Source organism: Scyliorhinus torazame, chromosome 7, assembly GCF_047496885.1.
Source record: "Scyliorhinus torazame isolate Kashiwa2021f chromosome 7, sScyTor2.1, whole genome shotgun sequence".
In the NCBI taxonomy this organism is placed as follows: Eukaryota; Metazoa; Chordata; class Chondrichthyes; order Carcharhiniformes; family Scyliorhinidae; genus Scyliorhinus; species Scyliorhinus torazame.
This window is the reverse complement of record NC_092713.1, coordinates 153,797,393-154,950,825: the sequence shown is the minus strand read 5'-3', so window position 1 is coordinate 154,950,825 and position 1,153,433 is coordinate 153,797,393. Positions and strand designations below refer to the sequence as shown.

The following is a 1,153,433-nucleotide window of genomic DNA, read 5'->3' as shown; positions in this document are numbered from 1 at the left end:
TGGAACTGACCCACCAGGTCAGGGAAATGAATGGCCTTTCGTTTGGGTTCTGAGCCTGTGGGATTCGAAGTTAGTACAGATTGGTAGCTAGGAGCGCCTATCTCGTAGCGAGCGTTGAAGTAAGACTTACAGTTTCAATCAGCTGCTGAAGAGTGAAGAGCTGGAGAAGCGGTGGAGAAGAGCTGGAGAAGAGCTGGAGAAGAGAGCGATTTGAACTTGGGGCTCAATTCTTATAGTCCCCAGGGGCTTCCCGCAATTCGGGGCAGACCCTGTACCTGGTCCCAAGTGATTGGACTTTGTCCCAATCGCTTGGTTCGATATTCTCCAATGCTGGAGCGGTTCCCTGATCGATGGGCGGTCTTGAGGTGGTCGTTCACCTCCCATTGTGTAGGCTTCTGCTGGCGCCGAAGTGTCTGGTTTTGCTTTGTGTGTTTAAATGTTGCTTATTGCTCCCGGGGATTGCTCATTAGTATGCAGATGGCTGTTGTTTTGTTATGCTGATGGATGCTGGTATCGATAGTGTCTGGCCTTTCCAGGGGTAAATACACAGCCAACCTGCAGCTGCTGGTTTTTGTCTTGTTGGCTGATTTTCCCATCAGCCTTTGCCGTTCGCCATTTTGAATCGGGAGTTGGCCATTTTAAGTGGCTACAGCCCCCCCTACGGCCCGCCACATGAACCGGCAACCTTAGAACCACCCCCCCCCCCCTGCGAGGCCATGGGTCAACCGCAAGGAGGGGGCGAGGAAGAGGGCAAGGATACAGAAGACATAATTCATGCTTCAATTGTGGTCAAATGGATCACTGGCATCAGGAATGCCCATTTAGAAGACAGGCAGTAGAAGGAGGACACCCGCCTGCAAGGAGGGGGTATCCACCATGGGGAGGGCAGATTAGGTACACTAACGTCTCCCAGGCAAATCCCATCCCATCCCAAGATTGACTAGCCAATGTTGTTATACGTACCCTCCAATCGGACAGAAAACTCATTATATCTCTGCAGATAGGGGATCTACATTATCCATTCATGGTCGACACCGGGGCAGCCATGTCTTCGGTGCAATCAGTACTCCAACTACCAGTATCTGACCACACCCACCATTTGTCAGGGTTTCAAGGCCAAGTGTGTCAATATCCCCTTTCTGAACCAGTGAAGGTTGTCATGATATTCAAACATACATCATAGCACATACATAATGATAGACAGACCAACAGACCAATTAGCACACATAACACGACAGCCAATCACAGACAAGAGCAGACACAGTATAAGACAAGAAACACGACACTTCCTGGCCAGTCCATCTGGAGACAGCACAGGGCCAGGACCTCATTAGCAAGACACTCACACATTCACCACATGCTGAGTACCAAGTCAGATGTGTAAATAGTTAGTTGGAATAAAACTGCGTTGTACCAATCGCAACCGTGTTGGTTTGTCTGTACCTCAGAGCACCCAACACCTCAAAGGTGACTTATGAGAATGAGTCGACGGACCATCAATTTGTGATTACCACTGGATTGGACTGTAACTTGCTGGCCCGAGATCTACTGTGTATATTCCAGCTGCGGCTCGAATGCTGGGATGAAGGGGTAACGGTTCAATCATGGAAGCCGGCAAGACAATGTTATGTTTCCACGACACCTCAGTGGTGGACGTTAGACATAGAACGTTCATTGCACCATGTTACCCTCGCTTACGACAGAACCGGACGGGACCGGAAACTAGAGGAAAAGTATCAGTTGTTAATCGGGACCGAATGGCCAATTACAATCACGGCAACTGTCATGGGACAGGAAGGCATAGCTGACCTTGTAGCAATGCCACCACATTTGTGGCAACAATCAGCCTCCGTGGCTCCACATATTACACGTGAAGTCCACAACCCACACCATGCTAAGGATCTGGGCCTTGTGGTAAAAAGGGCAGTGGACCAATCGAATCCGACAGAATATACACCCCAAGTACTGCCAGATGGCACTTCTATACAGTACTCAGAGAATCCCGAGACGGTTAACACCCGACTCCGACATCATCTGGGGCTTGATGTTTTGGCGTATGTTTATCCTCAGGTGTGGGCGGATCATCCATCACAGGTGGGACTAGCGAAGGTTGTACCCATTAAGGTAGCGATTAAAGATGTTACCAGTGGTCCTTTTGAAACGCTCCAGATGGATTACATTGAGTTGGAAAGATGTCAATGTTATAAATATGTTTTGGTCATTGTGGATGTGTTCAGCAAATGGATTGAGGATACCCGACTACTGATAATAAGGCTGCTACTGTGGTTAAGGGTCTAATGCGAGAGATCATTCCCCGATACGGAACACCCGCTCAGTTAAGTTCCGACAACGGCCCCCATTTTATTGGACAGATTAATAAGGAGTTCTGCTCCCAGCGGGGCATACGGCAGCAGTTACACTGTGCATACCGGCCACAGGCTGCCGGGGTGGTTGAGAGACACAATCAGACCCTCAAATCCAAGTTAGCTAAACTTCGAGCAGAAACGGGGTTGACATGGCTTAAGTTGCTCCCCGTCGCCCTCTTCCAGCTGCGAATTACACCTGCAGGATCGGCCCGGCTCTCTCCTGCAGAGATCCTTTATGGCAGACCCCTCCGAGCCCCCTGGAACCAACATATCCCCAAACTGGTCCAGTTTCACCATATGACTGAAGAAATGACGACTTATGTCCTATCCCTCACTAAAGTTCTCAAGGAACTCCATGGTCAGGTTAAAATGGCCCACCTGACACCGGCCCCGTTACCTAGCTCGCCTCCGGTGCTGCCTGGCAGTTATGTCCTGGTAAAAAATTGGACTTGCAAAGGTTTGGATCCTCAGTGGGAGGGGCCCTTCCAAGTTCTCCTCACTACCCCTACTGCAGCTAAAGTAGAGGGGAGGAGCGCTTGGGTCCACCTCCATCACTGTAAAAAGGTTGATCACTAACTTGCCTCCTTTCCCCAGAGCTGTCTTACAGGTTTGGAATATGTCGGTTTGGATGCGGGCCGCCTGGGCTGTCCTCGGCCTCGCCACGATTGGGGCATTTATCAAGGAAGGGATGGATAGGAGGAGCGACATCTTTACCTGTCATCGCGACCAACCCATAAGGACATTTCACCTATGTAGAGGTGACGTTCTCCGCTGCCCCCATGTACGAGGGCAGGATATCGGATCATGGCAGGTCATCAGGTTAACGGACAGTGAAGGATTAATGAGGCAATTACATCGATCCCGACGATGGGAAGGAAAAGTTGCATGGACATTGCCCTGTTTTTGGACTCAATGTAAATTTGATTTTTGATGTAACAAGACTGGTGCCATAAAGGTAAAATCGTGCCGAGCGGGAGGGGTAGGTGAAAGTTGCACGAGAGACAGGAAGAATAGCAGTAGGAAGGAAAGGGTGAAGCGGGGGGCACGACGGGCACGCGGATTATCAGAAAGCATACTTACTTCCCTGGGGACCCGGAAGGAGGGGAACCTGGGAACCATGAATCTTTTCCACCAAACTTATCACCGCATGTATGGCTAAGGAAGGGTTGTCTGCTATCCGGACCCCGCATCCGTGGCGAGGTTATTTTTGGTTTCACCGCTTTGGGGAACTCCCCAAACGGTGGTTCACTGTCAGCGTTCTGAGCTGCCGCCCAAGCAGGCCACTCTCCCTTATGACTCAGATTCTGCCCCACTGGCAATTTGCCTTCCCCTTCCCCGGGATAATTCCCACTCACAATATGACAACCTTCAAAGGTGGAGGGCGTATATACCCAGCCACTTTACTCCCAACAGAGACCCCCGGTCGTATGAACGTTGTTTTAGCGGGACAGGGTACGGCTGTCTGCTGGTGGAGGTGGAGGCGAATATAACATGTTTGTTCTCCACCTGTACTGACCGACAGTGTCACGTAACCCTGACGTCAGGCCAATGCGTCTGTCACAACACCACCCGTGTTCCGCTGAAGGCAGGCCTCCAGCTCCTTTGCGGCCGGTCGAATGTCTCTCACATCACTGTCGGAGATAGGGCTTTCCGCATTGCCGGGAAGGCCGAATGGGCCTTCAGAAGCTGGATGAACTGGGCTACTGGGGGAATCCCTGCTTAACCGATATACTGACTGTGATGCTAGCCCGTATACTGACCAAGGATATTACTTTTTTTAAAATAGCACAGCGACCAATGTTTTGTCCCCTCCATTTCCACGCCAAATCGCTATCGGAACTTTAGTCCCCATCACAGTCCCCTGCCCCTCTGAGTGGACCCAGTACAATCATTTGGTCCGCCGGGCTGTCTCGGCGGAATTCTACGAGAACTGGAAGAAAACCCAGGTCCTAGCGCCCAACCGAGGCCATTCAGTTGGATGGGGAATCCTAAGCGTTGCGACACTGGGTGGTATGGGGGGTTCCTTGGCGGCCAGTAATCAGAACTACTTCATCTGTGGCCTCACCATTCTAGGAAACAAAACCTTGGGGGCTCTCGGGGCAATAACGCAGGAATTGTCCCAACTGCGATTGTTTGCCATGCAGGATCGATATGCCCTTGATTGTCTGCTGGCCTGTGAAGATGGGGTATGCGCCACAGTGAAGGGAAAGTGTATCATGGGGGGTTCAGGACCTAACCACTAACATCACTACATTTATGGACCGCATACGGGATCATTTAGACGTTATGAACGACCCCGGCTCTTGGGGAAGCTGGGGATTCAGAGGGTAGAAGGACTGGTTGATAAACATGGCCATGTATTTAGCTGTGGCACTCGGCTGCATCTTTGTAGGTCTAGCCATCCTTAAATGCGTGATGGGCAAAATGCAGGTCGCACTAGAACAGATAAATACCCCTAGAATCCTGGTGGTTAAGACCCATGAGGGTGTGGCGGACGACGAGGGACTGCAGCAGGAGTTGGAGTTGCAGCGAAGGATCCTCCTGGATGGGGATGAGGGGGCGCATCAGTACGGGGCACAATTCCGGGGGCGTACTGATAGTTGTCATGAAATGATAAGAGGAGGGAATGAGGAATTGAACTAAAGAAAAAGCATTAGACTGGGATGACCAGTTAGGATAGTGTAGAAGTATACCCTAATATATGAAAGCAGAGAAATAGGATAGGGCATTATAGACATTAATTTGGGTTGCAGGGAATGAACAAAGAGATGGGCAAAGCATGGTGAGAGGGGGATGGGTAGCTATTAGAACCGGTTCTTTGCACAAAGGATGCTGCAAAGGATGCTGGGAGAAAAGTGCCCAAGGGCAGGAATGTGTAATGGCCTATCAGGATCAGTGGCAGTGAAGGTTAGATTATATGGCCAGGTCAAGGAATGTGGGAAAAGGGCCTATAAGAATCTTGTATTCGTGTATGTGGAACTTGATACTGCATGAATGTATATGAGAACACATGTTTTGCCTCCCTTTGTCTCACTCGCTCTGGAAGTTTCAAGAGACATGTTGTCTCCTGCCTTTTTATCAGAGTGAGTGGAGCTTGCAAGCCAGGTGAACTAAACTAAAATAATATCTATAATCCGAACTCAGCCTTTTGATTGAGACCAGACTGTGGACAGAAAGAACCCAACTTCATCAAAGACAATGGATTGGGAACACGAAGTTCAAAAATGGAGGGCACAGAAACGCAGTGCCAGTTCAGATAGTACATAGGATAGTGAACAGGTCCGTAGGAAAAGGTCGAGAACTTTTGAAAGGACATCCCACAGCAGAAGGGAAAGCTCAAGCAGTAGCAGTAAAGATCGAGATACCAGGCAGGAGAGGGGACGTAGTTTATCAAGGTCTCGGAACATGAGTAAGACTACGAATACTAATAGGAATAGAAGCCCACATGCACGTGAGATTTTGGTGGCTTCCAATAAATTAGATGAAAAAGTTATCAAAGATGCCAAACAGCAAGAACTGCATAGTTGGAGTGAATTTGGGGTATACACGGAAGTACTGGATAGGGGACAAAGAGCTCTGTCCCACGGATGGATTTGCATGGAAAAGTTTCTTCCGGATGGAACTTATAAGGCAAAGGCCAGGCTTGTGGCAAGGGGATTTGAAGAAAACTTAGAAGATCAGGATTTAAGGGTAGATTCACCTACGGCAGAAAAAGTTATTTTAAAGATCTTTCTTGGCTCTATTAGCCACAAAGGCGTGAGAATGCAAATCTATAGATATAAAAGCTGCCTTTTTGCAGGGGCATCAGCTCCAGAGCGACATTTTTCTCCATCCTCCTAAAGAGGTAGGTAACACAGAAGGGGTACTCTGGAAGTTGAACAAATGTGTATATGGATTAAATGATGCTTCTAGAATCTGGTATTTTTTGATAAGGTCAGTTTTGTTAAAGTTAGGCTGTTGCCAGTTGAAAGCAGATCCGGCAATGTTTTACTGGCACCATAAGGGAAATCTTTCTGGCATCTTTATGATGCATGTTGATGAATTTTTGTGGGGTGGAACTAGTGATTTTGAAGCTATTGTAATCTCTGGTTTGAGGAAAGAATTCAGGGTTGGAAGTTAGGCTTCCGGTGCATTTAAATATATTGGACTGGAAATCGAACAGACTAAGTTAGGGGCAACTTTACATCAGCAATCTTATTTGGAAAGCATTAGTCCAATAGCAATTAGTCTTGGCCGGGTTTCACAAAAAGACGCAATGGTTTCAAAGATGGAAAAAGAGCAACTGCGAAGTTTAATTGGGCAACTGAATTGGTTAGGTAGACAGACTAGACCGGACATGAGTTTTGATGTCTTAGAATTGAGTACAAAAATGAATGATTCCAAAGTGGAAGACATAATAAGAGCAAATAAAGCATTGGTCAAACTAAAAGTGCAGGAGTGCGTTTTGAGATTCCCGGTTTTAGGTGACCTTAAGCACTTAAAACTCATAGTTTATAGTGATGCGTCCTATGCAAATTTATATGATGGGGTTTCAAGCGCAGGAGGTTTTATAATTTTCCTTTTGGGGAACAATGTTGCCCTCTTGTGTGGGAAACAAAGAAAATAAGGAGAGTGGTCAAAAGCACTTTGGCTGTGAGACATTAAGCCTTGTAGAGGTGGTGGATATAGCCTTTTATATATCTTAGATATTGACAGAAATTTTGGGATTAGGGAATTTGGGTAATGTACCTATTGAATATCATATTGACAATAAATCCCTGTGGGAAAATGTGCACTCTATAAAAAGTGTCAATGAAAAAAGGTTACGGATAGACATCGCAAGTTTGAAGCAGATGTAGGACAGAGGGGAAATAGCAAAAATGAAATGGGTCGACAGTAGCTATCAATTGTCAGACTGTTTTACAAAAAGAGGGACTAGTTCACAGAAACATCTGGATATTGTTAATGAAGGGTGCCTGTTTCTGTGACTGTTTTTTTTCTTCCCAAAAATGAAAAAAAAAAGAAGAGGGAAAATTGCGTGTGTGTTTTTGAGTTTCTTGTACTTTTGTTTTCATCGAATTTGTTTTTTTCTCCAAGGAAGGGGAGATTGTTAAGTAATGGGTTAAGAGACATTCAAATTAGTTGTCTCATTTATGTTAAGTATCCAATAATTGACACTGATATGTAAAGAGGCTTCAAGTGGCATTTGTGTCAGGTGATGTGATGATAGAGTTTTGTGCAGAGTCTCAAAGTAAAATAAAGGTGTTTGTGCAAAGGAGCAGAACCTTTGACTCTTTATATAACAGCAGCTAAACGTCTAACACTGGGATCCAGGAGACATCCGGCTGCTGTCTTGCCTGGATGCTCCTCCTCCACCTGATGTGCATCGGCAACTGTGTGGTGCTCACCAGAATGTGCCCGAGAAGGATGTCCACTACTGCTGCCCACCGAGTTGTGTCTGCGCTGGTGGAGGGTGTAGATGACAGCTGTGCTGCAAATAAGGTGGTCCACTCAGAGATCCACTCTGAGGTGTTCTCATGGGAGGCAGCGGGGTAGACTACCCCGGATGAGCCAACACCATCAGATGAGGATCCTGCAGAGCGACTGCTTGTTCCGGATGTGGAAGGGGAGGGAAGAATTGGAGATATATACAAGTGGCTGGGGGAGCAGGGAGACGAGCGGGTGGTGAAGATCAAGGAGAAATGGGAAGCGGAGTTGGAAGGGAAGGTCAATTGGGGAGTATGGAGTGAGGCACTGCGTAGGGTAAACAGGATCTCCTCTTGTGCAAGGATGAGCCTGATACAGTTTAAGGTGGTGCACAGGGTGCATATGACTCCGGCGAGAATGAGTGGCTTCTTTCAGGAGATAGCAGATGAGTGGTGTTGGTGGGGGCCAGCGAATCGCGTGCACATGCTTTGGGGTTGCGAAAAATTGGGAAGATTCTGGGCGGGAGTGTTCGCGGTCTTAGCCAGGATAGTGGAGGAGGAGGTGGATCCGGACCCCTTGGTGGCAATATTTGGGATCTCAGAGAAGCCGGAACTCATGGAGAGGAGGAATGCCGATGTCTTGGCCTTCGCCTCTCTGATTGCACGGCGACGTATTTTGCTGGAGTGGCGGTCGGCATCGCCATCGGCATGTTTGGGTGATCTGTACGACTTCCTGCGATTAGAGAAGATAAAGTAAGGTTTAAGGGGCTCTTCAGGGGGAGTTGAGGATATGAGGGGGATGTTTGTGACCGTGTTTGAGGGACTGTTCGTCGCGGGGGGGGGGGGGGGGGGGGGGGGGGGGGGATGAAAAAAGGGGAAAAGTCTGGACAGACTGTATAGTTGATTGTTGGGAAGTATGTGTCCTGGGGTGTTTATTTGCTGTAACTTCTTTTGATACATGTTTGTAATAAAATACATTAAAAAATAGATGAGGATCCTGCGGGAGAGTGGACATGTGGTCAGTGGGAGGGATAGGTTTGTCTGTATGGCATTAACAACTCATGTGTGACAGGTATGTGGGTGGGGGCCAGTGGAACTCACCTCTGCGCGTACTGCAACCTCTACGCCGGTGACAAATCTGTCCACGGCCACCCCTGCGACCCCCAGGGCCCATTCCTCATAGGGGGTGGGGACTCTGATGTCTGGCACCCCGCCGCATGTCTGGGCCCTCTCCTGTCTGTTGTGGGCCAACTTCTCCTGCAGGGACACAACGGGGGCAACTTGAGCTGCACACGTCGTACATCGCGGTGCTGGGGGTGGTTACAGTTGGGGGGGACGATGGGGTATATGGGGGGAATGGGTAGTATGGGAGGGGATGGGAGCATGGGAAGGGATGGGGAGAATGGGAGGGGATGGGGAATAAAGGAGGGATTGAGGAGTATGGGAGGGGATGGGGAGAATGGGAGGGGATGGAGAGATAGGGGGAATGGGGAGAATGGGGGGGAAGAGTATGGGGAATCAGCCGACATGGGGAGCACTGCTGCACATAGGTGGGCTCGGAATGGTGCTGGGCAGGGGTGGTGCGAGGCGCATGCTCGTTGGAGGGGGTGGGTGTCGGGGGCGGTGGCTGGGGGCAGGTGTGTGGCCAGGGCCAACCCACCCATGCAGCCCCATGGAGGTCATTGACCTTCTTATGGCACTGGGTGCCAGTCCTCCTGGTGGCTGCTACCTCTTCCTCCCAGGCAGCACTGGCTGCCCTGTAGCTGACCCTCCAAGACCCTCAGAGGAACAGGGCACCGCGTCCAACCGTCTGGCTAGGCCAGCATCCCCGAACCGTGGGGCTGGTCTCCTCAGTGGCATGGCAGCGGGCTGTGTGGGGTTTGCTCTGCGGGATCGGTTTAAGTGCTGCTCTCCCTTGTTAGCAGGGAGCTGGCGAGCGGGTTTTCCCGGAGAATCAGCCGGGGGGGCAGTCATATGCAGAGTGGACCAATTAATATTTTATAGCTGTGACGGCCTCACCGGGCTGAGCGTCGGGAAGCACGCGGCAGTTTCCACTCGCTACCACACTTCACAACTTTTCCTTTAAATCGTGCCCAGAATCATTGCCATCACTCAGAGATGAACCAGCTGGCCAGACCAGCTCCTCAGAGATCGGGCCACCATTTTGAAAGAGTGCCCTGATCTCCAAGTGGGCTTGTGGGATCCCCACACCCCCCATCCTTGGACAATGCCACCCGCTCCCCACACTTGAGCATTACCCCACACCCCCCAAGTGATGACACCCCGTTATTGGGTCACTGAGGGCTCCTCTTTTTAGGCCTTCCCAAGCCCCCTTTCGGACCCTCCCTTCCAGGGCCCCCACCCTTCACTCCCCCCAACCTTCTGGAGGCCCCTTTCATACCCACCCTGCATCCCCCCACCCTTCATACCCCCTTTCACCCTCCTTTCATAGGCATGGCCCCCCTCAGGTCCTGACCCTTAGCAGCGCCACCCTGGCATCCAGGCACCCTGGTACTGCCACCCTGGCAGTGCTCATGCCGGCTTTCCCTTGTCATCCGGACACCATGGCAGTGTCAACGTGCCAGCTTGGCAGTGCCAAGGTGCCCACATTCAAGGGGGAGAGGCAGGGGCCCACCCTTCCTTGTTTCTGACCACGCATGCGCCTCCGATCGCCCAGGAGACCCACGGGTGCCGTTTCGCCTGGTCCACATTTGTGTGGGCAAGTACTGAAAGACGCCTGGCTGGGTTACCCTAGAGAGGCCAACAGATGGCAGAAGCCCGTAAGATCCCGGATCAGCACGCCTATCGGGTTTTAAACCTACTTCGGCATGCAAGGCTTGGTCCCACCCATTGTGAACGGGATCCTGATCTCAAACCTCGCGAGATGTGGGTAGGTCTCGCGAGGCATACTGGCTGTCGGGAAGCACAGGAGAGGCCTCTCCCAGCATCTATTGGCACGTTGCTTCCCTGTTCGGGCACAAAGTGGCTGGTAGATCACGCCCAATATGTGAGAGATATAATGGCAGAGAACGGAGGTGTTAATTCCATTAGTTCAAATGTTTCTTGAAGCAATATGAAAGAGCTGCTGCTGGTGATGACATTTCCACATATAGAAAGGTCAATCCCTGTGCCTCAGGATGGTTCCTCAGGAATCACATTGGTGAATACAGAAGTTTCAGAACTGGAAAACCATTGTATCAACTGCCGAATAATCAGAACCCCATTTAGAAGTTAATAATAATAATAAAGTTGCATTTCAGAACACCGTTCCTCTAGCTGTAAGTAGAAAAAGGCTCATGGGATGATACAACAGAAGAAAACGTGTTCTCCCCTGGTCAGATTTAAATTGGTTCGTGATACCAAACCAATCTCCTCCCCCAGGCACAAATCAATATTTTTTCTGTCTATGATGTTCCATGATGAAGTCAAATTCTGAAGTGGATAATTTTATAATTTCCATGCGCACACAATTTTAGATAAGAGCCCACGATAGTAACACAGGCCAAGAAAAAATGTATTCCCACAGTGAAAAGACAAAGGGGCGAGGGTTAGTGTGTGGAGGGAACCAGTTGAGTTGGTCTCGCAGAGAGTTGGCATTGTGGTGAACCACTGTAATAGGAGATGTAAGGTGGGACCTGCACTACAGGTTTGCCGGTAGCTCCTGCTGGCTGGCTCCGCCCATGGAGAACTGTATAAATATGCATGACCTCCAGTGCCCTGCCATTTCGCCAGCTGCAGCAGGAGACCACGCACCTGACTGTAATAAAGCCACAGTGGTACACAACTTTAGTCTATGTGCAATTGATCGTGCATCAATTTATTACAGTCAGATTTTCCACAGAATGGATATCAGAATTACGCCCGATCGCCTGCAGCTGGACGCCAGGAAAGACTTTACTCACTGGCTAGCATGTTTTGAGGCTTACATCAACGCGACAGACCTCGCGCCAATGGAGGCTCAGAAGATAAACGTCCTGTACTGCAGACTGAGCTCCAGCGTGTTCCCGTTGATCCAAGACGCCACGACTTACACAAAAGCGACGGAACTCCTCAAAGAACACTACACACAGAAGGCGAACACGCTCTTCGCCAGGCATGTACTTGCCACCTGCTCGCAACTACCTGGTGAGTCCATCGAAGACTTTTGGCGGGCCCTAATTCCACTTGTCCAGGACTGTGACTGTCAGGCCGTCACGGCCGCTGAACACGTAAATCTCCGCATGCGCGATGCCTTCGTGATGGGGATTGCGTCGGACCACATCCAAGAACGATTGCTGGAAGGGGCCACGCTCGAACTGGCGGAGACAAAAACCTTGGCGCTCTCCATGACGGTAGCATCCCGTAACGTACAATCGTACCTCTCCCGCCGCGCTGCCCACTCTTCTACCCCTTCCTACCTCTCCTGGACCTCGCCGACGACCTCCTAAGCCAGGGCCCTGCCTTCGCAATCTGCCTGCGGCGCAGGCTGATCCGCGCACCCCGGGGGTCCCCGCTGCTACTTCTGCGGTCAGCAGAAGCACCCCCACCAACACTGCCCGGCCCACACTGCAGTTTGTAAAGCCTGCAGTAAAAAGGGCCACTTTGCGGCTGTGTGCCAGGCCCGCGCAGTCGCTGCGATCGCGCCCGCTATCGCTCCCTCCCCCATGCCAGATGCACAATGGGAGCCGCCGTCTTCTCCTCCTGGGTCCATGTGCGACCAATGGGCGCCGCCATCTTGTCCCGACCCCACAATGTGCGCACCATGGGCGCCGCCATCTTGTCCCGACCCCACAATATGCGCACCATGGGCGCCGCCATCTTGTCCCGACCCCACAATGTGCGCACCATGGGCGCCGCCATCTTGTTCTCCACAGGGTCCCCGGACATCTCGACATCGGAATTGCACCCGCTCACCACCCATAGCATCCGATGGCTACCCGCAGCTCGCTTCGATGATGCTGGACCAACCTCGCCCGTACAACCTGACCACCTGACGACGGTTAAAATCAACGGTCACACGACCTCGTGCCTGCTGGACTCCGGGAGCACCGAAAGCTTTGTTCACCCAGATACGGTAAGGCGCTGCTCCCTCGCGGTCCACCCGGCCAATCAAAGGATCTCCTTAGCCTCCAGATCCCACTCCGTCCCGATCCGAGGCTTTTGTACAGTCACCCTCACGGTCCAGGGCGTAGAATTTAGTAACTTCCTCCTCTATATCCTTCCTAATCTCTGCGCTGCACTCCTGTTGGGCCTGGACTTCCAGTGCAACCTCCAGAGCCTCACCCTCAAATTCGGCGGGCCCTTAACCCCCCCTTACCGTTTGCAGCCTCGCGACCCTCAAGGTCGATCCCCCCTCCCTTTTGCAAATCTAACTGCGGATTGCAAGCCCGTTGCCACTAGGAGCAGACGGTACAACACCCAGGACAAGACCTTCATCAGGTCCTAAGTCCAGCGGCTGCTTAAGGAGGGTATTATCGAGGCCAGCAACAGCCGCTGGAGAGCCCAAGTGGTAGTGGTTAAAACTGGGGAGAAACACAGGATGGTCGTGGACTACAGCCAAACCATCAATCGGTACACGCAGCTCGACGCGTACCCCCTCCCACGCATATCTGATATGGTCAATCAGATTGCGCAGTACCGGGTCTTCTCAACAATTGACCTGAAATCCGCCTACCACCAGCTCCCCATCCGGAAGTCAGACCGGCCATACACTGCCTTCGAGGCGGACGGTCGCCTCTACCACTTCCTTAGGCTCCATTTCGGTGTCACGAATGGGGCCTCGGTCTTCCAAAGAGAGATGGACCGAATGGTCGACCAGTACGGTTTGCAGGCCACATTTCCGTACTTAGATAATGTCACCATCTGCGGCCATGACCAGCAGGACTACGATGCCAACCTCGATAAATTCCTCCGCACTGCCATTCTTCTCAACCTGACCTACAACAAAGAGAAGTGTGTTCAGCACGACCCGGTTAGCCATTCTCGGCTATGTAGTCCAAAATGGTCTTCTCCGGGCCGACCCCGAGCGCATGCGCCCCCTCATGGAACTTCCCCTCCCCCACTGCCCCAAGGCCCTCAAACGCTGGCTGGGGTTCTTTTCCTACTACGCTCAGTGGGTCCCAAACTATGCGGACAAGGCCCGCCCACTCATTCAGTCACCCAATTCCCCCTTGCGGCCGAGGCACAACATGCTTTCGCCCGCATCAGAGCAGACATCGCAAAGGCTGGGATGCGCGCAGTGGACGAGTCACTGCCTTTCCAAGTAGAAAGCAACACTTCAGACGTCGCTCTTGCCGCCACCCTAAACCAGGCAGGCAGACCCGTCGCATTCTTTTCCCACACCCTTCATGCCTCTGAAATTCGACACTCATCCGTCGAGAAGGAGGCTCAAGCTATCGTTGAAGCTGTGCGGCATTGGAGGCATTACCTGGCCGGTAAGAGATTCACTCTCCTTATGGACCAACGGTCGGTAGCCTTCATGTTCAATAACACATAGCGGGGCAAGATCAAAAATGATAAAATCTTGCGGTGGAGAATCGAGCTCTCCACCTATGATTACGAGATCTTGTATCGCCCTGGTAAACTCAACGAGCCCCCAGACGCCCTCTCCCGAGCTACATGTGCCAGCGCAAAGTGGACCAACTCCGGGCCCTACACAGCAGCCTTTGTCACCTGGGGGTCACACGATTGTACCATCTGGTCAAAGCTCGCAATCTGCCCTACTCCGTCGAGGAAGTAAGGACAGTCACCAGGGACTGCCAGGTCTGTGCGGAGTGCAAGCCACACATCTACTGGCCAGACCGTGCTCGCCCGGTGAAGGCTTCTTGCCCCTTTGAACGCCTCAGCGTGGATTTCAAAGGGCCCCTCCCCTCCACCGACTGTAACACGTATATTCTCTGTGTGGTCGATGAGTACTCCAGATTCCCCTTCGCCATCCCATGCCCCGATATGATGTCTGCCACCGTCATCAAGGCACCTCAGCACCATCTTCGCTTTGTTCGGTTTCCATGCCTACAGCCACAGTGACAGGGGATCCTCATTCATGAGCGATGAGCTGCGTGAGTTCCTGCTCAGCAGGGGTATAGCCTCCAACAGGACGACCAGCTACAACCCCCGGGGAAATGGGCAAGTGGAACGGGAGAATAGGTCGGTTTGGAGGGCCGTCCAGCTGGCCCTACGGTCCAGGAACCTCCCAGCCTCTCGCTGGCAGGAGGTCCTCTCTGACGCTCTGCACTCCATCCGGTCACTGTTGTGCACTGCCACTAATAACACACCCCATGAACGTGTTTTTACCTTCCCCAGGACGTCCACATCCGGTGTGTCGCTCCCGACTTGGCTCGCTGCTCCAGGACCAGTCCTTCTCCGTAGGCACGTCCGACTCCACAAGGCGGACCCCTTGGTGGACAGGGTTCACCTGTTCCACGCCAACCCTCAATATGCCTACGTTGAGTTCCCCGACGGCAGCCAAGATACTGTCTCACTCAGGGACCTGGCACCGTCAGGTTCCACCCCAACACCCCCCCCCCCCACCAATGCACCCCCCACCCCACCTCCCACCGCGCTGCCAATATTGACCCCACCAGACCACCGCCCCCCCTCCCCTTTTCCGCACATGAGGACGAAGAGGACTTCTGCATGCTCCCGGAGTTCCTCGATGACTGGCCAGCATCAGCACCGCCACCGGCGCCACCTCGACCACCGCCACCGTTACGCCGATCCCAACGAAGCACCAAAGCACCGGACCGGCTGAACCTTTGACGGACTCCAGACCGTCAACATGGACTTTTCTTTCCCTACCACTGTACATAATTCCACTAATGTATATAGTTTCACGTCACCCCCGCCGGACTGATTTTTAACAGGGGGTTAATGTGGTGAACCACTGTAATAGGTGATGTAAGGTGGGACCAGCACTACAGGTTCGCCGGTAGCTCCTGCCGGCTGGCTCTGCCCAGGGAGAACTGTATAAATATGCATGACCTCCAGTGCCCTGCCATTTCGCCAGCTGCAGCAGGAGGCCTCGCATCTGACTGTAATAAAGCCACAGTTGTACCCAACTTTAGTCTTTGTGCAATTGATCGTGCATCAGGCATGAACATGGTGGACCAAATGGTTTCCTTCTGTGTTGGCTATGATTCTAAGAGGTAGAGCATAGATTATAATCCACTCCACTGAATTAGCCAGGACAGCAGTACCAGAGCTAAGCTTGTTAATTCATTTTCCTACTCTTGATTCCTATGCAGCCTACTGGAAAAGGACCACAATAATAAGATGGGGCCCAGAAGTGCTGCTACCTCCCCTCCCCATCATCACCACCAAATACACACACATCCATGGAAAACTTGCCTTCTTTTGAGGAGTTGATAGTGTTACCGCTTTGTTCTCCAGTACAATAGATTAGCCATTCTTTTTCAACCATTGTTTAAAACATTGTGGTGAACGTATTGCTACCGCAATTCACCACTGTGTTGTACTGTATTATGTTGATGCCCCTGTGGGCTCCGCCTGTGGCTCCGCTCCCTCGGGGGTGGTATATAAACCTGCAGCCTGTAGGCGGCACTCAGTACAGAGCAGTCGCAGGCAGGCACAGATCTAGCTTATTAAAACCACTGGTCACTTCTGCTAATCGTCTCCTGTGAATTGATGGTCGCATCAATTTAATAAGCTAAGATATCGCAATGGAAGCCGCTCTCAAACATGATCGACTGGAACTCGACCCACAGGCAGCTGAAGCCAAAGAAATCTTCTCACATTGGCTCCGTTGCTTTGAGGCCTACCTCGCCTCCTCCTCCTCGCCTGCCGTCACCGAGGCACACAAGCTGAGTCTCCTCAACACCCGGGTGAGCCACAGAATCTTTTTACTAATTGAGGTTGCGACCACATACGCAGACGCGGTCGCGATCCTGAAAAGACATGGTGAATGACATGCTCGCGCGGCATCTCCTCACCACAGGTCGTCAATGCCCCGGGGAATCGCTGGAGGAATATCTACACGACTTGAGGGTACTCGCTCGGAACTGTAACTACAAGGACGTCACGGCCTCGCAGCACATGGAACTCGCCATCTGGGACACCAATGTGGCTGAAGTCCGGTCCAGCTATGTCAGACAGGGCCTGCTCGAAAAGGGCACCCTCGACCTAGAAGAGACAGTAAAACTATCCACCTCGTTAGAGGTAGCCTTCCAGAACCTAAATGCTTTCCCCTCCGGCCACGCAATTTCCTCATGGGCACCGGAGGCGCGGCCATCACCCAACCTGAGAGCATGCCAGGCCTGTGCGGCAAGAAAAGACATTTTGCCAAAGTCTGCTTGGCCCGACCCAAAGTTCCAAAATCGCAGGCCCGACTCACAGACTCACAGGCCCGCAAACCCCGCGGCGTGGCTGGGTGCCTGCCGGTGCCGCCCCCTTCTGACGCGTCATCCGCCTCGTGCTATCCGTGGGGGCCATCATCTTTAATTCAGCCCGACACGTGCGACTCATGGGGGGCTGCCATCTTGGCCGCCATCTTGAACCCAGCCCACCATGTACGACTCATGGGGGCCGCCACCTTGGTCGCCACCTTCAATGCCACCCGATACGTGCGACCGACGGGGGCCGCCATCTTGGCCGCCATCTTGGGACCACCTCGCTACCACCGACCACACCGGCTACCCACAGCTCGGCATGGTCACTCTCGACCAATCACGGCCCAAGCACCTCAAGAACTCCATGATGGCCGTCCGGGTCAATTGGCACGAAACGCCCTGTCTGTTTGACTCCGGCAGCATGGAGAGCTTCATCCATCTGTACATGGTAAGGCGCTGCTCTCTCCAGATTTCCCCCACGTTCCAAACAATCTCCCTTGCTTCCGGATCACATTCCGTGCAGATCCGGGGGTACTGTGTCGCGAACCTCGCGATACAGGACGCCAAGTACGCCAATTTTAAACTCTATGTCCTTCCCCATCTCTGCGCTCCTCTCTTGTTAGGACTGGATTTCCAGTGCAACCTCAGAAGCCTGACCCTGAAGTTCGGCGGACCCCTACCCCTCTCACCTTATGTAGCCTCGCGACCCTGAAGGTCGCCCCTCCCTCACTCTTCGCGAACCTCACCTCCGACTGTAAACCCGTCGCCACCAGGAGCAGGCGGTACAGTGCCCAGGACAGGAGGTCCAGCGGCTCTTGAGGGAGGGGATCATCGAGGCTCAGTAATATCCCCTGGAGAGCCCAAGTGGTGGTCGTCAGGACCGGGGAAAAGAACCGGATGGTTGTAGACTACACCCAGACCATAAATCGGTACACGCAACTCGATGCGTACCCCCTTCCCCGTATAGCGGACATGGTGAATCAGATTGCACACTACCGGGTTTCTCCACGGTAGATCTGAAGTCCGCATACCACCAGCTGCCTTTGAGGCAGACAGCCGACTCTTCCACTTCCTCAGGGTCCCCTTCGGCGTGACCAATGGGGTCTCGGCCTTTCAAAGAACGATGGACTGAATGGTTGACCAGCACGGGCTGCAGGCCACGTTCCCGTACTAAGACAATGTCACCATCTGCGGCCATGATCAGCAGGACCACGACGCTAACCTTCAGAAGTTCCTCCAAACCGCCCAAGCCCTCAATCTCACCTACAACAAGGAGAAATGCGTTTTCCGCACAACCCGACTAGCCATCCTCGGTTATGTCGTGGAAAACAGAGCCCTAGGGCCCGACCCCGATTGCATGCACCCCCTCCTGCAACTCCCCCTTCTCCACTGCCCCAAGGCCCTGAAAAGATGCCTGGGGTTATTCTCCTATTAAGCCCAGTGGGTCCCCAACTATGCGGACAAAGCCCACCCACTTATCAAAGCTACCATCTTTCCCCTGACGACTGAGGCCCGCCTGGCCTTCAGCCACATCAAGGCAGACATTACCAAGGCCGTGATGCACGCAGTGGATGAATCCATCCCCTTCCAGGTAGAGAGCAATGCGTCAGACGTCGCCCTGGCCGCGACCCTTAACCAGGCAGGCAGGCCCGTGGCCTTCTTTTCCCGTACCCTCCGAGATTCGACACTCCTCTGTCACAAAGGAAGCTCAAGCCATTGTGGAAGCTGTACGACATTGGAGGCACTACATGGCCGGTAGGAGGTTCACCCTCGTCACCGACCAACGGCTTTATGTTCAACAACACACAACGGGGCAAGATCAAGAATGATAAGATCTTGAGGTGGAGAATTGTACTCTCCACCTATAACTACGATATCGTGTACTGTCCTGGGAAGCTCAATGAGCCCCCAGATGCCCTGTCCCGCGGCACATGCGCCAACGCGCAAGATGATCGACTTCGGGCCATACACAATGACCTCTGTCACCCGGGGGTCACCTGGCTTCTCCACTTCATCAAGGCCCGCAACCTGCCTTACTCCACCGAGGAGGTCAGGGCCATGACCAGGGACTGCCAAGTCTGCGCGGAGTGCAAGCCGCACTTCTATTGGCCAGACAAGGCACACCTGGTGAAGGCCTCCCGCCCCTTTGAGTGCCTCAGCATCAATCTCAAAGGGCCCCTTCCCTCCACTGACCGCAACGTGTACTTTCCCGTTTCCACTTCGTCGTTCCATGTCCCGACATGACCGCGGCCACTGTCATAAAGGCCCTGCACAGCATCTTCACCCTGTTTGGATTCCCCACTTACATCCACAGTGACCGGGACTCCTCTTTTATGAGCGATGAGCTGCATCAGTACCTGCTCGGTAAGGGCATTGCCTCGAGCAGGACTACCAGCCTGTGGTAGTCTGTGTTAGGAGGATTATGGTACCTATTAATGCCGGAATACCATTGGTGGAGAATGTACTTGTTCCCATTGGATAAGCTTGTATGTTAGCTCCGCCCTGCAAGGTGGGGTATAAGAGCCCGTGCCGCCCCAGCAGCTTTCTTCTGTACCTGCGCTGCTGGGGGAAACATCTAGCGTATTAAAGCCTTCAATTGTCTCCAATCTCGTTTCTGAGGTTATTGATTGTGCATCAATTTAATACGCTAGATTAAAAAGAATGGAGCTCCGATTCAAGCCGGAGTGTCTGCAACTCAGCCCCCACGTGGCAAACTCAGCGGCAACCTTCAAGCACTGGCTGGTGTGTTTCAACGGATATCACGGAACGGCCGAAAACACACCCTCGGGAGAACAGAAACTTCAAGTCCTGCACTCGAGGGTGAACCCAGAAATCTACACCCTCATCGAGGACACGGACGATTTTGATGGAGCAATGGAGCTGCTGAAAGGACATTATATTTGCCCTGTAAACCAGGTCTACGCCCGACATCTGCTAGTGACGAGGTGACAAATCCCTGGTGAATCGCTGGAAGAATTCTACCGTGCGCTCCTGGTATTGGGGAGAAACTGCAGCTGCCCGCAAGTTTCGGCGAGCGACCACACAGAACTTTTGATCCGGGACGCTTTCGTTGCAGGTATGTTGTCCTCCCAAACCGCCAGCGATTGCTGGAGAAAGAGACACTAGGCCTCAAGAAGGCACGGGCCCTTGCCGGCTCCCTGGATGTGGCCTCCCGAAATGCCCGCGCTTACGTCCCTGACCGCGCGGCAGCCCCCTGGGCAGCGTAGAGCCCACCCGCGGCCAACCCCGTGGCATCTCCCATCCCCCCACAAGCTTGTGCTACAAGACGGCCTGGCAACCCCGGGGGGCCCCCGCTGCTATTTTTGCAGTCAAGCCAAGCACTCCCGACAGCGCTGTCCGGCCCGTGCACCCACCTGCAAGGGATGCGGCAAAAAGGGCCACATCGTGGCGGTATGCCAGGCCCGGGCGGTCGCTGCGGTCTCCGACGGCGAATACGGACCACCACCACAATCCTCTCCACGGTCCCCGTGCGACCAACGGGCGCTGCCATATTCCTCCTCCAGGGCCACCTGCGGCCTCTGGGCGCTGCCATCTTGTTCCGCGAACGCCACGTGCGATGGATGGGCGCCGACATTTTGTGCATCCCCAGCCATGTGCGACCAATGGACGCCGCCATCTTGGATGGACTCCCAGGACCCCAGCTCGGCTGACCACACACCGCCCGAAGAAAACATTTAACTGCTGCCACGAGTAGCCTCGGTGACCCTGGACCAGTCTCGGCCGCGAACACTATCGACTGCTACGACGACGGTGCTTATCAATGGGCATGAAACGTCCTGCCTAATCAACTCTGGGAGCACGGAGAGCTTCATACACCCTGACACGGTAAGATGCTGTTCTCGACCCGTCCACCCCATTAATCAAAAAATCTCCCTGGCCTCCGGATCTCACTCAGTAGAGATCAAGGGGTTTTGTGTAGCTAACCTCACAGTCCAAGGAAGGGAGTTCAAAAACTACCGACTCTATGTCCTTCCCCACCTCTGCGCGGCCACACTCCTCGGGTTGGATTTTCAGCGCAACCTCCGAAGTCTAACTTTCAATTTTGACGGCCCAATACCCCCCCTCACTGTCTGCACCCTCGCGACCCTCAAGGTCGATCCGCCTTCCCTGTTTGCGAACCTTACTCCGGATTGCAAACCTGTCGCCACAAGGAGCAGACGGTATAGTGCCCAGGACCGGATCTTTATTAGGTCAGAGGTCCAACAGTTACTGAAGGAAGGTGTCATTGAGGCATGCAACAGCGCCTGGGGAGCTCAAGTCGTGGTTGTAAAGACCGGGGAGAAGCATAGGATGGTCATCGACTACAGTCAGACCATCAACAGTTTACGCAGCTCGACCCTCTCCCCCGCATATCCGACCTGGTCAACAGGATCGCACATTACAAGGTCTTCTCCACGGTGGATCTTAAGCCCGCCTACCACCAGCTCCCCATCCGCATATACACTGCCTTCGAAGCAGATGGACGGCTCTACCTCTTCTTAAGGGTTCCCTTCGGTGTCACTAACGGGGTCTCGGCCTTCCAACGAGAGATGGACCGAATGGTTGACCAGTACGGTTTACGGGCCACATTCCCGTACCTCGATAATGTCACCATCTGCGGCCACGACCAGCAGGACTACAACATCAACCTCCGAAAATTCCTCCAAACCGCAAAAGTCCTTAACCTAACGTATAACAAGGATAAATGCGTGTTCAGCACCGACCGCCTAGCCATCCTCAGCTACGTAGTGCGTAATGGAGTGATAGGCCCCGACCCTGAACGCATGCGCCCCCTTATGGAGTTCCCCCTCCCACACTGCTCCAAGGCCCTGAAGCGCTGCCGAGGTTTCTTTTCCTACTATGCCCAGTGGGTCCCCAACTTTGCGGACAAGGCCCGTCCACTGATCCAATCCACAGTTTTTCCCCTGTCGATAGAGGCCCACCAGGCCTTCAACCGCATCAAAGCAGACATTGCAAAGGCCACGATGCACACCATCGACGAGTCCCTCCCCTTCCAGGTTGAGAGCGACGCGTCCGACGTAGCTCTGGTGGCCACCGTCAACCAAGCGGGCAGACCCGTGATCTTCTTCTCACGCAGCCTCCACGCCTCCGAAATCCGCCATTCCTCATTCGAAAAGGAGGCCCAGGCCATAGGAGAAGCTGTGCGACATTGGAGGCATTACCTGGCCGGCAGGAGATTCATTCTCCTCACTGACAAAGGGTTGGTTGCTTTCATGTTCGATAATGCACAGCAGGGCAAGATAAAAAACAACAAGATCTTACGGTGGAGGATCGAACTCTCCACATACAACTACGAGATCGTGTAGCGTCCCGGGAAGCTAAATGAGCCTCCTGATGCCCTATACCGCGGCACATGTGCCAACGCACAAGTTGTCCGTCTCCGAGCCCTCCACGAGGACCTCTGCCACCTGGGAGTCACTCGATTTTTCCACTTCATCAAGACCCGCACCTGCCCTACTCCATCGAGGAGGTCAGGACAGCCACCAGGAATTGCCAAATCTGCACGGAGTGCAAGCCGCACTTCTACAGGCCAGAGAAAGCGCACCAGATAAAGGCTTCCCGTCCCTTTGAACACCCCAGTATGGATTTCAAAGGCCCCCTCCACTTCACCGACCGCAACACGTACTTCCTGAACGTGATTGACGAGTACTCCCGGTTCCCATCGCCATCCCCTGCCCCGACATGACCACAACCACTGTCATAAAAGCCCTCCATAGTAACTTTACTCTGTTCGGTTTCCCCGCTTACATACACAGTGATATGAGCGACGAACTGCGTCAATTCCTGCTCAGCAAGGACATCGCCTCGAGCAGGACGACCAGTTACAACCCCCGGGGTAACGGACAAGTAGAGAGGGAGGACGGAATGGTCTGGAAGACCGTCCTACTGGCCCTGCTGTCCAGGATTCTCCCAGTCTCCCGCTGGCAGGAAGTCCTCCCGGATGCCCTCCACTCCATCCGGTCACTGCTCCGTACCACGACCAACCAAACACCTCACGAATGTCTCCTTGTCTTCCCCAGGAAGTCCTTCTCTGGGACCTCGCTCCCGACCTGGCTGGCAGCTCCCGGACCCGTCCTGCTCCGAAAACAGGTGCGGGCGCACAAATCAGAGCCATTGGTCGAGAGGGTCCATCTCCTCCACGCTAACCTTCAGTACGCCTACATGGCGAACCCCGACGGCCGACAGGATACAGTCTCCCTACGGGACCTGGCGCCCGCTGGATCCCCACATACACTCCCGCCACCAGTCCCACCCTCCCTCCCTCCGGCGCACCCCTCAGCTGCCCCCTTCCCCGGTCAGTCGGCCCTTCCACCGGCCACGTCTAGGGGTGATGAAGCTGCCACAGAAGCCAAAACCACGCTCCCGAAGTCACAGACGCCCGAACTTCCACCGGCATCACCACCAAAGCTACGACGATCGCAGAGGACGACCAGGGCCCCCGATTGACTAATTGCTTCCTTTTGAAATGTACATTACTGTTGTAAATAGTTAAGAGTTGTAATGAGGCAAAATGCCTCCAAAGCGGAGGCATTACGGTACCTTCATAACTGTAACTTCTACCACTTTTACCACGTTGTAATACGAAGCCACCACCCCCGCCGGACTCTTTTTTAACAGGGGGTGAATGTGGTAGTCTGTGTTAGGAGGATTACGGTACCTAGTAATGCCGGAATACCATTGGTGGAGAATGTACTTGTTCCCATTGGATAAGCTTGTATGTTAGCTCCACCCTGCAAGGTGGGGTATAAGAACCCGTGCCGCCCCAGCAGCTTTCTTCTGCACCTGCGCTGCTGGGGGAAACATCTAGCGTATTAAAGCCTTCAATTGTCTCCAATCTCGTTTCTGAGGTTATTGATTGTGCATCACAGCCACAACCCCCGGGTAAACGGACAGGTGGAGAGGGAGAATGCGACGGTATGGAAGGCCGTCCTTCTGGCCCTACGGTCTAGAAGTCTCCCGGTTTCCCGCTGGCAGGAGGTCCTCCCCGACGCACTCCACTCCATTCGGTCGCTCCTCTGCACAGCCATGAACGTGACCCCTCACGACCGTCTATTTTTTCTCCCCAGTAAGTCCATCTCCGGGGTCTCGCTTCTGCCCTGGCTGACAGCACCGGGGCCTGTCCTCCTCCAGAAACACGTGAGAAGCCATAAGTCCGACACCCTGGTCGAGAGGGTCCAGCTCCTTCACGCCAACACTCAGTATGCCTACGTGGCTCACCGCGACAAACGACAGGATACAGTCTCCCTCTGGGATCTGGCACCCGCCGGTTCCCCAGCGACCATCACCAACGCGCCCCCCCCCCTTCACCGCCTCCCACCACCAACCGAATCCCTCATGGCGGGCTACCAGCTTCCCCCTGGGGATCCTGAACACTGCCCCCGCCCCGACGCGGCCTACACCCCCCCCCTTCCCCCATCGCGAACACACCGTGATGAAGTTCCAGACAACACGTTCCTGGAGTCAACGAGTCCAATACCCGTGCCCGCAGCGAAGCCGGAGCTGAGGCGCTCACAGAGAATGATTAAGGCTCCGGACAGACTCGATATGTGAGCCCACTTCACCCCCGCTGGACGTCAATTTTTAACAGGGGGTGAATGTGGTGAACATATTGCTACTGCAATTCACCACTGTATTTTATTGTATCATGTTGATGCCCCTGTGGGCTCTGCCTGTGGCTCCGCCCCTCGGGGGTGGTATATAAACCTGCAGCTGTAGGCAGCACTCAATACAGAGCAGTCGCAGGCAGGCACAGATCTAGCTTATTAAAACCACTGTTCACTTCTGCTAATATTCTCATGTGAATTGATGGTCACATCAAACACTTCCGATTATCAAAGTACAATGTGGGAATGGCCAGATTGTGATCTCTTTCAAAGGGGAAATGAAAATATTGTTGCATTCAATGCTTTAAAATGATGCAATTTCTTAATACTTCTACATTTTTGACCAATGATTACCATGCATGCCTGAATTCATAATAATAATAATCTTTATTGTCACAATTAGGCTTACATTTCAATGAAGTTACTGTGAAAAGCCCCGAGTCGCCACGTTCCGGCTCCTGTTCGGGGACACAGAGGGAGAATTCAGAATGTTCAAATTACCTAACAGCACAGCGTTCAGGACTAATGAGAGGAAACCGGAGCACCCGGAGGAAACCCACGCAGACACGGGGAGAATGTGCAGACTCTGCACAGACAGTGACCAGCCGGGAATTAAACTTGGGACCCTGACGCTGTGAAGCCACTGTGCTAACCACTGTGCTACCTTGCTCGAGGCGGACTTGATTCCGCAACCTTCTGACTGAGTGGTGCGAGTGCAACCCACTGTGCAAAGTTATCACGTTTAAGCTTCTTCTGGGTAAAATTCCCTTGGGTAAGCTGCTTTCTTTTTTCAATCAAAACAAGTATTTTCCCCTCAGTGACTCTAAATAACCCCGATATTAGACCTGCCCACCTGGCATGAATGATATTGGGGTCAGAAGAGTAAAATAGCAGCAAGGCACTGCATTCCTACAGGGGGCGCATGCGGTCGGGGTCGGGCCCGAGAAGTCCGTTTTGGACTACATAGCCGAGAATGGCTAACCGGGTCGTGCTGAACACACACTTCTCTTTGTTATAGGTCAGGTTGAGAAGAGTGGCAGTGCGGAGGAATTTATCGAGGTTGGCATCGTGGTCCTGCTGGTCATGGCCGCAGATGATGACATTATCTAAGTACGGAAAGGTGGCCTGCAAACCGTACTGGTCGACCATTTGGTCCATTCCCTTTGGAAGAGCGAGACCCCGTTTGTGACGCCGAAAGGGACCCTAAGGAAGTGGTAGAGGCAACAGTCTGCCTCGAAGGCAGTGTATGGCTGGTCCGACTTCCGGATGGGGAGTTGGTGGTAGGCGGATTTCAGGTCAATTGTTGAGAAGACCCGGTACTGCGCAATCTGATTGACCATATCAGATATGCGTGGGAGGGGGTACGTGTCGAGCTGCGTGTACCGATTGATGGTCTGGCTGTAGTCCACGACCATCCTGTGTTTCTCCCCAGTTTTAACCACTACCACTTGGGCTCTCCAGGGGCTGTTGCTGGCCTCGATAATACCCTCCTTAAGCAGCCGCTGGACTTCGGACCTGATGAAGGTCTTGTCCTGGGTGCTGTACCGTCTGCTCCTGGTGGCAACGGGCTTGCAATCCGCAGTTTGATTGGCAAAGATGCAAGGTCGACCTTGAGGGTCGCGAGGCCACAAATGGTAAGGGGAGGTAGGGGCCTGCTGAATTTGAGGGTGAGGCTCTGGAGGTTGCACTGGAAGTCCAGGCCCAACAAGAGTGCAGCGCAGAGATTAGGAAGGACATAGAGGCAGAGGTTACTAAATTCTACGCCCTGGACAGTGAGGGTGACTGTCCAGAAACCTCGGATCGGGATGGAGTGGGATTTGGAGGCTAGGGAGATCGTTTGATTGGCAGGATGGACCGCGAGGGAGCAGCGCCTTACCGTATCTGGGTGTACGAAGCTTTCGGGAGTCCAGCAGGTATGAGGTCACGTGGCCGTTGATTTTCACCGTCGTCGACGGGGTGGCCAGGTTGTGTGGGCGAGATTGGTCCAGTCATCGAAGCGAGCTGCGGGTAGTTGTCGGATGCTTCGGATGGCGAACGTGTGCGGTTCCAATCTCGGGATGTCCGGAGACCCTGTGGGGAACAAAATGGCGCCACCCATGGTGCGCACATTGCGGGGTGGGATCAAGATGGTGGCATCCATGGGGCGCATGTGGCCGAAGGGGGACAAGATGCGGTGCCCATTGGTCGCACATGGCCCCGGGAGGAGAAGATGGCGGCTCCCATTGTGCGTTTGGCGTGGGGGAAGGGGCGATAGCGGCCATGATCGCAGCAACTATGTGGGCCTGGCACACAGTCGCGAAGTGGCCCTTCTTACTGCAGGATTTACAAACGGCAGTGCGGGCCGGGCAGTGTTGGCGGGGGTACTTCTGCTGACCGCAGAAGTAGCAGCGGGAACCCCCGGGGTGCGCAGATCGGCGTGCGGCGCAGGCGTATTGGGAAGGCAGGGTCCCAGCTGAGGAGGTCGTCGGTGGGGTCCAGGAGGGGTAGGAAGGGGTAGACGGGTGGGCAGTGCGGTGGGAGGGGTAAGACTGTACATTACGGGATGCGACCGTCATGGAGAGCGCCTAGGTTTTCGTCTCCTCTAGTTTAAGCTTGGCCCCTTCCAGTAATCGTTCTCAGATGCGGTCCGATGCAATCCCCGTCACGAAAGCATCGCGCATGAGGAGAATAGCGTGTTCAGTGGTCGTAATGGCCTGACAGTCACAGTCCCAGACGAGTGGAATTAGGGCCCGCCAGAAGTCTTCGATGGACTCACCAGGTAGTTGCGAGCGGGTGGCGAGTACATGCCTGGCGAAGAGCATGTTCATCTTCTGAGGATAGTGTTCTTTAAGGAGTGCCATAGCTTTCACATAATTCGAGGCGTCTTGGATCAACGGGAACATGCTGGAGCTCAGTCTGGAGTACAGGACGTTAATCTTCTGAGCCTCCATTGGCGCGGGGTTCGCAGCGTTGATGTAGGCGTCAAAACATGCTAGCCAGTGATTAAAGTCTTTTCTGGTGTTGGGCGCGTGCGGATCCAGCTGCAGGCGATCTGGTTTGACTCTGATATCCATTCTGTGGAAAAAATCTGACTGCAATAAATTGATGCGCAATCAATTGCACAAAGACGCAGATTGGGTACAACTGTGGCTTTATTGCAGTCAGGTGCGTGGCCTCCTGCCGCAGCTGGTGAAATGGCAGGGCACTGGAGGTCACGCATATTTATACAGATCATAGTGGGCGGAACAAGCCGGCAGGGGCTACCGGCGAACCTGTAGTGCAGGTCCTACCTTACATCCCATAATACAGTGGTTCACCACAGTCTGCAGAAAGAGTAGCATCAGGTAAGAAATGGTCCAGGAGACTTGTTCCTTTGGAACCCACTTCTATCTATTAAACATGACATCACTCCCCGGTTTGGGGCTGAACACAGTAAGTGACCGATTTTGAAAAAAGTGCTGGAGTTAAAATGGCGCACGCCTTTGATCAAGGAGTTCATGGGAGTTTTCATCACTGAGTTAAGTCAGAGTTAAAATCGTAGGTTTAGGTCTGTAAAACCCAGTTCTATCCAAGAGTTAAGTACTGTTTACACCTCTGGGGTCACACTTCCAATTGCTGGACTGGATGCAATAAAAGTTTTTTATATATTTGTTCCTTCTTCTCTTACCTAAGACCCGACAATGTACATAGTTATCGGTGCGACCTCTGACCAGCAGGTGGCGATAGAGGTCCACCATGTAACTGGAGAGATCTGGCAGTCGGTAGTGAGTCGTGCTCGAGGACAGTCGCATTAGAAGTAGCTCCAGGAGAATTCAATTATCAGTTACCATTTGTATTATAGTTTCTCAGTTATTTTTCCACGTGTTGATCTTGTTAATTAATTATTTTACTAGTCAAAGAACTTCTGTATGCATCTGTACTACGGCTATAACATGGCATTAAGATTGTTGTCACTTTGTCAGCGTTATAAGCACTAAAGATGAAACCAAAAAGGTTCATTGCTCAGTACTACAGAAAAACTATAATGGTCACCAGAATACTATGTTAGGAGCCCAGGCGATTCTCCCAACCGGCGTGGGAGTGGAGAATCGCGCCCAGAATGTGTATGATTACATTTTCCATAGTGGAGACAGAGCATGAATCATAGGCGTGGAAGCACTTGGGCTCATTAAGAGGGTTTACAATGCAGAAAGCATGGCACCCTGCCAGCATGCATCCATAGAAACTATTGTAAAGGACTTTGCGTAGATATTTCAAGACTTTGGTACTCTGCCGTTCATGTACCACATCTAGTTGAAGGAGAAGGCAAAGCCAGTTGTACACACACCGAGACATGTACTTGCCCCACTGAAAGACAAATTGAAGGCCGAGTTGGACAGAATGACAACTCTAGGAGTTATCAGATGCATGGAGGAGCCTACCGACTGGGTTAACTCCATGGTGTGCGTCAAAAAGCGTAAAAATGACCCACGGATATGCATGGACCCCAAAGACCTGAACCTTAACATCAAGAGAGAGCACTACCCGATTCCGAAGAGGGAAGAAATAACCTGCGAGATGGCTGGAGCGACATGTTTCAGCAAGCTGGACTTGTCACAAAGCTTCTGGCAGCTCAAGCTGGACAAAGCAAGCATGAAGCTGTGCATGTTTAACACACCCTTTGGGCGTTATTGTTTCCTGAGGATGCCATTCGGCATAATCTCTGCGTCGGCGATCGTGCCATGGAGCACATAGTCAAAGGCTTACCAGGCGTACCGGTCTATGTCGATGACATTATAATCTGGGGGTCTACACGCGACGAGCATGACAGAAGGCTTCTCAGGGTCTTACAAAGGATAAAGAAAAATGGCTTGAAGCTTAATAAAACAAAATGTCAAATTGGGGTTGACAGCAACACCTCTTCGGGGATAGGCTCTCTGCTCAGGGTGTGTGCAACAGGATAATGAGAAGATAAAGGCTATTTTGACAATGCCATATCCCACAGATAAGAAAGGCATCCTACGGCTACTGGGGATGATCATCTTTGTTGGCAAGTTTATTCCCAACCTGGCATCTAAAACCTTCCACCTCCAAAATATGATAAAAAAGGATGTAGTGTTTCAATGGACTGTCAATCATGAGCTGGATTGGCAAGCATTGTGCATCTCGTTGACTACAGCGCCAGTGCTAGCGTTTTTTGACTCTGCCAAAAAGACCAAAATTTCAACTGATGCATCTAAGGATGGCCTGGGGGTGGTGTACCGCAGCAGGGTGCAGCCGACAGCTGGCTGCCTGTGGCATACGCATCCCAAGCAATGTCGGAGACGGAGCGCAGGTAAGTGCTGATTGAAAAAGAATGCCTTGGGTTAGTCAATGGTTTGGACAAATTCCATGATTATGTGTATGGTCTTCCGACGTTTCTTGTGGAGACTGACCACAGGCTACTCGTCTCCATTGAACATAAGAACCTGTGTGAAATGTCCCTGAGGATCCAGCGGATGATAATGAAACTCCGATGCTACGATTTTGACTTAATCTATGTACCAGGCAAGCTCCTCACTGTCTCTGACACGCTTTCCCGAACCACGGGCATTAAAGAGGTACACCTGGTTGATGAGGACGTGCATGTCCATGTCGATCACGCCGCTTCGTCTCTTCCAGTCTCTGATGCGAAGTTGCGCCTAATAAAGTAAGAAACAGGCAAGGGCATAGTCCTACAGAAATTAAACAAGCATCTCCACGAGGGATAGCCGAAGGGTTCCTGCTTGGGTTACTACAGTGTGAGTGCAGAGTTGAGGGAGGCGGATGGATTTCTGCTGCGACAGCACTGGATTGTGATTCCGCATTCCTTGAAGCCGCTCATGCTCAAGAAGCTCAATGAAGGGCACCTAGGCATTGAGAAATGCAAGCGCAGGGACAGAGACACAATTTATTAGCCAGGCATCACCCAAGACATTGGAAGGTTGAAAAAGGCGTACATTTTGTCAAACAGCTGCTAAAGAAAGACATTGACAGCCAGGAAGACACTTTTGAGCTATCATTCGATGCCGCTTGTCAATGGGCTGTCACCAGCACAGCTGTTAATGAATAGACAGCTACGAACTACCCTGCTATCCATTGCAACTCACCCTGTGGATTGAGGACTTGAACGGAAACTGCTTCTTCGAAAAAGGAGGCAGAAAGGGTTTTATGATAGATCTGCAAGGAAGCTCCAGCCACTGCATCCAGGTGACATTGTTAGATTGGAGGATACCAATGGAATTGGATGGGTGAGGCTGGCAAAGGTACTGCAACAGGCAGGCCCGCATTAATTTTGTATTGTCACTGAGGATAGCTTAGTGTTGGGAAGAAACTGAAGAGCGCTGTTGAAAGTTCAACGTCCCTTCGTTTTGAGATCAACAAAAGAGTTGGTATGTAATCCCCAAACACTTGAAGAGGACACAGACCACACATCAGTGCCAGTGCTCAGAGGAACATCCACAGCAATAAATACAGAACAAGCAGAAACACCAACAGGAAATGAAGGAGGAACATGACCACCTACTCAGCCAGTGCTCAGGAGATTATGTCATAAACCTGACAGACTGGACTTGTAGTGAACTGTGTACAGTATATGTCTAAAGTTACCATGCGTATCATATTTTGTAAAGTACAGTTATATTTGTGAATGATAACACTTCCAAAGAAAGGGGGATGTGGTGATATGCATGTGCACATCAATGTACATAGCGATCTGTCAATGTATATAGTTTTCGGTATGACCACTGACCAGTAGGTGGCAATAGAGATCCACATGTGACTGGAGAGATTCGGTAGTAAGTCGTGCTAGAGGACAGTCGCATTAGAAGTAGCTCCAGGAGAATTCAATTATCAGTTACCATTTGTATTATAGTTCGTCAGTTATCCTTCCACATGTTGATCTTGTTAATAAATTATTTTACTGGTCAAAGAACTAGATGTTCTGTGTGCATCTGTACTACAGCCATAACCCAGAACATAACACTACCTAGGCCCATTCCCCCACCCGATCCCCTGCACAGCTTTGGACACTAAGGGACAATTTAGCATGGGTAATCCACCTAACCTGCACATCTTTAAACTGTGGGAGGAAACCAGAGTACCCAGAGGAAACCCACGCAGACACGGGGAGAACATGCAAACTCCACACAGGCAGTCACCCAAGGCCAGAACATAACCTAGGCCCCTGGTGCTGTGAGGCAGCAGTGCTAACCACTGTGCCACCATGCTGCCTCCTGCCAATGGGAATCATTTTTTCCTATTTACTTTGTCCTTTGACCCCCTATCAAACCTCTCAATAGTCACTTCTCTAAAGAGAACAGCCCTGGGTTTGCTAATCCATCCTCCTAAATAAAGACCCTTATAACTGGAACCATTCTTGAAAATATTTTCTACACCCTTTCCAATGTCTTCACATCCTTCTTAAAGTGTAGCACCCAGAATTGGACACAATGGGCGTTATTCTCCGACCCCCCGCCGGGTTGGAGAATGGCCGTAGGCCGCCGTGAATCCCGCCCCCGCCCCCGCCGAAGTCTCCGGTACCGGAGATTGGGCGGGGGCAGGAATCGGGCCGCGCCAGTTGGCGGGACCCCCCGCTGGATTCTCCGGCCCAGATGGGCCGAAGTCCCGCCCAGAAATTGCCTGTCCCACCGGCGTACATCAAACCTGGTATTTACCGGCGGGACCAGGCGGCGTGGGCGGGCTCCGGGGTCCTGGGGGGGGGGGCGCGGGGTGATCTGACCCCGGGGGGTGCCCCCACGGTGGCCTGGCCCGCAATCGGGGCCCACCGATCCGCGGGCGGGCCTGTGCCGTGGGGGCACTTTTTCCCTTCCGCCTCCGCTACGGCCTCCACCATGGCGGAGGCGGAAGAGACTCTCCCCACTGCGCATGCGCGGGAAACTGACAGGGCCGCTGACGCTCCCGCGCATGCGCCGGGAAACTGTCAGCGGCCGCTGACGCTCCCGCGCATGCGCCGCATTTCCGCGCCAGCTGGCGGGGCAACAAACGCCATTTCCGCCAGCTGGCGGGGCGGAAATCCCTCCGGCATCGGCCTAGCCCCTCAATGTTGGGGCTAGGCCACCAAAGATGCAGAGCATTCCGCACCTTTGGGCCGGCGCGATGCCCGTCTGATTGGCGCCCTGTTTGGCGCCAGTCGGCGGACATCGCGCCGTTGGGGGAGAATTTCGCCCAATATTCCAGTTGGAGCCAAATGAGTGCTTTATAAAGGCTCAACACACATTCCTTGCTTTTGTAATCTATGCTTCTATTTATGAATTTCAGCTTCCCGTGTACCTCACCAATCTATGATAATAAACCACTGAACAATATATCTAAGCCCCACTTAACAGTCAGTACTACAAGAACTTGCATTTATATATTGTATGAAACAGAGTAAAATGCTCTAAGGAACTCAACGAGAGTTACATCGCTGAAAGCATTTTTGACATTGAGCCACAGAAAGAGAACCAAACATTTGATCCAAGAGGTAGTTTTTAGAAAACATCTTAAACGAGGAGAAAGAGGTAGAGTGATTTATAGAGGCAGTTCCAAATGAACTTAGGACAAAAGGAAGTTGAAGGCATGGCTGCCATTGGAGGAGCAATTTACATTGGAGATGCGCAAAAGGTTAGAAATGGAGGAATACAAGAGATCTCAAAGGTTTATACACCTGGAGGAGTTGGACAGAGGTAGGGAAGGGGAAGGCCACTGAGGTATTTGAACAAGAATAAGGATTTTAAAATTGAGGTATTGTCAGACAAGGAGCTAGCGAAGGTCAGCAAGCAATGGGAATCAGTGACGGATGAATGAAATTTGGAGGGAGTTAAGATACAGGCAGCAGAGTTCTGGATGACCACAAATTTGCATAGCATGGAAGGTGGGAGACTGCCCAAGAGAGCATTGGAATGGTCTTGAGGCAACAAAGGCACAAGTGAGGGTTTCAGGAACAGATGAATTGAGACGGGGTTGGAGTTGAACAATGTTACAGAAGGGGAAGTAGGCGGTCTTGGTGATTTATGGCCACAAGCTCACCTTAGGGTCAAACCTAACATCAAAGTTGAAAATAGTCTTTCCCAACTTAAGACAGTTGTCAGGATTGGAAATGGTGGAAAGGCAATGTAATTTCGTGGTGGGACCCAAAGCTAATTACCTAAATGTTCCCAATAGTTAGTTAAAGGAAATCTCTGTTCATTCAATGTTGGATGTAAACTAATCAGTGTAACTTATCATAGTGATAGTCACATTTTTGATTTAACAAGGGCCATTTCAATATTGTAACTGAATGAAACCTTTTAATTTAGCAGCCCAAGTAGCTTCATTATCTCATCTATAGTGGAAACTGGGTCTGTATTATAAAGACACAGATCATCTTCGAACAAGGACACCCTATGCTCCCACCTCACCGATTTATCCCCTTCCACTGACCAGAAGATCTTAATGCTCTGGCCAGCGGTTCAATTGCTAAAGTAAATAGAAGCGGAGACATGGACAACCCTGCCTCGTACCCCTAAGCAGCAGAAAATAACCCGAGTTCAAGGCATTTGTGTGAACATGAGCAGTGGGGGCCCTATACAATAAACAAATCCAAGATATGGGGCGAGATTCTCCATCTTTTGGGAGACTATCGGTGGAATTCCCCATTCTTGAGACATTAGGCAGAAATCGAGAACTGTGGTTGGGCGGAGAATAGTTCCCAACGCCAAATCTCGGGAGGTAGGTGCCGGTTTGGCGTCGGGTCACAATGCCATACCCCCTCCAAATTGGCGTCATTGCGACGCGCGTAGTTATGACTGCGTTCGAATCTCAATATCGGGCCCACCCACGATGCTCCACCTCCGATGGGCCGAGTTCCTGACGGCATGGGCCACTTGTGGTCTCAACAGTCGTGAGCCTGGCATGGTGGCTGCGGAGAGAGAGAGAGTGTGTACTGCCTTACGTCACCGACAGTCGTGCCGCTGGCCGTGGGGCTTCCACCAGGGCTGGGGGGTGGCCGGGAGGTGGGCAGTGGGGTCGGGGCGGATGGGTACGTGGTCCAGCACAACCAGCGCCATCTTTTTGAGCGCGATCGTTGCGCGTGTGGGGGGTGAAAGTACACGTGTGGCTGCATTTGTCAGCCCTGCGCGTGTCCTGCACGGACTCAGCGATTCTCCCACTGTTTTCCGCATGTTCCGCTGTTGTCTCACGTGGCACCGGTGCGGAATCGGTGTGGATGTGGCACTGATTTTTCTGTTGTGGAACTCCTCAGATCCTCCGTTGGCGTCAGCACTTCGATGCAAGAACGGAGAATCCAACCCGAAGTGTTGACGCCAGGACAGGATTCGCGGACTTCCACGACTGCAAAACTGGTGCCACACCTGGACCGATTCAGCGATAGTTGAGGAGCTGGCACCAGCGCCACGTGGAACACAATCGATTCCAATGAGAAACGATGCAGGATTTACCGGGTTCGCGATTGACACTCAGGAGGCTGCCAAGCTGCAGTCACGTATACCCACTGAACTCCCACGCACACCATCCCAACCAACAAGATGGCAGCAAGGAGCGCGGCACCAAAGTTCATGGACGCCGAGTTTGAGATGCTACTGGGTGCCATGGAGGGGAGGCACGCCACCCTGTATCCTGGTCCGGGAAGGAGGCTTCCATCCACCACAATTTGCCGTGCCTGGGCGCAGGTGGCAAAAGCCGCCAGTGCCATGAGCGACACTGCCCAGACCGGCCAGCAATGCCGGAGAAAAATGCACAATCTGCTCAGGGCGGCCAGGTTGAGTAGGCAGCACTGTACCCCTGGAACCAACGTCCATCCCACTCACTCATAACTCTACACCCCCTAGAGGGTGTCCGAACCTCCACATTCTGGCACCCATACTGGCCGTCTTGTCCGCATGCCCTGAAGCCACCAGCTACCCCTCCCGGTTGCGTGCGTTGTTGGACTGTCTAACACTGTGCATTTTCTGTCTCCTCTCCCCACCCAAGAGATGGTTGCCCATAACTGCCGGGAACGGGAGAAGACTGGATGGGGACCGTCGGACCTGCGGCCCCTCACCGTGGCAGAGCAGTAGGCCCTGGACATGGTTGGCGGGGGGATGGGAGGAGGCACTGAGGAGGGTGAATGCATTCTCTTTGTGTGCTAGGCTTAGCCTTATTCAATTTAAAGTACTCCAAAGGGCGCATATGATGGTGTCCAGAATGAGGAGGTTTTTGAGGGGGTGGAGGATAGGTGTGTATGGTGCGTGGAGGGGCCATATCCATATGTTCCGGGCCTGTCCGAAACTGGAGGAATTCTGGCGGGGGTTCGCGGACATGATGTCTGAGGTGCTGAAGGTGAAGGCTGTCCCGAATCCGGAAGTGGCGATTTTTGGAGTGTCAGAAGACCTGGGAGTCCAGGTGGCGAGAGAGGCCGATGTTTTGGCCTGTACCTCCCTGGAAGCCCGGAGACAGGTCTTGCTGGAATGGAGGGACTCGGGGTTGCCGAAGCCGGTGTGTATGTGTGGGTGTGTGTGGGGGGGGGGGGTTCTGGGGTTAGAAAATGGAGGCAGGGTGGGTGGAGGGGAACGGCAGGGAAGATGGGGCGGCGGGGTGGTTTTTATTTATTTGTTAGGCGATTTAACTTAAATGCTTGAGTAGAAAGCTACAGAGTCTAGCAAGGAACCTCCATCCCAATTAAGGGGCGAACTGTATATTTTTTTGAAATTCATTTTATGGGATGTCGATGTCACTGGCTAGACCATTCTTATTGTCCATCCCTATTGTCCTTGAGAAAGTGGTGGTGAGCTTTCTTCTTGAACTGCTGTACCTAGACCATGTGGTGCAGCTACACTCACAGTGCTGCTATGGAGAAAATTCTAGGATTTTGATCCTGTGACAGTGAAGGAACGGCGATATATTTCCAAGTCAGGGTGGTGAGTGACTTGGAGGGGAACCTCCAGGTGGTGGTGTTCTAGATGGTAGTGCTCGTGGGTTTGGAAGGTGCTACTTAAGGAACCTTGGTGAGATCCTAGTGCAACTTGTAGATTGTACACACAGCTGCCACTGTTCATCGGTGGTGAAGGGATTAAATGTCTGTGGAAGGGGTAACAATCAATGGCTGCTTTGTCTTGGGTGGTGTCGAGCTTCTTGAGTGTTGTTGGAGCTGCACTCATCCAGGCAAGTGGTGAATATTCTATTACATCCTGATTTGTGCCTTGGACAGGCTTTGGGGAGTCAGTAAGTGAGTTACTCGCCGTAGGATTATTTGCGAAAGAACAAAGAGCAAAGAAAAGTACAGCACAGGAACAAGCCCTTCGGCCCTCCAAGCCTGCGCCGACCATGCTGCCCATCTAAATTAAAATCTTCTACACTTCCTGGGCCCGTAACCCTCTATTCCCATCTTATTCATGTATTTGTCAAGATGCCCCTTAAGATGCCACTATCATCCCTGCCTCCACCACCTCCTCCGGCAGCGGGTTCCAGGCACCCACTACCCTCTGTGTAAAAAGCTTGCCTCGTACATCTCCTCTAAGCCTTTCCTTTTGCACCTTAAGCCTATGCCTCCTAGTAATTGACCCCTCTACCCTGGGAAAAAGTCTCTGACTCTGCACCCTGTCTATGCCCCTCATAATTTTGTAGACCTCTATCAGGTCGCCCCTCAACCTCTGTTGTTCCAGTGAGAACAAACCGAGTTTATTCCACCTCTCCTCATAGCTAATGCCCTCCATACCAGGCAACATTCTGGTAAATCTCTTCTGCACCCTCTCTAAAGCCTCCATATACTTCTGGTAGTGTGGCGACCAGAATTGAACACTATACTCCAAGTGTGGCCCAACTAAGGTTCTATACAGCTGCAACATGACTTGCCAATTCTTATACTCAATGCGCCGGTCAATGAAGGCAAGCATGCCGTATGCGTTCTTGACTACCTTCTCCACCTCTGTTGGCCCTTTCAGTGACCTGTGGACCTGTACACCTAGATCTCTCTGACTGTCAATACTCTTGAAGGTTCCACCATTCACTGTATATTCCCTACCTGTATTAGATCTTCCAAAATGCATTACCTCACATTTGTCCGGATTAAACTCCATCTGCCATCTCTCCGCGCAAGTCTCCAAGTGATCTAAATCCTGCTGTATCCTCTGACAGTCCTCATCGCTATCCGCAATTCCACCAACCTTTGTGTCGTCGCAAACTTACTAATAAGACCAGTTACATTTTCCTCCAAATCTTTATATATACTATGAACAGCAAAGGTCCCAGCACTGATCCCTGTGGAACACCACTAGTCATAGCCCTCCAATCAGAAAAGCACCCTTCCATTACCACTCTCTGCTTTCTATGACCTAGCCAGTTCTGTATCCATCTTGCCAGCTCACCTCTGATCCCATGTGGCTTCACCTTTTGTACCAGTCTGCCATGGGGGACCTTGTCAAAGGCCTTACTGAAGTCCATATAGACAACATCCACTGCGCTACCTGCATCAATCATTTTTGTGACCTCCTCGAAAAACTCTCTCAAGTTAGTGAGACACGACCTCCCCCTCACAAAACCGTGCTCCCTCTTGCTAATATGTCCACTTGCTTCCAAATCTGAGTAGATCCTGTCTCGAAGAATTCTCTCCAGTAATTTCCCTACCACCGGCCTGTAGTTCCCTGGATTATCCTTGCGACCCTTCTAAAACAAAGGAACAACATTGGCTATTCTCCAGTCTTCCGGGACATCACCTGAAGACAGTGAGGATCCAAAGATTTCTGTCAAGGCCTCAGCAATTTCCTCTCTTGCCTCCTTCAGTATTCTGGGGTAGATCCCATCAGGCCATGGGAACTTATCTACCTTAATATTTTTCAAGTCGCACAACACCTCGTCTTTTTGGATCTCAATGTGACCCAGGCTATCTACACACCCTTCTCCAGACTCAACATCCACCAATTCCTTCTCTTTGGTGAATACTGATGCAAAGTATTCATTTAGTACCTCGCCCATTTCCTCTGGCTCCACACATAGATTCCCTCCCCTGTCCTCCAGTGGGCCAATTCTTTCCCTGGCTACCCTCTTGCCTTTGATCTACTCTGGTAACCACAGTATTTATATGGCTAGTCCAGTTCAGTTTCTGGTCAATGGTAACCCCCCTCAGGATGTTGATAGTGAAGAGGGATTAACCTAGATTATCTACTCTAGGTTACACTTAGATGCTCAGATGCCATTATTTTCAAATGTAACAGAGATCTCTGGCCTCTGAGCCTCTGCTTTTCTGCAATACTTTTACTTTTGAAGGTTTTACTGAATGAACCAAGATCTCTTAAAAGGTGGAATGTCGCATACTAGAGATATTGGAAAAATGTTTTAAAATCTCAATATTTAAAATGATTTATTTTACCCTTTTATTTTTTAGGTAACTAAGAGCCATGATCGTTTCCTGTTCAGGCATTGGACGGGTGAGTTGTTCCCCAACCTTTGCCAATGGTAGTGTAAACTGTTTGTAGCAAATTGGCCACACTTTTAATCTCTCGCTTTTTATATAAGATATGTTGGAGGAAGAATTCATGCCCATCACTAGCTTATCTTTTGGAAAACACTCATAATTCCTAAAGGATGTGTCAACTCTCATGGTGATTTTTAAATTTGTAGTGAAGGTGAAGGGGAGGGGGCAGCCCCAATATTGCGCATTGGTCCCCATCACCCCTCCCCACCTGGAGAGCTGATTGTGTCAGATGTAAATTGGTTCTGATCATATGGTCACTCAGGTAGGAGGCAATGGTGAACACATCACCACTGGGTGGCGACATCAATGGGGGAGTCACCCAAGGCCTCTCTAACGTGTCTCCGAGGCAGCACCAGGTCAGTCCCCCCATGGCTGATCTGCTGCATGATGCAGGGAGATTCAAAAAAGAGAATCTGAAGAAAATACATTTCTTTAAAAAAAAGTCACGATCTTCATTGGCTACAGTTTAACTGCGTCCATCTTGGCAAGTAGTGCTTGGGAGTAGAATTTCAGCCAACTGATTGGCTGAGGAAGGTGCTGAAAACCAAAGAAAGCTCCAGGGGAGCAGAAAAGTCAACTAATAAACAATTTGCATTTTGCATAGAATCTTTAGAATAGCAAAAACATCTCAAAAACCCTTAAATATCAATGCAAAGTGGATTGTACATAAGATAAAATTTAAACACCTTGCAAAATTAATGTCTGCACACACATTTAACATTTAGTACTGCTGGCCATTTGATTCGGCCTGGCAGAGAGGACCCTCCTTTCAAACCACAAAACTTTTCTAACTATAACTGAAAGACATGGGGCGGGATTCTCCGGTTCCCCGGCTGCGTGCTTCTCGGCGGCATGCCGTTCGCTGGCGGCGGGAGTTTATCCTCCCCCTGCTTGTCAATGGGATTTCCTGTTGAAACAATCCCACACCGCCTGGAAGCCTGCTGGTGGGGTTCCTGCTAGCGGGAAAAGTGATTCCCACGACCGGAGAATTCCTGCCATCACCATTGGATTGCGTTCTGGACATTAAAGGAATTGGACAGTTTAGGCAGCCATCTAGTGGCCTTCGGTTGAAAGTACAAACAAGTATTTTTAAAATCAGTCACACTAATTAAATCTCATTATAACCTTAATGTTGTTCTGAAGTCTTTTGGCTTCATATCAAGGAACAATGCCAATAATGAATATCCATGGAAGACACTTTGGCACACACTACCTCAATCACCTGATATTAAGCAGCTTGCAAAGAGACAGCAAGTAGCAATCCGCACATAATCAATACAACTCATGACAAGTTCTTTTTAGCATTTAATCAGCCATATTTTCCTTTTATAAATGCTGGGCAGCAGCCAATTTTCCATTGCCAAAGAAAAGTTGGGAGGAGTACAAAACAGGCTGTCGATTTGTTATTGCCGAAGACAAATTTTTACCTCATTAATTCCTGCATGAAAAAAGTTCCTCAGATGCCAGGTGGCCTCTGGTACCCCACCCAAACAACCATTATTCATATAAGAAGGCCCACATTGAAAGTTGGCAGGCTATTTGATGGGAGGGTCATAACTGAGCCTGAGCTGATCCTGTTCTGACCCAACATTCATATAGGTGTACAATTTCCACAAGGGGTCACTAGATTGTGATGAGGTGCGGATTCCCTGGCTTGTGTTTCTGCTTGCTAACACGGTAAGGCAAATGTCATACACTCTTAACACAGCTGAGCACCTGTACCCAGGACATCCCGGTCTGTTAAACACATTCCAGCACTAAATGGCACACTTAACTACTAAAGAAACTCAATTTTAAAAAATTTGATCAATTAATCCAATACGATTCCCACAACCTGTTACTTTTCTTTCACATTGATGATAAAATATTATACACTGGTGAAGGAAATATTCAGTCCCAGTTCTCACTGATTCTGTGCTCATTATGTAGCGTATCTTCCCTGTTTAGTGTACAGAATGACTTACAGACCTTAGAAAATCCATCACTCCATACAAAAAACAAACTTGCTATTTCATTGCTGTGATTAAACTCTCAGCTTTGATGCACATATAATTAATTGATCAAATTTCCCATGGATAGCAGGTATATGCAGCAGGTAATTTATTCGCAAAGACCAGGTAAGATGCCACATCTGGTAGCCAACTTGCCCTGAGGTAGTTAAGGCACAATTGTGTCCATAAAATATATTTTTTCCTCACGTTTCCAAACCCAACTATCAGTGTTATTTCCCAGATTTTCAGCAACTGCCGATTTTTGCTTTTTGTTCACTATTATTTGGTCTGTACTTTGTTGCAAAGGTAACAAAGGGCAGGATTATTAATTTGCGAGTTAGACAGCAACTTTCAGCAATTGCACAAACACGGTTAGACATGTAAATCCAGAGGTTGCGGTCAAGAAGCACTGCTTACCCAGAAACTTTGTGAAAATGGCACCACACTGTCGGGTATGACGAATGGATTCTAAATATTGGGACAATTTAAGGGTTAAAAGCTGAGGGTTGTAGTGTGTTTGAATGCAGTGGACATGTTTTTAAAAAGGATTTTGGTTTGTAAAGGCCTGGGAGCTTCTAGGAGCCAAAAGGTGAAATTGACCAAAAGATGAAATTGACCATTAGTCGGGGCTAATGCACTGTGGTTTGACTGGGGAAAGTCCCTGGAGAGTTCAGCGGCTGGATTCTCCGTTTCAGAGACAAAGAGCTGACACCGAGACTGAACTTGGATTGGATTGGATTTGTTTACTGTCACGTGTACCGAGGTACAGTGTAAAGTATTTTTCTGCGAGCAGCTCAACAGATCATTAAGTACATGGGAAGAAAGGGGAATAAAAGAAAATACATAATAGGGCAACACAAGGTATACAATGTAACTACATAAGAATCGGCATCGGATGAAGCATACAGGGTGTAGTGTTAATGAGGTCAGTCCATAAGAGGATCATTAAGGAGTCTGGTAACAGCGGTGAAGAAGCTGTTTTTGAGTCTGTTCGTGCATGTTCACAGACTTCTGTATCTCCAGCCCGATGGAAGAAGTTGGAAGAGTGAGTAAGCCGGGTGGGAGGGGTCTTTGATTATGCTGCCCGCTTTCCCCGGGCAGCGGGAGGTGCAGTTGGAGTCACTGGATGGGAGGCAGGTTTGTGTGATTGACTGGGTGGTGTTCACGACTCTCTGAAGCTTCTTGCGGTCCTGGGCCGCGCAGTTGCCATACCAGGCTGTGATGCAGCCAGATAGGATGCTTTCTGTGGTGCATCTGTAAAAGTTGGTACGGGTGAACAAAGAAAAGTACAGCACAGGAACAGGCCCTTCGGCTCTCCAAGTTTGTGCTGACCATGCTGCCCGTCTAAACAATACTCTTCTACACTTCCTTGGTCCGTATCCCTCTATTCCCATCCTATTCCTGTGTTTATCAAGATGCTCCTTAAATGTCACTATCGTCTCTGCTTCCGCCACCTCCTCCGGCAGCGAGTTCAAGGCACCCACTATCCTCTGTGTAAAACCTTGCCTCGTACATCTTCTCTAAACCTATGCCCCCGAGTAATTGAACCCTCTACCCTGGGAAAAAGCCTCTGACTCTCCACTCTGTCTATGCCCCTCATAATTTTGTAGACCTCTATCAGGTTGCCCCTCAACCTCCGTCGTTCCAGTGAGAACAAACCGAGTTTATTCAACCTCTCCTCATAGCTAATGCCCTCCGTACTAATCGGACAACAGCCTGGTAAATCTCTTCTGCACCCTCTCTAAAGCCTCCACATCCTTCTGGTAGTGTGGCGACCAGAATTGAACACTATACTCCAAGTGTGGCCTAACTAAGGTTCTAAGCAGCTGCAACATGACTTGCCAATTCTTATACTCAATGCCCCGGCCAATGAAGGCAAGCATGCCGTATGCCTTCTTGACTACCTTCTCCACCTGTGTTGCCCCTTTCAGTGACCTGTGGACCTGTTGATGCTGACAGGGGTGGGTACAGTACTTTGCTTCCTGAAGTCAATGACCAGCTCTTTAGTTTTGCTGACATTGAGGGAGAGATTGTTGTCGCTGCACCACTCCACTAGGTTCTCTATCTCTCTTCTGTATTCTGACTCGTCGTTATTCGAGATTGAACTGATGACGCTCTATGACCATGGAATCGGCGAAGGTCCCGGAGCAATTCAGGATCCACTAATGGGCTAGCACCGCCACCAAGTGGAACTAGAGCAATATCCAATGAAAAACGGTGACCAATTTTCTGGTGTCGGGATTGACACTCGAGAGGCTGACAAACTGCAACCGCATATAAGCACTCCACTCCCCACAATCACACATTTCAGCCAACCAGATGGCAACCCGAACCCCAGTTCACAGATGCAAAGCTCAAGACCCTGCTGAATGCAGTGGAAGAGAGGTGGGGTATCCTGTTCCCCTGGGTGGGAAGAGGGCTGCCACTACGCTGCCGTACACCATGCCTGGGTGCAGGTGGTAGAGGCCGTGAGTGCCATGGGCCCCACCACCAGGACCGGCCAACAGTGCCGTAAAAAGCTGCACGACCTCCTCCGGGTGGCAATGGTGAGGAACCAGCACCATGCCCTTGGCACAAACCCCCATTTCACACACCCCGTAACCCCAATCCCACCCAGAGGGCGACCAAACCCCACCACGTGCCAGCACCCATACAGGCTGCCATGGCCGGGTGCCCTGTCCACAAAGGCTACCAGCTGCCCACCCCCTGCGCTGCCTGCATCTGACTGCCTAATACTGTGCATTTTCTTTTTTCTTAAATTTCGAGTACCCAATTACTTTTTTTTCCAATTAGGGGGCTATTTAGCGTGGCCAATCCACCTAACTTGCACATCTTTGGGTTGTGGGGGTGAATGTGCAAACTCCACACGGACAGTGACCCAGTGCCGGGATTCGAACCCGGGTCCTCAGATCCGCAGGCCCAGTGCCAACCACTGCGCCACATGCCGCCCTCACTGTGCATTTTCTGTCTCTACCCCCTCTCCCCACAGGAGAAGGTGGTGTACAACCGCAGGGAGAGAGAGAAACTGGAGGGTGCCCGCCGGTGTCATCAGCCATGACTGCAGCAGATAACCCTTGTCGCCCATGTGCCAACCCCTCACCCGAAGGAGCGCCTCAAAGGTGTCGGGAACCATTGAGTGTACCAGGATGAAGACGTCGTGCACGCTGCCCACGTATCGGCACGGACGTGTATGATGTGCATCTTGTGGTTTCATACCAGCTGCACGTTCATCGAGTGGAACCCCTTTCGGTTTGTGAAGACCTGCGATGCTCCTAGGGGACACGTGTTCCATCAATCACCCCCTCAACATGGGGCATCCCAGCAATGGCGATGAACCCCGCTGTCTGGGCATCCTGGCGGGCTTGATCCACATTGAACCTGATATATTGTGCTGAGCGGGCAGACAGGGCCTCTGTGCACCGAGGTCTGCGAGATTCCAGACAGGTCCCAACTCGGTGCCTGGAAGGACCCAGTGACGAAAATGTTCAGGGTGACCGTTACCTTGATGGCCAACGCGAGTGGATGTTCTCCCCCATACCTCCATGGTTTCAGGTGCGCCATAATTCAGAAAATAAGCCGTATGGTCCCCCTGCTCAGCCGAGTCTTTGACGACATGCCCAGTCCGACAGGTCCTCGAATAACAGGCGCTACCGGTAGACACAGGGCCGAATGAGGTGCCTCCTTCCCACCTCCTCCTCGGCCTGTTGGGCGGCTGACTCTCCATCCTCACCGGTTGGCTCCTGTTCCGCTGGGGCAGACTCCACTGCTGCAGGGTTCTTCTCCAGCAGCTCCTACTCGTACAGCCTCAATGCATCCCCAGGGCTGCGGCGACTAGCAGGAAGGCCACCATTCCTGGTTGGATTCCGAAATCCATTGTCTGCAGGGGGTGAAAGGCAGACATGTTAGCATGGTGTGTGCCCCCTGTGCCCGACCAAGTCCAACGGGCCACATGATGGGCCAGGCCTGCACTACAGCCCCTGCCCCCACATGTCCACCTCCCCCCTCCTTCTACTCCCACCCACACATCCACCTCCGGCTGCTCCCCCTGGCACTCTACCCTCCGCACTGCACCCCTGGTCCTGGCACCCAACCCTGCCGCCGCTACCCATGCCAGTGGTATGCCCTGTCCGGCACCCTCCTGTAGGGGCTACCATGGACATTGCCCTTGGGTGGGCCGCATGATGCCCTGTCAGCGCAGCGTCCGGTTGTTAGGGAAAGGGATTGGTGGAGTGGAAGTGGGGTGGAGGGGCGTTGGTCGGGTGAAGGGAGGGGTGGAGGAGGGGTTGGGTTGGGGGGTTGGGTGCACCCATTCGGCTGGTGTCGTTCCCCGCAACTACAGATCATGGTGGGCAGTCAGTGCGGTGCGCAGCAAGGTGACTACCTTGCAGACCGCAGCAATGGTGGCCCATGCCTGGATACCCCAGTCCCGGGGTCACCCTGACAACACGGTCCATCACCCGCTACCCTCCCTGGCTAGGCAGCAACCCCCCCCCGCAGCCAGCAGCTATGCCAGCAGCCCGCAGTCACCACTCGGGGAATGTGACCTACCTCCGCTCTCTCCCTCAGCAGCCACTGCGCCTGTTTCCCAACTTTTTAAACGAGAAGTGAACCTTGCCGCTGGTAATTCCTCCTGGTAGAGGCGGAGCAGAGAATGCTGGGAAGGACCCATTAATGATATGCCAATGGTGTTTGCTGCACGTGCTGAGTAGAATGCATTCACACTACTGTCAAAGCACTGGAGCATGGCGCCGGTCTCGTTTTTCATCACGATTCTCCGCCCAATCGTGTTTTCTGATACCGGTGTCGGCCAATGGAGAATCCCGCTAAAGTTGTTTTGCAGCTTGGGGAGATGATGTCATTGCTGGGTGCAGCTAAGGAATGCAGGCAGACATTTTGAAAAAGCTATAGAGGGACTCTTGGAGAAAGCTTTGGAAAAAGATGAAATTTGATCTCCACAGTAGGATAGTTATAAAAGAGTAATAATGTTTATAGCAGAGCCGCCTTGTCTGGGGACAAGGAAGACGCTGAAACCAAGTGAACCAGCTTTTGAAGATATTCAGCCAGAGTCTGAAGGGGTTCTAACAAGAGCCAAATCTGTTCTGTAAAGTAAGTATTACTCTATACCATGCCGATTTTAAGATGGATTGAGAGTTTTCTTGTTGTTTAATGGGCAATTGTGTAGTAGTGTTAAGGTGTAATTGTAAGGTGTTCTTTTCGGGTGTGAAGTTAAAAGTTTAATATATTCAGAATAAAGTTTTGTTTTAAAAGACTAAATCCCTATTTCTTCACGCAATCACTCCTGGGGCGAATCATTCTTTCCACACAGTCTTACAAATAAACTAAGATATTGGGGTTTCGGTCCAGTATCCTTGCAACTGTTGGGGTCTGGTCTGGTCTGAGAACGTAATACTGGCTTCAAATGTATTGAGCAACATGAGGTTCCTGTACTTAGCTCATAGGTAACTACTAAACTCACCAGAAAAAGTTAGCACTTGTTTATTCCCGTGTGAGTACCTTTTAATGACAAGTTGTAATTAGTGCCAAGCAGCCTCACTGGCACGGAAACTTAACTTTTACAAGCATGGAGTCCATTTCTTCAGCGATTAATCATTGTTGGAGACTTCTTTTAAATTCTAATTTTTAAAAATTGTTCTTTCTCTGTGATCTTCCACTTAGCTTTATTGCCCTGCTTTTATTTTGGTTTCTGTACCAAATTTAACATTGAATTCAATGTTCTAATTCAATGTTCTAATTCACAGGGCGGGATTCTCCGACCCTGCGCCGGGTCGGAGAATCGCCGGGGGGCCGCGCGAATCGCAGAGCGGAGATGCAGCGCCATTGGGGCCGGCGTGGTCAGCGCGGCGCCGGAGCGGTGCCCCGTGATTCTCCAGCCCGAATGGGCCGAGCGGCTGTAAAAAAAGACCCGAGTTCCGCCAGCGCCGTTCTAACATGCTCTGAGCCGGCGGGACCTCGCGTTGAAGGGTCCGGGGGCGGCCTGTGGGGGGGGGGGGGGAGCGGGGGTCCGATGTGGCCTGGCCCACGATCGGGACCCACAGATCGGCGGGCCGGCCTCTCTGTCTCCCGGCGCATGTACTCCTGCGCCATGTTGGGTCGGGACAGGCGCGGACAAAGGAGACACCGTGCATGCGCGGAAATTGCGCCGGTGCGACTGCGCATGCGCGGGTTCGTGCTGGACCCACTGCGCATGCGCGCATCCCCCCGGCGCCCATTCCACGGCCGGATCAGCAGCTCCAGCGCCCTGCTGGCCCTCAATCGGGGCTAGAATTTTTTAATTTAAAAAAAATATTTTTATTCTCCTCCTTTTTCACATTTTCTCCCAAATTTACACCCACCAACAATAAACAATAATCAGCAACAAATATGTCAATCCCCATAACAATAACAACGATCCCATCCTACCACCAAACGCCAAACATTAGCCCGCATGTTTACAGAAACAAATGACAAAAAGGAATCAGGGATCACCCCTAGTCACCCTTAATAGACAGTAGGGGCCAGAATTGCTAATCCTGGGGCCGTGTTGATGCCGTCGAGAAATGCGATGGCGTTTCCGACGGCATCAACACTTAGCCTCAGGATCAGAGAATCCCGCCCACAGATCCTGGTTCAGACTGAGTTGTTTATGAAAATGTTTTCAACCTATTTGGTTAAGGAGATACACTGTTACATGCTCTGTTCACACACGCCCAGATTCCGTGAACGAGGTGCAGCACTTTCTGAATGGTTGTCTGAAATATACATGCTGTGCAGAAACCCTCAGCAAGTCTATAGACAATGACAGCCCTCAATTTGTTTACTGCTTAGAGCAAAATCGGGTCCAATATTGTTGGTTAATAGCCCATGATATGTCAGCATTTCCCTGACCAGAGGGTGGCGTGTGCACCAAGGAGGGAACCAGCGCCTGGTTCAGGTAACGTTACACGCGGTTGTCTGAGGTACAGGATCCGAGGTCCGGTGATCAGAGTGATGCTCCTCAGTGATTGGGACATGCTCTGCAGTGCCCCAGCATTGCCCACCTGCAACCGAAACATGCTCTGCAGCACCTTGGCTCTACCACCTGAGACTGGGACATGCTCCGCAGCGCCTGATCAAGGTCCACCTGGTACTGGGTGATGTCCCCTTGTGACTGCTGTTGAGATGCTCAGCCATGGCCGTCCCTGACTGAGCCACGCATTAGAACCTCCACTAATGCTGCCCATGTCGTGTACCAGGCTCTCCACTGCAGTCGCCACCCTAGCAGTATTGGCCTCGGTGCCACGCATTGCTGGCACTATCTCCTGCGCCCGTAGCCATTGAGACTCCTTCAATTGGCTATGGACAGCATCTGATTGGGACCCAGCTGGGTCCTGGGAACCAGCAGACCCCCGACTGCTGTCTCGCCTGGGCGTTCCTGCTCCACCTGATGTGCATCAGCAACTGTGTGGTACACACCACAATATGCCCCGGAAGCCGATCCATTACATTCGCTCACCAAGGTGTGTGCCTCTGCACTGACGGAGGGTGCTAGCTGTGCCACCTTCTCCAAGGTGTTCTCTTGGTAGGCGGGGCACCCCTGATGGGCCGTCAGCTGTAGGTCCCGTGGGAGAATGGACATGTGGTCAGTGGGAGGGATGGGTCAGTCTGTACAGCATTAACAGCTCACGTTTGACAGGTCACCTGGGTGGGGGCCGGTGGATCCTCACCTCCGCGGCATTCGCCAACTATACGGTTACTGCTTGGTTCTCAGCGATCCCTGAACCTTCAGGGCCGTTCTTCATAGGGGGTGAGAACTTTGATGTCTGGCACACCGCTGCCTGTCTGGGCCCTCTCTCATCGGTTGTGGGCCAACTTCTACTGCGAGGACACTGAGGGTACATTGTTAGCCGCATGCGTGGTTATTCGGAGGGGGGGGGGGATTGGAGGAGTGGGCTTGGGATATGGACTGTATGTGGGGGTTGGGGTGTATTGGGGGGGCGGAGGGGAGTGTCGGGGGGGGGGTGAGGAGTATGGGGGGAGAGTATGTGGGTGGGGGGGTGTCGAGGGTCCGGTGAAAACTTACCCAAGTGTCTTGGTGGAGGTCATTGATCTTCTTACGGCACTGGGTACTGGTCTTCCTGGTCGCGCTCCCTGAGCTGACTGCCACTTCCCCCCCAGGCGGCACTGGCTGCCCGCTGACCCTCCGTGACCCTCGGGGGAGCCGAGGATCCCGTCTGGCCTCTATCGCTTCCAGTAGTCTGCCCAGGTCGGCATCCCCGTATCGTGGGGCTGATCGTCTTGGGGACATGGCTGTGAGCTGAATGGGGTTGGCTGTGCAGGATCGGAATAAGTGCTGCTCTCCCTTGTTGGCAGGGGGCTGGCCAGGGTGATCCCGGTGAATCAGCCAGCGGTACCATGATTTGCGGTGAGAAGCCCGTGGGGCCTCGTTAAGTGGACCAATTAACATTTAACACGGCGACAGCCTCGCTGGGCCGAGCGTCGGGAAGCTTGCGCAGTTCCCGCTCACTACCACACTTAGAAACCTTTTGGTTAAATCGCGCCCTTAATTTAAGAGAAGAACCCAAACTTGCCAAATCTCTTGTTTTATCAGTCAGGGTTCCGGGCTTTGTAGTTTTCAAAGAAAATAAATACAGGTGTCTGTTCTTTTTGGTTTTGTTGAGGAGTGGAGATGGAATCACATGTTTAAAACCAGACTGCAAGACATCAAGTAGAAGAAAACAGTTAAATGCTTGAGGAATGAGATAATGCACCACACGTTTTTTTCCAGGTTACCTGCCAGTGTGTTTTAGTGACTTCCAGATGGAGTCCAATTTAATTATATTGTATTCTTTGATGAGTTTTAACATAAGAGGAAAACCGGTCAGGTTAGGTTTCAAATTTATTTTAAATAAACATTTTGTCAGGCATAATAAAGAAAATAATAGTTCAAACTACAACAGGTTTGAGAGAGGAACTTGGCAGGTTGAGTGCCTTTAATCAAACTGATTATTTTCTCCAGTTGGAAAATAGTGGTAAGGTAGCTGGAATGCAGGGCTGTAACACAGAGGTCAAGGCTGCTGTCTTTGCACATTAATATCTTGCCTATTGCTACGGTTCTGGTGGTGGGGGTTTGAATGTGAATGACTAAGATCAGTCTTTTGTCTCCCCAGTCTGCCCAGCATTTGTGTTTTGTTTTTGTACTGTTTCTTGGCTCGCTTTCACTTTCTGGATTCTGACACCTTTGGATTTTGCTGGTGACTCAATACCACAAGTTGGGTTGCCAAACCTTCAGGGTTGTTTCGGAGTCTCCAGGGATTGTAGCTAAATCTCCTGGAGACTGCAGTGAATGATCCTGGAGAAAAATCATAGGGGCATTAAAAAATTGTAGTTTCTTTCTCTTTGAACATTTTAGTTATTAATTATAAAAGCATTGGTGATGGGGAACGAAGGCTGGCTGATTGGCAGTAAAAATCAGTCAGTTGGATAACAAAGTCTTGCTTGCAATTGAATTGGCAAGAGAAGGTGGGGCACTGCAAAGGTGTGTGCCTGAACAACTATTGGTGGGTTGGCTGAAGGCCATGTGGCAAAATATCCTGGAATACATCAACCACAGTTGCCAACCCTCGTTACAAGGTAGAACCGCATTTTTACTGAAACACCACTTTCAAACATCAACAGATATTGAATGCCAGGATATGGATTGAACTACTGAAGAAAAGAAAATTATCCCAGAGGTTGAGATGATGATTGGTGAACAGATATTTTCAATCGCATAAAATAGTCCAAACAACTTACGACTAAAACAACATTTACAGCATGGTTTGTGCTGTGTCGGAATGAGCCATTTACTCTGGCCAGAGAATGGTGTGTGGTCAGCGGTATACCTCAGCTCTGTGACATTCTCACCAGGTATTGGTCTCAAAATGTTGGTGAGAGCTATGTTCACTGACACATTAGCTTCTAGTCCCATGTGGATGATTGGGAATGCAGGTGTGAATAATGATTTCCTGGTTAGTAGATAATAAATTATTAATAAATTTGGGTTAGGGTTAGGACCTTAATGAATGTGGATGTGCACTTCAGCCATTTTGTGCATTTGTTGGTAAAATGTTAAGATAGAAAGCAGAGTGTAAGAGTATTTACTTCTTTGACTGAATGCTAGTATGTTTGTTAAATAAATATACACGTGAAGTGCATTTTCCTGTGTAAGACATTTTCCACTACAATTAATGCACACAGCTTCAATTGCCTTAGTCACAGCCGTGGCAAGTCAACAATTTCAATTATATATCACTGGGTTACAAGTGTATCAATGCCCTTAAATGACAGAACCAACATGATTTCTATCCAACATGAGTTTATTTGTGCATAAGCAAACAGTACAGCCAGGAGTGACGAGACTCAGAACAGGTAAAGGAATCGCGTTTGTGCGATTATACAGCTCTTTGTTAATATGAAGATTCAAATTTTGCAACCTGTTGGTTTGAAAAAGGGAATTCTCCAACAATGCAAGGTGGCAATTTCTTGCTGAAGGTAATCCTGTAAAGTATAATAGGACCCAAGCTCCCCCAATAAATCAAACAGGTGAGAACATTTATTTTAACCCTTATCCCACCAGCTGATGAAACCGTCATCAGAAATGATTACGGATCAGCAAGTCAGTGTAATGTTCTTGTTGGATGGCCTGATTTATATCACAAGAACACGTGTAGCTAAAGCTATAAAAAATGTATTAACATTAACTGTGGGTCAAATATATACAAAACAGATGAATAACTGTATGAACGTACACAAATAACCTCTCTCTCAGCTCCCTAGTCAGTCTGAGGTCATCTGACTCTAACATGCACTTATATACTAATGAGACTCCTATTGGTCAGTCGGTGAATTATAACACAACCATGATATCACTAATGAAAGAGAAAATGCTAGAAAATCTCAGCAGGTCTGGCAGCATCTGTAGGGAGAGAAAAGAGCTAACGTTTTGAGTCCGATGACTCTTTGTCAAAGCTAACAGACAGAGAAAGTGGGAAATATTTATACTGTGGAGTGAAACTGAAAGATGAGTCAGAGTCGCAGAAACCCAGGGAAATCGGGTGCTAATGGCCACACAAACCAAGGGGAAAGAGTGCTAATGGCAGTCCCCAGAGAGAACAAAAGATGTGAAAGGTCCAACAGCAGGGAAACTAACATCAGAGGATGAACTGTAGATGTGGGGGGAGGGGAAGGGGGAAGCAAAGAGGAGAAAGGTTAAGGAAAGGTGGATAAGATTGGGGGGTGGTTAAATATATCTTAAGAAAGAAAGAAATTGACTTCCGGGTGCGGCGATGACCAGCTGAGTCGCACGTTTCGGCAGCTCCCTGTGAAACGGACTTTTGGGCTCTTGATAGGAGCCCCAACGGCAATTTTAACGGCTAAAAACACCGTGCGGTAAACCAGGAGGGTGTTCCCCCTGGACACGGATGGAAAAAGGAGAGGAAAGTGGCCGGATTGCAGCGGATCCTTTGGAACAACGGCAAGGAAGGCAAGCAAAAACCAAGATGGCGTCGGAAGGTGGCAGTTTCATATGGGGCCCTGAACAACAAGAGTTCTTGAAATGCTGCGTGGAGGAGATAAAAAAGGAAATGAAGAAAGAGTTGTTGGCCCCGATACTACAGGCGATCGAAGGGCTAAAGGAGGAACAAAAGACCCAGGAGCAGGAGCTTCGGGTCGTGAAGGCGAAAGCAGCCGAGAATGAGAACGATATACAGGGCCTGGTGGTGAAGTCGGAGATACAGGAGGCACACCAGAAACGATGTGTGGAGAGGTTGGAGGCACTGGAAAACAACGCAAGGAGGAACAGCCTGAGGATTCTTGGCCTTCCTGAAGGTGTGGAGGGGGCGGACGTCGGGGCATATGTGAGCACGATGCTGCATTCGTTAATGGGAGCGGAGGCCCCGACGGGTCCGTTGGAGGTGGAGGGAGCATACCGAGTTATGGTGCGAGGATCGAGAGCAGGAGAAACTCCCGGAGCCATAGTGGTGAGATTCCTCCGTTTTAAGGATAGAGAAATGGTACTTAGATGGGCGAAGAAAACTCGGTGCAGTAAATGAGAGAACGTGGTGATCCGCGTTTATCAAGACTGGAGTGCGGAGGTGGCGAGAAGGAGGGCGAGCTTTAATCGGGCCAAGGCGGTACTTCACAAAAGGAAGATAAAATTTGGAATGCTGCAACCGGCAAGACTGTGGGTCACATATCAAGGGAGGCACCACTACTTTGAGACGGCGGATGAAGCGTGGACTTTTATTGTAGAAGAAAAACTGGAATGAGTGGATTATGAAAAAGAACGTTTGGACAAAGTGGTCGGGCGAATGGGGGGGGCGAAGAGGGGTTTTATGTTCTAATCCTGCGGTATGGTAACTTTTCTTTCTCCCACAGGTGGTGATGGGGGGAGGTGGGGAGGGAGAGGAGATGGGGCGTTGGCCATGGGAGGCGGGGCCGAGGGAGAGGCGCGGGCTTGGTTCCCGCGCTATGATAATTATGGCGGGAATAGAGAAGCAGGAAGGAGGGGGCGTCGCACGGTGCGAGCCGTGGTCACGGGGGGAAGCCGAGGTCAGCCAGAGTTTGCTGACTTCTGGGAGCAACATGGGGGGAGTAATTACGCTAGCGGGGGGTCTAGCGGGGGGGGTGGGAGGGGGGAATTACTGGGTTGCTGCTGCTGGGGAAAGGGGGGAGTGGGTACGGGAGAGGATGGGCGGGGGGGCACCACCTGGGGGAGATACAGCTGCGTGGGAACTGGGTGAGAAGCTGGAAAAAGATGATGGCTAACCGGCAAGGGGGGGGGGGGGGTGGGAAGCCCCCCAACTCGGCTGATCACGTGGAACGTGAGAGGGCTCAACGGGCCGATAAAGAGGGCACGAGTACTCGCACACCTTAAGAAACTTAAAGCAGATGTGGTTATGTTACAGGAAACGCACCTGAAACTGATAGACCAGGTTAGGCTGCGTAAAGGATGGGTGGGGCAGGTGTTCCATTCGGGGCTGGATGCGAAAAACAGGGGGGTGGCTATATTAGTGGGGAAGCGGGTAATGTTCGAGGCAAAGACTATAGTGGTGGATAACGGGGGCAGATACGTGATGGTGAGTGGCAAATTACAGGGAGAGATGGTGGTTTTGGTAAACGTGTATGCCCCGAACTGGGATGATGCCAACTTTATGAGGCGAATGCTAGGACGCATCCCGGACCTAGAGACGGGAAAGCTGATAATGGGGGGAGACTTTAACACGGTGTTGGAACCAAGGCTGGATAGGTCGAAGTCCAGGACTGGTAGGAGGCCGGCAGCAGCCAAGGTGCTTAAGGATTTTATGGAGCAGATGGGAGGTGTGGACCCGTGGAGATTCAGTAGACCTAGGAGTAAGGAGTTCTCGTTTTTCTCCTATGTCCATAAAGTCTATTCGCGCATAGACTTTTTTGTGTTGGGTAGGGCATTGATCCCGAAGGTGAGGGGAACGGAATATACGGCTATAGCCATTTCGGATCATGCCCCACACTGGGTAGACTTGGAGATAGGGGAGGAAACAGGAGGGCGCCCACCCTGGAGAATGGACATGGGACTAATGGCGGATGAGGGGGTGTGCCTAAGGGTGAGGGGATGTATTGAAAAGTACTTGGAACTCAATGACAATGGGGAGGTTCAGGTGGGAGTGGTCTGGGAGGCGTTGAAGGCGGTGGTTAGGGGGGAGCTGATATCAATAAGGGCACATAAAGGGAAGCAGGAGAGTAAGGAACGGGAGCGGTTGCTGCAAGAACTTTTGAGGGTGGACAGACAATATGCGGAAGCACCGGAGGAGGGACTGTACAGGGAAAGGCAAAGGCTGCATGTGGAATTTGACTTGCTGACTACAGGCACTGCAGAGGCACAATGGAGGAAGGCGCAGGGTGTACAGTATGAATATGGGGAGAAGGCGAGCAGATTGCTGGCACACCAATTGAGGAAAAGGGGAGCAGCGAGGGAAATAGGGGGAGTGAGGGATGAGGAAGGAGAGATGGAGCGGGGGGCGGAGAGAGTGAATGAAGTGTTCAAGACATTTTATAAAAAATTGTATGAAGCTCAACCCCTGGATGGGAGGGAGAGAATGATGGATTTTTTGGATCGGCTGGAAATTCCCAAGGTGGAAGAGCAGGAAAGGGTGGGACTGGGAGCACAGATCACGGTAGAAGAAGTGGTGAAAGGAATTAGGAACATGCAGACGGGAAAGGCCCCGGGACCGGACGGATTCCCAGTTGAATTTTACAGAAAGTATTTGGACTTGCTCGCCCCGGTACTGACGAGGACCTTTAACGAGGCAAAGGAAAGGGGACAACTGCCCCCGACTATGTCTGAAGCAACGATATCGTTTCTCTTAAAGAAGGAAAAGGATCCGTTACAATGCGGGTCCTACAGACCAATTTCCCTCCTAAATGTGGATGCCAAGGTCCTGGCCAAGGTAATGGCAATGAGAATAGAGGAATGTGTCTCGGGGGTGGTTCACGAGGACCAAACTGGGTTTGTGAAGGGGAGACAGCTGAACACGAATATACGGAGGCTGTTAGGGGTAATGATGATGGCCCCACCAGAGGGTGAAACGGAGATAGTAGTGGCGATGGATGCCGAGAAAGCATTTGATAGAGTGGAATGGGATTATCTGTGGGAGGTGTTGAGGACATTTGGTTTTGGAGAGGGGTATGTTAGATGGGTGCAGCTGTTGTATAGGGCCCCAGTGGCGAGTGTGGTCACGAATGGACGGGGATCGGCATATTTTCGGCTCCATAGAGGGACAAGGCAGGGATGTCCTCTGTCCCCATTACTGTTTGCACTGGCGATTGAGCCCCTGGCGATAGCGCTGAGAGGTTCCAAGAGATGGAGGGGAATACTTAGGGGAGGAGAAGAACACCGGGTATCTTTATATGCGGATGATCTGCTACTATATGTGGCGGATCCGGCGGAGGGGATGCCAGAAATAATGCGGATACTTGGGGAGTTTGGGGATTTTTCAGGGTATAAATTGAACATGGGGAAGAGTGAGCTGTTTGTGGTGCATCCAGGGGAGCAGAGTAGATAAATAGAAGACCTACCGTTGAGGAAGGTAACAAGAGACTTTCGTTACCTGGGGATCCAGATAGCTAAGAATTGGGGCACATTGCACAGGCTAAATTTAACGCGGTTGGTGGAACAGATGGAGGAAGATTTCAAGAGATGGGATATGGTAGCACTGTCAATGGCAGGGAGGGTGCAGGCGGTTAAGATGGTGGTCCTCCCGAGATTCCTCTTTGTGTTTCAGTGCCTCCCGGTGGTGATCACGAAGGCTTTTTTTAAAAGGATAGAAAAGAGCATCATGGGTTTTGTTTGGGCCGGGAAGACTCCGAGAGTGAGGAAGGGATTCTTACAGCGTAGTAGGGATAGGGGGGGGCTGGCATTACCGAGCCTAAGTGAGTATTATTGGGCCGCTAATATTTCAATGGTGAGTAAGTGGATGGGAGAGGAGGAGGGAGCGGCGTGGAAGAGATTAGAGAGGGCGTCCTGTAGGGGGACCAGCCTGCAGGCTATGGTGACAGCCCCATTGCCGTTCTCACCGAGGAACTACACCACGAGCCCGGTGGTGGTAGCTACACTGAAGATTTGGGGCAGTGGAGACGACATAGGGGAAAGACCGGAGCATTGGGGGGGTCCCCGATAAGAAACAACCATAGGTTTGCCCCGGGGGGAATGGATGGGGGATATGGAATGTGGCAAAGAGCAGGAATAACGCAACTGAAAGATCTATTTGTGGACGGGAAGTTCGCAAGTCCGGGAGCGCTGACCGAGAAATATGGGTTGCCCCAAGGGAATGCATTCAGGTACATGCAATTGAGGGCTTTTGCGAGGCAACAGGTGAGGGAATTCCCGCAGCTCCCGACACAAGAGGTGCAGGACAGAGTCATCTCAAAGAAATGGGTGGGGGATGGTAAGGTGTCGGATATATATAGGGAAATGAGGGACGAAGGGGAGACTATGGTGGACGAACTAAAAGGGAAATGGGAAGAAGAGCTAAGGGAGGAGATCGAGGAGGGGCTGTGGGCAGATGCCCTAAACAGGGTAAACTCGTCGTCCTCGTGCACCAGGCTAAGCCTGATTCAGTTTAAGGTATTACACAGGGCACATATGACTGGAACATGGCTCAGTAAATTTTTTGGGGTGGAGGATAGGTGTGCGAGGTGCTCGAGAAGCCCAGCGAATCATACCCATATGTTTTGGTCATGCCCGGCACTACAGGGGTTTTGGGTGGGGGTGACAAAGGCGCTTTCAAAAGTAGTAGGAGTCCGGGTCGAACCAAGCTGGGGGTTGGCTATATTTGGGGTTGCACAAGAGCCGGGAGTGCAGGAGGCGAGAGAGGCCGATGTTTTGGCCTTTGCGTCCCTAGTAGCCCGGCGCAGGATATTGCTAATGAGGAAAGAAGCCAAGCCCCCGGGGGTGGAGACCTGGATAAATGATATGGCGGGGTTCATAAAGCTAGAGCGGATTAAGTTCGTCCTAAGGGGGTCGGCTCAAGGGTTCACCAGGCGGTGGCAACCGTTCGTCGAATATCTTGCGGAAAGATAGATGGGGGAAAAAAGAAGGCAGCAGCAGCAGCCCAGGACTTGGGGGGGGGGGGGGGGAGGGATGGGGGGTGGGGGTGGGGGGGGTATAGCCTGTGACAAGGCAGTTGCCAATTAGGGCTAGTTTTAATTTTTGTTATTTAATATTTATTTATTTGTTGTTTTTTGTTTATATAAAAAAGGTCATTATTATCTGTATTGTTATAATGTTGTGTAAAGGATGCACAATGTACTGTGTTGGTTGACCAAAAATTTTCAATAAAATATTTATTAAAAAAAAAGAAAGAAAGAAATTATAAAAGACAGTTAAAATGAAATGGGATGAAAATAAATGGGTCTAGGTGGGGTAGAGCTGATCATCTGAAGTTGTTGAATTCGATGTTGAGACCGGAAGATGAGATGTTGTTCCTCCAGTTTGCGTTGAGCTTCACTGGAACATTGCAGCAGGCCAAGAACATGGCAAGGAGGCCATGATATCACTACATCCCCTTTCCTTTGAAGGAATAAATTAATACATTATCATCAGTATATTTAAATGTGATATCATTAACCTGTGAGTTTAACAGTATTAATTTTATTTCTTTCAAATTTTTAAAACTGGTTTAACAAAAATATATATATATATTAGCATATATATACAAAAACAGCAAGCTTAGTATGTACAAATAGTCCAAATCTACAAATTGAGTGGATCAGGTTTATTCTGACTCTGGTTTGTTATCTCAAAGTTTGACCTTGCTGCTCAGAGCTTGTAGATTCAGTGTTCATAGAATTTCATAGAATTTACAGTGCAGAAGGAGGCCATTCAGCCCATCGAGTCTGCACCGGCTCTTAGAAAGAGCACCCAAGGTCAACACCTCCACCCTATCCCCATAACCCAGCAACCCCACCCAACCCTAAGGGCAATTTTGGACACTAAGGGCAATTTATCATGGCCAATCCACCTAACCTGCACATCTTTGGACTGTGGGAGGAAACCGGAGCACCCGGAGGAAACCCACGCACACACGGGGAGGATGTGCAGACTCCGCACAGACAGTGACCCAAGCCAGAATCGAACCTGGGACCCTGGAGCTGTGAAGCATTTGTGCTATCCACAATGCTACCGTGCTGCCATGACATTCTCATGCTCAAGAACTGCTGAACTATTTGACACTGCAGCTGACGTTGATTCTGATGTAGATTCATCATCCATCACATTGTTGTGAAAATCTTCTCTGGGTTTCAAGCGTGCGCGACGATTTCTTCTTAAAACCAATCCGTCCTCTGTCTGAACATTGCAGGAACGAGGTGCTACTCCTTCAAGTACAATGGCTTTTCTCAACCAATTGCCCGAATCTTCTATTCTCACTACGTCATCAGTACTCAGAGGTGGTAAAGTTCTGGACACTCTATCATAGAACTGCTTTTGTTTTGCTTTAATGTTTTGCATTTCCTGCAATACCACTGCATTCTCCTCCTTCTTTTCCAAGTCTGGAAGTGTGATACGCAACCTTCTATTCATGAGTAACTCTGCTGGCGATCTATCATGTGACAATGGGAACGCTTTTTAACGTGATTTCATGAAATATGGATCAGATTGGGTAGCACAGTGTGTAGCACTGTTGCTTCACAACTCCAGGGGCTGGTTTAGCACACTGGGCTAAATCACTGGCTTTTAAAGCAGACCAAGGCAGGCCAGCAGCACGGTTCGATTCCCGTACCAGCCTCCCCGAACAGGCGCCGGAATGTGACGACTAGGGGCTTTTCACAGTAACTTCATTTGAACCCTACTTGTGACAATAAGTGATTTTCATTTCATTTCAGGGTCCCAGGTTCAATTTCTGGCTTGGGTCACTGACTGTGCGGAGTCTGCATGTTCCCCCTGTGTCTACGTGGGTTTCCTCCGGGTGCTCTGGTTTCCTCCCATAAGTCCTGAGACGTCCTGTTAGGTAATTTGGACATTCTGAATTCTTCCTCTATGTACCTGAACAGGCGCTGGAATACAGCGACTAGGGGCTTTTCACAGTAACTTCATTGCAGTGTTAATGTAAGCCTACTTGTGACAATAAAGATTATTATTATTAGATTGGCTGTCCATTGCTTTCTGTAATGATTATTTCACAATATATACACCTTTTTCGTTAAGATCTTTGAGATCCATGCCTATACGAGCATCACCATTTTTTTGTTTCACACATACCATGGAATTTATCCCATTGGTAGGTTCTTCTTGATAACTTGTGGTTTCGTATCTGATACGGGTGGTAATGTAGAAATGAGATTGACATGCAGATTTATGTCTCCACGCCGGGTGGGAGATTTGCCGGGGCGCCGCGCGTGTCTCGCCATGCCGCCCCGACGCCCGCACGCGATTCTCCCACCCCCCCAAAACCGGCGCGGCGGGAATCACGGCTGGCCGCTGGGAGAATCGCTGCTCGCTGTTTGTAACGGGCGAGCGGCGATTCTCCAGCCCGGATGGGCCGAGCGGCCTGACCAACATGACGGGTTCCAGCTGGCGCCGTCCACACCTGGTCGCTGCCGGCGGGAACAACGCGGGAACGCTGTGGGGGCGGCCTGTGGGTGGGGGAGTGGGGATCCTGCACCGGGGGGGGCCTCAAATGGGGTCTGGCCCGCGATCGGTGCCCACCAATCGGCGGGCCGGTCTCTCTGAAGGAGGACCTCCTTTCCTCCGCCACCCCGCAAGATCCATCCGACATCTTCTTGAGGGGCGGCCTCGGGGAGGACGGCAACCGCGCATTCGCAGGTTGGCGCCGGCCAACCCGTGCATGCGTGGGTGACGTCATTTGCACGGCGCCGGCCGCATCATTTACGCAGCGCCACTTTTACGCGGTGCCGAGGCCCGGCGCGCGTAAATGACGCGACGCCGCTCCTAGCCCCCCGGGGGCGGGAGAATAGGGGGCTGGGAGCAGGCTCCAACACCGGAGTGAAACACTTCGGGTTTCACTCCAGCGTCAGCACTTAGACTCCCAGTCTGAGAATTGTGCCCATAGGTTTCGGGGAAAACGAAACACCAAATGCGCAAAGTGGCCTGAAAATTACCACGGATGTTGCTGATCCATGGGAAAAGGAAATTAAAGATGGGAGAAGACATCAACATTCCTGACCTTCTTCAACTACTGACTGTCCAGGCTGGGAAAATCCATTAATTTAAGCAATTGAATAAAAAAGGGCAGTTGGGAAATGGAACCAGCTGAGAATCCAGCATTTCGATTGAATCCAACCAGGAGCCATCTTCAGGTTATAAGTACTGCACCAAAGAGCTTCTAAGTGTTCAGACGGGATCCTTTTTAATGTTTAGGTAGTGTATCTTATAATTTCTAGATCTCATGTAAAGATTGGATTGAATTGGATTTGTTTATTGTCACGTCTACCGAGGCACATTGAAATGTATTGTTCTGCGTATATTTCAGACACATCGGGTGTCATTCTCCGCCGGCGGGGGTCTCCGTTTTGCCGGCGCCCGGGGGTTTCCCGACGGCGTGGGGCTGCCCCACAATGGGAAACCCCATTGACCGGCCGGTGTTACGGAGACTCCCGCCGGCCGGTCGGCGCAGAAATGTGGCGGGGCGGGTAGGAGAATTTCGCCCATCATTCCACACATGAAAAGAAAATATATAGGCCAAACATAAAATACAGAATGCAAAAACATAGTCACAGGCATCGGGTGAAGCATACAGGAGTATAGTACTAATCAGTAGAGAATTTGTGTGAAGAGATCAAATCAGTCCACAAGAGGGTCGTTTAGGAGTCTGGTAACAGCGGGGAAGAAACTGCTTTTGAATTGACAATGGCAAGTCACAAAAGCAGCAGTGTGTATTTTAATGGATACATTTTTCACAGAATGTATTTTGGAGGAAAGCATGTCGTGCAGGGGTTGAAAGCTAGTTAAAGTACCAATAAGCTATTTTTGGAATTGTATGCCCAAAAACTGTAAACAAAAAGCAAGTTGTCAGCCTGTCACAGGAATAATAAAAATCTCACACTAACTGTTTTGGAAGACCTCTGTGCCTGCACACTCAGCAAGGGTCAGCTCAAAGGCCTTGCCCTCAGGTTAATGCAAAGTTTACCTCCCATGGATTGGATTTTGATTATTGTCACGTGTACCAAGGTACAGTAAAATGTATTTTTCTGCGAGCAACTCAACAGATCATTAAGTACATGAAAAGAAAAGGAAATAAAAGAAAATACATAATAGGACAACACAAGGTACACAATGTAACTACATAAATACCGGCATCGGGTGAAGCATACAGGGTGTAGTGTTAATGAGGTCAGTCCATGAGAGGGTTGGTTAGGAGTCTGGCAACAGTGGGGAAGAAGCTGTTTTTGAGTCTGACCGTGCGTGTTCTCAGACTTTTGTATCTCCTGCCCGATGGAAGAAGTTGGAAGAGTGAGTAAGCCGGGTGGGAGGGGTCTTTGATTATGCTGCCCGCTTTCCCCAAGCAGCGGAAGGTGTAGATGGAGTCAATGGATGGGAGGCAGGTTCGTGTGATAGACTGGGCGGTGTTCACGACTCTCTGAAGTTTCTTGTGTCTTGGGCCAAGCAGTTGCCACACCAGGCTGTGATGCAGCCAGATGGGATGTTTTCTTTTTAAAAAAAAATATATTTTATTGAAATGTTTTTTCCGAGCAACATTTTTCCCGCTTACAAAACAAGCGAAACGATAACAGTAACAAAACAGAAATTTTAAAACTTTTTAACAATAAGAATAATAATATACAAGTAATAAAACCTCGTACTCTATTGACCTATACTCAACTGAGCCTCCTCCCCGCCCCCCCCCCCTCCCCCCTGGGTTGCTGCTGCTGGTCATCCGTCTTCCCTCTAACGTTCCCCTAGGTAGTCGAGAAATGGCTGCCACCGCCTGGTGAACCCTTGAGCCGATCCTCTCAGGGCAAACTTTATCTGCTCCAGTTTAATAAACCCCGCCATATCATTTACCCAGGCCTCCAGTCCGTGGGGTTTCGCCTCCTTCCACATGAGTAGGATCCTGCGTCGGGCTACTAGGGACGCAAAGGCCACAACGTCGGCCTCTTTCGCCTCCTGCACTCCCGGCTCTTCCGCAACTCCAAATAGAGCTAACCCCCAGCCTGGTTTGACCTGGGCCTTCACCACCTGCGAAATCACTCCCGTCACTCCCTTCCAATACCCTTCCAGTGCCGGGCACGCCCAAAACATATGTGCGTGGTTTGCCGGGCTCCCGCCACACCTCCCACATTTGTCCTCCACTCCAAAGAACCTGCTCAATCTTGCCCCCGTTATGTGTGCTCTATGTAGCACCTTAAATTGAATCAGGCTAAGCCTGGCGCATGAGGAAGAGGAATTTACCCTGCTTAGGGCATCAGCCCACATACCCTCCTCTATCTCCTCCCCTAATTCTTCTTCCCACTTTCTTTTTAGTACGCCCACCGACTCCTCCCCCTCTTCCCTCATCTCTCGGTAAATCTCTGACACCTTGCCCTCTCCGACCCACACCCCTGAAAGCACCCTGTCCTGTATCCCCTGTGTCGGGAGCCGCGGAAATTCCCTCACCTGTTGTCTAGTAAACGCCCTTACCTGCATATATCTCAAGAAATCCCCCCGGGGTAACTTATACTTTTCCTCCAGTGCTCCCAAGCTCGCAAAAGTCCCATCTATGAATAAATCTCCCACCTTCCTAATTCCCAACTGGTACCAGCTTTGAAATCCTCCATCCATTCTTCCTGGGGCAAACCTATGGTTATTCCTGATAGGGGACCCCACCAGGGCTCCCCGCACCCCTCTCTGTCGCCTCCACTGTCCCCATATGTTCAGTGTTGCCGCCACCACCGGGTTCGTGGTGTACTTTTTCGGTGAGAACGGTAGCGGCGCCGTCACCAGCGCCTCTAGACTCGTCCCTTTACAGGACCTTCTCTCCAGCCTTTTCCACGCCGCTCCCTCACCCTCCATCATCCATCTACGTATCATTGCCACATTGGCGGCCCAATAATAATCTCCCAAGTTCGGTAGTGCCAGTCCTCCTCTGTCCCTACTGCGCTGAAGGAACCCCCTCCTTACTCTCGGAACTTTCCCTGCCCACACAAAGCTCGTAATGCTCCTATCTATTTTATTAAAAAAGGTCCTGGTGATTAAAATAGGGAGACATTGAAATACAAATAAGAACCTCGGGAGGACCATCATCTTAATTGCTTGCACCCTGCCCTCCAGCGATAAAGGCTGCATGTCCCACCTCTTAAAGTCCTCCTCCATTTGTTCTACCAGCCGTGTCAGATTAAGTCTGTGCAAGGTTCCCCAGCTCCTAGCGATCTGAATCCCCAAGTATCGGAAGTTTCTTTCCACTTTCCTTAGCGGTAAGCCTTCTATCTCTCTACTCTGGTCCCCTGGATGTATCACATATAATTCACTCTTCCCCATGTTTAATCTATACCCCGAAAATTCCCCGAACCTCCTCAAGATTCGCATAACCTCTGTCATCCCCCCCGCTGGGTCCGACACGTATAGCAATAGGTCATCCACGTATAACGAGACTCGGTGTTCTTCTCCCCCTCTAGTCACCCCTCTCCATTTCCTGGAGTCTCTCAGCGCCATGGCCAGAGGTTCAATTGCCAGCGCAAACAACAATGGAGACAGCGGGCATCCCTGTCTTGTTCCCCTATATAATCGGAAATACTCCGATCTATGTTGACCTGTAACTACGCTTGCCGTCGGTGCCCCATAAAGTAGTCGAACCCAGCGAATAAATCCGTTCCCAAACCCAAACCTCCTTAACACTTCCCATAAATATTCCCACTCCACCCTATCAAATGCCTTCTCTGCGTCCATTGCCGCCACTATCTCTGCCTCCCCCTCCACTGAGGGCATCATTATCACCCCTAATAGCCGTCGCACGTTAACATTCAATTGTCTCCCTTTTACGAACCCTGTCTGGTCTTCGTGCACCACCCCTGGGACACAGTCCTCTATCCTCGATGCCAGCACCTTTGCTAGCAGTTTGGCGTCCACGTTCAATTGTGAAATAGGTCTATAGGACCCACACTGCATTGGATCTTTGTCCCTCTTCAAAATTAGCGATATCGTCGCCTCCGACATTGTCGGGGGTAGTGTCCCCCCTTCCCCGGCCTCATTGAACGTCCTCGCCAACAACGGGGCCAACAAGTCCACATATTTTCTGTAGAATTCCACCAGGAACCCGTCCGGCCCCGGGGCCTTCCCTGCTTGCATGCTTCCCAGTCCCTTAATCACCTCGTTCACCTCAATCGGTGCCCCCAGGCCTACCACCCCCCGCTCCTCCACTTTCGGGAACCTCAACTGGTCCAGGAACTGCCGCATCCCCTCCTCTCCCTCTGGGGGCTGAGACCTATACAGTTCTTCATAAAAGGTCTTAAACACCTCATTTATCTTTCCTGCCCTTCGCACAGTGTCTCCCCTTTCATCCCTAATTCCTCCTATCTCCATCGCTGCTGCCCTCTTTCGCAGTTGGTGCGCCAACAGGCGACTAGCCTTTTCCCCATATTCATACCTCCTCCCCTGTGCCTTCCTCCACAGTACCTCCGCCTTTCTGGTGGTCAGGTCAAACTCGGTCTGGAGTCGTCTCCTCTCCCTGTACAGCTCCTCCTCCGGGGTCTCTGCAAATTCCCTGTCCACCCTTAAAATCTCCCCCAGTAATCTATCCCTTTCCTTGGCCTCTGTTTTCCTTTTGTGGGCCCCAATAGAAATCAGCTCTTCTCTGACCACCGCTTCTAGTGCTTCCCAGACCACTCCCACAGGGACCTCGCTGTCGTCATTGACCTCCAGGTATCTCTCGATACACCCCCTCACTCTTGCACACACTCCCTCATCCGCCATCAGTCCCACATCTAATCGCCAGAGTGTTCTCTGCTCCCTGTCCTCTCCTACTTCCAGGTCCACCCAATGTGGGGCATGATCCGTGTGGTAGTATGTATTGGGGGTCATGTGGGACTGGAAGCCCTCATGTCATTGGCTGATAGATCCCGGGTCCTGGTTGGCCGTTGACCTCAAGCTCCACCCTGAAGGCGGAGTATAAGAAGCCGGAGTCTTCCCCCGCAGGCCAGTTTACTATCGAGCTGCGGGGGAACAGACACGCTTAATAAAGCCTCATCGACTTCACTCTATTCGTCTCATGGAGTCTTTGTGCGCTACAATTTATTAAGCGTGCCTAAAAAGGACTATGGAGCTCAGGATCATTCCAGAATGCCTGAGGATCAGCCCCCGCGCAGTGAACGCGGCAGCAGCCTTCAAACACTGGCAGACTTGCTTCGAGACCTACATCAGGACGACCACCGGCCGAGTCTCAGACGAACAAAAACTGCAGGTCCTGCACTCGAGGGTGAGCACGGAGATTTTCACCCTCATTGAAGACACCGACGATTTCCAGACGGCGTTCGCAGCACTGAAAAGTCTCTATGTCCGCCCAGTTAACCAAATCTACGCTCGCTACCAGCTCGCGACGAGACGGCAAGCTCCCGGAGAATCGATGGACGAGTTCTACGCCGCGCTGCTGATTTTGGGACGAGCCTGCAGCTGCCCGTCGGTGAAGGCAAACGAACACACGGACATGTTAATGCGCGATGCTTTTGTGGCAGGTATGCAATCCTCCCAAATCCGCCAAAGACTTCTAGAAAAAGAGTCGCTAGGACTCTCAGAGGCACGGGCCCTAGCAGCCTCCCTAGACGTGGCCGCGCGTAATACCCGTGCCTATGGCCCCGACCTCGCGGCAGGCCACTGGGCCCCGTACGTACCCGTCACGGCAAACCCCCCCCCCCCCCGGACACCCCACAGGCTTGCGCAGTCCAAGCGCCGAGACGCACCGGGGGCGCCCGCTGTTATTTTTGCGGCCAGGCGAAACACCCCCGACAGCGCTGTCCGGCCCGCGCAGCCATCTGCAAAAGCTGCGGGAAAAAGGGCCATTATGCGGTTGTGTGCCGGTCCCGCGAGGTCGCCGCCGTCCCGGGAGCACAGGGAGCCCTACAAGCAGTCTATGCGCCCCAACCCCCCCAGCACGCCATGTACGACCCGCAGGCGCAGCCTCTCTGGGTCCCGACCACCGCGGTCCCGGGAGAACTGGGAGCCCTGCACGCCGCCTACGCTCCCCAACCCCCCTCCCCGCAGCCCATGTATGACCCGCCGCCGGCGCTACCGCTTTGGGTCCCGGCCAACACTCTCCACGGAGGTTTTTCGCGTCCCTAACGCCACCCTAACCCCCGTCCCGCGCCCCACGCCTGACCCGCCGGCGCCACCTACTTGGACCCCGACCACCGCTGTCCCCGGTGAGGGAGCTCCTCGCGGTCCTTGCGCTCGCAGCCCCACGCCTGACCCGCCGGCGCTGCCGACTTGGGCCCCGACCACCGCTGTCCCCGGTGAGGGAGCTCCGCGCGGTCCTAGCGCTCGCGGTCCTAGCGCTCGCGGTGAGGGAGCTCCGCGCGGTCCTAGCGCTCGCGGTCCTAGCGCTGCCCAGCCCCCCAGCACACCATGTGCGATCCGCAGACGCCGCCATTTTGGGTCCCGACCACCACGAGGGGAGGAGGGGCGCCGATGTGCGACCCGCAGACGCCGCCATTTTGGGTCCCGACCACCACGAGGGGAGGAGGGGCGCCGCCATCTTGGACCGCCCCAGACCTGTACGACGCATGGGGGCGGCCATTTTGTCCACCCCCGCCGCCATCTTGTGAACCCCCAGCCACGTGCGATGTATGGGGGCGGCCATTTTGTCCATCCCCGACGCCATCTTGGACGGCAACAACGGACCCCACTCCACTACTACAACCACGGCTCGCTTCGATTACGTTCGATCAGGCTCGGCCCCGGACACTCCAGACGACGACGACAACGGTCCTAATTAATGGCCACGAGACGCCATGCCTAGTCGACTCCAGGAGCACGGAAAGCTTTATACACCCCGACACGGTAAGACGCTGTTCCTTGACCACCTATCCCAGCGCACAAAAGATTTGCCTAGCTGCGGGATCCCACTCCGTACAGATCCAGGGATTCTGCATAGTTACCCTTACGGTGCAGGGGAGGGAGTTCAAAAACTACAAACTTAACGTCCTTCCCCAACTCTGTGCCCCCACCTTGCTGGGATTAGATTTCCAATGTAATCTACAGAGCCTTACGTTCAAATTCGGCGGCTCCATACCCCCACTCACTATCTGCGGCCTCGCAACCCTCAAAGTGCAACCCCCGTCCTTGTTTGCGAACCTCACCCCGGATTGCAAACCCGTCGCCACTAGGAGCAGACGGTACAGCGCCCAGGACCGGACCTTCATTCGGTCCGAAGTCCAGCGGCTACTAAAGGAGGGCATAATCCAGGCCAGCAATAGTCCCTGGAGAGCGCAGGTGGTAGTAGTGAAGACAGGGGAGAAACAAAGGATGGTCATTGACTATAGCCAGACCATCAACAGGTGCACACAACTAGACGCGTACCCTCTACCCCGCATATCCGACATGGTCAATCGGATTGCCCAATATAAAGTCTTCTCCACCGTGGACCTCAAGTCCGCCTACCATCAGCTCCCCATCCGCCCAAGTGACCGCAAGTACACAGCCTTCGAGGCAGACGGGCGATTATACCAATTCCTACGGGTCCCTTTTGGCGTCACAAACGGGGTCTCGGTCTTCCAACGGGAGATGGACCGAATGGTTGATCAACATGGGTTGCGGACCACGTTCCCGTATCTCGACAATGTAACCATCTGCGGCCACGATCAGCAGGACCACGACGCCAACCTCCAAAAATTCCTCCAGACCACCAAAGCCTTGAACCTCACGTACAACGAGGACAAGTGCGTTTTCAGCACCGACCGGCTAGCCATTCTGGGCTACATAGTACGCAATGGGATAATAGGTCCCGACCCCGAACGTATGCGCGCACTCATGGAATTTCCCCTCCCGCACTGCCCAAAAGCCCTGAAACGCTGCTTGGGGTTCTTTTCGTACTACGCCCAGTGGGTCCCCCAGTACGCAGACAAGGCCCGCCCCCTAATACAGACCACGACCTTCCCTCTGTCGACAGAGGCTTGCCAGGCCTTCAGCCGCATCAAAGCGGATATCGCAAAGGCCACGATGCGCGCCATCGACGAGTCCCTCCCCTTCCAGGTCGAGAGCGACGCCTCCGACGTAGCTCTAGCGGCCACCCTTAACCAAGCGGGCAGACCCGTGGCCTTTTTCTCCCGAACCCTCCACGCCTCAGAAATCCGCCACTCCTCAGTGGAAAAGGAAGCCCAAGTCATAGTGGAAGCTGTGCGACATTGGAGGCATTACCTGGCCGGCAGGAGATTCACTCTCCTCACTGAACAACGGTCGGTAGCTTTCATGTTCGATAATGCACAGCGGGGCAAAATTAAAAATGACAAGATCTTAAGGTGGAGGATCGAGCTCTCCACCTTCAACTACGAGATCTTGTATCGTCCCGGAAAGCTGAACGAGCCGTCCGATGCCCTATCCCGCGGCACATGTGCCAACGCACAAATTAACCGCCTCCAAACCCTCCACGAGGACCTCTGCCACCCGGGGGTCACTCGGTTTTACCACCTCATCAAGTCCCACAATCTCCCATACTCTTTAGAGGAGGTCCGTACAGTCACAAGGGACTGTCACATCTGCGCGAAATGCAAGCCGCATTTTTTCAGGCCAGATGGAGCGCACCTGATTAAGGCTTCCCGCCCCTTTGAACGCCTCAGTCTCGATTTCAAAGGGCCCCTCCCCTCCACCGACCGCAACGCATATTTTCTTAATGTAGTGGACGAATACTCCCGCTTCCCTTTTGCCATTCCCTGCTCTGACATGACCGCGGCCACAGTCATTAAAGCCCTGAACAGCATCTTCACACTGTTCGGTTACCCCGCATACGTCCACAGCGACAGGGAGTCCTCTTTCAAGAATGACGAGCTGCGCCAGTTCCTGCTCAGCAATGGCATAGCCTCAAGCAGGACGACCAGCTACAACCCCCGGGGGAACGGGCAAGTAGAAAGGGAGAACGGCACGGTCTGGAAGGCCGTCCTACTGGCCCTACGGTCCAGGGATCTCCCAGTTTCACGGTGGCAGGAGGTCCTCCCGGACGCTCTCCATTCCATCCGGTCGTTATTATGTACGAGCACTAATCAAACGCCTCATGAGCGTCTCCTTGTCTTCCCTAGGAGGTCCTCCTCTGGAACGTCGCTGCCGACCTGGCTGGCGGCCCCAGGACCCATCCTGCTCCGAAAGCATGTGCGGGCACATAAGGTTGACCCGTTGGTCGAAAGGGTTCACCTCCTCCACGCAAACCCCCAGTACGCCTACGTGGAGTACCCCGACGGCCGACAGGACACGGTCTCCCTGCGGGACCTGGCGCCCGCCGGCAACACGCACACCCCCCCCCGACACCATCAACCCAACCACCCCCCCTTCCTGCCACCGCCGCACCCCGCGACCGCCCCCTTCCCAGGAGGATCGGTCCCCCTCCCCTTTGCACCGACAGCTGAAACCGTACGGCTCCTGGAGGCGACAACACTGGTACAAGCACCACCACCACCGCCGGGGCCGAGGCGATTGACACGGACGACCAGACCGCCCGACCGACTCGTGGCGTCGATGTAAAACAAAGATGGACTGTTCAAAGAACATTTTGCTTTTCTTTTTCCTATACCCTCTGTAAATAGTTGCAACAGGACGAAATTGTCCAATACTGTATTGCCATGTGAATGTTTTATCCTCCCAGGACCAGCCCTGTAAACCCTTACCACCATACGAAGCATCACCCCGCTGGGTTCATTTTTGACAAGGGGTGAATGTGGTAGTATGTATTGGGGGTCATGTGGGACTGGAAGCCCTAATGTCATTGGCTGACAGATCCCGGGTCCTGGTTGGCCGTTGACCTCAAGCTCCGCCCTGAAGGCGGAGTATAAGAAGCCGGAGTCTTCCCCCGCAGGCCAGTTTACTATCGAGCTGCGGGGGAACAGACACGCTTAATAAAGCCTCATCGACTTCACTCTATTCGTCTCATGGAGTCTTTGTGCGCTACAATCCGAAACCGCTATGGCTGAGTATTCAGCTTCTTCCACCCTAGAGATCAACGACCTGCCTAAAACAAAAAAATCTATCCGGGAGTACACTTTATGGACGTGGGAGAAGAAGGAATACTCCCTAGCCCTGGGTCTAAGAAATCGCCATGGATCCACTCCCCCCATTTGGTCCATAAACCCCTTAAGTACCTTGGCCGCTGCCGGCCTTCTTCCAGTCCTTGAGCTGGATCTATCTACCCCCGGGTCCAGCACCGTATTGAAGTCCCCTCCTAAAATCAAATTTCCTGCCTCCAGGTCCGGAATACGCCCCAACATCCGTCTCATGTACCCCGCATCGTCCCAATTTGGGGCATACACATTAACCAACACGACCTCCATTCCCTCCAGCCTATCACTCACCATTACATATCTACCTCCACTATCTGCTACGATGTTCTTTGCTTCAAATGCTACCCGTTTCCCCACCAAAATGGCCACCCCTCTGTTCTTCGCGTCCAGTCCTGAGTGGAACACCTGTCCCACCCATCCTTTCCTTAGCCTAACTTGGTCCGCCACCTTTAGGTGCGTCTCTTGGAGCATAACCACGTCTGCCCTTAGTCCTTTCAAATGCGCGAGCGCTCGGGCCCTTTTTATCGGTCCATTCAGGCCTCTCACGTTCCACGTGATCAGCCTCACTGGGGGGCTACCTGCCCCCCTCCCGTGTCGACTAGCCATTACCTTCTCTAGGCCAGTCCCATATCCCACCTCCGCGCTCCCGCTCGCTCCCCCAGCGTCGCATTCCGCCCCCGACCACCCTCTCTTTAACCATTTCCTTTTGGATTTCCGCAGCAGCAACCCAGTTGTCCCCCCCCCCCCCCCCCCCCCCCCCCGCTAGATCCCTATCTAGCTTGATTGCTCCCCCCATATCAGATGGGATGTTTTCTATGGTGCATCTGTAAAAGTTGGTAAGAGTTAATGCGGACATGCCGAATTTCCTTAGTTTCCTGAGGAAGTATAGGCGTGGGTGGACCAGGATGATTTTTGGAGATGTGTACCCCGAGGAATTTGAAATTGCTAACCATCTCCACCTCGGCCCCGTTGATGCTGACAGGAGTGTGTACAGTACTTTGTTTACTGAAGTCAATGACCAACTCTTTAGTTTTGCTGGCATTGAGGGATAGATTGTTGTCGCTGCACCACTCCACTAAGTTCTCAATCTCCCTCCTGTATTCTGACTCGTCGTTATTCGAGATTCAGCCCACTATGGTCGTATTGTCAGCAAACTTGTCGATAGAGTTGGAACCAAATTTTGCCACGTGTGTGTACAGGGAATATAGTAGGGGGCTAGGTATGCAGCCTTGTGGGGCCCCGGTGTGGAGGACTATCATGGAGGAGGTGTTGTTGTTTATTCTTACTGATTGTGGTCTGTGGGTTAGAAAGTCGAGGATCCAGTTGCAGAATGAGGAGCCAAGTCCTAGGTTTTGGAGCTTTGATATGAGCTTGGCTGGGATTATGGTTGAAGGCAGAGCTGTAGTCAATAAATAGGAGTCTGATGTAGGAGTCCTTGTTGTCGAGATGCTCCAGGGATGAGTGTAGGGCCAGGGAGATGGCGTCTGCTGTGGACCGGTTGCGGTGGTATGCGAATTGCAGTGGATCAAGGCGTTCTGGGAGTATGGAGGTGATGCGCTTCAGACCAATCTCTCGAAGCACTTCATTACGACTGAAGTCAGGGCCACTGGATGGTAGTCAATGAGGCACGTTGTCTGGTTTTCCTTTGGCATCGGTATGATGGTGGTCTCATTGAAGCAGGTGGGGACCTCGGAGCGGAGTAGGGACAGGTTAAAGATGTCCGCGAACACACCTGCCAGCTGCTCTGCGCAGGCTCTTAGTGCACGACAGCGGAAATGCTTAAGGGATATCCTCAAAGCATTTCTGAAGAGGTCAAATATACCTGTCATCTCATTGGAGACCCTGACTTGTGACTGACCAAAATGGAGAAGGCCCAGTCAGGAAGACACCACTCACATTGAAAGATTTTGTCAGGAATGTGCAGGGGCGAAGTCAAGGCATAGGCGGGAGTGCACAAACCTCCGAACAACCTACCTCCTCAATCTATCACGTTCCACAAGCTCCACATGTGACAGGGCCGGCAGATCAAATATTGGACTTGTCAGCCATCTTCAGCAGGGTAACATAACTGTCCCGGTTTTTCTGGGACTTGTATTGTCCTGCGTCCTGCACACGGGCTTCCCAGGATGCCATTTGTCCCGGATTTCTCTGGGCAGTGACGGAGAAGATTGCTTAGAGTCTCTTCTTGCTGATGATCATACATCTTTGGTGTCTGCGCATGCACACTGTGCTGCTACACACGTGTGCATTACAGAGCCCATACTTAGCCGTAGGGGTGAGGAGTATTGGCCGGCACTCTGCTCTGAGGAGCGTGGTGAGAGTTGTCCGGTCTCAGGAGGTGGGAGTTTGGTGTTGGGTGGAGGGGTAGAGGGAGAGAGAGAGGGGCGGTGGAGGGAGGGGGAGGGAGGGGGATAGAGGGAGGGGGAGAGAGGGGATGGAGGGAGGGGGAGAGAGGAGGGGTGGAGAGAGGTGGTGGGGGGAGGGGGGCGCGGTCTGGTGGCGGCTACACTCTCAGATCCATGTTCCGGTGCGGGGTCCGGTCCATTGGTGGTAATCTAAAACCGAATCTTGGGGTGCTGCATAGGCCCGAGGGGAGGGGGTTCCAGACAGGCCCGAGGTGGTGGTGGTGGTGGGGGGGGGGGGGGGGGGGGTGATCCAGGTAGGCTCTTGAGGAAGAGGCTCCACAGACATGAGTGGGGGTGGGTGATTGTCAATCGCTCCTCCATCCATGTTATTATGTTATGCCCTAGTTTGTGAGCCCTTAGCTTGCATATTAATGTTTTATGTGACACCTTATTGAATGCCTTTTGGAAATCTAAGCGCAGAGTTTTACGGTCCCCTGCTGCTGAGCTATCAGGCAGGGATGCCTATAACATTTTTTGGATGGAGTCCTGTTTCCAGCCAATCAACGCTCACTGCAGGGCAGCCAGTGTCAGCAGAGATGTGGGAACCCCCCATCTGAAAAACCTTGCCCAAGTGTAATACATCCACTGGCTCGCTTTTAACAACTCAACAGATTGCATTCTCAAAAATACCCCCAAAACATTGTCAAACATGGTCGCCCTTTCACAAAACCATGCTGACATTGTCTGAGCATGCTATGCTTTTCTAAGTTCGTAGTTAAGACTTCCTCAATAGTATTAGCAAATTAGAAGCTGGGTCATAATATAACTGAGGAGGTTCACAAGAATGATACCTGGAATGAAGAGTTTGTCGTATGAGGAACGGTTGAGGACTCTGGGTCTGTACTCATTGGAGTTTAGAAGGATGAGAGGGGATCTTATTGAAACTTACAGGATACTGCGAGGCCTGGATAGAGTGGACGTGGAGAGGATGTTTACACTTGTAGGAAAAACTAGAACTGGAGGACACAATCTCAGACTATTTAAAAAAAGAAAATCATTTTTATTAAAGTTTTCACAAAATATCAACAACAGAATGAAAAAGGAACCCAATAGAATTAAATACAAAACAAAACAAAACTCCTCCTCCATTTGCTCCACCAGCCTCGTGAAATTAAGTCTATGCAGGGCCCCCCAGCTCCTGACCACCTGGACCCTCAAATACCTGAAGCTCCTCTCCGCCCTTTTTAATGGGAGCTTGCCAATTCCCCTCTCCTGGTCCCCTGGGTGAACTACGAACAACTTGCTCTTCCCCATGTTGAGCTTGTACCCTGAGAAATCCCCAAACTCCCTGAGGATCCTCATTACCTCCCCCCCCCCCCCCCAGCCCCTCCAGTTCCTCAACTCCCTCAGTGCCATAGCCAGGGGTTCAATGGCCAGTGCGAAGAGCAGTGGGGAGAGGGGACAGCCCTGCCTCGTCCCTCGATGCAACCGAAAGTACTCAGACCTCCTCTTGTTCGTGGCCACACTCGCCATCGGGACCTCGTACAACAGCCTAACCCACCTGATGAACCCCTCCCCAAACCCGAACCTCTTCAGCACCTCCCACAAGTACCCCCACTCTACCCTATCGAAGGCCTTCTCAGCGTCCACCGCCACCACTATCTCCACCTCCCCCTCCCTCGCCGGCATCAAAATAACGTTCAGGAGCCTCCGCACATTCGCGTTCAACTGCCTCCCCTTCACGAACCCCATCTGGTCTTCATGGATAACCTGTGGCACCCAATCCTCAATTCTCATGGCTAAGACCTACGCCAGCACCTTGGCATCTACATTTAACAACAAAATCGGCCTGTAAGACCCACACTGCAGGGGATCCTTGTCCCGGTTCAGGATCAAGGAGATCAGTGTCCGGGACCCGGCCCTCTTCTTCGCCACCTCCGCGTTCTCCCACCTGCTGCTCCTCTCTTTCTTGGCCCACCTGAGTACGCACTCCCGATCAGCAAACCAATGAAACCGCAACAGCACCGCCCGCGGCGACTCGTTAGCCTTGGGCCTCCTCGCCAGCACTCTATGGGCCCCTTCCAGCTCCAGGGGCCCCTGGAAGGACCCCACTCCCATCAGCGAGTTTAACATGGTGACCACATAGGCCCCCACGTCCGACCCCTCCAGCCCCTCTGGGAGGCCCAGGATCCCCAGATTCTTCCGCCTCGACCGATTCTCCATCTCCTCAAACCGTTCCTGCCATTTCTTGTGGAGCGCCTCGTGCGCCTTCACCTTTACCGCTAGGCCCAAGATCTCGTCCTCATTGTCAGAGATCTTTTGTCGGACCTCGTGGATCGCCACCCCCTGGGCCATCTGTGTCTCCAGCAGCTTATCAATAGAAGCCTTCATCGGCTCCAGCAGATCCGCTTTGAGCTCCCTGAAGCAGCGCTGGATAGACTCCTGCTGCTCCTGCGCCCACTGCATCCACGCTGCCTGGTCCCCGCCCGCCGCCATCTTGCTCTTCTTCCCTCGCACTTTCTTTGGGTTCACCACCACTTTTTTAGTCGCCCCGCTCCTGGTCCAAGCCATACACTGTCGGGGGAATGTTGCAGTCTTCTTCCCACACCGGGAAATGCCGGAAAAATGCCGTTGGGGGCCCTGAAAAGAGCCCAAAAGTCCGTTCCAAGCGGGAGCTGCCGAACGCGCGACTTAGCTCTGCATAGCCACAACCGGAAGCCCACAATCTCAGACTAAAGGAACGATGCTTCAAAACAGAGATGAGGAGGAATTTCTTCAGCCAGAGGGGAGTAAATCTGTGGAATTCTTTGGAGGCCAAATCACTGAGTGTCTTTAGGACAGAGATAGATAGATTCTTGATTAATAAGGGGAACAGGGTTATGGGGAGAAGGCAGGGGGATGAGAAAAATATCAGCCATGATTGAACGGCAGAGCAGACTCAATTCTGTCCTATGTCTTATGGTCTTATGAAATCAAGGGTCCGTGACAGTGATGAACTAAAACCTTCCTGCAGCGTGAAGGGTGCAAAAACTATTCCTTCGTGGCAAATGAGGATCTGGGCTGGAGTAAAGAAAGTGCAACTCAACAAAATCTACATTGAATCCCATCCATTTCAGTGCAAGCTCATTTCAGAAACTTACAATCCACTCAGTGAATCAAGTGGTAACACATGTCGCACTGACCTTTGTCTACATTAGAGATTCCAGAGCCAATTAGATGGTATCAGGACTTTGTCCATAGCCTCCATTCATAAATGAATTTGAAGCACTGCTTTAGCACATCTGCCCTTTCCTCATCTCCATATGTCTAGCTAAATAACACACTGTCTACTTTTTAAAATTATCAACTAAAAGTGCGTCTTTGGATCTCTTTGCTGTTGACTGTAAGCCAATTTCTTATTTCCCTCTGGCCCCTTCGTGTAATTATATTTTTTACTTGCCACCCTTTTCTATATGGCTTCCAATCCTTTTTACTTTTTGCTTCAATAATTTTTCCTGATTAAATTTGACCACCTCACTTCAGCTCTACTGTCTATCCTCCAGTCAAGTTAAATCGCAGTTTCCTGCTTTACAAACCAAAATCTTACTCCTGATGATTTTTTTAAGAAGTAAGGAAAAAGGGCGTCATGGTGGCACAGTGATTAGCACAGCTGCCTCACGGCACTGAGGACCTGGGTTCGATCCTGGCCCCGGGTTGTAGTGATCTGCATATCTGTATATACACAAGGGGTCAATGCAAATGCAATACAACTAAGCAATCACTAGAGGGAGCATGGGAGATGTGTAAATACAGACAGACAGGAAGTCAGGGACTCTTCACAGGAACGGCAGCTGGTGAGCAAGACAGGCAGCTCAGATGTAACATAGTATAAGCGCTGGAGAGAGAACAAACTCACAATAAAGCATCTACTTAAACTGTAAGACTGGGAGCTTTATTCAGACACAAGGAATAACACATGGGTCACTGTCCATTTTGGAGTTTGCACATTCTCCCCGTGTGGGTCTCACCCCCAGAACCCAAAGATGTGCAGGGTAGGTGGATTGGCCTTGCAAAATTTCCCCTTAATTGAAAAAAAAAAATTGGGTACTGTAAATTTATTTTAAAATAGTAAGAAGGGCAACACGTTGGCGCAGTGGTTCGCACTGCTGCCTCACGGCGCCGAGGTCCCAGGTTCGATCCTGGCTCTGGGTCACTGTCCGTGTGGAGTTTGCATATTCTCCCCGTGTCTGTGTGGGTTTTGCCCCCACAACCCAAAGATGTGCAGGGTAGGTAGATTGACCATCCTAAATTGCCCCTTAATTGGAAAAAATGAACTGGGTACTCTAAAAAAAAAATTTAAATTAAGAAAACTAAATTTATTATCCATAATAACCTTTAGACCCCCTGACTCAATCAAACTTGATTTAAATGTGTTTGAAAACTATTTCTCAGCTTCACCAAACATTCCATGTGCAATACCTCCTCCAGAAAGATTCAAACAGTAATGGCATAGAGAACAAGATTAATTTGATTCAAAGAAATTATTGAATCCAACAAAAGCCATGAGCAGCTTTCCAGAAAGGGTACATTAACTTCTTGTGGATCCTTTCCAGTTCCCTGACGCAAGTATTATGCTATTTCATATTTTGGCTGCATTATTCTTGCTTCTGTGATTAGTTTTAAATATGACAGAAAGTGACCAGTAATTTGGTTTGTACAAAGTGTTCTAGCATTGTGATTTTCTTCCAACTTAATTGACAGCAGATATATTGAGTCTCCTATGTAGAGTCCAATAAGCGTTCAAATATAATCAGGGATAATTTCACTAAATAGAGGTAAAATCTCTGAGTTTCTCTTTCTCCCTCTAAAGTTGTCCACCCAATTAACAGCATCTTAAATGTGTCTTGATAGAGTTGGACAAATGAAATATATAGGCACATTAACACTCTGAGCCAGAGTGATGGTATTCATTGCATGGCATACTGCTGAACTGAAGTATACCCTTGAGGGTCCTCAGGATTTACTGCGAGTATACAGCAAACATTATTCATAGTTGGATGTAGACCAGTACTCAACTCAGATGGAATAAAACCTCAGATGGCTTGTTAGGCTCATGTATCTAAATACTTTTTTTGTGTCAGCAGTAGCGAAATTGGTGTCATTCTCACCTCTAAGTCTCCAGATTCAAGTCCCACTCCAGGACTTGAGCATAAAAATGAAGGCTGTGCTCCAGTGTACTGCAGAGTGCTGCACTGTTGGAAGGGTCAGATAAGACATTGGCTGGGATTCTCCCAGCCTGTGCCAGGTCAGAGAATCGGTGGTCACACCGGAAATTCCCGCCATGCCGCTCCGACGGTGGGACGCGATTCTCCGGCAACTGGAAAATCGGCCCCTGCGGCGATTCTGCGCAGTCGACCGGCCGAAGTCCTGCCGAGTTCCGCCAGCGTGGTTCCAAGCTGTTACCACCCGGCGGGAGCTCGGACCCGCAGCCGCGGTGGCCATCCTGGTGGGCGACGGAGGGAACCAGACTCCGGGGGGGCCTGCACGATGGCCAGGCCCGCGATTGGGGGCTACCGATCGGTGGGCACGTGTGATCTGGAGGGGGCCTACCTTCTTCCGCGCTGGCCACCACGTGCATGCGCCGGCTCGGAAACAACCACCACGCGCATAAATAAACCCGCGACGGCAGAACAGAGCTGCGTATTGGCGCCGGAGCAGCGCGCAGCACTCAGCCGCTGTGCTGGCCCCCTGTGTTGCCGTGAGGCAGCAGTGCTACTCACTGCTCCACCGTGTGTTGCCCTTCTTACTATTTTAAAATAAATTTACAGTACCCAATTCTTTTTTTTCCAATTAAGGGGAAATTTAGCATGGCCAATCCACCTACCCTGCACATCTTTGGGTTCTGGGGGTGAGACCCACTGAATTGCTGGGCCAAGAGGCCCGTTGACGCTGGCGTGAACACTCCAGTGTTTACGCTGGCATCAACACTTGGCCGGGATTTTAGAGAATCCCAACCGTTAAATATAAGCTTTCTCTGCCTTCAGGTGAACATAAAACATCCAATGACATTATTTTCAAGAAGAACAGTGGAGTTATCTCTAATGGCCTGGCCAATATCTAACTCCTAATCAACATTACAAAAACAGATGATCTGGTCATAATGACACTGCTGTTTGTGGGAGCTTGCCATGTGCAAATTGGCTGCACGTTTCTGACATTACCACAGGGACTACACTGCTTTCGGACATCCAGTGGTATGAGAGGTGCTACATAAATGCACGTCTTTCTTTCTTTCAGAGGGTTTGTTTCCAAAGTAGCTAAAGTTGGAATGGATATGCTCCATCTGTGAGAATCAGGAAGAGTTGTTTACTTAGAATGAAGGATTAATTTTGATGGGAGGAGCGTGATTAACATATTAACAGCTTTGGAACACTTAATGCACTTATTCATTGAATCTGTTTGCATCAGTACATGGCAGCAAAGGGAGGAAAGGGATATTGCCTGGCCCACCAAGGTGTAAGGACGATTAACATTGTGTCTGCTTGGCAGTCTTGCATAAAGGTCTGAGTGATACACCGCGGGTGGGATTCTCCGGCCTCCCAGCTGCATGTTTCTTGGCCGCGGGAGTTAGCATGTCATTTGCTGGCAGCAGGATTCTCTGCTCCCACCGCGGTCAATGGGAGCCCACCCAGCTGCCTGGAAACCCGTGCGGGGGGGGGGGGGGGGGGTGCACTGCCTGCGGGACCAGAGAATCCCGCCGCTGGCCAACGACCAGAATATTCCGGCCCTCAGGTCTTGCTGCCAGTAGTTAAGTCAAACATAGATGAGCATTTAAATTCTAGAGCTTGTTGTGGTATTGGGCTGGTTTAGCTCAGTGGGCTAGACAGCTGGTTTATGATGTAGAACAAGGGCAGCAGTGCGGGTTCAATTCCCGTACCAGCTTACCCGAACTGGTGCCGGAATGTGGCGACTAGGGGCTTTTCACAGTAACTTCATACTTGTGACAATAAAAGGTTATTATTATTATTATTCCATGAGTAAGCAAAGAAGTCTCATACGATTCAATAAATATTGAATTCAAGAAATATGGGGAGGTGGTGGCAGAGTGGTAATGTCACTGGACCAATAACCCAGGGGCTAAGGTTAATGCTCCAAGGACATGGGTTCAATTCCCACCATGGCAGCTGGTGGAATGGGTGGTGAGGGAACCACGAGGGAATAACCTACTTGACCTCATCACCACCAATCTACCAGTCACAGATGCATCTGTTCATGAAAGTATTAACAGGAGTGACCACTGTACAGTTCTTTCCAAGATGAAATCCTGCCTTCATATTAAGGATACCCTCCATTTTGTTGTGTGGCACTACCAATGTGCTCAATGGGATCTGGAAAGACTTAATTACCTGCAAAGGCTTGCATTCAAAGTATTGTCTTGCATCTTTGACTTTGTCTCTATATATTGTTATGGGTCTGGGTTTACAGAACCCCAAAGTGTTTCATGGAGTTCAACCGACCCACAACTTTTTAATAGATTGTGGTGTGGGCGACACACGGCGTACTCTCCAGGTGTGATACAGCAATTATGGACAAATGTTTTTTAAAACAAAACAATGTTTATTCTATGAACTCAATTTAACCTTTTAAAAACAAACATTGAATATCTTAACACCCATTACTTCAAATATAACCCCAAAAGACTACAACACTAAATAATCCTTCAAACTGTTCCTTTAAACATCCAAAAGACTTCAAACTTTCAAAAACAGACATGAGGTTACATTCAATATATTTATAGTCTTTGGATTTGCAGACATCAACAGACCAGCTCTGTTTCTTCCTGCAGTTCTCAGCAAAACACACACACTCCCAGCGTTCTCCTCAAACTGAAACCAAAAGCAGAAGTGAGCTCAGCTTCCCTCACCCTCTGACATCACTTCAGTAATATGATCAGCTCCATTTCTTAAAGGTACATTGCTTAAACATCCACTTCTTTAAGGTACTCTCACATGACAATATGTTTCTGGGACCTACCTCTTCATTCACCTGAGGAAGGAGCAGTGCTCCGAAAGCTAGTGATTTGAAACAAACCTGTTGGACTTTAACCTGGTGTAAGACTTCTTACTGTGCTCACCTCAGTCCAACGCCGGCATCTCCACATCAATGGGGTAGTTTGCAAAAAAAAACCCCTCAAAACTGGGCATCCATGAGGCACTGTGGGTCATCAGTAGTAGAGTTCTGTGCAACCTGTAATCTCCTGGCCTGTACCCCATTCTTTTTTAAAAAAAAAATTTTATTCAAATTTTCACAAAATATCAACAACAAAATACAGAAAGAAAAGAACAACGCCCTCCCCCCCCATATACATAAATAATAAATGAACAGCCTTCATCAACACAAAGGCAAAAATACCCGCCCACTCAAGAAAAACGACCCCCCCCCACCCCGGGTTGCTGCCGCTGCTGACCATCTTCTAAGGTTCTGCCAGGAAGTCTAGGAACGGTTGCCACCGCCTGAAGAACCCTTGTACCGATCCCCTTAAGGCAAATTTCACCCTCTCCAATTTAATAAACCGCGCCATATCGCTGATCCAGGATTCTACGCTTGGGGGCCTCGCATCCTTCCACTGAAGAAGAATCCTTCGCCGGGCTACCAGGGATGCAAAGGCCAGAATACCAGCCTCTTTCGCCTCCTGCACTCCCGGCTCCTCTGCCACCTCAATTATTGCGAGCCCCCAGCCCGGTTTGACCCTGGTACCTACCACCATCGACACCGTCCTCGCTACACCCTTCCAAAAGTTCTCCAGCACTGGGCAAGCCCAGAACATGTGGGTGTGATTTGCTGGGCTCCCTGAGCACCTAACACACCAAAGAACTGGCTTATCCTTGCCCCGGTCATGTGAGCCCTATGCAGCACCGTAAATTGTATGAGGCTGAGCCTCGCGCAAGAGGAGGAAGATTTCACCCTCCCCGGGGCATCTGCCCACATCCCATCGTCAATCTCCTCACCCAACTCCTCCTCCCACTTACCCTTTAGCTCCTCCACCGAGGCCTCCTCCTCCTCCTGCATCACCTGATACGTTGCCGAGATCCTCCCCTCTCCAACCCACCCCCGCGACAGCACCCTGTCCTGGACCCCGCTTGGCGGCAACAGTGGGAACTCCATCACCTGCTGCCAAACAAACGCCCTTACCTGCGCATTTCTGAAGGTGTTCCCCGGGGGGAGCCCAAACCTCTCCTCCAGCTCACCCAGGCTCGCAAACTTCCCGTCCACAAACAGGTCCCCCAACCTTCTAATACCTACCCTGTGCCAGCTCAGAAACCCTCGGTCCATCCTCCCCCGGACAAACCGGTGGTTGCCCCGTATCGGGGACCACACCGAGGCCTCCACCTCCCCCCTGTGACGTCTCCATTGCCCCCAAATTTTGAAGGTAGCCGCCACCACCGGGCTCGTGGTATACCTCGTTGGAGGAAGCGGCAGCAGCGCCGTCACCAGCGCCTCCAGGCTCGTGCCCACACAGGACGCCATCTCTAGCCTCTTCCATGCTGCCTCATCCCCCTCCATCACCCACTCATGCACAATCGCTATGTTGGCGGCCCAATAATACCAACAGAGGTTAGGCAGCGTCAACACCCCCCATCCCTGCACCGCTCCAGGAACACCCTTCTCACCCTCGGGGTCGTCTGTGCCCACACAAACCCCATAACGCTCCTATTAACCCGCCTGAAGAAGGCCCTAGGGATCAAGACGGGGAGGCATTGGAACAGGAACAAAAACCACGGGAGCACCGTCATTTTGACTGACTGCACCCTACCCGCCAAGGAGAGTGGCAGCACGTCCCATCTCTTAAACGCCTCCTCCATCTGCTCCACCAGCCTCGTGAAGTTAAACTTATGTAGGGCCCCCCAGCTCCTAGCCACCTGGACCCCCAAATACCTGAAGCTCCTCTCCGCCCTTTTTAGCGTGAGCTCACCAATCCCCCTCTCCTGGTCCCTCACTCTTCCCCATATTAAGCTTGTACCCGGAGAAATCTCCAAACTCCCTAAGGATCCTCATCACCTCCGGCATTCCCCCCCACCGGCCCGCCACATATAACAGCAAATCATCCGCATAGAGCGACACCCGATGCTCCTCCCCAACCCGCACCAGCCCCCTCCAGTTCCTCGACTCCCTCAATGCCATGGTCAGGGGTTCAATCGCCAGTGCAAAGAGCAGGGGGGACAGGGGACACCCCTGCCTCGTCCCCCGGTGTAGCCGGAAATACTCTAACCTCCTTCTGTTCGTGGCTACACTCGCCATCAGGGCCTCATACAGCAGCCTCACCCACCTGACGAACCCCTCCCCAAACCTGAACCTTTTCAGCGCCTCCCACAGGTAAACCCACTCCATCCTATCAAAGGCCTTCTCCCCATCCATCGCCGCCACTATCTCCGCCTCCCCTTCCATCGCCGGCATCATTATAACATTCAAGAGCCTCCGTACATTAGTAATCAACTGCCTCCCTTTCACGAACCCCGTCTGATCCTCGTGTATGACCTGCGGCACACAGTCCTCTATCCTCATGGCCAAAATCTTTGCCAGCAACTTTGCATCTACATTTAAGAGTGAGATCAGCCTATATGACCCACACTGTAGGGGATCCTTGTCCCGCTTCAGGATCAGGGAAATCAGCGCTCTAGACATCGTCGGGGGCAGAACCCTTGCCTCGTTGAAAGTCCTTACCAACAGAGGGCCCAGCAGGTCCGCATACTTTTTGTAAAATTCAACCGGGAACTATCCGGCCCCGGTGCCTTCCCCGCCTGCATGTTTCCTATCCCTTTGACCAACTCCTCCAACCCAACTGGCGCCCCCAACCTCGCCACCTGCCCGTCCTCCACCCTCGGAAACCTCAGCCGGTCCAAGAAGCGACCCATCCCTCCCTCTTCCAGTAGGGGCTCAGACCGGTACAGTTCCTCGTAGAAATCCCTGAAGACCCCATTGATACCCACCGCACTTCGCACCGTGCTCCCTCCTCCATCCCTAACTCCCCCGATCTCTCTCGCTGCCTCTCGCTTCCGAAGCTGGTGCGCCAGCATCCGGCTCGCCTTTTCTCCGTATTCATGTACCGCCCCCTGCGCCTTCCTCCACTGCGCCTCTGCCTTCCTGGTGGTCAACAAATCGAACTCAGCCTGGAGGCTACGCCGCTCCCTAAGCAATCCCTCCTCCGTGGCCTCTGCGTACCTCCTATCCATCCTCACCAACTCCCCCACCAACCTCTCCCTCTCTCTCCTCCCCCCCTCCCCTTGTGTGCCCTAATGGAGATCAGCTTTCCTCTGACCACCGCCTTCAGCGCCTCCCAGACCACCCCTACTTGCACCTCCCCATTGTCATTAGCCTCCAGGTACCTCTCTATACACTTCTGGACCCGCCCGCTCACCTCCTCGTCCGCCAGCAACCCCACCTTTAGGCGCCACAGTGGGCACTGGTCCCTCTCCACCCCCAACTTGGGGTCCACCCAGTGCGAAGCATGATCAGAAATGGCTATCGCCGAGTACTCCGTATCCTCCACCCTCGGAATCAGCGCCCTGCTCATGACGAAAAAGTCAATTCGGGAGTAGGCCTTGAGGACATGGGGGAAGAATGAAAATTCCCTGGCCCCCAGCCTCACAAACCTCCATGGATCCACCCCTCCCATCTGGTCCATGAACCCACTCAGCACCTTGGCCGCCGCCAGCCTCCTGCCCGTCCTAGACCTAGAGCGATCCAGTGCCGGGTCCAGCACCGTGTTGAAATCTCCCCACATTTTCAGGCCCCCTGTCTCCAGGTCCGGAATCTGGCCCAGCATACGCCGCATGAACCCTGCATCGTCCCATTTCAGGGCATATACATTGACCAACACCACCCGCTCCCCCTGCAGCTTGCCACTTACCATCACATACCTACCGCCATTGTCTGCCACAATGCCCGACGCCTCGAACGACACTCTCTTCCCCACCAAGATCGCCACCCCCGATTTTTTGCATCCAAACCCGAATGAAACATCTGGCCTACCCACCCCTTTCTCAACCTTACCTGATCCGCCACCCTCAGGTGCGTCTCCTGAAGCATGACCACATCCGCCTTCAGCCCCTTCAGTTGCGCGAACACCCGGGCCCGCTTGACCGGCCCATCAGTCCCCTTGCATTCCAGGTTATCAGCCGGATCAGGGGGCTACTCACCCCCCTCCCCCGCCGACTAGCCATAGCCCTTCCTAGACCAGCCACGTGCCCACGCCCCCCGCACGGCCCGTTCCCCACAGCGGCAGACCCCCGCCCCGAACTCCTCTACCAACTCCAGCTCCCCCTTGGCCATTGCAGCAGCAACCCCCCCCCCCAGCTAGGTCCCCCCTAGCTGCATTGCTCCCCCCCATTGCACTCCCATAAGTCAGCTGACTCCTGCTGACCCCGGCCACTCCCGCTGCTCTATCGACCCCCCCCCCTGTGTGGAACTTACCCTCCCCTCCCTTGTCCACCAGCAGGATCTCATCCATTCCCCTCCCAGCGTGGGAGAAAAAGCACGTGCTTCCCAGCTCCGGCCCCGCCCCTTCAGCCCTTAACGTGGGAAAAAGCCCGCGCTTTCCACTCTCCCGGCCCTGCCTCCTCTGGTGCAGCTCCCTTTCCAGGCCCGGTCCCACTACCCCCAACTCAGGCCTCTCCCCCCCCCCCCCTCCCCCCCCCCCCCCCCCCGCAGGGCCCCATCTCCCCTACCGACCATCAACCCCCCAAGCAGTTTACCATCTTGGCCATAGCCTCCGCGATGGCCGACGCGGAGGTGCCCCCCCCCCCCGTGCATGCGCGGGGATGACGTCAGCAGCCGCTGACGCTCCCGTGCATGCGCGGACATCCGCCGGCCGGCGGAGCCCCTTCGTCCCGGCTGGCGTGGCGCCAAAGGCCTTCCACGCCAGCCGGCGGGACGGCAACCACTCCGGCGCGGGCCTAGCCCCTAAAGATGAGGGCTTGTCCCCAAAAAGTGCAGAGAAATCCGCACCTTTGGGGCGGCCCGTTGCCGGAGCGGTTCATGCCACTCCATCCTGCCGGGACCCCCCCGCCCCGCCGGGTAGGGGAGAATCCCGCCCAATGTGTAATTCTGATCTCTCTCTGTATGAAAAGAATGACTTCAGATCACTTGCTAATTTAACAGTGATAACTGATCTCAGTAGAGAATTTAAACCTGTTATCTTTCTGTAAAAAGGGTCTTTTGTCTTATGGATGTTGTAAGGAAAGATTACGGGTTACTTATAAAGTACTGTATTCTTTGGGGGGAGTATTTTGAGTTGACAGTTGCTAAAATCTTTACTGTGTGTGTTTAAAAATGTTAACTGGATTCATAGAATAAACATTGCTTTTGTTTAAACGTACTTTAGCTCCCTATTGCACCACACCTGTAAAGTGGGCCCTTGTGCACCCCGTAACCAAAATCTATTCAAAGTTATGGGTCAGGTGAACTCCATGATACCCTTTGGGGTTCTTTAAACCCTGGCCCGTAATATTGGCTTCCTCCTGAGGTACCCAGCATTACAGATACAAGTCTTCAGCCAATTCAGTTCACTCCACGTAATATCAACAAACTTCCCTCCATCATAAAGTCATAAGTGGGGATGCTTGCTGATGATTGTACGGTGTTCAACACCATTCGTGACTCCTCAGATACTGAAGCAGTCCGTACCCATATGAAGCAAACCGGACAATATTCACACTTAGGATGGTAAGCGGTAAGTAAAATTTGTCCCACACAAGTTCCAGGCAACGGTATCGTCAACAAGAAAGAATCCAACTATCTCCCCTTGACATTTAATGGCATTACCATTGCAGAATCCCCACTCTCAACAATCTAGGAGTTACCATTGACCAGAAACTGACCTGGACTAACCATTTATATACTGTGGCTACAAGAGCAGGGCCGAGGCTGGGAATTCTGAGTGAGTAATTCATCTCCTGACTTCCCAAAGCCTTGCTACCATTTACAAGGCACAAGTCAGGAGTGTAATCGAATACTGTCCACTTGCCTGGACAGGCGTTGCTTCATCAAGATACTCGATACCATCCAGGACAAAGCAGCCCGCTTGATTGTACATCCACCGCCTCCAACATACACTCCCTCCACCACCAATGCACAGTGTGTACTACCTACAAGATTCATTGCAGTAATTCACCAAGGCTCCTTCGACAGCACTTTCCTAACCATGACCTCTGCGACCTAGAAGGACATGGAACACCACCATCTCCTGCAAGTTCTCCTCCAAGTCATTCACCATCCTGGTTTGCAACTATATTGCTGTTCCTTCACTATTGCTGGGTCGAAATCCTGGAACTCTCTCCCAAAGAACACTGTGGATGTACCTACACCAAATGGCCTGCAGCCGTTCAAGAAGACACCTCACCATCACCTTCTCAAGGGCAATTAGGGGTGGGCAAAAGAAATGCTGGATTAGCCAGCGACACCCCACCCTGCGCAAGAATTTTAAAAAGCAACATTGTGCACTGTTTCAGTTCTCATATGCAAAGTATTATTTAATATCTTGGCCACGTTATTTTTTTCTGTGAAGCCTTACAATTATTCAATTCTGGAAAGGAATAATTTGATTAGAGATAGTCAACACGGTTTTGTGAAGGGTAGGTCATGCCTCACAAACCTTATTGAGTTCTTTGAGAAGGTGACCAAACAGGTGGATGAGGGTAAAGCAGTTGATGTGGTGTATACTGGGTACTGGGCTAATGGTAAGATGCTTGGCAGTGTGGATGAGCAGAGAGATCTCGGTGTCCATGTACATAGATCCCTGAAAGTTGCCACCCAGGTTGAGAGGGTTGTTAAGAAGGCGTACGGTGTGTTAGCTTTTGTTGGTAGAGGGATTGAGTTTCAGAGCCATGAGGTCCTGTTGCAGCTGTACAAAACTCTGGTGCGGCCGCATTTGAAGTATTGCGTGCAATTCTGGTCGCCGCATTATAGGAAGGATGTGGAAGCATTGGAAAGGGTGCAGAGGAAATTTACCAGAATGTTGCCTGGTATGGAGGGAAGATCTTATGAGGAAAGGCTGAGGGACTTGAGGCTGTTTTTGTTAGCGAGAAGAAGGTTAAGAGGTGACTTAATTGGGGCATACAAGATGATCAGAGGATTGGATAGGGTGGACAGTGAGAGTCTTTTTCCTCGGATGGTGATGTCTAGCACGAGGGGACATAGCTTTAAATTGAGGGGAGATAGATATCGGACAGATGTCAGAGGTAGGTTCTTTACTCAGAGAGTAGTAAGGGCGTGGAATGCCCTGCCTGCAACAGTAGTGGACTCGCCAACACTAAGGGCATTCAAATGGTCATTGGATAGACATATGGATGATAAGGGAATAGTGTAGATGGGCTTTAGAGTGGTTTCACAGGTCGGCGCAACATCGAGGGCCGAAGGGCCTGTACTGCGCTGTAATGTTCTATGTTCTATATTAATGAGACTGATTGTTTAATGGCCTATACAGCGTGTTCTGCTGTTGTCATTTTCTTCTACTTCTTAATTGGCAAGTTATTGTGAGCCTGCAATGTGGGTTCCAATGACCTTTCTACCATAATCAGCAATAGGTGTCACATACATGCAGACCAGCGGCTGGATTCTCTGATTTTGAGACTATGTGCTGACTCCACCGTGGAAACTGTGGTGTTTTATGACGGTGAAAGCGGCGCAACAACTGATTCAGCAACTCTAAACGGGCCAGCACCATCGCAACGTGGAACACAACCGGTTCCATGCAAAATGGCGCCGGATTCGCCGGCTCCTTGATAGCCGCACATGAGGCTCATACGCTGCAGCCGCACTTAATGACCCTCCTTCCCCCCCCCCCCCCCCCACTCAGGCTGTTCCTGTCAACAAGATGGCTGGAAGGAGAGCAGTGCCAGGGTTGAGGGACGCTGGGCTGGACACCCTCCTGGATGCCGTGGAGGAGAGGCGGATGATCCTGTACCCCGGCCCGGGAGGAAGGCTGCCAGGCGGCGCTGTTCGCCGTGCCTGGCCGCAGGTGGCAGATGCAGTCAGCGCCTTGGGCAACATCGTCCCGACTGGCATCCAGTTCAGGAAGAAACTGCACGACCTCCTCAGGGCGGCCAGGGTGAATAGGCATCGCAGTGCCACTGACGCTAACCCCGCTCCCCCACACAAACGTAACCCGGACCCTTCCCTGCTAGGAGACGGCCGAACCCTCACCCTGCCACATGCCAGCACCCATGCCCTGGCCACTGATGCCATCATCGACCCAACCCCTGGGCTGCATGCGTTGGAACGTCGAACAGTGTCGTTGATTGTGTTTGCCACCCCCCCCACACCAGGTGAAGGCCGCGCACAACTGCCGAGAGCGGGAGAAGACCGGAAGGGGATCACCAGACCTGAGGCCCCTCGCCATGTCTGAGCAGAGGGCATTGGACGTGGTCGGCGGCCAGGAGGAAAGGGAGGTCGGTGACGTGGAGGTCGGCGGCGGGCGAGCAAGTGAGACCCCGCTTAGTTGCGGATCCTCATGACACGTGTGTGGACCCCCCCACACACCCCCCTCACCCCCCACATCCCCCTCACCACACTCACACCCACTCATCCCTTCACCCTCTTCACCCTTACCCCCTCCACCCCCACCCCCCCATGCCCCTTGGCCCGCTGTCTAACCATACATGCTGTCTTCTGTCTGACAGGACCTGCCGGAGATTTGACCAGTCCATCCGGAGACCCCCGCCCCAACCAGTGCCAGAGCCGGTGCCCCCCAGATGGCCAAGTACTGACAGGGCGAGCAGGGGCAGGGCACAGACTGTATATATTCATCCACAATAAACACCTGTTAACACCGTTGAAATCTGTCTCGGTGCTCTGTCTGATGGGTGTGGGTGTGGGCCGGTCAGTGCTGGCCAGGGGGAGTGGGGTACCAGTGGAGGCCCCGTGGGTGAGCCGTGCACCTCTCCCTCCCTCCCCCCCCTGCCCCAACCGTCCCATCACCCCCACCGCAGAGATTCGACGGGACCGTGTGATGGACTGGCCAGCTCTCATGCAGGGTTCACCCAGGCGGAAGGTACTGCATGGGCATGAGTCAGACATTGTCTAACGATGTGGAGCACTGGAGCTCATTGCAGAGCGGGTTGTCATCATCCTCCATCCCATGGACCAGACCCGCTGTCACTGCCAACCCAGTGCCCCCAGCTCGTTGCGCCGCAGGTATGTGTCATGGATGGGGTGTGCATCCGGGCGGTTTGGTGATGTGGGAGGTGAGGGGTTGTGGGTCTGGGATGGTGGTGTCCATGCCCCTGGCCAGCAACCCTCCTCCCCCACTAGTCAGTGAAATGTGTCGCGATGTGGGCGTCCTGTGCGCGCTGGCCCTGGCGTTGTGAAACTTCCCGTGCCTGCCCAGCCCCATGTCCCGCTCATTGTCGCCCTCCTACCTCCTCTCTCTCGCTCAGCAGCCAGGTTTCCAGGTTCATAACCACAATTGAATGACGCCGTCGGGAAGTCTGCCCATCGGAGGCGGTGGATCGTGGAGGCCCCTGAGTGGTGAGGCACTCAGCACATGGTGAATGTCTGAGTGGCAGGCTCTGAGCTTGGTGCTCTGAGCTGGCTGCTGCTGGAATGAGCGGGAACTGTAGTGTCCCCTGTTTTTATAGTGCATGTGCTCTCACTGGTGATTGGCTGCGATGTTGTGTGTATGTTGGTTGGTCCTACTGCATGTCCATCAGTGTGTGTTTGATTGCATCATGATATGCTGATCTAAATATCATGACATCCCCCCTTTTCGCAAAGAATATGCGCCTACATGATAATAAATAAAGTGTGGTGAGTGCATCTAATCATGTGTGTGCAATATTTACAACAATATGTACATGTGGCTATTCTATATACACAGGAAGGTGCGAGGTGCAGAAACTAACTATGTTACACCAAGAACGAAATCAATGTCATTAACAAACAATAACAAAATCTTAAACAGTATGGCAGAAAGTCTGAAACAGTATGTCAGAACAAGTCAGTGAGTCCAATATGAAAAGGTTCATAAATTAAGTCTCTCAGGTGGGCGACAAATTCGGGTTGACCGCCAGGGTGGCACACCGCTCGTCGTCCGGATCAATGCTGTGCACTGACAGCGGCTGGTGCATTCGGCTCGGGGACAGCTTGTTCTTGTTAATGACAGCAACGCGGAAGGGCTCCCTGTCCTCGGTGTCATTGGACTGTGTGACGTCGGGATCGGACTCGGTGAACGTGGGTTGAATTGCCCGAACGTTTCTACGAGGCTGGTTAAACGGGTATGAGTTGGCAGGGTGAGCTGCTCGACAGCAGGCAGCATAGTGGCCCAACCAGCCATAGCGTAGGCATTGTCGCGCTTTGGCAGGACATTGCCACCTTTAAATGGGCGGAGCCACAGTTGCCGCACATCGTGATGTCAGTGCGTTCGTTGCGCCACCGCGCATGCGCGGTGCGGTCTTGCGTAGTGCGCGCCTGCGCATCGCGTGCCTCTGCGTCAGCGTCCCCTCTTTTGGCGGGTACAAGCGCAGGAGTCCTTGGAAAGTGCGCAAAATGGCCGGCCTCCTCCAGGCTGCGGCCCGGGAGGTACTCGATCATCCGGACCCTCTCCGCCTCGTGGGGCCCGTGCCGTGCCGTTTCGGCCGCCTGGATGTGTGAGTACCAGCTGATGGCGTTCTCATGGAAGACGCAGGTCTCGACGGCAGTCGCCAGGGTGAGTTGCTTGACCCGAAGGAGCTGCTGGCGCAGGGTGTCCGACATGACTCCGAAAACTATCTGGTCACATATCATGGAGTCAGAGGTGGTCCCATAGCTGCAGGACTGAGCGAGGATGCGGAGGTGTGTAAAGTAAGACTGGAAAGGTTTGTCCTTACCTTGCAGGCGCTGCTGGAACAGGTACCTTTCGAAGCTTTCGTTTACTTCAACGCTGACGTGTTCGTCGAACTTCAGGAGCACCGTCTTGTATTTGGTTTTGTCCTCGCCGTCCATAATTGTAAGGGAGTTGAAGATGTGGATGGCTTGTTGCCCCGCCGTGGTGAGAAGAAGGGCAATCTTCCTGGTGTCCGATGCATTCTCCCTGTCTGTGGCCTCGAGGAAGAGTTGGAAGCGCTGTTTGAACAGTTTCCAATTGACCCCGAGATTGCCAGCGATTTGGAGCGGTGGCGGCGGGCTGATGTTCTCCATGGTGCAGGACGGCGGATTGTTGAAGCGTTGCAGGTAGGTCTCACAGGCGCTGGCTTGCGTCTACTTCTGGTATCATGTCGTGTTGGGTGTTCTGGTGTACAAACGATCCAACACGGCTGGAGATGGTGTAACTCAATTTTATTTACTACTTAACTATAACAGCACACTGCTAACTTGGGTACGTGCATTACCAGCTAATCAGTGGACCCTGTCCTATTACTATCTGGGTGAGACAGGGTGAATGTCTGAGTGGCAGGCTCTGAGCTCGGTGCTCTGAGCTGGCTGCTGCTGGAATGAGCGGGAACTGTAGTGTCCCCTGCTTTTATAGTGCGTGTGCTCTCACTGGTGATTGGCTGCGATGTTGTGTGTGTGTTGGTTGGTCCTACTGCATGTCCATCAGTGTGTGTTTGATTGCATCATGATATGCTGATCTAAATATCATGACAGCCCTGGAGCATCGGGTGTCAGGCCCGCTAATGATATGCCTACTGTGCTTCCAGCCTGCGCGGCGTGCGGCGCATTGACAACATTTTCAGGGTGCCAGAGCATCCCGATTTGGCGTCAAACCGGCGCCTCCTGTGATTTCGGCGTCGGAAGCTATTCTCCGCTCAATCCCGTTTTCCGATTTTGGATTCAGCAGACGAAGAATCCAGCCAATTATTCAAGGGACCGAATTTTCATCGGGGCTCGGGAAAACACTTTTGCGCTTGAAGAATGTACGCCCGCCCCGTGTGTGAACTGAGGGATTTTCTTCTTTTCACACAGGGGTTGGATTCGAAGTGTATTTTGCAAGCTGTGATGGGGTGCATGGCGAGTGTGGGAGTTGAGGCAATGGATCAGCTCACACACTGTTAAATGGCCCTAAACCTCACTCCCGCACCCCACATCCATTCCCATGGTACCTCACATTGCCCATGCCCCCCATACTTTCTCTACCACTCATCCAGTGCGCGCAATGTAAAGTTCTCAGGAGCCATGCAATAATATTAAGAATTATTTAAAAATAATTGGAAAGTCATTAAACCTCTGTTCGGATACCTGACCAGATCCCAACTTTTGTTCGGATACCGGATGAGAACCCCAAACAATTTTTCCATTTGTAAAACTGTGAGGGAAAGGGATTCTTCACCCCAGCAATGATGACTCTGACCAATAGGTATCTTTTATGTTAAAACAAACTTCAATTTAAAGACAGAATTAACCACATTAATATCGAAGAAATTGCTTTACAATTATCAGTTAAATAGTTCTTAAATAAAATAAAAAACTTTAACTTACTATCTGCACCTATTACTATTTCCGATGAAGCAACCCAATACAGTTCAAATGCCGTTTATAAATAAAGTTAACAAAACAGGTTACTTGCTTCGCTGGGCGGACCTTTGGAGAGAATTCCTTTCAAGAGCAGATCCAGTGCACTTCTGCTTAACCTTCGAGCATTTGACAAAACTGCTGTTCAAGTTAAAATCCAAAACCGACTGCAAAACTACTGACAGACCTGGCTCCTCATGTTATTTACATCATCTGTATCCTACTAAGTTCCTCATTAATAATCTACACTCTAGGGAATCTTCAGCAAGCATAACAATCTCCCATGAGCCCTTTATTAGTAACCAAGCAAGTTGTTGGAATTAATGATTACCTCACCTTTTATGACTCTTTATTTACAGCTTTAATAGACACACTGTATGTATTTTAAACCCGGGGTTTTAATAACATTACTGCAACAGAATATAAAATGTAATGTATAACAATTTCTACATTGATCACACTTCTAACAATTTAAGAAAATCCTGAATTCAAATTCATTATCATGAATACTGCACGAAGACCTCCTGTGGCGGCCATGGTGTGAGTGGTCTCACATTTTGTGGCTCCTGCTCGTGGTGGAATTTTTGGACATTTTTCCAGGCCAACGAGTGGATTTGTTGATTTAAAAAGGTGCAGGAGGGGTGGTAGGAGACAGTGTCCCACTGGTAGATGGATTCGTGAACCAGAAGTGGTCTAAAAAGTAACAGTTGGAGATAGCTGGAGTTGTTCCTGCAACACAGGTGAAGATGGCGTTGGGTCAGGGATCGGCCCTGCCCACTCAACGGTCGATGGAGCAGCTGGTGGGCTTCCTTAATGAGAAGTTCACCCAGCAGAGGTAGGAGAATTTGGAGGACGTGGCGAAGGTGGACCCAATAAAAGCGGGGTTCGATCGCCTGTAGACGAGGTTGGATGCCCAGAGCCAGACGATCCAGAAGGTGGAGGAGACGGTGGGGGAGCATGAGGAGCAGCTTGCCTTGATGGCAGCGGAGACGGGGGTGATGGATGCAGGACCATAAGAGGTGGCTGCAGGAGAAGTTGGAAGAGCTGGAAAATCGGTCTCGCAGGCAAAACTTGAGGATCGCAGGACCGCCGGAGGGCAGCAAGAGAACGGACGCCAGCGGGTATGTGGCTCAGATGTTCAAGAAGCTGCTGGGCAAGGGGTCATTTGAACGACCCTTGGAAGTGGACGAGATGCACAGGGCGCAAATGAGGAAGCTACAGGGGAACGAGCCGCCGAGGGTGATGGTGATGCCCGTTCCTGGACATGGAGTGGATCCTGATGTGGGCCAGGCAGATGAGGCGCTGTACTTGGGAGGGTAATGACCTGCTTGTATATCAGGACCTGGGTGCAGAGTTGGCCAAGAGGAGAGCGGATTTAACAAGGTGAAGGTGGTCTTCTTCAAGAAGAGGGTGGAATTTACCCGGCGGGCCTATGGGTGACCTGTGAGGGTCGGGAGCTGTACTTCAGGACGCCTGAGGAGGTGATGGAATTTGTCAGGGACAATGAACTGGCAGGACATTGAACTTTAGAGGGGAAACTGCTGACAGGGGAGGGGTTTCTAGAACGTGGTATGGGAAGGGTTGATGACGATGGGATGACGAGGGCGGGCCTGAGGAGGTGCGGGACGAGGGCTATGGCTGGCCCAGGAGGGGCTATGGTTGGCCTGCCAGGGGTGGGGGTGTGGGTGTGGGAGTGGGGTGGGGGGGTGCCCCCTGACCAGATGGAACGTGCAAGGGGGTTGAATGGGCCGGTCAAGAGGGCCCGTGTGTTCGCACATTTAAAGAGTCTAAAGGCGGTTGTGGCTCTGTTACAGGAGACACAGTGAAGGTTGTGGATCAGTCTAGGCTGAGGAAAGGGTGGGTAGGGCAGGTTCCATTCGGGATTAGATTCTAAAACAAGTGTGGTGGCAACTTTGATTAACAAATGAGTGATGTTCGAAGTGGGGAGCATAGTGGCGGACCCTGGGGGAGGTATGTGATGGTAAATGGGAAATTGGAGCTGCTGGTGAATATTTATGCTCCGAACTTCGACGATATGGAGTTTATGAGACGGATGTTGGGGAAGATCCCTGATCTGGACTCACATCAGTGGATAATGGGGGGGGGCGATTTTATTACAGTTTTACACCCAAGATTGGAGCGGTCGAGTTCGAGGTTGGGGAGGGTATCCGCAGTAGCGAAGAAGCTGAGGGGTTTATAGAGCACATGGGGAGGTAGATCCATGGAGGTTTGGGAGGCTGAGGGCAAAGAAATATTCATTCTTCTCGCATGTGCAAAGGGCGTTGATGCGACCATCAATTCACACAAAACAAGGAGTAGAAGTAAACTGTGGCTTTAATCGACTAGAACAGTGCCTGCCTGCCACTGCTCTGCTACTGGGAGCCACCTACAGGGCTACTGCTCTATATACCTCCCCTTAAGGGGAGGAGCCAGGGGCGGAGCCCACAAAGGCACCAACATGATACATCATAGGTAATACCTTACAATGGTCCATAGGTGGAGCCCTCATGGGCAACAGCGTAATACAGTTACATACATGGTGAATGGTTAATGCAATACATTCACCACAGGCGTACTCCCGAATTTCAGTCCTAGATAGGATGCTGTTGGCGGGGGGGTCGACATGGAGTATTCAGCGATTGTTGTGCCGGATCCTGCTCCGCATTGAGTGGACTTGCGGGTGAATAAGGATGGGGGCCAGCATCTGCAATGGAGGCTAGATGTAGGGCTTTTGTTGGATGAGAAGGTATGTAAGTGGGTGAGGGAGGCCATTCGGGGGTATTTGGAGCTAAACGACACAGGGGAGGATTTGGCGGCCACGTTGTGGGAAGCATTGAAGGCAGTGGTGGGAGGGGAGTTTACCTCGATTTGGGCATACAGGGAGAAGGCGGAGCGTGTGGAGATGGAAAGACTAGTGGAGGAGATTCTGCAGGTAGACAGGAGATACTCGGAGGCCGCGGAGGCGGGGCTGTGGAAGGAGCTGCAGGTGGAGTTCGGGTTGTTATCCACTGGGAAGGCAGTTTGGCAGCTGAGGAGAGCGAGACAGGTGGTGTATGAATATGGTGAGAAGGCGAGCAGGATGCTGGCACACCAATTGAGGAAACAGGAGACATCAAGGAAGATCGGGACAGTGAAGGACGGGGTTTTGGACTTGGTGGGGGTGAATGGGGTGTTTAGGGATTTTTATAGCAGGCTGTATGAGTCGGATCCCCTGGCTGGGGTGGAGGGGATGTGGCGGTTTGTGGTGGGGTTGCAGTTCCTGAGGGTGGAGGAAGACCTGGTGGAGGGTCTGGGTGCCCCCATTGGGCTGGTAGAAGTGGTGGAGGGGCTGGGGGCGGTGCAGTCGGGCAAGGCCCCGGGTCCGGACGGGTACCCAGTGGAGATCTATAAAAGGTTTTTGGGGCCCTTGTTGGTGAAGGTGTTTAGCGAGGCAAGGGAGCAGGGGTGCTCCCCCCGATGCTATCGCAGGCCCCGCCTCGATCTCCTTGATTTTGAAGCGGGATAAGAATCTGGAGCATTGTGGGTCGTGTAGGCCAATCTCACTGTTAATCTGGTTGCCAATTTATTGGCCAAGATCTTGGCTTCGAGAATTTAGGACTGTGTGCCAGGGGTGATAGGGGAGGACCAGACGGGGTTCATGAAGGGGAGGCATCTGGCAGCTAATATCAGGAGGTTATGTGATAATGATGCTCCCCGAGGGACGAGTGGTGTAGGTGGTGGTCGCCATGGACGTGGAAAAGGCTTTTGATCGGGTGGAGTGGGACCATCTGTGGGAGGTTTGGGGCGGTTTGGGTTTGGGCAGGATTTTGTGAATTGGGTCCGGCTGCTATACCAGGCATCGGTGGTGAGTGTGCGGATGACCTGCGTGAGGTCGGTCTATTTTAGGCTGCACCGGGGGAACAAGGAAAGGCAGCCTACTCTCCCCACTGCTTTTTGTCCTGGCTATAGAGCTGTTGTTAATGACACTGAGACTGTTGAGAGACTGGCAGGGGATAGTACGGGGTGGGGGGGCACACAGGGTCTCGCTCTACTCGGACGATTTGTTACTGTATATTTTGACCCGTTGGGTGGTATTGGGGGGATTATGGGGATCTTAGAGGAATTTGACTGTTTTCAGGGTATGAATTGAACATGGGGAAGATTGAGGTCTTTCCAACCCAGGCGAGGGGATAGGAGAAGAGACTGGGGGAGATGCCGTTTAATGTGGTGGGAGAAATGTTCGATATTTGGGTATTCAGGTGACACTGGGGTGGTAGCAGCTGCCTAAGTTAAATTTGGCTAGGTTGATGGAGCAGATGAAGTGGGACTTTAGGAGGTGGGATGTGCTCCCGTTGTCATTGGCGGGGAGGGTTCAGACAGCAAAGGTGATGGTGCTCCTGAGGTCCTTGTTTGCATTTCAGAGCCTCCCAATCTCCATTCCCAAGACATTTTTCATGAAAGTGAATGTGGCGATCTCAGGGTTTGTGTGGGCGGGTAAAGCTCCGCAGGTGAAGAAAGTGCTGCTGGAGCGGGGGTCGGGGGCAGGGGAGGGAGCTGGCTCTCCCGAAATTAATAAATATCACTGGGCGGCGAATATAGCAATGGTCAGGAAATTGGTAGTGGGGGGGGGGGGGGCAGTGTGGGAGCGGATGGAGGCAGCCTCATGTAGGGACACAAGTTTGGGGGCACTGTTAACGGCACCTCTGCCGAGCTCTGGGGTGGCTGGATGGGGGGTTTTGGGGGTGGCAGCGGGCGGGGATCGAGCGGTTTGGGGATTTGTATATAGACGGGGGCTTTCCGTGCTTGGTAGAGTTGGAGGAGGAGTTTGAGCTGCACGGTGGGAATGGGTTCCATTACTTGCAGGCGAGGGACTTTATGCCTATGCAGGTATCGACCTTCCTGCACCTGTCACCCCAGGAGTGGGGGAGGGGAAGGTATCAGAAATCTATAAGGAGCTGATGGACTGGGAGGGAACCCCGATAAGGGAAAGTAAGTGGAAGAAGGAGGAAGAGCTGGGTTGGGAGTTGGAGGCTGGGTTAAGGGAGGACACCCTGAGGCGAGTCAATGCGTCCTCATCGTGTGCCAGTATACAATTTAAGGTGGTCCACAGGGCACATATGACTGTGACCTGGATGAGCAGGTTTTTTGAAGGAGTGGAGGATAGGTGTGGGCGGTGCGCGGGTGGGCCTGCGAACCATGTCCAAATGTTTTGGGCCTGTCCGAAGCTTGGGGGATTCTTGCAGGGATTTGCCGATTCTTGGTGTGTCAGAAGACCCGGGAGTTCAGGGGGCGAGAGAGGCTGATGTCTTGGTCTTTGCCTCCCTGGTAACAGATCTTGCTAGCGTGGAAGTGGAAGGACCCGGAACCCTCAGGGTTGGGTTATGGGTCAGTGACATGGCTGGGTTTCTCAGGCTTGAGAAGATTAGGTTCGCCCTGAGGGGCTCGATGCTAGAGTTTGTCCGGAGGTGGCAGCCGTTTATCGACTTCTTTGGAAAGGACTAAGCTGTCAGCAGGGGGGAATGTTAAAAAGGGGGGGCAGACGGAGTTGGGTAAGATGGGGGTAGGTTGGTGGGGAATTGTTCTGGGGGTGTTGTTAATGTAAGCCAGGTTGGCTGGGTTTTGCTTTTCTTGGTGTGTGGTTGCTTACTCTGTTAAAATTTATAATATAAATGCCTCAATAAAATATTTTTCAATAAAAAAGAATACTGCACGAAAAAAACCCAAGGAAAAATGTTGCAATTCTTTTTAAAAAAAAAAAATCTTTTTATTGGCTTTTCTCATATTTATAAACAGTTGTTGCGTATATACATTACATTTTTCTTGCCCGCACTAATTTGCTTTATTTTACAGAGAGGTTTGTTTTGTCCTTCATTTGACTAACTGTATGTATATTTTGCTGCCCTCTGGGTCGGTCTATGATATCCCCCCTTCCACCTCCTCCCTCCCCCCCGATTGGTTTCAGCACCCTTCCTCTTGTGGTTTCCCCATTTTTCTCCCCCTCCCCCAAGGTTACACAGTCTTTTGATTCCTCATCTTTTTTTTTCCTAGCTTACTCCTCGTTGCTGGCCTCGAACAGGTTTTGGAACAGGCCGACGAACTGTCCATAAGTATCCAGGAAGCCTTCCTCTGACCCTCGGGTGGAATACTTAATCTTCTCCAGGTGGAGAAATTCCGAGACGTCAGCGAGCCAGTCTGCAGGATTCTCCGTCGTGCGATTAGGGAAGCGAAAGCAAGGGCGTCGACCCCCTTCCCCATGTGTAACTCAGGCTGCTCCGATACCCCGAAGATTGTCACTATTGGGCATGGCTTTACCCTCACACCCACAACCTTGGACATTGCCTCGGAGAAGGCTGTCCAAAACCCAGCAAGCTTGGGGCAAGCCCAAAACATGTGGGTGTGGTTGGCCGGGCCCCTCTGGCACCGCTCACATTTGTCCTCCACCTCCGGGAAGAACCTGCTCATTCGGGTTCTGGTCAGGTGCGCTCTGTGCACCACTTTGAGCTGCATTAGGCTTAGCCTTGCACAGGAGGAGGTGGAGCTCACCCTGCTCAGTGCTTCGCTCCAGAGTCCCCATCCCACCTCTGTCCCCAGTTCGTCCTCCCATTTTTAGCTGGTCCCATCCAGTGGTGTTCGGGCTTTGTCCAGTAGCTGTCCGTATATTTCCCCACATAGCCCCCCCTTCTCGCTGCTTGTGCCGAGCAGGTCCTCGAGTAGTGTGCTTTCTGCGGCCTCAGGGTACCCTACTGTCTCTTTGCGGAGGAAGTGCCTTATTTGGAGGTGTCTCAATTCCTGTCCTCTTGATAGTTTCCACTTCCTTGTCAGTTCGTCCAGTGTCGCCAGTCTGCGCCCTACATGTAAGTCCCCGACCGTCAGTGTGCCCCCGTCCCGCCTCCATCCTTTGAAGGTGGTATCTAGCATGGCGGGGGGAATCTGTGATTGCTGCAAATGGGGGCCATATGGGACATTTTGCTTATTCCGAAGTGCTGTCTCAACTGGTCCACGTTCTCAGCATGGCCGCTACCACTGGGCTCGTTGTGTACCTAGTTGAGGAGGATGGGAGTGCTGCTGTGGCTAGGGTCCGGAGGGTTGTTCCTTTACAGGATGCCTCCTCCATTTGTACCCAACCTGTGTCGGGTTCTTGTACCCATCTCCTCACTTTTTCTGCCGTAGCTGCCCAGTGGTAGTATTGTAGGATCGGTAGAGCCAGGCCCCCTCTGACTTTTCCTCGTTGCAGTGTGTAGCACCATCGATCACACACGAGGCGAGACGTAAAGAACTTCAATCGAGGCTTTATTGAGCAGACTTGTTCAGACTTGTTCCCCAGCAGCTCAGTCACAGAATGCAGCTGCGGGGATTAAACCCGGGTTCTTATACCCCGCTTATCTGGGTGGAGCCCAGTAGGCGGCGGATCCAATCGGGATCCAGCATCTGTCCTCCAATGGCTCCTCGGCATTCATGGTGTACCTTATTACCCCTAATACATACCACCACATTCTCCCCTTGTTAAAAAAGAACCCGGTGGGGTGGTGGGTGGTATGGTGGTAGGGGTTTACCGGGTCGGTGCCTTAACCATTGAACTATATACAATCATGCCGGTTTTATTGGGCCACCGAATTATTCACATTTTATCCGATTTGCAGCGTTAACTATTTACAACAATGCCGCTTTACTGGGCCACTATCTACATCTTAAGTCGATTCGATGAGTCGAGATGGTGCTCTACTCGCCCTTTCCGATCGTCTCAGCCCGGGTGGTGGTGGTGGTGCTGGCTCGGGTCCGGTCGACTCTGGGAGCATCGCGCTGTCCCCCTCTGTTTCCTTACTCCTGGATGGGCCTGGGAGGAGAACCGATCCCCCCTGGGAAGGGGGTGGCTGTGGGGTGCACCGGCGGGAGTGAGGGGGAGGTGATTTGTGTTGGGGGGGGTGGGAGCTCCGGCGGGTGCCAGGTCCCGCAGAGAGACCGTGTCCTGTCGGCCGTCTGGGTACGCCACTGCGGGTTTGCGTGGAGTAGGTGTACCTTCTCCACCAGTGGGTCTGATTTGTGCGCCCGCACATATTTCCGGAGCAGGATGGGTCCCGGGGCTGCCAGCCAGGTCGGAAGTGACGTTCCAGAAGCGGACCTCCTAGAGAAGACACGGAGGCGCTCGTGAGGTGTTTGGTTAGTGGTGGTACAGAGCAGGGACCGGATAGAATGAAGGGCATCCGGGAGTACTTCCTGCCAGCGGGAAGTTGGGAGACTCCAAGACCGTAGGGCCAGTAGGACGGTCTTCCAGACTGTTCCGTTCTCCCTCTCTACCTGCCCGTTCCCCCGAGGGTTGTAGCTGGTCGTCCTGCTCGAGGCTATGCCCTTACTGAGCAGGAATTGACGCAGCTCGTCACTCACCCCCTGTCGCCATGGATGTAGGCGGGGAAACTGAACAGGGTAAAGATGGTGCCGAGGGCTTTAATGACCGTGGCCGCGGTCATGTCGGGGCAGGGGATGGCGAAGGGGAAGCGGGAGTATTCGTCGACGACGTTAAGAAAGTACGTGTTGCGATCGGTGGAGGAGAGGGGGCCTTTGAAGTCCAAACTGAGGCGTTCAAAGGGACGGGAAGCCTTTATCAGGTGCGCTCTATCTGGCCTGAAAAAATGCGGTTTGCATTCTGCGCAGATTTGGCAGTTCCTGGTGACTGTTCGGACGTCCTCGACGGAGTAAGGGAGGTTGCGGGCCTTTATGAAGTGGTAGAAATGAGTGACCCCCGGGTGGCAGAGGTCCTCGTGGAGGGCTTGGAGACGGTCCACTTGTGCGTTGGCACAAGTGCCGCGAGATAGGGCATCGGCCGGCTCGTTCAGCTTTCCGGGACGGTACAAGATCTCATAATCTCCACCGCAGGATCTTGTCGTTTTTTATCTTGCCCCGCTGTGCACTATCGAACATGAAGGCTACTGACCGTTGGTCAGTGAGGAGAGTGAATCTCCTACCGGCCAGGTAATGCCTCCAATGTCGCACAGCTTCCACTATGGCTTGGGCCTCCTTTTCTACTGAGGAGTGGCGAATTTCAGAAGCGTGTAGGGTCCGGGAGAAAAAAGCCATGGGTCTGCCTGCTTGGTTGAGCGAGACCGCCAGGGCTACGTCGGACACGTCGCTCTCGACTTGGAAGGGGAGGGACTCGTCAATGGCGTGCATCGTGGCCTTTGCGATATCCGCTTTGGTGCGGCTGACGGCCTGGCGGGCCTCTGTCGACAGGGTATCAGCAGTGGACTGGATTAGTGGGTGGGCCTTGTCTGTGTACTGGGGAACCCACTGGGCATAATAAGAAAAGAAGCCCAGGCAGCGTTTCAGGGCTTTGGTACAGTGGGGGAGAGGGAACTCCATGAGGCGGCGCATGCGTTCGGGGTCGGGGCCTATCACTCCATTACGCACTACGTAGCCAAGGAAAGCTAGACGGTCGGTGCTAAACACGCATTTTTCCTCGTTGTAAGTGAGGTTGAGGGCGTTAGCGGTCTGGAGGAATTTTTGGAGGTTGGCGTCGTGGTCCTGCTGGTCGTGGCCGCAGATGGTGACATTGTCGAGGTACGGGAACGTGGCCCGTAAACCGTGCTGGTCGACCATTCGGTCCATCTCCCGTTGGAAGACCGAGACTCCGTTCGTGACGCCGAATGGAACCCTTAAGAAGTGGTATAGCCGCCCGTCTGCTTCAAAGGCAGTGTACTTGCGGTCACCGGGGCGAATGGGGAGCTGGTGGTAGGCGGACTTAAGGTCCACGGTGGAGAAGACCTTGTACTGTGCAATCCGATTGACCATGTCGGATATGCGGGGAAGAGGGTACGCATCTAGCTGCGTGTACCTGTTGATGGTCTGACTGTAGTCTACGACCATCCTTTGCTTCTCCCCTGTCTTCACTACTACCACCTGGGCTCTCCAGGGACTATTGCTGGCCTGGATTATGCCTTCCTTCAGCAGCCGCTGGACTTCGGACCTGATAAATGTCCGGTCCTGGGTGCTGTACCGTCTGCTCCTAGTGGCGACGGGTTTGCAATCGGGGTGAGGTTCGCAAACAGGGACGGCGGTTCGACCTTGAGTGTCACGAGGCCGCAGATAGTCAGTGGGGGTATAGGGCCGCCAAATTTGAATGTTAAGCTCTGGAGGTTGCATTGGAAGTCCAACCCCAGGAGGGTGGGAGAGCAGAGGTGGGGAAGGATTTTGAACTATCTCCCCTGCACCGTTAGGTTTGCGATGCAAAACCCTTTGATTTCAACGGAATGGGACCCCGGCGCCAGGAAAATCTTTTGGGTGCTTGGCTGAATTACAAGGGAACAGCGTCTTACCGTGTCCGGGTGAATAAAACTCTCCGTGCTCCCCGAGTCGATCAGACACGGCGTCTCGTGCCCGTTCACCAGCACCTTTGTCGTCGTCTGGAGCGTCCGGGGCCGCGACTGGTCGAGGGTCACCGATGCCAAACGTGATTGGTGTATCAGATCGTTGTCTTCAGGCAGTGTGGAGCCGTCCACGCATGGGTTCCTTGCCTGTCAGCCAAGATGGCGGCGTCCATGGATCGCACGTGGTCGGGGCTGGACAAAATGGCCGGTCCCATGGATCGCACGCGGCCCGTGGGTAGGAAGATGGCAGCGCCCGTCCCCCCCTCGTGTTGTCCGGGGTCCAAAATGGCGGCGCCCCCTTGGCCACCCGTGGGTCGCTGGGGGGGTTGAGCCCATGGTCCCATTTGTTCCCCGGAGATAGCGGCGACCCCACGGAACTGGCACACCGCTGCGTAGTGCCCCTTTTTACCGCAGCTTTTGCAGGTGGCTGAGCGGGCCGTGCAGCGCTGGCGGGGGTGTTTTGGCTGCCCGCAAAAATAGCAGCGGGGCCCCCCCAGGTGGTCTGGGATTCTGGCTGCGCACGCTTGCGGAGGGGTGGGGCTTGCCGGGGGGTCGGTCGCGGCGGGGGTCCACGGAGCCCAAGGGGCTGCAGCGCGGTTGGGGGCATAGGCGCGGGTGTTTTGGGAGGCCACGTCGAGGGAGGCTGCAAGGGCCCGTACCTCTGTGAGTCCGAGAGAGTCTTTCTCTAAAAGTCTCTGGTGAATTTGCGACGATGCCAAACCTGCTACGTAAGCGTCTCTGATCAGGAGGTCCGTATGTTCATTCGCCGTAACCGCTGGGCAGTTGCAGTTTCGTCCCAGGATCGTTAGAGCACTGAAGAAATCGTCTAGCGATTCCCCGGGGATTTGTCGTCTCGTCGCGAGCTGGTAGCGTGCGTAGACCTGGTTGACGGGCTTAATGTAGATCTCCTTCAGCAAGTTGAGCGCCGCTGGGAATTCTTCCGCGTCCTCGATGAGTGAGTAGATTTCGGGACTCACCCTGGAATGCAGGACCTGCATCTTCTGGTCTTCTGTTGGTCTTCCGGGGGCTGTTCGGAGGTATCCCTCAAAGCACGCCAGCCAGTGCTTCAACGCCGATGTTCCGTTAGCTGCTTGGGGGCCCATTCGCAGGCACTCCGGGGCGATCCGGAGCTCCATATTCCTTTTTAAGTCTGCTCAATAAATTGTAGCACCATCGATCACACACGAGGCGAGACGTGAAGAACTTCAATCGACTTGTTCAGACTCGTTCCCCAGCAGCTCAGTCACAGAATGCAGCTGCGCGGATTAAACCAGGTTCTTATATCCCGCCTATCTGGGTGGAGCACAGTAGGCGGCGGATCCAATCGGGATCCAGCATCTGTTCTCCAATGGCTCCTCGGCATTCATGGTGTACCTTATTACCCTTAATACATACCACCACACAGTGTCGGTTTGGGAATTCTCGGGTTCTTTCCCCCACACACAAACACCATGATTAGCCTGTCTATGTTTTGGAAAAGGCCTTGGGGGTGAAGATCGGGATGGATCTAAACAGGAAGCGGAACCTTGGCAGTACGTTCATCTTGATCGTCTGCACTCTTCCCACCAGGAGAGTGGGAGTGAGCCCCACCGTTGAAGGTCTTTTCTTACTTCCTCCACCAGGCTGGTCAGGTTCCACTTGTGGATCTGTGTCCAGTCTCTGGCTATCTGGATCTCCAGGTAACGGAATCTGTTCTGGGCCGTTTTGAACGGGAGCCCCTTTAGCTCTGTCCCTCCCCCTTTTGGGTTCACCGGGAATGCCTCGTTTTTGCCCAGGTTAGGTTTGTAGCCCAAGAAGATTGCAAACTCTTTCAGTATTTGCAGTATTGCCTTCAGTCCCTCCTGTGGCTTTGAGACATAGAGGAGCAGGTCATCTGCATAGAGTGAGACTCTGTGCTCTCTGCCTCCTCTCCGGATTCCCTTCCAGCTTTTTGCGTCCACAGGGCTATCGCCAGGGGTTCGATCACTAGCGCAAACAAGAGTGGGGACAGGGGCAGCCCTGTCTTGTTCCTCTCTGTAGCTGGGAGTATTCAGAGCTGGTGGTGTTAGTTCGGACACTCGCTTTGAGAACGTTGTACAGGAGCCTCACCCAGGCGGTGAATCCCGCTCCTAGCCCAAACCATTCCAGTACCTCGAGGAGGTAGCTCCATTCGACTCTGTCAAAGGCCTCTTCTGCATCCAGGGAGACGATCACCTCTGGTGTTCTCTCCCCGGGGGGGCGTCATCACATTCAGCAGCTGCCTGATGTTCGCTGTGAGCTGCCTATCCTTGGCAAAGCCGGTTTGGTCCTCTGCGACCACCTCTGGTACGCAGCCCTCCAGCCTTTTGGCCAGGACCTTTGCGAGTATTTTCGCATCCACGTTCAGCAGTGAAATGGGTCTGTATGATTCGCATTCCGTCAGGTCTTTATCTTTTTTGAGTATTAGTGAGATTGTGGCCTGTGCCAGCACTGGGGGCAGGGTGCCCCCTGCCAGTGAGTCCGTGAACATGCCCCTTAGGTATGGGGCCAGGACTGGTGTGAATTTTTTGTAGAAGTCCGCCGGGAACCCGTCGGGTCCCGGTGCCTTCCCCGCCTGCATGGAGCTGATGCTCTCCATGATTTCTCCCCCCCGTCTGTCTTCCCGTCTGTCTTCCCCCACAACTGGTAGTTACAGTCTGTCTAGGAACTGTTTCATTCCTGCATCCCCGTCGGGAGGCTCGGAGGTGTACAGTCTCCGGTAGAAGATCTCGAATGCCCGATTGACCTTCTTTGGCTCTGTTATCAGTCTGCCTTTGCTGTACTTAACCTGCGCTATTTTCCTCGGGGCTGCCTGCTTTCTTAGCTGGTGAGCCAATAGGCGCCCCGCCTTGTCTCCGTGTTCGTAGAAGATCCCCCGTGTATGTCATAATATCCATGCATGTATATAATGAAGTGCAGACAGGCAGTGATTGACACACAGGATGACCAGTAAGCACACAACACAGTGCAGCCAATCACCAGACAGGACACCACCACTATAAAGCCAGAGGGCACTAGGTTTCCCGCTCTCTCTGGACCCAGCCACTGAGACAGTCAGAGCCCACGAGCTAGCACAGTGCAAACACCATGCAGTAGCTAGTACGTCTGGTCAGGCTAGTACAAGGTCTCCAGTCAGTTCAGTATAGTGTCGACCCACAGTTAAATATGTATGTTAGTTCTATCATTCAATAAAACCGTGTTGGATCTTCTGCAGTGTTAGAGGCCTGTTACTCACATCGCTGCATCAAGTACAGTCCACACCGAACCAAACCGCCTAACACATCATGGTACTACGGAGTGATACTGAAAATTGACGGACCTACCTCGAGTGAATCAGCATTGACCAGCAAACAGCCATCCGGTGACATGGAAAACATCCAGCCTCCTCCGCAGCTCCGCATCTCCGGCAACCTCGGCGCAAATTGGAAGCTCTTCAAACAAAAGTTCCTCTGGTACATTGAGGCCTCCGACCTCGAAGCAGCATCGGATGCCAGGAAGATCGCGCTATTTCTCTCCACCGCGGGGGACCACGCCATCCACATCTACAACTCCATCACGTTCGCTGACGGCGAAGACAAAACGAAATTCAAAACAGTCCTGCTGAAGTTCGACAGCCACTGCGACATTGAGGTGAATGAGAGCTTTGAACGGTACGCTTTCCAGCAGAAGCTTCAGGGTAAGGATGAACCTTTTCAGTCCTTCTTGACCCATCTCCGCATCCTAGTGCAGTCATGTAACTATGACTCGATGGCTGATTCCATGATCTGGGATCAGATCATTTTCGGGGTCCACTACGATTCCCTTCGGCAGCAGCTCCTGAAAGTCAAACAGTTGACCTTCTCTGTCGCTATCGAGGCGTGCGTTGTCCATGAACATGCTAAGAATCGTTACTCCCATATCAGGGCGGCAGAAACTGCGAAGCTGGCCTCCCACGAGGCGGAACGGGTGCAGGCCATTGCACAAATAAAGGGCCTGAGCATCGAGGGGAGTGGCTGTTTCACGCGCTTTTCCCGGGTCCCTGCGCATGCACGCCACGACCGAGTGGACGACGAGCCCGACAACCCGACTGCGCAGGTGCGTACGTCGACCAACCGCACTGCGCCTGCGCGATGCGCACAGAACGCGCTGACATCGGCGTCATGACGTGTCCGAATTGTGGCTCCGCCCATTTAAAGCAGCAATGTCCGGCAAAGGGTGGCAAGCTTGGCCACTACGCAGCCCTTTGCAGATCTGCTCCACCGCTCAGCAGCCAGCGATCCCAGCTGCAGCGTAGAAGTGTCCGCTCAATACAACAAGGCATGCCAGATTACGATCCCGATAGCCCAACGGACCCTGATGCTGAGTGCCTCAAGTCCCCATACCGGGTGGGCATCATAACTACACATGCGCTGCCTTCCATCACACCTGCGCAACACCTCTCAATCCTCAGTGTGGATCCCGACGACGAGTGGTCTGCTGTCCTCACAGTGAACAAGGCCCGCATCCGGTTCAAACTGGACACCGGCGCATCGGCGAGCCTCATCTCGAAATCCAACCTCGACACCATCCATGCCAAACCAAGCATTTTTCCACCGGCCTGCCAGCTCCTTGACTACAATGGCAATGCCATAGCTGCCAGTGGCTCGTGTCAACTGGGGGTATTCAATAAGGCGATCAAGGCGATGCTGCGGTTTGAAATCGTCGGGCCTGACAGAGCATCTCTGCTCGGTGCTCGTGCCTGCAAACTCCTGAACCTTGTTCAACGTGTCCACACCATGTCATCATCACCGGCGACGGCCTCGCCCGATGGAAACTTGCAAGCCGACATAGATAACATCATCACGCAGTACCACAGCGTATTCGACGGAATGGGCACGCTCCCATACCGATATAAAATCCTGCTCAAGCCGAATGCCACCCCTGTAATTCATGCACCTCGCCGGGTGCCGGCACCCCTCAAGGATCGTCTGAAGAAGCAATTACAGGACCTCCAGGTCCAGGGCATCATATCAAAGGTTACAGAGCCCATAGACTGGGTCAGCTCCATAGTCTGCGTAGAGAAGCCGTCAGGGAAGCTTCGCATTTGCATTGACCCTAAGGATCTAAACCGCAACATCATGCGGGAGCATTACCCAATACCCAAACGTGAAGAGTTGATCAGTGAGATGGCGCATGCCAAATTCTTTACTAAGCTCGACGCTGCCAAGGGTTTTTGGCAAATATAGCTGGACGCGTCCAGTCACAAGCTGTGCACATTCAACACCCCGTTTGGTCGTTACTGCTACAACCGGATGCCTTTTGGCATCATATCTGCCTCCGAAGTATTTCATCGCATCATGGAACAGATGATGGAGGGCATCGAGGGGGTGCGAGTGTACGTTGACGATGTCATTATCTTGTCCACAACACCCCAGGAACACATCGCTCGCCTCAAGGAGGTATTCCAAAGAATCCATGAACATGGTCTTCAGCTCAACAGGGCCAAGTGCGCATTTGGTCAATCGGAGATCAAATTCCTGGGTGACCACATCTCGCAGCAAGGCGCACGGCCAGACGCCGACAAGGTCTCGGTGATCAACGCCATGAAGACCCCGGAGAACAAAAAGACGGTCCTCTGCTTTCTCGGAATGGTCAACTTCCTCAGGAAATTCATTCCCAATATGGCATCCCACACCACGGCCCTCCGCCATCTCATCAAAAAGTCGACGGAATTCCAGTGGCTGCCCACACATAAAGAGAAATGCCGCGAGCTGCAAGCCAAACTCACGACAGCCCCAGTCCTAGCGTTCTTCGACCCAACCAAGGAAACCAAGATATCAACTGATGCAAGCCAGGACGGCATTGGGGCGGTGCTCCTTCAGCGGGATGACTCCGCGTCCTGGGCTCCAGTGGCGTATGCCTCCAGGGCCATGATGCCCACTGAGCAATGATATGCTCAGATTGAGAAGGAGTGTCTGGGCCTCCTAACAGGGATAGTCAAGTTCCACGACTATGTGTATGGCCTGCCGAAATTCACGGTAGAGACAGACCACAGGCCTCTAGTCCACATAATCCAGAAGGATTTAAACGACATGACACCTCGGTTACAGCGTATTCTTCTAAAGCTACGCCGCTACGACTTCGAACTGGTCTACACGCCAGGTAAAGAGCTGATCGCTGCAGATGCCCTGTCCAGGTCCATTACCACACCGTGTGAACAAAGTGACTTCATCTGCCACATAGAAGCCCAAGTGCAGTTGTGTGCCTCGAACCTTCCGGCCTCCGACGAACGGGTGGTCCAAATTTGTGAGGAGACGGCCAAGGATGCAGCACCCCAGCAATGGCTGGCAGAAGGGACAATGTCCCCAGTTCTATAATGTAAAAGACGACCTGACGGTGGTGGAGGGAATCCTTCTGAAACTCGACAGGATCGTAATTCCTCAGAGTATGCGGGCTATGGTGCTGGGCCAACTCCATGAGGGTCACCTTGGGGTCGAGAAATGCTGACGCAGAGCTCGGGAGGCGGTCTATTGGCCGGGCATCAGCCAGGACATTGCCGACACAGTCCTCAATTGCCCTACCTGTCAGAAGTTTCAACCAGCTCAACCCAAAAAAACGTTGCAGCAGCACGAGATTGTGACCTCTCCATGGTCCAAAGTAGGTGTAGACCTTTTCCACGTCAAGGGGTCGTGACTACGAACTCCTGGTCGACTACTTCTCCAGTTACCCAGAAGTGGTGAAACTGTCCGACCTCACGTCGAAGGCGGTAATCAAAGTCTGCCAAGAAACGTTCGCCAGGCATGGGATACCGCTCACGGTAATGAGCGACAACGGTCCTTGCTTTTACAGCCAGGAATGGTCTGACTTCGCACAGTCCTACAACTTCCGTCACGTTACCTCCAGTCCCCACTACCCACAGTCAAACGGGAAGGCCGAAAAAGGGGTCCACATTGTAAAGCGGCTGCTGTGCAAAGCTGCAGATTCAGGCTCCGATTTTAACCTGGCGATGCTGGCATTCTGGGCAACCCCACTGTCCACTGGATTGTCTCCAGCCCAGATGCTCATGAATCGCACTCTGAGGACCACAGTTCCAGCCATCCACGTTCCCGGCCTTGACCACCTCACGGTCCTACAGAAAGTGCAGCAGTCACGGGCCCAGCAGAAAGCCACGTACGATGCCCATGCCACGGATCTGCCTGAGCTGGCCCCAACTGATCCTGTTTGTGTCCAGTTGCCTGAGGGCGGCTTGTCAGCCATAGCTGTTGTGCTCAAACAAGTGGCCCCAAGATCATTCCTTGTCCGCATGGCTGATGGCTCCCTGCTACGGTGCAACAGGCGGGCAATGCAAAGAGTTCCACGCCCGCTACCTGACCGGCGTGCCCCACCGCCTACGATGCCTCCTCCGGACGTACCCGACCACAAGGCCACCGATCTACCAGCAATCCTGCGGTCCACGCGCCCACCGCGATGCCAGCGATTCCGCGTCTCCAAGCTCCTGCGGCTCCTAATCCGCCTCTGCGGCAATCAACAAGAATTCGTCGCCCACCACAAAGACTAAATCTATAGACTGAGCTTTTGTACATTTTTGTGATTTCACCAATTGGACCTCTGTAAATATTGTTTTGTTTGCCATGTATCTGCACTATCGCAACCTTCCTATGTATATACGTTCGTTTAGACATCTTTCTGTATCTCGTCAGGTACATATATATATATATATTTATAAGCATCCACACCTTAGTATTTATTTTAAACCAAAAAAAAAGAAGGGGGGAGATGTCATAATATCCACGCATGTATATAATGAAGTGCAGACAGGCAGTGATTGACACACAGAATGACCAGTAAGCACACAGCACAGTGCAGCCAATCACCAGACAGGACACCACCACTATAAAGCCAGAGGGCACTAGGTTTCCCGCTCTCTCTGGACCCAGCCACTGAGACAGTCAGAGTCCACGAGCTAGCATCGTGCAAACACCATGCGGTAGCTAGTAAGTCTGGTCAGGCTAGTACAAGGTCTCCAGTCAGTTCAGTATAGTGTCGACCCACAGTTAAATATGTATGTCAGTTCTATCGTTCAATAAAACCGTGTTGGATCTTCTACAGTGTTAGAGGTCTGTTTCTAGCATCGCTGCATCAAATGCAGTCCACACCGAACCAACCTGCCTAACACATCAGTGTCTGGCTGAGTTGGTACACTGTTTTCCCAGTGGATAGCAGGTTAAAGTCCATTTGCAGCTTTTTCCTCTCCGCCAGCAGCTCTACGGTCGGGGCCTCGGAATACTTTCTATCGACTTCCAGAATGGAGTCCACCAGCTGTTGCCTGGCCACCCTCTTATCCCTATCTCTACTTGCCTTGTAGGCTATGATCTCTCCTCTGATCACAGTCTTCAGTGCCTCCCAGAACATGGAGGGTGAGACCTCCCCATTTTGGTTGTTACTAATGTAATTGTCTATGGCCTGCGATATGTTTTGGTAGAAAGCCTTGTCGGCCAGGAGGTCCGTGTCCAGCCTCCATGTGGGGTGCTGGGCCCGGCCTGTCTCCAACCTCACATCCATATAATATGGAGGGTAGTCGGAGATAACGATCACGGAGGAGTCCATTCCCGTGATCCCTGGAAGCACCGATTTCCCCACTGCAAAGAAGTCGATACAGGTGTATACCTTGTGCACCTGCGAAAAGAACGAGAACTCCTTTTCTCCCGGGTGCAGGAACCTCCATGGGTCCACCGCCCCCATCTGTTCCATGAAGGCCCCTAGCTCCCTAGCCATGCCAGACTTTTTCCCCGTTCTGGGGTTTGATCGGTCGGTCAGTGGGTCCAGCACACAGTTAAAAATTCGCCCCCCCATAATTAGTCGGTGTGTGTCAAGGTCGGGGATTTCTGCCATGGTCTTCTTTATGAATTCTGAGTCGTCCCAGTTGGGAGATTACACATTTACCAGGACGACAGGTGCCCCTTCTAGGACACCGCTGACCATGACGTACTTTCCGCTGGGTGCGTAACTGTCTTGCTTCCCGTAAACCTTGTCCTTTTGCTAATTAATATTGCTACGCCCCCTAGCCCTCGTCCCGTAGCATGAGTGGTACGTCTGTCCCACCCAGCCCTTCCTTACCAGCAGTCGGTCCTTCTCCCTCAGGTGTGTCTCTTGTAGGTAGATTATGTCTGCTTTTAGGCTTCTTAGGTGGGCGAACACTCTGGATCTTTTCACTGGCCATTGAGTCCCCTTACATTCCAGGTAACAATCCTGATGGGGGGTTTCTGACCCCCCGGTCCTGTGGGATCACCCATACTTACCTGGTGGACGCTCCCCTGCACTCCGGGCTTTTCCTTTTGTGATGAATGGTTACTGTACCCTTAACACCATGTAGATGATGCTCCTTTAAGACCGGGTTTGGAACCCTGGGGGACTCCGCCTCCAACTCCAGGGAGTCATATATAAGGTGACGCCCTGTAGGCGGCACTCAGTAAGCACACGTCTCTGTAGCTGGCTAGTTCTCTGCTTATTAAAGCCTTCATTTACCTTTCCACACTCTCGTGTCGTTATTGAGGGTACTACACCTTTGCTAGGGGGCTGCCCAAAATGGCCAGGGTCACCGCTCTCACCATGGGGTCATGCCCCAGCGCTCACGGGTTTCCCATTGCCCAGGAGGCACCCAATGTGGCCACCAGCTGTGTGTACGCCACACGGGTGCGCCCCTGCGCTCCGGGGTCTCCCTCCGCCCTGATGCCCTCTCGAATGGCTGTTTGCGGCGCGCTCTTGGTTCCTCGCCCTCCTCCATGCCCGGCGTGACCTATGTCTGTACTGTTTCACTATCTCACCCTTCTGTTTACTTCTCTTTTGTTCTGCATTCTCCCCCAGACTCCTCTCCCTCCCCTAGCCCCTGTCCCTTTATCACCCCCCCTGCATTCTCCCTCCCTCTTCTGCCAGACACTCCCCCTCCCCTGAGAGGGGCGCCGCGGCCCTCCTCCTTCCTGCCCTCCCGTGCTGGCCCTCCTCGCTAGCACGGTGGCCTCCTCCCAGTATTCGCCCAGTTCTGGCCCTGTTTAACCTTTCTCCTACTGGCTCTTGTCTTGCACTCCTGTTTGCTTTCCTCATCCTCATTTCCCTCGCTCCAGTCCCCCCCCCCCATTGAAATGAAATGAAATGAAAATCGCTTATTGTCTCAAGTAGGCTTCAATGAAGTTACTGTGAAAAGCCCCTAGTCGCCACAAACATTATGTCCAATCTCCTTTATGCTGGTCGCTGCGTCCTGCTCACGCTTCGCTGCTTGGTCCGCCATCGTGTTCCCTTTCAGGCATGCCTGTACCTCCAACTTGTCTTGTGGGGCCGCCTGCCTGCGCGTCTGCCGCTCATGCGCCTCACCCTCGCTGCTGCTGCTTGCGACTCACTGTCTCTTCACCTTGGTGTATTTCTTTCCTCCAGCCATCTGTCTGTCTCTCTTTCTTTCCCCGCTGCTGTTCCTTACCCTGAGGTTGCGGGGGGTCCCGCCAGGCCTATTAAATCAGAGCAAAACACAGTAGAGGAATTATTTTTATATTTTAAAAATACATTACAGCATTTGCCCCATTGGAAAAGCAGTGTAATGCATGTGAACAATTACCCAATGCTGGCTAATATTAGGGTCAACTTACCTTTAAAGGAAAGATCCCTATGATGAGTCACTGCATTAAAACACATCTATATTCCAATACATACATTACAATATAGGATCCAATAGTAATATTTGAAGTTGTCACTTAACTTTCAGAATGTTCCAGACTCCTCAGCAGGATTAAAATTTTCTTCATTAACTCTCAAACCCCCTGGCATGTTTTTCATTGACTTACAAAACCCTGTGAGCCATTGGACACAAATGGTATGCAGGAGGGAATCCAATTTTCAGCACCCATTTAAAATAGGACCTAACTTCAGAAGTGTGGTGTGGGGTGGGGTGGGCGGAGGGGTTTTGTTTTGCACACCAGGCATTCATGACCCACATAAAAGCAGGAGAAAAATGAGCTTGGGTTAGTAATGCAGAGAAAAATTGGATTTCCTCCAAATAAATCCAAATTTGGCTACTCACGCACCAAAAATGGCTCCATACTCAGACAAGAATACAGCCCGCGAATCAGATAATTTATCTGCTAACCCTCCAGCAATCGAAAAGCATAAAACAGTAAATATCCAGTGGAGTTAACATGTGATACTCCCTAAATTCTGTAAGCTAGCCAAGGAACAGGTGAAATGATAAACTTAGCTTGAAGGCAGTTTTGTTGCTTAAACTGGAGGATAAGGAAATCTAGTAGTACAGCTTAGTAACGTGTCATTCAATCAGGAAACTATCTGCTTCATCCTGAGCAATGGACAAGGTAACTTGGAAAGAAAGTCAGACACAGATGTGTTTTATTTATTATCACTGAAAAGAGAGACATGTTTTTGAAGCTTTTCATTTTGGACTCATCAAGACAAATGCGAGAATGCCAAATTTCAAAAATTCAGAACAATTTATATTTCTGAAAAAAGGGGTGCTTATTGGTTGGCAAGGTGTCACTGATTGTTTGAAGCATCGCCAGGGAGAATTCAACAGGAAAGGGACAGAGGAAAAGCTTTGGCAACATGCCTCTCTTTACAGCAATTTTCAAGTTTTGTAAGACCAAGCATCTGCTATTACTGCTACTTATTTCAAAGCAATAAGGTTCAAAAGAACAAAGAATAAGGAACAATACAACAGAGGAACAGGCCCTTCGGCCCTCCAAGCCGATCATGTGTCCGACCTAGACCAACCGCCTGTATCCTTCTATACCCCATCTGTTCATGTGCCTATCCAGATTTGTCTTAAAGGTCGCTAACGTATCTGCCTCAACCACCTCCCTTGGCAGTGCATTCCAGGCCACCACCACCCTCTGTAAAAATTTTGCCCCGCAAATCTCCGTTGAACCTTTCCCCCCTCACCTTGAACTTGTGCCCCTTGTAATTGTCATTTCCACCCTGGGATAAAGCCTCCAACTGTTCACCCTATCTATACCCCTAATGATTTTATAAACTTCTATCAGGTCGCCCCTCAGCCTCCATCTCTCTAGGGAGAACAATCCCAGTTTATTCAATCTCTCTTCATAGCTAATACCCTCCATACCAGGCAACACCTGGTAAACTTTTTCTGTACTCTCTCCAAAGCCTCCATATCCTTCTGATAGTGTGGTAACCAGAATTGGACACAGTATTCCAAATGTGGCCTAAACAACTTTCTATATAACGGTTACATAATGTTTGAGATTTTATACTCGATGCCCCGTCCTATGAAGGCAAGCTTGGCATATGCTTTCTTTACCACCATTTCCACCTGTGCTGCCATTTTTAAGGATCTGTGGACCTGCACGCCCTGATCTTTCTGGGTCTCTATGCTCCTGATGGTTCTGTCATTTATTTTATAGGTCCCACCTGAATTGGATCTACCAAAATGCTTCACCGTGCATTTGTCCAGATTAAATTCCATCTGCCATTTCTCTGCCCAATTTTGCAGCCTATCTATATCCTGTTGGATTCTCTGACAATCTTCATCGCTATCCGCAACTCCTGCAATCTTAGTATCATCTGCAAACTTGCTAATCAGACTGCTACATTTTCTTCCAAGTCATTTATATATATTGTAATGAGCAGAAGTCCCAGCACTGATCCCTGCGGAACACCATTAGTTACAGACCTCCATTTGGAAAAACACCCTTCCACTGCTAATCTCTGTCTTCTATGGCCTTCTATGACCAAGCCAGTTCTGAATCCAAGCCAATTCTGAATCCATCCAGCTAGTTCACCCCATGTAATTTAATATTTTGCACCAGCTTGCCATCAGGGACTTTATCAAATGTTTTACTAAAGTCCATGCAGACAACTTCCACAGCCCTTCCCTTGTCAATCATTTTTGTCGCCTCCTCAAAAAATTAAATTAAATTACTGAGACATGACCTCCTTTGTACAAAACCATGCTGCCTGTCGCTAATGAGACCATTCACTTCCAAATCCTATCTCTGAGAACCTTTTCCAACAAATTTACTATCACTGACGTCAAGCTCACTGGCCTATAATTACCCGGATTATCCTCCTTGCAACCCTTCTTAAATAACGGGACATCATTGGCTATACTCCAATTCTCTGGGATCTCACCTGTGGCCAATGAGGACACAAAGATTTCTGCAGAGGCCCAGCGATTTCATCTCTTGTCTCCCTCAGTAATATGGGATAGATGCCATCTGGCCCTGGTGATTTGTCTATCTTAATGCTTTTTAACACACCTAACACTTCCTCCCTCATATTAGTGATTTGTTCTAAAGTGTTTACACATCCCTCTGAGACACCACAAATCAGGTGTCCCTCCCCTTTGTGAATACCAATGCAAAATACTCATTAAGGACCTCACCTACTTCCTCTGGTTCTCCACATAATTTCCCTCCTTTGGCTTTGAGTGGGCCAACTCTTTCTCTAGCTATCCTCTTGTTCCTAATATACATATAAAATGCCTTTGGATTCTCCTTAATCCTCTCTGCCAAGGACATTTCATGATCCCTTTTTGCTCAACCTAACTCCCTGCTTGAGCTCTTTTCTACTTTCCTTGTATCCCTCAAGTGCTTCATCTGTTTTTATTGCCTGTACCTCACGTATGCATCTTTTTTCATTTTGACAAGATTCTCAATTTCCCTGGTCATCCATGGTTCCCAAATCCTGCCTTTCCTGTCCTTCCTTTTTACCGGCACATGCTGTCCTGCACTCCCATCAACTGCTCCTTAAAAGACTTCCATATGCCAAATGTGGATTTACCCATGGCGTTTGATAAGGTTCCCCACGGTAGGCTACCGCAGAAAATATGGAGGCATGGGATTCAGGGTGATTTAGCAGTTTGGATCAGAAATTGGCTAGCTGGAAGAAGACAAAGGGTGGTGGTTGATGGGAAATGTTCAGACTGGAGTCCAGTTACTAGTGGTGTACCACAAGCATCTGTTTTGGGGCCACTGCTGTTTGTCATTTTTATAAATGACCTGGAGGAGGGTGTAGAAGGATGGGTGAGTAGATTTGCAGATGACACCAAAGTCGGTGGAGTTGTGGACAGTGCGGAAGGATGTTACAAGTTACAGAGGGACATAGATAAGCTGCAGCGCTGGGCTGAGAGGTGGCAAATGGGGTTTAATGCAGATCAGAGGATTGGATAGGGTGGACAGTGGGAGCCTTTTTCCTCGGTTGGTGATGTCCAGCACGAGGGGACATAGCTTTAAATTGAGGGGAGATAGATATAAGACAGATGTCAGCGGTAGGTTCTTTACTCAGAGAGTAGTAAGGGCGTGGAATGCCCTGCCTGCAACAGTTGCGGACTCGCCAACACTAAGGGCATTCAAATGGTCATTGGTTAGACATATGGACGATAAAGGAATAGTGTGGATGGGCTTTAGAGTGGTTTCACAGGTCGGTGCAACATCGAGGGCCGAAGGGCCTGTATTGCGCTGTAACGTATGTTCTAATTTAGCACCTTAACCCTCGGACAACACTCGTCCTTTTCCATGAGGTATCCGAAAGCTTACGGAATTGTGGTCACTGTTCGCCATATGTTCTCCCACTGCAACTTTGATGACCTGGTCAGGCTCGTTCCCTAGTACGAGGTTCAATATAGCCTTCTGTAGTCAGAGTGTCCACATATTGCTCCAAAAAACCTTCTTGGACACACTTAACAATTTCCTAACCATCCAGACCCTTAGCCCTAATGGATTTCCAGTCAATATGAGGAAAATTAAAGTCTCCCACTACAACAACCCTATTATTTCTACATCTATCCAGAATCTGTTTACATATATGTTTTTCAACTTCCATGGGGCTGTTGGGAGGCCTGTAGTACACCTCCATCATAGTGACTGCCTCCTTTCTGTTGTTATGGGCCAGGGTTTGGAGAACCCCAAAGTATATCATGGAGTTCATCTGACCCACAACTTTTAATAGATTGTGGTATGGGGAGCACACGGCTCACTCTACAGGTGTGGTACAGCAGAAATGGAAAAGTATTTTTAAAAACAAAACAATGTTTAATCTATGAACTCAAGTTAACCTTTCTAAAACAAACAATGAACATCTTAGCAACCATTAATTCAAAGATAACCCCCAAAGAATACAACACTAAATAATCCTTTAAGCTGTCCTTTAAACATCCAAAAGATTTAACAACCTTTAAACAGAAGCACATCAGGGTTGACATTCAATACTGAAAACATTTATAATTCTGAATTCACCAAATGATCAAGAGATAGTCCTTCATGGCAGAGAGAACAGCAATACAGCTACTTTGGCTGACTTCAGCTGCAACGCACTGCAAAATGAAACCAAAAAGGCAGACACACCCAAGCTTTTCTCAAAGTGAAACTAAAAAGCAGAACCAGAGCTCAGCTCCACCCACACTCTGACATCACTGCAGTAACATGAGCAGCCAAACATTTCTTAAAGCGACATTCTCATGACACTGTTTCTGAGTTCTACCCACAGTGCCTCGTTCTTTGATTCTTCCATGCTGTCCTCCCTCTGTACAGCTGTAACATGTTCTCTAACCAGTATTGCAACTCCCCCACCTCTTTTACCTTTCTCCCTGTCTCGCCCAGAACATCTATATCCTGGAATATTTAGCTGCCAGGCCTGTCCATTTTTTAGCCAAGTCTCCGTTACAGTAACCACATCCAAGTTCCGCGTGTGAATCAAGGCTTTAAGTTCATCTGTCTTACCTGTTATACTCCGTGCATTGAAGCAGATACACTCCAGACCTCCAAGCCCACTGAGTTTGACCTCCCGCAGCCTACCCTTCCTCTTAGCCAGCCTGACCCTGGTACCATGCTCATCCCCAGTCTCTACACTTGCTGGCTTACTGTCCTGATTCCTTAACTTTTAGTACCAAAACCTTGAATATGTTGAAACTATGTTTACTTCCTACGGCCTATTTTAAAAAGCAGTTAAGAGTTTACAGTCCTCAATTGATAGCAGGAATGGCAACAGTGGATTCAGAATCCAGAGGCTTGGCTAATGATCCAGAATCATGAGTTCAACTACAGCAGCTGTGGAATTTAAATTAAAATAATTAAATAAATCTGGAATACAAAGCTAGTATCAACCATGCGATCATGAAACTATCAGGTTGTCATAAAAACCCATCTGGTTCACTAATGTGCTTCAGAGAATGAAATTTGTGGTCCATGTCTGGACTGGCCGACATGTGTCTCCTCACGAAAGAGAAAATGCTAGAAAATCTCTGGCAGCATCTGTAGGGACAGGAAAGAGCTAACGTTTCGAGTCCAGGTGACATTTTGTCAAAACTAAAAGACTTACAAAGTGGGAACTATTTAAACTGTGGCATGAGAGAATGAAAGATGAATCAAAGCCACAGAAACCAAGGGAACAGAGTGCTAAGAGCCACAGAAACCAAGGGGAAAGAGCAGTCCCCAGAGAGAACAAAAGGTGTGAAAGGACAGACAGCAGAGAAACTAACATCAGAGGTTAAACTGTGACAGATGTAGATGTGGGGGGAGGGGAAGGGGAAGCAAAGGGGAGAAAAGTTAAGGAAAGGGGGCTAAGATGGGGGGTACTTTGGATGGGGGCTTCAATGTCCATCACCAAGAGTAGCTCCATAACACCATTACCGACCAATCTGGCCAAGTCTATAAGGCACATAGGGCAAATGATGATTGAACAAATCGGGGAAAACTTACTTGGCCTTGTCAATGTCAATCTATCTGTCACTAAGCAACTAACCATGACAGTACTGGTAGAAGTGACCGCTGCAGAACTCTTGTGGAAATGCCAACCCTTCTTCACATTGAGCATCCTCCATCATGTTGTGTGGCACTACCATCCCGCTAAATGGGATGCACTCAGAACAGCTCAAAAATGGGCACCCATGAGGTGCTGTGGACCTTCAGCAGCAGCAGAAATGTATTCAACCACAATCTATAACCTCATGGCCTGGCATTTCCTTAATTCCACCAATACCAACAAGCCCTGGTTCAGTGAGGGGTGCAGCATGGCATACTAGGAGCATCACCACACAGACCTAAAATAAGACCCAAACTGATGACGCTACCACACAGGACTACAAGCATGCTAAACAGCAGATATTGTGTGCAATAGACAGAGCTAAGCGATCCCATAACCAGCGGCACACATACTCTGTCTCTTTCCACAGGTGACACTCAGAGAGAGATAGGAGCAGATCAGAAGCATCACACCCACCACGTGGCTTAGAGCAGACTGGTTAGTTAGACTGAGTTACTATAGGAAGATTAGCAGGAGAGTAAAACTAATGGAGAATTGTGCGAATGGTTCAATAAATCACATTGAACTTACTTCAACGTCTGGAGCATCTTTTGGTTAAAGCTGCATCGAGTTGCAGCCAGCACCCAGGCAAGATGATCGAGATTCCGGTTCCTCAGCAGCTCAGGTACCACAGCAATCTCAGTTCCAACTGGCATGTATTCAAGCAGAGATTTGAGATTTACATGGTAGCATCCGACCTAGATGGCGTGGCCGATGCTGAGAAGATAGATCTTCTACTCACCATTGCGGGTGAAAGTGTAACAGAAATCTTGAACTCCTTCAAGCATTCCAACGGGCAGCACAAGAGAGACTCCCAGACAGTCCTGGACAAGTTTGAAAACTACTGCGAGGTGAACACACCAGAAATCGGTAAAACTGGCACCTATACTCACCACGAGGCAAAGGTAGGCTTGCAGCAGAAGCAAACTGCACTTTAAAAAAAAAAAATATTTTATTGAAAATTTTTGGCCAACCATCACAGTACATTGTGTATCCTTTACACAGTAATATCACAATATAAATAACAATGGCCAGTTTTATAAACAAGAAATAAATAATATATAAACAAAAACAAAAACAAAACTAAATGGCAACTGCCTTGTCCCAGATAAATATTCTCCAAAAATATGTTTTAACCGTCCAATATACAATTATCTATAACAACAACCTATACATATTATACTTATATACTTATATATTAACATCCCTGAGAATCCCTTTGGTTCCTCCCCCCCCCCCTCCCCCCCCCCCTCCCCCCCCCCCCCTCTGGGTTGCTGCTGCTGTCTTCTTCTTTTCCATTCCCTCTATCTTTCTGTGAGGTATTCGACGAACGGTTGCCACCGCCTGGTGAACCCTTGAGCCGATCCCCTTAGGACGAACTTAATCCGTTCCAACTTTATAAACCCTGCCATGTCATTTATCCAGGTCTCCACACCCGGGGGCTTGGCTTCCTTCCACATTAACAATATCCTGCGCCGGGCTACTAGGGACACAAAGACCAAAACATCAGCCTCTTTCGCCTCCTGCACTCCCGGCTATTCTGCAACCCCGAATATAGCCAACCCCCAGCTTGGTTTGACCTGGAGCCCCACCACCTTCGAAAGCACCTTTGTCACCGCCACCCAAAACCCCTGTAGTGCCGGACATGACCAGAACATGTGGGTGTGATTCGCTGGGCTTCTCGAGCATCTCGCACACCTATCCTCTACTCCAAAAAATTTACTGAGCCGTGCTCCAGTCATATGCGCCCTGTGTAACACCTTAAATTGTATCAGGCTTAGCCTGGCACACGAGGACGATGAGTTTACCCTACGTAGGGCATCAGCCCACAGCCCCTCCTCAATCTCCTCCCCCAGCTCTTCTTCCCATTTCCCTTTCAGCTCATCTACCATAATCTCCCCCTCGTCCCTCATTTCCCTATATATGTCTGATACCTTACCGTCCCCCACCCATGTCTTTGAGATCACTCTGTCCTGCACCTCCTGCGTCGGGAGCTGCGGGAATTCCCTCACCTGTTGCCTCGCAAAAGCCCTCAGTTGCATATACCGGAATGCATTCCCTTGGGGCAACCCATATTTTTCGGCCAGCGCTCCCAGACTTGCAAACGTCCCACTACAAACAGATCTCTCAATTGTGTTACTCCTGCTCTTTGCCATGTTCCAAATCCCCCATCCATTCTCCCCGGAGCAAACCTATGATTATTTCTTATCGGGGACCACACCGAGGCTCCCGTCTTTCCCCTATGCCGTCTCCATTGCCCCCAAATTTTCAGAGTAGCCACCACCACCGGGCTTGTGGTGTATTTCTTCGGTGAGAACGGCAACGGCGCCGTCACCATGGCTTGTAGGCAAGTCCCCCTACAGGACGCCTTCTCCAATCTCTTCCACGCCGCTCCCTCCTCTTCTCCCATCCACTTACATACCATTGAGATGTTGGCGGCCCAGTAGTACTCACTCAGGCTCGGTAGCGCCAGTCCCCCCTATCCCTACTACGCTGCAAAAATCCCTTCCTCACTCTCGGGGTCTTCCCGGCCCACACAAAACTCATGATACTCTTCTCAATCCTTTTGAAAAAAGCCTTTGTGATCACCACCGGGAGGCACTGAAACACAAAGAGGAATCTCGGGAGGACCACCATTTTAACCGCTTGTACCCTCCCTGCCAGTAACAGGGATACCATGTCCCATCTCTTGAAGTCCTCCTCCATCTGTTCCACCAACCGCGTTAAGTTTAACCTATGCAATGTACCCCAATTCTTGGCTATCTGGATCCCCAAGTAGGATCCCCTTGTTACCTTCCTCAGTGGTAAGTCCTCTATTTCTCTGCTCTGCTCCCCTGGATGCACCACAAACAGCTCACTTTTCCCCATGTTCAGCTTATATCCTGAAAATTCTCCAAACTCCCCAAGTATCCGCATTATCTCTGGCATCCCCTCCGCCGGGTCCGCCACATACACCAATAAATCGTCCGCGTAAAGAGATACTCGGTGTTCCTCTCCTCCCCTGAGTACTCCCCTCCACTTCCTGGAACCCCTCAATGCTATCGTCAGGGGCTCAATCGCCAGTGCAAACAATAATGGGGACAGAGGACATCCCTGCCTCGTCCCTCTATGGAGCCGAAAATACGCAGACCCCCGTCCATTCGTGACCACGCTCGCCATCGGGGCCCTATACAGCAGCTGTACCCATCTAATATACTCATCTCCAAAGCCAAATCTCCTCAACACCTCCCACAAATAATCCCACTCCACTCTATCAAATGCTTTCTCGGCATCCATCGCCACCACTATCTCCGCTTCCCCCTCTGGTGGGGGCATCATCATTACCCCTAGCAGCTTCCTTATATTCGTATTCAGCTGTCTCCCCTTCACAAACCCAGTTTGGTCCTCATGGACTACCCCCGGGACACAATCCTCTATCCTCATTGCCATTACCTTGGCCAGAATCTTAGCGTCTACATTTAGGAGGGAAATAGGTCTATAGGACCCGCATTGCAGCGGGTCCTTTTCCTTCTTTAGGAGAAGCGATATTGTTGCCTCCCACATAGTCGGGGGCAGCTGTCCCCTTTCCTTCGCCTCATTAAAGGTTATCATCAGTATCGGGGCAAGCAAGTCCACATATTTCCGATAAAAGTCGACTGGAAATCCATCCGGTCCCGGAGCCTTCCCCGCCTGCATACTCTTAATTCCTTTCACTACTTCCTCTGTCTCGATCTGTGCTCCCAGACCCACCCTCTCCTGCTCCTCCACCTTAGGAAATTCCAGCCGGTCCAGGAAGCACATCATTCTCTCCTTCCCATCCGGGGGCCGAGCTTCGTATAATCTTTTATAGAATGCCTTGAACACTCCATTCACTCTCTCCGCTCCCCGCTCCATCTCTCCCTCCTCATCCCTCACTCCCCCTATTTCCCTCGCTGCTCCCCTTTTCCTCAATTGATGGGCCAGCAACCTGCTCGCCTTCTCCCCATACTCATACTGTACACCCTGTGCCTTCCTCCACTGTGCTTCTGCAGTACCCGTTGTCAGCAAGTCAAATTCTACGTGTAACCGTTGCCTTTCCCTGTACAGTCCCTCCTCCGGTGCCTCCGCATATTGCCTGTCCACCCTCAGACGTTCTTGCAGCAACCGCTCCCGTTCCCTACTCTCCTGCTTTCCTTTATGTGCCCTTATTGATATCAGCTCCCCTCTAACCACTGCCTTCAGCGCCTCCCAGACCACTCCCACCTGGACCTCCCCGTTATCATTGAGTTCCAAGTATTTTTCAATGCACCCCCTCACCCTTAGACACACCCCTTCATCTGCCATTAGTCCCATGTCCATTCTCCAGGGTGGACGCCCTTCAGTTTCCTCCCCTATCTCCAAGTCTACCCAATGTGGAGCGTGATCCGAAATGGCTATAGCTGTATACTCCGTCCCCCTCATCTTCGGGATCAACGCCCTTCCCAAGACAAAAAAGTCTATTCGCGAATAAACTTTGTGGACATAGGAGAAAAACGAAAACTCCTTACTCCTAGGTCTGCTAAATCTCCACGGGTCTACTCCTCCCATCTGCTCCATAAAATCTTTAAGCACCTTGGCTACAGCCGGCCTCCTTCCAGTCCTGGATCTCGACCTGTCCAGCCCTGGCTCCAGCACCGTATTAAAATCTCCCCCCATTACCAACTTTCCCACCTCTAGGTCCGGGATGCGTCCTAGCATGCACCTCAGAAAATTGGCATCATCCCAGTTCGGGGCATATACGTTTACCAAGACCACCGCCTCCCCCTGTAATTTGCCACTCACCATCACGTATCTGCCCCCGCTATCCGCCACTATGGTCTTTGCCTCAAACATAACCCGCTTCCCCACTAGTATTGCCACCCCCCTGTTTTTCGCATCTAGCCCCGAATGAAACGCCTGCCCCACCCATCCTTTGCGTAGTCTAACCTGGTCTATAAGTTTCAAGTGCGTCTCTTGTAACATAACCACGTCTGCCTTAAGTTTCTTAAGGTGTGCGAGTACTCGTGCCCTCTTTATCGGCCCGTTCAGCCCTCTCACATTCCACGTGATCAATCGGGTTGGGGGGCTTTTTACCCCCCCCCCTTGTCGATTAGCCATCCCCTTTTTCCAGCTCCTCACCCGGTTCCCACGCAGCTGTGTCCCCCCCAGGCGGCGCCCCCCCACCCACCCCACCCCATTCCGGCTCCCCCCTCTCCCCAGCAGCAGCAACTCACCCCCCCCCCCCCCCGCTAGATCCCCCACTAGCGTAGTTACACCCCCCATGTTGCTCCCAGAAGTCAGCAAACTCTGTCCCCCCGTGACCTCGGCTCGCACCGTGCGACGCCCCCTCCTTCCTGCTTCCCTATTCCCGCCATGATTATCATAGCGCGGGAACAAAGCCCACGCTTCCCTTTTGGCCCCGCCCCCCATGGCCAACGCCCCATCTCCTCCACCTCCCTTCCTCCCTCCACCACCACCTGTGGAAGAGAGAAAAGTTACCGCATCGCAGGATAAATAACATAAAACTCATCTTTCCCCCCCTTTTTCCCCCCTCTTCGCCCCCCATACTCGCCCCACCACTTTGTTTCAAACGTTCTTTTTCAGTAACCCGCTTATTCCAGTTTTTCTTCCACAATAAAAGTCCACGCCTCATCCGCCGTCTCAAAGTAGTGGTGCCTCCCTTGATATGTGACCCACAGTCTTGCCGGTTGTAGCATTCCAAATTTTATCTTCTTTTTGTGAAGCACCGCCTTGGCCCGATTAAAGCTCGCCCTCCTTCTCGCCACCTCCGCACTCCAGTCTTGATATACGCGGATCACCGCGTTCTCCCTCCTACTGCTCCGAGTTTTCTTTGCCCATCTAAGGACCATCTCTTTGTCCTTAAAATGGAGGAATCTCACCACTATGGCTCTGGGAATTTCTCCTGCTCTCGGCCTTCGCGCCATAACTCGGTACGCTCCCTCCACCTCCAGCGGACCCGCCGGGGCCTCCGCTCCCATTAACGAGTGCAGCATCGTGCTCACATATGCCCCGACGTCTGCTCCTTCTGCACCCTCAGGAAGACCAAGAATCCTTAAATTATTCCTCCTCGCGTTATTCTCCAGCACCTCCAATCTTTCCACACATCGTTTATGGTGTGCTTCGTGCATCTCCGTCTTCACCACCAGGCCCTGTATATCATCCTCGTTCTCAGCAGCCTTTGCCTTCATGACCCGAAGCTCCCGCTCCTGGGTCTTTTGCTCATCCTTTAGCCCTTCGATCGCCTGTAATATCGGGGCCAACAGCTCCTTCTTCATCTCCTTTTTAAGCTCTTCCACACAGCGTTTCAAAAACTCGTGTTGTTCAGGGCCCCATGTTAAACTGCCACCTTCCGACGCCATCTTGGTTTTTGCTTGCCTTCCTTGCCGCTGCTCTAAAGGATCCACCGCAATCCGGCCACTTTCCTCTCCTTTTTCCATCCGTATCCAGGGGGGGATTCCCTTCTGGTTTACCGCACAGTGCTTTTAGCCGTTAAAATTGCCGTTGGGGCTCTTATTAAGAGCCCAAAAGTCCGTTCCACCGGGAGCTGCCGAAACGTGTGACTTAGCTGGACATCGCCGCACCCGGAAGTCGCAAACTGCACTTTTGATTGGCAGCCATCTTGCACAAGGAGCCGCACACGCGCAGTTCCCGAGAAGACGCGAACCGGCGAAACAGTGTTTTAAACATGCGCGAGAAGCCGTGCATGCGTAGTTGCAAAAAGAGCGCACAGTGAAGGAAAAGCGATCGCACGTGTGCAATCCATTCCTACGCTCTACATCACAAGCGTCATGACGTCAGAGGCCCCGGACCACACCCACTTAAAGGGGAAATGTCCGAAAATAGTGAAAAAATATTTTAAAGCCAGAAAACACAATTCTTTCACCTGGAATGACAGCACAATGCCTGAACTTCGACCAGTAGCGGAAAGTAACCTCCGCAGAACCCTGCAACAAGCAGTAAGCACCGCCCGAAGAGATGATTTAATCCTTGAAGACTACGACTCAGATAATGATTTCATCATTGGACGTAGTGACCTCAGTACCAAATGCGAACCGCAATGAGATGTGTTGTACATTGAAGCATCCGACGCAGTCATGGACGAGTTCTTCGGATTTGAGGATCCTCAGCCCAGCATAGACGACATCCCGACCCATGAGTACAGGATTCTGCTGCGGCCTGACGCCAAGGGACAGAGAGTGGTACAGGCCCACAGAGAGCGGCCTGACGGCAAGAGAGTGGTCCACGTACCCCGAAGAGTCCCCGACTCCTCACAGAAAACGATGACTGACCCCACAGCGAGACCATTGCACGTCTCCACACATCGAACACAGTAAGACTCCACTGCGAGACCACTGCACAACTCCGTTGAGAGCGCACAGATCGACCCCACGGCGTGACCACTGCATCACTCCGCACAGGGAACAATGCCAGACTCCACAGAGAGTGCGATACAAGCCTCCACAGCGAGCTTGTTGACAGACTCCATGATGGAAGCAATGCAAGACTCCAGAGCACAGTCCTTCCATGAACAAGACCATGAAGGTCTAGCAACCTTATCTGAGCAACCAGCAGCAGACGATGAAAGTCTGCCACGCTCAAGTGCACAGCAAGACGACTATGACAGTCTACCACGCTCATGTGAACAACAAAAAGACTATGACAGTCTACCCAGATTATTTGAGCCACCAGCAGAAGACTCTGACAGTCTACCCAGCTCATCTAACCGACAAGAAGACACTGAAGGTCTATCCACTGTATGTGCGACAAGTGACAAAGGCTTCAAAATTCCCATACAAAATGTGCGACATCTCAGCGAGACTGACAGATCTCAGCTAGTATATACAGAGGCACTCGACAATCAAAGTGAGGCTACTAGTGACTCCAGTGACACCACGTTAATTCAAACCTCATCTACTCGAGCCTCTCCACAAGAACCTGAAATGACTCCAGACGGGGAGCATCAAGAAACCAAAGGTGATTCAGGTAAACCAGAAAGGGCGCCAGACGGGGAGCATCGACAGGCCAAAGATGATTCAAGTGAACCGGGCATGACGCCAGATGGGGAGCGCCGAGGAATCAGAGACGGCACGCTCAATGAAACAGCAGGTGCCACAAAGGACACTGACACAAGTAACTTTGTGAAGGACTCGAATTCTCCACTCGGTGTGGTCATTGGGCGCAACAAACACAACAAAACCAAAAAAACACCAAAGACAACAACAAGAAGCATACCAGAGGCAACAAACACAAGAACAAGCATGTCAATACCAACGACAACAACAATAGAACAACAACTGGTACGACATGGTACAACTCTGCCCATGAAGGACAATGTTACTGCTCAGCCCAGAACAATGGCGAGTGCAAACATACCATGGCATGTCAACGCATCTAGCAGCCTCCCCAGGTCAGCGTCCGCAAATCTTGGGGCTGATCTCCTTGGCGCTCAACCTTGCAAATCAGCTGGCGAGCCTTCATTTGCGCCGAGAAGCCCTTGGGGCCTCATTAACATTGAATAGTGTTGCTGGCCACGCGGCAATTCTCGCTCGCTATAACACTTAGAAATCTTTCTGGAGAATCGCCCCCGTGGTATTTGGAGGGAATCATCTAATCTTAAATCTTGCTCAAACCGGGTTATTTTCAAACTTGGGAGTTCAGCTTGCTTACAGATCTATCATTTGGAACAGTCCATACTCTAAAGTGCGAGGCACACTTTAATCACTGCACACCATTCTGAATCTATTGAGAGGTTTGTTCAGCTGGTAAAACAATCTGCAAAGTCCAAATTACTGAAAAAATTCCCTTGCAACTTTGGTCTGAAATTTCCTGTTCATTTCTTACAACAATTCACATTCTTTCATGAATCTGAACTGACAATTCTGAACAGAGTTCAACATTCAGAACTCTGACTTTCATAAGATTATAACCAACGTGAGCATCAGATCAAATCCAGACATGAGGATTTATGATTTTCTACTCAGTCCTGGTACAATTACAGCAGGAGATGTTTAAGTAAATTGATTATGTCACAGAAATGGTTAATTGAAAATGTAAAGGGTGATAGTGGATCTGATACTAGCATCTGGTTTATGCACTGATTTTCGGGGTGAAGGCAGAGGTAACAGACTCACGGGAACAGATGAGGGTGATTTCTACATGGGTACTGTTTTGCATTTGTGAAACAGATTTGCACCTGTGAGAGTTTGTTCCGAGGAACCTACTTTGTTAAAATATTAATGACACTGTTTGAGGGTAAATTATTGTTTATCCAGTTCACAGAATGGAGCACATATTTTGGGAACAATGTGCACTTTTAATCAATATGGTATCCTTATCGAAGCTTTTTGATGGCATAGATTTGATTGAAAGAACTGCATTTTCTTAGTTTGCTAATTTAGTGAAAAGTCGATATAAGGCAGGGAACATTTTCTAAAAGCGCACTTCTAATATTTTTTAACCAAAATTACAGAATGGAAAAAATGTATCATAAGAAGGCACTGTCAACATTTATTAGGCCAGCAGTAGGGAGCAAGCAATCAGGGTAGACAGCCAGCCAAAAGTCGGAGCAGATCAATGCAGAGAATAATTAATAACAGAATGCGATGTACTATTACATCTTTTCTGGAAAAACCACAAATTGAATTTACTTGTTTGTCAGGTTATTTTGCTCAAAAATATTTTGTACAAAAATACCCATTGGAAAGATTGTGCACTGAAAGAAGAACAGCATCAAATTTGGTAAATGTTCAGTGGAACAATTCTTGGCTTTTGTGCATGGATTATTATTATTTGATATTATGGATATTCCCTTAGGTTCACGCTTTATGGTCACTGACTAAAACAACCCTAATCATTCCTTATAACAAAAATTCTCCAGCCCAGGCATCACCCACATAAATCTCCTCTGTGCCCCCGATGATACAATGACATGGGTTTGAATCATGCATTGGCCTGAGGATTGGAGGCTAGCAAATGTTGTGCCCTCGTTTAAGAAGGGCTGTAGGGATAAGCCTGGGAATTACAGACCAGTGAGCCTTACTTCTGTAGTGGGTAAGTTATTAGAAGGCATTCTGAGGGACAGGATCTACAGGCATTTAGACAGGAAAGGGCTTCTTAGGGAAAGTCAGCATGGCTTTTTAAGAGGAAAGTTATGTCTCACGAATTTGATTGAGTTTTTTGAAGGAGTAACCAAGAAGGTAGATGAGGGCAGTGCGATTGACGTTGTCTACACTGACTTTAGCAAGGCCTTTGACAAGGTACCGCATGGTAGGTTGTTGCAAAAGGTTAAATCTCGACTTCCGGTAGCGGCCATGACCTGCTAGGTCACGCGAACGGCAGCTCCCGCCGGGATCGGTGTTTCAGGCCGCTAAAAGGAGCGGCGGCGGCAGTTAAGAGGAGGGACCGGCGTGGGAACAGACGTGGGAGAGCCCCCCCCCCCCACCTCCCCCCGCCGGTGGATGGGGAGGATCAGGAGCGGAGCCGGCAGACGCGCGACCCCGGGGAAGAAGGTCGAGAAGGTCCGGGAGGCCAAAATGGCGGCCGGAGAGGATCGGGAGATGCAGGCCCAGTGGGCCAGAGAACAGCAGGAGCTCCTGAAAAACTGCTTCATGGAGCTGAAAACGGAGATGCTGGCCTCCATGGAGAGAATTGTGGTGACCCAGAAGGCGCAGGAGAAGGAGATCAAGGAGGCGAGGAGGAAGGTGGCGGTGAACGAGGACGAGGTCCTGGGCCTGGCGGTGAAAGTGGAGGTGCATGAGGCGCTCCATAAGAGATGGCAGGAGAGGATGGATGACCTTGAGTGCAGGTCTTGGAGCCACAATCTGAGGATCCTGGGCCTTCCTGAAGGAGCATAGGGGGCGGACGCGAGCACATACGTGGCCACAATGTTGGGGACGCTGATGGGCGCGGGGGCCTTCCCGTGGCCCATGGAGCTGGATGGGGCGCACAGGGTTCTCGCCAGAAAGCCGAGGGTAAACGAGCCACCGAGGGCGATGGTGATACGGTTTTAGCGCTTGGCAGACCGGGAGCGAGTCCTGCGGTGGGCGAAGAAAAAGCAGAGCAGTAAGTTGGAGACTGGCAAGATCCGAATTTACCAAGACCTGGGAGCTGAGCTGGCGAGGAGGCGTGCAGGTTTTAACCGGGCAAAGGCGGCCCTCCACGGTAAAGGGGTGAAGTTTGGGCTCCTGCACCCGGCGAGACTGTGGGTAACATACCAGGACAGGCAGCACTATTTTGATACCCCAGACGAGGCGTGGTCGTTCATCAGGCAGGAGGAGCTGGACCTGAACTAAGGGACTGTTGTATGGGGGTGAAATGTGCGGGTGGGGAGGGATCGAGGGGAGGACGGCGGGTAAAGCATAGGTTAATGGGCATGTCTGCCCTAGTTTGGTTGGGGGTTTTGTTGTTTGTTTTGCTTGTTTTCCAGGTGTTTTGTTTTCCAGGTGTTCGGTGCTAGGGGGCGGGAAACGCCCGGGACGGGCTGTCCGGCGCATGGGGAGGTCCCAGATGGCGCTTGCCCCTCTATCCTGCGGGGGAGGGGGATAGGGCAGCCCGAAGGAGGCAACAAGTTAAGGGTTGGTATATAGAGGCGGGAGCGGCCGGGGTCAGCATGGGTGAGCTGACTCATGGAAGCACAATGGGGGGGGAAACCAGAACTAAGCGGATGCTTGGCAGGGGAGGGGGGGGGGGGCTTTTGGGGGTGGAAGGGGTGCTGCTTTGCGGACTGAAGGGGAGCCAGGTGAGGGGTATGGATGGAGAGTCAGGTGAGGGGGCCGCCGGGGGGAGTGCTGGAGGGGGCACGCGGTTGGCCGAAAAGGGAGATGGCTAGTCGGCGGGTTTGGGGGGTGGTTACCCCCCCCCCCCCCCCCCAACACCAGGCTGATCACATGGAACGTGAGGGGCCTGAATGGGCCGGTCAAGCAGTGCCGTGTGTTTTCGCATTTAAAGGAGTTGAAGGCGGACGTGGCCATGTTGCAAGAGAAGCACTTAAAGCTCGCGGACCAGACGAGGCTAAGGAAAAGATGGGTGGGACAGGTGTTTCACTCGGGGTAAGACTCAAAGATCAGAGGAGTGGCTATTTTGGTCAGTAAACAAGTGACATTTGAGTCAGGGAGCATCGTGGCGGATAAGGGGAGCAGGTATATAATGGTGAGTGGCAAGCTGCAGGGGGCCCGGGTGGTGTTAGTAAATGTATATGCCCCGAACTGGGACGATGCGGACTTTATGAGGCGCGTGTTGGGTAGGATCCCGGACTTGGAGATAAGTCACCTGATTATGGGAGGGGACTGTAATACGGTCTTGGATCCGAGCTTGGATCGTTCCAAGTCCAGAACGGGAAAGAGGCCGGCGGTGGCCAGGGTCTTGTGGGAGTTCATGGGCCAGATGGGGGAGTGGACCCCTGGAGGTTTATGCGGCCAAGGTCAAAGGAGTTTTCCTTTTCCTCCCATGTCCATAGAGTCTATTCGCGAATAGATTTCTTTGTGTTCAGTAGGGCATTAATCCTGAGGGTGGAGGGGGTAGAATACTCGGCCATTGCAGTCTGGCAACTGGATGTGGGGCTGCTGGCGGACGAAGAGGTGTGCGGGCGGATAAGGAGGAATATTGAGAATTATGTGGGAGTGAATGATACAGGAGAGGTGACGGTGGCAGTGGTTTGGGATGCTCTGAAGGCGGTCATTAGGGGAGAGTTAATTTCCATTAGGTCCCATAGAGAGAAGAAGGAGAGGGCGGAGAGGGAGAGACTGGTGGGAGAGATACTCAGGGTAGATAGAAGGTACGCGGAGGCCCCAGAGGGGGGGCTGTTGAACGAGCACCGGAAATTACAGGCGGAGTTTGACCTGCTGTCCACGGGGAAGGCGGAGGCGCAGCTGAGGAAAGCGAAGGGGGCAGTTTATGAGTATGGGGAGAAGGCGAGCAGAATGCTGGTGCACCAGCTGCGCAGGAGGGAGGCGGCCAGAGAGATTGGAGGAGTGCGGGATAGGGAAGGCAACATAGTGCTGAGCCCAGTGAGGGTCAATGAAGTCTTCAGGGAGTTCTATGGAAGGTTATACAAGTCGGAACCCCCCGGGGAGGGGGAAGGGATGAGGCGGTTCATGGACCGATTGAGGTTCCCAAGGGTGGAGGCAGAGCGGGTGCAGGGACTGGGGGCCGCGATTGGGTTGGAGGAGGTAGTCAGGGGGCTGGCAGGCATGCAGACGGGCAAGGCCCTGGACCCGGACGGCTTCCCCGTAGAGTTTTATAAGAAGTTCTCGGAGCTGTTGAGCCCGCTCCTGATGAGAACCTTCAATGAGGCAAAGGAGAAAGGGATCCTCCCTCCGACAATGTCGCGGGCATTGATCTCGCTTATCCTGAAGAAGGAGAAGGATCCGCTTCAGTGTGGGTCCTACAGGTCGATATCGTTCCTGAACGTGGATGCTAAGCTGTTGGCACAAATTCTGGCCACCAGAATAGACGACTGTGTCCCGGGAGTGATTGGGGAGGACCAGACGGGTTTTGTTAAGGGCAGGCAGCTGAACGCGAATGTGAGGAGGCTCCTGAATATTATCATGATGCCCTCGGAGGGAAGGGGGGGGGGTGGGTGGGTGGAGGTGGTGGCTGCGATGGACGCGGAGAAGGCCTTTGACAGGGTGGAGTGGGAGTATCTGTGGGAGGCGCTAGGCAGGTTTGGATTTGGGGAGGGATTTATAGGGTGGGTCAAGCTGCTGTATCAGGCCCCTGTAGCGAGTGTGTCCACAAACCGGCTACGGTCAGAATATTTCAGGCTGCACCGGGGAACGAGACAGGGGTGTCCCCTGTCCCCGTTGCTATTTGCCCTGGCAATTAAGCCATTGGCCATTGCGCTCAGGACTTCGGGGGATTGGAGGGGGTTGGTGCGCGGAGGGGAGGAACACTGGGTCTCCCTCTACGTGGATGACCTGCTGTTGTATATTTCGGACCCGTTAGAGGGGATGGGGGAGGTCATGCGGATCCTGGGGGACTTCGGGAGGTTCTCGGGGTATAAGTTGAATGTGGGGAAGAGTGAGCTGTTCGTGGTCCATGGTAGGGGCCAGGAGGAGAGACTGAGGGAGCTCCCGCTCAGGATAGTGGCGAGGAGGTTTCGGTACTTGGGGATACAAGTGGCCAGGAACTGGGATGCCCTGCGCAGGCTCAACTTAACCCGGCTAGTGGAGCAGATGGACGGAGAGTTTAAAAGGTGGGATATGCTCTCGCTTTCCTTAGCAGGACGGGTGCATGCTGTGAAGATGACGGTTCTCCCCAGGTTCCTCTTCGTGTTTCAGTGCCTCCCCAAGTCCTTTTTCAAGCGGGTGAATAGGATTGTTACGGGATTTGTGTGGGCGAATAAAACCCTGCGAGTAAAAAGGGTATTCTTGGAGCGTAGCTGGGGGGGGGGGGGGGGGGGGGTGAACTGGCTCTGCTGAACTTCTGCGGTTATTACTGGGCGCCCAATGTGGCCATGATCAGGAAATGGATTATGGAGGAGGGGGCGGCGTGGGGGCGGTTGGAGGCGGCGGCGTGTAGAGGCACCAGTCTAGGGGCACTTGTTACGGCTCCACTGCCGTTCTCGCCGGTGCAATACGCCACTAGCCCGGTGGTGACGGCAGCACTGAGGATCTGGGGGCAGTGGAGGAGACACAGGGGAGAGGAGGGGGCCTCGGTGTGGACCCCGATATGGAATAACCACAGAATATGCTCCGGGTAGGTTGGATGGGGGATACCAAGGCTGGTATAGGGCAGGTATTAGGAGGTTGGGGGACCTGTTTATGGATGGGACTTTCCCTAGCATGCAGGTGCTGGAGGAGAGGTTCGGCCTACCCCCGGGGAATGCATTCAGGTACCTCCAGGTTCGGGACTTTCTTAGAAAACGGGTGGGGACATTTCCGCTGCTGCCCCCGCGTAGGATCCAGGACAGGGTGGTGTCTGGCATCTGGGTAGGGGAGGGGAAGGTGTCGGACATATATCAGGAGCTGCAGGAGGTGGAGGAAGCCTCAGTGGAGGAGTTGAAGGGCAAGTGGGAGGAGGAGCTGGGTGAGGAGCTGGATGAGGGCCTGTGGGCCGACGCCCTGGGCAGGGTGAACTCCTCCTCATCATGTGCCAGGCTTGGATTAATCCAGTTTAAGGTGGTGCATCGGGCGCATATAACGGCGGCAAGAATAAGTACGTTTTTTGGGGTGGAGGAAAGGTGCCCGAGATGTGCAGGTAGTCCGGCGAACCATGCCCATATGTTTTGGGCATGCCCGGCGCTTAAAGAATTCTGGCAGGGGTTTGCGAGGGTGATGTCTAGGATTTTGGACACTCGGGTGAAGGCGAGTCTAACAGTAGCGATATTTGGGGTGTCGGCCTTTGCCTCCCTGGTAGCCCGGAGACGGATCTTGCTAATGTGGAGGGACTCAAAACCCCCAGGTGTGGAGACCTGGGTTAGTGATATGGTGGGATTCCTCAGCCTGGAGCGAATAAAGTTCACCTTGAGAGGGTCCGTGATGGGGTTCTCCCAGCGGTGGCAAACCTTTCTTGTCTTTCTAGGGGAGCAGTAGTTGTCAGCAGCAGCAGCATCCTGGGGGGAGGGGGGGGGGTTCAGGTGGGGGTACTGTTGATATAATGTGAGTTGGGCATGGAGACAGAACCCACCTTGTTCTGTTTAAAAAAAGGGGGAAACGTTTCTGTTGTGTAAGTAGTTTCACTGTAAGCTTTGGGATATGTTGATTGTTATTTTTTATTATCTGTATTTCTATTTTTGATATGTAAAAAAGCTCTTTGGAAAAAACTTTAATAAAACATTTATTTTTTAAAAAAAGGTTAAATCCCATGGAATCCAGGGTGAGGTAGCCAATTGGATACAAAATTAGCTTGGAACCAAAGCCAAAGGGTGGTTGTGGGGGGTTGTTTTACAAACTGGAGGCCTGTGACCAGCAGTGTGCCTCAGGGATCGGTGATGAGTCCACTGGTTATTTGTTATGTATATTAATGATTTGGATGAGAATGTTGGAGGCATGGTTAGTAAGTTTGCAGATGACACCAAGATTGGTGGCATTGTGGATAGTGAAGAAGGTTATATAAGATTGCACCAGGATCTTGACCAATTGGGCCAGTGGACCGATGAATGGCAGATGGAGTTTAATTTGGATAAATGTGAGGTAGATCATTTTGGTAGATCAAATCAGGACAGGAACTATTCAGTTAATGGCAGGGAATTGGGGAGAGTTACAAAACAAAGAGATCTCGGAGTACAGGTGGAGTCACAGGCAGACAGGGTGGTGAGGAAGGCATTCAGCATGCTAGGTTTTATTGATCAGAATGTTGGGACATCTTATTGAAGTTGTACAAGACATTGGTAAGACCACACATGGAATACTGTGTTCAGGTCTGGTCACCCTTTAAAAGGAAGGATATTGTTAAACTAGAAAGAGTGCAGAAGAGATTTACGAAGATGCTACCAGGATTGATGGTCTGAGTTATAAGGAGAGGCTGGATATGCTGGGACCAGTGTAGGAGGCTTAGGGGTGATCTTATAGAGGTCTACAAAATAATGAGGAGCATAGATAAAGTAGATAGTCAACATCTTTTCCCAAAGGTAGAGGAGTACAGGACTGGAGGGCATAGGTTTAAGGTTCAAGGTTTAAGGTGAGAGATTAAAAAAAGACCAGAGGGGAAATGTCTTCACACAGAGGGTGGTGAGCTTCTGGAAAGGGCTGCCAGAGGCAGTGGTAGAGGCAGGTATGATTTTGTCTTTTAAAAAGCAGTTAGACAGTTGCATGGGCAGGGTGGGTATAGAGGGAAATGGGCCAAATGCGGGCAAGTGGGACTAGCTTAGTGATAGAAATTGGGCAGAATGGACAAGCTGGGCCAAAGGGCCTGTTTCCATGCTGTAAACATCTATGACTCTATGACTACTCAAGAAAGTGGCCTTGTCCTCTGTGCTCAGCCCACTCTAATCATCTGGAGTACACTCTTTACTGCCCAAATCTATTTGAACAATAGTATGATGCAGAAATTTTAACGTAGAACCTTCATTCTGCACATCAGCTAATGGAAATATATATTAAATCCTGCCACATAAATTTTCTTCTCTTCAAGAAAGGTGTACTGAATAAGCACTCTAACGGGACAAGGAACAAGCTTGGATGCTACGTTTTAATTACAGACAGCCTTTGGCATGCTGGTTGGAAAAATCCACACATACTTTGAGAAATTTTGTCCCATTAAGGCTTTAAAATAGCATCTAAGCCCAAAATGCTGACAATCCCAGGCAGCTAACTAATCAAGAACCAACCCTTTTCAACTGCACAAATAGAGCAAAGTCGCTATCTCAACAGGGACTTGCCAATCTAACTGTGGATAAACAATATACTTCCCACAATTTACTTAAACCAGATAGATCTTGATCAACAGTGAATTGAAACAATCTTTATTGATAGCCAAAGATGCTTTTGTCGGTGAATCTGACCACTCCACATACTTGGCGCTGGGGATTTCTATTGCTTCTAGCTCCAGCAGCCTGCCTGTGCAATCAATGGCAACATTACAACATTAGTAATTATATAGTTGCACGCCCGCAAAACGTTGTTTTGAGTGATACCAGTTTAAATCCTTATATTGTTATGAGAGGGACATAGGAAATTGGGTCCGGGAATGGGATCGAAGATGTAGTAGGCAATTTAGGGGTTAACAAACTGAGGGAAAAACTGCAGGCAAGGAATCAGAGGGATACACTCACACTGGGCCTGAGTTACATTGCCTCATTCATACTTAAACTCGTTAATGGGAATGCACAGGATGCCCCTGTTCAGCCAAGGTGATCCACTCTAGATCCATTGTCCTTCGGGACACTCTTGTTTGACCAGCCCATTACAGAGTCTGATGGCCTCATTTGTCCAGAAATGGGAGGTTAGTTGCATATCAATAGCTTGGCTCTGTTCTTTTGTGTAAGCTGGAGTGGAAAATCAGACAGCCAGGTTAAAGATAATGGGTTCAAGTCTGGACACCCCAGGAGAGAACCTTTGTTTGAGGGGCTGGACAGGACTCAGAGAGAGAGAGAAATAATCCTGTTTGAACAGGTCGAAGAGATGGATTTTAAAAGCTACAGGGAGAGGTCATGGAAGGTTGTTCCAGAGACAAACATTCAAAAAGGATTTTGAAGGAACTTAATTGACAGAAGAAAAATCTCTTCACAAATGTACCATCTGTGTAAGTAGAATAATTCCTTTGAAGTGCTGTTTAATAGGATTTCATGCGTTAGGGTTAAGAAACTACATCTAATTGTGAGGGTTGAAGTTTAAAAGTTTAAATATTGTTTTTCTTTTGTTTCAATAAAGTTTGTTTATATAATAGCCAAGCCCTATTTCTTATGTTATCACTCCTGGAATGAATTGATCTTTCCGCACTGCATTAAAACTCTGATCCAGTATCTTAGCCACTGCTGAGAGCTAACTAGGCATCCATAACACAAATAATATAAGTTTAAAGTGTTGATTTTCCTGAGCTTTGTCCTGTAAATGCTTTTTGTGGTGTTCTCCTGGACAACTTTGGAAGGGAGAGGGGACAGCACGACTAGGGGAGCTTGTCTGCATTTACAATATGTGCAACCCAATCACTACCATGCTGATCAGGCAGCAGCAAGTATTTTTCAGCCTCCAGTCTCATTTTCTGGGATTAATGCTTCTTATTGTAGTTGGAAATGTCCCACCATTGTAGGGTGTTGGATATCATTCCGTTGGACTTAATGAAGTCTTCATCAGCTTAAATAGGCTAATTGTATGTATTTATTAACTACAAGAAATACACATATATACAGTAAATATTTCAAGCTAGGAGCTGTCTCCAAGCTTGTATTTGCATTGTTATTAGTACCCCTTCTCCACATTTCAATCTCTGAGTTCAGAGGCAGTCTGGAGGCCTTGTAATTCATTTGCATGACTGTTGGAGGAGTGGCAAGTTCTGCTGTTTTAATAAAGTTTGTTTATAAAACAACTAATGTTATTTCTTATAACATTATAATTTCTTATGTTATCACTCCTGGAATGAATTGATATTTCCATTAAAACTCTGGTCCAGTATCTTAGTCACTGCTGAGAGCTGACCAGGTGTCTGTAACAATATGTTGATGGCTGGAGCACATAAATAATATAAATTTAAAGCGTTGATTTTCCTCAGCTTTAACCCTGGAAATGCAGGTAAATTCTGTTGATTCGGAGGTTGTTCTGGCTTCTGGGTATCTTTTGATCCTCTTTTCCATTCCTTGGTATTGAACTGCTCTTTGTCGATTCAGCAGTTGTGGTGATAGGTGGTTACTGTTACATCCGGTTTCTTGATGGGTGGAGAAACCGTGTGCTCATCTGTGTTAGGTTCTAGCACTGTGACAATGATTGAGTCAGTGTACCAAAGAACATCTAGGCTGACCGGCGCCAAAAACGGCGCAAATCAGTCGGGCATCGCGCCGCCCCAAAGGTGTAGAATCCTCCGCATCTTGGGGGGCCGAGCCCCAACATTGAGGGGCTAGGCCCGCGCCGGACTAATATCCGCCCCGCCAGCTGGCGGAAAAGGCCTTTGGTGCCCCGCCAGCCGGCGCGGAAATGACTTCTCTGGGCGGCGCATGCGCGGGAGCGTTAGCGGCCGCTCACGGCATCCCCGCGCATGCGCTGTGGAGGGAGTCTCTTCCGCCTCCGCCATGGTGGAGACCGTGGCGAAGGCGGAAGGAAAAGAGTGCCCCCATGGCACAGGCCCGCCCGCGGATCGGTGGGCCCCGATCGTGGGCCTGGCCACGGTGGGGCACCCCCCGGGGCCAGATCGCCCCGCGCCCCCCCAGGACCCCGGAGCCCGCCCGCGCCGCCTTGTCCCGCTGGTAAGAGAGGTAGTTCAATCCACGCCGGCGGGACAGACATCCTAGCAGCGGGACTTCGGGCCGGAGAATCGTGGGGGGGGGGGGGGGGCGCCAACCGGCGCGGCACGATTCCCGCCCCCGCCGAATCTCCGGTGCATGAGAATTCGGCAACCGGCGGGGGCGAGATTCACGCCAGCCCCCCGCGATTCTCCGACCCGGCGGGGGGGGTCGGAGAATCTCGCCCCAAGTTCGAGATTAGTCGAGTTTATTATTGTACAACAAACTGTGCGTTGGAAACTAATGCTAACAAACTGGAACAATCACAAACACAACTAACCACGATGACTTCTCCTACAGACTCCCCTAGGTTACAGTGTCACATGGTATAATTTGTCTGCCACCTGGTGGTCAGAGGTCAAACATATTCACATGTACAATTGTTTATGCATATCACTACATCCCCTTTCCTTCATATTTTGAACAAAACATATATACATCATTTCAGTAAATATTAGATATGATATGAATAGCACAATCATTTATTGTCTAATTACAGATTCAATCTTTCAGGTTTCTTTGTATGTCTTGTTGATCTTCCTAACTTTGATAGATCTGATGAATCTGCTTGACAGTCTTGCATTTCTGTAGGGATGACCACATCACTGTCTGGAACTTCAGACTGTACAAGGATATTCGATTTGTCCTCTGGTTGTGTTGGTTTTGAAGATATAAGTTTTCATAGACATCGCCCGCTTGCAGTTGAGCCACAGGTTGTTTACCTTTTAGGAGTGCCCGTTTGTTTCTCCTTAGTGCCTGTGCTTGCTCCATGATTACAGTGTGAGATCTTGGACCTATATTCTGTAATACTGTTGCACATTTTGACAAGTCATCAGGACCCTCCACATCATTCGGATTTAAAGGTTTCAGAGTCCTGGTTAACTCATCATAGTACCTCTTCTGCTTCTTCTTTTGAGATTGCAACTGATCCCTATCTTGTCATTTACTTGCTCTTTGACAGAATTGTTCGCATGGTCACATGGTATAACCTACCTGCCACCTAGTGGTCGGAGGTCAAACATATTTACATGTACAATTGCTTATGCATTACACTACAATCTGCATGTTGTTTTTTCCTCTTTCTTTCATCATGTGGGTTGTCACGATGTCCTCTGTGATGCCAGGTGGCTTTTCCACTTATGAGGATGTGATTTTTTTAGTAAGCTCACCTTACATAGCCTTTGGCTATGTATTGTACCGTCAACAATTGCCGACTGCTACTTGGTTCCAGCATTGTCTGTGGCACTGTCATGATGGCTGGGAGCTGCAGCATTTGCTCTGTGGTTGCTGTGATCATGGAGGACCAGCCAGGCTTCGTCAAGGGTTGGCAATAGTCTGCCGTTAAATATTGTCCTTTCCCTCTCCCCTGTGCACAAACCGAAAAAGTATTTGATAGGGTGGAGTAGGGATATCACTTTGAGATTCTTGGGAGGTTTAGTTTTGGGCAAAAGTTCATATCCTGGAATTGGCTATTGTGCAGGGTCCCCACTACTAGCGTTCGCAGTAATGCCTTAAGCTCCGGTTATTTTCCACTAAATAAGGGTATAGGGCAAGGATGTCCATTGTCTCCGCTTCTATTTGTTTTAGCAATTGAATCGTTGGCCATAGTGTTAAGATCTTCCAGTAAGTGGAAGGGGATAAGTCGGGGAGGGAGGAAGCATTGGTTTTCCTTGTACCCAGATGATCTGCTTCTTTACATTACAGACCCAATTTACACTATGGATCAGATACTGAAGCTACGTAGGAGTTTTGGCTCCTTCTCTGGGCATAAATTGAATTTGGACAAGAGTGACTACTTTCTGGTTAATCCCTGGGGAGGGGAGCCTATCTGGGGATGTTGCCTCTTCATCTTGCCAGATGTACCTTTCGTTATCTAGGAATCCGGATGGCCCACGATTGGGCCTCGCTTCATAAATGAAATTATTCTTGTAAATGGGGTAAAATCTGACTTGCAGAACTTCCCCCTAACCTTGGCGGCCAGGGTTCAGACTATTAAAATGAAAGTCCACCAGGCGTTTTTATTTCTTTTTCAGTGTCTCCCTACGTTTCTCCCTAAATCCTTTTTTGCCAGAGTTAACAAATTAGTGTTCTCTTTTATATGGGCAGGCAAGACCCCAAGGACTCCATAGGGCGTTTCTCCAGAGGGATAGACATTCAGGTGCTTTAGCTTTGCCCAACTTGTTATTTTATTATTGGACAGACAATGTTGAGTAAGTGCTGGGGTGGCTTAGTGATCCGAGTTCCATACGGGGACAAATGGAGGCATGTTCTTGGAGGGTCTCCAGTTTGGGTGCCTTAGTAACTGCCTCGCTTCTGTTCTCTCCTGTCAGATTTTCTTCGAATCCAGTGGTGGTGTCTGTGGTGTTGGGTGTTCTGACACACAGATGAGCCAACACGGTTGCATATGGTACAACGCTACTTTATTTAAACTTACTATTTACAGTTTGGTCTTTGCACTCTGCACGTGGGGGTTCCCTGCTTGTGATGTTTTAACAGCTCTTTCTTGTTCCCTTCTCCCCAGACCTACTGACTACCAGGTGTCGTGCTCGTGCTTTTTATGTGGTTGGTGTTCTTGTCTGTGATTGGTTGTGGTGTTGTGTACTCTGATTTGCCTGTTAGTGTGTCCATCATGATGTGTGTGTTTGAATATCACGACATCCCCCCTTTTTACAAAGATATGTGCCTACGTGGTAATAAATATGATCGTGTCGTGAGTGCATCTAAGAGTGTGTCGTGTGCAGCATGTGCATATGACGGAACTATGTACATGGGGCGATGTCGGGTGCGTCACATGAACCAAGTTGTACCATAACATAACATAAATGCGAACGAGAGAAGAAGAAAAAAAAACTTGAACAGTTGTCCAGTCAGACGACATCTGGAACGATAAACAACAACAGGTTATCATGTAAAATTGTGCAACTTGTTAAACATATGAACGGTATTATAAGTCCAGTCTGATGGGCTTGCGACGAGTTCGGGTTGACCGCCTTAAGGGTGGATCAAGAACCACCGGCTGCTGTGCAGGCATGGCCATGGGTGGCGATGGAAAGGGCGTGATGTGCGGCAGCTCCACAAAGTCATCCTCGGAAGCCTGTTGAGGATCTGGCGTGTGCGTACTGTGTGGCTGTGAGCGTGGAAGTCGGCGAAGGGCGCGCCGATTGCGGCGACGCACGGAACCATCCGGCATGCGAACCAGGAACGAGCGGGGAGCCACTTGTCGGAGGACTTCGGCCGGTGCTGACCAGCCACCATACGGTTGATGGACGCGTACTTTGTCTCCGGAGGACAGGGGGGGCAGGTCCGTCGCTCGTGTGTCGTACCGACTTTTCTGGCGATCACGCTGCAGTTGCATGTTCCGAAGAACCGCCTCATGGTCTGTTGTTGGTGCCAGGATGGAAGGTACCGTCGTCCTGAGGGAGCGACCCATTAGTAGCTGCGCTGGCGAGAGACCCGTGGATAGCGGGGCCGATCGATAGGCCAGCAAGGCAAGGTTAAAGTCCGATCCGGCAGCAGCCGCCTTGCACAGGAGCCGCTTGGCGATGTGGACACCCTTTTCAGCCTTCCCGTTCGATTGTGGATGCAGAGGGCTGGATGTCACATGAGTGAAACCATATGCTGCGGCAAAGGACGACCATTCACGGCTGGCGAAACAAGGTCCATTGTCTGACATGACAGTCCTTGGAATGCCATAGCGAGCAAATGTTTCCTTGCAGGCCCCAATGACTGCGGACGACGTCAGATCATGGAGAGGCATGACTTCCGGGTAGTTTGAGAAGTAGTCTATAATAACAATGTAATCTCTGCCGAGCGCGTGAAATAGGTCAACACCCACCTTCGCCCAGGGGGACGTCACCATCTCGTGTGGTAGAAGTGTTTCCGGAGGTTGCGCCGGCTGAAACCTCTGACAGGTTGTGCAGTTGAGCACCATGTTGGCTATGTCTTCATTAATACCCGGCCAATATACCGCCTCCCGGGCCCTTCGTCTGCATTTTTCGACGCCCAAGTGGCCTTCGTGTAGTTGATGAAGAATCATCTGGCGCACGCTGTGCGGAATAACGATCCTGTGTGATTTCATAAGGACCCCGTCTATGTTGGTGAGATCATCTCGCACATTATAAAACTGGGGGCACTGCCCTTTTAGCCACCCTTCCGTCATGTGGCGCATCACTCGCTGCAGAAGGGGGTCAGTCGCCGTCTCTGCGCGTATGTGGGCCAGACTAGGATCATCAGCTGGCAGATTTGCTGCTGTCAGAGTTACGTGTGCCTCAATTTGACGCACGAACCCCTCCGCATCTGGTGGTGTGCTCACTGCTCGGGAAAGAGTGTCCGCCACGATGAGCTCCTTCCCCGGAGTGTAGATCAGTTCAAAATCGTACCTCCTGAGTTTAAGTAAGATGCGCTGGAGGCGAGGAGTCATGTCGTTCAGGTCTTTGTTAATGATGTTGACCAGGGGGCGGTGGTCAGTTTCGACCGTAAATCGTGGCAGGCCATACACATAGTCGTGGAACTTGTCCAGTCCAGTTAACAAGCCCAGGCATTCTTTTTCGATTTGCGCGTAGCGCTGTTCGGTAGGGGTCATGGCTCGTGAGGCATATGCAACCGGGGCCCATGACGACGTGCTGTCTTTTTGCAGGAGTACCGCTCCAATACCAGATTGGCTGGCGTCTGTTGAGATCTTTGTAGGGCGAGTTGTGTCAAAGAAGGCCAGCACTGGTGCCGTGACCAGTTTGTGCTTGAGCTCCTCCCATTCCCGCTGATGCGATTGGTGCCAGTTGAATTCTGTCGATTTTTTTACGAGATGGCGCACATTTGTTGTATGAGAAGCCAGGTTGGGAATGAACTTCCCAAGGAAGTTGACCATGCCCAGGAATCTTAAGACAGCCTTCTTGTCAGCCGGTCGTGGCATGGCTGTGATGGCGCTAACCTTGTCTGCATCGGGACGGACCCCTGACCTTGAGATGTGGTCCCCGAGGAATTTCAGCTCCGTCTGGCCGAAGGCACACTTCGCACGGTTGAGACGCAGGCCATTTTGTCGTATGCGGGTAAAGACACGTCGTAGACGATGCATGTGTTCCTGCGGAGTGGTGGACCAAATGATGATATCGTCCACATATACACGTACCCCTTCGATGCCTTCCATCATCTGCTCCATAATGCGGTGGAAAACTTCAGATGCCGAAATGATGCCGAATGGCATCCGGTTGTAGCAGAATCTGCCAAAAGGGGTGTTGAATGTGCATAGTCTTCGGCTGGCCGGGTCCAGTTGGATCTGCCAGAATCCTTTGGACGCATCCAATTTAGTGAATATTTTGGCTCGCGCCATCTCGCTGGTGAGGTCTTCTCGTTTCGGGATGGGATAGTGTTCCCGCATGATGTTGGTATTCAGATCTTTAGGATCTATACATATACGGAGCTCGCCAGAGGGCTTCTTTACACAGACCATGGAGCTGACCCATGGCGTGGGGTCCGTGACCCTGGATAGGACCCCTTGGTCCTGAAGAATCTGCAGTTGTGCCTTGAGGCGGTCTTTGAGTGGCGCAGGAACCCTGCGAGGTGCGTGAACGACAGGGATGGCGTCCGGTCTGAGTCGAATCTTGTACGTGTATGGCAATGTCCCCATGCCTTCAAAAACCTCCTGGTTGTGAGCAAGGAGGGAATGGAGATTTGCGTGGAACTCAGCATCCGGGAAGTCGGATATCTCATCTGGAGAGAGAGACATAATGCGCTGTACCAGGTGAAGGACCTTACACGCCTGTGCGCCCAGTAACGAGTCCTTTGATGAGCCGACAACTTCGAAGGGGAGTGTGGCCGTGTACATCTTGTGAGTCACCTGTAGCTGGCAAGATCCTATGGACGGGATGACGTTCCCGTTATAGTCAACCATCTTGAGCCGGGATGGCGTGATGGGTGGTTTGACCTTCATGGCCTGGACTGCAGAGTAAGCAATCAGGTTGGCGGATGCGCCGGTGTCCAGACGGAAGGCGACGCGCGATCGGTTGACCGTCAGGGTGGCACACCACTCATCGGCTGGATTGATGGCATTGACCTTGTTGACATCAATGACGGAAACGCGGAAGGCATCCTGGTCATCTGCATCACTTAACTGGAAGTCTTGATGCGTGGGCTGGACGGTCCTGACTTGTCTGCGAGATTGTCGAGGATGCGCCGGATCCATGGGTTGAGCCGAACGACAGTGGGCTGCGTAGTGGCCCATCTTGCCACATCTGTGGCACTGTCGGTTTTTTGCAGGACATTGCCCTTTTAAATGTAGAGCTCCACAATTGCCGCACGTCATGACGTCACGGCGTTCGTTGCGCCACTGCGCATGCGCAGTGCGATCTTGCGGTGGGCGCGCCTGCGCAGTGCGTCCCTCGTTGTGGCCGTTATTTTTGGCGCGCACCTGCGCGGGAGACCGCGAAAAGCGCGGGAAGCGGCCGCTGTCGTCCGGGCCGTGGGTCGGGAAGTAACCGACGGCCTAGATGCGTTCGACGTCGTGGGCGGCCTGGCTTGCCGATTCGACGGCTGGGGACCCCCTCCGTGCCAACTCGGACGCCTGAAATCGGGCAAAACGGCAGGTAGCATTTTTGTGGAGGACACAGGCTTCCACAGCAGACGCTAAGGTGAGGCTTTTCATTTTAAGAAGCTGCTGGCGTAGGCCACTAGAGGCAACGCCAAAAACAATCTGGTCCCTGATCATGGACTCTGTGATGGTGCCGTAACCGCAGGACTGCGCTAGAATCCGGAGGTGCGTCAAAAAGGGTTGAAAAAGCTCCTCCTTACCTTGCAGGCGTTGCTGAAAGAGGTATCTTTCAAAACTTTCATTTACTTCAACTTGAAAGTGCTGGTCCAGTTTGAGGATGACCGTGTCATATTTGGCTTGGTTTTCGCCTTCTTCGAACACCAGTGAGCTGAAGACGTCGGTGGCGTGCGGACCTGCGTAGAAGAGGAGCATTGCAATCTTCGTGTCATCCGAGACATTCTGTTTTTCGGTGGCACGGATGTACAGGTCAAACCGCTGCCTGTAGAGCTTCCAATTGGTGCCTAGGTTCCCCGCGACTTGCATCGGCTGCGGTCCGTCGGTGTGGTCCATGTCCAGAATGGCAGGTTAGTAGGCAGGTATCGATCCACTCCTGTACCATGTGGTGTTGGGTGTTCTGACACACAGATGAGCCAACACGGTTGCATATGGTACAACGCTACTTTATTTAAACTTACTATTTACAGTTTGGTCTTTGCACTCTGCACGTGGGGGTTCCCTGCTTGTGATGTTTTAACAGCTCTTTCTTGTTCCCTTCTCCCCAGACCTACTGACTACCAGGTGTCGTGCTCGTGCTTTTTATGTGGTTGGTGTTCTTGTCTGTGATTGGTTGTGGTGTTGTGTACTCTGATTTGCCTGTTAGTGTGTCCATCATGATGTGTGTGTTTGAATATCATGACAGTGTCAACCTTGAGAATCGAGAAGCACTTCAGACAGCATTTTAAATTTAGTTCCACGTCGTTGGCCCCTATCTGTAATAATTATCTCTTTGTGTTGGCGGGCTTAGACACGATGTTTAGGTCATGGGAGAAGAAGGGTCTGGAGAGGTTTGGGGATTTGTTCATGGAGGGAAGGTTTGCCAGCTTTGTGGAGGAGTGAGAAACATTTCTGCTCCCTGGAGCCAATTTGTTTAGATATTTCCAGACTGATAATTTTCAGCGGAAGGCTTATCCTTCACTTCCCGTGGCAGCGCCATCCTCCTTGTTCAAAAGGATTTTGAGCTGGATTCTCCGTTCCTGAGAGTATTGACCCCAGCGCAGGACTCGTGGAGTTCCACGACAGTAAAACTGGCGCCGCACCTGTACTGATTCAACGACTGCTAAGGGGGCTAGCACCGGTGCCACACAGTGCCCCTGGCACTAACCCTCGTCCCACACACCAGTAACCCAACCCCTCCCCCAACTTGGAGGGCAGCCGAACCCTGCACCACATGCCGGCACCCATACCGGCCGCCAGGGCCGGGTGCCCTGGCCACTGAAGGCACCAGCTACCCAGCCCCCGGGCTACATACGTCGGACTGTCCAACATTGTCATTTTCTCTTCCACCTCCCCCTCCCTCCAGGAGAAGGCTGCCCATAACCGCCGGGAGCGTGAGAAAACTGGAGGGGTCCCGCCGGGCCTGCAGCCCCTCAGCGTGGCAGAGGAGAGAGCCCTGGATGTGGTCGGCGATATGGAGGAAAGGGAGGTCGCCGGGGTGGAGTGCAGGACTTGCTGGTGATGGGGGGGGGGCCTATCCAGTGTCCCCCCTCCCCCAGCCAGTGCCACAACTGGATCCCCCCCGTGAGTTGAGCAGTGATGAGGAGAGCAGTTCCGACGGCAGCCCTCTACCCACCCTGGAGACCCCGGAGCTCGAGACTGAGGATGACACTGACTTCTCGTCATAGCTGTCTCCAACACCCTCCACCATCCCAGAGACACTCACCTCAGTTGGGCATTTTAGTGAAGAGGCTCCTGTGATACTATCTGGTGCACACCACACAGTCCGATACAGCAGGTGGAGGGAAGAACACCCGAGGGGGCAGATGGTCGGAGGGAGCACCGACCCCAGGAACTAGCTACCTTCCAGACGAATTCCGGGCTTCTGGCACGGACAGTCCCATTGATCATGGCGATGCAGGCACAGAGCCGGGGACTACATGAGTGATGTTGGCTACATGAGGGTGCAGTTGGAGTAGTCCAACCGCTTGCACAACAGGACCTGGGTGACAATGCGTGCCACTCAGGCCAACATGGGTGGCGCCCGCGGTGGAGGCATTGGGGGCGAGGGTTGTGGATCAGCATGTCCGAGGCCTGGGGCATTCTGTGCAGGTGCTGGCCGATGCCCAGGAGAGGGTTGCCGTTTCACAGGCAGACATATCCCAGAGCCACCTGGACATCGCAATGGCGCTTCTGAGCATGGCCCAGTCACAGCGGACCATGGCTGAGAACATTGGCGACATTGACCGCCCACTGGCCGAAGTGGCGCAGACATGGAGGGAGGTTTCCCAGTCCCATAGGGAGATGGCGCAGTCACTGGCTGATGTGACACAGACCCCAGAAGGTGGTGAAATGGTCACAGCGGGATGTGGCGCTGTCCCAGACGGAGATAGTCCACTCCCTGTGCTCCATGGCGGCGAGCATGAAGACCCTGGTCGAGACCAGAGTGAGCCTCCAGTACTGGAAGCACTAGGTGCGGGGGAGCCTCAGGAGTCCCATGGAGTAGCCCAGGGACCATCGGGCACCCCAAGGGAGGTGGAGGTGATGGGGTTCGTACCGGTGACTCCTGCAGGGGAGGTGCCGGAACATTGCAGCACATCGGCCTCCACCCTCCATGTCTCTGGTTCATCTGGTGGGCAATGGGCAGTATGGGTGGCACCATGCCACCTAGGACACCTGATCAGCAGCCGGGCCAGTCCAGGCCCAGTCACCCCAGAAGACGGCTGCCAATGGGAACCCAGGTCACAGGGCGGGAATCACAGCAGCCGCCTCCACTCTTGATGTACCGTCTGGGGATCCACCTAGACATAGCGTTGGGATCCGAAAGGTTTGAAAGTTAAGCACTAGTTAAGTTGGCACGGGTGCAGGTCACAGTTCAGTTCCAGGGGCTAGGGCACGGCTCTGTATCAATTGTTGGCACATTAAACACCTGTTCACAATGTTACAACCTGCCTCGGTGCTCTGTGGGTGTGGGGGGTGGGCTGGTCTGGGCTGGCCACAGCGGGGGGTGTGTGTGGGGGGGGGGCGGAATGGGCAGACCTTGTGGGTGGCTTGGGTTCTCCAACCTCCCCCCACCTCTCTCGACCATCCAGACCACCACCATCCCAGTGGTCCGATGGCACCGTGTGATGGAATGGCCAGCTCGCTGGCAGGGAACACCCAAGTGGAAGGTGGGAAGTCCTACTATGGCCGGAGTCAGACATTGTCATACGATGTGGAGCACCAGAGCTCATCGCAAAGCAGGTTGTCATCACCCTCCATCCCATGGGCCAGACCCAGTGTTACTGCCAACCCAGCAGTGCAGTGGGTATGTATCATGGTGGGGGTTGCAGGTGGGCGGGGGGGGGGGAGGTTGGAGATGCAGTGTCCGTGCCCCTGGCTAGTTCGCACTCCTCTCCCAGTCGGTGAACCTGGAGGTGATCAGGGCGTGCCCTGGCGCACATGTCGTGTGGTCCCTGCGTGCCTGCTGAGCCCCATGTCTTGCCCATCCTCGTCCTCCCATACATCCTCTTCGTTGGAGGAGGCCTGGGCTTTGTCCTCCTCCCCCAGCATGTTTCCCCTCTGCTGTGCGATGTTGAGGAGGATGCAGCAGGCCGCCACGATGCTGGCGATCCTCTCAGCATTATACTGGAGGACTCCTCTGGAGCGGTCCAGTCACCTGAATCGCATCTTCAGGAGGCTGAAGCACCGCTCGATCACACCCCTGGTTGCTGCACGGGTGTCGTTGTAGTGGCTCTCGGCATTAGTTTGTGGCCTCTGGATAGGCATCATCAGCCACGACCGCAGCGGATAACCTCCGTCACCCAGGAGCCAACCCTCCCAGTTGGGGGGTGAGCCATCTCGATCATGTCAGGGCTGCCAGGATGAAGATGTTGTGCCCACTGCCCGGATAGCAGGTGCAGAAGTGCACGATGCACCTGCTCATGGTCACATGTCAGCTGCACGTTCATCGACTGGAGCCCTTTTGGTTTGTGAAGACGGCCTGTCATCTGCATGTGCTCATAGGGGTACATGCATCCCGTCGCCCACTCCCTGGACCCGAGGCATGTCAGCGATGTCAGCGAACCCCACTGCCCGGGCATCCTGCTGGGCTCGGTCTACATCAAAGTAACTGTATTGATCCGCCTGGGCATATAGGGCCTCGGTGATGGCACGGATACACCTGTGCATCAAGGTCTGAGAGATACCGGACAGGTCCCCATTTGGCGCCTGGAAGGACCCCAAGGCATAAAAGCTCAGGGCGACCGTCACCTTGCATGTTAGCATAGTGTTGCTTCACAGTGCCAGGGTCCCAGTTCGATTCCCGACTTGGGTGACTGTCTGTGCAGAGTCTGCATGTTTTCCCCGTGTCTGCATGGCTTTCCTTCGGGTGCTGGGAGTTCCTCCCACAAGTCCCGAAAAACGTGCTTGTTCGGTGAATTTGATATTCTGAATTCCCCCTCAGTGTGCCCGAACAGGTGCCGGAGTGTGGCGACGAGGGATTTTTCACAGTAACTTGACCTTCTCCAATTGGGAGAATTCAGAATGTCCAATTCACCTAACAAGTATGTCTTTTGGGACTTGTGGGAGGAAACCGGAGCATCCTGAGGAAACCCACGCAGACACGGGGAGAACGTGCAGACTGCGCACAGACAAGCCGGGAATCGAACCCGGGTCCCTGGAGCTGTGAAGCAACAGTGCTAACCACCATGTTACCGGGCTGCCCATGTAAAACTTTTATTGCAAGGTGAAAGCCGAAAAAGGATACATTAAACACAAAAGCAAAAAGACAGCTGAGTGCCAGACCTGACAGGGACCCGAGATGGGCCCCACAAGATTGTGTGGGGCCGATGGCTGACTCTGTTCCCCTGGGAGGGGCTATTATATGGTTATGGGGAGCCCCTGTTTGGGAGCCCCAGTGGTCGACCGTTCCTGCAGTGCAGCCTTGTTCCCCATCCCCCTCCGCCTTGGAAGTTTCCTGGCACTGAGCCATGCTGGGGGGGGGCGGGGTGTGGGTGTATGGGTGTATGTCTGTTGGGTGGAAACCGGAGGATTCAGAATATCACTGTGGTTGCCCTTTGTCCCTCTTGATTCTCTCCTTGTCTTGCGTTTCCCGTGGTGTCTTTCCTCCTTGCCCCTTCTGCCTTCCCTATCCCTCTCCCCCTACCTGCCTCCCCCCTCTTTTCCCACTTTCCTACGCCCGCCTCCCTGTCCTCTCTTTGTATTGTGGTCTGTTCTGATGTCCCCCCCTCCCTAAATCTTTGGTTGCTGGTTCCAAACAGGTTTTGGAACTTGTTGGTGAACAGCCTCCCCATGCTGTGGAAGCCTTCCTTTGGTCCTCTAATAGCAAACTCGCTCTCTCAGGCCTAATATGTAGTTGCTGGTAAGGATGTGGCTGCACTCAATTTTCTACCTTCTCCAATGAAGCTCAGTCTTTTGAGGGGGAGAGCCTCCACCGGGGCTGCATCTGGGACAGGACAATCTACCCCAAAAGAAAACTCAACACACATCCAAAATTGGAAACTTTTGCGATTGCTACACACAAAAGCAGACCTTTCTGGAGCTTGGTTAATTTTCACTTGGTGCCTATAATAATGGATTATTGTTCTACAAGCAGCAACCATCGAGAAACTAACCTAATTGATATTAAACTTCTGAAACTCTCACTTGGTAGCCAGGGCACTTCTCCCAAATCATCATTGGTGGAATCTCAATTTACACATATATTGGAGTTTCTGCTGATCTTCCTCCAGAGTTACGGCAGTAAATAGGGATAATCCCTTGAGCAAATTTCCATATATTTAATAAATTGGTTATTTCACCAAAGTTAAATTCCACTAAACCCACAAAATTATGTAGTTGGTTCAACACTTTTTCATCCTTGTTTTGACACCGCTGACGTTAATTTACAGTTCTGACTTGCAAACTGATCACGGATGAAGGACGGCACGGTAGCACAGTTGCTTCACAGCTCCAGGGTCCCAGGTTCGATTCCCGGCTTGGGTCACTGTATGTGCGGTGTCTGCACATTCTCTCCGTGTCTGCGTGGATTTACCCCGGGTGCTCCGGTTTCCTCCCACAGTCTAAAGATGTGCAGGTTAGGTAGATTGGTCATGCTAAATTGCCCTTAGTGTCCAGAAAAAGGTTAGGAGGGGTTTCTGGGTTACGGGGATAGAGTGGAGGTGTGGGCTTGGGTAGGGTGCTCTTTCTAAGGGCTGGTGCAGACTTGATGGGCCAAATGGCCTCCTTCTGCACTGTAAATTCTATGATTCTATGATATTCTCAACATGGCAACATTAATTGTCATTATTCAGTCAATTACTATTCCAGAATCCTTTGATTCAAAAGCAGTAAAGCTAGTCAACAACATGGCTGCCCCCAGTGAATAGCACTGCTGCCTCAGGGCGCCGAGGTCCCAGGTTCGATCCCGGCTCTGGGTCACTGTCCATGTGGAGTTTGCACATTCGCCCTGTGTTTGCGTGGGTTTTGCCCCCACAACCCAAAGATATGCAGGGTAGGCGAATTGGACCTTAATTGGAAAAATGAATTGGGTACTCTAAATTTATATTAAAAAAAACAGCATGGCTGCCAATCTCCAGAATACATTATGTATTCGCCGTGGTCAATTTTGAAATGCTCCTGTATCAAAAATAATATTTTCATAAAAGAAAATATTCCAGATGTTCACCTGAAAAAATACCAACCAGATTGGACCTAACAGGGCAGCACGGTAGCATGGTGGTTAGCACAATTGCTTCACAGCTCCAGGGTCCCAGGTTCGATTCCCGGCTTGGGTCACTGTCTGCGCGGAGTCTGCACGTTCTCCCCGTGTGTGCGTGGGTTTCCTCTGGGTGCTCCGGTTTCCTCCCACAGTCCAAAGATGTGCAGGTTAGGTGGATTGGCCATGATAAATTGCCCTTAGTGTCCAAAATTACCTTTAGTGTTGGGTGGGGTTACTGGGTTATGGGGATAGGGTGGAGGTGTGGGCTTGGGTTGGGTGCTCTTTCAAAGAGCCGGTGCATACTCGATGGGCTGAATGGCCCCCTTCTGCACTGTAAATTCTATGAAAAAATACAGAAAAAAAACAAGAGTAGCATATTTGAAAACCCCGACGGCTGAATATTTTCTTTAGCGCCATTTGAGAAGTCATATGATCTCTTGATGCGAATGTGTGGAAATCAAAATATAATGATACAACTGTCATGTTATCACGGTCCTGATGTTTGAAGCAGATGGATGAGCTCGCGGCAATTAATGACTAATCAAGAGTAAATCCGAGGGTCAGAATATTTTGATGTGAGAATGATCCCAGTAGTTTGCATTTTACCGTACAGATTCAACAGGAACCAGCCTGATTTCTTTCCCCATGCTGCTACTTCCCCAACTGATGTCAACTAAATGTGAAGAAATGAGAATGATCCATCTCTCAGTGTCTAAGTAACAAATTTCAGGACCAAGCTAAGCCTTTAAATATAGCACCAAGGTCAGGCCGGCACGGTGGTGCAGTGGTTAGCACTCCTGCCTACGGCACTGAGGACCCGGGTTTGATCCCGACCCCAGGTCACTGTCCATGTGGTGTTTGCACATTCTCCCTGTGTCTGCATGGATCTCAACCCCCACAACCCAAAAATGTGCAGGTTAGGATTGACCACATTAAATTGCCCCTTAATTGGAAAAAAAAAAATTGGGTACTCCAAATTTATTTTTAAAATATATAGCACCAAGATGCTTTGTTAACAGAAGGGAGCTAGAATTTTCCTACACTGTTGCATTCTTTGCTTTTCCCCATCGTCTGCCCCCTTTTGTGCCCTCTTCAGTACTAGTGGTTGAAATAGCCGTGGTGGAACCGTAATCTCAGACACAATCCACGTGTTTGCAGACTTCAAGTATATGAAGAAAAGAATAAGGGATTCAAATTATGTTTTTTAAAAAATGCTGTTGTTCATCACATACTCAGAAATAGAAAAGATGTAAAAAAAAATTCACGTTTTCAGTCCTTTCTCACGCAAAGAGCCGATGAGCAAATTTCAGAAAGATAAGGGCGTGATTTCTCCGGAAAGATTTCTAAGTGTGGTAGCGAGTGGAAACTGCCGCGAGCTTCCTGGCGCTCAACCCAGTGAGCCAGCAACGTTATTCAGCGTTAGTTGGTCCACTTAACGAGGCCTCACGGGCTTCTCGCTCCAAATGAAGGCTCACTAGCTGATTCGCCGGGACCACTCTCATCAGACCCCCCATTAACAAGGTTGAGCAGCACTTAAGCTGCACTTGCTCAGCCAACCCCAGCCAACTAGCAATAATAGCACCCAAGATACTGGCCCCAAGATTCGGGGACGCAGACCTGGGGAGGCTGTGAGATGCTGTGAAGGCCAGGAGGGATGTCCTGTTCCCCTGAGGATCAAGGAGGGTCAGCCACAGGGCAGCCAGTGCAGCCTGAGGTGATGGCGGCTATGAGTACCAGGAGTGTGACCAGGAGGACTGGCGTCCAGTGCAGGAAAAAGATCAATAACCTACACCGAGCAGCACGAGTGAGGAGACACAACGCCTCCCCCTCCCTCTTCCCCCACGAGACCTTTCCGCCAAGCAGCAGTGTTAACCAATGAAACCTTCTTTTGCTTTTTCACTTAAGAATCAGGACAAGAGAGACAGATGATTCCCCAGTTCCGGATACCAGGGAAGGGATGGGGACCGGGGCCGAGCTAAAGTGTTGGATTTAACTAGCACAAACCTTGTGTTCGCCTCTGGCAGCACACAATCCCAGCTGCCCTCGGCTTAATTCATGTGAAAGTGGGAGTCAGAAGCACATTGCCTTTCAATCTGGGTTTTCCTCCTCCTCCTCACCCGCCTACTTTATCAATAGGTTTTTAGGGAAGGAGGAAGAAGAGAGGAAGTGCGTGTCTGGCTCACTTCCAGTCTCAGTGTTTTTGCTCTCACATCACACACGCTCACTCAGTCATACAGACTCACTCACTCCCTGCCTGTGCTAAGAGGTTTGGATATTTTACCGCTGAGATTGAATTCAGAACAGCTGTGAAGGTGTGACGGTGCCAAAATGTGCTTCCTAACTCCAGCTGCCCCAGTGGCTGAGTGGACGCTGTTCCTTGTGGAACATTATTCATTGCTGGCAATTACCCTACTCTCCACATCATGCTCCCTCCAATCATTGCCATGCCCGGTGACTCCGCCCTTGATCCCACCCACTTGGCATTGCCAGGGTTCTAGGGACAGTGTCCCATGTCCCTGATCGCCCGGGAACTACACTGGCCTCCGCGACCCCAGTGTGGTCATCTCAACTGCTGCAGAGCCGTAGTGATTCCAGTAGTGCCACACCAGCGGGGAGGAACATACTGCGAACCCAGAGGTTAAGGCGTTATGCTGTTTACCATCAATTGAAATAGATTTAAATATACCTTATCAGTTTCACCCCCCCCTCTGGATGTGAACCTGATTACATCACTGGTGAGGATCTCAGGGAAGATCTCATTCTGAGTGTTTTTGGAACTGCCCTCATCCAGGCAAGTGGTAAGGCGTGCTATTAGGTGAATCGGACATTCTGAATTCTCCCTCTGTGACCCGAACAGGCGCAGGAATGTGGCGACAAGGGGCTTTTCACAGTAACTTCATTGCAGTGTTAATGTAAGTCTACTTGTGACAATAAAGATTATTATAAAAACGATTATATTCTATCACGCTCTTGACTTGTGCCTCGTAGATGGTGGACAGTCTTTGGGAAGTCAGGAGGTGAGTTACTTGCTGCAGGATTCCCACCCTCTGATCTGCTCTTGTAGCCACAGCATTACTTGGCTGGTCAAGTTCAGTTTCTGGTCAATGATAGCCCCCAGGATGTTGATAGTGGGGGAATCAGTGATGGTAATGCCATTGAATGTCAAGGGGAGATGGTTAGATTCTCTCTTGTTGGAGATTGCCATTGCCTGGCACTGCTGTGGTGCGAATTTTACTTGCTACTTATCAGACCTAGCCTGAATAATATTGTCCAGGTCTTGCTGCATTTGGACATGGGCTGCTTCAGTATGTGAGGAGTCATGAATGGTGTTGAACATTGTGCAATCATCTGCGAAAATCCCCACTTCTGACCTTATGATGGAGGGAATGTTCTTGATGAAGCAGCTGAAGTGGGCTGGGCCTACCCTGAGGAAGTCCTGCAAGCGAGGTCCTGGATTTTCTGGACAAGGTCAAATTCAGTATGGATCATCACGATGATTCAATCATGAAAGGTTCACACTTATCCTGTTGCCACATCAGCAACAACTTAGCAGCCAGACTCAATTAATTGACACTTCCTACCATCTCAAGAGGAGAAAAAGGAACAAGAGGTAGGCTCATCTCCTGTTTTGCTAACTTGAATTTCTATCACTTCTTTATCATAGTACAATATCCCAAAACACTTCAAAGGAATGTTATCAGACTCTGAGCCGTATAAGGAGATATTAGGACAGATGGGTTTGATCACAGAGGTAGATTGTAAAGAGTGTCTGAAAGAGGGGTGGCAGAAAGATTTAGAGAGGGAGTTTGAGAGCTTAGGCTTTAAGCAGTTGAAGGCAAGGTTGCCAATGGAATTGATGCAAATCAGTGGTGGACAATTGACCAGAGGCGGAGGAATGCAGAGATCTCTTATGGCTATAGGGGTGGAGGAGGTTACAGAACTTGAAATGTGTCCTAAGTGGAGAAAAGTTTTTTTTTAGAAGGATGTAGAGATGATTTGCTAGAATTGTACCAGGGATGAGGCAATTGAAATGAAATGAAATGAAAATTGCTTATTGTCACAAGTAGGCTTCAAACGAAGTTACTGTGAAAAGCCCCTAGTCGCCACATTCTGGTACCTGTTCGGGGAGGCTGGTACGGGAATTGAACCCAAGCTGCTGGCCTTGTTCTGCTTTACAAGCCAGCTGTTTAGCCCACTGTGCTAAACCAGCCCAAATTCACTACCAGAATAGAGAAACTAGGATTGTTCACAGAGCAAAGAAGGTTAAAGCGAGATTTAGAGGTGTTCAAAATTATGAGTGGTTTTGATAATGTAGCTGGGGACAAAGGGCAAGGCTGATAACTGTTGTGTTCAGTGTTCATTCTCTAGCAAGGAATCTACAGAACTGCTGGTGGCTTGTTCAACCAGGATTTTTATTAACGCACACGGGGTAAGGTAACGATCAGATACAGAGCGAGTTATCATGGAGTTTCTCTAGATTTCCCTGGAACTACCCCTATGCACGACTGTCCTCATGTACGTCCTACAACCGTCTGAGGATCACTGGATCTGACCCACTTATATCTGATACCACCTGCTGGTGAGAGCTCACACTGTTGCATACATGGCCACCTGTTGGCGGGAGGTCACACTACTTCATACATGGAATATTATCTACAGGCATATCACCACAATAACCAGAGTACACACATGGCCACTAGTGCATTACCAGCTTCTTTTTTTGTTGTTTCTTGCCACAACGCTGTTTGCTGCTTTGCTGAGTGTTTTCTGTCTCTTCTGACTTTGGCTTGTCAATCATGACCTCACCTCCTTTTACTTTTGTTAGTGTGAAGAGCTAGCTTGCCCAGTCTTCTCCTCTTCCTCCTTCTTGTTCGAACAATTAGTTTGCGAATTCTTTTCCTTTTATGTTTGGGCTTGGCAGCCCCTAGTTCGGTGCTGGTCTACACCCTGTGCTCAGAGGTATATGGATGCTCATGTGGAACCTAAGGCACCGATATGTCATCACGGGGTTGTGTGACCGTGCCCAATTCTGCGCCCTCAACTGGACGTTGGAGCGCCTCGCTTTCTGGTGCCTGGGTGGAGGTTAGATCGACGACAACAGGTGCTGCCCCTTCTTGGATCTCTGGAACAGCGCTCAATGGCTCCTCATCACTGGAAGTGATGATGCAAACACTCGCTGGGTCTGATGATCCAGACGTTGGGTCATCCTGGTCTTGCTCGAGAATATATGTGTGATCCGTTGAGCTGCATAGTGAGATAGTCATCAGCTCCTCCGCTGTTTCACTTTCGGAGTTGTCATTCTCTTCAACCTCAGAGTTAATATCATCGTCCTCATCATCAATATCTTCCCACTCATCCTCAATATCCTCGAGGACCAGGGGGTTTACTACTGGAACCATTTCAGAGGCCTGAAACGATTCACTAAGTGTCTCAGGAGCTAGCTTCTCTAAGATTGGTACAATGTCATCTATTTCTAGTTTGTTCAGCAGTTGGTTCCCCGAGGTATCAGCCACTGTTTTTATTTTGGAGTGCCCAATCTCAGGGCTCCCACCCTTCTCAGTGTCCAGCGGCGTCTGGGCATCCCCTGTGACCACCTCGTCACTCCCACCAAACCGCTGGAACAGCACATCTTGGGTTTCCTCACCAAGTCCATCATTGTCCCTGCAGAATAGATGTGCAAATATTTTATACCTGTCTTCATCTGGCTCACATTCGACGCCTTCGTGTCTGCCTCATCTTCGAGGTCAACATACATGTCTTTGTAGAATTCATCATCAGACTCAGCATTATCGGCAATGATTTCTCCTGTAAAATACAACATTGCATACGGAATTATGTGTTCATGCAGGTGGCAGCCAATTTCAAGGTCAGCCTCAAGTTTGGCTGCCGTGTTGTTATTTAGCATTCCATGCTGTGAAACTTCAGGAGGACTGAAGAAATTAAAGAATGGTTCATTTGGTACAGTATTCGTTACTGTTCTGTGAGTGCCTTGACCTTTATGTTTCAGCTTACTTTTAATTGTTTTCAACGTGACATTTTTGCCCTCCCTCCAGGCGATCTTACAGCCCATGCACCCCATGATTTCTAATTCATCAATGAATGAAGATTCAAGCTTGCCCGGTCGTGAATCCATCTGGTATATTTTCATAATCACCTCATTTTAAGTACTCATTGAGCTCGAACTTAAACTCCAGAGTGAAGATCCTCGGCTTCGCATGCTCGAAACATTTAACATTCACCTCTTGTAGATGCTTTAATACAGGCTGGTCATGCTCCTGTATTATGTTACTGAGCACAGCACCTTCTTGAAGACTGTTAACCAGAATTGCGGAATGCTTACTGGTTCTTCCATCTCTTTGTCTGATTTGTCGTCCTCCGCCTGGATTTCTTCTGAATCTTCAACAAATGTGCGCATATGATATCTTGTAGGGATCTGTAGTATGCAGCTGGCCACTCAGCTGTTGGGGCATACAGCCGCTCAACTAAGTTCAGGGATTCACATGCATCCGCTCCTATGATGGACTCAATTTTCATGTCCACAATATAAAACAGTAACATGTACGTCGTGTCGTCCACGGGGAGCTCAAGTTCACATTCACTGAATGTCTCCATCTTTTTTGGACCGTATACCGGCAGTCCTGGCTGATCAGCGACTCTCAGCTGTGTGTTCAGCTTGTGCAAAGCAGATCGACTGAGGAGGTTGGCCCTCATTTTAATATCAAAGTCGAATCGTAATAATGATTCACTTAGGAACACCATCGTTTTCCATCTGGTTTAGATGGTTTGCGGCGAGTTCTTACTTGCTTTGTTCTTTTTTAAAATTGCGTCTTCATCCTTTTTGGTGGGACTCTTCTGGTCCTTGGTTGCAATGAGATCGATGAAGAACTATTCGTCCGGAGGTCTCTCATCAAACACATTTACTGATCTTATATGGTCCATCGTAGGACGCGCAAAATACTGTTTTGCAAAGTGCCCAACATGGCTGCACCTGGAACAAATTTTTCCAAAGGCCGGACATTGCCGTGGGCCATGTCGATTGCCAAACTTTGGGTATAAGATGGTGGCTCCTGTTGGCCGCTTAAAATGATCGTCTGCACTGAGACCACGTTTCTTCATAACGTGCGTCACAGCACTAATGGCGTTGCTGTCTTCATCTGTGTTGGCGCCAAAGTTTTCCGAGCAGAGTGTGCTGATTTGCTGTGCAGCTACCTCGCTTGCCTGGCAAATCTTTATTGCTTGTTACAATACCAAATCTTCTCCCCAGCAACCTCTCATGTAGCTTATCATTTGATACACCAAAGACAATTTGGTCATGGATCAGAGAAGATTTCAGGCTGCTGAAGTTGCATGACTCGGCTTTCAGCCTCAAGTCAGTCACAAAACTGTCCAACGATTCACCAGGTTTCTGGGTACACGTATGGAACATATATCTCTCAAATGTCTCATTCTTTTTGGAGGAGCAATGGCGATCACAGTACCCAATTACTTCATCGTATCTCGCGCTATCCTCCTCATTGTTATCTCCTCATTGTCAAAAGCAAAAGTATTATATATTTCGATTGCTTGTGGACCTGCCACCATAAGCAGCCTACATTACCCGATACTTGAAGCTGGTGGGTGCTTTCAGTCCTTCCATCTCGAGCTTCAGTGTCTTTTACTGCATTGAGTTGCCAATGGTTTTAGTTCACCAGGTCGCTCCTCCCGCTGAATTTTAACTTTGTCACTGCTGTCGTTACCTTCAAATCTTCGCACTCTGGTACCATGTTGTGTTTGGTGTTCGTTGTCTAGCAAGGAATCTACAGAACTGCTGGTAACTTGTCCAAACCAGGATTTTTATTAACGCGCACGGGGTAAGGTAACGATCAGCTGCAGGGCAAGTTATCTTAGAGTTTCTTTAGACTCCCCTGGAACTATCCCTATGCACAACTGTCTTCATGCATGTCTTAAACCTTCTGAGGATCACTGGATCTGCCCTGACTTATGTCTGATGCCACCTGCTGGTGGGAGATCACACTGCTGCATACATGGCCACCTGCTGGTGGGAGGTCACACTACTTCATACATGGGATATTATCATACAGATTTATGAAAATTGGCAAAACAAAGCCACGGGAGAGATGAAAATGCGAGTTATTATATGGCCTGAAAGCAGATTCAATAGAAACCTTCAACGGAAAATTATATATATATATCCTTGAAAAGGAGACATTTCAGGGTTATGGGGAAAAAGGCAGGAGAGTGGACCTCTTTCAGAGAACTGACATAGATACGATGTGCTTCCCATCTATGCTGTAAGATTCCTGGAACTTGCAGCAAAAAACAGGATGGTTTACATTTGTAAATTTGTTGACCAGCAGCTTTTAATATAAATTAACAGTTGCAGTGTAAATGGAATAGCACAGAGCTGGAAAGGAGTGAGTGCGTTGGCCACGTGGAAGGTGCGAGGATGTGAATGAAGTTGAGGATAAAGGAGGAAGTAAAGAAAACTCAAAGCTCTGGATGTCCGTCTGTTACGTCCATGCTTTCTTAAAATGCAAACGTTTTCTTGTCTTGACCTGAGCCAAAAGTAACACATATTGCAGGAAAGTTTTACAAATTATTTACTGCAGTAACGGCAGATAAATATTTGGCTTCAGGAGAAAAAAAACTAGAAAAAATAAGATACTTCGAATGAATAGAACTTTTTATTGCTCTGTCCGTGATGTAATACGACATAAGTGACAAGTGGAAATTCCTTTCTCATTAGCTACAGCACTTTTAGTTGATTCTGCAGTCGGCGACAGACCTGAAATGTAAAAATAGCTCAAAGGTCTTATGATACGCAACGGTAGCTCAGCGGGTAAATGCACAACATGCTTTGCAAGTGAGTCATACAGGCCAGAAAAGTCCCCGCTTTAAATCCAAGTCTTGTGCTTTAACTACCTCATCTTAGTTGGAAAGACTTGCATTTACATAGCGTCTTCCATGATCTAGGGGAGGCAGTGCTGCAGCGGTATTGTCACTGGAATGGTGATCTAGAGACCCAGGGTAATGCTCTGGGGTCCCAGGTTCGAATTATGTATGAGAATTCCCGTACCAGCCTCTCTGAACAGGAATGTGGCGACTAGGGTCTTTTCACTGTAACTTTATTTGAAGCCTACTTGTGACAATAAGCGATTTTCATTTTTCATTTTTTTATTTCATTTCAATCCCACCACGGCAGATGAATCCAATAAATATCTAGAATTACAAGTCTAATGATGACCATAAAACCATTGTTGATTGTCGTAAAAAAGCCCATCTGGTTCACAAATGAGCTTAAGGGAAGGAAATCTGCAGTCCTCACTTGGTCAGGCTTACACATGTCATCTGAATTGGCCTAGCAAGCCACTCAGTTGTATCAAAAACTGCTACAAAGCCGAAAAGGAAAGAAACCAGACCGACCACGCCAGCATCAACCTCGGCACTGGAACTGGTAAATCCAGCTCTGTCGACCCTAGAAGGTCCCCAGAAGGTCCTCCTTGCAAACACCTGGAGGCTTGTACCAAAGTTGAGAGCTGTCGCATAGACTAGTCAAGCAACAACCTAACATACTCATACTCACAGAATCATGCCTTACAGATAACATCCCAGACACCACAATCTACCATTAGTACCAAGCCAGGGGATCAACCCCGGTTCAATGAGGAGTGCAGAGCATGCCAGGAGCAACACCAGGCATACCGAAAATGAGATGTCAACCTGGTGAAGCTACAATACAGGACTAGAAACATAGAAATATAGAAAATAGGTGCAGGAATAGGCCATTCAGCCCTTCGAGCCTGCATTCAATATGATCTTGGCTGATCATGCAAATTCAGTATCCCACTCCCGCTTTCTCTCCATACCCCTTGATCCCTTTATCTGCAAGAGCCACGTCCGGCTCCCTCTTGAATATATCCAATGAACTGTCCCCAACAGCTTTCTGTGGTAGAGAATTCCACAAGTACACAACTCTCTGAGAGAAGAAGTTCTTCCTCATCTTAGTCCTGAATGGCTTACCCCTTATTCTTAGGCTTTGACCCCTCGTTCTCGACATCCCAACATTGGGAACATTCTTCCCGCATCTAGCCTGTCCAGTCCAATCAGGGTTTTATATGTTCCTGTGAGATACCCTCTCATTCTTCTAAACTCCAGTGAGTACAAGCCCCGTTGATCCAGTATTTCTTCATGTCAGTTCTGCCATCCCGAGAATTAGTCTGGTGAACCTTTGTTGGACACCCTCAATAGCAAGAATTTCATTCCTCAAACTAGGAGACCAAAACTGCACACAATACTCAAGGTGTGGCCTCACCAAGGCCCTGTATAACTGCAGCAAGACATCCCATCTCCTATACTCAAATCCTCATGCTATGAAGGCCAGCATGCCATTAACTTTCCTCACCGCCTGCTGTATCTGTATGTAAACCTTCAGCAACTGTTCCACCATGACATCCAGGTCACGTTGCATTTCCCCTTTTCCTAAACTGCCATTATTCAGATAATAAGTTGCCTTCCTGTTTTTGCCAAAGTGGATAACCTCTCATTTACCCACATTATATTACATTTGCCAAGTATTTGCCCACTCAGCCAGCCTGTCCAAGTCACCCTGCAGCCTCTTTGCATTCTCCTCACAGCACACACAGCCACCCAGCTTAGTGTCATCTGCAAATTTGGAGATATTGCATGCAATTTCTTCATCCAAATCATTAATGAATATTGGGGTCCCAGCACTGAACCCTGCAGTACCCCACTAGTCACTGCCTACCACTTTGAAAAGGACCCATTTATTCCCACTCTCTGCTTCCTGTCTGCCAACCAGTTCTCTATACACGTCAATACATTACCCCCAATACCATGAGCTTTAATTTTGCTCACTAATCTCTTGTGTGGGACCTTGCCAAAAGCCTTTTCAAAGACAGATACACAACATCCAGTGGTTCACCCTTGTCCACGCCAGTGGTCACATCCTCAAAAAACTCCAGAAGATTTGTTAAACATGATTTCCCTTTCGTGAATCCATTCTGACTTCGATCAATCCTGTCCCTACTTTCCAGATGCTCAGTTAATTCATCCTTAATAATTGACTCCAGCATTTTCCCCACTACCGATGTCAGGCTAACCGGTCTATAATTCCCCGTTTTATCTCTCCATCCTTTTTTAAAAAGTAGGGTTACATTAGCTACCTTCCAATCCATTGGAACTCTTCCAGAGACTATAGAATGCTGAAAAATGATCATCAATGCATCCATTATTTCTAGGGTCAGTTCCTTAGCTACTCTGGAATGCAGAGAATCGGGCCCTGGAGACTTATCGGGTTATAATCCCATCAATTTCCCCAATTCAATTTCCTGACTAATGAGGATTTCCTGCAGATCCTCCTTCATGCTAGACCCTCTGTCCCCTAATATTTCCGGAAGGTTATTCGTGTCCTCCTTAGTGAAGACAGATCCAAAGTATTTATTCAACTGGTCTGCCATCTCTTGTTGCCCATTATGAACTCCCCTGATTCTAACTGCAAGGGGCCTACATTTGTCTTCACCAGTATTTTTCTCTTTACATTTATATAGAAGCTTTTGCAGTCAGCCTACATGTTTTTTGCAAGCTTACTCTCGTATTCTGTTTTCCTCTTCCAAATTAAACCCTTTGTCCTCCTCTGCTGAATTTTTAATTTCTTCAGCAGGTTTGCTGCTTTTTCTGGCCAATTTATATGCCTCCTCTTTGGCTTTAACACTAATCTGATCTCCCTTATTTTTTTTTAACGCATTTTATTCAAACTTATTTCAAAATAGGTTACAGCAAATAAACACCCCGGGAAACATTCTTTCCAACAATCAACTATACAATTTGTACAGAGGTTCCTCCTTTTTAACCCCCCTCCCCATCACCCCCCTCCCCCACGACGAACAGCTCCTCAAACACGGTCACAAATATCCCCCACCTTTTCTCGATCTCCCCTGCTGAGCCCCTTATGTTGCTCGTTGTGTCTTTACTTAATTTGCTCTGTTTTATAACCTTTGCTCTAGAGTCGCCAGGTATCTTTATGATACCACCACGAGGTTCAAGTTCAAGTGCTGATCAAAAACTCAATACACCAGTTAGTAAGTTTCAAATCAAAGCACATTTATTATACACAGTCAATCACTACTCATGGATAAAACTCTACTTACTAGACTATCTCTAACACTAAGAGGCCTATACTTAGCTTTGGAACTGGCCCACCAGGTCAGGGGAACAAATGGCCTTTTGTTCGATTCTGAGTCTGCAGGCTTCAAGCGGGTATAGAATAGCTAGGAGCGCCTATCTCGTAGCGTGCGTTGACTGGAGACTTACTTGGTTGGTGCAGCTGCTAGGCAGGTCACGGTCAAGGGTTGTTTCGAGCTGCTGAGAGGCCCTGCCAAGAAGGACAAATTGAACTTGGATACTCTATTTTATAGTCCCCAGGGGCTTCGTGCCCTTTTGGGCGGACTCCGTACCTGGTTCCAAGTGATTGGACTAAGTTCTGATCACTTGGATCGATTTCTCCAATACTGGAGCTGTTCCCTGATCACTGGGCGGTTCCTAAGTGTCCGTTGGCCTTCCTTTGTCTTGGCTCCTGCTGGCGCCGAGGAGTCTGGCTTGGCCTTGTTTATCTTAACTGTTTCCAACTGTTCCCGGGGATCGCTCATCAATATGTAGATGGTTGTTAGTTTCAGTGCTGTCTGGGTTCCTGCAAGTTCTGATTACAGGAAACTTTGCACCTGCTTGTTTTTCCTGCGTTTGACTGAATTTCCCTGCATTCTTAGCGGATCTCCATTTTAAAGTCGGGAAGTGGCCAACCCAGGTGGCTACACTTAACTCATACTTTATCTTCTCTAACCGCAGGAAGTCGTACAGGTCACCCAACCATGCTGCTAGCCCCGGTGGCGATGCCGACCGCCACTCCAGCGAAACGCGTCGCCGTGCAATCAGAGAGTCGAAGGCCATGACATCGGCCGTCCTCCTCTCTATGAGCTCCAGCTTCTCTGAAACCCCAAATATCGCCTCCAAAGGGTCCGGGTCCACTCCCTCCTCCACTATCCTGGCTAAGACCGCGAAGACTCCCGCCCAGAATCTTCCCAATTTTTCACAACCCCAAAACATGTGTGCATAATTCACTGGCCCCCACCCACACCTCTCACACTCATCTGCTACCCCCTGAAAGAAGCCACTCAATCTCACCAGAGTCATATGCACCCTGTGCACTACCTTAAACTGCATCAGGCTCATCCTTGCACAAGAGGAGGTCCTGTTTACCCTTTGCAGTGCCTCACTCCATACTCCCTAATTGATCTCCATTCCCAACTTCGCTTCCCATTTCTCCTTGATCTTCACCACCTGCTCTCCTCCCTGCTCCCCCAGCCACTTATATATATCCCCAATTCTTCCCTCCCCTTCCACATCCGTAAGCAGCAGGTGCTCCAGCAGGGTGTATCCCGGCAATCTAGGAAACCCCTTCCAGACCTTTCGTGCAAAGTCCCTAACCTGTAGATACATGAACTCACTACCCCTCGGCAGCTCTACTCTCTCCCTTAGCTCCTCCAGACTGGCGAACCCTTCCTCCAAATACAAATCCCTCACACTTCCCTCCACCTCCTATATACACTATCCATCCCCCCTGTCTCAAACCCATGATTCTCGCACAGCGGTGTTAGCACCGACATCCCTTCCACCCTAAAATGCCTCCTCAGCTGATTCCATATCTTCACCGTAGACTGCACCACTGGGCTCCCTGAATACCTACTCGGAGCCATTGGCAATGCTGCCATCACCATAGCCCTCAAACTAGACTCCTTACAAGATCTGATCTCCCTTGTTAGCCACGTTTGAGCCACCTTCTCTGTCTTACTCTTGCACCTGGCAGGGATATACAATTGTTGAAGTTCATCCATGTTTTCTTTAATTGTTTGCCATTGCCTATCCACCATCAACCCCTTAAGTATCCTTTGCCAGCTTATCCTAGCCAATGCATGTCTCAGACCATCAAAGTTAGCTTTCTTTAAGTTCAGTACCCTAGTCTCAGATTTAACTGTGTCACTCTCCATCTTAATAAAAAATTCAACCATATTATGTTCACTCTTCCCTAAAGGATCTCACACCACAAAGTTGCTAATTAATCCTCTCTCATTGCACAATACCCAGTTTAGGATGGCCTACTCTCTAGTTGGTTCCTCGACATATTGTTTGAGCAAACCATCCCTTATACACTCCAGGAAATCCTTCTCCATTGCATTGCTACCAGTTTGATTAGCCCAATCAATATGCAGATTGAAGTCACCCATAATAACTGGGCAGCACGGTAGCTTAGTGGTTAGCACAATTGCTTCACAGCTCCAGGGTCCCAGGTTCGATTCCCGGCTTGGGTCACTGTCTGTGCGGAGTCTGCACGTTCTCCCCGTGTGTGCGTGGGTTTCCTCCGGGTGCTCCGGTTTCCTCCCATAGTCCAAAGATGTGCAGGTTAGGTGGATTGGCCATGCTAAATTGCCCTTAGTGTCCAAAATTGCCCTTAGTGTTGGGTAGGCTTACTGGGTTATGGGATAGGGTGGAAGTGTGAGTTTGGGTAGGGTGCTCTTTCCAAGAGCCGGTGCAGACTTGATGGGCCGAATGGCCTCCTTCTGCACTGTAAATTCTATGAAATCTATGTATCCTTACTGCATGCATCTCTAATTTCCTGTTTGATGCCATCCCCAATCTCACAACTACTGTTTGGTGGTCTGTACACAACTCCCACTAACGCTTTTTGCCCTTTGGTGTTCTGTAGCTCCACCCATATAGATTCCACGTTGTCCAGGCTAATGTCCTTCCTTACTATTGTGTTAATCTCCTCTTTAACCAGCAGTGCTATCCTACCTTCCTTTCCTTTCCTTCAGTCAATTATTAAGGATTAAAATTCATCCATTCCCGAATATTGAATGCCCCTGGATGTTGAGTTTCCATCCTTGGCTACTCTAGAACCAGATCTCTATGATCCCAATTACATAATATTCATTAATGATTGTCAGTGCAGTTAATTCATTTACCTTATTACAAATGCTTCTTACATTGAGACACAGAGACTTCAGGCTGTTTGTTTGACATTTATTGCCCTTTTAGAATTATAATGTAAAGTGGCCCTTTTGATTTTTGTCTATTTGCATGCCAAATAACATAAGCAGTAAGTGACAGACAGAGCTAAGCGATCCCACAACCAACGGATCAGATCTAAGCTTTGCAATCCTGCCACATCCAGTCATGAGTGGTAGTGGACTATTAACTCACTGGTGGAGGGGATTCCACAAGTAACCCCATCCTCAATAATGGAGAAGCCCAGCACATCTGTGCAAAAGACAAGGCTGAAGCTTTTGCAATAATTCAGCCAGAAGTGCCGAGTGGATGATCCATCTCAGACTCCTCTCGAGGTCTGCACCATCACAGATGCCAGTCTGCAACCAAATTGATTCACTCCACGTGATGTCAAAAAAACAGCTGAAGGCACTGGAGACTATAAAGGCGAAGGGCCCTGACAATATTCTGGCATAGTACTGAAGACTTGTGCTCCAGAACTTGCCACGGCCCTAGCCAAACTGTTCCTGTACAGCTAAAATATTGGCATCTCCCTGGCATTGTGGAAAATTGCCCAAGTATGACCTACACACAAAAAGCAGGACAAAGCAACCAGGCCAATTACTGCCCTATCAGTCTACTCTCAATCATCGGTAAAGTGATGGAACAATCATCAACAGTGCTTTCAAGCGGCACTTACTTAGAAATAACCTGCTAACTGATTCTCAAATTGGGTTCTGCCAGAGTCATTCAGCTCATGACCTAATTATAGCCTTGGTTCCAAGATGGACAAAGAGTTCAACTCCTTGGGGGCGATTCTCCGACCCCCCCACCGGGTCGGAGAATCGCCGGGGGCCGGCGTGAATCCCGCCCCCGCCGTGTCGTGAATTCTCCGCCACCGGTGATTCGGCGGGGGCGGGAATCGCGCCGCGCCGGTCGGCGGGAATCCCCTGGCGATTCTCCGGTCCGCGATGGGCCGAAGTCCGGCCGCTGTCAACCCACGCCAGCCGGCATGCATTGAACCACCTTTGGGACGGCGGCGCGGGCGGGCTCTGGGGTCCTGGTGGGGGCGCGGGGCGATCTGGCCCCAGGGCATGCCCCCACGGTGGCCTGGCCCGCGATCGGGGCCCACCGATCCGCGGGCGGGCCTGTGCCATGGGGGCACTCTTTTCCTTCCGCCTTCGCCATGGTCTCTACTATGGCGGAGGCGGAAGAGACCCCCTCCACTGCGCATGCGTGGGGATGCCGTGAGTGGCCGCTGACGTTCCCGTGCATACGCCGCCCGGCAAAGTCTTTTCCGCGCCGGCTGACAGGGCACCAAAGGCCTTTCCTGCCAGCTGGTGGGGCGGAAATCAGTCCGGCGCGGGCCTAGCCCCTCAAGGTAAGGGCTCGGCCCCTCAAGATGTGGAGAATTACGCACCTTTGGGGCGGCGCGATGCCGGACTGATTCGCGCCGTTTTTGGAGCCGGTCGGCGGACATCGCACCGATTACGGAGAATCCCGCCCCAGAAGTGAGGTGAGGGTGGCTACCCTTGACATCAAGACAATATTTGATCAAGTATGGCATCAAGGAGCCCTAGCAAAACTGGAGTCAATGGGAATCAGGGAAAATTCTCCACTGGTTGGAGTCACATCTATATTGTTTTATGAATTTAGAGTATCCAATTCTTTTTTCCAATTAATGGGCAATTTAGCATGGCCAATCCACCTACCCTGCACATCTTTGGATTGTGGGGGGTGAGACCCAAGCAGACATGGGGAGAATGTGCAAACTCCACACGGACGGTGACCCGGGTCCGGGATCGAATCCGGGTCCTCAGCGCCGTGAGGCAGCAGTGCTAACCACTGCTCCACCGTGCTGCCCAGTTGGAGTCATATCTAGAACAAAGGAAGATGGTTGTGGTTGTCATCTAAGTCCTGGGACATCACTGCAGAAATTCCTCAGGGTAATGCCCTTGTCCTAACCATTTCAGCTGCTTCATCAATGACATTCCTTCCAACATAAGGTCAGATGTTGGGATGTTTGCTGTTGATTGCACGATGTTCAGCACCATTCACACCTCCTCAGACACTGAAGCAGTCCACATGCAAATACAGCAAGACCTGGACAATACCAATGTTTGGGTTGACAAGTGGTCAGTAACATTCGGGCCACACAAGTGCAAAGCAATGACCATCTTCAATAAGAGAGAATCAAACCATTGCCCCTTGAAAAGGCATTACCATCCCTGAATCTCCCATGATCAATATCCTCGGGATTACCATTGACCACAAACTGAACTGGACTAGCCATATAAATAGTGTGCCTACAAGAGCAGGTCAGAGGCTAGGAATCCTGCGCTGAGTAATTCACCTCCTGACTCCCCAAAGTCTGTCCACAGCCTAAAAGGCACAAGTCCGGAGTGTAATGGAATACTCTCCACTTGCCTGGATGAGTACAGCTCCAACAGCATTCAATAAGCTTGACAACATCCAGGACAAAACAACCTCATTGATTGACACCCCACCCAGAAACATTCACTCCCTCCCCCGCCAATGCACAGTAGCAACAGTGTGTACCATGTACAAGATGCACTGCAGAAACTCACCAAGACTCCTTAGGCAGCACCTTTCAAACCCATGACCACTATCATCCAGAAGGACAAGGGCAGCAGATACCTTGGAACACCACCAGCTGAAAGTTCCCCTCCAAGTCACTCACCACCATATCTTGGAAATGTATCGCCACCCCTTCACTGTCGCTGGGTCAAAATCTTGGAACTCCCTCCCTGCTTCACTATGGGCGTACCTACACCACAGGGACTGCAGCGGTTCAAGAAGGCAGTTCACCACCACCAAGGCAATTGGGGATGGGCAACAAATGTTGTCCTAGCCAGCAAAGCCCACATCACATAAAAATGAATAAAAATAAATAAATCTTGGACATTCCAAAATGCTTTACAACGACTTAAGTACGTAGTCATATTTGCAATGTCGGAAATTTGGCAGCCAATTTGCATGCACCAAGGCCCTTCAAACATAAATGTGGTAATAATGATCTGACTGTTTTAATAATATAGGTTGAGAGATAAATATTGGCCATGATGATGGTAAGAACGTTCCTGTTCCTTTTTGAACTAGTGTCATGGAATTATGTACATCAGCCTGAGATGGCAGATGGGGCCTTGGGTAATGTTTCATCCAATTGTCAGTAGGATTGGAATGGTTCTGATTGGCTTTGCTTTGAAAGCAAGTTGTGTGTATGATTGTGTGGCCAAAGGGGAAACTAGAAGAAAAAAGAGGGGGTGGGAAAGAAACAGGATTGAACCTTCAGAAAATCAATTGCCCATTTTCCTTTTACATTTTTCAGCGAAGTCTTGCTGTAAGTGCCTACCTAGTCCAACAGTCAACACAGAAGGAGGTGCATTCCTTCGATTTCTTTCTCTCCTCTAGGCATTGTTTGATGGTTGCGTGTGGTGAGCATGTGGGACATCTGCAAGGGAGGCAGCTGGCATCAGAAAATTCAGAAGCGAGATAATAATTTTCAGGGTATAACATACATTGTGGTAATTCTGAACTTTGGAGTCCCAGATGCTCTGCAATAGTCCAATATTCCCTCGGGTTGGGTTTAATTCCATGGCGTACAAGCCATCTTTCAACATCTTCATTTCAACTGAGACACCGAGTGTCAACACTCCAATCCATTTCCAGTGTATCACATTGAAAATCTACCCTGAACTTAGCTGACATCTGAAGACGTGGACTTCTCACCAAGGGCCCCTGGTTTGCAGTCAGGAGTGTGAACATGGACAGATTTGGCTTTTACCCCATAACTCAGGGACACTGACGCTAACCAAAGCTCCCAACACAGCTCCAGTTGGGAGCAGGTCACACAGTATAAGGAAAAAAGTAATTCTTCCTTCAGAAACCTGAACACTTCATTCGTGTTGACACTCACGCAGCACTGAGGAAGTGTGACACGATCAGACAGGCCATCTTTCAGATTAAATGTTAAACCAAGATCCTCTTTTTCTGTTCAAGTAAATGTTAAAGTTCCAATAGCACAATCTCAAAACAAAAAGAGTGTGGGAGTTCTCCTGGTGTCTTGGCCAACATTCATCCCTCGACCAACACTGTGCGTAAACTGGTTACTGCACTCCTACATTTTAAAGTGGTTCCACTTCAAAAGTACTTTATTTGCTGTAAAGTCCTGAAATTGTGGAAAGCGCTGTGTAAATTTTTTGTTTGGCTAGTCAGTATGATTCCCACTGCAGATTGGGCGTTACATTAAAAAAACATACAAAAATGCCCTGCATAGTCATTATTGTGGTTTATAACATTCCCCTCTTACCAGCTGCCTCCTAATCCCCGAGGGAAAACAAAACGATACAAACCCAAAACCAGTTTAGAGAGAAACAGTCAGGAAAATACTTTGTCAACTCCTCCAAGAAAATGAAACTAGTCTCCTGGACCGACACTGATCATGATTCTTATTCATTTGTTCCTGACCTGCCTTTCGAATGCTACAATTTCTGCCATAGCCAGGAATCACCAGGTTGGTGTGTACAGTGGTGTTCTTTGTGACTTTTTTTATCAGGACAGATATTGCAGTGTTCACAAAGACCACAGAAGCTAAGTTCATTAACAAAGCTACCATTTATTTACATTACTTATTAAAGCTCGACCACTTACTCCTAGTAATCTACAATCTACACTCTACTAACACTAGTCTGTACACTCTATCTGTAATTGTACTCCATTCATCGCGCGACAATCACCAGGCAGGAATGTTCCCTTCCAGTCGGGAACACTTCAGCAGTCAAGGGCATTCAGCCTGATCTTCGGGTAAGCGTTCTCCAAGGCAGCCTTCAGGACGCGCGACAGCACAGAATTGACGATAAGAGATGTATAGCCAAGTTCCGCACACATGAGTACGGCCTCAACCGGGACCTTGGATTCATGTCGCATTACATTCACCCACCACCATTTGGCCTGGGCTTGCGAAACCCTACCAACTGACCTGGCTTTAGTCAATTCACACCTCTTTAACCTGTGATTATCCCTCTCTCCAGTTGCTCCATCTGGACCTGTAGACTTAATTACCTGCAAAGACTTGCATTCATAGTATCGTATTGCATCTTTGACTCTGTCTATATATATGTTTCTGGAACCCATCTCTTCGCGGAGGCAGACTGAAAAATTAGACCCCCCAGATCGGCTGCGTGCCCGAGGTTCTGACAGCGCGGATCTGTCCCCCGGCTGCCTATAAGGCCCCCCCCCACCCCCCCCCCCCCGGTGTCCGATCCCCCATCCCCCACCCCCCACCAGGGTGGCCGCGGACTGAATCCGCAGCCGCCACGCGAGCTTCCTGACCGGCAATAGCAGGTTAGTTCCACGCCGTCGGGAACTCGGCCGGTGGGGAGCGGAGGATCACTGGGCTGGCCTCTGTCAATGGGCCCCCAGCCGCGCCGAGTACCCTGCGATCACGCTGATTCTTGGTTCCCGGAGAATCACCGGTCCGGAGGCGGGCCCGATTTCGGCGTGAAATTGGATTCTCCGCCCCCGCGGCGAACGCGATTTCGCCACGGGGCTGCAGAGAATCCAGCCCACCGTAATTGGAAAATTGCACCCTGACTAGATTCAATAACTTCAATAAAGATGAAGAGAAGAAAATCGAAAAATTTTAAAAAAGAATGTACTCACCATCTGGTTATGAATCTAAAATATCTACACACAAACCAAGAAAATAGGTTCTACGGGGCAATGTAGTTAACGGATGTTCGTTTGTGGAAGTTTATTTGTGGGTTTGCAATGCCAAAATTACTTTTTTATGCTACAGCAAAAACAGAAGAGACATGATTAAAAAGGACATTTTTTAGAAACATGTCTCTTTATTTCTGGTGTACAGTTTTAAACATCTCTGGGCAGGACTAAAGGTATAAATGTTATCGTTGCAGGTATTCCCAACCCAATGCTACACATTGTAAGGGTCTGTCTGCGTGTGCATGTGTGGCAAAGACAGATATTTGACAGAAAAACACATCAGTATGAGAGCAAAGTACTGAAAGGCAGTTTGTGAGGGCAGAAGCAGCATTCTCTCGATCAGTACAGACTGAAGGCACCCTCGGATATCAAAGGCGACTCTGTGACTGGGTGGATGCTGAAATGTGGGCCACAGTATGCAATCATGTTCACATCCCAGCACAAGGGCTTGCCTTGTTGCATCAACTTTATTTTTCACCGTGTTTCACTTCCACCTTCCTTCAGATTTGGACCCTCCAAAAGGATAACAAGGACTGACCACTTTATATAAGAGGGAAATTCACAAAGATTTTTAAACCAAATGAAAGTGGACTTGAGACAAAACTAAATAGGTTTTCATGTTTCTGGATGCCAGAAATTAAGTAAACACGCACCATCATTTTCGCACATTCACCCTCGGCCTCAAAAACTACTTGGATAATGAACTGCGAGCAAGTCACCAAAATATAAGCAATAAATACAGAAAATGTAAGAAATACGTAGTAGATTTGGCAGCATTAGTGTGCAGAGGAAAGAGTTATGTTTCAAGGTTTTTAGGGCTGCACGGTGGCACAGTGGTTAGCACTGCTGCCTCAGAGTCCCAGAGACCTGGGTTCGATTCTGGCCTTGGGTGACTGTGTGTGTGTGGAGCCTGCATGTTCTCCCCGTGTGTGCGTGGGTTTCCTCCGGGTGCTCCGGTTTCCTCCCACAGTCCAAAGATGTGCAGGTTAGGTGGCTTGGCCATGATAAATTGCCCCTTGGTGGCCAAAGATGCGCAGGTTAGGTGGGTTGCAGGGATAAAGCGGGGGAGTGGGCCTAGGTAGAGTGCTCTTTCAGAGCGTTGGTGCAGACTCGATGGACCGAATGGCCTCCTTCTGCACTATAGGATTCTATTTTTCTCTGTTGTGATCTTTCATCAGAACTAGGAATAATTGGAAATATAATAAATTTTGGGCATTGAAAGGGGTGGATGGGAAGAAGAACACAAGGGAAGGGGCATGATTTAATAGAAATGTTTCTAAGTGCGGTAGCGAGCGGGAACTGCCTCGAGCTTCCCGATGCGAGGCCATCACCGCTATAAAACGTTAATTGGTCTACTTTACGAGGCGCCACGACTTCACGCTGCAAATGATGATCCTGCCGGTTGATTCGCCGAGACCTTGCTCGAGAGTCCCCCGCTGATAAGGGAGAGCATCACCTAAACCGCTCCTGCACAGGCAACCCCACACAGCTCACAGCCAACCCCACACAGCCCACAGCCAACCCCACACAGCCCACAGCCAACCCCACACAGCTCACAGCCAACCCCGCACAGCTCACAGCCAACTCCACACAGCCCACAGCCAACCCCACACAGCTCACAGCCAACCCCACACAGCTCACAGCCAACCCCACACAGCTCACAGCCCACCCCACACAGCTCACAGCCAACCCCGCACAGCTCACAGCCAACCCCGCTCAGCTCACAGCCAACCCCGCTCAGCTCACAGCCCACTCCACACAGCTCACAGCCAACCCCACACAGCTCACAGCCAACCCCACACAGCTCACAGCCAACCCCGCACAGCTCACAGCCAACCCCACACAGCTCACAGCCAACCCCACACAGCCCACAGCCAACCCCACACAGCTCACAGCCAACCCCACACAGCTCACAGCCAACCCCACACAGCTCACAGCCAACCCCACACAGCTCACAGCCAACCCCACACAGCTCACAGCCAACCCCACACAGATCACAGCCAACCCCACACAGCTCACAGCCAACCCCACACAGCTCACAGCCAACCCCACACAGCCCACAGCCAACCCCACACAGCTCACAGCCCACCCCACACAGCTCACAGCCCACCCCACACAGCTCACAGCCCACCCCACACAGCTCACAGCCCACCCCACACAGCTCACAGCCCACCCCACACAGCTCACAGCCCACCCCGCACAACTCACAGCCAACCCCACACAGCTCACAGCCAACCCCACACAGCTCACAGCCAACCCCACACAGCTCACAGCCAACCCCACACAGCTCACAGCCAACCCCGCACAGCTCACAGCCAACCCCGCTCAGCTCACAGCCAACCCCACACAGCTCACAGCCAACCCCACACAGCTCACAGCCAACCCCACACAGCTCACAGCCAACCCCGCACAGCTCACAGCCAACCCCACACAGCTCACAGCCAACCCCACACAGCTCACAGCCAACCCCACACAGCTCACAACCAACCCCACACAGCTCACAGCCAACCCCACACAGCTCACAGCCAACCCCACACAGCTCACAGCCAACCCCACACAGCTCACAGCCAACCCCGCACAGCTCACAGCCAACCCCGCACAGCTCACAGCCAACCCCACACAGCTCACAGCCAACCCCGCACAGCTCACAGCCAACCCCGCACAGCTCACAGCCCACCCCACACAGCTCACAGCCAACCCCGCACAGCTCACAGCCAACCCCGCACAGCTCACAGCCAACCCCACACAGCTCACAGCCAACCCCACACAGCTCACAGCGAACCCCACACAGCTCACAGCCAACCCCACACAGCTCACAGCCAACCCCACACAGCTCACAGCCCACCCCACACAGCTCACAGCCAACCCCGCACAGCTCACAGCCAACCCCGCACAGCTCACAGCCAACCCCACACAGCTCACAGCCCACCCCACACAGCTCACAGCCAACCCCACACAGCTCACAGCCAACCCCACACAGCTCGCAGCCAACCCCGCTCAGCTCACAGCCAACCCCACACAGCTCACAGCCAACCCCGCACAGCTCACAGCCAACCCCGCTCAGCTCACAGCGAACCCCACACAGCTCACAGCCAACCCCGCACAGCTCACAGCCAACCCCGCACAGCTCACAGCCAACCCCACACAGCTCACAGCCAACCCCACACAGCTCACAGCCAACCCCGCTCAGCTCACAGCCAACCCCACACAGCTCACAGCCAACCCCACACAGCTCACAGCCAACCCCACACAGCTCACAGCCAACCCCGCACAGCTCACAGCCAACCCCACACAGCTCACAGCCAACCCCACACAGCTCACAGCCAACCCCACACAGCTCACAGCCAACCCCACACAGCTCACAGCCAACCCCACACAGCTCACAGCCCACCCCGCACAGCTCACAGCCCACCCCACACAGCTCACAGCCAACCCCGCACAGCTCACAGCCAACACCGCACAGCTCACAGCCAACCCCACACAGCTCACAGCCAACCCCACACAGCTCACAGCGAACCCCACACAGCTCACAGCCAACCCCACACAGCTCACAGCCAACCCCACACAGCTCACAGCCCACCCCACACAGCTCACAGCCAACCCCGCACAGCTCACAGCCAACCCCGCACAGCTCACAGCCAACCCCACACAGCTCACAGCCCACCCCACACAGCTCACAGCCCACCCCCCACAGCTCACAGCCAACCCCACACAGCTCACAGCCAACCCCGCTCAGCTCACAGCCAACCCCACACAGCTCACAGCCAACCCCGCACAGCTCACAGCCAACCCCGCTCAGCTCACAGCGAACCCCACACAGCTCACAGCCAACCCCGCACAGCTCACAGCCAACCCCGCACAGCTCACAGCCAACCCCACACAGCTCACAGCCAACCCCACACAGCTCACAGCCAACCCCGCTCAGCTCACAGCCAACCCCACACAGCTCACAGCCAACCCCACACAGCTCACAGCCAACCCCACACAGCTCACAGCCAACCCCGCACAGCTCACAGCCAACCCCACACAGCTCACAGCCAACCCCACACAGCTCACAGCCAACCCCACACAGCTCACAGCCAACCCCACACAGCTCACAGCCAACCCCACACAGCTCACAGCCCACCCCGCACAGCTCACAGCCAACCCCGCTCAGCTCACAGCCAACCCCACACAGCTCACAGCCAACCCCACACAGCTCACAGCCAACCCCGCACAGCTCACAGCCAACCTCACACAGCTCACAGCCCACCCCACACAGCTCACAGCCAACCCCACACAGCTCACAGCCCACCCCACACAGCTCACAGCCAACCCCACACAGCTCACAGCCAACCCCGCACAGCTCACAGCCAACCCCACACAGCTCACAGCCAATCCAACACAGCTCACAGCGAACCCCACACAGCTCACAGCCCACCCCACACAGCTCACAGCCAACCTCACACAGCTCACAGCCCACCCCACACAGCTCACAGCCAACCCCACACAGCTCACAGCCAACCCCGCACAGCTCACAGCCAACCCCACACAGCTCACAGCCCACCCCACACAGCTCACAGCCCACCCCACACAGCTCACAGCCAACCCCGCTCAGCTCACAGCCAACCCCACACAGCTCACAGCGAACCCCACACAGCTCACAGCCAACCCCACACAGCTCACAGCCAACCCCACACAGCTCACAGCCCACCCCACACAGCTCACAGCCAACCCCGCTCAGCTCACAGCCAACCCCACACAGCTCACAGCCAACCCCACACAGCTCACAGCCAACCCCACACAGCTCACAGCCAACCCCGCTCAGCTCACAGCCAACCCCACACAGCTCACAGCCAACCCCACACAGCTCACAGCCAACCCCACACAGCTCACAGCCAACCCCACACAGCTCACAGCCAACCCCGCTCAGCTCACAGCCAACCCCGCACAGCTCACAGCCAACCCCACTCAGCTCACAGCCAACCCCGCACAGCTCACAGCCAACCCCACACAGCTCACAGCCAACCCCGCACAGCTCACAGCCAACCCCACACAGCTCACAGCCCACCCCACACAGCTCACAGCCAACCCCACACAGCTCACAGCCAACCCCGCTCAGCTCACAGCCAACCCCACACAGCTCACAGCCAACCCCACACAGCTCACAGACAACCCCGCACAGCTCACAGCCAACCCCGCTCAGCTCACAGCCAACCCCACACAGCTCACAGCCCACCCCACACAGCTCACAGCCCACCCCACACAGCACACAGCCAACCCCGCTCAGCTCACAGCCAACCCCACACAGCTCACAGCCAACCCCACACAGCTCACAGCCAACCCCACACAGCTCACAGCCAACCCCACACAGCTCACAGCCAACCCCACACAGCTCACAGCCAACCCCACACAGCTCACAGCCAACCCCACACAGCTCACAGCCAACCCCGCACAGCTCACAGCCAACCCCTCACAGCTCACAGCCAACCCCACACAGCTCACAGCCAACCCCACACAGCTCACAGCCAACCCCACACAGCTCACAGCCAACCCCACACAGCTCACAGCCAACCCCGCACAGCTCACAGCCAACCCCACACAGCTCACAGCCAACCCCGCACAGCTCACAGCCAACCCCGCACAGCTCACAGCCAACCCCACACAGCCCACAGCCAACCCCACACAGCTCACAGCCAACCCATCACAGCTCACAGCCAACCCCACACAGCTCACAGCCAACCCCGCACAGCTCACAGCCAACCCCACACAGCTCACAGCCAACCCCACACAGCTCACAGCCAACCCCGCTCAGCTCACAGCCAACCCCGCTCAGCTCACAGCCAACCCCACACAGCTCACAGCCAACCCCGCACAGCTCACAGCCAACCCCACACAGCTCACAGCCAACCCCGCACAGCTCACAGCCAACCCCACACAGCTCACAGCCAACCCCGCTCAGCTCACAGCCAACCCCACACAGCTCACAGCCAACCCCGCACAGCTCACAGCCAACCCCGCACAGCTCACAGCCAACCCCACACAGCTCACAGCCAACCCCGCACAGCTCACAGCCAACCCCACACAGCTCACAGCCAACCCCACACAGCTCACAGCCAACCCCACACAGCTCACAGCCAACCCCACACAGCTCACAGCCAACCCCGCACAGCTCACAGCCAACCCCGCTCAGCTCACATCCAACCCCACACAGCTCACAGCCAACCCCGCACAGCTCACAGCCAACCCCGCTCAGCCCACAGCCAACCCCACACAGCTCACAGCCAACCCCACACAGCCCACAGCCAACCCCACACAGCTCACATCCAACCCCGCACAGCTCACAGCCAACCCCACACAGCCCACAGCCAACCCCGCACAGCTCACAGCCAACCCCACACAGCTCACAGCCAACCCCACACAGCTCACAGCCAACCCCACACAGCTCACAGCCAACCCCACACAGCTCACAGCCAACCCCACACAGCTCACAGCCAACACCGCACAGCTCACAGCCAACCCCACACAGCTCACAGCCAACCCCACACAGCTCACAGCCAACCCCGCTCAGCTCACAGCCAACCCCACACAGCTCACAGCGAACCCCACACAGCTCACAGCCCACCCCACACAACTCACAGGCAACCCCGCTCAGCTCACAGCCAACCCCGCACAGCTCACAGCCCACCCCTGCTCAGCTCACAGCCAACCCCACACAGCTCACAGCCCACCCCACACAGCTCACAGCCAACCCCACACAGCTCACAGCCCACCCCACAGAGCTCACAGCCAACCCCGCTCAGCTCACAGCCAACCCCACACAGCTCACAGCCCACCCCACACAGCTCACAGCCAACCCCACACAGCTCACAGCCAACCCCACACAGCTCACAGCCAACCCCACTCAGCTCACAGCCAACCCCGCTCAGCTCACAGCCAACCCCGCACAGCTCACAGCCAACCCCGCTCAGCTCACAGCCAACCCCGCACAGCTCACAGCCAACTCCACACAGCTCACAGCCCACCCCACACAGCTCACAGCCAACCCCACACAGCTCACAGCCAACCCCGCTCAGCTCACAGCCCACCCACACAGCTCACAGCCAACCCCACACAGCTCACAGCCAACCCCGCACAGCTCACAGCCAACCCCGCACAGCTCACAGCCAACCCCGCACAGCTCACAGCCAACCCCGCACAGCTCACAGCCAACCCCACACAGCTCACAGCCCACCCCACACAGCTCACAGCCAACCCCGCACAGCTCACAGCCAACCCCACACAGCTCACAGCCCACCCCACACAGCTCACAGCCAACCCCGCACAGCTCACAGCCAACCCCACACAGCTCACAGCCAACCCCGCACAGCTCACAGCCCACCCCCGCTCAGCTCACAGCCAACCCCGCTCAGCTCACAGCCAACCCCACACAGCTCACAGCCCACCCCACACAGCTCACAGCCAACCCCACACAGCTCACAGCCAACCCCGCACAGCTCACAACCAACCCCGCACAGCTCACAGCCAACCCCGCACAGCTCACAGCCAACCCCGCACTGCTCACAGCCAACCCCACACAGCTCACAGCCAACCCCACACAGCTCACAGCCAACCCCACACAGCTCACAGCCAACCCCGCACAGCTCACAGCCAACCCCGCTCAGCTCACAGCCAACCCCCCACAGCTCACAGCCAACCCCACACAGCTCACAGGCAACCCCACACAGCTCACAGCCCACCCCACACAGCTCACAGCCAACCCCACACAGCTCACAGCCCACCCCACACAGCTCACAGCCAACCCCACACAGCTCACAGTCTACCCCACACAGCCCACAGCCAACCCCACACAGCTCACAGCCAACCCCGCACAGCTCACAGCCAACCCCGCACAGCTCACAGCCAACCCCGCACAGCTCACAGCGAACTTCACACAGCTCACAGCCAACCCCGCACAGCTCACAGCCCACCCCACACAGCTCACAGCCAACCCCACACAGCTCACAGCCAACCCCGCACAGCTCACAGCCAACCCCACACAGCTCACAGCCAACCCCGCTCAGCTCACAGCCAACCCCGCACAGCTCACAGCCAACCCCACTCAGCTCACAGCCAACCCCGCACAGCTCACAGCCAACCCCGCACAGCTCACAGCCAACCCCACACAGCTCACAGCCAACCCCACACAGCTCACAGCCAACCCCACACAGCTCACAGCCAACCCCGCTCAGCTCACAGCCCACCCCACACAGCTCACAGCCAACCCCACACATCTCACAGCCAACCCCACACAGCTCACAGCCAACCCCGCTCAGCTCACAGCCCACCCCACACAGCTCACAGCCAACCCCACACAGCTCACAGCCAACCCCACACAGCTCACAGCCAACCCCACACAGCTCACAGCCAACCCCGCACAGCTCACAGCCAACCCCACACAGCTCACAGCCAACCCCGCTCAGCTCACAGCCAACCCCGCACAGCTCACAGCCAACCCCGCACAGCTCACAGCCAACCCCACACAGCTCACAGCCAACCCCGCACAGCTCACAGCCAACCCCACACAGCTCACAGCCAACCCCGCACAGCTCACAGCCAACCCCGCACAGCTCACAGCCAACCCCACACAGCTCACAGCCAACCCCACACAGCTCACAGCCAACCCCGCACAGCTCACAGCCAACCCCGCACAGCTCACAGCCAACCCCACACAGCTCACAGCCAACCCCACACAGCTCACAGCCAACCCCGCACAGCTCACAGCCAACCCCGCACAGCTCACAGCCAACCCCACACAGCTCACAGCCAACCCCGCACAGCTCACAGCCAACCCCACACAGCCCACAGCCAACCCCACACAGCTCACAGCCCACCCCACACAGCTCACAGCCAACCCCACACAGCTCACAGCCAACCCCACACAGCTCACAGCCAACCCCACACAGCTCACAGCCAACCCCACACAGCTCACAGCCAACCCCACACAGCTCACAGCCAACCCCACACAGCCCACAGCCAACCCCGCTCAGCTCACAGCCAACCCCACACAGCTCACAGCCAACCCCACACAGCTCACAGCCAACCCCACACAGCTCACAGCCAAACCTCCCAGAAGACCAGCCCCACGATTTGGGGATGCCGACCTGGGCAGGTTATTGGATGCGGTCGATCCCAGATGGGATGTCCTGTTCCCCCGAGGGGCTTGGAGGGTCAGCCACAGGGCAGTCAGTGCCGCCTGGGAGGAAGTGACAGCGACCGTCAGTTCAGGGAGCGTCACCAGGGGGACCGGCACCCAATGCCGTAAGAAGATCAATGACCTCCACCGGGCCGCACAGTGGGGTTGGCATCGAACCCCAACTCCCCCCCATGAGAATGCACATGGCATCGCTCCCACCCAGCCCACTGTTCCATGCCCCGACCCACCCAAGTCCATCAATGCCGCCAACTTAGTCCCCCATTCCCCACTACTCCCTATTCCCCTCCCGGCTTCCCATGGGGACATCCCGAAGGAGAGCTCCAAGAATGCCACCGTCAATGCTTCACAGCTGTAATCTCCACTCTCCACCAGTGCAGAGACACACACATTGGTGGTCAACGGTAGCGGACAGGCATCTGGGCAAATTCTGGTGAGCATCACTCAGTCGCTGATGCACATCAGGTGAACGCCCAGGCGAGACAGCAGTCGGAGGCAGCAGTGAGATTCAGAGGGGGACGTCAGCGACACTCCAGCAGGTCCATAGCCGATTGAAAGAGTCCCAAAGACCACAGGCAAGGGAGATGGTGCCGGCAAGGGAGAGCACCTTAACAGCATGTCCAGTTGCTGGGGGACATGACCCAGTACCAGGCGGACCTTGATGCGGTGCTGTGGGGCATGGCCTAGTCTCAGGTGGACATTGCTGAGGCTCGACAGAGCATGTCCCGGTCGCTAGGGAAGGCCTTCCAGTCCCATGTGGGTCTAGCTGAGGCAGTGCGGGACATGTCCCAGTCTCAGGGGGCATACGAGGACATGGAACAGGTACCACACTATCCCTTTATTGAGGCGGAGCCTACCTCTGCACACGCTGTTCGACATTCATTCAAAAGACCAGCGACGCCTGTACTCATTGGGCTGTCTATGGCCTCCGCCTCTGATTCCCTCCCTGGCCTGTTGGGTGACTGGTTTATAGGGTGTGGAGCGGGGCCCTGCACATGCCACCTCAAGCCTCTGACGATGCAGTTGCCGCCGCCTTCTCCACCATCTAGCTGCCTGGCCTGCCAGCAGCACCATGAGGGCAGCTTCCGCAGGGCCCAAGATATTGTCCATACCGTTTAATATTTATAATAAATTGGGAGAGGGTGTGAGACTGACAACCAGCGGTGTCTTCCACCCCGGGACCCTCCACCCTTCAGTCGCCCCATTGCTCCCCCACCTCAACCCGCACACCATGCCTGCACATCTCCGGCTGCAGCGGGAACCCCTGCTCACCAGACCCCAGGCCCTGAACCCGACACCCGCACGTAACGTTACCTGGATCGGGTGCTGGTCCCCTCCCTGGTGCTCTCACCCACCTTCTAGTCACGGAAATGTCCCCGGTGCTGGGCTCCAGCCCCTGGATGTTCGGATGTTGGCTGCTGCATCTGTGGTGTTACCTCCCGCAGTCTTCAGGCACAGAGTCCAGGCATCACGGTCTTATTGGGATGCTAGGCAATAACCCCCACGTGCCACCTGACACGTCCATTCTTGGGGATCCACTTGGAATGTGTGAAGTGCTCACTTAACTACGATTGCCAATCCCGTATTTCACGGCAGCGTGGGGTGGTTACAATGGGATAGTCCATTGACAATTGGTGAGAAGATCGAATCCCACCGCCAGCGAACACCGCTCGGCCAAAATACACAACTGGCAGACTGGAGAATCCCGCCCCTCAAAAAGAATTGAAAGGCATGATCGAGAAAAAAACAGGAGAATGAGAATTCCACTGGGAACACAGGGAACCTGACAGTTACTAAGCATCACAGAAGCAGGGAAGTAGATACCATTATTGTAACATATCCTTTGACGGTGTGCTGGGAAGCAGATGAGTTCAAGTATATAGACATCTCGACAACACAAGGTACAATCTGCTGGTGTAACTGGAAGGTGTGTTGCAAAATCTCATGGTTAAAATTAATTAGGAATAGTTTCACAATATGAGGCTTGGGGTTTCTGTACTCAAGAGTATGGCAATGAGAGAAGCAAATGTATCCGGAATACAGAAGTGGCTCTAAGTGGAAGCAGGCAGGAACAGTGAAACTCATCCATTCCTGTGTCTGGGAGTTTTAGGCAGTTTTCCGATGGGATTTAGCAATCAAGATTAACATAGGTCCCACAGTTGAACGACAGTACTTGGCATGATTCAGAACGTTTCAGAGGCACATTTAACAGAGAGGTGTTTCTGTGAAGAAGCTTCTGCTATTAATTTAATCCTGATGTATAGCTAAATTTAACAGCAAGTTCCAAGCCATTCATTTTGCCACTTACAATTTGCCAATTAATGTGAATAAAAGCTCACTGTTGCAGGAGCGGGTAGATTAGTTAACGGTTGAGCACACTTTATTAAAAAAAGTATTTTTGTTGGTTTTACATGTATAATATAATAACATTACAAGGAACATCACACAGTCATAACAAGATATTTACAGAGTCGGGAAATGAGGCAGAAAGAAAAGAAAAAAATTAGGAATATAAACAGGTATGTATACAAAGATAACCTGTGTACAGATGTGGGGGCCTTCACTTTGGGCTCCCAGTGAATGGTTGCCACAACAGTGCCATGTTAACATGTTGCCTCCTGGTATTAAAACATATCAGGGGCGTGTTTGGTGCTACCTGGGCGCACCTTGTTGCTATTGTTGTGGTAGCACCCATGTGTCTCCTCGGCCTTCGTCCCCCGCCCGGCCCTCTGCCTTGCCTGCCCTGTACCCTGGTTGGTGTCCCCCCACTCCCTTTCTCCAGCGCACCTCTCTCCCCCCCCCCCCCTACCCTCTCCTCCCCCCTCTATTCGTTCTCTGGGCCTCGTAGTCTGTAGGGTTCCTGCCCTCAGTACCCTCCGGTAGGCCCCCGATGCCGAGGTTTTGGCGGCATGAGAGGTTTTCTTGGTCCTCAACCTTCCCCCTTAGTGTTCCTTGCATCGCCATCAACTTTGCCATTTATGTCTCCAGTGTCGGTAGCGGCCTTCTCCAGTCTCTGATCATCGCCTCCTGTGTCTCTAGACGCCTCTCCGTCTTTTCCAACGTTGCTTGCAGAGTGACCAGCTCTTCCGTCATCATCAGTTCAAGTTTGATGGCATCCTTGAGGTCTTGGAGTTCCTGTGGTAGGAATTTCCTGCATTCATTCATCGGGAGGTATGCCAGCATATGTTGTGGCAGTTCATCTCGTTCGGGTGTGGCTGGGACCTTGCTCCGTGTGTTCGTCATCGCCTCAGTCTTTCTCTCCTGGCTTTTACTGCCTCTGCCGTCTCTTCAGCTCCTCAGGCCTGGCATGTTTTGCTCATTGTGGTGGTGTTGGAGGAAAGGCTTTTTTTCCAGGGTTTAGTGGGCTATTTTGGATTAAAAGTGCCTAATTTCGAGTTTCCAGGAGGAGAGCCACTGTTTGTGCATCCGCTCAACACATTCCCGTAACCAGAATCCCGAGAAATGTGAACCGAGTAGACTGCCATGGCCGGCATCACGTCAAAAACAAGGTGAGGGTTATCCGGCAAGCCCCGTGCCAGGCAGCCAATGGAACTCCATTGTTTCTTTGGGCTAGTCAACTATTACAAGAAGTTCATCCCGAACTTGGCCACCATGCTGGCCCCCTCCAATGGGTGTTGAAAAAGGGCCAGAAATGGGAGTGCACCCGGTCCCAGGAGGCTGTTTTTTCAGAAGTAGGATGGTGGTTATAGTCCTCCCAACTGTTGACTTATTTTGACTCCAATCCACTCCTATTGACCTGCGATGTTTTGCCTAACGGGGTCGGGGACGTCCTCGTCCACCAAATGGCCGACGGGTTGGAGCAACAGATAGCTGTTGCATCCAGGATCCTGGTGGATGCCGAGGGAAACTATGCACAGAAAGCGAAGCAGGATCTGGCCATCGTACCCGGTGTGAACAAATATGTCTACGGGCATCCATTTACGGTGCTAACGGACCATAAACAATTGCTGGGATTATTCAAGGAGGATTGGGTGGTTCCCTCCGTTGTGTCCGCTTGCATCCAGCATTGGCTTCTGTTGCTGGTCACGTATGAATATATGTTGGAACATCCGGCGGGGTAGAAAATCTTCCACGCAGACACATTGAGCCGCCTCCTCCTGCCAACCAGACCACCAACGCCAGCGTCAGCAGATGAGGTCATCGCTGCCCTCCATTTTATGAATTTTTTCCCGATCACAGAATCGCTCATCCGCAACTGGACCCAGACGGACCCGCAGCTAACCCGTGTCCACCACATTATCCAGTTTCGGGCCCAGCACCAGGCTTTGGCAGGGAATTTTAAGGCATTTATGGCACAGATCGAGGAGTTGAGCATAGAAGATGCCGTCATCCTTTTGGAGACTGGGGTGGTTGTCCCACTTTTGCAGAACCTCCACAACAGACACCCTGGGGTGCCAAAAATGAAGGTGCTGGCCCGCAGCTACATCTGGTGGCCATAACTTAAGTTTCTCATGCCTGGAACCTTTATTGCAAACCTCTTCTGCTCCTCTTCAATGCATTCACATTCTTCCTGCTGTGCGACATGCAGAACTGTATGCAATATTCCAGCTGAGGTATAACTAGTGTCTAGCCTCCTTGCACTTGTACTCTAAGCCCTTATTAATAACGCTCAGGACACTATTAGTTTTATTAACATTAATGAAAAATTCAGAGAAACCCTTACTATTGCTTCCTGAGATACCCTTAAAAGATATGAATGAATTCAAGATCAAGATCAGACCTAGAACTTAACAAAAGTAAAGGCTTAGAAATGATGCAGGAACAGCATTCAGAAAGCTGGATAATCTTGTACATATTGTAATTTATATATATAAATCACTGACACAGATTCAGTACCTCAGACACATAAAAATAATTGAGTTCAAAAGCTTATTTGTAAAACATACTGAGGGAAATGAAGTGATGGGCACCAAACCTAAAAGGCAGGCCATGAAGGTAATACATAAAAATGTTACGGGCAGCAATATAAACGCAGGAAGTGACATGTGAATTAGGTCAACTGGTAAACAGCAGGGCAGCATTGTAACACGTATGGTAACATTGGGTATGTTGGTTGGCAGGTTCATGTGAAGAGTATTAACGCAAATCCAGCTGCAGACGATTAATACAAATCAGATCAGATCATTATCCAAGGGTGGCGGGTGTTTATACAGGCAATTCTCATCAGACATTATTGTTATAATGTACCCAATACTGTGCCAACACTCATGTTGAATCAGACCTATATATATATTTTTTTAAATTTCCAAATAAGGACAATTTAGTTTGACCAAACCACCTGCCCTGCATATCTTTGGGCTGTGGGGGTGAGACCCCACACAGACACGGGGAGAATGTGAAAGCTCCACACGGACAGTGGCCCGGGGCTGGGATCGAACCGGGTCCTCGATGCCGCAAGGCAGCAGTGCTAACCAGTGCGCCACCCTGCATCGGACCCTTATCTGATATTGATCAGTAATATAGTAATTAATTTAGAAAAGTCGATCATTTTGAATCATCCCCAATACCAACATCTGCGAACCTGCTTTATGAAACACTCAGGCAGTAACAAGCATTAGATTTATTTGGACTGATTCCAGAGGGAGCCTTATGCAAGGACATCATATTTATCTGACATTTTTAAAAAACACTCTCAATAAACATCTGTACTAAAGAGTTCAGTGCAATTTAAAATTAATTTTTTCATTTTTGATGTGCAGAGACTTGTGGGCAAATCAAAGTTTTTTTTGTTCTTGGGAAGGGATGAGCATCATCTTATTTTCAGATTAATCTTACCATAAGAACTAAGACATATTCTGGCCAAGCCTCTTAAGGATTTCATATTTTTCAATGAGATCACTTACCATGCTTCCAAATTCCAGGGAAAATAGATCCAGTTTACTCAATTTCTCCCCATAGGACAATCCACTCATCTCAGGAATCAGTCTTGTTAACCTTTGTTGTACTCCATCCAAGGCTAGAATATCCTTCCTTTGGTAAGAAGACCCAAACTGTAAATGTTCTAAGTGTACAGGTAATAATCAACTAGTTCCTTCTTGGCTACAATATCATGATCTAACCTGCAAAAACAATAAAGGGTTTGGTTTACAGCCCAGTTAAATTAGTAAATTAGGAGTTTTGAGCAGTATTAAGAAAGTGGCTTTTTCCTGTAAGCTCGTGCTTGCTATCCCTGATGCCATCTTGTGTCTCTGTAGTCCCCCTCTAGTTGTTTTTGTGTAACTCATTTGAGAGTCTATTTGCTTCTGATTACTTACTTTATTTTTGGTTATTATGCCTCAGTAATTGAGGGCCTCGGACAGGCTCTCCCCCTCTTCCATCTGAATCGACAGTATTGTCCGAAAAAAGGGAATCACAACACAGCAGCACCTCATTAACTGGGTCACGCATGTCAATGCATTAACCACACACAACATGCAGACTGATGTTTCGATTTGAGGGTTTACACCCAAAACATCAATTTATCTTTATCTTTTTACAGATGTTGAAAGACCTACTGCCAATCCTAACTCACACTAAGACCTGTGTACCCATCCAGCTGACCTTGCTGACTTATAAGATAAATTCATGTTTTGGATTGGTGTGAGCTCAGTGAACAGGAATGAGGCTAATTCTGACGTAAATATTGAGAGGTTTGAATAACAGGCTAAAACTGATGATTTAACCTGGATTGTGACCTCAGAATATGTTGCAAGCCTATGCAAAATTAATAAGCCTCAAGTGCGATAAGCATTGTTATTTCTGCACAGATTTATGGATATGTAGAATAATCTTCTGCTTAAACCAGTTAATGCTTCGTAAGTGTTTTGAAATGAGCCATGTGAATGTTTAGATTGGGATAAAGAATCCATCGATAAGTGTAAACTGGACTGATAAAGTAATCAGTGGTGGATTGCAGATTCCCATTTTGATAGAACATTGAAAGATAATTTGACTTGTGAATTGCATATTGTAACGTCAGATTGAGATTCTGGAATCATTCTGGCTCAGCTTCCATGGAGCAAGGAGAAACTTCACAGAGATTTATGCTGTCCAAAGTTTTATTTGGTAGGCTTTTTCAGATAATTTGATGCATTATTTTGTTAATCCCAGAGATGCATTTACTTGGCTTCCTCATCATCAATGTGTTTCCCATGCAGCACAATCTGGAGACAAGTCTGTCCAGTATACCCTGTTATAACTGCCTCCTCTTTCCATTCCAAGGTTTTTTGTTCAACTTCCCAGTTGCCTGATACCACAGCTTAGATAAATTTCCTTTCCTGAAATACCGACAAAACTGAAACCTTTTTTCAGATCTAATTCAGCCCTTCCCTTAACTCCACCAGATTATCTGTTGGTTTCGAATTTTGGTATACTGATTAATCCCAAACTGACATTCTTCTTCACATCTGTTACATCATGAAGATTACCTCCTTCCATCCTTTTAAGAATCACCTTCCTATATCCCCCCTGCTTCCGAGGCTCTTGCTTAGTCCATGCTTCACTCAACCTTATTGAGGCTCTCCTAATCCAACCTCCATTATCTGCAATTCATTCACAAAGTCCCTGTCCCAATTCTTAGCTATCCAAAGCCCTGCACTTCTATTGACCCAGTTCTCACCAACTTATATTGATTGCCTATATTCGTCTGGATACATTTCATAATAATTATCCAAACCTTCAAATGCCTCAAGAGCTTGGGGGAACGTAACACAGCGGCCTCCTTTAGTCCTATGGTTGCTTACCAAACATCCACAGTAGCTACCACAAGATGACTTGATTCCATGGCCTTGTTTCGCTCAAACAAGAACGCAACGGGGGAGGGGGGGTCCGTTGGGTGGGAGGTAGCTGATGGGGGCGGGGGGGGGGGGTCAGCCGTGCGCGGTCCTCCATGCCAACCTCTGGATTGTATATTTCCATTCCGGCTTCAACCCTAGTCCCAGCCTGTCTACCCCACCGTTCATCCAGAACTCCCAATGACCGCGGAGGACAGCCTCTGGCTGTGCGGCTGAAGGCTATTGCTAATAGGGAATTGGCGGCAATAGTGGTTAAGTGAGCACTTCACATATCCCAAGTTGATCCCCGTGGATGGGCAGGCCATGTAGAATGTGGGGCTCATTGCCTAGCATCCCAATCACACCTTGATCCATTGACACTGTGCTTGAACACTGCATGAAGCAGCAACTCAGATGCAGCGGCCAACCTTCAATCACCCAGGAGGTGTGCCCCGGAGTGTGCGTGGGCAGGGTAGGGGGCAGGGTGCCAGGGGGGAAGGGGGTGGGGCTAATATCTGGGCATATGGGGCATGGGATTGGTGGTCGTCCCACATCACGGAACAAAGAGCCAGAGGTGTCATACTGGTTGTGGTGAGGCTACTTTAATGTTTCCCATACATGTATACACCACGACCCCACCTGTCACACCCCTGTGCCCTCTTAGTGATCCTCAACGTGCTTGGCCTTCCCTGCTCTACCACTACATCTAGGTGTATCCCCAGGATGCACATCAGAGGTGGAGGCAGCTAGCTGCTTACCACATCCCGTGGCCTTCGATGCCCCTGGTGGGCATCCGCTGGGGCTCTGGGGCCGGTGGGCCCTGGCGCACTTGACGACGGCACACTCACAGGCCTACCGCCCTGTTCCGGATGCTGGTTTCACCGGGATGTGGCCTCATCAGAGGGGTGGAACTTGGGGGAACTGGTGGCCACCATCGGCAGTCCACAGGATGGGTCCGGGTTGCCACACCTCGGTGCTCATAGGGCCCTGGGGTTTACCTCGGCAGCTGGATTGAGCCCCAGATGCCCCTGCCTCATCTGGCTCTGTCAGCCCTACTGGCTCCCCATTGTCAGCACCATGGTGTCGACGCCCTCGGCGATGCCCCTCAGTGATTGGGCCATGCTCTGCAGTGCCTCGGCAATGCCCACCTGCAACTCGGATGATCTCCACAGCGCCTTGGCCATTCCCATCTGAGACACGTCCCTCAGCGTCCCATCAAGGTCAGCCTGGTACTGGGTCACGTCCCACAGCTAGTCGGACATTCTGTCGAGACCCTCAGCCATGGCCGTCACTGACTGCGCCTTGCCTTGGACACCTCCACTCATGCTGCTGGCATCATGCACCAGGCTCTCTGCTGTGGCCACCACCCTAGCAGTGTTGGCCTCGGTGTCATGCATTGTCGGCGACATCTCCTGGACCTGGAGCCTCTGGGACTCCTCCAATCAGCTATGGACCTGCTGGAGTGTCTCTGACATTACCCTCTGAATGTCGCAGCTGCACCCTAATGGCTCCATCAGCTCCGGGATAACATGTTCCATAGACTCAGCATCTGGCTGGCACCTAGCTGGGTCCTGGGATCGTGTGACCTACGACTGCTGTCTTTCCTGGGCTTAACTGCCTTCACCTGAAGTGCATCAGAGACTGTGTGGTGCTCACCAGAATGTGACCCAGAAGCCTGTCCACTAACATTTCCCACCGAGGTGCGTATCTCTGCGCTAGTGAAGGGTGGGGATAACAGCTGTGATGCATCGATAGTGGCATTCTTGGAGCTCTCCTCCAAGTTGGTCTGATGGGAGGCAGGGGAGGAGGCCACCCCGGATGGGCTGGTGCAATCAGCTGGAGGACCTGCGAGAGAATTGACATGTGGTCAGTGGGAGTGATGGGTCAGTCTGTATAGCAATAACAACTCATGTTTGACAGGTCCTCCGAGTGGGGCGCGGTGGAGCCGACCTCTGCATTGGTGACCACTCTGTCCTCGGCCACCCCCTAACCTCCAGGGCCTGTTCCTCAAATGTCGTGAGGATTCTTACGTCCAGCACCCCTGCGCCAGTCTGGGCCCTTTCCCGACGAGTGCGGTCCCAGTGAATCGGCTAGCGAGCTTTCATTTGCGGCATGAACCCAGGGGGCCTCGTTAAGTGGACCTAGTAACGTTATATCGGCCTCGACGGGTCAAGCACTGGAAAGCTCACAGCAGTTTCCACTTGCTGCCACACTTAGAATTCTTTCCGGAGAATCGTGCGAACAGTATGGCCACTTCAAAGGTTAATTCTAACATTCTCACCTCTGTTGTGGCCGGAATAAACCAAAACTGCAATTGCCAGATTTTGGACCCAGACCTTTCCTGGTCTGTGAGGTTCACTCTTGCACCATAAGCCTGTGTGCTTAATATTTTCGTGGACAGAATCATTAAAAACGAACCTACTTTTGACAAGTGACATGAGGAGCACAACAGATGAATGAGTCTCGGTAAGGTTTAACCACTCACATCCTGTTATTTGAGCATTACTGTTGTAATAATTTCTCAGTGTTTCAAATGTGTGTGGGAACCTGGCAGACTCTTGCTAATGTAGTTCCAATGCAGCTGTAAATGATTATTGCCACTAAACTAAACGCACCAGTGATCTTCAATCTGCCCTCACCCCCTGGCATGCCCAGACTGATGGAAAACCTGGGACTGAGTCCCTTCTTGTGATGCCTCCCGAGGAAGGTTCCAAAACAGGCATTTTTCACTCTTCATTTCTTTATAGCTTTGTTCTGTTAATAAGGTTTCATCGCTGCATGGAGTAAATGAACAACTCTGATTTGTCCAATTTCTTAACTTTGGCTAAAAGCCATCTTCATTTATTTTCGTATCATTGAACTTGGATTTTGTTTTTGTTTAAATTTTTCTGAACAGTATGAAACTTTACGGTCAATTTATATACCTTTAAGTGAATTCTCCAATGAACCTTTGAAATGCCAATATTTTAAATTGCTTTTCTCAGAAGCACAGCTCCCTATGTCTTGCTGATTTGGACTGCAAACCTTTTCAAGATTTAGGTTAAAGCTTGTAAGGATCAAGTAATGGAATTTACAGATGTTTTTTTCACTTCAGCAGGTATCCTGTTTTGCACAGACGGTTCACACAATTTAATTTTTATCCCTTCATGGGATGTGGGCATCGCTGGCTGGGTCAGCATTGATTGTCCATCCCTGAGGGCATTTAAGAGTCAGCCACATTGCTGTGGATCTGCAGTCACATGTAGGCCAGACCAGGTAAGGGCGACAGATTTCTTTCCCAAAAGAACATTAGTGAACCAGTTGGGTTTCATGACAAGCGACAATGGTTTCATGGTCAACATTAGACTTTTAATTCCAGATATTTTAGCGAATGCAAATTTCACCATCTGCCATGGCAGGATTCGAACCCAGCCCCCAGAGCATTACCCTGGGGCTTTGGATTAGTAGCCCAATGACAATGATGCGAGTTAGGAGAATTGCTGATTCAGATTGATGTGAAATAGAAGATACTGACATTCTGAAGAATCAACAATCTGGGTGTCTTATCAGCTGTCTATGGTTCGAGCCGCAGTATGCCATTGGGAGAGTGCCATAGAATATGACCACTGATTCACTGGAAAGGTTCCACACTTTGGGACTCAAAGGCATTGAATGCTTATAGATTCCAATCTGACAAGTTTTTAAAAAATTAATGGTTATTGAGCTGTTTCAGGATGATAAGTTTGCCCATTTTAAATTAGTGGTGCTTTGCTTAGAATAGAGGGAGGCAGTAGCGTAGTGGTTGACTCTTAAATGCCCTCCCTCTATTCTATGCAAAGCACCACTAATTTAAAAATGGGCAATCTTATCATCCTGAAACAGTTCAATAACCATTAATTTTAAAAAAGCTTGTCAGACTGGAATTTGTAAGCATTCAATGCCTTCGAGTCCCAAAGTGTGGAACCTTTCCAGTGAATCAGTGGTCATATTCTATGGCACTCTCCCAATGACATACTGCGGCTCGAACCATAGACAGCTGATAAGACACCCAGATAGTTGATTCTTCAGAATGTCAGTATCTTCTATTTCACATTTTTCTATTAGTTACATGGGTAAGATGGGTATAGAGAGTTATGGGCCAAGTGCGGGCAACTGGGACTAGCTTAATGGTAAAAACTGGGCGGCATGGACTGGTTGGGCCGAAGGGCCTGTTTCCATGCTGTAAACTTCTATGATTCTATGATTCTATGACATCAATCTGAATCAGCAATTCTCCGAACTAGCATCATTTGATGATGTTACAATTAATAACCATCCTGCACTAACAGGATTATGGGTAGCACGGTGGCACAATGGTTCGCACTGCTGCCTCACAGCTCCAGGGAGCCGGGTTCAATACCGACCTCAGGTGACTGTCTGTGTGGGGTTTGCACTTTACCCCGTGTCTGCGTGGGTTTCCTCTGGGTGCTCCGGTTTTCTCCCACATCCAAAGATGTGCAGGTTAGGTGGATTCGCTGGGCTAAATTGCTCCATAGTATCCAAAAAGGTGAGGTGGGGTTACGGGAATAGGATGGAGGTGAAAAAGTAGGCTTAAGTAGGGTGCTCTTTCCAAGGGCCGGTGCAGACTCAATGGGCTGAATGACGTCCTTCTGCACTGTAGGAATCCTATCGATTCTAAGTAGAAGAGAGAGAAAAACTCACATTTATTCACCTTTCACGTCCTCAAGATATCCCAAGGTTTGTCCTGGAGTTGACAGAAATTAAAGATCAAGTCTGCAAAGCAAAGGACTTAAAACAAAGGATTATTGAAATAAAATAATACTTGTAATTAAAAAAATCCTTATAACAAGGGTTCAACGAAATATAAAAAAAATAAACATTAGAGAAAGCACCAACCATGATCCAAATATCAGTTATTTCATAGTAGACATCAATTACTTTATGATTTGGCCATTTAGGACCTCTCTGACTTAGAGTTTTTACTCCACTGCTAAGAACAATGAAAAGAATACAGTGCCTGTTGTGAGGAGGTCCGTGAATCCTGAAACTGAAACAAGTCTGTTGCAAAAGATGGATGAAGTTTTGATTTTTATTTTAAGTAGGTTATTATCAGCATGATAAAGTGAAAAAGAAAACTTTGCAACAAATATGCAGATTTAATTATTTTGCACCATTCTCAATCAAAGATTTTTATTGTCTAAAAGAGACGTGATATAATATTTATTTTACGCTAACTTAGTTCACTAAAAGGATTGGCTTTACATGTTCCCAATATTTTACTTAAGTATTGACAATGGGTTTATTCACCCAGGCAAGTTTGGGTGCTACAATGACAAGAATATAGGAGACATGGGTTTGACTGCCAACATTGACTGGCATTTTCTCTTGGATTTTCCCAGAAAACAAAATTTAATATGGCCTCAGCCCACTTGTCTGGAGCAGAAGTGAAAACTGTCTGTGGGTCACTTCCCCACAAGGCTGAAGAGACGACTCTCGCCAAGTTGAACAAAGAGCATCATTGACTGTTGCTGTTATATTTGATAGAAGAGATGGATAAGTATCATTCCAACTTACTGAGCAAAAGGATAGCAATGTGCATGAGAGCAACCTGGAATGAGGAAGAAACAGACAGAAAGAAAAAAATACAATTCACCAAAAGTACCCATCAACATAAGGGTTTAGTCATGAAATGGACTTAAAAAAATAAAAACAGAAAAGTTGTTTGACTGAATGTCCAGACTCTCCAAAGCAACTTTCAACATCATTCATTAGCACAGATACTAGATGGGAAAGGCCACTGACTGACAAAGAGCTTGATTGTGGTCTGGCATGAATGGCATTACTTGATTCAACAGGCTCTTTCTATTCATCCTGTCAGAGCTTCATTCTACAGAGGCAAGACCAACCTGACCATCTAGTCTAAACTTCCCAATCAAATAAAGTAACTGTGCGATTCTGTCAAGAGTGCCACAGAACTTAATGACACCTCTGTAGGCTGAAATCACTTTCCAGCATGAAAAAACAAGTGTGGTTAGAGAGCAGAATAATTTAATACAGATGTTCTAATCAGCAGCATTTCCAGGAAACCCTGTGGAATTCTCAATGCCACTGGCAGACAGTCGCCTCTGTGTAAAGTAAAATGTTAGGGCAACATCTATTCTGTCTGGAATGTACATGTCAGAAAATTTCAGATTATTATTTAAAGCACACATATTAAATATACCTGTGTGCATACTTCACTTAACTGTTGCTTTTTCCTGTCTGGAATTAATATAGAATTTGGGTGGCCTGAATAAGAGAGACATTTCTCGCCATAGTTACCTTCAGTCTCATTCACAAAAATGTACCATACACTTTGATATCTTTGCTGTTTGAGAAAAACAAGTTCCTGTAAACTGATCTGAAACTTTAACAAAAAAAAACGGTCCTGTGGTGGGCCGGTGTGAGGGAAACCACGACAGGCGACTTGTTCATCATTCAGGTCACAGGGTCAATCCCCTTCCACCTGGCCAACAATACAGTCAAGATGTCATGAAATTCAACATTGACAAAGAGGATATATAGTTGGCAGCTTTGTCATTTAAACAAATGACTTAAAATAATACATTTTGAAACCTGAATAGTTACTAACAAAAAGGTACATATTTCAAAAGCACGTAAAATCTGAAATTTGCCACAAGTTAAGTGGTTAAGCTGATATTGTCAACTAAGCAGAGAGGGCAAAAGTGATCACAAAATGTTCTCCTTATGGAGACACTTTTAAGATCCTCTACCTATTGTCAGATGTTTCTGGTGATCTCAGTTGATGAATTAGCAGAAAATAACTTCAAAGATTTTAAGCTGTATCTATCCGACCAATAATTTTCTTTACATTAATGTAATACATTTCTCTCTCTCATCTCCACTGGATATAATAGCATTGAGAGCAGGATCCAGGTCAAGCATAAGAACATAAGAACTAGGAACAGGAGTAGGCCATCTGGCCCCTCGAGCCTGCTCCGCCATTTAATGAGATCATTGCTGATCTTTGTGGACTCAGCTCCACTCTCCGGCCCTTACACCATATCCCCGAATCCCTTTATTCTTTAGAAAACTTTTTCTTAAAAACGTTTAAAGAAGGAGCCTCAACTGCTTCACTGGGCAAGGAATTCCAGAGATTCACAACCCTTTGGGTGAAGAGGTTCATCCTACACTCTGTCCTAAATCTACCTCCCCTTATTTTGAGGCTATGCCCCCTAGTTCTGCTTTCCCCGACCAGTGGAAACAACCTGCCCACATCTATCCTATCTACTCCCTTCATAATTTTATATGTCTCAATAAGATCCCCCCGCATCCTTCTAAACTCCAATGAGTACAGTCCCAGTCTACTCAACCTCTTGTCATAATCTAATCCCCACAACTCTGGGATCAACCTAGTGAATCTCCTCTGCACTCCCTCCAGTGCCAATATGTCCTTTCTCAGGGAAGGAGACCAAAACTGAACACAATACTCCAGATGCGGCCTCACCAACACCCTATACAATTGCAGCAGAACCTCATGAGTCTTGAACTCCATCCCTCTAGCAATGAAAGACAAAACTCGATTAGCCCTCTTAATCACCTGTTGCACCTGCACACCAACTTTTTGCGACTCGTGCACCAGCACACTCAGGTCCATCTGCACAGCAGCATGTTTTAACATCTTACCGTTTAAATAATAATCCGTTCTGCTGTTATTCCTCCCAAAATGGATAGCCTCACACTTGGCAACATTGAATTCCATCTGCCAGACCCTAGCCCATTCACCTAACCTATCCAAATCCTTCTGCAGACTTCCGGTATCCTCTGCCCTTTTTGCTTTACCACTCATCTTAGTGTCGTCTGCAAACTTTGACACATTGCACTTGGTCCCCAACTCCAAATCGTCTATGTAAATTGTGAACAACTGCGGGCCCAACACTGATCCTTGAGGGACCCCATTAGTTACAGGTTGCCAACCAGAGAAACACCCATTTATCCCCACTCTCTGCTTTCTGTTAGTTAACCAATCCTCTACCCATGCTACCACTTTACCCTCAATGCCATGCATCTTTAGTTTATGCAGCAACCTTTTGTGTGGCACCTTGTCAAAAGCTTTCTGGAAATCCAGATATACCACATCCATTGGCTCCCCGTTATCTACTGCAATGGTAACGTCCTCAAAAAATTCTACCAAATTAGTCAGACACGACCTACCCTTTGTGAACCCATGCTGCGTCTGCCCAATGGGACAATTTCCCTCCAGGTGCCCCGCTATTTCCTCCTTAATGATAGATTCCAGCATTTTCCCTACAACCGAAGTTAGGTTAGAAGTTACTAGTATGGCAGGGGGGTGGGCACGGGAGCAATAGGTCAGAAGGTGAGAGCGTTGAGGGAGAACTAGGGAATATGGACAGTGTGGCTCTGAGGCAGAGCAGACGGGGAGAAGTTGCTGAACACAGCGGGTCTGGTGGCCTGAAGTGCATATGTTTTAATGCAAGGAGCATTACGGGTAAGGCAGATGAACTTAGAGCTTGGATTACTACTTGGAACTATGATGTTGTTGCCATTACAGAGACCTGGTTGAGGGAAGGGCAGGATTGGCAGCTAAACGTTCCAGGTTTTAGATGTTTCAGGCGGGATAGAGGGGGATGTAAAAGGGGAGGCGGAGTTGCGCTACTTGTTCAGGAGAGTATCACAGCTATACAGCGAGAGGACACCTCAGAGGGCAGTGAGGCTATATGGGTAGAGATCAGGAATAAGAAGGGTGCAGTCACAATGTTGGGGGTATACTACAGGCCTCCCAACAGCCAGCGGGAGAGAGAGGAGCAGATAGGTAGACAGATTTTGGAAAAGAGTAAAAACAACAGGGTTGTGGTGATGGGAGACTTCAACTTCCCCAATATTGACTGGGACTCACTTAGTGCCAGGGGCTTAGACGGGGCAGAGTTTGTAAGGAGCATCCAGGAGGGCTTCTTAAAACAATATGTAAACAGTCCAACTAGGGAAGAGGCGGTACTGGACCTGGTATTGGGGAATGAGCCCGGCCAGGTGGTAGATGTTTCAGTAGGGGAGCATTTCGGTAACAGTGACCACAATTCAGTAAGTTTTAAAGTACTGGTGGACAAGGATAAGAGTGGTCCGAGGATGAATGTGCTAAATTGGGGGAAGGCTAATTATAACAATATTAGGCGGGAACTGAAGAGCATAGATTGGGGGCGGATGTTTGAGGGCAAATCAACATCTGACATGTGGGAGGCTTTCAAGTGTCAGTTGATAGGAATACAGGACAGGCATGTTCCTGTGAGGAAGAAAGACAAATACGGCAATTTTCGGGAACCTTGGATGACGAATGATATTGTAGGCCTCGTCAAAAAGAAAAAGGAGGCATTTGTCAGGGCTAAAAGGCTGGGAACAGACGAAGCCTGTGTGGCATATAAGGAAAGTAGGAAGGAACTTAAGCAGGGAGTCAGGAGGGCTAGAAGGGGTCATGAAAAGTCATTGGCAAATAGGGTTAAGGAAAATCCCAAGGCTTTTTACACTTACATAAAAAGCAAGAGGGTAGCCAGGGAAAGGGTTGGCCCACTGAAGGATAGGCAAGGGAATCTATGTGTGGAGCCAGAGGAAATGGGCGAGGTACTAAATGAATACTTTGCATCAGTATTCACCAAAGAGAAGGAATTGGTAGATGTTGAGTCTGGAGAAGGGGGTGTAGATAGCCTGGGTCACATTGTGATCCAAAAAGACGAGGTGTTGGGTGTCTTAAAAAATATTAAGGTAGATAAGTCCCCAGGGCCGGATGGGATCTACCCCAGAATACTGAAGGAGGCTGGAGAGGAAATTGCTGAGGCCTTGACAGAAATCTTTGGATCCTCGCTGTCTTCAGGGGATGTCCCGGAGGACTGGAGAATAGCCAATGTTGTTCCTCTGTTTAAGAAGGGTGGCAGGGATAATCCCGGGAACTACAGGCCGGTGAGCCTTACTTCAGTGGTAGGGAAATTACTGGAGAGAATTCTTCGAGACAGGATCTACTCCCATTTGGAAGCAAATGGACGTATTAGTGAGAGGCAGCACGGTTTTGTGAAGGGGAGGTCGTGTCTCACGAACTTGATCGAGTTTTTCGAGGAGGTCACTAAGATGATTGATGCAGGTAGGGCAGTAGATGTTGTCTATATGGACTTCAGTAAGGCCTTTGACAAGGTCCCTCATGGTAGACTAGTACAAAAGGTGAAGTCACACGGGATCAGGGGTGAACTGGCAAGGTGGATACAGAACTGGCTAGGCCATAGAAGGCAGAGGGTAGCAATGGAGGGATGCTTTTCTAATTGGAGGGCTGTGACCAGTGGTGTTCCACAGGGATCAGTGCTGGGACCTTTGCTCTTTGTAGTATATATAAATGATTTGGAGGAAAATGTAACTGGTCTGATTAGTAAGTTTGCAGACGACACAAAGGTTGGTGGAATTGCGGATAGCGATGAGGACTGTCTGAGGATACAGCAGGATTTAGATTGTCTGGAGACTTGGGCGGAGAGATGGCAGATGGAGTTTAACCTGGACAAATGTGAGGTAATGCATTTTGGAAGGGCTAATGCAGGTAGGGAATATACAGTGAATGGTAGAACCCTCAAGAGTATTGAAAGTCAAAGAGATCTAGGAGTACAGGTCCACAGATCACTGAAAGGGGCTACACAGGTGGAGAAGGTAGTCAAGAAGGCATACGGCATGCTTGCCTTCATTGGCCGGGGCATTGAGTATAAGAATTGGCAAGTCATGTTGCAGCTGTATAGAACCTTAGTTAGGCCACACTTGGAGTATAGTGTTCAATTCTGGTCGCCACACTACCAGAAGGATGTGGAGGCTTTAGAGAGGGTGCAGAAGAGATTTACCAGAATGTTGCCTGGTATGGAGGGCATAAGCTATGAGGAGCGATTGAATAAACTCGGTTTGTTCTCACTGGAACGAAGGAGGTTGAGGGGCGACCTGATAGAGGTATACAAAATTATGAGGGGCATAGACAGAGTGGATAGTCAGAGGCTTTTCCCCAGGGTAGAGGGGTCAATTACTAGGGGGCATAGGTTTAAGGTGAGAGGGGCAAAGTTTAGAGTAGATGTACGAGGCAAGTTTTTTACGCAGAGGGTAGTGGGTGCCTGGAACTCACTACCGGAGGAGGTAGTGGAGGCAGGGACGATAGGGACATTTAAGGGGCATCTTGACAAATATATGAATAGGATGGGAATAGAAGGATACGGACCCAGGAAGTGTAGAAGATTGTAGTTTAGTCGGGCAGTATGGTCGGCACGGGCTTGGAGGGCCGAAGGGCCTGTTCCTGTGCTGTACATTTCTTTGTTCTTTGTTTGTTCTTAAGCTTACCGGCCTATAATTACCCGCTTTCTGCCGACCTCCTTTTTTAAACAGTGGTGTCACGTTTGCTACTTTCCAATCCTCTGGGACCACCCTAGAGTCCAGTGGATTTTGATAAATTATCACTAGTGCGTTTACAATTTCCCTAGCCATCTCTTTTAACACTCTGGGATGCATCCCATCAGGGCCAGGAGACTTGTCTACCTTTAGCCCCATTAGCTTGCCCAATATTGCCTCCTTAGTGATTACAATCATCTCAAGGTCCTCACCTATCATATCCTTATTTCCATCAGTCACTACATGTTATTTGTGTCCTCCACTCTGAAGACTGACCCAAAAGACCTGTTCAGCTCCTCAGCCATTTCCCCATCTCCTATTATTAAATCTCCTTTCTCATCTTCCAAAGGACCAATATTTACCTTAGCCATTCTTTTTTGTCTTATATATTGTAGAAGCTTTTACTATCTGCTTTTATGTTCTGAGCCAGTTTACTTTCATAGTCAAAGCAAGCCAATGGTTGAGACTTTAAACCTCTCTGTGTCAAATTCATGGAATCATAGAATCCCTACATTGCAGAAGGAGGACATTTGACCCATCAAGTTTGCACCCGCCCTGCTTAGGCTCACAGCTCTCCCCATCCCTGTCACCCCGCCTAACCTTTTGGACACTAAGGGACAATTTTAGCATGGCTAATCCACTTAAACCTGTACCTCTTGGGACTGTGGGAGGAAATCGGAGCTTCAGAGGAAACCCACTCAGATATGAGGAAATTGGGCAAACTCCACACAGTCACCTAAGGTCAGAATTGAACCCGGGTCGCTGGGGCCGAGGCAGCTGTGCTAACCACTGTGACACCTTGTACAATAAAATTTATTTTTATTTGTTCAAAACCCATGGAATCTTGTGGTTTTATTCAATTAGTAAGTGTCTTGAACATCAAACTTTGTCAAATTTAAACAGAAGGTTATTGGTCCCGAACCGGATCTCACCAACTACTTAGAGATCCGGCCAAGGATCATAACAAGCTATTCAATTGAGAAATTTAGTTGAACAAACTTATAACTTGTGGGCTGGTCACAAAAGAATGATGCTGAAAGTTGCTGAAATGTTGCAAAAAATGTAACTACTTAGCTCATGTCATTGAAGGGAGGGAATGTTCTACTATGACCTAGTCTGGTCCACACATGGCTCCAGTCTGACATTACTGTGTTCATGACTTCTGAAGTGCACAACCAAGCCAGTCAATTTATCAGGGCAAAATGTGGGGGGGGGGGGGGGGGGGGGGGGGGGGGGGGGGGGGGGGGGGGGGGGGGGGGGGGGGGGGGGAGGGGCAATAATGGAAGTCTTAAGCTGTGTCGCCCACAACTGAGAACAAATATTTTGTTTTAAAAGTCACTCTGGACAAGAGGGCAGTCAGATGGATAATCTGCAATTTAGCCTCTGCCAATGCTGGTCTTAGAACATAGAACATACAGTGCAGAAGGAGGCCATTCGGCCCATTGAGTCTACATCGACCCACTTAAGCCCTCACTTCCACCCTATCCCCATAACCCAATAACCCCTTTTTTGGTCACTAAGGGCAATTTATGGTGGCCAATCCACCTAACCTGCACATCTTTGGACTGTGGGAGGAAACTGGAGCACCTGGAGGAAACCCACGCAGACACAGGGAGAACGTGCAGACTCCACACAGGCAGTGACCCAGCAGGGAATCGAACCTGGGACCCTGGTGTGGTGAAGCCATAGTGCTATCCACTTGTGCTACCGTGTCGTGCTGTCTTATGTGACAGCTCATGAATGTGTGATAGTGCCCAGTGGTGATGTTTATCTTTCCATGGAATTTGATTTCTGCTCAGTGTTTCTGAAAAAGTAACAAAACTAAAATTAAGAAATCAAAGGTATGGAAGATAATGGGCATAAGCCCACCCAGAGTGGCACAGATGTTTTAAGGTGATGTAGGTGTAAGAAAATGCTATTCATACTCATATCTTGTCACTACATTTTTGATTTTGTCACTGTTTTGTTCTGTTGCTAACTTTGCCTTAGTTTAATTGCTCTGTTTTATCACCTTTGCTCTTGAGTCGCCAGGTATCTTTATGATACCGCCACGTGGTTCAAGTCCGAGTAATGATCAATAATCCGATACACCGATTAGCAAGATTTAAATCAAAGCACATTTATTATACACAGTAATCACTACTCATGCATAAATTCTACGTCTAAGCTACTTCTACAACTAACAGGCCTATACTTAACTTGGAACTGGCCCACCAGGTCAGGGAAATAAATGGCCTTTTGTTCGAGTTCTGAGCCTGCGGGATTCGAAGTTGGTACAGATTGATAGCTAGGAGCGCCTATCTCGTAGCGAGCGTTGAAGTAAGACTTACAGTTTTCGACCAGCTGCTGAAGAGTGAGGAGCTGGCGAAGCGGTGGTGAAGAGCTGAAGAGCTGGGGAAGAGCTGAGGAAGAGAGCAATTTGAACTTGGGGCTCAATTCTTACAGTCCCCAGGGGCTTCCCGCCTTTTGGGGCGGACCCTGTACCTGGTTCCAAGTGATTGGACTTTGTCCCAATCACTTGGTTCGATTTGCTCCAATGCTGGAGCGGTTCCCTGATCGATGGGCGGTCTTGAGGTGGTCGTTCACCTCCCTTTGTGTAGGCGTCTGCTGGCGCCACAGAGTCTGGTTTTGCTTTGTGTGTCTAAATGTTGCTTATTGTTCCTGGGGATTTCTCATTAGTATGCAGATGGCTGTTGTTTTGTTATGCTGATGGTTGCTGGTATCGATCTTGTCTGGCCTTTCCAGAGGTAAATACACAGTCAACCTGCAGCTGCTCGTTTTTGTCCTGTTGGCTGACTTTCCCATCAGCCTTTGTAAAAAAAAATATATTTATTAAAGTTTTTTAACACAATTTTTCACCCTTACAAACAATAACCCCCCCCCCACCGTAACAAAATAACAAGAAATCGCACAGAGCAAGATATATACATGGTAAAATGATATGTTACATAGCTTTGTACACTGGCTCTCTCCCGCACGTGCCAGTTTCCCCAATCCTTCATGTTATCTCTTGCTCATCCACCCTCCCAGGCAAGCCCCCATTCCCCCCCCGCCCCGCTCCCCCCCCTCCCCGGACCTGTGTCCCCCCACCCCCCCACCCCCCCCAGGTTGCTGCTGCTGCTGACCGACATTCCTCTAACGCTCCACGAGATAGTCCAGGAACGGTTGCCACCGCCTGTAAAACCCCTGCGCAGACCCTCTCAAGGCAAACTTAATCCTCTCCAGCTTTATGAACCCAGCCATGTCGTTTATCCAGGCCTCCACGCTGGGGGGGGGGGCTTCGCCTCCTTCCACATTAGCAAGATCCGTCGCCGGGCTACTAGAGATGCAAAGGCCAGAATGCCGGCCTCTTTCGCCTCCTGCACTCCCGGCTCGTCCACTACTCCAATTATTGCTAGCCCCCAGCTTGGCTTGACCCGGACTTTCACCACCTGAGATATTGCTCCCGCCACTCCTCTCCAGAACCCCTCCAGTGCCGGGCAAGACCAAAACATATGGACATGGTTCGCTTGGCTCCCTGAGCACCTTCCACATCTGTCCTCTACCCCAAAGAACCTACTCAACCTCACCCCCATCAAGTGCGCTCTGTGGACCACCTTAAATTGTATCAGGCTGAGCCTGGCACACGAGGAGGAGGAATTAACCCTACCTGAGGGGTTATCAGCCCATAACCCCTCCTCAATCTCCTCCCCCAGCTCCTCCTCCAATTTACCCTTCAGCTCCTTTACCAATGCTTCCCCCTCTTCTTTCATCTCCTGGTATATTGCCGACACCTTGCCCTCCCCGACCCATACACCCGAGATCACCCTATCTTGAACTTCTTGTGCCGGGAGCAACGGGAATTCCCTCACCTGTCGCCTCACAAACGCCCTCACCTGCATATATCTAAAAGCATTCCCCGGGGGTAACTCAAACTTCTCCTCCAGTGCCCCTAGGCTCGCAAACATCCCGTCAATGACAGGTCCCCCATTCTTCTAATCCCCGCCCGATGCCAGCTCTGAAACCCCCCGTCCATCCTCCCCGGGACAAACCGATGATTACCCCTGATCGGGGACCACACCGAGACTCCCATTGCACCCCTGTGCCGTCTCCACTGGCCCCAGATCCTTAGTGTCGCTGCCACCACTGGGCTCGTGGTGTACCTTTTCGGCGAGAGCGGCAGCGGTGCCGTCACCAACGCCCCCAGGCTCGTTCCTTTGCAGGACGCCATCTCCATCCTCTTCCATGCCGCCCCCTCTCCCTCTATCACCCACTTGCGGATCATCGCCACATTTGCTGCCCAGTAGTAGCTCCCTAGGTTTGGCAGCGCCAACTCTCCTCGGTCCCTACTGTGTTCCAGGAGCCCCCTCCTTACCCTCTGGGTCCTATTCGCCCACACAAACCCCATAATACTCCTACCTACTCTCTTAAAAAAGGCCTTGGTGATCACGATGGAAAGGCACTGAAACACAAACAGAAAGCTCGGAAGGACCACCATTTTGACCGACTGCACTCTACCCGCTAGCGAGAGCGGTAACATGTCCCATCTTTTGAAATCCTCCTCCATTTGATCCACCAACCTCGTCAGATTCAGTTTATGTAGGGTCCCCCAACTCCTGGATATCTGGATCCCCAGGTACCGAAAGCTCCCCTCCGCCCTCCTCAGTGGTAGATCGCCTATCCCCCTTTCTTGGTCCCCTGCCTGTAGTACAAAAAGCTCACTCTTCCCTACATTGAGCTTACAGCCCAAAAACTTCCCAAACTCCCTTAAAGTCTGCATAACCTCCACCATCCCCTCCATTGGATCCGCCACATGCAGCAACAGGTCATCCGCATAAAGCGCCACCCGATGCTCTTCTCCCCCTCGGACCACCCCCCTCCATTTCCTAGACTCCCTCAATGACATGGCCAAGGGTTCGATCGCCAATGCAAACAACAGGAGGGACAGGGGGCAGGCACCCCTGCCTCGTCCCTTGGTACAGCCGAAAGTACTCCGACCTCCGCCGGTTCGTCACTGCACTCGCCACTGGGGCTCTGTAAAGGAGCTTAACCCAATTGATAAACCCGCCCCCGAACCCAAACCTACGCAGCACCTCCCAGAGGTACTCCCACTCTACTCGGTCAAAGGCCTTCTCCGCGTCCATAGCTGCCACTATCTCCACCTCTCCCTCCTCCGATGGCATCATTATCACGTTTAAGAGCCGCCGCACATTGGTGTTTAGTTGCCTGCCCTTTACAAATCCCGTCTGGTCCTCGTGGATCACTCCCGGGACACAGTCCTCGATCCCCGTAGCCAGCACTTTTGCCAGCAACTTTGCATCCACATTGAGGAGCGAGATCGGCCTGTACGATCCACATTGCAGTGGGTCCTTGTCCCGCTTTAGGATCAAAGAAATCGTCGCTTCCGACATTGTCGGGGGCAGGGTCCCCTCCTCTCTTGCCTCATTAAATGTCCTCACTAGTAGCGGGGCCAACAGGTCTACGTACTTCCTGTAGAACTCCACCGGGAACCCGTCCAGTCCCGGGGCCTTCCCCGCCTGCATGCTCCCCAAACCCTTGCTCAGCTCCTCCAACCCAATTGGTGCCCCCAAACCAGCCATCTCTTGCTCCTCCACCCTCGGGAATCTTGGTTGGTCTAGGAATCGTCTCATCCCCTCTTCCCCCGCTGGGGGCTGGGATCTGTACAGCTCTTCATAGAAGGCCTTGAATACCTCGTTTATTTTCGTCGCACTCCGCACCGTGGCTCCCCTTCCATCCTTGAACCCCCCTATTTCCTTCGCTGCCATCCTCTTACGGAGCTTGTGTGCCAGCATCCGACGAGCCTTCTCCCCATACTCGTAGGTCGCCCCCTGCGCCTTCCTCCACTGTGCCTCTGCTTTCCCTGTGGTCAACAGATCAAACTCCGTCTGGAGCCGTCGTCTTTCCCCAAGTAACCTCTCCTCAGGGGCCTCTGCGTATTTCCTGTCCACTCTTAAAATCTCCCCCACTAACCTCTCCCTTTCCATTCCCTCTGTCTTCTCCCTATGCGCCCTGATGGAGATCAGCTCTCCCCTGATCACCGCCTTCAACGCCTCCCCATACCACCCCCACCCGCACCTCCCCGTTGTCGTTGGCCTCCAAGTACCTTTCGATGCACCCCCTCACCTTCCCACACACCACCTCATCTGCCAGCAGTCCCACATCCAACCGCCACAGCGGGCGTTGGTCCCTCTCCTCTCCCAGCTCCAGTTCCACCCAGTGCGGGGCGTGATCCGAAACGGCTATGACCGAATACTCCGACCCCTCCACCCTCGGGATGAGCGCCCTGCCCAGAACAAAGAAATCTATCCGGGAGTACGCTTTGTGCATGTGGGAGAAAAAAGAAAATTCCCTGGCCTGCGGCCTAGGCAACCTCCATGGGTCCAATCCCCCAATCTGATCCATAAACCCCCTAAGCACCTTGGCCGCCGCCGGCCTCTTTCCAGTCCTTGATTTGGAGCGGTCTAGTGCTGGATCCAACACTGTATTGAAGTCCCCTCCCATTATCAGGCCTCCTACCTCCAGGTCCGGAATGCGCCCCCAACATGCGCTTCATGAATCCAGCATCACCCCAGTTCGGGGCGTATACATTTACCAACACCACCCACGCCCCCCTGCAACCTACCGCTCACCATCACATATCGCCTTCCATTATCCACTACGATAGTCTTGGCCTCAAATGACACCCGCTTCCCCACCAATATTGCCACTCCTCTATTCTTCGCGTCCATACCCGAATGGAATACCTGTCCTACCCATCCCTTTCTTAACCTGACCTGGTCCGCCACCTTCAGATGTGTCTCTTGGAGCATGACCACGTCTGCCTTCAGTCCCTTTAAGTGCGCGAACACTCGGGCCCTCTTCACCGGCCTGTTCAGGCCCCTCACGTTCCACGTTATCAGCCGGATTGGGGGGGTTCTCACCACCCCCCCCCCCCCCCCCCCCCCCCCCCCCCCGCCGACTAGCCATCTCCTTTTCTAGGCCAGTCCCGTGTCCGCGCCACCCTCGCCCTCCAGTCCCCAGCCGGGGGACCCCCGCCCCAACCACCTCTTCTGTGTCCCATTCCCTTTCGGCCAGTGCAGCAGCAACCCTTTCCCCCCCCCCACCCCCCTTCCCCCCTCCCCCGACCCCCGCTAGACCCCTGTCTAGCTTTTTTGCTCCCCATATCACTCCCCTAAGTCAGCTGACGCCAGCTGACCCCAGCTTCCCCCGCTGTCCCATTGACCTCCCTGTGTGGGAGTGTCCCAATCAATATGCGTTCCTCCATTCCCCTTCCCGCCTTTCTTCCCTAGCGCAGGAAAAACCCCGTGCTTTCCAAAGCCCGCTCCGCCCCCTCTGGCGCAGCTCCTGTCGCGGCCTTGTCTCTCTCCCCCAGCCCATGTAACATTTCCTGCACGTGATTGACCCCCTATATACAACAACAATCACACATCAAACCTCAAACATCCCCCCCACCCTCACAAACCCTCAGTTTGAGTCCAACTTTCGGTTTGTATGAAGGTCCACGCCTCTTCAGGCGTTTCAAAATAATAGTGTTGATCCTTGTGTGTGACCCACAGTCGCGCTGGCTGCAGCATTCCGAATCTCACTCCATTCCGGTGCAGCACCACCTTGGCCTGTTTGAAACCCGCTCTCCGCTTTGCAACCTCCGTGCTCCAGTCCGGGTATATTCGGATCTCTGCATTGTCCCACTTGCTGATCCGCTCCTTCTTGGCCCATTTCAGGACCCTCTCTCTGTCCGTGAACCGGTGAAATCTCACCACCATCGCCCTTGGCGGCTCATTTGCCTTGGGCCTCCTCGCCAGCACCCGATGTGCCCCGTCCAACTCCAGCGACCTCGAAGGGGCCTCCGCACCCATCATCGCCCCGAGCATCGTGCTCGCGTATGCCCCGGCATCGGCCCCCTCCACTCCTTCTGGGAAACCCAGGATCCGCAGGTTCTTTCTCCTCGACCTGTTCGCCAGGTCTTCGAGTCTTCCCGCCCACCTCTTGTGCAGCGGCTCGTGCTCCTCCACTCTCACCGCCAGGCCCAAGGTCTCATCCTCATTCTCACTGACTCTTTTCTGTACCTCCTGGATCTTTACCTCGTGGGCCTTCTGGGTCATCCCTAGTCCTTCAATTGCCGACAACATAGGCGCCAGCATCTCCTTGCGCAGCTCCTCGAAGCAGCGCTTGATGAACTCCTGCAGCTCTGGCCCGCATTCCGCTTTGTCCCCGGCCGCCACCATTTTGCTTTTCCTCCCTCGCTTCTCCGATGCTCCAATGCCGCTTTTTTGGCTGTTTCACTTCTGGTCCGGTCCATAAAAGTTGAAGGGGGACCTCTCTCTTCCCTTCCCCACGGGTTGTCTTCGAAAAAAATTCCGTTGGGGCTCCTCTAATGAGCCCAAAAGTCTGTGATAGCGGGAGCTGCCGAATTGTGCGGCTTAGCTCCGCATAGCCGCAACCGGAAGTCCTTTCCCATCAGCCTTTGCCGTTCGCCATTTTAAATCGGGAGTTGGCCATTTTAAGTGGCTACAGTTCTGTAGACTGACCAAAGTGAATGATGAACTACAAAACATGTTGTTTAAAATAATTTATTATCGAACAAACTGCGTGGTAAGATAACTAGGATAAATTAACTAACAAACAACAAACACTAAACAATTCTCGTGGAGCTACGAATGGTAGACTGGTACAAAAAGTGAAGTCACACGTGATCAGGGTGTGAGCTGGCAAGGTGGATACAGAACTGACTAGGTCATAGAAGGCAGAGAGTAACAATGGAAGGATGCTTTTCTAATTGGAGGGCTGTGACTAGTGGTGATCCGCAGGAATCAGTGCTGGGACCTTTACTGTTTGTAGTAGATATAAATGATTTTGAGGAAAATATAACTGGTCTGATTAGTAAGTTTGCAGACGACACAAAGATTGGTGGAATTGCGGATAGCGATGAGCACTGTCAGAGGATACAGCAGGATTTAGATTGTTTGGAGTCTTGGGCGGAGAGATGGCAGATGGAGTTTAATCCAGACAAATGTGAGGTAATGCATTTTGGAAGGTCTAATGCAGGTCGGGAATATACAGTGAATGGTAGAACCCTCAAGAGTATTGAAAGTCAGAGAGATCTAGGTGTACAGATCCACAGGTCACTGAAAGGGACAACACAGATGGAGAAGGTAGTCAAGAAGGCATACGGCATGCTTGCCTTCATTGGCCGTGGCATTGAGTATAAGAATTGGCAAGTCATGTTGCAGCTGTATAGAACCGTAGTTAGGCCACACTTGGAGTATAGTGTTCAATTCTGGTTGCCACACTTCCAGAAGGATGTGGAGGCTTTAGAGAGGGTGCAGAAGAGATTTACCAGGATGTTGCCTGGTATGGAGGGCATTAGCTATGAGGAGCGGTTGAATAAACTCGGTTTGTTCTCACTGAACGACGGAGGTTGAGAGGGGTGACCTGATAGAGATCTACAAAATTATGAGGGTCATAGACAGAGTGGATAGTCAGAGGCCTTTCCCCAGAGTAGAGGGGTCAATTACTAGGGGGCATAGGCTAAAGGTGCCAGGGGCAAAGTTTAGAGTAGATGTACGAGGCAAGTTTTTTACACAGAGGGTAGTGGGTGCCTGGAACTCGCTGCCGGAGGAGGTGGTGGAAGCAGGGACGATGGTGACATTTAAGGGGAATCTTGACAAATACATGAATAGGATGGGAATAGAGGGATACGGATCCAGGAAGTGTAGAAGATTGTAGTTTAGTCGGGCAGTATGGTCCGGCACGGGCTGGGAGGGCCGAAGGGCCTGTTCCTGTGCTGTACATTTCTTTGTTCTTTGTACTGCAAATCCGTCTATCACCCAGCACGACCAACTCCAGTTCCCAGATCACATGGTGACGTGATGGGTTCACAATGGTCGGAGGTCATGCATAACATTATGTACACACTTACATCATGCATATCATCACAGTCATCAATATTTACAACCTCTGGCTGGAAAGATATCTGACCAGTAAATAACATTTTGACAACAGGAGCCCAGAGGGACTTTCCCTCCAATTTTACCTTTCTGCTTGTGCCTCATTAAGTACTTTCCTTCCAAGAAACAGCAGGGATACCTGAAAGAAAATTTTAGCGGGAACAAAAAAACAAAAATACAAGAAAAAAAAGCAGTGCTAAAATTTAATAAGGGAAAAGGCAATGGAGCTCGGTAGCGGAATAAATTGAAATTATAATATATTTGACCTCACCCTCTGATGTAAGTGCTTCAGTTTTATTTCAAAAGAACTTCATCCTGATTTACATCTCACATTTTCCCTCTTCCTGCACCGTTCCCCTTAATTGTGAGTTTTTCAAAAACTCAACCAGTTTTCAATTTCTACCAAGTATAAAACCTCATATTGTGGTTTGGTTTTAAAAATCCTACTCCAGCTGAAAATTATGCTGATTGGCATAGGGGATGTTTGTGCTGGGAAATGGAACACATTACTACCTCAGGCATTGAACACCCTGAAATCATCCGTAACTAAGTCAGACATCTCATAAGATGGCTATTGAGACTTTAAATGGTTCTGGCCCATCAAAGGAAATACCCAGAGTCGTCGTGTCAGCTATTCTAGTCACCCTCTTTTGGCGTATGCTCTTTGATGCCACAATTTAAATCCTACACACGAAGGACAGAGTTCCAAGCAATGATGACGTTTAGGAAACAGCTCAATAGCTGTGAGAAGCTACATTTAAAGCTTCAGTACTGATACTTCAGACCAGCCTGTTTGGATCTCTTACAGGATATTGTGCAGCACAGCTGCTCTCGCCTTCTTTGCACAATCACAGTAGATTAATTTAAACACCAGCAATGCTTGCGATGTTTTCCTGGCCATCATCGTACGGCCTGCTACAGCCTATCTTTGTGATGCCGGATTGCCTCTAGAAGGAAGTGGGCCAACTTCATTCAATCCAAAAACATTAGACTAAACTGGGGGAGCTGGATTCCCAGTGAAAAGTACTTGCCATCTTTCTCTGATACAGGCACAGTACTGACCTCATTTTTTTGTACTACAGTCTTTGTCCAGTTCCTTCTGTAACTATCCGCTTTCATTCACTGTTTGGTTTTAGCTGGAGAGTTGCAGCACAATAAATATCAATTAGCTGGCATTCACCAAGTCATTAATAAAGAAGGTTTAATGTTGTCATTCTTCCTCTTCCCTCACCCTGAAGCAATGCTCCCAATTCCTCCATTTCCTTAAAGCACCTCTCCCAGAACTGCCCCCCTTCCCTTGATCACCATCTATTCCCATCTTCCGTCTATTGCTAGTCATTGACCTGTCCGACCCTTTCCTTCATTGTCAACTGTTCCAGCCATCCAGTTGCCCCACCACTCCGATGACCATTACAAAGAATAAGTTGTTCTCTTCTCCATTTGTCACTCCCAGCATCACAAAAATGGGGAGGCACCCATATGACCCATGCTGCCAAGTTCCTAGTGAGCAGTCAGCAGCGTGTGCAGTCGGATGGCTGCCTTGAAGGCTGCAGAAATGGTGATCTGTGCCCATCTTCCTGGCCACCCCCCACTTCTCCGCCAGCTCTGGCAGAAGCCTCCCAACCAACGGCACACTGTCCGCACATTATAGCGATGATGGCCACTTTTCATACCACCCTCTCTCCCTCTGCAGCCACATCGCTCGTTTCCCAATTTTAAATACCACAAGTGAACCTCGTCATCGGCAATTCCTTCCTAGTGGAGGTGGAGCATCGCGGGGGCCCATAAATTGCTGGGTCGGGCCCATTAATGATATGCCAATAGTGTTTGCTGTACAATTTGCATGACCATGCTGACGTGCGGTCACGAAGACATTCACATCGCTTTCGAGGCACCGGAACATGGCATTCCGTTGGGAGCACGGCACCCGCCTCGATTTCCTGCTGACGCACGACTCTCTGCGCGATCGTGTTTCCTGATTCCAGCATTGCTGGACGCCGAATCCACCACATACTTTTACAACTTGGGAGCCTGAAGTGTAGATTTGAAATCTGCGTGGAATTGATTTCCCTGTTTTAATCAGATGCATAATTTTGCAAGGTTCCCAACTGAAATTGCTGGCGAGGTCGAATTAGAAACAAAAATGTTAAATTAGATTTAAAGCCACAGAGTTTAAAAGTTGTCCAAGGGATTAAATCATTGCAAATATGATAGATTAGAACAAATACTTTTACTAATTTGAAAACATGGTTATGGTTAGGCAGCCCAGGTAGTATACTATGTCATACAATAGTGCCTAGTAGTTTGCTAGACAGACAATTTACAGAAAGTACTTTTCTCACAATACAAAATGGGCAGCTCCATGGATTAAATTTTAAAGCTCCTCTAGCAGCGGGTTTGAAGGTGGTAGGAGCATGTAAAATCCAGCAGGTGGCTTGCCACCACCTACTCATCTGCCCCAGTACTCATTGCAAATTTACCACCATTGGGTGTGGCGTTAGGTGGCCTAGCCACCAGTGGGCCTATTGAGGCCCTTAAGTGTGCAATTAATGTCCTTATCCTGCCGGCATCAGGAGAGGTCCAGACTAAGCGGCCAGCCTGGCAGGTTTCCCGGTGTAGGCTGGTGGTGGGCAGGGAGTCCATTCTTTACGGTCCTGACCCGCACCTACCTCACTGGGCTCTGGTGAGACCCTCAAACACTTACAACGCAATCCAGCACTGAATGCCTTCTCAAACCTCGAGTGGAATACTGACAGCTCAATGAGGCGGGACCTTCTGTCCATGATGAATGGATGTCCGCCTCCAGCCTATTAATGGTCATACAACTTGGGTGGGCTCTCTCCCGCAACTTATTGAGGAGGTTCCACTCTCCCGCAACTTATTGAAGAGGATTGGAGATACAGAGACCATAGTGCCCTGTAATATCCAGCCCAATTAATTTAACAGCAGCATTTTATCTCTGTGACCATGGTGTCTGTACCAGCTGTCTAATTTAGTCCCATTTCCCAGTTTCCTTCGATAACTTTGCAAATCAGTCCAGTTCAAATTCATGTCCAGCTGCTGTTCGAAAATTCCTAAAGAATCTGATTCCTTTTAGATTGTGCATTGCATTTCAGATTTTAACAAACCTCTGTGTGATAGAGCATCTCCTTATTTTACTTGAATTTCCCTGTATTTAGTTTGGCAATTATTTTAACTCTATGACCTCTGTTTACTGACCCCTTGCTCCCAACATAATTTTGAATACTTCTATTGAATCTCCTCTTATTAACTCACTGCTCTGAGGAGAACAATCCCAGTTCTCCAGCATATCCCTCACCCCTAGTCTCATCCTGGTAAAGCTCATCTGTTCTCTCTCATAGGCTTTGACATTGTGTATAAAGTGTGGTACCCAGGATCATACACAGCACTCCAGCTTTGGCCTAACCAGTGATCTGTGAAGGTATAGCATGATTTCTTTGTTTTTGAATACAGCACTGATTTACAAAGCCAATTATCCCAGATGTTTTCTCAATCACCTTATCAATTTTCCCTACCACCTTCAAAGATTTGTGAATATGTCCTTCAGGGTCCCTCACCCCTTGCATGATCGTCAAAATAACCATTTAGGTTAATGCAAAGGTGAAATACTGCAGATGCTGGATATCTGATGAATTGCTATCAATCTAAAATGTTAACTCTGTTTCTCTCGGCTATTCAGTCCAGTCCATTGTGTTACTCTGAAATTGGATCACTTTACACTTACTGGCCTTAAACTGCATCTGCCATTTACCTGCCCATCTTTTTGGTCTGGCTATGCCCTTCTGAAGTCTGTTGCTTTTCTGCGAAATATTTAAATGTAATGTTTTATGATGCCTGAAAACTTCAGAATTCTGGTTCTTTTACCCAAGTCATTTATATTTAACAAGAAAAGCAAGTGCCTTAGTAGCAAAGGAGACTTTACCAATCACTTCTCTCCAGTCAGCAAAATATTCATTCACAACCACTGTGCCCTCAGTCAATTGCATACCCAAGTTACCACTGACTCTTCAATATATGTACTTCTATTTTCTGAATAAATATTTTATATGGTACCTCAAATGCTTTCTGAAAGTCCAGATATTTAGCATCTAATACATTGCCTTTCTGTCCTGAAAGAACTTAATCAGATTAGCCAGACCTATTTTGCCTTTAAGAAATCTATGCTGTTTGTCCTTTAGTCAACCATGCTTCCCCAAATGAGAATACTTTTGTCCTTGGCAACTGACTCTCTTTTTTCCACCACTGATGTCAGATTCATTGGCATGTACTTACTAAGTTTTTTCCTCTTTCCTATTTTGAACATATATGTGTAAGGGGTCTCTTTTAAATCCTTGCCTGATCCTTTTGTCCCTTTTAATTCCTGTCTTGCTGGCTGCTGCAACATTGCAGATTTTGGGTTTAAACTGCAAACTTCTGAACCCCCCCCCCCACTGCAAGTTAAACTGGCCCTGGTCCTGAGATGTCATTTTGATGGACTTGGCCGGCAGTCAATCGGCTCTTCAGGAATTCCAAACCTGAGGGGAATCTTCTCTGTGAGAGTGGAGGTGAAGGTAACTTCCCAGAGGAAACCTTACAGCCTGGGAGTTTTGAATTGAAGACGAACATTAGGAGATCCAAACCAACCGATGATTTTAACACTTTGCATCCTTGGAAGATTAACCACTACAAAGACTGCCACCTCAGCAGCAAAGATTCACTTCTCTCGCCCTATTAATTCCTGTTATTTTTGAACCTTTCCTACCCACCCACTGTGTGTCTGTCTTGCATTTGTCTGGGTGGAGGATGGGACGGGGTTCGGGGACAAGTTAGATTAGTAGGCCATTGTTTTACTTTTCCATTAAATGTTTATCTCTTCTCTTGTTATAAATAAACAATTTTTAAAAATGTGTTAGTTACAAATCTGGGGTCGGTAAGTCATTGGAGCAGTTGATAGTCAAAGATCTCAGGAAAAGATATGAATTATTGGTTAATTCACTTATGTTGGGACTCTGGGGTGTGTGGAGCTGGAATTGACCGTGCACTAGTTGAGGGTGTTGTAACATATGTAACATTTGCAAACTCCAGTCCCCTGACAGCACTCACATAAAGAACAGCGAAGAAAGGTACAGCACAGGTACAGGCCCTTCAGCCCTCCAAGCCTGTGCCGACCATGCTTACTGTCTAAACTAAAATCTTCTACATTTCCAGGGTCCGTATCCCTCTCATTTCCAAGAAGTACTGAAAGATTGTGGTCAGAGCTACATTTATCTCCACCCAAGCATCCCATGGCAACTTATGAGGTATCTCCATCTGAACTGGGTGACTTTGAGAGATGCAGTCCTCTACAGCACATCCATTTTATTTTTATCCTAACTAATGGGGTTACTGGGATAGGGTGGAGGTGTTGACCTTGGGTAGGGTGCTCTTTCCAAGAGCCGGTGCAACCTTCTGCACTGTAAATTCTATGATGATAATATCCCTACTATGGCACTAACTACATGCTCTCCTTTTGCAATGGTAGATGCAAGGTGACCTGATAGAGGTCTACAAGATTATGAGGGGCGACAGACTTCCGGGTGCGGCGATGACCAGCTAAGTCGCACGTTTCGGCACCTCCCGTTTTAACGGACCTTTGGGCTCTTATCGAGAGCCCCAACGGCAATTTTCGAAGGCTAAACCCACTGTGAGGCGACATAGAAGGGAGTCCCCCCGGATGTGAATGGTGGTCAGATTGCGGAGGATCCTCTGGAACAGCGGCAAAGAAGGGAAGTGAGAAGCAAGATGGCGGTGGAGGGAGGCCAGTTGGTATGGGGCCTGGAACAGCAGGAGTGCCTCCGGCGATGTGTGGAGGAGCTCAAGAAGGAGGTACTGGCGCCGATGCTGCAGGCGATTGAGGGGTTAAAGGAGGCGCAGAAGACCCGAGAGATGGAGCTCCGTGGAGTGAAGGCAAAAGCTGCCGAAAATGAGGACGAGATACAGGGCTTGGTGGTGAAGACGGAGACGCACGAGGCACTGCATAAGAGGTGTATGGAGAGACTGGAAGCCCTGGAAAATAGCTTGAGGAGGAAGAACTTAAGAATCTCGGGTCTTCCCGAAGGGGCAGAGGGAGCGGTCGTTGGGGCGTATGTGAGCACGATGCTTCATACCTTAATGGGAGCTGAGGCCCCGGCGGGCCTCCTGGAAGTGGAGGGAGCGTATCGAGTCCTCGTGAGAAGACCAAAGGCAGGAGAAATACCTCGAGCAATAGTGGTGAGGTTCCACCGCTACAAGGACAGGGAGATGGTCCTGAGATGGGCAAAAAAGACACGGAGCAGCAGGTGGGAGAACGCGGTGATCCGCGTGTATCAGGATTGGAGTGCGGAGGTGGCGAGAAGGAGGGCGAGTTTCAATCGGACCAAGGCGGTGCTCCACAAGAGGAAAGTGAAGTTCGGAATGTTGCAGCCGGCAAGACTGTGGGTTACACGCCAGGGTAAACACCACTACTTCGAGACGGCAGAAGAGGCGTGGACATTTATTGAAGAGGAGAAGTTGGACTAGATTGGAGAAAGAGTGTTTGAAATGAAGTAGTGAGGTGGTGGTAAGGGACTGTGAATCAGATGGGGGAAAATTTTCTTTCCCCTCGAAGGGGGGGACACACGAAGAAATGTGGGCACCGGTGGGGAAGGGGAGGGAGAAGGAGAGAGGGAGCTGCGCCATCAAGGGCGGGGCCGAGAGGGAAGCGCGGGCTTTGTTCCCGCCCTATGGAAATTGTGGCGGGAAAAGGAGGGGGGCTCACATAATGGGAGGCTAAGGATAAATGGGGGAAGCCGAGGTCAGCCAGAGTTTGCTGACTTCCGGAAGCAATATGGAGGGAGCAACTAAGCTAGAGAGGGATCTAGCGGGGGGGGGGGGGGTTAACTGGGTTGCTGCTGCTAAGGGGAAGGGGGAGCTGTTACGGGATGGGATGGGAGGGATGGGAGGGCGCCGTCGGGGGGATAAGCGGGTGCGTGGGAACCGGGTGAGGAGCTGGTCTAAAAAAGGGGGTGGCTAGTCGACGAGGGGGGGGGGTGGTAAAGAGCCCCCCAACCCGGTTGATCACATGAGAGGGTTGAATGGGCCAATTAAGAGGGCAAGGGTACTTGCGCACCTAAAGGAGCTAAAGGCAGACGTGGTCATGCTTCAGGAGACGCACCTGAAACTGGCGGATCAGGTCAGATTAAGAAAAGGATGGGTGGGACAGGTATTCCACTCGGGCTTGGATGCGAAAAATAGAGGGGTGGCAATACTGGTGGGGAAAAGGGTATTGTTTGAGGTGAAGACAATAGTGGCGGACAGTGGGGGTAGATACGTGATGGTGAGTGGCAGATTGCAAGGTGAGGCGGTGGTGCTGGTGAATGTATATGCCCCGAACTGGGATGACGCGAACTTTAAGAAGCGTATGTTGGGGCGCATCCTGGACCTGGCGATGGGAAAGTTGGTAAGGGGGGGGGACTTCAACACGGTGCTGGGCCCAGGGCTGGGCTGGTCCAGATCTAGGACCGGGAGGAGGCCGGCAGCGGCCAAGGTGCTTAAGGGCTTTATGGAGCAGATGGGAGGAGTGGATCCCTGGAGATTTACTAGGCCAAGGAGTAAAGAGTTTTCCTTCTTCTCCCATGTCCACAAAGTGTACTCCCGGATAGACTTCTTTGTCCTGGGAAGGGCGCTGATCCCGAAGGTGGCAGGAACGGAGTATTCGGCTCTAGCCATTTCAGATCATGCCCCACATTGGGTAGATCTGGAAGTAGGAGAGGAAAAGGAACAGCGCCCACTCTGGAGATTAGATAGGGGACTATTGGCGGACGAGGGGGTATGTGTAAGGGTGAGGGGATGTATTGAAAGGTACCTAGAGATTAATGATGACGGAGAGGTCCAGGTGGGAGTGGTCTGGGAGGCGCTGAAGGCGGTGGTTAGAGGGGAGCTGATCTCCATAAGGGCCCATAAGGGGAAACAAGAGGGTAAAGAAAGGGAGAGATTGTTGAGGGAGATTTTGAGGGTGGATAGGCAATATGCGGAGGCTCCAGATGAAGGGCTATACAGGGAAAGACGGAGATTGCACATGGACTTTGACTTGTTGACCACGGGTAAGGCGGAGGCACAATGGAGGAAGGCACAGGGAGTGCAGTATGAATATGGAGAGAAGGCGAGCCGGCTGCTGGCCCAACAACTTAGGAAGAGGGGGGCGGCAAGAGAGATCGGAGGGGTTAGAGACGAGGAGGGAAAGATGGAACGGGGAGCGGAGAGGGTGAACGGGGTGTTTAAGGTATTTTACGAGAGGCTATATAAGGCTCAACCCCCGGAAGGGAAAGAGGGAATGATGCATTTCCTAGACCAGCTGGAGTTCCCGAAGGTTGAGGAACAGGAGATGACAGGACTGGGAGCGCAAATTGAGGTGGAGGAGGTGGTAAAAGGAATTGGGAACATGCAGGCAGGGAAGGCCCCGGGACCGGATGTGTTCCCGGTGGAGTTCTATAGGAAATACGTGGACCTGCTGGCTCCACTTCTGACGAGAACCTTTAATGAGGCTAGGGAAAGGGGGACACTACCCCCGACGATGTCGGAGGCGACGATATCGCTGATCCTGAAAAGAGACAAAGACCCGCTGCAGTAGATGCCAAGCTTTTGGCCAAGGTGATGGCGACGAGGATAGAGGACTGTGTCCCTGGGGTGGTGCATGATGATCAAACGGGGTTTGTTAAAGGGAGGCAATTGAATGCTAATATACGGAGGCTGCTGGGGGTGATGATGATGCCCCCACCGGAGGGGGAGGCGGAGATAGTGGTGGCGATGGATGCAGAGAAAGCATTTGATAGAGTGTAGTGGTACTACTTGTGGGAAGTACTGAGGAGATTTGGATTTGGAGAGGGGTTCATTAGATGGGTTCAGCTCCTGTACAGGGCCCCGGTGGGAAGTGTGATTACAAATAGGCAACGATCTGACCACTTCCGACTATATAGGGGTACAAGACAGGGATGTCCCCTGTCCCCGTTACTGTTTGCGTTGGCAATTGAGCCACTGGCCATAGCGCTGAGGGGCTCTAGGAAGTGGAGGGGGGTACTTAGAGGAGAAGAGCATCGGGTGTCATTATACGCGGATGATTTGTTGTTGTATGTCACGGACCCAGTGGAAGGGATGCCTGAGATAATGCAGACACTCAGGGAGTTTGGAGAATTTTCAGGATACAAATTGAATATGGGGAAGAGTGAACTGTTTGTGATGCACCCCGGGGAACAGGGCAGGGGAATAGACGATTTACCGTTGAGGAGGGTAACAAGGGATTTCTGGTATTTAGGGATCCAGGTGGCCAGGAACTGGGGAACCTTGCATAAGCTTAACTTGGCACGACTGGTAGAGCAGATGGAAGAGGACTTTAGGAGGTGGGACATGGCGCCCCTGTCATTGGTGGGCAGGGTGCAGGCGGTTAAAATGGTGGTCCTTCCGAGGTTTCTTTTTGTGTTCCAGTGCCTCCCTGTACTGATTACAAAGGCCTTTTTTAAGAAGGTGGACAAGAGTATTATGAGCTTTGTGTAGGCTGGAAAGACCCCAAGGGTAAAGAGGGGGTTCCTGCAGCGCAGTAGGGACAGAGGGGGACTGGCACTGCCGAGTCTAAATGATTGTTATTGGGCCGCCAACGTGTCAATGATATGTAAGTGGATGAGGGAAGGGGAAGGAGCGGCGTGGAAAAGACTGGAGATGACGTCCTGTAGGGGAACTAGCCTAAAAGCACTGGCGACGGCGCCGTTATCGTTCTCCCCGAAAAAATACACCACAAACCCAGTGGTGGTGGCAACTCTGAAAATTTGGGGGCAGTGGAGACGACATAAGGGAGTGACGGGTGCCTCAGTGTGGTCCCCGATAAGGAACAACCATAGGTTCGTCCCGGGAAGGATAGATGGGGGATTTAAATCTTGGCAGCGAGCAGGAATTGCGAAATTGAAGGACTTATTCTTAGACGGGACGTTCGCGAGTCTGGGAGCACTGACAGAAAAATATGGGTTGCCACCTGGGAATGCATTTCGCTATATGCAAGTGAGGGCATTTGTGAGGCAACAGGCGAGGGAATTTCCGCAGCTCCCGGCGCAAGAGATCCAGGACAGAGTGATTTTGGGGGCATGGGTGGGTGATGGTAGGGTGTCAGATATATATAGGGAAATGAGAGACGAGGGGGAGACGATGGTAGAGGAACTGAAGGGAAAATGGGAGGAGGAGCTGGGGGAAGAGATTGAGGAGGGACTGTGGGCAGATGCCCCAAGTAGGGTAAACTCTTCGTCCTCGTGTGCCAGGCTCAGCCCGATACAATTCAAGGTTCTACACAGGGCGCATATGACTGGAGCAAGGCTGAGTAGATTTTTTGGAGTGGAGGATAGGTGCGGGAGATGCGCGGGAAGCCCGGCGAACCACACCCACATGTTTTGGTCCTGTCCGGTATTGCATGGGTTCTGGGTGGGTGTGGCAAAAGTGATTTCAAAGGTGGTGGGGGCCCGGGTCGAACCAGGCTGGGGGTTGGCTATATTTGGGGTTGCAGATGAGCCGGGAGTGCAGGAGGCGAGAGAGGCCGATGTTTTGGCCTTTGCGACCCTAGTAGCCCGGCGAAGGATTCTACTTGTGTGGAAAGAAGCTAAGCCCCCGGGTGTGGAGGCCTGGATCAATGACATGGCAGGGTTCATAAAATTGGAGCGGATAAAGTACGCACTAAGAGGTTCGGCTCAAGGGTTCACCAGGCGGTGGCAACCGTTCCTCGACTATCTCGCAGAGCGATAAGGGAAAATAGGAAAGGTAGCAGCAGCAACCCAGGGGGGGGGGGGGGAGGGCTCATTTGGGTCCTCAGGGGTTTTATGTGTGTGTTTATACATTAGTTATTTATATTAGCTGTTACGAAGTTACTATTTTAGTTACTATTTCTGTTGTTTCTTATTTTGATGTTGGCAGTTGCCGTTAGTTAGCATATTATTTATTTTAAAAAACGATCAATGTATATATTATTACAAAGTTGTAAAATGGGAAATTTTTGTTTGATCGAAAAACTTTAATAAAATATATTTATTTAAAAAAAAGATTATGAGGGGCATGGATAGAATGGATGGGCAGGCACTCTTTCCCAGGGTGGAGGGGTCAGTCACCAGGGGGCATAGGTTTAAGGTCCGTGGGGCATTGTTTAGAGGAGATGTGCGAGGCAGGTTTTTTACAGAGAGGGTGGCGAGTGCCTGGAACGCGATGCCAGGAGAGGTTGTGGAAGCAGATACATTAACGGTGTTCAAAAGGCATCTTGACAAACACATGGATAGGATGGGTGTAGAGGGATACGGCACAAGGAAGTGCTGAGGGTTTTGGCAAAAATTGTTATCATGACCGGTACAGGCTTGGAGGGCCGAACGGCCTGTTCCTGTGCTGTATTGTTTAAAAAAAAATACTCATTTGGTCCTGGTCTCTGTCACCATTGGAGGATTCCCTTTTTGCCCCTGGAAATACTGAGTAGGTCAGGCAGCATCCCTGGACAGAAACAAAAAGAGTTATCGTTTCTGATCAGAGACCCTTCATCGGAACTAAGGAAGGGTCACAGCCCTGAAGCGTTAACTGTGTTTTCTCTCCACAGATGTTGCTGCCTGAGCTGCTGTGTATTTCCAGAATTCTCCAATATTATTGATGGTTTCCAGTATCTGCAGTATTTTGCTTTAGTGACTATCAAGAAGGTAAAGCTCATGTCCACTATTACCCTTGTCTCCACAATGACTTCTGAAATCCATCTGGTTGAGGTACTAGACATAGAATTTACAGTGTAGAAGGAGACCATTCGGCCCATCAAGCCCGCACCGGCCCTTGGAAAGAGCATCCCACTCAAGCCCACACCTCCGCCCCATGCCCAGAATCCAGCAACCCCACCCAACTCCTTTGGACACTAAGGGTAATGTACCATGGCCAGTCAACCTAACCTGCACGTCTTTGGACTGCGGGAGGAAACTGGAGCTCCTGGAGGAAACCCACGCAGACACGAGGAGAACGTGCAGACTCCGCACAGACAGCGACCCAAGTCGGTAATCGAACCTGGGACCCTGGAGCTGTGAAACGATAGTGGTAACCATTGCGCTACCATGCCGTCCATGGTATGCCAAGTCCAAGCACTTCTGCATACAGGAAGGAGGAGGAAACACGAGAGTTAACTCACTCAACTGTCAGCCGTCGTCAGTTATGGAGTATTACGGAGGACTTCCGGTGACGGCGGGCGGGAGGCGGCCGCACAATGGAGGTCTCCCGGTCGGCAACGGCATTTTCGGGCCTTTAAGCCCGGTCCCAGGGTCCGCGGAGGCGGCAGAAGAAGGGAGAAGGCACGGAGGAGGCACAGTGGGGACACAGGAGGAAAAAAGGAACAAAGAAAAATGTCAAGGGTGAGCAAGAAAAAGGCCGAAAAAAAAACAGCTGGAGGTCCGTCGGGGAGTGGAAAGGTCACCGTGGGGTCACCAGGAAAAATGGAGGCTGGAGCACCAGGGAAGGCCGCACTGCTTACGGCTGAAGAAATAACTAAGGTGATGGCTGCGGAATTTGAAAAGCAGTTGGCGCAGATTGCGAAATGCATGGAGACGGTGAGGAAGGAGATGAGGGAGGTTTTGAGTGTGCTGGTGGAGGAGACGGTTTCCCCGGTGAGGACGGAGGTGGCGAGCGCAGCGGCGGAGGTGCGAGAGCAAGGGGAGGTGCTGAAGGAAGTGGAGGAGACGTTATTGCAGCACGGTGATCAACTTGCCTCGATGGGGAAAGAGATGCAGAAGGTGATGGATACTAACAAGGATCTGCGAGGAAAAATGGAAGACCTGGAAAACAGATCCACGCGACTGAATTTGAGGATTGTGGGGCTGCCCGAAGGAGTTGAAGGACCGAAGCCAACTGAGTACTTTGCCGCGATGCTGGCAAAATTATTGGGGGAGGGGGAGGATCCCTCCCGATATGAACTGGATCGGGCTCATCGGTCGTGGAGGCCTATACCAAAGGCGAGTGAGCCGTCAAGGGCAGTGACTCTGTGCTTCCGTAGGTACAGGGTGAAGGAGAAGGTCCTGAGCTGGGCCAAGCAGAAGCGGGTGGTGCAGTGGGCTGGAGCTGGTATACGTGTATACCAGGACTTTACGGTGGAGCTGGCAAGGAGGCGGGCTGCCTTCAACCGGGTGAAGAGGGCACTGTACATTAGCAAGGTGCAGTGTGGCATTGTATATCCAGCGAAGCTGAGGGTGACTTACAAGCTCGGGGACGTTTATTTTGGAACGGCGGAAGCAGCGGAGGAGTTTGCGAAAGCAGAAGGACTGTGGCAGAACTGACAAATTGAGAAATGGCCATGTGCCGATGTAACCTCATGACTGTATTTTCTTCTTTTTTGTATCACTGCGCGCGGGTGTAGAGATTAAAGGAGCCAATGTGGTATATATTTGGACAAGGGAAGGGACGGGACTTTCACTCAAAATTAGAGTTCTTTGGGGTGTAGGTGGATATGCGGGGTTTGTGTGCTAAAAGGGGATCTTTGGGCTTTCCTAGGGCCGGGCAAGTGGGAAAGGGACCCGTGTAGGGGCCTCCACGCTGGCCGGTTTAAGCCGGCCAGTGAATGGGAGTGAGGTGGGGGGAGGGCCTGCGGCCATCGGAGCCTGGCAGAACAGGGTCCGAGTGGTCTAGCCGGGGTGGAAAGTTGGGGGGAAGGAACCGAGGTTGTGAGTTTTCAAGAAAACTCGACTTGGAATCGAGTTTTACAAGAGGCAGTGGACAGGAGGAGCTGGAGACCTGCGGTGGGGTTGGGGGGTGGCGGGGGGGGGGGGGGGGGGGGGGGAGCTGTGTAAGATTAAGGGTGACTACGGGTAATCCCTGATCCCTTTTTGCCATTTGTTGATGTAAACATGCGGGTTGAGGTTTGGGGGTTGGTGGGCGGATGGGATCGTTGTTATTATGGGGATTGACATATCTTACTGATTATTGTTTATTGTTGATGGATGTAAATGTGGGAGAAAATGTGAAAAAGGAGGCGAATAAACATTTTTTAAAAAATGGAGTATTACGGAAACATTCCTGGTCGGAAGCAACTCGTCCTATTTTTGTTGGCCATGGGCTGTGGCACACAAGAAAAGGGCAATAAAATGGAAGAGAAAGATTCTTTTAAAAGTTCACTTGAAAGTTTAGGTTCTCTTGATGCTGTGTGGGTGTCTCATTCATACTGGTCAAAGTTCTATGTCCAGCGTACCAGTTTTACAATGGACTGACCAGGCAAATCAACTTCTTTCCCATTTATACTGGAGCTTGCAATGTAAAAGTTGTTCATGGAGCTAAACGAGCTTAGCACGGTGTCTGAGGAATATCATGTGTGGCTTCACTATGACATTGCTCCCTCGTCAGAAAGGAAAGGTCACCTGGCAGCTAACACAGCATGCATTACAGCTGAGTTTAACATGTAATGACTCTGTCTTCTTGTCATCAATAATAACTGCTGGTGTTATTTTTCATAACAGCGTCAGTTCAGAGCATGCTGTTTGGCAAGATTCACATTGTCAACTTAGTGCCAAATGGTCATTAATGCTCAGTTTATTTCAACCCTGACTTGGCCATATGAGCGGGATTTAAGTAGCAATGGTAAGCTATTTCTTTTCACAGAAAATGAACAAAGTGTGGTTGCATATTGCTTTTTTATAACATTCTCTAGTGATTATGAAGGAATATTTAAATAGATTTTTCAACCAAAGGTTTGTTTCCTCTCCCCAACATGGATTTTACCCATGTCAGGAGTTACAGAGCTTGAAGTGGCACTGTCTTTTTCAGTACAGTTTGGCACATCTTTTGTTTGTGGTAAAAGAGTCTGAAGAGTGACTCTAATGATTGATTCAAATAAAACTCCAACTAGACTTTTCATGAGGTTCCAACAGAATAAAGGAAGATAATAAATAAAAGGGAGCACGACTGGGAAATTTGCAGACGACACAAAAATTGGCCCAAGTGGTGGACAGTGTAGAGGATAGCTATAATGTCCAAAATTATATAGATGGATTGGTGCAGTGGGCGGTAAGTGGAAGATGGAATTTAACACAGAGAAGTGTGAGGTCATGCATTTAGGGAGGTCAAATAGTTATAGGGAGCAAACAATAAATGGGAATATACTAAGAGGGGAGATGAAATGAGAGATCTTGGCGTAGAGGTACACAGGTCCATAAGGGCAGCAGTTCAAATAGACAAGGTTGTAAAGAAAGCATATGGAATGCTCTCCTTCATTGGCAGAGGTGTAGAATAAAGTGAGGATATAATGTTGGAATTGCAAAAAATACTGGTGAGGTCACAACTGGAGTATTGTCTGCAGTTCTGGTCACCTCATTACAGGAAAGATGTAATTGCTCTGGGGAGAGTGCAGAGGAGGTTAACAAGAATGTTGCCAGGGCTAAAAAAAGTACAGCCACGAGGAGCGATTAGATAGCTTGGGGTTATTTTCCTTGAAAAAGAAGGCTGAGGGGTGACTTAATTGACGGGAAGAGATAAAGTGGACACGATAAAATTGTTTTCCTTTGGGGAGAATTCTAGAACCAGGGGACATAGATTCAAGATAAGGACATAAGGTGGAGAGGGAACATGAGGAAGAACCTTTTTACACAGAGGGTAGTGGGAGTCTGGAATTTGCTGCCCGAGTTGGATGTGGAGGCTGAGACCCTAAACACTTTTAAAAAGTACCGGGATCTGCACCTTAAGTGCTGTAAGATACAGGGCTATGGACAAGGTTCAGGAAGGTGGGATTAGAAATGGTGCCTGGGTGTCCACGGGCTGGCATGGACAAGATGGGCCGAATGGCCTCCTTCTGTGCTGTGACTTTTATATGATTCTAACAGAACAAAGAAAGAAAGTCTTGCACTTATATTGCACGTTTCATGAACTCAGGAAGTCCCAAAGTATGTTACTGCCAATGAAGAATAACTTTTAAAGTGCAGTTACTGCTGTGATGCAGAAAATGCTTCAACCAATTTGCACATAGGGTGATCCCAGAAATAGCAATGTGATAATGATCAGATAAACTGTTTTTAGTGATAATGGTTGAGATATAAATATCGGACAGGACTTTGTGTTCTTTTTTGAAATAGTGGTGTAGGACCATTTATATTCACCTGAGAGGTGAACAAAGTACTAATTGGCCTTGGTTTTAGATTTCATCCATAAACGGCACCTCTGACAGTGCAGAACCCACTCCAAGCTGCATTGAAGTGTCAGCCTCAATTTTGACCAAGGTCTTTGGGATGGGTTTTGCCCCATGACCTTCTGACTCAGGTAGAAATGCTAATACTGAGCCACAGCCAACATCTGTCACAGAATCAAGATGTAGAGGAGGGAGGAAACACAACATTGGTTTGTACTGTCTGAAGTAATTTGTCAGAATTAAGGTAAAAATTAAAAAGTTATCCACCAAAAATAACACAGCTATTGCAGTGGGAGGAGCAGCATAAAGATGTGCATAAACTAACCTCACCATAAATCTTCATTAATATACTTGGCTTCAGGCATTCTCTTGCCTTTTTCCTTTGAAACTGAAGCTCCTGGTATTTAACCTTTGTCATGGAGTGTCCCTTTAAGAAATGTTTTGACTTCTCAAATGGCTGCAGTGATGTCATTGTGTGGGTGGCGCTGGGCTGTGGCTCTGGTTTTTACTTTCATTTTGAGCTGGGAGCTGGCTGTGGCTCTGAGTTGTACTTTTGGTTTACACTGTTGGAAGCTGGATTCAGGCAAAGAAGGTTTCTTTGGTCTCTCTCTCTCTCTCTCTCTCTGCATGTTAAAAAGTGCCCAGATCACTTGATAATTTAAAAGTGATATCTGTTTTCCGTAAAGAATTCAAACCTACTGTTTTGGTAAAAAGGGTTTTTCTGGTTTTATTGGATGTTGTTATCAAATTGAAACAGTTGAAAGGGAGGTTAATAAGGATTATATATATAGAGTGCTGTAACTGTGTGGGGTATTTATGTTTGTAGTTGAAAAAAATGCTTACTTTGTGTGTTTATAGAAATGTTAACTGAATTCGTAGAATAAACTTTGTTTTTGATTGAAAGTGCTTAAGGCCTCTGTTGAATAACACCTGAAAGGCAGGCCCTTGTACTCCCCGTAATCAAAATCTATAAACAGTTGTGGGTCAGGTGAACTCCATGATATACTTTGGAATTTTCTAAACCCTGGTCCATAACACCCTTTCTTCAATTTCTCTATGTCGTGTATCACCACATGGCTAAGAGAATGGTAAAGCTTTCTATTAGAACTTGGTGCCAACCTCTATCAATCAAACTACTCACAATGCGGTAGTGGGAGTTTGGGGCAAATCTTACATCAGTATCCCCCCCCCCCCCACTTCATGCAGGCACCAGCTGGTTTCAGATTCAGGGGTGAAATTCTCTGGTATCGGCGCGATGTCCGCCGACCGGCGCCAAAAACGGCGCAAATCTGTTGGGCATCGCGCCGCCCCAAAGGTGCGGAATCCTCCGCATCTTGGGGGGCCGAGCCCTAACCCTGGGGGGCTAGGCCCGCGCCGGACTGATTTCCGCCCCGCCAGCTGGCGGAAAAGGCCTTTGGTGCCCCGCCAGCTGGCGCGGAAATGACATTGCTGGGCGGCGCATGCGCGAGAGCATTAGCGGCCGCTCACGGCATCCCCGCGCATGCGCTGTAGAGGGAGTCTCTTCCGCCTCCGCCATGGTGGAGACCGTGGCGAAGGCGGAAGGAAAAGAGTGCCCCCACGGCACAGGCCTGCCCGCGGATCGGTGGGCCCCAATCGCAGGCCAGGCCACCGTGGGGGCACCCCCCGGGGCCAGATCGGCCCGCGCCCCTGTTTTAACATCTAATTTGATGAGCTAGTTTTATGTTTTTCTTCATAAGCTATAACTCGTGCAGTGCAACTGTGCTCCCCCCCACCCACCACCATTGAGGGGTGCCCCATTCCACTCCCCCAGATTGCAGCAGTTCTCTTCCTCTCTCCCCCTACTCTCCCTCTCTTCCTCCCACCCCCTTTCCCTTCCCACTCCTCCCCTTCTTCACCCTCCTCTCCCTCCACCGTTACCTCCCTATGCCCTCTTCTTCCTCAGGAAATCTCAGCTTACAGGGCCATCCGGAATTGGAAGTGACTGAGTGTTGAAGCCGGCATGGGAATGGTGAGGGCCTCGGCAATAAGGTGAGTATTGGGAAAGTATGGCAGAGCAAGAGAGTTCAGCGGGGCCTGAAGTTCAGCAATGACATTGGGGCTTGGAATTCAGTGGTGATGGCAGGGCCTGGTGTCCAGTGGCAATGGTGGGGCCTGGGAAACAGGAATATTGATGCCTTAGGTCTGGAGACTGGTGGGAGAGCTGGGGAGAGTTTAGACTCTGAGATGGGGAAATTGGTTGGTGGAAGGGTGGTCCGGGATCGAGTTTAGATCCTGAAACTTGGGAGGTGAGTGGAGAGAAAGTATAGACGTTGAGACTAAAATGAATTAAGAACAGCTGGGTCTCTGGTGGTCTTTTCTAGCATGTAATGAATATTGGAGCAACTTTTTGGACTAAATGAAAACTGAACAAATTCAGATGTTATTTAAGCAATTAACATTCTTTTATTTTTCAATGAACATTGCTGAGTATATCGGATAGCTTTGACACATTGGATAGTTTTGAGCATATTCAATAGCTTTAAAGCACGGGATAGCTTTTAGTGCATTGGTTTACTTTGAGTGCATGGGATAGTGTTGAGCAGATTGGATAGCTTTAGCACATGGGATGGCTTTCAATGCATGGAATAACGTTAAATGCAAGGGATAGCGCTGAGCTCACTGGAGTCCTGGCGAATCGCATAACTAGTTAGGGCTTTAAACAAAATAGTGGGGAGGCCAGCAGCACGGTTTCCACCCGACTGTGGAGGCGCTGGACACTGTCCGCCATGCCAGGCTCCCGACTGCTGAGACCACACGTCAACCGCGCGGTCGGGAATCACTGGAGTCAGGGAGGGTCCCAGAGGACTGGAAAATGACCCCGTTTAAGAAGGGAGGGAGGCAGAAGACGGGAAGTTACAAGCCGGTTAGCCTGATTTTGGTCATTGGTAAGATTTTAGCGTCCATTATTTAGGATGAGATTGCAGAGTACTTGGAAGTGCATGGTAAAATAGTGGAGCGTCCCTTGAGGCGTCAGTACAGCTTCATCAAGGGGAGGACCTACCTGACCAATATGTTAGACTTCTTTCAGGAGGCAATGAGGAAGTTAGACAAAGGAGAGCTAGTGGACATGATCTATTTGGATTTCCAGAAGGCGTTTTGATAAGGTGTCATAGCGGAGGCTGCAAAATAAGACAAGAGCCCATGACGGTAGGGGCAAAGTACTGGCATGGATAGTGGATTGGCTGACTGGCAGAAGGCAGAGAGTGGGGGTAAAGGAGTCTTTTTCAGGATGGCAGCTGGTGACTAGTGTTGTTCTGCAGGGGTCTGTGTTGGGACCACAACTGTTCATGGTATACATTAACAATCTGGAAGAAGGAACTGAAGGCACTGTTGGTAAGTTTGCAGGTAATATAAAGATATGTCGAGGGACGGGTAGTATTGAGGAAGCAGAAGGATTGGACAGTCTAGGAGAGTGGGCAAAGAAGTGGCAGATGGAATACAATGTGGAAAAGTGTGAGGTTATGCAAGAATGGAGATATAGACTATTTTTTAAATGGGGAAAGGCTTCGGAAATCTGAAGCACAAAGGGACTTGGGAGTCTTACTTAAGGATTCTCTTAATGCAGGTTCAGTCGGCAGTTAGGAAGGCAAATGCAATGTTACCATTCATGTCGAGAGGGCTGGAATACAAGAGCAGGGATGTACTGCTGAGACTGTATATGGCCCTGGTCAGACCCTATTTGGAATATTGTGAATAAAGGAAGGGGTGCTGGCCTTGGAAAGGGTCCAGAGGAGGTTCACAAGAATGATCCTGGGAGAACATCTGGTGGCAGCCATGAGCTGATCGGTCGTACACAAGGTGGCTCCTACTTGGAGGCTCAGGTTTTGGCCCGTTCTACCTGGTTAATGGCCGCTTTGTTGGGAAAAAGTGCAGAATAATTGGAGATTGTTGGTTTCTCCTCCATAGGGGTTACAACACTTAAGCTTCAACTCAAGAGGTGGAGGACCTTTTTGGCGCAGCAACAGGAAGTATGGTGGAGTTGGGTGCGTCGGCGTCCTCTACCTTACTGCCTATGGAGTAGTTGATGGTGTTCACCACAGGGGAATTTAAGCAACACCGGAAAGAGTTGCAGGAGGAGCAGTCCTAGGCCATTGAGGGAGCGGTAACCCCTCTTCGTGGGACTCTGAAACTGTGGGAGCAGCGGCTGGAGTCACAGGGTGAACGATGGAGAGCATCCACTCCATGCAGTTAGGGAAGGCACCGGGTCCAGATGGATTCCCGATGGACTTCTGTAAAAGATTTGTGGCAGCACTGGCTCCTCACCTGCGGGAGATGTTCAATGACTTGCTGTGAAGGTGGACTCTACCGCCCACACTGGCGCAGGCCTCAATATCGCTGATCTCTAAAAAAGACATTGACCTGACGGAGTGTGGATCATACAGGCCCATCTCACTCCTATAAACTGACAGCAATGTCCTGACGAGGTGATTGGAGATTGCGTGCTGGAGGTCATCGCGGAGGATCAGACTGGCTTTGTCAAAGGCAAAAAGCAGACACCTGCTGAACGTGATTATGACCCCACCCGGGGAGCAGACACCAGAAGTGATCATCTCCCTCCATGCAGAGAAGACCTTCAACAGAGTCAAATGGAGGTACTGGAACAGTTTGGGTTTGGGCTAGGGTTCACCTCGTGGGGTGAAATTCATGTATTAGCGTCCCCATGGCGAGTGTACGGACAAACACCACCAGCTCTGAATACTTTCAACTGCACAGAAGCACGAGGCAGGATGCCCATTGTCCCTGCTGTTATTTGCCCTGGCAATTAAGCCACTGGAGATCACCCTTAGAGCAGCGAAGGGGGTGGAGGGGCATCCAGAGGAGAGACAAGAAGCATAAAATCTCATTCTACGTGGATGTCCTGCTCCTCTACTTCTCGAACCCCTTAGCCAGCATAGGAGGAATAATGGAGCTCCTAAGGTAGTTTGGAGCCTTCTCGGGGTACAAGCTTAACCTGAGCAAGAGCAAATTCTTCCCTGTGAACCGGCAAGGGTGGTGGTGGTGGTGGTGGGGGGGGGGGGGGATCAGAGCTGGGAGAGCTGCCGTTCAAGCTGGCCCAAACCAAATTCTGATTCTTGGGAATTAAGAGAGACCTGCAGAGGTGGCTTTGCTCCAACTCCCACTGCGGGTGAAGTGCAGGCAATCAAAATGAACGTGCTGCCAAGATTCTTCTTTCTGTTCAGACCCCTAGGATACCTAGGAGTGTCCTGTAAAGAAGGAGGTACATGAGGTACTTGGCCCTCCTGAACCACCTATTCTACCACTAGCCGGTTAACACAGAAAGGGGATGGGTGTGGATCAAAGAGTTAGACGCGGAATGGGTGAGAATGGAGCAGACCACCTGCACAGGGACATCCCTCCGAGCACTGACCACGGTCCCACACCCACGTCCCACAGCCAAGTACATAAGGAGCCCGGTGGTGGTGGCCACACTGAGGATGTGGAATCAACTCAGGCACCATTTCCATCCGGATGCAACGTCCCCTATGCACCCCATCTGCAAAAGCCATAAGTTCACCCCTGCAACAATAGGTGGCACGGTAGCACAGTGGTTAGCACTTTTGTTTCACAGTGCCAGGGATCCAGGTTCAATTCCTGACTTGTGTCACTGTCTGTGCGGAGTTCGCACATTCTCCCCGTGTCTGCGTGGGTTTCCTCCGGGTGCTCCGGTTTCCTCCTACAAGTCCCGAAAAACGAGCTGTTAGGTGAAGTGGACATTCTGAATTCTCCCTCTGTGTGTCCGAACAGGCGCCGGAGTGTGGCGACTGGGGGATTTTCACAGTAACTTCATTGCAGCGTAAGGTAAGCCTACTTGTAACACTGATAAAGATTATTATTATTATAAGCTGCCTCCTTTAAAAGGTGGAGACAGGATGAAAAGGTATTGACGATCGGGGACCTACACGTAGACATCAGAGTAGCGATCCTGGGGGAACTAACGCGCAAACTCCAAAAGGGAACCAGGTCGGTACATGCAACTAAGGAACTTCCTCCACAAGGAGACTGCAACTTTCTCCCAGCGACCCGGACACATCTTACTGGACAGACTTCTAGCACCAGATGGACTAGGGGTCAGTAACTGCGCTGACGTGTGCAGACGACTGCTAGAGGAGATAAGGGCACTGCTGGACGAGATACGAGGAAAGTGGGAGGAAGAGCTAGGAACGGAGATAGGGGGATGGCATGGATCGAAGGCCTGGATCGGGCGAACTCCGCCTCCTGATATGCCTAATGCAGCTAAAGATAGTGCACAGGGTGCACTTGACCAGAACAGATATGAGCGGGTTCTTCCTGGGGGTGAATGGTGGCAGGAAGGTCCGGCCAACGACACCCACATGTTCTGGCCCAGTCCCAGACCTATCGGGTATTGGACCGCCTTCTTCTAGACCTAGCCCAAGATGTGGCAGTGAGGTGGAGTCATGGTCACTGGCGGCGGGCGGTCTTCGGGGTATTGGAACAGCCACAGCTGTTTACGGTGAGAGGGGCAGACACCCTAGCCTTTGCCTTCCTGATCGCCCGCTGGAAACTCCTGCTCGACTGGAGATCAGCAGCACCACTCAAGGCCGCAGACTGGCTGTCCGACTTAGCGGAATTTCTCAAATGGAAAAAGATAAAATTCACCATCAGTGGATTGGAAGAAGGCTTCCGCAGTACATGAAGCAATTCACCAACCTGTACGAGGTCCTATTCATGACCAGCAACCAATAAGGGAGGGGTGGGAGCAGGAGATGGGCTCTGAAACAGACAAAAGAAGAAGAGAAGGGAGCAGGGTATAAGGGGAAGCAGGGCATTGGAACCAAAGGGTACCAAAGGAAAGATACTCAAAGGGTGCGGCAGCAGCAAGGCAACAACAATGGGGTACGCCTTGGTGTCCGCAAACATGCCCTTGCTATGTTTAATATCATATAGCCACATGTAAATAGTTAAACAGTGTGGGTTGTGGTAACCAATTACTGGGAACTCAATGTTAATATGTCTGTAAGCTGTATTATGTCTCCTATGTATTCATACCTGATTACTTTGTTTACTGTTTTTTGTTTTATTTTTGTTTGTATTTTCCTATTTTTATTTTTTCCTTTCTTGTTCCCTGCAATGTTATCTTAGAATCATAGAATTTACAGTGCAGAAGGAGGCCATTTGCCCCATTGAGTCTGCACCGGCCCTTGGAAAGATCATCCTACCTAAACTCACACCTCCGCCCTACCCCCGTAACCCAGTAACCCCACTCAACCTTTTATTTTGGACACTAAGGGCAATTTAGCATGGCCAATCCACCTAACTTGCAGGTCTTTGGACTGTGGGAGGAAACCGGAGCACCTGGAGGAAACCCACGCAGACACGGGGAGAACATGCAGACTCCGCACAGACAGTGACCCAAGCCGGAATCGAACCTGGGACCCTGGAGCTGTGAAGCAATTGTGCTATCCACAATGCTACCGTGCTGCCCCTAATCAAATGCAAAAGCCAAGAAAAATATATTTAAAAAAATAAAAGTCGTATCTGGAATTTGAGGGGAAGGGTCGGGGAATATCCAATGGACTGTAAAACCTTATTGAAATATGTAAAAAGAAAACTATTATTGAAGAACAAAAAGGTGCCTTACAGTCTGAAATTGGAGAATTTATAATCGAGAACAAGAAAATGCCAGAGCAATTAAACAACTATGTTAGTTCTGACTTCATGGAGAAAGACGTAAATAATCTCCCAGAAATGTGAGTGAACAGAGGGTCTAGTAAGAAGGAAGAATTGAAAGAAATTAGTATTCCAAAATAAAATGGAGAAATTAATGGGACAAAAATCCCATAGAGACAGAGAAACTAGGAGCAGGAGTAGGCCATTCGGCCCTTTGAATCTGCTCCACCATTCAAAACGATCATGGCTGATCCTCAACGCCATAGTCCCACTTTCGCCCAATATCGCTTGATGCCATTAAAATCTAAAAATTATCTATCTCTTTCTGGAAAACACTCAGTGACTTGGCCTCCACGACCTTCTGTGGTCAAGAATTCCATACGTTCACGACCCTTTGAGTGAAGAAATCTTTCCTCATCTCAGTCCTAAATGATTTACTTTGTATCCTGAAACCGTGTCGCTTGGTTCCAGATTCCCCAATCAGGGAAAAAATCACTTCTGCATCAGGTTTATCCAGCCCTGTTGGAATGTCTACGTTTCAATCAGATCACTTCTCATCCATCTAAACTCTGGTGAATGCAGGCCCATTGAACCAATCTTTCCTCATCTGACAGCCCTGCCAAACTCATATCAGCTTTGTGAACCTCTGCTGCACTCAACCCTATGGCTATGGAAAGTATATCCTTTCTTCGGTTGGGAGACCAGAACTGTACCCCAAACTTTGGTCGGGAGACCTTGGCCAGGATTCTCCCCTACCCGGCGGGGCGGGGGGATCCCGGCGGGATGGAGTGGTGTGAACCACTCTGGCGTCGTGCCGCCCCAAAGGTGCGGATTTCTCCGCATCTTTAGGGGCCAAGCCCTCACCTTGAGGGGCAAGGCCCGCGCCGGAGTGGTTGCCGCACCTCCGGCCGGTGGGAAAGGCCTTTGGCACCACGCGAGCCGGGGACGAAGGGACTCCGCTGGCCGGCGGAAGTCCGCGCATGCGCGGGAGCGTCAGCGGCTTCTGACGTCATCCCCGTGCATGCGCAGGGGGGGTCACTTCCGCATCGGCCATCGTGGAGGCTATGGCTGAAGCAAAAGGAAAAGAGTGCCCCCACGGCACAGGCCCGCCCACGGATCGGTGGGCCCCGATCGCGGGCCAGGCCACCGTGGGGGCACCCCCAGGACAAGATCGCCCGCGCCCCCCCCCCCCCCCCAGGACTCCGGAGCCCGCCCGCGCCGCCAGTCCCACCGGTAAGGTAGATGGTTTGATTCATGCCGGCGGGACTGGCATGACAGCAGCGGGACTTTGGCCCATCGCAGGCCGGAGAATCGTCGGTGGGGGGGGCCCCGCTGACCGGCGCAGCGCGATTCCTGCCCCTGCCAAATTTTCGGTGCCGGAGAATTCAGCGGCCGGCGGGTACGGGATTCACGCCGCCCCCCGCCGATTCCCCGACTTGGTGGGGCGGTCGGAGAATCCCGCCCCAGAACTGTACCCCAGGTGTTGACTCACCAAAGCCATAGTAAGGCATCCCTACTCTACTCAAATCTCTTTCCAATGAGGGCAACCAGGCTGGTTTAGCACAGGGCTAAAGAGCTGGCTTTTAAAGCAGACAAGGCAGGCCAGCAGCACGGTTCAATTCCCGTACCAGCATCCCCGAACAGGGACCGGAATGTGGTGACTAGAGGTTTTCCACAGTACCTTCATTTGAAGCCTACTTGTGACAATAAGCGATATTCATTTCATTTTCATTTGCCTTCCTAATTGCTTGCTGCACCTGCCTCTCCAATTCCATTGACTGGTGTATAAGGAGCCCCAGATCACTTTGTATATCCATACTTCCCAAAATATTGCTGTTTAAATAATACTCTTCCTTTCTGTTTTTCACACCAAAGGATATAACTTCACATTCAGCCACATTATACTGCATCTGTCGTATGTTTGCCCACTCACTCAACTTATCTAAAGCACCTTGAAGCCTCCTTGCATCCACCTCACAACTCACAATTCCACCCAGTTTTGTGTTCTCAACAAAGTTGGAAATATTACATTTGGTTCCCTCATCCAGGTCATTTCTACATATCGTGAACAGCCAGGGTCCAAGCACTGACTCCTGCAGGACCCCAATGGTCACTGCCTGCCACTCGGAAAACGACCCATTTATTCCCACTCCCTGTTTCCTGTCTGCCAACCAATTCTCAATCCATGCCAAACATTACCCCCATCCCATGTGCTTTAATTTTGCCCACTAACCTCGAATGAGGGAGTTTATCAAAAGCCTTCTGAAAGTCCAAATACACCACATCCACTGGTTCTCCTTTATCTACACTTTTAGTTACATCCTCAAAGAACTGTGGATTGGGTCCGGTTGTTATATAAGGCGCCAATCACAAGCTTGCGGAAGAACCAAGTGAGTTCAAGGTACTGCGGGCTGCATCGTGGGATGAGGCAGGGGTGCCTCTCTTCCCCGTTGCTTTTCACCTTGGTGATAGAGCCGCTGGCAATGGCGCTCCCTCTGCACCTGAATTGATATGAACTCCCTCCTGACTACCACCTTGAGTGCTTCCCTCAGCGTGGTGACTGTGACCTCCCCCATGTCGTTCAGCTCTATGTAGCCCCGAATGGCCGCCTGCACCCATTTACACACCTCCTCATGCGCCAGCAACTCTACATCCAGCCTCCATGGCAGGCGCTGCCCCTCCCCACCCCCACCCCATGCGCTCCATAAACCCCTTAAGCTCCTTCGTCACTGCCAACGCCCTCGGCGACTTGGGAGTTGACCTGTTCAAGCTTGGATCTATGACTGTTAATATATCCCATCCCCCCATAATCAGCCGATGTGAGTCCAAGTCAGGAATCTTCCACAACACCTGCCTCATAAATTCTACATCATCCCAATTTGGGGCATAGACGTTTACCAGAACCACTGGCATCCCCTCCAACTTTCCACTCACCATCATGTACCTCACCCCCGGATTGGCTATAATACTCCCCAACTCGAATCAAACACCGCCACCCCCCTCGTCTTCATATCCAGCCCCGAATGAAATAGCTGCCCCACCCATTCCTTTCTCAACCTCGTCTGGTCCCCCAGTTTCAGGTGCCTTTCCTGCAAATAAGCCATGTCTGCCTTCAAATTCCTCAGATGCATGAACACACGTGACCGTTAACCGGCCCATTCAGCCCCTCACGTTCCACAGGACCAGCCTGGTTGGGGGGTCTCCCTGCCCCTTCCCCTGACGATCAGCCCTGTATCACACGACTCTCCTACACCTTCCTCTTGGCAACCCCCCACTTCACTCCTGCTAACTAGCCCACCCGGCTATCATGATGGGCCCTGCCCAAGGCCTCCAACCACCCTTCCTACATACAGTTTCCCACCCTCCTGACCAACCCAACCCTCGACCCCTAAAGAGTAACAAAAGGCACTCTCGTTGATCCCCCGTAAGAACCTGCCCCAGAAAGCTCACAACCAAACACTTTAAAAAGCACACAAAACTCCTCTAAAGTTCAATGTCCTCTTATTCCTCCCAGTCCATTGTCCCTCATGAATTCCCTCGCTCTAGCGTGTCGCAAGAAAGCTCTCGCTTCTGGAAAGTGACCCACAGGCGGGCCGGGTACAATACCCCAAACTTCACCTCTTTTTAAAAGAGGGCAGCCTTAATCATATTGAACCCGGCCCTACTCTGCGGCAGCTCCGCACCCAGGTCCTGGTACACCCGCACCTCACTCCCTTCCCAGGTACATTTCCTGGTCTTTCTCGCCCATCAAAAGATCTTCTCCGTGTCCAGAAAGCGGTGCAACCGCACCACCATCGCCCTTGGCGGCCTCCACAGCACCCTACGCACTCAGTCCACCTCCAGGGACCGATCAAAGGCCCCTCTGCCATCAATTTCTCCAGCATCCCTGCCACATACACGATGGCCTCCGCACCTTCAATGCCTTCAGGCATTCCAACAATCCTTACGTTTTGTCTCCTGGAACGATTCTCCAGATCCTGCACCTTGTCCCTCAGCCTCTTCTGGCTCTCCCACACCACTCCCACCTCCACCATCAATGGGGTCACCTGCTCCTCATGCTCTCCCCCTACCTGCCTCCTCCACTTTCTGGATCAGCAGGCCCTGGGACTCCAGCTCTGCTCCACTCGCTTCATCCCAGATCTCAGCGGCTCCGCCACCTTGGCCAGGTCTTTCCTCTGTTGCCAAAATTTATTATTCAGGAACTCTACCAACTGCTCCATCGACCACTGGGCAGGCAGAGCGCCCCCTTGTCATCCGCCATCTTTTCCTGTGGCGCACCACGAAGACTCTTCTGCTCCTCTTTCTTTCACCACTCCTTGTCCGTAATCCATCCATCAGCCACATCAGAGGAGTATTACCTTCCCCAGTGTAATTGAAAATATGGAAAGATGTGTCATTTGAAACATGGAAGTCTGGCAATATCTGGTCTGAGAGAAACATGAGAGAATACAGGGAAAGATCCCACAAAGGGTTAACAGCAGCTGCCAGGGAAGGATTGTAAAATGCAGATATCCTTGGTCAAGCAGGCTTAGCAAACAAGACAAACAGGATTTTGAATGAAGCCAAAAACAATGGCTCACACCTTCATTGAAAGTAACTATCTTAGTAAGCATCTGGAAATGAATGGATGAGGTTCAGTTGAATTTGGTGATAATTCTACGTGTGAAAATTTGCTAAACCAGGTAAATTAAAGAAAACTGGAGACTATCAGTCTATGAGAAACATAATTCAAAGCCAAAATCAAAATCAAAATTATGCGCTGAGGACACAATTAGAAAATAAAACTATAGAAATGACAGGAACCAAACCAAAATTCACACCTCTTGAAGTCAAAGCATTTTGAACATCACAAAGGAAACAATGTAATCAGATCTATCATAGAATTTACAGTGCAGAAGGAGGCCATTCGGCCCATCGAGTCTGCACCGGCTCTAGGAAAGAGCACCCTACCCAAAGTCAACACCTCCACCCTATCCCCATAACCCAGTAACCCCACCCAACACTTTGGGCAATTTTGGACACTAAGGGCAATTTATCATGGCCAATCCACCTAACCTGCACATCTTTGGACTGTGGGAGGAAACCGGAGCACCCGGAGGAAACCCACGCACACACGGGGAGGACGTGCAGACTCCGCACAGACAGTGACCCAAGCCGGAATCGAACCTGGGACCCTGGAGCTGTGAAGCAATTGTGCTATCCACAAGGCTACCGTGCTGCCCACATGAGATGAAGTCATGTCAAAATGAATACTTAGTTGGATTAGAAGGTTTAGATCAAAGATACATTTTACAATCAAAGTGAAAAAATGTTACTTTACAATAAAGTCATAAAAACTAGATAACTGTTAGAAAAATATATAAACCCGAAGAAAGGGAACCAGAACCAGAATTCAGAGAGAATCAGAGAAGGAACAAGAGAAGCATCTCAGAGTCAGATTACAGTCGGCTCGGCCATGGGAAAGGGACAGGGCAAAGCAGCCAAGCTAAAATAGCTAATACATCTAAGGAAGACTAGAATTTAAAGAGTTGCCAGAGTCAGCTCAGAGTCAGCTCAGAGATAGCCAGCAGAGCCAGCTCTCACAGCTTGGTACATGGGAAAGATAGGACACAGCAACCGAGCTAACCAGCGAATACATCTAAAGAAGACCAGACTTTAAAGAAGATTGATTGTCAAGTTGGGCCTGAAGGTCCCTTCAACCAACCAGAAGGATCCAGAAGCAAGATCGTTTTCCTTTCTGTAAAGAACGTATTTGCAGCTTTTAAAAGAAAAGGTATAATACTTGGGGGGGATAAGATGGAGAAGTAGGCTGCAAGTGTTGGGCACACTGGATAAGTGGGGCTTGTTCAAGGATCAGCTATTGCGTGTTCTTGATAAGTATGTACCGGTCAGACAGGGAGGAAGGCGTCGAGCGAGGGAACCGTGGTTTACCAAGGAAGTGGAATCTCTTGTTAAGAGGAAGAAGGAGGCCTATGTGAAGATGAAGTGTGAAGTTTCGGTTGGGGCGATGGATAGTTACAAGGTAGCGAGGAAGGATCTAAAGAGAGAGCTAAGACGAGCAAGGAGGGGACATGAGAAGTATTTGGCAGGAAGGATCAAGGAAAGCCCAAAAGCTTTCTATAGGTATGTCAGGAATAAGCGAATGACTAGGGAAAGAGTAGGACCAGTCAAGGACAGGGATGGGAAATTGTGTGTGGAGTCTGAAGAGATAGGCGAGATACTAAATGAATATTTTTCGTCAGTATTCACTCAGGAAAAAGATAATGTTGTGGAGGAGAATGCTGAGCCCCAGGCTAATAGAATAGATGGCATTGAGGTATGTAGGGAAGAGGTGTTGGCAATTCTGGACAGGCTGAAAATAGATAAGTCCCCGGGACCTGATGGGATTTATCCTAGGATTCTCTGGGAGGCCAGGGAAGAGATTGCTGGACCTTTGGCTTTGATTTTTATGTCATCATTGGCTACAGGAATAGTGCCAGAGGACTGGAGGACAGCAAATGTGGTCCCTTTGTTCAAAAAGGGGAGCAGAGACAACCCCGGCAACTATAGACCGGTGAGCCTCACGTCTGTAGTGGGTAAAGTCTTGGAGGGGATTATAAGAGACAAGATTTATAATCATCTAGATAGGAATAATATGATCAGGGATAGTCAGCATGGCTTTGTGAAGGGTAGGTCATGCCTCACAAACCTTATTGAGTTCTTTGAGAAGGTGACTGAACAGGTAGACGAGGGTAGAGCAGTTGATGTGGTGTATATGGATTTCAGCAAAGCGTTTGATAAGGTTCCCCACGGTAGGCTATTGCAAAAAATACGGAGGCTGGGGATTGAGGGTGATTTAGAGATGTGGATCAGAAATTGGCTAGCTGAAAGAAGACAGAGGGTGGTGGTTGATGGGAAATGTTCAGAATGGAGTACAGTCACAAGTGGAGTACCACAAGGATCTGTTCTGGGGCAGTTGCTGTTTGTCATTTTTATCAATGACTTAGAGGAAGGCGCAGAAGGGTGGGTGAGTAAATTTGCAGATGATACTAAAGTCAGTGGTGTTGTCGATAGTGTGGAAGGATGTAGCAGGTTACAGAGGGATATAGATAAGCTGCAGAGCTGGGCTGAGAGGTGGCAAATGGAGTTTAATGTAGAGAAGTGTGAGGTGATTCACTTTGGAAGGAATAACAGGAATGCGGAATATTTGGCTAATGGTAAAGTTCTTGAAAGTGTGGATGAGCAGAGGGATCTAGGTGTCCATGTACATAGATCCCTGAAAGTTGCCACCCAGGTTGATAGGGTTGTGAAGAAGGCCTATGGACTGTTGGCCTTTATTGGTAGAGGGATTGAGTTCCGGAGTCGGGAGGTCATGTTGCAGCTGTACAGAACTCTGGTACGGCCGCATTTGGAGTATTGCGTACAGTTCTGGTCACCGCATTATAGGAAGGACGTGGAGGCTTTGGAGCGGGTGCAGAGGAAATTTACCAGGATGTTGCCTGGTATGGAGGGAAAATCTTATGAGGAAAGGCTGATGGACTTGAGGTTGTTTTCGTTGGAGAGAAGAAGGTTAAGAGGAGACTTAATAGAGGCATACAAAATGATCAGGGGGTTGGATAGGGTGGACAGTGAGAGCCTTCTCCCGCGGATGGATATGGCTGGCACGAGAGGACATAACTTTAAACTGAGGGGTAATAGATATAGGACAGAGGTCAGAGGTAGGTTCTTTACGCAAAGAGTAGTGAGGCCGTGGAATGCCCTACCTGCTACAGTAGTGAACTCGCCAACATTGAGGGCATTTAAAAGTTTATTGGATAAACATATGGATGATAATGGCATAGTGTAGGTTAGATGGCTTTTGTTTCGGTGCAACATCGTGGGCCGAAGGGCCTGTACTGCGCTGTATTGTTCTATGTTCTATGTTCTATGTTCTAATAATAACATAACTTAATTTAACCTGAAATAGTGGTTATTCCAAAGTCTACTTTACTTACTTAGCAATGCGGGACCCAGGATCGATGCTACTAAGTGATAAGTAGATGAAATCTTTGGTGAAGGTATGGGTTATACCAGGGGATAACTTGAAAACATAGTTTGACCTGAATAGCACCCACTGAAGCCTGTATCGGAGTCGGGGAGTGAGAATCCCTGATCACCATTTAGAATGTCAGCCCTTTTTGGTATAGGGGGACTTCTAAGAATAGTGGTGAGTTTTCAAAAACACCAGGCACTCCTGTACCTTTTGTCCTCAAATACTTTGCCCTTCAAGCGAGGAAAAGACCAAAATAATCCACCTTGAGCGGGAGCTTCATTCCATGGCCGCCACCAGATGTCTCCTATTGAGTCTGCACTGACAAAACTACACTAAATGTACACAATAATCCCACTTTCCAGCACTTGGCCCATACCCTTGAATATTGCGACACTCCAAGTGCTCATCCACATACTTTTTAAAGGCTGTCAGGCTTCCTGGCTCTACTACCTTCTCCGGCAGTGCATTGCAGACTCCCACCACTCTCTGGGTTTCCCCCCTCAAATTCCCTTAAACCTCCTGCCCCTCACCTAAAAATCATGCCCCCTCGTTATTGACCCTTCAACTAAGGAGAATAGCTGCTTCTGGTATCTTGGTTCAAATTTGAGAATTTCCTCATCACGTACTCAAAAACTGAATTGTCCAGTCCAGAACCAGACACGTGGTAAACCTATGGTCCATGTTTTAACCACACAATAAAGTTTCACAGTTCATACCTTAAGCACATTAATTTAGTTCACAGCCCATATTATAACCACACTGTATAGTTTTATAGTTTTCACAGTCCATACTTTAACCACTAAGTATAGTTTTATGGCATATATTTTGGCAGTGGTCTAATTACCCTGACTCACATTGCTACAAATAATGATCCATTCATTATTCAGCTAAATGTGTCTATTTAATGCCGCATTACTCAATAACTACAAGTTTGTCACCAATGCACATGTCTGACCTCTATTGAGTTGACCTTTATAAAAATAAATTATAATATCCATGATCAATAAGGGATTGCCTCCAAATGTCCTTCCTATGGGCTATGGTACTTTTATGTCAAAGTAGATAAGCAATATTAGCATAATTCATGGAATACTTTTCCAATTCAAGCACCCTCCATAAAATGCCAATCACCTTTCCCTTACCCCTACCCTCTATCCCTGCTCAGGCCAGGTACAATAAACCTGGCAGTAAACTCCCTCTATTTGAATTCCAACCTCAAAACAGCATATTCAACCCCAAGCTCGAAAGAAAACCTTCTGCTGTTGCAGCCATGTGATAACGTTCCACTTGCTACATCAATCATCTTCATTATTCCAGCTGAATTTCAAATGGATTTTTTTCCACGAGGTGATGGTTCTGAAACAATGAAGGAAGATTTTTTTTGTAAACTTAATCAGAAAGTTCATTTCTACTTTAAAGTTTCTAACTAAAAGAAGCCTTATCTTAAATCTAAAGCGTTCAGCAACTGTTTCTCCCAGGTTGCTTACAAACAGCATAATAATGGAAATAAGTATGCATTTGTGGACACTGTCATCATGTCAAAAGTAACAAGCAACTTTTGGTCTCTCCTTCTCTGAAAAATAAAATAATAAATCATTGTATTTTAAATGGAGAGAATATGGGTAATTTTCAAATCTGTTGGCAGGGCAGTAATCTGGAGCAATAGACTGGTCCCACGAATGGTCCTGTATTTCCCTTCAGTAAAGCATACCTGACACCCCTAACCTTTGTGACCTACTTGTGCTACTGCGTGTGATTTGGACTTTTTAAAAAAGATATTTTATTTCAAACACATTCAACAAAATAACACAAGCTTACCATCCTATCAAAGTATATAGTTTGTACATTTTTCCTCCTTTAGTCCTCATTTCCGCCCAGCGACCAACAGCTCCTCAAATGCAGCCATGAATGGCCTTCACCGTACCTCAAAGTCCTCATCTGACACCCCTTAAAGCAAATTTGATTTTCTCCAACCTGAGAATTTCAACAGACCCTCCAGCCAGGCCATGAACACCCGGTGGCATAGCCGAACCTCCAATTCAAAAGTATCCGTCGATGGGAAGAGAGGCGGAGGCCATGACATCGACCCCCTTCCCCTCCAGCAACTCTGGCATCTCCGCACCCCAAAGATTACGACCATAGCGTCCGGCTTCACCTCAATCCCTCCAATCCTTGATAGGGTCTTGAACACCGCCTCCCAAAAGTGCTCCAACCCCTCACACCCCCAGAACATATGGGCATGATTTGCTCGCCCCCTCCCACATTTCTCACACCCGTCCACTACCCCTGATAAAAAAACACTCATCTGAGCCCGAGTCATGTAGACCCTGTGCACAAACTTACATGTTTGTAAACAAACTTTATTCAAGGCATTTTCAAATATATTCACAAAATATCAGAAGAACAACAAAACAACTCAATAAACAACCACAACCCGCCTGCCGCCTGACACCATTTTAACCCCCTTACCACCCCCCTCCCCCCCTCTTTGCTGACCCTTCAATCCCCCTTAAAGAAATCAATAAACTGCTTCCACCTCCGGGTGAATCCCTCTGCCGACGCCTTCACAGCGAACTTGACCTTCTCCAGCCTCAAGAATTCTGTCAGGTCACTCACCCACACTCTCGCTTTCGGCGGCTCCGAGTCCCGCACCCTAGCAAAATCCGTCTCCGGGCTATCAGAGAGGCAAAAGCCAAAGCATTGGTCTGTATCACCCCCTGGACTCCCGGGTCTTCCAACACCCCAAATATCGACACCTCTGAACTCGGGACCACCTCCACCCCCAGAACATCAGACATCACGTCCGCGAACACCTGCCAGAACCCCCTTAGTCTTTGACACATCCAGTACATGGGGACATGATTCATGTCCCCCGCCTCACACACTGCCCATACCTATCTTCTAACCCCACAAAGAACCTACTCTTCTTCGCCATCATGATGTGCCACCTTAAACTGGATGAGGCTTAACCTCGCATGCAATGAGGACTCATTCATCTTCCGCAAGGCTTCCGCCCATGTCTCGGCCCCCACCTCCCCTCCCAGCTCCTCCTTCCATTTACGCTTAATATCCCCCACCAGGGCTCCCTCCCACTCCATCAATTCCTTACAGATATCCAACACCGTCCCCTCCACTATTTCATTCTTTGACAGCACCTTGTGCTGCAACCCCAGGGATGGCAGCCTAGGAAAGGACGGCACCTCTTTCCTCACAAAATCACGAACCTGCAGGTACCTAAAGCTATTCCCCTGTGCAACTCATACACTTCCTCCAAGTCCTCCAGCCCTGCAAATTTTCCCCGTATAAAATCCCAAAAGCGTTCAATCCCTGCCTGCCGCAATCCCCGAAACCTCGCATCCATCCCCGCTGGCGCAAATCTATGGTTGTCACAAATCGGTGCCGACTCCGAGGCATCCTCCAGCCCCAAATACAGCCTCCACTCCCCCCACATCCTTAGGGCCAACAACGCCACTGGGCTCACAGAGTACCTGGCCAGCGAGAACGGTAAAGGCGCCAACAACAAAGCCCTCAAACTCATTCCCCTACACAACGCCGTCTCCACCCCCACCCCCAGACCGATCCCTCCCCTACGCCCCATTTCTCCACCATTGCAATACTCGCCACCCAGCAACGCTAGCCCTCCTCACCCCCCTGTCCCTCCTGGCCCCGTTCCAAAAATGCCCGCCGCACTTGAGGGGCCTTCCCTGGCCACACAAACCTGGAATTCAGCCCATTGATCTTCCTAAAGAATGAGGTGGGGGCAAAGATAGAGAGGTTCTGAAACACAAACAGGAACCTTGGCAGCACCGTCATTTTTACTGCCTGCACCCGCCTTGCCAGCGACAGCGGCAGCACATCCCATCTTCATCTGCTCACCCAGCCAAACCAAGTTCAATTCATGCAACTACATCAGCTCCACGCCACCTGGATACCCAAATACCATAAACCCACCTCCAGTGCACCACCTTAATTTGTATTAAACTCATTCTTGTGCATGAGGAAGTTGAGTTCACTCACCACATTACCTTTTCACTGCTGTCTTACCCTGCTCTCCCCACCACCCATAGATATCCTCAATCCTGCCCCCCCCCCCCCATCCACCCCCTCATCTGGCAGCAGCAGTTTCTCCAGAAGTGTATACGCCAGAACCTGAGGGAACGAAGGCAACTCCTTACACACAAAGTCCCGCACCTGCCAATACCTAAACTCACTCCCACTTGGTAACTCAAACCTCTCCCGCAGCCCTTCTAGCCCACCTCCCCTCCCCTCCGAAAACATGTCCCTGACCCTGCCCCAACCCCATCTCCCTCCACCTCCTACACATCCCATCCACACACCCTCCTATGAACCTATGATTCCCACACAGAAGAACATAAGAACATAAGAACTAGGAACAGGAGTAGGCCATCTGGCCCCTCGAGCCTGCTCCGCCATTGAATGAGATCATGGCTGATCTTTTGTGGACTCAGCTCCACTTTCCGGCCCGAACACCATAACCCTTAATCCCTTTATTCTTCAAAAAACTATCTATCTTTATCTCAAAAACATTTAATGAAGGGGCCTCTACTGCTTCACTGGGCAAGGAATTCCATAGATTCACAACCCTTTGGGTGAAAAAGTTCCTCCTAAACGCAGTCCTAAATCTACTTCCCCTTATTTTGAGGCTATGCCCCCTAGTTCTGCTTTCACCCGCCAGTGGAAACAACCCTGCCCGCATCTATCCTATCTATTCCCTTCATGATTTTATATAATATCCCCCTTCATCCTTCTAAATTCCAACGAGGACAGTCCCAGTCTACTCAACCTCTCCTCGTAATCCAACCCCTTCAGCTCTGGGATTAACCTAGTGAATCTCCTCTGCACACCCTCCAGTGCCAGTACGTCCTTTCTCAAGTAAGGAGGCCAAACTGAACACAATACTCCAGGTGTGGTCTCACTAACACCTTATACAATTGCAGCATAACCTCCCTAGTCTTAAACTCCATCCCTCCAGCAATGAAGGACAAAATTCCATTCGCCTTCTTAATCACCTGTTGCACCTGTGAACCAACTTTTTGCGACTCATGCACTAGCACACCCAGGTCTCTCTGCACAGCAGCATGTTTTAATATTTTATCATTTAAATAATAATCCCTTTTGCTGTTATTCCTACCAAAATGGATAACCTCACATTTGTCAACATTGTATTCCATCTGCCAGACCCTAGCCCATTCACTTAGCCTATCCAAATCCCTCTGCAGACTTCCAGTATCCTCTGCACTTTTTGCTTTACCACTCATCTTAGTGTCGTCTGCAAACTTGGACACATTGCCCTTGGTCCCCAATCCAAACCATCTATGTAAATTGTGAACAATTGTGGGCCCAACACTGATCCTTGAGGGACACCACTAGCTATTGATTGCCAACCAGAGAAACACCCATTAATCCCCACTCTTTGCTTTCTATTACTTAACCAATCCTCTATCCATGCTACTACTTTCCCCTTAATGCCATGCATTTTATCTTATGCAGCAACCTTTTGTGTGGCATCTTGTCAAAGGCTTTCTGGAAATCCAGATATACCACATCCATTGGCTCCCCGTTATCTACCGCACTGGTAATGTCCTCAAAAAATTCCACTAAATTCCACTAAGTTAGGCACCACCTGCCCTTTATGAACCCATGCTGCCTTGCTATTTCTTCCTTGATGATAGTTTCCAGCATCTTCCCTACTACCGAAGTTATGCTCACTGGCCTATAATTACCCGCTTTCTGCCTACCTCCTTTTTTAAACAGTGGTGTCACGTTTTCTAACTTCCAATCTGCTGGGACTACCCCAGAGTCTAGTGAATTTTGGTAAATTATCACTAGTGCATTTGCAATTTCCCTAACCATCTCTTTTAGCACTCTGTGGTGCATTCCATCAGGGCCAGGAGACTTGTCTACCTTTAGCCCCATTAGCTTGCCCATCACTACCTCCTTAGTGATAACAATCCTCTCAAGGTCCTCACCTGTCTTAGCCTCATTTCCATCAGTCACTGGCATGTTATTTGTGTCTTCCACTGTGAAGACCGATCCAAAAAACCTGTTCATTTCCTCAACCATTTCCTCATCTCCCATTATTAAATCGCCCTTCTCATCCTCTAAAGGACCAATATTTACCTTAGCCACTCTTTTTTGTTTTATATATTTGTAGAAACTTTTACTATCTGTTTTTATATTCTGAGCAAGTTTACTCTCGTAATCTATCTTACTCTTCTTTATAGCTTTTTTAGTAGCTTTCTGTTGCCCCCTAAAGATTTCCCAATCCTCTAGTCTCCCACTAATCTTTGCTACTTTGTATGCTTTTTCCTTCAATTTGATACTCTCCCTGATTTCCTTAGATTTCCACGGTCGATTTTCCCTCTTTCTACCGTCCTTCCTTTTTGTTGGTATAAACCTTTGCTGAGCACTGTGAAAAATCGCTTGGAAGGTTCTCCACTGTTCCTCACCTGTTTCACCATAAAGTCTTTGCTGGCAGTCTACCTTAGCTAGTTCTTCTCTCATCCCATTGTAATCTCCTTTGTTTAAGCACAAAACACTAGTGTTTGATTTTACCTTCTCACCCTCGAACTGTATTTTAAATTCCACCATATTGTGATTGCTCCTTCCGAGAGGATCCCTAACTATGAGATCCTGAATCAATCCTGTCTCATTACACAGGACCAGATCTAGGACTGCTTATTCCCTCATAGGTTCCATTACATACTGTTCTAGGAAACTATCGCGGATACATTCTATAAACTCCTCCTCAAGGCTGCCTTGACCGACCTGGTTAAACCAATCGACATGTAGATTAACACAGTGGCATCAACACTGGCATATGACCCAGTTTAAAGTGTCTCCTCAGCTGGTTCCACATTTTTATCGACAACTCCAACACCGGACCCCCCATATACTTCCTAGGAGTGAGCGGCAAAGTGGCCGTCACCAGAGCCCTCAGGCTTGTACTCTTTCTAGAATTCTCCTCCAACCTGACCCAATCCACCCTCTCTCCCTCCCACCATCGTCTCACCTTCTCCACATTCGCTGCCCAATATTAATGCGACACGTTCGGGGAGCACCAGCCTCCCTTCCCACCTCTGCCTTTGCAACAAAGCTCTCTTCACCCTTGGCACCTTCCCCGCCCACACACATTCCAAAATTAGCGCAGCCACCCTGCTCAAAAAGGCCTTGGGGAGAAAAATCGGGAAGGACTGAAATACATACAGGAATCTTGGCAGCACGTTGATCGTCACTATCTGCACCCATCCCTGCCAATGTCTGGTCCTCCACTAACCCCGTCAGGTTCCACCTCTGCATTGTGGCCCACTCATGTGTTACCTGGATCCCCAGGTCCCGAAACCGCTCCCTTGCCACCTCAAATGGAAGAGCCCCAGGTTTGCCCTCCGCCCCACAGCATTCACCAGAAACACCTCACTTTTCCCTACATTCAATTTATAACCTGAAAAAACTCCAAACCTCTCCAGTAAACCCATGATTCTGTCCTTACTTTCCAACGGATCCAGCACGAACAATAACAAGTCTTCGGTGTAAAATGACACCTGGTGCTCTCTGCCCCCCACCCCACAATCCCCTGCCACTCAACCGAGGCCCGAAGTGCCATCGCCAAGGCCTCAATCGCCAATGCAAGTAACAGTGGCGACAGCGCGTACCCCTGCCTCGTCCCCCTGTACAACCCAAAACACCCCGGGTTTCAGGGACCTATGGGCCTGAACCACCTGCGGGGCCTAGTCCAGCACCTTCTCTTCCACCGACCTGGTCAGCGTCCTCGCATCATAGCCCGTTGCGCTCGTTCACTTCACTCCCTCCGGAAGGCAGACAATCTACAGATTTTGCCGTCTGGACCTATTTTCCTGGTCTTCCACCTCTGCTCCACCTGTCCCCCAGGATCGCCATCTCCACCTCCAATGATACAATCCGATCACCCTCTTCAGACACCATCAGCTGGGTCGTCGTCCCCTACACCTCGAGAATCTTCTCCACCTGTTCCAAGGTCCAGCAAGGAGGTGCCACTGTCCCCCCAATTGCCTTATGCTAGCCGTCCTGCATTTCCTTACGCTGCTGCCAAGATTCATCCTTAATGAAGGTCATCAGCTGCTCCATTGATTAAAATGAACGTGTTGCCGCGATTTCTGTTTATTTTTCAATGCCTGCCGATTTTCCTGCCAAAGGCTTTTTTCAGAAACATTGAGGGAAGGATTACTTCGTTCATATGGGGAGGGAAGGTGGCCAGAGTTAGAAAGGTGCTGCTACAGAGGGGAAGGCAGGCAGGGGGTTTGGGCCTTCCGAACCTGATGTATTACTACTGTGCAGCAAATGTGGAGAAGGTGCGGAGCTGGGTCAGAGGGATTGATTCCCAGTGGGTCAGAATGGAGGAGAGTTTGTGCAGGGGGTCGGGATTGAAAGCACTAGCAACAGCGCCGCTCCCGATGGCCCCGGGGAAATACTCAGGGAGTCCGGTAATAAAAGCCTAATTGAGAATTTGGAGGCAGTTTCGCCAACACTTCGGGTTGGGGGCAGGGTCAAGGGAAATGCCGATACCACAGATTTCAGCCAGGGAAGTGGGATGGAAATTTTCGGAAATGGGAGGAGAAGGGGATTAAGACACCAAAAGATTTGTTTCTTAGGGGTCGGTTTGCAGGTTTGAAGGAGCTGGAAGCGAAGTATGGGCTGGAGCAGGGGGAAATGTTTAGATACATGCAGGTTCGAGATTTTGCCGGAAAGGAGATATAGAGCTCCCCGGTGGAGCCGGCCTCCACATTGCTGGAGGAGGTGCTGACGACAGGGGGACTGGAGAAGGGGCTAGTGTAAGCGGTTTACGGAGCTATTTTGGAAGAGGAGAAGGCACCACTGGAAGGGATCAAAGCAAAGTGGGAGGAAGAGTTGGGAGAGGATATGGAGGAGGGGTTCTGGTGTGAGGTGCTCCGGAGAGTGAATGCCTCCACCGCGTGCGCGAGGTTGGGGCTGGTACAGCTGAAGGTGGTATACAGAGCGAGGGTGAGGATGAGCTGCTTCTTTGAAGGAGTAGAAGATGTGTGTGAGCATTGCAGGGGGCGGGGGGCGCAAACCATGTTCATGTGTTTTGGTCCTTTCCAAAGCTAGAGGATTACTGGAAGGAGGTTTTTAGGGTAATTTCTAAAGTGGTGCACATGAAATTGTACCCGGGCCCCCAGGAGGCCATATTCGGGGTGTCGGACCAGCCAGGGTTGGAAACGGGTACGGAGGCAGATGTTGTAGCCTTCGCCTCATTGATCGCCCGAAGGCGGATCCTGATAGGTTGGAGAGCAGCCTCTCCACCCTGTGGAGAAGGTGGAAGTTCGGGGAAGCTCGGAGGGGTTCTACGAGTCATTGGCTTTATTCATTATGCACTTTCAAGAACTGAATAACATTGAACATTAGTTGGGGCGTGTGGGTGGGAGGGTTGGGGGGAGGGGGGCTGTGAGTGTTAATGGCGACTATGGTGATTCCTGATTCCTTTTTGTCATTTGTTTGTGTGAACATGCGGGCTAATGTTTGGGGTTTGGTGGGAGGATGGGATCGTTGTTATTGATATGGGGATTGACATATTTGTTACTGATTATTGTTTATTGGGTGTAAATTTTGGAGAAAATGTGAAAAAGGAGAATAAAAACATTTTTTTAAAAAAAACTGCTCCATTAGCAGCTGTCCAGTCAACCCGACCCTTCGCCTTCCGCCATTTTTATAATTGATGCTGCGCACAAGTCTCCTCCAACTCCTTCTCCTCTTTAGCCATGGTTCTCACTGTCTTCTGTCGAGTTTGGTAAACCGCAGGCATGCACATCTGGGGGAGAACCTATCCCCCTCCACTCTCTGCACAACCTTTCTGTTGAAATTCCCCAAAGTTTGGGTAAAAGGGGCCAAAGCCAATGCTTTCAAGCAGGAGCTGCCCTGTGTGCGGCCACTCACTCAATGGCTGCCATCGGAAGTCGTGATTTGGACTTTTAATGCTTTTTGAAATGGCAGCTAGCCATTCAATTATGACTTTAGAAGGTGATCCAATGACACCACAATTGCAAATAACTAGGGATGGGCAATAAAAGATGCAACCGTTCCAGCGTTTCCCACATCCTGAGAACAAGTGAAAGAAAAATGGTTGAAAATACAGATAAAAGTATCCACAAATGTTTCTGCCAGAATCAAAACCAAATGAAATAGAGTTAAATATTGTTCATTATGGATTTGTGCAGGAGCCTACATTAGCACTGGAGTGTTTCACTGCATATTGAATCTAACAGTACAATTATTAATCCCTATAATAAAGTCATAACTTACACCACAATATTCATTCTGATCTCCATTTAATGATTGTGAGAATTTCTCTGTGATTATTATTACTCTGACTGACTAAATCTGTGCTCCCTTAGTTAGACTATTTAAATTACCATTCATTTTTTAAATTTCACATATTATAGATCACCCAAATCTCTTTCCGTATTCAATTAGTGTATCCAATGTCATAGAGGGCAGGTTGGACTGGGAATGATAAATGATAGAGTTCATAATTTACTCAATATTTCCAAACAGGAAAGCAATGCTATGGCAACCATAAATGATTCAATCAACCAAGTACTTTGGTTAGAGTGTGAAGAAACCTCAGAAACATTTAGACCATGTTATTGGAAAGGAAGTATAGTAGTTTCATAAAATTATTGGCTCCTTACAGAGGTCTAAATGCCTTGAAAGAATGACAAAAATGTCCCTTGTCAGTGGGACCTAAATTAACCTTCAAGTTCAATGTTTCATGCTCTGGCATTGCAGCGATCAGGTCAGAAGGTATAATGCTTAAAAAATATATTTAGTTACAACAATAAACTGCCAATACTAGATTTGTTCTTAATTACCTTATGTTAGCTGGATCAGGATTTCCACTCCGATTGACACCAGCAGATCCCTGCTGGATCCCTGCTGGGATGATATGGTCAGTGTGAGAATATGATGATTTTAGCATTAATGCTCCAGGGTTTAAGAATTACCACCAAATTGTATCACAGGGCTCCTAACATGTCTGGAATCATTACCCCAACAGCAACCTGTGCCTTTGTGAGAACCAGGGAGAAAATTGGAGAGAAATAAGTCAGTTTGTGATCGGACTATCCAGTCACAAACCTATTTGATCACCTACCAAACCTATCCTATTATAAACCTTTTGCTGAGGATTTAAATCTTAGCCAAATAACTCTGTGGGGTAGGATGGAAGCAACAGAGTTAACAATCACAGTTTCTTGATTATTCACAGATATAGAATTTTGTATTAATCTGGCTAATTAAATTCTATCTGATTTATTCAGATATGCTAATACATTACTACAGCTCCTTGAATCTTTGTATTTTTCTAAAGTTGAGAGAAAAGTCGAGTGAAACGAGGCCGGTGAATAGCGGGAGAGGCCGAAAACAAGAAACACACTAGGTGCAAAACAGTTTGCGATACAACTGCCCCACTCCCGAAGGCGAAATCGGGATCTCGCTGCAGCATGGCGAGAAACCAATTATCACCACTTAAGCCCTATTTTCATACAATTAACAGGGGCGCGGAATGGCCGGCTGCCCTAGGATGTTGCTCCCTGAGAAGCGTGTACACACCGCAGAGGTGAGGAACCACTGGGCTCCACCAACCTCTGCGTGGGTGACCGCCCTGTCCTCAGCCACCCCAGTCACCTCCATGGCCCACTCCTCGAAGGAGGTGAGGATTACTAAGTCTGGCACCCCACCACCAGTGTGGGCCCTCTCCCGGCGATTGTAGGAGAGATTTTCCGGAGGAGACACAGAGAGGCATCATTAACCACATGCGCGGTTTACAGTGGTGGGAGGGGGGTGTGAAGGAAGGGTTGGGGGGTTTGAAAAGAGAGGGAGGTTGAAGGGATGATTGGGGGTCGCATGGAGAGTTGGGAGGGTGGATGCTCGCGTGGGGACGGAAAGATCTAGGGCGGGCGTGGGTGTCTACTCACTCGTGCTGCCTGGTGTAGGTCGTTGACCTTCTTACAGTACTGGAGGCCAGTCCTCCTGGTCACACCCCCAGAGCTTACAGCCGCTGCCACCTCGCCCCAGGCAGCATTAGCTGCCCTGTGGTTGATCCTCGGAGACCCTCGGGGGAACAGGACATCTCTCCTGGCCTTGACTGCATCTAGCAGCCATTCCCGAATCTTGGGGCCAGTCTCCTGGGCGCCATTGTTGCGAGCTGGCTGGGGTTGGCTGAGCAAATGCTGCTTAAGTGCTGCTCGACTTTATTACTGGAGGGCTTGCGAGCACGGTGCTGACCATTGTTATTGTTGTTAAGATGAACAATTGCAAAAATCTGGATAGGTCAAAAAGTGTATAGGCCATTCAATTTAAATTTACTTACTGCGTATTAGTTTCCCCAAACAATTGTTTTTATTTTCAGTGATCTTCAACCGACATCCATCCAAGTACTTAGCATTTTCCAACAAATATCATCGAGGAGCAAATTAATTCAAGTTAGGGTTCAGCTGCAATAATCACAGATCAAAAAGCAAAAACACCACAAATGCGAGTTGTCTGAGAGAAAAACAGAAATATCCTGAAAAACACAGCAGGTAAATCTGCATTGATGAAGTGAACAACAATTTCAATATTCCACGAGGGACCCATCTTCAAAACTGAAAAGTAAGAAAGATACGAGCATTATAACTTTTAAAAAATGACATGAGGGGGCAAAGAAACAATGTAAATACAAAGTGAATGCACTGGTAGAATGATGACTGGAAACTTAGTAAATCCACAACCACAGAGCGAAGCATTGAAACAATAAGGTAATTAAAAATACAAGAATGTGCGAATAGTTGAGGCTGTCATAGCCTCAGGGAGATGAAAGGAAATGGGAAAGATAGAAAGCATGGAAAACCTGCAGATGAGATGTGAAATTACAACAGGTATGGAATTTAAACTGTGTCCACCAGCTGTAAATCAGGTTAACAGGTCAGCGATGTGTTCTGACAAAGTTTCATCTTTTCTCAGGCCACCATCAAATTACTGCTTGTGACGGCAGACAGTCATTTATTGACTGGATTAAATCAAATTCAGCCTTTTCAAAAAAAAACAAGGGGACTTCACATTAATTTTATTGCTATTCTGGGGATTTACAGCTTGTGGTTTTGTTCCTTTTCCATGTAAACCACAGTTGTGCCCTTGTTTACAAGAGACACAGCAGGCAGTAACCCCAAGATGATCAGACAAATACTTAAGAGAGTAATGAAGATTTGGTTCACAGAGACAGAGGTAGTTTTCATCACCACGACGTCATCATAAGATCTGTGATTTTCTGAACAAAGAACAATACAGCACAGGAACAGGCCATTCGGCCCTCCAAGCCTGTACTGGTCATGATACTAACCTTTGCCAAAATCCTCAGCACTTCCTTGTGCCGTATCCCTCTATACCCATCTATCCATATATTTGTCAAGATGCCTTTTGAACACTGTTAATATATCTGCTTCAACAATCTCCCCTGGCAACGCGTTCCAGGCACTCACCACCCTCTGCATAAAAAACCTGCCTCGCACATCTCCTCTAAACTTTGCTCCACGGACCTTAAGCCTATGCCCCGTGGTGACTGACACCTCCACCCTGGGAAAGAGTGCCTGCCCATCCACTCTATCCATGCCCCTCATAATCTTGTAGACCACTATCAGGTCACCCCTCAACCTCTGTCTTTCTAATGAAAACAGTCCGAGTCTATTCAGCCTCTCCACATAGCTAACACTCTCCAGACCAGGCAACATCCTGGTAAATCCCCTCTGCACCCTCTCCAAAGCCTCCACATCCTTCCGGTAGTGAGGAGACCAGAATTGTGCGTAATATTCCAAGTGCGGCCTTACCAAGGTTCTATACAACTGTAGCAATACTTGCCAGTTTTTATATTCGATGCTGCGTCCAATGAAGGCATGCATTCCGTATGCTTTCTTGACTACCTTGTTCACTTGTGTGGCCACCTTCAAAAATCTGTGGACCTGCATGCCCAGATCTCTCTGAATTTCTATATTCCTAAGAGTTTTGTCATTTACGGTAAGTTCAACAAGTTCAACTTCCTTAATGTTTCCATGCAGCTAACAAAATCCTCAAGACCAAATTATCCCCTCTCTATCCTAAATTGTGCACTTTTGGTCAGACCAAAAAGTACCCCAGATGAATATTACTAAATGCTTTTCACACTGTAACAAATGATCAATTTGCTCCTGTTTGGAATTTAAAATTTAGCTTTTCTTTCTGCTATGTGTGAGATTCAACTAATTGGGAACAAAGTTCCATAGCAAGCACGTTAAGCCAAGTGTTTCCCGGAGACTCGTGTCGTATAAGGTGCCTGAACAGGGAACGCACGGCCGAGGCTGCACATAGCCCCATTCTGTACATTGGGGAGCTCGGAGTTCTGCTAGCCGGAACTCCCCATATAACGAGATCCTAGCAGTGCCCAAGCCAGCAGGCAGTGCCACCTGAGCACCTTAGCAGTGCCAGGCTGGCACCCAGATGGCAACACCAGGGTTCCCAGGTGGCACCAGCAGTGCCAAGGCACCACCCTGCCTAAAGGGCATGCAACTGGGGGCCTCTGGTCCCCTGGGAAACCCCCACGAGTACCCATTTGTGGAGACCAGTGCTCACCAAGGTCTCCAAGGCAAAGAGGATAGATCCCGAAGCCTTAGGTACCTCGGGAATCTGCACATTACAATGAGACTAGCTGCCTCACTTTAATATAATAATAATAATCGCTTATTGTCACAAGTAGGCTTCAATGAAGTTACTGTGAAAAGCCCCTAGTTGCCACATTCCGGCGCCTGTTCGGGGGGGGGGGCGGTATGGGAATTGAACCCGTGCTGCTGGCCTTGCTCTGCATTACAAGCCAGCTGTTTAGCCCACTGTGCTAAACCAGCCCCTGCAGATTGCTCCGGGAAGGCTGGAGTGGGGGGGTATCGGGGGTGCAATGGGTGGGGATTGAGCAGTTTGAGGACACATTTGTTGTGGGCAGCTTTCCAAGCTTGGAGGGGTTGGTGGAGGAATTTGAGTTGCCGGTTAGGAATGGGTCCCGGTACTTGCAAGTGATGGATTTTGTCTGGAAGCAGGTATCGTCCATTCCTCAGTTGTCGCCCCAGGAGCTACTGGACAAGGTGGTGTCAAAAACAGGGGTAGGTGAGGGTAAAGTGTCAGAAGTTTATAAGGAGTTGATGGCTTGGGAGGGAGCCCCAATAGGGGTAAGTGGGAGGAAGAGTTGGGGAGGGAGGTAAAGACTGGGGTGTGGAAGGAAGCTTTGAGGAGGGTGAACATGTCCTCACCGTCTGCTCAGCTTAGCCTTATTCAGTTTAAGGTGGTCCACAGGGCACATATGACTGTGGCCAGAACGAGCAGGTTTTTTGAAGGGGTGGAGGATAGGTGTGTGTGGGCTGGCCCATGAATCATGAATTTGGGCCAATCTGAAGCTTGGGGGATTCTGGCAGGGGTTTGCTGACATTATGTCGGAGGTTTTGTAGGTAAAGGTGGTCCTGAGTCCGGAACTGGCGATATTTGGAGTGTCACTTCCTCATTTCCTGCGCCCACCACAGAATCATCACCCTCGGCGGCTCCCCCGCTTTCGGCCTCCTGTATATGCTGTGTTTGTGAACCTGCCTCCACTTCACCTGATGAAGGAGCTGCGCTGCTCCGAAAGCTTGTGATTTCAAATAAACCTGTTGGACTTTAACCAGGTGTTGTGAGACTTCTTGTATCACCCTTTTGGGCCGTGCATTCCAGACCATGGCAGCTTCTTGCATGAAAATATCCTCCTCATCTCACTTCTGGCTCGGTTTCCAATTTGATAAATCTGTGGCCACTGGACAAAGTTTCTCCATAGTTACTCTATTTGAAACCTTCTATTATTTTAATCACCTCTATCAAATCTAACGTAACACGATCTCCTTCAAGGAAAACAACTGCAATTGCTCCAGTATTTCTATGAAACTGAAGTCACACAGTAACTGAAGTATCCATCGAACCCCTACTGTGCAGAAGGAGGCCATTCAGACCACCGAGTCTGCACCAACCTTCTGGAAGGGCACCCTACCTAGGCCCCCACCCTATCCCCGTAATCTGACCTAACCTACATATCTTTGGACACTCAGGGGCAATATAGCATGGCCAATCCACCTGGTCCCTGGAACTGTGAGGCAGCAATGCTAACCACATGCCACCATTATGGTAAATCACCGTTGTATTTTCATATAATCCCTACAGTACAGAAATAGGCCATTCGGCCCATCGAGTCTGCACCGACCCCACGAAAAACCACCCTACCCAAACCGTATTCCCCACCCTGCAACCTCACCCTAAAGGGCAATTTAGCATGTCCAATCCACCTAACCTGCACATTTTTGGACTGTGGGAGGAAACGGGAGCACCCGGAGGAAACCCATACAGATACAGGGAGAAAGTGCAAACTCCACATTGACAGTTACCCAAGGTAGGAATCGATCCCGGGTCCCTGCCGCTGTGTGGCAGCAGTGCTAACCACTGTGCCACTGTGCCGCTCAACACCTGTCTAAGGCCTTTCTCCAAGACCTTGACATCTTTCCTAAGGTGTAGTGTCTGAATAATGAAGGGTGCTCTAACTGAGGCCGAAACACATGGTTTACAAATTTTAGCATAAATTCCTTGATTTTGTGCACTATGCCTGTTCATAAAGCCAAGGGTATTGTGTACATTTTTAAAATAGCACTGTCAATTTGTCCTGCTGCATTCAAAAAATTGGATACATACATGTTCAGATCGCTCTGTTGCAGTACCCCCTTTAAAATTGTACCATTTTGTTCATATTATCTCTCCTAATAAGAGGTAAAGTGTGAGAAGAATTATCTATCAGTCTGAGGAAGGTGCCAATAAAGCCGCACCAAATATGAGTAATTAAACTTTGAATGAATCATGGTTTTATACTGACTTCAGTGCTTTTGTGTGGAAGAAAATTGATTGATACAAGACAGTTTCTTGAGGTCAGTATTAGTAGTGGAGGCACTGTGGGACATCCAATTGAAATCATAAGCCAAGAATGCCATTTGATGAAGTGGGGAAAAGGGTAGAAGCAGCAGAAAATGTGAGGCTGTAGCTGTTGATTTGACTTGGGAGAGGAACAAAGGTCTATTTTTGAAGGGAATGTTTTAAAAGTAAGCACAACTGAGGAAAAACCACAATACGTTTGTGACTGCTGCTGATCCGAACGCTACTTTTACATAACTGCTTGATTGGATCTGATCCCACAAAACCCACAGCCTGTGAACTAGCTTTGGGCATTTATAATCACAAAATCTGGTCTTTCATAAACTTGGTTCCTCTATGCAATAAACGAGCTGGATTCTCCCAGAGCTCAGATCAATCTGATGAAATGTCACGATAAGAAATGACAAAAGGTCCTTCAAACATAACAGAGGTGTAATGATATGTATATGTGTTTATAACTAAAGGGTTAACTATAACATTTCGCTGTAACACTACCACTGGAGGGAACCACTAGATCCCAGTATAAGTATGAGCTCCTTGAGGATATTGATCTCTTTTAACCCAGGACTGTTTGGTAAGCAGTAGTGTATGATAGGTAGCTCTCAGTATTGTCATGGGAGTGTACCTTTATGAAATGGGTGTTTATCAAATAGCTGCAGTGATGTCATTGTGTGGGTGGAGCTGGGTTATGTCTCTGGCTTTTACCTTTGTTTTGAGCTGGAAGCTGTTTGTGGCTTTGTGTTTTACTTTTGTTTTTAGGCAGTTGAAAGCTGAATTCAGACACGGAAAGTTCATTTTGTCTCTCTCTGTATGTTAAAAGGTGTCCAGATCACTTGATCATTTATAAGTGATAACTGCCTTGTGTAAAGAATTTATACCTACTGCTTTGTTAAAAAGGGTGTGTGGCTATGGATGTTGTTAGGAAAGTTATTACGGGTTCCATATCGAGTACTGTATCTGTGGGGGAGTATTTATGTTGGTAGTTGATAAAATATTTACTGTGTGTTTATAAAATGTTAACTGACTTCATAGAATAAACATTGTTTTGTTTAAAAATACTTAGGTCTCTGTTGCATAACACCTGGAAAGAATGGCCTTGTGCTCCCCATAACCAAAATCTATTAAAGGTTGTGGGTCAGGTGAATGCCATTATATACTTTGGTGTTCTCTAAGCCCCGGCCAATAATACCATGAAACATGACAGTCAGTTAAAATTGGCGGATGTAAAGAAAAACGTATGGTCTGAGGAGAGTGTTGAGGATAATGAGCATGAGTGCCATAGTCGAAGGCTTGGTGGAGATCTATTTAAATATGTTCAAGCATTGCCAAGGTTTGATGAGAAGGAGGTAGAAGCCTTTTCATTTCATTTGAGAAGGCAGCTAAACAAATGAAATTCCACAGGACATGTAGGTATTACTGATTCAAACAAAGTTGGTAGGTAGAGCTAGTGAAGTGTTTGCATCACTATCAGAGGAGGTTTCTGGGATGTATGAGGAGGTAAAAATAATCCATCTTAGGTGCATATGAACTAATGTCTGAAGTTTACAGACAAAAGTTTATAAATTTAAGGAAAGAACCTGGTCAAACATACATGGAGTTTGAAAAGATCAAACAGAATAATTTTGATAGATGGATAAGGGTTTTTAAAAATAGACCAAACATATGAAGCTCTCAGAGAAATTATGCTTTTGGAGGAGTTTAAAAATTCAATTCCTGATATAGTGAGAACTCGTGTGGAAGAGCAGAGGGTTAACACTGCGAGATTCGCAGCAGAAATGGCAGATGATTATGAATTAGTTCATAAATCAAAGTTTGGTTTACGACATCAGTTTCAGCCTGTGAGGGATAGAACCTGGGGAAAAGAGAAATACTCAAGTGGTAAAGGTAAAGAGGATCTGATGGGAGATAATAAGGAGAGTGTACCTCAATTTAAAAAAGAAATCCAGGAGGGTGGAAGAGAAATGGAAAGTTTCAAAAGCTTTCACTGTAATACACGAGGCCATGTAAAGTCACAGTATTGGTGGTTGAAAAAAAGCACTGGAAGGCTGATGTGGTAAAACAGGAAAAGCCAGTGCGGTTTGTTCAAATGCAAAAGGAAAGCCCAAGTGAAGCGAAGGAGGTGCAAAAGATTGTACAGCCTGATCAAGATGTGATTGATAAGAAGGTGCCAGATCTCTTTAAAGAATTTACTTGTGAGGGTAAAGTTTACTCATCTGTACCAGGAGGAGTAGGTAAAGAAGTCACAATTTTTAGAGATACGGAAGCTAGTCAACCTTTGATGGTAAGAGATGAGGAGTTATGTAGGTTGGGAGGAATATTGCCAGAAAAGGTAGTAATATGTGGAATTCAGGGTGAGAAGAGTAGTGTTCCATTATATAAGGTAAGGTTGAAAGTCCAGTGAAGAGTGGTGAAGTGGTAGTAGGAGTAATAGATAAACGATCTTGTCCAGGAATACAGTTTATCTTGGGTAATGATGTCGCTGGATTGCAGGTGGGAGTGATGCCTACTGTGGTTGATAAGCCAGTGGAAAATCAGACAACTGAAGGGTCGAAGAACGAATATCCTGGGACTTTTCTGGATTGTGTAGTAACAAGGTCGCAAAGTCACAGGTTAAGACAAGAGGGTAAATCAAAGAGTGAAGATAAAGTTGAAGTTCAATTATCAGAAACAATTTTTGATCGGATGGTTGGAAAAGAACAAGAACAGGTGGAGGATGAGGCGAATATTTTTAGTTCAGGAAAATTGGCGGAGTTACAACAGAAAGATATAGAAATAAAATGGATGTATCAGAAAGCATAGACGGAAGAGGAATCTGAATGTATACCAGAATGTTATTACCATAAAAGTGATGTCTTGATGAGAAAATGGGGACCTTTACATCTGCAGGCGGATGAAAACTGGGCAGAGATTCATCAAGTGGTATTACCGGTAGGGTATAGAAAAGAGGTGTTGCAAGTAGCACATTAGATACCAGTGGGAGGTCATTTGGGAGTAAGGAAAACACAAGCAAAAATACAAAAACATTTTTATTGGCCTGGACTGCATAAGGATGTTGTTAACTTTTGTCAATCACGTCACACATGTCAACTGATAAAGAAACAGCAAGCAGTGATAAAACCAGCGCCCTTAATACCCATTCCAGCATTTGAGGAACCTTTTACTAGGGTCTTAATTGATGGCATGGGACTGCTTCCTAAAACGAAAAATGAGAATTAATATCTTTTGACTATAATGAATGTGTTTACTAGGTTTCCAGAGGCTATTCCAGTATGCAATATTACAGCTAAAAGGATTGTGGAGGAGTTACTGAAATTCTTTAATAGATATGGACTACTCAACAGAAATACAATTGGACCAAGGATCAAATTTTACCCCAAGGTTATTCAAAGAAGATATGGATAGCTTTGGAATAAAACATTTTAAACCAACTGTGTACAATTCAGAATCGCAGGGAGCGTTAGAAAGATGACATCAGACGTTAAAGACAATGTTGAGGGCTTATTGTCAAGATTATCCAGAGGATTGGGATAAAGGAATTCCATTCATACTGCTTGCAATTAGAGTTACACCTAATGAGTCAACCAAATTCAGTCCTTTTGAACTAATTTTTGGTCATGAGGCAAGAGGACCACTTAAATTGATTCAGGAAAAATTGCTCCTGTGTTGGCCACCCCAAATTACACAAAACCATTCAAAGTGGCTGATGATGGGAGTGATGTGCACGTAGATGCGGTGCTCTTACAAGAAGACAATGAAGGAATAGAGCAGCCTATTGGATTTTTTTCAAAGAAATTGAATAAGCACCAGAAGAAGTATTCAAAGATTGAGAAGGAGACTTTGAGCTTGGTGTTGGTTTTGCAACATTTTTACACTTATGTGACGAGCAATTTGTCTGAAACAATTATATATATTGATCATAATCCATTGACGTTTTTGGAGCGATTCCGGAATAACAACGCCAGGCTGTTTCGCTGGAGTTTATTGTTACAGCCATTTCATATCAAATAATACATGTGGCAGGACGAGAAAATGTGATAGCCGATGCTTTGTCACGAATGTGATGAAGAGAAGCAGATTCGATGGAGGAAGAAGAACTAAAATGAACTATGTTATTATAAATGTTCGCGTGTTTGGTTTTATTTTTAAAAAAGTATATTTACTGGATCGAGCGGCGTGTAACGAGACAGAGAACGGCGCTTCCGTGATGAACGGCGTAACGGTTGTACATCCACGGCCCGTGGGCCTGAGGATTCCCCCTCTGAGGCATCCTGTGTCTCCATCTCGGAGTCGGAGTCCGCTGATTCCATCATCTCAGCGTCTCTATCTCCACACGGTTCTGTAACGACCTGCGCAGGCTTTGAGTGCGGCACCAGAGGAAGATTGTGAGGAATACTTTCCACTGTGTCTGGTCTCTGTGGCTGTAGAAATGAGCCTCAAGGGCGGGGAATCTTTGGAAGGGATGGTCTTCTGGACCGAACGTGGTCTACATGCTTGCACTGGAGACGACCCTGGGCTTGCAGCTGGTAAGAGATAGGGCCCGTTTTGCGAAAGATTATGCCAGGGACCCACTGGGCATCACCAGCAAAATTCCGAACGAACACTGGGTCACCGGGCGCAAACTGCCGAATTGGCCAGTGCCGAGAAACAACATGTCCCTGCCGTTCTTGTGTGCGGCGTACTTTTGCGCCAATGTCCGGGAAAACCATGCTAAGGTGGGTGCGAAGTCTCCAGCCCATTAGGAGTTCCGCGGGAGTTACCCCAGTCACCGCATGTGGGATGGTCCTATATGAAAACAAAAAACGAGCCAGTCTCGTGTCCATCGACTCGGAAGACTGCTTCTTTAGGCCTCGTTTGAAGCCGGGTGGTATGGGGCGGTGCGGATATGGCCTATGCCGTTCATCTTCATGAATCTCGCAAATTCCTCACTTGTGAACGGAGTGCTGTTGTCCGTGACCAGCACCTCGGGGAGGCCATGCGTACTGAAAGACAAACGTATCTTCTCGATTGTTGCGCAGGACGTTGTGCCTACCATCTTATGCACCTCTAACCATTTAGACTGGGCATCGATTAATAGAAGGAACATGGATCCTTGAAAAGGGCCGGCAAAATCCACATGCAAGCGTGCCCAAGGCTGCCCTGGCCATTCCCAGTGATGTCGGGGCGCGGCCGGCAGAAGCTTCTGATGCTCCTGGCAAATGGAGCAGTTTTGGGCCACCTTCTCAATGTCGGTGTCGAGGCCTGGCCACCAGACATAACACCGGGCCAACATTTTCATTTTGGTCACACCCGGATGCCCATTGTGCAAGTCTCTTAGTATCAACTCATGTTCTTTTTCCGGGACAATCACATGCATCCCCCACAAGAGGATACCGTCTTCCACGCTAAATTCTGACAGCTTGGAGGAAAATGGCCGCAACTCGCCTGGGAGCTGTCTATGCTGCCCACCATACAGGACTATGTGCCGAACCTTTGATGGGAATGGCTCCGCCTGGGTCCACTCACAGATCTGTGATGCCGTGACAGGCAAGGTGTCACCATAGTCACAGTACTCCGCAATCCTGCGTAGCCTGGATAGAAAGTCGGCAAGGGATTCTCCTGGTCCTCTCAGCAGTATTAAACCGGTAACGCTGGACTATCGTGGACGGGGTTGGGTTAAAATGTTGCCCCACTAAGTTCACAAGTTCATCAAACATTTTGGTGTCCGGCGCAGCTGGGTACGTAAGGCTCCTCATCACCCCAAACGTATGCGGGCCGCAGGCGGTGAGCAATATGACCACCTGCCGCTCGTTTTCGGTGACGTTGTTTGCCTGGAAATAGTAACACATCCGTTGTGCTTACTGGTTCCAGCTTTCCAGCCGTGCCAAAAACATCCAAACGTCCATACAGAGGCATGGTGTAATAGAAAACAACTCCCAACCTGTATCCAACAAAAATCCAGGGAGGTGGCTTCAGCAATGTAGACAGCTATTCACTTTAACCCTCGTCACCAGTTTTGTGAGGACCACGAAGAATCCAGCACGAGTTGAAGGATAGAAAGAAATAACATTTATTTACAATAACGTATATATACAACAGCAGCAGCAACTCCTTGCTACTCACTCTCCTCTAGCCGGTTCCAAACTGGCCAGCTTTATTTATGCAGGGAATCTGTTAATGATTTCTCCACCGCCCCTCATTGGGGAAGCTCATACTCCCAAAGGATTGTGGGATTACCATTAGTCCCCAGCCAGTGGTAAGCAGGCAGGTTATAACAATGTTGTTAGGAAAGTTATTAAGGGTTACATATAGAGTACTGTATCTGTGGGGGGTATTTGTGTTGGTAGTTGGTGAAATGTTTACTGTGTGATTTAAAATGTTAACTGAATTCATAGAATAAACATTGTTTTGTTTAAAAATACTTAAGGTCTCAGTTGCATAACACCTGTAAAGTAGGCCCTTGTGCTCCCCATAATCAAAATCTATTAAAAGTTGTAGGTCAGGTAAAATCCATGATGTACTTTGGAGTTTTCAAAAACCCTGACCCATAACACTATAGTTAGTATTTATAGTTGTGAATCAGTTAATTCAATCATATTTGATTACTTGATTTCTAGAGATAGTTCTGTAGAGTGTCAAACTCAGATATAATCAATCATTACTTTAATAAATTAGTTTGCCTGAAGTTGAAGACTCATAGTTTCTTCAGGATCACACCATCAGACCATCGGCATCAATAGTAACTAATAAGGATACATATTACTAGACCCAGTGATATAACAAGAGGCAGGACACAACTGAAAAGGGGAATACAGCAGAAACAATCCCAAAACAGGTTACAGCTCTGTGGTGGTACAAGCTCCAGACTATAGACCAAGGTGAGCACTATATGGCCTCCATTTTATTCTTACATACATTCCAGCAGTATCATAGGAGGCATCCATTAATTATAGCCATCTATTTTCCTGTATGGGATAGGATCCTGACACTCTCAGCATTAGTTACTTGACCTAAACCTCTCCACTTTTCTTGCGTGCTCTCTTTGTTCAAGTCGCTCCTTAAACCTACCTCTTTAACCAGGTTTTTAGCCACCTGTCCTAATATCTTTTCACATGGTTTCGCGTTGAAAAGCACCATGGGAGGTTTTATAGTGCAATGGTTGTTCCCCTTCTCCTCCCACACTCTCCACCCCTCTCTCTCACGACAGAAAGGATGATAAATTTGTCAAAGGGGTTTCATTCCAATTCTAAATTTACCGATTATAAACATAGATGGAATTTGAGCATTAATGTTCCGAGTTACGTATATTTGTATATACAACCACTGAATAAGAAGTCAGTTGCAAGAAACATGAATCAATAGCATTCCACACTATGAGTAAACAGGCTGACATCAAACTAGTCTCTTTAAAGTATACTCAAAACTTTGTGTTGCTGCATGCATGCTTTGTTTATTTAAATTCGCTCCCCAGAAACAAGTCAGTTGATGTCTATGGTGTGCTTATACCCCACACGAGCCTCCTCGCAACCCACATAGGTCACTCTCTCAGCACAATAATGTTTACCCTTAAATTAATCTATGCTCTGAACCTCAAATGCTCTATGTGGTAGCAAATATTACATCGGAGGCATGGGATTCAGGGTGATTTAGCAGTTTGGATCAGAAATTGGCTAGCTGGAAGAAGACAAAGGGTGGTGGTTGGTGGGAAATGTTCAGACTGGAGTCCAGTTACTAGTGGTGTACCACAAGGATCTGTTTTGGGGCCACTGCTGTTTGTCATTTTTATAAATGACCTGGAGGCGGGCGTAGAAGGATGAGTGAGTAAATTTGCAGGTGACACTAAAGTCGGTGGAGTTGTGGACAGTCCGGAAGGATGTTACAAGTTACAGAGGGACATAGATATGCTGCAGCGCTGGGCTGAGAGGTGACAAATGGAGTTTAATGCAGAAAAGTGTGAGGTGATTCATTTTGGAAGGAATAACAGGAAGACAGAGTACTGGGCTAATGGTAAGATTTTTGGCAGTGTGGATGAGCAGAGAGATCTCGGTGTCCATGTACATAGATCCCTGAAAGTTGCCACCCAGGTTGAGAGGGTTGTTAAGAAGGCGTATGGTGCACTTTTGGAGTATTGCGTGCAATTCTGGTCGCCGCATTATAGGAAGGATGTGGAAGCATTGGAAAGGGTGCAGAGGAGATTTACCAGAATGTTGCCTGGTATGGAGGGAAGATCTTATGAGGAAAGGCTGAGGGACTTGAGGCTGTTTTTGTTAGAGAGAAGAAGGTAAAGAGGTGACTTAATTGAGGCATACAAGATGATCAGAGGATTGGATAGGGTGGACAGTGAGAGCCTTTTTCTTCAGATGGTGATGTCTAGCACGAGGGGACATAGCTTTAAATTGAGGGGAGATAGATATAGGACAGATGTCAGAGGTAGGTTCTTTACTCAGAGAATAGTAAGGACGTGGAACGCCCTGCCTGCAACAGTAGTGGACTCGCCAACACTAAGGGCATTCAAATGGTCATTGGATAGACATATGGATGATAAGGGAATAGTGTAGATGGTCTTTAGAGTGGTTTCACAGTTCGGTGCAACATCGAGGGCCGAAGGACCTGTACTGCGCTGTAATGTTCTATGTTCTATGTTTGGTCAACCATTCACCAACTTCATCACGTCATCTAATCCTGAAGCAAGTCTAATAATGGCACCGGGCAACACCAGTTAGGTCATTTCTCAGCATCCAAGTAAAGGCAAAAAGTCAAAGCTTGCTGTTTGCAGCACATGATCCACCTTGCTCACACACATATCATGTTGTCTAACTCACAGAGAATGTTAACCCCCTGTGTCTAATTGTGGCTTACAATTCCCTGGCAGGATCTTTGCTCCCCCCAGTGAAAAGATGAAGTGGAATATTAGTTCCACGTGTTTGCTTTTACCCATTCTGGAGCGTTTCCACTACCGTTGTCTCATTCTGGTGTAAAATGGCAAACAGCTGTGTCCCTGCAGAGTGTTAAAGTTAAATTAGTTACAGTTAAAGGAAGGAATGTTGAACCCATGCAACAGGAAAGGGTTTTCTCATCTTTCAAACACCAAACTTCAGATTCAGTGCTGGGGCTCCTAATTTTCCATAAATCCATTGTATAACTAGACTTGGGATGGGTTCAGTCAGACTGAAAGTTCTGTTTTCAGATACCAGAAAGCACATGAGCAATGAATCCTCTAAAGCTCTGCCCAATCTTGTCATCTTTATTTCAATACATATGGAAACAACCATTCCCATGATTTTATAAAATGTTTCCATGCACATCACTTCCACATGTTTCGAAAGAACTGCTGGTGATTGAATATGTTCCCTCTCCACTGAGAACAATTAGTTCCTGCTTAATTCATTGCTATTTATTTGCAAATTTAAAGATGTACCGAAAAGCAAGTTTGGATTTCCGCAGCCAACGGAATTCCTGCACATAACAGCTGAAGCTTTTAAAAATTGAAATTCTTTTTTCTGTTAAAACTGTCATGGTAATTCCTTGAATATTGAATCAATTATCACGAGTGTTAGACTTGAGAGAAGACAACTAATAGGGAAACCTGTGGGAAGAATTGGAGACATATAAAAGTGCCTGGGGTGCGAGGAAGTGAGCGGGTTGTGAAGATCATGGAGAAATGGAAAGGGGAGTTGGGAGGGGAGATCAATTGGGGAGTATGGAGTGAGGCACTGCATAGGATAAACAGGATCTCCTGCTGTGCAAGGAGGAGCCTGATGCAGTTTAAGGTGGTGCACAGGGTCCATATGACTCGGGCGAAAATGAGTGGGTTCTTCCTCGGGCAGCAGATGAGTGTGAGAGGTGTGGGCGGGGCCAGCGAATTACGCGCACATGTTTTGACGTTGCGAAAAATTGGAAAGATTCTGGGTGGGAGTTTTTGCGGTCTTAGCCAGGATGGTGGAAGAGGTGGTGGACCCGGACCCTTTGGTGGCGATATGTGGGGTTTCCGGGACGCCGGAGCTTATGGAAAGGAGTAAGGCCGATGTCGTGGCCTTCGCCTCTCTGATTGCACGGCGGTGCATTTTACAGGAGTGGCGGTCGGCATCGTTACCGGGGGTAGCGGCTTGGTTGGGTGACCTGTACGACTTCCTGCGGTTGGAAAAGATAAAATATGAGTTAAGGGGCTCTGCAGAGGGATTTGAGAAAAGGTGGGTGATGTTTGTGACCGTGTTTGAGGAGCTGTTCATCACAGGGGGGGGGGGGGGGGAATGGGAGAAAATTGGACAGACTGTATAGTTGATTGCTGGGAAGTATGTTTCCAAGGGTGTTTATGTGATGTAACCTGTTTTGATGCATGTCTGTAATAAAATACATTAACAAAAAACTAATAGAGGAACCTAAGATTTTAAACAATACAGAAAAGGCAACATCATTTGAAACTATGCTAGTTGGGCAATGGGCAAAGGCTCGAAACAGGATTTATGCCATTAAAAATTGCTTCAAATGGAATGTGATGAGTGAATAAGCTTCTGGACAGCATTGGGTAATCCAGTAGCTACTCAGATGCAGGGATGAGAGAATCTATTGGACTGAAGAACTACATGGATTAAACTGCCTCTTTGTCTATATTTTGCATTTATTATGGACAAATTCTGCATCCAATTATTTCAGCACAGTAACCTGTAATACAAACAGAGAACAATATCTAAAGCACATTTTGTGAAAAAACTCTCAGAATTAAATCCTGATCACTAGGCACCTGTATGGCAAGTATTTCAGAATGTTCATGGTACATTGGCTTTCGTAGGACCTGGTGGATAAATGCAACACAAAGGTGAATCTGCCTACTGTGGTTGGATGCGGTGAGATGGTGGAAATGAGGAAGAGAGATCTGGGAGATAAATAAAACAACAGAAGTTTATTTGAATGGCATGTTCTTCTAACATGTGACTGGGTGACAATGCATTTGTAGAATGAAGCCCAGTTTCCAGACCCTCAAGTCTTTGGCTGGAGAGAAAGCAGAAGTGGAAGGTTTTTGGGTTGAGAGGAGAACAAAAAAAAAGTGTATTTTGAGTTAATTGAGAAATACTCGATTCAAGACTTTAGGGCTCTGATTCAATTTGGCATGTGTCATCTATTAAAGGAAACTTAATAGATTAATTTGCCACATTGAGGAAGACACAAGCAAATAGATGTCCCCATTGTACCTGGCTGGCACTCCCTATCCTTCTGGGTGCCTGATGGTCTCTCCCTGACTCCTTGAGAAAGGACACCTGGAGGAAGGTTGAGGTGTGCGTCACCGTTTCGTCTTGCCAATGTTGGATCCCACCCATGGCTAGAGTGACGGAGTGCAGATCCGGGAGTAAATCAGGAAGAAACTGCTGAATCTGGATCTCCAAGGCACATTCCAGCCTTCAATGAACTTGCATGAGACTTTAATGCACTCGCATGTCGGAGCTATTACATCAGAGAGAATCCATCCTTCTTTTTGTACATTCAAGGGATGTGGGCTTCACTGGTTGTGCCAGCATTTATTGTCCATCCTTAATCCCCTTGAGAAGTTGGTGGTGAGCTGTCCTCTTGAACCGTTGGTGGGTAATGGTATTGTCATTGGACTAGTAATCCAGAGACCAAGGGTAATGCTCTGGGGACCCAGGTTCGAATCCCACCATGGCAGATGGCGAATCTTTAATTCAATAAAAATCTGGAATGAAAAGTCGAATGTTGACCATGAAACCATTGTCAATTGTCATAAAAACCCATCTGGTTCACTAATGTCCTTTAGGAAAGGGAATCTGCCGTCCTTATCTGGTTTGGCCTACATGTGACTCCAGACCCATAGCAATGTGGTTTACTCCTAGCTGCCCCTTCAAAGGCAATTAAGAATGGGAAATAAATGCTAAGCCAGTCAGCAACGCCACACCCCATGAAAGAATTTCTTAAAAGTCCAAGTGGTGTAGGTATGTCCAAAGTGCTATGAAGGAGGAAGTTTCGGGATTTGCCGCTGCAACGGTAAAGGATTAGTGATATACTTCCAATATATGGCTTGCAGGTAGGGGAACTTCCAAGCGGTACTGGTCCCATGCATCTATTGCCCTTGTACTTCTGGATGGTAGTGGTGGTAAGTTTGGATGGTTCTATACATGGACCATCGGTGAGCTCCTGTAGTGACTCTTGTGGATGGCACACACTGCTGCCACTGTGCGTCAATGGTGGAGGGAGGGAATGTTTGTGGTTGGGGTGTCAACCAAATGGGATGTTTTGTCTTGGATGGTGTTGAGTTTCTTTTGTGTTGCTGAAGCTTCACTCATCCAGGCAAGGAGAGAGTATTGTCATGTGAGAGTACCTTTAAGAAATAGGTGTTTAAAAATGGGTATGTATATAAATATCTGTAGTGAGAGTACAATTAAGTAATGGGTGTTTACTACTGCAGTGATGTCAGAGTGGGTGGAACTGTCAGCTCTTTACTTTCATCTTTGAGCAGGCTGCAGGGTGTGTTTTAGTTTCATTTTCAGTGTTGGAGCTGAAGCCAGACCAAGCAGGTGCACTGCTGTTCTCTCTGCCATCAAAAGACTATGTCTTGATCATTTGGTGAATCCAGAATTATGAATGTTTTTAGTCATGAATGTAAACCTAATGTGCTTCTGTTGAAAGGTGTTTCTTCTGTCTTCTGGATGTTGTTTGGGAAGCTTTAAGAATTACTTAGTGTTGTAGTATTTGGGGGTTGTATTTGAATTAATGGTTGCTAAGATGTTCACTGTATGTTTTAAAAAGGTTAACTTGAGTTCATAGAATAAACATTGTTGTACTTTCAAAAATACTTTTCCATTTCTGCTGTACCACATCTATAGAGTGGGCCGTGTGCTCCCCATACCACAATCTACTAAAAGTTGTGGGTCAGGTGAACTCCATGATACACTTTGGGGTTCTCTAAACCCTGGCCCATAACAAATTGGGGGCTCAAGGGGGCTAAAAGTCTAGCTATTGGATTGGCTTAGTGAACTTAAAGACAGTGAGGGGTGAGCATATTGTGGTTGTTTTTCAGGTGTGGTATTCTAGTTTAAGTGGGGAGTGTGTTGTGGACAATGGCTCTTTCAGAGGCTCAGAAGTTTTTGGGGGTGGAGACAGTCACACGCAGTACCTTACGGACAGAGACTAAAAGCAGACTGTTAGATTTGGCAAAAACATTGCAGTTAACATTACCTGACAAAATACGAAAAGATGAGGTAATTATGGCGATGGCTAAGCATTTAAAGTTGCCTGAGATACAGTTTGACTCATTGGAAATGGCAAAAATTCAGTTACAACTTAAACAAATGGAACATGAGAAAGTATTAAAGCAGTTTGAATACGAAAGAGAGAGAGAGAGGAAAAAGAAAGAGAAAGAGAGAGAGAGAGGAAAAAGAAAGAGAGAGAGAGAGGAAAAAGAAAAGGAGAGAGCAGAAAGGAGAAAAGAAAGAATAGCCCTAGCAGAACAAAAAGAAAGAGAAAGGGAGATACAGATCAGGAAAAAAGATAAAGAGAGAGAGTTTGAACTTCAGAAAATGGCCATGAAACATGACAGTCAGTTAAAATTGGCAGACGTAAAGGGAAATGTACAGTTGGAGGGTAGTGATGAGGATAGTGAGAAAGAGCGTCAAAGTCGAAGGCTTGGTGGGAATCTATTTAAATATGTCCAAGCATTGCCAAGGTTTGATGAGAAGGAGTTGGAAGCCTTTTTCATTTCATCTGAGATGGTAGCTAAACAAATGAAATGGCCACAGGACATGTGGGTATTACTGATTCAAATAAAGCTGGTAGGTAGGGCTAGTGAAGTGTTTGCATCACTACTGGAGGGGGTATCTGGGACGTATGAGGAGGTGAAAAAATCCCTCTTATGTGCATATGAGCTAGTGCCTGAAGCCTACAGACTAAGGTTCAGAAATTTAAGGAAAGAATTTGGTCAAACATACATGGAGTTTGTAAGGTTCAAACAGAGTAATGTTGATAGGTGGATAAGGACTTTTAAAATAGACCAAACATATGAAGCTCTCAGAGAAATTATATTTTTGGAGGAGTTCAAAAATTCAATTCCTGATGTAGTGAGAACTCATGTGGATGGGCAGAGGGTTAAAACTGCGAGATTAGCAGCAGAAATGGCAGATGATTATGAATTAGTTCATAAATCAAAACTTGGTTTCCGACATCAGTTTCAGCATGTGAGGGATAGAAATTGGGGACATGAGAAATACTCAAGTGGTAAAGGTAAAGGTGATCTGATGGGCGATAATAAGGAGGGTGTACCTCAATTTAAAAAAGAAATCCAGGAGGGTGGAAAAGAAATGAAAAGTTTCAAATGTTTTCACTGTAATAAACTAGGCCATGCAAAGTCACAGTGTTGGTGGTTGAAGAAAAGCATTGGGAAGGCTGATGTGGTAAAACAGGATAAGGCAGTGGGGTTTGTTAAAGTGGTAAAGGAAAGCCCAAGTGAAGCGACGGAGGTGCAAAAGATTGTACAGCCTGATCAAGAGGTGGTTGATAAGAAGGTGCCAGATCTATTTAAAGAATTTACTTGTGTGGGTAAAGTTTACTCATGTGTATCAGGAGGAGTAGGTAAAGAAGTCACAATTTTAAGAGATATGAGAGCTAGTCAATCTTTAATGGTAAGAGATGAGGAGTTATGTAGTCTGGGAAGAATGTTGCCAGAAAAGGTGGTAATATGTGGAATTCAGGATGAGAGGAGTAGTGTTCAATTATATAAGGTAGGATTGGAAAGTCCAGTGAAGAGTGGTGAAGTGGCAGTAGGAGTAATAGAGAAACTATCTTGTCCAGGAATACAGTTTATCTTGGGTAATGGTACAGCTGGATCGCAGGTGGGAGTGATGCCTACTGTGGTTGATGAGCCAGTGGAAAATCAGACAACTGAAGGGTTGAAGGACGAATATCCTGGGATTTTTCCGGATTGTGTGGTGACAAGGTCGCAAAGTCACAGGTTAAGACAAGAGGAGACATCAAAGAGTGAAGATGAAGTTGAAGTGCAATTATCAGAAATGATTTTTGATCAGATGGTTGAAAAAGAACAAGAACAGGTGGAGGATGAGGCGGATATTTTTAGTTCAGGAAATTTGCTGGAGTTACAACTGAAAGATGTAGAAAAAAACAGATGTATCAGAAAGCATACACGGAAGAGGAATCTGAGTGTATACCAGAGTGTTTTTATCGTAAAAGTAATGTCTTGTTGAGAAAATGGAGACCTTTACATAGGCAGGCGGATGAAAAGTGTATTGCCGGTAGGGTGTAGAAAGGAGGTGTTGCGAGTTGCACATGAGGTACCAGTGGGAAGTCATTTATGAATAAGGAAAACTCAAGCTAAAATCCAGAAACATTTTTATTGGCCTGGACTACATAAAGATGTCGTTAAATTTTGTCAATCATGTCACAAATGTCAAGTGATAGGGAAACCTCAAGCAGTGATAAACCCAGCGCCCTTAATACCCATTCCAGCATTTGAGGAAGCTTTTACAAGGGTCCTAATTGATTGCATAGGACCGCTTCCTAAAACAAAAAAGTGGGAATCAATATCTTTTGACTATAATGGATGTGTCTACTAGGTTTCCAGAGGCCATTCCAGTACGTAATATTACAGCTAAAAAGATTGTGGAGGAGTTACTTAAATTCTTTACTAGATATGGACTACCCACAGAAATACAATCAAATTTTACATCAAGGTTATTCAAAGAAGTTATGGATAGCTTAGGAATAAAACAATTTAAATCAACTGCGTACCATCCAGAATCGCAGGGAGCGTTAGAAAGGTGGCATCAGATATTAATGTTGAGGGCTTATTCTCAAGATTATCCAGAGGATTGGGATAAAGGAATTCCATTCGTACTGTTTGCAATTAGGGATACACCCAATGAGTCAACCAAATTTAGTCCTTTTGAACTAATTTTTGGTCATGAGGTAAGAGGACCACTTAAATTGATTAAGGAAATATTAGTGAGTGAGACATCGGAAATTACCTTATTGGATTATGTGTCAAATTTTAGGGAATGATTAAATAGAGCAGGTGAATTGGCTAAACAACATTTAAAAGTTGCACAAAATGTGATGAAACGGGTAGCGGACAAGAAATCCAAAGTTCATAGTTTTGCCAGTGGAGATAAAGTTTTACTATTGTTACCAGCGGCAGGTGAACCTTTAAAAGCAAGGTTTTGTGGACCTTATCAGATTGAAAGGAAATTAAGTGAGGTGAATTATGTGGTAAAAACGCCGGATAGAAGGAAATTTCACCAAGTGTGTCATGTGAATATGTTTAAAAGGTACTTTGAAAGGGAAGGAGAGAAAAAGAGGCGGTTTTAATGATTCAAACTCAAAGTGATGAGCCAAATCCAGATGACTGTGAATTTGACATACCTCAAATTAAATTGGAAAACGAGGATGTACAAAATTGGGCTAAATTGTTGAGTTACCTTCCAGAGGAAAAACAGACTGACCTGAAAGAGTTATTGATATCACGTGGGCAAGTTTATGGAGATAAATTGGGAAGTATTAAAATGGCTATACATTATGTAGATGTGGGAAATGCTGTTCCAATCAAACAACATCCATATAGACTTAACCGGTTAAAATTGGCACAGGTTAACAAAGAGATTGAGAGCATACTTAAAAATGACATAATTGAAGTGGGTTGCAGCCAATGGAGCTCACCCATAGTGATGGTACCAAAAACAGACGGTACCCAACGGTTGTGTGTGGACCATAGAAAGGTTAATGCAGTTACAAGAACGGACTCTTATCCTATCCCACGTTTGGAGGATTGCATTGAGAAAGTGGGACAATCAGCTTTTATTTCCAAATTGGATTTACTTAAAGGTTACTGGCAGGTACCTTTATCTGAAAGGGCAAAGGAGATTTCAGCTTTTGTGACTCCAGATGGCATATACCAATTCAAAGTTATGCCATTTGGCATGAAAAAAGCACCAACCACATTTCTTTTTTTTTTAAACAATATATTTATTAAAGTTTTTGAACACAATTTTTCTCCCTTACAAACAATAACCCCCCCCCCCCCCCCCCCGCCCCCCGTAACAAAAAAAAATGAGAAATCGCGCAGAGCAAGATATATACATGGCAAAATGATATATTTACACAGCTTTGTACACTGGCCCTCACCCGTACGTGCCAGTTTTCCCAACCCTTCATGTTATCTCTTGCTCGTCCACCCTCCCAGGCAGTCCCCCCTCTCCCCCCCTTCCCAGGACGTCCCCCCCCCACGCAAGGTTGCTGCTGCTGCTGACCGACCTTCCTCTAACACTCCGCGAGATAGTCTAGGAACGGTTGCCACCGCCTGTAAAACCCCTGCGCAGACCCTCTCAAGGCGAACTTAATCCTCTCCAACTTTATGAACCCAGCCATATCATTTATCCAGGCCCCCAGGCTGGGGGGCTTCGCCTCCTTCCACATTAGCAAGATCCTTCGCCGGGCTACCAGGGATGCAAAGGCCACAATGCCGGCCTCTTTCGCCTCCTGCACTCCCGGCTCGTCCACTACTCCAAATATTGCTAGCCCCCAGCTTGGCTTGACCCGGACTTTCACCACCTGAGATATTGCTCCCGCCACTCCTCTCCAGAACCCCTCCAGTGCCGGGCATGACCAAAACATATGGACATGGTTCGCCGGGCTCCCTGAGCACCTTCCACATCTGTCCTTTACCCCAAAGAACCTACTCAACCTCGCCCCCTTCAAGTGCGCTCTGTGGACCACCTTAAATTGTATCAGGCTGAGCCTGGCACACGAGGCTCCCATTTACCCTTCAACTCTTCTACCAGCGCTTCCCCCTCTTCTTTCAACTCCTGGTGTATTTCCGGCACCTTGCTCTCCCCGACCCATACACCCGAGATCACCCTATCTTGAACTTCATGTGCCGGGAGCAACGGGAATTCCCTCACCTGTCGCCTCACAAAAGCCCTCACCTGCATATATCTAAAGGCATTTCCCGGGGGTAACTCAAACTTCTCCTCCAGTGCCCCTAGGCTCGCAAACGTTCCATCGATGAACAGGTCTCCCATTCTTCCAATCCCCGCCCGATGCCAGCTCTGGAACCCCCCGTCCATCTTCCCCGGGACAAACCGGTGGTTACCCCTGATCGGGGACCACACCGATGCTCCCATTGCACCCCGGTGCCGTCTCCACTGGCCCCAGATCCTTAGCGTTGCGGCCACCACTGGGCTCGTGGTATACTTTGTCGGCGAGAGCGGCAGCAGTGCCGTCACCAACGCCCCCAGGCTCGATCCTTTACAGGACGCCATCTCCATCCTCTTCCATGCCACCCCCTCTCCCTCCATAACCCACTTGTGGATTATTGCCACATTTGCTGCCCAGTAGTAGCTCCCCAGGTTTGGCAGCGCCAACTCTCCTCGGTCCCTACTGCATTCCAGGAACCCTCTCCTTACTCTTGGGGTCTTATTCGCCCACACAAACCCCATAATACTCCTGCCTACTCTCTTAAAAAAGGCATTAGTGATCACGATGGGAAGGCACTGAAACACAAACAGAAACCTCGGAAGGACCACCATTTTGACCGACTGCACTCTACCCGCCAGCGAGAGCGGTAACATGTCCCATCTTTTGAAATCCTCCTCCATTTGCTCCACCAACCTCGTCAGATTCAGTTTATGTAGGGTCCCCCAACTCCTGGCTATCTGGATCCCCAGATACCGAAAGCTCCCCTCCGCCCTCCTTGGGGTCTTATTCACCCACACAAACCCCATAATACTCCTGCCTACTCTCTTAAAAAAGGCATTAGTGATCACGATGGGAAGGCACTGAAACACAAACTGAAACCTCGGAAGGACCACCATTTTGACCGACTGCACTCTACCCGCCAGCGAGAGCGGTAACATGTCCCATCTTTTGAAATCCTCCTCCATTTGCTCCACCAACCTCGTCAGATTCAGTTTATGTAGGGTCCCCCAACTCCTGGCTATCTGGATCCCCAGATACCGAAAGCTCCCCTCCGCCCTCCTCAGCAGTAGGTCCCCTATCCCTCTTTCTTGGTCCCCCGCCTGTAATACAAAGAGCTCACTCTTCCCTACATTGAGCTTATAGCCCAAAAACTCCCCAAACTCCCTTAGAGTCTGCATGACCTCCACCATCCCCTCCATTGGATCCGCCACGTACAGCAACAGCACCAGCCACATTTCAACGGTTAACTAATACAGTTGTTTCAGGATTACCCAATTGTGCGGTATACATCGACGATCTGGTAATTTTCAGCCAGACACGGACAGAACATTTGAAACATCTGATGGAGTTATTCGATCGACTTCAGGAGGCGGGTTTGGTGATAAACCGAGCCAAAAGTGAATTTGGAAAAGCCCAAGTCACTTTCCTTGGCCATAGAATTGGACAGGGTCAAATGGTCACATGGGATGTGAAACCAACAGCTATTGAGGAGTTTCCGATACCCTCAAGACGAAGGGAAATAATGCGATGTCTTGGCATGAGTGGATTTGATCGAACATTTGTGCAAAGGTTTTGTAGCGTGATTGCGTCACTGATAGACTTGCTGAAGAAACGTCAACAATTTCAATGGACAGCGGAGTTTCAACAGGCATTTGACTGCCTGAAAGCTGTGATAACCAATGCTCCTGTGTTGGAGAATTACAAGGGACTCTGTGATCAGATTGAACTAAATCATCTGACTTTAAAGAGAAATATCGAGGCGTAGAGAAATGGACGGATCGTGCAGAGACCTTCTTGTTCAAAGAGACTGTCAATCGAGAAGGATTCCAGTTGGAGGAAGAAAAACGTTTAAAAAATGGACTATATTATTAAACCTGTTTGCATGTGTTTTTTTTTAAACAAAAAAGTATATTTACTGTGTGCATTTCTTAACGGAGAGTGAAAACGTGAAAAATGAAACCATCTTGAAGTTGGTGGGGTTTTTTTTTCTTGGAGGGAGGTGTCCTGTGAGATTACCTTTAAGAAATGGATGTTTATAAATGGGTGTGTATATAAATATCTGTAGTGAGAGTACCATTAAGAAATGGGTGTTTACTACTGCAGTGATGTCAGAGAGTGGGTGGAGCTGGGCTGTCTGTCAGCTTTTTACTTTCGTTTTTGAGCAGGCTGCAGGGTGTGTTTTAGTTTTGTTTTCAGTGTTTGAGCTGAAGCCAGACCAAGCAGGTGTACTGCTGTTCTCTCTGCCATCAAAAGACTATCTCTTGATCATTTGGTGAATTCAGAATTTTAAATGTTTTCTGTAGTGAATGTAAACCTAATGTGCTTCTGTTGAAAGGTGTTTCTTCTGGATGTTGTTTAGGAAGCTTTAAGAATTACTTAGTGTTGTATTTGAATTAATGGTTGCTAAGATGGTTGTTTTAAAAAGGTTAACTTGAGTTCATTGAATAAACAATGTTTTGCTTTAAAAGATACTTTTCCATTTCTGCTGTACCACACCTATTGAGTGGGCCGTGTGTTTCCCATACCACAATCTATTAAAAGTTGTGTGTCAGGTGAACTCCATGATACACTTTGGGGTTCTCTAAACTCTGGCCATCAACAGTATTCATTCCATGCCTGCCTTGTGCCTTGTAGATTTTGGACAGGCTTTGGCAAGTCAGGAGAGGAGTTACTCGTCACAGAATTCCCACCCTTTGACCTGTTCTCCTAACCACAAAGTTGGAGGCATGGCCTTAAGTAGAGAGTTCTTTCCAGGGGCTGGTGCATATGATCATAGATGCAGAAAAAGGCCATTCAGCCCATTGTATCTGCGCCAGCAAAAAAACAGAAACTAGCCATTCATTTTAATACTGTTTCCCTGCACCTGGCCGATAGCCCTGCAGGTTACAGCACCACAGATCCCTTTTGAATGAGTTGAGCATTTTAGCCTCAACCACCAACGTAGCCAGTGAATTCCAGATACCTACAACTCTCTGGATGCTGATGTTTTTCTCATGTCCCCTCTAATTCTTCTACAAATCACCTTAAATCTATGCACCTTGGTAATTGACCCCCCAACTAGAGGAAACAAGTCTTTCCTATCTATCCTGTCTTGGTCCCTCATAATTTTGTACACCTCAATTAGGTTTCCATCTGGCCTCGCCAATCCCACCCCATCCAATCTCTATCTATCCAATTTTCCAAGCTATGGCAACATTCTATTTTTTAAAATATTTTTATTCAAGGCATTTTCATATTTTCATAACTATAAACAGAATCAGAAAAACAACCGAACAACTCAATAAACAACCAACACCCACTCCCCTCCTGCCCTCTTGACGCCACTCCCTCCTTACATCCCACCTTCCCAATTTTATCTCTCTTAAACCCCCCCTCTTAAAGAAATCAATAAACAGCTTCCACCTCCAGGTGAGCCCAGCCGCCGACCCCCTTAAGGCACACTTAACCCCTGCCCCGCCCCCGCTTTCGGCAGCTCCGCGTCCTGCCACCCGAGCAAGATCGTCTCCGGGCTATCAGGGAGGCAAAGGCCAAAACATCAGCCTCTCTCACCCTCTGGACTCCCGGCCTTCCGACACCAGAAATATCACCACTTCTGGACTCGGGAGCACCTCCACACCCAGCACCTCGCACATCACGTCCAGGAACTCCTGCCAGAACTTCCTTAATCTTGGCAATGCCAAGAAAATGTCGATGTGATTCACGGGCTCCCCGCGCACCGCCCACACCTATCCTCTACCCCTCAAAGACCCTACTCATCCTCGTCACCATCATATGCACCCTATGTACCACTTTGAACTGATTGAGGCTTAGCTTCGCACACGACGAAGACGTGTTCAACTTCCGCAAAGCCTCTGTCCACGTCTCGGCCCCCACTTCCCCTCCCAGCTCCTTCCCCCACTTGCACTTTATGTCCCCCATCAGGGCTCCCTCCCATTCATCAACTCCTTATAAACATCTGACCCCTTCCCCCCCATTTCGTCCCTCGACAGCACCTTGTCCTGCATCCCCAGGGGCGGCAGTCCAGGAAAGGACGGCACCTCTCTCCTTACAAAGTCTTTGTATATATGGGTATTACGGTAAGGTCCCTGTACTACAGGTACGGGGGTAGATATCTGCCTGCTGGCTCCGCCCAGTAGGCGGAGTATAAATGTGTGTGCTCTCCTAACAGCAGTCATTTCGTCAGCTGCTGCAGGAGGCCACGCATCTCTGTGTAATAAAGCCTCGATTACATTCTACTCTCGTCTCGTCATAATTGATAGTGCATCAGAGATTTTTCAGAGATGGATCTCCGCATCAAGCCGGATCGCCTGCAGCTGCATCCTCAAGCAGACAACACCAAAAAGGACTTCCAACATTGGCTAGCTTGCTTTGAAGCATACACCGGGTTTGCGCCAGACCCAATCTCAGAAGCACAGAAGCTCCAGATTCTGTACACGCGGCTGAGCTCCAACGTTTTTCCCCTCGTCCAGGACGCGCCTACCTATGCAGAGGCCATGGCGCTACTGAAGGAGAATTACGCTCAGCAGACCAACAAGATCTACACCAGGCACCTCCTATCCACGTGGCACCAACTTCCCGGTGAGACTGTGGAAGATTTCTGGCGTGCCCTGCTCGCCCTGGTGAGAGACTGTGACTGCCAGGCCGTTTTGGCCACTGAACATTCGAACCTGCTAATGAGAGACGCGTTCGTTTCGGGCATCGGGTCTGACTACATCCGCCAGCGCCTCTTAGAAGGGGCCATGCTTGACCTCGCGGCGACCAGGAAACTAGCGCTCTTGCGCACGGTCGCCTCACGCAACGTACAGGTTTATGCCCCCGACTGCACGGCCCACCCCCCCAGTGCATCGTGGACCCCACCAGTGGTCACACCATCGTGGACCCCATCAGCGTCTGCCCTCAGCCAACCCCACGCCTGCGCTGCACGGCAGCCAACCAATCCCAGGGACCCAAGTGCTACTTCTGCGGACAGCCAAAACACCCCCGGCAGCGCTGCCCGGCACGGAGCGCGCTCTGCAAGGCGTGTGGCAGTGTGCCAGGCCCACTCAATCGCCACTATTGTCCCGGCAACCCCCATGTGCGGCCAGTGGGCGCCGCCATCTTCCTCTCCTCAGACCACGGCGGCCCGTGGGTGCCGCCATCTTGCTCCACTCACAACACGTGCGGCCCATGGGCGCCGCCATCTTGCTTGCCTCAGAACAAATGGGCACCGCCATCTTGCCTGCTCCAGGACACTTGCGGCCTGAGGGCGCCGCCATCTTACCCACCTCAGGACCCCTGGCCATGGGGCACCTCATTGGGCCGCTCATCGCCTGCAACCGCCGACGAACAGCCGCGTCTCGCCTCGGTCACGATTGACCAGTCTCGGCCGCACAACCTCGCGACCACATCGACAAAGGTGAAGGTCGACGGGCCTTCTGGACTCCGGGAGCACTGAGAACTTCATCCACCCCGATACAGTAAGGCGCTACTCCCTCGCTGTACACCGCGCTCACCAAAGAATCTCCCTGGCCTCCGGATCCCACTCCGTGACGATCCAGGGGTACTGCATCACCACCCTCACCGTCCAGGGCGTAGAGTTCAGCGGCTTCCGCCTCTGTGTCCTCCCCAACCTCTGCGCTGCCTTGCTACTCGGCCTGGACTTCCAGTGCAACCTCCAGAGCTTAACCCTTAAATATGGCGGGCCCCTACCACCCCTTACTGTTTGCGGCCTCGCGACCCTTACAGTAGACCCACCTTCCCTGTTTGCAAATCTCACCCCGGATTGCAAACCCGTCGCCACCAGGAGTAGGCGGTACAGCGCCCAGGACAGGACCTTCATCAGGTCTGAGGTCCAGCGGCTGCTGCGGGAATGTATCATCGAGGCCAGCAACAGCCCCTGGAGAGCCCAAGTGGTAGTGGTGAAAACGGGGGAGAAAAACAGGATGGTCGTTGATTACAGTCAGACCATCAATCGGTACACGCAGCTCGACGCGTACACCCTCCCATGCATATCTGATATGATCAATCAGATTACACAGTACCGGGTCTTCTCGACAGTGGACCTGAAATCTGCCTACCAGCAGCTCCCCATCCGTAAGCTAAAACTCTTCCCCAGCAACTTCAATCCAGAAAGTGAAGGCTGCTGGGATGGCATCGGTTCTTATACTCCGCCTCTCAGGGCGGAGCTATGTACATCAGCCAATGGTAGACTCCTGGGTCTAACCAATGGTCATCCACCTCTCAGGTACCGCAATACCTGGTATTACCACATTCACCCCCTGTTAAAAAGAGCCCGGCGGGGTGATGGCCAGCGTTAATAGTCGCCTTTCGCATGGTATGACCAGGTATGGGGGTGCCGTGATGTCGAGGGTAATAACAAAGTGTTCATAGTGCAGCAATCAGTCGATCGGGTGGCCTGGTCGTCCTTCTGGAGCGTCTGGGCTTCGGCGGTGATTCTGATCGGGGTCCCGGCGGTTGGGACTCCGGGAACGTGATGTCAACCTCCCAGGCAGCTTCGTCACCCCTAGGCGGCGCTGTTGGGGCAAAAGGTGGACAGGGGGGGAAGGCGCCTGTAGGGGGCGTCGGTGTGTGTTCGGGCCTAGGCAGGAGCGGCGGGAGTACTGACCCTCCAGTTAGGTGCTGTGGGCAGGGTGGGGGCAATGGTGCGGGTGCGCGTGGGGCTACAGCGGGCGGCAGGTCCCGAAGGGAGACCGTGTCTTGGCGGCCGTCACGGAACGCTACGTAGGCGTACTGGGGGTTGGTATGCAGCAGGTGGATCCTCTCGACCAACGGGTCCGACTTGTGCGCCCTCACATGTTTCCGAAGCAGGATGGGTCCGGGTGTCGCTAGCCAGGTTGGGAGCCAGGTCCCGGAGGAGGACTTCCTGGGATAAACAAGGAGACGTTCATGAGGTGTCTGATTCGTGGTTGTACAGAGCAGTGACCGGATGGAGTGGAGGCCCACGGGAGGACTTCCTGCCAGCGGGAGACTGGGAGATTCCTGGACCGTAGGGCCAGCAGGACGGTCTTCCATATCGTTCCGTTCTCCCTCTCTACCTGACCGTTTCCCCGGGGGTTGTAACTTGTCATCCTGCTCGAGGCGATGCCCTTGCTGAGCAGGAATTGACGCAGTTCGTCACTCATAAAGGAGGACCCCCTATCACTGTGAATGTAAGCGGGGAAACCGAACAGTGTAAAGATACCCTGGAGGGCATTGATGACGGTGGTTGTGGTCATGTCTAGGCAGGGGATGGTGAATGGGAACCGGGAGTACATAGAACATAGAACATAGAACAATACAGCGCAGTACAGGCCCTTCGGCCCACGATGTTGCACCGAAACAAAAAGCCATCTAACCTACACTATACCATTATCATCCATATGTTTATCCAATAAACTTTTAAATGCCCTCAATGTTGGCGAGTTCACTACTGTAGCAGCTCGTCAATCACGTTAAGGAAGTACGTGTTGCGGTCGGTGGAGGGGAGGGGGCCTTTGAAGTCCATGCTGAGGCGTTCAAAGGGACGGGAAGCCTTTATCAGGTGCGCCCTCTCTGGCCGGTAGAAGTGCGGTTTGCACTCCGCGCAGATTTGGCAGTCCCTGGTGACGGTCCTGACCTCCTCGATGGAGTAGGGCAGGTTGCGGGGCTTGATAAAATGAAAAAAACGAGTGACCCCCGGGTGGCAGAGGTCCTCGTGGAGGGATCGGAGGCAGTCCACTTGTGCGGTGGCACAAGTGCCGCGGGACAGGGCATCAGGAGGCTCGTTCAGCTTCCCCGGACGTACAAGATCTCATAATTGTAGGTGGAGAGTTCTATCCTCCACCGCAAGATCTTGTCGTTCTTAATCTTGCCCCGCTGTGCATTATCGAACATGAAGGCAACCGACCGTTGGTCCGTGAGGAGTGTCATGATATTTAAACACACACATCATGATAGACACACCAACAGACAAATCAGCACACACAACACGACAACCAATCACAGACAAGGACAGAGACAGTATAAGAGAAGAAACACGACACCTGGTGGCCAGTAGATCTGGAGACCAGGACAAGGACAGGACCTGATTAACATGACACACAGGGAGTCACCACGTGCAGAGTATCAAGACAGAACTGTAAATAACAAGTTGAAATAAAACAGCGTTGTACCAAATACAACCGTGTTGGTTCATCTGTACATCAGAACACCCAACACTACATGGTACAGGAGTGGATCGATACCTGCCGGCAAACCTGCCATCCTGAGATATGGACATCACCAACAAACCGCAGCCGTTGCAAGTCGCTGGGAACCTTGGCACCAATTGGAAGCTTTTCAAGCAGCGATTTGAACTGTACATGCGAGCCAACGAGAAACACAGTGCCTCGGACGAAACAAACATTGCGATGCTCCTCACCACCGCAGGTCAGCACACCATCGATGTATTCAACTCACTGGTGTTCGCGGAAGGCGAGAACCAATCCAAGTATGACACGGTCCTCCTCAAGCTAGACCAGCACTTTAACGTTGAAGTGAATGCAAGTTTTGAAAGGTATATCTTTCAGCAACGCCTGCAAGGTAAGGATGAGCTCTTTCAACCCTTTCTGACGCACCTCCGCATACTCGCGCAGTCCTGCGGTTATGGCAACACCTCAGAGTCCATGATCCGGGACCAGATTGTTTTTGGCGTTGCCTCCAGTGGCCTACGCCAGCAGCTTCTTAAAATTAAAGGCCTGACCTTAGCGTCTGCGGTGGAAGCTTGTGTCCTCCATGAAAATGCGACCAGCCGTTTTGGCCAATTTCAGGCGACCGAATTGGCACGGAGGGGGTCCCTAGCCGTCGAATCGGCAAGCCAGGCCGCCCACGAGGCCGAACGCATCCAGGCAATTGACTATCTCCTGGCTCGCGGCCCGGACGAGGGCGGCCGTTTCCCGCGCTTTTCGCGGTCTCCCTTGCTTGTGCGCGCCAAAACCAACGGCAACATCGAGGGCGCGCCCGATGCAAGACCGAACTGCGCATGCGCAGTGGCGTAACGAACGCCGTGACGTCATGACGTGTGGCAACTGTGGAGCTGTACATTTAAAAGGGCAATGTCCTGCTAAAAACCGACAATGCCTACGATATGGCAAGATGGGCCACTACGCTGCCTACTGTCGTGCGGTTCAACCGATGGATCCTACACATCTCCGACAACCTCGCAGACACGTCAGGACCGTCCAGCCCGTACATCAGGACATCCAGCCAAATGACACAGATGACCAAGATGCCTTCCGGGTTTCAGTCATTGATGTGACCAGGGTCAACACCATCAATCCGGCCGATGAATGGAGTGCCACCCTGACGGTCAACCCGAATTCGTCGCACACCTACTAGACTGGACTTATGAGACTGTTCACACGTTAAAAGTTGAAACACTATTGTATTGTAGTATGTTACTGTTTTATCATTCCAGATATCGTTTGACCGGACCACACTTCAAAGTTTTTCGTCTTCCTGTTTTGTTATGGTACAACCTCGTTAGCATGTCACACCTGACATCGCCCCATGTATATAGTTATGCCACATGCACCTGCTGTAAATATCACGCACACACACTTTTAGATGCACTCACGACACATTCATATTTATAACCACGTAGGCACATAATTTTGTAAAAATGGAGGGATGTCATGATATTCAAACACACACATCATGATAGACACACCAACAGACAAATCAGCACACACAACACGACAACCAATCACAGACAAGGACAGAGACAGTATAAGAGGAGAAACACGACACCTGGTGGCCAGTAGATCTGGAGACCAGGACAAGGACAGGACCTGATTAACATCACACACAGGGAGTCACCACGTGCAGAGTATCAAGACAGAACTGTAAATAACAAGTTGGAATAAAACAGCGTTGTACCAAATACAACCGTGTTGGTTCATCTGTACATCAGAACACCCAACACTATAAGGAGAGTGAATCTCCTGCCGGCCAGGTAATGCCTCCAGTGTCGCACAGCTTCTACTATGGCCTGGGCCTCCTTTTCGACCGAGGAGTGGCGAATTTCGGAAGCATGGAGGGTACGGGAGAAGAAAGCCACAGGCCTGCCCGTTTGATTGAGGGTGGCCGCCAGAGCTACGTCGGACGCATCGCTCTCGACCTGGAAGGGGAGGGACTCGTCGATGACATGCATCGTGTCTTTTGCAATGTCTGCTTTGATGCGGCTGAAGGCCTGGCGGGCCTCCATCGACAGGGGGAAGGTTGTGGACTGGATCAGGGGTCGAGCCTTGTCTGCGTAATTGGGGACCCACTGTGCATAATAGCTGAAGAACCCGAGGCAGCGCTTTAGGGCCTTGGGGCAGTGAGGGAGGGGGGACTCCATAAGGGGGCGCATGCACTCGGGGTCGGGGCCTATGACTCCACTTCGCACTACGTAGCCTAGAATGGCTAGGCGGTCGGTGCTAAATACGCATTTATCCTTCTTGTATGTCAGATTAAGGATTTTCGCGGTCTGGAGAAATTTGCGGAGGTTGGTGTCATGGTCCTGCTGGTCATGGCCGCAGATGGTGATGTTATCCAGATACGGGAACGTTGCGCGTAAGGCGTACCGGTCAACCATTCGGTCCATCTCTCGCTGGAAGACCGAGACCCCGTTCGTGACACCAAAGGGAACCCTTAAAAAGTGATAGAGCCGCCCATCTGCTTCGAAGGCAGTGTACTGGCGGTCACCATTACGGAGGGGCAGCTGGTGGTAGGCAGACTTGAGATCCACCGTGGAGAAAACCTTGTATTGCGCGAACCTGCTCACCAGGTCGGCTATACAGGGGAGAGGGTACGTGTCCAGCTGCGTAAACCTGTTGATGGTCTGACTGTAGTCAATGACCATCCTATGTTTCTCCCCGGTCTTTACCACCACTGCTTGAGCTCTCCAGGGACTGTTGCTCCCTTCGATGACCCCTTCCCTCAGCAGCCTCTGGACCTCCGACCTGATAAAGGTCCGGTCCTGGGCACTGTACCGCCTGCTCCTGGTGGCGACGGGTTTGCAATCCGGGGTGAGGTTCGCAAACAGGGAAGGCGGGTCGACCTTAAGGGTCGCGAGGCCGCAGACAGTAAGGGGGGGTATAGGGCCGCCAAATTTAAAAGTCAGGCTTTGCAGATGGCACTGGAAATCCAGCCCAAGGAGGGTGGCTGCGCAGAGGTGCGGCAGGACGTACAGGCGAAAATTGGGGAATTCCCTTCCTTGGACAGTGAGGTTCGCTAGGCAGAACCCCTTTATCTCCACCCCGTGTGATCCGGAGGCCAGGGAGATCCTTTGATTTACGGGATGGATGACAAGAGAACCGGGCCTTACCGTGTCAGGGTGAACAAAGCTTTCCGTGCTCCCAGAATCAATCAGGCACGATGTCTCATGGCCGTTGATGGAGATCGTCGTCGTAGCTTTCGCAAGCGTCATGGGGCTGACTCTGGTTCAGAGTCACCGAGGTCAGCTGAAGTAATGGAGAGTTCTGGTCGGGCAGCATGTAGCTGTGCTGGGGGCCTGGGGCCCCATCCAAGATGGCGTCACCCATGGGTCGCACATGGTATCCGGGGATGAAGGAGATGGCGGCGGCGAGGGACAAAATGGCGGCGCCCACCCGTCCAGCGTGGTGTCCGGGGGGCAAAATGGCCACGCCCGCGGGTTGCACGTGGCCTTAGGATAGGGGGGTGGCGGTGAGCACTGGGCGGTCGGGGCCTGAAAGGGGGGTTGCCGATAGTTGCTGGAGACCGCGGCCACTGCGCGGGTCTGGCAGACCCCACATAGTGGCCCTTCTTGCCGCACCCTTTGCAGGTGGCGGTGTGGGCCGGGCAGCGCGAGCGGGGATTATTTGCCTACCCGCAGAAGAAAAGCGGTGTCCGACGGCGTTAGCGGGCCGTCTCGCCGCGCAGGCTTGAGGGGTCAGGGGAAAGGTCTGAGGGGCTGCCGCTACGGGGTGCCACGCAGCCCAGGGGGCCGCCATGCGATCGGGAGCAAAGGACAGCGCGTTTTTATATGCAACGTCCATGGACCCCGCCAGGGCCCGTGCCTCTGCAAGTCCCAGAGTGTCCTTTTCTAGGGGCCTTCGACGGATATCGGGGGAGGTCATACCTGCCACGAAAGCAACCCTGATCAAAGGTTCCGTGTGCTCGTTCCCCGAAACTGGCGGGCAGCCACAGTTTCGGCCCAGCACCAGCAGCGCCCGGTAGAAGTCTTCCAACGTTTCCTTGGGGCTTTGCCTCCTAGTCGCCAGCAGGTGACGAGCGTAGACCTGGTTCACAGGGTGGATATAATGTCCTTCTAGCAGCTCGATCGCGGCAGCATAATTCGCAGCCTCCTCGATAAGAGGGTAGATCCCAAGGCTGACCCGTGAGCGTAGGAGATGCATCTTTTGTCCTTTCGTGGGGGTGTCGGCGGCCATGTCGAGGTAGCCCTTAAAGCACGCCAGCCAATATTTGAAAATAGCAGCAGAGTTGTCCGCGTGGGGGCTGAGCTGAAGGCACTCCGGTTTGATACGGAGATCCATCCTTTCAACTGAAGTTGTAGCAGATTAAATTGATGCACAATCAATTACTCTCAAGACAAGGTGAGGCATAACTAATAGGCTTTAATCTGCTAGAACTCTTCCCCAGCAGCTTCGATACAGAAAGCGAAGGCTGCTGGGACGGCATCAATTCTTATACTCCGCCTCTCAGGGCGGAGCTATGTACAACAGCCAATGGTAGACTCCTGGGTCTAACCAATGGTCATCCACCTCTCAGGTACCGCAATACCTGGTATTACCACACCATCCTCGGCCTTGTGGTTCAGAACGGAGTTCTAGGGCCCGACCCCGATCGCATGCGCCCCCTCATGGAACTCCCCCTCCTCCACTGCCCCAAGGCCCTCAAGCGATGCCTGGGGTTCTTTTCGTATTACGCCCAGTGGGTCCCTAACTATGCGGACAAGGCCCGCCCACTCATTCAATCCACCGTTTTCCCACTGACGGCCGAGGCTCACCAGGCCTTCAACCGTATCAAGGCCGACATCGCCAAGGCCGCGATGCACGCGGTCGACGAGACGCTGCCCTTCCAATTCGAGAACGATGCATCAGACGTCGCTCCGGCCGCCACCCTCAACCAGGCAGACAGGCCCGTGGCATTCTTTTTTCGCACCCTCCATGCCTCGGAAATTCAGCACTCCTCCGTCGAAAAGGAGGCCCAAGCAATCGTTGAAGCTGTGCGGCACTGGAGGCATTACCTGGCCTGCGGGAGATTCACTCTCCTCACTGACCAACGGTCGGTTGCCTTCATGTTTACCAACACACAGCGGGGTAAGATCAAAAATGATAAAATCTTGAGGTGGAGGATCAAGCTCTCCACCTACAATTACGAGATTTTGTATCGCCCCGGTAAGCTCAACAAGCCCCCAATGCCTTGTCCCGAGGTACATGTGCCAGCGCACAAGTGGACCGACTCCGGACCCTGCACGACGATCTCCGTCACTCGGGAGTCACCCGCTTTTATCACTTCATTAAGGCCCGCAATCTGCCCTATTCCATCGAGGAAGTCAGGGCTGTCACCAGAGACTGCCAGGTCTGCGCGGAGAGTAAACCGCACTTCTACCGTGCGCACCTGGTGAAGGCCTCCCGCCCCTTTGAACGCCTCAGCGTGGACTTCAAAGGGCCCTTCCCCTCCACCAACCGCAACATAATGTGGTCGACGAGTAGTCCCAATTCCCCTTCGCCGTCCCATGCCCCGATATGATGTCTGCCACCGTTATCAAAGTCCGCAACACCATCTTCGCTCTGTTCGGTTTCCCCGCCTACTTCCACAGCGACCGGGGATCCTCATTTATGAGCAAGGAGCTGCGCCAGTACCTGCTCAACAGGGGCATTGCCTCGAGCAGGACGACCAGCTACAACCCCAGAGGAAACGGGCAGGTGGAGCTGGAGAATGGGACGGTCTGGAGAGCTGTCCAGCTGGCCCTACGGTCCAGAAATCTCCCAGCCTCCCGCTGGCAGGAGGTCCTCCCCGACGCACTTGACTCCATTCGGTCGCTCCTGTGCACGGCAACTAACGAAACCCCCCATGAACGTCTCTTTGCCTTCCCCAGGAAGTCCACCTCCGGGGTTTCGCTCGCAACGTGGCTGGCAGCTCCAGGACCTGTTATCCTCCGCAAGCATGTGCGGCTCCACAAGGCGGACCCGTTGGTTAAGACAGTACAGCTACTCCACGCAAACCTGCAGTACGCCTACGTAGCATACCCCGACAGCCGCCAAGACACAGTCTCCCTCAGGGATCTGGCACCAGCTGGTCCCCACACTCCCCCCCCCTCTGCCCCGGCACCGCCCTCCCCTCCCCGGCTCACCCCACCGCAGTCCCCGCTCCAGGACAATCCGTCCTCCCCTTGCTCCCACCCAGGGATGAAGAGGATTTCGACACGCTCCCGGAGTCACCGAAGACCAAGCCCATGACTGAGCCGCCACCAGCACTGCGGCGCTCTCAACGACAGATCAAGGCGCCCTATCATCTAAATTTGTAACCTCTGTAATTTTAAAACCAATCCGTATGTATATAATTTTCCACCACCCCCGCTGGACTCATTTTTAACAGGGGGTGAATGTGGTAGTCATCACTGTTGTATTATATTGTATATATGGGTATTACGGTAAGGCCCCTGTACTACAGGTACGGGGGTAGATCCCTGCCTGCTGGCTCCGCCCAGTAAGTGGAGTATAAATGTGTGAGCTCTCCGAAAAGCAGCCATTTCGTAAGCTGCTGAAGGAGGCCACACATCTCTGTGTAATAAAGCCTCGATTACATTCTATTCTCGTCTCGTCGTGATTAATAGTGCATCAGTCCTGAACCTGCAGGTACCTAAAACCATGCCCTTGGGCAGTTCATACTCTTCCTCCAGGTCCTTCACCTTTGAAAATCTGCCTCCTATAAACAGATCGCCAAAGCGCACAATCCCTGGCTGCCGCCACCCCCGAAACCTCGTTCCCAGCCCCGTCGATGCAAACCTTGGTTATTACAAATCAGCGCCCACACCGAGGCACCCTCCAGCCCCAAATGCTGCCTCCTCTGTCCCCACACCCTTAGGGTCAACACCAACACTGTCATAATATACACCAGTATATCATGGTGCAGATACACACACACTGATGGACATACAGTGGGACCAATCAACACACACAACACTGCAGCCAATCACCAGTTAGAGCACACTCACTATAAAGACAGGGGGCATCAGAGTTCCCGCTCATTCGGGATACAGCCTCCTAGGAGGACAGAGCTTATAGCTTACAGCACAGATCTTTTTTTATCATAGAATTTACAGTGCAGAAGGAGGCCATTTGGCCCATCGGGTCTACACCGGCTCTTGGAAAGGGCATCCTACCCAAGGTCAACACCTCCACCCTATCCCCACAACCCAGTAACCCCACCCAACACTAAGGGCAATTTTGGACATTAAGGGCAATTTATCATGGCCAATCCGCCTAACCCGCACATCTTTGGACTGTGGGAGGAAACCGGAGCACCCGGAGGAAACCCACGCACACACGGGGAGGATGTGCAGACTCCGCACAGACAGTGACCCAAGCCGGAATCGAACCTGGGACCCTGGAGCTGTGAAGCAATTGTGCTATCCACAGTGCTACCGTTCTGCCCCATTTTTTATTTTTTCATAAATGTGCTGAGCGCATAGACTGGTTAGGACAGGCATAGGTCTTTAGTTTAATCTAACATTGTGTTTTTTTTTTTAAATAATATTTTATTGAAAATTTTTGGTCAACCAACACAGTGCATTGTGCATCCTTTACACAACATTGTAACAATACAGATAATAATGACCTTTTTAAATTTAAACAAAAACAACAACAAATAAATAAATATTAAATAACAAAAAATAAAAACTAGCCCTAATTGGCAACTGCCTTGTCTCAGGCCACCCCCCCCCCCCCCCCCCCCCCCCCCCCCCCCCCCCCCCCCCAGTCCTGGGCCGCTGCTGCTGCCTTCTTTGTTCTCCCCTATCTATCTTTCCGCAAGATATTCGACGAACGGTTGCCACCGCCTAGTAAACCCTTGAGCCGACCCCCTTAGGACGAACTTAATCTGCTCTAACTTTATGAACCCCGCCATATCATTTATCCAGGTCTCCACCCCCGGGGGCTTGGCTTCTTTCCACATTAGCAATATTCTGCGCCGGGCTACTAGGGACGCAAAGGCCAAAACATCGGCCTCTTTCGCCTCCTGCACTCCCGGCTCTTGTGCAACCCCAAATATAGCCAACCCCCAGCTTGGTTCGACCCGGACTCCTACTACTTTCGAAAGCACCTTTGTCACCCCCATCCAAAACCCCTGTAGTGCCGGGCATGACCAAAACATATGGGTATGATTCGCTGGGCTTCTCGAGCACCTCGCACACCTATCCTCCACCCCAAAAAATTTACTGAGCCGTGTTCCAGTCATATGTGCCCTATGTAATACCTTAAACTGAATCAGGCTTAGCCTGGCGCACGAGGACGACGAGTTTACCCTGTTTAGGGCATCTGCCCACATCCCCTCCTCAATCTCCTCCCCTAGCTCTTCTTCCCATTTCCCTTTTAGTTCGTCCATCATAGTCTCCCCTTCGTCTCTCATTTCCCTATATATATCCGACACCTTACCGTCCCCCACCCATTTCTTTGAGATGACTCTGTCCTGCACCTCTTGTGTCGGGAGCTGCGGGAATTCCCTCACCTGTTGCCTCGCAAAAGCCCTCAATTGCATGTACCTGAATGCATTCCCTTGGGGCAACCCATATTTCTCGGTCAGCGCTCCCAGACTCGCAAACTTCCCATCCACAAATAGATCTTTCAATTGCGTTATACCTGCTCTTTGCCACATTCCATATCCCCCATCCATTCCCCCCGGGGCAAACCTATGGTTGTTTCTTATCGGGGACCCCCCCAGTGCTCCGGTCTTTCCCCTATGTCGTCTCCACTGTCCCCAAATCTTCAGTGTAGCTACCACCACCGGACTCGTGGTATAGTTCCTTGGTGAGAACGGCAATGGGGCTGTCACCATAGCCTGCAGGCTGGTCCCCCTACAGGACGCCCTCTCTAATCTCTTCCACGCCGCTCCTTCCTCCTCTCCCATCCACTTACTCACCATTGAAATATTAGCGGCCCAATAATACTCACTTAGGCTCGGTAGTGCCAGCCCCCCCCTATCCCTACTACGCTGCAAGAATCCCTTCCTCACTCTCGGAGTCTTCCCGGCCCAAACAAAACCCATGATACTCTTTTCTATCCTTTTGAAAAAAGCCTTCGTGATCACCACCGGGAGACACTGAAACACAAAAAGGAATCTCGGGAGGACCACCATCTTAACCGCCTGCACCCTCCCTGCCATTGACAATGCTACCATATCCCATCTCTTGAAATCTTCCTCCATCTGTTCCACCAACCGCGTCAAATTTAGCCTGTGCAATGTGCCCCAATTCTTAGCTATCTGGATCCCCAGGTAACGAAAGTCTCTTGTTACCTTCCTCAAAGGTAGGTCTTCTATTTCTCTACTCTGCTCCCCTGGATGGACCACAAACAGCTCACTCTTCCCCATGTTCAATTTATACCCTGAAAAATCCCCAAACTCCCCAAGTATCCGCATTATTTCTGGCATCCCCTCCGCTGGATCCGCCACATATAGTAGCAGATCATCCGCATATAAAGATACCCGGTGTTCTTCTCCTCCCCTAAGTATTCCCCTCCATCGCTTGGAACCTCTCAGCGCTATCGCCAGGGGCTCAATCGCCAGTGCAAACAGTAATGGGGACAGAGGACATCCCTGCCTTGTCCCTCTATGGAGCCGAAAATATGCCGATCCCCGTCCATTCGTGACCACACTCGCCACTGGGGCCCTATACAACAGCTGCACCCATCTAACATACCCCTCTCCGAACCCAAATCTCCTCAACACCTCCCACAGATAATCCCACTCCACTCTATCAAATGCTTTCTCGGCATCCATCGCCACTACTATCTCCGTTTCACCCTCTGGTGGGGCCATCATCATTACCCCTAACAACCTCCGTATGTTCGTGTTCAGCTATCTCCCCTTCACAAACCCAGTTTGGTCCTCATGAACCACCCCCGGGACACATTCCTCTATTCTCATTGCCATTACCTTGGCCAAGACCTTGGCATCTACATTGAGGAGGGAGATTGGTCTGTAGGACCCGCATTGTAGCGGATCCTTTTCCTTCTTTAAAAGAAGCGATATCGTTGCTTCTGACATAGTCGGGGGCAGTTGTCCCCTTTCCTTTGCCTCGTTGAAGGTCCTCGTCAGTAGCGGGGCGAGCAAGTCCAAATATTTTCTGTAAAATTCAACTGGAAATCCGTCCGGTCCCGGGGCCTTTCCCGTCTGCATGTTCCTAATTCCTTTCACCACTTCTTCTACCGTGATCTGTGCTCCCAATCCCATCCTTTCCTGCTCTTCCACCTTGGGAATTTCCAGCCGATCCAAAAACTCCATCATTCTCTCCCTCCCATCCGGGGGTTGAGCTTCATACAATTTTTTATAAAATGTCTTAAACACTTCATTCACTCTCTCCGCTCCCCGCTCCGTCTCTCCATCTTCGTCTCTCACCCCCCCTATTTCCCTCGCTGCTCCCCTTTTCCTCAATTGGTGTGCCAGCAATCTGCTCGCCTTCTCTCCATATTCATACTGTACACCCTGCGCCTTCCTCCATTGTGCCTCTGCAGTGCCTGTGGTCAGCAAGTCAAATTCCACATGCAGCCTTTGCCTTTCCCTATACAGTCCCTCCTCCGGTGCTTCCGCATACTGTCTGTCCACCCTCAAAGGTTCTTGCAACAACCGCTCCCGTTCCTTACTCTCCTGCTTCCCTTTATGTGTCCTTATTGATATCAGCTCCCCCCTAACCACCGCCTTCAACGCCTCCCAGACCACTCCCACCTGAACCTCCCCATTGTCATTGAGTTCCAAGTACTTTTCAATGCATCCCCTCACCCTTAAGCACACCCCCTCATCCGCCATTAGTCCCATGTCCATTCTCCAGGGTGGACGCCCTCTTGTTTCCTCCCCTATCTCCAAGTCTACCCAGTGTGGGGCATGATCCGAAATGGCTATAGCCGTATATTCCGTTCCCCTCACCCTCGGGATCAATGCCCTACCCAACACAAAAAAGTCTATGCGTGAATAGACTTTATGGACATAGGAGAAAAACGAGAACTCCTTACTCCTAGGTCTACTGAATCTCCACGGGTCCACCCCTCCCATCTGCTCCATAAAATCCTTAAGCACCTTGGCTGCTGCCGGCCTCCTACCAGTCCTGGACTTCGACCTATCCAGCCTAGGTTCCAACACCGTGTTAAAGTCTCCCCCCATTATCAGCTTTCCGGTCTCTAGGTCTGGGATGCGTCCTAGCATTCGCCTCATAAAATTGGCATCGTCCCAATTCGGGGCATACACGTTTACCAACACCACCATCTCTCCCTGTAATTTGCCACTCACCATCACGTATCTGCCCCCGTTATCCGCCACTATAGTCTTTGCCTCGAACATTACCCGCTTCCCCACTAATATAGCCACCCCCCTGTTTTTCGCATCCAGCCCCGAATGGAACACCTGCCCTACCCATCCTTTGCGCAACCTAACCTGATCTATCAGTTTCAGGTGCGTTTCCTGTAACATGACCACATCTGCTTTAAGTTTCTTAAGGTGTGCGAGTACTCGTGCCCTCTTTATCGGCCCGTTAAGCCCCCTCACGTTCCACGTGATCAGCCGAGTTGAGGGGCTTCCCACCCCCCCCCCTTGCCGGTTAGCCATCATCTTTTTCCAGCTTCTCGCCCAGTTCCCACGCGGCTGTATTTCTCCCAGACGGTGCCCCCCCGCCCATCCTTTCCCGTACCCACTCCCCCCTTTCCCCAGCAGCAGCAACCCAGTAATTCCCCCCCCCCCCCCGCTAGACCCCCCGCTAGCGTAATTACTCCCCCCATGTTGCTCCCAGAAGTCAGCAAACTCTGGCTGACCTCGGCTTCCCCCCGTGATCACGGCTCGCCCCGTGCGGCGCCCCCTCCTTCCTGCTTCTCTATTCCCGCCATAATTATCATAGCGCGGGAACCAAGCCCGCGCCTCTCCCTCGGCCCCGCCTCCCATGGCCAACGCCCCATCTCCTCTCCCTCCCCACCTCCCCCCATCACCACCTGTGGGAGAAAGAAAAGTTACCATACCGCAGGATTAATCATACAATCCCTCTTCGCCCCCCCCCCCCACTCGTCCCACCACTTTGTCCAAACGTTCATTTTCGTAGTCCAATCATTCCAATTTTTCTTCTACAATAAAAGTCCACGCTTCATCCGCCGTCTCAAAATAGTGGTGCCTCCCTTGATATGTGACCCACAGTCTTGCCGGTTGCAGCATTCCAAACTTTATCTTTTTTTTGTGAAGTACCGCTTTGGCCCGATTAAAGCTCGCCCTCCTTCTCGCCACCTCTGCACTCCAATCTTGATAGACGCGGATCACCGCGTTCTCCCATTTACTACACCGAGTTTTCTTCGCCCATCTAAGGACCATTTCTCTATCCTTAAAACGGAGAAATCTCACCACTATGGCTCTGGGAGTTTCTCCTGCTCTCGGTCCTCGCACCATAACTCGGTACGCTCCCTCCACCTCTAACGGACCCGTCGGGGCCTCCACTCCCATTAACGAGTGCAGCATCGTGCTCACATATGCCCCGACGTCCGCCCCCTCCACACCTTCAGGAAGGCCAAGAATCCTCAACTTGTTCCTCCTTGCGTTATTTTCCAGTGCCTCCAACCTCTCCACAGATCGTTTCTGGTGTGCCTCCTGTATCTCCGACTTCACCACCAGGCCCTGTATGTCGTTTTCATTCTCTGCTGCTTTCGCCTTCACGACCCGAAGCTCCTGCTCCTGGGTCTTTTGTTCCTCTTTCAGCCCTTCAATCGCCTGTAATATCGGGGCCAACAACTCTTTCTTCATTTCCTTTTTTATCTCCTCCACGCAGCATTTCAAGAACTCTTGTTGTTCAGGGCCCCATATGAAACTGCCACCTTCCGACGCCATCTTGGTTTCTGCTTGCCTTCCTTGCCGTTGTTCCAAAGGATCCGCTGCAATCCGGCCACTTTCCTCTCCTTTTTCCATCCGTGTCCAGGGGGAACACCCTTCTGGTTTACCGCACGGTGTTTTCAGCCGTTAAAATTGCCGTTGGGGCTCCTATCAAGAGCCCAAAAGTCCGTTTCACAGGGAGCTGCCGAAACGTGCGACTCAGCTGGTCATCGCCGCACCCGGAAGTCAATCTAACATTGTGTTAACCCACAGTGAAAGTATGTTCAACAATTTCTAACTTAATAAAATAGTGTTGCACTATTTTAAATGTTGGTGGCCTGTATGTGTTCCACGGATCCAGAGCACCCAACACATCAACCACCATTGGGTTCACGGAGTACCTTGCGGGTGAGAACAGTAGAGGCGCCAACATCAAAGCCCTTAAACATGTTCTCCGACACAATGCCGCCTCCATCCGTCCCCACTCCTCCCCCCCCCCACAGCCCACTTCCTAATCATAGCGATATTCGCCACCCAGTAGTAATACATCATATTTGGCAGATCCAGCACCATCTACCCCCCCCCCTCCCCCCCGCACCAAGAAACCTTCCTAACCTGCGGGGTCTTCCCCACCCACACACATTCCGAGATCAGCGCATTGACCTTCTTAAAAAATTACTTTGGGATGAAGACTGGGAAGCTCTGAAACACAAACAGAGGCCTTGGCAGCACCATCATTTTCACTGCCTGCACCCGCCCCGCCAGCGACAGCACATCCCACCTCTTAAAATCGCCCTTCAGCTGCTCCACCAACCGTGCCCGGTTCCGCTTGTGCAGCTGCGCCCATCCCCGAGTCACCTGCATGCCCAAGTGTCTAAAACTCACCCCCAGCACCCTAAATGGCAGCTCCCGCTTTCCTGCTCTCTAGTCTAAATTCGGAGCACCTCGCTTTTCTCCATATTCAACTTTCATCCTCTGAACCGGTCAAACCTCCGCAGGATCCCCATGATGCCTCCAATACTACCCACCGGGTCCAAACTATACAGCAACAGGTCGTCCGCATCCAATGAGACGCTGTGCTCGATGCCCCCCCACTCAATCCCTCTTCAGCCCCTCGATGCCCTAAATGCCATTGGCAGCAGCTCTATCGCCACAGCGAAGAACAACAGGGAGAGCGGGTACCCCTGCCTCATTCCACGATGCAGCTCGAAGTACCCCGAACTCATTTGGTTTGTCCGCGCTCTCGCAAATGGTGCCTCATACAGCAGCCGAACCCAGTCCACACACCCCTGCCCGAACCAACCGTCCCAGCACCTCCAGCAAATACACCCTCTCCACCCGATCAAATGCCTCCCCCACGTCCATCGCCACCTTACCTCCACCTCCCACCCCTCTGGAGGCATCACCATTACATTGAGCAGCCTCCTCACATTTGCCGACAGCTGCCTCCCCTTCACAAAACCCGTTTGATCTTCGCCTATCAACCCCGGGCGAAGTCCTCGATTCGCGAGGTCAACACCTTCGGCAACAGCTTGGCGGGTATGTTCAGTAGTGATATCGGCCGGTACGACCCACACTGGATCCTTATCCTTCTTTAATATCAAGGAGATGGAAGCCTGCGATAATATAATGGAGAGATCTCCCCTCTCCCTTGCTTCATTATGCACCCCCACCGGAAGTGGCCCCACGTCCGCCCCAAACCTTTTATAGATATACCGGGAACACGTCCAGCCCAGAGCCTTCCCTGCCTACATTACCCCCATACTATCCATCGCCTCCCACAGCCCAATTGGAGCCCCCAGTCTCTGAACCAGCCCCTCTTCTACTTTGGGAAACTCCAGCCCGCCAGAAACTGCTGCATCCACCCCCCTCCCACCCGGCCGGGGCTTCGACTTGTATTACCTTCTATAAAACGCTTCAAACACATCACTCACCCCCTCCGAGGCCATCACCACCTTGCCCTTATCGTCCCTCACTCTGCCAGTCTCCATCTTGCTTTCTCAACTGATGGGCCATCATCCTATTCACCTTCTCCCCATACTCATACACTGCCCCTCTGGCCCTCCCTAACTGCCCCACCATCTTCCCTGTGGAAACCAGCCCAAAGTCCATCTGGAGTCTCTGCCTCTCCTTCTCCAGCCCTGCCCCCGGTGCCTCCAAGTTCTCCTGTCCACCCTCACCCTCTGGGCCCAAATTGATATAAACTCCCCCCTAACTACCGCCTTGAGTGCCTCGCACAGCATGGCAGCTGTGGCCTCCTCTGTATAATTTTGCTCCATGTATCCCCGAATGGCAGCCCGCACCCGTTCACACACCTCCTCATCCGCCAAAAAACCCACATCCAGCCTCCACTGCGGGTGCTGCTCTATCACCTGCCTCATAAAATCCACATTCGGGGCATAGACATTTACCAGAACCACTGGCATCCTCTCCAACTTTCCATTAACCATTAAATACTTCCGCCCCGGATCGGCCACAATATTCCCCACCTCGAAGGCAACCCACTTATTAACCAACACCGCCGCCGCCCCAAGCCTTCATATCCAGCCCTGAATGAAACACCTGTCCCACCCATCCCTTCCTTAGCCTTGTCTGGTCTCCTATCTTCAGGTGCGCCTCCTGCAAAAAGGCCACGTCCGCCTTCAAACTCCTCAGATGCATGAACACACGGACCGTTTAACCGTCCCATTCAGCCCCCTCATGTTCCACGTGACCAGCCTGGTCGGGGGGGGGCACCCCACCCCCATCTCCTCTGATCAGCCATATCCCTTTTTCAGCCAGCTCCCTGCCCGCGTCATGCACCCTGCAGACCTGGATGTCCACTGCCATCGATCCCTCCCAACTGCACCACACCAACCACACCCATCTCAGCAACCCTCCCCCACTCCCTCAAACAAAAAAGGAACTCCCTTCCCTCCCTCACACCTTCTTCTTGGCAACCCCCTGCTTCACTCCCATTAACTTACCTGCCCAGCTAGCATGGTGGCCCCCACCCAAGGCCACCAACTATCCTATCTCCCTCCAATTCCCCTCTCCACCACCCAACCAACCTAACCCTCTATCCTTCAAGAGTAACAAAAGGCACACTCACTATTGTTTCTCCTCCGTCAAAACCTGCCCTCAAAAAACTCACCAAACACTTTTAAAAACACCCAACACCCTTCCAAGGTTCAATGTCCTCCCAGTCCTTCCAGTTCATTGCCTCTCATAAATTCCATTAGCTCCTCTGGCGTGTTGAAATAATACTCTCGGATTACCCACAGGCGGGTGGGTCAGTACCCCAAACGTCACTCCCTTTTTAAAGAGGGCAGCCTTAATCCGGTTAAACCCGGCCCTCCTCTTCGCCTGCTGCTCACCCAGGCCCTGGTACACTCGCAGCTCACTCCCTTACCTGGTACATTTCCTGCCTCGATCATCGAACAATCTTCTCCTTGTCCAGAAAGTGGTGCAACCACACCACCATCGCCCTTAGCGGCTCGCCCTCCTGCGGCCTCCTCCTCAGTGCTCTGTGCGCTCGATCCACCTCCAGGGGCCAATCAAAGCACCCCTCCCCCATCAATCTCTCGAACATATTTTTTTTTAATTTAAAGTATCTATTTTATTTTTTCCCAATTAAGGGGCGTTTTAGCGTGGCCAATCCACCTACCCTGCACATCTTTGGGTTGTAGGGGCGAAACCCACGCAAACACGGGGAGAATGTGCAAACCCCACACGGACAGTGACCCAGAACAGGGATCGAAACTGGGGCCTCAGCGCCGTGAGGCAGCAGTGCTAACCACTGCGCCACCGTGCTGCCCTCTCTCTAACATCTTTGCCACATACACCGCCCACTAGGGCGCACTGAGGTGCATGTAGCTGCGCAGGTGGGAGTGCAAGCGAATGCGGTGTACAGGTGCGGGACTCTCTTCTTCCTCCTCCGAGGTAGCCTCGGGCGTCCTCTTGTTGCGGACGATGTCCTTCCCCTCGTCTTGCTGGTACTTGTACTTGGAGAAGGGTGAATTAGTGAGTGATTAGGCAGGCTCAAACATTACACATCAGTGACTGCCTGCATGTTGTCACTGTATAATGGATGCTTCCTCACTGGGTTGTTGGGGGAGGCCTATCTCGCTCTCTGTACAATATCTTGTTTTCTAATAAGAGACGGGTCCAGTAATATTTTGAGATTGAGTTTATTGTAAAAACTTGTTCAGCACACTTTCATATACAGTGTGCTGATGAGCTATCTGCTGATCGTGTGTGACATCTCTATGGACCCCAAACCCTTAGACTGCCTGATGCTGTTATGAGAGCTCAGTGAGTAAAAGTTTGATTTGCTCTGGCAGAGTGGATGAGATCATTCATCCATTTCCTGCATTGCAGAACAGTCCTTCTTTGGATCCCATACATGCTCACCTCTCTGGCAACCTCGCCCCAACAGGGCCCCCAGCTCCCATCCCTCAGAAGGAGGACCTCCCACCTTTCCATGACCACCTGGAGAATCTCCAGGGAGGCATCCCTGAACCATGGGGCCAAATCATTGTTGCTGACATCTGGACATTTCTTTGTTTACATGATCTAGAGGTCCTGACCTGCAGTCAGTGAATGGCTGTCTGGGTGCTGATTAAATATGCCTGTGAGCCTATGAGGTCAGAGTGGGGCGAGCGAATCACTGACCGCCCAACTATGAGATTCAACATGCTCGTGGGTGCATAATTAATGAGCTGAAAGGCAGCGGATTGGACACAAAAATCTGCCTTGCCACCCAGTGAGAATCATGTTTAATTTCCTGCACACCAGTGCACTTATCTACAAAACAGAAAATTTCGATCAACGTTTCAGCTCAATGACCCTTCATCAGAACAGGAAGGAGTTAGAGGTCCAACAGTTTATCATAGAACTTACAGTGCAGAAGGAGGCCATTCGGCCCATCGAGTCTGCACCGGCTCTTGGAAAGAGCACCCTACCCAAGTTAAGCACCTCCACCCTATCCCCATAACCCAGTAACCCCACCCAACACTAAGGGCAATTTTGGACACTAAGGGCAATTTATCATGACCAATCCACCTAACCTGCACATCTTTGGACTGTGGGAGGAAACCGGAGCACCCGGAGGAAATCCACGCACACACGGGGAGGATGTGGAGACTCCGCACAGACAGTGACCCAAGCCGGAATCGAACCTGGGACCCTGGAGCTGTGAAGCAATTGTGCTATCCACAATGCTACCGTGCTGCCCGTTCTTTTTTATTTTTAAATTTTTTTTTAAAGAGTACCCAATTTAGGGGCAATTTAGCGTGGCCAATCCACTTACCCTGCACATCTTTGGATTGTGGGGGTGAAACCCACGCAAACACGGGTAGAATGTGCAAACTCCACACGGACAATGACCCTGAGCCGGAATCGAACCTGTGACCTCAGCACTGTGAGGCAGTAGTGCTAACCACTGCGGCACCGCGCTGCCTGAGGTTCAACAGTTCTGAAGCAAATCCAAAGACAGGGGAAAAGTTGGAATGGGGGAATGGCAAACAGGAAAGTGTGTGAAAGAATCGAGGGCAGGGCTGATTAAATGGCAAAAGGTGGTTGATAATGGGATAAGAAACAAAAGATGGATCCAGAGTTGTAAATGGTTACGGAAGAACATTTTCATTACTTGCTGTCCAGGAAAATGTGGTTGTGATCTAAAGTTATGGAACTGAATTTTAAGGCTGAGGGTTGTAAAATCTTGTGTGAAGCATTTCCTGAGTTTGCGTGAGCTTTATTGGAACAGATGAGGAGACCAAGGACAGAAAGGTCAGAGTGGGAGTAGGATGTTTGTTTTTGGGAAGCATATAAAAAGCAGAGAGCATGTTGTAGACAGGGTGTTCACATGGTTTTGCAATAACAGAGAAAGTGATAAACCTTGGAAATTCAGAGTATACTACAGATGAAATGTTGAATTTTCTTGAAACCTGCAGTTAAAATCCTGACACATCACCAAGTATACCACTGAGTCCAATGTCACAAATGCAAGGCACCCAAGCCATACATCATAAATTGGGAACAGCTCTTAGTTTCCTCTTGGCTTTCATCCCGGAAAGGTAGCAGATAATCTGCAGATGAAAAATATTGGGCTTCATTGCATGGCAAGAACTAAAAGGAAATAACTTAACAAAAAATTCACTTTAAATTAAGGGACCTTATTAGAGGTGTCATCAGTGATTCAATCTTAAATAACAAGCAACAGTTTCCCTCTTCTCAAACCCAATTGGACAACTGCTGTGAAATTAACTTAAGGTTTATCCAGTATCCTCTCCATATCAATTCACATTTGATTTAGTTCATGGATTTACATTCTTCTCTGAATGCATTAATTTTTTTTTAATGCTGATTTTGCTGTGGTTGAATTTCCCAACAATAGAAAAAGGTTATTTGTGTATTCATTAAAAATTAGGACAATGCTTGGCTCCTGAAAATGAAACTTTCAAAATCATAGACAATGCACAAGAAAGGGAAAATCGTGAAATCCTATTGACCTGGCGTTCGAACAGACTTTTTAAACAAAACCTTTTTCTTGGAGAAATGTTTTAAAAATCTCTGTATAAATAAGGCATCTGTTATTCAAGAATGTTTCTTGATCCTTGCCAAATAAAATCCCAAAGGTCACATCATTTAGTTTCAGAAAGAAAAGGATGGGAAGGAAAAGCAAAAGAAAATGATGAATGATGTGAATATAAACGACATTTTTTTAAAAATCCTCTGAGATACTTTACAGAAAAAAGTCATGATTTTCAGAAGATTTATCGTCAGGTTTCAATGGCTGCATAACCTGTTCCATCTGGATATATCCATCTGCTTGTCCTTCTTGTACTTCACAGTGTAAAACTCCATGGACAAGACTCGACAGAGGGCCAAAGTAAAAAAAAAAAAGTTTTGGTATGATTAGGAGTGGGTAGCTTTATAGCTTTAAAATAGATTACTTACACCTGTGGATTTCAAACATTTCTACATGAGAGACCTATGAAAAATATTGACACAGATGTGGGGACTCCTGACTTAGGCTCTGAAAGATAGCATCAGCTGCCCTAAGGAATTGGTGCTCTCATTGCAGAATTTTTTTTAAAGTTAGCAGAGATAACTTGTCAACTAATGTTTAAGACGTCATGATGACATTGGCAACCCAATGTGGAGCCCCTGAGGTAGCAGGCCAGATTGACAGTTGTGATGCATAACCAAGCAAAAGACACTTCACACAATCCAAAAGTTGAGTTTGCAGTTGCAGCCAAATGTATTAAGAGATGTTTTGGACTCATTCACAAAACATGAAGTGGATTCATAGGGCTGGATTTTCATCTTAGAGGTGGGGAAATTCACTGGTTTGGTGCGTCCACCTTGGGAGAAAGTGCCTTGAACAGCCCGATTGGTGTCCCAGTGTGCGGGTTGTGGAGGCAGCCTGGAGTAGGGCCTGCCATCCCTGGATGAAGATGAGGTGGTCACAGGGGCTTCTGGGATGGATTGGTTAAGAGGTCTTCTTTAGCTCTGTTTTTATTTCAGATATCCATCATCTGCAATATTTTGCTCATGTACATTAAAATGCATATGTTATGTGTATATAAATCACTTACAAATAATCTGTACAGAGTAAATGTTTGTATTTAGATATCAGAAAATAAAAATATTTTGTTATATATTTGTGTAATGCAGACTGGGAAAATGGAGGTTCTATGAGGCAGCAAGTTAGGACATAAATGTTCCCGGAAAAACTTATTTGGGAAGAGGTTGATTGGAATTATGTTGGAGATTCTGTAAATGTAAAGGTGGATGTGGGTATCTTGGTAAATATGGGTTGGTTGACAGGCAGGTTTAAAGCATTAGGAGGGAAAGGAGCAAAAACAGAAAATACTGGACAATCTCAGCAGGTCTGACAGCATCTGTGGAGAGAGAAGGGAGCCAATGTTTTGAATCTGGATAACTCTTTGTCAGAGAGAGAAAGGACTATCAGTTGTGAAACTGCAAAGACATTGGTGATAATGGATCAGAGTATGAAAAGGAGAAGGACAAAGGTGATGTGAGATATAGGATTTAGGACATTGGATATATCGCATAGGAATAGGCCATTTGGCCGAACCAATTAATGCCGATGTTTTGCTTCTCTCAATCCTCCTCCCACCTTTTTGTAAGTAAATCTACCACTGTAAATATCTATTCCATTGTCCCTCATATGCTTGTCTAGTTTCCCGTTAAGTGTAAGTATGACATTAGTGCCACCTACTTCCTGTGGTCGCGGGTTCCACATTCCACACTGTTTGCATTAAGAAATCTCTTCTAAATTCCTTACAGGATTTCTTGGTGACTATCTTATATTGATGGCCTCTAATTATGCTCTTCAACCACAGGAAACATTCTTTCTTTGCCCACTCTATCAAAACCTTCCATGACTTTGAAGATCTTTGTGAGGTCATCCCTCAGCCTTCTTCAAGAGCCAGTCAATTCTTTCCTAATATGTATACCCATGTATTTTTGGCACCAGTGTTGTAAATCTTCTCTGAACCCTCTCCACAAACCTCTTCACAAATAAGTTTTTCCGGGAACATTTATGTCCTAACTTGCTGCCTCATAGAACCTCCATTTTCCCAGTCTGCATTACACAAATATATAACAAAATATTTTTATTTTCTGATATCTAAATACAAACATTTACTCTGTACAGATTATTTGTAAGTGATTTCTATATATTTCTTTTTTAAAATTGCGAACTGAATCACATGCAGTACTCTAAGGGCAGAATTTTCCATTCTGCGCACCATGAGGGCGTGAAAAATGGTGTTTTCCCACCTGTCGCAATGGAGAGGTTTCATGTTGTATTAAATATGTAAATTAAATATTTATAAATGATAAAAGCTAATTAAATATGCATGCATGAATTGCTCACCAGCAGGCGGCCTTGCATTTGTTCACCACACCATGACCTCACCGCTACCTCATCCCGGCCACCATTTTTAAAGCCGCACCTATATCATTCCTGGCAGCCCAGGACTGCTGCACAGCAACGAGGTGGACCTAAAGCCAAGACTGCTGCCCCCAAGTTCAGCAACAGCTTCCTGGACCGCAGGTTGGTTGCATTTGAGGCCTGTTACAATGTCCTGTACCTCCACTCCGGCTGCATACCGGTTCTGGGGCTGGTTTAGCACACTGGGCTAAATAGCTGGCTTTTAAAGCAGACCAAGGCAGGCCAGCAGCACAGTTCAATTCCCGTACCAGCCTCCCCGAACAGGCGCCGAATGTGGTGACTAGGAGCTTTTCACAGTAACTTCATTTGAAGCCGACTGGTGACAATAAGCGATTTTCATTTTCATCACTCCGCTGTGGGAGGCAATGGCAACAGTGGTCAGAGCCAACTTGGCACACAAGAGGTCCACCACCCAGTGCAGGAAGAGGACAAATGATCTAATCTGTGCCACCAGGCTAAGTCCATCATTTCATTCCTCTGAACTCACGAGCCCATCATACATTCACATCACAACACTGCCAACTCAAGGGACATGAGCATTCAGTCCCACACACGCCTTCACATCTCCATCAAGATCATATCCTCTTGAGTTCACATCCTCATCCCATCCATGGCTTCACTCACCACACACAAATGCCAGGCATCCTTATCATCTGCCTTGGCTTGTGTCCTGCTCATACTCTCTCCATCTGTTTTCCTGCAGCAAATGCTCACATGCAACAGGGAGGGGCAACACCATGAGTATATTATCCTTTCAAGTCCTCTGCCATGCATTAATATTTTCTACTCTCTTTCATTGGTGCCTCTGGAAAACATCCGAGGAGCCCACAAGTCAGGTCCTCAACTCCAGTTCAGAGGACACCTTGTATGAGGAACCCGAGGATAGCACCTTTGAAGGCCTGTCACACTTCACCCACACCTTCCACCAGTGCAGATACAGACACCTCGGTGGGACCTAAATCTAGAGCAGGTTCAGGTTCCCAATCTGGTGAGCACAGCGTACGAGATGGTCCACAATACGTGAAGGTTGGGACATCAGAGGTCGCTGGCACTTGGAGGACTGCTGCAAGACATGATTCTGCTGCAGGGATGATTCTGCTGCAAGTCATGATTCTGCTGTGTGGTCATATACTCACTGTAAGTACACAAAGGGTTAATGTACATACACTACACCTACCTAGAAACTAGAGGGAGCACCCAGAGACATGACACACAGACAGTCAACCAATAGATCAGGAAGATAGGACACGACCAATGGGCATTCAAGATACACACAGAGGTGACACTACCACAGGAGGGCATTACACCAATCCATATATAAAAGGACACAGCACACATGATCTTCCTCTTTCCAGTGGAGACACTCAGTGAGTACAGACACAGGGTTGATTGAGCATCACTCCCACCACGTGGATTGCAGCAGACTAGTTCGTCAGTCTGAGTAGCTATAGCAGGATTAACAGTAGCATCGAATCCAAGTCGGAGAATTGTTAATAGTTTAATAAACGTGTTAAAGCTATTTCCAGTCTGAACCTTCCTTTGTCAGAGTGCACATCAAGGAAGCAGCTTATGCTACGTCAAGAGCATAACAAAACATGGTACCCAGAAGTGGCTGTTAAATCCATATAGTTGCAACTCAGCAAACAGTGACAGCCAGCAATAGCAGCCAGGCAAGATGATGTTCGAGATTCCGGTTCCACAGCAGCTCAGGTACCAAGGCAATCTCAGTGAAAACTGGCGTTGGTTCCGGCAGAGATTCGAGATCTACCTGGTCGCGTCCGACCTAGATGGCGTGGCGGATGCAGAGAAAATAAAGCTTCTACTTACCATCACGGGTCCAGAAGCAGCTGAAATCTTCCAGACCTTCAAATACTCAAAGGGGCAAAACAAGAGCGACTTCCAGGCAGTCCTGGACAAATTCCAAGAATTCTGCGAGGGACATACAAGAAGAAAAGATAAAAGAGGCGCCAAAACTCACCACGAGGTAGGCTTGCAGCAACAAACGGCAGTTTCGAATTGCAGCCATCTTGGAAAAGGTGCTGCACATGCGCAGTTGCGCGAAGAGCGCACAGAACTGGAAGGTCCATTTGCGCATGCGCGAGAAGCCGCGCATGCGCAGTTGCGAAAAAGGCCCCGAGTAAAGGAACAGTGATCTGCGCATGCGCAATCGCTTCCTACGCACTACGTCACAAGCTTTGTGACGTCAGAGACTCCGGACCACGGCCACTTATAGGGGAAATGTCCCAAAACACGGGAAAAAAATGTAATGCCGTAAAACCCGATTCTTTCACCTGGAACGACAGCACAATGCCTGAAATTCGACCAGTAGCTGAAAGTAACCTCCGCAGAACCCTGCAACAAGCAGTTAGCACCGCCCAAAGAGATGATACAGTCCTTGAAGACTATGACTCAGACCTTGAATTCTTCTTTGGACATCGCGAGCCCAATGCCAGCTCCGACACAAAACATGATGATATGGTCTTAGAAGACAATGACTCAGACAAAGCTTTCACCTTGGGAGGCTACCCAAGTACCAAATTCGAACCGCAACTAGACGTGTTGCACATTGACGACCCCGACGACGAGTTCTTCGGAATGGGGAATCTGCAGCCCAGCATATACGACATCCCGGCTCATGAGTGCAGGATTATGCTGCTGCCTGACGACAAGAAACAGAGAGTGGTCCACGCACCACGAAGGGTCCCAGCCTCCACACAAGAAGATGATTTGGTCATTAAACATGAAGAGAACGATCACAACTCCAAAACAGAAAGCGATGATTTGTCCAGCGAACAATACACACAATACTGCTCAGACATGGCTGAGTTATTCGGAGATCCTGATCACAGCATCAACAACACGGTTGAAAAGCTCATACGACTCTTCTCATGGTAGATGAATCCAATACCATGGTGCCATGTTGGATCCTCGGTACATTGGATGACAGCAAAAACCAAGACGAAGACGACACCACACAGAGAGCACAGAATGACTCAGTTGAGAGAGCACAGATCGACTCTACAGCGAGAACACTGCACGACTCCACAAAGAGAGCGATGACAGACACCACAGAGAGAGCGATGACAGACTCCACAGAGAGATCGATGAAGCACTCCATAGAGAGAGCGATGAAGGACTCCACAGAGCAAGCGATGAAAGACTCCACAAAGAGAGCGACACAAGCCTCCACAAAGAGAGCGACGCAAGCCTCCACAAAGAGAGCGACGCAAGCCTCCACAGACAGCTCAGTGACAGACTCAAAAATGGGATCAAGCAAACACTCCATAGCGAACGCCATGCATGAACAAGACCATGAAGATCTATCAAGCTTATTTGGGCCACCAGAAGAAGACTATGAAAGTCTACCCAGCTCATTTAACCAACAAGAAGACACTGAATGTCTACCCACTGTATGTGAGACAAGTGATGAAGAAATCACAACTCCCATACAGGATGTGCAGGATCACAGCGAGACTGACATATTTCAGCTTGTCTGCACAGAAGCACTCAACAATCAGAGGACGGCTACCCAAGAGTCCAGATGAAACGTCAAATGAAATCGTGAAGATTTTGACTCCAGAAGAGGAGCACCAAGAGTCCAGAGAGACCACGTCAATAGAAATCTTGAAGATTTTGACTCCAGAAGAGGAGCACCAAGAAACAAAAGGTGATTCAAATGAAGCAGAAATAACTCCACAAGAGGAGCACAAAGAGATCACAGATGATTCAAGTGAACCAGAAATGACTCTAGAAGAGGAATACCAAGGAAGCAAAGCAGAGGAATCAAATCCACCACAAATGACTGATGTCACCAACATCAATGCATCAGATCATTCTCACAATTCTCAAGAAGAAACGCTCAATGTAACAGATACCATCATCAAGAACATGGCAGAAGACGAACAAGCCAGATAAATGACAATGAAAGCAATTAATGAACGTGTGTTGCAGGAGTTGGATGCTCGACAGCAAGAGCTGGATACATCAAACACAAAGAAGGAAACCCTGGGGGCTGAGATAGCACATTCCCAGGTGAAGCAAGAAGCTGTGGTGCTGTATGAAACGCTGCATGAGCTGGAAACTCACCGCAGTCAGGTGGTTGCAGAGGATAAGAGGAGGGGATCGCCACAGGAGGAGAGGGAGCGGCTCCTAAAACTGGTTAAAGACAATCACAGTGAGACTACTGGTGACTCCGGTGACACCACGTTAATTCACACCTCATCCGCTCGAGCCTCTCCACAAGCAAATTCAGTCCTGAATGAAATGACTCCAGACGGGAAGAATCGACAAGCCAAAGCTGATTCAAGTAAGCCAGACATGACTCCAGACGGGGAGCGCCGCAAACTCAGTGACGGCACGCTCAAGGAAACAGCAGATACCACAAAGCACGCTGACACCAATAACTGTGACAATGACTCCATCATCCAAACGGAACACTCATTGAGCACAACAGCAACAACATGCAGCGCAACAAGAACAACAGCGAAAACAACAAAAATGGAAACAAGCATGACAAAAACAACAACAAGAATGACAACAATAAGAACGACAACGAAACGACCAAGACAGAAATGACAACAATGAAACAACGACCTGTACAACATGGTACAACTCTGCAAATAAGGGACACTGTTACTGCTCAGCTCAGTACAATGACATACCATGGCAGGACGATGCACCTTACCAATTCACGTTTGCTGCACTACCAACAGGCAACATGGCTTTCAGGACAGATGCCATCAAGAATTGCTACCATAAGCATCGGAAAAAAAAAGACACAGACTCCAAATCAGTCAATGAAGTGATTTGAACACTTGAACAGCTCCTGATGACAAAACACCAGGACACTGAGGCGTTCAGAAGGGAATGACAACGTCACCATTGACACTTCTATACCAGACCATATAAATTCATGCACTTTGGATTCATAACTTTTATTTTGTATTGTCTTGTCCTCAAAGTCACTGCAATTATGATTTGGTCTTGTAAACTATTGTACAGTCATCACAGTCATCATAACTTGTACATAGCATCACTCATCTACCTAGTTTGTTCAATTTTCTTTAACACTGTACAGGAAATATGCAACACGTAAAAAGAGGGGATGTGGTGATATACATCACTGTAAATACACAAAGGGTTAATGAACATACACTACACCTAGCTAGACACTAGAGGGAGCACCAGAGACATGACACACAGACAGTCAACCACTTACATACACAGTGATAGGGGGTCCTCCTTTATGAGCGACGAACTGCGTCAATTCCTGCTCAGCAAGTGCATCGCCTCAAGCAGGACGACCAGTTACAACCCCTGGGGTAACGGACAAATAGAGAGGGAGAAAGGAACGGTCTGGAAGACCGTCCTACTGGCCCTACGGTCCAGGAATCTCCCAGTCTCCCGCTGGCAGGAAGTCTTCCCGGATGCCCTCCACTCCATCCGGTCACTGCTTTGTACCACAACCAACCAAACACCTCACGAACGTCTCCTTGTCTTCCCCAGGAAGTCCTCCTCTGGGACCTCGCTCCCGACCTGGCTGGCAGCACCCGGACCCATCCTGCTCCAAAACACGTGCGGGCGCACAAGTCGGACCCGTTGGTCGAGAGGGTCCACCTTCTCCACGCTAACCCCCAGTAAGCCTACGTGGCATACCCCGACGGCCGACAAGATACGGTCTCCCTACGAGACCTGGCGCCCGCCGGAGCCCCACACACACCCCAGCCACCAGTCCCACCCTCCCTCCCACCAGTGCACCTCACAGGAGGATCGGTCCTTCCGCCGGCCCCGTCTAGGCCCCCCCACCCACCGACTCACCCCGCAGACGCTCCCTTCCCAGATCAACCGTTTTCCCACCAGCGCCGTCGCGGGGTGTCGAAGCTGCCACAGAGATCGAGGCCACGGTCCCGGAGTCACAGACGCCCGAGCCTCCACCGGAGTCACCACCGAAGCTTCGACGATCACAGAGGACGACCAGGGCCCCCGATCGACTGATTGCTTCATTTTAAAGTGTATAGTTAATTATGAATCATAAATTGCAAATAGTAAATAGAATTGTAAGTAGTTACAAAACACTGTATGGAGGTATTACGATACCTCCATAACTATAATTTCTACCATGTTACCATGTTGTAGTATCAGGCCACCACCCCCGCCGGACTCTTTTTTAACAGTGAGTGAATCTGATAGTCTGTGTAGAGGTATTACCATATCTGGTAATGCTGGAACTCCATTGGTAGATATTGTATGTTTCTTATTGGTCAAGTTGTATGGTAGCTCCGCCCTGCAAGGCGGGGTATAAGAGCCCGTGACGTCCCAGCAGCCTTCATTCTGTACCTGAGCTGCTGGGGGAAACATCTGGCTTATTAAAGCCTTCAGTTGGACTACAGCCTCGCTTTAGTGGTCATTGATCGTGCATCAAAGGGGAAATGAGAGGAAGAGTTGGATTTGGCTTTGGGGGGCTGTGGAGGGGGGTTTTGCAGAGGGTCAATTCTACCTAATGTGCAAGGCTGAATTTGATTCAGTTTAAACTGGTACATAGGGCGCACATGATCATGGCACGTATGAGTGGGTTCTTTCCGGGTGTAGAGGATAGATGTGAGCATTGTTCAAGGGGGCCGGTGCACCACTCGCATCTGTTTTGGTCTTGCCCTAAGTTGGTTAAGTTATGGGCTTCCTTCTTCGAAACAATGTCAGAAATTCTGGGTAAATACGGGATAGGTGGGGCTAGGTTGTGGAGATATGTTTATACAATTGTATAAACTTGTTTGACCATTTTGTATGTTATAATTGAAAATGTTGGTTTCCGGGTTGCGGCGATGCGGAGCTAAGCCGCGCGATTCGGCAGCTCCCGCGAAAACGGAATTTTGGGCCCGCTAACGGAGCCCCAACGGCATTTTTTTAAAAAACCAACCCATGGGGAAGGAAGGAGAAAGTCCCCTACAGACCTGCATGGATCGGACCCGCAGCGAAATGGTGAAAAAAGCGGCCCTGGAGCAGCGGGAGAAGAAAGAAGATAAAGAAGGAAAAAACAAAATGGCGGCGCCCATGGACCGAGAGGAGATGAAAGAGTTCATCGAGTGCTGCTTCGAGGAGCTGCGTAAGGAGATGGTGGCGCCTATACTGGCAATGGTTGAAAGACTTGGAGCAACCCAGAAAGCCCAAGAGGTGAAGATCCAGGAGATCCAGGAAAACGTGAGTGAGAACGACGACGAGCTCGTGGGCCTGGCGGAGAGAGTGGAGCGGCACGAGGTGCTGCACAAGACGTGGGCGGGAAGACTCGAAGACCTGGAGAACATATCAAGGAGAAACAACTTGAGGATCCTGGGTCTCCCAGAAGGAGTGGAGGGGGCCGATGCCGCGGCATATGTGGGCACAATGATCGGGACGCTGATGAGTGTGGAGGCCCTCCCGGGATTGCTGGAGCAAGGCAAAAGAGCCGCCAAGGGCGATGGTGGTGAGATTTCACCTGTTTACGGACAGAGAGAGGGTCCTGAAATGGGCCAAGAAGGAACGGAGCAGTAAGTGGGACAATGCGGAGATCAGAATATACCCGGACTGGAGCGCGGAGGTCGCTTAGCGGAGAGCGGGTTTCAACCGGGCCAAAGCGTGCTCCATCGGAAAGGAGTGAAATTTGGAATGTTGCAGCCAGCGCGACTGTGGGTTACACATAATAGCCAACACCACTACTTCGAAATGCCCAAAGAGGTGTGGATCTTTATACTAGCTGAAAAATTGGACTCCAATTGAGGGTTTGTGTGGGAGGGGGGTGTTTGAGGGTTGAAGTATGATGGTTGTTGTACATAGGGGGTCAACCACACGCAGGAAAGGATATATGGGCTGGGGGAGAGGGACAAGGCCACGACAGGAGCTGCGCCATGGGGGGCGGGGCAGGCTATGGAAAGCGCGGGCTTGTCTTTCCCGCGTGCGGCAAAAAAGGTGGGAAGGGGAACAAAGGAATGTACATTGATTGGGAGATTCCCACACGGGGGGGTTAAAGGGATGGTGGGGGAAGCCGGGGTCAGCAGACTTACGGGAGGGATATGGGGGGAGCAAAAAAGCTAGACAGGGATCTAGTGGGGGGGGGGGGGGGGGGGGAGAGAAGGGAGGGGGGGAAGGGGGGGGGGGGGGAAGGGTTGCTGCTGCACTGGCCGAAAGAGAATGGGACACAGAAGAGGTGGCTGGGACGGGGGTCCCCCGGCTGGGGGACTGGAGAGTGAGGGCGACGCGGACAAGGGACTGGCCCAGAAAAGGAGATGGCTAGTCGGCAGGGCGGGGGGGGGGACAATTCTGGTGGAAAAGCATGTGTCATTTGAGGCCAAGACTATCGTAGCGGATAATGGAGGGAGATATGTGATGGTGAGTGGTAGGTTGCAAGGGACGTGGGTGGTGTTGGTAAATGTATACGCCCCGAATTGGGATGATGTGGGATTTATGAAGCGCATGTTGGGGCGCATTCCGGACCTGGAGGTAGGAGGACTGATAATGGGAGGGGACTTCAATACGGTGCTGGACCCAGCACTGGACCGCTCCAGATCAAGGACGGGAAGGAGGCCGGCGGCGGCCAAGGTACTTAGGGGGTTTATGGATCAGATGGGGGGAGTGGACCCATGGAGGTTTGCAAGACCGCAGGCCAGGGAATTTTCTTTTTTCTCCCACGTGCATAAGGCTTACTCCCGGATAGATTTCTTTGTTCTGGGCAGATCACTCATCCCTAGAGTGGAGGGGACGGAGTATTCGGCCATAGCCGTTTCGGACCATGCCCCGCACTGGGTGGAAGTGGGGCTGGGAGAGGAGCGGGACTGTTGGCAGATGAGGTGGTGTGTGGTAAGGTAAGGGGGTGTATTGAAAGCTACTTGGAGGCCAACGACAACGGGGAGGTGCGAGTTGGGGTGGTATGGGAGACGTTGAAGGCGGTGATCAGGGGAGAGCTGATCTCCATCAGGGCTCATAGGGAGAAGATAGAGGGAATGGAAAGGGAGAGGTTAGTGGGGGAGATCTTGCGAGTGGACAGGAGATACGCAGAGGCCCCGGAGGAAAGATTACTTGGGGAAAGGCGACGTCTCCAGGCGGAGTTTGACCTGCTGACCACAGGCAAGGCGGAGGCACAGTGGAGGAAGGCGCAAGGGGCGACTTACGAGTATGGGGAAAAGGCTAGTCGGATGCTGGCGCACCAGCTCCGTAAGAGGATGGCAGCGAGGGAAATAGGGGGAATCAAAGATGGAAGGGGAGCCACGGTTCGAAGTGCAACGAAAATAAATAAGGTATTCAAGGACTTCTATGAAGAGCTGTACAGATCCCAGCCCCCAGGGGGGGAAGGGGGGATGAGGCGATTCCTGGACCAGCTGGGGTTCCCGAGGGTGGAGGAGCAGGAGGCGGTTGGTTTGGGGGCACCAATTGGGTTGGAGGAGTTGAGTAAGGATTTGGGGAGCATGCAGGCGGGGAAGGCCCCGGGGCCGGATGGGTTCCCGGTGGAATTCTATAGAAAATATGTGGACCTGCTGGCCCCGCTACTAGTGAGGACCTTCAACGAGGCAAGAGAGGAGGGAGCCCTGCCCCAGACAATGTCGGAGGCGACAATCTCCTTGATTCTAAAGCGAGACAAGGATCCACTGCAATGTGGATCGTACAGGCCGATTTCGCTCCTCAATGTGGATGCTAAGCTATTGGCGAAGGTACTGGCCACTAGGATTGAGGACTGTGTCCCGGGGGTGATTCACGAGGACCAAACGGAATTTGTAAAGGGCAGGCAATTAAATACCAATGTGCGGCGGCTCTTAAACGTGATAACGATGACATCAGAGGAGGGAGAGGCGGAGATAGTGGCAGCTATGGACGCGGAAAAAGCCTTTGACCGAGTAGAGTGGGAGTACCTCTGGGAGGTATTGCGCAGGTTTGGGTTCGGGGGAGGGTTTATTAGATGGGTTAAGCTCCTTTACAGCGTCCCGGTGGCGAGCGTAGTGACGAACCGGCGGAGGTCGGAGTACTTTCGGCTGTACCGAGGGACGAGACAGGGGTGCCCCCTGTCCCCCCTGTTGTTTGCATTGGCGATCGAACCCTTGGCCATATCACTTCGGGAGTCTCAGAAATGGAGGGGGATAGTCCGCGGGGGAGAGGAGCATCGGGTATCGCTATATGCGGATGACCTGCTGCTATACGTGGTGGACCCAATGGAGGGGATGGTGGAGTTCATGCAGACTCTGAAGGAGTTTGGAGAGTTCTCGGGCTACACGCTTAATGTAGAGAAGAGTGAGCTTTTTGTATTACAGGCAGGGGACCAAGAAAGAGGGATAGGGGACCTACCGCTGAGGAGGACGGAGAGGAGTTTTCGGTATCTGGGGATCCAGATAGCCAGAAGTTGGGGGGCCCTACATAAACTGAATTTGACGAGGGTGGTGGAGCAAATGGAGGAGGATTTTAAAAGATGGGACATGCTCCCGCTCTCGTTGGCGGGTAGGGTGCAGTCGGTCAAAATGGTGGTCCTTCCGGGTTTTTGTTCGTGTTTCAGTGCCTCCCCATCGTGATCACCAAGGGCTTTTTCAAGAGAGTAGGTAGGAGTATTATGGGGTATGTGTAGGCAAATAAGACCCCGAGGGTTAGGAGAGGGTTCTTGGAATGCAACAGGGACCGAGGAGGGTTGGCTTTGCCAAACCTAGAGAGTTACTACTGGGCAGCAAACATGGCGATGATCCGCAAGTGGGTCATGGAGGGAGAGAGGGCGGCATGGAAGAGGATGGAGATGGCGTCCTGTAAAGGAATGAGCCTGGGGGCGTTGGTAATGGCACCGCTGCCGCTCTCGCCGACAAAATACACCACAAGCCCGGTGGTGGCGGCAACACTAAGGATCAGGGGCCAGTGGAGACGGCACAGGGGTGCAATGGGAGCATCGGTGTGGTCCCCGATCAGGGGTAACCACCGGTTTGTCCCGGGGAAGATGGACGGGGGTTCCAAGGCTGGCATCGGGCGGGGATTGGAAGAATGGGGGACCTGTTCATTGACGGGACGTTTGCGAGCCTAGGGGCACTGGAGGAGAAGTTCGAGTTACCCCCGGGAAATGCCTTTAGATATATGCAGGTGAGGGCATTTGTGAGGCGACAGGTGAGGGAATTTCCGTTGCTCCCGGCACAAGAAGTTCAAGATAGGGTGATCTCGGGGGAATGGGTCGGCGAGGGCAAGGTGTCGGAAATATACCAAGAGATGAAAGAAGAGGGGGAAGCGCTAGTAGATGAATTGAAAGGTAAATGGGAGGAGGAGCTGGGGTAGGAGATCGAGGAAGGTCTGTGGGCTGATGCCCTAGGTAGGGTTAATTCCTCCTCCTCATGTGCCAGCTCAGTCTGATACAATTTAAGGTGGTTCACAGAGCGCATTTGACGAGGGCGAGGCTGAGTGGGTTCTTTGGGGTAGAGGATAGATGTGAAAGATGTTCAGGGAGCCCGGCAAACCATGTCCATATGTTTTGGTCATGCCCGGCATTGGAGGGGTTCTGGAGAGGTGTGGTGGGAGTAATATCCCAGGTGGTGAAAGTCCGGGTCAAGCCAAGCTGGGGACTAGCAATATTTGGAGTGGTGGATGAGCCGGGAGTGCAGGAGGCGAAAGAGGCCGGAATTGCGTCCCTAGTAGCCCGGCGAAGGGTCTTGCTATTGTGGAAGGAGGCTGTAGCGCACAAAGACTCCGTGAGACGAATAGAGTGAAGTCGATGAGGCTTTATTAAGCGTGTCTGTTCCCCCGCAGCTCGATAGTAGAATGGCCTGCGGGGGAGGACTCCGGCTTCTTATACTCCGTCTTCAGGGCGGAGCTAGAGGTCAACGGCCAACCAGGACCCGGGATCTGTCAGCCAATGACATTAGGGCTTCCAGTCCCACATGACCCCTAATACATACGACCACATTCACCCCTTGTCAAAAATGAACCCGGCGGGGTGATGCTTCGTATGGTGGTAAGGGTTTACAGGGCTGGTCCTGGGAGGAAAACATTCACATGGCAATACAGTATTGTACAATTTTGTCCTGTTTCAACTATTTACAGAAGGTATCGGGAGAAAAGCAAAATGTTTTTGTGAAAAGTCCATATATTGATTTAGATCGACGCCACGAGTCGGTCGGGCGGTCTGGTCGTCCGTGTCGATCGCCTCGGCCCCGGTGGTGGTGGTGGTGCTTGTACCGGTGTTGTCGTCTCCGGGAGCCTTACGGTTTCAGCTTGGGCTTTATTCTTGGTCGGGCCTGAGGGGAGGGGAACCGATCCTCCTGGGAAGGGGTCGGTCGCGGGGTGCGGCGGTGGCAGGAAGGGGGGGTTGGGTGAATGGTGTCGGGGGGGTGTGTGTGTTGCCGGCGGGCGCCAGATCCCGCAGGGAGACCGTGTCCTGTCGGCCGTTGGGATACTCCACGTAAGCGTACTGCGGGTTCGCGTGGAGGAGGTGAACCCTTTCGACCAACGGGTCCACCTTATGTACCCGCACATGCTTTCGGAGCAAGATGGGTCCTGGGGCCGCCAGCCAGGTCAGCAGCGACGTTCCAGAGGAGGACCTCCTAGGGAAGACAAGGAGACGCTCATGAGGCGTTTGATTAGTGCTCGTACATAATAGCGACCGGATGGAGTGGAGAGCGTCCGGGAGGACCTCCTGCCACCGTGAAACTGGGAGGTCCCTGGACCGTAGGGCCAGTAGGACGGTCTTCCAGACAGTGCCGTTCTCCCTCTCTACTTGCCCGTTCCCCCGGGGGTTGTAGCTGGTCGTCCTGCTTGAGGCTATGCCCTTGCTGAGCAGGAACTGGCGCAGCTCGTCACTCATGAAAGAGGACCCCCTGTCGCTGTGGACGTATGCGGGGCAACCGAACAGTGTGAAGATGGTGGCTTTAATGACTGTGGCCGCGGTCATGTCAGAGCAGGGAATGGCGAATGGGAAGCGGGAGTATTCGTCCACCACATTAAGAAAGTATGTGTTGCGGTCGGTGGAGGGGAGGGGCCCTTTGAAATCGAGACTAAGGCGTTCAAAGGGGCGGGAAGCCTTAATCAGGTGTGCACCATCCGGCCTGAAAAAATGCGGTTTGCATTCCACGCAGATGTGGCAGTCCCTTGTGACTGTACGGACCTCCTCTAAAGAGTATGGGAGATTGCGGGACTTGATAAAGTGGAAAAACCGAGTGACCCCCGGGTGGCAGAGGTCCTCGTGGAGGGTTTGGAGGCGGTTAATTTGTGCGTTGGCACATGTGCCGTGGGATAGGGCATCGGACGGATCGTTCAGCTTTCCGGGACGATACAAAATCTCGTAGTTGAAGGTGGAGAGCTCGATCCTCCACCTTAAGATCTTGTCGTTTTTGATTTTGCCCCGCAGTGCATTATCAAACATGAAGGCTACCGACCGTTGGTCAGTGAGGAGAGTGAATCTCCTGACGGCCAGGTAATGCCTCCAATGTCGCACAGCTTCCACTATGGCTTGGGCTTCCTTTTCCACTGAGGAGTGGCGGATTTCTGAGGCGTGGAGGGTTCGGGAGAAAAAGGCCACGGGCCTGCCCGCTTGGTTAAGGGTGGCCGCTAGAGCTACATCGGAGGCGTCGCTCTCGACCTGGAAGGGGAGGGACTCGTCGATGGCACGCATCGTGGCCTTTGCGATATCCGCTTTGATGCGGCTGAAGGCCTGGCAAGCCTCTGTCGACAGAGGGAAGGTCGTGGTCTGTATTAGGGGGCGGGCCTTGTCTGCGTACTGGGGGACCCACTGGGCGTAGTATGAAAAAAACCCCAGGCAGCGTTTCAGGGCTTTTGGGCAGTGCGGGAGGGGGAATTCCATGAGGGCGCGCATACGTTCGAGGTCGGGGCCTATTATCCCATTGCGCACTACGTAGCCCAGAATGGCTAGCCGATTGGTGCTAAAAACGCACTTGTCCTCGTTGTACGTGAGGTTCAAGGCTTTGGCGGTCTGGAGGAATTTTTGGAGGTTGGCGTCGTGGTCCTGCTGGTCATGGCCGCAGATGGTTACATTGTCGAGATACGGGAACGTGGCCCGCAACCCATGTTGATCAACCATTCGGTCCATCTGCCGTTGGAAGACCGAGACCCCGTTCGTGACGCCAAATGGGACCCTTAGGATATGGTATAATCGCCCGTCTGCCTCGAAGGCTGTGTACTTGCGGTCACTTGGGCGGATGGGGAGCTGATGGTAGGCGAACTTGAGGTCCACGGTGGAGAAGACTTTATATTGGGCAATCCGATTGACCATGTCGGATATGCGGGGGAGAGGGTACGCATCTAGTTGTGTGTACCTGTTGATGGTCTGGCTATAGTCTATGACCATCCTTTGTTTCTCCCCTGTCTTCACTACTACCACCTGTGCTCTCCAGGGACTATTGCTGGCCTGGATTATGCCTTCCTTTAGTAGCCGCTGGACTTCGGACCGAATGAAGGTCCGGTCCTGGGCGCTGTACCGTCTGCTCCTAGTGGCGACGGGTTTGCAATCCGGGGTGAGGTTCGCAAACAAGGACGGGGGTTGCACCTTGAGGGTTGCGAGGCCGCAGATAGTGAGTGGGGGTATTGGGCCGCCGAATTTGAACGTAAGGCTCTGTAGATTGCATTGGAAATCTAATCCCAGTAAGGTGTTGTTGGGGAAGGACGTTTAGTTTGTAGTTTTTGAACTCCCTCCCCTGCACCGTTAGGGTAACTATGCAGAATCCTTGGATCTGTATGGAGTGGGATCCTGCAGCTAGGGAAATCTTTTGTGCGCTGGGATAGGTGGTCAAGGAACAGCGTCTTACCGTGTCAGGGTGGATAAAGCTCTCCGTGCTCCCGGAGTCGACTAGGCATGGTGTCTCGTGGCCGTTTATTAGCACCATTGTCGTCGTCGTCTGGAGTGTCCGGGGCCGAGCTTGATCAAGCGTAATTGAAGCGAGACGTGGTTGTAGTAGTGGAGTGGGGTCCGTTGTTGCCGTCCAAGATGGCGTCGGGGATGAACAAAATGGCTGCCCCCATACATCGCACATGGCTGGGGGGTCACAAGATGGCGGCGGGGGTGGACAAAATGGCCGCCCCACGCGTCGTACAGGTCTGGGGTGGTCCAAGATGGCGGCGCCCTTCCTCCCCTCGTGGTGGCCGGGACCCAAAATGGCGGCGTCTGCGGGTCGCACATGGGGCGCTGGGGGGGTTGGGGAGCGTTGGGACCGCGAGGGGCTCCCTCATCTCTGGGGACAGCGGTGGTCGGGACCCAAGTTGGTAGCGCCGGCGGGTCAGACGTGGGGCGCGGGGGGGGGGGTTTGGGGGGCGTTAGAGACGCGCAGAACTCCCTCTTCTCCGGGGAGAGTGGTGGTCGGGACCCAAAGTGGAAGCGCCGGCGGGTCATACGTGGGGACGGGGGGGGGGGGGGGTTGGGGAGCGTAAGCGGCGTGCAGGGCTCCCTGTTCTCCCGGGACAGCGGCAACCTCGCGGGACCGGCACACAACCGCGAAATGGCCCTTTTTCCCGCAGCTCTTGCAGATTGCTGCGCGGGCCGAGCAGCGCTGCCGGGGGTGTTTCGCCTGACCGCAGAAATAGCAGCGGGCGCCCCCGGTGCGACTTGGCGTTTGGACCGCGCAAGCCTGTGGGGTGTCCGGGGGGGGTGGGTTTGTCGCGACGGGTACGTACGGAGCCCAATGGGCTGCCGCGTGGTCGGGGCCGTAGGCGCGGGTATTACGCGCGGCCACGTCTAGGGAGGCTGCTAGGGCCCGGGCCTCTGAGAGTCCTAGCGACTCTCTTTCTAGAAGTCTTTGGCGGATTTGGGAGGAATTCATACCTGCCACAAAAGCATCGCGCATTAACATGTCCGTGTGTTCATTTGCGTTCACCGAAGGGCAGCTGCAGGCTCGTCCCAAAATCAGCAGCGCGGCGTAGAATTCGTCCATTGATTCTCCGGGACCTTGCCGTCTCGTCGCGAGCTGGTAGCGAGCGTAGATTTGGTTAACTGGGCGGACGTAGAGACTTTTCAGTGCTGCGAACGCCGTCTGGAAATCCTCCGCGTCTTCGATGAGGGAGAAAATCTCCGTGCTCACCCTCGAGTTCAGGACCTGTAGTTTTTGGCCTTCTGTGACCCGGCCGGTGGCCGTTCTGAGGTAGGCCTCGAAACAAGTCTGCCAGTGCTTGAAGGCTGCTGCCGCGTTCACTGCGTGGGGGCTGATCCTCAGGCATTCCGGAATGATCCTGAGATCCATAGTCCTTTTTAGGCACGCTTAATAAATTGTAGCGCACAAAGACTCCGTGAGACGAATAGAGTGAAGTCGATGAGGCTTTATTAAGCGTGTTTGTTCCCCCGCAGCTCGATAGTAGACTGGCCTGCGGGGGAGGACTCCGGCTTCTTATACTCCGCCTTCAAGGCGGAGCTAGAGGTCAACGGCCAACCAGGACCCGGGATCTGTCAGCCAATGACATTAGGGCTTCCAGTCCCACATGACCCCTAATACATACTACCACAGAGGCGAAGCCCCCTAGCCTGGAGGCCTGGATTAACGACATGGCGGGGTTCATAAAATTGGAGAGAATTAAGTTTGCTTTGAGAGGGTCTGCACAGGGGTTTTACAGGCGGTGGCAGCCGTTCCTAGAATATCTCGCGGAGCGTTAGAAGAAGGTCGATCAGTAGCAGCAGCAACCCTGGGGGGGGGGGGGGGGGAGAACGAGAGATTGTTTGAGGGGATGGACGAGCGGTTGTGTTGTTAAAAAACCTTAATAAAAAAATTTTTTTTTTTTAAATTGAAAATGTTTTGAATAAAACTATATATTTTTTAAAGTTATCAGTCTCCATGGGGATTTTAACAGGAGGAGGAGGTAAACAAAAGGAAAAAGAGGAGGATAAGGCTGAATGACTGTTAGCAGACAAGAATAATTATATGGGTTATGAAAATGTTAATGATGAACTCTGGGTTTCCTAAATGACAACAGGAACTACACCCACATGAAGCATATTAGGATGTTCTGAAATTGCGAAACTTGTTAAATAAATGCTCATCTTTCATTTTTTGGTGACTTTGCTTCAATTGAGTCCACCTGCTAATCCATGCCATCTCCTGCACAAAGCCCCCACGGCCTTAAATAACAACACAATCCTGAAGCATTTGAAATCAGCACAGTTCTCAACTTTCATACCCGCGACACCTTTCCAAGCTGCAACTGGGCAACTCTGCAATATCATGTAGAGCTAGGGTGGCAGTGGCATAGTGGTATTGTCGCCAGATAGTAATCCAGAGAACCAGGATAACAATGCTCTGGGAACCAGGGTTCAAATCCCACCATGGCAGATGGTTAAATTTGATAAAAATCTGGAATAAAAAGTCTAATGATTACCGTGAAACCATTGTTGATTGTCATAAAAACCATCAGGTTCACTAATGTTGTTTAGGGAAGGACATATGTTGCCCTTACCTGGTCTGGCCTACATGTGACTCCACAGCAATGTGGTTGACTCTTAAATGCCCTCAGGGATGTGCAATAAATGTTGGCCCAGTGATGCCCATATTCCATGAACAAATATTTTTCAAAATCTGCTACTGACTGATTAGCGACTCGTTTGCAGTCAACATGTGTGAAACCCATTAAGATTGTGTCAAGGTGATTGTCAGAACCTATCAATAACTCCAGGTACAATGTTCATGAAATGAAAATGAAAATCGCTTATTGTCACAAGTTGGCTTCAAATGAAGTTACTGTGAAAAGCTCCTAGTCGCCACATTCAGGCACCTGTTCAGGGAGGCTGTTATGGGAATCGAACCGTGCTGCTGGCCTGCCTTGGTCTGCTTTCAAAGCCAGCAACTTAGCCCTGTGTTAAACAGCCCTTTGTTTAGCATAATGAGCATAATGACTGGGATTTTGCACTCCCGCTTGCTGCAGGCATAAATGACGACGGGACCACAAACTATTGTGAGAACTGAAAAACAGGATTTGCGTTGGCGCGTTTTCCCGGGCTAACTGTCCCCCATCCCCTATCAGTGACATAACATTGCATGGCGGGAACCCCATTTGCACACAGAAGCATTTTGGACCTCCGGGCAACAATTCTCTAACAACATTGAAATGTCCGCCCCCAGCGACATGGGGTCACGTCAGCGTGCTGTGCTTCATGACGGATTTTTAACAATGGAAAACTGGCAACCTTATTTCTAAGGGGAGATTGGAGGTGAACATGCAGTTCGCCATGGGCCACCAATCGGTTCAAGGGGAGAGATACCACCGAAGAGTTCAGGGGGAACCTGCTATGGGGCTCACGTTTCGAGGGTGGTTTAAGGGGGCATGGGGGTAGAATGCGGGTAAGGCACCATAGCTTCACAAGGAGCTAGAGGCACTGTGGATTCGCAGGGAGGAGGCACTGTGGCTGTACAGGGGGAGGGGCACAGTGGTTATACTGAGGGGGAGGGATGAGCACCATGGCTATTCAGAGGAGGATGGACACCAGGGCTGGGTGGGAGGTGTGGAGACAGCATGGCTGTCCTGGGTGGGGGAGGGTTGGGAGAAAGTGCATCAGTGGGGGTGGGGGACATTGTTTCTGTACAGGGAGGAGGGAAGGAGGCACTGTGGCTGAATGGAGTTGCAGGGATAGTGCATCAGCTGGGGGTACGGTGGGGGTGCAGGGAGAGGGTCGCTACGTGTTGGGAGGGATGTCTGAGCGGCTGCAGCCTATTCCGGAGGAAGGGGAATGGTCTGGTCCATCCATGAAGGGTGTGGGTGGACTCAACAACAAAAGTGGTTGGAAGCCACTTTTGATGCCCACCTAATCCGGAGGCTGAAATTTTCTGCTGATGGGCCTTTGCCTTCTTGAAGGGCCGTGGCATTGGGAAGAGACGCCTGGGCTGATGGGTTGGGTGGGTGGCCAGTAGACAAGGCCTGAAGAATTCACCATCACGGGTGCGGGCAATGTGCTTGTAAGTTCATGATTGAGCATGTTAACTCTAATAGAGAGGATTGACATCTATGAGCATATCTTTGCCAGGCAAATTATTCTTATTTTTGAAGCCTACCAGATTATTTATTTCTATTGACCCACTATTCCATTAACATTCCTGGACTTTGACTTCCAGTGGTGGCCATGGAGTGAGTGGCCGCACATTTGGTGGCTCCTTCTGGAGGCGGATTTTCTTGGGTCTTTTTCCTGCCCGAAGGCCATTGTATTTGAGGGCAATAGGTACAGGAGTGCCTGAGGAAGGTAACACTCCTCTGGTGTGGTTGGTCGATGGATCCGCAGACAAGGAATGGTGTAAGAAAGAAAGAGGAATGGGAGCACCAGAGTCTTTGTGATACACCACAGGAAAAGATGGCGGAGGGCAAGGAGGACGCACTGTCCATTCAGTGGTCGATTGAGCTGTTGGTAATGTTCCTGAACAAAAATTCCTGCAACAGAGGAAGATCCTGCCAAAGTGGTGGAACCGCTGAGATCTGGGCTCGAGCGAGTTGAGCAGAGGCTGGGGTCCCAGAGCCTGGCGATCCAGAAAATGGAGGAGGCGGTGGGGGAGCACAAGGAGCAGTTGGCCTCATTGGCAGCAGAGGTGGGAGTGATGTTGGAGAGCCAGAAGAGGCTTAGGGAGAAGGTGGAGGATCTGGAAAATTGCTCCAGGAGACAAAACTTAAGTATTGGTGGGATGCCCAAAGGCATTGAAGCTGCCACTGGATGTGTGGCAAGCATGCTGGAGAAATTGATGGGGGAGGGGGGCCTTCAATCAGCCCCTGGAGGTGGACCGAGCACATAGGGCATTGAGGAGGCTGCAGGTGGGCGAGCCGCCGAGGGGTTGGTGGTGCGGTTACATCGCTTTCTGGACAAGGAGGAGATCCTTCGGTGGGCGAGGCAGACCAGGAAATGTACCTGGGAATGAAGTGAGCTGTGGGTGTACCAGGACCTGGGTGTGGAATTAGGGATGAGGAGGGCCGGGTTTAATTCGATTAAGGATGGCCTCTTTAAAAAGGAGATGAAGTTTAGGTTATTGCACCCAGACCACCTGTGGGTGACTTTCCAGAAGCGAGAGCTTTATTTCAACAAGCCTGAAGAGGCAATGGAATTTATGAGGGACAATGGACTGGGAGGAGTGTGAGGACATTCTACCTTGGAGGAGCTTTGTGTGCTTTTTAAAGTGTTTGTGGGTGGATTTTCCAGGGCAGGTTCTCACGGTGAAGCAATGATGGTGAGTGTGCCTTTTGTTAATCTTTACGGTTTGACGGTTGGATTGGTGGGTGGGGGAAGGGAACTGGAGGGAGGAAGGGTAGTTGGCGATTTTGGGCGAACCACCATACTAGCTGGGCGGGCTAGTTAACGGGAGTGAAGTGGGGGTTGCCAAGAGGAAGGCGTGGGGGAGGGGGATGGTGTTGGTTCTTTGTTTGAGGATGGGGAGGAGTTGGTGTGGCACAGTTGAAAAGGATCGATGATGGTGGACATCCGAGGGTGGACATGGAGGGGCACGTGACGCGGGCTGAGGGCTGGCCCAAAAAGGGATATGATTGATCAGCAGGGGAAGGGGCCGGGGTGCAGCACCCCCCCCCCCCCCCTCCGATCAGGCAGGCCACATGGAATGTGAGGGGGCTGAATGGGCCGATTAAACGGTCGCGTGTCTTCATACATCTGAGGAGTTTGAAGGTGGACGTGGCTTTTTTGTAAGAGACGCACCTGAATCTGGGGGACCAGACAAGGTTGAGAAAGATTTGGGTGGGGAAAGTGTTTCATTCAGGCTGGATATGAAGACAAGGGGGATGGCGGTGTTGGTTAATAAGCGGGTCGCATTCAAGGTGGGGAATACTGTGGCCGATCTAGGGGGGGAGATATGTGATGGTGAGTGGGAGATTGGAGGGGATGCCAGTGGTTTTGTTGAACGTTTATGCCCCAAGTTGGGACAACGTGGATTTTATGAGGCGGTGTTAGGGAAGATTCCAGACTTGGACTTGCATCAGTTGATTATGGGGGGGAGCGGGATTTTATGGTTATAGATCCGAGCTTGGATCGGTCGACTCCCAAATCTTCGAAGGTTTCAGCAGTGGCAAAGGAGCTGCGGGGATTATGGAGTGCGGGGGTGGGGTGGGGGGGGTGGGGGTGGGGGGGGTGGGGGGGGAGGCCGAGGACGAAGGCGTTCTCATACTTCTCCCATGTGCACTGGGTGTACACTCAGATTGATTTATTTCGTTGGATAAAACATTGTTGGTAGGGGTGGCCAACTCGGAGTGTTCGGCGATGGCGCACTGGGTGGATTTGCCGGTGGCCCGACAAGAAGGGGGGGAGGTGCGCCGTGCCCGCGGTGTTGGCTGGATGTGGGGTTGTTGCCGGATGAGGGGCAGCATATGAGTACGGGGAAAAGGTGAGCATGATGTTGGCCCATCAGTTGAGAAAGCAAGAGGTGGCGAGGGAGATTAATAGAGTTAGTGATGATAAGGGCAAGGTGGTGATGGACCCAGAGGGGATGAATGGGGTGTTCGAGGCGATTTATAGGAGGCTCTACGAGTTGGTGCCCCTAACCGGGGAGGAGTGGATGCGGCAGTTCCTGGATTGGTTCAAGTTTCCCACAGTTGAAGAGAGGCTGGTTCAGGGACTGGGGCCCCAATTGGGCTGTGGGTGATGGAGGGTAAGGGGACGATGTAGGCAGGGAAGGCTCTGGGGCCGGACGGGTTCCCAGTGGAGTTTTATAAAAAGTTTGGGGCGGACCTGGGGCCACTGCTGGCGAGGGAGTATCATGAAGCAAGAGAGAGGGGGAGTTCCCTCCTAAATTGTCGCGGGCTTACATTTCTCTGATTTTAAAGAAGGAAAAGGATCTGGAGAAGTGTGGGTCGTACCGCCCGAAATCACCGTTGAAAGTGGATGCCAAGTTATTGGTGAAGGTGTTGGCATCGTGATTTGAGGACTGTGTCTCGGGGTTGATAGGCGAGGATCAGACAGGTTTTGTAAGGGGGGGGCAGTTGTCGGCAAATATGAGGAGGCAGTGTAATTATGATACCTTCGGAGGGGCGGGAGGTGGAGGTAAGGTGGCGATGGACGCGGAGAAGGTGTTTGATCGGGTGGAGTGGGCATATTTGCTGGAGGTGCTGGGGTGGTTTATGTTCAGGCAGGTCTGTGGGTTGGGTCCGGTTGCTGTATAAGGTGCCGGTCGCGAGAGTGCAGACAAATTGAGTGACTTTGGGGTAATTCGAACTGCATCGTGGAACGAGGCAGGAGTACCCGCTGTCCCTGTTGCTTTTCGCCTGGGTGATAGAGCCGCTGGCAATGGCACTGAGGCCATCGAGGGATTGGAGAGGAATTGAGCGGGGTGGGGAGTGGGGGTGGGGGTGGGGGGGGAGGGGGGTGTCATCGAGCACAGGGTCTCAATGTCTGCGGACGACCTGTTATTATATATTTCTGACCCGGTGGACAGCATCGCAGGCATCATGGAGATCCTGGGGGAGTTTGGCTGGTTTTCGGAATACAAATTGAATATGGGAAAGAGCGAGGTGTTCCCGATTGAACCAGAGGACAGGAAAGGAGATTAGTGGAGTTGCCGTTTAGGGCGGTGGGGGCGAGTTTCAGGTATTTGGGTATACAGGCGGTGCAGAGTTGGACGCAGTTCCATAAACTGAACTTGGCTCGGTTGATGGAGCAGATGAAGGGGGATTTAAAGAGGTGGGATGTGCTGCCGTTTTCACTGGCAGGGCGGGTGCAGACAGTGAAAATGATGGTGCTGCCTAGGTTTCTGTTTGCATTTCAGAACCTCCCCACCTTTGTTCCCAAGCCATTTTTTAGGAAGGTCAATGGGTTGATCTCTGGTTTTGTGTGGGCTGGGAAGACCCCGCGGGTGCAGCGGACTTTCTTGGAGCGGGGGTGAGGGTGGGGGGGCAGTTGGTGACTGCCGTTGCTGATCATGATGAACTATTATTGGGCGGCGAACATTTCTATGGTAAGGAAATGGGCTGTGGTGGAGGGGTCGGTGTGGGGGGCGGGTAGAGGCGGCATTGTGCAGGGCTGCATGTTTGAGGGCTTTATTGTTGGCACCTTTACCGTTTTCGGAGGTCAGGTACTCCGCGAGCCCAGTGGTGATGTCGGCCCTCAGGGTGTGGGGGCAGTGGAGGCTGGAACCTGAAGGAAGTGCATTAACTGCCCGGGGGAATGGTTTTAGGTAACTGCAGGTTTGGGATATTGTAAAGACTTTATCCTTTCCACGGCTGCCGCCCCTGGGGATGGAGCATAAGGTACTGTTGAATGATAAAAAAGGGGAGGGGAAGGTGTTGGGTGTTCGTAAGGAGTTGATGGAGTGGGAAGGAGCCCTGGTGGGCAATATTAAGAGGAAATGGGAGGACCTGGGAGAGGAGTTGGGGGCCGAGACATGGACGGAGGCCTTGTGGAAAGTGAACCCGTCCTCGTCATGAGCGAGGTTAAGCCTCATCCAGTTTAAGGTAGTGCATAGAGCTCATATGGTGGTGGCGAGGATGAGTAGGTCCTTTGCGGGGGTGGAGGATAGGTGTGGGCTGTGAGGTGGGGGGCCGCAAATCACGGACACGCCCAGAACATGTGGACGAGACTGAAGGGGTTCTGCCAGGGATTCTCGGACGTGTTGTCCGAGGTGGTTTCGAGTCCAGATGTGGCGATATTTGGGATGTCGGAAGACCCGGGAGTCCAGGGGCTGAGAGAGGCCTACGTTTTGGCCTTTAGCTCCTTGATAGCCCATAGACGGATTTTGCTAGGGATGTAGCCTTCCCTGCCTACATCGTCCCCATACCCTCCATCATCCACAGCCCAATTGGGTCCCCGGTCCCTGAACCAGCCTCTCTTCCACTTTGGGAAACTCGAACCAATCCAGGATTTCAGCGAAGCCGCTGAAAGCGGGAGTGTGGGTGAGTGACCTGGCAGAATTCCTGATGCTGAAGAAGGTCAAGTTCGCTCTGCGAGGGTCGGCAGAGGGGTTCACCCGGAGGTGGAAGCCGTTTATTGATTTCTTTAAGGATTGAGAGATCAGCAAGTGGGGGCGGGGGGGGGGGGGGGGTAAGGGGGTTAAAACGGGGAAGGCGGGATGTGTGGTGGGGTTTGCATCAGGGGAGCAGGTGGAGTGTGGTTGTTTGTTGTTTACTGAGTTGTTTTGTTGTTGTTCTGACTCTTTTTATATCTGAAAGTGCCTTGAATAAAAATATTTTTAAAAATATTCTTGGATTTTGATTACCGGTCAGCAATTAACCCTTTGAGCACTGACCTCCCCATTCTGCAAGTGCCATGGTTTCTCTGGCGGTGAGCTGACCTTTGGATTGCTGTGAATTTGTCCTATTCTCAAGGGTGCACGAGAGTTGTCAAAATTTGTCATGTAAAGTTTTTGAAAGATCATAGGTTCACGGCTGAACTTCCTCTGCCAACCTTCAGTGTACTCTCAAAATGTATAACTGAAACCTTTTTGTACATCAACCATCTTCTGAAGCCAGATCCATGCTACCAATCCCTAGCTAATGGAGTAGAGAAACACCGAGCCTGTTGCTTCCTTTGCCATGGATGCCACCTCCATACTGTAATAGTGATCAGTGCTCTGTCATCTCAAATTCTTAGAATTTACAGTGCAGAAGGAGGCCATTCGATCCATCAAGCGTGCACTGGCCCTTACCCAAGCCCACACCTGCACCCTATCCCCGTAACCCAGTTACCCCACCCAACCCTTTTGGACACTAAGGGCAATTTATCAGGGCGAATCCACCTAACTTGCACATCTTTGGACTGTGGGAGGAAACCGGTGCACCCGGAGAAAACCCACACAGACACGGGGAGAACGTGCAGACGCCGCACAGACAGTGACCCAAGCCAGGAATCGAACCTGGGACCCTGGAGCTGTGAAGCATCTGTGCTAACCACTGTGCTACCGTGCTGCCCTTATCACTGTGTAAAAGACTGAATTGCAGACCTCCAGTTCCAGCATGAGCTGATCAGTCACACACAAGGTAGTTCCCGCTTGGACACTTGGTTTTTGGCACTGTTTTCCCCAGCAAACGAGTGTTTTGGTGGGAAGTAGAATAAAGCAAGTGAAGTTGGTTGGTTTCTCCTCAGAAATAGGCCTATAAAACCCACTGGGAAGCCATCCGGTGCCTTCCACGATTGCATGGAACAGATACATTCTATTATCTCCTCTAGCCCCAAAGGCACCTCCAAGTCCTGTCCACCCCTCCTCTCCACCACTGGGAAGTCCACCCATATAAAAATTGTTCCATCTCGGAGTCCTCCGCCGGGGGCTTAGATCTAAACAGCCCATGATAAAATGTCTCAAATGTGCCATTAATTTTGCCCTGAGCCGTCACCACCCCTCCCCCCTCAGCCTTAACCTGAGTTATCTCTTGTGCGGCTGCCTGTCATGTCAGCTGGTGAGCGAATAGACAGCTGGCCTTCTCATAGAATGCTCCACGTCAGCGACGTAGTTGGTTCACCACCTTTCCACTCAACACCAGATCGAATTCCACCTGCAACCTCTTATTCTCCTTCTCTATTGTCGGAGCCATGGAGTACTGCCGACCTACTTCCAGAACTGAATCGACCAACCTCTGCCTGTCCACCCTCCCAACCTTGTTCCTGTGGGCCTTATGAAATTACCTCCCCCCTGATCACCGCCTTCAACGTTTCCCAAAACGTGGAGGGCGAGAATTCCCCATTCTGGTTCAACACTACGTAGTTCTCCAAGGCCGAGGCTACCTTCTCACAGAATTCCCTTTTCTGCCAGGAGCGCCAGTCTAACCTCCACAGGGGCTGCTGGGCCCGACCTACCTCTAGCCTCACATCCACATAATGTGGTGCATGGTCCAATGTCACTATCACAGTGTACTCAGCTCCCACAATCCCTGGGAGTACCAATTTCCCCATCACAAAGAAGTCCATTTGGGAGTATACCCGTTGCACATGGGAGAAGAAGGAAAACTCCCTCTCTCTCAGGGGACTAAACCTCCACTCATCCACCCCCCTCCCCATTTTCTCCATAAACACTGCCAACTCTTTTGCCATAACCAAAATTACTAAGGACTTGAGCTCGACCTGCCCATACTTGGGTCCAACATGCAGATGAAATCACCCCCCATGATCAGCTGATGAAATGCGAGGTCGGGGCTGGCCACCACCACCTTCCTAATAAAATCCATGTTCGGAGCGTAAATGTTGACTAAGAGTACTGTCGCCCCTGCCATGACACCACTCACCATCACAAATCATCCCGAAAGATCCAGCACATACTGGCTGCTGTAAAGGCTACCCTCGTTAAACAAGATGGCTACCTCTCTTGACTTCAAATCAAAATTTAAATACAACGCCTGCCCCACCTATTCTTTCCTTAGCCTCTTCTGATCCCTAACACTCAGATGCGTCTCCTGCAAGAAGATTACATTGGCTTTCAAGCTCTTCAAATGCACAAACACCCGGGATCGTTTGACCAGACTATTTAACCCTTTCACGTTCCATGTAATCATCCTGACAGGGTGTCTCTGAACCTCGCCTCTATTAGGATCTGCCATTATACACTTTGGGAGGTAATCCAGTGCATTCCAGGTCCACCTCGGTTTCGGGCCCATCCAAAATGGCCACCATCACCGCCCTCTCCCAAACCTAACCACAAAGAAACCTGCGTCACCAGCACTCTACCCTTCCCCCTCCCCACCCCTCTGCGCCCCCTCGGTCCCCTAACCAACAATAACACCAGAAATGTACATCATCGCCATTAATTCTCCCGCAAACCATTCTTTCTCACAAAGTCATTCGCCTCAACATCTTTATGTTCCTCTGGCGTATTAAAATAGTATTCTCTGTTCTTGAACGTGACCCATACTTTTACCGGGTACAGCATCCCATATCGGACATTGCCCCTAAATTTGTCCAGGCAGATTGGCTGGCAGTTCTCCAGTCCTTGCAGGGGGGAGTAGGAGACGTGGCATGAGGGATCGGTGGGGGTCATGGAGAGAGAGGCCGCGAGAGGGGGGTCCAGAGGCTACCAAACCTTAAAGATCTGTACATAATGATGGGGATACTTACCTTACCTCCACCACCCTCCCCTCTTTTCTGATACACCTACAGGGTTAATTTGCTACCAAATCAAAAGGGGATGGGGTGCCCGACTTCAGAAGGGTGCTTCTGATGGAGGCGTCACCCGCATCACCCGAGATTAAACTTTGTTGTGTTTCAGGCTTCCCAAAGGAGGTTCAATCTTCCTACCAGAAAATAAATGGAAGCTGGACGAGAAATGGCCCTCAAGTGGCCATTTAAGGACTTCAACTGGGGCAAAAGCTTTGTATCTGAGGCCTTGCCCATTCCAGTGTAAAATCGCTGTGTGGCCAGTGTATTGGGAACCCAGAGGGAATCCTGTCTCTTCAAATTTACACCCGCCCCACCTAAAAACCAGTTGTTGGGGAAGAGTAAAATCTGGCCCATGTTTTGAATGGGACCTCAGTAAGGGTGTTCAAACTTAATCATGTATTTTGTACCATGAGTCAAATGTACCATTAAGAATTCTGTTTATACTGATGGGGATACTTACCTTACCTCCCCTCTTTTCTGATACACCTACAGGGTTACTTTGCCACCAAATCCAAAGGCCCAGGATAATGCAATTACTTGACAGACAACTCAATTTATGTAACTTCTGTTTCTGGACGAGAACCTCCTTCCTTCTCAATAGAGGGTTATCCTCCTTTCCTGTACCTCTTGCAAAAAAAGCTTTGTTAGTAAATTATGAACTTTGTCCCATTCTTTGTGTAGCATTCACCAAGTGAATCGACATCATCACCACAAGTTGTTTTGCAATAGACTAACTTGGAGTCAATAAATCTTCACTGCTTTCAGGGAGAGCAGCAGCTCTTTAAGTGCTATTGCCTCAACAGATTTCCCGAACTCCCACCCACACACCAGTCAGCTGCAAGGTGACTAAGCTCCCTGCATTTATTTTTCATCAGGAGGGAGCTGATTCAATTTTGGCTGGCTTTACAAAGCCCTACATATCCAATTCTCTCTATTGCTATGAACAATAATGGCCCCAAGTTTGCATTGCTCCCTAAAATTGAGGCTCACACGCCTTTATGAGTTATTGTGGACCAGATAAGGAGAAAAAATGAATAATAAGTAAGGATTGTACTCTATGAGATTTTGAAATTTTATGCATTATCATTGTTACCTTCCTTGACATAACAAATCAGTTGCAAAGCATGTAGAATGTAGAACTGTTGACTCCAGTACTTTAAATTTCTGCTCCTAACCATAGCTCACAGCTTTGCTAGTGTGTGCCAAACCCAGAAACACAAGATGTCTTGAGGTTGCACTGCTCAAGATTTTAGCAAATGTTGCCCGGAATATTATCACTTGCTACTGCAGTGGTGTCCAATTCCTCCACATTGTTGTATCTGTCCAATTCAGATACATCAACCAGCTCCTTAATCAAAGTTTACCCAGGTGTCTTTATTTATGAGGAGAACAAAGTATGGACACAGATATAATGCAACACACTTTATTAAATGTAGTTAACCCGTAAATTATATACAAGAAACACCCAGGATTCGACTATACTACCTGCAAAGGTGATTTGGTATGCTGTAGATCCGATCCCCGAGTCCCTCTGGTTCCTCTTTGCAAAGGTGATTCTCACTGGCTCTTTCTTCCTTGCTTGCTTGCTTGCTTCCTGCTGGTCTGGTCAAGGTCACCTCACACACCGAGTCTTTGGTGCTGGTGTCTCTGAGATGCCTACCTTTATCCCCTTCTCCCCCCGCCTTTCCAGAAACTTCTCTGGCTTCCAGCCAATGAGGTCTTGGGAGGGGATCCTGGCAGTCAATGATCCGGTTTATGACCATTTGACAGGCCACCTGAGCCCGCTCCAGGTGTCCCATCCCTGGTGGTGTGGGCTGCACATGACCTGTTCCCATATAAGGTAACAGTAGATACTGTGGGTGACGGAGAGTCTGGCTCGATCTGGGCTATGGACAATAGACCTGTGCATTTCAATGGGGTACAATGATCTCCTGCTGGGTCCCAGTAGAGTGCGATGATCTTTGATGGGTGATGAATGGGACAGGCCCAGACATGTTCTGGCAGCTTGTCTGTTGGTTGTGTTTTTCGGATATTCGGATTCTGCGGGCTTCTTGCTGGAGCGGACTGTGGCTTTAATTTAAAGTGCCCAATTCTTTAATTTAGGATATCCAATTCAATAGGCCTTAAAACTAGATTCTGATTATATTACCACATTCACTCCTCTTGATACAGAGAGCGTCAGCGAACCGGATCACACAATCCTTACCAAACTATCTCAACGAGCATGTACCCCAAATCCGAGTTTTACAGTATCATCCCGAACCCACAATAATAATAAATTTAAATGAAGTAAAATAATTTTTTTAAAACAATGAAGAAACAATACATCAAGGTTTACAGTACAAAACAATAAACAGTACAAAATGACAAGTGACACTATACATATTGCAATATATACGGGGAAGTATCAAGGTTCTTGATTGTCAAGTCTTTCCCGCCGTCGGATGTTCCTTGCCGAGTCCAAGTGTTGTAGGAATTCTTCTTCCAGCGGGTGAATTTAAACAGGTGGACGGTGGAATACACTGTCATAAGTATCATAGAATTTACAGTGCAGAAGGAGGCCATTCGGCCCATCGAGTCTGCACCGGCTCTTGGAAAGAGCACCCTACCAAGGCCCACACCACCCTATCCCCATAACCCAGTAACCCCACTCAACCAACCCTAAGGCCAATTTTGGACACTAAGGGCAATTTAGCATGACCAATCCACCTACCCTGCACGTCTTTGGACTGTGGGAGGAAACCGGAGCACCCGGAGGAAACACACGCACACACGGGGAGAACGTGCAGACTCCGCACAGACAGTGACCCAAGCCGGGAATCGAACCTGGAGCTATGAAGCAATTATGCTAACCACTATGCTACCGTGCTGCCAGTAGGAGTCCTGTTACTGCCAGGTGTGACAGAATGCGGTTCTGGGGAGATCAAGGTAGCACCTGTTAATTCCTATTAACATCTGATTCTCTTTTCCCTTTTCTTTACTAGAGTGTCGTATGACTATTTTGTTTTTTTAAAAAAACCAAAGAAATAAGTAAATGAATAATAAAGGCCCAATAGTGTCATACGAAGGGTTGGTCGGTAATCAATAACATTACATTCTTCATCCCACAACCAAACTGTGGTGTGTTGGGAGATCATGGTAACAATACAATGTGGGCGGATAAAAGCCCTTTTCAATTGGGTGATGCGTGGAGTGGACGAATAAAGCTATTTACAATTTGGACTGTGATGTTCTCATTCCTCTTCAGTGGTGGAAACCTACGTGGGCAGGCTTTGGCTGCCGGGTACCTACTGCGTTACCATGTCTGGTAGTGAAGGCCGGGTCAGGAAGTTCTGAGGGTCTCTGTACCAGGGACGCCATAGCGGGTGATCTTCTATGGTTCCCTGGAGTCCTTTTGATCGAGGTCCCCTCAGATGAGGCCTTTCTCCTGCCGTTCAGTGAATTGGAGCTGGGACCGGGCAGGCCGGAATCGATTCCGGAGGTCTAGGGTGGAGGTTCGGGGTCTGGAGTACAGAGTGTGGGTTCAGCGTGTCTGGTGTGACGTGGTGTTGGTGAAAGTTCTGCTGTGAGCCAAATGCCTTCATTTGGTTGATATGATACCAATCGGCTTTCTAGGGGCCCACCAATACCTTGTATACAGAGGAGCTGGCCTTATCTGTCATGGATATGGTCTGGCACATTTGGGGGATAAGAAGGTGCCTGGTTGGAAAACACGGAGATTACCTTTTGCCCGACCACGTAAACGATGGGATTTACTTTCCCGTCGAAGTAGGCCTTGCTCTGCTGTTTCGGTTTGGCCACCTTAAATGCAGCGGCCTGTTTGCTAAGTTTTGTATTATCCCTTTGAAGGTATTCTCGTGGATGAGGGCTATGACTTCGGGCCCTGATAAAGCCAACCCCAATAGCTGTTCAATTCCCCGCATTGGTCACCCGGTCATTAATATGTGGGGAGTGAAACAGGTGGAACTAGACACCGTGTTTCTCACTATCATGAGTACAAAGGGCAGGACTTTATTCCAGGAATGGTAGTTCTGCTGAACGGTCTTGCAGATCATGTCTTTCAGGGTGCTGTTCATTCTCTCAGTGATGCCACTGGATTGGGGGTGGTATGCTATGTGGAATCGTTGTTTTACTCCAAATAGTCCCATCACCCGCTGCATTACCTGGGCTGTGAAGTGAGTGTCCTGGTCGGAGACAATGCTGCGGGGCAGACCCCACCTAGTAAATATGTGTTGCACTAGGACGTCAGCCGTGACCTTGGCAGTGTCGGTGTGGGTTAGAAAAACCTCCACCCACTTGCTGAAGGTATCCACGACGACCAGGATGTACTTATACCCCCCTGCACCGGGTGGTAGAGGACCGATGTAGTTAATCTGGAGGTTTGTCCAGGGCCCCTCTACTGGGCAGGTGTGCCTGAGTTCTGCCTTTTGGGCATATTTATCAGAGTTGTTTTGGGCGTAGATTATACAATTGTCGACATAACATCGCACATCCTGTTCTAGTGCCGGCCACCAGCACAATCCTAGGATTCGGTTGCTTGTGGGCCCCGCTCCCTGATGGCCCTGGACATCGTGATTTTGGAAAATAATTTGATTTTGGACTCTGGTCGGAACCACGTATCTGCCATCCTTGAGGACTAGCCTGTCCTGGACGGTGATAGTGCTCCTCCATTTATTAAAGGGGCGGATATACCCCTTCCTGAATCCGTTTCAGGTCCTGGTCGCTGCTCTGGGCCTGTTTCAGGTCTTCAGCCTTGGTCTGACTGACAGTAACAGCTTCAATGTGTTCAGTGACAGGGGTTGCCAAAATTCTCCCTCCCGGGCACCTTGTTTGGCTAATCCATCTGTTCTTACATTCCCAAGGGGAGATGTGCGGTGGTGGACCTTGACTTTTATTATTCCATACTCTGCCTTGGGTGGTCAGGAAAATGAATCTCAATAGTGGGGCTGATGGGCGAGGTTTTCGACCCGCGGGGATAAATCCCCTTGCTGCCCAGAGGGACATAAAATCCGTTAAACTGTGGCAGATATACATATTATCTGAATGTATGTCTGCTGGTGTGGGAAACAGGCCAGGGCGGCTGACTATGTAAGCTATTGCTTCTAGCTCTGCAGCCTGGGCACTCATGTGTGCAGGTATTTTAAGGGATATCTCCCTCAGGGGCTTGCCTTCGTGGTCTTCCACATAGATTCCACATCCCGTATTCCTGTTTTCATCCTCCACCATTGAAGATCCATCAACATAAATCTTTAAGCTGTACTGAATCTGTCTGGCTCCCCTGCTTTCTCCCCCCCCCCCCCATTTGTTTTGGAAGAAATGGCCCCTAGGGGTAATTTACTGCAGGAATCAGGCATTTGTGAAGCTCCCCCCTATTCGCTATGTTGTCTGCCAGGAAGATGAGGGTGCGGGTATGTTTCACTGCAATGTCCCGCCCTTGGAGCATAAGTGTCCACCTTGCTATCCTGTTCTGGCTGACTGCCCCATCCTTTACCCGCCCACTCAGCAGCAATCCTATCAGGGTATGTTCGGTGAGGATGGTGAAGGGATTTAGGCCGACTATATAATTAAAACACTGTACTGCCCAAAAGACCAATAGTAGATGTTTCTCACATATTGCGAAGCTGTTTCCACAGGTATTGTCACGGGAGTGTCCCTTTAAGAAATGTTTTTGTCTTATCACATGGCTTCAGTGATGTCATTGTGTGGGTGGATTTGGGTTACGGCTCTGAGAGTTTTTACTTTCGCTTTGTGTTTTGGACTGGTTTGAACTGCACAGGTTGAAAGAAGTTTTTCTCGATCTTCATTTTAAAAGCTATTTCCAGACTACTTGATAACTTAAAAGAGATAATTGCTTTCTATAAGGAATTCAAACCTGTTGTTTGAAAAGGGGAACAGAGTATCAATCGCAGTCTTGTACCAGTAAGAATGCCGTAGAAAAGGGTTTTTTGGTGTTACTTGGATTTTGTTATTGAATTGGAACAGTGAAGGGGGGATTCATTAAGGGTCATACATAGATTACTCTAGCTGTGTGGGGTCTTTATGTTTGTAGTTGATAAAAATTCTTATTGTTTGTGTTTATACAAATGTTAACTAAATTTGTAGAATAAAGCTTGTTTTTTAATGAAAAGCACCGAAGAAATCTGTTGAATAACACCTGTAGGACAGGCTCTTGTGCTCATCCTAGCCAAATTCAATCAACAGTTGTAGATCAGATGAACTCCATGATATACTTTGGAGTTTTCTAAACCCTGGCCCATAAAAAATTGAGGGCTCGCGGGATAAAAGGCTATCTTTTGTGAGAGGTGAGCATATTTGTGTTTGCTTTTCAGGTGTTGTATTCAAGCTTCAATAGGGAGTGTGTTGTGGACAATGGCTCTTTCAGAGGCTCAGATGTTTTCGGGAGTGGAGAAGGTCACACGCAGTACCTTACAAACGGAGACTAAAAAAAGGCTTTTAAATTTGGCAACAACCATTAGTTAACATTGCCTGACAAAATACAAAGAGAGGAGGAAATTGCGGCAATAGCTGAGCATTTAAAATTGCCTTAGACACAGTCAGAATCATTGGAAATGGCAAAAATTCAATTACAGATCAAGCAGCTTGAACATGAAAAAGAATTAAAGCAGCTTGAATTCGAAATGAGGGAAAAACAAAGAGAAAAGGAGGTACAGATCAGGGAAAAAGAAAAGCAGAGCGAAGAAAGGGAAAAAGAATGAATAGCCCGAGCAGAACAAAAAGCAAGAGAAAGGGAGGGACAGATCAGGGAAAAAGAAAAAGCGATAGAAGAAAAAGCAAAAGAGAGAGACTTTGAACTTCAGAAACTGGCCATGAAACGTGAAAGTCAGTTAAAATTGGTAGAGGTAAAGAGAAACGTACAGTCTGAGGATAATGATGAGGAGTGAGCAAGATCGTCATAGTCGAAGATTTGGTGGGGATCTATTTAAATATGTCCAAGCATTGACAAGGTTTGATGAGAAGGATGTAGAAGTCTTTTTAATTTAATTTAAGAAGGTAGCTAAACAAATGAAATGGCCAGAGGCTATGTGGGTATTACTGATTCAAACAAAGCTGGTAGGTAGAGCTAGTGAAGTGTTTGCATCACTACCGGAGGAGGTATCTGGGACGTGTGAGGAGGTGAGAAAATCCATCTTTGGTGCATACGAACTAGTGTCTGAAGCCTATAGACAAAGGTTTAGAAATTTAAGTAAAGAACCTGGTCAAACATACATAGAGTTTGAAAGGATCAAACAGAGTAATTTTGATAGGCGGATAAGGGCTTTGAAAATAGACCGAAGCTCTTAGAGAAATTATAATTTTGGAGGAATTAAAAAATTCAATTCCTGATGTAGTGAGAACTCATGTGGAAGAGCAGAGGGTTAAAACTGCGAGATTAGCAGCAGAAATGGCAGATGTTTATGAATTAGTTCATAAATCAAAGTTTGGTTTCCGACATCAGTTTCATCTTGCGAGGGATAGAAACTGGGGAAAGGAGAAATACTCAAGTAGATGGGAAGTAATAAGGATAGTGTACCTCAGATTAAAAAAGAAATCCAGGAGGGTGGAAGAGAAATGAAAAGTTTCAGATGTTTTTACTGCAAGAAACTAGGCCATGTAAAGTCACAGTGTTGGGGGTTGAAGAAAAGCACTGGGAAGGCTGATGTGGTAAAACAGGATAAGCCAGTGGGGTTTGTTAAAGTGGTAGAGGAAAGCCCAATTGAAGTGAAAGAGGTGCAAATGAATGTACAGCCTGATCAAGAGGTGATTGATAAGAAGCTGCCAGATCTCTTTGAAGAATTTACTTATGTGGGTAAAGTTTACTCATGTGTACCAGGAGGAGTCGGTAAAGAAGTCATAATTTTAAGAGATACGGGAGCGAGTCAATCTTTGATGGTAAGAGATGAGGAGTTATGTAGTATGGGAGGAATATTGCCTGAAAAGGTGGTAATATGTGGAATTCAGGGTGAGAAGAGTAGTGCTCCATTATATAAGGTGAGGTTGGAAGGTCCAGTGAAAAGTGGTGAAGTGGTAGTAGAAGTAATAGAGAAACTATCTTGTCCAGGAATAGAGTTTATCTTGGGTAATGATATAGCTGGATCACAGGTGGGAGTGATGCCTGCTGTGGTTAATAAGCCAGAGGAAAATCAAACAACTGAATTGTTGAAGGATGAATATCCTGGGATTTTTCCTGATTGTGTAGTAACAAGGTCGCAAAGTCACAGGTTAAGACAAGAGGATAAATCAAAGAGTGAAGATAAAGTTGAGGTTGAATTATCAGAAACGACTTTTGATCTGATGGTTGGAAAAGAACAAAAACAGGTGCAGGTGGATATTTTTAGTTCAGGAAAATTGGCAGAGTTACAACAGAAAGATATAGAAATAAAACGGATGTATCAGAAACCATACACGGAAGAGGAATCTGAGCGTATACCAGAATGTTATTACCTTAAAAATTATGTCTTAATGAGAAAATGGAGACTTTTACATCTACAGGCGGGTGAAAAGTGGCCAGAAGTTCATCAAGTGGTATTGCCGGTAAGGTATAGAAAGGAGCTGTTGCGAGTAGCACATGAGGTACCAGTAGGAGGTCATTTGGGAGTAAGGAAAACTCAAGCTAAAATCTAAAAACATTTTTATTGGCCTGGACTACATAAAGATGTAGTTAAATTTTGGCGATCATGTCACACATGTCAAGTGATAGGGAAACCCCAAGCAGTGATAAAACCAGTGCCCTTAATACCCATTCCAGCAAGGGTCTTAATTGATTGTGTAGGACCACTTCCTAAAATGAAAAGTTGAATCAATATCTTTTGACTATAATGAATGTGTCTACTAGGTTTCCACAGGCCATTCTAGTATGTAATATTACAGCTAAAAAGATTGTGGAGGAATTACTTAATTTTTTTACTAGATATGGACTACCCACAGAAATACAATCGGATCAAGGTTCAAATTTTACCTCAAGGTTATTCAAAGAGGTAATGGCTAGCTTCAGAGTAAAACAATTTAAATCATCTGCGTACTAACCAGAATCGCAGGGAGCATTAGAACGGTGGCTTCAGACATTAAAGACAATGTTGAGCACTTATTGTCAAGGTTATCCACAGGATTGGGATAAAGGAATTCCATTCGTACAGTTTGCAATTAGGGATGCACCTAATGAGTCAACTAAATTCAGTCCTTTTGAACTATTTTTTGGTCATGATGTAAGAGCAGTCTGAAATTACATTGTTGGATTACGTGTCAAATTTTAGGGAACGATTAAATAGAGCAGGTAAATTGGCTAGATAACATTTAAAAGTTGCACAGCATGTGATGAAACAGGTAGCAGACAAGAAAGCAAAAGTTCGTAGTTTGGCCAGTGGAGCTAAAGTTTCAGTCGCCAGTGGTAGGTGAACCTTTAAAAGCAAAGTTTTGTGGAACTTATCAGATTGAAAGGAAATTGAGTGAGTTGAATTATTTTGTAAGAACGCCAGATAGAAGGAAAACTCACCGAGTGTGTCATGTGAATATGCTTACAAGGTATTTTGAAAGGGAAGGAGAGCAAAAGGAGGAGGTTTTAGCGACTCCAACTCATAGTGAAGAACCAACTCCAGATGACTCTGAATTTGACATTAAATTAAATTGGATAACGAGGATGTTCTTAAAAATTGGGATAAATTATTGAGTTACCTTCCAGAGGAAAAACAAACTGACCTGAAAGAGTTCACATGGTCAAATTTGTGGAGATAAGTTGGGAAGTACTAAAATGGCTATACATGATGTAGATGTGGGAAATTGTGTTCCAATTAAACAACATCCATATAAACTTAACCCTCTAAAATTGGCACGGGTTCAAAAAGAAATTGAAAGTATGCTTAAAAATGGCATAATTGAAGTGAGTCGCAGCCAATGGAGTTCACCCATAGTGATGGTACCGAAACCGGATGGTACCCAATGATTGTGTGTGGACTATAGAAAGGTTAATGCAGTTAAAAGAACAGATTCTTATCCTATCCCACGCATGGAGGACTACATTGAGAAGGTGGGGCAATCAGCTTTTCTCTCCAAACTGGATTTACTTAAAGGCTACTGGCACGCATCTTTATCTGAAAGGGCGGAGGAGATTTCAGCTTTTGTGACTCCAAATGGTATATACCAATTCAAAGTTATGCAATTTTGCATGAAAAAAGCCCCAGCCACATTTCAATGGTTAACTAACAAAGTCATTTCAGGATTACCCAATTGTGCGGTAGACGATCTGGTGATTTTTAGTCAGTCATGGAAGGAACATTTGAAGCATCTGATGGAGTTATTCAATCGACTTCAGGAGGCGGATCTGGTGGTAAACCTAGCTAAAAGTGAGTTTGGAAAAGCCCAAGTCACGTTCCTTGGCCATACAATTGGACATGGACAAATGGTCCCACGGGATGTGAAAACAAGTGTTATTGGGGAGTTTCCAATACCCTCGACACAAAGGGAAATAATGCGATTTTTTGGCATGAGTGGATTTTACCCGAAAATTGTGCCGCATTTTAGCAGTGTGGTTTCTCCATTGATGGACTTGCTGAAGAAGCGTAGCAAATTTCAGTGGACGGTGGAGTGCCAATAGGCATTTGGCAGCCTGAAGGCTGCGTTAACCACTGCTCCTGTGTTGGCCACCCCAAATTATACGAAACCATTCAAGATGGCTATCGATGTGAGTCATGTGGGTATAGGTGCTGTGCTCTTGCAAGAAGATGATGAAGGAATAGTGTGGCCTATTGGATATTTTTACAAGAAATTAAATGATTACCAGAGGAAGTATTCAACAATTGAAAAGGAGACTTTGAGTTTGGTGCTGGCTTTGCAACATTTTAACATTTATGTTACCAGCAATTCATCTGAAACAATTATATATACTGAACATAATCCATTGACTTTTTTGGAGCGATTCATGAATAAAAATGGCAGACTGTTTCGATGGAGTTTATTATTACAGCCATTTCATTTAAAAATGCTACATGTGGCAGGACGAAAAAATGTGATAGCCGATGCTTTGTCATGACTGTGAGGAAGAGAAGCAGGTTCAATGGCGGAAGAAGGACTAAAATGGACTGTATTATTATCAATGTTCGCCTGCTTTGTTTTTGTTTAAAAAATGTATGTTTATTGTCCATTGCTATTAATGGGCAAGTGAAAAGGTGAAAAATGAAACCATCTTTGAAGTTGATGGTTTATTTTTTTTCTTGGGGGGAGGTGTCATGGGAGTGTCCCTGTCTTTGTCTTATCACATGGCTTCAGTGATGTCATTGTGTGGGTGGAGCTGGGTGGTGGCTCTTAGAGGTTTTACTTTCGCTTTGAGTTTTGGACTGGTGTGAACTGCACAGGTTGAAAGAAGTGTTTCTCTATCTTCATTTTAAAAGCTGTTTCCAGACTACTTGATAACTTAAAAGAGACAATTGCTTTCTGGAAGGAATTCAAATCTGCTGTTTGAAAAGGGGAACAGAGTATCAATGACAACCGGCTTATACCAGTCAGAATGCCCTGTGCTGGGCCACACCTTTGAAAAGGGGTTTCTGATTTTACTTGGATTTTGTTATTGAATTGGAACAGTTAAGGGGGAATTCATTAAGGGTTATACATAGATTACTGTAGCTGTGTGGGGTCTTTATGTTTGTAGTTGATAAAAATTCTTACTGTGTGTGTTTATACAAATCTTAACTAAATTTGTAGAATAAAGCTTGTTTTTTGATTACAAACGTCGAAGAACAATGTTGAATAACACCTTAAGGGAGGCTCTTCTGCTCATTGTAACCAAAATCAATAAACAGTTACAGGTCAGGTGAACGCGATAATATACTTTGGAGTTTTAAACCCATAACATGTTAACATTCGGGAAGTGTAAGCTACTAGGCCGAGTTGTCTGTGCCGTTCCTGGAGGAGCACGGTGGCTAGTGTGCTGTCAGTGGCGGCTTCTTCAAGGGCAAAGGGGAGTTCAGGGTTGGGTACCTGTAAGGCAGTGGCTTGTGCAAGGGTTTGTTTGAGGTCTGAGACTGCTTGTGTGTGTCGTGCAGTCCAGACTCATGGGGTGTTTTTTCATAAGAGTTCAGACAGGGGAGCTGCTTTAGTGGCAAAGTTGTCGATGTGGTTCCAGCAGTACCCTACCAAGCCTAGAAAAGAGTGCAGTGAGCTCACATCCTTTGGCAAGGGAAGGAGTGTTACAGACTCCATCCGCTTCCTTTCTACCGCGTGCATTCCCTCAGTTACTACTGTACCCCAAGTAAGAGACCTGTGGTCTCATGATCTGGGCTCTCATGAGATTTTCCTTTAACTCTAATGTAGTGAGGAGGTTCAGCAGTTCGCCCAATAATTTGAGATGTTCCCCTCTTGTTTCAGTTTGCAAGAGGAGATCATCTACGTATTCTACCCAGCATTCCAATTTGTAGAATCCCTTCAAACCCTTTGCTAAGCACTAGTGTAATATAGAGGTAAAGTTATGAAAACCTTGTGGTAAATAGGTCTAGGTGTACTGTTGTCTCTGGAATGTGAAGGCAAATTTGTATTGACACTGGCGATCTGAGGGAATTGACCAGAAGCCATTGCTGATGTCCAACACTGTGAAAAATTGTGTGTGTGGGGCTTGTTTTATCATGACTTCTGGGCTAGTCGCCATTGTGGGGGCTGTGATGGGGGTGGTCTGATTTAGGGATCTATAATCAATGGTGAGCCTCTAGGAACCGTCCGCTTTCCTTAGCGGCCATAAGGGGGCAATGTTAGTGAAAGCAATGGGGACTCCAGGAACCGTTCGGTTTCCTTACCGGCCATATGGGGGAGCTGTTCGTGGAAGCAGGACTCCTTGTGTTAATAAACTGCTAATCACATGAGTAGGGATTAGGGGCATTGTTTGTGTAAGCTATGTTGGCTGGGGTTTGTGCCTGGGGATTTGTTGGTTATATTGTTGTTTTTGTTGAAATTTGATGTTTAAAAATTATAAATGCCTCAATAAAATATTTTCTGAAAAAAAATTTAAAAGATAAACTGCTAATCACCTTGGCCACTTCCCCTTCGGCTTGCTTAGGGAAGCCGTCCTGTCTTTGGGGTTTAGGGGCAGGACCTTCTATTACTTCCCCTGTTATTTGGCCGCAGTCATGTTTGTGACTGGCGAACGCCTGTGTGTATTCGGCTAATATACCCTGTGCTTCAGGGTCCTTCGTCATTGCTGTGGGGCTGATCCATAATTCTCAAAAAGTGAAGATTTGGTCCATGTATCTGCCGGTGGCCACCTCGACTGGGGATTCGCAGGGAGCCGGAATGCGGCAATTACAAGAATTTACCGGGTCGAATGTTAAGGTGCATTTTCTCATCAGATCAGATCCCAGTATATGTTCAGCTTCGGGGTGGAGTTTCACTAAGATGGCAGTGTGTTGACAAACCAGGTTTCCTATCTGAATTCTAGCAGGTCGGTTTCCGCACCCTCCAGTAGGTGACCTGTAAAACTGCTTAATATGATCGTTTTCGGGTACGCCACGTGCAGCCGAGGTCTCGGGATGCGTTTAGAGTAGTGCGGGATCCTAGTGTCCCAAAGGAACTCAGCGAGGCTTCCTCCAACATCTCCTTGTACTAGAGGTCTCCCTACACTATCCAATTTGGTGTTACATCCCCAAGTCGGTGAGGTCGGGCACTGCCATGCTTCGGGTCCGTATTCTAATTGAGGATAGAAGTTAAAGTGGGTTTCGGAGTTTTCTAGCGGGGTTATGGTAGCTTGTCGGGTCGGTCCTTCGAGGAGCATGGGTTGGGGTCCATCGTTGGGGAACTGCTGAGATGGTCGTGTGGGCTAGTTGGTTGGTGCCCTACAGTCCCGGGCAAAATGGTTGGGTTGCCCTCAATTGTAACACTGTGCTTGTGGGCCTCTGGGCTCGGCTCTGTACGGTTTGGGCATATGTCTGTATGGGCTTGTGGTTCCCTGCGTCAGTGATCAGCAGCGGTGTATGGCGGTGGGTGGTTGGGGTTTGCTGGTCCCCTGATTCTACCTCCCCCCTTCGTTTCACCACACCGGGCCGGGATTTGAGTTGGGGCAGATGGGATTCATTTTTAATTTAGGCATGTTCATCTGTTTGACGTCCCGCTCCAAGCGCGAATCCTTTTCCGGATAGCCCAGGTCTCATTCTGTGTATCGTCTTCAGGGTCGTAATTCTCACACACTTTGCTACTGGTGTGCATGGCATGGGCTATCAGGGTGTGTATCCATGTGGATCAATGATGTGTGTCTAATTGGGCTCTGTTTAGCGGCCGTAAACTCCAATAAACTGTTTCCAGAGTTGACCTGCGAATGTTGTCGGATGTTCCCCTTGCTTGTGCTGACAATTGTTGAGGCCGTTCACCGGGTCATCTCTATTGTATCTTATGGCAGTCAGAACAGCCGCCTTCATTTGGGGCAAGGTTCCCCCTGCTACATTTTGGGGGTTGGGTAGGGCAGAGCGGATTACAGGACTTATCATCATAGAATTTACAGTGCAGAAGGAGGCCATTCGGCCCATCGAGTATGCATCGGCTCTTGGAAAGAGCACCCTACCCAAGGTCAACACCTCCACCCTATCCCCATAACCCAGTAACCCCACCCAACACTAAGGGCAATTTTGGACACTAAAGACAATTTATCATGGCCAATCCACCTAACCTGCACATCTTTGGACTGTGGGAGGAAACCGGAGCACCCGGAGGAAACCCACGCACACGCAGGGAGGATGTGCAGACTCTGCACAGACAGTGACCCAAGCCGGAATCGAACCTGGGACCCTGGAGCTGTGAAGCAATTGTGCTATCCACAATGCTACCTTGCTGCCCCTACTTTGGCGTAGGAGGATGAGCTTGACCTCCTCTGCCTCGTCTAGCCCATTTAGGATACGGTACTGGGTGATGTTCTCGAAAGGAGCGTTTGGGTCCCTGGTGGGTTCGAACACCCTGATCGCTTTTGCGATGTCAGTGAGCTGGGTCACAGTGTAGGACATTATGTAGGTGACATTGGGATTCTATCTGTCCTGTCTGTGGGTGGTGACTAGATTCATAGGGATAGGGTTCAGTTCCGGGGCCTGTTCAGGAGGTGCGATTGGTTCTACCTCTGGACCGAGGAAGGGGCCCCCCAGTCGGCAGTAGGGCTTGCCGTCGCATAGTCAGAGGCATCCTCTTCTAGTTCCTGCCATTCTACCCCTGGGTCACTATCCGCAGAATTTGTGGTGAAGGTGCATATTACTCCTCTTTTCACTGCCAATTGGGACTGTTATCTGCCTATCTCAGGCAGGCATTTGGTATGGTCCGTAGCGCGGGTCCTGTTTTCTTTCCCTGTTAGGTGTAAGACTTTTTTCGCAGCCTACAGATCGCTACATTTTCATTTCAGTTCCTCCAATTGGATAACAGTGGGTTTTGCCCCACTAAACCCACTTGGGCCATTTGCTGTTTTTATATGCGTGGAGGACATCCTCCCACCCGACACGTGGCCATCATTATTCTGCTAGGATTTGGTGTGGGTGGAGTGAGAAAACAATTGGGATAGGGGTCTGGTTTACACAAAATTCCCTCCCGCAGAGTTCTTACTGGTCCCGCAACTATCCTAGATCTTTTTAAAGTTTGTACTCCTCATGTTCCAGACACCTTTCCGGGATTCTCCGAAACGGCGGCTAAATGTTGACGCCGGGGTAAACACCGGAGCGTTTCACGCCGGCATCAATGGGCCGTCCTGGAGGAACCCCCTCGGTGGCGGATCACCTCATCCTCCCCACCAGGGCGGCCGCGGCAGCTGCCACTCCGAGTGCCCGCCGGGTGGAACCATGTTAGAACCACACCGGCGGGAACTCGACCAGCTGCCAGCGGAGAATCGTCGCGGGGGCCTCTTCCAATGGCCCCCGAACGGCGCTGCGTTGACCGTGCTTGCGTTACTGCCGGCGGAGAATCGCAGGTAAGGCGTCGGACCCGATCGTGGGTCTGACGCCCCATTCTCCACCCCTGTGCCGAGCACGATTTCGGCGCGGAGAATCCCGGCCCTGGTTTATGGCCCAATCAGCTGGTCAAATCAGTATTAGTCCTTCACTCACTTAAGACTGGCCGTTATGTGGGGCAATCTGCCCTCTTAATTCAGGCTCAAATGGAGTGTTGGAGAATACTGGGTTGAAGGTTCAACTTCGGATCAACATATCACTTCTTATCGAAGGACCATCTGAGGTGTCAAAATGTTGTATCTGTCCAATTCAGATACTTCAACCAGCTCCTTAATCAAAGTTTACCCAGGTGTCTTTATTTATGAGAACAAAGTACGCACACAGATATAATGCAACACACTTTATTAAATATAGTTAACCCGTAAGTTACCCACTATAAATACAAGAAACACCCAGGATTTGACTATACTACCTGCGAAGGTGGTTTGGTATGCTGTAGATCTGATCCCCGAGTCCCTCTGGTTCCTCTTTGCAAAGGTGATTCTCACTGGCTCTTTCTTCCTTGCTTGCTTGCTTCCTGCTGGTCTGGTCAAGGTCACCTCACACACCGAGTCTTTGGTGCTGGTGTCTCTGAGATGCCTACCTTTATCCCCCTCTCCCCGCCTTTCCAGAAACGTCTCTGGCTTCTAGCCAATGAGGTCTTGGGAGGGGATCCCGGCAGCCAATGATCCAGTTGATGACCATTTGACAGGCCACCGGAGCCCGCTCCAGGTGTCCCATCCCTGGTGGTGTGGGCTGCACATGACCTGTTCCCATATAAGGTAACAGTAGATACTCTGGGTGACTGGCTCGAGCTTGTCTGTTAGTTGTGTATTTCGGATATTCGGATTCTGCAGGTTTCTTGCTGGAGCGGACTGTGGCTTTAATTTAAAGTGCCCAATTCTTTAATTTAGGATATCCAATTCAATAGGCCTTAAAACTAGGACCTGATTATATTACCACAACATGTGTGAGAAAAACATGATTTCCCACTGTGCTCTATGGTCTCCCAAGGTCATCTAATTTCTGTCAGCATCTCACATGTTGAACTTTTCTGTACTTAGTGCTATTTCTGGTGCTCACTTCATACGGTATAAGGTTTGTTAAACACTCGGATGGTTTGTTTACTTGAAAATAAATAGCAGTAACATTCAATAAGTTGCACTGCATAAATCAAAGTTTGAGCTTCTAAAGCTTAGTTCTGGCAACGGTATCCTAACTTGGTGGGGAACTGGAATTTGCATCATCCATATGCAAAGCTCTTCTTGAAGTCTACCAAGGGACTATTCATCCAGAAGTCTCGTTGCTTGGTAATAAATACCGTAACATCTTGTGCACAGCTTCTAATATACAGCGCTGCTTTAACGATCTTGTATGCCTTGGCAGCATCTGTGCACTATTTAATCTATAAATATATCTGACCTAGCAGTCTTAACATTTATGCATTGGTCGGACATGCTAAATTCTGCCATTGAAAGTGATTGGCAAAAGCAGTGCACACCCAATAATCCCCAGTGTACAGTATACCATGATTAGTGGTTAACTGGCGAACAAGTTCAGCACACAAAATAGTACATTTTAAACAATCTGACCAACAATCAATCATTTGCTTATTGGATAGTAACAACTGTTCTTGTCCTCTTCCATACATTTTAACAAGTATGGGGTTCGATCCCATGAGGTTTTCTCCTTACAGGAAGAAACTCAACTCTACAGGTGGAAAATATTCAACCTCTATAAAGAGAAAGTAGGTTAGAGTTTGGAATTCACACAAGTTTAAGAAATGAAATGCTTTCAATCATACAATGCAGCAATAGTTGGAGTAAAATAACTTTCTTTTTCAAAACTGTGAGACAGGATACTTACCTTAAGCTTGCACATAAATTTAATATGCAGCATACATTCCATGTGAAAATCATTTTTTCCCAAATAGCACCTAATCAGCACTAGATTCAAAGGTATAACTGTGTAGAGTGCAGGAGCAATTTGTTTCTGAAATAGAGCCAGATAACACTGTCAGGTAAAAACATAGGTGCAATCTTCTGGCAGATATATTCCCCAGTGAAAACTTTTCTAATTTTCAATAGCGGTCTGTTTAGAGTTGTTTACTGATTATTTTAAAAAAGTACTGCTGGTTGCCAGCATTAAACCACCCACATTCAGAGGTGGATTCAGCTGGATAAATCAGGAAATTTAACTCTCGCTTTAAAAGAATTTTTATCCTGCATTGCATGATTATTTCTGTGGCTTTTATGGAGTGCTCCCACATAGCTAATTCCCTGTCCTTTCTGAGGTAAGTCAGCTTTAAAGTTAATGAGTTTTCGGCAGGACCTGAATTAAATTCTCAACGAAAAGAGGTGTGTCAGTGAGAGACAGAAGAGCCAGGATTTTTCATTATTTACATTTCTGTTTGCATTTCACAATGAAAAATGAGTTTTGGTCTTGGATTGCATTAAGCTTGAATTAAAACCGCTTCCCTTTAGAACATAGTTAAAGTTTCTATGACTTAGTTTCAAACATAATCCTCTGTGCAACATCTGAATCTGCGTTTGAATGCTACATCCCTATATAACACTGCTGCCCTTCATCCACTCTGCAGTCTAGTCATGGCTCCCTATGGTCCAAGTTTTGTTGCATAATTTTGGCTCAAGAAAATTAAGTAATAAAATACAATCAATGCATACTAAATTAAAGGGACTTTTGGTAGATTTTCTCCTTTGGGTATTCAATGCATTCCATTGCAAATGCATGTTCCTTTGCCAAAGCCATTTGGCTCCTCTTGCTGTCTAGGCAATCATAAGGTCAGTAACTGGACAGTTGACATAGCATTGTGAAATCACACGTTAATATATATTGTCTTCTCGAGAAGAAAAATGGATAAATAATGGAAAAATGTGCAAAATAAATTTGTTATCCGTCATTGAAATCCTTGCTTTTCTTTTTTGAACCTATTAGTTTATTTTTGAGTTTTATTTAGCGAATGCAAAGTCCCTAAGCCAAGCAGTTTCTTCTGGTCCTGCTGTGCTAAATGCAGATAGGCCTCCGCTGAGCCTCTGGATTGGACATTTGTGGTAGTATGCATTAGGGGTCATGTGGGACTGTGAAGCCGTGATGTCATTGGCTGACAGATCCCGGGTCCTGGTTGGCTGTTGACCTCTAGCTCCGCCCTGAAGGCGGAGTATAAGAACCAGGAGTTCTCCCCCGCAGGCCAGTCTGTTACTGAACTGCGGGGAACAAGTCACGCTTAATAAAGCCTCATCGACTTCATCTCTATTCGTCTCTCGTGAGTCTTTGTGCGCTACAATTTATTAAGCGTGCTTAAAGGACTATGGAGCTCAGGATAATCCTGGAATGCCTGAGGATCAGCCCCCACGCAGTGAACTCAGCAGCAGTTTTTAAACACTGGCAGACTTGTTTCGAAGCATACCTCCGAACGGCCCCCGGCCGGGTCACAGCAGACCAGAAACTACAGGTCCTGCACTCGAGGGTAAGCCCGGAAATTTTCCCCCTCATCGAAGACGCAGAGGATTTCCAGACGGCGTTCGCAGCACTAAAGAGCATCTATGTTCGCCCAGTGAACCAGATCTATGCACGCTACCAACTCGCAATGAGACGGCAAATTCCCGGAGAATCGCTAGACGAATTCTACGCCGCGCTGCTAATTTTGGGACGGGCCTGCAGCTGCCCGCCGGTAAACGCGATTGAACACACGGACATGTTAATTCGCGATGCTTTTGTGGCAGGTATGAACTCTCCCCAAATCCGCCAAAGACTTTTAGAAAAAGAGTCGCTAGGACTCTCAGAGGCACAGGCCCTTGCAGCCTCCCTAGATGTGGCCGCGTGAAACGCCCGCACGTACGGCCCCGACCGTGCGGCAGCCCCTTGGGCTCCGTGGACCCCCGTCGCGACAAACCCCCCCACCCCACAGGCTTGCGCGGTTCAGACGCCAAGTCGTCCCGGGGGGGCCCGCTGCTATTTCTGCGGCCAGGCGAAACACCCCCGGCAGCGCTGCCCGGCCCGCGCAGCGATTTGCAAGAGCTGCGGGAAAAAGGTCCATTTCGCGGCTGTGTGCCGGTCCCGGGAGGTCGCCGCTGTCCCAGGAGAAGAAGGAGTCCTGCGCGTTTCTAACGCTCCCCAACCCCCCCAGCGCCCCATGTACGACCCGCAGGCGCAGCCTTTTTGGGTCCCGGCCACCGCTGTCCCCGGAGAACAAGGAGTCCTGCGCGTTTCAAACGCTCCCCAACCCCCCCAGCGCCCCATGTGCAACCTGCAGGCGCCGCCATTTTGGGTCCCGGCCACCATGAGGGGAGGAGGGGTGCCGCCATCTTGGGACCCCCCAGCCCTGTGCGACGCATGGGGGTGGCCATTTTGTCCACCCCCGCCGCCATCTTGTGACCCCCCAGCCATGTGCGATGCATGGGGGCGGCCATTTTGTTCACCCCCGCCGCCATCTTGGACGGCAACAATGGACCCCAGCATCAACGGCTCAACGGGGTTCGAGGAAGACGCTGAAGCACTACGACCACGTCTGGCCTCAATGACGCTGGACCAAGCACGGCCCCGGACGCACCAGACGACGACAACAACGGTGCTGATCAACGGGCACGAGACACCATGCCTGGTCGACTCCAGGAGCACAGAAAGCTTCATCCACCCCGACACGGTAAGACGCTGTTTTTTGACCATCCGTCCCAGTGCGCAAAAGATTTCCCTAGCTGCAGGATCCCACTCCGTACAGATCAAAGGCTTCTGCATAGTGACCCTAACTTGGGGCACGGTAGCCTTGTGGATAGCACAATTGCTTCACAGCTCCAGGGTCCCAGGTTCGATTCTGGCTTGGGTCACTGTCTGTGCGGAGTCTGCACATCCTCCCCGTGTGTGCGTGGGTTTCCTCCGGGTGCTCCGGTTTCCTCCCACAGTCCAAAGGTGTGCAGGTTAGGTGGATTGGCCATGCTAAATTGCCCTTAGTGTTGGGTGGGGTTACTGGGTTATGGGGATAGGGTGGCGGTGTTGACCTTGGGTAGGGTGCTCTTTCCAAGAGCCGGTGCAGACTCGATGGGCTGAGTGGCCTCCTTCTGCACTGTAAAATTCTATGATAATCTATGATAACGGTGCAAGGGAGGGAGTTTAAAAACTACAGGCTCTACGTCCTTCCCCAACTCTGCGCGCCCACATTACTGGGATTAGACTTCCAGTGCAACCTGCAGAGCCTAACTTTCAAATTCGGCGGCCCAATACCCCCACTCACTATCTGCGGCCTCGCAACCCTCAAGGTTGAGCCCCCATCCTTGTTTGCAAACCTCACCCCGGATTGCAAACCCATCGCCACTAGGAGCAGACGGTACAGCGCCCAGGACCGGACATTCATTCGGTCCGAAGTCCAGCGGCTACTGAAGGAAGGCATAATCCAGGCCAGCAATAGTCCCTGGAGAGCACAGGTGGTAGTAGTAAAGACAGGGGAGAAGCAAAGGATGGTCATAGACTATAGCCAGACCATCAACAGGTACACACAGCTAGATGCGTACCCTCTCCCCCGCATATCCGACATGGTCAATCGGATTGCCCAATATAAGGTCTTCTCCACCGTGGACCTCAAGTCCGCCTACCATCAGCTCCCCATCCGCCCAAGTGACCGCAAGTACACAGCCTTCGAGGCAGACGGGCGATTATACCACTTCCTAAGGGTCCCATTTGGCGTCACAAACGGGGTCTCGGTCTTCCAACGAGAGATGGACCGAATGGTTGATCAACACGGGTTGCAGGCCACGTTCCCGTATCTCGACAATGTAACCATCTGCGGCCACGACCAGCAGGACCACGACGCCAACCTCCAAAAATTCCTCCAGACCGCTAAAGCCTTGAACCTCACATACAACGAGGACAAGTGCGTTTTTAGCACAAACCGGCTAGCCATCTTGGGATATGTAGTGTGCAATGGGATAATAGGCCCCGACCCCAAACGTATGCGCCCCCTCATGGAATTTCCACTCCCTCACTGCTCAAAAGCCCTAAAACGCTGCCTGGGGTTCTTTTCATATTACGCCCAGTGGGTCCCCCAGTACGCAGACAAGGCCCCCTAATACAGGCCACGACCTTCCCTCTGTCGACAGAGGCTTGCCAGGCCTTCAGCCGCATCAAAGCGGATATCGCAAAGGCCTCGATGCGCGCCATCGACGAGTCCCTCCCCTTCCAGGTCGTGAGCGACGCCTCCGATGTAGCTCTAGCGGCCACCCTTAACCAAGCGGGCAGACCCGTGGCCTTTTTCTCCCGAACCCTCCACGCCTCAGAAATCCGCCACTCCTCAGTGGAAAAGGAAGCCCAAGCCATAGTGGAAGCTGTGCGACATTGGAGGCATTACCTGGCCGGCAGGAGATTCACTCTCCTCACTGACCAACGGTCAGTAGCTTTCATGTTCGATAATGCACAGCGGGGCAAAATTAAAAATGACAAGATCTTAAGGTGGAGGATCGAACTCTCCACCTTCAACTATGAGATCTTGTACCGTCCTGGAAAGCTGAACGAGCCGTCCGATGCCCTATCCCGCGGCACATGTGCCAACGCACAAATTAACCGCCTCCAAACCCTCCACGAGGACCTCTGCCACCCGGGGGTCACTCGGTTCTACCATTTTATAAAGTCCCGCAACCTCCCCTACTCCGTGGAGGAGGTCCGTACAGTCACAAGGAACTGCCACATCTGCGCAGAGTGCAAACCGCATTTTTTCAGGCCGGATAGTACGCACCTGATCAAGGCTTCCCGTCCCTTTGAACGCCTCAGTCTGGATTTCAAAGGGCCCCTCCCCTCCACCGACCGCAACACGTACTTCCTGAACGTGGTGGACGAGTACTCCCGTTTCCCCTTCGCCATCCCCTGCCCTGACATGACAGCGGCCACAGTCATTAAAGCCCTTAACACCATATTCACACTGTTCGGTTGCCCCGCATACGTCCATAGCGACAGGGGGTCCTCCTTCATGAGTGACGAGCTGCGCCAGTTCCTGCTCAGCAAGGGTATAGCCTCGAGCAGGACGACCAGCTACAACCCCCGGGGGAACGGGCAAGTAGAGAGGGAGAACGGCACGGTCTGGAAGACCGTCCTACTGGCCCTACGGTCCAGGGATCTCCCAGTTTCACGGTGGCAGGAGGTCCTCCCGGACGCCCTCCACTCCATCCGGTCGCTACTGTGTACCACTACTAACCAAACGCCTCATGAGCGCCTCCTTGTCTTCCCCAGGAAGTCCTCCTCTGGAACGTCACTGCCGACCTGGCTGGCGGCCCCAGGACCCATCCTGCTCCGGAAACATGTGCGGGCGCACAAGTCGGACCCGTTGGTCGAGAGGGTTCACCTCCTCCATGCGAACCCGCAGTACGCCTACGTGGAGTACCCCGACGGCCGACAGGACACGGTCTCCCTGCGAGATCTGGCGCCCGCTGGCAACACGCACACACCCCCGACACCAATCACCCCCTCCCTGCCACCGGCGCACCCCGCGACAGCCCCCTTCCCGGGAGGATCGGTCCTCCTCCCAGGTCCGACCAGAAGTGAAGCTGAAGCAGAAACCGTAAAGCTCCCGGAGGCGACAACACTGGAACAAGCACCACCACCACCAGGGCTCAGGCGATCGACAAGGACGACCAGACCGCCCGACCGACTTGTGGCATCGGTGTAACACTAAAATGTTGTGGACTTTAACGAGAATTTTTTTTCTTTTCCCCTTTCTCCCTCTTACGACTACTGTAAATAGTTCAAAACAAAAAAAAAAAACCCTGTACATACTGTGATGACATGCAAAAGTTTTTCCTCCCAGGACCAGCCTTGTAAACCTCTACCACCATGCGAAGCACCACCCCGCCGGGTTCATTTTTAACAAGGGGTGAATGTGGTAGTATGCATTAGGGGTCATGTGGGACTGTGAAGCCGTGATGTCATTGGCTGACAGATCCCGGGTCCTGGTTGGCTGTTGACCTCTAGCTCCGCCCTGAAGGCGGAGTATTAGAACCAGGAGTTCTCCCCCGCAGGCCAGTCTGTTACTGAACTGCGGGGAACAAGTCACGCTTAATAAAGCCTCATCGACTTCATCTCTATTCGTCTCTCGTGAGTCTTTGTGCGCTACAATATTCTTCTATGATGTGGTGCAAAGTTTTCTCTATCTCACGGGCACATAGGAGGCTGGCATTAATGCCCCACCTGTGAAGGTTGGCCACTGAGCCAGTGGCCGGTCCTGAGCCTGTTAGGGGTGGGCCAGTCTTTCCTTGGAAGATTGGAACCAGCAGCTGTTGAATTGGGTTTGAGACCAGGTACTTGTTTGCCATGTCCAATGATTCCCATTCGTTTGTCCAGGTGGAATTTGCATTAAAGTTCTGTGTGGGAGGGGTTTCCAGATCGGCCTTCTTGATGGGAGTCGTACCTTGGATGGGCTAAATAGGTCAGATTGAAGTGGCAGGTGGGGGCATTGTGAACTTTGTCTATCATTTTGTGGTTTGTTGGTGGATATGTCGAGAGGTGATACTTGCCAGGACAGGGAGCCAAGGAGTGGTGCTGAGTGTAGTGTCCCAGTAATGATATACATGATGGCATTCAGCTGGGTGTCAACTGTGTGTGTGTGTTCGTGTGTATGGCATGATCTTGATCAAACTGGAACACAGTATTCTGCTGCTGAGTATGAGAATGCAAGTGTTGAGGTTTGGAGGGTGGTGGTAGCTTCATCCCACATTGAGCCAACTAGTTTGGCAATCAAAGTTGTTTCTGGACTTGGCCTTGGTTGCAGTTGTTTTTAGATATTCCCAGAAGGTCAGTGACGTATCCAAGGTCACTTTGAGGTATTTTGGAGTTGGGACGTGCTTAACTTCTAGCATTTAACTTGGGTGTTGAACTCTTTGTTGGCTTTAGCATTGTAAAGATGGAATACTCTGGATACTGTTTTTACAGGGCTTGGTTTGAGTCACCATGTGTTGCAGTTTTGTTCAAGTTTTGACAAGTCCTGGTTTAGTATCGGGTCAAAGGTTGGGATTTAAGTTGTGAGGCAGATGACAATCGGCATAAATTAATTTTTGGTAAATAGCTTTTGGAAGATAATTTGTGTACAAGTTGAACAGGGGTGGAGCCCGCATTGAGCCTTGGGAGAGTCCATTGCTTGTCTTTTCCATGTAAGTTTTGCCCGTTGAAGGTGATCTCTGAACCTTCAATTGTTCAACAATTTTCTGATGCTTTCAGTCACACAGGTGGGGAGCCTTGATAGCTTCAGGCGGAGGCCAGTGCGCCAGTGTTGTGGGCAGCCATGGGGTCGAGGAGCACAGCACCTGCCTTCAGGTTTTCCTGAAAACCGTTTTCAATGTAGGAGGTAAGGGCCAGTACCTGTTCCCCTATGCTGCGGTTCTTGCTGAAACTAGCTTGGAAGGTGCTGAGGACTTCTACGATTGGGGATTTGGGCTGAAGTTCAGGCATTCAAGGATTTCATATGGAACCTGAGAGAGGGATTGGACAGCAGTTAGCGAGAAGTATGGAGTCTTTTCTGGGTTTTGTTATGGCAATGACGTTTGCTGTCCGCCATTTCTTTGGACTGGTTGGAATTTATGACCATCGTGCAAAATGGGGTCAGCCAGGCAAGTGCTCGGGGCCCGCGGTGTTTCATAAATTGTGGCGCGCTATTGTCATATCCTGCAGCTTTGCCACGTTTCAAGCCCTGTAGGACCTTCTTTAGTTCTGCAACCCCAAAGGGGGCAGGGCTGATGGCTTCTCAATGTTGCTGATAGTGTTGTCTTAGTTCACCCTGGATGTTTCTTTTTGTGTTTTTGGCCAGCAGGTGGCTGGAAACATGGTTGCAAGTAACTGAGGGGCAGTTTTGAGTGGGTGGCTTTTGGCTGCTCCAAGGCGACGGATTAGGCTCCAGCACTTCCAGCTGGAGATTGTAAAGTTTAGCTCTGCTACAGTTTCCTCCCACTTGGTGTGGCGCGTGGCATTGAAGGACTCGATCAGATAGTTTCCTACCTCTGGGTCCCAGATGCTTCATTTGCCTTTGGGGGGGGGCAGCACTCTCTTCATCCAAGCATGGGATGTAGATGGGTTGGTAGCTTCAGGGAATTACTATGTCGGCTGTTTTGTAGATGGCACCAGAGACTGTTGTATGCTTCATGAACAGTGATGTTTTGTAGTGGGATTGTTGGGTTGCTGTGTTCCAAGGCTTCACTGTATCTTGTCCAGTTAGTTTTCTGGAATGAGAAGACAAAGACTAAACTGTACATACATTAATATCCATTTTTCTGGAGCTGTTGATTACTGGAATACGTATGCCTATATGAACGAATAGAGGATGGTGTTGGCTGTGCAGGAAGTCCTCTAAGACAAGGCTCTGTGTAGAGTGGGGTAGTCCTATTAAGAGAACTGACCCAGCACAAGTCGGGAGAGTAATTAGATAGATAGAGCATTACAGCGCAGTACAGGCCCTTCGGCCCGCGATGTTGCGCCATCTGGCTGAATGGAATATTCCTCACTGTTACGGGTTGTGTATAAGTGTCAGATCATTTTGAACTGGCCCATATTGTAATAGAATTAGACAAAAAAAAACCCTCTCTCTTTTGGCAAGATTTCCTATTAAAGGAAGAACTCAGAAGCTCCTGAGACAATGTAACTGTAACCGGATTCTTAAATATAAAAAGTGTAGACAGTGAGAAAAGGATGGTTGTACCAAACCAAATTCCCACAAGTGGCTGAACAGAGCTGATGCACAGTGCTTGTTGATATTTCAAAAACATTAGTACATTCCCAGATTTTGAACAAGAGAGCCTTTCTGTTTTCAGGTGCTTTTTTGCCATTAAGGAGCTTTGCAAATATATCAGTCTCAACATAGGTGGCTGTCACTACTGCATTTGAGAGACTGAGTTGTAATAATCCCTCAAGTATTGGTAGATTGAAGAAATTCCTGGCTCAATCCTTTCTTTTTCCTTTGATTTGGTGAACCCGAGTTGAGAAAGAGTGCCTTTGCTGTGGTGTTGGATTTGCAAATGTTGTTGCCTAATGTCTGAACACAGAAGTGACCATTAATGCCAAAAACGATTATCCAAGGGTACAATGTTTTTGGCAGACACTCTAACTTAATGTCGAAAGCTTTGCATTTGTTTTCTTATCCTTAATATAGCGAAAATGAATAACAATGGGAGAACTTTGTAAAACTTCATGGTGATGGAGAAGTTGAGGAATTCCTAGTTTCTGGAAACTTGGGCCTCTTTTGAAGAATTATGGTTGAATAATACCCAGTTGGGCACCAGTAGTTAAGGCCATATTTTACATAAAGGATATTTATGAACATTCTTTTAGTTGTTAACTAAGTAATGCATCACTTGTTATGGCACTGAGCCACTAGTCCAGGGATCATGGCTTGACCTGAAGTACTCATCGCATCGTAGATGAGCTGGGGAGACTGCGGTAGTAATCCAGTTCTACATAGATCAGTAAAAATAAAACCCATTAATGTTTGAAATGAGAAGACAAAGACTAAACTATACATACATTAATATCCATCTGTACCAACATTGGGTGATGAAGATGAGGAAGCCTGGATGTACACAGCCTCCTGCTGAATAGTGTATTGACTGTGTAGGCACTGGTGAACGTTGACTACCTGGGGAAGGTACAAGACAACAGCCTTTGAATGGTGAGGATTTTGGCAAAGATCTGAAACTGATAGCAAGTTATCAAATAAAATGTTTGTCTGCAATTGACAGGAATATGAATCCAGAAATTGTCATTCATCTAGTTTCCGATCACTCAAATAATTTTTGAAGATCAAAACTTAATGTTGTATTAAGAGAATGAATGACTGTTCCCTTCCTCAAATTAGAAGGAAAAAAAGTGAAAATAATCAAGTTAGATGCTATTAAAAATATAGCGTCCATGAACCATTTTACAGCATAAGATGAACTCAAAGATACTGCTTATTTTCATAATTTTTCCATTGCATTCCCTGTGATATTGCCTGGAAGAAAACTAATGAGCAAGCAATTCGAAGGCACGTATTGCAGCTACCTATCACCTGACCACTGTGGCCAGAGAAAAACATTCACAAAGAGATACCTAGTTCGCTAATATTTTTTAAAACTGACATCTAACTCTAGGGCTTTTAACTTTGAGTAGCAGTAAATAAACTGCACTGGCATTTATAAGAACTTCCAATATTTTTAATGGGAACAAGCTATTTGGGTTGGCTTGATCAGAGAGGGAGGAGAAAAGTCAAAGATGGTAGATCCAGAGAACGAAACACTTCTATGCTTCAAACCCAGCGATATTGCCAACTACTAAATGCAAAGTGCAGATATTAGCTAAATCCTTCTATTCCCCCCTCCCCAGCATGCAATGTAATTAGCAAAGCCAAGATTGCAGCAATATTTGTGGGTGCTGTAACAATTTTTCACAGAATTTGAGGATCTTTGGAAGAGCTAAGATTCTTCTCCCTTTTTCTTGGGATATATGGCATAAATGAATCTGCTGTTGAGTGTCGTGTTATTCACCCTGGGGTAACACGAACTGCAACAGGATGCAGATGAACTGTAAAGCATACACCAAACGTAGGCGTTAGTTCAATATGATTTATTGAACTCCAGTAACAATGCACACAGCTGGCTGTGGGTTGACATTCTACTACTCTAGGTGTACTAACTCGCTTACTAGACCAGGCTAGCTCTGATCCACATGTAGAGGTGCTGACTGATATATACACCCTGACTGTCACTACAGTTGTCACCAGTGGAAATAGGCGGAGTGCTGATGCCTCGTGCGTTTTATAGTTGGAAGCCCCCCTCTGGTGTGCTGTCTGGTGATTGGTTGTGTTCTGTCCTGTATGTTGATTGGCTAACCTGGGTGTCTGTCACTGCCTGTTTTTACCTCATGATGTGCATGGGTGCATATTATAACCCCCCTTTTTTAAAAAAAAATTGTCGGTTGCTTAGAGCATATACGACATATTTACAGATATAACTGTTTACAGCAAATGGCGAGTGAATGCATATATGCATGTAAGGTGTCTAGCGTGCAGATGAGGAATTGAACAAACAAATGTGATATAAAATAGTTAGTTCAAATATTAGTTACAATAATGTAGATGTGAGCCAGTCTGATAGTAGTGAGTTCACAAACAAAGGACAAAGGGATCCAGAAAGCATGGCAAGGATGGGGAAAAGGATGCTGGGTAACAAGAGGCCCAGGGTTAAGGAATGCAAAGTGAGCCAATCAGGATATATGGCCAGGTCAGGAGGTGTATAGGATGACCTATGAGAATCTTGTATGTGAAACCTGATGCCATTTGAATGAGGTTTGCAGAGATTTCTTTGTCTCCGATCTCACTCGGTTCTGGAGCTCCACGAGACCGCTTGTGTGTTCTGAATCTCCGTGGAGCGAGTCAGCCTTGCAAGTTGGTTAAAAATAAATAATACTATACCTACAAATCCATCTCAAGTTTTATTGAAGCCAGACTGACGGACAAAGAATTCAATATTGTAATTTGGTGCCGAAACCCGGGATTTCTCCAGACGGTCACCGGCCAGCTGCAAAATCAGAATTAGACTGATGTTGGACAAGGAAAGTGGAAATGGGCCCACAATGTGTGTAGCTGGAAAATGACCACATTGATTTTCCCCTCTATTCATGGTCTGATTGGTCTGGTCACTCGCGGTTGGTACGGAAAGATCCGTCTCGACGAAATCAAAGGTCAGTCTGGGGATTAGAAAATTTAAAATTCAGTCGACGTAGGTGCGACTGAGGGTTAAAAAACAAACCTGATGGGATATCATAAGATTGATAGTTCAGTTTTGAGTTGATTTTGGAATTGATGGGATGTCGGAAAGACGGTTTAATTCCACGTGTGTCTGTTTTGGAATTGATGGGACGTCGGAAAGACGGTTTAATTCCACGTGTGAGTGTTTTGGAATTGATGGGACGTCAGAAAGACGGTTTAATTCCACATGTGTGTGTTTTAGAATTGATGGGATGTCGGAAAGACGGTTTAATTCCATGAGTGTTTTGGAAACTATAGTTGATTAAGCTAAAATTGTATCCTTGGACTGTAATGGCGAACAATGCAGTCTTGAGGACTAGTTCGAGATTATGGGGAATTGCTTGGATAACGCGAGTGATCCAGGAAGTTCATTGCAAATATTATGTGATATTTATCCAGATAAAGCGAGGGATTTTAGAAAAATGTCAGCAACTTTAAGGAAGAAATTGGGTGACGAATGGCCACTAGGGGGCACTAAAGATCTGGACATCATTAAGAAAATTAATGGTGAAATCTGGAAAAAGAGCCAAAGTATGAAAGCAAAAGAGTTAATTGGATTATGGAGACAATATTGTCAAGAGGAGAGGGATAAGATCATGTTATCAAGTTGGCAAGAAAATGCCCTTAAAATGGGGATTCCAATTAGTGAAGGGGGGAACCAGAAAACTCTGGAGATCTTGTAAAAAGAGGTGCATTCAAAAAACGCGAAAGTAAAGAGAGGGAGACACCTAGCGGGGCAGACTCGAGTAACAAAAAAAGGGCTGCGTAGTTCAATGGCTGGCCTTGCATTGACAGAGGCAGATGATGACCTAGAGAATTGGACCATGTCGGGTACATAAGAACTAGGAGCAGGAGTAGGCCATCTGGCCCCTCGAGCCTGCTCCACCATTCAATGAGATCATGGCTGATCTTTTGTGGACTCAGCTCCACTTTCCGGCCTGAACACCATAACCCTTAATCCCTTTATTCTTCAAAAAACTATCTATCTTTATCTTAAAAACATTTAATGAAGGAGCCTCTACTGCTTCACTGGGCAAGGAATTCCATAGATTCACAACCCTTTGGGTGAAGAAGTTTCTCCTAAACTCAGTCCTAAATCTACTTCCCCTTATTTTGAGGCTATGCCCCCTAGTTCTGCTTTCACCCGCCAGTGGAAACAACCTGCCCGCATCTATCCTGTCTATTCCCTTCATAATCTTATATGTTCTATAAGATCCCCCCTCATCCTTCTAAATTCCAACGAGTACAGTCCCAGTCTACTCAACCTTTCCTCGTAATCCAACCCCTTCAGCTCTGGGATTAACCTAGTGAATCTCCTCTGCACACCCTCCAGTGCCAGTACGTCCTTTCTCAAGTAAGGAGACCAAAACTGAACACACTACTCCAGGTGTGGCCTCACTAACACCTTATACAATTGCAGCAGAACCTCCCTAGTCTTAAACTCCATCCCTCTAGCAATGAAGGACAAAATTCCATTAGCCTTCTTAAGGTAGAGTCCCGACTGCACCAGTAGCATTGTCTGCACTAATTCCAGAACCACCAGGGTATCATAATTTATATCCAGTCACTGCTCCCCAGATTCAAATCATGCCAGCCTCTCCAGTCCCTTCGCTTGATAGTTTGGGTCCTATTTCTGCACCTTCACCGTCTGTTAGAGAAGGGGAGCTCTCTTCCACAAGCCCAGTTAGCTCTAGGACCCGATCTCAGACAATGAGAGAGGGGCCTGATCCTATCCAGAAACAATTACGCATACCACCTAGATCCCTTAAGATCGATATGGTAGGACAGAAAAGTATGAGAACAAAGAAAGAGGACGGGAATAGTTCTGAGGAGCCGGAGCTCCTCCTATCGGAAGGGAAGGACGTCGAAGTCTTTGAAGAGCCAGAGGAATCCGCTAAAGCCCCCCCTAGTGAGACTCTGAGACAGCTGCTGATTAGGAAAATACCCAACCCTGATGCTGCAACAGCAGCAGCCCAGCCCACGATAGACGTTTATCTCCCATGGAGACCCAGTGAGATGATGGCTATTCTGGCTGCAATCCCAGACTGGAAGAAATCTCCTGCTGCTTTTGTGGACTATCTGAGAACTACCATCTCAGTTTATCAAGCTGATTCAAGGGACCTCTGGGCCCTAGTCCAGCAAGTTTTAACCCCAGCAGAGTACCGCAGTCACCTCAACCACTTGAATTATGCTAACCACGCCACACTTCAGCAAGCCCATGCCTTGGACGATGATAGACGGGCACAAATCCTGAATGCATTGAATGCCACATTTCAAAAGCCCATAAACATCTCTGCTATCTTAGACCTCAAACTTAAAAATACTGAGGAGCCAGAGGAATATCTGGAATGTTTTAATGAAATCTACCGTGGGCAGTCAGGCGACTTGCTGTACCAAAATGGTCATAATTCCCCGCAATATTGTGCTATGTTAATGCATTGCCTACCACCTTCCGTGGCTACTACCGTGAAATGTAATAACATGAATTGGACAGAGAACGACCCTTCCCAGATGGCCCGGGCAGTCAGATTTTATTGGAAGGAGGGTGTATGCCAGGAAGGAGGTTCAGTTACAAAGATTAAGACTGAGTATGTAATGAAAAAGGATGATCTGAGACCCCAACCAGCGGCAGATACAGTGGCGTACCAGCTGGAACCCCCAATATTGTGACCTTGGGTGGGTGGATCAACACGGGGGAGGATATCAAACCCACCCAAATGGACCCTCAGCCCCTCTTTATGGCCCACTGTATGCACCAACAGCTTTACAACTGCCGCCTCCTCTGGGGGGCCATTGGTCTACTGGGAAAAGAGGATGGGGCAGATATAGAGGGAACAATGCATGTTTTAATTGTGGCCGTACAGATCACTGGCATCAGGAATGCCCCTTTAAAAGACAGACAGCAGAAGGAGACTACCCGACCCAAAGTAGGGGGTACCCACCAAGGGAGGACAGACGAGGTACACCGACTTCTCCCAGGCAAACCCTTTCCCAACACAAGGTTGACTAGCTAATTTAGTCATAAGGACTCTCCAATTGGACAGGGAACCTATTATCTCTCTGCAGATAGGAGATCAACATTACCCATTTGTAATCGACACTGAAGCAGCCATGACTTCGGTGCAATCAGAACTTCGACTACCACTATCCGACCACACCCAGCATTTGTCGGGGTTCCAAGGACAGGTGTGTGAGTATCCTATTTCTGAACCTGTGACAGTCACTTATGAGAATAAGTCTACAGATCATCAGTTTGTGGTGACTACTGGATTGGACTGTAACTTGTTGGACCGAGATTTACTGTGTATCTTCCAGCTACAGCTAGAGTGCGGAGGCGAAGGGGTAACGGTTCAATCATGGAGGATGAGACAACAGTGCTATATTTCTATCACACCCCAGTGGTGGACGTTAGACATTGAACATTCACTGCACCACGTTACCCTGGCCTATGACAGAACCAGACAGAACAGGGAGTTGGAGGACAAATACCGGCCGTTAATTGGGACCGAATGGCCAGTCAAGATTACAGCCACAGTCACGGGAAAAGGAGGTACAGTCGATTTTGTAACAATACCACCACATTTATGGCAACAGTCAGCTTCTGTAGGCCCTCATATTACACGTCAGGTCCACGACCAGTACCATGCCAAGGATCTGGGGCCTATGGTAAGGAGGGCAGTGGATCATTCAGACCCAACAGAGTACGCACTTCAGATCGCCGGGTAAATATTTATACTGACTCACGATACACCTTCGGGGTAGTTCAAGACTTCGGACAGTTCTGGAAGAATAGGGGATTCCTTACCTAGGCTGGCACGGAAATATCCCACCGGGGTTTAGTTAATGACCTACTACAGGCTCTCCTTATGCCCGCGCAGATTTCCGTCATTAAATGCGCTGCCCATACAAACGGTAAGACCCCAGTTGACGTTGGTAATGAACGAGCAGATTGTGCAGCACGGACAACCGGGCAAATTCAGCAAGTGATGGTGCCTAAAATGTTAAGTCAGACTAAACGTTCTGCAATAAATAGGTCTGCCTCTGACAAGCCCATGCCAACCATACAAGACGTCATAAGGTTACAGGAGGACGCTCCTGAGAGTGATAAACAAATGTGGAAACGGTTAGGTTGTACATATGATTCTGTTTCCTCTTGATGGACCACGCCAGCACATCAGACTTGTATGTCTGATGTACTGGCTTTATGGGTTATCGAATGTGTACACTTTGCAACTCATTGTGGGGCTCGGGGGACTAGTGATTTGTTGCTGGACACTTGGTGGCACCCTAAAATGCAGGGGCTGGCCCAGAGTATCAGTAATCGGTGTTTGATTTGTCAACAATATAACACCGTCAAAGGTATCCCTTGTGGTCTGGGGCAAACCCCGTTGCCCAGTGGTCCCTTTGAGAGGCTCCAAATGGATTACATTGAGTTGGAAAGGTGTCAATGTTGTCAATGTTATAAATATGTTTTGGTCATTGTGGATGTGTTCAGCAGATGGGTCGAGGCGTATCCGACTACCGATAATAAAGCTGCTGCTGTGGTTAAAGTTCTGATGCGGGAAATCATTCCCCGGTACGGCATACCAGCTCAGTTAAGTTCTGATAACGGGCCTAATTTTATTGGACAGATTAACAAGGAGTTCTGCTCCCAGTTGGGCATACGCCAGCATTACACTGTGCGTACAGACCGCAGGCGGCCGGGTTGGTTGAGAGACACAATCAGACCCTCAAAACTAAATTGGCTAAATTAAGAGCAGACACGGGACTGACATGGCTTAAGTTGCTCCCCGTTGCCCTCTTCCAGCTGCGGGTTACACCTGCGGGACCAGCCCGGCTCTCTCCTGCAGAGATCCTTTATGGCAGGCCCCTTAGAACTCCCTGGAACCTGCATGTTCCCAGACTGGTTCAGTTTCACCATATGACTGAAGAAATGACTACCTATGTTCTAGCCCTCACTAAGGTCCTCAAGGAGCTCCATGGCCAGGTCCGTGCGGCTCACCCGTCACCATCCCCATTACATAGCTCACTTTCAGTGCAGCCTGGTAGTTACGTCATGGTCAAAAATTGGACTCAGAAAGGGTCAGAGCCATGATGGGAGGGGCCTTTCCAAGTTCTCCTTACCACCCCCACTGCAGTTAAAGTGGAGGGGTGGAGTGCTTGGGTCCACCTCCATCACTGTAAAAAGGTCGGTCACTAACCTGCCTCCCTTCCCCAGCGCTGTTTTACAGGTGTGGAGCATGATGGGGTGGCTATGCACCGCCTGTGTAATCTTCGGCCTCGCCTGGAGTGACATCGGCGACGGAAATGGAAAAGGGAAATATCACCTACATCTGTAACCCCAACCAAACTACAAAGACATTTCACTTATGCAGAGGTGACGTTCTTCGCTGCCCCCATATAAGAGGACATGATATCGACTCATGGAAGGTCATCAGGTTAACGGACAATGCAGGACTCGTGAAGAAATTGCACCGGTCCCGGCGATGAGAAGGGAACAATATGTACAAAGGAAATATTTATAAGTCCAATCTCTGGGGCTGGCGTCGGATCCTTGTCAACCACCTAAGAGGTGGAGGTGGGGACGACGGCGCCTTGACAGGCGGGATTGCAGCCAGATTGGTGGCCTCGTAGAGTGAAGTGTCCGGAAAAGGCATAACGACAGCTGGAAATGTGAGAGTAGCTTGCGTAGTGCCCTTCTGTTGCGCCTGACAATGGATCCATCAGCCATGCGAACCACGAACGACCTGGGAGCAGCCTGTCGAGCAACAACAGCTGGTGCTGACCAGCCTCCACCAGGCAACTTGATGCAAACAGCATCTTCCGGAGAGAGCACAGGCAAATCAGTAGCATGAGCATCGTATGTCATTTTGCCGGTTTCTGAGTTGCTGCACCTTTTGCAGCTTGGGGAGGTGATCCTGGTCAGGTAAATGAGTGGCCGGAAAGTCGTCCGCAGGTCATGATTCATAAGGAGTTGTGCCAGAGACATACCGGTGGACAGAGGGGTTGCCCTGTACGCCAGGAGCGCAAGGTTAAAGTCAGAAGCTGAGTCCGCAGCCTTGCAGAGCAGTTGCTTCACAATATGGACCCCTTTTTCGACCTTCCTGTTAGATTGTGGGTAATGCGGGCTCGAGATAATGTGCTTGAACTGGTATAGCTTTGCGAAGTTGGACCACTCTTGGCTGTAGAAGCAGGGACCATTGTCGCTCATGACCGTGAGCGGAATACCATGCCTGGCAAATGTCTCCTTGCAGGCCTTGATGACAGTCCTTGATGTGAGGTCGGACAGTTTCACCACTTCGGGGTAACTCGAGAAGTAGTCAATTATAAGCACGCAGTCACCCCCATTGGCGTGAACAAGGTCGATTCCCACCTTAGACTACAGCGAGGTCACGATCTCGTGTTGCTGGAGTGTTTCTTTGGGCTGAGCAGGCTGGAAACGCTGGCAAGTCGCACAATTGAGGACCATGTTGGATATGTCCTCGTTGATGCCAGGCCAATAGACAGCTTGCCAGGCCCTGCGCCTGCATTTCTTGATACCGAGGTGTCCCTCGTGGATCTGTTTGAGCACTAAGCTCTGGAAGCTGCGAGGAATAACGATATGATCCAGATTGAGGAGGCTCTCCTCGCCAACTGTTAGGCCATCCTTGACATTAAAGAACTGGGGGCATTGCCCTTTCTGCCAACCATTTGCAAAGTGATGTATGACCCGCTGCAGAAGAGGGTCCTTGGCAGTTTCTTCTCGAATGTTGACGACTCGTTCGTCTGAGGCCGGAGGTTGCTGGCACACAGTTGCACCTGTGCCTCAATTTGGCGGATGAAGTTGACCTGTTCACAGGGCGAGGTGATGGCGCGAGACAAGGCATCCGCAATGATTAGCTCCTTGCCCGGTGTGTAAACCAATTCGAAATCATACCTGCGGAGTCGAAGGAGAATGCGCTGAAGCTCGACTCCGCAGGCGTCATGTCATTCAAGTCCTTGTGAATGATATGGACTAGGGGTCTGTGGTCAGTCTCTACTGTGAAGGTTGGTAGACCGTAAGCGTAATCATGGAACTTTACAATACCGGTGAGGAGGCCCAGGCCCTCTTTCTCTATCTGAGCATACCTCTGCTCAGTGGGAGTCATGACCCTGGACGCATAGGCCACTGGAGCCCAGGACGAGGAGTCATCCTTCTGGAGGAGCACCGCACCAATGCCGTCTTGGCTGGCATCCGTGGAGATTTTTGTCTCCCGCTCTGGGTCGAAAAACGCTAGTACCGGAGCAGTGGTGGGCTTTGCCTTTAACTCGAGCCACTCTGCTTGATGTGTGGGTAGCCACTGAAAGGCAGTGTGTATAGATACCAAGGATATTCACCAGATGCCTGAGAGCCGTGGTGTGTGATGCGAGGTTGGGAATGAACTTTCCCAAGAAGTTAACCATGCCCAGGAAGCGGAGTACCGCCTTTTTGTCTTCCGGGGTCTTCATGGTGTTGATGGTCTTGACTTTGTCCGAGTCCGGTTGCACGCCCTGCTGGGATATTTGATCACCCAAAAACTTGATTGATGACATGCCAAAGGAGCATTTGGCCTTGTTCAACTTGAGGCCGTTGGCATGTATGCGTCTAAAGAGATAGGTGTTCCTCTGGGGTTGTGCACCATATAATGACGTCATCAACATAAACCCGCACACCCTAAATGCCCTCCAGCATCTGTTCCATGATCCTGTGAAAGATTTCAGAGGCTGAAACAATACCGAACGGCATGCAGTTGTAACAGTACCTTCCGAAAGATGTATTAAACATGCAGAGCTTCCTGCTGGACTCGTCCAGTTGTATCTGCCAGAAGCCACGCGATGCATCCAGCTTTGTGAAGAACTTGGCATGTGCCATCTTACTGGTTAGCTCCTCCCGCTTCGGGATCGGGTAATGTTCCCGCGTTATGTTTTGGTTAATATCCTTGGTATCTATACATATGCACAGTTCTCCAGAGGGCTTCTTCACATAGACCATCGAGCTGACCCAGTCAGTCGTTTCCGTCACTTCAGAGATTATACCCTGGTCTTGGAGCTCCTGCAGCTGCGCCTTTAAACGGTCCTTCAGAGGAGCCGGCACCCGGCGTGGTGCATGGATCACAGGCGTGCCATCAGGCCTGAGTAAGATTATGTAGCGGTACGGCAGCGTGCCCATCCCACTGAACACATCCGGGTATTGTGACAGGATTTCGTCAATATCAGCCTGAAGATTCATATTGGCAGAGGACATGGCATGTACGCGCTGGACGAGATTGAGTAGCTTGCATGCATGGGCACCAAGCAGGGAAGCCTTGTCAGGCTTGACGATTTCGAATCGCAGTGTGACTTTGATGGCCTTGTTGGAGACATGCAGGTGACAAGACCCAAACGCAATAATGGCATTGCCATTATAATCAAGCAGCTGGCAAGCCAGCGGAAGAATTTTGTGGCTGCCTTTGGATGCGAGCAAGAACTGCTTGAGATATGAGGTTGGCTGAAGCACCAGTGTCCAGCTTGAACCGGATGCTGCATTGGTTGACTTGTACGACAGCACGCCATTCGTCCGCAGAATCCACGTTGAGGATGGGAGGCGTGTTGCTGAATTTGAGGATGGCTTGTCATACGTGGTAATGATGCCCACACGATATGGGGACTCCAGACAGTCGTCCTCTGGATCCGTGGTGTTACCAGGTTCCGAATCCAGCAACCCTTGCTGCACACTTCGAATGCGTTTGCGTTGGAACTGGGATCGCTGGCCCACGATCGGAGGTGCAGACCTGCACAAGGCTGCATAATGGACAGGCTTCCCACAATTTAAACATCGCCTGCCTCTTGCAGGGCATTGCCACTTGAAGTGGGCGGTGCCGCAGTTCAGGCACGTCACGACGTTGACGTCGTAACGCTCGGTGCATCGTCGCACATGCGCAGTGCGGTCTTCGGCCGCTTCGTTCTCCTGTCAGTGGTGCGCATGCGTGGGACCCCGGGAAAAGCGCGCGAAATGGCCGCCTTCATCGATGCTAAGGCGCTGCATTCGGGCGATGGCCTGTACACACTCTGCCTCGTGGGAGGCAAGTTGGTTCATGTTCTGCCGATCTAAGGCGGGAGTAGCGGCTTTTCGCCTGTTCATGTACTTTACACGTCTCGATGGCTACTGGCAGGGTCATTTTATTTTTAGGAGCTGCTCCCGCAGGGATCTCTGATGAGGGAATCAGCAGTGTCACCGTAGTTGCAGGATTCACTAATATGCGGAGATGAGTTAGAAAGGATTGGAAAGGCTCATCCTTACCCTGAAGGCATTGCTGGAAGACATAGCGCTCAAAGCTCTTGTTCGTTTCGACTTCACAGTGACTGTCGAATTTGGCTAACACTGCCTGGAACTTGGTCTTGTCGTTGCCGTCGGCAAAAGTGAGCGAATTTGAAGATTTGGATGGCCTGGTCCCCCGCAGTCGATAGGAGCAGTGCAATCTTTCTGGCATCGGACGCATCCTCGAGGCCCGAGGCCTCAATGTTTAGACTGAATTTCTGATTGAAGACCCGCCAGTAGGCGCCGAGATTTCCGGAGATCTGGAGCTGTGGAGGGGCCTGGATCTTCTCCATGCCGCTGGAAGACACTTGCTGGTCGTCACTGAATTATTCAAGGTAAATTACTTAGATGAAGTAGACTCCTGGTATCATGTCGTGTTATTCACGATTTATTGTACTTCTGTAACAATGCACACAGCTGGCTGTGGGTTTGCACTCTACTACTCTAAAGTGTACTAACTCTAGCTTACTAGACCAGGCTAGCTCTGATTCACGTGTAGAAGGTGCTGACTGATATATACACCCTGACTGTCACTACAGTTGTCACCAGTGGAAAGAGGCGGAGTGCTGATGCCTCCTGTGTTTTGTAGTTGGAAGCCCCCCTCTGGTGTTCTGTCTGGTGATTGGTTGTGTTTGGTCCTGTATGTTGATTGGCTAACCTGGGTGTCTGTCACTGCCTGTTTTTATCTCATGATGTGCATGGGTGCATATTATGAGCATATTCCCGTACCAGCTTCCCCGAACAGGCGCCGGAATGTGGCGACTAGGGGCTTTTCACAGTAACTTCATTTGAAGCCTACTTGTGACAATAAGCGATCTTCATTTCATTCATGACTTTGAGGACCAAGTTGAATTCAATGTTGCAATTTATAGGCGATAGCATTGCAGAGCTACTTTTTGCATACATCAAGTGAAGCTTTCACTGACTTTTTTACATCTTACCACGGATTGATTTACACTTGGACACAAGCTAAAAACTACAGTAGAATCATCAGAAGAATAAAAAGAGAACAACATTTATGAGTGGCACATAGTAAAGTGGTCATCTTTGTGACAGAGGCTGGAGCTAGTCCATGATGTCTGATTTATGCCAAGATTTACAATGTTGATCTAATTTGTAGCAAACAACATTCATATGTACTGGACAATAATATACATTCTATTAAGGTGTGGGATGGGGATCCTGTCCCTTGGGTGGCATAAAAAGATACAGGCAATGACAATTGCAACAAGGACAGGTGTCATTCATAAAATAAGTCAAATTGATTATTGGAACGGAAACAGCTGTAGAAATTGCACTGGTGCCTTGATTGCTAAGTCAACCTAAAATAAAATCAGAAACTGCTGATTAAATTCAAACATATGCACAGGATAGAACCCTGATGATGGCTTACATTATATGTTGGATTGTGACAAATTCAGGACCTAACCCTAACCTAACAAAATAGAGCTTTTTTGTGCTTTATAAATAAGGGGATAGAGGCTCCATGGAAGTTGTGGACAGTAAAAATTATTAAAAGTATTTTTATTCAACAAATTTTCAACATTTTCATAACACCCAAAAAGCCCCAAGAAACCCCCAAAACAAACAATCAAACAAGATGTCCCCACAACAATCAACGGTGACCAATTCCTGAAAATGCATAATAAACAAACCCCAGCAATTGTAGAGCCCCTCCTTTGTTCCCCTCAGTTCGAACGTTACCTTCACAAGGGTTACGAACTCCAGTAAATTCTCCACCATGCGAAGGCGCAGGGTGGAGCACCGGGAAAACCTGCCTTTGAGCGATCAACGAGGTGAAGGCTAAGACATCCTCCCCGCGCCCCCCCCTGCAGTTCGAGTTGGTCCGAAATTGGCTTCTGGGGGTGGGTTTCACATCCATATGCAGGACCACCAAACCTGTCCTGAATACCGACATCCAAATATTTTCTAGTTTCAGACAGGACCAAAACATGTGAACATGATTTGTGGGGCCCCTCCCACATTGCTCACAAGTATCCTCTAACCCCACAAACAGCCTGTTCATTCTTGATTTAGTGAGGTGAGCCCTATACACTACCTTCAGCTGTATCAGACCCAGCCTCGCACAAGAAGTCGAGACATTCACCGTCCATGGCATCTCAGACCACGGTCCCTCTTTAAGCACCATCCCCAGTTCCTCTTCCCATTTCATCTTAACCCCTCCATGGATACCTTGTCCTCCTCAAGGATCATCCTGTAAATCGCCGAGACAACTCCCTTCTCTTGTCCCCCCGCTGACAACACTTCCTCCAACAACGAAGGAGTCGGTGCTACCGGGAAGGTCGGGAACACTTTCCTTGCAAAGTCCCGTACCTGCATGTACCGAAACCCCTCTCTTTGGTTCAATTCATTTTTCGCTCCCAACTCTTCTAGTCTCGCAAATCGATCCCCAAGAAACAAATCCTTTATTACACTGATATCCTTCACTTCCCAACCTCCTAACCTCACATCCATCCTTCCTGGCCCGAACACATGATTCCCCCTAATTGGCATCCCCACTGCCCCTGACCCCAACAAGAGCCTGCCTCCATCCTTATTGTGTTCAGTTTTGGTTTAGTATGTTCAGTTTTGGTCTCCTTACTTGAGAAAAGACGTACTGGCACTGGAGGGTGTGCAGAGGAGATTCACTCGGTTAATCCCAGAGCTGAAGGTGTTGGATTACGAGGCGAGGTTGAGTAGACTGGGACTGTACTCGTTGGAATTTAGAAGGATGAGGGGGGATCTTATAGAACATATAAGATTATGAAGGGAATAGACAGGATAGATGCGGGCAGGTTGTTTCCACTGGCGGGTGAAAGCAGAACTAGGGGGCATAGCCTCAAAATAAGGGGAAGTAGATTTAGGACTGAGTTTAGGAGGAACTTCTTCACCCAAAGGGTTGTGAATCTATGGAATTCCTTGCCCAGTGAAGCAGTAGAGGCTCCTTCATTAAATGTTTTTAAGATAAAGATAGATAGTTTTTTGAAGAATAAAGGGCTTAAGGGTTATGGTGTTCGGGCCGGAAAGTGGAGCTGAGTCCACAAAAGATCAGCCATGATCTCATTGAATGGTGGAGCTGGCTCGAGGGGCCAGATGGCCTACTCCTGCTCCTAGTTCTTATGTTCTTACCCACATAAATTTTCCCTCCTTACACCATCCTCTCACCTTCTCAGCATTTGCTGCCCAATAATAGTGAAATAAGTTCGAGAGGCCTAGTCCTCCATTTCCCTCTGTAATATTACCTTTCTAATCCTGGGGGCCTTCCCCCACAAATGATTGAGGAGATCAACTTATCCACCCCCTGGAAGAATGATTTAAGAAGAAAGACCTGGCAAACATGGGAATAGAAACAGGAACCGGGGCAAAACATTCATTTAGTCAGCCTGTACCCGGCCTGCCAATGACAAAGGGAGATTATTCTACCTTGCCAAATCAGCCTTCACCCTCCCCACCAAACTGGTAAAGTTAACGTTATGGAGCCCTGCCCAGTCCCAAACCATCTGCACCCCAGATACTTAAAGTGAGACATCGCCAAGCGGAATGGAAACCCTTCCACCCCGTTCCCACTCCCAGTGGGGAGATCAGAAAAACCTCACTATACCTTATGTTTAACCTGTGCCAGGGGAACTTCCCAAACCTCTGGAGCAGCTCCATTATACCCCCATCGGTAACTTTGGCTCTGAATCGTATAGGAGCAGATCATCTGCGTACAGGGACACCCTATGTTCGACCCCACCTCTCACTATCAACTTCCACAACCCTGAGCTCCTTAAAGTAACGGCCAAGGGTTCTATAGCCAATGCAAACAAAAAGGGGGAAGCAATGCGAAATATCCCGAATTCAAGCACCCATGCCCCAAACTTTGGCCTGATCCCAAAACTCTTCAATACTGCCATCAGTATTGCCATCCCATTCACCTGGTCAAATGCCTTCTCCGCATCCAGAGCCACCACCACTTCCATCTGCCTTCCCTGCTGGAGAGATGACCACATTCAGCAACCTCCTCACGTTTGAAAACAACTGATTTCCCTTTACGAACCCCGTCTGATACTCCCCAATCACCTTTGGGAGACACCCCTCCAGCCTTAACGCTAACACCTTTGCCAAAATTTTGACATCCACATTCAGCAGTGAAATGGGTCTATACGACCCACATTCCACTGGGTCCTTATCTTTCTTTAGCAGTAACGAGATGGAGACCTGCCCCATTGATTGTGGACCCTTGTCCATCGCGTCCTCGAACATGCCCACCATCAGTCGAGCCAACTTGTCTTTAAATTTTTTTAAATTTACCATGTCAGAGTGTTCAGGCAACGTCACAGTCTATTTTTACAGTTACAGTGTTGGATCGATTTTTTTCAGTGCTGACAATGAACATGGTATTTGTCCATCCACTGTGCAATTCTGCACGTAGCTGCTGATATTCATTTCAAGGTAACAACACTGCAGGGTTCAAATGAAAATGACAATTGGCAAGATATATCCATGTTGTATGAACCCAAAAGTGGTTCTTGTCTTGAAACACAACCCTTCTTTGTCTTGTTCCCAACTATAAATATTATGTTGAATTATTTTCTTATCATATTTGGTGTCGATAAATATCTAGCTTGGATAACAGTGAGAAATGCTGCAGCAATCAACTACAAGATTGACATTTTTGAGTTGGGATTTGCTGGAGTGGGGTATGTAGCAGTGTGCCTTGTTAGTTAGATGCACCCTTGAGCTGAAACTTTGCCTTCCAAGTTCCTGGAAGTGCAAGATGATAAGGACATGTTAAAAAAAAAGGCTCCTTTGGGATTTTGCTGAATAACAGAACAGACAAGATATCTCCTTGGACTTAAAAGACTGAGAAATGAACAGAGGCAGGGACTGGGAAGTAGGGTGAATTCAATGTCAAATCAGGTACAAAATGAGAGGAAGAGTAAAGGAAAAATTGGATAAAGAGCGAGAGAAAAGAGAAAGGAAAAGAAAAAAAAGCAACTTCTGATATATTTAATATCGCCAGCAATTCATAACCTGAAAGAATGAGGTTCCATGGGTTAAATTTAGGCCAGAGATTAACAGTCATGAATAATGATCAAGTTGTTTAAAGGGTACTTCTGGTCTTATAAGTTGATATAACCTTTAATGACAAGCTTAATGGGCATTTAATCTGCAAATACAGCAACTTTATGAAACTTAGAGGAAGGTTATCACAAGGTTAACTGTGGTGTGGCACAAATCGTCCAGCAATATGTGGCGATCCACAAGTGACAGTGCATCTCTAAATCATCACGGGCCATTGGTAATTTATATGTGTGCACTCCCCATTTGGTAGAAAATTCTGGGTTAATAAAAACATCTGAAACAGAAAAGAAGCTGTATAAAAGAGCATCGTGATAACTTTTTTGTCTGTGGGAAGTTCATGCTTTTCAGCATTTGAAATTTAATACGAGAAGGAAGCTAATGCATTAACAGCCTTCTATAACCGACTTCCGGTGGCGCGTGTGAGCGGAGCGGTCACGCTGGAGAGGGGCTCCCGCCAGTTGGCGGCATTTCAGTGTTTTCCTGGGGTTTCCCCGTGGTTTAGTCGGTCGGGATTTCTTCAGCCATTGGGGCCTGAGGGACGGGCGCCAGATCGGGCCAGTTTGGAGCCAGTGGGACCCCCGTGATCAGAGGAGTAGGGGCATCGAGCCCGGAACAAGCAGCGAGGGAGGAGCGTGGCCTGAGGCGAGGCCTGAATCCAGCGCGAATGTAGAGGGGGAGCAGCGCACACCGGGTGGCCCCCCGCTGAAAATGCATGTTTGGGAAGTTTGAAGTCCGGTCCCAGGAGAGATGTTTTGAACTTTCATTTTTGGAATTAAATTTTTTATTTTATTTTATTAAAAAAATGTTTTTTTATTTATTAAAAAAAAAATGTTAAATGTAATTTTTCAATTTTAATTTTTAATTAAAAACATTTTATTTTATTATCTATCTCGAGATTGACGAAAGAAGAAAAGAAAAATATTATTTTATTATTTATCTCGAGATTGAAGAAAGAAGAAGAAAAATATGAAGTGGTTAAGGGATGCCAAAAACAGCTGTGATGGGAGGAAACGCAGGCTCGCCACCAAAGGAGAGGACCAGTAAAAGCGCTGACAAGATGGCGGATGCTGGACGACATGGTGGGGCTGCACTACTTACAGTGGAAAGGATGACCAGGGTGATGGCTGTGGAGCTGGAAAAGCAGTTTGCAAGGCACATGGAGGCGTTGAGGAAGGAGATGGCGGTCGCACTGAGATCATTGGTGGAGGAGGCAATAACCCGGTGAGGGTAGCTGTGGGAGAAACATCGGCGGAGGTGAGAGAACAGGGTGAAAAAATGAAGGAAGTGGAGGAGGCCATGTCGCAGCACAGGGACCAGCTCACCTCGATGGGAGACGAACTACAGAGGGTGGTGGAGGTCAACAGAGGACTCAGAGCAAAGCTCGAGGACTTGGAGAACCGCTCGAGGCGGCAAAATCTGAGAATTGTGGGCTTACTGGAAGGGGCAGAGGGTTCAAGGCCAACTGAGTACTTTGCTAAGAGGCTGGCGGAATTGATGGGGGAGGGTGAAGAACCCTCCCGGTATGAACTGGACCGAGCTCATCGGTCGTCAAGGCCAAGACCCAAAGTAAACGAGCCGCCAAGAGCAGTAATTATCTGCTGCCATAAATACCACATGAAGGAGGTGATGAACTGGGCGAAGCAACAACGGGAGATGCAGTGGGATGGTGCTAGAGTTCGGTTTACCAGGACTTGACGGCGGAGTTGGCAAAGAGATGAGCAATTTGGTATGTTATACCCGGCAAAGCTGAGGGTGACGTACAACGCCAAACGCAGTGGAGGCGGCTGAGATGTTCATGAAGGCAGAAGGCTTGGGACAGAAGTGAGGAGTGGAGCTGGAAGAGAGATCGTGGACTGTGATTGGGGAGCTGGACAATGTATAAATGTTATAACTTTCTTTTCACTGACCTGTATTGTAACTTACTTGACTTCACATTGTTATAGAGTTTAAGTTTTTGTTTGGTTTGATTGGCAATTTTGCTCCTTTTTTTTTTTGTTGCAACGGTTATATGTTATTTCATTGAATTGCATGGGTTGGGTTGTTTTTCTTCTTCTTCTGGGGCTGGGTGGGAGGGGACAGTGTCCTTTTTGGGGGGATAGGGGGACGACCCGCACTAGCTAACTAAAGTCGGCTAGTGAACGGAGGTGAGGAGGAGGGCTGCGGATATTGGAACATGGTTATCAGGTTTTGATGGGCCTACGAGGCAAGCAGGTGAGGGGGAGGGGGATGATACTGGGGGAGATTTTCTCGAGGGGAAGTGCAGGGGGGGATTCGGGGAGGGGGTTCGACGTTAATAATGGAAAGGGACGGGTCAGGCTCATGGGGCAGGGCCCGGTGGTATGATGATGGTGGATAAGTAGGGGAGTGAGAGACCCCCAGTTAGGATAGTCACGTGGAACGTGAGGGGTCTGGGAGGCCCAGTCAAGAGGTCAAGGGTGCTTGCGCATCTTAAAAGTTTGAAGGCAGATGTTGCAATGCTGCAGGAGACTCACCTGAGGGTGAAGGATCAAGTGAGACTTAAAAAGGGCTGGGTTAGTTAGGTGTTTCATTCTGGATTTGACAGAAGGACTCGAGGGGTAGCGGTAATGGTCAGCAAAAGGGTACGGTTCCAGATGGAGAAGGTGGTTGCAGATCAGGGGGGTAGGTATGTGATTGCGACAGGGGCGCTGGAGGGGAGGCTAGTGGCGCTGGTAAGTGTATATGGTCCCAATTGGGATGATGTGGGATTCGCGAAGGGATGTGTGGGGCCATCCCTGACTTGGACACACACAAACTGATAGTTGGGGGGGGACTGGAATTTGGTGCAGGAGCCAAAATTGGACAGGTCACGGCCGCGCTCGCTGGCCCCATCAGGGGGGACGAAGACGCTGGCCGGGCTAATGGTGGAAATGGGAGGGGTGGACCCTTGGAGGTTTCTACACCCGAGGGAGCAGTAGTACTCATTTTTCTCAGCTGTGCATAAGGTGTACTCACGGATTGACTTTCTCATGGTGGGGAAGGCGCTGCTGGCTGGAGTAAACGGGTCAGAGTATTCGGCAATTGCAATATCAGATCATGCTCCGCATTGGGTGGATATGGTACTGGAGAAGGGGATGGTATAGAGACCAGGGTGGAAGTTAGAAGCGGACTGTTGGGGGATCGAAGGTTTTGTGACAAAATTGAAAAAGTAATCGAGGAATATGTACGTTTTAACTGCACGGGTGAGGTGTCAAAGGCGGTTGTCTGGGAGGCTTTAAAGGCGGTGGTGAGGGGTGAGGTGATCTCGTTCAAGGCTAGGCTAGACAAAGAGGAGAGGTTGGAACGTTAGAGGGTAATAGATGAGATGCTGGAGGCAGTCAGAAGATAGGGACCCAACGCAGTTGGAAAAGAGGAAGGAACTCCAGGCGAGCTTTGACCGACTATCTATCAGGAAAGCGGTACGCCAATTGAGGCGAGCAAGGGGGGGCAGTTTACAAGCATGGAGAGAAGGCGGTTGGAGAGAAAGTATGTTGGCGGGTCAGCTCCGTTCAGAGGCTACGGCAAGGGAAATCGTCCAGGTGCGGGACAGGGCAGGGAAGTTGGTGGTAGCTCCAGATCAGATTAACAAGGTCTTTAAGGAATTCTATGAGAGATTGTACAGGTCAGAGCCACCTGGGGGAGGCCAGGAGATGCAGGAATTTCTAGATGGGCTGGAGTACCCGAGGTTAGGGGAGGGGGACAGGGCTACATTAGAGGGGGCGATAATGGAGCAGAAGAGAAAAAATGCGATTGGGAGGATGCAGTCGGGGAAGGTGGCAGGGCCGGATGGGTTTCTGGTGGAATATTATAAAAAATTCAAAAATAAGCTGGTATCGCTGATGGTAGGGATGTTTGAGGAAGCGATAGGGAAGAGGGAGCTACCACAAACCTTGGGGCAGGCATCGATTTCCCTGTTACTTAAGAAAGATAAGGATCCGATGGAGTGTGGGTCGTATAGGCCCATATCACTTTTAAACGTGGACGCAAAGATATTAGCAAAGGTACTGGCAAGTAGGCTAGAGGAGTGCCTCCCGAAGGTGATAGGTGAAGATCAGACGGCGTTTATGAGAGGGAGGCAGCTCTTTTTGAACATTAGGAGGGATTGAACGTGGTTATAGTACCGGCGGAGGGGAAGGAAACAGAGGTGGTTGTGGCATTGGACGCCGAGAAAGCATTTGACCGGGTAGAATGGGGGTACTTGATGGCAGTGCTAACACCGGGGAGTTGATGCCGCGTGGACAGGAGGTGCCTGGTGTAGAGCTTGTTGGTCTGCTGAGTGTAGTTCTCCTTCAGTAGCGCCATGGCCTCAGCGTAGGTAGGCACGTCCCGGATGAGGGGAAAGATATCGGAGCTCAGCCGCGTATACAGGATCTGGAGCTTCTGTGTCTCTGAGGGTGGTTCTGTCGCAGATCCGATGTAGGCTTCAAAGCAAGCTAGCCAATGTGCGAAGGCCGACTTGCCATTGTCTGCTTGAGGGTGCAGCTGCATGCGATCCGGCTTGATGCGGAGGTCAATCGTTGTAAAATCTCTGCTTAATAAATTGATGCACTATCAATTACGACGAGACGAGAGTAGAGTGTAATCGAGGCTTTAATTAAGCAGAGATGTGTAGCCGCCTGCAGCTGCTGCTGAAATGGCTGCAGCTCGGTGAGCACACACATTTATACTCCGCCTACTGGGTGGAGCCAGCAGGCAGGGATCTACCCCCGTACCTGTAGTACAGGAGCCTTACTGTATTACATCTCGTATGTGATATATACAACAGTGGTGACTACCACAAGCGGTTTGGAATTGGACCCAGATTTGTGGACTGGGTAAAGCTATTACATAAGGAGCTGAGGGCCAGCATCTGCACAAATAACATCAGCTCAGAATACTTTCCTCTCCACCGTGGGACTAGGCAGGGATGTCCTATGTCCCCCCCTGCTGTTTGCACTCGCGATTGAGCCATTGGCCATCACATTAAGAAGTTCGGGGGTATGGAAAGGGACAGTGCGGGGGTTAGAGCATAGGGTGACCTTATATGCCGATGACTTGTTATTATATGTGTCGGAACCAAGTGTGTCAATAGGGAGAATACTGGAGCTGCTTCGGGTGTTTGGGTCTTTCTCAGGATACAAATTAAATCTAGACAAGTGAATATTTTGTGGTGTCTTGGCCAGGGGTGGGGGCGCTGCCATTCCGTAAGGCAGGGACTCACTTTAGGTACCTGAGGGTGCAGGTTGCCCGAGATTGGGGGGGCTCCGTAGGTACAACATTTCTAAGTTTGGTGGGGAGTGTGAAAGCTGATCTGGCAAGGTGGGATGGTCTCCCTCTGTCATTGGCGGGTCGGGCACAGGCGGTTAAAATGAATGTGCTGTCGTGATTCCTGTTTACTTTTCAATGCCTGCCGATTTTCCTGCCAAAGACATTTTTTAGAGAGAATGAAGGGATATTACCTCGTTCATATGGGGAGGTAAGGTGGCCAGAATTAAAAAGGTGCTACTACAGAGAGGAAGGCAGGCAGGGGGTTTGGTTCTTCCGAACCTGATGTATTATTACTGGGCAGCGAATGTGGAGAAGGTACGGAGCTGGGTCAGAGGGGTTGACTCACAATGGGTCAGAATGGGGGAGATTTTGTGTAGGGGGTCGGGATTTAAGGCGCTAGCGACAGCATTTGTTTCACATCCCTAATTGCCTTTAAGAAGGTGCTGGTGAGCCACCTTCTTGAACCATTGCAGTCCACCTGGTGTTTGTGCACCCACAGTGGTGTTTTTAAAAAATTTGTTCATGGGACATGGGCATTGCAGGCTGTGCCAGCATTTATTGTCCATCCCTGCCCTTGAGGGGGCAGTTAAGAATCAACCACAATGCTGTGGATCTGGAGTCACATGCAGGCCAGACCAGGTAAGGATGACAGATTTCCCTCCCTAAAGGACATTAGTGAACCAGACAATCGATAATGGTTTATGGTCAACATTACACTATTAATTCCAGTGAGGAAGGGAGTTCCATATTCTTGACCCAAAGATAGTGAAGGAAATGGCAATATTGCTTCAAATTAGGGTGGTATGTGACTTGGAGGGGAGCTTGCAGGTTGTGGTGCCCCCATGCACCCGCTGCTCTTGATCAGGGTAGAGGTTGCAGGTTTGGAAGGTGCTGATAAGAATAGTTGGTGAGTTGTTGCAGTGCATTTTGTGGATGTTACACACTGCTGTCAATGTACTGGTGGTGGAGGGAAAGAATGTTTAAGATGGTGAATGGGATGCCAATCAAGCAGGCTGTATTGTCCTGGAAATTTGATGGAGCTCTACTCATCCAGGCAAATGGAAAATATTCCACCACCCTCCTAGTAAATGAAAAGCAACTTTGGGCTGTCAGGAGGTGAGTTACTCTGCAGAATTTCTATTCTCTGCCTGATTTTGCAGCCACATCACTTATCTGGCTGGAGATAACTATAGGTTAGCACTGCTGCTTCACAGCGCCAGGGACCCAGGTTCAATTCCGGCCATGGGTCACCGTCTGTGTGGAGTTTACACTTTCTCTCATGTCTGCTTGGGTTTCCTCCGGGTGCTCCAGTTTCCTCCCACAGTCCAAAGATGTGCAGGTGAGGTGGATTGGCCATTGCAAAATTGGCCCTCAAGTGTCCGAAGATTAGGTGGGGCTATGGGAATAGTGGGCCTACCTAGGTAGGGTGCTCTTTCAGATGGTCGGTTCAGACTCGATGGGTTGAATGGTCTCCTTCTGCACTGTACGGATTATATGATGATTCCCCATTATTGAACATTGTAAGAGACAAAGTTTCTGTCTATACTGTTTCAGTCCTGAGAAACCTTTTGCTGTAAGCAAATCCTCAACAGTCATATTTCAGGAGACTTGGGCCAGTTTTCACAGAGTTACATTCTCTACCTTGCTTCATTGCAAGAATGCTGCCCACATTACTTCAAAGATGCTTACTGATCATGCCATTTTGTGAGGGAACTCATGCTTTATATTTTAATAAAATACATTTGATATTCTCATGGCTATGTCTAAATTTTTAAAAACTGAACCAAGACCTTTAAAAAATGGTTGAATCTAAAGTTAAAGTTTGGCATGTGAGTGCATGGCAGTCACAACACATCATGAAATGGTGCGGTATGATGTCAGGACGGCTTCCCAATGTCATAGTGTTGCCTCGTGATAGTTTGGTCGGCAGGTGCACATGAATCTCAGGAGCACACCTGCTGGCAATTAAAAGTCCAATACACTGCGTTTTAAAAATAAATTTAGAGTACCCAATTCATTTTTTCCAATTATGGGGCAATTTAGCGTGGCCAATCCACCTACCCTGCACATCTTTGGGTTTTGGGGATCAAACCCATGCAAACACGGGGAGATTACCCTGCACATCTTTGGGTTTTGGGGATCAAACCCACGCAAACACGGGGAGACACACGGACAGTGATCCAGAGCCGGGATCGAACCTGGGACCTCAGCGCCGTGAAGCAGCAATGCTAACCACTGCGCCACCTTGCTACCCATACACTGCGGTTTTGAGTGTTCCGTATGCTTTTACAATTGGTGAACAGGCCACCCTGGCATGCGGCCTTCATGTTTTAATCATTCTGGACTCAGGGCGGGATAAAAGGCCCATAAGAATTCGGAGAGGTGAGTAGTATTGAAGTGAGTTGCAAGTGTGCGATGTAGGAATAACTTAGATCATTTGGATAATTCTAGATCATTTGGATAATTCTAGGAGGATTTAAGCTTTGCAGAGGATTTTTGCACAGGTCCTTTCATTGTTCAAACCTGTACAAGCATAAGCTCTGGCATGGGCATTGTGTACTTGGCTGGATTGAGCTTCTCAGAAGAGGAGGAGGGCAGAGAGGGCAACAAGGGAGAGGAGGCCAGTTGCTTGCAGACACCATACTAGAGTCTGCCCTCAAGACTGAGAGGCAGCGAGTGTTGCAAGGGAGAAGGGCCAGGGGAAGGCACAAATACCCAGTTGATAGAGTATACTGGCTGTGATCCAGTTACCTGGGTACGGCAGAGGTATGGTGACAAAGAAGGCTCCACCTCACCAGAGGAACAGTCACCTTTGCAGCATGATTAGCCCCGCCTGCATAGATGTCCACCTAATACCAGTGGCTCTGAAGGTGATAACAGTAGGCCTAAACATTTGGGTTTGTCCAGGTATCTGTGGGAGCTCTTTGTCAAGTTTCAACATCCACCGCACACAGTTACATCAAGTTGGTGACAGATGCACTGCTGGGTGAAGGGTAAACACCTTCATTTCATACATGAGAGATGAGGCCACCCAGGCAGAGTAAGCCAGAGATTTCACTGCAGCAGCAGGATTTCCAAGAATTCATGAAGCCAATGACTGCCCACATGTACCCTTCAAGGCACCAGATGCCTTTGTGAATAAAAATTGGTTCTACTCTCTGAACTTTCAGATTGCATGTGAACACAAGCATCAGATTGTGCCAGGTAACCTGGAAGCTGGAATGATACGTACATCTTGTATCGCTCCTGGGAGACAAGACTTTTCATAGCCCCAGCATGGTTGGATGGCTGGCTGTTGGGAGAAATGGGCTCTTTGCTCAATATGTGGCTGATGACATTGGTCAGAAACCCAAGGATGCCTGTTGCGGAGTACTACAACTGCAGTCACGACTCCACATCGGCAATCATTGAGAACAAAGTAGGTCGATTCGAAATGAGAATTTGCTGCCTGGACCATTCAGGGTGATTGTTGCAATATCCTCTGGAAGGGGTTTCCCTTATTATATCTTCTACTATGCCCAACACAATCTGGCTCTCTCAAAGTTTAGCTTATGAAGGATGGGCAGCACGGTAGCATTGTGGATAGCACAATTGCTTCACAGCTCCAGGGTCCCAGGTTCGATTCCGGCTTGGGTCACTGTCTGTGCGGAGTCTGCACATCCTCCCCGTGTGTGCGTGGGTTTCCTCCGGGTGCTCCGGTTTCCTCCCACAGTCCAAAGATGTGCAGGTTAGGTGGATTGGCCATGATAAATTGCCCTTAGTGTCCATAATTGCCATTAGGGGTGGAGTTACTGGGTTATGGGGATAGGGTGGAGGTGTTGACCTTGGGTAGGGTGCTCTTTCCAAGAGCCGGTGCAGACTCGATGGGCTGAATGGCCTCCTTCTGCACTGTAAATTCTATGATATTCTATGATGAAGACAGCAATGTTGTTTCAGAAAGCCGCAGATGATGAATTCAGTGCTGAATCTGAGTGGCAACCTGATCCACCCAGGGTGATGAACAAGATCCAGCAATGAGGATACTTATGGGCGCCAGAAAGTGTTCAATTCTGGTTGCCACACTACCAGAAGGATGTGGAGGCTTTAGAGAGGGTGCAGAAGAGATTTACCAGAATGTTGCCTGGTATGGAGGGCATTAGCTATGAGGAGCGGTTGAATAAATTCGGTTTGTTCTCACTGGAACGACGGAGGTTGAGGGGCGACCTGATAGAGGTCTACAAAATTATGAGGGGCATAGACAGAGTGGATAGTCAGAGGCTTTTCTCCAGGGTAGAGGTGTCAATTACTAGGGGGCATTGGTTTAAGGTGAGAGGGGCAAGGTTTAGAGTTGATGTACGAGGCAAGTTTTTTTACACAGAGGGTAGTGGGTGCCTGGAACTCGCTACCGGAGGTGGTGGAAGCAGGGACGATAGGGACATTTAAGGGGCATCTTGACAAATACATGAATAGGATTGGAATAGAGGGATATGGACCCATGAAGTGTAGAAGATTGTAGTTTAGTCGGGCAGCATGGTTGGCACAGGCTTGGAGGGCTGAAGGGCCTGTTCCTGTGCTGTACATTTCTTTGTTCTTTGACCCTGATTCAGAGGACTTTCCAGTCAGACTCAAAAACCTAGATCACAAACAGATGCCACCTTAGTGCTTGGGATTGATGAAGCCCTCCTTGCACCATTGTCTCCTGTTATTCTCTCTGAAATAACCTTTGCAGCCCTGCTGATGTGATACACACGAGTTCGTCTCCTCTCTAACCATTACATAAGGCTCAATAAGGCCATTTGACATATCATACTTTAATAGTGAATGGTGACTTATACATACACCACTCCACAAGTGTCAATGAGAAATGAATCACCCCTCAATGACTTACATTTCTACTAAGAGTGCTATGTCTTGGTGCTTCGCCTTCGCCGACAGCTGCATTGGAGGCAGGCTGCTTACTCTGACACCCCATTGGCCTTCATGACTTTGGCAGTTGTCTTTTGGTCGCTGAGGCAGGAAGTCCAGCACCACGACTAGGTACTCCTCAGTCATTGTGGTCTCCTCAGGTGTGATGCTCACTGCAAACAGGCCAAATTTGGATCCATGGCTTAGGTGTAAAGAAACTATACAAAACTGTGTGGTTAATGTATTTTTACACTGCGTAGCCAGGCCCTGTACTGTTACATTCGTAAGTAGCTGCCATTATCAGGAGCACCCTGAGAGGATTCCCAGAAGCATGGAGATGCATGTAATCCACCAACATGAGGTTTGTTTGAACCTCCCTGCTCGTCAGAGATGGACGGGATGCCAGCGGAGTTACCAAGTGTCTCATCCATCTCTCACGTCGGCAGTACACAACCCAGATTGAGCTTCTGGAGCTGCTGCTTCATCAGAGCCCTCACTCGCTCCGTGGAGGATGCTGTACGCTAAGAGCTCTAGGCCAAAATAGTGCTCAGGAATCTCTGCCAGGTCTTCATGGCATCCCGCATTTGCTGCGTAATAGACGACTTCAGAGGTTCATCATCTGCCTCATGCTCAGCATTGTCTTGGGCCAGGTTTCTCCGAAATCCCGGGCAAGTGTTGACACAGGCGTAAACACTGGAGTGGTGTACACCGACGTCAACTCTGGATTTCAGGGGGCTACAACGGCGGCGTGGTGCCGTGCGGGTCCGCGTATGCGCACGACAGACGGCGCGTGTCCGTGCACGCCGGCCCCCGCGCAACATGGGGGAGCCCTGCAGGGGCCCGGCATGGAGGAACATAGCCCGCCCCGCCGCCCCCCCCCCCCCCGAATGAGCGCGCCCGCCGAGCGGTAGCCCCCGATCGCGGGCCTGGCTACCGTGGATCCCCCCGCCCCCCACCAGGACGGCCCCCGCAGCCGAGGTCCCGCCGGGTGGGACCATACGTGAACCATGCCGGCGGGACTCAGCCCGTTGAGCGCGGAGAATCATCGCGGGAGCCGCTTTCAATGGCCCCCGACCGGTGCTGCGGCGAACGCACAGGCGACAATTCTCCGGTTGCCGGAGAATTGGTGGCCCGGCGTCGGGGTGGCGTGGCGGGATTCTCGCTTCCCCCGCCCCCCCCCCCCCCCACCCCCCCGCGCGATTATACAACCCGGAGCGGGCTCGGAGAATCCCGGCCGTGGTCTCCATTAATCCTCCGATTGTCTGCGTCCTGAGCTCTGTCTCCATCACCTTCTAATGGAAGTGAGATGTGCTTCCCCAGCGTGTCCTTTCATCTGCTCTAGAACACTCATGCCCACGACATGCCTGTATCCGTGCTGGTGCATGATGCAGAGAGAGGATGTGATGTGGGTGCATCTGGTTTTAGTTTATCCTCTGATATCAATGGAGGATCCTCGGGGCCCTTTCGTGATCTGGAGAATGTTTCATCTGAAGGAGGAAAAGCAAATGTGAGTCTCAAGCAGAATTAACGATTCAGCTTGCATGCATTTTGACAGCTTCTCAGAATGAACATCTGACTGAGCAAAGGCTTCTGAATGGACGGGCACAGGGGATTAGTGGATTTCACATGTCAGTCTAATAACCGCTGCCCTCCATCTCTCACAACTTGCCCGAATCTCTTCCTTGTCTCACTTTCCTCTGAAACCCGTCTCTCCGCAACCAGCGGACCTGGCTCCACATTGACTAGCCATTTCCAGGATTTGTTCATTTGCCTCATTAGGCAACAGATTGGGGCAAACCACTTGTTTGTCCTCATTCCTGTGCATTGTGACTCCTTTGCTCCTGTAACAACAATAATGCTTTCATTAGTCCAGCAAGTTCCTTTCTTCCCCCACCAAAAGTTACAGAGATTTTATATGCCCATGACATTGCAGCACTTCACCCTTACATACATGTCAGCCATACTGTCTACTCACATGCAGTCTTTCAGGGCACACATGACTTCACACCCAGGAGCCCCAACAAGTGCTGTCAAACAAATATCACTCCACAATTATATGTTGACTTGATAGTCTCCCTGGCAGAGTGGAGGAAGTCACTGAACATCTTCCTGCACTGTATCTAGGACCTTCTTCCTCTGTCATGACCATTGACCAGTTACCATCTCTGCCCATGCCTTCTCAGTTAAGTGTCGAGTCCTGAAATATCTCCCGATATGCACTCATAGCCTCCAGAAGAATCTGCGGGCAGTCACCTGAACATCAGGGGGGGGGGGGGGGGGGGGGCAACAACTTGCTCCAGCCATTTTCAACATGCCTGGCTTGGGTTCTGGGTCCACAGGTATGACCTCTGTCCAAAGTCCCACATTGCAAATATTCCGGCCACATTACCCTGCACAGTATATCAACACAGTTGTCTGCCCTTTTAAAGAAGCAGATTCTCAATGCATATTAGTCTTCAGGGAATTGCTTTTAAATCCCCCCGCCCGTAGCTACATTCTTTCCTCCTCTCACATCCCCAGCAGCACTGAGCCTCTCTGAGGGCACCATTTCATGCTGGTTTGGCAGCTAATTGGCCAGTCAGCACGTAGTTGCTCCGGGAACCAATCGCTGGCGGGAGTGCATTTCACATCTGGTCCTGCTGATTGCGCTCGACTGACAACCCTAAAATTCAGGCCAATGTCTGCCTGTGATCCCGGAACTAAAGGAGATATCGAAGATGCCAGCATTGAAGATGTTTGCACCTTATTATCTCTGAAGAGAATATTCAAGGATATTCGACGTATAGAAAGGACAGACAATAAGAGAAAGGAGGTGGAGTTGCATTGGGAAAAAGGGATGGGATCAGTGCAGTAGTAAGCGAGAATCACAGATCGGAAGAACAATGTGCTAAGAATCAGCAAAGGGCAGCAGACATTGGTTGGAGTTGTTTATAGGCCACCTGTTAGTAATGGTAATGTGGAACATGATATTAATCAGGAGATGATTAGCATGGGCAACACAATAATCATGGGTAACTCCCATCTGCATATAGACTGATTAAACTAAGTGAGAACTATTGCTGTGGAAGACGAGTTTCTGGAGCATGTTTGGGATGGGTTTATAGAGCAATATGTTGAAGAGCCAACTAGAGGACAGACTAATCTAGATATAGTATCATGTAACGAAAAAGAGCTCATTAATAATCTTGTTGTAAAATAACCTTTAGGGACGAATGTGGTAAACTACTGTTACACCTTTATTAGGTGATGTAAGGTAGGACCTGTACTACAGGTTCGCCTGTAGTCCCTGCCTGCTGGCACCGCCCAATAGGCGGAGCATAAATATGCGTGTCCTCCATTCAGCAGCCATTTCGCCAGCTGCTGTGGGAGGCCACACATCTTAGAACAATAAAGCCTCAGTTGTATCCAACTCTAGTCTTTGTTCAATTGATCGTGCATGAACGAGTGGCCACAGTATGATAGAATTTACACTATGCTTGAAAGTGAGGAAGTTAAATCTGAAGTTGGGGGTTTAAAGTTGAATAAAGGAAATTATGAAGGTATGAGGGACAAATTGGCTGAGATAGATTGGGAAAATGCGTTCAAAGATATGACTGTGCATTCACAATGGATAGTCTTTAAAGAACTATGCATTCTTTCAAAATGCAAACTCCCTCCAAAAAAGTCAATCATGGCTGACAAAAGAAGTTAAGATTGGGCTTATAAAGTTGCCACACATGGTAGCAATCCTGATGGTTGGAAGGTTCTTAGAATAGCAAAGGCCGAAACTGATAAAGAAAAAGAGAATAGAATATGAATGCAATCTAGCAAAACAACATAAAAATGGGCTGTAAAAGTTTCTACAGGTATGTGAAAAGGAAATGTTTGCCTAAGACAAATGTGGGTCTATTACAGGCAGAGTCAGGAGAATTCATAATAGGGAATAGAGAAATGACAGAAAAACTAAATGATTACTTTGTATCTTTCACTCAGAAAGATACAGGAAATCTCCCAGATAGAGAAATCCAAGGGTCGAGGGAGAATGTGAAATTGATGGCAATTAATGGGACTGAAAGTTGATGAGTCCCCAGAATCTGATATTATGTATCCCAGAGTATTGAAAGAGGTCGCTATAGAGAGATAATGGATGCATTGGTGATCATCTTCCAAAATTCTATAGATTCTGGAATGGTTCCTGAAGATTGGAAGGTAGTAAATGCCACCCCACTATTTATGAAGAGAGGGAGCGAGAAAACAGGGAATTACAGATCTATTAGCCTTACGTCATAGAACATTACAGCGCAGTACAGGCCCTTCGGCCCTCGATGTTGCGCCGACCTGTGAAACCACTCTAAAGCCCATCTACACTATTCCCTTATCGTCCATATGTCTATCCAATGACCATTTGAATGCCCTTAGTGTTGGCGAGTCCACTACTGTTGCAGACAGGGCATTCCATGCCCTTACTACTCTCGGAGTAAAGAACCTACCTCTGACATCTGTCCTATATCTATCTCCCCTCAATTTAAAGCTATGTCCCCTCGTGCTAGACATCACCATCCGAAGAAAAAGGCTCTCACTGTCCACCCTATCCAATCCTCTGATCATCTTGTATGCCTCAATTAAGTCACCTCTTAACCTTCTTCTCTCTAACGAAAACAGCTTTAAGTCCCTCAGCCTTTCCTCATAAGATCTTCCCTCCATACCAGGCAACATTCTGGTAAATCTCCTCTGCACCCTTTCCAATGCATCCACATCCTATAATGTGGCGACCAGAATTGCACATAATACTCCAAATGCGGCCGCACCAGAGTTTTGTACAGCTGCAACATGACCTCATGGCTCCGAAACTCAATCCCTCTACCAATAAAGGCTAACACACCGTACACCTTCTTAACAACCCTCTCAACATGGGTGGCAAGTTTCAGGGATCTATGTACATGGACACCGAGATCTCTCTGCTCATTCACACTGCCAAGAATCTTGCCATTAGCCCAGTACTCTGTCTTCCTGTTTTTCCTTTCAAAATGAATCACCTCACACTTTTCTGCATTAAATTCTATTTGCCACCTCTCAGCCCAGCGCTGCAGCTTATCTATGTCCTTCTGTAACTTGTAACATCTTTCCGCACTGTCCGCAACTCCACCGACTTTAGTGTCATCTGCAAATTTACTCACCCATCCTTCAACGCCCTCCTCCAGCTCATTTATAAAAATGACAAACAGCAGTGGCCCCAAAACAGATCCTTGTGGTACACCACTAGTAACTGGACTCCAGTCTGAACATTTCCCATCAACCACCACCCTTTGTCTTCTTCCAGCTAGCCAATTTCTGATCCAAATTGCTAAATCACCCTGAATCCCATGCCTCCGTATTTTCTGCAGTAGCCTACCATGGGGAACCTTATCAAACGCTTACTGAAATCCATATACACCACATCAACTGCTTTACCCTCGTCCACCTGTTTGGTCACCTTCTCAAAGAACTCAATAAGGTTTGTGAGGCACGACCTACCTTTCACAAAACCATGTTGACTATCGCTAATCAAATTATTCCTTTCCACATGATTATACATCCTATCTCTTATAAACCTTTCCAGGATTTTGCCCACAACAGAAGTAAGGCTCACTGGTCTATAGTTACCTGGGTTGTCTCTACTCCCCTTCTTGAACAAGGGGACAACATTTGCTATCCTCCAGTCTTCTGGCACTATTCCTGTAGACAAAGATGACTTAAAGATCAAAGCCAAAGGCTCAGCAATCTCCTCCCTAGCTTCCCAGAGAATCCTAGGATAAATGCCATCCGGCCCAGGGGACTTATGTATTTTCACACTTTCCAGAATTGCTAACTCCTCCTCCTTATGAACCTCAAGCCCTTCTAGTCTAGTAGCCTGAATCTCAGTATTCTCCTCGACAACATTGTCTTTTTCCTGTGTGAATACGGACAAAAAATATTCATTTAGCACCTCTCCTATCTCCTCGGACCCAAGCACAACTTCCCACTACTGTCCTTGACTGGCCCTACTCTTACCCTAGTCATACGTTTATTCCTGACATATCTATAGAAAGCTTTAGGGTTATCCTTGATCCTACCTGGCAAATACTTCTCATGTCCCCTCCTGGCTCCCCTTAGCTCTCTCTTTAGGTCCTTCCTAGCTAACTTGTAACTCTCGAGCCATCAATAGCAGGAAAAATGCTAGAATCTGTTATAAAGGAAGTAATAAAATGGACACTTGGATAATCACGTGATCAGGCATAGTCAGCATTGACTTATGAGAAGGAAATCATGTTTGATGAACTTGTTGGAGTTTTTTGAGGATGTTACTAACAAAATTGATAAAGTCTAATCAATGAACCTCATATATTTGGATTTTCAGAAGACTTTTCAAAGTCCCCCACAAGAGGTTGATGAGCAAAGTAAAAGCACAATGGATAAGAGGCAATATACGGCATAGATTAAGGATTATCTAACAGGCGGAAAACAGAGAGTAGGAATAAACGGGTCATTCTCACGTTGGCAGGCTGTGGTTAGTGGGTACTGCAAGGATCAGTAGTTGGGCCCCAGCCGAAATTGGACCAAATGTAGTAAGTTCGCGGATGATACAAAGCTCGGCGGGAATGTGTGTTGTGAGGAAGATGTAAAGCAGCTACGCAGGATTTGGACAGAGCTAGTGAGTGGACAAGAACATGGCAGATGGAATATAATGTGGAAACATTTGAGGTAATCCACTTTGCCAGAAGGAACAGATGTGCAGAGCATTTTGAAATGGTAAGTAGTTAGAAAATGTTGATCTACAAAGTGTCCTTGTCCATACGTCACTGAAGGCTAACATACAGGTGAAGCAAGCTATTAGGGAGGCTAATGGAATGTTAGCCTTTATTGCAAGAGGATTTGAGTACAGGAGTGGTGAAGTTTTGTTTCAATTGTATACAAACTTGGTTAGACCATACCTGGAGTACTGTGTGCAGTTTTGGTCCCCTTACCTCATAAAGGATGTGGCAGCATGGTGGCAGCACTGCTGCCTCACTGCATCGAGGATCTGGGTTCGATCCCGGCCCCGAGTCACTGTCCTTGTGGAATTTGCACATTCTCCCCGTGTCTGCGTGGGTCTCACCTCCACAATCCAAAGATGTGCAGGGTAGGAGGATTGTCCATGATAAATTGCCCCTTAATTGGAAAAAAACAAATTGGGTTTATAAAATTTTTTTTTAAAAAAACCTCAGAAAGGATGCTATTGCCAGAGAGGGAGTACTTGGTCCAGGATGTCTTATGAAGAGAGATTGGAAAAACTGGGCCTTTATTCTCTAGTGTTTCAAAGATTGAGTGGTGATCTCATTGACATTTGCACAATTCTTAAAGGAATGGACAAGGTAGATATTGGTAAGATGTTTCCCTTGGTTGGGGAGTGTCAAGTGAGAGTACATTTAAGAAATGGGTGTTTATATAAATATGTGTAGTGAGAGTACCTTTAAGAAATGGGTGTTTACTACTGCAGGGATGTCAGAGAGTGGGTGGAGCTGGGCTGTCTGTCAGCTTTTTACTTTTGTTTTTGAGCAGGCTGCAGGGTGTGTTTTAGTTTTGTTTTCAGTGTTGGAGCTGAAGCCAGACCAAGCAGGTGTACTGCTGTTCTCTCTGCCATCAAAAGACTACTTTCTTGATCATTTGGTGAATTCAGAATTATAAATGTTTTCAATAGTGACTTTAACCTGATGTGCTTCTGATAAAGGTTTTGTTTTTAAGTTGTATGGATGTTAAAAAGGAAAGCTTAAAGGTTTACTTAGTGTTGTATTCTTTGGGGGTTGTATTTGAATTAATGGTTGCTAACATGTTCACTGTGTTTTAAAAAGGTTAACTTGAGTTCATAGAATAAACATTGTTTTGTTTTAAAAAATACTTTTCCATTTCTGCTCTACCACATCTGTAGAGTGGGCCGTGTGCTCCCCATACCACAATCTAGTAAAAGTTGTGGGTCAGGTGAACTCCATGATATACTTTGGGGTTCTCTAAACCCTGGCCCATAACAGGAATCCCGAACCAGGGGGCACAATTTCAAAATAATAGCGCAGCCATTTAGGACCGAGGTTGGAAAAATTTATTTAAGAACAAAGAACAATACAGCACAGGAACAGGCCCTTCAGCCCTCCAAGCCTGTACCGGTCATGATATCAACTTTGGCCAAAACCCTCAGCACTTCCTTGTGCCATATCCCTCTTCCCATCCTATCCATGTATTTGTCAAGATTCCTTTTGTATGCCGTTAATGTATCTGCTTCCACAACCTTCCCTGGCAATGCGTTCCAGGCACTCAGGAGTTGTGAATATTTGGAATTCTCTACCCAAAAGGGTCGTGGAAGCTCAGTCATTGATTATGCTTCAGGTAGAGATTGATAGATTTCTGATTAATAATAACTTAAAGGGTTATGGCGATAGCATAGGTAAAAGTGATTTAAGTGTTTTATCAGCCATGATCGTATTGAATTGTGGAACAGGCCCGACAGGCTGAATAGCCTATTCCTGTTCCTTTGATGCATGCCCTTAGTGGTGGGTGGGGTTACTGGGTTATGGGGATAGGGTGGAGATGTGGACCTTGGGTAGGGTGCTCTTTCCAAGAGCCGGTGCAGACTCGATGGGCCGAATGGCCTCCTTCTGCACTGTAAATTCTATGATAATCTATGATGTGGGCTGCACAGACCAAATTCAAAGAGAGTTATACAAAGGCCATCTGCATTTCATAATCCATGTTGGCCAACTGGAATCTAATTGTTTGCTCGGGCAAATTGCCCCACCATCTTCCTTTTATTAATAATGGTCAAGGCATTTAATCATCTCAGGGATCCAGATGAGGAATAGATATCCTTTGTCAAAAAAACTGTTAAGAGGTGGAAATCATGTGGCATGGACATTTAGCTTGCGTAGCCAGTACTATTGCCTTGCTGTACTGCAAAATTTACCATCTACAAGCAGTCTCACAGAAAAGGGCTTGGCTTAGATTGAATACTTAGCCCCAACTACACGGGTTCTGCTGGAACTTCTGCACCATCACCTGCAAGGCTGATTCATGTCTGCATGCCTCTCTCATTGTATGAAGTCAACTCCACCAGAAGAATGGCTTTTCACAGTAACTTCATTGCAGTGTTAATGTAAGCCTACTTGTGACAATAAAGACTATTATAAAAAATATTATTATAAAAAATGAATTATACAGCACCAATTTTTAGCATGCTGACCTCCATGAAGGAATACCTCATTGGACTTTGATTCTGGACTCTGGACCCCATGTGCAAAAATGATTATTTTCTCTGTGGTCTTTGCTCTGTAAGCCTTCCTTTCCTTCTTTCACTGAGTGCACAGGAGGCAACATGCCGACCCTCCTCCTACAGTTTGACGGTGTGCAAATAAGCTAAAGCCTTGTATTATCCTATCTTGAGTTTACCATGGGGTTATGAATAGAAAATTGGATCATACCAAAGCTGGGAAATACACCACCACTTATAAAGGGGGAAGCAAATGAAAATACCTTTCTCTTTTCGTATTGGGTGGGGAGAATAGAAAATGGGGCTGTTTGAATTAACCCCCATATTAGCACTACTAATATGTATAATTTACCAAGTTCAACACTTTTCACTTCAAGCACTGGAATGCAGCCTAGACCATTGGAATATGAAGATCTCACCCTAAGAGCCACAGCAGATTATATCTAGAAGAAATTTAGGTGGTCTTCATCAATGTGTAGCAGGCACTGGTCTACAGAACTAGAATGCTTCGAGTGACAAACTTCATACAGAGAAGATATGAACGACAGCTGATGACTATCAATTTCATTAAATTACTGCAGTCGTTTAAGTATTTTACAAATACCCTAACAAGCCAAACATTCCTGGCAGATCACTTTGCCCACCAAGAAAAATCACTAAACAGAACATTACCACCTTGTGTCAAACAACCAACTTGTTGTCATTTACTCAGTGAATCAATGTCTGCATTCCTTCACACCAAATATCACATGCCCTTTGCCATACCGGAGTATGAAATAGCTGAGCAACTAAGAACTGGAAATGAGATAACTTTCATAAAAATCCCCTATGAATACGACTGAGCAAAGTTTTAAAACAGTCAGAATATAGTTGGAAAATGTCAAGACAGAAGCAAATATAGACACCCAAAATATTGTAAAAGGGAATTTGATTTTTAGTGTGTACTTTAGTACTTACTGAAAATGTGAAATAAATTCTGTCATAGCATTAAACACAATTTTGATATGTGAACTAAGTGCTGCATTGAAGTTTAAAGTACATGGAAAATGAGAAGTTTCCATTTTAGTTTGAAAAACAACTCCAGTATCAGATCCTTTAGTAAGTCTTAACCTTGGAGTTGTAACAAGGAAGTATGACTGAGGGGAAGTTTCATAGTGTGGGTGAAGATAGTTGACCGTTTCGAAGAGTGAAGGGACTATGAAAGTAGGGTTGGAAGAGGATGCAGGGGCAGGAAGAAGTTGCAGAAGCAGGAAGAGGAGAATCCATGAGACAGTTTGAAGATAAAGATAAGGTTCTTAAAGTAACTATGTCTTGGGATATACAGCCAATGGATGTCTGCACAAATTGTTTTGATAGGCGAGTGGGATGTTATGGGGATAGAACTTGAGTGAGATTTTGGTTCAATTAGAGCAATTATTAAATGGAGCTCTAGATCAAGGGCTGTATTCTTCCACCCCACCTGCCGCAAGAACGCCAATGGCGGGACGCGGACAATGGAGATGTCCATTGACCTCAGGCGGGATTCTCCGGTCGCCAGGTGGGCGTGGCCAGAGAATCCCGCCCCATGTTTCTGCTGTGTGGCACACGGGACAAACCTGTTGCAAAACAAGGAAGGAAAATTCAATGAATGAGGAAGAATGATGAAAGCAGAATATTAAAAATATGAGTGGCAAACCAAACACATTTTAACAAGCAATCATATCAAATTTGACCAAGATTGCTTTAGACTAGTATGTATCTTGGATCATTTTAACATGCAAGGTTATTTTACTAATGACCCTGGTGCATCATCTTAAAACAATTTTGATAAACCAAGCTTGATAAACTCTCACCTTACAAAACATCTAACAATACCAGTAAAAAAAAATTATTTGGAGGCTCACTGATTGACACGGATATCAGATTAAACACATTGATTATTGTCAGACAATTTCTACAGCTTAGAAATATCTACTTCCAGATGTTTTATCCTTTGAAATTAAAGTGCTAGGAAGTTTGCCTGTGTGTGTTACTGTGGCTAAGCAATTGAAATTGACGAAAAATATACTGGAAGATCAGGTATGGATAATAGAAAAAAAATGTTAGAAAGATTCAATGGGAAAATAAATGACACCTTCCTGCTGTTAATGTATTAGAACCTAGAACATACAGTGCAGGAGGCCATTTGGCCCATCGAGTCTGCACCAACCCACTTATGCCCTCACTTCCACCCTCTCCCCGTAACCCAATAACCTCTCCTAACCTTTTTGGTCAGTAAGGGAAATTTATCATGGCCAATCCACCTAACCTGCAGGTCTTTGGACAGTGGGAGGAAACCGGAGCACCCGGAGGCAACTCACACAGACACGAGGAGAACGTGCAGACTCCGCACAGACAGTGATCCAGTGGGGAATCGAACCTGGGGCCCTGGCGCTGTGAAGCCACAGTGCTATCCACTTGTGCTACCGTGCTATTGTTAGGTGCTTGGTTTTGAAATCCAAGAGGCATTTTTCTGTAGTGAACAATCCAACAAGTTATCTGCTGGCACAAGAGTAAAACTAAGTAAAGACCGAGGGCGTGATCTTCCGGCCTCATTACGCTTGAGCGAGGCCGGTGAATAGCGGGAACCCCGGCAGGCGCCAAACAATTTGCGATGCAACTGGCCCGCTACCATAGGCGAATTTGGAATCCCGTCGTAGTGTGGAGAGAAACCAATTGTCACCACTTAAGGCCCATTTCCATGCAATTAACAAGAGCCACCCGTCATCCAATGGCCTCCTGTCATTCACCGGCCTCCCCAGCAAGTGCTCACGCTGGCGCCGATTGGTACTCCTTTTTAAAAACGTGAACCTTACAGAAGGGCTTCTGTGGCGAGCCGAGGAGGGAAGTAGCAATCTTTGCGCACAGGCAAAGACACCGGGGGTGCTGGCCTTGTCACCCCAGTGCCCGGCGGGGGGGTGGGGGACGCTCGGCTGAGGTGGTCCGCCATGGGAGCAGGGAGGGGGGCAGGAGGCTCTGGGGGGAAGGGGCAAATGCTCGCGGCACCACCATGCTCGAGTTGGCACCCAACGCCCCGGTCAATGCCCATAGGGCCCTGGGGTTCACCTTGGGACAGAGGAGCAGCTGGTTCGAGCCCCGGCTGCCCCTGCATCTTCTGGCTCTGCCAGCCCTGCTGGTTCCCCATAGTCCGCACCATCGTGTCGATGCCTTCGGCGATGCCCCTCAGTGACTGGGACGCATCCCCCAGTGACCGGGCCATGCTCTGCAATGCCTCAGCCATGCCCACCTGCGACTGAGACAAGCTCCGCAGCGCCTCGTCCATTCCCATCTAAGAGCAGGACATGTCCTGCAGAACCCCATCAAGGTCGGCCTGGTACTGGGTGCCATCCCCCAGCGAGGCAGTCATTCTGCCGAGACCCTCAGCCATGGTCATCACTGACTGAGCAATGCCTTGGACACCTTCACTCATGGTGGCGACGTTGTGCACAAGGATCTCCACTATGGTCACCACCCTGGCAGTGTTGGCCTCGGTGCCACTCATTGCCGGCGCCATCTCCTGTGCCCGTAGCTTGTGGGACACCTCCAATTGGCTATGGAACTGCTAGATCAACGCTGGCATCTCCCTCTGAATGTCCCGGCCGCTCCCTAAGATCTCCAAAAGCTCCGGGAAACTCTGTGCCAAGGGCGCAGCATCAGGCTGGGGCCCAGCTGGGTCCCTGGATTCAGCAGACCTCCAACTGCTGTCTCGCCTGGGGGGTTCCTGCCTCCACCAGATGTACATCAGCAGCAGTGCGGTACTCACCAGAATGTGCCCCAGAAGCCAGACCACTAACATGTCCCACAAAGGTGTGTGTATCTGTGCTGGTTGAGGGTGGGGATAACAGCTGTGCCGCGACAATGGTGGCATCTTTGGGGCTCTCCTCCAAGGTATTCTCCCCGGAGGAGGCCGCCCAGGAAGGGCCGGTCCTGTCGACTGGAGGACCTGCGGGAGATTGGACATGTGGTCAGTGGGGTGATGGGTCAGTCAGTAAGGCAATCACTACTCACGTGTGACAGGTCTCAAGCAGCAGCTGCAGGACCTCCAGAACCAAGGAGTGATTTCCAAAGTCACGGAACTGACCGACTGGGTCAGTTCCACGGTATGTGTAAAAAAGCCTTCCAGCGAATTGAGAATTTGCATTGATTCCAAGGATCCCAATCACAATATTATGAGAGAGCACTATCCAATTCCCAAGCGCGAAGAGCTCACATGTGAGATGGCTCGCGTCAAGCTCCTCACCAAACTCGACGCCTCAAAAGGATTCTGCCAAATCCAGCTCGATGAATCCAGCAGGAAACTCTGCACGTTTAATACCCACTTTGGCAAATATTGCTACAACAGGATGCCTTTTGGGATCATCTCTGCATCAGAAGTGTTCCATAGGATTATGGAACAAATGATGGAAGGTATTGAAGGTGTTTGCGTCTATGTCGATGACATAATCATTTGGTCCACCACCCCGCAGGAGCATGTTAGTCGCCTCCAGCATGTGTTCACCCGTATACATGAGCATGGCCTCCGCCTCAACAGGGCCAAATGCTCTTTTGGTCAGACAGAAATTAAGTTCCTCAGAGACCACATCTCCCAATTCGATATGCAGCCGGATGCGGACAAGGTAGCTGCCATCACAGCTATGAAAACACCAGACGACAAGAAGGCGGTCCTCCGATTTCTGAGCATGGTCAATTTTTTAGGGACATTCATCCCTAACCTCGCCTCTCATACCACGGCTCTCAGGAACCTGGTTTGGAAGACGACAAACTTCCAATGGCTCCCTGCCCACGAGCGCGAATGGAGGGAACTCAAGGCAAAACTGACCACGGCCCCGGTCTTAGCCTTCTTTGATCCAGCAAAAGAGACCAAAATTTTGACCGATGCCAGTCAATCTGGCATTGGGGCAGTGCTCCTTCAACGTGATGAGGCCTCATCATGGGCCCCCGTTGCATATGCGTCGCGTGTGATGTCCCCCACGGAGCAGCGCTACGCGCAGATAGAAAAAGAGTGCCTGGCCTTCTGACCGGTGTTGTTAAATTTCACGATTATGTCTACGGACTTCCTCAATTCACCGCCGAGACCGATCATCGCCCGCTGGTCAATATAATACAGAAAGACTTGAACGACATGACGCCTCGCCTCCAGCGTATTCTTCTCAAGCTCCGGCGATACGACTTCCAGCTGGTATACACCCCAGGCAAGGACCTCATCATTGCTGACGCTCTCTCCAGGTCAGTCAACACTCCATGTGACCCAGCGGGATTTGTCTGCCAGGTTGACGCCCATGTGGCATTCGCGGCCTCCAATCTACCTGCCTCGGATGAACGCCTCGTCCAAATTCGCCGCGAGACGGCGGCTGACCCCTTGCTACAGCGTGTCACGCGCCACCTAACGGACGGGTGGCTCAAGGGCCAATGCCCTCAATTCTATAATGTCAGAGATGATCTGGTGGTAGTAGACGGGGTTCTTCTAAAACTGGACCGCATTGTCAACCCGCATAGCATGCGCCAGTTTGTCCTGGAACAACTACACGAGGGCCACCTTGGCGTGGAAAAGTGCCTCCGACGGGTCCTAGAGGCAGTGTACTGGCCCGGCATTAATGAGGACATAGCCAACACAGTGTTCAACTGCCCCACTTGTCTGCACTTCCAGCCGGCCCAGCCACGTGAGACCCTGCAGCCCCATGAGTTGGTCACGTCACCATGGACCAAGGTGGGCATCAACCTGTTCCATGCGCTGGGTAGAGGCTATGTCCTGATCGTGGACTACTTTTTGAATTACCCGGAGGTGATACGGTTGCACGACCTCACCTCGTCTGCAGTCATTCGTGCATGTAATGAAACCTTTGCTCGACACGGCATTCCGCTCACGGTTATGTCGGACAATGGCCCCTGCTTCGCCAGCCAAGAATGGTCCAACTTTGCCAGGCAGTACAATTTTGCCCATGTGACGTCCAATCCCCTGTAACCCCAATCGGCAAAGCAGAGAAGGGAGTACATATCGTCAAACGGCTCCTATGCAAGGCTGCCGATACTGGCTCTGATTTCTACCTTGCTTGCTGGCCTATCGCTCCACCCCACTGTCCACTGGCCTGTCGCCAGCCCAATTACTCATGAATCGCACCCTGAGGACGATGGTGCCGTCCATCCATGTCCCAGACCTCGACCACATTCCGGTCCTTCGCCGGAAGCAGCTGGCTCGTGCACAGCACAAGGCGGCCCATGACTCCCGTGCAGCTGATCTCCCTGCTCTGGTTCCAGATGACAACGTCCGTGTCCATCTTCCGGATGGTGGCTGGTCTGCAGCCGCTGTTGTCCTTCAGCAGGTGGCCCCCCGCTCCTTCCTGGTTCGTCTACGTGCCCAATCGACGTGCCCTTTGTCTCGTTCCACGCTCGCCACGTGATCCTCCAGTGTCGCCTCGCCCTCCTGCTGACCCTGCCACGGACTATGCAGAGCTGCCTGTCACTCTGCCTCCCCCTGATTTTGACGCAGTCCAGCCCGTTCCAGAACTGGCGGCTCTCGACCCACCCTTGAGGCGGTCAACCAGAATTCGTCGCCCAAATCAGAGACTAAATTTATGAACTTTCCGAATTTATGGACTCTCTGAATTGTTTCATTGCTTTGTTTGATCGTTTCCCTGGTTTGTATATAATGTTGATCTCGTTACTCTTGTTGCATACTGCTTCTCTGCACCAGGCACCTTCCCATGTAAATAGCTTAGTTCTCATGTACATAGTCCTGTAAATATGTCTTCGCACCCCACACGTAGTTAGGAACATTATCACCACACATTATTTATTACCACAAACATACATTTTTTTATAAAATGGGGGATGTCATAATATACACCAGTATATCATGGTGCAGACACACAGACTGATGGACACACAGCAAGACCAATCAACACACACAACACCGCAGCCAATCACCAGTTAGAGCACACTCACTATAAAGACAGAGGGCATCAGTTTTCCCACTCATTCGGGATGCAGCCTCTCGGAAGGATAGAGCTTACAGCTTACAGCACAGATCTTCACCATGTGCTGAGTGCATAGACTGGTTTGAACAGGCATAGGTCTTTAGTTTAATCTAACATCGTGTTAAACCACAGTGAAAGTATGTTCAACAGTCTCTAGCTTAATAAAATAGTGTTGTGCTATTTTAAGTGTTGGTAGCTTGTATGTGTTCCACGGTTCCAGAGCACCCAAGACATCACAGCCGACTACTTCAACCAGTTCTAAAGACTCATTAATAAAATGTAGGAGAACATTGTTTTGTTATTTTTCTATTGCCTCATTCATTCACAAAACTGTAGTCTTGGACATTTTCAATTATTTTATAAACAGTACTTCCTTTACAACTGGAAGTAATTGATTGCCAGCCACCCAACTAATCAGAATCAATAAAGCAATAAGAAGGGGATTGAAAAAGTCTCCAATAGATTACTGGGGAAATTAAATGAGGCAAGGAATGGAAAATGGGTTTTAATGTGGCTAAGTCGAATTGGAAACAAAACATTCACAAAGAATGGGGATATTTTGAGAAGGAATAGCTAAAAATGATTGAATAGCTCACAAAACACATTCGTGCTCTTGCTGTGACCACAGAAACAATCGGTGAAATACAATAATCAAGGAATGAATAATATACATTGCAATACTCAATTGTCATTCTGGAATTTTGCTCCCGGCAGTCATCTTTTCCGTCTGCCATCTGCTTTGCGTACTTTTGTTGGCCACTCTTCCAGCCAATACATCCTCACATTCATGAAATAACTTCCAAAGTAATTTCACCGTACCTTGCTCTCTTCTTCAATCTTGCTGAATAAACAATAGTTTCTCCTGCTCTTTTGGCCCTATCCTCTAGTTCCTCTATCGTCATCCAGTTAGTATACATTTTTCGCCACTCTGCTGAAGTACTTTGAGAAGCCTTAAGGATACTATAGGAATGCAAGTTGTTGTTTTATTCATAAAGTGCAAGGTATTTTGTCTTCTTGAAATTTTTACTCAGTGATATTTCCTTCAGACGACCAAATAAATCAGGCATGGCCCATGATGTGATTTTGGTGTAAGAAATCTATTTCAAGAACTAAATTCTCATTTTGTCTCAGATTCCCTTCAGTTCTAATGTGTTATTTTGAAATCAAGTTCTGAGTCAATAGCAGACCTTCCGTTTTATATAAGAAAAATCAGATAAGATTCTGTAAAAAAAAATTCTTAGAAGTAAATGAGGACTAAGTGAACATTTCAGTTATATTTTGCATTCTACCTTGAATTTGATTCCTTGTCAGTGGAAACCAGAAGTCTGTTTCTTGCATCATGGACCTTTAGGGTACACAGACTAATCTCCTCTCTTATGCTGGGAACAATGATCTATCCTCGTTACATTTGGATACAGGTAGCATTAATGCAGACACATTACAACATTTTCCATTCTCTGCAGAGTTCTGGCTGAGACGAGAAAAGCGGCATGCAATTCACAGGCTGCACAGCTGGGTTTTTTCTCCAGATAACCCAGCACTCTGCAGAAAAAATCTGGAGGCATGGCCCACGTCGTGACACTAGTAGGGTAGGGTTGGAAAAAGCCGGCAGCTGGGAATCCAGAGATTGGGGCAACTTTTTTTAAAGGGCGTTCCCATCTCCAATTTAAAACACAAAAACCACACCTCCCCACCTGAAAAAGGGAATCCCCCAATGGAGCTCCATAGAGGGCCCCAGGGTGCCATGCCAGGGTAATGCCCAGGCATGTTCAAATTCCATCATGGTCTATATTTACCTGTACGTCCCGGGCGGGGGGGGAGGTTCCCTTCGGTGGGGGGGGGGGGGGGGGTCCCTTCGCCTGGTTTTTATTTTTGAAAAACAGTTGTAAATGTCACCGAAAGAGGCAAACCCAAATGTGGGGGGGGGGGCAGAGATGGGCAACAAGGCACGGAAGCCTGCTAATTATATTAAAAATTAATTGTAATGAGGTTCCTGACCGAAATGGGTGGGAACTGTGCTAACCTCACCAATGGAGGAGGGAGCACGGTGCTGTGGGGAGAATCGGAAACCGAGATCACATTGGCAAGATTCATGTTTTTCCATTCTCGTGAAATTTTGCGTCCACATCAGCGCCTACACTGGCAGTACTCGCAGGCGCAAAATCACTGCAATTGCTTCCACCCAACGTCCACCAAGCCCCAAACAGACCAATTCATCTGCACGCGTAATTCAAACATCAGGGCCGGGATTCTCCATTGCACGACGCCAATATCGTAATCGGTGATCAGGCGGAGAATCCACTCCGCCGCCCAAATCGGGCAGGCGCTGGTTTGACACCGGTCAGCCATGCTCCGCCCCCTCGGAGGTGCCATAATCACGTTGCGCACCGCACGCCGTTGCAACGGTATAGGTGTGTCATCGGCAGGCCCTCCAGCGATGCTCTGCCCCCAATGGGCTGAGTTCCCGACCACCTGGGGGACGTGTGGTCTCAGCGGTTGGGTACCCGGCGTGGCGGCCGGTGTCTAGCGCTGTCACACTCGGCCGGGATCCGTGCAGCTGGCCGGGCGGGCTTCCGCGAGGGCTGGGGGGACTGATGGGAGGTGGCCAGGGGGTGGCCTATGGGTACGCGGATTGGGCCCGTGCACAGCCGGCACTATGTTGTACGACACGACCGCTGCAGGTCGTCGCCGTGCGTATGTGCGGCCATGGACCCAGCCATTCTCCAGCTGTTTTTGGCGCGGGAGCTGGGAGTTTTACCTGGCGCCGCTGCTAACCCTTCATTGGTCCCAGAATCTGTAAGGGTTCGGCACCAATTTTCAGATCGTAAAACGCTGAAACGGAGAATCCAGCCCCAGATGTTCGTCTCTCACTCATTAGACTGTATTGTCAAGCAATACAGATATGACCAGCTCACCAAGATCGCCACAGGAGTATAGAAATACAACAGCCTCAGACCATCAGAAAACATGGATGGAAACGCGCACACAGGGCTCAGTCACATGGGTCAGTAGTGGTGTTACTAGGCCACACTTTGTGATCCCTAATCAGAGCACATTCTATTCCCTTGCTTTCTATCACGTAGTGCTTCTTCCAAATGGATTGCAAAATGGAGGAGCACTGATTCATTAATGGAGGGAGGGCACTAGGTGGTGATTAGGAGGTGGTTCCCTGTCTCGTGTTTGACATGATATGGTCTGGAGTCAATGTTGAGGAGTAACAGGGTCACTCCCTGCCAGTTCGTATACCACTGTGCTGCCACCTCTGGTGGCTATGTCCTGCTGAGGAACAGGACATACCCAGGGATGTCATGGAGCAGTTTGGGATATTGGCTCTAGGAAATATTTTTGTAAATAATGACTATGTCAGACTTTGTTTAGTGTTTGGAGCAGCTCTCCCAATTTTTGCACACTCTGCTACTGTTATGGACTTTTCAGGGTTGATTGAGTAAGGTGTGCACTTTGTAGTTTCTGGTACCTCGATGGTCCGTCCATTTTATTGTTATTTGACTTTTCTTGATAGAAGAGGTCATCGACAGTGCTATCAAGTTGCACTTGCTCAGTAATAACCTGCTCACTGGCGTTCAATTTGTATTTCCATTCAGCTCCTGAGCTCATTACAGTTTTGCTTCAAACATGAATGAAAGAGCTGCTCTCCAGAAATTAGCTGAGAGTGACTGCCCTTGATATCAAGGCAGCATTTGACCGAATGGGGGATCAGGTGCCTGAGCAAATCTCGAGTCAGTGAGTATCAGGAGGAAAACTCTCCACTGCTTGAAGTTATATCTGGCACGAAGGAAGATGATTGACTTCCAGTGGTGGTCATGGAGTGAGTAGTCACACACAGGGCAGCTCAAGCTCAAAGGCGTTGATTTGAGCACATTTTACCTGAAAATGGGATAATTTTGACAGGAAAGTGTCGCTAAAGGTATGGAGGAGAAGTTCCCCCCCAGGAGTTGCATGTCTGCTGGTTATCAGACCTGGAAGAAAAAGGTTAAGGACCTGGCTAAGGAATTGGGAGGTGGCGCAGCACAAATTGGAAAGGTGGCGGAGGGAGAATGGTTGTGCATGCTGGAAAACCCCAGATGGAGCAGCTGATGGCGTTTATCAGAGAGGTGTTCTGCCAACAACGTAAGGAGATGCAGGAAGATCAATCAAAGGCCATGGAAGGAGTGGTAGCACCCTTGAAAGGCTCGATGGAGAGTCGAGGAGTGCTTGGAGGCACAGGGGTCATAGATCCGGGAGATGGAGAGGGTGATGTCTGACCACAGCGATCAGGTGGTGGCATTGTAGGCAGAGGTGGGGCTCCTGGGGGACATTTGCAAGTCGTTAAGGTCAAAGGTAGAGGAACAGGAGAATAGATCTAGAAAGCAGGACTTGCGTATCGTTGGCCTGCCTGAAGGTGTGGGAGGCACCAGAGGAGGATAGAGCACACAGGTCCCTAAGGCAGAAGCTGAGAGCGGGGAAGCCGCCATGGGTGGTGATTGTGAGGCTCCGTAAGTTTGTGAAGAAGATCCTGCAGTGAACCAGGGAGAAGTGGAACTGTGAATTGTAGGGGAACAGAGTCCGAATCTACCAGGACATTGGAGCGGAGCTGGCGAAAAGGCGTGTCGGATTCAACAGGGCCAAAGCTGCTCTTTACCGAAGGCAGATCAAGTTTGGGGTGCTGTACCCGATGAAACTGTGGGTGACTTTTGAAGGCTGGGAGTACTATTTTGAAACCCCAAATGAGGCTAATGACTTTATTAGAGACCATAAACTGGGGGAGAACTGAACATCGATGGGAGATGGAGGAGTTGGAACAACGGGGTTCAGAAGATGCGGGTAGTGTGGGGGCCAGAGGGTGGGTTTATTTTTTCTTCTCGGGGTGGGGGGGGGGGGGGATTTTGTTATTGTGATTGTTCGCTAAGGGGTGGTAAGTTTGTAAGGGGGAAACTGCCTCTACCCCCAATGCCTGTGGTGGTTTTTAATTTTCAGAGGAGGTGAGCTGTGGCTTTGGATGTGTCTTTGTTTGGGTGGGGGAGAGGGAGGTCCACATGGAGCCATTTGCACAGACTAGAGAGGGAAGGGTGGGGTAGATAGGAGGAGTCTTCGGGCAAGAGCTGACACACTGGCAGGTAATGCTGGTTAACGGAAGTGAGGTGGCTGCAGACGTTGGCCAAAGGGGAGGGGGGGGGGGGGCGGTGATGCGACATGGCAGTGCTGGAGTATGGAGCGGAGTCATGGATGGAGAAGAGGGCCATCTTGGATGGGCCCGGTTTAGGATGAAATTAAAGGTGACAGATTGAAAGGGGAGGATGCTGGCCAGTAGAGGGGAATGGAGGTCCAGTCCATCACACGAACCTGCCTCCCATCTATTGACTCCATCTTCACCTCCCGCTGCCTGGGGCAGCATAATCAAAGACCCCTCCCACCCGGCTTACTCACTCTTCCAACTTCTTACATCGGGAAGGAGGTACAAAAGTCTGAAAACACGCACGAACAGACTCAAAAGCAGCTTCTTCCCCGCTGTTACCAGACTCCTAAACGACCTTCTTATGGGCTGACCTCATTAATACTACACCCCTGTATGCTTCACCCGATGCCGGTGTTTATATAGTTACATTGTGTACCTTGTGTTGCTCTATTATGTATTTTCTTTTCTTTTCATGTACTTCATGATCTGTTGAGCTGCTCGCAGAAAAATACTTTTCACTGTACCTCGGTACACGGACAATAAACAAATCCAATCCACTCCAATCGAAGCCTCCGGTAAGGTTCTTAACATGGAACGTATGGGAGCTGAATGGGCTGGTGAAGAGATCTCAGGTCGTTGCGTAGTTGAGGAGCTTGAAGGTGGGGGTGGTCTTTCTGCAGGAGAAGCACCTCTGGGTGAAGGATCAGATTAGGTTGAGAAAGGAATGGGTAGGTCAGGTATTTCACTCGGGTTTAGATTCAAAGTCGCGGGGGGGAGCCATCCTGTTAAGCAAAAATATGGGGTTTCCAGGTGCCAAGGAAGTGCGGGATCCAGGGGGAGATACGTGATATTGAGCGGGGTGTTGGAGAGGACACAAGTGATGCTAGTGAATGTTTATGCACCGAATTGGGATGGCGTGGGGTTTGTGATGGGGTTGCTGGGAGCCTTTCCAGACCAGGCCTGTATCAGTTGATCATGGGAGGGGATATTAATTACGTATTGGAGTCGAGGGTGGATAGGTCGAGCCCCAAGTCAATGGGGAGGTCGAGGCTGGCGAAGGATTGGGAGGGTTTTTGGAAAGGATGGGAATGGTGAAACTGTGGAGGTTTAGGAACCCGGGGAGAGGGAGTACTCCTTCTTCTCAAACGTGTACAAGGTATACTCCAGAAATGAATTTTTTGTGGTGAACAGAGAGATGTTCGTGGGGGCGGTGGGGACGGAGTATGCGGGAACCGTGATTTCTAACCATGCACCGCATTGGTTGGAGGTTACACGTAACTCGAGGTAGGAGCAGAGGCCGGGATGGAGGTCAGATTCGGGCTCTTAGCAGATGTCGTGTTAGGTACACTGGCTGCAACTTAGATCAGAAAGATGCTCCAGACCTTGAAGTTAGTTCAATCAGGTTTATTGAACTAATATGAATGAAAAATGAAAATCGCTTATTGTCACAAGTAGGCTTCAAATGAAGTTATAATGAAAATCCCCTAGTCGCCACATTCCGGCGCCTGTTCGGGGAGGCTGGTACGGGAATTGAACTCTGCTGCTGGCCTGCCTTGGTCTGCTTTCAAAGCCAGCGATTTAGTCCTGTGCTAAACCTAGCACAGTTCTCTGAGAGTTCGACTCTCTGCTAACTTAAGTGTGGTTACTCTGTCTGACTGAACCAGACTAGCTCTTAGCCACATGGTGGAGGTGTGAGATTGTAACAACACCCTTGACTGACTCTAGATGTTCATCAGTGGAAAGAGGCGGAGTGTGAGTCCCTCGTGTCTTTTATAGTCAGATCCCACCCCGGAGTGTCCTGCCTGCTTATTGGTCATGTCCTGTTCTTTGTGTCCATTAGCTGCTTGTCTGTATAACATTGTGTGTGTGTCTGCATATCATGACAGCAGACAAGGGGTTCTGTGATAAGGTCGTTGATTAAGGACTATGTGGAGCTGAACCAGAATGGGAAGGCATTGAAGACGGTGGTTCAGGGGGAGATTATCTCGTTCAAGGTGCATAGAGATAGGGGAGGGAGGAGTATGGATGGTTAATGGATGAGATAGTCGAGGTGGACAGGGAATATTCAAGGGCCCACACCAAGGAGGGATTGGCGGAGAGGAAGCAGTTACAGGGGCAGTTAAATAGGTTTTAGACGGGAAAGGCTGTTGGGCAGCTACAGAGGGCAAGGGGGCTGCAGTACGAATATGGAGAGAAAGTGAGCCGCATGCTAGCCCATCAGCTACGGAGGCATCTAGAGAAATCCTAAGAGTGCAGACAGGGAAGGGGGAGGTAGTGTCTGAACCAGGAAAGATAAATGAGGCGTTCAGGGAGTAAATTGAGAAATTGTATGGGGCCGATCCGCGGGGTGAGGAAGGGAACATGGGGCAGTTCCTGGACAGGCTGGACGAGGAAAGGAGTCAACCCTATGGTGGCAATTTTTGGGTTATCAGAAACGCCGGAGCTGATAGAGGGAAGGAAGGCCGATGTTGTGGACTTCACCTCTCTAGTTGCCTGGCGAAGGATTTTGCTGGAACGGCAGTCGACAATGCTGCCAGGGCTAACGGCCTGGCTAGGGGACCTGTAAACTTTCTCTGCTTGAAGAAAATTAAGTTTGAATTGAGGGGATCAGCAGAGTGCTTTGAGACACGGTGGGGACTGTTCATGACCATGTTTGAGGAATTGTTTGTCACGGGGGGTGAAAAGGGAGAAAAACCTGTACAAACTGTAAATGGTGAGATGTGGAGAATGTTCTCAGATTTATTGATGTTTTTGTATTTTTGAATACGTTTGGAATAAAATACATTATTAAAAAAAATGAAGGAAGATGGTTATGGTTGTTGGAGGCCAATAATTTCAGTCCCAGGACATCACAGCAGAAGTTCCTCAGGGAAGTATCCTGAGCACAACAATCTTCAGCAACTTCATCAATGACTTTCCCTCCATCATAAAGTCAGAAGTGGGGAGGTTTGCCGATGATTTTACAATGTTCAGCACCAGTTGTGACACCTCAGACATTGAAGCACTCCATGTCCATGTGCAGCAAGATCTAGACAACATTCAGGCTTGAGCTGTTAAGTGGCAAGTAACATTCGCACCACACAAGTGCGGCACTGACTATCTCCAGGATAGAGGATTCAACCACCTGCCCTTGACATCCGATGGCATTAAGACTTCTGAATCTCCCACTATCAACATCTTGGTCTTATTTCTCGAGGAATTAAGGGCTATGGAGAGAGAGCGGGTAAATGGAGTTGAAATCAGCCATGATTGAATGGTGGAGTGGACTCGATGGGCCGAATGGCCTTACTTCCACTCCTATGTCTTATGGTCTTATCTTGTATAAATGCTGTGGCTACAAGACCAGATCAGAGGCTGGAAATTCTGCAGGAACTTCCCAAAGCATATCATTCATCATCTACAAGGCACAAGTCAGGAGTGTGATGGAATACTCTACAATTGCCTGGTTGAGAGCAGTTTCAACAACACTTCAGAAGCTCAACACCATTCAGCACAAAGCAACTTACATGGTTGGCATCCCATCCATTACCTTCAACATTCACTTCTTTCACCACTGACGTACAGTTGCAGCAGTGTGTACCATCATTAAAATGTGCAGTAGTAATTCATCCAAATTCTTCATAACGCCTTCCACAGCATCTTCTAAACCTGTGACCTCTATCACCTAGGGACGAGGGCAGCAGAGGTATGGTAACACTTTCACCTGCAAGCTCCCCTCCAAGCCACACAGCATCCTGACATGCAACTATTGTCCTTTCATTTCATTATTCTGGATCTCCCTTCGAAACAGTGCTGTGGGTGTACCTACACTACATGATGTGCACCTCTTTAAGACGGCAGCTCATCACTATGTTCTCAAGGGCAATTAAGTTGGGAAACAAATACTGTACTAGCCAGCAATGTCTACATCCCATGAAAAAATATTAAAAATCAGATTAGGAGCTGAGTGGCCCTGATGGATTGCAAACTTAGCGCCAGTGAACAGGTTATTGTAGTATATGTGCTGCTTCATAGCACTGTTGATTAAATGTTCCATCACTTTGCTGATGATTGAGAGTAGACTGATAGGGTAGAAATTAGCCAGGTTGGATTTGTTCTTCTTTTGGTGGACATCACATTTGCCACATTGTCGGCTAGATGCCAGTGTTATAGCTGAACTGGAACAGCCTGGATAGGTATGAAAATACAGGACAAATTGCTTTAATTGAAAACATATTGATCTTCCGGTCAGTTGCAGAGTGGGAGCACACGCCACTTGATTGAAAAATATTAAACAATAAGCAAACAATACGTGACAAGGCAGAGAAAAAGTACTTGCACGACGAGAGAGGAGAAAAAACTCACAGGGCAAGTGAGCCTTAAGCTCAATGGAAGCACTTTGGACCAGAAATTGTGGTTTCAAAATCTTCTCCAAAGTTCTTTACACAAGCTGCCATCAACAAACCCCCAAATGTTATTTTAGAATAATAATCTTTATTATTGTCACAATTAGGCTTACATTAACACTGCAATGAAGTTACTGTGAAAATCCCCTAGTCGCTACACTCCGGCGCCTGTCCGGGTACATGAGGGAGAATTCAGAATGTCCAATTCACCTAACAAGCACGTCTTTCTGACCTTTGTGGGAGGAAACTGGAGCACCCGGAGGAAACCAACGCAGATACAGGGAGAACGTGCAGACTCTGCGCAGACAATGACCCAAGCCAGGAATCGAACTTGGGTCCCTGGTGCTGTGAAGCAACAGTGCTAACCACTGTGCTACCGTGCCGCCCATGCAAACAATCACTCTATCTCCAACCGACCTATTTCAACCAAATCCTTGGAAGTATTCACATCCCAAATCCATGTCCATCTCTCCTGCAATTATTATATTCATCTCTTCAATCATGTTTCAAATCTAAAATGGTCCTAAGCAAAGCCCCTCCTCAACCTCTCTGTTGCCTTTGACATTATTGAAATACCATCCCTGACGAATGGCTCTCCTCTATTCTTCAGCTTGCTGCCACTGCTCTTGCTTGATTCTACTCTTGCCTACCTGACTGTGGTTAGAGCACCTCCAACAAAGGGTTACAGTTTTAATTCCCAAATTTCCTTCCTTGGATGCCTCCTCCTCCTCCTTTGCAGGTTGTTGAATTTGGATACAGGTAGCGCACACTGTCAGAAGAAACTGGAGAAGAAACAATGGTGTTAATGTTGCCATAGAAACCAAGCAACAGGGAATAATATTGGGCAGGGATAGGGTGGGCCAATCACAGCATTTACAGCGCAGAAGGAGGCCATTCAGCCCATCGAGTCTCACCGGCCTTTGGAAAGCGCACCCTACCTAAGCCCACACCTCTACCCTATTCCCGTAACCCCACACAAACTTTTTGGACGCTAAGGGCAATTTAGCATGCCCAATCCAACTAAACTGCACATTGTTGGACTGTGGGTGGAAACCGGAGCACCTGGAGTAAACCCATGCATACACGGGGAGAACGTGCAGGCTCTGTACAGACAGTGACCCAAGTCGAGAATCGAACCTGGGACCCTGGTGCTGTGAAGCAACTGTGCTAACCACTGTGCTACTGTGGAGGCAGCAGGGTTGCAGGAAAGGGATGAGAGAAAAGTGAAGCAAGTAGACAATTCAGTTAGGAGGGAAATTGAAAATAATTAGAAACTGAAAGCAGAGGCTGGTGATTAACTCACATTTTTATAGATTTTACACATGTTCCGACAAATTTACTTATTTTAAGTCGAGGCTTAGTCGATTTCTGAAACAGAGTTTTCAGCTTGAGTAGGTAAGAGATTAAAGATCTGAGAAAGTTGCCAGAGGCAAGGTGGCAAATATTCAAATCTAAACAGAAGATTTTCCCATTATAATTTTTTGAAGAAATTTTGGACTGTGTTTAAAACTGTTAGATAAGAGACATTTCAGCTGCTAAAAAAACGATTTTGTTTGTTGAAAAAGCATTTTGTGTGATTTATATGGAAAAGATAATATATCGCAATATGGTTGTTCTAGAGAGCCATCATAGACCAGTGTTCAAATTAACAATGGAAATCCAGTTGAAATATCCACTTAAGTGTTACACAGGGTTCGTGTGGATAATTTCAGATCAGAATTCTCAGCAGAAAATGCTTATGTAATAGTAACCATTTAATTAGGTGGGGATTTTTATTGAAACATTGTTAAAGCAATTTTCAAGCACTTCAGTGAAGGAAAAATGTCTTGCCAACTTACCACAATTAACATGACACATACTGCAATGGTGGTACCATGTTTTTAAAAGCATTCTCATTCTCTCAAATATTTTGACTCCAGTCGATTGAAAATGCAATCAGGATCTTACAAGACTTCCTGAACTCAATAACTATCTTAGTACCAGGTGAATTAATTTCTTACCTATGCCATGTCATCCATAGTTTTGGGATACCAACATTTGGGTTTCAATGAAGAAATTTGGAAATATTTTATTTTGCATCCAGCTTTTTCTTACTGGGGTCTGTACTTAGCATTCTACTTCAGTAGATCCAGTGGAATATTTTCAATCAATCAAAACTCTATCTCTTGTTTTCCCATTGTAACTGTAGTTATTGAGCAGCCAGAATGAAATTTCACTCAAACCACAACTAACTTCAATGTCAATGCTCCGAATTAATGGCTTATCTCAGAACAATCATAACATTACATATAACTGTCAAACTTTGGTGTAGCAGTCCTTTATGTACAAAAACAATAATAAAATAAAATAAGAATTAAATCAAAGCTGATTTCTTTTTGTTCTACTTACTTGAGCATGGTTCTCGGTGTCTATCATTTACTGACACATTTTGAGGAAGAAAAATGGCAATTTTTGACCATTGCCTTTAATTCTCCTTGTTAACAGAATATTTGCTTTCCCTTGCTTTCTCCCTTGGAGAAATGTAGGTGTAATTTTCATACCTCATGTAGAGGACAATGTTAGTTCTTCAGCTATAAGGGTGAGATTAAGCACTCTGCAAGCTGAGACGGAAATATATTTCTGCTGTCATTCTATACAAATTGTTCCCACTGCGCGACATAAATATAGCGGGGTGAAATTTCCATTGCCTGACTCCGCGATTGGGAATCCCAATCAGGCAGAGAATGGAACGCTCCCAAAAAACGGGTTTGGTACTTTTGCTATGATTGACAACGCCTCACCACATCAAAATCAGCCAAGTGAAACCATTGAGCTCCTTTTGATGTGATGATGAGCTGTCAATCATAGCAGCAGTGTTTATAAACATTGTGGTTAGCATCAAAGTAGGGTATCAGAAATGCTTTCAAGTGTGAAGGGAAAGATAGATAAACAATCCACCAAGCATCTGTCACTGGAATTATAAAACTGTTGATCGCTGGCTAGCGCAATGTATTGCTGTGTGAAATTCAATGAGAGTTTTGCATTTCAAAGGCTGTCAGGGGATTTGAAGCCCTTTCAAGTGTACTTGGCTCTGGAGGAAGCCTCTGATACTTGTAACTGCTGCCGTTTTAAACACTTTTGTCTGAAGCAGATGTTAGGGAAGGGTAAATAAAAATGCAGTGATCTTTCACGATATTCCCTGTACTGCTCTTCATAGGCAGGGGTGACTCATGAGGATTCTGATGGGGGGGGGGGGGTCTGTGATGGGAGTGACTGATGGGGGTCTCTAATGGAGGGGGGGGGGGTTACTGATGGGGGTGACTCATGGGGAGATGTCTGTTTGGGGGGGTCTGATCCATAGAATCCCTACAATGCAGAAGGAAGCCATTCAGCTCATCGAGTCTGTACTGACCCTCTGAAAGAGTACCCTACTTGGCCCACTTCCGCGCCCTATCCCTGTAACTCCATCTAACCGTTGGATACTGACGGGCAATTTACCATGACCAATCCACCTAACCTGCACATCTTTAATCTCGGACTTTGTATGGGCGGGGAAGGAGCCGAGGGTGGGGAGGACTTGCTACAGAGGCAGAGGCAGCAGGGGGGGTTGACGTTGCCAAACTTGCTTCATTATTATTGGGCGGCGAATGTGGACAAAGTGCAGCAGTGGTGGGAAGGAGAAGGGATAGAGTGGCTTAGGATGGAGGAGGAATCTTGTAAGGGGTCTAGTTTGAGGGCTATGGTGACAGCAGCATTGCCAATGGCTCCGAGTAGATATTCAGGGAGCCCAGTGGTGCAGTCCACAGCGAAGATATAGAATCAGCTGAGGAGGCATTTTAGGATGGAAGGGATGTCGGTGCTAACGCCGCTGTGTGAGAATCATGGGTTTGAGCTGGGGGGATGGATAGTGTATATAGGAGGTGGAGGGAAGTGGGGCTGGTCAAAATGAGGGATTTGTATTTGGCGGAAGGGTTAGTCATTCTGGAGGAGCTAAAGGAGAGGGTAGCGCTGCCAAGGGGTAGTGAGTTCAGGTACCTGCAGGTTAGGGACTTTGCACGAAAGGTCTGGAGGAGGTTCCCTAGGTTGCCGGGATACACCCTGCTGGAGTGACTGCTGCCACCGGATGTGGAAGGGGAGGGAAAAAAACTTGCACATCTTTGGACTGTGGGAGGAAACCGGAGCACGTGGAGGAAACTCACTCATTCAAAGGACAACGTGCAAACTCCACACTGTCACCCAAGGTCGGAATTAAACCTGGGTCCCTGGCACTGTGGGGGTGCAGTGCCAACAACTGTGCCATTGTGACGTCTGCATGATGGGGGGAAGGGGGTGCCCATTGGGGGTTTCCTGATGGGGGGTGGTGATTGATGGGATGGGGGGGTGGTCAAGTCACCCTCATGCGTGCATGCAGGGGGGTGGTGTCATTCATTGTTCCTCTAGTGGGGGAGAAGGATTCCTCTCCTTGTTCGTTGTGGTGTGGGCGGGGAGCAGGAATAACCTTGTGTGGGGGTGCTGCCAGACCTCAGGATTGGGCTGTTCACTCAAAATGGCAGCCCAATACCGGGATTCCAATGGAATCCGGAGTGCTCTCCCCCATACATACAATTGCATGGTTAAGGAAAGAGACTCTCACCTGGGCACCACTCCCATAACCAGCAGAGACCAGTCCCGATTGTTCGCTGGCGGGAGCACTTAGTCTCTAGAATGGAGAATCCAGACCAATGCCTAACTTGAAAGCCAGATATTTGTTGCACCCCATAGTAATTGCCAAAATGGTTATCTTAGCGAGCAGTATTGTGAAGTATTGTTTTTAGAGTGCAAACCCCCAGGGTTAGATATCTGGGTCACACCGCCATAAACATGGCTTCAATTACTACTTTTAATCTGCATTCAAATGCTACAAATTTAATTTAAAATAATGTGCAACAGCACAAACTTGCAATTCAGACTTCAGTAGGATCTATGTGCTGACAGAAGATTCGGGTCCCACTATTACACATGCTGTGTCAGATTTTTCTACCAACCTATTTGGAATGATTGTGGGGGCGATTCTCTGATATGGAGGCCAAGTGTTCGCGCCGTCGTGAATGCCGTCGCGTTTCACGACGGTGCAGAAAGGGCCCGGGCACGACCTATTCTGGCCCCCACAGGGATCACGTCGCTCCAGCGTCCTTACGCGGTGCCAAATGGGCGCCGCGCCAAACGGCGCATGCGCAGTTGGGCCGCGCCATCCTGCGCATGCGCGGGGAATGTCTTACGCATGCCGGCCCCTCACCAACATGGGGCCGCGTGCGGAAGGAGGGGGGGGGGAAGAGGCCGGCCCGCCGATCAGTGGGCCCCGATCACGGGCCATACCCCATCGGAGGCCACCCTGGTGAAGGAGCCCCCCTCCCTCCCCCACAGGCCGCCCCCCCCCCCAGCATTCCCGCAGAGTTCCCGCCGGCAGCGACCAGGGGTGGACGGCACTGGCGGGAACCTGTCGTATCGCAGCGGCCGCTCGGCCCATCCGGCTGGAGAATCGCCGCTCGCCGGTTCTCCGAGCGGCCCGGTGCGAATCGCGCGCCGCTGGTTTCCAGGGGGTGGGAGAATCGCGTGCGGGGGTTGGGGCGGCGTGGCGCGATTCGCGCGGTGCCCCGGCGATTCTCCCACCCGGCGTGGAGGTGAGAATAGCGCCCTGTGTTTTTTGGTTTGGATGGAGGAAAAATAATTGGGAAATAAGCAGAAGCTAACTAAAATAACAAGCAGTTTTCATGCAGGACCACCACAGGTCTCGAGGCATTTGATGATTCTTAGCTCAACCTGTTTCGCAATTTTGGGATGCCTCCGTGAAAATTATTTTAAACCGTTTTTTCAAAAATACTCATTTGGTGGAAACAGCATATAATGTTGCATCAGCTGTTTGCACTTCTAAGACATGTTTTGAATAGGAAAACTTTCTTTAATATGTACCTAAAGGATTTTAAAACTTGCTTGTGCAAACACACATACACACACTACATCCAGAGTTGTGGAAAACACATCAGTCACACAAAATGCATTAAAATGTTACCGTCAGGTTCAGTAGTACTTCAAGGGTTACTTGATGGAATACAGACTGTGCGTTAGCAGGATGTGAGAGATTCAAAGTAAGCTGTATACATTAGTGTAAGAGATTGAGAAAAATATACAATAATCAAATGGCATGTTAAATGTTCATAGTACAAAGTTACCACAGGTAGTTTCTTTCATTCAAGATTGCAGCAGATAAAGTTCACAGGAAATATGTTCACATTGTAAAAATTAAAAAAAAAGCAAAATACGCTGGGTACAAAACAGTTCAGTTAAAAAACACTTTTTCAAACAAAATAAAATATTTTAGGTATTAAAAACCTATGGATGTGCAATTATTCTACACAATAATACTGATGACTACATAGATAGCTCATTCTGTTTTCACACCCAACATGGGTTAACTAGACTAGAGCATTTTAGCCGAATGAATGCTGAATGAAAACAAAACACAAAAATAAAAGCTAAGAAAGCTCTCCCAAAACTGTTAACTACAATAACTGTAATCTAGCTGGATTTTCTGTATCAAAAGCCCAGCGTTATTGGATATAACATGTACACTATTTGGTGTAACAAATCTCTTGCTTAAGGCAGTGGTTCCACAGGGCAGTCAGTGCAATTGGGAGTGCACAGTCCACGGAAGTTCAGATCAATCATCCAATGCTTCTCAGCCATTCCAGGTATTGTTCCCATTTAGTCCTGGTGATTAGTACTGCGTAGTCAGTGCTTGAATACGAAGACATTAAGCACATCCTTGGATTCAATTCTGGCACAGAAAGAACAAAATGCTGGAATTCTTCCACAAGGTCCTTAGCGAACTGCACATATTTATCAAGCCTGCATCCAAGTCAATTTTTGAATAATATCAAGAGCTTCAGTCACTCAAAAGACATTAGGTTTGCAGGAACCTGTGGAGATAACATTGCAAATTATTAGATAAAACAATTACCTGACCTAAGGATCTAAAACCGTCATTTCCCACAGCACCAGGGCTATAAATCTGTTACTTCAGTAATGTTCAAGGACATGAACATGTTCCTTTCTCCCACAAAATAACCAATATTCTAACTACCACTTAGAATGCTCTAATAATTTAGATTGGCAAAAACTTTTCAAATCTTAACATTCATATATATATATTACACTAATTCATGCTATTATGGGCACATTTTCCTATTTTCTTTTCTTATTGGTGCCCTTGGAAAAACACATACCATGGTTGTTGATCTCCATTTTTGATTTCAAATAAGCTGGTGTTTTGACAATTAACAGCAAGATGTCTAGTCACATTTCTGTGAATAGTGTGTGACAGTTAACTACTCCAACCATAAGAATTACAATGAAAATGTGGTAACTGTGCCTCAAGTTTGAATTCTATTAAATGGTAATTGAAAATTTTCTGAGATATTTCAGATGTACAAGAGATACATTACAAAGAGATACATTACAAAACTAAAGACAACACCTGAGCTTTGCTACTGTGAATTCCATATTGATGCTTCACTTATAAAAGAATGTGTAAAAATAAAACTTCCACCTGATAGTGTACTCAGAATAACAGAAAAAAAGCCTTTTTATTAATAACTTCAGCTACTAGATCTATTCTGTAATTTTAAAAGGAATTTTATTTTGTTTTCATTAAGTAGCAGAGCATGCAATCTAAAGTTTGGCTTTTTCATTTTTGCATATATGAAAAATGCTGTCAATAATAATATTTCTTTAAAAAAAATGACGTTGAGTACAAGATCAGCCATTTTTGGAGGGCTAGAAGGGTGAGTCCAGCGGGAGTCCCAAAACGGCTTTTACACAAGTAGGATTTCCCGTTGAGATTCTCTCTGACCATGTAGGGAATTACCCACCCCTTCCATTTTCTTTTCTAAGTGTTTGAAAATACAAAAGGAAAACCCAAGAAGGCAGCTGATAGGCTGTCCTCCACCTTTCCCGCCAGAGACAACACTTCGAAAAAAGTCAAAAACATTCTGCCCATTGCTTTTGAATTTTAACTAATTTATTGAAGATAATGTATTGAAAGCAGGCATCTGTCTATCTTGGGAGATGAGGGACTGCACTTGGTTGTGCCACTTCTGGATTGAACATAACCTGTTGTGACTGATGAGTGGCATAGCGACAAAAAATAACGCTGAGACCCGTTGGCCAAAGTTTGGCTTTTTCATTTTTGCATATATGAAAAATGCTGTCAATAATAATATTTCTTTAAAAAATATGACGTTGAGTACAAGATCAGCCATGATCTTTTGAATAGCAGAACAAGCTCAAGTGGCCAAATGGCTGCTCCTATTTCTTAAATTTCTTGCATGCCCTCTTTGACCGCTTATCTCCAGGCACTCCAGTCAGCAGCAAGGACATCCCATACATCAACTATGATCCCAGTCAACTTGCGGTTTTGCTTGCAGAACATTCTTGTATCACAGACTTTGGCAACCTGTTGGACCCGTGCAGATAGCAAGCTTGCCACGTCTTTTGGAAGGTGCTGATATTCATTTGGAGCACATGACTCAGCCAACGGAGTTGCAGAGGGTAAACAATCTGGGGATCTCTGGTTTACTGGCATGCTGGTTTACTTCCATATTTGGCACTTTGTCAGGAAATGCCCAGTATTCATCTGAGGCAGCGGAGATACAAGTTGTTCAGTCCCTTTTATTAGTTGGCCTAACTTGGCCATGCTTCACTACCAAAAAACAGAAAAAAAAACAACATTCACCTCCACACCCCTCCTCCACAGTTCAATGTCTTCCTTCACCTGCTAGTCCATTGTCACTCAAAAACTCCATTGCCTCCTCTGGCGATCCAAAGTAGTGCTCTCTGTTGTTGAAGGTCACCCAGAGGCGAGCCGTGTACAACGACCCGAACTTCACCCCCTTTTTAAAGAGGGCATCCTTCACCCAGTTTAACCTGGCCCTCCTCTTCGCTAGATCCGGCCCAGGTCCTGATACACTCACAGCTCACTCCCCTCCCAGGTGCATCTCCTCGTCTGCCTCGCCCACCTCAGAATCTTTTTCTTTCCAGGAACCGGTAAAGACGCACCACCCTTGCCCTCGGCGGCTCGTTCGCCTGTGGCCTCCTCATCAGCACCCTGTGCGCTCGGTCGACCTCCAGGGGCCGGAAAAGGCCCCCTTTACCATCAACTTTTCCAGCATTCTGGCCACATAAGTGGCAGCATCCGCTCCCTCAATGCCTTCAGGCATCCCTACAATTCTCAAGTTCTGTCTCCGGGAGCAAATCTCAAGGTCCTCCACCTTACCCTGCAGCCGTTTCTGAGTCTCCCACATTACTCCTAATTTGGTCGCCAATGAAGCCAACTGCTCCTCGTGCTCCCTCACTGCCTCCTCCACTTTCTGGATAGCTTGGTCCTGGGACTCCAGCCTCTGCTCCACTCGATCGATTCCCGACTTCAGCAGCCCTACAGCCTTGGCTAGGTCCCCATGGGCCTCTCTCCTCTGCAGGCTGAACTTCTCGTTTAAGAAGTCCACCAGTTGACCCATCGACCATTGGGTAGGCAGTGCAGGCCCTTTACCCTCCGCCATTTTAAGCTGTGGCGCACAAAGATTCTCCTGCTCCAACTGCTCCCTTCTTCTCGACCCACTTCTGGTTCATGGAACCATCCACCAGTCCCACCAGTGGAGTCAAATTTCCCTCTGGCCAGCCCTACACCTTCTTCAGCCACACATCCACCCTCCGAATGGGGAAAAGGTCCGAAAAAACCAGCCTCGAGTGGGAGCTGCCAAATGTGCGACCGCTCACATCATGGCCGCCCCCGGAAATGCAACAATATTGTTATACATTTACAGTGCATATCATGCCAACTCCTCAAATGGAAAATATAATGTCACAATCTAAGAGTTAAAATTTTGTTGATAACCTTTACATCGGCTTTATTTTCTTAATGTTCTGAGGGACTAGTAAGCCTAACCTATCTTTCTTTAAGATCCCAAGTGACATGACTCTAAGGTAACAATTTCATCAAATACTCCTGAATACATACTGTGATTTCCTGGTTAAGTGGCAGTTTGATTACAAATATAGATGTTTAGATCGCATAATATGTGTTTGCTTGGGTCTAGCTTAGCTTTTCCTGCCAGTTTATTAAATCTGTACTGTGGTCCTTTCAAGGACAATATACCTTTCCAGAGATCCTCAAAATTGAATGGTATACTCCAGGTGGGATCTCACCAAGGCAAGAGCCAACTGGAGCATAACCTGCTCACTTGAATGTCAACCCACTTGTGATAAACAACAACTTGCACTTATATAGCACCTTTAATGTAGTATAACATCCCAAGGTAATTTACAAGAGTGGAAGAAAATAAAGTTTGACATAAACCATATGAGGATATATTAAATCAGGCGGCCAACATCAGGTGATTAGAAAGGCAGTTTTAAGGAATGTTTTAAAAGAAAACCGAGGTAGAGATGTAGTTCAGAGGTTCAGGGGGGGAATTCCAAAACTTGAGCCTAGGAAACTGAATACATTAGCCTTTTGATCACTGGGTTCAAAGAACTCGCCATCAAGTTAAAACATGGCAGAAGTACAGGATTTCTGTCACAGGAACTTTATATCAACAATATTTTTCAAAGTTTCATGTTTAAATGGTATCTGGCTGCTACTTATTTCCTTGATTTTTCTCCTGGTTGAGTAACTTAGGAACTAAGAGTGACAGCCTCAGAATTGGGGCTGAATCTTTGGATTTTCAACCCCTGAGATTTGTGGATGCTCAATTGTTGAGAACATTCAGGGAAGGGATTGATAGATTTTTGGATACCAAGGAAATCAAAGGTTCTTGGGATAGTGTGGAAAAGTGGAATGGAGGTAAAAGCTCAGCTTTGATCTTACTGAATAGTGCAGCAAGTCTGAAGGGCCGAATGGCTTAAGCCTGTTCATTTTTCTAAAGAATCTTGATAGCACAAAAAAACAGACCAAAAGTAGAGATTTTGCTCAAAACGAGAGCTAGGAACATTCAATAAGGTTGACAAACTTGAAATTTAAAAAAAAAGCTTTGTTGGTAAATAAATATTTTGTATGGAAGGAGGATAGGAAACTTGCCATTAACATAGCTCAAAGAATATATTTGCCAGTGAGTCACATACTTCCTTTGCCATTTTCCCCCTTGTATCATTAAGGGGCAAAAGTTCCAATCCACACAAAAAACAAATACAGCTCTGCCAAATCAAAGCAAAGTTGTTTAATTAATTCTGTGTAGTAGGTTTGGCAGAAATTGGTCTGCTCAGGGGCTCTTGTTTTTGGAGAACAGTTGTTTTTTTTATATCAGGGGATTGCTTGGTGCCCATTAAAGGCTATAGCCTACCAAAAAGAAGCCACCCAATGCACGGTGGCAGATTTATGTATAACAACATTTGTCATTTAGAAATGTAATGGATTTCTCAATCGTCTTTATTCTCTCTGTGCCAAGTTGCATCCACATAATATTCTATCCACATAATAGAATCTTAATTTTTTGATACCTACTTGGATCAGAGAAAAGGGAATAGTGCCTTCTTGAACTAGATGTACTAAAGCAAGTTCAGCAGTGTTCCAACCTTAAACCTAATGACATAGGGTATTAAAGGACAAAGTCAGCCAATGAACTCACATACTAGCCCTGAGGTGTCCAATCTCTGACAGGAATGGGAGTTTTCCATTGAAGGAACATATATGAAATAAAAGCACCACTGAGAAGATACTTAGTTTGTGGAAGGTTGCATAAGATTGACTAATTTAAGGATTTGATCATTAGTACTATCTTTCATATGTCTTCTTTTAAACCTTGGTATTCTGTGTGCTCCCAAAATGAATCACAATTAAATTACAAATACTTTCCCTTAACTGTTTCAAAGATTCTGAGACATGGGTTCTGGAAACGTTAATGCCAAATAAACTATGGCAATAAATCCTGCTGTTTCTTTCAGACACTAGGAAACACTTCCTTATATTGGAGCAGATGCCAATTATACCAAAACCACAGATGGCTTCAAAAGGCAGACAGAACCATGTTTTCTTGGTCAATATGAAACAAGAATGCAGTTTTCATTTCCCTTACTTTTGCCAATTTCCAGAAGGAAAGAAAAATTGCACATACAAATCTCAAGACTTTCTATCTTTATTTTGGAGGGAAATAGATCTCTTTTGGCTGTTCTTTTCGACAGCAAGAAGATCGATAGACATCCCGTCTTGGAGCCCCAAGTTTGCCATTTCCTGATGAAAAGTCGATTTCAAACCTATATATAATATCCAGCTAAAGAGGTTTTCATATTAGGATCATAATGATAACAAAGTGACAGAGACAACAACTAATGTTCCCCCAGATTAATCCTGGTATTAGTTTAAATTATTAGAATTACACAAGTTGCAAGTATCCCAAAAGGGAAACAATTTCTAGAAGTACAATCTCCAGGAACCCCAGTTCAATAGATGATCCATTTTCAAATGGGAGGCAAAATGGGAAAATTATACCGTGGGTGGGTGGTCAGCTTCAGGAGAATTCCATTCAGATAGTGAAGGTTAAAATGAATGACTGTATGTTTAAAGTGCTGCATCCAGAGGTGTTCTATGCAATGAGATTATCTAACAAATATTTTCCAAAGTATGAAAGTTTGTTCCTGTCTTTCTTACATTGATGCTGAGTGCCTTTCCCCTTTTTTTAATATTCTAATTATAAACACAAAGGTCTACTCCAAGTCTAAATAGCTCCTATGGTGTTCTCAATTGAGCTCAGAAATTGGGACTTGTTTGGGACTTTATTTTTCCGTAGCATGCCGAGCTGAGCTGCAACATTCTAACATAGATGGATTCAAACTTTTGGGAAAACTGGAGCTACTGATTTAGAAAACTACTATGAAGATTCTGACACTTCCATCAACACGTCTGCATTCTTATGAGTAGCCAATTGCGATTAAAATGTAATCAGCTGAAAGAACTGGGCTGTGATTCTCCACCATACGGCCCCCCCTCCCGCTGGCAGCGGAATTCACCGTCCCGCCAGCAGGCCAATGGGGTTTCCCAATTTGGGCTGCCCCATGCTGTCGGGAAATCCCTGGGCGTGGGTGCACTGCTGGCGCAAAGGAGAATCCCGCCAGTGGAGAATCCAGCCCATGAACGTCCAGCACTTCAGAATGCACCATGATTATAACCCACTGTAAATAAAGCTTCTGGGGCACTCTCCCACCTCTTCTTGATAGTATTCCACATGTAGAAAATCTTAAATTGTTAAAGCAAATCTAGGCACAACCTGATTCTGCAAATCAATTGATAATAGTCAACATTAGAGTGATGAATCATTTTCTCTTCCCAAGCTTGCAGATGGAGAGAAACAAACTCATTTATATGGCCCCTTACACAATCTCAACAATCACAAAGTGCTTTACAATCAATGAAGTGGAATAACTGCTGTAATGGAGGAAATGTGGCAGCCAATTTATTCACAGCAAGGCCCCACAAACCAACAATGTGATAACAAACAAATAATCTGGTTCAATGAAATTTGTTAAAGGATACATATTGGCAAAGACATTGGGAAGATCTCTCCTGCTCTTCTTTGAAATAATGCCACAGAATTTTTATATGTATGTTCAATATCTGGCCGTGAAAGAGACTCCAGGATGATATGTTGCCTCCCTGGTGCCAGGGTCCAGGATGTCTCAGGACGGGTAGCGGGCATCCTGAAGGGGGAGGGCAAACAGGCAGAGGTCGTTATACATATTGGTACTAACGACATAGGCAGGAAGGGGCATAAGGAAGGTCCTGCAGCAGGAGTTCAGGGAGCTAGGCAGAAAGTTAAAAGAAAGGCCTCTCGGGTTGTAATCTCGGGATTACTCCCTGTGCTACCAGCCAGTGAGGCTAGAAATAGGAAGATAGAGCAGCTAAGCATGTGGCTAAACAGCTGGTGTAGGAGGGAGGGTTTCCGTTATCTGGACCACTGGGAGCTCTTCCGGGGGAGGTGTGACCTGTATAAGAAGGACGGGTTGCATCTAAACTGGAGAGGCATAAATTTCCCGGCTGCGAGGTTTGCTAGTGTTTAAACTAGTATGGCAGGGGGGTGGGTACCAGAGCAATAGGTCAGAAGGTGAAAGCATTGAGGGAGAACTAGGGAATAGGGCCAGTATGGCTCTGAGGAAGAGCAGACAGGGAGATGTTGCTGAAAACAGCGGGTCTGGTGGCCTGAAGTGCATATGTTTTAATGCAAGAAGTATTACGGGTAAGGCAGATGAACTTAGAGCTTGGATTAGTACTTGGAACTATGATGTTGTTGCCATTACATAGACCTGGTTGAGGGAAGGACAGGATTGGCAGCTAAAGGTTCCAGGATTTAGATGTTTCAGGCGGGATAGAGGGGGATGTAAAAGGGGTGGCGGAGTTGTGCTACTGGTTAGGGAGAATATCACAGCTGTACTACGGGAGGACACCTCAGAGGGCAGCGAGGCTATATGGGTAGAGATCAGGAATAAGAAGGGTGCAGTCACAATGTTGGGGGTTTACTACAGGCCTCCCAACAGCCAGCGGGAGATAAAGGAGAAGATAGGTAGACAGATTTTGGAAACAAGTAAAAACAACAGGGTTAATGTGATGGGAGACTTCAACTTCCCCAATATTGACTGGGACTCACTTAGTGCTAGGGGCTTAGACGGGGCAGAGTTTGTAAGGAGCATCCAGGAGAGCTTCTTAAAACAATATGTAGATAGTCCAACTAGGGAAGGGGCTGTACTGAACCTGGTATTAGGGAATGAGCCTGGCCAGGTGGTAGAAGTTTCAGTAGGGGAGCATTTTGGGAACAGTGACCACAATTCAGTAAGTTTTAAAGTGCTGGTGGACAAGGATAAGAGTGGTCCTAGGGTGAATGTACTAAGTTTTAAAGTGCTGGTGGACAATGATAAGAGTGGTCCTAGGTTGAATGTACTAAATTGGGGGAAGGCTAATTATAACAATATTAGGCAGGAACTGAAGAACCTAGATTGGGGGCGGATGTTTGAGGGTAAATCAACATCTGACACGTGGGAGGCTTTCAAATGTCAGTTGAAAGGAATTCAGGACCGGCATGTTCCTGTGCGGAAGAAGGATAAATACGGCAAATTTCAGGAACCTTGGATAACGAGAGATATTGTAGGCCTCGTCAAAAAGAAAAAGGAGGCATTTGTCAGGGCTAGAAGGCTGGGAGCAGATGAAGCCTGTGTGGAATATAAGGAAAGTAGGAAGGAACTTAAGCAAGGAGTCAGGAGGGCTAGAAGGGGTCACGAAAAGTCATTGGCAAATAGGGTTAGGAAAATCCCAAGGCTTTCTACACGTACATAAAAAGCAAGAGGGTAGCCAGAGAAAGGGTTGGCCCACTGAAGGATAGGCAAGGGAATCTATGTTTGGAGCCAGAGGAAATGGGTGAGGTACTAAATGAATACTTTGCATCAGTATTCACCAAAGAGAAAGAATTGGTGGATGTTGAGTCTGGAGAAGGGTGTGTAGATAGCCTGGGTCACATTGAGATCCAAAAAGACGAGGTGTTGGACATCTTGAAAAATATTAAGGTAGATAAGTCCCCAGGGCCTAATGGGATCTACCCCAGAATACTGAAGGAGGCTAGAGAGGAAATTGCTGAGGCCTTGACAGAAATCTCTGGATCCTCACTGTCTTCAGGTGATGTCCTGGAGGACTGGAGAATAGCCAATGTTGTTCCTCTGTTTAAGAAGGGTAGCAAGGATAATCCAGGGAACTACAGGCCGGTGAGCCTTACGTCAGTGGTAGGGAAATTACTGGAGAAAATTCTTCGAGACAGGATCTACTCCCATTTGGAAGCAAATGGACGTATTAGTGAGAGGTCGCATGGTTTTGTGAAGGGGAGGTCGTGTCTCGCTAACTTGATAAAGAGTTTTTCGAAGAGGTCACAAAGATGATTGATGCAGGTAGGGCAGTGGATGTTGTCTATATGGACTTCAGTAAGGCCTTTGACAAGGTCCCTCATGGTAGACTGGTACAAAAGGTGAAATCACACGGGATCAGGGGTGAGATGGCAAGATGGATACAGAACTGGTTAGGTCATAGAAGGCAGAGAGTAGCAATGGAAGGGTGCTTTTCTAATTGGAGGGCTGTGACTAGTGGTGTTCCGCAGGGATCAGTGCTGGGACCTTTGCTGTTCGTAGTATATATAAATGATTCGGAGGAAAATGTAACTGGTCTGATCAGTAAGTTTGTCGACGACACAAAGGTTGGTGGAATTGCGGATAGCGATGAGGACTGTCAGAGGATACAGCAGGATTTAGATTGTTTGGAGACTTGGGCGGAGAGATGGCAGATGGAGTTTAATCCGGACAAATGTGAGGTAATGCATTTTGGAAGGTCTAATGCAGGTAGGGAATATACAGTGAATGGTAGAACCCTCAAGAGTATTGAAAGTCAGAGAGATCTAGGTGTACAAGTCCACAGGTCACTGAAAGGGGCAACACAGGTGGAGAAGGTAGTCAAGAAGACATACGGCATGCTTGCCTTCATTGGCTGGGGCATTGAGTATAAGAATTGGCAAGTCATGTTGCAGCTGTATAGAACCTTAGTTAGGCCACACTTGGAGTATAGTGTTCAATTCTGGTCGCCACACTGCCAGAAGGGTGTGGAGGCTTTAGAGAGGGTGCAGAAGAGATTTACCAGGATGTTGCCTGGTATGGAGTGCATTAGCTATGAGGAGCGGTTGAATAAACTTGGTTTGTTCTCACTGGAACAACGGAGGTTGAGGGGCGACCTGATAGAGGTCTACAAAATCATGAGGGGCACAGACAGAGTGGATAGTCAGAGGCTTTTTCCCAGGATAGAGGGGTCAATTACTAGGGGTCTTAGGTTCAAGGTGTGAGGGGCAAGGTTTAGAGGAGATGTACGAGGCTGTACTTTTCTTTGTTCTATCTCATCTTTAAGATGGCTCCTTTGACAGTGAAGCACTCCCTCAGTATTGCACCAGACTGCCAGCCTAAAGTTTGTGGTATGAAGTGAGATTTGCACTTAAAATGTCTGGCTGAGGGAAGACCGCTCTCACTGGGTCATAGCTGACATCTGCCTAACAATATTACAGCAACTGAGAATGTGCCAGCTTCTAAACATACTGGGCGCAATCTACCAGCTGTTCACAAGGGCCAAAATTCTCCGGCCATTCGCTGGCGGGGGGATTCTGTGGTCCCACCGGCAGCGTACCCCCACCCGCAGGTTTTCCGGTGGCATGATGCCACCACTAAACAAGTCTTCCACTCACACCACCCAGTCAGCATTCTGCAGAGACAACCCTCTTCCTTGATACCCTGGTTGACTCCTCCATCATCCCCAAGCCTTCATCTTCTTCCCACAAACACCTTCCCCTGCAATTGCAGAAGGTGCAATACCTGCCCCTTTACCTCTTCTGTCCAATGGCCCAAACACTCCTTTCAGGTGATGCAGCATTTCGCTTGCAGCTCCTTCAACCTAGTCTACTGTATTCACTGCTCCCAATGCTGTCTCCCCGACATTGGGGAGATTAAACGTAAACTGGGTGACGGCTTCACAGAATACCTTCACTCGATCTGCAAGCAAACCCCAACCTTCCGGTCACTTGCCATTTCAACTCAGCACCTTGTTCTCATGTCCATGTGTCTATCCTGGGCCTGTTGCAGTGCTCCCATGATGCCCGACGTAAACTAGAAGAACAACACTCCATCTTCCGATTATGCACATTACAGCCTTCTGGACTCAACATAGAGTTCAATAGCTTTAACCTGTGAACTTTCCCTTCCATCTTGTGCCCCCCGCCTTTTTTGTTTTTTGGTTCCTTTGGCTTGCGATAACACACCCACCTCTCCCCCACATGGCCACATGTCCCTTGTTGTTGAGTTTTGCTCCCACTGAGCACAACCCTTTGTTCTCCTAGAAACACATTATGCTACTCTTAGCACTCTTCAGTCCTTGAGGGCACCATCGACATACCTCTTTGTCCATGATACCTCTGTCAATCTCTTCTTTGCTCCGACATATCCCTATCCTTCTATTCTGCCTCATCCTCTCCACCTGCCTCTGCCACTATGTAATTCATTACACATCTACCCTTCTTCAGTTCTGAAGGGTCAAATGGACTCAAACAGTTAACTGTATTTCTCACTCCAAAGATGCCGCCAGACCTATTGGGTTTATCCAGCATTTCCTGTTTTTATTTCAGTTTCCAGCATCTGCAGTGTTTTGTTTTTATTTGAGTCAAAAGTTTCAAGTCTCACTCCAGGCCGACACCTATGCAGTACTGAGAGACTGCCGCACTATCAGACTGTCTGAGGTGGTGTCTGATGGGACGTTAAATTGAGACCCCGTCAGCTCCCTCAGTGGAAGCAAAAGATCCATTGGCACTATACTGAAAAATAAAGCAAGGAAGTTCCCCCACCCCAAGTCCTGGCTGAAGAAAAGCATGAAGCTCCCCCAGCCCTGTCCAGGCAAATAATCTATTCCTTGATCAACATCACAAAAGCGGACCATCTGGTCATTATCCCATTTGTGGTTGTAGGAGCTTTCTATGCACAAACTGTCACGTTTCCTACATTGGAACAGTGACAAGATATCAGAAGTATGTAGTTGGCTTTAAGCTCTTTGAGGCATCTGGTAGTTATGAAAGGCAAGTCATTAATTTTTCCACAGGCAGTGTAACACGTTCTCATTTGCTTCCACAAACTTTGGCTAATGGAGATAAGAATGACACTGCCTGGTCAACTGATGCCAAGTAAACAAGTGAAAATTCCTATGGACTGGGTGCCAAATAGGGCAGTCTCCTTTTTTGCACTTCTTGCTCACGCATTTGATTCGATTTATTATTGTCACATGTATTAGTATACAGTGAAAAGTATTGTTTCTTGCGTGCTGTACAAACAATGCATACCGTACATAGGGAAGGAAGGAAAGACTGGAGAATATAATGTTACAGTTATAGCAAGGTGTAGAGTAAAGATCAACTTAATACGAGGTAGGTCCATTCAAAAGTCTGATGGCAGTAGGGAAGAAGCTGTTCTTGAGTCGGTTGGTACATGACCACAAACTTTGGTATCTTTTTTCTGACGGAAGAAGCTGGAAGAGAGTATGTCCGGGGTGCATACTCTGAGGCAGCGGGAATTATAGATAGAGTCAATGGATGGGAGGCTGGTTTGCGTGATGGACTGGGCTACATTCACAACCTTATGTAGTTTCCTGCGGTCTTGGGCAGAGCAGGCTCCATACCAAACTGTGATACAACCAGAAAGAATGCTTTCTATGGTGCATCTGTAGAAGTTGGTGAGGGTCGTAGCTGACATGCCAAATTTCCTTAGTCTTCTGAGAAAGTAGAGTCGTTGGTGGGCTTTCTTAACTATAGTGTCAGCATGGGGGGACCAGGATAGGCTGTTGGTGATCTGTACACCTAACAACTTGAAGCTCTCGACCCTTTCTACTTTGTTCCCATTGATGTAGGCAGGGTCATGTTCTCCACTACGCTTCCTGAAGTCGATGACAATCTCCTTCGTTTTGTTGACATTTAGGGAGAGAGTATCGTCATCGCACCAGTTCACCAGATTCTCTATCTCATTCCTGTACTCTGTCTCGTCATTGTTTGAAATCCGACCCACTAGTCATAGGTGTATAAGGAGTATAGTAGGGGGCTGAGGACACAGCCTTGTGGGGCACCAAATTAGGGTTAGGAGACATCCTGCATCCTTGAACTGCTTGTGATTATCTCCCAGCAAGCTATAAAGGAACTATTTTAAATAGCAGCTATAACTGTATGCTATTTCTACTTCAAGTTGTTGGCAAATGTTTGTCAGCAGCTCCAGTCCAGACTGGCACTTTTTGTGCATTATCACCATGAGGCCAAGTTTATAAAATCCTGAGAGTTTGGACCACAACAACTTCAGGAAGCACAGAGTTTGCTGCATGTCAATTCTACTGTTTCAACATCCAAAAGGTGATAGTTATCTCTGTAATTTGTGTAAAATCATGAAAAGGAAGGAGAGATTTATGAAACATTCAAACTTTAAAAAGATGTCCATATGAAATACAAAAGACAAACCTGAATTCATTTTGTATATGCCTTTCTTCCTATAAATAATTACAGAGTTAAATATGCTGAAGGCAAATTACAACTCAGCAATTTGACTGAGTAGCAGATTCTTGCAACTACAAGAATTTGAAGTTGGCTGTCTCAAGCTCTTTGCAATTTTTTGTTGTTCGTTGTAATGAAGGCTGAATCTTATTTTGTGCCAGTTTAATGATCATCTTGTGGGAGCTGTAAATTTTCTTTGGAAATTTGGCTACGGAAAAACTCAAAATATTTTGGAGGTGAATGTCAAAAAAGTCTGTGTCCTAAGTCCATCATGGCAGTATTACCAATAGAAAAACAGAAATGGTACAATGCTACATATTTATCTTGGGATGATCCAGGATCATTCAACAACAACTTGAATTATTACAGCACTTTCAACCTAGTAAAACACAAAGATGCTTCACAGAACATGATCAAAATTTTGACGCTGAGCCACAGAAGAGAAATTAGGGCTGATGAGCATAAGACCTAGGAGCAGGAATAGGCCATCTAGCCCCTCGAGCCTGCTCTTCATTCAATAAGATCATGGCTGACTTTTTGTGGACACAGCTCCACTTATCCGCCAGCTCACCATAATCCTTAATTCCTTTACTGTCAAAAATCTATCCATCTTTGCCTTAAAAACATTCAACGAGGTAGCCTGAACTGTTTCACTGGGCAGGGAATTCCAAAGATTTACAACCTTTTGGGTGAAGAAGTTCCTCCTCAACTCAGTCCTACATCTGCTCTCCCTTAATTTGAGGCTATACTCCTTAGTTCTAGTTTCACCCACAAGTGGAAACAACCTCCCTGCTTCTGGCTTAAATATTCCCTTCATAATTTTATGTTTCTAAAAGATCCTCCCTCAGTCTTCTAATTCCAATGAGTATAGTCCCAGTCTACTCAGTCTCTCCTCATAAGCCAATCCTCTCAACCACGGAATCATAGATCATGGAATTTTACTGCCATTCGGCCCATCGAGCCTGCACTGGCCCCTGAAAGAGCACCCTACCTGAGCCCACGCCTCCACCCTATCATCCTAACCCAGCAACTCCACCTATCATTTGGACACTACGGGGCAATTTAGCATGACCAATCCACCTAACCCGCACATCGTTTGATTGTGAGAGGAAACCTGAGCACCTGGAGGAAACCTACGCAGACACGGGGAGAACGTGCAGACTCCGCACAGACGGTGACTCAAGCCGGGAATCGAACCTGGGACCCTTGCGTTGTGAAGCAACAGTGCTAACCACTGTGCTACCGTGCCTCCTCATATTTATTAGTGTCACAAGTAGGCTTACATTAACACTGCAATGAAGTTACTGTGAAAATCCCCCAGTCACCACATTCCGGCGCCTGTTCGGGTACTCTGAGGGATAATTCAGAATGTTCAATTCACTTAACAAGCGTGTCTTTCGGGACTTGTGGGAGGAATCCAGAGCACCCGGAGGAAACCCACACAGACACTGGGAGAAAGTGCAGACAGTGACCCAAGCCGGGAATCGAACCCGACGCCCTGGAGCTGTGAGGCAGCAGTGCTAACCACTGTGCAGGAAAACCAAATGGGTTTTTACTACAATTGATGATAGCTTGTCATGGTCAACATTGCAGATTTTTTTTATTAATTGAATTTAAAATCCACTGGCTGCCATGGTGGAACCTAGTGAATCTAGTACATCCTTTCTTTCTGAAAAATATTTTATTGAGTCATATATATTATAAATTTAAACAGAATAAACAACCACAAACCAAGAAAAACAAAACCCAGCCAACCTTGCTTACATTAACAACACCCCCAGAACAATTTCCCACCAACCTACTCCCATCTTACCCAACTCCGTCTGCCCCCCCTTTTTAACATTCCCCCCGCCCTGCTGACAGCTTAGTCCTTTCCAAAGAAGTCAATAAACGGCTGCCACCTCTGGGCAAACCCTAGCATCGAGCCCCTCAGGGCGAACTTAATCTTCTCAAGCCTGAGAAACCCAGCCATGTCACTGACCCATACCCCCGACCTCGAGGGTTCTGAGTCCCTTCATGCTAACACGATCCGTCTCTGGGCTACCAGGGAGGCAAAGGGCAAAACATCGGCCTATCTCGCCCCTCCCTGGACTCCCGGGTCTTTTGACACACCAAAAATCGCCACCACTGGACTTGGGACCACCCTTACTTTCAGTACCTCCGACATGCAAGTAACGGAACCCATTCCCACCGGGCAGCTCAAACTCCTCCTCCAACTCTTCCAAGCACGGAAATCCCCCGTCTACAAACAAATCCCCAAACCGCTCGATCCCCACCGCTGCCACCCCCGAAGCCCCCCATCCAGCCTCCCCGGAGCAAACCGGTGGTTGTCACATATCGATGCTCACACCGACATCCCCTCCAGCCCAAGCCCCTTCCAGCCCCATGTGCTGATGCCACTGTCCCCACACCTCAGGGCCGCCACTACTACCGTGCTTGTGGAGTGCCTGGCCGGCGAGAACGGCAGAGGCACCGTTAACAGTGCCCTCAAACCCGTGTCCTTACATGAGCTGCCTCCATCCGCTCCCACACTGACCCCTCCCCAACTACCCATTTCCTGACCATCGCTATATTCGTCGCCCAGTAATAATTTATAAAATTCGGGGGAGCCAGCCTACCCCCCCGCCCCCCGATCATGCTCCAGCAACACCTTTTTCACCTGCAGGCTTTACCCGTCCACACAAACCCTGAGATCACCGCATTCACTTTCCGAAAAAAAGGTCTTCGTAATGAAGATGGGAGACTCTGAAATACAAACAAGAACCTCGGGAGGACCATCATCTTTATCATCTGAACCCTCCCCGCCAATGACAACTAGAGCGCACCCCACCTCCTAAAGTCCCCCTTCATCTGCTCCACCAACCGAGCCAGATTTAACTTATGCAGCTGCTCCCACCCCTGCACTGGCCCAAATATCGGAGACCCCCCCCCCACCACCTTGAATGCCATCTCCCCAGTCTCTTCTCCTGCCCCCTCACCTGGATCGGAAAGACCTCACTCTTCCCTATGTTCAATTTGTACCCCGAAAACCGGACAAACCCTCTAAGATCCCCATAATCCCCCCAATACCACCCAACGCGTCTGCAATATACAGTAACAAATCGTCCGAGTAGAGCAAGACCCCTGTGTTCCACCCCCCCCACCCCTTTTTTACTATCCCCTGCCCAGTCCCTCGACGTTCTCAGCGGCATCGCCAACGTCTCTATAGCCAAGGCAAAGAGCAGCGGGGAGAGTGGACATCCCTGCCGTGTCCCCCCGGTGCAGCCTAAAATAGTCCGAGCTCACCCAGTTCGTCCACATACTCTCCACCAGTGCCTGGACAGCAACCAAACCCAATCCACAAAACCCTGCCTAAATTCAAACCACCCCAAAACTTCCCACAAATAGTCTCACTCCACCCGATCAAAGGCCTTTTCCACGTCCATGGCGACCACCACCTCTACCTCTCGTCTCTCGGAGGGCATCATTATCACATTTAATAATCTCCTGATATTAGCCGCCAGATGCCTCCCCTTCATGAACTCCGTCTGGTCCTCCCCAATCACCCCCGGCACAGTCCTCAATTCTCAAGGCCAAAATCTTGGTCAATAACTTGGCATCCACATTCAACAGTGAAATAGGCTTATACATACACACTGCTCTGGATCCTTATCCCGCTTCAAAATCAAGGCCTGCAATAGTGTCGGGGGGGAGCACCTCCCACTCCCTCGCCTCGTTGAATGCCCTCGCCAACAAGGGCCCCACTTTTTATAGAACTCCACTGGGCATCCGTCCGGGCTCGGGGCCTTGCCCGACTGCATCGTCTCCAGCCCCTATAACACTTCTACCAGCCCAATGGAGGCACCCAGCCCTCCATCAAATCCTCATCCACCTTTGGGAACTCCAACTCCTCCAAAAACCGCTTCATCCCCTCCACCCCCATCCGGTGTTCCGACTCATACAGCCTGCTGTAAAAATCCCTAAACAACCCATTCCCCCCCATCGAATCCAAAACCACGTTTCCCCCCCGTCCCGATTTCCCTCGCTGCCTCCTGCTTCCTCAATTGGTGCACCAACATCCTGCTCGCCTTCTCCCCATATTCATAAACCATCCCTCTCACCCTCCTCAGCTGCCCAACCGCTTTCAGACCTGCCATCGCAGGCACCAATGGAAGATCCCACTGTAAATTCATGACTGCGTGAAACCGATTGGTCACCCGCCATATTCTCCCCCCAGACCTGCCATGGAACAAACCAGTGGGGTCTTGGGGGAATTCTGCCTGAGATCATTCAAACTCTGGCCTCCTTGCAATAAAGGTCAGCATACAATTCACCTTCCTGATTGCACTCTGTACCTGCATGTTATCATTCTGTATTTTCAGTACAAGGCACCCAAATCATTAATATATTCCATCCTTGAAAAAAAAAGCTTTTCTTTTGCCCTGTTAAGAGCCACCTAAAGTTTGTAACCAAGACTTTGTTCCAGTGTACCTTTCAGGTCTGGTACTTTTCCAGAGGTAAAGAGTTTCAAAGGATACCATCATGTAATGTGAAGAAAAATTACTTATTTTAAGAGACCAAAATCAGGCTATTCAACTGATAAATTTCATTTTTAAAATCCTCTTCAGAAAGTACTGTTACATATCAATCTTAAGATCTGTCTTGATACTCGTGTACTGCTGCAGATGGAAAGTGAAATATGACAATAATTGTACCTGTTGTCTGTTGCTTTGGCAGGCAGAACTCAAATGTTTAAACCAGAGCATTGCATTCCCTCTATTACCAGCCTGGAATTTGTAAGAATTTCCTGAAAATGAATGAGACAAAAATATTGTATTGAATAGTTGCAGTATTAAATTCAACTTTGGAAAGTTTTCTACTGTGGTTAAGAAAATCAATTCTATCATTAAGAATCAGAAATTGAGACTTCCGGGTGCGGCTATGCAGAGCTAGGTCGCATATTCGGTAGCTCCCGCTTGGAACGGACTTTTGGGCTCTTTTACAGGGCCCCCACGGCATTTGTTTGACATTTCCCGGTGTGGCAAGAAGACTGCAGCATTCCCCTGACAGTGTCCCCCAGGAATGTTATGTCTTTTGGCTACTAGACCCGGCAGAAACAGTAAAAGATTTGGCTTTGGCTGCAGGTTTAGACAAAAGTATCTTCCAGCATGCAGGCGGGGGAAGGGCAGCTTAAAGCTGCAATCTGACTTGACTCTATCAAAGGTGAATTCTAGCAGCAGAGGGAACAACTGTGAAAAGATCTACCAAGGCCATTGAAGAAGCAGGGACGAGGCTTCCGGTGGCGGCCATTGAGGAGTAGGTTGCGCACTCGGCAGCTCCCGCCTGGAACTGACTCTCAGACCTTTTTCAGGAGTTTCCATAGACTTTTTAAACGGACCAGAAGTGTAACGGCCAAAGGAGCGGCACTGGAGCAACGGGAGAAGCGAGGGAAAGATAACAAAATGGCGGCGGCCAGGGACAAAGGGGAGCTGCAGGAGTTCATCAAGCGCTGCTTCGAGGAGCAGCGTGAGGAGATGCGCAAGATGTTGGCGCCTATGCTTTCGGCAATTGAAAGACTCGGGATCACCCAGAAGGTCCACGAAGCTAAGATCCAGGAGGTACAGAAAAGAGTCAGTCAGAACGAGGACGAGCTCGTGGGCCTGGCGGTGAGAGTGGAGCAGAACGAGGTGCTACACAAGAGGTGGGCGGGAAGACTCGAAGACCTGGAGAACAGGTCGAGGAGAAAGAATCTGCGAATTCTGGGTCTCCCTGAGGGAGTGGAGGGGGCTGATGACGGGGCATATGCGAGCACGATGCTAGAGGCGATGATGGGCACGAAGGCCCCTTCGAGGCCGCTGGAGTTCGACGGGGCACATCGGGTGCTGGCGAAGAAGCCCCAGGCAAATGAGCCGCCAAGGGCGATGGTGGTGAGGTTCCACCGGTTCACGGACAGAGAGTGGGTCCTGAGATGGGCCAAGAAGGAGCGGAGCAGTAAGTGGGACAATGCAGAGATCCGAATATACCCGGACTGGAGCACGGAGGTTGCAAAGCGGAGAGCGGGTTTCAACCGGGCCAAAGCGGCATTGTACCGGAAAGAAGTGAAATTCGGAATGCTGCAGCCAGCGCGACTGTGGGTCACATACAAGGGCAAACACTATTACTTCGAAACGCCTGAAGAGGCGTGGACCTTTGTACAAGCCGAAAAGTTGGGACTCTAACTGAGGGTTTGTGAGGGTAGGGGGGATGTTTGAGGTTTGATGTGTGATGGTTGTTGTATATAGGGGGTCAATCACGTGCAAGAAATGTTACATGGGCTGAGGGACATAGACAAGGCTGCGACAGGAGCTGCGCCAGAGGGGGCGGAGCGGGCTTTGGAAAGCGCGGGGTGCTTTCCCGCGCGCGGGAAGAAAGGATGGGAAGGGAAAGAAGGAATGCATATGGATTGGGAGACTCCCACGCTGGGAGGTCAATGGGACAGCGGGGGAAGCCGGGGTCAGCAGGCGTCAGCTGACTTACGGGAGTGACATGGGGGGAGCAAAAAAGCTAGACAGGGGTCTAGCGGGGGGGGGGGGGGAGGGGAGGGGGGGGTAAAAGGGTTGCTGCTGCACTGGCCGAAAGGGAATGGGACACAGAAGAGGTGGTCGGGACGGGTATCCCCCCCTCTGGGGGACTGGAGGGTAAGGGAGGCGTGGACACGGGACTGGCCCAGAAAAGGAGATGGCTAGTCGGCGGGGCTTGGGGGGGGGGGGGGGGGGGTGAGAGAGCCCCTCCAATCCGGCTGATAGCGTGGAATGTGAGGGGCCTGAATGGGCCGGTGAAGAGGGCTTGAGTGTTCGCGCACATAAAGGGACTGAAGGCGGACGTGGCCATGCTCCAAGAGACACATCTGAAGGTGGCGGACCAGGTCAGGCTAAGAAAGGGATGGGTAGGACAGGTAGTCCACTTGGGACTGGACGCAAAAAATAGAGGGGTGGCAATATTGGTGGGAAAGCGGGTGTCATTTGAGGCCAAGACTATTGTAGCGGACAATGGAGGGCGATATGTAATGGTGAGTGGTAGGCTGCAAGGGATGTGGGTGGTGTTGGTAAACGTATACGCCCCGAACTGGGATGATGCAGGATTCATGAAGCGCATGTTGGGGCGCATTCCGAACCTGGAGATAGGAGGCCTAATAATGGGAGGGGACTTCAATACAGTGTTGGATCCAGCACTAGACCGTTCCAAATCAAGGACTGGAAAGAGGCCGGCGGCGGTCAAGGTACTTAGGGGGTTTATGGATCAGGTGGGGGGAGTGGACCCATGGTGGTTTGCAAGGCCGCAGGCCAGGGAATTTTCTTTCTTCTCCCATGTACACAAAGCCTACTCCCGGATAGATTTCTTTGTTCTGGGTAGGGCGCTCATCCCGAGGGTGGAGGGGACGGAGTATTCGGCTATAGCCGTTTCGGACCATGCCCCACACTGGGTGGAACTGGAGCTGGGAGAGGAGAGGTACCAGCGCACGTTGTGGCGGCTGGATGTGGGACTGCTGGCGGACGAGGTGGTGTGTGGGAAGGTGAGGGGGTGTATCGAAAGGTACTTGGAGGCCAACGACAATGGGGAGGTGGGGGTGGGGGTGGTATGGGAGGCGTTGAAGGCGGTGATCAGGGGAGAGCTAATTTCCATTGGGGCTCATAGGGGGAAGACAGAGGGTATGGAAAGGGAGAGGTTAGTGGGGGAGATTTTGAGAGTGGACAGGAGATACGCAGAGGCCCCGGAGGAAAGATTACTTGGGGAAAGACGACGGCTCCAGACGGAGTTTGACCTGTTGACCACACGGAAGGCGGAGGCACAGTGGAGGAAAGCGCAGGGGGCGTCCTACGAGTATGGGGAAAAGGCTAGTCGGATGCTGGCACACCAGCTCCGTAAGAGGATGGCAGCGAGGGAAATAGGGGGAGTCAAAGATGGAAGGGGAGCCACTGTTCGGAGTGCGACGAAAATAAACGAGGTATTCAAGGCCTTTTATGAAGAGCTGTACAGATCCCAGCCCCCAGCGGGGGAAGAGGGGATGAGACGATTCCTAGATCAGCTGAGATTCCCGAGGGTGGAGGAGCAAGAGGTGGCTGGTTTGGGGGCACCAATTGGGTTGGAGGAGCTGAGCAAGGGTTTGGGGAGCATGCAGGCGGGGAAGGCCCCGGGACCGGATGGATTCCCGGTGGAGTTCTACAGGAAGTACACAGACCTGTTGGATCCGCTACTGGTGAGAACCTTTAATGAGGCAAGAAGGGAGGGGACCCTGCCCCCGACAATGTCGGAAGCGACAATTTCTTTGATCCTAAAGCAGGACAAGGACCCACTGCAATGTGGATCGCCCAGGCCGATCTCGCTCCTCAATGTGGATGCAAAGTAGCTGGCAAAAGTGCTGGCCACGAGGATCGAGGACTGTGTCCCGGGAGTGATCCACGAGGACCAGACGGGATTTGTAAAGGGCAGGCAACTAAACACCAATGTGCGGCGGCTCTTAAACGTGATAATGATGCCATCGGAGGAGGGAGAGGTGGAGATAGTGGCAGCTATGGACGCGGAGAAGGCCTTTGACCGAGTAGAGTGGGAGTACCTCTGGGAGGTGCTGCATAGGTTTGGGTTCGGGGGCGGGTTTATCAATTGGGTTAAGCTCCTTTACAGAGCCCCGATGGCAAGTGTAGTGACGAACTGGCGGAGTTCGGAGTACTTTCAACTGTACTGAGGGACGAGACAGGGGTGCCCCCTGTCCCCCCTGTTGTTCTCATTGGCGATCGAACCATTGGCCATGTCATTGAGGGAGTCTAATAAATGGAAGGGGGTGGTCCGAGGGGGAGAAGAGCATCGGGGGTCGCTATATGCGGATGACCTGTTGCTGTACGTGGCGGATCCAATGGAGGGGATGGTGGAGGTCATGCAGACTCTAAGGGAGTTTGGCGGGTTTTCGGGCTATAAGCTCAATGTAGGGAAGAGTGAGCTCTTTGTATTACAGGCGGGGGACCAAGAAAGAGGGATAGGGGACCTACCGCTGAGGTGGGCGGAGGGGAGCTTTCGGTATCTGGGGATCCAGATCGCCAGGAGTTGGGGGACCCTACATAAACTGAATCTGACGAGGTTGGTGGAGCAAATGGAGGAGGATTTCAAAAGATGGGACATGTTACCGCTCTCGCTGGCGGGTAGAGTGCAGTTGGTCAAAATGGTGGTCCTTCCGAGGTTTCTGTTTGTGTTTCAGTGCCTTCCCATCGTGATCACCAAGGCCTTTTTTAAGAGAGTAGGCAGGAGTATTATGGGGTTTGTGTGGGCGAATAAGACCCCGAGACTAAGGAGAGGGTTCCTGGAACGCAGTAGGGACCGGGAGGGTTGGCGCTGCCAAACCTGGGGAGCTACTACTGGGCAGCAAATGTGGCGATGATCCATAAGTGGGTTATGGAGGGAGAGGGGGCGGCATGGAAGAGGATGGAGATGGCGTCCTGTAAAGGAACGAGCCTGGGGGCGTTGGTGACGGCACCACTGCCGCTCTCGCCGACAAAGTATACCACGAGCACGGTGGTGGCCGCAACGCTAAGGATCTGGGGCCAGTGGAGACGGCACCGGGGTGCAATTGGAGCATCGGTGTGGTCCCCGATCAGGGGTAACCACCGGTTTGTCCCGGGGAAGATGGACGGGGGGTTCCAGAGCTGGCATTGGGCGGGGATTGGAAGAATGAGGGACCTGTTCATCGACGGGACGTTTGCGAGCCTAGGGGCACTGGAGGAGAAGTTCGAGTTACCCCCGGGAAATGCCTTTAGATATATGCAGGTGAGGGCTTTTGTGAGGCGACAGGTGAGGGAATTCCCGTTGCTCCCGGCACAAGAAGTTCAAGATAGGGTGATCTCGGGTGTATGGGTCGGGGAGGGCAAGGTGTCGGAAATACACCAGGAGTTGAAAGAAGAGGGGAAAGCGCTGGTGGAAGAGTTGAAGGGTAAATGGGAGGAGGAGCTGGGGGAGGAGATCGAGGAAGGTCTGTGGGCTGATGCCCTAGGTAGGGTTAATTCCTCCTCCTCGTGTGCCAGACTCAGCCTGATACAATTTAAGGTGATCCATAGAGCGCACTTGATGGGGGCGAGGTTGAGTAGGTTCTTTGGGGTAGAGGACAGATGTGGAAGGTGCTGAGGGAGCCCGGCGAACCACGTCCATATGTTTTGGTCATGCCCGGCACTGGAGGGGTTCTGGAGAGGAGTGGCGGGAGCAATATCTCAGGTGGTGAAAGTCCGGGTCAAGCCAAGCTGGGGGCTAGCAATATTTGGAGTAGTGGACGAACCGGGAGTGCAGGAGGCGAAAGAGTCCGGCATTCTGGCCTTTGCGTCCCTAGTAGCCCGGCGAAGGATCTTGCTAATGTGGAAGGAGGCGAAGCCCCCCAGCCTGGATAAATGATATGGCTGGGTTCATAAAGTTGGAGAGGATTAAGTTCGCCTTGAGAGGGTCTGCGCAGGGGTTTTACAGGCGGTGGCAACCGTTCCTAGACTATCTCGCGGAGCGTTAGAGGAAGGTCGGTCAGCAGCAGCAGCAACCTTGGGGGGGGGGGGGGACTGCCTGGGAGGGTGGATGAGCAAGAGATAACATGAAGGGTTGGGGAAACTGGCACGTACGGATGAGGACCAGTGTACAAAGCTGTGTAAATATATCATTTTGCCATGTATACATCTTGCTCTGCGCGATTTCTCGTTTTTTTTTGTTACGGGGTGGGGGGGGGGGGGGGGGGGGCTATTGTTTGTAAGGGAGAAAAACTGTGTTGAAATACTTTAATAAATATATTTTTAAAAAAAGAATCAGAAATTACTTGTATCATTAGAAACTTTAAAAATACAATATATTTGCCAGTCTTTGGTTCACTTAGCCACATGAAGAGATTGAAACTGATACAAAGTGAGAGGGAATTAGAGCCTTTTCCATTCATTACTCACCACGTTCCGAGTCTGTAAGCTGAAAAACATCTGGATGCTCTGGATCATCAGCCATCATCACCATCCAACCCACAACAGACACGCTCTTACTCAAACTTGATTTGAACTGCAAAACAGAAAACTTTGACATCAGTAAGACTTTGGATTATTGGACTTCTTCAGATTCGGTCAAGTAAAGGGGCTGTATTGCTGTACGAAACAGCACATTACTAAAACTCAAAGGAACATAAAAAAAGACTAACTTTTGGCTCATTGAGCTGTATTAATGGTTTCTTGCTGCACCAATAGAGCACAGCTCTTAACAATTTGCTTTTATATATTGCTTTAAATGTAAAAGAATAGACAAACTCACTTATAAAAGTGGAATGGGTGCTGTCACTATGAGAGAATTGACTGAGGGTTTGGTTCAAAAGATGAGTATTTAAGGGGGTTTTTAAAAGTACATGATGGAAGATTGTAAAAAAGGTTCAATAATGCTGCAATTTAATTTGAATGAAAATGGCATTCCACTTGCACTGTTCCTAATTCGGAACTTGAGCAATATAATATGAAGTGATACATTTCAATCGCAGATTTTCAAACTATGGTCCCTAGCTCCGAGGAAATCTCTAAGATGACTCAAATTTCATCAATCTATCATATCTTTCATCTACTTATTAGCATGTTATTTCTGTTGCTGAGTAACAACAAAAATGTTTTCCAGCATTTTATTTTTGTGGCTGACATTGTTTTTTTCTAAGTTTGGACAAGGATCCCTAGGAATGTGGTGATTTTTCAAGTGTAGGGATCTGCATCAATGCACCAATTTTTATATTAATGTGGTGAAACAGTGGCCGAATTTCCCAGCCACTCACGCTGGCGGGATCTTCAGGTCCCGCTCGCTGATGGCGCACCCCCACTATGGGTTTCCCGGTGGCGAGGAGGGCATTCAATGGGAAACTCCATTGACAATAGCGGGATCAGAAAATCCCGCCGCTGGCCAATGGTGGGCCTCCTCCATGAAACACGTGGCCGTTGCATGGAAAATTGCGGCCAATATGTCAATACCTGTAGATGGATCCTCTGAGAGCACATATAAATACATACAGATGGTCTCATCAGTAATTCACATGGTAAAGCAGATATCACTTAGATGAAAGTGTCCATCATGCCCAACTATTCTTTGCACGCCATGCATATCAGCTGAAGCCATTAATGAAGGAGGAACCCTAAAGAGGCAATCTTTAAAAAATATATTTAATATTAATAACATTATTAAGATAACCCCCATCTCATATTGAATAATTAATTCCTCTGGGAGTATAAATCAGTTATTTTCTAGGCCTGCAAAATTAGAGTAATCATAACAAGAGAGTCACGCACAACAAATTTCATGAGAAAGCAAAAGAGGTTAGATGGGAGAGGGGTGAAATCAGGTCATGTAGAGCATGAAATCACTTAAAGAACATATCCTTACAGGTGAGACTTTTAAAACCTCATTTCAGTATTGTTCAGACAAGTCTGCCAGATAGAGTCAAGAGAACATAGAACATAGAACATAGAAAATACAGCACAGAACAGAAACAGGTGTTCCCCTCATTTCAAATGAAAGACCTACAGTCTTAGCAGACCTGTCAAATTCTAGCAAAGACTGGAAACTTCAAATGTCGCAGATGTTCACGGAAATAGCTGGGCCTCAAACGTAAATTAAGCAAGAATTGGAGATACTTAAGAGCTAATTGTAACTCTGCCCAGCTGGTGAAAATGGGGTTGTAACAATCTGAAAAAGCTGCTGCATTTACTGCTTGGATCAGATCTTACCCACTGCCATATTTCTGGGGCCATTTGCTCAGTTTCCAGACACCTACCTGAATCAAGCCTCTTAATGAATGAAAATCAGGGTCTTATTACATTACACAATTTTCACAGCCTGCTGGCTGCGTGTGTAAAACATGGCGTGTGAGAAATCAAATGATCTGAAACCAGTGAAGGTGGAGACTGTATGTGCCATAATCATTTGGAGGAAATCAAAGAATCAGAGAAAGCAGAAGGGAGAGAGGAATCTATGCTTCCTATAGATTCAACGTCAAAGCACCAAAGTCAACCTTTTTCCTTTTAGTTGCTCACAGATCTTTTGCCAATTATCTCAAGCTTCAAATTTAAACCAAATCATCTAAAAAATAACTCTCTTTGTATGGGAAGAGTGGACTATGGTTTTAGAGATAGCTGCTGCATTGCCCACTCTGGTCAGCTGATGAGTTTAGGGTAAATAGTTGAAGAAATATAAATTGAAAGGAAATAGTCCCATTGCACTGCTCTTCCCCAAGTGTCTTCAAAAGATTTGGAGCAGTCTTGGTGGATTGCATAGTCTTTTTCTGTGCTGTATTATTCTGAATCTAAATGCCAATTTTCCCAGACAGCAAAATCCCTAGTGGGACCCTCTCCATTCTTTCAGGCATCTGGCAAATAGTGGTGTTTTCTGCACAAAAACACAGGCAGTAACAGGTTGACAGAGGTGAACCAGTAGATGTGATACATTTAGGATTTCCAAAAGGCATTGACAAGATGCCACCAAAAAGGTTACCACACAGGTTAAGAGCTCATGGTGTTGGGGGTGATATATTAGTATGGAAAGATGATTGGCGAACTAACAGGAAGCAGACAGTCAAGCTAAATGGGACACTTTCACATTGGTAAACTGTAACTACTCGAGTGCGATCAGTCCTGGGGCCTCAATTATTTCTGATCTATATTCATGACTTGGATGAACAGGCTGACTGTTTTGTAGCCAGATTTCTGACAATACAAAGATAGGTAGGAAAACAAGTTGTGAGGAGGATGCAAAGAGTCTGCAAAGCGATATAGATAGGTTACATGATAGGGCAAACATTTTGCAGATGGCATGTAAACTGGGAAATGTGAGGTTGTTGACTTTGGCAGGAAAAACTGAAAAGCAGAATAGTATTTAAACGGAGCGAGACTGCAGAGTGCTACAGCGCAAAGGGATCTGGGTTTCCTTGTATATAATTCACAAAACGATACCATGCAGGTAACAGCAATTGGAAAGGCAAATGGCCTGTTGGCCTTTATTGCAAAAGGAATAGGGTATAAAAGTAGGGATTTCTTGCTGAAACTGTGCAGAGCATTAGTGAGATCACATCTGGAGTATTGTGCACAGTTTTGGTCTCCTTTCTGAAGGAGAAATATATTTGCATTGGAAGCAGTTCAGAGCAGGTAGACTCAGCTGATTCCTGGGATGAAAGGATTGTTTTATGAGAAAGATGAAGCAGATTGGGCGTATGCTTATTGGAAACATATTACTGGAACATATTAGATTCTGAGGGGCTTCACAGAGTAGATGCTGAGAAGATGATTCTACTTGTAGGGGAATCTAGAACTCAGTGGAACAATTGAAAAATAAAGGGCGTCTCATTTAAGACGGAGATGAGGAGACATTTCTCCTCAAAACATTATTAGTCATTGGAATTCCCTTCTGCAGAGCATTGTAGGCTGGGTAATTGAACATATTCAAGGGAGTCAAGGGTTATGAGGGCCTGGCAGAAAAGTGGAGTTACAGCCACAGTCAGATTAGCCATGATTTTATTGAATGGTGGGATTAGGTTTGAGGGGCTGAATGGCTTACTCATACTCCAATTTCTTATCATAGACATCTGGGGCGGGATTCTCCGACCCCCTGCCGGGTCGGAGAATCCCCAGGGGGCGACGTTAATCCCGCCCTGCCGCCGGCTGCTGTATTCTCCGGCGCCGGTTTTCGGGCAGGGGTGGGGTTTACGTTACGCCGGTCGGGGATCGTTTGCAGCGCCCCCCCCCGGCAATTCTCCGGGCCCCGATGGGCCGAGCAGCCGTCAGTTCCTGGCCAGTTCCGCTGGCGTGAAATGGACATGGTCCCACACGGCCGGACCTGGCTCGTAGGTTGTCTGGTGGAGTCCTCAGGGGTGCGCGGAGGATCCGGCCCCGGGGGGACACAGTGGCCTGGCCCGCGCTCGGGGCCCACTGATCTGTGGGCAGGCCTGTGCCGTGGCGGCACTCCTTCCTTCCGCGCCGGCCTCTGTAGGGCTCCGCCATGGCCGGCGAGGAGAAGAACCCTCCTGCGCATTCGCAGGAAACACGTTGGCCGGTCTGCGTAGAACCACGCCAGCGGTTCTGCGCATGCCTCAACGTGCGCCGGCCCTTCGGCACCGGTTGGCGCGGTGCCAACCCCTCCAGCGCCGGCTTAGCCCCCGGAAGTGCTGAGGATTCCGCAACTTCCTGTTGGCCCGACGCAGGAGTGGTTCGCGCCGTTCCTGGCGCCAGCATTGGGCCAACGCGCCAAATGCGGGAGAATCCTGCCCCTTTTGATGGATAGTCATATGAGCCATCATTCCCTATCATGCCATCTCTCCTGCCTTTCACCCCATCACAGACCTTCCTTTTATCCTCATTCCATTTGTCCTTGCTCAAAATCAATTTCATTTCCAACATTCCCAGTTCTAATGAAAGGTAACAGACCGGAAACATTATCTCTGTCTCTCCACAGATACTTCCTGACCTGCTGAGAATTTTAATCTGTTTTTATTTCGGATTTCCAGAAAAGACAGTATTCTGTCTTTTGATGAGAAATATAAAATCTGTTACTCTGTGCATATGTAATAGTAGAAACCCTCCTGAGAAGTGAGAAGGAAGGGGAAAAAAAAGAGAAGGGGGAAAAATAAAAGTAAATAAATAAAGAAAGAAAGAAACAAGGAATGAGAGAAAGGAAGGGAACCAAACACAGCACCCCCCCCCCCCCCCCTCCCCCGTAAACAAAAAAAAAGGGAAGCCCGAGACAGACCCAGCGAGAGCAGAGGAGCGGGGGAAGTGAGAGCAACCTCAGGGCAAGGAACAGCAGCGGAGAAAGAAAGAGAGACAGACAGATTGCTGGAGGAAAGAAATACACCAAGGTGAAGGGACAGGGAGTCGCAAGCAGCAGCAGCAGCGAGGGTGAGGCGCATGAGCGGCAGACGCGCAGGCAGGCGGCCCCCACAAGACGAGATGGAGGTACAGGCATGCCTGAAAGGGAACACGATGGCGGACCAAGCAGCGGAGCGTGAGCAGGACGCAGCGACCAGCATAAAGGAGGCGCTCTGGTCGGAGCTCCAAGCAATGATGAAAGAGACGACGCACAAAATGCAGCAGACCATCGAAGGCCTGGAAAGGGAAGTGAAGACGCAGAAAAAAAAAGATTCTGGAGTTGGAGAGGGCTGCCTTGGACCAGAGTGACAGGGTGATAACCCTAGAAGCCGAGGTCAAAAGGTTAGTAACGGCCCATGGGAGCCTAAGAGGGAAAGTGGAGGACAAGGAAAATAGGTCCAGAAGGCAGAACATTAAAATAGTGGGTCTGCCAGAGGGGATAGAGGGCAGAGACCCAACAGGCTACATCACCCAAATGATGGGCAAGCTAGTGGGAAAGGAGGTATTCCCAAACCCACCGGAAATACACAGGGCACACAGGTCGCTCCGACCCAAGCCAAAAGCCGGGGACCAGCCCAGAGCAATTATTGCGAAGCTGCCCGGTTCCAAGACCAGGAGAGAATCCTAAAATGGGCCTTGCAAACGAAATAGAGCATGTGGGAAGGGAAGACCATAAGGGTGTGTCAGGACATTGGGGCGGACCTGTCCAAAAAGAGGGCTGAATTCAACAAGGCGAAATCAGCACTGCACAAAAGCATGGTAAAATTTGGGATGTTATTCCCGGCCAAACTCTGGGTAACATTCGAGGGGAAGAGTTGTATTTTAACACCCCAGCGGCGCTGATGAGTTTGTTAGAGCAAACAAGCTGAGGGAGGAGCAGACGCAACCGCAATGAAAGACATGGGGACGGAAAATGTAGGGAAAACCTGAACAAAGAGCGGAGGACAGACCGCAAACAAGGACAATGGACTCATGAACTTGCACATGTGTGTTATGCCTTGTGTGGGACTGTGCTGTCTGGTCTCAGAGCTTGTCTCCTCCGTCAATGCAATGGGGGGGGGGGGGGGGGAAGGGGGGGGGCGCCGCAAACAGCCACTCGAGAGGGTATCAGGGCGGTGGGAGACCCCGGAGCGCAGGGGTGCACCCGTGTGGCGTACACAAGCTGGTGGCCACATTGGGTGCCCCTTGGGCAAAGGGAAACCCCTGAGCGCTGGGGCCCGACCTCATGGTGAGAGCGGTGACCCTGGCCATTTTGGATGGCCCCCTAGCAAAGGGAAACCTCGGAGTGCAGGGGCGCGTATGGTAACCAGGTAAGTATGGGTGATCCCACAGGACCGGGGATGAGAAACCCCCCACCAGGATTGTTACCTGGAATGTAAGGGGACTCAATGGCCAGTAAAAAGATCCAGAGTGTTCGCCCACCTAAGAAGCCTAAAAGCAGACATAATCTACCTACAAGAGACACACCTGAGGGAGAAGGACCGACTGCTGGTAAGGAAGGGCTGGGTGGGACAGACGTACCACTCATGCTACGGGACGAGGGCTCGCAATATTAATTAGCAAAAGGACAAGGTTTACGGGAACCAAGACAGTTACGGACCCAGGGGGGAGGTACGTCATGGTCAGCGGTGTCCTGGAAGGGGCACCTGTCTTCTTGGTAAATGTGTACGCTCCCAACTGGGACGACTCAGAATTCATAAAGAAGACCATGGCAGTAATCCCCGACCTTGACACACACCGACTGATTATGGGGGGGCGACTTTAACTGTGTGCTGGACCCACTGACCGACCGCTCAAACCCCAGAACGGGGAAAACGCCTGGCATGGCTAGGGAGCTAGGGGCCTTCATGGAACAGATGGGGGCGGTGGACCCATGGAGGTTTCCGCACCCGGGAGAAAAGGAGTTCTCGTTTTCGCAGGTGCACAAGGTATACACCCGTATCGACTTCTTTGCATTGGGGAAATCGGTGCTTTCAGGGATCACGGGAATGGACTCCTCCACGATCGTTATCTCCGACTAAGCTCCATATTATATGGATGTGAGGTTGGAGACAGGCCGGCCTAGCACCCCACGTGGAGGCTGGACACGGACCTCCTGGCCGGCAAGGCTTTCTACCAAAACATATCGCAGGCCATAGGCGATTACATTAGTAACAACCAAAACGGGGAGGTCTCACCCTCCACGTTCTGGGAGGCACTGAAGACCGTGATCAGAGGAGAGATCATAGCCTACAAGGCAAGTAGAGATAGGGATAAGAGGGTGGCCAGGCAACAGCTAGTGGACTCCATTCTGGAAGTCGATAGAAAGTACTCCGAGGCCCCGACCGTAGAGCTGCTGGTGGAGAGGAAGAAGCTGCAAATGGACTTTAACCTGCTATCCACTGGGAAAGCAGTGTCCCAACTCCACCAGACATGGGGGACCTTCTACGAACACGGAGACAAGGCTGGCCGCCTATTGGCTACCAGCTGAGAAAGCAGGCAGCCACGAGGGAAATAGCGCTGGTTAAGGATAGCAAAGGCAGACTGGTAAAAGAGCCAAAGAAGGTCAATCGGGCATTTGAGACCTTCTACCGGAGACTGTACACCTCCGAGCCCCCCGACGGGGATGCGGGAATAAAACAGTTCCTAGACAGACTGGAACTGCCAGTGGTGGGGGAAGACAGACGGGGGGAGCTGGAAGCACCAATAGACCTGGGAGAAATCATGGAGAGCATCAGCTCCATGCAGGCAGGGAAGGCACCGGGACCCGACGGACTTCTACAGAAAATTTGCACCAGTCCTGGCCCCACACCTAAGGGGCATGTTCCCGGACTCACTGGCCGGGGGCACCCTGCCCACAACGCTAGCGCAGGCCACAATCTCACTCATACCCCAAAAAGATAAAGACCTGACAGAATGTGGATCATACACACCCATTTCACTGTTGAACGTGGATGCGAACATACTCGCAAATGTCCTGGCCAAAAGGCTGGAGGGCTGCGTACCAGAGGTGGTCGCAGAGGACCAAACGGGCTTTGTCAAGGGTAGGCAGCTCACAACGAACATCAGGCGGCGGCTGAATGTGATAATGACCCCCCCCCCCCCCCCGGAGAGAGAACACCAGAGGTGATCGTCTCCCTGGACGCAGAAAAGGCCTTTGACAGAGTTGAATGGAGCTACCTCCTCGAGGTACTGGAGCGGTTTGGGCTAGGAGCGGGATTCACCGCCTGGGTGAGGCTCCTGCACAACGCTCCCAAAGCGAGTGTCCAAACTGACACCACCAGCTATGAACACTTCCAGCTACAGAGAGGAAGACAGGGCTGCCCCCTGTCCCCACTCTTGTTCACGCTAGCGATCGAACCCCTGGCGATAGCCCTGTGGGGCGCAAAAAGCTGGAAGGGAATCCGGAGAGGAGGCAGAGAGCACAGAGTCTCACTCTATGCAGATGACCTGCTCCTCTATGTCTCGAAGCCACAGGAGGGACTGAAGGCAATACTGCAAATACTGAAAGAGTTTGGAATCTTCTTGGGCTACAAACTTAACCTGGGCAAAAGCGAGACATTCCCAGTGAACCCAAAAGGGGGAGGGACAGAGCTAAAGGGCTCCCATTCAAAACGGCCCAGTACAGGTTCCGTTACCTGGGGATCCAAATAGCCAGAAACTAGACACAGATCCACAAGTGGAACCTGACCAGCCTGGTGGAGGAAGTAAGAAAAGACCTTCAACGGTGGGGCTCACTCTCACTCTCCCTGGCGGGAAGAGTGCAGAAGATCAAGATGAACGTACTGCCAAGGTTCCTCTTCCTGTTTAGATCCATCCCGATCTTCATCCCCAAGGCCTTTTTCCAAATGGCTAATCATGGCGTTTGTGTGGGGGGGAAAGAACCCGAGAATTTCCAAACCGACACTGCAAAGAGGGAAAGTCAGAGGGGACTTGGCTCTACCGAACCTACAATACTACCACTGGGCAGCAACAGCAGAAAAAGTGAGGAGATGGGTACAAGAACCCAACACAGATTGGGTACAAATGGAGGAGGCATCCTGTAAAGGAACAACCCACCGGGCCCTGGCCACAGCAGCACTCCCATCCTCCTCAACAAGGTACACAACGAGCTAGTGGTAGCGGCCATGCTGAGAACGTAGACCCAGTTGAGACAGCACTTCGGGATAAACAAAATGTCCCTTATGGCCCCCACCTGCGGAAATCACAGATTCTCCCCAGCCATGCTCGGTACCACCTTCAAAAGATGGAGGTGGGACGGGGGCACACTGACGGTCGGGGACTTCTACGTAGGGCGCAGACTGGCGACACTGGATGAACTGACGAGGAAGTGGAAACTAGCAAGAGGATAGGAATTGAGACACCTCCAAATAAAGCACTTCCTCTGCAAAGAGACAGTAGGGTACCCTGGGGCCCCAGAAAGCACATTACTAGAGGACCTGATAGGCACAAGCAGCGAGAAGGGGGGGCTATGTGGGAAAATATACGGACAGCTACTGGACAGAGCCCGAACACCACTGGACAGGACCAGACACAAATGGGAGGACGAACTGGGGACAGAGGTGGGATGGGGACTCTGGAGCGAAGCACTGAGCAGGGTGAGCTCCACCTCCTCCTGCGCAAGGCTAAGCCTAATGCAGCTCAAAGTGGTGCACAGAGCGCACCTGACCAGAACCCGAATGAGCAGGTTCTTCCCGAAGGTGGAGGACAAATGTGAATGGTGCCAGAGGGGCCCGGCCAACCACACCCACATGTTTTGGGCTTGGTGGGGGGGGGAGAGAGAGAGAGAGAGAAGAAAAATGGGGAAACCACAAGGGGAGGAGGAAGGGGGAGGTATCATAGACCGATCCAGAGGGCAGCAAAATGTACATACAGTTAGTCAGATGAAGGATAAAACAAGCCTCTCTGTAAAATAAAGCAAATTAGCGCGGGCAAGAAAAATGTAATGTATATAAATAACAACTGTTTATAAATATGAGAAAAGCCAATAAAAGGATTTTCAGAAAAAAAAATGTAATAGTAAATGTAGATGTTTTCCCTTAAGAGCCATAACATAAAACTTTCCAATGGGAGTGTCTACTGTCATGGCCTAAGACAGATTATGTTTAATATAGCAGATTGCTTTCATTGGATTCTAGCTAGTCTGAGAACAACCGGGTTTTGGGAAAACTTGTACTTACATGCTTTCTTTCTGTTGGTTTTAAAGACTTGGCTGAGTAGTAATAGAGTTTTGCTCCACAGAGTGCCACCCAGTACTTGGTCCATGATGCAACCTACAGAAAAAGACCACAACTAGTAACAGATCTGATACTGTACCCCAATCTGGAGGAAGAAAATCATGGAGTGGTTGTTTTGGTGGGTCAACCAACTTTGTTTTCAATGTGAACACCATAGAGGATGTGCTCTATGAGCTACAGGATTTACATCTGTGAAATCTGGAGAGCTCTCGTTACTCATTTGCTTGTGCAGTTCCCAGCAATAATATATGCATGGGCTATTATCTTTCCTCTTGGATTTCCAGCACAAAGGTCAAGCTTCTAAAATTCCTCTATAGTCCATCCAAGATCATATATTGGTATCTTTCATTGCACTGAGGTTGTTTGAAATTACATTCTGTTTGCCTCGGGGTGATTAATATTTGCAGATATAAGGATAGGTTGGCAGTTGTGTGATATGAACACTAGTAAAAGCATATACAAATGAAAAATAAATTCAACAATTTTAGAAGATTGTTCTGAAAAAAAGGTACATATTGACGAAGAGTCTTACTGGTATTTTTCTTAAACCTGTTTTTGTTCAGTGACATCAGATGGAAGACATTTTCTTTGTTCTTTCTTCACATGGGAATGCCTCCACTTTGCATTACCTATACCTTAGCTAATCTTCGCGGCACAGCAAAATTGAACAATATCCTCATACCATGGCATGAAAGGTGTTTTAAATATTGCAGATGGCAATAACAGTCCAACAACAGGGTTGATGTATTTAATAACAACGATGGCACCTTGGTGTCAGGGTAGCTACTTGCCACCTAAGCCAGATAATTAATTGACATATTTTATGCAAATAAGAAAATGTGAAACCAAATAAAAAATAAATCGAGACAAACTGGAAGGCTTCTTTCTTTTGCAAAAATGTACAGTAGATAACCTTAAACAGGTGATCACTCATGGGGTGGCTTGGCTCATGGTAAATAGGGGCAAAATTCTCTTGTAGCAACAGAATCATTGTACTAAACAACACAATCTATTATGCTGCTACCAAGTTGTCCATGCAAGATCACAAGATTTAATGGTTTCAAACGGAAATATCCCAAGTGTTTTAAAGACCAAGTTGCCTTGAATGGAATAAGGGATGAAATCTCAGGGACGTTAAAAATGGAGCTGAAGCTCAAAGTTAACAATATTACTAAATAATGGTGCAGGCACAATTGGCCGTATGGGCTTTTCCTGATCCTATCTCTGATGTTCTTGTAGAATCCACAGAATCCCCACAGTGCAGAAGGAGACCATTCGGCCCAACGGGTCTGCACCGAACCTCCGAAAGAGCCCGCTGCCTAGGCCTACTCCCCGCCCTATCGCTGTAACCTAACCTCCACATCTTTGGACCGTGGGAGGAAACCAGAGGAAACCCACGAAGTCACGGGGAGAGTGTGCAAACTCCACACAGTGACCAAGTGAGGCAGCTGTGCAAACCTCTGTGCCACCATTCATAGGTTGTGGAAGGAGTGAACATTTAAGGTGTTGGTTGGGGTGTTGATCAAACAGGCTACTTTATCCTGGATTGTGATGAGCTTTCCAAGTGTCATGAGAATGTCACTTTAAGAAATGGTTAGCTGCTCATGTTACTGCAGTGATGTCAGAGTGTGGGTGGAGCTGAGCTCTGGTTCTGCTTTTTAGTTTCAATTTGAGAAAAGCTTGGGTGTGTCTCTGTCTTTTTAGTTTCGTTTTTCAGTGTGTTGCAGCTGAAGTCAGCCAAAGCAGCTGTATTGTTGAGCTCTCTGCCATGAAGGACTATCTCTTAATCATTTGGTGAATTCAGAATTATAAATGTTTTCAGTATTGAATGTATACGCTGATGTGCTTCTTTTTAAAGGTTTGTTAAGTCTTCTGGCTGAAAAGGACAGCATACAGATTACTTAGTGTTGTATTCTTTGGGGGGTGTATTTGATTTACTGGTTGCTAAGATGTTCACTGTTTTAGAAAGGTTAACTTGAGTTCATAGAATAAACATTGTTTTGTTTTAAGTCTAGGAAAGAGGACCTGTTTAGAGCACTGTCTGTAGAGCACTGTGCTGTCACCTCTGCTGTATCTGTCCTGCCAGTGAGATAGGACACAACCAGAGATGGTGATTGCAATGTCTAGGGCATTGGCTGTAAGGTATGATTCTGTGAGTATGACTACATTTGGTTATTGCTTAACTAGTCCATGAGACAGCTCTCCGAATTTTGGCAATGCACCCAGATGCTAGTAAGAAGGATTTTGCAAGGTTAAATGGCCAGCATGCTGCTGTTGTTTCTGGTGCTGGATAGTCTGTCCGGTTTTATTCTTTTTTGACTTTTCTGCAACAACTTGGCACAACTGATTGCTTCTGCGGCCATTTCAGAGTTAAGAGTCAAGCAACGGTCAGGATTTTGGCCAAACTATGGAAGGATGGCAGATTTCCTTTGTTATACGATGGTAGTCATTCATATGGATTTTTGTAACAATCGGCAGTTACATAGCCACCTTTACTGAGATTTAGCAGTTTGGTACAACTGAGTGGCCTGTTAGGCCAAGCTAAGGATTTCTATGAACTGTGTGGCTGAGAAATAGGCTTATTGATCCAGATTTTGCAGTTCCTTCAAAACTGATAGAAATCCAGAAGCTCTGGAGTATATGTTGTTCATGTTCCTGCAGATTGAAATCAGTTATCAGATCTTTGTTCCACTTTCTTCAAAGTCAGCAATGAGCACCACTATTTTGCCACATCTGCAAAGTTCAGCTAATTTTCTTTTTGGAATAAACTTTGGATAACAAACAAAGGTTTTTTGTGATGGTTCTGCTCTGCACCAACTGCAACTCTGTGAGTTTCCTCTAACAAATCATTCAAGGATTCTTCCAAAGGCTCTCAATGAATGCAGTGCACTCATGCGTGTTCTACATACCAGGAAGGTAGTAAAGCTCAATCACAATGCAAAATAGAAAGGGAGTGCAATAATTGGATTCAATATACCTGTTGGGGTGAGAAAGGAGATGAATTATGCACTATTCCTGCACCTTTTATTTTAATGCCCATGAATATCTGTTGTCAAAGGTTTGTGTGCGGATGTTGGATGAGAAAAGAACTGGGTTCAGCTATGATGCCAATGCATTGAGTGTTGGCAGGCCATTTTGAGTCAACATGCCAAGATTGACCTTGGGCTAAGTGTTGTTGCAGCACTGCCTTCAGACAAAGACAAAGGGAAGAAAATTGAACAAAAAAAGTCAAGCTTAGTTTTGCTAAACAAATTATAAATAAAAAATGAAGAAATATACAGCAGTGCCACAAGTACTGCAAAATACCATCAAAATCAACTTACAACGGCCATTTGAAGGATGCAATTTTGATCTAGAGCACATCTGTTTTTGTTCCCTACAGACGCGGAATTCTGTTCTTTTTTCCACTGGAGTCGGAAAAAAAATCAGAACAAAGGACAGAAGCCAGCATAATTGTGTGCACTTTTCCTCAACTTCAAAAACTGCAAAATAGTTTCAGATAATGTCAATATATTTCAGTTAAGATGTGCTCAAATGTTCCCATCATCATTTCCAAATGATCTTTGCTGAACTTTTGCAGTGGAATTCGAGCTACAAACTATTTTGGGCACACTATAAATCATTAATGCATCACTTGAGAATACAGCATGAGATCTACTCTGGTTTGAGTTGTGAATCAGAATGAATGCACATCACCTTTGCAACCATTAACCTTTTCCTCTCACAACAACAAATCAGGATCCCGCCGTGGAGAAGCCAATAATCATCACTTAAGGCTAATCTCCATACAATGAACGGGAATGACCCCCTACCTAACAGCCTCCTGTAATCGAGCCGCCTCCTCAGCAAGTGGTCACGCGGGCACCAATCAGAACACCTTATTTAAAAGTGTGAAGCTGCCGCAATGGCTGCTGTGGGGATCCGAAGAGGTGAGTAGCCATCTTCACTCCCGGGCAATGAGGCTGGGGGCAGTGGGGTTGCTGCCCCAGTGCTCCAGAGAGTGGGGGGGCTTGGTGTCTCACAGCCCGCGGGTCTGCCGTGGCACCCCATGATCGTATGTACCCATTACATGGGAAACCCAGCCCCTGCCTGCCTGTCCCGCCGACCACCCATAACTGCCACTGGCTGTGGAGGCCTCTGGCCACGTGGCTGAAGGAGAATAGGGAACTGGCACTGGTAGTTAAGTAAGTACTTCACATCTCTCGTTCTTTTCGCTGGTCCACAAGGCATACTCGAGAATGGACTTCTTTGCAGTGGAGAAAGTGGTGCTTCCAGGAATAGTAAGAGCGGAATATTGCGCGATAGTTATCTCCGATCACGCTCCACATTACATGGATGTGAGGTTGGAGACGGGCCGTGCCCAGCACCCCACGTGGAGTTTGGACATGGACCTACTGACCGAAAAGTTCTTCAGACACAAAATATCACAAGCCATAGCTGAGTACGTTACAAATAACCAGAATGGGGAAGTCTCACCTTCCACGTTCTGGGATGCACTGAAAGGGGTGATTAGAGGAGAGGTTATAGCTTACAAGGCACAAACAGATAGGGAAGAGAGGGTGGCCAGGCGACAACTGATCGACTCCATCCTGGAGGTTGACAGAAGGTACTCCGAGGCCCCGACCGTAGAGCTTCTGGCGGAGAGGAAAAAGCTACAAATAGGACTTTAACCTGCTATCCGCCAGGATAGCAGTGCACCAACTCCGCCAGACACAAGGGATCTTCTACAAGCACGAGAAAAGGCTGGCCACCTACTGGCTTATCAGCTAAGAAAGCAGGCAGCCGCGAGGGAGATAGCGCAGGTTGAGGATAAAGACTGATAATCGAGCAAAAAGAGATCAACCGAATGTTTGAGACCATCTAGAGAACCCTCCGACGGGGATGCGGAGATGAAACTTCTTCGATGGACTGGACATGCCAATCGTGGGGAAGGAAAGGTGGGGCGAGCTGGAAGCACCATGGGTTCCCGGTGGACTTCTATAAGAAACTCGCACCAGCCCTGGCTCCGCATCTACGTGAGGGGCACCCTGCCTCATATGTTAACACAGGCCACGATATTGCTGATACCCTGATACCCAAAAGAAACATGGGCCCGATGGAATGTTGGTCATATAGACCCATTTCACTGTTGAATGTAGACGCAAAGATACTCACAAAAGTCCTGGGCAAGAGACTGGAGAACAGAGTACCAGAGGTGGTCGCAGAGGATCAGACTGGCTTTGTCAAGGGGAGGCAGCTAACTCCGATCATCAGTCGGCTGCTGAATGTAATAATAACCCCTTCTGGGGAGAGAACACCAGAGGTGATCGTCTCCCCGGATGCGGAAAAGGTCTTCGACTGAGTTGAATGGAAGTACCTCATTGAGGTGCTGGAGCGGTTTGGGCTAGGGACAGGATTCATCTCATGGGTGAAACAACTCCCCCGAGGCGAGCATTCGGACCAACACCACCAGCTCTGAATACTTCCAGCTACACAGAGACACAAGGCAGGGATGCCCACTGTCCCTGTTCTTGTTCGCCCTGGCAATTGAATCACCGGCAATCGCTCTACGAGACTTGAAAAAGGGTATACAAAGAGACGCAGAAAGCACAGAGATGACCTGTTCCTCTACGTCTCAGACTCACAGAATGGCCTGAAAGCAATCATGCAGCTTTTGAGAGAGTTCGGAGGCTTCTCAGGCTACAAACACAACCTGGGCAAGAGCGAGGCATTCCCGGTGAACTTGAACATGGGAGGAACAGACCTGGAGGGCTACCATTCAAACTAACCCAAAACAAATTCCGCTACATGCCGATCCAGATAGCCCATGACTGGACACAGATCCACATGTGGAACCTGACCAGTCTGGCGGAGGAAGTAAAAAAGAATCTAGAGATGGGATGCACTCCCGCTTTCCCTGGCGGGGAGAGTGCAGATGATCAAAATGAATGTACTGCCGAGGTTCTTCCTGTTGAGATCCATACCGATCTTCATCCCCAAGGCCTATTTCCACAAAGTGGACAAAATGGTTACGGCGTTTGTATGGTGGGTAAGAACCAGAGGATCCTCCTGCAAAGGAGGAAAAACATGGGCGGTCCAGCCTTGCCAAACATACAATACTCCCACTGGGCGGCCACAGCCAAGAGGGCGAGGAGATGGATACGAGAGCCAAACACGGAATAGGTGAGGCTGGAGGAGTCCTCCTGCAAGGGAACGACCCTCCGAGCCCTCGCCATGGCAGCGCTCCCATCCCCCCTCATCAAGGGGGGAAAAAATATCAAGTGTCAGATATTTTTTGGGGGGGTACCCTAAAGATGCACTAAGGGATCCCTCTGGGGAGTTCCCAGTTGAAGGTTTACGCGGCAATTGTCCAGAAGCATCAACTTCCCCTGAACAACTGTGCTGCGCTGGAAAGCATCCACAAAGTGATTTAAATCGCGAACTTCAGATGGTTCTACCAGTTTTTCGCCCAATAGTCCTCTGAAAGAGCTGGAAGAAATAAAACCACTTTAAGTTTAGTGTAACTAGTTTCATGATATTCAGGTAAACATCATGATGCAAACAGACATACATACTGATGGACAGATCAACGGAACACGACACTTCCCGCTCATTGCAGCAGGAGACAGCTCAGGGCACGGAGCTCACAGCAAGCCACTCAGACATCCACCATGTGCTGAGTACCACTCCAAGATAGTAATAGGAATAGGTCCACAGATTCAAGGGTTATGATCGAACCTCAGTAACCAGTTTACCACTGTAAATATATGTTAGTAATAAAACTGAGTTGTACCATTCGCAACCGTGTTGGTTCGTCTGTGTAGCAGAGCACCCAATACATCATAGTACCAGGATTGGAACCCGGTAACTGTGGGACCTACCTTCGAATCCTCAGGAATCTGCCATCCTGCACCATGGACACCATCAGCACGCCGCAGCCGCTACAAGTCGCTGGAAATCTAGGCGTCAATTGGAAGCTGTTCAAACAGCACTTCCAACTCTTCCTGGAAGCCAACGAAAAGGAGAGCGCTTCGGACACCAGAAAGATCGCCATCTTCCTCTCCATAGCAGGTCAACACGCCATCCATGTCTACAACTCCCTGGTGTTCGCGGAAGGTGAGGACAAGACCAAGTACAAGGCGGTCCTTCTCAAACACGACCAACACTTCAACGTCGAGGTCAACGAGAGTTTTGAGAGGTGTCTCTTCCAGCAGCGCCTGCAGGGTAAGGATGAGCCCTTTCAATCCTTCCTCACACACCTCCGTATCCTCGCGCAGTCCTGCGGTTACGACACCACCTCCGATTCAATGATTCGGGACCAGATTGTTTTTGGGGTCACCTCGGGCACCCTACGCCAGCAGCTCCTAAAAATTAAAGGCATCACCCTAGCCTCCGCAATTGAAGCCTGTGTCCTGCATGAAAATGCGACAAACCGCTACTCCCAATTTCAAGCGGCCGAATCGGCGCGGCAGGGGTCCTACGCAGCCGGATCGGCGAGGCAGGCGTCTAGTTTCTCCCGGCCCGCGGCCCGGACGAGGGCGGCCATTTCGCACGCTTTCCGAGGCCTCCCGCGTTTGTGCGCGCCGAAAAAGACGTCGACACAGAGGGACATGATGCACAGGCGCACTCGACGCAAGACCCAACTGCGCATGCGCGGTAGTGCAACGAACGCCATGACGTCACAACATGCGGCAACTGTGGAGCCACACATTTAAAGCGGCAATGTCCGGCAAGAAACCGACAATGCCTCCGCTGTGGCAAGATGGGCCACTACGCTGCCTGCTGTCGAGCAGCTCAACTTGCCAATGTTCCCCAATTATGACAACCTCGCAGGGACGTGCGGGCCATTGAGCCTTCTTACTACGAGTCGTGCCCAGACGATATCCAGACCAGTGACACAGACGACCGGGACCCCTTCCGTGTTGCGGTCATTGATGGGAGTCGGATGTCTCCAGCTAGGACCCACCAGCCGTTGCAAGTGAACACTGTCAATCCGGGTGATGAATGGTGTGCCACCCTAACGGTCAACCGGTCACCGATAACATTCCGTCTGGACACTGGCGCCTCCGCCAACCTCATAGCATGGTCAGCCTTCAGCCTTCATATGGTCTAACCTATGAAGGTCAGACCACCAATTCGGCCATCCCGTTGCAAGATGGTCGACTACAATGGAAACGTTATCCCGGCTATGGGATCCTGCCAGCTCCAGCTGACACACAACACACACACGGCTTCACTCTCATTTGAAATAGTCGGATCATCAAAGGACTCCCTGCTAGGCGCACAGGCATGCAAGGTTCTCCACCTCGTGCAACGGGTCCACGCTCTGTCTCCAGAAGGCACATCTGACTTCCCGGATGCAGAATTCAGGGCACAGCTCCAATCGCTCCTCGCCCACAACCAGGAGGCATTCGAGGGCATGGAACACTGCCCTACACCTACAGAATACGGCTCAAACCGGACGCCACCCCGGTCATTCACACACCCCGCAGGGTCCCAGCGCCACTCAAAGACCGCCTCAAGCAGCAGCTGCAGGATCTCCAGGACCAAGGGGTGCTATCCCGGGTCACAGAGCCCACGCCATGGGTCAGCTCCATGGTGTGTGTTAAGAAGCCCTCCGACGAGCTCTGGATCTGCATTGATCCAAAGACCTCAACAACAACATAATGAGGGAACACTACCCCATACCCAAATGGGAAGAGATCACGAGCGAAATGGCCCGGGCTAAAATCTTCACAAACTGGATGCCTCGAAGGGTTTTTGGCAGATCCAACTGGATCAGTCCAGCCGAAAGCTGTGCACCTTCAACACCACTTTCGGCAGGTTCTGCTATAACAGAATGCCATTTGGCATCATCTCGGCATCCGAGGTCTTTCACAGGATCATGGAACAGATGATGGAAGGCATCGAAAGGGTGCGCGTCTACGTGGACGACGTCATCATCTGGTCCACCACACCACAGGAGCACATCAATCGTCTCCAGCGCGTCTTTGCGCGCATACGGGAAAACGGCCTGCGCCTCAACCGAGCCAAGTGTTCTTTCGGCCAAACCGAGCTGAGGTTTCTGGGGGACCACATATCCCGGTCAGGAGTCCGTCCGGATGCAGACAAGGTGAGCGCCATTGCGGCCATGCCGCAGCCGGCAGACAAGAAAGCAGTGCTACGCTTCCTAGGCATGGTCAACTTCCTGGGGAAGTTCATTCCCAACCTTGCCTCCCACACGACGGCTCTGCGCCACCTAGTCAAGAAGTCCACGGAGTTCCAGTGGCTGCCCACACACCAGAAGGAATGGGAGGAGCTCAAAATTAAGCTCACCACAGCCCCGGTATTGGAGTTTTTCGACACATCTCGTGACACTAAAATTTTGACTGATGCCAGCCAGTCCGGCATTGGGGTGGTACTCCTACAGCGGGATGACACTGCGTCATTGGCCCCGGTCGCCTATGCCTCGCGGGCCATGACCCCCACAGAACAGCGCTACGCGCAGATCGAAAAGGAGTGCCTGGGTTTGCTAACCGGAATAGACAAGTTCCATGACTACGTGTATGGTCTCCCCCAGTTTACCGTTGAGACTGACCATCGCCCCCTGGTCAGCATCATACATAAGGACCTGAACGAGATGACCCCTCGTCTCCAGCGCATCCTACTTAAACTCAGGAGGTATGACTTCCAACTGGTCAACACCCCGGGAAAGGACCTTATCATTGCGGGTGCCCTGTCTAGAGCAGTGAGCACACTGCCCGATTCGGAGGGGTTCGTCTGTCAGGTCGAAGCGCAGGTGGCCTTCACATCGGCAAATCTGCCAGCTGACGACTCCAGTCTGGCCCGTATTCGCCGGGAGACTGCGGCTGACCCCCTTCTACAACGGGTGATGCGCCACATGACGGGAGGGTGGCTCAAAGGACAGTGCCCGCAGTTCTACAATGTCCGAGACGACTTGGCCGTCATTGATGGTGTCCTCCTAAAGCTGGACCGGATTGTAATTCCGCACAGCATGCACAAGCTGGTCCTCGACCAACTACACGAAGGCCATCTGGGGTCGAGAAGTGCAGACGGAGGGCCCGAGAGGCGGTATACTGGCCGGGCATCAGTGATGACATTGCCAACATGGTGCTCAACTGCCCCACCTGCCAAAGGTTTCAACCGGCGCAACCTCCTGAGACACTTCAGCCCCATGAGCTGGTGACGTCCCCCTGGGCGAACGTGGGTGTGGACCTTTTTCACACGCTCGGCAGGGACTATGTAATCGTCATTGATTACTTTTCAAACTATCCAGAGGTCATACGCCTGCACGATTTGACATAGTCCGCTGTCATAAGGGCCTGCAAAGACACCTTCGCTCGCCACGGCATTCCGATTACTGTCATGTCGGACAATGGGCCCTGTTTTGCCAGCCAGGAATGGTCGTCCTTTGCTGCTTTGTATGGCTTCACACACGTGACATCCAGCCCTCTGCATCCCCAGTCCAATGGAAAGGCGGAGAAGGGCGTTCACATGGTCAAGCGGCTCCTCTGCAAGGCTGCTGCTGCCGGATCGGATTTCTGCCTAGCCCTGCTGGCCTATCGCTCGGCCCCACTAGCCACTGGCCTCTCACCAGCCCAGCTGTTGATGGGTCGCGCCCTCAGGACCACTGTGCCATCCATTCTGGTACCCACAACCAACCATGCTCCGGTACTACACAGAATGCAACAGCAGCGTGTTCGCCAGAAGATGGCATATGACACACGGGCAACTGATCTTCCCGCCCTGGCGCCTGGAGACGACGTCCGCATCCAGCTACCAGAAGGTGGCTGGTCAGCACCTGCCGAAGTTCTCCGATGCGTGGCTCCCCGCTCGTTCCTGGTTCGCATGCCTGATGGATCCATTCGCAGGCGCAATCGCCGGGCTCTTCGCCTACTTCCACGCTCGCTACAGGAACTTACACCGGTACCACGCTCTCCTGTTGTTCCTGATGTCGACTTTGTGGAGCTTCCTGCTACCATGCCCCTTCCGTCGTCGCCCGTGGCCAGGCCCATTCCTCAGCCGGTGGATCCTGACCCACCCTTGAGGCTGTCAACCCAAATTCGTCGCCCACCTCCTAGACTGGACTTATGAGCCTGTTTGTACATTGAACTCATAATACCACTGTGTTAATATGTTTCTGTTCTTCCTTGTCGTTACAGGAGTTTGTTTTGTCATTCAACATTTCCCCGTCCTTTGTTTATGGTACAACCTCGTTGCTATGTCGCACCCGACATCGCCCCTTGTATATAGTTTAGCCCCATATACATGCTGTAGATATTGCACACACACACAGTCAGCTGCACTCAGTACACATCTCTATTTATAACCATATAGGCACATGTTCTGGTAAAAAAAGGGAGGGATGTCATGATATTCAGGTAAACATCATGGTGCAAACAGACATACATACTGATGGACAGATCAACGGACTAATCAACACACACACACCACAGCCAATCACAGGCAAGAGCATACACACTACAAAACAGGGAACACGACACTTCCCGCTCATTGCAGCAGGAGACAGCTCAGGGCACGGAGCTCACAGCAAGCCACTCAGACATCCACCATGTGCTGAGTACCACTCCAAGGTAGTAATAGGAATAGGTCCACAGATTTAAGGGTTATGATCGAACCTCAGTAACCAGTTTACCACTGTAAATATATGTTAGTAATAAAACTGAGTTGTACCATTCGCAACCGTGTTGGTTCGTCTGTGTAGCAGAGCACCCAACACATCAACTAGTTTAAACACCCAGACCAAACACCACACAGGAAACCCCACCTACCAGCACCCCACACTCCGGACTCTCCACTGGGCCCTTTTAACCTATCTGCGTCTCATCAGCCAGAGAGTAAAAAAGGGGTTTAGCCTCGCTGAGTTCACTGGAGTTCCACCGCACTGCGGCCTTCAGCGATTCTTTTACTGCAGGCACCAAGCAGCTCCAGCCAGCAAAGGTTTCAACACATTTCTAGAGCACGTAATTGCACTTTAAACTGCTGTAATTCTGGAGGGCCATGACATTATGCCGCTGGGCTGATGTTATAGCCCAATATTGGCACAAGACCACTGTGGGATTGAAAGATACAATTAATGGGCAAAATGCAACAGTGGTCCAAAGTGATTCTTTTTTTGATAAATTCGCTTTTTGTTACATTTTCTTTTCCTAGTCTGCCCTTAATACCATAACAAAGGTAACAAAGAGATAACCTGTAGTTATCTGCACATATATTTGCCTATTTGGATTGGTCAGACAGAATTGACAACTATTCTTTCATTTCACTATCCTCCTGCTTTCACATTCTGCGTTGTCATTTGGAACTGGAATGTCAGCCAATTTGAGGATTCAGAGACAGGTTTCTAATAGTATGCCACAGTTGATTGATGTATTGTGCAGCTGGATTCCATAAAAACTGCTTTCTAACAGTTCATATTTGCAAGGGCTGAAACGTTTCATATTGTCAACCAATTTGGTACAATTTAATTAATCTTCTCCTGTTAAGAAAACTTAAACCACAAAACAGCCATCTCATCATTCTCGAGAGAGGATGCAGACTGAATTCCTGCAGTCTCACAACTTCATTTTCTGATGTTTAAAACCAGTTGCCAAATGGATTCAACTTGGACTACAAGGAGCAGCTTTGTTGTTAATTATTATAATCAAATATCTGGACTGTTTTCATTTCCTCACTATTGGCAGAATCTGTAGATCATGATTAAAACGCACGGGAATTTAAAAAATCACTAAATTGGAATTGTTAGACAAAATTGCATCACAAATGACTTTTAAAAAAGATTAACTGGACAAATTAGTCTGAGAATTCAGGTCTCTGCTCACAGAAATGATACTGCCGACCATTTCACTAATTCCAATAGGCAGCAGTATCTGAGGAAGGCCATATAGTTGGCTGTTCTGAGATGTAAAATATTTCACATCATACTCTTTCAAGGTCTATGGCACAGGTACTTTTCAAAAGACTAATATTCTACATGCATAGGAAGAGTTTGGGCCATTTGATACAAACAGTAAGTGGCAGGGTAGGAAAACATTCCATTCCTGAGCAGTGATCAACAACCCCACTTTGTTCAGTGCAATATATGTAACTTCTAATGTTTCTGTGCAAGTGGAAATCTTTTTGATCATTAACTTCTCAAACTCATAAAATAAAAAAGTGACTTATCCTTTAGTTGCTGCTGAATCCCTGTCACTTGTCTAAGGGTGGTAAAGCCTGATTTTCAGCTGATGGACATAGATATCTTGAAGCCTTCAACTTCCACTCTTTCCAAAATGGGGCAAAGCACGGTCGCACAGTGGATAGTACTGCTGCTTCACAGCTCCAGGGTCCCAGGTTCGATTCCCGGCTTGGGTCACTGTCTGTGTGGAGTCTGCACGTTCTCCCCGTGTTTGCCTGGGTTTCCTCCAGGTGCTCCGGTTTCCTCCCACAAGACCTGAAAGACGTGCTGGTAGGTGAATTGGATAGTCTAAATTCTTCCTCTGTGTACACGAACAGGCGCCTGAATGTGGCAACTAGGGGTTTTCCACAGTAACTTCATTGAAGTGTTAGTGTAAGCCTACTTGTGACAATAGATTATAAAAAGATTATATATAAAAATCAAGGGAGGGTGGGGAGCACGACTTTTGACATGAAGATAATTATGACTGAACAACTTGCAGTACACTCTGCAGTCCCCCAAAAAGCTATGTGAATATCTGAAGAGTAATGTTAAAAAAAAACTGAAGGGTGTCAAAAAAGTTTCCATTTGTGAATACCATAATACAGTACTTAAGTACTGTCATGTGAGAGTGCCTTTAAGAAATGGGTGTTTATAAATGGGTATGTATATAAATATCTGTAGTGAGAGTACCTTTAAGAAATGGGTGTTTACCACTGCAGTGATGTCAGAGAATGGATGGAGCTGGGCTGTCTGGTCAGCTTTTCACTTTCGTTTTAGGCTGTTTGCTGCAGGGTGTGTTTTAGTTTTGTTTTCAGTGTTGGAGCTGAAGCCAGACAGAGCAGATGTACTGTTGATCTCTATGCCATGAAAAGACTATCTCTTGATCATTTGGTGAATTCAGAATTATAAATGTTCTCAGTAGTGAATGTAAACCTAATGTGCTTCTGTTAAAAGGTGTTTCTTTTGTCTTCTGGATGTTGTTTGGGAAGTTATTAAGGATTACTTAGTGTTGTATTCTTTGGGGATTGTATTTGAATTGATGGTTGCTAAGATGTTCACTGTATGTTTTAAAAAGGTTAACTTGAGTTCATAGAATAAACATTGTTTTAACTTAAAAGTACTGTAAAGCTCTGTTTGCATCATACCTGCAGAGTGGACCGTGACCTTCCATAACCACAATCTATTAAAAGTTGTGGGTTAGGTTCCGGTGGCAGCTATGGAGGAGTAAGTCGCACATTTGGTGGCTCTCGATCCGGTCGGACTTTTGGACCTTTTCCCCTGACTTTTTTGTACTTTTGAGTGCTGGATCGCAAGGCATAGGCACTCAGGCACTGACTCCAGACATAGGTGTATGGAATTAAGCAGAAAGAATCGCAAATAGCTGAAGAAGTGGGCAAACAAGGGCAGTGTAGAAGCTGCTGCTGAGGACAATATGGGCGATGTCTGGACACCGGTGCAGACAGCCCAGCCAACGACGGAGCATCTGTTGAAGGTCATCCAAGAGGGCTTTACAGCGTTGAAGCGGGACAGTTTAGACCCGATTCAGAAATCTATCGAGTGCCTGGAGCATAGGCTAGATGCCCAGGATCGGATGATCCAGAAGCTGCAAAAGGCGCTGGAGGAGCAGGAGGATCACCAAACGGTGGTGGAGGCGAAGATGGAGATGCTGAAGAATCAACAAAAAAGGCTCCTGGAAAAGCTGGAGGACTTGGAAAATAGGTCTCGTCGGCAGAATTTGAGAATCGTTGGCCTCCCGGAGGGGGCTGAGGGAGAGGATGCCGCAGCGTATGTGGCGGGCATGTTCCAGAAGCTGTTGGGAGATTATGTCTTCCCTCGCCCGGTGGAGGTGGATAGGGCGCACAGGGCGCTGGCAAGGCAGCCGCAAGCGGGCGGACCCCCCGAGCGATGGTGGTCCGGTTTCACAGGTTCCTGGACACGAAGCGGGTGCTACAGTGGGCCAAGCGCACGCGGAGCTGCCATTGGAATAACAGTGTCTTGTGCATTTACCAAGACCTGCGCATGGAGGTGGCCAGAAGAAGGGCAGGCGACAGACAAGTCAAAGAGATTCTGTTTAAGAAGCAGGTGAAGTTTGGGCTGCCTGCGGGTCACACACGAGGGATGTCACCATTACTTTGAGAAGCCCAAGGATGCGATGGACTTCGCCGAGAGGCGCTGGTGCCGAACTGAGGACATTTTGGACTTGTGTTAAAAAGACACTGAGCGATGTTTACACATTTATCTGGTGCTATGTTCTTTTTTTCTTCCTGGTTTTTCTTTTTCTCTCTTGTACTTGAGTTTTTGTTGGAAAAAGAGGGTAGTTAAGGTATATGGTGCTGGGGTCTTTTTGTGTTCGGATCGGGTGGTTGGAAGTGCCTATTACTTATTCTGTTTTATTCGGTTTGCACTAGCGTTGGGGTTTTCGTTGTTTCTTGTTTTGTTTGTTTCTTTTCAGAGCAATTGCTCGAGGATGGCTGGTTTGAAGAAGTGGTGTTAATAGGCGGGGGGGGATGGGTCAGAGGGAACAATAGGTGGGAGACTTGTTGGTGCTGGAGTCGAGAGTCACCAGGTTAGCTGGGTGAGCTGGTCTACAGAAGCCAGGTTGGGGGGGGGGTGTATTTAGTTAGTTTATGGCAGGGGTTAGATTACAGGGTGTTGTTGCTAAGGGGGGGGGGGTAGTTATTCTGCAGACGAGGGAGGGACTTAGGTGCGGGATCATGGAGGAGGTCAGAGGTGGGGGCTGCCAGAAGGCGGGCCGGGGGAAGCGCGACACAGGGGCTGGGGGCGGCCCCAAGAAAGTAGATGGCTGATCGGCGGGGGGGGGGGGCATGGTGCCCCTCAACCAGGCTGATTACCTGGAACGTCAGAGGGTTAAACGGGCTGGTAAAGAGGGCACGTGTGTTCGCGCATCTGAGGGCGCTGAAGGCGGACGTAATAATGCTTCAGGAGACCCATCTGAAAGTGGCGGACCAGGTCAGATTAAGGAAGGGCTGGATTTGCCAGATCTTCCACTCGGGGCTGGACACTAAAACCAGGGGGTTGCGATTTTGGTCAACAAACGGGTGCAATTTGAGGCGGGCAGCACAACCTTGGATGGGAGCGGCAAGATTGAGGGGATGAGGGTAGTCTTGGTCAATGTATATGTCCCAAATTGGGATGATGTGGAGTTTATTAAGAGACTGCTGGGGAAGATACCGGACCTCGACTCGCACAGGCTAATGGGAGGGGATTTTAACACAGTCCTTGACCCCAGCCTAGACCGGTCGTGTTCAAGAACGGGAAGGTGCAGGCAATGTCAAAAGAGCTGAGGGGGTTTATGAAGCAAATGGGGGGGGCTGATCCATGGAGGGCTAGTCGGCTGACGGGGAGGGAGTTTTTGTTCTACTCACATGTCCATAAGGTGTATTCCTGAATTGATTTTTTCATCATGAGCAGGGATTTGCTAGCAGGGGTGACAAGACGTAGACTATTCGCGATCGCTATTTCGGACCATGCCCCGCACTGGGTGGATCTGCAAGGAAAATTTTCAGCGCCCTCAATGGAGGCTGAAAGTCGGTTTGTTGGCGGACGAGGTGGTGTGTGAGAGGGTGAGGAAATGTATGCAAAACTACCTGCAGGCCAATGACACAGGGGAAGTCTCAGCTGCGGTGCTTTGGGAGGAACTGAAGGCAGTGGTGAGAGGGGAGCTGATTTTGATTAGAGCACATAGGGACAGGAGGGCAGAAATAGACCGACTGGTAAGGGAGATCTTACATACAGACAGGAGATATGCGGAGACCCCGAGGGCAGAGCTATTAAGGGAACGACGAAGGCTACAGACTGAGTTTGGGGTGTTGTCCACAGTTAAGGCTGTGGAGCAGCTTAGGAGGGCGAGGGGTGCGATTTACGAGCACGGGGAGAAAGCCAGTAGAATGCTGGCACAGCAACTGAAGAAGAGGGAGGCGGCCAGGGAAATAGGGAAGGTAATTGACGGGGGGGTGGGGGAAACTTGGTAGGAGATCTGGCAGGGCTGAACAAGGTGTTTAGGGACTTCTATAGTAAGCTTTACATCTCGGAACCTCCACCCCCCACCCCCGCCCCCGGGGCTGGGGCGCTTTCTGGATGGACTGACCTTCCCAAAAGTGGGCAGGGGATTGGTAGACGGGTTGGGGGCCCCGATCAGGACCGAAGAAATATTGAGGGGCTAGAGGGCCATGCAATTGGGTAAAGCCCCGGGGCCATATGAGTATCCGGTGGAGTTTTACAAAAAGTTCTCCGAGATAGTGGGGCCGGTGCTGGTTAGGTTTTTAATGAGGCAAGAGACAGAGGGGTTTTACCCCCGACGATGTCACAGGCCACCATCTCTCTGATATTGAAACGGGACAAAGATCCAGAGGCATGTGGGTCCTATAGGCCGATCTCTCTGCTCAACGTAGATGCTAAAATATGGGCCAAGCTCTTGGCGGCTAGGATTGAGGACTGTGTGCCAGACGTCATTATGGAAGATCAAACCGGGTTCGGCAAGGGCAGGCAGCTGGTGGCCAACCTAAGAAGGCCGCTGAATGTGATCATGATGCCCTCGGAGAGTAGGGAGGTAGAGGTAGTTGTGGCAATGGATGCCGAGAAGGCTTTCGACCGGGTCGAGTGGGACTGTCTATGGGAGATGCTGGGACGATTTGGGTTCGGGGAGGGCTTTATCGACTGGGTCAGACTATTGTACCAGGCTCCAGAGGCGAGTGTGAGGATGAATAGGACGACATCTGACTATTTTAGACTGTACCGTGGGACAAGGCAGGGGTGTCCCCTCTCCCCACTGCTGTTTGCGCAGCAATAGAGCCGCTGGCAATTGCCCTGAGAGCTTCTAGGGGATGGTAGGGGCTGGTACGGGGTGGGGGGGGGGGGGGGGAAGAGGGAGAGAGTGGAACACAGAGTTTCATTGTACGCTGACGACCTGCTCTTATACATCACTGATCCAGTGGCTGGGATGGATGAAATCATGGGGATCCTGAAGGAATTTGGCCGGTTCTCGGGTACAAACTGAACATGGCAAAGAGTGAGTTGTTTGTAGTCCAGACGAGGAGCCAGGAGGGTAGGCTGAGGGGGCTGCCGTTCAGGCTAGCAGGGGACAGCTTTAGATACTTAGGGATACAGGTGGCGCGGGACTGGGGCCGTCTGCACAAGTTGAACTTATCTCGGTTGGAGGAGCAAATGAGGGCTGAGTTCCGGAGGTGGGATGCGCTCCCACTGACACTAGCGGGGAGAGTGCAGACGGTTAAAACGACAATCTTGCCGTGATTCCTGTTCGTCTTTCAGTGTCTCCCCATTTTCATTCTGAGGTCCTTTTTCAAGAAGGTCAATAAAATGATTATGGGATTCGTGTGGGCGGGGAAGTCACCGCGGGTGCGGAGATTGATGCTTGAGAGGAACCGAAGGGAAGGGGGGCTGGCGCTGTTAAACTTTAGTCACTACTACGGGACGGCCAACATAGCTATGATAAGGAAGTGGATGGGGGATGCGGGGTCGGTTTGGGGGCAAATGGAGGCCGCTTCGTGCAGGGGCACCAGTTTGGCAGCCCTGGTCACGGCACCCCTGCCGCTCCCGCCAGCACGGTACTCCACCAGCCCTATAGTGGTGGTGACTTTGCGGATCTGGGGCCAATGGAGAAGGCACGTGGGAGGAGTGGGAGCATCGGTTTGGTACCCAATTTGTGACCATCACCGGTTTCCCCAGGGGAATATGGATGGTGGGTTCCGAGCATGGCGGAGGGCTGGGATTGAGAGGATGGGGGATTTGTTCTTGGAAGGGAGCTTCCCGAGCACGAGGGCGTTAGAGGAGAAATTTGGGCTGGCGAGAGGGAATGAGTTCAGGTACTTGGAGGTGTGGGACTTTCTACGCAGACAGATTCCATCCTTCCCACGCCTGCCACTTAGGGGAATCCAGAACAAGATAGTGTCCAGTGGATGGATAGGGGAGGGGAGAGTCTCGGATATATATAAGGAATTTATGGGAGCAGAGGAGACACAGATCGAGGAGCTGAAGCTTAAGTGGGAAGAGGAGCTCGGGGGTGAGATGGAAAAGGGCTTATGGGCGGAGGCGTTGAGTAGGGTAAACGCGACCGCAACATGCGCCAGGCTCAGCCTGATTCAATTCAAAGTCGTCCACCGGGCCCACATGACAGTGGCCCGGATGAGCAACTTTTTTTCGGATTGGAGGACAGGTGCGCCAGATGTTTGGGAGGGCTGGTGAACCATGTCCACATGTTTTGGGCATGCCCAAAACTCAGCGGGTACTGGCAGGGGTTCGCGGATGTTATATCCCGGGTACTGAAAACAGGGGTGGTGATGAGTCCAGAGGTGGCTATTTTGGGGGTTTCGGAGGACCTGGGAGTCCAGGAGGAGAGAGAGGCTGACATTTTGGCCTTTGGTAGCCTGGCGACGAATTCTGTTGGCATGGAGGGACTCAAAACCTCCGAAGTCGGAGGCCTGGCTATCGGATATGGCAAGCTTTCTAGGTCTGGAGAAAATTAAGTTTGCTTTGAGAGGGTCACTGTCAGGGCTCGTCCGGAGGTGGCAACCATTTATCAACTTCTTCACGGAAAATTAATCGTCAGCGGGAGGGGGGGTTAGGGTAACGTAGATTAGGGGGGTAGTTCGGCTGGTCCTTGTAGGAGGGGAGCTGGTTGTCTTGCACTATAATGATTGTTTTTTTGCACACTGTTTTATATTGTTGTTTATTGTGCCAAAATGTCTTAATAAAATTGTTTATCAAAAAAAAAAGTTGTGGGTCAGGTGAACTCCATGATACACTTTGGGGTTCTCTAAACCGTGGCCCATAACAAATTGGGGGCTCGAGGAGGATAAAAGTCTATCTATTGGATTGGCTTAGTGAACTTAAAGACAGTGAGGGGTGAGCGTATTGTGGTTGCTTTTCAGGTGTGGTATTTCAGTTAAGTCCCCCTGTGGGGGACAGAATCAGTCGTCCCCGTGCCCGTTTCGCGCCCTCGTGAAACACGATGGCGTTCACGGCGGCGCAAACACTTTGTCTCCATTTTGGAGTATCACCCCCAAAGAGAGAGAGTTTGAACTTGAGAAAATGGCCATGAAACGTGACAGTCAGTTAAAATTGGCAGACGAAAATGGAAACGTACAGTTGGATGATAATGACGAGGATAGTGAGAAAGAGCGTCAAAGTCGAAGGCTTGGTGGGAATCTATTTAAATATGTCCAAGCATTGCCAAGGTTTGACGAGAAGGAGGTAGAAACCTTTTTCATTTCATTTGAGAAGTTGGCTAAACCAATGAAATGGCCACAGGACATGTGGGTATGACTGATTCAAACAAAGCTGGTAGGTAGGGCTAGTGAAGTGTTTGCATCACGACCGGAGGAGGTACCTGGGACGAATGAGGTGGTGAAAAAATCCATCTTGGGTGCATATGCACTAGTGCCTGAAGCCTACAGACAAAGGTTTAGAAATTTAAGGAAAGAATTTGGTCAAACATACATGGAGTTTGAAAGGATCAAACAGAGTAATTTTGATAGGTGGATAAGGGCTTTTAAAATAGACCAAACGTATGAAGCTCTCAGAGAAATTATACTTTTGTAGGAGGTCAAAAATTCAATTCTTGATGTAGTGAGAACTCATGTGGAAGAATAGAGGGTTAAAACTGCGAGGTTAGCAGCAAAAATCGCAGATGATTATGAATTAGTTCATAAATCAAAGCTTGGTTTCCGACATCAGTTTCAGCCTGTGAGGGATAGAAACTGGGGACATGAGAAATACTCAAGTGGTAAAGGTAAAGGTGATCTGATGGGAGATAATAAGGAGAGTGTACCTCAGATTTTTTTTAAAATACAGGAGGGTGGAAAAGAAATGAAAAGTTTCAAATGTTTTCACTGGAATGAACTAGGCCATGTAAAGTCACAGAGTTGGTGACTGAAGAAAATCACTGGGAAGGCTGATGTGGTAAAACAGGATAAGGCAGTGGGGTTTGTTAAAGTGGTAAAGGAAAGCCCAAGTGAAGCGAAGGAGGTGCAAAATATTGTACAGTCTGATCAAGAGGTGATTGATCAGAAGCTGCCAGATCGTTTTAAAGAATTTACTTGTGTGGGTAAAGTTTACTCATGTGTATCGGGAGGAGCAAGTAAAGAAGTCACAATTTTAAAAGATACGGGAGCTAGTCAATCTTTAATGGTAAGAGATGAGGAGTTATGTAGTCTGGGAAGAATGTTGCCAGAAAAGGAGGTAATATGTGGAATTCAGGGTGAGAGGAGTAGTGTTCCATTATATAAGGTAAGGTTGGAAAGTCCAGTTAAGAGTGGTGAAGTGGTAGTAGGAGTAAGAGAGAAACTATCTTGTCCAGGAATACAGTTTATCTTAGGGAATGATATAGCTGGATCGCAGGTGGGAGTGATGCCTACTGTGGTGGATAAGCCAGTGGAAAATCAGACAACTGAAGCATTGAAGGACGAATATCCTGGGATTGTTCCGGATTGTGTAGTGACAAGGTCACAAAGTCACAAGTTAAGACAAGAGGAGAAATCAAAGAGTGAAGTTGAAGTGAAATTAGCAGAAACAATTTTTGATCCAATTGGTTGAAAAAGAACAAGAACAGGTGGAGGATGAGGCGGATATTTTCAGTTCAGGAAAAGTGGCAGTGTTACTACAGAAAGATGTAGGAATAAAATGGATGTGTCAGAAAGCATACACGGAAGAGGAATCTGCGTGTATACCAGAGTGTTATTACCGTAAAAGTAATGTCTTGATGAGAAAATGGAGACCTTTACATATGCAGGCGGATGAAAAGTGGGCAGACGTTCATCAAGTAGTATTGCCGGTAGGGTATAGAAAGGAGGTGTTGCGAGTTGCACATGAGGTACCAGTGGGAGGTCATTTGGGAATAAGGAAAACTCAAGCTAAAATCCAGAAACATTTTTATTGGCCTGGACTACATAAAGATGGAGTTAAATTTTGTCAATCATGTCACACATGTCAAGTGATAGGGAAACCTCAAGCAGTGATAAAACCAGTGCCCTTAATACCCATTCCAGCATTTCAGGAACCTTTTACAAGGGTCCGAATTGATTGCGTAGGACCGCTTCCGAAACGAAAAGTAGGAATCAATATCGTTTGACGATAATGATTGTATCTACAAGGTTTCCAGAGGCCATTCCAGTACGTAATATTACAGCTAAAAAGATTGTGGAGGAGTTATTTAAATTATTTACTAGATATGGACTACCCACAGAAATACAATCGGATCAAGGTTCAAATTTTACCTCAAGGTTATTCAAAGAAGTTATGGATAGCTTAGGAATAAAACAATTTAAGTCAACTGCGTGCCATCCAGAATCGCAGGGAGCGTTAGACAGGAGGCATCAGACATTAAAGACAGTGTTGAGGGCTTATTGTCAAGATTAGCCAGAGGATTGGGATAAAGGAATTCCATTCGTACTGTTTGCAATTAGGGATGCACCTAATGAGTCAACCAAATTTAGTCCTTTTGAACTAATTTTTGGTCATGAGGTAAGAGGACCACTTAAATTGATTAAGGAAAGATTGGTGAGTGAGAAATCGGAAATTACATTATTGGATTACGTGTCAAATTTGAGGGAACGATTAAATAGAGCAGGTGAATTGGCTAGACAACATTTAAAAGTTGCACAAAATGTGATGAAACGGGTAGCGGACAAAAAATCCAAAGTTCGTAGTTTTGCCTGTGGAGATAAAGTTTTAGTGTTGTTACCAGTGGTAGGTGAACCTTTAAAAGCTAGGTTTTGTGGACCTTATCAGATTGAAAGGAAATTAAGTGAGGTGAAATATGTGGTAAGAATGCCAGATAGAAGGAAAACTCACCGGGGGTGTCATGTGAATATGCTTAAAAGGTACTTTGAAACGGAAGGAAAGAAAAAGGAGGAGGTTTTAATGATTCTAACTCAAAGTGACGAACCAAATCCAGGTGACTTGGAATTTGACATACCTCAAATTAAATTGGAAAACGAGGATGTTCTTAAAAATTGGGAAAAATTGTTGAATTACCTTCCAGAGGAAAAACGAACTGTCCTGAAAGAGTTATTGATATCACGTGGACAAGTTTGTAGAGATAAATTGGGAAGTACTAAAATGGCTATACGTGATGTAGATGTGGGAAATGCTGTTCCAATCAAACAACACCCATATAGACTTAACCCTTTAAAATTGGCACAGGTTAACAAAGAGATTGAGAGTATGCTTAAAAATGGCATAATTGAGGTGGGTTGCAGCCAATGGAGCTCACCCATAGTGATGGTACCAAAACCGGACGGTACCCAACTATTGTGTGTGGACTATAGAAAGGTTAATGCAGTTACAAGAACGGACTCTTATCCTATCCCACGTTTGGAGGGTTGCATTGAGAAAGTGGGACAATCAGCTTTTATTTCCAAACTGGATTTACTTAAAGGTTACTGGCAGGTACCTTTATCCGAAAGGGCGAAGGAGATTTCAGCTTTTGTGACTCCAGATGGTATATACCAATTCAAAGTTATGCCATTTGGCATGAAAAAACGCCCCAGCCACATTTCAACGGTTACCTAACAAAGTTGTTTCAGGATTACCCAATTGTGCGGTATACATCGACGATCTGGTAACTTTCAGCCAGACATGGAAAGAACATTTAAAACATGTGATAGCGTTATTTGATCGACTTCAGGAGGCTGGTTTGGTGATAAACCTAGCCAAAAGTGAATTTGGAAAAGCCCAAGTCACTTTCCTTGGCCATACAATCGGACAGGGTCGAATGGTCACACAGGATGTGAAACCAACAGTTATTGAGGAGTTTTCAATACCCTCAAGACGAAGGGAAATAATGCGATTTCATGGCATGAGTGGATTTGATCGAACATTTGTGCAAAAGTTTTGTAGCATGATTGCTCCACTGACGGACTTGCTGAAAAAACGTCGAAAATTTCCACGGACAGCGGAGTTTTAACAGGCATTTGACTGCCTGAAAGCTGTGATAACCAATGCTCACGTGTTGGAGAATTACAAGGGACTCTGTGATCAGATTGAACTAAAGTATCTGACTTTAAAGAGAAATATCGAGGCGTAGAGAAGTGGATGGATCGTGCAGAGACCTTCTTGTTCAAAGAGACTGTCAATCGAGAAGGATTCCAGTTGCAGGAAGAATGAAAAAAAAAATGGACTATATTATTATACCTGTTTGCGTGTGTTGTTGTTTTTTAAACAAAAAGTATATTTACTGTGTGTATTTCTTAAAGGATAGTGAAAAGGTGAAAAATGAAACCATCTTGAAGTTGATGGTTTATTTTTTGTTCTTGGGGGGAGGTGTCATGTGAGAGTGTCTTTAAGAAATGGGTGTTTATAAATGGGTAGTCATATAAAAATCTGTAGTGAGAGTACCTTTAAGAAATGGGTGTTTACCACTGCAGTGATGTCAGAGAGTGGGTGGAGCTGGGCTGTCTGTTAGCTTTTTACATTCGTTTTAGGCTGTTTGCTGCAGGGTGTGTTTTAGTTTTGTTTTCAGTGTTGGAGCTGAAGCTAGGCAGAGCAGGTGTACTGTTGATCTCTCTGCCATGAAAAGACTATCTCTTGACCATTTGGTGAATTCAGAATTATAAATGTTCTCAGTAGTGAATGTAAACCTAATGTGCTTCTGTTAAAAGGTGTTTCTTTTGTCTTCTAGATGTTTTTTGGGAAGTTATTAAGGATTACTTAGTGTTGTATTCTTTGGGGGTTGTATTTGAATTGATGGTTGCTAAGATGTTCACTGTATGTTTTAAAAAGGTTAACTTGAGTTCATAGAATAAACATTGTTTTAATTTAAAAGTACTGTAAAGCTCTGTTTGCACCATACCTGTAGAGTGGACAGTGTGCTCCCCATACCCACAATCTATTAAAAGTTGTGGGTCAGGTGAAATCCATGATACACTTTGGGGTTCTCTAAACCCTGGCCCATAACAGTACCCAATAACATTCTTGGAGCAATTATTCTCCAATCAATAGGAAAAATTAAATTTGAGTTTGAAGTATTTAACTGTGTGCCATATGCTTTTAAAATTGCTGAAAACTGCATATGAAGTGCATATGGAAATGTTCACCCTGGTTTGTGTGCCATTTTTAGAGGATTTTCTCTGAACGAACAGGTAAAAGACACTGAAGTGTTGTGAAACAATGAGATGCTCTCAGGTCATTAACAGAATCTTGTGATGTATAATTAGTATTCCCAAGTTTTACATTTTAGAACAAACACAAAATATCCCAAACAGGTGAGTGAATGAATAAATGACATAGAATTTTTAATAAAAGGGAATAATCAAATATCTATGATGAAGTGAGTGGACGAGGCGGACAGTGGTTAACAAGAGAAAAGACAAAATGAATTCAGTGTCAGAAGCTGATCACAATTACCAACATTGCCAATTATCTGCAAACATTGTCTCATGAGTTGGGAGACCAGTTGGGATTCAGAGTTTTAGTCCAAATCTGCAGAGTTTGGGTCTGGAGAAAAGAGTTGTGGCTGGCAGCACTCGGGTAACTCACCATTTTATTAATGGTCATCAACTGTGTGATTAAAAGTGCCCGCGTATATCCTTGACCAGCTGAAATGGTCTCTCCCATTAAACAATTATTGCCAATCTTTTACTACCCGTTATGAAATGAGAGTTATGCAGAAAAGATGACGGCCTTTTAAACTAAAAATAACAGGCGATATAAATAAATAAATAAATATTCTTTATTGTCACAGGTTGGCTTACATTAACACTGCAATGAAGTTACTGTGAAAAGCCCCTAGTTGTCACATTCCAGCGCCTGTTCGGGTACACAGAGGAAGAATTCAGAATTCTCAGCTGGTACAGGAATTGAACCCACGCTGCTGGCCTTGTTCTGCATCACAAACCAGCTGACTAGCCCACTGAGCATATATGTTGAAGGTAGGAAATATTAAATCAGTTCTGAGGTTAGTCCGAACGTTCATCTCATCGTTCTCCCTTCCCGTTTCACTCATAAGGTATGAAAAGATTTGCCTGCCATTTTAATTCTCCTGTCCACACTAACCAACAGCCTCCTATACTGTTCCAATGAAGTTCAACAAACAGCACCTCAGCTTTTAATAAGACTTGCATAGCTTTCCGATTTCAACATTAAGTTCAAGAATTTCACCCCCATTTTTTTGGACAGCAGCCGTTGGTAATAAGTCTATTACTACTTATACCTCCTCTAGGTCTCTCATTTTGTTTCTTGTCCCATCATCAACCTTTGTCTTATAATGTCCCCTGCTCTCCACACTACCATCGTCTTTTTGCTCTCTTTCCCCCCTATCTTTGCTTTGTACTTGCTTAAAACTTGTTACATATCTAACTTTCTTCAGCTCTCAATGACCTTTCATGGTTGGTGACACAGTGGTGAGCACTGCTGACTCACAGCTCCAGAGACCGGGTTCAATTCCAGCCTCGGGTGACTGTGTGGAGTTTGCACTTTCTCCCTGTGTCTATGTGGATTCCCTCCAGGTGCTCCAGTTTCCTGCCACAGTCCAAAAGTGTGCAGGTTAGGTGGATTGGCCATGATAAATTGTACCTTAGTGTCCAAAAGATTTGGTGGGGTTACTGGGTTACGGGGATAGGGTGGAGGCGTGGGCTTAATTAGGGTGCTCTTTCAGTGGGTCGGTGCAGACTCGATGGGCTGAACAGCCTCCTTTGGCGCTGCAAATTCTGTGAAACATTAAGGTTGTTTCCCTTTCTCTCAATGGTGCATGATTTGCTGGGCATTTTCTGCCTCATTTCAAATTTTCACCATTTGCACTATTTTTCTGAAAAAAAAACAGGTTTCCCAGTGGATAAGGAAGTGGACCAAATTTATCAAGGATAAACAATTATACCATGTGACACAGCTCATAAATTAAAAACTGTTTAGTATCCAGGACTCAAATATCCAGTTGCAATTTCTTTTGTTAACCATAATCAACAACTTTTCGACAAACCCCTCCTACCCACCCAACAGCAGGCAGTGGATGACTGGAGAATTGGAGCTGCCACATTTTCTGGCCTTCCAGATCAACCAGTTAGTCTGATCTCAAACATGGCCCATAGATTTCTCCTGTCAGCCCATTTCCTAATAGACACTCACAGCATGCATTAGATAACCCCCCAATCCTGCACTTTAACCTCAATTCCTTTTTACACAAAATTTGCCTTTTTATTTTCCTTCTGTCCTCTAGGGTGGCGGCCATCTAGACATGCACTTGCAATAAGAAAGTCAGAAGGTTTTATACATTATGAAACAATCTCCATATCCAGAAGATAACAGACATTAAGCAAGAAAAATAATGGCTGAAATTCTTCAGTCATCACGATTCACTTTTCCCGCTGACAGCACACCCCTGCCAGTGGGTTTCGAGGTGGCTTGGATGGTTTCAGTTGGAAATCCCATTGACAAGTGATGGGAAGATGGAATCCCACCACCAGCGAATGGCGCGCGGCCGAGAAACACGCGGCTGGAGTACCAAAGAATCCCACCCAATGCCTTTCATACAAAGTACTCTCCTACCTCTAAGTAAAATTTGTTCCTTTTTTAAAAAGTCACACGTTCCAGGAAAAACTGAAAATTTATTTTCCTTAGCAATGTCTGCCAATCAACCCAGGAGGTTGCTGATGTCAACTTCAACAACTATTACCAATCAACTCCACCGAGGGCAACACTACTCCGCATTCTTTCCACTTTCCGTTGTCAATTTGGAATTTCCCTCAAAGTCTCTTGAAAAAGTCTCAAAATAAATTGTTACATAATAACTGAAAGCTCGACTCAATGTTAAACACTTCATTCCATCACTCTGATTCACAAAAATCACAAGACAGATCATCGTAGCTCACCCATCCAGCAGATCAAACCAGTACCCTAACTTACATTCACATTGCTTCTCAAACAATTACCGCATATATGCTGAAGGCACTCTACCCCTACCTTTCTACCACTCCTCTCAGCTCCAGGCAACTGCCCAAGTTGTGGCTAAATCAAAATTTCCTCCAAATGCACTAAGGTATTTGGCACCTGCCACAAACTTTCCCCATCAATTACTCCACCTTGCCTTCTCAATTCTCATTCAAGATGAACCAGACTACAAAATATTTTTTAAAATTCTTCTTCTTATTTTCCAAAAGAGGAAAGGAGCAGGTAAACAAAGTACAATACAGTATCATTATGCAACCCCCCTCCAATAGACAGACAAAAACTGTACAAAAAATGTAAAATTAACAGTCAACTGTAAATAACTCTCCAAAGAGAGAAATGGTTGCCCTCTACAAAAACAACTCTCAGTAGATTCTTTTATGGCATACTTAATCTTCTCCAAATATACAAAAGACATTAAGTATTTCAACGAGGATGAAGCATTGGGTGGCTTGGGGGACTGGCAGGTTAATAAATTCCACTGCGGGTTATTAATGAAGCAAATGCAATGACGTCTGCCTCAATCTTCGTGAAACTGACCAGTGCAGATGAGACTCCAAATACGGCTATCAAAGGACAAGGCTGCGGGCCAATATCTTGAACTTTGGAAAGAGTGTTATGGACGGATGGCCAAAAACTGGCTAACTTCGGGCATAACCAGAACATGTGGGTATGGTCTGCAGGGGCAAGCCAAAATCTGTCGCATTTGTTGCTTGTGTAGTAGACAAGTTTACTAATTCTGGCCTTGTTAAAGTGAATCCTGTGCAGAATGTTAAACTGAATTAAGCTTAACTGAGCACAGAAGGATGTGGAGTTGACCCTAAAAAAGGGCCTCCTCCCACCAATTGACCATAAGCTCCGCTTCCCAAACATTTCTAACCTTATAGAGATGGGAGGGTCGAGAGGATATAACGAGACCATACAACCTTGAAATAGAACTTCTGCTGGTTTGAGGCAATGACAAAATCCCTTTCAACAATGTACTTGAAGGTAGTTGAGGAAAGGATGGACAGTGCGAGCGAACAAAACCACCAGCTTGAAAATAGCGGTAAAGATTAGATTCAGCTAAATTAAATTTGGTTGCAAGCTCGCTAAAGCCGGCAAAGTTCCCATCCGCAAACAGGTCGGTAAAACGTTTGAGTCTCAGCTTCCTCCAAAAGGCAAATGTCGAGTTGAGCATGGTGGACAAGAATAAGTGGTTATTACAAATAGGACCTAATAAGGAAGGAGTGGAAATTTCAAAATGCTGAAGAAATTGTTACCATATTTTTAAAGTAAAAATCACAACAGGTTTGACTTGTATTTAGAGGGGGCAAAGGGTGGCGGAGCACAAATTAAAACAGGAAGAGAGGATGAGCAGCAGGAGCTCGCTTCCATAAGACACCAGTTTAAACTTGGATCATGACACCGTGCTAAGATCTTTTGAATATTGACTGCCTAATATTAGTACAGAAGATTAGGAAGAGCTACCCCACCAACCAGTCTCCCTCTTTGAAGTATCGCTCTACAGACTCTCGGAGTACAGACTGCCCAGATAAATCAGCTTGTTAACGATAACAAAAAATGGTTTTGGTAGAAAAATAGGGAGATATTGAAAAGAAAAACAAGAATCTGGGCAGAATGTTCATTTTTATGGATTGAACTTTGCTAGCTAAGGAAAGAGGCAAATTGTCCAGCACTACAAATCCACTTTAAATTTGGTGACTAAGCTTGTAAGATTTGTTCTATGAAGAGTCGCAAGGCAGTGCATGATGTTCGCACCCAAGTAGCGAATACCAGCACCAGATATATGAAGCGGCAAAGCTCTTGGGGGTATAAATTGGAAAACTCACTTTTATTGATATTCAATTTAAAGCCAGAGAATGAACCAAAGACACGGAAAATATTCATTATGCCATCAACACAGGCAATAGGGTCAGTAATATATAATTGGAGGTCATGAGCATATAAGGACACGTGGTGCTCCACACCAGCTCGAAGGATACCCTTTAACAGTGAGGATTACTTTAAGACTATTGACAGGGGTTCTACTGCCAGGGCAAAGAACAACGGTGACAGAGGACACACTTGACGGGTTTCCTTGGATAAGGGAAATATTCTGAGTGCAGAGCGCGTGATGAATGTAGGAATTTCAGATATATTGTATTATATGTAGTTGGTGCAGTGAGGGTTAAACGCCTGGATTAGTATGTCACTGCTGCAATTATGTTTTTTGGACACATTAAAGCATCGTAAAAGTTGGGCTAATGGAATTTTGTTTATGTAAAGAGGGCTTCCTGGGGAGTAGATAATGAGAGTCATTGGGCACGATCTAACCAAATTCGTTCTAAGTGTGGTAGCGAGAGAGAATCGTTGGGTGATTCTCACCGCCAACCCGGCGAGGCCGTCACTGGTATTTAATGTTAATTAAGGCACTTAATGATGCCACACGAGCTGCATGCCGCAAATGATTGTCCTAACAGCTGATTCTTCGGGACCATGCCCAGAGGCTCCCCGCTAATGAGGGGGAGGAGCACTTAAACCGATCCCGCAGAGAAAACCCCAGACAGCACACAACCACGCCACCGCACAGACCAGCTCCATGATTCAGGGATGCCGACCTGGCCAGACTGATACCCTGTTCCCCCGAGGGTGGAGGGTCAACCATAGGTCAGCTAGTGCCGCCTGGGAGGCAGTGGCAGCTGCCATCAGCTTGGGTAGTGTCAACAGCAGGACTGCCACCCAGTGCCGCAAGAAGCACACGACCAGCCCTTCTGCGGTGGCCCCCCCTTGCTGTTCAAGAGAATGCCTCGGAGGAGAGCTCCGAGGATGTGGCCACTGATGGGTCATGGCCCAATCTCCACCAGTGCAGATATGCACACCTCGGTGTGGACATTGGGGAGCCATCAGGGCTGGCTGAGCCAGATAGTACAGGGTTATTCAGAGCTCAATCCACTGCCCTTCTATCCCGAGGTGACCCCCAGGGCCCTACGGCATTGATTGGAGGAGGGAGTGAAGGGGGCCGACCTGGAGCCTTCCCATGGGGTGACAACAGCATCACCAGCTCTCCCGAGTTCACCCCCCCCCCCCCCCGACAACAGCGCATTCACAGGAACAGGGTGGCACGGCTAGGCATGTGCCACCGCCAAGTCAGAAGGCCAAAGTTGTGGTCTTCCCTTCTTTGATTGCCCGGCGACAAATTTTAATGGAGTGGCGGTCAGCAACGCCACCGGAGGTAGCGGCCTGGCTGTGTGATTTGTATGACTTTCTTCGGCTGGAAAAGATTAAGTATGAGTTAAGGGGTTCAGCAGAGGGTTTCAAGGCAAGTTGGGGGATGTTCGTGACCGTGTTTGAGGAGTTGTTCGGCGCGTGTGTTTCCTGAACTGTTTCAGTATTGTAACTTTTCATAAACATTTGGAATAAAATACATTAAAAAAAAATAAATGAATAAAATGAAATATTGCGGTTTCTGTCCGATATCCTAACAACGGTTGGGGTCTGGTCCGGGATCGTAATAAGAGTTGTGCACACCAGCGGTAGAGGTATACAGAGGCAAATCCATGAATTAAATTTTGCACCAAATCAAAATTTATTCAAAATTGCAAACAGATAATCTCACTCCACCCGATCAAAAGCCTTCTCGAGAGACAGAAACTTCAGGGATGGTCAAGGCAGTTGGGGGAAATATGTCAAGAATACAACGTATATTTGAGGATGATTGTCATCCCTTTACATTGCCAGTTTTCTCATCAGATATATCAGGAAGACATGGCTCAGTACCTGAGCTAACATCTTTACATCTGTGTTTAAAAGAGAGATAGCCCGATATGAGCCACATTCTTCAGGGTCCCTGTTCTTTATGAGTATGAGCAAAATGCCGGTGCAGACTCGATGGGCCGAATGGCCTCTTCTGCACTGTAAATTCTATGAAAAATGGAAGCGTGAGGCAATGTAGGGGGGCAGAGAACCATGAGAAAATAAGTCATTAAACATATCTATCAATAAGGGCGCAAATTGAGTGGAGAACCTTTTCTCAAAATCAACAGGGAAGCCGTCTGTCCCTGGAGCCTTACCACTTTGTATCAACTTAATGCAATTTGGTATCTCATCCAAGCACAAAAGATCGTCTAAGTCTATGCTCCTGTCGACATCTACCGATGGGATGTCCAAATTATTTTGGAAGTCAATCATTGCCATGCTATCCAACGGGAGATCAGATTTATAGAGGTTACAATAAAAGGAAGCTGAAGGTCAAATTAATACCAGAAGGGTCAGTAGTAAGATTATGGAAGAAGTCATAGATCTGGGAGGTAAACCAAGAAGCAGATTGGCGCCTGAGGTGGTGGGCTAGTAGGCAGCCAGCTTTGTCCCCGTATTCATAAAAAGTCCCACTTGAACATTGTAACATGTGCATAACTTTATTTCTGGCAAGTAAATCAAATTGGATTGGATTGGATTGGTTTATTGTCAAGTGTACCAAGGTAAAGTGTTGTTCTGCGTACAGCTCAGACAGATCATTCTGTACATTAAAAGAAAATACATAATAGAGCAAACATAAAATACACAATGTAAGTACACAGACACAGGCACGGGTGAAGCATACAGGAGTGTAGTACTACTCAGCAGAGAAGATGTGTGAAGAGATCAGATCAGTCCATAAGAGAGTTGTTTAGGAATCTGGTAACAGCGGGGAAGTTGGAAGAGTGAGTATCCTGGGTGGGAGGGGTCTTTGATTATGCTACCCGCTTTCCCAAGGTATGGGAGGTGTAGACAGAGTCAATGGGTGGGGGCAGGTTTGTGTGATGGACTGGCCAGTGTTCATGACTCGGGCTTTAGTTTGTTTTAATAAAAACATCTATAGATATACAAAAATCCTTGTCAGAGAGTAGGGTTGTATCAAATCTCCATTGTGCTGACTATTAGCTTTCGACATAAGAGCTAGTCCGAGGGAGTGGGGTGCGTGGCCTGATATAACAACGGCAGAATACTCCGCAGTTTTAATTGAGAGAAGAGCTCTCTCCAAAAACGTTGATGCGAGAGGAAGCATGGTGATATAAGTAGCAAAAGTTATGCGGCCGGGTGGAGGAAACGCCAAGGGTCCACGCAATCCATTTGAGTAATAAAGGTGGAAAGAGCTGGAGGCAGCACGGCGGCGCATTGATTAGCACTGCAGCCTCACGGCACCGAGGACCCGGGTTCAATCCTGGCCCCGGGTCAGTCCGTGTGAAGTTTGCACATTCTACCCGTGTCTGCGTGGGTCTCACCCGCACAACCCAAAGATGTCCAGGATAGGTGGATTAGCCGTGCTACATTGCCCCTTAATTGGAAAAAAATAATTGGGTACTCGAAATTTAAAGAAAAGGTGGAAAAAGCATCGGAAATGCTGGAGAGGGCAAAAGTCTTTGGACTTGAGTGATCCAGCTTCAGATCTATAACAATTTAGTTCCCCGCTGAAAGTAAGATGGTGGGTCTCTGGATTAGGAAGGAAAGATAGAAGCAAAGTGATAAATTTTGTGTCAACCCAGTTAGGGAAAAGGTGTGCCACTAACTATTGTATAACGTTCACCAGAATTTGAGATTACATCTAAGGGGGAGAACTGTATTCTTTTGTGAATCAAAACTGCCACCCCCCTAGCTTGGCTGTCAAAGCTGGAGTGAAACACTTGGCCAACCCGTGCTTTACGCAATCTGATGTAACCTCTTGCACAAAGATGCATTCAAGGAATGCAATATCAGTGTTAAAGCCCTCGAGATGTGAAAACACTTTGGAATGTTTTACTGGGCCATTTAACCGCCTAACATCACATGTGACTGATCTGATCGAGAGTCTACTACCACCCTGACCGCCTGAGCTCGTCATACCTATAGGAAGACTTTACAAAAGGGTCAGTAAATTGAATGGAAAAGAAAACAAAACCAAGAGGATCCATTACGTAATGAAAATGGCCAAATACAAAAAGGACTTTGATTACTGTCCATGCAGGAAATCCCTCCCACCCACTTCACCCCCAGAACAATTATCACACCCCCAAACCACAGGAACAAAAACCCAAAACTGTGATAATAAACGTTTAACTAAATAAAACCATGAATCAAATCCTAAGCTTGCCATTATAAACAAGATGAGCAGTGGATATTCCGCTTGATATAACATCCAGTAATGAACCAATCTAGTTCATAGGCATACCCCCAACACATGAGCTACATTATTTATAATTCACCATTGGAAAGTTGCTTGTTCTACCCGCGTAGAAAGAGTTCTAATGTAAACAGACAGTTAGACATGCCCTTAATTTTAGCATTTTAAATGATAGAATCCCTACAGTGCAGAAGGAGGCCATTTGGCCCATCAGGTCTGCACCAACCGTCTGAAAGCCCACCCTACCTAGACCCAATTCCTGCAACCCCACCCAGAGGGGCAATTTAGCATGGCCAATCCACCTAACCTGCATGTCTTTGGACTGCGGGAGGAAACTGGAGGACCCGGAGGAAAGCCCACGTAGATGGTCACCTGAGATTGGAATCGAACCCGGATCCCTGGTGCTGTGAGGCAGCAGTGCTAACCACTGTGCCACCATGCCGCATTATGGCCTACACAGGTATTCAAAATAAGACACCAAAAAACAAAACCACAAACTTAATAAGCCCATCAAGTATGTGCCATTGAAGGAAAATGTCTGCCTCATCTGGTGCATCAAATAAATTATTTTCTCTGTAAAATGTGATGTGGAGATGGACAGGGTGAATCAGCCCAAAGCTAATTCCTTTCTTGTACAGTATGGACTTGATGTTGTTGAATGCTGCATGCCGCACTGTCAGGTCCACACTCATGTCTCAGTAGATCCTGATTGAGTGGCCCTGGTAAGTAACATCGTAGTGCTCCTCGGCCCACTGAAAAACAAGCCCCTTATCTTTGTAGCGATGAAACTGGACTACAATGGCTCACAGGGTGTCACCAGGGCAAGGTTTCGGCCCAAGGGTAGGATGGGCTTGGTTTAGTTCTGGGAGTTGGGGGATATATCTCTGCCCACCACCTTTTTGAATAATTCTCACATAAACTGTGTTGGGGCTCAGCATTGAGTCCTTTCTGGCATACCAACATAGCGGGGGGGGGGGGGGCTTCCGGTGATGGTGATGTGCTGAGCAGACACAGATCAGGTGGCTCTGCTCCAGAACATAGCCAAATATGCACTCTTAGGTGAAATTAGCCCGAAAATTCAGTAGCATCTCACTCTCAATTGAGAAAGACAAGGAACACACCCAGCATTCCAGTAAAGAGGTTGAAGAGACGGCGGGAGCAGAGGAAAAGGCTACGAATAACAGGCGGGCGAGTCGGCAGACCCACGAGGTGAGGGGGCTCCAACTACCCCAGTGAGAGGGTGACCGACGACCCGAGCAACAGCCTCCTTGCGCATCACCCCCCCCCCCCCCCCCCCCCACACCCAACCTGGAGATGGATGGAAGACATTCCTAATGAAGGAACTGGCCGAGAAGAGGGGAGCAATAAAGGTGGAAATCCAGGTGGTGGTCAGGGTGGCAGCAAGGGAGGTGTTGGTCGCCATGCAAACGATGATCGATGGACTGGGGAAGAAGGTGGAGAGGCAGGGGAAAATGATCCTTGAGCTGGAGAAGACGTCGGTGGACCAGAGCGACAGGATTGTCGCATTGGAGGCCGTAAGAGAAAGGTTGGTGGTGACCTAGGGGAGCTTGAAGGGGAAAGTTGAAGCCCCGACGCCAGAACATTCGGATTGTGTGCCTGCCGGAGGAGATCAAGGGCAGGGCCCCGAAAGGCTATGCGGCCCAAATGCTGGGAAACCTAGTCAGGAAGGGCAGCTTCTCCGCACAAAGCGCTCCGGCCGAAGCTAACGGCGGGGGTACAACCAAAGGTGATAATTGTGAAACTGCATCAGTATTAGGATCATGAGAGAATGCTGAGGTGAGCGAGATAGATGAAGGCAAGCAGCTGGGGAGGACATAGAATCCAAGTCCATCAAGATATTGTAGTGGACTTGGCAAGACATAGAGCTGAATTCAAACAGGGAAAAATCGGCCCTGTACAGGATTAGAGTAAAATATGGAATGCTGTTCCCAGTCAGGCGCTGGGTCACATTCCAAAATAAGGAATTATGGTAGCAAGGCGGGCTGCGGCGCACCTCCCGGCAAGGAGGGAGCGCCTGGCTTGGGCGGGGGGTGAAACCCGCGAAGACATGGGGTGCAAACTCCACACAGACATTGACCCAGGGCCGGGATTCAAACCCGGGTCCTCAGCGCCACAGTCCCAGTGCTAACCACTGCACCACATGCCGCACTCATGTGTACAGGACCCATTGACTGACCGATCCAATCCCAAAACGGGGAAAAAGACAAGGATGGCCAGGAAACTGGAAATGTTCATGGAGCAGATGTGGGCAGTGAACCCAAGCCGGTTCCTACACCCTGGTGAGAAGCAATTCTCGTTCTTCTCACCTCAAGGTATACACCTGTATCGACTTCTTTACAGTGGGGAAATCGATGCTCCCAGAAATAGTCAGAGCGGAATACTCTCCGACCACGCTCCACATTACATGGATGTGAGGTTGGAGACTGGTCGTGCCCAACACCCAACGTGGAGGCTGGACACGGACCTCTTGGCTGACAAGGTCTTCAGCCAGAAAACATCACAGGCCATAGGCGAGTGCATCACTAACAACCAGAATGGGAAGTCTCACCTTCCATGTTCTGTGAGGCACTGAAGGCAGTGATTAGGGGAGAGATTATAGCCTACAAGGCATGCAGAGACAGGGAAGAGAGGGCAGCCAGGCAGCAACTGATCGGCTCCATCCTGGAGGTCGACAGAAAATACTCCGAGGCCCCGACCGTAGATAATAATAATAATTATCTTTATTATTGTCACAAGTAGGCTTACATTAACAGTGCAATGAAGTTACTGTGAAAATCCCCTCGTCGCCACAATCCGGCGCTTGTTCGGGTACATGGAGGGAGAATTCAGAATGTCCAATTCATCTAACAGCACGTCTTTCCGGACCTTTGGGAGGAAACCGGAGCACCTGGAGGAATCCACGCAGACACGAGGAGAACATGCAGACTCCGCGCAGACAGTGACCCAAGCCGGGAATCGAACCTGGGTCCCTGGCGCTGTGAAATAACAGTGCTAACCACTGTGCTACTTTCTGACGGAGAGGAAAAAGCTACAAATGGCCTTTAACCTGCTATCCACCAGGAAAGCAGTGCACCAACTCCGAGAGACCCAGGAGACCTTTTATGAACACGGAGAGAAGGCGAGCCGCCTGTTGGCTCACCAGCTGAGAAAACAGGCAGCAACGAGGGAGATAGCACAGGTGAAGGATAGTAGAGGTAGCCAAACTAAAAAAAGGTCAACCAAGCATTTGATGCCTTCTATTGGGGACTGTACACCTCAGAGACCCCAATGGGGCTCGGGAATGAAACGGTTCCTCGACAGACTGGACATGCCAGTCGTGGGGGACGGCAGACGGAGGGAGCAGGAAGCACAATAGGACTGGGAGAGATCATGGAGAGCATTAGCTCCACGCAGGCGGGAAGCCATCGGTTCCTGGAGGACTTCCATAAAGACTTCTGATCAACCATGGCCCCGCACCTACGGGAAATGTTCACAGATTCCCCAGCGAGGGGGACCCTGCCTCCAAAGTTAACACAGGCCACAATATCGCTGATATCGAAGAAAGACAAAGACCCGATGGATTGTGAATCGTACAGACCCATTTGCTGCTCAACGTTGACCCAAAAATACTTGCAAAAATCCTGGCTATAGAACTGCGTACCAAAAGTGGTTGCAGAGGACCAGGCGGGCTTTGTCATGTGTAGACAACTAACTATGAACATCAGGCAGCTGCTAAATGTGATAATGACTCCATCTGGAGAGGTGATCGTCTCCTTGGACACAGAAAGGCCTTCAGCAGAGTCGAATGGAAGTAGCTCATAGAGGTACTGGGGCGGTTTGGGTTAGGGACGGGGTTCACCTCATGAGTGAAACCCCTGTACAACACCCCCAAGGCAAGCATACGGACCAACACCATCAGCTCGCAGTACTTCCAGCTGCATAGAGCCACAAGGCAGGGATGCCCACTGCCCCACTCCTGTTCGCAATCGAACCGTTGCCGATTGTTCTGCGAGATGCAAAAGGCTAGAAGGGCATCCAAAGAGGAGGCAGAGAGCACAGAGTCTCACTCTATGCGGATAAGCGGCTCCTCTACATCTCGGACCCGCAGAACAGCCTGAAAGTAATCATGGAGCTCCTGGATGAGTTTGGGGTCTTCTCGGACTATAAACTCAACCTGGGCAAGAGCAAGGCATTCCCGGTAAACCCGAACAGGGGAGCAACAGAGCGAGGGGTCTACCATTCAAACTAGCTCAAAGCAAATTCCACTACCTGGGGATCCAGATAGCCCATGACTGGACACGGATCCACAAGTGGAATCTGACCAGTCTGGTGGAGGAAGTTAAAAAGGACCTACAGAGATAGGATGCACTCCCGCTTTACCTGGCAGGAGGGTGCAGATGATCAAGATGAAAATATCATAGAATCATAGAACATAGTGACAAGGTTCCTCTTCCTGTTCAGATCCATGCCTATCTTCATCCCCAAGGCCTTTTCCCAAGAGATAAACAGAATTATCATGCCGTTTGTGTGTGGGGGGGTGAGGGAAGGGAAATTCCAAGATTACACTGCAGAGGCGAAGAAACATGGGCGGCCTGGCCCTTCCAAACATGCAATACTACCACTGGGCAGCCACAGCCGAGAGGGTGAGGGGATGGGTAAGAGAAACAAATACAGAAAGGGTGATGCTGGAGGAGTCCTCCTGCAAGGGAACGACCCTCCAAGCCCTCGCCACGGTAGTGCTCCCATTCCCCCCTTGCAAAATACACATCCAGCCCAGTGGTGGTAGCCACGTTGAGAACATGGAGCCGAATAAGATAACATTTAAAAAAAAAAAATTTTGCGTACCCAATTCATTTCCTTTTCCAATTAAGTGGCAATTTAGCGTGGCCAATCCACCTAACCTGCACATCTTTGAGCTGTGGGGGCAAAACCCACGCAAACACGGGGAGAATGTGCAAACTCCACATGGACAGTGACCCAGAGTCGGGATCGAACCTGGGACCTCGGTGCCGTGAGGTAGCAGGGCTAACCCACTGCGCTACCGTGCTGCCCTCTGAGATAACATTTTGGTTTAATCGAGATGCCCTCCATGGCCATCTTCAGTCACCACAAATTCCCGACAGCCATGCTAGACGCCACTTTTAAGACGTGGAGACAGGTTGGGGGGCACTAGCGGTTAGGGACATTTACATGGGGGACAGACTCGCAACTCTGGACGAACTAACAGAAGTACTAGAGCTACCGAACAGACAGGAGCTCCAGCACTTAATCAAAAGAATTCTCCACGACGAGGTATCGTAGGGCCCCGAGAGACACATTGGTGGAGGAACTGCTGGACGCGGACAGTAGGGAGAAGAGGAACTGTGGGGACATGTATGGATGACTTTTGGAAAGGGCAAGAACACCGTTCGATGGGGCAAGACAGAAATGGGAGGATGAACTTGGGATGGAAGTAGGGTGCGGACTCTGGAGCGAAGCACTAAGTAGGGTCAACTCCACCTCCTCCTGCACAACTCCTCATGCAGTTTAAAGTGGTGCACAGAGCACATCTAACCAGAACCCGAATGAACAGGTTCTTCCCGTTGGTGGAGGATAAATGTGAACGGTGCCAGGGAGCCCTGGCCAACCACTCTCACATGTTCAGGGCCTGCCCCAGACATGTTGGGTTCTGGACAGCCTTCTTCGAGGTGATGTCTAAGGTTGTGGGGATGAGGGTGAGCCGTATCTTTCTCCCTTAATATTTTCCGTCCTGTCTGTTTTACATTTTTGGGCATGTTTTTTAAAAACTTGTTCCTGGAGTGTTTGAATTAATTTTTGTAGTGGCAAATAACAATATAGCAGCGCCTTAAGAAATAACTTGAAAAAAGAATCGTCAGGAGAAATACCACATGCACTTCCCCAAATCGCGCAACCGGAAGTCCTTCACTGTGGAAAATCTTAAGTGTCTTATCTAACAGCTAAATTTCAAATCCCACATCTGATCTACCACCAAGATTACCTATTTCCATCTTGATATTACCTGCATCAGCCCCACTGCCACCAAAATCCATATTGTTTCATGTGGTGTGGTGTGTGCAATGGGTCCTGCTCTAAAGCCTTTTTTAAAAAAAATCATCATAGAATTTACAGTGCAGAAGGAGGCCATTCGGCCCATCGAATCAGCACCAGCCCCTGGAAAGAGTACCCCACTCAAGCCCATGGCTCCACCTTATCCCCGTAACCCCAGCTAAACTTTTGGACATTAAGGGGCAATTCAGCATGTCCAATCCACCTACCCTGCACACTTTGGACTGTGGGAGGATACCGGAGCACCCGGATGAAACCCACGCAGACGCGGGGAGAATGTGCAAGCGCCACACAGTCACGGGAGGCAGCAGTGCCAACCACTGTGCCCGATGACATCATGACATCAAATTCATTATCATGGCATCAGTGGTCTCATGATTATGGCAAGCAACAATGTACAAAGGGATTTGAACATCCCATTTTTCATAAAATAATTACACATACTATTGTTTACAACTTACTCTAAATACATAGTCCACAATCAAGATTATCAAGTGTAAACCAAAACGGTTTGTTCTTTCTCGTCTGTTTCAAATTTGACTGTCCCTACAAATGCATTGCACATAACCTTTAAAGGGTCATGTCTTTTTATGATTCATGTGAGAATTGTTGGCATCAGGGATCTGCTGGTTTCTGAGGTGACATTGCTTCTCTGGAGAATGTTCTTGCAACGGCAAGTGTTGCTGCTGAGATAATTGATGCTGCTGATCCATTGCAATTTGTTGGAGATGGTTGACCTTTGGGACAGATGGTTGTTCAGTTCCTTGCTTAGTTGGCGGAGGGGGGTGGTGTGGAGATGGGCAGGTGGGAACACCCATACGGCTGGTGTCACTCTGCTGAACCAGGTGGCTGGTCAGTGGGTGTGCAGCGAGGTGCCACGGTAATGGCAGTCCGTGCCTGGGCACCGCCTCAGTCCTATGGGGGGGGGGGGGGGGGGGATCACCCCAGTCACTCAGTCTGTTCCCCATCAGCCCCCATCCCCCACGGCCCTCGCAGTGCCCCGCCAGCCCAACCAATGTCCGGCCCAGCAGCCTGCAGTTGCTCCGCTCTGTGTCCTCCCTCCTCTCTGTGGTGGAACAATGCTCACCCATGAGGAGAAACTAAACTGAGGTCCAATTGAATGGGAAAAAAGATCTTCAGAATGTGGGCACAAAGCCAATCACCTCACCTCGGCAAAAATAAATCAAATGCTTGGATTGGTAATCCTCCATGTACCAGAAAAGATATGCGCAGGATTCTCCGTTTCTGAGACAGTGTTGACACCAATACAACATCCATGGACTTTCATGACAGCAAAACAGGTGCCACATCTGAACTGATTCTGCTACTGTTAATGGGCTAGCACTGGCGCCACGTAGAACACAATAAATTCTCATGAAAAATGGTGCCGGATTCGCCGGTTTCGCGATTGACACTCAGGAGGCTGACAAGCTGCAGCTGCATATAGACACTTCACTCCCACACACACCATCAGAGCCAACAAGATGGCAGCAAGACGCGCAGCCCCACGTTTCGCAGACACCAAACTGGAGACCCTCCTGGATGCCGTGGAGGAGAGGAGGGTGACCCTGTATCCCGGCCCAGGAAGGAGGCTGCCAGCTTCCTGCCAGCCTTGGGCAGCATGGTAGCATGGTGGTTAGCACAATTGCTTCACAGCTCCAGGGTCCCAGGTCCGATTCCCGGCTTGGGTCACTGTCTGTGCGGAGTCTGCACGTTCTCTCCGTGTGTGCGTGGGTTTCCTCTGGGTGCTCCGGTTTCCTACCACAGTCCAAAGATGTGCAGGTTAGGTGGATTGGCTATGCTAAATTGCCCATAGTGTCTAAAATTGCCCTTAGTGTTGGGTGGGGTTACTGGGTTATGGGGTTAGGGTGGAGGTGTGGGCTTGGGTAGGGTGCTCTTTCAAAGAGCCAGTGCAGAATCGATGGGCCGAATGGCCTCCTTCTGCACTGTAAATTCTATGATTCTATGAACATCGTGCTTGAGCGCAGGTATCAGCGCCGTGATCAACGTAGTCCGGACCGGCCAGAGTGCAGAAAAAACGGCACGACCTCCTCCGGGTGGACAGGGTGAGTAGGCAACTCTGTGCCCCTGGTATCAACCCCCGTCGCACACCCATAACCCTACCCTCCCCCCAACCTGGAAGGCGGCTGAACCCCACCCTGCACCACATGCCGGCACCCATATCAGCGCCCTCTTGTACAGCCGCAGGGCACCCCGAAGGCTGCGGCGACTAATAGGAAGGCTACCATTGCTGGTTGAATTCCAATATCCATTGTATGCAAGGGTTGAAAGGCCGACATGTTAGCATGGTGCATATCCCTCCATGCTAAACCAGATCCAACGGCTACATAGTAGCCATGGTTGACACCGCAGGCTCTGCCCCCCCATGTCCCCTGTCCCCCCCCCCATCCCCGCACCACTGGCCCCGTCCGTGGCCGGCACCATGGTGTTCTCTGGCCCTGGCACTCATCTCTGATGCCAGGGGTACTGTCGGCTGACACTGTCTTGCCAGGGGTATGCACCCAGGCCCCCATAGGGGCTACTGTGGGTGTTGCCCTGGGTGGGCTGCCGGTGGGTGGGGGGAGGGGGGCATGCTTCCTCTTACTTCTATTGGTGTCCTCTACAGATTTTCGATCCACTCTTCTGGTCCTGATCTTTCTGCTGGTCTCTCCAAGTTGTCCTTCCTTTACATCATTGACTTTTGCTTGAAAGACTATGCAGTTAAAGGACTCAATGTTTTTCCCATCAATGACTTCAAGTGATGATTAGCCACCGCAGAGCTTCTGCACATGTCAATAGCTATCGTGAGAATAAGCTTCTCTTCTTTAAGTGGACATGATCATATGGCAAGATTTCTTCTCCCTAAGAAAGTCCTGTGTCTGATGAGAATATCGTTCAGTTGCCGAAACTCATAAGATTTAGCGAGACATCAGTACAGTGACTTACTGATCAATATTCTCCCTCTCTTCCTGAGCTCTAGTGTTAAACACATTGTGTTCATAAACTACATTAGTATAGGATTCAAAGTGAGTCTTAAAGCCTCCAGAATTGAACAAGTCTGGCTTTTCTATTCCTCAGTGAGACCTAGGGCGTATTGCCTTCCCCATCGCTGCTAACAATATTGCTGCTTCTATTTGTTCAGGTTTCATGCTCAACCTGTATAGCCATTTCATAATTCTGCCACTGAGTCTGGAAGGATTGCCAATTTCTTTCCAAATCTCCCTTCATGTACAAAGGAGCAAGTACTGGAAAACTCAACGCCATAATGTTTCACACAGCCGTTATGTCCCATTCAACGTTGCAGACTAAAGGTTTAAATATTCCCTGCTGTGTTTTCACATCTGTTGGCTTTCTTACAGCTAACAAAATCTACTCAAACCCAGCTGCACATTTCTGACACCATGTTCCATGTGGTGTATACAATGGCCACAACCCAAAAGCCTTTATTTACATATGCCATCAAAGGTCACATGAATATGGACAAAGGTAGTTATCTAAACATATATCCCCCTTATTTCATTCATCTTTAGTCTCCTGGCTGGCCTACAATTGTCCCCATGAACTCAAATTGATCTAAACCTCAGCCAGAATTGTTATTCTGGCAGCATGACACATCATCCCCACAAGGCAACTTGCCATTCTGGATGCAGAAAATCAGCTTGGATTGTGAAGAACCCTAAAGCAGCACCTTAAAAGGGAGGGTTGTAGAGAACAAAAAACAGAACTTAAAAACAGTGGGCAACAGCAGCAATTACTTTATATTTGAAAACCCGTAAAGTGCAAAACACAGATAAAATGTTTCCCAAAGTCCCAACAGCTCTTCCTGACTCCAGAATATTATCACTGGAAGTGTTTACCTCTTGATGTGTATCACCTGGAAGACAAGACAGCAACTGGTGACTGTTGGAGGAGTAAAACAAAAAAATGCTCTGAGGCTTTAGCCATTTGATCTCAGATTGCATTCATATCTGAGCTTTAACCTGTTTCCAACATTGGAGCAGAAATTGCTGTATTACTGCAATGATGCATTAACATTGTTCATCATTATTAATTAGGAAAAGAATCTAGCACTTTGTGGAACAAAAGAGTTGCCAGGAGTTCTGATTAACCACAAATTGCTGGCTGATTTGTAATGTACTGCTCCGCTATTAGCCTTATCAAAACCGATAAAAGTTCATTCTCACTCTGAAACTCCTCATTAAATAATCTTACCGACTGACAATTGTGAAATTGTTGAATTTATGACATTATCACAAATGTGTCCTGCTGCAGTTATTTCGAACTAGTGAGTAAATTTGTAGAGAACTCTGGTACTGATCTGCTTTATGGTCCTGGCAATGAAGGCACTCAAAGAAATTCACAAAGCGAGTAGCAAGTTGCTCTTAAGAGTTTTTAAATTCTTACTATTGGCCTTGACAAAGTTTTTGTGGCAGTCTTGCCATTCACATGCCCGCTAATATCGGAAAGCAATACGTTTTAGGAAACAAAGCTATTACAACATTCAAACACAGGTAAGAAAGATTTATTTCAGAAAATAAAATTTTGGGTACAGTATACATGAGCTTTTTGAGATGTGGCATGCTGTAGCATGTTGGGAAGGAAAAAGTCACCTTTTTTCCCCAAAGGACTCCACCTTTTGCAGCTCTAGCAGATGCCCAGACTTCGCAAAATGAAGCTGGGAGTCAAAGCTTTGACAGTGACCAGAAAGCGGTTTCCAGAGTGCTTTTCTTTCAGTCAGCAGGGGATGGGTGGAATATCCTGTCACAGATATTCAACTTGCCTTAGGATAGAAAGCTGAACAGATTTGGCTGAAGACCATAGATGTCCAACAACCTGGTTACGAGGAGTGGATCGAGGGTGCACAGCTGTCCACGGCATCTGGGGCCTCAATGAGAGGGAGCAGGCAGTGTTCATGACAGAACATCTGTGTTGGAAAGCTCACTGGGAAATACTGGAGAGAAGTGCAAACTTTCAAAGAAATCCATGGAATATCTTTGAAGTCCTGCCAGGTTTTGGGGACAGCAGTAACTTTTCATAAATGCAGCAGAGGTTTTATGAGTACAAGCAAGCCAAAGGAGAGAACTGAGTCTCCATATCTCTGGAGCTGGTGAACTTGTTCGACTACATTATCCTCCTGGATCCCTCCTTTGGATCAACCAGGGACATGTAGCTGAAATATTGCCTCACTGAAGATGTGAGGGATGAAGATGTCCAGAGGGAGTGACTAAACAGTAACAAATCCCGACTGTTCTTCTTTGATGCACGAGTTAACATCATCTGGATCATGGGGGAAGACTTGACTCCTAAGACCAGGAAAGAGGCTACCACCAGGGAGGTGACTGTCAGCACAGAAGGTGATGTAGACCAAAGCCGAAGAGGCAGGTGAATGGCTGCAGGGCAAGCACAAATCAGATCCAAGCTGTCCTACCTTTCCAGTAAGCCTCACGACTGAGGGGCACTCCGAAGGAGTGCTGGAACTGTAACAGGGTTGGGCATTTCCAAACAGACTGCCCTCAATAGCCACACACATCAGAGATGTCAAGCATGGATATCCCATTCAGTGCAACTTGTCCCTCAGCAGAGAAGTTACTGGTTTGGCAAAATAAATGGAAAAGCCTCAGCCAGAAGATTGAACATGGAAGGCAACCCACTTTCCACGTTCAGAGATAATTACGGCTGATGCCATGCCCTCAGGCAAATGGCAGCATCCATAACCTAATCTGCTGCAGAATCCAGGCAGTCGTCAAAGTATCACCGATGTGCTTATGCGGGAGATCTAAACCTGATCCGGGGGGGGTAGAGCCGTGTACATTTTCACGTTTGCCATCCATCGCGAAAGAGGACCTCAGGCTGCTTCAACTAGTAAATGAAACCATTGGTAGATTTCACTTTTACTCGAAGACCAAGATTAACCGTACAAAGGTTGATGGTGTTTTACAGCAGTTTACCTCTAACCTGAGGTGCACTGCTGCAAATGCCCAAACTTTTCCCAGCCAATGTTGCCTGAATCGTAATATCTCTGTGTATGTTTTTGAAATTGGCGTTAAATGTAAATACCTCAAAGCATTAATGAGGAGAAATAGATGCTGCTGCAGTAAAAGGGTTCGCCAGCTGTGCGCTATGAGCTTGCACTATCCATGGTCCTGAAGAACAGCTTGGTTTACAAGAATCCCGCCAATTTCTGAGGTTAAGTCACCCGGCCAAATGTTATCATATATGCACAGAAAAGTGTTCTAGACTATCAAGAGGTGACAGGTTTCAGATCTGGTAAAAATAGTCTGCCTGTGGGAGAAATGGAAGCCAATAATTCCCTCAAAATGCACAGCATCAGCCTAGGGGGCATTGTGCGGCAGCAACCCAGGACAGGGGCGCACGGAGTTGGCTAGCCTTCAGTCAGCAGCAGCGATCCTCTAAGAGCAGCAGCAAACCTCAGGGACCCTCCGATTCATCATCGGGATGAAGAGGCTGAAAGTGCCTACAAGATTCAGAAGGCGGTGATCATCAAGAGGTCTGGAGTGACAATCCTGCTGATTGATTAATGTCCTTAACCCAAATATTCGGGGACCACTTCTAGTGTTCCCATTAACACTAGCTGAGGTCACCTATTTCAGAACAGACCAAGTGTCAAGTCTTGGAACTGCCTGGTTTGTAAAGCTTAGAAATCTGCTGGACAATCCACTTAGCCATTTGACAACCAGTAAATAATGTTAATTTGAAACGCATTCATTTTGGCGGCTCCCTTGTCGTTGGGGAGCCTGTGTCTCAGCGTGGTGTATTTCATTGTAAATCTGCCTGCTGGAACTTGAATAAATATGTTTCAAAATTTAAGCACTGTAGGTTTTTCAGAGTCCACATGTTTCCAAATTATAAACGACGTTGGACCTTACTCTTCAGATTTCATATTGGCTGATATTTACCAGTTATTTGCATATGGATATTTCCATTACTTTACCTAATATGGAAATTAAAGTGATGACTCTGTTATGTCATGCTCTTTGAAAATGTTAGCTTCTTCAACAGAAAAAGAAGGCCCTTACAAATGCAAATTCAACATATAATAAACACCGTTAATAATCACATCTGCAATCAACCTCTTCCAAAGAGATATAATAAAACTGACTTTCTTTTACTGCCTGAATTTCCATGTCTAGAAAAAATTCATCCATGTCTTACAACTATCCTATGACAGGTCATACACTGATTACGGCTTTCCTTTAGGGATAAATGCAATTGAACATGGAATTTCTAGTCAGTGATGTACTTACACCTTTGGCTTCAACAATCTCTAAGCAGAGAGAAAGTAAGTCAGATATAATGCAGCTCCTGTATTAGATCATGTATTTTGTTGCACAAATCTGCATCAGTTTTACACTTTTGTTGTCACCAAACAACTTTATTGAAATCATTCCCTACCGTAGGCTTTTTGCCTTCTTTCAATAGTGTCTTTCTTCTCAGAACTCCTTGAATTGTAACAGTGCCTGGGAAGAGGTTCACTGCCAACTCCTCAGATTCCACAGAACTAAAAATAAAGACAAAGGTAAGGTGGTAAACAGTGGGGCATTGCAGCAAACCGTGATTTTAAAGATATTCAACATGTTTCAGCCTGGAAGGTGCTTTGCACACCTTAATTAACATTTGTAAAAACTTGAAAGTTTCAGTTTGCCGAGTTGCTTTTCTACACAGTTCACAGCACAAGCCACAGAATAATTTGTGTTTGAATTTAACCATTGACATTTTATATCACCTGCCCCACTAAATCAGGTGACATTGTAGTTCACTCGTTCAAGATTACCTACCAATTTAAAAGTCATATATTCACTCTTCACTTTACGCTGTGTTTTAACAAGACTTTGGACAGCACTGCAAAAGCTTAACACCTTTTCCTCTTGTCATGTGAGTGTCCCTTTAATAAAGGTTTTTGTCTCATCATATGGCTTCAGTGATGTCATTTTGTGGGTGGAGCTGGGCTGTGGCTGTGAGGAGTTTTGGTTTCAGTTTCAGTTTTGACTCAGAAAAAGAAAAGAAGTGTTTTGCCTGTTTCTCTCTATTTGTTAGTTAAAAAAACCATTGGTTGTGGATACCTGTCTTGGTACCTTAAAAGATATAGTTTGCTTTCCGGAAGGAGTTTGAATCTGCTGGTTGAGACTGGATCAGAATTTTAAGGAAAGGGCCAGCCCCATTCAAGTGAGAATGCAGTGTGCTGGCCCATGCCCTTGAATAGGAGTTTGGTTTATTGGATTTTGTTATTGAATTGGAACAGTTAAGGGGGGATTCATTAAGTGTTATATGTAGATTACTGTAGCTGTGTGGTGTCTTTATGTTTTTGTAATTGATAAAACTGTTTACTGTATTTATAGATATATATATGTTAACTATATTCTTAGAATAAACCTTGTTTTGATTAAAGTGTCTAGGGAGTCTGATGAATCACACCTGAGGCGAAGGCTTTTGTGCTCATCCTAGCCAAATTCAACATAAAGGTTGTAGGCCAGGTGAACTCCATAATACACTTTGGAGTTTCTAAGTCCTGGCCCATAACACTCTGAAAGTAAATCTACCAGAACTGACCATGAATTAGTCACCACTAATGAGAGTCAATTAATCCTTCAATGAAGTAAACAGTGTGGTGTTGGTATATGTGATATAGATATTTTAAAATTTACCTCGACTCTTTCTGGAAACATTTTACTTCAATAATAGCCCGTACCAAACACAATTATTTGACTGTTTGATTGTTTGGAAGTTAGAATAATTTCTTTATTAACAAAGTAGAATTGATTCTAGAACAAGTCATTTGTTTCCCTTTCCAATTCAGTCTCATCCTTTCTTGAAAGCACAGACCCCGGCTGGGATACCGTTTTGTGGGCATCAGAGCCCTTATGTGGCTTGCCCAAGTGACCCAGCCTGGTGGGTGTCAACATGTTATTCGACTTTAGGATCACTTCATCAAGCCCATATTCCTGTCACTTGAATCCACATGCATGCTTTTTCCAGTTGGGATCACCGGAACGTGTTTAGGAGAAGGAACCCTAGCTTGGAGTGCAGAAGGGATCTGCAGCACCTCCCTGCTAAGATCAGGTACCTCAATATAATCGAGGAACTGAAGCTGGGGTCTTCTCAGTCTGACTGACTCAATTGAGCTCATTGGCATGGATTTTCTGTCCCCGCCAATGGTGGGCATCATTGTGAGCGGGACAGGAAAATTTGGAGAGCAGCAATGATGGTCGCTGCTGGCAGAGCCAGAAAATCCTTTAAATGAATGAAGTACTGAAGTAAGTTTGGTGAATCAGTTTCTGTTCTTTATCCAGTGACCTCTTCTGGAAAATGTGTGTAGAAGTGGGGTAACAAGGAGGTTATCTCTGGTGTCTCTTGGTGAGGCAAATCAAGTACAATCAAAACCTTGGGATCGGATGTACACCAAATAAAGATTTTATCAATGCAGTGCCATTGCAAAATCTGACAAAGCAGGAGCATTTAAATGGAAACTTTTTATACATTTCATATGAAAAAGTGCTTCATCATCGTAGAATCTACAATAACAGTTTCCCTGAATTGAATGTCTCTGAGTTATTATATTTCTAAATCAATTGCTTGTACTCTTAACAGTAACATATTATTTTCGGCACAAGAAACAAATCAGAATGTGAGGCAAATCAAAAAGAATCAAAACCTTGGGATCAGATGTACATCAAATTAAAGTGAAAGAAGGCACCACAAATTTTAAGAACCATCTCCACATTAGTAAACTGATTTGAGAGAGAAAACAATCAATGATCTGGGTTAGTGTTGTTTCCTTCACCTGATTTTACACCCTGGAAAGAGAAGTGATATCTGACTCCTTTATAAAATAAATTGCTACCTGTTCGCCTTCAAGTGACTTCGATAGCCATTCCTTCCAACCCGTGGCACTGGGCAGAGAGTATAATAAAGCCGGTTCCTGCAGAATTTTATTATCAGTTTGAAAAAAATGGCAATGCTCAAAATATTCTCTTGGTTTTCAACATTTGAGTTGCAAGAAACCACTCCAATATTTGAGGCAGTATACAGATTCTTATTGTGAGGCTCTTCTCCACTTAATTCCGATAAGTTGGGGTGTGGAGGGGGAGGGGGGTGGGGGGCTGTGGAGGGCAGAGAGCTTTGAGGCTTCTGTAAGTGACACTTTGAATCAACTGTATTCGCTGTTCCCAATGTATTCTCCTCTACATCGGGGAGAGTAAACATAGACTGACCACTTTGCAGAACATCTTTTTCCCGTTCCCAAGCATTTTTATAAAAAATATATTTATTAGTTTTTTTAAACACAATTTTTCTCCCTTACAAACAATAAACCCCCCACCTCGTAACAAAAAAAAAACGAGAAATCGCGCAGAGCAAGATATATACATGGCAAAATGATATAATTACACAGCTTTGTACACTGGCCCTCACCCGTACGTGCCAGTTTCCCCAACCCTTCATGTTATCTCTTGCTCATCCAGCCTCCCAGGCAGCCCCCCCTTCCCAGGACGCCCCCCCCCCCCCAAGGTTGCTGCTGCTGCTGACCGACCTTCCTCTAACGCTCCACAAGATAGTCTAGGAACGGTTGCCACCGCCTGTAGAACCCCTGCGCAGACCCTCTCAAGGCGAACTTAATCCTCTCCAACTTTATGAACCCAGCCATATCATTTATCCAGGCCTCCAGGCTGGGGGGCTTCGCCTCCTTCCACATTAGCAAGATCCTTCGCCGGGCTACTAGGGACGCAAAGGCCAGAATGCCGGACTCTTTCGCCTCCTGCACTCCCGGTTCGTCCATTACTCCAAATATTGCTAGCCCCCAGCTTGGCTTGACCCGGACTTTCACCACCTGAGATATTGCTCCCGCCACTCCTCTCCAGAACCCCTCCAGTGCCGGGCATGACCAAAACATATGGACATGGTTCGCCGGGCTCCCTGAGCACCTTCCACATCTGTCCTCCACCCCAAAGAACCTACTCAACCTCGCCCCCATCAAGTGCGCTCTGTGCACCACCTTAAATTGTATCAGGCTGAGCCTGGCACACGAGGAGGAATTAACCCGATCTAGGGCATCAGCCCACAGACCTTCCTCGATCTCCTCCCCCAGCTCCTCCTCCCATTTACCCGTCAACTCTTCTACCAGCGCTTCCCCCTCTTCTTTCAACTCCTGGTGTATTTCCGACACCTTGCCCTCCCCAACCCATACACCCGAGATCACCCTATCTTGAACTTCTTGTGCCGGGAGCAATGGGAATTCCCTCACCTGTCGCCTCACAAAAGCCCTCACCTGCATATATCTAAAGGCATTTCCCGGGGGTAACTCAAACTTCTCCTCCAGTGCCCCTAGGCTCGCAAACGTCCCGTCGATGAACAGGTCCCCCATTCTTCCCTGTTCCCAAGCATGACCACACCTTCCAGTCCTTTGCCATTTCAACTCAACACCTTGCTCCCATGACCACATATTTGTCCTCGACCTGGTGCAATGCTCCAGCGAACACAATTCAAACTGGAATAACAATGCTTCATCTTCAGATTAGGCACGTTACGGTCCTCTAGACTCAAAATGGACTTCAACACTTTTAAGCTGTGAAGTTACCCATCCATCTAACTCCACCTCCCCCCCTTTGATTTTCTGTATTGTTTCCCTTGCTTGTCCAATATTACTCACCCCTCCCCCACATGGACACTATCTCTTGTTCAATTTTGCCCTCACTGAGCACTGACCTCTGCTTTCCTAGTAACACATTCTGTTATCCTACCTGTGCCACTATTAACACTCTTTGGTCCCTAATAGCACCATTAACAGCCCTATGTCTCATGTACATTACATTTCTGCCAATCATTCCTTGGACAGCAAGGTAGCACAGTGGTTAGCACTGTTGCTTCACAGCACCAGGTTTCCAGGTTTGATTCCCGGCTTGGGTCACAGTCCATGCGGCGTCTGCACGTTCTCCCTGTGTCTTCGTGGGTTTCCTCTGGGAGCTCCGGTTTCCTCCCACAAGTCCGAAAAACATGCTGTTAGGTGAATTGGACATTAGGAATTCTCCCTCTGTGTACCCGAACAGGCGCCGGAATGTGTCGACAGTAACTTCATTGTAATGTAAGTCTACTTGTGACAATAAAGATAATTTTAAAAAAATAAAGCTCCAACCTATCACTGACTTTACAATCTGCCCCACCTCCCTCTATCCGTATATAATTCATCACATTTCTATCCCTTTTAGTTCCGTAGACGGGTCAATGGACTCAAAATGTTAACTGTGTTTCTCTCTCCACAAATGCTGCCAGGCCTGTTGAGTTAATCCAGCATTTTGTGTTTGTATTTTAGATTTCCAGCATCCACAATATTTTGCTTTTATTTCTGAATCAACCAAGTGGCTCTGTAGAAACAAATTTTCCCTCACGATAGTCCTGCAATATGCGTTCAGCATTTTCTACCAGACATGACTGGGTAACCTTGGGATTGTTTTCATATTCTACTACTTTATGGTACAATTGCATACACGTGCAACTTTCCAAGAGTTATCACAAAATGCTGCTCATTAGTGTTCACATATACTGCCACTGAGAGCTCTTAAAAAAGGCCATTCTAAAAGCAGGAAACATCAGTAGAATAATAGTGGAAATAACATCGTGAGCATTGAAAAAAACACAAGAACGTGCTGTTAGGTGAATTGGACATTAGGAATTCTCCCTCTGTGTACCTGAACAGGCGCTGGAGTGTGGCGACTAGGGGATTTTCACAGTAACTTCATTGCGGTGTTAGTGTAAGTTTATTTGTGACACTAATAAAGATTATTATTATTAATCATTCTTTGGAGTCATCAGACAAAAATCTATGATTTTGAAACTAATCCATTATAGACACACTTGCCTCGATTTTGTGATAAATACAACATAAGGAGCACGATTGGCCTAGTGGTTGGGTCAACACTGTCCTTTCACCTTGGTCAAATGTAACCTAGGCACATGGGCTAAAACTACTGGCACATTCTGCTGGCTACAAATGTTCAATCTGAATTGCAATTTACAGTATCTCCCTAATTCCTGGTTCAGAGCAACAAACAGAAAAAGACTGTGAAATCAAAAGCATTCACAGGATATAACCATTCACACGTATTGGCATGGCAAGCCATTCGTAATTGGCCTTGAGAAGGTGATGGTTGGCTGCTTTCTTGAACTGCTTTTGTTCATGTGATTCAGGTATTTCAACAGCGTTAAGGGATGATGCAGGAGGAAGGGTTTCAGATTTCTGGATAATTGGGGCTCATTCTGGGGTCGGTGGGCCCTCTACAAATGGGATGGTCTACACCTGGACCAGAGGGGTACCAATATCGTGGGGGGGAAATTTGCTAATGCTCTTTGGGAGGGTTTAAACTAGTTCAGCAGGGGTTTAGGAACCTGAATTGTAGCTCCAGTATACAGGAGGTTGAGAGTAAGTGAGGTCGTGAGTATGGTTTCAAAGTTGCAGGAGTGTACCGGCAGGCAGGAAGGTGGTTTAATGTGTGTCTTCTTCAATGCCAGGAGCATCCGGAATAAGGTGGGTGAACTTGCGGCATGGGTTGGTACCTGGGACTTTGATGTTGTGGCCATTTCGGAGACATGGATAGAGCAGGGACAGGAATGGTTGTTGCAGGTGCCGGGGTGTAGATATTTCAGTAAGCTCAGGGAAGGTGGTAAAAGAGGGGGAGGGGTGGCATTGTTAGTCAAGGACAGTATTACGGTGGCAGAAAGGACGTTTGATGAGGACTCGTCGATTGAGGTAGTATGGGCTGAGGTTAGAAACAGGAAAGGAGAGGTCACCCTGTTAGGGGTTTTCTATAGGCCTCCGAAAAGTTCCAGAGATGTAGAGGAAAGAATTGCAAAGATGATTCTGGATAGGAGCGAAAGCAACAGGGTAGTTGTTATGGGGGACTTTAACTTTTCAAATATTGACTGGAAACGCTATAGTTCGAGTACTTTAGATGGGTCCGTTTTTGTCCAATGTGTGCAGGAGGGTTTCCTGACACAGTATGTAGATAGGCCAACGAGAGGCGAGGCCATATTGGATTTAGAACTGGGTAATGAACCAGGACAGGTGTTAGATTTGGAGGTAGGTGAGCACTTTGGTGATAGTGACCACAATTCGATTAAGTTTACTTTAGTGATGGAAAGGGATAGGCATATACCACAGGGCAAGAGTTATATCTGGGGGAAAGGCAATTATGATGCGATTAGGCAAGACTTAGGATGCATCGGATGGAGAGGAAAACTGCAAGGGATGGGCACAATGGAAATGTGGAGCTTGTTCAAGGAACAGCTACTGCGTGTCCATGATAAGTATGTACCTGTCAGGCAGGGAGGAAGTGGTCGAGCAAGGGAACCGTGGTTTACTAATGCAGTCGAAACACTTGTCAAGAGGAAGAAGGAGGCTTATGTAAAGATGAGACATGAAGGTTCAGTAAGGGCGCTCGAGAGTTACAAGTTAGCTAGGAAGGAGCTAAAGAGAGAGCTAAGAAGGGCCAGGAGAGGACATGAGAAGTCTTTGGTAGGTAGGATCAAGGATAACCCTAAAGCTTTCTATAGATAGGTCAGGAACAAAAGAATGACGAGGGTAAGAGTAGGGCCAGTCAAGGACAGTAGTGGGAAGTTGTGCTTGGAGTCCGAGGAGATAGGTGTTAAATGAATATTTTTCGTCACTATTCACACAGGAAAAAGACAATGTTGTCGAGGAGAATACTGAGATTCAGGCTACTAGCCTAGAAGGGCTTGAGGTTCATAGGGAGGAGGTGTTAACAATTCTGGAAAGGGTGAAAATAGATAGGTCCCCTGGGCCGGATGGGATTTATCCTAGGATTCTCTGGGAAGCTAGGGAGGTGATTGCTGAGCCTTTGGCTTTGATCTTTAAGTCATCTTTGTCTACAGGAATAGAGCCAGAAGACTGGAGGATAGCAAATGTTGTCCCCTTGTTCAAGAAGGGGAGTAGAGACAACCCCGGTAACTATAGACCAGTGAGCCTTACTTCTGTTGTGGGCAAAATCTTGGAAAGGTTTATAAGAGACAGGGTGTATAATCATCTGGAAAGGAATAATTTGATTAGACATAGTCAACACGGTTTCGTGAAGGGTAGGTCGTGCCTCACAAACCTTATTGAGTTCTTTGAGAAGGTGACCAAACAGGTGGATGAGGGTATAGCAGTTGATGTGGTGCATATGGATTTCAGTAAGCGTTTGATAAGGTTCCCCACGGTAGGCTACTGCAGAAAATACAGAGGCATGGGATTCAGGGTGATTTAGCAGTTTGGATCAGAAATTAGCTAGTTGGAAGAAGACAAAGGGTGGTGGTTGATGGGAAGTGTTCAGACTGGAGTCCAGTTACTAGTGGTGTACCACAACCATCTGTTTTGGGGCCACTGCTGTTTGTCTTTTTTATAAATGACCTGGAGGAGGGCGTAGAAGGATGGGTGAGTAAATTTGCAGATGACATTAAAGTCGGTGGAGTTGTGGACAGTGCGGAAGGATGTTACAAGTTACAGAGGGACATAGATAAGCTGCAGCGCTGGGCTGAGAGGTGGCAAATGGAGTTTAATGCAGAAAAGTGTGAGGTGATTCATTTTGGAAGGAATAACAGGAAGACAGAGTACTGGGCTAATGGTAAGATTCTTGGCAGTGTGGATGAGCAGAGAGATCTCGGTGACCATGTACATAGATCCCTGAAAGTTGCCACCCAGGTTGAGAGGGTTGTTAAGAAGGCGTAAGGTGTGTCAGCTTTTATTGGTAGAGGGATTGAGTTTCGGAGCCATGAGGTCATGTTGCAGCTGTACAAAACTCTGGTGCGGCTGCATTTGGAGTATTGTGTGCAATTCTGGTCGCCGCATTATAGGAAGGATGTGGAAGCATTGGAAAGGGTGCAGAGGAGATTTACCAGAATGTTGTCTGGTCTGGAGGGAAGATCTTATGAGGAAAGGCTGAGGGACTTGAGGCTGTTTTCATTAGAGAGAAGAAGGTTAAGAGGTGACTTAATTGAGGCATACAAGATGATCAGAGGATTGGATAGGGTGGACAGTGAGAGCCTTTTTCCTCGGATGGCGATGTCTAGAACCTTAGTTAGGCCACACTTGGAGTATAGTGTTCAATTCTGGTCGCCACACTACCAGAAGGATGTGGAGGCTTTAGAGAGGGTGCAGAAGAGATTTACCAGAATGTTGCCTGGTATGGAGGGCATAAGCTATGAGGAGCGGTTGAATAAACTCGGTTTGTTCTCACTGGAACGAAGGAGGTTGAGGGGCGACCTGATAGAGGTATACAAAATTATGAGGGGCATAGACAGAGTGGATAGTCAGAGGCTTTTCCCCAGGGTAGAGGGGTCAATTACTAGGGGGCATAGGTTTAAGGTGAGAGGGGCAAGGTTTAGAGTAGATGTACGAGGCAAGTTTTTTACGCAGAGGGTAGTGGGTACCTGGAACTCGCTACCGGAGGAGGTAGTGGAAGCAGGGACGATAGGGACATTTAAGGGGCATCTTGACAAATATATGAATAGGATGGGAATAGAAGGATACGGACCCAGGAAGTGTAGAAGATTGTAGTTTAGTCGGGCAGTATGGTCGGCACGGGCTTGGAGGGCCGAAGGGCCTGTTCCTGTGCTGTACATTTCTTTGTTCTTTGTTTGTTTGTTGTCTAGCATGAGGGGACATAGCTTTAAATTGAGGGGAGATAGATATGAGACAGATGTCAGAGGTCGGTTCTTTACTCAGAGAGTAGTAAGGGTGTGGAATGCCCTCCATGCAACAGTAGTGGACTCGCCAGAACTAAGGGTATTCAAATGGTCATTGGATAGACATATTGACGATAAGGGAATAGTGTAGATGGGCTTTAGAGTGGTTTCACAGGTCGGTGCAACATCGAGGGCCGAAGGGCCTGTACTGCGCTGTAATGTTCTATGTTCTAAGGGGAGACTATCCCATCTCACCAAGTTCTCCTTCACCCTCCCCACCAGGCTTGTGAAATTAAGTTTGCGGAGTCGTGCCCAGTCCCACGCCATCTGCACCCCCAATACCTAAAATGAGTTGTCGCTACCTGGAATGGCAACCCTTCCATTCCCACCCCTGCACCTCCGCTCCCACCTCCCTTAATTCCCTAGGGTGCAGGCCATCAGGTCTCAGGGATTTATCTGCCTTTAATCCCATCTGTTTATTCAATAACGACTCCATAGTGATGGTTATTGTACCAAGTTCCTCTGTATTAACTGTAGTTTTTGACATTTTTTATTATTTTCTACCATGAAGACAGAGGCAAAATATTGGTTCAGGGCCTCTGCCATCTCTGTGTTCCCTATTATTTCCTCACCAGTGTCATCCTCTAAAGGGCCAATATTTACTTTTGCTATTCTCTTCCTCTTTATGAACAAATAGCAGCTTTTGGTATCAGTGTTTATATTTCCTGCTAGTTTCCTTCAATAGTTTATCTTTCCTCTTTTGTTTGATTTTTAGTGCCCTTTTGCTGAATCTTTAGTTGAAAGGGAGAGAAAAAGTAGAAAACTATAGACCGGTTACCTGAATCTTCTCCCAAACCTCCAGCTTACCACTAGATTTCCTCAGCCTCATCTGGTCCTTTACTCTCAGATGGGTCTCCTGTAACAGCTCTACGAAGCTTTCAGACCTTTTAAGTGCGAGAAAACTCGCACTCTCTTCACTGGTCCCCCCAACCCTCACACACTCCACATCCCCCCCGGCCATGACCATCATCCCAGGCCCCGCCGAGCAGGCGAGACCCAGCCCAAGACCTAGTCACCATCACCACCGCCCCCCCCCTCCTCTTGAAAAGACCTCACCCAGTATCGTCCCCCATCCCCCACCATTTACACCTCGCAGGCCCATCGAAACCTGCCCATACAGGTTCCAATGACAGTGGCTCCTCCCCACACCTCACTCCCATTCACTAGCCAACAATACGTTTGCTAACACAGAGGCGCCTGCCAGAGCCCCTTCCCCACACCGAAAAACACACCCACTCCAAAGTCCCCCATACCCACCTCTTCGAAACTTCCAACACCTTACGCCCAAACAAACCATAAAACCCAAACATCCGTAAATCCCAACGGCCAAACCACCCCAGCCCAAACATATATTTCACAAAACAGTTACCCATAACATTCACAACGGGAAAGATCAGCATAAAGGAAAAACCCAGTCAAAAACCATCAAAGTCCAAATTCAGTCCAGTCGCAGGACTTCTGCCTTCACGAACGCCTCTGCCTCAAAGTAGTAGTTGTGCTTAACCCTCAGCTTCGCTGGTTAGACCACACAAAAAAAATCACGCATGCTGCGTTTATACAACACCACCTTAGCTCGACCAAAGGCCCGTCTCCTTGTTAGCTCCTTTGTTAAGTCCTGGTATATCCGTACACCATTTCTGTCCGACTCCACCTCCCACTTCTGCTTGACCACCTCAGCACCATCTCCTGCACTTGAAAATTGTAAAAACAGGCAATCACAGCTCTTGGCCGTCCATTCGTCCTTGATTTGTACTTGAGCAAGACTCCCTAGGTGTTCAAGTGAAGGCAAGCATCCAGCAGAGGGCAGTAGAGCGGAACTGCTGATTGGCTGTTGCGGGGAAAATCTGCATCAGTGCATTGCGTTCACCGTATCTTGAAGGTGGTTTGTGGAGGAGCTGTTATCAAGTGACAGTTAAACCCGAAACACTTCTTCAGTGTTTCCCTCCCTACCTCCTCCTCTAACCAAAAAAAAAAGACAATCACTGTAAGGATCCCAGCCGAGTAAAGATCAAGAGGGAGACTCGAGGGCAGGTAGAAGTAGAAAGATGTTGAACCGTGACGTCACAGCCTGCAGTTAAGTGATTGGCTGGTGACTGGTAAGTAGTTTTTCTTTTCCCTGAGGTGTTATCGTGCGGGGCGCAGTGGTTGCTGAGTGAGTCCTTGCTGAGAAGTGGAGTAAATTTTCAAAAAAACTTACTGTTGGGAGTTTCCAGCCGAATCCGGTCGGAGTGAGGACAGAGTGACTGCTGGGTAAGTAGTAAAGATTTAAATTGTTTGCGCAGGTCCATAACAGCTGATTGCTGTTCTCGTGTGGGGCGCAGTGGTTGCTGGTTAAGTGTTTTATTTTTACCTATATTTAAGTTGGGCAGTTTCTAAACCCTAGACACTATACTTGTAGTGTCCCCCACCCTTCCACCTCCTTTAACCTAAGGGGTAGAGTGAATAACAGGTAAGCTCTTTCTTTCTTTTTCTTCTTTTATCTAGAGGGGATGGCAGGGAAAGTAGTGCAATGTTCCTCCTGCAGAATGTTTGAGGTGAGGAGTGTCCCTGCTGATTTCACCTGTGAGAAGTGCACCCATCTCCAGCTCCTCAGAAACTGAGTTAGGGAACTGGAGCTGGATCTGGATGAATTTTGGATCATTCGGGAGGCAGAGGTGGTCATAGATAGTAGCTTCAGGGATGTAGTTACTCCGAAGAATCAAGGTAGATGGGTGACGGTGAGAGAGGCTGGGAGGAAGCAGTCAGTGCAGGGATACTCTGTGGTCGTTCCCCTCAGTAACAAGTATACCGTTTTGGATACTGTTGAGGGGGACGACCTACCAGGGGTAAGCAACGGTGAACGGATCACCAGTGCTGAGTCCGTCCCTGTGGCTCAGAAGGGACGGAGGGAGAGCACGAGAGCAATAGTTATGGGGACTCGATAGTTAGAGGGACAGATAGACGGTTCTGTGGCAGCGAAAGAGACTCACGGATGGTATGTTGCCTCCCGGGTGCCAGGGTCCGTGACGTCTCGGACCATGTGTTCAGAATCCTTAAAGGGGAGGGGGAGCAGTCACAAGTCGTGGTGCACATCGGTACCAACGACATAGGTAAGAGAAGGGACGGGGATTTAAAATAGGAATTTCGGGAGCTAGGGTGGAAGCTGAGAGCCAGGACAAACCATGTTGTCACCTCTGGTCTGTTGCCAGTGCCACGTGCTAGTGAGGTGAGGAACAGGGAGAGAGTGCAGATAAACATGTGGCTGCAGGGATGGTGTAGGAGGGAGGGTTTCAGGTACGTGGGTAATTGGAGCACATTCTGGGGAAAGTGGGTCCTGTACAGACAGGACGGTTTGCACCTGAAACAGAGGGGCACCAATACTGGGAGGGAAATTTGCTACGGCTCTTCGGGGGGGTTTAAACTAATATGTCAGGGGGCTAGGAAAAAGAGCTATGTTCCAGAAGCCAGTGTCGAGAGTAGTGAGGTACTGAGGAGGGTATCAAGGTCGCAGGAGTGTACCGGCAGACAGAAAGGTGGGTTGAAGTGTGTCTACTTCAATGCAAGGAGCGTCCGGAATAAGGTAGGTGAACTTGGAGCGTGGATTGGTACTTGGGACTACGATGTTGTGGCCATTACGGAGACATGGTTGGAACAGGGACAGGAATGGTTGTTGGAAGTTCCGGGGTATAGATGTTTCAGTAAGAGTAGGGAAGGTGGTAAAAGAGGTGGAGGAATAGCATTGTTAATCAAGGATAGTTTGACGGCTGCAGAAAGGCAGTTTGAAGGGGATCTACCTACTGAGGTAATATGGGGTGAAGTTAGAAATAGGAAAGGAGCGGTCACATTGTTAGGAGATTTCTATAGGCCCCCAAATAATAATAGAGATGTGGAGGAAGAAATTGCAAAACAGATTATGGATAGGTGTGGAGGTCTCAGGGTAGTTGTCATGGGTGACTTTAACTATCCAAATATTGATTGGAACCTCTTTCGGTCAAACAGTTTGGATGGGGCAGTTTTTGTACAGTGTGTGCAGGAGGGTTTCCTGACACAATATGTGGATAGGCCAACAAGAGGGGGGGCCACATTGGATTTGGTACTGGGTAATGAACCGGGCCAACTGTTAGATTTGTTTGTGGGAGAGCACTTTGGAGATAGTGACCACAATTTGGTGTCTTTCACTATTGCAATGGAGAGGGATAGGGCCATACGGCAGGGCAAGGTTTATAATTGGGGGAGGGGTAATTATGATGTGATTAGACAAGAATTAGGGAGCATAGGATGGAAACAGAAACTATCAGGGAAAGGCACAAATGAAAAGTGGAGCTTGTTCAAGGAACAAATACTGCGTGTCCTTGGTAGGCATGTCCCTGTCAGGCAGGGAGGAAATGGCCATGTGAGGGAACCATGGTTCACAAAAGAGGTTGAATGTCTTGTCAAGAGGAAAAAGGAAGAGCATGTAAGGATGAGAAAACAAGGTTCAGTAGGGTCGCTTGAGGGTTACAAGGTAGCAAGGAATGAGCTGAAAAAAGGGCTTAGGAGAGCTAGGAGGGGGCATGAGAAGTCCTTGGCGGGTCGGATCAAGGAAAACCCCAAGGCTTTTTACTCTTATGTGAGAAATAAAAGAATGACCAGGGTGAGGGTAGGGCCAGTCAAGGACAGTAGTGGGAACTTGTGCACGGAGTCAGAAGAAATAGGAGAGGCGTTGAATGAATACTTTTCTTCAGTGTTCACAAAGGAGGGGGCCATGTTTTTGAGGATGAGAGTGTGATTCAGGCAGGTAGGCTGAAGGAAGTAGATGTTCTGAGGAAGGAAGTATTAGCAATTTTGAAAAACCTGAGGGTCGACAAGTCCCCTGGGCCAGATGCGATATACCCAAGGATTCTTTGGGAGGCAAGGGATGAGATTGCAGAGCCTTTGGCTTTGATCTTTGGGTCCTCGCTGTCCACGGGGATAGTGCCAGAGGACTGGAGAGTGGCGAATGTTGTACCTCTGTTCAAGAAAGGGAATAGGAATGACTCAGATAATTATAGGCCAGTTAGTCTTACTTCGGTGGTCGGGAAGATAATGGAAAAGGTCCTGAAGGATAGGATTTATGACCATGTGGAAAGATGCAGCTTAATCCGGGATAGTCAACACGGATTCGTGAAGGGTAGGTCTTGCCTCACAAATTTGATTGAATTCTTTGAGGAGGTAACTAAGTGTGTAGATGAAGGTAGAGCAGTTGATGTCGTTTCCATGGATTTTAGTAAGGCGTTTGATAAGGTTCCCCATGGTCGGCTCATGAAGAAAGTAAGGAGGTGTGGGATAGAGGGAAATTTGGCCAATTGGATAAGTAACTGGTTATCACATAGAAGACAGAGGGTGGTGGTGGATGGAAAATTTTCAGACGGGAGACCAGTTACCAGCGGTGTACCACAGGGATCAGTGCTGGGTCCTCTGCTATTTGTGATTTTTATCAATGACTTGGAGGAGGGGGTTGAAGGGTGGGTCAGTAAATTTGCTGATGACACCAAGATTGGTGGAGTAGTGGATGAGGTGGAGGGATGTTGTAGGCTGCAAAGAGACATTGATAGGATGCAGAGCTGGGCCGAAAAATGGCAGATGGCGTTTAACCCTGATAAGTGCGAGGTGATTCATTTTGGTAGAAAAAATTTGAATGCGGATTACAGGGTCAACGGCAGGGTTCTGAGGAATGTGGAGGAACAGAGAGATCTTGGGGTTCATGTCCACAGATCTCTGAAGGTTGCCACTCGAAGTGGATAGAGCTGTGAAGAAGGCTTATAGTGTGTTAGCATTTATTAACAGGGGACTTGAGTTTAAGAGCCGCGGGGTTATGCTGCAACTATACATAACCCTGGTGAGACCACATTTGGAGTATTGTGTGCAGTTCTGGTCACCTCATTATAGGAAGGATGTGGAAGCATTGGGAAGGGTGCAAAGGAGATTTACCAGGAAGTTGCCTAGTTTGCAGGATAGGTCTTATGAAGAAAAGTTGATGGAGCTTGGGCTTTTCTCTTTGGAGCGGAGGAGGGTGAGAGGCGACTTGATAGAGGTTTATAAGATAATGAGGGGGATAGATAGAGTGGACATTCAGAGACTATTTCCTCGGGTGGATGTAGCTGTTACAAGGGGGCATAACTATAAGATTCAGGGTGGGAGATATAGGAGGGATATCCGAGATAGGTTCTTTACTCAAGAGAGGGGTTAGGGTGTGGAATGGACTGCCTGCTGTGATAGTGGAGTCGGACACTTGAGGAACTTTCAAGCAGTTATTGGAAGGGCACATGGAGCACACCAGAATGACAGGGAGTGGGATAGCTTGACCTTGGTTTCGGACAGTGCTCGGCACAACATTGAGGGCCGAAGGGCCTGTTCTGTGCTGTACTGTTCTATGTTGATTTTGGCCAGAGCGATGGGTGGGCCCTGTCCCAATTCGTACTGGGATGGATACTCCCAGTCCCCAACTTGGCCAGCATGTCAGGGAAGTGCTCTGTAGGCCTCCAGTCCTCCACCCCCTCAAGTACATCTACGATCCTCAGACTTTGCCTTCGTGAATATTCTCCAGGTTTTCTACTTTGGCCCTCAGACCTCTGTTGATCTCTGCCACCTTCCACAGCTCCTCGCCCATTGAGGTAGGGAATGAATGTTTAAGGTGGTGGATGGGAAGCCGTGCCACCTGGGCACTTTGGCAGTGCCAGGATGGCAGTGCCAGCTCACGTTCCAGGGGAAGGGTCCGGGGGGGGGGGGGGGGGGGGGTGCCATGCACTGATCCTGACCACCCAGGTGTCTCCAATAGCCCGGGAAACACCCCGGGTGCGGTTCCACCTGGTCCACGTTTGTGTGGACCAGTGCTGAACGGTGCCCGGCTGCGGCCTCGCTGGGGAGGCTGGTACATCCCAGGAGGCTGGTAGATCCCGGGTAAGTTCGGCAAAGTCGGTTTAAAACTGACTTCACGGCATGCCTTTTGGTCCTGCCCCTTTTGGGCGGGATTCTGACTCTGACGCCTTGCAGGAATTGGGTAGATTCCACGAGGCGTGAAGGCTGCTTGGGAACCCACGGGAGACCTCTCCGGCATTTACCGGCTGCACCGCACTTGAGCGCAATGCGTCCAGACGGTCACGCACATAGGATCACACATTACAGAAGCAGCCCTTTGGCCAATTGAACAAAACTACAATCCGACTTCCCAACATTTGGCCTACAGTCTTGAATGTTATGACACTTCAAGTGCTCATCAACGTACTTTTAAAAGTTGTGAGGTTTCCTGCCTCTACTACCCTCCCAGGTAGTGCATTCCAGACTCCCACGACCTTCTGGATGAAAAGACTTTTCCTCAAATCCTCTCTAAACCTCCTGCTCCTCATCTTAAAATTATGCCCTCTCGTTATTGACCCTTCGATTAAGGGGACCAGCTGCTCCCTATCCACCCTTTCCTTACCCCTCATAATCGTATGCACCACAGATTCCTCCTCAGCCTTCTCGACTCTAAAGAACACAACCCAAGCCTATCCAGCCTATCTTCATGACTCAAATGCTCCATCCCTGGCAGCATCCTGAAGAATCTCCTCTGCACCCTCTCCAGTGCAATAACATTCTTCCTATACTGTGGCGACTAGGGCTACACACAGTACTCCAGCTGTGGCATAACCAAAGTTTTGGACAGCTCCAGCATAATCTCGTACTTATAACCTATGCCACGATTGATAAAGGGAAGTGTCCTCCACTCCTTCTTAACTACTCTGTTAACCTGTCCTGCCACCTTCAGGGATCTGTGGACAAACATCCAAAGATCCCTCTGTTCCTCTGAGGTTCCATGTGTCCTGCCATTCTTTGAGTACTCCCTTATCTTGATACTCTTTCCAAAGAAAACAAAAATGCACTTTTCAGGATTAAATTACATCTGTCACTGATCTGCCCATCTGACCAACCTGTCTATATCTTTCTGCGACCCAAGATCTTCTTCCTCACTATCAACCACCCTGCCAATCTTTTTGTCATGATGTGGAGATGCCGGCGTTGGACTGGGGTGAGCACAGTAAGAAGTCTTACTACACCAGGTTAAAGTCCAACAGGTTTGGTTCGAATCACTAGCTTTCGGGACACTGCTCCTTCCTCAGGTGAATCTTTTTGTCATCCATAAACCTAGTTATCACCGAATCGTCACAATGGTGCAGTGGTTGGCACTGTTGCCTCACGACGCCGAGGGCCTGGGTTCGATCCCGCCCCCAGATCACTTTCCGTGTGGAGTTTGCACCTTCTCCCTGTGTCTGCGAGGGTCTCACCTCCACAACCCAAAGATGTGCAGGGTAGGTGGATTGCCATGTTAAACTGCCCCATAATCAGAATTTCTTTAAAAAAAACTTACTTATCATCCCTCCGCCCCCCCCCCCCACCCCCCACCCCCACCCTGCCGCGTTCTCATCTATATTGTTTCTAAATATCACAAACAATAAAGGACCAAGCAATGATCCCTGTGGTATGGCTCTGGACACTGGCCTCCAGTCATACAAACAGCCTTCTACCACCACTCTCTGTCTCCTACCACTAAGCCAGCTTTGGAATCAACTTGCCAAGTTACCCTGGATCCCATGCTGCTTTTACTTTCTTTGTCAGTATCTCACGTGGGACCTTCTCAAAGGTTTTGCTGCAATCCATATAAACTACCTCCTGCATTACTCTCATCTACACACCCGATCGCCACCTCGAAAAATTCAATTGAATTTGTTAGGCATGACCTCCTTCTGAAAAAGCCATGCTGACTATCCCTGATTAAACCTTGCCTATCCAAGTGGGGATTAATTCTCTCCTTGAGAAATTTCATCCAATAGTTTCCCTACCACTGATGTGAGACTCACTGGTCTGTAATTCCCTGGTTTAGATCTACCACCCTTCTTTCTTTAAAAATAAATTTAGAGTACACAATTCATTTTTTCCAATTAAGGGGCAATTTAGCATGGCCAATCCACCTACCCTGCACATCTTTGGGTTGTGGGAGTGAAACCCAACCAGGCACGGGGAGAATGTGCAAACTCCACACGAACAGTGACCCAGAGCTGGGATCGAACCAGGGATCTCGGCGCCGGGAGTCAGTAGTGCTAACCACTGTGCCGCCGTGCCGCTGAGCTCTCCCACCCTTCTTGAAAAATGGAACAACATTAGCTTTCCTCCAATCCTCTGGAACCCCCCTGTGGCCAGACAGGAATTGAAAATTTGCATCCCTACCTCCCATAGGAGCCTGGGATATAATTCATCCGGACCTTGGGATTTATCCACTTTTAAGCCCACTAAAACTTCCAATACCTCTGTGGTGTTTTTTGTGTTGCTTATTTCAGGATGGTTGGTGTAGTGTTCACAAAGACCACAGAATAACTTTCAATTTAAACAAAGCAATGCTTTTATTTACACCACTAAACAGGGATACGATACTTAGTCCTTAAGAATACACAACTGATCAATAACATCTAACTCCACTCATATACTACTAATCTCATTACTGGCGTACACTATAATCTAACCTCACTCACACTATCTGCTCTTCTGACCTTCACAAGCTATCTCCTGCATACACGCCTCCCCTAAGGTCTAGCATCACTGCCTTATATAGTTGTATCTACAGCTCCCGCTAGTGCTACTGTCATGGGAATGTCACTTTAAAAAATGTTTGTCTGCTCAAGTGGCTGCAGTGATGTCAGAGTGTGGGTGGAGCTGAGCTCTGGCTCTGCTTTTTAGTTTCGTTTTGAGAAAAAGTTTGGGTGTGTCTGTGTTTTTTGGTTTCGTTTTAGTGTTGGAGATGAAGCCAGCCAAAGAAGGTGTAATTTCGATCTCTCTGCCATCTAAAGACTATCTCTAGATCATTTGGTGAATTCAGAGTGATAACTGCTCTCAGTAGAGAATTTAAACCTGATGTGCTTCTGTAAAAAGGATTTTTGTCTTATGAATGTTAAAAGGAAAGTTTAAGGATTACTTAAAATATTGTATTCTTTGGGGGGTGCATTTCAATTGATGGTTGCTAAGATTTTCACTGCATGTTTTAAAAAGGTTAACTGAGTTCATAGAATAAACATTGTTTTGCTTTAAAAATTACTTTTAAATTTCCACTACACCACACCTGTAGAGTGGGCCGTGTGGTCCCCATACCACAACCTAGTAAAAGTCGTGGGTCAGGTGAACTCCATGATACACTTTGGGGTTCTCTAAACCCTGGCCCATAACAAATTGGGGGTTCGAGGGGGATAAAAGTCTATCTATTGGATTGGCTTAGTGAACTTAAAGACAGTGAGGGGTGAGCATATTGTGGTTGCTTTTCAGGGGTGGTATTTCAGTTTAAATAGGGAGTGTGTTGTGGACAATGGCTCTTTCAGAGGCTTTGAAGTTTTTTGGGGTGGAGACGGTCACACGCAGTACCCTATGGACAGAGACTAAAAACAGGCTTTAAGAGTTGGCAAAAACATTGCAGTTAACATTACCTGACAAAATGCGAAAAGATGGGGTAATTATGGCGGTGGCTAAACATTTTAAATTGCCTGAGGCACAGTTTGACTCATTGGAAATAGCAAAAATTCAGTTACAAATTAAACAAAGGGAACATGAGAAAGAATTAAAGCAGCTTGAATATGAAAGAGAGAGAGGAAAAAGATATAGAGAGGAAAAAGAAAAAGAGAGAGAAGAAAGGAAAACAGAAAGAATAGCTCTAGCAGAACAAAAATAAAGAGAAAGGGAGATACAGATCAGGGAAAAAGATAAAGAGAGAGAGTTAAACAAAGGTTCTACTTCTAGGTACTTGCAGCTGGAGCTTGCTAATTAGTTAATTGGATTAGGTCAGTTTTCAGAGGCTAGATTCACAGTCTAAAAGTGATCCACTACAGTGCAGACTTTGTTTGCACTGAGAGCTGAATTTGGTGCATTTGAGTGCTATAGTGAGAGTTTGGTGACTGAGGGAGTGCTGAATTTGGGTGCATTTGAGTGCTATAGTGCACGTTTGGTGACTGAGGGAAGGCTGAATTTGGTGCATTTGAGTGCTATAGTGAGAGTTTGGTGACTGAGGGAGTTAGGTGAGGAGGGAGTAAGGTGCTCCGTTTATTTCATTTCCTACATTTCCTCAAAGAGCGAGAAGGGAGCCAGGAGTTTACAGAGAGTGCAGCTGACTGGGAGCAGAGTCGAAGGGCGGAGGTCCAGTTGGTCCACAGGGCAGTTATATTCTGTAAGGTAAGAGGGGGTGGAGGCTAGGCCAGTTGCATGCTCCTCCTGTAGGATGTGGGTGGTGAAGGATACCACCAGTGTCCCCGCTGACTATACCTGCGGGAAGTGCACCAACTCCAGCTCCTCAAGAGACCGTGTTAGGGAACTGGAGCTGGATGAACTTCGGATCATCCGGGAGGCAGAGGGGGTGATAGAGAGGAGTTACATGGAGGTAACCACACCCACGTCACAGGACAAGAGTAGCTGGGTTACAGTTAGGGGAAAGAAAACAAACAGGCAGACAGTGCAGGGATCCCTCGTGGCCGTTCCCCTTCAAAACAAGTATACCATTTTGGATGCTGTTTGGGGGGGGGGGGGGTGACCTACCGGGGGAAGGCCCTAGCGGCCAGGTCTCTGGCACTGAGTCTGGCTCTGGGGCTCAGAAGGGAAGGGGGGAGAATAGAAAAGCAATAGTAGTAGGAGATTCAATGGTTAGGGGAATAGATAGGAGGTTCTGTGGTCGTGAGCGAGACTCCCGGAAGGTATGTTGCCTCCTGGGTGCCAGGGCCAGGGATGTCTCGGATCGTGTCTTCAGGATCCTTAAGGGGGAGGGGGAGCAGCCAGAAGTCATAGTGCACATTGGTACCAACGACGTAGGTAGGAAAAGGGGTGTGGAGGTAATAAACGAGTTTAGGGAGTTAGGCTGGAAGTTAAAAGCCAGGACAGACAGAGTTGTCATCTCTGGTTTGTTGCCGCTGCCACGTGATAGCGAGGCTAGGAATAGGGAGAGAGTGCAGTTGAACACGTGGCTGCAGGAATGGTGTAGGAGGGAGGGCTTCAGGTATTTGGATAATTGGAGCGCATTCTGGGGAAGGTGGGACCAGTACAAGCAGGACGGGTTGCATCTGAACCAGAGGGGCACCAATATCCTGGGAGGGAGGTTTTCTAGTACTCTTCGGGAGGGTTTAAACCAATTTGGCAGGGGAATGGGAACTGGATTTGTAGTCCAGCAACTAAGGTAGCCGATATTCAGGACCCCAAAGCGTGTAGTGAGGCAGTGGGGAAGGGAACACTGACAAAGGAGAGTACTTGCAGGCACGGAGATGGGTTGAATGTGTACACATCAACGCAAGGAGCATCAGGAATAAGGTGGGTGAACTTAATTCATGGATCGGTACTTGGGACTACGATGTGGTGGCCATCACGGAAACCTGGATAGAAGAGGGGCAGAAATGGTTATTGGAGGTCCCTGGTTATAGATGTTTCAATAAGATTAGGGAGGGTGGTAAAAGAGGTGGGGGGGGGGGGCGTGGCATTGTTAATTAGAGATAGTATAACAGCTGCAGAAAGGCAGTTCGAGGAGTATCTGCCTACTGAGGTAGTATGGGTTGAAATCAGAAATAGGAGATGTGGAGGAACAGATTGTGAAACAGATTTTGGAAAGGTGCAGAAGTCACAGGGTAGTAGTCATGGGTGACTTCAACTTCCCAAATATTGAGTGGAAACTCTTTAGATCAAATAGTTTGGATGGGGTGGTGTTTGTGCAGTGTGTCCAGGAAGCTTTTCTAACACAGTATGTAGATTGTCCGACCAGAGGGGAGGCCATATTGGATTTGGTTCTTGGTAATGAACCAGGGCAAGTGATAGATTTGTTAGTGGAGGAGCATTTTGGAGATAGTGACCACAATTCTGTGACTTTCACTTTAGTAATGGAGAGGGATAGGTGCGTGCAACAGGGCAAGGTTTACAATTGGGGGAAGGGTAAATACGATGTTGTCAGACAAGAATTGAAGTGCATAAGTTGGGAACATAGGCTGTCAGGGAAGGACACAAGAGAAATGTGAAACTTGTTCAAGGAACAGGTACTACGTGTCCTTGATATGTATGTCCCTGTCAGGCAGGGAAGAGATGGTCGAGTGAGGGAACCATGGTTGACAAGAGAGGTTGAATGTCTTGTTAAGAGGAAGAAGGAGACTTATGTTAGGCTGAGGACACAAGGTTCAGACAGGGCGCTGGAGGGATACAAGATAGCCAGGAGGGAACTGAAGAAAGGGATTAGGAGAGCTAAGAGAGGGCATGAACAATCTTTGGCGGGTAGGATCAAGGAAAACCCCAAGGCCTAATTTACACATACGTGACAAATATGAGAATGACTAGAGCGAGGGTAGGTCCGATCAAGGACAGTAGCAGGAGATTGTGTATTGAGTCTGAAGAGGTAGGAGAGGTCTTGAACGTGTACTTTTCTTCTGTATTTACAAATGAGAGGGGCCATATTGTTGGAGAGGACAGTGTGAAACAGACTGGTAAGCTCGAGGAAATACTTGTTAGGAAGGAAGATGTGTTGAGCATTTTGAAAAACTTGAGGATAGACAAGTCCCCCGGGCCTGACAGGATATATCCAAGGGTTCTATGGGAAGCAAGAGATGAAATTGCAGAGCCGTTGGCAATGATCTTTTCGTCCTCACTGTCAACAGGGGTTGTACCAGGGGATTGGAGAGTGGCGAATGTCGTGCCCCTGTTCAAAAAAGGGACTAGGGATAACCCTGGGAATTACGGGCCAGCTAGTCTTACTTCGGTGGTAGGCAAAGTATTGGAAAGGGTACTGAAGGATAGGATTTCTGAGCATCTGGAAAGACACTTCTTGATTAGGGATATTCAGCACGGATTTGTGAGGGGTAGGTCTTGCCTTACAAGTCTTATTGAATTCTTTGAGGAGGTGACCAAGCATGTGGATGAAGGTAAAGCAGTGGATGTAGTGTACATGGATTTTAGTAAGGCATTTGATAAGGTTCCCCATGGTAGGCTTATGCAGAAAGTAAGGAGGCTTTGGATAGTGGGACATTTGGCCAGTTGGTTAACGAACTGGCTAACCGATAGAAGTCAGAGAGTGGTGGTGGATGGCAAGTATTCAGCCAGGAGCCCAGTTACCAGTGGCGTACCGCAGGGATCAGTTCTGGGTCCTCTGCTGTTTATGATTTTCATTAATGACTTGGATGAGTGAGTTGAAGGGTGGGTCAGTAAATTTGCAGATGATACGAAGATTGGTGGAGTTGTGGATAGTGAGGAGGGCTGTTGTCGGCTGCAAAGAGACACAGATAGGATGCAGAGCTCGGCTGAGAAGTGGCAGATGGAGTTTAACCCTGAAAAGTATGAGGTTGTCCATTTTGGAAGGACAAATATGAATGCGGAATATAGGGTTAACGGTAGAGTTCTTGCCAATGTGGAGGAGCAGAGAGATCTTGGGGTCTATGTTCATACATCTTTGAAAGTTGCCACTCAAGTGGATAGAGCTGTGAAGAAGGCCTATGGTGTGCTAGCGTTCAATAACAGAGGGACTGAATTTAAGAGCCGTGAGGTGATGGTGCAGCTGTACAAAACTTTGGTAAGGCCACATTTGGAGTACTGTGTACAGTTCTGGTCGCCTCATTTTAGGAAGGATGTGGAAGCTTTGGAAAAGGTGCAAAGGAGATTTACCAGGATGTTGCCTGGAATGGAGAGTAGGTCTTACGAGGAAACGTTGAGGGTGCTAGGCCTTTTCTCATTAGAACGGAGAAGGATGAGGGGCGACTTGATAGAGGTTTATAAGGTGATCAGGGGAATAGATAGAGTAGACAGTCAGAGACATTTTCCCCGGGTGGAACAAACCATTACAAGGGGACATAAATTTAAGGTGAATGGTGGAAGATATAGGGGGGATGTCAGAGGTAGGTTCTTTACCCAGAGAGTAGTGGGGGCATGGAATGCACCTGCCTGTGGAAGTAGTTGAGTCGGAAACATTAGGGACCTTCAAGCAGCTTTTGAATAGGTACATGGATTACAGTAGAATGATATAGTGTAGATTAATTTGTTCTTAAGGGCAGCACGGTTGCATTGTGGATAGCACATTGCTTCACAGCTCCAGGGTCCCAGGTTCGATTCCAACTTGGGTCACTGTCTGGGCGGAGTCTGCACGTCCTCCCCGTGTGTGCGTGGGTTTCCCCCGGGTGCTCCGGTTTCCTCCCACAGTCCAAAAATGTGCAGGTTAGGTGGATTGGCCGTGATAAATTGCACTTAAGTGTCCAAAATTGCCCTTCGTGTTGGGTGGGGTTGCTGGGTTGTGGGGATAGGGTGGAGGTGTTGACCTTGGGTAGGGTGCTCTTTCCAGGAGCCGGTGCAGACTCGATGGGCCGGGTGGCCTCCTTCTGCACTGTAAATTCTATGAAAATCTATGATTAATTTAGGACAAAGGTTCGGCACAACATCGTGGGCCGAAGGGCCTGTTCTGTGCTGTATTTTTCAATGTTCTATGTTCTAAAATAAAAAAATTGGCGGACGTAAAGGGAAACGTACAGTTGGAGGATAGTGATGAGGATAGTGAGAAAGAGCATCATAGTCGAAGGCTTGATGGGGATCTATTTAAAAGGTCCAAGCAGTGCCAAGGTTTGATGAGAAGGAGGTAATGAAATGAAAATCACTTGTCAGAAGTAGGCTTCAAATGAAGTTACTGTGAATAGTCCCTAGTCGCAACATCCTTGGGTAGGGTGCTCTTCTCCAAGAGCCGGTGCAGACTCGATGGGCCGAATGGCCTCCTTCTGCACTGTAAATTCTACGATTCTATGATTCTGGCGCCTGTTCGGGGAGGCTGGTACGGGAATTGGACCGTGCTGCTGGCCTGCCTTGGTCTGCTTTCAAAGCTAGTGATTTAGCCCTGTGCTAGACCAGATGGAAGCCTTTTTCATTTCATTTGAGAAGGTAGCTAAACAAATGAAATGGGCACAAGACATGTGGGTATTACTGATTCAGACAAAGCTGGTAGGTAGGGCTAGTGAAGTGTTTGCATCACTTTTGGAGGAGGTATCTGGGACATATGAGGAGGTGAAAAAATCCATCTTAGGTGCATATGAACTAGTGCCTGAAGCCTACAGACAAAGGTTTAGAAATTTAAGGAAAGAATTTGGTCAAACATACATGGAGTTTGAAAGGATCAAACAGAGTAATTTTGATAGGTGGATAAGAGCTTTGAAAATAGACCAAACTTATGAAAGCTCTCAGAGAAATTATACTTTTGTGGAGTTTACAAATTCAACAATTCCTGATGTAGTGAGAACTCGTGTGGAAGAGCAGAGGGTTAAAACTGCGAGGATAGCAGCAGAGATGGAAGACGATGATGAATTCGTTCATAAATCAAAGCTTGGTTTCCGACATCAGTTTCAGCCTGTGAGGGATAGAAACTGGGACATTCAAGTGGTAGAGGCAAAGGTGATCTGATGGGAGATAATAAGGAGTGTACCTCAGATTAAAAAGGAAATCCAGGAGGGTGGAAGGACATGAAAAGTTTCAAATGTTTTCATTGGAATAAACTAGGCCATGTAAAGTCACAGTGTTGGGGTTGGAAGAAAACACTGGGAAGGCTGATATGGGTAAAACAGGGTAAGACAGTGGGGTTTGTTAAAGTGTAAAATAAAGCCCAAGTGAAGCAAAGGAGGTGCAAAAGATTGTACAGCCTGATAAAGAGGTGATTGATAAGGTGCCAGGTCTCTTTAAAGAATTTACTTGTGTGGGTAAAGTTTACTCATGTGTATCAGGAGGAGCAGGTAAAGCAGTCACAATTTTAAGAGATACGGGAGCTAGTCAATCTTTAATGGTAAGGGATGAGGAGCTATGCAGTTTGGGAGGAATATGGCCAGAAAAGGTGGTAATATGTGGAATTCAGGGTGAGAAGAGTAGTGTTCCATTATATAAGGTAAGGTTGGAAAGTCCAGTGAAGAGTGGTGAAGTGGTAGTAGGAGTAATAGAGAAATTATCTTGTCCAGGAATACAGTTTATCTTGGGTAATGATATAGCTGGATCGCAGGTGGGAGTGATGCCTACTGTGGTTGATAAGCCAGTGGAAAATCAGACAACTGAAGTGTTGAAGGACGAGTATCCTGGGATTTCTCCGGATTGTGTAGTAACAAGTTCACAAAGTCACAGGTTGAGACAAGAGGAGAAATCAAAGAGTGAAGATAAAGTTGAAGTGCAATTATCAGAAATGATTTTTGATCAGATGGTTGAAAAAGAACAAGAACAGGTGGAGGATGAGGTGGATATTTTTAGTTCAGGAAAATTGGCGGAGTTACAACAGAAAGATGTAGAAATAAACCTGATGTATCAGAAGGCATACATGGAAGAGGAATCGGAGTGTGTACCAGGGTGTTATTACCGTAAAAGTGATGTATTGGTGAGAAAATGGAGACTTTTACATATGTTAGCCGTTTTAGTTGCTGTGATATGAAGAGTCTAAAGTTCTTGTTCCTTTTCACCAAACGCCATTTATTTCACTTCCACAGCCTCTGCACAGAACTCTTAACACACCACCTGACAGAGGCCACCTGAAGCCCCTTTACATATCAGTGTCAATTAATGGATACTTAACATAAATGAGACAACGAATTGCAATATCTCTTCACCCATTACTTAACAGTCTCCCCTTCCTTGGAGAAAAAAAAAAATTAGGTGAAAACAAAATTGAGAAACTCAAAAACACACATGGCTCCCTCCCTTTTTTTTTGTTTGGACGAGAAAGAAAAAAAACAGTCACAGAAACAATCGCCCTTCATTAACAATATCCAAACGTTTCTGTGAACTTGCCCCTCTTTTCGTAAAACAGTCTGACAGTTGATAGCTCCTGTCGACCCATTTAATTTTTGTTATTTCCCCTCTGTCCAACATCTGCTTCAAACTTGCGATGTCTATCCGTAATCTCTTTTCATTGACACTTTTTGTAGAGTGCACATCTTCCCACAGGGATTTGTCAATGTGACAGTCAATAGGGATTTTACCCAAATCCCCTAATCCCAAAATTTCTGTCAATATCGTACTTATATAAAAGGCCATATCCACCGCCTCTACAAGGCGTAACATCTCAGCAGCCAAAGTGCTTTTGACCACTCTCCTTATTTTCTTTGTTTCTCACACAAGCGGGCAACATTTACCATTGTTCCCCAAAAGGAAAATTATAAAACCTCCTGCGCTTGAAACCCCATCACATAAATTTGCGTAGGACGCATCACTATAAACTATGAGTTTCAAGTGCTGAAGGTCACCTAAAACCGGGAACTTCAAAACACACTCCTGCATTTTTAGTTTGGCCAACGCTTTATTTGCTCTTATTATGTCTTCCACTTTGGGATCATTCATTTTTGTACTCAACACTAAGACATCAAAACTCACGTCCGGTCTAGTCTGTCTACCTAACCAGTTCAGTTGCCCAATTAAACTTCGCAGTTGCTCTTTTTCTATCTTTGAAACCATTGCGTCTTTTTGTGAAACTCGGCCACGACTAATTGCTATTGGGCTGATGCTTTCCAAATAAGATTGCTGACATAAAGTTGCCCCTAACTTAGTCTGTCCAATTTCCAGTCTAATATATTTAAATGCACCGGAAGCTTGACTTCCAACCCTGAATTCTTTCCTCAAACCAGAGATTACAATAGCTTCAAAATCACTAGTCCCACCCCACAAAAAATCATCGACATGCATCATAAAAATGCCAGAAAGATTTCCTTTATAGTGCCAGTAAAACATTACAGATCTGCTTTCAACTGGCAACAGCCTAACTTTAACAAAACTGACCTTACCGAAAAATACCAGACGTTAGATGCATCATTTAATCCATATACACATTTGTTCAACTTCCAGAGTACCCCTTCTGTGTTAGCTGCTTCTTTAGGAGGACGGAGAAAAATGTCTCTCTGGAGCTGATGCCCCTGCAAAAAGGCAGCTTTTATATCTATAGATTTGCATTCCCATGCCTTTGTGGCTAATAGAGCCAAGAAGATCTTGAAAATAACCTTTCCTGCTGTAGGTGAATCTACCCTTATATCCTGATCTTCTGAGTTTTCTTCAAATCTCCTTGCCACAAGCCTGGCCTTTGCCTTATAAGTTCCATCCGGAAGAACCTTTTCCGTGCAAATCCATCTGTGGGATAGAGCTCTTTGTCCCCTATCTGGTACTTCCGTGTATACCCCAAATTCACTCCAACTATGCAATCCTTGCTGTTTAGCTTCTTTAATAACTTTTTCATCAAATTTATTTGAAGCCACCAAAATCTCACGTTCATATGGGCTTCTACTCCTATTAGTATTCGTCGTCTTACTCATGTTCCGAGATCTTGACAAACTACGTCCCCTCTCCCGCCTGATATCGCGTTCTGTACTGCTACTGCTTGATCTTTCCCTTCTGCTGTGGGATGTCCTTTCAATAGTTCTCAACCTTTTCCTGCGGACCTGTTCACTATCCGATGTACTATCTGAACTAGCACTGCGTTTCTGTGCCCACCATTTTTGAACTTCGCTTTCCCAATCCATTGTCTTGACTCCTTCCCCTGAATGCTGTACATTCAACCAATGTTTATACTTTCCAGTGGCCTTCCCTGCTCTACTAATAACAGTTGCATCCTTCCATTGACTAGACCCTTCAGTCAAGTATGTCACTTTTGTACCAACTTTTGGCAGTTGCCCTTTCGGAAAAATGGCCTGTTCTAATTCACCAGAAGTGTTGTGTTCCTCCACAGAAACCCTGTCTATATCAGTTAATTGGTCTTCATAGTTCTGTAACACATGTGTACCAGATGACTCTGGTTCCTTGTCATGTCTGTCTGCTCTGTCTAAATTTGAAAATTTGTAATCTGTACCCATTATCCTTGATGAATGTACCCTAACAGTTTGATTACCATGTTGCAAAATAATTGTTTTGCCATCTATGCCTATGATCTTCCCTGGACCTTTCCATTCATTAGAATTGTCTCTCTTATAGTATACCATGCCTCCTTGCTGAAACGCGGCATCTGATGGCCGTACGTTATATCTTAAAGCTCCTGCGAATTCTTTCAGAGACTTCTGCTTCCAAAAAAGCTTTTCTACTGCTATGTAATGCATTTAAATGTTCAGCAAAACCAGAGCTAATTGTAGTCCCCTCCCAAGCTGGAGGCTGGTCATCCAAAATGGACGGAATGTTAGGATTTGTACCAAACACTAATTGATAAGGACTGTAGCCCCCAACCATCTGCAATGAATTCTTTGCATGTACTGCCCATGCTAAAGCTGAATTTAGCCGGCAATTTGGTCGATCTGCCAAAATTTTCCGAAGCATGTCATTGATGACAGCATGATTTCTTTCACAGACCCCATTACTAAATGGGCTTTCTGCAGCCGTATTCATAACTCTGATATTCATGTTTTCACACATATCCCTAAATCATCATTAGCAAATTCTCCCCCATTGTCCGTAAGGAATTTTGCCGGTGGACCCATTCCTGTCCCTATCCATTTTTCCACGATTTGATCCAGAATTACTCTCTTTTCTTTACTTCATACAATCGTTGATTGACTAAATCTGGTTGCTAAATCTACAAAATGCAAAATAAATATATTATGTGCTTTATCCCAGATCTTAAGGTCCATGGCCACAATGTCGTGAAAATCCCTGGCCGAAGGTAGGGTTACTATCGGTCATGCTGGTGTCCTTCTGTACTTCCTACAAACTTCACAGCGGTCACTAACCTGTTCTATCAGTTTAGTATAGTCGTCATCCCGTACCCCTGCATCCTTTAATAAATTTTTCAGCCTCCGAGGAGACGGATGTGCAAATTGCCTATGCAGTTTTAATACCACAAGCTTTTATCAGCTAAAGTCGCATTTTCAACTGCCATTAACACATCCTTAACCACTCTACTTGAAAAATTATTTGTCAGTAATGGAATACAATAGTGTCCCGACTGTGTAAATTGTAAGTCCACCGTCTTTCCAAAAACTGTTGCCTTATCCTGTTCCATATCCAGTTTCATGTGTGCTTTTTTCATTAACGGTCTGCTCACAAGCAAAGGTATCTCACTTGATACAACATCCGTGCTAATGAAATGATTCACTCCGGCAATATTGCAAGGGATCACCACTCTTTTCAGCGACTTCAGAGTATTATCATCCCCAAACCTGAAACTTGTGGAACTTTCAAATTCCTTAACCTTGTTACGATTTTCAGCATTCAAAGAGTCCAGGTAACATTTTAACCAGTCAATTCCACACACAGTAGGTGTGCACAGCCACTGTCCAATACAGCACAGTTGAAGGATTCTGCAACCAACACCCTCATTACCGGCGTAAAACTGCTTGTCAATAGGACAATGCCTTCTTTCTGGTTATTATCTTTTTCCTCTTCTGACTCTTCCGTGTCATGTGTCGCTTCAAACATTCTATCATAACGAGTTGGACAGTTGAAAGCATAATGGTATTGAGAGTCACATCGAAAACATCGATTTATCACGCCCCGTGCATTTCTGGGGTTCATCTTCCTATTGTAGGTTCTAACTGGGTTTCTGTCTTCATAATTTCCTTGTCTCGGTCTCCGTCTATAGTCTTGAGCCCTGTTCGTAGCCATACGATTTCGCCATCCTGTTACTAGTGGATCTTCCATATTCTGCCTTATTGCAGGCTGACCTATTTGGGTCATCAGAGCCATCGGAATCAAATGTTTCCCCAGAAACTTTTGTAAAGCTTTTGTCATCTGTTCGAATAAGGTATCCTTATCAGTAAACTGAACTCCTGTCAAAACAAGGAGCCTATCCATGTTGCTCACTTTAGCACAGTCAAGTAATTTAAAGGCCAACACAGACTGTGGAAATTCCAGATTGTGTTTCTGCAGCCTTTTATATAGTCTGCCAAATTCCATTATATAGTCTTCCATGGAGATATCCTCCATTTTCCGTAACTTATCAAAATCCGACCATGCTTCATACACACTTAACAAGTCATCTTTCTTATAAATCTTATCCATACAATGTAATACAGTCTCCAGACCTTCTTCTGAGTCTAACACTTCCAATTCCAGCTCAGAAAGCACTTTGTTTCGGATTTTACTGCCATATGGTAGAGAAAGAGCCAATGCCATACCTTGTTTTCTCTTTCCCAAAGCAGTTACCTTAGTCCACATAACTACTGCACTTCTCCATTGGTCGTACAATTCCCTTTCAGAAAATAAGGGAGGATAGTCATATCCAGCCGTCTTTATCCTCGGTTCAGCCATATATCTCTTTTTTTTTTCTTTTCTCACTCACTCCTTGGTTTGATCTGGAAAAGTTGTATCTTCAACCCTTCACATTTACACAGCAATCATCCTCTGCTACCAATTGTTAGCCGTTTTAGTTGCTGTGATATGAAGAGTCTAAAGTTCTTGTTCCTTTTCACCAAACACCATTTATTTCAGTTCCACAGCCTCTGCACAAAACTCTTAACACACCACCTGACAGAGGCCACCTAAAGCCCCTTTACATATCGGTGTCAATTAATGGATACTTAACATAAACGATGTGGAGATGCCGGTGTTGGACTGGGGTGAGCACAGTAAGAAGTCTTTCAACACCAGGTTAAAGTCCAACAGGTTTGTTTCGATGTCACTAGCTTTCGGAGCGCTGCTCCTTCCTCAGGTGAATCACCCGAGGAAGGAGCAGCGCTCCGAAAGCTAGTGACATCGAAACAAACCTGTTGGACTTTAACCTGGTGTTGTAAGACTTCTTACTGTAACATAAATGAGACAACTAATTGCAATGTCTCTTAACCCATTACTTAACAACATACGCAGGCGGATGAAAAGTGGGCAGAAGTTCATCAAATAGTATTTCCAGTAGGGTATAGAAAGGAGGTGTTGCGAGTTGCACATAAAGTGCCAGTGGGAGGTCATTTGGGAGTAAAGAAAACTCAAGCTAATATCCAAAAACATTTTTATTGGCCTGGACTACATACATAGAACATAGAACATTACAGCGCAGTACAGGCCCTTCGGCTCTCGATTTTGCGCCGACCTGTGAAACCATTCTAAAGCCCATCTACACTATGCCCTTATCGTCCAAATGTCTATCCAATGACCATTTGAATGCCCTTAGTGTTGGCGAGTCCACTACTATTGCAGGCAGGGCATTCCATGCCCTTACTACTCTCTGAGTAAAGAACCTACCTCTGACATCTGTCTTATATCTATCTCTCCTCAATTTAAAGCTATGTCCCCTCGTGCTAGACATCACCATCCGAGGAAAAAGGCTCTCACTGTCCATCCTATGCAATCCTCTGATCATCTTGTATGCCTCAATTAAGTCACCTCTTAACCTTCTTCTCTCTAAGAAAAACAGCCTCAAGTCCCTCAGCCTTTCCTCAAAAGATCTTCCCTCCATACCAGGCAACATTCTGGTAAATCTCCTCTGCACCCTTTCCAATGCTTCACATCCTATAATGCGGCGACCAGAATTGCACGCAATACTCCAAATGCGGCTGCACCAGAGTTTTGTACAGCTGCAACATGACCTCATGGCTCCGAAAGTCAATCCGTCTACCAATAAAAGCTGACACACCTTACGCCTTCTTAACAACCCTCTCAACCTGGGTGGCAACTTTCAGGGATCTATGTAAATGGACACCGTGATCTCTCTGCTCATCCACACTGTCAAGAATCTTACCATTGACTTCCGGGTGCGGCGATGACCAGCTGAGTCGCACGTTTCGGCAGCTCCCGGTGAAACGGACTTTTGGGCTCTTGATAGGAGCCCCAACGGCAATTTTGACGGCTTAAAACACTGTGCGGTAAACCAGAAGGGAATCCCCCCTGGATACGGATGGAAAAAGGAGGAGAAAGTGGCCGGATTGCAGTGGATCCTTTAGAACAGCGGCAAGGAAGGCAAGCAAAAACCAAGATGGCGTCGGAAGGTGGCAGTTTAACATGGGGCCCTGAACAACAAGAGTTCTTGAAATGCTGTGTGGAAGAGATCAAAAAGGAAATGAAGAGAGAGCTGTTGGCCCCGATACTACAGGCGATCGAAGGGCTAAAGGAGGAACAAAAGACCCAGGAGCGGGAGCTTCGGGTCGTGAAGGCAAAGGCAGCCGAGAATGAGGACGACATACAGGGCCTGGTGGTGAAGACGGAGACGCAGGAGGCACATCAGAAACGATGTGTGGAAAGGTTGGAGACACTGGAAAACAACGCAAGGAGGAACAACCTGAGGATTCTTGGTCTTCCTGAAGGTGTGGAGGGAGCGGACGTCGGGGCATATGTGAGCACGATGCTGCACTCGTTAATGGGAGCGGAGACCCCGGCGGGTCCGTTGGAGGTGGAGTGAGCATACCGAGTGACGGCGCGAGGACCGAGAGCAGGAGAAATTCCCAGAGCCATAGTGGTGAGATTCCTCCGTTTTAAGGATAGAGAAATGGTCCTTAGATGGGCAAAGAAAACTCGGAGCAGTAAATGGGAGAACGCGGTGATCCGCGTTTATCAAGACTGGAGTGCAGAGGTGGCGAGAAGGAGGGCGAGCTTTAATCGGGCCAAGGCGGTGCCTCATAAAAAGATAAAATTTGGAATGCTGCAACCGGCAAGACTGTGGGTCACATATCGAGGGAGGCACCACTACTTTGAGACGGCGGATGAAGCGTGGACTTTTATTGTGGAAGAAAAACTGGAATGAGCGGGTTATTAAAAAGAACGTTTGAACAAAGTGGTGGGGCGAAAGTGGGGGGCAAAGAGGGAGGTTAAAAAGGGGGGAAAGGGTTTTATGTACTAATCCTGCGATGTGGTAACTTTTCTCTCTCCCACAGGTGGTGATGGGGGGAGGAGGGGAGGTGGAGGAGATGGGGCGTTGGCCATTGGGGGCGGGGCCAAGGGAGAAGCGCGGGCTTGGTTCCCGCGCTATGATAATCATGGCGGGAATAGAGAAGCAGGAAGGAGGGGGCGTCGCACGGTGCGAGCCGAGGTCACGGGGGGAAGCCGAGGTCGGCCAGAGTTTGCTGACTTCTGGGAGCAACATGGGGGGAGTAATTACGCTAGCGGGGGATCTAGCGGGGGGGGGGGGGGGGTGGGAGGGGGGAATTACTGGGTTGCTGCTGCTGGGGAGAGGGGGGAGCTGGTATGGGAGAGGATGGGCGGGGGGGCACCGCCTGGGGGAGATACAGCTGCGTGGGAACCGGGTGAGGAGCTGGAAAAAGGTGATGGCTAATCGACAAGGGGGGGGTGGGGGGGGGTAGGAAGCCCCCCAACTCGGCTGATCACGTGGAACGTGAGAGGGCTGAACGGGCCGATAAAGAGGGCACGGGTACTCGCACACCTTAAGAAACTTAAGGCAGATGTGGTTATGTTACAGGAAACGCACCTGAAACTGATAGACCAGGTTAGGCTACGCAAAGGATGGGTGGGGCAGGTGTTCCATTCGGGGCTAGATGCGAAAAACAGGGGGGTGGTTATATTAGTGGGGAAGCGGGTAATGTTCGAGGCAAAGACTATAGTGGCGGATAACGGGGGCAGATACGTGATGGTGAGTGGCAAACTACAGGGGGAGACGGTGGTTTTGGTAAACGTATATGCCCCGAACTGGGATGATGCCAATTTTATGAGGCGGATGCTAGGACGCATTCCGGACCTAGAGATGGGAAAGCTGATAATGGGGGGAGATTTTAATACGGTGTTGGAACCAGGGCTGGATAGGTCGAAGTCCAGGACTGGAAGGAGGCCGGCAGCAGCCAAGGTACTTAAAGATTTTATGGAGCAGATGGGAGGTGTAGACCCGTGGAGATTTAGCAGACCTAGGAGTAAGGAGTTCTCGTTTTTCTCCTATGTCCATAAAGTCTACTCGCGAATAGACTTTTTTGTGCTGGGAAGGGCGTTGATCCCGAAGGTGAGGGGAACGGAGTATACGGCTATAGCCATTTCGGATCACGCTCCACACTGGGTGGACTTGGAGATAGGGGAGGAAACAGGAGGGCGCCCACCCTGGACAATGGACATGGGACTAATGGCAGATGAGGGGGTGTGTCTAAGGGTGAGGGGGTGCATTGAAAAGTTCTTGGAACTCAATGATAATGGGGAGGTCCAGGTGGGAGTGGTCTGGGAGGCGTTGAAGGCGGTGGTTAGAGGGGAGCTGATATCAATAAGGGCACATAAAGGGAAGCAGGAGAGTAAGGAACGGGAGCGGTTGCTGCAAGAACTTTTGAGGGTGGACAGACAATATGCGGAAGCACCGGAGGAGGGACTGTACAGGGAAAGGCAAAGGTTACATGTAGAATTTGACTTGCTGACTACGGGCACTGCAGAGGCACAATGGAGGAAGGCACAGGGTGTACAGTACGAATATGGGGAGAAGGCGAGCAGGTTGCTGGCACACCAATTGAAGAAAAGGGGAGCAGCGAGGGAAATAGGGGGAGTGAGGGATGAGGAAGGAGAGATGGAGCGGGGAGCAGAGAGAGTGAATGGAGTGTTCAAGACATTTTATAAAAAATTATATGAAGCTCAACCCCCGGATGGGAGGGAGAGAATGATGGGCTTCTTGGATCGGCTGGAATTTCCCAAGGTGGAAGAGCAGGAAAGGGTGGGACTGGGAGCACAGATCGAGGTAGAAGAAGTGGTGAAAGGAATTAGGAGCATGCAGGCGGGAAAGGCCCCGGGACCGGATGGATTCCCAGTCGAATTCTATAGAAAATATGTGGACTTTCTCGCCCCGGTACTGACGAGGACCTTTAATGAGGCAAAGGAAAGGGGACAACTGCCCCCGACTATGTCTGAAGCAACGATATCGCTTCTCTTAAAGAAGGAAAAGGACCCGCTACAATGCGGGTCCTATAGACCTATTTCCCTCCTAAATGTAGATGCCAAGATCCTGGCCAAGGTAATGGCAATGAGAATAGAGGAATGTGTCCCGGGGGTGGTCCACGAGGACCAAACTGGGTTTGTGAAGGGGAGACAGCTGAACACGAATATACGGAGGTTGTTAGGGGTAATGATGATGGCCCCACCAGAGGGAGAAACGGAGATAGTAGTGGCGATGGATGCCGAGAAAGCATTTGATAGAGTGGAGTGGGATTATTTGTGGGAGGTGTTGAGGAGATTTGGTTTTGGAGAGGGGTATGTTAGATGGGTGCAGTTGTTGTATAGGGCCCCAGTGGCGAGCGTGGTCACGAATGGACGGGGATCTGCATATTTTTGGCTCCATAGAGGGACAAGGCAGGGATGCCCTCTGTCCCCATTATTGTTTGCACTGGCGATTGAGCCCCTGGCGATAGCGTTGAGGGGTTCCAAGAAGTGGAGGGGAGTACTTAGGGGAGGAGAAGAACACCGGGTATCTTTGTATGCGGACGATTTGCTACTATACGTGGCGGACCCGGCGGAGGGGATGCCAGAAATAATGCAGATACTTGGGGAGTTTGGGGATTTTTCAGGGTATAAATTGAACATGGGGAAAAGTGAGTTGTTTGTGGTGCATCCAGGGGAGCAGAGTAGAGAAATAGAGGACCTACCGTTGAGGAAGGTAACAAGGGACTTTCGTTACCTGGGGATCCAGTTAGCTAAGAATTGGGGCACATTGCATAGGTTAAATTTAACGCGGTTGGTGGAACAGATGGAGGAGGATTTGAAGAGATGGGATATGGTATCCCTGTCACTGGCAGGGAGGGTGCAGGCGGTTAAGATGGTGGTCCTCCCGAGATTCCTCTTTGTGTTTCAGTGCCTCCCGGTGGTGATCATGAAGGCTTTTTTTAAAAGGATTGAAAAGAGCATCATGGGTTTTGTGTGGGCCGGGAAGACCCCGAGAGTGAGGAAGGGATTCTTACAGCGTAGCAGGGATAGGGGGGGGCTGGCACTACCGAGCCTGAGTATTATTGGGCCGCTAATATTTCAATGGTGAGTAAGTGGATGGGAGAGGAGGAGGGAGCGGCGTGGAAGAGATTAGAGAGGGCGTCCTGTAGGGGGACTAGCCTACAGGCTATGGTGACAGCCCCATTGCCGTTCTCACCGAGGAACTACACCACAAGCCCGGTGGTGGTGGCTACACTGAAGATTTGGGGACAGTGGAGACGGCATAGGGGAAAGACTGGAGCCTTGGGGGGGTCCCCGATAAGAAACAATCATAGGTTTGCCCCGGGGGGAATGGATGGGGGATATGGAATGTGGCAAAGAGCAGGAATAACGCAACTGAAAGATCTGTTTGTGGATGGGAAGTTCGCGAGTCTGGGAGCGCTGACCGAGAAATATGGGTTGCCCCAAGGGAATGCATTCAGGTATATGCAACTGAGGGCTTTTGCGAGGCAACAGGTGAGGGAATTCCCGCAGCTCCCGACACAAGAGGTGCAGGACAGAGTGATCTCAAAGACATGGGTGGGGGATGGTAAGGTGTCAGATATATATAGGGAAATGAGGGACGAAGGGGAGACTATGGTAGATGAACTAAAAGGGAAATGGGAAGAAGAGCTGGGGGAGGAGATCGAGGAGGGGCTGTGGGCAGATGCCCTAAGCAGGGTAAACTCGTCGTCCTCATGTGCCAGGCTAAGCCTGATTCAGTTTAAGGTATTACACAGGGCGCATATGACTGGAGCACGGCTCAGTAAATTTTTTGGGGTGGAGGATAGGTGTGCGAGGTGCTCGAGAAGCCCAGCGAATCATACTCATATGTTTTGGTCATGCCCGACACTACAGGGGTTTTGGATGGGGGTGACAAAGGTGCTTTCAAAAGTAGTAGGAGTCCGGGTCGAACCAAGCTGGGGGTTGGCTATATTTGGGGTTGCACAAGAGCCGGGAGTGCAGGAGGCGAGAGAGGCCGATGTTTTGGCCTTTGCGTCCCTAGTAGCCCGGCGCAGGATATTGCTAATGTGGAAAGAAGCCAAGCCCCCGGGGGTGGAGACCTGGATAAATGACATGGCGGGGTTTATAAAGCTAGAGCGGATTAAGTTCGTCCTAAGGGGGTCGGCTCAAGGGTTCACCAGGCGGTGGCAACCGTTCGTCGAATACCTCGCAGAAAGATAGACGGAATGGGAAAAAGAAGGCAGCAGCAGCAGCCCAGGATCGGGGGGGGGGGGGGGGGGAGGAGGAGGAGGAACCAGAAGGACTCTCAGGGTTGTTAATATATACTGTATAATATGTATAGGTCGTTGCTACAGATAATTATATATTGGACTGTTAAATTATATTTTTGGAGAGTGTTACTTGTGACAAGGCAGTTGCCAATTAGGGCTAGTTTTCATTTTTGTTATTTATTATTTATTCATTTTTTGTTTATAAAATAGGTCATTGTTATTTGTGTTGTTATAATATTGTGTAAAGGATGCACAATGTACTGTGTTGGTTGACCAAAAATTTTCAATAATATATTTATTTAAAAAAAAAAGAATCTTACCATTAGCTGAGTATTCTGTCTTCCTGTTATTCCTTCCAAAATGAATCACCTCACACTTTTCTGCATTAAACTCCATTTGCCACCTCTCAGCCCAGCGCTGCAGCTTATCTATGTCCCTCTGTAACTTGTAACATACTTCCACAGTGTCCACAACTCCACCGACTTTAGTGTCATCTGCAAATTTACTCGCCCATCCTTCTACGTCCTCCTCCAGGTCATTTATAAAAATGACAAACAGCAGTGGCCCCAAAACAGATCCTTGTGGTACACCACTAGTAACTGGACTCCAGTCTGAACATTTCCCATCAACCACCGCCCTTTGTCTTCTTCCAGCTAGCCAATTTCTGATCCAAACTGCTAAATCACCCTGAATTCCATGCCTCCGTATTTTCTGCAGTAGCCTACCGTGGGGAACCTTATCAAACAGATGTAGTTAAATTTTGTTGATCGTGTCACATGTCAAGTGATAGGGAAACCTCAAGCAGTGATAAAACCAGCACCCTTAATACCCATTCCAGCATTTGAGGAACCTTTTACAAGGGTCCTAATTGATTGCGTAGGACCGCTTCCTAAAACAAAAAGTGGGAATCAATATCCTTTGACTATAATGGATGTGTCTACTAGGTTTCCAGAGGCTCTTCCAGTACGTAATATTACAGCTAAAAAGATTATGGAAGAGTTACTTAAATTCTTTACTAGATAGGGACTACCCACAGAAATACAATCGAATCAAGGATCAAATTTTACCTCAAGGTCATTCAAAGAAGTTACGGATAGTTTAGGAATAAAACAATTTAAATCAACTGCATACCATCCAGAATCGCAGGGAGCATTAGAAAGGTGGCATCAGACATTAAAGACAGTGTTGAGGGCTTATTGTCAAGATTAGCCAGAGGATTGGGATAAAGGAATTCCATTCGTACTGTTTGCAATTAGGGATGCACCTAATGAGTCAACCAAATTCAGTCCATTTGAACTAATTTTTGGTCATGAGGTAAGAGGACCACTTAAATTGATTCAGCAAAAATTGGTGAGTGAGAAATCAGAACTTACATTATTGGATTACATGTCAAATTTCAGGGAATGATTAAACAGAGCAGGGGAATTGGCGAGACAACATTTAACAGTTGCACAACCTGTGATGAAACGGGTAGCGGACAAGAAATCCAAAGCTCGTAGTTTTGCCTGTGGAGATAAAGTTTTAGTATTGTTACCAGTGGTAGGTGAACCTGTAAAAGCAAGGTTTTGAGGACCGTATCAGATTGAAAGGAAATTAAGTGATGTGAATTCTGTGGTAAGAACGCCAGATCGAAGGCAAACTCACCGAGTGTGTCATGTGAATATGCTTAAAAGGTACTTTGAAAGGGAAGGAGAAAAAGGAGGAGGTTTTAATGATTCTAACTCAAAGTGACGAACCAAATCCAGATGACTGTGAATTTGACATACCTCAAATTGAATTGGAAAACGAGGATGTTCTTAAAAATTGGGATACATTGTTGACTTACCTTCCGGAGAAAAAAACGGACTGACCTGAAAGAGTTATTGATATCACATAGGCAAGTTTGTGGACATAAATTGGGAAGTACTAAAATCGCTATACATGATGTAGATGTGGGAAATGCTGTTCCAATTAGACAATATCCATATAGACTTAACCCTTTAAAATTGGTACAGGTTAACAAGAAGATTGAAAGTATGCTTAAAAATGGCATAACTGAAGTGGGTTGCAGCCAATAGAGCTCACCCATAGTGATGGTATCACAACCGGACGATACCCAATGGTTGTGTGTGGACTACAGAAAGGTTAATGCAGTTACAAGAACGGACTCTTATCCTATCCCACGCTTGGAGGATTGCATTGAGAAGGTGGGACAATCCGCTTTTATTTCTAAATTGGATTTACTTAAAGGTTACTGGCAGGCACCTTTATCCAAAAGGGCGAAGGAGATTTCAGCTTTTGTGACTCCAGATGGTATATACCAATTCAAAGTTATGCCATTTTGCATGAAAAAGCCCCAGCCACATTTCAACGGTTAACTTACAAAGTTGTTTCAGGATTACCCAATTGTGCGGTATACATCGAGGATCTGATTCTTTTTAGCTAGACATGGACAGAACATTTGAAGCATTTGATGGAGTTCTTCGATCGACTTCAAGAGGCGGGTTTGATGATAAACCTAGCCAAAAGTGAATTTGGAAAAGCCCAAGTCACTTTCCTTGGCCATACAATTGGACAGGGTCGAATGGTCCCACGGGATGTGAAAACAAAAGTTATTGGGGAGTTTCTAATTCCCTCGACATGACGGGAAATACTACGATTTCTTGGCATGAGTGGCTTTAATCGAACATTTGGGCCAAATTTCTGCAGCATGGTTGCTCCACTGATGGACTTGCTCATGAAGCGTAACAAATTCCAGTGGACAGCGGAGTTTTGAACAGGCATTTGACTGCCTGAAAGCTGTGATAACCAATTCTGCTGTGTTGGAGAATTACAAGGGACTCTGTGATCAGATTGAACGAAAGTATCTGACTTTGAAGAGAAATGCCGAGGCGTAGAGAAATGGATGGATCGTGCAAAGACCTTCTTGTTCAAAGAGACTGTCAATCGAGAAGGATTCCAGTTGGAGGAAGAACTACTAAAATGGACTATGTTATGATGCCTGTTTGCGTGTGTTGTTTTTTTAAACGATAAAGTATATTTACTGTCTTCATTTCTTCAAGGAAAGCGGAAAGGTGAAAAATGAAACCATCTTGAACTTGATGGTTTATTTTTTCTTCTTGGGGGGAGGTGTCATAGGAATGTCACTTTAAGAAATGTTTGTCTGCTCAAGTGGCTGCAGTGATGTCAGAGTGTGGGTGGAGCTGAGCTCTGGCTCTGCTTTTTAGTTTCGCTTTGAGAAAAAGCTTGGGTGTGTCTGTGTTTTATGGTTTCGTTTTAGTGTTGGAGATGAAGCCAGCCAAAGGTGTAATTTCGATCTCGCTGCCATCTAAAGACTATCTCTTTCTCATTTGGTGAATTCAGAGTGATAACTGCTCTCAGTAGATAATTTAAACCTGATGTGCTTCTGTAAAAAGGATTTCTGTCTTATGGATGTTAAAAGGAAAGTTTAATGATTACTTAGAATGTTGTATTCTTTGGGGGGTGTATTTGAATTGATGGTTTCTAAGATGTTCACTGTATGTTTTAAAAAGGTTAACTGAGTTCATAGAATAAACATTGTTTTGCTTTAAAAATTACTTTTAAATTTCCGCTACACCACACCTGTAGATTGTGCTCCCCAGACCACAATCGAGTAAAAGTTGTGGGTCAGGTGAACTCCATGATGCACTTCAGGTTCTCTAAAGCCTGGCCCATAACACTACTCTCGACACTACATTAACCTTTGTAATGCTGATAGTTATGATAGTACCACAACCTCCTCACTCCCTATGTCAAACCGTTCAAGAAACTCACAGTCCGTCTCCTCAAATTCTGTACCTATATCCTCCTTCTCCCATGTTAACACAGATGTGAAGTATTTGCTTAATATCCGACCAATGTCATCCAGCTCCCCGCTTGTCTCTAATGGGCCTTCCTCTTCCCCTGGTTAGCCTCTTCCCCTTAATATACTGATAGGATATCTTGGGATTATCCCTAATTCTACCCTCCAATGCTTTTTCATAGTCTCTCTTTGCTCTCCTTAAGATCCCCTCTGCACTTTCTATACCCGACTAAGGCCTCCATTGATTTGCTAAATGCCCCTCTTTTATTTCTTATCCAGTCCTGAATATTCTGAGTCATCCACAGTTCTCTGGGCTTGTTGTTCCTAAATTTCACCCGAAAGAGAACATGTTGTGCCTGTACTCTCCCCATTTCCTTTTTGAATGCTGCCCCCCCCACCCCCGCCCTCCGTCTGCTCTGCTGCAGATTTTCCCCACAAGCTGTTCCCAGTGCACTTTGGCCAGATCCTGCCATATTCTAATAAAATCTGCCTTCACCCAATCAAAAACTGGTTTTTGGAGACCATCTTTCTCCTTTTCCATAACAAAGTTAAATTGTACTATGTTGTGGTCGCAATCACTAAAATGTTCCCAATGCCACCCCAAACACCTGCGTTGTCCCTTGTTGGCCCTTCTACACATTACACAAAAAGCTCTCCTGAATACATTTCAAGAAATCCACTCCCTCTAAATCTTTTAAACTATCCCAATTCATATTGGGGAAGTTGAATCCCTCAGATAACTACCCAATTATTATTATTTTTGCACATCTTAGTGAATTGTCTACATATCTGTTCTTCTATTGCCTGCTGACTGTTTAGGGGCAATGTTACTGCTCCCTTTTTATTCCTAAGCTTTACCCACAAAGCTTATTTGAAGACCCTTCCAAGATATCGTTCCTCCTTACTGCAGTAACTGACTCCTTAATTAATAATACAACATCACCTCCTCTTTTACACCCTCCCCTGAAGATCCTATACTCCGAATGTTGAGTTGCTAGTCCTACCCCTCACTCAACCACATCTCTGGGATGGTAACAATATCACAATTCAATGTGTCAATTCATGCACTTAACTCATCAGTCTTAGTATAATACACCTAGCATTAAAGTAGCCATCTAGTCTGGCTTTACTCCCTTGGAACTCAACATGGCTGAACTCCCCCTGTCTTGGTTCTTTTACTGTTGTATGACGTGTCCCTATTGTACTGATGCTCTGTGTATCCTTTCCCCTGCCGAACTAGTTCAAACTCCTCCCAATAGCACGAGTCAAGCATTCATCTGCTCTGGATAAAAGCAAATTACTGCGGATGCTGGAATCTGAAACTAAAGATAAAATGCTGGAAAATCTCAGCAGGTTTGGCAGCATCTGTAGGGAGAGAAAAGCGCTAACGTTTTGAGTCCAGATGACCCACTCGAAACATTAGCTCTTTTCTCTCCCTACAGATGCTGCCAGACCTGCTGAGATTTTCCAGCATTTTCTCTTTGGATTCATCTGCTCTATTCTCCTATTCCTGTATTCGCCAACACATGGCACCAGCAGTAAGACAGAGATTAGAACCTCTAGAGATCCTGCTTTTTAATCTGCTGCCTAACTCCCTGAATTCTTGATACAAGAACTCATCCTTCATTCTCCCTATATCGTTGGTATCATCTTTCCCCATTAGGATGCTCTGAAGCTGTTCACTGAAATCCATCACCCTGATCTCAGGGAGGCAATACACCATCCTGCAGTCACATCTGCGGCTGCAGAAACGCCTGTCTGTTCCCCTACCTAATGAATCCCCTATCACTATTGCTCTTCATGCCTTCTTCCTTCCCTCCTATACAGGCAGGCTGGTTGTGGAGCCAGAATCTTGGTGCTGACTGCACCTTGAGGAATCATCACCCTCATCAGCTTCCAAAATGGAATGATGTGGAGATGCCGGCGTTGGACTTCACTCACCTGATGAAGGAGCAACGCTCTGAAAGCAAGTGATTCAAAAGAAACGTGTTGGGCTTTAGCCTGGTGTTGTATGACTTCTTACTGTGACCAAAATGGAAAACCGAATTGAGAGCGGGACCCCAGGGGACCCTGCTGTCCTGTTTCTCTTGGACTCATGGTTGTTACCCGTCTTTCCTCCAGTCCCTTGAGCTGCGGGCTGATCACCTCTCTAAATGTCTTATCCACGTAACTCTCAGCCTCATGGATACACCACAGTGTCTCCAGCCGTTGCCTGAGCTCCGAAACACAAAATACAAGTTTCTGCAGTTGGGAGCACTTTCTGCACGTGGTCATCAAGGATGACTTCCCACATATGACCGGTCACACATTCCACCAGCTGACCTCACCTGCCATGTCTTAAATTTAAACATACTTTGTCTTACTTGCTAACTTTCCAAATTATTTAGTTTTAAAAGATTCACCTCTTACCTTAACTTAGCCTCTTTGTCTAATTCTATTTTGGCTGATCAATCCTTGTATTATTTATCACAATGACTCATCACTTTACTTTATTATGCTGGCTCTGACTTTTACTTATCCCTGGTACCTCTCGGTTAATTTTTTTCAACTAGAACTAACTGCAGGGCACCGTTCAAACTGCTTCACTGCATGCTGCCTGCAGGACACCGTTCCCAGACCATTGGTCACAGGATAGTTTGCAGCTGGTTCTGCAGTGCCTCAATTTGGAGTGCTCAACGGCGGGAACATTCCCCCGTGATAATATCCATTCCCTTGATAGACACACATATTCATGAGAAACATATCACAGTAATACTAATTGTATGTGTCCCCATGGTGTTAAGGGTAAGATCCTGGCATGGATAGAGGAGTGGCTGACTGGCAGAAGCCAGAGAGTGGGGAAAAAGAGGTCTTTTTCAGGATGGCAGCCGGTGACTGGTGATGTGCCTTGGGGGTCGGTGTTGGAACCACAACTTTTCACAATATACATTAATGATCTGGAAGAAGGAACTGAAGACAATGTTGCTAAGTTTGCAGATGAAACAAAGATCTGTAGAGGGACAGGTAGTATTAAGGAAGCAGAGGGGCTGCAGAAGGACTTGGACAGGCTAGGAGAGTGGACAAAGAACTGGCAGATGGAGTAAAATGTGGAAAAGTGAGGCTATGCACTTTGGAAGGAGGAATGGAGGCATAGACTATTTCCTAAATGGGGAAATGTTTAGGAAATCAGAAGCACAAAGGGACTTAGGAGTCCTTGTTCAAGATTCTCTTAAGGTTCAGTTGGCAGTTAGGAATGCAAATGCAATGTTAGCATTCATGTCGAGAAGGCTAGAATACAAAATCACGGATATACTTCTGAGGCTGTATAAGGCTCTGGTCAGACCCCATTTGGAGTATTGTGAGCAGTTTTGGGCTCCATATCTAAGGAAGGATGTGCTGGCCTTGGAAAGGGTCCAGAGGAGGTTCACAAGAATGATCCCTCAAATGAAGAGCTTGTCATATGAGGAACGGTTGAGGACTCTGGGTCTGTACTCGTTGGAGATTAAAAGGATGAGGGGGGATCTTATTGAAACTTACAGGATACTGCGAGGCTTGGAGAGAGTGGTCGTGGATAGGATGTTTCCACTTGTAGCAACAACTAGAAGCAGAGGACACAATCTCAAACTAAAGGGACGATCCTTCAAAACAGAGATGAGGAGGAATTCCTTAAGCCAACTCTGCTGCAGAAGGCTGTGGAGGCCAAATCACTGAGTGTCTTTAAGACAGAGATAGATAGGTTCTTGATTAATAAGGGGATCAGGGGTTATGGGGAGAAGGCAGGAGAATGGGGATGAGAAAAATATCAGCCATGATTGAATGGCGGAGCAGACTCGATGGGCTGAGTGGCCTAATTCTGCTCCTATGTCTTATGGTCTTATGTCGACAACAAGTAATTAAACTAAAGTTAGTAGAAATTGAAATGATGCTACATTTTTGTGGTCATTAATAAAATACTCATGCATTAACTTCAAATGCATTATTATATTCTGAGGACTCTTAACTTTTTTAGAATTACTACTTAGTTAGCAATTAGATTTGTTTCACTGTTTTTATTCATTAACTGCATCTGAGGTATGACAATGTTTGAATATGTGGCATTGTGTATTCATAGTATAGTATTAATTACAGTTTTGCATCGTTTTGACACGGGACAATGTTAAGTGTTAAAACAATCTATATTTACATATTGCCTTTAATGTAACATAATATAATAATCTTATAATAATCTTGTCAAGTCGGCTTACATTAACACTGCAAAGAGGTTACTGTGAAAAGCCCCGAGATGCCACATTCCGGCACCTGTTCATACACAAGGGAGAATTCAGAATGTCCAAATTATCTAACAGTAAGTCTTTCGGGACTTGTGGGAGGAAACCGGAGCACCCGGAGGAAACCCACGCAGACACAGGTAGAACGTGTAGAGTCTGCACAGACAGTGACCCAAGCCGGGAATCGAACCTGGGACCCTGGCGCTGTGAAGCAACAATGCTAACCACCCACCCTAATAGAATGTCACAAGGCACTGCAGACAAGCATTATAGAACTAAATATGACACCAAGCCACATCAGAAGATATCAGGTTCGATGACTCAAAAAGGAGAAAAGTGGTAGGGAGGCTTTGACAACAGAAGGCATGGTCATCAATAGTGGAGAATTAACATCAAGGATGCACAGGGGGTCAGAATTAATGCTATCAGAATTTACTTTGCTTGTAGAAAACCCATCAAACAGCTTTCAAATTTATTTACTCAAAAGCCTGACAGTGCAGATCAGTCTTGGGTCAATCTGAAGCTGTAGCCACTGCCAATTTTGAGGAGATCGTTCCAAAATACATGTTATGTGGCTCCATTATGTCACTGGACATGTGGAGTGTAATCTGACTTTAGGGTTTCAACATTGACGTTTTACTAAATTAAAAGCTTTCCCCATTAAAATGGCTACATACTTTGAACAAAGACGCACTCTTTCCATCACCAGACATTTTTCCAGCTAAATAAAAGCGGAATCATGTTACTGCACCAAAGATGTTTAATTTAGGTAATGGAAATTGGTGTCTTAAAACTTTTTAAATTTCTTAAACTGGGAATGGTTATCAATGCATTACATTGATTTTTTTTTTTAAGAACAGGGGAAGACATTACCTATCCATTTAAATGCTCATCTCACTGAACATCTACTTTCCAGCATCATTATATTTGTACTTCAATGCCATTCAGTTATGTAAAAAAACAAACAAGACTTGATAACAGTGGCAATTCATTGCCACTAATGTTGCAAAAGTAACACATATTACTTTCACAAGCACATTTGCACTGGGATGCCCAGAAAAGCACAACATTTTTAAAAAGCATATGACTGAAGAAAAATAATATTCTTGAGAAGTTTTGTCACTGCCAGTAAATCTTTGAATGATCCAGGTCACAAACCATCCTGTACAGAAGAAAGATTGATCCATCCATCTTGAGGGAAATACCTGGAACTGATGGGTCTTTGGAACCATTGGGCAGAACCTTTTGGTTCCACCTTCCCCAGGAGCAGAAATTCTCGTCCAAAGTCAACGGATCTTTAGCTTATCTGTCATATTTACCATCACACTGACAACTGTTCCCACAGTGGGCGGAATTGGAAGGTTTAGGCCACTATATCTCCATAAGACAAGCCACAGTTAGGTGCTCATTGTTCTTTCGATGGAGCAGAAGGCATTCTCCATCTCCATCTGCTTTCTTAAAGTCTCTTACCTTTCAAATGCGGGCCATGACACCTCTTCACTGAGTTCTGAACCCTCACTGCTACCTGAAAAAAAAAATGTCGAGGACTATCACATTGTAACTTGTTCTTCTGACAATTTAAAGTTAAGTATCTTTTACAAAGTTGGTGTATCAACCAATTAATATTTCTCTTTACCTACTCCAAAGCAGGAAAATAATAATAATAATCTTTATTATTGTCACAAGTAGGCTTACATTAACATTACAATGAAGTTACTGTGAAAAGCCCCTAGTCACCACATTCCGGCGCCAATTCGGATGCACTGAGGGAGAATTCAGAATGTCCAAATCACCAAATAGCACGTCTTTCAGGACTTGTGGGAGGAAACCGGAGCACCCGGAGGAAACCCATGTAGACATGGAGAACATGCAGACTCTGCACAGACAGTGATCCAAGCTGGGAATCGAACCTGGGACCCTGGTGCTGTGAAGCAACAGTGTTAACCACTGTGCTACTGTGCTGCCAAGTACACAATCATTTGTCAGGGAAGTGCAATAACATACAAAGAAGAAAACTAACAACATTTTCAATGCTATCTTTTAATTCCTGTCCTTTGCACCTAGTTTGCACACTGTCCTTTTAACTCCAGGATCAAGGCTTCAAAACAATATAAGATGAACATCTCATCTTTCAGTTAATTTTAAGGGCCTGAATTAAAAATTGGTGTTTTCAGTCAATTCCCACTGGTCATGAGTATATCTATTAAATATTATGGACAGTGTGTCATCTCAAGACTTCAAAGGTACAGTGTCCATTGGTACCCTGTAAATGTTGTGGGACTGATTGCATATAACATTACATGATGAATCTGATTCAAATTTTTTCTCCCTTGTCTGATGCAATAGTTAATTCAATATGAACCTAAAACTCTTTTGTCGACCATGTAATGAAATCCAACATTGTTATCATATCCATTCTAAATTTCATCCCAAGCTCTCTTGATGTAAAAAATCAGAATCTATTCACACACCTATTGATATTCCACTGGAAATGGTGGAACTTTCTGCCTGAACTCTCGAAGGGGTATAGTTTTCCATTACACTGTCATCTAGTAGGTGACGAGGTCTTCCATTGGGAAATGTAGCACTCTTAAACTCTACTGTGTTCATCTTGTGTATAAAGCTGTGGAAAAAGACATTAACTTGAGTTCTTCTCATTTCGGCAATATAGTTTAAGTGTTCATGTGTGATTTGAGAATTTGTCACTTTTTGCCCCCAAAACATGTCACTTTATATTATAGGAATGCGTATTACGAGTTGATTAAAAAAGTGTACATAAGCAAATTGATTTCCAGTCCTAAAGTGGAATTTATAATTAATCACCATCATGATGTATACAATATCAATGTTTACACTGTAACCCAATTCACACAAATGATCTGCAATATAACAAGGCTTTGTACCCATGGACTAGAACTTATACTGAAATTTCTGAAAATAACATGAATGCTTGAAAGCTACTCCTTCAAATTAACATTATTCAGAAAAAGAATCACAATGCAAGTTTTGGTATTTGTGTGTGTCCATTTATTTATGCTTTGACTGGAAGTAAATGAGCTGAATTAACAGATTTTAACCCATGTTTTTACTGTTTAAGTGCCATGTGGTAGCACTGTCAAAAACACCTTCCATCACTTTGATGATGATTAAGAGTAGATTGATGGTGGAACAGATGGGGGGGTCGACCCATGGGGTTTAGGCAGCCGACGGGGAAGGAGTTTTCTTTTTATTCGCATGTTTATAAGGTTTATTCCCGGATTGACTTTTTCATGTTGAGCAGGGATTTGCTGGCGGGGGTGGTGGACACGGGGTATTCGACTATCACTATTTCGGACCATGCCCCACACTGGGTGGAACTGCAGGTTGGTGAGGAGAACATCCAGCGCCGGCAATGGAGGTTGGACGTGGGCGTGTTGGCGAACAAGGCGGTGTGCGAGAAGCTGAGGAAGTACATGCAGAACTACCTGCAGGTTAATGACATGGGGGAAGTTTCAGCAGCGGTGGTCTGGGGGGCGCTGAATGCAGTGGTGAGAGGGGTGCTGATTTCGATCCGGGCTTATAGGGACAGGACAGATAGGGCAGAGACGGACCGACTGGTTAAGGAGATTCTACAGATAGATAGGAGGTATGCGGCGACCCCGAGGGTGGAGCTTTTAAGGGAACGCCGGAGACTGCAGGCAGAGTTCGGGGTGCTGTCACAGTTAAGGCAGTGGAGCAGCTTAGGAAGGCGAGGGGTGCGTTCTACGAACACGGGGAGAAGGCCAGCAGAATGCTGGCACAGTAGCTTAGGAAGAGGGAGGCGGCCAGGGAAATAGAGAGGGTGGTTGACGGGGATGGGAACTTGGTAGGGGATTCAGCAGGGCTAAACAGGGCGTTCAGGGACTTTTACAGTAGGCTCTATTGCTCAGAACCCCCCACGGGGCCTGAGGGGATGAGACGCTTTCTGGACGGACTGACCATCCCAAGGGTGGGCAGGGAGCTGGCGGATGGGCTGGAGGCCCCGATTAGGGCCGAAGAAATAGTTGAGGGCTTGAAGGCAATGCAGTCGGGTAAAGCCCCAGGGCCGGACGGCTATCTGGTGGAATTCTACAAGAAATTTTCGGGGATTTTAGGGCCGTTGCTGGTCAAGGTTTTTAATGAGGCAAGGGATAGAGGAGTGCTGTCACCGACAATGTCGCAGGCCATTATTTCATTAATTTTGAAGCGGGACAAGAACCCTGAGCTATGTGGGTCATATAGGCCGATCTCACTGCTTAATGTGGACGCCAAGTTGCTGGCCAAAGTTTTGGCCTCCAGGATTGAAGATTGTGTGCCGGATGTGATTATGGAGGATCAAACCGGGTTTGTCAAGGGCAGGCAGTTGGTGGCCAATATAAGAAGGCTGCTTAATGTTGCCCCCGGAGAGTAGAGAGGTTGAGGTAGTTGTGGCAATGGATGCGGAGAAGGCGTTCGACCGGGTGGAGTTGGGACTATTTATGGGAGGTGCTGGGACGATTTGGGCTCGGTAGGGGCTTTATCGACTGGGTTAAGCTGTTGTACCAGGCCCCGGAGGCTAGTGTAAGGACGAATAAGTCGACCTCGTACTATTTTAGACTGCACCGGGGGACAAGACAGGGGTGCCCCCTCTCCCCACTGCTGTTTGCGTTAGCTATAGAGCCGCTGGCAATTGCTCTGAGAGTTTCAAGGGGCTGGAAGGGGCTGGTTCGGGGGGGGTGAGGGTGGGGGTGGGGGGGTGGAGGAGCATAGAGTCTCGCTGTACGTGGACGACCTGCTCTTATACGTATCGGATCCAGAGGCAGGGATGGGTAATATTATGCCGATTTGGGGGGAATTTGGCCGGTTTTCAGGCTATAAATTGAATATGACAATGGGCGAGATGTTTGTAGTCCAGGCGAGGGGTCAGGAGGGTCGGCTGGGGGAGCTGCTGTTTAGGTTAGTGGGGGATAGTTTCAAGTACCAAGGGATACAAGTGGCGCACGACTGGGGCCGGTTACACAAGTTGAACTTGTCCCGGTTGGTTGAGCAGATGAGGAGCGAGTTTCGGAGATGGGATGCGCTGCCTCTGACGCTGGCTGGGAGGGTGCAGATGGTTAAAATGACGGTCCTACCGAGATTTTTATTTGTATTTCAATGTCTCCCAATTTTTATCCCGCGGTCCTTTTTTAAGAGGGTTAACAAAATTATCCTGGGCTTTGTGTGGGCGGGTAAGTCCCCGTGAGTGAAGAAGGTGATGCTCGAGAGGAATAGGGGGGCGGGGGGGGTTGCCCTGCCAAATTTCAGTAATTACTATTGGGTGGCTAACATTGCCATGATAAGGAAGTGGGTGGTGGGGGCAGGGTCGGTTTGGGAGTGGATGGAGGCAGCTTCATGTAGGGGCACCAGCTTGGGATAGTAGATAACGGCACCTCTGCCATTCCCGCCGGCGAGGTACTCCACCAGCCTTGTGGTGGTGGCGGCCTGGAGGATCTGGGGTCAGTGGAGGAGGTACGTTGGAGCAGTGGGAGCATCAGTCTGGTTCCCAATATGTGACAACCACCGGTTTGCCCCGGGGTGCTTGGATGGGGGGTTTCGAGTATGGCAAAGGGCGGGAATTGTGAAGATGGGGGACCTGTTCTTAGAGGGGAGCTTCCCTAGTTTGAGGGCGCTGGAGGAGAAGTTTGGGTTGGCAAGGGGGAATAAATTTAGATATTTACAGGTGTGGGACTTTCTGCGCAGGCAGGTATCATCCTTCCCACTCCTGCCACTAAGGGGGATCCAGGATAGGGTAGCGTCTAGGGGATGGGTGGGAGAGGGGAGCGTCTCGGACATCTACAAAGAACTTATGGGGGCGGAGGAGACGCAGACCGAGGAGCTGAAGCGTAAGTGGGAGGAGGAGCTTGGTGGTGAGATGGAGGATGGCTTATGGGTGGACGCGTTGAGCAGAGTCAACGCGACCGCAACATGCACTAGGCTCAGCTTGATCCAATTCAAGGTGGTCCACCGGGCCCATTTGACAGTGGCCCGAATGAGTAGATTCTTTGGGGTGGAGGACAGGGGTGTAAAATGTGCGGGAGGACCAGCGAACCATGTCCACATGTTCTGGGCGTATCCAAAACTTAGGGGGTTTGCGGACATCATGTCCAGAGTATTGAAAACAAGGGTGGCGCTGAGTCCAGAGGTGGTGATTTTCGGGGTGTTGGAAGACCCGGGAATCCAGGAGGAGAAAGAGGCAGATGTTCTGGCCTTTGCTTCCCTGGTAGCCCGGAGGCGAATACTGCTAGCTTGGAGGGACTCAAAGCCCCCGAAGTCGGAGACCTGGTTAACTGACATGGCGAGCTTTCTCGGCTTAGAGAAAATCAAGTTCGCCTTGAGAGGGTCACTGCTAAGGTTCGCCCGGTGGTGGCAACCATTCATTGTCTTCTTCGTGGAGAATTAATCGTCAGCAGGGTGGGGGTTGCGTGAGAGGGGGGGGGGGGTTAGGGTAGCGTAGAATAGGGGATCAAATAGGTGGGTCTTGGAGGGATGGGAGTCGGTGATTGTACTATGTTTGTTGCTCTTTGTACATTGTCTTTATACCTTTATGCTGTTGCTGTTTGTAATGACAAAAATACCTCATTAAAATTGTTTGTTAAAAAAAAAAGAGTAGATTGATGGGACAGCAATTTGCCCAATTAGATTTGTCCTCCTTTTTGTGGACAGTGCATTTGTGGACAATTTTTCACATTGCTGCGTAGATGCCATTCTTGGAAGCAGTACTGGAACAACTTGGCTAGGGGTGTGGCTATTTCTGGAGTACAAGTCTTTAGTACTACTGTTTGGATGTTGTTCGGTCCCACAACCTTTGCTGCATCCAGTGTCTTCAAACATTTCTTGATATCATGTGGAGAAAATAAAATTGACTGAAGACCAATGATGCTGAGGACCACAGGAGGAAGCCAAGGTGAACCATTCACGTGGCACATTTTGCTGAATATTTAGCAAATGCTTGAAACTTGTCTTTTGCACTGATGTGCTTGGCTCCCCATCATTGAGGATGAGCATATTTGTGGAGCCTCCTCCTCTGGTTAGTTAATCAATCGTTCACTGCCATTCACGATTGGTTGTGGCAAGACTGCAGGATTTCAATCTGATCTATTGCCTGTGGGATTATTTAGCTTTATTGCAGACTTCCTGGTTTCATATGCCTCAGCAGCATACCAGTGGGAGCATTTATCCATGAACCTTTGAGAGTACTGTGGAGTGCACAATTCAGCTAATTGTCCCCGTAATCTTGATTCATTTATCCTAATTGCTCCAATATTGTATTTTAAGTTTTCTTTTTAATACTTTTTTTCTTCAGGCTTTTCGTCTTTGTGTTTTTTAAATACCCATGACTTTTTCTTTGATTTCTATTTGCGGCCTTTATTTATTTGCTTCACTCAACACAACTTTCAATTTACCTATGCTGGTGATTAGCACTTTTCATGTTGCTGGCTCCTGATGTGCAGACTTATGAAGCTGACAAGAACCCCAATGTACAGTTGGCCAAATGGGAGAGCCAGTAGCACAAAACCAATTAAAAAGGTGTTACATGCACTTGTGGTCAAGAGGTATACTTTATCTGGTTCAGCTGTAAACATGGCAAGTCATCTTCTTGACATTCTGGAGCTTTCAGAGAAACACCCATCAAAGAAAAGAAAACATGACTCATGGCACAATTTATTTTCCAGACGAGGAAGCAGATCATCACTTAATTACAATGACTGAAGAAGATTTGACTTCATAAATAGTATTGTTTTTAATGTACCTTAAAGAACTGAAAGTGCCCCAAAGCTGGGAAAATAATCAAAAACCAAGTGAAATAAATGACAGAAAATGGCCTGCTAAAATATATAATTTCCCAATGGCTCGAAATTGCATTTCTCACAGATGTGATTGTGTTTTTTAAGCTTACAGACTGAAAAATCAATATGTGATGATGAACTAATAACAGATAAACAAACAGATAACTGACTTGTATCCTAGGCTGTGGGACTTCCTATGTCCATGTGTCAGCAGGTGCCTGGAAGAAGGTGGAGTTGGTGGTACATTCATTAGGGCTGCCTCTGCTGCCATATATCGCCTGCTACTTTGTGGGGACGGCGCTGCATCAGGTCCTGAGATATAAAAAACACACACAAATTACTCAATGACATCTCTATATTTTTTGTAATTAGAGCTAATAACTGATAGGTAACTAGCATCAGGAATAAGGGAGATGAACTTAAAGCATGGATCAGTATTTGGAACTACGATGTTGTGGCCATTACGGAGACATGGATTTCACAGGGGCAGGAATGGTTGTTAGATGTTCCGGGGTTTAAAGAAGAATAGGGAGAGAGGTAAAAGAGGAGGGGGAGTGGCACTGTTAATTAGCGAGTGCACCACAGCTGCAGAAAAGGAGGTAGTTGAGGAGGGTTTGTCTACTGAGTCAGTATGGGTGGAAGTCAGAAAAAAGAAAGGAGCAGTCACTTTATTGGGAGTTTTCTATAGAACCCCCAATAGCAGCAGAGAGATAGAGGAACAGATTGGGTGGCAGATCTTGGAAAAGTGCAGAAGTAACAGAGTTGTTGTCATGGGTGACTTCAACTTTCCTAATATTGACTGGAACCTCCTTAGTGCAAATGGTTTGGATGGAGCAGATTTTGTCAGGTGTGTACAGGAAGGATTCCTGACTCGGGGGGAGGCCATATTGGACTTGGTGCTCGGCAACGAACCAGGCCAGGTGTCAGATGTCTCGGTGGGAGAGCATTCCGGTGACAGTGACCACAACTCCTTGACCTTTACCATAGTCATGGAGAGGGATAGGAACACACAGTATGGGAAGGTATTCAACTGGGGGAGGGGAAATTATACTGCTATTAGACAGGAGCTGAGGAGCATAAAGTGGGAACAATTGTTCTTGGGGAAATGCACAACAGTAATGTGGGGATTGTTTAAGGAGCACTTGCTGCGAGTGCTGAATAGTTTTGTCCCACTGAGACGAGAAAGGAATGGTAAGGTGAAGGAGCCTTGGATGACAAGCGAAGTGGAGCTTCTAGTCAAGAGGAAGAAGGAAGCTTACGTAAGGTTGAGGAAGCATGGATCTGACTCGGCTCCAGAGGGTTACAAAGTAGCCAGGAAGGAACTCAAAAATGGACTGAGGAGAGCAAGCAGGGGGCATGATAAAGCCCCGGCGGGAAGGCTTAGGGAAAACCCCAATGCTCTCTACACTTATGTGAGAAATAAGAGGATGATCAGAATGAGAGTAAGACCGATCAGGGATAGTGGAGGGAACTTGTGCCTAGAGTCTGAAGAGATGGGGGAGGCCCTAAATGAATACTTTGCTTCAGTATTCACTAGAGGGAGGGACCTCGTTGCCATGAGAACCGTGTGAACCAGGTTAATAGACTCAAACAGGTTGATATTAAGTAGGAGGATGTGCTGGAAATTTTGAAAAGCATCAGGATAGATAAGTCCCCTGGGCCTGACGGGATATACCCAAGGTTACTACAGGAAGCGAGGGAGGAAATTGCTGCGCCGTTGGCAATGATCATTGCGTCCTCACTCTCCACTGGAGTAGTACCGGATGATTGGAGGAAGGCAAATGTTGTTCCCCTATTCAAGGAAGGGAATAGGGAAATCCCTGGGAATTACAGATCCATCAGTCTTACGTCTATGGTGAGCAAAATATTGGAAAGGATTCTGAGAGATAGGATTTATGATTATTTGGAAAAACACAGTTTGATTAAAGATGGTTAGCATGGCTTTGTGAGGGGCAGGTCATGCCTCACAAGCCTCATTGAATTCTTTGAGGATGTGACGAGACACACTGATGAAGGTCGGGCAGTGGATGTGGTGTATATGGATTTCAGTCAGGCATTTGATAAGGTTCCCCATGGTAGGCTCATTCAGAAAGTTAGGGGGCATGGGATACAGGGAAATTTGTCTGTCTGGATACAGAATTGGCTGGCCGAAAGAAGACAGCGAGTAGTAGTGGATGGAAAGTATATCTCCTGGAGGTCGGTGACCAATGGTGTCCCGCAAGGACCTGTTCTGGGACGTCTGCTCTTTGTGGTTTAAATGATTTGGATGAGGAAGTGGAAGGGTGGGTTAGTAAGTTTGCCGATGACACAAAGGTTGGTGGAGTTGTAGATAGTGTTGAGGGTTGTTTCAGTTACAACAGGACATTGACAGGATGCAGAGCTGGGCTGAGAAGTGGCAGATGGAGTTCAACCTTGATAAATGTGAAGTGATTCATTTTGGAAAGTCGAATTTGAATGTTGAACACAGGGTTAAAGGCAGGATTCTTGGAAGTGTGGAGGAACAGAGGGATCTTGGGGACCACGTACATAGATCCCTCAAAGTTGCCACCCAGGTTGATAGGGTTGTTAAGAAGGCGTATGGTGTGTTGGCTTTCATTAACAGGGGGATTGAGTTTAAGAGCGGCGAAATTTTGCTGCAGCTTTTTAAAACTCTAGTTAGACCACACTTGGAATATTGTGTCCAGTTCTGGTCGCCTCATTATAGGAAGAATATGGATGCTTTGGTGAGGGTACAGAGGAGATTTACTGGGATGCTGCCTGGACTGGAGAGCATGTCTTATGAAGCAAGGTTGAGGGAGCTAGGGCTTTTCTCACTGGAGCGAAGAAGCCAGAGAGGTGACTTGATAGAGGTGTACAAGGTGATGAAAGCCATGGATAGAGTGGATAGCCAGAGACTTTTCCCGAAGGTGGAAATGGCTGTCACGAGGGGACATAATTTTAAGGTGATTGGAGGAAGGTATAGGGGCGATGTCAGAGGTAGGTTCTTTACACAGAGAGTGGTGGGTGTGTGGAATGCACTGCCAGCAGAGGTGGTGGAGTCAGAGACATTAGGGACATGTAAGCAACTCTTAGACAGGCACATGGACCGCAGTAAATTGAAGGGGTGTAGGTTAGGTTGATCTTAGATTAGGATAAATGGTCGACACAACATCATGGGCTGAAGGGCCTGTACAGTACTGTACTGTTTATGTTATAACTCCTCACAAAGGGCTTCAGTAGCCATTTTACAGATATATTTAAAATATTATTCAAGAGATTAAAGAGATCCACAAGTACCACCGTAAACAAAAGCACAGATCATCAATTTATAGTACCAGCATAACTGGGAGGGTGGGCGGGCGGGAGAGGGGGCAGGGTGGGCGGGCGGGAGAGGGTGGACGGGCAGGAGAGGGTGGGTGGGCGGGAGAGGGTGGCCGGGCGGGAGAGGGTGGCTGGGCGGGAGAGGGGAAGGGTGGCTGGGCGGGAGAGGGGGAAGGGTGGCTGGGCGGGAGAGGGGGGAGGGTGGGCGGGCGGGAGAGGGGGAGGGTGGGCGGGCGGGAGAGGGGGAGGGTGGGCGGGCGGGAGAGGGGGGAGGGCGGGAGGGAGAGGGGGAGGGTGGGTGGGCGGGAGAGGGTAGGGTGGGCGGGCGGGAGAGGGGAGGGTGGGCGGGCATGAGAGGGGGAGGGTGGGCAGGCGGGAGAGGGGGAGGGCGGGAGAGCGGGAGGGCGAGATAGGGGGGATGGGCGGGAGAGGGGAGGGTGGGCAGGGGAGGGTGGGCGGGGGGAGAGAGGGTGGGCAGTGGGGAGAGGGGGAGGTTTGAGGGGAGAAGGGGCATGGTGGGCAGGGATGTGGGGGAAGGGGTGGCGGGCAGAGGGTGGGCGGTGCGGTGGGAGAGGGGGCGGGTGGAGAGGGCGGGCGGGTGAGGGGGAGAGGACGGGCGGGAGGGTGAGAAGAAAGCGGCGGGAAGGGGTAGAGCAGCTGGGGGGGGGTGAAGAGGGTGGGTGGGAGGGAGAGAGGGGAAAGGGGGGTGGGGGAGAGAGGGTAGGCATGGGAGTGGGGAGGGCGAGGGCGGAGGGAGGGGGAAGAGGAGCGACGGTGGGCAAGTGCGGGGGAGGGTGGGGATTGACGGGAAGGGAGAGAGAGGGGGGGGGGGGTGGGAGGGGAAAGTCCAAGAAAGGAAAACAGTGGGGAAGAGGGGAAACGGGACAAGTGGGATCGAGTGAAAAGAGTGAGGGAGAGAAAAGAGGGAAGGAGAGAAAAGAGGGACGGGGAGAAAAGACGGAGGGACTGGAAAGAGGGAGGGACTGAAAAGAAGGAGGGACTAAAAAGAGGGGGAGAAAAGAGGGAGGGGAAGGAAAGAAGGAGGGAGAGAAAAGAGAGGGAGGGAGATAAGACGGAGGGTGTGAAAGGAAGGTGGGAGTGTGAAGAGGAAGTGGATAAATGAAGGAGTGAGATAAAGAGGGAGGAAAAGAAAAGAGGGAGGAAGAGAAAAGAGGATGGGAGAAAAAAGAGGGTGGGAGAAAAAAAGAGGGAGAGAAAAAGGCGTAATTTGAAAGAGGGAGTTGAAAAAGAGGGAAGATAGGGCATAGGGACTGAGGGCAACAAGGGAGGGAGGGGAACGAGGGAGGCAGGGGAACGAGGGAGGCAGGGGAACGAGGGAGGGAGGGAAACGAGGGAGGCAGGGGAATGAGGGAGGGAGGGAACGAGGCAGGGAGGGAATGAGGGAGGCTGGAATATGAGGATGGGAGGGGTATGGGAGTGGGAGGGGTACGGGAGTGGGAGGGATACGGGAGTGGGGGGGGGACGCGAGTGGGAGGGGTACGCGAGTGGGAGGGGTACGCGAGTGGGAGGGGTACGCGAGTGGGAGGGGTACGCGAGTGGGTGGGGTACGTGAGTGGGAGGGGTACGCGAATGGGAGGGGTACACGAGTGGGATGGGTACACGAGTGGGAGGGGTGGAGGGAGGGAGGGGAACGAGGGAGGGAGGGGAACAAGGGAGGGAGGGGAATGAGGAGGGGGAAGTGGGTGAGGGGAGGACTGAGAGAGGCGGAGGGAGAACATGAGATGGAGGGCATAAGAGGCAGAGGGTGAAGGAAAGATGGACAATAAGAGTGCAGGGGAAGAGAGCGAGGATGGGAGGCAGAGGAATTGGGAAGGAAGGAGGGTGGAACAAGGGAGGGAGGGGAACGAGGAGGGGGAAGTGGGTGAGGGGAGGACTGAGAGAGGCGGAGGGAGAACATGAGATGGGAGCATAAGAGGCAGAGGGTGAAGGAAAGATGGACAATAAGAGTGCAGGGGAAGAGAGCGAGGATGGAAGGCAGAGGAATTGGGAAGGAAGGAGGGTGGAAAGTTGAAGGAGGATCATTGAGAAATTGAAGAGAAAAGCAGTGAATGCAGAGAGTAGGGAGAGAAGGGGAGGAAGAGGACATTGATCCATTAATCCATTTTCAATTCAACTTGAACACCTGGAAATGAAAGGCAAGTGCTCTGACGCATTTTACTAATAGTCTATATCCCTCACTATGGGGGCATTACATTGTTATTCTTCTGATTAATCCTGAACCATTAGCACATGTTTGAAGTTTATGAAAAAATTGTTGCTATTCCAAAATCCAAATCTGGAGTTGGGAGCTAGGATGTCAGGATTACATTACATGATCTTTTTGAAAAACATTTAGTCATCAGTAGCTGAAAAATGTTTAAAATATTTCACCACATTTTTAAGAAGCATTGAAGGACAGTGAATAATGAAATGCCACTGGAATTTTGCACACAAGAGGGTGGATTTGACTCTTTGGTTGACTTTGCATTTACAAGCTAGCAACACGAAAGGCATATTTTGAATTTGTCAGTGCTCTGTAACATTGGATCTGACCCACATTACAGCTTAAAGACTGATTAGCATGCAATTGGCCTGAAATTTTCTTTTAGAATAATAGTGAGGATACTAGTACTCATCCATGTTATGGAATAAATCAGACATCAACTTCTGGCCTTCACACATGAGGAGTTAATCAGAGAAACCTATAGATTGCCATTCAAGTGATCCTACTCATCCACGGGTTTTGCCATACTGATACCTTGCGATTAGACTTGGTGGTGAAATTCATTTGATGATGTGGTGCTAGATGCAATTTTACAAATATGGAGTTTTTGTTTAGATTTTAATTATTGTTAGATCTTTAAAAAAAAAAATCTTGTTTTAATCTATCTCTCTTAATCACACTTTTCATTTCATCCCTATTTTCATCTTCAGTACTTGATTTTACAATTAATAAAATCTAATTTATTACTTCCTGGTTTAGACACCCTGCGTGTCTCAGCAAGGATTCTACAGTTGGATTGTGTGAAGAGTCACCGGGTTGTTTCCCTTGCTCACATACACCACAGACCCCCTGCAGAGGGCATCATGCTGGAAATAATCTCCAAATACATCGAGATGGCACTCAAAACATGTGCCATTCATTCCTTAGCTGCTGAGAGCAAAATCCAGTCAATCAGTTTTCAAAATTTTTTTTGTGAGTATTCCCTCTAAGTATTGCCATGAACCCTAGGACGCCTTTGAAATATTACTGCAGTCTCAGTAACTTGTATGTCCTAACTTCTAAAAACATCGCCAGGTGTCCACAAGGTTTTTCCTGCAGCAAATATTTTTTTAAATTAACAGCCTGCATTTCGGAATTGCTTCACACTTTAGTATGCATTGTCATATATAGATGAACCAAGGAAAGTACAGCACAGGAACAGGCCCTACTGCCCTCCAAGCCTGCGCTGCCCATGCTGCCCATCTAACCTAAAACCACCTACTCTTCTGGAGTCCGAATCCCTCTATTCCCATCCTATTCGTGTATTTGTCAAGACGGCCCTTAAACGTCTCTATCGTATCTGCTTCCACAACCTCCTCCGGCAGCAAGTTCCAGGCACCCACTACCATCCGTGTAAAAAAAAAAAATCCCTCGCACATTTCCTCTAAACTTTGCCCTTCGCACCTTAAACCTATGTCCCCTAGTACTTGACTCTTCCTCTCTGGGAAAAAGCTTCTGACTATCCACTCTGTTCATGCCGTTCATCATTTTGTATACTTCTATCAGGTCAACCGCAACCTCCGTCGTTCCAGTGAGAACAACCTGAGTTTATCCAAACTCTCCTCGTAGCTAATGCCCTCCATATTAGGCAACATCCTGATAAATCTCTTCTGTACCCTCTCCAAAGCCTCCATATCCTTCTGGTAGTGTGGCAACTAGAATTGAACACTATACTCCAAGTGTGGCCTAACTAAGGTTCTATACTGCTGCAGCATGACTTGCCAATTTTTAAACTCCATGCCCGGCTGATGAAGGCAAGCATGCCGTATGCCTTCTTGACTACCTTTTCCACCAGCGTTGACGCATTTAGTGACCTGTGGACCTGTATTCCCAGATCCCTCTGCCTGTCAACACTCTTAACGGTTCTACCATTTACTGTATATTTCCCACCTGTATTAGGCCTTCCAAAATGCATCTATCTGCCATCTATCTGCACAAGTTTCCATCTGATCTATATCCTGTTGTATCCGCTGACAGTCCTCATCATTATTCTCAATTCCACCAACCTTTGTGTCGTCCACAAACATACTAATCAGACCAGTTGCATTTTCCTTCAAATCATTTATATATACTACAAACAACAAAGGTTCCAGCATTGATCCCTTCGGAACACCACTAGTCACAGCCTCTATTCAGAAAAGCACCCTTCCACTGCTACCCTTGTCTTCTATGGCCGAGCCAGTTCTGTATTCATCTTGTCAGCTCACATCTGATCCTGTGTGACTTCACCTTCTGTACCAGTTTGCCATGAAGGACCTTGTCAAAGGCCTTACTGAAGTCCATGTAGACAACATCCACTGCCCTACCTTCATCAACCATCTTCATCACTTCCTCAAAAAACTCGATCAAGTTAGTGAGACACGACCTCCCATTCACAAAACCATGCTGCCTATCGCTAATAGGCCCATTTGCTTCCAAATGGGAGTAAATCCTGTCTCAAAGAATCATCTCGAATAATTTTCCTGCCATTGATGTAAGGCTCACTGGCCTGTAATTTCCTGGATATTCCTTGCTACCCTTCTTAAACAAAGGAACATTCTCCAGTCTTCTGGGACCTCACCTGTCATCAGTGAGGATACAAAGATTTCTGTCAAATACCCAGCAATTTCTTCCCTTGCCTCCCTCAGTATACTGGGGTAGATCCCATCAGTCCCTGGGGACTTATCTACCTTAATGTTTTTCAAGACGCCCAACACCTCCTACTTTTTGACCTCAATGTGACCCAGACTATCTACTCACCCTTCCCCAGGCTCATCATCCACCAAGTCCTTCTCTTTGGTGAATACTGATGCAAAGTACTCATTCAGTATCTCGCCCATTTCCTCTGGTTCCACGCATAAATTTCCTCCCCTATCCTTGAGTGGGCCAACCCTTTCCCTGGCTACCCTCTTGCTCTTTATATACGTGTAAAAAGTTTTGGTTTTCCCTTAATCCTATTTGCCACTGGTTTTTCGTGACTACCTTTAGTCCTCCTAACTCCTTGCTTAAGTTCCTTCCTACTTTCCTTATATTCCTCACAGGGATAGTCTGTTCCCAGCCTTCTAGCCCTCATCGATGCTTCCTTTTTCTTTTGGCCTAGGCTCACAATATCGCTCATTATCCAAGGTTCCCGAAATGTGCCATACTTATCCTTCTTCATCACAGGAATATGCCGGTCCTGAATTCCTACCAACTGACATTCGAAAGCCTCCCACATGCCAGATGCTGATTCACCCTCAAAAATCTACCTCCAATCTAGATTTTTAATTTCCTGCCAAATATTGTTATAATCAGCCTTTCCCCAATTTAGCACCTTCACCCGAGGACTATTCTTATCTTTATCCAACAGTACCTTAAAATCTACTGAATTATGGACACAAACCTCACAGCCATTTCTCGCATCTGAATATTTATCAAACTACATTGAATAAATGATTAAATGCTTTTGTGATGTTTTTTCAAAGACGACTGTTGATCAAGACACTGGAGTAAATCCTTGTTCTTCTTTAGGCATTAATCTGGAAACTTTCAAATTCAGAATTCACAAAAGCTAAGGCACCAGAATAGATTGACAGAATCTTGCTTTACTCTCTCACTGATCAGCTCTGACAATGCAGAACTCCTTCAGTACGGCACTTAAAAGTGAGCCGGGCTCTTCTCCTGAATCCCCAAGGTGGAGATTCAACTCATAACTTTCTTACTCCAAGATTTACTCACAAGAAATAATATGGCTTTAAGGCAACAAATCAAAATATTCAGAAATGTTCTGACAGGTGAACAGAAGTCTTAATGAGTGGTGATTTCCCACCAACTCTCCTGGAGACAAAGTCCTGAGTCGGAAAACTTACGTAATATCTACAAAACGAAGTACATGTGTTATAATCTTCATGTTACCTCCAGAGTTGGAGCAATCAGTCTCCCTGTGAGTCTCGCTGAGTACGAAATCCCCCACTAAGGGGGCGGGGAGCCTGAGGACGTTCAGAATTGAGTTCTATTTAATGTTGGCCAGGTATGGAAACGACATGGCAGACCTGGCTGGGATCTGACATATATTGTAAATAATTGTTTTGCAATAAACCTAGTTTTCTTTTTACCAACTCGGTTCGACTCGTTTGTGGCCTATAAAGCATGTGAATTACTTGAATGATTAATTGGCAAATGCTTAAACTACACAATTGACCTTGAAGTCATTATGAACATCCACACCAAGTTACAATTTTGCTTGACAGACTGATGATAATAGCCGTTTATAGGAATAGAAAGAAAAACAAATGACTGATCTCTTACTAATTGAAAGCAAGAACCTACCACGTACTATACAAAAAATAAGTTATACATTTTTGGTGTGGTCTACTTTTTCATGGACTGCACTATGTTTATACTATGTGGGAATGATTGAAAGTAAGGAACCTCGATCTTGAACTCCATCTTGAACCTTCAGTATTTGTATTGCTTGGAAATATTTGATTCCAGATACATTACAAAACTGCAATTGAAGTCCTTACAAGTTTGCACAGAAATAAGCCATTTGTCCACATCAACATTTATGCAAGCAAATAGTTCTGATCCATATTTGCCTGTTTTCATAATCCTTTCCTTTATTCTCTTATCCAATCTAATCTTCACCTTGTTAATGCCTCAAATAGGAATTTTGGAAGATTACCAAGAATATATCCACCTCTGCCTTAAAAATATTCGAAGACTCTGTTTCCACAATCTTTTCAGGAAGAGAGTTCCAAAAACACACAACCCTCAAAGAAAAGGTTTCGCCTCATCTCTGTTCTAAATGGCTGGCCCCTTATGGTACAAAGGGAGCAAAGTGTAATTAGCTGAAATTAGTGGGAGATGTTGTCCTCTTACGCATAAACAGTTATCAATGGAAATAAAAACCTTTCACCAAACAAATACCCCCCTCTACAAATGTCACGGACAACTGTTCAACTCCATCTGTGAAAATAAGAGAAAATTAACCTCCATTGTAAAGACATTTTTAAAATGGGTTGAATAGCTGACTGCTTTCAGTGGATTACTTCAGTTACCATGGGCGTCATTCTCCGACCCCCCGCCGGGTCGGAGAATGGCCGTTGGCCGCCGTGAATCCCGCCCGCGCCCCCGCCGAAGTCTCCGAAGGGAGAAAAGTCGGCGGGGCGTTAATGGCGCCGCTGCCACGGAGAATGTCACGGGTCTGCGCAGGGCAGCCGATTTTCGGCCTGCCGATATTCTCCCTTCCGGATGGGCCGAAGTCCCGTCGACGTGATGACCGTTCACGTCGACGTGAATCAAACCTCCTTTTCATCGGCGTGACCCGGTGCTCCAGGCTCACGCCGACCAGCGAGGAGGTGAGTGACGGCCTGGGGGGTTGGCTCTGGGTAGAAAATGGCGTGGCCGCAGACTGATTGCGTGAGGAGAGGTGTGTCTCGGCTTGTGTGTGTGTGTGTGCGGCGGGGGGGGGGGGTTAGAGTAGGCTGGGCTCCGGGGGAGTGCCGGGAGGGGGTCCGTGCTGGGGTGGAGGTTGGGGGGGGGGTCCGTGCCGGGGTGGAGGTTGGGGGTTGGGTCCGTGCTGGGGTGGAGGTTGGGGAGGAGGTCCGTGCTGGGGTGGAGGTTGGGGGGGGGTCCGTGCCGGGGTGGAGGTTGGGGGTTGGGTCCGTGCTGGGGTGGAGGTTGGGGAGGGGGTCCGTGCTGGGGTGGAGGTTGGGGGTTGGGGGGGTGGTCCGTGCCGGGGTGGAGGTTGGGGGGGGGGTCCGTGCTGGGGTGGAGGTTGGGGGTTGGGGGGGGGTCCGTGCTGTGGTGGAGGTTGGGGAGGGGGTCCGTGCTGGGGTGGAGGTTGGGGGTTGGGGAGGGGGTCCGTGCCGGGGTGGAGGGGGGGGGTCCGTGCTGGGGTGGAGGTTGGGGGTTGGGGGGGGGTCCGTGTTGGGGTGGAGGTTGGGGAGGGGGTCCATGCTGGGGTGGAGGTTGGGGGTTGGGGAGGGGGTCCGTGCCGGGGTGGAGGTTGGGGGGGTCCGTGCTGGGGTGGAGGTTGGGGGTTGGGGAGGGGGTCCGTGCTGGGGTGGAGGTTGGGGAGGGGGTCCGTGCTGGGGTGGAGGTTGGGGAGGGGGTCCGTGCTGGGGTGGAGGTTGGGGAGGGGGTCCGTGCTGGGGTGGAGGTTGGGAGTTGGGGAGGGGGTCCGTGCCGGGGTGGAGGTTGGGGGTGGGGTCCGTGCTGGGGTGGAGGTTGGGGGGGGTCCGTGCTGGGGTGGAGGTTGGGGAGGGGGTCCGTGCTGGGGTGGAGGTTGGGGGTTGGGGAGGGGGTCCGTGCCGGGGTGGAGGTTGGGGGGGGGGGGTCCGTGCTGGGGTGGAGGTTGGGGGTTGGGGGGGGTCCGTGCTGGGGTGGAGGTTGGGGAGGGGGTCCGTGCTGGGGTGGAGGTTGGGGGGGGGGGTCCGTGCCGGGGTGGAGGTTGGGAGGGGTCCGTGCTGGGGTGGAGGTTGGGGAGGGGGTCCGTGCCGGGGTGGAGGTTGGGGGGGGGGTCCGTGCCGGGGTGGAGGTTGGGGGGGGGTCCGTGCTGGGGTGGAGGTTGGGGAGGGGGTCCGTGCCGGGGTGGGTGATGGGAGGGCAAATGAGTTGGTCCACCTGGCCAGGTGCCAGCCTCCAACAGTTGGACCCATGCGGTCCATGCCACCTGGCTGGGGGGAGGAGGGGATATGGGCAATGATGACATGTCGTCGTTCCCCCTCCCCCCCACCAGGCCGTCATGTTTTCAGACCATCCAGCGATGTTGGCCGCCGTGGTGGCAGCCGCTCATGTCTATGTTGCCCTGGATGAGGAGGAGGAGGAGGAGGAGGAGCGTGCCAGAGAGGCAGCGCAGGCTGCCGCAGAGGGGCAGGCGGCAGCCGCCCATGCTGGAGGGACACCTGACCGACAGGACGAGGAGGGGGAGGAGGACGTCGCGGCCCCATGGCAACGGAGGCACCCGAGGGCGCCCCGTGTGTACCGGCCCCGGCAGTCATACCAGGACCTCACGGACCGGGAATGCAGGAGGAGACTCCGGATGAGCCGGGAAACCGTGGCACACATCTGCCACCTGCTGGCACACCTGTCACCGCGTGGCACTGGCGGGGGACACCCTCTCCCCGTGTCCGTCAAGGTTACGGTGGCCCTGAACTTTTATGCAACGGGGTCATTCCAGGCACCGAGTGGGGACCTGTCCGGCATATCGCAGACATCGGTGCATCGGTGCATCCGGGCAGTGACAGATGCCCTTTATGCCATGGCGCACCGCTACATCCGCTTCCCCGTGGACCGGGCCAGCCAAGATGCCCGGGCCGTGGGCTTCTCTGCCGTTGCCGGGTTCCCCATGGTCCAGGGCGCGATCGATGGGATGCACGTCGCCGTGCGGCCACCTGCAGAGAACAGGGCCGTGTTCACTAATAGGAAGGGGACCTATTCAATGAACGTACAGGTGGTCTGCGACCACCGCATGATGATCCTGCACGTCTGCGCCCGTCACCCAGGCAGTGTACACGACTCATTCGTGTTGTCGCGGTCATCCATCCCCGGCATGTACGAGGGACGCCATCCCCGGCTGAGGGGCTGGTTGCTGGGCGACAGGGGCTACCCATTGCGATCGTGGCTGATGACGCCTATACGGAGGCCACGCAATGAGGCGGAGAACCGCTACAATGATGCCCATGTAGCGACAAGGGGAGTGATCGAGAGGTGCTTTGGCGTGCTGAAGATGCGTTTCAGGTGCCTGGACCTCTCTGGGGGCGCCCTCCAGTATCGGTCAGATAGTGTCGGCCGCATCATTGTGGTGTGCTGCGTCCTGCACAACATAGCCCAGCAGAGGGGCGATGTGCCGCAGGCAGAGGAGGGCGGAGTGGAGGAGCAGCAGGAAGAGGCCCAGTCCTCCCCAGATGAGGGGGATGGGGGCAATGGTCAGGGCAGACGGGGTAGACACAGGCGGGTGGCTGTCCACCGTTACCAGCTGGCCCAGCGGGCACGGGACAGACTGATAGATGCCCGCTTCACTGACTAGATGGGCGTGGGAATCGGGTAGTATGGCCACAGACCGCACACCATGACAACAGCCGACCACCCCCACCCCCCACCCATCCACCCACCCAGCACCCTCACCCCCCTCCCCAACCCCACACACCCCACCCGCATGCACACCACCCCCCCCCCCCCCAATTGCCGATCCACCGGCGGCACAACGGGCCGGGCTCACCCAGTTGCGGGTGGACGCGTGTCTATTGCAGGCCATGGAGGATGATGACAACCCGCCTCCGATGAGCTCCTGGCTCTACATCGTTGGACTATGTCTGACCCATGGCCACAGTACCACCATCCACCCGGACCATCCCTGCATGCGGCTGTGACACTGCAGCGCACGGTCCCGTCCTCTGCCCGGGGGATGTTGATGGCGGCCCAGGGGGAAGGGGGCAGACTCACCTGGGGCTGAGGTAAGACCACCCGTCACACACACACTTGCGCTCAACGTACATGACACGCCCGCACACTTTGGACAGAGCACAAAGGCAGCTTCGGTAGGTGTAACATTGACTTTAATAACCAAAGGAGTTCATGCACGTGCCCTAGCCCCTAAACCTCATCTGTGCCCTGCACCCGTGCCAACTTACTCAGTGTCTAATTGTTTGGCCTTACGGGCCCTTTGACTACGTCTACGTGGTTCCCCAGACGGTACAGCAGAACTGGAGGTGGACTCCTGTGATTCCTGCCCTCTGACACTGGATCCCTTTGGCGGCCGTTTCCTGGGGCGTCCTGGCCTAGATGGGCCAGGCTGCGGCCCGGGCGACTGGGATGGCGAGCTGCCAGCCTGTCCTGCCCGTTGCCCACCCGATGCACCTGGGACGGAAGGGGGGGAGTCCGAGGTGTCGCGGTGTACCGGGACCTCCCCTACAGAGGGAGCCGGGACGGACCACACCACCTCCTCCTCCCTCGGGGTGCCCGATGGCCCCCAGGCCTCTACATGGGTGGGGGATGCGAACGGACTGGCCATCCGACGCGCCCCCGACATCTGGCGCTGCCAGTCCTGGAGGCCCGTGCTGGTATCGACAGGGGTCTGCAGGTTTGCAGCCATGGAGCCCAGGGGGTTGTCGAACCCTGTCTGTGACAGTGCGACGCCGGCTCGCACATGGCCACTGGCGCCGATGCCCTCAGCGATGGCCTTCTGAGACTGGGCCATGGCCTGCAGAGACTGGGCCATGGCCTGCAGAGACTGGGCCATGGCCTGCAGAGACTGGGCTATGGCCTGCTGAGACTGGGCCATGGCCTGCTGAGACTGGGCTATGGCGTTGAGCGCCTCTGCCATCTGGCGCTGGCACTGGCTCATGGCCTCCTGTGAGAGGGCAGCCATTTCCTGGGCCACAGACGTCGCCTGCACGGAAGGCCCCAGGCCTCGCAAACCGTTCCCCATGTCTGACACCGTCGCACCCATTGCCTCCACCGCGGACGCCACCCGTGCGGTGTCAGCCTGGGTGGCACGCATGACCGGGACCACTCCCAGCTCCTGGACGCGGGTGGACTCCTCCACCTGCGACCGCAGCCGCCGCAAGCCACCCGTCACCCTATTCGCTCGTCTCCGTGTCGGTGGTTGCATCGGATCTATGTGTGGGTGTGGTAACTGCAGGAACCCGGGATCCATCTGGGCGGCAGATGTTCGCTTGGCCTGGGCTGCCCTCCGACCGCCCGGTCCCTCTGCTGCTCCTACCTCCACCTGCTGTACCGGGACGGCTGTGTTGTGCGCACCAGTGAGTGTACCAGACGCCTCATCACTAAAGTGCCCAACCGTGGTGAGTGTTTCTGCGATGGTGGAGGGTGTTGGTGACAGCAGTGGCGTTGTGTCGTGCTCTTCGTCCCACTCTGAGTCCATGGCACTTTGGGGTGGGGGTTCGTCTCCACCCATCCACTCTGAGTCACTGTCCGGTATTTCGTCTTCCCGGGTAGGGGTGTCCTGGGTAGTGCTGTCCCGGGTAGTGCTGTCCCGGGTAGGGCTGTCCCGGGTAGTGCTGTCCTGGGTAGTGCTGTCCCGGGTAGTGCTGTCCCGGGTAGGGCTGTCCCGGGTAGTGCTGTCCTGGGTAGTGCTGTCCCGGGTAGTGCTGTCCCGGGTAGTGCTGTCCCGGGTAGTGCTGTCCTGGGTAGTGCTGTCCCGGGTAGTGCTGTCCCGGGTAGGGGTGTCCTGGGTAGTGGTGTCCCGGGTAGGGGTGTCCTGGGTAGTGGTGTCCCGGGTAGGGGTGTCCTGGATAGTGGTGTCCTGGGTAGTGGTGTCCTGGCTCGGATGTGACGGGGGCCTGTGGCTGCCCCCCTCATCGCTGGGTGGTCGCTCCCGCACGTGACGGGGGTGTCGTCTCCCTGTTGCTCCAGGTCTCTCCGTCTCCCGTGGTCTCCGAGGGGCATCCTGCGGGCGTCGCATGCTGGAGGGTCCGGGTCTCTCCGTCTCCCGTGGTGTGCGAGGGGCATCCTGCGGGCGTCGCATGCTGGAGGGTCCGGGTCCCTCCGTCTCCCGTGGTCTCCGAGGGGCATCCTGCGGGCGGTGTGCATCTGCGGGGATGGGTGCCTGGACGTTTGGTCCTGCGATACACAATGAAGCATGCATGGTTAGACATCAGGCAGTGATCAGGTGATACGGGGGAGGGGGATATAGGGGAGGGGGGATATGGGGACGGGCTGTTGATGGCTCACTTGCTCGTGGGGCCCCGACCTCTGCATCAGCAACCTCCCGGTCCTCAGGTCCGCCAGCCAGTTCCAGGGCCCTTTCCTCGTGTACGGTCAGTGGCCTCTCATCAGCGGGCCCTCCTCCAGTCCTCACATGCTCCCTATTGTTGTGTGCGCGCTTCTCCTGTGGGGGGGGGGGGGGGGGGGGGGTGTGGTGGCAGGGGTAAAAGGCAACAGTGTTAGGCAGGTATATGAATGCACGCCATCGGTTCCGCGTGCATTGCAGAGGTTAAGGTTAGGGCTGGATTCACTTGGGGATATGGGGGAGGGGGGATATGGGGGAGGGGGATATGGGGAGGGGGGATATGGGGGAGGGGGGATATGGGGGAGGGGGGATATGGGGGAGGGGGGATATGGGGGAGGGGGGGATATGGGGGAGGGGGGATATGGGGGAGGGGGGATATGGGGGAGGGGGGATATGGGGGAGGGGGGGATATGGGGGAGGGGGGATATGGGGAGGGGGGATATGGGGGAGGGGGGATATGGGGGAGGGGGGATATGGGGGAGGGGGGATATGGGGGAGGGGGGATATGGGGGAGGGGGGATATGGGGGAGGGGGGATATGGGGGAGGGGGGATATGGGGGAGGGGGGATATGGGGGAGGGGGGATATGGGGGAGTGGGGATATGGGGGAGTGGGGATATGGGGGAGTGGGATATGGGGGAGGGGGGATATGGGGGAGGGGGGATATGGGGGAGGGGGGTATGGGGGAGGGGGGATATGGGGGAGGGGGGGATATGGGGGAGGGGGGGATATGGGGGAGGGGGGATATGGGGGAGGGGGAGATATGGGGGATATGGGGGAGGGGGGATATGGGGGAGGGGGGATATGGGGGATATGGGGGAGGGGGGATATGGGGAGGGGGGGATATGGGGGATATGGGGGAGGCTCACCCTGCCTGCTCTGACGAGGTCGTTCACCTTCTTGTGGCACTGGGTGCCTGTCCGTGGTGTTAGGGCCACAGCGGTGACGGCCTCTGCCACTTCCCTCCACAGACGCGGCTGTGGCGTGGGGCAACTCTGCGGCCGTGCCCGGGATACAGGGCGTCCCTCCTCTGCTCCACCGCGTCCAGGAGCGCCTCCACATCGCGTGACTCGAACCTCGGGGTTGAGCGACGGCCAGCCATCCAGTCGGGTGTTGCGGTCGGGTGTTCCGGTCGGGTGGGGGGGGGGAGCTGCGCGGCCTTATGAGCCGTCACGCCGTGCAGCGCGTATGATGCTGCACGGCGTGAACCACTGCGCAAGCGCGGATCCCGTCACGTCGCTGCTAGCCCATTTCGGGCCGGAGACTATCGGCCCACTTTTATGACGTGGCGCAAGTGGGATTTGCGCCGTTTTTTGCGCCGATCGGCGGACTTTCCGCCGATAACGGAGAATTTCGCCCAAAGTGTGGCATTAGTTGCCCAATTTGCTGATTCACAAAATTATAAAGTCCTACCTGTAAAACAAACTTGTCTTTCAAGAGGCATTGAAGAACTAACCCAATAATAGGCTCTGCAACAGACTTCTGTTTCAAGCATTTGAATGTCAAAATACATTCTGACAACTGATCATTCAAGTGAGAAAATAAAATTAAAGATCCTCACCATGCGGTAGCTTACTGTTTTGTAGAGGTTGGTAACTTAGGTTTGCTTCCCAAGGTTAGATGCTGACACAGAATACTGGGAGTGACAAAATGTTAACATTACCTTGAATGGCCTCAGCAAATCCAAATTGCAGATCCATGCAGAACCCAACACCTCATAGTGAGTTTTCATAAATAATTATTATATTGTATCTGCATATGTTTTACACCGACACGATGAAGGATAAGGTTTAATCTTGTGCAGCCTTGGAAACTGAAATTCATGATCTATTAGTTTTTAATACACTCGATGAAATATGCTTAAAAGGCCAAATTATCTGATGGTCACTTACCTGCGAGATCCTCCCTTGAGGCAGTGGACTGAGGTGTGCTGGTACCAGGCTCAATTCTTAATGAGAGTCTGTAGGAAAAAGATGGATAAGATATAGGGGAAGAGAATGGAGATAAGTCTCTAAAAATCTAGCTTATCCCTGTTATTTTGATGACTATTACTTTTAGATGTCATGGGCAGTCTCATCATTCAACTGATTTGCATTATGTTCAGTATATCTTCACAATTATTATGGACAATGGCACAAAACAACATGAAGTGTTTCCCACTGTGGAGGCTGACCCAACCTCATTAGTTATGCACCCAGATATTTTACGTTGTCTTCAGTGGCGGGGCAGGCCTTGAGGGGCATAGTCCGCCATCGTGTCCAAGTGCCATATTGAAACAGTGCCCAACATCACTGATGCACTATTGAAGAAAGAAAGTGGACCACCGGAAAATGAGGATAGATCTTCTGGAATACTCTGAAACCGGAAGATGGACCACCCAAGAACCAAGATGGACATCGAAGAACACTCTAAGGACATGGAATCTGGAAGGTCCACCTGCAGGTGCATACCCAAACCACTGTTGTGGTGTTCCAGAGTCCAGGGTTGCAGGCTGCTTCCATCCAAAATTCCATAAGCATCTAGATTCAGATGAGTCCTGACATCTGCATGCCACGTACCGGTGTGTTTCCCCGCTAGCACTGCAGAGAAACTGGCTGCCTTGGTCGGTTCGGACGGGACGGTGGCGGGGGGGGGGGGGGGGGGGGGGGGAGAGAGAGAGAGAATTGGGCCTTCCTCTCCATCACACCGAGATGCAAATGAGGTTCACCCTGGCATCTGACGGGTTTTCCAACATGGCGGGCACCAGCTGCAAATCCCGCTGCAAATTCTCGCCGGTATGGAACCGCTTTCTGGACTTCCCGACATATTACATATTCTCCCCCCACACTCACCATCAAACCTGCCAATGGATGCTTGCGAGAATTCCATCTAAGTTAATTGCAAAATAAGAAGTTTTGTTTGTCTAGTATGGATTACATATTCCCCACTTATAGAGAAATGTCCTCCTTCGCTGTGCAGAGAATATAGGTACAGGTTTGTGCAGCAAGGCCTCAATTGGACACTGGTTTTGGCTGAAAGTGAAATGTTAAAATCAAGAAGCCTACCAGTACAAACCATTTGGGAGATTCCTGCAGCTTGATGATCCTTATTTCCTAGGGCACTTGGTTTACAATATTATCTGAAGCTAAGTGGGTTATCCAGAGACAGATCTGCCAATATTCCAGAGTACTCAAACCTGAATGGTATAGATATTGAACTACTAAGTCATGTACCCGTATAAGGAAGGTACGATTTCTTGCACACAATTTCCCAAGGTGGATATTCAAACAGCATGCTTTGGCAAGTGTTGATAAGGGGAAGCTTATTTTAAAAATCAAAAATCTGTTGGGCTGTTTAAAAGGAGCATAACCAGATGGTACTATCAAGAAGCAACAATAGACATTGGGCAAAGTCTTCTGTTTTATGGTCAAAGTATTGTCTCTGGCGGGTAAAGCGGTATGCAGACTGCCGGCTGCGCTGCTGGCTTTTTCCAACAAATTTTTAAATGCTTTGAAAATGAAAATTCTGGAGGCGAGTCCCATGATGTTATGTTGGCAGTTACCTTTTAAAAAATAACTGAAAGAATCCCCCCAAAGGACATGGAATCCCACCCCCCCCCCCCACTGCCAGAACCCCCTCCAACCCCAAATCTCCCAACGGAAGCAGCCAGATGGCAGTGCCCAGTTACTGCCTAGGCAGGATTCTCTCCTTCCTGGGGCTGTACGTTTCGGTGCACCGCAGTTTGTCAGGTTCCCATTTTACAAAGCTGTTGTAAACCTCACCGATCATCCTAATGTAATGATCAGGGATGCCTGCAAATAATATTAAAACATATGGCAATGGGATTCCCGTCACTGTCTAGCAGGAACCCCATTATGTCATTGGCACGGGGCGGAGACAAACCAGCATGAAAGCCATTTGGGATTTGCCGCTGGATTTTCCACTTTCGCTGCCATCCTCGCCCACCGAAAACAGAGGTGGAAAACGCAGGTCATTGTGTAGTTAAAAGAGATACCTATTTAAATAAGACCTTGATGAGGATATGTCGAATTCAATGGACTTCATCAATAAACAATCTTTACCAGAAATTATGGCAGTTCGACAGTTGAGATTTGGTTTGTCCAACCAATCAATTCTTAACATAGTCATCGCATGATGAAATTTACTATCAGGAAGTCTAAGAGGGATAGTCCCATGCGGCTTTAATTATAAGTTTTAAACAAAAATGTGATCTATCATTGGTTATCATGATCCAACGCTAACGATAGGTCAATGAGGCCATTGAGATGTAACAATGTCCAGCATTGAAAGCAGAAAGATATAAAAGGAGCTGAAAAGGTAACTTTGCCACTGCAGGCAAGAATCACAGTGAGAACTGTGGTCAAGGAGCCAGAACAAAAACTGCAGTCAACTAGGAGACATTACGACTGCTAATAGAAGGAGAGTTTCAGCCAAGGGAACCGATTATCGGAAGGAAAATGGCATTCACAGAGGAAACAAAACTCAACCTGCAGAAAAATATCTGTCCATGCTCAGAACTAGACATTCAAAGGGATCCCAACCATCATCAGAAGAATAGTTAAGGAAGGCCAATTTATCTTCAAAAGAGTATTTAAGGTGACCCGACACATCTTCAAAAGAATATTTAAGGGATCCTTCCCCTTGTCAGAAGGAAATTGGTAGGTGTTTGTGCATAAGTGTTAAACTACTGTGGCTTTTCTTTGAATCTGCTCAGAACATTTATTGTAGGTACTACAGAGTGCATAGCAGAATAGGATTTTGATTTGTATGTCTGATCTAATAATATTTAATTCATACATGTGGGTGTGATCTTATTATTTCTCCTAATTCTCATGTCAGAACCACATATATTATTTGAGCCACTTGGATCGCAAAGGGATGCCTCTTAATCCTAACCCAAAAATTTTCAGAGGCAGGAACCACATGCAAGGCAACAAATCCTTGATCCACACAACGACCAGAGTGAAGAACCTCATTGGACACAACTATACCCTTAACACCGCATACTCTCACAGTCTCCTTGGCTTAAAAAGCCGTAACTCCAGGAAGCGTGGGAAATGTGCAGGCCTGCAGGTGAGAGTGAAACAACGCGGCCCCAAAGCCCCTCTGCCTAGCTTATTCCTTGCTAATGTCCAATCTCTAGAAAACAAACTAGACGAACTTAAAGCCAGACTCACTTTTCAAAGAGAACTGAAGGACGGCTGTGCGCTCTGTTTCACGGAGACATGGCTCATTCCTTCTTCACCTGACTGTGCCCTACAACCAGAGGGCTTCTCAATCCACCAAACGGACTGTACGGCGGCCTCAGGCAAGGTTAGGGGAGGTGGGGTCTGCCTCCTAATCAACACCTCCTGGTGCCTAGATGTCGCAACACTGGCGAGTTTTTGCTCCCAGACCAGAATACCTGACACTAAAATGCCGCCCCTTTTTCCTGACGGAAGAAGGTGGAAGAGAGTATGTCCGGGGTGCATGCGGTCCTTAATTATGCTGGCTGCCTTTCCGAGGTAGCGGGAATTCCGCGGGAGTTCAGCTCCGTTATCCTGTCGGCAGTTTACATCCCACCTATGCGAACGTGAAAATCGCACTGGACAAAATATTCACCACCACAAATAACCTTGAAACGAAACATCTCAAGGCCTTGTTCATTGTAGCTGGTGACTTCAATCAGGCCAAGCTCAAGAGCGTACTACCAAATTACCACCAACACGTCAACTGTTCCACCAGAGGCCCAAACATCCTGGACCACTGCTACACAAATATCAAACATGCCTACCTCTCTATCGCCCGCCCACACTTTGGCAAATCTGACCACAAGGCTGTGCTCCTGCTCCCGGCCTAGTAGCAAAAACTGAAGCGGGAGAATCCGTCAAACAAAGTTGTGCATTGTTGATCTGAGGAATCGCATGATCTCCTATGGGGCTGCTTAGAGCAGTGGACTGGTCAGTATTTAAAAACACTGTGACAAGCCTGAACGAGTACGCTACAGTAACTGACTTCATCAGTAAGTGTGTAGAAGACTGTGTGCCAAAGAAACAAATCCGCGTGTTTCCCAACCGGAAACCCTGGATGAACAGGGATATCCACTGCTTGCTGAAGTCTAGGTCTCAGGCATTCAAGTCAGGCGACTCTGACCTATACAAGAAAGCCAGATATGATCTAAGGAGATTCATCAAAGATGCCAAAAGACAGTACCGGAACAAGCTCGAGTCCCAGGCTAGCCACACGGACACCCGCCGACTATGGCAAGGTCTGCAAGACATAACGGGCTACAAGATGAAGGCATGTAAAATCACCGGCTCCAATGCACCCCTCCCTGATGAGAACACATTCTCTGCACGCTTTGAACACAAGGTCAGCGAGAGTAAGCCCTCCACCCCAGAAGCCTCGGATGAACTTGTATCTGAGATCACCATTGCAGATGTCAGAGCAGCCTTCTCGAAGGTCAACCCTCGGAAAGTCACTGGCCCGGTTGGGGTACACGGACGGGCACTCAGGTCTTGCGCGGATCCGCTGGCGGGGATATTCGCAGACATCTTCGACCTCTCTTTACAACAATCTTAGGTCCCTATCTGCTTCAAGAAGACGACCAACATCCCTGTACCAAAAAAAAGCCAAGCAGCGTGCCTTAATGACTATCGTCCAGTGGTTCTGACATCCATCATCATGAAGTGCTTTGAAAGGTTAGTCATGGCACGAATCAACCCCAGCCTCATGGATTGCCTTGATCCACTACAGTTCGCCTACCGCTGCAAAAGGTCCACAGCAGACGCCATCTCCTTGGCCCTGCACTCTACCCTGGAACACATAGATACAAAGACACCTATGTCAGACTCCTATAGCTCAGCATTCAACACTATCATACGAAACTCATCTCCAAACTCCTTGGCCTTGGCCTTGGCTCCTCCCTCTGCGACTGGATCCTGAACTTTCTAACCCACAGGCCACAATCAGTAAGGATAGGCAACAACACCTCCTCCACGATCATCCTCAACACTGGTGCCCCACAAGGCTGTGTCCTCAGCCCCCTACTCCTTGTACACCTATGACTGTGTGGCCAAATTCCCCTCCAACTCGATTTTCAAATTTGCTGATGACACCACAGTAGTGGGTCGGATTTCAAACAATGACGAGACAGAGTACAGGAATGAGCTAGGGAATCTGGTGAACTGGTGCAACAACAATAATCTCTCCCTCAATGTCAACAAAATGAAGGATATTGTCATCGACTTCAGGAAGCGTAGTGGAGAACATGCCCCTGTCTACATCAATGGGAACGAAGTAGAAAGGGTCGAAAGCTTCAGGTTTTTAGGTGTCCAGATCACCAACAACCTATCCTGGTCCCCCCATGCTGACACTATAGTTACGAAAGCCCACCACCGACTACTTTCTCAGAAGACTAAGGAAATTTGGCATGTCACCTACGACTCTCACCAACTTCTACAGATGCACCATAGAAAGCATTCTTTCTGGTTGTATCACAGCTTGGTATGGAGCCTGCTCTGCCCAAGACTGCAGGAAATTACAAAAGGTTGTGAATGTAGCCCAATCCATCACACAAACCAGCCTCTCATCCATCGACTCTGTCTACAATTCTCGCTACTTCGGAAAGGCAGCCAGCATAATTAAGGACCCCACGCACCCCGGACATACTCTCTTCCACCTTCTTCCATCAGGAAAAAGATACCAAAGTTTGAGGTCACGTACCAACCGACTCAAGAACAGATTCTTCCCTACTGCCATCACTTTTGAATGGACCTACCTTGTACGAAATTGATCTTTTCTCTACACCTTGCTATAACTGTAACATTACATTCTGCAGTCTCTCCTTCCTTCCCTATGTACGGTATGCATTGTCTGTATAGCATGCAAGAAACAATACTTTTCACTGTATGCCAATACATGTGACAATAATAAATCAAATCAAATCAAAAGTTGTTCATTAGTAAACCTCTCAGCAGGTTAATTTATGATACCAGCTGGTCCTCATGAGCACAAAATGCGAGAGTTTTGTCTTCCTGTATTTTTATCCTCCTGACTGCAGCACTGACACTCAGGGCAGAATTGACCGACCACCCCGCCACGTGTTTTTCAGTGGCGGAGGCGGATCTACCGATCCGGTCATTGTCAACATTCCTATTGACAGCACCCCTCGTCACCGGGAAACCCGTGCGTCAGCGTGGGACCAGAAATTCCCGCCAGTGTGAACAGCCAGTAAATCTCTCCCTCAATATTCACAATTCATTGGAGCAGAGTTTCAGAATGGCACCGGCACCTGGTCAACCAAAGCAGGAAGCTTGAAATAAGAATGTCTGTTTTCACATCTGGCCTTGAAGCAAAGCTTTCTGGTAGCTACTGTCCAAAGTCCCAGTCATATCCATTATGCCAGTAATTTGACATTCTACATATTCAAATCCATTATCATGTAGAAGATGTGCATATAACAACTGGTTAATCTAGGTCTTCATGTGAAGAGATGTGTACTTAGGTGGTAGGCATCTACTCCACTGATAGACTAGCACAGATTGGAACCTTCCAACCCTGCAGCCCTTTATTCAATCATTTCACAATTTAGGTCTGTCACTCAGATAGTCCAAAGGAATCTGTCACCTCCACAGGAAAGTTAAGAAACAGATCTGCTGAAAATATATCTTCACAATTTTCTAACTTGCCGCCATCACCCCATAGATAAAAATTTGGAGTAGTGTACTCTTACAAATTCTTAAACAGCAATTCATTATCCACATTTAACTGAATATATGGGAAAGAAAAAGGACAAAAACACCAGCCGCATTGTTCCTTCAACAATTTTGCAGCAGGCTAGGGTCACCGCATTAAATTATTTCCCCCCAAGTCCCAAGTATAAAGTGCTTAATTCTGAACCATTTTTTCTGAACCACACTTTTGCTTGATAAAGGTTGATACTGAATAACAGTAAGAAATCGGAACACAACCTTTACATTTCACTGAGTCAAAAAAAGAACACGAGGATGGTAGTCAAAAAACCTTTGCTCAAGCAAAGATAATTTATATAAAAAGCAGCCAATGTAACATTCTTTCTATACGTGAGACGGAGGCAGCTGAATGAATGCTCTCAAATTTAGCGACAAAGGATTCCTTGAGTTTTTACTGTTTGGAGACGATGTGGAAAGGAAAATGGAGAGAGTGCTGATTAATGAGACATTAAACATTGCACTCTCTGGTGGACGTAAAAGATCCTAAGGCACTATTTCAAAGAGCAGCAGGAGTTATCATAGCATTACAATGGCACAAAAGGAGGCCAATCAGCCCTTTGAGATCGTGCCAGCTCTCTGTACAACAATTTTGTCAGTTCCAGTCCCTTAGTCTATTCATGCAACCCGTCATGTTTCTTTCCTTCAAGTGTCGTTCAATTTCCATGTGCTTCTCAGCAGTGTGCCGTTTGCTGGCGGCAGGATTCTCTCTTCCCGCCGCCTGTCAATGGGATTTCCAGGGGTGCACTGCCAGTGGGAAAAGAGAATCCTAACGGCCGGAGAATTTCGGCCATAGTCTCTGCTTCCATCACCTTTATAGGCAGTGTGTTCCAGGTCATTACCCAATTGCTGCTAAAAAATGTTCTTCCTCGCATATTGTATATTTAGCTCAAAACCTTAAATCCTTGTTCCCTGGCCCTTGTACGATTAAGTTAATAGAAGCAACTTTGTTTACTTTATCCAAAGTTGTCATAATCTTGTACATCCAGTCCATAACAGTATCGGTAGAAGTGACCACCGCACAGTCCTTGTGGAGATAAAAGTCCTGTCTTCACATTGAGGATACCCTCTATCACATTGTGTGGCACTATTACCGTGCTAAATGGGATAGAAAAACCAACCCGGCTTCTCCAGCCCAACCTTGTGACTAAATTCCATAAATCTCCTCCATACTTTTGAAACAACCTCCACATCCCTCCTGGAATAAATGACTAAAACTGGATGCAATACTCGATTTGGCCTGACCAGAGCTTTATAAAGATTCAGCATATGCTCCTTGCTTTTATGCTCAACAACTCTTATTTATTAAGCCCAAGATCCCATCTGATTTATTAACTACTGTCCTAGATGTCCCATCACCTCCAAAGATCTGTGCACACGAACCCACAGGGTGGTTTGTCCCTGCACAATATTTTTAAATATGCCATTAAGTCTATATTGCCTCTCCCTCTTACTTCTGCCAAAATACATCACCTTCTCTGTATTAAGTTCCATCTTGTCTGCCCATTCTGTTAACCGATTTATGTCCTGTCAATTGGCATCACCTCACTTATTGGCATTCCTACAAGTTTTGTACAATCGGCAAATTTTAAAATTTTAGTCAGTATTCCATCATTCAAGTAAATTATAAATCAAAAAAGCAGTGGTCCTAACACTGAACCTCAGGAAACATTGCCCCAAGAGGGAGTTCAACAAGGTGGCTTACCAGCACCTACTCAAAGGCAATTAAGGTTTGGGCAACAAATGTTAGCCTTGCCAGGGATGCCATCATCCCTTGAAAGAATGCAAAAGCTCTACAGTATTAAAAAATATATATATTTACCACGACTCACTGTTTTCTGTCCTTCAGGCAACTTTGTATCCAAGCTGACACTGACCTTTCTATTCCACGAGCTTCAGTTTTGTTTACCAGCCTTTTACGTGATAGTCTGTCAAATGCTTTCATGTCCTAGCCAATCAGCCCCCGATTAAAATGAGCCAAATAGGGGATTTCCGGTGGTGGAGTGAGTGGTCGCACTTTAGGTGGCTCCTGCCCGAGGTTTGATTTTTCGGTCCTTTTTGCCCGTTTTGCGGGGTGTTATGCAGGTTGAAAATGAAGGAACAGTGAGAACTAGTGAGTCTCCTTCGGCAGGCAATGTCTAAGCCCAACCAAACGAGGAGTGCAAAGAGTAAAGGGCAACAGTCAAACCAGGAGGACTCTCAAGGTGCGACAGAGAAAAGGATGGGGAGAGCTCTGTGGCGTTGTTGCCCACACAATGGACACCAGAGCAACGGGTGGAGTTTCTGACTGCTAAATTCCAGCAAAAGAGGAAGGTGGCCTCAGAAGACTTGGCTAAGGTGGCAGAGCCGATCTGGGCTACCCTAGAGTGAATAGAGCAAGGCTAGAGGCATAGAATGCGTCGCTCCTGAAAGTGGAGGAATCAATGGCTGACCACGAGGACTATTTGGCCTCACTAGAGACTGAAATGCTGATGATGGCGGAGGGCCAGAAGAAGTTGTGGGAGAAGGTGGACGACTTGGAGAATCGCTCCAGGAAGCAGAATATCAGGATTGTAGGGCTGCCTGGAGGGATCTAAGGGATGCAGGCCACGAAATACGTAGCTCCGATGTTCAATGAGCTGGTGATCTTTGACTGACCTCCTGAAGTGGACAGGTTGCTGAGGAGAAAACCAAACTCTGGAAATCTGCCGAGGGCAATCATTGTGCTGCTAGACCTTTTTGTGTCTACCAGGACTTGGGCGCAGAGCTGGCCAAGCGGCAGGCCATGTTCAATAGGGTCAAGGCAGCCATATTCATGAATAAAGTGTGGTCCGGGGTACTGTATCCTGCTCTTTTGTGGGTCACATTTGAGGGACAGGGACATTATTTTGGCACGCCGGAAGAGGCGAACAAGTTCCGTAGGGACCATGGATTGGAAGACTTATGAGAACATTGGGAATTGGGTGGATACACCTGTGAAGCAGATTGAAGGTGCTGTACTCAGGGAGGGAGGGGAACTGTTTATGTTTGTGTTGGGTTATTATGTTTGGCTTTGTTTATAATACCCACTGGGTTTAGTTAGTTATCTATGTTAAGGTAGAACTGTGAATTATTGTAACTTCTTATCCTCCCAGCGTTGGAAGCAATGTTTGATGTATATTAACATGTGGGGTTTTGGTGGGCAACATTTTGGAGGTGGGGGGGGGGAAAGAGAGACACACGAGGTTTTGGTGGGGAAGAAGCGGTCGCCGAGGGGGTCACCCTGCTAGCAGGTAGGATAGTTAATGGAAGCAAAGTGCGGGGTAGAGTGGTGGATAGAAGTGGAAGAGGGCCGGGATGCTTGGGAGGGGATGGTTTTCTTTGTTTGTCATGATATGGAGATGCCGGCGTTGGACTGGGGTGAGCACAGTAAAAAGACGTCTTACAACACCAGGTTAAAGTCCAACAGGTTTGTTTCAAACACTAGCTTTTGGACAACTGCTCCTTCCTCTTCATTCACCTGAGGAAGGAGCAGTGCTCCGAAAGCTAGTGATTTGAAACAAACCTGTTGGACTTTAACCTGGTGTTGTAAGACTTCTTACTTTCTTTGTTTGTGGCTGTGGGGGGGATAGTGGGACATTTAGTGTTTGGTTTGGGGGATGAGTTGGGAGAACGGATGGGTTGCTGATGTGGAAGGTGTTGGTGTGGTGCAGTTGGGTAAGGGGAATGGTGACAATCGTCTTGAGGAGGCCCGGGAGATGGGTGGGACATAGACCTGGAGGAGCTCATTAATTAGTGGAAATGGCTGAACGGGGTGGGGGGGCCTGGAGCCCTCCAACAGGCTGATCATCTGGAATGTCAGGGCCCTGAATGGACCAATCAAGAGATACTGCGTCATTGCGCAATTAAAGAGCTTGAAGGCGGACATGGTGTTCATGCAAGAGACTCATTTAAAAGTTGCAGATCAAATGAGGTTGAGGAAAGGATGGGTGGGGCAGGTGTTTCATTCAGGTTGGATATGAAGATGAGGAGGTAGCGGTGCTGGTGAGTAGGAGGATGTTGTTTTTGGCTGGTAGTATTGTTAGGGATCCTAGGGGGCAGATTTGTGATGGTGAGCGGGAGGCTGGAGGGGGAACCCGTGGTGTTGGTGGTGGTGGGGGGTAGTGTGGATTTCAGTACTGTTTTGGATCTAAAGTTAGATCGGCTGTGTCCCAGATCCCTGAAGGTGTCGGCAATAGCGAGGGAACTTTGGGATTTATGGAGCAAATGGGAGGAGCCATGGCGATTTGGGAGGCCGACAGCAAAGGAATTCTTGTTCTTTTCGCAAGTTCATCGGGTGTATTCCCTGATCAATTTTTTTGTGCTGGATAAGAGGTTGCTGGCGGGGGTGGTTGGGATCGTGGTCTCTGCCCATGTGCCGCATCTGGTGGACTTGCATGTGGAAAGGGGTTGGGGGGGGGGGGGGGGGGGGGAATGGAGCATCCTATATGCGGATGACCTTTTGCTATATATTGGTCAGGCAGGGGGTGATGTATGAACATGGGGGGGAAAAGCCAGCAGGATGCTTGAGTATCAGTTGAAGCGACAGGTGGCGGCGAGAGAGACTTGTTGGATGAAATATTGGGGGGTGGGGGGGGTGATAATGTGATCACTGAGTCAGGGGAGGTAAACGGGGTATTTAAGGTATTTTACCGTAAGCTGTACAGCTTGGAGCCTCTGGTGGAGGACAAAGGTATGAGGTGGGTTTTTGGATGGATTGTAGTTACCGGTGGTCGAGGAATGGAAGGTGCAAGGGTTGGGTGCCCCGATTGGGTTGGAGGAAGTAATGGGATGCACGGGTTGATGCAGTCCGGAAGGCCCTGGGTCCGGATGGGTTCCTAGCAGAGTTTTATAAAAAGTTCATCATGGAATTGGGACCCCTACTGGTAGAGATGTATAATGAGTCAGTTGGTTGGAAGGGAGCTGCCGCCCATGTTATCTCAGGCTTCAATTTCGCTCATTTTAAAAAAGAATAAGGATAATAAGAAGAATAGTGGTTAGCACAATTGCTTCACAGCTCCAGGGTCCCAGGTTCGATTCCCGGCTTGGGTCACTGTCTGTGCGGAGTCTGCACGTTCTCCCCATGTGTGCGTGGGTTTCCTCCGGGTGTTCCGGTTTCCTCCCACAGTCCAAAGATGTGCAGGTTAGTGTGGAGCATCCTATATGTGGATGACCTTTTGCTATATATTACCAACCCGGTTGCGAGCTTCGATAATGTCATGGGAATATTGTGGAAGTTTGGCTCGTACTTGGGGTATAAACTCAGCATGGGGAAAAGCGAGGTATTCCCGGTCAATGCGTGGATGTGGGGGAAGGGTTTGGAGAAGTTGCTGTTTTGGCTGGTCGGGACGAGTTTCCGATATCTGGGGATATGTGTGATGCATAAGCTGAAATTGGCGAATCTGGTGGAGGGGGTGAAGGAGAATTTTAAGAGGTGGGATGTTTGCCACTGTCATTGGCTGGAAGGGTCCAGACAGTCAAGGTGCTGCCGAAGCTTCTGTTTGTCTTCCAAAATCTCCCGATTTTCATGACCAAATTTCTTTCTGGTCGGATCAATAGGATTACCTCGGAGTTTTTCTGGCAGGGATCAGGAGGGCGTTTTGGAGAGGGGCAGATGAAGTTGCGGTTCGGCTCGATTATTACTGGACGTCAAACGTTGAGAAGGTCAAGAAGTGGGCAGTGGGGGAAGAGGTCGGTGTGGAGTGGATGGAGGAAGCCTCGTGTCGAGGAACGAGTTTAAGGGCGCTGTCATTGGCACTTCTTCTATTCTCGCCAGCCAGCCACTCCAGCCAGCTTAGGGTATAGAATCAATGATGGCAGCATTTTAAGATGGAGTGGATGAGAAGGGTGCAGCTACCATCAAATAGTACTTTTCCAAGCTGAGATAAGAGCAAGACAGCAATAATCTAAGATTAATTAAATTTGGCACAAGATTCAAATGAATCTGGTATTATTTAGCAAGCTCAGATTCGGGTGATTAATAATTATTTGACAAATACTTTGATTTTACAATTATGGATATGAATAGATTTTACCTCAAATGTTCATACTTTGTTGTGAGAAAATTAAACAAATCGGAACTTTCCCAACCCCATTTTAGTTTTTTTTATTCATTCATTAGATGTGGCCATCACTGGGCATTTATTGCCCATCTCTAATTGCCCATTCAGAGTGCATTAGAGAGTCAACCACAATAATGGTTCATGATGGTCCATTCCGGGTTGGGGGAGGAAAGATGATCAGAACTTCAAAAAAGGTGCACACACATAAATATTTGAACACAGACTAATCTAAGCCAAAGAAACAATCTCTTTGTGTCACAATTCTTAGTGTGTTCCATTTTAACTGTAAGATGATACAGTAATAGCATCCATCAAATGTGTCTTGGTGTATCCATCCTCTTCAAAGTCTCTGAGAATTTGCCTTGGGCCTCAACAGAGGTCCCACTTACTTTGGCTACTAAAAAATATAATCACTGTAGTAAATTGTACAAGTCCTTACAAATGCAAAGTTAGATCTTGCTTATCTGAGGAAATGGAGCAGAGCCTTTCTTCAGTTAAATTCTCAAAGGAATATCTTTAGTCAGGTGACTGTTCCAGGCATCTGTGCGAAATGCGAGGGATGATTAACGGACTGAAGTCAACACTCCATGATCCTAAACTCCACAATGCACAATTGCAGCAGAGTTTAGTGATCTATAAATAGTGAGGCCTTGCTAAACAATGCAAATAAAATATGAATGTTAATCATCAGAAATGATCCAACTACAATTGTTGCAGATCTCAAATCTGGTCAATGCTATCATCAGAACCTGAATGTGACTGGACAGAAGAAAGATCTTCTTACGTGCTAGGTCTCAATGGCAAATGACAACAGAAACCTTTTTCCTGTGAGGATAAAGAAAGAAAAATTTCCATTTATATAGCACATTTTGCAAGCTGAGGATATCCCTAAATGTTTTAGAGTCAGTGAAGTAAGTGTCATCACTGTTTTGTAATGTAGGAAACACAGCAGACAATTTGCACACAGTAAGCTTCTACAGACAGCAATTAGATAAATGACAGTCATCTGCTTTAGTTGTTGGTTGGAGATTAAATGTTTAGCACGACAGTGGGAAAAATCTGTTGCTTTGCTTCAAATGCTGCCAAGGCATCCTTCATGATCATTTGAGAGCATCTGGGGCCTTGTTTTAATGTCTCATCCAAAAGACTGCACCTCCAACACTGCCTTAGTACTGCACAGATGTGCTAAAAATTCTGAAATGGGGCTTGAGCTACAATCATTTGGAGATGGGTGTTATAAACTGAACCAAGACTAACACCTAGTTTGTAACCAAAAGAAGAGGGAAAGCATCCCATTTACATGGGACCAAGTTTTCAAAGGAACTGTGGCTTAGGCGTTTCCCTGTGTAGGATGGCATGTTTGTTGATCAGAAAAAACGAATATGCAGCAGAAAGCTGTGCAGCTTGACAACTGTAAGAAGATATATGGCCTTAAATGCAGTTGGCAGAATGTATGTGCATTGGATAATGCTGGCTGCGTTAGTTGGATTTAATGCTTCAGTGTTCAATTTCTACTCTGTTCAAGAAGAATTTGAGCATTCAAGTATTTCATTGCAAGCTACAGAGTGAAGTCAGAAAGATTTGTTTTAAAATATTTTAATTCTATTGAACACAAAAAGCACCATCACATGTAATTGTGTTAAGAACTTATGGAAAAAGATTTTTAAAAAAGGAAACCTACTTGTAATTATCATCTTCAACAAATTTCTGAAGTTCTTCAATATATCTCGCCGAGTTCAAATATTTCTGAACATGAGGAAGCAGAGGAATATCTAAAGAAAATAAATTGCATCAAAGAGGGAATATTCATCTAGTTTAGTATCTATTTGAGGGGATTAAAATTAGGACTATGTTTACTTACCATAATCACAGGACTGCTGAAGATCTGAAATGATTCTCAAAATATTGTTCATTAGATTTGATCTTTGTTCACTCTCAATGATGCTGTGTGTGGATGGGTATGCTGAGTCAATGTACGTCAAGTCAGACAAATAAATGCCTGTAAAACATAAAAGATAAAAGAAAAGCATGATGATCTAAAAATTGTGATATCTTTAAAAGAATGAAATGTTGCAAAAATTAGGGAATTGATTCATATACAAAGTAAAATATTACAGTTCAAAATAGACTGGTGAAAAACTACACATTTTATGCATTGGAAGACTTCTTCAGTAACTATTTTGAAATATCTAAATACCCGATCATCACAGTTCTGTGCATTACACCGTAGGAAGCATGTGAATGCATTTGACTGAGTGCAGAAGAGGTGCACACAAATGGTTCCAGGGATGAGAAACTTCAGTTATGAAGATAGATTGGAGAGGTTGGGACTGTTCTCCTTGGACAGAAGGCGGCTAAGAGAAGATTTGATAGAGATTTGCAAAATCATGAGGGGAATGGACAGGGTAGATAGAGAAAAACTGGCCCCGCTTGTACAGGAATAAAAAAAACGGAGGGACAGATTTAAAGTGGTTTGCAAAAGAAGCAAATATGATGTGCGAAAAAACTTGTTCACACAGCGAGTGGTTCAGGTCTGAAATGCTCCAGCTGGAAGAATGGTGGAGGTAGGTTCAATCAAAGCATTCAAGAGGGCATTAGATGATTATTTGAATACAAACAATGTGCAGGGTTATAGGGAAAAGGCAGGGGAATGGCACTAAGTCATAATGCTCATTTGGAGGGTCGGTGCAGACTCGATGGGCTGAATGGCCTCCCTCTGCGCTGCAACAATTCTGTGATTCTGTGAACTTCCTTGCAGCACTTGGCACCAAAAGATGATTGCATGGTCAAATTTTCTTCACTGACTGACTGAATCATTTTTTAAAGATAGAGGAGATACTTGTGGGGTTGGATTTATTACCCATGATGGTAGATGATGGTGGTAGCCTTCTGGAAACAATCGGCTAAACAATACAGCAAGTTTGCAAGGTAATTTTATAGGAAGTTAACTGTTGACAGTAATATGGCGAGGTGGACGTGCCAAGTTTATTTCTCTGAAAGAACACTAATGAATTAGTTTGGCTGTTAAAACAATCTATTGTTTTACAGATTACACAGCAATTTTATTGCAATTGTTTCATTTATTGAATTTATTTTCACAATCAGCCTTGTGCAACTGAACAGATGACTGGGTTGTCAGTCCTATACTGTCAGTCAAGTCATTATCACACCCATGTTAGTGATCGAAAACCAGGAAATAGTTCTATAGGTTACCAGAACAATAGACTCAAAGGCAATTCACAATGTTCTCAATTCCATTCAAGAAAAATAAAGTGGAGACAGATTCCCCCAAAAAAGGACAACAAAGCGACTCCGAAATTACTTCCATAGAAACACAGAACCAATAAGCAGTTCAAGCCTATTCCATCAGTCAATATGATAATAATTGATCCTCTATCTCAATGCCATACTCCCATGCTCTCCCCATACACCGTGATGTCTTTATTGTCAAGAAATTTCCTTCTTAAACATATTCCGTGAATTGACCTTCACAGCCGACCATGGTAGACAATTCCACAGGTTCACCACCCTCTGAGTAAAGAGGTTTCTTCTCATTTCACTCCTAAATGGCCTATCCTGTATCCTGACACTGTGATCCCTTGCTCTAGACCTCCAGCCAGAGGAAGCAACATCCCTGCATCCAGTCTGTCCAGCTCTGTCAGTTTTATTCATTTGAGATCTCCTCGCATCCTTCTAAATTCCAGTGAATACAGGCCCAGTTTACCCAATCTCTCCTCATATGAAAGTCCTGCCATCCCAGGCATCAGTATGGTGAACCTCTGCTGCACTCCCGCTATGGCAAATACATCCTTTCTTATAGAACGAGACCAAAACTGCATACAATACTCCAGATGTGGTCTCACCAATGCCCTGTATGGCTGCAGTAAGACATCCTTGCTCCTGTACTCAACCCCTCTTGCAATGAAGGCCAACATACCATTTGCCTTGCTGACTGATTGTTGCACCTGCATGCTTGCTTTATTTTAAAAAAAATATTTTTATTCTCCTCCTTTTTCACATTTTCTCCCAAATTTACGCTAACAATAAACAATAATCAGCAACAAATATGTCAATCCCCATAACAATAACAACGATCCCATCCTCCCACCACCCCCAAACATTAGCCCGCATGTTTACACAAACAAATGACAAAAAGGAATTAGGGATTACCCATAGTCACCCTTAATACACACAGCCCCTCTCCCCCCAACCCTCCCACCCATCCCCCCCAACTAATGTTCGATGTTATCCAGTTCTTGAAAGTGCATAATGATAATGCCCATGACTTGGAGAACCCCTCCGTCCTTCCCCTCAGTTCAAACTTAACCTTCTTAAGAGTCCAGAATTCCAACAGGTCCCCCCGCCACGCCAGGGCACAGGGTGGAGAGGCTGCTCTCCATCCCAACAGGATCTGCCTTCGGGCGATAAAAGAGGCGAAGGCTACGATATCTGCCTCAGCACCCGTTTCCAACCCTGGCTGGTCCGATACCCCGAATATGGCCTCCCGGGGACCCGGGTCCAGTTTCACATGCACCACCTTGGAAATTACCCTAAAATCTCCTTCCAGTAATCCTCTAGCTTTGGACAGGACCAAAACACATGAATGTGATTAGCGGGGGCCCCCTGCAACATTCACACACATCTTCTACTCCTTCAAAGAATCGGCTCATCCTCGCCCTCGTGAGGTGTGCTCTGTATACCACCTTCAGTTGTATCAGCCCAACCTCGCACATGAGGTGGAGGCATTTTACTCTCCGGAGCACCTCACACCAGACCCCCTCCTCTATGACCTCCCCCAACTCTTCCTTCCACTTTGCTTTGATCCCTTGCAGTGGTGCCTTTTCCTCTTCCAAAATAGCTCCGTACACCGCTGACACTACCCTCTTCTCCAGTCCCCTTGTCGTCAGCACCTCCTCCAGCAATGTGGAGGACGGTTCCTCCGGGAAGCTCTGTATCTCCTTTCTGGCAAAATCTCGAACCTGCATGGATCTAAACATTTCTCCCTGCTCCAGCCCATACTTCGCTTCCAGCTCCTTCAATCCTGCAAAAACGACCCTTAAGAAACAAATCTTTTAGCGTCTTAATCCCCTTCTCTTCCCATGTCTGGAAATTTCTATCCCACCTCCCTGGCTCAAATCTGTGGTTCCTCCGAATCGGAATTTCCCTTGACCCTGCCCCCAACCCGAAGTGTTGGTGAAACTGCCTCCAGATTTTCAATGAAGCTATTATTACCGGACTCCCTGAGTATTTCCCCGGAGCTATCGGGAGCGGCGCTGTTGCTAGTGCTTTCAATCCCGACTCCCTGAACAAACTCTCCTCCATTCTGACCCACTGGGAATCAACCCCTCTGACCCAGCTCCGCACCTTCTCCACATTCGCCGCCCAGTAGTAGTACATCAGGTTCGGAAGACCCAAACCCCCTGCCTGTCTTCCCCTCTGTAGCAGCACCTTTCTAACTCTGGCCACCTTCCCTCAATCTCCCTGAAAAAAGCCTTTGGCAGGAAAATCGGTAGGCATTGAAAAATAAACAGAAATCGCGGCAACACATTCATTTTAACCGCCTGTACCCGACCCGCCAGTGACAGAGGGAGACCATCCCACCTTGCCAGATTGGCTTTCACACTCCCCACCAAACGAGAGATGTTGTACCTGCGAAGCCTCCCCACTCCCGGGCAACCTGCACCCCTAGATACCTTAAGTGAGTCCCTGCCCTACCGAATGGCAGCTCCCCCACCCCTGCCCCCACCCCCGGCTGAGACACCACAAAATACTCACTCTTGTCTAGGTTCAGCTTGTACCCCGAGAAAGATCCAAACACCCGCAGTAGCTCCAATATTCCCCCTATCGACACACTTGGTTCCGACACATATAACAGCAAGTCGTCGGCATACAAGGACACCCTATGTTCTATCCCCCCGCACTATTCCTTTCCATGCTCACAAACTTCTTAATGCGATGGCCAACGGCTCAATCGCAAGTGCAAACAGCAGGGGGACATAGCTGCTAGCTTGCTTTCAGTAACTGGTGTACAAGGACACCCAGGTCCCGAGACTTCCGGTGGTGGACATGGAGTGAGGGTTGCATATTTGGTGGCCTCCACTTAAGGCGCTACTTGCTGGTCTTTTCCCCCATCCGAAGGGCGAAGGTTTTGATGGCAAGAGGTGCAAGAGTATCTGTAGAAGGTGTTACTCCTCTGGTGTGGCTGGTGGATGGATCCACGAACTAGGAGTGGGGCGAGAAGAAAAGAGCTGCTGGAACAGGAGAGTCTTCGGGGTGCGCCATAGGATAAGATGGCAGAGGGCAAGGCGGCTGTTCTGCCAGCCCAGTGGTCAACAGAGCAGCTGATGGAGTTTTTGAATGCAAAGTTCAGCCAGCAGCGGAAGGAGGCCCTGAAAGACCTGACCAAAGTGATGGAGCCGATCAAAGCAGCGATCGAGAGAGTAGAGCAGAGGCTGGAGTCCCAGGGCCACACGATCCAGAAAGTGGAAGAGGCGGTGGGGAGCATGAGGAGCAGTTGGCATTGTTGGTGGCCGAGGTGGGAGTGATGCGGGAGAAGAAGATATTGAAGGAAAAGGTGGAGGATCTGGAGAATCACTCCAGAAGACAAAATCTGAGGATCATGGAAATGCCTGAAGGCATCGAAGGTGCGGTGGCCAGCATGTATGTGGTCAAAATGTTGGAGCAGGACTTCTGGTGGCGGCCAAGGAGTGAGTAGTCGCACATTTGGTGGCTCCCGCTCGTGGCTTTGTTTTCAGACCTTTTCCCCGGTTAACAGGTGGATGTGAGGTGGAAAAAAGGTGCAGGAGAGTGAGTGGAAGAGACTGATCCTCTGGTGTATGGAGCGGAGGGCCAGAAGCGGTCGAAAAAGAGGTAATCAGTTGTTACAGCTGGTGTGGCGCCTGTGACGCACATGGAGATGGCGGAGGGGCAGGGAACGGCCAAGCCAGTTCAATTGAACTGGCTTCCTTAACAGGAAGTTCACCCAGCAATGCAAGGAGAGTCTGGAGGACCTGGTGTTGCTAACTTTTGGTTGGTTCAATTGGCTCTGTTTTATAACCTTTGCTCTAGAGTCGCCAGGTATCTTTATGATACCGCCACGAGGTTCAAGTTCAAGTAATGATCAATAACTCAACACACCAATTAGTAAGATTCAAATCAAAACACATTTATTATACACAGTAAATCCCTACTCATGCATAAACTCTACTTTCTAGGCTATTCCTATCACTAAAAGGCCTATAGTTAGCTTCGGACTGGCCCACCAGGTCAGGGGAACAAATGGCCTTTCATTCAGATCCTGAGTCTGCAGGATTCAAAAGCTGGTATGGACTGGTAGCTAGGAGCGTCTGTCTCATAGCGAGCATTGACTGGAGATTTACTTGGTTGATGTGGCAGCTTGGACAGGTCACTCTCATGGGTTGATTCAAGTTGCTGAGTGACCCTACCAAAAAAGGACGATTTGAACTTGGAGGCTTTACTTTATAGTCCCCAGGGGCTTCCCGCCCTTCAGGGCAGACCCCGTTCCTGGTTCCAAGTGATTGGACTACTTTCCAATCACTTGGATCGATTTCTACAATGCTGGAGCGGTTCCCTGATCGCTAGGCGGTCCCTAAATGTTCGTTGGCCTTCCTTTGTCTTGGCTCCTGCTGGCGCCGAGGCGTCTGGCTTGGCTTTATTTACCTTAACTGTTGCCATTGTGCCTGGGAATCGCACATTACTATGTAGATGGCTGCTGCATTACTATGCAGATGGCTGCTGGTTTCAGTGCTGCCTGGTTCCTTACAGGTTTCAATACACATGATTTCTGTATTTGCTAGTCTTTGCCTGTGTTGGCTGAATTTCCCTTCAGCCTTTGCGGTTCTCCATTTTAAGTCGGGAAGTGGCCAACTCAGGTGGCTACACTGGCCCGGGCGGTGGATTCGATCAAGGCGGTGGTCGACCGCATGGAAACGAAGCTGGCGGCCCAGGGTCAAGCGATCCAGAAGATGGAGGAGGTGGTGGGGGAGCACGAGGAGCAGTTAGTTTGCCTCGATGGCAGCGGAGATGGGGCTGATGCGGGATCAGCAGAGGCGGCTCCAGGAGAAGGTTGAAGACCTGGAGAACTGGTCAGGCAGGCAGAACATAAGGATTGTGGGCCTGCCGGAAGGGAGTGAAGGAGCAGATGCTGGCGTATATGTGGGGAGGATACTGTAGAAGCTGCTCAGAGAGGGTGCATTTGCACAACCTTTGGAGGTGGATCGAGCGCACAGGGCACTAATGAGGAAGCCGCAAGGGAAAGAGCCGCGGAGGGCGATGGTGGTGCGGTTGTACCGTTTCCTGGACAAGGAGCAAATTATGAGGTGGGCCAGGCAGACGAGGCGCTGCACCTGGGAGGGCAGTGAAATCCGAGTGCACCAGGACCTGGGTGCAGAGCTGGCCAAGAGGAGAGCGAGTTGCAATAAGGTCAAGGCGGCCATCTACAAAAGGGGGTGAAGTTTGTGCTACTGTACCCGGCATGTCTGTGGATGACCTACGAAGGCCGGGAATTGTACTTTGGATCAGCAGAGGAGGTGGTAGAATTTGTCAGAGACAATGGACTGGCAGGAGGAGGTGGACTTTGAACTTTGGCGGAGATGCTGTGATGCTGCTGCTGTTAAATTGTGGGTTTGGGGCCACTTCTTTCCTTTTCGGCTTCAGGGTTGCTCTTTGTTCGAGGATGGGAGGGTTGGTCTCTTTGTTTGGGCTTGGGGAGGGACTGTTTTGGTTTGTTTGCACTAATGTTCGAGCGGGGGGGGGGGGGGGGATCTGTAGGATGCTAGGTGCCATGGGCGGGGGGCTGCCAGGCTAACTGGGCGGGCTAGTGTACAGAAGCGCAGTGGGGGGTGAGTGGAAGGTTAGTGGGGAGATGGGGGGGGGGGGGTAGAGGTTGTTGCTGGGGGATTAGGAGTGGGGGGGGGGGGGGGGAAGTACTGCTGACAAGGGTAGAGCTTTTAAAGTGGAAGGGGAGGAGGATTGATGACGGTGAGCACCGGTGGCGTTGATGAACATCTATGCCCCAAACTGGGACGATGTGGAATTTATGAGGCGGGGACCTGGAGCTGGATTTTCCATCATTGAGACTATGTCTCCACGCCGGCGTCAAAACAGTGGAGTTTTACTCCTGAAAATCCTGTTAAAAAAGTGAAACAAATTCATAGCCCTGCAGAGGGCTAGCAGGGACCCCGAGTAAATCTCGCAGCTTTTGCTGCAGATTAGGGCCCCCTGCACTTCCGGGTCAGAGGCCGCGCATGCGCAAGCCGGCGGTCTCCAGCGGCTGCGCGTGCTCCATGGCAGATTCAGACCGCAGAGGTAGACCCACAACGGAGACCCCAGCTTCTGGACTCTCACCGGCTGATTATGCGGGGGGACTTTAATACAGTCCTGGATCCAAGACTGGACCGCTCAAGGTTGCGAAGGGTATCGGTTATAGCTAAGGAGTTTCGGGGGTTCATGGAGCACATGGGGGGGAGGGGGGCGCGGGGGGGGGGGGGGGGGGTGGATCCGCGGAGATTTGGGAGGCCAAGGGCGAAAGAATATTTGTTTTGCTCCCATGTGCACAAGGTGTACTCCCCTGCATAGATTTCTTCATGTTGGATAAGACGTTGTTGGCAGGGGTGGTGGATGTCGAGTATTCGGCAATAGTGGTGTCAGACCATGCCTGCACTGGGCGGACTTATGAGTGAACAAAGCGGGGGCTCAGAGTCCGCAATGGAGGCTGGATGTGGGACTGTTAGCGGAGGAAGAGGTGTGTGAGGGGGTGAGGAAGACCTTCCGGGGGTATGTAGAGATTAATGATACGGGGGAGGTGTCGGCAGGTACGGTTTGGGAGGCAGTGGTCAGGGGGGAGCTTATTTTGATTTGGGTGCATCGGGAGAAGGCAGAGCGGGTAGAGAAGTGGAAGGCAAGTGGAAGAAATCCTGCAGGTGGACGGGAGATATGCAGAGACCCCGGAGGAAGGGCCGCTAAAGGAATGCCAGAGGCTACAAATGGAATTCGGGCTGTTATCCACGGGTAAGGCGGTAGGGCAGTTAAGAGCAAGAGGGGCGGTATATGAGTTTGGAGAGAAAGTGAGCAGGATTTTAGCGCACCAGCTGAGGAAACAAGAGGTGGCAAAAGAGATTGGGAAAGTGAAGGACACAAGTCTTGGACCCAGCGGAGGCGAATGGTGTGTTTGGGAAGTTTTATCGCAAATTGTATGAGTTGGAACTCCCAGCCGGGGAAGAGGGGGTGATGCGGTTTCTGGGAGGGTTGGAGTTCCCAAAGGTTGATGAGAAGCTGGTGCAGGGCCTGGAGGCCCTAAGTGGGCTTGTAGAAGTAAATAGTAGAGGGGCTGGAGGCGATGCAATCGGGCAAGGCACCGGGACCGGACGGGCACCCGGTGGAATTCTAAAAGAAGTTCTTGGGGGTTTTGGGACCACTGTTGGTAAGGGCCTTCAATGAAGCAAAGGAGTTGGCAGTGCTCCCCCCGATGTTGTCACAGGCGTCAATCTCCCTTAAAGCGAAATAAGGACCTGGAAAACTGAGACACAGAGACCGATCTCCCATTAAATGTGGATGCCAAACTGCTGGCGAAAATACTGGCCACAAGGATCGAAGACTGTGTCCCAGAGGTAATAGGGGAAGATCAGATGGAGTTCATTGAGGGGCAGCATTTGGCGACCAACATTAGGAGGTTGCTTAATGTAATTATGATGCCTCCAGAGGGGCGCGAGGTTGAGGTGGCGGTGGCCATGGACGCAGATCGGGTGGAGTGGGAACACTTATGGGAGGTCCTGGGGCGGTTTGGATTTGGACAGGTCTTTGTGGACTGGGTCCGGTTGCAATACCCGGCACCGGTGGCGAGTGTGCGGACAAATCGGGCGAGATCAAACTACTTCAGGTTCCACTGGGAGACGAGGCAGGAATGTTCACTTTCCCTAATGCTGTTTGAATTGGCTATAGAGCCGTTGGTAATGACATTAAGAACGTCGAGGGTCTGTCAAGGGGTGGGGGGAGGGAGTGTGGAGCACAGGGTCTTGCTTTACGCGGACAATTTACTTTTGTACATATCGGACAATCTGGGGTGGATTGGAGGGATTATGGGGATATTAGAGGAATCGGGCCGGTTCTCAGGATACAAATTGAACATGGGTAAGAGTGAGGTCTTTCCAATCCAGCCAACGGGGCAGGGGAAGAGATTGGGTGAGATGCCATTCAAGGTGGCGGGAGGGAGCTTTTGGTATTTGGGTATCCAGGTGGCACGGATTGGGAGCAGCTGCATAAACTCAATTTGGGTCGGTTGATAGATCAGATGAGGGGGGACTTTTGGAGGAGGGATGCGCTCCCGTTGTCATTGGCGGGGCAGGTTAAGATGGTTAAAATGACAGTCCTCCCAAGGTTTTTGTTTGTTTTTCAGAGCCTCCCAATTTTTAACCCCAAGGCGTTCTTCAAAAAAGGGATTTGTCTGAGCGGATAAAACCCCGCGGATGAAGAAGGTGCTGCTGGAGCGGGGGAGTTGGGGGGGGGGGGGTTGGCTCTTCCGAACTTCATTAATTATTACTGGGAGGCATATATTGTGATGGTCAGGGAGCGGGTAGTGGGGGTGGGGTCGGTTTGGGAACGGGTGGAAGCGGCCTCATGTAAGAATACGAGTTTGGGGGCATTGCACCTCTGCCATTCTCGCCGGCTCGGTACTCCACAAGCCGGGTAATAGTGGCAGCCCTGAGGGTGTGGGGACAGTGGAGGCAACACATGGGGTTAGAGGGGGCGTCGGTGTGGGCACCGACATGTGATAACCACTGGTTCGTTCCGGGGTGGCTGGATGGGGTGTTTCGGACGTGGCAGCGGGCAGGGATCGAGAGATTTGGAGATCTCTTTATTGATGAGGGTTTCCCAAGCTTGGAGGAGCTGGAGGAGGAGTTTGAGTTGATAGGTGGGAATGGGTCCCGGTATAAGTGAGGGATATTGGGCGGAGGCAGTTTCGACCTTCCTGCCCCTGCCGCACCGGGGACTGCAGGATAAGGTGGTGACGAGAACAGGAGTAGGAGAGGGGAAGGTCTCAGAGATCTATAAGGAGTTGGAGTGGGAGGGAGCCCTAATAGGGCAGGTGAAGAGAAAGTGGGAAGAGCTGGGGGAGAGGGGGCGGAGTTGAAGACCGGATTATGGGAGGAAGCCCTGAGGAGAGTTAACGCTTCCATGTCGTGCATCAGGCTCAGCCTGATACAATTCAAGTGGGCACGATGCCGTGGGGGGGGGGGGGGGGGGGGGGGGTTGCTGATGTCATGTCAGAGGTCTTAGAAATGAGTCCAGAGGTGGCTATCTTTGGTCTGTAGAGCGACCCGGGAGCCCAGGGAGTGAGAGATGGTCCGGAGATGGATTCTACAAGGAAGTCGGGGGTGTGGGTTAGCGACTTGGCCGGGTTTCTCAGGCTTGGGCAAATTAAATTTGCCTTGAGGGGGTCACTTGGAAGAGGCAGCCGTTCATCGATTTATTTGAGAAAAATTAAGCTGTCAGCAGAGGGGAGGGGAGGGGATGGAAGGGGTGGCGTGGGAGAGGTAAGTGAGTGCAGGAGAACCTAGGGAGGTGGGGCTGGGGAAGGTGGCACTGTGTATGTAAGCTATGTTGGCTGGCATGTGGGCACGGGGGGGGGTTTGTTGTTATATTGCTGTGTTTTTGCTCTTGTTGAAATTCGATGTTTAAAATAGTTAAAATTTTAAATGCCTCAATAAAATATTTTCTAAAAAAAATGTTGGAGCAGTTGATGGGGGAGGGGACCTTTGATTGGCCCCTGGAGGTCGACCGAATGCACAGGATGCTGATGAAGAGGCTGCAAGCGGGCGAACTGCACTACTTTCTGGATAAGGAGAAGGTCCTTTGGTGAGCGAGGCAGACGGGGAAGTGCACCTGGGAAGGGAACGAGCTGCGGGTGTATCAGCACTTGGATGCAGAATTGGCGAAGAGGAGAGCTGGGTATAACCGTCAAGGCTGCCGTCTTTAAGAAGGGGGTGAAGTTTAGGGTGCTGTACCTGGCCCGCCTCCGAGTGACTTTCCAGAAGCATGAGTATTATTTTGGCAGCCCAGAAGAGGCGATGGAGTTCATGAGGGACAATGGACTGGCAGGAGAGTGAGGACATTAAACTTTGGAGGAGTTTGTGCAAGTGTTTCTTTGTTCTCTGAAAACTTTTCTCATTGAAGTGTTTCTTTTGTTTTGATAGCGAGGCTTTTGGAGGGCAGGCCTTTCATGGGGGAACATCAAGGGTGAGTGCATCTTTTGCTGCTTTCTGGGGGAGTGCGGACAGTGAGTGAGGGGAATCAGGGGGGGCTGGGAGGTTGGAGCCCTTGGGCAGGGGCCACCATGCTAGCTGGGTGGGCTAGTTAATGGAGGGTTGTCAGGAGGTAGGCGCAAGGGAGGGGATTGAGGAAGGGGTTGATGATTTGTTTAGGGGGACAGTTGCTGACAAGGGTGTGGTTGATGTGGCACTGTTGGAAAAGGATTGATGATGGTGGACATCCGAGGGTAGGTCTGGAGAGTCGCGTGACACGGTCTGGGGGCTGGCCCAAAAAGGGATATGGTTGATCGGCAGAGGGGGGGAAGTGGGGAGCACCCCGCAGTGGAGGCTGGATGTGGGTTTTTTGGCAGAAAGGAGGTATCCGAGCGGGTAAAGTCATCCATCCGGCAGTATATGGGGCTAAATGATACAGGTGAGGTCACGGCTGCCAAACTGTGGGAGGCGCTCAAGGCGGTGGTCAGGAGGGAGTTTATCTCAATTGGGCGCATAGGGAGAAGGCAGAACGGGCGGAGAGGCAGAGGCTCCACATGGATGTTCGGGTTAGTGTCCTCGGGGAAGGTGGTGGCGCAGCTACGGACGGCCAGAGGGACAGTACATGAATAGGGTGTGAAGGCGAGCAGGGTGCTGGCCCACCAGTTGAGGAAGCAAGAGGGGACCAGGGGGATTGGCAGAGTAAAGTGCCAGATGGGAAGGGTGGTGTTGGACCCTGAGGGGATGAACAGTGTGTTTGAGACATTTTGTGGGAGATTATATGAGTCAGAGCCCAGAGTTCCCCAAGGATGGACGAGGAGTTGGTGCGGGGGTTGGGGGCTCCAATCGGCTTGAGGGAGGTGATGGACAGCATGAGGCCCATGCAGGCAGGAAGGGCCCAGGTTCGGATGGGTTTCCGGCGGAGTTTTAGAAAAAACTTGGGGGGGGGGGGGACCTGGGGCCACTGTTGGTTTGGGCATACAACGAGGCTAGGCCCTCTACACTATTGCAAGCTTCCATCTCCCTGATATTGAAAAAGGACAAGGATCCAAAGCAGTGTGAGCTGTACCAGAGGGCAGCACGGTATTTCAGTAAGCTCAGAGAAGGTGGAATAAGAGGGGGAGGGGTGGCATTGTTAGTCAAGGACAGTATTACGGTGGCAGAAAGGACGTTCGATGAGGACTCGTCTACTGAGGTGGTATGGGCTGAGGTCAGAAACAGGAAAGGAGAGGTCATCCTGCTGGGAATTTTCTATAGACCTCCGAAAAGTTCCAGAGATGTAGAGGAAAGGATTGCAAAGATGATTCTGGATAGGAGCGAAAGTAACAGGGTAGTTGTTATGGGGGACTTTAACTTTCCAAATATTGACTGGAAATGCTATAGTTCGAGCACATTAGATGGGTCCCTTTTTGTCCAATGTGTGCAGGAGGGTTTCCTGACACAGTATGTAGATAGGTCAACGAGAGGCGAGGCCATATTGGATTTGGTACTGGGAAATGAACCTGGACAGGTGTTAGATTTGGAGGTAGGTGAGCACTTTGGTGATAGTGACCACTAATTCGATTACGTTTACTTTAGCGCTGGAAAAGGATAGGTATATACCGCAGGGCAAGAGTTATATCTGGGGGAAAGGCAATTATGATGCGAAAAGGCAAGATTTAGGATGCATAGGATGGGGAGGGAAACTGCAGGGGATGGGCACAATTGAAATGTGGAGCTGGTTCAAGGAACAGCTACTGCGTGTCCTTGATAAGTATGTCCCTGTCAGGCAGGGTGGAAGTGGTCGAGCGAGGGAACCATGGTTTACTAAAATAGTTGAATCACTTGTTAAGAGGAAAAAGATGAGACGTGAAGGTTCGATTAAGGCGCTCGAGAGTTACAAGTTAGCTAGGAAGGACCTAAAGAGAGAGTTAAGAAGAGCCAGGAGGGGACATGGCAGGTAGGTATTTGGCAGGTAGGATCAAGGATAACCCTAAAGCTTTCTATAGATATGTCAGGAATAAAAGAATGACAAGGGTAAGAGTGGGGCCAGTCAAGGGAAGTTGTGTGTGGAGTCCGAGGAGATAGGAGAGGTGTTAAATGAATATTTTTTGTCAGTATTCACACAGGAAAAAGACAATGTTATTGAGGAGAACACGGAGATACATGCTACTAGACTAGAAGGGCTTGAGGTTCATAAGGAGGAGGTGTTAGCAATTCTGGAAAGTGTGAAAATAGATACGTCCCCTGAGCCGGATGGGATTTATCCTAGGATTCTATGGGAAGCTAGGGAGGAGATTGCTGAGCCTTTGGCTTTGATCTTTATGTCATCATTGTCTACAGAAATAGTGCCAGAAGACTGGAGGAGAGCAAATGTTGTCCCCTTGTTCAAGAAGGGGAGTAAAGACATCCCCGGTAACTATAGACCAGTGAGCCTTACTTCTGTTGTGGGCAAAGTCTTGGAAAGGTTGATAAGAGATAGGATGTACAATCACCTGGAAAGGAATAATTTAATTAGAGATAGTCAACAAGGTTTTGTGAAGGGTAGGTCATGCCTCACAAACCTTATTGAGTTCTTTGAGAAGGTGACTAAACAGGTGGACGAGGGTAAAGCAGTTGATGTGGTGTATATGGATTTCAGTAAAGCGTTTGATAAGGTTCCCCACGGTAGGCTATTGCAGAAAATACAGAGTAGTAAGGGCGTGGAATGCCCTGCCTGTAACAATAGTGGACTTGCCAACATTAAGGGCATTTAAATGGTCATTGGATAAACATATGGATGATAAGGGAATAGTGTAGATGGGCTTTAGAGTGGTTCCAAAGGTCGGCGCAACATCGAGGGCCGAAGGGCCTGTACTGCGCTGTAATGCTCTATGTTCTACATTTTCCATCCTCCAATCTTTCAGACTGTTCCAGAATCTACAAGATTTTGGAAAATGACAACAAACGCAATCACTATTTCCATGGCCACCTCCTTTATTACTCGGGATGTGGATTATCAGGTCCTGGGGATTTATGGTTTTCAGTCTCAATAATTTCTCCAGCACTATTTTTTTTAGCAATATTAATTTCCTTCAATTCTTCCTTTTCACTGAACTCCTGGTTCCCTCGCATTTCTGGGAAGTTATTTATATTTTCCTCCATGAAGACTTAACGAAAGTTATTGTTTAATTGCTCTGACATTTCCTTGTTCTCTATTATAGATTCTCCCATCTTGGATTGTAAGGGACCTGCATTTATCATCACTAATCTTTTTCTTATTATTTACTTATAGAAGCTTCTAGTGTCTACTTGCAAGTTCACTCTCATGCTTCCCACCCCCGCCCCTCTTGATCAATCCCTTGGTCCTCCTTTGCTGAATTCTGAACTGCTCCCAATCCTCACACTTGCTACTTTTTCTACCAACTTTATATGACTCATCTTTGGATCAAATACTATCCTTAATTTCTTTTGTTAACCATAGTTTGGGTTATTTTTCTTATTGTGTTCTTGCACCAGAAAGGAATGTATAACTGTTACAATGATACTTAAGTTCCTTAAATATTAGAAATTGTCTATCAACCGTTATGCCTTTTCATGAAGTTCCCCAATCTATTTTAGCAAACTCGCCTCTCATATCTTTGTAGTTTTCTTGTTTAGATTTATGATCCTAGTTTCAGATTGGACTTCTTCACTTTTCATCTGAATGAACTATTCTTATCATGTTATCGTCACTGTTCTCTAAAGGACCCGACAAAACAAGACTGTTTATTAACCCATTCTCATTGCATATTACCAAATCTAGAATAGCATGTTCCCTTGTTTGATCCTCGATATACTGGTTTAAAAAAAATCTTGTACATACTACAGGAATTTATCCGTCACTTTAATATGCTAATTTGGTTTGTCGTTCTATATGATTACTGCAGCACCCTTACATGTGTCTCTATTTTTCTGTTTCGTGCCATCATAAAATCATAGAATTTACAGTGCAGAAGGAGGTCATTCGGCCCATCGAGTCTACACCGACCCTTGAAAGAGTACCCTACTTAAGTCCACACCTCCACCCTAACCCCATAACCCAGTAACCCCACCTAATCTTTGGACACTAAGGGGCAATTTAGCGTGGCCAATCCACCAAACCTGCACATCTTGGGACTGTGGGAGGAAACCGGAGAAAGCGCAAACTCCACACAGACAGTGATCTGAGGCTGGAATTGAACCCGGGTCTCTGGAGCTGTGAGGTAGCAGTGCTAACCACGTGACACGGTGCCGCCCCACACTCGCTAAAACCACCAACTTAGTATTCAACTTCCCTGTTACTGTGACATATCTACCGCTCTGGTCTGCTACTACCTTCCCCATCTGAAACCAAACTCTTTTCTTAATTAGTATCGCCAGCCCCCCGGCCCTGCTGTCAAAGCCAGAGTAGAACACCTGACTTACCCAACCCTTACGAAGCCTATCTGGTCCCTCACCTGCTAGTGGTTCTCCTGCAAAAATGTCACATCGGCCCTCAAACTTTTCAAATGAGAGAAAACTCTTGCACGCTTCACTGGGACCCCCAAACACAGCACATTCCATGTAACCAGTCGAATTGGGGGTCTCTCAACCCCCTTCCCCTAAGTCAGCCATTTCCACGGCGAGGGATTCTCCCCTCCATCCCCCATATTCCTGAAACCAGAGCCCACCCAAGATGGCAGCCAGCGCCACACACCAGATGGGACAAAGAGGAACCCCCATGATGCACGATCAATTACACTCAAAGACGAGGTTGTAATATAACTGAAGGCTTTAATCGACTAGAACTGTTGCCCAGCAGCTTCGGTACAGAAAGTGAGGGCTGCTGGGACGGCACCGGTTCTTATACCCCGCCTGTCTAGGCGGAGCTACATACCAACAGCCAATGGCAAACTCCTAGGTTTAACCAATGGTCTTCGGCCTCTTGGGTACTGTAATACCTGATAATACCACATTCACCCCCTGTTAAAAAAATAATCTCGCGGGGGTGGTGGCCAGTGGTTACAACTGCACTTAACATGGTATGATCAGATACGGAGGTACCGTGATACCTCCTTACAGAGTTGTCGAGAATATTTATAGCGTGGAAGATAAATACAGTCAGTGTTCGTTTACAGTTGCAGTTACAGTGAAACAATCAGTCAGTCGGGTGGCCTGGTCGTCCTCCTGGATCGCCTGGGCTTGGGTGGTGATTCTGGTGGGGGTCCGGGCGTCTGCGACTCCGGGAGCGTGGCGTCGGCCTCCATGGCAGCTTTGTCACCCCTAGACGGTGCTGTTGGGGCAAACGGTTGGCCCGAGGGGAGGGCGCCTGTAGGGGGCACCGGTGGGTGGGAGGGCCTAGGCAGGAGTGGCGGGAGGACTGACCCTCCAGTGAGGTGCTGTGGGGGGTGGGGGTAATGGTTCGGGTGCGCGTGGGGTTCCGGCGGGCGCCAGGACACGAATGAGACCGTATCTTGCCGGCCGGCCGGGAACGCCACGTCGGCGTACTGGGGGTTAGCGTGCAGCAGGTGGACCCTCTCGACCAACGGGTCCGACTTGTGCGCCCGCACGTGCTTCCGAAGCAGGATGGGTCCGGGTGTTGCTAGCCAGGTTGGGAGCAAGGTCCCGGAGGACTTCCTGGGGAAGACAAGGAGACGTTCATGAGGTGTCTGATTGGTAGTTGTACAGAGCAGAGACCGAATGGCGTGGAGGGCCTCCGGGAGGACTTCCTGCCAGCGGGAGACTGGGAGATTCCTGGACCGTAGGGCCAGCAGGACGGTCTTCCAGACCGTTCCGTTCTCCCTCTCTACCTGCCCGTTTCCCCAGGGGTTGTAACTGGTCGTCCTGCTTGAGGCAATGCCCCTGATGAGCAGGAATTGACGCAGTTCATCACTCATAAAGGAGGACCCCCTATCACTGTGTATGTACGCGGGGAACCCGAACAGTGTAAAGATACCCTGGAGGACCTTGATGACGGTGTTGGCGGTCATGTCTGGGCAGGGGATGGCGAATGGGAACCGGGAATATTCGTCAATCACGTTCAGGAAATATGTGTTGCGGTCGGTGGAGGGGAGGGGGCCTTTGAAGTCCATGCTGAGGCGTTCAAAGGGACAGGAAGCCTTTATCAGGTGCGCCCTCTCTGGCCGGTAGAAGTGCGGTTTGCACTCCGTGCAGATTTGGCAGCCCCTGGTGACTGTTCCTGACCTCCTCGATGGAGTAGGGCAGGTTGCAGGTCCTAAGAAGTGGAAAAAACGAGTGACCCCCGGGTGGCAGAGGTCCTCGTGGAGGGCTCGGAGGCGGTCCACTTGTGTGGTGGCACATGTGCCGCGGGACAGGGCATCGGAAGGCTTGTTTAGCTTCCCAGGACGGTACAAGATCTCATAGTTGTAGGTGGAGAGTTCTATCCTCCACCGTAAGATCTTGTCGTTCTTTATCTTGCCCCGCTGTGCATTATCCAACATGAACGCCACCGACCGTTGGTCAGTGAGGAGAGTGAATCTCCTGCCGGCCAGGTAATGCCTCCAATGTCGCACAGCTTCTACTATGGCTTGTGCCTCTTTTTCGACCGCGGAATGGCGAATTTCTGAAGCATGGAGGGTACGGGAGAAGGTCATGGGTCTGCCCGCTTGGTTGAGGGTGGCGGCCAGAGCTACGTCGGATGCATCGCTCTCGACCTGGAAGGGGAGGGTCTCGTCGATGGCGTGGCCTTTGCAATGTCTGCTTTGATGCGGCAGAAGGCCTGACGGGCCTCTGTCGACAGGGGGAAGGTTGTGGACTGGATTAGGGGTTGGGCTTTGTCTGCGTAGTTAGGGACCCATTGTGCGTAATAACTGAAAAACCCGAGGCAGCGCTTCAGGGCCTTGGGGCAGTGAGGGAGGGGGAATTCCATAAGGGGCACATGCGTTCAGGGTCGGGGCCTATAACTCCATTTCGCACCACGTAGCCGAGGATGGCTAGGTGGTCGGTGCTAAATACGCATTTATCCTTATTATACGTTAAGTTAAGGATTTTCGCGGTCTGGAGAAATTTCCAGAGGTTGGTGTCGTGGTCCTGCTGGTCATGGCCGCAGATGGTGACGTTATCAAGATATGGGAACGTTGCGCGTAAGCCGTACCGGTCAACCATTCGGTCCATCTCGCGTTGGAAGACCGAGACCCCATTAGTGACACCAAAGGGAATCCTTAAAAATTGGTAGCGCCGCCCATCTGCTTCGAAGGCAGTGTACTTGCGGTCACTAGTGCGGAGATGTAGCTGATGGTACGCGGACTTGAGATCCACCGTGGAGAAGACCTTGTATTGCGCGATCCTGTTCACCAGGTCGGATATGCGGGAGAGAGGGTACGCATCCAGCTGCGTAAACCTGTTGATAGTCTGACTGTAGTCAATGACCATCCTATGTTTCTCCCCGGTCTTTACCACCACTACTTGAGCTCTCCAGGGACTGTTGCTAGCTTCAATGACCCCTTCCCTCAGTAGCCTTTGGACCTCTGACCCGATGAAGGTCTGGTCCTGGGCACTGTATTGTCTGCTCCTGGTGGCGACTGGTTTACAATCCGGGGTGAGGTTCGCAAACAGGGAAGGCGGGGTCGACCTTAAGGGTCGCGAGGCCCTAGGATAGGGGGGTGGCGGTGAGTGCTGGCCGCCTGGGGCCCGAAGGGAAGGTTGCCGCGGCGGTCCGGAGTCGCTGGAGACCGCGGCCATGACTCGTGCCTGGCAGACCCCCACAAAATGGCCCTTCTTGCCGCACCCTTTGCAGGTGGAGGTGCGGGCCGGGCAGCGCATGCGGGGATGCTTCGCCTGCCCGCCGAAGAAACAGCGGGGCCCGACGGAGTTAGCGGGCCGTCTTACAGCGCAGGCCTGCGGGGACACGGGGAAGGTCAGTGGGGCTGCCACGCCGCCCAGGGGGCCGCCGCGCGGTTGTGTGCATAGGACTGTGCGTTTCTGGAGGCAACATCCATGGACCCTGCCAGGGCCCGTGCCTCTCTCAGTCCCAGGGTGTCTTTTTCCAAGAGTCTTTGGCGGATCTCTGAGGAGCTCATACCTGCTACAAAGGCAACCTGGATTAGAAATTCCGTGTGCTCGCTCCCCGAAACTTGCGGGCAGCCACAGTTTCTGCCCAGCACCAGTAGCGCACGGTAGAAGTCCTCCAACGATTCCCCGGGGCTTTGCCATCTAGTTGCAAGCAGGTGACGCGCATAGACCTGGTTTACAGGGCGGATATAACGTCCTTTTAACAGTTCGATCGCAGCATCGAAGTCCTCCGCCTCCTCGATGAGGGTGAAGATCCCAGGGCTTACTCTCGAGTGCAGGAGATGCAGTTTCTGTTCTCCTGAGGGGGTGCCTCCGGCCGTCTCGAGGTAGCCTTTAAAGCACACCAGCCAGTGGTTAAATATCGCCGCCGAGTTCTCCGCGTGGGGGCTGAGTTGTAGACACTCCGGCTTGATTCGGAGATCCATCCTTTCAGCTTAAGTGTAGTCGATTAAATTGATGCACGATCAATTACACTCAAAGACGAGGTTGTAACATAACTGAAGGCTTTAATCGACTAGAACTGTTCCCCAGCAGCTTCGGTACAGAAAGTAAGGGCTGCTGGGACGGCTCTGGTTCTTATACCCCGCCTGTCAAGGCGGAGCTACATACCAACAGCCAATGGTAAACTCCTAGGTTTAACCAATGGTCTTCGGCCTCTTGGGTACTGTAATACCTGATAATACCACACCCCAGTCACTGTCAGCAATCGTAACCTATCTCCCTCCCTCCCCATCGCAGAAATTCCCCGGCACCTTCTTCTCGAACCAACACTTCTGTCCTCCACCCCCTACCCCACCATTCACACCTCCTAGGCTCATCAAAATCACGAGGCAACCTCAGCCTGCTAGTGAGGTAGCCCCGCCAGAACCCACATAAGACAAGTGAACAACCAAAGAAATATGTTATGTTATGCTTCTTCATGTAGCATAAGCTGCTTCCTTGATGTATGCTCTGACAAAGGAAGGTTCAGACTTGGAGATAGGTTTCACACATTTATTGAACAGTTAACAATTCTCCTACTTGAGTTCGACTCTCCTGCTAATCTTGCTATAGTAACTCAGTCTAACTAACCAGTCTGCTCTAAGCCATGCGGTGGGTGTGATGCTTCTGATCTGCCCCTGTGTCGCTTGTTGAAAGAGAAAGAGCATGTGTGCCCTGTCCTTTTATATGGGTTGCCCCCTTGTGGTAGTGTCACCTCTGGGTGGCTTGACTGCCCATTGGTCGTGTCCTATTCTATGTATTCATTAGCTGTATGTCTGCATGTCATGATGTCTCTGGTGCTCCCTCTAGTGTTTACTTAGTTGTAGTGTATTTACATTAACCCCTTGTGTATTTACAGTGATGAATATCACCACAGAAACCAGAACCCAATCCACCACATCAAAGAGCAAAAACTCCCCCCACCCCTTCTTCAACCCTGAAACTAACCAACACCCTTCCCCTCCCCCAAGCCGCAACTCCCTCCAAACCAAAAACACCAACCAAAAAGAGAGAACACAAAAAAGAAAAAAACAAAACACACAAATTTCAAATAACTCTGTACAAAAAAAGTGGAAGGGGAAAAAGAACTAAGAAAAAAAGCACAACATTAGAATCATAGAATCCCTACAGTGCAGAAGGAGGCCACTCGGCCCATTGAATCTGCATCGATCCTCTGAAAAAGCACCCTTCCTAGGCACACTCCCCTGCCCTATCCCTGCAATTCCACCTAACCTTCGGACCCTAAGGGGCAATTTATCATGGCAATCCACCTAACCTGCACATCTTTGGACTGTGGGAGGAAACCGGAGCACCCGGAGGAAACACACAGATACGGGGAGAAGGTGCAAACTCCACACAGTCATCCAAGGCCAGAATTGAACCCGGGTCCCTGGCGCTGTGAGACAACAGTGCTAACTACTGTGTCGTCCTTTACAACAACGTCCCCATACAAACCCGTCCTAACCACCAGCAAATTCCCATTCAAACCCCCTGAGTTCAGTCCAAGTCTTTTGGCTTTAATAAAAGCCTCAATTTCCTCCGCTGTCTCGAAGAAATGGTCTTTGGCATTATATGTAACTCTCAGCCCTGCCAGGTACACCAAACCAAAACGCACGGCACTCTTGAAAAGTGCTGATTTTCCCCTGTTAAACGCCGCCGGCTTCTTTGCCAATTCTGCTGCGATATCCTGGCATATACGAATACTGCCTTCCCACCCAACCACCCGATTTCCCTTGGCCCACTTCAGGACCCTCTCCTTTGTCCGATAGCTATAAAAATATACCGTCTCCGCTCGTGGTGGCTCATTCGCTGATGGTTTTTCCTGGAGCACCCTCCACCCGCTCAGGCAACCCCACAATCCTGAAGTTCTGTCACCTTGAACTATTCTCCGGGTCCTCGATATTAGCTCTCTGGTTCTTGTTTCTGTCCTCCATCCTCCGCAGCTCAGCATTCCGATGCCAACTGATCACTGTGCCACAACAGTGTATTCTCCACCCTCTTCAACACCTCTCCATGCTCCTGCACTGTCTCCAACATCTTTCTCAATGCCTCCTTTATCAGGACCAATGTGTCCTCCACGGTTTCCAGGAACTCCTTCCCGTGCATTTCTAAATGCTTGCCAAAATGCCTTTCAAATTCGACAGCCATTCTGTCAGCTTATCCACCATAACAGGTGTGGCCCCACTCGACAAGCTTGCTTCCACCATCTTCGATCCCACAGGACTCCCCACTTGCTCAGCTGCTCAGAAGGGCTATCGCTCACACTTTTCTTACGCTTTTGATATCCTCTCACAAAACACTCTCAAAATGGGCGGAATCTGTCCACCAATTACCCCCGAGAACCGAGTGAAAAGGACCAAAAACCAAGGACTCTAGCAGGAGCTATCTTGCGTGTGAACTCCTTCTTCATGTCGCCAGCGGAAGCCTCATCCCAAACTAATAACGTGACACCATATCCTTTTCCTTTTTGCTTGTCCTTCCTAAATATCAATACTCTTGGATATTCAGTTCCCAAGTTTGGTAACCGTGCAATCATGTCTCTGTAATCGCAATCATATCGTACCCATGTTTACAAATTTGCACTGTGATTCGTCCACCTTTCACTCACTTCCTAGAAACTGATCACAGAATACCATGTGGGGTGGGAGTAGTGGCTGACTTAATTGTCAATTGATTGTGTGGGATTGGAAGGCCAAAAAGCAGATAATATAATTAAAAAGCATTAAGGGATCAAATTAGACAGTCCCCAAACATTAAGGCAGGATTGATCTGCATGATTAGCCTGTGCGAATTTCATGATGTCAAGAAACACATTGTTTTTGTGGGTATTAGGAATAAACTGTAGCTTTGAGTAAGTTTAGTTTTGTGTATCTGCATTTGAAAGGGTTGGTCAGATGCCTGCATGGTAATGAGGAATTACAATACGAAAGCAAATAGGGTTTCAAGAAAGATTAGGCTGTTGCTTAGCATCCAGGGGTGACTCTGGGACAGAAAGAACTTTTGAGCTATTTGTGAGTGCCAGAAGAAGCTGGGCACGGGACAAGGGAACTGCAGAGAGTAGATTACCCAAAAGAAAGTTCCAAAAACCTGGGAGTGGGAACAAATGTATGTTTCAGGAAGACTGTTACGTTAAAGGAACAAAGAATTAGTAGTTGACCCAGAACAAAATATCATTACATCATAGGGAACGATTAAGACCGTATAATCCAGGGACAAAATCCCCACCATGTTCCTTCCACGGATAGACCGATATCTCACCCATAGCTACAAACAAAATGACAGAAGGAGGAAAAAAATACCCCAAGAACCCCAGTGCCAAGAGCAATCAACTAACTGTTACTGCACAATTTAAACTCTTCTCCAGATCCAGACCTGGACAGGCGACAATTCTACACCGTCGAGATGGCAAAATTGTAATAACAAAGTCAAAAAGAGGTCCGGGCAGAACTGAACTTTAATACTCAGCCTAAGGTCTCCCATAGAAGAAGCAAAAACAAAGGGCAGGCATAGAAGCCAAGAGCAAGGACCGCACTTCCACAATCCCCTCACCCATCACCGGATCAAAGGACAAAACAGATCACCAAATCACCAGCACCAGTACTACCTTAACAGGACAACAGGATATTTTGGGGCCAAGAAACAAAAGGAATATGAACTAGTCCCAATCAGAAGACAGGGAGAGACCCACTCCAGGACGCAAGTGCCGTCAGAACAAACTGGGGAGCGCCCTGGGAGGGAGGGCTGAGCTGCCCTCCCCGAACCACAAACCCCCTGCCCACAACCAGCCACCAAAGATAAAAATAGATTTGTAACTGAATGTCCATGTTACTAAAGAGAAGAGCAGGAACTGTTATAACTAACCCCTCGGATCCACAAACTACCTCCTAAAATATTAGTACTAGATGAGACCCGCCCAATAAACCACCAAATGGGTCCAATCCAACACCCCAGAGGAATAAGGATAAGTGCTGGACATAGCTTTCGTACCCTTCCCCAACCAACACCTCTCTGGAGTAGGGCCTAGCCACACCGGACTTCCCTATTACATCCCCGAAGGAGAAACGTCCACCCAAGGAGCAACAGGATACTAACTGTGATGCCGAGCCTGGCCTAGCCCAACACTGCCACAAGGAAAAAAGAAGGTTCGGAGAATTGGCTCCAAGGACTCCCTTCACACCCCAGTCCCAACATCCCTCTGAAGCCAAGTCAATTTAGTCCCCAACAGGACATGACATCTCTGTTCCCCCTCAAAATGTTAAATACACATACCAGCAACTCACGCCGCAACAGGCTAAGAGAAAAACGAAACCCTCATGGGAGGGACTACCCCATTAATGACATTACTTAGCACCAGATAGAGGATACTTGACTGGTCTCCTTCACAAGAGCTCTGAAAGGAGTACAAACAAGGAGGGAGACCCACAGCAGGAGAAATGACCGACTGCCCCCCAAAGGACCGGACAGCTTTGTCCACCCCAACATCTTTAAAAAAAAATATATATATTTTTTTTTTTTTTTTTTTAAATTGGAATTTTTGGCATTTAATATCAAAACTTTGCAGAACAAAATAGAAACAATAACCAAATCCATAACAACACCAACACAAGTATCACATGTGTGTGTGGTTGGCCGGGCCCCCTGACACCACTCACACTTATTCCTCCACCTCCAGGAAGAACCCGCTCATACATCTCTTAGTAAGGTGTGCTCTGTGCACCACCTTGAGTTGCATCAGGCTTAGCCCGGCGCAGGAGGAGGTGGAATTGATTCTGTGCAGCACCTCGATCCAGATCTTCCCCTATCTCCATGGCCAGCTCCTCCTCCCATTTTTGTCTGGTATCGTCCAGTAGGGTTCTGACGTTTTCAATAAGTCATCCGTATATGTTGCCACATTTGGCGTCCCCTAACCCGTCCAGCCCTACCAGAAATGTGCACGTGAGTCTCTGGGGGAATGTTTTTGTCTCCTTGAGGAGAAAGTCATGCAGCTGCAGGTATCTGAACTTGTTCCCTTTTGGGAGTAGGAGCCTCCCTGAGAGTTCCCCCAGAGTTGCCAGTCTATCGTCCACGTAATTGTGTGCCGAAGGGCCAGTTCTGTGCTGTATTTTTCTATGTTCTATGTCCATGTCCTCCCTTCATGTCCCAAATGTGGCATCTATCCCCGTCGGTGTGAACCTACGGTTGTTGCAGATGGGGTCGCTTCAGACATCTTGCCAAGCCTGCAATGGTGCCTGAACTAGTTCCATGTCCTTAATATGGCCACTACCACCCGGCCTCTGGAGTATGTGCGTGGGGGCCCCGGGAATGGTGCGGTGGCCATCCTCCATCCAGACTCCGTCCACCTCTGGTTCCCTTAACCACCCCCTTACCCTCTCCATGTTTGCCACCCAGTGATAGAATAGGAGGTTCCGTTGGGCCTGGCCTCGCATATGTTACCCTTGCTATAAGATGGTCTTGCGTATCCTAGGGAGCCCAGACGAAGGCCATGATTAACTTGTTGACCATCGTGAAGAAAGATTTGGGATTAAGATTGGGAGTGATCGGAATAGGAAGAGGAACCTATGCAGAACGTTCATTTTGACAGCAGGTCCTTTCTTCACTGCAGTGGATAAGAATTTGAAGTACTGATTTACAGGAAAATAAATGGGTGGGGCCATTGCTACTTTCATGCAGGTTTTTGCACCATTTGTTATGGGACTAACAAAATAAACAATACAGTTTTCAACCTCAGCAATAAACAGCACACATTAAAACACAATTTTTTACTGCAGGTAAATGCTTTAAACTCATATTAAGTGTCTCAAACAGGATCAAGCTGCTTCATACAACTTCTCAAATTTTTCACGGCAACAGATTTTTTTACAATGTTGATGAACAAATTTACAGAGCTTGATAAGAAAACATTTTACTGTGTTTTCTTCTTGGTTTAATCAGTCAGTTAATTACATGTTCTTCTTTCCCTCGTCAATTTTTTCAATTCTCTTTTCATGAATGGGTTGCTTCCATGGGCCTGGACATATTTTGGTCCCTTCCCAGGAAAACCTAACAGACTATGATTGGGCAGTACTGGCAAACCCAATCATGTGTCTAAACAGCATTCTCAACAACCCAATTCCAACAAGTTAAAGGCAGAAAGCAGCTCGCTGGCAACTAACTACAGTTCTTACAAACCAACTAAGCTGGAAGAGGAAATAGTGAACGTTGTTTCTAACTCATTAAATCCTTGTATACACATACCAATGATCAACTAGTCAATGAGACTGAAGTGACCAATGTCTCCCTGTCCTCTTATGAAAACCAGAAAATAATTGCTGCACACATGATACAATATAAAAGAGGGGAAAGTAAAATGAATTTATTACAATGAAACTAATGAAGTCAACATAGGCACAAAAACAAGGTATCTGAATGTCTATGGTCCCAATATTTTCATTTCTTTACTACTTCACAAACTGCCACAGAAAACTTGAGCCCTCCAATTCCTGCTCATGCTGCATTAATAAAGGCCGAGCCAACCATTACTTTCAACAATGAATGCACATGCTATGGGCTCTTAAAGCAAAATAATATTTCAGGCACTGGGAAAAGTGCCAGTTCCGTTGGTTTCTGAAATATTATAAATATCACAGGATATATGGCTGAGAAATTCTACCTCTTCCCACTTAACGATTTTCCAATATGGCTTCCCTGTCTGCCAGAATATAAAGTGAGCTCAGTTTGGTTCCAGATCATTGCCAACATCAAATAAATAAAACTCTCCAAAATGTCTCACTTTAAAACGAGAATCAAAGCTCCACTTTACAAGGATATAAAGTTGAAACTGCTGCATAACAGGCAATAAATTAGAAAAATAAAAACAACATGACTGTACAAAACTAGATAAAACTACTTTGGAGAAATATGCAAGGGCCATTTTTGGTCTTTCAAAGTTGTAAGTTGTTAATGAAACTTTAAAGTGTTTTGTTGTGTGGCTGGGGTGTGCATGGAAAGGTTTTGTGGATTGTCTATTCTCCCAAAGTATGCTGCTCGAGTCTGTAGTTTTACAAAACCATTACCCTAAACTTCCAGCAACTATTTACACATTTGAACATCGACACAAGGCCAGAGCCTCTCCTTCTTCCAGATTGCTCTTACTTTTCAGTCATGTGATCTGACATCGTTATTACATCACCATCATGTTTGCTTATTTTTAAAAAAAAATTTAGAGTACCCAATTCATTTTTTCCAATTAAGGGGCAATTTAGCGTGGCCAATCCACCTACCCTGCACATGGAATCATAGAAACTGCAGTGCAGAAGGAGGACATTCAGGCCCATCGAGTCTGCACCGGCCTTTGGAAAGAGCACCCCACTTAAGCACACACCTCCACCTTATACCTGCAACCCAGTAACCTCACCTAACCTTTTTGGACACTCAGGACAATTTAGCATAGCCAATCCACCTAACCTGCACATCTTTGGATTGTGGGAGGAAACCCACGCAGGCGCGGGGAGAACATGCAGACTCCGCATAGACAGTGACCCAAGCCGGGAATCGAACCTGGGACCCTGGAGCTATGAAGCAACTGTGCTAACCAATCTCATCTTTGGGTTGTGGGGGTGAAACCCATGCAAACACAGTAAGAATGTGCAAACTCCACACGGACAGTGACCCAGAGTCGGGATGAAGCATGGGACCTCAGTGCCGTGAGGCAGCAGTGCTAACCACTGCGCCACCGTGCTGCCCATTGTTTGCTTCTAATGTTAATCCTTTACTCTTCATTCCCGCAAACTACCCACCCCAAGTCTTTATCCCTATCATTTTTACATTCTCCTCCTGGTCCTCCCCGTATCTCAGCCTTCACAGGATAAGTCTCGAAGGTGCTTTCACCAATCTCTCTGATCTCATTCTAATTTCCTTTTGAGGATATTCTGTGGGTCCTAGTGTTCTTCCTCTACGTGGCTGTCGAGCATCTTTTAAGTCTTTCTTCTTATCCAGATCTGAGTATTAAACCCAAGTTTTGATTGTTTTTCACTCCAAGGATACTAATGCTCTGCAGTTTCTCCTTATGATGCCCTAGTCTGTCTCAATCCAGTATGACCTTTGTTATGGATGTTCTTCAATAATCGCACCTTCCTTCTGTTGATCTCAGACCCAGACTCTCTCCCTGGGCTTCAGCACTGGTAACCTCCATGCTCTATGCCTGTGAATCATAGAATCAATGGCACAGAGACAGGCCCTTTGGCCCAAACTGGTCCACGCCAATCAAAAGGCCCATCTAAGCTAACCCCATTTGCCTGCATTTGGCCCACAGTGATTAAAGTTCTGAGCCTAGTTGCTTCTCTGCTCCTACTCATGCTTTATTATCCTCTTGCGGACATTTGTGGTGATAATTGGGTTTGAGTCTCTGTGTTAGAGATGGAAGTTGTGTTCTTCATCTTCCACCCATATGTAACTCTGATGGTGTGAAACATTTTGTATTGGTGACGTTCGACAACTCAGAAGGGCTAAATTAAAATCTTTGTTTTTCTTCACTAACTTTGGACGGTTCTTCCCCTCCCTCAGCTTCTCCATTTTTTTGAGGATAGTGAAATGAACTGGTTACATAAACTAAGCCACATTCATTTGGGAAATTATGGAATAGCTGATTAGCAAATTGCAGCCCACTGTCAGACATGATGATGTTTGGGATGCCATTTGCTGCATGCAATCTCTTGACTGCTTCTGCTGTGACACTATGCAATCTGTGCGGAAGGGTTTTCGAGTGTTGTTGGGCAGGGTTGAAACTAGGTTGGCATGGGATTTCCTAAAGCGAAATTCGGAGAAGGGGAAAAACTGGTAGAGAAATATTGACTGATAAGGAGGATGTATCTGCGAGTAGTATCAAGGCAATTAGAATACTTAGAGAGTTTGATAGATCAACAGCAGTATAAGGGGTAAAGTAAATAAACCCAATGTGAATGCACAGTGATGTGGAGATGCCGGCGTTGGATTGTGGTGAGCAGTGTGGTAAACCACTGTTGCATCTATATTAGGTGATGTATGGTAGGACCTGTACTACTGGCTCCGCCCAGTAGGCGGAGTATAAATATGTGTGACCTCCGTGCAGCAGCCATTTCGCCAGCTGCTGTGGGAGGCCACACATCTTAGAGCAATAAAGCCTCAGTTGTATTCAACTCTCGTCTTTGTGCAATTGATCATGCATTAATTTATTGCTCTAAGATTTTCAGAAGATGGACCTCCGTATCAAGCCAGATCGCCTGCAGGATCCGCAATCAAGCGACACCAAAAAGGACTTTCAGCACTGGCTAGCTTGTTTTGAGGCGTACATCAACTCGGTGCCAAGCCCTGTTCAGGAGGCTCAGAAAATACAGATACTGTACTCGAGGTTGAGCTCCAACGTCTTTCCGCTGATCCAGGACGCGCCAAACTACGCCGAAGCCATGATGCTACTCAAAGAAAATTACGCCTGGTTTCCGGTTGCGGTGATGCATCGCTAAGCCGCACGTTTCGGCACCTCCAGTTTCAACGGACTTTTGGGCTCTTATCGGGAGCCCCAACGGGAACTTTTTTTGGCCAAACCCACTGTGAGGTGACAAAGGAAGCAGTCCCCCCGGGGGTGGATGGAAAGGAGCGGCAGTAGCGGCCAGATTACGGAGGATCCTTTGGAGCAGCGGCAGAGAAGAGAAGGGAGAAGCAAGATGGCGGCCAAGGGAGCCCAGATAGTATGGGGCCCGGAACAGCAGGAGTTCCTCCGACGATGTGTGGAGGACCTCAAGAAAGAGGTGCTGGCGCCGATGTTACTGGCAATCGAGGGACTAAAGGAAACACAAAAGGTCCAGGCGATGGAGCTCCGTGGAGTGAAGGCAAAGGCAGCCGAGAACGAAGATGATATACAGGGCCTGGTGGTAAAAACGGAGATGCACGAGGCACTACATAAGAGGTGCATAGAAAGGCTGGAAGCCCTGGAGAACAGCTCGAGGAGGAAGAATCTAAGGATTTTAGGTCTCCCCGAAGGAACAGAGGGAGCTGATGCTGGGGCGTATGGGAGTACGATGCTCCATACTCTAATGGGAGCTGAGGCCCCAATGGGCCCCCTGGAAGTGGAGGGAGCGTACCGAGTCCTCGTGAGAAGACCAAAGGCAGGGGAAACACCAAGAGCAATGGCGGTGAAGTTCCATCACTACAGGGATAGAGAGATGGTCCTGAGCTGGGCTAAGAAGACACGGAGTAGCAAATGAGAGAAAGCGGTGATACGCGTGTATCAAGACTGGAGTGCGGAGGTGGCGAGAAGGAGGGCGAGTTTCAACCGGGCCAAGGCGGTGCTCCATAGGAAGAAAGTCAAATTTGGGATGCTGCAGCCGGCGAGACTGTGGGTCACGCATCAGGGCAAACACCACTACTTTGAGACGGCGGAGGAGGCATGGACATTTATTCAGGATGAGAAATTGGACTAGACTTGAGAAATTGATGTCCGGAGGGAGGTAGCGAGGTGGTGGCACAGAAATGTAAAGTGGGGAGAGGGGAGGGCTACTGTATACTAATGTTGGACGGGGAATATTTCTCCCCTCGATGGGGGGGACACGAAGAAATGTGGGCGCCGGTGGAAAAGGGGACAAGGAAAGGGAATGAGGGAACTGCGCCATTAGGGGTGGGGCCGAGAGGAAAGCGCGGGTATTTTCCCACGCTATGGAAATTATAGCGGGAAAAGGAGCGCAGGAAGGAAGGGAGCCTCACACGCAGGGAGGTCAAAGAATGAACGGGGGAAGCCGAGGTCAGCCAGAGTCAGCTGACTTCCGGAAGCAATATGGGGGGAGTAATGAAGCTAGAGGGGGATCTAGCGGGGGGGGGAAGGGGATTAACTGGGTTGCTGCTGCTGAGGGTAAGGGGGAGCTGATACGAGACGAGGTGGTCGGGACGGGAGGGCGCCGTCTGGGGGATAGACGGGTGCGTGAGACCTGGGTGAGGAGATGGCTTAAAAAAGGGGTTGGCTAGTCGACGAGGGGGGGGGGGGTAAATGGCCCCCCAATTCGGCTGATCACGTGGAATGTGAGAGGTTTAAATGGGCCGATTAAGAGGGCAAGGGTGTTTGCACACTTAAAGAGACTGAAGGCGGACGTAGTTATGCTCCAGGAGACGCACCTGAAGTTGGTGGATCAGGTTAGACTAAGGAAAGGATGGGTGGGACAGGTATTCCACTCAGGGTTGGACGCGAAAAACAGAGGGGTGGCAATATTGGTGGGGAAACGTGTATCGTTCGAAGCTAAGACCATAGTGGTGGATAGTGGGGCAGATATGTGATGGTGAGTGGCAGATTGCAGGGTGAGGCGGTTGTGCTGGTGAACGTATATGCCCCGAAATGGGATGATGCGGGATTCATGAAGCAAATGCTGGGACGTATCCCGGACCAGGAAGTGGGAAACTTGTTAATGAGGGGGGGGGACTTCAACACAGTGCTGGACCCAGGGCTGGACCGGTCCAGATCCAGGACCGGGAGAAAGCCGGCAGCGGCCAAGGTGCTTAAGGGATTTATGGAACAAATGTGGGGAGTAGATCCGTGGAGATTCGCCAGACCGATGGGTAAAGAGTTTTCCTTTTTCTCCCATGTCCATAAGGTATACTCCTGGATAGACTTTTTTGTTTTGGGACGGGCACTGATCCCGAAGGTGGCAGGAATGGAGTACTCGGCTATAGCCGTGTCAGATCACGCCCCGCATTGGGTGGATCTGGAACTGGGAGAGGAAAGGGAGCAGCGCCCACTCTGGCGATTGGACATGGGACTACTGGCGGACGAGGGGGTATGCGGAAGGGTGAGGGGATGTATCGAAAGATACCTGGAGGTCAATGACGATGGGGAGGTCCAGGTGGGGGTAGTATGGGAAGCGCTGAAGGCGGTGGTTAGAGGAGAGCTGATTTCCATCAGAGCCCACAAGGGGAAACAAGAGGGTAAAGAAAGAGAGAGATTAGTGGGGGAAATTTTGAGGGTGGATAAGAAGTATGCGGAGGCCCCAGACGAAGGGCTATACAGGGAGAGACGAAGATTACAGACGGAGTTTGACCTGCTGACCACGGGAGAGGCAGAGACACAGTGGAGGAAGGCACAGGGGATACAGTATGAATATGGGGAAAAGGCGAGCCGGCTGCTGGCCCAACAACTTCGGAAGAGGGGAGCGGCGAGAGAGATCGGAGGAGTTAGGGACGAAACGGGAAAGATGGAGCAGAGAGTAGGGAAAGTGAACGAGGTGTTCAAGACATTTAATGAGAGGCTGTACAAGTCCCAACCCCCGGAGGGGAAAGAAGGAATGATACACTTTTTGGATCAGCTAGAGGGGCAGGAGGTGGCAGGTCTGGGGGCGCAGATTGAGGTGGATGAGGTGATCGAAGGAATAGGGAACATGCAAGCAGGGAAGGCCCCGGGACCAGACGGGTTCCCGGTGGAATTTTATAGGAAGTATATGGACCTGCTGGCCCCGCTCTCGGCGAGAACCTTTAATGAGACTAAGGAAAGGGGGATAATACACCCGACAATGTCGGAGGCGACGATATCGCTAATTCTGAAACGAGACAAAGACCCGCTGCAGTGCGTGTCATACAGGCCCATCTCCCTCCTAAACGTAGACGCCAAACTGCTGGCCAAAGTGATGGCGACAAGGATAGAGGATTGTGTCCCAGGGGTGGTACATGACGACCAGACAGGGTTTGTAAAGGGGAGACAATTGAATGCCAATGTACGAAGGCTGCTGGGGGTGATGATGATGCCCTCACTGGAGGGGGAGGCAGAGATAGTGGTGGCGATGGATGCAGAGAAGGCATTCGATAGGGTGGAGTGGGACTATCTGTGGGAGGTGCTGAAGAGATTTGGGTTCGGGGAGGGGTTCATTAGATGGGTTAGCTCTTGTACGGGGCCCCGGTGGCAAGCGTCATTACAAACAGGCAAAGATCGGGATACATTCGATTACATAGGGGTACAAGACAAGGGTGCCCCCTGTCCCTGTTACTGTTCGCGTCGGCAATTGAACCATTGGCCATAGCGCTGAGGGACTCTAAGAGCTGGAGGGGGGTGCTTAGAGGTGGAGGGGGGTGCTTAGAGGGGGAGAGGAACATCGAGTGTCACTATATGCAGATGACTTACTGCTATATGTGGCGTACCCGGTAGAGGGGATGCCAGAGGTAATGCAGATACTCAGAGAGTTTGGAGAGTTCTCGGGATACAAATTAAATATGGGAAAGAGTGAGCTTTTTGTGATGCACCCCGGGGAACAGGGCAGGGGGATAGATGCTCTGCCGCTGAGGAGAGTGGCAAGGAACTTCCGATACCTGGGGATTCAGGTGGCCAGGAACTGGAGAACCCTACATAAACTTAACCTGACGCGACTGGTAGAGCAGATGGAGGAGGACTTTAAGAGGTGGGATATGGTGCCCCTGTCATTGGCGGGCAGAGTACAGGCGGTTAAAATGGTGGTCCTCCCGAGGTTTCTTTTCGTGTTTCAGTGCCTCCCATCCTGATTACAAAGGCCTTTTTCAAAAAAATAGACAGGAGTATTATGGGCTTTGTGTGGGCGGGAAAGACCCCGAGGGTAAAGAGGGGGTTCCTGCAGCGCAGTAGGAACAGAGGGGGATTGGCACTGCCGAGTCTGAGTGACTACTATTGGGCCGCTAATGTGTCGATGGTCTGTAAGTGGATGAGGGAAGAAGAAGGTGCGGCGTGGAAAAGGTTGGAGACGGCGTCCTGTAAGGGAACGAGCCTAAAAGCGCTGGTGACGGCGTCGCTGCCGTTCTCCCCGAAAAGGTACACCACAAACCCAGTGGTGGTGGCGACCTTGAAGATCTGGGGGCAGTGGAGACGACACAGGGGAGTGACGGGTGCCTCGGTGTGGTCCCTGATAAGGAATAACCACAGGTTCGTCCCGGGGAGGATAGATGGGGGATTTCAATGTTGGCAGCGAGCAGGAATTAGGAAGCTGACGGATCTGTTTGTAGACGGGACATTTGCAAGTCTGGGAGCATTGGAAGAAAAATATAAGTTGCCACCAGGGAACGCTTTCCGATACATGCAAGTGAGGGCATTTACGAGGCAACAGGTGAGGGAATTTCCGCAGCTCCCGACGCAAGGGATCCAGGATAGAGTGATTTCGGGAGCATGGGTTGGAGAAGGTAAAGTGTCCGAAATATACAGGGAGATGAGAGACGAGGGGGAGGTGATGGTAGAGGAGCTGAAGGGAAAATGGGAAGAGGAGCTGGGGGAAGAGATCGAGGAGGGGCTGTGGGCAGATGCCCTAAGTAGGGTAAATTCTTCGTCCTCGTGTGCCAGGCTTAGCCTGATTCAATTTAAGGTTCTACACAGAGCGCATATGACGGGAGCAAGACTGAGCAGGTTTTTCGGGGTGGAGGATAGATGTGGAAGGTGCTCAGGAAGCCCGGCGAACCACACTCACATGTTCTGGTCATGTCCGACACTGCATGAGTTCTGGGAGGGTGTGGCAAGAGTGATTTCAAAGGTGGTGGTGGTCCGGGTCAAACCAGGCTGGGGGTTAGCTATATTTGGGGTTGCAGAAGAACCGGGAGTGCAGAAGGCGAAAGAGGCCGACGTCTTGGCCTTTGCGTCCCTAGTAGCCCGGCGAAGGATTCTACTTATGTGGAAGGAAGCGAAGCCCCCGGGCGTGGAGGCCTGGATAAACGACATGGCAGAGTTCATAAGACTGGAACGAATAAAATATGCGTTAAGAGGATCGGCTCAGGGGTTCACCAGGCGGTGGCAACCGTTCCTTGACTATCTCGCGGAACGATAATGGAAAAACAGAAAAGACAGCAGCAGCAACCCGGGGGGCGGGGGTACGAAGAAGAGGGGTATTATCCCGTATTTTTGTTTTTTGCCAGTTGTTGATATTTGCTTTTTGGTTTATCTCTTTTTTCATTTGTTGTTAGTTTAATATATTATTTAAATAACGTTTAATGTATATTTCTTTATTAAGTTGTAAAAACGGAAAATTTCTGTTTGAAAAATTTCAATAAAATATATTTTTAAAAAAATGAAAATTACGCCTAGAAGATGAACACGCTCTTCACCAGGCACGTACTCGCCACTCGCTCTCAACTCCCTCGTGAGTCCATAGAAGCCTTCTGGCGGGCCCTAATCCCACTAGTCCAGGACTGTGACTGTCAGGCCGTTATGGCCACGGAACATTCAAACCTCCTTATGCGGGACGCTTTTGTTACGGGGATTGGGTCGGACCTCATATGCCAGCGACTTCTAGAGGGGGCCACGCTCGATCTCACAGAGACAAAGAAGCTAGCGCTCTCTATGACGGTTGCCTCGCGCAATATCCAGGCCTACACCCCCAGCCGCGCGGCCCACCCCTCCTACGCATTGTGGACCCCACAGATGGCCGTCCCAGCGGGGCCCTTACCCAGCCAATACGCCTGCGCCACGCGCCAGCCAGGGAACCCCGGGGGGTCCCCGATGTTACTTTTGCGGCCAGCAGAAACACCCCCGCCAATGCTGCCCGGCCCGCACTGCCCTTTGTAAGGCTTGCGGTAAGAAGGGGCACTTCGCCGCGGTGTGCCAGGCCCGCGCAGTCGTTGCTATCGTCCCCCCACCCCCCTCATTTACGGACAATGGGAGCTGCCATCTTCACCTCCCCAGACCACGTGCGGACAGTGGGCGCCGCCATCTTCTCCCCCTCAGACCACACGTGGCCAGTGGGCGCCGCCATCTTCTCCCCCTCAGACCAAGCGTGGCCAGTGGGCGCTAGCCATCTTCCCCTCTGCGCAACACGCGCGGCCCATGGGCGCCACCATCTTTTTCAACCCTGCCATGTGCGGCCCATGGGCACTGCCATTTTGGCCTCCCCAAGATCTTCAGGCACCGCAATCTTGTCTCCCCCACGGCACATGGGCACCACCAGCGTTCCAGGATCCATGCCCCCCGGGCACCCCATCATCCGACACCAGCGACGACCAACCACGACTCGCCTCAGTAACCATCGACCAGTCTCTTCCGCACAACCTGGCTACCGCATCGACCAGTGTTAAAATCGATGGACAGGTGACCTCTTGCCTGCTGGACTCCGGGAGCACCGAAAGCTTTATCCACTTGGATACGGTAAGGCGCTGCTCCCTTGTGGTACACCCCGCCAATCAAAGAATCTCCCTGGCCTCCGGATCCCATTCCGTGGCGATCCGGGGGTCCTGTCACACTCACGGTCCAGGGCGTAGAATTCAGTGGCTTCCGCCTCTACGTCCTCCCTAATCTCTGCGCTGCCCTACTACTCGGCCTGGACTTCCAGTGTAACCTTCAGAGCCTAACCCTGAAATTCGGCAGGCTCCTACCACCCTTTACCGTGTGCGGCCTCGCGACCCTAAAGGCCGATCCACCTTCCCTCTTCGCAAATCTAACCCCGGATTGCAAACCCGTCGCCACCAGGAGCAGACGGTACAGCACCCAGGACAGGACCTTCATCAGGTCCGAGGTCCAGCGGCTGCTTCGGGAAGGCATCATTGAGGCCAGCAACAGCCCCTGGAGAGCCCAAGTGGTAGTAGTTAAAACTGGGGAGAAACACAGAATGGTCGTGGACTACAGCCAGACCATCAATCGGTACACGCAGCTCGACGCGTACCCCCTCCCACGCATATCTGATTTGGTCAATCAGATTGCACAGTACCGGGTCTTCTCAACGGTCGACCTCAAATCCGCCTACCACCAGCTCCCCATCCGTAAAGGACCGCCCATACACTGCCTTCGAGGTAGACGGTCGCCTCGATCACTTCCTCAGGGTTCCCTTCGGCGTCACCAACGGGGTATCGGTCTTCCAAAGGGAGATGAACCGAATGGTCGCCCGGTACAGTTTACGGGCCACCTTTCCGTACCTAGACAACGTCACCATCTGCGGCCATGATCAGCAGGACCACGATGCGAACCGTGCCAAATTTCTCCACACCGCCACTCTCCTAAACCTCACCTACAACTAGGAGATGTGCGTGTTCAGCATGAACCGCATAGCCATCCTCGGCTATGTGGTCCAGAATGGAGTTCTCGGGCCCGATCCCAACCGCGTGCGCCCCCTCATGGAGCTCCCCCTCCCCCACTGCCCCAAGGCCCTCAAATGCTGTCTGGGGTTCTTTTCATACTACGCCCAGTGGGTCCCAAGCTATGCGGACAAGGCCCGCCCACTCATACAGTCCACCCATTTTCCCCTGACGGCCGAGGCTCAACAGGCCTTCGTCCATATCAGAGCCGATATCGCCAAGGCCGGGATGCATGCAGTAGATGAGACGCTGCCCTTTCAAGTGGAGAGCGACGCATCAGACGTCGCCCTAACCGCCACGCTCAATCAGGCAGGCAGACCCGTGGCATTCTTTTCCCGCACCCTTCATGCCCCAGAAATTCGGCACTCATCCGTCGAAAAAGAGGCCCAAACTATCGTTGAAGCTGTGCTGCATTGGAGGCATTACCTGGCCGGTAGGAGATTCACTCTCGTCACTGACCAACGGTCGGTAGCCTTCATGTTCAATAACACACAGCCGGGCAAGATCAAGAATGATAAGATCTTGAGGTGGAGGCCCCGACAAGCTCAACGAGCCCCCATTCGCCCTATCCCGAGGTACATGTGCCAGCGCACAAGTAGACCGACTCCGTGCCCTGCATGACAGCCTTTGTCACCCGGGAGTCACACGGTTGTACCATTTTATAAAGGCCCACAATCTATCCTACTCCGTCGAGGAAGTACGGACAATCACCAGGGACTGCCAGGTCTGTGCGGAGTGCAAGCCACGCTTCTACCAGCCGGACCGTGCGTGCCTGGTGAAGGCCTCCCACCCCTTTGAGCGCCTCAGCGTGGATTTCAAAGGGCCCCTCCTCTCCACCGACCGTAATAAGTATTTTCTCAGTGTGGTCGATGAGTACTCCAGATTCCCCTTCACCATCCCATGCCCCGACATGACCGTCATCAAAGCCCTCAACACAATCTTCGCTCTGTTCGGTTTCCCCGCCTACATCCACAGTGACAGCGGATCCTCATTCACGAGTGATGAGCTGCGTCAGTTCCTGCTCAGGACGACAACCTATAACCCCCGGGGAAATAGGCAGGTAGAGAGGGAGAACGGGACGGTATGGAGGGCCGTCCAACTGGCCCTATGGTCCAGGAACCTCCCGGCCTCCCGCTGGCAGGAGGTCCTCCCTGATGCACTACACTCCATTCGGTCAATACTGTGCACCGCTACTTACAACACACCCCATGAACGTCACTTTGCCTTCCCCAGGAAGTCCACATCCGGGGTGGCGCTCCCGACTTGGCTCGCAGCTCCAGGACCCGTCCTTCTCCGTAGGCACGTCCGAATCCACAAGACGGACCCGTTGGTGGAGAGGGTGCAGTTGCTCCATGCAAACCCCCAGTATGCCTACATGGTGTACCCCGACGGCCGCCAGGATACTGTCTCCCTCAGGGACCTGGCACCAGCATGTTCCCCACACACACACACCCCTCCCCCGGCGCTCCCAGCAGCAATCCCCCCAGGACCATCCGTCTTCCCCCTGCCTACACCGGAGGATGAAGAGGATTTTGGCACGCTCCCGGAGTCACCGAAGACCAGACCAGCATCGGCATCGCTGCCACCACTGCGTCGCTCCCAGCGGCACATCAAGGCCCCGGACCGGTTGAATCTCTAACTGGTCCACTGGACTTCAAAAGACATTTTTTTTCTCACAAAAATTGTACATGTAAAATTGAGTTGTTGTATATAATTCTCCACCACCCCCGCCGGACTCAATTTTAACAGGGGGTGAATGTGGTAAACCACTGTTGCACCTATATTAGGTGATGTCTGGTAGGACCTGTACTACAGGTACGACGGTAGTCCCTGCCTGCTGGCTTCGCCCAGTAGGTGGAGTATAAATGTGTGTGTCTTCCGTGTAGCAGCCATTTCGCCAGCTGCTGTGGGAGGCCACTCATCTTAGAGCAAGAAAGCCTCAGTTGTATTTGTGCAATTGATCGTACATCACACAGTAAGAAGTCTTACAACACCAGGTTGAAGTCCAACAAGGTTGTTTCAAATCACTAGCTTTCGGAGCACTGCTCCTTCACTTTTTAGTGAAAACTCGCCAGAAAACTCGGCAACTCGTTCCCTAAACCTTAGTAAAACAGGGGAAGAAAGAGAGGAGAAAATTGCCCGGAAAAAGCCAGTCCAGGGTCCGAACAGAGGCCAGGAGTGGAACGGAGACAGTCAGATGAGCCGATCAGCGCACGAGGCGGCGGAGGGCAAGTTTCGCTGGAGCGAGAAGGGCAGACCAGCCACGCACAAAGCCCTCCCTCACCGGAGGGGAACTGGATGGTGACCCTCTCAGAAGCACTGAGGTAACATCGGCAGGAGCTAAAAACAGATATCCAGGCTGCAGTGAAAGATGTGGTAGCTGAAACCCTGGCACAGATACAGCTCACCCTGAGCAGAGCGGAAAAGAGTCCGGAAGCCCAAGAAGCAACAATCAAAGACTTGGAGAAAGCCTCAACTGACCAGAGCTAACAGGCACTGGAGAAAGAGGTGGCGAGGTTGGTCGCGATGCAGGGCAGTCTGAGGGGAAAAGTTGAGGATCTGCAGAACTGCTCAAGAAGGCAAGACCTGCGGATTGTGGGCCTACTGGAGGGAATCAAGGGTAGGGACCCCACAAACTATGTGGCCCAGATGCTGGGTAACCTGCTGGGAAGGGAGACTTTCCCCAACCCACCAGAAATTGACAGGGTTCACCGGTTGTGCGACCGAAATCCAAAACCGGGGGCCCAACCACGGGCAGTAATAACAAAACTGCATTGGTTCCAGGACTGGGAAAGAATCTTGCGCTGGGCCAGGCAGACCAAGAACTGCAGCTGGGAAGGACACAGAATCAGAATCTATCAGGACATTGGGGCTGACCTGGCCAAGAGCAGGGCGGAATTTAACAGGGCGATAGCCGCGCTGTACAAGAATGGCGTACGCTTTGGAATGCTGTAGCCAGCCAAGCTCTGGGTCACATACCAGGGCAAGGAACATTTCTTCACAGCCCCTGCTGAAGCGGACAAGTTTGTCGCAGAATGCGGACTGGAGCAGCGACAACAGGGGAAGCGATAAAGAGCGCAAGGCAAGGAACGACAGCAAGCTGACACGGAGGGGGGGGGGGGGGGAGATGAGAGAGATACCTCTCCCCCCCAAACACATCCTGAGAGACAAGCAGCAGCAAGTCACCACCTGAGAGACCACTCCACGCAGGAGAACGTGGCCTCGTTCAAGAAAACAAGAGTAGCGGCAGAAGGAGGGCAGAGTGGCAATCGGGAAAAGTGTAGGATAAGACGGCGAAAGAACAGCAGAAAATACAGAGAGCGGGCGAGGAAAAAATGGGACAGTAACTCCCAGGAGGGTGGGGTCACCACACTTGCGGGAAAGCTAGCATGGAGCATGTAGCAGACAGAGGTAGACAGTAAATACTCCGAGGCCCCGACCGTAGAGCTCCTGACAGAGAGGGAAAAGCTAAAATGGACTTTTCCATGAGGAAAGCAGTGCACCAACTTCGCCAGGCACGGGGGACCCTATATGAATATGGTGACAAAGCCAGCTGCCTGCTGGCACACCAGCTGAGAAAGCAGGCAGCCACAAGAGAAATCACGCAAATTAGAGACAGCAGAAGCACATTAGAAACAGACCCAGACAAGGTCTACAAAACCTTTGAGGCCTTTTACCAGGAAATGTACACCTTGGAGCCCCCAGCAGGGGGACTGGGGGATGAAACAGTTCCTCGATGGACTGGACATACTAGTAGTGGGGGAGGAATCACTGCTGGAACTGGGAGAGGTCATGGAGAGTATTAGTTCCATGCACTGGGACCGGACGGTTTCCCAGTGGACCTTTCAAGAAAATTTGCAACAGCACTGGTCCCGCACCTGCAGCAGATGTTCACAGACTCATTGGCGAGGAGCACACTGCCACCTACACTGGCACAAGCCTCAATCTCGCTAATACCTAAAAAAGACAAAGACCCAACTGAATGCGGTTCATACAGACACATCTCGCAACTAAACTTTAGACGCCAAAATATTGGCCAAGATCCTAGCCAAGATGCTGGAGAACTGCTTGCCAGACATAGTCGCAGAAGATCAAACGGCTTTGTCAAAGGTAGACAGTGAACATCGAACATCAGGCACCAGCTGAATGTGATCATGACCCCCATCTGGGGAAAGAGCACCTGAGGTGATCATCTCCCTAGACGCAGAAAAGGACTTCAACAGAGTCGAGTGGAAGTACCTCATTGATTCGGGCTCGGAACAGGTTTCACCGCCAGGGTGAAACTATTGTACAACGCTCCCATGGCGAGCGTTCAGACTAATACCACCAGCTGCCAGTACTTCCAGCTGAACAGGGGCACCAGGCAGGGATGCCCGTTGTCCCCACTGGTGTTCCCCCTAGTGATCGAACAACTAGCGATCGCACTCAGAGCAGCAAAGAACGGGAGGGGAATCCAAAGAGGAGGTAGAGAGCACAGAGTCTTGCTCTATGCAGATGGCCTGCTCCTCTACATCTCGGACCCACAAAGCAGCATGGTAGGAATTATCGCGCTCCTGAAAGAGTCTGGTGCTTTCTCGGCCTACAAACTCAACATGAGCAAAAGTGAGATCTTCTCGGTGAACCCGCAAGGGGGAGGAGCAGCACTGGTGGGACTGCCGTTTAAACAAATTCTGCTACCTGGGGATTCAAATCGCTCATGACTGAACAGGGTTAACAATTGTAAGCTAACCAGTCTGAGAGAGGATGTAAAAAAAGACCTGCAGAGGTGGAACACACTCCCACTCTCCCTTGCGGGGAGAGTGCAGACGATCAAAATGAATGTGCTGCCCAGGTACCTCTTCTGACTAAAATCCATCCCGATCAATATCCCCAAGGTCTTATTCAACTCACTGGACAAACTAATCATGGTGTTTGTAGGGGGGGGGGTCTACTTCAGGGGGGGGCTAGCCCTCTCAAACCTACAATACTGCCACTGGGAAGCGACAGCGGAAAGAGTGATGGGATGGATAAAGGAGCCAGAAGCCAAGTGCGTGCGCACGGAGGAGGCCTCTTGCAAGGGGACCTCGCTCTGGGCCCTCGCCACAGCAGGACTCCCAGCCCCACTCAAAATACACTCAAGGAGCCCAGTAGTGGTAGCTACACTCCAGCCCTGGAACCAATTACAACAGCAATTCGGCCTGACCGAAATGTTCGACAAGGCTTCATCAGCAATAACCACAGGTTCACGCTGGCACTCACTAATGCCATCTTTAAAAGATGGAGACAGGACATGGAGACATTGACAGTTAGAGACCTATACACCAACGGTAGGGTCACAACACTGGACGAACTGACAGAGAGGTTTCAACTAGCAGGGGGCACCGAACGCAAGGTACCTGCAGCTTAAAAACCCACGGCCACCGAGACAGACACTATTAGAAGAACTAATGGACGCAGCAGATGTTCACAGACTCATTGGCGAGGAGCACATTGTAGCAACATGTACGGACGACTGTTAAAGAGGGCCGACACCGAATTGGACGCGACGAGGAGGAAATGGGAGGGAGAACTGGGGTTTGAAATAGGGTGGGGACTCTGGAGCGAAGCACGACACAAGGTCAACTCCACTTCCACATGCGCAAGACAACCTAATGCAACTAAAAATGGTACATAGAGCCCACTTAACCAGAACCCGAATAAGCTGGTTCTTCACAGAGGTGGAGGACAGATGTGAATAGTGCCAAGGGGACCCAGCCAACCACGTCCACATGTTCTGGTCTTGCCCCAGATTTGCTGGTACTGGACAGCCTTCTTCGAGGCAATGTCCAAAGTGGTGGGAATAAGGGTGGAGCCATACCCAAAAGTGGCAGTCTTCAGGGTATAAGACCAGCCAGATCTGTTCATGGGGAGGAGGGCGGATTGCCCTTGCCTTTGCCACCCTGATCGCCCACCGTAGAATCCTTCTCGGCTGGCAGCACCACCTAAAGCTGCAGACTGGCTGTCCGACCTATCAAAATTTCTCCAAATGGAGAAAATCAAATTCGCCATCCATGGGTCAGAAGATGGCTTCCTCAAAACAAGGGAGCCATTCACTGGATTCTTCAGGGACCGGTTTGTGGCCAACAATTAAGTAGCAAGGAGCTAGGAGGAGGTAGCCGATAGAAGAGAAGGGAGTGAGGGAAGACCAAGGGAAACAAGGGGTAGCCAAACCCAGCGAGAGAAAAAGGAGTTAGCAGGGAAGAAGGGGGGGAAGAGGGAAGGAGGGGGCAGGCGGGGGGGACAATAGAGGAGAACCAGAAGGGAGAAAAGAAAAGGGAACACAAATGGGGTAGAAAGCACAGAGGAGGACAACGGCCACAACAAATACAGCAAGGCGAAAAGAGGAAAAAATAATGGGAAAAAGGGACAATCCAAGGCCGAAGCTCACGCAATTGAATAGTAATAAAAAGCTGACCAAAACGTAAATAGCATTAGGGCCACCACCCAGGTGCACCCCACCCCCATCGTTTTTGTAAAAGAAAACCTCTCTCATTATTTGTTTTTTTCTTCTTTTGTTTTTGTGTGTGCACATTTGTATTTATACCATGTACAACAAAACCCAATAAACACATTTTTTAAAAAAAGGTACGGGACAGGGTGGCTGGAGAACAGAGGGCGGCGGCTGAACATCCAGATAGTGGGTCTTCCGGAAAGGCTGGAAGGTTTGCAACCATTGGAGAATGTAGCACAGATGTTGCGGAAGCTGGTAGGGGAGGAGGTTTTTAATCGTCCCCGAGAGGTTGACCGCACGTACAGGGCGCTGAGATGGAAACTGGAGGCAGGTGAACAACCAAGGGCGATTGTGGCGCATCTGCATAGATTCCTGGTCAAGGAAAAAAACCTGAGGTGGGCCAAGCAAGCATGACAGGGGAATGTTATCAGGATATACCCCGATTGGGGTGTGGAACTGGCTAAATGCCGTGCGGGTTTAATAAAGTCAAGGCAGTTCTCCACAAGGAATATGTGAGATTTGATATGTTGTATACGGCTCACTTGTGGATCACCTTCCGTAAAAAGGAATACTTCTTGGACACCTCGGAGGAGGCGGATAAGTTTCTTCGAGACCAAGGGATTGGAAACTTGTAAATGTGTTAAATTGTCAAAATGTTATTGTTCTGAGTTGTTGGGAATTGTGTTATTAGTTTGATTGCTGTGTATTCTAATACTATTACTAGGGTACTCTGACCATCGCTCTCCTCTCGGTCTTCTTCTTCGTTCTTTTGAGGCGGGACTGGTGTTCACGGGCTGGGGGGATGGGGAGGGTGAGGGGAGGGTATCTGCTTACTCTTAACTGTCTTCTGAAATGGCATTCAGTTCAGGGGCAATTAGGGATGGAAGAATAAAATTATTTTTATTTGTCTGTGTGGAGATGGCACATTCTCCACGTCTTTGTGGGTTTCCTCTGGGTGCTCCAGTTTCCTCCCACAGTCCAAAGATATGCAGGTTAGGTGGATAGGCCATGCTAAATTGCCATTAGTGTCCAAAATGTGAGGTCGGATTACTGTGATAGGGAGGAGGCATTGGCTTAAGTAGGGTGCTCTTTCCATGGGCTGGTGCAGACATGATGGGCCAAATGGCCTCCTTCTGCACTGTAATTTATATGATTCTATGGAATACAGTGAACCGCTTTGGCCCCCTATAAAGATATACTGAATTGGAGACAGTCCAGAAAAAGTTCACGAGGTTGATCTTGGGTATGGAGGGATTTTCTCATGAGAGGTTGAGTAAATTGGGCCTGCACTCATTGAAGTTAAGAAGAATCAAAAGGCCACTTTGTTGAGACATATAGGATTCATAGGGGGCTTGGTGGGGTAGACGCTGAGAAATTATTTCCCCTTGTGGGGCATCTAGGACTGGGGACATAATCTCAGAGTAAGGTGTTGGCGTTTAAGACAGAGATGAGGAGGAATTTAATCTCTCAGAGGGCAGTGGCTCTGTGGAATTCTTTACTGCGGAGTGCTGGAGAGGCTGGGTGGTTAAGTATGTTCAAATTGAGACAGACAGATTTTTAATCAGTAAAGGAATCGAGGGTCATGGGGATAAGGTGGGAAAATGGAATTGAGAATTATCTTGTCAGATCAGTCATGAACGCATTGAATGGCGGCGCAGACTCGATGGGCCGAATGGCTGACTTCTGCTCCTGTCTTATGGTCAAACATGTTCTTCAACTTTGCTCCATATTGCAATAAAACAAAAGGCAATACGAGATAAGTACATACTTTTAATAGGGTTCAAAAATATATTTTTTCAATTCATTGAATGTGTGTGTCATTGGCAAAGCCAGCATTTATTCTTCCATCCCTAATTGCTCCTGAACTGAGTGCCATTTCAGAAGGCAGTTAAGAGTCAACCACATGACTATGGGTCGGGAATCATATTTAGGGCAGATTTCCTTCCCTAAAGGACATTAGTGAACCAGATGGGGTTTTTACAACAATTGATAATGGTTTTGTGGTCATCTCTAGACTTTTAATTCCAGCTTTATTTTTACTGGGTTCAAATTTCATCATCTACCATGGTGGAATTCAAACCCGCATCCGCAGAGCATTACCCTCGATCGCTGGATTATTCGCCCAGTGAAATTACTACTACACCACTGCTTCTCCATCTATTTTAAAGTGGATGCGATCAAAATATTTGCATATTCTTATTTTTGTTGTCTGATGGTAGCAGCTGTTTTAAAAACAGACTAAAAAGATAATGGCATTTAAATCAGTAGAGCCTTGCCATCTTGCTGACATAGTGTTGTCCTGCAGCTGACCAAAATGTTCCCCACATTGCTAAAATGGGCTTTACTAAATTGACTGGATTAGTCTTCAACAGATGGAAAAGTAAACACCATGAAACTAAATGGCTTTGACTACAAACTACAAGTCTTGTTTATTGAAAGTGAAGCTCCAGCAGAAAATTTATATCGATGACCCTACTTGAATAAATAATTTTCAGCTTGTATGACCTCAAGCAAGAAAAGAGACTCAAAAAAAAAAAAAATCAAACTTGCAATTATTTAGTGATTTTCATGTCACATCGCAAATCACTCTACAGGCAGTGATTATTTAAAAGAAACATTTTCTGTTGTTTTGCAGGTAAATACGACAGCCAATTAATGAGTGGATGAGGGATAGATATAGGCCATGACGCTAAATCATAGAAACATAGAAAGTAGGAGGAGGAGGCCATTCGGCCCTTCGAGCCTGCTCCACCATTCATTATGATCATGGCTGATCATCCAACCCAATAGCCTAACCCCACTTTTTCCCATATCCTTTGATCCCCTTCGCTCTAAGTCCTTTATTTAACTGCTTCTTGAAAACATAATGTTTTGGCCTCAACTACATCCTGTGCTGACGAATTTCACAGGCTCACCGCTATCTGGGTGAAGATATTTCTCCTCACCTCTGTGCTAAATGGTCTACCCTGTGTCCTCAGACTGTGGCCCCTGGTTCTGGACATACCCCCACCATTGGAAACATTCTTCCTGCTTCTACCCTACCCTGTCTAGTCCTGTTAAAATTTTATAGGTTTCTATGAGATCCCCCTCATTCTCCTGAACTAGAGTTGCTAGAGTCCATTATCAAGGATTTCATAGCACAGTATTTGGAAAGCAGTGGAATAATTAAACAAAGTCAGCATGAATTTATGAAAGGGAAATCATGGTCGCCAAATCTATTGGAATTATTTGAAAACATACCTAGTAGAGTTGACCAGGGAGACACGGTGGATACAGTTTATTTAGACTTTCAGAAGGCTTTCGAATAGATCTCACATCGCAAATTATTATGTAAAGTTAAAGCGCATGGGATTGCGGGTAGTGTCTTGAGATGGGTAGAAAGCAGTGGCATGATCAGCCAAAGTCAGCATGGATTTACGAAAAGGAAGTCAGGCTTGACAAATCTACTAGAATTCTTTGAAGATGTAACTAGTAGAGTTGACCAGGATGTGGTATATTTAGACTTTCAGAAGGCTTTCAACAAGGTCGCTCATTGCAGATTATTATGTAAAGTTAGGCGCATGGGATTGAAGGTAGCGTCTTGAGATAGATAGAAAACTGGTTGGCAAACAGGAAGCAAAAAGTTGGAATAAATGGGTCTTTTTCTGATTGGCAGGCAGTGACTAGTGGAGTACAGCAAGGATCTGTGCTAGGACCCCAACTGTTCACATTATATATTAATGATTTGGACGAGGGAATTAAATGTAGTATTTCCAAATTTGCAGATGATACAAAGTTGGGCGGGAGGATAAACTGTGAGAAGGATGCAGAGATGCTTCAGCGGGATTTGAACAGGCTGAATACAATCCTAACCGATTCAATCTCTCCTTATACATCAGTCCCGCCATCCCAGGAATCAAGTCCGATAAACCATTGTTGCACTCCCTCTGGAGCAAGAACATCCTTCCTCAGATAAGGACACCAAAACTGCACACAATATTCCAGGTTTGGCCTCACCAAGGCCCTGTATAATTGCAGCAAGGCATCCCTGCACCTGTACTCGAATCCTCTCGCAATGATGGCCGGCATAACATTTGCCTTCTTTACCGCAAATTGTACCTGCATGCTTACCTTCAGTGGCTGATGTATGAGGACACCCAGGTCATGTTATAAATTCCCCTTTCCTAATTTATGGCCATTCAGATAATAGTCTGCCTTCTCGGTTTTGCTGCCAAAGTGGATAACCTCGCATTTATCCAAATTATACTGCATCTGCCATTCATTTGCCCACTCATTCAACTTGTTCAAATCACACTGAAGAATCTCTGCATCCTTCTCACAGCTCACCCTCCTACCTAACTTGGTGTCATCTGCAAATTTGGAGATATTATTTCCCTCATCTAAATCATTAATTTATTTTGTGAGCAGCTGAGGTCCCAGCATTGATCCCTGCGATACCCCATTAGTCTGCCAATTTTTAAAAGACCTGTTAATTCATACTTTTTGTTTCCTGTCTGCCAACCGGTTTTCTATCCATCTCAATATACTACCCCCAATGCCATGTGCTTTAATTTTACATGCTAATCTCTTATGCGGAACTTTGTCAAAAACCTTCTGAAAGTACAAAGATACCACACACCCCTTTGTCAACTCTACTAGTTACATCCTCGAAGAACTCCAGTAGATTGGTCAAGCATGATGTCCCTTCATAAATCCATGCTGACTCTATCCGATCCTGCCACTGTTTGCTAAGTGCTCTGCTGTAAAATCTTTGTTAACGGATTCCAGAACTTTCCCCACTACCGATGTTAGTCTTACTGGTCGAAAATTCCCTTTTTTCTCTCTACGTCCCTTTTTAAATAGAGGAGTTATCAGCCTTCAATCCCATCAATTTCCCCAACATCATTTCTCTACTAATATTGATGTTCTTCAGTTCCTCCCTTTCATTAAACCATGTATTCCCCAAAATTTCTGCTATCAGATGTGTGTGCTCATTAGTGAAGACAGAACCAAAGTATGTATTTAGTTGCTCAGCCATTTCTTTGTCCCCTATTATACATTCCCCTGTCTCTGACTGGAAGGGATCTACATTTATCTTCACCAATCTTTTTCTCTTTATGTATCTATAGTAACTTTTACAGTCTGTTCTTATGTTCCCTGCAAACTTATTCTTGTACACTTTTTCCCCCTCTTACTCAATCCATTGGTCCTTCTTTGCTGAATTCTAAACTGCTCCCAATCCTCAGACCTGTTGTTTTCTTGGCCAATTTGTATGCTTCTTCCTTGGATCAAATACCATCTCTAAATTCCCTTGTAAGCCATGGATTGGCCAACTTTCCCGTTTTATGAAAACACACATTGGTTTTCATAGCCCCACAACAAAAATTTGGAGCTGTCAATCAAACTGTGAACTTACAAGCCCCAACTGTGATGATAGGCTGTACAATCAGTCATGCAGCACCAATCCATGTTGCAATTGGCATGACAGTTCCAATGAGTTTATCCACTTTTTGCACACATTCATATCTGCATTTAACAATCCCAAAGGACACTTGATCTCTCCCAAAGGGCAGCCTACTTCACCAAAGGGGTCTATGGATCTATCCCTTAAGGGTCTAAATAGCCCTGACCAATTAGACCTCTTGCTCAAATGTCCAAAGTACACGAGTTGTGTTTTGCAACTTTCCATGAACAAGAATTGGATCTGTTTGAAAGTACCTGCATTTTCATATGTTCAGCTCTCCCTGTGAATCATGGATGTGCAAACTATAACCTGGCCCCATTTCACCCCTGGTGAAAATGGGTTCAGGAGCAGTACTAAAGGAATCAGGACTCCAGAACCATTTTGGCCAGGTTAGAGACCCATTCTGCCCCTGTTTCAGCCAATATGATTTGGAATATGATGGAATTCCCTTTCTGACACACGTATGTTCTGGAAGTTGGATATAAATGGAAGTAGCAGAAACATCAGTATATTGCAAATTAAGAAACAAACTGGCTACACTTGTATTCAAAAGGATATTCTTCTTAGAAAACTGAAAACTTGTGAAAAATGTGTCACTAGTGAATACTGTAATGTCTGTCCGAGGGCAAATAGTGATAGATAAATCAAGGGTTTTTTTTGGAAGTGAATGAAATTGAGGAGCCATGTTTATTGTTTTAAAATATCACATTTTCTTTCAAAGCAGATTTCACTTCGACCTTCACAATTGGATTCAAAGTTAGGAATGCAGACAAAATTAAAAACATATTATTGAGTATAGACTCTTCTGTCATTGTGCTAACCTTTGCTGGGATTCAATTCAAATCATTTGGTAAAGCTACAAACGCTCATTGACATCTGCAAATTTCCTGAATAACATCCCCCCCAAAAAAGTAATTCTTCTGGAATACAACAATACTAGATTAAAGAGATGAATAGTACCGGATTCACTGCTAATTCTTCAGAGTTTGATTACTATCTATACAAAAAAATGGTTAACCTTGTTACTGGTCTCCTGCATTTCTTACTTGAGGCCAATCAAAATACACGAGGAGCTGGAACCATGCTGTGCAAATTGAACCAGGACAGTAATATACAGCCACCACATCTATCACTTGACAGCTCTGAAACTATATTTTACTGTTGCAGTAACTTGACACCATTCTTCTAAAATCATGAAACACTGGTAAAAAAAACAATGAAATAATCCGTTGGCTTACTCAAGAAATTATAGTCAAATTAGGTAAAATCCTTTGAAGTAAATCTTCCAATCCAATACAATGATTGATACCACTGGAACAGATATTTCCATGGTCTGCAATTATTTTTAAAAGTATGAGCAGCTTGGGTGAATGCTGGTTAATGTACGAGCAACTGTCAAGTTGGAGAGTCTGATTCTCTGATCACAGCTGAGACATGGGGCGGGATTCTCCCAGCCCGGGGCCGGACCGGCGAATCCCCGCAACCGAGCCACGCCGCCCCGACGTGGAGAATTGGCGCCTTTGGCGCGGCGCCGGTCGCTGTATGCGGCCGGGCCGCAGATTCTCCGGATGGGCCGTGCGGCCGCTCTAAAAAGGCAGAGGCCCGCCGGCGCCGTCCACACCTGGTCGCAGCCGGCGGGAACTTTGCGTACGGGGGGGAGGGGCTCCGATGGGGCCTGGCCAGCGATTGGGGCACACCATTCGGCCTCTCGCTCCCCGGGCCTATTCTCTTCTGCACCGGACCCTGAACTCCTGCGCCATGTTGCGTTGGGGCCGGCGTGTTGAGGGAGGCCACCGCGCATGCACGTGTTGGCGCCGGCGCCACTGCGCAGATCCCGAGGCGCCCAGTTCGCGCCGGGATGGGAGGCTGGAGTGGCGTGAACCGCACCAATGCCGTGCTGGCCCCCTGTAGGAGCCAGAATCAGTACTCCCAGCGGCCCGTTCACGCCATCGTGAAACGCGACGGCGTTTCCGACGGCGTGGACACTCTGCCGCCGAATGGGAGAATCCCGCCCATGGAGAGGGGTATAAACAGTGGAATGTAATTACCCAGTCTGAGAAGAGGGCATTGTGTAAGAACGGGAAGGACTCTTTATTCTCATTGGCTATTTAAAGAAATTGAGTCATCAAAAACTTTAGATGTCAGACTTCTGGTGGTGGCCATGTGTGAGTGGTTGCACATTAAGTGGCTCCTGCTTGAAGTGGGTCTTGGGTCTTTTTGCCCGTTTCGGGAGGAGTTATGTAGATGGAAAGTGTTTAAGTATAAGGGACTAAGAATTCTCCTCCAGCAGGGGTTGTCTGGGGCCTATCAAATGAGGAGTACAAGAAGTTAAGGGGCAAGAGTAAGACGAGGAGATCTCTCGAACTGCGACAGAAAGATGGCGGAGAGCTCTGTAGCGTCGTTGCCTGCCCAGTGGCTGACAAAACAGTTGGCAGAGTTCCAGATGGCTATGTTTGAGCAGCAGTAAAGGAGGCCTCAGAAGACCTGGGCGGGGTGGCTGGCCCTATCCAGGCAGCCATAGAGAGGGTGGAGCAAAGGTTGGAGGTGCAGCATGCGTCGCTCCAGAAGGTGGAGGCGTCTGTGGCTGACCACGAGGATTGGTTGGCTTCATTGGAGGTGGAAATTGTGCTGGTGGCGGAGGGCAAGAAGGTAAGAGAGAAGGTGGATGACTTGGAGAATCGCTTGAGGGGCAGAATCTTCAGATTGTGGGTCTGCCTGAGGGATCGAGGGAACTCAGGCCACACAACACATGACGAAGATGTTTGAGAGGTTGGTGGGGGAGTGGAGGTCTTTGACTGACCTGATGTGAGTCGAGCGCATGGGTTACTAAGGAGGAAGCTGAAGGCAGGTGAGCCATCGAGGGTGATTGTGGTGAGGGAGGACCGTTATTTGGACAAAGAGAAAATTCTGCAGCGGCTGAAGGAGACGGGAGAGTGCACTTGAGAAGGCCATGCGGTGCATATTTATCAGGACTTGTGAGCGGAGATGGCCAAGCAATGGGTCAGGTTTAATAGAGTCAAAGCGGCCCTATTCAAGAAAGACATGGGCTGGGATTCTCCAAAATCCCGGCCAAGTGTTCACGCCGGCGTAAACACCGGTGTTTCATGCCGGCGTCAACGGGCCTCTGGGAGCCAGCCCGGCGGAGGAGTGTTCCGTGTTGCTCCTGCACCGATATGCGGCCCTGCACTGCGGGGCCGCACATGTGCGTGTGGCCATTTCCGCGCCAGCGCTGCGCAACATGGTGTAGCGACACAGCAGGCCCGCGCGGAAGGAGGTAGGCCCCCTCCAGATCGCGCGTGCCCACCGATCGGTAGCCCCCAATCACAGGTCTGGCTGTCGTGCAGTCCCCTCCCAGAGTCTGATCCCCCCCTTCCCCCCCCCCCCACCAGGATGGCACTGCGGCCGCGGGTCTGAGCTCCCGCCGGGTGGTACCAGGTTGGAACCATTGCTGGCGGAACTCGGTGGGAATTCGGCTGGTTGACCGCGGAGAATCGCCGCGGGGGCTGTTTTCAAGGGCGCCTGCCCAGCGCCATGTTGACCGCGTCGATTTGGTGAGGTGCTATATAAGGTCCCTAAGGCGAGTGTCTGGACGAATAACATCAGTTTGGGTTACTTTGGATTTCAGCGGGGTACGAGGCAGGGGTCTCCGCTGTCACTGTTGCCTTTTGCCCAAACAATTGAGCTGTTGGCTATGGCATTCAGCCATAGCCAATGGGGAGCATTGCCTCGGGGAGGAATATTGTGAGGTGAGGGGGGAGAGCACCAAGTCTCTTTGTACGTGGCCAATATCCTGCTGTATATTTCAAATCCAGTAGAGAGTTTTGATAGGATTATGGGAATCTTGGGCAAATTTGAACTGTTTTTGGAATATAAGGAATATGGGGAGAAGTGAGTTGTTCCATATCAATGTGCAGGGGCAAGGGAGAAGACTGGGGAAGCTGCTGTTTCGGCTGATCGGGGCGCAGCAGCATAAGTTGAACTTGGTGAATTAGAGGGAATTTAGGAGGTGGAACGTTTTGCTGTTATCATTAGCTGGGAGGGTCCAGATAGTAAAGATGACGGTGATGCCAAAGTTTTTGTTTGTCTTCCGGAACCTTCTGATTTTTGTGACCAAGTCCTTTTTTAGGAGGGTCAATAAAATGAACTCAGAGTTTATATGGGTGGGCAAGGTTTTCCAGACTAGGAAGGTGTTCTCAGAGTGGGATAGGCAGAGAGGGAGGCTGGAATTGGCAAACCTGCAGAATTATTATTGGGTAGCAAACAGCGCAAAGTTTAGGAAGTGGGTGGTGGAGATAAGGTTGTTGTGCAGAGAGATGGAGGGGGCCTTGTGTAGGAGGACCAACTTGTGGGCATTATTGCAGGCGCCTTTTCCGTTCCCGCCAGCTAAATACTCCACGAGCCCTATGGTGGTGTCAGCATTGAGGGTGTGGAACCAATGCCAGCAGCACTTCAAAATGGAGGGCACATCCCTTTGGGCATGATTTGCGGCAGCCACACGTTTGACACGGTTGGGTTGGATTCTAATTTTAGGAAGTAGGGTGGGGATAGAGTACTTTAGGGACTTGTTTATTGGGGGAGGTTTGCGGATAGGGGTAATTGGAGGTGACGTATCAATTACCAAAGGGGACTGGGTTCCTGTAAGTTAGGCACTTTATGAGAAAGGAGCTGGCCTCATTCCCGAAGCTGCCACCCCTGGGGTTACAGGATAAGATTCTGTCTGAGGAGGAAATAGGGGAGAGCAGGCTGTTGGACAATTATGGGGAGTTAATGGAGAGAGAGAGAGAGCGCTTTGGTGCAATAAGTAAGGTGCAGGTGGGAGGAGCTGGGGGAGTAGCAAAGGGGGGGGGGTAGGTTTTGAGGCTGGTGGAGGCCAAATCACTGAGTGCCTTTAAGACAGAAATAGATAGGTTATTGATTAATAAGCGGATCAGAGTTATGAGGAGAAGGCAGGAGAATGGGGATGAGAAACATATCAGCTTTGATTGAATGGCGGAGCAGACACGATGGGCCGAATGTCCCAATTCTGCTCTTATGTCTTATGGTGTATGGAGTGCGCCTTGCAGAGGGTGAATTCATCCTCATTGTGTGCAAGACTGAGTTGCATCCAGCTCAAAGTGGTGTATTGGGCACACATGATGGTGTCCAGGATGAGCTGGTTCTTTGCAGGGGTGGAGGATGGGAGTGGGCAGTGTGCAGGGGGGCCGGCGAACCATGTCCATATGTTTTGGGCATGTCCAAGGCTAGAGGTGTTTTGGAAAGTGTTTGCAGACACAATGTCAAAGATTCTGGGGGTGAAGGTGGTTCTGAGCCCGTGGGGGGCAATATTTGGACTTTTGAAGGATCCTGGAGTGCAGGTGGTGAGAGAGGCTGGTGTTGGCCTTTGCCTCCTTGGTAGCCCGGAGGCACATAGATCATAGAATTTACAGTGCAGAAGGAGGTCATTCGGCCCATCGAGTCTGCACCGGCTCTTGGAAAGAGCACCCTACCCAAGGTCAACACCTCCACCCCATCCCCATAACCCAGTAACCCCACCCAACACTAAGGGCAATTTCGGACACTAAGGGCAATTTATCATGGCCAATCCACCTAACCTGCACATCTTTGGACTGTGGGAGGAAACCGGAGCACCCGGAGGAAACCCACGCACACACGATATGACACAGTGTTTGGAAAGGCTCAGTAAACCAAGGTCCACCACACTAAGAAAATAAAAAGGGACGGTCAATAGAGAATTAAAGGTGCTATATTTAAATGCGCGCAGTGTACGGAACAAGGTAGATGAGCTTGTGGCCCAGATTGTGACTGGCAGGTATGATGTGGTAGGCATCACAGAGACATGGTTGCATGGGGTTCAGGACTGGCATTTAAACATCCAGGGATTCACAACCTATCGAAAAGACAGGGAGGTGGGCAGAGGGGGCGGGGTTGCCTTGTTAATTAGGAATGAAATTAAATCAATAGCACTAAATGACATAGGGTCAGATGATGTGGAGTCTGTGTGGGTAGAGTTGAGGAACCACAAAGGCAAAAAAACCATAATGGGAGTTATGTACAGGCCTCCTAACAGTGGTCAGGACCGGGGGCACAAAATGCACCACGAAATAGAAAGTGCATGTCAGAAAGGCAAGGTCACAGTGATCATGGGGGACTTCAATATGCAGGTGGACTGGGTAAATAATGCTGCCAGTGGACCCAAGGAAAGGGAATTCATTGAATGTTTACAGGAGGGCTTTTGGAACAGCTTGTGATGGAGCCCACGAGGGAACAGGCCATTCTGGACTTAGTGTTATGTAATGAGCCAGACTTGATTAAAGATCTTAAAGTAAGGGAGCACTTAGGAGGCAGTGATCATAATATGGTCGAATTCAATCTCCAATTTGAAAGAAAGAAGGTAGAATCAGATGTAAAGGTGTTACAGTTAAATAAAGGTAACTACAGGGGCATGAGGGAGGAACTGACGAAAATCGACTGGGAGCAGAGCCTAGTGGGAAAGACAGTAGAACAGCAATGGCAGGAGTTTCTGGGAATAATTGAGGACACAGTACAGAGGTTCATCCCAAAGAAAAGAAAGCTTATCAGAGGGAGGATTAGGCAGCCATGGCTGACAAAGGAAGTTAGGGAATGCATCAAAGCAAAAGAGAAAGCCTATAATGTGGCAAAGAGTAGTGGAAGTCAGAAGATTGGGAAGGCTACAAAAACAAACAGAGGATAACAAAGAGAGAAATAAGGAAAGAGAGGATCAAATATGAAGGTAGGCTAGCCAGTAACATTAGGAATGATAGTAAAAGTTTCTTTAAATACATTAAAAACAAACAGGAGGCAAAAGTTGACATTGGGCCACTCCAAAATGACGCTGGTAATTTTGTGATGGGAGACAAGGAAATAGCTGAGGAACTAAATAAGTACTTTGCGTCAGTCTTCACAGTAGAAGACATGAGTAATATCCCAACAATTCCGGAGAGTCAGGGGGCAGAGTTGAATATGGTAGCCATCAAAAAGGAGAAAGTGCTAGAGAAACTAAGAGGTCTAAAAAGTGATAAATCTCCGGGCCCAGATGGACTACATACTAGAGTTCTAAAGGAGATAGCTGAAGAAATAGTGGAGGCGTTAGTTATGATCTTTCAAAAGTCACTGGAGACAGGGAAAGTCCCAGAGGATTGGAAAATCGCTGTTGTAACCCCCCTGTTCATGAAGGGAACAAGGAAAAAGATGGAAAATTATAGGCCAATTAGCCTAACCTCGGTTGTTGGCAAGATTCTAGAATCCATTGTTAAGGATGAGATTTCTAAATTCTTGGAAGTGCAGGGTCAGATTAGGACAAGTCAGCATGGATTTAGTAAGAGGAGGTCGTGCCTGACAAACCTGTTAGAGTTCTTTGAAGAGATAACAAATAGGTTAGACCAAGGAGAGCCAATGGATGTTATCTATCTTGACTTCCAAAAGGCCTTTGATAAGGTGCCTCACGGGAGACTGCTGAGTAAAATAAGGGCCCATGGTATTCGAGGCAAGGTACTAACATGGATTGACGATTGGCTGTCAGGCAGAAGGCAGAGAGTTGGGATAAAAGGTTCTTTTTCGGAATGGCAACCGGGGACGAGTGGTGTCCCGCAGGGTTCAGTGTTGGGGCCACAGCTGTTCTCTTTATATATTAACGATCTAGATGACAGGACTGGGGGCATTCTGGCTAAGTTTGCCGATGATACAAAGATAGGTGGAGGGGCAGGTAGTATGGAGGAGGTGGGGAGGCTGCAGAAAGATTTAGACAGTTTAGGAGAGTGGTCCAAGAAATGTCTGATGAAATTCAACGTGGGCAAGTGCGAGGTCTTGCACTTTGGAAAAAAGAATAGAGGCATGGACTATTTTCTAAACGGTGACAAAATTCATAATGCTGAAGTGCAAAGGGACTTGGGAGTCCTAGTCCAGGATTCTCTAAAGGTAAACTTGCAGGCTGAGTCCGTAATTAAGAAAGCAAATGCAATGTTGTCATTCATCTCAAGAGGCTTGGAATATAAAAGCAGGGATGTACTTCTGAAGCTTTATAAAGCATTAGTTAGGCCCCATTTAGAATACTGTGAGCAATTTTGGGTCCCACACCTCAGGAAGGACATACTGGCACTGGAGCGGGTCCAGCAGAGATTCACACGGATGATCCCAGGAATGGTAGGCCTAACATACGATGAACGTCTGAGGAGCCTGGGATTATATTCATTGGAGTTTAGGAGGTTGAGGGGAGATCTAATAGAAACTTACAAGATAATGAATGGCTTAGATAGGGTGGATGTAGGAAAGTTGTTTCCATTAGCAGGGGAGACTAGGACCCGGGGGCACAGCCTTAGAATAAAAGGGAGTCACTTTAGAACACAGATGAAGAGAAATTTCTTCAGCCAGAGAGTGGTGGGTCTGTGGAATTCATTGCCACAGAGGGCGGTGGAGGCCGGGACGTTGAGTGTCTTTAAGACAGAAGTTGATAAATTCTTGATTTCTCGAGGAATTAAGGGCTATGGAGAGAGAGCGGGCAAATGGAGTTGAAATCAGCCATGATTGAATGGTGGAGTGGACTCGATGGGCCGAATGGCCTTACTTCCGCTCCTATGTCTTATGGTCTTATGGATGAGCAGACTCCGCACAGACAGTGACCCAAGCCGGAATCGAACCTGGGATCCTGGAGCTGTGAAGCAATTGTGCTATCCACAATGCTACCGTGATGCCCCCACAATGCTGCCGTGCTGCCCACATATTGCTCGGGTGGCGGGGCTGGGAACTGCCTAGGGCGGGGGTTTGGGTGAGTGATCTGGCAGAGTTTCTGCACCTTGGGAAATAACGTTCGCTATCAGGCTTATTGTTGAGATGGAGGCTGTTCATCGGCTTCTTTAAGAAGTGGTAAACCGTCAAGGGGGGGGGGGGGTTCTTTCTTTTGTTTGGGATTTGTTTTGATAAAAGAAAAGGGGACATGGGCTGGAGGGAGGAGTGTGGGGCAGTGTGGTTATGCATATTGCATGATGTGCGTTGATATTGTTCCCATTTCTCCTAGGTTGTGAAAATGCCTTTAATAAAAGTATTTTAAAAAACACTTTAGATGTCGAAGACTTGAATCCCTATCCATTTTGGGCCTAAATGAGCTTAAGGCAATAAAGATTTCTATCTTCCAACCAGGATTATGCACTCAAGTTCATTTGCTGCTAGTTTTACTGGGCTAAGTGTGGATTTACTCCTTCAGACATGGTAAGGTTTAGTTAGGCAGTTTTGATTTTAATCCACATTTCAGGATGATCTGCATTTTGAATCCTGTCCTGTTTGCCGCTTGCCATTTTGTGTGCTTATTGTTGTGTTCAGTGTTCGTTGTCTAGTAAGGAATCCACAGAACTGCTGGTGACTTGTCCAAACCAGGAATTTTATTAACGCACACGTGGTAAGGTAACGATCAGATACAGAGCAAGTTATCATGGAGTTTCTTTATACTCCCCTGGAACTACCCCTATGCACGACTGTCCTCATGTACGTCTTACAATCTTCTCCGGATCACCGAATCTGCCCTGACTTATATCACACGACCACTGTCTTGAGACCGCATGGTGGATCTGTACTGCCACCTGCTGGTTGGAGGTCGCATCACCAATTATATGCATGACCGTCTACAGGCATATCACCACACATATCTCAAACTTCTGTCACCTCTTTGGGAAGCTAGACTAACTTAACTCACAACTGAATTTGTGGCTGGCTTGGAAAGCCCATTTTGTTGGATATCAACAGCATTAAAAAAAAACGGTCTATTTGAAATTAGGGCCTGAATTTTGCCCTCGAGGTGCGCCCAAAGTCGGTGCTGCTGGAAGTGGACATAAAAGTGTTTTGATGGGCCTAGGAGGTGTTAATGGTGAGGGGATGGGGACGATTCTGGGAGAGGTGGTTCTGAGAGGAAGTGGCCAGGGGTGTCTGGGAAGGGGGGTTTGGGGGGGGGGGGGTAGGTGGCTAACAATGAGTAGGGCTGGATCCCACCTGTTGGGCGGGGCTAGGAGCAGCAACTATGGCTGATAGGATGGGCTGGGGAGGGGGGTGGGAGAGGTTAGAGACCTCTGCTCCGGGTGGTAACTTGGAATGTGCGACGGTTGGGAGTCCGGTGAAGCGTGCAAGAGTCTTCTTGCATTTGAAGAGCTTGAAAGCCGACATGGTGCAAGAGACCCACCTGAGGGTGAAGGACCAGGTGAGGCTTTGGAAGGGATGGGTGTGTCAGGTGTTCTGAATAGAGGTCTCAGCTTCTTCCAGTGAACACCCAGCTCTCAGCTCACTGAAGGTTTAAATCTCGACCATGGCCTATGGTGAGAGTCCTGGTACAATTGTACCCGCTTTACTGGGCTGTTGGGTCTCTTCAGGTGCAGTGCTCCTGCTGCTGTGTTTGTCAGGATTCTTGTCTTCACACATTGAGTTTCTCTTGACATTGGGAGTCCTGGTAGATGGCCACTGTATGTTGCAAATGATACCTAACCCAGGGAAATTGATAGGGTCAGGTTCAGTGGGGCAGGTCTAAGTTCTGCACTGGTTGAATCCCACCCAGAAAAGGGGAGTTCAGCCTCAAAGATTTTGTGGGTGTGGGTTGGATGGGTGCATGGTTGCTATAGTGAAGATTGAAAAACATAACATTCAGTAGTCAGAAGCAAATGTGAGTTAGACACTGAGGGCATTAGTTGCTTTTAAAGCACACAACAATGCTTCAGAAGTTTATTTTGCATCTCTTTTGCACAAATATTTTGGGAGTATTGCAGAGATCAATACGCACAACACAGTCTATACCTAATGATGCTTAAACAGAAGATAAAACAAAAATTTGCAGCTTTGTCAACAAAGTCCACATCCAATTACCAGAAATAATCAGAGTAAATCATAGACGATCACACAAGAACTTTGGCCTTGAAGCTACTTTACTGGTGCTCTGGTCAGTTCACGTGAGCAATTCATATTCTGAGCCAGAATTACAAAGCATAAAGTACCTTTTGAAAGACATCATATAGATGGGCAGCATGGTAGCACAGTGTTTAGCACTGTTGCTTCACAGCGCAAGGGACCCGGGTTCCATTCCTGGCTTGGGTCACTGTCTGTGTGCAATCTGCACGTTCTCCCCATGTCTTTGTGGGTTTCCTCCGGGTGCACCGGTTTCCACCCACAAGTCCCGAAAAACGTGCTTGTTAGGTGAATTAGACATTCTGAATTCTCCCTCAGGAGAACTGCACACCCATTATCCACAGAACAGGCTGTGGTGTGGCCACTAGAGGATTTTCACAGTAACTTCACTGCAGTGTCTACTTGTGGCACTAAGAAACATTATTATGATTATAGCGAACCATGTGTTCTGATTTTCCCATATTTGAGTTTACTTTTAAGAGGATGAAGTAAATTTTAATCTTGTGGGAGCAAATATATGGTTTAAGCACTGGCACATCCCTTTGGTTCACATCCACTGCAAGTGTCCAAACAATACAGAACTTTATCCCTCGTCCATTTAGTTTCACCAGGAACCTAGGATTATATCCTAGGGGGAGTAAGGAAATGTCTTGCTTGATTAGTTCTAACTGCCATGACATCATAAATGGGCTGATCCCACAAACTTCAGGCTTGTGTTTTTAAGGAGACTGCCAGTCTGCCTTATGTTAAGATCCTGTGTATACCAACTGCACACCCATTATCCAACAGTCTGGCCCTGAAGCAGTAAAAACAGCACAGACAGTGGCATCAGCAACAGTAAAGAGTCGCATGATCTTTTGTTAACTGAAAGCAGAACCTGGAGTTTCAAGTCTGGCACAGAGCAGCTCTGCTATATTCCTTCAGACTTACCACTGAAAGTTGCTATATGTAGACGACTTTGTGAGAAAACAATGCTTATGGATCTTTAACAACATGGGACATTCATGAGTCTATTTATTGCTTTAGATATCCACGTGACATTATCACAAACAGAAGTGCATATACTTGGAAATATTTTATCCGATTCTGGAGCTTTACTGCAGCACGTACACAGGAAAAGAATCAGGTTTGTATAATGCATGAAAATTAAGTGAGCTTTCTTTTTGAACTTAAAATCAAACTTATTTTGTTTCTCCAGTTTGAGGTTTCTTTCATTGTACATGAAGTGACGTGTAACATGAAACAATAATGCAATCCTACCACTTGGCTGATAATAGTAGTTAGTTTGGACTATATTCTTGCTTATCAGAAAATTCCTTTAGAGAAGCTTTCTGACTTTAAATGGGTTATTTGATTGAATATGAAGCAGTTTAAATTAGACAAAAGTCTATTACTTTCCACTTATAGACAACTTGCAAGATTCACAGGTAGCAGTATTTGACTTACAAAAACAGTCCAAGGAAGTTAATACTAAATCCCCAATTATTTTTTTTGCCTAGCCTTATTTAATGTTCAACATACTTGCGTCAGTAAAAAGAACTCCATATTGTCTGTTGTTGCAGATTTTACAGATCGCATTTCTCAAAGTGATAAACATTGCCAGACAGAACAAGCTTGGTTAATGGAATAATAAACCTTCCTCCTGCTCGAGCACTAAAACAAGTTTTCTCAGCCCACATCAAGTTCGATGTTTTACTCCTTGGTTTAGAGCCAAGATTTTGAATGTTAAATCAAATTATAGCTCAGATTTTAGCCAGTTTTGTAGACTGTCATGGAAACATAAGAGTGTTGAAATTTCACCTCGGTAGCTTCAGATGTCGAAGCATTAGTTCAATTGGCTGTTTTTGTTCAAATAATGTCTACGTAACATGGTGTCTCCTCCTGCCAATAGTACCATTTTCAATTAATGTCAAATTGCAGAACATGGGCAGTTTTACCATGCAAGCATTCCAAAACATCTTGTAGAATTTGGAATGTATGTTTTGAGTACTATCAATGTCAGTGGTTACATATGAATAATAACTTGACAATGATGTATCTTCTGTTTATACACCTATGAAATAGCGTATCTTGACAATTAAAAGGAGTCATGTTTTTATGAGACAATGACTAGCTGGCTGCCAGGAGTGTCTTTGCAGGATTTCCTTGCAGAAAGTACACTTCTGAAAGGTGTTTCCAATCCTCCAGGCTCTTTTTACACTTCGTCCTTTACATGCTCTAAAAAATGTCTGCTAAGAATTCAGTCAGGAATAGGAAAAACTTAACATTGTAGCCCGAGTTACATTTTACCTTGATTGAGTTCAGAATAATAAGTAGCACAATATGAGTAATTCATCTGAGTTAACAGTGGGGGAGTAGTGGTCATGCATCACAAGCATCGAATACTAGCTGGGCACACTGATCATTTCCAGAGTCACCAATATTTCATTTACAATTTTTTTTCACTTTACCTGTGAAACTACTTTGAAAATCAATCCAAGATAAAGCAAATGGCGAACAAAGCAAGAATCCAAGTGATCAAGTAGCACCAGCCATGGTCTTTTTTCACAAGCACTGCAGAGTCACAGAATCAATCCTTTAAATTTACAGCAAGGAAGGGGCTAACTTGACCCATTGTGACCCTGTTGCCATCCAGTCTTATCATACTTTGTAGTTTTTGGTCCATAGTCTTATAGGTTACAGCACTTCAAGTGCATACCCAAGCAGTTTTTAAATCTTATGAAAGTTTCCGCATTACCAACCTTTCAGGCAGTGAGTACCAGATCTCCAACTTCCTCAAATTATCTCTAAATCTCTTACGCTAAATCGATGCCCCCTGGTAATGGATCCCTCAACCAAGAATGCCTTCCTATCCATTCTATCTAGACCCCTCATAATTTTATACAACTTTATATGTCCCCAAGTGAGAACTGTTATTCCTGGTCTATATTTTTCCCTTCCTATAAATGCCCTAAATTTAACCAAATTCTGATCAATTCCACCAAAATGGTCCTCAGATAATATCCCTCTTGTTGAAAACTAAATTCAGAAGCACCCTCCCTTCTTGTTAGACGTACTACATACTGGCTAAAAAGGTTTTCCTGAATGCATTCTAGGGATTCTGCTCTCACTGTGCCTTTCATACTCATCTATCCAAGTTAATATGAGGGTTATTGAATTCCCCACCCTCACCGCTCCATAGTTTTTGCACTCATCAAAAATTTGCCTACATATTTGTTCTTCTATCTTCCTTGATTGGGGGTTGATAATATATTCCCAGGAGTGACTGTTCCATTATACTTCTTTAGTTCAATCCATCTTGCCTCAAATGTTAGCTCTTCTGTGCTTTCAGCTAATCTGTCTTATTCCCTTAAGTATTTACATTAAAGCATATACCATTTAACACCGTTAAATTCCCTTGTTATCTATTTTCTAGCGTTGTTTCTTCTGCCTTCCAAAAATATTGATGAATTTTCGATCTTCCATTTCCAACCTTTTTCTCCCTTCTGAAGCTATGCTCAGGTTCCTGTCCCCCACCAAGCTTGTTTAACCCTTCTCCAACAGGATGAGCAAAATCTCTGGGAAGATATTGGTCCCAGGCTATCGAGTGCAGTCTGTCTGACTTGTATCAGTCCCAACTACCTCAGGACAGGTCCCAATGGCTCAGGTATCTTAAGTCTTGCTCTTGCACCATCTTTACAGTCATGTATTCATCAGCTCTATCATCTAATTCTGTAGTTGCTAACAAATGGCACCAATCTTAACCCTTCAATAATCATCAAATAGTAACATACAGGAGGGCTTTCAGCTCATTTGCCTGTGCCAGTTCTTTGAAAGAGATTTCCCAATTAGTTCCGCTCCCATTTTCTTTTTAAAAAAATATTTTTTATTCTCCTTTTTCACATTTTCTCCCAAATTTACACCCACCAACAGCAAACAATAATCAGTAACAAATATGTCAATCCCCATATCATTAACAATGATCTCATCCTCCCACCAAACCCCAAACATTAGCCCGTATGTTCACATAAACAAATTACAAAAAGGAATCAGGAATCACCCATAGTCACCATCAACACACACCGCCCCCCCTCCCCCCAACCCTCCCACCCACCCCCCCCAACTAATGTGCGATGTTATCCAGTTCTTGAAAGTGCATAATGAATAATGCCCATGACTTGTAGAACCCCTCCGTCCTTCCCCTCAGTTCAAACTTAACCTCTCAAGAGTCAAGAATTCCAACAAGTACCCCCGCCACGCCAGGGCACAGCGTGGAGAGGTTGCTCTCCATCCCATCAGGATCCGCCTTCGGGCGATCAACGAGGCGAAGGTCCGACACCCCGAATATGGCCACCAGGGAGGCCCGGGTCCAGTTTCACGTGCACCACTTTAGAAATTACCCTAAAAACCTCCTTCCAGTAATCCTCTAGCTTTGGACAGGACCAAAACATATGAATGTGATTAGCGGGGGCTCCCCCGCAATGTTCACACACATCTTCTACTCCTTCAAAGAATCGGCACCTCCTCGCCCTCGTGAGGTGTGCTCTATATACCACCTTCAGCTGTATGAGCCCCAACTTCGCGCACGAGGTGGAGACATTCACTCTCCGGAGCATCTCACACCAGAACCCCTCCTCTATATCCTCTCCCAACTCTTCCTCCCACTTTGCTTTGATCCCTTCCAGTGGTGCCTTCTCCTCTTCCATATTAGCCCCGTAAACCGCTGACACTACCCCCTTCTCCAGTCCCCTGTCGTCAGCATCTCCTCCAGCAATGTGGAGGCCGGCTCCACCGGGAAGCTCTGTATCTCCTTTCATGCATAATCTCGAACCTGCATGTATCTAAACATTTCCCCCTGCTTCAGCCCATATTTCGCTTCCAGCTCCTTCAGCCCTGCAAACCGATCCCTAAGAAACAAATCTTTTAGTGTCTTAATCCCCTTCTCCTCCCATTTCAGAAAATTTCCATCCCACCTCCCTGGCTCAAATCTGTGGTTCCCCCGAATCGGCATTTCCCTTGACCCTGCCCCCAACCCGAAGTGTTGGCGAAAATGCCTCCAAATTCTCAATGAAGCGATTAATACCGGACTCCCTGAATACTTCAGCGGGGCTATCGGGTGCGGCGCTGTTGCTAGTGCTTTCAATCCCGATCCCTTGCACAAACTCTCCTCCATTCTGATCCACTGGGAATCAACCCCTCTGACCTAGCTCCGCACATTCTCCACATTTGCCTCCCAGTAGTACAACATCAGGTTCGGAAGACCCAAACCCCTGCCTCCCTTCCCCTCTGGAGCAGCACCTTTTTAACTCTGGTCACCTTCCCTCCCCATATGAACGCAGTAATCCTTCCCTCAATCTCTCTGAAAAAAGCCTATGGTAGGAAAATCGGCAAGCATTGAAAAATAAACAGAAATCGCGGCAGCACGTTCATTTTAACCACCTCTACCCGACCCGCCAGTGACAGAGGGAGACCATCCCACCTTGCTAGATCAGTTTTCACTCTCCCCACCAAACTAGAAATGTTATACCTGCGGAGACCCCCCCCCCCACTCCCGGGCAACCTGCACCCCAAGGTACCTAAAGTGAGTCACTGCCCTACGGAATGGCAGCCCCCCCCACCCCTGCCCCCACCCCCGGCCGAGAGACCACAAAATACTCACTCTTGTCTAGATTTAGTTTGTACCCCGAGAAAGACCCAAACACTCAAAGCAGCTCCAATATTCCCCCTATCGACACACTCAGTTCCGACATGTATAACAGCAAATCATCGGCATATAAGGACACCCTATGCTCTATCCCCCCCGCACTATTCCTTTCCAAACCCCCGAACTTCTTAATGCGATGGCCAACGGCTCAATCGCGAGTGCAAATAGCAGGGGGGACAGAGGACATCCCTGCCTAGTCCCACGGTGGAGAGAAAAGTATCTCGAGCTGATGTTTGTGCGGACACTCGCCCTCGGCTCCTTATATAGTAGCTTTACCCAGTTCACAAATCTTGGTCCAATCCCAAACCGCTCCAGAACTGCCATCAAGTACCCCCATTCTACCCGGTCAAACGCCTTCTCAGGGTCCAGTGCCACAACCACTTTGGTTTCCTTCCCCTCTGCGGTGCCATAACGACGTTCAATACCCTTCTAACGTTTAAAAGAGCTGCCCCCCTCTCACGAACCCTGTCTGATCTTCACCTATCACCTTCGGGAGGCACTCCTCCAGCCTACCCGCCAGTACCTTCACCAATACTTTTGCATCCACATTCAGAAGCGATATGGGCCTATACGACCCACACTCTGTCGGATCCTTATCTTTTTTTAGCAACAGGGATATCGATGCCTGCCCCAAGATTTGTGGCAACACCCCCTTCCCCATCGCCTCTTCAAACATCCCCACCATCAGGGGTGTCAGCTTATCCTTGAATTTTTTATAATATTCCACCGGAAACCCATCCAGCCCAGCCACCTTCCCCGACTGCATCCTCCCAATCGCATCCTTTATCTCCTGCTCCACTATTGCTCCTTCTAATGTAGCCCTGTCCCCCTCCCCTAACCTCGGTACTCCAACCCATCTAAAAATTCCTGCATCTCACAGTCTCCCCCAGGTGGCTCTGACCTGTACAACCTCTCATAAAATTCCTCAAAAACCTTGTGTGGTAGTACCGGGTATTGCGGTACCTAAGAGGTGCGTGACCATTGGTTAGACCCAGGAGTCTACCATTGGCTGTTGTACATAGCTCCGCCCTGAGAGGCCGAGTATAAGAACCGGTGCCGCCCCAGCAGCCTTCACATTCTGTATCGAAGCTGCTGGGGAAGAGTTCTAGCAGATTAAAGCCTTCAGTTATGAATCACTGCGTCTTGAGAGTAATTGATTGCGCATCAATTTAATCTGCTAGAACTTCAGTTGGAAGGATGGATCTCCGTATCAAACCGGAGTGCCTTCAGCTCAGCCCCCACGCGGACAACTCTGCTGCTATTTTTAAACATTGGCTGGCGTGCTTTAAGGGCAACCTCGACACGGCCGCCGACACCCCCACGGAAGGACAAAAGATGCATCTCCTACGCTCACGGGTCAGCCCTGGGATCTACCCTCTTATCGAGGAAGCGGCGAATTATGCTGCCGCGATCGAGCTGCTAGAAGGACATTATATCCGCCCTGTGAACAAGGTCTACGCTCGTCACCTGCTGGTGACTAGGCGGCAAAGCCCCGAGGAAACGTTGGAAGACCTCTACCGGGCGCTGCTGGTGCTGGGCCGAAACTGTGGCTGCCCGTCAGTTTCGGGGAGCGAGCACACGGAACTTTTGATCAGGGATGCTTTCGTGGCAGGTTTGACCTCCCCGATATCCGCCGAAGGACGGGACACGCTGGGGCTTACAGAGGCACGGGCCTTGGCAGGGTCCATGGACGTTGCCTATAAAAACGCGCTGTCCTTCGCACCCGATCGCGCGGCGGCCCCCTGGGCTGCGTGGCACCCCGCAGCGGCAGCTCCTCAGACCCCACAAGCCTGCGCGGCGTGACGGCCCGCTAACGCCGCCGGACCCCGCTGTTTCTTCTGCGGGCTGGCGAATCATCCCCGCCCGCGCTGCCCGGCCCGCACCGCCACCTGCAAAGGGTGCGGCAAGAAGGGCCACTATGTGGGGGTCTGCCAGGCCCGCGGTCTCCAGCGACTATCGGCAACCCCGCCTTCAGGCCCCGACCACCCAGCGCTCACCGCCATCTCCCTATCCTAAGGCCACGTGCGACCTTTCCGGTTGCGGCTATGCGGAGCTAAGCCGCACGAATCGGCAGCTCCCGCGAAGACGGACTTTCGGGCTCGATAGAAGAGCCCCAACGGGACTTTTTACACAGCCAACCCGTGGGGAAGAGAGGAGAGAGGTCCCCCACTAACCTGTATGGACCGGACCCGCAGCGAAACGGCCAAAAAAACGGCACTGGAGCAGCGGGAGAAGAAGGGTAAAATAAACAAAATGGCGGCGGCCGGGGACAAAGAAGAGATGCAAGAATTCATCAAGCGCTGCTTCGAGGAGCTGCGCAAGGAGATGGTGGTGCCGAAGCTGGCAATAATTGAAGGACTTGGGTCAACCCAGAAAGCCCACGAGGTGAAGATCCAGGAGATCCAGGACAAAGTGAGTGAGAATGAGGACGAGCTCTTGGGCCTGGCGGTGAAAGTGGAGCGGCACAAGGCGCTACACAAGATGTGGGCGGGAAGACTCGAAGACCTGGAGAACAGGTCGAGGAGAAACAATTTGAGGATCCTGGGTCTCCCAGAAGGAGTGGAGGGGGCCAACGCCACGGCATATGCGGGCACAATGATCGGGGCGCTGATGGGCGCGGAGGCCCCTCTGGGGTTGCTGGAGCTGGAAGGGGCGCACCGGGTGCTGGCGAGGAAGCCCAAAGCAAACGAGCCGCCAAGGGCGATGGTGGTGAGATTTCAACGGTTCACAGATAGAGAGAGGGTCCTGAAATGGGCCAAGAAGGAGCGGAGCAGCAAGTGGGACAATGCAGAGATTAGAATATACCCGGACTGGAGCACGGAGGACACTAAGCGGAGAGCGGGTTTCAACCGGGCCAAAGCAGTGCTGCATCGGAAAGGAGTGACATTTGGAATGTTGCAGCCAGCGCGACTGTGGATCACATATAACGGCCAACACCACTGCTTCGAAACGCCCGAAGAGGCGTGGACCTTTATATTAACTGAAAAGTTGGACTCTAATTGAGGGTTTGTGAGGGTGGGGGGTATTTGAGGGTTGAAGTATGATGGCGATTGTATATAGGGGGGCAAGCACGCGCAGGGAATGTTATATGGGCTGGGGACGAGAGACAAGGCCGCAACAGAAGCTGCGTCAGGGGGGGTGGGGCAGGCTCTGGAAAGCGCGGGGGTTTTCTCCCGCGCGCGGGAAAAAAGGTGGGAGGGGGAGCGTAGGAACGTCTACTGATGGGGAGATTCCCACACGGGGGGGGGGGGGGGGGTCAAAGGGATGGCGGGGGAAGCCGGGGTCAGCAGGCATCAGCTGACTTACGCGAGTGATATGGAGGGAGCAAAAAAGCTAGACAGGGGTCTAGCGGGGGGGAGGGGAGGGGGGGGGGAAACAGGGTTGCTGCTGCACTGGCCGAAAGGGAATGGGACACAGAAGAGGTGGCCGGGACGGAGGTGAGGGATACGCGGACACGGGACTGGCCCAGAAAAGGAGATGGCTAGTCGGCAGGGCGCGCATCCCGAGGGAAGGTTGGGACGGAGTATTCGGCCATAGCCGTTTCGGACCATGCCCCACACTGGGTGGAAGTGCGGCTGGGAGAGGAGGGGGACCAACGCCCGCTGTGGCGGTTGGATGTGGGACTGTTGGCAGATGAGGTGGTGTGTGGTAAGGTAAGAGGGTGTATTGAAAGGTACTTGGAGACTAACGACAACGGGGAGGTGCGAGTGGGGGTGGTATGGGAGGCGGTGATCAGGGGAGAGCTAATCTCCATCAGGGCTCATAGGGAGAAGACAAAGGGCAGGGAAAGCGAGAGGTTAGTGGGGGAGATTTTGCGAGTGGACAGGAGATACGCAGAGGCCCCGGAGGAAAGATTACTTGGGGAAAGGCGACGGCTCCAGACGGAGTTTGACCTGTTGACCACGGGGAAGGCGGAGGCACAGTGGAGGAAGGCGCAGGGGGTGACCTAAGAGTACGGGGAAAAGGCCAGTCGGATGCTGGCACACCAGCTCCGTAAGAGGGCGGCAGCGAGGGAAATAGGGGGAGTCAAAGATGGTGGGGGAGCCATGGCCCAGAGTGCAACGGAAATAAATAAGGTATTCAAGGCCTTCTATGAAGAGCTGTACAGATCCCAGCCCCCAGGGGGAGAAGAGGGGATGGGAAGATTCCTGCACCAACTGCGGTTCCCGAGGGTGGAGGAGCAAGAGGTGGCTGGTTTGGGGGCACCAATCGGTTTGGAGGAGCTGAGTAAGGGTTTGGGGAGCATGCAGGCGGGGAAGGCCCCGGGGCCGGACGAGTTCCCGGTGGAGTTCTATAGAAAGTATGCGGACCTGTTGGCCCCGCTACTAGTGAGGACCTTTAACGAAGCAAGAGAGGAGGGGTCCCTGCCCCCGACAATGTCGGAGCGACAATTTCCTTGATTTTGAAGCGAGACAAGGACCCACTGCAATGTGGATCGTATCGGCCGATTTCGCTCCTTAATGTGGACGCTAAGCTATTGGCAAAAGTGCTGGCCACGAGGATTGAGGACTGTGTCCCGGGGTGATACATGATGACCAGACGGGATTTGTAAAGGGCAGGCAATTAAATACGAATGTGCGGTGGCTCTTCAACGTGATAATGATGCCATCAGAGGAGGGAGAGGCGGAGATAGTGGCAGCCATGGACGCGGAAAAGGCCTTTGACCAAGTTGAGTGGGAGTACCTCTGGGAGGTGTTGCGTAGGTTTGGGTTCGGGGGAGGGTTTATTAGCCGGGTTAAGCTCCTTTACAGCGCCCCGGTGGCAAGTGTGGTGACGAACCGGCGGAGGTCGGAGTACTTTCGGCTGTACCGAGGAACGAGGCAGGGGTGCCCTCTGTCCCCCCCTGTTGTTTGCATTGGCGATCGAACCCTTGGCCATATCACTGAGGGAGTCTAATAAATGGAGGGGGGTGGTCCGCGGGGGGGGGGGGGAAAGAGCATTGGGTGTCGCTATACGCGGACGACCTGCTGCTGTACGTGGCGGACCCAATGGAGGGGATGGTGGAGGTCATGCAGACTTTGAGGGAGTTTGGGGAGTTCTCGGGCTACAAGCTCAATGTAGGGAAGAGCGAGCTTTTTGTACTACAGGCAGGGGACCAAGAAAGAGGGATAGGGGACCTACCGCTGAGGAGGGCGGATGGGAGTTTTCGGTATCTAGGGATCCAGATAGCCAGGAGCTGGGGGGCCCTACACAAACTGAATCTGACGAGGTTGGTGGACCAAATGGAGGTAGACTTCAAAAGATGGGACATGTTGCCGCTCTCGTTGGCGGGTAGAGTGCAGTCGGTAAAAATGGTGGTCCTTCCGAGGTTTTTGTTTGTGTTCCAGTGCCTCCCCATCGTGATCACCAAAGGCTTTTTCAAAAGAGTAGGTAGGAGTATTATGGGGTTTGTGTGGGCGAACAAAACCCCGAGCGTAAGGAGAGGGTTCCTGAAGCGCAGTAGGGACCGAGAAGGGCTGGCGCTGCCAAACCTAGGGAGCTACTACTGGGCAGCAAACGTGGCGATGATCCGTAAGTGGGTTATGGAGGGAGAGGGGGCGGCATGGAAGAGGATGGAGATGGCGTCCTGCAAAGGAACGAGCCTGGGGGCGCTGGTGACGGCACCGTTGCCGCTCTCGCCATCAAAGTACACCACGAGCCCAGTGGCGGCGGCAACGTTAAGGATCTGGGGCCAGCGGAGACGGCTTAGGGGTGCAGTTGGAGCCTCGGTGTGGTCCCCGATCAGGGGTAACCACCGGTTTGTCCCGGGGAAGATGGATGGGAGGTTCCAGGCCTGGCACCGGGCGAAGATTAGAAGAATGGGGGACCTGTTCATCGACGGGACATTTGCGAGCCTAGGGGCACTGGAGGAGAAGTTTGAGCTACCCCCGGGAAATGCATTCAGATATATGCAGGTGAGGGCATTTGTGAGGCGACAGGTCAGGGAATTCCCGCTGCTCCCGACACAGGAAATTCAAGACAGGGTGATCTCGGGTGTATGGGTCGGGGAGGGCAAGGTTTCGACAATACACCAAGAGATGAAAGAAGAGGGGGAAGCGCTAGCAGAAGAGTTGAAGGGTAAATGGGAGGAGGAGCTGGGGGAGGAGATAGAGGAAGGTTTGTGGGCTGATGCCCTGGGTAGGGTCAATTTCTCCTCCTCATGTGCCAGGCTCAGACTGATACAATTTAAAGTGGTTCACAGAGCGCACTTGACGGGGGCGAGGTTGAGTAGGTTCTTTGGGGTAGAGGACAGATGAGGCAGGTGTTCAGGGAGTCCGGCGAACCATGTCCATATGTTTTGGTCATGCCCGGCACTGGAGGGGTTCTGGAGAGGAGTGGCGGGAGCAACTCAGGTGGTGAAAGTCCGGGTCAAGCCAAGCTGGGGGATAGCAATATTTGGAGTAGTGGACGAGCCGGGAGTGCAGGAGGCGAAAGAGGCCGGCATTGTGGCCTTTGCGTCCCTGGTAGCCCGGCGAAGGATCTTGCTAATGTGGAAGGAGGCGAAGCCCCCTAGCGTGGAGGCCTGGACAAACGACATGGCTGGGTTCATAAAGTTGGAAAGAATTAAGTTTGCCTTAAGGGGGTCTGCGCAGGGGTTCTACAGGCGGTGGCAAACGTTCCTAGACTACCTCGCGGAGCGTTAGAGGAAGGTCGGTCAGCAGCAGCAGCAACCCTGGGGGGGGAAACGAGAGATTGCTTGAGGGGACGGACGAGCGGGGGATAACATGGAGGGTGAGGGAAACTGGCACGAACTGGCGAGAGCCAGTTTATAAAGCTTTGTAAATATATCATCTCACCATGTATATATCTTGCTCAGGGCGATTTTGTGTTATTTTGTTACGGGGGGGGGTTTATTGTTTGTAAGGGGAAAAAATTGTTTTGTTTTGTTAAAAAAACTTTAATAAATATATTTAATTTTTAAAAAAGGCCACATGCGACCCGCGGGCGCGGCCATTTTGCCCCCCGGACACCACGCTGGACGGGTGGGCTCCGCCATTTTCTCCCTCGCCGCCGCCATCTTCTTCATCCCTGGACACCATGTGCGACCCATGGGTGACGCCATCTTGGATGGGGCCCCAGGCCCCCAGCATAGCCGACTACACGCTGCCCGACCAGAGCCCTCAATTACTTCATCTGGCCTCGGTGACTCTGGACCAGAGTCGGCCCCGGACGCTTGCAACAGATACAACGACGATCTCCATCAACGGCCACGAGACGTCTTGCTTGATTGACTCTGGGAGCACGGAGAGCTTTATACACCCCGACACGGTAAGGCGCTGTTCACTTGTTACCCACCCTGTAAACCTAAGAATCTCCCTGGCCTCCGGGTCACACTCGGTGGAGATAAAGGGGTTCTGCCTAACGAACCTCACTGTCCAAGGCAGGGAATTCAACAATTTCCGCCTGTACGTCCTGCCACACCTCTGCGCAGCCACCCTCCTTGGGCTGGATTTCCAGTGCCATCTGCAAAGCCTGACCTTTAAATTCGGCGGCCCTCTACCCCCCTTTACTGTCTGTGGCCTCGCGATCCTGAAGGTCGACCCGCCTTCCCTGTTTGCGAACCTCGCCCTGGATTGCAAACCCGTCGCCACCAGGAGCAGACGGTACAGTGCCCAGGACCGGACCTTTATCAGGTCAGAGGTCCAAAGGCTGCTGAGGGAAGGGGTCATTGAAGCGAGCAACAGTCCCTGGAGAGCTCAGGTAGTGGTGGTAAAGACCGGGGAGAAACATAGGATGGTCATTGACTACAGTCAGACCATCAACAGGTTTACGCAGCTGGATGCGTACCCTCTCCCCCGTATAGCCGACCTGGTAAACAGGATTGCGCAATACAAGGTCTTCTCCACGGTGGATCCCAAGTCTGCCTACCACCAGCTACCCCTCCGTAATGGTGACCGCAAGTACACTGCCTTCGAAGCAGATGGGCGGCTGTATCACTTTTTAAGAGTTCCCTTTGGTGTCACGAACAGGGTCTCGGTCTTCCAGCGAGAGATGGACCGAATGGTTGACCGGTACGGCTTACGCGCAACGTTGCCGTATCTGGATAACGTCACCATCTGCGGCCATGACCAGCAGAACCACAACACCAACCTCCACAAATTTCTCCAGACCGCGAAAATCCTTAATTTGACATACAATAAGGATAAATGCGTGTTTAGCACCGACCGTCTAGCCATTCTAGGCTACGTAGTGCGAAGTGGAGTCATAGGCCCCGACCCCGAGTGCATGCGCCCCCTCATGGAGTTCCCCCTCCCTCACTGCCCCCAAAGCCCTAAATCGCTGCCTCGGGTTCTTCAGCTATTATGCACAGTGGGTCCCCAATTACGCAGACAAGGCTCGACCCCTGATCCAGTCCACAACCTTCCCCCTGTCGACGGAGGCCCGCCAGGCCTTCAGCCGCATCAAAGCAGACATTGCAAAAGCCACGATGCGCGCCATCGACGAGTCCCTCCCCTTCCAGGTCGAGAGCGATGCGTCCGACGTAGCTCTGGCGGCCACCCTCAACCAAGCGGGCAGGCCTGTGGCTTTCTTCTCCCGTACTCTCCATGCTTCCGAAATTCGCCATTCCTCGGTCGAAAAGGAGGCCCAGGCCATAGTAGAAGCTGTGCGACACTGGAGGCATTACCTGGCCGGCAGGAGATTCACTCTCCTCACGGACCAACAGTCGGTTGCCTTCATGTTTGATAATGCACAGCGGGGCAAGATTAAGAACAACAAGATCTTGCGGTGGAGGATAGAACTCTCCACCTACAATTACGAGATCTTGTACCGTCCGGGAAAGCTGAACGAGCCTCCTGATGCCCTGTCCCGCGGCACTTGTGCCACCGCACAAGTGGACTGCCTCCGATCCCTCCACGAGGACCTCTGCCACCGGGGGTCACTCATTTTTTTCATTTTATCAAGACCCGCAACCTGCCCTACTCCATCGAGGACGCCAGGACAGTCACCAGGGACTGCCAAATCTGCGCGGAGTGCAAACCACACTTCTACCGGCCAGAGAGGGCGCACCTGATAAAGGCTTCAGTCCCTTTGAACGCCTCAGTATGGATTTCAAAGGCCCCCTCCCGTCCACCGACCGCAACACGTACTTCCTGAACGTGATTGACGAGTACTCCCGGTTCCCATTCGCCATCCCCTGCCCAGACATGACCCCAACCACCGTCATCAAGGCTCTCCAGGGTATCTTTACACTGTTCGGTTTCCCTGCATACATTCACAGTGATAGGGTGGTCCTCCTTTATGTGCGACGAACTGCGTCAATTCCTGCTCAGCAAGGACATCGCCTCGAGCAGGACGAAAAGTTACAACCCCCGGGGAAAACGGCAGGTAGAGAGGGAGAACTGAACGGTCTGGAAGACCGTCCTGCTGGCCCTACGGTCCAGGAATCTCCCAGTCTCCCGCTGGCAGGAAGTCCTCCCGGTGGCCCTCCACTCCATCCGGTCACTGCTCTGTACAACCACAAACCAGACACCTCATGAACGTCTCCTTGTTTTCCCCAGGGAGTCCTCCTCCAGGACCTCGCTCCCAACCTGGCTAGCGACACCCGGACCCATCCTGCTTCGGAAACATGTGAGGGCGCACAAGTCGGACCCGTTGGTCGAGAGGGTCCACCTGCTGCACGCCAACCCCCAGTACGCCTACGTAGCGTTCCCTGACGGCCGGCAGGACACAGTCTCCCTTCGGGATATGGCGCCTGCTGGAGCCCCACGCGCACCCGAACCATTGCCCCCACCCCCACCCTCCCCGCAGCACCTGACTGGAGGGTCAGTACTCCCGCCGCTCCTGCCTAGGCCCGACCACACACCGACGCCCCCTACAGGCGCTTTCCCCCCCCCGTCCACCTTTTGCCCCAACAGCGCCGCCTAGGGGTGACAAAGCTGCCAGGGAGGACGACATCACGCTCCCGGAGTCGCAACTGCCGGGACCCTCATCAGAATCACCGCCAAGGCTCAGACGCTCCAGAAGGACGACCAGGCCACTCGATCGACTGATTGCTGCACTATGAACACTTTGTAAACTCCCTCAACATCACGGTACCTCCATACCTGGTCATACCATGCGAAAGGTGACTATTAACGCTGGCCACCACACCCGCCGGGCTTTTCTTTAACAGGGGGTGAATGTGGTAGTACCAGGTATTGCGGTACCTAAGAGGTGGATGACCATTGGTTAGACCCAGGAGTCTACCATTGGCTGTTGTACATAGCTCTGCCCTGAGAGGCGGAGTATAAGAATCGGTGCCGTCCCAGCAGCCTTCACTTTCTGTATCGAAGCTGCTGGGGAAGAGTTCTAGCAGATTAAAGCCTTCAGTTATGAATCACTTCGTTTTGAGAGTAATTGAATGCGCATCACTTTGTTAATCAGATCCGGAGCCACCACCAACTTCCCTGCCCTATCCCTCACCTGGACAATTTCCCTTGCCGCTGCTTCCCTCCAGAGCTGACCTGCTAACATCCATGGCCTTATCTCCATGTTCGTAAACTGCACCCCTTGTGCTCCCATTTTCTTTAACCAGATCCCAGAAATTTTTTCCCATTCAAGTATTTAATAATTTTCTTCTTGAAATTTACTACTGAATCTGCTTGCATCACCCTTTCAGGCAGCACATTCCACACTGTTACAATCCTGTTAGGGACCATTAACGTTTAAAGAAGTAGTACGAACACCCAGCAATTAACGGACAGAGTTATCTCACAAGATTTCACATTTTTAAACAAAAATTTACTTTTATTGTATATCAAAAAATAATTCAACAACGTAATCACAATGAACTTAACACTATAGTTTACAACTAAATATTATCTCAGTTTTACTTTTTACTTCCCCCCAGAGTTCCTTATCTTACAAAATCTTGATAGGTCATTCACTTTTCCTGGAACCAACTCAAAGTGTGCCAGTGATGTGGAATTTACATTAATTTTCCTCAGTATTTCAGCTAATCATTGAGGTACAAATTTCACGGGAATCCTCGTGATCCTCCAATTTTCTGAAAATACCTCATGACGGTGGACAATTCAATGCAAAGACTTCACTGCCTTTTAACTGAGGGATTTCAACATCAGTAACACTCCTTGGTTCTTTCCCCCTCACAAAACCCAAACTGAGCTCAAGCCCCAACCCGCATTCCATGTGGTGAGTGATAAAATAACATTTTCTTCTGCTTAAGTGCAGGCCTAATCAACACTAATTTCCATTGGCGCTCCCCAGTCAGTTAGTTTACCAAATCTGAAACTGTCTCTGGCAGGTCCCAAACTTAACTGCTTGCTACTGTCAGCAAACGCATACAGATTAATTGAACAAAGGGACCTCCTACCCCTGCATCCATGACAATATGGCATTCTGTGGGATGGGCTCAAACAGAAATGTAAATTAGCTGGTTTACCTTCAACACAACTCTTTCATTATGCAACTCACAAATTAATTTATATTTCTAATTGAGTTTTATGACTCTCTCTCACAGAATTGCTGTCCCTGTTCAGGAACTCTCTTATTTAAAATTTGGGGTTCATCTTCTTTTGATCTGGGAACTACACATATATGATTTGAAGTTTTTTTTAAAAAAAAGTGTAGACCTGTCTTGTCCAACGTGTGCCCCATGGGCCACTATCTTTCCCACCAGACCTATCTATCCAGCCCGTGGGCCGTGTTCAAAATGTCGGTAAGTGAATTTGAAGATACTTCAAGGGACTGCTCCATCAATAACAGGCCATTTTACTCCCGCATTTGCTGTCGCGAGGATCACCAGTGAGTCAGTCAGCCACAAATGTGGGAAATTACCAGTATGTGATTGGATGAGCAGCTTTCTGCAGGCCTGAAAATATGGCACAACAGCAACGGTGAGTAGGCTAGGGAGGGAGGGAGATTTTCAGGGAGTGGTTGCAGGTTGGGGACAGAGGAGTTGCCATGTGGGAGCAGAAAAGACTGGCTGCTGGCGGAGGCAGAAGAAACTGGCTGCTGGTGAGGAGAATGAGAGCGCATGTGTGACAAGAGCGCGTGTGTGTGAGAGAGAGCGCGTATGTGAAAGAGCGCGTGTTAGAGAGCGCGTGTGTGAGAGAGTGCGTGTGTGAGAGAGAGCGTGTGTGCGAGAGAGTGCATGTGTGTTTGTGCACTTGAGACAGAGGGCGGGATTCTGCGGGAATTGGCGGGGCGGACAAATCCGGCGCGAAGGAGTGGCGTGAGCCACTCCAGTGCTGGGCCGCCCCGAAGGTGTGGAATACTTGGTTTGCGCTGCGCCGGCCGGCACGGAAGGGGCTTGGCGCAATGCCAACCGGCGCCGAAGGGCCTCCGCCAGCCGGCGCGAGTTGGCGCATGCGCGGGAGCACCAGCGCGTGCTGGCATCATCCCAGCGCATACGCAGGGGAGGTTCAACTCCGCACCTGTCATCGCGGAGGACCACAGCAGCCGACGCGGAGGAATAGGGTGCCTCCACAACACAGGCCTGCCCGCGGACCGGTGGGCCACGATCACGGGCCAGGCCACCATGAGGGCACCTCCCGGGGCCAGATCCCCCCCCCCCCCCCCCCCGAAGGCCGCCCGCGCAGCCAAGTCCCGCTGGTAAGTACCTGCTGTAATTTATGCCGGCGGGACCAGCCGAAAACGGGTGGCCACTCAGCCCATCGCGGGCCAGAGAATCGCAGGGGGGGGCGCTGTCAGCGGCTGCCGACTGGGGCGGTGCGATTCCCGCCCCCGCCAAATCCCCGGCGCCAGAGAATTCAGCAGCCGGCGGGGGCGGGATTCACACCGCCCCTGCCCAGACTATGTGTGCGTGAGAGAGTGTGTGCATGTGAGAGAGTATGTGCGTGAGAGACTATGTGTGCGTGAAAGAGTATGTGTGCATGAGAGAATATGTGTCCGTGAGAGAGTGTGTCCGTGAGAGAGTATATGTGCATGAGTGAGAATCCCGCTCACTCCTAGACTCAGTGTTCACACTCATCCCAACTAGCACAGTTGCTGTCGATGAGGGTGAGTGAATAAGTACCCTGAGACTGGGGGTGAGTTGGAAAAACACAATTTGATCCTCTCACGCACTAATAGTCATCTTTATGAATTACTTATAATTTTAGATGATCAATTTATTGTTTTAACATTGCTTTATTTTCACTCAGCAAATTGTCTTCTTTTCTTTACACCTCAACATTTTAGTGAAATTCATGTTTAATGTTGTGCCAAACGCTATCTTTCTGAAATTTGCACATTGGCCCCTTGAGTGAGAAAAACCCCCAAAATGTGACCACTCACATAAGAAAGTTGGACAAGCCTTGTGTAGACATTTTGGCTCCATTACAGCCCAGAGATGGGTCATTCATTGTTAAGTTTTACACCGCTAGCTCTGACCTTGTAAGATGAATAGAAGTTAGGTTTCAATTGTAATTTACTAAAGCCTGTTTGAATTGCATTTACTTTAGCATTGTTTATCATTTTCTCATGGATGGCCCCATTTATCTTGTTAAACCTTGAATTCCCAAAACTAAAAGTTATATTCTAAAACATAGAAATTATGAACTATATATCCACAAGAATGTCACAGCAACTCAGTGCAAAAAATTTTTTCCTTGTGTTACCTCTGCTTTGCCTTCTACTACTAAAACAATTTGCGCTCATTCACTCTATCATAATCCATCTTAGGCCTCAAATCAAGCTGGTTACATGATCATCTGCTGAGTTCTCAAGTTTAATTCCAAATCATTGGAATTCAAGATGAATCAACAACAATGTGTATCTTTAACGTGTGAAGACATTCCATGGCACTTCACAGATGTGCACTGAGAAAAGTTAATAGCAAGACCATTAAATTGACATTAGGAGAGGAGATTGAAAACTTGGTCAAAGAGGTGTGTTTTAACAAGGTTCTTATAGGAAGAGAGGAAGTAAAGAGGTTCAGGGAGGAAATTCCAGAGTGTAGTAGCTTAAATGTTTAAACTACTACAATAGAAGCTTAAGACTACTATGAAGACTCGGGTGCCAATGGTAAGCCGAAGGACGTTGAAGCCGGCCTCCCCGAACAGGCGCCAGAATGTGGCTTTTCACAGTAACTTCATTGAAGCCTACTTGTGATAATAAGCAATTATTATTATTATTATAAGAGGTAAATGTCGGAGGAAAGCAAGTTTTTTGACTGGAGAATTTTACTAAAATAAGGAGAGGCAAGACTATTGAGAAATTTAAAACAGGCAATGTGATTTTCAAATCTCTGGAAGACTATGAAATAACGTAGTGAATATAGGAGTAATGGGCAAATGGATCTCGAAATGGGACAGGATATGCAGAAGAGAATTTTGGATGAGTCAAGTTTCTTGATAGTGGAGAATGGGGACCAGCCGTCAGGGCACTGGAATATTCAAACTGAGAGATGAATGAGTTTTCAATGCAAGCATTGGCGGAGATAGGTAATGTAACGAAGGTGGATGTAGGTGATGTTTATGATAAGAGAGTATTTGGAGTTTAAACTCAGTACAGGGTAAACTAAGACTCAGATTATGAACAATCGGGTTTAATATGTGGCCAGTAAGAGGAATGGATTTGTAGGCAAGGCACATCTTGTGATGGGAACTGAAGACAATAACTTGTCTTTCCAATTTTTACCTGGAGGAAATGATTGTTCATCCAGGACTATATGTCAGACAAGCAGTCTGACAGCATTGAAGAAGAGGAAAGGTAGTGTTGGGTGTGGTCAATGTACACCTGGAGTCTGACCCCATTGTTTCTGGATAATGTTACCAAAGAGCAGCATGTAGATGATGAATAAGAGGGATCAGTATACACTTATTCTTTTAGGCTATGCCCAAACTATTACAGAAATTGAATCATTTAGTAATATCAGTTTTCTGTCAGCTGATCAAACATGTGGATACATCAAAATGACACAACTTGCTGATTTACCAGGCACTAAATATTTCACTGGCTTTTGTGGTGACATCATGGTGCCTGAAATACTCCTTCCTCAGATTACATTCTCTAGTTAATTGAGTACAGATGTGAACTGCCTGGCCAGCAAACCTTAGACTGAAAGTACAAGAATAAAACAAACCTTGAAATGTAACATGGGCCAGTCTCCTAACTTATAGGAACTGCACAACCAGAGTAATCAATTTTCCATGTAAAAAGTATTTATGGTCTGGGCATGATGTTTTGACTGAAGCACCAACAGTACTTGATTTAAAATAAAATTGAAATGGTCATGAAAACAGCAGTAAGCATATATATTTTGTTTTTAAAAAATGATCAAGCCTTCTTCCCAATTTATTTTGGTGCTTTTTTGCTGACATATCGCTTTAGAAGAAATACATTTTTGGTTCTTGGGATCTGGGCAACAACAGTTTTAGAATCTATTCCATTTACAGAGAACATAAAAGGTCAATCATGTAATTATGAGCATGGAATCCTGCGTAGGCCAGATAAAGTAGGGGGTTGTAGGTTCCCTCTCTTCAAGGGCATTTGTGCACCAGTTGGGTATTGTGACAATCTGGTAGCTTTCATGTTCATCTGCTGCAAGCCCACAAATCTCCAGAGAAACAAATTACAATTCCACAATTTGACAGGGCAAAAATTTAATTTGCAAAGTGTCGTACAGTACAAAAGCTGCAACCTCAATAAAGGTAACTACCAGAATGGGAAAAGTAAAATTACATTAAAAACAATAATAATCTCTGGTGAATAAACATTAGGGACTAGTGGTTTAAATACACTACTGTATACAACATAATGTGCTCACATCTCAGGTATATGAAAGTTATTCAGTCACTGGAACATAGTTTCTTTTTTTTTTAAAGCCTGTGATTTGCATTCTCAAAGCAAAGCTGTATAGCATGCTGTTGGCATGAATTGCCTTAGCAGTAAGCTGATCAGGTTACTTGACAGAAATTCAATTCAATGTAAACTTGTCTTTTTTAGTATCACGATAACAGCTACGTGATGCCCAATAATTCATTTTTGCTTATTTATAAAGGGATATAATGTTTAAAAATATATATCTTTATTAGAATTTTCCAATATCAACAGTTGGATATATAAAACACATAATATTTACAGAATAAGACATTTCCTATGTACAATTTACATGTACCGCCCCCCCCCCCCCCCCGCCCAGTTACCCTTCTCCAGCAGTTCTTCCAGCAATGTGTCTCTTTTTTTGGTGGGAACTGCTGGAGAAGGAGGAGGAGGAGCGGTACATGTAAATTGTACATAGGAAATGCAGCTAGCCTTCTCACCGTGCTCCGTGCTCATATAAGGTCCCCCGTGTCAGAAAGGGCTGGGTGCGACAGACATATCATTTATGTTACGTGACGAGGGCGGGGGGTAATAATAATAATAGTAATAATTATTATGAATGATACGTCTGTCCCACCCAGCTCTTCCTTATCTGCAGTCGATCCTTCTAGCTATCCTGATTACCAAAAGGACGGTGTTTACGGTGACAAAGACGGTTATGGACTATGTTGGCTTTCAAATTTCTCAAATGAGCGAAGCCTCTGGATCTTTTTACTGAGTCAGTAAGTCCCCTGACATTCCAGGTGATAATCTTATTGGGGGTTTTTTGTCCCCCTTCCTGCAGGATCAACCATACTTATCTGGTGGATGTGCCCCCTGGTCTCCAGGGTTTCCCTTTGTTGGGGTCGCCAAAATGGCCGCGGTCGCCGTTCTCATCATGAGGCCGGGCCCTTGCGCTCCCTTTGTCCAGGGGCACCCAACATGGCCTCAAACTGTGTGAATGCTACCTGGGTGCGTCCCTGAACTCTGGGGTCTCCCTTTGTTTAGAGACCCTCCAATGTGGCTGCTTGCAGCGTCATCTTGTTCCCTCAACCTGCACTTACCTAGCTGCTGAAGCCAATCTGAAAACCATCCTTTTCTTATCTTTGTATTTCCATTGTGTCCCCCCTTTCCCACTCTGCTGCCTACTTCCCCCCGTCCGGTGTCCCTCCTTCCCTATCTTCCCCCTTGCATTCCCTCTCCCTGCTCTGTGGTTCCCACCACCCCCACAAGACACTCCCTTCCTGCGGGGGGGTGCGCCACAGCACCCCTTGATTTCATACTTCCTATGCCCGCTAGATTACTGTTCCCTCTTCACCCTCTATTGCGCTCCGCTGTCCTCGTTCTTTCCTCTGTTTTAATATTTCTGTTCAGAGCGATGCAGTACTGTCCCGCGCAAACATGATATAAGTCCATCATAGTACATTTTCTTTCTCCCCTTTTTTCCTTCCTCTGTTTCTCCTTCAGCGCTGTCTCGCCTGCCCCTTGTCCAGGACTTTCGTACACACAAACTCGTCTACCACTGCAGGGGTGTTGAAATAATGTTCTTTATTTTGGAACGTGACCCAGAGCCTGGCTGGGGACAACATTCCAAACTTAATTCTGCTCTTGTAGAGGGCCGATTTCTCCTGGTTGAATCTGGCCTTGCACTTTGCCAGGTCTGCCCCAATGTCCTGGTAGACCCAGATTCTGTGTCCTTCCCAGTACTCGCCTTTGGCTGTCTTGCCCACTGCAGGATCATCTCCCGGTCCTGATACTGACGCAATTTGGCAATTATTGCCATTGGCTGCTCCCCCGCTTTGGGCTTTGGTCTGAGCAATCGGTGTGCCCTGTTGATCTCCGGCGGATTGAGGATGCTGCCCCACCCGACCAGGTTGCCCAGCATCTGGGCCATAGAGCCCGCCGGGTCCCTGCCCTCGATCCCCTCTGGCAGGCCCACGATCTGCATATTTTGATGCCAGGACCGATTCTCCTGGTCCTCGACCTTACCCTTTAGGCCCCCTGGATTGCCATCAACCTTTTAATTTCGCCCTCCAGAGCAACAATCCTGTCGCTCTGGTCCATTGATACCTTCTCAAGCTCCTGGATTGTCTTCCCATGAGCTTCCAGCTTCTTCCCCAGACCGTCAATTGCCGTCTGTATGGCGACCAACGCCTCCGTCATTGCTACCTTAGCCGGCACCTGGAGCCCCACATTTATCACCTCCCTCATCGGCAACAGTTCCTTGGTCAGGAACGTCTTCCATCCATCTCCAGGTGGGTGAGGGGGAGGGCATTGTTCAAAACGTCAGTCTCCTCTTTCTGGGGACCCCTCGCATCGTTCGTCTCATCCACCCGCTGCTCTTGGCCTTTTCTTCCGCTCCTGCTATCTCTACGCTTCTCGAGCTCCCGTTTGCTGGCATATTGTTGTTTCTCTTCTCGCCTTTTCTAAATGAGTCTGAATTTTCAAGCTCAATTCAACCAAAAGTGCCTGTTTGATAGTGTTCTGGAGGTGAAGCACCTGATGTGCGACTGCTCAGCACATCAATACCCCCGGAAGTCCATAAAGAGATCTAATTTAACTCTCATTGCAAACATTACAAGATCACAGTGTGACTGCACAGCTGTTCACTTATCAATCTGTTAAACATAAATGCATCTCATTATAACACATTAATCTATTTAAAATGCACATGCAACATTTAAAACAATTAAATAATTTCTGAACTATTGAGTTGTGGTAAATTCTGATCACTCAATTTATTATTTTAAGAATAACTTCAGAAATTATCATTTTTGATATCCTAAAATATTGAACTTCAAGACCCAACTTCGTTATTGATTGTTTCATGTTCTCATCTCACTGTAAAAGCAATAGCAGAAATAGCTCACAGGTGAACAATTAGAAGTCTTAATTCACCTTTAAAACTGGCAAATTAATAACTTCCATTCCATAGATACTCATGGATCATCTTGATCAATCTATTTTTTGAAATTTCCAGAGCAGACATTTAAGTGAGAAACCTTGTACTGCTTCATAGCCAGTGCTCCCCTCTGCAATATCCCGTTAATACACAGCAAATATTGCAGTTGCAGACTTGTCAAACTTGCAGAGCAAAATGGGCATCATTGCAACAATTACAGTGCAGTGTGGACACTAAACAGAAATAGCAGCATTTACAGAACTGACCGTTCAGTGTAGGTCAAAATTGCAATATGCAACAGCAAAAATAGAAATGGTAGAACAGTATGGGTTCTGGTCCAGTTTCCTCACTGACATCCTTTTCACTGCCTCAAGCAGCTCAGGCTCTAAAAAACTTTTAACTGTATAACCGGAATGAAGTTAAATGTTTTTATTTAAGAAACATACAGAGGGTGAAATTCGACTTGAACAAGGATGCAAAATAAGCAGGATCACAATCCTACACAAATTGGATTTACCCCACTGCGTACCTTAGGTGGGTAGCGTAGGGGTTGGACTGGAGAATTGAATCATTAAAATAAAACAATACTTCCCAAAACCGTTTATATAAAAATATATATATATTTTCTACCTATGATGTCATGTAGATAACATTTCCAACTGTCTTGACAATGGGAGTCTGCCAATCTAATGCTAATAAGTTTGCAATTGAATTGAGAGTTACAGTGGTTTAGTAGCACCTTTCAAGTTAAACTTCTTGTTTAGAGAAATGCACATGGTATTTTAGGACCATTTTAGAACAAAGTTTTATGTCAACTGTATTTTAAGCAAGATATGTGCAAAAAATTTCAAAGAAATCCATTGTTTTTGTCATTCTTTTTGGCAACTGTTCATGTCAGTCACAAACAAGCTAAATTGTCAGACCCCGTGCAACAGTAAAATATTTATTGTGGCATGTTTCAATGAAAATGCTTATTAAATCATATATGAATGACCTTGAATCACGGCCAGAACACTTATTATTTTTAATGAGTTTGTTGGTGGCTAACATTAAGCATGTCTAGACATCTAAAAGACAAGCGAATTCTTGAAGTTTTAACATTTTTCTTTTTTCATCTGCTCTCTCAATTGGAATAAAAGAACCTCTCACTTTTTGATTTGACCAGTAGAGTTCTCCGGGTGTTGTGACTAAAGTTCATCCCTCAACCAACATCATTAAAACTGATTATTTGGACATTTCTTCCATTGTAATTTTTCCCACTGGCTGGTTTTCTCCCTATATTATACGAATAACTACACTTCAAAACTAAATAATTATCAGTGAGGCACTTTGGTATGTCCCAAAGTCATGAAATGTGTCATATAAATGCAAGTTCTTTCTTTCTTATTAAGAATTCGGAGATTAAGTTCGCCCTATTGCCAAGATCCAATTCAGTAAAACCAAGAATTAAATTGGTGCCCCTGAACGGTATAATTTAGTACCATCTCCAGTTATGTTGTTACTCATAGGAAGAGTAGGTCATTCAGCCCTTTGAGCCTGTCCCGCCATTCAATGAGATAATCTGTGACCTAACTCCATATACCTGCCTTTGGCCCATGTCCCTTATAATCTTTGCTTAATAAAAATCTATCTAAGATTTAAAATTAACTACTGATCTAGCTTCAACTGCTGTTTGTGGAGAGTTCCAAACCTCCACCACCCTTTGAATGAAGAAATTTTTCCTAATATCTCTCCTGAATGGATTAGCCTTAATTTTTAGACTCTGCTCCTTAGTTTTAGAATCTCCAACCAGTGGAAATGGTTTATCTTTATCTATCCTGTATTTCCCTGTTAATATCTTGAATACTTTGATCAGATCTCCTCTTAACTTTCTAAATTCCAGCAATTTGAGTTCTAATTTGAGTTATCTCTCTTTGTAACTCACCCCTGTAATCTGGGTATCAATTTTGAAAACCTAGCACTCCCTCCAAGGCCAAAATATCCTTTGTAAGGTGTGGTGCCCAGAACTGCTCACAGTACTCCAAGTTTTGTCTAACCAGAGTTTTGTATAGCTGCAGCATAGCCCCTGTGTCTTTATACTCCAATCCTCTATAGATTTAAAGGCTAGCATTCCATTAGTCTTTTTGATTATTTTCTAAACTTGTTCCTGGCATTTTAAGGATCTATGCACCTGAACCCCAAGTCTCTCTGCACAACCACTGTACCTAGCCTCTTTCCATTTAGAAAGAACTCTGCTCTGTCCTTTTTGGGTTCAAAATGGATAACCTCACACTGGCTTACATTGAATTCCATCTGCCACAATTTTACTCATTCACCTAGTCTGTCAATATCTCATCGCAATTTTATGCTATCATCTCAGCTGTCTACAATGACACCTAACTCTGTATCATCAGCAAATTTGGATTTTTGACTTCCTATGCCTTCATCTAAGTCATTAATGAATAGTGTGAATAATTGAGGCCCCAACATAGATCCCTATCGTACACCACTAGTCAGCTCCTGGCAATTAGAGTATTTACTCATTATTCCCACTATCTGTCGCCAGCCACTCAACCAATTTCCAAACCATGTCAATAATTTGCCCTCAATTCCCTGGGCTTCCACCTTTGTTAACAGTCTCTTATGTGGGGCTTTATCAAATGCCTTCTGGAAGTCCATATAAATGGCAGACATAGACATTTCCCTGTCCATTACCTTAAGCCACCTCTTCAAAAAATTCAATAAGATTAGAAAGGCATGACGTTCCTTTCACAAATCCATGCTGACTCTCCCCGATCAACCAAAATTTTTCAAGGTGCTCAGTTACACCATCCCTGATTATAGACTCTAGCAATATCCCCACCACAGATGTTAGGCTAACTGGTCTGTAATTTCTTGTTTCCCCCTTCTTAAAAAGTAGAGTACCATGTGCAATTTTCCAATCCAGAGGGACTACTCCTTAATCTAGGGAAATCTGGAAAATTATAGTCAGGGTTGTGATGATCTGCATAAGCAATCATGTAAATAATAATGTATGCAACCTCCAACCAGCAGGTGGCAGTAGAGAATAACCACATGACTCTGTTTCCTCAAGGAATCTGGGGATAGTCGTCATAGTGGATAGTTATATTTGTAGTAGCTTCTTGGATAATTTATTATAGTCAATAGTTTTTTGATATATTTCCCATAGTTATCTAACCCACGCATTTATTTAATAATAAACATGTAACTAATCAAGAACTACACGTTCACTTGGGCATGATTCCTACCGGCCAAGCACCAGAACATAACAAGGGCACCTTCAATGTGCTCCCCTACTTCCTTTAACACCCTCGGTTAGAAACCGTCAGATTCTGGGGATTTGGCAATCTTTAGCTCCATTAATGTCCTAGTTATTGATGCTGTATTTACGTCAATTGCATTAGTCATTGTCCTCCATCGACTATTAATTTTTTCGGGACTTCTGGCAAGTTATCCTCCTTTTCAGCTAAATACTGAGGCAAAGTAATTATTCAGCATGTCTGCCATTTTCCCCATTATCACTGACAATATCTCAATATTCAGCTTTTACTGGGCCGACTTTGCTCTTCACCACCCACTTTCCCTTTATATAACTATAAAATTTCTTCTTACTGATTTTGATATTCCTTGCAAGGTTCCCTTCATAATTCCGTAGCTCTTATAAGCTGGTCTTTCTACCTATCCCATTCGTCTGGATCTGTGTTATGTTTTTCATTTTTGTAAGCCCTTTCTTTTAGTTTTATGCTGTCCCTAACCTCTTTAGTTGTCCATGGAGGTTTTTTTCTCAGGGATATATACTTGCTCTGTACCTTGTTAAGTGTTTCTTTAAATACTCTCCACTGATCTTCAGTCGTTTGACCCATTAAAAGATCTTCCCAGTTTACCATGGACAGTCTCTGTCTCACCCTGTTAAAGTCAGCCTTACCCAAGTCTAAAGTTCTTGTATCTGAAATGTGCTTTTCACTTTCAAATGCTACACTGAATCCAATCATATTGTGAGCACTATTTGATAGATATTCACAGAGTTAGGCTACTAATTAAATTTATAATAATAATGTAATAATAATCTTTATTGTCACAAGTAGGCTTACATTAACACTGCAATGAAGTTACTGTAAAAAGCACCTAGTCGCCACATTCATGTACTGTTCGGGTATACGGAGGGAGAATTCAGAAAGTCCAAATTACCTAAAAGCACCTAACTGGGCTCATTACTCAGAACTAAATCTAATATTGCCTGTCCCCTTGTTGCATCTAGAACATATTGCTGCAGGAAACTATCCTGGACACATTCCAGAAACTCATTACCTTTCTGACTGGTGCTTGTCTGCCTCCCCCAATCTATGTGTAAGCTGAAATCCCCCATTAATACAACTCTGCCTTTGCTACACACTTGCCTAATTTCTGCATTTACATAAAGCACCTCAGAACTGCTACCAAGGGGTCAATACACAACACCCATTACAGTTTTAGATCCTTTTTTGTTCCTCAGTTCCATCCATAAGGTCTCCACTGGATGCTTTCCCATCATTATATCCTACCTCACCATTGAAGTGATAGTATTTTTTAAATCGGTAAGGCTACTCCACCTTTTCTGCCATATTTTTGTCTCTCCTGTAAACTTTATAACCAGGTACAGGGTATATTTAGTTTCCAGTCCCGACTATCCTGCAGCCATGTCTCTGTAATATCGACTACAACTTCCGATGGTGGCCATGGACTGAGTGGTCACACATTTGGTGGCTCCCGCTCGAGGTGGAATTGTTTGGTCCTTCCCCAACCCATTTGGAGGGTGTTTGATGGCAAAAGGTGCATGAGTACTGAGGGAATGTAATGCTCCTCTGGTGGGACAGGTTTACAGCAACGAGCAAGAGGCAGCAGGTTGGCCGGGAGTTAAATAGAAGTGCGACACAGGAAAAGATGGCGGAGAGTGTATGTGTGTGTGTGTGTGTGTGTGTGGGGGGGGGGGGGGGGGGGGTTGAAAATGGTACTGCCCGTCCAGAGGTCTACAGAGCAGCTGCTGACGTTGCTCAACAGCAAGTTCCAGCAGCAAAGGAAGGATGCCTCAGAGGACCTGGCTAAGGTGGTGAAGTCGTTTGGGGCGGCAATTGTGTGTGTGGAGCAGAGGAGCAAAGGCAAGAGGCATAGGGCCTGGCAATCAGATGATAGAGGAGATGGTAGGCGAGCATGATGATTAAGTGACCTCGCTGGAGGGGGAGATGGGGATGGCGATGAGCAAAAAAGGGAGAGAGATGTTGGACGATCTTAAAAACCGATCAAGCAGGCCAAATCTCTGGATCGCGGGGATGACTGTGGGTATTGAATGAGCACAGGCCGCCAAGTGTGTGCCGAACATGCTGGAGAAGCTGATGGGGGAGGAGGTCTTTGACCTTTCTCCCGAGGTTGGCCATGCGCACGGGACACTGAGGAAGATTCCGCAAGTGGAGGAGGCGAAGGACTTTATAAGAGACTATGGGCTGCGAGGACATTGCACTTTGGAGTTGTGTTATGGACAAAATGTGGGCACACAGGGTGGATGGATTGGCGAAGGGTACAGCAAGGGGAATGGAGAGGGTGAGTGTGCCTTTTGTTTTTTCTTGCATGGGGGGATTGGGGTTGAAGGGTGGATTGGAGGATGAGGGGTAGCCAGAGGCCCCGGGTGGGGGACATCATGCTAGCTGCTTGGGCTAGTTAACTGAAATAAAGTGTGGCCGTCAGGAGGAGGGTGTGGGGGAATGGGTTGGTTCTTTGTTCGGTTATGGGGTGGGGAGGGATGCTGACGTGAGTGTGGCACAGTTGGTTAGGGAAGGATGGTGGCAGAAATCTTGGGGTGGGACGCAGCTTGGGGGGGGGGGGGGTGGTTGCTGGCTAAAGAGACATAGCTGATCAGCAGGGAAGGGGGGCAGTTGCCTCCCGACTCGGTTGATTACACGGAGGTTGAATGGGCCGGTTAAATGGTCGCATGTTTTCGCACACTTGAGGAGCTTGAAGGCCGACGTTGTGTTTCTTCTGCACTATAAATTCTATGATTCTTCAGGAGACACACCTGAAGTTGGGAGATCAGACGAGGCAGAGAAAGGGATGGGTGGGACAGGTGTTTCCACTCCCGTCGGACATGAAGACGAGGGGGGAAGCGGTGGCATAGTGGTATTACTGCTGGACTAGTAAACCAGAGATCCAGGATAATGATCTGGGGACCCGTGTTTGAATCCCACCACAGCAGGTGATGGAATTTAAACTCAATACAATACCTGGAATTAAAAGTTGAATAATGACAATGAAATCATTGTCGATTGTCATCTGCGGCTTGTGCCAAAGTTGGAAGAGCTGTCTCACAGACTAGTTAAGCAACAGTCTGACACAGTCATATTCACAGAAATATACCTTACAGACAATTTCCCAGACCCCACTATCGCCAGACTCCACGATCGCCATTCCTGGGGATGTCCTGTCTTGCTGGTGGGACAGACCCAGCAGAGGTGGCGGTACAATGGTATACAGTCGGAAAGGAGTTGCCCTGGAGTCCTCAACATCGACTCTAGACCCCGTGAAGTTTCATGGCTTCAGGTTAAACGTGGGCAAGAAAGTCACCTGCTGAATAACATGTACCGGCCACTATCAGCTGATGGATCAATACTCCTCCATGTTGAACACCACTTGGAGGAAACACTGAGGGTGGCAAGGGTGCAGAATATGATCGGTGGGGACTTCAATGTCCATCATCAAGAGTGACTCGGTAGTACCAATACAGACTGAGCTGGCCAGGTCCTAAAGGTCATAGCCAGGAACAGGATGAGTTTGGAATACTTTGGTTTGAAGCGGGGGACGAGGCAGGGTTGCCTGCGCTTTCCACTGCTTTTTACTCTGGCGATAGAGTTATTGGAAATGACGTTCGGGGCGAGTGGGTAGGGTTCGAGCACAGAGTTTTGTTATATGTGGATGATCTTTTGCCATATATCTTGGACCTGGTGACGAGTTTTGATGGGATTATGGAGATCCTGAGAAAATTTGGCCATTTCCCAGGGTATAGATTGAACATGGGGAAAAGCTAAGTGTTCCTGATTAATGCCAGGGGCAGGATAGGAGGCATGGGGAGTTGCCGTTCTGGGTGGTGGGTGAGAGCTTTCGGTATCTCGGGATAGATACGGCCCAGTTGCATAAATTGAATTTGGCGCAACTGGTGGAGGGTACAAAATCAGACATTAATATGTGGGATGTGTTGCCTTTATCGTTGGGTGGGCATGTGCAGACGGATAAAATTATGGTGCTGCCCAAGTTCTTGTTCGTGTTCCATACCCCATAGTTGTTCCCAAGTCATTTTTAGGAAGGTCAAAGGGATCATTTTGAGGTCCGTGTGGGCGGAAAAAGACCCGCAGGTGTGGAAGGTGTTTTTGGAAAGGGAGCGAGGGGTGGGTGGGCCTGGCACTGCCAAGGCAGTTGAATTACGACTGGACTGCGAATATCGCAATGGTTAGGAAATGGGCAATAGAGGAGGGGTCGGCTTGGGGGCAGATGGAGGCAGTGTCGTGTAGGGGGACTAGTTTGAGAGCACTGTTGTTGGCGTCCCTCCCGTTGTTGCCGGCCCGGTATTTCGTGAGCCCGGTGGTGGTCTCAGCGTTGCGAGTCTGGAACCAGTGCGGGCAACATTTGGGTTGGAAGGGATGTCTCTGTCGGCACCGATATACGATAATGATAGGTTTGTGCCAGCGTGGTTGGATGCGAGGTTCCGGAGGTGGTTGCAGGTGGGGATAGAGTACTTCAGGGACTTGTTTGTAGGAGAAAGGTTTGCGGGCCTCGAAGAGCTTGTGGAAACGTATCAGTTGCTTAAGGGGAATAGGTTCAGGTACCTGCAGGTGAGGGACCTTGTGAGGAAAAAGGTGCCCGTCCTTCCTGGGGCTGCTACCTCCGGTGTTACAAGATAAGCTGTTGTCCGAAGATGACACTGGGGAGGGGAGAATGGCTACCATTTATGGAGAGCTGATGATGAGGGAGGGCATTCCGGTGGAGGATATTCGGCACAAATGGGAGGAGGAGTTGGGTGGGGAGTAGAGGACCAGGCTGTGAAAGGAAGCCATGCGGAGAGTGAACACATCCTCGTCATGTGCAAGGTTATGCCTCATCTAATTTAAGGTGGTGCACTGGGCCCACATGACAGTTGTGAGGATGAGTCAGTTCTTTGCAGGTGTGGGCAGTGTGCGGGGGGTCCTGAGAATCACGTGCACATATTTTGGGCGTGTCCAAAGCTGATGGGGCTCTGGCAGGGGTTCTCGCATGTCTTGTCTGAGATTCTGGATGTAGGGGTGGTTCCGAGTCCAGAGGTGGCGATATTGCGAGTGTCAGAAGAGCTAGGAGTTCAGCCGGGGGGAGAGGCCGATTTTTTTGGCCTTTGTCCCCCTGGTAACCTGGAGATGTATTTTGTTGAGTTGGTGAGACTCGGGGCTGCCAAAGGCGGGTTTGTGGGTAAGCGTCCTGGCAGAATTCCTGTACTTGGAAAAGGTTAAGTTTGCCTTATGGGGAGCAGAGGAGAGGTTAACCCTGAGATGGAAGCCTTTCATTGATTTCACTAAAATGAAGTCAGGTGTCAAAGGGGGGGTGTTATGTTTTATTCTTTGTTTCGGGGATGGTGGGGAAATAATGGAGAAAAAAAGAGGGGGCAGGGTGAGTTGTGGGCTTGTTATCAGTTGCTGTGGTTGGCTTGTGTTTTTGTACCTGTTTTCCTTTTCTCCTGATATATATGTATGCACACAAAATGTCTTTAATAAAAATATTTTTTTTAAAATAGCTCCACCATCATAATCTTCAATTTGCATTTGCGCCTGCAGCTCATCTAGTTTATTCCTTACACTCTGTGCATTAGTATATAGAACTCTTAATTGGGCTATTCCCCCTAACCTCTCCCTCAGCACTGATTGCTTATTTATTATTTTTCACTTCTGATTTAACCAGGATACATATTGTAGTTTTGTCATTAGCTGCAGTTTCTGAAGTTAGTTCTTGACCATTTCTTTACTCTCTACCCCGCTACTTGTTGTTGGTCCTGTTTTGAAATCCCCTGAGGTTTCACTCCCCGCCTCCCCCCCCGCTCCCCCCCCCCGCCCCCAACCATTTGTTAGTTTAATGTCAGAATCATATAATTTACAGAATTCGGCCCATCGAGTCTGCACCTGCCCTTGGAAAGAGCATTCTACTTAAGCCCACTCCTCCACCCTATCCCCGTAAACCCAGTAACTCAACCTCACCTTTTGGACACCAAGGGGCAATTTGGCATAGTCAATCCACCTAACCTGCACATCTTTCGACTGTGGGAGGAAACCGGAGCACCTGAAGGAAACCCACACAGACACGGGGAGAAAGTGTAAGCTCCACAGTCACCAGAGGCCGGAATTGAACCCAGGTCCCGGGAGCTGTGAGGCAGCAGTGCTAACCACTGTGCCACCATGCCAACCCCGGGACCACCCTATGTATCCTTTCCGCTAGAACACTGGTCCCAGATCGGTTCAGGTGGAGATCATCCCAATGGTACAGATCCCTCCCGTCTCAATACTGATGCCAATGCCCCATGAAATTGAATCCCTCTCTCCCGCACCACTCTTTGAACCATGTGTTAACTTCCCTAGTTTTGTTACCTCAATGTCAATTGGAATATTGATATTTATAAGTAACCAATACTCACTTAGACATAAGAGCTCGGGTCCATTGTTAAAAAGATTTGAGAAGAGAACACTTGAAAACTGGATACAAAATCATGGGTACATATCAAATAAAATTGGTGCTTCTGAGGGGGTTGCATTTTATGCTCATCTTAGATTTTATTAGGCAAAGCTCAACTTTGGATTGAGGAAGGTTTAGCAGTGAGGGAATCACATTTAAGAAATGGGAATTAATAAAATCAAAGCCATTGCAGTTATGAGCAATTAACAGCACTGGTGGTGGCAAACATGGATTTTATCCAATTGCAAGAAAAGTAACTTGATGTCAGGTAAACATCAAAAAAATAATGGTGAGCTGCTAGATCATTATGAAAGTGAGCAAAGGGAAAACACAGGACCATCAATGTTAGTTTGGATGGCAAAAAAATCACACTTATCGAGGAAATATAAATTATATGGTTTTAAAATGTTCTTACAGTGGATAACAGTGCTTTCATCAGTGCTTCTTGAGTAGGTATAATGAGATCCTTAAAAGATGAAACCGTTTGAGACAACTGGTAGTACATTCACTTATGGTGTTGTGGTATGCTTGAGCTTAAAACATAAACTTGCATTACATTGCAGCACTACATTATTACTGGCCCTGCACTTTAGGCGAGATGCAAAAGTGAAACTCTAACTACCAATTCAAACAGTTTTATGCAATGTTTAAGACCCATGGCAACATTTGTAGTAAAGAGCTCTGGCCACAGACAAGCTAATATTCTTTGCTTAACTCATACTAAAAAGACAAAACTGGTCAGTTATCGTTGGAGCTTTGTGGGGCATCATTGGCACACTGCCGACAAATGAAAAAAATCAATACTTTTCAAAAATTATTCACAGTAGGGGAACTTCAATGTATGCTTCTTTGGATGTATTCCACCCCACCGATCAATTTTGCTGATCTTTCTCAGACTCTGGGTAGTATTTTTTGCCCCATCCCCCTGTGGCGTGTTTCGAGCAGCGGAAGCAGTCCGCCATTAGCTGGTGGCAGAATCTTCTGGTCCTGCTGCTGTCAGCGGGGTCTCCCATTGCAGGCACCCCCTGTCGCCATGAAATCCGCAGTGGGATCAGAAGATCCTGTTGGCAGGAACAGATGGAAAATTCCAGCCTCTGACTTTCTCTTTCAATTCAATATCATTATGATATTCAAAAAGCACAAAAGTTGCTTTTGAAATTTCATGTTCAATATCCTAAATTTACTATTTCCAAGCTTTTTACAAAAACCCCTGTTCTCATAATTTTTAAAATGTTAACTTTCATTGATTGGTGAGATGAAACTGTTACTAATAACTAAGCATTTGTGGTTCTGCGAAAACTGTGATTAAAAATTATTTAATTTGTATATTTCAGCAGTATCTTTGCTGGTCAACAATGACTGAGCAGCAAGGGAAATTTAAATGATTTATACAACCTGGAACATTTACCGAGTTCATAGCAAAAAAAAATGTCCTCTCTTCCTTGTTCCATAAATATTCTTTAATGAGACAGCCAGACAGCTGTTCGTAAAATGGCTTAAGCATGAGATTGTACAGGGGGAAAAAAATTAATTCCCTTCGCTTGAAATAAATACGACGACAGTTTAGGTTTTTGAAAATGGGAGCAATATATTTCCACCAGAAGTAAAGTCTACTACGAATTTTCCATTTCTTAAAACGATAATCTACTTGAAGACAAGTATTTAGCACTAACCTCCACCTCCTTCCTGTAGCTGTACTTTGAGGATAATGGATTTTGCTAATGTGAATTTAGATTGAAATGCAATATCTAAAGCATATTTTGCTGGAAATTATTAGAAGTTTACATCAAGTTAAACTTTTCCAATTATGTTTTCAAAAAGAGTAATTTCAATTATTTTGTCATAAACAAATTCTTCTGCCGAGAATTCTTCATGTGCTTTTGCGCTGAAAAGATATTCTGTTCGGATCACTGCACTTAATGTGTGCATAGGGGAGCGAGGCAGAGAAGGGAATTGATGTAAACTCTTTTTCTACCTCATTCAGTGTCTTCTCAGTGGTGGACCATTATCCTGAGGACACATTGGAAATTTTCAAATGTTGCCTGCCCTTGTTTACATTAAAAACATTGCAGTTGGTAGTTCAAACTTGAAGAATAAAAATGCCTGTCCATTGGCTGCACAGGGCACACTGGCATGATTTTAAAGCAGGCCTCGAAATAACCAATAGTGCTCATAGGTAACACAGGTGGGAGTTTAAGTCTTACCCTGGTTGTAGGACTCGGATTCTATTTTCACATACCAATGAGTGAAGTGTGAGCTCCACGGGTTGGTACCAAACTTTGAGCAGCTTCAACAGTGGTTCGACAGGAACGATGAAACGTGACTCATAAAACGACTCCAAAAGATATGTCAAAGTGAAGCTGGGGTTAAGCATGAAAGCTCCTTCTTGTCTCACAATAATCTTCAGGACTCAAACCCTTGCATTAGATGTGATATTTGGCGCAGATCCAGTGAAGTTCCCCAATTCTCTGGCGTGGTGAGCTGTCTGTGTCCGCTTGCTGAATGTTGGTATCTCATTCAAGATATTTACAATACAATAATACAATCACAAAACTGAGTTTGGTTTCTCGATGGAGATACAGGGCGAGTGTAGAGTTCAGGTAACCCAATAGTGTGAGCCAGTGTTCAGGTGTAGCACTTCTGCCTGTATTAAAAGTTTCTGGGATCAAGTCCTGCTGTAGACACTTGAGCCATAATGTAGGTCGACATTCCCAGGGCAGTACTGAGAGGTGCTGCACTGTCAGGGGTGCAATCTGTAACAATGTTAGAAATGCAGGTCTCTTAAAGACTAAACCAGATCTTGTTTCAAGAGTGAATTGCGAGCAGATGATGCTCATTGAAGCTTGTACTGAACAGCTGGGTTTTTCACCAGTTTGGGTTGCTTCTGGACAGGGAGAGGATCCAGAAGTGAAGAGTGGGAACCAGTGTTTATACTGAACTAGAGCATCATGATAAATCAGTTGTAAATCATCAGAATGTCACCTGCTGTCTAATTCTGTAAATAGACATTCACCTGTAAAGCAACTTGCCCTCTTAGCTGGATGTAAAGCATTTCATGGCAGTATTCAAGGAGGATGAACAGAGCTTCCCTACAACCTTTTCAATATTTACCCCTCAAACAGAGTCACTAAAAAAGCAGATATCTGGCCACTTGTCTCATTGCAGTTTGTGGAGGCTTGCTGCATGTTAAATGGCTACCACACTCTACATTACAATAGTGACTGTAGTTCAAAATACTTCAGTGGCTGCAAAGTGCTTTGGGACATCCTGTGGCGGTGAAAGGCGTAATATAAACCTAAGTTCTTTACTCTTTACAGTGAAGTACAAATCTGTGATGGATCACAACAAATTTGTGTCCGAGGGCTTTTTGTCTGTGCTGATCAGTGAATGGTGGAATGGATCTGGAAAACACCACAATAGAAAAAAATCTGTGCAAGCACCTTTAAGAAGGTTAATTCCACCAACAGTAGGCAGTCTCAAAGTTGATTCCTTTAATGCTGTGACCTAGTATTAGTCTTCAATTCATTGAATGCACAGAAATGGCTTTTGAAGGAATCCTTTGCGCTGTTTTAAAATAAGTCATTTACAAATCCCTGAATATTTTCCAACAGTTATAAGTAAATAATTAAATACAGTTACTTCAGTATAAATAATCTATTACTAGTGCAAGCATTTTCTTGTTCTAGGTAAAAAGACATACTCAGCTTAATTTAGAGCACCCTTTCCCATCTCTACCAATATTAAATATTACTGAGCACATATTTTCCGAGTTAGTTAAAATGCTGGCATTTCATTTTAAAATATTTTCTTTTAAAAATATATTATGAGCCAAGAAACACATGGAAAGTTATAAAGCGAACCCACAATACACATTTTTCAGAATCTGATTCTCTTTCTCTACCTTCTTTCCTTTCAAGGAGTCTCCTTACGCCAAGAACTAAAAGGATATTTTGGAAACCTGTTCTTAACTCCCACCCATACTTCCTTGCAGCTGTTTGCCAGAGATCATACAAAAGCAGTCCTGCTCACTTATTGCCTTTCCCTCCTTGGATGGAAGTCGGAGATCTTTGCTCGCCAACTCCATGCTGTTAGGATCAGAATAGATGCCAGAATAATAAGTAGGAAGCACTGTCTTACCGCCATTAGAGGCATTGGACAACATTGATACTTCATCCCCACTTAGAACTGCTTTCTATTTTTGCAGAACATTTGTGGACTTGACCATCATATTCGGACACAAATCCAACTAATTGAAAAACCCGCTGAGCATAGCAGGCCTTCAGATAATGTTGCTTGAAACGTGCAACAACATTTAACATCAGTTCTCCACTGTATTTCTCATCTGGCCAGGCCAAATAGTCAACTCTGGGAATCCAGTTTTAATTAAAAAGTGAACAGTGTCCACGTATGAACTCATTCCCAATCATAGCAATATTAAATACCACAGTTAGGTCCGGAAATAAATATATTTTTAAACCATCAGGATAATTTAAAATCAAATTCTATATAACAATCACAATATGAGGAGAGTTCACTTGGTTTCTAATGAAGTGAAGTGTTTCCAACCAACTAATAGATTAGGGAAAAGGAAGAAGGTGGCTAATATATAAATTAGAAATCGCTTCTCGGCCTTTTGGCTAAGATGAGCGTGCGGTCAGGTGCAATGCCTGGATCTGGTATGTCTCTCTTGTGGGGATCATAAATTGGATTCAATATGAATCAGTTTTTGGAACAGGCAAGGAGCTAGATTAGGGGTTTGCCCCTGTCCACACTCTGAGCTCTGGCTTTGTAACTTTGATAAAATATAAGAAAATATATATATATATATATATAGAGAGAGAGAGAGAGAGAGAGAGATGGTGTTCATGTCCAGCCATTAGTGTTCTTATCCAGCATACATTAAAGGTCAGATTTTAAATCTCATGATGTTCCAGGTTAATTAAATTATGTGCACATTTGATAAGTTTTAATTGTTTCCCTACCAAGTTGTTCTAAGTGCGTTGGAATGTTGCAAATCAACTGGCAGCTGGATGATTTGCAGGTGAAAAGTGGTGTGCATTGTTCATATATAGCTTTTCTTTCAGCAAAACTTGGGTATAGATTGAAAATAGAAATCATAAGAGCAAATTAATTTGCACTACAGATATCTTTAACAAATGTAAAATGATGCAAAAAAAAAAAGCCACTGCTGTAGTGAATTCATTTCTTGAAGGCGGCACAGTGGCACAGTGGTTAACACTGCTGTCTCACAGTGCTAGGGACCCAGGTTCAATTCCAGCCTTGGGTGACTCTGCGTGTGGAGTTTGCACATTCTCCCCGTGTCTGCATGGGTTTCCTCTGGATGTTCCGGTTTCTTTCCACAGTCCAAAGATGTGCAGGTTAGGTGGACTGGCCATACTAAATTGCCCCCTAGTGTCCAAAGGAGGGGTTACAGGGTTAGGGCAGGGAATTGGGCCAGGGTGGGGTGTTCTTTCAGAGGGTCAGTGCAACCCCGATGGGCTGAATGGCCTCCAACTGCACTTTAGGGATTCTATGATTTCTCACCATCGCAGAACAGATTCAAAAAGCAAAATGACAATTTAAAAATGTATTCAGCTTAAAACAAACAATTGTAATGGCAAGTCATAAGTAATTTCAAGAGGTAATAGTTGCATTTTACTACTGACTTTATCAGTGATTTAATTTTACTAGGCAAGGTGTTTATTCTGCAGGAAACACTTTGAAAACTCAGACTTTTGAAACCTTCTCAATTTTAATTACTTTTGCAATCCTTTTTAAGTAATTAACACTAATTATGCCTTCATCTTATTCCCAAAACTGAAATGAAAGAAATTGAGCATGACAATGAAACCTCTTGGGCTGGAATCTCTGTTTTTGGGACTATGTCCCCACGCCGTCGTAAAAACAGTGGCTTTTCACGACAGAAAAACTGGCATGAAAGGGCCACATATTCATAGCCGAGGGCTAGCAGGGACCCGGCGTGAAACTAGCAGCTTTTGCTGCAGATACAGGCCCCCGCACTTGCGGGTCGGAGGCCGCGCATGCGCACGGCGGCAGCCTCCAACGGCCATGCCGTGCTCCATGGCAGACTCAGACCGCGGAGCTGGATCCTCCAAAGAGTGCCCCTGATCGTGACCGCCTGCCCAAAAGTAGTCCAGTGTCATATAAGTCCCCCCCTTGACCTCTGATCGGCCCGCCCCCGACCATGACAGTCATCAATGAGATTTGAGTAAACTTATTTCTGAAGTTGTGGATTTCGATTATGATCTTGATTTGGCATAATGCAATCAACTTTCTGCTACGGATGGCGTTTACAGGAAAAGTTTGGCCCAAATTGCTTAAAGTCAGAAGTATGTAAACATTAATTTTACAAAAAAGTCAATGTCTAGTCTTCAGAAACCAGCAAATATTTTGCAAAATTCAAACCTCACCTACTGAAGATACTTCAGCAAATGAAAAAAAGTTTCACGTAGACAGTAGTTCATCCAATTAATTGTATACCATCACAACTGAAATTAAGAATACAATAAATGACTAATAACAGGCTAACATTATCCTATTACCAAGAGCAGACTAACACAGAAACAGTCCAGGATTTACATGCAAGTGCCAAAGTCACAGGCCCACCATTACCTCACTACAGTTCTGACCAATGGACCAACTGTATCATTTTGCGCAATCTGTTACAAAAATTACTGCTGATAAATTCCAACTCATCACAACTCAGGTCTACCCTCCCACATACTGTCCAAGAAAGCACAAACGTCCTGCTCACCATAACATGTACTCCTGCTGACATCCACTGGTTCCTTTTTGCTAATCCTCACAAAATCTTGCTCAATATTACCTCTCAAATTTCTTCCTGCCCTGCATCCCTACTCTTCCAAATCTGATCTACATTGCATGCCCTCTTCCCCAGTAATAACTAAGGCAGAGTCTTCAGCCATTATGTTTCCACACTCCTGAATTCTCTCCCTAAACATCTTGACCTTATTACAACCCTCATCTTCCAAAGTCTCCTTTAAACCAACCTTTTTGAAAGTGCCTGTTGCCACCAGCCCCCAATTTCCTAAAAGCTGATTGTGAAGTGCCGGAAGACTCTTTGCAACATTAGAACTAGATAAAATGTATGTTGTTGCTTTCATGAAATCTGTACATTAAATATTGTATCTCAAGGAAGAAAAGTGCACTGAACTGATGAAAGTTTGTGTCAGCACGCCTCTACGAGATACATACAACTAGATTTTTTTTTGGGTATTAATTTAATACCAGTGTTAATAAATTAACTTTAAACAAGTTTGAAATAAAGACAAATAGAAATCCTTGGCTTTCATGTACCAAAAGAACAAAGGACAAATTAAAGCATTCAGGTCTAAGGGCAATCTACCTCAAATGATACCATTCTTCCTCCACACTAAGAGAATCTGCTTTATGTTGCGTTTGGTCCTTTGTACCGTACCAAGGAATCCACCAAACACTTTGACTTGTCCAAACCAAAACCTTTTATTGAGTCTCGTGTGGTAAGATAGCAATCTGATACAGAGCATGTTATCATGGAGTCTGCTAACTACTCCTCTGGAACTTGCACCTCGGACTGACCATTCACATGTATGTCTCATTACTCTCTCAATCTTCTTCTGAAGGTGGCCGGATGGCAAAGTCACAGGTCACATTACCTTGGTCTGGAGACCACATGGTGTGTGTGTACTGCCACCTGCTGGTAGGAGGTTGCACACCTTCCAACTATAAACTAACCCATTGGCATATCACCACACTCCACAGTTGCAAATCCTATGGATATATTTGCACAGCTGCATCACGTGGGTCATCCTAAGAACCTGCATACAGACCTGATAATAACATGTTAGTGTTTCAAATGAGATTCCCAAATTTGAAAGTTGGAGACGTCCCCATCATTGATTGGGGGGAGGGGAGAGAAGAGGGCAACATGTCATGTATTCATGCTGAAGTAAAGTGTGACTTTGCACATCTCGCGGTATTTCCTGTTCCCATCACTGAACCTGCCCAACGCATATGGGAGCGGAAAATTCCAGCTCGGGTTTTCCCGATTCTTTAATGTTCTGCCAGTATTTCTTACAAGTTGTATTGCAGTAAAAATTTCTGATCTGCAAAATATTTTCAGAATAATTACAAATTATTGCATAATCTGATAAGTGATGCATCCATCACACCACTTAATGACTGAAATAATTGGTGCCATTTTTGAAAAATTCATACACCTTCAACAGAGTTGAAGCTCAGGATAAGATTTTGAAAAACATTCAGAGTACACAAATTCATTTTTTTCCAATTAAGGGACAATTTAGCTTGGAAAATTCACCTACTCTGCGCATCTTTTTGGGTTGTGGGGGTGAGACCCACGCAGACATGGGGAGAATGTGCAAACTCCACACGGACAGTGACCCGGGGCCGGGATCAAACCAGAATCCTCTGCATCATGAGGCAGCAGTTCTAACCACTGCGCCACCGTGTTACGGTAAGGTAGGCAGCACGGTAGCACAGTGGTTAGCACTGTTGCTTCACAGCGCCAGGGTCCCAGGTTCGATTCCTGGCTTGGGTCACTGCCTGTGCAGAGTTTGCACGTTCTCCCTGTGTCTGCGTGGGTTTCCTCCAGGTGCTCCAGTATCCTTCCACAAGTCCCGAAAGACGTGCTGCTAGGTAATTTGAACATTCTGAATTCTCACTTTGTGTACCCGTACAGGCACCGGAATATGGTGACATGGGGCTTTTCACAGTAACTTCATTGCAGTGTTAATGTAAGCCTACTTGTGACAATAAAGATTATTATTATAATTAGCTCAGGGTAAGAATTAATCATGCAATTCTCATTAAGTTTCTCTGACATAGACATGTTTAAATCCTGGTTAAATATGAGGCTTGTCGCAAAAACATTAGCTTGGACTGTTGCTAGAAAATTATAAATGAGACATGGGCAGTCAGTATTTACTGGAAATAATATACACACATTGGACATTTTGTGTTGCTGTCTCAACTGGTGTTTGAAAGAACATTTGTCTCAGCACATTGGCAGACATTGCAAAACTTTAAACTGTTCAGACTATACTTTTCCCAGGAATATGAACACAAATTGATTACAAAAAATCCTGAACATTCAATAAGCATTCTTTTGCCCAAGTGAGGCACTTTTTAAAAATTCATTTACAGGATATCGGTGATGCTGGTTAGGCCAGCATTTATTGCCCATCCCTAGTTGACCTCAGAAGGTGGTAGTGAGTTGCCTTCTTGAACCGCTACAGTCCTTGAAGTCTAGGTCCACCCACAATGCTGTTAGGGAGGGAATTCCAGGAGTTTGCCCCAGCAACAGTGAAGGAACGGCGATATATTTCCAAGTCAGGGTGGTGAGTTACTTGGAGGGGAACATTCAGGTGGCGGGTTCAAAGGTATCTGCTGCTCTTGTCCTTCCAGATGGTAGTGGTTGTGGGTTTGGAAGGTGCTGTCTAAGGAAGCTTGCTGAGTTACTGCAGTGCATCTGTAGACGGCACACACGACTACCAATATTCGTTGATGGTGGAGGATTTGAATGTTTGTGAAGGAGGAGCAATCAAGTGGGATGCTTTGTCCTGGATGGTGTCGAGCTTCTTGAGTGTTGTAGGAGCTGCACTCACCCAGGCAAGTGGAGAGTATTCCATTACACTCCTGACTTGTGTCTTGTAGGTGGTGGACAGGCTTTGGGCGGGTGGGGGGTCCAGGAGGTGAGTTATTCACCGTAAGATTTCTAGCCTTTGACATGCCCTGATAGCCACGGTATTAATATGGCTAGTCCAGTCAGTTTCTGTTCAATGGTAACCTCCAAGATGTTGATTGTGGGGGATTCAGCGATTGTAATGCCATTGAATGTCAAGGGACGATGGTTAGACCCTCTCTTGTGGATCTTGTTTGCAGGCCTTTGAGAAGGTTACTAAAATGATGCAAGCTCTTTGAGGCACAGGGTACAAATAGGTACATTTTGAAAGATTCTCAATGATTTTTAAAACATTTACTAAGGAACTCTTACTGTGCCCCAATGTACTTTTCAGAAGTAATTTTCATTAATTTAAATTCAAGTCATGCTGAAATGGTGTGTATTGAAATTGATTTAAAATGCTTATTAAAACCTAATTCCAATTGTATTATTCAAACTTTCCCATGTTACCAAAAAATATTTTAAAAGCCATGTTATTGCACTGGACCAGGGACGATTTTGACTTTGATGGTGCTCAGATGAGACCGAGCTGGAATTTTAGGCGGAAAAGCACTTTGTGAAACAGGTACAATTTTGGGAGTAGATCACGCCGGAATCATTGATTGTACACAGAACAGAAACTCTATCCCCACTGCTTCAAACTCTCTATCACTAATTTTGATTTAAGCATGACATTTCTTTTACTCAAGTACCGACAATTATCAATTGAAGTATTCGGATAAGTTCACAGTTCCATGCTCTCATCAGGGAACTGCCTTCCAGAAATTTAATTCAACAACATTCCGAACACAGGACTGGCAAATTCTGTTACGGATTGGGTTTCAGCATCATCTCAACAAAATCACTGACTGTTCCACATAAGTTAGGCTTGAGCTCAAAGCAGGCAGGTTTCTGAATGCAAAGATTAAGGTTTCAAGAAAAGCCTTTCTCAAAAAAACTTGCTGACTGTGATGTGATTAATAGCAGATGGTGGAGGTTTAGATGCTTTTTACACACAGTGGGGGAACATGAACTCCCAAAACAGGTGGATTTGGATTAGATGACAAATTAAAATGTTAAAAATCTCAATTGCGACCCTAACCCTCCTCCAACTTGCCAACTTCTGGATGTAATGGAGGTGAGATGGGACGTGTGGTAATTTGAGCTTAATAATGAGGCTGTTAGTGGGGTTTCCTGAGCTCAATCCCATCTCCCGATCCCTTCTCACTGCCTGAATGAACACTTTATGCTGCTATTAACATAATAAAACATTCCAAGGTGCTTTTACAAGTTTTATCAAACAGAATTTCATACCAGGCCGTGAGGAGATATTAGGCCAGATGACCTAAAGTTTGCACAAAGAGGTAGGTTTTAAGATTTGTCTTAAAGGAAGACAGAGAGCTTGACAGCTGAGAAATGTAGGGTGGGAATTCCAAAGCACAGGGTCGAGGCACCAATGGTGGAGTGATTAAATTGAGAATGCTCAAGAGACAGAAATGGTGAATCACAAACTCTTGAGGGTTTGTAAGGCTGGATGAGATTAATGGTAGGAAGAGATAAGGCCATAGAGGAGTTTGACAACAAGGATGACAATCTTAAAATTGAGGCACTGCTTCACTCGGTAAAAGTTCAACGACTCAGTTCAGTTTTTCAGAACAAATTGTGGTAAGACCTCCGGTGATGGCGATGTGGTGAGCAGTCACACATGCAGTGTCTCCTGCCAGGGTATTTAGTTTTTGGCCCTTTCTGCCCAACTTATGGGTTAGTGACTGGAGGAAATTGGTGTAATTTGATAAAATAAGGCCCTTTCGTTTGAGTAATGTCTGGCAGAAGTAGTTCAAAATAGAAGTCAGGCAAGGTAGCGGCGACAAAATCAAAAGTTCCTCAATCACCAGCGGGGGAAACATGGCGGCGGCTTCTGCTGAGCCGGTGACCCTTCAGTGGACGACTGAGAGGTTGGTTAGCTTCTTGACCGACGAATTTCGGAAGCAGCGGCAAGCGGTCACAGAGGATCTGGAGCAGGCAATGGCCCCAAATCTGGTGACCATGGATAAGGTGGACTGGCAGTTAGAGGTACACAGGATGACGATATAGAAGGTGAGGGTGGCACTTCCTGACGACAGTGATCGGAGTGTCTCCTTGGAGGCAGAGATGGCGCTGCTAGCAGAGGAGCAGAGGGCACTAAAGGCCAAGGTTGACAATCTGGAAAATCACTCCAGACGGCAAACCTAAGGATCGTCGGGCTTCCAGAGGGCCTGGAGGGCTCCAACTCCACAGACTATATATCAAGATGTTCGGAAAGTTGGTGGAGGACGGGGTCTTCTCCACCCCTCCTGAGTTGGACCGTTCCCATAGATTGCTGAGGCAGAAGCCCAGATCAGGTGGGGAACCACTTTGGGTGATCACAGTCAGGTTTCATCAGTACCTGGGGGCGGCACGGTTAGCACTGCTGCCTCACGGCGCTGAGGATCTGGGTTCGATCCCGGTTCTCGATCATTGTCTGTGTGGAGTTTGTATATTCTCCCCGTGTATCCATGAGTCTCATCCCCGCACCCACAATCCAAAGGATGTGCAGGGTAGGTGGATTGGCCACGCTAAATTGTCCCTTAATTGGGAAAATAAAATAATTGGATACCTAAATTTTTTTTTTTTTTTTTTTAAAGGTTTCATCAATACCTGGGTAAGGAGCAAGTCCTGAGGTGGGCTGCTTTACTGACAGGGGAGGAACTATTGTCGGGGAATAAATTGGAGATCGGGAGCAGCTGCTGCTCATGGGGGTACACGGGGAAGCAGAGGGCGCGGGCCGGGGGCTGGCCTAAAAATGGTGATGGCTAGTCGGGGGGGGGGGGGGGGGGGGGGTGGAAGCCCCCCATCCAGGCTGATTACGTGGAAAGTGAGGGGACTGAATGGGCCAGTCAAAAGGGCTCGTGCGTTCGCGCATCTAAGGGAACTGAAGGCAGACGTGGCTATGCTACAGGAGACACATCTTAAGGCCATAGATCAGACGAGATTGAGGAAGGGTTGGGTTAGCCAGGTGTTCCACTCATGGCTGGACTCAAAGACCAGGGGGGTAGAAATTTTGATTAGTAAGCGAGTGGCATTCGAGGCTGGGAGAATCATGTCAGTTAAGGGGGGGTAGGTACATAATGGTGAGTGGAAGGTTGGAGGGTGTACGAGTGGTGCTCGTGAACATATATGCTCCGAATTAGGACGACGTGGAGTTTATGAGGCGGGTGTTAGGTAAGATCCCGGACTTAGAGTCGCATAATCTGATCATGGGTGGGAGGGGGGGGACACTTTAACACGGTCATTGATCCGGAATTGGATCGGTCAATATCTAGGACAGGGAGGAGGCTGGCTGTGGCAAAGAAATTGAAGAGCTTTATGGCACAGATGGGGGGTATAGACCCATGGAGGTTTATACAGCCGATGGGCGAAGGAGTTTTCTTTTTTTTCTCACGTCCATAAGGTTTACTCTCGTGTTGACTTTTTTGTTCTGAACAGGGCGCTCATACCGAGGGTGTTGGGGACGGAATACTCGGCAATTGTAGTCTTGGATCATGCCCCGCATTGGGTGGATTTGTGGGTTGGTGAGGAGGGAGGGCAGCTTCCGTTATGGAGATTGGATCTGGGGTTGCTAGCAGATGAAGTGGTCTGCGGGCGGGTGAATAAGTCCATTCAGAACTATCTGGAAACAAATGACATGGGAGAGGTATCTGCGGCAATGGTGTGGGAAGCTCTGAAGGCGGCTGTTAGAGGGGAGCTAATTTTGATTCGGTCCCACAGGGAAAAGGGGGAACGGGCGGAGAGGGAGAGATTAGTGGAGGAGATACTCTGGGTGGACAGGAGTTACGCGGAGGCCCCAGATGCGGGGCTCCTGAGGGAGCGGCGGAAGTTGCAGGCGGAGTTTGAGTTGTTGACCACAGGGAAAGCAGTGGAACAGTTGAGGAAGGTAAAAGGAGCGGTTTATGAGTACGGGGAAAAGGCAAGTAGGCTGTTGGCGCAACAGCTTAGGAAGAGAGAGGCGGCCAGGGAGATTGGTAGAGTGAAGAATAGGGACGGGAACATGGTCTTGGACCCAGGGGGGGTGAACAAAGTTTTTAAACAATTTAACAGTAAATTATGAGAGTCGGAACCCCTGGCGGGTGTGGAGGAGATGAGGCAATATTTGGATCGGTTGGAGTTTCCGAGGGTGGAGCAGGACCTGGTGGAGGGGATGGGAGCCCCAATTGAGATGGAGGAAGTTATCAAGGGGCTGGTGGGCATGCAGTCAGGCAAAGCTCCGGGGCCGGATGGCTACCCGGTGGAATTTTATAAGAAGTTCTCGGGGATATTGAGCCCACTGCTGGTGAGGACGTTTACCGAGGCTAGAGAGAAGGTAATCCTCCCCCCGACAATGTCACAGGCCTCGATTTCACTTATTCTTAAACGGGAGAAGGACCCTGAGCAGTGTGGGTCATTTGGCCGATCTCGCTTTTGAATGCAGATGCTAAATTGTTGGCTAAGATATTGGCCACAAGGAAAGAATGACTGTGTTCCGGGGGTGATAGGGGAAGACCAGACGTTAAGGGCAGGCAGCTCTAGGCCAACGTGCGGTGGATTCTAAATGTTATTATGATGCCCTCATGGAGAGAGGAGAGGCGGAGGTGGTGGTAGCAATGGACGCGGAGAAGGCCTTTGATCGGGTGGAGTGGGAGTACCTGTGGGAGGCGCTGAGAAGATTTGGGTTTGGAGAGGACTTTATTGGCTGGGTGCGGTTGCTCTACCAGGCACCTGTAGCGAGCATACGTATGAACCGGCTGGGGTCAGGGTATTTTAAATTACACCGAGGGACGAGGCAAGGGTGCCCCCTCTCTCCGTTATTGTTTGCTCAAGCTATAGAGCCACTAGCCATGGCGCTAAGAGCTTTGTGGAACTGGCAGGGACTGGTTCGTGGAGGGGGGGGCATCTGGTCTCGCTCTATGCGGAAGAAATTGCTTTTGTACATTTCGAACCCGCTGGAGGGGATGGGAGAGGTCATGCGGATCTTGGGGGAATTTGGCAGTTTTTCGGGGTATAAATTGAACATGGGGAAGAGCGAAATATTTGTGATTCAGGCTGGAGGGCAGGAGGAGACTGGGGGAGCTGCCGCTTAAAATGGTAGGGAAGCACTTTCGCTATCTGGGAATCCAGGTGGCTCGGAAATGGGAGGCACTGCATAAGCTTAATCTATCCCGGTTGGTAGAGCAAATGGAAGGGGACTTTAAGAGATGGGACAAGCTCCCGTTGTCACTGGCGGGGAGGGTACAGACCGTGAAAATGACAGTCCTCCCCAGATTTCTGTTTGTCTTTTAGTGCCTCCCCATCGTCATCCCTAAGGCCTTTTTCAAGCAGGTGAACAAGATCATCTCGGGCTTTATATGGGCGAATAAAACCCCACGGGTGAAGAGAATGCGGTTGGAGCGTAGTCCGGGGTGGGAGTTGGTGCCGCCGCCGAACATCTGCAACTACTACTGGGCAGCTAACATCGCCATGATTCGGAAGTGGGTAATAGGGGAGGGGTCGGCATGGGAGCGGCTGGAGGCAGCGTCTTGGAAAGGCATTGGTAACGGCACCTCTGCCGTTCTCGCCGGCCTGGTACTCCACACGTCCGGTGGTAGTGGCGGCTCTGAGGATCTGGAGGCAATGGAGGAGGCATAAGAAGGTGGAGGGTGCGTCGGTCTGGATCCCGATTTGTAACAACCACAGGTTTGCACCGGGCAGGCTGGGTGGAGGGTTCCAGAGCTGGCAGAGAGCAGGAATTAGAAGGATGGGGGATCTATTTATAGACGGGAGCTTTCCCAGCTTGAAGGCGCTGGAGGATAAATTTAAACTACCACCAGGGAATGGGTTTAGATATTTGCAAGTGCGAGACTTCCTGAGAAAGCAGGTGCTGGCCTTTCCGCTGCTGCCGCCACGGGGGGATACAGGATGTGTCTGGTACCTGGATGGGGGAGGGAAAAGTGTCAGATATCTACCAGGAGCTGTTGGAGGAGCTTTAGGGCAAGTGGGAGGACGAGCTAGGTGGAGAGTTAGAGGCAGGTCTATGGGCAGATGCCCTAAGCAGGGTCAATTCCTCCTCGTCATGTGCCAGGCTTAGCCTAATACAATTCAAGGTGGTCCACCGGTCACATATGATGGCGGCGAGGATGAGCAAGTTTTTCGGGGTAGAGGATAGATGTGTGAGGCGCGCGGGAACCCCATCAAACCATGTCCACATGTTCTGGGCATGCTCGAAGCTCAGAGGGTTTTGGCAGGGGTTTGCAAAGGCAATGTCCACGGTGCTAGGAACTCGGGCGGTGCCGAGTCCAGAGGTAGCGATCTTTGGAGTGTCAGAAGATCCGGGAGTTCAGGGAGTGAAAGAGGCCAATGTCCTGGCCTTTGCCTCCCTAGTAGCCCGGAGACGGATCCTCTTAATGTGGAGGGACTGAAGCCCCCCCGAGTGTCGAGACCTGGGTCAGTGACATGGCTGGGTTTCTCAGTCTTCAGAAAATAAAGTTTGCCTTAAGAAGGTCAATGTTAGGGTTCTCTCAGAGGTGGCAGCCGTTCGTCGACTTTCTCGGGGAAAATTAAAATGTTAGCAGAAGCAGTATTCCAAGGTGGGGGGGCGGATAGGTGTTAGATGGTTGTGGTGTGCGAAGATTGGGTCGGGTGGGGAAATGTTTATTGTTATTGTTTTTGTTATTGTTATAAAAATTTGCAAATACTTTAATAAAAATATTTTTTTTCAAAATAAAGTGCTGGAGGACTATGGAGTTTGTTGTTTGTTCATTATTAAGTTCATCTGTGTTGTATCTTGGGGGGGAATTTTGTAATGTGGGGGAGGACTTGGGGTGGTGTCTTTGTTTGTTGATAGGTGTTTGTTCTTGGCGATGTTTGGGTTTGTATATTGCATTGTTGAGTTTTATTTTGAGGGGGGAAGAAGGACTGGATGTTGTTTTTCCTCTAGGATTCTGTATTAAAGTTTGGTTTGGGTGGGGGTGGGGTATTGGTCGTTGATATATTGTTGGGTTGACTTGGATTTTTACCCTGTTCGGTATAGCTAGTTAATGGCAGCTTGTTATCATGGAGGTGTTTTTTTTTTAAAGATAACGAGCTTAGGCTTTTTGTTACTGTTTTGTTTGGACTTGGGAAGGGGGGAGTTGTTCTTCTGTTGGTTGTTTGGTTGGTCTTCAGGATGCGGTGGGAGGGGGAAGGAAGTGGGGGGAGAAGGGGGAGACTGCTAATGGTGATGATTGCTTTGTTTTGGGACTGGCTTTATGGGGGATTTGGTGGCCATCTTGAGTGGGCCCAAAGTTGGCACAGGTTGAGGCACTGTTGGATTGCCTCACAGGGTGGATGTGCTGATCTTGGGGGTGGGGGTGGGGTGGGCGGAGGGAGGAGAAGAGAAGGCCCCTGATCCAATTGGTAACCTGGAATGTCAGGGGTTTAAATGGCCCAGTAAAACGGACCCGGGTGTTTGTGCACTCGAGAAGATTGAAGACGGATATGGTCTTTCTTTAAAAGAAGACCCATTTGAGGATTAAGGATCAAACGAGGTTGCGGAAGAGATGGGTGGGCAGGTATACCAAGGCAGGGTTCTGCTTGCAGGGCGCAGGGGACCGCAGTGTTGATTAATAAGAGGGTGGCTTTTTCTGTGGGAAATATATTGGCAGACTCAAGTGGGAGGTAAGTGGGGCTAAGAAGTTTTTTTTTCTTTTCTCATGTCCGCAGGTTATCGGCGATCATTATATCGGATAATGATCTGCATTTTATGGACCTGATGTTGGAGCCAGCCCACTATCAGAGACCCCATGAAGACAGGACATGGTGTTGCTCACGAATAAAAGAGAGCAAGTATCCTCTGCCATTGGGGAATATGTTGAGTTCAACAGGAATGAGGCAGTCTCACTGTCCACGCTCTGGGAGGCCCTGAAAGCAGTGGTTAGGTGGGAGATAATCTCTTTTAAGGCGCATAGAGATAAATCTGGGAAGGTGGAGAAGCAGAGGCTGGTGGTCTCCATTCTCGATGTGGACCGCCAGTACTCGATAGCCCCGATTCCGGAGATATGGGTTGACAGAAAGAAGTTGAAAATGGAGTTTGAGTTGTTGTCAATGGGTAAGGTGGTGTCCCAGCTACGTCGCTCAAATCCGATTTTCTATGGAGTATGGGGAGAAAGCCATTTGTCTGTTGGCTCACCAGCTGAGACGGCAGGCTGCCTCCCGAGAGATAGTTCTGGTCAGGGACTCAGGTGGCGGGATAGTTTCTGCACCAGAGAAGGTTAAAGACGTGTTTGAGACCTTCTATCGTGGGTTGTATGAGCTACAGCCTCCATTGGGAGGCATATCAATGAAACATTTTGGATGGATCGGCCTTCCCAGAGGTGGAGCAGGAGAGAAGACAGAAATTGGAGACGCCGATTGGGCTGGAGGAGATCATGAGTTGTATTCAGTTGATGGAGACGGGCAAAGCACCGGAACCGGATGGGGTTTCCCATTGAATTTTGCAAACAGTTTGCTGGTCAGTTGGTCCCACTTCTGTTGGATATATTTAATGATTGTGTCTCGGGAGGTGTTGCCTGTTATGCTAATGCAGGGGTCAATTTCCTTGATCCTGAAGAAGGACAAGGATCTCATGGAATGTGGGTCGTATCAGCCTATCTCATTGTTAAACGCTGACACTAAGTTGTTTTCTAATGGTTGCCAATGAGGTTGAGTGGGGTACCTCTTTGAGATCCTGGAATGGTTTGGCTTCAGGTCAAAGTTTATTTAATGGATTAAGCTACTATACAGGGCCCTAACCACGAGTACAACACATGGGTTCCCGTTGTCTCTGCTGTTGTTTGCCGTAGCAATCGAGCCGATGGCCATTGCATTGAAGTCGTCTACTGGATGGAGGAGGCTAGAGCGTGGGGGAGGGAGTATATGGTGCCTTATATGCGGACGATCTGTTACTGTTTATTACAGTCCCTCTCTCCAATGTGGGGGAGATAATGGAGCTGCACAGGAAGTTTGGCTCCTTTTTGGGGTACAAGCTAAATCTGGGTAAGAGTGATTTTTTTCTGGTGAGCCCCCCCCAGGGAGCGGAGCCGATCTGTGGCCAAGACTAGCTTCCAGATCTGGGTATCCAGGTGACTCATGAGTGGGCCATGCATCATGAAGGAAACTTTTCTAGTCTGGTGGAAGGGGTGAAGGCCGATTTGAAAGGTGTGATGCCCTCCCTCTTCCCCTAGTGGGAAGGGTACAGATGGTGAAGTTGAATATTGGCTTTACCCAATCTATTATGCTATTACTGGGCAGCAAACATTGGTGGTTTGAGGATCCAAACTCTATATGGGGGCAGATAGAGGAGGTTTTGTGTATAGGGTAGATTCTGAGGGCCCTGGTCACAGCACCACTCCCTTTTTCTCCCTGCTAGATTCTTGTCTGGTCTGGTGGTAATAGCTACTTTGAGGATTTGGAATCAGTTTAGGTAGCATTTTAAGTAGGCTCCATGTCGGTTTGGCTCCGATTTGAAGAAACCAGGGGCGGGATTCTCCACTCCCATGCCGAAGTGGCCGCGCCGTCGTGAACGCCATCGAGGTTCACGACGGCGCGGAACGGCCCCGGTCCCGACCGATTCAGGCCCTGACAATGGGCCAGTATCAGGGCCGCGTCATCTACACGCGCCAGGCCTTGTCGCCCGCGTAAAAGCGGCGCCGCATAGATGACGCGGCCGGCGCCGCATAACGGACGTCATCCGCGCATGCTTGGTTGCCGTCCTCTCTAAGTCCGCCCCGCAAGAAGATGGGGGACGGATCTTGCGGGGCCGCGGAAGGAAGGAGGTCCTTCTTCAGAGAGGACGGCCCAACAATCGGTGGGCACCGATCGCGGGCCACCCCACATTCCAGGTGAAGCCCGGTGCAGGCCGCCCCCCCCCCCCCCCCCAGCGTTCACGCACTGCCCACAACTGCAGCGACCAGGTGTGGACGGCGCCGGGGGGAACCCGCCGTTTTGGCCTGGCCGCTCGGCCCATCCGGGGCTCAGAATAGCGGGGGTGCCGGAGAATCGCCATTTTCGGTGTCTCCGGCGATTCTCCGGCCCGCGAAACTCGACTGGGCCGTTCCCGCCATTTGGGAGAATCGCGGGAGGACGTCGGACCGGCGTCCCCGGACATTTTGGTGGCCCAGGCGATTCTCCCAACCGGCGTGGGAGTGGAGAATCGCGCCCCATAGGTTTGTGCCGTCTGGCTTAGATTCGTCGTTTAGGGCATGGAGAGGGTGGGGTTAGAGACGTTTGGGGATATGTTTCTGGAAGGTAGGTTCGCTGGCCTGGACGTTGTTAGAGAAGTTCCAACTCCTGAGAAGGAATGTATTTAGGTACTTTTGGGTGTGCAAGGAACTACCTTATTTCCTCTGGTACCGTCGCCCTCGTTTATGGACATGGCCGAGTTAGGGGAAGGTAAGATTTTAGAGGTTGATGGCAGATGCTGGCGACGGAGCAGGCATTATTGGAGGAGGTAAAGAGGAAGTGATAGGTGAGCTAGGTTTGGGCTTTGACAGAGGAGTGTGGAGCGAGGCTCTTCACAGTGTCAACTTCATATCCTCATGTGTGAGGTTAAGCCTGATCCAACGTGATGCACAGGGCCCAACTGACTAGGGCACCTATGAGTGGGTTCTTCTCGGGATAGAGGATAAATGTGAACAGTGCTCTAAGGGCTGGCGAACCACATGCACATGTTTTGGTCTTGCCCAAGCTTGTTTGTTTCTGGTTATCCTTTTTTGATACAATTTAAAGGATTTTGGGCGTTCAGCTGGAACCGTGCTCATTGGTGGCTATTTTTGGAGTGTCGCACTGCAGATGGGGATGAAGGTTGATGTCTTAGCCTTCCCTTTCCTTAACAGCTGGAGATGAGTTCTGCTTGGGTGGAGGTTCCCGGTGCCGTCTAAGGCCTTGACTTGGTTGGGGGACATGATGAAATTTTTGCACCGAGAGAAGATTAAGTATACCATGAGGGTTTCAGCGGAAGGGTTCTACTCGAGGTGGCAGCCTACAGTCAGCTGTTGAGGCGCCGGGGGGGGGGGGGGGGGGGGGGGGGGCGTGGCGGGGGGGGGGGGGGGCTTTTTAGTTGGGTTAAGATTTTGTTTTCCTTATGGGAGGCGGAGGGAGTTTGGGGGGACTGGGTGGGTGCATTGTGGGATTGGATTTGGCTGTATTGCTGTTGGGTTTGTTATAATGGAACTTTTGTTTGAATTTAAAAAATACATTGCAAATACACGCTGGGGAACAATTTGATGCAGAATTAATTTACACAACTGAATCAGCACAGCCAGTTAAGTAAGAAAGTATAATGTAACAATCACAATACTTAGGAGTGCAATGAATTACAAAATCTTGAGTGCTCTCTTTATAATGTTTATTCTTCATGCATGTTTTGGTATTCTATATTCTAGTTTTTTTTAGGTGTACTTCAGTTGGATAATTAGGGACACTCTGGATTTTTCTACTGCATTTACATTTTCAACATTAGTCAAAACGAACATCTAGTTCTTCAATAATATTTTTAAAATGTAACCAAACAACAAATGGTAGTACAACTTAGCCCGGCTGGATTTGTATTTTAAACTATTGAAATTCAATCCTTCTCACACTAATTTCTTATTTTATTCATAGTTTTTAAGAATACTGCAAGAATGTTTCGTGTATTATGACTGTTAAAAATGTATACCCAAGATGAACAAAGTAAAAACGTACTTCTTGCAAAATTAATCGCAATTAATTATTTAAGTCATTCAACAGCCTTGTTTTATTTGTATGGCGGCATGCATCTAATACCAACTCTTGTTTTACAGAATAACCTTCTTAGAGGTCAGAGATTTCCTCTCAGCTTTCTCCTAGCCAACATGAACTCACTCACCTGGTCTTTGTGTCTGCTATTAATTAGTCTCATGTGTGCAGGAGGCAAGAGACAACAACTCCATGCCAAAAGCAAAACTGCAACCCATACTGCTGTTCACAATCGATACAGACGTTCACCTGATACCAGCAACAAATGTGCTTACACCTTCTTGGTCCCGCATCAAAGAATAACAGGACCTATTTGTGTAAGTTCAAAGAGTCCAGAAACAGACAACAGTGGGATAACTAAAATGGATGTGGAGGAGCTGAAGGAGATCATGTCCAAACAGAAACGACAAATTGAAAACCTTCAGCTGTTAGTGGAAGTGGACGGAGGAATAGTAAATGAGGTGAAACTGTTGCGAAAGGAAAGTCGGAATATGAACTCACGTGTAACCCAGCTTTATATGCAACTCCTACATGAGATTATTCGTAAACGGGACAACTCACTCGAAATCTCTCAGTTAGAGAACAAAGTTCTTAATTCCACAGCTGAGATTCTGCGAATGGCCACCAGATACAGGCAACTGGAACAGAAGTATGCAGTACTGTCTGCTCTTGTTAATAATCAGTCTGTGATCATAGCCAAATTAGAGCAAGAATGCATACGTAGTCTAGCTCCAAAGGAATATGAAGCACCACCACTTGTACAAGTAGTACCACAATCCATTCCTCGCAGCAGGCAATACCAGAGCAATTTATTTGGCAGTAATGAAATACAGAGGGATCAAAATCCTGCATTTGCACGGGAACGAGGGCTTCGCTCAGGAGCCCCTTCACATGAACCTTCTCCTACAAGTATTACCATTACAGAACCACCAGTTACTGAAGAGTTAGATGGTATGTTTGTTTAATTAAAATAATGGGGTTATATTAATGCAAGGCAATCATATGATTTATTTTTTTCCAGTTTTCAAAACAATGCCTACAAGGTACTGCATGGTATAAAACTTATAAAATGGTAGGCCATACTTTGGAAATATTGCTTCACTTAATTCATGACATGCTGACTTTCACCCTTCCTCAAACAAATAAATCATAACTACACTACTTTGTATAATGCTCTCATTCTGATACAGGAAGATCATATTTTATTGAAGCTGAAATGTTTTGCATAATATGGTATCACATTCAATTACCTGTCTGAAGGCACAAACAGTGGAGTCCCAATAAAAGAAACATTGACACAGATCATAAGCTTTAAGACAAATGTTACTCCTGATGGTTAATGTCAAGACATGATTACAAATGAACAATAAGTGCCTTTGTATATGGACAAGGAATAATAACATGCCTGCTATAAGTACAGGATAATTGTCACCTGCAAGTGCAGTACCAGGCTTCAACTGTGGGTTATCATGTGGACATGGATTTTGCAAACAAAGTTGTGTCAACAGAACATTGACACAACTCACTGCTAGCTGTGTGCTGCTCTCTATGATAAATACTACTTCAAGGAAAGCAAATTTTAAGTAAAAACAGAAAATGCTGGATAAACCCAGCAGGTCTGGCAGCATCTGTGGGGGAAGGAAACATAGCTGATGTTTTGAGTCCCTATGACCCTTCTACACAACTGAGCAATTTTTAAAATTATTTATCTTCTTGCTGTAACTTTGGGTTATGCTGACTGTAATTTTATTGTGGAAGTGGTAAGGCACCATTGCGACTTTCATGAATAAGGTATTGGTCCTGGTTTTGCAGACAGTGACGAAGGAACGGTGTTTGCCTTTCACTACACTGACAGCTGATTTTGACAGGTATTTGAGTGTCAGTGGGCATCTAATTAAATGCAGCATCATCTACAGGGGACCTGTGGTGCATATGAACAGGTCAAGAAACAGTGAGGTTATTGAAGCAGATTGAAAAATCTTTAGTGAGATATAGTTGAAGAAGTATAAACCAAGAAATATAAATTAAATTTAAATCATGTACAGAAATCAAAATAAAGGACTGAAAGCTGTGATTAAGAGAGAGATAAAAGAAACAGACAAGTAAGTGAAAACTAATTCTAATTTCAACAATAATTAAATTCAGAAGGAATTGAAACTCTACATTTGAGATATAAAACTTAAATACGGGTAATCACAAAGGAATTAGGGAAGAGTTGGCTAAAGTGGACTGGGAAAGGAGTTTCACAGAAAAGACAGTTGATCAGCAATGGCAGACGTTAATGAAAATAGTTCATGACTCAAAACAAAGATATGTCCCAGTGAGGAAAAAGGATTATAGGAAGGGGATAAATCAATTACAGTTAACGAAGGAAATCAAGGATGGTATTAAACTGAAAGAAAAAACATACAATGTGGCAAAGGTTATCATAGCATCATGGAATTTACAGTGCAGAAGGAGGCCATTCAGCCCATCGAGTCTGCATCGGCCCTTGGAGCACCCTTCCTAAGCCCACACCTTCACCCCATCCCCGTAACCCAGATTAGTGGGAAGACAGAGGATTGGGAAAGGTTTAAAAACCAACAAAAGGTGACCAATAATAATAAAGAAAATGAAGATAAACTATGAGGGTCAAGTTGCAAGTAATATACAAATGGACAGTAAGAACTTATTTAAATATATAAAAAGGAAGCGAGGACAAAGAAAACATAGGCCTCTTAGAGAATGAGACTGCGGAAATAATAATGGGGAACCAGGAAATGGCAGAGGAGTTAAATAAATACTGTGTGTCAGTCTTCACGATAGAAGACACTAATACCATTTCAAAAGTACTAAATAACCAAAGGGCAAAAAAGGGGGAGGAAATAAATACAATAACGATCACTAGAGAAAAATTACTAGGGAACCAAATGGGGTAAAGGCTGAGAAGTCCTTGGACCTAATGGGTTTCTTCCTAGGATATTAAAGGAAGTAGCTATAGAGATAGAGGATACACTGGTAGTAATCTTCCAAGAATCCGTAAATTGGGAAAACCGCCTGTGCAACACTCTTATTCAAAAAGGGAGGGAGACATAAGATAGGGGACTATAGGCTAGTTAGCTTAACATCGGTTACTGGAAAAATATTAGAGCCCATTATAAAGGATGTATTCATAGAGCATTTAGAAATACATCACATAGTCAAGCAGAGTCAGCATGGCTTCATGAAGGAGAAATCATACTTGACAAAGTTATTAGAATTCTATGAGGTGGCGGCAACAGCAGGACAAATAATGGGGAACCAGTAGATGGTATATACTTGGGTTTCCAAAAAGTGTTTGATAAGGTACTGCCCAAAACACTACTTAATAAGATAGGAGCCTATGGTATGGGGGTACAATATTAGCATGGAGAGAAGATTGGCTAACTAATTGGAGACAGAGGGCGAGAATCTCAGGCCTCGTTGCGCTCTCGCACAAGCGAAATGAGGCCAGTGAATAGCGGGAGGCCAAAAATGAGAACTGCGGCAAGCGCCAAACAGTTTGTGATACAACCGGCCTGTTCCCATGGACAAAATCGGGGTCTCGCTGTAGCATGGCGCGAAACCAATTATCACCACTTTAGCCTAATTTCAATAAAACGAATGAGAGCCATCCCATATCCAACGGCCTCCTGTCATTCGGCAGCCTTCCCAGCAGGTGCTCACACTGGCGCCGATTAGTACTCCTTTTAAAAAACGTGAGCCTGGCAGAAGAGCTTCTGTGGGGAGCCGAGGAGGGGAGAAGCCATCATTGCTCACAGGCAAAGAGCCCGGGGGTGCTGGGCTTGCCATCCCAGTGCTCGGTGGGGGGTGAGGCACCCTCGGCTGGGGGTGGGAGATCCTCCGCATGGGTGGGCCACTTTGGGATGGTGGGAGGAGGGGAAAGAGTGAAGGCGCTGGGGGGGCAACCAATCGTAGCACCACCATGCGAACCCCAGAATTGTTTACACTTTCGTGGAGCCAACCCTTGTTCTTGCCCGTCTGCTCCAGCGACCACCCATAACCCCCATCGACTGCCGAGAGCTTTGGCTGTGCAGCTGAAGGCTATTGCTAATAGGGAATTTGCAATCATGGCTAAGTGAGCACTCTGCATATCCCAACTGGATTCCCGTGGGTGGCAGGCCATGTCGCATGTGGGAGTCATTGCCAGCATCCCAATCACAATGCCTGGCCACTGTGCTTGAATACTGCGGGAGGTAACGTCACACGTGCAGCAGTGAACATCCGAACACCTAGGGGATAAGACACAGCTCCAGCAACATGTCCACAACCGGAGGGTGGGTTGGTGCCACGAGGAGGGGAGATGCCTGGAGAGATGGGCCAAGGGATCGGGGGTTAGCCTGCATTGCGGAACAAAGTGACAGAGGCATCATAATAGTTGTGTACAAAGGTATTTAATGTTTTTTACAATTCCCCACTCTCGCGATGGTGCCGCCTCCCCCCCCCCCCCCCACCCCTTCCCGGCCACCGCCTACCTACCACCCCCTCCCCCAGTGCCCTCAGTGATTCTCAACGTGCCCAGTCCTCCTAGCTCTACCACTACGTTTATGTGTCTCCCCAGGATGCTCATCAGAGGTGGAGGACGCCAGCTGCTTACCATGTCCCGTGGCCTTCGATGTCCCTGGCGGGCATCCTCTGAGGGCTCTGGGACCGGAGGGTCCCAGCTCACTTGTTGGGGCACATGCACAGCCGTGCCTCCCTGTCCCGTGTGCTGGCTTCAAGACGCAGCCTCATCAGGGGGGTGGAACTCGGTGGATCTGGTGGCCACTGTTGCCTCGACATGGGATGGTTCTGGGTTGGCACCCAATCACCAGGCAGGAATGTTCGCTTCCAGTCAGGCAACACTTCAGCAGTCAAGGGCATTCGGCCTCTGATCTTTGGGTACGTGATCTTCAATCATCAGGCAGGAACGTTCCCCCTTCCAGTAGAGGAACACTTCAGCAGTCAAGGACACTCAGCCTCTGATCTTCGGGTAAGCGTTCTCCAAGGCGGCCTTCAGGACGTGTGACAACGCAGAATCGCCGAGCAGAAACTGATAGCCAAGTTCCACACGCATGAGTACGGCCTCAAATGGGACCTTGGATTCATGTCACATTACATTCACCCCCACCATCCGGCCTGGGCTTGCAAAATCCTACCAACCGTCCTGGCTTGAGACAATTCACACCTCTTTAACCTGTCTCCAGTCGCACCGTAAAGACTTGTAAAGACTTAATTCCCTGCAAAGACTCACATTCAAAGTATCATCTTGCATCATTGACTTTGTCTATATACAAGTTTGTGGAACTCATCTCTTTACTCACATGATGAAGGAGCTGCGCTCCGAAAGCTACTGACTCCAAACAAATCTGTTGGACTTTAACCTGGTGTTATAAGACTTCTTACTGTGCCCACCCTAGTCCAACGCCGGCATCTCCACACCATGGCTAAGGAAAAAGGTCACTCATTTAAGACAGAGATGAGGAGTAATTTCTTCTCTTGAGAGGGTTGTGAATCTGTGGAATTCTTTATTGCAAAGGGCTGCAGAGGTTGGGTAATTAAGTATGTTCGAGGTTGAGAAAAGATTTTTAATCAGTAAGGGAATCAAGAGTTATGGGAAAAAAGTGGGAATGTGGAATTGAGGATTATCATATCAGATCAGTCATGATCCCATTGAATAGCGGAGCAGACTCGATGGACCGAATGGCCTACTTCTGCTCCTACATCTTGTGGTCACTGCCAGTTAAGTGTTTTGGCAGTAATTATGATATATCATACCATTAAAATGTACTTAGACCTGAATGCTCTTGCCCTAACTTTTCCTGCCTTGTTCAATAAGTGTGATACGATATTGATATCAATCCTTGTATTGATTTCAATGCAAAACTAGTGGTGAGGTACTGTTATAGTGCAGCTTCTGGGCAAATAAAGTAACCTGAATGTAACTTTTGTTTTTCTACATTTTCTGCATTAACTGCATTTATGCACTCTGAGAACTGCTTTTCGATTTTTGCCATTATAACTCTGAGCTCTTACCACAGGCTAATTTCACCATTAAAACACTCAAACTTATGCTTTTTAGATAATGCAGTCGAGGCAGTTAGAATTCACAAGGCTGCCTATTGCAGATACATTTAAAAAGTGGCAGATGAAACGACAGAATCAACTGATTTCAGACTTCTGCAATAAACCCAAGTAAAAATGGGTTTAACTTCATAGAAGGACAGCAAATGCAGCACACATAACAGATTGCCTTTATAAATTACTTCAAATCAACTGTTCATCAACTATTTTTGTCGTTAACATAGCTGGGGTAATTTAATTCCAAAGGTACTCTGAACTTTTAATGATAACTGTCTTTTTCAAGAGGGGAAAAGTGTGATGGCTGAGAGAACTTGCAGTAAAAAACATTCTCCATCCCGGTTGAGCTAACAAGTAATTCATATATTTCTACTTTATTGGAAAGGTATCATTCATTCTACTCTTCGTGTGCTAGTTCCGGGTGGGGATATATCGAGCTGTCAGAAGGTACAGAGTCCATTGATGTGCATCTCCATATAAAAATCACACTATTTAGGCATGTGTTCCCATTCTAAAGGATAAATAGGAAATCTCTAAGATGAGAAACTTGGCCACGAACCTGGCAAGCACAGAGCAATATTTTACAGGCACTAATGTTTCCTGTCTTGGACACATCCGAGTGATTTCCTTTGTATTTTTTGTAATGACCTCTCAGATAACTTCCTATAGTAAGAAATAAAAGTGAAATTTGCTGTATTTTTGCAAAGGTGGGAGAATGATGTATAAACCTTTGAAGGATTTCTTAATTTCATCCACATGTGCTGAACTATTTCGCTGTAAAGTACAACAGTATCATATATTGGGATTTTATCCTATTAGTCCAACAAGGAAGAATTGGGAATTGGTTATGTTGAAGTGTTGTGCTTTAATAAATTTACACTAATTTAAATAGCTACACTTCCAATCACTGAGATGAGAAGCAAGAAAACATTTAATCTGATTTACATAAATGCGCTGTATACCAAATAGTTCATGCCGGTGTTTATGTTTCACACAAGCCTTGTTCGGTCTTTCCTCATCAAAATCCATCAATGCAATTCTCTATTGCCTTCTCCCTCAAACGCTTGTCTAATATTCCTAGTTGCATCTATATTATTTGTTTCAGCTACACCTTGTGGAAGGGAGTTCACATTTCTACTACTCTTTGGGTAAAAATGTTTCTTCTGATTTGTTCATGAGCAAACTATAATTACTATTATCAACAGTAACTGGGGAAATTACGAAATGGTCTACCATCAGTTGTTTAACAACAGAACCATGTCAATTATGGTGAGGTTAATTTTATTCATGCGAGACCAGCATGACATGGGGCTGGATTCTCCCAAAATGGGACTACGTCCCCATGTGGAGTTTTACTTTCTCCCGAAATTCCTATTAAAAAATTGAGCTAATTCAATGCCCTTTAGGGGGCTAGCAGGGACCCAGAGTAAATCTCACAGACTTGCTGCGGATACGGGTCCCTCGCACCTCCAGCGGCCACGGCGAGCTCCATGGCGGTCTCGGACCGCAGAGCCAGACAGAGAAAGGAGACCCCCACCCTATCGGCTGTGCGGATCTAACCACCAGCTGCCGATAAGGCCTCCCCCCCGCCCCTGCCCCCAACCAGGACGGCCACGGACTGAGTCCGCAGCAGCCACGCCAGCATCTCGACCAGCAATAGCAGGTTAGTTCCACGGCATCAGGAACTCGGCCGGTCGGTAGCGAAGGTTTGCTGGGCGGATCTCTGTCAATGGGCACCCAGCTGCGCGGCGTACTCCACGGTCACGCCGATTTTCGGGGTCCAGAGAATGGAACTGAATGTAGTAACTGAAATTTAATTGTTACAATCAATTGCTACCTGTAAATAGAACTTCCTACCGATGCGCATTTTATGACATCTCAGTATTATTCTCAAAAGAAATCGAACCTGGGACCCTGGAGCTGTGAAGCAATTGTGCTATCCACAATGCTCCCGTGCTACCGGGTCACTGTCTGTGCGGAGTCTGCACGTTCTCCCAGTGTCTGCGTGGGTTTCCTCCGGATGCTCCGGTTTCCTCCCACAGTCCAAAGACGTGCAGGTTAGGTGGATTGGCCATGATAAATTGCCCTTAGTGACCAAAAAGGTGAGTATGGGTTATTGGGTTACGGGGATAAGGTGGAAGTGAGGGCTTAAGTGGGTCGGTGCAGACTCGATGGGCCGAATGGCTCCTTCTGCACTGTATGTTCCATGTTCTAATGCCCTCTACCTTCATAAAATTAAACACAATTGATATACAATTAACATGAACAGTATAGACATCTGCCCGGATGTAAGCCCAAGAGTCCTGAACATGATTTAGAGTACCCAATTCATTTTTTCCAATTAAGGGGCAGTTTTTTGCGTGACCAATCCATCTAGCCTGCACATCTTTGGGTTGTGGGGGCGAGACCCACTCAAACACGGGGAGAATGTGCAAACTCCACACTGACAGTCACCCAGAGCCGGGATCAAACCTGGGACCTCGGCGCCATGAGGCAGCAGGGCTAATCCACTGCACCACCGTGCTGCCCTGACTTTTAACGGGAAAGAGAAGTACTCTTGAAATTGAGAGTACCTAATGCAGGGATTTCATGACACATTTGAAAGCATCTTTGAAGCATACCCAGATTAGTGAAATGAATAATCAGCTTCTTAAAACACCAGGGGGTAGATACTTTCCACTTAAAAGTTATTCTGGTAGATAGCTGATATTCAGGGAGCTGTGACAGAGGTCATGAGCTTGGTAGCTTCTTTCACAACCAAAAGTGGGAATCATTGAGGGGGGATAAACAATACTATTTTGCTGTGAAATGTTTTCACTGACTTCCAGTGGCGGCCATGGTATAAGTGGTCGCACATTTGGTAGCTCCCGCTTGGCGGTGTTTATGGACTTTTCGCTGGTTAACGGGCAGACCTTTTAATGCAGGAGTGGCGGAGGAAGAGTTTGTTCCACCGGTGGATGGATGCGTGGACCAGAAGTGACTTTAGGCGAAAGGAGCTGTTGGATCGAGAAACTTTCCCTCCCGGCCTTACCATCTCAGTGGTCTTTGGAGCAGCTGGTGGACGTCTTGAATAAGAAGTTCACCCAGCAGAGGAAGGAGTCTCTGAAAGACCTGGCGAGGACGGCGAATCAGATTCAGGCGGGGATTGACCGCTTGGAGATGAGGTTGGAGTCTTAAAGCCAGGCGATCCAGAAGGTGGAGGAGATGGTGGGGAGCATGAAGAGCAGCTTACTTCGTTGGTGGCTGAGATGGGGGTGATGCGTGATATCTGGAAGCGGCTTCAGGAGAAAATGGAGGATCTGGAGAACTGCTCCCGGAGATAGAACCTGAGGATCGTGGGGTTGACAGAGAGCAGTGAGGGAGCGGACGCTGGCTCATATTGGCCAGGATGTTTGAGAAGTTGCTGGGAGAGGGGGGTCTTCGAACGGCCCCTGGAGGAGGACCGGGCGCTCAGCGTGCTGATGAGGAAGCCACAGGGTAACAAGTCACCAAGGACGCTGGTGGTCCGGTTACACTGGTTTCTGGACAAGGAGCGGATCCTGAGGTGGGTAGTGAACATCAGGTATACCAGGACCTGGGTGCGGAGCTGGCCAAGAGGAGAGCGGGCATTAATAAAGTGAAGGCTGCCCTCTATACCCGACTTGCCTCTGGGTGACCTACAATGGCATCACTTTGGGATGCTGTAGGAAGCGATGGAGTTTTTGAGGGACAATGGACTGGTAGGAGAGGAAGGACACTGAACTTTGGAGGAGGTGCTCTTTTTTCTTTGGGGGCCATTGTCCTTTGTTCTTCTGAGGGGGATGGGAGGTTGTTCTTTTCTTTTTCAGGTAGCGGGCGTGGAACTCTTCGCAGTGCCCGTCTGTTGCGCCGTAGCAGGGAGCCATCAGCCATGCGGACAAGGAACGATCTTGGGGCCACTTGTTTGATCACAACAACTGTGGCTGCCAGTCGCCCTCAGGCAATTGGACACAAACATGATCAGTTGGGGCCAGCTCGGGTAGATCCGTGGCATGAGCATCGTATGTGGCTTTCTGTTAGGCCCGTGACTGCTGCATTTTCTGTAAGACCGTGAGGTGGTCAAGGTCTGGAACATGGATGGCTGGAACTGTGGTCCTCAGAGTGTGATTCATGAGCATCTGCGCTGGAGACAACCCAGTGGACAGTGGGGTTCCCCAGTATGCCAGCATCGCCAGGTTGAAGTCGGAGCCTGAGTCTGCAGCTTTGCACAGCATCCGCTTTACAATATGGACCTCTCTCTCGGCCTTCCCGTTTGACTGCGGGTAGTGGGGCTGGAGGTTACGTGACGGAAGTTGTAGGCCTGTGCAAAATCAGACCATTCCTGGCTGTAAAAGCAAGGACCGTTGTCGCTCATTAACGTGAGTGGAATCCCATGCCTGGCAAACGTTTCTTTGCAGGCTTTGATTACCGCCTTCAACGTGAGGTCGACAGTTTCACCACTTCTGGGTAACTGGAGAAGTAGTCGACCAGGAGTACGTAGTCACGCCCCTTGATGTGGAAAAGGTCTACACCTACTTTGGACCACGGAGAGGTCATGATCTCATGCTGTTGCAACGTTTCCTTGGGTTGAGCTGGTTGAAACTTCTGACAGGTAGGGCAGTTGAGGACTGTGTCGGTAATGTCCTGGCTGATGCCCGGCCAATAGACCGCCTCGCGAGATCTGCGTCGGCATTTCTCGACCCCAAGGTGACCATCATGGAGTTGGCCCAGCACCATGGCCCGCATGCTCTGAGGAATTACGATCCTGTCGAGTTTCAGAAGGATTACCTCCACACCGTCAGGTCATCTTTTACGTTATAGAACTGGGGACATTGTCCCTTCTGCCAGTCATTGGTAAGGTGCTGCATCACACGCTGCAGCAGAGGATCCTTGGCCGCCTCCTCACGAATTTGGACCACCTGTTCGTCAGAGGCCGGAAGGTTGGTGGCACACAACTGCACTTGCGCTTCTATGTGGCAGATGAAGTCACTTTGTTCACACGGTGTGGTAATGGACCTGGATAGGGCATCCGCAGCGATCAGCTCTTTGCTTGGCATGTAGACAAGTTCGAAGTCGTAGCGGTGTAGCTCAAGAAGAATTCGCTGTAACCAAGGTGTCATGTCATTTAAATCCTTCTCGATTAGATGGACTAGAAGCCTGTGGTCCGTTTCTACCGTGAATTCTGGCAGGCCGTAAACGTAGTCATGAAACTTGACTATCCCTGTCAGGAGGCCCAGACACTCCTTCTCAATCTGAGCGTACCGTTGCTCAATGGACATCATGGCCCTGGAGGCATACGCCACTGGAGCCCAGGACGAGGAGTCATCTCGCTGAAGGAGCACCGCCCCAATGCTGTCCTGGCTTGCATCAGTCGATATCTTGGTTTCCTTGGTTGGGTCGAAGAACGCTAGAACCGGGGCTGTGGTGAGCTTTGCTTTCAGCTCACGTCATTCCTCTTCATGCGTGGGCAACCACTGGAATTCCGTCGACTTCTTGACGAGATGGCAGAGGGCCGTGGTGTGGGATGCCATATTGGGAATGAATTTCCCGAGGAAGTTGACCATCCCGAGGAAGCGGAGGACCGCCTTCTTGTCCTCCGGGGTCTTTATGGCGTTGATCGCCGAGGCCTTGTCGGCATCTCGGCGCACGCCCTGCTGCGAGATGTGGTCACCCAGGAACTTAATATGCGATTGACCAAATGAGCACTTCGCCCTGTTGAGCTGGAGACCATGTTCATGAATTCTCTGGAATATCTTCTTGAGGCGAGCGATGAGTTCCTGGAGCGTTGCGGACCAGATAATTACGTCGTCAACGTATACTCGCACCCCCTCAATGCCCTCCATCATCTGCTCCATGATGCAGTGAAATACTTCGGAGGCAGATATGATCCCAAAAGGCATCCGGTTGTAGCAGTAGCTACCGAACGGGGTGTTGAACGTGCACAGCTTGCGACTGGACGCGTCCAGCTGTATTTGCCAAAAACTCTTGGAGGTGTCCAGCTTAGTAAAGAATTTGGCATGAGCCATCTCACTGGTCAACTCTTCACGTTTTGGTATCGGGTAATGCCCCCGCATGATGTTGCGGTTAAGATCCTTAGAGTCAATGCAAATGCGAAGCTCCCCTGACGGCTTCTTTACGCAGACCATGGAGCTGACCCAGTCTGTTGGCTTTGTGACCTTCGATATGATGCCCTGGTCTTGGAGGTCCTGTAATTGCTTCTTCAGACGATCCTTGAAGGGTGCTGGCACCCAGCGTGGTGCATGAATTACAGGGCTGGCATTCGGCAGCGTTTGGCTTGAGCAGGATTTTATATCGGTATGGGAGCATGCCCAATCCATCGAATACGATGTGATACTGCGTGATAATGTCATCTATGTCGGCTTGCAAGTTTCCATCAGGCGAGGCCGTCGCCGGTGATGATGACATGGTGTGGACTCACTGAGCCAGGTTCAGGAGCTTGCAGGCTCGAGCACCAAGCAGGGACGCTCTGTCAGGCCCGACGATTTCAAACCGCAGTGTTGGATACCCCCAGTTGATAGGAGCCACTGGCAGCTATGGCATTGCCATTGTAGTCAAGGAGCTGGCAGGCAGTTAGAAGAATGTTTGGTCTGGCGCGGATGGTGTCGAGGTCGGATTTTGAGATGAGGTTCGCTGATGCGCCTGTGTCCAGTTTAAATCGGATGCGAGCCTTGTTAACTGTGAGGACAGCACACCACTCGTCGCCGGGATCCACACTGAGGATCGAGAGGCGTTTGGCCGTTGTGGTGGAAAGCAGCGCATGTGTAGTTATGATGCCCACCCAGTATGGGGACTTGAGGAACTCAGCATCAGGGTCTGTTGGGCTGTCGGGATCGGAATCTGGCATGCCTTGTTGTATTGAGCGGACACTCTGCACCGCAGCTGGGATCGCTGGCTGCTGAGTGGTGGAGAAGATCTGCAAAGGGCTGCATAGTGGCCAATCTTGCCACACTGTAGACACCGACATCCTTTTGCCGGACATTGCCACTTTAAATGGGCGGAGCCACAATTCGGACACGTCATGACGCCGACGTCAGCGCGTTCCGTGCACCATCGCGCATGCGCAGTGCGGTCGGTCGACGTACGCACCTGCGCAGTCGGGTTGTCGTCCACTCGGTCGTGGCGCGCATGCGCAGGGACCCGGGAAAAGCGCGCAAAACGGCCACTCTCCTCGATGCTCAGGCCCTGCATTTGTGCAATGACCTGCACCCATTCCGCCTCGTTGGAGGCCAGCTTTGCAGTTTCTGCCACCCTGATGTGGGAATAATGATTCTTAGCATGCTCATGGACAACGCACGTCTCGATAGCGACAGAGAGGGTCAACTGTTCGACTTTCAGGAGCTGCTGCCGAATGGAGTCGGAGTGGACCCCGAAAACAATCTGATCCCGGATCATGGAATCAGCCGTCGAGTCATAGTTACATGACTGCGCTAGGATACGGAGATGGATCAAGAAGGACTGAAAAGGTTCATCCTTACCCTGAAGCCTCTGCTGGAAAACGTACCGTTCAAAGCTCTCATTCACCTCAATGTCGCAGTGGCTGTCAAACTGCAGCAGGACTGTTTTGAATTTTGTTTTGTCTTCGCCGTCAGCGAACGTAAGGGAGTTGTAGATGTGGATGGCGTGGTCCCCTGCGGTGGAGAGAAATAGCGCGATCTTCCTGGCATCCGATGCTGCTTCGAGGTCAGAGGCCTCGATGTACAAGAGGAACTTTTGCTTGAAGATTTTCCAATTGGCGCCGAGGTTGCCGGAGATGCGGAGCAGGCTGAATGTTTTCCATTTTACCGGATGGCTGCTTGCTGGTCAATGCTGATTCACTCGAGGTAGGTCCGTCAAGATCAGTATCACTCTGGTACCATGATGTGTTAGGCAGGTAGGTTCGATGTGGACTGCACTCGATGCAGGGAAGCTAGAAACAGACGTCTAACACTGGAGAAGATCCAACATTGTTTTATTCAACGATAGAACTGATATACATATTCAGCTGTGGGTCGACACTATACTGAACTGACTGGAGACCTTGTAGTAGCCTGACCAGACTTACTAGCTACCGCATGGTGTTTCCACTTGCTAGCTCGTGGACTTTGACTGTCTCAGTGGCTGGGTCCCGAGAGAGCGGGAAACCTAGTGCCCTCTGGCCTTATAGTGGTAGTGTTCTGTCTGGTGATTGGTTGCACTGTATTGTGTGCTTACTGGTCATCCTGTGTGTCAATCACTGCCTGTCTGCATCTCATTATATACATGAGTGGATATTATGACAGGTCCTATAGCCCAATTTCATTGTTAATGTGGATGCTAAGTTGCTGGCCAAGATTTTGGTTCAAGGATTGAGGACTGTGTGCCGGGGGTGATAGGGAAGGACCAGACGGGGAGGCATTTATCGTCTAACATCAGGCGGCTGTTAAATGTTATAATGATGCCCCCGGAGGGGCGAAGTGTGGAGGTGTTGGTCGCCATGGGTTTGGAGTAGGCCTTCAACCGGGTGGAATAGGACTATCTGTGGGAGGTGCTGGGGCAGTTTGGGTTTGGGCAGGGGTTTGTGGATTGGGTCCGGCTGTTGTACCGGGCACCAGTAGCAAATGTGTGAATGAACTGGGTGAGTTTGGAATATTTAAGACTGCATCGGGGGATGAGGCAGGGATGTCCACTCTCCCCACTGCTCTTTGCCTTGGCTATAGAGCCATTGGCAGTGGCGGTGAGAGTATCAAGGGACTGGCACGGGATTGTGCGGGAGGGATGAAGCATAGGGTCTCGTTGTAAGGGGGTGATCTGTTGCTCTACATATCAAACCCTTTGGAAGATTTGGGGGGGGGGGGGGGATGATGGGTATTTTGGAGGAATTTGGTCAGTTCTCGGGATATAAATTGAATATGGGGAAGAGCGAGGTTTTTCGGATTCAAGCAAGGAAGCAGGAGAAGAGGCTGGGGGAGTTGCCGTGGAAGCGAACATTTGGTGTGGGTGGGGGCAGCTCACAAGCTGAATCTGGCTCGGTTGGTGGAACAGGTGAAGAGGGATTTTAGGAAGTGGGATGTGCACCCGCCGTCTTTGGCAGGACGGTTGCAGTCGGTGAAGGTGACGGTTCTCCCGAGATTCTTGATCGTGTTCCAGAATCTTCCGATCTTTATCCCTAAGGCTTTTTTTAGGAGGGTGAATGCACTGATTTTGGGGTTTGTATGGGCGGGTAAAGCCCCACGGGTGAAGAAGGTGCTGCTGCAGCTGGGTCAAGGGGGGGCAGGCTGGCTCTCCCAAACCTGAATTCTTACTGGGTGGCGAATATAGCTACGGTTAGGAAGTGGGTAGGGTCGTTATGGGAGTGGATGGAGGCAGCCTCTTGTAAAGACTCGAGTTTGGGGGCACTCTGCCGTTCGCGCCAGCCAGGTATTCCACAAGCCCGGTAGTGGTGAAGGCCCAGAGGATGTGGGACGGTGGCGGCAGTACTTGAGGCTGCTCGGGGCCTCGGTTTTGGCATCGATCTGTAGGAATCATAGGTTTGCTCTTAGGGGGCTGGATGTGAGGGTTCTGGGGGTGGCAACAGGCGGGGATTGAGTGGTTTGGGGACCTATTCATTGAGGGCAGCTTCTCGATCTCGGAGGGGTTTGTGGAGGAATTTGAGATGCCCACCGGGAATGGATTCCGGTATTTGCAGGTGAGGGATTTTGTTCGGAAGCAGATACCTTCCTTTCCTCATCTGCAGCCAAGGGGCTGCAGGACAAGGTGGTGTCAGAAACAGGAGTAGGTGAGGGTAGAGTCTCAGAAATTTACAAGGAGAGGATTGATTGGGAGGGAGCCCCAATAGGGGTAGTGAAGCATAAGTGGGAGGAAGAGTTGGGGAGGGAGGTGGAGGTTGGGGTGTAGGAGATGGTCATTGCCTGGCATGTGTGTGGCGCGAACGTAACTTCAGGACATGATGGCCAAGGAAGGTGTGTAACGTGGTCAAACAGGTTGATTATTAGCCTGTAAATCCTTCCAACATGCCTAATGGCAGGCAGTAAATTTTGGGAGAGTTACCTGGTCAGCCATACGCCAGAAGGCACCAGCAAACCACTGCAGTACTTTGGCGGGCTTAATCACAGGACATAGGAACATAGAAATGAGAAGAAGTAGGCAATTCAGCCCTTCAAGCTTGCTCCGCCATTTAGTCAGATCATGGCTGATCTCTTCCTGGTTTCAAATCCAGGTCCCTACCTGTTCCCTATATCCCTTTAACCCATTTTCTATGAGAAATATACCTATCTCCTTCTTGAAACCATTTATTGACTCATATTCCACTGAACTATGGGGCAGTGAGTTCCACAGATTTACCACCCTCTGAGAGAGGTTATTCCTCCTCATTTCAGTTCTAAATCTACCACCTCTCAACCTATATCATGGAACAATCCAATGGACGTCCATGGTTTCCAATTATACAAGATGATTTGTCATGCTGAACTTGAAAAGTAATCTGTTTGCACACACTGCAAACAGATTCATTATGTATTACCTTCCAACTGAGTGGCCATTTGTGTAGACAAAAACTCGGAATTGAGTTGAAACATTTAGCGAGGCATTTTGTAGAGATTATAAAGTAAAGTAGCCATCGTCCCAGATGATCATAGGCTGCTTTCCCCTTTGAGGGGCAGAGCTGATTGGTGGTGATTTAACCTGAGGATCACCACACCTAGGTGAGGGGTAAGGTTGAATAACCTCAGCCGGAACGGGAATGGAACCTGCGCTGATAGCCTTGCTGTGCATTACATTGTAAGCATTGTGTTGTTATTCATTAGGCCCTTCCTGTGAGATGCTCAAAAAGACTCATGCAAATCAATTAAATATATCTAAAAAGAGCTACAGTATTGTGTTTCTTTGATTTATGCCATGCAGATGATAGACAGGCTTTTGGGAGTTGGGAGGTGAGTTACTTGGAGCAGGATTCCAAGCTTCAAACCTGCTCTTGCAGCCACAGTATTTAAATGGCTACAGGTGAAAATAAGAAAATTGACATATTTAGTGAATCCTTTGCAGCAGTATTTACAGTTGAGGAGGGTAGCATTTTTTTTCTTTATTTGTTCATAGGATGTGAGCGGTGCTAGCTGGGCCAGCATTTGTTGCGCATCTCTGAGGGCATTTAAGAGACAACCACATTGCTGTGGATCTGGAGTCACATGTAGGCCAGACGAGATAAGGATGGCAGATTTCCTTCCCTGAAGGACAATCGTGAACCATATGGGTTTATATGACAATCATCAATGGTTATCAAGAGACTGGTGGGATTCAAACCCAGGTCCCCAGATCATTACCCTGGGTCCTGGATTATTGGACCAGTGACAATATCACTAGGCCACTGCCTCCCCAAAAAAACTAATACCAAATCTGGGACAGGGACTTAGCATAATTACTCTAAGTAAATTAAAAGTGATGGAGAAAATAATGACACTAAAGGGTCACAAATTTCAGATCAACAAGGATCAGATGATTTTCAATCCAGAATTTTAATGTTATGTTGGTGAGAACATTGCAGATGCCTGAGGACGTTCCAAAGATCTCTTGACTCAGGAACTGTTCCTTTAGTTTGGAAAATTGCATGTCAACCTACTATTTAAGAAAGGAGAGGGGGAAACCAGGGCATTATAAACCAGTAAACCAAACATCTGCAGGACAAGGGAATGGTTTATGGATGTTACTTCCAAAAGGCATTTGATAAAGTCCCTTTTGAGATACTGTTAGCTAAGCTAAACCTAATAAAATTGAGGGGAAATTGCTGCTGATTATGAGATTGGATCCACAGCAGGAGACAAAGGGCGCATTTCTCCAGAAAGATTTCTAAGTGTTGTAGTGAGCGGGAATTGTCGCAAGCTTCCCGGCGCTTGACCCAGCGAGGCCAGCAAAGCTATTCCATGTTAATTGGTCCACTTAACAATTCCTCACGGGCTTCTCGCTGCAAATGAAGGCTTGCCAGTCGATTCGTTTGCACGCATACGCCATTCCCCTCGCTAACAAGGTCGAGCAGCAATTAACTTGCACTTGCTCAGCCAACAATGGTGCCGAGGAGACCAGCCCCAAGATTCGAGGACACTGACCTAGGGAGGCTCTGAGATGCTGCCTGGAGGGATGTCCTGTTCCCCCGAGGGTGCCGGAGGGTTGGCTTTAGGGCAGCCAGTGCTGCCTGGTACGGCGTGACGGAAGCTGTGAGCGCTGGGAGTGTGACCAGGAGGTCTGGCCTCCAATGCCGAAAAAAGGTCAACGACCTACACTGAGCAGCACGAGTGAGTAGACACCAACCCCCCCCCCCCCCCCCCCCCCCCCCCCCCCCCCCCCGGCCAAAGATCTGTCCGCCCCCACAGGAGCATCCACCCCAACTCTCCATGCGACCCTCAACCCTCCCTTCACCCTCCTCTAATCCCCAACCCCCCCAACCATCCCTTCACAACCCCCCACCCACCACTACGAATCACGCGGCTAACGATGCCCTCTCTGTGTCTCATCGAGAAAAGCTCCCCCATAATCGCTGGGAGAGTGTCCAGACTGACTGAGGTGTGTCAGTCCTAAGAATCCTCAACACCTGCAGCGAAACCTGTAGGTGAATGGGGTGACTGAGGACAAAGCAGTCACCCAAGCGGAGGCTGGCGGACGCCCCAGAGATGAGGAACACCGGGCTCCCCTCGGCAGACCTGCCAAGCATGACTTGCAATTGCCTTCCTGACTGATTGATCCACCCCGCCAATGTCCATTCTCCCACAGGTCCTCCAGCCAACGGCGCCATCCTATCCCGGCAGCACCCAGGAGACCAGCTCAGAGGAGAGCGCCGAGTATGCCACCGTAATAGTCGTGGCACAGCTGTCATCCCCACCCTCTACCAGCACATATACACACACCTCGTTGGGAAATGTTAGTGGTCAGGCTTCGGGAACACAATCTGGTGAGCACCACACTGCTGCTGATGTGCATCACGTGGAGTTGGAACCCCCAGGTGAAACAGCAGTCAGAAGGCTGCTGGTTCCCAATCTGATGCTGAGCCTGTGGTACAGGTTTAACCAGAGGCTGATGGAGATGTTAGGGTGCGGCCATAACATTCAAGAGGGAGATGTCAGCGGCACTCCAGCAGGTCCTTGGCCAATTGAAGGATTCCAAGAGGCTACGGGCGCAGGAGATGTTGCCGGCAATGCGTGGCACCGAGGCCAACAATGCTCGTGTGGCAACCGCAGTGGAGAGCCTGGTGCACAACATCGGTACCATTAGTGAAGGTGTTCAAGGCGTCACGCAGTCGGTGGCGGCCATTGCTGAGGGTTCTAAAGAATGTTTGCTTCGCTGGGGGATGTCCCCCAGTACCAGACTGATCTTTATGAGGTTCTGTGGGATATGTCCCGCTCTCAGATGGGAATGGCGAGGCCATCAACATGATTGTGCGGACCATAGGGAACCGCCAGGGCTGGCAGAGCCAGATGATGCAGGGGCAACCGGGGCTCGAACCAGCTGCCCCTGCGCCCTACGGTGAACATCAGGGCTCTATGGGCACCAACCGGGAGGAGGGGGCGCTGAGCGCCAACCCGCACCCGTCCCATGGAATGGGGATGGTGGCCATCCGCTCCCCCGAGTTCCACCCCTCTGATGAGACCGTGTCTCACAGTCAGCACATGGGATGGGTCGGCACGGCTATGCATGTGCCGCCACCAAGTGCACCGAGACCCTCCGGCCCCAGAGGACCCCCGCCAGGGGCATTGAAGGCCACAGGATGAGGTAAGTAGCTGGCTGCCTTCACATCTGATGTGCATCCTGGGGAGACATCTAGGTGTAGTGGTAGAGCTAGGAGGGCACAGCACATCTCTCCAGGCATCTCCTCCACCCCGTTACACCTACTCACCTCCCAGCCGTGGACATGTCCCCAGTGCTGTGTCCCATCTTCTGGGTGTTCGGATGTTGGCTGCTGCGTATGTGGTGTTGCATCCTGCAGTGTTCAGGCACAGTGACCAGGCGTCAAGGTGTGATTGGGATGCTCTGCAATGACCCCCACATGCTACATGGCCCGCCTACCCACGGGAATCCACTTGGGTTGTGTAAAGTGCTCACTTAACCACAATTGATAATTCCCTATTAGCAATGACCTTCAGTTGCAGGGCCAGAGGCCTCAGCAGTCACCAGGGATTATGGGTGGTGGTTGGGGCAGACGGGCAGGGACAAGGGCTACCCTCAGAATGGGTACGCATGATCCAGGGGTTGGCATAGTGGTGCCGCGAGCGGTTGTCCCCCCAGCGCCTACCCCACCCTCCCATGGCGGCCCACTCCTGCAGAGGGTCCCCCACCCTCGGCCGAGGGACCACCCACCCCCCCTTCCCCCCATCCCCAAGCACTGGAGTGGCAGTCCAACGCCCCCGCGCTCTTCGCCTGTGAGCAAAGATGGCTACTCACCTCCTCGAATCCCTACAGAAGCCCTTCCGCCACGTTTCTCGTTTTTAAAAAGGAGTACTAATCGGCACCAGCGTGACCACTTGCTGGGGAGGCCGATGAATGACAGGAGGCCGTTGGATATGGGATGGTTCCCGTTAATTGTATGGAAATAGGGCTTACATGGTGATAAATGGTTTCTCGCCACGCTACGGCGAGATCCCGATTTCGCATACAGGAGTGGGCCGGTTTAATCGCAAACTGTTTAGCGCTTGGTGCGGTTCTCATTTTTGGTCTCTCCCGCTATTCACCTGCCTCGTTTTGCTTGAGCGAGAGCTTAACGACCCTGGAGAATCGCACCCAAAGAGTGGGGATAAATGGCATGTAGTCTAATTTTCAGGATTGTGATGAGTGGCTTCCCACAGGATCTAGACTCTACTCTTCACAGTTTTTATAAATTACTTTTGAAATGTGTTTTTCAGTTCATCGATGTACTTGAAAACAGAATCAGATAATTTATCTTGTTTGGCATCACAGCAGGATAGCAGAGATAGAGACATCCAGCTGGATTGCAGGATCCACTTATTCTATATTTTGACGAAAGAGTATTCATTTGACGAAAGGATCAGATTGTCTGATGTGATTCTAAATCAAAGCACTCCCAGCATCCAACCAGTATGTTTAGTTAATTGCTTGCTGAAATCCACTGGTAGCTTTCAGCGGACAAAAAATACTCATCGCGCCCGACTCAGTGATGGGACGAGGCCGTAAAATCTCGCAAGTGGCCTCTCACGAAATTTGCGAAGCTTGGGATACCTCACAAGATCCAACAAAATCTTGTGAGATGTCGCGATCTGGATCTCGCCCCATATTTAAGTGAGCAGCTAGGCTCTGCTTTCGTCCCGTTAAATCGCGCCCTCAGGTGGACAATTATAACAACTACCTTCTGTGTGAACTAAAACCCACTTAACTGATACTTCAAAATAATTTGCTGATCCCAGATTCCAAAATGTTAAACTATTTTTCACTATACTGCACATAAGCAAAGGTATTTCTTTTTGCATTCATCTTTGGAGTATTTATAAATTCCAACACAGAATGGGGTGGAAATAAAATAGATAATTGTGGCTGTGGATTACTGGAAAACAAACTGCCCTGTGTTGTTAGAACACAACAAGCTGAAATGGCAAGGAGATTAAGGTTCCTCACATCGAACACCAGTGTTAACTTGAAAGTATGCAAAATTTACAAATATAAAGAAAATAATTAAGTTCATAGTTCTTAGTTATATTATTTCTTTGTTTTAAAGCACCAAATGGCCTACTTCTGCACAGTAACAATTCTGTGATTAGATTACCCCACGTTACTAAATTGAACAGACTAAACAGTTTTTATATTAGCTTCATTTCGTAACATTTTTATATCCCTTTCTTTCTACTATTTTTATTCCTTTTTTTATATCCTTTCCTTCATTGTAAACCACTCACAGTAACTAAGGTGGTGTTACTTCCATTGGAGGTGGTCAAAAGATTCTAATTCTCATGTTGTTTTCTGACTTTACGAAAGACTTTGAGAGTATAGTTCTGGTGATGAGTGAATATGAAGTGTAGCAAAGTCAAGACAATGATTATTCATAATTTAGCACCAATTTTAATCACTTGAGCAGAAAAAACATACAAACATCTCTGGCTACAGTCTCTAATGCAGAGTCAACATCGACATCTACTTATTCTCATACTTCACATATCCTAGACTTCTACCATAGCCCCAAAAGGGTTGGTAATTTAGTGGTTATGGTACTGGGCAAGAGGAGGAGGTGGTGCAAGAGAAGTGGAATCTTCAGCAAAACTAGAAAATACTGGCAATATTCCAAATCAATCAGCATCTACGGAGCGAACCAAGAACTTACCATTTCAGCATTGCAGTATTTACCTTTTTATTTATAGAGTGAATGTGGGGGTGGATTTCTGAACTCTTATCGGCAGTAGAAACAGGGAGCTAGATTTTATGTGCACCCACCGGGCATGTTTTTGGGGAGGAGGGCACATAAAATAGGGTGGTTGCCCAGCCCAGCACCTCCCCACAGCCACAATCTCACCCCCGACATGGTAGGTTGGCAGGCGCTGAAATTGGCAAATAATAATAGTCAACTGAGCCTGTTAACAAGCCAATTGACCCCAATAATGCACTGCCCACGCCATAATTTGGTTGATGTGAGCAGCTGGGTGGGAGCGGGCAGGCTACTTTTGTAAATACATTGTTGGAAGAAGGATTACTATCTTCAGGGGGTGCACTTTGCACATTGGAGGAAAGTCCCCCCCCACCCTTAGCAGATTCCTCCATTTCTTTCTCCCCATCTGTTCTCCAAAACCCACCATCCCTACTCCCTAAGATGATCAAACACTCCCCACCCAATAGCTTGGATTTACCACACGCCAGGATCTATTGGGTCTTTTTCAGATTGAAGCTGCTTTACAGAAGCACCCACGAATAAGCTCTTGGTGCTGCTGGGACTACTTGTCAATCTGATTGTCAAGCAGCTTCCATGTGCGGGACTCCTGTCGGCAGTGTGTTATGGCTGTGGGGCGAGTTGGCATGGAATGAGTCTGGAGTGAGTCAGCTTCGAGCTGACCCCCCCCCCCACCCCCCCCCCCCACCCACCCAGCAACCATTAAATGCATTCCAGGAATGCGCAGTGCATGCACACCTTTTAATCTGGACATTCTCACACTTAATTGAGCTCCAGCTTCTGTTGAATAGTTGGAAACAAATGATTTACTTGTTGATCTTCCAAGGCATTGAACGTGGAAGTCAAGACTATGCTGAATAGTTGCGATCAAGTAGGCAAGAGGCAAATTGGCCAAAGCAAGCAAATGTAACTCAGTCCACACTTTCAGCTCATACAATCTGACCTGTATCTCCATGATTCTTGAGATAATTTTAAAAAAAATGTTACACTGAGATAAATCTTATTTAGAAAAAACATTTGTGAGGCACACAATTGTTGATGTATAAATCAACGAGTAAATTTGGGGGATTAAGAGATGTCTTGAGTTGTAAATCTCCAGAGTTTGTTGGCTGATTTACAAACAACATTTCAATTATACACAGGTTTTACCCAAGCTGATATCAGCAGCAACTGGTTAGACTAAGTTGTTTTCTATTCTAGTGTAGTCATAAATCTTTGTATGGAATACAAATTGACCTCTAAATTCCATCATTGAGAATACTTTATCGTCCCAGACTAAACACGACTGACCACATCCTCAAACTTGTTGAGTTAAAATTTTTCTATTTTCTATTTTACTCTGAAGAATAAACATTAGGGAAAAAAGAAATTGCTTTTCCGTACTTCATTGTTTTGGTTATTTAATGATATTTCCTTATAAAAACTAACAAAAATATCAGCCAAGTGAAGACTGGGTGACCACTTTTCTGAGCACCTTCGGTCTGTGCGCATTCAGAATCCTGACCTTCCGTTGCTTGCCATTTTAACACAAGACCCTGCTCCATGCCAACATTCCTGCCCGTGGCCTGCTGCAATGTTCCAGTGAAGCTCAACACAAACTGGAGGAACAGCATCTCATCTTCCGGTTAGGCACGCTACAGCCTTCCGGTCTCAACATCAAATTCAACAACTTCAGATGATTAGCTCTATCCCACCTCCACCCCTTGGTTTTTATTCCATTTCATTTTAACTGTCTTTTACCTTTTATTTATTTCTGGTCTTTCTTTATACATATATATTTTCCCCCAATCTTATCCCCCCCTTCCCTTCTCTCCCTTTTGCTTCCCCTTCCCCCTTATTTTCATTTTATCTCTCTCCCACTAATGTCACCCATCCCCCCACATCTACATCTGTCACAGCTTACCCTCTGACTTTAGTTTCTCTGCTGTTTGGCCTTTCACACCTTTTATTCTCTCTGGGGACTGTCTTTAGCACTCTTTTCCCTTAGTTTTTGTGGGTATGGCTCATCTTTCATTCCCTCACCCTACAGTATAAATATCTCCCACTTTCTATGCCTTTTAGCTTTGACAAAGGGTCATCTGGATTCGAAACGTTAGCTCTTTTCTCTCCTTACAGATGCTGCCAGACCTGCTGAGATTTTCCAGCATTTTCTCTTTTGGTTTCAGATTTCAGCACTCGCAGCAATTTGCTTTTATAAAAATAACAACCTTGCAGTGTGCCGACATAATTCAAAGATCCATCAACTGGCTTTGAGATGTCACATCACTTTTTTTAAAAAAAATTTAGAGTACCCAATTCATTTTTTCCAATTAAGGGGCAATTTAGCGTGGCTAATCCACCTAGCCTGCACATCTTTGGGCTGGGGGGTCGAAACCCATGCAAACACGGGGAGAATGTGCAAACTCCACACGGACAGTGGTCACATCACCTTCTTAAGGGCAATTAGCGATAGACAATAAAAATGCTGGCCTAGCCAGCGACATCCACATCCCGTGAAAGAATTACAAAAAATGTGCTGCTATTTTATCAATAATAAAAAGGAACACATAAATCTCAGGAAGGCTCATAGATCATGGTTGGTCCGCTGAGTAAAACCAGTGATCATTTGTTAATTTAGTGTTATTAATAAAGAAGATTCAGTTTCCTGAAAAGTAAATCCAACACCCAGTGAGCTTCTGTAAGAACTGAAGAATAATATTAGCCGGTCAATTTTTCTCCATAATTGCGTTCTTTCACAAGAGAATATACTGTGAATAAAACTTCATAATTATCCATACCCCAATTGTTACTTTCTAATCATTCACAATGTAAATAAAATAAATTAAATTTCAATCTAATTAAATAGTAAAATAAACAGAATGAGCAAAGCAGAATGCAGGAAATACTGAGTTTGTCAACCTTTCAGGAATTTCTCACTATGAATGCATCAGTGTACTCGCTGTCTGTCATCAAGTAGTTGAAACATCGTCCGAGTCTCTTCAAAATTCTGGATATACCTTTGTGTTTGTTCTAAGTAAATTCCCAGCGCTGGGTAACACTCCGTCCTCATTCAGTTGCTGGTTCTGGTATTTCCCCATGTTTCCCGTCATAGCCTACCACTATTTGATACAGATTGGATACCACTTGAACTGGTCCCTGGCTGTTTAAACTAGCCGCACTATCATTATGAATGCGTGACTCTGTAATGCTTTGCTGATATTTTTTTTGGAGTGTATGCTTTCCAGCTCTATGTACCGAGAACATTTAAAAATAAACAAAAAAAATGAAGTCAGTCTATTTTTCCAATAAAATGAGGCGAGAGCATTTGAGACACTAATGATGGTGCTAAAAGTTATATCTCAAAGAAACTTGGTATTAAACTTTTTTTTTAAAGTGTCATTCTAATTTGTTCTAAAACATTTTGGAATATCCTTTTTTGTCACAAGTTCATGAAGAAAAAACAGGATGATATAATTTGCTGTTTATGATAGGCAACTAGCTTTAATAGCAATATGCTTTGTACAAATATATAAGATTGGTGATCACTGTCCCTTTACACAGGTCCATGGAAGGATTGCTACCATGTCCAGCAAGCTGGATATTCAAACAGTGGCATGTACCTAATCAAACCGGAAGGCACCGATAAGCTAATGCAAGTTTGGTGTGACCACAGCCATGATCAGGGAGGTTGGACAGTAATCCAGCGTAGAGTTGATGGGTCAGTCAACTTCTTCAGGAACTGGGAGAACTACAAGGTAAATGTGTCAAGAACCTTTCTTATTTGTTTACAGAGCATTTGTGTTCAAGATGTGACAACACATTCTGGCATTGGCGACATTATGTACATCTCATGTGTCAAACTTTGTCAAGGTACATTGTATGCTCCCTGCAACACACTGAAAACATGCCAAATGTAGACAACATTTCTGATCTCATGTGGTTTTCAAACATTCATGTGCGAGAGACACCCTTCAAATATTGATAACACTCCAGTGGAATCCTGATCGTAAAACTTCCAAAGGGTACCTTTAACAACCAAATGCTAGGGAGTTCCAAGGCCGCAAATTATGTATTTTATTAGTGCTGGCAACAGAAATGTGCTTGAAATGCCTATCTGTCCAAAGTACAGATGCACTGACAGAAATCCAGATTTTGTGTTTAAGGCCTCATAGGAACCATTTGCAGACTTCAATTTGCTTACTACTGCTGCATAGAATTGTTATTTTCTGACAACTTTACTCACTTTGGTCGTCTTTTGTGCCAATTCAGGGCAATTCTGTATTGGTGCCTATCACAGATGTTCACTGCATCACATAAAGCTGCATCACTATTCAGCTAAAATAACACTAAAATACTGACTAGGGAGATGGTGGGGTTGCAGGTGGTGGGAAATAAAGCAGTAACTCCAAATCGCAGTTAAAGTCAAACGACCAAATGCAGACTTTCAAAACAATATCAATTTCTCTGTAAAAATGTCAATGGACTCAAAAAGCTATTTATGTTTCTCTCTCCACAGATGCTGCCAGACCTGCTGAGTTTATCCAGCATTTTCTGTTTGTATTTCCAACTTCTCTGAAATTGATGTCGCAATGAAGCCATTAAGTTATATTCAGAGATTACCAATATTATGATCCGAAACCAGACCCCAACGGTGGCTAGGGATACTGGACAGAAACCCCAATATTTTATTTTAGTTTTGTAAGGCTGTGGGGAAATGATTATTCATTCCAGGAGTGATTACATGAAGAAATAGGGATATGGTATATTAGAACAAACTTTGGGCGTCATTCTCCGACCCCCCGCCGGGTTGGAGAATCGCCGGGGACTGCCGTGAATCCCGCCCCCGCCGGTTGCCTAAGTCTCCGGCACCGGATATTCGGCGGGGGCGGGAATCGGGCCGCGCCGGTTGGCGGGCCCCCCCCGCTGGATTCTCCGGCCCGGATGGGCTGAAGTCCCGCCGATAAATTGCCTGTCCCGCCGGCGTGGATTAAACCACCTTTTGAACGGCGGGACAAGGCGGCGTGGGCGGGCTCCGGGGTCCTGGGGGGGGGGGGCGCGGGGCGATCTGGCCCGGGGGGTGCCCCCACGGTGGCCTGGCCCGCGATCGGGGCCCACCAATCCGCGGATGGGCCTGTGCCGTGGGGGCACTCTTTCCCTTCCGCCTCCGCCACAGTCTCCACCATGGCGGAGGCGGAAGAGACTCCCTCCACTGCGCATGCGTGGGAAACTGTCAGCGGCCGCTGACGCTCCCGCGCATGCGCCGCCCCGAGATGTCATTTCCGCGCCAGCTGGCGGGGCAACAAAGGCCATTTCCGCCAGCTGGTGGGGCGGAAATTCCTCCGGCGTCGGCCTAGCCCCTCAATGTTGGGGCTCGGCCCCCAAAGATGCGGAGCATTCCGGACCTTTGGGGCGGCGCGATGCCCGTCTGATTGGCGCCGTTTTGGGCGCTAATCGGCGGACATCGCGCCGTTTCGGGAGAATTTCGCCCCTGATTACTAACATTGCACCAGAAAATAACTTACAATTACCCCTTAAACAATGCTCCTCAATATAGTAAATAACCCTTACTGCACCAAATACCTATAATAAAATACATCTGAAATTCCTACATTCATCACACAAAATATCCCTGATAAAGTTGCACCCACTTTCCAAGTTTAACTATATTTAAAATGAGACAGCGGCATCTAGGAACAGATATTATGCAGATCTTCCCCTGTAGTAATAACATGAGTGGTACTGTTATGACAATCATATGCACTGATAAACAGCTAGATGGCAAATTTGAAATTCTTCACCCAGTTGGCAGCCACCTCATCATCCTGGTGTAGGACAGTGGGAGCACCACTGAAGCACAGGTTGGGGCACTTGTTGATTATATATACCATGGTTTGAACTTTGCCTCAGTTGCGATAGGGCCCGACTCCAACGCAAAACCTATTCCGTTTAACCCATTCCGTTTAACCCAAGAGGTTCCTGCTAGTTTGCTGATGGGATTGTTGAGTCTTCAGTTTAGCTGAGGCTTTCTGCAGGTGTGGTTTGCAAGGCCAGTGTGAGGCCCAAAACGACACCAGGCTAGGTAGGTGCAATGTGGTGTTTGATGTGGCAGCCGTTTCAGTGGACGTTAAGTTCTTGCCGACTTCTGGCATTGTTAAGGTGGTAGACACATGATATGGTTAGGCAGCACTTGGTTTGAGGCACCAGCTTTGACCGCAGTCAGAGAATTTATTAAAGTCATCATTTAGAGCATTTTTTAATGTCCTTGAATTCTCTTGCTTGGTAAGAACAGCAGATGTCATCTGCGTTGATGAACTTGGGGCTGCATTTGGCTGGCAGGTCATTTATGTACAGGGTGAACAGGGTGGGGGCCAGCATTGATCCTGAGGCAGGCGATTTCGTTGCCTCTTCCGTATGCTGGCTTTGGGCCCCACGTGAACTCAAAATAAGTCTGTTTAGAAGAGAAGCGATGGTATCAACAACCTCGGGTTGTCGGCCCCTAGAAAACTTAACCAGTAGGCTTTTGTGCCACACAATGTCATAAGTGCAGTGAGATCAAGGTAGATGACTCCAATTTACAGGTGCTTTTGAAAGCCATTTTCAATGCGAGTTGTGAGGGCAAGTACCTGGTTTTCTATGCTGTGCTCCTTAGGGAATCCAGCTTGGTTGATGGATAGTGTATCCCCCACAGTTGGTTGAATATTGTGCAAGGTGAAATTGGTCTGTACCTGGAAGCTTCCTTAGAGTCCTTGTCAGGTTTGGGGATTGTAATGATCTTAGCTTTCTGGCAAACCTTTGGCAGTTGCTTCTCTTAGGTGATTCAGGTCAGGAATACAGAGAACCATTTTGTTCTCTGGGCCAAGGGGCTAAGGTGCTTAAAGAATTCAGTGTAGATTTGGTCATAACCAGCAGCTTTGCCAGGTTTCAGTTCGCCAATTGCACCTCATCTGTGTTTATGGCTATGGCTGTTTGGCCTTGTCCCGCGTTCGTTTCCCTTTTGAAGGATCTCCAATCCACAGCAACTTTGCGTCTATGGCTCACTGTACAGAGAGTTCTGCTACATTTGACAACGTAGCTGACCACTGCACTTTGCATCATGACTGGTGCACAGAGTGGACTGACTCCATTCAAATCACCATGGGAGCAAAAGGGGATTAAAACATAAGAAATAAGTGCTGGTGATGACATGCGGCACATTGAACATGCTGCATCATTCAATATGATCAAGGCTGAGCTTGCTTCCCACATCCCTTGGTTTCCTGAGACACCACATACCTATCTATCTCTACATTAAACATATTCAATGATGGCACATTCACAAGCTTCTGGGGTAGAGAATTCCAGAAATTCACTAACTTTGAGTCAAAGAATTTCTCCTATCTCAGTCCAGGTGATCAGCCCTTTAACCTGAAACTGTGTCCCCCCCCCCCTTCTTCTAGATTCTTCAGTCAGGGGAAAAAAGATTCTACTGTCTACCCTGTCAATTCCCTCCATAACCTTGAACTTTTCCTTAAGATCAACTCTCATTCTTCCAAGCTCCGGAGAGTATAGATCCAATTTTCTCAGGCTTTTATCGCAGAACAACCCTCTCATCCTAAGGACCAATTCAGTGAACCTTCGCTGTACCACGTTCAATGCAAGTATATTCTTCCTTAAATACGGAAACAATAATTCTACACACTTTTCCAGGTATGGTCGTAACAAAGCCTGTACAATTGTATCAAGACTTATTTTTTTCTTGTACTTCAATGCCCTTGCAATAAAATAAGAAGTTTTACAACGCCAGGTTAAAGTCCAACAGGTTTGTTTCGATGTCACTAGCTTTCGGAGCGCTGCTCCTTCCTCAGGTGAATGAAGAGGTATGTTCCAGAAACATATATATAGACAGATTCAAAGAGTGTCTATATGCGCGATCTTCCTGGAGATTGCAATAAAGGTCAATGTAATTTGCTCTCCTAACTGCTGAACCTGCATGCTAATTTTTTGTGTTCCTTGAACCAGTATACCCAAGTCTATCAATACTTGCAAGCTTTCTGCCTTTCAGAAAATATTCTGCTTTTCTATTCTTACGGCCAAAGTAAATAACCTCACACTTCTGCACATTATACTCCATTTAACAATTTGTTGCCCTCTCACTTTTGTAGCTTCTTTGTGCCCTTCTCACATCTTACATTCCCAGCTAACTTTGTATTGTCAGCAAACTTAAATGCATTAGTCTGTGTGTTGCCCTTAAAAGGACAATCACCAATCGTGCAGTAAGGGTCAACCACCACACTTAGTCTCTTCGACAAAGTCATTAATATAGATTGTAAATAGCTGAGGACGTAGCAATGATCCTTGCAGCACTCTTAACAGTTACAGCATGCCAACTTGAAAATGTCCCATTTATCCTTATTCTCGGTTTCATTTCTGATAACCAATCCTCTATCAGGGATAATATATCATCCCCAACTCCATGAGCCCTCATCTTGCCATTTAACCCTTTGCATAGCACCTTATCGAATGGCTTTTGCAAACCCAAACACAGTACATCTACTAGTTCCCCTTGGTTGACCCTATTAGTTACATCTTTAAAGAACTCTAATAAATTAATAAAACAAGTAAAACTATGCTCACTTGTTTTAATCATACTAAGCTTTTTTTAGTTGATAAGAACATAAGGACTAGGAGCATGAGTAGGCAATTCAGCCCCTTGAGCCTGCTCCACCTTTCAATACATCATGGCTGATCTTTTCAGCTCAACTCCTTTCCTGTCCATTCTCCATAACCCTTCAACCCATTACTAATTTAAAATCGGTCTATCTGTTCCTTAAATTTACTCAATGAAAATTGTTCAGACTTCCTGAACAGTAGACTCCAAGTAGCACAGTGGTTAGCACTGTTGCTTCACAGCTCCAGAGTCCCAGGTTCGATTCCCGGCTTGGGTTACTGTCTGTGTGGAATCTGCACATTGTCCCCGTGTCTGCGTGGATTTCTTCGGGTGCTCCAGTTTCCTCCCACAAGTCCCCAAAGACATGCTGTTCGGTAATTTGGACATTCTGAATTCTCCCTCTGTGTACCTCCTCACGCTTATTAGCCCCAAAGTTACCCCTTATTTCTGGTATGTAACTTTGTCTTCTACGGTGAAGACAAACACAAAATATTTGTTCATTGTTTCTGCATGTCCTTATTCTTCATGATAATTTCTTTATCTCTGGCCCTGGGGGACCTACATTTACTTTATGTTACATACTTGTGAAAGCTCTTACATAGAACATAGAACAGTACAGCACAGAACAGGCCCTTCGGCCCACGATGTTGTGCCAAGCATTGTCCGAAACCAAGATCAAGCTATCCCACTCCCTGTCATTCTGGTGAGCTCCATGTGACTATCCAATAACTGCTTGAAAGTTCCTAAAGTGTCCGACTCCACTATCACAGAGGCAGTCCATTCCACACCCTAACCACTCTCTGAGTAAAGAACCTACCTCGGACATCCATCCTATATCTCCCACGCTGAATCTTATAGTTATGCCCCCTTGTAACAACTACATCCATCCGAGGAAATAGTCTCTGAACATCCACTCTATCTATCTGCCTCATTATCTTATAAACCCCTATTAAGTCGCCTCTCATCCTCCTTCGCTCCAAAGAGAAAAGCCCTAGCTCCCTCAACCATTCCTCATAAGACCTATCCTGCAAACCTGAATGCATGCCTCAATGTCATAGCGCCCCATAGAGTTTTATACTGATGTATGTGAGTAAAATGATTTTAGGATAAAATTTGCATTTCATAGGATAGGGCAGTGTAGAGCCCATGAACTGCTTATGGGTGTCCCGCTTGGTCAGAGAACGTAGACGACGCAGTAATGTGATCCTTCACGCATCGCGTTGAGGATCACAAGGAGAGAGTGTAGCCATCTGGGTTGGACACTTCCCGATTACAAAATGGATACTTTGCAAAGATTGCAGGGAAAATGGACAATACTAAGAAAGCAAGCAGGTGCAAGGTTTGTCTGTTGATTGGAGCCATAGCTCCCAGACAAGATCGTTACTGCAAACCATTTCCATACTAATGAGCCATCCCCGGGAACAAAAAGGTAACATTTAAAGTAAACAATGCCAAGACAGACACCCCGGCGCCAGAGGAGACCAGAACAAACGATTTGCTTTTCTATTCCAGACTAGTTTACTCTCATATTCTACTTTTTCCATGTTGATCAACGTTTTGGTGGTCCTTTGATCTTATCTAAAATACCATTCATCCATAAACTTACTATCTTTGCAACAGCATTAGCCTCTTTTTCTTTGCAAAACTGTTTCTATTGGCATTTAATTTTTTACATGAACATAAAAACATGGCATTGTCTTTGGAGAGAAACATCACAATAATCTCGCCATAAAATACAGGGAATGGAAAAAGAGAAACAAGAAACACAGAGAACTGGTTAGTCAGTTAATATACAAATATTGATGCATCTACTACAGCTGTGAGTGATCTGTGGTCTATTTACATTGTGTCGATTGGCCACAGTGCAGGACTAGGCAGATGGCTCCATTCTCTGACTCCCCTTTCATTTCTCAGTGTCTCCAGGGGCAATCTATCCGTACTATGTTGCCCCGGTCATTTGTGTGTGTAGGTTTGCACCCCTTGGAGTTTAAAGCCCATTTTCCCTTTCCTCCTATATGGTGTGGGTGTCCCCCCTTCCTCTGGTTGTCCCTCCTTCCAGCCACCTCCGTCATCTGGACCCTGCCACCTCCGCCCCCCCCAGTGTCCCAGCTGCAGGTAGCTGGAGCTTCTCCGGTAAATCCCGCAAGGTCGCTTCTCTACCATCCACGCAAGCACCGTAAGTACCCCACTGTCCTCTTTCCATGTCTTGAACATGGCGTCTATCTTTGCTGGTGTATACTTATGGTTCTTGCAGATGGGAACCTCCACAGACATATCATTGAGTTTAAAATGGTGCCTGAATTGGTTCCAGGTCTTTAATGTGGCTACTGACACAGGGCTCATAAAGTGAGTGAGTGTGTGCGTGTGGGGGGAAGAGAGAGAGAGAGAGTAAGGTGGTGGCTAATGCCCAAAGAGATGTCCCTGTACATGAGGCCTCCTTCATTTGGACCTACTTCGCCTCGGGCTCTCTCAACTACCCCCGTACTCTCTCTGCATTCACTGTCCAGTGGTAGAATAGGAGGTTCGGAAAAAGCCAGGCCTCCCATGTGTTGCCCTCATTGCAGGATGGCTTTCCGTACACTAGGATTCTTTCCCACCCAGATAAAGGCCATGATTAGCTTATCAACCCTGGTGAAGAAGAATTTGGGGGCAAAGATCGAGAGTGCACTGAATAAGAAGAGAAACCTTGGCAGTACATATATTTTTATCGTCTGCACACTTGCCGCAAGGGATAGTGGGAGTGTATCCCATCTTTTCAAGTTCCTCTTCATCTTCTCCACCAGGCAAGACAGGTTCCACTTATGGAGCCTCGTCCAGTTGTGAGCTATCTATATCCCCAAGTACTTGAATTTGGTCCGAATGAGTTTAAACGGCAGCGCCTCCAGCTCTGCTCCTCCCACCTAGGGGCTGACCGGGAATATTTTGCTCTTACCCAGGTTAGGTTTGTAACCCGAGAAGGCTCCGAACTCCCTAATGAGTTCCATTATCTTACCTATGCTGGCCAGGAGGTGCGACATGTAGAAGAGCAGGTCATCCACATAGAGTGAAGCACTGTGCTTCCCTGACCCCTCTCCGATTGTCCGTCCACCCCTTCGCTGATCTAAGAGGGATGGCCAGTGGCTCAATTGCCAGTGGGAAGTGGGGACTGGGGGCATCCCTGTTTCGTGCCTCTGGGCAGCCAGAAATACTCAGAGCTGATGCAGTTTGGCTGCACGCTCTGCATGGGAGCGCTGTACAGTAGTTTGACCCACAAGGTGAACCCTGGTCTGAACCCAAACCGTTCAAGCACCTTCATGAGGTACGTCCATTCTACTTCATCAAGACTTTTTCACATCCAGGGAGATGATCACCCCAGGTGGGGCCATAATTACGTCGAGCAGGCATCTGATGTTGGCTGTTAGTTGTCTGTTCTTAACAAACCCGGTCTGATTATCCACAATCATTTCTGGCAAGCAACTCTCCAGTCGCCTCACCAGAGCTTTTGCCAGGACTTTGGCATCAGTGTTCAGGAGTGAAATGGGTCTATATGACACGCACTCTATCGGGTCCTTATCTTTTCTGGGGATTTGTGAGATCGAGGTCTGTGCCAGCATGGGTGGCAGGGCCCTTTCAACAGCAAGTCATTGAATATCTCCAACAGGTGCAGGACCAGTGCTGCCGCAAACTTTTTGTAAAAGTCCACCGGGAACCCTTCCGGTCCCGGTGCCTTACCTGACTGCATGGAGTTAATGCATACCATGACCTCATCCACCCTAGCAGTGCTTCCAGCACCTGTTTCCTGACTTATCCCAGAGGTGTACAGGTTCCCGTAGGAGTTTGCGAAGATCTCCTTCGGGGTCAAGACCATCTTCCCGTCCTTGACCTGTGCTATTTCCCTTGAGGTAGCTGTTTCCTTAGTTGGGTGTGCCAGCAGGCGGCTGGCCTTGACTCTATGCTCTCGTGTCATCTGATATGGCTCCTGTCCTAGGGTTGGATCTGTCCATCTTCGGGTCTTGCACACTGTGAAAGCGTGAGAAAGTTCCTCCTTCTCCTTCCCTACCACCCCCCTGCTTTCTCTCACCTATTGCCCTTTGTCCCCCCTGGGTTGTCGCTTACCTCCCGCACTCTTGCCTGGCACTCCCTCCCTCCCTCCCCCTTTTTTTACTTCCGTATACCAGCTTGTCCACAAGTGTAGTGGCCCCCCCAATGATCAAGTTCTCATTTTTATGCCCCCATCTGGTTCCCTTCCCCTCAAGGCACTAACTACGGTTGCCCCTATCCCCTCTGGATCGTTAATGTCCGTATTTAGACTACTTTCTCTTGCTGATGCTTCTCGAGTTCATTCTTCCAGATGTGGGGCAGCACGGTAGCATTGTGGATAGCACAATTGCTTCACAGCTCCAGGGTCCCAGGTTCGATTCCGGCTTGGGTCACTGTCTGTGCGGATTCTGCACATCCTCCCCGTGTGTGCGTGGGTTTCCTCCGGGTGCTCCGGTTTCCTCCCACAGTCCAAAGATGTGCAGGTTAGGTGGATTGGCCATGTTAAATTGCCCTTAGTGTCCAAAATTGCCCTTAGTGTTGGGTGGGATTACTGGGTTATGGGGATAGGGTGGAGGTGTTGATCTTGGGTAGGGTGCTCTTTCCGAGAGCCGGTGCAGACTCGATGGGCCGAATGGCCTCCTTCTGCACTGTAAATTCTATGATAATCTATGAAACTCGTTGGCCTCGTTCAGGGAGTCGAAGAAATATTCCTTACCCTGCTAGGTGACTCATAGTCTGGCGATGTAGAGCATGCCAAACCATATTTTGCTCTTGAACAGTGTGGATTTGGAGATATTAAATTTTGCCCAGCTTTTGACCAGGTCTGCGCCAATATCTTGGCACAAGCGGATGGTGCATCCGTCCCATTTGCATGCCCTCATGATTTTGGCCTACCTCAGGATCCGCTCTTTGTCCTGGAACCTTTGGTGCCTCACTATCATCGCCCGCAGTGTTTCCCCTATCTTGGGCCGCTGCTGTAGCGACCTGTGGGCGCAGTCCACCTCCGGGGGCTTTGCAAAGCCTTCCTCCACGACCAGCTTTCCGAGCATCGCCACTACGTATTCTGTGGGGTTCCTCTCCTTCGAGCCCTCCAGCAGCCCTACAATCTACAGGTTCTGCCAGCGGGACCCATTTTCTTGGTTGTCAACTTTTTCTTTCAGTATCTTCTGGGTCTTGACCAGCTTTGTCACCTCTGCTTCGAACACAGTGATCTGGTCTCCCTGGTCCGTGGCAGCTTTTTTCTAGATCCCATACTGTTGCCTCTTGGGCCTCTAGCCTCTACTCCATTATGCCCAATGCATCCTTCATGGGGCAATCACAGTCTCTAATTCTGAGCCCACTGCCCCCAAGAGGTCTCTTTCATTGCGCCGGTGCCTCTGTAGCTTAGTAGTAATGAAATCCATCGTCTTTTGCATCATCGCCTGGTCTGCACTGGTGATTCCATGGGGTCAGCCATGGTTGGTTCTGGGCTGCCACGCGGGCTTCCCTGCTCTGGGGTTGAGGTGTCCCTCTCCTTGCTTTTACTGCCTTAATGGCTGGATTGCTGGCTCTTTGGCATTTTACCTAACACTGCAGTGAATGGGGTGGGGGGGGGGGGGGTAGTTTAGGGAGTTTTCACCCTATTGGTGCTCGATTTGTGGGGTTGAAAGGCCTAAAACAAGAGCAACGTTTTTGTGACCGCTCAGCTCATGGCCGCTACCACAATAAAAGCCTCTTCTTTTAACCTAATATTGTCTTTAACCTCCTTTGCAAGACACAGATGGATCTGTTTATATAACTATCTCTCTTAAGTAGGGACCTAATCCTTTTTCTAGAAATTAAATTAAATGAGAATTTCAGCTGAGCCCAAACAGCAACATCTTAATGTGGACAAAATTGCCAATCACGGCAGTGGGCAAATTCTTGAAGTTACATTAAGAGGTTTTTAAAATTACTATATTTGGGCACTGAAGCTTTACATTTAGGGTAAATGAAGGAGATCGTGTGGCTTGTTCAGCAGATTTCCTTCTGCTAAGGGACATTAGTGACAATGGTTTCATGGTCATCATTAGACTTTTGATTCAAGTTTTTTACTGAATTCAAACTTTAACATCTGCCGTGGCAGGATTTGAACCGAGGTCCCCAGAACTTGCTCATGGTGTCTCGATTACTAGCCAATACCACTATGCCACTGCCTCCCCCTTTGCAAAACAAACAACAAGCTTGGGGTTAACTACCCAAAAACTGAACCTTCCGCTCTACATTATTTATCTTTGACATCGAAGGCACAATCTCCATTTTAAAAATAAAAAATACGGTCAAGGAGATTGAATTTTGTATTCAGATGATAACATAATTCCTACAAAGCGATTGGGGAGGTAGGGTCAGTCTCTCCTAAAAACAGTGTTCAATGTTACTTAAAAAAAAATTCTTTTACATAGAATTTACAGCACTTCATTCAGCCCAGCTGGTCAATCTTTCCTTCCGCCTTCTCCGAACTCAATCTATTTAGTCTTAAATATTCTTGCATTCGGACTTCCGGGTGCGGCGATGACCAGCTGAGTCGCACGTTTCGGCAGCTCCCTGTGAAACGGACTTTTGGGCTCTTGATAGGAGCCCCAACGGCAATTTTGACGGCTAAAAACACTGTGCGGTAAACCAGAAGGGAATCCCCCCTGGATACGGATGGAAAAAGGAGGAGAGAGTGGCCAGATTGCAGTGGATCCTTGAGAACAGCGGCAAGGAAGGCAAGCAAAAACCAAGATGGCGTCGGAAGGTGGCAGTTTAACATGGGGCCCTGAACAACAAGAGTTCTTGAAATGCTGTGTGGAAGAGATCAAAAAGGAAATGAAGAAAGAGCTGTTGGCCCCGATACTACAGGCGATCGAAGGGCTAAAGGAGGAACAAAAGACCCAGGAGCGGGAGCTTCGGGTCGTGAAGGCAAAGGCAGCCGAGAATGAGGACGATATACAGGGCCTGGTGGTGAAGACGGAGACGCAGGAGGCACATCAGAAACGATGTGTGGAAAGGTTGGAGGCACTGGAAAACAACGCAAGGAGGAACAACCTGAGGATTCTTGGTCTTCCTGAAGGTGTGGAGGGAGCGGACGTCGGGGCCTATGTGAGCACGATGCTGCACTCGTTAATGGGAGCGGAGGCCCCGGCGGGTCCGTTGGAGGTGGAGGGAGCATACCGAGTGACGGCGCGAGGACCGAGAGCAGGAGAAATTCCCAGAGCCATAGTGGTGAGATTCCTCCGTTTTAAGGATAGAGAAATGGTCCTTAGATGGGCGAAGAAAACTCGGAGCAGTAAATGGGAGAACGCGGTGATCCGCGTTTATCAAGACTGGAGTGCGGAGGTGGCGAGAAGTAGGGCGAGCTTTAATCGGGCCAAGGCGGTGCTTCATAAAAAGAAGATAAAATTTGGAATGCTGCAACCGGCAAGACTGTGGGTCACATATCGAGGGAGGCGCCACTACTTTGAGACGGCGGATGAAGCGTGGACTTTTATTGTGGAAGAAAAACTGGAATGAGCGGGTTATTAAAAAGAACGTTCGAACAAAGTGGTGGGGCGAATGTGGGGGGCAAAGAGGGGTTTTATGTACTAATCCTGCGATGTGGTAACTTTTCTCTCTCCCACAGGTGGTGATGGGGGGAGGAGGGGAGGTGGAGGAGATGGGGTGTTGGCCATTGGGGGCGGGGCCAAGGGAGAAGCGCGGGCTTGGTTCCCGCGCTATGATAATCATGGCGGGAATAGAGAAGCAGGAAGGAGGGGGCGTCGCACGGTGCGAGCCGAGGTCACGGGGGGAAGCCGAGGTCAGCCAGAGTTTGCTGACTTCTGGGAGCAACACGGGGGGAGTAATTACGCTAGCGGGGGATCTAGCGGGGGGGGGGGGGGGGGAATTACTGGGTTGCTGCTGCTGGGGAGAGGGGGGAGCTGATATGGGAGAGGATGGGCGGGGGGGCACCGCCTGGGGGAGATACAGCTGCGTGGGAACTGGGTGAGGAGCTGGAAAAAGGTGATGGCTAATCGACAAGGGGGGGGGGGGGGGGGGGGGGTAGGAAGCCCCCCAACTCGGCTGATCACGTGGAACGTGAGAGGGCTGAACGGGCCGATAAAGAGGGCACGGGTACTCGCACACCTTAAAAAACTTAAGGCAGATGTGGTTATGTTACAGGAAACGCACCTGAAACTGATAGACCAGGTTAGGCTACGCAAAGGATGGGTGGGGCAGGTGTTCCATTCGGGGCTAGATGCGAAAAACAGGGGGGTGGCTATATTAGTGGGGAAGCGGGTAATGTTCGAGGCAAAGACTATAGTGGCGGATAACAGGGGCAGATACGTGATGGTGAGTGGCAAACTACAGGGGAAGACGGTGGTTTTGGTAAACGTATATGCCCCGAACTGGGATGATGCCAATTTTATGAGGCGGATGCTAGGACGCATTCCGGACCTAGAGATGGGAAAGCTGATAATGGGGGGAGATTTTAATACGGTGTTGGAACCAGGGCTGGATAGGTCGAAGTCCAGGACTGGAAGGAGGCCGGCAGCAGCCAAGGTGCTTAAAGATTTTATGGAGCAGATGGGAGGTGTAGACCCGTGGAGATTTAGCAGACCTAGGAGTAAGGAGTTCTCGTTTTTCTCCTATGTCCATAAAGTCTACTCGCGAATAGACTTTTTTGTGCTGGGTAGGGCATTGATCCCGAAGGTGAGGGGAACGGAGTATACGGCTATAGCCATTTCGGATCACGCTCCACACTGGGTGGACTTGGAGATAGGGGAGGAAACAGGAGGGCGCCCACCCTGGAGAATGGACATGGGACTAATGGCAGATGAGGGGGTGTGTCTAAGGGTGAGGGGGTGCATTGAAAAGTACTTGGAACTCAATGATAATGGGGAGGTCCAGGTGGGAGTGGTCTGGGAGGCGTTGAAGGCGGTGGTTAGAGGGGAGCTGATATCAATAAGGGCACATAAAGGGAAGCAGGAGAGTAAGGAACGGGAGCGGTTGCTGCAAGAACTTTTGAGGGTGGACAGACAATATGCGGAAGCACCGGAGGAGGGACTGTACAGGGAAAGGCAAAGGCTACATGTAGAATTTGACTTGCTGACTACAGGCACTGCAGAGTCACAATGGAGGAAGGCACAGGGTGTACAGTACGAATATGGGGAGAAGGCGAGCAGGTTGCTGGCACACCAATTGAGGAAAAGGGGAGCAGCGAGGGAAATAGGGGGAGTGAGGGATGAGGAAGGAGAGATGGAGCGGGGAGCGGAGAGAGTGAATGGAGTGTTCAAGACATTTTATAAAAAATTATATGAAGCTCAACCCCTGGATGGGAGGGAGAGAATGATGGGCTTCTTGGATCGGCTGGAATTTCCCAAGGTGGAAGAGCAGGAAAGGGTGGGACTGGGAGCACAGATCGAGGTAGAAGAAGTGGTGAAAGGAATTAGGAGCATGCAGGCGGGAAAGGCCCCGGGACCGGATGGATTCCCAGTTGAATTCTATAGAAAATATGTGGACTTGCTCGCCCCGGTACTGACGAGGACCTTTAATGAGGCAAAGGAAAGGGGACAACTGCCCCCGACTATGTCTGAAGCAACGATATCGCTTCTCTTAAAGAAGGAAAAGGACCCACTACAATGCGGGTCCTATAGACCTATTTCCCTCCTAAATGTAGATGCCAAGGTCCTGGCCAAGGTAATGGCAATGAGAATAGAGGAATGTGTCCCGGGGGTGGTCCACGAGGACCAAACTGGGTTTGTGAAGGGGAGACAGCTGAACACGAATATACGGAGGTTGTTAGGGGTAATGATGATGGCCCCACCAGAGGGAGAAACGGAGATAGTAGTGGCGATGGATGCCGAGAAAGCATTTGATAGAGTGGAGTGGGATTATTTGTGGGAGGTGTTGAGGAGATTTGGTTTTGGAGAGGGGTATGTTAGATGGGTGCAGCTGTTGTATAGGGCCCCAGTGGCGAGCGTGGTCACGAATGGACGGGGATCTGCATATTTTCGGCTCCATAGAGGGACAAGGCAGGGATGCCCTCTGTCCCCATTATTGTTTGCACTGGCGATTGAGCCCCTGGCGATAGCGTTGAGGGGTTCCAAGAAGTGGAGGGGAGTACTTAGGGGAGGAGAAGAGCACCGGGTATCTTTGTATGCGGACGATTTGCTACTATACGTGGCGGACCCGGCGGAGGGGATGCCAGAAATAATGCGGATACTTGGGGAGTTTGGGGATTTTTCAGGGTATAAATTGAACATGGGGAAAAGTGAGTTGTTTGTGGTGCATCCAGGGGAGCAGAGTAGAGAAATAGAGGACCTACCGCTGAGGAAGGTAACAAGGGACTTTCGTTACCTGGGGATCCAGATAGCTAAGAATTGGGGCACATTGCACAGGTTAAATTTAACGCAGTTGGTGGAACAGATGGAGGAGGATTTCAAGAGATGGGATATGGTATCCCTGTCAATGGCAGGGAGGGTGCAGGCGGTTAAGATGGTGGTCCTCCCGAGATTCCTCTTTGTGTTTCAGTGCCTCCCGGTGGTGATCACAAAGGCTTTTTTTTTTTAAAAGGATTGAAAAGAGCATCATGGGTTTTGTGTGGGCCGGGAAGACCCCGAGAGTGAGGAAGGGATTCTTACAGCGTAGCAGGGATAGGGGGGGGCTGGCACTACCGAGCCTAAGTGAGTATTATTGGGCCGCTAATATTTCAATGGTGAGTAAGTGGATGGGAGAGGAGGAGGGAGCGGCGTGGAAGAGATTAGAGAGGGCGTCCTGTAGGGGGACTAGCCTACAGGCTATGGTGACAGCCCCATTGCCGTTCTCACCGAGGAACTACACCACAAGCCCGGTGGTGGTGGCTACACTGAAGATTTGGGGACAGTGGAGACGGCATAGGGGAAAGACTGGAGCCTTGGGGGGGGGTCCCCGATAAGAAACAACCATAGGTTTGCCCCGGGGGGAATGGATGGGGGATATGGAATGTGGCAAAGAGCAGGAATAACGCAACTGAAAGATCTGTTTGTGGATGGGAAGTTCGCGAGTCTGGGAGCGCTGACCGAGAAATATGGGTTGCCCCAAGGGAATGCATTCAGGTATATGCAACTGAGGGCTTTTGCGAGGCAACAGGTGAGGGAATTCCCGCAGCTCCCGACACAAGAGGTGCAGGACAGAGTGATCTCAAAGACATGGGTGGGGGATGGTAAGGTGTCAGATATATATAGGGAAATGAGGGACGAAGGGGAGACTATGGTAGATGAACTAAAAGGGAAATGGGAAGAAGAGCTGGGGGAGGAGATCGAGGAGGGGCTGTGGGCAGATGCCCTAAGCAGGGTAAGCTCGTCGTCCTCGTGTGCCAGGCTAAGCCTGATTCAGTTTAAGGTATTACACAGGGCACATATGACTGGAGCACGGCTCAGTAAATTTTTTGGGGTGGAGGATAGGTGTGCGAGGTGCTCGAGAAGCCCAGCGAATCATACCCATATGTTTTGGTCATGCCCGGCACTACAGAGGTTTTGGATGGGGGTGACAAAGGTGCTTTCAAAAGTAGTAGGAGTCCGGGTCGAACCAAGCTGGGGGTTGGCTATATTTGGGGTTGCACAAGAGCCGGGAGTGCAGGAGGCGAGAGAGGCCGATGTTTTGGCCTTTGCGTCCCTAGTAGCCCGGCGCAGGATATTGCTAATGTGGAAAGAAGCCAAGCCCCCGGGGGTGGAGACCTGGATAAATGACATGGCGGGGTTTATAAAGCTAGAGCGGATTAAGTTCGTCCTAAGGGGGTCGGCTCAAGGGTTCACCAGGCGGTGGCAACCGTTCGTCGAATACCTCGCAGAAAGATAGACGGAATGGGAAAAAGAAGGCAGCAGCAGCAGCCCAGGATCGGGTGGGGAGGAGGAACCAGAAGGACTCTCAGGGTTGTTAATATATACTGTATAGTATGTATAGGTCGTTGCTACAGATAATTATATATTGGACTGTTAAATTATATTTTTGGAGAGTGTTACTTGTGACAAGGCAGTTGCCAATTAGGGCTAGTTTTCATTTTTGTTATTTATTATTTATTCATTTTTTGTTTATAAAATAGGTCATTGTTATTTGTGTTGTTATAATATTGTGTAAAGGATGCACAATGTACTGTGTTGGTTGACCAAAAATTTTTAATAAAATATTTAATAAAAAAAAATATATTCTTGCATTCCTTTTTGTTATGTATTTACCTGGCTTGCCCTCCAATTCAGTTATATTATTCACCTCAGCTACTCCATGTGGTGGAAAATTTTATATCCTGAAGTTTATTCTTAATAAGTCATTTTCATGAAGGTGGTGGCAGATCAGGGGGGTAGATATGTGATTGTGACAGGGGTGCTGGAGGGGAGGTTAGTGGCGCTGTTAAGTGTATATGGTCCCAATTGGGACGATGTGGGATTCACAAAGAAGGTGTTTGGGGCCATCCCCGACTTGGGCACACACAAACTGGTAGTGGGGGGGGGACTGGAACTTGGTGCAGGAGCCAAGGTTGGACAGGTCACGGCCGCGCTCGCTGGTACCATCAGGGGAGGGGGGGGGGGGGTGAGGGGGCGAAAGCGTTGGCTGGGCTAATGGTGGAAATGGAAGGTTTCTGCACCCGAGGGAACGGGAATACTCGTTTTTCTCAGCAGTCCATAAGGTATACTCGCGGATTGACTTTTCCGTGGTGGGGAAGGCTTTGCTGGCTGGGGTTAAGGGACGGAATACTCGGCAATTGCAGTGTCAGATCATGCTCCACATTGGGTGGATATGGTACTGGAGAAGGGGGTAGCGCAGAGGCCGGGGTGGAAATTAGATGTGGGACTTTTGGGGGATCAAGTGTTCTGTGGCAAAACTGAAAAGGTAATTAAGGAATATGTAGGTTTCAACTGTACGGGTGAAGTGTCAAAGGCAGTTGTCTGGGAGGCTCTAAAGGCGGTGGTGAAGGGTGAGGTGATTTTGTTTAAGGCCAGGGTGGACAAAGAGGAGAGGTTGGAGTGGCAGATGGTAATAGATGAGATGTTGGAGGTAGATAGAAGTTTTGCAGAAGATGGGGACGCAGCAAAGCTGGAAAAGAGGAAGGAACTACAGGCGAGCTGTGACCGGCTATCTACCAGGAAGGCGGTGCGCCAACTTAGGCGAGCAAGGGGTGCAGTTTACGAACATGGAGATAAGGCGGGGTGTATGTTAGCAGGTCAGCTACGGAGGGAAGCAGCAGCAAGGGAAATTGTTCAGGTGTGGGATAGGGCAGGGAAGTTGGTGGTGGCTCCGGATATGATTAACAAGGCTTTTGAGGAATTTTATGAGATGTTGTGCACCTGGGGTGGACCGTGAGATGCAGGAATTTCTAGATGGGTTGGAGTACCCGAGGTTAGATGAGGGGAACAGGACTACATTAGAAGGAGCGGTAGTGGAGCAGGAGATAAATGATGCGATTGGGAGGATGCAGTCGGGGAAAGTGGCAGGGCCGGATGGGTTTCCGGTGGAATATTATAAAAAATTCAAGGATAAGCTGGCACCCCTGATGGTGGGGATGTTTGAAGAGGCGATAGGGAAGGGGGTGTTGCCACAAACTTTGGGGCAGGCATCGATTTCCCTGTTGCTAAAAAAAGATAAGGATCCAACGGAGTGTGGATCGTATAGGCCCATATCGCTTCTGAATGTGGATGCAAATGTATTGGCAAAGGTACTGGCGGGTAGGCTGGAGGAGTGCCTCCCGAAGGTGATAGGTGAAGATCAGACGGGGTTCGTGAGAGGGAGGCAGCTCTTTTCAAATGTTAGAAGGGTATTGAACGTCGTTATGGCACCGGCAGCGGGGAAGGAATCAGAGGTGGTTGTGCCGCTGGACGCTGAGAAGGCGTTTGACCGGGTAGAATTGATGGCAGTTCTGGAGCGGTTTGGGATTGGACCAAGATTTGTAAACTGGGTAAAGCTACTACATAAGGAGCAGAGGGAGAGTGTCCGCACAAATAACATCAGCTGAAGATACTTTTCGCTCCACCGTGGGACGAGGCAGGGATGTCCTATGTCCCCCCTGCTGTTTGCACTCGCGATTGAGCCGTTGGCCATCGCATTAAGACGTTCGGGGGTATGAAAAGGAATAGTGCAGGGGGGTGAGAGAGCACAGGGTGATGATTTGCTGTTATATGTGTCGGAATTGAGTGTGTCGATAGGGGGAATATTGGAGCTGCTTCAAGTGTTTGGGTCTTTCTTGGGGTACAAACTAAATTTAGACAAGAGTGAGTATTTTGTGGTGTCTCGGCCGGGGGTGGGGGGGCTGCCATTCCGTAGGGCAGGGACTCACTTTAGGTATCTCGGGGTGCAAATTGCCCGGGTGTGGGGGGGCTCCGCAGGTACAACATTTCTAGTTTGGTGGGGAAAGTGAAAGCTGATCTGGCAAGGTAGAATGGTCTCCCTCTGCCACTGGTGGGTCAGGTACAGGCGGTTAAAATGAACGTGCTGCCGCGATTTCTGTTTATTTTTCAATGCCTGCTGATTTTCCTGCCAAAGGCTTTTTTCAGAGAGATTGAGGGAAGGATTACTTTGTTCATATGGGGAGGGAAGGATTACTTCGTTCATATGGGGAGGGAAGGTGGCCAGAGTTAGAAAGGTGCTGCTGCAGAGGGGAAGGCAGGCAGGGGGTTTGGGTCTTCCAAACCTGAAGTATTACTACTGGGCGGCGAATGTGGAGAAGGTGCAGAGTGGGTCAGAAGGGTTGATACCCAGTGGGTCAGAATGGAGGAGAGTTTGTGCAGGGGGTCGGGATTGAAAGCACTAGCAACAGCGCCGCACCCGATAGCCCCGGGGAAGTACTCAGGGAGTCCGGTAATAATAGCTTCATTGAGAATTTGGAAGTGGTTTCGCCAACACTTCGGGTTGGGGGCAGGGTCAAGGGAAGTGCCGATTCGGGGCAACCACAGATTTGAGCCAGGGAGGTGGGATGGAAATTTTCGGAAATGGGAGGAGAATGGGGATTAAGACACTAAAAGATTTGTTTCTTAGGGGTCGGTTTGCAGGGCTGAAGGAGCTGGAAGCAAAGTATGAGATGGAGCAGGGGGGAATGTTTAGATACATGCAGGTTCGAGATTTTGCCAAAAAGGAGATACAGAGCTTCCCAGTGGAGTCAGCCTCCACATGCTGGAGGAGGTGCTGACGACAGAGGGACTGGAGAAGGGGGTAGTGTCAGCGGTGTACGGAGCCATTTTGGAAGAGGGGAAGGCACCACTGGAAGGGATCAAAGCAAAGTGGGAGGAAGAGTTGGGAGAGGATATGGAGGAGGGGTTCTGGTGTGAGGTGCTCCAGAGAGTGAATGCCTCCACCTCGTGCGCGAGGTTGGGGCTGGTACAGCTGAAGGTGGTATACAGAGCACACCTCACGAGGGCGAGGATGAGCCGATTCTTTGAAGCCGTAGAAGATGTGTGTGAACGTTGCACGGGGTGGGGGGCTAATCACGGTCATATGTTTTGGTCCTGTCCAAAGCTAGGGGATTACTGGAAGGAGGATTTTAGGGTAATTTCTAAAGTGGTGCACGTGAAACTGGACCCGAGCCCCCGGGTGGCCATATTAGTGGTGTTGGATCAGCCAGGGTTGGAAACGGGGGCGTAGGCAGATGTTGTAGCCTTCGCCTCGTTGATCGCCCGAAGGTGGATCCTGATGGGATGGAGAGCAACCTCTCCACCCTGTGCCCTGGCGTGGCAGGGGGACTTGTTGGAATTCTTGACTCTTGAGAAGGTTAAGTTTGAACTGAGGGGAAGGATGAAGGGGTTCTACAATTCATGGGCATTATTCATCATGCGCTTTCAAGAACTGGATAACATTGAACATTAGTTGGGGGGTGGGTGGGAGGGTTGGGGGGAGAGTGGCGGTGTGTGTTGATGGTGACTATGGGTGATTCCTGATTCCTTTTTGTCATTTGTTTATATGAACATGCGGGCTAATGTTTGGGGTTTGGTGGGAGGATGGGATCGTTGTTATTGATATGGGGATTGTCAGATTTGTTACTGATTATTGTTCGTTGTTGGTGGGTATAAATTTGGGAGAAAATGTGAAAAAGGAGGCAAATAAAAAATATTTTAAAAAAAAGTAATTTTCATTAATTTGTCATTAATGCAAGGCTAATGCATATGTAGTTATCGACCTTTGTTTTGTCGTATTTTTCAGTAGATACCATCAGCTCATTACTTTGTCCAATGAAACTCCTCCAAAATGATCATCAACATTTCTAATGATTTAATTTTGAAACTCCCTTACCATTCTTAGGCCCATACAGAGTCATAGGCCTGAACTTTCATCCTTGAAATGGGAAGCGGGAGTCATGAAAATACCCAACCCATCACACCTGCCTCCAGAAAACGTGCCCGCAAAAATTGGATCTTCATAGTTGGGGTGCAGGTGGGTTGGGCAGGCTGGAGTCGGGTCAACCAACCCGCGAAAGGTGGCTTGTTTAAAAGGACTGCCTTGGTGCAGTGGGACATGGTCGCAGTTAACATAAAAACACAACGGCTGTCTAGCCCTCACCCTCCAAACTATCCCTATGCCCCATCATTGCCCAGCTCCGCCCTTCCATCCACCCCCATGGCCTCTCGTTCCCTGCTTGACGTTATGCCCTTGCACCCACGCAATGGTCTCTCATGCCAAGTTATGGCACTTCTTTGCCCATCTACCCACTATACACTGTCTATAACTAATGAACCCGAGAGTGATGTATAAAACAAGCTACAGAAACAGGAAGGGGACTCGAACAAAATGGATTTCTCTTTTATAGAGCCGACACAGGCACGGCCTCACTCTAAGAGACTGCGATATTACCAAACCATTTTACTGCTATGTGGCAGATGAGTTGCCCTTTAGGAACTTCACTGAGACAGCTCAAACTCACTTCGCGTAAACGTCAGGCAAATTGCACCCTTGTCCATCTATTCAACCCCAGTGTTAAAGGCCCATGCACTTGTTTATTCAGCTTCTAAAATATTATCATAATAAATGGAAACATTATGACCATGAGAATGATAAAAGTATACAGGTAAATTCACCAATTCTATGCTTCAAGCATGTAACTAGAGCACAGGTCAAAGCATCATTTGTGGGCAGCATGGTAGCACAGTGGTTAGCACAGTTGCTTCACCGCTCCAGGATCCCAGGTTCGATTCCTGACTTGGGTCACTGGATGTGCGGAGTCTGCATGTTCTCCCAGTGTCTGCGTAAGAATGGTCCCCTTAGACTCCAACAAGGTGACTGTGGGCAAGACCAGTGCGTGCATTTTACTACCCTAATCTGCCAAGAGATAGTGCATCAAGTTGACAACCAAGGTGGATGATCTGCTAACTACTCCAAACCATGCTCGTCTAATTCTGCACCAAAACATGAGAAAATAAATGGAAATTTGCATGACCATGCAAACACATGCAATTTGAATTAAACAGTGATCAAACCAATTAGGGAGCTTAAGATTGTTGACTTTGAAATTGCTTGAAAGGCAATGTGAGCAAGTGTTTTCATTTGGTACAATGATTCACAAAGTATTTTCAAACTTATTGTGAAGACTTCTTTATTACATCTTCTCAAGAAATATACTGAGATACTGGGTGAGAGTCTTTGGCCTCCTCGTGACGCGTTTCTCATCAGCAAGAGGCGTCCTGCCATTGGCTGGCGGCGGGAACTTCTGGTCCTGCCACTGAATTTTCCATTGAATCCACCCAGCTGCCGGGAAACCCGCAAGGGTTTTTGGGGAGGGCGCGGGTGGAGGGAGTGAGTTGTCAGCAAGACTAGAAGATCCTGTCGACGTGAAGAGCCAAAAGATCTCGCCCACAGTTTCACAAGTTCCAGCCTTCTAATAAGCCTTTCTGTTTTCCATTGTGGAGCCTGGAAAGTAAGTCTCACAAAGCCTCACAGAAGCATCATTATTTCTCCCTTTTGATTTTGATCCAGAAATGTTTTGAACCTCAAAAGGGTTCAGTGCTTAACTCAGGCATGAATTCCAAGTCTATGAAGGCGCAAAGTCATTTCAGGCTTGAAATTAATTAGTATAGCACCATCAACAGAAGTAAACTTAACAGTATTGGCATCGAATCACTTCTTTTGTATTCAAATTTCTCTGATTCTATCTGAACCAATCTTATAAAAACATTGTGTACTAATATTAATATTTCTCACATTAAGCACTGCAGCCATGGCTCAATTAGTATTTTTCGGAGGTGAGTCTTTACTCAAAAACTGACGTTCCAAGTTTTTATTTGGTTAAAAAATATCATGTCAGACTTATCAACTGTAAGTATAATATTTCACTTATGATTCAAAAATCTTTCAAAACTCCTCACGACTGACACAACTTAAACACGGTCTACAGACTCGTTCTGTTTTAAGTGAGTGTGAGAGCTTTTCAATAAGATGGCTATGAAACAGAAGAGAGAGACAGAAAGACATAGCCTGAAGCAAAGGCAAATGGTGAAAGAAAAACAAATAAACAATAGGTTATTCATTTTATTGACAAATTTGTTTTTATCTCGTCTCTTTTAGCGTCGCTACCCTAACCCACTCCTGGTTCCACAATGTTGTTTAATTGCCAGTCTGCAAGGTGCCTGGGCAACTGATCCAGCAATGTTTTTTCATTGCAGGGATGTGCCTCTGGCACCTTCCAAAGAGACAGAATTATGATTCAAAGCTCAAAGCAAAGAGGAGATTTCAATTGTGAGCAAGCAAGCTGCAGTAGCAAAGGCTGTTCAGGTGACAAATTTTCCACCAACCAGAGCTCTACGGATTGATATTATTTTCAATTGTAGATATACAACACTGCAAAATTAAGTGCTAACTGTGTAGTGTTGTGTTTTTAGTCAGTCAAAGAATTCCCCAACCTTAGCCGTCTCTGTCTGGCATTCAGAACTGAAAGAGAAGGCAAGTCTGGCAGGGTACTATGAAGCCACAATATGATGTCAGCTGTGGGTTCCCAATAGTTAAGTAGGTCTGTAATGTGTGAGGATAATGATAAATTTCCAAGAAAGACTGAACCCTTACCATGGTTTCACGATTATCAGAAATGATTCAGTTCATACAATTTCTCTGTTTTAACACTAATTGAGTATCTCATCCTCAAAATATCACAATAGCAAACAGTGCACTTGATTATTCAGTGCACAGATTTGCTGGAGTATGTTTCATAGATTTAAAGATTTCAAAGACATGTAAATAATGAATGCTGTAAACATTTACCATAATGCTGCCATTTTCATTGTTGACTTAACTTAAGTCCTTAACTTTGGGGCAAAACATTAAAATAACCAAACACTAAATTCCTTGCTTTGTAATCCACTGTTCTAAGCCAATTAAATACTGTACTGTTTATTCAAGAAGGAACTAAGGAGTCCAAGTACTTTGATATCAATTCTCATAAAAAATAATAAACTCATAGCTGCTTTGTAAACCTATTTTCTCAAGGATAATATGCCACTATGACTGTTTCAGTATTGTCTCAAAAATCTTGTAAACCTAATGGCAATTTGAATATTTGGTGTGCCATAAAAAAACGTTTCTAACAGAATATTGCAATGAGCAATTTAATGAGCATTAGGAAGAAATACATCTGTTGTAAACAGAATATATAATTGTGATTATAATCTGATCAGATTCTGTCTGATTTCAGAGAGGGTTTGGCAATATTGATGGGGAACACTGGCTTGGACTGGAGAATATTTACAGGCTGACAGTACAGGGAAACTACAAACTTTATATTAAATTGGAAGACTGGAGTGATAAGAAAGTCTATGCTGAGTTCGCTACCTTCAGAACAGAGGATGAGGATGATAACTACAGGCTACGAGTTGGCAGCTATCAAGGGAATGCAGGGGACTCTTTAATATGGCACAATGGCAAGCAGTTTACGACACTTGACAGAGACAGAGATTCTTACTCAGGTACCATTTTGAAGTAGTACTGAACAATTGTGTATAGAATGCATATTTAAAAATGTAAAGAGGAAGTATAAGTATCATAGTAGAGTTACTGTGGCGTTATGCAAAAGAGTTAAATTAATGATGGAAGAAATGTATTTTTTCCATCACGCACAAGTCCTTCCTTACATTACATAGACCTTTCTTCTCGAAACACGTTCTACAGAATACGAGGTACTGTGGGACCTGACCCCATTTATACTGGATGACTGATTTCTGGGTTATGGGGATCGGGTGGAGGTGTGGGCTTGGGTAGGGTGCTCTTTCAAAGAGCTGGTGCAGACTCGGTGGGCCGAATGGCCTCCTTCTGCACTGTAAATTCTATGATTCTAAGCTCTGGCAGCAACAGAGGGTGTGGGCAGATTGCTAATATTGGCAGGGCTGCCCCCCTATGGGCACTTTGGTAAACTGCCTGGAAGGTGGTTATCTGCTCCTTTAGCAGTTTCACAGTCTTGTTTATACTCTGGTGTTGCTGCCTGAGTCAAGGCTACTACAGTAAAGGTGCGGTTATATGAAATGAGCACAAGAGACATCTGCACTATAAAAACTTCAAAACTATTCGGTCAAAAAATTTGCACCATTAAAAAAAACTGCAAGCCAAGGCCTAATTGCAATCTGATAGTTAAAAATTGTCAATCCAAACTTTTTAATGGTTAGACTTAGGACGGAAGTGCACATCCGATTTCCCTACATATTGTAAGAATAATGGTATTGGCCTTAAATGATTTTGACATAACTTTGGTGAAATTAAAAATATTTACAAAAATATACACACTCATCAAATTTGGATTCACGTGGGTATTATATATTAATGAAGCACACAGTTGGCCTTTCAGTATAGGTTGCTAAAAGGGTTAACAGATGAACCACTGGTGCCTATGACAACATGCACACATTTGAAAGCCAAATGTGCAATTTAGGGCTCGGGGTATATGGAAAAACAGCATGTTCCATCAGGAGAATTTATGGCTTCAGCATGTTTTCTGGGGAAATCAGTCTGGAAAAGAAATCAAAAGCATTTTGAAAGCATCCCTGTTATAAGCATCCCACAATTAAAAAAATTATTTCTGTGCGTTTGGAAGGGATCATGAAAACAGATTAATGAAGTATGGTTAGGTACATAAGATGGTTTATACACATTTCTTATTGTGCAATAGAACAATATTCATACCAGCACAACATCTGGAAATTAGTCCAGATGATCAAGCTGTGCTTTTTATTGAGAGTGACGGGCTGGAGTTTGTGGATAGCCAAAGTAATAGGAAAAGCAAATTATACAAAAAATTAATCACTTAAAAGCAACATCATGAATTTTAATTAAAGAATAAAAGCTGACATTTTGCTGTTGTATGCTGCACAGCCCCAAACTACTGCATTCAAGGCCATAGCCTGGGGTTCGGAACATTATCAAAAAGACTGTGGTGCTTTTGCACAATTTCACCCAGTTCAATTCAAGAGTGGCAAAGGTTGAATTCTCAGAAGAATTCATTTTTAGGTCTTCATTTATTGAAATTTATTTATCTCTAATCTTTCATAAGATTATAAGAAATTTCAGCTTTCATAATTTAAGCTCCCTCTTGTTGCTAAGTCCCATCTACCAATGTCTTTTGAGAGTGTCTGCACTTGCCTTGATAGCAAGTTAAGCCTTTGTCATGTATGCAAGCTAATAGAACAATCTTTCTGTGAATTGCTTTAGCTACCAACTCATGCCTCAGAAAGATTTTTACCTCCTATTTCAAATGTGTGCTCAGCTATTCTTTTAACTTTTATACATGCAGCTCTTTCCTTTTTAGCAATTCTTCTAACTGCGAGAACCATCACTCTACTACACCTTGCAGTTCTAGTCCAATCAGCTTGACTCGATTTCATTCAGCACAACTTTCCTTTGCCAACTCTATTTAATGATTAGATTAAAATACAAAATAACTTCCTAGAATGTTGGATTTCAGTAACTATCAAAGAACAAAGAAAAGTACAGCACAGGAACAGGCCTTTCGGCCCTCCAAGCCTGCGCCGACCATGCTGCCCGTCTAAACTAAAATTTTCTACACTTCCTGGGTCCGTATTGCTCTATTCCCATCCTATTCATGTATTTGTCAAGATGCCCCTTAAATCTCACTATCGTCCCTGCTTCCACCACCTCCTCCGGCAGCGAGTTCCAGGCACCCACTACCCTCTGTGTAAAAAAACCTGCCTCGTACATCTCCTCTAAATCTTGCCCCTTGCACCTTAAACCTATGCCCCCTAGTAATTGACCCCTCTACCCTGTGAAAAAGTCTCTGACTATCCACTCTGACTATGCCCCTCATAATTTTGTAGACCTCTATCAGGTCACCCCTCAACCTCCGTCGTTACAGTGAGAACAAACCGAGTTTATTCAACCGCTCCTCATAGCTAATGCCCTCCATACCAGGCAACATCCTGGTAAATCTCTTCTGCACCCTCTCTAAAGCCTGCACATCCTTCTGGTAGTGTGGCGACCAGAATTGAACACTATACTCCAAGTGTGGCCTAACTAAGGTCCTATACAGCTGCAACATGACTTGCCAATTTTTAAACTCAATGCCCGGCTGATGAAGGCAAGCATGCCGTATGCATTCTTGACTACCTTTTCCACCAGCGTTGACACATTTAGTGACCTGTGGACCTGTATTCCCAGATCCCTCTGCCTGTCAACACTCTTAACGGTTCTACCATTTACTGTATATTTCCCACCTGTATTAGGCCTTCCAAAATGCATCTATCTGCCATCTATCTGCACAAGTTTCCATCTGATCTATATCCTGTTGTATCCGCTGACAGTCCTCATCATTATTCTCAATTCCACCAACCTTTGTGTCGTCCACAAACATACTAATCAGACCAGTTGCATTTTCCTTCAAATCATTTATATCTACTACAAACAACAAAGGTTCCAGCATTGATCCCTTCGGAACACCACTAGTCACAGCCTCTATTCAGAAAAGCACCCTTCCATTGCTCCTCTCTGCCTTCTATGACCTAGCCAGTTCTGTATCCATCTTGCCAGATCACCCCTGATCCCGTGTGACTTCACCTTTTGTATCAGTCTATCATGAGGGACCTTGTCAAAGGCCTTACTGAAGTCCATATAGACAACATCCACTGCCCTACCTGCATCAATCACCTTTGTGACCTCTTCGAAAAACTCTATCAAGTTAGTGGGACACGACCGCCCCTTCACAAAACCATGCTGCCTGTCGTTAATACGTCCATTTTCTTCCAAATGGGAGTCGATCCTGTCTCGAAGAATTCTCTCCAGTAATTTCCCTACCACTGACGTAAGGCTCACTGGCCTGTAGTTCCCTAGATTATCCTTGCTACCCTTCTTAAACAAAGGAACAACATTGGCTATTCTCCAGTCCTCCGGGACATCACCTGAAGACAGTGAGGATCCATATGTATCGCATGTATTCATAATATTTGGCTATCATAGATGCAAATAAACCATATAACAAGTAAATTTTTGGAATATGAAGTTTGGAAGTTCTCAAAAGCCTGTAATCTTGGTAACAAACAAATAGTCATTGTGCAATTTCCTTGGTAAATCTTCCATGACATTCTACATGGAGAACAAGATCAATTATATGATATAGATGTAGCAGGGTTAGAAGACAAGACAATTGAACCAGGCACCACAGACTTGTTTGCATTTTGAAGTCACATGCTCAGTTCTTAGTTTTATATAAAACTTTAGATTTTAAATTATTTATAGTTAAATGCATCTTTCAAAAGATACTTTAAACCACAGCACGTCCTCCCTCTCAAATGGGACTTTATGCAACTATTCAAAGAAGGGTTCTCTCTGGTGTTGTGCTCAATTGTTTACCGAACAACACAACAGATTATTTGCTTATTGTCACATTGACATTGGCAGGACTTGCAGGAACACATATATATATTAACTCTCTGTTCCTTCCTTAGGGAACTGTGCTCATTTCCACAAAGGTGGCTGGTGGTACAATGCTTGTGCACACTCTAATTTGAATGGAGTGTGGTACCGTGGAGGTCATTATCGCAGCAAGTACCAAGATGGAGTTTACTGGGCTGAATTTCGAGGGGGCTCCTACTCTCTGAAAAGTGCAGTAATGATGGTCAAGCCTGAATAGCACAGTCAAGAAGATGCCACATATCCCCAATGGATGCAACTATGAAAACATAGTATCAAAATATAAGGTTCTTTCAAATGCAGGCCATGTACTTTGTTAAAGAAGCATTTTATTTAACATTGTTGAAAATTAACTTGACATTGCACCTACATATATGGTTTCATTACCTTTTAAAGAGCGACAGGAAAAATCAAGGGTCCATACGGCATTATTCTGTGCATCTGTATACAATGGCCAGTGGCACTGTGTTGAACAACTAGCACCCCAAAGGATTTGGATTTGTTTATTGTCGCGTGTACCAAGGTACAGTGAGAAGTATTTTTCTGCGAGCAGCTCAAACAGATCATTTAGTACATGAAAAGATAAGAGATGTAAAAAGAGGATCTGTTTGGGAGAGCTCGCAGAGTCGCAATGCTCCAGCGCCATCTTGGATTGTCAAACAGTGGCCTTCTTATACAGGAACACATCAGATGTCTGCCACAATTTTAACCAGATTACATTGTAACCCAACAAAAAAAGTTATGACGCTTGGTTGGATGTATATTAATCTTGTATTTTGTTATAACAGACAATTGTTTGTTTAATAATCTGCTGTCAGACATATTAGCTTTATTTTTAAGAACATTTGGGGCATCCACAATACTTTATTTTAATGCTGAAAATATTGAGGATAGGTTGAAATAAATATTTTGAATTAAGTCTTTCATGCATCAAAGTTTAATTTTAATAGTAAAGGAATGTGGAAGTTCCCAGATTCGATGGAAAGGTTCAACATCTCAGGATCAAAACAGTCTTCCTATTCTCATTAAGACTAAAATTTTAAAGCTAAGCAAGTTTAAATGTACAATCCTCACCAGAAGACATATTCCCAATGTTCTAACATGAAAAAATGAAGCAGTTTTACAATGAAAAATGCATTTCCTCTTAAAGAACAATTACTCTGTGAGAAGTCAACTTCTCATAGCAGCAGAATTCTTGATTTAAAATATAGCTGCAGAACACAAACGCTATCTGTCCCAGCAAAAGCTGTCTCTGCCGTGAAGGCACTATCTATCTGGCTCAGAAAAGTCTGGTCGAAAAATATTGGTGCAACACACGCCAAGCTTAAATTTGGAACAAACCCAGCCCTGCCGGGTCGGAGAATCGGCGGGGACGTGGGAAATTCCTGCAACGCACTCCGACGCCGGGTCGCCGATTCTCCAGTAACCAGAAAACCGGACGCAATCGCGCCCACGCGGTCGCCACGGCGCCAGTCGGGGGCCGCTGAAATAGGCCCCGCGGTGATTCTCAGCGGGCGACCGGCCGAATTCCTGCCAGCGTGGTTTATATCTGGGAGCTCGAATCCGCGGCCGCGGTGGCGGTCCTGGTGGGGGGAATCTGATTCCAGGGGGGCCCTCAGCGGTGGCCAGGCGCATGATCGGAGGCCACCGATCGGCAGGCTATCGCGATCTGGGGAGGACCTACCTTACTCCGCATGGGCCCGCTGTGTGGCTCTGCCATGTCGGCCCGCGCCGAGGTGGGCCACCGTGCGCATGCGCGGACCCGCTTGCGGCTGCCATGCGCATGAGCAGCCGCACGGTCTGGACAGCAGGCCTGCCGGCAGCCAGGGCTGGGGACGCACGCCGGGGTGTCCTGCTGGCCCCCTGGAAAACGGAAAATCACCCCAGACGTTCGAGGAAAAAGTCCGGAGTGATTCTCACCCGTTTCCCGGCGGGTGTGGGGACTTAGCCCCCAAAAGGGAGAATCCCTGCCATGACCTTGGAATATATTACTGTCTATTTTTTAAGTCATAAAATAAAAATCAATCTTCGAAGGTTATTTTCTTAAAGTAAAATTCATTCCTAAATCTGTTTTCTTTCAAAAGGTGATCACATTATGCTTATACAAACATAAAAGGTTCACTGAAACGCAGCTAAGATGATTGGAGCAGTGGGTTTCTTTATTTATTCAATAACAGAGCAAGATGACCATTTGGCCCATCAAAGCTCTTCTCTTCCACTATCCTTAGCATCCATCATTTTGAACAACCTGAATGCATTTTGTTTCTATTAATCTGGCAAATGAATACAAAATTATAGCATTGAGAGAAGTTCCCATTGTCGGCACTAAATTTTCTTTCCATTGATTAAATTAAAGCTAGGACCAACGGACATAATATTAAAAGTAATATCCCAGTCCCATCTGAGATATGGGGCTGGATTCTCCATTTCAGCGGCTAAGTGACGGCTGAAGCAGAGAGTTCACGGGCGTTTTACGATGCCAAAATTGGCGCCAAACCCTCACAGATTCCGGGACAAGTGAGGGGCTAGCTGCGACGCCAGGTGAAACTCCCAGCTCCCGCGCCGAAAATGGCCGGGTCCGTGGCCGCACATGCACACAGTTACTACCTGCAGCGGTCATGCCATACAGCAGAGCGTCAGCTTTGCGCGGACCCGACCCACCATCCGTGACCCCACAGGCCACCATCTTGGCCACCCCCACCAGTTGCCCCAGCCCTTGTGGAAGGCCCCCTCGCCCACCCACCTCCCGGCTGAGTGTGATGGCGATGGACACAGTCCACAGCCGCCACACCGGGTTCCCGACCGTGCATCGGTAACTCAGCCCATCGGGGGCGGAGCATCATGGGAGAGGCTTCTGGCGACGTGCCAACTCCGTTTCAGCGGCGTACGGTGCACAACGCGATTACGGCACTTCCATGGGGGCAGAGCATGGCTGACTGGGGTCAAACCTGCACCGGACTCGATTCGGGCATCGGAATGGATTCGGCGTCAGGCAACGTAGAATCCTGCCTATGACATATATCACACCCTGGCAAGGTTCCTCCCTCACACTTTATAGCTTATTTCCGAATCTTCTCTTCCAGTTCATTCCCTCTAAACCTGTAACCAGTCTTTTGGTGTTTTTTGGTACCCTCTCCAATGCTTGTACATCTTTCTTAAAGCAAGATGGCTAGAATTGAAGATGGTAATTCTACTTTGATTTGGTTCATGAATTGCAAAGTTCCAGCATAATGTATGGGAGAGTGAAAACGTGTATACTATTGACTAAATGGTATCTTTCTATTCATTTTTTAGTTGCTTTGACTCATCACCTAAGCATTGGAAGAGGTGAATCCAACATCAATTTAAGGTCCTTTTCTTTGTTTTCCTATATCAAACATAGCAGTCACTGTGTTATTGTGATACACATAGATTCGATCAATGCACAATATTTCAGTTATTAGTGCAAAATCTAGTTTGCCAGTTGTTCGTTGAATTAGATAACAAAAGCAAAATCTTATGCAAATCTTTATCTGCACCCATTTCTTTCCTGTTAGCTCTATCTTCTAGCCATCAGAAACAGACATGCTGACATTTGGACCGGAATTTTCCATTCTGGAGTCTAAATAATCCCGCCAGCAGAGAATCAGGACTGATCTCTGCTGGAGCTGGGAGTGGGGCCCAGGTGCGAGTCTCACTCCTTAACGATGTGAATAAATGCATGGTGGAGAGCTCGCCGGATTCTGTTGGAATCCTGGTATCGGGACGCCATTTTGAGCTGGTGGCCCAATCCGGTAATCCTGCGGCAGGCCCCCCCCCCCCCCCACCCGCTGACAGGAAGGGGAATCCTACCTCTAACCATGGAAATAGTGGATTACTCCCCGCACAGGTGACCCAACCCGCATCAGATGCCCCCCATCAGTCATCCCTGCCTGAAAGCTGAAGAGCAGTCCAGGCAGTACAGTAAAAAATCACTGCATTTTCACTTATCATTTCCCAACTTCTGCTGTTTCAGACAAAGGTCTCTAAAGCAGCAGCTGTTCTGACTATCAGAAGTTTCCTCTAAAGACGAGAACATTTGAAAGGGCTTCAATTCCCCTGACAGCCTTTGAAATGCAAAACTCCCGTTCATTGAGAAAACCTTTCACTAGTCTATGAAGTTTTATGGGTCACTTTTATGGGTCAAGCACAGCTGTTCTGTGGATTGCTTATTGATCTTTCCCTTCATGCTTGAATGCATCTCCATTACTCTGCTTTGATGCTAACCACAATGTTTATAAAACACTCTTGCTATGATTGACAGCTCCTCACCACAATAAAAGGAGCTAAGTGTTTTCTGCTGTGAAAACGAGGAAGAAAAGTGCTTTTGATGTGGTGAGGCGCTGTCAATCATAACAAGAGTGTTTATAAACATTTGCGGGATACTGTCAGCAGTCAGAACAGCCAGGAGCTTGTAAGTTGCAGCTAGGGTCTGGATTTAAATAAACTTATGCAGCATTCCCCTTCTTGTTCTCAGTCAGGGCACCAAACCTGAGGGAGACACCCAGATTCCGTGCACCAAGTCGTTCCCCGCTACTTTTGGAGGTCCAGGCATACACCCCCCAACAAGCCACTAAAAGTTTCAAAACCTCCTTTATCCCCCTCAATGGCCATGGCACCTGGGCCCCCCTTGTAAATACTTGCACCAAATCACGCCCGCTGAGAGGGTGGAGCAAAATGGTGGGGGTGATATTTGGGCTTTCAGCCGTTATTCAGAATTACATACGGGCAAATTGCGGATTTGCATGGGACCACCAGCGGTGGCATTGCAAAGCATTGCACCTGGTCTGATGCCCAGAGCCGATACCATTTTCGGACAACCCACCATTCTCCGCCTGATCGGGAATCCTAACACCGGCATCGGACAATGGAGAATCCACCCCTTGGTTTTTATTCTCTTTTTCCTATGAAAACATCAAAACTCCTGTTTCTAGGTCATCCTTACCATTTCAGCTGCATTAATCTCGGAAGGTTTACCTGCTGAACTCCTCCACTGTAGGCGACAGTGTTCCTCATTAAAGATGCAGCAGAATATAATTCATCGACACTTAAAGCAAAGTAATATCCTACAATTGTGAATACAGTAAAGTACATGTGAATAATTCTCTGGGTTTTGGAGGAAATGGTCAGGGTCAACCTTTAACAATTAGAACTGTAACAAGATTTGGAGAGATGAAGGAATAAAACAGAAAGTTGTTGTATGATACAACAGGGGTCTGCTCCACCATTCTATCTTGGCTGATACGTTCCTCATCTGCTACCTACAATCCTACAGACCAAGAGCTGGATTGCAAAATCATCCAGAGCCTCTTCTCCCGCGAACACTTGACCTAGGAGCAGGAGTAGGCAATTTAGCCTCCTGAGCCGAAACACCTTCAATATGATCATGGCTGATCCCATCCTGGCCTCAACTCCATCGTCCTGCCCGTTCTCCATAACCCTTCAACACATTACCAATTAAAAATCTGTCTAACTCCACGTCAAATTTACTCCGTGTCCCTGCATCCACCACGGTAGCGAATTCCACCGATTCACAATCCTTTGGGCGAAGTAGTTTCTCCTCAAATCTGTTTTAAATTTGCTACCTCTTAATCGAAGATTATGACCTTCCTAATTGCAACTTATTGTCCCACCTATTTTTGTGTCATCTGCAAATGTGGCTATAGAACCTTCTATCCCTGTATCCAAGTTGTTAATATAGATTGTAAATAGTTGGGGCCCAAGGAACGAACTCTGTGGCACCCCAGTAGTTACATCTTGTCATCCAGAACTAGACCCATTTATCCCAACTCTCTGTCACCTGTCCATCAGCCAGTCTTCTATATAAACTAATAAATTATCCCTAATCCCATGTGATCTCACCTTGTGAATTAACCTTCTGTGTGGCACCTTTCAAACGTCTTCTGGAAGTCCAGATATACTACATCTACAGGAACCCCATTATCCACTTTGCTTGTTACATCTTCGAAGAACTCAAGCAAACTGGGCAAACATGATTTGCCCTTCATAAAACCATGCTGACTCTGATGGATAGCGTGTTGGCTTTCCAAATGTCCTGATATTACATCCTTGATAATTGATTCTAACAATTTTCCTACAACAGATGTTAAACTAACTGGTCTGTAATTTCCCACTTTCTGCCTCCCTCCCTTTTTGGATAAGGGTGTTACGTTAGCACTTTTCCAATCCACTGGAACCTTTCCCGTGTCCATGGAATTTTGGAATATCCTAACCAATGGATACTGTTTGGAAATCGCTGAGTTTATAATTAAAGGTAGAGGGCTGAATTCTCCGTTTGCCAACGGGGGGGGGGGGGGGGGGGTCCTTCCAGTTCGGGGAGGGAAGGGGGAGAGAGGGGTGGACGGATCGAGCAGCTGCGGTGCCCCGCCACGGGTCTGGGGCAGTGCCCAGGCACCGACTGCCATCCTGCTGAACACTCACTGGCCGACCACCGACCCTGGCCTCTGGTTCTACAAAGTGGCACCAGCCGTATGGGTGCCCCCCCCCCCTCCCTCCGACCATAGCGCGCCCCCCGGCACCGAAGCCCCACCCAACTGGAGCCACCCACGGGGGCCCATCCAGGGCCACACCCACGGCAGCCCCCAGTGAGGGCAATGCCAGCCAATGGTGCCCCTGGCAGCAAGGACGGGCGCCAGGGCCGGGGTCATCGGTGGATAACAGGCTGGGGGTGAGGGGGGGTGAGGGGTGTGGGCATCCAAAATAGCCGCCCGCACAGATCGATCGATGTGATATTGGTCAACACAGAGACAGGCTGCAGCTTGAAAATATACAAGGGCTGCAGCCCGGACCTTGCAGAAACTAACACAGGGGCAAGGCCGTTCAAAGGACATCCAGGGGCAATGGGCTCCAGATAGAAAGTAACAATATGTGGCAGACTTGGTGGCATTGGTTTCCTTATTTGGGAAGGCCTACGTGCCTCGGACACTAACAGCCATGGCTGACTGAGACCCGCCCCACCATCGAGGAGACCACCACCAATTGGTTGAGATCGATCAGGGTGATCGAGCCCTGATCGATCTATTTGACATCTACCTGGGACCGCCCAAAAGCACGCAAAACCTGTCAGGGACAAAAGATGCTGCAGAACCCACCACCCGCTCACTCGACCTCCGATGACAACACCGGTGATACCTGCACCAACCAAGGGGGGGGACCATCCACGCCATCCACAGAGGGACCAGAGCCGAAGACACCGATGACCAGCAACAGACATCCAGCACTGCCAGACGACAGATTCCAGACGAGGCTGTATCTGGTCTGCACATGCCAGTCACCTGGAAGTTAAGTTGGTCTTTTATGTGTGTTCGTTTAGAGTCCAACGGACGTCCGGGTGCGGCTATGCAGAGCTAGGTCGCATGTTCGGTAGCTCTCACTTGGAACAGACTTTTGGGCTCTTTACAGGGCCCCCAACGGCATTTGTTCGACATTTCCCGGTGTGGGAAGAAGTCTGCAACATTCCCCCGACAGTGTCCCCCAGGAATGGTATGTCTCTTGGTTCCAGACCCGGCAGAAACAGTAAAAGATTTGGCTGAGACATAGGTGAAGGGCAAGCTTAAAGGCTGCAAGCTGACTTGAGGGCCGTTATTAAAGGTGAATTCTAGCAGCAGAGGGAACAACTGTGAAAAGATCTACCAAGGCCATTGAAGAAGCGGGGACGAGGCTTCCAGTGGCGGCCATGGAGGAGTAGGTCACGCATTCGGCAGCTCCAGTCTGGAACGGACTCGCAAACCTTTTTCAGGAGTTTCCAAAGACTTTTTGGGGCAGATTGGTGAAGCGAACACTGCCAAAAGGATTCCCTCTTGAGACTTCCGGTTGCGGCTATGTGGAGCTAAGTCGCACATTCGGCGGCTCCCGCAAAAACTGACTTTTGGGCTCTTTTCAGGGCCCCCAAGGGAATTCTTTCGATGTTTCCCAGTGTGGGAAGGAGTTAATAATAGCTCCCCGTCAGTATATGGCTTTAACTAGGAGCAGGGCGACAAAAAAGGTGGTGGTGGATCCGAAGAAGGGAGGGAAGAAGGACAAAATGGCGGCGGGAGGAGACCAGGCAGCGTGGAGGCAGTGGGTGGAGGAGCAACAGGAGGGTATCCAGCGCTGCCTCAGAGAGATTAAAGCGGACCTGCTAGAGCCGATGAAGGCTTCTATTGATAAGCTGCTGGAGACACAGACGGCCCAGGGGGTGGCGATCCGAGAGGCTCGACAAAATATCTCTGACAATGAGGACGAGATCTTAGGCCTGGCGGTAAAGGTGGAGGCGCACAAGGCGCTTCACAAGAAATGGCAGGAGCGGTTCGAGGAGATGGAGAATCGGTCGAGGCGGAAGAATCTGCGGAATTTGGGCCTCCCGGAGGGGCTGGAGGGGTCGGACGTGGGGGCCTATGTGGTCACCATGTTGAACTCGCTGATGGGAGCGGGGTCCTTCCAGGGGCCCCTGGAGCTGGAAGGGGCCCATAGAGTGTTGGCGAGGAGGCCCAAGGCTAACGAGCCTCCGCGGGCGGTGCTGGTGCGGTTCCATCTGTTCGTCGATCAGGAGTGTGTGCTCAGGTGGGCCAAGAAGGAGAGGAGCAGCAGGTGGGAGAACGCGGAGGTTCGGGTATACCAGAACTGGAGTGCGGAGGTGGCGAAGAGGAGGGCCGGGTACAATCGAGTGAAGGCGGTGCTGCACAGGAAGGGGGTGAAGTTTGGCATGTTGCAGCCGGCGCGACTGTGGGTTACCTACAAGGACCGGCACCATTATTTTGAGTCTCCAGAGGGTGGACCCTTGGAGATTTGCAAGACTGGGGGCTAGGGAATTTTCAGTCTTCTCACATGTCCATAAGGCTTATTCTCGAATCGACTTTTTCATTTTGAGTAGGGCGCTGATAGCGAGAGTAGAGGATACCGAGTATTTGGCAATAGCCATTTCGGACCACGCCCCACATTGGGTGGACTTGGAGATGGGGGAGGAGAGCGGCCACTGTGGCGCTTGGAGGTGGGGCTGTTGGCGGACGAGGAGGTGAGCAACCGGGTCCGAGGAAGTATAGTGAGGTACTTGGAGACCAACGACAACGGGGATGTCCGAGTGGGGATGGTATGGGAGGCACTGAAGGCGGTGGTGAGGGGAGAGCTGATCTCCATTAGGGCCCACAAGGAGCGGAGGGAGCGGGGGGAGAGGGAGAGGCTGGTGGGGGAGATGGTGAGGGTGGACAGGAGGTATGCGGAAGAGCCTGAGGAAGGATTGTTGAGGAAGAGGCGTAGCCTCCAGGCCGCATTCGACCTGATGACCACCAGGAAGGCAGAGGTGCAGTGGAGGAAGGCCCAGGGGGCAGTCTACGAGTATGGGGAAAAGGCAAGCTGGCGCATCAGCTTCGGAAGCGGGACGCAGCTAGGGAGATCAGGGGAGTTAAGGACAGGGGAGGGAGCGTGGTGCGGAGTGGGGTTGGCATCAATGGGGTCTTCAGGGACTTCTACGAAGAATTATACCGATCCGAGTCCCCACAGGAGGAGAGAGGGATGGGCCGTTTCCTGGACCAATTGAGGTTTCCAAAGGTGGAAGAGGGACAGGTGGCAGGACTGGGGGCCCTGATTGGGCTGGAGGAGCTGATTAAAGGAATAGGAAGCATGCAGGCGGGGAAGGCACCGGGGCCGGACGGTTTCCAGGTCGAGTTCTATAAAAAATATATGGGCCTGTTGGGCCCGCTGTTAGTTAGGACCTTCAATGAGGCAAGGGAGGGGGGGGCTTTACCCCCGACGATGTCCCGGGCACTGATCTCCTTGATCCTGAAGCGGGACAAGGAGCCCCTGCAATGTGGGTCTTACAGACCGATTTCCTTGCTAAATGTAGATGCCAAGGTGCTGGCGAAGGTCTTAGCCACGAGGATTGAGGGCCGCAGATCATCCATGAAGACCAGACGGGGTTTGTGAAGGGGAGACAGTTGAACGCAAATGTGCGGAGGCTTTTGAACGTTATCATGATGCCGGTGACGGAGGGGGAGGCGGAGATAGTGGTGGCGATGGACGCTGAGAAAGCCTTCGATAGGGTAGAGTGGGGGTACCTGTGGGAGGTGCAGAAGAGGTTTGGGTTTGGGGAGGGGTTTGTCAGGTGGGTTAGGCTGTTGTATGAGGTCCCGATGGCGAGTGTGGCCACAAACAGGAGGAGGTCCGAGTACTTTCGGTTGCACCGAGGGATGAGACAGAGGTGTCCCCTGTCCCCCCTGCTCTTCGCACTGGCGATTGAACATATGGCTATGGCGCTGAGAGAGACGAGGAACTGGAGGGGGTTGGTGCGGGGGGGGAATGGAGCATAGGGTGTCGTTTTATGCGGACGACCTGCTGCTGTATGTGGCGAACCCGGTGGGAGGAATGCCAGAGGTAATGAGGATCCTTAGGGAATTCAAGGACTTTTCGGGGTACAAGCTCAATATGGGGAAGAGCGAGCTGTTCGTAGTTCAGCGATGGGACCAGGAGAGGGGGATTGGCGAGCTCCCACTAAAAAGGGTGGAGAGGAGCTTTAGATATTTGGGGGTCCAGGTGGCCAGGAGCTGGGGGGGCCCTGCATAGGCTTAACTTTACGAGGCTGGTGGAGCTAGTGGAGAAGGAGTTCAAGAGGTGGGACGCGTTGCCACTATCCTTGGCGGGTAGGGTGCAGTCAATCAAAATGACGGTGCTCCCAATGTTTTTGTTCCTGTTCCAGTGCCTCCCCGTGTTTATCCCGAAGGCTTTTTTCAGGCGGGTTAACAGGAGTATAATGGGGTTTGTGTGGGCGCGAGGGGCTCCGAGGGTGAGAAGGGTGTTCCTGGAGCGGAGTAGAGCTGGGGGGGGGCTGGTGCTGCCTAACCTCTGTGGGTACTACTGGGCCGCCAATGCGACGATGGTGCGCAAGTGGGTGATGGAGGGGGAGGGGCTGCATGGAAGAGGCTGGAGACGGCGTCCTGTGTGGGTACGAGTCTGGGGGCGCTGGCAACGGCGCCGCTGCCGCTCCCTCCAAGGAGGTATACCACGAGCCCGGTGGTGGTGGCGGCCCTCAAAATTTGGGGCCAGTGGAGGCGGCATAGGGGGGAAGTTGGGGCCTCGGCGTGGACACGATTACGGGGGAACCACCGGTTCGCCCCAGGAAGAACAGGTGGAGGGTTTTCGGAGTGGCACAGGGCAGGGATACGAAAGTTGGGGGTCCTGTTTGTGGACGGGATGTTCGCGAGCTTGGGTGAGCTGGAGGAGAAGTACGGGCTGCCCCCGGGGAACACCTTCAGGTACTGCCGTTTGTCAGACGGCAGGTGGTGGAATTCCCGCAGCTACTGCCACACACAGTACACGACAGGGTGCTCTCGGGGGGTTGGTGGGAGTGGGGAAGATCTCGGAAACGTACCAGGTGATGCAGGAGGAGGAGGAGGCCTCGGTGGTGGAGTTGAAAGGTAAGTGGGATGAGGAGTTGGGAGAGGACATCGAAGAGGGCACATGGGCAGATGCCCTAGGGAGGGTGAACTCTTCCTCTTCGTGCGCAGGGCTCAGCCTCATACAGTTTAAGGTGCTGCACAGGGCACACATGATCGGGACAAGGATGAGCCGGTTCTTTGGGGGTGACGACAGGTGTGTTAGGTGCTCAGGGAGCCCAGCAAATCACACCCATATGGTCTGGGCATGCCCAGCGCTGGAGGAATTTTGGGAGGGCGTAGCAAGGACGGTGTCGAGGGTAGTAGGATCCAGGGTCAGACCGGGCTGGGGGCTCGCAATATTTGAGGTGGCAGAGGAGCCGGGAGTGCAGGAGGCGAAAGAGGCCGGAATTCTGGCCTTTGCGTCCCTGGTAGCCCGGCGAAGGATTCTCCTTCAGTGGAAAGATGCAAGGCCCCCAAGCATGGAATCCTGGATCAGCGGTATGGCGGGGTTTATTAAATTGGTGAGGGTGAAATTTGCCTTGAGAGGGTCGGTACAAGGGTTCTTTAGGCAGTGGCAACCGTTCTTAGACTTTCTGGCAGAACGATAGACATTGGGCAATGGCAGCAGCAGCTCGGGGGGGGGGGGGTTTACTTTATTTTTGTTTATGTTATTTACACTGGAGGGTCTGAGGGGGTGAATACACCTGTTGTGTTAAGTCGGGGTGTTAATGTTAATTTATTATTTATGTACAAGGGGGGGGGGGGGGGGAGGGGTTTGGGGGTTGCTCTTTTAGATTATGTTTTGTACTTAACCCTGTTGGGTTCTTTTTTCTTTCTCATTTTGTTATTGATATTTTATGAAAACCTTTAATAAAAATTATTTTTGAAAAAAAATTGAGTCCAACCTGCATGTGTGTGTGATTGACTAATATTAACTGTGTGTGTGCGTGTGTGTGTGTGTGTGTGTGTGTGTATTGAACTAGTATTATTATTGCATGCAGCTTGTGTGTTAATTTCTCCATCGTAAACGGATTGGAGGCATACTATGGTTCAGAAGGTACCACAAATCTGGCGACCCTGGTGCAATTTGGCTGGGAGTTACAATTGATGCTCCGAAAGATCCCACAGGATAGTCTTGGAGATTCCGCCTGAGCCCGACTTAAGTAGGCAATCGACCCATGTAACGGCCAGTATCCCAAGTTCATCAAAACGTAATATAAAGGTCCCTACTCTTGAAGATTATTCACAGATCAAACATAAACCACAGGTGTGCACTCCGTATTGGACAAATCACCAGATTTCGGAAGTGTGTACCTAACAAGGGAGGATAGGGTCAACCCGGCAGATTTGCATGCAGCTTCTGAGGGATTAGGGTGGGAACATAGCCACAAGCAGTACCCGCTATCCAATCGGCCCTCTACTCCCTTGTTCCTTAACGGCAATATGTCAGCTCGGACAACAGGTAGAGATGTAGAGGCATGGAAGACAGGAGCAGAGAGGTTTCCCATATGGCAGAGGGTAGTACGGGGATATATCAAAGGGAGAGGTTGGCACTGGTGTGTTATGTACTCTGGGATAACACAGGCTGCAACTGGATGCAGCTTTAACCAAAAGATACTCCAGACCTTGAAGTTAGTTCAATCTGATTTATTGAACCAGTAGCACAGTTGGCACAGTTCTCTATGATTTGACTCTCTGCTAACTTAAGTGTGGTTACTCTGTCTGACTGAACCAGACTAGCTCTTAGTCACGTGCTGGAGGTGTGATACTGTACATACACCCTGACTCACTCTGCAGATGTTCATCAGTGGAAAGAGGCAGTGTGAGTGCTTCATGCCTTTTGTAGTGAGATACCATCCCCGAGTGTCCTGCCTGCTCATTGGTCATGTCTTGTTCTCTGTGTTCATTAGTTGCCTGTCTGTATATAATTATCTGCATGTCTGCATATCATGACATCTCCCCTTTTTTTGTTTGTTTTGTTGGCATATGAAAACGTACTTACATGTGGTGGCATATATTAACATATTTACAAGCGGTGGCATATGTGAACGTAATTTACTGTCTAATGTGAGAAAACAGAACATAGCAAACAAAACAAATGTTCATAAGTCCATCTTCTGGGGCTTGCGTCTGATCCTTGTCGACCGGCGGAGAGGTGGTGGTGGGGACGACGGCGCCTTGACAGGCGGGGTGGAAGCCTGACTGGTGGCCTCGTAGTTCGAGGTATCAGGAGGTGGCAAAGCAAGGGACGGAAACGGCGAAGAAAGTGGTTGCGGGCAGGCAACTTTGCGCAGTGCCCGTCTGTTTCGACGCACAACAGAACCATCAGCCATACGTACAACATACAAGCGGGGCGCAGCCTGTCGAACAACGACAGCTGGAGCAGACCAGCCACCATCCGGTATCTTGATCCTGACAGTGTCTGCCGGGGATAACACGGGCAAATCGGTGGCATGAGCATCATAGCCCTGCATTTGCTGGTTTCGGAGCTGCTGCACCTTCTGCAGCACCGGGAGGTGATCCAGGTTGGGCAAGTGTATGGCTGCAAGTGTCGTCCGCAGGTCCCTGTTCATCAGGAGTTGAGCCGGCGACATGCCAGTGGACAGTGGTGTCGCCCTGAACGCAAGCAGCGCGAGGTAGATGTCAGAAGCAGAGTCCGCGGCCTTGCAGATGAGCTGTTTCACAATGTGCACCCCTTTTTCAACCTTCCCATTGGACTGCGGATAGTTTGGGCTGGAAGTGACATGTTTGAAATGGTATGACTTGGCAAACATAGACCACTCGTGGCTGTTGAAGCACAGGCCATTGTCACTCATGACAGTGAGTGGGACACCATGCCTGGAGAACGTCTCCTTATAGGCCTTGATGACGGTCCGAGATGCTTCACGATTTCAGGGTAGTTGGAGAAATAGTCAATGATCAACACGTGGTCACGACCATTCGCACGAAAGAGGTCGATGCAAACCTTGGACCACGGGGAGGTCTCGATTTCATGCTGCTGGAGAGTCTCCTTGCTCTGCGCTGGCTGGAAGAGTTGACAGGTCGCACAGTTGAGGACCATGTTCGAGATGTCCTGGCTAATACCAGGCCAGTAGACAGCCTGCCTGGCTCTGCGAGTAAACTTCCCGACGCCCAGGTGTCCCTCATGGATTTGGCGGAGCACCAAGCTCTGGAGGCTGAGTGGAATGACAATCCGGTCCAGCTTGAGAAGGATACCATCAATCACCGTCAGGTCGTCCTTTACATTGTAAAATTGAGGGCACTGCCGTTTCTGCCAGCCATTGGCGCGGTGGTGAAGGACACGCTTCAAGAGGGGGTCTTTGGCTGCCTCCTCGCGGAAACGAACCACCTTCTCATCAGACGCCAGGAGGGTGCTAACACACAGCTGCACCTGTGATTCAATCTGCCGGATGATTTCCAGCGGTTCACTAGACAATGTGATGGAGCGGGACAATGCATCAGCAATGATGAGCTCCTTGCCAAGCATGTACACTAAGTGTACCTTCTGAGTTTGAGGAGGATGCACTGCAACCGAGGCGTCATGTCGTTCAGGTCCTTGTGGATAATGTGGACCAGAGGCCTATGATCTGTCTCGACAGTGAATGTCGGCAGGCTGTAGACATAGTCGTGAAACTCGAGAATGCTAATGAGAAGACCCAGGCATTCCTTCTCTATTTGCGCATACCTTGTTTCGGTGGGCGTCATGGCCCTCAATGCGTAGGCTACCGGTGCCCAGGAGGAAGTGCCATTGCGTTGAAGCAGCACCGCACCGATGCCATCCTGGCTGCATCTGTCGAGATCTTCGTCTCCCTGTCTGGGTCGAAAAATGCCAAGACGGGTGCAGTGGTGAGCTTGATTTCAGCTCCAACCACTCTGCCTGATGTGCTGCTTGCCACTCAAAGGCAGTGGACTTTTTCACCAGGTTTCCTAGGGCCATGGTGTGCGAGGCCAGGTTTGGGATGAATTTGCCCAGAAAATTGACCATGCCCAGGAAGCGCAACACCGCCTTCTTGTCTTCAGGGACCTTCATGGCTTTGATGGCCTTGACCTTGTCTGTGTCCGGGCGCACGCCCTGCTGAGAGATCTGGTCACCTAGGAACTTGAGTGTCGACATGCCAAAGCAACATTTGGACCTGTTCAGCTTCAGGCCATTGGCATGGACACGGCGGAATACCTGCTGGAGACGGGAAACATGCTCTTCAGGGGTCCTGGACCATATGATGTCATCCACGTACACACGAACCCCTTCAATGCCCTCCATCATCTGCTCCATGATGCGATGGAAGATCTCCGATGCCGAGACAATGCCAAACGGCATATGATTAAAGCAGTATCTGCCAAATGGTGTCTTGAAGGTGCAGAACCTTCTGTTGGACTCATCCAGCTGGATATGCCAAAATCCATGTGACGCATCTAACTTGGTGAAAAAACGTACGTGTGCCATCTCACTGGTGAGTTCCTCCCGCTTCAGGATGGGGTAGTGTTCACGCATTATATTCTTACTGAGATCCTTGGGATCAAGGCAGTTGCACAGGTCTCCCAAAGGCTTTCTAACACATACCATCGAGCTGACCCAGTCAGTCGGTTCGGTTACCTTGGAAATGATGCCGTGTTGCTGAAGATCCTTGAGCTGTGCCTTCAGACGCTCCCTTAGTGGAGCCGGGACCCGGTGTGGTGCGTGGACCACTGGCTTGGCATCAGGTCGGAGCAGAATCTTGTATCAATATGGCAGCGTGCCCATCCCGTCGAACACATCTGGATATTGAGCGAGGATGTCGTCAATGCTGGCCTGAAGATCCACATTGGAGGATATCGTTGTGTAAACCCGCTGCACGAGGTTCAGCTGCTTGCAGGCATGCGCCAAGTAGGGATGCCCTGTTTGGCTTGACAATTTCAAAACGTAACCGTGCATGGGTGCTCCGGTTGGAGACGAATAGATGGCAGGATCCCAGTGCCGTGATGGCATTTCCGTTGTAGTCCAGGAGCCTGCAGGCTTCTTGATGCGTTTGAAATCTGTCTGTGAGAGGAGGTTGGCAGAAGCACCTGTGTCCAGCTTAAACTGGATGGAGCAGTGGTTGACCTGCATCACCGCACGCCATTCGTCTGCAGAATCCACAGCGAGGATGGATTGAATTTCTGATGAGTTGGATGTGGCATATTTACATTTGGTAATGATGCCCACACAGTAGGCGGAGTCCAGGCATTCTTCCTCTGGATCTGTTGTGCTGCCAGGATCAGAATCCTGTAATCGTTGTTACACACTCTGAACGCGCCGTCATCGGAATTGGGAGCGCTGGCCCCTGACTGGTGGTGCAGACCTGCACAAGGCTGCATAGTGTCCAGACTTCCCGCAGTTTAAACACCGCCTGCCTCTTGCAGGGCAGTGTTTCTTTAAGTGAGCGTTGCCGCAGTTTGAGCACATCATGACATCGGCGTCCTAACGCTCCGCGCGTCGTCGCACATGCGCAGTGTAGGTGTCGGCCGCTTCGTTATTCCGTTCGCATCGCGCATGTGTGGGGCCCCAGGAAAAGCGTGCGAAATGCCCTCTTTCATCAATGCTGAGGCACTGCATCCAGGAGATGGCCTGCACATTCTCTGCCTCGTGGGAGGCAAGTTTCTCATTTTCAGCCGATTTGTACTGGGCATAGCGATTTTTGGCGTGTTCATGCACTGTGCATGTTTCAATCGCGACTGGCAAGGTCATATGCTTGATTTTCAGTAGCTGCTCTCTCAGAGGATCAGAGTGAACTCCAAAAATGATTTGGTCTCTGATCATGGAGTCAGCAATATCACCAAAGTTGCAGGACAGCGTTAGCAGGTGGAGGTTAGTTAAGAAGGAGTTGAAAGAATCATCTTTACCTTGTAGACGTTGTTTGAATTTGTAGCGCTCGAAGATTTCATTGGTGTCCACTTCACAGTGACTGTTAAACTTGTCCAGGATGGTGTGAAACTTTGTCTTGTCCTGGCCTACGGTGAAGTGAAAAGAGTTGAAGAGTTCGATGGCTTGATCACCTGCTGTTGAGAGGAGAAGCGCGATCGTCCTTGCATCAGACGCACCCACGAGGTCTGAAGCTTCGATGTACAGCAGAAACTTTTGCTTGAATGTCCGCCAGTTGGCACTGAGATTGCCGGAGATCCTGACCTGGTGAGGAACCTGAATCTTCTCCATGGTGCCGGTTGTCACGGAACGGATTGAGGTAAACCACCTGGATTTAGCAGTCTCCTGGTTGCATGATGTGTTATGTACTCTGGGATAACACAGGCTGCAGCTGGATGCAGCTTTAACCAAAATAAGTTAGTTCAATCTGATTTATTGACCCAGTAGCACAGTTAGCACAGTTCTCTGTGAGTTCGACTCTGCTAACGTAAGTGTGGTTACTCTGTCTGACTGAACAAGACTAGCTCTTAGCCACGTGCTGGAGGTGTGATATTGTACATACACCCTGACTCACTCTGTAGATATTCATTAGTGGAAAGAGGCGGAGTGTGAGTGCCTTGTGCCTTTTATAGTGAGATACCACCCGAGTGTCCTGCCTGCTCATTGGTCATGTCCTGTTCTCTGTGTTCATTAGCTGCCTGTCTGTATATCATTATCTGCATGTCTGCATATCATGACAGGCACATGTGGTCAGACCTCATCAGGCACCGAGACAGGCCCCGGAGCAACAGGGCACACTTGGTGGGAGGACGTGAGCACAACGCACGGGAAACGCCCGGCGAACTATAGATAGCCACTGGCCGCACCTACGGCATCATTGAGGTTAAGAGCTATCCCCCACCCCCCACCAGGCAGCTGCACGGCCGAGGCCCTAGCCAGGGCCAGTGCCAGTAACGGATATCTCTGGTAGCCACCCGGAGGTGAGCCGATGAATGCGCTTGACGTAACCCAGACTAACGTAGCTCAGTCTAGCTCACTATCTAACGTAGCTCAGTCCCAACGCACAGACGATTCCCTAGGACAGATCCTGAACGGCGATTCCCGTCCCCCTACAGAACATGGGAGAACGGACTGACCATATATGACGGATTCGTTTAAAGGGCGGGAATGACGCGGTCCCTAACCAGGACCGAAACCAACTCATATACCAATCCCATGACGGACAGGGACACCAGGGCATGGAGACCACTATGGACTACCATTATGTTGGTGCCCGGAACTAAAGGAGGATGTCACTCACTACATTGAGGACTGCCTCATTTGGGCCCAGAATATTCCCGACGGTGACGCCAGGAGGAGACATATAGGACACCCGTCCTGTGGAGGGTCGCTGGACGAATCCCCATGTAGATTACATCGGCCCACCCTCACCATGCAGAAATGAATTTAAGGATGTTCTGGTTATCATTGACACCTTCACGAAGCAGCGCAACCGCCCCACAACCACTCAAACTCAGTCCCCCTACTGGACATGGGGCCATGCCGGACGGTTGATCAGAGTAGCCGAACGATTCGAGGACCAGAGATGGTAACCCTGAACCCAATGAACGCAAGCAACCGGCAGACGCGGGTCTGGCAACCAGGGGAGTTAGATGATTCCATCGATGAACCTCCCATGTGGGTAATACAAGAATAGCTGAGGAGTGCAGTGCTTTGAGGTGAGTGGAACACAAACATTCTGAGGTGTCCAGATAATGACAATCGGCTGCCTCCCAATAAGCATGGCACATGATTTCTAATGGAATCTGCCCATCATGCATGTTCCACACATGCACGTCTTCTATGTTTGTGCGTTGTTTCACCCTTGTCTCCCCATCCCTTCTTCTGCTCCCTACATGCTATTTGCAATTCGAACTGTCCCTCGCCTCTCACTGATCAGACTCTGAGAGCACCTTCATCATCAGCACTCACGCTGAGCTGTATTTCCTCCCCCACGGATAACACCACCAACCCGTACTACATTGTGTGCCTGCCACACAACTCCACAATTGCCCCCCAGTACTCAGAGCAATGTTATATTCACTTCCTGAACATCTTCTCCGCACCCGCCCCCCTTCCCCAATCAGACTCCAATCTTAACCATCGCTGTGCTTGGGTCAATCCATCTTCCACAGAATAGGGGGTGGTCCCTCACCAACCACACACCCTCATACTGTCATCTGTCCTTGGACACCCAACGTATCACCAACCTGTTCTTACTGGTTCTAACCAACCAGTCTATCCACAGCTAGGGAGTAGACCCTTCCTAGGGATACACCCTCGTCCTGTCATCAGTCCTCGGACACACAACATATCGCCATTCCTGTTCTTGCTGGTTATAATCCACCAGTCTATCCAGACCTAGAAAGTAGCCCCTTCCTAGGATTACACACTCATCCTGTTCTTCAACACACTTGGGTAGTGGATTAACAGCATTTCCCCCACCCTATCCAGGGACCCCACAAATTCTTAGCCCGTCGAGGATCATACGCACCTCTCTCACCACTAACCTCTCCTTCCCTCCGACCCCCTCTATTTGGAATGGCTACTTACAGTACCAAACACTTGGACAGCTCTCAGACCAGAACCGCTGCCCCGCACCCCACCGTTTGGCTGTGGGCCGAAAAATGTATTCAATGACTCTGGTCGCAACTCATCCTCTTCTTCACTCTTCTACAGACCGACCCCACATGCCATTTACACTTAGCAATCTTATGGTGATTGCTGCTATGAAAGAATCAGGCTGCCCTACAATTCACCCCCCCCCTCCCTCCTCAGGTCAGACCTCTGTGCTCCTGGGGCGAAACTGTATACAGCTGGTCACTCTGGAGTTCGGCTGGTTAAGACAGACCACAACCAGTATACGGTTGCATGAAGAAGGGGGTAGTCCAAGCCTCAGCCAAGAGAAGGCTGTGTTGGGTTCGAACATAGAACATGTTTCGATGAAATACGGAAAGAGAAGGGGGCCCACGGATGGTGACAGCATGAAGGCAGATATTAGGTGTGCGATAATAACAGAAACTATGCTTGATCCCCCAGGACCCCCGGAGACAGCAACCCCAGGATGTCACCTGGCAGATGCAGAAGGCACAGCCAGAACTTGGTGGGATGATTCCTGGGATTGGGGCTCTGAACTTCGGAGACACCCCATTGTTCAACTCCGCCCCCACCTGGCTGCCATGTTGATCCTGTTTACCTTAATCGACCTCATCTTCCTCACAGTCCAATTCCTTAGGTTGTCAGCAGAGATCACGCAGCGGTTGGACATGAGACTCATGTTTACTGCACTGGCCGGTTTAATCCAGCCAGACCAACGATCCCCGGGGACTGATACTTGTTTGGCACTGAATATCCAGGTTATCTTTTATATGACCTTTGTAGAACTGTAAATTCTTCAGGCCAGTCTGTTTATATTGATCTGCACTACCGTCTGTATGTTCTGTAGTTTGTACCGGACAGTATTCCTCCACTTCTGTATCAGGTTTTCAATATTGTCCCACCTCTGCAATAGACTGCCACTTGTATCTTACAGTACAGACACTTCCATTTCTCTAACCATATTAGGTCTGTTATGGAATGTATATTTATATTTGTCTTTGTTATTCATGTATTCTGTATTAGGGAGTTGTGCATGTAGAGTTAGGGTCTTACCTGAAGGACAGGTGACTGGGGATGCAGGGCATGAAATGAAATAAAATGAAAATCGCTATTGTCACAAGTAGGCTTCAATGAAGTTACTGTGAAAAGCCCCTATTCGCCACATTCCGGCACCTGTTCGGGGAGGCTGTTACGGGAATTGAACCGTGCCACTGGCCTGCATTGGTCTGCTTTCAAAGCCAGCGATTTAGCCCTGTGCTAAATAGCCCCTGTATTGGTATTGGTCCGAGTGTGTGATCCACTATGCTTCACCTTAAGGATGAGGAGGGATGTGTGGACTTTTGAGATGGTCGCCCGCAAAGACATTGGGCACCACATGGACACGGACAGGCTGTATCTTGCAAAAGTACAAAGGCTGCATTCCAGATGGTGCCTTGGGACATAGCGGTTGAATGCAGGGGGGGGCCATTTGGACCGTCGGGTCTGCTCTGTCATTCGCTCTCGTGACTACCGACAGCAATAGCAGTGATACCTTCACCAGCCAAGAAGAGGAAAATTCTCGCCATCCAGAGGGACCAGAGCCAGGGACACAGACATCCAGCAACAGACATCCGGTACTGCCAGACGACAGATTGCAGATAAGGCCATATGCGCTCTGTACTTGCTAGTCACCTGGATGTGAAGTTAGGGTAGTTCTTGTGTGTTAATTTAGAGTGCAACTTGCATGTGTGTGCTCACTTTGTGTGCGTGTAATAAACTCTTACCGTATTGAACAACTTGTGGTCTGTTGTCCACCGTATACGGGTTACTGTTTGGAAGGTACAACAGGGTTCAGGGGGTGAGAGGGATGTGGGGGGGTCCACACGTGTCATGGGGATGCAGAACTAGTAGGGTCTCACTTGCTCGTCCGCCGCTGGCCTCCACCGGGGTGACCTCCCTTTCCTCCGACCATGTCTAGTGCCCTCTACTTGGGCATGGTGAGGGGCCACACGTCTGGTGATCCCGCTCCGGTTATCTCCCATTCCGGCAGGTGTGCGCGGCCTTCTCCTGGGGGTGGTGGGGTAGGGTTAAGATTGGGGGGGGGTGTTATGCCAGGGGCACGGAGCAGCCAACTCACCCTGGTCGCCCTGAGGAGGTTGTGCAGTCTCTCCCGGTACTGCTGGCCAGTCCGGACGACGTTGCCCACGGCACTGACCATGTCTGCCACCTGCGCCCGGGCACGACGGCGCCAGGTGGCCTTCCTCCCGAGCCGGGGTATATGGTTATCCGCCACTTCTCCATGGCATCCAGGAGGGTGTCCAGCTCAGCGTCCCTGAACCGTGACGCTGCTCTCCTTCAAGCCATCTTGTTGACTGGGAGAGTGTGTGTGTGGGGGGGGGAAGGATCGTTAAGTGCGGCTGCAGCATATGAGTCTCATGTGCGGCAATCACGGACCCGGCGAATCTGCGCCGTTTCGCATTGAACCGGTTGTGTTCAACATGGCGATGGTGCTAGCCCATTTAGAGTTGCTGAATCAGTGCACCTGTTGTGCCGTTTTTGCTGTCGTAAAACACCACAGTATCCACGGTGGCGTCAGCACTTAAGTCTCAAAATCGGAGAATCCAGCCCAGGGGGTGGGATTTACAGGCTGTTCATGCTGGCGGGAAATTCCAGTCCCATGCCGGTACACGGTTTTCTAGATGACAAGGGGTGTTGTCAATGGGAAACCATAGGACCAGTAGATCCCGCTGGCGGCCTCCTCCGCTATCGAAAAACACATGGCGGGCTGATGGGAAAATCTCGCCCACGGCGACTGAGTATCTTCAAAATTATCAGCTGATCAAAGAGAGCTGGCAGGGAATCCTGAAAATAGGTCTTGCGTGGTGAATCTGATTTAATTTTTTGAGAGATGATTAAAATAGTCGACAGGGAAATCTCCATTTGGAGGGACTTCCAGAAAGCATTGGATCAAGTCCCTCATGAGAAAGTTAGCTAAAGTTGAATTTCTTGTAACTGTAGGCAAATTACTGAGCTGGTTAAGAAATTGAGCGGAAGAAGAGCATAGGAATTACAGGCAGGTACTCTAATTGGCAGGATGTAACAACTGGTATGCCACGAGGATCTGTATTATAAGGCCTGAATTATTCACCATGTTTATCGCCGACTTAGATGATGGGATAGGTCACAGGATCAAACTTGCTGATGACACAAAGTTAGGTGGCATTGTTGCAGTGATGACGGAAGCATAAATTTACAAAATGATATTGGTAGATATGCAAAAATGATGACTAATGTATTTCAATACAGGCAAATGTCAGGTGATCCATTTTAGACCGTTAAAGGATGTAACAGTGTACTTTCTGAAGCTAGAACATAGAACATGCAGTGCAGAAGGAGGCCATTCGGCCCATCGAGCCGTACCGACCCACTTAAGCCCTCACTTTCACCCTATCCCTGTACCCCAATAACCCCTCCTTACCTTTTTGGACACCAAGGGCCAATCCACCTAACCTGCACATCTGTGGACTGTGGGAGGAAACCGGAGCACCCGGAGGAAACCCACGCAGACACGGGAAGAACGTGCAGACTCCGCACAGACAGTGACCCAGTGGAGAAATCGAACCTGGGACCCTGGCGCTGTGAAGCCACAGTGCTACCGTGCTGCCCAAACAGTGGAAGAAACAGTACTAGAAACAGTGGAAGTCCAAAGAGACTTAATGCACTGGTTTTTAATTAAAGACTACAATCTTATAGCTGCGAAACAGATTAGTATGCAGGTTCCCAAGAATCAAACAATCGATGGGCAACTCGGCCCATCGAGTCTGCACTGACCTTCTGAAGGAGCAAACCTAGGCCCAATCCAATCCCCCGCCCTATCCCCATAATCCCACCGAGGGGCAATTTAGCAGAGCCAATTCACCTAACCTGCACACCTTTGGGCTGTGGGAGGAAACCGGAGCACCCACAGACACCGGAAGAATGTGCAAACCCCACAAAGAAAGACAGTCATCCAAGGTCGGAATCGAACCTGGGTCTCTGGTGCTGTGAGGCAGCAGTTCTAACCACTGTACCATCTTGCTGCCCTGGTGCTGACTAAAATTAATTGAGATCACCATCTGTTGTGAAACAGATTTAATCTATATACTTAGTTTTGAATAAATAAAATGTATGCATCACTGTTACTAAACTTGTGTTTATCCGTTTGCTCTTTGACCTATTGACACCTATTATTATTATGTCTTCCTTATGAGATGTGCAACTATCTCTTCCAGATACTGCTCCACAAGCAGTTAAATGGTCTGCAAGAAACAAGTAACTTTTCCCATTGAGGGAAGTCATTCCACGTTTGCTAAGCACTGCATGTTGCTTGTCAACATCAGAAATTTACTGTCCAGGGAAATCACAAGGATAGAACCTTCAACATTACATATTATTTGCAAGACATTACTTGGGCATCTCTCATGTGCGATGTACAATCAATGATTAAATTGTTCTTCTTAGGGCACAGAAGGCTAAGAGGAGATTTGATAGATGCGCCTAAAATCATGAAGGGCTTAAACAGAGCTGATAAAGAGAAATTGTTTCCTAAGAACATAAGAAATAAGAGCAGCCTTGTGCCTGGAAGCACTGCTAGAACTGGGAGAGATCAGGGAGAGTATTAGCTCCATGCAGGCGGGGAAGGCACCGGGACCAGACGGGTTTCCGGCGGACTTCTACAATCATTTTGCGATAGCACTGGCCCCACGCCTGCAGAAGATGTTCACAGACTCGCTGGCGAGGGGCACATTGCGACCTACGCTAGCACAAGCCTCAACCTCACTACCTAAGAAAGACAAAGACCCAACGGAGTGCGGTTCTTACAGACCCATCTTCAACATTACATATTATATGCAAGACATTACTTGGGCATCTCTCGTGTGCGATGTACAATCAATGATTAAATTGTTCTTCTTAGAGCACAGAAGGCTAAGAGGAGATTTGATAGATGCCCCTAAAATCATACGCCAAAATACTGGCCAAGATCCTAGCCAAAAGGCTGGAGAACTGCGTATCAGAGGTGGTCGCAGAGGAAAAAACGAGCTTTGTCAAAGATAAGACAGCTAACATCGAACATCAGGCGCCTGCTGAACATGATCATGACTTCATCCGGGGAGAGAACATCCGAGGTGATCGGCTCCCTGGACTCAGAAAAGGCCTTCGACAAAGTCGAGTCAAAGTACCTCATAGAGGTACTGGAGCAGTTTGGGCTTGGAACAGGGTTCACCTCCTGGGTGAAGCTCCTGTATAACGCTCCCACGGCGAGCATACGGACAAACACTACCAGCTTTCAGTATTTCCAGCTGCACAGGGGCACCAGGGAGGGATGCCTGTTCGCCCCAGCAATTGAACCATTAGTGATCGCACTCAGAACAGCAAAGAACTGCCGGGGGATTCAAAGAGGAGGCAGAGCGCACAAGAGTCTTGCTCTATGCGGATGACCTGCTCCTCTATATTTCGGACCCACAAAGCAGCATGGAAGGTATCATCGCACTCCTAAAAGAGTTTGGTGCCTTCTCGGGCTACAAACTCAGCATGAGCAAAAGCGAGATCTTCCCAGTGAACCCGAAAGGGGGAGGGGCAGCACTGGTGGGACTGCCGTTCAAACAAGCCCAACACAAATTCCACTACCTGGGGATCCAAATCACTCATGACTGAACAGGGGTTCACAAGTGGAACCTGACCAGCCTGACAGAGGAAGTCAAAAAGGACCTGCAGAGATGGAACACACTCCTACTCTCCCTCAAGGGGAAAGAATCATGGAATCATAGAATGTACAGTGCAGAAGGAGCCCAAGAGCACCCTACTCAAGCCCACCTATCTACCCTATCCTTGTAACCCCCACTTAACCTTTTTTTTGGACACCAAGGGCAATTTATCATGGCCAACCCACCTAACCCGCACATCTTTGGACTGTGGGAGGAAACCAGAGCACCCGGAGGAAACCCACGCAGACACAGGGAGAACGCGCTGACTCCGCATAGACAGCGACCCAGCCGGGAATCGAACCTGAGACGCCGGAGCTGCGAAGCAACCGTGCCAACTACTATGCTACCGTGCCGCTTACAGGTAGAGGCATACAAATTGGTCCAAAAAAAAACCAGCAGACCTGAGGATTGGAAGCAGCTTAGAATACAGCAAAGGAGAACAAAGGAACAGATTAAGAGGAGGAAAGTGGAGCAGAAGGTAAGTTTGAAGGCAAAATAAAAACGCTCTATCAAATATTCTACAGGTATGTGAAGAGAAAAAGATTGGTGAAGACAAACAGAAGTCTCTTACAGTTGGACGTCGGTAGTGGAGAAAATACTAGAGTCCATTATAAAAGATTTTGTAGCAGAACACTTGTAAAAGAAGAGGTAGAATTGAACAGAGTCAGACTGGATTTACGAAAGGGAAGTCATGTTTAACAAATCTACTGGAATTCTTCAAGAATGTAACCGGTATTGATGAGGGGGAACCAGTGGTTGTGGTTTATTTAGACTTTCAGAAAACTTTCGACAAAGTCCCACAAAAGAGATTAGCATGTAACATTAAAGCACATGGGGTTTGGGGTAATGTATTGCGATGCATAAAAAATTGGTTGGCAGACAGGAAACCACAAGTAGGTATAAACGGGTCTTTTTCTAAATGACAGGCAGTGACTAGTGGGGTACTGCAGGGATCAATGCTAGGATCCCAGCTATTCCCAATATATAAAAATGACTTAGATGAGGGAATGAAATGTATTATCTCCAAATTTGCAGATGACACAATGCTGGGTGGAAGGGTGAGCTGTGAGGAGGATGCAGAGATGCTTCAGTGTGATTTGGACAACGGTGATTGAGTAGCCAAATGCAAGACAGATGCAGTACACTGTTGATAATTGTGAGGTTATGCACTTTTGTAGCAAAAACAGAAAGGCAAATTTTTATCTGAATGGCTATAAATTGAGAGGGGAGACTAGGCTGTCCTCATACACCAGTCACTGAAGGAAAGCATGCAGTGCAGCCGGCGGTAAAGAAGGCAAATAATATGTTGGCCTTCATAGCGAGAGGATTCAAGTATAGAAGCGGGGATGTCTTGCTGCAATTATACAGGGCCTTGGCGAGACCACACCTGGATTATTGTGTGCAGTTTTGGTCTCCTTATCTGAAGAAGGATGTTCTTGCTATAGAGGGAGTGCAGCAAAGATTTACCTGAGTGATTCCTGGGATGGCGGGCTGACATAAGGAGAGATTGAGTCAGTTAGGATTATATACGCTGGAGTTCAAAAGAATGAGGGGCATCGCGTAGAAACCTATAAAAGTCTTAACAGGACTAGATAGGGTAGATGCAGGAAGGATGTTCCCGATGGTAGGGGAGTCCAGAACCATTGGTTACAGTCTGACGATACAGGGTAGACCATTTAGGACAGATGAGGAGAAATTTTGTTACCCTGAGCGGTGAGCCTGTAGAATTCGCTGCCATGGAAAGTGGTATGTTTTCAAGGAATTTGATACAACTCTTGGGGCGAAAGGGATCTCAGGATGTGAGGGGAAGGCAGAACAGGCTCAACATGCCCAATGGCCTATGTAACCTGGAGAACTATGCAAAAGCACTTGAGGAGGGCTAACACGGCAAAGGATTACACAATGAATGGTAGGGCCCTGGAAGGTACTCAAGTTCATAAGTACCTTGAGTGCGTATCCACAGATCCCTGTAGGTGGCAGGGCAAGTAGGTAAAGTGGTTAAGACTTGTGGAATTCTTGCCTTTATTCATAGAATTTACAGTGCAGAAGGAGGCCATTCGGCCCATCGAGTCTGCACCGGCTCTTGGAAAGAGCACCCTACCCAAGGTCCACACCTCCACTCTATCCCCATAACCCAGTAAGCCCACCCAACACTAAGAGCAATTTTGGACACTAAGGGCAATTTATCATGGTCAATCCTCCTAAGCTGCACATCTTTGGACTGTGGGAGGAAACCGGAGCACCCGGAGGAAACCCACGCACACACAGGGAGGATATGCAGACTCCGCACAGACAGTGACCCAAGCCGGAATCGAAACTGGGACCCTGGAGCTGTGAAGCAATTGTGCTATCCACAATGTTACCGTGCTATTAGCTGAGGCGTAGAATACAAGAGCAGAGGGGTCATGTTGGAACTGTAAAGAATGCTGGTTAGGTCACAACTTGGCTATTGTGTGGGAATTTTGGTCATCATATTATAGGCAGGATGTACCTCTTCCTACTTAGATCCATCCCGATCAATATCCCCAAGGCCTTGTTCAATTCATTGGACAAATTAATCATGGCGTTTGCATCGGGTTGGGGGAATGGGGGAAGAATGCTAGGATCCCAAAGGTCCAGAAACAAAGTCCAGGGGGGGCTAGCCCTCCCAAACCCAGAGTACTACCACTGGGCAGCAACAGCAGAAAGAGAAACGGGATGGATTAAGGAGCCAGAAACCGCGTGGGTGCGCACGGAGGAGGCCTCCTGCAGGGGGACCTCGCTCAGGGCCCTCGCCACAGCGGCACTCACATCCCCACCCAAAAAACATTCCAGTGGTAACCACCCTCCAGACCTGGAACCAGCTGCGGCAACAATTTGGCCTGACCAAAATGCCCGACAAAGCCCCCATCTGAAATAACCATAGGTTCACACCAGCACTCACTGATGCCACCTTTAAAAGGTGGAGGCAGAATGGGGGGGCACTGAGAGTCAGGGACATATACACTGACGGCAGGATCACAACACTGGATGAACTGACAAGAGAGATTCCAGCTAGCTAAGGGCAACAAACTCAGGTACCTGCAGCTTAAAAATTTCCTACGGAAGGAGACAAGGATGTACCCGTGACCACCACGACGGACGCTACCAGAAGAACTACTGGACGCAGACATTTTAGGTACAGGGAACTGTAGCTGCATGTACGAATGACTGATAGAGAGGGCCGACATTGTACTTGACACGGCGAGGAGGAAATGGGAGGAAGACCTGGGGTTCGAAATAGGGTGGGGACTCTGGAGCGAAGCACTACATTGGGTCAACTCTACCTCCACGTGCGCAAGACTCAACCTAACGCAACTAAAAGTGGTACGTCGGGCCCACTTAACATGAACCCGAATGAGTAGGTTCTTCCCGGCATGTGAACGGTGCCAAGGAGGACCAGCCAACCACGCCCACATGTTCTGGTCTTGCCCCAGACTTGTTGGGTACTGGACAGCTTTCTTCGAGGCAATGTCCAAAGTGGTAGGGATGAGCGTGGAGCCATGCCCGAAAGTGGCGTTCTTCAGGGTATCAGATCAGCCAGATCGCTTCATGGGGATGACGCCCATGTCTTTGCCTCCCTGATCGCCCACTGTAGAATCCTGCTCAACTGGGGCATGGCAGCACAGTGGTTAGCACAATTGCTTCATAGCTCCAAGGTCCCAGCAAGAGGAAGTAGCCAAACACAGCAGGCAAGAAACGGGAGTAGAGTGGGGGGAGAAGGGGGGGGTAGGGAAGGGGGAGGGGGGGCAGGAAGGGATTGATCACCCATTGATTTTTAATTATTCTTGGGATGCTTTTTGGACTCCTACTGTAAAGAGAGAAGCAAAATACTTGCTCAAAGCTTCCACCATTTCCTAATTTCCCATTATGAAGTCCCCAATCTCACACTCTAAGGGACCAATGTTCACTTGAGCTACTCTTTTCCTTATATAGTTGTAAACATTTTTACTGTTTGCTTGTATATTTCTTACCGGTTTCCTCTCATGCACCAATTTCTGTCTTAATTTTCTTTTATCATCCTTTGTTGGTTTCTAAAACATTCTCAACCTCCTCTCCTAGCACATAGCAATAATCTTCACAGCATTGTACACCTTTTCTTTCAATTTGATACCACTCCTAACACCCTTAGGTAGCCATGGATGATGCATCCTTCTAGTAGTCTTTATTGCTTCAATGAATGTAGCTTTATTCAGAGTTATGAAATATCCCCTTAAGTATGAACCACTGCATCGCCATCACGTTATCTTTAACCTATTTTTCCAGCCCACTTTAGCAAACCTGGTCTTCAGACCCTTGTAATTGCCTTTGGTTATGAACCTACATTTCTTTCTCTCAAATTGCCACGGTCATCCTTCATTATGAGGTCCTTAATTAATCCTGTCTAATTACACATTACCAGGTCCAAAATAACCTGATCTCTGGTAGGTTTCAGAACTTACTGTTCTAAGAATTTGTCTCAAAAGCACTTTATGAAATTATCCTCCTGGCTTCTTGCCAATTTGATTTGTCCAATTGATGTTAAGATTAAAATAAACCACAATTATTGCATCACCTTTCTTGCAAGCCTCCATTATTTGGTAATGTATGCTCTATCCTTCTGTGAAGCTATTGTTAGACAGCCTATTATCTACTCCCACCAATAACTTGTTTCCTTTGACTTTTGTATCTCTACAAAAACTGATTCTACACCTTGATCTTCTGAATCAAGAATCAATCACCACCCTGCCCAAAAGGCATGCAGCTGGGGACCCCCCCCCCCCCCCCCACGAGTGCCGTTCCATCTGGTCCCTGTTTGTGGGGACCAGTGCTGAACGGCACTCGCCAGACGTCTCGAGGCGAAGGGAATGCATCCCAAAACTTCAGGTACCTCAGGAATCTGCACATCAGAGTGAGACTAGTTGTCTCGCTGTAATATGCAGATTTGACCCCACAATGCGCAAGATTTACATCACAACGTCTCACGAGATCGCGTTGGATCGCACGAGTCGTTGTGAGCCTGGTAGATACCGGCAGAGGGGTCTCCTGGCTTTTTTCAGCCTCGCTGCGCCACTGGATCCACCCTCTGCCTCAAGCTACACTCAGTGACAAGCTGCTATCTTCATACTTGTTTGTTGCCAATGTTTTAAGATTCAATATCCAGAGGGAACAGATTTAAAGTGATTGGCAAAAGAACCAGAGGTAACATGAGGAAAAACATTTTATACAACCAGATTTGGAACGTACTGTCTGACAAGATAGAATTGAACAAATACTTGAAGCAGAGACACTTGCAGGGATATAAGGAAAGAGTGGGACGCGGGATTAACTGGATGCTCTTCAAATGCGCCGGCACAGACTAAATGGACAGAACAACTTCCTTCTGCATTTTATTACTCTATGATTCTTTTGTAATTATATCAAATTGGCAGCCACCTTCGACCTGTGCACAATGGGAACATGGATGTGGCACCTGCTATTTGCAACAAATCAAACACCTAGGAGCACCCAATGTAGAAGGCTTAATACCTTTGACCTTCTCAAAGGAAATTGTGTTTGGCAAATCTGTTAAGTTTGTATCTAATAGGGTAGATAAGGGGAAAACAGTGGATGCAGTGCATTTGGATTTGCAAAAAAACGCTTGATAAGGTGCCACACAAGACGTGATTATGCAAAATAAGAGCTCATGGGATAGGGATAATACATTAACATGAACTGAGGATTAGTTAATGGACAGAAAATAAAGAGTAGGAATAATAGATCATTTTCATGTTGGTAGACTATAACAGGTCAGGTAATGTAAGGATTGGTGCTCGAGCATCAGCTATTTACAATATCTAACAATTTCTCTAATGAGGGGACTGCATCAAATGTATTTGAGTTTGCTGATGAAAAACAGTTAGTTGGGAAAGTAAGATGTGAGGAGGCCAGAAAACAGCTGCAAAAGGATTCAGACCGATTTAGTGAGTGGGTAAGAACAGGACAGATGGAATAAAATATGGCAAGTTTGAACGTATCCACTTTGATGATAAAAAGCAGAATATTTTTTAAATGGAGAGAGATATGCACAAATCACAGAAAGTTAGCATCCCAAAATGAAAACAACTCAGCAGTCAGGCAGTGTGGTTTTTCTGTATATTTCTGTAAATTTGGGGGCATGTATTTGCTTATGAGCAAGCAGCTCATTGAACCATGGCCCAGATTGATGGGCATTCATAAAGGTATGTGTGCAAAAGGACGCAAACATCGTAATTTGGGTTATAAGTACACTTCTGCTTAAACTGTTGAACCAAAGTAATTAATTTGTACTAAGCTTTGTGCAAAGCTCAGGTTTATTCTGCTTTGTCAGTTCTCCTTCCCTGATTGACTCCATAAGACACAGAAGTGGAAGTAAGGCCATTCGGCCCATCGAGTCCACTCCACCATTCAATCATGGCTGATTTCAACTCCATTTACCCGCTCTCTCTCCATAGCCCTTAATTCCTCGAGAAATCAAGAATTTATCAACGTCTGTCTTAAAGACACTCAACGTCCCGGCCTCCACCGCCCTCTGTGGCAATGAATTCCACAGACCCACCACTCTCTGGCTGGAGAAATTTCTCCTCATCTCTGTTCTAAAGTGACTCCCTTTTATTCTAAGGCTGTGCCCCCGGGTCCTAGTCTCCCCTGCTAATGGAAACAACTTCCCTACGTCCACCCTATCTAAGCCATTCATTATCTTGTAAGTTTCTATTAGATCTCCCCTCAACCTCCTAAACTCCAATGAATATAATCCCAGGATCCTCAGACGTCATCGTATGTTAGGCCTACCATTCCTGGGATCATCCGTGTGAATCTCCGCTGGACCCGCTCCAGTGCCAGTATGTCCTTCCTGAGGTGTGGGGCCCAAAATTGCTCACAGTATTCTAAATAGGGCCTAACTAATGCTTTATAAAGCTTCAGAAGTACATCCCTGCTTTTATATTCCAAGCCTCTTGAGATAAATGACAACATTGCATTTGCTTTCTTAATTACGGACTCAACCTGCAAGTTTACCTGTAGAGAATCCTGGACTAGGACTCCCAAGTCCCTTTGCACTTCAGCATTATGAATTTTGTCACCGTTTAGAAAATAGTCCATGCCTCTATTCTTTTTTCCAAAGTGCAAGACCTCGCACTTGCCCACGTTGAATTTCATCAGCCATTTCTTGGACCACTCTCCTAAACTGTCTAAATCTTTCTGCAGCCTCCCCACCTCCTCCATACTACCTGCCCCTCCACCTATCTTTGTATCATCGGCAAACTTAGCCAGAATGCCCCCAGTCCCGTCATCTAGATCGTTAATATATACAGAGAACAGCTGTGGCCCCAACACTGAACCCTGCGGGACACCACTCGTCACCGGTTGCCATTCCGAAAAAGAACCTTTTATCCCAACTCTCTGCCTTCTGCCTGACAGCCAATCGTCAATCCATGTTAGTACCTTGCCTCGAATACCATGGGCCCTTATTTTACTCAGCAGTCTCCCGTGAGGCACCTTATCAAAGGCCTCTTGGAAGTCAAGATAGATAACATCCATTGGCTCTCCTTGGTCTAACCTATTTGTTATCTCTTCAAAGAACTCTAACAGGTTTGTCAGACACGACCTCCCCTTACTAAATCCATGCTGACTTGTCCTAATCCGACCCTGCACTTCCAAGAATTTAGAAATCTCATCCTTCGGCTAATTGGCCTATAATTTTCCATCTTTTTCCTTGTTCCCTTCTTGAACAGGGGGGTTACAACAGCGATTTTCCAATCCTCTGGGACTTTCCCTGACTCCAGTGACTTTTGAAAGATCATACCTAACGCCTCCACTATTTCTTCAGCTATCTCCTTTAGAACTCTAGGATGTAGCCCATCTGGGCCCGGAGATTTATCAATTTTTAGACCTCTTAGTTTCTCTAGCACTTTCTCCTTTGTGATGGCTACCATATTAAACTCTGCCCCCTGACTCTCCTGAATTGTTGGGATATTACTCATGTCTTCTACTGTGAAGACAGACGCAAAGACACGATGAAGTCCATAATCCTTCTAACCATAGCAAGGCATCCTTTAATACAACTTTAGAGGGGTTCACCACGAGTAAGTTAAGTTAAGTAATTTATACAAAGCATCTTAATCACCTGTGTTTCTGGAAGTTGTTAGAAATTGCCTCTTCTGACCAAATGAGCCAGGAGACTAGCTTTTTAAAAATGTTATAAACATTCTGAATGAATTAATACAGGTTTATATTACCGACATCTCAAAGGAAGCTAAAGGGCACGAGGGAACACAATCAGGCAGTAGCTTCCTTGGTTGTTTGACAAAATGGTTAAGTAACATAAAGGGCGAAATTCTCTGGTCCTCCAGCCACGTTTTCTGGCATGGCGTACCCCCGCTGGCAGCAGCTTCTCCAGACCCGCAACTGGCCAATGGGTTTTCCCATTGTGGCCACCTCACTCTGTCGTGGGTCCGCTGCCGGCGGTCTGGAAGATCCCGCAAACAGAATTCCACTGAACATTTTACATGTGAAACATACAAACATAATGAATAGGAGCAGGAGTAAGCCATTCAACCCTGCAAATCTGCTCTGTAATTAATTACGATCATGGATGAGCCTTTGCCTCTGCTACACCAACCCAAATTATTCCCATATCCTCTGATTCTCGACAATATAAAAATATATGACTCTCTTGTGTTATGATGTCCATGAAGGACACAGGGGATTGTGAAGAGTTTTGTATGAAACCTGGCCTTGGCAGTTATTACATTCTGACTTGAATATACACAACAATGGAGGATCTACAGCTCTCTCAGGTGCAGAATTCCAAAGGTTCACAATCCATCCGAGTGAAGAAATTTCTCTCATCAGACCTAAAAGGTTGACCTCTTATTCTGAAAATGTGATCCCAAGTCTTAGACTCTCCAACCTGAGAATCTAGGATCTATCCTGATAAGTAGGGGGGGGGGGGGGGGGGGGGGGAGATGGTGGGGTTGCAGCAGTAATATCACTGGACTAGTAATCCAGAAGTCCAGTCTAATACTCTGGGGACACAGGTTCACATCTCACCATGGCAGTTGGCAGAATTTGAATTCAGTTATTAAAATCTGGAATTGAAAGCTAGTCTCAGTAATGATGACCATGAAAAAAATCAGTTCACTGATGTTCTTTAGGAAAGGATATCTGCCATCCATACCTGGTCTGGCCTACATGTGACTTCAGACCCATAACAACTGCCTTCAATACTATGAGAAAAAAAACTGAGAATTTCTCTTGGCTTCCAATTTCACTACAGGACTACAAAAAGGTAACTCAAGAAACCAGCTCGTTAACTGTTATTGTGTGTCGCTCTATCCTAAACTTTGCCAAAAGAAAATGAAACCATGCCTTTCACAAGGCGCCAACACAATTACCAAAAGTAGGGTTCAATGGCATCAAGCCGACTGTCAGGAAATGTTTTCAAATCATATGCCATCCTTTTAGGATAAATCCAAACTGTTTTCTAGTTGGAAAATGACAAAGGTTACTGACAGTTGAAAACCATGAACAGTTTGATCATCATTAATTATTCCGAAGGCCTGGAAAAACTTCACACTTAATGTGACAACCATTTCACCTAAAGAGAGATAACGTATCGACCATTGAAATGGTATTTGCATGCAAGCCAAACACAATTCCTCTATCTTCCTAAATTATAGTGAAACAAAAGACAATCAAGCGAATGACTAGCAGCATACAGTTGCAGTAAGCAACTGAAGTGATCAAAATACAGGCCAGACATAAATTCTCCTTTAAACATAGAAATATAGGGTGCAATTTTCCATACTTTTTCAAAGTGTCAGTTTCAGGGCGATAACTGGAGAGAATGCTGCCGGCGTCATCGGCAAGAAATTGCACCAGATCTTCAGCCCCTTAAAAATATTCTCAAATTTCACGTCGCCCACATGATGACCTATCTCTGATTCACTAGCCCAGCATCATTGAGCTCATCAACAGGGAGGTGTCATGATATTCAAACACACACATCATGATAGACACACCAACAGACAAATCAGAACACACAACACCACAACCAATGACAGAAAGATATAAAAGCACAGACACGACCCCCGGTGGTCAGTATTAGCTGCAGAGGAGAACCAGGACACATCTGTTGCCAAACACACTTAGGGAGACAGCACGTGCAGAGTATCCAGAACGAACTGTATTATAAGAGTTATAATAAAATAGAGTTGTACCACATACAACTGTGTTGGCTCATCTGTGCACCAGAGCACCCAACACCACATGGTACAGGAGTGGATCGATACCTGCCGGCATACCTCCGTGTACACAGACAACCAGCAGTGCCCAGGCATGATGTACGAGCTCCCGGTTCCGCAGCCGCTCCAGTGCCACGGCGACCTCCGCGAAAACTGGCGGCGATTCCGGCAAATGTTCGAATTGTTCCTGGTGGCAGCTGAACTCCAAGACCTGGATGATAGGGAAAAAATTGAATTTCTCCTCACCATCGCCGGTGCAAGGGCAAGAGAAATATTCAGAAGGTTCAGGTTCTTCAGGAGGCAGCAAAGGTACGATTACCAGGCAGTCCTGGGCAAATTCTCCAAGTACTGTGAAGAAAACGCAATCCAATCGGCACATAAAGGTAAGAAAAGCTGCAGTACTCACCTCGTGGCTGGGATCCCGGAGCCCGAATTCCCAGAGGCCGAAATCCCGGGCCTGAGAGAAGGCTGGGTCGAGGTCGGCGGCCATCTTGCTAAAGGTATCACGCTAGCACAGTTGCGCGAGCAGTGCGCAGAACCGGAAGTTTCGTTTGCGCATGCGCGAGATGCTGCGCATGCGCAGTCCAGAAAACGGCCATCGGTAAAGGAACAGCGATCTGAGCATGCGCAGTCGCTTCCTACGTGCTACATACCGAGCGTCAGGATGTCAGAGGCCCCAGACTGCACCAATTTAAAAGGGAAACGTCCCAAATCCAATTTAAAAGGGAAACGTCCCAAATCAAAAAAACAAAAATCTGTTAAAGCTGTAAAACAACCTTCCCTCACCTGGAATGACAGCACAGTGCCGCAAATTGACCCAGGAGATGAATTTGACCTCCGAAGAACCCTCCGACAAGCAGTTACCTACGCACAAGCCGATGATTCCGACCTTGAATACTTCGATGACGATCTTTACAGTGTTTCCGGACCTCGCGAGCCCAATGATAGCTCCGTGGTCCTATATGACTATGACTCGGACGAACCTTTCGTGTTGCACATTGGCGGCCCCCACATTGAATCCGACGCAGATGCGGATTCATTTTTCGGATTTGAGGATCTTCAATCCAGCAGATATGACGTTCCAACTTATCAGTACCGGATGATGCTGCAGCCTGACATTAACAGACAGGGAGCGGTGCAAGCACACGGAGAGTGCCCTGCTGCCACACAGAGCGTGGTCCACGTCCCGCTCAACGTTCCCGACTCTATGAAAGAAGACATGCAAGACTCCAGAGTGCAGTCCTCGCATGAACCAGAAGTGACTCCAGTGTCACAAGCTTCCACAGCAAGCTCGTGGACAGACTCCACAATTGCAGAAATGCAAGACTCCAGAGCGCAGTCCTTGCACGAACAGGAAGTGACTCCAGTGTCACAAGCCTCCACAGAGAGCTCGTGGACAGCCTCCACGATAGAAGCAACGCAAGACTCCAGAGCGCAGTCCTTGCACGAACAAGAAGTGACTCCAGTGTCACAAGCCTCCACAGAGAGCTCGTGGACGGACTCCACGATGGAAGGAACGCAAGACTCCAGAGCGCAGTCCTTGCAGGAACAAGACCATGAGGGTCTAGCAACCTCTCCTGACCAACCAGTGGCAGACGATGCAAGTCTGCCATGCTCACGTGAACAGCAAGAAGGCTATAACAGCCTACCATGCTCCACTACACAGCAGCATGAACATGACGGTCTCTCATGCTACAATGAAGGGCACAGCGCTGAAGACTGTTCAAGCCCAACTGAAGACAAGCCAAAGGAATCGCCTCGTCCAAGCCCGAAGAAAAAAGGTTTATGCGCTGACCTTCAGGATCATTATAGCCGAACAGAGATTAATAATGCTGCACGGCCACAGAAGGATGCTGAGGATTTGCTAACAAAATTAATTGAATGTTTAACTTGCAAGGAGCAGACTGAGAATTGCCAGTGTTTTAGTACGGATCGAAAAAATGGACAAGACATTGATCCTCAGGTAATGGAAATAACACAACCTGAATCATATCTACAGCAGGGACAAATGTCTCCCTTCAACACAACACCGCAAAATCCCAACTTCGGAGACCAGCAGTTAGTCAGTAATGACTCTTCAAACCTTGAGGGGAACATTAATTGCATTGAACCTATACACGCTCCACTGATTATTGAGCAGAACATTGGAGCAAGAATCCTGAGGACACCGACATCGAGTAGCCAGATAACGAATTTAAAACCCACAGCAGTTTCAAGTGAACCGAGTGTGCTTTCCACTAATGGTGAAGATGCAGATAAGGTCGACCCGATTATCCATTGTACCACACTAACCCCAGTGATTAAGCAGTTATGTATGGGGAGTATAATGTGGGCAATTGAGAACAGTAAAAGAGAGACTGTGACCATGCCAGTCCCAGCAAAATCAGACCCAGAGACCATGAAGGCATGTACATTAGACAAAGATACATATGAGGCACCTGAGAAGAAAAGTGAAACGGAATGTTCTTTGGAAAATAGTACAATGTCGATAGAAACATTGGATCCTATATTCGAGACCATACCTATGGGAGAATTTGGGGGTAATAAACAAGGTTCTGCAATGTCTGGGGGAAGATTTAAAATTTCAAAGAAGAAAAGCCCAAATGAAGGACAACGGCAAGACAATGACAGTCCACCGACATGGTGTGCACCACCAGATGAAAACTCTGACAATTTACCCAACCCTAGTGAACAACAAGCTGCTAATGAGGATCTATCCACGGGATGTGAGACGAGTGACGACAGCATCCCACTTCCCATGCAAAAGGTGCAAGGTGACAGACCTCGCCTAGTGCGTACCGAGGCACTCGACGATCACGGTGGGACCACTGACGACTGCGGTGGCAGCGCACCGCTTCCACCCTCGATGGCTCGACCCTCTCCACTGGTTGGTGCATTCCTGCATGTTCCGACTCCAGAAGTGCAGCTTCAGGGAATCTCGGCTGCCTCCAGTGAACCTGTTGGGACTCCGGTCCAAGATGGACACACCAATTCGCGCCATCGCCAGACGTTGATGCGAGCAACAATTCTCTCTCCAAGGCGACATGCTTCGACGTTTCTCTGCGGAGTCGCCCTTCCGGCACAGCAGGTGGCCGGAACCAGCGTACACGGTCTCGGCCAACTTCCACATCTGGCACAGTCATCGCCTTGCATGATATTAGTGATGGTGCTACTTCGATGGCGACGACCCATCGGCTACAAGATGCCGTCCACCACAAACATAAAAAGAAAAAGACTCCACCTTGTTCCTGGCATGCAGGGCGGATGGATTGGTGCGTAGGCGCAATCAGCGAGCTTTGCGCCGCCTTCCACGCTCGCAACTGAACCGTACGCACACGCCGGATCCTCCACTGGTTCCCAAGGATGACTTAGTGGAGATGCCACGGATCATGCCCCTTCCATCGCCACCAGAACCAAACCACAGCCAAGGCACCACTAACAAAGATGTTGAATGTTATATTTGCACGAATGAAAAAACCAAGCACTGCACGAAGTACAACAAATGGTAAAGTAGAGACTTCGGCAACAGCATCACCTCCAACAGTCCAAGGTGAACCAGTGTGACCCCAAATCTCCACAGCTGAACCGGCTTGAGGACCAGCCCATTCTTGAGGCGGTCACCCATTAGACTGGACTTATAACGCTGTTCATACGTTCAAAAAGTCAAACACTTCTGTATTATAACCTGTTGTTGTTTATTGTTCCAGATATCGTCTGACCAGACCAATGTTCAAGTTTTTTTTTCTCTCGCATCCAAGTTTTGTTATGGTACAACCTTGTTAGTGTGACGCACCCGACATCGCCCCATGTAAATAGTTACGTCATATACACACGCTGTACATAACACACACACACACTCTTCGATGCACTCACGACACAATTATATTTATAACCACGTAGGCACATATCTTTGTAAAAAGGGGGGATGTCATGATATTCAAACACACACATCATGATAGACACACCAACAGACAAATCAGAACACACAACACCACAACCAATGACAGAAAGATATAAAAGCACAGACACGACCCCCGGTGGTCAGTATTAGCTGCAGAGGAGAACCAGGACACATCTGTTGCCAAACACACTTAGGGAGACAGCACGTGCAGAGTATCCAGAACGAACTGTATTATAAGAGTTATAATAAAATAGAGTTGTACCACATACAACTGTGTTGGCTCATCTGTGCACCAGAGCACCCAACACCACAGGAGGCACACCTTTTAAACATCTCACAGCACTCCCCAGCACTTGTTCCAAGTCCAATTGAGGGAATGGCAGCCAGGAAGAGAGCCCAAAGGCTCTCAGAGGGAGCCCTCACCAAGATGCTGGATGGGGTGGGGCAGAGGCGTGACAATCTGTACTCGCAAATGGCCTGCCAGCAAGGGACCAACCCCACATGGGAGATAATGGCAGAGCTTGTATGCGCCAGTTTGCTGCAAGAGGGGACAGGTAACCAGTGCAGGAACCACGTACTTACTCACACATCCTTCACACTTCCACAGGGAGCTCACTGACAGCCACCTCACGGGATCCCACCTTCTTCTGATTCTCTATCTGATTCATTATCACTATACCCCATCGCTCTTTTCTTTGTCACATGCCAGCTCCCACTCACCAACCAACATGCCAGGCATCATTACCATTTCAACCGGCACGCATCCTGCCTACATTCTCTCCATCTGTCTCACTGCTGGACGAGCAGCGCAAGCAGGCACAGCTGGGCGGACTCATGTCTGAGATGAAGACCCCACATTGTTTGCGGAGAGAGTCCTAGATCTGGCCGGGGAGGAGCAGGATCACATCTGTGCTGAGGGCAAGGTGGGAGCAAGAGACAAACGTGAGAACACTATACAAACCCAGCCATGACGCCAGCCTCACGTGAGTTATGTTTCTGATATCCTTCTGCCCCTACCATGCACTACTGCCACCTCACTTCCCTTGCAGGTCAATCACTCAACCCGAGCAGCTGGGATGAAAATATTTCAGACATAAGCATGGCAGAGGTGTCACAGCTGTCATCTACATCCTCCACCAGCACAACAGAAACTCGCACCTTGGAGAGAAAAATCGGAAAACAAGATCTTGCCGGCGAGAATCTCGTTTTCTAACTCTGACAATATTTTGGACCCTCATCGTCATTTACGCTCATGGACAATGAAGGCTCAAAATTCCGCCCATAGTCTTCTATCACTCAAACAGATTTTTGTTCTATCTAAAAGGAAAACTGATAGCTTTACAAATTCCAAACTGCAGCATAAATTAAAGCTGAATTTATCTTTTCCTTGTTCATCTGGAACACCAGTTAGTTCTGACACATTAACATTCAGCAGTTGAAAAATTGTTACGCATGAATTTGTGGTCTCATTTATTTTCAATAGCTTCCAAGGGATTGAACATGGTGAGATAGACACTTCAGATTATCAGTCTATAGAAAGGCCCATCAAAGTTCAATATGGTACATTTTAATGTTTCTTTTCCCCTCACACATTATTTATAAATCCATATTTGTAATTTAGCCAACAGGCTGCGTAACCCTCAAGTAGGTAGACAAGCCCTCTAATTTCCCCACTTCTATCGGGAAGCACTATACACAGCATCAGTCCTGGCATTTTCTATAATCATCCCAATATAATTGGGAAATAGTAGGAATAAAAACCGCCTAAGTTTATAAAATGATTCAAATAATTTATCACTCATTAACATGATTCTTGAATATGTACAATGTTGCAAACAAATAATGTTAAGAATTGGACTTCTGATTGAGATACATGATGGTGCACAAACAATGGTTGACAATTAACTTGTGTAATAAACTGCTCGCTGAGCAAACTACATTTATCATCGGCAAAATTCCCACTCTATAAACATGGATTTTAAAAACATTGTTGAAAAGGTAAATAAATTTGAATGCCAGACAGCAATTAACAATAACTTTCTATTTTGCTTGCCGACTAATTTGTCCAGGCATTTAGATGGAGCATTACTCCTGAAGAATTCAAAACGCTAATCCTTACCTAAATATGGAATACATGGAGTCATCTTCAAACTAGTAACATAATCCCTGAGCCTCTTGTAATTGTCTTCTTTAGACACCAGATATTCTAATTTTTCAAACGTTGTTTTATCTTTCCTGTTTAAAAGCTGTGGAAACAAAATGAGGATCAATTAAGACACTCTGAAATGGTAGTTAATGGTGAACAGTCATTCAACAAACGAACAGTGGAAATATTATGGTTAAATCATCAAGGGCTACAAGTGAAATTAGCATACTGGGAATACCGCTTGCAGACCCATATGACAAATTGTTACCAGAATGAATTTTCAGTTTCATTAATTAAAAGTTGATGCTGATGAAAACATATCTATACTCTATTCATAAACACTGAGCAGATGCTATACTGTCAGATATGCCACTTTTTGAGTGACACATTAAATAGAGGTCCCACCTGCCTGTTCAGGTGACAACCTGTGGCACTATTTGAAAAAGCTGCCAGTGTCCTGGCCGACATCCACCACTCGATCAAAAACAACAAAACAATGAAATGGTTACTAACACCATTTTTTGTTTGTGGGGTTCTGCAAATTAAGAATGAAACTGTTTAAATCAGTGTTTTTCAAACTTTTTTTCGGGGACCCATTTTTACCCCGGCCAACCTTCGGGACCCAACCTGGCCGATCTTCGCGACCCACGCCAGCCGACAGGGGCCACAGGGGCAGCACGGTAGCATTGTGGATAGCACAATTGCTTCACAGCTCCAGGGTCCCAGGTTCGATTCTGGCTTGGGTCACTGTCTGTGGGGAGTCTGCACATCCTCCCCGTGTGGGCGTGGGTTTCCTCCGGGTGCTCCGGTTTCCTCCCACAGTCCAAAGGTGCGCAGGTTAGGTGGATTGGCCATGATAAATTGCCCTTAGTGTCCAAAATTGCCCTTAGTGTTGGGTGGGGTTACTGGCTTATGGGGATAGGGTGGCGGTGTTGACCTTGTGTAGGGTGCTCTTTCCAAGAGCCGGTGCAGACTCGATGGGCCAAATGACCTCCTTCTGCACTGTAAATTCTATGATAATCTATGACCTTCGCGACCCACGCCGCGCCGACCTTCGCGACCAACGCCGGCTGACCTTTGCGACCCACGCCGGCTGACCTTTGTGGCCCACGCCGGCCAATCTTTGCGGCCCATGCCGGCCAACCTTCGCGACCCACATCGGCTGAACTTCGTGGCCCACGCCGGCTGACCTCCGCGACCCACCATTTTCTCTTACTTTGTTTGCTGCTGACAAAATGGAGGAATCGCGCCCAAAGCACGTGATGTCAATGTTTGGGGGACGTGACCTGCTCTCTGCCTCCCTTCAGGCAGAAAGATGACATAGAATTTTTTTAAAATCCTCTGCGTCTCTGATTGCGCAAATTGGCGGGCAACAGCCGCAGCAAGTTTAACAGGAAAAAAATGCAGAAACTGAAAATGTTTTCATCCGCTAGAAATTGGAGGTTCACCACATTTCACCTAAACATTACAATTAAAAATGTTTTAAAAAGAGACACTTAAAAATCAATTAATTAGGGCGGCATGGTTAGCACTGGGACTGCGGTGCTTAGGACCAGGGTTCAAATCCCGGCCCTGGATCACTGTCCGTGTGGAGTTTGCACATTCTCCCCATGTCTGCGTGGGTTTCACCTCCACAACCCAAAGATGTGCAGGTTAGGTGGATTGGCCATGCTAAATTGCCCCTTAATTGTGGAAAAAATAAATAATTGGGTAATCTAAATTCATTTCTTTTTAAATTAATTAATTGATAAAGCTTCCAAATACGACCTGCAGGCACTTTGTTTTGGAATGTTTAAAAATCAAGATTAAAAAAGTTGACATCTCTTGATTAAAGTTACAGCTGCGATGAAACCATCGTTGGATCACTCACCATTCTTGGAGTAAGTGACTTCCACTTCATCAGCATCAAAGTTCAGAAAGCAACAATCACATCATTCTCCCTGAACTTCTTGCAGCCGGCTTTAAACAATGTCGGCTATGACGGCCTTCAAAAAGGCTGCAACCAGATTTTTTAAAATGCGGCCGCACTGCGCACGAGTGTCCATTCACCGGTGCGCATGAGAGAACATAGAACATACAGTGCAGAAGGAGGCCATCCTGCCCATCGAGTCTGCACCAACCCACTTAAGCCCTCAGTTCCACCCTATCCCTGTAACCCAATAACTCCTCCTAACCTCTTTGGACACTAAGGATAATTTAGGATGGCCAAACGACCTAACCTGCACGTCTTTGGACTGTGGGAGGAAACTGGAGTGCCCAGAGGAAACCCACGCAGGCATGGGGAGAACGTGCAGACTCCACACAGACAGCGGCCCAAGCCGGGAATCGAACCTGGGACCCTGGCACTGTGAAGCTACAATGCTATTCACTGTGCTACCATGCTGCCATGCATGCGCATGCATGCGCAGTGCGGCCGCATTTTTGTAGTATGTTTGTGGCCATTTTGAAGGCCGCTTGCAGCCGCCATTATTAAAAGCCAGCTGCTGCTGCTGTTGCGCGCGGATTTGCACAATCGGGAGCACTGCGACGGACGGCTCCGCGACCCCCCCCGGCAGCCGCGGGTCACCCGAACTTTGACAATGCCTGGTCTAAATAACAGCCATTACATTTTCAAAGTAAACACTGGTTTTGAAAGTTTTGAGATGTCTGGAGGAAAATGAAAAGCACTGTACTGCTGACAGATAATACCAGAAGCCATTTGATAAAGTGCCACATCAAAGGTTGTTGAGGAAAATAAAAGCTAATGTTGTAATGGGTAACATATTGGAATGGATAGAAGATTGGCTAACTAACAGGAAGCAGAGAGTAGGCACAAATGGGGCTTTTGCAGGTTTGCAAGATGTAACGAGTGGTGTGCCACAGGCAGCAGTGCTGGGACATAAACTGTTTACAATTTATAACAAAGAACAAGCAAAGAACAAAGAAATGTACAGCACAGGAACAGGCCCTTCGGCCCTCCAAGCCCGTGCCGGCCATGCTGCCCGACTAAACTACAATCTTCTACACTTCCTGGGTCCGTATCCCTCTATTCCTATCCTATTCATGTATTTGTCAAGATGCCCCTTAAATGTCACTATCATCCCTGCTTCCACACCTCCTCCGGTAGCGAGTTCCAGGCACCCACTACCCTCTGTGTAAAAAAACTTGCCTCGTACATCTACTCTAAACCTTGCCCCTCTCACCTTAAACCTATGCCCCCTAGTAATTGACCCCTCTACCCTGGGGAAAAGCCTCTGACTATCCACTCTGTCTATGCCCCTCAGAATTTTGTAGACCTCTGTCAGGTCGCCCCTCAACCTCCGTCGTTCCAGTGAGAACAAACCGAGTTTATTCAACCGCTCCTCATAGATAATGCCCTCCATACCAGGCAACATACTGGTAAATCTCTTCTGCACCCTCTCTAAAGCCTGCACATCCTTCTGGTAGTGTGGCGACCAGAATTGAACACTATACTCCAAGTGTGGCCTAACTAAGGTTCTATACAGCTGCAACATGACTTGCCAACTCTTATACTCAATGCCCCGGCCAATGAAGGCAAGCATGCTGTATGCCTTCTTGACTACCTTCTCCACCTGTGTTGCCCCTTTCACTGACCTGTGGACCTGTACACCTAGATCTCTCTGACTTTCAATACTCTTGAGGATTCTACCATTCACTGTATATTCCCTACCTGCATTAGACCTTCCAAAATGCATTACCTCACATTTGTCCGGATTAAACTCCATCTGCCATCTCTCCGCCCAAGTCTCCAAACAATCTAAATCCTGCCTTATCCTCTGACAGTCCTCATCGCTATCCGCAATTCCACTAACCTGTGTGTCGTCTGCAAACTTACTAATCAGACCAGTTACATTTTCCTCCAAATCATTTATAGATACTACATTATAGAAATGATTTAGATAAATGAACAGAAGGAGGCTGCAAAAATATATATATTGATAGGTTAAGTATGTGGGCAAAGATATGGCAAATGGAGTATAATATGGGAAAATGGAAAATCGTTCATTTTGGGCGGAAGAATAAAAAAGAAGCATATTATCTGAATAATGAGAGATTGCTGAGAACTAAGTATCTCACAATTGAAGATCCACAACAAGCGGAGGCAGGAAAGTCCCAGGCAACCAGCACTTGGCCCAGCATTCTGCTGAACCCCTGGCTGATTACATGGCCCTGGTTGCGGATGTCCCAGAGCTGCTGGAACTGCAAATGCAGAGTTGCAAGCATCATGAAGGGATGATAGCATCCCTCGTTGGACGGTAAGGCCGACTGGAGAAGTCCCATCGTCTTCTGTTCGAGGAGATGGTGCCGTCACTCCAATGCAACAAAGCCAACACTGCGAGGGTGGTGTCCGCAGTGGCGATCTTGGTACAAGAGATGTCTGCATCATGGTTCAGCTGAGGGCATGGTGCAGTGCTTCAACTGCTTGGTGGGAAACAAGTGTCTGTGTCAGAGGATGGTGGGGCTTCTGGATCTAACTCCAGCTACCCCCTCTATCCCATGGAGGAGCACAGAGGCCCCTGGGCACTGACAAGAAGAGGATCAGCAGCAGCACAGCCTGTGGCCCTCCACCCAGAGGATCCTGGGGTTCCCCAGCCCATCTTGTAGCCACCTAAAATGGCTGATTCCCTATTAATTTGGCCAAAACCCGATTTAAAATGGCTAACCGAAAAGGCTGATGGGAAAAGCAGCCAACAGGACACAAACGGACAGCTGCAGACAGAATAGCGTATTCAGCTCTGGGGAAGTCGGCCCAGATCGATACTCAAGACTATTAGCAGCACATCAACCCAGACATCTGCAGTTTAATCGGCTATCCCGGGAACAATTGCAACATATTAGCAATTGAATGCCGGGCTAGACCTGTCGGCGCCTGCAGTGGCCGAAACAAAGACAGGTGAATGACCACCCCCCGATCGAGGATCGCCCCATTATTGGAGCATATCGAACCCAGTGATTGGGAACAAGTCCAATCACTTGGGACTCAGGGTCAAGGGCCGCCCCGAGAGGCGGGAAGCCCCATGGTCCTATAAAGTGAGGGGCCAAATTCAGATCTCGCTCTCTCCCTTCTTCTCCTGCTCGCGACCTTCGCAAGAACATCGACCAGAAACTGTAAGTTTGACTCCAGCGATTGCTACCCGATAAAGACTCCTAGCCATCGACCCGTATCAGCCTTTTGAATCCCGCGGGCCAGATCCGATTCGATAAGCCATTTATTTCCCTGACCTGGTGGGCCCTTCCTAAAGTTAAGTATTGGCCAGTAGTGGTAGGTTTCGATATAGATAGTCGGATTATTGTGTAAGCATTAATTGTTGTATATAATAAATGACCGTTGATTTCAATCTTACTAAGCGGTGTGCTGACTTATTAATCATAACTCGAGCTTGAACCACGTGGCGGTATCAGAAAGATACCTGGCGACTCGTGAGCAAAGGTGACATAATCAGAGGTAATAAAACGAAGGCTAAAAAGAGCAACAATCTGACACCCCCTCCTTTCCAGCATAGCACTTCAAGGAGGGTAGCACTGAAATTGTGATCTCGCTGGAGCGATAACATTTTCCGATTCCCTCTGAATTTTGCACCCGTGTCGCCATTCTAACTAAAGGATAATTCACGCTCTAAATTTGCCCAAGTCTCGAAAGCCATAAGATAACCAGAAAAATACTAAATTTTACTTTTAAGTTTATTTGACAGTGACTTTCATCCTTAAACTCAGTGTAAACTGGGCAGTACAAGATTTATATATTACAATTCACACAAATCTGGTGGGGGCATTTAACCCTCACCCACACCTGCAAAATATCCTTTAGTTGGGGCAACACGGTGGCACAGTGGGTAGCACTGCTGCCTCACAGCACCAGGGAGCCAGGTTCGATTCCGACTTCGGGTGACTGTGTGGAATTTGCACATTCTTCCCGTGTCGGCGGGTTTCCTCTGGATGCTCCATTTCCTCCCACAGTCCAAAGATGTGCAGGTTAGGTGGATTGACCATGCTAAATTGACCCTTAGTGTCCAAAGATTAGGTGTTGTTGCAAGGATGAGAAGAGGGTTGGGTGAGGCAGATTAAATTGGTAAACATGTGAACCCTTACCTTAACACTCAAAATCGTACTTGCTTTTGACTTAAATGCAGCAGGATTTGGCTTGGCCGAGTAGCCCACTCTGGAGACGCAGGGTCGGTATTTATAATCTTTAAATTAATACTCTATTCACCAGATTTTGAGAGAGATTTAAATTTAACAGATGTGGGTCAGATTTCCAAAGGTTTAGGAAACCTGGCAACGAAAGGGACATGGGAGTTGCCAGATATATTTTCCAGCACTGCTTGTGGACCAGGGGGAGAAGAAAACCTTCTGCTGACTCTCAAGGAAACCTAATGATGTGATCTCTCCCTCTCTCATCAGAACTGCTTACGTATAAGGATAAAACTTTCACAAACGCAATAGGAAAATGGCTGGCCTTTTAAGGTGGAATGATAGGCTGTGTTCGGTGCTAACCATGCCCAGGAAACTTTTAAGGCTCTGTCAATGTTTTTGGATGCGCTCTGACATTGTACCCAGTTGTTAGTCGCAAGAGTCTTCGGTAGGAAATGTAGCTGTAAAGACCTAGCTTTGAAGTGCACTGTAAACAATGAAATTCCATTCCTGTATAACTAAAAAGCAGGGCAACATTAACCACTCTTCTGGAATTTGCATTTAGGGTATTTATGGTAAAGCAACAATAGGGTTGTTCCGTAAAAACTCTGCTGCACCACTTACACGTTGTATTTGATTCTGTCAAGTGGTTTGTGCTCCATCTTGAAAGGTCTGATAATTTAAATACAAATTTGATATGATATTCTCTTCAATTATTTTGAGACTTCATTTTTTTTCTATTATTCAATTCATTTAATTTTTATTCCAGTCACCTGACCCCGAGTTAGGAATTAGTGAGTATTTGATCTCGATTAACGGGAGTGACCCCATATCCACCGGCCTCCCTCGATTCTCCAGCCTCCCCAGGCGCCGATCAGTGCTGGTCCACACAGACGTGGACCAGGTGGAATGGCATACAGAGGATGTCTCCCTGGCCACCAGAGACCTCTGGGTGGTCAGGGTAAGTGCAGGATGGCTCCCTGACCCTCCTCCTGGAACACGGGCAACTGGGCACTGCCCAGCTGGCACCCTGTCACTGCTACCTTGGCACTGACAAGCCAGCAGGAGCACTGCCTGGGTGCCAGGGTGGCAGTGCAGAGTGCCCGAGTGTCAGGGTAGCATTGCCAAGGGCCAGGGGGCGAGGGGGCCATGCCCATGAAATGAGGGTGGAGGGAGTGCTTGAAGGGTGGGAGAATGCAGGGCAGGTAAGTAGGGGCCTCTGGGAGATTAGAGAGTGATGGGTGGGGGTCCTAGAAGGGAGGGGGTGCAGTAAGGAGGCTTGGGGAGGCTGAAGGGGGGGATCCCCAGGGACACCAGGGATCACGGGGTGGTGTCCATGTGTGTGGGGGTGGCATTGCCAATGGGTGGGGCTTGTGGAGGAGCCACAAGCTCACTTAGAGATCAGGGCACCCTTTCAAAATGGCGGCCTGATCTCGGGGTTCAGTTCCCCAGTGCTAACAAAAATTCCAAGTGTGGGCTAAATAGATGAGAAACTCCCCAGGGCCCATAAAAGTGACTAAGTATCATTGAATAGTGGTGGGGAACTCGCCGGCAAGCTCCCTGTAAAACCCGCCACATATTAACTTCAAAATATTTTAGGAGAAGTGTGCCTGAAAAATGATGTTTGACACAAGAATTTTATGGATGATTCTTTGAGGGCTAAAAGGAAAACTGGGTTATTTTCAGATGATAAACTGCACATAAAAATATTAAGTAAGTTGAAAGTCTAAAATAATATTTCCCTCTCTGGCTGCTGTTCAGGGCATAGTGAATGCAGTGAACAGCAGTGGAAGACTTTTACTGTTATTGTTAAACAGAGCTGACCTTTTTAATATTGAAGGCCAATATTGAACTTAATCTCAGGAAGCACTGACACATCTGGATTCGCTCGTGACACTTATTGGGGAAGGAGAACATAAAGGCACTGATGGAAGCATTTTATTCAGCTTAGTGGTACAATGCTTCCAGGAGCAATAATGGCCTAAAGGGTAAAGTTAAAAGCCCATGAGTCAGCTCATTTTTTTCCAAGTAATGGGCCAAGATCTATATCTGGCCAAGTTCAGGTGAAGTTGTGGTGAGTTTTAATTTCTTGTGGTGACTTTTTTGTGCCCTAGATCAGATCTTCATTATAATTTAAAGATTCTGTCCTGGAACACTGGTGATGACAACAAAACCTTAAATAATAATCCAGGAGTTCCTGTAGTTCGCCTAGTTGGGACTTTGTAAGAGGGGAGCAGTGTTTTGTCAAACAGTTAGTGGAGGAACAAAGAAACAAATGGGAACATGAAGACACATCCCTGATGGTACAGGAATAGTAGACTAATGTTCTAGCATTGAGCCTACTTGTTTCATTCCAAGTGGCAGTTGTATGGTCACAGTGTGGAAGTAAGAGATTCCTATTAGCAAGGAGAGTTATAAAGTATCATAAGAGCCAAGATAAATATTCAGCAGTAGTCGAGAAGCTTATGGTTGTTTTCTCTTATCTGCCTCCAAATAGCATGCACTTATGTGATAGCACAGCATTGAACAAGGCCTCCATCATTATAGATAAAGAACCAACAAAAGCTTCAACAACAAATCAACGAGTTATCCATAAAGCTTTTCATGAATACATCAGTCTTCCCATTAAGAAAGTTGACACCACAATGGGAGACTCGGAAAAAGGTGCACCAGGGGTTGCCCCTGAACTACACATGGTAATAGAGGAGGAACTATGAGTGGCCAGGGCTCTGACACCCATTTGTCTGCAGTTTACATTGTTGTGTTCCCATCCAGTGCAGTCAGGTGCAACTAATTAACGGAACACGTGTCTCACTACACTCTACTAAGGCAGTTAAGATTAAGTGGACTCCATCGGCCAAGTGAAGCTAAGAGGATAAGTGGGCCAGGTTGATGGAGGATTGTGAAGATAGATGTTAGGAAGCTATCAGGGAAGCTTCAGCAAACTACAGGGATTTGGACAGAAGAAAGATAGTTAGAGGCCTGGAACAAGTAAGGGACAATATAACGGCAAGGGAGAGGAAGAGGAGCAAGTGGCAGTGATGAATGAAGAGAATGATGGGATGAGGCAAGATGGGGTGGGAAGGGAAGGGATGAAATATGAGTCAGAGAGGAGGACAGAAGCTCAGGAAATTATACTGAATCAAAGCATGTCCATAAATTAATATTTATCTGAGGCTGAAAGCATTTAATAAGGTTTTCAAAACATAGCTACACATAAATTCTGGGAGTTACAACATGGAAACAGATCATTCAACCTAGTTTATGTCAGAATATTATTCTCAACATGAGCAAATATGATTAGCACTATTGAGCCACCTTACTCCCATTCTACAATGGTATGAGGCATGAGTTGGCTACGATGGACTGAGAAACATTACTAAAAAGGACAGTGGACAGGCAATGGCAGGCATTCAAGAAACGAATGAGTGAACTTCAAAAATTGTTTATTCCTATTTGATGCAAGAGTAGAAAAGGGACTGTGGCCAAACCATGCCTTAGAAGGGAAATTAGAGATAGTATTAGATTCAAAGTAGAGGCATAGAAATTAGCAAGGAAAAGCAATAGATCTGAGGATTGGGAACAATTTAAAATTCAGCAAAGGCAGACCAAGAGATTGATTAAGAAGGGGAAAATACAGTATGAAAGTAAGCAAGCAGCGAACATAAAAACTGATGAAAAGTTTATATAGGTATGTAAAAAGAAAAAGATTGATAAAAACGAATGTCGGCCCTTTACAGTCAGAAACGGGGGAATTCATGGTTGAGGAACTAAATTCATACTTTGCTTCTGTCTTCGCAAAGGAAGACATGAATAATGTACCCGAAGTTCTGAGAAACACAAATTTTAGTGAGGAGCTGAAGGAAATTAGTATTAGTGAAGAAATGGTTTTGGTGAAATAAATGGGATTGAAGGCGGATAAATCTCCAGGGCTTGATAATATTCATCCCAGAGCACTTCAGGAAGTGCCCCTAAAAATAGTAGATCCATTGGTGGTCATTTTCCAAATTTCTTTGAACTCTGGAATGGCTCGTACAGATTGGAGGATAGCTAATATAACCCCGCAATTCAAAAAGGGAGGTAGAGAGAAAACAGAGAACTACAGACCAGTGAGCCTAAAGCCAGTAGTAGGGAAGTTGCTAGAGTGTATTATCAAGGATTTCATAGCACAGCAATTGGAAGCCATGATACAATCAGACAAAGTCATCATGGATTTACGAAAGGGAAATTTTGCTTGACAAGTCTACTGGAATTCTTTGAAGATGTAACTAATAGAGTTGACCAGGGAGACATGGTGGATGTGGTGCATTTAGACTTTCAGAAGGCATTCGATAAGATCTCACATAGCAGATTATTATGTAATGTTAAAGCGCATGGGATTGTGGGTAGTGTCTTGAGATGGATAGAAAACTGGTTAGCGGACAAGAAGCAAAAAGATGGAATAAATGGGTCTTTTTCTGATTGGCAGGCAGTAACTAGTGGGGTACCACAGGGCCCGAACGTTTCATATTATACATTCATGATTTGGACAAGGAAACTAAATGTTGTATTTCCAAATCTGTAGCGATACAAAGTTGGGTGGGAAGATGAACTGTGAGGAGGATGCAGAGATGCTTCAGCAGGATTTGGACATGCTGTGTGAGTGCGCAAATGCATGGAAGATGCAGTATAACATAGATAAATGTGAGGTTATCCACTTTGGTAGCAATAATAGGAAGGCTGATTATTATTTGAATGGGTGTAAATTGTGAGAGGTGGATACTCAATGAGACCTTAGTGTCCTTGTGCATCAGTCACTGAAAGTAAGCACGCAAGTATAGCAGTCAGTAAAGAAGGCAAATGGTATATTGGCCTTCATAGTGAGAGGATTTGACTATAGGAATAGGAATGTTGTGCTGCAATTGTAGTTGGCATTGGTGAGGCCACACCTGGAGTATTGTGTGCAGTTTTGGTATCCTTATCTGAGGAAGGATGTTCTTGCAATGGAGGGAGTGCAGCAGCCTGATTCCTGGGATGGTGGGACTGTCATATGAGGAGAGACTAAATCAGTTATAATTATATTCATTGGAGTTTATAAGAGTATGGGGGATCTCATAGAAACTTATAAAATTATAACAGGATTAGACAAGATAGATTCAGAAAGAATGCTCCCGATAGTGGGGAAGTCCAGGACATAGTTTGAGAGTAAGGGATAAACCTTTTAGGACTGAGGTGAGGAGAATGGTGAATTTGTGGAATTCACTACCACAAAAAGTAGTTGCGGTGAAAACATTGTGTAATTTCAAGAAGGAATTAGATATAGCTCTTGGGGTTAAAGGGATCAAGGGAGATGCGAGAAGATGGGATCAGCGTTTTGAACTTGATGGTCAGCCATTATTGCATTTTGGAGCAGGTTCAAAGGGCTGAGTGGCCTCCTCTTGCTTCTATTTTCTATGTATGTTTCTATGTATATCTTATTATCCATTTTTCATTCATTTACCTTTCCAACCCTCAACTCTGTTACAGCAAAGTATAATTACTTCTGATACATTTTACCACAACTCATCACCTCATGGATTCATAGATTGAATACAGCAGGCCATTCAGCCTGTCGACTCCACGCCAGCTCTCTGCAAGAGCAATGCACACCGTTCCACTCCCCAGTCTTTTCCCTGTAAGCTCTGCAAATCTTTCCTCTTCGGATAATGATCTAATTCACTTTTGAGAGCTGTGATTGAATTTACCTCCACCACACAATCAGGCAGTACATTCCAGATCCTAACCATCCACTGTGTAAAGAGATTTTTCTCAGGTCGCCATTGTCTCCCTCCAGCTTATTGGTCCATTATTATTTTATTACTCAATCCAATAATTTCCATCTGTTGACTAATTTGTCATTTCCCTTGTGCCGCTGGTATTTTGTCCTCTTCCTTTGCTGACTAAATGGTTGTAGAGTATAAATCTGTTCCCATTCAAGGGTCCTTTCTGGTATACCGAGGCTCCATGTCCCAAGATGGGTGAAGGGGAGGAAGAGAGGATATGCACCTTTCTACCAACATCCAGAAAGGGAACAAAAAGATAAACATTGGGGGAAAAGACTTTGATGAAGTATCCAATATAAATCATTAATCTAACCATTCAGATGTTGGCTATGTCTCTTGGTATATTCATTTTTTTAAACAAAATTGAGATACTTTCTAAAATGGAATTGCAGAATATTACCTGCCACTTTCAGTCCATCTCTCCCATCTTATCATTATCCCCTTTGCAGCTTCCATTGTTCTTCTGAAGAATTAAATATACCTCATATTTTGGAATCACCTCCAAACTTCCACACCGCTCCCATAGGTCTATATCCAAACCTTCTATATACTGTCATGGGAGTGTTCCTTTAAGAAAGGTTTTTGTCTTATCACATGGCTTCAGTGATGTCATTTACGTGGGTGGAACTGAGCTGTGGCTCTGAGAGTTTTTACTTTCACTTTGAGTTTTGAACTGGTTTGAACTGCACAGGTTGAAAGAAGTGTCTTTCTCCATCTTCATTTTAAAAGCTGTTTCAGACTGCTTGGTAATTTAAAAGAGATAATTGCTTTCTGGAAGGAATTCAAATCTGCTGTTTGAAAAGGGGAACAGAGTATCAATAACAACCGGCTTATACCAGTGAGAATGCAGTGTGCTGGGCTATGCCTTTGAAAAGGGGTTTCTGGTTTTACTTGGATTTTGTTATTGAATTGGAACAGTTAAAGGGGAATTCATTAAGGGTTGTACATAGATTACTGTAGCTGTGTGGGGTCTTTACGTTTGTAATGGATAAACGTTCTTGCTGTGTGTGTTTATACAAATGTTAACTTAATTCTTAGAATAAAGCTTGTTTTTTTTGATTAAAAGCGCCAAAGACGTCCGTTGAATAACACCTGAAAGACAGGCTCTTGTGCTCATCTTAGCCAAATTCAACTAAAGGTTATAGGTCAGGTGAACTCCATAATATACTTTGAAGTTTTTAAACCCTGGCCCATAACAATACAATGAACAGAAATAGTCCAGAATTGAACACTGTGATACACCACTACCCACTCAAGTCCCGTTAACCTTTACAATGTATTTTCATTCTAAATTATTTAAACTCCAGTTTGCCATCTTTCCCTTAATTCTGTATCCCCCTAAACTTGTCTGGTAACCATCGATATTTCTTTGCCAAATATTTTCCAATGGTGTTGTGAGGATCCCAACTTTTGATGGGATACTGGACGAGAACCCCAAACAAATTTGCTATTTGTAAAACTATGAGGAAAGGATACTTCACCCTGGGAGTAATGACTCTGACCAATAGGTATCTTTTATGTTCAAACAAATTTCAATTTAAACACAGAATTAACCACATTAACATCAAAGAAATAGCTCAACAATTATTGGTTAAACAGTTCTTAAATAAAAGGAAATCTTGAACTTACTATCTATACCTCTTTCTCATTCCAATTAAGCCAACCGAATACAGTTCAAATTCCACTTATAAATACAGTTAACAAAAAAGTTTGCTTGCTTAGCTGTGTAGACCCCATAGGAGACGTACCCTTTCAAGAGCAGATCCAGTACATTTCTGCCTTGTCAGGCTTAAATCTTCGAGCAAACTGCTGTTCAACTTAAATTCTTTAACTGACTGGAAAGCTACAGATAGACATGGCTCCTCTCATTAATTACATCATCTGTATCCAACAACTTCTGTGACCTGTTTATCTCGGACTAAATACAATCCCCCTTCAATTATCTGCACTCCAGCACCATCCAAAATATAAACAAGGTTCCATTAGCGCTTTATCTGCAACCAAATAAGTCTTTGGAATGAATGATTTGCTCACTCTTTTATGACATCTTAATTACAGCTTTAGGAGAAATACTACCTGTATGTATTTTAAACCAGGGTTTTTAATAACATTACTGCCACAAATATGAAATATAATATCTCCACATTTCTTACATTCAGCAGTGCTCATGTACACTGCTATTTACTCATGTTAATTTCCCCATTTACCATGTCTGTTACTTCCTCTCAGAATACTAGGAGGTTGGTCAAGTATGATCGTCTCATTTTAAATCTGTGCTGGCTACTTTCAACCAGTGTCATTTCGATTGGATATGTAGCAACTTCGTTGTCAGAGGCTCTAATAGTTTCCTTACCAAAGCCAACTGGCCTGTAAATATCTGGGTAAGATCTGGCTCTTTTTTTAAAAATGGATAGTGTGTTGGCTATTCTTCAGTCCTAGGCACACATCCACACTCAACAGAGTTCTAAGGTCTCAGCAATTTCCTCCCAATCCGTTGTATTCCAGTGTCTTGTCAGCCTTTGGTATAACATATCAAAATTTTCCTTTCCACCATCACAGTGTTATTCACTAAAACAAAACAAAATTCTGTGTGCTGGAAATATCAAATATAAACAGAAAATGCTTGCTGGAAGGTGATCAAATACAGAGGCCTTTATGAAAGGCTTTGATCAGATTGGATACAAAGAGATGTTTCCTCTTGTGGGGAAGAACACAACAAAAGGCCATCAATTTAAGGAAGTCACCAAGAAATCCAATAAGGAATTCAGAAGAAACTTCTTCCCCAAAGAGTGTTGAGAATGTGATACTCGCTATCAGAGGGAGTGATTGTAATGAAGGTGCATTCAAGGGGCAGCTAGACACGTTGATGGAGAAGCGAATAGAGGGTTACGATGATAGATTAAGATGAAAGTAGATGGAAGGAGGCTCGAGTGGAGCATAAATACCAGCATGGACTGACTGGGCAGAATGACGTGGTTCTGTGCAGTATAGCCAATATAATCCTATCTAAACATACTGACTTTCATATATACCTTTCTCTTGTGTACAACAGCCATCTCTATACCATGTATTACTTCATTTCCCATAGCACTGACAAGGACACAAGATGAAAGAAATGAAAATCGCTTATTGTCACAATTAGGCTTCAAATGAAGTTACTGTGAAAAGCCCCTAGTCGCCACATTCAGGCGCCTGTTCGGGGAGGCTGGTACGGGAATTGAACCGTGCTGCTAGCCTGTCTTGATCTGCTTTCAAAGCCAGCGATTTAGCCCTGTGCTAAACCAGCTCCTAGATAGAATAAAGATAGAACAAAGATTAATATTTGTGTTGCGTTGCTTGCAACAAAAGGCAGACTGCAAGCTCAGTTGCGACTTGCACACCCATCGTATCACAGAATTTTTTACAGTGCAGAAGGAGGCCATTCGGCCCATCGAGTCTGCACCGGCTCTTGGAAAGAGCACCCTACCCAAGGCCAACACCTCCACCCTATCCCCATAACCCAGTAACCCCACCCAACACTAAGGGCAATTTTGGACACTAAGGGCAATTTATCATGGCCAATCCACCTAACCTGCACATCTTTTGACTGTGGGAGGAAACCGGAGCACCCGGAGGAAACCCACGCACACACGGGGAGGATGTGCAGACTCCGCACAGACAGTGACCCAAGCCGGAATCGAACCTGGGACCCGGGAGCTGTGAAGCAATTGTGCTATCCACAATGCTACAGTGCTGCCCTCATGCATCAGGAGAAAGCATAAATTAACTGCCAACAATTTTTTTAAACCGGAAGCATGAACAGATATACTGGGATAGTATGGGGAAATGAGACATTAGCTACACTGGAGGCCACAGTAAGCTGCACCCAAGAGACCAATGACAAACAACAATTTGCATTTACATAGCACTTATAATGTTATAAAGTGCCCCACAGCTTCTAACAACAATAATAAAACCATATTTGACATTGAGCCACAGAAGGGACACTTGACCAAAAACTTGTTTTCAGATGATGATAATGCCCGGGACAGCATGTAGATCAGAAATAGCCAGGGGCCAAGAATAGTTTCTTAGAGGGCTCAAAGTAATGGTGTAGTTTTGCTCAACTATTATGATGAGGGCTTGGAGTATATAAGCACTCAGATCATAGAACATAGAAAATACAGCACAGAACAGGCCCTTCGGCCCACGATGTTGTGCCGAACCTTTGTCCTAGATTAATCATAGATTATCATTGAATTTACAGTGCAGAAGGAGGCCATTCGGCCCCCCGAGTCTGCACCGGCTCTTGGAAAGAGCACCCTACCCAAACTCAACACCTCCACCCAACACCAAGGGCAATTTGGACATTAAGGGCAATTTATCATTGGCCAATTCACCTAACGCGCACATCTTTGGACTGTGGGAGGAATCCGGAGCACCCGGAGGAAACCCACGCAGACACGGGGAAGACGTGCAGACTCCGCACAGACAGTGACCCAAGCCGGAATCGAACCTGGGACCCTGGAGCTGTGAAGCAATTGTGCTATCCACAATGCTACCGTGCTGCCCTTGAGAACAAATAAATCTACACTATATCATTTTACCGTAATCCATGTACCTATCCAATAGCTGCTTGAAGGTCCCTAATGTTTCCGACTCAACTACTTCCACAGGCAGTGCATTCCATGCCCCCACTACTCTCTGGGTAAAGAACCTACCTCTGATATCCATCCTATATCTTCCACCTTTCACCTTAAATTTATGTCCCCTTGTAATGGTTTGTTCCACCCGGGGAAAAAGTCTCTGACTGTCTACTCTATCTATTCCCCTGATCATCTTATAAACCTCTATCAAGTCGCCCCTCATCCTTCTCCATTCTAATGAGAAAAGGCCTAGCACCCTCAACCTTTCCTCATAAGACCTACTCTCCATTCCAGGCAACATCCTGGTAAATCTTCTTTGCACCTTTTCCAAAGCTTCCACATCCTTCCTAAAATGAGGCGACCAGAACTGTACACAGTACTCCAAATGTGGCCTTACCAAAGTTTTGTACAGCTGCATCATCACCTCACGGCTCTTAAATTCAATCCCTCTGTTAATGAACGCGAGCACACCATAGGCCTTCTTCACAGCTCTATCCACTTGAGTGGCAACTTTCAAAGATGTATGAACATAGACCCCAAGATCTCTCTGCTCCTCCACATTGCCAAGAACTCTACCGTTAACCCTGTATTCCGCATTCATATTTGTCCTTCCAAAATGGACAACCTCACACTTTTCAGGGTTAAACTCCATCTGCCACTTCTCAGCCCAGCTCTGCATCCTATCTATGTCTCTTTGCAGCCGACAACAGCCCTCCTTACTATCCACAACTCCACCAATCTTCATATCGTCTACAAATTATAATAAACAGTTTTAACATAAATTTCAATTACTCCAGGAGCAATGATCTAGCATTGCAATTTAAGAATTGAAAGGTTTTGTAACCAATCTTAGAAAACCAAATTTAATTCCTTGTATGAAAAAGTTAAATTATTCCAATTTTACTTCGCACTCAGGAGAGGTTACTTTAGTCGTTCTGGCCAGGACAATAGCACCAAAGAACTAAAGATACATTACAATTAATTTCATCTAGAGTGCTATCCATATAAACTGTCTATAAACAATATCAAGTGACAATGAGCAAGGATAAAAAGTGGATATTATTTTGTTAGTCAGTTATCTGTCTAGATTTAAAAGTGGCTTCAAATTTGCTGACAACGCGTATATGTTCATAATTTCAATGAAGCAGCTAGCAAAAGTGCACAGGATATTTAAAGTAATGCTGTACCATGGAATTATGAGAGGTCATGTTAAAATTGTGCAGTGTTCTGGTTAGAAGTGCCTTGTGCAACTTATAATTTGTGATTACCAAAGCGCAAGGGAAATAATTAAACCTTAGAGATACTGCAAAAAAAAAGAGCCAATAGAATCCTTCGGGACAGATTATTTAGTTTTGAATTTAAACTAGAAAAACTCAGCTTTGAACCAAGTGTATAAAATGTAAGAAATGGTGTGGACAATGAAAATCTGAAATACAATTTCAAATAAAACCACTGGCATAGCAAGGAACACAATGCCAATTTAGGACCAAGAATGTCCAGAATCTGTTTATTCAAAGAGTAATTAACATTCTGAATGAATGTATGGGTAAGGTAGTGAAAATGATAAATGTTTAATTGGTTTAAAAAAAAAAATTTAGAGTACCCAATTAATTTTTTCCAAGCGGCAATTTAGCGTGGCCAATCCACCTACCCTGCACATCTTTTGGTTGTTGGGCGAAACACACACAAACATGGGGAGAATGTGCAAACTCCACACAGACAGTGACCCAGAGCCGGGATCGAACCTGGGACCTCGGCGCCGTGAGGCTAAATGTTTAATTGTTGAAGGGCATGCTAAAAATGAGCCAAATACCTGGTGAAAAGATGGCTAAGTTTTAATTGACGACCAAGCAAACATTTCTCTGATGCTTAAGTTAGGAAATGACCATGACACATTATCATTAAAGATCAAGAAAATCTGAAGTTTAATCAAAGGTCTGTCAAGATTTAGCTCATCTTTCAGCTGGAACAGCAGTAAAATTATTAGAATCAGTGAGGAAGGCTTTAATGCTCGCCTCCCCATGTCCCCTCCCAACCTATCCTTGTCGAACGGCCTGCTGACGGTTACTGACCAAAGTCATGAGAATTGAACGCTTTGGCAAAGAGTGAGCAAAGTTCCACAAAAAGTCTAATTTTGGGGTCTACAAAAAGGAAAGGAGAGCAAAAAAAATTGGAGGTGGTGGTAAGTAATAATTTCTTGTTTCAGCCGAGATCTCAATTATTGATCCCCGCGACAACAATCATTTCGACATAAATCCTGCCATCTTTCACTTTAATTCTTCACCTGCTGATGATGGGCGATTACTACTGACCCACAAATCATTGCAACTGATATATTGGAAATCTAGTGCGAAAATGTTTAAGCAGAAATTAGATTTTAAAAAGTCATCCAAAGATTTTTTTTAATTTACTCAACCAAAATAAAAGGAAATTATTGGTTTAACAAATTCAATTATAAAAGAAAAGGCACCCATTTATAACAAAGGTACTTGCTGGGAACAAGCAGGAACCAGATCACTTACCGCCCATGTTTTTGTAAGCCTGAAAATAGGTGCACTCTGCAATCCAGACACGACAGCCATTAGTGCATGTAGATTATTCAACTCGTACAATTTCTACAATGAAGATAAAAGTACATAAATTGGAAATTAAAATTAAAATCCACATGCGAGTAAGGTAACTGGAATATCAAATGTAGCATGACTCAACTAGCCACTTACTGACCTTTGCAGTTTTAACATAGTGGCTCAAAACTTCGGCTCTTATTTTTAGCGTTTGCGCAGTAAGAATCTCTCGAACAACCCAAAAGCTGACCTGCAGGTCAAGAAAACAAAAACAAAGTACCATTCAGTTAATGCCTCATTATTGAATCTTCCAAAAGTTTGCTCCTAACCAAAAGGAAACCTCCAACAGCCAATGGCAACACTGCAACTTTATCTGACTTCTGTATGGACAGGTTACTGTCAAGAGGCTTAATGTCTCAAATAATTATGCTTAAGCAGAGAATCTTGAACCTGAAAACATCTTTGAATGTTTTAAGAGCACCATCTTGAATTGCTGCAATGTGCATATGGTGTAGATACAACCATGCTGTTGTAAGGGAGGGAGTTCAAGGATTCTGACTCATTGACAGTGAAGGAGCGACAATCAGTTCAAAGTCAGAATTGTTAGTGACTTGTAAAGGGGAATTTGCAGATGGTAATGTCCCTATGATGGTAGAGGTTGCAGGTTTGGAAGGTGCTTTAGATGGATCCTTGGTGAGTTGACGCAGTGCATCTTGTATATGGTACACAATGCTGCCACTGTCCACCAGTGGTGGAATGAATATTTTACGGTGCTGATCAAGTATGCTACTCTCTTGAACGGACTGAGCTCCGAGTGCTGTTGGAGCTGCACCCATCCAGGCAAGTGGAGAGTATGCAATCACACTCCTGGCCTGTTTTTGTAGATAATCAACATATTTTAGGGAGTTATGTGGTGAGTAACTTGCCACAGAATTTCCAGCCTCTGACCAGCTCTTATAGCCACAGTATTTATATGGCAGGTTCAGTTAGATTTCTGGTCATTGGTAACCCTAGGTTGTTGTTGGGAGAGTCAGCAATTGTAATATCACTGAATGTCAATAGGAGTGTGTTAGAATTAACAAATAATTTTCTGGCATTTTTTTTAACACAATAATAATAACAAGTTTAACCTAGCAACATCAATTCAAGTCAGTAATTAAAGAGTTAGTTCTTCTTTATAATTTTCCGCAGCCTCCGACTACAAACATAACAATTACTACATAGAGTTATACAGATTTACATTTTACAAAACCGTTCTGTGAAATCTCAAACTTCAACTTTTGACACGCTCCTTTCACCCAGACAGAAATTGGGGTGACATTCTGAGCCTCTTCCTCACACTTATGCTTGGAAGTGACAGCTCACAGGGAATGGTTCAAGTAAACCAAAAAGTTTCAGCAGGCACCATTTGGTGTAAAAGTGCATCTAGAATTGGAGATTTTTTAAAAAAATAATTTTTTATAAATTCATTTACGGGATGTGGCTAGGCCAGCATTTATTGCCGATCCCTAGTTGTCCTTCAGGTGGTGGTGAGCTGCTTTCTTGAACCACTGCAGCCCCTAAAGTGTAGGTACACCAAAGTGCTATTAGGCAGGAAGGTCCAAGATTTTGACCCAGCGACAATGAAGGAACGGTGATATATTTCCAAGTCAGGGTGGTGAGTGATTTGGATGGAACCTCCAGGTGGTCGGGTTCCCGATTATGTCAAGCTTCTTGAGTATTGTTGGAGCTGCACTCCAGGCAAGTGGAGAGAATTCCATTACATCCTGACTTGTGCCTTGTAGATGGTGGTCAGGCTTTTGGGGGTCAGGAAGTGAGTTACTTGCCATAGAATTCTTAGTCTTTGACCTGCTCTGGTAGCCACAGTAATAATATGGTTAGTCCAGTTCAGTTTCTGATCACAGTAACCCCCAGGATGTTGATTGTGGGGGATTCAGTGATGGCAATGCCATTGCATGTCAAGGGGCAATGGTTAGATCCTCTCTTAGAGGAGACGGTCATTGCCTGGCACTTGTATGGTGTAAATGTTTTATTTTATTCGTTCATGGGATGCAAGCGTCACTGGCTGGGTCAGCATTTATTGCCCATCCCTGAGGACATTTAGGAGTCAACCACATTGCCGTGGATCTAGAGACACATCTGGGCCAGATCAAGTAAGGACAGCAGATTTCCTTCCCTGTAGGACATTTGTGAACTTGATGGGTTTTTACAACAATCAGCAATGGTTTCATGGTCATCATTAGACTTTTAATTCCAGATATTTATTGAATTCAAATTTCACCATCTGCTGTGGTGGGATTCTAACCAGTGTTCTCGGAGCGTCACCCTGGGTCTCTGGATTACTCATCCAGCGACAATACTGCTATGCCACTGCCGTCCCAAGTTTTAACACTTCTCATCCCAAGTCTGGAAATTGTCCAGGTTTTGTTGCATTTGAACATGAACTGCTTCATTATCTGAGCAGTTGCAAATGGTGAACAATGTGCAATCATCTACGAACATCCCCACTTCTGACCTTATGGAAGGCAGGTCATTGAAGAAATAGCTGAAGATGGTTGGTTCAGGGACACTACCCTGCGGAACTCCTGCAGTGATGTCCTGGAGTTGAGATGATTGACCACCAACCACCAAAACCATCTTCCTTTGTGGCAGGTATGGCCCCAACCAGCGGAAAGTTTTCCCCCTGATTCCCATTGACTCCAGTTTTGCTAAGGCTCCTTGATGCCATACTTGGTCAAATGCTGCCTGGATGTCAAAGGTAGTCACTCTCACCTCACCTCTGCAATTGATGTCTTTTGTCCATATGTGAACCAAGGCTGCAATGAGGTCAGGAGCTGAGTGACCCAGGTAGAATCCAAACGGAGTGTCTGTGAGCAGGTTATTGCTGAGTAAGTGCCGCTTGATAGCACTGTTCATGACTCCTTCCATCACTTTGCTGGTGATGGAGGGTAGACTGATAAGGCGGCAATTGGCTGGATTGGATTTGTCCTGTTTCTTGTGTACAGCCAGACCTGGGCAATTTTTCACATTGCCAGGTAGATGCTAGTGTTGTAGCTGTCCTGGGTTGTAGCTGTACTGCAACAACTTGGCTAGGGGGTGCATCATGAAGACAGCAGAGAGCCAAAGTTCAGAAGCAAATCCCAAATCACGGAGTAAAACAAATCTCACCATCAAAAACTAAACATTAATGGAATGGAACCCCTTCCTGTTTATGAAGAGGACTCCCTAATGCTGTGGGGCAGAAAAGCTAGTGATTGCAGTTGATCACCCCCTGCACCTGTGGCAGACCAGCTACGTTGCCAAAGCCCATAGCCCTCTCGTCTTGTTGGGCCTGGCCCAGATCAAAATGAATAAAGTCCAAAGCCCTTGAATATGAGAATCCACTTAAGGGCAGATGCATGTGAGATACTACACAGGTCACCTGTGGAGCCCTAGAATGACAGTGTTTTGAAAAAATTTAGGACTGTCATGACCTTCCTGGCCAAAGGGAGCAGGTGTCCTCCACCTCCACATGGTGCCAAATCCACAAGGGTGTGGCACAGATACCTGTATACTCTCTGTCGTGAGGCAGAGTCTTCTATGGCACATGCTGGCCAACACCTCCATAAAGGACACTTGGGTCCTGTGCACCCTTGGTTTCCTTTGGCGAACCTTAATGTCCCCTACATTTGGATAGGGTGGACAGTGAGAGCCTTTTTCCTCAGATGGTGATGTCTAGCACGAAGGGACATAGCTTTAAATTGAGGGGAGATAGATATAAGACAGATGTCAGAGGTTGGTTCTTTACTCAGAGAGTAGTAAGGGTGTGGAATGCCCTCCATGCAACAGTAGTGGACTCACCAACACTAAGGGCATTCAAATGGTCATTGGATAGACATATGGACAATAAGGCAATCGTGTGGATGGGCTTTAGAGTGGTTTCACAGGGCGGCGCAACATCGAGGGCCGAAGGGCCTGTACTGCGCTGTAATGTTCTATGTACATAGCTGTTGCGGCCACCGGCCCCTAAGCCTGCCCTGCAGCCCTGTAGACTCCTGCTGCTGAGTCTTCTCTGGGTGCAGCCACACATTGCTGCTGGAGGCTGTGCTCCTCCAAGTGCTGTAATATGTAGCACAGCCAGCTCCACTGGCTTCATGCCGATATCAATCGGTTACCTGTGAGGGATGTGTGTGTGCGCGCGTGTATATGTGTGTGTGGGTGTGAACGAGAGATAGATAGAGAGTCAAGTTAGTGCCGCAGTTGGATAACATCAGTACCTCCCCTGACCCATCAGCCTTCCGGGCCTCGAAGCAGCCAGTCTCAGACCTTATGTGGCAGCCACCGTTCACTCGCAATTCAGGTGTCCTCCCATCTCCATTGCAAGACAGGCCCCAGCCTATACCCTTGTCCAATCAGAGTTGCCTTTGGGCACCCATCTGTCTCTCTCCCCCCACCCCCCTCCTTATTCTCTATAGCACTGCGAATTCTGACAGGAGGTTTATATGTTCGCACATCCCTAATGGGCAAGGTTAACTGGACGGTAATGTCCACCTTTGGGGCTAATGGATCCTCATTGGCAGATGTTGGTGCCAGGCACATAGGCAAACCTAGTGCCTCATGATCCCATGCACCCAAACATTTAGCCCTGAACACTGAATATTCATCCCATTCCTTGACTTTGAGACACACACCATTGCATGTGGCCACAGCTGAAGCCACCCCATACCACATTGGCCACATCAGGCTAACACAGCCCTACAAGAATGTTTAAACAACAGACATCAGACTTCAGGACCAGCCACAGCAACCGCTATGCCCATCCCTAAACCCGCAAAACCCCCTCACCCCGAACTGGCCAGCGGGCTCTGTCCCCTTGGACTACCTGGTGTTGGTGGAGACATTGGTGCTCACCTCCTTCCTGCCTCTTGGAGGTCATGGCGTCTGGTTCCCGGTTTTAAAAAGCATAGCAATTTGTGCTGCTGTGACACCTGGTGGTTGGGAAGATTCGATAAGGGCTGAAGATGCAATGTTAACCACACTTATAATGGATTTAAATTTATGCAAATCAGGCTTGTGCCCTTCTTGGGTATTAACCTGATCATGTTATTAGGGAGGGCCCGGGAAGTTTTGAAATATCGCTGGCACAAATGCCGTTTTTGGTCTCCTGAGATTTGGCGGCCTTCATGAGATTGCGCCTGGAGTTAATGAACCCGCTAAATACCATCCAATGTAAATGCTGGAAAGTATTTTGGTAGTTGACTTTTGGAAAGCTTTGTACAAAGGTTCATATTTTATATGAACCAAAGTGGCATTTTAGCAAAGTTGTTAAAAAACGGACAATGATACTGGAAATTAGAAAATGTAACGCCAGACTTGCGAGGTGCTGAGTGCAATTCCTCAAGAATTCAGTTCTTTGAATCATATAAGTTCTCCATAACTGACCTGGGAACTGAAAGTAAATACAAGCTTGCAGAATATTTGGCGGTATAAAACGAGAGAATTCAGTGGAGAAATAAAATGCAGCAAATTTGCAGTAGGGATTAAACATTTTACAAAATTATGCACCTAAAGAGCAATTAAAATTCACAGTAAACAATACTGTATTGGCATATTTCTCAAAAGAATATGCATGAAAAGTTTAACAACACCTTAAGGTAAAACAAATTCGACTGTAAATACATTTTACCTGGTAATTAAAGCAAATTTATCACTTTCAATGTCCAGACAATGTGGTGAAGTAATTAAAGGCAACATGGATGCTTGCATAAATTACCAGAAAAGCAAGTACAAGTGTGATCCATTTGTAGCTCAGTGCTTAGATTTCTTAACACCTCAAAAAAAGCACATTTCTTGGAGAGAGTTTTAAAAGAACCAAAGTGGCAAATGTGAAAGGTATTGGAGCCAACATAAGAGATAAGAAAAGTTCAGCTTTTCAACAAAAGAAAAAGCATTCTGGTGAAAACACAGAGCTTTACACAAAATTAATTCAGAGGCAAGGTGGCATAATTTTCAGAGGTATCAAACAGCATATAATATTAGTTAGACCTTTTTTTCATTTAGGGTTTTTTCCATTTTTGCATAGCACGTTGCTGAGTGATCAGGGCAAGCAACTGTCCATTTTCCTAGTGTTACGACCCCCCCCCCCCCCCCCCCCCCCCCAAAGGGGTCTGAACCTACACTGTATCAGACTTCCCTCCTGCACCTTGGAATACGAACTCCCCAGGTGAATAGGGGGGGGGGGGGGGGGACCCTATTAGAGGAACCCCCACAAGAAATAAACCCCGGCCTGGGAGCAGGTCAGGAAGGAGGAGCATGAGAGGAGTGGAGACTACAGAGTATGAGTATAGAATCCATACAGTGCAGAAAGAGGCCATTCGGCCCATCGAGTCTGCACTGACCCTCGAATAGAACACTCCACCCAGGCCCATACTCCCAGCCTATCCCCGTACCCTATCTAACCTTTTGGACAATAAGGGGCAATTTAGCATGGCTAATCTACCTAACCTGCACATCTTTGGACTGTGGGAGGAAACCCACGCAGACACCGGGAGAATGGACAAACTCCACACAGATGGTCACCCATGGCTGGAATTAAACACGGGTCCCTGATGATGTGAGGCAGCAGTGCTAACCACTGTGCCACCATGCCGCCCGGAGAGAGAGTTATTGTATTGTGGATTCTCCGCCGTCGGGATGCTCCATTTTGCTGGCAGCCAGGGGGTTTCCAGACGGCGTGGGGCTGCCCCACAATGGGAAACCCCATTGACCAGCCAGCGAGATGGAACATCCCGTCGGCGTGCTGAATCAGAAATCTGGCACGGCAGGATGGAGAATCCAGCCCCTTACCTTCGATCACAAGACCCGAGTGACCCAATTAAAGCATAAAGAAATTAGCAACACAAGGACCGAGACAGAAGTGTAAATTAGAATGGGTAAATTCAATGCCAAATCAGGTATAGAAAAACAAAGAAATTTGCCAAATAGGTTCGTGGAGGAAAAAGCAAGAAACATTGAAAACAATACTTGTGACCTGGAAGTGTTTGGGTTCTGGAAGGACAAATAGCAATGTGCCAAATGGCCTTTACTGCCCTTGGACATTGATGTTCAATGCTGTGACTATGTGCAGCATTCCATACAGAGAAAGTGGTAGAATTTTAAAGTCAACACATGAAATGCTTTTATTAGCTCTTCTTCTGAAATACCTCTGGTAGTTGGTCTGAATATTTTAAAACGCATGTAAAATCAGAATTTTCTCAGATTATAAGTGAATGAGAATAATTTTGAAAAGCACACTGAAATTAAATGCCCTACACGAGTGATTTGGGAATATTTATTTCAACGTTTTCTTCTCAAAATAATTAATACCAACAGATCGCCCAAAAAGTTAGCAGCACTTAAGTTTTTACATTCAAAACCAGAACTGAATTTTCCATTACCAATCACAGGGAGCATTTATTAAGGTTGCTGTAGACATGTTTACCGTAGTGAAGTCGAAAGCATGAAGTCATTTGAAGAAATGTTATGAGTTAAAAAAATATATAAAGCATAAAATTGTTGTAAATGTCATCTAATTTCTCCTTCTGGATTGTTCAGATTTGTTAGCACTTTGAAGCCCAGGAAACAGATAACCTGCTCCCAAAATGTAACTTTTGTAAACTAACTGAAATAAAGGCACTTCTGATGTTGCAAGGGCCTGGGAATGCAATAAGTGGGGTGTAGTTCACTTAATTCAATAGTCACATAGCGTCTACATACAAAAAAAAGTTATTGATCACCTTTCCTTTGCTCTTCCAGCAACAAATGATTAGTCTCTGCTTGAGTGAGTATCTTCTTGCTGCATTGCATTGACAAGTTCAGGTTGGATCAGTGTAGCCTGGGAAAGTTGTTGTATTTGGGCTTCCATTACTGAACTGAGTTCTCAGTGATTACCCATAACCTTGCTCACATTCTCTACCAAATGTAATGTCGCAAGACGTTGGGGGTTGTGATCGGCGAGGTGGAGGTCACTCAGTTCAATAGCTCATGTTCTACCGGTTGAAACTCTCTGATGGTCACGTTCTAATTGTACCCCCTTCGCTTGGTTGTCTTGGGCTCTTGGGTTCCTTCACAATGGGCAGCACTGACTGAATGCGTTTACTCATCTGGGCCACATACTCAATTCCGGTTCGGTGGGGGCAGGGTTGTTCCTCCCATGGCTCCTTAGAGATATCTAGAAGACCCCAAGGCCTCCTAGAATAGTTTGAAAGGGAAAAAAACCTGTTGATGCTTGGGGTCCTCCATGAACAGCAAACATGAAGAATGGTAAAAGTGGTCCCAGTTCTTTCCATCATTTTTAATTGCATGCTTTTAAGTGCCTTATTGAATTGCTCTGCAAGACTTTCAGTTTGCAGGTGGTAAATTGACATCCTCACTTGGTGTATGCAGAAGAGACGACACGCTTCCTTCATGATTCGACACATGAACGGGGTCTCATAGACTGTGAGGATCTCCGTCGTAATGCCAACTTTGGAAAAGAACATCACAAGCTCCCTGGCAATCACTTTAGCTGTGGCTGACTGGATATTGAGTGGCATAATCCAATCACAAATGTATGCCGAAATCCCTTATCTGATTTTACTAAAGGACCTACAAAATCCATACTGATACGTTCAAACAGGACATTTATCATGAGAAGCGTGATCAAGGAATTTCTGTAATATGGCTGGGATGCACTCTTTTGGCATTCTGGGCAGGGCTGACAGTATATCTCTACTGCTCTATAAATCCCTGACAGGTAGAACCTCTTCAATCGTCTCTCTTTTGTCTTCTTCACTCTAAGGTGACGTCCGAGGAAATGACTATGCGCAAGGTCCATTACAGGTTTGTGAAATATTTGAGGAATCAATAGCCTTTCCACTTCAAGGCCATTCTCCTTCAGCATCATAAACAAAATATTATTCTTTATTGCAAAATAATGACGGATTAATGGTCTTCTTGGATTACAGAGTACTTCATCAACTGAGCTGTTCCAGATTTTTCCTTCAACTTCCCTCACTTCCCCTTTTGGGAGGCCGTCTTTACACCCGTCTTCAAGAGGACCCCACTCTGCATCCCCCAGTTAGGCTACATCATCTGATGCAATACGTTCGGGCTGCTCCCATGGTGCCTGGAACAAAGGGCAATCTCTACCAATCAATACCCGACATTGCAAGTGCTTTACAACTCCAGCCTTGGCCTGGTAATCCCCTTGGTGTGTTTGAAAGTGGTGGTCGCACAGTGGGATATGTTCAGGTATCCTCATCTAAACAAGTGATTGCCAAGGCATCTGCTACTTCCTTCGAAGACATGTCTTTGGGCACCACGCTCTGGTCCACCAGAGTTACCACGCTCCCCCAGTCCAAGATGGCTTCTATGGTTCTCTCTTTCCCCTCCAGTTGGCGGGTATCTGGGGGCACAGGGTTAGTGGTGCCATAAGCTACAATGAGGTTCCAGTCCATATTCTTGGGGTTACTGGTAGGGAAATTGACCAGCCAGGTGACCCACTTCCCTACAAGCGTAGCATCTTCTCATCACTGTCTCCTCCGTTGCTTTCTGCCATTGTGGTTGCATGAAGGTATGGTCTGAGTTGGACTCGGTTCCGAGCCTTGGCTACCTGGTTGCCTCCTTGGAAATGGCTCCAGATGTTGTCGTTGGGGAATGGTGTCCTTCGGTTCGGGCTCTACTTCCCACAATAGGTTTCTCCATTCATCCTGCCTTCATTAGTTCTGCTGTAGCATGGTGGTTTTCGGCGAGTTCCAATGCTTGATCCACTGAATGTGGGTTTGCTTGGCTCACCGATCTTATGTATCTTGGTAAAGTCCTGAGGGAATGATTCAGGATGACCCTTTCCACCACTTGTTCAAGGCTGAGCTCCTCTAGTTGTAGCAACCTCTGGGACAAGCTGTATGAGGTCACACATCTGAGACCAGGGTGCTTTGCCTTCCTGGTATACTCAGGCATGAACTCGCACAACGGTCGTTACTCTAAGCCACACTAGGATCTCTTTCTTCAATGCATCATAATCCTCAGCCATTTTCTCCTCCAGTTAATGAGTCTTCTGGGCTTCGGCAGCCAAATGCAGGGTGACAATTCCAGCTCACTGTTCCTGTGGCCAGGCATTCCTGTTCACTGTCCACTGAAATATCTTCAGAAAAACTTCTACATCATCCGCCTTAGCCATCCTTTGAAGGCCAGCAGTCCTGGAACTGCAGAGAGAGATTGAGCTGTCCAACTGGCAGCTCAGCATTTATCCTCTGGAGTTCAGCCAGTAGTTGCTGATGACTCTTCCTTTGTTCTTCCAGCAATAAGCGAATAGTCTCCGCTTGAATCTGAGTGCTTCTTGCGACACTCTAATGGTTTATGTTAGGTCAGTGTAGCCTGAAAAAGTTGTTGCATTAGGGCTTCCATTATTGAACTGAGTTCACCGTGATTACCCACAATCTTGCCCACATTCTCCACTAAATGTTGTCACAAAGGTCTGGGGATTGTGACAGGTGGGTGGAGTTCACTCAATTCAATACCATACAGGTGTCCAAATACAAAAACGGAACATTTATTTAAAGGTCTTCAAATACTCAGCAAAACAGAAAAGAAAGGAAATAAACACATAGCTCCTCTCTGAGCCTAACTATACACACCATATATTTTTATTTAAACCTGGACGGCTAATCTATTTCCGAGGGAAAATGCAATACAGTACATTGATGCGACCATCAATTCACTCAAAGACACGAGTAGAAGTAAACCGTGGTTTTAATCAGCTTAGAACAGTGCCTGCCTGCGACAGGTACAATACTGTGAACCGCCTACAGGTCAACTGCTCTTTAGACTTCCTTTCAAGGGGGCGGAGCCATGGGCAAGCCCGTACATGCCCCAACATATCCCCCTGTGGGTGAAGCCACACAATGGCCCATAGGTGGTGTCCACAAGGTCAACAACATAACATAGCTGTAACACAATGGCAGAACATGATACTAATACACTGGTGAATTACTAGTACTATACATTCACCACAGTGACAGTCCGTTAGGAGGGCAAAGCAGAGGCAACGTCAGAACACAGATGAATAAAGTCAGTTTGCCAGAGCGGTTTCCCATACAGGCCAAAGTTCAATTCAAATCAGAGTTTTTGAATAATCCGAGGTCAGCCACAAACACACACCATGCGTGCAACAAATTCTTCACTCTCCAAGGTACCTTCTTCGCCTTCACCAAGTTGGCTCCTGTGCCTAACAAAACTCAGTGCCTTGCTTATGTAATCTGGTGAGGCTACACAGCTGATTCGCGTTGCTGCTAGGGGTTTTCCCTCAGTCTGCCTAGTGGCTTCTGGGTTGACTTCTTGTGGTCATCTTGGTAGGGGGAAATTCTGTCAAGAAGCTGGAGAGTATTATGAAAAAAGTACCACCCTTCGAGACCACATCACGGATAAATCAAATTATTATTTTTTGATTTAAACAAAATCATTTCTCTTAATTTGTTAACTCTCAGATTATCCTGCCTTAGTGTTTGTCATTTGGGAAAGTAAGATCTAAGAGCATGTGTCCCACCAGACCTGGTGCACTGAAATTATATTTCAAGATACTTAGCTCCCTAAGTGCAAATTGCAAATTAAATCAAGACATTTTTACAGACAAAACACAACTGGAATCTTAAACAAAGATTATTTGTAGGACATCAGGATGCTGACAAACGGTGCATGAAATTCTTTGCTGCAGATTAGAAATTTCAGGGTCCTGTCTCAATCCTTGCTTGTTCAAGTTTCATGGGGTAGAATTGCATTTATGGGTGGGCCAACAGAAAATTGTCCACCAATTTTTTGGCTTCATCTAAAATATGTACTACTCCACATGATGCCATTCACTTAACATTCTGCTTGCCATGAGAAGCTCTACCAATTTTGCTCCAGTTGGTCATTTGGAAGTGAATAAAAGCACATGTCAATTCAACTTAACTCTGTACTGTTTTTTTGAAGGGAACATTTCAGTCATTGTTTTAATTGTTCAAAAATATTAACAGGGCAATATCTTTCACTCTCAGTTTGCTACTACAAGTGTGATTCAACATTAGCCCTCAACTCACAAAAATACATCTGCAAACCATTACCAGGAGAAAGAATGATCAGAGTGTTGGAAGCTAGGATTTAAAAAATAAAATGATAAAAACAGGGGTTGAGGAGGGGAGGGTTTCGGAAATATAGAAGGGATTGATGGAGTGGAAAGGGGACCTAATCAGGGAGGTGAAGAGTGTCATGAGAATGTCACTTTAATAAATGTTTGGCTGCTCATGTTACTGCAGTAATGTCAGAGTGAGGGTGGAGCTGAGATCTGGTTCTGCTTTTTAGTTTCACTTTGAGAAAAGCTTGGGTGTGCCTGTCTTTTTGGTTTTGTTTTTCAGTGTGTTGCAGCTGAAGTCAGCCAAAGCAGCTGTATTGTTGAGCTCTCTGCCATGAAGGACTATCTCTTAATCATTTGGTGAATTCAGAATTATAAAGTTTTCAGTATTGAATGTAAACTCTGATGTGCTTCTGTTTAAAGGTTTGTTAAGTGTTTTGGGTGTAAAAGGACAGCATACAGGTTATTTAGTGTTGTATTCTTTGGGGGTTATATTTGAATTAATGGTTTCTAAGATATTCACTGTTTGTTTTAAAAAGGTTAACTTGAGTTCATAGAAAAATACTGGTCCATTTCTGCTGCACCATCCCTGTAGAGCGAGCCGTGTGCTCCCCATATCACAATCTATTAAAAGTTGTGGGTCAGGTGAATTCCATGATACACTTTGGGATTCTCTAAAGCCTGACACATAACAATTGGGGGGGTCGAGGGGGATAAAAGTCTATCTATTGGATTGGCTTAGTGAACTTAAAGACAGTGAGGGGTGAGCATATTGTGGTTGCTTTTCAGGTGTGGTAATTTAGTTTAAGTGGGGAGTGTGTTGTGGATAATGGCTCTTTCAGAGGCTCTGAGGTTTTTGGGGGTGGAGACTGTCACACGCAGTACCTTACGGACAGAGACTAAAAGCAGACTGTTAGATTTGGCAAAAACATTGCAATTAACATTACCTGACAAAATGCGAAAAGATGAGGTAATTATGGCGGTGGCTAAGCATTTAAGGTTGCCTGAGATACAGTTTGACTCGTTGGAAATGGAAAAAATTCAATTGCAAATTAAACAAATGGAACATGAGATAGAATTAAAGCAGCTTGAATACGAAAAAGAGAGAGCAGAAGAGAAAGAGAGAGAGAGCAAAAAAAAAGGAGAGAAAAGAAAGAATAGCCCTAGCAGAACAAAAAGAAAGAGAAAGGGAGATACAGATCAGGGAAAAAGATAAAGCGAGAGAGTTTGAACTTCAGAAAATGGCCATGAAATATGACAGTCAGTTAAAATTGGCAGACGTAAAGGGAAACTTACAGTTGGATGATAATGATGAAGATAGTGAGAAAGAGCGTCCAAAGTCGAAGGCTTGGTGGGAATCTATTTAAATATGTCCAAGCATTGCCAAGGTTTGATGAGAAGGAGGTAGAAGCCTTTTTCATTTCATTTGAGAAGGTAGCTAAACAAATGAAATGGCCACAGGACATGTGGGTATTACTGATTCAAACAAAGCTGGGAGGTAGAGCTAGTGAAGTGTTTGCATTACTACCGGAGGAGGTATCTGGGACGTATGAGGTGGTGAAAAAATCCATCTTGGGTGCATATGCACTAGTGCCTGAAGCCTACAGACAAAGGTTTAGAAATTTAAGGAAAGAATTTGGTCAAACATACATGGAGTTTGAAAGGATCAAACAGAGTAATTTTGATAGGTGGATAAGGGATTTGAAAATAGATCAAACACTTGAAGCTCTCAGAGAAATTATACTTTTGGAGGAGTTAAAAATTCAATTCCTGATGTAGTGAGAACTCATGTGGAAGAGCAGAGGGTTAAAACTGCAAAATTAGGAGCAGAAATGGCAGATGATTATGAATTAATTCATGAATGAAAGCTTGGTTTCCGATATCAGTTTCAGCCTGTGAGGGGTACTCCAAGTGGTAAAGGCAAAGGTGATCTGGTGGGAGATAATAAGGAGAGTGTACCTCAGGTTAAAAAAGAAATCCAGGAGGGTGTAAAAGAAATGAAAAGTTTCAAATGTTTTCACTGTAATAAACTAGGCCATGTAAAGTCACAGTGTTGGTGGTTGAAGAAAAGCACTGGGAAGGCTGATTTGGTAAAACAGGATAAGACAGTGGGGTTTGTTGGAGTGGTAAAGGAAAGCCCAAGGGAAGCGAAGGAGGTGCAAAAGAATTTACCTGTGTGGGTAAAGTTTACTCACGTGTATCAGGAGGAGCAGATAAAGAAGTCACAATTTTAAGAGATACTGGAGCTAGTCAATCTTTAATGGTAAGAGATGAGGAGTTATGTAGTTTGGGAAGAATGTTGCCAGAAAAGGTGGTAATATGTGGAATTCAGGATGAGAGGAGTAGTGTTCAATTATATAAGGTAAGGTTGGAAAGTCCAGTAGTAGGAGTAATAGAGAAACTATCTTGTCCAGGAATACAGTTTATCTTGGGTAATGATATAGCTGGATTGCAGGTGGGAGTGATGTCTACTGTGGTTGATAAGTCAGTGGAAAATCAGACAACTGAAGTGTTGAATATCCTGGGATTTTTCCGGATTGTGTGGTAACAAGGTCGCAAAGTCACAGGTTAAGACAAGAGGAGAAATCAAAGAGTGAAGATGGCGTTGAAGCGCAATTATCAGAAACAATTTTTGATCAGATGGTTGAAAAAGAACAAGAACAGGTGGAGGATGAGGCGGATATTTTTAGTTCAGGAAAGTTGGCAGAGTTACAACAGAAAGATATAGAAATAAAACGGATGTATCAGAAAGCATATATGGAAGAGGAATCGGAGTGTATACCTGAATGTTATTACCGTAAAAGTGATGTCTTGATGAGAAAATGGAGACCTTTACATATGCAGGCGGATGAAAAGTGGGCAGAAGTTCATCAAGTGGCATTGCCGGTAGGGTATAGAAAGGTGTTGCGAGTTGCACATGAGGTACCAGTGGAAGGTCATTTGGGAATAAGGAAAACTCAAGCTAAAATACAAAAACATGTTTATTGGCCTGGACTACATAATGATGTAGTTAAATTTTGGCAATCATGTCACTCATGTCTAGTGATAGGGAAACCTCAAGCAGTGATAAAACCAGCGCCCTTAATACCTATTCCAGCATTTGAGGAACCTTTTACAAGGGTCCTAATTGATTGCGTGGGGCCGCTTCCTAAAACAAAAAGTGGGAATCAATATCTTTTGACTATAATGGATGTGTCTACTAGATTTCCAGAGGCCATTCCAGTACGTAATATTACAGCTAAAACGATTGTGGAGGAGTTATCTAAATTCTTTACTAGATATGGGCTACCCACAGAATTACAATCGGATCAAGGATCAAATTTTACCTCAAAGTTATACAAAGAAGTTATGGATAGCTGAGGAATAAAACAATTTAAATCAACTCCGTACTATCCAGAATCGCAGGGAGCGTTAGAAAGGTGGCATCAGACATTAAAGACAATGTTGAGGGCTTATTGTCAAGATTATCCAGAGGATTGGGATAAAGGAATTCCATTCGTACTGTTTGCAATTAGGGATGCACCTAATGAGTCAACCAAATTTAGTCCTTTTGAACTAATTTTTGGTCATGAGGTAAGAGGACCACTTAAATTGATTAAGGAAAAATTGGTGGATGAGAAATCGGAAATTACATTATTGGATTACGTGTCAAATTTTAAGGAGCGATTAAATAGAGCAGGTGAATTGGCGAGATAACATTTAAAAGTTGCACAACATGTGATGAAACGGGTAGCGGACAAGAAATCCAAAGTTCGTAGTTTTGCCAGTGGATAAAGTTTTAGTGTTATTACCAATGGTAGGTGAGCCTTTAAAAGCTAGGTTTTGTGGACCTTATCAGATTGAAAGGCAATTAAGTGAGGTAAATTATGTGGTAAAAATACCAGATAGAAGGAAGAATCACCGAGTGTGTCATGTGAATATGCTTAAAAGGTACTTTGAAATGGAAGGAGAGAAAAAGGAGGTTTTAATGATTCTAACTCAAAGTGACGAACCAAATCCAGATGACTGTGAATTTGACATACCTCAAATTAAATTGGAAAATGAGGATGTTCTTAAAAATTGGGATAAATTGTTGAGTTATCTTCCAGAGGAAAAACAAACTGACCTGAAAGAGTTATTGATATCACATGGGCACGTTTGTGGAGATAAATTGGGAAGTACTAAAATGGCTATACATCATGTACATGTGGGAAATGCTGTTCCAATCAAACAACATCCATACAGACTTAACCCTTTAAATTTGGCACAGGTTAACAAAGAGATTGAGAGTATGCTTAAAAATGGCATAATTGAAGTGGGTTGCAGCCAATGGAGCTCACCCATAGTGATGGTATCAAAACCAGACGGTACCCAACGGTTGTGTGTGGACTATAGAAAGGTTAATGCAGTTACAAGAACGGACTCTTATCCTATCCCACGTTTGGAGGATTGCATTGAGAAGGTGGGACAATCCGCTTTTACTTCTAAATTGGATTTTCTTAAAGGTTACTGGCAGGTACCTTTATCCAAAAGGGCGAAGGAGATTTCAGCTTTTGTGAATCCAGATGGTATGTACCAATTCAAAGTTATGCCATTTGGCATGAAAAAAGCACCAGCCACATTTCAACTATTATCTAACAAAGTTGTTTCAGGATTACCCAATTGTGCGGTATACATCGACGATCTGGTAATTTTCAGCCAGACATGGACAGAACATTTGAAACATCTGATGGAGTTATTTCATCGACTTCAGGAGACGGGTTTGGTGATAAACCTAGCCAAAAATGAATTTGGAAAAGCCCAAGCCACTTTTCCTGCAGAGTTTCCGATACCCTCAAGACAAAGGGAAATAATGCGATTTCTTGGCATGAGTGGATTTGATCGAACATTTGTGCAAAGGTTTTGTCGTGTGATTGCTCCACTGATGGACTTGCTGAAGAAACGTCAAAAATTTCAATGGACAGCGGACTTTCAATAGATATTTGACTGCCTGAAAGCTGTGATAACCAATGCTCCTGTGTTGGAGAATTGCAAGGGACTCTGTGATCAGATTGAACTAAAGTATCTGACTTTAAAGAGAAATGCCGAGGCGTACAGCAATGGACGGATCGTGCAGAGACCTTCTTGTTCAAAGAGACTGTCAATCGAGATGGATTTCAATTGGAGGAAGAAGAACGGGAAAATAATGGACTATATTATTATACCTGTTTGCGTGTGTTGTTTTTTGAAACAATAATGTATATTTACTGTGTGCATTTCTTAAAGGATGGTGAAAAGGCGAAAAATGAAACCATCTTGAAGTTGATGGGGTTTTTTTTCTTGGGGGGAGGTGTCATGAGAATGTCGCTTTAAGAAATGTTACTGCAGTGATGTCAGAGTGTGGGTGGAGCTGAGCTCTGGTTCTGCTTTTTATTTTCACTTTGAGAAAAGCTTGGGTGTGTCTGTCTTTTTGGTTTCTTTTTTCAGTGTGTTGCAGCTGAAGTCAGCCAAAGCAGCTGTATTGTTGAGCTCTCTGCCATGAAGGACTATCTCTTAATCATTTGGTGAATTCAGAATTATAAATGTTTTCAGTATTGAATGTAAACTCTGATGTGCTTCTGTTTAAAGGTTTGTTAAGTCTTTTGGGTGTAAAAGGACAGCATACAGGTTACTTAGTGTTGTATTCTTTGGGGGTTATCTTTGAATTAATGGTTGCTAAGATATTCACTGTTTGTTTTAAAAAGGTTAACTTGAGTTCATAGTAAACATTGTTTTGTTTTAAAAAAGTACTGGTCCATTTCTGCTGTACCATCCCTGTAGAGTGAGCCGTGTGCTCCCGATACCACAATCCATTAAAAGTTGTGGGTCAGGTGAACACCATGATACATTTCAGGATTCTCTAAATCCTGACCCATAACAAGAGGGAGTGGGAAGCAGAGTTTGGGGGGGGAGTTTGGAAGTCGGGCCATGGGAGAAGACCCTGAAAAGAATCAATGCATCCTCGTCGTGTGCCAGGCTTAGCCTGATCCAGTTCAAAGAGGTCCACAGAGCAGATATGACTTTTGCTCGGATGAGTAGGTTTTTTGAGGAGGTGGAGGACAGGTGTGGGAGGTCCGCGGGAAGTCCGACGAATCATCTAAATATATTTTGGGCGTGTCCGAAGCGGAGGGGATTTTGACATGAATTCCCAGTTTTCATGTCAGAGGTCCTGGAACGGAGGGTGACTTCAAGTCCAGAGGTGCCAATATTTGGAGTGTTGGAAGATCTGGGAGCCCAGGGGAGGTGGGGAAGAAAGGCCGACGTTTTGGCCTATGCCTCCCTCCTCCTATGCCGACTACGCCAAAATGAAGGAATCTTTAATTTATAGGATCTTAACCTGTCGAACTACGCCAAGTTGGGGGAAACTTAGTTGATGAATCAAGTCCTGGCGCAATACGACAAGTTGTAAGATTTGTACTATTTATAGACTGTGCCAAGTTGTTTGATTCCTTGTATTATTCGACTGTGTATAGTTGAAGGAATTTATATCATCTCTGCTATTCGGTTATCAGTAGCACTTTGCGAATACTGGAACTCATCAGAAATTTGCAGTATAAACTCCTCAGGTGCCAAAAAGAATTGTTTTATTTGTAGTCGCTTGATTACAATTTGAAAGTCATTTAAAAGGCAATTCGTAGACAATTCAAAGCTTTCAGAGAATTACAGACATTATCTTTCTTTGCTTAGGCAGACAGCTCGAAAGTAACTTTTTAAAGGTCAAAGTCTGGCAATGAAACATGAAGAGAGAGAGAAAGCTAATCTTCAGCTAAAGTCAAACTCAAAGTCAAAAGTGGACTAACATCACTGACACAGACTGGTAGACTGACAGAACCCCCAAAGACAATTACCTAAAAACTAAACACTAAAACAAAACTGGAGACTAGAATCAAAGGCAAAAACTGACTAAACTAACAGAAAGACAACACAGCACAACACACCTTCAAAGACAATAAAAACCAAAATGGCGGGGAGAAACCTTTTAGTTATACACTTTCATATCTGTCTTAAGTCGTCCCAATATAATCCTAATTGGTTTGGGTTAGACTCAAACACATGTGATTTGATGGCAAGCCGTCCACCTTCAATGTGCAACATCAGCTTTTCTGACCTAGCTGTTATCTGCATTGTGAACAATGGTGCCTTCATGTTGCTGTGTATTCAATCCCTTGACCTTGACAATTAGCACAAGACAGTGTCAAATTATCTTGCAACTGTGCTGTTTTAATGTCACACTGTCTTTGAAAATATGCATTTGCCAGAACAACGGACCTCAGTAAAAGTGAATTATGCTGTATAAATGGGTATTTAAAACTGGGGCTCAACATTTATGCTTAAACAGCTATCTTTTACCTATACTAGTTGTATTCGAAATACCTGGCTTCTACACCCGAATTCTGCTGGGATGGAGCCTCCAAAGTCAGGGGTGTGGGTCAGTGACATGGCAGAGTTTCTCAGGCTAGAGAAGATTAAATTCGCCTTAAGGGGTTCAATACAAAAGTTCGCTCAGAGGTGGCAGCCGTTCATCGACTTGGTTATGGAAATCTGACCATCAACAGAAGGGGAGGCATGGAAGTGGAGAATAAGGGCAGCTAAGGGAATCTAATATATGGGTAGCTAGGAGTTAGGGCTGGGGGGAAGTTGGGTATGTTACTGTGGGATCTTTGCACGTGTCGGACTGTTTTGTCATTTAGAATGTTAATATGTTAAAATTTTAAAATGATGCCTCAATAAATTGTTTCCTAACAAAAAAATGACAATAACTTTTATTAATAAAGCACCTTTAACATAATAAAATGTCCCAAGCGCTCTTGCAGGAACATTCTAAAACAAAATATTACATAATTACATTGGATGTATTATTAGTGACCAAAAGCTTGATCTAAGAGATAGTTTTAAGGAGCGCCTTATAAAAGAAAGGGAGGTAGAGAGAAAAAGAGGCTTGGAGCAGGATTCCCAGAGTTTCGGGCCTGTGCAACACATTAATATATAATCTTCTCAAAATATATTATTTAATGGCAATAAAAAAGTGCCTCCAGTTTACTGAATATAACAAATCTCATCCCAAAATAAAGTAGAATCATAAAGTCATTGTGAACCCTCAGTCACTGCGGAAAATACAGGATCAAAAGAGGGTTCTGGTGAGCAATATCTGAATTGCTGCATGCATATTATAAAATATCCTGACAGTGGTTGGAAATGCTTACAATTGTAAAAACACAACCCACAGCATGCTGCACAGTACTTGGAAAGCAATTTTACAGAAGTGATCTAAGATGATTATTCATACAAATGACAAAGTAATTACATTCAACCAATATATTTTGATGGTGGTCTAAGAGATCATTCACTTGAAGACTCTCCTACCACAAAGTTTCAGAAGTATGTTATGCTTATTGCGGAACTGTGCCATATAACATTCAACAATAGTTTTCACCTGATCAAAGCTTTGCTCACAAGGAGCTGGAGAATTCATTAAAACTCTTATGATTTCTCCATTTGGATTTTCACAGTAACTTCATTGCAGTGTTAATGTAAGCCTACTTTTGACACTAATAAAGATTATTATTATTACTGCATTCTTCAAACAAATGTTAGAGGCATAAAATGATAGCTGACTTGTAAGAAGGAATTTAGGAAAAATATACTGGACATATAAGCTATTGGTTATTGCAGTTTCTTACTCCGAACTCAAAAAATCTAAACTGATGTGATGTGAAAATAGCAAAAATCTTCACTATTGGAGGGTGTGTAGAAGCTCATTAGCAAAACCACGAGCCAAAATCTTGGCTGCTGCTACTTACATCTCAATCGTATAATTTCTTTCTTCAATGGTTTATAGATTATCTATTTTAGTTCCTTGCCTCGATTTGCAGTTGCTGATGATCCTTTTACTTCTATATTTATTAGAACAATTCCCAACTGGTGAAGTGGATATTGTGCTGCGGTATTTTAAAACTAATTAATTTCTGGGTAAGTAAAAAATTGTACTAACATTGGAATCAATAAATGACAACACAATGTTACACCCAGCCAGTAAATGCATCTGTACCGCAGCTTCACTGTGTTCTGGCAAAACCATAACCGATCGCAAACATCAAAATGATGAGGAGCATCCAAACATAAAAACATCCCAACATTTTCTAAAAAATATATACACGAGCTAACCGAATGCTGTCCTCTGTCTTTCTCGACACGTATCATAGAAATACAAGAATCTGAGAATCCAATTTCATTAATCAATCATTCAGACAAGCAAATCTTTTGCAGCTTTGCTCACAGTAAGTTAGAGCATATATTCATACAAAATTCACAAGACATTTCTCATCTGCAATTGTAGTCCAACTTTCTTTTAAAACTAATAATGGAATCAGTTTTTACGTTTTCAGATAGAGCTTTGCAGTTCTCAACAACTCCTTTGCGAATGACTTTAAATCTATGATTCCTGGTTATTGACCCACTCATCAGAGGGAATCGTTTTTCTCTACCTACTCTCCCAAAACCTAAAAGCCCAATTTGGTCATCTCTTAAACTTCTTTATTCCAAGAATAGCAGCCCTGACTTTCCAACCTCTCCTCATACCTGATGTCCTTCATGCATGACAACATCCTAATGGACTGCAGAGGGAACTCTGGGCGCCCAGCTTCAAATTCCGCCACTGCAGATGGTGAAATTTGAATTTAATAAAAATCTGGAATTAAAAGTCTAAGGGTGACCATTGATAAAAAACGCACCTGGTTCACTAGTGCCTTTTATTTTTCAGGCGGCACGGTAGCGCAGTGGTTAGCACTGTTGTTTCACAGCTCCAGGGTCCCAGTTTGGATTCCTCGCTTGAGCCACTGGCTGTGCAGAGTCTGCATTCTCCCAGTGTCTGCGAGGGTTTCCTCCCACAGTCCAAAGATGTGCAGGTTAGGTGGATTGGCCATGGTAAATTGTCCTTAAAAGTGTCCAAAAAGGGTAGGTGGGGTTACTGGGATAGGGTGGAGGCGTGGGCTTAAGTAGGGTGCTCTTTCCAAGGGCCGGTGCAGACTTGATGGGCCGAATGGTCTCCTTCTGCACTGTAAATTCTGTGATTCTATGATCATCATAGAAAGATTATTAAGCAGTATTTGTGGAATTTGGTATGCCAATAAAAATAATCCAGCAAGGTATAACTTGAGTACTGCTGAAAAAGACATGCTCGCAAAGCTTTCTGCCTTGCACATCAGGACAGATGCACGAATGCAAAAGTTCAAAGGAAGAAACAATTCATAGCACATGATGTACAGCAGATAATAAAAAAGTGAATGAAATGTTGGTATTTATAGCTGCAGGAATAGAGTATAGAGTATAAAGGAAAGGAAGTGCTGTTGTAACTATACAAGGCATTGGTGAGACCACACCTGAGTATTGTGCACAGTTTTAATCCCCTTATTTAAGGAAAGATGCAGTGGCATTGGAGGCAGTTCAGAGGAGGTTCACTAGGTTGATTCCAGAAATGTGGGGTTTATAGAATTTAGAAGAATGAGGGGAGATGAAATTGAGGTATACAAGATGATAAATGGTCTGGATAAAGTAGACGTGGAGCGGATGCTTCCTCTTGTGGAGCATTCTAGAACAAGAGGTCTTTGCCTTAGGATGAGGTAGCAAATTTAAAATGGAGTTGAGGAAAAACTGTTCCTCCCAAAGGGTTGTGAATCTGTGGAATTCTCTACCCCAGAGTGCAGTGGATCCTGGAACAGTGAGTAAATTTAAGAAGTTAGACAGATGCTTAATTGGTTATAGCTTGAAGGGTGATGGAGAATGGGCAGGATGGTGGGGTTAAGGCCAGGATGAGATCAACCATGATCGGCTGGCGGAGCAGACTCGATGGGCCAAATGGCCGAATGGTCCTATATCTTATGAACATATGAAAACAGGATGCTGACTGGTAGGCAAGTTGACTCTGATTGGTTGAGACATTGCCGCAACATATATAGCAGTTCCTCACTCTTTTATTTCATTCACAAAAAGTGCAATGCCTGGACCTATTCCATTTGTCTGCAGATGACAGATCACTGCGTATAAATATATGTAGCTTCTCACAAGCAGAAGTAAGCAGCATTGAGAGTCCGACTGATAATCTCAAAATGGATGTTAATTCAAATACTGCAGCAGGAAGCTGAGCTAGCAATGCAACTTGGAGTGAATCATTATTATTCTCTCAAAGTAGATGGGTTTGCTAACCACTTGGAGCAAGGGGACACAAGGAGAGGAGGTAACGCCATGAAAAACGTACACCGATTATGAAGTCGGGAATTTGATTGACATGGGAATTTGGTGCACAGGGGGAAAGTGGTGCTCTCCTTTCTCTACCTTTTTTAAGCCTCCAGTAGCACGTGAGTCTTCTTCCTTTATGTCCAAGCAACGAGAGTGCAACTTTTTATTTCTTTAGCTATGGAAATGAATCATTAATTGACAAATTAAGTAACTATGGTAAGACAGACACAGCAGGGAATGTAGTGTGCCATGGGTGCAACATGGGGAACCTGTAGACTGCACTGAAATCATGGACAACCATATCTTCAGTGAGTATCATTTTCAACAGATTCTGAACAGAAAGAAGCTCCTAATTGAAGCTACAAATGTTCAGAATATTCGTAACAGAAAGCTGAGCGGAGAGTCTGGAAGCTATCAGCAGAAGCTTTACTGCAGCAGAAGAGTCCACACAATTTTCCGTGGAAGACCATCTTCAGCACGTAGTGTTCAAAGCCTGCAAGGGTGAGCTAAAACCTGTTCAGTTGCAGGCTGCAGCCAGTCCCAAGAAGCTCTTATACAAATTAAATCAGGTATGCCATTCAAATGTCACAAATCCCGATTCCCTGATTCTAAGCCTCAATACGTGACCCAAGTTGAACTGGAAGGACACAAAAAAATTGACTCAATTCTCAAGAGCCTCGTGACCATCCGAGTCCTTGGCAGCATCCTGCAGATCATTTGGGCATCTCGCTATGCTTCATCACTAGTGAGTTGCATTGGCAAAACCATTGTTGATATTTCTTCTTCCAGTAGCATGACGCCTCCATTTCACAAAGCTCACCAAACCAGCAAGTGCAAGACTGTAAGCTCCTGAAGCTTTAGCCACATTTTTAAAATCTTCAACATGGATCAGAATTCCACATTTCAACTCCATTGGGACTTACCCAAGGCTCAAATCAGTCATAAAATTCTAGTCTTTACGGGACAGCATTGTTCCAGATTTAGGCAAAACGTATGCAGACTTTCAACCAGAACGTTGGTTAGGCCACATTTAGAATACTGTGTCCAATTCTGGTCACCACACTACCAGAAGGACGTGGAGGCGTTGGAGAGAGTACAGAAAAGGTTTACCAGGATGTTGTCTGGTATGGAGGGTATTAGCTATGAGGAGAGATTGAATAAACTGGGATTGTTCTCCCTAGACAGACGGAGGCTGAGGGGCGACCTGATAGAAGTTTATAAAATTATTAGGGGTATAGATACGGTGAACAGTTGGAGGCTTTTTCCCAGGGCGGAATTGAAAATTACAAGGGAATACAAGTTCAAGGTGAGGGTGGATAGGTTCAGTGGAGATATGTGGGGGGATTTTTTTTTTTATTTTATTTTTTTACACAGAGGGTGGTGGTAGCCTGGAATGCACTGCCAAGTGAGGTGGTTGCGGCACATATGTTAACGACATTTAAGACTTATCTGGATAGGGACATGACCGGCACGGGCTTGGAGGGCCGAAGGGCCTGTTCCTGTGCTGTATTGTTCTCTGTTCGTCTTTGACTGTCTGTGTGGAGTTTGCACGTTCTCCTTGTGTCTGAATGGGTTTCCTCTGGGTGCTCCGGTTTCCTCCCACAGTCCAAAGATGTGCAGATTAGGTGGATTGGCCATGGTAAGTTTCCCCTTAGTATCCAAACGGTTATGGAATTACAGGCATAGGGTATGGCCCACTTTCAGAGGGTCAGTACAGACTCTATGGGCAGAATAGCCCCCTTTGGCGCTGCAGGAATTCTATTTTATGATTCTAAGAGCCTCGCTGGGCCTCAGGAAAGAGCCTCACTGGGGATCAGGGGAGAAATTCGCTGTTAGGAAAACAAAGACATTTTTTTAGCGATATATATCTGTATTGGTAAACATAAGAAATAAACTACAGTTTTAAGAGGGCTTAATTTAATGTTTCTGTACCTGGAAGGGACGTATAGTGAGATTTATGCTGGACAAAGGTGTTTGTAGCTTTGTGTGTGTGTTGGGGGGGGGGCGGGGGGTTAAGTTCTAATTCTGATAAAGGGAACCACAGCGTTAAGTATAAATATCCTTGCTTAGCAACTAGAGGCCCTTGAAAGAAAAAATAGATTATATTTGTTCTTTAGCTTTAGTTGGAAGTTACACCATTTGGGGTGACAGGCAGCTAGAGAGGAAACATATCTCTCAACCTTGCTAAAAGAAACGTCATACAATGGAGTAACAGCCAAAAGAATAGCCATGGACAACTGCAGAGCTTAGGGACTGCATAAAACTAAAAGGGCTTACAAAAAGCCCACTTCCAGGAAAAACCTCTTCATTCGGGTTAGGTGCGCTCTGTGCACCATCTTTAGAACATATAGAACATAGAACATACAGTGCAGAAGGAGGCCATTCGGCCCATCGAGTCTGCACCGACCCACATTAATCCCTCACTTCCACCTTATCCCCGCAAACCAATAACCCCTCCCAACCCTTATGGACACTACGGGTAATTTAGCATGGCCAATCCACCTAACCTGCACGTCTTTGGACTGTGGGAGGAAACCGGAGCACCCGGAGGAAACCCACGCGGACACGGGGAGAACGTGCAAACTCCGCACAGACAGTGACCCAGCGGGGAATCGAACCTGGGACCCTGGCGCTGTGAAGCCACAGTGCTAATCACTTGTGCTACCGTGCTACATCAGACTCAGCCCTGCGAATGTGGAGGTGGAGTTTGCCCGAGATGGTGCTTAAATCCAGATTCCCCCCCCCTATTTCTGTGCCCAATTATTTCTCCCGATTTTCCAACAATCATCCATACATGTTTCCACAGCTCCCCTTCCCTAGTTGCCCGCGTTCAACAGTTCCTCAACTAGCAAGTGTCCTGGTGTCCAGGGATGTGTCCTAATGGATGAAGTTTTTGACCTGTATGTACCTCATTTTGTTCTCTTTAGGTGGTTGCCACCTCTCCATAAGTTCCACAGGGTTGTTAGTGTGCCATCTATGTACATGTCGCTAACCGTCAGTGTCCCATTGTCCTTTCTCCACCTTTTGAAGTGGTGTCTGCTGTTGCGTGCGCAAATCTGTGGTAGCTATAGATGGGGGCCATAGTGGACATTTCAGTGAGGCCGAAGTGTTCATAGAATTTACAGTGCAGGAGGCCATTCGGCCCATCGAGTCTGCACTGGCCCTTACAAAGAAGACCCTACTGAAGCCCACATATTTACCCTATCCTCGTAACCTAGTAACCCCCACTTTTTTATTTTTTAAATCATTTTTATTCAATTTTTTTACACCGAAGCCTCTGCCTCCCCCCGTGGCGTCTCCACTGCCCCCAAATTTTGAGGGTCGCCGCCACCACTGGACTCGTGGTGTACCTTGTCGGCGGGAGCGGCAGTGATGCCGTCACCAGTGCTCTCAGGCTCGTGCCCTCACAGGACGCCATCTCCAGCCTCTTCCACGCCACCCCCTCCCCCTCCATTACCCACTTGCGTATCATCGCCACATTGGCAGCCCAGTAGTACCCACACAGATTAGACAACGCTAGCCCTCCTCCGTTCCAGAAACACCCTTCTCACCCTCGGGGTCTGTTGCGCCCATACAAACCCTAGGATGCTCCTGCTGACCCGCTTAAAAAAGGCCTTAGGGATCAGGATGGGGAAGCACTGGAATATAAAAGGAAACCTCGGGAGCACCATCATCTTCACCGACTGTACCCTACCCGCCAGGGAGAGTGGCAGCATATCCCACCTTTTAAACTCCTCCTCCATATGCTCCACCAGCCTCGTCAAGTAGAGCTTGTGTAGGGCCCCCCAGCTCCTGGCCACCTGGATCCCTAGGTACCGAAAACTACCTTCCGCCCTCTTCACTGGAAGCACGTCTATCCCCCTTGCCTGGTCCACTGGGTGTAGCACGAATATCTCACTCTTCCCCATGTTGAGCTTATAGCCGGAAAAGTCTCCAAACTCCCTGAGGATCTGCAGCACCTCCGGCATCCCCCCCACCGGGTCCGCCACATACAGTAACAGGTCGTCTGCACACAGCGATACCCGGTGTTCCTCCCCCCCCCCCCCCCCCAACCCCCACACCTCCCTCTCCAGTTCCTGGACTCCCTCAAAGCCCTCGCCAAAGGTTCAATTGCCAACGCAAATAGCAGGGGGGAATAGGGGGCACCACTGCCTCGTCCCCCAGTACAGCCTAAAGTATTCCGACCTCCTCCGATTTGTGGCCACACTTGCCACCGGGGCTTCGTACAGTAACCTAACCCAACTAACGAACACCTCCCCCGAACCCGAACCTCCTCAACACTTCCGACAGGTACCCCCACTCCACCCTATCGAAGGCCTTCTCCGCATCCATAGCCGCCAATATCTCCGCTTCCCCCTCCACTGTTGGCATCATGATTACATTTAGGAGCCTCCGCACATTGGTGTTTAGCTGCCTTCCCTTCACGAAATCCCCGGAACACAGTCCTCAATTCTGGTAGCCAACACCTTTGCATCCACGTTGAGGAGCGAGATTGGCCTTTCCAACCCACACTGTAAAGGGTCCTTGTCCCTCTTCAAGATCAGCGCTCTGGACATCGTCGGGGGTAGAGGGGTAGAGCCCCCCCCCTCCCTCGCCTCATTGAAAGTCCTCACTAGTAGTGGGCTCAACAGGTCCATATACTTCCTGTAAAATTCCACCGGGAACCCATCTGGCCCCGGTGCCTTCCCTGTCTGCATACTCCCCAGCCCCTTAGTCAGCTCCTCCAGCCCTACCGGTGCCTCGGGAACCTCAGCCGGTCCAGAAAACGACGCATCCCCCCCCCTCCTCCGTCGGGGGCTCAGACCTATACAGCCCCTCATAGAAGTCTCTGAATACTCCATTTATCCCCACCACGCTCCGCACCGTGTTACCCCCTTTAACCCCAACTCCCGCGCCGCCTCCCGCCTCCGAAGCTGGTGTGCCAGCATCCGGCTAGCCTTCTCCCCGTATTCATACACCGCCTCTTGCACTTTCCTCCACTGCACCTCCGCCTTCTTGGTAGTTAACAGGTCGAACTCGGCCTGGAGGCTTCGTCGCTCCTTGAATAGTCCCTCCTCGGGGACCTCTGCATACCTCCTATCTACCCTTAAAATCTCCCCCACCAACCTCTCCCTCTCTCTCCTCTCCTTCCCCTCCTTGTGGGCCCTAGTGGAGATTAGCTCTCCCCTAATCACCGCCTTCAGCACCTCCCAGACCACCCCTACCTGCACCTCCCCATTATCGTTCACCTCAAGGTATCTTTCAATGCACCCCCGGATCGCCCGCTCACCTCCTCATCCGCCAGCAAACCCACCTCCAGGCGCAACAGCGGGCGCTGGTCCCTCTCCTCCCCTAGCTCGAGCTCCACCCAGTGTGGGGCATGGTATGAGATGGCTATGGTCGAATACTCCGTGTCCTCCACCCTCGGGATCAGCGCCCTGCTCAAAACGAAGAAGTCAATCCGGGAGTAGGCTTTATTTATTTTTTTTGAAAATATGTTTATTAAGAATCTTTAAAAACTCGCATAGCAAGACATAAACATGGCAAATCAACATGATACAGAAATTTGTACATTGGATTCCTCCCGTACACATCAGTTTTCCGGATCATTTATGTATTTTCTTGCTCAGATGCCCCCCCGAAGAACCCCCCTTCCCTATCCCTCCCTCTCCCCCCCCTCCCGGGTTGCTGCTGTTGTCGACCGAACTCCATCTAACGCTCCGCGAGATGGTCTAGGAACGGTTGCCACCGCTGGAGAACCCGTGCACAGACCCTCTCAAGGCAAACTTTATCCTTTGCAACTTGAGAAACCCTGCCATATAATTTATCCAGGCTTCCACACTGGGGGGCTTCGCATCCTTCCACACTAACAAGATCCTTCGCCGGGCTACCAGGGACGCAAAGGCCAGAATGCCGGCCTCTTTCGCCTCCTGCACTCCCGGCTCGTCCGCTACTCCAAATAGTGCTAGCCCCCAACTTGGCTTGACCTGGACTTTCACCACCTTAGATACTGTTCTCGCAACTCCCCTCCAGAACCCATCCAGTGCCGGGCATGACCAAAACATATGGAATTGGTTCGCCGGGCTTCCTGAGCACCTCCCACATCTGTCCTCCACCCCAAAGAATCTACTCAGCCTCGCCCCCGTCATATGCGCTCTGTGAACAACCTTAAATTGTATCAGGCTAAGCCTGGCACACGAGGAAGAGGAATTAACCCTACTTAGGGCATCAGCCCATAGACCCTCCTCAATCTCCTCCCCCAGCTCCTCTTCCCATTTACACTTCAGCTCCTCTACCAGAGTCTCCCCCTCTTCTTTCATCTCCTGGTATATCGCCGACACCTTGCCCTCTCCGAACCATACGCCCAAAATCACCCTGTCTTGAATCCACTGTGCCAGGAGCAGCGGGAATTTCCTCATCTGCCGCCTCACAAATGCCCTCACTTGCATGTACTTGAAGGCATTTCCCGGGGGTAGTCCAAATTTCTCCTCCAGCGCCCCTAAGCTCGCAAACGTCCCATCGATGAACAGGTCCCCCATTCTTCTAATCCCTGCCCGATGCCAGCTCTGAAACTCCCCCGTCCATCCTTCCTGGGTGGGGACCACACCGAGGCTCCCATCGCACCCCTGTGTCGTCTCCACTGCCCCCAAATCTTCAGCGTTGCTGCCACCACCGGACTCGTGGTGTACCTTGTCGGCGAGAGCGGCAGCGGTGCCGTCACCAGCGCCCCCAGGCTCGTTCCTTTGCAGGACGCCATCTCCAATCTCTTCCATGCCGCCCCCTCTCCCTCCATCACCCACTTACGGATCATCGCCACATTGGCTGCCCAACAGTAGCCACTCAGATTCGGCAACGCCAGCCCTCCTCTATCTCTGCTACGCTCCAGGAACCCCCTCCTTACCCTCGGGGTCTTACTCGCCCACACAAATCCCATAATGCTCTTGCTTACCCTCCTAAAGAAGGCCTTGGTAGTCACAATTGGGAGGCATTGGAATACAAAAAGAAACCTCGGGAGGACCACCATTTTAATCAACTGTACCCTACCTGCGTACAGTGGCAACATGTCCCACCTTTTAAAGTCCTCCTCCATCTGTTCCACCAGCCGCGTCAAATTAAGTTTGTGCAGTGCCCCCCCCAGCTCATAGCTACCTGGATCCCCAAGTATCGAAAGCTCCTTTCCGCCCTCCTCAGCGGTAGGTCGTCTATCCCTCTTCCCTGATCCCTCGGATGCACCACAAAGAGCTTGCTCTTTCCCACATTGAGCTTATAGCCCGAGAAGTCTCCAAACTCCCTTAGGGTCTGCATGACCTCAACCATCCCCTCCACTGGATCCGCCACATACAGCAACAGGTCGTCTGCGTACAGCGATACTCGACGCTCCTCTCCCCCTCGGACCACCCCCCCCTCCATTTCCCCGATTCCCTTAACGCCATGGCCAAAGGTTCAATTGCTAATGCCAGTTCGTGACCACTCTCGCCACCGGGGCCTTATACAGGAGCTTAACCCAACTAATAAACCCTCCCCCGAACCCAAACCTCTTCAAAACTTCCCAAAGATACTCCCACTCTACCCGGTCAAAGGCCTTCTCCGTGTCCATGGCTGCCACTATCTCCGCCTCTCCCACCACCGATGGCATCATAATTACATTCAGCAGCCTCCGCACATTGGTATTTAGCTGCCTGCCCTTTACAAACCCCGTCTGGTCCTCGTGAATCACCCCCGGGACACAGTCCTCAATCCTCGTAGCTAACACTTTTGCCAGCAACTTAGCATCTACGTTGAGGAGCGAGATCGGCCTATACGACCCACATTGCAGCGGGTCCTTATCCCGCTTCAGGATCAAAGAGATCATCGTCTCCGACATTGTCGGGGGCAGGGTCCCCCCCCTCCCTTGCCTCATTGAAAGTCCTTACCAGCAACGGGGCTAACAGGTCTACGTACTTTCTAAAGAACACCGGGAACCCATCCGGTCCAAGGGCCTTCCCTGCCTCAGTTGGTCCAAGAATCGTCGCATCCCCTTTTTTCCCCCCTGGGGGCTGGGACCTATACAGCTCCTCGTAGAAGGCCTTGAATGCCTCATTCACTTTCACCGCACTCCGCACCGTAGTTCCCCTTCCATCCTTGACTCCACCTATTTCCCTCTCTGCCATCCTCTTACGGTGCTGATGTGCCAGCATCCGTCTCGCTTTCTCCCCATATTCGTACATCGCCCCCTGTGCCTTTCTCCACTGTGTCTCTGCCTTCCCTGTGGTCAACTGGTCGAACTCTGTCTGGAGACTCCGCCTCTCCCTGAATAGTCCCTCATCAGGGGCCTCTGCATATCTCCTGTCCACTCTTAAAATCTCCCCCACTAACCTCTCCCTTTCCCTACCCTCTCTCTTCTCCCTATGAGCCCTGATGGAGATTAACTCTCCCTTGACCACCGCCTTCAGCGCCTCCCATACTACTCCCACCTGCACCTCCCCGTTGTCGTTGGCCTCCAGATACCTTTCGATGCACGCCCGCACCCTCCCGCACACTTCCTTGTCTGCCAACAGTCCCACATCCAACCGCCACAGCGGGTGTTGGTCCCTCTCCTCCCCCAGCTCTAATTCCACCCAGTGCAGGGCGTGGTCTGAAATGGTTATGGCCAAATACTCCGTTCCCTCCACTTTCGGGATCAATGCCCTGCCCAGAACAAAAAAATCTATCCGGGAGTAGGCCTTGTGTACATGGGAGAAAAAAGAGAATTCTCTGGCCAAAGGCCTGGCAAATCTCCACGGATCTACTCCCCCCATCTGGTCCATAAATCCCCTGAGCACCTTGGCCGCAGCCAGCCTCTTTCCGGTCCTAGATCTGGAGCGATCCAGCGCTGGGTCCAGCACCGTGTTGAAGTCGCCGCCCATTATCAAACTTCCTACCTCCAAGTCCGGGATGCGCCCCAACATACGTTTCATGAATCCAGCGTCGTCCCAGTTCGGGGCGTATACATTTACCAGTACAACCCCCGTCCCCTGCAACCTACCACTCACCATCACGTACCGGCCTCCGTTATCCACCACTATGTTCTTGGCCTCAAACGACACCCACTTCCCCACCAGTATTGCCATCCCTCTATTCTTCGCATCCAGCCCCGAATGGAACACCTGTACTACCCATCCCTTTCTTAACCTGACCTGATCTGCCACCTTCAGGTGTGTCTCCTGAAGCATGACCATGTCTGCCTTCAGTCCCTTTAAGTGCGCGAACACTCGGGCCCTCTTAATCGGCCCATTTAGGCCTCTCACATTCCACGTGATCGGCCGGATTGGGGGTCACCCCTCCCACACCCCCTGCCGACTAGCCATCTCCTGTTTTAGGCCAGTCCCGTGCCCGCGTCTCCCACACCCTCCAGTTCCCCAGACGGGGAACCCCCGCCCCCGACCACCTCTTCCATTTTCTGCTCCCCCTCGGCCATTGCAGCAGCAACCCTATTGTCCCTCCCCTCTCCCCACTCCCCTCCCCGCTAGATCCAAATCTAGCTCTTTTGCTCCACCCATAATACTTCCACAAGTCAGCTGACTCCTGCTGACCCCGGCCCCACCCACCCACCCGTTGACGCCCCCCGGTGTGGAAATCCCTCCTCATCCTTGCGCTCCTCCCTCCACCCCCCCCTCCCTAGCCACGGGAAAAAGCCCGTGCTTTCCCAAGCCAGCCCCGCCCCCTGTGGCGCAGCTCCTGTTGCGGCTTTATCCTAATTCCCCCATCACCGAGTCTCACCTCCCTCCAATACCGACGCCCACATTTCTCACTGTCCCCCCATCAAAAACTCTTCCCCCATCCCCATCCATCGTCCCACCCGTGAAACATTCTTTACCCATATTTACAACCCTGTATACAGTCAACATCTCCCCCACTACCACAGCCCCTCAGTTCGAGTCCAATTTTTCCATTTGGATAAAGGTCCAAGCCTCTTCTGGCGTTTTGAAATAGTGGTGTCGGTCCTGGTACGTGACCCATAGTTGCGCTGGCTGCAGCATTCTGAATCTCACCCTTTTTTTATGCAACACCGCCTTGGCCCGATTGAAGCCCGCTCTCCTTTTTGCCACCTCCGCGCTCCAGTCCTGATAAACTCGGATCACCGCATTCTCCCATCTACTGCTCAGCACTTTCTTGGCCCATCTCAGGACACTCTCTCTGTCCGCGAAACGAGGGAACCTCGCCACTATCGCCCTTGGCGGCTCACCAGCCTTGGATCTCCTTGCCAGGACCCGGTGAGCCCCTTCAAGCTCCAGGGGGCTCGGAGAGGCCTCCGCACCCATCAGCGAATGGAGCAACGTGCTCACATACGCCCCAGCATCAGCCCCCTCCACTCCTTCGGGGAGACCTAGAATCCAGAGGTTCTTCCTCCGCCACCGGTTCTCCAGGACTTCGAATCTCTCGGCCCACCTCTTGTGCAGCGCCTCGTGCGCCTCCATCTTCACCGCCAGGCCCAAGATCTCGTCCTCGTTCTCATTAGTTTTTCCTTCACCTCTCAGAGCTCTACCGCCTGGGCCTTCTGGGTCGCCTTCAGCCCCTCGATCGCCAACAGCATTGGCACCAGCACCTCCTTTTTAAGCTCCTCCACACAGCACCTGAGAAATTCCTGCTGGTCTGGCCCCCATGCTGCTCGATCTCCGCCCTCCGCCATCTTGTTTTCTCCCCCTCGTTTCTGCCGCTGCTCCAAAGCTTCTTTTTTTGTCCCTCCACGTCTAGTCCCCTCCATACATGATGGAAGGGGGACCTTACTTCACCTTCCCACACGGGATTCGATCGAAAAAGTTCCGTTGGGGCTCCTCCGGAGAGCCCAAAAGTCCGTTCTGGTGGGAGCTGCCGAAATGTGCGCCTTAGCTCCGCTTCGCCGCAACCGTAAGTCGGGAGTAGGCTTTATGGACGTGGGAAAAGAAAGAGAATACCCTGGCCCCCGGCCTAACAAACCTCCATGGGTCCACTCCTCCCATCTGGTTCATAAGCCCACTCAACACCTTGGCCGCCGCCCTCTTACCCATCCTGGATCTAGAGCGGTCCAATGCTGGATCCAATACCACATTAAAGTCCCCCTCCATTATCAAGCTCGCTGCCTCCAGGTCCAGAATACAGCCCAACATGCGCCGCATAAATCCTGCATCGTCCCAATTCGGGGCATACACATTCACCAAGACCACCCGCACCCCCTGCAGCTTACCGCTCACCATCACGTACCTACCTCCATTGTCTGCCACGATGCTCAGCGCCTCAAACGACACCCGCTTCCCCACCAAAATCGCCACCCCTCGATTCTTTGCGTCCAACCCAGAGTGTAGTAACCCCCACTTAACATTTTTTGGACACAAAGGGCAATTTAGCATGGCCAATCCACCTAACCCGCACATGTTTGGACTGTGGGAGGAAACCGGAGCACCCGGAGGAAACCAACGCAGATAAGGGGAGAACGGGCAGACTCCGCACAGACAGCGACCCAGCCGGGAATCGAACCTGGGACCCTGGAGCTGTGAAGCAACTGTGCTAACCACTATGCTACCGTGCTGCCCCATTTGACATCACGTTTGGAGCATGGCTACCATCACTGGGCTTTTTGAGTGTTTGGTCAGAGGGGATGGGTGTACGGTTGTTACTCGGGCTCAGAGGGACATTCCTGTGCAGGAACTCTCCTCCATCTTCACCCATTCCCTTCTCAAGTTTGTTCACCCATCCCCTTTCTCTTTCTGCCGTGGCTGCTCAGTGGTATAACTGTAAGTTTGGGAGGGCCAGGCCTCCATTACTTCTTTTCCTTTGTAGGACCCTCTTTTGGATCTTCAGATGCTTTCTCCCCCCCACCTTCCCTCCCACACAAATGCAATGATTAATTTGTCTAACATGTTGAAGGAGCCCTTGGGGATGTAGATCGGGAGGGATCTGAACAGGAAGAGGAACCTGGGCAGTACAACTAAAGTTGACCTATACCAGTTCGGCTACCAGCCTGCCGTTGTTGTCCTTAACCTGCACTATTTCCCTAGTACCTGCCTGCTTCCTCAACTGGTGAGCCAGCAGGCGACTGGCTTTGTCTCCACGTTCATAAAAGGTGCCCCCTGTCTGGCAGAGTTGGTGCACTGCTTTCTGCGTGGCGAGCGGGTCAAAGTCAATTTGTGGTTTATTCCTCGCCGCCAGTGGCTCTACGGTCGGGGCCGAGGAGTGCCACTGGTCCACTTCCAATATAACCGACCTGTTGTTGCCTAGCCACCCTCTCTTTCCTATCTCTGCACACTTTGTACACAATCATTTCTTCTCTAATCACTGCCTTCAGCGTCTCCCAGAACGTGGAGGCTAAGACGTCCCCAATCTGGCTTTTGGTAACATACCCGTCAATGGCTTGTGATATCGTTTTGCAAAATGCCTCATCGGCAAAGAATGCTGTGTCCAACCTCCTTCAACCTCATATCGATATAGTATGGAGCGTGGTCGGTGATTATGATTGCAGAGTATTCCTCCCTTACTACCCCTGGAAGCACCAATTTTCTCTCTATAAAGTCGATCCTGGTGTAGGCCCTGCATACCTGAGAGAAGGAGATCTCCTTCTCCCCTGGATGTGTGAACTTCCACGGGTCCACTGCCCCATCTGTTCCATGAACGTGCCTAGTTCCTTCGCCATGTTTGATTTTTTTTCCCCCGATTTGAGATTTGATCTGTCAGTCCATGGGTCCTGTCTTTTTTAGGAATTCCCTGACATCCAAGTTGGGAGCATACATGTTAACAAGCACCATTGGTGCCCCTTCCAGGACACCGCTGGCCATGATGCACCATCCCCCTTGGTCCGTAACCATTCTCGTTGCTGGAAATGTTGCCTTTATTGAGCAGAATGCCCCCCCTCCCAGCTCCCGTCCCATAGTACGAATGGCATGTCTGTCCTACCCAGTCCTTTCTTACCCGCAGTCGGTCCTTCTCCCTCAGGTGTGTCTCTTGGAGGCGTGTCTGTTGCAGTAAGACTATGTCGGCTTTCATACTTTTCAGGTGGGTGCAGATTCTTGATCTCTTCACTGGGCTGTTAAGACCCCTGATATTCCAGGTGATTATTCTAATGGGGGATTTCTCTTCTCCCCTCCCCCCCTCCTGCAGGATCAATCATGCTTACCTGGTGGATGCACCCCTGCACTCTGGGGTTTCCCTTTGTTAGGGGGACATCGAAAATGGCCGCAGCCACTGTACTCAACATGAGGCCGGTCCCCTGCACACCGCGATTTCCCACTTTCCAGGGTCCACCCAAGATGGCCACCAACTGTGTGGAAGCCAGGTGTGCAAGCTCCTGCACTCCGGGGTTTCCCTTTGTTTGGGGACCCTCTAAAGTGGCTGCTTACGGAGACTTGTGTTCCTTGCTGCCTTGTGCGATGTCACAGCCAGCCTAGAGGTCGTTTCCCCACCACCCTTGTCCCTCTGCTATCCGGAGCCAGTGTCCCACCCCCCATTCTTCCCTCTTTGGTGAGTGGACCCCCAGTCTTTCACTCCCCCCCACCCCGCAGTTTGTAGTGTTCTCCCCCCCGTCGCCAGGCACCATCTCCTCCTCCAGTGACATGGATATCCTGAGCGGATGCACAAAAGGTGGTTCTCCTCAGTCCATCCCTCATTCGTACCTCCTGGTGCTAGCTTACCTGCTAGTGTGGTGGCCACCCCCCTCCGTCCTGGGGTCGATCTATACCTCCCGCTCCCCCTTACCCCGCCCCATCACTGCGTTTCTGTTCCCCCCTTCCTCATCCGTCCTTTGCCCTGCTGCTCTCGCCCCTTCCTTTCTGAGACTTAGCTCAAAACGAGGCGGTATAGTCCCACGCAAACAGCTTTGCATTAACCCAATATGTTGCGATCTGTTTTAGCATTGGTTCTGTTGCTGTCTTCCCAGCTCATTTTTGTGGACGAACTCGTCCACCGGCAGTGAAGTAATATTCCCTGCCGTGGAAGGTCACCCAGAGCTTGTGTGAAAGTGTACAATCAAGAATTTTGGAGATTTCTACAGGTTTACGGAGAGCACGCTTAAGTGCTGGGAACATTAAAGCGAGTTGAGCCTCATCTGATGGATTGTTGGTTTTAAATGCATCCCATGTGGTCCCATGATCCCCTAATTCTCGTTTCCATTTCTCACCTAAATCTGGGGGAAGGGATGAAAAAATAAGGGAACACTGATCCCTAGGGGTAGCACCATACACAGTCGCAGTTCTCCTCAGGTATTCAGTAAAGCCCTCTGGGTCCGTTTTATGTGACGGACAGTGAGCCATGATCAAACAGAGCTCCTGAAGTTTAAAAGCCTGCCATGTCTCAATAAATTGGTCGTCGTCATTAGTCGCTCGAGGGTTAACGAGACGTCGGATTGGAAAATTTGCAGGGGGAGACGGTGGTGGAAAAGGCTCCTCTACCGGTGCTGTACTGATAGTTAATTCTTGGAAAGCCTGATTAACAGAGGTAACGGGCTGATCGAGGAAGGTGGTTGGTGCTTTTGAGCGAGTGCGTGTTGCAATGGGAGTAATAGGAGCAGGGAGATTATCGGCAGCAAGATTGTTACAAGGGGGAGGGTGAGAACGGGGCTGCCGCACCGTGGAGCTGGGAAGAGGTGGCCATGGGGGCATCGTGGGATTTAATTCCTCCTCCTCCTCCTCTGTATCAATCAAATAGAGAAACAACGGCATGCCAGAGGTAGTGGGAGGATCCTCCTGATTTTTAATCTGATGGGATATTCCGACCTGCTTAACACCCGGTGCAGTATTATCCCCCCCCTTGATTCTTAGGATCTTTCCTGTCCCATAGTTCACATTGAATTTCAACATTTCCCAGTCTTTGGTTTCTCCGTCTTTATAATCAGCAATCCCTCTCCTTCGTGCATTGTACACCCACTCCTAAGGAGGAGGAGGGTCCTGAATTTTCTGACCGCTTTTGTGGAATTTACACTCTTTATTCCGGTGATGAGACTTTTAATGCGGGCTTGAAATCTCCCCAGTTCAATGCGCTGCTTATGCAGGTCGTGCCTGACCGCATAGCAACCAGTATTAAAACTAATAATATGGATTGGTCTGATAGCTCCAAATCCCACATGCGACGTGCTATCTCTTATTACTGGAGCAATGGCCGTGACAGAGAAGCTTTCGGAAGGGACCCTCCTACACCCAAAATAAAGTCGGAGTTTGTCCAGCGACCCCCTCGCAGGAACCCCCCCACCTTATGAACATCACCATGGCCCTCCCCGGCCTTGTCCTCCAACCCGAGACAGTGTCACTTGCTTTAATTGCAGACGGACGGGTCACTACGCTAGGGATTGCCTTGCATCACGCAGAGACAGGGCACCCCCTCCACGGCGGTATGCTCCCTTCACTGACTCCCACCCCTATTGACTGGCCCGCTCCAATTTCCCGGTTCTCTCTGGCGACCACTCTGAGGAACCCACAGCTACAATTCACATTGAGGGTATTCCCGTCCCCTTCCTCATTGATACAGGGGCAACTGCTTCTACGTTGAATTTGACGTTAGTTAAACAGTATTGTTTTCCTCTCTCAGACGAATATGTGGAACTTTCTGGTTTTATGGGTGAGAGGGCTACATACCAACTCACGAAACCCCTTCTGGTTCAATTTAATGACCGTCAATGTTGTATTCCCTTCACTGTCACGCGTACCCTCGGTGTTAATCTTGCTGGCCGTGATCTGTTATGTCCCTTACAAGTTGAGATTGTTTGCCTTGACGACTGCGTCACGATCTCCATGGCTCCACAAGTCCAGCCTCGAAATTTACCCCTTTTTTTCACTCCCCAATGGTGGTCCGTTGATTTTGATCCCTCCAATTTTTCACCTCCCTTGCATGTTCCTCATCCACACGTGACCCTTTGCTATGACCACACGGGGTGCTCGCCCGATTTGGAGACCATCTACCAGGACTCCCTCGGGTCCACGGTGGCGGTTACTTTCATCGCTCATGCTGAGGGAAAAGAGGGCTCGGCATTTCTTGTTGAAGTGCCCCTCGTATTCTGGAAACAGTCTGGACTAGTGGCACCTCACGTTACCCTCACTGTCAATGCAGGCTACAGTGCCAGGTCACTGGGCTTTCTGGTTGCTACCCTCCAAGGAAAATGTGATCCTTTTTATACTGGACGACAGACCTTCCCTGAAGGCACGTTACAGTATTTTTCACAGCCCTTTTGTGTTGATGGTACATTGAACCACCATCGGACCAACCGTTCTCCATCCCCAGAGATTCCTGCAGACTTATGGGCTGCATCCAAACACGAAGTTGGTCTTACTAATGTGCCTCCAGTTCTCATTAAGGTTAAGTCCGGTGTGACCCTGCCCTCCATTTCTCAGTACCCTATTCGCCCTGACGCTGAGGAAGGAACCTCCAGCATGATACAGTCCTTCCTTCAACAGGGAATTTTGGTTCCGTGCCAATCGCCCTGTAACACTCCTATTCTTCCGGTTCCTAAGGTTGGGCGGCCGTCTGAATGGCGTTTGGTCCAGGACCTCCGCCGTATCAATCAAATCGTTGAACCCTTGCATCCCCTGGTCCCTAACCCGGCTACAATCCTCAGTAATATCCCGCCTGAGGCAGCTGTCTTTACCCTTGTGGACTTACAACACGCCTTTTTTGCGATACCCCTTGCCGCTGAATCCCAGTATTTGTTTGCCTTCACATTCAAAGGGCACCAGTACACTTGGACTAGGCTACCGCAAGGTTTCATTCATTCACCGACACTCTTCTCACAGGCACTGCACTCCCAATTAGCTACTTTGACACCCCCAGGGGGATCTACTATTATACAGTATGTCGATGACTTACTCCTTGCTAGCCCTGACTTTGCTTCTAACGAACGCGACTCCATTTATCTGCTCACCCGTCTCCATTCCTGGGGATATGTAATACCACCTAATAAAGTACACAAAGGACAGAGGCAGGTTAAATTTCTGGGCGTTCTGATAAGCACTACTGAACGTTCCCTTACGCAGGATCGTATTACTCCCATTTTGCAAACCGCACTTCCTACCTCGCCAAAGCAGATGAGAGCCTTTTTAGGTTTAGTGAACTTTTGCAGACAATGGATTCCGAATGTTACTGCTCATACCAAGGAGCTTACTCCTTATTCCTCCCAGAATTCACCCCTTAAGTTTGAACTACCCGATTTAGCACAGCAATCTTTTGTTACTCTTAAGAACGCACTGGCTTCCGCCCCGGCCCTAGGACGACCTCTTTATGACAGGCCCTTCCAGTTGTATGTTAATGTCCTTGACCTATGTGCCACGGGTGTCTTGACACAGGAACATGGTGACCAACGCCGTCCGGTTGCCTATTATTCTACTAAATTGGATCCAGTAGCTTGTGGTTTGCCCCCCTGCACTCAAATTCTCACTGCTGTACATGTGTTAGCTCAGGCAGCCTCTAATCTAACCCTTCATCAGCCCGTGCATGTGTATACCTCACACTCTGTTGTGGCTCTCCTTACATCTCAGCAGACCCAGCATCTGACACAGGCCCGCTTGAGCCGATATGAGGTCTCATTATTACAGAACCCATATCTGTCTTTCCATTACTGTTCCACTTTAAATCCCGCAGCATTCCTCGAACATCCCCCTGATGTACTTGTTGATCCACCACATGATTGTTTGCTTAGGAATCACTTCCTTACTGCACCTTGTCCCGATTTAACTGATCACCCTCTTGATAATCCTGATCTCACTTTTTATGTTGATGGCAGTTCTTCTATTTCCCAAATGGGTGTCCCGCAATCGGGATATGCCATTGTTACAGACACTGACATTCTGGAAGCAGCTGCTTTCCAGATTCCAGTCTCAGCGCAGAAAGCTGAGCTATTCGCCCTTACTAGAGCTTGTGTTCTGGCCAAAGACCAAAGTGCGAATGTGTACACAGACTCTAGATACGCTTTTGGTGTCACCCACGATTTTGGCCGCCTCTGGCAGCAACGTGGATTCCTTACCTCTGCAGGCTCTCCCATTCTAAATGCTCTTTGGGTTAAAAATCTCCTCGTTGCTATTCAACTTCCTCGTCAATTGGCTATCATTAAATGTGCTGCGCACACTTCCGGGGACACTCCTGTGCAATTAGGAAACGCCCGTGCTGATTCAGCCGCTAAGGCAGCGTCTGCATCAGCCCCTATGATTGTTCCCGCAGGGGGTACACAGGCTTTAAATCAGCTACCTATTCTAGCAAAAAAGGGCATGCCAGAGTTAGCTAAAATTCAAAGGTTACAGAGGGACGCCTCTGATTCTGAGCACACACTATGGAAGTCAATGGGGTGTTCGCACTCGTTGACACAAAACCTCTGGCTTACCCCAGTAGGTCAAGTTTGTGTTCCAGATTCGTTATTGCCGATACTTATTGATTATTTGCATTCTTGTACACATCTTGGCAAGGAGGGAATGGTACAGCTACTTTTGAAAACTTGGTGGCACCCAGATCTGAATACAGCAGCACAAATGCGGCTGGATCGATGTCTTATTTGCATGAAAAATAATAAGGGTAAAGGCATTAAATGCCCTCCCGGAACAACCCCCTTGCCAGATGGTCCTTTTGCCTGCATACAGCTTGATTTTACTGAATTACCTAAAGTACAATGCTATAAATATTGTTTAGTGATCATTGATGTATTTAGTAAATGGATTGAAGCCTTCCCCACCAAACTGTACTGCACATACGGTGGTAAAATTACCATTGACAGAAATTATTCCCCGATTTGGGATTCCCAGAATGATGAGCTCAGATAATGGAACACATTTTGTGGCTCGAATCAATTCTGAATTATGCGAAGCACTCAAAATTAAACAACAGCTGCACTGCGCGTATCATCCACAGGCAGCAGGAATTGTAGAGAGACCAAATGGGACCTTAAAAGAAAAATTATCTAAATTGACCGAAGAAACTGGACTAAATTGGCTAAAGGTATTGCCTTTGGCACTGTTTCACATGAGGGTTACTCCACATTCGCGGTCCGGACTGTCAGCTGCAGAGATAGTCTACGGTCGGCCAATGAGGACTCCCTGGGATGCCCATGAAGAACCCCTAGAGGGAGTAGACCTCCACGTTATGGGAGATAAAATGCTGAGTTATTTGAAGCAATTAACATTTTCTTTGAAGTTTCTCCACTCGCAGGTAAAACAGGCCCATCTCCCAGCAGCAGCCGGAACAAAGATCCCTCGATATCCAGTAGTCAAACCAGGAGACTACGTGCTGATAAAGAATTGGGACAGAGAGAAGTTAGGGCAACGCTGGAGCGGCCCTTTTCAAGTATTGCTGACTACACTTTCACACTTGGCTGGGAACAGCATTCTGAACTTCACATTGTTCTTATAAAAGGCTGTCTTGGCTTTGTTGAATTCCGCCTGGAACTTCGCTGGGTCTGCCCCAATGTCCTGATATACCTGGATTGGGTGACCCTCCCAGTTGTAGGACCGGTCTGTCTTGCCCAGTTCACAATCCTTTCCTGGTCCTGGTACCGGTGCAGCTTCACGGTGATGGCCTTCGGTTGTTCCCCGCCCTTTGGCTTTGGCTGGAATGACCTTTGGGCAATGTCTATTTCTGGCGACTTGAGGAAGCTGTCCCTTCCCACCAGGTTATCCAGCGTTTGGGCCACATATTCGGTGGGGATCCTGCCCTTGGTTCCTCCGGTAGGTCAACTTTGCAGAGGTTCTGGCATCGCAACCTATTTTCTTGATCCTTGACCTTTTCCCTTCGTTCCCTTGCGTCGCCACCAACCTTGCCATTCCACCTCTAATGCAGCGATCCGGTCACTACAGGTCTTCTCTAGCTCCCTGATCATCGCATCCTGAGACTCTAGCCACCTTTACGCCATTTCCAGAGCCACCTGCAGAATAATCAGTGCCGACGCCGCTTTAACTGTTGCCCTCATCTCCATCTTAATGGCCTCCATTCGCTCATGTGGAAGGAACTCCCTCCATCCGCTCGTGGGGTGGGCCCTCTGCGTGCGGCTTGGCGCCCATCTCGTTCAGGTGTGGCCAGGGCCTCTCCGCCCCATGTGCTTACCATCTTCTTGTTCCTTCTTTCCCGGCTTTTGTTGCCTGTGCCATCTTTTCTGCTCCTGGAATTGCTGTCACTTGACATGTCTTGTCCTGATGGCGTTGGAGGAGGGCGGAGGGTACTTTTTCCTGGTTTTAGCAGGCTATTTTGGGTTCGAAGTGCCTAATTTCAAGTTTTCAGGAGGAGAGCCACATTTTGTGCATCCACTCAACATATCCATGTCACTGGAAGTCGGGGACATCCAGTAATAATGTTAACTTGGATCGTAACAGAAGGGGGAGGTTCTTGCAAGATTTCAAAACGTGGAGGAAGGGTTATTGGATGCTGCTTATTAATAATTTGTTGGGAAATTTTGAAACGTGGAAAGCAAGTCACTGGATGCTGAGGAGTAAAACTTGATATGGCATTTATTATTAAATGATGGGTTCTGTGTATCCTTAAGAAAGATTAAGTGGGGTACTGAGGTACTGAAACAAAGAATTAGAGTTACTGTGAGGTACATTGTACAAGTTAGAATCCAAAATGGCACAGGAAATCACAAACAAAATTTCAGAAGATGAAAGACGTAGCTCTAATTGGTTTACAAAATATAACCAAGCGTCAATGAAGAGGAATTTCCGGGAAGACTGCAGTAAAGAAATTTATTTCAGGGCTATGGGAAAAATGGCACAAAGTCAAATGCTCTTGGAAGGCCAGCATAGATGTCGAGGGTCAAATGGCCTTCTTCTGTGCTGTCACCATTCTATAATTCTATAGTCAAACTCACCATCTGCAAAACTGACTAATTGGATAGCTCTATTAAAGATCTGGCACAGGCACCATGGGCTGAATGGCCTTCTCCTGTGCTTAAACCTTCTGTGGCAAACCCACAGTATTGTCAATATTTCCAATTACATGTCTGACATTAAAACATAGAAAAGACAGAACTCTGTCTAGATTAACAGCAATAAAATTGAAATTATTCTCTTGCGATCCCAAATTGAACGTAGCTTTAATTAACTACTCCTGTGATTTTGATTATAATTTTCCCCTTGTTTCCTCTTTTCCTGCTTTACATTTTCCTGCTGTGCTCCTTGCTGAAATAGAAATATTACCAGACTTAATGACGCAATAGCATTATATTACTGACCTTAAGTAAACTTTCCAAAGTCATGTTCCAATGGATAAAATTTCCAAACTCTTTCCTTTTTGAAAAGCCGGAATCAAAAACTCAAGAGTCAGATCTGGAATCTGAACTTAGACCACCTCGTCAAATTCCCCTCTGACATTAAGTACGGTATTGTCATAGATTATTCTTACAGATGTTAAGTAATGGACAACATTTCTGCCCTCCACGCACCACAGGAAATTCAGTGCTCAAAAGGGATTTTGTGGTTAACTGTCCCATAAGCATACATGATTTACATGTAATGACAATTTCAACAGTAGACAGAATCTGAAAGATGCAAAAAACATATTTCTTAATTATCTAGGCATTAAGGCAACCAAGCTCTGTTATTTACTGCCTTGTGAATCCATTTTATGACTTTTTTCATTCCAAACTAATGCATTCCAAAATTTTAAACACTATCAGACATTTTCAACTATGGTTTACAACCAATTTACCAAACCTTGCAATCTTCTTTTCCTTGAATTTTAACTTATTTCTCATTTAGATTCTCCATCTGAAGCACTCACCATCCAAGAGATCAGCTTCTAATTTTTTCTTTGGAAGGGCACTTCCTTTGATTCCCTTATTTTCCATTTCTTTTATTATGCTATTATCATTTTTGATCCATGAATGTTGAGTGGACATATACCTTTAAGTCGAGCAGAGGAAGGGAGTAACTCAAAAGTTGCAATGTAGTACACTGTGCTAACTTTTGAACAGTAGGACTCAGACTTTTTGGCACGAGAGAAACGGGATTCGGTTTGATTCGTTGGCTGGTAGCCACTGAATTGGCAAAAGATAAAGATCTGGGAAAACTAGGGGACATTTTAAAAGTACATTAGCAATGCTATACAGCAATGGCTAAATGAAATAGAACATTGGAGTGCATTCATTGGACAGCTGACGATAGGATGAGGCTTATTATTTTGTCCTTGCATAAGGCCTTTGTTAGGCCTCACTAGAGAAACTCTGCCCAGTTGGTTTCTCCTCACATAATGGGCAAAGCTTTTTAATAATAATAATAATCATCATCATCGCTTATTGTCACAAGTAGGCTTCAATGAAGTTACTGTGAAAAGCCCCTGGTCGCCACATTCCGGTGCCTATTCGAGGAGGCCGGTACGGGAATTGAACCCGCGCTGCTGGCCTTGTTCTGCATTACAAGCCAGCAGTTCAGCCCACTGTGCTAAACCATCCCTTAAGCACAGAAAACTAATTTCTAGTTTTGTGTACCTTAGTTACAACGGAGGTTAGTTCATTCCTACTGAGTAAGTTCGGGAGGACAAGGGGCTACATGAAATGAAAATGAAAATCACTTATTGTCACAAGTAGGCTTCAAATGAAGTTACTGTGAAAAGCCCCTAGTCGCCACATTCCGGCGCCTGTTCGGGGAGGCTGGTACGGGAATCGAACTGTGCTGCTGGCCTGCCTTGGTCTGCTTTAAAAGCCAGCGATTTAGCCCAGTGTGCTAAACCAGCACATTGGGAGTTATGCAAGGCCAAATCTAGATTTGGTGTCAGAGAGTGGTTCTTTTATCAAAGAATAGTAGACCTATGAAATCTGCTACCATCTCATGCCTGTTTCTGGTTGGAGTGAGCAACATCCCTTACAAAAGTTAGGTAATCAGTAAATTCAGCACCAGAGAGATCTCCCAGAAGGGGATTTTGAAGAATAGGTTTGAGAGGAATTATCCAGATTTATTTATTACCACCAAATTGGCCTAGGTTTTTAATCTGGTTTTGGGTGGTTGGGTGGGGTATATATTTATTCTGATAGACAATGGTATCACAGTTGTGTGGGACAGGCTGGATGGATCTGCGAACAAAGATCCTTCTCAACTGCGCATTCGTTGAATGTCCCCCAAACAGTTTGTGCACAGGTCAGCCCTTAAAATTGCAAAAAAGTTTTCAAGGGGCAGTATACCTAAAGAAATCGAACAAACACTCAGGAAATAAATAGAGCGAAAGTTGCCTGGGAATCGTTAATTATCCAGTATTTATAAATCAAGATTACAATAATGCCTGCACCATGTGCTTTGCGCTCCTTCACGCCAACACATTGGGTTGGATGTTTCAAGTTTGAGAACGACGGATTTATTCTCTGAAAGAGGCACTTTGCTTCGATCAGCAGCTGGTTCAGAGCATCAATAACAAAATAGCCTCCAACTTATTAAATGAGTACTTTGCACCGCGTAGGTTGGCATTAAAATTGCATGCTTAGAAACATGTTTCTTAAATACTATCCACAATGCCATCTCTGCAATCAGCCTGCAAATGTTCTTGATGTTTCAGAAAGAAGTATTAACAGTATTTAAGATCTCATCTCCGATGATCCCTAAAAAATGTCCAACCAGCACAAAAACTTGCATCTACTGGATGTGATTTGTCATAAAAGAAACATTCTTGACTTAATCAAATATTGCTCCACAATTTTATGCGTCATCTACAAGTTTAACATCTTTGTCCTGTGCAATTATTTAACTGGCTTTATAAATTACAATATCATCTTTGTCCCTGAATGTCTGACACCTCACATCCAATTCCTCTCCTTCCAGTCTTAGGTAATAAAGAGAAAATGAAAATTTGTATTTGAACTGCCAGCAATAAAAATAAAAACTGCCTTGACTGTTTTAAAATTCCAACTCAATTTTAGAGAAAAGTCCACAAGACCCAAGACAATTAAGCCATATGCCACAGGAAGAAAAAGTCTTCATTGGAGAAACAATTTTTGAAACCAAAAATAGAGAACTAAATTTTTGTTAAAATGAATCTTTGTCAACTTGGAAACTCGGCGAAGCAAAATTTATTGATTAGTGCTCACTCACAAATTTATTTTGCATAGTAGCATAGAAAAAGCAAAAACGATGAGATATATCTGGGGGAGCATAGTGCAAAGAGAACGAGACGAGAGTGAAAGAGACGAAAACAGAAAGAAACAGAGGAAAGAGGGCAAATAGGGGGAGAGACTCACAGGTGAATAGGTGGAGAGAGACAGGGGCAAGTGGGTGAGGGAGGCAGGGGCAAGAGGGGTGGGGGTGAGAACAGAGGGTGGCGAGAGGAGGGGAACGAGGTGAGAGGGGGAGGGGCGAGGTGAGGGGCGAGGTGAGGGCCAGGGGGCACAAGAGGGGACGGGCGGTGGCGAGAGGGGGAGGGAGGGGAGCAAAATGGGAGGGGCAGGGGGCAATAAGGGGAGGGACGTGAGGGCTAAGGTAGGAGGGACAAAAGGGCGGAAGGGGGAAGATAAAGAGGGCAGGAAGGGGCGGAAAGAGAGGGCGAAATGGGGAAAGAAGAGGGCGGAAAGGGGAGAGAATAGAGGGTGGCAGGGGGAGGGAAGAGAGGGCAACAGGGGTGGGAAGAAAAGGCAAAAGAGCAGAGGGCAAAAGAGTGGAGGAAATGGGTAAAAAGGGAATGGGGGAAGGAAAGGAGAAAAGAGAAAGCAGGAAAGGCAATGAAACCAAAGATCAAGACAGTAAAATGGGAACTGTAAAAAAAGAAAATGGCTTTGCAGTTGTACAACATTTTTTACACCCTCAGCCATCACAAAGTTGTTCTTAACCAATGAAATGCAGTACATGTGTAGTCACTGTCCTAATGTACGAAAATACGGCAGATAACCGTAGCACATCAAGGTCAAACTAATAATGAAATAAGGAAACAGAAAATCTGCTTTGTGGTATTATAGGGGGGGCACAAAAGAGCAGAGGGCAAAAGGGATAAATGTTGGTCAAGCCGCTGGAAGAATTCCCCTGTTCTTCTTCAAATAGCATCATAGGCCTGGATTCTCCATTCTGGAGACTAAGTGCTCCCCGCCAGCAGAGAATCAGGGCTGGTCTCAGCTGGCGCTAGGGCTCAGGTTTGAGTCTGTCTCCTTATTTTTAATTTAAAGTACCCAATTATTTTTTTCCAATTAAGAGACAATTTATCGTGGCCAAACCACCTACCACGTACATCTTTGTGTTGTGGGGGTGAGATCCATGCACACACGGGGAGAATGTGCAAACTCCATGCGGACAGTGACCCAGGGCTGCGATCGAACCCGGGTCCTCGTGAGGTAACAATGCTAACCACTGCGCCAAGGTGACGCTGTGAGTCTGTCTCCTTAACCATGCATATTTATGAATGGTGGAGAGCGCGCCAGATCCCATTGAAAGCCTGGTATCAGCCCGCTATTTTGAGCGGGTGGTCCAATCCAGAGATCCGGCGGCAGCATCCCCGCCCCACTGCTAACTAGGAGGGGCATACTCCATACCCACCCCCCAATGCCACGGGAATACCAGGTCACCCCGCACAGCACGCATGTATGAGGGTGACCCCAACTCCCTGCTCGCCCCCCCGCACATAAGGGATGCCTGCATCATCAGCCCCCCCCCCCGCAATCAGGGGCCTACCATTCAGGGATTCCTCCATCCCCCAATTAGTGAGTCAAAAAATGAAATGGAACCACTTAGCTGCCTTTGATGTGGTGAAGAACTGTCATGGGCGAATGAAGAGACTTCATGGAACACATGGTAGACTTGATAACAAGGTTGATTTAAACGATACACAATAACCACCAGTACTACTACTCCTACCCCGAAGGGACATCTTGCACCTGGCAATGGTTTATATACTGTGAAGCGCCTATCAGGCAGGGGAGAAGATCCACCTCCTCCCTTACCAAGCGAGTTCATATTCCATGGTGAAGGAGGGGAATCAGCTATAACATAGTGCTTGACTCCTGAGGGGGTCATAGCACCCCCACCTCGCCCCCACACCCCTTCCCCCCACCCCCCCCCCCCTCCCACCCCAGTCTGGAGAAACGTACATTGCCTCAGATGGAGGCACGGGTTCCCTCTTCTGCTTGGGGAGCGGATGGTGGTCCGGTGGCGGTAAAACCAGACCCGTCGCCCAGATAACCATGGCAGGGATCCAAGCAGCTCCGCCGCCAAAATTCCGAACATAGACCCTGTCGCCAGGCTCAAAAGTGCACAGCTGTGTGCGCCAAAGCAAGTCCATCCGAGAGCGACCTGCCGTTGGCGAATCCGCACACCGATGTCGGGAAAAATGAAGCTGAAGTGAGTTCTGAGTGGTCGTTCCATTAGTACCTCCACTGGTGCAGCCCCAGTGCCGGCATGCGGAGTTGTTCGATAGATAAAATAGAAACGACTCAGCCCGTCTCCCAGGGCCTGCAGTCGTCTTTTTCGTAGCCCTCTTGAAAGTCTGGACCGCCCGCTCGGCCGGCAGGTGAGGGGCAGTTGTCATATGCCTGATTACATTTGCAGCCATGAACGATTTTCAGTCTTGACTGGTGAACACCGCACCGCTATCAGACACCAGGGCTTGGGATATCCCTTGCGTACATTTTAGAGTCCGTTATTAAAGATGAGATCGCGGAGTAGTTGGAAGTGCATGATAAAACAGCTCGGCTTCGTCAAAGGGAGGTCATATCTGACAAATCTGTTAGAGTTCTTTGAGGAGGTAACAAGGAAGTTAGACAAAAGAGAACCAGTGGATGTGATTTATTTAGATTTCCAAAAGGCGTTTGACAAGGTGCCACATAGGAGACTGTTAAATAAGTTAAAAGCCCATGGTATTTAGGGTAAGATCCTGGCATGGATAGAGGATTGGTTGACTGGCAGAAGGCAGAGAGTAGGGATAAAGGGGTCTTTTTCAGGATGGCAGCCTGTGACTAGTGATGTGCCTCAGGGGTCTGTGCTGGGACCACAACTTTTCACAATATACATTAATGATCTGGAAGAAGGGACTGAAGGCACTGTTACTAAGTTTGCAGATGATACAAAGATCTGTAGACGGACAGGTCGTATTGAGGAAGCAAGGGGGCTGCAGAAGGACTTGGACAAGCTAGGAGAGTGGGCAATGAAGTGGCAAATGAAATACAATGTGGAAAAGTGTGAGGTTATGCACTTTAGAAGGAGGAATTTAGGCATAGATTATTTTCTAAATGGGGAAATGCTTAGGAAATCAGAAGCACAGAGACTTGGGAGACCTTGTTCACGATTCTCTTAAGGTTAATGTGCAGGTTCAGCTCTGGTCAGACCCCATTTGGAGTATTGTGAGCAGTTTTGGGCCCTGTATCAAAGGAAGGATGTGCTGGCCTTGGAAAGAGTCCAGAGGAGGTTCACAAGAATGATCCCTGGAATGAAGAGCTTGTCATATGAGAAACGGTTGAGTTGGAGTTTAGAAGGATGAGGAGGGATCTTATTGAAACTTACAGGATACTGCGAGGCCTGGATAGAGTGTACGTGGAGAGGATGTTTCCACTTGTAGGAAAAACTAGAACCAGAGGACACAATCTCAGACTAAAGGACAATCCTTAAAAACAGCTTCCACGCTTAGCTCCAGGAGCTTTGTGGTGTAGACCCGCAGATCATGGGTCTGACTGGGTCCACTCCTTTATACGAGCTGCCCTGACCGCTGCAATTACCTCCATGGCCAAAGCGGCACCGGCGGTCACATGCAGAGGGGCAGATGGCTCAATGCGTCGCAGTGTGGTATCCTTGTGCCCAGACGGTGTTCCAGGGTATACACAGATCGCTAGGAGCAAAGCCCACCATTGAACCCGGGGAGATGCGATCGGAGGGATAACCCAATCGTCTTTAAATAATCCCAGTAAGGGCTTGTGGTCCATATAAATTGTAAAAGCGCGTCTGGTAGAATGTCCCTACTGCAAACACGATGGCCAAGCTTTCCTTCTCAACTTGCGCATAATTCCGTTCGACATCGGCGAGTGTGCGAGATGTGAAGGCTATCGGGTGTTCCGAGCCGGTGTGCATTTGGTGTGTTCGAACCACTCAGATGCCGTAAGATGAGGCATCGCACCCGAGGAGCACCGGCTTCAACGGGCCTTAAGGGCTCCTTGGCAACAGTTGGTGCTTAACCTCCTGAAACGTCTTGTGGTGTGATTAGGCCCAGTCCCATTGGTGCCCCTTTTCCAAGAGGTGGTGGAGCGGGTTAAGTCACATGGCCATATTGGGTAAGAATTTGCCGTAATAGTTGACGAGCCCAAGGAAAGAGCTGAGCTCCATCGAGTCGCGAAGGATGGGGGCCTGTCGGATCGCCCGCACCTTGTCCTCTACCAGGTGGAGGCCGCAACTGTCCACCCGGTATTCCAAGTAAGTGACTTCTGGGGAATGAAGTACACATTCTCCCTGTGAAGGCGGACTCCGGCTTTCTCAAACTGCCTGAGAACTTCAGCCAGACTCTCCATATGCTCACTGTCGGCAGTGCCAGTAATGAGGATATCATCGAGGTATATAGCCACCCTCAGTAAACCCCAGAAGTTATTTTACATAACACGCTAGTAGATTACACAGGCGATATAGTCGTACAGGTTGTTAATAGTGACGAATTTCCGGGAACCCGGTCCAGGACAAGCTGCAGATATGCGTGGTTTATAACAAGTTTTGTAAATGTTTTTTCCCCGCTGAGCTTCGCGTACAAGTCCTCAATATGAGGAACTGGATAACAGTCGAGGTGGGATACCTGGCTCACAGTCATTTTATAGTACAGAACCGTTGGACTTCAATACCGGGGCCACAGGCGTGGCCCAATCTGTGAAATGGACGGGGTGGATGATGCCCAAACATTCCAACAGATCCAGCTCATGGTCAACTTTGGGGCGCAGTGTGCGCGGTCCTGTGCAGGTGCAAAAATAACGGGGCTGAGCATTCCTGTCCACGCTGATCGTGGCCATCACCTCTTTTATGATACCGAGGCCCTCGGCAAAGACTTCCGGGAACTTAGCCAATAATTCTTCCGGCCTGAGAGGATACATACGACAAACATGCTGCCAATCCAACTGCATGCGCCATTGACAATCGCGGCCCAGCAAGCTGCGCCCATCGCCGTGGACCACCACCAATGGTGAACAAGCCGATTGTTCCCGTACACCACGGGCACATGAGTGGTGCCCTCTATGGTCGAAGGCGTAAGTAGCCAATCTGGCTCCTGTGTCCCAAAGTTCCGAGGCCGCTCTGGATTGTGGCGGCGGGACCCTGCAGCAGGTCCTTCCTCACAGAAGCCCCGGCTGTTCACTTCGAGTTGCGACCAGCCGGCGATTATTCCGACGTCCGATGGTGAAGATCGCAACGCTCTTAGGTTCCTGGAGGCTGTGCGCGGCACTCTCCCTGGAGAGTGTGATGTCCATTGCTCGCTGGAGGGTCAAGGGAGTTTCCATGAGCAGATTCCGCTGTGCCTTTCTGGCCCGTAGCCCACAGATAAAATGGTCCCATAGGAACTTGCCCAACGCGGCCCTGAATTCTCAAGCAGCGGCGAGCGTCTGTAGGCATGCCATAAACTCCCCTTTGGTCTGGTCCCAGCCTGCGAGGCTGTGTGGAATCGTTATATCCAGACCATGATTGGGGGCTGCGGGTTCAAATGCCTCCCGACCAAGGCAATGAATGGCAGCGTGTCTGGTCGGGTAGGTAAGGCTATTAATCAATGGCTAGGTCGAACCGCCGACGGGGGTCAGTAGCGTGACAGTCTATCGTTCATCATCCATGATGACATTGGGATGAAAAAAAATTTGCAGTTGCTCAACGTATTGGGCCCTATTGTCGGCATTAGTGTTGAACAGCTCCAGCTTACCGATAAGCGCCATCGTTGTGCTCGGGGCGTAGGCCTCTCCAAGCCAAGACAAAGAAAGTCGAAGGTGAAAAGCCAGCTGGCTGCAGCAGGCCCACTTTATCCATGTCGCCAGTGTAGTAGCCGAAGGAAGAGACTTCATGGAACGCACAGTAGGCTGGATAAGAACAAGGTTTATTTACACTATACACAATAACCACAAGTTATACAACTCCTCACCCCGAAGGGACACCCTCCACGACCTGGACCCAGACTGAGGTTTATATACTGTGAAGCTCCTCCCAGTCAGGGGGGGGGAGGTGCTGCCCCCTCAATTACCGGGTGTGCTCATATTCCATGGTGTAGGAGGGGAATCGGATACAACATCGTGTTTGGCCCCTGATGGGGTTGTAACACTGTCAATCACAGCAAGAGTGTTTACTAACATTGTGGTCAGCATCAAAGCAGGATACTTGAAATGCATGCACGTGTGAAGGGAAAGATAAATGAACAATAAACAGTTGGGAAGTGCTGACGGGGAGGGGGAAACGGACCCAACCCCGGGGAACTTCCTCCCACCCCATACAACAGCAGGGCACTTCATCAGTGCCCTGATCCCCTTAGGTTCCACCACGGCTGGGCTGTGTTTGGCCAACCTCGCACCGAAGCCGGCCTGGTGGGTTTCCCAATGAGGGGGCTGGTGCATCCCGGTTTGGGGGATGGGGGGGGGGGGTGGAAAAGAGACATTGGCTTCAAGCTCGTTCATTGCATGCTTAACATTGATTTACACATCCCCACCAGCATGGGGCAGGTAGACAGCTCAGGCCGTTGGCGGGCAGCGAAGCACTGCGATGGGTTCGGGTCATAGATTCTTTTATATCCATATTATCAAGCAGACGGGCCTCACTGTAATCACGCATCTGAGAACAGCATTACTGATGTGCAGTGTTTGCCAAAACTACAGCGAAGTGACATATTGGATAAATATACCAAAGCATCTAGACTGGGGCTGGAACCCATAATTTTGTGATAGCAGAATACGGGTAAAGAAAATAACAAGAATCCTTACAGTTTTCCTGTGTCAGTCTATTAATTTTTTTTATGATGTCCAAAATAATTGAAAAAGACAGTTCTCACCACCACTTGCAACATCAATATTGCTAAAGAAATTTGCATTATTGTTGAAAAAAAAAGAGACATGCTTTCAAAGCTTTTTGTCTTGGACTTATCAAGACAGTTTGCAAGAATACCAATAGTACCTATTTTTAGTAATACTCAAGTTCTGTACTACCAAACAACAACTAGCATTCTAGAAAATAATCTAATATGATACTGATAATTTTGAATTGGCGTAGAGTGATTCATCCACCTTAATTAAAAGGCAGATTAGTTAATTTAAGGATGATGAACTTGTCGAGAAAGGTTAGGGACAAGGAGGAATAAGGAACAAAATTGCTCAACAGCTGTCACGTTGAAATAAAATAAAAATGGGGGAAACTACATGTTGGCAATTTGGAATACAACCAGAACATGTTCAAAGTGCTCCTTATCTGACAGTATCTGTGGAAAAAAAAGTGATTACCATTTTGGGTGTATAACCTTAATATAGAACTTGTTTCAGTCACATTCCAACAAAGAGGCAGCAACTGAAATATTCATATGTGTTTGTCCTTCTGACTTTTCAGTTTAAGTGGCAGATGTGCTTCAATGGTTTAAAGTAAGTTAGCAAAGGATCAATGTAAATGTGTTGCACGTACAACATTTTTGAATTATCAATATGTGCAACAGGTGTATTCGGGATGGAATAAATATTTGGACCTCAACGAGAACTGCCAATGTGGACTATAAATTTTTAATAAACGTTTACCATTTTTAATCTCAATTAATTTGTTTTTACCAGATTATCAAATGTAATCTCCTTTATACGCACTTCACATTTATAGTACATTACCCAAGTCTCAACTAATACTCACATGATTAAACCTCCTAGTGAAGGCTACGACATTTGGTGACGAACTATGCTTTTCCTTTTTGTTCCAGCCGCAACTTGACAGCTCCTGGAAAACAAATTTGTTGGACTTTTGAAAAAAAAGATTAGTGCAAAGCAGTCTATTCCAATTCCAAATATCGCCTTTGCTCCCATATTCAAAACCTTAACATGTTCTTTCCTGTCATCATTGGCTGGTTTCCAACATTCCATACTTAATTTGACTTCATCCAAAACTTTGCTGCCTATGTCCTTCATCACGCCAAATCCTATGTACCCATCACCCCTGTGCTCCCTAACCTATAATGTCTTTCATTCAAACAACATTTCAATTTTAAACTACACATCATTCTTTTCAAGTCCCTCCACTTCCTTGCTCAGTCCTATCTCTATGATCTCCCCTAGAGTCGTACAACCTTCAGAGAAAGCTGCGGTCACCTAATTCTGCCTTTTAAGCATCAACATTTGCAATTGTTGGCTGTGCCTTCAGCTGTACAGGGCCTAAGATCTGGCATTCCCTCCAGCTTTCTACCTATTATCCTCCTTTAATATACTCCTTAAAACTTAGCTCTTTGGCCATATGCCGGAGTGTGCTTAAAGGTGCGATATAAATAGTAGTTGGTGTTGTTATTTTGCAGTAAGTCACTCACCTCCTGACTCCCCAAAACCTTTCCACTATCTCCAAGCCACAAATTATGATAGAATAATTTCTGCTTGCCTGGATGAATGATTGCAGCTCCAACAAATACTCAAGAGGTTTGACACCACCCAGGTCATAGTTTGCTTGATTGGTACTCCAACCACCACCGTAAACATTCACTCTCTCCACCACCAGCTCTTCACACAGGCAATATGTGTACCGTCTACAAGATGCACCACCGTAACTCACCAAAGCTTATTCAAAAGCATCTCCCAAACACCCGACCTCTAGCTCTACAAGGGCAAGGACATCAAACCATCAGGAATAGTACGGTCTCAAAGTTCCCCATCAAGTCACCACACTGTCCTGACTTGGATGCTTACTGGGTTAAATTCCTGAAACGCTCTCTGCAACAGCACTTTGCAAGTATATTTGCTATATGCAGAGCTGCCAACCTTTCCCAACAGAAAGAAGTATTCCAGATACCAAAATCTGTATTTTGGCAGTAAAATCGGTATTTTCATTTCAAAGAAAAGATGCTTTACGCCTTTATTGCACAAAAAATGGAAAATGCAAATCCAATGCTTTAACATACATGTACAGGCATTTTGATGCAAGACCGCAAGAAGGATCACATGACACGCATGCGCTATATACTGTGCGGGGTGGAGACGAGGGGGAACTGGGGCCTCTGCGCGAGGTCCGGTCACCAAGGAAACCAATACACGCACCTCGATGCGTCATGTGCCAGACTGCGCGAAGGTCAGGATCAACTGATACGCAAGCGCTGTGAGTGTGCGGGGCGGAGCATCTGCACGAGGCCCTGGCGCCAAGGAAACCAAATGAAGCGTTTCGGGAGGCAGCTTGCCAATCAGCTCTCGTTCTGCGTATTTCGATGCGAGAAATCGTACTCAATGTGGATCCATTATTCAAGTGGATTTTCCGTATAAAATACAGAAAATTGGTGCTAGTTGGCAACTCTGTGTATGGACTGCAGCTGTCCAAGGCAACAGCTTTTCAGCAGCATCTAAAGAGCAATTAAGGTAGTCAATTCTTGCCAACGAATGAATTTAAAATGTCTTAAATCTGATTAACAAATGACTCCAGATTTGTATCTGCAACCAGTTATGCATTCCCTCCCACTTCCTCTAATTCTCTGATATTGGTTATCTGTGTCTCCTTCCCTGCATTCCAGCTTTAGTGACAGAGTATTTTTGGTTTTGCCCCATTCTAAACATCCCCAAAACATTTCCACTTCTAACCGTATAATGATGGAGATGCCGGCGTTGGACTGGGGTGAGCACAGTACGAAGTCTTACAACACCAGGTTAAAGTCCAACAGGTTTGTTTCGATGTCACTAGCTTTCGGAGCGCTGCTCCTTCCTCAGGTGAATGAAGAGGTATGTTCCAGAAACACATATATAGACAAATTCAAAGATGCCAAACAATGCTAGGAATGCGACCATTAGCAGGTGATTAAATCTTTACAGATCCAGAGATGGGGTAACCCCAGGTTAAAGAGGTGTGAATTGTATCAAGCCAGGACAGTTGGTAGGATTTCGCAGGCCAGATGGTGGGGGATGAATGTAATGCGACATGAATCCCAGGTCCCGGTTGAGGCCGCACTCATGTGTGCGGAATAATAAGCACTCTACCTTATTTAATTGTATGTTCATTGGGTGCACATTGTGTGATTTTTTAAAATAAATTTAGAGTAGCCAATTATTTTTCTTTTCCAATTAACGGCAATTTAGTGTGGCCAATCCACCTAACCAGCACATCTTTGGGTTGTGGGGGTGAAATACACGCAAACACAGGGACAATGTGAAAACTCCACACGGACAGTGACCCAGGGCCGGGATGGGGGTCCTCAGCATCGCAGTCCCAGTGCTAACCACTGTGCCACATGCCGTCCCGTACATTGTGGGATTGACGTAGCATAGACTTTCCACGATGTGTGAATAAATAATATTTCTTATTTAAATCCATGGAAGTCCGTTGCTGACTTTAAATTGACCACTAACAGGTCATATATGAGCCTTTTCAAAAATAAACTACACTGATTATTGACAGAAAGGAAGGGGAATTGGGGATTTCAGTTTATCTCTCTCCTTTATATATTCTACCTTTCTATCCATTACTCAAGATTGCTTCTACAATCTAGAATGGACAGGGCATAATGTATTTATGATATAAATCAAATGATTACTCTAAAGTATGTCAAGAAAGTAAACTGGAGGATGTAAACATCAATTATGATTAAGGAAATGTAATAACAGATGCTGGGAAAGAAGTCTCATCAAACAGTGAGTAGCTTATAAAACAAGGTCACGATGACAAAGTATTAGGATTGAATGTCAAGAGAGTTAATCTGCAAGACGAATCAGTTTTATGGGGTAAATGGCCTTGTTCCATTGACTACTTTTTTTCAAAATGATGTACCTTCTGGAATTCAGCTAGCTGACACTTAAAGAAATTTTGCAATATTGTGTTCAGTTAGGTGTGGGAGAGAATAAAATGAGCTTTTGAATTATATAAATAATTTTTAGTATCCAATATATCACTGTGGATCAAGCACACTACCTCTGGAAGCATTTTTAAAAAATTGCTTACAACCAGGAGCTTCCAAAGTTTAAGAAAAGGGAGCTTCTGGAAGGAATGGAACAGGATAAAATAACACATTCCAATGTCAGGCCTAGATCCAAAGTAGAACAAGGATTATTCCTCAAAACAAAAGGATGGCAGTTGCTGATTCTGAGAGGAGAGTGATCAGATTTCAGATGCCTCTCACATTTTCAGCCTATAATGTTTGAAAAAAGCTAGGCTCTAGTTGGAGTTGTAATCACCACATTTTAGGACGGAAATTAGGGGGCAGCACGGTAGCACAGTGGTTAGCACTGCTGATTCACGGCGCCGAGGACCCGTGTTCGATCCCGGCCCCGGATCACTATGTGTCTGCGTGGGTCACACCCCCAAGTCAAAAAGATGTGCAGGGTAGGTGGATTAGCCACGCTAAATTAACCCTTAATTGGGAAAAAAAGAATTGGGTACTCTAAATTTATAGAAAAGGAAAGAAACAAAGACTTTGAAGAGGGCACAGGAGAGATTTACTAGAATGGTTCCAGAAACTAGTTACTTGGACGGACAGAGAAGCTGGGGTTGTTTTGAGCAAAAAAATGGAGAAGCTTTCAAAGTGATGATTAAAATCATGAAGGGTTGATTAAGAAAAAGTGTTTCCGATGGCTGAAGGATTGATAAAGAGTGGGTACAGATTTACGATTAGCAAAATTAAACAGAGGCAACATGAGTAAATGCTTTTTATACAAAAATGAGTTCGGATTTGAAATCTAATGCGTGAGGTGGATTCAAATTAAATAGAAGCCGTCAAAATTTGTTAAACACTTGAATTAAATCATGGCAAAAAAGCAGAGCAGTCAGATTAACTTGGAAAGAGGCAGTGCAGAAGTGATGGGCCAGATGACCTCCTCTGCTGTGGAATCCATGATACTATGAAACAATACTAAGGAAACAATTTTATCCTTGTGAGAAACTGGTCAACATGCGAGCAAGACTGCCTTCAGTTCTGACAAGAAAAATCAATGCAGGGAAAATGTGAACAATGGACTACAACCAAATATTGTAGAGTATAATTTTAAAAATAAAACAATTGACCCAGATTTTTCGGTCAGCGGTCGAAGATTGCTCACCACTGACCGCAATTTAATCTGCCCACTTACCATTTTATCCTGGAGCTGTTGTACCTTCCTGTGTCAGCTCTAGCAGGGATACAGTGACAAACAGCTAGGAGGTCAAGTGGCAATATAATTCCAATGACGCCATTCCTCCATTTTCCATCATGAACCAAAGGTCTGTCTTCAGTTCTATGACTTAGACTATTTTGAATGGAGTTCTCACCCATTGTTTGGGTGGTGAGAGAGAGTGAACACCCCACCCCTCACCGAGTGTTCACTCTCTCTCACCACCCAAACAATGCTTAGTCACCATTCCTCTCTCACCATCCGAAAATGCTCCACTAATCTCCCTCTTACCGCCAAATTGCTCAAGTTCCTTCTCTCATCCCGCCAAAGCTCAACTCTTTCCTTCAACTCCACAATGCTCAACCTCCCTCTTTCATTCCCCAAAAATACTCAATTGGCCTCACTTACTCCCCAACCATGTTTAACACCCTTTCTCACTACCTAACAATGATTACCTCCCTTCCTCACCACCCAACAATGCCCAACCTTCCCTCTTAATTCGCGGCAGTGCTTAACTTCCCTTTCTCACTAAATAACAAAGCTCAACCTCCCCTCTCTCACTCCCCGACAATGTTCAACTCCCCTCTCACACCCCTCGTTCAACTTCCCTCTCTCACTCTGATAATGCTCAATGTCACTCCCCAGCAACACTCAACTCCCTTTCTCACCCCCGACAATGCTCATCTTGTTCCTACCCCAAAAATACTGAACCCCATTCCTCACCTCTTAAATATGCACATGCCCCTCACTCCTGGACAATACTCCATCGCTCCTTCAAGCCCCGAGAGTGCTCACCTACCTCTCAGACCTAACTGAACTCATCATCTTCATCCCTGATCGTGTTTACCTTCTCTCAACCTGTAATTCTCAACAATGCTGACTCTTCTGACATTAGTCAGACAAGGTGCAGGGATTCCTGAAAGTGTGTCGACAGGGGTGTTGGGAAGGCCAGGGAGGGGCTGAGTACAGTCCAGGGGGTGGGCAGCTAGGAGGGGGGTGAAGATCTACTGGGATGGGGGGGGGGGGGGGGTTGAACATTATTTTGAGGGAGGGGTTTACATTGCTGGGATTGGGGACGGTTAAACATTTCCGAGATGGGGGGAATAAACATTTCTGAGATAGGCAGGTAAATATTTCGGGGATGGGGATAACTATTGCCAGAGGAATGCTGAGCAGTGTCGAGATTGCGGTGAACATTGTTGTAGGTGCCATTGTGCTTGGACACTCCAGCTGATTTACTTAAAGTTAGACTGCTCAGCAGGCTTTACACCTGTGAAAAGCTGTAAGTGAATCCATGCCAATACCAGTATAGGGAAAACAGCACAATTCTCCCAGATTCTGTTTATTTGATCCCATTTATAATCAACAGAGATTATGCAGAAATTCGGGGTAGGGTAACCTGGCAATTGGAAGTTTAAATTTCCTACTAGGTACCGTTCATGTGCGCTAGTAGGGACTTCCTGTGGTTCCCAAGGCACATCGGTGACTTCAGTTGAGTCATTCGCCATTCCCCATACTAGAAGATCCAGTCCCATCTATAATGCACAATTTCAAAGGGGATGCAACATCTGTCTACTCCTTCAGTAAGCAGGAAATTAAATAGTTGCTTCATCTGGACCCAAGGTGCATGCTCCTTTTGAAAGCTAAACTTAGATGTTCAAATATGGATCAGCAGAGCATATGGTGATACATTAAAAATTCTTGCAAAAGGAAAACAATTTATCTTGTCGTCATCGATAGTGAGCCTATCTGCAGCTAATATGGAAGAAGGCTTGTGAACAGTGTGTCATTCAGTCTCAAGTCTGACCCGGCAACAGTGGTGGTGAGTCTTTTGGGGAGGAAGAGAGACAAGACACCTTCTACAATCAAGATGGCAAGTTGGCAGTTGCAGCAACAGCAGGACCTGGGACAGCTGGAATGTTGCACAGGACGAGGAGAAAATCTACAGCCATCCCAAAACTCTGTTCATTGTTTTAATTTCCAAACCAAGTGGGACCTGCAGGCATGAGTGACTCTGTGTGTACGTGCATGTGTTATAGAGTGCTAATATTATGCATCTTTTTATTTAAATCCATTGCTAATGTCATCAGTGAGTGCTGTGACATCATTAGTTCTTATAATAATCTTTATTGTCACAAGTAGACTTACATTAACACTGCAATGAAATTACTGTGAAAAACCCCTAGTCGCCACATTCCGGTGCCTGTTCGGAAGGGAGAATTCAAAATGTCCAAATTACCTAATAGCACGTCTTTCGGGACTTGTGGGAGGAAATTGGAGCACCCGGAAGAAACCCACGCAGACATGGGGAGAACGTGTAGACTCCGCACAGACAATGAACCAAGCTGGGAATCGAACCCGGGACCCTGGTGCTGTGAAACCATAGTGCTAACCACTATGCTACCGTGCTGCCTTGTTGTTACCGGTGTATATTCACATTTAACTGTTGTTACTAAATCTATTCTGTTACTGTTATTTCGTTATTTAATTAGCTGCCCCCCCCCCCCCCCGGCCCGAGGCAGCATGGCGGTGCAGTGGTTAGCACTACTGCCTCACAGCGCCGAGGACACGGGTTGTGTGTGGAGTTTGCACATTCTCCCCATGTCTGCGTGGATCTCGTCCCCACAACCCAAAGATGTGCAGCAGGATAGGTAGATTGGCCACGCTAAATTGTCCCTTAATAGGAAGAAAAAAGAATTGGTATGTTAAAATTAAGAAAAAAACTAGCTGTTCCTGGTATGAGTCCACACTGTATTTTAAAGATTAACTTACAAAGCGTTTTTGGCTACCTTTTTGTGGTCAAATTACCACATCTTTTTGGCGACAAATGTAAAACAAATTTGAGTTTCAACATATTCTACACAAAGTTTTGCCAAATTTACCAACAAAGATAGGTTTGCAGCACCATGATTATGTTTAGGTCTATCAGTGAGTTAGTGGAAGAGAATGAGAACTAGACTGAATATGTGGAAAGGTTGGAACACTTTCTTGGCAATTGGAATCACAGACAAGGCTTGTGTGTGAGGCAAAGACTTACAAGCTGGTGTGATATTACTCTTTGGTATTATATATCGTTACTCTTTGCTTCGTAATCCAGAAAGATCTGATGGTGCGATTCTGAAGAAACCACCAATCTTTAACTTAAAGCAAAACTGATTTATTGAATATGGATTAATATTGAATTTGTGCACTCCACAGAACTATAACTAGTAATCAAGTAATGTATATTAAAGTAATAACTAATTTGAACTACATGTGCTAAACTATGCTGTGATCTATCTCTCCTACACTCTATTGTTTAGTCACTCCTGGTTGGAAGAGACCCATTTATAGTGCGAACTAGTGGTGCCCTCTAGTGGTTGTGTTACCTGAGATGTAATAATTAACCCTTTACTTGTCTACATATATACATATCATTACAGGTGACATTTCATTTGTAGATTTAGTTACACTCCAGTCAGAATCCTACACCCTCAGTAATTGTACAACATTTCAAATTCCATAGTCATTTTCGGAAAACAGGACAATCAGTAGCTAACTTTGTCGCTGAATTGTACCAGCACGCTGGACATTGAACGTTTGGGGCAATTTTCGATGGCATGCTGCGGGATAGTCTAGTTTGTGGCAATAACGAGGACAGAATTCACGGCGTTTGCTGGGAGAAGCCACACTTACTTTTAAGAATGCTCTAGGAATTTCTCAGGGTATGCAAATGGCTGCCAATAATGCAAAAGATATTCAGAAGGCCAATGGCTACATACAGGCTGGTGCCCTACATCAAGTAAAGAAAGAAGCTGCAAGTGAAAATTTAGGTGAAGACAATGGACTGTTTTATGTGTGGAGGGACACACTATACGAATCGTTGTAAGTTTATGTACCCTATTTGTCACCAGTACAGCAAGAAGCGGCATTTAACAAAGAAGTGCCAGGGTGCGAAGAGGAAATCGAAGGCTGCTCAGGGAACTTCCAAAGAAAGGAAAGCTCAGTCGACAGCTCATCACTTGGAAAGCTCAGATCGCGTGAGCACTATTAGGACTTGTTTAATATGAGTGAGAGACGTATAGACCCATTTAGGCTACAGTGGAGGTCGATGGACAGAAAATTCAAGATGGTGGTGGACAAAGGAGCCTTTGCATTGGTAATCAGTGAGGAGACCTTCAGGAAGATTTGGGGCTCTAAGCAGATACCAGTCTTTACTCAACCAACTGACGAGACTATACCATTGCTTGGAGCGTTTGAGTTAGACATCGGATACAACAGCCAAGAAGCAAGAGTACGGCTCCTGGTAGAAAAAGGAAATGGGCCTAGTCTACGCGAACTTGACTGGCTCAGGAAAATTCAGTTGAACTGGGGCGAGATGAAGCACCCAAAAGTGACAGAGGGCATTATTCAGAAATATCCTGAAGTGTTCAAAGACAAACTGTGTACATTGCGGGGCACAACAGTTAAATTATTCCTAGATTCTCAGGCTACTCTTGGCTTTTTCAAATCGAGGACAGTACCCTTCGCCATGAAAGGCAAAGTGGAGCAGGTGGAGCGGCTGCAAAGACAAGAAATGATCAAACCCATTTAGTTTTCACGTTGGGCAACTCCATTTGTTCCTGTTCTTAAAAGTAATAGTACTATGCGCGTATGTGGGGATTACAAACTTACCATTAATCAGTTTTCCAAATTGGATGCTTACCCACTGTCGAGGGTGGAAGATCGTTTTTCATTCCTTGCAGGAGGCGAGGCGTTTTCAAAACTGGGGATGAGCCAGGCCTATCAACAACTCTTGCAAGAGAAGGGCGAGGATGAGCCGATTCTTTGAAGGAGTAGTAGGACGAGGATGAGCCGATTCTTTGAAGGAGTAGAAGATGTGTGTGAACGTTGTGGGGGGGGGGGGGGGGGGGGGGGGCGCTAATGACGTTCATATGTTTTGATCCTGTCCAAAGCTAGAGGATTACTGGAAGGAGGTTTTTAGGGTAATTTCCAAGGTGGTGCATGAGAAACTGGACCCGGGTCCCCAGGAGGCCATATTCGGGGTGTCGGACCAGCCAGGGTTGGAAACGGGTGCTGAGGCAGATATCGTAGCCTTAGCCTCGTTGATCACCTGGAGGCGGATCCTGTTGGGATGGAGAGCAGCCTCTCCACCCTGTGCCCTGGTGTGGAATTCTTGACTCTTGAGAAGTTTAAGTTTGAACTGAGGGGAAGGATGGAGGGGTTCTACAAGTCATGGGCATTATTCATTATGCACTTTCAAGAACTGGATAACATCAAACATTAGTTGGGGGGGATGGGGGGGGGGGGGGGGGGGGGAGGATTGGGAGGAGGGGGGCTGTGTGTATTAAGGGTGACTATGGGTAATTCCTGATTCCTTTTTGTCATTTGTTTATGTAAACATGCGGGCCAATGTTTGGGGGTTGGTGGAAGGATGGGATCGTTGTTATTGTTATGGGGATTGACATATTTATTGCTGATTATTGTTGGTGGGTGTAAATTTGGGAGAAAATGTGAAAAAGGAGAATAAATTTTTTTATTTTTTTAAAAAGCTCTTGCAAGAGGAAGATTCAAAGCAGTACAATACCATCAACACACATAATGGGTTGTTCAAGTAGAATAGTTTGTTTTTTAGCATATCCAGCGATCTTCCATAGGACAATGGACAACCTTTTACAAAGCATTCCTCATGTTGTAGTCTACTTAAATGACAATTTAATTTCGGATAAGACTGAGAAGGAGCATCCCAGCAACCTGGATCGAGTTTTTAAAAAGGTTTTCAGAAGCAGGACTGCGTCTGAAGGGGAGCAATTGCATTTTTCACGCACCAAGTGTGGAGTATCTAGGTCACAGAACCACTGCACAGGTTTATCTCCTGTGGAAGGGAAAGTTTGAGCAATTAAGAAAGCTCTGGAGTCCAGGAATGTGGCCCAGCTCAGGTCAATTGTAGGTTTGGTAAATTATTTTAGAAAGTTTTTGCCAGGCCTGTTTGCAGTGTTGGATCCACTGTACCTACTTCTGAACAAAGCAACAAAATGGAAGTGTGAGTCAAAGATGTGAAAGGCTGCAGCAATCGGCTAATCTGCTAATACATTTTGATCCAGACAGGGAACTTATTCTGTCATGCAATGCATCGCCCTACAATGTGAGGGTGGTACTTTTCTCATGTAATGCAGGACGGGTCCAAAATAAACCCATTGGTTTTGCATCGATTACTTTGGCAAAGGCTGAAAAAGGATATTCACGGTTGGAAAAAGGTCTAGCTATCATTTGTGCGGTAAAAGGATTCCATCAAAGATCAGCAAACTAGCACAGTGGTTTGCACTGTGGCTTCACAGCGCCAGGGTCCCAGGTTCGATTCCCGGCTGAGTCACTGTCTGTGCGGAGTCTGCACGTTCGGCCCGTGTCTGCGTGGGTTTCCTCCGGGTGCTCCGGTTTCCTGCCACTAGTCCCGAAAGACGTGCTGTTAGGTAATTTGGACATTCTGAAATTTCCCTTGGTGTCCCAGAACAGGTGCCAGAATGTGGCGATAGGGGCTTTTCACAGTAACTTCATTGTGATGTAAGCCTATTTGTGACAATAAAGATTATTATTCTCACCATGTTTGCGTGGGTTTTGCCCCCACAACTCAGACGTGCAGGGTAGGTGGATTGACCACACTAAAATTGCCCCTTAATTGGAAAAAATGAATTGGGTACTCTAAATTTAAAAAAAAAAAATTCCATCAATACCTCTATGGTCGTTCATTCACCATATGTACTGATGACAAGCCATTGATGTGCCTTTTCAGTGAGCCAAAATATAATCCACCCATGGCCTCATCAGGAATACAGCACCAAGCGCTTACATTGTCAGCCTATCAGTACAGGGCGGGTAAGGACAATGCTAATGTGGGAGCGTTAAGTCTTCTCCCGTTGCTGGATGTAGATATAGTGTCCTCTTGAGATGATTTTTTTTTTACTCAAGACTCTTGCCCAATCTCCAGCGAGTGCTACAATTTAAGCAGTGGACGGACAAAGATCCTATTCTGTCACAAGTTAAAAGATTTCTGATACCTTACGTGAGGTGCAAAGTCAAGGATGGCTGCATACTGTAGGGGTCGAGAGCGATTGTTCCAGCCCTTGGTCATTCGCCAGTAATGGATGAAATTTATGAAGCTCATCAAAGTGCCTCTCGAATGAAGGGTCTAGCCAGGTGATATGTTTGGTGGCCTAACATGGATCAGGCTTTGAAGAACAAAGTGAATGTCAATCGAACTAGAGGATGACACCATTACATCCTTGGGAGTGGCCTGATTATCCTTGGTCGAGAATTCATATGGATTTTGCAGGTCCTTTCATGGGTCATATTGACGAATGTGATATAAAATAGTTAATAGAGATATTAGTTAATGTAATGTAGAGATAGGCCAGTTTAATTCTGGTTAGTTCACAGACAAAGGATTTCAGACCGCATGGAAAAGCAGGAAGAGGTGTGTCCACCAAAGTAGGAGAAAAGGATGCTGAGTAATAGGGGCCAGAGGAAGGGATTGGAAGTGAGCCAATCAGAATAGATCAAACAGGTCAGGAGGGACATAGGATGACCTATGGGCGTCGAGTATGTGAAACTTGATGCCATTTGAATGTATCAGTACAGAGCTCTTTGTCTTATATCCTCACTTGGTTCCGGAGGTGCAGAGAGCAAGATGTTATCTGTATCGCTGTGAACTAAGTAAAGCTTGCAAGCTGAATAAAATAACTAATGCTGTACCTGCAAATCCATCTCGACTTTTATTGAGGCCAGACTGACGGGTAAAGAAACTGAGGATTCAACAATATGTTTTTAGTCATCGGGGATGTGCATTCTAAGTGGTTAGAAGTATACATCACAAGTAACATTGCAGCCCCCAGTACCATAGCGAAGATACAGCAAGTCTTTGCAACTCATGGATTTCGTTCCTGTTGATGGTTTCTGATAATGGTGCAACATTTTAGGGGAGGCAGTGACATGGTGGTATTGTCACTGGACTAGTAAACTAGAGACTCAGAATAATGCTCTGGGGACTCAGGTTCAAATCCCGCCACTGCAGATGGTGAAATTTGAATTCAGTAAAAGTTTGGGATTAAAAGTCAAATGATGACCATGAAACCAATGTCGATTGTCGGACAAACTGGTTCACTAATGTCCTTTAGGGAAGGAAATCTGCTATCCTTACTTGGTGTGGACTACAAATGACTTCAGACCCACAGCAATGTGGGTGGCTCTTAACTGCCCCACTCAAGGGCAATTAGGGATGGGCAATAAATGCTGGAAAGCCTGCGATGCCCTTGTCCCATGAATGAATTTTTAAACATTATGAGCGAGTTGTTCCAAGAGTTTATGCAATACCGCGCCTTTTCAACCAGCTTCAAATGGTTTGGCAGGGTGAATTGAAGGAAGGATTGAAGAGGATGGTACTTCAAAGACTTAGCTCTCGAGGTTCATATTTCATATTGTATCACACCATAAACAACCAGGGGGCTCTCATCAGCTGAATTATTGATGAATGGAAGACCAAAGTCTCACCTGGATCTACAAAATACAGATGTCAAAGGAAAAGAGGGAAGGAGACAAGCAGGAGAGTCATGATTATCATGCTCAGGGGGTCTAAACCTGAATGATTGTGTTTATATCAATAATTTTGTCAGTAACCAGCGTCGGCTTCCTGGAGTTATTTGTAACCAAAGTGGTCTAGTATTTTTGGTAAGGAAATTGAACAATATAAGAGTTGTTCGCAGGCTGTGGCAGCTGGAATATTGGATTCTAAGCATTGGGAAATTTAAGGGTTAAAAGCCTGGGGTTAGAGTGTGTTTGACTGCAGTGGTCATGTTTTATGAAAAATAATTCTGTTTTGCAGGGCCTGGGTGCTTTTAGCAGCTAGAAGGTGAAATTGTCAAAGTAATATGTTTTTCAGTCAAGACTAATGGACTGTGGTTTGACTGGAAAGGTTCCTGGGGAGTTAATGTGCTTTGCTGCCTGCAGAGATAATTTGTTATTGAGCTTGGGGAGATGATGTAATTTCTGGGTGGAGTCAAGGAAAGCTTTAGAGAGACATTTTTGGAAAGCTTTAGAGAGGCAGTTCTTGTGGAGAAACTTTGGAGATAGGAGTTGAATCCTGATCTCCCTGACTCTAATCCACACTTCTCCCACAGTAAGATAGATTGAGAGCTGTATGTTTCTGTTAATGTTGTTTAATGGGAAATTGAGTTGTAGTATTTAAGGTGTAACTGTAAGCTGTTCTTTTCGGGTGTGAAGTTAAAAAGTTTAACATTGTCTTCAGCTAACCAATCGAACAGAGTCCCACCCCATCTCTTGGGTGCAACAAAGTCCAAATTCTCCTGTTCGAACACCAGCACCAAATACTACGTTGAAACTTCTTGAATTCTTCATTTTCTCTGCTGCTTGACTTAAAGATACATGTCCATTAAGCATCCATGGATCAAAAATGATAACGGAAAAAAGGGGAAATAAGGGATGGACCCTTACAGCACACTAGTCAGACTTTAGTTGTAGTGCTGTGTACAGGGTGCCACACTTTAGGAAGGCTGTGAACACATTGGAGAATGTGCAGAAGGTTTACGAAAATGGTTCCAGGAATGAGACAATTCAGTTATGAAGATAGATGTCAGAGCAGGGACTGTTCTCCTTGAAGAACATAAGGTTAAGAGGAGACTTAGTGGCGGTGTTGAGAATAATTAGGGGGCTGGACAGAGGAAATAGAGAGAAAGTTCTCCTGCTCGCAAAAGGATCGCGAGTGAGAGGGCACAGAAAGTGATTTGCGGAATGGGATGCAAGAAAAAACTTTTTCACATAATGGGTGGTATGGATTTGGAATGGACTGCCCGGAAGTGTGGTGGAAGCAGGTTTAATCAAAGCATTCAAGGGGGCATTAGTTGATTATTTGAATAGAAACAATATGCAGGGGAACGGGGGAAAGGCAGGGGGATGGCATTAAGTCAAGATGCTCGTTTGGAGAGCCAATGTAGAAACAACGGGCCCAATGGCCTCCCTCTGCACCATAATAACTCTGTGATTCTGAGTGATGGTCAGTGACAGTGAGTCAGCAATTGAGTAAGTTCACTCCACACATTAACACACACTCAGGCCCACTCAGACAATGGGCTGGGCGAGGGTGAGTGAGCACATGCACACACCAAAATTTGCTCGGATACAAGCCTGATCTATACTATTCGGCTCAACATCTCACTGGGTAGCAAGTTCCACATTATCTCCACTTTCTGGGTGAAAAGGTTTCTTTTCAATTCCCGATCTGATCGTTTGGTGACTATCACATATTGAGTAACTCTAGTTTTGCTTTTCTCTATACCTGGAAACAGTTCCTTTGGGTGGGATATCCTGGCCTTTCCCATCGGTGGAATGTTACATACGCGCCATATTAGAAAATACTTTTCGGCCCTTCCCAGCAGCGGGACAAGTGAGCATTGCAAAACCCAGTCAACATTGACGGGACTGAAAGATCCCACTGGCAGTGAGCCGCCTCTGCCACCGGAAAACCCCACACTCTGTATCTAATGTAGCAAATCCTTTCAGAATTTTAAAGACCTCTATCCCATCATCACTCAGCCTCCTCTTTTCAAGAGAAAGGAGACCCAAGTCTGTTCATCCTTTCCTGATAATTATGCTGAACAACTCTGGCATCATCCTGGTAAATCATTTTTGCACTCTTATCAGTGTCTCTGCTTGTTTTTCATAATATGGCAGCCAAAATTGTGCACAATAATCTTTGTGTGGTCTAACTAGTGGAGGGCACAAGTTTGGCATAACTTCCCTATTTTTCAATTTCACAGTCTAGAAATAAACCCTGTTCCTTGGTATTCTTTTTTAATAACCTTACTAACCTGTGTTTCTAGTAATCACTAATTTGCGTTACTACTTTTAGTGACTGATAAATTTGTATTCCAAGATTGGTTTGCTAGTGATGTTGGTCAAGGTTTAGTCAAACTTGATGCGGGAAGGAAATCTGAGCACAAATTCAGAAGGGGCAGAAGTATAGCTGGCAATGGAAGGCTAAAAATAAATAAGCGAGTATGAAAAGCAGAGACGACAAACGCTCAAATGACAACAAAGGTGTTTTATGGTGCTTAATGCAATGTACTTCAGTGTAAGAAGGTCAGTGAATGAAGCAAAGAAGCTGAGGGCACAGGTAGACATGCGGAAGTACGATATCATAATTATTACTGAAACATGGCTTAAAGAGGAGCAGGAATGGCAGAACAACATTCCTGGTTGCAGGGTTTTCAGATGAGGTAAGGAGGGGGATAAAAAGGAGGAAGATTTTAATATTCGTTAATGAAACTAACATATCGTTGAAGCGGGTGCTAGAAGAAGCCTCAAATGAGGAAATGGGAGTTGAATTGAAGGACAAGAAGACTGGAAGTGTACTATAGTCATAAGGAGGTAGAACAACAAATTTTCTGAGGAGTGCACAAATAATACAGCAGTTGTAGGCAATTTCAACTACCCTAATATCAACTCAGATGCAATCAATGAAATAGGTATAAAAGGTGTATACTTATTACAATACATTCAACAGAACATTTTTATAGCAAGCCCAAGAACAGAAAGGGCAGTCATGCATTTAGTTTTCGAAAATTAAGCTGGGCAGGTGGAAGATGTATGAGCATGGTCATAAGTTAGTTCGATTTAGTGTAGCTATGGAAAAACAAAAAGACAGACTGAGAATAAGTACTCAAATGGATCACGAATTGTTGCCAGATGAACCAGACTTCAAACTTCAAAAGAAAAACCTGGAAACTAGAATTCTCTCAATGGTTGGAGAGAAAATACCTACTGAAAAAAAGATCATGCAATGCTAGGGATTTAAATTTATGGTTAGAATTTTACGACTGTTCACACCAACGGGTTCTTCTGGTCCTGCTGACAGCGAAACCCCGCCACGTATTCCCTGGCGATGGGGGTTGCAAACAATGGAAAAACCACTGATAGCGGTGGGACCAGAGGTTCCTGCTTCTGCCCAATGGCTGGCCGCCTCTGCCGCTAGTGAATCCAGCCCTATATATCTTGGCAGAGTGGACGTACCCATCACAAAACAGGTTGATTTCTAAACTTTGCTGAGTACAATGGCTGTGCAGTTAACATGAGTTCTTGGTTTCATTTGATCTCGGCTCAGCTGATGGTGTTCAGAGAGTGAGAGTTTAATTTTCACATCTCAGTGTGAGCACAAAATGTTGGCTGACGCACCAATGGAGTGCTGAGGAATACTACATTTTTGGAGGGGATCATTATCAATTCCTATCAAGAAGGATTTGAAAGGCCCAGGTGAGGGTCTCATTTTGAGGATTATGAGTCAGCGAGTTTTCAGTGGGGGTGTGACAGAAAAGCTGGAAATTTGAAGGAAAATGGCTGCTTATAGACGTAGGATCCTTTTGGAAGAACCCTAGTGTTTCCTTTAAGCACACATGAGGAACACAAAGGGAAATTGTCTCATGTGTCTCTAGTCACATTGTCCACATCTTGTATCCACACACACAGGTTACCTATTCGGTCTCTGATAGGCCCTATTCTTGCCTTAATTATCCTCTTGCTCATTATATGTTTTTCAATCATTTTTTAGTTTTCCTTGGTTTTACTTGCTAATAGTTTTTCATGCCCTCTTTTACTTTTCTTATTTCATTTTTAACTACACCCCCTCCACTTTCTATACTCTATCTATGTGCAATATTGAGCTGTAAGTAGTTGACATGCACCCTTTCCAAAGTTACACGAATGGGTACCACTGCCACCTCAATCGCCTTCGCCAGGTCATCAGAGATTGCTCGTCTCTATTTCTTGAACTCCTGTAAGGAATTCCTTTTTTAATATTTTATTAAAGGTTTTCATAAAATATCAATAACAAAATGAAAAAGGAACCCACCAGGGTTAAGTACAAAACACAGTCCAGAAAAAAAAACCTCCATACCCCTCTCCCCCCCTGTACATAAATAATAAATTAACATTAACACCCCGACATAAGGATAAGAGTGGTCCTAGGATGAATGTGCTAAATTGGGGGAAGGCTAATTATAACAATATTAGGCGGGAACAGAAGAACATAGATTGGGGGCGGATGTTTGAGGGCAAATCAACATCTGACATGTGGGAGGCTTTCAAGTGGCAGTTGAAAGGAATTCAGGACCGGCATGTTCCTGTCAGGAAGAAGGATAAATACGGCAATTTTCGGGAACCTTGGATGACGAGAGATATTGTAGGCCTCGTCAAAAAGAAAAAAGAGGCATTTGTCAGGGCTAAAAGTCTGGGAACAGACAAAGCCTGCGTGGAATATAAGGAAAGTAGGAAGGAACTTAAGCAAGGAGTCAGGAGGGCTAGAAGGGGTCACGAAAAGTCATTGGCAAATAGGGTTAAGGAAAATCCCAAGGCTTTTTACACGTACATAAAAAGCAAAAGGGTAGCCAGGGAAAGGGTTGGCCCACTGAAGGATAGGCAAGGGAATCTATGTGTGGAGCCAGAGGAAATGGGCGAGGTACTAAATGAATACTTTGCATCAGTATTCACCAAAGAGAGGAAATTGGTAGATGTTGAGTCTGGAGAAGGGTGTGTAGATAGCCTGGGTCACATTGAGATCCAAAAAGAGGTGTTCGGTGTCTTAAAAAATATTAAGGTAGATAAGTCCCCAGGGCCTGATGGGATCTACCCCAGAATACTGAAGGAGGCTAGAGAGGAAATTGCTGAGGCCTTGACAGAAATCTTTGGATCCTCGCTGTCTTCAGGGGATGTCCCGGAGGACTGGAGAATAGCCAATGTTGTTCCTCTGTTTAAGAAGGGTAGCAAGGATAATCCCGGGAACTACAGGCCGGTGAGCCTTACTTCAGTGGTAGGGAAATTACTGGAGAGAATTCTTCGAGACAGGATCTACTCCCATTTGGAAGCAAATGGACGTATTAGTGAGAGGCAGCACGGTTTTGTGAAGGGGAGGTCGTGTCTCACTAACTTGATAGAGTTTTTCGAGGAGGTCACAAAGATGATTGATGCAGGTAGGGCAGTGGATGTTGTCTATATGGACTTCAGTAAGGCCTTTGACAAGGTCCCTCATGGTAGACTAGTACAAAAGGTGAAGTCACACGGGATCAGGGGTGAGCTGGCAAGGTGGATACAGAACTGGCTAGGCCATAGAAGGCAGAGAGTAGCAATGGAAGGATGCTTTTCTAATTGGAGGGCTGTGACAAGTGGTGTTCCACAGGGATCAGTGCTGGGACCTTTGCTCTTTGTAGTATGTATAAATGATTTGGAGGAAAATGTAACTGGTCTGATTAGTAAGTTTGCAGACGACACAAAGGTTGGTGGAATTGCGGATAGCGATGAGGACTGTCGGAGGATACAGCAGGATTTAGATTGTTTGGAGACTTGGGCGGAGAGATGGCAGATGGAGTTTAATCCGGACAAATGTGAGGTAATGCATTTTGGAAGGTCTAATGCAGGTAGGGAATATACGGTGAATGGTAGAACCCTCAAGAGTATTGAAAGTCAAAGAGATCTAGGAGTACAGGTCCACAGGTCATTGAAAGGGGCAACACAGGTGGAGAAGGTAGTCAAGAAGGCATACGGCATGCTTGCCTTCATTGGCCGGGGCATTGAGTATAAGAATTGGCAAGTCATGTTGCAGCTGTATAGAACCTTAGTTAGGCCACACTTGGAGTATAGTGTTCAATTCGGGTCGCCACACTACCAGAAAGATGTGGAGGCTTTAGAGAGGGTGCAGAAGAGATTTACCAGAATGTTGCCTGGTATGGAGGGCATTAGCTATAAGGAGCGGTTGAATAAACTCAGTTTGTTCTCACTGGAACGAAGGAGGTTGAGGGGAGACCTGATAGAGGTATACAAAATTATGAGGGGCATAGACAGAGTGGATAGTCAGAGGCTTTCCCCAGGGTAGAGGGGTCAATTACTAGGGGGCATAGGTTTAAGGTGAGAGGGGCAAGGTTTAGAGTAGATGTACGAGGCAAGTTTTTTTACGCAGAGGGTAGTGGGTGCCTGGAACTCGCTACCGGAGGAGGTGGTGGAAGCAGGGACGATAGTGACATTTAAGGGGCATCTTGACAAATACATGAATAGGATGGGAATAGAGAGATACGGACCCAGGAAGTGTAGAAGATTGTAGTTTAGTCGGGCAGCACGGTCGGCACGGGCTTGGAGGGCCGAAGGGCCTGTTCCTGTGCTGTACATTTCTTTGTTCTTTGTTCTTAATACAAGTATATACACCCCCTCAGACCCTCCGGTGTAAATAACAAAAACAAAAAAATAATAAATGACCCCCCCCGAGCTGCTGCTGCCATTGACCAATGTCTGCCGCTCTGCCAGGAAGCCTAAGAACGGTTGCCACCGCCAAAAGAACCCTTGTACCGACCCTCTCAAGGCGAATTTCACCATCTCCAACTTAATAAACCCCGCCATATCGTTGATCCAGGACTCCACGCTTGGGGGCCTCGCATCCTTCCACTGAAGAAGAATCCTTCGCTGGGCTATCAGGGGCGCACAGGCCAGAATTCCGGCCTCTTTCGCCTCCTGCACTCCCGGCTCCTCTGCCACCCCAAATATTGCGAGCCCCCAGCCCGGCTAGACCCTGGATCCTACCACCCTCGACACCATCCTCGCTACGCCCTTCCAAAATTCATCCAGCGCTGGGCATGCCCAGAACATATGGGTGTGATTTGCTGGGCTCCCTGAGCACCTAACACACCTGTCCGCATCCCCAAAAAACCGACTCATCCTTGTCCCGGTCATGTGTGCCCTGTGCAACACCTTAAACTGTATGAGGCTGAGCCTCGCGCACGATGAGGAAGAGTTCACCCTCCCCAGGGCATCTGTCCACGTCCCTTCCTCAATTTCCTCTCCCAACTCCTCTTCCCACTTACCTTTTACCTCCACCACCGAGGCCTCCTCCTCCTCCTGCATCACCTAGTAAGTTTCCGAGATCTTCCCCACTCCCACCCAACCCCCGAGAGCACCCTGTCCTGTACTGTGTGTGGCCGTAGGTGCGGGAATTCCGCCACCTGCCGTCTGGCAAACGCCCTTATCTGTAAGTACCTGAAGGTGTTCCCTGGGGGGAGCCCGTACTTCGCCTCCAGCTCACCAAGGCTCGCAAACTTCCCGTCCACAAACAGGTCCCCCAACGTTCGTATCCCTGCCCTGTGCCACTCCGCAAACCCTCCATCTGTTCTTCCTGGGGCGAACCAGGTTCCCCCGTAATGGGGTCCCCGCCGAGGCCCCCACTTCCACCATGCCGCCTCCACTGCCCCCAGATTTTGAGGGCAGCCACCACCACCGGGCTCGTGGTATACCTCCTTGGAGGGAGCGGCAGCAGTGCCGTTGCCAGCGCCCCCAGACTCGTATCCACACAAGACGCCATCTCCAGCCTCTTCCATGCAGCCTCCTCCCCCTCCATCACCCACCTGCGCACCATCATCGCATTGGCGGCCCAGTAGTATCCACAGAGGTGGGGCAGCGCCAGTCCCCCCCTATCTCGACTCCGCTCCAACACACTTCTCACCCTCGGAGTCCCTCGCACCCACACAAACCCCATTATACTCCTGTTAACCCGCCTAAAAAAAGCCTTCGGGATAAACACGGGGAGGCACTGGAACAGGAACAAAAACCTTGGGAGCACCGTCATTTTGATTGACTGCACCCTACCCGCCAAGGACAGCGGCAACGCGTCCCACCTCTTGAACTCCTCCTCCATTTGCTCCACCAGCCTTGTAAAATTAAGCCTATGCAGGGCCTCCCAGCTCCTGGCCACCTGGACTCCCAGATACCTGAAGCTCCTCTCCACCTTTTTTAGTGGGAGCTCGCCAAATCCCCTCTCCTGGTCCCCTGTAAGACCCACACTGCAGGGGATCCTTGTCCCGCTTCAGGATCAAGGAGATCAGTGCCCGGGACATCGTCGGGGGCAAAGCCCCCCGCTCCATTGCCTCATTGAAGGTCCTAACTAACAGCGGGCCAAACAGGTCCATATATTTTTTATAGAATTCGACTGGGAAACCGTCCGGCCCCGGTGCCTTCCCCGCCTGCATGCTTCCTATTCCTTTAATCAGCTCCTCCAGCCCAATCAGGGCCCCCAGTCCTGCCACCAGTCCCTCTTCCACCTTTGGAAACCTCAATTGGTCCAGGAAACGGCCCATCCCTCCCTCCTCCCGTGGGGGCTCGGATCGGTACAATTCCTCGTAGAAGTCCCTGAAGACCCATTGATGCCAGCTCCACTCCGCACCTCACTCCCTCCCCTGCCCTTAACTCCCCCGATCTCCCTAGCTGCGTCCCGCTTCCGAAGCTGATGAGCCAGCATCCAGCTTGCCTTTTCCCCATACTCGTAAATCGCCCCCTGGGCCTTCCTCCACTGCACCTCCGCCTTCCTGGTGGTCACCAGGTCGAATTCGGCCTGGAGGCTATGCCTCTTCCTCAACAATCCTTCCTCGGGCTCCTTTGCATACCTCCTGTCTACCCTCACCACCTCCCCCACCAACCTCTCACTCTCCCCCCGCTCCTTGTGAGCCCTAATGGAGATCAGCTCTCCCCTCACCAGCACCTTCAGTGCCTCCCATACCATCCCCACTCGGACCTCCCCGTTGTCATTGGTCTCCAAGTACCTCTCTATACTTCCTTGGACCCGCTCGCTCACCTCCTCGTCCGCCAACAGCCCCACCTCCAAGCGCCACAGCGGGCACTGGTCCCTCTCCTCCCCCATCTCCAAGTCCACCCAATGCGGGACGTGGTCCGAAATGGCTATTGCCGAATACTCAGTATCCTCTACTCTCGCTATCAGCGCCCTACTCAAGATGAAAAAGTCAATTCGGGAATAAGCCTTACGGACATGTGAAAAAAATGAAAATTCCCTAGCCCCCGGCCTTGCAAATCTCCAAGGGTCCACCCCTCCCATCTGATCCATAAACCCCCTCAGCACTCTAGCCGCCGCCGGCTTCCTACCCGTCCTAGACCTGGAGCGATCCAAGGCCGGATCCAGCACCATGTTAAAGTCTCCCCCCCATTATCAGGCCCCCCCACTTCCAAGTCTGGGATCCGACCCAACATACGCCGCATAAAACCCATATCATCACAGTTCGGGGCATACACATTGACCAGTACCACCCTCTCTCCCTGCAACTTACCACTTACCATTATGTACCTGCCGCCATTATCTGCCACAATGCTCGACGCCTCAAACGACACCTTCTTTCCCACCAAGATCGCCACCCCTCGATTTTTGGCATCCAGCCCCGAGTGAAACACCTGACCTACCCACTCTTTCCTCAATCTTACCTGGTCTGCCACCTTCAGATGTGTCTCCTGAAGCATAGCCACATCCCCCTTCAACCCCTTCAGGTGCGCGAACAAGCAAGCCCGCTTAACCGGCCCGTTCAGTCCCCATACATTCCAGGTTATCAGCCGGATCAGGGGCTACCCGCCCCCCTCCCCCGCCGACTAGCCATGACCCCTCCTCGGCCTGCCACGCGCCCGCACCCCACACCCGGCCCTTTCCCCACAGCGGTATACCCCCGTCTCGACCCCCCCCCCCACTCGCTCCAGCTCCTCCTTGACCATAGCAGCAGCAACTCGATTCCCCCCCACCCAACAACCCCCCTCCCCGGCTAGGACCCATCCTAGCTGATTTACTCCCCCCATTGCACTTCCGCAAGTCAGCTGACTCCTGCTGACCCCGGCCACTCCCGCCTCTCCTTCGACTCCTCCCATTGTATGGCACACCCTCCTCTCCCGTCCCCATCCATAGGCTCTCCCCCTCCCCCTTCCGTTCTAAGCACGGGAAACAACCCTCGCTTCCCCGCCCCCTCCAGTCTTCAGCGCGGGAAAAAGCCCGTGCTTTCCACCTTTCCACCTCTAACGCAGCTCCTTTTACAGTCCCGGTCCCTCACCCCTGACTCGGGCCTTCCCCTCCCCCGTGGGGCCCAATCTCACCTCCAAGAGCCCCCCCGGCCAACCCAACCAGAACAGTGCCCAACCCGCCCCAGCCACCCTCACCAACCCAAAAGAGAAAAAACACAAAGAAAAAGAAACCCGGAGCAATACAAAGGCCCCCCGGGCCTCGAAACAAAAATAAAAATAGCATATCAACCGCAGTCCCCAATCGCCCGTCCCGACCCTCAATCTGTGTCCAACTTCTCAGCCTGAACAAAGGCCCACGCCTGCTCCGGAGACTGAAAGTAATGGTGCCGGTCCTTGTAGGTAACCCACAGTCGCGCCGGCTACAACATGCCAAACTTCACCCCCTTCCTGTGCAGCACCGCCTTCGCTCGATTATACACGACCCTCCTCTTCGCCACCTCCGCACTCCAGTCTTGATATATCCGAACCTCCGCGTTCTCCCACCTGCTGCTCCTCTCCTTCTTGGCCCACCTGAGCACACACTCCCGATCGACGAACCGATGGAACCTCACCAGCACCGCCCGCAGAGGCTCGTTAGCCTTGGGCCTCCTCGCCAGCACTCTATGGGCTCCTTCCAGCTCCAGGGGCCCCGGAAGGACCCCGCACCCATCAGCGATATCAACATGGTGACCACGTAGGCCCCCACGACCGGTCCCTCCAGCCCCTCTGGGAGGCCCAGAATCCGCAGATTCTTCTGCCTCGACCGATTCTCCATCTCCTCGAACCGCTCCTGCCATTTCTTGTGGAGCGCCTCGTGCGCCTCCACCTTTACCGCCAGGCCTAAGATCTCGTCCTCATTGTCAGAGATCTTTTGTCGAGCCTCGCGGATCGCCACTCCCTGGGCAGTCTGTGTCTCCAGCAGCTTATCAATAGACGCCTTCATCGGCTCTAGCAGGTCCGTTTTAATCTCTCTGAAGCAGCGTTGGATACCCTCCTGCTGCTCTTCCGCCCACTGCATCCACGCTGCCTGGTCTCTGCCCGCCGCCATTTTGTCCTTCTTCCCTCGCACCTTCTTCGGGTCCACCACCACCTTTTTTGTCGCCCCGCTCCTGGTTGAAGCCATATACTGACGGGGAGCTGTTGTAGACTCCTTCCCACACCAGGAACCGTCGAAAAAGTGCCGTTGGGGGCCCTGAAAAGAGCCCAAAAGTCCGTTTTTGCGGGAGCCGCCGAATGTGCGATTTAGCTCCGCATAGCCGCAACCGGAAGTTCTGTGTAAGGAATTCCACCAGCCTCTCAGCTGTCCACTGGAATGGCAACGACGGCACAGGGGCCTCCACCATTTTCTCTCCTCCTGCGACACGAGGGCCTCCCAAGTCAGACGAGGGCCTCTTAATCGATTTGGTCCTCGTATTATAACTTCCAGACATCACACACTGGAGGAGGAACCAATGCTTTCACCCTACACCATTTTTCCTCCAAACAACACCCGATAAACAGGCAAAAAAGATGAAAATCCAAATCCCCAAGCAGGAGACACCTTATGTGCAACCGTTCACCTCATGGCCACCACCGGAAGTAAATGTAAGAACAACATGAGGTAACCCAACCAAGCTGAGGCACGAGCAGAGTAGGCGACCTCCAACCAAGCAGGACTCGTCTTGGGGCTATTAACAAGGTCTTCACCCCATCTGGAGCACCGGCAAGTCTGACATTCTTAAACTGGTTGCCAATATACGTGACTCCAAATCAACATTGAGGATCTCTGACATGGTTTGAAGACGAAGACTCAAAAGTTTACTAACTTGGGACAAGACCAGAACATATGAATGTGGTCAGCCAGCCCCCAAGAATAATGCTTACACTTGTCCTCCACCCCAGAGAGGAATCCGCTCATCCTTGCTTTACTCATATGCGCCCTGTGCTCCACCTTGAATGGGATTAAACTAAGTCGAGCACATGAACTGAAATGAAATGAAAATCACTTGTCACAAGTAGGCTTCAAATGAAGTTACTGTGAAAAGCCCCTAGTCGCCATATTCCGGCTAATGTTCGGGGAGGCTGGTACGGGAATTGAAACGCGCTGCTGGCCTGCCTTGGTCAGCTTTAAAAGCCAGCTATTTGACCTGCGCTAAACCTGCCCCTTGAGGACATGGAGCTGACCCTTTGAAGAGCCACGGTCCATACCTCATCATCTAGAATGGGACTCAAATAACCCTCCCATTTCACCCTTCCCTCATTCAATGGAGGTGACGCCGCTCATAGGATCTGGCCGTTTATTCACAAAATAGTCTTCTTCTCCCCAGGCCCGACCAAAGAAAAATCCTCTCCAACACGGAGGAGGATGGTGCCAAGGGGAAAGAGGGAAAACCCTTGCGTGAAAAATCACGCAGCTGAAAAGAGTGGAACCAGGAAGCTGAATTTTCTCCGAGAGCTCCTTAAAGCTGGCAAACTTTCCCGCCACAAACAGGTCCCCAAACCTCTCCAAGCCCTTCCCCTGCATGACCAAAACGTTGAGTACAAACGGTCTATCACATTATAATCGCTCGTAATAATAATCTTTATTGTCACACGTAGGCTTCCATTAACACTGCAATGAAGTTATTGTGAAAAGTCCCTAATCGCCACATTCTGCAGCCTGTTCAGGTACACGGAGGGAGAATTCAGAATGTCCAAATTACCTAACAGTAGGTCTTTCGGGACTTGTGGGAGGAAACCAGAGCACCCGGAAGAAACCTACAAAGACATAGGGAGAACGTGCAGACTCTGCACAGACAGTGACCTAAGCCGGGAATCGAACCTGGGACCCCGGCACTGTGAAGCAACAGTGCTAACCCCAAGGAGTCTCACACTACTAGATTGCCAATGGTTCAATTCTCATTACATAGTACCCAGTCTCAGATGGCATGTTCTCTAGTTGGTTCCTCAAAGCATTGGTACAGAAAACCATCCCATATGGCATTCCACGCATTTCTTCTCTGCAGTATTATGACAAATTTGATTTGTCCAATCTATATGCAGATTAAAGTCATCCATAATTATAGATGTTCCTTTATCGCATGCATCTCCAATTTCTTGTTTAATGCCATTCCCAGCATCACCACTACAGTTTAGGGGTCTAGATACAACAGCCACTAACATTTTTTGCCCATTGGTGGTTCTCAGCTCAATCCATACTGATTCCACATTTTCAGAGCTAATATCCTTCCTCACTATTGCATTAATTTCCCCTTTAACCAAAAATGCAACTCCACTGCCTTTTCCTTTTTGTCTATCCTTCCTACATACTGAATACCCCTGAATGTTCAGTTCCCATCTTTGGCCATCCTGCAGTCATGTCCCGTAATCCCAATTATGTCATACCCATTGTAAGGGGCCTTCCTGTTTGTTCCCCGTTTACTCCCTTATTCCCCCTTTATTTTTTTTTGCCATTATATTTTTGCTGCATGGATGATTAATGGACTTTAAGGCAAGCAGCCTGCAAAAGAAGCCTGTATCTTTAATTCAAGCAGGATGAATCTGGAAGGCTGTGCTGGTTTAAACTAGAAGCTGCAGACTGGCTGACATCAGTGACAGAGAGATGTGTTGGGACTTGGTTTGATTGATTTGGCTGGTGGCCAGTGAATTTGCCCAAAAGGCTGTGCTCTGCCCAGTAATAGGTGGTGAGTGAATCTGATCCCACTGGAATGCTTTTCATAGTCCAAGGTTTGAGTTTGGTTTGTTTTGATTCTGGCAGCCCGGAAGAGATCCAATCAACTCTCTCCAAAACGATCCTGCTAACTCCCTCCAAAGCGCCACCGTGAGGGCGGACTCTCTCTCTTTCCAGAAAGCTTCTGGGCACTGTTCTCCTGAGCCTACGGAGGCCTGAAAGCTGCTGTGAGCAACATAACTCTCTCCAGAAAACTGCTAAAAGTTCAGTACTGCATTCTTGAAACCACAGAAAACTGAATGAATCCACAGTAAAAGTCTTGAACTGAAGGCCGTGACTAAAGCTGCTTAAAAGAACACCACCATCTGAAGCAAAGACTCTAATCGTTTGTATTTTATCCTTATTATTATGTTTTCCCCCCTTTCCCCCACCCCCTCTTTGTTTGTCTGTCTTGTGTGTGTGGGTAGAGGGTGGAGGCGGTTAAAGTGGGAGTCAGGAGTTAAATTACAGTTAACCCACAGGACATTTCATGATAGCTCTTCTTATAAATAAACAGTAATTGTGTTTGCATTTACAAACCTGGTGACTGTGATTATTGAGCAGCCAAGGGCCAAAGACTTAGAGTATTTTCTAAATTATTGGTTAATTCAATTGTGTTGAGACTCCGGGTCGAGGGGGGCTGAAATTGACCGCGTGCTAGCCCAGGGTGTCATAACACCATTTACATCTATTTGCGCGACTAGTTCATCTGCTTTATTACGAATGCTCCATGTGTTAAGGCACAATGCCTTTAGGCTTGTCTTTTTACCATTACTTGTCCCGGTTCCCATATCTTTCACTGTGGCCCTGTTTGAATCAGGGGCGGGATTCTCCCCTACCCGGCGGGGTAGGGGTGATGTTGTGTTGATAAGGTGCAGCCAAAAACATGTGCAGTTCATGAGAGCAGCACTCATCACATACTAAACTGAAACAAATGATTTAAGAGAATATGTTGTTTTCATGCCTCTTTCATTCCCTTTTCAATGGAACTATTACATCATAAAACTTAGCTAACACGTTCTGCTGTTTAATCAAAAACATCTTGCTACAAAATTACATGACCAGCATTATTACTTTAGTCACAACATGAAAATTGTATAACATTACGATGGAAATATTCATCTGTGGAAAAGAAATGGAGTTAACTTTTCAGGTCGATCGCCTTATTTCAGATGATTAGCATCCACAATAACCTGCTTTTCAATTAAGATTGCACAGCTGGTCTGTAGTGGTGCACTGACAATAATAGGAAGACCAATAGCAACTGTCATTGATAGCAGACACTTATTTTCAGAACCATTGGCACTCTATTATCAACGGCAGCAGCAAAAACAATTCTTGAATTGGGCCTCAATGCTTCCAGAAGCACATGTTTCATCTCATCCGTACAGTTCTCCCCACCTTTGACAAAATTTTGCTATTACGCTGGTATGAGAGAAACACTCTCTTTTCCTTCAGAGCTGGTCTTCTGTGCTCACAGTTGTTTGTAAGGTTCCCAAAATGTCAAATGTGGCTCAGAGTAGGACTCTTACCTCTTAAGTCAGGTTTAGGATTCAAAGCCCATTTTCTTTTCAAGCCAGGTAGTTCACGTTGGAAAACTTCCCAACTCACCGGAGCTGCCTCAGTAGAAAAGCCGCCACATGTTGTGATCTTCATTCCGAGAGTGGAAGGGAAGTGGGGTGGATCAAGTGCAAGATAGAGCTATGCCTGCACACTCCTGAAGCCGAGCATAAATGGCCCTCTGGGTGGCTGACTGCCGAGGCTAGCTCATCTCGGTTCTCTGGGGCTTCGTTTCAATTGTATTTAAGGCTGTTGGGCTCTCTACCCCCTCATGCCCTCTGTTGCTAATTTTGCCTTAGTTCAATTGCTCTGTTTTATTAGCTTTGCTCTTGAGTCGCCAGGTATCTTTATGATACCGCCACGTGCGGACGAGCTGGGAGTGCAGGAGGCGAAAGAGGCCGGTATTCTGGCCTTTGCGTCCCTGGTAGCCCAGCGGAGGATCTTGCTATTATGGAAAGACGCGAAGCCCCCCAGTGTGGAAGCCTGGATAAATGACATGGCAGGGTTTATTAAGCTGGAGAGGATAAAGTTTGCCTTGAGAGGGTCTGCGCAGGGGTTCTTCAGACGGTGGCAACCGTTCCTAGACTATCTCGCGGAGCGTTAGAAGGTCGGTCAGCAGCAGCAACCCAGGGAGGGAGGGGGGGGGGGGGGGAAGAGAGGGGGGGGGGGGGGGAGGGGGGTCTTTTTCGGGGGGGGGGGGGTATAGGGGTTGGCAGGGAAGAGGGTTGTCCTGGGAGCACTTGAAAAAGGAAGGACATAAACATATGGGAGAGTCAATGTGTGGGAGGAACCCATTGTACAAGTTCTGTATTATGTTGGATTGATATATTTATGTTTTGTTCGGTTCCTTTTCCTTTTCTGTTACGGGGGGGTTTAATTGGTTGAAAATTTTTGTTGGAAAAATTTTGAATAAACATTTTTTTTTTTTTTTTTTTAAATGATACCGCCACGTGGTTCAAGTCGGAGTAATGATCAATAATCCAATACACCGATTAGTAAGGTTTAAATCAAAGCACATTTATTATACACAGTAATCGCTACTCATGCACAAATTCTACGTCTAAGCTACTTCTACAACAAACAGGCCTATACTTAACTTGGAACTGGCCCACCAGTCAGGGAAACAAATGGCCTTTCGTTCGGGTTCTGAGCCTGCGGGATTCGAAGTTGGTACAGGTTGGTAGCTCGGAGCGCCTATCTCGTAGCGAGCGTTGAAGTCAGACTTACATGTTCGATTGGCTGCTGAAGAGTGAAGAGCTGGAGAAGCGGTGGTGAAGAGCTGAAGCGAAGAGAGCAATTTGAACTTGGGGCTCAATTCTTACAGTCGCCAGGGGCTTCCCGCCTTTCGGGGCGGACCCTGTACCTGGTCCCAAGTGATTGGACTTTGTCCCAATCACTTGGTTCAATTTTCTCCACTGCTGGAGCGGTTCCCTGATCGATGGGCGATCTTGAGGTGCTGGTTCACCTCCTTTTGTGTAGGCTTCTGCTGGCGCTGAAGAGTCTGGTTTTGCTTTGTGTGTCTAAATGTTGCTTATTGTTCCCGGGGATTGCTCATTAGTATGCAGATGGCTGTTATTTTGTTATGCTGATGGTTGCTGGTATCGATAGTGTCTGGCCTTTCCAGAGGTAAATACACAGCCAACCTGCAGCTGCTCGTTTGTCTTGTTGGCTGACTTTCCCATCAGCCTTTGCCGTTCACCATTTTAAATCGGGAGTTGGCCATTTTAAGTGGCTATACCTCACACCCCACCCACTCCCCATGTCACCTCCATGCACTCCATGCTCATTAATGCCCCAATCCACCCAGATTGTCCCTTAAAGATCCCATTCGAAATACTGCCCCACCCCATGCCAAGGGGCTGTTTAGCACAGGGCTAAATCGCTGGCTTTGAAAGCAGACCAAGGCAGGCCAGTTCAATTCCCGTAACAGCCTCCCCGAACAGGCGCCGGAATGTGGTGACTAGGGGCTTTTCACAGTAACTTCAGTTGAAGCCTACTTGTGACAATAAGCGATTTTCATTTTCAAGTGTCTCTATGCCCATTCACCTAGTATCCCCATGTACAGAACCAATGAGCCATGTTGTAACAATGGCATGTGTGGAAATACTCAGAAAATAAAGCACCCATTTATAAATGTTCTTTTGATAAGGCTGCTGTTCATATAACCATATAAAAGTGTAAATTATAACAGAGGTTTCAAATATTTAATGCCTCTTAATATTATGCAATTAAATATTGGCAAAAGAGATCACAGAAATAAAACGTATTTATTAAAGATGTCAATCAAGCAAAGTCAACCGCTCTCTCCAATTGCCAAAACAGAATCCCTTACTGAGTTGATCCTTTTATGAACATGGTCTCTCAATCAAGCATGCACAAAGAGACTGTCCCGTTCTACGGAAACAGTTCTTCCACCTGTTCTCGTTGGCATGTGTCCCCAGCATAAACATTGCTCTAAATTGACAATTTTTTGATTTATTCCTTCACAGGATGTTGGCTTCATTGGCTAGTCCAACTTTTTTATTGACCAGCTCTAATTTACCTGAAGAAGGTAGTGATGAGCCATCATCTTGAACCGTTTCAGTCTATGTGATGTAGGTAGTGCTGTTTGGGAGGGAGTTGCAGGATTTTTACACTGCGACAGTGAAGGAATGGTGATATAGTTCCAAGTCAGGATGATGTCTGGCTTGGAGGAAGCCATGCAGGCGGTGGTGTTATGATGCATCTGCAGCCTTTGCTTTTCTAGGTAGTAGCGGTCACAGGTTTGGAAGGTGCGGTTTAAGAATGCTTGATTAGTTCCTGCAATGCACCTTATAGATGGTACAGACTGCTGCCAATGTGAGGTGGTGGATGGGTTGACAACCAAGCAGGCTGTTTATCCTGGATGGTGTTGGGCTTCTTGAGTGTTAATGGAGCTGCATTCATCCAGGCAAGAGAGTATTCCATCACACTCCTGACTTGTGCCTTGTAGATGATGGATAGGTTTTGGGGAGTCAGGAGCTGCTGGTGGAGAGCCAACTTCTTGAACCGTGTGGTGAGCCACAATGCTGTTAGGAAGAAAGTTCTAGGATTTTGACCAGGTACAGTGAAGAAAAGACAATATCATGTTATGTCAGGATGGCATGTGACTTAGAGGGGAACTTGCAGGTGGTGGTGTTCCCATAAATGTGCTGCCTTTGTCCTTCAGTAAGAAGTCTTATAACACCAGGTTAAAGTCAAACAGGTTTGTTGGACTTTTAACTTGGTGTTGTAAGACTTCTTACTGTGCTCACCCCAGTCCATCGCCGGCATCTCCACATCATGGCTTGTCCTTCAAGGTAGCAGAGTCCAGAATATTACATCATACTCCTGACTTGTGCCACGTCGATGGTAGGCATGCTTTGGGTAGTCTGGAGATGACTGTACCACTGCATAATCCCAGCCTCTGACTTGCTATTATAGCCACATTTTTATATGGCTCATCCATTAGTTTTCACTCCATGTTATCCCCTCAGCATGTTGGGGGATTCAGCAATGATAATACCATTGAATGTCATGTGGAGATGGTTAGATTCTCTCTCTTATTGGAGATGGTCATTGCCTGGCACTTGTCTGGAGTGAATGTTGTTTGCCACTTGTCAGCCTAAGCCTGAATGTTGTCCAGGTTTTGCTGCATATGGGCACGGGCTGCTTCAGGATTTGAGGAGTCACTAGTGGTGCGGAACATTGTGCAATCATCAGCAAATATCCATACTTCTAACCTTATGAAGGAGGGAAAAGTCATTGATGAAGCAGCTGAAGATGGTTGAGCTGAGGAAACTACCCTGGGAAACTTCTGCAGTGATGTCATGGGACTAAGATAATTTACTTCTGACAACCACAACAATCTTTCTTTGAGCTACGCATGACTCCAACCAGTGGGGAGTTTTCCTTCAGTTCCCATTGACTCCAGTTTTGTTAGAGCTCCTTGATGCCACACTGGGTCAAACGTGACCTTGATGTCAAAGGCAGTCACTCCTTGAATTCAGCTCTTGTGCATATTTGAACTAAGACTCTAATGAGGTCAGGTCCTGCCAGAACCCAAACTAAGCGGCAGTGAACCGGTTATTTCTGACGAAGTGCCACTTCCATAACTTTGCTGATGGTCAAGTGTAGACTGATGGCGCAGTAGCCAAGCTGTATTTATCCTGCTTTTTGTGCACAGGACCTACCTGGGCAGTTTCCATATAGCTGGATGGGTGCTGGTATTGCAGCTTGGCGAAGGGTGCAGTTAGTTCTGGAGAACAAGTCTTCAAAAATGTTGCTGGAATGTTGTAACGGCCCATAACCTTTGCAGTATCCAGTGTCTTCAGCCGTTTCTTGATATTACATGGAATGAATTAAATTGACCGAAGACAGGCATCAGTGATGCTGGGGATTCAAGGAGAAGGCAGAGGTGGATCATCCACTCAGCACTTCTGGCTCTAGATTGTTGCAAATGCTTCAGCCTGGTCTCTGCTGGCATTAAACTTATCAATGAAACTATACACGATTGGTGAAACAAATGACCAATTGGCATAGTAAGCGGTGCTCTTCTCAGACTGGAGCTGAGGCCCAATATGTGGCTTTAGACTCAAATGAAAAGTAACAAACGGTTCCTGACTAGATAGTAAGATGATAATGAATGGAGCCATACAAGGAACACTTTGGAAAATACTCACTGCCATTAAATGGCAGAGTATTATTTTGCACTCAAAGATAAAAGAATTGAAAATTGTCACACTGGAATCAAGAAAGTAAAAAATGATTTGAAAAAATTCCAACAAATAAAGGGAAAACCAGCAGGTCGAATGAAAAGTTCCGATATAAATCTCAGAAGCAGAACTGGCCATAACAAAATAAAATATTTTAATTCATAGCTAAATCATTGACCAAAACAACTTTTGTTTTAAATCAAGAGAAAATAAGGCACTATTTTCAAGTCAAGTCAGCCACGATCTTCATGAATGCTGAAGAAACAGAATCAAAATTTTACTTGGAATAGTTTTTAAAATTCAACGACTTACCCCAGTATGTGAGGAAATGGTGTTGAACAGAGTTACTGAGTGAGATCAACTCAAGTAGATCCAATGGACTTGCAAATTCCACCTTTGGAATCTGATATATCTTATTACATATTAACTGTAAACACCACTTAGCAATCACTTAGGCAATTCTCAGTTGAAGTTTCTGATGAAGCACAATGCAACAATCAATAACAGTTGGCTTTGGTGTTTGAACAACTAGAAGCACACTTGGTTTAATAGCCATTGCTCTGAAGCTGGAAGAGATTGTGTTAGTCCGGGAGAAAATCACAAACATCGTTTTCTCCACCTCCCAAGTCAAATACAGACTGGAATTGTAGTAGTACTTAGATATTTGGCAATTTGTTCCAAACCCCTCACTGGGTATTTGATTTGGAGCCATATCCATGCTTTGAGAAGCTTAAACTTGAGAACTAAAAGTAACCATATGGTTTTGAAGGATTTCTTTCTCATCAACATACAGATTCTGGTGAACTCTGCTACTGTGCTGGCACAACCTGTGCAACTCTGGAAGTCACAGGTCATTAAAAACTGTTCTTAGATGCCAACAAATGGATAGATACTTTGCCAACAGGAATAGATTTTGAAGTTCAGAATAAACAGAAGAGAAGGACAAGTTAACTGGAGTCGGCCAAGTGACTGATAAATTGGCCCTCGACGAATCAACTTACACAAGAACAAGAAAACTGTTTGCAATCAAATGTCGGAAATTCCGTAAAACTAGGAAAACTAACTAAAAAAATAAATTTCAGCTTCTAAATTTACAAATACTTTGTAAAAAGAGATAGTAATATAATAGTCAACATAATAATGCCACCAAAAGATAGTAAATACTTTGTTAGTTTGCCAATGAATATATCAATATGCTTACTAATATATCAGTATTTGCTTGCAGCCTTCACCAATACTCTCACAATAAGGGTGATTAAAAGAACAAAATGTTTTGACTTTGTCTTAGAATTGGATAAGGATAACTATTTAAATCTAAACAGACACATGGACCTTGTGCAGACTCTTTGGGAAATACACATAAAACCTCAAAAAATCTGCAACCTTATATTTCAGCTCAGTTTTTTAGCTCCAGGTCCAAATTATAGGGCAGCCAAATATCACTTCATGATCTCTGGCCATTCCATTTGTGTCCTTTTGATTTTCCAATACTAAGATGGTATTAAGTAGTTAAATATCCAAATGTTTCACTTTAGTCATATTGATATCGTTACACATTGGTACTATTGATGTCCTAGACATCAAGTAGAATCCACACAGCATCAATAATCGCAACTAAAATTGTAGTTATGATTTATTGAGCAACATCAGTCAATATGACTAAGATTTTTTAAATTTATTTACAGGATGTGGGCGTCGCTGGTTAGGCAAGCATTTATTGCCCATCCCTAGTTGCCCTTCAGGTGTTGGTGAGTTGCCTTCTTGAATCACTGCAGTCCTTGAAATTTAGGTACACTCACTGTGCTATTAGGGAGGGAGTTCCAGGATGTTGCCCCAGTGACAGTGAAGGAACAGCAATATATTTCCAAGTCAGGGTGGTGAGTGACTTGGAGGGGTACCTCCAGCTGGTGGGAGTCCCAGGTATCTGCTGCTCATGTCCTTCTAGATGGTTGTGGTCATGGAGATTTGGAAGGTGTTGTCTAAGGATCCTTGGTTGAGTTATTCCAGTGCATCTTGTAGATGGTGCATATGGCTGGCACTGTTCGTCAGTAGTTTGAATGTTTGTGGAAGGGGGAGCAATCAAGCAGGCTGCTTTGTTCTGGATGGTGTTGAGCTTTTCAAGTGTTGTTGGAGCTGCACTCATCCAGGCAAGTGGAGAGTATTCCATTACACTCCTGACTTGTGCCTTGTAGAAGATGGTGGACAGGCTTTTGGGGGTCAGGAGGAGAGTTACTCGCCATAGTATTCCTAGCCTTTGACCTGCCCTGGTAGCCAGGATATTCATGGGGCTAGTCCAGTTCAGTTTCTGATCAACGGTAAACCCCAGGATGTTGATTGTGAGGGATTCAGTGATGGTATTGCCATTGAATGTCAAGGGCAGTGGTTAGATCCTCTCATGTACGAGGTGGTCATTGCCTAGCACTTGTGTGGCGCAAATGTAACTTGCCACTTGTCAGCCCAACACTGAATATTGTCCAGGTCTTGCTGCATTTGGGCATGGACTGCTTCATTATCTGAGGAGTCACACATGGTGCTGATCATTGTGCAGTCATCTGCAAACATCCCCACTTCTGACCGTATTGTGGAAGGAAGGTCATTGATGAAGCAGCTGAAGATAGTTGGGACTAGGACACTACCCTGAGGAACTCCTGCAGTGATGTCCTGGAGTTGAGATGATTGACCTCCAACCACCACAGCCATCTTCCTTTGTGCCAGGTATGACTCCAACCAGCGGAGAGTTTTCCCCCTGATTCCCATTGACTCCAGTTTAGCTAGGGTTCCTTGATGCCATACTCGGTCAAATGTTATCTTGATGTCAAGGGCAGTCCCTCTCACCTCACCGCTGGCAGTCAGCTCTTTTGGCCATGTTTGAACGAAGGCTATAATGAGGTCAGGAGCTGAGTGACCCTGACGGAACTCAAACTGAGCGTCTATGAGCAGGCTATTGCTGAGTAAGTACCGCTTGATAGCACCGTTGATGACTCCTTCCATCACTTTGCTGATGATGGAGAGTAGACTGATTGGGCGGTAATTGGCTGGGTTGAATTTGTCTTGTTTCTTATGTACAGGACACAGCTGGACAATTTTCCACATTACCGGATAGATGCCAGTGTTGTAGCTGTACTGGAACAGCTTGGCTAAGGGTGCAGTCAGTTCTGCCGTACAAATCTTCAGTATTATTGCCAGGCAATTGTCAGGGCCCATAGCCTTTGCAGTGTCCAGTGCCTTCAGCCATTTCTTGACATCACGTGCAGTGAATCGTATTGGCTGAAGACTGACATCTGTGATGCTGGGGACTTCTGGAGGAGACCGAGATAGATCATCCACTCGGCACTTGCAGCTGAAGATTGTTGCGAATGCATGTTGCTAATACTAAAAGAACAATATGATGATGTTATGGGCCAAGGTTTAGTAAACTCCAAAGTATATTATGGAGTTCACCTGACCTACAACTGTTTATTGATTTTGGCTAGGATGAGCACAGGACCCTGCCCTACAGGTGTTATTCAACAGATTTCTTAGGCGCTTTTAATTTAAAAAAAACAATCTTTTTTCTAAGAATTTAGTTAACATTTGTATATAAACACAGAGTAAGAATTATTATCAACTACAAACATAAAGACCCCACACAGTGACAGTAATCTATATATACCCCAAAATGAATTCCCCCTTAACTGTTCCAATTCAATAACAAGATCCCATAAACCAAAAAGCCCTTTTTACCAAAAACAGCAGGTAACTATAATCATTGGGTTTCTTCCTTGGAATAACTCTTTAAAATGTTAAATAGAGACAGGCCAAAATACTTCTCTGTCCGAGTCAACAGCAGCCAAATGTCGAAACAAAAGTAAAAACTCAGAGCCACAAACCAGCTCCAAAACTCAAAGCGAAAGTAAAACCTCACAGAGCCATAACCCAGCTCCACCCACACAATGACATCACTGAAACCTTGTGATAAGACAAAGATATTTCTTAAAAGGGACACTTGCATGACAATGAACACGTAACTGATTTAGCTGCCTGCCCGACATTTTTATTCTATCCAGACACTTCTAGAAAAAAGAACTACAGGAAACATACGCTTTTTTCAATAAAGTTTTCGTAAGCACTGTACATAACAATCTCTGGGGAGCTGTAGGGAAACAGCTCATATCTCATCTGTTCTGCAACCAGCGGCAACTCCAGTTTAGTCTAAGCATTCAGGTGAGCAAACAAGCCATGTTCCCAATCAATCTTTCAAACTATGAGAACCTTTTCCACATATGAAAATTTTCCACAAGGTTTTCCTTTCAGCCACATGGCTTTCCCAGAAATCTGAGACACATGTACACATCTTCCTCTGTGGTAGGAAGTTTTAATTTTCATATTAATAATAGGGTTTGAAAGACAACTTCAATTGTATTGCTTTGTATTTTCCATCAACAGGATTTTTTTTCAAAAATGTTATTATAGGGTTTTTCTTTTTATACATAACAAGGATGAAAGTAAACATACGCAAAAATTACATACATCAGTTACAATTTAAGTTTTACAGGTGCCCAGCTTTTGACTTGGCCTCCTGACCCCAACTTCCCCTGTTCCCCAAATCCCCCTCCCCTTCTTGCTATCTGGTGTGTTTTCTTTGTTCGTTGGTTCATCAGTCCTGAACATACTGCGGTAGTGCAGTGATACATATGTTAACTCGTGCTAAGTTTTTCTTATGGTTGGCTTCTGTGTCTCCTTGTTGCTTCCTCCGCCCCCGCCCCACCTCTCTTTCCGTTTGTGTCTGTGGTCTGTCTGTGGGTTCCCCTCTCCTTGGCTTACTGGCTGCTCGCTACAAACAGGTCTTGGAACAGGTTGATGAATGGCCTCCATGTCTTGTGGACGCCCTCTTCCAACCGCTGGATGGTGAATTTGATCTTCTCCATTGGGAGAAATTCAAAGAGATCAGCCAGCCAGTCTGCAACTTAAGGTGGTACTGCTGATTGCCAGCCGAGCAGCATTCTTCGGCAGGCGATTAGGGAGGCAAAGGCCGGGACATCAGCCCTCCTCCCCATAAAGAATTCCGGCTGTTCTGATCCACCGAAGACTGCCACTTTCGGGCACGGCTCCACCCTCATCCACACAACCTTGGACATTGCCTCGAAGAAGACTGTCCAGAACCCGACAAGTCTGGGGCATGCCCAGCATGTGTAGCCATGGCTGGCCGGGCCTCCATGGCACCGTTCACATATGTCCTCCATCTTCGGGAAGAAACTGCTCATTCGCGTTCTGGTTAGGTGTGCTCTATGCACTTTCAGCTGCATTTAGGCTTAGCCTTGCATGAGTGGAGGTGGAGTTGACCCTGTCCAGTGCTTCACTCCAGAGTCCTCACCCGACTTCAAACCCTAGCTCTTCCTCCAATTTTTCGCTCGTCTTGTCCAGTGGGGAGGGTGCCTTTCCCAGTAGTCATCCATACTGGTCCCTGCAGTTTCCCCCCCTCTAAAAATTGGGCGCATCCTGTAGTTCCTCTAATTGCGATTGTTTTGGTGTCCATGGTTATGTCTTCGTCTCCCTACGTAGGAAGCTTTTAATTTGCATGTATCTTAACTGGCGCAAACCTGTGATCTTTGCAAATGGGGGCCTTGATGGACATTTCGGTTCAGCCAAAGTGCTGTCTTAGCTGGTTCCACAACTGGAACGTGGTATTACCACTGGGCTCGTTGAGTCCTTGGCCGGTGGGGATGTGAGTGCTGCCATGGCCAAGGCCCGGGTGGGGGGGGGCCTCTTGCATGAACTCTCCTCCATTTTTACCATTCAGCTTCTGGTTCCTTTACTCTTTTCTCTGCCCAGTGGTAATATTGCAGGTTTGGGAGGGCCAGGCCCCCCATGCTTCCCGTTCTTTGCTGGACTTTTGTGGGGTTCTCCCCCCAGTACGGATCTGAAAAGGAAGACGAACCTCGGCAGTACGTTCATCTTTTCATCTTGATCATAGAACATAGAACACTACAGCACAGTACAGGCCCTTTGGCCTACGATGTTGTGCCTACCATTTATCCTAATCTAAAATCAACCTAACCTACACCCCATCAATTTATGGCTGTCCATGTGCCTGTCCAAGAGTTGCTTAAATGTCCCTAATGTCTCTGACTCCACCACCTCTGCTGGCAGTGCATTCCACCACTCTCTGTGTAAAGAATCTACCTCTGACATCTCCCCTATACCTTCCTCCAATCACATTACAATTATGACCCCTCGTGACAGCCATTTTCGCCCTGGGAAAAGTCTCTGGCTATCCACTCTATCCATGCCTCTCATCACCTTCTACACCTCTATCATGTCACCTCTCTTCCTTCTTCGTTCCAGTGAGAAAAGGCCTAGCTCCTTCAATCTTTCCTCGTAAGACAAAAAGCGTGGGGGAGGAGCCGGAGATTTAAAAGCACGGGAGAGGAGCCGGAGATTTAAAAGCGCGGGAGAGGAGCCGGAGATTTAAAAACGGGAGAGGAGTTGGAGATGTAAAAGCACGGTGAGGAGCCACCTCCTCTAACCTAAGGGGTTGAGTGAATATCAGGTAAGCTCTTTCTTTCTTTCTTTTCTTATTTTATCCGCAAGTTATCTAGAGGGAATGGCAGGGAGGGCAGTGCTATGTTCCTCCTGTAGAATGTTTGAGGTGAGGGACACTATCAGTGTCCCTGCTGATTTCACCTGCGGGAAGTGCACCCATCTCCAGCTCCTCAAAAACCGCGTTAGGGAATTGGAACTGGCGCTGGATGAACTTTGGATCATTCGGGAGGCAGAAGTGGTAATATGTAGAAGCTTCAGGGATGTAGTTACTCCGAAGAATGAAGATAGATGGGTGATGGTGAGAGGGGCTGGGAGGAAGCAGTCAGTACAGGGATCCGCTGTGGTCGTTCTCCTTAGTAACAAGAATACCACTTTGGATACTGGTGGGGGGGGGGACCGGGGGGGGGGGGGGGGGGGGGGGGGGGGGGGACTTACCAGGGGTAAGCCATGGGGTATAGGTCTCTGGCACAGAGTCTGTCCCTGTTTCTCAGAAGGAAGGGGGGAGAGGAGTAGAGCATTAGTCATTGGGGACTCCATAGTTAGGGGGACAGATAGGAGATTCTGTGGGAACGAGAGAGACTTGCGGTTGGTGTGTTGCCTCCCAGGTGCCAGGATCTGTGATGTCTCGGATCGTGTTTTCGGGGTCCTTAAGAGGGTGGGGGAGCAGCCCCAAGTTGTGGTCCACATAAGCACCAACGACATAGGTAGGAAAAGGGATGGGGATGTAAGGCAGGTATTCAGAGAGCTAGGGTGGAATCTAAGACCTAGAAGAAACAGAGTTATTATCTCTGGGTTGTTACCCGTGCCACGTGCTAGCATGACGGGGAATAGGGAGAGAGAACAGTTGAATACGTGGCTACAGGGATGGTGCAGGAGGGAGGGATTCAGATACCTGGATAATTGGGGCTCATTCTGGGGTAGTTGGGACCTCTACAAACGGGATGGTCTACACCTGAACCAGAGGGGTACCAATATCCTGGGGAGGGGAAATTTGCTAATGCTCTTCGGGGGGGTTTAAACTAATTCAGCAGGGGGATGGGAACCTGAATTGTAGCTCCAGTGTACAGGAGGTTGAGAGTAGTGAGGTCATGAGTAAGGTTTCAAGGTCGCAGCAGTGTACCAGCAGGCAGGAAGGTAGTTTAAAGTGTATCTACTTCAACGCCTGGAGCATCCGGAATAAGGTGGGTGAACTTGCAGCATGGGTTGGTACCTGGGACTTCGATGTTGTGGCCATTTCGGAGACATGGATAGAGCAGGGATAGGAATGGTTGTTGCAGGTTCCGGGGTTTAGATGTTTCAATAAGCTCAGGGAAGGTGGTAAAAGAGGGGGAGGTGTGCATTGTTAGTCAAGGCAGTATTACGGTGGCAGAAAGGACGTTTGATGAGGACTCATCTACTGAGGTAGTATGGGCTGAGGTTAGAAACAGGAAAGGAGAGGTCACCCTGTTGGGAGTTTTCTCTAGACCTCCGAAAAGTTCCAGAGATGTAGAGGAAAGGATTGCAAAGATGATTCTGGATAGGAGCGAAAGTAACAGGGTAGTTGTTATGGGGGACTTTAACTTTCCAAATATTAATTGGAAACGCTATAGTTCGAGTACTTTAGATGGGTCAGTTTTTGTCCAATGTGAGCAGGAGGGTTTCCTGACACAGTATGTAGATAGGCCAACGAGAGGCAAGGCCATATTGGATTTGGTACTGGGTAATGAACCAGGACAGGTGTTAGATTTGGAGGTAGGTGAGCACTTTGGTGATAGTGACCACAATTCGGTTACGTTTACTTTAGCAATGGAAAGGGATAGGTATATACTGCAGGGCAAGAGTTATAGCTGGGGGAAAGGCAATTATGATGCGATTAGGCAAGACTTAGGATGCATAGGATGGGGAAGGAAACTGCAGTGGATAGGCACAATTGAAATGTGGAGCTTGTTCAAGGAACAGCTACTGCATGTCCTTGATAAGTATGTACCTGTCAGGCAGGGAGGAAGTGGTCGAGCGAGGGAACCGTAGTTTACTAATGTAGTTGAATTACTTGTCAAGAGGAAGAAGGAGGCTTATGTAAAGATGAGACGTGAAGGTTCAGTTAGGGCGCTTGAGAGTTACAAGTTAGCCAGGAAGAAACTAAAGAGAGAGCTAAGAAGAGCCAGAAGGGGACATGAGAAGTCCTTGGCAGGTAGGATCAAGGCAATCCTAAAGCTTTCTATAGGTATGTCAGGAATAAAAGAATGACTAGGGTACGAGTAGGGCCAGTCAAGGACAGTAGTGGGAAGTTGTGCGTGGAGTCCGAGGAGATAGGAGAGGCGCTAAATGAATATTTTTCATCAGTATTCACACAGGAAAAAGACAATGTTGTCGAGGAGAATACTGAGATACAGGCTACTAGACTACACGGGATTGAGGTTCATAAGGAGGAGGTGTTAGCAATTCTGGAAAGTGTGAAAATAGAAAAGTCCCCTGGGCCGGATGGGATTTATCCTAGGATTCTCTGGCAAGCTAAGGAGGAGGTTACAGAGCCTTTGGCCTTGATCTTTATGTCGTCATTGTCTACAGGAATAGTGCCAGAAGACTGGAGAATAGCAAACGTTGCCCCCTTGTTCAAGAAGGGGAGTAGAGACAACCCCGGTAACTATAGAACAGTGAGCCTTACTTCTGATGTGGGCAAAGTCTTGGAAAGGATTATAGGAGATAGGATTTATAATCATCTAGAAAGGAATAGTTTGATTAGAATAGTCAACACGGTTTTGTGAAGGGTAGGTCGTGCCTCACAAAACTTATTGAGTTCTTTGAGAAGGTGTCCAAACAGGTGGACGAGGGTAAAGCAGTTGATGTGGTGTATATGGATTTCAGTAAAGCGTTTGATAAGGTTCCCAATGGTAGGCTATTGCAGAAAATACAGAGGGATGGGATTGAGGGTTATTTCGCAGTTTGGATCAGAAATTGGCTAGCTGGAAGAAGACAAAGGGTGGTGGTTGATGGGAAATGTTCAGCCTGGAGTTCAGTTACTAGTGGTGTACCACAAGGATCTGTTTTGGGGCCACTGCTGTTTGTCATTTTTATAAATGACCTGGAGGAGGGCGTAGAAGGATGGGTGAGTAAATTTGCAGATGACACTAAAGTTGGTGGAGTTGTGGACAGTGCAGAAGGATGTTGCAGGTTACAGAGGGGAATAAATAAGCTGCAGCGTTGGGCTGAGAAGTGGCAAATGAAGTTTAATGCAGAAAAGTGTGAGGTGATTCATTTTGGAAGGAGTAACAGGAATACAGAGTACTGGGCTAATGGTAAGATTCTTGGTAGTGTGGATGAGCAGAGAGATCTCGGCGTCCATGTACATAGATCCCTGAAAGTTGCCACCCAGGTTGTTAAGAAGGCATCCGGTGTGTTAGCTTTTATTGGTAGAGGGATTGAGTTTCGGAGCCATGAGGTCATGTTGCAGCTGTAAAAAGCTCTGGTGCGGCTGCATTTGGAGTATTGCGTGCAGTTCTGGTCGCCGCATTATAGGAAAGATGTGGAAGCATTGGAAAGGGTGCAGAGGAGATTTACCAGGATGTTTCCTGGTATAGAGGGAAGATCTTATGAGGAAAGGCTGAGGGACTTGAGGCTGTTTTCGTTAGAGAGAAGAAGGTTAAGAGGTGAGTTAATAGAGGGATACAAGATGATCAGAGGATTAGATAGGGTGGACAGTGAGAGCCTTTTTCCTCAGATGGTGGTGGCTAGCATGAGGGGACATAGCTTTAAATTGAGGGGAGATAGATATAGGACAGATGTCAGGGGTAGGTTCTTTACTTAGAGAGTAGTGGAGGCATGGAATGCCCTGCCTGCAACAGTAGTGGACTTGCCCACATTAAGGACATTTAAATGGTCATTGGATAAACATATGGATGATAATGGAATAGTGTAGAATGGCTTTAAATTGGTTTCACAGGTCGGCGCAACGTCGAGGGCCGAAGGGCCTGTACTGCGCTGTAATGTTCTATTGACATGCCCTCCAGCCGAGGCACTATCCTAATAAACTTCTCTTCACCCTCTCCAAAGTGTGTGCGTGGGTTTCCTCCGGGTGCTCCATTTTCCTCCCACAGTCCAAAGATGTGCAGGTTAGGTGGATTGGCCATGCTAAATTGCCCTTAGTGTTGGTTGAATGGGGTTACTGGGTTATGGGAATAGGGTAGTGTGGGCTTGGGTAGGGTGCTCTTTCCAAGAGCCGGTGCAGACTCGATGGGCCGAATGGCCTCCTTCTGCACTGTAAATTCTCTGAAATCTATGAAAGCATCCACATCCTTCCTATAATGTGGCGACCAGAGCTGGACACAATATTCCAAGTGTGGTCTAACCTGGATTGCAGTGTTTTACAGCACAAAAAGAGGCCCTTTGGCCAATCTTCGCTGCACGGGGCAGCACAGTAGCATTGTGGATAGCACAATTGCTTAACAGCTCCAGGGTCCCAGGTTCGATTCCGGCTTGGGTCACTGTCTGTGCGGAGTCTGCACATCCTACCCGTGAATGCGTGGGTTTCCTCCGGGTGCTCCGGTTTCCTCCCACAGTCCAAAGATGTGCAGGTTCGGTGGATTGGCCATGATAAATTGCCCTTAGTGTCCAAAATTGCCCTTAGTGTTGGGTGGGGCTACTGGGTTATGGGGAAAGGGTGGAGGTGTTGACCTTGGGTAGGGTGCTCTTTCCAAGAGCCGGTGCAGACTCGATGGGCCGAATGGCCTCCTTCTGCACTGTAAATTCTATGATAATCTATGAATCTATGACCATCAAACACCTATCTATTATAATCCCATTTTCCAGCACTCGGTCCGTAGCCTTGTATGCTACGGCTTTCCAAATGTTCATCTAAATGCTTCTTAAATGTTGTGAGGGTGCCTGTCTCTATCACCCTTTCAGGCAGTGAGTTCCGGATTTCCACCACCCTATGGGTGAGAAAGCCTTTCCTCCAAACCCCTCTAAATCTCCTGCCCCCGATACCGAACGATACTGAACTTTGTGCAATCATCAGTGAACGTTCCATTCTGCCATTACGTTGGATGGAAGGTCACTGGTGAAGCAGCTGAATGAAGATGATTAGGCCTAGGACACTGCTCTGAGAAATTCCAGAAAATGGAGACAATTGACCTCCAAAAACCATAACCATCTTCCATTGTGTTAGGTATTACCCTAGCCAATGTATTCCCACTGATTTCCTATGACTTCCCACCCTGGGAATTCAACTATTTTGTCTATGTTTGGACCAAGGCTGCAATGAGGCCTGAAGTCTCTTGGCACAGCACAAATTAAGTATAGAAGAGGACGTGGGCATCGCTTTGCAAGGGCAGCGTCTGTTACTCATCCTTAATTGCCTTCAAACTGAATGGCTTGCTGAGCCATTTCAGAGATCGTCTCCACCCTCACCTCAAGGGAGTGCGTCCCATCCCTGCTGGTCTTTTTTTACTTCCTCCAGCAGGCTGACCAGATTCCATTTGTGGATCCGTGTCCAGTCGTGGGTGATTTGGATCCCAGGTAGCGGAATTTGTTTTGGGCCTGTTTAAGTGGCAGTCCTTCCAGCTCTGCCCCTCTCTCTTGCGGGTTCATCAAGTTTGTAGTCAAGAAGGCTCCAAACTCTTTCAAGAGCTCCATGATTCCCTCCCATGCTACTTTGTGGGTCTGCGACATCGAGGAGCAGGTAATTTGCATTGAGCGAGACTCTGTGCCCTCTGTCTCCTCACCAGATACCCTTCTAATTCTTTGCCGCTCTGAGAGTGATCGCTAGTGGCTTGATCGCCAGGGCGAACAGCAGTGGGGCAGCGGGAATCCCTGCCTTGTGCCCCTGTCGATCTGGAGTACTTAGAGCTGGGGGTGTTTGTCCCTTCGCTCGCCATGGGAGCACTGTACTGTACAGGAGTTTCACGCAGGCAGTGAATCCTGTTCCAAGCCCGAACTGCTCCAGTACCTCTGAAGTACATCCATTTACTATGTCAAAAGCCTTTTCTGCGTCCAGGGAGATGCTCACCTCCAGTGTTCTCTCCCCTGTTGGGGTCATTACCATGTTTAGCAGGCACCTGATGTTTGATGTTAGCTGTCCACCCTTAACAAAGCTCACCTGGTCTTCTGCCACCACCTCTGGTACGTAATTCTATAGACGCCTTGCTGGGATTTTGATCAGTATTTTCGCATCTACATTGAGCAGCGAAATGGGTCTGTAGGACCTGCATTCCATTGGGTCTTTGTTGTTCTTGGGTATCAGCGAGATTGAGGCTTGTGCTAGCATTGGCAGCAGGGTGCCCCTTGCCAGTGAGTCTGTGAACATCTCCCATAGATGCAGGGCCCGCATTCATGAGTGCCATCGCAAATTTTTTGTTGACGTCTGCCGGGAATCCATCTGGTCCCAGCGTCTTCCCCACCTGCATGGAGTTGGATGCTCTCCATGACTTCTCCCAGTTCTAATGGTGCTCCCAGCCCTCGTCTCCGAGCATCCCCCACAAATGGCATGTTCAGTCCCTCAAGGAACTGCTCTATCCTCAAGTCCCCCTCGGGGGGCTCGGAGGTATATAGAACATAGAACATTACAGCGCAGTACAGGCCCTTCGGCCCTCGATGTTGCGCCGACCTGTGAAACCACTCTAAAGCCCATCTACACTATTCCCTTATTGTCCATATGTCTATCCAATGACCATTTGAATGTCCTTAGTGTTGGCGAGTCCACTACTGTTGCAGGCATGGCATTCCACGCCCTTACTACTCTCTGAGTAAAGAACCTACCTCTGACATCTGTCTCATATCTATCTCCCCTCAATTTAAAGGTATGTCCCCTCGTGCTAGACATCACCATCCGAGGAAAAAGGCTCTCACTGTCCACCCTATCCAATCCTCTGATCATCTTGTATGCCTCAATTAAGTCACCTCTTAACCTTCTTCTCTCCAACGAAAACAGCCTCAAGTCCCTCAGCCTTTCCTCATAAGATCTTCCCTCCATACCAGGCAACATTCTGGTAAATCTCCTCTGCAACCTTTCCAATGCTTCCACATCCTTCCTATAATGCGGCGACCAGAATTGCACGCAATACTCCAAATGCGGCCGCACCAGAGTGTTGTATAGCTGCAACATGACCTCATGGCTCCTAAACTCAATCGCTCTACCAATAAAAGCTAACACACCGTACGCCTTCTTAACAACCCTCTCAACCTGGGTGGCAACTTTCAGGGATCTATGTACATGGACACCGAGATCTCTCTGCTCATCCACACTGCCAAAAATCTTACCATTAGCCCAGTACTCTGTCTTCCTGTTATTCCTTCCAAAATGAATCACCTCTCACGTTTTTGCATTAAACTCCATTTGCCACCTCTCAGCCCAGCACTGCAGCTTATCTATGTCCCTCTGTAACTTGTAACATCCTTCCGCACAGTCCACAACTCCACCGACTTTAGTGTCATCTGCAAATTTACTCACCCATCCTTCTCCGCCCTCCTCCAGGTCATTTATAAAAATGACAAACAGCAGTGGCCCCAAAACAGATCCTTGTGGTACACCGCGAGTAACTGGACTCCAGTCTGAACATTTCCCATCAACCACCACCCTTTGTCTTCTTCCAGCTAGCCAATTTCTGATCCAAACTGCTAAATCACCCTGAATCCCATAGCCTACCATGGGGACCTTATCAAACGCTTTATTGAAATCCATATACATCACATCAACTGCTTTACCCTCATCCACCTGTTTGGTCACCTTCTCAAAGAACTCTATAAGGTTTGTGAGGCACGACCTACCCTTCACAAAACCGTGTTGACTATCTCTAATCAAATTATTCCTTTCCAGATGATTATACATCCTATCGCTTATAAACCTTTCCAAGATTTTTCCCACAACAGAAGTAAGGCTCACTGGTCTATAGTTACCGGGGTTATCTTTACTCCCCTTCTTGAACAAGGGGACAACATTTGCTATCCTCCAGTCTTCTGGCACTATTCCTGTAGACAAAGATGACTTAAAGATCAAGGCCAAAGGCTCAGCAATCTCCTCCCTAGCTTCCCAGAGAACCCTAGGATAAATACCATCCGGTCAAGGTGACTTATCTATTTTCACACTTTCCAGAATTGCCAGCACCTCCTCCTTATGAACCTCAAGCCCTTCTAGTCCAGTAGCCTGAATCTCAGTATTCTCCTCGACAACATTGTCTTTTTCCTGTGTGAATACTGACGAAAAATATTCATTTAGCACCTCTCTTATCTCCTCGGACTCCTAGCACAACTTCCCACTGCTGTCCTTGACTGGCCCTACTCTTACCCTATTCTTTTATTCCTGACATATCTATAGAAAGCTTTAGGGTTATCCTTGATGTCTAAGGAACCTTGGTGAATTCCTGCAGTGCATCTTGTAGATGATAATGGCTGCCACTGGTCGTCGGTGGCGCAGGGGTTGAATGTTTGTGGGAAGGGGAGCAATCAAGCAGGCTGCTTTGCCCTGGATGGTGTGAGCGTCTTAAATGTTGTTGGAGTGCACTCATCCAAGCAAGTGGAGTGTATTCCATTACACTGCTGACTTGTGCCTCATCAATGGTGGGCAGGTCTTTGGGGGTCAGGAAGTGAGTATTCACTACAGAATTCCTAGCCACAGTGTTAATATGGCTAGTCCAGTTCAGTTTCTGATCAATGGTAACGCCCAGGATGTTGATTGTGAGGGATTCAGCGATGGTAATGTCAATGAATGTCAAGGGACAATGGTTAGATCTTCTCTTGTAGATGTTCATTGTCTGGCACTTGTGTGGCACAAATGTAACTTGCCACTTGTCAGTCCAAGCCTGAAAATTGTCCAGGTCTTGCTGCATTTAGACATGGACAGCTTCATTATCTGAGGAGTCACGAATGGTACTGAACATTGTGCAGTCATCCGCAAACATCCCCGCTTCTGACCTTACGGTGGAAGGGAGTTCATTGAAGCAACTGAAGATGTTTGGGCCTAAAACACTACCCTGAGGAACACCTACAGTGATGGCCTGGTCCTTATTAGTTATTTCTTCAGAATGTGATGCCAGCAACTCATCAACATCCTCTGGTGCAATGTCAAAGATTGAGTTCCTCACCCATTTCAACATCATTTTGGGTCACCTCTTCAACAAGAATGTTTTAAATGCAAGATTATTTCTGCTGCAATAATCCTGGACACTTGGCACAAAATGATTAAATCAATCCTCAAAGATGTTCCCATTGACACACACCTTACAATTGGATTTCCATATCTCGGAGAAAAGCCTCAACATGTCACTTGAAAGCCCCCGATGGTGTTCCGAATGGTACACAAGCAAAGGTTTAAATTCAAAGTCACTCGCAACACTGGCACCGAGTAGAAGTGTGAGTCTATCTTTAACAGCTTTGTAACCTGGCATGGATTCCCCCTCTTTGGCAATGTAAGTTCCCGACAGCATTTTTTTTTACAAAAGTATCCATTTTCATGAACATTAAAAACTTGCCGAGCACAATATCTACCCTTTTCAATGATATCAAATCATATAGGGCTGGTTTAGCATAGTGGGCTAAACAGCTGGCTTGTAATGCAGAACAAGACCAGCAGCGTGGGTTCAATTCCCGTACCGGCCTCCCCGAACAGGCGCCGGAATGTGGCGATGAGGGGCTTTTCACAGTGACTTCATTGAAGCCTACTTGTGACAATAAGTGATTATTATCATCAGCCTATGTTTCAGGATAAGCATGAGCTGCCTCCTCATCAGCACTGGCAGCTTCACCCGAGACCTTGATGTTATGCAAATTGACCCTGGCTTTAAAACACATAAACCACCCCTTCTTGCATTAAAAGGTCCAACATTAGAATTCTTCCCCTTTTGCTTCTTTGGGTCATCATAACGACTCCTACCTTTTTCCTGAATTATGCCTCAACTCACAAGAACACTACATCGATTTTGGTCCTCCAGCTAAACTATTAACAGTTTCTCAACCTGAGAAATAAGTCCAACATGCTGCTTAGTTACCAGTTGATTGCATAGGAGCCGGACCCTTAACATGTTCCTGAATGCTTCGCTTGTTTTTCAGGATGGTTACAATAATCGTTCGGGGGCTATCCAAAGCGTTACCAATTTCAGTGTGTGTCTCACCATTTTCAGACCTCTTAATTATTTCTATTTTTGTTTCCACAGTAATTGCTCTATGCTTGTTAGAAAAAGAAACATCTCTTGCACCAGATTTACACGTTTCTGCCATTATTATGGACAAATGAACTCTAAATTTAAAGAACACTGTAGAACAATATTAGTATCTTCCTCAAGACAGAAATCATATTCTTAATGTAGAAGGTAATCAACTTCCAGGTGATGCCATGTAAAGACAGGATGCACTCAGAGCGGCCCCCAGAAAGATTGCGTTTTTGAGACTTTTTCTTTGTTTTTGTTCCGACGTTTTTGGGCCCCAACCTTGAAGAGACTTCCAATGAAACACCTCCCAGCAGGAACATGAAGCCAGCAACGAAAAATCCAGCACAAAAAGGGCTCAGGAGGCAAGTCTGTCAGGGGGGGGTGGAGGGAGAATGGCCGCTGCCGCACCCATCACATTGAACAACGTTGGCTGTCGCAATGGCGCAAGAATTTGAAAAGGGACGGAGAAGGCCTTGTCGAGGCACGAGGATCGGTTTGCCTCAATGGATGCAGAGACGTTGATCTTAAACTTAAAGTGGAGGACCTCGAAAACAGGTCATGGCGGCTAAACCTCAGATTGGTGGGCCTGCTGGACGGAGTGAAGGGTTCGAAGCCAAACCAGTAGTATTTTTCTGAAATGCTCTGTAAACTCCACAAATTGAATCTTACAAGCCTGGTGAGATAGGATATCCTTCCACTATCACTGACAGGCCATGTTCAATGTATTAAGATGAACATCTTGCTGCAGTTTGAGTTCTTGTTTTAATGCCTCCCAGTTTTTCTGCCAAGTTGTTTTTCTGGAAAGGGGAGCGGCTCATAATGGGCGGAAAGAACACCTTGAATCCAGAGAAAGGTCCTACAAAGGGAGAGGCAGGTGGGAGGGTTGGTACTGCCAAATCTGCTACATTATTACCGGGTGGCAAATGAAGAGAAGGTTCTGGGCTGCTTTGGGGATCAGGACGTTAGTTGGGCACGAATGGAGTCTGGGTCATGTAGAGGAACAAGGTATGGAGGCCCTGGTAGCGGCATTCTTGCATTTTTCAACGGCAAAATATTCTGGGAATCCAGTAATCTCCACGTTAAAATATGGCAGCAATTTTGTCAGCATTTCAAGCTGAGGGCAATGTCAAAATGGGCCCCAATCTATAGGAGTCTTTTATTTGAGCCAGCAAAATCGGAAGCTGTATTTAGGAGATGGAAAGATAAGGTACTAGAGAGGGTGAGAGATTAGTGCTTGGTGGGACAGTTTGCAAGTTGGGAGGAATTGAAAGAAAAGGCAGAGCTTGGCAGATTGGATGGGTTCAGATGTATTCTGGTGCAAGACTTTGTCAGGCGAGGGCTTCCGAATTTTCCAGAGACACCACCGTTCACCTTGCTGGAAAGGATCCTCTCGCATGCAGGGTCAGAGGAGGGCAGCACGTCTGGGGTTTACAGGCATATTATTGGAAGAACAACAGGTTTCGATGGATACGTTAAAGGCTAGGTGGGAGGCGGAGCTAGAGTCTATTTTGGAGGAAGAGGTGTGGAGCGAGTCCCTCCGTAGGGTAAATGCAACATCACCCTGTGTGAGGCTAAGCACAGTAGCAAGCACTGTCGTTTCACAGCACCAGGCATCCGGATTTGATTCCCGGCTTGGGTCACTGTCTGTGTGGAGTCTGCACGTTCTCCCCATGTCTGTGTGGGTTTCCTCCGGGTGCTCTGGTTTCCTCCCAGAAGTCCCGAAAGACATGCTTGTTAGGTGAATTGGACTTCTGAATTCTCCCTCAGTGTTTCGGAACTGGCGCCGTAGTGTGGCGACTCGGGGATTTTCACAGTAGCTTCATTGCATTGTAAGCCTACTTGTGACACTAATAAAGATTAAGTTGCTTGTTGCAACTTAAGGTTGTATTTAGGACACATCCCACCAAGGCCAGGATGAGAAGATTCTTCGAGGAGGTCTAGGATAAGTGGGAGCAGTGCTCGAGAGCGCCTGTTCACCATACGCATATGTTCTGGTCCTGCCCTAAATTTGTGGGCTATTGGAGGTCCTTTTTCTGCACCATATTAGCAATCCTGAAGCTTAACTTAGAACACTGCCCATTAGTCATAATATTTGGAGTGTCAGGCCAACCAGAACTGAGGATAGTGGCAGAGGCAGATGCTCTGGCATTCACATCACTGTTGGCACGGCGACTAATACTGCTGAGCTGGAGGCAGACAACGTCACCAGTGTCGAAGCATGGCTGGGTGGATTAGGTCATGCAACATTGCCCTGTGTGTCCATAAAAGGTTTGGTGGGGTTACTGGGTTACAGGGATAGGGTGGAGGTGTGGGTTAGGTAGGGTGCTCTTTCCAAGGGCCGGTGCAGACTCGATGGGCCGAATGGCCTCCTTCTGCACTTTAAACTCTATGATTGCATAGTAACTGAAAGGTATACCACTGACAGTGGAGTGAAATGGTGAGAGCATACAGCACTATAGAGAATTAGAGTTACAAGAGCAGAAGGATATTATGCAAGAGGGTTGCCCAAACGTTCCAGCCAGGGAACCCTTTTGACCTCCCAGGAGTACTGAAAGAACCCCTGAGAAACATTCTCATTGTGTTGAAGAGCCAAACCACAAAAAAATGATTGTTTTTATGCATTGGGTACAAACATACATGAACCCAAAAACCTAATTTATAGAAGTCTTTCTGTTTCTTATGCATTTATTATAATTAAAAAGTTCTCTTATTACAAAACGTTTGTAGCTGTCAATATTTTGTCAGATGTAATGGGTGAGGTGTGCCCTCTCACCCTCCTGCTCACCCTTACCTCTCCCCCTCTTCACCCTCACCTCTCACCGTGACCTGACCACTCCACTCCTGACCCAAGGCCCAACTGTTCAAACTCTTCCTCCTTCTCCCTCACAGGTCCCACTCTTGCTCCCCCTCACAGCTCCACTCCCTCTTGCAGGGTATGCTCTCCACCACCACCCCCAGACCACGCTCCTTTCACTTACTGGATTCTGGAGAAACCAGCCTCTGATTGGATGAGTTGGAAACAGCATGAAACTCAAACTGTATTGATCAGCCTGTCCTGTTAAAGAATCCCTGGGAGGCTCCTGTAGAACCCTGGGCTTCCACAGAACCTAATTTGGGAACCCCTGTTCTAGGATATTAGGCTAGAAAGATTGCAGAGAAAGCATGTAGCATGTTTATAAATAGGTTTGAAAATTAGAGCAAAGTTAACAGTGCCAGCATCAGTAATAGATAAGTGGGTGTTGGCGTGCGATGTTAGAGACTTTGCAATACTGCATTTATGTAGGATGAAGTTTAAGACTCCTCTAAAACATGAGGAAATCAAGCCATGAGGAAAATTGTGATATTTAAGCAAAATATAGCATGTATAAGATAAATAGGTGACATTGGAAGTATGATTTCTAAAGCTTTCCATCACTGTGCTTGCTTTGTCTCATACCTGGGTCTGCTGTAGAACTAATGAATAGAGATTATCATGCAAGTAAACAATCCAATTATTGTGGTATCATGTGATTATTAGGATGTCATGTGACTCCTGGGACAGTAGAAGATGAACTGGATGGACCATAGCCTTTAATCATCCTTGAACTTTTCTAAGCTTCCATGTAAAATGCATAAAATTGTTGTGGCACTTAGAATTGAAATAGTGATGTAAATGAGTAACATTAAGCAAATAGGCATGGTTATTCCTGGTAACCAAGTTCAGAACTTGACGTTCTGTTCAAGATTGAGAGACTGCAGACCATCAGGTTTAGCTAATTAAGGAGAAAAGAGCAATGGATTTAATTACCAGAGAAATCAGGTTTCAGACAAAATCCAGAATGGTTTCTATCTGACTGGTGTTCAGCTTGAAAATAGATCTGCTTTACCAGCTGCAGAGTAGTGGCAGAAAGGTGACATTAACCACCATTGGCACATATTGGAAAATCGTTGGAGCATTCAGAATGGAACTAAGATAGAGTAGAAGGAAATGGAAGAGGGGTGTTGGACCACACTGGAGCCGTCAATCATCAGCTATAAACATAGCTGTGAAAAACAAATCATCAGTAAACATATTGAGGTCATAAGATATTATGTTGCATCTTGTCAGAAACTATGAAGTAATCTGAAGGAACTTACCTCAGGCTGAATAGCTTTAAACACTGGTGCATCCATTAGTGTTATCTGACTCTGAAAGAAACCAAACAGATCAGATATCGCAATTTAACTGTGTAATTAGCCAACTATCACAACTTGTTTGAACATTGTAAACTGAAAATAAGTTTTGCAATTGTGTTCTATTTTGAGAAAATATGAAACCTTACAAAATAGACTAGTAATAGCCACTGTACATATCTTAGCAAAAGTGGCATTAATGTTCAGAACATAACAAAAAGCAGAAGGAGGCCATTCAGCCCTTTGAACATGCTCCGCTATTCAATGAAATCATGCTCCCCACACAAACAGGACACTCAAGTCCCTTTGAAGTTCAATGCTTCCCAGCCTCTCACCATTTAAGAAATACCCTGTATATCTGTTCTTCCTATTACAGTGGATAACCTCACATCTCTCCACATTATATTCCATCTGTCAAATGTTTGCCCACTCACTTAGCCTGTCCAAATGCCTCAAAAGCATTTTTGCATCATCCTCACCACTCACATTTCAATTTTTGCGTCATCTGCAAAGTTGGGAAGGTTGAAATTCCAGTTGCGGCCATGAGCTAAGCGGTCGCACAAAAGGTGGCTCTCATTTAGGAACTTTGGTTTAGGTCTTTCAACCCCAACAAATGGGCACCAACCACAGCGAAAAATCCCCCAATCGAACCCGCCATCCACCGCGGTGCCAGCTAGAATGCCAAAGAACCAGTAATCCAGTCGTAAAGCCAGAAAAGGCAGGGAGAAGGAAAGCTCAACCTCGGAGCAGGGAAGCCCATATGGCGACATGGAGCCAGCCATGGCTGACTCTACGAAATCACCAGTACAGACCCAGGCAATGGAGTTCATTCCCACTGAGATCCAGAGGCATAGGGCAGCGATGACCTCTTGGCAGTAGTAGGGTCAGCAGTAGAGGCCACGATGGCCCCCATAAGAGAAGCAATTGGCAGACTGGAGCGGAGGCTTGAGGCCCGAAGGCAACGGTGCGGGACCTAGAATAAGCCGCCGCGGACCTGAGGGGCCTGATCTCTGCTCTCGAAGCTGAAGCTGATCAAGTCTCAGAAGACCCTGAGAGAAAAGGCTGAGACCAAGAAACAGGTCGTGCTACTAGAACCTGCAGATTGTGGGGCTACCGGAGAGCACGGGGCAGGAGGAACCCCACAGAGTACATGGTGGCTATGCTTGGGAAGCTGGTCGGGGAGGAGGCCACGGCCAAACCCCCGGAGGTGGACCATGGCCACAGGTCGCTCCGCCTGCGGCCCACGGACTAAGTGCGGATCCTGAAGTGGGCAAAAAACACAAGGGCGTGAGAGTGGGAAGGCCACACCATCCGCTTGTACCAGGGCATTGGGGCAGACCTAGCCAAACTCAGGTCACAATTTAGTGGCTCCAAAACCGCACTGTTTAAGAGCAAGGTGTGGTTTGGTATGCTCTACCCCGTCACACTATGGGTCACCTACCAAGGCAAGGAGTATTACCTCGACGGGGGGGGGCTGGGGGGGAGCCAGAGGTATGTTTGGACTTTCAGAAGGCTTTTGACAAAGTCCCGCATAAGAGATTAGTGTGTAAAATTAATATGCATGGGATATGGAGTAGTGTATTGAGATGGATAGAAAACAGGTTGGCACACAGGGAACAAAGAATAGAAATTAACAGGTCTTTTTTAAATTGGCAGGCAGTGACTAGTGGGATACCACAGGAATGGCTGCTAGAGCCCCAGCTATTCACCATATTTATTGATAAGTTAGATGAAAACACAAAGTGTAATATCTCCAAATTTGGAGATGACACCAAGTTGGGTGGGAGGGTGAGTTGTGAGGAGGAAGCAGGATCTTTAAGTGTTATTTGGACAAGTTGATGGAGTGGGCAAATGAATGGCAGATGCAGTATAATTTGGAGAAATGCAAGGTTTATCCACTTTGGTAGCAAAATTGAGAAGGCAGACGATTATCAGAATGGCCATAAATTAGAAGAGGGGAATGTGCAACGAGACCTAGGTGTCCTCGCACACCAGTCACTGAGGTTAGCATGCAGTTACAGCAGGCAATAAAGAAGGCAAATGGTATGTTGGCCTTCATAGCAAGAGGATTAGAGTACAGGAATAGGGATGTCTTGCTGCAATTATGCAGGGCCACAGTGCTGCCACACCAGGAATATTGAACGAATAACAAAGAACAAAGAAAAGTACAGCACAGGAACAGGCCCTTCGGCCCTCCAAGCCCGTGCCGACCATGCTGCCCGACTATACTACAATCTTCTACACTTCCTGGGTCCGTATCCCTCTATTCCCATCCTATTCATGTATTTGTCAAGATGCCCCTTAAATGTCACTATCGTCCCTGCTTCCACCATCTCCTCTGGCAGCGAGTTCCAGGCACCCACTACCCTCTGTGTAAAAAAACTTGCCTCGTACATCTACTCTGAACCTTGCCCCTCGCACCTTAAACCTATGCCCCCTAGTAATTAACCCCTCTACCCTGGGGAGAAGCCTCTGACTATCCACTCTGTCCATGCCCCTTATAATTTTGTAGACCTCTATCAGGTCGCCCCTCAACTTCCGTTGTTCCAGTGAGAACAAACAGAGTTTATTCAACCCCTCCTCACAGCTAATGCCCTCCATACCAGGCAACATTCTGGTAAATCTCTTCTGCACCCTCTCTAAAGCCTCCACATCCTTCTGGCAGTGTGGCGAACAGAATTGAACACTATACTCCAAGTGTGGCCTAACTAAGGTTCTATACAGCTGCAACATGACTTGCCAATTCTTATACTCAATGCCCCGGCCAATGAAGGCAAGCATGCCGTATGCCTTCTTGACTACCTTCTCCACCTGTGTTGCCCCTTTCAGTGACCTGTGGACCTGTACACCTGGATCTCTCTGACTTTCAATACTCTTGAGGGTTCTACCATTCACTGTATATTCCCTCCCTGCATTAGACCTTCCAAAATGCATTACCTCACATTTGTCCGGATTAAACTCCATCTGCCATCTCTCTGCCCAAGTCTCCAAACAATCTAAATCATGCTGTATCCTCTGACAGCCCTCATCGCTATCCGCAATTCCATCAACCTTTGTGTCGTCTGCAAACTTACTAATCAGACCAGTTACATTTCCCTCCAAATCATTTATATATACTACTAACAGCAACGGTCCCAGCACTGATCCCTGCAGAACATCACTAGTCACAGCCCTCCAATTAGAAAAATATCCTTCCATTGCTACTCTCTGCCTTCTATGACCTAGCCAGTTCTGTATCCACATTGCCAGCTCGCCCCTGACCCCGTGTGACTTCACCTTTTGTACTAGTCTACCATGAGGGACCTTGTCAATTGTCAATTGTGTGCAATTTTGGTCTCCTTATCGGAGGAAGGATGTTCTTGCCTTAGAGGAGCGCAGCGAAGATTTACCAGACTAATTCCTGGGATGATGAGACTGACGTACAAGGAGAGATTGAATTGGTTAGGATTATATTCGCTATATTTCAGAAGAATGAGGGGGATCTCATAGAAACCTATAAAATTCTAACAGGACTAGACAGGAAGATGCAGGAAAGATGTTCCCAATGGTGGATCAGTCCAGAACCAGGGGTCACTGTCTGAGGATATGGTGTAGACCATTGAGGACTGGGAGGAGGAGAAATTTCTTCACCCAGAGTGTGGTCAGCCTGTGAAATTTGTTACCACGGGAAGTAGTTGAGACCAAAACATTATATGTTTTCAAGAAGCAGTTAGATATACAAGGAAATGATATAGGGGAAAAGCGGGATTCGGCTATTGAGTTGGATGATTGGCCATGATCACAATGAATGGCGGAGCAGCCTCGGAAGGCCAAATGACCTCCTCATTTCTATGACTTCCCAGAGGAGTCCAACGAGTTTGGTTGGAAGAGCAAGCTTGAGAAGCAACAGCAAAGGACAATGGCCTAAATGTAGTCATTTATGATCTAGAAGGGACAGGGGAGCAACCGTACATGGGGTAGTTGGGAGGGGGGGGGGGGATCTGATCACACAGGTAGAGATGATCAGGTGGGGAGTCGTGGGATAGGTGGGGGGAGGGGAATGGTTGAGCGCTGGTTGCAACAGGTCACACGTGAAGTGGCAGGAAAGAAGGAGGAGGCAGCCATCTTAAATGGCCCAAGAACAGGGGGACAGTAGAGCTAAACACCCTTACGGAGCAGATGGCTGGTGGGAGGGTAGACCCATGGAGGTTCAATCACCTGAAAGAGGAGTTCTCCTTCTTCCCTCACGTGCACAGGGCCTACCATGCATAGACTTTTTCATAGTCGGGAAAATGGTACTTCTCAGGGTAGCCGGGCAGAATACTCCGCGATAGTAATCACCGACCACACTCCATACTACATGGACATTAAGTTGGAGACAGGCCCTGCCCAGCGACCCTCATGGACACGGCCCTCCTCGCCGTTAAGGCATTCTGTGAAAAAATATCACAAGCCTTCGAGGGTTATGTAACCTGCAACCCTCCACTTTGTTGGACGGAGGCACTGAAGGCTGTGATCGGGGGAAATAATACCTTATAGGAGCCTTGGGAGCAAGAAAGAAAGGCGATACTCCACAGCCCGGTCCGAGGAATTACTTTTTTTTTTCATTTACGGGATGGGGGAGTGGGTCGCTAGTTATTGCCCATCCCTAGTTGCCATTCAGAAGGTGGTGGTGAGTTGGCTTCTTGAACCGCTGCAGTCCTTGAGGTGTAGGTACACCCACTCTGCTGTTAGGGAGAAAGTTCCAGGATGTTTCCAGGCGACAGTGAAGGAGCGGCGATATATTTCCAAGTCAGGGTGGTGAGTGACTTACTGGTGGAGAAGAAAGCACTACAGATGGAATTCAAACTATACTCCACTGGAAAGCAGTCCACCAGCTCAGTCAGTCATGGGGGGCTTTCTACATACATGGCGAAAAGGCAAGCTGCCTGCCAGCACACCGACTAAGGAAACAGACTGCCTCAAAGAAATACCACAGGTTAGTGATGGGAATGGGAGGATTGCCATGGCTCCGAATGAGATCAACAGAGCTTTCGCAAACTTCTACCGGGACTTGTGCAACTCCAAGCCTCCAGAGAGGGACTCAGAAATGAACAGTTCCTCGACGGACTGGATGTACCAGTTCTGGGAGAAGATGAGAAACAGGGGCCCAAAGCACAGCTGTGCTGGATGAGATCATGGAATGCAGTCCATACAGTCAGGGAAGGCATCGGGACCAGACCAGGTTCCCGGTGGACATTTTCAAAAGCTTTGCGGCAGTACTGGCCCGCCACCTGCAGGAGATGTTCAATGACGCGCTGTCGAAGGGGGCCCTGCCGCCCACGCTAGCACAGGCCTCAATCCCATTGATCCCAAAAAAGACAAGGACCCAACAGAGTGTGGGTTAAACAGGCCCATCTCACTCCTGAACACTGATGCTAAAGTCCTGGCGAAAGATCTTACATAGTCGGAAGGGTGGATGGGTATCCGGAGAGGGGGCAAGAAGCACAGAGTTTCACTCTATACAGATGATCTGCTCCTCTACATGTCGACCCTCCTGGTCAGTATGGGAAAGATAACGGAACTCCTCAGGGACTTTGGAGCTTTCTCAGGTTACAAACGCAACCTGGGGAAGGGCAAAATCTTCCCGGTGAACCCCCCAGGGGGAAGAGCAGAGCTGAAGGAGCTACTGTTTAAACTGACTCAAACCAAGTTCAAGTACCTGGGTATACAGATAGCTCACAACTGGACATTGCTTCACAAGTGCAACCTCTCCAGCCTGGTGGAGGAAGTGAAGAGGGACCTGCAACAGTGGGACTCACTCCCACTATCACGAGCGGGAAGGATGCAGACAATTAAAATGAACGTTCTGCCCAGGTTCCTCTTCTTATTCAGGACACTGCCAATTGTTGTCCCCAAATCCTTCTTTCCTTCTTCACCGGGGTTGATAAGCTAATCTTGGCCTTCGTCTGTGGGTTGGGGGGGGAATGTTGAACTTCCTATTCTACCACTGGGTGGCAAATACAGAGAATGTGTGAGGGGGTGGCTGGGAGAGGCACAGGCGGAATGGGTCCAAATCTAAATGTACCACATCCACCGGTAACCCCTTATCTATTATGCTAGTTACATTTTTTTTTTAAAACTACTCTATGTTTGTCAAACATGATTTCTCTTTCGTAAATCAATGTTCTACAACTAGATTCATGTGACAAACAAGTAACATCTTAACCAACCTTATAAAGCAAATGTGCAAATGTTAGATGATATGATATAAGTTCACATATGTAGTATAATTACACATCACTTCAATCACAACAATTCAATCCAACTTGAGGTAAACATAAAACAATTATTTTCAGATTTTCAATTGAAAGCCTCAGCATGCTCATTGCACTAATCAAAAACTGTATTCACAGGCATATGCATTGCAGGAAGGCTTTAAGGAAAAGGTGAATGCAAGAGGTGACTATGTTGGAAAATATGTTTAGATTTAATAAGTATTGTCTCTGAAGAAAACAGCTGCTTTTGCTACAGCCAAAATTGAATATTTTAATAATGTATGCAAAATATGGAATGTAATTAGCATTCAAAACCAAGAAGGCATTAGCTGAATTTGATTCCTTTTGCAACCAGAGTAATATACATAAATGGCAAAACTAAAAATTTACATCAGATTCTATTTGCCTGACAGTTTGTGCTGCATTTCAACTTCCAATGTAAATTTACGTTGCGATCCACTGGGACAATTTTTTTTTTAAATTTGAAGTTTAAGAGAATCCGATCAGAATATCAAAACAAACATTTAATGCTCGATACTGGCAGTAGCATAGGACAACAGAATTTCTACAGTGCAGAAGGAGGCCATTCAGCCCATCAAGGATGCACCGACCCTCTTGATAGAGCACCCCACCAGGGCAACTGCCCCGCCCTATCCCCACAATTCCAAAACCCACCTAAACTGCGCATCCCTGGATACTAAGGTGCAATTTAGCATGGCAAATCACCTAACCTGCACACCTTTGGATTGTGGAAGGAAACAGGAGGACACGGAAGAAACCCATGCATACACGGGGAGAAAGCATAAACTCCACACAGTTACCTTGCGCTGTGAGGCAGCAGCACTAACCACTGTGCCACCGTGCTGCCCAAGTTCACAAATCCAGCAAAATATTAATCAATTCAACCTTACGCTGGTGGTTTTTTTCTGAAAGTACTTCCCCAATTGTGTGTAATCTCTTTGTCTAGTGCTGGGTATTTGGTATGTGTGTGTGTGTAGGGTGTGAGTGTAGGGTGTGTGTAGGGTGTGAGTGTAGGGTGTGTGTAGGGTGTGTATGGGGTGTGTACAGGGTGTGTGTAGGGTGTGTGTAGGGTGTGTATAGGGTGTGTGAATAGCATGTGTGTGTATAGGGTGTGTGTGTGTGTGTGTGTGTGTGTGTACAGGGTGTGTGTGTGTGTATAGGGTGTGTGTGTGTGTGTGTGTGTGTGTGTGTGTGTGTATATAGGGTGTGTGTGCACGTGTAGGGTGTGAGCATGTGTATGCAGGCATGTGTGCGGGGGCTTGTGCGGGGGAGTGTGCGTGAAAATGGCACAGTGCCCCACTACATAGGCCCACCCACCTGCTTTCCCACCCGCTGATATAGTGCACTATAAAATCCAGCCCATGAAATTTCAACATTGACCAATGTCTAGTCAAGCAGAACACTTTGTTCATTAGGCTTTTAAAAATAAATCTAACAATAAAAATCATCTATACTCACAGCAAACTCTTCTGGTGTCACCTTCAGGACATCAAATACCACTGCATCAAAACTTTTCTTGGGGTCATTTGAAGCTTTCTCACTCAGAGACTCGGAGCTGCTACTTCTCTGCAGGAATAAGTTACATTCATGAGCTCAGGAAATTGGACCTTTTTCGGGTAATATAGTTAGGAATCAAGTGGTGAAATGTGTACGGCAGCATAAACATTTGCTGCTAAACCAGAAGGAATAGAAAGAAGTGAAAAGGTTCCAGATTTTGCAAATGGCTAGGCAATGAAAGGGATCGATATAGTTATTGAGGTCTACAGCACTGCAAAGGCCCTTTGGCCCATCACGTCTGCACAGGTCAAAAACAACCACCTAATTATTCTATTTCCATTTTCCAGCATTTGGCATACAGTCTTGTATGCCTTGACTTTGCAAGAGCAGATCTAAATACTTCTTAAATGTTACGAGGGTCTCTTCTTCCACCACCTTTTTCAGGCAGTGAGTTCCTGACTTCCACCACCCTCCGGGTGAAAAGGTTTTTCCTTACATCCCTTCTAAATCTCCTGCCCCTTACCTTAAATCTGTGCCGCCTGGTCATTGTTCCCTCCACCCAGGGAAAAAGTTTCTTCCTGTCAACTCTATCTATGCCCCTCTCAATTTTGTACATCTCAATCATGTCTCCCCTCAGTTTCCACTGCTCTAAGGAAAACAACCCCAGCCTATCCAATCTCTCTTCATAACTAAAACTCTCCAGCCCAAGCAACATCCTGGTAAATCTCCTCTGCATGCATTCCAGTCTGATCACATCCCTCCTATAATGTAGATTCCAGGACTGTACATAATAGATTGTGGCCTAACAAACATTTTGTATAGCTCCAGCATAACGTCCCTGCTCTTCAACTCTATGCCTTTGCTAATAAAGGTAAGTATACCATAAGCCTTCTTAACCACTTTATCCACCTGACCTGCTACCTTAAGGGACCAGTGTACACACACACCAAGGTCCCTCTGGTCTTCAGTGCTTCTCAGGGTAATGCCGTTCATCGCATATTCCCTTGCCTTGCTTGTTCTGCCCAGGTGCATCATCTCACTCTTATCTGGATTGAATTCCATTTGCCACTGATCAGATGCACTATAAAATCCAGCCCATGAAATTTCAACATTGACCAATGTCTAGTCAAGCAGAACACTTTGTTCGTTAGGCTTTTAAAAATAAATCTAGAAATAAAAATCATCTATACTCACAGCAAACTCTTCTGGTGTCACCTTCAGGACATCAAACACCACTGCATCAAAACTTTCCTTGGGGTCATCTGGCCAGCCCATCTATATCCTTCTGTAATCTAAGGCTCCTCCTCACTCTTTACCACCTCACCAATTTTTGTATCATCCGTGAACTTATTGATCAACCTTCCTATATTCAAGTCTAAATCATTTATATAAACCACTCCTCTCCTCCTTGAAAGCATAAACTGTTGCTGATTTTGAAATAGGCTGCCTGAGCAAAGTTTGTTTCAATATAATAATTCTCCAGATGAGTGCAATGCAAGCTGCACTGTCACTACAGATTCCTTCTCATCCTTCAACTTAAACCACTGAAGTCCTTCTGCTGATGATGCACCCAGAATAATGATAGGTAGGGAATTTCAAGATTGTTACCAACCAATTATAAAGAAATAGCAGCAAATGTTCAAATCTGAATAGCTTGCTACTTAAGAGAGTAACTTGCAGGTAACAACATACCCATGATTGGTGCTCATCCTTGATGTTGGGTGGCACAAGACTGGGAGATGATGTCAAAGACAGTTTATTCTGTAAATAATATGTAATGCTGCACAAAGCACTTGTGTTGGAGTGGTTGGATACTGAAATAAATCACAGGGGTACCAATCAAATAGCTCTGGGTGGTGTAGTATTTCTTAGTGTTGTTGCAGCTCCACCTATCCAGGCAAATATATACCATCGTGCTCCAGGTATCGCTGTTTAATAAACCTGATAAAATCTTGACAGTTATATTGAAATTTATAGAAATAGCTCACCCTCTTATGAAGAAAGTTGCCACAGCAGCCTGTTGCGCTGACAAACACAGGATAGATTAGGCCTGTTATCTCTGGCAAGGACATGACTCTAGTACTGCTCTGAAACAAGACATTCCTAAAGCCTGATAAGATGGAATTACATGACCCAGATGTAACCCAACTGCCTGAGTAAAGGTTAAAGAGGAGGAAAGAGGGGTATCAATATGCTCTCAAAAGGGAAAAAAACATGGACAGTTTTGTGAGGGCCACGAAGAATCCAGCACGAGTTTTAAGGATTCAAAGTAATAACATTTATTTACAATAACATATATATATATGGTTCCAACTGGCCAGCTTTATTTATACATGGAGTTTACTAATGATTTCTCCACCCCCCTCATTGGGGAAGCTCATACACCCACAGGATTGTGGGATTGTCATTAGTCCCCAGCCAATGGTAAGCAGGCAGGTTATAACATCCCTCCCCCCAAAGTCCAAGGAATGCACCGAAGACCCTGGCGAAGGAGGGCGTCGGATTCGTTTTGCCGCAGGCCGGACACCATTTGCACGCGGCGCTGGATCAGGCGGCGTGTAACGAGACGGAGACCGGCGCTTCCGTGATGAACGGCGTAACGGTTGTACATCCACGGCCCGTGGGTCCGAGGATTCCCCCTCTGATGCGTCCTGTGTCTCCATCTCGGAGTCAGAGTCTGCTGCCTCTGTCATCTCGGCGCCTCTATCTCCGCGCGGTTCTGTAACGACCTGCGCATGCTTTGAGTGAGGCACCAGAGGAAGACTGTGAGGACTACCTTCCATTGTCTCTGGTCTCTGTGGCTGTAGCAATGAGCTCCGGGGGCGGGGAATCTTTGGAAGGGATAGTCTTTTGGACCGAACGTGGTCTACATGTTTGCGCTGGAGACGACCCTGGGCTTGCACCTGGTAAGATATAGGGCCCGTTTGGCAAAAGATTACGCCAGGAACCCAGCAAAATTCCGAACGAACACTGAGTCACCGGGCACAAACTGCCGAATCGGCCAATGCCGAGAAAAACCCTGTCCCTGCCATTCTTGTGTGCAGCGTACTTTTGCGCCAATGTCCGGGAAAACCATACTAAGGCGGGTGCGAAGACTCCGGCCCATTAGGAGTTCTGCGGGAGCTACCCCAGTCACCGCATGGGGGGTGGTCCTATACGAAAACAAAAAGGAAAATGCCCGCAACTCGCCTGGGAGCTGTCTATGCTGCCCACCATACAGGACTATGTGCCGAACCTTTGACAGGACTGGCTCCGTCTGGGTCCACTCACGGATCTGTGATGCCGTGACAGGCAAGGTGTCCATAAAATTTAGGGTTGCAACCACCTCAGCGGTCGTGGGGGCCGACATGGGGCCGGTCGATAAAGGCAATCGGCTCAGTGCGTCGGCATTCGCTATCTGCGTTCCTGGTTTGTGCTCCAGAGAATACTCGTATGCAGCAAGCAACAAAGCCCAGCGCTGGATCCGTGCGGAAGCAATGGGCGGTATTGGCTTATCCTCTCTGAAAAGTCCCAGCAGAGGCTTATGATCAGTCACGATAGTGAAATGGCGGACATATACGTACTGGTGGAAGCGTTTCACCGCAAAAACCACTGCCAGGCCCTCCTTCTCGATCTGCGCGTACTTTTTCTCCGCTGCAGTCAACGTGCGGGAGGTGAAAGCTATCGGCCGCTCGGGCCCGTTCTCCATCTTGTGGGACAGTACGGCCCCAATACCATACGGGGATGCATCACATGTGACGAGCAAAGGCTTTCCAGGATCATAGTGGGTTAGTAACCCAGACTACGACAATTGTTGCTTTACCCGCCGGAAAGCGGTTTCTTACGGCTGACCCCAAACCCAGGTGTGATTTTTCTTTAGCAGACGGTGCAACGGGGCCAGCGTAGTTGCCAGATTTGGGAGGAACTTCCCGTAATAGTTTGCGAGACCGAGAAAAGAACGAAGATGCGAAGTGTCAATCGGGGCGGGGGCCTGTTGAATCGCACGCACCCTCTCTGCGACGGGGTGCAAACCTTCATGGTCCACCCGATAACCTAGGTAGACAACTTCCTTTGCCTGAAATACGCACTTTGTGCGACATAAACGGACTCCAGCCTCCGAAAAGCGTCTAAGGACAGCCTCCAGATTTTCCAAATGTTCATGCTCCGACGTCCCTGTAATCAAAACGTCATCCAAGTAGACAGCGACACGCGGTAAACCTCTCAAAATGCCCTCCATAACACGTTGAAAAATAGCGCAGGCAGAGGATACTCCAAAGGGCAACCGTGTATATTCATACAGGCCCCGGTGTGCATTAATCGTTACATATGGTCGGGAGGCAGGGTCCAGCTCCAACTGCAGGTAGGCGTGACTCATATCTAATTTCGTGAACGAGAGTCCGCCTGCAAGCTTCGCGTAGAGATCCTCTATGCGAGGCATTGGATATCGGTCGAGTCGGGAAGCCGTATTCACTGTAAGTTTATAGTCGCCACACAAGCGAACTGTGGCATCTGGCTTCATTACAGGTACAATTAGTGCTGCCCAGTCAGCGAAACAGACGGGCCTGATAATACCCAAACTCTCCAAACGAGTGAGCTCCCCTTCTACCTTCTCCAGCAAAGCATAAGGCACCGGGCGCGCCCGGAAATAGCGCGCCGTGGCTCCTGGTTCGACTTGGATACGGGCTACGGCCCCTTTTATTTTCCCCAAACCGGGCTGGAATGCATCTGGGTATCGTCCTAGCACCTCAGTCAACCCTCCAGAAACTGTTTGGAGGATGTGCTGCCATTGCAACCGCAAATGGCGCAACCAATCCCATCCTTGTCGCCAGTTTTGTGAGGGCCACGAAGAATCCAGCACGAGTTTTTAGGATACAAAGTAATAACATTTATATATAACAGCAGCAGCAACTTCCCTTGCTGCACACTCCTTCATCACTGAATCCCAACCATCAACAACCTGGGGGCAGCATGGACCGGAAACTGAATTGGATGAAGAATGTAAATACTGTGGCTACAGGAGCTGGGAATTCTGCAGCGAGGAACTCACCTCCTGACTACCCAAACCATGTCCACCATTTACAAGGCACAAGTCAGGTGTGTAACGGAATACTCTCGACTCCGTTACCTCGAAGGACAAGGACAGCACACACAGTATTCACACCGCAGCACCTCGGACACCCCACTCTCATGTTCCTTGCGCATCTGGTGGGCAGCTGGCAGAATAGGGCAGCGCCTCACCATCTGGGACACCCGAGCAGCGGCCAGGCCCATCCAGGCCGCACCGTCACAGGAGACACGCGCCAACAGGGATCCTTGTCGCAGGGCATGGGCCACAGCAGGCCGCCTCCACTCCTGCGTTACTGTCTGGGGAACCACCTAGGCATAGCGTTAGGACCCGTAAGGCCAGAAAGTTAGACGGCAGGTCAGTTGGCACGGGTGGTGGACACAGCTTAGTTATGGGGGCTAGGGCACAGATCTGTAAATATTTGTTCACGATAAACACCTGTTACTACCATTACAACCTTCCTCGGTGGTCTGTCTGATGGGTGTGAGGGGTGGGCTAGTCCGGGCTGGCCGGTGGCGGTGGGGAGGGAATGGTGCAGGCCCTGTGGGTGTCACAAACTAGCTGAACGTTCAGTGAGTGGTACCCCTTTCGGTTTGTATAGAGCGTCCTGTTATCCGCAGGTGCCCGTAGGGGGACATGCATCCCGTCTATCGCTGCCTGGACCAGGGACGTCCCTGCGATGGAGGCGAACCCCACTGCCGGGCATCTTGGTGGGCTCGGACCACATTGAAAGCCTGGACATATAGGGCCTCCATGACAGCGTGGATGCACCTGTGCACCGAGGTTTGTGAGATCCCGGACAGATCCCCACTCAACGTAGAGCCCCATGGCGCAGAAGTTCAGGGCAACAGTCACCTTAATGGTCACCGGGAGCAGGTGTCCTCCCCCATACCAGGTTCCAGGTGTGCCAATATCTGGCAAATATGCCGCACTGTCTCTCTGCACAGCAGGAGCCTTCAACGGCATGCCCAGTCCGGCAGGTCTTCAAATGTCATGCGCTTTCCCATGTGACATCTCCTTGGCACCTCACCCGCCTCGGCCTGTTTGGCAGCTTGCCCTCTAGCCTGTGCGGCTGCCACCTGCCCCTCTGCAGGCCGCTCAGCTGCTGCCCGTTCCGCTGCTTCCACCTCCTCTTCAAGAAGTTCCTGCTCATAGGGCCGCAGGGCAACCCGCAGAACTGTGGCGACCACCAGGGCAGCAACCTTTGCTGGTCAAACCCCAAAAGCTATTGTCTGCAGGGGGTGAAAGGCCAACATGTTAGCATGGTGCATACTCCCGTGCCCAACCAGGTTCGACGGGCTCCACTGTGGCCCCGGTTGGAAGAGCGGGCTCTGCCCCCGCATATCTCCCACATCTCCGGCCCTAGCGCCCGTCTCTAATGCCAAGGATACAGTTGGCTGGCCTCGCTGGTGCTGCCATGAGTGAGCAGCAAGATGGCCACCAATATGGCTCCAGTCCAATGAGGAGGGGGTCACCCGTGCTGCTCAGCCTGTTCCCCCCCCCCCCCCCCCCCCCCGGCAGCCCGCAGTCACTCCTCTCTGTGTCCTACCTCTTCTCTCTCTCTCTCAGCAGCCACCACGCCAGGTTCACGATTTTTAAAAGCACAAGTGAATCTCGCCATCGGAGGCGGAGAATCGCAGAGGCCCCGGAGAATACCGGGTATGGCCCGTCAATGATCTGCAAACGCCGTTTAAACGCCGCACAGCGTGCGTTGCATTTACGCCATATCCGGGGTGCTGGGGAATTGCGATTTGGCGTCAAACCGGCGCCTGCTACGATTTTGCCGTCAGAGGCTATTCTCCGCCCAATCACGTTTCCCGATTTCGGCATCGGCCAACGGAGAATCCCGCCCTGGATATCAGTAGTTGTATAGATCTGTACTGGCAGGAGAACTGTAAAGGAGTAAGAAGGGAAGCAGCTGAAAAAGCAGTTACGATCACAGCCATGCCGGGCTGTGTGCGTGGCGGGATGCACGTATGTGTGCACACACAATGTGGGGAGGCAATTACATGTGGGGTAGGCAATTGCATCTGTGTGCATGTGTGGGGGGAGGCGAGTGTGTGTGCGCATGGGGGGAGTGAGAGTGCGTGCGTGTGGGGTGCGAGTCAGTATGTGTGTGCACATGGAGGGGTATAATGCTTGTGGTTGCGTGTACGTGGAGGGGGGGGGGGGGGGGGGGTGAGAGTGCGTGCATGAGGGCATGCATGCCTGAAAGTGTGCCCGGGGGGGTGGGGGGGGTGCACGTGTAACCATAATTGTGGGGTGTGTAGCCTTAATTGTTGTTATGTGTTCCTTTGTTTTCCATTGTCACCTGTCTTGCTGTGTGTTTTAATTGTTAATTTCTTAAAAATAAATTTAAAGTACCCAATTCATTTTTTCCCCAATTAAGGGCAATTTAGCGTGGCCAATCCATCAATTCTGCACATCTTTGGGTTGTGGGGGTGAGACCCGTGCAGACAAGGGGAGAATGTGCAAACTCCACGTGGACAGGGCTGAATTTTGAACTGCTTTCAATCCTCAGCTTTGCTACTATTTCTAGCAACTTTATAAAACTCCTCTTTGGATCGAATACTGTCTTTAATTTATTTTGTTAGCCATGGTTTGGATGCTTTTCTCATTGTGTTTTTGCGCGAGAAAAACATGTATAACTGTTGTAATCCATACATTAGTTCCTTGAATATCAGCCATTGCTTATTGACTGTAATGCCTATTGATAAAGTTCCCCAATGTATCCCAGCCAACTCATAACTCATACCTTTGTAGTTTCCCTTGTTTAAATGTAGGACCTTAGTTTCAGATCAGACTTCTTTACTTCCCAGCCTAAGGAAGATTTCCATCAAGATATGGCCAGTGTTCCCTGAAGAACCCCGCACAACATGATTATTAATTAACCCCTTCACATTGCATAATACCAAATTTAGATTATCACGTTCCATTGTTGGTTCCTTGACATAGTGGTCCAAAAGAAATCTACACCGTATCCTTCGACTGCAGCCCCTGGTTCTGGATTCCTCGCCACTGGGAACATCCTTACTGCATCAACCCTGTCCAGTTCTGTTAGAGTTTTACATGATTCTATCCCCCATCATTCTTCTAAACTCCAGCACTATATCCTAACCGACTCAATCTCTCCTCATACGTCCATCCTGCTTTCCCAGGAATCAGTCTGGTAAACCAGTGCTGCATTCCCTCCACAGCAAGAACATCCTTCCTCAGATAAGGAGACCAAAACTGGACACAATATTCCAGGTGTCATCTCATCAAGGTCCTGTATAACTGCAGTAAGACATCCTTGAACCTGTACTCAAATCCTCTTGCTATGAAGGCCAACATTCCAAAGACAACTGGATTTATGAAAGGGAAATTTTTGTACGGGCCACGAAGAATCCAGCACGAGTTTTAAGGATACAAAGTAATAACATTTATTTACAATATATATATATATATATATATATATAGCACACTTCTTCCTGCTGGTTCCAAACTGGCCAGCTTTATTTATACATGGAGTATACGAATGGTTTCTCCGCCCCCCCCTCATTGGGGAAGCTCATTCTCCCACAGGATTGTGGGATTCTCATTAGTCCCCAGCCAATAGTAAGCAGGCAGGTTATAACAGAAATCATGTTGGCAAACCTACTGAAGTTTTTTGAGAAGGTAACTCGTAGAATACATAAAGGAGAATGAGTGCATGTGATGCATTTGGATTTTCAGAAAGCTTTTGATAAAGTCCCACATAAGAGATTAGTGTGCAAAATTAAAGCACATGGATTGGGTGTTATATATTGCCATGGTTTGAGAATTGGTTAGCAGACAGGAAACAGGAAGTAAAAATAAATGGGTTTTTTTTCAGAATGCAGGCAGTGGCTAGTGGGGTCCTGCAGGGATCAGTGCTTAGGCTCCAACTATTCATAATATGCACCAATAATTTGGATGAGGAAATCAAAAGTAATATTTCCAAATTTGCTGATGACACAGAACTTAGTAAGAACGTGGGTGATGAGGAGGATGGTAAGAGGCTTCGAGGTTATTTAGACAAGTTGAGTGAGTGGGCAAATACAAGGCAGATGCAGTATAAGGTGGATAAATGTGAAGTCATCCACTTCAGATGGAGAACAGAATGGCAGAGTATTATTTAAATGGTGACAGATTAGGAAATGTTGGCGACAAAGGGAGCTGGGTGTCAAAGTACCCAGCCACTTAAAGCAAGTATGGTGGTACAGCAAGCTGTTAGGAAGGCAAATGGTATGTTGGCCTTCATTGCAAGAAGACTTGAGTACAGCAGCAAGTATGTCCTACTGCAGCTGGACAGGGCCTTGGTGAGACCACACCTGGAATAGTGTGTGCAATTTTGGTCTCCTTATCTAAGAAAGGATATACTTGGCGCAGAGGGAGTGCAGCAAAGGTTCACCAGACTGATTCCTGGGATGGCAGGATTATTACATGAGGAGAGATTGGGTCAACAGGGCCTGTACTCACTGGAATTATGAGAGGAGATTTAATTGAAAAGTCTAAAATTCTGACAGGCTTGTGACATGAGAATGTCGCTTTAAGAAATGGTTAGCTGCTCATGTTACTGCAGTGATGTCAGAGTGTGGGTGGAGCTGAGCTCTGGTTCTGCTTTTTAGTTTCACTTTGAGAAAAGCTTGGGTGTGGCTCTGTCTTTTTGGTTTCGTTTTTCAGTGTGTTGCAGCTGAAGTCAGAAAAACAGCTCTACTGCTGTTCTCTCTGCCATGAAAGACTATCTCTGGATCCTTTGGTGATTTAAAACTAATAACTGCTTGCAGTAATTACTTTAACCTAATGTGCTCCTGTTCAAAGGTTTGTAAAGGACTTCCGGTTGCGGTGATGCACTGCTAAGCCGCACGTTTCGGCAGCTCCCGTTCTAACGGACTTTTGGGCTCTATTTCGGACCAAACCCAGTGTGGGGTGACAAAGTAAGGAGTCCCCCCTGGTGTGTATGGAAATGATCGGTGGTAGTGGCCAGATTGCGAAGGATCCTTTGGAGCAGCGGCAGAGAAGAGAAGGAAGAAGCAAGATGGCGACGGATGGAGCCCAGACGACATGGGGCCCGGACCAGTAGGAATTCCTCCGACGGTGTGTGGAGGAATTAAAGAAGGAGGTGCTGGCCCCGATGTTATTGGCAATCGAAGGGCTAAAAGAAACGCAAAAGGCCCAGGCGATAGAGCTCCGTGGGGTGAAGGCGAAGGCAGCTGAGAACGAGGATGAGATTCTGGGCCTAGCGGTAAAAATGGAGACGCACGAGGCGCTACATAAGAGGTGTATCGAAAGGCTCGAAGTCCTGGAGAACAGCTCGAGGAGAAAGAACTTCCGGATTCTGGGTCTCCCCGAGTGGAGGGAGCTGACGTTGGGGCTTATGTGAGCACGATGCTCCATTCGCTAATGGGAGCTGAGGCCCCCTCGGGCCCCCTGGAGGTGGAAGGGGCTCACCGGGTCCTTGCGAGGAGACCAAAGGCTGGAGGACCACCAAGGGCGATAGTGGTGAGATTTCACCGCTTCACCGACAGAGAAGCTGTTTTGAGCTGGGACAAGAAGGTACGGAGTAGCAGGTGGGAGAATGCGGTGATACGAGTGTATCAGGACTGGAGCGCGGAGGTGGCGAGAAGGAGAGCGAGTTTTAATCGGGCCAAGGCGGTACTTCACAAGAAGAAAATAAAGTTTGGGATGCTGCAGCCGGCGCCATTGTGGGTCACGCACCAAGATAGACACTACTACTTTGAAACGTCGAACGAGGCATGGACCTTCATCCAAGAAGAGAAATTGGACCAAAACTGAGGGACTGATGCTGTGGGGGAGATGACGATGTTGATGTACAGAAATGTAAATTGGGGAATGGGAGGTTCACAGTATCGGGACGGTGGACAGGGTTTTTTCTCTTCTTGACGGGGGGACACTGAGAAATGTGGGCGCCAGTGGAAAAAGGGACTGAGGTGGGGGGATGGGGAATGGGGGAGCTGCGCCATAAAGGGGCGGGGCCGATCCAGGAAAGCGCGGGTTTTTTCCCGCGCTGGGGAGATGATGACGGGAAGATAGGCGCAAGGAGGATGAGAGTCCCACACACAAAGAACAAACAAGGAACAAACAGGAACAGACCCTTCGGCCCTCCAAGCCCGTGCCAACCATGCTGCCCGACTAAACTACAATCTTCTACACTTCCTGGGTCCGTATCCCTCTATTCCCGTCCTATTCATGTATTTGTCAAGATGCCCCTTAAATGTCACTATCGTCCCTGCTTCCACCACCTCCTCCGGTAGCGAGTTCCAGGCACCCACTACCCTCTGTGTAAAAAAACTTGCCTCGTACATCTACTCTAAACCTTGCCCCTCTCACCTTAAACCTATGCCCCTGAGTAATTGACCCCTCTACCCCGGGGAAAAGCCTCTGACTATCCACTCTGTCTATGCCCCTCATAATTTTGTAGACCTCTATCAGGTTGCCCCTCAACCTCCTTCGTTCCAGTGAGAACACGGGGGGGGGGGGGGTCAAGGAGAGAGCGGGGGAAGCCGGGGTCAGTTGGAATCAGCTGACTTTCGGAAGCATCATGGGGGGAGTAACCATGCTAGATGGGGATCTAGCGGGGGGGGGGTCAACTGGGTTGCTGCTGCTGGGAGCAAGAGGGAGCTGGCAAGGGAAGAGGTGGTCGGGACGGGAGTGCGCCGCCTGGGGGACAGGTGGGTGCGCGGGACCTGGACGAGTGACTGGCCTAGAATAGGGGATGGCCCCCCCAATCCGGCTGATCACGTGGAATGTGAGAGGCCTAAATGGGCCAATTAATAGGGCCCGAGTGTTCGCGCACTTAAAAGGACTGAAGGCAGACGTAGTCATGCTTCAGGAGACGCATCTGAAGGTGGCGGATCAGGTTAGGTTAAGGAAAAGGATGGGTGGGACAGGTGTTCCACTCAGGGTTGGACGCAAAAAATAGAGGGGTGGTGATATTGATGGGGATACAGGTGTCGATCAAGGCTAGGAATATAGTGGTGGGCAACGGTGGTAGATATGTGATGGTGAGTGGTAGATTGCAGGGAAAGGAGGTCGTGCTGGTAAATGTATATGCCCCGAACTGGGACGACGTGGGATTTATGAAGCGGATGATGGGACGTATCCCGGACCTGGAGGTAGGAAGCCTGGTAATGGGGGGTGATTTCAATACTGTGCTGGATCCAGGGTTAGATCGGTCTAGATCCAGGACCGGAAGAAGGCCGGCAGCGGCCAAGGTGCTCAGGAGGTTTATGGAGCAAATGGGGGAAGTGGATCCGTGGAGATTTGCCAGGCCGTTGGCCAAAGAGTTTTCCTTTTTCTCCCATGTTCATAAGGTATACTCCCAGATAGATTTCTTTGTTTTGAGCAGGGCACTGATTTCGAGGGTGGCAGGAACGGAGTACTCGGCCATAGCCGTTTCAGACCATTCCCCGCACTGGGTGGATCTGGAACTAGGAGAGGAGAGGGAACAGCGCCCACTCTGGCGACTGGATGTGGGTCTATTGGCGGATGAGGGGGTCTGTGGAAGGGTGCGGGGATGTATTGAGAGGTACCTGGAGGCCAATGATGATGGCGAGGTACAGGTGGGGGTAGTATGGGAAGCGCTGAAGGCGGTGGTTAGGGGAGAGTTGATCTCCATTAGAGCTTACAAGGAGAAAAAAGAGGGCAAAGAAAGGGAGAGATTAGTGGGGGAGATTTTGAGTGTGGATAAAAGATATGCGGAGGCCCCGGACGAAGGACTATATAGAGAGAGGCGAAGACTTCAGACGGAGTTTGACCTGCTGACCACAGGGAAGGCAGAGGCACAGTGGAGGAAGGCACAGGGGATGAGATACGAATATGGGGAAAAGGCGAGCCGGCTGCTGGCCCACCAGCTTCGTAAGAGGATAGCGGCAAGGGAAATAGGGCGAGTTAGGGATGAAACGGGAGCTACGGAGCGGAGTGCAGGGAAGGTAAATGAGGTGTTTAAGACCTTTTATGAGAGGCTATATAGGTCCCAACCCCCGGAGGGAAAAGAGGGGATGCAACAGTTTTTGGACCAGCTGAGTTTCCAGAGGGTGGAGGAGCAGGAGGTGGCAGGTCTGGGGGCGCCAATCGGGGTGGATGAGGTGACTAAGGGGCTGGGGAACATGCAGGCAGGGAAGGCCCCGGGACCAGACGGGTTCCCGGTGGAATTTTACAGGAAATATGTGGACCTGTTGGCCCCGCTGCTGGTGAGAACCTTTAACGAGGCCAGATAATGGGGGATTCTACCCCCGACAATGTCGGAGACGACGATATCATTAATCCTGAAGCGAGATAAAGATCCGCTGCAATGCGGGTCATATAGGCCTATCTCGCTCCTGAATGTAGACGCCAAGTTGCTGGCAAAAGTGCTAGTGACGAGGATCGAGGACTGTGTCCCGGGGGTGGTGCATGAAGACAGGGTTTGTAATGGGGAGACAATTGAATGTCAACGTGCGACGGCTGTTGGGGGTGATAATGATGCTCCCAGCGGAGGGGGAGGCAGAGATAATGGCAGCGATGGATGCAGAAAAGGCATTCGATAGGGTAGAGTGGGAGTATCTATGGGAGGTGTTGAAGAGGTTTGGGTTCGGGGAGGGATTTGTCAGTTGGGTCAAACTCCTCTATGGGGCCCCAGTGGCAAGTGTAGTCACAAATCGGCAGAGATCGGAGTCTTTTCGGTTACATAGGGGAACAAGGCAGGGGTGCCCCCTGTCCCCATTACTGTTCGCGCTGGCAATTGAACCACTGGCCATAGCGTTGAGAGACTCTAGGAAATGGAGGGGGGTGGTTAGAGGGGGAGAGGAACACCGAGTGTCACTCTACGCAGATGACCTACTACTGTATGTGGCGGATCCTGTGGAGGGGATGACAGAGGTTATGCAGATATTGAGGGAGTTTGGAGATTTTTCGGGATATAGGCTTAATATTGGGAAGAGTGAGCTTTTCGTGGTGCACCCCGGGGACCAGGGAAGAGGGATAGACGGCCTGCCGTTAAGGAGAGCGGAAAGGAGTTTCCGATATTTGGGGATTCAGGTAGCCAGGAGCTGGGGAACTTTACACAAACTCAATCTGACGCGGCTGGTGGAGCAGATGGAGGAGGATTTCTAGAGGTGGGATATGCTGCCGCTCTCACTGGCGGGCAGAGTGCAGGCAGTCAAGATGATGGTCCTCCCAAGGTTTCTTTTTGTGTTTCAATGTCTCCCCATTTTGATCACTAAGGCCTTTTTTAAGAAAATAGATAGGAGTGTGATGAGTTTCGTGTGGGCAGGTAAGACCCCGAGGATAAAGAGGGGGTTCCTGCAGCACAGCAGGGACAGAGGGGGACTGGCGTTGCCGAATCTGGAGGATTATTACTGGGCCGCCAATGTGGCGATGGTTCGCAAGTGGATGAGTGAGGGAGAGGGGGCGGCATGGAAGAGGCTGGAGATGGCATTCTGTAAAGGAACGAGCCTAAAGGCGCTGGTGACGGCGCCTCTACCGCTCTCCCCGAAAAGGTATACCACAAACCCAGTGGTGGTGGCAACCTTAAAGGTCTGGGGGCAATGGAGGCGACATAGGGGTGTGACGGGTGCCTCGGTGTTGTCCCCAATCAGGAACAACCATAGGTTTGTCCCAGGAAAGATGGACGGAGGGTTCCAGTGCTGGCATCGGGCAGGAATTAGGAGACTGAGAGATTTGTTCATTGACGGGACGTTCGCGAGCCTGGGAACGCTGGAAAAGTATGAGTTGCCCCCGGGGAATATCTTTAGATACATGCAAGTGAGGGCGTTTATGCGGCAACAGGTGAGGGAATTTCCGCTGCTCCCGACACAGGGGATCCAGGACAGAGTGATTTCCGGAGTATGGGTCGGGGAGGGCAAAGTGTCCGAAATATATCAGGAGATGAGAGACTGAAGGGAAAATGGGAAGAAGAGCTGGGGGAGGAGATTGAGGAGGGTCTGTGGGCGGTTGCCCTAAGTAGGGTAAATTCCTCTTCCTCGTGTGCCAGGCTTAGCCTGATACAATTCAAGGTTCTGCACAGAGCACACATGACGGGAGCAAGGCTGAGCAGGTTCTTCGGAGTGGAGGACAGATGCGGGAGGTGCTTGGGAAGCCCGGCGAACCACACACACATGTCCTGGTCGTGTCCGGCACTGGAGGAGTACTGGAGGGGAGTGGCAAGAGTGATTTGAAAGGTGGTGAAGGTCCGGGTCAAGCCAGGCTGGGGGTTAGCTATATTTGGGGTAGCGGAAGAGCTGGGAGTGCAGGAGGCGAAAGAGGCCAATATTCTGGCCTTTGCGTCCCTGGTAGCCCGGCGAAGGATCTTACTCATGTGGAAGGAAGCGAACCCCCCCCCGCCCCGGCGTGGAGGCCTGGATAAACGATATGGCAGGGTTCATAAAACTGGAACGGATGAGGTTTGCGTTGACAGGATCGGTTCAGGGGTTCTCCGGGCGGTGGCAACCGCTCCTTGACTATCTCACGGAACGTTAAGGGAAAATAGATCGTCAGCAGCAGCATCCCGGGGTGTGGGGGGGGGGGGGGGGGGGGGGGAGCACTATTTTTTTTTGTTACTTTGTCAGTTCACTATATTATTTAAATAATGTTACTTATTAGTTATTGTGTTATTTTTTATGTTGATTTGTAAGGTGGAAAAATTGTGTTTGAAAACTTTAATAAAATATATATATTTTTTAAAAAGGTTTGTAAAGTCTTTTGGGTGTAAAAGGGCAGCATACAGGTTACTTAATGTTGTATTCTTTGGGGGTTATCTTTGAATTAATGGTTGGCAAGATATTCACGGTTTTAAAGAGGTTAACTTGAGTTCATAGAATAAACATGGTTTTGTTTTAAACAATACTGGTCCATTTCTGCTGTACCATACCTGTAGAGTGAGCCCTGTGCTCCCCATACCACAATCTACTAAAAGTTGTGGGTCAGGTGAACAAAGAACAAAGAACAAAGAAATGTACAGCACAGGAACAGGCCCTTCGGCCCTCCAAGCCCGTGCCGACCATACTGCCCGACTAAACTACAATCTTCTACACTTCCTGGGTCCGTATCCTTCTATTCCCATCCTATTCATATATTTGTCAAGATGCCCCTTAAATGTCCCTATCGTCCCTGCTTCCACTACCTCCTCCGGTAGTGAGTTCCAGGCACCCACTACCCTCTGCGTAAAAAACTTGCCTCGTACATCTACTCTAAACCTTGTCCCTCTCACCTTAAACCTATGCCCCCTAGTAATTGACCCCTCTACCCTGGGGAAAAGCCTCTGACTATCCACTCTGTCTATGCCCCTCATAATATTGTATACCTCTATCAGGTCGCCCCTCAACCTCCTTCGTTCCAGTGAGAACAAACCGAGTTTATTCAACCTCTCCTCATAGCTAATGGCCTCCATACCAGGCAACATTCTGGTAAATCTCTTCTGCACCCTCTCTAAAGCCTCCACATCCTTCTGGTAGTGTGGCGACCAGAATTGAACACTATACTCCAAGTGTGGCCTAACTAAGGTTCTATACAGCTGCAACATGACTTGCCAATTCTTATACTCAATGCCCCGGCCAATGAAGGCAAGCATGCCGTATGCCTTCTTGACTACCTTCTCCACCTGTGTTGCCCCTTTCAATGACCTGTGGACCTGTACTCCTAGATCTCTTTGACTTTCAATACTCTTGAGGGTTCTACCATTCACTGTATATTCCCTACCTGCATTAGCCCTTCCAAAATGCATTACCTCACATTTGTCCAGATTAAACTCCATCTGCCATCTCTCCGCCCAAGTCTCCAGAAAATCTAAATCCTGCTGTATCCTCAGACAGTCCTCATCGCTATCCGCAATTCCACCAACCTTTGTGTCGTCTGCAAACTTACTAATCAGACCAGTTACATTTTCCTCCAAATCATTTATATATACTACAAAGAGCAAAGGTCCCAGCACTGATCCCTGTGGAACTCCATGATACACTCTGGGATTCTCTCAACCCTGGCCCATTTTAGTGGAATTTTTTGAGGACATTACCAGTTCGGTAGGTAACGGGGAGCCAATGGATGTGGTATATCTGGATTTCCAGAAAGCCTTCGACAAGGTGCCACACAAAATGTTGCTGCATAAGATAAAGATGCATGGCATTAAGGGGAAAGTAGTAGCATGGATAGAGGATTGGTTAATCAATAGAAAGCAAAGAGTGGGGATTAATGGGTGTTTCTCTGGTTGGCAATCAGTAGCTAGTGGTGTCCCTCAGGGATCAGTGTTGGGCCCACAACTGTTCACAATTTACATAGATGATTTGGAGTTGGGGACCAAGGGCAATGTGTCCAAGTTTGCAGATGACACTAAGATAAGTGGTAAAGCAAAAAGTGCAGAGGATACTGGAAGTCTGCAGCGGGATTTGGATAGGCTAAGTGAATGGGCTAGGGTCTGGCAGATGGAATACAATGTTGACAAATGTGAGGTTATCCATTTTGGTAGGAATAACAGCAAAAGGGATTATTATTTAAATGATAAAATATTAAAACATGCTGCTGTGCAGAGAGACCTGGGTGTGCTAGTGCATGAGTCGCAAAACGTTGGTTTACAGGTGCAACAGGTGATTAAGAAGGCAAATGGAATTTTGTCCTTCATTGTTAGAGGGATGGAGTTTAAGACTAGGGAGGTTATGCTGCAATTGTATAAGGTGTTAGTGAGGCCACACCTGGAGTATTGTGTTCAGTTTTGGTCTCCTTACTTGAGAAAGGACGTACTGGCACTGGAGGGTGTGCAGAGGAGATTCACTAGGTTAATCCCAGAGCTGAAGGGATTGGATTACGAGGTCAGGTTGAGTAGACTGGGACTGTACTCGTTGGAATTTAGAAGGATGAGGGGGGATCTTATATAAACATATAAAATTATGAAGGGAATAGATAGGATAGATGTGGGCAGGTTGTTTCCACTGGCGGGTGAAAGCAGAACTAGGGGGCATAGCCTCAAAATAAGGGGAAGTAGATTTAGGACTGAGTTTAGGAGGAACTTCTTCACCCAAAAGGTTGTGAATCTCTGGAATTCCTTGCCCAGTGAAGCAGTAGAGGCTCCTTCATTAAATGTTTTTAAGATAAAGATAGATAGTTTTTTGAAGAATAAAGGGATTAAGGGTTATGGTGTTCGGGCCGGAAAGTGGAGCTGAGTCTACAAAAGATCAGCCATGATCTCATTGAATGGTGGAGCAGGCTCGAGGGGCCAGATGGCCTACTCCTGCTTCTAGTTCTTATGTTCTTATAACACTTGGCAGACAGGATGCAGGAATATTGTTTCCTCTAGCTGGAGGGTCTAGAATAAGAGGTCACGGTCTTAGTATATGGGGTAGGCCATTTAGGACTAAGATGAGGAGAAACCTCTTCACTCAGTGGTGAAAAGATGGAATTCTCTACCACAGAAGGCTATGGAGGCCCTGTCATTGAATATATTTAAGAAGGAAATGGAAAGATATCTAGACTTCAAAGGTGTCAAAGGATATGAGGAGAGGGCAGGAGTATGGTATTGAGATAGAGGATCAGCCTTGAGCATACTGAATGGCAGAGCGGGCTCGAAGGGCCTAATGGCCTACTTCTGCTCTTATTTTCCACGGTTCTCTGACCCACATTTAAACCAACTGTCTGAGTAACTGTTAAACAGGACAAATATGTTACATAAACTGGCTTTCTAAAAGGGAAAAATCACTTTGGACATGGAAGAGCTTTCGAAGCGACCAGTACTAGCTGCAACTAACAGCATCCCCTGCTTCCTCCATCTGCTTACTCTGTCTGGGACAAGTAAGCCATTCTCACCTGTTATGCGTAATGTGTCTTCTCTGCCTATTTAGTTGATGTATCATATATAAACTGTTATTTCATAATAAATTGCTTTAAAATCACCTATGACTTTGACTCCCTTTTTGTTTAATCTGTGACTTCCAGATCAAATCTCACATCAGTTATGACTTCAGCCATTATAAGTGTGTATCACCAGTAGCTGGAGTCACACTCGCACAAAAGAAAAGAGCCATGATGGATTTGTAAATGACATGAAAAACTTAAGTCTGGAAAATGTCTTTGAACTAAATTGCAAAAGCAAGACAAGGGTACACAAATTTGGACTAAAAAAAGACTAAGTCAGAAAGTCAGAACTTATAACAGTGTTCTTCTTTACAGAGAGAGTGATCAAAACAATAAATAGATTTCCAAACATAATGGGACAGGTAAAAGGCTTGAAAACATTCAAGGAATAATTCAATCCTGCAATTAGGAGGACTTCATTGTTTTATTGCATGAATAAACTAAGATGGATTGAAATTTGTAATTAATATATGTTAGGGTGAGGAGTGGAATGGAAAGGAGAATATCAGTGAAAATAATGAAGATTAGAGGAAGTGGAGGGGAGTACTCAGGGGAGGAGAAGAACACCGGGTATCATTGTATGCAGATGATCTATTGCTGTATGTTGCGGACCCAGTGGAGGGGATGCCTGAGATAATGTGGACACTCAGGGAGTTTGGGGAATTTTCGGGGTACAAATTGAATATGGGGAAGAGTGAGTTGTTTGTGGTGCATCCGGGGGAGCAGAGCAGGGGAATAGATGATTTACCGCTGAGGAGGGTAACAAGAGATTTCCGGTACTTAGGGATCCAGATAGCCAGGAACTGGGGAACCCTACATAGGCTTAATTTAACACGATTGGTGGAACAGATGGAGAAGGATTTTAAGAGATGGGACATGGTGTCCCTGTCACTGGTGGGCAGGGTGCAGGCGGTCAAAATGGTAGTCCTCCCGAGATTTCTTTTTGTGTTCCAGTGCCTCCCGGTGATGGTTACGAGGGCTTTTTTCAAAAAAATTGAGAAGAGTGTTATGAGCTTTGTGTGGGCTGGGCAGACCCCGAGAGTGAGGAGGGGGTTTTTGCAGCGTAGCAGGGAGGGGGGGACTGGCACTGCCGAGCTTAAGTGATTATTATTGGGCCGCCAATATCTCAATGGTGTGTAAGTGGATGGGAGAAGGAGAGGGAGCGGCGTGGAAGAGACTGGAAATGGTGTCCTGTAAAGGAACCACCTACAAGCATTGGCGACGGCGCCATTGCCGTTCTCCCCGAAGAAATACACCACAAGTCCAGTGGTGGTGGCAACGCTGAAAATTTGGGGGCAGTGGAGACGGCATAAGGGAATGACGGGTGCCTCGGTGCGGTCCCCGATAAGGAATAATCATAGGTTTGTCCCGGGGAGAATAGATGGGGGATTTAGAATATGGCAGAGAGCAGGGATTGTGCAACTGCGGGATCTGTTCCTAGACGGGAAGTTTGCGAGTCTGGGAGCGCTGACGGAAAAATATGGGTTGCCCCAGGGGAATGCATTTCGGTATATGCAATTGAGGGCTTTTGTGAGGCAACAGGTGAGGGAATTTCCGCAGCTCCCGACGCAGGAGATTCAGGATAGAGTGATTTCGGGGACATGGGTGGGGGATGGTAGGGTGTCAGATATATACAGGGAAATGAGAGACGAGGGGGAGATCATGGTGGATGAGCTGAAGGGAAAATGGGAAGAAGAGCTGGGGGAAGAGATCGAAGAGGGGCTGTGGGCAGATGCCCTACGCAGGGTAAACTCTTCGTCCTCATGTGCCAGGCTTAGCCTGATACAATTCAAGGTCTTACACAGGGCGCACATGACCGGAGCAAGGCTCAGTAAATTTTTCGGGGTAGAGGATAGGTACGGGAGATGTGCGAGAAGCCCAGCGAACCACACCCACATGTTTTGGTCATGCTCGGCACTGCATGGGTTCTGGGTGGGGGTGGCAAATGTGCTTTCGAAGGTGGTGGGGGTCCGGGTCGAGCCAAGCTGGGGGTTGGCTATATTCGGGGTTGCAGAAGAGCCGGGAGTGCAGGAGGCGAGATAGGCTGATGTTTTGGCCTTTGCGTCCCAAGTAGCCCGGCGAAGGATATTGTTAATGTGGAAGGAAGCTAAACCCCTGGGCGTGGAGGCCTGGATAAACGACATGGCAGGGTTTATAAAACTGGAACGGATAAAGTTCGCACTAAGAGGTTCGGCTCAAGGGTTCACCAGGCGGTGGCAACCGTTCGTTGACTATCTCGCAGAACGATAAAGGAACTGGGAAAGTAGCAGCAGCAACCCGGGGGGGGGGGGGGGGGGGGGGGGGGCTCGGATGGGTCCTCAGGGGTGTTTTTGTATGGATATTTTTACTTGGATATGTATATTGGCTTGTTTGACTTTATTATTTGGGAGAGTTAATATTTTGTTATGGCAGTTGCCATTTAGTTTATATATTATTTATTTATTTGTTAAAAATGGTCACTATTATTTATATTGTTTTCTTGTTGTAAAAGGGAAAAATTTTTGTACTGTTTTGTTTGGCCGAAAAAAAATTTGAATAAAATATATTTTTTTTTAAAATGAAGATTAGAGATGAGTAAATTGAAAAGGTTAACAGGCAGAGAACTGCAGTGGAAGAGAAAAGACAAATTCAGCAACAACAAGAAATCCATTTCTAATTTTCATGCATTCTATCCACGTACAATGAAGCATTTCTTTGGGGGGAAGATTGCTCATTTGACTAGGAGCAATCACAAGGAACAAAATACTTTGGTCAAACTGCACGTCCTTGATTTGTTTCATGCTATTGTGTTTCCACACAGGCAACATTCAATCTTTAAATCAATGTTTGCTTCAATTTACATATAGCACGCTGTAAATACTTGGGCCTAGGCTTTTTTTTTTTTTAAAATCATCCAACTACAAATGTGACAGGGCAAACAGTACAAAAACATGGTTAAAAGAACCAAGCGCCAAATCCCCAGCCCAAAAATATACAATGCCAATTTTGCTGTCCACTGGTGATGGCCAGCAACACTTGTCATAGCCACATCCTACCAAAGTAACAAAGTTGGCTGAGGGAATGGATATAATATTGGCTGAGGGACAGAAAACAGATGGTGAACTCCTGTTTTTCAGAATAGGGGGAGATGTACATTGATGTTACCCAAGATTGGTACAGCAGAACAGCTTTACCTGATATATATTCATAACTTAGACTTGGGTGTACAAGGCAGAATTTCAAAATTTGCAGATGATACAAACTTGGAAATATTGTGAACTGTGCGAAGGATAGTGATCAACTTCAAGAGGACAGAGATGGGCTAATGGAATGATTGGAAAGTGGCGAATTAAATTTAATGCAGAGAAGTGTAAAGTAGAACTGACTTGGCCACCAATGGCCCACACAGAATGTAACAACCATAAGACATAGGAGCAGAATTAGGCCACTCGGCCCATCGAGTCTGCTCCGCCATTCAATCATGGCTGATATTTTGTTCATCCCCATCCTCCTGCCTTCTCCCCATAACCCCGATCCCCTTATTGATCAAAAACCTATATATCTCTGTTTTAAAGACAATCAGTGATTTGGCCTCCACAGCCTTCTGCGGCAAAGTGTTCCACGGATTCACCACCCTCTGGCTGAAGAAATTCCTCCTCATCTCTGTTTTAAAGGATCGTGCCTTTAGTCTGAGATTGTGTCCTCTGCTTCTAGTTTTTCCTACAAGTGGAAACATTCTCTCCACGTCCACTCTATCCAGGTCATGCTGTATCCTGTAAGTTTCAATAAGATTCCCCCCTCATTCTTCTAAACCCCAACGAGTACAGACCAGAGTCCTCAACCGTTCTTCATACGACAGGCTCTTCATTCCAGGGATCATTCTTGTTAACCTCCTCTGGACCCTTTCCAAGGCCAGCACATCCTTCCTTCCCGGGGCCCAAAACTGCTCACAATACTCCAAATGAGGTCTGACCAGAGTCTTATACAACCTCAGAAGTACATCCTTGCTCTTGTATTCTAGCTCTCTCGACATGCATGCTAACATTGCATTTGCCTTCCTAACTGCCGACTGAACCTGCACGTTAACCTCAAGAGAATCGTGAACAAGGACTCCCAAGTCCCTTTGTGCTTCTAATTTCCTAAACATTTCCCCATTTAGAATAGTCTATGCCTCCATTTCTCCTTCCAAAGTGCATAACCTCACACTTTCCCACATTATATTCCATCTGCCACTTCTTTGTCCACTCTCATGGCCTGGCTAAGTCCTTCTGAAGCCCGCCTGCTTCCTCAATACTACCTGCCCCTCAACAGATCTTTGTATCATCTGCAAACTTAACAACCGCGCCTTCAGTTCCTTCCTCCAGATCATTAATGGGTATTGTGAAAAGTTGTGGTCCCAGCACCGACCCCTGAGGTACACCACTAGTCACCGGCTGCCATCCTGAAAAAGACCCATTCTCTGCCTTCTGCCAGTCAGCCAATCCTCTATCCATGCCAGGATCTTACCCTCAACACCATGGGTTCTTAACTTATTTAACGGTCTCCTATGCGGCACCTTGTCAAAGGCCTTCTGGAAATCTAAATAAATACCGTCCACTGGTTCGCCTTTGTCTAACTTCCTTGTTACTTCCTCAAAGAACTCTAACAGATTTGTCAGACATGACCTCCCCTTGACGAAGCCATGCTGACCCAGTCCTATTTTGTCATGCACTTCCAAGTACTCTGCGATCTCATCTTTAATAATGGACTCTAAAATCTTACCAATGACTGTTAGTCAGGCTAACCAGCCTATAATTTCCCGTCTTCTGCCTCCCTCCCTTCTTAAACAGTGGTGTTACATTAGCCACTTTCCAGTCCTCTGGGACTGGTGATTCCTGAAAGATCATCACCAATGCCTCCACAATCTCCTGAGCTATCACTTTTAGAACCCTGGGGTGTAGTCTATCCGGTCCAGGTGAGTTTATAGAGGATCCAGAAAAAAATGAAGAGAATGGCTCCAGGGATGAGGGACTTCAGTAACAGAGAGAAGCTGGGGTTGTTTTTCTTTGAGATAAGATGGTTGAGAGTAGATGTGTTCAAAATCGTGAGGAGTCTAGAGAGAGCTATATTTCATGTTCGATCTGCTGCTCAGTAACTTTAATCAGGATAATTGGCATAAGGCACATTGCAGAGCAGCAGAATCAAGATGTGACTAAAGGGCTGTATGGGAAAGAGGGATTGTTTTTCACGGGGGAATGGCAACAATTCTGGGGCAGAAAAGAGTTGTATCCATTGGATGGGCTGCACCTAAATTGAGATGGGATCTGTGTTCTGGCAGAAAGGTTAATAGGGAGACGGCAAAGGCTTTAAACTAGTGATGGGTAAGGGGAGTAATCCTCAAGAAATATATGCAGCCCAAGTGTAAACACAACAAGGGAAGAGAATATAGGGAAGAATAAGGGAAGGGAGGACATGAAGACAAAGGAATAGATATTTAGAGAATGGGAGTCTAAAAAGATAGTTAAATAGGAAGTGAGAGGAAATCCTATTAAAAATCATTTCAAATGCCTGCACAGCAATGCACAGAGTCCATAAGTAGGTTAACGCGTGGCTCAACGATTGAGAACGTTGGCGCCAGTACTGGGAAAGAGGGGACCTTTTCCAGTCGGCCGGTCTTCATCTGAATCATGCTGGGACCAGAGTCCTGGCGAATCACACAACTAGGGTTGTAGATAGGGCTTTAAACTAAATAGTAGCGGGTGGGGAGGGTTCAGTTGTATGGAGAATTAGAAAATCAAAGTTAATATGGGTGGCACAGTGGTGCAATGATTAGCACAGCTGCCTCATGGCGCACATTCGCCCCGTGTTTGCGTGGGTCTCATCCCCACAACCCAAAGATGTGGAGGCTGGGCAAATTGGCCACAATAAATTGCCCCTTAATTGGGAAAAAAAGAATTGAGTACTCTAAATTTATTTCAAAAATAAGAAAATCAAAGTTAAAGGAGAAGGTAAAGTGCAGGTTAATGACAAGGGCTTTAAACTAGCTAAAGGAGCTGAAGGCTCTGAAGAGGTTAGTAAAGTTTCCAGAACATGTAATAGAACAGATAAGTATAAAAGGTGGCAGGAATCTGACTTCAGGACAAGCAGATGGGCAGAGGGGACTGGGTTGCATTTAGAAGCAATATAGGATCAGAAGGGTGGGTGGAGTTGAGGAATCGCAAAGGAAAACAGACCCTGATGGGAGTTATGTTCAGGCACCCTAGCAGTAGTCAGGATGTGGAGCAGAAAATAAATCAGGAGATTAAAAAAGGCATAGAAGAAAACCAATATTACAATAATCACAGGGGGCTTCAATATGCAAGTGGACTGGGAGAATCGGGTTGGTAGTGGATCCCAAGAAAAGGAATTTGTGGAATGTTGAAGAGATAGGTTTTTTTGGAGCAGCTTGTGACAGAGCCCAGGCAATACTGGATTTGGTGATGTACAATGAGACAGACTTGATTAGGGAACTGAAGGTGAAGGAACCCTTAGGAGGCAGTGACCACTACAATATGATAGAATTTACCCTGCAGTTTGAGAGGGAGAAGCTGGAATCAGATTTAATGGTATTACAATTAAGAGATGGATGGAGGACGTTCTTGACCAAGGAACAGTTGTAGATGAGGGAGGCGATAAAGCTGGAGATCCAGATGGCGGTCAAGGTGGCAGTGACGGAGATGGTGGTCGCCATGCGGGCAGTGATCGACGGAGTGGGGAAGAAGCTGGCAACTCAAGGGAAGGCAATCCAGTCGGCGATGTCCATGGTTGTGAGGGTGATGATGGAACCATGCCTGAGAGTCTTCGGGGTTTCAGACCAGCCAGAACTACATATGGGGATGAGGACTGATGCCTTCAAAAATTTGAAGTTTCCAAGCACAAAGAATTAGCGAATATGAAAAACATCAACTCAGATGGTGGCCTGAGGTTTCAAAGAATGAATAGAAGCCTTACCTCAGAAGCAGTGGCTGTAAAATATATAGTGCTCGACTGTCCATTGGTCAGGTCCATACTTCCTATGCCATCCACCACAGCAGCACTATGGAAAGCTCATGGTCAGGATGGGATCTTCATCACTCCTACAACACAAAGAAATGGCACCAGTTGCAAGATTTCTACCAGAGTAGCTCAAATTCCTTACTTATGTGGGCGGCACAATAGCACATTGCGGGCGGCATGATAGCACAGCGATTAGCACTGTCGCTTCATAGCGCCAGGGACCGGGTTTCAATTCCCGATTTGGGTCACTGTCTGTGTGGAGTCTGCACGTTCTCCCCGTGTCTGCATGAGTTTCCTCCGGGTATTCCGTTTCCTCCCACACGTCTCGAAAGATGTGGTTGTTAGGTAAATTGGACTATCTGAATTTGCCCTCAGTGTACCTGAACAGGCGCCAGAGTGTGGCGACTAGGGTATTTTCACAGTAACATCATTGCAGTGCTGATGTAAGCCTACTTGTGACACTAATAAAAGATTATTATAAAGCACCTTAGGTAAAAAGAGGTGCATTATGTTGTCAGACAATACTGAATTATTTCATTTTCTCTTCCGTGACCAGCTGAATGACTAAAAAGCAAATAAGCACCTCAAATTTATGCCTTCAAAACAATTGCCATAAACTGACAAAGAAGCTGATGATTTTAAATGATTCAAATGAGAAGGTTGACTCCCCAATTATTGTACAGAAAAAGCTTACACAATGGCAAACTATTCATTTCATACGACTGAATATGTTTGTGCAACAGTTAAATTGTAATATTACCACTGAGTACAATATCTATGCACTCAAAGGCAGCACGGTAGCACAAGTGATTAGCACTGTGGCTTCACAGTAGCCAGGGTCCCAGGTTCGATTCCCCGCTGGGTCACTGTCTGTGCGGAGTTTGCACGTTCTCCCCGTGTCCGCGTGGGTTTCCTCCGGGTGCTCCGGTTTCCTCCCACAGTCCAAAGACGTGCAGGTTAGGTGGATTGGCCATGCTAAATTACCCGTAGTGTCCATAAGGGTTGGGAGGGGTTATTGGGTTGCGGGGATAAGGTGAAAGTGAGGGATTAATGTGGGTCGGTGCAGACTCGATGGGCCGAATGGCCTCCTTCTGCACTGTATGTAATCTAATCTATGTAAATATCCAACATGTTTACTAATTCCATTCTAAGCTATTCCAATCTAAATGATGCAGTAATTTAGTTGTGGCCAGTAATGCGAGTTTATCTGGAAGTATTCACTTCATAATTACTTTATCAAATGAAACATACAACTTGAATGATCTTGAATTCAATTTCTCTCAATGTATGATTTTGGCCAAATTTCCTTCTTCAAAACATTATGCCTTGCTGGAATATGGGTTCTCAAATGGAAAAGGTGCATTATCCCCTTCATGTTTTCCAGTCTTTTTCTACAGTCAAGCATAATTCTGCTTATCCCTGATGCCCATACAGTGGTTCCTGGGTTGATTTTCTTCTCTCACAGACAGTGAGGAGGCCAATCATAGCACCCCAAACACAGCTCTGAATAAGATCAGCTGACTCAGCACAGGCCAGGGAATCAGACCTAGAATCTTCCAAATTTCTTAACCTATTTTCTATAGCCTCATCATTGAAGGCAATCAATCAAAGATTACCCTTGTGTACTCCGTAGCGGAGTACTGTGTACTGGTGTAAGGACCAAAAGTAGCCAGTAAACTGAACACTACATCACCGGAACACTACATTTTCACCAAAAAATCTAAAACTGTTCCAACATTAAAAATTGCAAGTACGTTTAACAAAAAAATGTTTAATTCAGAGGTAAGCACTTCTTCACAGAAAATTAAAACATGTCAAAATTATTGGAAATTCGTTTTTTAAAAAGTACATGGTAAAAAATACATCACTCAGAGAAAAGCACTGAGCGAATATCAAATGTTTTCACACAAGACTTCATTAAAAAAATAGTGCATCGGGGAAAAAATATTTAATTCAGAGATAAGCAATTTTTGACCGAAAATCAACTCTTCACTTAAAAAGAGTTAGAACTTAAAAATTCTAATAAATCTCAAGAAAATGCTCAAATCATTTGACATATGCACTTTTTGCCAGAAAACCAACATTTTTCATTTGATAAACAAACTTGTTATAACTTTATTAAAAATAGGGGAATAAGACAAAATAAAGGCTCCATTCACCTGCGATAAACATTTTCTTTCTTAACATCGACTCCAACACCCTGGTTACCATGTTGCCACACATAGTCAGTGCCACTGCCACCTTCCCCCCAACCGATCTGCTATGAAGCTCAGCGAATGGAGGAAAACAAATGACTCGCCATCCCGCAGGACCTCACCAACATCCCTCCACTTGAAGTCATACAAGCCATTTTGGACTGATACACACAACGTCAGGCAGTGCAATTTCAAAAAAATAAGTGACAACTAAACACCTCGTGAAAGCCCCAACACTGAAGGCCCCCGGTTTCTAGCCCCCATGAAGCTCATGGGCATCTCTAAATCGCATTCATACAAACTAACGGCAGATGCACATACCGGGGTGCACAAATGGAAAATTAAAAACTCACGTGTCCGACTGTGGTCACCCAGAACAGACTATGGAACACAATGACTCAATCCCCGACTCATAAATACAAAGGAGGTACTGTACAGTGGCTAGCACTGCTGCCTCACAGCGCCAAGGAGCTACTTTCAATTCCAGCCTTAGGTGACAGTCTGTGTGGAGTTTGCACTTTCACCCCCATCTGCTAGATTAACTATTCTAAATTGCCCCTTAGTGTCCAAGAATGTACAGGCTGGATGGGTAATGGGGTACAGGGATAGGGCGGGGGAGCGGACCTCGGGAGGATGCTCTTTCAGAGGGTCGGTGTAGACGCGATGGGCCAAATGCACTGTAGGAATTTTATTGCAGTGATACACATTGCTACTCCTGACATAATATCCTGGCTTGGCCACCTTGATGTAAAATTATAGTTGCTGCTCTATACCGAGCCGTACAAAAGAGCATGTCACACCTGCACACTTCCTTGACGTGGGTTTTGTATGTCCTACTGGTTGTCTGGCTCGGCTACCACGCCATGCGGAAAATCCTTAGGTATCCGACTATATTTTATGTTGCGAACGTGCCTGAACCAGCAAAGTCACCCCTGCTTGATGATTGTCAACATGCTTTGGAGATTTGCCTTTGAGAGGACTGCCGTATTCATGATTCTGAACTTCCATAAAATTCCCACAATACGTGAAGATAAATATTGTTGAGATTTATTTTTTCATGGCAAAAATCGTCCATCTTTCAAAGGCATACAAGGTGAGAAGAACACAGGCCTCATAAACTTGGACCTCAGTCCTAAGAGTAAGCTTGCTATCATTTCATGGAATGGAACGGCGATAGCTGCTTTCCCAATGTATGTATTGATTTCTGTATCAAGAGATAAATGGTCCATCACTGTGGACCCAGGTTGCAGAATCGGGTAACCATTCCAGTGGCCCGTTAAGTAAAGGGTTAAGAGACATTCCAATTAGTTGCCTCATTTATGTTACGTATCCAATAATTGACACTGATTATGTAAAGGGGCTCCAGATGGCCTTTGTGTCAGGTGATGTGATGTTAAGAGTTTTAGAACATAGAACATAGAAAAGTACAGCACAGAACAGGCCCTTCGGCCCACGATGTTGTGCCGAACTTTTGTCCTAGCTTAAGAACAAATTAATCTACACCCCATCATTCTACCGTAATCCATGTACCTATCCAATAGCCACTTGAAGGTCCCAAATGTTTCCGACTCAACTACTTCCACAGGCAGTGCATTCCATGCCCCCACGACTCTCTGGGTAAAGAACCTACCCCTGACATCCCCCCTATATCTTCCACCATTCACCTTAAATTTATGTCCCCTTGTAATGGTTTGTTCCACCCGGGGGAAAAGTCATCTTATAAACCTCTATCAAGTCGCCCCTCATCCTTCTCCGTTCTAATGAGAAAAGACCTAGCACCCTCAACCTTTCCTCGTAAGACGGACTCTCCATTCCAGGCAACATCCTGGTAAATCTCCTCTGCACCTTTTCCAAAGCTTCCACATCCTTCATAAAATGAGGCGACCAGAGCTGCACACAATACTCCAAATGTGGCCTTACCAAGGTTTTGTACAGCTGCATCATCACCTCAAGGCTCTTAAATTCAATCCCTCTGCTAATGAACGCTAGCATACCATAGGCCTTCTTCACAGCTCTATCCGCTTGAGTAGCAACTTTCAAAGACCAATGAACATAGACCCCAAGATCTCTCTGCTCCTCCACATTGTCAAGAACCCTACCGTTAACCCTGTATTCCGCATTCATATTTGTCCTTCCAAAATGGACCTCACACTTTTCAGGGTTAAACTCCATCTGCCACTTCTCAGCCCAGCTCTGCATCCTATCTATGTCTCTTTGCAGCCGACAACAGCCCTCCTCACTATCCACAACTCCACCAGTCTTCGTATCGTCTGCAAATTTACTGACCCACCCTTCAACTCCCTCATCCAAGTCATCAATGAAAATCACAAACAGCAGAGCAGCCAGAACTGATCCATGCGGTATGCCACTGGTAACTGGGCTCCAGGCTGAATATCCACCACCACTCTCTGACTTCTATCGGTTAGCCAGTTCGTTATCCGGCCAAATTTCCCACTATCCCATGCCTCCTTACTTTCTGCATAAGCCTACCATGGGGAACCTTATCAAATGCCTTACTAAAATCCATGTACACTACATCCACTGCTTTACCTTCATCCACGTTCTTGGTCACCTCCTCAAAGAATTCAATAAGACTTGTGAGACAAGACCTACCCCTCACAACTCCGTGTTGACTATCCCTAATCAAGCAGTGTCTTTCCAGATGCTCAGAAATCCTATCCCTCAGTATCCTTTCCATTATTTTGCCTACCACTGAAGTAAGACTAACTGGCCTGTAATTCCCAGGGTTATCCCTATTCCCTTTTTTGAACAGGGGCACAACATTCGCCACTCTCCAATCCCCTGGTGCCACCCCTGTTAACAGTGAGGACGAAAAGATCATTGCCAACGGCTCTGCAATTTCATCTCTTGCTACCCATAGAATCCTTGGATATATCCCATCAGGTCCGGAGGACTGGTCTATCCTCAAGTTTTTCAAAATGCCCAACACATCTTTCCAAACAAGTATCTCGAGCTTACCAGTCTGTTTCACACTGTCCTCTCCAACAATATGGCCCCTCTCATTCATAAATACTGAAGAAAAGTACTCGTTCAAGACCTCTCTTGTCTCTTCAGACTCAATACACAATCTCCCGCTACTGTCCTTGATCGGACCTACCCTTGCTCTAGTCATTCTCATATTTCTCACATATGTGTAAAAGGCCTTGGGGTTTTCCTTGATCCTACACGCCAAAGATTTTTCATGCCCTCTCTTAGCTCGCCTAATCCCTTTCTTCAGTTCCCTCCTGGCTATCTTGTATCCCTCCAGCGCCCTGTCTGAACCTTGTTTCCCCAGCCTTACATAAGTATCCTTCTTCCTCGTATTTACCCTTTCCCCAATTGTAAACCTTCCCTGTTGCACGCACCTATCCCTCTCCATTACTAAAGTGAAAGTCACAGAATTATGGTCACTATCTCCAAAATGCTCCCCCACTAACCATAGACCATAAGACATAGGAGTGGAAGTAAGGCCATTCGGCCCATCGAGTCCACTCCACCATTCAATCATGGCTGATTTCAACTCCATTTACCCACTCTCTCTCCATAGCCCTTAATTCCTCGAGAAATCAAGAATTTATCAACGTCTGTCTTAAAGACACTCAACGTCCCGGCCTCCACCGCCCTCTGTGGCAATGAATTCCACAGACCCACCACTCTCTGGCTGAAGAAATTTCTCCTCATCTCTGTTCTAAAGTGATTCCCTTTTATTCTAAGGCTGTGCCCCCGGGTCCTAGTCTCCCCTGTTAATGGAAACAACTTCCCTACATCCACCCTATCTAAGCCATTCATTATCTTGTAAGTTTCTATTAGATCTCCCCTCAACCTCCTAAACTCCAATAAATATAATCCCAGGATCCTCAGACGTTCATCGTATGTTAGGTCTACCATTCCTGGGATCATCCGTGTGAATCTCCGCTGGACCCGCTCCAGTGCCAGTATGTCCTTCCTGAGGTGTGGGGCCCAAAATTGCTCACAGTATTTTAATGGGGCCTGACAAATCTATCACTTGCCCTGGTTCATTACCAAGTACCAAATCTAATATAGCCTCCCCTCTGGTTGGACAATCTACATACTGTGTTAGAAAAGCTTCCTGGACACACTGCACAAACACCACCCCATCCAAACTATTTGATCTAAAGAGTTTCCACTCAATATTTGGGAAGTTGAAGTCACCCATGACTACTACCCTGTGACTTCTGCACCTTTCCAAAATCTGTATCCCAATCTGTTCCTCCACATCTCTGCTGCTATTGGGGGGCCTATAGAAAACTCCCAACAAGGTGACTGCTCCTTTCCTATTTCTGACTTCAACCCATACTACCTCAGTAGGCAGATCCTCCTCGAACTGCCTTTCTGCAGCTGTTATACTATCTCTAATTAACAATGCAAACCCCTCCCCCCCCCATCTCTTTTACCACCCTCCCTAATCTTATTGAAACATCTATAACCAGGAACCTCCAACAACCATTTCTGCCCCTCTTCTATCCAAGTTTCCGTGATGGCCACCACATCGTAGTCCCAAGTACCGGTCCATGCCTTAAGTTCACCGACCTTATACCTGATGCTTCTTGCGTTGAAGTATACAAACTTCAACCCTTCTCCGTACCTGCAAGTACTCTCCTTTGTCAGTGTTACCGTCCCCAGTGCCTCACTACACGCTTTGACGTCCTGAACATCGGCTACCTTAGTTGCTGGACTACAAATCCGATTCCCATTCCCCTGCCAAATTAGTTTAAACCCTCCCGAATATTACTAGAATACCTCCCTCCCAGGATATTGGTGCCCCTCTGGTTTGGATGCAACCCGTCCTGCTTGTACAGGTCCCACCTTCCCCAGAACGCACTCCAATTATCCAAATACCTGAAGCCCTCCCTCCTACACCATTCCTGCAGCCACGTGTTCAACTGCACTCTCTCCCTATTCCTAGCCTCGCTATCATGTGGCACCGGCAACAAACCAGAGATGACAACTCTGTCTGTCCTGGCTTTTAACTTCCAGCCTAACTCCCTAAACTCGTTTGTTACATCCACACCCCTTTTCCTACCTACGTCGTTGGTACCAATGTGGACCACAACCTCTGGCTGCTTCCCCTCCCCCTTAAGGATCCTGAAGAAACGATCCGAGACATCCCTGGCCCTGGCACCCGGGAGGCAACATACCTTCCGGGAGTCTCGCTCGTGACCACAGAATCTCCTATCTATTCCCCTAACCATTGAGTCTACTATCACTATTGCTTTTCTATTCTCCCCCCTTCCCTTCTGATCCCCAGAGCCAGACTCAGTGTGAGCGACCTGGCCGCTCGGGCCTTCCCCCGGTAGGTCATCCCCCCCAACAGCATCCAAAATGATATACTAGTTTTGAAGGGGAACGGCCACGAGGGATTCCTGAATTGTCTGCCAGTTTGTTTTCTTTCCCCTGACTGTAACCCAGCTACTCTTGCCCTGTACCTTGGGTGTGGCTACATCCCTGTAACTCTTGTCTATTACCCCCTCTGCCTCCCGGATGGTCCGAAGTTCATCCAGCTCCAGTTCCCTAACACTGTCTCTGAGGAGCTGTAGTTGGGTGCACTTCCCACAGGTATAGTCAGCGGAGACACCGGTGGTATCCCTCACCATCCACATCCTACAGGAGGAGCATGCAACCGCCCTAGCCTCCATCCCCTCTTACCTTACAGAATATAGCTGCACTGTGGACCAACTGGAACTCCACCCTCCAACTCTGCTCCCAGTCAGCGGCACTCTCTGTAAACTCCCGGCTCCCTTCACGTTCTTTGAGGAAATGTAGGAAATGAAATGAAAGGAGCACCTTACTCCCTCCTCACCTAACTTCCTTAGTCACCAAACTCGCATTATAGCACTCAAATGCACCCAAATTCAGCACTCCCTTAGTCACCAAACTCGCATTATAGCACTCAAATGCACCCAAATTCAGCACTCAGTGCAAACAAAGTCTGCACTGTAGCTGGCTCACATTTATACTGTGAATCTAGCCTCTGAAAACTGGCCTAATCCAATTAACTAATTAACAAGCTCCAGCTGCAAGTTGCTACAAGTAGAACCTTTGTTTAAAGCTGATTGAAAATTCACCTTCTTCTAAACCAAACAGCGGGCGCAATTCTCCCATCGGGAGTCTAAGTGCCGATGCCGGATGAAAACCGGAGTGTTTCACTCCGGAGTCGGAGCCCGCTCCCAGCCCCCTATTCTCCCGCCCCCAGAGGGCTAGGAGCAGCGCCGCATAAATGACGCGGCGCGCGGTTGCCGTCCTCCCCGAGGCCGCCCCGCAAGATGATGTCGGATGGATCTTGCGGGGCGGCGGAGGAAAGGAGGTCCTCCTTCAGAGAGGCCGGCCCGCCGGTAGGTGGGCACCAATCACGGGCCAGACCCCATTTGAGGACCCCCCCGGTGCAGGAACCCCCTCTCCCCCACAGGCTGTTCCCGCGCTGTTCCTGCCGGCAGTGACCAGATGTGGACGGCGGCGGCGGGAACCCGTTGTATTGGGCAGGCCGATCGGCCCATCCGAGCCAGAGAATCGCCGCTCGCCCGTTGCAAACGGCGAGTGGCGATTCTCCCAGCGACCAGCCGTGATTCTCGCCGCGTCAGTTTTGGGGGGGGGGGGGAGAATCGCATGCGGGCTTCATGGTGGCATGGCGGGACACGCGCGACACCCCGGCGATTCTCCCACTCAGCGTGGGGGGGGGGGGGGATTCCGCCCAGCAACTTTTAAGTTAATTAACTAAATAAAAGACTAGACTTTAGATAAAAATTTACCCTTATTATCCCTCAGTCACCAAACTCTCACTATAGTACTCAAATGCACGTAAATTCAGCACGCCGTGCAAAGATTTGTGCAGAGTCTGTTGAAGCAAATTAAATGTGTTTGTGGAAAAGCAGCAGAACCTTTGACTCTTTATGCAACAGCAGCTAAACGTCTAACAAATGGTAGGAGAGGACGGTTGCTGTGCAAATGTGAAGGGTTGAAAGATACAACTTTTCCAGATCAAACCAAGGAGTGAGTGAGAAAAAAAAAAAGGGATATATGGCTGAACCGAGGATAAAGACGGCTGGATATGACTATCCTCCCTGATTTTCTGAAAGGGAATCGTACGACCAATGGAGAAGTGCAGTAGTTTTGTGGACTAAGGTAACTGCTTTGGGAAGGAGAAAACAAGGTATGGCATTTGCTCTTTCTTTACCTTATGACAGTAAAAGCCGAAGCAAAAAGTGTTTTCTGAGCTGGAATTGGAAGAGTTAGACTCAGAAGGAGGACTGGAGACTTTATTACGTTATATGGATAAGATTTATAAAAAGAATGACTTGTTAACTGCATATGAAGCATGGTCGGATTTTGATAGGTTCCGGAACATAGAGAAATTCTCCATGGAAGACTATATAATGGAATTTGGAAGACTTTATAAAAGGCTGCAGAAACACAACCTGGAATTTCTACAGTCTGTGTTGGCCTTTAAATTACTTGACTGTGCTAGAGTGAGCAACATGGATAGGCTCCTGGTTTTGACAGGAGTTCAGTTTGCAGATAAGGATACCTTATTCGATCAGATGACAGAAGCTTTAAAAAGGTTTCTGGGGAAACATTTGATTCCAATGGCTCTGATGACCCACACAGGTCAATCTGCAATAAAGCAGAATATGGAAGACACACTACTAACAGGATGGCGAAATTGCACGGCTACAAACAGGTTCCAAGACTATAGAGGGAGATCAGGACCCGGAAAATATGAAGACAGAAACCCAGTTAGAACCTACAATAGGAAGATGGACCCCAGAAATGCCCGGGGTATGATAAATCAATGTGACTCTCAATACCATTATGCTTTCAACTGCCCAACACATTATAATAGAGTGTTTGAAGCGACACATGACACGGAAGAGTCAGAAGAGGAAAATGATAGTGACCAGAAAGAAGGCATTGTCCTATTAACAAGCAGTTTTACACCGGTAATGAGGGTGTTGGTTGCAGAATCCTTCAATTGTGCTGTATTGGACAGTGGCTGCACATCGACTGTATGTGGAATTGACTGGTTAAAATGTTACCAGGACTCCTTGAACGCTGAAAATCGTAACAAGGTTAAGGAATTTGAAAGTTCCACAAGTTTCATGTTTGGGGATGATAATACTCTGAAGTCGCTGAAAAGATTGGTGATCCCTTGCAATATTGCCGGACTGAATCATTTCATTAGCACGGATGTTGTATCAAGTGAGATACCTTTGCTTGTGAGCAGACCGTCGATGAAGAAAGCGTACATGAAACTGGATATGGAACAGGATAAGGCAACAGTTTTTGGAAAGACGGTGGACTTACAATTTACACAGTTGGGACACTATTGTATTCCATTACTGACAAATAATATTTCAAGTACAGTTGCTAAGGATGTGTTAATGGCAGTTGAAAATGGGACTTTAGCTGATAAAAAGCTTGTTGTATTAAAACTGCATAGGCAATTTGCGCATCCGTCTCCTCGGAGGCTGAAAATTTTATTAAAGGATGCAGGGGTAAGGGATGAAGACAATACAAAGCTGAGAGAACAGGTTAGTGATCGCTGTGAAGTTTGTAGGCAGTACAGAAGGACACCAGCACGACCGATCGTAACCCTACCTTTGGCCAAGGATTTTAACATTGTGGCCATGGACCTTAAGATCTGGGATAAAGCCAATAATATATTTATTTTGCATTTTGTTGATTTAGCAACCAGATTTAGTCAATCAACGACTGTGCGAAATAAAGAAAAGTGAGTAATTCTGGATCAAATCGTGGAAAAATGGACGGGGACAGGAATGGGCCCACCGGCAAAATTCCTTACGGACAATGAGGGAGAATTTGCCAATGATGAGTTTGGGGATATGTGTGAAAATGTGATTATCACAGTTATGAATACAGCTGCGGAAAGCCCATTTAGTAATGGTGTGTGTGAAAGAAAGCATGCGGTAATAGATGACATGCTCCGGAAAATTTTGGCAGACAGACCAAACTGAAAGTTAAATTCAGCTTTAGCATGGGCGGTACATGCAAAGAATTAATTGCAGATGGTTGGGGGCTTTCGTCACTCTGAATTAGTGTTTGGTAGAAATCCTAAAATTCCATCCATCTTAGATAACCAGCCTCCAGCTTGGGAAGGGACTACAATTAGCTCTGCCTTTGCTGAGCATCTAAATGCATTACATAGCAGTAGAAAAGCTTTTTTGGAAGCAGGAGTCTCTGAAAGAATTCGCAGAACATTAAGACATGACGTACGGCCATCAGATGCCGTTTTTCAGCAAGGAGACATAGTATACTATAAGAGAGACAATTCTAATGAATGGAAAGGCCATGGGAAGATCATAGGCATAGATGGCAAAACAATTATTTTGCAACATGGCAATCAAACTGTTAGAGTACATTCATCAAGGATAATGGGTACAGATTACAAATTTTCAAATTTAGACAGAGCAGACAGACATGACGAGGAACCAGTCATCCGGTACGCATGTGTTACAGAACTATGAGGGCCAGTTAACTGATATAGACAGGGTTTCTGTAGAGGAACACAACACTTATGATGAATTAGAACAGGCCATTTTTCCGAAAGGACAACTGCCAAAAGTTGGTACAAAAGTGACATACTTGCCTGAAGGGTCTAGTCAATGGAAGGATGCAACTGTTATTAGTAGAGCAGGGAAGGCCACGGGAAAGTATAAACATTGGTTAAATGTACAGCATTCAGGGGAGGGAGTCAAGACAATGGATTGGGAACACAAAGTTCAAAAATGGAGGGCACAGAAACACAGTGCTAGTTCAGTTAGTACATCGGATAGTGAACTGGTCCGTAGGAAAAGGTCGAGAAATATTGAAAGAACATCCCACAGCAGAAGGGAAAGATCAAGCAGTAGCAGTACAGAACGATATACCAGGCGGGGGAGGGGACGTAGCTTACCAAGATCTCGGAACATGAGTAAGACTACAAATACTAATAGGAGTAGAAGCCCACATGCATGTGAGATTTTGGTGGCTTCCAATAAATTAGATGAAAAAGTTATCAAAGGTGCCAAACAGCAAGAACTGCATAGTTGGAGTGAATTTGGGGTATACACGGAAGTACCGGATAGGGGACAAAGAGCTCTATCCCACAGATGGATTTGCACAGAAAAGGTTCTTCTGGATGGAACTTATAAGGCAACGGTCAGGCTTGTGGCAAGGGGATTTGAAGAAAACTTAGAAAATCAGGATCACCTACGACAGGAAAGGTTATTTTAAAGATCTTCTTGGCTCTATTAGGCACAAAGGCATGGGAATGCAAGTCTATAGATATAAAAGCTGCCTTTTTGCAAGGGCATCAGCTCCAGAGAGACATTTTTCTCCATCCTCCTAAAGAGGCAGCTAACACAGAAGGGTTACTCTGGAAGTTGAACAAATGTGTATATGGATTGAATGATGCGCCTGGAGTCTGGTACTTTTCGGTGAGGTCAGTTTTGTTAAAGTTAGGCTGTTGCCAGTTGAAAGCAGATCCGGCAATGTTTTACTGGTACTGTAAAGTAAATTTTTCCGGCATCTTTATAATGCATGTCGATGATTTTTGGTGCGGTGGGACTAGTGATTTTGAAGCTATTATGATCTCTGGTTTTGAGGAAAGAATTCAGGGTTGGAAGTCAGGCTTCCGGTGCATTTAAATATATTGAACTGGAAATCGGACAGACAAGTTAGGGGCAACTTTACGTCAACAACCTTGTTTGGAAAGTATCAGCCCAATAGCAATTAGTCGTGGCCGGGCTTCACAAAAAGACGCAATCGTTTCAAAGATGGAAAAAGAGAAACTGCGAAGTTTAATTGGTCAACTGAATTGGTTAGGTAGACAGACTAGACCGGACGCGAGTTCTGATGTCTTTGAGTCGAGTACAAAAATGAATGATCCCAAAGTGGAAGACAAAATAAGAGCAAATAAAGCGTTGATCAAACTAAAAATGCAGGAGTGTGTTTTGAGGTTCCCGGTTTTCGGTCCTTCGGCACTTGAACCTCATAGTTTATGGTGATGCGCCCTATGCAAATTTATGTGATGGGGTTTCAAGCGCAGGAGGTTTTATAATTTTCCTTTTGGGGAACAATGGTAAATGTTGCTCTCTTGTGTGGGAAACAAAGAAAATAAGGAGAGTGGTCAAAAGCACTTTGGCTGCTGAGACGTTAAGCCTTGTAGAGGACCGGTGGACATGGCATTTTATGTATCTCAGATATTGACAGCAATTTGGGGATTAGAGGATTTGGGTAATATACCTATTGAATGTCACATTGACAATAAATCCCTGTGGGAAAATGTGCACTCTACAAAATTGTCAATGAAAAAAGGTTAAGGATAGACATCGCAAGTTTGAAGCAGATGTTGGAGAGAGAGGAGATAGCAAAAATTAAATGGGTTAACAGCAGCTATCAATTGTCAGACTGTTTTACAAAAAGAGGGGCTACCTCACAGAAACTTTTGGATATTGTTAATGAAGGACGCCTGTTTCTGTGACTTTTTTTTTTCTTCCAAAAATGAAAAAGGGGGGGGGAAATTGCGTGTGTTTTTGAATTTCTTGTAATTCTCCAAGGGGAGACTATTAAGTAATGGGTTAAGAGACATTCCAATTAGTTGTCTCATTTATGTTAATTATCCAATAATTGACACTGATATGTAAAGGGGCTTCAGGTGGCCTTTGTGTCAGGTGATGTGATGTTAGAGTTTTGTGCAGAGTCTGTTGAAGTAAATTAAAGGTGTTTGTGAAAAGGAGCAGAACCTTTGACTCTTTATACAACAGCAGCTAAATGTCTAATATGGTCTGTTGTTTTGTGCGATCTGGTGTGAAATCCTGTCCCATGACTACAGTTTTCTTGACGCTTATAGTCAGGGAGGACACGTTACAGGAACGGGGGAGACAATCCATGAGTCTTTGCAGCTGAGTTTCCGAATAAGCGACCAGCGTGGCATGAAAAAGCTTTCTGTATTTTTGTCTTCTTTTTCAATCTGGATAGATTGGCGAGCTTGCCGACTGGCCTAATATGGGCTAAAATCCTTCCATTTCTCCAGGAAAGACAAAGGTCAGGAGCATGAAAAAGAAAATACCAAAGTTGTAGCTATTTCACTCCATTCTTTACCCTGAAGCTGGCAGAAGTACTGTCATATGTGAATGCTGATGTGCAAAAAGCCAATGAGACGGAGGTACTTTTGTGGACAGCCAACTTCCCACCCAACTCATGGTGATGAATGTTTTAGTGAGATCTACAAAAGTGAAGTAGAGATTTCTCCTGTTCCCTGCACTTCTTACTACTGGCATATGGAAAAGATTAAGTCCACTGTGAATTTGTTAGCACAAAAAACCCACTGTGCTTTTGAATACATTGGGCCTGCAAGGAGATGGGGTATTTTAAGCATGACCTTAGTGATGGCCTTCCCAGTAACACGGGTGACTAAGATGCCCCTGTAGTTTTTGTAATCTCCTCTTTCACATTTGTTTCTGTGTAATGTGATGATTTTTGGGTCATGAAGAACATGTGGAATGAAGCTTACCTGCTGAATGAGAAGATTATGAAGGTGCGGCATTAGATGCGACTTTGCATTTGAGCAGTTTGACTGGAATTCCATCCTTGCTGGATGCCTTTTTGCTTGCTCAGCATTCAATAGCCTTTTCAAGCTCTAGTGCTAAGGTTCTATGTCTAACTCAATTATGAGAGGAAGCTGCAAGAGAGCATCAAACACAGATTGAAAGATATTCATCTCACAGGAGTATAGCTCACATTCGTGCTCAAGCCAGTGGAACGTTTGCTTTCTTCTGTTGGTGAGAACTTCACCAACTTCGGTGATAGAACAAAGAACAAAGAAATGTACAGCACAGGAACAGGCCCTTCGGCCCTCCAAGCCCGTGCCGACCATGCTGCCCGACTAAACTACAATCTTCTACACTTCCTGGGTCCGTATCACTCTACTCCCATCCTATTCATGTATTTGTCAAGATGCCCCTTAAATGTCACTATCGTCCCTGCTTCCACCACCTCCTCCGGTAGCGAGTTCCAGGCACCCACTACCCTCTGCGTAAAAAACTTGCCTCGTACATCTACTCTAAACCTTGCCCCTCTCACCTTAAACCTATGCCCCCTAGTAATTGACCCCTCTACCCTGGGGAAAAGCCTCTGACTATCCACTCTGTCTATGCCCCTCATAATTTTGTAGACCTCGATCAGGTCTCCCCTCAACCTCCTCCGTTCCAGTGAGAACAAACCGAGTTTATTCAACCGCTCCTCATAGCTAATGCCCTCCATACCAGGCAACATTCTGGTATGATGGTTGGGACCAAATGCTCTCTTGATCCCATCATACAAAGCACATAGATTTCTGTTGTCACAGTTGATAGACCAAAGCAATGTGACATTTTATATGCCTTTTGCATATTCAATGGTACTTTTACAGTTCTGGTTTGCCTGCGGTGTCAAGAGATTAAACCAGACATAACTAAGAAACTACTGCCACCTAGAGGGATCGGTGCATAAATTCACTGCTTCAGCAAGTACGAAGCGAAAACCTATATCAAACATGAGTGAAAACGAACACTTGGTAACAACAATTATCAAACAGGAATAAGAATTGCACAAATTTGCTTTAGTTGTAACTTCCCATTGACTACAATAAAACTGTACATTAAAATAATTAAATATTTTTGGCCATGTACAGGCCATGTACAAAGTCCTTTGCATTTCAGAACATGCATAGAGCCTGCATGTAATTTCCTATTTAAATCTATGTCATAATTCATCCAAACCAAAGATTTGGTGCTCATGTTGCAGTGAGACTCCCATCAACTGTTTAACATAAGAATTGGTAGGTCCTTTTTTTTTTTTAAATTCATTTACGGATGTGGGCATCACTGGCGAGGCCAGGATTTTGACCCAGTAACAGTGAAGGAATCATGATATATTTCCAAGTCAGGCTGGTGAGTGACTTGGAGTGGAACCCCCAGGTGGTGATGTCCATAGGTATCTGCTGCTCTTATCCTTCTAGATGGTAGTGGCCATCGGTTTAGATGGTGCTGCCCAAGGAACATTGGTGAGTTCCTGCAGCGCATCTTGATGATGGTACACACGGTTGCCACTGTGCGTCGGTGGTGGAGGGATTAAATGTTTGTGCTAGGGGCCGCAATCAAGCGAGCTGCTTTGGCCTGGATGGTGTCGAGCTGAGTGTTGTCGGAGCTCCATTCATCCAGTCAAGTGGACAGTGTTCCATTACACTCCTGACTTGTGCCTTGTAGGTGGTGGACAGGCTTTGGATTGTCAGGTGGGTTACTCGCTGCAGGATTCCTAGCCTTTGACCTGCTCTGGTAGCTACAGTATTTACATGACTAGTCCAGTTCAGTTTCTTGTAACCCCCAGGATGTTGATAACGGGGGATCAGCAATGGTAATGCCATTGAATGTCATGGGGCGGCAGTTCGATCCTCCCTTGCTGGAGATGGTCAGTGCCTGACACTTGTGTGACGCAAATGTTACTTGCCCCTTGACAGCCCAAGCCTGGATATTGTCCAGGTCTTGCTATATTTGAACATGGACTGCTTCAGTACCTGAGGAGTCACAAATGGTGCTGAACACTGTCAGTCATCTGCAAATATCCCCACTTCTGACCACATGGTGGAAGGAAGATCATTAATGAAGAAGCTGTAAGGCGCTGGCGATTGCCCTAAGAGATTCTAGGGGCTGGATAGGGCTGGTACGAGGGGGGGGCGGTGGAACACAGAGTTTCATTGTGCGCGACGACCTGCTCTTATACATCTCGGATCCAGTGGCTGGGATGGATGAAATCATGGGAATCCTGAAGGAATTCGGCCGGTTCTCGGGATACAAACTGAACATGGCAAAGAGTGAGTTGTTTGTAGTCCAGGCGAGGGGCCAGGAGAGTAGGTTGAGGGGGCTGCCATTCAGGTTAGTAGGAGACAGTTTTGGATACTTAGGGATACAGATGGCACGGGGACTGGGGTCGTCTACACAAGTTGAACTTGTCTCGGTTGGTGGAGCAAATGAGGGCTGAGTTCCAGAGGTAGGATGTGCTCCCACTGACACTAGCGGGGAGAGTGCAGACAGTTAAAATGATGATCCTCCCAAGATTCCTGTTCATTTTCCAGTGTCTCCCCATTTTCACTCCGCGGTCTTTTTTCAAGAAGGTTAATAAAATGATTATCATAGATTATCTTAGAATTTACAGTGCAGAAGGAGGCCATTCGGCCCATCGAGTCTGCACCAGCTCTTGGAAAGAGCAGCCTACCAAGGTCAACGCCACCACACCACCCTATCCCCATAACCCAGTAACCCCACCCAACACTAAGGGCAATTTTGGACACGAAGGGCAATTTATCATGGCCAATCCACCTAACCTGCACATCTTTGGACTGTGGGAGGAAACCGGAGCACCCGGAGGAAACCCACGCACACACGGGGAGGATGTGCAGACTCCGCACAGACAGTGACCCAAGCCGGAATCGAACCTGGGACCCTGGAGCTGTGAAGCAATTGTGCTATCCACAATGCTACCGTGCTGCCCACACAAATCCCAAATTGTGGGATTTGTGTGGGCGGGAAAGTCTCCGCGGGTGAAGAGGGTGCTGCTCGAGAGGAACCGAGGGGAAGGGGGGCTGGCTCTGCCAAACTTCAATAATTACTCCTGGGCGGCCAACATAGCTATGATAAGGAAGTGGATGGTGGGTGCGGGGTCGGTTTGGGGGCGGATGGAGGCCGCTTCGTGCAGGGGGGCCAGTTTGACAGTCCTGATTATGCCACCCCTGCCGGCACAGTACTCCACCAGCCCCATAGTGGTGGCTACTTTGCGGATCTGGGGTTAATGGAGAAGGCACGGGGGGGGGCATCGGTTGGTCCCCAATTTGCGAAAATCACCGGTTTGCCCCGGGGAATATGGACGGTGGGTTCCGAGCATGGCGGAGGGCGGGGATTGAGAGGATGGGGGATTCGTTCTTAGAAGGGAGCTTTCCAAGCAGGAGGGCGTTAAGAGAAGAAATTCGGGCTGGCGAGAGGGAATGAGTTCAGGTACTTGCAGGTGCGGAATTTCTACGCAGACAGATTCCGTCCTTCCCATGCCTGCCACTCAGGGGGATCCAGGACAGGATAGTGTCCAGAGGATGGGTGAGGGAGGGGAGGGTCTCGGATATATATAAAGAACTTATGGGAGCGGAGGCGTCACAGACTGAGAAGCTGAAGCTTAACTGGGAAGAGGAACTCGGAGGTGAGATAGAAGAGGGCTTATGGGCGGAGGCGTTGAGCAGGGTAAACGCGACCGCAACATGCGGCAGGCTCAGCCTGATTCAATTCAAGGTCATCCACCGGGCCCACGTGACAGTGGCCCGGATGAGTAAATTTTTCAGATTGGGGGCCAGGTGCGCCAGATATAATGGGGAGGGCCGGCGAACCATGTCCACATATTTTGGGCATGTCCAAAACTCAGGGGGTACTGGCAGGGGTTCGCGGATGTTATGCCCCGGGTACTGAAAACAGGGGTGGTGATGAGTCCAGTGGTGGCTATTTTGGGGGTTTCGGAGGACCTGGGAGTTCAGGGGGAGAGAGAGGCTGATGTTTTGGCCTTTGCTTCCCTGGTAGCCCGGCGACAAATTCTGCTGGCGTGGAGGGACTCAAAACCTCCAAAGTCGGAGGCCTGGCTATCAGATATGGCAAGCTTTCTTGGTCTGGAGAAGATTAAGTTTGCTTTGAGAGGGTCACTGGATGGATTCGCCCGGAGGTGGCTACCTTGCGGAAAATTAATCGTCAGCAGGGCGGGCGGGGGGGGGGGACACGTAGGTTAGGGGGGTAGTTAGGCTGGTCCTTGTGGGAGGGGAGCTGGTTTTCTTGCACTATAATGACTGTTTTTTGCACACTGTTTTATATTATTGTTGTTTATTGTGCAAAAATGTCTTTATAAAATTGTTTATCAAAAAAAAGCATAATGATCCAGTGGAGTATGGGTCATACATGCCCATTTCTCTACTGAACGTGGATGCCAAGATATAGCGTAATGACCATGAGTTAGAGGACTCAGAGGCCATCGGATGGTCAGGAACAGGATAGGACCTTGCCTTGACACTGCCAGTAAGCCAAAGGACAGTGCCAGAGGGGTGTGGCCTGAAAGGGACAATGCCATGAAAGGAGGGGTGGGGGCATTTGGCAAATCATAACAGGACATCTCTCACCTTGGGTTGGGGGGGGGGGGGGGGGGGGAAGAGTCCTGATGTCGGCTAGAAGGGGTGGGGCCTGAGGGGGACCCTTTGGGAGGGCCCCAATGCCAGGGCTTCTTGGGGGAGGCGGGCCTACACTCTTACTTTGAGATTGGGTGGGGCACCCAAAGAGTGCCTCGATCTGTGGGGTGTGGCTTGCCAGTGTCTTCGGGTCCTACATATGACCTTCTTGCCGGGTTTCACCCCAGGCTCCAAAAAAAAATGACTACATGTGGGAGAATTGCAATGGGAATCGGGCCGGAATTCACACCGGTAAAGTCATTGTTTGGGGAGAAATCTGCCCAAAATCTTTAAGTAACTTAATAAATCTTCATTATGTACATCAAACTGTTGATTTTGATTTTATGTCTAAAATTCGAATTAATCATGTATGATGAATACCTGGGCAGCACGGTGGCACAGTTAGCATTGCTGCCTCACGGCAACAAGGACCTGGGTTCGATCCCGGCTCTGGGTCACTGTCCGTGTGAAGTTTGCACATTTTCCCCGTGTTTGCATGGGTTTCGCTCCCACAACCCAAAGATATGCAGGGTAGGTGGATTTGGCCACGCTAAATTGCCCCTTAATTGGCGAAAAAAAATTGGATACTCTAAATTTATTTTTTACATGTATGAATACACCTACATAGATCCACTAGATGGCAGCAGTTACACATTATAGTGCCTGTTTTATTCCCACAAACGAAAGATCATATATGGTATCAGCATGTAGATGGTTTTAGTGAACTGGGCGTAATTAATCCTATTTGAATGTGCAAAACAAAATATATGCTGACCATTTTTTCACTCCAATCATGTTCTGGCTGCTGCTAAAGCAGATTTTAAAAATGGTCTTCTCAGTCAATGCAAATAAGTGCAAACAATGTGTCAATAAATGGAACTGATGATCAGTCTGGTCGACTGATTTACAAGATCAAAGGTCACATCCTTCAACTAATCAACCTTTCTTCAATTCATTGTTGTAGGGCACACTTGTATGTTGCTGCTTTCAATTACAACTTTCAAAATGTCAGAGCAAAAGACATTTCACAAGGGAAGGTCAAAATAGCCTACTTCAATGTTTTTAAAGTGTCAGCTGTCCAGTCTCCATCTTCTAAAGGCACAGTGCTGCATTCAAGGCAAACAAATCAAATTCATCCTTCGAGATCCTCACAGAATCAACTATTTTAAATTATCCCTAACAGGAGGTGCAGCAAATTCCTGCTACCTCTATAGGCTGAGAAATTAGTTTTATTCTAAAGATGTAAAACAAGAATAAACCACTGTACAAGTAATTTGAAGTAATTTTAGTCTTGTTGAGCAGTACAGCTAAGTTTGCCTTCACCAGTTGCCTTCAACTGTCAAACAGTTTCTTTGACACAGCAAGGTGACAAACAATAGTGAGAATTAAAAACCATTAAAGGGAAACAAAGAACTTCCATGCGTTAGAGAGCAAGTAACATCAGACATTATGTGTGAACAAATCCTCCAGCCAACTCTGCATTAGTAAGTGGCATGTACAGGAGTAGAAGTAAATTAAATTTAACAGTCAAATCAAAGTGTGATCACTGTATGCAAACAGGCATAGATCAATCATCATTCAACTTTAACAGTTAGGCACATTATCAGCAGAGAGAATGAGATTTTTTTTTTGTATAAAAGCTGACAATAAATTTGACAGCAAATACAAGTTCTCCCCTTTAAATAAGGATGTTAGATCCATGACTCAGAAAGAGTACTTGTGACAAAACTCCCACATCCATCTCAGCAAATATATCTCATGGGACAACAGGCAATTTATAATATGTTGTGTAAGTCTATTGCTGGTCAAGAATGTTAGGTAATAGCTGTGCCAGGGAGAGGTAACCAAACTATTTGCAGCACTTCTTAATTTAGTCAAAAAGAGAAGTCAATATTAGAAGAGCAACTCGGCTAAATTCAATTACAAGCCAGCATTATGACAAGCTTGAGCATGGGTAACCTGCACATCTTTGTGAGGAACCTATTGCACGCTGGTGGAGAGCAATGTCGTGCTTTTACTTTATTTGATCTAAGCTCACAATCTGTCAAATTTATTAAACAGAATGGAAATTACTATTTTGTAAAGATGATGATTCTTGCTCACAAAAATACATTTTCAATATGAGGAATACAAAATGAAAGAGTTCAAAAAAGAGAAGTGAATTTTCATGCAGCTCTTAATAAGAGAGCATTATCACAGGCAGACTGGTTTGCAGCAAAACAAATTCCAAGGCATTTACCTGAGAAAGTCCATATTTTTTCATTATCGAAGTTAAGAAGTCTCTGCTTTCAAACAAAATCAGCAATGGAAAACATAGGTGGGAAGATTTCAATTCTTAAAATCCTAAAAAAAAAATTACCCCATTGGAACTCGACTCCTATTATGCTTAGCATTGGGTTTGTAGTCATGGGGTCAGCTGAAAGTTATCAAATATCAATGTCCCGAACAGGCGCCAGACCAGCCCCGAACAGGCGCCGGAATGTGGCGACTAGGGGCTTTTCACAGTAACTTCATTGAAGCCTACTTGTGACAATAAGCGATTTTCATTTCATTCATGTGCATGAAATAGTGAACAGAAAATGCGAGAAATACTCAGCAGGTTAGGCAGCATCTGTGGAGAGAAACCATGTTTCAGGCTAATGACCTTGCATCAGACCGACAGGAAGATGGGTTTTAAGCCAGTGGAAGAGGAGGGGGTGGGGAAAAGGGCAGGAAGCACAAAGGGAAGATTTGTGATGGAGTGGACAGCAGAGAGACTGAATAACACAATATTTCATGGTGCAAAACCAATGGGAATGGGTATAGTAAAAAAAATATTTCTAGATGAGGCGTGAATGACTGCCTATCAGCCATCTGAATGAAAAAAGACAGCCTGAAGGCTTAGTTCAAGAAATGCAATATAGGCATCAATGCTTCGGAGACCTTTGCTCAGAAGAAACCTACTTGGAGGAACCTCCTGATTGAAGGGACACAATTCTTGGAGGACACCTGACAGCAAGAGTAGTCCAGAAAAGAAGCCTGAGAAAGGAATAACAGCGATCCAGAGTCCAATGGGCGATCCGACCTCCCAGAAACACCTGCCAAATGTTCAGTCGAAGATGTGGCTCTAGGATTGGGCTCATCAGACATGCACGGACCCACAGAACCCATGACTAATAACACAGAGTTTCTTTGGTGGACAATCATACTCGTTGGCGGGTGATTGCCAAAAAAGAGATTAACCTCTCTCTCAAACTGTCCTGCCACCTTCAATATACACCCATGTCCCTCTATTCCAGTATCCCTTTAGATTTAGCCCATCTCTCTGCATTCTTCCGACCAAAATGAATCATTTCACATTTATCTGTATTGAATTTCTTCTGCCACTTGTCCATCCATTCGACAAACCTGTCGATGTCATTTTTAAGTTCTACACTATCCTCCTCACAATGCTTCCAAGCTTCATATCGACCAGAAATTTTGAAATTGTGCCATGTACACTACGATCATTAATATACATCAGGAAGAGCAAGGCTCCTAACATCAACCCCGGGGAACTCGCACTACAAACTTCCCTCCAGTCCAAAAAACATCCATTAGCCACTGCTTTCCATTTCCTGTCACTCAGGCAATTTAATATCCCATTTGCTACTGTCTCCTTTATCTATGAATTATAACTTTTCTTGACAAGTCTGCTGTAATACGCTTTATTAAATGCCTTTAGAAGTCCTGGTGCACCACATCAACAGTAGCACCCTCACCAACCCTCCGTTACCAATCAAAAAACTCCAGTAAGTTAGTAAAACACGATTTTCCCTTCACACATCTGTGCTGGCTATCCTTAATTTACCGCATGTGGTAAGGACTACACAACATAACGGGCTACAAAGCGAAGCCGAGCAGTATCTCCGTCAGCAGCGCACCCCTCCCCGATGAACTCAATGCATTCTATACTCGTTTCAAGCAAGTAATGAACAATCCACTAGCGTGTGCCCCAGCAGCCCATAACTCACCCATACCCACCATCACAGCTTCTAAAGTCAGATCGGCCTTCCTGAAAGTGAACCCTCAGAAGGCGACGGGCCCGGACGGGATCCCTGGTCGTGCACGCAGAGCCTGCGCGGACCAGCTGGCAGAGGTGTTCACGGACATCTTTAACCTGTCCCTACTCCACTCAGAGGTCCCCATCTGCGTCAAGAAGACCACCATCATACCGGTGCCAAAGAAGAACCAGGCAATGTGCCTCAATGACTACTGTCCGGTGGCCCTGACTTCAGTCGTAATGAAGTGCTTTGAGAGGTTGATCATGAAGAACATCACCTCCATGCTCCCAGAACACCTTGATTCACTGCAATTCGCATATTGTCGCAACCGATCCACAGCAGACGCCATTTCCCTGGCCCTACACTCATCCCTAGAGCATCTCGACAACAAGGACTCCGACATCAGACTCCTATTTATTGACTATCCGACTCCTATTTATTGACTACAGCTCCGCCTTCAACACCATAATCCCAGCCAAGCTCTTATCAAAGCTCCAAAACCTAGAACCTGGCTCCCCACTCTGCAACTGGATCCTCAATTTTCTGACCAACAGACCACAATCAGTAAGAATGAACAACACCACCTCCTCCACAATAGTCCTCAATACCGGGGCCCCGCAAGGTTGTGTACTTAGTTCCCTACTCTACTCCCTGTACAAACACAACTGCGTGGCAAAATTTGGTTCCAACTCCATCTACAAGTTTGCTGACGATACGACCATAGTGGGCCGGCTCTCGAACAACGATGAGTCCGAATACAGGAGGGAGATAGAGAACCTAGTGGAGTGGTGCAGCGACAACAATCTCTCCCTCAATGCCAGCAAAACTAAAGAGCTGGTCGTTGACTTCAGGAAGCAAAGTACTGTACACACCCCTGTCAGCATCAACGGGGCCCAGGTGGAGATGGTTAGCAGTTTCAAATTCCGAGGGGTGCACATCTCCAAAAATCTGTCCTGGTCCACCCACGTCAATGCTACCACCAAGAAAGCACAACAACGCCTATACTTCCTCAGGAAACTAAGGAAATTCGGCATGTCCACATTAATCCTTTTACAGATGCACCATAGAAAGCATCCTATCTGGCTGCATCACAGCCTGGTATGGCAACTGCTCGGTCCAGGACCGCAAGAAACTTTAGAGAGTCGTGAACACCGGCCAGTCCATCACACAAACCTGCCTCCTATCCATTGACTCCATCTACACCTCCCGCTGCCTGGGGAAAGTGGGCAGCATAATCAAAGACCCCTCCCACCTGGCTTACTCACTCTTTCAACTTCTTCCATCGGACAGGAGATACAGAAGTCTGAGAACACGCACAAACAGACTCAAAAACAGCTTCTTCCCCGCTGTTGCCAGACTCCTAAATGACCATCTTATGGACTGACCTCATTAACACTACAACCTGTATGCTTCATCCGATGCCGGTGCTTATGTAGTTACATTGCATACCTTGTGTTGCCCTATTATTTATTTATTTTATTCCCTTTTCGTCCCATGTACTTAATGATCTGTTGAGCTGCTCGCAGAAAAATACTTTTCAATGTACCTCGGTACACGTGACAATAAACAAATCCAATCCAATCCATTTGCCCAAGTGACCATTAATTTTGTCCCAAATCATTATTTCTAGAAGCTTCCCCATCAGTGAACTTGTAGTTGCTGGGCTTATCTTTACATTCTTTTTTTTAAACAAGGGTGTAACATCTATAATTCTCCAATCCTCTGGCACCACCCAAGTCTAAGATAGACTGGAAAATTATGGCCAGTGCCTCTGCAATTTCCACTCATGCATGTCATCCGGTTCTGGTGCCGAATCAACTTGAAGTCCATACAGCTGTCCAATATCGCCTCCTTACCAATTTTAAATCCTTCAGGTGCCTGAGTGACCTTCTCTTTCACAATGACCTACACAGCACATTCTTCAGATGCAAAATATTAATTTAGTGCCCCTGCCTCCAGGAACAAATCCACTAATCAGCCAGCACAAATCGGTCTATTTCTCCTTTTACCACTGTTTTATATTTATATTTTATATTTATATGCCTATGGAACATGTTTTGATTTCCTTTTATGTCAACTACCAGTCTCTTTTGATACTCGCAATTTGCTTTTCTTATTTGCTCTCCTACTTCCCCTCTTCTATATTCAGCCTAGTTCTGGGGTGTGTTATCTACCTAACATTTATCTACCCAGACTTTTTCTTTTTCACCTTAATCTCTATCTCTGTTGTCACCCAGAGAGCTCTAGATTGATGTTCCCCATATATCCACTTTGTGGGACTATACCTTGACTGCGCCTGAACTTTATTGTCTTTAAAAGCAGGCCACTGTTCAGTTAATTTTGCCTGCCAACCATTGATTCCAAATTAACTGGGTCAGATCCATTCTTAGCCCATTGAAGTTGACTTTCCCTCAGTTAACTATTCTTACTCTGAATTACTTTTTGCCCTCTTTCAGAGGTAACCTAGATCTTATGATACAAAGATCACGTATTCAGTCCAGTTTGAAGAGACAATGTTACAACTATTACTTTTTGTGTTGAATTGTCGTTACAAGTGTACATCATAATCATTAAAACATGAAAATGCACAAAATCTGGTCTTACCCTGAAGTTATTCACTTTGTTGTATGCAACAACACTTCTTGGAAGTATTACCAGTAGTTAATCGTGTTAGCATTGCAAACTCCATGGGCGAAATTCTCCGTAATCAGCGCGATGACCGCCATCCGGCGCCAAAAACGGCGCAAATCAGTCCGGCATCGCGCCGTCCCAAAGGTGCGGAATCCTCCGCACCTTGAGTGGCCGAGCCCTAACCTTGAGGGGCTAGGCCCGCGCCGGACTGATTTCCGCCCCGCCAGCTGGCGGGAAAGGCCTTTGGTGCCGCGCCAGCTGCCGCGGAAATGACATTGCCGGGCGGAGCATGCGCGGGAGCGTCAGCGGCCGCTCACGGCATCCCCGCGCATGCGCAGTGGAGGGGTCTCTTCCGCCTCCGCCATGGTGGAGACTATGGTGAAGGCGGAAGGAAAAGAGTGCCCCCACGGCACAGGCCCGCCGGCAGATCGGTGGGCCCCGATCGCGGGCCAGGCCACCGTGGGGGCACCCCCCGGGGCCAGATCGCCCCGCGCCCCCCCCAGGACCCCAGAGCCCGCCCGCGCCGCCTTGCCCCGCCGGTAAGAGAGGTGGTTTAATCCACGCCAGCGGGACAGGCATTCCAGCAGTGGGACTTCGGCCCATCCAGGCCGGAGAATCGCCGGGGGGGGGGGCGCCAACTGGCGCGGCGCGATTCCCGCCCCCGCCGAATCTCCGGTGCCGGAGAATTCGGCAACCGGCGGGGGCGGGATTCACGCCAGCCCCCGGCGATTCTCCAACCCGGCGGGGGGTCGGAGAATCCTGCCCCATTTCACAATTTTCAAACACTTTTCAGAAAATTCTGATGACTACCAGTACTGTTACATCAGCTTATCATATTCAATGACATGATAATGTCATTACCCCTGAGTGGAGTGAAGTATTGTGGTATTGAAATTTTGTAGTATTGTCACAAAGAAAAGAAAAAAGGAGCAGCACGGTAGCATAGTGGTTAGCACTGTGGTTTCACAGGGCCATGGTCCCAGGTTCGATTCCCTGCTGGGTCACTGTCTGTGCAGAGTCTACACGTTCTCCCCATATCTGTGTGGGTTTCCTCCGGGTGCTCCGGTTTCCTCTCTCAGTCCAAAGATGTGCAGGTTAGGTGGATTGGCCATGATAAATTGCCCTTAGTGTCCAAAAAGGTTAGGAGGGTTTTTTGGGTTGTGGGATAGGGTCGAAGTGAGGGCTTAAGTGGGTCGGTGCAGACTCGAAGGGCCAAATTGCCTCCTTTTGCACTGTGTCTATGTCTATGCCTATAATAGAAGGATTTTCACAATTGTATAAATGCAGCTTGCTATCACAAGCTGATATTTGCTTCATGAATCTTGATTAAACTTGGACAGTAGATCTTATTCACTGAATGACACCAGTTACTTTAAATATTTTCCAGACACACAATTAACAAAATTACTGCACATCATTTTTACAGATAATCATGTTTCCTTGTTCCTAGTTACTGCTTACTGATGCTTTCTTCCCTGCTGTATCCATTCCAAGAAGGTTGCTCCCAAAATCATTTTCAGGAACTTCACTCCACTCAGTGGTAACTGTGGCATGCTCAATCCAAATTCTGCTCTCCTACTTGAGGACTGCTGAATGGGACAATTACCAACGTATAAGGGCATGATGGTAAAAGAGGACATGGCTCACATTGGGCCATGAAGCAAGATGGTAAAGATGCCAACAGACTTGTCTGTGTGAAAATAACTGCTTCTGAGCAGAATGACTTTCGTGGGAACGAGTTGAACAACAACTTGCAGCTGGACATTTCACTGATAAGACCTTCGTTATGGAACATTGAGAACAAGGCTCTCTCTCTCCTCATTGACGAATAAGGCCTATGTTTATATTAATGAAATATAAACTAAGAACTGAAACCTTATAAGACATAGCACAACCAAGATTGATTAGCGATAACTTCAGGAACAACAGTCGCAAGACTGCATCAGACCAGAGTTTGAAAGCTCACCACCATGCACCCTTCAGAGCGAGCCCGGCCAAGTTCTCTCTAATCAGATAGTATAACTTTGATTCAAGTCGTGAGTCTTGAAATGTATGTAACTGTTTAAATAAGCACATAGCTATAATAAACTTGTATTAATTCAACTGGCAGTGAGTATTCAATTTTGTCTGCATTCGTTAGTTGATGCCAGCAGAGGTACCAACAGTACATCAAGTACCCAGCCAGCACATGTGTTTAAGTAGATTACTGGTGGAAAAGCAGGTCAGGAAAGATACCTCCCAGAACACTTTAATAGTTAATAGTATTCTAATGAATGCGAAACAGTTTGGAATCAGGCCCATCATAAATGTTTGTCCTTGGTTAATTAACAAATACGATCATACAGGACCAAAGTACACAACGATATTACATGTTAAAGACACTACACTATCCAAAGGAAGCATTACACTGGCCAGCAAAATATGAGATGAATATTTAAAAGCACATGCTTATCTCATCCTGCAGAGTGTCGCACAAAATCTATATTCATCACAAAGGACTGAATGGCAACTGTAAGTGACTTCTACCACTAATACTATGTTCTAAATCAGAAATTGTCTCGTCACTTTTGGCAATAAAATATATTATTTTGTGCATTAAATTATAATTATGTTGAACTATTTAACATAACTATTATGTTGAACGAATACTATTTAAGGTCTTACCTTCATGAAATTTCACAGTGAATGGTCGAAGGTGCATGGCAGCAATACTGAAGTATGACTACTTTTGACCCATTTACAATTTGATACAAATTCAGGATTCAGGAACAGTCATAAACATAATGATTCCATTTTCCAAAGGATGGAATTAACCTATATTTTAATAGCTATTGTCATCATTAAGTTTTTTTTTAAAATCACCTACCTTTGTGTGCAGGTACAACACAATGGTTTTTCAAGATTTTCCACATTACGGCAAATGCCAGAGCAGCAAATCTAATTGGTGGACATTTTACACATCATCAAATGGTAACTTAGTTTCACATAGTGTTTAAACATTCACAGCATACATGTAACAGTCCATATCTTCTGTGGTTTCTTTCCTCAACTCCCAATATACCATCATTATTTGTGGTGTAAACACCCACAAGTGAGTATGTTAGTTAAAGGCTGGGCTGCAGAGACTCAAGATATCGGCACCTTAAAATGTCTAATGCCTTCTTTATATGAAGTTTAAGTGGTTGCATCCTTGGATTGACAGGAATTTGGAAACAACTGTTTTGAGATTTTGGACCGAGACAACATCGACTCTCTATAATTGTGCATTTCAGTGCCCAGAATTTCATGAGAAAACATCTAGCTGTTTCTTTCAACTCAGCAGTCCTTCACTTCACACAGCTTTCAAAGAAAGAATTCTTGCTGGTTGACCTAGATATCTTAACGAAGATCAAGAATTGCAGCTTACTTAATAACTTTCCCATTTGGTCCCAACATATATTGAGTGTACACAGAAACAGGCCGTTCGGCCCAATTGGTGCAAACCATGTTTATGCTCCACACAAGCCTTCTCCCACTGTACTTCATCGAACCCTATCTGCACATCCTTCTATTCCTTTTTCCTCAGATACTCATCTAGTTTTCTGTTAAGAACACCTGCGCTATTTATCTCAACGACTACTTTCGGTGGCACATTCCACATTCTTACCACCCTCTGTATAAAGACCTTTCACCTGAATTCCCTTTTGGATTTATAAGAGACTATTTTATATTGATGACCTGAAGTTTCGATTTGCTCCACAAATGGAAACATTTTCTCTACATCTACCCAATCAGAACCTTATCTTACGAACCTCTCACAGGTCATTCCTCAGGTTTCTCTCTTCCAGAGAATAGAATTCAGTAAGCCATTCATGGGAAGTATAGCTTCTCAATTCCGGTATCATTCTTTTGAATCATTTTTGCACATTTTCCAATGCCTCTCTTATTCTTTTTATAATATGGGAACCAGAGCAGTACAAAATATTGCAAATGTGATCTTGCCAAAGTTAAAACATAATGGCCTGGATTCTCCATTCTGGAGCCCAAGTGCTCCCGCCTGCGGAGAATCGGGACTGGTCTCTACTGGAGCTTGAAGCAGCGTCCAGGTGTGAGTCTCTCTCCTTAACCATGCAAATATAAGCATGGGGGAGAGTTCGCCAGATTACATCAGAATCCAGGTATCAGGCAGCCATTTCGAGCAGGCCCCCTCCTCACCGTTAATCCTGCCCCCCACCCGCTGACGAGGAGCACCCCCCTCCACCATGAAATAACAGGCCCCTCACCCAAACAGCATACGCGCGTGAAGGTGATGCAGCATCTCCCCCCCCCCAACACAAGCAGACACCCTTGCCTGAAAGCTAAAGAGCAGTCCAGACAGTATAGTGAAAAATCACTGCATTATCACTTACCCTTCCCTAACATGCCTCAGGCAAAAGTATTTCAAGCCGCAGCTGTTTTAAGTTTTGTATGTTTCAGAAGCTTCCTCCAAAGCCAAGTACACTTGAAAAGGCTTCAAATCTCCTGACAGTCTTTGAAATGGAAAACTCCCATTCAATTTCACATAGCAATACATTGCACAAGCCAGTGATATTCAGTTTTATTAGTCCAGAGACAGGTGATTGGTGGATTTTTTTATCTTATCTTTCTCTTCACGCTTGAATGCATCTCAAGTACCCTGCTTTGATGTGGACCACAATTTTTCTCAACACTCGTGCTATGATTGACAGCTCCTCACCAGATTAAAAGGAGCCGAGTGGTTTCACTCCCTCCTATTCACAGCAGAAAGCACTGCATTTTCTGACCTCTGACAAGGCCATTGATGAAGCAACTGAAAATGTTTGGGCCTAGGACTACCCTAAGGAACTTTTGCAGTTATGAACTGAGATGATTGGCCTTCAACAACCACAACCATCTTCCTACGTGCTAGGTATGATTCCAACCCGCAGAGATTTTTCCCTCTTATTCCCATTGACTCCAGTTTTGCTCAGGCTCCTCGATGCCACACTTGGTCAACTGCTGCCTTAACATCATGGGCAGTCACTCTCATTTCACCTCTTGAGTTCAGCTTTTTGTTTGGACCAAGGCTGCAATGAGGTCAGAAGCCAAACTGAGCATTAATGAGCAGTGTTTACTTAAGTATCGGTTGAATGTACGTAAGTGTGCTTTTTTTGCACAGGACACACCTGGGCAGTTTCCCACATTGCCGGATAGATGCCAGCGTTGTAACTGTATCGGAACAGCTTGGCTAAGGGCATAGCTAGTTCTGGAGTCTTCAGTACAATTGCTGAAATGTTATCAGGGCCCATAGCCTTTGTATTATCCCATGCCTTCAGCCATTCCTTGATATCTCCTGAGTGAATCAAATTGGCACAAGACTGGTATTTGTGATGCTGAGTACGTCAGGAGGAGGCAGAGATGGATCATCCATTTAACACTTCTAACCAAGATATGTATGTATGTGTCACAGTGATGGCTCCCATGTTAGTTTGCATATCACTGCAAAAGGAAATCTTCAAATTCAAGAGACCATGGGCATAATTCTCCGGCCTCGTTACACTCTCCCTCAAGCGAAACAAAACCGGTGATTAGCGTGAGAGACCGAAAACGAGAACTGCACCAAGCACCAAACAGTTTGGAATGTAACCGGCCGCCCCCATCGGCAAATCGGAATCTCGCTGTAGCGTGGCGAGAAACCACTCATTACCACTTAAGCACTATTTCCATATAATTAACGGGAGCCACCCCATATCAAACAGCCTCCCATGATTCATTGGCCTCCCCAGCAAGTGGTCATGCTGGCGCCGATTAATACTCCTTTTTAAATTGTGAACCTGGCGGAAGGGCTACTGTGGGGAGCCGAGGAGTTGAGTAACGATCGTTGCTCACAGACAAAGAGCCCCGGGGCACTGGACTTGCAATCCTAGTGCTAGGCGAGGGTTGGGCGACCCTTGGGGGGGGTGGGAGACTCGCTTTACGGGTAGCAACCTTGGGGGGGGGGGGGGCATCCGCTCACGACCACCATGCCAATCCCAGGATCATGTATATTCCTTCCGGGGGCAAACATTGTCCCTGCCCGTCTGCCCCATCTACCACCCATAACCCCCACCGACTGCTGAAGCCTCTGGCCGTGTGGCTGAAGGCTACTGCTAATAGGGAATTGGCAATCGTGGTTAAGTGAGCACTTCACACAACCCAAGTGGAATCCCTTGGGTGGACGGGCCATGTTGCATGTGGAAGTCATTGCCTAGCATCCCAATCAGACCGTGAAACCTGGACATTGTGCCTGAACTCTGCAGGAGGCAACACCACACACGCAGGAGCCAACATACGAACACCGATGATGAAGTGATGCCAGACCAGCAGTGGCTGGAGGACAAGCCCAGGGAGGAACCGGAGGACCAGCCGGAGGCTGCAGGGCAGGGGGCAGCAGCAAGGGTTTGGCAAGCCCGGAGGGCCAGGGAGGCTCTCATACTCACTCGATTCACGTAGGATGTGGCCTGCTCTGTCATCGCTACCTTACGCACCGCACCCCGCACCCCCATCTCCCACCCTCCCAGGGTATGTTACACATCACTCCAGAGTGCTGGGACTGTGTCGGCACCATCAGCGGATCAATGTCGAGGGCAGGTGGGTGATGATAACCCACAGAGAGCTGAGCGCCAGGGCTCCTCAATCTATGCCATAGTCTCACCCCTACCTGTCTGATGAGTGCTCACTCACACCCATCACCTGCATGCGGTGTGCCCGGGTACTGGGGGTTGCCAGGAGAGGTGGGCCAAGGGTTTGGAGGGCGGCCTGCATTGCAGAAGAAAGTGACAGAGGCATCATATTGGTTGTGCACAAGGGTGTTCATTGTGTTTTCCAATTCCCCACTCTCCCGAAGGTGCTGCCCCCACCCCCTGCCTAACCCCCACCTTGCCCCCCCTCCCCGGGTGCTCGCAAGTGATCCTCGATGTGCTTTGCCTTCCTAGCTCCACCACTACTTTTAGGAATTTCCCCATGATGCACATGAGGTGGACGCAGCCAGCTGCTTACCACGTCCGGTGGCCTTCGATGTCGCTGGCGAGCATCCTCTGAGGGCTCTATGGCCGGAGGGCCCCGGCTCACTTGTCAGCGGCATATGCACAGCCTTGCCACTCTATCCCATGTGTTGACTGCGAGATGCAGCCTCATCAGAAGGGTGGAATTCGGGGGAGCTGATGACCACCATTCCCACTCCATGGGACGGCCTGGGTTGGCACCTGGATCCCCCTCCCCCGGTCAGTGCTCATTGGGCCCTGGGTTCATCTTGGGATGGAGCGGCAGCCGCTCCATGGCCCGGCTGCCTCTGCATCTGGCTCTGCCAGCCCTGGTGGCTCCCAATGGTTTGCACCATCATGTTGACGCCCTTGGCGATGCTCCTCAGTGACTGAGACATGCCCTGCAGCACCTCAGCAATGCCCTCCTGTGACTGGGACAAGCTCCACAGCGCCTCTTCCATCTGAGAGCGGGATATGTCCCGCATAACCTCATCACAGTCAGCCTAGTACTGGGTAACATCCCCCAGCGAGGCGGACATTCTGCCGAGATCCTCAGCCATGGCTATCACCAACTGGCCATTCACTAATGATGCCGATGTCATGCACCAGGCTCTCTACTGCAGTCACCATTCTAGCAGTGTTGACCTTGGTGCCATGCAATGCCTGCGACATCTCCTGTGCCAGTCGCCTCTGGGACTCCTCCAATTGGCTATGGATCTGCTGGAGTGTGGCTGACATCTCCCTCTGAATATCTGATCGCTCCTCATCATCTTCACCAGCTCCGGGAATACCTCTTCCACAGGCTCAGCATCATCCTGGGGACCTAGCAGGCCTCCGACTGCTGTCTCGCGTGGGGGTTCCTGCCTCCACCTGATGTGCATCAGCGACTGGGTGTGCTCATCAGAATGTGCCCCAGTAGCCTGACCAATACCATTTGCCACAGAGGTCCGTGTATCTGCGCTGGTGGAGGGTGGGATGACAGCTGTGATACCTCGACCATGTCTCCCTCAAAGCTCCCTCCGAGGTGGTCTCTTGTGAGGCTGACGAGGGAGCAACCCACATCGGCCGCCGCCATCGGCTGGGGTTTTCATTCTAATTCAATACTGAACTGCAGTCCTCAATGCTGCACACACGTGACCACAGTAATACAGCAAACACAGGCCAAAAAAAGATAGCTAGTCAATTCTATTACTGCTTGTGTGACCTTGTGCTCAAAAGCTGCTTTCACATTTGCTTATACAGAAAATGTATATTTTTTTTATAAATGTATAGTACCCAAGTCTTCTGTTTCCAATTAAGGGGCATTTTAGCGTGGCCAATCCACCTGCCTTGCATATCTTTGGGTTGTGGGGGTGAGACCCACGCAGACATGGGGAGAATGTGCAAACTCCACACGGACAGTGACCCGGGGCTGGGATCAAACCCCGGGTCCTTGGTGCCGTGAGGCAGCAGCGCTAACAACTGCGCCACCGTGCCGCCCCCGAGACTTAACATTTATATTGTGTGATGGAATCCATAGTTTCAAAGCTTGTATTTTTTGAGACAGACCCTAATTAAAAAAGGAAACCGAGAAAGAAAATTGATCCTCCTCGTTCAGGAAATTAAGACTTAAACTGAAAATGAAATGAAATGAAAATTGCTTATTGTCGCAAGTAGGCTTAAAATGAAGTTACTATGAAAAGCCCCGAGTCGCCACATTACGGCGCCTGTTCGTGAGGCTGGTACGGGAATTGAACCGTTGCTGTTGGCCTGCCTTGGTCTGCTTTAAAACCCAGCGATTTAGCCCTGTGCTAAACCAGCAGCAGAGCGGAAACCAAAACCTCTGGGGAGATGGAAGCTCTGATGGACTCAGAGCCATTAGACTTCAGATGAAGATGCTAATCCCAGTGGCACACTACAAGCAGGCTGAAGAAGGCAGGCTAGATCCAGAAGCTGAGAAAAAGCAAATACATAGTTGCTGCAGCTGTTTCCGTTATTTGAAGATAACATTGGTGGATCCACACCAACCAAATGGTCGTAAACAGAGTTGAGGAGATTCTGCAAACACATGCGATTTTAGGTGAAGAACGTGCCTTTGGGACTCGGCTCTAGCTGCATGCTGCTGTTGGTTGGGAATCAGGCTGCATCTGAGAAGAGAAGCTGAAATTCTTAGTAAGACGGAATTTTGAGAGACTTTGTTGACTCATTTAGCTGACATATATGCTGAGTGCCCTGGCGAGCTAATTCGTAAGATCCATCTTAGCTGTATGTGCCATTTAATATGTAATTTATAGTGCATCATCAACTGTAATTTGCCTGTTAATTACTTTTTAAAATGGTTAAAAATCATACAAGCCAGTAAATTAGAGAGAGAGAGAAAATGTTGCCTTTGGGTTTTACAGTATAGGTAGTTTTACCCAACATATATTTCATGTCTGCTTTGTTTGATTCCTGTACCATAAAAATTATTTTGTGTAACCGTCAAAACCTGCAGTTTCATTCTCAGTAAATAACTAGGATTTTAGATTTATCTTTTTAAAATTACCAAGATCGATAACCGTATCGACCAAGATCATAACCGTAGGCTTTTCATGACCTCAGAAGGTTCCAACGTGTTTTTAAGGCGATGAAGTACATTGTTTTGCGAATTATTCAATATTGCACTGTAGGAATATAGCAACTAATTTGCATACAGCAATTTGTACAGAATAAATACTGTTTGATGTTGATTAAGGGATAAAAAATTGGTCAAGAAATTGGCAAGAATTCACCTGCTCTTCTTTGAAATACAATCAAGGCATCTTTTACATCTGCTGGAGAGAACCAGCAGGTCCTCAATTTGACGTTGCCTCTGGAAGACGGCACATTTAACCATGCCGCACTCCTTCAGTACTGTACTGGTGGTCAGTTTTGATTTTTGTGCTTGTGTCCCTGAAGTGGGACTTGATCCCATAACCTCCGAATCAGGCAAGCATGTGCCAACTGAACCACAGCCGACATTCTAACAGTGACTCCACCATGAGTTCTCAAGTGCATTTAATATGTTGAAGACAAAAGGCACTCGATGAATCCAAGTTTCTTCCTTTAATTTCTATAACAGATGCTCAAACCTTAAGGTCCTCAGCCTTTGCCATTGTCTAATCAACTGCAGAGTATTGTGCATCACCTTGGTGCAACTCATCATATACCAGTCTTGTAGATTGACAGCTGAACACAACAATGTGTATCATCTCGGGTACCCTTCAATCAATACAACTCCCTGGTTCCTTGTCCTGAGCATCATCCTTCCCCCTCATATAAAGAGATAGATTGCAACAAGTTCCTGGTGGAGGTTTGCATCAACCCAAGCATGCCGCTACACAAGGGCCTTATAAATTCACCTGCTGTTCACCTCCCATCATGCAGCCCTTATGGCTTAGACCACCATGCCAATGAATAACAGCAGAAGGCCTACGTAGCAGGAATGAAACCAATGTGCAACCATTAAAAGTCAGTTCCTGACCACAAATTCCACAGCCCGCCCACCTGGCTTTAACCTGCCACAACACTATCAGGCATTCCTCAACTGCTTCCACATTTGCCATGGTCTTTGTGCAGCAAATTGGCAGAAGTGGGGTCTTAAAGGGAACCCAGATTGAAGTTGTGGTGCACCCCAATTAATGACTCAGATCATTGAAGACTGCCCCTGACAAAATTCTGCAGAATTCCATTCAGCCACTGTGGAACCTGTTGCCTGGCTAGGTGATTACTGCACACGCTTAAAGAAAACATTCTATGGCCTAGAAACTGGAAGACAGCTTACCTGCTCGGATTTTTCATTCCTGTTTTTTAATGTGCTGCAATCAAATCAACGTAATAGGATTGCACTGGATATGCAGCACAAAAACTGGTCATTTGGCCCAACCAGTCCATGCCGGAATTTACCCTTCGCTCAAGCTCCCTCCGTCTTTCTCTTACTCTATTATTGAAACCCACTAATCTCTTTTCTCTCATATGTTTGTCTAACTTGATTCCGGCAGTGGTGGTGGTGTTGAGGGGGTCGTCTAGATTCCGTGTGTGTGGGGCGGGGGGGGGGGGGGGGGGGGTCTTTAGACATATGCAGGTGCGGGATTTTGCGAAGAACGTTGCCCCAATTTTTCCAGTGGCACCGCCCTCCTCGTTGTTGGAGGGGGTGTTGTCGGTGATGGGACTGGGGGGGGGGGGGGGGGGGGGGTTAACACAGAGATCTATGGGAGGATTTTGGAGGAGGATATGATGTCATTGGAGGGGATTAAGGCTAAGTGGGAGGAGGACCTGGGGATGGCACTGGAGGTGGGGGGGGGGGGGGGGGTCATGGTGTGAGGTGTTGTGGAGGGTGAATGCCTCAATCTAGTGTGCAAGCTGGGGTGATACAGCTAAAGGTGGTACACAGAGCGCACCTGGCGAAGTTGAGAATAAGCCGGTTGTTTGAGGGGGTGGAGGACACTTGTGGCCGGTATGGGAGGGGTCATACCAATCATGTACATATGTTCTGGTCCTGCCTGAAACTGGAGAAACTCTGGAGGTCATTTTTCAGCACCATGTCACCAATCCTGCATGTGGATTTGGAGCCCAGTCTCCTGGGGGGCTATATTTGGGGTGTCAGACTTGCCGGAGCTGCAGAGGGGGACTGGGGGCAGATGTTTTGGCCTTCGCCTCACTGATTGCTCGCAGGCGGGTCCTGTTGGGGTGGAGGTCAGCTTCGTCATCCTGTGCCTCAGTATGGCTGGGGGACTTGATGGAGTTCCTGTACTTGGAAACGTTGAAGTTAATTTTGAGTGGGGGGGTGAGAGAGGGGTTCCACAAGAGATGGGGTCTGTTTACACCACACTTTAATGAGTTGGTTACCATCAACTGCTATGGGGGGGGGGGGGGGGGGGGTCTGTTTTAATTTACGGGGTGTTGGAGGATGGTTGGTGGGGGGGGGGGGGGGGAGGTTGTTGCGAATGTTGTTGTGTTACTTGGTTGTGTTGAATATTTAAAATATTAAAAATGGATTTTTAAAAAATGTTTGTCTAGCTTCCCCTAAAATGCATTTGAACTATTTGTTTCAACTACTCCCTGTAGTTTCAAGTTCCACATTCTCACCACTCTTTGGGTTTCTTCTGAATTCCCTATTGCATTTCTTGGCTATTACCTTAAACCACATCTGGTTTAAGAAGTCACGGAAATAAATCACTTGTCAGACACCGCTGCTGGAAATGCACAAATTGGCTTTGGGTTCACTTTTGATTCATCAAGAAATCTGATTATCGCTGTTATGACGTGCGGCACAGTGACACGATGGCTAGCACTGCTGCCGCAGTGCCAGAGACCAGGGTTCGATTCCGGCATTGGTTGACTGTCTGTGTGGAGTTTGCACATTCTCTCCGCGTCTGCGTGGGTTTCCTCCGGGTTCTCCGGTTTCCTCTCACAGTCCAAAGATGAGCAGGTTAGGTGGTTTGGCTATGCTAAAATTGCCCCTTAGGGTGGGGTTTCATAAATAGGGCATGAGACTGGGCCTCGGTAGGGGTGGTCTTTCAAAGGGTCGGTGCAGACTCAATAGGCCTAATGGCCTCCTTCTGCACTGTAAGGATTCTATGATAAGGAGTTCAATATCCATATGGGATATCTATAAGAGAGTTTAAGATGAAGAGATTGGAGAAAACTGGCATTTATTTAGGAATTCCCTCCATGATGGTACATAATGCCAGCAATGTCATGCCAATATTTTGATAGAAGTTTTCCCCGAAGCACTCCACACATTCCTGAGCATCACCATCTTGAATTAGGTGGAATTATTTTTAAAAGTAACTTACTGTTAGCAAATTATTTCAACAGTTTTCCATCCTACTTTCTCTTTGCAGCTCACAATCCATTCCATAATTAATAATCTTAGATAATCATCACTCATATTTCACAAGTGTCAACATAATCAGGCTATTGTCCAGTTCAGAAGCTCAGCTCGAGACTTTCATTCCATGATCGGGCGCAATACAAGATATGACCAAAGCCAAAAGCAAACCTAATTTCAAACCTTTTTGCATGTTTCCATGGATTACACATGAAGCTCAGGCTTCCACTGAAGTAAATAAAAACAGAAAATGCTGGAAAAACTCAGCAGATTTGGCAGCATCTATGAAGAGAGAAACACAGTTAACATTCCGAGTCTGCATACATGGGTATGTAGAGGGAAGTAGAAGGGTAAATCAGACTCCACAGGGGTAAAAAGAACTAGAAGGTGTATCATGGAATATATTGAACAGCTGTACAAGTGTACCACATGAGCTGCTGAGGCATCGAGATCAGAAATATCCAAAATCTGATGTGCATGTGTTTGTTGATCTCTTTCAAAGAGGCCAATATGGTGACTGAATTATCTCAGCTCCCCTTGATGGTGGAGGGGTCAATTGGCCATGGTTCAGATGTGAATATTATCCACATACATTGGAGTTGCTATATATCATATGAAGATAACATGTGTCAAAGATGAAAACCCTCATACCAATAAAAGCCCGCCAACATTCAACCAAAGTTTGTGTATTAATATTGGGCACTTGGACAAGCCACTAGAGGATGATGAATAACCACAGAACAATACTCCAGTAAGAAGCCAAAACATCAAGAAGAAACAATTAGGCCAAGAACTTGCATCACAGAATCACAAAACCGATACAGTGCAATCGGAGGCCATTGAGCCCATCAAACCTGCACCAGCCCTCGAAAGAGCACCCCAGTCAGGTCCACTTCCCCGCCCAATCCTGGCAGTTCAATTTTAATCAGTACCCTGTTTTGAAATGTTAGCATTCTGCCTCTCACTGATTGCCTAACACTGCAGTAGGTTTTCAGCTGGTCTTAAAGTCAGGAACTGCTCGGCTTCTCTTCAGCCCAATCCATCTTTAAGATGGGGGTGGGCAAGAGCAGCACGGTGGCATAATGGTTAGTACCGCTGCCTCACGGCACTGAGGTCCCAGGTTCAATCCCGGCTCTGGGTCACTGTCCGTGTGGAGTTTGCACATTCTCCCTGTGTGTGGGTTTCGGCCCCACAACCCAAAGATGTGCAGGGTAGGTGGATTGGCCATGTTAAATTGCCCATAAATTGGAAAAAATGAATTGGGTAATCTAAATTTGTTTTAAAAGATAGGGGTGGGCAAACATTTTGGTCTCAATGCCACATCTGGGGAGAGAAATTCTATGGAGGGACAGAAATGCTCAAGAAACAAGGAGAGAGAGACGGTGCATCATGGTCGTCGGTGTCCTGGAGGGGGGGGGAGGTTGTGCTGGTGGATGTGTGCGCTCCCAGCTGGGATTACAGAGTTCATGGGGAGGACCATGGTGGAGATCCCCGACATTGACACACACCGACTGAGAATGGGGAGCAACTTTGTCTGCGTGCGGGACCCACTGACCGAACATGGAGGGGTACTGGCACGGCTAGGGAACTAGGAGCTTTTGTGGAGTAGGTGGGGGTGGTGTGCCCATGAAAGTTCCTGCACCCAGAAGAAAAGGAATTCTCATACGTTTCACAAATGCACACGGTGTACAACCGTATCATCTTCTTTGCAGTGGGGAAATCGGTGCTTCCAGGGATCATGGGAGCAGAATACTCTGCGATCGCTATCTCCAGCCATGCTCCACACTAAATGGATGTGAGGTTGGAGACAGGATGTGCCCAGTGCCCCTCATGGAGGCTGGACATGGACCTCCTGGCCGACAAGGCCTTCTGCCAAAAGATATCGCGGGCCACAGGCGACTACGTTAGTAAAAACCAAAACGGGGTGGTCTCACCCTCTGCGTTTTGTGATGCACTGAGGGCCGTGATTAGAGGAGAGATTGTGGCCTACGGGGCAGGTGGAGATGGGGAAGAGAGGGTGGCCAGGCGACAACTGGTGGACTCCATTCAGGAAGTCAACAGAGAATACTCTGAGACCCCAACTGTAGAGCTGCTGGCAGAGAGGAGGCAGCTGCAGGTGGGCTTTGGCCTGCTGTCCATTGGGGGGGGGGGGGGGGGGGGGGTGGCGTGCCGACTCTGTCGGACACGGGAGGCTTTTTGCGAGCATGGGAGAGGGGCTGACTGCAAATTGGCTCACCGGCTGGGAAGAGGCGAGCAGCCACGAGGGAAGTGGCGCGGTGGAGGATAGCAGAGTGGCAGACTGGTGGCAGTGCCAGGAGAGGACGGTCAGGTGTTTCGGACCTTCTGCCGGGGACTGTGCAACTCCGGGACACCTGGTGGGGGCGCAGGGATGGAACGGTTCCTGGACAGACTGGGGCTGCTGCGTGCCGGAGGTGGTCGCGGAGAACCAAGCGAGCTTCATCAGGGGTGGGCAGCAAGCATCGGGCGGCTGATGGGCGTGGTTAGTGGTGGCCCACCCCCTGGTGAGAGATCACTGGGGGTGGTCGTCTCCCTGGGCACGGAGGGGGCCTTCGACGCAGTCGAGTGGAGCTGCCTCCTCGAGGTGCTGGAGCGGTTTTGGCTGGGATCGGGGTTCACCGCCTGTGTGGGGCTCCTGTGCGGCACTCCCAGGGCGAGCGTCCGGGTTGGCCAGCTCTGGGTGCTTCCGGCTGCAGGGAGGAACGGGGCGGAGCTGCCCACTGTCCCCACTCTTGTTCGCGCTGGCAATCGGGCCCCTGGCAGACGGGCTGGCGAAGAGGTAGGGGATGGCAGGGGGACGGGAAGTGAGACACAGCCAGATGGACCACTTCCTCAGTGGAGAGGCGGTGGGGTGCCCCAGGGCCCCAGGGGCGCGCTGCTGGAGGAACTGGTGGGTGCGGGCGGTAGGAGGCGGGGGCAGGGGAGGGGGGCTATGTGGGAGAGTCTGCGGACGGTTGCTGGGCGGAGCTCGGGTGCTACTGGACGGGGATGGGGGAGGCAGGCTGAGACGGGGGTGAGGTGGGGACTCTGGGGCAGGGCGCTGGCAGGGGCTGTCTCCGCCTCCTCCTGCGCAGGGCTTGGCCTGATGTGGCTCATAATGGTGCACGGAGGGCACCTGGCCGGATCCCGAGTGGGCTGGTTCTTCCCAGAGGTGGAGATTGGATGTGGGCGGCTCCGGAGGAGTCCGGCTGGCCACACTCAAGTGTTCTGGGCTTGTCCCGGGCTTGCTAGGTTCTGGACGGCCTTCACCGGGGCGGTGTCCGGGGTTGTGGGGGTGGTGGTGAGGCCGTGCTCGGTGGTGGCAGTCTTCGGGGTGTTCAAGTGGCCGGGGCTGCGCATGTTTGGGGGGGTTGCGGCGGACTGGCCCGCCGATGTTTCCGGTAGCGGATTGAGTGTGCCGTCCGGGGGTCAGAGAGCTTCCTGGATGCTTGGGGGCGGTTTGTCGGCCTATTCCGGGGCCGGCGACGAGGAGTAGGTTGAGAGTGGAGGACCAGGATGGATGGGGAGCCGGGGGACTGCGCGACCCGGTTTTGGGTGAAGGGCGGGGGGGGGGGCAGGCACGTCTGCGGCCGAGTGATGGGGGGGGCCAGTCCGGAGAACGGCGAGCTGTGTGTAGGGTCGATTGGGTGGAGGACAGGATAGACCTCTCTGTGCAGTGCGGTGGATTGACGCGGGTGGACCAGGCCGCTATGAGTAGCCACTATTAAAACCCCATTGTGGCTTCAAACTTCAAATCAGTTTTGTGAACAATACTCATTGATCATAGGGTTATATGAGCAAAACTGTCTTCAGATAATAAATCTTTCTTACTCCAAGAAGCAGGGAGAAATCAGATCAGTCTTGAAACCATCAGGTCCAATATTCCCTCAGCCAAGAGAACCAAATGCTGGCAAATAATCAGTCAACTCAAGCAGTGCAAGGAAGACCAATTTATTTTCATCTGCAAAGATACGTCTCAACAGACTGTTGTCCATAACCTCCTCTGGAAATGCAGAGACTTCCAACTTCCATTCATCATCAAAGAACCAAGAGAGAGAGAATCAATTCATGACCGCACCATCCACATTATTGGACTCAATTCTGACTGTAATTTTCTTCTTGTATTCTGTAATATTCTAGTTGCATGTTTTGTTCTCTAGAATCCATCAGCACTTCTGTGTGTTTGTCACTGGACATGAGGGAGTGTTGTGCAAATAAACGTGATCTTTTCTTCCGATGTAAACGTGCCCAAAAGCATGCTTCATGTCTATCACTAAAAGTCACAAAACTAAAAAGGTTAAAACAAACTCCCAACCAAGAGTTGAGGAGAAAGGGGAAAGGTTATCCCACCATCTCTTCCCCCATCCGTAACAGCATAAAACCCTTCAAGACATCTGTGTTCCTCCAATTCTGGCTCTGCCTACAGCTGCCAGGTCCTAAGCTCTGGAATTCCCTTCTTAAACTTCTCCATCTCTCTACCTCAATTTTATCCTTTAGGATATTCTTTAAAATCTACCTCTTTGACCAACTTTTGGTCATCGCTCTAATATCTCTCCTTGTGTGGGTGGTGTCAAATTTTGTTTGATAACGTTCCTATGAAATGCCTTGGAATGTTGTACTGTGTTAAAGATGCTGGATAAACACAGTTTGTTGCTTTAGCTGAACTCTGAAGTAATAAGTCACAAAAGGGTCAGTTTTCACAACATCATAATGTAATGACAAATTCATAACAGAGTTTTGATTATAGAAAATGGAATTGTCATAAATGAATTTGTTTTTCTCTATTTATGATAGAAAAATATTATTTTGGTATTCATGTCAGAGCAACGGCAAAAGATGGAAGCAATGTTGTTTCATAAACTCAATCCTATTGCGGTAAATCTGCTGCGCAATTACAACACAACTGAAGAGAATTTGCACCTTTTAGTCATAGCTACCTGATACTCATGAGAGAACGATTCAAATCAGCTGTGTACCAAAGAAAACAATAGGTGTGTTCCCCAATCGGAAACCCTGGCTCAACCAAAGGGTTCACCCCCTGCTGAAGTTCCGGACGGAGGCGTTCAAGTCTGACGACCCTAACCTACATAAGAAATCCAGGTACGACATATGGAAAGCCATCAGGGATGCCAAAAGACAATACCACATAAAACTAGGAGTCCCAGGCCAACGACACAAACCCACGACGACTATGGCAGGGCTTACACAAGATCACAGGCTACAAAACAAGGCGAGGCGGAATATCTGGGGCTGAAGCATCCCTCCCAGATGAACTGAACAAGTATTATGCCCGCTTTGAGCATCAGCCAATGTACGAGTGCCACCCGCCCCAACAGCCCTGGACACACCTTAACCCACTATTACAGCCTCAGAGGTAAGAGTTGTTTTCTTGAAAGTGAATCCACGGAAAGCGATGGGCCCCGATGGAGTCCCTGGGCGAGCACTCAGAGCCTGCGCAGACCAGCTGGCGAGTGTATTTGCAGAGATCTTCAACACCTCACTCCTCCACTCCCCACCTCCTTCAAGACGACCACCATAATACCAGAACCAAAGAAGAACAAAGTAGCCTGCCTCAATGACTACCGACCGGTGGCCCTGACGTCTGTCATCATGAAATGCTTTGAGTGCCTAGTCATGAGACGGATCAATGTCAGCCTCCCAGACGGTCTTGATCCATTGCAGTTAGCCTATCATCGCAACCGGTTCACAGCAGATGCTATCGCCCTGGTTCTACAATTAACACTCGAACACCTCGACAACAAGGACACCTACGTGAGACTGCGGTTCATAGACTACAGCTTTCAACACCATTACCCCAACAAGATTTATAACCAAACTCTGCAATCTTGGACTTAACCACTCTCTGTGCAGCTGGATCCTTGACTTCCTCACCAACAGACTGCAATCTGTCAGGATAGGCAACAGCACATCTTCCACAATAATCCTCAACACCAGGGCCCCCCAAGGATGCGAGCTCAGTCCTCTACTGTACTCCCGATACAATCACGACTGTGTGGCAAGATTTAATTCCAACTCAATATATAAGTTTGCGGATGATATGACTGTGGTGGGTCATATATCAAACAACGACGAATCAGACTACAAAAGGGAGATAAATCACTTGGTTGCAAGGTTACCAAAAACAACCTCTCTCAAAGTCCACTGTTTGTACAATATTTCACTTTTTACCCCCCTCCCCTCCCTCTCCCCCCTCCTCCCCAGCCTTCGTGACAAACAATTCCTCAAACATTGTCATGAACAACCCCCACGGGGTCTCAAAGCCCTCCGCCGACCACCTCAACTCAAATTTAATCTTTTCCAACCAGTCTTCCAGCCAGGCCGCCACCCCCAGTGGCGTATCTGACCTCCAATTTAGCAAGATCCTTTGCCGGGCAATTAGAGAGGCGAAGGCAATGCCAGCGACCCCTTTCCTTTCCAGCAGCTCCGGCACTTCCGATACCCCCAAAGATCGCCACATTTGGTCCGGCCTGACTTCCGCCCCCACAATGTCATGGGAATGTCACTTTAAGAAATGTTTGTCTGCTCAAGTGGCTGCAGTGATGTCAGAGTGTGGGTGGAGCTGAGTTCTGGCTCTGGTTTTTAGTTTGGCTTTGAGGAAAAGCTTGGGTATGTCTGTGTTTGTTAGTTTCGTTTTAGTGTTGGAGCTGCAGCTATCCAAAGGTGTAATTTCGATCTCTCTGCCATCTAAAGACTATCTCTAGATCATTTGGTGAATTCAGAGTGATAACTGCTCTCAGTAGAAAATTTAAACCTGATGTGCTTCTGTAAAAAGGGTTTTTGTCTTATGGATGTGAAAAGGAAAGTTTAAGGATTACTTAGTGTGTTGTATTCTTTGGGGGTGTATTTGAATTGATGGTTGTCAAGATGTTCATTGTATGTTTTAAAAAGGTTAACTGAGTTCATAGAATAAACATCGTTTTGCTTGAAAAAATTACTTTTAGATTTCTGCTGCACCACACATGTAGTGTGGGCCGTGTGCTCCCCATACCACAATCTAGCAAAAGTCGTGGGTCAGGTGATCTCCATGATCTAATGGAGTTCTCTAAACCCTGGCCCATAACATGTCCCAAACACCTTTTTCTAATTTCCTGTTTATTGCCATTCCCAACATCAACACTGTGCACATTGGTACCAACGACATAGGTAGGAAAAGGGGTGTGGAGGTAATAAACAAGTTTAGGGAGTTAGGCTGGAAGTTGAAAGCCAGGACAGACAGAGTTGTCATCTCTGGTTTGTTGCCGGTGCCACGTGATAGCGAGGCTAGGAATAGGGAGAGAGTGCAGTTGAACACGTGGCTGCAGGAATGGTGTAGGAGGGAGGGCTTCAGGTATTTGGATAATTGGAGCGCATTCTGGGGAAGGTGGGACCTGTACAAGCAGGACGGGTTGCATCTGAACCAGAGGGGCACCAATATCCTGGGAGGGAGGTTTGCTAGTACTCTTCGGGAGGGTTTAAACTAATTTGGCAGGGGAATGGGAACCGGATTTGTAGTCCAGCAACTAAGGTAGCCGATATTCAGGACGCCAAAGCATGTAATGAGGCAGTGGGGAAGGGAACACTGACAAAGGAGAGTATTTGCAGGCACGGAGATGGGTTGAAGTGTGTATACTTCAACGCAAGAAGCATCAGGAATAAGGTGGGTGAACTTAAGGCATGGATCGGTACTTGGGACTACGATGTGGTGGCCATCACGGAAACTTGGATAGAAGAGGGGCAGAAATGGTTGTTGGAGGTCCCTGGTTATAGATGTTTCAATAAGATTAGGGAGGGTGGTAAAAGAGGTGGGGGGGTGGCATTATTAATTAGAGATAGTATAACAGCTGCAGAAAGGCAGTTTGAGGAGTATCACCCTATTGAGGTAGTATGGGTTGAAGTCAGAAATAGGAAAGGAGCAGTCACCTTGTTAGGAGTTTTCTATAGGCCCCCCAATAGTAACAGAGATGTGGAGGAACAGATTGGGAAACAGATTTTGGAAAGGTGCAGAAGTCATAGGGTAGTAGTCATGGGCGACTTTAACTTCCCAAATATTGAGTGGAAACTCTTTAGATCAAATAGTTTGGATGGGGTGGTGTTTGTGCAGTGTGTCCAGGAAGCTTTTCTAACACAGTATGTAGATTGTCCGACCAGAGGAGGGGCAATATTGGATTTAGTACTGGGTAATGAACCAGGGCAAGTGATAGATTTGTTAGTGGGGGAGCATTTTGGAGATAGTGACCACAATTCTGTGACTTTCACTTTAGTAATGGAGAGGGATAGGTACGTGCAACAGGGCAAGGTTTACAATTGGGGGAAGGGTAAATACGATGTTGTCAGACAAGAATTGAAGTGCATAAGTTGGGAACATAGGCTGGCAGGGAAGGACACAAGTGAAATGTGGAACTTGTTCAAGGAACAGGTGCTACGTGTCCTTGATATGTATGTCCCTGTCAGGCAGGGAAGAGATGGTCGAGTGAGGGAACCATGGTTTACAAGAGAGGTTGAATGTCTTGTTAAAAGGAAAAAGGTGACTTATGTAAGGCTGAGGAAACAAAGGTTCAGACAGGGCATTGGAGGGATACAAGATAGCCAGGAGGGAACTGAAGAAAGGGATTAGGAGAGCTAAGAGAGGGCATGAACAATCTTTGGCGGGTAGGATCAAGGAAAACCCCAAGGCCTTTTACACATATGTGAGAAATATGAGAATGACTAGAGCGAGGGTAGGTCCGATCAAGGACAGTAGCGGGAGATTGTGTATTGAGTCTGAGGAGATAGGAGAGGTCTTGAATGAGTATTTTTCTTATGTATTTACAAATGAGAGGGGCGATATTGTTGGAGAGGACAGTGTGAAACAGATTGGTAAGCTCGAGGAAATACTTGTCAGGAAGGAAGATGTGTTGGGCATTTTGAAAAACTTGAGGATAGACAAGTCCCCCGGGCCTGACGGGATATATCCAAGGATTCTATGGGAAGCAAGAGATGAAATTGCAGAGCCGTTGGCAATGATCTTTTCGTCCTCACTGTCAACAGGGGTGGTACCAGGGGATTGGAGAGTGGCGAATGTCGTGCCCCTGTTCAAAAAAGGAACTAGGGATAACCCTGGGAATTACAGGCCAGTTAGTCTTACTTCGGTGGTAGGCAAAGTAATGGAAAGGGTACTGAAGGATAGGATTTCTGAGCATCTGGAAAGACACTGCTTGATTAGGGATAGTCAGCACGGATTTGTGAGGGGTAGGTCTTGCCTTACAAATCTTATTGAATTCTTTGAGGAGGTGACCAAGCATGTGGATAAAGGTAAAGCAGTGGATGTAGTGTACATGGATTTTAGTAAGGCATTTGATAAAATTCCCCATGGTAGGCTTATGCAGAAAGTAAGGAGGCATGGGATAGTGGGAAATTTGGCCAGTTGGATAACGAACTGGCTAACCGATAGAAGTCAGAGAGTGGTGGTGGATGGCAAATATTCAGCCTGGATCCCAGTTACCAGTGGCGTACCGCAGGGATCAGTTCTGGGTCCTCTGCTGTTTGTGATTTTCATTAATGACTTGGATGAGGGAGTTGAAGGGTGGGTCAGTAAATTTGCAGACGATACGAAGATTGGTGGAGTTGTGGATAGTAAGGAGGGCTGTTGTCGGCTGCAAAGGGACATAGATAAGATGCAGAGCTGGGCTGAGAAGTGGCAGATGGAGTTTAACCCTGAAAAGTGTGAGGTTGTCCATTTTGGAAGGACAAATATGAATGCGGAATATAGGGTTAACGGTAGAGTTCTTGGCAATGTGGAGGAGCAGAGAGATCTTGGGGTCTATGTTCATACATCTTTGAAAGTTGCCACTCAAGTGGATAGAGCTGTGAAGAAGGCCTATGGTGTGCTCGCGTTCATTAACAGAGGGATTGAATTTAAGAGCCGTGAGGTGATGATGCAGCTGTACAAAACTTTGGTAAGGCCACATTTGGAGTACTGTGTACAGTTCTGGTCGCCTCATTTTAGGAAGGATGTGGAAGCTCTGGAAAAGGTGCAAAGAAGATTTACCAGGATGTTGCCTGGAATGGAGAGTAGGTCTTACGAGGAAAGGTTGAGGGTGCTAGGCCTTTTCTCATTAGAGCGGAGAAGGATGAGGGGCGACTTGATAGAGGTTTATAAGATGATCAGGGGAATAGATAGAGTAGACAGTCAGAAACTTTTTCCCCGGGTGGAACACACCATTACAAGGGGACATAAATTTAAGGTGAAAGGTGGAAGATATAGGAGGGATATCAGAGGTAGGTTCTTTACCCAGAGAGTAGTGGGTCTGCCTGTGGAAGTAGTTGAGTCGGAAACATTAGGGACCTTCAAGCAGCTATTGGATAGGTACATGGATTACGGTAAAATGATATAGTGTAGATTTATTTGTTCTTAAGGGCAGCACGGTAGCATTGTGGATAGCGCAATTGCTTCACAGCTCCATGGTCCCAGGTTCGATTCCGGCTTGGGTCATTGTCTGTGCGGAGTCTGCACGTCCTCCCCGTGTCTGCGTCGGTTTCCTCCGGGTGCTCCGGTTTCCTCCCACAGTCCAAAGATGTGTGGGTTAGGTGAATTGGCCAATGATAAATTGCCCTTAATGTCCAAATTGCTCTTGGTGTTGGGTGGAGGTGTTGAGTTTGGGTATGGTGCTCTTTCCAAGAGCCGGTGCAGACTCAAAAGGGCCGAATGGCCTCCTTCTGCACTGTAAATTCAATGATAATCTATGATTAATCTAGGACAAAGGTTCGGCACAACATCGTGGGCCGAAGGGCCTGTTCTGTGCTGTATTTTCTATGTTCTATGTTCTATGTTCTAAATGTCAGAAAGACCAAGGAACTGATCATCGACTTCAGGAAGTGTAGCACGACACACACCCCGTCTGCATCAATGGCTCCGAAGTGGAGATGGCCGATAGCTTTAGGTTCCTAGGGGTCACCATCACCAACGGTCTGTCCTGGTCCACTCACTTTGATGCAACAGTCAAGAAAGCCCAACAACATCTCTACTTCCTACGGAAGCTAAAGAAATTTGGCATGTCTGCATCGACTCTCACAAACCTCTACAGATGTGCCATGAAGAGCATCCTATCAGGCTGCATCACAGCTTGGTATGGTAGCTGCTCGGCCCAAGATCACAAGAAACTGCAGAGTGTGGTGAACTCAGCCCAACGCATCACACAAGCTTGCCATCCCCACATTGATTCTGTATACACCTCCTGTTTTCTCAGGAAGGCAGACAACATTATCAGAGGCCCCTCCCACCCAAGCTTTGCCTTCTTCCAGACCCTTCCATCAGGCAGAAGATACAGAAGTCTGAAGACCCGCACATCCAGACATAGGAACAGCTTCTTCCCCATAGCTACACAACTCCTCAACGGCTCTCCCTCGGACTGATCTGTTCCCTATAAGAACACGATTCACGACACCCTGTGCTGCTCTTGCTCATGTATTTGCTTTGTTTGGCCCCTTGTTCCGCACTGTAACCAATCACTGTTTGTCGATGTACCATTTGTCAATGCACTCTGTCAATTATTTTTTTTTTTGTCTACTATCTACGCACTGTGTACGTTCCCTTGGCCGCAGAAAAATACTTTTCACTGTACTTCGGTACGTGACAATAAATCAAATCAAAAATTCAGAAATAAAATATTGATATTTAACTGAAAAACTACACTATGTTGAATGGAATGCCTTATCCATGTTCAAAAACATGAGAAATCTTGCCATAAATAACTGAACTGCAAAATCACTGAATTTATTTATGAAATATTGAACTTTCAATTGAGTTTTTAAAATATTTGATTTAGAACATCCGAAACTTAACAACTAAGTAAGAAACAGGAATTTGGAATACTGCAAAACAAATTTCCTTTATGCTGAGAAATGAGCATACTGTGTGGTTGTTACCAGTGACGAGCAAAGGAAATATTACAAATTATTATTTATTTCTCTCAGGATTAAAAAGTCAACATGAAACTTGACTCTTGGCACAATATTTTACAGTACTAAAATACTTAAATGGGTATGGCGTTGCATTAGAATGTTTGTTATGTAAGCCAACTTAATACACAAAGTCCCCTTTTTAAGTTGCCCCACTTTAAGTCATTCAGCTTTACCGTCCATGCAATTAACGGGGTCAGTATTCATATTTATTGTCCAGAGTTTCATTTTTATGTCATTTCACGCTGGATCTGATCTAAGTAGCATGAACCAATCAGCGCCATTTTGAAGTGGCCCCTTCCTCTCGCCAACTCTCCTTCTTCCAACCCTCCCATTCACCGTGATGAAAATCCTTTCCTGCCTTTTGCCGTTTATCTCCCACGCCCTTACACTCGCAACAAGGATTTTGGAGAGAGTGAAGCAATGAGTGGGAGGGTCAGCCAGCAGGAGGATTGGCCAGTCAGAGGGTCAGGGAGCAGCAGGTAAGTTACTTTACAGGAATTTAACAGTGTGAAACATTTAAACTTACAGAGTAAAGTGTTTTAATGTTATTGCTGACAAGAATGGTCCTACGGAACTAAATACAGCTTTTTAATTGGTTGTAATGGGAATGTCTGTTTCATTTAACGTTGTTTCACTTAAAAGTTGCACTTTTCAGTTATGCCGCTGCAACGTTAAGCGAGGACTTTGTGTTGTTGTTTTTTTAATGGATTGAAGGTAGTTAAAAATAGGAGAGCCTTTGGGGAGAAATCAACCAAAATATAATGTGGCTATTTCTAAAGGCAAAAGTGCTAACCACTGTGTCACCCCAATGTTTCAGGTCTGTGACTTTTCACTGTCACGAAGCACGCTGATGTGATCTGTGAGGATATCCCGACAGGGAACACTGGTTCATGGGGTGTATAATTCTGTTTTGGTGTGAGGAGACAAGTGAAACCCCAGTGAGAATAAGTAGACCAGTCATCATGAAACAGTTATTAAAGACGATTTATTAAAGTAAAGAAAAGACAAATACGCACAAACAGGGCTACTCTACTTCCACGCAATTAAGAGGTGTGATTTACTAAACACACAATTCCTATAGAACGTACCCCTTGTTGCAAACCATATCTATGATACCTGAACTCTGTAAGACTTCCCCTGCTCCCCAAACAACATCCAACCTGAACAACCATCTTTAGATACCACACAATAAAGGGACGATACTCAAATCTGGGAACCGTCTTTATCCTGGTCCAGTGAAGATATTTTAAAACTGCTGTTAGAAAGGTTTTCTGCACTGCTATGGCTCTAAGACTTGGAAGCTTGTTTGCTGTAAACGTGGCCTTCAGGCTTAGTGGCTGGAAACTGGTTTGTCCGCTTTCAATTCCTTCTGCATATTCGGCTGTCTACCCCCACCGGATTCCTTGACTACACATGAACATGTGTATATCTCAGGGACCTTCCCAATCTTCCATAATCTGTTCCTCTTCCATCAACTATTCATACTTGATTATTATCGAAACTGCCGTTCTAAACCGGTTACCGGGAGAGACGCATACCAATTGAGACCCTTTGAATACTATCTATTGCTGTCTCCAGGCAGATTCATGACATATCAAAACTAGGAAATATAAGAAACTTTATAGCTTTTGAGCAAGTGAAAGGGGGAGAATGGAGAGAAGAACAAAGGGAAGGCTTGTAATAGGGTGGAGGGCAGAGCATAGAACATAGAGTGCAGAAGGAGGCCATTCGGCCCATCGAATCTGCACCGACCCATTTAAGCCCTCACTTCCACCCTATCCCCGTAACCCAATAACCCCTCCAAACCTTTTTGGTCACTAAGGGCAATTTATCATGGCCAATCCACCTAATCTGCATGTCTTTCGACTGTGGGAGGAAACCGGAGAACCAGGAGGAAACCCACGCAGAAACGGGGAGAACGTGCAGACTCCACACAGACAGTGACCCAACGGGGAATCGAACCTGGGACCCTGGCGCTGTGAAGCCACAGTACTAGCCACTTGTGCTACCGTGCTGCCCAAAAGAGATCAAATGCAAAAGTTTTCATGGTGCAAGGCCAAAGAGAGTGATAGTGGGACAAGAAACAAAATGCATGTCCCGAGGAGATGTCAATGGCAGGATGCTGAACAGTTGCTGTTTGAAAGCAAAGAAAAATAAATAAGAGATGAGAGAGAAATATGAGAGAACAAAAACAAACCAGCAAAGAAAATCAAAACGCATGCAAAAGTTACAATCTAAAATTGATGGACCCGATGTTGAGTTCAGAAGTCTGCAAAGTGCCCAGTACAAAGGTCCTCAAGCTTCCACTGAGCTTGCTTGAAACACTGGAGCAGGCCAAAGACAAAAAGATCAGAGTGTGAGCATAGTGGGAATTATACTGACAGGCGAATGGCAGTTGATGGTCATGCTTGCAGACTGAACAGAGGTATTTCACAAAGTATTCACCCAATCTGTTGTATATTTAATGTATCTCAGAATAATGCAGAAAGGGATGGGATGGATGTGTTTGCCGCTGGCACAGTGCTGAAGGTGGCAGAAATGCTAAAGGATCATCTCTGACACACCCTCCTACCTTCCCCCAGGATCACAAACCTCACTCTGAAACATCAAGCCATTGTTTCCAGGACTGTCACGGACCTCTCTCGTCTGGAGATCTTCCCTCCACACCTCCAACCACAGGGTCCCTCAACCTCAAACAGTCCATTTCTATCTACTTCACAAAATGCACAAACAAGACTACTCTGCTGGACACATCATTTCAGACTGATCCTGCTCACCTGAACAAGTTCTTGCTATATCAATTCAACTTTTTGTCCCCTTCTTCAGTTTAATCCCACCTACATCTAGAACTCCTCGATGTCCTCTGTCACTTCAACAGCTTTCAGTTTTCCGGACCCAACCATCTCCTTTTCACCAGACAGATTCAATACCTCGATACCTGCATCATCTCCCCCACCCACAGGACAGTCTAAGAGCTTCATGTTTCTTCATTAAATGGAGGTCCAACAGGGTGGCACGGTGGTGTAGTGGTTAGTACTGCTGCCTCACGGCGTTGAAGACCCAGGTTCGATCCTGGTCCCGGGTCACTGTCCGTGTGGAGTTTCCACATTCTCTCGGTGTCTGCGTGAGACTCACCCATGGCAAATGTTGAATTCTTTACCCGTCAGTCTGGCCTCAATAAAACTCGAGATGGATATGTTCGGCATAGTATTATTTATTTTTAACCAACTTGCAAGTCTGACTCGCTTCTCAGGGACACAGAACACAGAACCAGTCTCCTGGACCCCTTGGAAACGAATGAGGTCAGAGACAAAGGGGTCTCTGCAAATACATTCAAATGGCATCAAGATTCACATACAGAGTCCCATGGGTCATCCTATACCCCTCCTGACCTGGCCATACATCCTAATTGGCTCACTTCTCATTCCTTAACCCTGGGCCTCTTGTTACCCAGCATCCTTTTCCCATCCTCTACCAGACACCCCTCCCCCTTCCTTGCCATGCTTTCTGAAATCCTTTGAGCGTTGCCTTTTGTGAATTCACTAGCATTAAACTGGCCTACATCTACATTTCTGTAACTAATATTTAAACTAACTATTTTATATCACATTCGTCATTCCCTCCTTTTATAATTTCATGATAACCTATCTATTCAATCCGTAGCTACGGCCCCTCATCTAAAAAGATTTGTCGCTGCATTTCCAATTCCTGTTGCAGCCCCCCTTCATCCGCTGCACCCTCGTGGATCCTAACAGCCAAGATTCTAGGGGCGTCTATCTGTTCCAGTGCACCCCGCATTCTACCCATCACGCATTTAATGATGGCCAGGCCCACAAAGATGCAGCTGAGTGCCACTGCTAAATACATGGCCATATTTATCAACCAGTCCTTCCAACCTCCAAATTCCCAGTTACCCCAAGAGCCAGGGTCCTGCATTCCATCCAGGTGATCCCGTATGCGATCCATAAATTTAGTGATGTTAGCGGTTAGGTCTTGAACTCCCATGATACACTTGCCCTGCACTATGGCACATACCCCACCCTCAGGGGCCAGAAGATGGTCAAGAGCATACTGGTTCTGCATTGCAAACAACCGCAGTTGAGACAATTCCTTGGTTATTGCCCAGAGGGCTCCCAAGGTTTCGTTTCCCAGGATGGTAAGGCCACAAATAAAATAATTCCTATCGCTGACCGCCATCAGTTATGACACCTTCCAAGCTAAGTTCTGGTTCCCAACCCCCTTCCATTCTAGTTTAAATCCTTCCGAATGACCCAGCAAATCTCCAGCCAGGATATTGGTGTCCCGCCAGTTTATATGCAACCGGTCCTTCTTGTACAGGTCCCACCTGCCCCGGAGGAGATCGTGATGGTCCAGAAATGTGAAAGCCTCCCTCCTACACCACCAGTTTAGCCACGTGTTTAGTTGCACTATCCTCTTATTTCTAGTCTCACTGGCACGTGGCACAGGGAATAATCTTGAGATTACAACCCTAGAGGTCCTGCTTTTTAGCTTGCTGCCGAACTCTCTTAACTCCTTCTGCAGGACCTCATCGCTCTTCCTGCCCATGTCATTAGTACCAATGTGTACTATGACCTCTGGCTGTTCACCCTCCCCCTTCAGAACGTCCTCGTCCTGTGTTCGTTCAGAGACATCCTTGACTCTGGCACTAGGGAGGCAACATATCATCCTGGAGTCTCTTTCACGTCCACAGAAGCACCTATCTGTGCTCCTTACTATAGAGTCCCCAATAACTATAGCTCTCTTATACTTTGCCCTCCCCTGCTGAGCAACAGAGCCAGTTGTGGTGCCACTGTTCTGGCTGCTGCTGTTTTCCCCTGATGGGCTATCCCCCCACAACTGTATGACTATTATTACTGTATTATTGGATTTGCCATAGTCCCAGATGACCAGAGTGCTTTTTTCCTTTGAGGGGAAGAGGTGACTGGTGGTGATTTAACCTGAGGATCACCACATATATTATTATCCCAATCTAATTAGGATGATTAAAGTTCTCCATTATTAATACTCCATAGTTTTTGAACCTCTGTAATTTCCTTGTGTATCTGTTCCTCTACCTTTCTCACTGGTTACATTGAACATAGTGCAGAAGGAGGCCATTCGGCCCATCGAGTCTGCACCGACCCATTTAAGCCCTCACTTCCACCCTATCCCCCGAACCCAATAACCCCTCCTAACCTTTTTGGACACTAAGGGCAATTTAGCATACCAATCCACCTAACCTGCATGTCTTTGGACTGTGGGAGGAAACCGGAGCACCCGGAAGAAACCCATGCAGACACGGGGAGAATGTGCAGACTCCGCAGAGACAGTGACCCGCAGGGAATCGAACCTGGGACCTTGGCGATGTGAAGCCACAGTGCTAACCACTGTGCTACCATGCTGCCCATGGCCTATAGAACACACGTGGTAGTGTAATGTCATTATTCTCACATTGAACAACTTCTCCTTCATCTCTACTTATTTTCTCCAAATAAAAAGGGGTTGCTGTGGGTGCCAAAATGGGTCCTATCCATGCCTGCCTTTTTTGTAGGATATGTGAAACATGAATTATTCCAGCCCTACTCAACACCATACCCTCACCTCTTTTCTCCAGTTATTTAATTATTGGGGGGGGGGGGGGGGGGGGGGGGGGGGGGGGTCGCACAGTGGTTAGCAGTACTGCCTCATATCTCCAGGGACCCAGGTTCAATTCCGGCCTCAAGTCACTGTGTGGAGTTTGTATGTTCTCCCCCTGCCTACGTGGGTTTCCTCCCGATGCTCCGGTTTCCTCCCACAGTCCAAGGATGTGCAGGTTAGGTGGATTGGCCATGCTACATTGCCCTTTAGTGTCCAAAAGGTTAGGTGAGGATTACAGGGATAGGGTGGAGGCATGGGCTTAAATAGGGTGCTGTTTCCAAGGGCTGTTGCAGACTCAATGGGCCAAATGGCCTCCTTCTGCACTGTAAATTCTATCTAGTGACGATTCCTGTTCTCACCCCGAACTGGAAAATTTGATCAACTCTTCCAATTTCCACCCTCTCTCGCCTTCATCTAATTCTGGCTCTTTCCTTTCATTCCTTGACTTCTGTCTCCCTTTCTGGTGGTAGGCAATCCTCCAATAGTCACTGCAAGTCCATTGATCTCCCACAGCTTAATTAACTACTCTTCTTTTCACACCCTGCTCCATGTGAGGACTCTCTTCTATACCTGTCTGTGTAACTTCTGTTTAAATGATGAAAACTTCCATACTAGAGCTTTCAATATGTCTTCTTTGTACCTAGGCTGATGATTCCCCCCCCGCCCCCTACCATGTTTGACAGGGCCCTGGACTAGGCTTATTCTATCTAGTGCACTTCTGCTCTCATCCTCTTTCCCTCCTTCCCAGAATCAGATAAGGTTCCCTTTGTCCTCAAGTTTTACCCTATGGGTGGGTGGGGTTACTGGGTTCCGGGGATAGGGTGGAGGTGTGGGCTTAAGTAGGGTGCTCTTTCCAAGGGTCAATGCAAACGCGATGGGCCAAATAGCCTCCTTCTACACTGCAAATTCTATGATTCTACCAACCTTCATATTCAACAGATCACCTTCAACCATTTCCAACCCCCCCTATTGTGATGCCACCACCAATCCATGTGTTCCCCTCCGTCCCTTTGCAGTACTCCAAGGGGACTGTTTCATTTGCAACACCTTAGCCCGTTCTTCACTCACCTTTAGTGCTTACCCCCTTTCCATGCAAGGGCAGGAGATGTAGCAACTGCCCTCACCATCCAAGGCCACAAATATTCCTCCTGTTGAAACAGTGATTTACTTGTAATTCTAGGGGAGACAGTGGCGCCATCGCTGGACTAGTAATCCAGAGATCCAGAGTAATGCTGTGGAAACCCGGGTTCAAACCTCACCATGGCAGATGGTAAAATTTGAATTCAATGAAAAATCTGGAATTAAAAATCTAATGATGACCATTGTCGATTGTCATAAAATTGTTGATTGACTCTTAAATGCCGTCAGAGATGGGCAATAAATACTTCCCATGAAAGAATTTTTAAAATTATTTTAATTTAGTATACTGTACGGACTGCTTACAACATGCAGTGACTGCTTTGTGACTCTATTCAGTCTGCAATGCGATCCTGAACTCCAGTCACAGACTGAAAAAATTAACTTTCATCTCTCTCCACAGATGCCGCCAAACTTGCTGGATATCATGCAAAAGGTCAATTACTTGGGCGGTGGCTTTCATGGAAAAATGCTTTTCTAGTTTGGTTCAGTGGCAGCACTTCCAACAATTAACAAGTGTAAAGTTATATATTAAACCATGTCCCTTTTAACGAAAACACAAGCATATACGTAATACATGGTCTAATCTTACCAGACACTGCTAACATACTACTTGATCAAATATGGCTTTGAGTGCTCCCTCTTTTCAAATTTATTCCATAATCTAACACAAGCATACCTTCTTCATTGGTTAGTGGTCCTATTGATATGTTACCAGAAATTATCTGTGCCAGGATCAGTCTGCAGAGGGTCTAAATTAAGTCAGTGACTCAGTGGTAAAGTTGCGATTCCATAATAAGGAACCCACTGTTTCCAAAAATCCACAGCTCAGGGCAAGTGTCTTTATCATTGTGCATATTAATTGAGATGTTTATAGTTACAACACTATGGACTTCAGGTGGTGGGAGGCAGCCGCACAATGGAGGGCTCCTGTTCTGGAACGGCATTTTCGGGGCTTTAAGCCCGATCCCAGGGTCCACGGAGGCGGCAAAAGCAGGGAGAAGGCACAGAGGAGGCACAGTAGGGTGAGCAAAAAAACGGCCGTAAAGAAAACAGCTGAAGGTCCGTCGGAGAGTGGAAAGGTCACCGCGGGGTCACCAAGGAAAATGGAGGCTGGAGCACCAGGGGAGGCCGCATTGCTTACGGCTGAAGAAATAACTAAGGTGATAGCTGCGGAATTCGAAAGGCAGCTTACAAAATACATGGAGACAACGAGGAAGGAGATGAGGGAGATTGAGTGTGCTGGTGGAGGTGGCGATTTCCCTGGTGACGACGGCGGTGGCGAGCGCAGTGGTGGATGTGAAGGAGCAAGGGTAGGCGTTGAAGGAAGTGGAGGAGACATTATTGCAGCACGGTGATCAACTTACCTCAATGGGGAAGGAGATGCGGAAGGTGATGGAGATTAACAAGGTTCTGCGAGGAAAAATGGAAGACCTGGAAAACAGATCCAGGTGACAGAATTTGAGGATTGTGGGGTGCCCGAAGGAGTTGAAGGACCGAGGCCGACTGAGTATTTTGCCACGATGCTGGCGAAATTATTAGGGGAGGGGGGGGATCCCTCCTGATATGAACTGGATCGGGCTCATCGGTCGTGGAGGCCTGTACCAAAGGCGAGTGAGCCGCCAAGGGTAGTGACTCTGTGCTTCCGTAGGTACAGTGTGAAGGAGAAGGTCCTGTGCTGGGCCAAGCAGAAGCGGGTGGTGTAGTGGGCTGGAGTTGGTATACGTGTATACCAGGACTTTACGGTGGAGCTGGCGAGGAGGCGGGCTGCCTTCAACCGGGTGAAGAGGGCACTGTACATTAGCAAGGTGCAGTGCGGCATTGTATATCCAGCGAAGCTGAGGGTGACTTACAAGCTCAAGGACTTTTATTTTGGAATGGCGGAAGCAGCGGAGGGGTTTGCGAAGGCAGAAGGACTGTGGCAGAATTGAGAAATGACCATGTGCCGATGTAACCTCATGACTGTATTTTCTTCTTTTTTGTTTCACTGCGTGCGGGTGTATGGGCTAAAGGAGCCAATGTTGTATAAATTTGGACAAGGGAAGTGATGGGACATTCACTCGAAATGAGGGCTCTTTGGGGTGTCGGTGGATATGCGGGGTTTGTGTGCTAAAAAGGGGATTTCTGGGCTTTCCTAGGGCAGGGCAAGGGGGAAAGGGACCCGGGCGGGGGCCTCCACGCTGGCCAGTTTAAGCCTCTATAGGTTAATGGTGACCATGGGCGGTCCCGGACTCCTTTTTCTTTTTCTCCTTTGTTTCCACCGTTGGCGGGATTGTTTTATTGGATGCATATATTGACAGGTGGGCCGTTGTTTGGGGTGGTGGGAGGATGAGATCGCCGTTATTGTTCAGGGGATTGATTTTGTATTTGTTACCGTTTACTGTCTGTTGGTGGGGTGTAAATTTTGAAGGAAAATGTGAAAATGGAGAATAAAAACATTTTTTTTTAAAGTTACAACACTGTGCAATGCTTTGTTTTGAAAAATGTTTGTTTACATAATTTATTTAACTAAGACATCTGCCGGTTTATAGTCTGATAATATAATCTTAATCTACTAAATGAAGAAGCTGCATATGATGACATCTGCTAGATTCTAATAAACAAGGCATATCGTGCTGGAGGGTTTTCTTCTCAATTCTTGGATATGTGCATCTAGATATTCATATTCAAAAGCACACTTACAATGATAGAAAATGTAAAGTCCACCTGCAGGTGTGGGTGGTGAAGCTGAACACTGCAAAGAGGGCAGCACTGTGGCACAACCATTAAAGTAAGGAAGGAATTCTTGCAGTAAAACCCATGGGAATAACAGTGATATTGGATGCGATTCAACTAAATGCGAACAAAGTCTCCATTTTCGCAGCGCCCCAAAACACATGGCTATACAACGCCACTCGTGTTAAATACATGCGGGCGAGGCCACACATAGCCCTATTTTCTAAACCGAGGAGCTCCGCTCGCCGGAATTCCACAGTAAAGCGAGAGATCAGGACGCCCCCGCCCCCAACACCTGCGCAGGGGACCCCCAGCCCGATCACCAGCATGGCACTTGGCAGTGCCAACCTGGCACACTGGCTGTGCCCCTGCCAGCTGGCAATGCAACCTGACCAGGTGGGCACACAGGTGGCACTGCCAGGATACCAGGCTGGCACCAGCAATACCAGGATACCAACCTGACCAAAGGGCATGCACCTGGGGGCCTCCCCGATCCCTTGAGTGCCGTTCCATCTGGTCTCCATTAGTGGGCCAGAGAACCTGAGGGTACCAAATGTGACAAACCCCTTTCACAAAGAGAATCAGTGATAAACCAAGAAATAAAGTTGTTAGTTTTATTTATTGTTTGTAACATGGGGTGAGTTTACTAAATGCTTCAAAGAACAGAAGTTAATGAGAACCAGGCGGATGGATTTCTCAAAAGCAAATCGAAAGATTACTTGAAGCAATTAAAGAAATGTTAGGTACATAATCTGATGGATTTTCAAGAAAGTATAGATAACGTACTTCATATGCTACTTTTGGTGAACAAATAATGTAAGGTGCTGTTGAAGGAAGCTTTGTGAGTTGTTGCAGCGCATCTTGCAGATAATACAGTGCTGTTACTGCATCAGGTGCATTAAGCAGTATGTGTTACTGGAGCTGCACTCAACCAGGCAAATGGAGGGTGTTCCATTGGCGTGTCTTGGAGATGGACGGCGGATTTTGGTGAGTCAGGAGGTCAGCTACTTGTCATATATTTATATGGCTGGTCCAGTTCAGTTTCTGACCACTGATAGCCCCCAGGGTGTTGATGGCATGAGATTAGGTGGTGGCAAAGCCATTGAACATTGGTTAGATTCTCTCTTGTTTGAGATGGTCATTGCCTGGCACAAATCTTACTTTCTACTCACCAGCCCAAGCCTGAATGTTGACCTGTTCTTGCTACATGTTGGGGTGGACTGCGCCAGTATTTGAGGAGTAGTGAATGTCCCTGAAAAATGCACAGTGAACAACCCGGAATAATGCATAGTGAACAACCCCATTTCGGACTCTTGAATAGACTGAAAATCACGAATGAGTCGGGTGACCAACCGTACAGGATTACGCCATAATTAAGCTGGTTGTTCTGTGTCCTGGGCTGTTTGAGGCCAGGACCCTGTTTGAGCTTGGCGCATGGGCAGTAAAGGCATGCACACCACATTATCCTCCACAATGGCATGAAAATCTCTGGCAGAACGCCACTCCACCCAACCCTTGCTCTTAAAGATTCACCTCCATGCCGAAGTGTCCCATAAATTTTTTACCCTGTTGATGAGGCTGGTGAAAATGGTTGGGCATCGGGCACTTCCCTGAGGAAATCCTGCAGTGATGTCCTGTCGCTGAGAGGACTGACCTGCGAGAGCCACAACCATCTTACTTCATGCCCAATATGACTCCAACTAGTGGAGAGCTATCTTCCAATTTTCATCAAGTCCAATTTGGCAAGGGCTTCTAGATGCCCAACCAGGTAAATGCTGCCTTGATGTCAAGGGCAGTCACTCTCACTTCACATCTGTAATTCAGCACTTCTGTCCATGAGATCTGGAGCAGAATGGTCCTGGGAGAACCCAGAATGAGCATTGGTCAACAGGCTTGATTATTACTTGATAAGTGCTGCTTGATAGCGCTATCAATGGCACCTTCCATTACTTTGTTGTTGATTGAAAGCAGTCTGATATAGTAATAATAGTCTAGATTGGATTTGTCTTACTCTTTGTAGATAGAATATAACTGGCCAGTTTTCCACATTGTCATTTTGTATCTGCCCTACTCCTCAACTTGGGTACACTGATTTCTCATCAAGAAATTCAGCATTCAAACGGATGAAAGGTATGAAATTGTAGCCCAGAGGGCTGATCAATTTAAATGCTGTGCTAAGACTTAAGTCACACCAACGATACTCTTTGGCACTGAAAATTAATTTTTCACAGAAGTTACAGTCTCATTAATTCTGATTGCTGGAGAGTTAAGAAGTTAGGAATAATTTGCTTTCTTTCTATCTCTTTTATCTCGCTTTCAATTCAATTTTCTTTTTATTTCACATTCTGCATACAATTTTAAATTGACTTAAATGCTCTGACTCAGGCATTTTCAATATGGGGGTCGGGACCCGCAAGTCACGGAGTCATCCATCGCGGTGTTTCCGATCATATGACTTCACACGCAGCAGCCGGCTTTTAACAATGCCGGCTGCGAGCGGCTTTGAAAATAACGGCCGCAACCAGATAGAAAAACGCGGGCGCACTGCACATGCATGTCCACTCACCTGTGCGCATGCGTAGAACCCCACGAGAAGCATCGCCTCCTCCTGAAGTCAGCGCGCTGACGCAGGAGAAGATTTTTTTTTTTAAACATTCAATGCAATCTTCCTGCCTGAAGCAAGGCAGAGAGCAGGTGACGCGCCCCGAACACTGGCGTCACGTGCTTTGGGCGCGATTGCGATTCCTCCATTTTGTCAGCAGAAAAAGTTAAATTTAAAATGGATCATTTTGTTATAAGGAAGAGAGGGCCAGAGATAAAAACAGGTCAGGATCTTACAACTAAACCTGCTGGAGAGAGTGGCTCAGGAGAATCCATAGCAGGTCAAAGCAGTGCTGGTGCGAGCTGTTCAGGAGAATTCACAGCAGGAGAAAGCAGTACTGGTGGAAGCAGTTCAGGAGAGTCCACAACAGGACAAAGCAGTGCTGGTGTGAGCTCCAGGGCATCTGGTGAACAGCCCAACAAGAAGCTGAAATCAGGCACAAAGCAGTATAAAGATGATTTTTTAAGGTATGGATTTATTAATTGTGCCAATGCAAATCAAGATGCAAGGCCCATTTGTGTTACATGTAGGGAAGTGCTGGCAAAGGCATTTGAAGACTAAGCATGGCGAGTTAGAGGACAAACCTCTTGATTTTTTTCAAAGGATGCAACGAGAACTTAAATTGTCAGCTGAAATCCTCAGCAGAAATGTTACATTGAACGACAAAGTACAATTAGCCTCTTACATGGTAGCTTATCATGTAGCTAAAGAGAAAATGCCCCACACTGTAGCAGAGAGATTAATTCTCCCTGCTGCATTAGATATAGTTTGTATAGTCATAGATGAGAGGTTCGCTGAAAAAGTGAAATGCATCTCACTTCGTGATAACACAGTAGCTCGCCGAAGTTGTAATAATGCTGAGAATTTAGAAGCCCAGCTTTTTTCTCATTTAAAGTCAGCGCAGGAGTTTTCAATACAACTGGATAAAAGTACAGATGTTTGAGATTGTGCAAACTTGCTAATTTACATTAGGTATGTTCAGCACTGTAAAGAAATCAAAGCTTTCCAAAAGGCATTGAAAGTTTGGCAATTACGAGTGCAAAGCCAAAATTATTACATGTTCCCCACACTGCTTCGACACATCAAAGAAACAGCATTAGTAAGGAAACTGTAAATGGACTGGCAAGCCTTATTCAGTTGCATCTGGAAGCGCTGATCAACAATTTTGGTCGCTACTTTCCAGATGAGAAGTTTAAGATTTTGAGAGAGAAGAGGTGAGTGAAAAATCCCTTTGCGTTTGAGACCCCAGAATCAGTTGTTAACATGCAGCTGACTCCAAATGAAGAAACTGAACTTCTGCGCCTCAGCTGTGACAGCACATTAAAAACACGGCACAAGTTAATGAACCTGTCTGGAATAGCGTCTCTGAGGAGCATCCGGAGCTGAGTAAAACAAGCATTTTGTTGCTTTTGCCCTTCAGAACGACCTGCAGGTGCGAGGTTGGATTTTCTGTCCTTACAAAGATGTAAACAGCACAAAGGAACCGAATGAATCCTGCATCAGATATGGGCACAGTCCTCTCCTCCTGTGAACCTGATTTGAGTGAGATCATGAGGACCAAGCAGGCTCACCTCTCGCATTAAAGGTAAGAGAAAATGGTGGGTTGTGAATGCCGGCCGGCGTGGGTCGCGACGGTCGGTCAGCGTGGGTCACGAAGGTCGGTTGGCGTGGGTCACGAAGGTCGGTCGGCGTGGGTCACGAAGGTCAGCCAGCATGGGTCCCAAAGATTGGCCGGTTGGTAAAAATGGGTCCCCAGAGAAAAAGTTTGATAAAGACAGTTTCAGAATTTGTGCATCTCTCTAACAATTCCTTAATCCGATTGGCTGAGGAAACATGCTGCTGCTTGCCCTGTTCACACAGCATCCAGATCCTCGGAGAAGGACATCGTGCTGTGTTCGACTCCCAATAACAATAAATTGCTGCTCATAAGCTCATGCAAAGTCTGTGGGCAAACAGAAGCATAATGAACTGCAAATGCCATTTGTTCACTCCTGAATACAAATTCCATCAAGAAAAGAAAGACTACAGACAGAGTTTTCCAGCCATTCTCACCAGCGGGATCTTCTGGTCCCGCCAACAGCGAACCTCCACTGTGGGTTTCACCACAGGGGGTTGGGGTCCATAAAACGGAAAACCTGGTTAATAGCAGCAGGATGTTCAGATCCCGAGTCATGCTTCCCAGAGAGCCACTCTATATTGGGCTTACATTAGATAAGTGATGTCCTACAGTCGTAGCAACACGACTGTATCGTAACAGAGATACTATCCAACAAATCTAAGCAGCAATATTGAAACACTGAAATACGCTGGTAGCACTAAGTTAGACAACCAAGCGGGCAAATTGTAATTTAAACAGTGAAAAAGGGCATGGGGACAGAGTACGGCCAACTAAATTGGTAGATGATATAAGTAATTCAAATCAGAAAATTACCAAATAAGAGAGGGTTTGAAATGAAGTTTAGGTGAAGAAATGACACCTTAAATTAAGATCTTTAACTAAGTTGGAACCCAGACAGGCCTCAGTAGACAGGTACCTAAGGTTAGGTTTTGCAAGTGGCCTAAGACCAAAGACAAGCAGATTCTTTGGTTTTGTATCTGAAAGAATACACAGAGATCATGTTCAATTGTCTACATTTTCTAGCCCCTCCCACCAACATAATCTTCCTATCCCATTGAAGTCAACGGGGGTTTGAATGGCTTTCCAGATTTGCAGCAGGAAAACTTGCCACGGCCATAGAATGGTTACAGCATAGAAGGAGGCCATTCCCCCAGTCTTTTCTGTGTCGACTACTGCAAGAGCAATTCACTAAGTTCCGCCAGTCTGCCTTTTCCCGCCCTGCAAATATTTCCTCATCAGATGATTATCGGACCTTCATTTCAAAGCCATGGTTGAATCTGTCTCCACCATACTTTCAGTCAATGCATTCCAGATCCTAACCATCCACTGTATAAAAAGGTTTCTCCTCATGTCACCATTGCTTTGTTTACCAATCACCTTAAATTGTAGTCCCTTCCACCAATCAGAACAGGTTTTTGGTCTACTGTGTCCGAAATACTCGTGATTTAGTATACTTATATAAAACCTACCTTCAAGCATTACATGCCCCACAAAGGATATTTTGCAGGTCACGTAATGGGCTTATCAGCCATCTCAGAACCCATCAAAGTGGAATGGAAGCAAATTACCCTCAATCCTGAGGGATTGATGGGGCAGCAGTGGTTAGCACTACTGCCTCACAGCACCAAGGACCAAGATTCGATCCCGGACTCAGGTCACTGTCCGTGTGGAGTTTGCACATTCCCCATGTCTGCGTGGGTCTCACCCTCACAACCCAAATATGTGGATTGGCCACACTAAATTGCTCCTTAATTGGAAAAGAAATTGGGTACTCTTAAAAATAAAAAAATAAAAAAAGTTTAATTCTGAGGAATTGCCTAAGAGAAGTAGAGGGTGTTCAGAACTGGACACAATACTTCAGTTCAGGCCGAACCAGTGTTTTGTACCCTATGTCCCTTTTTATAAAGCCCAGGATCTTATATGCTTTTTAATGTATGCTCGCGGTCTGCCCTGCAACCCTCAATGGTTTATGCACATAATTCTCCGTCTGCTCTGCATCCCCATTAGAGCTGTACTTCCATTTTATTCTCCCCATTCTGCCTTCTGTTTTTCCTACCAAAATGAATCACTGCACACAGTTAAGCCACAGTAGGGGCACAGTAGTTTGGACCTCTCCAATAAAACTAAGATATAAAAGCAACTGAAAAATGTGGAAAAAGTTACAAGCATATCAACAAGAATGAAGGATTAAAGATGGAACAGAGCTATGAGAAGTTGGGGCTCTTTTCACTGGAGCTCAGAAGATCAAAGGCAACTTTATAGGGAACTTCAAGATAATTAAGGATTATAACAAGGCGAACAGAAATGGATTGTATTCATTGGTGGATAAAATTTTAACAGAGAGTGCATACGTTTGAGATAAATGCAAGAAGAATTACATATAATTAACAGCACAGAAAAAGCCCAGTAGGCCAAACAGACCTATGCTAGTGTTTGTCCTCCAAATAAGTCTCTTCCCACTTTGTTGCATCTCATCCCATTAATGTATTCTTCTATTCCTATCACCCTCATGTACTTATCTAGCCTCCTCTTAAATATACCTAAACTATTTGACTCACCCACACAACAGGGTAATGCGTACCACTTCCACTAGTTCCTTATTGCTTTTATCAATGACCATTTATAGGTATAGTCTGGTCTCCCTCGGCAAGTAGAAACATCTTTCTCTGCATCTACCCTCTTGAACGGTATCATATATTTTTTAAGACCTCTATCAGGTAACCAATTTACTAAATAAAAGAGTCTTAACCTGTTCAGTCTTTCCTGATAGTTGTACCCTCTCAGGTTTGGTATCATTCTTGTAAATTATTTTTGCATTTCTCTATTGTTTTTTGGCCTTCTCCACTGTTTCTATATAATTTTTACAACATGGGGACTGTATAATAGGAGTCTGACATAGAAATGGTTAATGTGATAGTGGATACAGTACTGCTACAGGGTGATGAAAAAGAACACATGACCTGAGTCTGGAGGGTACTCGTTTACTGGAGAGACATGTGTAGATGCAAGCGTGGAGGCAAGTCCTAGCTTAGACCTTATATTGTATACATTTACATAGTTTTGAGTTGTTAATAAACACTTATTATTAAACAATTCAAGACTCGGAACCTCTTCAAGAGACTGACCGAACGACATACATCTTACAATATGGAGCCAGTTATTGGAACAACCCAGAACCTCACGGAAGCTGGCGACGAAGTTTAAAACCTGGAAGATTGAAAAAGCAGTATTATGATCTGACGAAAAGTACCTGAAGCAAAGGTGCAGAAGGAGAACGCCAGAGAAAAGCTACAAAGTAGGACTGGAGGTAAAAGGCAGAAACAAAACTCTAGACTCAGTTGAATCCTGTGGAAGTCCAGCTTCAATAACTAAACAGTGCCAAGTTAGAAGACCTAGCAGGGGTTCACTCCCCTGCGATGCGGCTTAGCCCCTTGGTGTGCAGAAAACTCTGCACACAACACTCAATTATGCCAATGAAACTAAAACCAGGGTTGGCAGCCAAAGTTTCCAAAATATCCAGGGCAGAGAGCAGTCTTCCAGAAAGAAACAGGCTTACACAACAACAAAAGGTACCACAGCAGACATCTACCACATTTGCACAAGAATAACAATATCTGGATTAAGGGCCTTGATAGAGAGGCTGTTATTGTCTGGAAAGATGATTATCAGCCACGGTCATACTTTGTCAGTATTCTGGAAGATACAGTCAGGAAGAACAAGAAGAGCCTTCTCTTCATCTCTCAATGTGATCCTCCTACTATAAATTGGAGAGAAACTGAGGATGATGACCAATGGCCAAAATGACCGCGTCCAAAGTAATCTCCGATTCATCACATTTTACCCACGCAATGAAATCTACCACTCCCCCAACCCCTGTAAAGACAATGTTGGATAAAGACTTGGAAGGAGGTGTAGTATAAGGGTCTGGCATAGAAACAGTTTCTGTGGGAATGTGGACACTACTGATCCGAGTCTGATGTAAAGGTAGTGTCTACAGGGCAATCCTGTACAGGATAGAGTGTAGCGGCAACATGGAGAGTGCTCCTAGCTTATAACTATGTACATAACTATGTACATAGATATAGTATTATGGGTAGTTAATAAGCATTTACTGTTAAACGATACAAGACACAGAACCTCTTTGTGAGACCTATTGAACTACACACATCTGACAATAGGGACTAGAACTTTGCACAGTGCTCTGTGTAGTCCAACAAAGATTCAGTATACGTTAAACTTGCCTTTGAATCCTATTGTACTGGCAAGGAACCCTGGGAACTCTATCACCTTCAGGTTTCCCTCAAAATCACTCACCTACCTAACTTGAAAATATATTGCCATTCCTTCACCATCGTTGGGTCAAATCCTTAAATTCCTTCATTAACAGCACTGTGGGTGTTTGTAGTTTTTCGGGCTACGTTAACTTATGTACCACTAAATCCTATCATGCCATTACCCCATTAAGATTCTTACTTTACAAACAGTGGGTGGCCTCCTTATTCCTCCTACTAAGATGCACCACCTCAAATGTATCGTTGAAACGTAATATTGAAATTCATTTGCCACTTACTTGCTTGCCATTCTGCAAGATTTCGAACATCTTTTAAAAAAATATTTTATTCAAGGCATTTTCAGGTATACAAGCAGAATCAGAAGAGAAAACAAATAACTCAATAAACAACCAACACCCATTTCTCCCCCCCACCCCTACTCCCCTGATGCCACCCCCTCCTCACATCCTACCTTCCCCATTTTAAACAATCCCCCCACCTCCGACCTCTCAAATCTCCTGAAAGAAATCAATAAATGGCTTCCACATCCGGGTGAACCCATCCGTAAACCCGTCAACCCCTCAAGGCCTTTTCCAACCTCAGGAATTCCACCAGGTCACTCAACCGCACCTCCGCTTACGGCGGCTCCAGTTCCCGCCACCGAGCAAGATCCATCTCCGGGCTATCAGTGAGGCAAAGATCAAAACATCGGCCTCTCTCACCCACTGGACTCCCGGTTTTCCGACACACCAAATCTCGCCACTTCTGGACTTGGAGCCACTGCCACACACAGCACCTCGGACATTACATCCGAGAATCCGTCCCAGAGACCGTTCAATCTTAGACACACCCAGAACATATGGACTTGATTTGCGGGGACTCTACCCCCTTCCCCCCCGCCCCCCGATCCCCCGCACACCCCACACCTATCCTCCAACCCCTCAAAGAACATACTCATCCTCACCACGATCATATACGCCCTACGTATCACTTTGAATTGGATGAGGCTTAGCCTCGCACACAACGAGGATACGTTTACCCTCCGCAAGGCCTCTGCCCATGTCTCGGCCCCCTGTCCACCAGCCTTGCCCTCTCCTCCTGCTCCCTTTTCTCCCTATGCTCCCAAATTGATATAAACTCCCTCCTAACTACCACCTAAGTGCTTCCCACAGTGTGACGGCTGTGACCTCCCGCAAATCAAATCCACTCAGTGTGGCGTGTGGTCAGAAACCACAAAGCGCTGATAAAATCCACATCATCGAATTTGGGCATCGACGTTTACCAGAACCACCAGCAACCTCTCCAACTTTCCACAGAGGAGTATAACCATCACAAATCTAATACTCCCCACCTCGAACGCAAACTGCTTATTAACCAACCCAGTCACTTACGGTGGCGGCCATGGAGTGAGTGGGCGCTTATTTGGTAGCTCCCGCTCCTGGTGTACCTTTGGGACCTTTTTCCCCGACTGATGGGGGATTTGATCGGTAAAATAGGAGACTGGTGAGGTAGAGGAGAAGAATCCCCCACCAGTTCATGGATTTGTGGACCAGAAGCGGTCTGAAAAGGAGAGATCGTTGGGCAAAGAAGGAAGAGGAGTCTGCAGCACAGGAAAACATGGCGGAGGCTCAGGGACTGGGATTGCCAGCCCAGTGGTCAATGGTGCAGCTGGTGTAATTCCTTCAGGAGAACTTTGCTAAGCAAAGACAAGAATGCCTGGACCTGAGTAAGTTGGGGATTGACCAGGTGGAGCAAGGATTGAAAGTCCAGGGCCAGTTGATCCAGAAGGTGGAAAAGGTGGTGGCTGAGCACTTCTGTCTTTTTTTTATTATGAAACCATAAATGCCTTAATAAAATGTTTAAAAAATAAAAAATAAAAAAAGTAAGTCAGTCCTGCCATCCCAAGAATCAGTCTGGTAAACCTTCTCTGCACTCCCTCTACAGCAAGAACATCCTTCCTCAGATAAGGAGACCAAAACTGCACACAATATTCCATGTGTGGCCTCATCAAAGCCCTGCATAATTGCAGCAAGTTATCTGTTATAACCTGCCTACTTACCATTGGCTGGGGACTAATGACAATCCCACAATCCTGTGGGAGTATCAGCTTCCCCAATGAGGGGGGCAGAGAAACCATTAGTAAACTCCTAGTATAAATAAAGCTGGCCAGTTCAGGAACCAAAACTGGTGACGAAGGTTAAAGTGAATAGCTGTCTACACTGCTGAAGCCAGCTCCCTGGATTTTTGTTGGATACAGGTTGGAAGTTGTTTTCTATTATACCATGCCTCTGTACGGACGTTTGGATGTTTTTGATGCTGCGCTGGAAAGCTGGAACCAGTACACACAACGGATGCGCTACTATTTCCGGGCAAACAATATCACTGAAAACGGGCGCCAGGTGGTCATATTGCTCACCGTCTGTGGCCCGCATACGTTTGGGGTGATTAGGAGCCTTACGTACCCAGCTGCGCCGGACACCAAAACGTTTGATGAACTTGTGAATATAGTGGGGCAACATTTTAACCCAACCCCGTCCACGATAGTCCAGCGTTACCGGTTTAATACCGCTGAGAGGACCCCTGGAGAATCCCTTGCCGATTTTCTATCCAGGCCACGCAGGATTGCGGAGTATTGTGACTATGGTGAGACCTTGTCAGAAATGTTACGCGACCGTTTGGTTTGCGGTATTAACAAGGCGGCCACCCAGAGAAAGTTGTTAGCTGAGCCAACATTGACTTTTCAACAGGCCATTCAAATAGTATTGTCCTGAGAGAGCGCAGAACGAGGAGTGCAGGAGCTACAGGAAATGGAAGTGCATGCCTTGGGGCGCAACCCCTTCCGTCCGAAATCGTCACCCCGCACTCCTGCGGTACCTTGGGCGAGGCAATGTCCGGACCAACGCCAGTGGCCGTCGGACATTCCTCCCCGAAGGGAGCCTTCTCCAGAACCAATGGATGAGGAGCCATGTCCGTGTCAGACTTGTAGACGCCAACCCCGTCGCGGACGGCGGTCCTGGGGGCGCCAGAGGCGCCGTCGTTCCGACCGAAACTGGGACCGGCCCAGGGGGCCGTACCTTCCATGTGGATGAACCTGCGGCGACTACTCCGGAGGACGTGGAGACGGCGGACGACTGCCTGCAGCTGCATTGTGTGGCAGCTCCCCGTGTGGCCCCCATTAAGGTGACAGTACGGGTCAATGGCCACCCGCTTGAGATGGAGTTGGACACTGGCGCAGCGGTCTCCATGATCGCCCAGAGGACATTCGACCACATCAAGCATGGTATACAGACCCTTACATTAACCGACTCACAGGCCAGGTTGGCCACCTACACTGGGGAACCACTGGACATTGCAGGAACTACAATGACCCCTGTTTATGGACGCCAGGAGGGGCTTATCGTGGTGCGCGGCCATGGGCCCAGCCTGTTGGGTCGGGACTGGTTGCGCCATTTGCGGTTGCAATGGCAGCACATCCTCCAAACAGTTTCTGAGGGGTTGACTGAGGTGCTAGGACGATACCCAGATGTATTCCAGCCCGGTTTGGGGAAAGTAAAAGGGGCCGTAGCCCGTATCCAAGTCGAACCAGGAGCCACGCCACGCTATTTCCGGGCGCGCCCGGTGCCTTGCGCCTTGCTTGAGAAAGTAGAAGGGGAGCTCACTCATTTGGAGAGTTTGGGTATTATCAGGCCCGTCCGCTTTGCTGACTGGGCAGCACCAATTGTACCTTTAATGAAGCCAGATGCCACAGTTCGCTTGTGTGGCGACTATAAACTTAGTGAATACTGCTTCCCGACTTGACCGATATCCAATGCCTCGCATAGAGGATCTCTACGCGAAGCTTGCAGGTGGACTCTCGTTCACCAAATTAGATATGAGTCACGCCTACCTGCAGTTGGAGCTGGACCCTGCCTCCCGACCATATGTAATGATTAATACACACCGGGGCCTGTATGAATATACACTGTTGCCCTTTGGAGTATCCTCTGCCTGCGCAATTTTTCAACGTGTTATGGAGGGCATTTTGAGAGGTTTACCACTTTGCTGTCTACTTAGATGACGTTTTGATTACAGGGACGTCGAAGCAGGAACATTTGGAAAATCTGGAGGATGTCCTTAGACGCCTTTCGGAGGCTGGAGTCCGTTTACGTCGCACAAAGTGCGTATTTCAGGCAAAGGAAGTAGTCTACCTAGGTTATCGGGTGGACCGCGAAGGTTTGCACCCCGTCGCAGAGAAGGTGCGTGCAATTCAACATGCCCCCCCGCCCCGACTGACACTTCGAACCTTCGTTCTTTTCTCGGTCTCATAAACTATTACGGGAAGTTCCTCCCCAATCTGGCAACTACGCTGGCCCCTTTGCACCTTCTGCTAAAGAAAAATCATACCTGGGTTTGGGGTCAGCCGCAAGAAACCGCTTTCCAGCTGGTAAAGCAACAATTGTCGTTGTCTGGGTTACTAACCCACTATGATCCTGGAAAGCCTTTGCTCGTCACGTGATGCATCCCCGTATGGTATTGGGGCCGTCCTGTCCCACAAGATGGAGAACGGGGCCGAGCGACCGATAGCTTTCGCCTCCCGCACATTGATTGCAGCGGAGAAAATGTACGCGCAGATCGAGAAGGAGGGCCTGGCAGTGGTTTTTGCGGTGAAACGCTTCCACCAGTAAGTGTATGGCCGCCATTCCACTATCGTGACTGATCATAAGCCTCTGCTGGGACTTTTCAGAGAGGATAAGCCAATACCGCTCATTGCTTCCACACGGATCCAGCGCTGGGCTTTGTTGCTTGCTGCATACGAGTATTCTCTGGAGCACAAACCAGGTACGCAGATAGCAAATGCCGACGCACTGAGCCGATTGCCTTTATCGACCGGCCCCATGCCGACCCCCACGACCGGTGAGGTGGTTGCAACCCTAAATTTTATGGACACCTTGCCTGTCACGGCATCACAGATCCATGAGGGGACCCAGACGGAGCCAGTCCTGTCAAAGGTTCGGCACATAGTCCTGTATGGTGGGCAGCATAGACAGCTCCCAGGCGAGTTGCGGGCATTTTCCTCCAAGCTGTCAGAATTCAGCGTGGAAGACAGCATCCTCTGGTGGGGGACGCGTGTGATTGTACCGGAAAAAGGCCAGGAACTGATACTAACAGACTTGCACAATGGGCATCCAGGTGTGACCAAAATGACAATGTTGGCCCAGAGTTATGTCTGGTGGCCAGGCCTCGACACCGACATTGAGAAGGTGGCCCAAAACTGCTCCATTTGCCAGGAGCATCAGAAGCTTCCGCCGGCCGCGTCCCTACATCACAGGGAATGGCCAGGGCGGCCTTGGGCACGCTTGCATGCAGATTTCACAGGCCCTTTTCAAGGATCCATGTTCCTTTTATTAATTGACGCCCAGTCTAAATGGCTAGAGGTGCATAAGATGCAGGGGAAAACGTCCTGCGCAACAATTGAAAAGATGCATTTGTCGTTTAGTACGCATGGCCTCTCCGAGGTGCCGGTCACGGATAACGGCACTCCATTCACGAGTGAGGAGTTTGCAAGGTTCACGAAGATGAACGGCATACGCCATATCCGCACTGCCCCTTACAACCCGGCTTCAAATTGGTTGGCAGAGCGCGCAGTGCAGACATTCAAACGAGGCCTAAAGAAGCAGTCTTCCGGATCAATGGACACGAGACTGGCTCGCTTTTTGTTTACGTATAGGACCACCCCCCCATGCGGTGACTGGGGTAGCTCCCACAGAACTCCTAATGGGCCGGAGACTTCGCACCCGCCTTAGTATGGTTTTCCCGGACATTGGCGCAAAAGTACGCCTCACACAAGAACGGCAGGGACAGGGATTTTCTCAGCATTGGCCGATTCGGCAGTTTGCGCCCGGTGACCCAGTGTTCGTTCGGAATTTTGCTGGTGGTGCCCAATGGGTTCCTGGTGTAATCCTTCGCCAAACGGGCCCTATATCTTACCAGGTGCAAGCCCAGGGTCGTCTTCAGCGCAAACATGTAGACCACGTTCGGTCCAGAAGACTATCCCCTCAAAAGATTCCCCGCCCCCGTAGCTCATTTCTACAGCCGCAGAGACCAGAGACAAGGGAAGGTAGTCCTCACAAACTTCCACTGGTGCCTCACTCGAAGCCTGCGCAGGTCATTACGGGACCGAATGGAGATTGAGACGCTGACATGACGGAGGCAGCAGACTCTGATTCCGAGATGGAGACACAGGATGCATCAGAGGGGGAATCCTCGGGTCCACGGGCCGTGGATGTACAACCGTTGCGCCGTTCATCACGGAAGCACCGGTCTCCGTCTCGTTACACGCCGCCTGATCCAGCGCCGCGTGCAAATGGTGTCCGGCCTGCGGCCAAACGAGTCCGACGCCCTCCTTCGCCAGGGTCTTCGGTGGATTCCTTGGACTTTGGGGGAGGGATGGATGTTATAACCTGCCTACTTACCATTGGCTGGGGACTAATGACAATCCCACAATTCTGTGGGAGAAGGAGCTGCCCCAATGAGAGGGGCGGAGAAACCATTAGTAAATTCCTAGTATAAATAAAGCTGGCCAGTTCAGGAACCAACTCAAAATCTTCAATACTTCCTTAATTTCTTTACAAGAAAAAATAGGATTAATTAACGCAATACAATAGTGTCCATATTGTGTAAATTGTAAGTCCACAGTTTTTTCCAAATACGATGACCTTGTCGTTTTCCATGTCAAGTTTTATATGTGCTTTCTTCATCAATGGTTGGCTCAAGAGTGAAGGTATTTCATTTCACTGGATACAACATCCATGCAAATGAAATGATTCCTTCTGGCGATTTTACAAGAAATCACTATTTTCAGCGATTTACGGGTATTATCATCCCTAAATCTCAAACTCGTGGCACTTCCAAATTCCTTAACCTTGCTTCAATCTTTGTCACTTGGAATGCAGGTAACATTTCAAGCATTCTATTCCACATGTGGTAGAAATATATCCACTGTCTAATACGGCACTATTGAAGGACTCTAACCAGCACATTCATCACTACACTGAAACTTCTTGTTACTAAGACATTTTCTCTCTTTGGTCAATATGTCCCTCTTCTTCTTCTGAGTCTTCTGTCTCGTGTTTGTTTCAAACATCCTATTCTATCTCTTCATACAGTTTATTACATAATGGAATTTCGAATCACACCTAAAACACCGATTGACAAACAGTGTGCAATTCTGCGGTTCATTTTTCCCAATTCAGTCCTCCCAAGGTGTTTCTGTCCTCAGTATTTTTAGTTATAAATCTTCTTTCGTATTGATGCTTGCAGCCTGTTTCTAGATCACCTTGCCATCCCGTTAACATCATGTCCTCCATAGTCTGCCTTATCGCCGATCAGCCCATCTGTGCCATGAATGCTGTTGGGAAGAAATATTTGTCCAGGAACTTTTTTTTTTAAAGAGCCTCTGATATTTCTTCTAACAGGGTGTCATTCTGCAAATGTAACTCCTGTCAAAGACAGAAGCTGATCCATATTTGTAACTTTTGTTACAATGCAATAATTTAACCGTTAGTACTGATTGAGGGATTTTTAGATGGAGTTTTTGCAGCCTCGCAAATTATTCCATTTTATACTATTCTATGGGGTTATCCTCTGACTCTCTGAATCTGTCTAAATCTGCCGAGGTCTCATCGACACTTAATAAGTTGTCCTTTTGGTAAGTTTTATTCATGAAAGTTAGTCATGTATCCAAACTTTCAAATGAGTCCAACTTATCCCAATCCAATTCCGAGAATTTTGATTTATACAAGATTCTGTTGGTAGCACAGAATTTAATATTGTTGACAAAAAGAGACATGCGATCAAAGCTTTTTGTCTTGCGCTTATCAGGATAGATATGCAAGGTAGAACAACAATTTATACTGCATGATAAAAGAGTGCTAATTGACTGGCAAGTGGACTCTGATTGGTGGAGGTATTGCCATGGAGAGTGCAGTATAGAACAGTAAACTGCCCAACTTTGTTCAAATTTAAACCAGGCAGTTCGACTCTGATTCCTCACGGTGTTTCCCTGGAGAATGAACCAGGGAATGACTTCCCAAGCTTTTGTTCAGTTGAAAAGGCCAGAATGTGTGGACATGTTCAATCTGCAAAGGACAGAGCCCTGTGTGTGAATATATAGGTGTAAATATTGTCATGTGAGAGTACCTCTAAGAAATGGATGTTTAAGCAATGTACCTTTAAGGAATGGAGTTGATCATATTACTGAAGTGATGTCAGAGGTTGGGGGGGGGGGGGAGCTGAGCTCACTTCTGCTTTTGGTTTCAGTTTTGCTGAGAGCAGCTAAAAAGTGCCTGGCTGGTTTTGCTGAGAGCAGCTAAAAAGTACCTGGCTGTTTTTGCTGTGAGCTGCTTAAAAGGAGAGAGCCAGTTTGAGACAGCAGCTTGAGAAGTTCTGGTTTGCTGTGATCTGCTTGAAGGGAGAAAGCCAGGTTTGAGAAAGCAGCTTGGGTGTGTGTGTGTGTTTCCAGAGAGCTGCAGGAAGAAAAGCAAGGTGCTGGAGCTGAAGTCAACCAAGCTGATTTTTCTCTGCCATAAAACAGAAAATATATATTAACTGTGACCTGATGTGTGACTGTTTTGAAGGTTTGAAGCCTTTTGGATGTTTGAAGGAACATTTTGAGGGATTATTTAGTGGTGCATTATTTTCAGGGTTATCTATGAAGTAAGGGGTGTTAAGGGATCCAATGTTTATTGAAAAGGTTAAGTTAAGTTCATAGAATAAACATTGTTTTGTGTTTAAAAAAAAAAAAAAACCCACATGTCCATAATTGTAATATCACACCTGGGGAACAAGCCACGTGCTCGGAAAAGCAACAAAGCCATTAAAGGAAGAGGTTGGTTGAACTCCATAATACATTTTGGGGTTCTGAAAACGCCTCGCCCATAACAATTGGGTGCTCGAGGAGGATAAAAGTCTATCGATTGGATTGACTTTTGTGAACTTAAAGACAGTGAAGGATTGTTGCTTTTCCGGTGTGGTATTTTAGTTTAAGTGGGGAGAGTGTTGTGAATACTGGCTCTTTCGGAGGCTCAGACATTTTTGGAGTTGGACGCAGTGACACGTGATACCTTACGGACAGAGAACAAAAACAGACTGTTGGGTTTGGCAAAAGCATTGCAATTAACACTGCCTAGCAAAATACGAAAAGTTTGAGGTACTTAACGCGGTATCTGCGCATTTACGTTTGCCTGAGATACATTCTGACTCATTAGATATGGCAAAGCTCCAGTTGCAGATTAAGCAATTTAAACATTAAAAGGAATTAAAGCAACTTGAACATGAAAAAGAATTAAAGTGGCTTGAATATGCAATGAAAGAAAAAGAAAGAGATATAGAGAGGAAAAAGAAAAGGAGAGAGAAGAAAGAAACAAAGAAAGAGATAGAGAGGAAAGGGGAAAAAGAGAGTTTGAACTTCGGAAAATGGCTCTGAAACATGAAAATCAGTTAACATTGGCAGATGTGAAGGGACACGTAACAGTTGGAGGGGATGGATGTGGATAATGAGACAGAGCGGCATAGGCGAAGGCGGGGTGGGGATCTATTTAAATATGTCCAAGCATTGCCAAGGTTTGACGAGAAGGAGGTAGACGCCTTTTTCATTTCATTTGAGAAGGTAGCTAAACAAATGAAATGGCCACAGGACATGTGGGTATTACTGATTCAAACAAAGCTGGGAGGTAGAGCTAGTGAAGTGTTTGCATTACTACCGGAGGAGGTATCTGGGACGTATGAGGTGGTGAAAAAATCCATCTTGGGTGCATATGCACTAGTGCCTGAAGCCTACAGACAAAGGTTTAGAAATTTAAGGAAAGAATTTGGTCAAACATACATGGAGTTTGAAAGGCTCAAACAGAGTAATTTTGCTAGGTGATTAAGGGCTTTGAAAATAGACCAAACGTATGAAGCTCTCCGAGAAATTATACTTTTGGAGGACTTTAAAAATTCAATTCCTGATGTAGTGAGAACTCATGTGGAAGAACAGAGGGTTAAAACTGCGAGATTAGCAGCAGAAATGGCAGATGATTATGAATTAGTTCATAAATCAAAGATTGGTTTGCGACATCAGTTTCAGCCGGTGAGGGATAGAAACTGGGGACAGGAGAAATACTCAAGTGGTAAAGGTAAAGGTGATCTGATGGGAGACAATAAAGTGAGTGCACCTCAGATTAAAAAAGAAATCCAGGAGGGTGGAAAAGAGATGCAAAGTTTCAAATGTTTTCCCTGTAATAAACTAGGCCATGTAAAGTCACAGTGTTGAAGAAAAGCACTGGAAAGCCTGATGTGGTAAAACAGGATAAGACAGTGGGATTTGTTAGAGTGGTAAAGGAAAGCCCAAGGGAAGCGAAGGAGGAGCAAACGATTGCACAGCCTGTTCAAGAAGTAATTGTTAAGAAGGTGTCAGATGTCTTTAAAGAATTTACTTGTGTGGGTAAAGTTTACTTGTGTATCAGGAGGAACAGGTAAAGAAGTCACAATTTTAAGCGATACAGGGGCTAGTCAATCTTTAATGGTAAGAGATGAGGAATTGTGTGGTTTGGGAAGAATGTTGCCAGAAAAGGTGATATGTGGAATTCAGGGTAAGAGGAGTAGAGTTCCATTATATAAGGTAAGGTTGGAAAGTCCAGTGAAGAGTGGTGAAGTGGTAGTAGGAGTAATAGAGAAACTATCTTGTCCAGGAATACAGTTTATCTTGGGTAATGATATAACTGGATCGCAGGTGGGAGTGATGCCTACTGTGGTTGATAAGCCAGTGGAAAATCAGACAACTGAAGGGTTGAAGGACGAATATCCTGGGATTTTTCCAGATTGTGTGGTAACAAGGTCGCAAAGTCACAGGTTAAGACAAGAGGAGAAATCAAAGAGTGAAGATGAAGTTGAAGTGCAATTATCCGAAACGATTTTTGATCAGATGGTTGAAAAAGAACAAGAAAGGTGGAGGATGAGGCGGATATTTTTAGTTCAGGAAAATTGGCGGAGTTACAACTGAAAGATGTAGAAATAAAACGGATATATCAGAAAGCATATACGGAAGAGGAATCTGAGAGTATACCAGAGTGTTATTACCATAAAAGTGATGTCTTGATGAGAAAATGGAGACCTGTACATATGCAGGCAGACGAAAAGTGGGCAAAAGTTCATCAAGTAGTATTGCCGGTAGGGTATAAAAAGGAGGTGTTGCGAGTTGCACATGAGGTACCAGTGGGAGGTCATTTGGGAATAAGGAAAACTCAAGCTAAAATCCAGAAACATTTTTATTGGCCTGGACTACATAAAGATGTAGTTAAATTTTGTCAATCATGTCACACATGTCAAGTGATAGGGAAACCTCTAGCAGTGATAAAACCAGCGCCCTTAATACCCATTCCAGCATTTGAGGAACCTTTTACAAGGGTCCTACTCGATTGTGTAGTACCGCTTCCTAAAACAAAAAGTGGGAATCAATATCTTTTGACTATAATGGATGTGTCTACTAGGTTTCCAGAGGCCATTCCAGTATGTAATATTACAGCTAAAAGGATTGTGGAGAAGTTACTTAAATTCTTTACGAGATATGGACGATCCACAGAAATTCAATCGGATCAAGGATCAAATTTTACTTCAAAGTAGTTATGGATAGCTGAGGAATAAAACAATTTAAATCAACTGCGTACCATCCAGAATCGCAGGGAGCGTTAGAAAGGTGGCATCAGACATTAAAGACAATGTTGAGGGCGTATTGTCAAGATTATCTAGAGGATTGGGATAAAGGAATCCCATTCGTATTGTTTGCAATTATGGATGCACCTAATGAGTCAACCAAATTTAGTCCTTTTGAACTAATTTTGGGTCATGAGGTAAGAGGGCCACTTAAATTGATTAAGGAAAAATTGGTGGGTGAGAAATCGGAAATTACACTATTGGATTAAGTGTCAAATTTTAGGGAACGATTGAATAGAGCAGGTGAATTGGCTAGACAACATTTGAAAGTTGCACAAAAAGTGATGATGAAACGGGTAGCAGGCAAGAAATCCAAAGTTCGTAGTTTTGCCAGTGGGGATAAAGTTTTAGTGTTGTTACCAGTGGTAGGTGAGCCTTTAAAAGCTAGGTTTTGTGGACCATATCAGATTGAAAGGAAATTAAGTGAGGTGAATTCGGTGGTAAAAACACCAGATACAAGGAAGACTCACCGAGTGTGTCATGTGAATATGCTTAAAAGGTACTTTGACAGGGAAGGAGAGAAAAAGGAGGTTTTAATGATTCTAACTCCAAGTGACGAACCAAATCCAGATGACTGTGAATTTGACATACCTCAAATTAAATTGGAAAATGAGAATGTTCTTAGAAATTGGGATAAATTGTTGAGTTACCTTCCAGAGGAAAAACTAACTGACCTGAAAGTTATTGATATCACATGGGCAAGTTTGCAGAGATAAATTGGGAAGTACTCAAATGGCTATACATGATGTAGATGTGGGAAATGCTGTTCCTATCAAACAACATCCATATAGACATAATCCTTTAAAATTGGCACAAGTTAACAGAGATTGAGAGTATGCTTAAAAATGGCATAATTGAAGTGGGTTGCAGCCAATGGAGCTCACCCATAGTGATGGTACCTAAACCAGACGGTACCCAACGGTTGTGTGTGGACTACAGAAAGGTGAATGCAGTTACAAGAACGGACTCTTACCCTATCCCACGTTTGAAGGATTGCGTTGAGAAAGTGGGACACTGTTTTTATTTCCAACTTCCAGACATGGAAAGAACATTTAAAACATCGTATGGAGTTCTTCGATCGACTTCAGGCGGCGGGTTTGGTGATGAACCTAGCCGAAAGTGAATTTGGAGAAGCCCGAATCACTTCCCTTGCGGAGTTTCCGATACCCACAAGACGAAGGGAAAAAATGTGATTTCTTAGCATGCGTGGATTTGATCGAACCTTTGTGCAAATGTTTTGTGGCATGATTACTCCACTGATGGCCTTGCTAACGAAACGTAAAAAATTTCAATGGACAACGGACTTTCGACAGGCGTTTGACTGTCTGAAAGCTGTGATAACCAATGCTCCTGTATTGGAGAATTGCAAGGGACTCATTGGGCAGATTGAACTAAAGTATCTAGGGCGAGATTCTCCGACACCCCCCCCCGCCGGTCGCAGAATTGCCGGGGGCTGGCGTGAATCCCGCCCCCGTCGGTTGCCAAATTCTCCGGCACCGAATATTCGGCGGGGGCGGGAATCGCACCGCACCAGTTGGCGTCCCCGCAGCCCTGCAATTCTCCGGCCCAGATGGGCCGAAGTCCCGCCGCTAAAATGCCTGTCCCGCCGGTGTAGATTAAACCACCTACCCTACCAGCGGGACAAGGCGGCACGGGCGGGGTCCTGGGGGCGCGGGGCGATCTGGCTCCGGGTTGTGCCCCCACGGTGGCCTGGCCCGCGATCAGGGCCCACCGATCTGCGGGCGGACCTGTGCCGTGGGGGCACTCTTTCCCTTCCACCTTCGCCACTGTCTCCACCATGGCGGAGGTGGAAGAGACTCCCTCCACTGCGCATGCGCGGAAATGCCATCAGCGGCCGCTAACGCTCCCGCACATGCGCCGCCCGGAGATGTCATTTCCGTGCCAGCTGGCGGGGCACCAAAGAAAGGCCTTTTCCGCCAGCTGGCGGGGCGGAAATTCGTCCGGCGCGGGCCTAGCCCGATAAGGTTGGGGCTCGGCCCCCAAGATGCGGAGCATTCCGCACCTTCGGGGCGGCGCGATGCCCGACTGATTTGCACCGTTTTGGGCGGCAGTCGGCGGACATCGCGCCGATACCGGAGAACGGGGCAGCACGGTAGCATTGTGGATAGCACAAATGCTTCACAGTTCCAGGGTCCCAGGTTCGATTCCGGCTTGGGTCACTGTCTGTGCGGAGTCTGTACATCCTCCCAGTGTGTGCGTGGGTTTCCTCCGGGTGCTCCGGTTTCCTCCCACCATCCAAAGATGTGCGGGTTAGGTGGATTGGCCATGATAAATTGCCCATAGTGTCCAAAATTGCCCATAGTGTTGGGTGGGGTTACTGGGTTATGGGGATAGGGTGGAGGTGTGGACCTTGGGTGGGGTGCTCTTTCCAAGAGCCGGTGCAGACTCGATGGGCCGAATGGCCTCCTTCTGCACTGTAAATTCTATGAAAACTTCTATGAATTTCGCCCCTGGTTCTAAAGAGAAATGCCGAGGAGTAGAGGATTGGATCGATCGTGCAGAGACTTTCTTGTTCAAAGTGACTGTCAATCGAGAAGGTTTTCAGTTGGAGGAAAAAGAACGGGAAAAATTGACTTTATTATTATACCTGTTTGCCTGTGTTGTTTTTTTTTAAACCGGTAAAGTGCTTTATTGTGTGCATTTCTTAATGGATGGTGCAAAAGTGAAAAATGAAACCATCTTGAAGTTGATGGGGTTTTTTTTTTTTCTTGTGGGGAGGTGTCATGGGAGAGTACCTTTAAGAAATGGATTTTAAGCAATGTACCTTTAAGGAATGGAGTTGATCATATTACTGAAGTGATGTCAGAGGTTGGGGTGGGGAGCCGAGCTCACTTCTGCTTTTGGTTTCAGTTTTGCTGAGAGCAGCTAAAAAGTGCCTGGCTGTTTTTGCTGTGAGCTGCTTAAAAGGAGAACGCCAGTTTGAGACAGAAGCTTGAGAAGTTCTGGTTTGCTGTGATCTGCTTGAAGGGAGAAAGACAGGTTTGAGAAAGCAGCTTGGGTGTGTGTGTGTGTTTCCAGAAAGCTGCAGGAAGAAAAGCAAGGTGCTGGAGCTGAAGTCAACCAAGCTGATTTTTCTCTGCCATAAAACAGAAAATATATATTAACTGTGACCTGATGTGTGACTGTTTTGAAGGTTTGAAGCCTTTTGGATGTTTGAAGGAACATTTTGAGGGATTATTTAGTGGTGCATTATTTTCAGGGTTATCTTTGAAGTAAGGGGTGTTAAGGGGTCCAATGTTTGTTTAAAAGGTTAAGTTGAGTTCATAGAGTGTTTAAAGACCACGTGTCTATAATTGCAATATCACACCTGGGGAACAAGCCGCCTGCTCAGAAAAGCAACAAATCCATTAAAGGAAGAGGTTGGTTGAACTCCATGATACATTTTGGGGTTCTGAAAACGCCTCGCCCATAACAATATATATGGCTCGCAGCAGGCCTAAGTGAGGCACATGCAAATCGAGCTGACTATCTAAAATAGGCTTTCAGTGTAATTCTTTGAACAATCCGGATTGTTTAGCAAGTATCGTCCAATCACGGGATCACATCTAAATGTTGGACACTATATTTTGAGTTTTTCAAGCACAGGCTGGTTGGGCCCAGTCAGAACTTGCAAACATCCGAAAGGACATGCTGTTTGATATGATCGACCAGTCGTCAGGATGTATGTCCTATATATCTGGCATCACACTGGAAACTCAAATTCATATATCACATTACTCATTTATGCATTAGACAGAAAATCTTTTTGGTTTGATAGCTGCACCCTATTACTGGAGGATACTACTCTTGTTGCTACTACATAGCAATTGCATGCAACAGCTATTGCCACCTGTTGCACAAATTTTTTCAATCATCGTCAGGTTTCAATTTTAAGAGAAAATCCTTTGAATCATCAGATTACTAGACCCGTATAAATAATTTCAACATTACTATTGGCTCTCCAAGCAGGAGTAGTTGCACAAAATTTTAATTTGAAGTTTTGAGGGTTTTAAACTTTAAATTGTCAGTACTTCCCTGCATATAACACACATGGGCTTTGCAACCCGATTTGCATTGGCAAAGCCATCCCTCAAAATCATCTTTACACTTTGTTCCACATTTCAGTTGCTTCTTAATGGGTTGTTAACCAGAGGCCCTGGGTTCACACCAGCACTGTTTTGTCCTGCCATGGACACTCCTGAGCAGCACACACCAGCACTGCTTTGCCCTGCTATAGACTCTCCTGTGCAACTCTCTCTGGTAGATTTAGTTGTGAGATCCTGGCCTGTTTGTGTCTCTGGCCCTCTATTGCTTATTACAAAATGATGTATTTTCAATTTTTCACAGTCCTGTTGCCTTGCTTGCTACAAATGGAGGAATCTCTCCTCCGTGATTTTGCATGCAAAGCCCGGTCAGACAGGGCGCATGACAAAATTGTATGTGCTGGGCTCGTGACCTGCTCTCTGCTGCCACTTTATTGGGAAGTCTCCAGCGTATTAAAAAATAAATTTGGTCCTGGGAGTGTGCTAACGTTAGGAGGAGGCAGTTTGCCCCGCTGAGCTCCGGGTTATGGAGGAATACGCACAGGAGCCATGGTGAGTGGAGAGTAGCAGGGCCGGGACAGATAGGTTGCTGGGGAAGGCCAGCGCAAGGGCAGACTTGGTGAACAGAGACAGGAGGGGGAGGACCTTAGATCTTGGGTATGCTCACTGCCTGATCCAACTGAGGGGGCATGCATGCGCAGGCTGGCCAGCATTCTTGAAAGCTGGTCGTGGCCTTTGGGCACTTCTCCCACGATCGGGAACTCCGTGACCCACCCAACACCCCCCCTGACTTTGAAAACTGCTGCCTTAAACAATGCTAATAGCTGCAGTGGCACAGTAATCCTTACCTGCAATACGTATTCCCCCTCAAACGACAAAAAAAAAATCTCAGCTCCACAGAGAACCCCCCCCCCCCCCTCCCTCCTTAACCCAAACAAAACTGCATTAGGCCTAGCTTTTTATGATGCCTTAATTGCATCCCCGGATCCCAAATCCTTTTAAACCAGGATTATTTAAACACATAGGCTTTTAACCCCTCTGGCTTTTAACCCCTCCTGCAAGTAGGTGACACGGTAGCACAGTGGTTAGCAGCACTGTTGCTTCACAGCACCAGGGACCTGGGTTCGATTCCCGGTTTAGGTCACTGTCTGTGCGGAGTCTGCAAGTTCTCCCCGTGTCTGCGTGGGTTTCCTCCGGGTGCTCCGGTTTCCTCCCACAGTCCAAAGATGTGCAGGTTAGGTGGGTTGGTCACACTAAACTTCCCTGCAGTGTCCAAAAATTGCTGGGTTACAGGAATAGGGTGGAGGTGTGGGCTTGGGTTGGGTGCTCTTTCAGGGGCCAGTATAGAGTCGATAGGCCGAATGGCCTACTTCTGCACTGTAAATTCTATGATTCTATGCACCAAATACTGATTATACAGTATATCTGAAATTCCTACATTCATCACCGGTGCAATGCTAAACAAATGAACACATTGTTGAGTCGGTTACCTCATCCTTGACTTCTTATGTTCTTGAAGGTGGGCACCTGGGATCTGGTGATAATTCAATTTGATGTTGTCATTCGGGCAAGGCCAAATAAACAATACATTTGTGCCCACCTGTAAAGCTCAGACAAAAGCTCCCAGGAGAATCAAGTTGAAAACAAACGAAAATGTATATAGAGTACATTTTCAGGGTCATTTTTGGTGATATGAAAGCATGTCCCAATAAATGGGAGAATCATGCAAGGCAAAAATGATTGAATGAGGTTTTAAAAAATGGCCTAGCAGAATTTTTAAAAATACAATAAACAATATTGAGAATTTGAATCCAGACTGAAATCAGTTGAGGATATGCGAAAAGAATATGAAAAGTCAGAGAAAGATGCTAGAATTTCAACATTTGGAAGAGAGTCCAAATGTAAGAAAAAAGATGATTCAAGATTAGTTCAGAAGCAAAAAACTGCTCTGGAAATTTGAAATAAAAACAGAAAATGCTGGATACACTCAGCAGGTCAGGCAGCTTCTGTGGGAGTCAACATCAGATCAATGACTTTTCATTGGAACTTATATCTACCGGAATCATGAATTTAAATATCTTAACTAATCTCAGTAAAGTCACGTAGAAATATTTTTAAAATCAGGAAACGGTAGAGGTAATTTTACATGACAAATTCAGATTCAGTCATTTTAATTCATGTCTAAAACAATCTGACACGAGTAAATTAATCCAGTAGTTAAATCTTTAGAGGTTTCAAACCTCGCCAAGATAGCATACAAGTTGATCTTCAAGAAAATATGAGAAAGGAAATGGGTGAATCTCTGATCCACTTGTTTTACCAGTTTCATGCATACATACATGCAGCGGTGCCTTTGAAGACTGAACATTAGCAACAATAAAAACTGAGTCATCAATTTAGTAATTCTAAGTCAAACAATCAGAAAATAGAAGATTAATCAGCAGTACTTGGTCAGATATTATTCATATTCCTCTCACCAGCAGAATGATCATAATAGTAAACATTTTTCCAATGAGGTATGGAAGGGTTGAATGACTCCCCTCTTTTACTGCTCCTCGTTTGAGTGCAACCACTTTTCTTTTTAAAAAGGATATGCTGATGTGCTTTGACTAAGACACACACACACAAACACATCAATAAAAGGATTGATTAAGTGATACTTTAAAGTCCCCAAAAAAGTTACATGATAGGTTCCCATAGGTTGCTGACTCGAGTGGATCCAGGATGGACTGGGTGGCCATGCTGGTTTCTGCAGTGAGGCGGTTTAAAGATGTAGATTGACAATTATCTGTTCCTCTGGAGACAGCAGCTGCTGGTTAGACTTCTTTTAAAATCTCTGTCTGCGGCACATTGATAGTCAAACAGCAGAAGGGCAGAGAGCATGAGGCCCATACAGGATTGTGCCACCACAGCATCTTTTCTGCTTCTGTCTCTGGTCTGGAGAAAATGTTTCTTAAGCACAAAATTAGCTGGTTTGTCGCATGATCCTCTCTCTCCAACTGACCAGTGACCCACATATGGTCATGGCTGAAGTATTCCAGCTAGATAGCTTTGATTTGATCTGATTTTGACTGGGATGGATTCCTTTCTCAGCCAGAGTTCATTGTCTTAGATGATTGCATTTAATGCGTAGTCCCCAACTAGGTGATTGTTGGGATATCCTGTGAATGGGTGAGTTGATGACCCCATTCACATTCCTTCTGAAGTGTTCTAGACAGGCTAGCTCCATTTAATGGTACTGGAATTTATTGTGTACAGTGATACAAATTTTCAACCACCTTAGAAGCTGTGGTTTCAAGTAACTGCAATGTGGCTTCAGTCTTTTCAAATCCAATCTGTGGTTTCCAGCCAGTAAAGTCAAAGCAATTTTTTTAAAGCATAGCTTCATAACATGGAAGTTGCAGCAACAGGTATACTTAATCATTTTATAAGCAATTAATTTACTAAGCAACAACAGTGTTTATAATCAGTTTGGGTTTTCTGAAGGCATTTGATAAGGTAACACATGAAAGCCTTAATAAGATGATTAAGATGCATAGAATGTGCCAAATCAGCTGACGTAATTAAAACTAGATTTGATGATAGTTATAGTGCATGTACCAAAATCCACAACTGAATGCATGTCACAGCTGGAGTTCCACAGGTAGGAGGGTACTTACACAAATTAGTTGACAACATCAAGGTCTGTTTAGGTGATTGTTCAAAAGAGAAGAACAGCATTCACAAAGATCTGAAAGAATTAAACAGATTGTCTCAGAAGTGGTTGATGGACTTTAACATATATATTACACAACCTAAAATAAGAGAGAAGTTAAGCATGCTGGAACAAGAAACCAAAATTAGATCAACAATTCAATATTCCTGGGCAAAGATGGAGAAAGGAAAAAAAAAAAACTTGAAAACATTATTAACCTTTCAGAAACCGTCTGTCCAATGTGAAGCTGCCACTTAAATGCATCTCAAAAATACAACCCTACTAAGTAAACTTGTAAAATGTATAAGTGTGGTCACATCTATGGAATTATCAATGGTATGAGGCAACCCATCTTCAGAACCATGCTACTGCATGAGACAACGGTGCACACAAATCAAGGCTTTAAGAGTTTATGAAAAAAGGCTCACAGTTGAGTTTGCGTCCTGCTCTCAGAAGATGAAGAACTGTTATGATCTAAATTTAAAATACACTATAGATAACAGCTGGTAATATAACATACTACAAGTGCTGAATTATGGTCAGATGAAAATGGAACATGCCTTAAGCAAGGCAAGATAAAGATTCCTCCCCTCCCATTTCCAACTAGGAAGAAAGAAAAAATGAAACTCCACTGTGACTGGCCAGAATGGAGGTGATTGGGTAATTTCCCCATCAACCATTGCTTTAAAGGCCTGGGATTTCTTCCTGAATTTTCCTGGAGAAATCACGCTTCTTTTATCAGAAGAAGATACTGCTGTTCTGATCATGCACGAGTTCCGTTGGCTGTAGTTTGTGAAGACTCTTTTTAATGGAGACTCTGTAACAAATTTTGTTTGAACAAATTTTGTTTGTTGCAAGTCTTGCTGTAAGAACCACGCTGCCTCGAATTCAATGGTATCAGTTTACATTGCATTATTTGTATGGAAACACAATGGCCTTTGTTCAGAACAAGAACCCACAAACAACGAGATGAATCATAGAATGGTTAGAGCACAGGAGGTGGCCATGTGGCCTAGCATGTCTGTACCAACCTTCTGGAAGAGCTATTAATATTTCTACCAAGATAATTAGCTAATTTCCTATTGAAAGCCATGATTGAAGCCGTCTCCAATACATCAGATCATGCATTCAGGATTCTAATCATCGGTTGTGTAAAAAGGTTTTTTCTCATATCACCTCTGGTTCTTTGCCAATCTTCTTAAGTTACTTCCCTCTGGTTTTCAACCCTCATGCCGATAGGAACAGTTTCTTCCTACCTTTAATGCATAGACTCCGCAAGATTTTGAACACCTCTACCAAACCTCCTCTCAACCTTATGTTCTCTAATCATTTTTTAATATATTGGGTTGTTGCAGGGAAGAATACGGAGCAGGGTACTATGAGAATACCTCTTCTGTTATTCAAATAGTACCTAGAAATCATCAACATCCACCTGAACAACTGAAGCCTACAGATGCATTTCAGCTTAATGTCTCTGCAAAAGAAAAATCTTTGTAAATGCAACACCCTCTCAGTATTGCACTAAGTTGTCAGTCTATCTCTTGTAGGATTTAAACCTATAAACTTCTGATAAGGTTTCCAACTAACTCAAATGTCATGAAGGTAACAGATCAAGGATAATTACTGGAGTTAGAGTATAATGTAAATATTTAAATTTCTTTTACAATTCTGTAATATTGTTTCATTTTAACCTCAAGGAATTAGGAATAATCTAAGAGAATATTTCTTCAGGATATCAAAAGATTTGGGTCACAAAGCAGTCAATTTGTACAATGCCTGTGAAAAGACTGACCTTGAGGGCTCCAAGTGGCATTTTCTCTAGACCAAATGAGGCAAGTCAGCAGCAGTATGTCAGTGTACTATCACCATGTACGGTGGCACAAGTGGATAGCACTGTGGCTTCACAGCGCCAGGGTCCCAGGTTCGATTCCCCGCTGGGTCACTGTCTGTGCGGAGTCTGCATGTTCTCCCCGTGTCTGCATGGGTTTCCTCTGGGTGCTCCGGTTTCCTCCCACAGTCCAAAGACATGCAGGTTAGGTGGATTGGACATGATAAAATGCCCTTCGAGACCAAAGAAAAAGGTTAGGAGGGGTTATTGGGTTACGGGGATTGGGTGGAAGTGAGGGCTTAAATGGGTCGGTGCAGACTCGATGGGCCGAATGGCCTCCTTCTGCACTGTTCTATATATTCTATACTAATTAATGTCTAACGTTAAATTCAGATTCACTGAGTTGAAACTTCCTCCCTAGACAGCCAGGGACTAAAACAAGACTTAAATTTGTGAACAAGTCCAAAAAAAAAATTACTGAGAACTTTTCTCAAAAGGCCTCTACAATATAAACACAGTATCAAAGTAACAGTGTGCCAAATCATTTTTATTCCACTGTCTTACAAGGCATTCATTTGCATGGTGGAGCCTGAATTAATAATTCAACATTTTGAATGCTTTACACAATCCAAAGCCTTCTGTTTAAATTAGACATGTTACCTCTTGTTTCCACATGAAACAACTTTGTCTTGAATATCACATCAGGCAAACATAAACTATTGTATCAATATTTGTACTGCTTATTGTATGTCACCATATATCACCCAAATCTTAATGAAATGCAGAATAAATAATACTGCCAAAACAATTCATTTTTGTCTTAAATGAAGTTTTAAACACTCATTTTACAAATGTCAAAACTGTGACATTTGTTACAATGTCAAAAATTGCAAATTACCAACACTCCACTATTGGTTAAAAATAAAAACTGCAGAATTTGGCAGTATTACCTCCATGAAAGCATGCCCTCGGCTCTAGAAGAGCATGCATATGAGCAGTGTTCCAGACAGCACATCGGACTATTTTCGATAACTGATAAGTGATTTTGAGAAACAAAGTTTGAGAATTGAGAGGGCATTGAAAAGATACTTTTTGATCCACAGTGTTATACTGCTCTGGTGTGGATCTATGGAATTACCAAATAATATATCTTGCTTGACTGTAATTCACATACATTTTGGACAACTCAAAAAAAATTCTTTCCAAATTTGAAAGTGTGATAAATTTTACCCTTCTACTACATAAGCAGGAATCAAAGAAAAATGCACTGGTTTTATGTTTACATTTTTCAGTTTAGCAATTCAAACTTACTTTTGAAAATAATACAACTTAATCTTGTCAATGTCAAGGAGAATAAGCGAGACAAAAAATATTATATGAGTGTTATGATAAACTGAAAGAGCACCTTGAAAATGACAATGATCACAAATGACCACGGACTGAAAGAATACTTGTATATTATGAGACACATGCATGTTGTAATATTGCAAGTAAGAAGTTAACATATACAGAATGATTTGCCTCAATCACTCCTTACGATAGTGAGCTCCACATTTTTACCACCATCTGAATAAAGACATTTTCAAGATCTCTATTAGGTCACTCCTCAGCCTTTCTTCACTGTCGCTGGCTCGGTCAAAAAACTGAAATTCCCTTCTTCAAAGCACTGAGAATGTACCTACTCCAGGTAGACTGTAGTGGTGGCTCACTGCCACATTCTCCAGGGCAATTAGGGATGGACAACAAAAGCTGGCCTTCAGCAATGCCCACATCTCACAGAAGTATAAAAGAAAAGAAACCGAGCCGATTCATCTTTTCCTGATGGGTATAAACATGCATCTCTTGTATCATCCTTGTAAATCTTTTTCCATGTCTTTTCTGGTGTCTCTAAATCCTTTTCATATAATGACATCCAAAACATACTCCATGTAGTCTAACCAAGGATTGATATGCTTTTAAGATAACTTGTCTACTTTTCAATTCTATCCCTCTAGAAAGAAACTCTCATACTTGGTTTGCTTATTGTGGTCTTAAAATATTGTGTCACTACTTTTAGTGATTTGTTTATTTAATTGCTTTCCTATTCTGTTGAGATTCTTTTCCAATATGTGACTTCCTTCCTTTTCTTACCAAAATGTGATAGCACACCTTCTGCTGAAATTAATTTGCCAATTATATGCCCATATTGCTAGTTTATTAATGTCTTTCATAGAATTTACAGTGCAGAAGGAGGCCATTCGGCCCATCGAGTCTGCACTGGCTCTTAGAAAGAGCACCCTACCCAAGCCCACACCTCCACCCTATCCCCATTACCCAGTAACCCCACCCACCACGAAGGGCAATTTTGGACACTAAGGACAATTTAGCATGGCCAATCCACCTAACCCGCACATCTTTGGACTGTGGGAGGAAACCGGAGCACCCGGAGGAAACCCACGCACACACGGGGAGAACGTGCAGACTCCACACAGACAGTGACCCAAGCCAGGAATCGAACCTGGGACCCTGGAGCTGTGAAGCAATTCTGCTAACCACAATGCTACCGTGCTACCCTTGAAACCAGTCGCAGTCTCTCCAGTACTGATTCCCCCTCCCCCAAGTTGGTATTTACAGCATATTTAGAAGCTGTGTTTTGGATTACAAAGTCTAGATCTGGAAATTAACAGTGGTCCTAGCATTGATCCTTGTGGGAGCCCACTTTCCACTTTGTCCGAATGTGACTAACTATTCTTCTTCCCTTCTATCTACTTTCTATATCGCAGCCAGCTAGCTATTCATTCTGCTGCACCCCCTGTCGCCATGCTCTGACCTTATTCATTCGTCAATATATGGCACGTTATCAAAAGCCTTTTGGAAATGGAGATAAATTACATCTCTGTATTATTGTTGTCTGCTCTCACAGCTACATCCAAAGCATTCAATGAGATTGCTCAAACAAGACGGACTGTCCCTTTTGAAATCCATCCTCACTAATCGTTAGTATATTTTTGTTGTCTAGCTATTATTCCATTTTCTCCTTTTATAGGAATCCCATTACATTTCCTACCATAAAGTTAAACTGACTGTCCAAGGACATGTATTTCCCTTTTCAAATATGTGTTAGCTAGCTATCTGCCAGCATTCTGATTATTCAGCATGTGCAGCCACAACATCTTGTTTATGTTCTTAAATACGTTGTTGCAATCCATCTGAACCAGCAGTCTTGGAATTTCATTAGTTTATTTTAAAATCCTCTTACTTTAAATGCAGTTACAATTCCTTATCGTCCCAACATTGTGTCCACCTGATCTGCTTCTCTGATGAGTATAGAAACAAAGTAATTATTTAGTACTTCTACCATTTCACTATCATTTCCTGTGATTTCATTCTTTTCATCCCTTAGTGGCAATACAGCCAACCTGACTATCTTTTTTTTAATTTGTTTGCATGCCAGTAGAACATTTTTGGTATTTTGTTTTACGCTCCTTAATTTCATTTCATAGCTCTTTTGTCTTCTTAATTTTCTGACTTCTTGTCTCTTCGTATTTATTGAGTAGTTTTTCCTTATTATTTCGTGGAATACCCTTTTCCTGGATTCTTGCCTGTTTCCTATTGCTGTTCAACATTATTGCTTGACAATGTTGTCGTCTATTTTATTCTATTCTCAGTCTCCCAAAATTGGCTTTTCTCAAGACTATTATCCAGTTCTTTGTCAGAGGAACACAGTGTTGTGTTCTGTTATCTTGCCAATGCAATGATGTAGACAGAACATCTGATTGTGCAACTGGAACAATGATTTATTGACAAACACGTGGAAAGATAACAAACAGATTACTGTACAAAGTTACTTGAATTCTCCTGGAGCTACTCTCAGTGCGACTATCCTGTTGTACGTCCTACCACCAACTGGCGGGTCACTCCAGTCACCTGATGGATGTCTGGTGCCACCTGCTGGCCAGAGTCATACTGATAGTTCCGTGCACTGATATGCAACTATATACATTTATACAACTATATACATTTATGTGCATGCATATCACCACACACAAAGCTTAGGAACAGGAGTAGGTCATTCAGCTCTTTGAGGCTGCTCTGTCATGCACGAGACCATGGCTGATCTTATTGTGATCTCAACTCCACTTTCCCATCTGACCCCTAAACTACCTTGTCTATATCAATTACAAAGCAATTCAGCCCTTTGAGCCTTCGCCACCATTCAATCAGATCATGGCTGATCTCTTCCTGGAGTCAAATCCACCTCCCTACCCGTTCCACATCTCCCTTTACCCCATTTTTTATCAGAAATATATCTATCTCCTTCTTGAAACCATTAATGTCCAATGTCCAGCGTTGTCCAATCGTGGAATCACATTTAATGTTGAAACTATAAGTTTTGTAAGCACAAGCTGGCTGGGTAGGATCAGTGCTTTGCCTGTTGTGAACAGCCGAAGGGACATACTATTTGATTCAATCTGTCAGTCGTTGAGATTTACGGCCTACACACCTGGCATCACACCGGCACCGAAATTCACATACCATTTTATTAATTAATTTATTTGATAGGCATAACATCATTTTGCCTTTATGGCAACATCCTGTTAGCATAGAGTGCCACTCTTGTTGCTACTGCATAGTAACAGCTAGCTGTGCTCCTATATTTCCACACTCTTTTTTAGATACCAATTGGGGGACAACTAAGCCATTAAATTTTATCCTAGGCAGACGCTGATATGTATGAAACAAAACATGGAGGGATGTCCTACTAGGGGCTGGTTTAGCACAGTGGGGTAAATAGCTGGCTTGCAATGCAGAACAATGCCAGTAACGCGGGTTCAATTCCCGTACCAGCCTTCCCGACCAGGTGCCGGAATGTGACGACTAGGGGCTTTTCGCAGTAACTTCATTGAAGCCTACTTGTGACAATAAGCGATTATTATTATTATTACTAGCTTATAGATCTGATAGCTCATACCTGCTGAATATAAGTGGAATGTCTTTTGCAAGAGGAAGATGATTGATAAATGCACTAAATTTGATCTATTTCCCAAACTCTTGCTACAATACATTATCACCAAAAATTGTAACTCCAGTTCCATGATCAACACAGTTCTTAAATATTATCCAAAATCTTTTTTTAACATGATTTCTAACTTGCTTGCTTCTGTTACCTCTTCTGGAGCATACCCATTACTGGATCCCAGAGCAAATCGGCTGGTGGATCCATGCAATCAATGGGAGCAGAGCTGAGAAGGTTGTGGAGAAGTGCACCATTTTGCTAAAGATTGAACTTGTGAAACCTGGGTTAATTGAGAGTTGCTCTCTGATATTACACAGCAGTCTTGGAGTTCAATTAGATTATTTTAAAAATTAAAATCCTTGGCTAAATCCTTGAAGGAAAGGAACTGGTAATATACCTGAAGATTAGAGTCTTGAAAAGTATTGTGTCTGGAATTTGTGCCAAAACTGCTGTTGGATGACCTATCTTTGTTGCATGTGCTATTAAAAGGTATAATCTATACTGATAATGATTTGCCTATTAATTCAGTTCAATTTATGTTGATTTTGATTTGATTGTTAAGGTAACAACTTTAAAAGTTGTCCACTAGTTTTTCATTGGGTCTTTCAGTAAATTTGGTTCTTTTGGTTTGTTGATTTTCATGGAGTCATCACAACTTCAGGGACTCGGGTTTGATTCCTGGCTTGGGTCACTGTCTGTGCAGAGGCAGCACATTCTCCCAGTGTCTACTCCGGTTTCCGCCCACAAGTCCCAAAAGATGCACTGTTAGGTGAATTGGACATTCTAAATACTCCCTCCGTGTACCCGAACAGGCGCCATAGTGTGGCGACTAGGGGATTTTCACAGTAACTTCACTGCAGTCTTAATGTAAGCCTACATGTGACAATAATAAAGATTTTTATTCGTATGAAGGACAGTATGTGCATTGCTAACTAACCCATTAACCCATTGTTATTTATTATGCTTCTTTTGAATTTTTCCATTTAAGGGGCAATTTAATGTGGCCAATACACCTACCTTGCACATCTTTGGGGTGAGACCCATGCACACATGGGGAGAATGTGCAACTCCACAAGGACAGTGACCCGGGGCCTGGATCGAACCTGGGTCCTCGGTGCCATGAGGCAGCAGTGCTAACCATTATGCCACCGTCCCACCCCTAACCCACTGTTAATAACAGCTCCTCTCGTTATTTTAATGATCTTATTACCCTCCTGCTTTATAACTCTACTTATTCCGTGGTCATTTATTTCCCTTAGTTTCATCTGCACTATGCTCTCATTTCCTACTCTGGTTATATTTAGACTAGTTTGATTTCTTGTCGAAAAATATGCCACAGAATGACATGATGAATTTAATCTTCTGATGAGGCAAATGTCTTTCACATTGCATCTCTCGTGCAGTTTAATCTCAGAAATTGGCAGAGAATTGATGTATTTTCCCCCTTCACAGGGGTCTAACAATGCAACATTCACTGTTCAGGTTTGTACATCGATCGTGGCAACTTTGGTTAGGTACCGAATGGTAACAATTGAAAATAGGACTATTGGCACTCTTACTTCAGCAGATTACCCAGAGATAGTATTATTTCAGAGATAATAGCTTAGATATACGTCTCAGCAGATGCTGTATGGTATACCTGCCAAGAACTCTATTGATTTAAAATTATCATAAGAATTTTCCATCTTGGTTTTTAACCAATCTTTTAGAAGGCATATTTGGGCACATTGAGAATGCAAAACCTGAACAATTGAACCACAGAGGTATAATAATGTTATACTCATGCAAGATGGTAAGGTCACAAAGGCTGATAAACCATTGCGGCATCATGGTGCACCAGATCCATCAATGAAAATGTTGGAGCAATAAGTAACCTTGCCAGGGTGCAATACAGCAGCCAAGTCTCCATTCTTGCTTCTGATTTAAATGATTCCAGTTCAAATTGCAAATTCCACACCTGCAGCTGAACACAAGATCTTATTGATATTTCAGTTCAGGTTTAAGTGCTGCATTGTCAGAAATGATAATTTTCAGATGAATGATATTACCAAAGTTCCATACACTGATTAAGTTGTTAAATCATTATTCACAGGGCAGTGAGTTCTCTGCCTTGCTCAACATTCCTCAACCAACATCAATAAAGCAGACTAACTGGATACCTCAATGCTGTTTATGGGATTTGGCTGCATTTATCTAAACAACAGAAATAAATGCAATTCAAACATTATTTGCCATGAAGCAACTTCAGACATTGCCTCCCAAAAAATAAGACACTACGTAAATTCAACTCTTTATGACAATAAAGGATGTAGGATAATTATGTAAGGAACATGAAGGTTGAAGCAACCACACAATTCTCGACTCCACCTACAAAAGTTACCATTTTCGACGCTCTGGATTAAAATCACCACATTCCATTAATTCATGACAAGATAACAGGCATTTCGAGGGACAGATCTGAACTATCATTTTATTAAGAAATCACTTCAGATAAGAAAAATTATCATTTGCAAGCCAGTTCATGTTGAGGGGAAAGTCAACAAAATCACAAACACTTTTCTATAAACTGCCCTCTCCTTCGTCTTTGTTATTTTGAACTTTTTTTAAACAAACAAAAATTTTCTTTTGCATTTGTAGCCATGTTTACTAATGTCAGCAGCCCAGTTCATAATCCTTATATCCAACAATTATTCCTCAACTAATTCCTGAGAAGGGAGACCCATCCGTCACTTACTTCATTATTATTGTTGGAACTTGCTGTGTGCATATCACTTTTCTAACTCCTACAATAAAACAGTGTCCAGGGCTCAAAAAAGTACTTAATTAGCTGTAAACCATTTTGGAACATTAAGATTATGAAAAGCGCAATGTAAAATCAAAGTTATTCATTCATTCTTTTATATCTCCAAAGTCTATGTAGATTGCTGCATACATCTCACTAAATGAAGAGATTAAACTATTCATTACCGTTTATACTCCGGCTTTGGAGACATGGAGGTTATAACCAGTAGCCACAAAGTGAATACTGTGATTGTTAAATGCAAAGTGGCAGCAGGAAGGTATACTGCAGGCAAATTAGTAAGTTCTTCCAAATGTCTACTGCTAGCAATATTGAATTTTATCTAGTCCAGATATCTTGTTAAAGATTCATCATAATTTAACACAACTGTGAAGAAATTCAGCCTACGTGTAGAATCTGCAACGTAAAAGTGACTTAATTACTGGGTGCAACTTTGTATTAAAATACAATATTACTGCAAAAGAAGTTAGTAGTGAAGGACCTCATGTTTTATCTTGAATGAATTTCAGAACCAAACCTAATCAGGTGTAGTATTTACTTTAAAGCAAACTTTAGAAGCGTTACTATTCATTCACAACTTTCAAAATAACTTTCAAAATCTTTCACACTTAAAGTTAGAAATCAGCTTATACAAGGGACAAAAGGCTGCACTTGGTTCCATGCTCATTCTTTTCTCCAAATTTATGCCCTTTCTCGCATTCGATTTTCATGAACCATCTCATTGTGCCTTCAATGCCCTCCCCTCCACGCCCTGGGCTAATTGTTCCTAAATCAGCCATGAATGCAGCAACTCTCTTAACACTTGCATTTATTTGTCTTGAACATCCCAGTTCATCTTTTCCTGAACTAATTTTATTTCCAATGCATAAAGATTACCCTGGACAGGCAGTAAGCAGCACCTAGAAGAGAAGATGAGAGGACTCTGGGACAAGCAGCAGGCAGCACCCAGAGGTGACTGCAAGAGAAGGACACTGAGCCAGGCGGTCGGCAGCACTGAGAGGAGAGTGCAAGAGGACAACCATGGGACAGGTAGTCAGCAGCACTCAGCGGAGTGGACAGATAAAAAAAAATTTGCACAGGAGGAGTAATTTATGAAAAAATCCAACAGTGACATCACAAGGGAAGTAAGGATTCATCAAGTGGGACTGGGAACCAGTGCAAGAGGTGCAGCAATCTTGTTAAGTAGGACCGGGTGGGTATTTCTATTGTACAATCTTTAAAGTAAAAACCGGTCTTTAGTTTAGATTAATTAGTGTTTAAAGTATAAGTAGAAAGGTAAGATCCCTAGTATAATTAATATTATTTAAATTAGAGGAAGGAAGCGTAAAGGGTAAGTCATGGCAGGGCAGCTCGACTGTGTGGAATGTGCAATGTGTGAAGTAATGAACATTTCCCGTGTACAGGATGGCCATGTGTGCAGGAAGTGTCTCCAGCTGCAGCTGCTTGAAAGCTGGAACTGCTCTGGAGTTATTGTGGAGCATCGATAAGGGTGAGAGGTCTTAGTGGATAGCACGTATAATGAGGTGATCACACCGCAGATAAATTGTACACAAGCAGAAAGTGAATGGGTGACCATCAGACAGAGTAAAAGAACTGGACAGGTCATGCAGAAGTCCAGTGGGTCCATCCCCCTCCAGTTTGGCTACTGCTGGGGGAAGGTGGTTTCTCAGGTGAATGCAGCGAAAGCCAAGTCCACGGCACCACAAGTGGCTCAGCTACGCTCGCAGAGTCGAAAAAAATAGTGGGAGAGCAATAGTATTATATGGGGACCAGGTGACATTTCTGCAGCTGCAGATGTCACACCAGGCTGGAATGTTGCCTCCCTGATGCCAGGGTCAAGGATGTCACTGAGCAGAGGAGGGTAAACAGTCAGAGGTTATAGTCCATGTCAATACCAACAACATCGGTTAAAAGAGGGATGAGGATCCTGCAAGCAGAATATAGGGAGCTAGGGAATAAATTAAAAAGCAGGGCGTCAAAGTTAGTAATCTCCGGATTACTCCCAATGCCACATGCGAGTGAAATCAGGAGTAGCAGAATAGATTGGATGAATGTATAGCTGCAGAGGTGGTATAGGAGGGACCGGTTTTGAGGAAGATCTGTCACGTTCTATGGACTGGCCGAAGTGAATGAACTACAGAACATCTGGTTTAAATAATATATTATGAAACAACTGCATGATAAAGTAAACTAGATAAATAAAATAATAAACAACAACAATTAACTATTGTAGAACTACTGCAAAATACGTCTATCCTCTAACACGACCAACTCCCCATTCCCCAGCCACAGTGAGTTTACACTGCCACCTATTGGTCAGAGGTCGTGTATAACATTATGTACAGAATTGCTTTAGGCAAACCATCAGGCATACCTGCTTTGCGCAGGTCAAGGAGACACAGCATGAATGAGAGACATCCAGAGTGGGAACTGGAACTTGGCAATTCGGTGCAGATTGGGAGAAGGTGTTTTTTCTCTACCGTTTTGTTCTCTTTCTTCTGGCCTGTAACTTTTAATCTGCAGGGAGAGAACCAGAGAGCATCCTGGGAAGGTAAGTGATTTTTATTTTTATTACCTTTTCAAAATCTGTGGGGGGGACGGGACGGGGACGGGACGGGGGGGGGGGGGAAGGGAGACGGGGGGACGGGACGGGACGGGGGGGGGAGACGGGGGGGACGGGGGGGGGGGGGGGAGACGGACCGGGGGGGGGGGGGAGACGGACGGGGACGGGGGGGGGGGGACTGAAGTGCCATCACAGTAAAGCTGTGACCTGATTGGCTGGTGGGGAATCTACACTAAATTTAACAATTAAACATTGTTAAACTAATTAAATATAATAACTTAATTATAATTTAGAGGGGTATCTAAGCCAGAGATCGGAGAGTATGCTATTTAGCTTTCACATTTATAGTAGAAGTCTAGTGCGAGGAAACATATAGTTAATAGTAACTTTTTTTTTTAAATTTTAAATTTAATTTACTAATTAATTAACGCAATGCCAATTAGAGGAGTGCAGTGCTCTGACTGAGAGATGTGGCAGGTCCGGGAGGCTTCCAGCGTCACAGATGGCTTCATCTGCAGAAAGTGCACCCAACTAGAGCTCCTCACAGATTGCATGGTTCGGTTGGAGCAGCAGTTGGATGCACTTAGGAGCATGCAGGTGGCGGAAAGCGCCATAGATAGCTGTTATATAAATGTGGTCACACCCAAGGTGCAAGCAGAGAAATGGGTGACCACCAGAAGGGGCAGGCAGTGAGTGCAGGAATCCCCTGTGGCTGTCCCCCTCTCGAACAGGTATACCCCTTTGGACACTGTCGGGGGGGGGGGGGGGGATAGCCTCTCAGGGGAAAACAGCAGCAGCCGGAGCAGTGGCACCACAGCTGGAGCTGATGTTCTGCAGGGAGGGTCAAAGCACAGAAGAGCAATAGTCATAGGGGACTCTATAGTCACGGGCACAGATAGGCGCTTCTGTGGACGTGAAAGAGACTCCAGGATGGTATGTTGCCTCCCTGGTGCCAGGGTCCAGGATGTCTCAGAACTGGTAGTGGGCATCCTGAAGGGGGAGGGCAAACAGGCAGAGGTCGTTGTACATATTGGTACTAACGACATAGGCAGGAAGAGGCATCAGGTCCTGCAGCAGGAGTTCAGAGAGCTAGGCAGAAAGTTAAAAGACAGGGCCTCTAGGGTTGTAATCTCGGGATTACTCCCTGTGCCACGTGCCAGTGAGGCTAGAAATAGGAAGATAGAGCAGCTAAACACGTGGCTAAACAGCTGGTGTAGGAGGGAGGGTTTCCGTTATCTGGACCACTGGGAGCTCTTCCGGGGCAGGTGTGACCTGTATAAGAAGGACGGGTTGCATCTAAACTGGAGAGGCATAAATATCCTGGCTGCGTGGTTTGCTAGTGTCACATGGGAGGGTTTAAACTAGTATGGCAAGGGGGTGGGTACCGGAGCAATAGGTCAGAAGGTGAAAGCATTGAGGGAGAACTAAGGAATAGGGCCTGTATGGATCTGAGGAAGAGCAGACAGGGAGATGTTGCTGAAAACTGCGGGTCTGGTTGCCTGAAGTGCATATGTTTTAATGCAAGAAGTATTACAGGTAAGGCAGATGAACCTAGAGCTTGGATTAGTACTTGGAACTATGATGTTGCTGCCATTACAGAGGCCTGGTTGGGGGAAGGACAGGATTGGCAGCTAAACGTTCCAGGATTTAGATGTTTCAGGCGGGATAGAGGGGGTTGTAAAAGGGGTGGCGGAGTTGCGCTACTGGTTAGGGAGAATATAACAGCTGTACTACGGGAGGACACCTCAGAGGGCAGCGAGGCTATATGGGTAGAGATCAGGAATAAGAAGGGTGCAGTCACAATGTTGGTGGTTTACTACAGGCCTCCCAACAGCCAGCGGGAGATAGAGGTGCAGATAGGTAGACAGATTTTGGAAACGAGTAAAAACAGGGTTGTTGTGATGTGAGACTTCACTTCCCCAATATTGACTGGGACACACTTAGTACTAGGGGCTTAGACGGGGCAGAGTTTGTAAGGAGCATCCAGGAGGGCTTCTTAAAACAATATGTAGATAGTCCAACTAGGGAAGGGGCTGTAGTGGACCTGATATTAGGGAATGAGCCTGGCCAGGTGGTAGAAGATTCAGTAGGGGAGCATTTCAGGAACAGTGACCACAATCCAGTAACTTTTAAAGTGCTGGTGGACAAGGATTAGAGTTGTCCTAGGGTGAATGTGCTAAATTGGGGGTAGGCTAATTATAACAATATTAGGTGGGAACTGAAGAACCTAGATTGGGGGCGGATGTTTGAGGGTAAATCAACTTCTAACATGTGGGGGGTTTTCAAATGTCAGTTGAAAGGAATTCAGGACCGGCATGTTCCTGTGCGGAAGAAGGATAAATACGGCAAATTTCGGGAACCTTGGATAACGAGAGATATTGTAGGCCTCGTCAAAAAGAAAAAGGAGGCATTTGTCAGGGCGAGAAGGCTGGGAACTGACGAAGCCTGTGTGGAACATAAGGAAAGTAGGAAGGAACTTAAGCAAGGAGTCAGTAGGGCTAGAAGGGGTCACGAAAAGTCATTGGCAAATAGGGTTAAGGAAAATCCCAAGGCTTTCTACACGTACATAAAAAGCAAGAGGGTAGCCAGGGAAAGGGTTGGTCCACTGAAGGATAGGCAAGGGAATCTATATGTGGAGCCGGAGGAAATGGGCGAGGTACTAAATGAATACTTTGCATCAGTATTCACCAAAGAGAAGGAATTAGTGGATGTTGAGTCTGGAGAAGGGTGTGTAGACAGCCTGGGTCACATTGAGATCCAAAAAGACGAGGTGTTGGGCGTCTTGAAAAATATTGCAGGAGATAAGTCCCTAGGCCCTGATGGGATCTACCCCAGAATACTGAAGGAGGCTAGAGAGGAAATTGCTGAGGCCTTGACAGAAATCTTTGGATCCTTACTGTCTTCAGGTGATGTCCTGGAGGACTGGAGAATAGCCAATGTTGTTCCTTTGTTTAAGAAGGGTAGCAAGGATAATTCAGGGAACTACGCAGCATGGTTTTGTGAAGGGGAGGTCGTGTCTCACTAACTTGATAAGAGTTTTTTGAAGAGGTCACAAAGATGATTGATGCAGATAGGGTAGTGGATGTTGTCTATATGGACTTCACTAAGGCCTTTGACAAGGTCACTCATGGTAGACTGGTACAAAAGGTGAAGTCACACGGGATCAGGGGTGAGCTGGCAAGATGGATACAGAACTGGCTAGGTTATAGAAGGCAGAGAGTAGCAATGGAAGGTGCTTTTCTAATTGGAGGGCTGTGACTAGTGGTGTTCCGCAGGGATCAGTGCTGGGACCTTTGCTGTTTGTAGTATATATGAATGATTTGGAGGAAAATGTAACTGGTCTGATTAGTAAGTTTGCAGACGACACAAAGGTTGGTGGAATTGCGGATAGCAATGAGGTCTGTCAAGAGGATACAGCAGGATTTAGATTGTTTGGAGACTTGGGCAGAGAGATGGCAGATGGAGTTTAATCCGGACAAATGTGAGGTAATGCATTTTGGAAGGTCTAATGCAGGGAGGGAATATACAGTGAATGGTAGAACCCTCAAGAGTATTGAAAGTCAGAGAGATCCAGGTGTACAGGTCCACAGGTCACTGAAAGGGGCAACACAGGTGGAGAAGGTAGTCAAGAAGGCATACGGCATGCTTGCCTTCATTGGCCGGGCATTGAGTATAAGAATTGGCAAGTCATGTTGCAGCTGTATAGAACCTTAGTTAGGCCACACTTGGAGTATAGTGTTCAATTCTGGTCGCCACACTGCCAGAAGGATGTGGAGGCTTTACAGAGGGTGCAGAAGAGATTTACCAGAATGTTGCCTGGTATGGAGGGCATTAGCTATGAAGAGCGGTTGAATAAACTTGGTTTGTTCTCACTGGAATGACGGAGGTTGAGGGGCGACCTGATATAGGTCTACAAAATTATGAGGGGCATAGACAGGGTGGATAGTCAGAGGTTTTTTCCCAGGGTAGAGGGGTCAATTACTAGGGGGCATAGGTTTAAGGTGCGAGGGGCAAGGTTTAGAGATGTACGATCATAGTTTGATCATAGAATTTACAGTGCAGAAGGAGGCCATTCGGCCCATGGAGTCTGCATCGGCCCTTGGAAAGAGCACCCTACTTTAGCCCATGCCTCCACCCTATCACCGTAACCCAGTAGCCCCACCTAACCTTTTTGACACTAAGGGCAATTTAGCGTGGCAAATCCACCTAACCTGCACATCCTTGGACCGTGGGAGGAAGCCGGAGCACCCGGAGGAAACTCATGCAGACACAAGGAGAAAATGCAAACTCCACACAGACAATCATTCAAGGCCAGAACCGAACCCAAGTCCCTAGAGCCGCGAGAGGCAAGTTTTTTTGACAGAGGGTAGTGGGTGCCTGGAACTCGCTGCCGGTGGAGGTGGTGGAAGCAGGAACGATAGTGACATTTAAGAGGCATCTTGACAAATACATGAATAGGATGGGAATAGAGGGTTACGGACCCAGGAAGTGTAGAAGATTTTAGTTTAGACAGTCAGCATGGTTGGCACAGGCTTGGAGGGCCGAAGGGCCTGTTCCTGTGCTGTACTTTTCTTTGTTCTTTGTATCACATTTCCTTTCCTTTGGAAAATGAAATTACTTACATACATCAGATTTCTTTTTACATTTCACCATGATATGCATAACTATTTACATGTTTAGAATATTTTTTACAGTCTACCACATGTTCAGTCTTTCTGGCTTGCGCCTTATCCTTGTAGATCTTCTACATGTCTGCTGAACTTGCAAAGGTACTTCATCTTCTTTAGTGTTTGTTGTTTGTGCTTGATGTTCTTTGTGTATCGATGCATCTTCCTCTTGTTGTATTTGTTCCATATGTTCTTCAGATGTTTTAGGACTGTAGCATGCTTCTGCTAGTGGTTGCATCACAATGGTTTGAGGCGTTTCATAACCTCTGTGGATTGGGCTTGAAATTTCTCCCTTGCCTCCTTTCTTGACAGATGGTTGTCTCTATGCTTCTGAATGAGCAAATTCTCGCAACACTTGGAATTGAAGCAGTTTGCACCGTGTGCCTTTTGTTTATAATAATAATCTATATTGTCACAAGTAGGGTTACATTCACACTGCAATGAAGTTACTGAAGTTTGCTTCCCGCACTGTGTGCAGACGTTCATTCTCCTACACCATGTGCAGTTGCGTACCATTGTGTCGTTATCTCGAAGGATACCCAGCCAATAGACCGTGTCTTCGGCTCTCTTTTTACATTTTTTTCATCTTGTGTGCTCCTCATGGAGTTTACTCAGAACCACTGATCTTTAAGACTTTGGAATTACTATTCAGTTTTTCCGCAGCAAAACTCCATCTGCAACACTCAACTCTGTTCTCACGTTGTAGAAACCGGAGCAGGATTCTCTGTGCCATTCTTCGCGAAGATATTTTCACACCTGTTCTATGTTCTAACACTGGGTCCTTCTTGGTTTATTCTCTTAGTTTGACACCACTGATCCAGGTCATCCAGTTATTGCGCTTCTTTACATATACCATCAAATTAACCCAGTCTGTAGGCACTTCAATATGTTTAATGACACCCAAGGCAGTCATTCTCTCTCGCTCTGCCTTTAGTTTATCCCTTAATGGTGCTCGTCTCGGCGCATAAATCACAGGCTTTGCACCTTCCTTTAATTGAATCTTGTACATGTATGGTAACATACCAAAACTTTGGAAAATTTCAGGGATCATTCAGTATGGAGCCTCCAGATGGATAAGAGCCTGTTGCAGCACTGTAGACTCGTTGGACTAGCTGCAGCTCCTCACACGCTTCAACTCCATTTAAAGACTTTCGGTCCGCCGCCACCACGGAAAATGTCAATTTGTGAATTTTATTTTTTAAATCAACATCAAGCTCACATGCTGCTTACAACGAGATTTTGTTGCCATTGTAATCCCTTAACAATACCGTTCTGTTAACTATTTCAAGTTCAATTTTTCAGCGTTTTTTTTTAAACCATCGGACAGGTTGATGAGGTTGGCTCTTGCATCGGTGTCGAGCTTGACTGTTATCACTGAGCCATTTAAGTCAATGGCACTGTCCATTTATCCTTATGATTATCTGCCTTCAATTCACTATTGCTGCAGATCGATATAAATACATTGCTGTTTGGCATGACTCGAGTCTCCTTGTCTTCGCTGGAGATCATGGCGACAAAGAATGTGTCCTCGAGTCACACTTCATCATAAGCGCTGTTACTCTATTTGTGCAGCCCTTCTCCTGGAATAACACTGGGTTGCAAAATTATTTCTGCCATTACCGTTGGCACATTTTCCATAAGCAGGGCATTGCCGTGGCAAATGTCCTTTGCCACATCTCGGACATAAACCGGAGTACCAATTCGTCCGCTCAAATTGGCCGCCTGCACTGGGAGCACGTTTCTTATTTGGCTGCGTCACCACACTAATGGTGTCTGCTGCCTCTTCTGCCTTCGCGCCAGAATGCCGGAGATAGGGGAGGGAAAAATTGAGGATATATACATGTGGCTTGGGGGAAGAGGGGGGGGGGGGGGAGAGAGAGAAGGGAGTCGAGAGGATGGTGAAGATAAAGGAGAAATGGGAAGGGGAGTTGGGAGGGGAGATCAATTGGGGAGTATAGAGTGATGCACTGCGTAGGGGCCTCCTCCTGTGCAAGGAGGAGCCTGATACAGTTTAAGGTGGTGCACAGGGTGCATATGACACCGGCGAGAATGAGTGGGTTCTTTCAGGGGGTAACAGATGAATGAGAGGTGTGGACAGGGCCAGCGAATCACGCACACGTTTTGGGGTTCTGAAAAATTGGGAAGATTCTGGGCGGGAGTGTTCGCGGTCTTCGCCAGGATAGTGGAGGAGAAGGAGATGGACCTGGGCCCTTTGGTGGCATATTTGGGATTTCAGAAAAGCTGGAACTCATGGAGAGGAGGAAGGCTGTATCATGGCCTTCTCCTCTTTGACTGCACGGCAGCGAATTTCACTGGAGTGGCGGTTGGCATCGCCATCAGGGGTAGCGGCATGTTTGGGTGACCTGTACAACTTCCTGCGGTTGGAGAAGATAAAATATGAGTTAAGGGGCTCTGCAGAGAGGTTTGAGAAAAGGTGGGTGATGTTTGTGACCGTGTTTGAGGAGCTGTTCGTCAGAGGGAGGGTTGTGAATTGTACAAACTGTATAGTTGATGGCTGGGAAGTATGTGTCTCGGGGTGTTTGTGTTGTAACCTGTTTTGATACATGTTGGCAATAAAATAACGTTTTTTTTAAAATGCAAGAGATTTAATGTGCTGATCTGTTTTGCTGCAAGCTCACTAGCGTGACATATTTGAATCGCACTTTTCCTCAGATGTCAATCACGCACTTTATCATTGGAGACCCCAAAAACTATTTGATCATGTATCATTGACGACTGGAGTATGCTGAAGTTACACGACTGCACCTTCAATCGTAAGTCAGTGAAGAAACCATCGAATGCCTCTCCCGTGTTCTCGGTGCACATCCAGAATATATAGTGCTCGAAGGTTTCATTTTTATTAGTGGAACAATGCCGATTAAATTGTTTAAGAACTTTTGCTGTCAGCCTTGTTTTCAAAAACAAACGTATTGAAAATTTCAATTGCTTGGGGGCCTGCTACAGTGAGCAGCAACGCGATAGGCCTCTCATCGGGCTGTGCCTGCAGACCAAGAGTTGCAACAGAGAGTTTAAACTGTTGCTTAAACACCCTCCAATTCTCGTCTCCGTTACCGGTAATCCAAAGCTGTTGAGGTGCCTTGATGCCTTCCATTCCGGGCTTTGACGTTTTACTACACATTGAACACCAGATGCCAGTAGCTTGCAAGGTTAGTAGCAAAAACGCGTTTTCTTTCTTTTCCTTCAAAGTTATCTTTAATGATTCAGACTTTTTTTGTGCAGAATTTTCAAGTTCTTAGTAAATCATCAATCCTGGTACCATGTCATGTTCTGTAGACTGGCCAAAGTGAATGATGAATAATAGAACATCTAGTTTAAATAATAAAATAATTTATTATGAAACAACTGCGTGATAAAGCTAACTAGGATAAATAAAAGGGCAACACGGTAGCATGGTGGTTAGCACAATTGCTTCACAGCTCCAGGGTCCCAGGTTCGATTCCGGCTTGGGTCACTGTCTGTGCGGAGTTTGCACATCCTCCCCGTGTGTGCGTGGGTTTCCTCCAGGTGCTCCGGTTTCCTCCCACAGTCCAAAGATGTGCAGGTTAGGTGGATTGGCCATGATAAATTGTCTTTAGTGTCCAAAATTGCCCTTAGTGTTGGGTGGGGTTACTGGGTTATGGGGATCGGGTGAAGGTGTTGACCTTGGGTAGGGTGCTCTTTCCAAGAGCCGGTGCAGTCTCGATGGGCCGAATGGCCTCCTCCTGCACTGTAAATTCTATGTTAAAAACAATAAACTAACACTAATTAACTATTGTCGAGCTACTGCAAAATACGTCTGTCCTCCAACACAATCTACTCCCCACTCCCGAACCACAGGGTCATGTGGTGGGTTTACACTGCCACCTAGTGGTAGGAGGTCATGTATAATATTATGTACAGAATTGCTTTATGCATATCATCACAGGAACCTGTACAAGTTGGATGGGTCGCATTCCAGCAGGACCAAGGGCAAAACCCTCGCAGGACCATTCGCTGGTACTATGGGGGAGGGTTTAAACTGGAGTGGCAGGGAGATGGGAAGCTGAGCAGGGAGACACAAGAGATGGAAAGAAAGATAGAAATGAAAGAAAGATAGAAATGAAAGAAAGATAGAAACGTATAAAATAAAAGTGGAAGGCTGAGGACTAGTAGCAAACCTTGTCATAGTACAATATAAAGTCTGTAAAAATGTTCACAGTACTGCTCCTGAATGCATGGAGTATTCGCAATAAGGTAGATGAATCAACAGCGCAAACTGATATAAATGGGTGCAATATGTTTGCAATTATAGAGACATGGCTGCAGGGTGACCAAGGTAGGGAACGAAATATCCACGGTATTCAATGTTTAGGAGGGGCAAGGAAAAGAAAAGGAGGTGTGGTGGCATGGTTACGAAAGGAGCAAATCAATGCTAAAGGATGTGCTAACAGGGCATTTAGAAAATATCAATTCAATTCGACAAAATAAATCTGGATTTTTGAAAGAGAAATAGTGGTTGACCAACCTGGAGTATTCTTTGAGGAAATGACCAGTAGAATAGGTACAGTAGAACCATTGGATGTGGTGTTTTTGGATTTTCAGAAACCTTTTGATATTGTCCCATGCAAGAGGTTAATGTGCAAAATTAAAGCACGTGAGATTGGGGAAATATACTGGCATGAATTGACAATTGGTTCACAGACAGGAAACAATGAGTAAGAATAAATGGGCCTTTTTCAGAGTGGAAGGCAGTGACTAATGGGGTACAGCAGGGATTAGTGTTTGGGGCCCAGTCCTTCACAATATGTATCAACAATTTGGATGAGGGAATCAAATGTAATATTTGCAAGGCACACAATTAGGTAGAATTGTGAATGAAGAGGAGGAAGTATAGAGGCTTTAAGGTGATTTAGACAAGTTGAGTGAGTGGGCAAATACATGGCAGATGTAGTATAAAGGGGATAAGTGTGAAGTTATTCACTTTGGTGGGAAAGTCAGAATGGCAGAGAATTATTTAAATAGTGATAGATTGAGAAATGTTGATGTACAAAGGGACATGGATGTCTTTGTATGCCCATTAAAATCAAGCATGCAGATGCAGCAAGCAGTGAGGAAGACAAATGGTATGTTGCCCTTCATTACAAGATGATTTGAGGACAGGAGCAAGGATGTCTTACTGCAGCTGTACAGGGCCCTTGTAGACCACACCTGGAGTATTTCATGCAGCTTTGGTCTTACCCAAGAAAAAAATATACTTGTCATAGGAGTGCAGTTAAGGTTCAAACAGATTTGTGGAATGGCAGGATTGTCATACAAGGACAGATCAGGTCGACTAGGTCTGTATTCACTAGAGTTCAGGAGAATGAGATGCAATCTCATTGAAACATATAAAGTCTGGCAGGGCTGGACAGACTGGATGCAGGTATGATGTTTTCCCTGGCTGGGAGGTCTAGTAAAAGGGGCTACAGGCTCAGGATATGGGTAGGCCATTTAGGACTGAGATGAGAAGAGATTTCTTCAGTCAGAGGGTGGTGAACCTCTGCAATTTCATACAATATAAGGCTGTGGAGGCCAAGTCACAATGTATTTATGAAAGAAATAGATAGATTTCTAAACACTAAAAACGTCAAGGGATATGGGGAGAGAGGAGTACGGCATTGAGAAAGGATCAGCCATGATCATATTGAATGGTGCAGCAGGCTCGATTGGCCAAATGGCCTACTCCTGTTATTATTCTCAATGCTTCCATGTTTCCAAAAGCACTAAAGAAACAAATAGTCATAATTATGAATGAAATTAATTTTACACCAGCATTGTTGCAAAAATTTCTAAATGCAAATTCACTTCATAAAAACAGCCAATCTGATTGGCTGGCAGCTCTCCAAACCAGGACTTCCATCCAAGCTCAGTCGAAAGTCCCACGTGCTGCCAATCAGTGCTCAATTGAGCATGTTATGGTAGCATGCCTGTCAGAGTCAGCATGGGTGCATTCAACACCGACTCTTAGAACAACGGACGCTGAACACTCACCATCCTAAATATTTAGCCCATGGGATATCGCTTGATTCCTGAATATGTCAACTTCCTGAAATGTTCATATTTCTTTGAAAAAAATTATACGGCTAAACTTTCTTTGGTACATGTATATTTTTTTCAAAAATATACTTTATTCATAAAATCTCTGAAAGAAACATGATGAAAACATTTCAAATTGTTGTTACGGTAAAGTGCAATGATATTCACATTTTTCTCCTGAGGTCACGATGCACTCTGAAATGCATCTGAAATGTAATTCAGTGATGAGAACATTACATCCATTTCTATATTTTCATTACAAGGAGTAAAATTATGTTCATAGTACATGTGTAATTCAATTAATACCGGTGTTAACAAAACTATGAAGGATAAATAGCATCAAAATGCAGCTGCCCAGAGTCCCATAAGACCACTTTCAGTTCAATGTGCCCTGAGACTACTGAGAAATGCGAAACATCAATCTTAGAATAAGCTGGTCTGCAGACAGGAAAAGAGGTGTCTGGGAATACAGAATTAATTACATTACCATTCACATAAAATTAGTGAGCACAGGTCATAATGTTCTGCTTGCTGGGTCTTTTGCAGATCAAACTCCTAGGATGAAGAGCAAATGTACTTGGTCCTGCACTGTCAGAGGTGTTATCTTTAGAGTTAAGCTTCAGACTGATGCCGTATCTGTCCTCTCAGATGAATGTAAAAGAATGCACGGTACTTTCTTGAAGAGCAGCAAGGGAGTTATCTCCTTGACAATTGTCCTCGTCAATATTTATCCCTCAATCAACAGCACAAACACAGATTATCCAGTCATTATCACATTGCCATTTTGTGGGAGTTACTGTGTGAACGTTGACTGCCACGTTTCCCACATCACAACAGTGACCACACTTCAAAACTATTTCACTGGCTGTAAAGCACTTTGGAATGTCCAGTGGTCACGAAAGTGCTGGATAAATGCAAGACATTGTTCTTATATTGTGAAATATATACAACAGAACACAAACATTTTGCCAACAAAATACCTGAGGAGAGTAATACTTTGTGGTCAACTGGACACAAGAACAAACAGAGCTAAGACAAAAACATTTCACCATATCTAAAATTGGGAGACTCGTGGGAAGAGTTGTTTTAAAGAAACAAAGAAATAACCATAAAATAGCTCTTATTTCTACAATGCTTTTTTAGCCTTCAACCAACAACACATCCAAGAAAAAACATCTCTTTAACCTGTCAATTCTTATTTAATATATAAATTTAGAGTACCCAATTCTTTTTTTTCAAATTAAGGGGCAATTTAGCATGGCCAATCCACCTAGCCAATCCATGCATCTTTGGGTTGTGAGGTGAGACCCACGCAGACACGGGGAGAATGTGCAAACTCCCCACGGACAGTGACCCGGGGACGGGATTGAACCCAGGTCCTCAGCACCGTGAGGCATCAGTGCTAACCACTGCGCCACCGTGCCGCCCTTTTTACCCTGTCAATTCTAATACTTGGTGCTTGTTGTGACCATTAGGTCAGTCAATTTTATCGTTCCTCATTGGTTGTGCTTATGCCTGTATTTATCTTTCCAATTATTTACTTTCTACCTTCACATCATTTTTCTTATTTACCAGTATTACTGTGCAAAATCCTTCTTTTAAAGATTTCTCTTCTTTCAGCAATACATTGCAACTTCAGATGATATTATCGTAAAGTTCCTGCAGTAAGAACTAAACCCACAATATTCTGACCCAGAAAGTTTTGTCATTGCAGTAAAGCTGACACTCGGAAATGGCAGAAACATAAAAGCACAGTAAGAGATTAATAAGATGGCAGAGGCAATTTTCCTAAATCTGGCAACCTCTGAAGGTGACAAAAGATTTAAAACAAAATTATCCAGTTTGTACTCACTAGCATAATTCACTGGACATCTGGTGATATGCAACCCTTCTGTCAGATCTGCCTTTTTACAAGCCATATAATAGCTGACATCTGCCATGTCCATGAATAGACACAGAAAGCCGATCCCATGCAACAATTTCCTGAACAGTTCATTCAACATTAAATAGGATAGGCTGACTACCCAAATTCGGCAGTAAACCTGACTCGCACACCCTACAACTATAGCAGAGAAGCAAAAACGGCAACGTTACATTTGCACAACAAAAACTACAATGATAAAAATTCTAAATAATAATTTTTCAAATAAAATAGAACAGGATCCCACAAAAGAGGTCAGTGAGCACACAACTGATACAATGAGCCCAACTGGCCAGCAGTAACTTTACAATAAGTGTCCTCTAATTCAAAGTCATAGAAGTCATTATAAACATAATATCCATTAATACAAAAAACTGCTGCCAAGCTCTAAAAATCCGGTTGCTTTAGTGATAAAACAATGAAAATGCTTCGTTTTACTATAGCTTACTGTTGTAAAATGTAATTAAATTAAATAGGAACGGCTGACTACACACATTCAACAGTAAATTTTTGTAATATAAAATGGAAAATGCAAATTAATTTATTTCAACAATTTAACCTATATTTCCTTATACACACCCATGTCTAGCAAATTCAACTGTGCAACTCTAAAAATATATATTACCTTCAAGTATTCAGCCATTTGAACCCTTTTATTTGTCTCGACAGAATTCTCCCGGTCTCTCACATTTCACTTGTATTTCTTTGTCTGCAAGCCACGGTTGTCATCAAAACCAGTTTCAAACTTTTCAAATATTTGTGGAACATTAATAAGACAAGAAATCCAGGAAATGAAGTTATGAATCCACAAATTTAGCCCTTCAGGATTTTGAATCCGAGCACTGACTGACATGGCAAATCCCCCAAACAGGAACCTCATCAATTTTCGCACTTACTTGCCTCTCCCTGCCAAATGTGATTCTAGTCAGCAAACCACAACTGGCAACACTGGTGGCAAAGAAACTTTGGACAAAATATTCAAGGAATACACATGAATAAAGTATTTCAAAAAGGATGAAAAGAACACAACATTTACAAGATAGTCACCAAATCATTAGTTACAAAATTATCTTTTTAAAGAGCCCCGCAATCTGGATGAATGTACTACTAAAGATGATCCATATCGCCACAGCAATATTAATATGGAGGTCAATATTTGCCAACACCATCGCAGGGCATCGTACCTGAAGAGAGACCATATGTTGTCAAAGTATTGCACACCGTGTTGTATTAATAATCATAAAGAAGTATGCAATACCATTTTTCAAAAGTTGAATTGCTGATGTCAAAGAAAGCAGTACGTGCGTTCCCCAACCGGAAACCATGGCTCAATCGCGAGCTTGACTACCTACTGAAGGACAGATCTGAGGCATTCAAAGCAGACGACCCTGACCTATACAAGAAATCCAGGTACGACCTCCGCAAAGCCATCCGGAATGCCAAGAGAGAATATCAAACCAAGCTAGAGTCACAGACAGACTCTCGGCGGTTGTGGCAAGGACTAAACAACATAACGGGCTACAAAACGAAGCCGATCAGTATCTCTGGCAGCAGCGCACCCCTCCCCGATGAACTCAATGCATTCTATGCCCGGTTCGAGCAGGTAACCAACAATCGCTGGCAAGTGCCCCAGCAGCCCATAATTCACCCATAACCACTATCACAGCTTCTGAAGTCAGATTGGCCTTCCTGAAAGTGAACCCTCGGAAGGCGACGGGCCCAGACGGGATCCCTGGTCGTGCACTCAGAGCCTGTGCGGACCAGCTGGCAGAGGTATTCACGGACATCTTTAACCTGTCCCTACTCCACTCCAAGGTCCCCAACTGCTTCAAGAAGACCACCATCATACCGGTACCAAAGAAGAACCAGGCAACGTGCCTCAATGACTACCGACCAGTGGCCCTGACTTCAGTCGTAATGAAGTGCTTCGAGAGGTTGATCATGAAGCGCATCACCTCCATACTTCCAGAACGCCTTGATCCACTGCAATTCGCATACCGCTGCAACCGGTCCACAGCAGACACCATTTCCCTGGCCCTACACTCATCCCTAGAGCATCTCGAAAACAAGGACTCCTACATTAGACTCCTATTTATTGACTACAGCTCCGCCTTCAACACTATAATCCCAGCCAAGCTCATATCAAAGCTCCAAAACCTAGGACTTGGCTCCCCACTCTGCAACTGGATCCTCGGTTTTCTGACCAACAGACCACAATCAGTAAGAATGAACAACAACACCTCCTCCACAATAGTCCTCAACACCGGCGCCCCGCAAGGCTGCGTACTCTACTCCCTGTACACACACGACTGCGTGGCAAAACTTGGTTCCAACTCCATCTACAAGTTTGCTGACGATACGACCATAGTGGGCCGGATCTCGAACAACGATGAGTCCGAATACAGGAGGGAGATAGAGAACCTAGTGGAGTGGTGTAGCAACAACAATCTCTCCCTCAATGCTAGCAAAACTAAAGAGCTGGTAATTGACTTCAGGAAGCAAAGTACTGTACACACCCGTCAGCATCAACGGGGCCGAGGTGGAGATGGTTAGCAGTTTCAAATTCCTAGGGGTGCACATCTCCAAAAATCTGTCCTGGTCCACCCACGTCGACGCTCCCACCAAGAAAGCACAACAGCACCTACACTTCCTCAGGAAACTAAGGAAATTCGGCATGTCCACATTGACTCTTATCAACTTTTACAGATGCACCATAGAAAGCATCCTATCAGGTTGCATTACAGCCTGGTATGGCAACTGCTCAGCCCAGGACCGCAAGAAACTTCAGAGTCGTGAACACCGCCCAGTCCATCACACGAACCTGCCACCCATCCATTGACTCCATCTACACCTCCCGCTGCCTGGGGAAAGCGGGCAGTATAATCAAAGATCCCTCCCACCCGGCTTACTCACTCTTCCAACTTCTTCCATCGGGCAGGAGATACAGAAGTCTGAAAACACGCACGAACAGACTCAAAAACAGCTTCTTCCCCACTGTCACCAGGCTCCTAAATGACCCTCTTATGGACTGATTTCATTAACACTGCACCCTGTATGCTTCATCCAATGCCAGTGCTTATGTAGTTACATTGTATATGTTGTGTTGCTCTATTATGTATTTTCTTTTATTCCCTTTTCTTCTCATGTACTTAATGATCTGTTGAGCTGCTCGCTGAAAAATACTTTTCACTGTACCTCGGTACACGTGACAATAAACAAATCCAATCCAATCCAATCCAATCCATGTTACATAATAAACCTGAAGTGAACTGAAAAAAATGTGCCATTCAGATGAAAACACTAAAGGGTATTATATCATCTTTGATTCATTTCCACTTCTCAATTCTTCTATGATCAGCTTCAATGAACCAATCCAGACCATATTGAAAATCGTGCATGGACAGTTGGGCCATCACAAGAAAATTTGGAGATGCAGCCAAACGACCATTAACTTGGCCGGAAATCCTGACCTTTTTTATCAACAAATTTCAATTCCTGCTACAAGTCATGGCAGAAATCTTGTTTCTGAGGCTGAGGATTCTAACTTCACTGGAGAGATTTGAGCACAATATCTAGGCTGATACTTGAGTGCAGTACCACACGATCTGAGGTGCTGTGTTTTGAATTAGACTTTAAACTGAGCCCTATTTGCCCCCTCCTGTGGGCAGAAAAAATCCAATGACAGTATTTAAAGGAGAGTGCAGTTCTCCCTGATGGGGAGTGAGCATGAAAATAGAGTTGAAGCCTAAGATCAGCCAGGCTCGATGGGCCATATCATCTACCCTTGCTCCTACTTCTTGACTTCTAGTGTGTGCAATTAGGCTGCCGCATTTTCTACATTACAATAATGACTAAAATTCAAAAAGTACTTCATTAGATGTACATTAGGATGTATGGAGGTCATGAATGGCTCAATATAAATGCAAGTATTTCAGTTTCCTGATGTCACAATTCTGATTTTTTTTCCCTTTTAGCATTGCTGTATCAGCACTTTACATTCAACTCTGCTATCGACTGTCACAATGCAGTTTCATTCTTCCACCAAAAATTGCAGGATGGGATCTATTTCCTCATTTCATATTCTGTATTCATAATTTGTTGGTTTGAGGCTTGAGCTGCAGCCATGCTGGAATTTTAATGCTCGTCATGAAACATTTGCTAGGAGGCGGCATGGTGGCGCAATGGTTAGCACTGCTGCCTCACAGCGCCAAGGACCCGGGATTGATCCTGGCCCCGAGTCACTGTCCATGTGGAGTTTACACATCTCTCAGTGTCTGCGTGGGTATCATCCCCACAACCCAAAGATGTGCAGGGTAAGTGGATTTGACAAATCCCAAATTTCTTTACCCGTCAGTCTGGCCTCAATAAAAGTCGAGATGGATTTGCAGGTACAGCATTAGTTATTTTATTTGGCTTGCAAGCCTGATTCATCTCAGAGAGGCATAAGACACATCGAGTCTCCTACACCCCGGAAAGCGAATGAACAAAGAGACAAAGGGATCTCTGTAAATCAATTCAAATGGTATCAAGTTTCACATACACGATTCCCATAGGTCATCCTATACCCCTCCTGACCTAGTCAGACATTCTGATTGGCTCACTTCCAATCCCTTCCTCTGGCCCCTATTACCCAGCATCCTTTTCTCCTCCTTTGGTGGACACACCTCCTCCTTGCTTTGCCATGCAGTCTGAAATCCTTTGTCTGTGAACTCACCAGAATGAGACTGGCCTATCTCTACATTACAGTAACTAATATCTCTAAAGTAACTATTTTATATCACATTCGTCAGATTGGCCACGCTAAATTGTCCCTTAATTGGAAAAAACACTGGGCACTTTAAAAAAAAAATTTTAAATGAAAAAAATGAAACTTTTGCTATACTCCTGCTAATTAGTCTCAAGCCATTGACTGAATAAAAAACTCATACCAACCTTGCCCACTATCAGCTGATCTGGGCTTAGGCTCCAGCTTGTTCCTACTAATCACCTGTTAAGCCTGGCCCTTTGCTCATGACAATTTTCAGGTTCATTTAAATAACTTCTAAAAAAAATACTTCAGCTTCAAACCAATCATCCTGTTCAGGATCATTTAATTCTGCCTTCCACCAATTTCTCCTCCTGCACCATGCTGTGGCCATGTGCAGGATCCAAATACCGTGAATCGTTCACCATTTTTCAAACCTGAAGAGTCATAAGCCTGCAAACTCTCTCACTTCAGACTTGGTTTCAGTCCCAACTTTTAATAAGATCTTCTCCTAGCAACTAAAACTCACCTTTGAGACTCAATTGCACATCATTTTAAACTGTGGCTGCTTTTCAGCCTTGTACCTTGCAGAGCAGGAGTCAGGTTTACTGGCAAAGACATCAGATCAAGCCTCAGTGGAGTACAGGTCACAGAAAATGTGGCAAAAAACAAAGAAAGTAGCATGCAATAGGTCTGCCCTAATGTTGAACAAGCATGGCAGACTACAAACACACAGAAACATCCATTTAATTTTACAAAGTGCATAGGTAACTCTTTACTTGCTGATGTACATTGGCTCAATTGGTTCAGCAATGTCTCAAATTTTAGTAAAGATGTAAGACTGAAGCAGCAGCTCTGTGCTGCTCCAGGGCAGCGAGACATGGCCCCTGTGCCATTGTTCCTTAACATCAATACACTCTGTTTAATCACACAAAGAGTCTGTGCCCCATCGCTGCCAGGCCACCACAATGGCGACGAGGATCGGATCGATGACAAGGAGACAACCAACCTGTGAGTATTCAGTTAAATTGAAGGTAGGAAAGATTTACCCAAATGCCTTTTGGGCAAATAGATTGCACCAGACCCTGAGGGACAGACGCAAAGCAAACTTGCATTGGCTAGTACAGTCAGACGTTTGGGAAAATGTAGAAAATAACCCTCAGAAGCAAGAGCTGTGATCCTCAGTTAAGAAAAGGGGACCTCAAGTTAAAAGGAAAAAAAAGAAAGGAGAGCACAAAGATCAGTCTCAAAAGTAAAAACATCACAAGGAACTGCAGAACCTGTCCAAAGAGCATGGTAAAGTGAAGAGGCCGAGGCTCTTGGCTCCCAAACTGAAGCGAGCCCGAAGAGGGTCTAGGTACTGATCCCTGCAATGGTGGACTGCAGGCAGAGAGGGTCTGATGTTTTTGGCAAAGAAGACCTCCATCTGTTCAGGAAAAGAAAAAAAACACTTTTAATACAGCTCTATGGATTTTGAAAGCGCTGCAGTATCGATTTCAGCATCGGAGACCGGAGAATCCCACCCATAATGTTTCAGGTCTGTGACCTTCCACCAGAACTGGGATTTCCAACATCCATAGTATTTCGCTCTTGAATTCTTAAAAGCTTTGGTTCTTATTGAACAAAGCTGCAAGAGTGAAAATTACACAAAGCTGAGAAAAGTGCATGTAAAAAAGCCAGCAGGACATGAGGCAGGAGAAACTCGGCATACAGTAAACTTTTATTACCACTAGATGTCTCTGTAGAATATTTTGAAACAGAAACAGAAACACATTGGTGCAAGTAAACTAGTCTTGGCACAATTATTTCTGGAACTGAAAGCAAATAGTCCCAACACGAAATTAAAAATTTCTATATTTAAGTACAATATATCCTGAGTTCTCATTTATTCTTAAGATAATTAATTCAATCTTTAAATTATTTATTTTTAGAAAGTGTTACAAGTGTGGAGATGGAACAGAAACCGATTCCAGAGAAAAAATTTGCTTCTTTCTACACCACTCATTTCATATTTATACTGTCTTGAGAAACAATGATTTCTGGACATTACATAACAGATAAGCAAACAGGTCAATAACTTGAAAAAGTGTTTAATTCTACATCAGTATCTTGAGAGATAGGTGAGCTCAGTTGGTCAGATTAAGTTTTTTTTAAATGTCATTGAAGGTTCTTTAACAAACACGAACTGAATTACAAAACCGCAAAAATTGTTCAAGCATGGTTCAACTGTCGCATTAACACAGAAATCAGACATATAGAAAAATACACAACATATGCTCCAGCCAACTCCCCTCTGTATCCCCCTAACCCCACCATAAACCCTACCTTCCTCCCCCCCCCCCCAAAAAATGGTAGTTAACTCTATGAAGTGAAGCTGCCACTTCAGGTAGAATCCCTAGCAATCCCCGGACTGTGTACTTGACCTTTTGCAGGTACAAAAAGTCCTTAGGATCACGCAACCAGGCCGAGGGACTAGGCAGATGCTCTCCATCCCAGCAGAACTCGCCTTCAGGCTATCAGTGAGACAGATCTTTTGCAGGTATAAAAAGTCCATACAATCATACAACCAGGCCGAGGCACTAGGCAGACGATCTCCATCCCAGCAGAACTCGCCTTCGGGCTATCAGTGAGGCAAAGGCGAGCGCATCCGTCCACAGCCCCGGCAAGTCCCACGCCCGAAAATGGCCACCAACAAACAAGGCTCCAAATCAATGTTAACAACCGCTGACATGGTGTTAAAGAAGGAGACCCAAAAGCTCACCATCTTTGGCCAACACCAGAACATGGGCCCGCCAACCATATCCACATGAGAACACAGCTCGCACCTGTCCTCCACGCCATCAAAGAACCCGCTCGTCCTACTTTTGGTTAGATGAGCTCTATGAATCACCTCGAGATGGATGAGGTTGAGCCACACGCAGGATGAGGTGGAATTTACCCTACAGGGAGGGCCTCATTCCATACATCCTCATCTAAGATGGGTCCTAACTTCTCCTCCCATTTCGCCTCAGCCATCCAAGCAACAAAGATTCCAGTGAGATGGTCCGCTCATAGATGTTCAAGATCCTCCCACCCCCAGTCCTTGCCAAGCATAAAATGTCCTTCAATAGGAAAGGCTGTGACGTTACGGGAAACTCAGGGCAAATCCTGCAGATTAATACATGCAATTTTAAATATCGAAATAGATGTGACCCTGATAGTTGGAATTTCGCCAAGAAATCCTCCCAACTGGCAAACTGTCCATCTATAAACAGCTCTCTGAAGCATTCTCGCCCCTTCCCTTCCCACGCCTTAAAGGTTGAATGCAAACCCGATGGTGGATACAAATGGCTACCATTTATGGGAGCCAGTAATGGCATGGCACTCAGCTTGTAATGTTGTCTGAGCTGCCTCCATATCTTCAAGGTGGAGATCACCACTGGGTTTGGAGAGAGTGGGAGTGACGCCATTACGAGGGCCCAGAGGCTCGAATCTCTACAGATACTCCCCCACATGGTGTCCAATTCACTGTACCATCCCCTTATCTTCTCCACGTTGGCCGCCCAGTATTACATGAGAAAGTTTTTTTTTTTTTTAAATTTAGAGTAGCCAATTCTTTTTTTTTGCCAATTAAGGGTCAATTTTGCATGGCCAATCCACCTTCCCTGCACATCTTTGGGTTGTGGGGGTGAGACCCATGTAGACATGGGGAGAATGTGCAAATTCCACACAGATAGCGATCCGGGTCCAGGGTCCAACCCGGTCCTCGGTGCCGTGAGGCAGCAGTGCTAACCACCGCACCACCTTCCCACCCCCTATACATGAGCAAGTTGTGTGGTGCTAGACCCCCCCAACAGTTGGCCCCTCTGGAGGTATACCCTGCGAATTTACGGTGCCCTACCTGCCCCTATAAAGGGATTCACTAACTTATTCACTCAAGCAAAGAACGATTTCATGAGAAAAATAGGACGGCATTGGAACAAAAATAGAAACCTCGGCAGAAGATTCATTTTGATGATTTGAACTCTGCCCGCCAGGGACAACAGAAGGCTATTTCATCTCTGCAAATCAAACCTCAGCTTATCTAACAAACATATAAACTTTAACAACACTCTGGTGCGGCCGCATTTGGACTTTGCGTGCAATTCTGGTCGCCGCATTATAGGAAGGATGTGGAAGCATTGGAAAGGCTGCAGAGGAGATTTACCAGAATGTTGCCTGGTATGGAGGGAAGATCTTACGAGGAAAGGCTGAGGGACTTGAGGCTGTTTTCGTTAGAGAGAAGAAGGTTAAGAGGTGACTTAATTGAGGCATACAAGATGATCAGAGGATTGGATAGGGTGGACAGTGAGAGCCTTTTTCCTCAGATGATGATGTCTAGCACGAGGGGACATACCTTTAAATTGAGGGGAGATAGATATAAGACAGATGTCAGAGGTAGGTTCTTTACTCAGAGAGTAGTAAGGGCGTGGAATGCCCTGCCTGCAACAGTAGTGGACTCGCTAACACTAAGGGCATTCAAATGGTCATTGGATAGACATATGGGCGATAAGGGAATAGTGTAGATGGGCTTTAGAGTGGTTTCACAGGTCGGCGCAACATCGAGGGCCGAAGGGCCTGTACTGCGCTGTAATGTTCTATGTTCTATGAAGCCAGGGCAGCACGGTGGAGCAGTGGATTGCACTGGGACTACGGCGCTGAGGGCCCTGGGTCACTGTCCATGTGGAGTTTGCACATTCTCCCCGTGACTGCGTGGGTTTCACCCCCAAAACCCGAAAGATGTGCAGGTTAGGTGGATTGGCCATGCTAAATTGCCCCTTAATTGGAAAAAAAAATAATTGGGTACTCTAAATTTATTTTTAAAAACTTATGAAGCCTTTTCCAATCATATGTCACTTGGATGCCCAGATACTGGATGCTACCTCAGGCCTGGTGGAAGGGTAATACCCCCAGATTGGCGCATACTTAATCAACAAACATGGACTGCGGTCGAATTAAATGAGAGGTGTCATGTGGGGGATCCCTTAGGGACTCTGGGTCACTGTCCATGTAGGGTTTGCACATTCTTTCCCGTGTCTGCGTGGGTCTCACCCCCACAACCCACAGATGTGAAGGTAGGTGGATTGGTCATGCTAAATTGCTCAATTGCAAAAAAAAAATTGGGTATTTTAATTTATTTTTTTTAATTGTTCACCAGATTCTTTGGCCAGCGTGTCAGAAAACCTAATTTATCGGTCTCTGCAATTCCTTGGTGAGTAATCTCCGAAAAAACGGGCAAAAGCTATTTTAAAAGTCGTGTCCCGATCGCAGCTCCCAAAAGCACATCCCGCCTACATGTCGCACCAGAAGTCGCAGATGATCAGATGAATGCCAACAGCTCAGGGTTAGATCTTGTTCTAGCTCTCATAGATATGGGGCCTGCCTACTCGCCCCATATATATTAAAACAAAATCACAGCATTCAAAATGTTGAGTTACCCAGATTATTTTATCACATGCTATCCATGTTCACACATTACATTAATAAATCAAAACTGTCTCAACACAGGATGCATTGATGATTCTCTTTGAATGTTTTCTCCTTGGGAGAATCCATTAGCCTTTAACCAATTCCAATTTCTTTAAGAAAAGCTTTCCACCAGAAAATTGTAAAATAGCCATTTTGAATCCACTCTCAAGAGCGGAGAGTCGGAAATGTCAATAAATGCAGTCCCTTAAGAATATACAATGCTGACAGGACTTAGCCATCATAAAGCAACATAAGGTCATTCAATGTTTAACATTCGTCATATTTCAACTGAGATCAACATTTGACCTGGCTGGCACTGGGATCTTAAGATGTGCAACTTGAACTCAAGTAAGAGACCACGGGTTGACAACTACAAATACGGTCCCCTAAAACCTTTTGGTACAATACAACAAGTGGCAAGAACATGTTTAAGTGCCTCAAATAATATTTTCAACAAATGCACAAATACACAGTTTAGGCTGTATATTTAAATTATAATACCAGTCGTTAGTATAAATTGACAGGTACATGAAGAAAATATCAGTTTTCACTGCAGGTTATTTTCATATACTCAACAATTCGAATTTCCCTCCAATTGTATACAAAAAGTTTTAGATTCCCGAATTTTCATTTATTTAGTTTCTTTGATCAATTCATTATACCAACCAACTTCTTGCCGAACCAATGCTGCTATACAACTAGCTTATTTCCTTCTTCAGGTAGCATCCTTGATTATTCAAGAGTTTCTAAACCACGGCATATGCCGTGATTTTACACAGGGCAGGGCAAGAATGCAGGCCCCAAGTCTACCTAAAGCTGGAACAAGGATCAAATCCCATGTTTTTTTTTGTGTTTTTTTTTTAAATTTAGATTACCCAATTATCTTTTCCAATTGAATTAAGGGGCAAATTAGCATGGCCAATTCACCTACTCTGCACATTTTTGGATTGTGGGGGAGAGACCCACGCAGACACGGGGAGAATGTGCAAACTCCACACAAACAGTGACCCAGAGCCGGGATCGAACCTGGGACCTCAGCGCCGTGAGACAGCTGTGCTAACCACCAGGCCACCGTGCTGCCCGATCAAATCCCATGTTGTACAACCAGCTATTCGAAGATAAACAACAGCAACGTTTCTTTCTTTGGAAACATCTGACATGGCTCGTCCACACAAAAAGAAGTGGGAGCTCATCACAAAGATAACTGGCATGACAGGGCAGCATAGTGGCTAGCACGGCTGCCTCACAGCGCCAGGGACCAGGTTCAATTCCGGCCTTGGATCACTGTGTGGAGTTTGTATGTTCTCCCTGTGTCTCCGTGGGTTTCCTACAGGTGCTCCGGTTTCTTCCCACAGTCCAAAGATGTGTAGGTTAGGTGGATTGGCCATGATAACTTGCCCCTTAGTGTAGGAGTGTGTGCAGGTTATGTTATTTGAAAAATATCAAGAAAAAAATAAAAGAAAATTCAAGTTAACACATTGCTGGTGCATTTTGGGAAGACATGGAAAGAATGAAAAGATGCTGAAAGGGTATGGAGGAAGAGGAACATCAAGAGACACAATCAGTAGAAGTGGGCAGTGTCAAAAAGATCAACAATGGCACAAACCTTTTTTTAAATTTAGGGTACCCTATTTTTTTTTTTCCAATTAAGGGACAATTTAGCATGGCCAATCCACCTAACCTGCACATTTTGGGTTGTGGGGGTGAAACCCACGCAGACACGGGGAGAATGTGTAAATTCCACACAGACAGTGACCTAGGACCAAGACTGAACCCGGGTCTTCAGCGCCATAGGCAGCAGCGCCACCATGCCATCCAACAATGGCACAAACTAAAAACATGACAATAAATTAGAGTTTGGCCACAATTAAGGGTAGTGCAGGTATTTTTGGGTGCCCATTGTTAAAAGCACCCAAAAACAGATAAATCTTACACCAACGATTCACCAAAATAATACGATGCGCGGGAAACTCTAAGAGATAAACACTGGCACCATCTTTGCGGATGCAAATCGTGTTAAAATTTCATAGAGACGTTGAAAATAACAAGTGTTAATGTAGATTAACAAATTCACCTTCTTCACAATACCCATCGGCTATTCCCTCAACCCCATTCCCACTAAATAATGACCATTCAAGTTCCTTTCCTAACTATCATGTTGCTATTATAAATGGTTGCATTTTCTAAGATATTGTCACCTTCTCTCTCAACACTTCTCTCTTCAATTCCTCAGTCCTTATAAAATATTGTTCCAACTTTAATCTACGTCTCCTTTCTCAAGTGCTAAATGTATTGTTGCCTCTTAAATCTCCATGTACCCTTCCCAATCAAGATTTTGCCTCTTTCACAGCAATAAACAACCTAAACCCAAGACACACACCACATTGTGGGCGGCACAGTAGCTTCACAGCTCCAGGATCCCAGATTCGATTGCCAGCTTGGGTCACTGTCTGTGCGGAGTCTGCACGTTCTCCCTGTGTCTGCGTAGGTTTTCTCCAGATGCTCCGGTTTCCTCCCACAGTCCGAAGATGTGCAGGTGGATTGGCTATGCTAAATTGCCCTTAGTGTCCAAAAGGTTAGGTGGATTACTGAGTTACGAGGATAGGGTGGAGGTGTGGGCTTAGGTAGGGAGATCTTTCCAACGGGCCGGTGCAGGCATCCTTCTGCACTGTAAATTCTATGATCTATGATCCTGATATTATCACTCATCAATGTCTTTGAAAAAGGCCCACACCATAATACCTCTGAGTTCAACAGCCCAACTCCTTCTGCACTGTAAATTCTATGATCCCAATATTATCACCTCATCAACGTCTTTGAAAAAGACCCACACCATAATACCTCTAATAAGTTCAACATTGCCCAACTCAATGGGACTGGTTCCAGTATTATCTACTGAATAATGGCCAGATTTTTCTTATTCATAATGGAGATGTGGGCGCCACTGGCTTGTTCAGAATTTATTACCCACCCCTAACTGCTCTTGAACTGAGTGGTTTACTGGATCTGTGGATCTGTGGATCTGCAGTCACATGTAGGCCAAACAGGTACGGGTGGCAGATTTCTTCTCTGAAGGCCATTAGTGAACCTAATGGTTTTTATAACAATCAACAATGGTTTCATGGTCTTTTAATTCCAGGTTTGTATTGAATTCAAATTTCACCATCTGCCACCATCTCCCCTATATTACAATCCCAGACCAGACCCCAAAAGTGGCTGGGATACTGGACCGAAACCCCAATAATTTAGCTTATTGTGTAAGACTGTGCAGAAAGAATGATTCACTCCAGGAGTGATTGCATGAAAAAAATAGGGCTTTTGTATTTTAAAACAAAACTTTAATATGAATACAGAATTAAACTCTTTAACTTCACACCCGAAAAGAACAGCTTACAATTACCCATAACACGACTACTCAAGGCGGCACGGTTGTGCAGTGGTTAGCACTGCTGCCTCATGGCACTGAGGTCCCAGGTTCGATTCCGGCCCTGAGTCACTCCACAATTCATGTGGAGTTTGCACATTCTCCCAGTGTCTGTGGGTCTCGCCCCCACAACCCAAAGATGTACAAGCTAGGTGGATTGGTCATGCTAAATTGCCCCTTAATTGGAAAAATAATAATTGGATACTCAAAATCTATTTAAAAAAACACTACTACTCAATTGCCCATTAAACACAGTCTGACCCTCACATCCACTGCATTAACCACCACACACACCCTTCCCACTGACTCTGTAATATCAGTGCCATCTGGTATAAGAAGAGCCAGAATACCTTCCTCTAAAAATGAGAAAACCAAAGCCAATGCCTTGCACTCCCAACAACATCTCTTCCCTTGCTGCCATTTATGTCAGGCTTCCCAGCCAGTCTCAGAATGTTTTCAACTGTAGTACCCTATTCAATTCCAGTTATCAACTCTACACTCTTTCCATCACAAAATTCACCTACTTCTGTAAAAAGTACTGATCTCGTTCAGTTTGCTGCTTGAAAACCTTCCAATGCTGTTGTCAACTCCAGACTCAACTATTTAAATCTTCTTTTGACTGGTCTGCCATTCTTCAATTCCTGTAAATTTCAATTCATCCAAAGCTGCCTCAAATTTAAAAATCTCACTTTTGTATTTAAATCCCTTCTTGGCCACACCCCTCCACAAGCCATGCAAACTCACCCCCCCCCCCCCCCCCCCACCCACCCACCCACCCAAGTCTCTGCCTTCTGATCCTGGTCTCTTGTGCGTCCTTCTATCTTTGCCCACCTTTGACAAAAAATTACTCCTTATAAGGGTCCTTAAAACCTATCTCTTCGACAAGACTTTTCATTACTCCTCTTCGGCATACTTATTTCCCTTTTGAATACCTTGGGATATTTTCCCATGTCAAAGATACTGTATGAAGTACAAGTTGTTATTGTTGTTGTGCATAACCAATTATTTTAAATTGACATTCACATGTTTGGTTTAATTCCTTATGAGAATGTGATCTGTTAAATTCCAGATTTAACTGGACAAAATATACTCGCACTTGATTTAAGTAAACTTATATCTTATGTAAAACAAATCTGACCCAGGAGACTACCAATATTCTGTCAACAATATAAATTGAAGCAAAGCCAAATACAGCCTGTCCAATTTTCTGCACTGTTTACAAGATAATATGAATTTAGTTTATGCCTGAACTCTTTTTCCAGTTGCTTCACTATGCTACTCAGAACTAAAACTGATGGTGAAAATGTAAATATGTGGTATCTGATGTAATTCAGGCATAAAATTTACACCCTCCCCCCCCACAATCCAAATAAAAACTACTTCTCTCAATGAATTAACTGCTACACATTCTGTCGAACAGCTAAGAATGTTCAGCACTAAAAACTGTCAAAACATTAAAGAGATTTTTGATCCCATCATGCCCGGTAAAGATATATCATGTTCCTAACTTTCAAGATAAAAACTTCATTTAATGTGGACTCTTTGAAATTAACTTTTGCTTTTAAAAATGAATAATATGCTCCTGCAATTTTTTTTTTTTTAATACCTTGCCCTTCAAGGTAATCTGAGATAGATTGCTCACTTTTCAGTGCCAAACGTTGGCCTTGGGCTCATTCAAAAATGTGAGCAACAGGCGAAGCTAGTTGTTTCACACTGCTACTATGCAGTTGCATATTTGACACAAACAGGATGCTGCCATCTGCCTATCACAGAAATGAGTAACGTAGTAAATGAATTTCAATGCCAGTGTGATACTAGGTATGTAGGCAATGCCGGCGGATTGTATCAAACAGCATGTTCCTTCCACTGTTCGTAATGGGTAAGATACAGACCGTACCCACCTAACCCATGTGTGCAAAACTCAGAACAGTGTCAACATGAAATGTGATTCCGCAATGAACAACATTTGCTAAATAATCCTCAACTTCCTCAGAACTGGGCGAACAGTTAATTTAAGATCATCAGTCAGGCTCGGAGTGCCGTGTTTTTTGTAGACAGAAAGAGTGTGTACACACATTGCGGCTGTTTCTGCTAAACAAAATAAGTGATAGCCATTCATTGACTCATTACTCAGGGCAATGCCTTAACCAATCAGGATCAAGCTGCCAGGTTTAAATTTCAACAATGCTTGGCAATTAACTGTCAGTCACAATCAACATAGAAACGTAGAAATTAGGAGCATTAAGAGACCATTTGGCCCTCTGAGCCTGATCCGCCATTCTTTCTGATCACGGTTGATCATTCAACTCAATAGCCTGATCCCACCTTCCCCACAATTTATGTAAATTACAAATATAAATTATCTGCAAGCAGGGATAGGCTTGGAGGGCCGAAGGACCTGATCCTGTGCTGTACTTTTCTTCGTTCTTTGTAATACAGCAAAATTTGTGGAGGATACTAAAATGGGTGGGAAAGCAGACAGTGAAGAGGAGATAAAGATTTTACAGCTGGATATGGATAGGCTCGGAGATTGGGTCACAATCTGACAGATGGAGTTTAATGTAGATAAGTGTGAGGTTATCCATTTTGGCTGAAACAATAGAAAGGCAAATTATCTAAATGGAAAGCAGATTCAAGATGTGTCTGGAAAGAGGGATCTGGGTGTCTTTGTTCATGAATCGCAGAAAGTCAGTGTGCAGGTATTAATAATAATAATCTTTATTAGTGACACAAGTAGGCTTACATTAACACTGCAATGAAGTAAATGTGAAAATCACCTAGTCACCATACTACGGTGCCAGTTAAGGTAACTGAGGGAGAATTCAGAATGTCTAATTCACCTAACAAGCACGTCTTTCGGGACTTGTGGGAGGACACTCCGCAGAGCACCTGGAGGAAACTCAAGCAGCCACAAAGAGAAAGTACATACTCTGCACAGACAGTGACCAAAACCGGGAATCGAACCCGGGTCCCTGGCACTGTGATCAGCACAGCATGTAATAAAAAAGGCAAATGGAATGTTAGTGTTCATTGCAAAAGGACTGGAGTATAAAAGTAGAGAAGTGTTGTTGCAATTGCATAGGGTGTTGGTGAGACCACATCTGGAGTATTGTGTCCAGTTTTGGTCTCCTTATTTGAGGAAGGATGTGGTGGCATTTGAGCAGCTCAGAGTAGGTTCACCAAATTGATTCCAGGGATGAAAGGATGTATGAGGAAAGATTAATCAGTTTGGGCTTATACTCGCTGGAGTTTAGCAGAATGAGTGGGGATCTGATTGAGGTCTATAAAATACTAAATGGGATTGATGAAGTAAACAAGACCAAAGACCAGAAAGGGATCAGCCATGATCTGATTGAATGGTGGACAGACTTGAAAGACTGAATTGCCTACTTCCGCTCCTAATTCCTGTGGTCCTATGTTCCCCCCTGATCCTTTAATCCCCTTCGCCCCAAGTGCTATATCTAACTGCTTCTTGAAAACATACAATGTTTTGGCCTCAACACCTTTTTGTGGTAGTGAATTCCACAGGCCAACCACTCTCAGGGTGAAGAAATTTCTCCTCACCCCAGTCCTAAATGGTCTACCTCGTATCCTCAGACTGTGACCCCTGGTTCTGGACACACCCACCATCAGGAACATCCTTCTTGCATCTACCCTGTATAGTCCTGTTACAATTTTATAGGTTTCTATGAGATCCCCACTTATTCTTCTGAATTCCAGCAAATACAATCCTAATCGACTCAATCTCTCCTCATACGTCAGTCCTGCCATATCAGGAACACTCTGGTAAAGCTTTACTGCACTCCCTCTACAGCAAGAACATCCTTCCTCAGATAAGACAAAACTGCACACAATATTCCAGGTGTGGCCTCACCAAGGCATTGTCTCATTGCAGCAAGACATCCTCTCTGTACCTGTACTTGAATCCTCTTGCTACGAAGGCCAACGTACCATTTGCCTTCTTTACCACCTGATGCACCTGCATGCTAATCTTCATCGACTGGTGTACGAAGACACCCAGGTCTCATTGCACATTCCCCTCTCTTAATTTATGGCCATTCAAATAATAATCTGCCTTCCGTTTTTGCTACCAAACATTTTGCTAAGATCACATTTATCCAAATTATACTGAATCTTCCATCATTTGCCCACTCATTCAACTTCAAATCACACTGAAGCATCTCTGCATAGCTCACCGTCCCACACAGCTTTGTATCTATCATCTGCAAATTTGGAGATATTACATTTTGTTCCCTCATCTCAGTCACGAATATATATTGTGAATAGCTGGGGTCCCAGCCCCAATTCCTGTGGTATCCCACTCTTTGTTTCTTGTCTGCCAACCAGTTTTCTATCCATCTCAATACATTACACCTAATCCCATGCTCTTTTATTTTACATGCTAATCACTTGTGTCAGACCTGCTGCCAGTATTTTCTGTTTTTGTTTCAGATTCCAGCATCCACAGTAATTTGCTTTTATGTCGAAAGCCTACTGAAAGTCCAAAATAAACCACATCCGCCGACTCCTCTTCATCAACTCTACTAGTTACATCCTCGAAGAATTTGTCAACTGATTTGTCAAGCATGCTTTCCCTTTCATAAATCCATGCTGACTATCCAATTTTGCCTGTTTTCCAAGTGCTCTGCTATAAAATCTTTGATCATTTTCCCCACCATCGACGCCAGGCTTAATGGTCTAAAATTCCCTGTTTTCTCTTTACCTGCCTTTTTAAGTAGTGGGGTTACATTAGCTACCGTCCATCTGTAGGAACTGTTCCAGAATCTATGGAAGATAACCACCAATGCATCCATTATTTCTAGGGCCGCTTTCGTAAGTACTCTTGGATGTAGAATATCAGGCCCAGGGATTCAACTGGTGTATTCTACCAGAGTCCATTTGCCAACCAATCAGCACTCTCTTCTCATACAGTATAAATTTGTTGGTTTCCCTTACACTGTATTCTTACGAATTGTCCTAATGAATGAAAGACAAAAAGCCTCTTTTTTCAGCAATACTCAAGTTCTGTACTACCAAACGACTATTCAAAAAATAACAATTGTGGTTGAACTTTACAACAAGCAACTCATCAACAATGAACTTGTGGGCTTCTTGCACTCAGGAGACAAGTGATGGTAGAAATATACAATATGAAATTAACTTGGTACAAGATTAGTTTCCTTTTGACCGCCTTCAGTGCTAAAGAATTTAAACATGATGCGGAGATGCCAACGTTGGACTGGGGTGAGCACAGCAAGAAGCCTTACAACACCCGGTTAAAGTCCAACAGGTTTGTTCCTCAGGAAGGAGCAGTGCTCCGAAAGCTAGTGATTCGAAACAAACCTGCTGGACTTTAACCTGGTGTTGTAAGACTTCTTACTGTAAAGAATTTAAAAGTAGCTGTCCAAATTCTTAGATTTTTGAAAGGTTTTGAGAAAATTGCACTCCCAAAACATCTCGTCTTTCAGACAGCATGCTTAATCTTTCAATCTAAAAATTCCCCATCCGACAGGAACAATTTCCATTACTTTCAGCAGAACTGGACTAACCGGCTTTTATGCTCATCTCCACAAGGGACCGAACTGCCAACCACACAGACTGATGGACAGAAAAAACAATGGTGCTTCAAAGGAGCAGCTGCATAATATTACAGCAGTTGCTACAATCTAGAGTGTTCACTGGAAGTCTGTGTTTAACAATTATACAGATATTATTGTTCTCCAACAATGTAAATACATCATAAACAACAGTAAGGATACATGATTAATTTCAGGAACAAGAATGAAAAATATTTATAATCCACTTGTGTAATGTGGTTTCTTTCACTTATGCAATAAGTCCATTAATGCCATTTACAATTTAAATTGTAAGATAGTGAGTCAAAACTGCAGTCAAACATCTTAAATACCGACTGTAACCAAAATCCAATACCATTAACCCATGTTTTTCCCATCTTAAAGCCAACTGTTCCTGCTGTTGGATTGGATCAGAAGCACTGATACGAGGATACATTTGTATATGTTTTGTTACCTTATAGCAAAGCCCGCAAGAACTCTAAATTTCAGAACTGAAGCCAGAAACTGAACTTGGTTAAAAAGCTATGAGGATGTCTGAGGTTTATAGGAAATAAGGATCATATCTCGACAAATAGGCAATAATGATTTGCGTGTGCAGAACTGGAGGGACGTTCATCGATCAATGACATATCAATGATGGCACAAATCTACTCGTATTGTGTTCAAATCTATCTCCTATAATTCTGGTTGAGTGATGGCATGTAAGCAGCTAAAAAAAAACACGAAACTTTTTATTTTAACAATCAATTATTGTGAAGTTGGAGAGAAATAATGTCGATCCACAGCCCAGTCACAGAGGTTAATGTGATTTCAAGACACACTCATAAGCAGCTTTGGGGGGTGGCTCTGCCTGATGGAGAGGAGTGGACCACAGCTGTCAGACTGCCCGGGCTTCCCCCACAAACCGGCTGGGGAACCGCAATCTGCCGCCGCCGCGGAGGGAGAGCTGCCTTCTTCCTCACACCCCACCCCGGCTCGGCCTTCTCCTATTACCCATCCCTCGGGAACTTGACCCACATCCGCATTTCTCCCACCCTGAAAGGCGGGCTTTTCTCGTAACCGCCGCCCGGCAGCTCGACGGAACACCGGGAAAGCCTGCGCCCGTAGGCCTTCGGTGTGTGTGAGCGAGAGAGAGATGTTTCTGGAACAGAGCGGACTGACCTGCGCCGTGCCCGGGTTGGTGCTGAGCTGAGAAGCCAGGCCCTGCTGACAACCGACCCTGGTGTACATCCCGATTCCTGCTCTCCAGATGGCAGTTGCTGCCGCCGGTGGCAACCGCGAGATTCCCCGCTGAGGAGGGACGGCGATTGCAAAACACAGCGGACGCCGAGGTGGGCGAGCGTGTGCGCGCGCTCAACCAACAACAACAACAACTGGCGCCTTGTCTCTTCTCGCGCCCGCTCTGCCCGTCACCGTCACAACCTCGCGCGCGCACTCAACCACCACCAACTACACAACCGTCACAAAGCTCGCGCGCGCTCAACCAACAACAGCAACAACTCACGCCTCGTCTCTCTCTCTCGCGCGCGCGCGCGAAGTCTCCGACCTTGCAGCTTTCACCTCCCGCTCCCGCCTCAGCTCGCTCCATTCAGACAGCCGGTCACAGTTTGTAGCTTCACACACACACACAAACCACCCTTCACCAGGGTGGGGTGTCAGGCAATCAGTCCGCACCAGCATGGCCCCTTGTACGACTTTGCAGCCCGGCAGGTACAATAAATACAACACTGAAGTCACACCAGCCTCCAGTAGTGTGTGAGTGATGATATGTGAACTATCACCTGTGTAATAACCAAACTGTGTATAAGCATTAGTGCCTGTATGATGTGGAGATGCCGGCGTTGGACTGGGGCGAGCACAGTACGAAGTCTTACAACACCAGGCTCGTTAGTGCCTGTATGTATAGATTACAATTCTAGCATACCACCACTAGGTGGTGTGAGCAGAAAAGGATGTTACTGGGACGCACCAGGGGTGCTGCAGAATTGGATAGCAGGCGTAGTCCAGTTGCATATGGAGTAGCTCCTTAGCCAATAATAATTAATCATAATTAATTGTATTTAGCCTCACTATCCAACTGTACTTATTGTTGATATCGTAGAAACCTTTATAGTGTTTAGTTAGTTATTGTGGTGAATGTATTACTGCTACCATTCATCATTGTATTACATTACATTGTATTATGTTGGTGCCCTTGTCGGCTCTGAATATGGCTCCGCCCCCTCGGGGGAGGTATATAGATCTGCAGCCTGTAGGCAGCACTCAATACAGAGCAGTCGCAGGCAGGCACAGTTCTAGCTGCTTAAAACCACTGTTCACTTCAACTCTCCGTCACGTGTGACTTGATGGTCGCATCAGTTATTAAATAGTTTTGTTCTTTAACAAAGCCATATGTTCTCTAATTGATTCAACCACAAAGACATCACCATCTGTGAACATAGAGAACATTACATGGTACTACGGAGTGAATGTCAAACAAGTGCAGTTAGGAAAATTTAGATAAGGCAAGAAAAATCGAAAAGGAGGCTCGACAAGAAAGGGATCAGCTGCGAAACTTGAGACGACCAGGTGAAGCGAGATGGAAACACTCAAGACTCCTGGCCCACTCCTCACGACTGGTAATGTAGACGTGATCCGGTGTGATGTTAAGCAACGACTTACCGTATGCGTACAGGCCCTTGGTCTAAAACTTGCAGATACCATAACCACATGCAAGGCCAGTGAGTTTTCCCAGCAGCAGACCACTGAAATCCGAACACAAGGCGCGGATGCGGAGAAAGGCAGCAGGAACAAAGCTGTATCACTGCAGAATCCCAAACGTGGTCCGAGTGGGGTCGGCCACTTTTTAAAAATAGTTTGCAGCACGGCATTTTGTGCCAGAGGTGCGGCAGAACGCACAGGACGAGTAAATAACCTGCACTTGGTAAAACCTGCAACCGATGTGCCAGAAGAAGTCACTTTGCGCCCCTTGTATGCTCACTGGAACAAGCCAGCAGCTCAAGCGTGTCGACTTAGTAAACCGACATGCTGCACCTACAGGAGCACTTAGAATTAATGTGGTGAAGACAGCGGATAAGTGGACCACACCGCTCAACATCAACGGCACAGTGATATAGGTAAAGCTCGTCACAGGGGCTCGAGCAAACCTAATTAACAAAGCAGATCTGAAATTGAGGACAAAGCCAATCACCCAGAAAACCAATTGCATCCTGTGTGACTATAATGGACAGCACATAGTGACTCTAGGTGCATGTCACCTGAAAGTAACAGTCAAAGGCAAATAACAGATCAGGCTCATAATAGAGCAGTCGACAAGAATGTCACTACTCGGCACAGAGGGTTGTGAGCAGCTACAGCTAGTATAGCGTGTCCACAGCATAATGGAGCAGCCGCACGATGTCGCTATCGACCAAATTCTCAGTCAGTTTCTGCAGGTATTCCAGGGAATCGGGATGTTGCCATCACAATACAAAATTCAGCTGAAGGACGACTTGCGCCCAGTGATGCACCCGCCGAGACGAGTGCCTGCGCCGCTTCAAGAATGCCTCAAGACCGAACTTGACAAGATGCAGAGGCTAGGCGTCATCGAGAAAGTAGAAGAGCACAGCATGGGGTTTGGCATTGCCGAACTTGCTTCATTATTATGGGCGGCGAATGTGGACAAGGTGCGGCGGTGGTGGGAAGGAGAAGGAGTAGAGTGGGTTAGGATGGAGGAGGAATCTTGTAAGGGGTCTAGTTTGAGGACTATGGTGACGGCAGCATTGCCAATGGCCTCGGGTAGGTATTCAGGGAACCCAGTGGTGCAGTTCACGGTGAAGATATGGAATCAGCTGAGGAGGCATTTTAGGGTGGAAGGGATGTCGGTGCTAACGCCGCTGTGCGAGAATCATGGATATGAGCCGGGGGTGGGGTGGATAGTGTATATAGGAGGTGGAGGGAAGTGGGGCTGGTCAAGGTGAGGAATTTGTATTTGGAGGAAGGGTTCGCCAGTCTGGAGGAGCTAAGGGAGAGGGTAGAGCTGCCGAGGGGTAGTGAGTTCAGGTGTATGCAGGTTGGGGACTTTGCATGAAAGATCTGGAAGGGGCTCCCTAGGTTGCCGGGATGCACCCTGCTGGAGCGACTGCTGCTTCCGGATGTGGAAGGGGAGGAAAACATTGGGGATATATATAAGTGGCTGGGGGAGCAGGGAGGTGAGTGGGTGGTGAAGATCAAGGAGAAATGAAATGAAATGAAAATTGCTTATTGTCACAAGTAGGCTTCAAATGAAGTTACTGTGAAAAGCCTAGTCGCCAAATTCCGGCGCCTGTTCGGGGAGGCTGGTACGGGAATTGAACCATGCTGCTGGCCTGCCTTGGTCTGCTTTCAAAGCCAGTGATTTAGCCCTGTGTTAAACCAGCCTGGGAAGCGGAGTTGGGAATGGAGATCAATTGGGGAGTATGGAGTGAGGCACTGCGAGGGGTAAACGGGACCACTTGTGCAAGGATGAGCCTGATACAGTTTAAGGTGGTGTACAGGATGGATATGACTCGGGCGATAATGAGTGGGTTATTTCAGGGGGTAGCAGATGAATGTGAGAGGTGTGGGCGGGGGCCAGCGAATCATGCGCACTTGTTTTGGTGTTACCAAAAATTGGGAAGATTCTGGGCGGGAGTGTTCGCATTCTTAACCAGGGTAGTGGAGGAGGAGGTGGATCCGGACCTTTGGTGGCGATATTTGGTGTTTCAGAGAAGCCGGAGCTCATGGAGAGGAGGAAGGCCAGTGTCGTGGCCTTCACCTCTCTGATTGCATGCGATGAATTTTGCTGGAGTGGCTGTCGGCATCGCCACCAGGGGTAGCAGCATGGCTGGGTAACCTGTACGACTTCCTGCGGTTAGAGAAGATAAACTATGAGTTAAGGGGCTCAGTGGGGGAGTTTGAGAAAAGGTGGGGATGTTTGTGACTGTGTTTGAGGAGTTATTCGTCATGGGGGGATGGGTGATGGGGAGAGCGGAGGGGGTGAAAAGGGGATTGTTGGGGAGTATGTTTCCGGGGGTGTTTACTTGCTGTAACCGGCTTTGATACAAGTTTGTAATAAAATACGTTTTTTTTTAAAGAGAAAGTAGAAGAGCAAGAGAAGTGGGTGAGCACCATGGTGTGCATGAAGAAGCGCAATGGAGAGTTGCACATCTGTATCGATCCCAAGGACTTAAACAAAAACATAAAACACGAACACTGTCAGACCCCCAAAGGAGAGGGGATCACCAGCGAAATGAAAAATGCCGCAGTATTCAGCAAATTGGATGCATCAAAAGGATTCTGGCAGCTGAGGCTGGGCAAGGACAGCACACGTCTGAGCACCTTTAACACACCGTTTGGGTGATACTGTTTTCTAAGAATGCCGTTTGGCATCATCTCAGCATCTGAAATCTTGCACTGAGCCATGGGGTTCGGGTGTATGTCGATGACATTATCATCTGGGCATCAAACTTGGCGGAACACAATGAGTGACTACGTCAGGTCATGCTCCCAATCAAGCAGTACGGGCTCAAACTCAACAGGGACAAGTGCCAATTCGGCGTCAAAGAAATCACGTTCCTTGGTGATAAGTTGTCCAATCGCGGAGTGTAGCATGATCCAGAGAAACTCCGAGCCATCATCAGCATGCCTCGTCCGCAGTCCAAGAAAGCGGTGCTCCATCTGCTGCGGATAGTGAACTTCGTCGGAAAATTTATCCCCAACTTAGCCTTGAAGACCGTAAGTTTCAGGAACCTAATCAGGAAAACTGTTCCTTTTGAGTGGACGGTCAGCCATGGAACTGAGTCGTCCAACCTAAAACAGGCATTGACCACCGCACCAATGTTGGCGTTCTTCGACCCAACAAAAAATACGAAGATATCAACTGACGCCAGCCAGAATGGGCTAGGAGCAGTCCTGTTACAAAAGAACGCTGATAGGACCTGGCAACCAGTGGCGTATGCATCCAGGGCAATGACGGACACCAAGCAAAGATATGCCCAAATAAAAAAGGAATGTCTTGGACTGGTGGAGGGCATTGAGAAATTCCACGACTACGCTTTCAGCTACCAACGTTTACGGTGGAGACCTATCATAGACCACTGGTCCCCATCATTCAGAAGAACCTTAGTGAGATGTCATCTCGCATCCAGTGACTAATTATGAAGCTGCAAAGGTATGATTTCAACCTTGTGTACTTGCCTGGCAAATACATTGTGGTGGCGGATGCTCTGTCCAGAGCCACCAAAAACAAGGAACGTACATGGCATGGCCGAAATCGTACAGGGACAGGTCAACCTGGTAGTGGAAATGCTGGCAGTATTGGACACCAAATCTGAACTAATAAAGGCAGAGACATTGAAAGCTGCGACTTTGCACATGCAGCAAGGATGACCCACCAATGCGTGTTCCAAATTCTGGATGAGCTGAGAAACACCAATAGCTTTCTGCTACGAAAAAACAGAATTGTCATTCCACAGGCCCTACAAAATACGACCCTCGTCCAGATCCATGAAGGGTACCTGGGGATCGCGAAATGCACGAGACGGGCCAGGGAGTTGGTTTACTGGCCAGGCATCGACCAAGACCAGTGGAGCACTGTGAAACCTGTCAGAGGTACAAGAATAGCCAACAAGAGCAACCAATGACCGAGAGCGAGCCCGTTACCAAACCATGGCTGAAGGTCGGGGCTGATCCGTTCTATATGAACGGTAAAGAATACATGGTAATGGTAGACACTTCTCCAACTACCCGGAGGTAATGAAGCTACCGAGCTCCAGCACTGCCAGCGCCATCAGGGGTGCAAAAGAGATCTTTGCTCGGCATGGCATACTACAAACGGTCATGAGCGACAATGGTCCCTGCTTTCCCAGCTGGGAATGGCAGCAGTTCGCAACAAAATATGGCTTCAAGCACGTGACCTCCAGCCCGCTCTACCCTCAATCAAATGGGCAGGCAGTGAAAGGGGTCCACATTGTCAAAACCCTGCTTTAAAAGGCCATGGCATCACGCAGTGACCCACACTTAGCTCTGTTGACATACTGCACCACGCCACTGAGTTGTGGATTGGCTGCACTCCAATTACTCATGGGTAGAAGGCTGGGGACAGACAACATTCCCCACCATGCCAGAATAAGTCAACGAGCTAATCGTGCAGAGAATCGGGGCACAAAAACAGGTTCAGTATTACAACTGATCCAGCAAGATGTTGGCCGACTTGGGACCAGACAACACGGTCAGGGTGCAGACACTGCAAGGATGGTCCACGACTGCCAAGGTCATGTGACAGGCAGTCCCAATCATTTGTCGTCCTCACGGATCAAAGATTCATACTGAAACGGAATCGGAGAGCATTAATGAAGTTCAAGGGCAATCAGCTGTTCACCATATAGCCAAGGCTGGATGAAGGGGTTGCTCCTCCTCGCACGCCTGAGCCTGTGCAAGCCACCAAAGAAGGGCCGCCAATAGCAACAAATACTGTGCAAGTGAATTTGCCCGACAACGACCAAGCTGCCTCGACCTCAGCACAAGCACTACGACGATCCACCCGAATTCGAAGGCGACCTGTCAGACTGGATCTTTGAACAGTACCAAACCTGATACAGACTTTTTAAAATGATGGGCATTTTAAAATTTGCATGCATACAATTTGACCCATTTAAAATTCTTGCATCTGTAAATAGTTTATATGTGCATGTCAATGATTTAACAATCATCTTGAAAAAGAGGAGGATGTGATGATATGAGAACCATCATCTGTGTATCTAATATAATAACCAAATATTATATAAACATTAGTGCCTGTATGTTTAGATTACAATTCTAGCATCTGACCACTAGGTAGCGTGAGCAGAAAGATTGTAACTGGGACACACCAGAGGTGCAGCAGAACGTGGATAGTAGGCGTAGAGTCCAGTCGCATATCGAGTAGCTCCTTAGTCAACAGTTAATACTAGTTAATCATAGTTATCTGTATTTAGCCACAGTATCCAAATGTACTTATCATTCACATTGTAGAGACCTTTATACTGTTTAATTACGTAATAAATAGTTTTGTTCTTTAACATAGCCGTATGTTCTCTAATTGACAGTGACCACAATTCAGTAAGTTTTAAAGTACTGGTGGACAAGGATAAGAGTGGTCCTAGGATGAATGTGCTAAATTGGGGGAAGGCTAATTATAACAATATTAGGCGGGAACTGAAGAACATAGATTGGGGGCGGATGTTTGAGGGCAAATCAACATCTGACATGTGAGAGGCTTTCAAGTGGCAGTTGAAAGGAATACAGGACTGGCATGTTCCTGTGAGGAAGAAGGATAAATACGGCAATTTTCGGGAACCTTGGATGACGAGTGATATTGTAGGCCTCGTCAAAAAGAAAAAGGGGGCATTTGTCAGGGCTAAAAGGCTGGGTACAGACAAAGCCTGCGTGGAATATAAGGAAAGTAGGAAGGAACTTAAGCAAGGAGTCAGGAGGGCTAGAAGGGATCACGAAAAGTAATTGGCAAATAGGGTTAAGGAAAATCCCAAGGCTTTTTACACGTACATAAAAAGCAAGAGGGTAGCCAGGGAAAGGGTTGGCCCACTGAAGGATAGGCAAGGGAATCTATGTGTGGAGCCAGAGGAAATGGGCGAGGTACTAAATGAATACATTGCATCAGTATTCACCAAAGAGAAGGAATTGGTAGATGTTGAGTCTGGAGAAGGGGGTGTAGATAGCCTGGGTCACATTGTGATCCAAAAAGACGAGGTGTTGGGTGTCTTAAAAAATATTAAGGTAGATAAGTCCCCAGGGCCTGATGGGATCTACCCCAGAATACTGAAGGAGGCTGGAGAGGAAATTGCTGGGGCCTTGGCAGAAATCTTTGGATCCTCGCTGTCTTCAGGGGATGTCCCGGAGGACTGGAGAATAGCCAATGTTATCCTCTGTTTAAGAAGGGTAGCAAGGATAATCCCGGGAACTACAGGCCGGTGAGCCTTACTTCAGTGGTAGGGAAATTACTGGAGAGAATTCTTCGAGACAGGATCTACTCCCATTTGGAAGCAAATGGACGTATTAGTGAGAGGCAGCACGGTTTTGTGAAGGGGAGGTCGTGTCTCACTAACTTGACAGAGTTTTTCGAGGAGGTCACTAAGATGATTGATGTAGGTAGGGCAGTGGATGTTGTCTATATGGACTTCAGTAAGGCCTTTGACAAGGTCCCTCATGGTAGACTAGTACAAAAGGTGAAGTCACACGGGATCAGGGGTGAGCTGGCAAGGTGGATACAGAACTGGCTATGCCATAGAAGGCAGAGAGTAGTAATGGAAGGATGCTTTTCTCATTGGAGGGCTGTGACCAGTGGTGTTCCACAGGGATCAGTGCTGGGACCTTTGCTCTTTGTAGTATATATAAATGATTTGGAAGAAAATGTAACTGGTCTGATTAGTAAGTTTGCAGACGACACAAAGGTTGGTGGAATTGCGGATAGCGATGAGGACTGTCGGAAGATACAGCAGGATTTAGATTGTTTGGAGACTTGGGCGGAGAGATGCCAGATGGAGTTTAATCCGGACAAATGTGAGGTAATGCATTTTGGAAGGTCTAATGCAGGTAGGGAATATACAGTGAATGGTAGAACCCTCAAGAGTATTGAAAGTCAAAGAGATCTAGGAGTACAGGTCCACAGGTCATTGAAAGGGGCAACACAGGTGGAGAAGGTAGTCAAGAAGGCATACGGCATGTTTGCCTTCATTGGCCGGGGCATTGAGTATAAGAATTGGCAAGTCATGCTGCAGCTGTATAGAACCTTAGTTAGGCCACACTTGGAGTATAGTGTTCAATTCTGGTCGCCACACTACCAGAAGGATGTGGAGGCTTTAGAGAGGGTGCAGAAGAGATTTACCAGCCTGGTATGGAGGGCATTAGCTATGAGGAGCGGTTGAATAAACTCGGTTTGTTCTCACTGGAACGAAGGAGGTTGAGGGGAGACCTGATAGAGGTATACAAAATTATGAGGGGCATAGACAGAGTGGATAGTCAGAGGCTTTTCCCCAGGGTAGAGGGGTCAATTACTAGGGGGCATAGGTTTAAGGTGAGAGGGGCAAGGTTCAGAGTAGATGTACGAGGCAAGTTTTTTACGCAGAGGGTAGTGGGTGCCTTGAACTCGCTACCGGAGGAGGTGGTGGAAGCAGGGACGGTAGTGACATTTAAGGGGCATCTTGACAAATACATGAATAGGATGGGAATAGAAGGATACGGACCCAGGAAGTGTAGAAGATTGTAGTTTAGTCGGGCAGCATGGTCGGCACGGGCTTGGAGGGCCGAAGGGCCTGTTCCTGTGCTGTACATTTCTTTGTTCTTTGTTCTTTGTTTGATTCAACCACAAAGACATCGCCATCCATGAACATCGGGAACATTATAAAGTGGTTACAGGGAGTCCCATTATCCCTCTATAAGCTGGCTATCTCGTGTGAAACTACGTACAGCCTCCTTGCAGCCGTTTGACCCAGCTCCATTCAAGATTCTGAAGCTAGCAACCTTGCAGAACAGATAGGTATGCAATTGCACATTGCAAGTGCAGCGTCATACAGGTCTGCAGAGATCAATATTACTGCACTAAAGTATCAGCCATAGATTTCTTTTTGTATTGAAGAAAGACTTGGAGTCGGGGAGGTGGTTCTGGACCAGGCGGGGGTGAATGATGTGTTTTGGGAGTTTTACAGTAAATTATATAAATCGGAATCCCCAGCTGGGGAGGAGGGGATGAAATGATTTTTTTGGGGGGCTGGAGTTCGCGAGGATAAATGAGGAGTTGGTGGAGGATCTGGGTGCCCTAATTGGGCTCAGGGAGGTTATAGAGGGGTTGGAGGCGATGCAATCGGGCAAAGCTCTGGGACCAGAGGGATTCCTGGTGGAGTTCTATAAGAGGTTTTCTGGGCTGTTGGAGCCGCTTTTGGTAAAGGCTTTCAATGAGTCAAAGGAATTGGAAATACTGCCCCCCCCCCCCTCCCCCCCCCCAACGTTATCGCAGGCATTGATTTGCCTTATCTTGAAACGGGATAAAGATCTGGAAAGCTGTGGGTTGTATAGGCCAATCTCCCTGCTAAACATAGATGCAAAATTGTTGGCAAAGATCTTGGCCACACGGATAGAGGATTGTGTTCCGGGGGTAATAGGGGAGGACCAGACGGGATTTGTTAAGAGACGACACCTGGTGTCCAATATTAGGCGGCTCCTTAACGTAATAATGATGCCTGCGGCGGGACGCGAGGTCGAGGTGGTGATGGCCATGGATGCAGAAAAGGCCTTTCATCGGGTGGAGTGGTAATATCTGTGGGAGGTCCTGGGAAGGTTTGGGTTCAGCAGAGATTTGTGGATTGGGTCTGGTTGCTTTATCAGGCACCGGTGGCAAATGTAAGGACGAATAGGGTGCGATCGGAATATTTTAGCCTGTGTCGAGGGACGAGACCGAGATGTTCACTCTCCCCACTACTGTTTGCCCTGGCCATAGAACCGTTGGCAATGGCGCTGCGAACATCAAACATTTGGCGGGGGATAGTGAGGTGGGGTGGTGCGGGGGGGAGTGGAACACAGGGTCTCACACTATGCGGACGATTTGCTCCTTTTTATAACAGACCCATTGGGGGGATTGCAGAAATTATGAGGATATTGGAGGAATTTGGGCGTTTCTCAGGTTATAAATTGAATATCGGCAAGAGCGAGGTTTTTGCGTTCCAGGCAAGGGGGCAGGAGAGGAGATTGAGGGAGATGCCATTCAAGGTGGTGAGAGGGGGTTTTAGGTACCTGGGGATTCAAGGGACTGGGGTCAGCTTCATAAACAGAATTTGGGTAGGGTGATTGAGCAAATGAAAGGGGTCTTCTGAAGGTTGGATGTGCCATTGTCATTGGCGGGGAGGGTACAGACTGTGACAATGACAGTCCTCCCGAGATTGCTGTTTGTGTTTCACTGTCTCCCAATTTTCACCCCTAAGGTGTTTTTAGGAAGATGAATGTGGCGATCTCGGGTTTTATTTGGGCCGGGAAAGCCCCATGGGTGAAGAAGGTCCTACTTGAGCGGGGGCGCGGGGAGGAGGGGGCTGGCCCTTCTGAACTTTATCAACTATTACTGGGCGGCTAACATATCGATGGTTAGGAAGTGGGTAGTGGGGGAGGGTTTAGTCTGGGAGCGGGTAGATGCGGCATCTTGAAAGGGCACGAGACTGCAAGCTTTGTTAACGGGACCTCCGCCGTTCTTGCAGGCTCAGTACTCCAGTGGTAGTGGCAGCCCTGAGTGTGGAGGCACTGGAGACAGCACATGAGACTGGAGGAGACGTCGGTGTGGTCATCAATCTGTGACAACGACTTCCGGGTGCGGCGATGACCAGCTAAGTCGCACGTTTCGGCAGCTCCCGGTGGAATGGACTTTTGGGCTCTTGATAGGAGCCCCAATGGCAATTTTAACGGTAACAAATACTGTGCGGTAATCCAGAAGGGAATCCCCCCTGGACACGGATGGAAAAAAGAGAGGAAGGTGGCCGGATTGCGGTGGATCCTCTAGAGCAGCGGCCAGGAAGGCAGGCACAAAGCAAGATGGCGTCGGAAGGAGGCAGTTTAATATGGGGCCCTGACCAACAAGAGTTCCTGCGGCGTGGAAGAACTCAAAAAGGAGATGAAGAAGGAACTGTTGGCCCCGATATTACAAGCGATTGAGGGGCTAAAGGAGGAGCAAAAGACCCAGGAACAGGAGCTTTGGGTCGTGAAGGCAAAGGCTGAGAATGAGGACGACATACAGGGCCAGGTGGTGAAAATGGAGATGCACGAGGCACAACACAAAAGGTGTGTGGAAAGGCTGGAGGTGCTGGAGAATAATGCGAGGAGGAAGAATTTAAGGATTCTTGGTCTTCCCGAAGGTGTAGAAGGGGCGGACGTCGGGGCATATGTGAGCACGATGCTGCACTCGTTAATGGGATCGGAGGCCCCGACGGGTCCGCTGGAAGTGGAGGGAGCCTATCGAGTTATGGCGCGAAGACCGAGGGCTGGAGAAATTCCTCGAGCCATAGTGGTGAGATTTCTCCGATATAAGGACAGAGAGATGGTCCTCAGATGGGCAAAGAAAACTCGGAGCAGTAGGTGGGAGAACGCGGTGATCCGCGTATATCAAGATTGGAGTGCGGAGGTGGCGAGAAGGAGGGTAAGCTTTAATCGGGCCAAGGCGGTGCTGCACAAACGGAAGATTAAATTTGGAATGCTGCAACCGGCAAGACTGTGGGTCACACATCAAGGGAAACACCACTACTTCGAAACGGCAGATGAGGCGTGGACATTTATTGTCGAGGATAAACTGGAGTGAGCGGGCCATAAAAAGAATGGGACAAAGTGGGGGGGGGTGAATATGTGGGATGAAAGGGGGGAAAAGAGGGAAGAGATGACTTCCCAAGTTGTTAATCCTGCGACCCTGTAACTTTTCTCTCTTCCCCATGTCGTGGGGGAGGGAGGATGAGGAGCTGAGGGCGCCGGCCATTGGGGACGGGGCCAAAAGGGAAGCGCGGGCTTTGTTCCCGCGCTATGGTAATCACGGCGGGAACAGGGAAGCAGGAAAGAGGGGGCCTTGCACAGTGTGAGCCGAGGTCACGGGGGGAAGCCGAGGTCGGCCAGAGTTTGCTGACTTCTGGGAGCAACATGGGGGGTGCAATTACGCTAGTTTGGGATCTAGCGGGGGGGGGGGCGTTAACTGGGTTGCTGCTGCTGGGGAGAAGGGGGAGCTGGTATGGGGGGGGTGGTCGGGGCGGGGGGGGCGCCGCTTGGGGGAGATACGGCTACGTGGGAACCGGGTGAGGAGCTGGATTGGAAAAGGAGATGGCTAGTCGTCAAGGGGGGGGGTAAAGAGCCCTCCAACCCGGTTGATCACGTGGAATGTGAGAGGGCTGAACGGGCCGATTAAGAGGGCACGGGTACTCGCACACCTAAAGAAACTTGAGGCAGATGTGGTTATGCTTCAGGAGACGCATCTGAAGCTGATAGACCAGGTCAGACTACGCAAAGGATGGGTGGGGCAGGTGTTCCATTCGGGGCTAGACGCAAAAAACAGGGGGGTGGCCATACTAGTGGGGAAGCGGGTAATGTTTGAGGCAAAGACTATAGTGGTGGATAGTGGGGGCAGATACGTGATGGTGAGTGGTAAATTGCAAGGGGAGGCGGTGGTATTAGTGAACGTGTATTCCCCGAACTGGGATGATGCCAACTTTATGAGGCGTATGTTAGGACGAATCCCGTACCTAGAAGTGGGGAAGTTGATAATGGGTGGAGATTTTAATACGGTGCTGGACCCAGGGCTGGACAGATCGAGGCCGGCTGCAGCTAGGGTGCTTAAGGACTTTATGGAGCAGATGGGAGGAGTAGACCCCTGGAGATTTAGTAGACCTAGGAGTAAGGAGTTTTCGTTTTTCTCCTATGTCCACAAAGTTTATTCACGGATAGACATTTTTGTTCTGGGAAGGGCACTGATCCCAAAGGTGAGGGGGACGGAGTACACGGCTATAGCCATTTCGGATCATGCTCCACATTGGGTGGACCTGGAGATAGGGGAAGAAAAACAACAGCGTCCACCCTGGAGAATGGACATGGGATTATTGGCAGATGAGGGGGGGGTGCTTAAGGGTGAGGGGGTGTATTGAAAGGTACTTAGAACTCAATGATAATGGGGAGGTACAGGTGGGAGTGGTCTGGGAGGCGCTGAAGGCAGTGGCTAGAGGGGAGCTGATATCTATTAGGGCACATAAAGGAAAGCAGGAGGGTAGGGAAAGGGAGCGGTTGTTGAAAGAACTTCTGAGGGTGGACAGACAATATGCGGAGGCACCGGAGGAGGGACTGTACAGGGAAAGGCAAAGGCTACATGTAGAATTTGACTTGTTGACTACGGGTAATGCAGAGGCACAATGGAGGAAGGCACAGGGTGTACAGTACGAATATGGGGAGAAGGCGAGCAGGTTGCTGGCCCACCAACTGAGGAAAAGGGGAGCAACGAAGGATATAGGGGGAGGGAGAAATGGAGCGGAGAGAGTGAATGGAGTGTTCAAGGCATTTTACGAAAGATTATATGAAGCTCAGCCCCCGGATGGGAAGGAGAGAATGATGTGCTTTCTGGATTAGCTGGAATTTCCCAAGGTGGAGGAGCAGGAGAGGGTGGGACTGGGAGCACAGATTGAGACGGAGGAAGTGGTGAAAGGGATTGGGAGTATGCAGGCGGGGAAGGCCCCGGGACCAGACGGATTCCCAGTTGAATTCTATAGGAAATATATGGACTTGCTGGCCCCGCTACTGATGAGAACCTTTAATGAGGAGAGGGAAAGGGGGCAGTTGCCCCCGACTATGTCAGAGGCAACGATATCGCTCCTCCTAAAGAAGGAAAAAGACCCGCTGCAATGCGGGTCCTACAGGCCCATTTCCTTCCTGATTGTGGACGCTAAGATTCTGGCCAAGGTAATGGCAATGAGGATAGAGGATTGTGTCCCGGGGGTGGTTCATGAGGACCAAACTGGGTTTGTGAAGGGGAGACAGCTGAATACAAGTATACGGAGGCTGCTAGGGGTAATGATGATGCCCCCACCAGAGGGGGAAGCGGAGATAGTGGTGGCGATGGATGCCGAGAAAGCATTTGATAGAGTGGAGTGGGATTATTTGTGGGAGGTGCTGAGGAGATTTGGTTTTGGGGATAGGTATATCAGGTGGGTACAGTTGCTGTATAGGGCCCCGATGGCGAGCGTGGTCACGAATGGACTATGGGTCCCTCCATAGAGGGACGAGGCACGGATGTCCTCTGTCCCCGTTATTGTTTGCACTGGCGATGGAACCCCTGGCCATAGCATTGAGGGGTTCCAGGAAGTGGAGGGGAGTACTCAGGGGGGGGAGAAGAACACCGGGTATCTCTGTATGCGGATGATTTGTTGCTATATGTGGCGGACCCGGCGGAGGGGATGCCAGAGATAATACGGATACTTGGGGAGTTTGGGGATTTTTCAGGGTACAAACTGAACATGGGGAAAAGTGAGTTGTTTGTGGTGCTTCCAGGGGAGCAGAGCAGAGAGATAGAGGATTTACCGTTGAGGAAGGTAACAAGGGACTTCCGGTACTTGGGGATCCAGATAGCCAAGAATTGGGGTACATTACACAGGCTTAACTTAACACGGTTGGTGGAACAGATGGAGGAGGACTTTAAGAGATGGGACACGGTGTCCCTGTCATTGGCAGGTAGGGTGTAGGCGGTTAAAATGGTGGTCCTCCCGAGATTCCTTTTTGTGTTTCAGTGCCTCCCGGTGGTGATCACGAAGGCTTTTTTCAAAAGAATCGAGAAGAGTATTATGAGTTTTGTGTGGGCTGGGAAGACCCCGAGAGTGAGGAAGGGATTCTTGCAGCGTAATAGGGACAGGGGGGGGCTGGCACTACCGAGCCTAAGTGAGTACTACTGGGCCGCCAATGTTTCAATGGTGTGTAAGTGGATGGGAGAAGGGGAGGGAGCGGCGTGGAAGAGATTGGAGAGGACGTCCTGTAGGGGGACTAGCCTACAAGCAATGGTGACGGCGCCGTTGCCGTTCTCACCAAAGAAATACACCACAAGCCCGGTGGTGGTAGCTACATTGAAATTTTGGGGGCAGTGGAGACGGCATAGGGGAAGGATGGGAGCTTCGGTGCGGTCCCCGATAAGAAACAATCATAGATTCGTTCCGGGGAGAATGGATGGGGGATTTGGAGCATGGCAAAGAGCTGGGATAGTACAACTGAGAGATCTGTTTGTAGATGGGACGTTTGCGAGTCTGGGAGCGCTGACGGAAAAATATGGGTTGCCCCAAGGGAATGCATTTCGGTACATGCAATTGAGGGCTTTCGCGAGGCAACAGGTGAGGGAATTCCTGCAGCTCCCGACGCAGGAGGTGCAGGATAGAGTGATCTCAGAGACATGGGTGGGGGATGGTAAGGTGTCAGACATATACAGGGAAATGAGGGACGAGGGGGAGATCATGGTGGATGAGCTGAAAGGGAAGTGGGAAGGGGAGCTGGGGGAGGAGATTGAGGAGGGGCTGTGGGCTGTTGCCCTACGTATGGTAAACTCATCGTCCTCGTGTGCCAGGCTAAGACTGATACAATTTAAGGTGTTACACAGGGCGCATATGACTGGAACATGGCTCGGTAAATTTTTTGGGGTAGAGGATAGGTGTGCGAGATGCTCGAGAGGCCCAGCGAATCACACCCACATGTTCTGGTCATGCCCGGCACTCCAGGGGTTCTGGGTGGGGGTGGCAAAGGTGCTGTCGAAGGTGGTGGGGGTCCGGGTCGAACCAAGCTGGGGGTTGGCTATATTTGGGGTTGCAGAAGAGCCGGGAGTGCAGGAGGCGAGAGAGGCTGACGTGTTGGCCTTTGCGTCCCTAGTAGCACGGCGCAGGATATTGTTAATGTGGAAGGAAGCCAAACCCCCGGGTGTGGAGACCTGGATAAACGACATGGCAGGGTTTATAAAGTTAGAACGGATTAAGTTCGTGTTAAGGAGTTCGGCTAAGGGGTTCGGCTCAGGGGTTCACCAGGCGGTGGCAACCGTTCGTCGATTACCTCACAGAAAGATAGAGGGAATGGAAAAGAAGTAGACAACAGCAGCAACCCAGGGGGGAGGGGGGGGAGGAATCAAACGGACTCTCAAAGATGTTATTGTATATGTATAATATGTATAGGTAGTTGGTATAGGTAATTGTATATTGGATTGTTGGATTGTATTAAAACTGGCCACTGTTATTTATATTGCTTTATTGTTGTGTAAAAGAAACACTACGTACTGTTATGTTTGGCCAAAAATCTTGAATAAAATATATATATATTTTTTTAAATCAATCTGTGACAACCACCGGTTCACTCCAGGGGGGCTAGACGGGGGCTTTAGGAGGTGGCAGCGGGCACGGATCGAGATGTTTGAAGATCTTTTTATTGAGGAGGGTTTCCCGAGTCTGGAGGAGCTCGAGGAAGAGTTTGAGTTGCCAGGTGGGAATGGGTCCCGGTACTTGCAAGTGCAGGATTTTGTTCGGAAGTAGGTCCCCGGCTTCCCACGCCTCCCACGAAGGGGGCTACAGGATAAGATGATGTCAAAAACAGGAGTTGGGGAGGGGTAGGTCTCGGAAATATTTAAGAAACTGATGGAGTGGGAAGGGGTTCCAATCGGGGAGGTGGAGGAAGAGTTGGGAGGGGAGTTGGAAGTCGGGTTATGGGAGGAAGCCCTGAGGTGAGTCAATGCATCCTCGTAGTGTGCCATGCTTAGCCTGATCCAATTTAAGGTGGTCCACAGGGCTCATATGACCGTAGCCCGGAGGAGCAGGTTTCTTGAGGAGGTGGAGGACAGGTGTGGGAGCTGTGGAGGTAGTCCTGCGAATCATGTGCATATGTTCTGGGCGTGTTCGAGGTTGAGAGGCTTTTGGCAGGGGTTCGTGGATGTCATGTCTGAGGTCCTGGAAGGGAGGGTGACTCCGAGTCCAGAGGTGGCAATATATGCAGTGTCAGAAGATCCGGGAGCCCAGTGGGGGAGAGAGGCAGACGTCTTGGCCTTTGCCTCCCTGGAGGCCCGGAGACAGATTCTGCTGGGATGGAGGGACTCGGAGCCTCCAAAGCGGGGGTTTGGGTCTTGCGACATGGTGGGGTTTCTTCGGTTGGAGAAAATCAAATTCGCCTTAAGGGGTTTGTTACAGGGGTTCACTCGGAGGTGGCAGCCGTTCATTGACTTCTTCAAGGACAATTAGGGCATCAGCAGGGGGGAGGGGATGGGGGGATGAAAAGGGGGCGGCATGGAAGTGACGAATAAGGGTAGGAAAACCAGGGAATTGAGAACCGTGAGATGGAGTAGTTGCATGGAACATGCTAGTTAGGGTTTATGCTTGGGGGGGGAGATGGATATGTTATTGTGGGGGTGGGGGGTTGTGTTTATTGGCTCTCTTTGTTTAAAATGTTAAAATTCTAAATGCCTTAATAAAATATTTTCTAAAAAGATTTGGAGTGGGATTTGAACCCAATATTTTGGGTTGCAGGCGGTTCCATTAGACTGCTACCAATACAAGGGATTTTGGCTGAACATTTGAAGAAAGGTCAGTCACGAATCAGACAATTTCACAGAATCATGGACTTTCGGTGACGACCATGGAGTGAGTGAGTGGTCACACATTTGGTGGCTCCCGCTCGAGATGGAATTGTTTGTTACTTTTCACCCGATATAAGGGATATCTTTGCTGGTGCAAAGTACATGAACAGTGAGAGACAGGAATTCCCCGGTGGGGCCGGTTTATGGCTTACCAAACAAGGAGTGTAACAAGCAAAGGGCAGCAGTCTGACCGGTAGGACTTTCGAAGTGCAACAGAGGGAAAGATAGCGGAAGGCTCTGGGGTGTCGTTGGCTGCCCAGTGGTCTACGGCGCAATTGGTGGAATTTTATGAAAGCCAAGTTTCAGCAGCAGAGACAAGGGGCCTTGGAGGACCTGGCTATTGTGGCAGAGCTGATCAGGGCTGCTATCGAGAGAGTGGAACAAAGGCTGGAGGTGCAGAGTTTGGCACTCCAGAAGGTGGAGGAGTCGGTGGTGGATCATAAGGACTGCTTGAGCTCGTTGGAGGCAGAGATGGTGCTCATGGTGGAGGGCCAGAAGCGGTTGAGGGAGAAGGTGGAGGACCTGGAAAATCGCTCCAGGAGGCAGAATCTCCGGATTATGGGGCTGCCTGAGGAGATAGAAGGAACACAGGCCACAAAGTATGTGGCAAAGATGTTTGAGAAGCTGATAGGGGAGGGGGTCTTTGACCGTCCTTGTTGTGATTTACAGGGAAGTACGTCTTGTTTGGCTACCTTCGTCATTCTGAGCTCAGCAAACCCACAACCTTCACGAAGGAACACTTTATAATGGATTCCACAGTAACACATCAAAACGCAGCCTCTGAGGATGTACCTAATATTGCCCGAGAAAAAGGGGACTACAGGATACCAGCCACAACACCAGACCTTGCCTAGTCCAGCACATTCTTACACCAAGGAGTTAGTACCCCTAGGATACCCAACACACACCAGTACCAACTACCCAGACGGCCCTACTCATCATTAACCACACCCAGGACAGCGCACCAGCCCCACCAACACTAGAAAAATCACATTATTGAAGAGAAGAAGCATCGTCAAGACACTCGTTAATTGGGCATCTTGGGAGGGGAGACCATTCCCCCCCCCCCCCCAATATGGTAAGGGAAACCCCCCATAACCCAATGGACTAAAACAGGGCCCATAACAGCAATCTGTTCACCTAGATAAAGAAAAGAACTCTCCCTATGGGAGGAATGCCAAAATTAACCCAAACATGTCAGATATAGGCCAACACTGTATGCCATTACAAAGAAGATACTAGGGGATAAAGCAGATGTATCAACAGAGACAAAACACTGCCACTCCACAGAAGACCCAACTACAATGAGGAGGACACACAGAAAACCACTACATAAGACCTCTTAAAGGAGGGGGCCTAACTCCCCCATCAGGCCTACCACCAAACCAAAGAAGGGCTCCAACAATGCAGAGGTATATCATACAGACTTTCCTCCAAAAAAATCAAGCAAGGATTAACTAACCACAACCAGTTGCAGGCCACCACTCATTTCCCCTACCCTAATAGCTCCACAAACACCAACCGCAAGAAAGAATCACAAGGAGCCCAGTCCTCTCCAGGATACATTTTTAAAACATTTCGAGTACCAAATTCTTTTTTTCCAATTAAGGGGCAATTTAGCGTGGCCAATTCACCCACTCTGTACATTTCTTTGGTTGTGGGGGTGAGACCCACGCAGACATGGGGAGAATGTGCAAACTCGACACGGATAGTGACCCGAGGTCGGCATCGAACCTAGGTCCTCGGCACCGTGTGGCAGCAGTGCTAACCACTGCACCGCCGTGCCGCCCCCTCTCCAGGACACATGATCTGCCCAGGCCTTTGAAGGAAATCAGCGCGGATTCTCAAAATTCAAAATAACAAAAAAAGATTAAAACCCGATACAATTATCTTGAACTGAAGGCTTTCCTCAATCCAAGTGAGGACTTATCCAACCCTCCAATCCACCACCACACGAATCACCCACCTAAGATGTGCGGGTTAGGTGAATTGGCCAATGATAAATTGCCCTTAATGTCCAAATTGCCCTTGGTGTTGGGTGGAGGTGTTGAGTTTGGGTAGGGTGCTCTTTCCAAGAGCTGGTGCAGACTCAAAGGGCCGAATGGCCTCCTTCTGCACTGTAAATTCAATGATAATCTATGATTAATCTAGGACAAAGGTTCGGCACAACATCGTGGGCCGAAGGGCCTGTTCTGTGCTGTATTTTCTATGTTCTATGTCTAACACACCGCCAAAACTCTACTCACCTCTATAAACAAGAAAGGGGTGCTCAAAATGCACTCCCTCCTCATAAATGCAAGGATTACAGCACATAATCAAAGGGGCAAGACTATGTACAAACTGCATATCACCTAACCGACTCAATATGGTTTTTGCCAAAATAAGATGACACATGCTTCTGTGAAACAGTTGACACTTACCCTCATACTCAAACATCACACACCCTTGTCAGGAGCAAAGACAACAACATGAAACCAACAGCACAATCACAAGGGAATGAAGTCCAGGATTATTGATGAACTGCAAGGGGCTGGTTTAGCACACTGGGCTAAATCGCTGGCTTTTAAAGGAGACCAAGGCAGGCCAGCAGCACGGTTCATTCCCGTACCAGCCTCCCCGAACAGGTGCCGGAATGTGGCGACTAGGGGCTTTTCACAGTAACTTCATTGAAGCCTACTCGTGACAATAAGCGATTTTCATTTTCATTTCATTTCAAGATAATAACACCAGCCATGTTGCTTGGAACAGTCAAAGCCATGACAGGGTTGTCGAATACCTCTCAGGTTATCTCAAAGGCTCCATCGACCGAAGCTCCATCGCCTCCACCACACCACTGCCCAGGCAGCAAGGAACCTAGAGCCCGGCTGGGGAGGATGACGCAGCATAGCCAGGCATCTCCAACCCCTGACGACGAGCATCCAGGACAGGACAGTATACGGCCAATGGTCAGGGGACTCCAACTGACCCCAGGATTCGAACCTGAAACGCCCAGCCTTCAAATCAAGATTGCGAAAGCATGGCAGCCAATTCTCAATCTCAATCGGGATCACGCCTCCCACTCCTTGCAAGAGACTAGGCTCATGAACTCTCCTATTCCGGCCCTACTCTCCGAGTTGGACAGGATAAGTGACACACCATGCAGCAGGATTTCCTAGGACCGAAGGTGAGCCCACACCAGAGAAATTGCTCTGTCAAATATCTGGATTCACTTCTGCGCTTCCACTATTTTCTCAAGGATATTTCGCTGTTCATCAAAGTGAGCACTAAAAACCTGCACCATGGAGCCAAGATCATCATCCATAATTTGCAATGGCAGCCACCATCTCGATGCCGACAGCACTGCCAAGGCGTAGACCCACTCACCAGCGAACCTGCCACTGCAAGATGGGCCCCACCCCAGCCACTTTCGACTGCCTCAATCAAACGAGGATTATCTCTGATTTTATTTGGCTCCACATCATCAAACTCCAGCCAAAAAAAGATATGTTTGGAATGTACATTAAGATAAAATAAAGGAAGCTATGGTGACGACAGCGTTGCCAATGGCTCCGAGTAGATATTCAAGGAGCCCGGAGTTGCAGTCCACAGTGAAGATATGGAATCAGCTGAGGAGGCATTTTAGGGTGGAAAGGATGTCGGTGTTAACGCCGCTGTGCGAGAATCATGGGTTTGAGCCGGGGGGGGGAGGATGTATAGTGTATACAGAAGGTGGAGGGAAGTGGGTCTGGTCAAGGTGAGGAATCTGTATTTAGAGGAAGGGTTCGCCAATCTGGAGGAGCTAAGGGAGAGGGTAGAGCTGCCGAGGGGGAGTGAGTTCAGGTATCTGCAGGTTAGGGATTTTGCGCAAAAGATTTGGAGGAGTTCCCTAGGTCAGCAGGATACATTCTGCTGGAGCGACTGCTGCTTCCGGATGTGGAAGTGGAGGGAAGAATTGGGGAAAAATACAAGTGGCTGGGGGAACAGGGAGGTGAGCAGGTGGTGAAGATCAAGGAGAAATGGGAAGCGGAGTTGGGAGGGGAGATCAATTGGGGAGTATGGAGCGAGGCACTGCAAAGGGTAAATGGGACCGCCACTTGTGCAAGGATGAGCCTGATACAGTTTAAGGTGGTGCAAAGGGTGCTCGGGCGAGAATGAGTGGATTCTTTCAGGGGGTAGCAGATGAGTGTGAGAGGTGTGGGCGGGGGCCAGTGAATCATGCACACATGTTTTGGGGTTGTGAAAAATTGGGAAGATTCTGGGCGGGAGTGTTTGCAGTCTTAGCCAGGATAGGAGGAGGCGGTGGACCCGTACCCTTTGGTGATGATATTTGGGGTTTCAGAGAAGCCGGACCAGCATTGAGAGGAGGAAGACCGATGTCGTGGCCTTCGCCTCTCTGATTGCACGGCGGCGAATTTTGCTGGAGTGGCGGTCGACATAGCCACCGGGGGTTGTGGCCTGGTTGGGTGATCTGTACGACTTCCTGCGGTTGAAGAATATAAATTATGTGTTAAGGGGCTCTGCAGGGGTTTTGAGAAAAGGTGGGGGATGTTTGTGACCGTGTTTGAGGAGCCTGTCATCGGGGAGGGTGGGGGGCGAAAAAGAGAAAAAAAGTATACAGACTGTATAGTTGATTGCTGGGAAGTATGTTTCCCGGGGTGTTTATTTGCTGTAACCCGTTTTGATACATGTTTGTAATAAAAAAAAATTTTTTTAAAGATAAAATAAAGGATTAAAAGACAAGCAGAGCTCAGGAAAACACAGCTGCTCACTTTCAGGAGTTAAAAGCACATGTACATCTTCCTCTCAAAAGCTTACTGATTATATGAGTTCTCTCTCAACCTGTCAATAACAACCTTCTCTTTCACTATGACTTGGGCAGCATCTTCTTTAAGAGACTGAAAAATATTAATTCCATACCTCATCCATGCCCCCCTGCCTCCATACTTAAATCCCCTTTTATCCCGCTAATTGGCCCCACTTCTCCTTTTAATATTTATAATCCTATAGAAGACTTTTGGTTTCCTTTTTATATTAAGTGCCCATGGTGGCACATTGGTTGGCACTGCTGCCTCACAGTGCTAGGGACCTGGGTTCAATTCCGGCCTCGGGTGACTATGTGTGCAGAGTTTACACATTCTCCCCGAGTCTGTGTGTGTTTTCTCTGGGTGCTCCGGCTCCCTCCCACAATCCAAAGATGTGCAGATTGGGTAGATTAGCCATGCTCAAACTGCTCTCTTAGTGTCCAAATTTGTGCAGGTTAGGTGGGGTATGGACTCCAGCAGGGGAGTGAGCCTGGGTTGGGTGCTCTTTCAGAGGGTCAGTGCAGACTCGATGGGCTGCACTGCAGGGATTCTATGTGCTCTATTCTCTGTTGATGGGATCCTCCGTTTCACCGGCAGAGCACTCATGCCCGCGGATTTGCCGACGGCGTGGGGGTGCCCACAATGGGAAACCCCATTGGTCGGCTGCCGGGACGGAGGATCCCACTGCCGGCGGGGGTGCACCGCACCAGAAAATGGGTGCAGCAGGAGGGAGAATCCCGCCCTATATCTTCTCATTCTTGCCCTTTGCTTCTCTTTTTTTTAAAACTTTTTATCCAGAGCCAAATTGAGCCTGGTCCTCAATTTATTACTCTCTTGACATCTGTTGTATTGCACCCTGTTTCTGCTTCACCTGACTCTCTTATCTCTTTCATCATTCAAGGGTCTCTGGATTTGTTTGCCATACCTTTCCCCCTCATGGAAATTCATCTTGACTATACCCTAACTATCTCCTCTTTGAAGGCAGCCCATTGCTCTGTTTCAGTTTTGCCTGCCAATGTTTGATTCCAATTTATCTGAGCCAGACCCATTCTCACTCCATTAAAATTAATAGCCCTCTCTCAATTAAATATTTTCATTACTGATTGCTCCTTGATCATTTCAGTAGCCAACCTGAAGTTTAGCTCAGTGGGCTAGACAGCTGTTTTGTGATGCAGAACAAGGCAAGCAGCGTGGGTTCAATTCCCGTACCAGCTGAGAATTCTGAATTCTCCCTCTGTGACCCGAACAGGTGCCAGAATGTGGCGACTAGGGGCTTTTCACAGTCACTTCATTGCAGTGTTAATGTAAGCCTACTTGTGACAATAACAATTATTTACTTACTATTAATATAATGATTGCTGTTCCCTAAATGTTTCCTGACGTACAATACACCTAACCTAGCTCATTCCCCAGAACCAGAAATGCCACCTTCTTCACTGGACTAGAAACACACTGATACAGGAATTCTCCTGAACACAATCTAAATCACTTTCCTCTCTCTAATCTTTACAGTATTACTATCCCAATTAATATTCGGATAATTAAACTCCCCCCATCAGCAATTTAAAGGAAATGTTTCATCGGGTGTGATTTAACCAAAAGGTTTCTAATTGTGGTAGCGAGCGGGAACTGCCGCAAGCTTCCCGACGCTCGGCCGGCGAGGCCGTCACCATGATAAAACGTTAATTGGTCCATTTACCGATGCCCCACGGGCTTCTCACCACAAATCATGGTCCCGCTGGCTGATTCACCGCAACCACCCTAGCCAGCGCCCTGCAAACATGTGAAAGCAACACTTCAACCAATCCTGCACAGCCAACCCCACTCAGCTCACTACCAGGCCGCCAGAATGACCAGCCCCACGATTCGGTGATTGAGGCACCATCAATTTGGCTGGGGAGGAAGTAAAATTCAAACTGAGGCTTTATAGTATCTGAAGTGTGGCCTCCTACAGCAGCTGACAAAATGGCTGCTAGCTGAAGGCCACGCATATTTATAACCCAGCTCCTGGGCGGAGCTAGCATGCAGGGGCCCAGGTGAACCTGTAGTGCAGGTTCTACCGTACAACCCTTAATATAGGAACACAGTGGTTTACCACAGTGATGGCAACCTGGGCCAGATTGCTCGAAGCAGTCACGGTCAGATGGTTTGCCCTGTTCCCCCAAGGGTCTCGGATGGTCAGCCACATGGCAGCCAGTGCTACCTGCGAGGAAGTGGCAGCGGCCGTCAGCCCGGGGAGCGTGACCAGGAGGACCGGCACTCAGTGCTGCAAAAAAAGGTCAACGACCTCCACCGGACTGCACGGGTGAGTTTGCATCAGACTCCCGTGCCCCCAAGAGAATGTGCCTGGCACCGCCCCTGCCGAATACCATTCCGTGCCCCAACTCACTCATGTCCAGTAGTGCCACACACGCCACCCCATTCCCCCACATTGAGCCCATTTCCCCAAGCCCCCTCCCCCAACTCCCGAGCATCCCCCATCCCCACCCCCTCAATGAACAACGAGTGTGGTTAACGATGCCCCCTCTGTGTCTCCACAGGGGAAGTTAGCCCACAACTGACAGGAGATGGCCCAGATGGGCGATGGGGTGTTGGACATCAGAATCTTCTCCCCTATGAAGAACGGGCCTTGGAGGTTGCGGGGGTTGCCAAGGACAGACCTGTCACCAATGTAGAGGTTGTGGTGAACCACTGTACACATGTATTAGGGGATGTAAGGTAGGACCTGTACTATAGGTTTGCCGGTAGCCCCTGTCGGCTGGCTCCACCCAGTAGGAGGAGTATAAATATGCGTGTCCTCCATTCAGCTGCCATTTCGCCAGCTGCAGCAGGAGGCCACGCATCTGACTGCAATAAGGCCACAGTTGTATCCAACCTTAGTCTTTGTGCAATTGATCGTGCATCAATTTATTGCAGTCAGATTTTCTACAGGATGGACATCCGTATCAAACCAGATCGCCTGCAGCTGGATCCGCAATCGACCAACGCCAGAAAAGACTTTAATCACTGGCTAGCTTGCTTCGAGGCCTACATTAACTCAGCGACCACCCCACCGACGGAGGCTCAGAAGATACAGGTCCTGTATTCCAGGTTGAGCTCAAGAGTGTTCCCGCTGATCCAGGACGCCCCGACTTACGCGGAAGCCATGGCACTCCTCAAAGAGAACTACGCGCAGAAAGCGAACACACTGTTCGCCAGGCACGTACTCGCCACTCGCTCTCAGAGCTGGGGCTCTGCCTAGTCAATACGCCTGCGCCACATGCAAAACCGCACACCCCAGGGGTCCCCAATGCTATTTCTGCGGTCAGCAGAAGCACCCTCGCCAATGCTGCCCGGCCCGCCCCGCGATTTGCAAGGCTTGCAGCAAAAAGGGCCACTTCGCCGCAGTGTGCCAGGCCCGCGCAGTCGGCGCTATTGCCTCCTGCCAAAAACACAATGGGCGCTGCTCTCTTCACCCCCACGGACCACGCGCGGCTAGTGGGTGCCGCCATCTTCATCTCCCGGGGCCACGCGCGGCCAGTGGGCGCTGCCATTTTCTCCCCCTCAGTCCACGTGTGGCCCATGGGCACCACCATTTTGTCCTGCTCCCGCAACGTGCCGCCATTTTGTTCCCCGCAGGATCTCCAGTCGCCGCCATCTTGCCTTCCCCACGGGGCATGGACACCGCTGGTAGAAGGTCCTCCCTGATGCACTGCACTCCTTCCAGTCACTACTGTGCCACGCTATGAATAACACACCCCATGAACGTCTTTTTACCTTCCCCAGGATGTCCACATCCGGGGTGTCGCTCCCAACTTGGCTCGCAGCTCCAGGACCGGTCCTGCTCCGTAGGCACGTCCGACTCCACAAGGCAGACCCGTTGGTGGATAGGGTACTCTTGCTCCACGCCAACCCCCAGTATGCCTACGTTGCGTACCCCGACGGCCGCCAAGATACTGTCTCCCTCAGGGACCTGGCACTGTCAGATTCCAACCGAACACACTCCACCGCCCCGGCGCCATCCTCCCCTTCCCCGGCGCTTCCATCATTGTCCCCACCAGGCCCATCCCTCCTTCCCCTGCCCACGCAAGAGGACAACGAAGATTTCGGCACGCTCCCGGAGTCCTCTAACAGCAGGCCAGCACCGCCGTCTCCTCCACTATTACGCCGCTCCCAGCGGAACGCCAAGGCTCCAGACAGATTGAACCTTTAACTGGACCTTCAAAATGGACAATTTTTTTTCTCGCTCTCTTCGTGTTGTTTCTATGACACTGTAAATAATGTTCAACACTGTATATAGTTCCACACCACCCCCGCCAGACTCATTTTTAACAGGGGGTGAATGTGGTGAACCACTGTACACCTGTATTAGGGGATGTAAGGTAGGACCTGTACTACAGTTTCGCCAGTAACCCCTGCCGGCTGGCTCCGCCCAGTAGGAGGAGTATAAATATGCGTGTCCTCCATTCAGCTGCCATTTCGCCAGCAGCAGCAGGAGGCCACGCATCTGACTGCAATAAAGCCACAGTTGTACCCAACCTTAGTCTTTGTGCAATTCATCATGCATCAGAGGTTAGTGCATTTTTTCATTTCATTTTTCAGAGATGAGGATTCACCAGCCCCCACCCATTTGACCTGTCAAACGTGAGTTGTTAATGCCATACAGACAGACCCATCTCTCCCACTGACCACATGTCCATTCTCACGCAAGACCTGCAGCTGACGGCGCCAGCCCATCCGGGGTGCCCCCCACCCGCCTCCCAAGAGAACAACTCAGAAGAGAGCACCGGGGATGGCACCGCGATCGCAGCACAGCTATTTACTCCACCAGCGTAAAGACACACACCTCAGTGGGCGAGAGTAGTATTCAGACTTAAGGGCACCACACAGTTGCTGATGCAAATCAGGTGGAGGCAGAAACGCCCAGGCGAGACAGCAGTTGGAGGTCTGCTGGATCCCAGGACCCAACTGGGTTCCAGTCAGATGCTGAGCTCCTGGACCAGGTTTACCCAGAGCTGATGCAGACACTAGGGAGTGGCCGTGATATTCAGAGGGGGATGTCAACCACACTCCAGCAGGTCCATAGCCGATTGGCGGAGTCCCAGAGGGTACAGGTGCAGGAGATGGCGCAGGCAATGCGTGGCACACAGGCCAACGCTTTCAGGGTGGCAGGAGCACTGCCATGGTGCCAAGGTTACAGTGCCAGGGTGCCCAGGTGCGAGGGTGGCACCGTCAAGGGTCGGGGCCTGAGGGGGACCATACCCATGAAAGCAGGGGTGATGGGTTTGAAGAGTGGGGGAGTGGGGTTAGTATGACAGGGCCTCCGGAAGGTTTGGGGGGGGGTGAAGGTTAGGGTCCTGGAAGGAGGGGCCCATAATGGGGCATGGTTAGGCCTGAAAAGGGGGGTCCTGAGCAACCCCATAGCGGGGTGTCCTCACTTGGGGGGGTGTAGTAATGCCCATGGGTGAGGGGTGTGGGGGAACCTCAAGCTCACTTCGAGATCTGGGTACCCTTTCAAAATGGTTGCCCGATTGCTGAGGCGCCGGTCTGGCCAGTGAGTTCAGCTCCCCAGTGATGTAAAAAAATCTGAGTGTGGGCTAGCCCGGAGGGAAACTCCCCACGGCCCACAAAAATGACTATGTGTGGTTAGATAGTGGTGGGAACCCACAGTCAGAGCCGAGGAGAAACTCCCAGCCAAACCTGCCTGCAATAACAGGCACTTAGGGCGGGATTTAATGGCTGCGTTGCGCTTAAGTGAGAGCGCGACAAGGCCGTTAAATCGCGGGAGAGGCCTAAATTGAGAACTACACCTGGAGCTGATCTGTTTGTAATCTAACTGACTACTCCCATTGGCGAAATTAGGGTCCCGCCATGATGTGGCGAAAAACCAATAATCACCACTTAAGCCCAAACCCGATACAATTAATGGGAGCGACTCCCGATCTAACGGTCCCCGTGATCTAACGGCCTCCGCAGCAAGTGGTCATGCAGGCGCCGATTAGTACTTTTATTTAAGCTGAAGGCTATTGCTGATTAGAAATTGGCAATTGTAGTTAATTGAGCACTTCACACCTCACACCTCCCAAGTGGAATCTCGTGGGTAGGTGTGTCATGTAGCACGTGGGGGTTATTGCCTAGCATCCCAATCACACCATCTCCCAATTCCTTACAGATATTGCATGGGATAGACGATATCCTGGATCCTTTGGAACTTGCCCTAGCGGTGCTGCTGGCAGGTCAGGTGGCCAGACATCGGAGAATGCGGTGGCAGCAGCGTCGACAGAGGCTCGTTCCACGACCCATGTGCAGGCCATGGAGGGACCTAGAGGGGGAGGCCCATGTCAGCCCAAGGTGTACAGGCTTTGCTGATCTTTCGAACAGATGACAGACAGCATGTGCTGCAGGAGGCTTCGCTTCAACAAGGGGACGGTGAGGCACCTCGCGGACATGGCACCATGTGGAGAATGAGGATAGCTGCTCCCTGTGACCGTCAAGTTTGCATCAGCAACTGTGTGGTGCCCTGAACTTCTATGCCTCAGGATCATTCCAGGGCTCGAGCAGGGTCTTGCATGGCATCTTACAAGCTACAGCCCACAAACCCATCTGTGAGGTCACGGATGCCGTTTGCCCAGGCAGCAAACTATATAACGTTTGATATGGACCAGGCCCAACAAGACGCCCAGGCAGCAGGATTCTCCGCCATCGATGGGACGGTCCAGGACCAGGGGGTAATAGATGGCATGCATGTCGCCGTGCGCGCACTGGGCTGTCTGGGAGTGCCCTACGTGAACATGAAGGGGTTCCACTCCCTGAACATGCAGCTTGTGTGCGACCACCACATGAAGATCATGCACTTGCGTGCATGCTTCCCAGGGAGTTTTCACAAACTTGGAGAGTTTCTCCCCAGTCCAGCTCTAGAAATTTTTTCTGCATTGAGGAACTGAAGCGAGACCGGCTCCTCAGAGATTGGGCCGCCATTTTGAAAGGGTGCCTGATCTCTAAGTGAGCTTGAGGGCCCCCCACCCACGGACAATGTCACCCCCCTCAGGCACATTATCCTACAACCCCCAAGTAAGGACACCACGCTAAGGGTGAGATCCAGATCGGGATGTCTCCTGAGGCTCGGTTGAATGTCACAAGACGCCTCTCTCTAGATTCAACAGCCTTGTCGCTACACCAATTCGGGCGCACGAGGCCGGTAAATCGCACCCTATGACAGGGAACATAGTCAGGAGAGGAGTGTGTTTACAAATGTGAAAGAAATGGGGAGCGAAATAAAAATACCTGATGATTCCAGAAAGAATGAGAAGATGAAAATTCAAAAGTTGATGCCCCCATAATGAGATTGGAAAACATGGAGGTGCTTAAAAATTAATATTATGCTATCTTACAGAAAACAGTTAGGTGACTTACGAAAGCTAATACAAACACATAAATAAATTTGTGTAAATAATCCAGGGAAAACGTCTTTGCCACAAATTATGTTAATGCGGGAGATGCAAAACCCATATAGCTACCTCCTGAGAGACTCAATCCAGAGAATGAAATGAAAATTGCTTATTGTCACAAGTAGGCTTCAAATGAAGTTACAGTGAAAAGCCCTAGTCACCACATTCCAGCGATTGTTCGGGGAGGCTGGTAGGGGAATTAAACCCATGCTGCTGGCCTTGTTCTGCTTTACAAGCCAGCTGTTTAGCCCACTGTGCTAAACCAGCCCCTGTTAGCTCAAGTGAGGGAAGAGATCAAGTTCATGATGCAAAATGGCATTATTAGAACATAGAACATTACAGCGCAGTACAGGCCCTTCGGCCGTCGATGTTGCGCCGACCTGCGAAACCACTCTAAAGCCCATCTACACTATTCCCTTATCGTCCATATGTCTATCGAATAACCATTTGAATGCCCTTAGTGTTGGCGAGTCCACTGCTGTTGCAGGCAGGACATTCCACGCCCTCACTACTCTCTGAGTAAAGAACCTACCTCTGACATCTGTCCTATATCTATCTCCCCTCAATTTAAAGCTATGTCCCCTCCTGCTAGACATCACCATCCAAGGAAAAAGGCTCTCAATGTCCACCCTATCTAATCCTCTGATCACTTCCGGTTGCGGCGATGCGGAGCTAAGCCGCACATTTCGGCAGCTCCCGCTATCACTGACATTTGGGCTCTCCAGAGGAGCCCCAACGGAAATTTTTTGATTGAATCTCGTGTGGGAAGGTGAAGTAAGGTCCCCCTTATGTGATATGGCAGGGATTAGCGGTGGAGCGTCGGAGAAAAAGGCTTTGGAGCAGCGGCAAAAACGAGAGGGAAAAAACAAGATGGCGGAAGGCGGAGATCGAGCAGCATGGGGGCCGGACCAGCAAGAATTCCTCAGGCGCTGTGTGGAGGAGCTTAAAAATGAGGTGCTGGCGCCAATGCTATTGGCGATCGAGGGGCTGAAGGAGACCCAGAAGGCCCGGGCGGTGGAGCTCCGTGAGGTGAGGGATAAAACGAATGAGAACGAGGACGAGATCCTGGGCCTGGCGGTAAAGATGGAGGCGCACAAGGCGGTGCACAGGAGGTGGGCCGAGAGACTTGAGGTGCTGGAGAACACGTCAAGGAGGAAGAATCTCCGGATTCTGGGTCTCCCCGAAGGAGTGGAGGGAGCTGATGCTGGGGCGTACGTGAGCACGATGCTCCATTCGCTGATGGGTGCGGAGGTCTCTCCGAGCCCCCTGGAGCTGGACGGTGCTCACCGGGTCTTGGCGAGGAGACCCAGGGCTGATGAGCCGCCAAGGGCGATAGTGGCGAGCTTCTATCGCTTTGCGGACAAAGAAAGTGTCCTGAGATGGGCCAAGAAGGTGCGGAGCAGTAGATGGGAGAATGCGGTGATCCGAGTCTACCAGGACTGGAGTGCGGAGGTGGCAAAGAGGAGAGCTGGCTTCAACCGGGCCAAGGCCAAAAAAAGAGTCAGGTTCGGAATGCTGCAGCCTGCGCGACTGTGGGTCACTTATCAGGACCGACACCACTATTTCGAAACGCCAGAAGAGGCTTGGACCTTTATCCAAATGGAAAAATTGGACTCGAACTGAGGGGCTGTGGTTGTGGGGGGGATGTTGACTGTATACAGGGTTGTAAATATGGGTAAAGAAAGTTTCATGGGTGGGGCGATGGAGGGGGATGTGGGAAGAGTTCTTGTTAAAAAATTTCTTTTTTTTCTGTTGACGAGATAGTGGGAAGTGTGGGCGTCGGTGCTGGAGGGAGGTGAGACTCGGGGATGGGGGAACTGGGATAAGGCCGCAGCAGGAGCTGCGCCACAGGGGACGGGGCTGGCTCAGGAAAGCGCGGGCTTTTTCCCGATTTTCCCGCGCTAGGGAGGGGGGGGGATGGAGGAAGGTAAGGAGGAGGAGCGACTCCCACATGGGGGGAGATCAACGGGAAGGCAGGGGAAGCCGGGGTTAGCAGAAGTCAGCTGACTCACGGAAGTAGTATGGGGGGATCAAAAGAACTAGATGCGGATCTAGCGGGGAGGGGGGAGGGAAGGGGGGGAGAGGGGGGGACAATAGGGTTGCGCACCTAAAGGGACTGAAGGCAGACGTGGTCATGCTTCAGGAGACACATCTGATGGTGGCAGATCAGGTCAGGTTAAGGAAGGGATGGGTAGGACAGGTGTTCCATTTGGGGCTGGATGCGAAGAATAGAGGGGTGGCAATTCTGGTGGGGAAGCGGGTGTCGTTTGAGGCCAAGAACATAGTAGTGGACAATGGAGGCCGATACGTGATGGTGAGTGGTACGTTGCAGGGGACGGAGGTGGTATTGGTAAATGTATACGCCCCGAACTGGGACGATGCTGGATTCATGAAACGGATGTTGGGGCGTATTCCAGACTTGGAGGTAGGGAGCTTGATAATGGGTGGGGATTTCAACACGGTGTTGGACCCAGCATTAGATCGTTCCAGATCTAGGACGGGGAAGAGGCCGGCGGCAGCCAAGGTGCTCAGGGGGTTTATGGATCAGATGGGGGGAGTGGATCCGTGGAGATTTGCCAGGCCTTTGGCCAGAGAATTTTCTTTTTTCTCCCACGTACATAAGGCCAACTCCCGGATAGATTTTTTTGTTTTGGGCAGGGCATTGATCCCGAAAGTGGAGGGAATGGACTATTCGGCCATAGCCATTTCAGACCACGCCCCGCATTGGGTGGAGCTAGAGCTGGGGGAGGAGAGGGACCAACGCCCGCTGTGGCGGTTGGACGTGGGACTGTTGGCAGACGAGAAAGTGTGTGGGAGGGTGCGGGGGTGCATCGAAAGGTACCTCGAGGCCACCTTCTCCGCCCTCCTCCAGGTCATTTATAAAAATGACAAACAGCAGTGACCCCAAAACAGATCCTCGTGGTACACAACTAGTAACTGGACTCCAGGCTGAACATTTCCCATCAACCACCACCCTTTGTCTTCTTCCAGCTAGCCAATTTCTGATCCAAACTGCTAAATCACCCTGAATCCCATGCCTCCATATTTTCTGCAATAGCCTACCGTGGGGAACCTTATCAAACGCTTTACTGAAATCCATATACACCACTTCAACTGCTTTACCCTCATCCACCTGTTTGGTCACCTTCTCAAAGAACTCAATAAGGTTTGTGAGGCACGACCTACCCTTCACAAAACCGTGTTGACTATCTCTAATCAAATTATTCCTTTCCAGATGATTATACATCCTACTTCTTATAAACCTTTCCAAGACTTTGCCCACAACAGAAGTAAGGCTCACTGGTCTATAGTTACCGGGGTTGTCTCTACTCCCCTTCTTGAACAAGGGGACAACATTTGCTATCCTCCAGTCTTCTGGCACTATTCCTGTAGACAAAGATGACTTGAAGATCAAAGCAAAAGGCTCAGCAATCTCCTCCCTAGCTTCCCAGAGAATCCTAGGATAAATCCCATCCGGCCCAGGGGACTTATCTATTTTCACACTTTCCAGAATTGCTAACACCTCCTCCTTCTGAACCTCAAGCCCTTCTAGTCTAGTAGCCTGTATCTCAGTATTCTCCTCAACAACATTGTCTTTTTCCTGTGTGAATAATGACGAAAAATATTCATTTAGCACCTCTCCTATCTCCTCGGACTCCATGCACAACTTCCCACTACTGTCCTTACCCTAGTCATTCTTTTATTCCTGACATATCTATAGAAAGCTTTAGGATTATCCTTGATCCTACCTGCCAAAGACTTCTCATGTCCCCTCCTGGCTCTTCTTAGCTCTCTCTTTAGGTCCTTCCTAGGACCTGTTGAACTGAGTGACAGTAGCTGGAGCTCACCCATTGTAATGGTAGCAAAACCAGATGGGCACAACAATTACGTATAGATTATCACAAAGTTAATGTGGTAACAAAGGCAGATTCATATCTGAATCCACGTTTAGAAGACTGTATTCAGAGGATTGGACAAGCAAGGTTCATTAGAAACGTTGATTTATTGAAGGGATATTGGAGAATTCCATTGACAAGTACAGTCAAAGAAATATCAGCTTTCAAAACGCTGGATGGACTTTATCAAGCCTTTCGGAATGAAGAATGCACCAGCAACTTTTCAGAGATTAACCATTTAGGTCATTGAAGGATTATGCAACTGTATTGTATATATTGGTTGGGTTCAGCCTCACTGGGAAGGAACATTTACAACACTTCAATGAGTTGCTTGATCAGTTACAAATAGCCAATTTGGTCTTCCCTCATCCCTCTTTCCCTCATCAACCATGACGCCGGTTTTACGATTTTTTTAAAAAATATTTTATTGAAAATATTTGGTCAACCATCACAGTACATTGTGTATCCTTTACACAATAATATAACAGTATAAATAACAATTACCTGTTTTATAAACAAAGAATAAATAATATATAACGAAAACTAAAACTAAATGGCAACTGCCTTGTCTCAGATAAACACTCTCCAAAAATATGATTTAACAGTCCAATATACAATTATTTATAGCAACGACCTATACATATTATACATATATATTAACAACCCTGAGAGTCCTTCTGGTTTCCCCCCCCCCCCCCCCCCCCCCGGGCTGCTGCTGCTGCCTTCTTCTTTTCCATTCCCTCTATCTTTCTGTGAGGTATTCGACGAACGGTTGCCACCGCCTGGTGAACCCTTGAGCCGATCCCCTTAGGACGAACTTAATCCGTTCCAGCTTTATAAACCCTGCCATGTCATTTATCCAGGTCTCCACCCCCGGGGGCTTGGCTTCCTTCCATATGAACAGTATCCTGCGCCGGGCTACTAGGGACGCAAAGGCCAAAACATCGGCCTCTCTCGCCTCCTGCACTCCCGGCTCTTGTGCAACCCCAAATATAGCCAACCCCCAGCTTGGTTCGACCTGGACCCCCACTACTTTCGAAAGCACCTTTGTCACCCCCACCCAGAACCCCTGTAGTGCCGGACATGACCAGAACATATGGGTGTGATTCGCTGGGCTTCTCGAGAATCTCGCACACCTATCCTCTACCCCAAAAAATTTACTGAGCCGTGCTCCAGTCATATGCGCCCTGTGTAACACCTTAAATTGAATCAGGCTTAGCCTGGCACACGAGGACGATGAGTTTACCCTACTTAGGGCATCCGCCCACAGCCCCTCCTCAATCTCCTCCCCCAGCTCTTCTTCCCATTTCCCTTTCAGCTCATCTACCATAATCTCCCCCTCGTCCCTCATTTCCCTATATACATCTGACACCTTACCGTCCCCCACCCATGTCTTTGAGATCACTCTGTCCTGCACCTCATGCGTCGGTAGCTGCGGGAATTCCCTCACCTGTTGTCTCGCAAAAGCCCTCAGTTTCATATACCGGAATGCATTCCCTTGGGGCAACCCATATTTCTCGGTCAACGCTCCCAGACTTGCAAACTTCCCATCCACAAACAGATCTTTCAGTTGCGTTACTCCTGCTCTTTGCCATATTCCAAATCCCCCATCCATTCTCCCCGGGGCAAACCTATGGTTATTTCTTATCGGGGACCCCACCAAGGCTCCCGTCTTTCCCCTATGCCGTCTCCACTGTCCCCAAATTTTCAAAGTCGCCACCACCACCGGGCTTGTGGTGTATTTCGTCGGTGAGAACGGCAATGGGGCTGTCACCATAGCTTCTAGGCTAGTCCCCCTACAGGACGCCCACTCCAATCTCTTCCACACCGCTCCCTCCTCTTCTCCCATCCACTTACTCACCATTGAGATATTGGCGGCCCAGTAGTGCTCACTTAAGCTCGGTAGTGCCAGCCCCCCCCCTATCCCTACTACGCTGTAAGAATCCCTTCCTCACTCTCGGGGTCTTCCCGGCCCACACAAAACTCATGATACTCTTTTCGATCCTTTTGAAAAAAGCCTTCGTGATCACCACCGGGAGGCACTGAAACACAAAGAGGAATCTCGGGAGGACTACCATTTTAACCGCCTGCACCCTCCCTGCCAGTGACAGGGATACCATGTCCCATCTCTTGAAGTCCTCCTCCATTTGTTCCACCAATCGCGTTAAATTTAACCTATGCAATGTACCCCAATTCTTGGCTATCTGGATCCCCAAGTAACGAAAGTCCCTTGTTACCTTCCTCAGCGGAAAGTCCTCTATTTCTCTGCTCTGCTCCCCTGGATGCACCACAAACAACTCACTTTTCCCCATGTTCAGTTTATATCCTGAGAATTCTCCAAACTCCCGAAGTGTCCGCATTATCTCTGGCATACCCTCCGCCGGGTCCGCTACATATAACAACAAATCATCCGCATACAGAGATACCCGGTGTTCTTCTCCTCCTCTAAGTACTCCGCTTCGTGGAACCCCTCAATGCTATTGCCAGGGGCTCAATCGCCAGTGCAAACAATAATGGGGACAGAGGGCATCCCTGCCTTGTCCCTTTATGGAGCCGAAAGTATGCAGATCCCGGTCCATTCGTGACCACACTCGCCACTGGGGCCCTATACAACAGCTGCACCCATCCAACATACCCATCTCCAAAACCAAATCTCCTCAGCACCTCCCACAAATAATCCCACTCCACTCTATCAAATGCTTTCTCGGCATCCATCGCCACCACTATCTCCGCTTCCCCCTCTGGTGGGGGCATCATCATTACCCCTAGCAGCCTCCGTATATTCGTATTCAGCTGTCTCCCCTTCACAAACCCAGTTTGGTCCTCATGGACCACCCTCGGGACACAATCCTCTATCCTCATTGCCATTACCTTGGCCAGAATCTTAGCGTCTACATTTAGGAGGGAAATAGGTCTATAGGACCCACATTGCAGCGGGTCCTTATCCTTCTTTAGGAGAAGCGATATCGTTGCCTCAGACATAGTCGGGGGCAGCTGTCCCCTTTCCTTTGCCTCATTAAATGTCCTCATCAGTAGCGGGGCGAGCAAGTCCACATATTTCCTGTAAAATTCAACTGGGAATCCATCCGGTCCCGGAGCCTTCCCCGCCTGCATGCTCCTAATTCCTTTCACTACTTCCTCTATTTCAATCTGTGCTCCCAGTCCCACCCTTTCCTGCTCCTCCACCTTGGGAAATTCCAGCCGGTCCAGAAAGCCCATCATTCTCTCCCTCCCATCCGGGGGTTGAGCTTCGTATAATTTTTTATAAAATGCCTTGAACACTCCATTCACTCTCTCCGCTCCATCTCTCCTTCCTCATCCCTCACTCCCCCTATTTCCCTCGCTGCTCCCCTCTTCCTCAATTGGTGGGCCAGCAACCTGCTCGCCTTCTCCCCATATTCGTACTGTACACCCTGTGCCTTCCTCCACTGTGCCTCTGCAGTACCCGTTGTCAGCAAGTCAAATTCTACGTGTAGCCTTTGCCTTTCCCTGTACAGTCCCTCCTCCGCTGCCTCCGCATATTGCCTGTCCACCCTCAGAAGTTCTTGCAGCAACCGCTCCCGTTCCCTACTCTCCTGCTTTCCTTTATGTGCCCTTATTGATATCAGCTCCCCTCTAACCACTGCCTTCAGCGCCTCCCAGACCACTCCCACCTGGACCTCCCCATTATCATTGAGTTCCAAGTACTTTTCAATGCACCCCCTCACCCTTAGACACACCCCCTCATCTGCCATTAGTCCCATGTCCATTCTCCAGGGTGGGCGCCCTTCTGTTTCCTCCCCAATCTCCAAGTCCACCCAATGTGGAGCGTGATCCGAAATGGCTGTAGCCGTATACTCCGTTCCCCTCACCTTCGGGATCAACGCCCTTCCCAAAACAAAAAAGTCTATTCGCGAATAGGCTTTGTGGACATAGGAGAAAAACGAAAACTCCTTACTCCTAGGTCTGCTAAATCTCCACGGGTCTACTCCTCCCATCTGCTCCATAAAATCTTTAAGCACCTTGGCTGCTGCCGGCCTCCTTCCAGTCCTGGACCTCGACCTGTCCAGCCCTGGTTCCAACACCGTATTGAAATCTCCCCCATTACCAACTTTCCCACCTCTAGGTCCGGGATGCGTCCTAGCATACGCCTCATAAAATTGGCATCATCCCAGTTCGGGGCATATACATTTACCAAAACCACCGTCTCCCCCTGTGTTTTGCCACTCACCATCACGTATCTGCCCCCGCTATCCGCCACTATAGTCTTTGCCTCAAACATTACCCGCTTCCCCACTAATATAGCCACCCTCCTGTTTTTCGCATCTAGCCCCGAATGGAACACCTGCCCCACCCAACCTTTGCGTAGTCCCACCTGGTCTATCAGTTTCAAGTGCGTTTCCTGTAACATAACCACGTCTGCCTTAAGTTTCTTAAGGTGTGACAGTACCCGTGCCCTCTTTATCGGCCCGTTCAGCCCTCTCACGTTCCACGTGATCAGCCGGGTTGGGGGGCTTTTTACCCCCCCCCCCTTGTCGATTAGCCATCCCCTTTTTCCAGCTCCTCACCCGGTTCCCACGCAGCTGTGTCCCCCCCCAGGCGGTGCCCCCCTGCCCATCCCACCCCATACCAGCTCCCCCCTCTCCCCAGCAGCAGCAGCCCAATAATTCCCCCCTCCCACCCCCACCCCCCCCCGCTAGATCCCCCACTAGCGTAGTTACACCCCCCATGTTGCTCCCAGAAGTCAACAAACTCTGGCCGACCTCGGCTTCTCCCCGTGACCTCGGCTCGCACCATGCGACGCCCCCTCCTTCCTGCTTCCCTATTCCCGCCATGATTATCATAGCGCGGGAACCGAGCCCGCGCTTCCCCCTTGGCCCCGCCCCCAATGGCCGACGCCCCATCTCCTCCACCTCCTTTCCTCCCCCCACCACCTGTGGAAGAGAGAAAAGTTACCACATCGCAGGATTAATAACATAAAACTCCTCTTTCCCCCCTTTTTTCCCCCCTCTTCGCCCCCCATACTCGCCCCACCACTTTGTTTCAAATGTTCTTTTTTTTAATAACCCGCTCATTCCAATTTTTCTTCCACGATAAAAGTCCACGCCTCATCCGCCGTCTCAAAGTAGTGGTGCCTCCCTTGATATGTGACCCACAGTCTTGCCGGTTGCAGCATTCCGAATTTTATCTTCTTTTTGTGAAGCACCGCCTGGGCCCGATTAAAGCTCGCCCTCCTTCTCGCCACCTCCGCACTCCAGTCTTGGTATACGCGGATCACCGCGTTCTCCCACTTACTGCTCCAAGTTTTCTTTGCCCATCTAAGGACCATCTCTCTATCCTTAAAACGGAGGAATCTCACCACTATGGCTCTAGGACTTTCTCCTGCTCTCGGTCCTCACGCCATCACTCGGTATGCTCCCTCCACCTCCAGCGGACCCGCCGGGGCCTCCGCTCCCATTAACGAGTGCAGCATCGTGCTCACATATGCCCCGACGTCCGCTCCCTCCGCACCTTCAGGAAGACCAAGAATCCTTAGGTTGTTCCTCCTCGCGTTGTTCTCCAGCGCCTCCAGCCTTTCCACACATCGTTTATGGTGTGCCTCGTGCATCTCCGTCTTCACCACCAGGCCCTGTATGTCATCCTCATACTCGGCAGCCTTTGCCTTCACGACCCGAAGCTCCCGCTCCTGGGTCTTTTGTTCCTCCTTTAGCCCTTCGATCGCCTGTAATATCGGGGCCAACAGCTCCTTCTTCATCTCCTTTTTGAGTTCTTCCATGCAGCGTTTCAAAAACTCTTGTTGTTCAGGGCCCCATATTAAACTGCCACCTTCCGACGCCATCTTGGTTTTTGCTTGCCTTCCTTGCCGCTGTTCTAAAGGATCCACTGCAATCCGGCCACTTTCTCCTCCTTTTTTCATCCGTATACAGGGGGGATTCCTTTCTGGTTTACCGCACAGTGCTTTAAGCCGTTAAAATTGCCGTTGGGGCTCCTATCAAGAGCCCAAAAGTCCGTTCCACCGGGAGCTGCCGAAACGTGCGACTCAGCTGGTCATCGCCGCTCCCGGAAGTCCGGTTTTACGATTTTTAAAAGCACAAGGGAACCGCGTTGTCAGGAACTCGACCTATCGGAGGCGGCGAATCACAGAGGCCCCGGGAATACCGGGTCGGGCCGGTGATACGTTTTTTACTGTACATGTATTCCGAACGTCAAACCGATTCTCCGCCCAATCACGTTTTGCAATTTCGATGTCAGCCAACAGAGAATCCCGCCCCACATCTTGCTCTGATGCATTAATTGCTTCCTCTCACCATCAATGGTGCCAGACGTGCTGGTGTGTGCTTCCAACATTTTCTGTTTTTCACTTCCATAAAAAGTACTGAATTTTCTTTTTGTCGAGAATTCCACGAGTCTTTTTGATCGTCAAATATGACCATCCTGTTTTAGTTTGCATTCTATTTTTTACTCATGGGCATTTAACCGTAAACAAAGTGGGACGGTGATCACGGAGAGGTGTGGAAAAGGAAAAGAAATGAACTATAAATAAACTGGATCCATTGCTGTAAGGATTGTCCATCAGCCAAGGATTGTGGCGCATTTTCTGGTTTTATTTGGTACTATAGCACCACCTTGTGGAGGTGAACTGAAATATACAAATGGCAACAATGGACTGTGCAGCTAATTATGAATTGTTCATCCCACCTTGATCGATTTTTTATAACAAACCTGTTTCCCATAAAGTCTGCACAAAGAACGCTGATGAAAGTGTCAGGATCCTCTGATAGAATAAAACTGAGCCAAACAACTGAGGAGTATCCCAGGTTTGATTTCCCCATCTACACTGAATCATTGTTTGCAGTTAGAATTTTACAGCACCGAAAGAGAGGCCCTTCGGCCCATCGCTGTTACAGCAGTGGGATCTGCTTCATGGTTGCTGTCCAGCGACACCTGCTCGAAAGAGTAAACTCTCAACGTTAGTCTCTGCGTGCAAATCATCCCCTGGTCACAGTGCAGAAATGAGTATCATACAGGGAGGATTGTCCACAGGTAACAGTGTCAGATTTTCCTCCCGTCGCTTTAATTATACTTCAGCAGCACTGCACATAAATTGTTCCAAAACTAAGGCAAAGAATCATTGAGATTTTACTCATTAAGTTTCAACTATGATGGACGTTTCATGAAAGACTGCTGTCACACTAAGTCACGGTTCACCACCTCTCCTGATTGAGGGCAGTGCAAAGCAGGGGACGGGGCTGTCCTCCAACTATTTAGCTGTCTTTATTTGATGTTACGGAAGACCATCTGATGATCATTCTGCCCCTGTCTCAATAGATTGTTTCTGGTGGTACATGTCTCTAAAGGTCCACAACCAAACCTGAGAGGCAATAAGGAGCATTGGGACATGAGAGGCTAGTCCAAAACAAAACAGAGCATCACAATGTCCTAGCAAAGGATTTTGATTATTCTGCATCAAGAACACTGTGTCCAGTTCTGGTCCCGCATGCAGGAGATACAGAGGCCATGGAAAACAGAAAAGTTGCAAGATTTATACTCAGTTTAAAATTCTTTGTTTATCTCACTAGGGGCGCGATCTTTCGGCCTCGTTACGCTTCTGCAAATCGAGGCCGGTGAATAGCGGGAGAGGTCAAAAACGAGAACTGCACCAAGCGCCAAACAGTTTGCGATGCAACTGGCCCCCTCCCGAAGGCAAAATTGGGACCTCACCGCAGTGTGGCGAGAAATCAATTTTCACCACTTCAGCCCAATTTCCATACAATTAACTGGAGCTGAGAGTTTGGCTCAAGATACAATAGAGCTTTGTGTAAAGTGGGATGTCAAGGCTTTGTAATCGCTTCTGCTTTTGCACCAGACACATTGCAGTAACGGCCTTGGGAATGGTTCCTAATTTTAAAGATAACTATAACTAAGCTGAAAGCAACAGAATGCCGTAATGTAGGCCTCCTCTAAGGGGGCTGTCCTCAGAAACGAAACAGTGTCATATATTGTATATAAACTACTGTCGGATGTATTAACTTTGGCTTGCTGCTGTGCTCCCCTGAAGCACAGTGGTGCAGCTCCGGCCGAGAATAAACGTATGTTAAAGTGACTTGGTGTTCGATTGATCATTTCATCCGGACTGAAGGGAAACAAATTCTCAGAGCCACCCCATATCCAACGGCCTCCTGTCATTCAGCGGCCTTCCCAGCAAGTGCTCACGCTGGCGCCAATCAGTACTCCTTTTGAAAAATGTTAACCTGGTGGAAGGGCTTCTGTGGAGAGCTGAGAGGGTGAGTAACCATCTTTGTTCGCAGGCAAAGATTGCCGCACCAGTGCTCGGCGGGGGGGGGGGAGACTCTCGACTGGGGGTGGCACCCTCCGCAGGGGTGGGCCACCATGGCAGGGTTGGTGGGCCATGTAGCATGTGGGAGTCATTGCCTAGAATCCTAATCACACCTTGATGCCTGCACATATACCTGAACACTGCGGGAGGCAGTACCACACACGCAGCAGCAACATCCAAACACCCAAGAGATGGGACACAGCTCCAGGGACATGTCCAGGGCCGGAAGGTGGGTGACTGCCACAGGGAAGGGGAGATGCCTGGAGAGATGGGCCAAGGATTCGGAGGTCAGTCCGCGGTGCGGACGAAAGTGACAGAGGCGTCATAATAGTTGTGCACAAAGGTGTTTAATGTGTTTTACAATCCCCCACTCTCCCGATAGTGCTGCCCCCATCCCCCCTGCCCCCCCCCCCCCCTTCCCTCAGTGCCCTCAGTGATCCTCAACGTGCTTGGCCCTTCCAGCTCTACCACTACGTCTAAGTGTCTCCCTAGGATGCACATCGGAAGTGGAGGCAGAAGGCTGCTTTCCTCATCCCATGGCCTTCGATGCTCCTGGCGGGCATCCTCTGGGGCTGGAGGGACCTGGCGCACTTATCGACGGCACATGCACAGTCGTGCCGCCCTGTCCTGTGTGCTGACTTCGAGACGCGGCCTCATCAGAGGGGTGGAACTCGGGGGAGCTGGTGGCCACATTCGCCATTCCATGGGACGGGTCCGGATTGGCACCCAGCGTCCCCTCCTTCCGGTCGGTGCCCCTAGGGCCCTGGGTTCACCATGGGATGGAGCGGCAGCTGGTCCGAGCTCTGGCTGCCCCTGCATCATCTGGGTCTGCCAGCCCTGGCGGTTCCCGAATGTCTGCACCATCGTATCGACGCCCTCAGCGATACTGCTTAGTGATTGGGACATGCTCTGCAGTGACTTGGCAATGCCCGCCTGCGACTGAGATAAGCTCCGCAGCGCCTCGGCCATTCCCATCTGAAAGCAGGACATGTCCTGCTTAAGGGCAGCACGGTAGCACAAGTGATTAGCACTGTGGCTTCACAGCGCCAGGGTCCCAGGTTCGATTCCCCGCTGGGTCACTGTCTGTGCGGAGTTTGCACGTTCTCCCCGTGTCCGCGTGGGTTTCCTCCGGGTGCTCCGGTTTCCTCCCACAGTCCAAAGACGTGCAGGTTAGGTGGATTGGCCATGCTAAAGTACCCGTAGTGTCCATAAGGGTTGGGAGGGGTTATTGGGTTGCGGGGATAAGGTGGAAGTGAGGGATTAATGTGGGTCGGTGCAGACTCGATGGGCTGAATGGCCTCCTTCTGCACTGTATGTTCTATGTAATCTATGTCCCACAGAACCTCATCTAGGTCAGCCTGGTACTGGGTCACATCCCCCAGCGAGTTGGACATTCTGCCGAGACCCTCAGTCATGGCCGCCACCGCCTCAGCGGCACGGTAGCACAGTGGTTAGCACTGTTGTTTCACAACGCCAGGGTCCCAAGTTCGATTCCCGGCTTGGGTCACTGTCTGTGCAGAGTCTGCACGTTCTCCCCATGTCTGCGTGGGTTTCCTCCGGGTGCTCCAGTTTCCTCCCACAGTCCAAAGATGTGCAGGTTAGGTGGATTGGCCATGATAAATTGCCCTTAGTGTCCAAAAAGGGTAGGTGCGGTTACAGGGATGGGGTGGATGTGTGAGCTTAAGTAGGGTGCTTTTTCCAAGGGCCGGTGCAGACTCGACGGGCCCAATAGCCTCCTTCTGCACTGTAAATTCTATGATTCTATGATTGCGCGTTGCCTTAGACACCTTCACTAATGATGCTGACGTCGTACACCAGGTTCTCCACTGCGGCCACCTCCCTCGTAGTGTTGGCCTCTGAGCCACTCATTTCCCGCGCCATCTCCCGCGCCCGTAGCCTCTGGGACTCCTCCAAGCGGCTATGGATCTGCTGGAGTGACGCTGACATCTCCCTCTGAATGTCCCAGCTGCACCATAACGTGTCAATCAGTTCTGAGTACCTCTGTACCACAAGCTCAGCATCAGGCTGGGACCCAGCAGGGTCCTGGGATCCAGCAACCGTCTGACTGCTGTCTCGCCTGGGGGTTCCTGCCTCCACCTGATGTGCATCAGCAGCAGTGTGATGCTCACCAGATTGTGCCCTAGAAGCCTGACCACGAACATGTCCCACTGTGGTGTGTGTATCTGCGCTGAGGGAGGGTGGGGATAACAGCTGTGCTGCGACTATAACAGTTTCGTCCTCGGAGCTCCTCGCCAAGGTGTTCTCCTCGGAGTCAGGAGAGGGTCCTTAGTATTCTCTCTTCACCAGGATTTGCACATGGTCTTGGTGTCTTCCCTAAGAGCGCCAGAGGGACAAGTTTCGGGGTGAGAGAGGGACGGTGATTGAAGGCACAGGGAGAAAGAGTTTCAGAGAGTCAGGGACCAGAGAAAGAGGAGATTGGGAACAGAGAGAGATTTGGTGGTGAGATATTCAGCACCAACACTGAGAGAGAGATTGGGGAAGCAGACAGAAATCACAAGGACAGAAATTCACTGGGGGACCCAGAAAGTGAGAATAGGGGAAGCGGGGTAACCAGCGACAGATTGAGGAACTGAGAGGCAGTCCATGTTAGACAAAGGTTGTGGGAACAAGTTGGATAGATGGAGGCATTGGTGGCTTGAACTTCCTTGGAGTGACAAACAGCGACAGATTACCACTCTGTGGAGATCGTTTATACTGCACTTTAAGGAGTTGGTCACTGTTAACAGTTAGTGCGGGGGTAGTTCCGTGAGTGTGTGTGGGGGAGGGGGTTGCTTTTCTCTTTCTTTTTTGTTTTTATCTATTACTGTTATATGTGCTATTAAGTTGTGATTTGTATGAAATGACAAAAGTTCAATAAAATTATTCATAAAAAATAACATTGCCACTCTGTGCCCATTACTTACGTGATTTATTTTCCAGCCTGTCTCGTCTGACCTTCTGCCTCAGGCTTAACGAGATCCAAGCAGTACAGCACGTCCTTGAGTCCCAGCATCGATGTGCAGGAACGTCCTTTTTTTTAATAGCACTAGCTGCTGTAAACCAGGTAAGTTAAAGGTCCAGTGAAATTGACAGGCCAGGAAGAAGTTAACTATTTTGTTTTATTTGTTTTATTCATTCAAGGGATGTGGGCATAGCGATAATATGCCTGTGCACAGTTCTGCATATAGTTAGTAATGAGGCCTCCAACCAGCTGGTGGCAATAGAGATCTATCACATGACTCAAGACACCCGCCAGTTGGTAGTAGAATGTACAAGAAGATAGTCACACTTAGAGTCGCTCCAGGAGAATTCACGGAATTCATTTAGTAGCTATCGCCTGTACCGTAGTTCCTTAGTTATCTTTTCCACATGTTTATTAATAAATTATCTTTATAATTAATCAACCATATGTTCTATGTACATCATTACAACGGTTACATCACAGAACACAACAGGCATCACTGGCGAGGCCAACATTTATTGCCCATCCCTAATTGACCTTGAGAAGGCGGTGGTTAGCTGCCTTCTTGAGGCATTGCAGTCCTTGTGATGTAGGCACAGCCACAGTTCAAGGGTGTGGAAGGGGATAGTGAGGGGGGGAGCATATTGTATCCTTATATGCTGATGATCTGCCACTGTACACCTCGGAGCCGAGCATGTTGGTGGGGAATATAATGGGGCTGCTTCAAGGATTTGGGTTGTCTCGGGGTATTGTCATCGGAGTGTTCCTTTAAGAAATGTTTGTATTATCATATGGCTTCAGTGATGTCATTGTGTGGGTGGAGCTGGGCTGGGGCCCTGGGTTTTACTTTTGTTTTGAAGCTGGCTGTGGCTCTGGAATTTTACTTTCGGTTTACACTGTTGGAAGCTGGATTCAGACAAAGAAGGTTTCTTTTCTCTCTCTCTCTGTATGTATGTTAAAAATTGTCCAGATCACTTGATAATATAAAAGTGATAACTGTTTTCTGGAAAGAATTCAAACCTACTGTTTTATTATAAGGGTTTTCCTGGTTTAGTGTATGCTGTTATCAAATTGAAACAGTTGAAAGGGAAGTTATTGAGTGTTATACATATATAGAGAACTGTAGCTGTGTGGGGGATTTATGTTTGTAGTTGATAAAAATGCTTACTGTGTGTGTTTATAAAATGTTAACCAAATTCGTAGAATAAACTTTGTTTTGTTTAAAAGTGCTGAAGGCCTCTGTTGCATAACACCTGAAAAGTAGGCCCTTGTGCTCCTCATAACCAAAATCTATAAACCGTTGTGAGTCAGGTGAACTCCATGATATACTTTGGTGTTCTCTAAACCCTGGCCCATAACAGTATAAATTGAACTTAGGCAAGAGTAAGTATTTTATGGTTTCCCAGCTGGGAGTGGGGGTGGGGGTGGATGGGCTGCCATATTATCTGGCGGCAACCCACTTTAGGTACTTGGGGTGGGGGTGGCGCAGGATTTGGATGGGCTCCGACGGTATACTTTTACTAGTTTGGTGGGGAGGGTGAAGTCTAATTTGGCATAGTGGGCCAACCTCCCTCTGTCATTGGTGGGTCGGGTGCAGGCAGCTAAAATGAAGTGTTACTGTGATTTTTGTTTCTATTTCAGTGCCTGCCAGTCTTTCTACAGAAAACTTTCTTCAAGGAGGTGGACAAACTGGGGAGGGAAGGTGGCCAGGGTTAGGAGGGTGGTCTTGTAGAGAGGACGACAGGCAGGGGAGCTAGGCCTCCCAAGCTACTGTACTATTACTGAGCAGTGAATGCGGAGAAGATGCGGGGCTGGGTTAAGGGGGGGGGGGGGGGGGGGCGGTCGGGGGCGGTCCCGATGGATTACGATGGAGGAGGGCTCTTGTCAGGGTTCGGGGTTGTTGGCACTGGCAACGGCGCCGCTCCCGATGGCTCAAGGCAAGTATTCGGGGAGTCCAGTGGTGATGGCCACTTTGAAGATCCGGAAGCAGTTTAGGCAGCGCTTTAAGCTGGGGGCCGGGTCAGGGGGATGCTGATCAGGGGGAATCATGGGTCCGAGCTGGGGAGGATGGATGCGAGGTTTCAGAGATGGGATGAGAGGGGGATTAAGGAAATGAAGGATCTGTTTCTTGGGGGACGATTTGCAAGCTTGGAGGAGCTGGGAGAGAAGTACGGGTTGGCACAGGGGGAAGGGTTTAGGTACCTGCAGGTTCATGAGTTTGCAAGGAAGATGTTCCCGACCTTCCCGATAACGCTGTGGGGTGGGGGGGATTAGCGAAGGGGGTGGTATCGGCGATTTATGGGAGGATCCTGGAGGAGAATAAGGGTGTCTATGGAGAGGGGAAAGATGAAAAGGGAGGAAGAGCTGAGGGGGTGATGGAAGAGGAACTGTGGTGTGAGGTGCTGTGGAGGGTAAATGCCTCAACCTCATGAAAGAGGTTGGGGCTGATACAATTGAAGATCGTTCATAGGGCGCACCTCACATCAAAGATGAGCTGGCTGTTTGAGGATGTTTGTGAGCGATGTCTGAGGTGCCCCACAAACCATGCTCATATGTTTTGGTCAGACCCGAAACTGGAAAGGTATTGGAGGGAGGTATTTAGCAGTATCTCGGGGATGTTGCATATGAACGTGGAGCCTGGTCCTCTAGAGGCCATTTTCAGAGTGTCAGACCGGCCCGAGATGCTGGCAGGTGCAGGGGCAGGCGTTTTAGCCTTCGCTTCACTGATAGGCGGGTCTTGTAGGTCAGTTTCTCCGCCCTGTGCCTCGACATGGCGGGGGGGTGACCTGCTGGAGTTTTTGACCCCGGAGAAGGTGAAGTTTGAGCTGAGGGGGGGGGGGGGGCGAAGGAGGGGTTCTACAATTTTTGGGGTTTGTTTATCATGCACTTTCGGGAGTTGGTTGCCATTGAATGCTATGGGGGGAAGGGGGGTTTGTTTGTTTTTCGTTTTTGATCTGCGAGTCTATGCTTTTGGTTTTATATTGTTGGGATTTTCTTTGTTGTTGGTTTCTTTCTTTGAATAGCGAAAATGATGAAAATGTAGTGAATAAAAATATTTTTTTTAAACGATAAATTACTGTAGGATCCTGAGAATCAAAATATAGAGCGTAAGTGTATGGGTTTTGACTGAAGAGTGTATGCAAACTGAGCTCAGTGTAATGTGAGTGAAATCCATAGTCCAGAGCAAACTTGCAGTTGTCCTGAGAAAAGGTGGGCGTCTATTCACTTCCATCAAGATGCCCGCCCTTTCTGCAGACTTTCACCAGTCTTTTCCTGGGGCCAGAAAAGGATGGAAACACAGAGATGTATGGTTAAAGACTAAAGATGGTTAAAGACTAAAGAAGGTTAGAAGAGGACTCACTGTGAGCAATGCCATGGGAGATCTATGAATAGTTTTTTTTGATAAACTTAGGGTACCCAATTTTTTTTTCCAATTGGAGGGCAATTTAGTGTGGCTAATCCACCTACCCTGCACATCTTTGGGTTGTGTTGCTGAGAGCTACAGAGACACGGGGAGAAATTGCAAACTCCACACGGACAGTGACCCAGGGCCGGGATCGAAACCAGGGGCAAGATTCTCCGACCCCCCTGCCCTTTTTTTAAAAAAAATCCTTTTTTAATGAAAATTAATCATTTGGAATGTATGGACCCAATTCTCCATTGGCAGAAGATGTTTTATTGAAACAAGAGTTGGGACGATCTTCAGATGATTTTGCTTTAACATTAAAGAGGGGCAGGACGGCACAGTGGCATAATGGTTAGAGGCCGCGAGTTCGATCCCGGCTTTGGGTCACTGTCCATGTGGAGTTTGCAATTTCTTCCCGTGTCTCTGTGGGTCTCACCCCCACAACCCAAAGATGTGCAGGGTAGGTGGATTGGTCATATCTTTTTATTAAAACAGTAAAAAATACATACAAGGCCAAACGGTACAAACACTAATTTTGTGTTGGAGAAACAGGGTACCCTCCCTTCAGTACCAATGTGCGGGGAGGTGGGGTTGGATACTCTGATTAATAAATCATATTTCTGCAAAAAACAAATGGTACAAGCACTAAACTTTGCGCTGGAGGGACCAGATATCCTTGCCTCTGTACCAACAGAAGGGAAAGGAAGGGGGTGGTGGGGAGAGAGGGGAAAGGAGGGTGGTGGGGAGGGAGGGAGTCGGGGTGTTGGTGGAGGGGGGCCCTTATACGGAAGCAAAAAAATAAAAGGGCCTTCAATTATGATGTGCCAGGTTCCGGGAGTCCCCCAGCTGGGGTGAGGGGCAACACAGTGTCAGGCACGGGTGAGCCCCGCACCATGCTAAATTGCCCCTTAATTGGAAAAATTTAGAACAAACATGATGGTTTTTGTGAGGGCCACGAAGAATCCAGCACGAGTTTCAAGGATACAAAGAAATAACATTTATTTACAAGAACATATATATATATACACACAACAGCACCAGCAACTTTGCTTGCTGCTTACTCCTTCCTGCTGGTTCCAAACTGGCCAGCTTTATTTATACAGGGAGTCTGCTAATGATTTCTCTGCCCCCCTCATTGGGGACGCTCATACTCCCACAGGATTGTGGGATTGTCATTAGTCCCCAGCCAATGGTAAGCATGCAGGTTAAAGCAACCCTCCCCCCCACAAAGTCCAAGGAATCCACCGAAGAGCCTGGCGAAGGAGGGCGTCGAACTCGTTTTGCCGCAGGCCGGGCACCATTTGCACGCGGCGCTGGATCGGGCGGCATGTAACGAGACGGAGACCGGCGCTTCCATGATGAACGGCGTAACGGTTGTACATCCACGGCCCATGGGCCCGAGGATTCCCCCTCTGATGCGTCCTGTGTCTCCACCTCGGAGTCAGAGTCTGCTGCCTCCGTCATATCGGCGTCTCTATCTCCACGCGGTTCTGTAACGACCTGCTCAGGCTTTGAGTGAGGCACCAGAGGAAGATTGTGAGGACTACTTTCCATTGTCTCTGGTCTCTGTGGCTGTAGAAATTAGCTCCGAGAGCAAGGAATCCTTGGAAGGGATAGTCTTCTGGACCGCACGTGGTCTACATGTTTGCGCTGGAGATGACCTTGGGCTTGCACCTGGTAAGATATAGGGCCCGTTTGGAGAAACATTACACCAGGGACCCACTGGGCACCACCAGCAAAATTGCGAACGAACATTGGGTCACCGGGCGCAAACTGCCGAATCGGCCGATGCCGAGAAAAACCCTGTCCCTGCCGTTCTTGTGTGCGGCATACTTTTGCGCCAATGTCCGGGAAAACCATACTAAGGCGGGTGCAAAGTCTCTGGCCCATTAGGAGTTCTGCGGGAGCTACCCCAGTCACCGCATGGGGGGTGGTCGTATACGAAAACAAAAGCGAGCCAGTCTCGTGTCCATTGACCCGGAAGACTGCTTCTTTAGGTCTCGTTTGAATGTCTGCACTGCGCGCTCCGCCAACCCATTTGAAGCCGGGTGGTAAGGGGCAGTGCGGCTATGGCGTATGAGGTTCATCTTCATGAACCTCGCAAACTCCTCACTGGTGAATGGAGTGCCGTTATCCGTGACCAGCACCTTGGGGAGGGCCTGCGTACTAAAAGACAAACGCATCTTCTCAATTGTTGCGCAGGACGTTGTGCCTAGCATCTTATGCACCTCTAGCTATTTAGGCTGGGCGTCGATTAATAAAAGGAACATGAATCCTTGAAAAGGGCCGACAAAATCTGCATGCAAGCGCGTCCAAAGCCGCCCTGGCCATTCCCAGTGATGTAGGGGCGCGGCCGGTGGAAGCTTCTGATGCTCCTGACAAATGGAGCAGTTTTGAGCCACCTTCTCAATGTCGGCGTCGAGGCCTGGCCACCAAACATAACTCCGGGCCAACATTTTCATTTTGGTCACACCTGGATGCCCATTGTGCAAGTCTCTTAGTATCAGCTCCTGTCCTTTTTCTGGGACAATCACACGCGCCCCCCACAAGAGGATACCGTCTTCCATGCTGAATTCTGACAGCTTGGAGGAAAATGCCTGCAACATCGTCTATGCTGCCCACCATACAGGACCATTCAGCTCAGTCTCCACCTGAACCGAGCTGGGACCAGTGTTCTGGCGAAAAGAGTAAATAGGGTGGTCAATAGGACTTTAAACTAGAGATTGGGGGGGGGGAAGGGAAAGTCAGGGAACCAAGAGGTGAAGTAATCAGTGGGAAGCGTAGCTGCTTAGGAATACAAAAAAGCACGAAAAGACAGAACTCAGGAGAGGTTATGATAGTCCCCATCCCACAAAATATGACACAGTGTATGGAAAGGCTCAGTAAACCAAGGTCCACCACACTAAGAAAACAAAAAGGGACGGTCAATAGAGAATTAAAGGTGCTATATTTAAATGCGCGCAGTGTACGGAACAAGGTAGATGAGCTTGTGGCCCACATTGTGACTGGCAGGTATGATGTGGTAGGCATCACAGAGACGTGGTTGCAGGGGGTTCAGGACTGGCATTTAAACATCCAGGGATTCACAACCTATCGAAAAGACAGAGAGGTGGGCAGAGGGGGCGGGGTTGCCTTGTTAATTAGGAATGAAATTAAATCAATAGCACTAAACAACATAGGGTCAAATGATGTGGAGTCTGTGTGGGTAGAGTTGAGGAACCACAAAGGCAAAAAAAACATAATGGGAGTTATGTACAGGCCTCCTAACAGTGGTCAGGACCAGGGGCACAAAATGCACCACAAAATAGAAAGTGCATGTCAGAAAGGCAAGGTCACAGTGATCATGGGGGACTTCAATATGCAGGTGGACTGGGTAAATAATGCTGCCAGTGGACCCAAGGAAAGGGAATTCATTGAATGTTTACAGGAGGGCTTTTTGGAACAGCTTGTGATGGAGCCCACGAGGGAACAGGCCATTCTGGACTTAGTGTTATGTAATGAGCCAGACTTGATTAAAGATCTTAAAGTAAGGGAACACTTAGGAGGCAGTGATCATAATATGGTAGAATTCAATCTCCAATTTGAAAGAAAGAAGGTAGAATCAGATGTAAAGGTGTTACAGTTAAATAAAGGTAACTACAGGGGCATGAGGGAGGAACTGACGAAAATCGACTGGGAGCAGAGCCTAGTGGGAAAGACAGTAGAACAGCAATGGCAGGAGTTTCTGGGAGTAATTGAGGACACAGTACAGAGGTTCATCCCAAAGAAAAGAAAGGTTATCAGAGGGGGGATTAGGCAGCCATGGCTGACAAAGGAAGTTAGGGAATGCATCAAAGCAAAAGAGAAAGCCTATAATGTGGCAAAGAGTAGTGGGAAGTCAGAAGATTGGGAAGGCTACAAAAGCAAACAGAGGATAACAAAGAGAGAAATAAGGAAAGAGAGGATCAATTATGAAGGTAGGCTAGCCAGTAACATTAGGAATGATAGTAAAAGTTTCTTTAAATACATTAAAAACAAACGGGAGGCAAAAGTAGACATTGGGCCGCTCCAAAATGACGCTGGTAATCTAGTGATGCGGGACAAGGAAATAGCTGAGGAACTAAATAAGTACTTTGCGTCAGACTTCTCAGTAGAAGACATGAGTAATATCCCAACAATTCAGGAGAGTCAGGGGGCAGAGTTGAATATGGTAGCCACCACAAAGGAGAAAGTGCTAGAGAAACTAAGAGGTCTAAGAATTGATAAATCTCCGGGCCCAGATGGGCTACATCCTAGAGTTCTAAAGGAGATAGCTGAAGAAATGGTGGAGACGTTAGTTATGATCTTTCAAAAGTCACTGGAGTCAGGGAAAGTCCCAGAGGATTGGAAAATCGCTGTTGTAATCCCCCTATTCAAGAAGGGAACAAGGAAAACGATGGAAAATTATAGGCCAATTCGCCTAACCTCGGTTGTTGGCAAGATTCTAGAATCCATTGTTAAGGATGAGATTTCTAAATTCTTGGAAGTGCAGGGTCGGATTAGGACAAGTCAGCATGGATTTAGTAAGGGGAGGTCGTGCCTGACAAACCTGTTAGAGTTCTTTGAAGAGATAACAAATAGGTTAGACCAAGGAGAGCCAATGGATGTTATCTATCTTGACTTCCAAAAGGCCTTTGATAAGGTGCCTCACGGGAGACTGCTGAGTAAAATAAGGGCTCATGGTATTCGAGGCAAGGTACTAACATGGATTGAT

The 1,153,433-nt window shown here is 47.9% G+C and overlaps 2 protein-coding genes across 4 annotated transcripts; one reads left to right on the top strand and one right to left on the bottom strand.

Moving 5' to 3' along the window:
* Positions 1-422,645: 422,645 nt before the first annotated feature.
* Positions 422,646-1,100,570, bottom strand: ralgps2 (Ral GEF with PH domain and SH3 binding motif 2). 3 transcript variants are annotated; one of them, XM_072511682.1, is made up of 21 exons: positions 1,100,550-1,100,570; positions 1,054,674-1,054,744; positions 966,362-966,486; positions 940,492-940,599; positions 932,741-932,791; positions 878,770-878,853; positions 823,940-824,029; positions 823,738-823,830; positions 804,631-804,757; positions 592,673-592,810; positions 592,493-592,583; positions 577,916-577,983; positions 559,918-560,059; positions 554,417-554,568; positions 553,416-553,470; positions 508,022-508,099; positions 505,576-505,681; positions 457,847-457,939; positions 447,759-447,864; positions 441,534-441,625; positions 422,646-423,684 (listed from the first exon to the last, which is right to left on the bottom strand). In XM_072511682.1, exons 3-21 carry the CDS (start codon positions 966,416-966,418, stop codon positions 423,655-423,657), a joined length of 1,761 nt encoding a protein of 586 aa, XP_072367783.1. In that variant the 5' UTR covers positions 966,419-966,486; positions 1,054,674-1,054,744; positions 1,100,550-1,100,570; the 3' UTR covers positions 422,646-423,654. The 3 variants fall into 3 exon arrangements, with proteins under 3 accessions (XP_072367783.1, XP_072367782.1, XP_072367784.1); XM_072511681.1 differs by lacking the exon at positions 1,100,550-1,100,570 and adding an exon at positions 1,099,930-1,100,173; XM_072511683.1 differs by lacking the exons at positions 508,022-508,099; positions 1,100,550-1,100,570 and adding an exon at positions 1,099,930-1,100,172.
* On the top strand, positions 653,081-763,644 carry angptl1a (angiopoietin-like 1a). The gene is made up of 5 exons (XM_072511680.1): positions 653,081-653,471; positions 707,899-708,784; positions 733,794-733,987; positions 758,513-758,783; positions 762,762-763,644. Exons 2-5 carry the CDS (start codon positions 707,950-707,952, stop codon positions 762,944-762,946), a joined length of 1,485 nt encoding a protein of 494 aa, XP_072367781.1. The 5' UTR covers positions 653,081-653,471; positions 707,899-707,949; the 3' UTR covers positions 762,947-763,644.
* Positions 1,100,571-1,153,433: the final 52,863 nt, after the last annotated feature.

What these genes read in the sequence shown, in the direction of transcription:
- angptl1a (XM_072511680.1), top strand. Translation starts at nt 707,950, where the DNA reads ATGAACTCACTCACCTGGTCTTTGTGTCTGCTATTAATTAGTCTCATG. An exon ending in GGAACTGGGAGAACTACAAG is followed by an intron (nt 733,988 to 758,512) that starts GTAAATGTGTCA and finishes GTCTGATTTCAG; the next exon opens with AGAGGGTTTGGCAATATTGA. An exon ending in AGACAGAGATTCTTACTCAG is followed by an intron (nt 758,784 to 762,761) that starts GTACCATTTTGA and finishes TTCCTTCCTTAG; the next exon opens with GGAACTGTGCTCATTTCCAC.
- ralgps2 (XM_072511682.1), bottom strand. Translation starts at nt 966,418, where the DNA reads ATGGACCTGACCAATGGACAGTCGAGCACTATATATTTTACAGCCACT. An exon ending in TTACAGCCACTGCTTCTGAG is followed by an intron (nt 940,600 to 966,361) that starts GTAAGGCTTCTA and finishes TTATTCCTGCAG; the next exon opens with AGAAGTAGCAGCTCCGAGTC. An exon ending in TTAAAGCTATTCAGCCTGAG is followed by an intron (nt 878,854 to 932,740) that starts GTAAGTTCCTTC and finishes TTTGTTTTCCAG; the next exon opens with GAGCTGTCAAGTTGCGGCTG.